The sequence below is a fragment of the Carcharodon carcharias genome, chromosome 21 (assembly GCF_017639515.1).
Source record: "Carcharodon carcharias isolate sCarCar2 chromosome 21, sCarCar2.pri, whole genome shotgun sequence".
Lineage (NCBI taxonomy): Eukaryota > Metazoa > Chordata > Chondrichthyes > Lamniformes > Lamnidae > Carcharodon > Carcharodon carcharias.
This window is the reverse complement of record NC_054487.1, coordinates 63,737,138-64,882,096: the sequence shown is the minus strand read 5'-3', so window position 1 is coordinate 64,882,096 and position 1,144,959 is coordinate 63,737,138. Positions and strand designations below refer to the sequence as shown.

Sequence of the window (1,144,959 nt, the reverse complement as noted above, 5' to 3'; positions counted from 1 at the left end):
TGAGGTAAGAGTGGTTGCCTATGTCATCGAGGAAACATTGGACCGAGTGTGGCATCAAGAAACCTGAGTAAAAATGTCAATGGAAATCAGGGGAAAGCTGGTGGGGGAAGAGTTAGATTCGTACCTCGCACAAAGGAAAATAGCTGTGATTGTTGGAAAATATCCATCTCGGTCCCAGGACATCACTGCAAACATTCCTTGGGGCAGTGTCATAGGACCAACCATCTCCAGCATTTTTTAAAAATTCATTCAGGGGATGTGAGCTTCGCTGGCTGGGCCAGCGTTTATTGCCCATTCCTAGCTGTCCTTGAGAAGTGGTGGTAAGCTGCCTTCTTGAACCACTGCAGTCCATGTGATGTAGGTTCACCAACAGTGGTGCTAGGAATGGAGTTCCAGGATTTTGATCCAGCAACAGTGAAAGAACAACAATATATTTCCAAGTCAGGATGATGAGTGACTTGGAGGGGAACCTCCACGTGGTGGTGTTCCCATCTATCTGCTGCCCTTGTCCGTCTAGATGGTAATGGTCATGAGTTTGGAAGGTGCTGTCTAAGGAGCCTTGGTGAATTCCTGCAGTGCATCTTGTAGATGGTACACACTGCTGCAACTGTGCGTCGGTGGTGGAGGGAGTGAATGTTTGTGGAAAGGGTGCCAATCAAGCGGACTGCTTTGTCCTGGATGGTGTCCAGCTTCTTGAGTGTTGTGAGAGCTGCACTCATCCAGGCAAGTGGGGAGTATTCCATCATACTCCTGACTTGTGCATTTTAGATGGTAGACAGGCTTTGGTGAGTCAAGAGGTGAGTTTCTCATTGCAGGATTCTTAGCCTCTGACCTGCTCTTGTAGCCACAGTATTTATATGGCTAGTCCAGTTTCTGGTCAATGGTAACCCCCAGGATGTTGATATTGGGAGATTCAGTGATGGTAATGCCATTGAACATCAAGGGTCGATGGTTGGATTCTCTCTTGCTGGAGAAGGTCATTGCCTGAGACTTGTGTGACGTGAATGTTACTTTCCGCTTGTCAGCCCAAGCCTGGATATTGTCCAGGTCTTGCTGTATTTGGACATGGACTGCTTCAGTATCTGAGGAGTCGCGAATGGTGCTGAACATTGTGCAATCATCAGCGAACATCTCCACTTCTGACCTTATGATGGAAGGAAGGTCATTGATTAAGCAGCTGAAGATGGTTGGACCTAGGACACTACCCTGAGGAGCTTCTTCAGCGATATCCTGGAGCTGAGATGACTGACCTCCAATAACCATCTTCCTTTGTGCTATGTATGACTCCAACCAGCGGAGAGTTTTTCCCCTGATTCCCATTGACTCCAGTTTTGCTTGGGCTCCTTGATGCCATACTCGGTCAAATGCTGCCTTGATGTCAAGGGCAGTCACTCTCGCCTCACCTCGGGAGTTCAACTCTTTTGTCCATGTTTGAAGTAGGCTGGTACGAGGTCAGGAGCTAAGTGGCCCTGGTGGAACCCTAACAGGGCATCAGTGAGCAGGTTAATGCTCAGCAAGTGCCACTTGATAGCACTGTTAATGGTCCCTTCCATTACTTTACTGATGATCAAGAGTAGGCTGATGGGGCTGTAATTGGCCAGGCTGGAATTTTGCTGCTTTTTGTATACAGGACATACCTGGGCAATTTTCCACATAGCCGAATATATGCCAGTGTTGTAGCTGTACTGGAACAACTTGGCTAGGGGTGCAGCAAGTTCTGGGGCACAAGTCTTCAGTACTATTGCTGGAATATTGTCAGGGCCCATAGCCTTTGCAGTATCCAATGCCTTCAGCTGTTTCTTGATATCACATGGAGTGAATTGAATTGGCTGAATACTGGCATCTATGATGCTGGGGGCCTTTGGAGGAGGCTGAGATGGACCATCCACTCAGCACTTCTGGCTGAAGATTGTTGCGAATGCTTCAGCCTTATCTTTTGCACTGCTGTGCTGAACTCCTCAATTATTGAGGATGAGGATATTTGTAGAGCCTCCTCCTCCAGTGAGTTGTTTAATTGTCCACCACTATTCCCGAATGGATGTGGCAGGACTGCAGGGTTTAGATCTGATCTGTTGATTGTGGGATCACTGAGTTCTGTCGATCATTTGCTGCTTATGCTGTTTGGCATGCAAGTTGTCCTGTGTTATAGCTTCACCAGGTTGACGCCTCATTTATTTTAGGTATGCCTGGTACTGCTCCTGGCATTCCCTCCTGCACTCTTCACGGAACCAGAGTTGATCCCCTGGCTTTATGGTAATGAAGTTACAGGTTGTGTTCGAGTCCAATTCTGCTGCTGCTGATAGCCCACAGTGCCTCATGGATGCCCAGTCTTGAGTTGCTATCTATCCCATTCAGTACGGTGGTAGTGCCACACCACATGATGGAGGGTATCCTCAATATGAAGGCGGGACTTTGTCTCCACAATAGCTATGCGGCAGTCACTCCTATCGATACTGTCATGGACAGATGCATCTGCAGCAGGAAGGTTGGTGAGGATGAGGTCAAGTATGTTTTTCCCTTTTGTTGGTTCCCTCACCACCTGCTACAGGCCCAGTCTAGCAGCTATGGCCCTTAGGAATCGGCCAGCTCAGTTAGTAGTGCTGCTACCAAGCCACTCTTGATGATGGACATTGAAGTCCCCTACCCAGAGTACATTCTGCACCCTTGCCACCCTCAGTGCTTACTCCAGGTGATGTTCAACATGGAGGACCACTGATTCATCAGCTGAGGGAGGGCAGTACGTGGTAATCAGCATAAGGTTTCTTTGCCCATATTTGATCTGACGCCATGAGACTTCATGGGGTCCAGAGTCAATGTTGAGGACTCCCAGGGCAACTTCCTCCCGACTGTATACCACTGCTGGGTCTGTCCTGTCGGTGGGACAAAACAGACCCAGGGATGGTGATGGTGGGGTCTGGGACATTATCTGTAAGATATGATTCCGTGAGGATGATTATGTCAGGCTGTTGCTTGACTAGTCTGTGAGACAGCTCTCCCAATTTTGACACTGGCCCGCAGATGGTAGTAAGGAGGACTTTGCAGGGTTGACAGGGCTGCCATTGCCATTGCCATTTCCAGTGACTATGTTAATGCTGGGTGGTCTGTCTGGTTTCATTCTTTTTTTGTGACTTTGTTATAACTGAATGGCTTGTTAGGCCGTTGCTGTGGGTCTGGAGTCATATATAGACCAGACTAGGTAAGGACGACAGATTTCCTTTCCTAAAGGGCATTAGTGAACCGGATGGGTTTTTACAACAATCGTCAATGGTTTCATGGTCTTCATTAGACTTTTAATTCCAAGTTTTTATTGGATTCAAATTCCACCATCTGCTGCGGTGGGATTTGAACCTGGATCCCTAGAGCATTACCCTGGGCCTCTGGATTACTAGTCCAGTGACAATCCCACTACTTCATCACCTCCCCTCACTGCTTCATCACTGACCATCCCTTTACCAAAATGTCAGAAATAGGGATTTTTGCTGATGACTGCACAGTATTAAGTCCATTCACAACCCCTCAGGTTACAAAACAGTTCGTGTCCGCATGCAGCAAGATATGGAATGCATTCAGGATTGGACGGATAAGTGGCAAGTAACAATCATGCTACAAGTGCCAGACAATGAGCATCTCCAACAAAAGAAATTCTAACCAGCTCCACTTGACATTCAACAGCACTAACATCCTTGAATAGCTCATCATGAACAGCCTGGGGTTCACATTGACCAGAAACTTAACTGGACAAGCCATATAAATACCGTGCGGCTAAAAGAGCAGATCAAACATTGGGTATTCTAAGTCGAATGATTTACTTCCTTTTCACCATCTACAAGACACAATTCAGGAGTGTGGTGGAATAATCCTCACTTGCCTGGATGAGAAACTAGTGACAACACTCGATAGTTACAGTAATGGTGCCATGAAACTATCTTCCAGAATATGACAGCACCCAAGACAAAGAATCTGGCTTGATTGGCACCCTGTTCACTACCTTCAGCTTGCACACCCCCATCACTGGAACACTACAGTTGTGGTGTGTACAATCTATAAGATGTTCCTTGGACAGCATCTTTCAAACCCATGGGGCAACGTTTTATCCCCATTGGAGGGAATGTATGGGAGCGGGCGTGGGTGGGCGGACTCCTGATTGGCGCCTCCAGTCGGGGGCGTGCCCCCATTTTACGTGGGCTGGCCAATTAAGGCCTGCCCAGCGTGACGACCGCTCAGAAGCACTGAGCACTCCCTGTGTGGGCGGTGGGGGGAATTCCCTGAGTCAGGAGTGCGATCTTTCGCGCATGCACATGAAAGAGCGCACAGATCTCCCTGAGGCAAAGTGCTACCTCAGGGAGATGGGTGGAAGCTGTAAAAATTTTTGGAAGTGTACAAAAGAAATTCCTAACATGACCTCTCATGTGACAATGTCACATGAGCTGGGACATGTCAATTTCTTTCATTTCAACATTTTATAAACATTTTAAATCCCTCATGAAACCTCATGCCGACCGTGAATGAGGTTTCATGTTTTTTCTGGGCTATTCGCCTGCCCGCCAACCATAAGGCTGGACGGGCAGGTCCATTGATTGGCTTAATTAGCTTTTTAAAGGCCTTAAATGGCCATTGTCAGATCGGCGGGCATACAGCCGAGTCGGAGATGTCACCCCATGTCATTTTACGCATCGGTGAGCGGGCTCCGCCCCCCCCCACTCGCCAACCGGAAGATGCAGCCCATGATCTCCACTGCCTAGAAGGACAAGGGCAATAGATACATTGGACACCACCATCTCCAAGTTCCCTTCGAAATCACACACTATCCTGACTGGAAGTATATCACTGTTCCTATATCGTCGCTGTTTTAAAATCCATCAACTCTTTTCCGAAGGGCATTGTAGGGCTACCTTCACCATGCAGATTAAAGCAGTTCAGGAAGGTGGCTCACCACCACCTTCTCAAGGGCAATTAAAAATATTTGGAATCGAAAGCTAGTCTCAGTATTGGTGCCATGTAACTAGCATCAACTGGTCGTAAAAACCCATGGGGTTCACCATGCTCTTTAGGGGAGGAAATCTGCCATCCTTACCTGGTCTGACCTACAGGTGACTCCATGCCCACAGCAATGTGTTTGACTCTTAACTGCCCTCAGAAATGGTCCAGTAAGCCACTCAATTCAAGGACAATTTGGGATGGGCAACAAATGCTTGCCTCGCCAACAACGCCCACACCCTATGAAAGAATAAAAAAATTAGAGATGGTGAATAAATGCTGGCATTGCCAATGATGCCCACATCCATGAATGGATAATTAAAAAACAGTATGAAAATTAAAATCTCCTATTAAAATAATTTGCTTTTGATACAAACTCTCTAATTGTTCAATTAATACCTTCTACCACTTCATTGTTGCTATCAAGAGTCCTGTTGATAACTCATGTTGCAGGTTTAATTCCTTTCTTTTTTTTTAATTCATTGATGGGATGTGGGCATCACTGGCTAGGACAGCATTTATTGCCCATCCCTAATTGCCCTTGTTCAAAGGGCATTTAAGGGTTAACACATTGCTGTGGGTCCAGAATCACAAATAGGCCAGGCCAAGTACGGACGGTGGATTTCCTTCCCTCAAGGACATTAGTGAACCAGATAAGTCTTTAAGATAATCAGCAATGGTTTCATGGTCATCATTAGACTTTTAATTCCAGATTTTTATTGAATACAAATTTCACCATCTGTTGTCGTGGGATTCAAACTTAACTCCCCAGAGCATTACCCTGGGTCTCTGGATTACTCGCCCAGTGACAACATCACTAATGTCCTTTAGGGAAGGAATCCTAACCTGACTCTACTGATTGCTTTCTCTTAATCAAACTGTCTCTTACAGATTTTGTAATACTATCTTTAATCAATAAGGCTATACTTCCTCCTCTTACAGATTTCCTATCCCTTCAAAAGACCTTATAATACGGAATATTTAACCCCCAATCATGACCAGCTTCCAGCCATGTTTCAGTAATGGTTATCATGTCATAACATCAAAACTGTACTTGAGCCTCTAATTTTCTCAATTCTTCATTCATGCACTATTCACATTTACTTTCTAAAAAATACTATGCATTAAATTTCACTGGGTATCATCTTTCCACTTGTTGACTGGATCAGTATCTTTTCATAGTGAGAGCTCAGATCATACAATGGGAGGGAAAACAGGAGGGACAAAAAAATCTCAGGCACTGGGTATTTCTGTCTGTGGATGGTTGGTATGTGATGGTGTACTACCACTTGCTCACTGTGGTTGTTTTTGAAATTCCTTGATCAATGACAACGTGGAGTGAGTGAGTAGCGAGTGTGCAGGAATAGGGCACTACCCTCTCGTACTTTCTTAACCTCCTGTGCATTATGTACACTGGTAAGCAAATATCCCACAGGTGCTTCATCCACATTTGGCAATGGGGATGTTGTATTGCAGTAAAGATAAGTAATAAACCGTTTGACTACGAGGAGCAAGAGGAGAGGAAGCTGAGGAGAGAGTTGAGGTTGGATCCAAGGTAAGGTACCAGTGGCCTTCAAGATGGGTTGAAAGCCGAAGTTTATACAAAATAAACAAAATACCCTTTTGGTCACCGTTCCGTTGGTGATCATTGGTCAGGGCTGAAGTTTGTGTACAATGAAATATATATGCAAAACATTCTAACCAATCCTCTCTTGCTGCAGTTTGGAGATCATGCTGGACAGCTTTGGTGCCTTAACCCAACAACCTCCTTTGATGACTGTCCCAAGTAATATTCCCAAGGTTTATGGAAATGTAGATTGTTACCTGATAATCTGGACAACAGTATAACATAAAATGAAACAACGCACCTGTGGAGGATCTATATGTTGCATGAGGACAGTTCTAATAAAGTTGGTTTGTACTTGATTTTAGGAATCAGAGCAGAGTCCTGGAAATAGTGAAAGATCACCATAGTAAAAAGAGGATCTGATCAGTCCACTGCCATCCTCACTGCAGTGTGTGCTTCCCAAGCTGCCAGTGTCTCTGAAAGTATCTTGTATTGTGGCTCCAGTCCGTGAATTGGATTATCTGTCCTTGCTGATCCAGAGGAATAGTTTAATTGCAGGGGATGATGAACTTGGGAACTAGAATGGTTAATGGTTAACATTTATTAAGTTAATTACTTTTTTATTTGCAGATATTGAAGGCATTTCAGACTAATAATTTGGAAAATATATGATTAAATGTCTCTACAGTCAAAAGTAACATGCTACACAGCCTGGGCAAATGCGCGATGTTCATCATTTGACCTGCCACTCTGCAACATATTTACAGATCTGTTCACAGGCACTCATTTGAAATCCCTGCTAGAAGGTCAGTTCAGATAAATTGATTTAAAAAAAAAATCTCTGTAGAATTTGACTATAGGTCATTTGTTTCGTTATGTATACCACATTTTGTTTTTCATTGTTCAAATATTTGCATGAAATTTTTTAAGTACAGCTCTGTTTTTGTTTTTGCAAATCTGTTAAACAAAACTTTATCAAATCAATTTTAAGCTGCTGTGTAACTATTATAATATCTGGTCTATAGTTCACACCTTCATGTAGACTTTTATGGAAAGTAAATTGAAATAGCAAGTGGTGGTGTAGCTGATAGAAACAGGTGAAGAGGCAGAATGCGCTGTTAATTCCCCAAATTACTTAAACATGATTGTTGCATTTTTGAACAGAGCTCTTAAAGAATACCCGAAGTAGAGTAATTGAAAAAATAACGGTTATGTTCAGTAGCAGATTTACAGATATTGGGGCCCTGTGATCAGTTTCATTTTTGGGCCTCCTGGGGTGCAAAAGAAAATACACAAATGGATCAGTGCTTCTTCACTTGTAAAAACATGCTTGTGTGAATAATTGCCTTGTTGAAATCCAAGCTTACCTCTTATCTGAATGATAGTAAAGTTGGTAAATATTGCAATGTGCGGTGAGCAAACATGGAATTTGCTGACGAGTAAAGCCAAAAACCAAGGACAGATTATACATAGAGGGAGAGAGTGTGTCTGCAGATAGGTGAGGGAAGCTGACGAAATGCCAACTCAAACATAGATATGACAGCCCGTTGTATAATTTTATTCAGAGCAGAGACAGCAGACTGAAGCCCTGCTCCAGTGCCAACATTTTATTGAGGCAAAACAGCACTGACAACACATCTGCTACCTAGGAGACACAAGAAATATTGCACTTTATCTCACCACTCACTGGAAAATCTCATAACAGTGTGGCTCAGTGGAAGGCCATGAGCTGCTGTTGTAGTTTCAGGCCAGCCCACGTTACAATCATTTAAATTAAAATCAAATTAAAACTCAGTTCAAGGTCAATGGTTCAACCTCCGACCAAACTGGTCGAAGTTTTACTGAAACTCCTCTGCCCATCAAAGCTTGCTGATTTTTAAGAGAGAATGGGAATGTGTGGAGTAAGGCTCTGGAACTGCCCAGAATCTTCTCTCCAACATCTGATCCAGTTTCTGGTGCCTCTCTGCACTGGACACGAAGTTTGGAGTGAGAGACAAGGAATGATTCTGAAGTGACTATGAAATCAGCTGATAAGATGTAGCCCAGAGCAGTGCCAAGCGAATCTGTCTCTAGTTATTTCCTGTCATTGAGTCTAACTAGGTAAAAAGCTAGCCATAAGCATGTGTGTGGATTACAATTCCTCCTGCCCCAGCATGGTGGGCCGGTACTTTTAAAACCACCTCATAGCCATACCAAAATTTAAAGACTTGCAATTATATAGCACCTTTCATGACCCCCAGAAGTCCCAAAGCTGTGCAGCCAATGAAGTACCTTTGAAGTGGGAGTGTGAGAAATGCCACAGCCAGTTTGCACCCAGTAAGCTCCCACAGATAATGCAATAATGACCAGAATCTGTTTTGTGTGATCTTGATTGGGGGATAAAAATATTGGCCAGGACACCAAGGGTAACTGTCCTTCAAAATAGCCTCATGGGATCTTTTACATCCAAAACCGGCATGTCTGACAGGTCAGCACTTCCCTGGAGTGACTGTCTGGAGGGGAGTGGGACTTGAACCCACAACTGTCTGACCCAGAGGCCAAACCTCTAGCACTGGGGCCACCACTGACACCATTAACCTGTGGCCCTGTCTAATCATTCAAACAACCAGTGAGTGAGTTCCCTACTTGCATTGGCAATCATGGGCTGAGGGGAGCAGACGGACTTAACTATTGTTGAGTAAAGTGAATTAGCTCACCATATACCCCTAGCAGTCTGCTCTAGACTTGTTAGCAGATGGCACACCTGTATCAGAGAGAGATGTGTGGGAGAGGGATTTATCAAAAAAAGGGGAAAATATAATTACTGCAGCAATCTGGTTGAAAAGAAGCAATTCCTAGCTATCGGTTAATATAATTTGTGAACATTTCAATCTCCTTTCAAACTTACTTTTCTAACCATGGCTTTCCTGGTGGAATAGCGGAGTCTTACAATTTACTTTGTGAAGATTTGACTGAGACAGACCCACTTTGCAAAATGATCATTTATCAGTAAAGCGAGTACATCTGAAAGGTGTTTTCTTCAGGTATGTTTTTGTAGCTGATCAGAGGCAGAGATGTTGCCGAGACCAACCTGGGTGCCTGTCATTCCCATCACACACGGTACTCAGTCCCAAAAATAACTCATTTACTCGGTGATTCCCTTTTTAACTTTGCAAATGCAGCATCAGTTTGCGCATCCAATTTGAATGTTTTGAAACTCATTCATTTTGGGGCCCCCCTGTGGTTTGGAGGCCACAGCGCAGTGTGTTTCATTGTAAATCCACTCCTGGTAACGTTATTTAGCTGTTGTAAATTGACTTTATCACGTTTAAGTAAGGAACTGTAGAACTGACAAGATCTATGCAATAAGTTTTCTTTAATCAATGCAAACCTTTAATCCCTGATATCAAATTTAACTGCTTTTCTGCTAATTGCTGATTGAGATTTGCTGAATTTCTTCTCTGTGTCTTTTGGTTAGGTTTTATCGGAAAGTCACCGAAGAATATGCACAACATGACTCGCTGCCATACGTACCGACAACTTACTGCACAATTTGAGTTGCTTTTAGTTGAATTACGAGAAGCTGGCATCATACCAGAGAATAGCCAAATTGACTGTAACATGATTGCCAAGAAAAACACGAAATGTGTATGTAACAGGGTCTCTTTCAACTTTAACTCTCTTACTCAGTTGACACCACATTGATATCCTAATAGGTGATCTTTTGATGATTCTAATTATCATGCAATTGCACTTTTCAATGCCACTGGGTTTTGAAATCATGTTTAATAGGCAATGTATAGCTGAGGAGGTAATTGCGCATCCTATGCTTCCGCGGAAGCTGAACTCATAGGGATGGCGGATCAGGGAATTACGACTACAATACTGTTGCTCTTTTCACTGTGAGCGTGGCTCCCCTCTGGGAGAATTACTCGTCAGATTTTCACAGCAATTTGCTGTAACTTAGATTTGGAATCAGCTACATAACTATAGTGATCTTTGTGATTTGGTTTCAAAAGCAAAACAGCTCAAGCGATCATATAGTATTATTTTGGCACTGATGTAATATTAATTAAATTAAATTAAATGCAACTTAATTAAATTTGAAAGTTTGAAAGGTAACCAAGTGTTCTCTTCTAGAGATTGCATGAGCCTAACTTTACAAATGAATTTAAATTAAAACAACCTTGCCTTTTCTTACCGGGGGAGGCAGTGGCACACTGGTATTGTCAATGGACTAGTAATCAAGTGACCAATAGAAATGCTCTGGGTACCCAAGTTTGAATATCTGGAATTAAAAGTCAAGTGATGGCCATGAAACCATGTAGATTGTTGTAAAAAGTCAGCTGGTTCACCAATGTCCTCTAGGGAAGGAAATCTGCCATCTTCACCTGGTCTGGTCTACATGCGACTCCAGACCCACAGCAATGTGGCTGACTCTTAAATGCCCTCTGAAGTGGCCTAGCAAGTCACTCAGTTGTATAAAAAACAAGTCAATAAAGAATGAAACCAGATAGACCACCCTGCATTGACCTAGGCACTGGAAACGACAATGGCAAACCCAGCCCTGTCAAAACTGCAAAGTCTCCCTTACTACAATCTGGGAACTTGTGTCAAAATTGGAAGAGCTGTCTCACAGACTAGTCAAGCAACAGTCTGACATAGCCATATTCATGAAATCATACTTCACAGATAATATCCCAGACACCACCATCTCTGTCCCTGGGTATGTCTTGTCCCACTGGTAGGATAGACCCATCATAGGTGGGAGCACAGTGGTATACAGTTAGGAGGGAGTTGCCCTGGAAGTTCTCAACATCTACTCCAGACTCCATGAAGCCTCATGACACCAGGTCAAACATGGGGAATGAAACCTCCTGCTGATTATTAGGTACCATCTCCCCATCAGCTGATGAAACAGTACTCCTCAATGTTGAACACCACTTGGAGGAAGCACTGAGGGTGGCAAGGGTGAAGATTATACCCTAGGTCGGGGACTTCAATGTCCATCAGCAAGAGATACTCGGTAGTACCACTACAGACCGAGCTGGCCGAGTCCTAAAGGCCATAGCTGCAAGACTGGGCCTGCAGAAGGTGGTGAGGGAACCAACAGGAGGGAAAAACATACTTGACCTCATTCTCACCAACCTACCTGCCACAGATGTAGCTGTCCATGATGTATTGGTAGGAGTGACCACCTTGTGGAGACCAAGTCCAGGATACCCTCTATCGCGTTGTGTGGCACTACCATCATGCTAAACAGATCTAGAAACTCAAGACTGGGCAATCATGAGGTGCTGTGGGGCATCAGCAGTAGCAGAATTGTACTGAACAACAATTTCTAACCTCAAGGCCCAGCATATCCTCCACTCTACCATCGGGGGAGGTGGTGGTGTAGTGGTTTTGTCAATGTACTAGTACTCCAAATACCCAGGGTAAGGCTATGGGGATCCAGGTTTGAATCCCACCACACAGATGGTGAAATTTGAATTCAATAAAAAAAACCTGGAATTAAAAGTCTAATGATAACCATGAAATAGTTGTCATAAAAACCCATCTAATGTCCTTTAGGGAAGGAAATCTGCTGTCCTTACCTGGTCTGGCCTACATGTTACTCCAGACCCAGAGCAATGTGGTTGACTCTGAAATGGCCTAGCAAGCCACTCAATTCTCAAGGGGAATAAGGCAATGAATGCTGGCCTAGTCAGCGATGCCCACATCCCATGAACAAATAATTTTTAAAAATTACCATCAACCCTGGTTCAATGAAGAGTGCAGGAGCAGCACCAGGCATACCTAAAATTGAAGCATCAACCTGGTGAAGCTACAACACAGGGCTACTTGCATGCCAAACAGCGTGAGCAGCAAGCGACAGACAGAACTAAGCAATTCCACAACCAATGGATCAGTCTTGCCACATCAACTCATGAATGATGGTGGACAATGAAACAACTTACTGGAGGAAGAGGCTCCAACAATATTCCCATCCTAAATGATGGGGGAGCCCAGCACATCAGTGCAGAAGATAAGGCTGAAGCATTTGCTACAATCTTCAGCCAGAAGTGCCGAGTGGATGATCCATCTCGTCCCTCTCTTGAGATCCCCAGCATCACAGATGCCAATCTTCAGCCAATTCGATTTTGATTCACTCCACATGATATCAAGAAATGGCTGAAGGCACTGGGTACTGCAAAGCCTATGGGCCCTGACAATATTCCGGCAATAGTACTGAAGACTTGTGCTCCAGAACTTGCTGCCCACCTAGCCAAGCTGTTCCAGTATGATTACAAAACTGGCATCTATCCAGCAATGAGGAAAGTTGCCCAGATATGTCCTGTACACAAAAAGCAGGACAAACCCAATTCGGCCAATTACCGCCCCATCAGTCTACTCTCGATCATCAGTAAAGTGATGGAAGGGGTCATCAATTGTGCTATCTAGTGGCACTTGCTTCGCAATAACCTGCTCACTGATGCTCAGTTTGGCTTCTGGCAGGATCACTCAACTCCTGACCTCATTGCTGCCTTGGTTCAAACATGGGCAAATTCCAGAGGTAGAGAGAGTGACTGGCAGCATTTGACTGAGTGTGACATCAGAGAGCCCTAGCAAAATTGGAGTCAATGACTATCAAGATGAAAAATGTCCACTAGTTGGAGTCATACCTAGCACAAAGGAAGATGGTTTTGTTTGTTTGTAGTCAGGGTAGTGTCCTAGGCTCAACCATCTTCAGCTGCATTATCATCAATGACCTTCCATCGTAAGGTCATAAGGTTGCTGATGATTGCACAATGTGCAGCACCAGTCATGACTCCTCAGATAATGAAGCAGTTCATGTCAAAATGCAGCAAGACCTGGACAACTTGGGCTGACAAGTGACAAGTGGCAGGCAATGACCATTCCCGACGACAGAGAATCTAACCATTGCCCCTTGACTTTTCACTGCATTACCATCGCTGAATCCCCCACTATCAACATCCCGGGGCTACCATTGACCAGAAATTGAACTGGATTAGCTGCATGAATATTGTGACTACAAAAGCAGGTCAGAAGCTAGGAATCCTGCCATGAGTAACTCACCTCCTAACTCCCAAAGCCTGTCCTCCATCTACAAGCCATAGGTAAGAAGTGTGATGGAATACTCTCCAGTTGCCTGGATGAGTGCAGCTCCCACATTCAAGAAGCTTGACGCCATCCAGGACTTGATTGATTGATTGATACCCCATTTGCAAACATTCATTCCCCCCATCACCAACACACAGTGGCAGCAGTGTGTACCAACAACAAAATGTACTGCAGGAACTCACCAAAGCTCCTTAGGCAGCACCTTCCAAACCCGCGACTGCTACTGTCTAGAAGGACAAGGGCAGCAGATACATGGGAACCACCTAGAACTTCCCCTCCAAGCCACTCACCATCCTGACTTGGAAATATATTGCTGTTCCTTCACTATCACTAGGTCAAAATCCTGTAACTCCCTTCCTAACAGCACTGTGGGTGTACCACACCACATGGACTGCTGCGGTTCAAGAAGGCAGCTCACCACCACCTTCTCAAGGGCAACTAGGGATGGGCAATAAATACTGGCCTAGCCAGCGATGCCCACATCCCATAAATAGTTTAAAAAACAATGCAAAAGCAGCTCACTATTATTAAGATGCTGCTTTGCTTCGATATGAAACTGCTTTGAGTGCAGTATTCATCAAATGGGAAATCATAGAAATTCGACTCTTGAATGCACTGATGTCAGGAGGTATAATATTCCCTCCAGGAAACCATTTCACAGCCGTTTTAAGACTTAAAATTCTCATTCTTGTTTTCAACTGTCTCCATGGCCTCACCGCTCCCTATCGTTATAACTTCTGTAATCCAGTTCTACTACCTGAAAAAACTCTGCACCCTTCCAGTTTTAGCCTCTTGTACATCCCCAATTTTCCTTGCCCGGCCATTTTTGGCTGTGCCTTCAGCTGTTTAAGTCCTAACCTCTGGGATTCTAACCCTCCTTTTCTCTGCTCTTTTGAAATGCTCTTTAATGCTTACCTCTTGCACCAAACTTATGTCCACCTGTCCTAATTTCTCTTTTTCTGGCTCAGTATCACACTTTGATACCAGTCCTGTGAACTGATGTAGGGCATCTTATTATATTAAAGTTGCTATATAAATGCAAGTTGCCATTGTTGCATAAATTGCACTATAATGCCAGCCTGATGCAAAGCTGTATTTTAAAGTGCCCCACTACTCCATTGGGTTTTATAAACTTAATGTTAGGAGAAATTGCATGCTGCCTCTACTCCCTGTCCACAATGGTTTCTCACAACATTGAAAATTAGCAGTTCAGGGAATAGAGTTTTTGGCTTACATGCAAGCACATGTGAAAAGTGTTCTTTTGTGGCTGACCCTAGTGTGACCCACAGCAAATGCAACATACCTCTGATCTTCCATCTGCATATCATATACTACAATTATATGACTGGAGTATACTTGCAGCCAAAAGAGGTACTGATATCAAACCAGCAGCTGGATATAACAGAAATCTGGGTCTCTAAGCAAACATTCATTTTGTGCTTCTTTTTTTTTTGCACATTCATTCCCTCACGCTATGCAATTAGGACAATTATCAAATATTACAAACTTTCATCCTGCTCCCCTCAGGAAGTTCTGATGCTTTAAATTCATATTTTCACTCCTGAATAGAGCTGGAAGGTTACTGGTTTGATCTTTCACTTCATCTTTTACATTTTAAAAAGAAAATATTTAATCTTATGAGCAGCTGTAACCAGTCAATGTAGCGGAAAAGTGACCTATAAATAAGATTGAAAAGTGCCCAGAATTGGAATTTCCAGGTTATTATAAATGCAAAATAAAGATGCCGAGAATGGCCATATGAATCTGTGCAAGTGATCCAAATAGATATTTTAATTGAACTAGAGGTACAGGTATTTATTTTAAGCAATTTATGCAGTCAATCACTCCAATGGAGGGGATATGATTCTTCGATTACAGTCCCTTAGGTAGTTTATATTATGATGTTGTCCATCTGTCACAAATCAAATGAACTCCCACAAGTAATTTGAAACTAGAACAAGCCCGTCTCACCTACTGTGCTTCATAATTGACTTCCTCCCATCAGACAGTGTTCCATTTGTAAGGCACATTTGTGGGAACTATCTTCCATCTGCCCAAGAGCTATAGCCTTTTTCTTTAAATGTTAAATTCCCGAACGGGAACCCAATTTTGTTATGATCTCGGTTGAGGGGGAATGAGCTGGTTCCCCTTCTTTATTCAACCCCAAAGTTGGTCACAACATGGTTAATTTAAAAATTCTTTCCCTGTGGATACCCTTTCCTAGCCCAAACGTATTTATGTTTTAGAATGAGCCAATGTAACCAGGCTTTCTTAAGTCAAAGAAAGCAAGTTTATTAGTTACTAAAACCTAAGAAAAATAATAAAGACACAACACACATGCACACAGATCAGAAATGAGAAGTTAAGATTCCAAATTAAAGTTTTAAAAAAATACAAATCAGTCCTTGACTTGTCTGTGAGGCGTAGATGGTGGTACATTTTGGCTGTTGAGTTGGGTGATTCCTGTAGAGCTGACTTTGGCAGATTTGCATACAGTTGGAGACACCTTGTTCTGCAGAGTAGCTGAAGAAGTTGTCCTATTTCCTTTTGATTGTGGCTTCTGCTGAGCCTTGCCTCCAGCTAGAGAGAGAGAGAGAGAGAGACTTTGCCTGTTAAACTGCAGGGATGACTGGCTTTCCTCCTTGCTGATACACACACAGTACACCAGCACACCAGTACTCAGATCAGGTCTCTAGCTAGCTATTTCACCCATTTCTCTGTGTATTTTTGGAAGAGAAGTCTTGCACCCACAGTCCATGTTTTTTCATCTCAGGCCGTTTTACACTTTCCTGAGATATAAATCAACAGGTCTTCCTTAAAAGGTTCATTATGCCCATAAGTAATTTGTGGCTATAATCTGCTTTTCATGACACATGCCAATCAATTTACTCACACCAAGCTCCACATATGGTAACATGATGATGACCAGAAAAACTTTTTTTTTTAAATCTTGACTGATGAATAAAATCTTTGCTAGGTCACCAGGGAAAACTCCCCTGCTGATATTCATTTTTTAAAATTATTTCACATAATGTGGGCATCACTGGCTGGGCCAGCATTTATTGCCCATCCCTAATTGCCCTTAAGAAGGTGGTGGTGAGCTGCCTTCCTGAACTGCTGCAGTCTATGTGGTGTAGGTACATCTACAGTGCTGTTAGGGAGGGAGTTCCAGGATTTTGACCCAACAAAAGTGAAGGAACAGCGATATATTTTCCAAGTCAGGATTATGTGTAACATGGAGAGGAACTTGCAGGTGGTGGTGTTCTCATACGTCTGCTGCCCTTTGCCTTCTAAGTGGTAGAGGACGTGCTTTTGGAAGGTGCTATTGAAGGAACCTTGATGAGTTTCTGCAGTACATCTTGTGGATGGTACACACTGCTGCCACTGTGTGTTGTTCGTGAAGTTAGTGAATGTTGAAGGTGGTGGATGGGGTGTCGATCAAGCGGGCTGCTTTGTCCTGCATGTTGTTGAGCTTCTTGAGCCTTGTTGGAGCAGCAATCATCCAGGCAAGTGGAGAGTATTTCATTACACTCCTGACTTGTGTCTTGTAGATGATGGACAGACTCTGGGGAGTCAGGAGGAGAGTTATTCACAGCAGAATCCCCAGCCTCTGACCTGCTGTTGTATCTACAGTGTTTATACGGCTAGTCCAGTTCAGTTTCTGGTCAATGGTAACCCCCAGGATGTTGATAGTGGGCGATTCAACGATGGCAATGCCCTTGGATAACAAAGGGCTATGGTTAGATTCTCTCTTGTTGGAGATGGTCATTGCCTGGCACTTGTGTGGTGCGAATGCTACTTGCCACTTGTCAGCCCAAGCTTGGGAGACTTGGGAGAAGAACAAGAGAAATTAGCAGAATAGATTTTTTAAAAATTCTATCACACAATGTGGGCATTCTTGGCTAGGTCAGCATTTATTGCCATCCCTAACTGCCCTTGAGAGGGGGCGGTGAGCCACCTTCTTGAACCGTTGCAGTCTATGTGGTGTAAGTACACCCACAGTGCTGGTGGAAAGGGGGTTCAACAATTTTGACCCAGCAACAATGATGGAAAAGCAATATAGTTCCAAGTCAGCATGGTGTTTTGCCTTGAGGGGCACTTCTAGGTGGTGGTGTTCCCATGCATCTGCTGCCCTTGTCTTTCTAGGCGACAAAGGTCATGAACTTGGAAGGTGCTGTCAAAGGAGCCTTGGTGAGTTGCTGCAGTACATCTTGTAGATGGTACACACTGCTGCCACTGTGCACCAGGGGTGGAGAGAATGAATGTTGAAGGTGGTGGATGGGGTGCCAATCAAGAGGGCTGCTTTGTCCTGGATTTGTCAAGCTTCTTGAGTGTTGTTGGAGCTGTATTCATCCAGGCAAGTGGAAAGTATTCCATCACAGTCCTGACTTGTGCCTTGTAGATGGTAGTCAGGCTTTGGGGAGTCAGGAGGTGAGTTACTCACCACAGGATTCCTAGCCTCAGACCTGCTCTTATAGCCACAGTATTTATATGGCTAGTCCAGTTCAGTTTTTGGTCAGGACGTTGATAATGTGGGATTCAGCAATGGTAATGCCGTGAAATGTCAAGGGGCGACTGAGATGATTGACCTCCAACAACCACAACCATCTTCCTTTGTGCTAAGTATGACTCCAACCAGTGGAGCGTTTCCCCCTGGTTTCCATTGACTCTGGTTTTGCAAGGGCTCCTTGATGCCATACTTGGTTAAATGCGGTCTTGATGTCAAGGGCAGTCACTCTCACCTCATCTCTGGAGTTCAGTTCTTTTGTCAATGTTTGGACCAAGGTTGTTGTGTGGTCAGGAGCTGACTGGCCCTGGTGGAACAGAAATTGACTGTCAGTGGGCAGGTTATTGCTGAGTAAGTGCCACTTGATAGCTGTGTCAATGACCACTTCCATCAGCAAAGTGATGGAAACGTGCCACTCTTCACACACTAAGCTCCAACAAACAGAAATATGGTCATGATCAGATCTATTTTTTGTTGTCTTGATTGAGGGATAAATATTGGCCAGGACACTAGGGTATATCTCCCCTACTGTTCTTTCTATATTTTTGTGTGACATGGGATTTTTACATCCACCTGAGAGGGCAGATGGGGCCTCAGTTTAATCTCTCAGCAAAAAGACAGCAACTCCGACAATACCAATACTGGAGTCTCAGCTTTGACTTTTGTGATCAAGTCATGAAGTAGGACTGTGAACCCAAAACCTTCTGACTCAGAGGCAAGAATTCGGCCAACTGAACCACAGATGCATAGACCTCTGAAATCTCATGTAAAATTAAAAAGCAATCTGATAAACAGAGTATGGCATATTTATAAATCTGTTTATTGGCATATCACTATTCTAACTTTTCCTTCTGACTGGGTCCTTCTCACAATTGTATGCATTTATTAGTTTTCTGATTGAGTCCCTTCCTCATCCCACTTAGTGCTCCCAAGATTAAATCAGTTTCTTCAGTTGCCTGTCTGAAGGCAGGCACTTTGCAATTTTTCACTGAAACACAGCTAAGTGCCATGATTTTTCACTGTGAGAAGGACAAGGAGGCAGGCCCTGAATCTACCACAGCTGGAACAGGGATTGAACCCTGTACAGTTGGCATTAATTAGGTCCACATGCTAGCCATCTAGCTAACTGCCCCCACCCCCAAGAGCTCTTGCAATTTAAAAAATATAACTCCAAGTTTATAATTTTGGTAAGATTATGATGAATTCCTACTGTATGTTGACATTTCTTGCTGGGTAATTTATGTTTAGCTAAAAGGATAGTTTTCAGATCTGTTCCAGTTACATATCCTTCAACTTTGCAAATGTAGTGATGATCCTTCAACTTTGGAAACATGGAGGAGACCCGACCAAATGTAAAATGACGTGCAATATTTTGGTCAGCGGGCATTTGGCTGACTCCGGCAATTAAAAGGCCTATTAAGGCCATTAAAAAGGTAATTGAAATAAATTTTTTGCTGCCCGTCCAACCTTACAGTTGGCGGGCAAGCGAAACAGCCAAGCTGCCTTTGCATTCTTTAGGAAACCTCATCCACGGGCGGAGTCAGCAGCACCCCTCCGACCGAAATATTTTACGCTCGGTCAGGTCTGCCCCATGTTTCCAAAGTTGAAGGATCTTCCACGGGTGAGATGAGGTTTCCAACAGCAAATAAAAATAAATAAAAATTTTAAAATTTAATAAATAACATGTCCCTGCTCATGTGACAGAATCAGATGAGGGGACATGTTTTATAATATTTAGAAATCTTTATTTTTTATTTTGAAGAATGTTCATCTCCCTGAGGCAGCTCTGTGCCTCAGGGAGCCTTTCCAGTATGCACCCACACGCATGCGTGAATTTTGTGCTTGCTCTCCTCCCCCCCAACCCCCACCCCAGCACAGGCAGCACTGAGCACTGCCACTTGTGTTTCATGTTGGGCGGGTCTTAAGTGGCCCGCCAGCGTGAAATTGCGGTCCGGCCCTGATCGCGGGCGGCGGCCGGCTTCCCGACTGTCCCCGCCCGCCCTCGCCGAGCCCGTCTGACAAGGGAAAATTCCTCCCCGTGGAGTAGGATTTTCCATTTTAGGTCAGGACCTTGATGTTAAGATCAAAAGCACCATGTTAGGAACAGCCACTCGACACTGATTTTGGATTGATCCTTTATTAGCCAGAGGGCTCGCTTGCTGTCCCGTTAAGAATTGCTGGAGGGCCAATAGGAGACCTCTGATCAATGGCCTTAATTGACATTTTAATTATTTGAACAAACTACCCGACATTCCTGAAAATGGCTCAGTGGGTGGGATGGTACAGATAAACTGGCACACTGACTGACGGTGAGAAATTACATGACCACCCGCTTCTGTTGCCATCCTCATTGCCCTCCAAAAATTCTTCCCATGATGATAATTTTGCCCTTAAATGTTGCATTACAGAAAATGTAATTTAATATTAGTTCTTTATTGATGGCAAACTATTAAAATGATTTATTGACCCAGAGGGGGGTGATAGTGTAGTGGTATTGTTGCTGGACTAGTAATCCAGAGACCCAGGGTAATGTCCTGGAGACCTGGGTTTGAATCCAGCCACGGCAGTAGGTGGAATTTAAATTCAATAAAAATCTGGAATTAAAAGTCTGATAATAACCACAAATTGTAAAAAACCCATCTGGTTCATTAATGTCCCTTTAGGGAAGGAAATCTGTAGTCCTTACCTTGTCTGGCCCACATGTGACTCCAGACCCACAGAAATGTGGTTGACTTTTAAATGCGCTCTGAACTAAGGGGCAACTAGGGATGGGTAATAAATGCTGGCCTAGACAGTGATACGCACATCTCATGAACAAATAGAAAAAAAAAATTGTACTCAGCGATGAAACAATGGTGCTCAGTGCTGACCTCGAAGAAAGCTGCCCAAAAAATTTAGCAATCTCTGTGGCATGGATTCCATCTTTCCCAATGTTATTTTGAATCATGGCGCTAAGTCAAAGGGATCTTTAAGCATCTAGTAATTGTGATATCATCAAGCAGAATAAGCAACCAATTACATTGAAGTATTCTCACAGACAACAAACCTGGAAGTAAAATTCACTGATTATCCTTCACTTTTTATAATTTTTTTACAGAGAGCAAAATAAATATTGGGACATTATACAGACATAAGGTTAGTTTCCCAGGGCTAGAGGGATTGTCCAACAGTAGTTATGACTTAGTATGCCATTAAAAACTCAGTTAAATCTCATTAACAATGCATAACATTTTCATATTTTTAACAGTGATATTACGGCTTGAAAAGATAAATTTGCATCAGTTCAGTGATTTCCAAATATATAACATTTGTTTTTATAAAGGATTATATACTTGAAGGAAATGTTCATTTTTATTTGGGATTAAGTACTTGAAGGAATTTAAATCTAATGTTTTTATATGAAGGATTGTTTTTGTTTAAATTAAATTAAATGGATGGCCAATGATTCATCACAGCAACTTCTGAATTTAAGCATTTAACTGTGCACGTGTGGATGCCAGACATTGTTGTCAGTTCCAGGATTATGACAGCGAACGCTAACAATTTCATTGTCATTACAACTGTAAAATCAAGGCCAATGTATTTGTGTGATTTTTCTTCTTAAATGGATCAGTTGATAACAGTGTTATTCACTGATTCTTGACAAGTAATGCTTAGATTGCACGATGACTTACGTTGTGAAGAATGCATTTTGATTTGTGCTTTAGATAGCAGAACTGCTATGGAAGTTAATAGTGTATGACATCCGATTCACCTGGGAAAGATCAAGCCAGCTGCAGCTCGACAACAACAAACTGGTCTGCTCTGTTTGTTTCAAGGTACAAGGGTGACTATTCATGTTCTCTAAGTGTTCACAGCTACTCATTCAACATATTGTCAAAATGGAACAGGGATATCATCTATTTGCTTCTTGCAGCAAAACCCACACGATGTCACAAAGCACATTAGAACATCACTTAGAAGTTCCCTTCCAAGCCACTCACCATCCTGACTCAGAAATATGTTGTCACTCCTTTACTGTCGCTGGATCAAAATCCTGGAACTCCCTTCCTAACAGCATTGTGTGTGTACCTATACCACATGGACTGCAAGGATTCAGGAAGGCAGTTCACCACCACCTTCTCATGTACAATTCGGGATGGGCAATAAATGCTGGCCTAGCCGGCAATGCCCACATCCCATGTATGATTAAAAAAAATTCATCCATTCATTTTTAAATCAAATTTGGGATAATGAGATTTGGAATTTTGATAGATACTTTAAATAATTGCTTTTGAATATAATGTTGAAATATTTCTGTCTATTACATCATTGATATATGAACATACGAATTAGGAGCAGGAGTAGGCCACTTGAGCCCTTGAGCCCTTGAGCCTGCTCTGCCATTCAATAAGATCATGGCTCATCTGATTTTAACCTCATATTCCTGCCTCTCCACTAACCGTTCACTCCTTGCTTACCAAGAATCTATCTACCTCCGCCTTGAAGATATTTAAGTGCTCTGCCTCAACCACCTTTTGAGGAAGAGAATTCCAAGCTCTCAAAACTCAGTGAAATTTTTTTCCTCATCTCTGTCCTAAAGGGGCAACCCCAGACGCGCACCGGACATGCTCGAGCGTAAACTAGCGTGCGATGATGTCAGGCGAAAGTTCTGATGTCATTGCGTACTCGAGCAATATTTCGGTCAGTAGCTTCTGTGAAAGAGTTGGCAGCGTGCCCACCAACAATTAAGAGGGCTATTAAGCCCATTAACGGCACAATTAAATGGGGTTTTTCGCAGCCCGTCTAAAGTTATGGGTGGGCAAATCGGCCAGGCGTCCTTTGCATTTTTCAGGAACGCTCATCCAAGGGGAGGGGGAATGAGGTTTCCGAGATTAATTAAAAAAAAAATAAAAATGTTTTGACACAAATTTCAGCATCCATGGTCCATGGGCAGGATTTTCCCTGCACTGGGCAGGCCCGGGTACGGGCGCGAAACGGACCACCACCCCCGATTAGGCTCCGACTGGGATTTCATGATTAATTAATGGCCAGCTAGTAGGAAACACGGGGTGGGAGCCTCAGGACTGCTGGGATGGGGGCGGGAGGAGGGCGAGCGCCGAAGTCTGTGCATGCGCACAGGGGAGCATGGACTGAAAGCTCCCCGAAGGCACAGAGCTGCCTCAGGGAGCTGAAGAATTTTAAAATGAAAAATAAAGATTTTAAAAATGAGGGAAACATGTCCCCACATGACTAATTCACATGAACAGGGACATATTAAAAATGGGCCAGAATTTTCCCGTCAGCGATTTGGGGGCGGGGCCCACTCGCCGATGGGAAAATGACATGGGGAGGAACTCCCGACGTCATCCCGGTCCATTTAAATATTGAGGAAGGTGGGCGGGTAGCAAAATCAGCTGCCCGCCCACCGATATGTCAATGGCCTTAATTAAGATAATTAAAGACTTGCCGGTCCAACCTTAAGGCTGGCGGGCAGGCCAGGAGCCCCAGCGGGCTTCTGATAATACATGAAACCTCATCCACTGGCGGTATGAGGTTTCATGTCCGTTTTTAAAAAGTTTAATAAAGTTTATGTCCTTTTTATTAACATGTCCCATCTCATGTGACATTGTCACATGAGGGGAACACGTTAATAATTTTTATATTTTTCTATTTTTAATGTTTTTTACACTGTCAGTGATCTCCCTGAGACAGCACTTAGTCTCAGGGAGCAGTGCGCTCTTTCATGTGCATGCGCGAAAGAGTGCATTTTGACAGATGGGGAATCCCTCCCCCACCCGCACAGGAAGTGCATAGCCCTTCCTGCCAGGCAGGCCATGGGCGGGCCTTAATTGGCCCGCCCACTCAAAATGGCGGCAGGCCCAGTTTCGGCAGCGGAGTTTAGCTGCCTACCCGCCACCGAGCTTGTGGGGCCTGCCCACCCATCAAGGTAAGAATTCTGGCTATGATGTTCAAAAGTTTTTATTTTGTTTTAAATTACTGTTGGAAAGCTCATCCCGCCTGCGGATGAGATTTCCTTAAAATTGCAAAGGCCACCTGACATAATTGCCCACCCGCCAACCATAAGGTTGGACAGCCAGCGAAAAATTGTACTAAATTAATTGATTGATGGCCTTAATAGGCCTCTTAATTGTCAGCGGGTGCGTTGCTGACTCTCGCACGTGCCTGCCAAGTGAAATATCGTGCGAGTGCGCGATGACATCGGGACATTCGCTTGATGTCATCATGCGTTATTTCATGTTCAAGCAGGTTGGGTGTGCACCTGCATGCCAAGCGAATAATTCTGCCCATAGAATTTCGGTACTATTGGTCACTATATATACATTTTACATGACACTTACACAAAACAACTTTGAATTGATTTGCTGAATGCGCTTAAGAACACAGTGACACATGTTCCTTATAATTACGCTACTGTTTTCTGAGATAATTGTGGAGTAGGCATTCAGGTTAAGGAGATTGTGCTATGTTTTGGATTTAGTGGACCCCAAAGGCTCAATCACCAGACCAGGAGAAGCCTGAACAACAAACTAGAGCACCTCTATCTTTTTTTGCTGGTCTTGAAGCCTCATTAAGTGCTACCGAGAGATCTATTTCTTCTCTGACTGAATCATTACAATTTGAGGATTCTGAGCATTATCCAGGTAATTTGTCACAACGATTTTAAGCAAAAATACTATTTTTTCTTATTTTGTTCGTTAATAAATTGAAGTCTTCTAAGTTAGTTTCTGCTGTATTAAGAACGTAAAAATAGGAAAAAGAGTAGAGAAAGCCTGCTCTGCCATTCAATACTATCATGGCTGACCTTCTGCCTCAACTCCACTTTCCTGCCCAGTCTCCATATCCCTTGATTCCGAGAGAGATCAAAAATCTGTCCATCCCAGCCTTGAATATATTCAATGATGGAGCAGACATAACCCTTTCAGATAGAAAATTCCAAAGGTTCATAACCCCCAGGTGAAGAATCTTCTCCTCATCTCAATCAACAGCAAACTCCACAGGAACATTATAAAGCAAAACATGTCCCAAATGACTGACACTTTATCCTGAGACTGTGCCGCTATGTTCTAGATTCTCCATTAAGGGGAAACAATATCTCAATGTCTACCCTGTCAAGCCCCTTCAGTGAGATCACCCCTGACTCTACTAAACTCCAGTGAGCACAGGCCACATTTACTCAACCGCATAGGAAGAGCTATTTGTGTGGTAAAGTTATAATCATGTTCTTTTTGAATGCATTTATAATGTTACTACACTAAAGCAATTTTAACTCCATGCCTCAGCTTAAAAGCTAGAAACTCCTGTGTACAAAATTTCAGCATGTGTTCATATTGCTGTAGTAACTTTCAAAGCTAATACCTTGCACAGTTGAAATGGCTCACTTGCTGTATTAAAACATGTTGGTTTTGAGAATGGGATCTCACTGAAACATTTTCAATGAAAATGTCAGTCACTAATATCTGAGGTCTAGAGGAAGGATAAAGTGTATCCTGAATGACTTCAGTGTTATTTTCTTTCTAACTATGTATGAGTGAATGTAATTTTGAGAGGCAAAACACTGCTGCTGTGGAGTGTCTCTTGACAGGAACATGGAATATTTGGCAAGCAACTTGATGTGTTCAGTTTCCAGGCAATAATTGGCATCACAAACTCAGTCTCTCAAAAGTTACTGGAACGTTTCTTTACGAGAAATGCTAGCTGTCCAAGGATTGAAAAAGTATAAATTAATTTTTATTTTATTCATTCTGTCTCTAAGGTCGTGAAGTAGCTAAAATATTTAACAAGAAGATTCCTAAAGAAGGCTGGGATTATTATCCTTCCGCTGTAGAATGCATCCTGGATCTCATTAATGCCCACGTACAGGTGCTTTTATTCAACACAGAGGCAATTATGTTTCATATTGTCACATAATACAGTGTTAATACCATCACTGAGGTGATATAAAAAGTAATTACTGTTGTAACATCAATCAGACCACATCACTCGGACATTGGTGTGTGGTTTTATAAGAAGAAAAGTTGATCTCAAGTGGATATTAAACTGTCTTAACATTTCTTTTTGAATATTCTTGATTATAACATCATATTAGTTGATGCCAATCACTTGTCAGTTTAAGCTTACTCAAAAAACAGTTTAATACATTTTTCATTTTTAATATTGTGTGGCCAAGGAGGTGCAGGAGGCCCACAAAAAAAAAACCTGCTTGTCATAAGTCCCATGATGCTAGTCTTTGCTCCTGTTCCATTCTGCTAAACTCTCCTCTTCCTCGAAGCTCCTGGATCTTGCTCCACCTCAATGTTTCTGTTCCTGTTCAATGCTGCTAATTTCTGATGCACAGTGCTCACCAGTCCCTCCTCCATAATATAATTTTTACCAAATTCATTACAGTCTATTGAAGTTCACTCCTGACATTCTATCATTAAAACAGATCGCATCTGAAGGCCAGAAATTCCTTGTGAAAGATTTAAGCAACTTGGTAGATAGCCATGTCTGGTGCTATCTGGTAAATTCCTTCATGCCTGGCACATTCGTTGTGGAAGTACTGCCATATGACAGGTCAGACTCTTCACCATAACTGACAGCATGAATTAGTAATTCTCTGCACTCTTACTTTACACTTCAACTGTGATTAATTTAATAGATGGACTACAAATCTTGCTTTAAAAACAATGGAAGAATTTATTTGTACCTCAACCTCTTTTACGTCACAAGATCTACTTGAGGTAACAATATGAAAATTGTAAGGGGAAAAAAAAGCGGAAAAAATTACCTTTTGTTTTACTGCCATTTAATGTTTTTAAAATTAATTTTTATTTATTTCTTTTTAAAGGCGGATTCTAAGGCTCTCTGTGCCTATATGTGTTGTATCTTTATGTGTGGCTACAAGTTCAAGCAGTCCAGAGCAGTTACAAACTGCATTGTGAGTAGAATCATAGGGCAGGATTTTTCCTGTGTCGGGCAGGCTCGGCGGGACTGGGTGGGGGCGGTAGCAGAGCAGACAGCTGCCTGCGATTGGCTCCGCGCCGCCATTTTACGTGGACGGGCCAATTAAGGCCCCCCAGTGTAATACAGGAGCTAATTGCGACCTGTGTGGGCAGGGGGAGGAGGGAGAGTCAGGTCCAGCACTCTTTCACACATGCGCACGAAAGAGCGTTTCGATCTCCCTGAGACACGGAGCTGCTTCAGGGAGATTGAAGTGCTTTTTAAAAAAAAGAATCAAATGCAGTGAAAATGCAATGAACCATGACCCCTCATGTGACTGTGTCACATCAAATGGGACATGTTTTTATTTTTCAAAACAAGCTTTTATTCCACACGTAAAAGCTTTAGGAAACTTCATCCTGCTCGTGGATGAGGTTTCCTAAAACACAGAAAGGCTGCGTGGCCTTTCCGCCAACTGTTAGGTCGGACAGGCAGTGTAAATTTGAAATTAATTACTTTCTCAATGGCCTTCATAGGTCTTTTAATTATCGGCGGGGGTGCAGCCGCCTCCGGTGTGTGCCTGACGAATGAAACACCGTGAGACGCGTAATGATGTCAGGATGCACGCCCGACATCATCGCGTGTCATTTTATGTGCCGGCATGTCAGGCCCATCGCCGCATGCCAACTATAGAATCCTGGCCATAGAGATTACAGCACAGAGGGAAGCCATTTGGCCATTATATCTGTGTGGGTTTAGTTGAAGGATTATCTACTCTTAGCCCATTTTCTCACCCTTTCATTGCAAATTTTTATATTTTTCCTTTTCAAATACTTAACCAGTTTTCTTTCAAATTCTATTCTCTCCATCAGTATCCACTTGTTCTAATGATCATTAGCCAGAGAGCGGTTTCTTCTAAATCATAGGCCAGGATTTCCCAGTCAGCAAGCAGGGGAGGGGCCCTCTTGGCAGATCTCCCAATATCACTGCACCCCATTTAAATTTTCAGGTAGGCGGGGGCGCAGCAAAATCGGCTGTGTGCCCGCCGATCTGTCAAAGGCCAATTGAGGCCATTGACAAAGTCATTAAAGTAATTAATGGACCTGCTCGTCCAACCTTAAGATTGGTGGGCAGGCCGGGAGCCCTGGCAGGCATTAGAAAAAGCGTGAAACCTCATCCACGGGCGGGATGAGATTTCATGTAGGTTTTTAAAAATTTAATAAAAGTATATTTGAAAGTGATGGAGATGTCCCAACTCATGTGTCAGTGTCACATGAGGGGACATGTCAGAGAAAGATTTTTTTTTTCTATTTTTTTTTAGATTTTTTATTGTGGAGTCGATCTCCCTGAGGCATCACTTAGCCTCAGGGAGATGAGTGCGCTCTTTCATGCACATGCGTGAAGGAGCACACTCTCGGCTCAGGGAATCCCCACCCCTCACCCGCACAGGGAGAGCATAGCGCTTCCTTGCGGACGTCCAGCTGGGCGGGCCTTAATTGGCCCGCCCGCATAAAATGGCAGCGTGCCCCCCAATCGAGGGCGCAGATTAGAGGCACACCTCCACATGCCCGCTCCTAAACATCCCCCCCTGATGGGAAGATAATTCTGCCCATAGTTAACTATTGATGAAACTGAAACCGTGCCCCTTGTAACCAGTGGAAATGATCTTTAACAACTTATCCTGACAAAATCTTTCAGAATTTTGAAAGCCTTGATAAAATCACCCTTGACTTGCTCTGTTCCTGGGAAAAGACTCCAATATTTTGAGCTTTTCTTTGCAACTGTAAACTCTCATCCCTCAGTGTTCAAATTTATTTTCAGTGTACCCTCTCCATGGTTCTGATATTCTACCTATAATAAAGTACCCAGAGCTGCACACAATACTTTAACTGTACCCTCATTAATAATTGTACAAATTCAATGTCTTTTTCTTGTATTTACATTCAGTGATTGTATATATCGAAATCCCATTTGCTTTTCCAATGACCTTTTCTGCCTGTATTCCAGCTCTTAAAGACCTAAAGTGTTGCCACCCTACCTCTCTCTGTTAATCCACTCTACAGAGCAAAATTTTGACATACACCCAAACTGATCAGTTGAGCTCAGTTGAATGGAAGCAGTGACTTGTGGTCCTGATGCAGCTCACCAGTCAAGGTCTGACAATATTTAGCTGACTCTAACATCAGGCATGCCTGCTGAAAGGTCCCTCGAGACAGAGGGAGGGAAGGTGGTAATGCCAAGATTGCTGAGCTAGGCCATTGACCCACTTTACTTTTGTAGAGCCAGCAGGAGCACTCCTACTTCTCTTGGATCCACAAAAGTAAAGCTTTGAAAAAAATCTTGTGGCCATTTTTTGACCATCCTCCAGAGTAGCTTTAAGGACTGCTGGTTAGTCACTCAAGACCTGGAAGAACTTATGTGGCACAAGCATTGTGTTCCTACAACCACTGCAGGACACCAATTGGAAAGCAATTTTATGCCTTTCTCAGGCAAGCTAGCTGTTCACCCATTTACAGACTCCACTTATTATGGTATTGGATGAGCCTTGACCTTAAAGTGGTCACTCCTAGCTGCTCGTTTTTCAGGCACAAAATGGAGGGCAGTGAATTTGATTTCTCCCACTATGAATCTTATGCCAGGAGTTTCCTCTGGGATTCTGCAGTAACTTTGGCAGAAATCCTGGATCGACCCAGAAATGGAATGTGCATGTATCATTCATAAATTAGGAGACTTTCAATCTCGTCTTCCAAATCCAGCTCAGGAAATTCTTTGCTTTTCTTTGTAAGAGCACAATTTTATCAACCCTGTAAACTTATATAAATAAAGAAAATGAACAAATCACTCAAACAAAACATAATACATATGTTTATACTTGTAATGTTAATTATCACATTGCAATGTTTGAAATAATTTCACACAACAAATTACTTAATGCAGTGACTGTTGTCCTGTAGGAAAATGAAACAACCATTGCTCACCAGAAGCATCGCACACAGAGCAGTGGGTGAATTTCCCACTCACTTTTGAATATAATGCTGTTAAATTTTTAATGTTAGGTTGGGCCATAAGAACTGGCCCAATTCAGGGTTGTCACATCCAAAGGACAGCACCTCCAAACTGCAGCAGTCCTTCAGTACTGCAGTGGTGAGTCAACCTAAACTGTACACTCAATTGTTAAATGGAAGCTTGATCCCCCACATACTTTTATCAGAGATAAAAGGTACTTTCTGTTAAGCCAAAGTGGATATGGATACGAATGCTAGATATAGGAATTTGGTATGCAGTGTTTGGTAAGCTGTTTTTGGAATAAATTATTTCTTTCTTTGTGTCAGAGCGAGCTGTATCGTTTAATGAATAAGTTAGAGTCACAGCTGAAAACCTTCAGTGTCAATGGTCTGGAGTCAGATCAGTCTACTCAAAAGAGTGAGCTACAGGAGAAGCTGGAGAAAACGAAAAATGGTAAATGGACTGGTTATTTACCTCACAAAAGCACAAACTGCATACTGTTCATCATGTGTATATCATTTTTGTGTATCAATTTTATTATCTGTTATGGTAGACATTTATTTTAAGTTCTCAATAATGCAAGACAGGATTTGTACTTGTCAGAGAAATGTGAGGATCTGTATGTAGCTTGGATCATTTGTTAAGATGTTTTAAATTATGTGGTTCTTAAGCATTTTGTTAACTGACCACCTGCATGATTCTATGCCAATAGGACCCATTCCAAGGTGTTGAATTTTAATCTTTGGTCCCATGAAATGAAGCATGGATAAATAAGATATAATTTGACTTGCATATACTGCATATATCCAATTATATTTTCCTTTCCTGCTATTTTCATTCAATTTGTCTGGTATACCTGGCTGTCATGCTTAAATTTGTTGGCAGTAGGTTCTGTAGGAGATTTTCTGATTGCTCATCATAGCTTTGATGAAATATCTGTTGAAACCACAGAAAAATGTTGGAAAGAGTTTTTATGCTATTTTTCCAGTTTCCATAGGTCTCCCACCAAAGTTACAGTGGATGGTCAGAAAAATACCCACCCAAATTGAAACTTACTCTTTCTCACTTTACTTACCTAGGGTTATTGTTCCTATATGACTGGCTGCAGCTCTATGACTTCTCAAATCCCTAGGTACACCTCCAAGTTGGCCGATGTTGTTATCTACAATGCAACCCAGTAGAACCTGTGAAAATTGAGTCCATTGTCTGTCACAAACTCTTGCTGTTTTCCCCAACTCCCACCTGCAAGCTCTTCCCACTCCCTCTTGCTATATCTTGCTGCAGCTCTTTGAACCACATTCCCAATCTCCCAAATACTTTGCATGCCCCCATGGCACCAGTCCATGAACCATCACCAATCTGTGCAGAGCCCAAGACTCCCCTTACAGAAATCCTAAACCCAAATATCCTCTTCACTAATGATCCAAGAATCCAATCCCCAATCTGCTTACCTCAAACTCCACTTCTCAATGCTTCCAGACCTCATCAAAATATTCTTTGTGTTCCCACAAACGAAAACAACCCACTGCACTTGTTACGATCCATAGGATTCCCTTTTCAATACTTACACGTCCAGATAAACCCCTCCCCAACCCTCCCACACCCCACAACTGCCAATCTCTATGTTTCCACACCCCAACATCACCGTCCTGCCACAGCCACAATGTTTCACTCCCAACGCATCACTCCCACTACTTCCCACCCTTGAAACCCCTTCCCCATTTGCGTAAGGTAGCATAGTGGTTATGTCACTAGACTAGTAATCAAGACAACTGGATTAATGATCCAGCGACATGTTCAAATCTTGCCACATCAGTTGGAGAACTTAAATTCTGTTCGTTAAACAATCCTTTTTTATTCATTCATGGGATGTGGGCTTCGCTGGCTGGGCCAGAATTTTTTGCCCAGCCCTATTTGCCCTTGAGAAGGTGATGGTGAGCTGCCGTCTTGAAACGCTGCTGCCCCTGTGGTGTAGTTACGCCCACAGTGCTGTTAGGGAGCATGTTCCAGGGATTTTGATCCAGCGACAATGAAGGAATGGCAATATATTTCCAAGTCAGGATGGTGAGTGACTTGGAGGGGAACTTCCAGGTGTTGGTGTTCTCATCTATCTGCTGCCCTTGTCCTTCTAGATGGTAGTGGTCGTGGGTTTGGAAGGTGCTGTCTAAGGAGACTTGGTGAATTCTTGCAGTGCATCTTGTAGATGGTACATACTGCTGCTACTGTGCGTCAGTGGTAGAGGGACTGAATGTTGAAGGTGGTGGATGTGGTGCCAATCAGGCGGGCTGCTTTGTGTTGGACGGTGTCAAGCTTCTTGAATGTTGTGGGAGCTGCACTCATCCAGGCAAGTGGGGAGTATTCCATCACACTCCTCACTTGTACCTTGTAGGCGGTGGAAAGGCTTTGGGGAGTCAAGAGGTGAGTTACTTGTTGCAGGATTCCTAATCTCTGCATAGTACTTATATGGCTAGTCCAGCTCAGCTTCTGGTCAATGGTAATGCCCAGGATGTTGATAGTGGGGGATTCAGTGATGGTAATGCCACTGAATATCAAGGGGCGATGGTTAGATTCTCTCTTGTTGGAGATGGTCATTGCCTGGCACTTGTGTGGCACAAATGTTACATGTCACTTGTCAGCCCAAGCCTGGATATTGTCCAGGTCTCGCTGCATTTGCACATGGACTGCTTTGGTATCTGAGGAGTCGTGAATGGTGCTGAAAATTGTGCAATCATCAGTGAACATCCTCACTTTTGACCTTATGGTGGAAGGAAGGCTATTGATGAAGCAGCTGAAGATGGTTGGGCTGAGGCCATTAACCTGAGGAACTCCTGCAGTGATGTCCTGGAGCTGAGATGACTGACCTCCAACAACCACAACCATCTTCCTTTGTGCAAGGTATGACTCCAACCAGGAGTTTTCCCCCTGATTCACATTGTCTGCAATTTTGCTAGGACTCCTTGAGGCCACACTAAGTCAAACGTGGCCTTGATGTCAAGGGCAGTCACTCTCACCTCACCTGGAATAAAAAGCTAGTACCCAGTAAATCGTGTCCATGAAACTAGTGATTTCTTGCAAAAACCCATCTGTTTCACTAATGTCCATTAGGAAAGAAAATCTGCCATATTTACGTAGTCTCACAATATGGTTGACTCTTAACTGTGCTCTCAAATGGGCTTACACGCCACTCAGTTGTCTCATAGACAATTAGGGATGGGCAATAAATGTTGGTCCCGCCAGTGAATGAATAAGAAAAAATCTCCCGGACTAAAGGAGATCTTTTACAATATGTCCAGGTCCCAATAATCGTCTGCTTTTCCACCAACCCTACTCACTGTAAATAGGTACCTGGATCAACTACCACAATCACGTGAAGTTACCATTATTGCTACCCATCTACTACCTATTTGCAACCTGGAGCGTCCTCCCTTCCCATTTTCAGAGTCTCTTGGCTTTAAAGCAGAAAGTTCTGTACATATTGAAACAATGATAAAATAATGATTAAGACCCAATTGATCTGTCCTCAAGTTACTCAAACTTTAAAATGAGTTTCCTACGACTGTACTTGGTCAGAGACTCTCGTAAAAGTACGACCAGATTTTAAGGCGCAGTGGGAAACAAAATCTTTTCTAGTGTTTTCCTGCACTTATTTGAGCATTAAAAAAAAATGTTGCACACTACATAGCATAGAATAATATATCTGCTGACTTCCACAAGCAATGGCACAGAAAATCTGCCGTTATTTAACTGAAAATTAACCATTTGTATTGCAGAGCTGAGCTGGCTTCATGCATCATATGATGTGCCATTCTGTCAGAAATGGAGTGAGCGTGCTTATAAAGTTCAAAAACAGACAAAGGAGATAATTTCTCAGAAAGTGATAGAGCGATTTGAGATGGTTATTGTACCAAGGTAATGAATTAAAACCAGTATTTTATTAATTTTCTTTCCACAATTGATATGTTTTGTTGATCCTTGATTACTTACAGATGCATTAATTCATTTACACATTGCAATTTCTTTATAATGTTGTGATGTTTACCATTTGCAAAATGGAAATTCTGTGACCCACTCTATATTATGGATGAATACATCCTCAAAGTGAATATGTTGGATTGTATTTGTGCAACAACACCCTCCTATGAGGCAGCAGGTGGTTTTATAGGTTTTAATGGGCTGAAGTCGGCCCATTGTCTTGTTCAGATTCCCTCCATCTAATTGGTATTCTATGTGTGATGTACAGCATCAGTTGTCAATCCACTCCCTCGGAGAAATTCTGCCCTATTTTCTTCTGAAGTGGAGCAGTTCCCGTACAGTAAGAATTTCCAGATCCTGCAAGAGTTATGGAGTGGACAGTTTATTGAAGTTGCTAAATTAATTTCTGTATTATTTGTCAAAGTAGCTTATTTGAAAATGAGCTAGCACTGATTTCTTATCCTTTACAATGGGATCATACAAGGTACTCAACACATTGCATGGAGCGGATGTGATGGGATACTCAAGAGTAGGTTGTTAACTTACAGCCCAGATGTAAAAATAACATTATGGATTTGATGCCACCTAGTTTTCATTTCCATTTAAGGAAACTCTCAAAAGGGACTGAAGTTCTTTTGTGGGATTTTCACACCTTCATTTTATTTTTTGGAGGGTTGGGTCAGAACATATAGGGCAGAATTTTCGGTTGTCGGGGGCAAACCTGGTGTGGGCGCAGGTGCGTGCAGACCCGAACTCCACCCGTGATTGGGTCTGTGCCGCCATTTTGCGCGGGTGAGCTAATTAAGGCCCGCCCAGCGTATTTGCTGAGTCCCATGGATAGTGGGAGCATGTGGGCTGCGGCGGGCATGCACAGACCACCGGGTCCAATGGCGACCCAGCAGTCTGTTTAAAAGAATATCTGGCAGCCTCCTGTAGGCTGCTGACAATGGCCAGTTTGAGGGCTCACCACAGGGATTCAGTTGAGCAGGCCAAGCTGGAGGGAAGGGCAGAGGAGCAGGCCAGGCTGCAGGGTCTACCACAGGAGCAGGGCAGGCTGCAGGGCAGGCCAGCAGGGGGCCAATGCATCCCTTGTTTTTCAGATGAATGCCTTGCTGCCCTCCTAGAGAGGAAGTGGCAGCACGGCTGGAGGTGTTAGTCCCCCAGGATGGGAGGACGAGGCCCCCCTACATGACCAAACGTGCCTGGGAGAAGGTGGCGGAGGTGGAGCGGTTCACCTGGGTCCAGTGCTGTAAGCGCTTCAATGATCTGTTGCGCTCTGGCAGGGTGAGTACCATGTTGGCATTGGGCATTTAACCCAGCAGGTAGCCTTAGCCTTTGAGGCCTCCCCCTCAAGTCTTACTGTTGTGACTGCATTGAATCATGTAGAGCATTTTTCCTACGCTGGGTGGGCAAGCAGATAGTGCCCATGCTTAGATCAGCCTGAGCAGGTCATGAGGAGATGAGCTCTCCCCTGCACCACGTGTTGCTCTTAGTCACACATGATTAGTCTGGGGGCAACCTGCAGGAGATGCAGCTAGGCGCATACTCAGAACTCCAGCACATGTTCTATTCATGGTATGAGATGGTGGAAGGGGAACCTCAAGGTGTCATGGCAAAGAACCATCTGCTGCCCTTGACGCTGCATGCAGTTGCGCATCCTTGCTATGGGAGCAAATATCGTGTGGTTTCTAAAGTGATGTATGCAGCATGTGTCCAAGGTGGCCATTGGGAGAATTGGGAGCAGGCGTACTATCTTTGTGTGAGTGATCAGCAGTAGTGGGGAGAGGAGGCACTGGAGGCCTGATATGGCCACTGTGGTTGGGGCGCAGCATGCGTGTACAGAGTCCATGTGCAACTTGCCGTAATGAATTGTATTCTCTCTTTCTCAAGAGAAGAATACTCATAATGCCTCAGAGCGTGCGAGGACTGGAGGCGGCCAGGCTCACCTCCTCATCTTAAGCCATTTTGAGCAGGAGGTCCTTGAGCTGGAGAGGTGGCATGAACCTGGAGAGGCTGGGGTGGTATGGCCAGGTATTAGAGGCCAACAGTGAGATCTGCAATGTTCTCCCAACATCCATAATCTATAGCATTGATGATTGCAAAACTTGTTATTGTTGCAACATTGCTCAGTAATAGAGTGATAGAGCCAGAGGCGTGCAGCACAGAAAAAGGCCCATTGAGGATGTGCAGGTCAAACACGTACCTAATATTATAATCCCCTTTTCCAGCACTAGGCCAATGGCCTTGGATGCCATGGCATTGCAAGTGCACATCCAAATACTTATTACATGTTAGGAGGGTTCTGCATCTACCACCCTTTCAGGCAGTGTATTCCAGATTCCCACCATCCTCTGTGTGCAAAAGTTGCATGTCACATCTCCTGTAAACCTCCTGCCCCTTACCTTAAATCTATTCCACCTGGTTACTGATCCCTCCGCACTCTACCCTATCTGTGCCCCTCATAAGTTTATACGCCTCAATCATGTCCCCCCTCAATCTCTTCTGCTCTAGGGGAAATAACTCCAATCTATCCAATCTCTCCTCATAACTGAAACTCTCCAGGCCAGGCAACATCCTGGTAAACATCCTCTGCACTCTCTCCACTGCAATCACATCCCTCCCAGAATGCGCATTTCAGAACTGCATGCAGCACTGTAGCTGTGGCCTAAGCAACATTTTCTACAGTTCAAACATTACCTCCCTGCTCCTATTTTCTATGCCTCGACTATTAAGGCAAGTACACTATATGCCTTCTTAAACACCTTATGCACCTGTCCTGCTATCTTAAGGGACCAGTCACCATGCACACCAAGGTCCCTCTGATTCACGTTACTTCCCACGGTCCTACCATTCATCGTGTATTCCTGTGCCTTGTTTGTCCTGCCCAAGTGCATCACCTCACACTTATCCACGTTAAATACCATTTGGCACTCATCAACCCATCTGACCAGCCCGTCTATATTCTCCTGTAATGTAAGGCTATCCTCCTCACTATTTACCACCCCACCAATGTTCGTGTCCATATGTTCTGGAAGGTTAAGTGCATAATGAGCCGGGGGGAAAGTGATGAAGTGTGTCACTGTATGCACGCTGACTGATCCACTGTCTTTGTTGTTCATTTCTGCATCATCAGAGCATGGCCGGCAGGAGGAACTGCAGATGCCCCCTCTCACACCTGAGAGCCCTCAAGTCTCACCAGCATCACACGATTTCTGCGAGGCAGGCACCAACGCAGACAATAGCATTGGAACATTGGCTAGTGTCCCAGGGCACAGTGGAGAGGGCATTTCACAGTCGCTGGAGGAGCTGACAGAGACAGAGAGTGCCGATGGCGCCAGCTGTCGGAGGACTGCAGGGGACCAGGTACATGCTCAATCGGTGGCTGATGATGTGCCGCTGGAGTCGTACACGACACGGCAGCTGCAGGAAATGTGGCCAGGTGTGCAGGAGCATCTGGGTGTGATGCATGAGGCTATGCTTGGTTTGGTGTCCTTGATGGAGGAATCTACGCGGACACTCGCCAAAGTTATGAGCGAGCGTCCGAGCACCATGCGTTCTCCATGGTGGCGACTCTTGTGGAGACGCTCCTCCAGGAGATCCATCAGGGCTTCCTGGGGATACGCTCTGACCAGCAAGCCCTCACATCAGCAATGAGCTCAGCTGCTCACTGCCAGTATGGGAGACGGTGTGGGCATCAAGCTTCCCAGTTCATTGCCCATCCATCCACGGTGAGCAGGAAGGTCCGAGGCGACCTCACATCGGCGCTGCCTGGCATCTCTGCGGGCTCCTCTCACGGTGCTCCAGATAAGGGCACCAGCTCCTCCGCCCCTCTTCCAGTGACAGTATCATCCAGTGAGGCTGCAATGACTGGAGAGATGCCAGCTGTGGAACTGGCAACTCCCTCCCAGGCGGGACCAGCACAGGCTCCACGGGCCAAAGAATGACCGCCAAGATCATCGAGGCCAACAGGACAGCAGATTGAGCAGGCTGGCTCAGATGCCACTCTGACTGATGGGGCGGCACCAAGGCGTAGCACCCAGAAATGGAAACACAGGGCACATTAGGCACACCTCGGGTTTCTCACTGGTGCTTTTGTGTTGGTCTGAGATTAGATCCTTAGAATTTCTTTTTGCTTGCTTGCAGTATTGTTCAACAATTGGGAGAACTTCTAATTTGAAAATTAAATTTCAGATGTGTGACCATGGCTGAGGGTGGCTTGTTTGTTCTGCAAGTGTATGTTTAAGAAAACTGTCATGTGTGTTTGTTTGGATATTCAAATTTATGTCCAAGGCCCTTAGTTCCTGCTGATGACCTGGCAGATTTAGCACTTAGTTGTTGAGTATGGATGCACCAGGCAAGGCTGGTCCTGCTGATCCACTTGTGTTGTGCTAGCTGAAGGTTCATTGGATTAAAGCCTCCCGGGTGTCCCTGCCTCCTTGGTGTAGTCCCGGATCAGTGTCTACCCCCTCAGCATTCTCCTGTGCATGTTCATTCTCAAAATCAGTGCTGGACTCATGGTGCACAGCCGCAGACACTGCATCCCCCCTTTCCAGTGTAACATTGTGGGGAGTGCAGCATGCAACCACCATCACCGACACACGATCTGGGGAGTACTGGAATGCGCCCCCTTAGCTGTCCAGGTATTGGAAGTGCATCTTGAGAAGACCAATGGTTCTCTCCACCTCAGCCCTTGTGGAGGCGCGGCTCCTATTGTACCACTGCTCAGCTTCTGTTCTTGGGTGGTGGAGAGGCATCATGACCCATCTTCTGAGGGGATAGCCCTTGTCACCCAACAGCCATCCATCAAGCCGAGCCGGTACCTGGGAGTGTCTGAGGATGTAGGCGTAGTGGGAGCTGCCTTGGTACCTTGCACAGACTTGTAGAATCAGCATCCTGTGATCACACACTATCTGCACGTTCATGGAGTGGAAGCCCTTCATGTTGATGAAGGCACTGGGCTCACTTGCTGGTGCCTTGATGGCCACATGTGTACAGTCTATTGTACCCTGGATGCGGGGGAAGCCAGCAATGGCCGCGAAGCCTCTGGCTCACTATGTCTGGCTTGCCTGGTCCCAACGGTAGTGGATGAAGGTCAATGCACAGTTGAACAGAGCATCTGTAAACTGCTTGACACAAATGTGGACAGCTGATTGGGAGACACCACAAAGATCACCCACCGAGCCCTGGAAGGAGCCAGAGGCATAGAAGTTAAGGGCAGCTGTGATCTTCAGAGCCACTGGCTTGGGTGTCTGCCCACACAGTTAGGGGAGATCTCAGGGCCAATCATCTGACAGATATAATTGACTGTCTCCCTTGAGAGACGGAGCCTCCTTCGGCACTGCACCTCAGACATATTGAGGTAACTGCTTCGCCACGTATACCTTGGCAGCAGAATAGTGGCGTCTTCTGCGGCCCCTTCCACCTTGGACTACCTCTTGCGTCCTTTGTGCCTGCGCCTGTAAACCCAAAGATGCAGTCTTGGCCCCCTCCTCCTTATAGCCCTCCCTTCCTCCTCAGAGGAGCTGCCTCCAGTGGACATGTCAGATCCCATACCCAGGCTAAGGGGAGCCCCCTGGAAAGCTGCGGGCCCGCTAAAGAGCCCTGACTGCAGAGTGCTGACCTGAAGGCTAAAAATACACAAAAAACTGCTGGAATGTGTACTGAACTACTGCAGATCACATAGGCAAGTTTAAAATGCTTTCTCCAATAAATACTCCACAAAGCAGATTGATGACCCCATTGAGTCTTCTTATCCCACCCATGGATGAGGTTTGTAGAAAAATCTCTTACCCGCCTGCCTGTTCCGCCCGCGTGTCGACCCAAAGATCGCACGGGCAACTGGAAATTGTCACCGATTGAAGACTAAAGGGCCTTAACTGGCCCGTTAATTAATGGCAGGTGTGAGTTGGACTTCATCACGTGCCCGCCCAGTGAAATATTGTGATGGCACGTGGTGACGTTAGGACACTCGCCTGATGTCACCGCGCGTCATTTTACCCGCAGATGTGCGGGGCCCACCCCCTGCACGTCAAACTGAAAATCCTGCCCATAGAAAATCTTAATATTAACACAAAATCATTGTAACACATTGGCATATTATTATATGCTTAGCTCGCCGGAATCATCCCCCTACACTGGATCATCTGAGCAGGTCGGAGTGATTGCACACTGACATGTTTCACAACTGTAAATAAGCGACGTGCACCTGGCGAGCTGCACTTCACTCAGGACTTTGAGGTTTGTTTGCCAACCTTGCTTTGAGCAGCACTCACAGTCATCAGTGCCAGGCTTTGCAGACAGCACCACATCACTTTTAGGTGGGCTCTGGGGCAGGTCTCTACCTACCCGACCAACCAAAAGGTGGGGGGGTGTCTTCTCAATGGCTGCTGGGCTAGGGCTTGCTTGGGGAAAGGGGAGGAGTGGCTTCAGGCAAGAGAAGAGACTGCAGAGCGAGGGCTGTAGTGGAGAAGTGGGCAATCCCAGGGTGTGTTAGGGGGCACATGTCGATCTGTACAGTGGCCTCAAGATGGTGAAGGCTGAGGAGGCAGTATTCAGAGGAGATGAGGCCAGATGAAGATTTGAGGGTGTGTGTGAGATTGAGTGGTGATGTCCCTTGAGCTGGCAGTGAGTGAGATGCCAGTGGATGTGTGATGGGCTTGAGTGTGTGAGTTTAAAGTGTTGAGATTGTTACCTTACCCTGGCTGCAAGGATGAGATCATTCATCCTCTATCTACATTGGATGGCCAACCTCTTCTGTGCAACATTGGCACTGATCACTACTGCCATCGCCTACCAAGCTTGAATGGTAATTTTGCTGCCCCTCCTGCAGCCAGTGGGGGCAGAGGACAACATGGCGGGCTTCACAGCATCCAAAAGGCGCTTGAGGGATGTGTCACTAAACATGGAGGCTGCAGTCTTTTTGCCTTTTGAGGCCATGTCTTCTGTGCAGCAGTCTTGGGCTGGAAGCACTGAGAGGTGTGTGTGCAGCTGCACTTTAAATGTGATGCCAAGCGCAATGAAGCGATGAGGTGATGGCATGGCAGGTGAATCAGAGCACGCCTGCCGTTGGAACGACGTTTCCTGGGAACGCATGATTAATGAGGCGGGATTGGGATGATATGGCGTGAAAAGCCGCCATTGCCACTGGCAGGTAAAATATCCTTTTTCCCCACCCACTGCTGCACTTAGTGCAAATCTGGGATGATTCTGCCCATAGAGAGTTCATACCAGTTGGCTGCTTAATTTAAAATCAATGATGGTGAATGTTTTCTAAAGTGCTCAACTTGCTGTATTTAATGACCAAGGTACTACAAAATGAAGGATGGTATGTCAGACAGATAATTAGCAGTAGAACCAACAACACTATCTGTCAATGACCAAGAAGAACTGCCTCTACAATTTCTGGTCAGTTGAATGGCAGTTACCAAGCTGTGTGATTTGTTGCAGGGACAACTGTAGGCTGGCTGCAACATACAAAATCTACTGGCAGTCAGAGTCATCATCAGTCACAACTCTATAGATTTTCCAGCTCTTTCTAGGAATCATTTACAGAATCAGCCAAGTTGCTGCCCGCAGATGTATAAAACAAGCGACTGATGCATTGGCTAACATGGAAAAGCACTTTCAGCTTCTTTCCCATTTTTATGTAGATCTGAAAGAGCAGTTCTAGACAAGATTGCCAATGGCCCAATAGAAGCCAACTCCTCACAGTATTGTGCCCCTCTCCCATTTGTTTGCAAATATGAGCACAGCTATACAGCACAGAGGATACAGTTGACAAGCTTGAAGAGGTAGCACCAGGTGAATCAGAGTGTGCAGATGAAGGAAAACAAATGGTGGTTATGGAAAAAGAGCAAACACCTACTGGTAGAATGGCCACATGTATGGCACCAATGCCACCCTTGTACTTTGGAAATGTAGTAGTGCGTTCAAATGAATCTTTGCTGTCCTTTTGCTGTTGTTATTTTAAAAAATAAGAACTGTTTGAATGCTGATTCAAAGATATACCTTCAAAAATATTTTGCTTTTCAACCTACGTGTAAGTAAGTGAGAAAATGTGTCAAGACAGAACAGGAGCAGAACAATACTAGCATTAAGCTTAGGAAGGCATCCACCTTCACTTTTCCCTACTCACTCATTGGTCGTCTAGTTAGGATGTCCCTGGTGGTCTCCTCTAAAGAAGTCAAGGTATTGTAATTTCTGCTCCTTTCTCCAGTTTGGGTCTTTTCTTTATATTAGGTACCAAATATTCTGCCAATGGAAAAGGTTATCTTGTGTTGCTGGAACTTTAAAGTGCAGTTACAGCACCAAATCTTGTCCAATTGAAGCCCATTATAAGAGTTAGTAACTGATTATTTACCCAGATTGCGTTTAAATAATTTTCTGACAAATTTTCAATGTATAAGAGTGTATAAGTGTTTTAGTTGTAAGTTGCAACTTAAGGTTTATGCCCCATTGGAGTATGAGCATCGATGAAAGCAATGAAAGAGCTGTAAGGCTGTGTGAGGGCTTTGCATTTTTTTTTTACTTATTCATTCACGGGATGAGGGCATCACTGGCTAGGCCAATGTTTATTGTCCATCCCTAATTGTCCTTGCAAGGCGGTGGTGAGCTGTCTTCTTGAGCCACTGCAGTCCATGGGGTGTAGATACACCTAGGGGAGAATTTTCCCCATGTTGGGTGGGCATGGGCAGGTATGGAGCTGATCGCCGCCCACCATCAGCTCCGCACCGCCATTTTACGCTCAGTGCTACCTGTGCATGCGCACGAAAGAGCGCAGAAATCTCCCTGAGGCACAGAGCTGCCTCAGGGAAATTAAGTTCATATTGAAATCGTTAAATAAAGAAAGATAAAATTATTTAGACATGTCCCCTCATGTGACAGTGTCACATGAGCTGGGACATGTTTATGAATTGTTCAAAAAGTATTTATACGTTTTATTAGACCTTCAGGAAACCTCATTCCGCCCGTGGATGAGGTTTCCTGAAAAATGCATAGGCCACTTGGGCTCTTCACCTGCTCGCTAACCTTAAGGTTGGACGGGCAGACCTGCTAATTATCTGAATTAGTTTCCTAATGGCCTTAACGCGCCTTTGGCAGTTCGGCGGGTGCGCAGCCGCCTCTGGCAAGTGCCTGCCAAACGAAAGATCTGAATGACGCGCGGTGACGTCGGGAAGCACGTCTGACATCACGACGCGTCATTTTACACATCGGCATGTGGGCCCCGCCCCCGCTCGCCAACCCGAAAATTTTGGTCCGACAGTGCTGTTTGGGAGGGAATTCCAAGATTTTGACCCAGTGACGGTGAAAGAACAGCAATATAGTTCCCACCTTCTGCTGGTTCAGTGTACAGAGCTAATCCCGGCCGTAGTTTCCTTTAAGGAGATGACAAGAGTGCCTTGGATAACTCCTTCGTACCAGTTTATGCAGCAACACTTCTAATTCACTATCCATCAAATGGGGTTGTTCCATATTTTGTCCAGAGGCTACATTTAATGTTTTCCCCTTTTTTCTACCAAATATTTTCTTTTCACATTGGCAAGATTCCTCCTAGCTGAAAATGTTTTGACCTCCAACATAATTTTGCTGCCTTTCGTTGATGCCACACAGTGATTTTGGGCAGATTAATAAAATATTCTCCTTCACATGTGGCCGCTTATTATTAAATGGTCATATCAATTCACTGCAGCAAATCTAGATTGTGTTGTCCTCCTATTGTGCAAGCTGTCAGCAGGGTGCTCTGAATGTATAATTAAGGCTGGCCCTGGGGTGAACCATGTGCAGTATGTGAAGGTGCAAAGTTCCCAGCACGTTTACACAAAATGGCATCAACTTTGGAAAATTAACTTGATAAATTGCAGCCATTTGTTTCATAGATCTAAAAAAATTAATCCATATGTTGAAAGTTGAGTGGAGTGGGATTGTATTTTCGTGTGCCGAACAGGGATTTCTTTTCATCAGTTTTTCTTTTAAATATCAATGCTAGATTTCATAATGGAGCAAATATTGAAGGGTGAGTAAGCTTAAATTACTGTTGTATGCCTCTGAGCAGCTGGTTATTAAGCATCTCTGGCAGAGGTCTGGAAATTGTTTCTCTGCCTGTCCCTGCACTCACCAAGTATGTGCTGTGTGTAGGAGTAAAACATGATTTCAAAAGACAACACACATTGAATAAATATAAAAATATATTAAAAGCACAAGCAATTAAAATAAAATCATAAAATGCGGTGGACTGGACGCTTTGCTTAGAAAGTTACTAGCCCATGTTTCCTTCTCTCGTGTTTCTTCGTGACAGACAATATCGAACATAGGCAACAAATTGTAAATCCCCACATGAAGATAAAATTATTAAATACATCTCTTGCTTTGATAGCAGATTACACAGAGCATGGGCCACAATTTTTCAATCGTCCAGCAGGCTCGGTGGGGGGTTTGGGGTTTGGTGGTGTGGGGGCGGTGGGGGGGGGGGGGGGGGGGGGGGGGGGGGGTGGGGGGGGGTGGAGTGGGAGTGGCTGCAAAACAGACCACTGCCCATGATTGGGCTCTGGCCGCGATTTCACTCCTACTGACCATTTAATGGCCAGCCAGCTGGATCGCGCTCTGCAGTGCTCAGCGCTGCTGGGGTGTGATGGGGAGTGGGGAAGGAGGGCGAGCATGGAAGTTCGCGAATGCATGCGGGTGTGCGCAGTAAAAGCTCCCTGAGGTACAGAGCTGCCTCAGGGAGCTGAAGATTTTAAAAATAAAAAAATAAAGAATTTAAAAATGTTAAAAACAGGTCTCCTCTGACACATGAGCAGGGACATGTTAGAAATTAGTTTGAAAAGTTTTTATTTATTTTAATCACTGATCAAAAGCTCATCCCAGCCGTGTATGAGGTTTCGCAAAAATATCCAAAGGCCGTCTGGCCAATTCTCCTGCCCGTCAACCATAAATTTGGCCAGGCATGTGAAAAATTTAATTTAATTTTGATTTTAATGGCCTTAAAAGGCTGTTTAAATGCCAGTGGACGCAGCCGATTCCCCTGCACGCCTGCCGACCGAAATATTGTGTCATTTTACGCTCATTTGCATCGGGTGTACACCCACCCAATCAGCAAAATGATCACAGTTTTTTCCAGGCTTAATAAATCTAGACGCCACTTCCCCCCCCCAACCCCACACAATCCCCCACTCCCACAGCAAACAAAAAGCGGTAAAATAAAATCACTTTTAGCATTTTTTATATTGTTAAAGACTGTGACATACACATGGGGCAAAATTTTTAGATTGGCGGGCGGGCATGCGCCCAACCCCTTGAACGTAGTGACACGCCTTGACGTCAGGTGAGCTTCCTGATGTCAACGCTCAGTAGTGCGATAGTTTGTTTGGCGGGTGCGTGCTGGAGTCAGCAGCACGCCCACCAACAGTTAAAAGGCCTGTTAAGGCCATTAAGAAGATAATTGAACAAAATTTTCCACTGCTGGCCCAACCTTACGGTGGGCGGGCAGGCGAAAAGGCCAAAGCCACCTTTGCACCTTTTAGGAAACCTCATTCACGGGCAGGAGAAGGTTTCCTAAAGAAAACAAGAATAAAATAAAAAAACTTAAATTTAATTAGTAACACGTCCCTGCTCATGTGACAGAGTCACATGTCTTATTACATTTTTTATTTCATTTTTTTTTAACACTCTTCATCTCCCTGAGGCAGCTCTGTGCCTCAACGAGATTATCAAGTGCGCCCTTGTGCACAGGCTGTGCTGAGCGCTGCCATTCTCATTTCATGCTGGGCGGGCCTTAATTGGCCTGCCAGCACGAAATCGCCTTTTGGCCTCGATCGCGGGTGGCGATCAGCTTCCCGACCGAGGTTTTCCACCAACGGTCGTTGACAGGGCCCTCAACCGTGTCTGGCCTATCTCCCGCGCATCCGCCCTCACGCCTTCTCCTCCCTCCCAGAAACATGATAGGGTCCCCCTTGTCCTCACTTATCACCCCACCAGCCTCCGCATTCAAAGGATCATCCTCCGCCATTTCCGCCAACTCTAGCATGATGCCACTACCAAACACATCTTCCCTTCACCCCCACTGTCGGCATTCCGTAGGGATCGTTCCCTCCGGGACACCCTGGTCCACTCCTGCATCACCCCCTACTCCCCAACCCCCACCTATGGCACCACCCCATGCCCATGCAAAAGATGTAACACCTGCCCCTTCACTTCCTCTCTCCTCATCGTCCAAGGGCCCAAACACTCCTTTCAAGTGAAGCAACATTTCACTTGCATTTCCCCCAACTTAGTCTACTGCTTTCGTTGTTCCTAATGCGGTCTCCTCTACATTGGAGAGGCCAAATGTAAACTGGGCGACCGCTTTGCAGAACACCTGTGGTCTGTCCACAAGAATGACCCAAACCTCCCTGTCGCTTGCCATTTCAACACTCCACCCTGCTCTCTTGCACACATGTCTGTCCTTGGCTTGCTGCATTGTTCCAATGAAGCCCAACGCAAACTGGAGGAACAGCATCTCATCTTCCGACTAGGCACTTTACAGCCTTCCAGACTGAATATTGAATTCAGCAACTTTAGGTCTTGACCTCCCTCCTCCATCCCCCCCCCGCCCCCACCCAACCCCCCTCTGTTTCTTTCCCCTTTTTTTTCCCAATGAATTATATAGATTTTTCTTTTTCCCTCCTATTTCCATTATTTTTAAATATTTTTAAATCTTTTATGTTCCCCCCACCCCCACTAGAGCTATACCTTGAGTGCCCTACCATCCATTCTTAATTAGCACATTCGTTTAGGTAATATCACCAACTTCGACACCTATGTGTTCTTTTGTTCTGCTGTCTGTGACATCTTTTGATGATCTGCTTCTATCACTGCTTTTGCCTACAACCACACCACCCCCCTCCACTTCTGTCCCTCCACCCAACCCCGCACCACCAGCCCCCCCCCCCACCTTAAACCAGCTTATATTTCAACCCTTGGCGGAGAAGAAAAGAGTTGACATTTCGAATCCTCATGACCCTTCGACAGAACTTGAGTTCGAGTCCAAGAAAGAGTTGAAATATAAGCTGGTTTAAGGTGTGTGGGGGGGTGGGGTGCGGAGAGAGAGAGAGAGAAGTGGAGGGGGGGTGTGGTTGTAGGGACAAACAAGCAGTGATAGAAGCAGATCATCAAAAGATGTCAACAACAATAGAACAAAAGAACACATAGGTGTTAAAGTTGGTGATATTATCTAAACGAATGTGCTAATTAAGAATGGATGGTAGGGCACTCAAGGTATAGCTCTAGTGGGGGTGGGGAGAGCATAAAAGATTTTAAGATATTTAAAAATAATGGAAATAGGTGGGAAAAGAAAAATCTATATAAATTATTGGAAAAAAAAAGGAAGGGGGAAAACAGAAAGGGGGTGGGGATGGGGTAGGGAGCTCACGACAAAAAGTTGTTGAATTCAATATTCAGTCCGGAAGGCTGTAAAGTGCCTAGTCGGAAGATGAGGTGTTGTTCCTCTAGTTTGCGTTGGGCTTCACTGGAACAATGCAGCAAGCCAAGGACAGACATGTGGGCAAGAGAGCAGGGTGGAGTGTTAAAATGGCAAGCGACAGGGAGGTTTGGGTCATTCTTGCGGACAGACTGCAGGTGTTCTGCAAAGCGGTCGCCCAGTTTACGTTTGGTCTCTCCTATGTCGAGGAGACCACATTGGGAGCAACGAATGCAGTAGACTAAGTTGGGGGAAATGCAAGTGAAATGCTGTGCCCCTTCACTTCCTCTCTCCTCACCGTCCAAGGGCCCAAACACTCTTTTCAAGTGAAGCAGCATTTCACTTGCATTTCCCCCAACTTAGTCTACTGCATTCGTTGCTCCCAATGTGGTCTCCTCTACATTGGAGGGACCAAACGTAAACTGGGCGACCGCTTTGCAGAACACCTGCAGTCTGTCCGCAAGAATGACCCAAACCTCCCTGTCGCTTGCCATTTTAACACTCCACCCTGCTCTCTTGCCCACATGCCTGTCCTTGGCTTGCTGCATTGTTCCAGTGAAGCCCAACGCAAACTAGAGGAACAACACCTCATCTTCCGACTAGGCACTTTACAGCCTTCCGGACTGAATATTGAATTCAACAACTTTAGGTCATGAGCTCCCTACCCCATCCCCACCCCCTTTCTGTTTCCCCCTTCCTTTTTTTTCCCCAATAAATTATATAGATTTTTCTTTTTCCCACCTATTTCCATTATTTTTAAATATCTTAAGATCTTTTATGCTCTCCCCACCCCCACTAGAGCTATACCTTGAGTGCCCTACCATCCATTCTTAATTAGCACATTCGTTTAGATGATATCACCAACTTTAACACCTATGTGTTCTTTTGTTCTATTGTTGTTGACATCTTTTGATGATCTTCTTCTATCACTGCTTGTTTGTCCCTACAACCACACCCCCTCCTCCACTTCTCTCTCTCCGCCCCCCCCACACACCTTAAACCAGCTTATATTTCAACTCTTTCTTGGACTCGAACTCAAGTTCTGTCGAAGGGTCATGAGGACTCGAAACGTCAACTCTTTTCTTCTCCACCGATGCTGCCAGACCTGCTGAGTTTTTCCAGGTAATTCTGTTTTTGTTTTGGATTTCCAGCATCTGCAGTTTTTTGTTTTTATTTTTTTTTACACCTGATTGAACAAGGTGTACCTTTTCAAGGGGTTTCTTACAGCAATGTAAGGGTATAATAATTGTAAATTAAGCCGTTCATATTATTATGGGGATCATGATACAGACTAATCAGCCCTAAGCACGGGTAATCTTAGCGGCGGAGTTTTCTAGCCTTGGTCTCGGTACAAGCATGTAGCTTCATCAAGGGCTCTGTAAATGAAGTTCACTGTTTCTTGCAAGAAACCTGCCCTGCACTCCAAGTTTTTTTTTTACAGAGGGTGGAATAAATCAAGTTGATATCAGTGATGGTCAGCTGTGGGATCCACAGCGCAGCCTGTGTCGGAACCCTGAGTGACAGGCCACAATTTCAGGAACCTGCTATCCTGCTTATCCCCAGCACCTTGACTTTGCAGTCAGTTTCAGAGGGACAGTGATGGCGACCGTTTACAGTTCACCGCCAAGTCCACAAAAAGTCTGGCCAAATTGAAAAATATAACTGTGCAGTGGGAATAACTTCCTACACCACACGATGGTGCTATTCTACACTCCAATACTACTACTCCTCATTCTTTTGACATTCTTGTTTGCAATTAGTTGTACAAAGAAGAGCAGTAACAGCATTGGCCTGTATTCATGGTGTCCTTATATAGCGGCCATAGTGGATTGAAGAATATGTTCTCAATTACTTGAAGACTCCCATCAGATAAATTCTAATCCCAACCATGTTGAGACAACAAGTGTAACGCAATAGCTACATCATCAAAAGACTACTAAAATCAGAGAAAACTTAAAATTCACCATTGACAAAGGCATCATGACCAATGGTTAAAGAAAAACATATTTCTACACTGAATGCAGCTTTTCAAATTCAGCATTTGGTATAAATCAAAAATATTCAAGACAACTGAAGACAGTCATGGAGACAATCATACATAATGTGAAAAGATTCTAACCACATGGTTTTGTCCAGAAAATTGCCTAATGACTCTGTCCACTCCTGACACATAACAAATGAGTGATGGAAATATGGGCTGGGAATTTTCTAAGAACAGTGTCCAGACCACCACTGGAAGTATTTTGTACCAGACAGCACAATTTTAACTCCCCACCCCCAGCACAAACAACAGTCAGGAGAGGGTTGGGGATTAAAATATCAGAAACACGTCAAGGAGCATCTGTGGAGAGAACAGATGAGTTCATTTTGTGGTCATGGAATGCTTTAACAAAACACAACTTTACTGAATAAAAAGGGTTGTCCCCCCCTCCCCCCCTCTCCATCTCCTGACATGTGGCAAGTTTTTATTTTTCGGCAATGCAGATTGGAGGTGGCAACAAATGGAAACTGAAGGCTACCCACAGGGTGGAAAGAATGGAGAGAAAATCTGAGATAAGTAACCTGGACTACTCTTCCAGCAGCTACTTAAATGACAGGATTTTAACAATTCATTCATGGGATGTGGGCTTTGCTGGCTAGGCCTGCATTTATTGCCCATCCCTAATTGCCCTTGAGAAGGTGGTGGTGAGCTACCTTCTTGAACCGCTGCAGTCCATGTGGTGTAGGTACACCCACAGTGCTGTTAGGAAGGGAGTTCCAGGATTTTGACCCAGCGACAGTGAAGGAACAGCAATATATTTCCAAGTCAGGATGGTGAGTGACTTGGAGGGGAACTTCCAATGGTGGTATTCCCGTGCATCTGCTGCCCTTGTCCTTCTAGATGGTAGTGGTTGTGGGTTTGGAAGATGTCTGGGGGTAGATTCTGGCAAATTCCTCAGGGAAATGATGCATATTACTCATGTAGGAATGGAAGATGAAGAGAAAAAATAGAGAAAATAATAACTGGAGAAAACAAAAATGTAAATGTTGCCTTTTAGGCATATTCTATTTGAGTCAGTGTGCTTGCAGTGTGTGGTTGTCACAGTGATATCCTGGGGGCATTCCCAACAGCAGGAACTGCTGTCAGCACTGTCAAAATAATCTTATGTCTGGAATAAAAATGGATGGTGTAATGTATCTTTTAGCACAAAATGCTTTGCTGACTGTAATAGTCTAACAGTAATTAAACCTTTCTGTAAATCAGACAGGTTTATTATGATGGTAAAAGGGTGTACTTTGCTTGCAGGCAAATGTTAATTGTTACTGGTAAGGCTTGAAAGCATTTGAATAGATTTATTAAGCCTGGGGGGGAAAAACTGTGATCATGTTCTGTGTATTTGTAATCTGCAAGAGAATGCATTTAATAATTTTATCTTCATATGGGGAATTAACAATTTGTTGTCTCTGTTCGCTATTGTCTGTCACCAAGAAACAAATTTCAATTACAAAAATGTCTCCTATACTTGACAGGCTGTTTATTTTGTTCCTATACCCATTGTTCAAATGCTGAATTAGTGTTCCTGTACATTTCACTCCACATCTAGCCTGGGGGTGAACTATTTTCCAGCACTGAGCTGAGAAACAATGCAATTATCCAGCTTTGCATAACATCATTATACTTATCCCTGTATCTCCAATCTTTTGTCTAGTAAACTGTGCTGTATCTGATTCTTTGCAGTCTGCTACTGCTTACATTTATATCAAAAACTGGTTTATCTCTGGAGTAAGATATCTATTAAAGCTTTTTGACACAGACTTTCTCTGGTTAAAATTAAATAAACTATTTTGATCAGTAAAATATTAATTCAGGAAAATGAAATAAAAGTTATCATTAGCAAGTGGCAAATAACATAAAAAAATCAGTATTGGTGTATTGACAAGGAAGTAACGAGAGCTGAAATGCAAACATCTTATCTGCACATGGGATATGGTAATATTGCTAAGGCTGAATTTATGTCTATCCCCAGATACCCTGAGGAACTGGTGGAAGGAAGACTTTTTGCTTAGCCTTCTACATTCCTTCTCCTGAAGGTGCTCCCCATAATGATAATAGATAGGAAATTCCAGGATTGTGCCCAAGCAAATATCAGGGAAAGGCATGATGCGTGCATGCTGGGATAATGTATGACTTGAAAGGAAACCTGGAGATGATATGTTCCCATGACATTGCTGCTCTTGTCCTTCTTGTGGAAGGGATGGGGCTAGAAGGTGCTGCCCACATATGTTTGCTGAGTTGCTGTACTACATCCTGTGGATAGTACATATATAAAGACCCAGCAGCAATGCCTAGAAAATTTACACCCCAACCAGGAAAATGATTAGGCAATTTGGATGGGTTGGTAAATCTGATGATGCTGCTTTTGGTACTTACTTATACACTTCTCATTGAACAAGGGTTGGTTATCAGTTTGATAATAATGTAGGATTAAGGGATGTGGCAGGCTGTGAGATTGTGGTCATTAATAGTCCTGCTGCTATCAATGGCTCGTAGCACCTCATGGATGCTGATTGTTTGTGCTGATAGATTTGCCATGCTATACAATGGGAAGTGTCTGCATTTGATAATTATGATGCATCTATTCATACATTGAGGAACATTATGAGCAAAATTTTTAGCTCGGCGGGCGGGCACGTGCCCAACCCACTCAAGCATGAAATGACACGCGTTGACGTCGGGCAAGCGTCCCAATGTCAGTTGCGTGATAGTTCGATTGGGGGGTGCAGACCGGAGCACTCCCGCCAACAATTAAAAGGCCTGTTCAGGCCATTAAAGAATCAATTAAGTTAAATTTTTTGCTGCCCATCCAATCTTACAGTTGGTGGGCAGGTAAAAAGGCCAAGCAGCCTTTGCATTTTTTTGGAACCCTCATCCACGGGTGGGATAAGGTTCCCAAAAGCAAATAAAAATAAAATAAAAGTTTTAAGATTTAATTAATAACATGTCCCTGCTCATGTGACACATGAGCAGGGACATGTTCTATTACATTTTTCAAATCTTTATTTAAAAAAAAAAGTTTCAGCTCCCTGACGCTTCCAGACTGCCCCCGCCCGCCCCTATCAAGCCTGCCCGACATGAACTAAATTCTGCCCCATGGGGCAAATAGATTCACAGATTTGGTTCCTCTCCTCCGCATTCCTTCATAAAGTTTTAATAAAGTTTTGCTTGAATTGTGTGATAGGAACCTTATTTTATGGTCTGTTCTAGGAAATTTTGTAAATTTCACAGTCATATACACTTTCTTTGCTGAACTTAACATTGCAAAGTTTTTAAGCACCCTGTTAATGGGATGCTGCCATAATGTAAATATAAAATGTCACTGCAGACCTCCAGTACACTTTTTCTCAGCTGTCTGCCTGTTGATTACATTATGGATGAGCCAAAAATGTCACCAGTTGAATACTGGTAAAACCAAAGCTCCTACCTTCAGCTTCCCTCAATATTGATATCCTTACTCCTGTCTCTATCTTTCTTCCTAAGTACTCATTCAGGCCAAACCAGGCTGTAGAACCTCTATGTCCCAACTGACCCTGAACTGAACTTTAAACCCATTTCCTTTGTACCACCAAGACAGCATACTTCCATTTCTGTAGCATTGTCTATCTTTACCCAATTTTATCCCTCATCTGCTGAAGCTCTTAGTCATTCTTATGTTATCCCATGACTTGACTCCGTGAATGTTTTCTCATCAGCCTTCTATCCCACAATAGATCTTGGTTATCTGCCATCATTGCCGACCTCCACGAGCTCCTTGTCCCACAGTTTACCAAATTCAAATTCCTTCATCCTACTTGCAATCATGGCCTTGCACCACCCTACTAGTCCTAAGCCGTAGCCCATACATTCAACTCTACTGTAGGGCACTGAGCTCCTGTGTTTTTCTCACTTGGTGGCAAAGCTTTCACCGGTCATCTTGACCCTGCCTTCTGGTACTCCATCCCTAAGCCTTTTCACATCGCTACATCCGCTTTAAGAACACCCTCAAAACCTTCTATTTTGATGGTGCCACTTCTCCCTAAATCCTTCATTGTTTAATTCACCTCTCTTCTACATAAAGTGCCATGTAATATTGTTATTGCATTAAAGGCAATATACAAATACAAATTGTTGCTGGTAGCATAAAGGAATTTAGACAGTTAGTATAGTGCATTTCTATCCTTCTGAATTCTTCAAGGTACAATTTTATTCTGGACTATGAATCTTTCACTTTGTATATATCCTGGAGTCATGCAAATACTAAAACTCATCTATGAAGACTACGGGTATCACAGCTTTATGCTGGAAAAGTATATGTGGGTTTGAGTTACATTTGAACAATTACACTGTTCTTGGACAACACTGGATACTACTATAAAAACAAAAAAACTGCGGATGCTGGAAATCCAAAACAAAAACAGAATTACCTGGAAAAACTCAGCAGGTCTGGGAGCATCGGCGGAGAAGAAAAGAGTTGACGTTTCGAGTCCTCACGACCAATGGAAACAATGAAGGTGAGCAAGGCAAAAGAGAGGAACGGAAATCTTGTCGCAGAAAAGAACAGAACTTCTTCAAGGAGGTAGGCATTTCTTGAAGAGCAGTGGCAGTCAATTAAACACAGAGATAAAAACAAAAAAACTGCGGATGCTGGAAATCCAAAACAAAAACAGAATTACCTGGTCGTGAGGACTCGAAACGTCAACTCTTTTCTTCTCCGCCGATGCTGCCAGACCTGCTGAGTTTTTACTGGATACTACTATTCTGCTATCTATTTTGTGCACTTGTACGAGTCGATTCTATGAATCTGTCACCTATTTCAATAATCTTGCTTGGAGTAATAATGCTGTTATAGCCCACATGGTGAACCAAGTCATTGGAGGAAAGTGCCCAATGGAGGGCCAACTATTTTCCCCCCTGGAGGAACTGATATTCTGAAACATATCTCCAGATTGTCAGTAGTCACATTGAAAGTACTATTTGGAGGCCTGGGAACAAGTTGTATATTGCGCATCTCAGTCAAGGACTGAAACACCTTATGGAGACAACCTAAAAGATAGGAGATGGGAATTAAGGAGAGAAGAAAGTGTGTAGGAATTTTTGTTTTGATTTTTGTGTTTTTTATTTTTAGAAATATGTCGATGAATGACCTGTGCTTGTCATTGGCAATTGGTTTCACCCAGACTAATTGCTTCTTCTATCTTGCAACTGAGAAAGAAACCTTCGCAGAAAGCAGAAAAATAGTTCTTCAGGATAAGAAGACTAGGAAATTTACTGAAGATTTTTCAGGATATCAACCTAATGGTAATAATCACAAATCAACATTTGTCAGTTTCTACCTGTTGGGAGACAAATGAAATCTGCACATTAAAAGAGTTTCAGTATAACGTGGAAAGTGCACTTCTCATTCAGGGATTAACATTTATTGTATCTTGATGATACACAATTTTGTTTCAGCCTGAAATGTGTTTCATTTATTCCTTTTGTGCTTGTGAATCAGACAGATTAAAAGGGGCTCCAACTATATCCTGCAGCGAATATAGATTTCTAAATTAGCCACTCATATTTCAAAAGGAGCATATTATGTTGTTATGTAGTTACAGTCCAGTGCAATATTTTTGTGGAAGATTTTTGGCACTTTTACTTAGCATAAGCATGCTATGCATAACATATTGTATAAAAATGTAGACTATATCTCAACTTAAACTTTGAAAGTCAGACAGACATTGATGTCTGCTTACTCTTATGGTGTTAGTGATTGCTTAGTTGATAGCACTTCTGCCTCTGAATCTGTAGATTGTGGATTCAAGACCCCACTCCAATATTTGAGCTCAGGCAGCTAGGCTGACGCTCCAGTGCAGTACTGAGGGGATGCTGCAGTGCTGGAGGTGCCACCTCAGATGAGATGTTAAACCAAGGTTCTGTCTGTCCTATTAGGTAAAATGTAAAAGATCCTGTGGCAATATTTTGAAGAAGGGAATCATCCCCAGTGACCTGGCCAATATTTATCCATCAATCAGCATTTGGATAGAGAACAATCAATGCACTAGAATGGTTAGACCTGAAGCACGCTCAATATTGTCACCGTATCTCATTTAAATTAGACCAGCAAACTGTGGAATCCCATTGCAAAAACCAAGCAACTTGCTGGTGAAATGGATGTAAATTTTGAGTCCCCTTTGTCAGTCCTTCCTCTTGTTTATTTCTCAATCCTTAAATCTCATTGGTTATATTGGGAGTTTGGGAAATTGGGACTGGTCCTTGGGTGATACACAGTTGTTGCTGTCATTCACCAAGAACTCAGACTTCTCATTGCCCTCACTGCACCATTATCACCTTGCACTTTTAGCAACTTAAAGAGCAAAATAATTTTGAACTGAAGGAAAAGTTGCCATAAAATATCTTGCCCTAGCAAATTCTGGAGCAATCATTTTGTTGTTTTTCACGTTTTTGGAAAGGTTAAAATTTTGTATATTTTGAAATTGTGTAAGAATTCTGTGAAAGAGTAGATTATTTACAATGACTTCCTTTCACTGTGTTTTCATACCCAGTTTCAGTTCGAAAGATGTTGAAACTTCGATTAACTGGTGTGGTTGAGGTTGATCCAAATGCTTATCCAGATTATCACGTAAGTACTATATTGAGTTAACCTCCTTGTTTTGTATTGTATATTAATTTTGTCATACTACATAGACTAAAGTTCATTTGTTCATTTTGTTTTGCTGATAGTTATTTTTTGAAAGTAAAACAAGAAATAAGAAACTGAAGATGAACATGTGGTAAGTATGTAATATTGCTGATAATCATATGTATCCCAATCTTACATTACAGTTGAGAAAAATTTCAAAATATGTCCTACATCAATATTCTTTTTTTATGGATACTCAATGTTATATGGTTACTAACCACTTTCGCAAATTAAAAGATGTTGGTGCTGAGAATTTCCAGTTTTGCAATTGTGTCTTACCTCTGGCCTCTGACTCTAAGGCTGGAATTTTCCAGCCCCGTTAGCGTCGGGAGTCATGGTGGGCGGGATGGGCAGGGTTGGTGGGGCACAATATGGCAAGATGGCCAAAAATCGGTTTCATGCCATTGTGAAACTGGTTTTCAATTGTCCATTCCACCAGTCAATGCCGGGCCATTTTTCCCACCACAGCATGTCAGGAACCTAATTTCAATACTTCAGCATCTCATTATAAGCCCTGCTCACTGGAAACTTCCCCCCAGGCTGGATCATCCAGGTGTGTCACAACTGTACATAAGCGATTTTCAACAGGTGAGCTGCACTTCACTCAGGACTTTGAGGTTTGTTTGCCTACCTTGCTTCAGGCAGCACTTTCAGTCATCAGCGCCAGGCTTCACAGGCAGCCACAACACTTTTAGGGGGGCTCACGGGCAGGGCTGTACCTACCAGAAAAGCCGTAAGGCTTTTCAATGTCTGCAGGGCTAGGACTTGTTTGGGGAACGGGGAGAAGTGGCCTCAGGCAAGGGAAGAGGCTGCAGTGTCAGGGCTGTATTGGGGAAGGGGGGTACCCGAGGTTATGTGTGGGGGCATTGTTGATCTGTGCAAGTGCTGACAAGATGATGAGGGCTGAGGAGGCAGTCTCCAGAGGAGATGAGGTCAGATGGAGAAGTGAGGGTGTCTGTGAGTGAGTGGTGATGTCCTTTGAGCAGGCAGTGAGTGCGATGCCAGTGAATGTGTGATGGCCTTGTGAGTATGAGTTTAGAGCGAAAAGGTGGTTGCCTTACCCTGGCAGCACAGGTGAGATCATTCATTCATTTTCAGCACTGGATGGCTGACCTCTTGTGTGCAGCAATGACATTGATCCCTCTGCCATTACCTTCCAAGCCGGAGTGGTGAGACAGATGGGTCCCGTGCGGCCAGAGAGAAGGTAGAGGACATCGCGGTAGGCCTCCACAGCATCTAGTAGGCATCCCAGGGATGTGTCACTGAATTGGGGGTCCTGCACTCTTCTTGGCTTTTGGGGCTATGCCTTCACCAGAGCAGTCCTGGGCTGTAAGCACTGGGAAGTGTGCGCATGGCTGTATTTTAAATATGGCGCCCTGCCTGAGGAAGCGGCAAGGTAACGGCGTGGTGGGCAAATCAGAGGCCACCCACCAGCAAGATGGTGTTCTTTCCTGTGGCTGCATAATTAATGAGGCACAAAAACCCACCATTGCTGCCTGCTACTGCACTTAGTGCAAACCTGGGATGATTCCGCCCCAAGTCCTCCATTTTACATGCAGTAATTCTTATGGCCTCAATATGTTAATTCCTTCCTTACTCAAAGTTTTGTGGCTAAGATTACTTTCACAGGGAGTTTTCACAGGGTGAGGACATTTCTATCCCTTCATTCTAGGTTGGATTCAATCCCTGTTCCAAGAGGCAAAAGTCCCAGTATCTCACCTACTGTACCCCCAATGTTGGGTAGAATTTATTGTCCTTCCCTGAGTTGGGTTTGGAGGTGATGGAGGTGTTTAACTGGGCAAGTTGTGGCCCCATGTCCTTCCTGCCTTGGCTTTGATTAAGTCCAGGGAGGGGGTGGGAAAGCTCGTGGACAGCCTACCTGCACCACTGCCATTTGCCACTGCTGGTAGTCAACCAGTGATGGGCATGGGACTCGTCATATGGGGAGTCCAAAAAGCAAAACCCTGATGGTTTGCTTGGATGCAATTTGCACAGGAATCACTTTGTGCACCCAAAGCAGAAATTCTAACCTAGTGAATCATACTAATGCTGATTTAACATCAGGTGTGAGAATATAGAAAGAGATTGGTTATTTTATTGTCAGAGCATTGAAACCTATTCCAACCCTGCCTTCATCCAACACTTACAGGTATTCAACAATTTTAAGCGATTATTGGGTAATACCTGGCTAGTTCCATCCCCTCCTTAATCTGAAGATATTAAAGAGAATGGAAGGTCTCCACAGATTGAATTAGGGACCTATCTGTTTTTATGGCTCCGTACCATACAATGAGTGCATTTTTTCAATGAGTTGTTTGGAATCGCTGTGTGCACCCAAAGCAGAAACTCTAACCTAGTGAATCATACTAATGCTGATTTAACATCGGGTGTGAGAATATAGAGGGAGATTGGTTATTCTATTGTGAGAGCATTGAAACCTAGTCCAACCCTCCCCTCTTCCAACACTTACAACCATTTATCTATTTTTTGAAAGGCCGGGAAGTATATTAATGGATTGGGATAGATGAATGTGTTGCTTATAACACATGGATCTACACATCAGATGCATTGGTTATATACCCTCTATAGTATTGTGAGAGATTTAAATGTGAGAGATTCAAATCTCTCCTAATTCTTTTATTTAAAAAATAATGCTTTTATGACAAAAACTATAACACATTTTTAATAATATTTTTGTAACAGTGTTTTGTACCAAGTATTTCCTGGTAGCCCAAGCCACTGGCAGCAAATTTTCTTCCAAGCTGTGAAAAATGGTGACTTCCAAATTGTGAAAAATATGCTTCAGTTTTTCAAGGATTCATGCCTTGATATTATCCATTCAAAAGAAACAGTCTCTGGCAATGGATCTCTGCACCTGGCATGTTGGAAGGGCCATTTTGTAAGTATCGGTATGAGGTTTCCATTCATCTGCATCTTACATTCTTTATAAATATATTTTCCTATGGTGTTTTGCCACCAGTATATTTCCATTTATGACCAGCATAGATCATTTGCTAGCAGGTGCAAACAGGTTGCATGTTTCTCCTTTGTTTTTGAAAGCTAATAACATCTATGATTGGCAAGCTGATGATGCATAATGTACTTTAGTGAAACATTAATAGTACTTGCTCTGCCTACTGGGAGTAACTTGCTATTTACCAGTTGAATCATAACCAAACCCAGAAAATACTGTAAGCATTATTCTTTATTAAAGAGGTCAATGCCACACATAACGGCCAGAGGAAATCTTTCACATCACAGAAATGTACAAGTGCTAGATTCAGCTCCCTGCCTTTTTGTCCTCCCCATTGTACCCTGACTCTCAAATTGGCAATCCCAATATCCTGCCTGACCTACCTGAGGGCCTGAAATTTACATCCATTTCACCAGCAAGTTGCTTGAGTCTTGCAGCAGGATTCCTCAGCTTTCTAATCTAATTTAAATGTGATATAATGTCAGTATTGTGTGTGCCTCAGTCCTAACCATTCTAGTACAGTGATTGTTCTCTGCCCTCATTGCATCAGTAGGCCTAATTTCACTGTTATTGTACCAAAAAGCCCAGTTTGCAACATATTTTAGCCATCATATCAGAAGATCTTTTCTCTTTTTTCTAAATCATAGGTATAGGAAATTGGATTGGGATCTACCACTCACGTCTAGAATATATAATTATATTGATAAATACTGTGCCGGTTCAGTTACTACAGGGTCATGGTAAACACTAAATGAAGTGCAATTTAATTCCTACTTGAATTTGAATTGGACACTGAAGAGTATTCACTAACAAGATCTACAGTAAACTTAATACTGTTCCCACCACTTATAGCAGGCATGCTGGTGTTAATGCAATTTACCTGCTCTAAGTGATGGATGGTAAAACCAGTCTCCAGTGATACCAACCCTGTAATCTCTGCTAGTTTCTGTAATATGGATTGGTGTCAGAAGGTGCTTTCACTCAAATTGTACTAACGAGGAGAAACTTCAACGGAAAGTATGAGTCAACCAGCAAAGAAGGAATTGTGGGAGACACACATGACAGCATGGCCCTTCCTGAAGGCTTGCTAACTATCATTTTTATCTGAATAAAATTCGACTGGTGACAATGGGTTATCAATACAGATATTTCTGAATGATGTATATTAAATGTTTCTGAGGCTATTTTTTTGGCTATTTTTGACTCTATTCCCATTTAGCAATTAAAATATCAGTCAGTCATCTCTGGAGGGAAATGACAGGAAGTTTGTAATAAAATAAGATATATTAAAGTGTCCTCGGACCTTGTTCATGCTAAACTAATGAAAAGAATAAAATATACAAATATGAATTAGTAAGGGCAGTTTTTGAGACTGCTACATGTATATTTCCAGCATAAAGACTGCAACAGTGATGTTTTTGCTGAGGGATACAAATTTGAATTTTTTTTTGAGTTACCATTCTGTAGTAAACCCTGTGTTATTTTGGCTCTGTTTGCATTGGAAACACCCATGCAAAATATCTATCCTTTCTTTTTCTATGGAATCTACTTGCTTTAACTCTGCTATATACCTCTGCTAAATGTCTCTGCCATATAGGGCTTTACCATCTCTCTTCCCAATTGTTACAGTGGTCCTGCATTTTCTTCTCTTACTGGTAGAGAATTTATTTGCTTAGGCATCGAGTGAAAACCTGCCATCACCAACTAAATAAAATAACTTGGGGTGTGATGGCTGAGAAAATTCAGTCAAAAATAAAGGAACAATTTCTGATTTGTATTTAACTGTTTGGAGGGTTAATGTTTGTCATTTTTAAATGAATTGCTCAGTAGATTTATGTGCATGTCATATTTGGTTGACAGGATATAGCCCAGGAACTGTTGGAGAATGGAATCTCTCTTGATGCAAGGAATGCCAATGGATTAACTCCATTCTTTTTTGCAGCAGAGAGACAGCATCGTAAAATATGCCAGGTGGGATACATTTTACAACTGTACAAAATAGTTCTGTTGACAGGTGTGACAAAAAGTTCTGCTTACAAGGAGGAAATATAATTCTCAATTTGAGATATAAACTTAATGACTACTTTTATTGATTTTTGTTAGCCAAGAAAGCACCCTTTTCAACCAATACTTTAATCATATCGTTCAAGAAGGCTCGAAGGGTCGTATGGCCTACTCCTGTTCCTATTTCTTAAGTCAAAAAAATGGCCTCGTTTTAAGTGAGACCTGCTCTTCCAAAAAGCACCAATCATTGCTTCTGGAAATACATGCAGCAGTGACTAGAACAGAGTATGCTAATGTTAAAAAACATACATTTGTATTTGGGTATAATAGTTTTTGGTTAAGCACAATGAATAACTTGAAGGGTGAGATGCCTGGTGGCTAGTGCTTTCACATTTTATTATACTAAGATGCATGACTTTTTGGTTGACAATAAAACTATATAGGAAGGACAATAATTCTTACATTGTCTGCTAAGGTTGACTTTAGGTATGTTTGTGAGTTCATTGGATTTTTTAAAATAAAAGAACATAATAGATCAACACCCAAAAATGTGGATTGACTAAAACTTTTAACTTTTTCTCTTACAAGTGGCAGGCTCGGAGAATATTACATAGAATGATATAAAACCTATCATGGTTTGTTTTAAATTATATTTTTGTTTGCATAAATTAAAGAAGAACTACATGTTTTAATTACTAATTTATCATGTGCAGACTAAAAGTAAACCCATGAGACCTTCCTGAGAGAATATAATTAAAATACTACTGAGAATAAAAGACAGTAATTACAGAAATGTTCTCATTGCATCCTCTATGTTTTTCATTAATTCAAATGGAAAGAATGCATCTGATTTCATACAAATGACTTTCAAAATAATAAATAGTTTGATATTACTATGAGATAAAAGTATACAAAATCTTAAAACATCATTTGAATCTCCATTACCTGCTACTTCAGTAACAATGTCATTATAATAATTTTACATTTAGGCCAACACTTCTGTAAGTTGCTATCCCACAATCTTAGGATTTTGGCCAATAATAAGTTATAATATTTTTAAAATGCTCCAAAAGCCTCTACTTGAATCACAATAAAAGTTTTAAAAATGTTTTTACAACTTGCACTTAAAAAGTTTCAGGAACAGAATTACCAGTTTGGCTGATGTATGAGTATGCCTGTGCATTGATGATAAATTTTCCAGCTAGACTATCACAAATTCCTAATTATTTGTTATTCTTGCACATAAGGAAACCATTATAGCATGCCTAAATGTCATTTGTATATAGTCTACATTGCTGAGCAAATTTAGTTGCATCTTATTTATTACATTGATTTTTTTTATGTTTCCATTTAACAGCTTTTAATTGAGTGGGGTTGTGATGTGCAAGCAAAGGATTTGAAAAACCAGACAGCATTTGATGGCATTCGAAGTGTCAAATTCAGGAAGTTCATACTGAGTAAGGTGGCTTGCCTTTTTGTAGTTGGTTGTAAAATACATTATTTTTTTTCCATGTAGGACCTTTGACTTTGGGCATATGCCTGGATTATGTATTAGTTCTAGGAAGAATAATCATAATTTCCAAAAGGATTTCCAAGGTCAAAGACTGTAAATGATGAAATAAATGTAGAATCAGGAAAATGCTTAAAGTGCCTACAATTTCTTCTGAAAATAATATCTGAAGCAGTCACAACATTTTGTCATCTTGTTTCCAAATGCTTGGAGTCATTATTTACCACCTCCACGAAAGGGCATTGTACAAAAAGCAGGACTAATCTAATCTTGCCAATTACCATCCAATCAGCCTACTCCTCCTCACTAATTATCAGAAAAGTGATAGAAGGAGTCATCAATAATCTGCTCTGCTGATGCTCAGTTTGGGTTCTGCCACAATCATTCACTCCAGACCTCATTGGAACCTTAATCTGAACATGGCCATAAAGGCTGAATGCCAGAGGAGATATCTGATTAAGTGTTCTTGACATCAAATTAACTTTAGATTATGTATGGCATGAAGGAACTTTAGCAAAACTGAGGTCAAAAGGAAATTACCCCAATAACTGGAGTTATAATAACACAATCCTGGATGTTCAAAGTAAGTCATTGCAGTCTCAGTACAACATATCACAGTTCCTCAGGATAGTTTTCTTGGCCTAACCCTTCACAACTCTTCTGGTAATGAAGAGAAAAACACTCTGGATGCTGGAAATCTGATAGAAAAGCAGAAATTTTGGAAATACTGAGCAGGTCTGGCAGCCACTGGAGGATGAAATAGAATTAGTGGACCAGCTTTTTGTGGAGGAGATGGAAAGGCCAAGCCGGGAGTCCAGTCTCCCCTAAAATGGCTCCCATCTGCCATATTTTCATTCTGGGTGGGTGGAGGTAGAATAGAGATAGGCCTGATGCATTGGAGGCTGGCCTGAGGTGACAATGGAGCTGGGTGGATGGTCAGTCTGGCAGGCTATAATGACCCTTTGTTTACTGGTACGTTGGCCCAGTTTTAATGATGATGCCAGGCCCTCAAGTCCTATTCCCTCACAAACCTCACATGCCCTTTCATGCACTCATGCCCCTTCCATTTTCCCTATAATCCCCATGCTCCCTTATTTTCATCATGCCCTCTCCATATTTCTCAATGCCATCTCTGTGCCCCCAATGCCACCTCCATAGTCATTCACCCAGCATCCACTCTGGGCAGACCTGAGGAACCATGTTTTGAAATGGAGATGAAAAAAATTAAACTTCTAACAATCTAATAGAGCTCTCACTCAAACACACTTCATAGTGAAAAAACTTTCATTCATAAAGCCCATTGAAAAAATGTAAATCCACTCAGGTAGTCAATCTGCTGTAAAAACAAACAAACATCTATTACACTTACCACACTAAAGACCGATAACCCTATAATAACCTCTTAAAACTGTCAGTCAAATTATGAACCCCACCCTCCCCCCGCTGGATTTTGTGGTTCTGTAGCTTTTGAAACTCAATTAAGAATTTAGTGGGATTACAGTGGCATAGTAGTAATACCACTAGACTAATAAACCAGAGGTGCTCCGGGTACACTATTTCAAATCCCAATTGAAATTTGATTAATTGACAAATCTGGAATTAAAAACTAGTCTTAATAATGGTAACCGTGAAACTATCATCAACTGTAGTAAAAATCCATTAGGTTCATGCACCTCTTTTAGGAAAGGAAATTTGTCATTCTTACCTGGTCTGGTCTATGTATAACTCCAGATCCACAGCAATGTGATTGACTCTTAAATTCCCTCTGAAATAGCCTAACAAGCCACTCAGTTCAAGAGCAATTAGGGATGGGCACAAAGTTTGCCAGCAACACCCACATCTCATAAAAAAAAATTTAAAATCAAATTGGCTTAGCTGTAATATCAAAAAGTGGAAAGTGTAAACAATGGGCGCTATTGAAACTGAAAAACCAGGTGGCTTTTTTTTAACTAAGCTACTCTAAGTGTCCTAATCAAAGCAGTCCAGGAATATCTTTCAGGTTAAACCAATTAACGAAGCAGTCCAGGAACAGGTATCTGTTTTTTTTTATCAAAGTGAAAGCTGTAGTTTGTAAAGGTAAGTTGACCATTACATTAATTAGCATGGTGGTAAGTTTTCCCAAGTACTCTAATGCATCTCAGCACTTACACGATGCTAATTAATGTAATGGTCAACTTACCTTTGTAGGACAGAACCCTTAATCAATCGCTGCAGTAAAATCTCATCTAACTTAAAATACAGCATCTAACTATTGAAACTGAAAGAACAAATTTTTTTTTTGTATTTCAAAGCATGGCAATGAAAGAATTCCAGGAGTAGGTAGCAGTTTTACTTTTGGTTCCCCACTTGGAGCTTTGGTTCCCCTGTGGTTCACAGCTCGAGGAGGCCAAGAACGATGTCTATTACAAAAGGTGGCCTGATGCCACTAAAATTGCGGGGGTGTTTTAAACCGCCCACCCCACAATGGAGTAGCAAAGGTGGGAGTGTTGCGTGCCGGCTGGCTACCCACAAGCCTATCCCACTAGACTAATTCCTGGGATGAAGGAGAGTAGGTTGGGCCTAAACTCATTTAGAAGAACGAGAGGTGATCTTATTGAACATGTAAGATCTGAGTGGGCTTGACAGGGTAAATGATGGGAGGATGTTTTCTCTCGTAGGGAATTCTAGAAATAGGGGACACAGTTTAAAAATAAGGGGTCTCCCTTTTAAGATGGGGATGAGAAGAGATTTATTTTCTCAGAGGGTCGTTAGTCTTTGGAATTCTATTCCACAGAGAGCAGTGGAAGCTGGGTCATTGGCTATGTTCAAGGCTGAGTTAGACAGAATTTTGATTGACAAGGGAGTTAAGGGTTCTGGGGAACAGGAAGGAAAGTGGAATTAAAGCCACAACCGGATCAACCATGATCTTATTGAATGGCAGAGCAGACTCGATGGGCTGAATGGCCGTTTTCTACTCCTATTTCTTATGCTTTTCAAATGGTTTTATCTCAGAAAATGGTTTGAAGTATCAATAGTTTGAATATAAATTTAGTCTTGCTCTATATTTTAATTCAGTTTTAGCATGAGCTAACATGGACTATCAGTATGGTGTTTTTACAACAACTGGAGAGATTAGGCATAGATGATAGGCATCTTATATTATTTCCAGTGGCTAAAGGGTAAGCTGTTAGCTGTAAGGCATTGTGCATCCTGTTTATTGTATTGTAAAGAATACGTTTCAGTTCATAGGACATGCAGCACTTCTATGGAAACTGCCTTTTGTGATGAACACAACTACAATGTTTTGGTTCAATCCCAAATTGTAATATTTCATTCATCCCCTCACCCAGTAACATTCCCCTTTCAACAGAATAACCTGAGGCTCACCATGACTAGTCCTACACAAGTTCTGTTAGTGTTCAAAAATGTTGTATGTTTGTGTGATTGTCAACCATTGGCTGCTGGTTATATCTCAGAGAATACAACTGCATTCATGTGAAAAGGAGGTCACTATTTTTAACTATTTGGTTATTAATAGAAATACTGATGGTGAGATTTATTTTTGTTTGGAACCTAGTAGAGTTTTCCTGTAGTAAACATGGTTACATTTTCTGAGACTGAACGATGATTGAAATTAAGTCTGCAGTCTGCAGTCAATAAGTGATGACAAACAAAAAATAGTGTTCTAAAATTATGATTTATGGCACCACAATTTCTTAAATCAATCTTATCTTCAATATGGCATCAAATATTGGAAATATCATGTTATTATTTTATTGTGTACTGTGTTCTTTATGTTTTAAAGGTCTCTTTTCAGTAATGTGTTTTTATTTGTACCCAGGTTACTATGCATACTGGTCATCAGCAGTCCCTATTATCATCCAAGGGGAAACAGGCATCCTTGAAGATATTGTTCACAATCACTTAAAAAAGATGAGTTTCATGAGCAGTTCAAGAAGTAGGTAGGTTTTCTTGTACAGTTGTTATTGAAATCTAACTAAAATTTGAGTGGATAGAATCTAAACATGATTAAAAAAAACCAAAGGTTTACAACAAGCTCACTTGATTGGAACCCCGAATGGTGAAAATGTCCCAAAGGTTTTCGTGGAGGAGAAACAAATCATGAGTGTTAATTAAGTTAGGTTAGCTGACCGAATGCTTAACTAAAAGAATGGCTTTGAAAATGCCAGGATGTATCCACAGGAACCTCCAGAGCAGAGTATGGAGGGAAAGGGAGAAAGTTCACTCTGTTAATTAACTTTTTAACAGTACCTGTGTCACTAACCCACCAGCCAGTGGATGCTGCAAAATGAGGTGGTGGCTGCCTGTTCTGAATGGGATGGCTAAGGTGAGGGATGGGTGGGGCTGTGGGGATTGGCTAGAGGTTTCCTGCCTGGGAACCATGACCTCATTCATTCACCTTAACAGGATGACTGGGACTGAAAATAGTTTCTAAAAAACTTTAAATCTTTAGAGGTTCAGGCCAAATTCAGGCTTAGAGGCCTAGATAAGCACTATATATGCTAGCTGAAAGCTATGCATGCCTATTGCCATTGTGTGCACCAATGAGCAATGTGTTCATAGGCCATGGACAAAAACAATTTGTGGGTTATGAATTCCCTGACACCCCACCTGATATTTTGAGTTCACAGTTCTGGTTGGGCATTTTCCTGGAGGTTATTTCTGAAGAGAATTGAATAATTATCTGAAGAGAAAAAAATTGCTGGGCTGTGGGGAAAAGGTTGGGGGAATGGGACTAGCTGTGTTGCTCTAGCAAAGAACCAGCACAGACATGACAGGCTGAATGGCCTCCTTCTGTGCTGCAACCATTCTTTGATTCTATGATTCTATTGCTTCATCACATCTGACCACCAATCCATGCCATGCCCCACCATTGGTCATCCCATACATCCCTCCTCACAGGGCACCATGTTCCTGCTCCAATTGGGAAATTACTCTAATGGATGCTTCTTGACTGTCAGTTCAACAGCCTTTTCTTAACCATACCCAATACTTTTATATAAAAAACCCCAGAAATGTTGAAAGAAAATGAAAAGAAAACACAGGTTTAATGCCCATATGATTTTTTTTAAATCCTGGGTTGTTTGTGGCAGTGCCCTGGGCCTGAATTTTACCTTTGGAAGGTGCGCATGATCAGCGGGCCTGGGAGAGGTCGGGAAATGGACCGCTGACTGTGATAAGCCCCCGACTGCAATTTCATGCTGGCTGGTCGATTAACAGCCAGCCAGTGTGAAACACGTACTGAAATGCTCAGTGCTGCTGCGGTGAGGGTGGGAAGAGGGCAGTCACTGAGGGGCGTGGGTGAGCACTGTGAGAAAGCTCCCCGAAGGCAGAGGGCTGCCTCAGGGAGCTGCAGACCTGAAAGTGACCAAATAAAAGTTTTAAAAGCTGAAAAAAATGTCCCATGCATCACAATCAATCGCCTGAAAATATAGCTGAGAAAAATGTTGTCTACAGATATTTATTTTTATTTTATTTCATGACCGAAATTTCATCCCTCTCTTGGATGAGGTTTGATGAAGAATACAAAAGCCGACTGGCCGATCCGCCCCTCCATTAACCGTAAGGTTAGACGGGCCATGGAAAATCGGAGACAATTGCGCCGTTAATGAGCTTAATTGGCCTCTTAATTATTGGCGGGTGCACTTCTGACTTTTGTGTGCACCTGCCGAGCGAAATATCACGTGAGTGTGCAATGACGTTGGGACGCTTCCCCGATGTCTTCTCGTGCGATTTTACGCCCCATTGGGTCGGGCACACACCCGCCCGCAAAACGTAAAATTCAGCCCCAGGTGATTAACTTTTAATTCCTGGAGACTCCAGGACATTCTGAAATTATTGCAATCCTACTGACATTCTTGAGCTTGTAGGGGCTAACAGAGGCCCTATCCTGAAACAAGACCTTATAGAATTAGTGGAGAAGACTAAGGGCAGAATTTTGCCTTTGGCAGGCGGGCTCGGCGGGGGTGGTCGGGGGCAGTCGGGAAGCTGACCGCCACCGGCAGTCAGCACCGGACCGCGATTTCATGCTGGTGGACCAATTAAGGCCCGCCCAGCGTGAAACGCGAGAGGCAGCGCTGAGCGCTGCATGTTTGGGGTGAGGAGGGGAAGGAGGGTGAGCAAGCTGAACGTGAACTTCACTCATGCGCGCGTGTGAGCACTTCATAATCTCTGTGAGGCACAGAGCTGCGTCAAGGAAATGAAGAGATATGAAAAAAAGTTTTTTTTAAAAATGTAATGAAACATGTGGCCACATGTGACTGTCACATTAGCAGGGACATGTTATTAATGAAAAATTAAAGTTTTTATTTTATTTTTACTTGCTTATGGAAACCTCATCCCGCCCAATGTTTGAGGCTTCCAAAAAAATGCAATGGCTGCTTGGCCTTTTCGCCCGCCCACCAACTGCCAGGCAGTGACAAATTTAAGTTAATTGATTACTTAATGGTCTTAACAGGCCTTTTAATTGTTGGCGGGCATGTCGATGCCGACCGAACTATTGCACAACTGCACGTTGACGTCGGCACACTTGGCCATGTCCAGATAAGTCACATGATGGGACATGTTTTATTACATTCTTATTTTCTTTATTATTTTTTGTTATATCCCCTCATCTCCAAGGCAGCCTCAGGGAGATTATGCAGCACTCACTCGCGCTTGGCTTGCTTGCCCTCCACATCCCCCTGCCCTCCCACCCCACAGACAATGCTCAGCGCTGCTGCTCGCATTTCACGTTGATTGTGGTGTGGTGCCGAACGCAGGCGGTGGTCAGCTTCCCGATCGCCCCCACCCACCCCCGCTGAGCTTGCCCACCAAGGGCAAAATTCTGCCCCTTGTCTCTGTTCAATTTTACTGCAGAGACGAGGAGGCGTGAGCAATAGAGGCAGCAGGTAATACTGTATTTTTCATGGCTCTCATGGAACTGAGGAGGAGAAGGAAGGGTCCGTCGCTGCCAGGCAGGGCAAAGGGAAGAGGCTCATTCTGAGGAACATGGGTCAGCAGAACCCCATGAAGATCTGGAAGTTGGGGAGGAGAGACCAATTCCACGGAGGCATTTGACATGACCCACTGTTTACTGAAGATGTCTTTCACACTTGCAGATGAGAGAAGGACAGTGCCAAAGCTGTCTCCGCTTGTCAAGGGATGTGGTGGCTCACATCTGCCACATTCTTTGGGAGGATCTGACACCTTACAGCCTGGGAGGCCATCCATTGCCAGTGGCTGTAAAAGTGACCGCTGTACGCAACTTTTTTGCGAGTGGCTTGTTACAGAGCTCCACTGGGGACCTCTATGAGATATCACAATCCTCCGCTCAAAACTGCCCTTTGTCCCTGGAGATGAAGCCTGCCAGGTTGACAGAGCAGTGGGATATGCAGTGATTTACAGCTTCCCACAAGTGCAGAACGCCACCCACTGCACACATGTGGCACTAAGGGCCCCCTGGCAGCAGCCACTTCGATTCATCAATAGAAAGGTTTCCACTCTCTCAAAGTGCAGCAGATCGCCAAAAGCAGATTACACGGATCCGTGTGAGATACCCTGGGAGCTCGCATGACTCTTACAACTTCAGTCATTCGCAGGTGCCACAGATCTTCGAGGGCCTTCAGTGCATTCAGGGTTGGCTCAGTGGTGACAAAGGCTACCCGCAAAAGACACGACTAATGATGCCCATTCGGCGGCCACAAAGTGCTTCAGTGGAGAGCCACAATACGACTCATTCTGCAACACACTCTTTAATTGAACAGACTATTGGCATGCTGAAGATACATTTCAGATGCCTGGACCGGTCTGGTGGCACACCTCCAGTACTGTCCCCAGAGGGTGTCCCACATCATCGTGGTTTGCTGCGCTATAGACATCCTGGTGCTCCAAAGGGAGAATGGAGAGATGGAGGAGCCGCACATCTCTTACAAGGACGTGAACCGTAAGAAGAATGGGTTCAATGAGGGTGAGCATGTTGAAGTCCCAGAGGAAAAGGCCATAGCATGGGCTAGAAGCGTCAGACATACCAGTGAGACACTTTTCGCCACAAAGTTCCAGGAAGATGATGCTGAACAGCTCATATGAGCCTCTTTCACTTATGCCCTGTATGCAAGTTCAACATGAACACTCTCTTTGTTATCCTCAGCATCTCAACGAAGGTCATAAATCTCAGAATGAGTAGTCACAATCTTGTGTGAAGATAGCCTCATCCTTGGAACGCTAGGCAGCCTCTGGAACATGTGACTGTTCGGTTATAGGATTTTAACTCCACCAGTGTGCACTGTGAAGAGATTTGACATGGTGCAATCTTTTCAAGCATCACACCAACATCTGACTGCCTATGGCAGCCTTCAAGCCTGCAAACCACAGTGCACTCATGGCAGTATGCCTGGAGTGTTACAAGGCACCTCCAGCAGGACAATCACCTATCACTGGTTGTCGCATGAATGTCCAATGTCTGTTTTGAATCCAGACTGGGACATCTTTCCACAGGCTATCCCTCATGCAAGAATAATGTTCTGGGCTCATCCTCATACTGAGTCCCCAGCATGAGATTGTTCTTTGGGATGCAGTGACCTGTCAGTGAGGCATAGATGTGAGCATGCAACTCAGGTCATCTTTGTGCACACAGAGAAAGACCAGCAGCACCATCGCCTGATCATTGACAAGCACTCATGACCCAGCCTTCTTATGGAGTTTCCCAGGTTCACATTCCAGCATTGCCTTGGCACCTGGGGCCCAGAAAATGTCAACATTTCATTTAGGCATTACTTTGTAACTTGGTTGATAATAAAGAGCACACATTAGATGTAGTGGAGCTTCGCTCTGATCCCATTTGAGGCCTCCACATTTTCATTCCAGCAGTTTGAGATACACACAAGGGAACCTGGCATGCTGATGCAATTGTGATGATCAGATAACCATGCCAATGGCCCATCGGAGAGCTGGCTCAGGGGTGAGGTCAAGCCATGCCACGGGGAGGTGGTGGCACAGTTGAATTGTCACTGGACTAGTAATCCAGAAACCCAGGGCAATGCTCTGGGAACCCAGGTTTAAATCCCACCTTGGCAGGTGGTGGAATTTGAATTCCATCAATAAAAATCTAGAATTAAAAGTCTAATGATGCCCATGAAACCATTGTCATAAAAACCGATCTGGTCACTAATGTCCTTTAGGGAAGGAAATGTGCCCTCCTTACCTGGTCTGGTTTACATGTGACTCCAGATCCACAGCAATGCGGTTGACTCTTAACCGCCCTCTGAAATGGCCTAGCAAGCCACTCAGTTGTATCAAACCTCTACAAAGTCTAAAAGGAATGAAACTGGACGGATTGCCCGGCATCATCCTAAGCACTGGAAATACAATGACAAACTCAGCCCTGTTGACACTGCAAAATCCTCCTTACTAACATCTGGGGGTTTGTGCCAAAATTGGGGGAGCCCTCTCACAGACTGGTTAAGCCACAGCCTGACATAGTTATACTCACTGCACCTTAAATGTTAATGTCCCAGACACCACCATCACCATCCTTGGGTGTGTTCTGTCCCACCGGCAGGACAAACCCAGCAGAGGTGGCGGCACTGGGTTATACAGTCGGGAGGGAGTTGCCCTGGGAGTCCTCAACATCGACTCTGAACCCCAAGAATTCTCTGACTGCACATCAAACATGGGCAAGGAAACCTCCTGCTGATTATCAAGTATCAGCACTGCCCCCCACCCCTGAGCTGATGAATCAGTTCCCTTCTATGCTGAATCCCACTTGGAGGAAACACTGAGGGTGTCAAAGGTGCAGAATGTACTCTGGGTGGGGGATGTCAATGGTGCTGCCAGGAGCAGCACCAACCATACCGAAAAATGAGGTGTCACCTGGTGAAGCTACAACACAGGACTACTTGCATGCCAAACAGCATAAGCAACAAGCAATTGACAGAGCTAAGCACTTCCATTACCTACAGATCAGTTCTAAACTCTGCAGTCCTGCCACATCCAGCCGTGAATAGTGATGGACAATTAAACAACTCACTGGAGGAGGAAGCTCCACAAATATCCCCATCCCTAATGATGGGGGAGCTCAGCAAATCAGTGCAAAATATAAGGCTGAAGCATTTGCAGCAATCTTCAGCTAGAAGTGCCTAATGGATGATCCATCTCGGCCTCCTCCAGAGGTCCCCAGGATCACAGGTGCCAGTCTTCAGCCAATTCAATTCACGCCATGTGATATCAAGAACTGGCTGAAGGCACTGGATAGTGTAAAGTCTATGGGGCCTAACAATATTCTGGCAATCGTACTGAAGACTTGTGCTCTAGAACTTGCTGTGCCCCTAGACAATCTATTCCAGTATAGCTACAGCACTGGCATCTATATGGCAATGTGGAAAATTGCCCAGGTATGTCCTATACATAAAAAGCAGGACAAATCCAACCCAGCCAATTGCTCACTGACGCTCAGTTTGAATTCCGCCAGAGTCACTCTCAGCTGCTGACCTCATTACAACATTGGTTCAAACATGGACAAAAGAGCAGAACTCCGGATGTGAGGTGAGAGTGACTGCCCATGACACCAAGGCAGCATTTGACTGAGTGTTGCATCAAAGAACCCTAGCAAAACTGGAGTCAATGGGAATCAGAGGGAAAACTCTCTGCTGGTTGGAGTTATACCCAGCACAAAGGAAGGTGGTTGTGGTTGTTGAGGTCAGTCATCTAAGTTCCAGGACATCACTGCAGGAGTTCCTCAGGGTGGTGTCCCAGGCCCAACCATTTTCATACGCTTCATCAGTAGCCTTGCTTCAATCAGAAGGTCAGAAGTGGGAATGTTCACTGACGATTGTGCAATGTTCAGCACCATTTGCAACTCCTCAGATACTGAAGCAGTCCATGTCCAAATGCAGCAAGATCCGAACAATATCCAGGCTTGTGTTGACAAGTGGCAAGTAATATTCGTGCCACACAAGTGTCAGGCAATAACCATCATCAACAAGAAAGAATCTAACCATCTCCCCTTGACATTTACTGGCATTACCATTGCTGAATTCCCCCGCTATCAACAGTCTGGTGTTACCATTAACCAGAAACTGAACTGGACTAGCCATATAAATACTGTGGCAACAAGAGCAGTTCAGGGGCTATGGATTCTGCAGTGAGTTACTCGCCTCCTGACTCCCCAAAGCCTATCCACCATCCACAAGGCAAATATCAAGGGGCGTGTAATGGAATACTCTCTGCTTGCGTGAATGAGTGCAGCTCCAACAACACTCAAGAAGATCGACACCATCCAGGGCAAAGCAGCCTGCTTGATTGGCACCCCATTCACAAACTATTACTTCCTCCACCATCGACGCTCAGTGTGTACCATCTATAAGATGCACTGTATAAACTCACTAAGGCTACTTAGACAACTCCTTCCAAACCCATGACCACTACCATCCAAAAGGACAAGGACAGCAGACACATGGGAACACCACCATATTGAATTTCCGCTCCAAGCCACTCACGATCCTGACTTGGAAATATTTTGCCATTCCTTCACTGTTGCTGGGTGAAAATCCTGGAACTCCCTCCTTAACCACACTGTGGGTGTACCTACACATGGACTGTAGCGGTTCAAGAAGGCAACTCACCACCAACCTCTCAAGGGCAATTAGGGATGGGCAATAAATGCTGGCCTAGCCAGCTATGCCCACATCCCATGAATGAATTAAAACAACTCTAGGCAGACCTTCAGGTCCAGGGTGGCATCCTTCCATTTATTAGCCTGGCATCTAGATCATTGATACATACTTCTGATCTCACATTGTCGTTGCTGACATGTCAGGAGTCATCAAGTGCTGGCTAGATCCATAGCGCTTCATGATGCAGATGGAGATTGGGAACTGCTATAGGGATTATGTCCATCTGTACACACGGTCATGAGGTCATGCTACAGGTCACCATGAATGCCTAAGATCCCAGACTATTCCGTGAAATGTAACCCATGCTCAAGCCTGACAGACATTGCATGGTGGCCATTGAAGGATGCAACGGGTTAGAATGACCCCAATGTACGTCACCATTTAAACCTATAAAATCAACATACGGCAGTCTTCAGTGCTGCAGCATCAGGATAAAAAACCAAACTGCAAAATCTATACTCACAAGGGCACATGATATGACCCTCTGACACAAGTCTAAGAAATGCAATGTCCAACCACCATGTTGATGGAGCAACAGGCTTTGCTCGTGTTGCTGCTGTGGACAAAAAGGCAACTCACTGCTCTGAGATTGTGCGAGACACCATTGACCTGAGGGACACAATGGGGCATAAGTCAGCGAGGGACACCTGTTACACTTGTATGACCTCAGAGCATTGCATCAGGTAAAAGAGCCATTCACAAGATGAGAATTTCAGATACGCAAAATATATTTACAGACGTGGAATGTATATACAATGAGTGACCACAGGTGCCACCTTTGTACTCCCAATATTTCTCCATTTTTTTTACCCTACCACTACGTTTATGTGCTTCCCTGACATCTGCAGCAGAGGTGGAGGCAGCCTGCTGACTGCTATGCCCTCATGATGACCTTGGTGCCCTGGACCGCTTTAGATCTCCTACTGTGGGGCAGGTGCACCCTCCTCAGCCTGAGTAGCTGGAGTTGCTTGGATTGTAGGCAGCAGGGACTTGGTCCTGCTAATACTCCTCCTCCCTGTGGGTGCCAAGGGCCCCCCGATTACGCCTTGAGGAGAAGAGGCCCCTGGAGGGAGATCGAGGTGCCCCACCCCCCTCTTGCATAGTAACTGATGGATCCACTCATGGATATAGCGATGGTGTGCAGGTCCATGCAATTATCTTGCAGCAACTGACAATTCTGCTGGAACAAGGTCACCTTGGCGGTTGCCATTCTTCCAATTGTGACCTCAGTGCACTGGCATGTCAGAGCTACGACATCAGACAGAACTTGGACAGACTGCTCTGTCCTCCATTCTAGTCTGCTGATGACCTCTGACAACCCTGCCTGCTGTGCCCCTGCTTCCTGTCTTTGGAGCTCCAACATCATTCTGAGAGCCGATTCCAGGGGCTTGTCATCAGATTCACACTCAGCAGGAGGCTGGCTTCCAGCAGTCCTCCGAGTATCGGTTTCCTCGGCTGTCACTGCCTCCTCCTGCTGTGGACCCAAATCTGTGCTGTGCTCACTAGATAGTGATCCCGAGGTGCATATCTCTGTGCTGGTGGAGGTTGCAGGTGAATGTAGTGATGGCTGTACATCTAGTGGGTCCTAATGATCCTCATCTGAAATGGTCTAGGGGCTGGGGCTGATGGGCTGGCTGGAGGTGTGCCTCCTCCATTTGTTGCTGGTGGCTGTAATAGAGAGAAGAGATAATTCGTGGTAGGCTGGATAGTCACCCACATAAAAGAGCATTTACAGCTTTGGTTGGTCGGTGAAGACTCATGAATGGGGCCTTACTGGCTTGTTGGGTGACCCTGATCCTGCCTCCAGCCCTCAGCAGCCAGCTATGCTGCCTGCTCCTCAAAGCAGGTGAGTGCCTTGAGCTCCAGCATTCCCCTCTGTCTGGGATCTCTCCCTCTTGTTGTAGGTGAACTTTTCCTGCATAAAGACAGATGGACAGACTGTGAGCAGGACAGATGCCAAAGCAGCCTTCTGTTTGCACTGATTGGACTTATGTGAGGGCTGAAGGCGCAACTTATGCAGGATGTAACAAGAGATGAAGATATAAAAGTACATGTGAGAGAGTCATTGATGATGTCCCTTGTGCTGGTGTGAGATCCCTGTGGACTGTGACCCTGCGATGGCCTTGTGAGAGAGTGAGTTTAGACTGAAGAGAAGGTTATCTGGCAGAACAGATGAACAGATGAACAGAGCAGATGAGATCATTAATCTATTCCTGCACTGGAGAGTGTTCCTCTCCAGAGTAGCACTGGGGCTGACTGCCCTGGCAACCCCCTCCCAAGCCTTGGTCGTGAGGTTGGTAGACCTCCAGCTCCCATCATAGGGATAAAGTCTCTCCTGGCGGTCCTCAACTTCCTGCCTTGTTTGGGTGCACAGTGTTTGTCTCTTCTCGGGGCTATCCCCACGCTTGCCATGACAAGTCCTGGGCTGCAGAGGGCAAATGTGTGCACGGGTGTTGTTTAAATATGCCACCTGGAAACATGAGCCAATGAGGCCCCAATATGGCAGAGGAATCCCAGCCTGCCGCGCCATGGGATAAGATGTGCTCCTCGTTTATGCATACATAATGAGGAGAAAAAGATGGATGATATTGCGTGGAAACCGGCTATGCCAGCTGCGCGATCTGCACCACCTTTTCCACCCGCCACCACACTTATGGGAACAGGAATGGGAGTGGGCGCTAATGGCCGGCCTTCCAATCAGTGCCCCCGGTCGGGGGGGGGGGCGCCACCATTTTACGTGGGCGGGCTAATTAAGGCCCGCCCAGCGTGACGTCTGCCAGGGAGCCCGATGCGCTCTCTGTATGGGTGGGTGGGATTCCCTCAGCCGGGAGTGTGCTCTTTCGCACATTCGCGTGAAAAGCGCACAGATCTCCCTGAGGCAAAGTGCTGCCTCAGGGAGATTGGTTCCGATTCAAAAGTTGACATGAAGGTAATAAAAAAATTTCCCTGACATGTCCCCTCATGTGACACTGTCACATGAGTTAGGACATGTCCTTAACTTTTATTTAAACATTTGATAAACGTTTCAAAGCCCTCATGAAACCTCATCCCGCCCGTGGATGAGGTTTCATGCTTTTTCCGAGGCCCGCCTGGTCTCCCGGCTTGCCTGCCAACCCTAAGGTTGGATGGGCAGGTCCATCTATCAAGTTAATTAGTTTTTTAATGGCCTTACTAAGCCCTTGACAGTGCGGCGGGAGCGCAGCCTATTTGGCTGCATGCCCACCGAACTGAAAGTCTAAACACTGCGGGGTGATTTCGGGACTCACGCCTGACGTATCCCCCTATCATTTGACGCGTCGGAGAGTGGGCCCTGCCCCCGCCTGCTGACTGGAAACACCTGCCCTTAGTCTCCAGAGCGGAAAATCCCGCCCAATTTGTCTGTTTTTCATGTGGTAGTGATAATGCTGGTAGAAAAATGTACACCAGTCTTTGATTTGAAATGCCCAAGGTCTTCTGCCTTCGTTCTCTGTTTCTTTCTTTAAGATTCATTTATGAGGAGGTTCTGTGAAAATTTGTAATTCCCACCAAAGAGCACCTTAAGAATGAATCTTAAAAATTATATACTCTAACTTGCTGCCAGCAGGAATGCACCTAAAAGGTCAAAGGATTGAGGAGGGAATCGAAGTTCAGATTTGGTACAATGCTGCATTGTCATTTGTGTCAGGCTCAAAACCATAACGTGAGCATGATTAGAAATGTAAAATTTGTGAGTAAATTATTTGTAGTCAGTGTTGGCTGAGTCCTGACATATAAAATTGGCCAACCGCAAAGTGATTCGAGGAGTTACTGACCCTTCTCCCTGCAAGCACATCCCTTCCTGGTCTCTCAGTAGCCCCACCACTGGCTGCCCGCCATCAGTAATCCTATATGCAATGTTGAAAAGCTTCAAGGAAGGAGTGTTAGTGTTCCTGCTCAATCAAAGTGTTTGTAGCTTTATTAACAAATTCAGGCAATCACATGGGATGTTCAAGCTTTCCCCAACTTAAAATGTTGTTAATTTATATTTTAACACCCCATTGTTAAATGAATTACAACACAGGATGTAAAAGGGAAAAAAATGGTCAAACGTGCTTTTCTGAGCAAAAAAATACCTTTAAAATCTAGCACTTTTAAAAAAATCCCTAAAGAACTCTGGGTATAATAGAATAATAAAGGGTTATTTTGGTGAAAGGGTGAAAGCAGGCACTAAATAGCTGCTGTGCTAATAAGACATGCCTGTTTGAAAACCTTGTCCGCAATTCTGGGGCTAATTGATCATTACAATGATTTGAATTTCCCTGGAGGTGCTAAAACAGACACCTGTAGGGTTAGCCCTTAAGTACTGCTTAGAAACACTGACCATATGAGACTTCTTGTGATCGAAGAGCATTTCAACTCTCTTCACCATCATGGTCCTTCCTAATCCTTTGACCCCCCACAATACACAGGAAAAAACAACATTGGACAGACTAAAAGCGATGTCGACATTTGGGGAGAACAGAGTCAAGTGCCTTCAGAACAAGTGAGCGCGGCACAATGCCAATGCCTCTATCCATCCCTCCAATACTGACTTTGTATGCAGTATTTGCAATCAGTTATGCAACTAAAGACTTGGCCTAACATTAATGACATGGCATCAATCTAGGCTGTAAATTGGTCATTATTTTTGCTGAACACTTATCCGTTAAAGCAACAGGAGAATCGATCACGGATTAGAAGGAATTTTTGTGGAGAAGTATATTTAACATCTACACACCTATTTCCACTGAAGCCATGCGCTGTGCTGGCTAACTCGCGTGCTGCGTATGATTTCAAGATGGTTCAGGAACCATGGGAGAGGGCACATAAGTTCTTGGATGCACATTTGGTGATTCTGGTGGAAAGAGGTCCACAGGAGGAAGATGGATGTCCTGTATCCACAAGTGGGGAAGGAGCCCACCTCACCCTCCTGATTCTCTTTCTCCTCTTTCCTGCAACAGCTGGTATTGCCCTACTTGGCCTCACATTCTCCTCCAATTCATCTTCCAGGACAAGGCGGGGGAGTCCTAGCCAGATGCCCATGACCAAGCACTCCCAACTGACACCTATAAAGTGTCCAATAGGGTGAAATAGCACATAGTACTTACTCTTTATCGGTGAAATCCTCAGAGAATTTCTAGAATTTCTCGAGTTTGGTGAAGTCTTGACAGAGTGTCCTATGAAGTCTTCCAATATATCTCAAAAAATCCTCTTCAAACCTCCAGCAGCAAACAAAATGAAAGCTGAACATAACTTTAAGTAGCTCTCAAAATACTCAGCAATGACTTGTTTACTCCTATTCAGCTGATCGCTGTACGGAGAAGTCGTTAATTGAAGCATTAGCATTCAGAAAGCTTGCAGCCTCTTTAATGAGCATTAGCAGGCAACTAAATTCTCAATCAAACCCTTAACAACACTTCATATGCTTCTTACTCGCATGCACCTCAAGCTCTTTACCAAAATGGGGTATTGCACTCAAGGAGGGCTAAACTGGCTTTGCAGTTCAAGACCCCATCGTGGCACATCAGACACTCTTTAGTGTGTGAAGTAAAGGGCTAAAGTTGCTCCTAAATATTTAAGCATCTGTTTCTGGGTCAGATGTGTTACCTCTAGTTTGGCTACAGGCTTTACAGTGTTTTAGTTAGCTGGATCCTGGAATCCCTTTATTGACTGTGGAAGTGGTATATAAATTGTTCACAAACTGTCACCTATTCTATTTGTATTGAATTTGCATCTAAATGTTGAAGTTACTTTGTGTGTGGGTTTTAAACCAATTTTGTTTTTATTTAATTAGACCGAAAGTGTTTCTTGGTAATGTAATGATGGATGAATGGTGGTAACTTTCAGAAATTATTTTGCATAAAAGTTACGAGGCTTTTTGAATTTGTCCTTTCTGTGCTATAACATTTAGATTCCATAATTCCATAATTAAGCACACTTAAGTTCTAGATTGCTAGACATATTAGGTAGCTCCATTTGTATAAAAGTAATTTTGTATAAAATCGAACCAAGCAACTATTCTAATTGCAACTTCTCCGTTTTGCATAGGTGCATCAATGGTAGCACTTTGTTGCATACTGCTGCTTACTTTGGGAAAACAGATACCATTAAAGTAAGAGATATTATTTATCATTGCTAACATAGGAATCAAGGGTATGTTTTTCACTTTTATAATTTTAATGTAGGTGTTCTGTTTACTGGTGAATTATGTCATGGGACTAAATGGACCAATTGCAAAATTATTGATTGATTTTAAAAGGCTAAACACCAACAAAATTATCACAAATGCTGGTTTGCTAAATATTGGTCTGTTGCAGAGAATTTTGTTTATAACATTCCAGTTTCCAACCACAAGATCAAGGGTATTTTTCTTTTCATCGCCCTAACAGACCGCCCATGATGTTGCAAATAATACGTTGGACACCGCTCTATTTAATAACGGTCAGAGTGTTATACCATGTAATTATGCTATAGTCTTTCTGTGTCTTTAAGGCCATCATATCTGACTGTTGTTACGTAAGTAAACCTCCCCAAGTCATTCTGAGTTCGATTGTTTGGTGAAGGAGCTATGCAGATTAGAAAATGTGTGATTCAGGCTAGAGATTAGACCTACCCAGGGTTAACTGGTTTTCTTTCTCTTTTTAGGAAAATTGGTCCAAGCCTATTATATCAGAGAAGGATGCACATTAGATTTAGTTTTTGTGTAGATAAATAGATATGCTGCAGAGCCAACAGAAGAATTTTAAAAACATTTTTGCTTATATTATTTTTTGATAGATTCTTGATTTTTAGCTTCAAATGTTATTCTCTCCTTTGCTGACATTTTTGGGTATGGTTCAATTGGCACCTGAATCACTCTGGTACCTTGTCCAAGATTCAGGTATGAAACTAAACTAGGATCAAGAACACGCAATTCAAGCCTGTGGAGAATCTCAGCCAACCCTTTTCCAGTCCTCATCCAACTCCTACAGATACACACTTCCCAGCATATGTTGCTGGCTAGCAATTAGAAGCAGGGAATCCGGCTAATTGCTTTCTCTTTCCTAGTCCGGATGCACTGAGATCAATTAAAACATTCCTGCCTTGAATAAGATCAGCTGACTAAACACAGACATTGTACCTTCTGGTCTTTATGCTTGGTACTACATCAGGTAGAGGCTTTACCCAGTAGGCTGTTCAGGGAACTGTTTGAAATACATGAGAAGTCATGTGCAATCTTTTATGGAATCAGTTATAGATAGTTTTCATGTTTCAGACCCATTGTATCTACAAATGCATGACCCTGAACTATTTTTAACTTATTTCATATCAATTTTGCTGCTCATTATTATACAGCAGAAGCCTCTTAATGGTGAGCAAATGCTTTATCCACTTCTTCTAAGAGTGCATGGGGAATGAATTAGTGCCTGAGGAAACATTCCTATTAAATATGTGCCTTCATAAAGCCTTTTGCCTGGATTCATTGTGTGGGATAATTCATGTTAGAATGTAAGAAGGTGCAGAACAGCCTCCTATGAGCTGGCTTTTTGGAGGGGCTGGGGGTTGTGGGGGGGTGTGGGGGGAGGGGTGTGGGAGTGGTTGGTGATTGGTGATGTCCCCCCCCCCACCGGTTACCAAAATGTGGTTGACCACTGGCAATGCTTGCCCATCTGCTCCGCCGGGAAGGAGGTCTTGAACCAGGATACTGCAGATGCCAGTAGCGAGCCGAGTAACAGCAGCTGGAGTTACACAGTTGTGCTTGTGTTTAAACCAGATGGCTCCGCAAGGCTCTGTGTTGATTATCGAAAGATTAATGCAGTAAAACGAAGCCGACTTTTACCAGATCCCCTGCCTGGAAGATTGTATAGACAGAGTAGCCTACATCACTAAGATAGACTTATTAAAGGCATATTGGCAAGTGCCTTTGACCGCTCAAGCAAAGGAGATCTCGACTTTTGTAAGCGAGATGGGTTATCCCAGTGTGGAGTCATGCCATTTGGACTCAGAAATGCCCCAACTGACTTCCAAAATGATGGTCGTGATGGGCCTACCCAACTGTGTAGTGTACCTAGACGACCTACTAGTGTATGGTGACACCTGGGAAAGCCACCTAGAATAATTGGATGCCCTCTTCCAAAGGTTACAGTCAGCTGACCTAGTGGTCAACATCACAAAAAGCGAGTTTTCTAAGGCTCAGGTGACCTACCTAGGATATGTGGTGGGTCGAGGACAAGCATCGGCAGAGCTATGAAGGTACAGTCAGTAGCGAATTTTCCCACCCCTAAAACAAAACGGGAAATAACGTGATTCCTCGGGATATGTGGTTTCTACTACAAGTTTATCTTCAACTTCAGTGTTATCACTGACCCACTAACAGACCCATTACAGAAAAAGCAAAGGTAGTGTGGACAGAGAGATGACAAACAATTTTTGAGAAGCTGAAAGCCATTCTCACAAGCAAACTGGTGTTAGCGTCTCCAGACTTCAACAAAGCATTTAAAGTAGCCATTGATGCTAGTGACCTCGGAGTAGGAGCTGTCCCACTTCAGGAGGATGAATCAGGCATAGAGAGACCAATCGGGTATTTCTCCAAGAAATTGAACATGCACCAGAAGTGCTATTCCACTGTGTAGAAAGAAACCTTAGGATTATTATTAGCTCTCAAATGCTTTGAGATATATGTCCAAAATCACTACATAGAGACCACAGCCTATACGGATCACAAGCCCTTAACCTTTGTGGAAAAATTCAAAACCAAAAATGCAAGACTATTTCATTAGAGTTTGTTATCCACATTGCAGGAAAAATAATATGATTTTGAATGCTCTGTCCAGAGTTTAAAACCAGCATAGGAACAACAACCCAAACCTCAACAGAACAGACCCAACGGAGTAAAAAGGAAGATGTGAGGGCAAAGATGAATATATGTGTACAGGTTTTTTTTATTTTTATTTGTGCTTTTTCCCAGCCTTGTAATGAAATGGGAGTGAATTTTATTTCATTCTGCGTGGTATGGAAGTGTTATGAGGATGTGCTTTATTTTTTAAAAAAGGATAAAATTTCTAATTCTTCTTTTTCTGGCTCGATTTTAAAAACAATAAGCTGTAATCCTATTAAAACAATGGAGAACTGCCAGCCAGCTACAATCTACAAATTTACATTCCACCAAGTGGGATGAAAAGGAACAGATATTCAAACCTCCTTGGGGAGTGTGAAAGATCCCCATCTCCTACTGGATTGCACGATCCTGAACATTTTCAGAAGTTTTTGAGATGAGACATCAAAATGCAGTTACCTGTTCTAAAAACATTGACTACAGCAGGCATGGATTAGTAAAATCCCTCTGGAGTATATAGCCAGTAGGGTAATTTAAGGACTGTTTACCAAGCCAGACAGATCAGAAATCAGAATGCTATACTGAAAGGCTTCAAAGAAGCTGACTCTCTCTCTCTCCCTTGAAATTACCGTGCCTAGATTTTAAAAGTAACCATCCTGAAAAGAGGAATCTACTGCAAAATAATTTGGGAATAAAATGTGGAAATCTTCTCCATACAACTACATCCAGGAATATAACTGAACAAAGCAGTCACAACTTGGAATCACTGGATTGAGACCAGCCAAAGGACAGCTAACCTTACAGTCCTTCACAAACTGTAAAAAATCTTTAAGCCTATCCTTTTATTCTATCACCTGTACTAATGTATATGTGTGCCCAGGGAATGTGTGTGGTTGCAATTTACCTAGTTTTTTTAAATTCTGGAAGTAATTTCAATAAACTTACCTTGTTCTTTGTTTAAACTCAGAAAACATGTCTGACTAATTCTTTATAATCTGAAAGAATAAATAGTGGAATTTCTGCAGTATTGGCAAAGCTCATCTTCTTTAAATTCACAAAAAAACACCCTGTTACAATCAGACCTGGAGTGGTAGAATAGGGGAGTAATTTTTACCCCTTCTCATGTGGTCGTAACATGGTCAAGCACTGAAAGCACTCTATGAGGGGAATGATTTGCACCGCAGTCCCTCAATGGCCATGGCCAGAGCTCTTCGTTGTATCTGATCGGAGCCTCCCCAGTTTGTTAGTTTCGCTGAAGAAGCTCTTCCCACTGTGTAGTTGCCTCAGTAACCCTGGTGAGTTGGTGATAGGTCAGAAAACATGGCCGGGAAATCCAGGATTCAGGACTAGAGTAGACATAATTGGCTTCTTAACAACGTTAACACCTTCTTAATTATTTATTCATCACATTCAAGAGGGTTTCCACTTGCCTTCAATACCACTTCGGGAAAGCTGGAAGAGGATGTAGCGACATTGGGATTCCAACCCAAAGTTAATTATTGGGATCCCATTTGCCCCAAACCTGTCTCTAAGGGCCGGGGAAATTCTACCCTATATTTCTGCAGAAATTGTATAAATATCTGGCTTCACACTATGGAACATCTAAGGAAGATTTTATCCTTAAAGATAAATGACTCTCATTTATATAGTACATTTTCATGTCCTCAATATGTCTCTAAAGCACTTCTCAGCAAATTAATTGCTTTTGAAGAGTAGTCATTTTATTGTGGATAAATGCAGCAGCCAGGTAGGACATAGCAAGTTCCTATTGACAAAAGTGAGAAAAATTGCCACTTAATCTGTTGGTTGCGGGCTAAATGTCAGCCAGGGAATCCCGGGACTTCTTCCGATGGTAACAGCCGATAATTTACATATACCTGAACAGGTACGTGGAGCTCAGCTTAATGTCTGACCTCAAAGACACCATTCCCAGCAATACAGCATTCTCAGTACTGTATTGAAGTAACAGCTGAGATTATGTGCATGAGTACTGACCTGGCACTTGAGCCCACACAAAACCTCTAATTTGGGCAAGAGTGCTGCCTTGAGCTAAGGTTGACACTACAAGAGGCATTAAATTATAAAAGCAAAGTACAACAGATGCTGGAAAACTGAATAAAACAAGAAATAGTTGAAATACTCAGCATGTCAGGCAGCATCTGTGGAGCAAGAAACAGAGTTAATGGGCTGAGTTTCCCTAGTTGCATCATGATTCTGACCTTGGCCTCAATTCTGGGTTGGGAACCTGGAACTACTCATGGCAGGATGTTGGGTGCAATCTTCCCAGGGGAGGCCAATTAAGAAGCCACCTCTGGGAGACCTCAAATTAAGGCCAGGGAAGCAGAAGGTCCCATAGGAGAGCCTACAGTGATATCTAGCTGGCAGCCCCACAAAAGGGAAATGGGCGCTGGAGAGCCAGGCAGGAGACCGTGCAGATATTTCAAAATGGGTCACTCTCTGCAGCACTGTGAAAAATTAAATTCATGCATGGTCACAACTGTCAGGTGATCAGTGAAACCCTTCCACAGGATGGCTTTGATCGCGGATGTGGCTATTGCAGCCCAGGGAGTGCATGCTGGGGTGATTGAAAGGAGGTGTGACCTCTGGTCTGCCAATGGGAGGCTGCTGCCGGTTATCTGTCAGGCTCTGGCCTTGACAGGGAGCCCCACTGCCATTGGAACTCTCCCAGTGACACCATCAACTTTCCCCCGATTGGCCCTTAATGAACCTAATTGGCTACCTGCTGCTGCTGGGCAGGTAGCCTCTGTCAGGTAGCCATTTTACAACTTTGTTCCTGCTTGGCCTAAATAGCCAAGTGGTTATGGTACTGGGTTTGTAACCCCAAGATCAAGAGTTCAAATCTCACAATGGCAAATAATGTAACTTCATCTGAAACAGATGGAAACGGGTTTGTACTCGAAAGAGTTATAACTTTGTTCCCAGTTCCTCCTCCTAATCCACCTCTGCAAGCCTGGGAAAATTCAGTCCAATGTTTTAGCTCCGTGATCTTTCACCAGAACTGGAAAAAGTTAGAAACAAAACAGTTTTTAAGTGGTACAAAGATAGGAAAAGATAGGGAGGGGAGAACAAAAGGGAAGGTCTGTTGAAAACTGGAGTGATTTAAATGACATTTTGGAAGTAAATTACGTATACTTTAAAAACTCAGAAATACATATTTTTTATAATATGTAATGTAAATTGATACTGGCACTCATTTAAGTTAGTCCACATTATTTATAAACAGTGAATGGTGTTGTGTGATATAATTTCCCTGAACAACAAACTTTTCATCTCCTCACAATGTGATAGATTGTTGCTACTTTTTTTGGAGGAACCATTTGTTATACAAGTTATTACAAGTTTCTTTCATTCGCAGAATGTTAGCAAGGCTATTCTTTGAAAGGTGCTCTGGGGATTCTTCTAGCATTCACTCTAATAATGCAATGATTTACGAGAACATTAAAAATTATCCGCATGATTGGGCGATTGAAACATATGTACGGTATCCTGAAGATGATTAAAACCAGCAGTGTTGTACATCCATTTTTCATGGTTGACAAATAATTCATCATTTATTGGTTTCAATTGTACAACTTGTTGGCATTATGAATTCATGCAAAAGTGAGGAAGGAGCATGGATAAAACCTGGCAAGGCTAGGGGCAGCCTCGGAGGTCCTGCCGATCTTATTGGCAGAGTCTCATTTTACTAACATGCTATTATCAGGGTCTGGCAATAATTGGAAGGAGAGAGGAGTCATTACAAGAAGGAATGAAACTCCACACTTTTAATCATTCACTTTCTGAGCAAGAGAGGTTGATTGACATTCATTAAAAATTATTGCATCATTAAGTCGGTAATTATACTAAATATTAGACTTAACTGGCTGTTGGCAATTAATGTGCAAATACAGCAACTTTATGGGGACATTAAGCATGAATTGATTTTTTAGCAAATCAGCCAGCAACTTTTGGCAATTCACAATTCATGGAGTTTCTCTTCCTCACCACAAGTTGTTGATGAATTTGCACATTAATAATGGTATGCATCATTTACATCCTGTTATTTTATCAGCAAAACCCGGGCCAATTTCTATTGAGTGAAATTTGCAGTTGAGAGATTCAAATAACATTGTGGCTTGATGTACATTTAGTGATATTAAACTTGTGTACAACTACTCTTGGATGCATACATAGACCTCTGTGACCAGCAGCTTAAGGTTTTGTGTGCAATGTCACATTTCTTGCATTCAATAGTACATTTATAAAGATCTAAGGTGATTGACTGGACTGTCTAGGCACTGTTAAATAGATCTTCACAACCTTAGTGGTATAAATCTGTGGTCTTGCAATTCTAGTTTTAGCTTTAATTTTAGTTATTGGGGCCCATAGCCTTTGCTGTATTGAATGTTTTCAGCAGTTTCTTGATATCAAGTGAAGTGAACTCGGATTGGCTGAAAACTTGCATCTGTGTTGGTTGAGACCTCAGGAGGAGGCTAAGGAGGAATATTCACCCAGACGTTCTGGCTGAAGATGGTTGCAAATGCTTCAGCCGTGTCTTTTGTACTAATGTACTGAGCTCCCCCATCGTTGAGGATGGGGATGATTGGAGAGCCTCCTCATTCTATTAGTTGTTTAATTGTTCACTGCTATTCTTGACTGGATATGGCAGGTCTGTTGAACTTTAATCTGATCCTTTGCTTGAAGGATAATTTTACTCTATCTGTGTTCTCTGTTAGAGTGTTAATACTGTTATGAATGCTGGACTACACAAGGTGATTTTGTTTTAAAATGTTTCCTTCAACTTAAGCTGAGGCAGACAATTCTGGAATCACCCGAAGTTGGAGACATACCCATGTGATCAGGTTATCATAGGGGACAAACTTAAGCAGAAACCTATCTAAGTATCAAGTGACAGTTTTCACTCCTGGGAGAGCTGTTTTTTGAGACACAGAGAGGGACAATGCAGACACTACTGTACAGAGAAGCAAAGCAACTATTGTTGTGAAGAGCAGAGGACCATTTTGTGTTACCAAACAAGCAACATGCTTATAAAAGTTGGTTTTCTATTCGAAAAGAAAGGGACAGGAGCAACAGGGCTTTTGGAGATTCAAGGAACAAGGGCCAGGATTTTTCAGTCGGCGTGCAGGGGTGGGCCCGACATGCCGGCACGTAAAACGATGCATGAGGACATTGGGCATGCATCTCAATTTCATCGTGCTGTCTCGCAATATTTCATTCGGCAGGTCCGCACTGGAGTTGGCTGTGCACCCACCGATAATTAAAAGGCCTATTAAGGCCATTAACGAAGTAATTAAGTTCAACTTGACACTGCCCATCCAAGCTTACGGTTGGTGGGCAGGCGAAAAGGCCAAGCGGCCTTTATGTTTTTTAGGAAACCTCATCCACGAGCGGGATGAGGTTTCCTAAAGCTTTTGCAATTTAAATAAAAAGTTTCTGTGAAAAAGAAAAATATGTTCTCCCCTCATGTGACACAGTCACATGAGGGGACATATTTCATTAAATTTTCATTGGTTTTATTTACATTATTAACAGTCGCTTCAATCTCCCTGAGGCACAGAGCTGCCTCAAGGAGATTGAAGCGCTCTTTCGCATACATGCACGAAAGAGCGCTGGACCCGACTCTCCCTCCTCCCCCCACCCGCACAGGTAGCACTCAGCACTACTGCCTTAAATGGTCCGCCCACGTAAAATGGCGCTGCACACCCAATCGCGGGCAGCGGTTGGGTTCCTGACTATCCTTGCCCGCTCCCGCCTAGTCCGCCCACGCAGGAAAAATTCAGGCCAAGGAGTCACCAAGATGGGCCTTGCTGGTGGAAGTCAGATCCAGAAGACTCAGGCTAAGTGAAATGGAATTGGAATGAAATTGGAAATTACAATCTATAGCGCAACAGAGAGAAGTGAACCTGTTGGAGAGAGGAATAACTCTGGACCTGTTCTTGTAATGCTGCACAACATCTGCCAGAAGTGCAATTCACAGTGAAAAGAGTTGTAAGACGTAGCTTGATCACGTTAATTAGTTAAAACGAAAGTGTCTTTTCCTTAGTTTGGTTTATTAATTGCCTGTTAAGTAATGTTTGATTTATGTTGGTTTTCAGCTCAAAACATGAAATTGTATCCTTTGGCTATTTTTGTCAGCCCTGGGGAAATTCATTTCTTTTTAAAAGTTATTGGTCTCTACAGGGAGTGCTAACCAAGCAAGCTTCTTTGTTCTAGAATATGTTGAATATTCTTAAGTATTGTTGGAGCTGCACTCAGACAGACAAGTGGAGATTATTCTATCACACTCCTGACTTGTGCCTTGTAGATGGTGAACAGACTTTGGGGAGTCATGAGGTGAGTTAATCGCCTCAGGATTTCCAGTCTCTGACCTGCTCTTATAGCCACAGTATTAATACGGCAGGTCCAGTTCAGTTTCTGATGAATAGTAACCCCAGGATCTTGATGGTGGGGGATTCAGTGATGGCAATGTCCATGAATGTCAAGGAGTGATGGTTAGATTCTTTCTTGTTGGAGATGGTCATTGTTTGGCACTTTTGTGGCACGCATGTTACTTGCCACTTATAGCCCAAGCCTGAATGTTGTCCAGGTGTTGCTGCACATGGACACGAGTTGCTTCAGTATCTGAGGACTTGTAAATACTATTGAACACTATGCATTCTTCAGTGAACATTTCCACATGACCTTAAGATGAAAAAAATAGTTGCTGGTGAAGCAGCTGATTCAAGCCTACCCTGAGGAACTCCTGTGGTCATGACCTGGGGCTGATTGCCTCAAACAACAACAATCATCTTCCTTTGTGCTAAATATGACTGAAAACAGTGGGGAGTTTTCCCCCACTTCCCTTTGACTTCAATTTTGATAGGGCTCCTTGATTTCACACAAATGCTGCCCTGATGTCAATGGCAGTCACTCTCACCTCACTTCTTGAATTCAGCTCTTTTGTCCATGTTTGGACCAAGGCAGTAATACGGTCTGGAGTGAGAGATTGGAGGAGCTCGTCTCAAGCATGATGTCGCAGGCCTTTGCGATGTTGTCTTTGTCCAATGAAAGTTTGGCATCTTAAATAGAGCATCAAAAGCAACAATCAAAGTGTGTGCAGGCTCTGCAAAATGCCTGGTACACTAAGAATGCCATTTTAAATAGGATTTATTGGTCATCGGCACACTGATTTACAGCAAAGTGTTCTCCAGCTCACTGCTGTCAGAGAAGTGTGGATGTGCCATGAGAGTGATATGGTCAAAGGGGGATGGAAGTGAGGACTCAGCTCAAAGTGCTTCCACTGCTCAACCACTTCCCCACCTTTGCTAGTCAGTGCTCCACATGCTACATCATGTCCTGATGGCCCCAAGTGTTCCCCTGCACGGATACATGTAAATAAAAATTTGATCGACAGAAAGTCAAGGATTAAGGAGGAAGGCAGGAAAGTGGAGTTAAGGACACATCAGATCAACCATGTCTTATTGACTGGTGGAGCAGGCTTGAGGGGCTGAATGGTCCATCCCTGCCCCAACTTCTTATGTCCTTACGTTGAATAATTTGTAACAAAACTGAGGCATTTAAATCTCCCAGCTTTCATTTTGTTGGAGTTTGCAGAACTGAGAAAGTAAATGTGATTGTTAGATTGCTATAAATTAGCATTCGGAAATAAGGTTTCCTGCACATTTATTCACACTTTGTTCAAGAAAGAGGAAATAAACAGAAAAAGAAAATGTTATCAATTGTATGCATTTATCTGACATTTTACATGTAGAGTAACAGCATAGGAATCGATTCCAATGACATTTTTTTTTATTATTCATTCATGGAATGTGGGCTTTGCTGGCTGGGCCAGCATTTATTGCCCATCCCTAGTTGCCCTTGAGAAGGTGGTGGTGAGCTGCCTTCTTGAACCACTGCAGTCCATGTGGTGTAGGTACACCCACAGTGCAGTTAGGAAGGGAGTTCCAGGATTTTGACCAAGCGACAGTGAAGGAACAGCGATAGATTTCCAAGTCAGGATGATGAGTGACTTAACATAGAAACATAGAAAATAGGAGCGGGAGTAGACCATTCGGTCTACTCCACCATTCATTATGATCATGACTGATCATCCAACTCCCTGCTCCCCCTTTCTCCTCATATCCTTTGATCCCTGTCACCCCAAGAGCTATATCTAACTCCTTCTTACAGTGTTTTGACCTCAACTACTTTCTGTGGTAGCGAATTCCCCAAGCTCACCACTCTCTGTGTGAAGAAATTCCTCCTCATCTCCAGATGGTGTTGAAATCATGAGCAGAATTTATGCCTGCCGAGCAGGCAGGCAGGCTCGACCCAATCTCCAGCAGGTGGGGAGCCGATCCCTGCTGGAGAAGCGGGCCGCGCTGCCATTTTATGTGGGCGGGCCAATTAAGGTCCACCCAGCGTGATGTCCAGCAGGAAGCGCTATGCGCTATGCGCTTCCTGTGCGGGAATCCCCAAAAGCGGGAGTGCGCTCTTTCGCGCATGCACACGAAAGAGCGCACATCTCCCTGAGGCTAAGTGCTACCTCAGGGAGATCGCTTACACTTTTAAAAAGATTAAAAACAGAAAAAAAATTCCCTAACATGTCCCCCTCATGTGACAATGTCCATAAATTACAATAAAACTTTATTAAACTTTTTAAATCCCTACATGAAACCTCACCCCGCTGGTGGATGAGGTTTCATATTTTTGCCAGGGCTCCTGGCTTCCTTTAATTGTTTAAATGATCCTGTCAAAGGCCTCAATTGGCCATTGACAGGTCAGCGGGCCTGCAGCTGATTTTGCTGTGGCCCCATCTTCCTGAAAATTTAAATGGGGTGGGAAGACGTCGGGAGTTCCGCCCGATGTCACCTGTGTCACTTTATGCATCGGCGAGCAGGCCCCGCCCCCTGCTCGCCAACGGCAAAATTCTGCCCCATGAATTTAATGATATCATTTTGAGCTTCTTGGGACAAACTGAGCTTTTAAAAATGGAAAAAATGTTTTAAGTTTGGAGATATAGAAGTAGAAATTCACCTCAGGCAGTGGCACAACACAGACGGTATCAGATCAGCCACCTATTCTACGCAATGCCTGATACTAATAACATTGGAAATAAAAGTGGAAACTTTAATGACATGTGGTTTCCTTCAGACTCAGGTGAGGCCAGGAGCCTTTGTCTGGGAGGTTGGGCTGGAGTGAGCTATCATTGGCTCAGAGTGCCATTTCTCTCACCTTAGTGAAACCCAAGGTGCACAGGGCATTTGCTCAAGTAATCTTTCACTTGTACCCAATACAACCTGATGATGGGCCCCAGCTATGCCTGTCTCTTTATGGGGTATGTGGAACATTCCTTGTTCCAATCCTACTCCGGCCCCCTCCCACAACTCTTTCTCCAGTACATCCATGATTACTTCGGTGCTGCTTCATGCTCTCATCGGGACTTGGAAAAATTTATTAATTTTGCTTCCAATCTCCACCCCTCCATCATTTTCACATGGTCCATCTCTGACACTTTCCTTCCCTTCCTTGACCTATCTGTCTCAATTTCTGGTGATAGACTGTCCACCAATATCCATTACAAGCCTACCGACTCCCACAGCTACCTCAACTACAGCTCCTCACACCCCACTTCCTGTAAGGACTCCATCCCGTCCTCTTAGTTCCTTCGCCTCCGTCGCATCTGTTCTGATGATGCTACCTTCAAAAACAGTTCCTCTGACATGTCCTCCTTCTTCCTTAACCGAGATTTTCCACCCACGGTCGTTGACAGGGCCCTCAATCGTTTCCGGCCCATCTCCCGCGCATCCGCCCTCACGCCTTCTCCTCCCTCCCAGAAACATGATAGCGTCCCCCTTGTCCTCACTTACCACTCCACCAGTCTCCGCATTCAAAGGATCATCCTCCGCCATTTCCGCCAACTCCAGCATGATGCCACCACCAAACACATCTTCCTTTCACCCTCCCGGCAGCATTTCGTAGGGATCATTCCCTCTGGGACACCCTGGTCCACTCTTCCATCACCCCCTACTCCTCAACCCCTCCCTATGGCACCTCCCCATGCCCATGCAAAAGATGCAACACCTGCCCCTTCACTTCCTCTCTCCTCACCGTCCAAGGGCCCAAACACTCCTTTCAAGTGAAGCAGCATTTCACTTGCATTTCCCCCAACTTAGTCTACTGCATTCGTTGCTCCCAATGCGGTCTCCTCTACATTGGAGAGACCAAACGTAAACTGGGCGACCGCTTTGCAGAACACTTGCGGTCTGTCCACAAGAATGACCCAAACCTCCCTGTCGCTTGCCATTTTAACACTCCACCCTGCTGTCTTGCCCACATGTCTGTCCTTGGCTTGCTGCATTGTTCCAGTGAAGCCCAATGCAAACTGGAGGAACAGCACCTCATCTTCTGACTAGGCACTTTACAGCCTTCCGGACTGAATATTGAATTCAATAACTTTAGATCTTGAACTCCCTCCTCCATCCCCACCCCCTTTCCGTTTCTTCCCCCTTCCTTTTGTTTTTTCCAATAATTTATATAGATTTTTCTTTTCCCACCTATTTCCATTATTTTAAATTTTTTTATGCCCTGTTAGTCTTTCTACCCCATCCTCACTAGAGCTGTACCTTGAGTGCCCTGCCATCCATTCTTAATTAGCACATTTATTTAGATAATATCACCACCTTCAACACCTCTTTGTTCCTTTGTCTGTGACATCTTTTGATTATCTGCTCCTATCACTGCTTGCTTGTTCCTACAACCACACACCTCCCCCACTTCTCTCCTCCCAACCCCCCCACCTTAAACCAGCTTATATTTCACCCCTCTCCTAATATTCAGTCAGTTCTGTTGAAGGGTCATGAGGACTCGAAATGTCAACTCTTTTCTTCTCCGCTGATGCTGCCTGACCTGCTGAGTTTTTCCAGGTAATTCTGTTTTTGTTCTGATCTCCCATATTCAGATTTCCCGGGTCTTAATCACATTGCTGCTTGTTGGACTTATTGAAATAAAAACGATCTTGAGGGGACTTGAAAGGGTTGATACCAGGAGGATATTTCCACTTGTTGGGAAGACTAGAATTAGGGGGCACAGTTTAAGAATAAGAGGTCTCCCTTTTAAGACTGAGATGAGGCAAAACTTTTTCTCTCAGAAGGTTGTTAGTATGTGGAATTCTCTTCCCCAGAAAGCAGTGGAGGCTGGTCACTGAATTTATTCAGGATAGAGTTGGACAGATTTTTGATAGGCAAGGGAGTCAAGGGTTATGTGGAGCAGACAGGAAAGTGGAATTAAGACCACAATCAGCCATGCTTTTATTGAATGATGAAGCAGGCTCAAAGGACTGAATGTCTTACTCTTGCTTCTAAGTCCTATGATTCTATGACCATGTTGTGTGAAAATTAACTGCCTTTTCCTGCATCACAACTACACTTTTGATTATGTAGTTAATTGACAATGGGGCATCCTGGGGCTTTGAAAGGTGCTATGCAAATACAAGTCAATTTTCTTTCTTTAAGTGAAAGTGTCAGAGCAGGTTGATGCAATTTCTTCACTAAAAAGAACCCTTGAATTTTAAGATGTGAAAATGAAATATCAACAGTAAGAACTTCAGTATCAAAAGCAAACAGTACTATTACAATATTAGCGAACAAAAGAGCCAAAATTGTCCCAAATATGAGGACAAAAAGGAGGAGGGTGCACAGCTTCAATTAGGTCAAATGTTTCATTCAGGCAGAACACCTGCAAGAGCATACGGTGGGCTTGCTGTGCAGGAGACTAGCATGATATCATTGCTGTAACATAAGGCTTGCTATGTAGAACAATATATGAGCATTCAACATCCTAGTTTAGGCCCAATGTTAAATTTGGAGCAGTACATTTGAAACGTAAATTGGGCACTGGACCTCACGTTGCTACTTGGCTAATGGGCTTTATTTTGATGCAATTTGCTAAAACTGAGACAAAAAATTGAGGAATTTCAACTGCAAATTATATCCAGTGCAAATCAAGTCTCCAGGATCTTTTGCACTGTTTTAAAAAACACTGCCATCTCCATCCACTAAACTGGTCGCACTCCCAGATCAAATAATCCCCATGACAAATTTCAGCTAATTGCACCTATTTTTGGGCTTTTGAAGAAGCTCTTAAAGTTAATCTTTATTGGTGAAAATGCACTAACAGGGACCTTTCAAAAGCCTTGAGATATATATTTTTTTAATTTATTGAAACTTTAAAAAAAAATTCATCTTGTTGATGGTATACTGCTGCCACTGTGCCCGCTGGTGGAAGGAGCAAACATTTGTGGATGGGGTGCCAGTCAAGTGGGCTGCTTTGTCCTGGATGGTGTCAAGCTTCGTGAGTATTGTTGGAGCTGCACTCATCTAGGCAAGTGGAGAGTATTCCATCACACTCCTGACTGTGCCTTGTAGATGGTGGACAGGCTTTGGGGAGTCAGGAGGTGAGTTACTTGCCGCAGGATTCCTAGCCTCTGACCTGCTCTTGTAGCCACAGTATTTATGTGGCTAGTCCAGTTCAGTTTCTGGTCAATGGTAACCTGCAGGATGTTGATAGTGGGAGATTCAGCAATGGTAATGCCATTGAATGTCAAGGGGAGATGTTTGGATATACCTGCACTACATTTCAGTTCCAGTGCCTAAGAGTTTAATTAAAGGCAGTTTACACTATAAAGCAGAAAATTGTAATAATCATCATCAATTTTTTGAAACAGGTTTCAATAACTGTAGGTCACCAAGTGCCAAAGTTGGTTTGGAGAATCTGTGTTTCAGGTATCATAATTTTAGCTTCAAGTAAACAGAATTGCTTGTGAACTTGGATAGCCTGTATTAATTTAAACATTGAAGCATTACTGGAAACAGATTTTCTTTCACCTTACCCACATAGCTGTTTTATTTCTTGTTGCCAGTCACTTCTACGATTGAAGGTTGATGTTAACCTGTTGGATTACAAAGGAGCAGCCCCTTTACATCGATCAAGAGATATAGAGACAATGCAGGTCAGTTTATTGCAACAAGTGTTTGAATTGGGATATTTGAAACTGGTGCTTATTTTCCTTAATTAATTTGAACTTAGTTTAAATATGCTCACAAAGGCCATGTTCTGACTTTTGTTCTTTCTAAGTTCTTATTTTATTACTCTGCTATAGCTCATTGGTTTTATAAGCACTATTGATTAAAACAAAGCAATGGGTGATGGAGTTTTCATTCTAATGGATTGTTTTGAGCTATTATTTTCACTCATGATTGGATAAAAATCTATATTTTGCTTTGTGCCTTGTCATTTCAGTTGCTGCTTGACCATGGTGCTGATGTAAACTGGTCAGATGGGGATGGGAACACGCCATTGCACATATTGTGCTTTGGTGAAATGAGGAAACCAGCTAGATTGGATTGTCTAAAACTTTTGGTAAGAACTCTACGCCATTTCAAAACCAAAATGTTAATGAAACTACATATTAAAGCAGCAAGCTAATCTGAGGAAACATTACAATAAAATATATATTAAGAATGCATTAGTGTTACCACATATCAGTTTTGGACCAAAGAGTCCAATTGTTATAATGCAAACTATGCATCAAGGGGTTGATTTCCATGTGAACCCTTTACCTAGTGGGCATATATGGGGAAAAAAATTAGATCCGCATACGATATAGTGCAAAATCTATTCAATTATCTTATTAAAATTGTTTACTACTATCTGACAGGAAAGGAATAATGCAATAATGGGTGCACTACCTGCGCTAAATATCCTATCATTTACCTTTCTCTATTTTCTTTATTTTTTCATGGGAAGTAGGCGTCACTGGCAAGGCCAGCATTTATTATGCATCCCTAATTTCTCTTGAACCAAGTGGCTTGTTAGGCCATTTCAGAGGGCAGTTAAGAATCAACCACATTGCTGTGGATCTGGAGTCACACGTAAGATGGCAGATTTCCTTCCCTGAAGGACATTAGTGAACTAGATGGGTTTGTACAATAATCAAATGATAGTTTCATGGTCAGTATTACTGAGTCTAGCTTTCAATTTCAGATTTTAAATAATTAAATTCAAATTCCACCAACAGCCATGGTGGGATCTGAACCCATGTGCCCTGGGCATTAGCCTAGGTCTCTGGATTACTTTACCAATGTGCTACTGTCTGCCCCTCATCTCACATTAATGTTTTTAAAAACATACTTTCAATTGATACATCATTAGTTAACAAAAGCAGGGTGTCAGTTTGAGAAACCAACTGCAGGATACTTGGGATGCTCATCAGAAAAACCACATAACTGGGTCAGTCCAAAACAGAGCAAATGTTGACTTTGTATCTGGAGCTACTCTGTTATTGTATCTTACTAAAATAGCTCTAATCAAGATTCTGCCAGCAACTGTTACAAACTAATTACAATGAATTATTCCATGTACGTAGCTGTCCCATAAGGCTGCAATAGAAAGATGGAATAATAAAAAGCTGCTGCCAATCCATTGTGCTGCCATGCAAGGTAGAATAGATGTAATTCAACTTCTGCAGAAGTTTGACTCAGATGAACAAATGATCACAAACCTAATGAAGGGAAGCACTCCAAGTCTGCTCTACCTGTCTGTGGCCAATAATCACATTGAATGTGCTAAATGGTAAGATCACATAAAGCATTTATTTATGTTTGTAATGAGATTTTTGAAAACTTGTTCCTGCCTTCAACTGGCTGTATTGATCTACTTTTAGAACTGTTGGAAACAATGCTGCTTACTTAATGTTATGAGGCCAGTTATAATGCAGCCCATTATCTCCTTCAGTCAATTTGCGACCATGGATTGTTGAGGCTCCAATTATAAATAAAGATGGTATTATTTATACCTGTTACAGCAGATATATATTTTTACTCTTGCTGTCCATCTATGAGCTTTGAGAGGTTTCCACTTTAATTTTCAATGGAAAAAATGCTGGCTGCAAGCTAAAATTTCCCAAAATCCAGTTACTCTCATTGAGCAAGCATTTCAGAGTGGATGAAGAAATATTCCTTCTAAGAAAATGTTTCTAGTGATTATTTTGTACAGCAGTACCTCAGCTGTCAGGCAGTCTCCAAAGATTCTTCTCAATTTCTTCATGTCTGTGAAAAAATCCAAAAGAAGTATTGTTCTGTTATTATTATTCTATCCCTGTTATGGGTAAGACAGCCTGCCAAATTAGGAGAATTAGAGTGATCTATCCCTTTATTGTCCTTTTTATGTGAGAGGAATCCACCTCATCTTTCATTGATATATCTCTAAAAGTGACTGTCTTAATATCTTTCTTTACTGCTCTATCAGAGATAGTTTGGTTTGGTACACTGTGAGAAAAGATTTTGTGCATTGATTACACCAAATAATGCTTTCAGTTTGTTGATTTGAAACTCTGGGCATCATTTAATGAAGCTTGATAAAGTAAGAATCGTGGTGGGGGCGTGTAGGATTGGGCAGGAGGCTGAGTGTGGAAGGCCCAATGTCAGAAGCTGCAGGAAGAATCATGTGAGCAGTGGGAAGGCAGCGAGGTGGCAAAGCCAAATGCAAGCAGTGGGAAGCCAATTAAGACAATTGAAAAGGCACTTTTCTGTTATTCTCTAGATGCGGTCAAACAATGCCTCCCGAATTTAAAGCTTGGCGAAAGGAGATCATGAGCTGACTGTTACCCAGCTACCATGAGTGGCCCATGATTTGGTGGGCCACTCACATGGGGCTCATGAATTGGCTGGTTGCCACAAGATCGCAGTTAATTGGCCACTCCAGCTCCCAACGGCATTGCCCCCCTCTTCCCGATCCACCATCAGGACCTCCGTTACTCTCGTTAAATTACATCCATTATTTCCAATAGTATCTGCACTTTGTTCAGAAGATTTGATGGCCTTCATTCATTTTAATATTATATTCTCTGTCTTGTCTTCCAAGGGCACTGTCGATGTTTCATTCCCATCAACTGCAAATCACTTGATAGAAAAACTGCTGTTGGGGCACAGGGGTTAGTTGTAACATAAGGGCCAAATTGGAGTGTGAACCCTGTGCAGTGCAAGCTACACATGTCTAATGAGGCCAGTGATAGGGCCATGGAACATTTTGCCATATTTTAATTCTATTGATGTAAACCAGGATGCATTTTGGACTTACAATATAATCATATTTATTAAAATTTAATTTTTTAAAAAAGCTCAACATCACCTCAGACAAAACAGCTTGCTTCATGTGCAACTGATCCATTACCGTAAACACCCACCCCTTTCACCATGGTGATACTTTGATTGTAGGGTGTACTATCTACAGGATGTAATACAGCAATTCCCACACATGGGAAGGTCCTCCCACCTAGAAGGACAAGGGTACCAGGTGCATGAGAATGCCAGCACCTCAAGTTCCCTTGCAATCCATCTTCATTTGTACATTTATCAATTTTCTTTCATCATAGCTGGGTCTAACTTCTGCCTAGCTGTATTGTTGAGGCACCTCCTAAGAATGATTTTTTAAAAAAATCTGAATTGGATTTGGTTTAAATTGCTTCAAAAATGAATTTTGCTTAAGGGGCTGTTTCGTGTCACCTACAATTAAAACAATTATTAAAAATAATAGGAGAATTTGCAACTAAGAGTGATCCATTAGCTTCCTAATCACATAATAAATACTTATATTTAAGATCAAAAGAGGTTAGAAGCACAGATGGTATTATATTCAAAATTAGCACATTCATAATTTCAATTTACTATTTTATTCTTTAATTTTGGTTTGGTTTAATTTACAGGCTCAGTGAAAACGGTTTCAATTTTAAAGCCAAGGAGCAGGAAGAACTGATGTTTGGATTACTACATGATGAAATAAAAGCGTATGTCACCCACTATCAGTTTATGACTGTCACAATTTTGCACCTGAAATGATTGGTGTGATGCAGAAATGCATTAAGTATTTTTAAAACCTTGTTTTTGCACAGGCCAGAAAAAGCTCAGAGTCTGGAATTTCTTGTAAAGAATGGAGTCAATATTAATGCAGTTGATAAACATGGTGATGGGTAAGAAAAATTAACTGTTGCATTTACTACTTAGACAAACAGAAGCACATGGTAATATTTATCTTAACTCTGAGTCACTCTGAAGAATTGCAGTTTACTGTGCATTATATTTCAAATGCTAAGATTTTAAATTCAAATTTATGCAATGGAGAAAAAAAATTAATAAAGTAACAGGTAAGACCTCTAGATATGGCTCAGTAATCCAGATAAATGATTAAGCGCCTTTAGTGTAGTTTTAAACAATTTTGCATCCCAATTTGGGTGTAAAAATTTCCTATTTTAATCAAGCAATAGAGTTCATGTAGAAAGGAACAAATTTAATTTCCTTCATAAATGTTATCTGTGCTATTTTTGCTTGTTTAATCATTATCCACAGTCAATTGTTTGAGTCTGTTGTGATATAATTAGAATGTGTAAATATATTTGAGATCTGTATTAATCTAGAATGTTCTAATGACACTTAGCTCTTGCATTAACCTGTTCTTGCAGATAACAGTAGGATCAGCTTTTCATTTAGAAAAAATTTAGATCTAAATCCATGTATCACTGATATAATTGTATGGCAGTTTTGGAGTTAGCATCTCCCTTTTGTGGTGCTTCCAAATCATGCTGTGCCAAGAGTTCATACACTTTTATTCTGATGCTATGTTAAAAATGACATCAAATGTAGAAAGCATGGATAAAACAGGGGTTTTGATGCAACACCAAAATGGCAAAAATAAGTATCAAAACATGTTGCTGTTGTGACACATCATCACAACCCCCCTTACTTCATCTTTGACATTAAGGGCTGTTATTTTCTCTTTAAATAGATCCACCTCTATTATTTCTCATATCCACCCCTGCTAGGCCTCAGACAGATTTTCAATGTTACTGAACCGATCTACTTCAGCTCAATCCCAATCACGCCTACACAAACTCCCTGACCTTTCAAGAATAGATATGGTCTTTTCTGGGTCTTTTTATTTAGGCACTGATCTTTTGCCATTTTGAAAGCCCCTCAATCATAAAATTACATATTTTTTACCAGATAGGTTTCATTGATTTGATTTTCATGAAGGCACAAGAAAGTAACTAATCTATTAGCTCAAATTTCATTATGTTCAGCTGTAATATTCTGTTGTTTTGTGATTGATTCTTTTATGTAACAGAAAATAAAATTTATTTTGCTTCTTGTACACAGTGCTTTGCACCTTGCTGCTGTTAAAGATAATTGCAATGACCTGCTGATATTACTGCTATCAAACAATGCTGAGGTGGATATACTGAATTGTGATCACTGCACTCCTCTGTTCTTTGCAGTTCAAGCTTCAAACTATCATGGGGCAAGTCTTCTAATAAAACATGGTACTGAAGGCACTTTTTTCTTTTTTGACAGCACAGTTAATCTTTTGTGGCATTGCTTCTGGATTGACATAAAAGAAATGTTTTTCATTCTCTTTCTGTTCCCCTTGTCACGCACACTTATTCATTTTCTACCTTTGCCTACCGCTCATTTTGTCTTCTTTTTATCAGTCACACACATTCTGTCATTGTCTCTGGTGTACCTTTTTGTCCTGTCTCCAACTGTTTCTCATTGTGTATGCTGGCATTTTCCTGAAAACTTGTACATAGTAATCGTTCATCTACTGCATATACCATTATTCAAGCACAGTTGTTCCAGGGCATTATGAATTGAGTGTTATGTTATTTTAGACAGCCTTCTGACTCATAAGATGATGGTCTGCAGCGTGGTGGTTAACTCTGTGTTAAGCATTGCCTGGTGTGGCAATGGTGTGTCTCAGTCAGGTCACTGTTGTTCCACACTCAGCTAGGACAGAACAACTGCAGCATTTGCAATGTGTGTGTTGATTTCAGCATCAAGTGACAGATTGTTGGTGATTGTGGAGTCTAGGTATGAGAAGTTCTCAACAACCTCCAGTGTCACATTGTCACTGCTGATAGATGGTGGTATGGCAACACCTTGGACTATGACATTTGTCTCCCTGATGCTGATGGTTAGACCCACAGCAATGTGGTTGACTCTTAAAAAGAAAATACCCTCTGATCAAGGGCAATCAGGGATGGGCAATAAATGCTAGCCCAGCCAGCGAAGCCCACATCCCATGAATGAATAAAAAAAATTTCTGAGGCACTGGCCCCTCCCCCAGCAGAGACAAAAAAGTTTGTTCTGATGCTGCAGGAGTGCTGTTTCCTGCATTTTGTCCATGACAAGTGAGTTGATAAGTGGTTAATTGGATGAGATGGTAGCAGGGTCGGGGTATGGTTGATTTGGAAGGGGCTATCAGGTCTGGGGCTAGTCAAGTCAAGTGGTGAGGGGTAGTCAGATCTGATTGGGAGGGGGATACTTGGATGGTTGAGAGGTTGGGGTGGTCAGGTGGTAACTGGGTGGCTGGGAGGTACAGTTGGGTCAAGTTTGGAAGTAGTTGAGGGGGATCAAGGTGGGGAGTTGGGTAGGTCAGTATGGGTGATTGCGGGGTTGGGGGGTGCGGGTGTCAGTTCTGTCAGACTCATTTGATATTTCCTGGTTAACTACATCAGTTAAGGTAAGTACATTGGAACCCTAACTCAGAGTCAGAGGCACTTGTGGAGAAACATGGAAGTATAGAAACTAGGAGCAGGAATAGGCCATTCAGCCCTTCAAGCCTGCTCTACCATTCAATATGATCACACTGAAGCATATAACTTCACATTTATCCACGTTATACTGCATCTGCCATGTGTTTGCCCACACACACAACTTGCCTAAATCGCCCTGAATCTTCCTTGCATCCACCTCACAACCCTGCCCAGCTTTGTGTCATCAGCAAACTTGGAAATATTGCATTTGGTTTCCTCATCCAAGTAATTTATATATATCATGAATAGCTGGGGCCCAAGCACTGATCCCTGCGATACACCACTAGTCACCACCTGCTAACCAGGAAAAGACCCATTTATTCCCACTCTCGGTTTCTGGTCTAAAAACCAATTCTCAATCCATGCCAGTATATTACCCCCAATCCCATGTGCTTTAATTTTGCCCACTAGCCTCTTATGTGGGACCTTATCAAAAGCCTTCTTGAAATCCAAATACACCATATCCTCTGATTCTCCCTTATCTATTCTACTCGATACATCCTCAAAAAACTCCAGTAGATTAGTTAAGCATGATCTCCCTTTCATAAACCCATGCTGCCTTTGTCAAATCCTGTTAATGCTTTCCAAGTGTTCTGTTACCACGGCCAGAATTTTGCCCTTGATGGGCAGGCGGGCCCCACCGGCTCGGCAGCGGGCAGGCAGCCGATCGCTGCCGCTGAAATGGGCCACGCTGCCATTTTAAATGTGCGGGTCAATTAAGGCCCGCCCAGCGGTCTGCCCGACGGGAAGCACTATGCACTTCCTGTGCGGGCAGGGAGGGGATTCCCCAACTGCCAGAGTGCGCTCTTTCACGCTAATTGCTGCCTCAGGGACAGCGCTGAAAGTTTTTGAAAGTTTAAGAATAGAAAAATTTAAAAATTATTAATATGTCCACCTCATGTGACAATGTCAAACGAGATGGGACATGTTAATAAATATCACAGAAACTTTATTAAAGTTTTTTAAAACCGACATGAAACCTCATCCCGCCAGTTCCCCCCGATGTCATCCCGCATCATTTTCGTGTTGGCGAGCGGGCCCCGCCCCCAGCTCGCCAACAGAAAAATTCTGCCCCACATCTTTTATAATAGACTCTAGCATTTTCCTCACTACTGATGTCAGGCTAATTGGTCTGTAATTCTCTGTTTTTTTCTCTCCCTCCTTTTTTAAGTAGTAGGGTTACATTTGTCATCCTCCAATCTGTAAGAACTGCTCTAGAGTCCACAGAATTTTGGAAGATGACCACTATTGCATCCAATATTTCCAGGGCCACTTCCTTTATTACTCTGGGGTACAGATTATCAGGCCCTGGGAATTTTTCAGCCTTTACCTCATTAATTTCTCTAGCACCATTTTTATTACTAATACTGATTTTTGTCAATTCCTCCCTCTCACTAGACCCTTTGTTCCCTAACATTTCTGGGAAATTATTTGTGTTCTCTTTTGTGAAGACAGAACCAAAATATGTGTTCAATTCTTCTGCTATTTCTTGGTTCCCCATTATAATTTCCCCCATTTCTGACTGTAAGGGACCTACATTTGTCTTCACTAATCCTTTTCTCGTCACATATTTGTAGAAGCGTTTACAATCAATTTTTATGTTCCTTGCAAGTTTACTCTCATACTTCATTTTCCCCTTCTTGATCAATCTTTTTGTCCACTTTTGCTGAATTCAGGCTTACTGCATTTTCTGGTAATCTTAAATGTCTCCTCTTTGGATCTAATACTATCCATAATTTCTTTTGTAAGTCATGGTTGAAACCTCTTTCCTGTTTTACTTTTGCGCCAGACAGGAATAAATATGCTCCTTAAATACAGCCATCGCCTGTCCACTGTCAACCCTTTTAGTAAGGTTCCCCAATCCATTATTGCCAACTCACGCCTCATACCCTTGTAGTTCCATTTATTTAGATTCAGGACCCTAGTTTCAGATTCAACTTCTTCATTCTCCATCCTAATGAACAATTCTATCATTTTATGGTTGCTCTTCCCCAAGGGACCCCACACAACAAGATTTTTAATTAGTCCTTTCTCATTGCACAATACCCAGTCTAGGATAACCTGCTCTTTAGTTGGTTCCTCAATGTATTGGTCTAAAAAACCATCATGTACACACTCTAGGAAATCCTCCTCCATTGTATTATTGCCCGTTTGGTTTGTTCAATATATATGTTGATTAAAGTCACCCATGATTACAGTTGTACCCTTATTGCATGCATCTCTAATTTCCTGCTTAACACCTTCCCTTACATCTCCATTACTGTTTGGGCGCCTATAGACAACCTCCACCAACATTTTCTGCCCCTTGATGTTTCTTATCTCCACCCAAACAGATTCCACATCAAGATTTTCAGAGCCAATATCCTTCCTCACTATTACATTGATTTCCTTCTTTACTAACAATGCAGCCCCACCTCCTTTCTCTATTTGTCTGTCCTTCCTAAATATTAAATAATTCCTGGATGTTCAGTTCCCATCCTTAGTCACCCTGCAGCCATGTGTCTGTAATTGCAATCATATAGTAACTGTTTATATCTATTTGCGCTGTTAATTCATCTACCTTATTGTGAATGCTCTGTGCATTAAGATACAATGCCTTTGGACTTGTCTTTTTAACCTTGTTAGTCATCTTGGCTTTAAATTGCACTATGATCCTATTTGTTTTTCGCCCTTGTTTTTTCTGCCTTCCACTTGTGCTTCTTATTTTTCTGTCTTTTGTTTCTATTCTTCGTCCCCCCCTCCTCTGCCTCCCTGCTCAGGTTCCCATCCTCCTGCCATTCTAGTTTAAACCCTCCCCGACCGCACTAGCAAACAATCCCCCGAGGGCATTGGTTCCAGTCCTGCCCAGATATAACCCGTCCTGTTTGTACTGGTCCCACCTTCCCCAGAACCGGCCTCAATGTCCCAGGAATCTGAATCCCTCCCACTACGCCATTTCTTTAGCCATGTATTCATCTGATATATCCTGTTATTTCTACTCTCGCTAGCACGTGGCACTGGTAGTAACCCTGTGATTAGTACCTTTGAGGTCCTACTTTTTAATTTACATCTTAACTCCCTATATTCAGCTTGTAGGACCTCACCTCTTTTTTTACCTATGTTGTTGGTACTAATATGTACCACGACCACTGGCTGTTCACTCTCCCCTTTCAGAATGCCCTGCAGCCTCTCCGAGACATCCTTGATCTTGGCACCAGGGTGGCAACATACCATCCTGGAGTCTCTTTTGCGGCCGCAGAAATGTCTGTCTGTCCCCCTTAATTTGAATCCCCTATCACTAGAGCCCTGCCACTCTTCTTCCTCCCCTCTTGGTGCAGCAGAGCCACCGATGGTGACATGGACTTGGCTCCTGCTGCTTTCTCTTGAGAAGTCGTCTTCACCAACAGTATCCAAAACAGTATATCTGTTAGAGAGGGGGATGGCCACAGGGGATTCCTGTACTATCTGCCTTCCTCTACTCTGCCTGGTGGCCACCCATCCCCTTTCTGCCTGTTCAGCCTTTACCTGCGGTGTGACGACTTCACTGAATGTGTTGTCCAAGATAATCTCAGCATCACAGATGTTCCACAGTGAATCTACCCACAGCTCCAGCTCCAAAATGCAGTCAGCCAGTAGCTGCAGCTGGATGCACTTCCTGCACATGTGGTCACCAGGGACACTGGAAGTGTCCATGACTTCCCAGACAGTGCAGGAGGAGCATATCATGGGTGTGAGTCTGCTGCCATGACTTCCTTTTAGATTAAGCCCGTTAGTTACTCCCTTTAAAGAATACTAATTACACTAGGGGCCTTATTCTACTCCAAACACTCCCACTACAGTCCAAAGCCCTCACCTTATTTTGTTTAAGTTAATGGACTGCAGCAGCTTAATTAGAAGAAAAAGTAGAAGTACTCACCTAACCCAACTTAACAAAGGTCCCGGAGAGCAGGGAATTACCCATTGGAAGTTCAAACTTTCTGGGCAACTCCCATAGAGGCCATCACATTAGGACTTCCATGGCATTTCTAAGTCTGGTCTCCGAAGATCCAGAGACCAGAAGACCTGGGCTCATATTTCAACAGATATGTAACATATCTGAAGATTTTACCCTTCTGGACTTCACCTTTGAGATGAAAGGTTCTGTTGTCTGGTTAAAATTTTCATGCTCATTCAAGTCACAAGGTGAAATACACTATCTAATTGAAATATTATGTCATCCACAATTTATTTGCCATCCACAATTTATTTGCATCTGTCCTAGGTACTGTCCTTTCTCTAGAAACTAATGGCTTTTCTCTTTTTATTTCTTTATAGCATCCGTTTGTTACTTTGCATTAAAATATTTAAATTACCTCTCAACTCATTACTTTATCTATGGCACCATATACCTTACGTGGTATGCTGCTTTCATAAGGGACGAGGGATTTTCCACTTGTTGTGCAGTATACATCAGTGTAAAGGCCTAAGACACCGTGGAATTCATGCTAGAGACACACTCCTTCAATTTCTCTCCAGTCAAGCACAGTGCCTTTGGAAAGGCTGAGAGGACCCCAGAGCATTTTCTGCTGCTGGTACAGAATAGTTTTCTTCATTGAAGACCCCTGAGATTCAGCATCCATGTCCAGCTGAACCGAACTTTTGAGCATCCTGCGTGTCCCCTTACAGGACTCTCCACCACCTGCTTGTGCTCACTTGTGATGTGTACTTCTCTATGTGACAACGTCACTACCTGCCTTGGAGTCCGCACTGAGGTTTGTGCATTTGAGCTGGTGGAGGGTGCATCCTCAGAGAGAGTGACTTCCTCGAAGGAGTCATCATTGTGCAGGCAATCATATTTCAGTGGCTGATGACATCAAATTTACATGAGTGAGCGTTGTATGCTATGTGGCTGTGTGATATTTAATTGTACTACCATGTAGCCAGGAAACCCCCATCTTTTCATCACCAATTCCCAGACATGTGGAAACCTGATCTATCACCCCTTCACAGCTCTGAATGGAGGGCCATCGCTAGTGGTCTGCCTCGCCCTGATGTTCTGTGCTCTAGTTCTCCTGCTAGGAGAGAAAAGAGGAGACAAATCAGTGAGAGCTGTAGAATGTTTTGAGAGGATAGGACAACTTTTTTGGAGAGTCACTGTGTGGAATGGCTGTGAGCTTACAATAAGGTAAGGGTAAGTGTCAATGGTGGCTTATTAGATGGAAAATGAGGAGGTGCCTCAACATAAAGGGATGGGTGAAACTGGAAGATTTGTTGGTCTGAGGAGTGCTGTGCAGCAGAAGGCTGGGGAAGGCAGAGTGAGGGGTTTTATACTTGAACGTGCCATGCCATTCACCTTTCCTGTCCTGCTCAAGCCATTGACCTATTGCTACACTATATTCAGGAGCAAGGCCCTACACCCTTGCTGCTAACCTCCTCGTCAAGAAGGAAATGGATAGATTTCTAGACTCTAAAGATGTCAGGGGATATGGGAGAGAGTGGGAGTATGGCGTTGAGATAGAAGATCAGCTATGATCATATTGACTGGCAGAGCAGGCTTGAAGGGCCGAATTACCTACTCCTGCTTCTATTTTCTATGTTTCTATGTTTCCAGCCATGCTTACTTGCCCTCTGAGGCTGCCTTCTTCCTCCAATCTGCAGGGAACAGGAGATCTCTGCAAACCCTTACAGCATGGTGTCCAGGAATGTATCATTGTGAAGTGCTGTGATACCTTTATACATTGAGCCTCCATATGTGAAGTTCCTGACTCTGCCATAACCCTTTTAAAATACTTCACCCTTAGAGGGTCCCTTTAAATAGTGGAGTGGAAACAGACTGATACAGATCATCATCACACCTGCCTGCCCTAATTGGTCAGGAAACCTGGAAGTCAGATGCAAATAAAATGGCTATGTTAAAACAAAATCTCTTTCAGATACATTGCTGAAAACTTTGGATTCCCAGTGTGTTCTCGGCCACCGTTGCTGTGAAAGGGTCTGAAAGTTAAAATTCAGCCCAAGAACTCTGGTTTATTTTTTAAAAAAATATTTTCCTTAGCCCAGAGACATTGCTGCCTGGCCAGGATCAATTGACTCAACACTGAACCACAGATTATACCTATGGCTTTTCTGACCTAAAAGCTTTAACAATACAAATATGGTGCATTTAGCTACAGAGCTGTCAGAACTTGATTTTAGTGTTTTTATTTATTTGTCAGTGCTAAAATGATTATATCCCATCAGGACACCCAAGACAACAGGTTGCAATAAATGGAATGGACAAGTTTTAATGTGGTTTAGCTCAATTTAACCTTAGCCCTTAATGTGACCATTGAAATCAGAGGTAAAATTGAAAGCACAGAAAAACTTTCCAAGACATCAATTAGGCTGGGAATTGGATTAATAAATTATCAACAGGGATTTTTTTTATGTTAAGTAGACTCTCTGGGTTTCTTGTTTAAAATGCAGTTGTGCTCTGTCCAGAAAGTCAGCAGCATTTAATTTTCTTTTAATGATGGCACACCTGTTAGAATTTTGCGAGACACTGGTTCCATCTGTGACAACATACACAGAGAATCCATCATATATTTAACTGGGTGAAGCAGATTTTAGATAATGAAGTCAGAGATGTGATACTTCCAGCTTACAAATACATTTTATTTTTTCTCTAGGGGCAGATATAAAGCAGAAGAACAATCAAGGTGTTAGTGCATTTGATTTAATTCAAGATTATCATGAGTGGATTGAGAGTGGTTGTTTTACAAAAGAGATAGTTGCTTTATTGAAGGGTAAGTAGCATTTACTACAATATATCATCAGCTTTTTATTTAGATTTCCCTGAAGTCTTTCTTCAGTTTCATTTACATTTAATTTTGTGTTATTTTACAGGAAATAATTCTTCACAGTATGGCATTGTACTCCATCATTAATACATATTTCTCAAGGGAAAGTAAAAGAGAGTATAATAATTATTGTGTTCTGGAAATGGTTCTTTGTTTTTTTCTAATTTACTATTTATGAAAAAGAACGACTTCCATTTATTAGCATGTCACAGCAAATAAAATACTTTTAAAGTGTAGTTACTGTTGTAATGTAGGAAACAGAGCAACCAATTTGAAAATATGGGCCAGAATTTTCATGTCAGCATGTGGGGGTGGGACCGGCACGCCGATGCATAAAATGACGTGCTGTGATGTCGGGCGTACATCCCGATGTCGCCACACGTCATTCCGATTTATCATCAAGCGGGTGTGTGCCGGAGGTGGCTGTGCGCCTGCCGAACTGTCAAAGGCTGGTTAAGGCCATTAGGAAACTAATTTAGGTAATTAAGAGGGCTGCCCATCCAAGGTTGGCTGGCAGGAGAAGAGACCAAGTAGCCTTCACATTTTTCAGGAAACCTCATCCATGGGCAGGATCAGGTTTCCTGAAAGTTTTATTAAATAAATAATTTTTTTTTTTTACAGTTCATAAACATGTCCCAGCTCATATGATACTGTCACATGAAGGGACATGTCTAAATAATTTTAATCTTTCTTTATTTAAAACTTGCAATTTGAACTTAATCTCCCTAAGGCAGCTCTGTGCCTCAGGGAGATTTCTGTGCTCTTTCCACATGCAAGTGCACAGGCCCCTACTCTCCCTCTGCCCCCGCCCGCACAGGTAGCGCTGAGCGCTACCGGCCGTGTGTCACACTGGCCACGTAAAATGGTGGCGTGCAGCCGATTGGCTCCACACCCACTCCCAACAGGCAGAGAATTCTGCCATTGAATCTTTTATATTGATTTGAGACAGTACCTTAGTTTAACACCTCAACCAAGAGATGGCACTTCAAACAGTTCAGCAGTCGAATGCCAACTTTAATTTTTGCATGAGTGGGACTTGAATGCACAAGCTTGTGAGTAAGAGGTGAGAGTGCTACCAACTGAGCCACAGCTGCCACCAGGAAGGCAAAAGTGACTGGGTGATACAGTGGGTTGGAACACTTGTTTCACCTCTGTCACCTGCATTAAATTCAGCAAAGTCTTTTCTTTCTGTCTGGTGTATAGATCCTGCTTATCTGAAATTATGATTAAAATTGATTATCACAGCACAGTAATAAAAAAATATTTCTTGTGTGGCCATTACTGTGCCTAACTGAGGTGTGCTTATTGCTGAGACCGAGCATTAATACAATAGAACAAGTTCCATTCCTCAACACTGACATCTATTATCCTAATACCCAAAATATTCAGAGAAAAATATAATTGGAACAAATGAGGTAATACTGTTATAATTTACAATATACTTATATGTACTGTCACCTGATTGAGTAGAATGGACTTTTTTGAATTTTGTAACCTTTGAATTTAGAAATGAATATTTCCACAGTAAAATTTGATTGGCAGAAGTAATTAGTTTGCTATCCATTGATCCCAATCAAAGTACAAAAAAGGACATGAGTAATGGTGGTTATGTGAAAATCTACATCGGAAATATTTGAACTTTGTTCACTATGTTAGTGGAACAATTCCTCAGTTGAGTCATATCAGGTTTCCTTTTTCCTGCTATTAATATCAGTAACATTAAACAGTGCTATTGGAATTAATCATTTCTCTTATGCAATTTCTAATGATGTTGGGCATGCAGACTGATCCACAAGCAGAGACACAAGGGGTTTAATTTTTACATGCAGGCGCACATGGGTTTGGGAGCAGTTACAGGGGATTAAAAGTATGGAAATTGACTGTGCTGGGAAGCCAACTCCAACCTGTTGACTTCCACATTTAACTGCAATCATCAATTTCAATATGCTATTCACTCAATTACAGTGATGTTAGTGTGGCTTTTAGAATTTAACTGTGAGTGCATGGGTTTCCTGGGCTTCCTGGAACTCATCAGTGAACGTAAGGCTAGAACTATGACAATTGAGGGAGCTGAAGACAGGGAAAGATGTCAATAAGTTTTTTTTTATTCATTCATGGGACATGGGTGCTGCTGGCTAGGCCAGCATTTATTGCCCATCCCTATTTGCCCTTGAGAAGGTGGTGGTTGGCTGCCTTCTTGACCTGCTGTGGTGTAGGTAGGCCGACAGTGCTGTTGGGGAGCGAGTTCCATGATTTTGACACAGCGACAGTGAAGGAAAGATGATATATTTCCAAGTCAGCATGGTGTGTGGCTTCGAGGGGAACTTCCAAGTGGTGGTATTCCCATGTAACTGTTGCCCTTGTCCTTCTAGATGGTAGTGGTTATGGGTTTGTTAGGTGCTGTCTAAGGAGGCTTGGTGAGTTCCTGCAGTGCATCTTGTAGATGGCAGATGGTACACACTGATGCCACTGTGCGCAGTGGTGGAGGGAGTGAATGTTTGTAGATGGGGTGCCAATCAAGTGTGCTGCTTTGTCTTGGATGGTGCCAAGCTTCTTGAGTGCTGTTGGAGAGTATTCCATCACACTCCTGACTTGTGCCTTGTAGATGGTGGACAGCTTTGGGGAGTCAGGAAGTGAGTTACTCGCTGCAGGATTCCTAGCCTTTGACCTGCTCTTGCAGCCACAGTATTTATATAGGCTAGTCCAGTTCAGTTTCTGGTCAATGGTAACCCCCAGGATTTTGATAGTGGGATTTTCAGCGATGATAATGCCATTGAATGTCAAGGGACGATGGCTAGATTCTCTCTTGTTGGAGATGATCATTGCCTGGCACTTATGTGGTGTGAATATTACTTGCCATTTGTCAGCCCAAACATGGCATTGTCCAGGCCTTGCTGCATTTGAACATGGACTGCTTCAGTTTTTGAGCAGTCGCAAATGGTGCTGAACATTGTGCAATCATCAGCGAGCATCCCCACTTCAGGCCTTATGATGGAAGGAAGGCCATTGATAAGGTAGCTGAAGACGGTTTGGCCTAGGACATTACCATGAGGAACTCCTGTAGTGATGTTTTGGTACTGAGATGATTGACCTCCAACGAGAAAATAAGTACTGAAACCTCAAAGCTGCTTTCTTGCCTGATTATATGAAACTAAGTTCACAGTACTTGTGCTGAGAGATTAATTTCACAACTTTAGAGATTTGTACATCTAATCTCCACTTTGGTGTAGATTAACATGGGTGCTGCTTATGCTGTTTTACTTTGGGTTCCAGATAAAGACAGCAGAAGAGCATCAGCAGAAGCAAGAGCAGCAGCAGCCTGTTCCTTACAGACCTGTTGCTCCATATGAGAAGGAGATAAGCAGAGAGATGCAATTTTCAGGAAACTGTACCTGCAACCCAGGGTGTATAAGCAGAGGCATGTCTCAGAAAGGTCAGGGTATGATGTCAAGTGGTGTCAGACATTTGAAGTCCGCTGGATCAAGACCTGCTGCCAATGCACCTGGTCATGCACTGTCACTGTCAAAGTCAGTGTCTCCCTCAACGTTTTTGTTTCTGTCTCCTTTCAGGGTTCATCTGGAGACAGTTGTAGGATCTCATAATTAGCAGCCTACAAATGCATAAAACAGGCTTGTTTGTCAGGGCAAGCAATTATATCAACTTTGACACTAAGATGCCAGTCAGAATGAGTCAGCGGGCGTTCAGCTTTTCAGCTCTAGTTGGCTTCTTACATGTGCAGCGTATCATCAACTTCATGCATGTGGCAATTAAGACATCAGTAAATCATTAGATCACCCAGGAGTACTTATTAATTGCAAAGGTTTCCATTCCATCAGTGTGCAGCTGATGTTGAGCCAGAACAAAATTATATAGGTGTGTGCAAGATTTCCAGGCAGATTTCATACAGTAGCAATCCATCCGCCCTGATCTCTTCACACCTCAAAGCAGCTTACTGTCTGGCTGCTTGAAGTCCACGGATGCCACTTAAAATGTGGTTGATGATACTCATGAAGAACCCAACCACTAGTTCTCACCAGAGCAATTCAAGGAAAACCAAGTGACATGCAAATATATCATTGAACAAGCAATCAGTTTTTTTTATTCATTCATTCACTAGCAAGGCCAATATTTATTGCCCATCCATAATTGCTCTTGAAATGGTGGGGTGAGTTGTCTTCTTGATCTCCTGGAGTCCAAGTGGTGTAGGAATGCCAAAGTTCAGTTGGGGAGAGAATTCTAGGATTTGACCCAACAACAGTGAAGGAGCTGTGATATTTTTCCAAGTCAGGATGCTGTGTGACTTGGAAGGGAACTTGCAGATGGTAGTGTTCCCAGGCATCTGCTGCCCTTGTTCTTCTAGGTGGTAGAAATTGTGGATTTGGAAGGTGTTATTGAAGGTGCACTTCAAGTGCCTCAACATATCTGGAGGCCTCCCTCAATACACACCTGCCAAGATCTCCAGAATACTTGTGGTGGGATGCACTCTGCACAACATTGCATGGCAGTGATGTTTGGATTTGCAGAAACAACAAGGCTCAGTGTACAGAGCCTTCTTTGACAATTCAGAGGAGGAAGGTGATGTGCCCAATATAATTGTAGCAGTACACATGGCTACCCAGGATGGCCATGTTAGTGCAAGGTTTGCTAGTTTCCATTAGTTTGACAGTCACATGTGAAAAAGCCACTTCACTCACCATCCCTTCCCTTCTAGCCTTTCCCCAATAAATGCAGCCCTGCTAACCAAGCATCTCTTTCAAAGGCCCCCATTGCACAGTGTGATTCTTGACTTGCCAAGCAGCAGCCAAAAATGAGTAACAGAGGAAGTGATGTAAACAAGTATACTTATGTGGCTCAAAAGTGAAACAAGGAAGTTAACAATCTAACAATGTGTAACACAGGAGAGAACGTTCTCTCAGGTCCAACCCCAACATTATCATCAAACCCGCTGACAAGGGTGGTGCTGTTATTGTCTGGTGCACTGACCTCTACGTCGCAGAGGATGAGAGTCAACTCGCAAACACTTCCTCCTACCTCTCCCTGGACCATGACCCCACCACTGAACATCAAGCCATTGTTTCCAGGACTGTCACTGACCTCATCTCCTCTGGAGATCTTCCTCCCACAGCTTCCAAACTGATAGTTGCCCAACCTCGGACGGCCCGCTTCTACCTCCTACCCAAAATCCACAAACAGAATGTCCCAGTAGACCGATCGTGTCAGCCTGCTCCTGCCCCACGGAACTTATTTCTCATTATCTTGACTCCCTTCTCTCTCCCCTTGTCCAGTTCCTTCCCACCTACATCCGTGATTCCTCTGACACCTTACGTCACATCAACAATTTCCAGTTCCCTGGCCCCAACTGCTTCCTCTTCACCATGGACGTCCAATCCCTCTACACCTCCATCCCCCACCAGGATGGTCTGAGGGCCCTTAGCTTCTTTCTCAAACAGAGGCCCGAACAATCCGCATCCACCACTACTCTCCTCCGTCTGGCTGAACTTGTTCTCACACTGAACAATTTCTCCTTCAACTCCTCTCACTTCCTCCAAATAAAAGGTGTGGCTATGGGTACCCACATGGACCCCAGCTATGCCTGTCTCTTTATGGGGTATGTGGAACATTCCTTGTTCCAGTCCTACTCCGGCCCCCTTCCACAACTCTTTCTCCGGTACATTGATGATTACTTCGGTGCCGCTTCATGCTCTCGTTGGGACTTGGAAAAATTTATTAATTTTGCTTCCAATCTCCACCCTTCCATCACTTTCACATGGTCCATCTCTGACACTTCCCTTCCCTTCCTTGACTCTGTCTCAATCTCTGGTGATAGACTGTCCACCAATATCCATTACAAGCCTACCGACTCCCACAGCTACCTCGACTACAGCTCCTCACACCCAGCTTCCTGTATGGACTCCATCCCGTTCTCTCAGTTCCTTCGCCTCCTTCGCATCTGTTCTGATGATGCTACATTCAAAAACAGTTCCTCTGACATGTCCTCCTTCTTCCTTAACCGAGGTTTTCCACCCACGGTTGTTGACAGGGCCCTCAACCGTGTCCGGCCCATCTCCCGCACATCCACCCTCACGCCTTCTCCTCCCTTCCAGAAACCTGATGGGGGTCCCCCTTGTCCTCACTTATCACCCCACCAGCCTCCGCATTCAAAGGATCATCCTCTGCCAACTCCAGCATGATGCCACCACCAAACACATCTTCCCTTCACCTGCCCTGTCGGCATTCCGTAGGGATCGTTCCCTCCGGGACACCCTGGTTCACTCCTCCATCACCCCCTACTCCTCAACCCCCACGTATGGCACCTCCCCATGCTCACACAAAAGATGCAACACCTGCCCCTTCACTTCCTCTCTCCTCACCGTCCAAGGGCCCAAACACTCCTTTCAAGTGAAGCAGCATTTCACTTGCATTTCCCCCAACTTAGTCCACTGCATTCATTGCTCCCAATGCGGTCTCCTCTACATTGGAGAGACCAAACGTAAACTGGGCGACCGCTTTGCAGAACACCTGCGGTCTGTCCGCAAGAATGACCCAAACCTCCCTGTCGCTTGCCATTTTAACACTCCACCCTGCTCTCTTGCCCACATGTCTGTCCTTGGCTTGCTGCATTGTTCCAGTGAAGCCCAACGCAAACTGGAGGAACAGCATCTCATCTTCCGACTAGGCACTTTACAGCCTTCCGGACTGAATATTGAATTCAACAACTTTAGATCTTGAACTCCCTCCTCCATCCCCACCCCCTTTCCGTTTCTTCCCCATTCCTTTTGTTTTTTCCAATAATTTATATAGATTTTTCTTTTCCCACCTATTTTCATTATTTTTAAATCTTTTATGCCCCGCTAGTCTTTCCACCCCACCCCCACTAGAGCTGTACCTTGAGTGCCCTACCATCCATTCTTAATTAGCACATTCGTTTAGATTATATCACTACCTTCAACACCTCTGTGTTCTTCTGTGTTCTTTTGTTCTTCTGTCTGTGACATCTTTTGATTATCTGCTCATATCACTGCTTGCTTGTCCCTACAACCACACCACCCCCCCCCAACCAACTTCTCTCCCCACCCCCCCACCCCCACCTTTAACCAGTTTATATTTCACCCCTCTCCTTATATTCGCTCAGTTCTGTGGAAGGGTCATGAGGACTCGAAACGTCAACTCTTCTTCTCCGCCGATGCTGCCAGACCTGCTGAGTTTTTCCAGGTAATTCTGTTTTTGTAATGTGTAACACACCTATGTGCTTACGCTCATGTAACTACAAACCTTTACTCTGAAGCAGGCTGCTCAGGTCCCTGCTCTAACTGCTGAGATACTCTTGACTGACATCCTGTACATTTTGGAGCCTGTGAGGGACCTTCCAAAGACTGTCCCATGCACATGTGCAGAGGCAGTCTTGGCCATTGGGACATGTAGCAGCATGTGCAGTACTGATTGAGGGTGGGGGGGAAGGACAACGGTTGTGCTGTAATGGATGAGAAGTGGAAGCACTTTGAGCCAAGACACCGCTTCCATGTCCCATTTCACCATCATCCCTATCTTGGCCCAACCGTAATTCTCTCTGGCAATGAACTGGAGGGCACTTTGCTGCAGCTTAGTGGGGTGACAAAAGCCAAGGCTTTGGTTTAATTAATCCTATTTAAGGTGACTTTCACAGTTTGCAAGGCATCGGTGAGGCCTTGCACACATCCATCTGATTCCTGTGATAATTCCATGCAATTTGCCACTCTTTTCTTGGCTAATAACATAATCACAAAAGCCAATGAAATCATGCCACATCCTGCTTGAGATGGTCTGCTCTAATCTCTGCTAGCATGTTCAGTGCAGCTAGAATGCCTGGCAGTATATTGTGCATTCTTCAAAGATGCTCCAGTTATGTCCCCTTCACTGGTGGCCCTCGAGATTGAGCATCTGCATTTAGCGATGCAGAGTTTAGAGAGTCTTGTACCCTCCGACACAGACTCTCCACTGCTGTCCCTGTTTCCATCATCTCCTTTGAGTCTCTTGCGGCGTTTGAGTCAGCAGATGAAAACCCAGCTACCTGCCTTAACAGTCTCAATGAAGTGTGAGTATCTAGTCTGCATGAGTCCTGTGACGGTGCACCCTCAGAGTGTATGATCTCCTCTCCAGGGAGTAGTTGTCTCCCTGGAGCAACTACTGTGGGACGCTTGAAGGCCATGTGAGAGATTAAAGACATAAATTAGAACTGTCAAGAATGTTTTAACTGATCATTATGGACATGATCATATTTCACTTGCTGCTCATATCAAGTCAACATGAGTAAATGTTGTATGTCATGTGGTTGTCTGATATTTAATTCTTTCACCGGGTAACTAGGAGGCTGCCATGTCCCTGTCTCTAATGGCCAGCCACATAGGGACTCCACTGATCTCCAGTTTCTCTTCCTCTGCAGCTATTAGTTGAGAGACGGTTGGAGGGCCATCTTCAGTTCTTGGCCTCTCCCTCGTGTTCTGTGCTTTTTTTCTCTCCAAGGAAGAAAAGAAGAGACCCTTAAGTGAGGGTTATAACATGTTGTTGAAAGGACAGATGGGGAGCATTTGTTCAGAGTGAATATATGAGGGAGAGGAATGGTATTGCATAAAGATGAGGGTAAGAATCAGTGATGGGTGGACAGATGGGGATGTGTATGCCGATAAGGTAAGTTAGTGTGAAAAATGAGTACTCGTAGAATGAAGGAGTGTTTTATACATTAGGATGTGGGTAAATGTGCCATGGCACTTGCCTTTCCTGTCCTGCTTTGGTCATTAAACAATGTTTGGCACTCAATCCATGAGCATGGCACCATAATCCTGCTGCTGACATCTGCTACCACCAGCCGCATCTTCTTTATTTCAGCAGCAGTCTTCCTTCCATCAGTAGAAAAGAACATCTCCCTATGAGCCTTTACAAGCCCCAGCATCACATCCAAGGAGACGTCACTAAAATGAGACACAGCCTTCAAATATCTGGAGGAGGGGATGCGTAATGGTAATATCACTGAATTTAGTAATCCAGAGGCCCAGGTTAATGTTCTGGGGACACAGATTCAAATCCCACCATCAGCAGTTGGTGGAATTTAAATTCAATTAATAAATCTGGAATGAAAAGCTAGTCTTGGCAATAGTGACCAAGAAACCATTGTCAATTTGTCATTAAAAACCCATCAAATTCACTAATGTACTTTAGGGTAGGAAATCTGCCTTACCTGGCCTACATGTGACTGCAGACCCACAGCAATGTGGTTGACACTAACTGCCCTCTGAAATAGCCCAGCAAGCCACTCAATTGTATCAAACTGCTACGGATCCTAAAATGAATGAAACCATGAGTACCACTTGGCATCGACCTAGGCACTGGAAATGACAATGACACACCTAGCTCCATCGACCCTGCAAAGTCCTCCTTACGAACATCTGAGGGTTTGAGCCAAAATTGGGAGAGCTGTCCCATAGACTAGTCAATCAACAGCCTGACATAGTCATACTGACAGAATCATGCCTTACAGGCAATGTCCCAGACACCACCATCATCATCTCTGGGTATGTCCCCCTACCGATAGGACAGATCTAGCAGAGTTGGCAGTGGTATACAGTTGGGAGGGTGTTGCCCTGGGAGTCTTCAATGTCAAACCTGGACTGCATGAAGTCTCATGGTAACAGGTGAAACATGGGCAAGGAAAACTCCTACTGGTTACCACCTATTGTGCCACCCTCACTGCCCCTCCCACCTTCAGCGGATGAATCAGCACCCCTCCATATTGGCCACTACTTGGAGGAAGCAGTGAGGGTGGTAAGGGCACAGAATGTGACCTGGGTGGGGGACTTCAATGTCCATCACCAAGAGTGACTCGATAGCACCACTACTGCCTGAGCTGGCCAGGTCCTGAAGGACGTAGGTGCTAGACTGGGTCTTTAGAAGGTGGTGAGAGAATCAACAAGAGAGTAAAACTTACTCGACCCTGTTCTCACCAATCTACCAGTTGCAGATGCATCTGTCCATGACAGTATTGGTAGGAGTGACTACCGCACAGTCCAAAGGCCCGTTTTCACATTGAGGATACCCTCCATTGTGTTGTGTGGCACTACCATCGTGCTAAATGGGATAGATTTCAAACTGATCCAGCAACTCAAAACTGGTCATCCACCAGGTGCTGTGGGCTATCAGCAGCAGCAGAATTGTGTACAACCACAATCTGTAACCTCATGGCCCAGCACATACCCCACTCTACCACTACCATCAAGCCAGGGGATCAACCCTGGTTCAAAGAAGAGTGCAGGAAGGCATACCAGGAGCAGCACTAGGCATACCTGAAATGAAGTTACGACACAGGAATATTTGCGTGCCAAACAGTGGAAGCAGCATATCCTAAACAGCGCTATGAAATCCCACAACCAACAGATTAGACCTAAGCTCTGCAGTCCTGTCACATGCAGTCATGAATGTTGGTGGGCAATCAAACAACAAATTGGAGGAAGAGGAGGTTCTACAAATATCCCCATCCTCAATGATTGAGGGGGGGGGGGGTGCCTAGCACATAACAGTGCAAAAGACAAGGCTGAAGCATTTGCAACCACCTTCAGAAGTGCTGAGGGATATCCACCTCAGCACCCTCCTGGGGTCCCCAGCATCACAGATGCCAGTCTTCAGCCAATTCGATTCACTCCACATGATATGAAGAAATGGTTGAAGGCACTGGATACTGCAAAGGATATGGGCCCTTACAAGATTCCGGCAATAGTACTGAAGACTTGTGCTCCAGAGCTAGCCGCATCCCTAGACAAGCTGTTCTAGTGCAGTGACAACATTGACATCTACCCAGCAATGTGGAAACTTGCCCAGGTTTGCCATTTCCCAAAAAGCAGGACAAATCTAACCCAGCCGATAACCGCCCCATCAGTCTACTCTTGATTATCAGCAAAGTGATGGAAGGTGCCTTTGATAGTGCTATCAAGGGGCACCTACACAACAATAACCTGCTCACTGATGCTCAGTTTGGGTACCACCAGGGCCACTCATCTCCTGAGCTCATTACAGCCTTGGTCCAAACGTGGGTGGAAGAGCTGAGCTCAAGAGGAGAGGTGAGAGTGACTGCCCTTGACATCAAGGTAGCATTTGACTGAGTGTGGCATCAAGGAGCCCTAGCAAAGCTGGAGTCGATGAAAATCAGGGGAAATCTTTCCACTGGTTGAAGCCATACCTAGCACAAAGGAGGATGGCTATGGCTGTTGGAAGTCAGTCATCTCAGCTCCAGAACATCACTGCAATTGTTTCTCAGGGTAGTGTCCTCAGCTCAATCATCTTCAGCTGCTTCATTAATGACCTTCCTCCATCATCATAAGATCAGAAGTGGGGATGTTCGCTGATGATTGCACAATGTTCAGTACCATTCGTGATTCCTCAGATATTGAAGCAGTTCATTCCCGTATGCAGCAAGTCCTGGACAACATTCAGGCTTGGGCTGATAAGTGGCAAGAAAAACTCGTGCTACACAAGTGCCAGCCAATGACCGTCTCCAACAAAAGAGAATCCAACCATCTCTCTGTGACTTTGATGGCATTAGCACTACTGAATCCCCAACTACCAACATCCTGAGGGTTACTATTGACCAGAAACTGAACTGGACCAGCCATACAAATATATAGCTACAAGAGCAAGTCAGGGGCTAGGAATCCTGTGACAAGTAACTCACCTCCTGACTCCCCAAAGCCTGTCCACCATCTACAAGGCACAAGTCAGGAGTGTGATGGAATATTCTCCACTGGCCTGGATGATTGCAGCTCCAACAACACTAAGAAGCTTGACAACATCCAGGACAAAGCAGCCCTCTTAACTGGCACCACATCCACCACCTTCAGAATTCATTCTCTCCACCACTGACGTATAATAGCAGCAGTGTGTACTATCTACAAGACGCACAGCAACTCACCAAGCCTCCTTTGACAGCACCTTCCAAGTCCATGACCTCTGCCACCTAGAAAGACAAGGGCAGCAGATGCATGGTTCAAGAAAGTGGCTCTTTAAGGGCAATTAGGGATGTGCAATAAATGCTGGCCTAGCCAAGAACACCCATAGCTCAGGATAGAATAAAACAAAACTCCATTCTGCCAATTCCTCTTGTTCTTCTACCAAATCTAAAATCCATCAAACTTCATGGCCAGAATTTTGACCTTGATGGGCCAGCGGGCCCCACCAGCTCGGTGGTGGGCGGGCAGCCAAACTCCGCTGCCAAAACGGGGCTGGCCGCCATTTTACGTGGGCAGGCCAATTAAGGCCCAGCCAATGGCCCTGTGCGGGGGGTTGGGGGGGGTGGGGTGGGGGTTGGGGGGGTGGGGGGTGGTGGTGGGTGGGGGGGTAATTCCCCATTTGTCAAAGTGCGCTCTTTCATGCGCAAGTGCTGTCTCAAGGAGAACGCTGAATGTTTAAAAAGCTTCAAAAATAGAGAAAGAAAATCACTATTAACATGTCCCCCTTATGTAACACTGTCACACGAGATGGGACATGTTAATAAATATGAGTGAAACTTTAATAAACTTTTTAAGAACTGAGATGAAACCTCATCCCACCAGTGGATGAGGCTTCATGTTTTATCAGAAGCCCGCTGGGGCTCTTGGCCTGCCCGCCAGCCTTAAGGTTGGACGGGCAGTTCTTTCAATGAGCTTAATGATCCTGTCAATGGCCTCAATTGGCCATTGACAGGTTGGTGGGCGAACAGCTGATTTCGCTGTCTGCCCACCTTCCTAAAAATTTAAACGGACCAGGATGACGTCGGGGGTTCCTCCCAATGTCATCCCACGTCATTTTCTGTTCGGTGAGTGGGCACCACCCCCAAATCGCTGACGGAAAAATTCTGGCCCATGTTTGGAGTGGCCCTTTACAAACTGAGGTTGATATGGATCCCTGCAAATTGTCATCATGCCTGCTCAAGCTACTTGGTCTGGAAACTTGAAATAAAATGATAATGCAGTGGCTCAGTTAAAATGGCACTGACAAATGCGCACACTTACTTCTGGGTTTTCCACGCAGCCCTCACTTCTGATCCTGTCCCCATCACATCAGGAACTTAAAATCCAGCCCATGATCTCTGAGTAACGTTCGTCTCTTTTTTTATATTGATTAACAATCTGTCAATTCCATTGACCCTTTTGATTGGTAATTAGGACTCAGCTCCACATTTTCTGTGGCACCACACTTGGAGCTCAGAAACTGTCAGCTTAGGAGTGCTGAGGCTTGCTACCAGCAGTACATTGCTGAAATAAATGTGCCCTTCGTTTTCAATTGATCTATTTTTCTTTGTTTTTTTTGCACAAATTGCAATATTTAAACATTGCACAAGCTCAACGCAAACTGGAGGAACAGCACCTCCATCTTCCGACTATGCACTTTACAGCCTTCCGGACTGAATATTGAGTTCAACAATTTTAGATCATGAACTCTCTCCTCCATCCCCACCCACTTTCTGATCCCCCCCTTTTTTCCAATAATTTATATAGATTTTTTTTTTACCACCTATTTCCATTATTTTTAAATGTATTTCCATCCATTGTTTTATTGCTACCTTTTAGCCTTTTTCAATTCATTCACCCCACCCCACCCCCACTAGGGCTATCTGTACCCTGTTTGTCCTGCTTTCTACCCTTAATTAGCACATTCCTTAGATAATATCACCCCTTCAACACCTCTTTGTCCTTTTGTCTGTGACATCTTTTGGTTATCTCCATCTATCACTGGCCCTCTATCCAGCTCTACTTGTCCCATCTCCCCTTAAACTAGCATATATTTCACCTCTCTTCTATTTTTACTTAGTTCTGTTGAAGGGTCATTCAGACTCGAAACGTTAACTGTACTCCTATCCGCAGATGCTGTCAGACCTGCTGAATTTTTCCAAGTATTTTTGTTTTTGCTTTGCCTCCTGAAAGAAGTATGGAGTCAGTCATCTTCTCCATCTAGATGACTGAGGTTGTACAGTTGACCAAAATGGTAGCTCTGATTTACTGGAACTGACACTAACATCAGCCTCCTGCAGCAATGAGTGAAATCACAGCTATTTGTGTCTGGGATGTTGATTTGTTTGCCTGTGACTATTGTCTTTGACCCTGAGCTAACAAATATTTGTCTTGCCTTGTCTGTTGACAGATGAGGAATGGAGGTGGTGAAGTGCATTTAGTTTTTCAACAATAAGCAGATGAGGTCTTATTAAAAGTCTCGGGCTAAATATTAGTTTGCCCTGTTTTCTTTTGGGCATGAGGATGATAATTCGCGATCTGCCCAGGTAGGGTCAGTTGGAGGTGGGCAATATGCGAACTTGGTGCTCTCCACTTCCCTTACCTGCCTGCAGCATGCAGCAGAGTGGAGTTGTCACTGCTTGTTGCCTCTTTGTGCTGCCGGCTACCTGTTGCTTAGCATGGGGCTAAACAGCATTGTGCTGAGATTGTGATACATCTAGCACTCTGTTCTCAAAGGAAGGCTGTCCTCTAAAAGGAAGTCGGATTGGGCTTAGGAGCCAAAATAAATCACGGCAAGAGTGAGATTATGTCCTTTGGGAACTGGACTGATCAATCCTTTTGTCCCATCACCAGCAGGGACCACCTGAAGGTGGTGGGGCTATGGTTCGAAGGGGCCGTTTCATGTGCTAAAAACTGGAAGGAACATGTAGCCATGGTAAAACAAACAGGGCATATGGGAGCAACGTTCCCTTGCCATTGCAGGTAAGAACCTGGGTATGAGTTGTTGCTCTAAGGGGCAGAGGTCTGGCCTATATCTTCTTACTCCTGTGCCATAAGAGTCACTGGAGCCATCTTTTGCTTTATCTGGAGATCAAAAATGGACCATATCTGCAGGCACACAATGTACAAACATCTAGATAATAGGTAAAAAAATTGTACCAATGTCACCTTCATTCTGATGGCCACCTTTGTGTGTGGCAGCATCAGGTTATGCATTGACCCTTGGTATGCAAACATCAAGCGTCACTAAGTGTTGAGGTTCTACCTGACCCAATGTTGCGAAGGATGGGTCTGGTCATGCTGCCACTGAATGCTTCATTCAGTTAGACTGTGCCATACCACCTGTCCCCTTATGGAGAAGTTTACACAGAAAAATACCTTTGACTTAAAGTCCATCAGGCAGTTGTCCACACGTAATGTCCTCGAAGCTCTTTGGGAATAGATGGTGGATCCTGTCAGATGATTCCCTGAGTAGACTTGTCAAAGTCATTTGGAAGAATACCTCATTGCCAGAACTTTCAAACAAGCATCAAGTTGTAGCTAGCAAGATGGTAAAAAGGGCCTTTCCCATCAGTTCCTTCTTGCATACCTGGAATCTCATCCCTTCTGCATATTGTCCTTGAGGTGGCTGTGGTGGGGAAGAGATTGTCATCCATCTCCCTCTGGAATGTGCCTTTGCCAAACAGGTCTGGAAAAAATGCAGTGGGTTTTTGCTGATGTCCATCCTGAAAAGCTCCATAATGCTTTGCAGGCTATTCCCAGGGATGCCACCAAGCCAAGAGAAATATCAACTGCTGCTGGAGGGCCATTAACTCAGTGAAAAACACTCTTTGGCCTACCTGAAACTTATTGTTCTTCCAGTCCAAAAAGCTGTTGATGACTGAGTTCTGCAGATTGGCACATTTCAAGGTCCAGGGCTATGCGCTGAAGGACTCACTTAAGCTTAAGGCAGCTGCCACAAAAGCACAATGGGGAAAGGCCACTAAGATCCTCATGCTGTAATACATTGAGAGGTTAGAAACCATGTAAAACCATTAGGGCTGCATCTTTGACATGGAATGAAAATTGTAAATATAGGCTGTAATTGTGAGTGTTGTGAGGCACTTCAGAGTGCCACGTACTGTATTGAAAGAAACTTGTTTGCACTTTATGTAAAGTCAACTTGGAGCTATCATATAATGCACTTTTATAAAGTTTATGAATAAAGTATATTTTTGGAAAAATAAATCTACAAGCGGAATCATCCCAGGTTTGCACTAAGTGCAGTAACAGGCGGGTAAAACGACATTTCACTTGTCAGCCGCAATGGCAGCTTCTCACGTCATAGCGTTTCAAACCCGCCACATTAATTATGCATTCCCGGGAAACACACCATTTCCATGGCAGGCGGGCTGTCAGGAAGAGATATTAATGTATATAATGTTACCGGAAATTACTTTTTTAAAATAGAGGTTTAGTCTGCATGTATGTTAATTGGATTAAAGCCAGCTAGTCTGGGTGCTTTGATGTATCGTAGTTTTGAGATATAAACAGTATGATAGAGGATACATTTGCATTTTTTTGAATTGAGCATTCATGAGTGAGAATGAAATCTTGTACCTAGCTAGGAGACACCAAACAATGTTTATATTCCGAATAAAACTGGTACTATGAAAGGGGCTCAAAAGGCCTGGTGATACAATGAGAATTTATATTCAAAGGGGAAGGCTGGTATAACAGAAAGGAGTTTGTGTGTGTAGGTCAGAGTCATGTAAGATCTAAGCCTGTAAGCCAACCACCGTGCCTACAAAGGAACAAATTGAAATGAACATCATTTTGAATTGGTAAGGTGAAAAATGCTTTGCCTGGTGTCTGTTTAAGTCTATTTGTTATTGTTGCCTTAGTGGAAATTAATTTGTTAAAAATTATGATAGTAGTAATTGGTAGCCATGTGAAATGTGTTTAATTTGTTGTAAATTAATAAATGTTTCATTTAGTTTGGTATAGAAACCTCTCGAGAACTGGTGGTCTTATTCCTGAGTTTAGAGCTGCAACTCAATACATACCAATTGAAAATATAGGTTATGACAAATATAGGTTGTTTAAAGTTTTCCTCTGGGATTTCACATAACTCAGCCTTTGCAAACTGCTGTATCATAACACGGGCTCTCATTCGCCTGCCACACCATCGCCTCACCATCACCGACATATTTAAAGTCCAGCCACGCAAACACCTCTCTGTGCTTCCAGTCCATGACTGCTGCAAGGAAGACATGGCCTTGAAAGGCAAAAAAAATGCAGCCCCCAAGTTCAATGATGCATCCCCTGAGCACGTTTGGATGCAGTGGAGGCTTGCCGTGATGTCCTCTACCTCCACTCCAGCCACAGGATGGGCAGCAACCTCAGTAACCAGCTTGGGAGGTGGTGACTGTGGTGGACAGTGCCAACACCCTTCAAATGAGGTCAGCCACCCAGGGCCACGAGGGGATGAATGATCTCCTCTGTTCCACCAGGGTGAGTCATTACTCTCAACTCTCACACTCACAAACCTATCATACATCCACAGGGCCTTCACTCACTGCCAGTTCAAGGGACATCACCTTTCACTCTCTCACACTCAACCTTCATTGTCCTCATCCCGTCCATGGGACCACTCACCGCCCACATATGCCAAGCATACTTATCATTTGGCCTGGTAGATATCCTGCTTATGTTCTCTCCATCTCTATTCATGCAGGACAAGCTGGCGCACAACAAAAAGGAGAGGTTGCAGACCGGTGGAGGAATGCGTGAAATCAAAGTCCTCACAGACTTTAAAAACAGAGCCATTCAGCTGGCCAGCGATGACAGTCACCAGTCCTATGCTGATGGTGAAGTCTGCGGTGCTCTACCAAATGAGAATCCAGCAATGCAACATCCATCAGACCACCATGCTGTGAGTGATGTGTCCTCTTTCACAGGCCACTGCCTTGCACTAAATATTTCCCCTTGCTTCCAAAGGCACATCTGGGAAGCAACCAACAGAGTCCACAACCCAGGGCCTCCAATCAAGCCCCGAAGAAATATCTGAAGAGGAATCTGAAGGCACCCTCCCAGAAGGCCCATCACAAGGCTCACCCACACTCTCCACCAATGGAGAGATACACACCTCGGTGGGACCTAGCTTTACAGTAGCCTCGGGATCACAATCTGGTGAGCACATTGCACTATCTGATCCACTGCAGGTGGCAGCAGGGACTTCCAGTGTCTGGCACTCAAAGGACTGCTGGAGGCCAGAAATTTGCTGAGTCCGAGTCAGATGATAAGCCTCTGGACTTGGTCAGGTCACAGTTGCTGGAGCTGCAAAGGCAAGCTAGGGAACATCAGGAAGGGATGTCCGCTGCATTCCTCAGATTGCAAGGCATATTGGAGGAGTCCCTCTGCCTTCAGGCTAAAGTGATAGCACTGGCATGCCAATGCACTAAGGTCATCCACTGGTAGGATGGCAGCCGCCATGAAGACATTGGTCCAGGATGTTGCTCCTGCACTGCTGCGCAGGCTCAACTCCATTGCTGATGCCATAGCTGGCCTCCAACAGCGAGAGTTGTGCGGGGCAGCTCGATCTCACTCCAGCTACCCCTTTTCCTCAAGCAGCCAGCCAGGACCCCTTGGGCACCCATAGGGAGGAGGATCAGCAGGTACCCCCAGGTACCATCCATCCATCCAGGTGATTCCAGGCTCATCCAAATTCCCTCTTCCTGTGACCCCAGGAGCTCCAGCTTCAAAGGTCAAGGAGGGTGACACTGCCACACAGCAGGACCCCAAAAGCAGGCTGGGGCCCTCCAGATCTCAGTCGTCCAGAGGACACCCGCCAAAGTCATCATAGACATGTAGCAGTCAGCAGGCTGCCTCCACCTCTGCTGTGGATGGCTGGGGAACACGAAGACATAGCAGCAGGGATAGGAAAGTTAAGGAGATGTCGTTGCACAGCCTGGGCACGGATGTTAATCACTTGTATATATTGTTCACTATTGTCAATAAACTCCCATGAATGTCTCCCTGCCTATGGCTCCTTGTTCTGATGAGCAGTGTCTGTGTCATTCAGATGTGAAACCTTTCTGCACAAGATAAAGGCAGGTGTCTCAGTCCAAGGCTTCTTCCATGTGCGTTGGTGCAGCCTTCAGACAAAGTGATGATCCAGCCTCACATACCCTGGAAACATTATTGATGCCTGCACCTCGACGGTACTTGTCATTGCTGCTAGAATGTAGTGGGTAGGTGTCACAGAGTTCCGTCATTCTCTCTGTGTGCTCTCAGCACCTTTAAGTTGGGGATGGCCCCATCTCTTCAGCATCTGTGATCAGTGACGCTGTGCTCCTGAAGGGTCAGGTGCTGAAGGCGGACAAAGGACCAGATGCTTCTAAAGTTTCATGGCTGTGTCTCTACGATATGACCCTGATCACTGAGCACAAGCAAGCTGCCCTCAGCCGGACAGGAGTCAGATATTTTCAGAGGCTATGTGAAGATCTATGGAGTGTCCTCACTGCATGTCATCGTCATTCTCCTGCAATCAAGCGACTATTAGGGCCTACACTGTGTCTCCATGACAGGAGCATTATCACAGAGAGTATGTGTACTGCCATAAGGCCGACTGGAGTCAAATGTTCATAGATGTGATGTGAGGATCTATGATGTCTCCTCACTGCATGCCGCCATCATCCTCCACAAATCTAGCAGCTATGAGGGCCTCCCAAGCGCGCCTGCTTTGTCTGGCCAGTGTGAGTGCCTCATCCCTCTCATCATCGCCTTCAAGGACCTCCTCACCCTTCTCATCAGAGGAAACCTCCAGCTCCTTCATCTCCTCCTCAGCCAGCTTCTCTCCCTGTTGCAGTGCAACATTGTAAAGGGCACAGAAGATGATGACGATGTATGACACTCTCTGTGGACTATATTGCAGGGCTCCACCAGACCAGTCCAGGCACTGGAACCTCATTTTCAGCATCCCGGTTGTCTGCTCCACCAAGTTGCAAGTTGCAGTATGAGTCTCGTTATACCTTTGCTCTGCTGCAGACTGAGGATGGGTGTCATCAGTCACGTCTCTGTGGGTAGCCCTTGCACTCAAGAAGCCATCCTTGTAGCTTCTTTGGACCCGAAAGAAACCAGGGATCTGTGACTGACTGATGATGTAGGAGTCCTGGACACTCCCTGGAAACCATGCACAGACCTGCAGGAAGTGTTTCTGGTGGTCACACACCAGTTGCACATTCAGTGAATGGAATCTCTTACAGTTGACATAGTTGACCGCGTGTTCCGAGCGCCACGTGAGTGCAGTCAATGGCACCCTGCACCCGTAGGAAACATGAGACCTGGGTAAATCCAATTGTTCTTGCATCCTGGCTGTCCTGGTACCAACTGTTCTGCAGTCCACTAAAAAGCTCATTACTTTGCAGTCGGTGCCCAATGGGTAGAAAGCCCTGGAACACTTGGTGGCACTTTGATGTTTCTGGTTGTTTGAGTGGGCAGAGAAGCTAGAAGCCCGACTCTAATCATATCAATATGGCTGTGCCGGAACTGTCTCAGCTGCTGTGGAATGGTCACTTTATTCAAGGTTTCCCTATTGTGTGGCCACTTCCCTCTCCCAGTACCCCCCACCCACACGTGCTTGTGCACTGCTTTCAACCGCAGGGCAGTCCTTGCTCCCCCCGCAATGCGCCTCAACCACAGGGTAGCCCTTGCACCCCCGCCCCCACCCCCACAATTCACTTCAACCGCAGGGGAGCCCTTGTGCCCACTCCTCCCCACCACTGTGTACTCACCTCTGAATTCTCCTCACACTGCAGCCCGCCAAATGTACACCTTTTATATGCTGTTGTAAAACACATCGGCACGCAATCATGCCGATGTGGGTGGACGATCCAGCAGTAGGGCAGGGTAAACAATTCTGGTAGGCTTGGCTTATAATAATATGCAGATGTATTACAATGAGGTTCCCAACGTATGATGGTGGGAAACGTGGCCCGCCATCAATGGGCTGAGTGGACGATCTTGGTTTCATGACATCACAAAATCAGTTTTTGGCCTTCTCACCATATTGCCCGCTCACACCACTGAACATGCCTGATGTCAACGGGCACGGACGATTCCGCCCTCTGTCCTTCAGGGCTTGGCCAGCAAAATCAGTCATGGCATGATCAAGCTACTCTTAGTGATGGACATTGGAATTGCCCATCCAGAATTCATTTTGAGCCCTTGCTACCCTCAATGCTTATTCCAAGTGATATTCAACATGGAGGAGCACTGATTCTTCAGCAGAAGGAGGGAAATGGTAGGTGATAATCAGCAAGAGGTTTCATTTCCATGTTTGACCTGATGACATGAGCCTTTGTGAGATCTAGCATCAATGTTCAGGACTCCCAGGGCCACTTCCTACCACCTATATACCGTGCTGCCACCTCTGGTAGGTTTGTCCTGCCAGTGAGACATAGAAGGGATGGGTGGCTAAAAGGAACGATACTGTAAGTATGACTGTCAAGTTGTACATAGTTTATTAATTACTATTCAATGAACTCCTACAAAATTTTGATCTATTTTATAGTTTTTTTACAGCCATTTTGCCAAGAACCACATAAAGGCTTTGGATTCTCCCTTCATTTCCCAGCTTGATTTTTTTTGTCAATCTGACTTCATTTTTCTGAACTTTTTTCAATCACCCCTTTCTCCCAAAAAAAAACACAAATTGATGTTGTATTGTACTTTGGCAGAATGTAGAAATTTCAAAGAACAGTATTCATGCACATTGGTTAACAGTTGTATTGATCTGTGACATTTGAGGTATTTGTGTTTATTACTAAGTAAGCTCTTTGTCCATTTTAAGCAATGTGATCTCAGTCAAATAAGTTGCCTTTTAATGGCCCATTGCAATGCAGTAAATGCTCCATTTAGGTCAGTAAGTAATTCTGCAAAACATGTGACTTCTTATTTTGAATGCCATGTAATATCTAGCACAGCCAACTATGAGGTTACTGTGCATACATTCTATTCAGAGTAAGCTTCCGTTGTCTTAGAATAAAATACAAGCATTTTACACTTTTCACATGACAACCTCCTGCTCTCAAGATGCACAAATTATTTTTATTTGAAAGCATGGCACAAAATCTTAAGAATGGCAGATTAATTCAATGTTTGCTTCTGATGTAGTTGAAACTGCACAGTCTGTCTTATTTGTGTCTCTTTGCCTTCCAGCTTATGAAGTCAAGCAGTCTTGCAGCCTTGTTCGAAATATTAACAGGAAACTGAAGATAGAAGAAACAAGTCATCAGTTGTCTATCATCCGGCTGAAACAGGCTACTTTAAGCCAGCCTTGCTTTTGGGTACAGTCCTATCAAAGATATCCTGTTTTAAAAAAAATGTTATTTAGACCATGAGAGTGTTCTGTGCCTCTGCTAGTGTCAAAAACAGATTATAACAGGCATTCAAGGATATTAAGCAAAAATGTTTGCAATGCTATTCAATCAGTAAGTTGAGAAATTTTTGATTTTCACACAATTTTGTTAATCTTACCATATTCAAAAACGAAGTTTGGCTTATACTTAAATTTTAGTTTCTCATTGGAGGTTCTGTTTTTATTGAGATTTGATTCTTATTTGCTCCGAGCTTTACACCACCAGAAACAATTAAAATATTTTATGTTTCACTGCTTTTTTAAAAAGTTTTTTTGGTTGTATTGGCCTTCATGTTAATTTTTGAAAAGGTGAAACTATTTGTATGCTATACTTATGACACATTACCATTTTTTCCTTTCCTTGACCGTCAGCACATTGAGTAAGATGGATTTTATGTTAAAGCAGTTTCTAGATGGTTGGAATACATGACCTCAATGGTTTAATGGGCCTTCTCCTCTTTTTCACTTGAGAGAAGCTCTCCAAAGCTCAGGGCTAATAATGTATATATAGCATGATGTTTCAAACAAAATTCTCATAAAGATACTTTTCTGATTGGATAACTGGAATTAGAATTGCTGTGTTTTTATAATTATATAAAGGCATCAGTCGCTCATAAGGGATTGTGTAAACACATTGTGAGTTCATTTATGTAAACTAGGCACATCGGAACAGTTATACAAAGGTAGAAAGCTTGAAGACATTAGTAGCAGAGCTGTGCAGGCTGTGTTCTGCTCACGGGCCACAGTGAAGCAGGCTGGACGACATGACATGCTTCCTTTCTAGTGATGGCATACTCCTATCCCTTAAAGGCATGTTACAACATCCTCCTTTATTTTTTAAATATACTTTCCCCCTTACAAAGCAGTATAACTATTTACAATACATATTCATGTTTAGTTACTATTATGTAAGTGTATAGAACTGATGAATCTATCAGTCTGTAAAGCATAGAGGTAATCTGCTGGTACACCCAGATCTTGCAATGATAACCTTGTCTAGAAGTGTCTTTAAATTCTCACAGTGAACTGTCGGATTGTCCTTCTTGCATGTTGTTCCCAGTTACATTTTGAATCTTGTCCTAGATGCAGTAGGACCGTACAGTGGTTGAGAAGCTGGAATGGATATGATTTGTCCTTGGTTACACCTCACCATTGCGTCTTTGTGTGTAATGACTTTATATAACCTTGGTTCCAAACAAATCCTTGTCACTTCAGCTGGTTGCCTGGTACCTTCTGTGGGATCCTGGATTTGAACTTGTTGTCCCAACTGTAAACTTTGCATTTTTGTACCAGCATTTTTATTGTGCATGTTGGTCACCTTCCCTTGCGGTTTAAAATGTTGCTCTCTGGTTTCTCAGAGAGTAGAGTGGGCAAGAGTATGTAAATTGGTACGTATTAGTCTGCCAAACGAGCTGGCGATGGAATAGTTGGACTTGGGTGGGACTTTCAAATGTAACATTGCAATGTGTAGATCTTGCTTGGTCTGTCTACACTTGAAAATTAGGGATTTCACCATGTGAATCATTCATTCAGCTAGGCCATTAGATCTAGGGTGATGAGGGGAAGAAGTAGTGCAATCTATATTCCATTTCTCGCACATATCCAGAAATGACTTACCAGTAGATTACAGACCGTTATCCGTAATGATCTAAGCACACCAAAGCACTTAAAATAGCAGTTAGAGTGTGTGCAACAGTTGTGCTTGATGTATTGTGCAATTGTCGACTAATGGGGTACTTGGTAAAGTAGTTAACAACAACGATGAAGTCAGTGTCAAGGACATGAAAGAGATTGGTTGTAATTTTAGACTAAAAATGGGTAGGAACTTCGTGCAGAATCAATGGTGCTTTGTGCTGACTTGGCATTTGTTCATGACGTGCCTTGCACTTCTTGACAACTTCAATGTCATTGTTAATAGCCGGCCAATAGACTGTCTCTCTTGCGAGTCTTCTCATCCAATCTATGCCCATCTGTGAGTGATGATGTTTTGAAGAACATCAGATTGCAAAGATATGATGACTTGCGTGCCTTTAAAAATGACTCCCTGGGAGATGCCTGGCTCATCCCGGTAAGGCCAAAATGGTCTCACATGTTCGTGGACATGTTGAATTGAATCAGGCTATCATCCAATGATGATTTTCCACAGTTTCTGTAGTGCAGAATCTTTTGCCATTTCTTCTTGTAACTGCTGGAATTTGCATTGTGCAAAATGTACCATGACAATTGATGGACTTGCATTCTCCTGCAAGCTTAACATTGCAGCTTATTTTGTTTGTTGAAACATTCTGGATATTCCGATGTTAGTTATGAACTGAGGTGATAAGAGTAGTTTCTGAGGTTGACTGATTCCATGGATTGTCACTAGTGTGAGTTCACAGCATGCTGGTAGACCTACAATCACTAAGACTTTAGTTTCCACGGTGTAGAAATCTAACAATCTCAGTCTTGAACATACTCAATGGCTGAGTCTGTACAGCCCTTTGAAGCAGAGAATTCCAAAGATTCATCGCCCTCTGAGTGAAGAAATTCCTTCTTGTCTCAGTCCTAAATAGCTTATCTCTTACTCTGAGACCATGTCCCGTGGTTCTAGCCACCCGAGCCAGGGGAAACATCCTTCCTGCATCTACCCTGCCGAGCCCTGTAAGAATTTTGTATGTTTGGATGAGATCATCTCTCATTCTTCTATACTCCAGAGAATAAAGGCCCAGTCTATTTAACTTTTCCTCAAGGACAATCCCTCTGTCCCAGGAATTGATTGAATGAACCTTCATTGCACTTCCTCCGAAGCAAGTATATCTTTCGTTACATAAGCCATGAGACCAAAACTGCACACACTGCTCCAGGTGCTGTCTTACCAAGGCTCTATATAATTGCAATAAGACATCTTTACTCCTAAATTCAAATCCTCTTGTAATAAAGGCCAACATACTATTTGCCTTGTCCAAAATACAAAACTAAAAGCCACCACAAAATAAACATTCCAAAATTAAATCATTCTACACTGCATACAAACATCAACTAATCACCCTTTTGCATTACAAAAATAGAATTGCCTGGAAAAACTCAGCAGGTCTGGCAGCATCGGCGGAGAAGAAAAGAGTTGACGTTTCGAGTGCTCATGACCCTTCGACAGAACTTGAGTTCGAGTCCAAGAAAGAGTTGAAATATTTCAACTCTTTCTTGGACTCGAACTCAAGTTCTGTCGAAGGGTCACGAGCACTCGAAACGTCAACTCTTTTCTTCTCCGCCGATGCTGCCAGACCTGCTGAGTTTTTCCAGGTAATTCTATTTTTGTTTTGGATTTCCAGCATCCGCAGTTTTTTTATTTTTAACCCTGTTGCATTCCCTTGGTGTCTGTCTTAAATGTGCCTTTGTCTGCCCTAGTGCTTCTAAGCAGTCAGTTCTGTTGAAGGGTCATGAGGACACGAAACGTCAACTCTTCTCCGCCGATGCTGCCAGACCTGCTGAGTTTTTACAGGTAATTCTGTTTTTGTCATCAAAGAGATGAAACTTCTAAATGTTGATGTTCAGAGGGACTTGGGTGTACTTGTACAAGGAACATGTTGTAGGGTGGCCGAGTTGCCTATTTGTAATAGAGTTGATCTGCAGACACTTCTTGAGTGGAAACATTAAGCTTTTTTACAATATACTTAGCAACAACTACATATGTGCTTTCAACTCCATCTCTATCTCTACACTGACTGCAGAGGCAGCCCCCGCTACTCTCCTACTGGTTACTACAGATCATGTGATCTTCCCTAACACATATTATTCTTAAAGGTACATTACACACTAAATAAATAATTATGACAGAACACAAAAGTCAGCATGCTGGTGCAGCAAGCAATTAGGAGGGTAAACGGCCTGTAGGCCTTTATGCAACATGAAGTTAGTAGAGAGAAAGGACCTTAGCTTGGAGAATCAAGATGTACAATCAGTTTGGGTGGAGCCAAAAAACCAAAGGCCAGAACATACCAGTGCCAGTATTTTATGGGCCCCTAACTGTCATAGTGTAAGACAGAGTATAAATCAGAAAATCAAAGGTGCATGTAACAAGGGTAATACAGTAATCATGGGAACTTTAATCTTCATAAAGACTGGGAAACCAAATTGTGCAGAAATAGTGTGATGGGCAAGTTTTTGACATGTTTCTATGGTAGCTTGTTAGATCAGCGTGTCAAGGAATGAACCAGGGAACAGGTATTTTAGATCTCATAATGTGCATAATTAATGAGCTAGAACTTCCCAGGAGTGGCAATCAGTCTTGCCACTCCGCTCCTTTTATTTACCTTAGCCGGGAGGTGCACATTTCTCACCCAACGTTCCGACTCTGGCCTGCTAAAAAATGTGCAGCATATCGACTTCTGGAACTTTCCTGTGTAGGGCAGCAGTGTTAGAGGAAGTGAAGCCACACTCCCTTTTTACGGCATTAGCTGCTGTAGAGCAAGTAAGGTTAAAGGTTCCAGCCTCTTTGAGAAGCCAAGGAGAGGTAGGTGTGTAAGTGGGTGAGGGGTTAGGATGGGTTGGGGAGGGCATAGGATGTGTTGGGGTTGTTGAGCCGTCAGTTGGTGGGGTAGGGGTTTAGTTGGGGGAGTGAAGGTAGTCGGAGGTTGGTAGGGGCAGTTGGGAGTGGGGCTAGTCAGGGGGGTTGGGAGGGTAGTTGGAAGATGGGGGTTAGTTGGGGGTCGGGAAGATATTTGGGGAGTTATTCATGTTGAGGGGACGGTAGTCAGAGTAACAGTGTGGGGGGTCGGGAGGGTCACTAAAATAGTTACACAGGAGTTAGACGTGGTTTTAATCCTCCTAACTTTTCCTGGGTAACAATTCGGCTAAGAGAATCGGAACAATCCAAAGTCTCCAATTTAAAATGGAGTTTCAGATGGTTCCCAGTGTAGGGTAATTGTCCACCAGTAGTTGAAACTTCTGGACAATTTCCATGCAGTCTTTACGTAAGGCCTTCCGAGGGTCCCCCAGTGCATCTTCTGAGGGTGCCTCCCTGATATGACCCTCTACCCACCCCCGACACCACTCCCACCCCTGGGGATTGGAGGCTCTGGGCCATTGTGTTAGAATTTTATACTGAGTTTGAAAGAGATTTAATTTAAACCTGAATCTGGGGTTTTAAATCTGAACATAGGAAGCTACATAGGCTGACTAAGGTAGATTGGGAAGCCACATGAAAACATATGATGGTAGATAAGCAAAGACAAACACTTCATGAATTAATTCATAATTTACAACAATTATACATTTCCTCAAGGAATGAAAATCCCATGGGAAAAATGTTCCAACCTTGGAAACAAGAGAAGTTAAAAATATTATTGAATTAAAGGATGAAGCTTATTAATGTTGCCAAAAGAGTAATAAGCCTGCGAATGAGGAGGATCTTAGAATATAGTCAAGAATGATCAAGAAATTAGGAAGCAAGAGAAAAGAGAATAAAAGAATAAACTAATAAGACACATAGGGCAGCATTTTGAGTTTGGCGGGTGGGCGCAGCTGCAGGACCCGGGAGCAGCCAGGAAATGGGCTTCCGCCCATGATCAGCCCCCAACTGCAATTTCATGCTGGCTGGCCAATTAAGGCCGTCCCAGCGTGAAACACAGCTCTCCACTGGTCGGGAAGGGTTGAGCGGGGGCAGGGGCCTGTTGGCCACCAGGTCCAATGGCAACCTGCCTTAGCAAACTCAAAGTGATGGAGTCGAGTGCAGCTGGAGACGCCAGGCGGGAGGGCAGGTTGGGCGGGCACTCGGCCCCCTGCTTTTCGAATGAGTGCCTTGCGGATCTCCTGGAGCAGATGGCTGCCAGGAGGGATACCCTTGTCCCCAGAGATAGGAAGAGGAGGCCGCACCTCACAAAGAGGGCATTGGAGGAGGTAGCAGCGCTGGTTAGCAGCCATGAGGTGGTGCAGCGCACATGGGTGCAATGCTGGAAGAGGTTCAATGACCTGCTGCACTCAAGAAGGGCAAGTACTGTATTGGCATGGGCCAGTGCGCAGAAGCATTAACGTGTGGCCATCCCCCCATGGACCTCAGGGGGCTAGAGTCTGAGTGCCAACTGTCAGTGATGTCACTGGTCAAGGGGTTGAGCCCTGGCTGCTTGGACTGAGTGCCTTGCAGATCGAGGGCCACGGCTCAGATTTGCTCTGCAAGGTGTTCCTCAGCTGGAGTTGGCCAGGCTGCAATGGCGCTGCAGGCAGAGAGTGGACTAATCTATGCTCCTCTGTCCTTTTATGAGAAGATGAGCCATAAACAGGCAGGGAGATCACGTACAGGGGGAGGACCACCCAACCTGCTGCTGCTAACCAGGTTTGAGCAGGACACCCTTGATCTGGAGAGCCGACATGCCCCACGTGCAACCTGACATGGTGAGACAGGGTGCCAGATGAATGTAAGAGCACAGTGCACAGAGGTGAGAGCTTCAGATTGTGCAACCATTCTAGTGTAGTTTCTTCATTGATGGGAGCCTCGAACCTGGATTCCCATTGATCATTGAAAGACGATGCCACAGTGATGCAGATCTTCATTGTCTCACCAGGGTGCCTGGCATGCACAGTGACAGTGTGATGACTTTAACTAATGACATGTCCTTGTTCTCCCATATAGAATCACCAGCATGCATTTGCTCTCTGGACCTAGAAGGGCCACCCCTGACGCTGGAGGATCACTAGGCTTCATTTGTATGTGTGTCACACCCGTTCTTTGAACCAGACACCAGCGCAGATACCAGTGCCTCAGTGGGGCATTAGATTGATGGCTAGAATGTCAGTGCACATTATCGAGGGCACTTTATTCTCACTTAAGGTGCAGGCAGAGGAAGAGATTGCCCAGTGGACTGCTGGGGATCAGGACGATGCTGAGTCAAAGGCACATGATGAACCTCTGGAGTCGTCCATTAGGTGGCAGATGTTGGATATCCAGCGGGATGTGCGGGAGGATCTGGCGGAGATCCATGAGGGTCTGCATGCCATGGTCTCCATTGTGGAGGAGTCTATGCGGAGCTTGAGCACTGCATTGACTCTCATGGCCGAGTGCACTGCCTCTTCCATTAAGAGAGTGACAACTCTCATGGAGAGGCAGCTCCAGGGACAGAATCAGGGTTTCCTGGGGTTGCAGCTGGACCTGAAAACCCTCACATAGGCACTGACCTCAGGTGGCCAATGTCAGTGATGGAGATGGATGAGGCAACCAGTATGCGAGCTAGGTGCCTGTCCATCAATGGTGTGCAGGGAGGTTGAGAGTAACCTCATGTTGGTGCATGAGCTGCCTGTCATCTCTGCGGGTCCTCTCAGGGTGCTCTGCCAGTGACAGTTGCATTAGATGAGGCTGCAATGATGGGGATGATGCCAGCTGTGGCATTGCCCGCTCCCTCCCACGCAGGGCCAGTAAAGGCTCCAGTGGCCAGAGGACAACTGCCAAGGTCATCAAGGCCAACAAGATACCAGAGTCAGCAGGCTGTCTCCAATGCCGGTGCCAGCGAAGGGGGAGCACCAAGGCGTGGCACTCAGAAACGTAAGTTAAAAGCACCAAGAGCACAAGAGGGACAGCTCAAGGATGATTTTCTGTTCATTTATGTTTGGTTTATATGTCTCCTAGTGTGAACATCAACACCGGCAACGCTAATGTCATTATGCATTCAATGTGACAATAACATTAAATTTGCTTTGGTTCTGAAGGCCTGAGTATGCTTCACCTTTTTTCTTTCTGGTGCACGGTACGCCAATATGTAATGCTGGATGTGAGTAGCTGGATACTTTATTGCCCAGACACTGAGTGGACTTTGGGTGCAAATGAAAGGGCCATTTCAGACATCTGCAATGGAGGCAGCAGCCCTGGCATGAGGTGGAGGCAGGTCTTTGGTAGCCTAGCTGAAGGAGTGTTGGATCAAAGCGTCCCTGGTATCCCTGCCTTCGTGGAGGTTACCGAGGTCTAGCTCCATGCCCTCAGTGATCTCCTCACCGTTCTCCCTCTTCTGACTCACCACTGGATTCATCATCTGTGGCCTCTGCAGCTGCGTCAAGATCCTCTTCTTCCAGTGGGTCCCCCATCGCCAGTGCCAGATTTTGGAGAGCGCAGCATGCAACCACTATCAGTAACACCCACTCTGAGTTGTATTGTAGTGCAGCCCTTGAATAGTCCAGGCATCAGAAGCGCATCTTGAGAAGACCTATCGTCTCCCTACCACTGCCCTTGTGGAGGTATCATGCCTCCACAAGGCATTTGTAACGCTGCTCTGTCTCTGTTCTTGGGTGGCAGGGAGGCATCATAAGCCACCTTTTCAACAGATAGCCCTTGTCACCCAGCAAACATCCATCCAATTGGGCTAGAGCATTGAAGAGCTTCGGCACCTGGGAGTGTCTCAGGATATAAGTGTCATGGGAGCTGCCAGCGTATCTTGCACAGACTTGCAGAATTTGCATCCTGTGGTCACACACAATCTGCATGTTCATGGAGTAGAATCCCTTCTTTATTGATGAAGCTGACCCGCTGGCACCTTGATGGCCGCATGTGTGCAGTCGATGGCACCCTGGATGTGGGGTAACTCAGCAATCGCTGCAAAGCCTCTGGCTTGCTCAACCTGGCTGGCTTTGTCCGTATGGTAAAGAATAACTGTCAGTACCTGCCTGATCAGTGCTTCTGTTACCGGATTCACGCAACTGTGGACAGCTGATTGGGAGACTCCACACAGATCCCCCATTGACCCCTGGAAGGAGCCAGAGGCATAGACGTTGAGGGCCACTGTGACTTTCAGAGCCATTGGCATGGGATGTCCACCCACACAGTGGGAGGTGATCTCAGGCCCTATCATCTGACAAGTGGAGGTCACAGTCTCCCTTGAAAGGGGGAGCCTCCTTCGGCATTGCACCTCAGACATATTGAGGTAGCTGCATCGCTGCCTGTAAACACTAGCAGCAGGATGGTGGCGTCTTCTGCAGTCTCTGTCTTGGACTTCCTGCTGGCCCTGCACCCTTTGTGCCTGCACCTCTCCTCCCACAGGTCCCTCCCCTGGGAGCTGCATGGGGATACCTGGCCTCCTCTCCCTTCTGCCCCTCTCTTCCTCCTCAGAGGAGGTGCCTCCAGCGGAGATCTCAATCCCCATTCCCAGGGTAACAGAAGGCTGTCTGATACCCGGAAGGTATCAGAATTCAAAATTGTCTGTTGGCCTTGCAGACACCAATGAGTCCTGATCTGAAGCTTGGAAATGCTAAGAATGAAGCCCCGCACAGAGATGAAGCTGCCAAGTACCAATAAGCAAGTAGCAGCAAACTAACTCCAAAACTCCTCACAGTTCACACTGGCAATGCTGCTGGCCCTTTATACCCTGCCCTTGGATTAGGTTTAGCAAATTGTTGGCTGCCCGCCTGCCCGTGCGACGAACGTGAAATGGCACAGGCAACGAAAAATCCAACTTAATTGCTTTTTTAATGGCCTTAGCTGGCCTCGTAATTGATGATGGGCGCGGCTCCGACTCCCACACATGCCCGCTGACCGAACTATCGTGCAAGCGTGTGTTTGTGCTGGGACGCTCTCCTGATGTCATCATGCGCTAATTTACGCTTGAGCGTGTGGGCGCGTGCCCGCCCACTCAGCTAAAATTTCTGCTCATAAAAACCAATTGTAGAAAGCTTCAGCAGGTATGTAAAGGGAAGAGATTATAGAAAGTAAACATGGATGCATTGGAGATAGAGACAGAAGAAATTATGATGTGGAAGAAGAAAATAGCAGAGACATTAAACAAAAACTTTTAATCTGTCTTCAATGTAGAAGCATTTTGGAAATAGTGGGGAATCAAGGGGGGAATTTTACAGCCCTCATCACACATTTGAAAATAAAGTTAAAAAAAGTGGGTGGCCAGCTTACTGTCTTCCTGCTCACCCTTGAACTGTCCTCCATACTTTGGGAGGTGGGTAAGGCATCAGCTAGCCATCCTGCCCTTAGCCCTATTAAGGCCCTTAAGTTGCCAATTAGAGGCCACTTTGGGACCTCATTCCACCTCCGCCGCCATTATACGTTGGGCAGGGGAAGGTGGAAGGTGGAAGGAAGGTGGCCTGCCTGCAACTTTAACAGCTTAGGCTAAAAGGCCTAAGAAGAGGAAGAGGTGGGGGTGGGGTTCCCTATGCCCATCAGGGGCATCGCCTCCCAAGGTGGTAACACTCCATTTTCGCATCCCCTTTGGCCTCTAAAACCCAACCACCATGCGCTCCCCCTCCCTCACTAGGGTCCCCGATCCCTCCCTGACCAAAAACCCCGGACTCACGTTGAAGTCTGGATTCCATCTTCCTCTTCTTAGGAGTCCTAGCAGTGGCCACTACTGTGTTCTGGTGCTGCTGGGACTACTCAGCTGCCGCCGAACCACATTGGCCAGCAGCTCCCAAAGGCGGAACTTGCTGTGTTTGAGGGGCGGAAGTCCGACTCCCACCTTGTTAAGGCTGCCCCCAGCATATTATTGTTGTGGCCCAGCCTGTTGATGAGCTGGCGACCGACTTTTTGACTGAGGAGGCAAGGAATATGCCACCCCCCAAGTAAAATTCACCCTCAAGGATTTAGCAAACATGAGGAAATTTTTAAAAATGTGTTAGTAAAGAAACAGTACTGGAATAGTAATTGGGACCAAACGTCAACAATTCCCCTGGATTTCATAACTTGCATACTTGAGTTTTAAAAGAGCTGCAGAGATAGGGATGTGTTGGTTTTGATCTTCCAGAATTCTCTAGATCCTAGAACAGTCTCCATGGATTGAAATATTATTTGAGAAAGAAAACAGAAAGAAAATGGGGGAAATGGGAAATTGAGTGAGAAAGAAAATGGGATCTATAAGCCAGTTAGCCTGACATCAGTAGTTGGGAAAATGCTAGAATATTTTTAGGGATGTGGTAATAGGGAACTAAGAAAATCATAATATGATTGGGTGGAATTATTATGGATTTATGAAAGGGATATCATGTCTGAAAAATCTGGTTAGATAAAGGGAATTCTGTACCCAAGAAAGCGCTGGATGCTCAGTCATTAAGTTTTTCAAGACAGGTTGATAGATTTTTGGGTACAAAAGGAAATTAAGGGATATGGGGTTAGTGCAAAAGGTAGAATTGAGTTGGATGATCAGCCATGATTTTATTGAATGGTGGAGCAGGCTTGAATGGCTGAAGGCCTACTCCTGCTTCTATTCTTTATGTCCTTATCTTCTGCACTGAACATTTCATTGTGAAATCCATCAGCCTCCTGTAGCCTGCCCCATCAAAATGTTCATCTGAGTCCTCTGCAGCAGAACTGATGTGCGACCTTAGCACTAGCACCTATGCTACCCTTATCACCTGTCCTGCCTGGGGGGCATTCATGTCTGGTGTCCCACCATATACATATACCACTTCTAAGCTATCCCCTAAAGTACCCACAGTGCCAGTATCTAAGTTGATGGCTGTCAGTGTGAGATCGAGTGACGGTGTTTCTTCATCATAACCATCTTCCTGCTCTTCCACCTTTTGTTCACCTACCACTGTCTGGCCAGGATGCAGTTATTGTGTATTTGAAAGGACAAAGGCACAAGAGTACGGTTGTTGTGAGAGAAAGAGGAATGTTTGAGATGCATGTTTACATCACCTGCAGCTTCTAAATCAGAAGATATTGATGATGAGAGGAATGTGAGAAGGAAGATTAGGTAAGAAGATGCCATCATCTTCGATGCTTTTAGCTCTGCTACTGGCCACAGCTTCAACAATGTCAACTCCGATCATCTCCTCCATGGGGATTCAGCCACATCTGTTCCCCATAAGCACCTCCCACCTCCTGATGTGTACAACCTTGTCCTGCTAAAAAGACAGAAATGTATCATTGAGTGAATGCAATCTATTTGGGTGATGTGGCTGTCTTTGTTGTATTGTTGGTATTGTGTGCAAACTGTGCGAGGTGGGTGTGAGGCTTGCAGCAATGCAAAGTATGTGAGTGTGAGCAAATATATGTGTGGTTTGAGTCCTGAATTGTCGGTAGGTGAGTGATGGAGATGTGGTGCATTGAGTAGTGTGTGAAGTTAATGGTGTAGTTAGTGGACATGGCATTTGAACATACCTTGACCACATGTGTGAGGTCGTTGAACTTTTGGCAGCACTGTACCCACTGGAGCTAGACTCCTGGCATTGAGTACCATGTCTATCTGGTTCCACTGTCTTTGTAAAGTTTGTCTGGAGGGCCTCCTGGATCACACCTTCCTTTCTGCACCAAGGTCTCCAGGGCAGCATCAGAAAAATTTGGAGCCCACTCTCTCTGTTGGTGAGACATTCTTCAGTCTTTCCTGAGTCAGAGGCAATTGTAGAATGACTTTCAGCACCTTCTGCAGCCAGAATGCACGTCTCTCTAACAGGTACATGCTGGTTTTAATAAGTGCAGCTTAACAGGTGTTAGCCTCTCACAGTTTTGAAACCCCTGCTGAGATGTGCAGCCGCTCAACAGCGCAGTATTGCTGGCCTTGCACTGTAAATATGTTAATTAGTAAACACCACAAAGTTGGTGTGTTTCTTGCTTCAGAAGTAACGGGTGCAGCTTGATCCCGCATCATAATCTCCATGCCTGCTTTTGGGGGCTACCAAATCTAACCCCTTATTATTTAATTTAGAATTAACGTCTGATTGGGCTATAATAGAAAATCTTGAAAATTAGATATTTTTATCTGTAGTTTATAGAAATTCTGATTTGAGAGAACCCTGCAATACCAAAGAAGGAGCAGCTGTGTTTTTTCCTTTTCCTCTGAACTCCACGTTCTTGTAGGATCCTCAAACACTGATGTCATTTGCCATCAATCAAAATCTAAAAATAGAGTAACAGTGAATTGTACAGCACCAAAAAACCTGCAGTATCATTTCTAACTCAAATCATGAGTGAATAAAAATGGGGCTTAGCTATCATATCTAAAACAGGAGAGTGCTAAGGCCTCAACTTTTAATTCTGATGGAATCTTGAACTACTACTACTTAATGCAATAACTGAGATTATGGATATAATAGAGTGATTGACAATTTTACTTATATATAGTGTGGTCTGAGATTTAAGAAAATAATATTTTTTTGGTTCAAAAGGACAGGTATTTAAAAAATTATGAGCTGACTCATAAGTTGAACAAAACATACAGATAAGTATATCTGCGATCACTTTCCAACATTACAAATGCGTTCAGAACTATCTCCTTTGTTCAATATTCAATATTACATATAAGAGGAACATTTATCTGGGTGACTGGATAGCACAGTGGATTGCAGCAGGAGTTCTCAAACTTATTGCTTCAAAGGCCACCCCTTGAGGTGTTATAAAATTTTCACACAGCACAAGTATTCTTTTCTACATAAATATTAGCTATACAATTAAACAAAAATTTATTATCATTATTGGTTTATTTACTTAATGTGAAATTTAGATGATTAATTAAGGCAGGTTGAATGGCCTACCTTGTCTATAGTTTCCACGATCTTGTAGAAAGCGCCTAAGACCACATCATTAGCACCAAACCTGTAAGTGGCGGTCTCATGGTATTCAATGGACAAGCTGCAGAACAATCCTGGTACATTAAGACCAGGAAATTTATAGCATGCAACATGGCAGGAAAGCATCGTAAGGAATCTGCCCCAGTTTTCATCATAAAATTACATAAATAACAAATCACAAAAAGCTGCATGTTTCTAAACCTATGCAGAACTCAACATAAACAGTGATGTGTATAAAATATTAATAAATATTCAACATAATTTTTTAAAAGATAGGGAAGAGTATCAAAATTCCCAAAGGGTTTTGTTAAATTTTAATTGTTGGAACATTTGTGACAAACAGTTGAACAGGGTCACTCAGGCGGCCCAGTTGCAGTGTAAAAGAGGCAGTCAGCTTTGCAGCAGCAAAATAAATGCAGTTTCTAGTGCAGTCACTTAAAGAAATGTCTTCATATTTATTCAGTTTACTCATCAATAATTATTACATTGAAATCCACTTTTAATTATATCTGAAACCGAAAGTGATGCAACAGCACACAATATGTAGCCTGAGTTCAGGTGAACCTGACAGTGGTCTCTCCTCTCATCAGTATTTTTAATTGCCAGAAGCTGGATTGATTCTTACACATGACATTAGGTTTTTTTTTAAATATATACTTGATTCATAAAATATCTGGAAGAACATTACAAAACATTTCAAAATCACCATCACAAAAAGTACAATCAGATTCAACTTTTACACATGGATCACGAGGTGCATCAATACAATCAATGAATATTACAGTCATTTCAATATGGTCATTACAGACAATCAGACAATGGTATTGGAGTTATCAACGTACATCATGTTGCACTCTGAGGTGCTTCAATACAATTATAATACAACTAGTATTCAATGCATACATTTATTGTGAGCTGTACAGCCCGAGGGGCTCTAAACAATTCCCAGCCCCTCGGTGCACTACGGCAGAGAGGTCTTAGACAGCAACCTTTCCCCATTGGGCCTTTGCGGCAGCTGCCCCAAGCTTTAGTGCGTCCCTCAGCATGTAGTCCTGGACTTTGGAATGTGCCAGTCTGCAACATTCGGTGGGGGACAACTCTGCACTGGAAGACCAACAAGTTTTGGGCAGACCAAAGGGCGTCTTTCACCGAGTTGACAATCCTCCAGCTGCAGTTGATGTTTGTCTCGGTGTGCATCCCTGGGAACAGCCCATAGAGCACAGAGTCCTGTGTCACAGAACTGCTCGGGATGAACCTCAGCAGAAACCACTTCATCTCCCTCCAGACCTTCTTTGCAAAGGCACAATCCACAAGGAGGTGAACAAAAGCCTCGTCCCCACCACAGCCACCTCGAACACAACGTGCAGAGGGGGTGAGACTCCTGGCATGTTGGAAGAATCTGACGGGGAGGGCCTTTCTCATCACCAGCCAAGCTACATCTTGGTGCTTGTTGGAAAGTTCTGGCAATGGGTCATTCTGCAAAATGACTTTGACAGTCTGCTCGGGGAACCATCCCACAGGATCCACCCTGTCCTTTTCCCGCAGGGCCTCTAAGACGTTATGTGCCGACCACTGCCTGATGGACTTGTGGTCAAAGGTGTTTCTCTGCATGAATTTTTCCACGAGGGACAGGTGGTATGGCACGGTCCAACTACTTGAAGCGTTCCGTGGCAGCGTGGGCAGACCCATTCTTCGCAACACCAGGTACAGGTAGAACCTCAGCACGTAGTGACACTTGGTGTTTACATACTGAGGGTCTACGCACTGCTTGATGCAGCCACACACAAAGGTGGCCATCAGTATGAGGGTGATGTAGGGCAATTTTTTTCCCCCTTATCTAGAGGCTTGTATATCGTGTCCCTGTGGACACAATCCATTTTCGGCCTCCAGATAAAGCGAAAGATGGCTCGGGTGATCACCATCAAGCAGGAGTCTGGAATGGGCCAGACCTGCGCCACGTACAGCAACAGCGAGAGTGCCAAACACCTGATGACCAGGTTCTTACCCGCAATGGAGAGGGAGTGTCGCTCCCACATGCCCAGTTTTCTTTGCACCATAGACACTCACTCCTTCCAGTTTCTAACGCATGCCCCGGTCCCTCCAAACCATATCCCCAGCACCTTCAGGCAGTCAGCCCTGACGATGAAGGGGACAAAGGATCGGTCAGCCCACTTTCCAAAAGACATGGCCTAGCTCTTCCATTAGGTGCCACTGGGTGCCTTTTACTCTTCAAGTTCTGTTAATGGTTTCATGTGCTTGGCTCTCGGTTGCCCAGTTCTGTACCGACCACTGCAGTGGATGCCCTCCATGTCCCCGTGGCACCAAATCCTGAAGTAACTGGTAGATGTGAGTGACCAGTTCCCTAGACATTCGCAGTCTTTAGCAACACTGGTTCTCAGTCATCTGCAGGAATGAAAGTCGGCGTCTTTAAACCCTGGGTGTCGCTAGGCGCCAGCCTGAGACAGCGCGCAATGGCTCTTGGGCGGCGTGAGCAGGAGCCCCAGCTGTCCCTTCTTCCTGAGGATGCTGCTCGTGCCACTGCACAGCCAGAAGCCTCAGTCGCTCTCTCCTCCATCTTCGTTGTGCTCTGTAGGGCATCAGGCATACAACTAGTTCACCAGGCTCCATGATTCTGATGTACTCCTCCTGCAGGATGAAAAAGAGAGACACGTGGTTATCATGGGCATACTAAGAACCTATCCTGGTTACGTGTAGCAGCTGCTTAATGCTTCGTGGAGAGTGTTGGCCACCATTTGGATTGCTAGAGATTAGTGCGCTGCAGAGTTGCTCTGTTAGTTTGAACCATGGGGGAGACTGGTCCAAACTGGGATGCTGACATTGCAAGGGGCTGTGAGCGTCTCCAGCAGTGACTGCTCCATGGCCAGCTTTGGCGAGGAGATTGTACAATGTGTGCAATCCATTTGCTCTGCAGTCCACTAAAGTGCTCATGAATTTGCAGTCTGTGCTGGGGTGGGGGGAACTCTGGAGAACTTGATGGCACTTTGATGCCTTTGCGTTGCTTGAGTGGGGAGATAAGCTAGAAGCCCAAATGCAATCATATCAATGTGGCTCCACCTGAACTGTCTCAGTTGCAGAGGAATGGTCACTTTCTACAGGTTTCTTGAATGCGTGGCCAGTTCCCTCGTCCACCCTAGACCCCAACTCTGAATACTTTTGCACTATATTCAATGGCAGGCTGCCCTTGCCTCCCTCCCCCCACCGCCGTCAGTCACCTCAGAGGCAGGGCCGCCCTTAACCACCACCTCCCTGCTCCCGCCACCAGTCAAGGCTGCATTTGCCCCCATTCCCCCTCACCCTCAAATGTTGCCTCTGAGGCAGGGTGCCACTTGCCCTTCCGCTTCCCCTCACCCATAAAAGTACTCCTGATGCAGGGCAGCACTTGCCCCTATCCGCTCCCTCTCACCCTCAAAAGTCAACTCCGAGGTAGGGCTGCACCTACTCGCCCTCATCCTCACAAGTCGCCTCCAAGGCAGGTCGGCTCTTAACCCCGCCCCCCACCCCCGGTGCCCCTGAAGCCTGCAAAACAATAGATGACCCTGGTGAGCTCTGCAGAACATTGCTGTGCACTCACCTCCAGTTCACCCAAAGTGCAGGCCGCCAAGTGCACGTCGCCTCTGTGCTGTTGTAAAACACGAGTGTTTTCCTGCTGACATGGACGACGATCCATCAGGGTGCAAGAGCCTGGCAGGCTGGCCTGATAATGATATGCTGATGTATTACAATGAGGTTCTCAACAACCGATGGCCGGAAATGTGGCCTGCCGTCGGCGGTCTGAGCGGACAATCGTGACCTGTCTTCCAGTCGTTGTGGAACTGATCGTGCCATATTGTCCGCTCATGCCCCCTATCACGCCTGCCAGCAGCGGGCATGGAAAATTCTGCCTGTGATTTCACGATTGTGCAGCCCTTGGTGAACAATCCTGAATGTGCCAATAGCTACTTAATTGTTTAGGCTAAGTTCCTCCAGTCCCATGCAGGATAATGGGCAGCAAGACTCTGCCACGACCCCTGGTCCATCCCAATTTCTTTTTCTCTAGCCCAGGTGTTGTCCCGCTCTTGAAAGTCCTCCTTAAATGTATTTCACCAGCTCTTCTTTGGCTGGCCCCATCTTCTTTTCCATCTCTTGGTGTCCACTCTACTGCCACTATGGTAGGGCGTACGTCCAGGAAGCGAAATACTTATCCTGCCCTTGTCAGTTGTCTCTCTGTCATGACGTTCTGCAGGTGGTTCTGACCAGTTCTCTATAGAACTTCTTTATTGGTGATGTTGTCCCTCCATGTGATGCCCAAGATCTCACAGGCAATGCTAGTGAAAGACATCTAGCTTAGGTGACACCTTTGCTGTTCTCTTCCATGTCTTGCTGGCATACACTGTGGTACTATGGTACTATGACATGTAGAGTCACAGCTTCATAGCTGTGTTCATAATGTTGGATGTCCAGACCATGGGGAGCCACTAGAAGACAGATGCTGCTTTGGTGATTCTTGGGTGGACGTTGATCTCTACATCACCCTCCCTGAAGATGTTGCTTCCTAGGTACGGGAAGTGGTCGATGTCCTCAATGTTCTGTTGCCCGATGGTGATGGGACAGCCTTGTTGCTGTCTAGCCAACATTGTCTTGGTCTTCTTGCAGCTGATGTATTGACCAACCTTGGCACTACTACTTCCAAGACTGGTGGTTATGTCTTGGAGTGTGCGCAATTCTTCGGCCAGGAGGGCAATGTCTCTGTGAAATCCCGTTCTGTCAACTGGTTGATCTTGCCATGGGATGCCAAAACTGCCGCCACCATTGCCTGTCTCATGGTGAAATCAGTAACCGAGAGGAAAAGGATTGCGAGAGCATGCAGCCTTGCTGTACTCCTGTAATGATATTTAAGGAATCCATGGTGCCCATGCTGGTCTTGACACAGCAGCTGGAGTTGTGATATAAAGCTTTGAAGATGTTAATATACTGCTCCGGGATGCTGTACTGTCTTGCGATGTACCAGAGCGACTTTTTTATTATTCATTTATGAGATGTGGGCTGGGCTGGCTAGGCCAACATTTATTACCCATCCGTAATTGCCCTTTTTCAGAGGGCATTTAAGGTTCAACCACATTGCTGTGGGTCTGGAGTCACATGTTGGCCAGACCAGGATAGGATGGCAGATTTCCTTCCCAAAAGGACATTAGTGAACCAGATGGGTTTATATGACAAGCGGCAATGGTTTTAATTCCAGGTTTTTACTGAATTCAAATTCCACTATCTGCCGTAGTGGGATTTGAACCCAGGGCCCCAGAGCATTACCCTGGGTCTCTGGATTAGCAGAGATTACCAGATTACGCCTTGCATCCAGTCATTCTCCGCAATCCAGATCTTGTTGAACAGGTCCGGATGGCGTGTTGTGATGGTGTTCTTGCCATGCTTCAATTGTTCTCCTTGTATCTCATTGATACCAGGTGCCTTGTCAGGCTCTTGATGGCTCTCTGGTCCTCTGATCTGACAATTTCTTCAAGGTTGACATTCAGTTGTTGATGTGCAGTGCTGTCGTCGAACTCGATTGTGGGGCTAGGGCTAGGCACATTGAGGATCTCCCAGAAGTGTTCCACCCACGTTGCCTCCTGCTTCTCATCGTCAGCAACATCCTACTGTACTTGCTCTTGATTAGTACAGTGGTGTTGCTTCTTGTATCAGTCAGTTCCTGTCTAACCCTGTCCAGCATTCTGGAGTTGTTTCGATTTGCAGCTTCTTTTGTCTCCCTGCCTTTTAACTCTGTCCATCCGCATTTGTCTCTCCTGCAGCTCTTCTTCATGGCTTCATCCAGTCTTCTGTACTTTTCATTGTGTTCTCATCTTTGTTCAATGTTCTTTTCCTGGTCCCTCTTGCTCTTTGCCAAATTTCTTTCATAATCAACTTCCATGTTGGGTCAGTGATCTGTCGTTCTTTGTTGGTTCCTCTCTTCTGTCCAATGGTGTGCTCTGCACTCTATTTAATCTGTCTTTTGGAGATTTCCTACTGTTCCTCAATGTTGTCCGACTTCATTAGTCCTTTGAATATGTTGGAAGGGGCCAGTAGAAACTGTCCGACATGTCCTTGTCTTTCAGTTTCCCTGTTGCAAATGGCCTTTGTGACTTTGTGGTTGTTGCCTTCTTTAACTTCAGGTGGATCTTGCCTTACACAAGGTGGTGGTCACATCCTACATCAGCACCTTGACACACCCGGACATCGTGTAGGGATACCCTTCATCTGCTGCCGATGCATATATAGTCAGTCTCATTTAGGGTGCTACCACCTGAAAACCACCATGTCTTTTTGTGGATGTCCTTGTGTTTTAAGAAGGTATTCCCAATGCTGAGCCCATTGTTCTTGCAAAAGGCCAGCAGATGCTTGCCATTTCAGTTGAGCATGCTTGCTGACTCATGGGGCCCAATTGCACTGTTTGGTCCTCACCGGTTGCCATCGAGCTTAAAATTGAAGTCACCGATCAGTAGCTTGATAACAAAGCTGGATACCTCACCCAGCATGTCTTGCAATTGGTGGTAGAATTCATCTTTCTCCTGCTCTGTGTCTGTCCCTGTTGGTACTTGCATGACAGTGACTTTGGCATGCCTTGTGTGGAATCTGACAGTGATGATGCGATGGGTTACTGGCTTCCACCCTACTAATGCTTGTGCTGAGCATCTGTTGAGCATGAGGTTAACTCCATGGGTGTGGTGTTCTTCTTGCCCCAAGTATAGGATCGTTGTGCTCTCACTGCTGATTTGTCCTACACTAACTACACAATTCAAGCTAATCAGACAAACTCATAACATGGCTCATTTACACTGGCTAGAAGCCCCCATAAGTAGGGACCCGTTCTCATCAAACAAAAGGAATATGTTCAAGTCTTGTGTCCTTTTTTACTTACCCGGGAGCTTGAGGAACCTATAGTTCTCTGGTGCTTTCTCCATGACAACACCTTGGTCAATCAGAGTCAACTTGCCAACCAATCAGCACCCTTTTCTCTAGTAGTACAAATTGTTATTCTCATTTGAAATTTGACATTCTTGCATTTGGCCTGATGAATACAGGATGAAAAGCTTCAACAAAATATCTTTCTTTTCAGCAAGATCATTAATTTTTTGGGGGGATTTAGGTGTCGCTGGCAAAGCCAGCATTTGATGCCCATCCCTAAGTGCTATTGAGAAGGTAGTGGCGAGCCACCTTCAACCACTGCAATCCATCTAGTGCAGGTATACCAACAGTACTTCTGTTTTTTGATCCTGTGACAATGAAGGATGGCGATATAGTTCCACACTAGGATGGTGGAGGGCTTATGGGGAACTTGTAGATGGTGGTGCGCTCAGGCATTTCTGCCCTTGTCCTTCTACGTGGTCGAGATGGCAAGTTTGGAAGGTGCTGTCAAATGAGTCTTGGTGAGTTGCTGCAGTGCATCATGTAGATGGTACACACTGTTGCCACTGTGTGCCAGCGGTGGAGGGAGTGAATGTTTAAGATTATGGGGAAAAACTGTTGGCCTCACCATTAATTAACTCCCAGGTGCCCTTAATACGTTGTTATCAACTCACATGTTTACCAGCAAGTTAGGGCACAAAACATTTTAAGCTGGAGAGTAGCGTTATGTACAAGGAAGGAGAGAAAAACTAAAACCTCCAATTCCCTTCCCTTCTGTCCATAATCAGTGTAGTTTATGTTTGAAAAGGTAGATGTGTGTGTTTTTAAACCTCCGTAATTGTGTGCTCAATTTAAAAATACCAACAGCAGACTTTTGTGCTTTAAACAGAGAGGATTATTTATTCACACACTCACCCCAAAAGACCTACACTACTTCAGTCACACACCACACACTCAAGAAATATACAATTAAAGAAGATAGTGCACTTCTACAAGTATTAAATGAAAAGAATAGTTAACAGTTCATGTGTCTTTGTGAGTCCAGTGAAGTAGGCAGCTTTTCCCACTGTTGAACTGTAGGATAGGTAAGTCCAGATGGCTGGGGGTCAGATATCAAGATTACTTCAAAAAAAAATGTACAACAGGTCATGAAGTCAGGCACTCATAGGCGTTGTATTGGAGGTCCAGTAACTTTACAGATAAACTCGGAGCTTTGGAACCAAGCTGGGAGACCTGTTACAAATAATTAAAGCCTCTCAGTTCTTAGAAGCCCAAAGTGGCACAGCCTTTTTCAGCAGCTGTTGTCTTGTTGGTGTTATTCCACAGTCTGCCTCCAGGTCTTCTCTGAGTTTTAGGAAAAAGGGATTTCAGTATCGGAGAACTAGGTTCATTCATATGGTCAATGACCGTAAATATACAACAGAAGGTAGATAGTGGTCTTTCATGTGAATAACTGGTCTCATCAACTTTCCTTTGTTACACTGCAAACCTGGAAACATAGGATGGAATTTTCCCATCTTGTCTGCGGCGGGTTTCGTGGCGGGCGGGGGGCGGAGAATTCAGCTGCAGGCAAAAAGTGGGAAATCCACTGGGTCTGTTATCCCACCAACTAGTGGCATGAACGCCATTTGCATTCATTAACAGCTCATGAATGCTCATTAAAACAGCTGCTCACTGAAACCTTGTCACGCCTTCCAATCTTGCGTCACGCCAGCAGGAAATTACGTCGGCCTCAAACCCGTTTGAAAGGAATGGCGTGCAGTCGGACCTCAGTTCGCTCATAACTTTGAGGTGAGTACAACATACAAAGTCTACCTGCCATAGCGCTGCGCCGGTCTTGTTGAAGTGACCGCCACACTGCTGGGGCTGTCAGGTTGGTCTACTCCTACTGTTTGCCTACGTTATCCCAAAGGACAGCAGTGCTCATGCGGGCCTCCACTTTCAGACAGTGACCAGTACTGCGGCCGGGATTGGGGAGTGCAGGGGTCCTCTACTGCCGGTGGCTGAGACTGCTGTCCACAAGGATACCACTGTGCATGGTTGTCAGGCAGAACTCCATTTTCAGAAGCTAGCATTTCGACTGGAGGTGGAGTGTGAGGTGAGGATGGGGATGACCGAACACAAGGTGGGCAATGGGGAAGGAAGGCTGTGGAATGGTTGCAAGGAGGAAGGGCGGACACAAGTGGGACTTTCTGGGGACGCCCTCTAACTTGTTATTGTCACAAGAGTGAACAGGAGTCTGCTTAGAGAGAAAGGAGGAAGACCATCTTGGGATGAAGGTCACAGAAAGCCAATGGCTTCATTAGCACTGTTAAAGGGCTATTCAGAGCTCAGTGGCTTCACATGACAGTCACTGCATCCCAAGAGTAGCACATAGGAATTTAGAATTTGGGAATGTAGGTGTCAAGAAGATGTAATAATTCTCATAACGTTATTGGAATTTATTGCAAAATAGAGTAATGGTGGTTTGTGGCTATGTGACTATATGTGTCTGTGTGTATGTGAGAGAGACTTAATTGAATTAGTCTGTGTGCTTTGATGAAAAAAGAGAGGTTAGGTTTGAAATGTTAATTAGGTAAACATGGGGAAGCTTGTAAACATGGGGAAGTTTAAAAACATAGGTGTCAAGGGAACATTTGCATTTTTAAATAAACCAGACCAGATTGATTTCAATTGAGGGGTGAAATGTGCCACCTAGCCAGGTGAAGTTTAGAAACAGTGTATTTATTTTTTCCCAAAGATTGCTGGTAAAACTTAGTGCTATGAGAGGGTTTTATTATCGGGGAGATAAAGTTGAAAGACATAGGGCAGGATTTTACCCCTGCTCGCCGACGTGTAAAATGATGCACGGTGACGTTGGGACGAACACCCGATGTCACTGCGCCCCATTTAAATTTTCAGGGAGGCGGGGCGCAGTGAAATCAGCTGCGTGCCCACCAACCTGTCAATGGCAATTGAGGCCATTGACAGAGGCAATTAAGCAATTAAAGGACCTGCCCATCCAACCTTAAGGTTGGCGGGCAGACCAGCAGCCTCGGCGCGAATTAGAAAAAGCATGAAACCTCATCCACAGGTGGGATGAGGTTTCATGTAGGCTTTTAAAAATTTTAATAAAGTTTTTGTGAAAATTATGAACATATCCCAACACATGTGACATTGTCACATGAGAGGACATGTTAGGGAAATTTGATTTTTCTATTTTTTGGTTTTTGACATTTACAGCCAATCTCCCTGAGGCTGCACTTAGCCTCAAGGAGATGAATGCGCTCTTTCATACGCGTGCGCAAAACAGCGCACTCTTGATTTTGGGATTCCTCCCCACTCCGCCCACACAGGAAGTGCATAGCACTTCTGTACGGACGTCACACTGGCCTGACCACGTAAAATGGTGCCGCACACCCGATTGGGGGTGCCAACCAGAAGCACACCTGTGCACGCCTGCCATTCAACTTCACCCCCGATAGGGGGCAAGTTCAGCCCATAGTGAAACAATGGATATTTGCATTCAAAGAGGAAGATATGTATTAAGAAGAGGAGACTGTTTGCAAGGGAGGCATTTTTAAGAACTTACAAGTGTGTGAAAAGCCTTCAGCATCTATGCCTTTATGCCTCAAGCTGCTGTCCTCAAAGGACTGAAGTTAAGAAAACTCACTTGGAATTCGACTTGTTCAGGGTATCATGTTTCTTTGCCTGGGTCTTTTAAAATCTAAAATAGAAATAGCTGGAAAAGCTCAGCAGGCCTGACAGCATCTGCGGAAAGGAAGACAGTTAACGTTTCGAGTCCGTATGGCTCTTCATCAGTAGAGTCACACTGAAATGTTCTGATGATGATATACGGACTCAAAACATTAACTGTCTTCCTCTGCGCAGATGCTGTCAGACCTGCTGAGTTTTTCCAGCTATTTCTATTTTAGATTTTGTTTCAGATTTCCAGCATCCGCAATATTTTGCTTTTCTCTTTTAAAATCTATGTGTCTTACTGTTGCCTTAATGAAAATGTAACTGGAAATTAGATTGATTAGGGGATTTAGAAGTTATCATAGTAGTAATTTGTAGATTTAATGTATGTATTTAAAATCATTTCTCCTATTAATATATGTTTAATCTAGTTTTATAAAACCCTATATGATTTAGTGGTCTTAATGCTATGAATTCAAGGCACGCATCTTGAAATTTATACAAATTGGAAGTTAGATGTGTTTCAAGTTTCCCTCTGGGATTTGAGCAGCTCAGCATTTACCATCGACTGTATCATAACAGTAGGAAGGCACATCTGCGTCATATATGGCATTCCATCAATGAAGGCCTGTCACGTGTTCACACATTTTAACATTCCTAAGGGGCCAAAGGGCAACCACTCATTACCATAAGCAACTGATTGCTCATTATTTTGCCACATCAGAGATTGAAGCACAAAACTAGGTTGGGTCACTCATCTCAATTAAACCTTGGCATCCCACGCCGGGCTCAAGATGTTACATATCTGTGATGCCATCTTGGTCACCTCGATGGGTCTGCTAGTGACTCAGTTACAAGGCAGCATCAGCCACCATGGAAGTGGGCAGGAAAAACTATGGACCCTTACAGTTTCCATACATTTCATCTTCTAAGCTTCACTTTCTTGCCCATTGAATCATTAATGTCTTCAATGTTTCCTTTCAGAGAGAAGACAAAAGCACATATGGATCCAAGGCTTAATGCTGCCTTTGTCAAGGTCCTAATGCAACGGAGGAGGCAAAGAAGGAAGAGGTGATGCCACACACAGCTCCAGCAGGAGGCCATGCCTGATAGACATGGTCATTTGGAGCCAAATCATGAACAGAAGGGTCAGGAGAAGAGACCCAGACAACAGAGATGAATTTCCAGACCTACAGTTTGTCGTAGATGCCATGCATGTCTCCGCTTGTCCCGAAATCTGACATATCACATATGTCACATGCTTGGTGAAAATCTGACATCATGTGGAGTTGGAGGGTATCCCCTGCCAGTGGCTTTGAAGGTGGCCACAGCGCTCAATTTCTTTGTGTCTGGGTCTTTCCAGGGATCAAGGGGGGACCTGTGCAGCATCTCTCAGTCCACAACACATCGATGCATAAAGGAGGTCACAGATGACCTTTACGGGAAGGCCCATCATAATGCCAGGTTTGCTCTGGATAAAGTTAGACAGGCTACGAGATTCGCCAGCTTTGCCGCCATCTTGGGCTTCCCAAGAGTGCAGGGTTCAATACGGGCTCCATGGCAGCATGTTTATAAACCTCAACGGCTACTATTCCATCAATGTATAACTGGTGTGTGATCATCGGAAGCACATACTGCATGTTTGTGCATGGTACTCTGCGAGTTGCCATGACTCCTACATCCTGAATCACTCCCAGGTGCCTGAGATTTTCAAGGAGCCATTACACTTCCAGGGAAGGCTGCTTGGGGATAAGGGTTACCCACTGAAACGCTGGCTGACGATACCAGTGTGTCACCCTCAGAGTCGTTCCAAGGAGAGGTACAATGCTGCTCACAGCTCCACATACTCACTCATAGAGCAGACTATAGGGTTTCAAATGCTTGGACCGCTCAGGTGGCTCACTCCAATACAGTCCCAACAGGGTTTCCCACATCATTGCAGTGTGTTGTGCCCTTCACAATCTGGCAATGCAAAGAAGTGACCTTCCCCTTGCCAGAGGGTGAACTGGAGGAAGTTGACAGGCCAAAATTTCATTTTCCTTCTTAATTACTTGCTGCACCTGCATGCTAACTTTTTGTGTTTCATGCACAAGAACACCCAGATCCCCCTGTGCTGCACTTTTCTCAAAATCTTAAACTAAGAGTCCGTTTACTCTGTTTTTAGACAAAGCTTCGAACAATGGCAGATGTGGATTCCACAAAGGAGCGCTGTATAGGCATATCCATTCAAGGAGGAGACCTCCACCCATTATGATCCAATTCAGAAATTTCTGGGAGCTTAATATTTTGGCTTGAAGTTGCAAAAGTCACCTGATCCCTTGGCAGCTATCTTAACAGTTCATCAGTGTCCATTTTTAAATAAATAAAGGCAGTTCCAGAAGCTTCCATATGAGCACAATCCATGTTTAAGGTTATGAATATTACATGCCTTTTATGGGGCATGACAGCAGGAAAAAGTCTATCCCACATGCTGAGAGATGTCGCGCTACAGCAAATTCTGGCCCATTATTTAACCTACATAGCTCTGCCCATGTGTAAATTTTCCCCAGGTCTTTCTATAGTTTATTAAATGCTTCTTTAAACTGAACTACAAAACTTTCCACCCACCCAACCCAGTTTAAGATTACCAACATCAATCTATTTTGTTTCTGAACGCAGATTCTTTATGCAAATGAGAAATTGTAGGTGCAGTCCACTCAGCGTCAGTCCCCAGTTAACACCACATCCTCAACAAGTATACTCTTTCAAACAATTGCCTATCCAGATCCAAGATTTACATAGGATATTTACTACATTAAACGTGTGTTGCAGCTTTTCAGGTAAACATTTATTTAAAACTTACATGGTAAACTTGGTCACCAACTTTGCATGGAAAAAGGTTATGCAACTGAGATGATTGGAGGAATGTTGGCTATTGGAAGGAATGTTGGTCATTTTACTAGCACAACTCCCTGTTCTTCAACTAACGCCAAGGAATCTTTTATACATTGTAATGGGCAGCCAGGACCTATGTTTAATGCCTCAATTGTAGGATGGCACCTCCACTGATGCAGCAATTCCTTCAGACTGTAGTGATATCCTATTCTAAATTAGCTGCTCAAATGGTGAAATAGGACTTGAATCCATAACTTTCTGGAACAAAGACAACAATTCTGATAACTGAGCTAAGCTGGCACTTATTTATGTTTCGATCAATGAATGCAGGGCAGGTCCTGCCACACAAGCCAACATAGTATATATGTTCAAAAAAATGAAAAAGCAAATCAGGGTACCTATAGACCCTTTAGTTTTACATTAATAACTGGTAAGCTAATAGATAATCAGGAACAAACCTGAGAATTATTTATACAAAAATAACCCAGCAAGTACCAGCTATCACAATTTCAGAAGAAGAAAATCCTGTCTCGCAACTTCCTGGACTTTTTAAAGGAAGTAACATCTCAAATAGACATTGGCAAGATCTATGGCATTGCATAACTACCTAGATTTACACACTTCAAATAAAGATTTAAACACAACTCTCTGACATGTAACAGTGATTGCATTTCAGCAAGTGATTTACTGGATGTGAAGTGCTTTGGTGTGTCATGAGAGAAGTGATGAAGTGCTACTTAAATTATAATTGTTCCTTCTAATAAATTATGACTGCCAAATTTTAAATTGGCATGATGAATGTGCACTGTTTTGCTGAATTCATAAAATGTTAACATTTGGAACAGTATTTTATTCTATAGAAAGTACAATGTTTCTTCAGGAAATCCATAGATCAAAAAAGTTACATATGATTGAAAGGGCCAATAATTTTATCTTCGTCTTTACAAAATCCTATCTCTTGATCATTAGAAAAATTGTTAGCCCAAAGGGCAGTTTGGTCTTTCTGCATTTGTATCAAACATGACAACAACCCACCCTTGGTATCTAACACTTTGGGCAGACATTTACAGCCCCGTTGCAGCGGGGTCAGGGCTATAAAATATGGCGAGATATTGTGTGTGAAGTTTTAACATTAAAATTCCACCCATTATGTGTGAAGTTTTAACTTCAAATGCAAACATACAAGTTTGACAGACAGGAAAAGGGCAGTTGGTCCATCAAGCCTACTGCATGATGGCTGAAGCATCATGTGTAGTACTTCTTACTTTCATTCCTGTGCATACTGCCTCCACATCCCAACATAACTTTCAGCCTGGGAGAGACAAAAAAACAGCCAAGAAACCTAGGGCTAATAAAGGAAGGAATACTCTGTAAATTCGTCATCAATTTCCTCAGGCAATTGAAATCATTCTGGGACATTGAATTCTGGGACCTAGTGTTACCTATGAAGACACTTCAATTGTGAAGATATCTCTTCCCAATTCAAGAACCAGTCCAGCTCTGTCTTGAGGCATTGTGACATGATATTGTGAACCTAAGTAGGGATAAACTAATGGTAGATTACATTGCCTTAAATGTTTGGAATTAAATGTTTTTTTTAGTGGTAATTTAAAGCCTGCAGAATTAGCTTGGAAACTGAGAGGTAGAAACTGTGATAAGCATTGTATTTGTCCATGTACTTAATTGGCTCACATCAAATTCTTATCTACTGTTATAACACCAGTGTTAACCAGTTTACTTACAAACCTGTTTACTTAAGTAGATTAATACCCCCATTAAAGTAGGACAGGAAGAAATGTAATGCAAGTGCATTTTAAGTGTTCATATGAAAATGGTGTTGATCATAATTTTTGCTTTTATGTTGTACCACATTCTGTTTTTTTATAATTCTCTCTACCTTCCCCTTTACCTCACACTCCTAAAATGCAAACAGTATAGACTAATCATTCTGTACTAATTTTTAAGAGTAAAATATGATGTTATTCCATTGAAAATTAATGAAATTTTATTGACATTCAAATTAAGGTGGTGTAGTGGTAATGTCACTAGATTAGTAATCCAGTGGCCCAGGCTAATCCTCTGAGGGCATGGGTTCAAGTCCCACTAAGACAGCTGGTGGAATTTAAATTCAATTAATACATGTGAAATTGAAAGCTAATCTCAGTAATGGTGACCATTATCATTGATTGTCATAAAAACCCATCTGGTTCACTAATGCCCTGTAAGGAAGAAAATCTGCTGTCCTTACCTGGTCAGGCCTATATGTCACTCCAGACCCACAGCAATGTGGTTGACTCTTAACTGCCCTCTGAAATGAACTAGCAAGCCATTCAGTCTAACGGCAATTAGGGATGGACAAGAAATGCTGGCCTTGCCAATGTGGCCACATCCCATGAAAGAATAAATGAATTGGAAAGCCAAGACCTTTCTGTCTTTGTGATCATATATGTATTTGTAAATTCTATATCCAAATCCTCCAGTCCTTCTACTGATGAATGGAAAGGTTGCAGAAATTTTACTCAAAAGGGCAGATGAAATTCTGCCTATGACAGCAAATAAGCAATTGGGATTTATTTTAAAGGACAAAGGGTTGCAACACTTCAAACGACGCCAATCTAGGGTATGTTTTGCACTTTACACTGAGTGCTAAATTTGCAGCTTTGTTCACTTGGCGTATTAAGGAATTACAATATTCATGAAGCAAAAGTACTATGACAACAGCAATGTTGTTTATTCTTCATCTCAGCAGACAAACCATATGTATAATCCCAATGCTATGATAGATCATAAAAAAATTGCCAAGCATTTTACCATTTTATAAAGTTTTTGAAAATATAATTAATATTTAATTTAATTATTTTTCTCCCTAATCTAAGATGATACTCCACAAATAAATTTTATATGGGAAAACCTGATGATCTAAGTAGAAGAACAGATGAGTAGGCTGCCATAATTCCACAGAATCCTCGCTAAATTATTCACATTATATTGGTCTCAGTGTTAAACTCTCCCAAGTTCACTCCACTTTAGCCCATTGGAATTGCCTAGAAAAAAGGCAGAAATCTTTTTTCAGCTGTTATGAATTGTGATATCAAGCATTTGGGCCAAATTCCAACATTGTGTGTAAAGTATACTTTTCCAAGATAACCTGAATGGACTAAATGGAGTTAATAGTGCTCTATTGGTACAATTAGTATCACTTTCTAAAACGTAATTAATTTTACTAATGATTTCTGTAGATGCTGTACAAGCACTATATCAAGTGAAGTTGAACGATCTATGACTACCTAAACATTGTAATCTAGGTTACATTGTAATCTAGATGCCTTGATTATAAGGGTTTTGATTGGATAGACATGGAAAAACTGTTTCCACTTGTGGATGAGTTCAGAACAAGGGAGCATAAATATAAATTGGCATTAAGAGATCAAATAATTTAGGAGAAATTACATTACACGAAGTGCTGAGAATGTGGAGATTGCTGCCACATTGAATGGTTGAAACAGGTAGCACTGACACATTTAAGGGAATGCTTATAGGAGTTGGATTTTCCAGGCCCTTGTCAGGATGTGAGAGTTCACGATATTTTACCCAAGGTTTTTAACAAGGTAAGAAAACACAATTTCTATCCATTTTTTTTAATGTAGTGCTTTCCGAAAATGTAATCGCCACCCCCCCCCCCCCCCACCCCCGCTTTTTAAATGTGCATCTCGCACTGCATTCACATCTCTGGGCAGGCTATTCCATGTACGACCCATTGTTGTATCTTAATTGAGTGTTCAACTTTCCTTAGCTTGTGCATGGCCACTTTGACCTTGAGCTTCACATTATGCTGATGGTTTAGGGTGCTTTTCACTCAAACCTCTTAGGTCCCTCACTGTTGTTATTTGTAGTACACTGTCCCCATATATTTTGAATTCTCACTGTTCATTTATGTTCCCTTGATTTCATACCTTTGGACTTCTTGACATTAAACAATATCTTCTACCTTTTAGCCCACTCTTCCAAGCAGTCCCATTCCCCGTGCAACTATTCTGGTTGCAATCAATTAATTTTGACCCCTCCCAATGTGGTAAGATTGGAAAAGTTGGAAATTTTGGTTCATTTTCCTTTCTCAGGTCATTAATATATATTGAAAACATCAATGATGCCAGAACCAATCAATTCTGTGCCCTTTCTATGTTGCTCCATAGCAGTCATCCTCTTCATCAACCAGGTAACTATCCAATTCATAAGCTTCCCCCCCACAGTCTCCATTCTATAGAGTAGGTTTTAATTTTTGGATGGCTAACCACTGCAGCTGGCTGCCCATTCTGGGAGCCATTTGGGAGCCATTTTGAGACCTAGCCTCATATAAATGCAGTTAGTGAACTAAGGCTCCAAATGGGTGCTCTGATGCAGCTCACCAGTTTTGGGCCTGAGCCCTAAGGAATTTTAGCAGACTCCTGCATTGAATGAGCCTGCAGCTAGGTACTGGGAAGGAGCAAGGGGAGATGAAATAGAGGAGTCTGCATTATCTTTGTGGAGCCAGGAGGAGCAAAATTGCAGATACCAAGACTTCAGTTTACCAAGGAGGCCAGTCTATAGACTCTATTTTAAGTTTCTTGCAGCCCAGTTAATGCTAATTTCCGTAAGTAAAAAATTACCTGCTCTAACAGCATTCTGGGTGTATCTACACCACATGGACTGCAGTGGTTCAAGAAGGCAGCTCACCATTACCTTCTCAAGGGCAACTAGAGATGGGCAATAAATACTGGCCCAACCCCACATCCTGTGAATGAATAAAAAAAATTGTTTCTACTTTGTTAAGTTACCTCCTATGATAAAGGTTTTGCTAAAGTCTAACTATATTGTAATATATTCTCATTCATTTCTTCAGATGTAAAAAAAAATTGATTGGATTTATTGACTTATCTTTTATGCATAAACCTCCTAGCCGTCAATAAAGAACCACACTACCAGAGTTGGTTTCCTACTTCAGTACTTTTATCAGTAGACTTGGCTGACGTTCACAGGGCTGCCTCACAGAAGAACATCTGTGAGAAGGATTTCAGTTGCTCTCTTGATAAGGACATATGGGAGTCCGTCTGGTGTAGGATAAATTCAGCTAAAATATTTGCACTGTATTTATTATAAACTTTCAGTACTGAGTGGGATGACTGTGGACTCATCAATCAACTGCTTTTATTGATGGTTGGAGAAATAAAATTGTCACTAAATATGCACTTTTATAGAAGAAAACCATGGCTGGATTTTACCAGCCCATTGGAAACATGGTAGAGATGGAAGGGTTGGGAAAATGGCGGCAAAAGGTATCGAGGGAAGCCCAACATGTTTACAGGAGGCAGGAGGCCAATCTACATAATTAAAAAGCTAACTGATTGCCATTTTCTGAGGCTTCTGGCATTTTGCTGGTGTGGTGTAGCACTGCCCCCCCACCCCCTCACTTCACGCACTGGAGGCAGCTGCCCAGCAGCTTCCCAGGGGAGCCTTGGTTTTCGGACACTCTATGCCCTGAAGAGCCCCTAGGCATCAAAGGAAGCTCCCAAAGCCCAGATGCCACTTGTGGAAGGGTTACCCTTCTGATCACTGGGGCCTGCCTGCCTGGCATCGGCACAGCAAAACAATTTCTCACTTTCTCTTCGAGGGTGCCTTTTTTTATTCGTTCATGCGATGCGAGCATTGCTGGCTAGGCCAGCATTTATTTCGCAATCCCTAATTGCTGAAGATGCAGAAAATTTGGATTTATTTTAAAATACTAGCCAGGACCAGCAGCTAAGGCAACAAAGCATACACAAACAGTCGCAGCCGTACATGAAACTTGTACAAAGGGCTCAGCTGTAAATTTGCAATTAGGAAATGGGAGACACACAGACGGGGACACGGGATAACTCAATCAAGAGATGAGGAAGGCTATTTTGCACCATCTGATAGCTATCTTCAAAAAATACATTGCCCAGTCTCTGCACTGCAATTACTGTACAGGAACACAATTATCAGCCCACCGGGGGGGACATTGTGCTATGGCCTTTGTCTAACGAATACCATTAAGTTCTGTCGAAGGGTCATGAGGACTCGAAACGTCAACTCTTTTCTTCTCTGCCGATGCTGCCAGACCTGCTGAGTTTTTCCAGGTAATTCTGTTTTTGTTTTGGATTTCCAGCATCCGCAGTTTTTTTGTTTTTACCATTAAGTTGTAACTGATAGTAAAAGATATATAAACTCTGCTCATTTGAAACCTCGGTGGAGAAGTGCCTGGATTCCCAGCATTTACTCCCCGCATGCTTAATAAAGGAACCGCTTGAATATTGCATCTGGACTCCGAGTGTTGAAATTTTGTACCAGAGTATTCCTTGGACCTTTCATTGCCCTTGAGAAGGTGATGTGAGCTGCCTTCTTGAACCACTGCAGTCCATGTGGTGTAGATACAACCTAGCAGTGTTGTTAATGAGGGAATTCCAGGATTTTGACCCAATGACAGTGAAGAAATGGCGATATATTTCCAAGTCAGGGTGGTGTTCCCATGCATCTGCTGCCCTTGTCCTTCTAGATGGTAGTGGTTGTGGGTTAGGAAAACGTTGTGTAAGGAGCCTTGGTGAGTTCCTACAGTGCAACTTGTAGATGGTACATATTGCTGCCACTGTGTGTTGGTGGTGGAGGGGCAGATTGTTTTACTGGGAAGAAGTTGCAAAATATTTACAATGGCCTGAGCAGTTGTGCTGATGTGGATAGACTGTTAGTCTCAAATCTTGGAAGGGTGTTAGGGATGTCAGGATTTATTAATAGTTATGCTTTAAACTGTCTAGTTAATTCCAAGATAGAATGGAATTAGGGTCTGGAGGATAGCTAATTAGTATTTCTAACTGGATACAGGTCCCATGTAATTCACATTGCCATGGGCTTTGAGAGAGTCCATAGGAAACCATTGTAGGATCGGGTTGCAGCTTTTCCAAAAATATCATGGAGCCTTTACTGATACAGTCAGTCTGCAAGAATCTGAGACAGAGAGTAGAGCAAAAAGCCTCTGTTGCTCACCATGCAGAATGCAAGTGGGAGCTCACACCCGGATGGAAGAGACCAAGTTTGTGAGGGTTTGAACAAGACTGGAAGATTCACCTAAGTCTGGCCAGAGGGAAGAATTTCTAATTCATCTTTCACCATGGAAGTTAGTTCTGAGATTAGGAATTACCCAGCTGAAAAGGGTAAAGAAAGGAGGCAAACCCTTGGGAGCTAAAAATCACCATGGACCTGGAGAATGATGAGTTTACTTAAGGGACAGAGTAAAGTATGACTGTGGAGGGGGGATTTTCAGTTATTTTCGAAGTTAATGGGAAATGCTTTTGTAGTTTAGAGTATAAGTTGTCGACTGAAATAATGTTTAATTAATGTTGCTTTTAGTTTGTTACAGTAACCGTCTTAAAACTTGAAATCTTGACGTGTGATCCTTTCAGTTAGTCACTGGAAGTTTGAACTTATTAAAAAAAGTTATCGGTCTCTATGGGGATCATAACACTGTTGATGAAGGCTGATCAGTGGGAGTCTTGATGGCCTCATACGTGCAGTTGATGACAGTCATTACCTGGGGGAATCCAGAGATGGCCTTCAAATCCAGTGGACCTCTTCACCAAAAGTGCATGTACTGAATGGCCCTGTTGAACACGGCAATGGTGAGCATCTTAATGCAGCGACATGCTGCAGACTGGGAGATCCCACACATAACCCAGTGGACCTCTTAAATGATACAGTGGTGTGGAAGTTCAGCCACCACATCCCATGGGGCTTAGAACATCCTCCAGCATGGCAGACAGCTCTGTGCCCACCCCACCCCCCCCAAGAGAAGCACAGTCCTTGGTGAAACTGCTGCTTTGACAGCTAAAAGTAGCTGAGCCATGGTCTATACACCCTCTTTGGTGGGTAATTTCTTCTCCAAGCAGGAGGCTGCTTTCATGCCCCGCTGTGCCCTTCTCATTTCCTCCCCTCCAAGGCTGGCACCCATGTTGTCCCTCTGTTGGTGCCTTGCTGCATGCTACTGCAACTGTCTTCCTCTCTGCTGATCCTCCTTACTGGAAGAATCGAAGAATGGATGAACAAGATCCATGGCTAGTAGATTTGCTCAGTTTCCAGGGCCTCCTTCCACCCCTTCTACCCACAAAAGTGCCAGCATCAATATGCCACTCTGACAGTATGCCTTGCAGGTCTGGCACTTTCCCCCCCTTCTCTCCATTTTCTAGGCTAATGTTCGCTATGTTCTACCCTCCTTGCCAAGATTCGCCAGTGCGCACGATGGCTGCTTTTGTAGCTAGAACTGACCTCCTTCTTGCGGTCTGCCTTATTATACCTGGTGAGGCACTGAAACCCCATGCGTACATGCAGGCCTTGAAAATTCTGAAAACCTTTGTAAAATACAAGTTAATTGTCTTTTCAATAAGCTTAATTACCTGCCTGTCTCATGGAAGTGGGACATCTTCCACCGTGCCTTAGCAATATGCGTACAGCGAGAAGACATCGGACTTCTGTCCCAACATCTTCCTATCAGATAGTGCGACACCTCCCGCCTCTCAGCCACCTCCAAAGGGCAAGAAAAAAATCATCGCAATGCCTATAGAGTGGAGCAAGAGTGCTTTCTGAGCCAAGGCTGATATTATACTAGAATCTTTCTTTCATTGGAATGGCCCTATGTACTCTAACTATTCATTCGCCCCTTTTTATGCACATACAGCTATAACTGTTTTATATCATTTAGCCTTTTTTCCTGCTCCCCTTTCGCCCTTCTAATTTCACTTTCTTCCTTCCAACTACACTTTCTTCAGTCTTGTATGATAGCTCTAACCTTATTGTATGCTTTCAAGTTTCAATTCAGTTTTCAAACTCAATACTTTGAAACACCCGATTGTCACCTTCTAGGAATGTATTTATTTAGTCCTCTATGCATTTCAGATTTAAAAATTTCCCATTGCTGATTAGTAAACCTATTTGATCATTTTTCTGCTTAATTTGGTTATATCCATTTGGTCTTGCTGAATTTTCCCTTTTTAGTTCTCCAGCACTCATTAACTCTTCATTATCATTCTCAATACTTATAATGAACCTAACTATGTTGTGATCTTTATTTCTCAATCACACTTCTCTTTTCACCTTATTTGTCTCACTTGATTTCCCAGAACTAAGTCAAACAATGCTTATTTCCGAAGAGTCTGAAGAAGAGTCATACGGACTCAAACGTTAACTCTGTTCTTCTTTCCACGGATGCTGTTAGACCTGCTGAGTCTTTCCAGCATTTTCCGTTTTTGTTTCAGATTTCCAGCATCCGCACTATTTTGCTTTACTGCTTATTTCCGTGTTTTGGACGTATCCTAAAAAGCCAACTTCGAACATAGTTGGATTCTTAAACTTTAAAAAAATGAGCTAATTGTTCGTTTGTTGCTTTTTACGCAGTAAAAGATCACTCTTCCAGATGTATTACGATTGATTCATATTTTTATATCATGACATTTTTCACATTTTGCAGTCGGAAATATTAAACTCTCCCGTAATTTTATTCGATAGTTTTCTTTCTTTTCCCAGACCAGTGGAGTGCCATCTCCCAGGTTTTAATATTGAAGCCCCATCTGAAAAATGCTTACCCATATGTATTCTATATATCTGTCTGTGTCCTTTTGCTCATCCATTTTTAATAATACGGTTTTGTTAACCAGAGCTGGATTAACCACAGACCGCGACAGTGACAGAACATGAGTTTGTAGGCGATTCAATAAAATAATAGATAACAGTTTTTAGGCGGCAAAATATGGTCTTATATTTTATAAGAATCATTATTACTTTTCGAGATAGGTCATGTTGGAGTTGAATTTGTAATATTAAGAGAACACAATGATTTACGCGGAACAATGTATTCTTTTACGCAATTTTGAAGTGGTGAGAATGATGGCTGTTGTCCCACCCTCTATTATCTGAAGTCTGTTTAGCACTTCAGGCTGCGAAAGACGTTTTTGTGCTTTGTGTTTTGTATTCTCTGATTTCATTTGGATTGCAAGTCTTTTGACAGGGAAGCTATTATTTCTTATATTCGTTCCTATGCCAGCTGGTGCTTTATTTCCGCTGTATGCAATGTCCTACCTGTTTGAAAATTAAAGATAAGGAAACCCACCGGCCGTACATGTTAGATTAATTCTAATGCATGCATACAACATTTTGGATCCATACTTAACAATGACATCATTGTTCAAAAAGCATGCAGCTGCTTTAGAGGGCGCTCACAGGGCGGTGACATTTACAGATATTACAGATATTTCTACCGTAGTGATCCAGGGAATGGCACACGCCCTACATCTGCTTTCTGCTACTAGTTAAATCTTACCCTCCGACAATGTGATGTTTTACAATACCGGCGTCCCCGACAACACACAATTTGTTTCGCAGTATCAGCAAAACAAAAAATCATACATCACATTCTCCAAAAAAAAGAGAAGGCAACCTGCACACCAATCCTACACACAGTTGACCACCCCTTTGAAAAGAAGGGAGACGCTACACAGCTGGATGAGAGTGTAGGTTTTTCAATCTGTTCGGTAGCTGACAGCTTCGAACTGGGGCATGAGGTAATGCCATATAAACTCTGGATCCACCCATATTGGTGAGGATATAATGTACATAGGGTTCACCATCACATGTTGCACACACAGACCACAGACACACACACACACATGATGCTCGGTGCTTTAAATGGGATGGCAATGGTGCCAGCTGAGTAGGTGAGTAAAAAAAATGCAATAAATGTCACAATTCCGAGTCACTGATTCATGTTTAAGACACTGAAAGCCGATGGGATGGGGCGCGGGGTTGGGGGTGGGTGGGGGGGGGGTGCGGATATAAAGATTGCAGAAGCGCCCCTGTTAGGATGTTGCTGTGGGCTCGCGCGCTGCTGTGCCCGTCACCCGGCGCCCCCACCCCCCCCACCCCCCGCCCACGGCTCGAGCCCGCCCGCCTGCAACTTGCCCCTTTCAGCACCGCTTCCAGTCAGACCACTTTTGGCAACCCCCCCCCCCCCCCCATTCCCACCCCCAAACACCCTCTCCCCCGCCAATATATGCAAAAATTAGAATCGTTATCGTTTGAATATTCTTTACATCGCTCTCAACGTGATTACAGCTAGATTACCAACCTCTTCATGATAATTAAGGCGGGCGGAGTAAAGGGACCAATCACCAGAGTCTCTCCTGAAGAGCGAAGGCTCCGTCTCGGCGACCGTTACCGGCGGCGCCGCGGCGTCCGTTTGTTTTTTTTTCAAAAAAAAACGGAAAATAACCGTCGGGAGAAAATGTGAGCGGAGAAATTGGCAGGAGTAGAGCGGCGGCGGCGGCGGCGGCGGGCGTGCTGCGGTTGTCATTGTTCATTTCTGAAGAGAGAAAAAGGACCTAGAGAGTTTTTTTTTCAATTTAAATTTAAAATATAAATAATAAAAAAGGGGGTGGGGCATCAAGTGACGGGAGGCGACAGAGCTGCTAAAATGCTATTTGGACGGAGAGGAGGAATGGCGAGCTGAACTGTATACCCTTTGGTGTCAGTGTCTGCGCTTGTGTGTGGCCCGTGGACCTTGATTTTGGTTTGATCCTGTTTGTTTTCGACTGGAAGCTGCTTTGCCCGGCCGCCAGCCGGAGAGGCTCGGACTCGGCACCACCATGATGTGTGAGGTGATGCCCACTATCAGCGAGGACACCCTCAGCCAGAGGGGCTCACAGAGCAGCTCGGAGGACTCCAATTTCGAGCAGCTGATGGTCAACATGCTGGACGAACGGGACCGGCTGCTCGACACCCTCCGGGAGACCCAGGAGAGCTTAGCGCTGGCACAAGGCAAACTCCAGGATGTCATCTACGACAGGGACTCTCTGCAGCGCCAGCTTAACTCTGCACTGCCCCAGGTAGGCGCCTCCGACTTCTGAAAGCAATGCTAAGAATCACTGACAGCAACGTACATTATTGCAACTGTAGAGCCATCTTTCTGCCTCTCGATTTTTTTTTGGCGTAAAGATTTTATATTTTTGTCATTACTTTTACCACCAGGTGCACCCAGATGTTTGGCATTAGGTTTTCTGAAGTGGGTACATGTTGTGATACATTTGGCTGCTGTGCAGTAAACATTCAATTTATCAATACCGTGTAGTTTGACAGATGTATCGCGCGATTATCTGTGCAATGGTTTGAAGGGGGAAATTGATGAACGAAAGGTAGCCAATCTATTAATTTTAAATTGCATTTCTGTTAGGGATATAAAATCTAGTTCCTAGTCTGGTTCACTGTGAATTTTTTTTCGTAAACAAACTAACTGCTATTTTTCAAAACAAATTCATAATCCAATATTCACTAAATTAATAATCTAAAATTTAACAAATAATTACATTATATATCAATAGATTGTGTTTAATGAATATGAAATTATTGTCAAAGTTCAGAGTTTATATTAGTGAAAAATAGTTCTTAAAAGCTGTGCATGTATAAACTATTAGACTGTTCAAAATGTTAAGTTAAGCAATGACCAAGTTTTCACTTTTTAATGATAAACTACCATATAAATTATGTTATGATAAAATATTAGACTGTGGTTCCTATAATTTTGTAGAATTCTCATGTAGCTGTTTTATGGTAATCCTGTGCAAAAGTGATAAGCATATAGAGAACAAAACCTATTATATCTGTGATTTTGAACTCATTGTCATTGTTATAACTAAACAGTAGTAATGTATTTAAAAGGGAGATGGTCAAAGCTGAAATCAATATTTAGATGCTGAAAGATTCAAAGCATTGCTATAGATGCTTTACATAGTCAGTGTCTTATCTTGAGGTATCTAAAAAATATTAAGAAAAGGAACCCAGTCATGAATGTTTTATTAAAGTTTAGAACTTAACAGCAAGGCAGATTAGTGTCTAGAGTGTACATCTAATTGGCATGAGTCTTTTTGAAGAGGAAAATGGATTTGAAAAGATGTACAACTGAAATTTAGAATTTAGGGAAGAATTAGATTTAAAATCATTGAGATGTATTATTAAATGAAACCAAAAAATGCACAATTTTATTTATTTTATACCCATGGACTTTTACGTGTGCTAAAGTATTGAAACAGCATTGTATAAAATAAGGATTGCAAGTAGCATGGTTGTATTTCAGTATAGTATTGCTGTTGTGAGCCATATTTTCATGTATCACATTTCTTTCTATATCCTTTAGTTTACCTTTTTAAATTTAATATGTATTTAGTGAGTCATATGTCCATTTTTTAAACTAGTATGGATTGTTTATTTTCACACCAATTGTCTTGCCAATTGTAACCTAGATTTTGATGGAATTTTAGGTCATATTTGAATTTCCCTATTATATATGTGTGCAGAAGAGGTGATCAAGGATGATACATGTGCAAAAATCTGTACTTGTGGCATTGGTGATGTATTCACTGGCAGGTTGGGAATCCTTCCTCTTCTTTCTATTGTGCAGTTATGTATTCAAAGGCCTGGGTTAATAATCCAGAGAGCGAGAGTAAAAATCCAATCAGGATAGTTTGAGTATTAGCATTCAATGTAAAAAAAAGTTAAAAAGTTGGTTTCAGTAAAAGTGACCATGAAGCTGTTGGATTTTTAGAAACCAGAACTGGCACACGAATGGGAAGGAAATTTGCTTTCCTTACCTGGTCTGTTCTATATATGACTCTAATCCTACAGGACCATGATTGACTCTTAACTGCCCTGGGAATTAACCCAGCAAGCCACTGACAACAGCAGTTGAAGAAGCAGCCCGCCACCAACTTCTCAGGGGCAGGCAATAATGCTGGCCTTGACAATAATGCTCACATCCTAAGAATGAAATTAAAAGGTTGCCATCTCTGGTCTTTTGAAGTGTGCAAGTGGCAATACACCAGCCTGACTGTCCATGGTGGTGCAGTCCCAATCCACAGCATGATTGAACATATTTTATTGCGTGTGTTTCCAGCCTATTTGTGCTGACTTCCCTTCTTAAATTTGTCATCCTTGAGTTTGCCAGAAAGAACTGATTCTCATCAATTTTCAACACATGGCTGATTCAGGACAGTTGTGGCTTTATCAGCATCACCTCAGTGTTCATACCAGAATTTAAGTGGGTACTTTGTTCTGTCATTTGATGTTTAGGATTGCAGGATTATATAGAGTTAGCATCCTGGAATATATCAAATTCTTTGAGAAGCTTTCTGTGGTAGATCCAAGGCTTATGGTTACACAAAAATTGGCAGGGGGATGGGATCCTGAAAAGTAGTTCAGAGGAGAGAGAAGCTGAGATGGAATTAAAAGTTAAAATGCTAGTAAGTGAGTCTGGAAGGCAGAAGAAACATAGACAAGGTAAGAAAGAAGTGAGTTAGCAAGGCTAAATGGAATATATTTTAATGCAAGCAGCCAGAAGAATAAGACAGATGAGCTGAGGGCACAGATAGACATGTGGGAGTATGATATCGTATCTATGACCGAGACTTGGCTAAAAGAAGGGCAGGATTGGCAGCTCAACATTCCTGGTTATAGGGTATTCAGACAAGATAGAGAGGGGGATAGAAGAGGAGTGGGGGTTGCAATGTTGATCAAGGAATCAATTATAGCAGTGAGGAGGGATGATATCTTGGAAGGATCATCAAATGAGGCCGTATGGGTAGAAGTAAAAAACAAAAAAGAGGCAAACATGCTGTTGGGTGTGTACTATAGGCCCCCAAACAGTCAGGGAGAGATAGAGGATCAAATATGTAATCAAATTTCAGAGAAGTGTAAGAATAATAAGTCAGTAATAGTAAGGGATTTTAACTACCCAATTATTAACTGGGATAGTTTTAGTGTATAAGGTAGGGAGTGAGTAAGATTCTTAAGTTGCACCCAGGAGAATTTTTTTTACTTGGAAAGCCCAACAAGGGAGGGGGAAATTCTGAACCTAATATTCAGAAATGAGCCTGGGCGCGTGGAAGGTGTATTTAAAAGAGAGCAATTTGGAGATAGTGACCATAACTCAGTTAGATTTAGGATAGTTATGGAAAATGATAAAGTTGGGCCAGGAATAAAAGTTCTAAACTGGGGAAAGGCTAATTTTACTAAGATGAGATATGATTTGGCCCAAGTAGAGTAGCTACTTGCAGATAAAACTGTGTCAGAGCAATGGAAGGTATTCAAGGAGCAAGTAGCGAGAGTACAGGGCAAATATGTTCCCATAAAGACAAATAGGGGGAAACAAGTCCAGAGAACCCTGGATGTCAAGGGACATAAAGGTTAGGATTAAGAAAAAAAGAGAAGTTTGTGGCAGATACTGGGGGCTCAAGATGGCAGAGTCCCTAGAGAAGTATAAAAAGTGCAAGAGGGAACTTAAAAAGGAAATTACGAAAGCTAAGAGAGTGCATGAGAAAGAATTGGTGTGTAGGATAAAGGAAAACCCATAGGGTTTTTAAAAAATATATATAAAAAGCAAGAGAATAACTAGGGACAAAGTAGGGCCAATTAAGTACCATAGAGGTAATCTGTGTATGGACTCGGAAGACGTGGGTACAGTCCTCAATGAATACTTTGCGTCGTTCGTCACAATGGAAAAGGACAACACAGGTATAGACATCAGGTTGGAGGACTGTGAATTATTAGAGGAAATTAACAAAGAGAGAGAGGAGGTACTAGTGGGTTTAATGACCTTAAAAGTGGATAAATCCACAGGCGAGGATGAGATGTATCCCAAGCTATCGAGGGAGGCAAGGGAAGAGATATCAGGGGCCCTGGCAGTAATTTTAAAATCTCTCTGGCCACAGGTGAGGTGCCAGAGGACTGGATGACTGCTAGAATTGCCCCATTATTAAAAAAGGGAGGAAGGGAGAGACCAGGAAATTACAGGCCAGTCAGTCTAACCTCGGTGGCAGGGAAATTACGAGAAAGAATTCTGAGGGACAGAATATACCTGCACTTGGAGAGACATGGATTAATCAGGGATAGTTAGCATGGATTTGTTAAGGGAAGGTCTTGTTTAACAAATTTGATCGAATTTTTTGAGGAGGTAACCAGGAGTGTTTATGAGGTTAATGCATTTGATATGGTTTACATGGACTTTAGCAAGGCTTTTGGTAAGGTCCCTCATGGCAGACCAGTCAAGAAAGTAAGAGCCCATGGGATCCAAGGCAAAGTCGCATGTTGGATCTAAAATTGACTGAGAGGCAAGAAGCAGAGGGTGATGGTAGAGGAATGTTTCTGTGACTGGAAGTTTGTTTCCATTGGGGTTCTGCAGGGCTCAGCGCTGGTGCCCTTGCTGTTTGTGGTGTACATAAATGATTTGGATTTAAATGTAGGGGGTATGATCAAGAAGTTCAGAGATGACATGAAAATTGGTAGGGTGGTAAATAGTGAAGAGGATAGCTGTAAACTGCAGGAGGATATCAATGGATTGGTCAGGTGGGCAGAGCAGTGGCAAATGCAATTCAACTTGGAAAAGTGTGAGGTAATGCACTTGGGGAGGGCTAACAAGGCAAGGGATTACACTGAATGGTAGACTCATAGACTCATAGACATTTACAGCACAGAAGGAAGCCATTCAGCCCATTGTGTCCATGGCAGTCAACAAAGATCTGACAACATTAATCCCATTTTTTAGCACTTGACCCGTAGCCTTGGAGGCTGTGGCAATGCAAGTGAATACCTAAATACTCCTCAAATGTTATGTAAAATGAGCGTTTCTGACTCAACCACCCTTTCAGGCAGTGAGTTCTAGACCCACCACCCTCTGGATGAAAAAAACTCCCCTCAACTCCCCTCTTAGCATTCTACCCCTTACTTTAATTCTATGCCCCCTAGTTTTTGACCCTACTACAAATGGAAAAAGTGCTTTCCAATCCACTCTATCTATGCCCCTCATAATCTTATACACTCCTATCAGGTTTCCTCTCTACCTTCACTGCTCCAAGGAAAACAACCCCAGCTTATCCAATCTTTCCTCATAGCTCAGACCCTCCAGTCCAGGCAGCATCCTGACATCCTGTTAAATCTCCTCTGCACCCTCTTCAGTGCAATCACATCCTTCCTGTAATGTGGTGACCAGAACTGCATGCAGTACACCAGTTGTGGCCTTACCAGTGTTTTATACAATTCCAGCATAACCTCTTGTATTCTATGCCTCGGCCAATAAAGGCAAGTATCCCATATGCCTTCTTATCTACCTTAACTACCTGCCCTGCTACCCTCAGGGATCTGTGGATATGCATACCAAGGTCCCTCTGATCTTCAGAACTTTCCAGGGTCCTACCATTCATAATGTAATCCCTTGCCTTGATAGCTCTCTGCTAGTGCATTACCTCACACTTTTCCAGGTTGAATTCCATTTGCCTCTGCTCTGCCCACCTGAATAGTCTATTGATATCTTCCTGCAGTTTACGGCTATCCTCCTTATGATTGACCACCCTACTGATTTTTGTGTGATCCGCAAACTTCTTGATCATAGCCTCTACATTTAAGTCTAAATCATTTATGTACACCACAAACAACAAGGGCCCCAGTACTGAGCCCTGTGGAACCCCACTGGACACAGACTCACAGTCACGGAAACATCCCTCTACCATCACACTCCCAGCCAATTTTAGATTTAACATGCCACTTTGCCTTGGATCCCATGGGCTCTTACTTTCTTGACCAGACTGCCATGAGTCTTGCTAAAGTGCATGTAGACCACATCAAATGCATTACCCTCATCAACACTCTTGGTTGCCTCCTCAAAAAATTTGATCAAATTTGTCAAACGCGACCTTCCCTTAACAAATCCATGCTGACCATCCTTGATTAATCCGTGTCTCACCAAGTGCATATACTTTGTCCCTCAGAATTCTTTCTAGTAACTTCTCCGCCACAGAGGTTAGGACCCTGGAAACGACTGAAGATCAGAGGTGTGCAGATCTACAGATCTCTGAAGGTAGCAGGGCAGAGACGGTTAAGAAGGCATATGGGATACTTGCCTTTACTTGCCGACGCATAGAATATAAGAGCAGGGAGGTTATGCTAGAACTGTATAAAATGCTGTTTAGGTCATAACTGGAGTACTGCGGGCAGTTCTGGTCACCACATTATAGGAAGGATGTGATTGCACTGGAGAGAGTGCAGAGGAGATTTACCAGGATACTTACTGGGATGGAGGGTCTGAGCTATAAGGAAAGATTGGATAGGCTGGTGTTGTTTTCCTTGGAGTAGCGAAGGTTGAGAGGGGACCTGATAGAGGTGTATAAATTACAAGGGGCATAGATAAGGTGGATAGGAAGACATTTTTTCCATTAGTAGAGGGGTCAATACCAGGGGTCATAGATTTAAGGTAAGGGGTAGAAAGCTAAGAGGGGAGTTGAGGAGAATTCTTTTCACCCAGAGGGTGGTGGGAGTCTGGAACTCACTGCTTGAATGAGTGGTGGAGTCAGAAACTCTCATACATTTAAGAAGTGTTTAGATATTCACTTGCGATGCCATAGCCTCCAGGGCTATGGGCCAAGTGCTGGAAAATGCAATTAGTTTTGTTAGATCTTTGTTGACTGGAGTGGACACGATGGGCCAAATGGCTTCCTTCTGTGCTGTAAACATCTATGAGCCTATAAAAAGGTGGCAATGACAACTATGATTGTGAACAATTTTTATTTCCAGTTGATCTATTAGCCACTTTTTGAGAAATCAAAAGAATTCACTTGCTTTCTTGATGAAGTTAGTAACCTCTTGATCAATAATGCCATTGCAGGAAATGACATTGCCCATATCTACAAACTTCTAGACCACACCTAACTTGCTAGGCGGAACATGGCAATTGAATGCTTGAAATCAGGAAAGTCGATATTCCTGTCAGAAACTTATTGACTGCCACTTTAACTCTAGAACTGACTCAGGTAGGAAATTGTCCCACCAGAAATACAGGTGCCTCATTTATAAATTCCAGTTGAGATCTGGTGACATTAATTGGTACCTGGCACTTTTTAAATGTCAGAAGATCTGCCCAGAGGTAAACTTGCTAAGTGTAAAGATAATGGGACTGGCTTCACAAACTGACTGACATGACTGTGAGTTGAATTCAATGGGGCACTGCACTCACCTGGAGGCACTAAGGTCACATTTTGAGCTTTTACTTCACTTCCTCCTGATTTTTTTCCTTCTTACCCATCTTCATTAAGTACTCTGCTCCTCATAGGAGTTATTTTTGCAGTGAATATTTGGAGGAAACTGAGCAGCTGCAGCCTGAAGAACCAGGGCAAGCAGCAGCTAGCCCTGTTAAAAGACAGCTGGTAAAAAGCCTGTTCATAGAAGGCCTTACCCAGCCCACAAAGCCTATGGCTCAAGAGTTACTTCCTTTGATATTTTTGAAGAGTGATGTGGGAGGAGGCTGTAGCTAATGAGGCAGTCATTACTGACTTGTACAGCCCACTGAGGTGTTCCTGTTGCCTAATAGACCATAGTGTTATGCTTTACTGTTGTTTGTTAAAATCACTTCCAGGCTTCTGTAGGGGAGATTTCCCATATCTCTCAGTCCACAATGCACAGTTGTATCAAACAATATGAATACTCCGCCTACACATTGCTGATGACAGCCATTGCATCCCCAACACCTTGACCAACACAGGTACAATGAAAACCATGGGGTCCCCAGGAACATCTTGGATCCTCGAAGAATTGGATGCAGGTGAGAAAGAACCAGAGCAGCCTGCAGAGCACATTGCAGCTAGAATGGGCAGGTAGTGATGGTTAGTTCAGTGTTTTCAATTACTTCTTCAATTCCTAAAATTTAGTGAAAAGTAACCCTCGACATTAACAGTCCTTGTTAGCATTTGGAACACAATAAAAGAATTAATGGCACAACATAGAGGTTAATGGATATGATCTTATAGCCATTATAGAGTCATGATTACAAGGAGATCATTGCTGGGAAATAAATATTCAGGGGTATGTGACTTTTCGAAAGGATAGGCAGGAAGGAAAGGGTGGTGGGGTAGCTTTGTTAGTATGAGATGGAATAAGTACAATAGCAAGAAATGATCTTGGATCGGAAGATGTGGAATCCATATAGGTGGAGGTAAGAAATAACAAGGGGAAGAAGACACTAGTGAGAGTAGTCTATAGGCCCCACTAACAGTAGCTATACTGTAGGACAGAGAATAAACCAGGAGATAATGAGGGGACATAAAAAAGACAGTATGTTAATTATGGGTGACTTTAATCTTCATGTAGATTGGGAAAATCAAATTGGCAGAGGTAGCCATGAGCAAGAATTCATTGAGTGTTTTCGGGACTGTTTCCTAGAACAATATGTTGTGGGTACAACCAGGGATCAGGCTATTTTGGATCTGGTAATGTGTAATGAGACAGGTGTAATAAATGATCTCAGAGTAAAAGATCCCCTAGGAAACAGTGACCATGGTGGAATTTAGCATTCGGTTTGAAAGTGAGAAACTTAGTTTGGAAACAGATGTGCTAAACTTAAATAAGAATAATTACAAAGGAATGAGGGCAGAGTTGGCTGGTGTGGACTGGGAAAGGAGTTTAGCAGAAAAGATGGTTGATGAACAATGGCAGATGTTTAAGAAAATAGTTCATGACTCACAACAAAGGTATACCCGAGGGAGGAAGAAGGATTTTAGGAAGGGGATAAACCAACCATGCTTAACCAAGGAAGTTACGGATAGTATCAAAGTGGAAGAAAAAACATACAACGTGGCAAAGATTAGTGGTAAGCCAGAGGATTGGGAAAGTTTTAAAAGCCAACAAAAGATGCCCAAAAAATAATAAAGAGGGAAAAAATAAACTTTGCAGGTAAACTAGCAAGCAATATAAAAGCGGACAGGAAGAGCTTCTTTAAATATATAAAAAGGAAGAGAGAGGCCAAAGTCATTATAGGCCCCTTAGAGAATGAGGCTGGGGAAATAACAATGGGGAACCAGAAAATGGCAGAGGAGTTGCATAAATACTTTGCATCAGTCTTCACGGTAAAAGACACTAATTGCATACCAAAAATACTAAATAATCATGGGGCAAAAGAGGGCGGGGGAAGGAAATAAATACAATAACTATCACTAGAGAAGAAGTATTAGGATAACTAATGGAACTAAATGCCGATAAGTCACCTGGACCTTATGGGTTGCATCCGAGAATATTAAAGGACGTAGCTGCAGAGACAGTGGATGCACTGGCAGTAATCGTCCAAGAATCCTTAGATTCTGGAAAAGTCCCAGAGGATTGGAAAACTGCCAATGTAACATCCTTATTTGAAAAGGGAGGGAGACAAAAAACAGGTAACTATGGGCCATTTAGCTTAACATCTGTCACTGGGAAAATGTTAGAGTCTATTATAAAGGATGAAATAGCAGAGCATTTAGAAATGCATAATATAGTCAAGCAGAGTCAGCATGGCTTCATGAAGGAGAAATCATGCCTGACAAATTTATTAGAATTCTTGAAGGAGGTAACAAGCAGGATAGATAAGGGGGAACCAGTAGATGTAATATATTTGGATTTCCAAAAGGCGTTCGATAAGGTACCACACATAAGGCTACTTAATAAGTTAAGAGCCCATAGTGTTGGGGGTAGTATATTAGTATGGATAGAGGACTGGCTAACAAATAGAAGACAGAGAGCTGGGATATGGGGAGCATTTTCAAGATGGCGACCTGTAACTAGTGGAGTGCTACAAGGATCAGTGCTGGGGCCACAATTATTTACAATATATATCTTAAAGATTTGGATGAGGGAAATGAATGTACCATCTCCAAGTTTGCAGATAACACAAAAATAGGTGGATGTCACAAAGAGTCTAAAGAGGGATATAGACAGGTTAAATAAGTGGGAAAGAACATGGCACATGGAATATAATGTGGGAAAATGTGAGGTTATGCACTTTGGCAGGAAGAATAGAGGAGCTGAATATTACTTAAATGAAGAAAGACTGAAGGAAGCTGCAGCACGGAGGGATTTGGGGGTTCTTGTGCATGCATCCCAAAAAGCTAGCATACAAGTTCAGCAGGTAATAGATAAGGCAAATGGAATGTTGACCTTTATTTCGAAGGGAATAGAGTAGAAAAAATAGGGAAGTCTTGCTAAAAGTACAAGGCACTAATTAGACTCTACCTTGAATACTGTGAACAGTTTTGGGCCCCTTATCTAAGGAGAGATACACTGGCATTGGAGGCAGTCCAGAGAAGACTCTCTGGGTTGATCCCAGGTATGGAATAGGTTGGGGGCCTGTACTCTTTTTTTTTTATTTGTTCATGGGGGCATCACTGGCTCGGCCAGCGTTTATTACCCATTCCTAATTGCACTCTTGTTCAGAGCGCATTTTAAGTGTCAACAACATTGCTATGGGTCTGGAGACACATGTAGGCCAGACCAGGACAGCAGGTTTCCTTTCCTAAAGGGCATTAGTAAGTCAGATGGGTTTTTAACAACAAAATGGTCAGATTTTTATTGAATTCAAATTTCACCATCTGCCATGGTGGGATTCAAACCCAGGTCCCCAGAGACTTATCTTGAGTCTCTGGAATACCAGTCCAGCGACAACACCACTATGCCACTCCCTTGGAGTTTGGGAGAATGAGAAGCAACAGTATTGAACAGTATTGATCCTTAGGGGGCTCGACAGGGTAGATGCTAAGAGGTTATTTCCCCTTGTGGGAGCATCTAGGACCAGAGGGCATAATCTCAGAGTAAGGGGGTGCCCATTTAAAACAAAGTTGAGGAGGAATTTCTTCTCAGAGGGTAGTCAATCTGTGGAATTCTTTACCGCAGAAGGCTGTAGAGGCTGGGTCATTAAGTATATTCAAGGCTGAGATAGACAGATTTTTAATCAGTAAGGGAATCAAGGGTTCTGGGGAAAAGGCAAGAAAGTGGAGTCAAGGGTTATAAGATCAGCTATGATCTCATGGAATGGTGGAGCAGATTCGATGGGCTGAAAGGCCTACTTCTACTCTTATGGTCTTGTTACACCTTCACCAATACCTTGATTCAGCTTTATAATAAATATTGAAACCATTTAGCCAACCTTTATGTCTATGATCTTCAAGGGTTCAGCAGCAGCCTGCAGCATTTGGTTGTTACTGGGACATTCTGGTCAGGATGGCTTTCTTGCACTGTGATTGGTATTGGTTGAGGGATTGACAAGGAAGCAGACATGCTAACACCCTGAGAGAAGGCAGTGCCATTCGTGCTGTGCCACTGTTACTTCTTTGGGGCTGAGACCTATCACTTTCACTGATCTGTAGGAAAGGAGAGTGTGAAACACAGGAACATGGAAAACCAAGTTAGCCCTTGAGCTTGCTGTGCCATCTGCCTGTGATTTTAAAGAGGCCAAACTGATCTGATTTCAGGGTAATGGGTGAGTTTGAACTAAGCTGATACCAACCCCGCAAAACTCACCTGGAGTTATAATTGGGGTTATAATTTTGGTCCATTGAGACTGATTGTTAGCCTGAAGCATTACATATGGTAAAGTAATCAATAATGACATGAATGCTTTGAGAGTGCATTGATTGACGCATGTAAATGCATTTTTTCACATGGTCACAAATTTGGGACCCAAGAATATACATATTTTAGATTTTAATGCACTCTGTTGTAGAGAAAAATATCAAGAGAAAACATAATCAAGTTATTTATGTTCAAGATGCACAAGATGATTGGAGGAACACAAAGTTCTTAGAACATTGTATGGCTGGAGGAAGTTACAGAGATAGGGAAGACAGGCCATGGAGGGTTTTGAACACAAGTATGAGAATTATAAAATGGAGGCGTTGTTGCACTGGGATCCAGTGTATGTCAGCGAGCATAGGGTTAATGGGTTAACAGGACTTGGGGCAAGTTAGGATCCAGGCAACATTATTTTTGATGTGCTCAAGATTATGGAAGATGTAACATGGCCACCTAGGAAAGCACTGGAATTGTTGAGTCTGAAGATAACGAAAGGAAGAATGATGGTTTCAGCAGCAGATAGCTTAGGCATGAGCAGCAAAATAAAGCTGAGAAACTAGGAGTGCACTGAAGTACACTGCTCAGCAGGTAACAGCAGCAGGTTGGAAGAAAAAGTTACCTTAAAACTAGAAGTATCTGAATAAACAAAGTAGAATCACAGCAGTTGAGTCTTTGTATAGTCCAATAGAGCAGCATGGTCCTGATACCAACAAAATCCAGGGAGTTGGAAAGTTAAATTTGGGTAGATTTCCAAAACTTGAAAGGAGCTCAATGAAAACAAAGAAAAAGCAGGACTGGGACATGGTCAACTGAGTCTGCATAGGTAACTTTAAACTTGTAGCTTGAACTTGTGGTTTGGGATAAAATGCAACATTGGAGATGGGAATTTAAACAATGGTAGAGAGGGGATTGGGGAAGTAAGAGCAAAGGAGGTAACAGATGACCAATTGTACAGTTGTAAATTGGGCCTATACTCTCTGGAGTTTAAAATAATGAGAGGCGATCTCATTGAAACACACAAGATTCTGAAGGGGCTTGATAGGGTTAACATTGAGGTTGTTTCCCAGGCTGAAGAATCTAGATCACGGTGGCAGAGCGAGGATAAGGGACTGACCTTTTAGGATTGAGATGAAGAGAAATTTCTTCACTCAAAACGTTTTGAATCTTTGAAATTCCCCACCTCAGATGGTTGTTGGTGCTCCATCATTGAATATATTTAAGGCTGTGATAAACATATTTTTAGTCTTTCAGGCAATCAAGGGATATGAGGAGAAGGCATGAAAATGGAGTTGAGGTCGAGAATCAGCCATGATTGCATTGAATAGCAGAGAAGGTTCGAGGGGCTGTACTGTCCATTCCTGCTCCTATTTCTTATGCTCTTGGGTGGAACAAAGATGCTCTGTAAGGAACTGCTAGGGCAAGAACTGTCTTATTCATCTCTTCACTAAACTCCTTATATGACTTGTGTTGCTCGGTGTTAAAGGGCAAGGAGTGTAATTATCAGATGGGGCCATTTTCCTTAAATTCTGCCTGATTCTCTTTGTTCCATCCTGTGCTGCCGTACTTCGTTGTCCAGGATAATGCTATGCAAGGGTATCCCCAAAGGGAAGCCTTCACTGTGGTTGTGGAGGGGATGAAAACTCCCCATCTCACATTCTGAAGAACAATAAGTCTGGGTGTGCATTGATATGATGCCAAAATAATTGGTGTAAAAAGTTGAACTGAGTTGCAGAAATCACGATTGGAACTTTATCTACTGTTAATTTGAAAAAAATAAATGGTCATTTGGTCTTACAAGCTATTCACTTCCACCTTCCTCAGTTGACCTTGTGCATTTTAATTCTCATTCTAGCTTATACTGAGTGCAGTGTGAGAGTAAAAGTAGAAAACGCTGACCTCTACTACTACTGCCCCTTATAATATTTGTGCATGAGCTCAGTCGTAATTCAGTCATGGATCATGGGGGAGGCCAGAAAGTATGAGCTAAATCACGTGGATCCATTTTGTGTCATAAGATCAGCGGAAATGGTTTTTGCATCCCTAAAAAGTTACCGCAATTATGCGCTAAAATTATGTGGAAAATGATGTGGACATCCTAAATCATTTTCTCTCTCTTGCACTTTAATGGTCCTTCAGAAGATTTTGGAGTACAAAACAAAAGCTAAAAACTGTGTAATCATCAATCTATCTATTTTAAACACACACGTAAACACACCTCCCCGTTTTATGCAAGTTCCTCCAGAGTCTCTGTTTGTGAAAAAGGCCCTTTTAATCCATGAACTAATTGTGGATAGTTGCATCAAGACAGATGATATCTTCCTAAATGAAGCTTCCCTTCCTACCAAACCCTCTAACGCTTGCCCTGCCTAGTTCATCCCAGTGCCTATTTGGTTTTTACCACCAAATCACACCTCGCTACTCTGCCTACTCCTCTTTTGACCATCCCACCTTCTTCCATTCCTCTCACCTCTTATTTAAAATCCTAGTTTTCTGCTACTCACCCAAGCACCATAAAAATATTTTCTCTGAAATATCTTCACTGCTTTCCTTCCTCAATCTCTGCAACTTCTCATCATCAGTGGTTTCAACCTCCATCTCCCTCCAAATAAACCCCCCATTTCAACCCATATTCACAGCCACTACTTGACCTTGCTGTCTCACGTATGGCATGCTACTCCCATCCTGTCAATTAGAGATAAGGCTATCTCTGATCACTTTCTTTGTATCGCACTCTACCCCCTTCTCCCTCCCACCCCTATTTCCTTCTGTATCCATCCCTAGGAAAAAAATATTTTCCAATTCACTCAAAATTGTAATTTCAAAATTCCAACTATCTAGCTTTTGGTCCTTCATTCACCACCACGTTTCTGCAGCTACTAAGATGCTCAATCCCACATACCTCAATTTTTTGGTGCCTCAGTCTCCATTGTGATGGAATCTGTGGTTCCAAAGCTTGTATTTTTTGAGATAGACTCCAACTGAAAGGGAAAGCTGAAGCTGGTGGAACTTGGGTTGGTTGTTGTTGCTGTGGCTTGGGATTAGGCTAAATCCTGGAAGCAGAACAACTGAAATTCTTTGTGAGAAAGAAAGACTTTTGAAGGACTTTGGGGCTGGGGATATGTTGAGTGGACTGTCAAGTCAATTTGTAAGATCTGTCTTAGTTGTATCTGCCTTTACTGTGTACTTTACCATTTATAATCGGCCTGTTAATTCATGTTTGATTTATATTGATTTTGGGTTCGATTGTTACAGTAAAAGTTTTAAAATTAAATCTTGTCCATCAGGTTTTTCTGTTGGCAATTGTTTGGGAAGTTTGTTTTTTTAATTAGTCTCCAAGGGGATTGTAAACACCAATAAAACTACCACTGTCTCTCTCACTTTGATCATTCTACCGATAAGGCCCTCATCTCTACTTCTTTAAGTCTAAGAGATGCAGATCGGAATGGATACAGCAGACAACTAGTTTAGCCCTTCACTGCTTGATCTGGTTGGACCACATAAAGTGCTATTGGGTCTTGCTGTCATCTGTGTTGTGAAAATGTCTAATTTCATGATTCATATGTTTTAGGAGTATAACTTTTAGTTTGTGAGTTGAAATTCAATTTCAGATAAATGGGGAAAAAACTGGGTTTGAGAAGCTGATAAACACACCTAAGGTAATTACAGTTCCAATGATGGTCCATGTTTACTTAATGTGGTTATACAGCAAGTGGACCTCTCAGCTTTGTAATGGAGCCACTGAGTTGGGTAGGATTGCATTTGCCCCTATTAGAGATATAAATTATATGGTTTCCCAGATCAAAAAAAGGTTTGGAAGCAAACAAAGGAAGGTCTGAAAGTATCCATCCTTTACAGATCAAAGGACAGGTTTGGGAATTGGAAATAAACATGTTTGGATCTCTATTTGGGACATCCCAGGTGTACTATGTAGCTGTGGAAGTAGATTGCAGGGAGGCTTTGTTTTTGGTTTTGTGTTTATCTGTGTGATTGCTCACAGAAACAGGCAGTTAGAACCTGGAAGCGGTTTTGTGACAAGCAGAGAGATAGAATCTGACAGAGGCTTGAGACCAGTAGCAGAGGGCTATTGGTAATCAAGAATTTAAACTCACGAACCAAGAAAACAGTGGAGTCCATGCTTGAGCTATGGAGTCCATAATCATGAGGTGCTTACGGCAAGTTGGAGGGTCACCTAGCAAGGTGCTAGTGGAAGGACCCCAAGAATTCTCATACTTCAGAGCATAGCAGGAACACTGAGGAGAATCAAACTGAATTTCTGAGAGCTATGACACACCTTTGTTTGGTCCCAGGAGAAGTGAGATAACCCTCAAGATCCTGTAAAGTAAAGAGGATTTTTTGGGTGGAAACAAGAGTAGTATGGGGAGTGTCCTGTTGGGATTTTAGGCTTAAAGAATAAGTGTTTACAAAATATAGTGTTAACTTAGTAGTACTTGCCTTGTTTAACTCTTGTACAGGAAAGTGTTTTGTTTAAAACATGAAATCTTGTGTTTTTTCTTCAAGTAAAAACTGAGTTTGAATTTCTTTTTAAAGTTACTGGTCTCACTTGAGATCATAGTCATAGAGTAGAGCCATAGAGGTCTACAACACAGAAAAAGGCCCCTCAGCCCATCGAGTCTGCACCAGTCAAACAAGTACCTAACTATTCTATTCCCATTTTCCAGAACTAGACCCATAGCCTTGTATGCCATGGCATCGCAAGTGCACATCCAAATACTTCTTAAATGTTATGAGGGTTTCTGCCTCTACCACCCTTTCAGGCAGTGAATTCCAGATTCCCACCACCCTCTGGGTGAAAAAATTCTTCCTCACATCCCCTCTAAACCTCCTGCCTCTTACCTTAAATCTATGCCCCCTGGTTATTGATCCCTCCACCAAGGGGAAAAGTTCCTTCCTGTCTACCCTATCTAAGCCCCTCATAATTTTATACACCTCTATCATGTCCCCCCTCAATCTCCTCTGTTCCAGGGAAAATAACCCCAGTCTATCCAATCTCTCCTCATAAAACTCCCTAGCCCAGGCAACATCCTGGTAAATCTAAAACAGAATTACCTGGAAAAACTCAGCAGGTCTGGCAGCATCGGCGGAGAAGAAAAGAGTTGACGTTTCGAGTCCTCATGACCCTTCGACAGAACTTGAGTTCGAGTCCAGGAAAGAGCTGAAATATAAGCTGGTTTAAGGTGTGTGTGTGGGGGGCGGAGAGATAGAGAGACAGAGAGGTGGAGGGGGTTGGTGTGGTTGTAGCGACAAACAAGCAGTGATAGAAGCAGATCATCAAAAGATGTCAACAACAATAGTACAATAGAACACATAGGTGTTAAAGTTAAAGTTGGTGATATTATCTAAACGAATGTGCTAATTAAGAATGGATGGTAGGGCACTCAAGGTATAGCTCTAGTGGGTTTTTTTTTTATTTTATATAATGGAAATAGGTGGGAAAAGGAAAATCTTTATAATTTATTGGGAAAAAAAAAAGAAGAAGGGGGAAACAGAAAGGGGGTGGGGATGGGGGAGGGGACTCACGACCTAAAGTTGTTGAATTCAATATTCAGTCCGGAAGGCTGTAAAGTCCCTAGTCGGAAGATGAGGTGTTGTTCCTCCAGTTTGCGTTGGGCTTCACTGGAACAATGCAGCAAGCCAAGGACAGACATGTGGGCAAGAGAGCAGGGTGGAGTTTTAAAATGTTATATTTCAGCTCTTTCCTGGACTCGAACTCAAGTTCTGTTGCCATTTTAACACTCCACCCTGCTCTCTTGCCCACATGTCTGTCCTTGGCTTGCTGCATTGTTCCAGTGAAGCCCAACGCAAACTGGAGGAACAACACCTCATCTTCCGACTAGGGACTTTACAGCCTTCCGGACTGAATATTGAATTCAACAACTTTAGGTCGTGAGTCCCCTCCCCCATCCCCACCCCCTTTCTGTTTCCCCCTTCTTTTTTTTTTCCCAATAAATTATAAAGATTTTCCTTTTCCCACCTATTTCCATTATATAAAATAAAAAAAAACCCACTAGAGCTATACCTTGAGTGCCCTACCATCCATTCTTAATTAGCACATTCGTTTAGATAATATCACCAACCTTTAACTTTAACACCTATGTGTTCTATTGTACTATTGTTGTTGACATCTTTTGATGATCTGCTTCTATCACTGCTTGTTTGTCGCTACAACCACGCCAACCCCCTCCACCTCTCTGTCTCTCTATCTCTCCGCCCCCCACACACACACCTTAAACCAGCTTATATTTCAGCTCTTTCCTGGACTCGAACTCAAGTTCTGTCGAAGGGTCATGAGGACTCGAAACGTCAACTCTTTTCTTCTCCGCCGATGCTGCCAGACCTGCTGAGTTTTTCCAGGTAATTCTGTTTTTGTTTTGGATTTCCAGCATCCGCAGTTTTTTTGTTTTTATCCTGGTAAATCTCCTCTGCATTTTTTTTCGTGCAATCACATCCTTCCTATAATGTGGATTCCAGAACTGCACGCAATACTCTAGCTCTGGCCTAACCAGCATTTTATGCAGTTCCAGGATAACCTACCTGCTTTTATATTCTATGCCTCGGCTAATAAAGGCAAGTATCCCATATGCTTTCTTAATCAGCTTATCTTAACCACCGCTACCTTAAGAGACTGGTGGACATGCACACCAAGATCCCTCTGATCCTCGATACTTCCCAGGGTTCTACCATTCATCGTGTATTCCCGTGCCTTGTTTGTCCTGCCCAAGTGCATCACCTCACACTTATCTGGATTAAATTCCATTTGCGACTGATGAGCCCATCTGACCAGCCCATCTATATCCTCCTGTAATCTAAGGCTATCCTCCTCACAATTTACCACCCCACCAATTTTTGTCATTCGCGTCTAAATCATTCAAGTCTAAATTGTTTATATATACCACAAACAGCAAGGGACCCAGCACTGATCCCTGTGGAACCCCATTGGACACAGACATCCAGTCACAAAAACACCCCTCGACCATCACCCTCTGCTTCCTGCCGCTCAGCCAATTCTGGATCCAGTTTGCCACATTGCCTTGAATCCCATGGGCTCTTACCTTCATTATCAGTCTCCCCTGAGGGACCTTATCAAAAGCCTTGCTGAAGTCCAAGTAGACTACATCAAATGCATTGCCCTCATCTACACACCTGGTTGCCTCTTCGAAAAAATCAATCAAATTGGTCAGACATGACCTCCCATTAACAAAGCCATGCTGACTGTCCTTGATTAATCCCTGCTTCTCCAAGTGTAGATTAGTTCCGTCCTCAGAATTGCTTCCAACAGTTTCCCCATCACTGAGGTTAGACTGACTGGCCTGTAGTTCCCTGGTTTATCCCTTCATGAATAACGGTACCACGTTGGCTGTCCTCCAATCTTCTGGCACCTCTCCTCTGGCCAGCGAAGTATTGAAAATTATTGCCAGCGCCCCTGCTATCTCCTCCCTTGCCTCACTCAACAGCCTGGGATACATTTCATCTGGGCCTGGAGACTTATCTACTTTTAAGCCTGCCAGACTCGGTGCCCCCAATCGGGGACACGCCGCCATTTTACGTGGTTGGGCCAATTAAGGCCCACCCAGTGTGAGGTCTGCTCGGAAGCACTGAGCGCTCCCTGTGCAGGTGGGGGGGGGTGGGATTCCCTGAGCCGGGAGTGCGGTCTTCCGCGCATGTGCGTGAAAGAATGCACAGATTCCTGAGGCAAAGTGCCACCTCAGGGAGATCGGTTGAAGTTATAAAAGCATTTTAAAGGTTAGAAAAAATATTCCTGACATGACCCCTAATGTCGCACTGTCACATGAGCTGGGACATGTCCATTATTTCTTTTTAAATATATTCCAAAAATTTTAAATCCCTCATGAAGCCTCATCCCACCCGTGAATGAGGTTTCATGCTTTTTTGGAAGGCCACTTGGGTTTTTCGCCTGCCTGCCAACCTTAAGATTGATTGGGCAGGTCCATTAATCATTTCAATTACTTTTTAAATGGCCTCAATAGACCGTTGACGCAGCTGAGTTGGTTGCAGACCTGCCGAACTGCAAACCTAAATAACGTGGGGAGGCGTCAGGATGCACGGCCGGCGTCACCTCGCATCATTTTATGCATCAGTGAGCAGGCCCTGCTCCCGTTTGCTGACTGGAAAAAGCTGCCCTTAACGTACTTGTAAAATAACATTGGGTTTGCCATTATTTTACCTGGCAATGATTTTTCATGCCACCTTTTTGCTCTCCTAATTTCCTTTTTAAGTTCTCCCCTACACATTCTATATTCCTCTAGGGCTTCCGCTGTTTTGCGCCCTCAGTATCTGCCATAAGCCTCCCTTTTTCTCTTTATCCAATCCAGTGTATCCCGCGACATCCAGGGTTCCCTGGATTTGTTGGTCCCACCCTTTGTTTTTACTGGAATATATTGGTCCTGTGCTCTCCCTATTTCTTTCTTGAATGAGTCCCACTGCTCTGGTACAGATTTACCTAAAAGTAGCTGCTCCCAGTCCACTCTGGCCAAATCATATCTGATCTTATTAAAATTGGCCTTCCCCCACTTTAGAACTCTGATTTCTGGCCCATTTCCATAACAACCTTGAATCTAACGGAGTTATGATCACTATCTGCAAAATCTCCCCCACTTATGCCTCTACCACTTGCCTGGCTTCATTCCCTAAAATTAAGTCCAGGACCGCCCCTCTCTTGTAGGATCTTCCACATACTGGCTTAAAAAGCTCTCCTGGATGCATTTTAAGAATTCCACTCCCTCTAAACTATCACACTATAACTAAACCAGTTAATGTTGGGGAAGTTGAAATCCCCCACTATTACTACCCTATTTTTTTTACACTTCTCTGAAATTTGCCTACATTTCTGCTGTTCTATTTCTCTCTGACCGTTTGGGGGCCTATAGTACACTCCCAGCAATGTGATTGCTCCTTTTTTGTTTTTAAGTTCTACCCATATGGCTTCATTTGAGGAGCCTTCTAAGATGTCATCCATCCTCCATGCTGTAATTGATTCCTTGGTCAATATTGCGATAACCCCTCCTCTTTTACCTCCTTCCCTGTCTCGCCTAAAACCTTATATCCTGGAATATTGAGCTGCCAATCCTGCCCCTTTCTCAACCATGTCTCTGTGACAGCAATTACATCATACGTCCATGTGTTAATTTGTGCCCTCAACTCATTTGCCTCATTCGTCAGGCTCCTTGCATTAAAATAAATACCATCCAACCTTGCCAAACTCTCTTGTGCCTTAACTGGCCTATAATTTCTATAATTTCTTGCAGTCTCTCTTGCTCTCTCTTCTAATTTTGGCTGTGCATCTCCCCCTGCTGATCCTCCTCTCAGTATCCCATCCCCTTGCCAAGTTAGTTGAACACCCCCCACCCCGCCAACAGCAATAGCAAATCGCCCTGCGAGGATGTTGGTCCCATTCCGGTTCAGGTGCAACCTCTCCACCTTGTACAGGTCCCTCCGCCCCTAGAAATGGTCCCAATGTCCCAGAAATCTAAAGCCCTCCTGCACCATCTCTCTAGCCATGCATTCATCTGGACTAACCTCCTATTTCTATACTCACTAGCGCGTGGCACTGGAAGTAATCCAGCGATTACTGCCTTTGAGGTCCTGTTTTTTAATTTGTTTCCCAGCTCCCTAAATTCTGCTTGCAGGACCTCATCCCTTTTTCTACCCATGTCGCTGGTACCAATATCTACCATGATCTCTGTCTATTGGCCCTTCCCCTTTAGAATGCCCTGCAGCCGTTCAGTGGCATCCTTGACCCTGGCACCAGGGAGGCAACATACCATTCTGGAGTCACGTCTACAGCCACAGAAATGCCTGTCTGTTCCCCTTACTATCAAGTATCCTACCACTATTGCACTTCCCTCTTTTTCCTCCCCTCCTGTGCAGCTGAGCCACTCTCAGTGCCATGAACGTGTCTGCACTCCCCAGAGGAAGCGTCACTCTCACCATTTTCCAACACAGAAAAACGGTTTCAAAAACAAAAATACCTGGAAAAGCTCAGCAGGTCTGACAGCATCTGCGGAGAGGAATACAATTAATGTTTTGAGTCTGACTGACTCTTCGGCAGAACATCAGTGTTCTGATGAAGAGTCATTTGGACTCGGAACGTTAACTGTATTCCTCTCTGCAGATGTTGTCAAACCTGCTGAGTTTTTCCAGGTATTTTTGTTTTTGTTTTGGATTTCCAGCATCTGCAGTTTTTTGCTTTTATCTTACAGAAAAACAGTTCTCGAGCGAGATGCACCCTGGGGATTTCCTGACTACCTGCCTGACACCTTTCTTCTGACTGATGGTCACCCATTCCCTGTCTGTCTGCACTTCTATAATCAGTGGGGTGACCGCGACTAAAAATGTGCTGTCCAGGAAACTCTCAGCCTCGCAGATGCACCTCAGTGCCTCCAGCTGCTGCTCAAGCTCTGAAAGTCAGAGCTCAAGTAGCTGCAGCTGGTGGCACTTCCTGCACACGTGGTCGGTCAGAGCGCAAGGAGCATCTAGGGCTTCCCATATGTTGCAGGCAGTACATAACACGGGACTGAGCTGCCCTGGCATGCCTCTAGTAGAATAAAACCCTTACTTTAAATTAAATACAGTAAAAAAGGTTAAATTATTGATGTACTTTAAATAAAAACTAGAACTCTTACCTTTGCTTAGCTTAATCTATTTTAAACTGGAGAAAAAACTGGAGAAAAGCATTTACCCAGTACTCACCAATCACCTTTGTGCTAACGTCACTCTTTGAAGCTTCCCCGCACTCGCACTGATTCTGATCTCTCTGCTGCTCTCTCGCTGTCTTGTGATGTCACTCTTGTTATTTTCAACAAGACTGACTGCAGGACACTCTTCCTGATTAGTCAAAAAGAAAAGGGAAGCATTCGTAAGGGCTAGAAGGCTAGGAACAGATGAAGCCCGTGGAGAAGACAAAGAAAGTTGGAAGAAACTTAAGCAAGGAGTCAGGAGGGCTAAAAGAGGTCATGAAAAGTTACTGGCAACCAGGATTAAGGAAAATCCCAAGGCCTTTTATACATATGTTAAAAGCAAGAGGATAGCCAGGGAAAGGGTAGGCCCGCTCAGGTGGGAATCTGTGTGTGGAGCCAGAAGAAATGGGAGAGATACTAAATGAATACTTCTCATCAGTATTCACCAAAGAGAAGGACTTAGTGGTCGATTTGTCTAGGGAAGAGTGTGTAGATAGTCTGGATCATGTTGAGATCAAAAAAAGAGGAGGTGTTAGGTGTCTTGAAGAATATTAAGGTGGATAAGTCCCCAGGGCCAGATGGGATCTTCCCCAGAGTACTGAGGGAGGCAAGGGAGGATATTGCTGGGGCCTTGACAGAAATCTTTGTATCCTCACCGGCTACAGGTAAGGTCCCAGAGGAATGGAAAATGGCCAATGTTGTTCCATTGTTTAAGAAGGGTAGCAGGGATAATCCAGGAAATTACAGGCCGGTGAGCCTTACGTCACCGGTAGGGAAATTATTGGAGAAGATTCTTCGTGACAGGATTTACTACCATTTGGAAGCAAATGGGCGTATTAGAGGCAGCTTGGTTTTGTGAAGGGGAGGTCGTATCTCGCTAACTTGATCGAGTTTTTCGAGGAAGTGACAAAGATGATCAACGATGGAAGGCAGTGGATGTTATATACATGGATTTCAGTAAGGCTTTTGACAAGGTTCCTCATGGCAGACTGGTACAGAAGGTAAAGTTGAATGGGATCAGAGGTGAGCTGGCAGGATGGATACAGAATTGGCTTGGTCATAGAAGACAGAGGGTAGCAGCGGAAGGGTGTTTTTCTGAATGGAGAGCTGTGACTAGTGGAGTTCCACAGGGATCAGTGCTGGGACCTTTGCTGTTTGTGGTATACATAAATGATTTGGAGGAAAATGTAACTGGGCTAATTAGCAAGTTTGCAGATGACACAAAGGTTGGAGGAGTTGCAGATAGTGAAGAGGATTATGAAAGGATACAACAGGATATAGATCGGCTGGAGACTTGGGCGGAGAAATGGCAGATGGAGTTTAATCCGGTCAAATGCTAGATAATGTATTTTGGAAGGTCTAATACAGGCAGGAATTATACAGTAAATGGCAGAACCCTTAAGTGCATCAACAGGCAGAGGGATCTGGGTGTACAGGTCCACAGGTTACTGAAATTGATAACGCAGGTGGATGAGGTAGTCAGGAAGGCATATGGCATGCTTGCCTTCATTGGCAGGGGTATTGAGTATAAAAACTGGGAAGCTATGTTGCAGCTGTATAGAACCTTGGTTAGGCCACACTTGGAATATTGCATGTAATTCTGGTCATCACATTACCAGAAAGATATGAAGGCGTTGGAGAGGGTGCAGAGGAGGTTTACCAGGATGCTGCCTGGTCTGGAGGTATTAGCTATGAGGAGAGGTTGGAGAAACTCGGATTGTTCTCACTAGAGCGACGGAGATTGAGGGGCGACTTGATAAAAGTTTACAAAATTATGAGTGGCATGGGCAGAGTTGATAGTCAGAAGCTTTTTCCCAGGTTGGAAAAGTCAAGTACTAGGGGACATAGATTTAAGGTGAGAGGAGAAAACTATAACTGAGATATATGTGGCAAGTTTTTTACGCAGAGGGTAGTGAGTGTCTGGAATTCGCTGCCAGAGGAGGTGGTGGAAGCAGGTATGATAGTGGTGTTTAAGAGGCAGCTTGACAAATACATGAATAGGATGCGAATACAAGGATACGGACCCCAGAAGAGCAAAATGTTTTAGTTGATGGGCAATATGATCGGCAGAGGCTTGGAGGGCTGAAGGGCCTGTTCCTGTGCTGTACTTTTCTTTGTTCTTTGTTCTTTGTTCCCAGACTGCCTCACTGTGATGCTGACTCCTAATTCTTCTAAAACCATTCCCTTTTCCAGGATTATCCTAGAATGCAAGGACAGCCCATGTCTTCTTTTCTTTATTACAAAGTATCTTTTTACACCCCTTCTCTACCCTCACTTCCAACAACAAAAGCAAGGAGTTCATCGACTTTTTTGCCACTAAGATTGAGACCATTTGATCAATTGCCTGTGCCATTTATCTCCCTTCCCCTAGCCCATCAAGCCAAGCTTGCTCTAAAGTTTTGCCCACTCCTGGACCTGAATTTGTTCCTTTTTCTAATTTCTCTCCTCCCATTTCCTCTGAGCTCATCATGTCCATGAGATCCAAAGTCTTTGAACATGTTGTTGCCTCCCAAATTTGTGCCCATCTTTCCTGAAATGCCTTGTTTGAATCCCCCTGCCACAGTTCCAAAATGGCTGTTATCAAAATCATAAATCCTAAGTGACTGTGATAAAGATAAGTGATCCCTCTTTGTACATCTGCAGCCTTTGACATAGTTGATCACACTATCCTCCACAATTGTTCAGTTGGTTGGGATAATACTCGCCTGGTTCCATTATCTATCCAGCCACAGTCACTCCCGCACCATTGCCTCTGGTGTTCAACAAGAATCTGTCGTTGGCCCCTTCCTTTTTCTCATCCCATGCTGCCTCTCAGAGACATCATCTGAAGACAACGCTAGTTTCCATATGTATTCCAACATTACCCAGCTCTCCCTCACCACCAACTCTCTCAACCCCTCCACTTTCTCCTATTTGTCAGACTAATGGATGAGCAGAGATTTCCTCTATCTAAATTTTGGAATGACCAAAACCATTGGACGGAATCGTCCCAGATTTGCATAAGTGTGCTAGTGGGGAAGGAAAAGTACGTTTTACCTGCTGGCCGCAGTGGCAGGCTTGTGAGCTATATCGTCCCAATCCTGCCTCATTCATAATCATGCATTCCTGGGAAACACGCTGTTTCGCTGGTGGGCGGCCCTAATTCGTCACCTCGCCACTTCCTCACGCCTGGCACCATGTTTTAAGTGCAGCCGTGCGCACACCTCTTAATGCTTCCAGCCCAGGACTGCTGCACAGCAGCTTTGTCCCTGAAAGGCAGGAAGACTGCTACCCCCCGATTTAGAGATGCATCCCTGGAATACTTTTTGGACACTGTGGAGGCCTGCTGTGATGTCTTCTACCCCCTCTCTGGGTGAAGGCCAGCAAGCAAGGTCACCAATTCTGTATGGATTGTGCTGCAAAAGAGGACAGCCACCCAGTGCAGAAAGAGGATAAATGGTTTCACCCGTTCTGCCAGGGTAAGTTACTCATCATTCGCAACACACTCACAACCTATCACACACATTCACAGGGACCTCACACCTCAAGGGACAATACCACCAACTCACCCTCATTCCTCCATCAGGCTCATACCCTCTGGAGCTCACATTCTCATCCTGTCCATGGCTCCGCTCACCACACAAATATTCCATGCCGTGCCATGTGTCCTGCTCACATTCTCTCCATCTGTTTTCATGCAAGAGCTGGCTCACAGCAGCATGGAGAGGTCCCAGACCAGGGGTGGAGTGGCCCACATTAGGCCTCTCACTCACTGACTGGTGAGGATGTGGACCGTGCCCTCGTTGATGGTGGCAGTGAATGCCCACGTGAGGATCCTGCACCACATCATCCCTCTCTCAACACAACTGTGAGTGCTCCTGCTTTTGGCTCTGCTCCCATGCACTAATCATCTCTACTTTAGTTCACAGGGAGTTCTGCCAAGCGACAGGCACCCGCAGACAGCCAGCCCATCAACTCCATCCAGGTCCTCACCTCCAGCCAAGAGGACACCTCCTCCATTGAAGAGTTGGGAATAAGCAGCGTGGAAGACCCATCACAACGCTTACATACACCCTCCACCAGCGCAGAGATGCGCACCTCTGTGGGATCTAGATCTGGATCAGGCTTGGTTGGGTTCACAACCTGGTGGTCACCACACTGACACGTGTCTTCAGCAGGAGGAGGCAGGTTCAGCTGAGTTCCCCAGCACTAGGAGAATTGCTGTGGAGGAGGCATCTGTGAGGTCCGAGCCATTTGGTGAACCTTTGGATTCAGCCTTCCAGCTCATCGTGGAGAGTCAGCAGAAGGTGGGGGAACATCATGCAGAGCTATTGGAAGCCCTCAACGAAGTAGCACACGAGTAGGAGGAGCGCATCTGCCTGCTTTCTGATGAAGTGGTGCCCACATTGCGCATATGGAAGTCTCTATGGGAAGGATGGCAGATGCCATGGACACCCTGGTGCTCACAGCAGCAGGGAGAGGTCCCAGACCAAGGGTGGAGTGGCCCACATTAGGCCTCTCACTCACTGACTGGTGAGGATGTGGACCATGCCCTCACGGTAGCCATGGGTAAGTTCCTTCAGTGGCAATGCAAGAAGGAAGCAAGACATCTTGATGTCCTTCCAGGTGCTCCTTCCCCTCAAGGAGTCAGGCTGAGGCCTTTGGGCATCTGAAGGGAGGAGGAGAAGCAGCTGGACACTTCTGGGTCATCCACTTAGGAACCTCAGAGGCTGTCCTCTCCCCCTGAATCCCATTGCCTGTGAATCCCTCAACCTTATACTCTGTCACCACAGATGGAGCAGCTGGCCCACAGGAGGACAGCCAAAGCAAGCTGGGGCCACCAAGGCCTCAGCTCTTCCGAGGACCCATGCTGAAATCATCAGAGGCAACAAGGCCAACCATTGCACAGGCTGTCTCCATCCCTGCTGCAGATATCAGGGCAGCACCTAAAAGAAGCAGTAGGTCTAGAAAAGTTAAGAATTTCTGATAACAGTTGGTTGCGTGGGTTAACACATTTTGTCACTTCATAATCTGAAAATATATTCACTCTCACTTTCAGCATCATTGACAGGCTTTTTCCTTGCATCACCACCACCAACCCCCCCAACCCCTGACTCCCCCCACCTACTAGCAGTTCAGCTGCACGCACCCGGCCCATGAGTGATTCTGGAGAGAGAAGTGTGTGTCTGGCAGGGCCTTTCCGAGCCTAGTATAAGCACTCTCCCACGCACGTGGATCCTTCCTCCATCACACTCATCTCAATGTTCTGAGCATTTTCAATGCTGCCTGCTGGGGTTCTCTTTCAGTTGTCCATCAGAGCTGACCTGCATCTCTGTTCACTCACTGATTTCACTCCCATGCAGCACCTGTTCCCACCCAACACGAGGCTCCTTTCACTTTCAATTTTGCAAGATGCTACTAGCACAGTATGTGTTTAGCTCCCCATTCCTTCTCCTTCCCCAGTCTCCTGTGCTCTTTCCCCCATCACTGTTGACACCCCTTGACATCACCTTCCACCTCCCCACCATCACCTACCAGCCAGAACCCTTTTCTTTTTGGGATTCCCAGGTGAATCTGCATGTTCCCTACCTTCCTGAGAATCCCACACCCATCCACATTGACCTCCCTGACTTTGTCCTTCCACCCCCAGGGTCCATGTCTGCCTCTGAATCCCCACCAACCATCCTCGCCGTTCCTTCTACTGCTGCTGCTGCACCCTCACCTTCCCACCCCACTGGCTCATTTTGCCCTCTCTCATTCTCACCATTCCTTCCTACCACAAACATCTTGGGCAGAATTTTACATTTGGCATGCAGGGGCGGGCTTGACACGCCAGACTGTACAATGACACGCAATGACATTGGGCGTGTGTCCCAACATCATCGCGCTGTCTCGCGATATTTCATTCAGCGGGCCTGCGCTGGAGTTGGTTACGTGCCTGCTGATAATTGAAAGGCCTATTAAGGCCATTACCAAGCTTATTAACTCCAAATTTATGTTGCCGGTCCAACCTAATGGTTGGTGGGCAGGTGAAAAGGGCAAGCAGCCTTTAGTTTTTTTAGAAAACCTCATCCAAGAGCAGGATGAGATTTCCTAAAGCTAATATTGATTACATAAAAACTTTATTTTGAAAATAAAAACATGTCCCATCTTATGTGACACAGTCACATGAGGAGACATGTTTCTTTAAATTTTTAATATTTTTAATAATATCTTTAAAAAGCGCTTCAATCTCCCGGAGGCAGCTGCGGTATCCGTGAAAGAACCAGCGCTGGCCCTGACTCCCCTTTGTCCCCCTGCCTGCACAAGTTGCGCTACTGTTCTTGATCCACGCTGGGTGGGCCTTAATTGGCCTGCCTGCATGAAATCGTGGTGCCAAGCTGATCGCGGGTGGCGTTCGGCTCCGCGACCACCCATGTCTGTTCCCACCGAGTCCGCCCGACACATGGAAAATCCTGGCCCCTCATTTCGCTTCCCAGGAGGCAGTCATCGACTTCACAGACTCCTCCCTTTCACATTCACCTGAACATCCCCCCCAACTTTACTCCTTCCTCCTCCTGTACTCCTACCCCCATGAACTCCTTCCTCCCCCTGAAATCCTGCCCTCCCCCCCCTTCAAAGTCCTTGCCCCCTCCGAAGTCCTTCCCGACACCTACCTCCCCAGTTTCTGCATTCTTCCCTGTTGCACCCTTCTTCTGCCATGGTCCCTCCCCCCTCCCAATTTCACCCTCCGACACCATCGTTCCCCACTCGCAACCTCACCCGCACCCAACATCATAATTTCCTCAACCGCTAACCTCATTCCCCCACCTCCCAACCACCAATACACCTTCCTCCTAGTCAAACCTAGACCTTCCTCTCCCCCCTTCCAGGTACACCTTCCTCCCCCACTAACAGCTGGACCTTCCTCCCCACCACTCGGCAACCAACCGTAGCAGACCATGGCCATGGCACTGATGTCCCGGAGTGGCCCTTCCACTTTCCGTGGGCCACTTCGCAGTAGAGCTATGTCCATCGGAATTCACCCAACATGCAATGCATGTGTTCCTCCAGGGTCAAGTTGCTGTAGGGCTCCAGCATCTTCTGTTTCTCGGATGCCTGCGATGTGAGCAAGGCCCTGATGGGAAGTTCCCACTTGTTAAGCCGTGTTCTGCACCAGCATGTTTTCCTGCTGCTGTAGGCAGTAAATTTGACGTGGGGGTTTGTAATGATATGCAGATGTATTGAAATGAAGTTCCCGACGTCCGGTGGCAGGAAAGGTTGCCCACCATTGACAGGCAGAGCAGATGATCGCGAACTGGTTTCACAACAATGTGAAGCCGATTTTTGGCCTTCCCGGCATATTGTCTTCTCATCCACACCATAACATCCAACATTAATGGGCATGTAAAATTCCCTCTTTAGCCCCCAACGCAAACTTCATTCCATAGCCACCAAATCCATCCTTCTCCATGGCAACTGTCCAAGGCTGAACCAGACTGTTCGCAATCTTGGTGTCAGCCCAAGTTGAGCTTCCTACCTTCATCTCACTAAGACTGCCTATTTCCCCCTCCAAACCTTGCAACTAAAACCCACGTTCATGCCTTTGTTATTTCTAGATTTGACTATCCCAAAGCACTTCTGGTTGGCCTCCCACATTCCATCCTTTCTAAACTTGATGTCATCTAAAATTCTGCTACCCATGTTCTTACTCACATCACCCCTGTCCTTACTGACCTTATACTGGCTGCTAGTTAAGCAACACCAATTTTAAAATCCCATCCTTGTTTTCAAATCTTTTGTTAGCCTCGCCCCTCCCTTTCTTTGTAATTTCCTGCAGTCTCACAAGTTTTGGAGATATCTGCACTCCTTGAATTCTGGCCTTTGACCAACCCCAATATTGATCACTCTATCAATGGCAACCATGTCTTCAGCTGGAAAAGCCCTAAGCTCTAGAATTCTCTATTAAATCTCTCCACCTGTCTTCCTCTTTTTTTTCTCCTTTAAAACACTCCTTAAGATCAAGCTTCCTTTGCCCTTCTGCCCTAATTCCTCTTTAAGTAGCTAATTGTCCAATTTTATATGAAAACTGTCTTTGAAGTACTTGGAACGTTTTACCCACTGCCCACAATGGTGGCTTTTCACGCTGTATCGTCCCAAACCCGCTCCATTAGTTATGCATTCCTGGGAAACATGCCATTTCGATGGCAGTCGAGCTTTCATTTGCTTGCCACGCCGTCACCTTGCCGCTTCATCATGCTGGATGCCATATCTAAATTCTAGATGCACGCACACATCTCAGTGTTTTGAGCTCAGGACTGCGGCAGGGAAGATGTCAGGAAAGGCAAAAGGACTGCATCCCCCAGGTTTAGTGACGCATCACTGGAGTGCCTTTTGGATGATGCGGAGGCCTGCCACGATGTCCCTTACCTCTGCTCTGGCTGCAGGATGGGCAGTGGTGTGACCAACCAGGCTTGGGAGGCGGTGGCAGTGGTGATCACTGCCAATGCTGCACAGAAGAGATTGCCCATCCAATGCAGATAGAGGATGAATGATGTCATCCGTGCAGCCAGGGTATGGCAACTATCTCATCATTCTAATCTCATGCACTCAAGCCCATCACACATTCACTGGCATCTCACTCACTGCCAGCTCAAGGGACATTACCAGTCATTCTTACGCACACACCCTCACTTGTCCATCTGGCCTCATAGCCCCTGGAAACGGCCTCCTCAGCCCTCACCAGCTTGAGGCTACTTGCACAGATCATTATGTGCCCCCACACACACCCTGGGTTAACCTCCTTCCCCAGCATAGCCGTTGTGTTTTCATCTCTTCCCTTGCCTGAGGCCACTTCCCCCTCTTCACCAAGCAAACCATAGCCCTGCAGCCATTGAAAAGCTACATACATATGGCTGATCTGGAGGGTAGAGACCTGCCGTGAGCCCCCCCCAAAAGTGGTGTGGTGCTCTCTGTGAAGTCTGGTGCTGATGACTGCGAGTGCTGACAGAAGTAAGGTAGACAAACAAACCTTGAAGTCCCAAGCGAAGTGCGGCCCACCACATGCAGGTTGCTTATGTGCTGTTGCAAAACATGTCGGTGTGTTTTCCCACCGATGTGGGTGGACGATCCAGCGGTGGTTGGGAGGGGACAATTCCGGCAGGCTGGCCCAATAACGATGTACAGATGTATTACAATGAGGTTCCCAATGTCCAATGGCGGGAAACGTGGCCCGCAATCGGTGGACTGAGCAAACAATCGCAAACTCATTTCACTCCGTCGTGAAACTGATCATGCCATATTGACCATTCATACCACCATGCACACCCGATGCCAGCAGGCAAGGAAAATCTTGGCCAATGTTTCGAGTTCAATATGAAACTTCATCAAAACTTCTTCGGTTCTGAAGGGGCATCATATTGAACTCGAAATGTTAACTGTTTCTTTCTCCACAGATGTTGCTAAACCTGCTAGGTTTTTCCAGAACTTTCAGCTGTTATTGTTGTTCTTTAAAATTCATTCATGGGATGTGGGCTTCGCTGGCTGGGCCAGCATTTATTGCCCATTCCTCATTGCCCTTGAGAAGGTGGTGGTGAGTGGCCTTCTTGAACTGCTGCAGTCCATGTTGTGCAGATACACCCACAGTACTATTAGGAAGGGAGTTCCAGGATTTTGACCCAGCGACAGTGAAGGAACGGCAATATATATCCAAGTCAGGATGGTGAGTAACTTGGAGGGGAACTTCCAGATGGCAGTGTTCCCATCTATCTGCTGCCTTTGTCCTTCTAGATGGTAGTGGCCATGGGTTTAGAAGGTGCTGTCAAAGGAACCTTGGTAAATCCCTGCAATGCATCTTGTAGATGGTACACACACTGCTGATACTGTGCGTCAGTGGTGGAGGGAGTGAATGTTTATGGATGTGGTGCCAATCAAGCAGCCTGCTATGTCCTGGACGGTGTCAAGCTTCCTGAGTGTTGTGGGAGCTGCACTCTTCCAGACAAGTGGGGAGTATTTAATCACACTCCTGAGTTGTAGATGGTGGACAGGCTTTGGAGAGTCAGGAGATGGGTTACTCATCGCTCGATTCGTAGCCACTGACCTGCTCTTGTAGTCACAGTATTTATATGGCTAATCCAGTTCAGTTTCTGGTCAATGGTAACCCCCAAGATGTTGATAGTGGAGGTTTCAGTGATGGTAATGCCTTTGAGCATCAAGGGGCGATGATTTGATTCTTTCTTGTTGGAGATGGTCATTGCTTGACACTTGTGTGGCGCGACTGTTACTTGCCACTTGTCAGCCCAAACCTGGATATTGTCCAGGTCTTGCTGCATTTGGACATGGACTGCTTCAGTATCTGAGGAGTCGCGAATGGTGCTGAACATCATGCAATCATCAGCGAACATCCACACTTCTGACCTTATGATGGAAGGAAGATCATTGATGAAGCTGATGAAGATTGGGCCTAAGACACTACCCTGAGGAATTCCTGCAGTGATGTCCTAGAGCTGAGATGACTGAACTCCAACAACCACAACCACCTTCCTTTGTGCTAGGTATGACTCCAACTAGTGGAGAGTTTTCCTCCTGATTCCCATTGACTCCATTTTTGCTACTGCTCCTTGATGCCACGCTCTGTCAAATGTGGCCTTGATGTCAAGGGCAATCACTGTCATCTCACTTTGGGAGTTCAGCTCGTTTGTCCATGTTTAAACCAGGGCTGTAATGAGGTCAGGAGATGAGTGGCCCTGGTGGAACCCAAACTGGGGGTTATTGAACAGGTTATTGCTAAGCAAGTGCCGCTTGATAGCACTATTGATGACCCTTCCATTACTTTACTGATGATGGAGAGTAGACCAATGGGCCGGTAATTGGCCGGTTGGACTTGCCATGCTTTTTGTGTACACGACATTCTTGGGCAATTTTCCACGTAGCCGGGTAGATGCCTATGTTGTAACTGTATTGGAACAGCTTGGTTGGGGGTGTAGTAAGTTCTGGAACATGTCTTCAGTATTATTGCTGGAATATTGTCAGGACCCATAACCATTGCAGTATCCAGTGCCTTCAGCTGTTTCTTGTTATCATATGGAGTGTATCGAATTGGCTGAAGACTGTCACCTGTGATGCTGGGGACCTCTGGAGGAGGCTGAGATGGATCATCCACTTGGTGCTTCTGGCTTAAGATTTTAGCAAATGCCTAGCCTTATCTTTTGCACTGATGTGCCAGGCTCCTCCATCATTGAGGATGGGGTTATTTGTGGAGCCTGTTCCTCCAGTGAGTTGTTTAGTTGTCCACCAACATTCACGACTGAATGTGGCAGGACTGCAGAGCTTAGATCTGATCCATTGGCTGTGGAATCACTTAGCTCTGTTTATCACTTGCTGCTTATGGTGTTTGGCACACAAGTAGTCCTATGTTATAGCTTCACCAGGTTGACACCTCATTTTAAGGTTTGCCTGGTGCTTCTCCTGGCTTGCCCTCCTGCACTCTTCATTGAACCACGGTTGACCCCCGTGGCTTGATGGTAATGGTAGAGTAGGGGATATGCCTGGTCATGAGGTTACAGATTATAGTTGTATACAATTCTACTGCTGCTGATAGCCCACAGCACCCAGTCTTGAGTTGCTAGAACTTTTCGAAATCTATCCCATTTAGCACGGTGGTAGTGTCACATAACATGATGAAGGGTATCCTGAATATGAAGGCAGTTTCATCTCCACAATGACTGTGCAGTGGTCACTCCTACCGATACTATCATGGACAGATGCATCTGCAGCAGGCAAGTTGGTGAGGATGATGTCAAGTATGTTTTTCCATCACTACCTGCCACAGACCCCATCTAGCAGCTATGTCATTTAGGACTTGGCCAGCTTGGTCAGTAGTGGTGCTAATGAGCCACTCTTGGTGATGGACAGTGAAGTACCCCACCCAGAGAACATTCTGTGCCCATGCCACCCTCAGTGCTTCCACCAAGTGGTGCTCAACATGGAGGAGCACTGATTCATTAACTGAGGGAGGTGGTATGTGGTAATCAGCTGGAGGTTTCCTTGACCATGTTTGACCTGATACCATGAAACTTCATGGGGTCTGGAGTTGACGTTGTGGACTCCCAGGGCAACTCCCTCCTGACTGTATACCAGTGGGCCACCATCTCTGCTGGGCCTGTCCTGCAGATGGGACAGGACATACCCAGGGATGATGATGGTGGTGTCTATAAGGTACGATTCTGTGAGGATGACTATATCAGGCTGTTGCTTGACTAGTCTGTGAGACCGCTCTCCCAATTTTGGCACTAGCCCCCCCCCCCCCCCCCCCCCCCCCCCCGATGTTAGTGAGGAGGACTTTGCAGGGTCGATAGGGCTGAGATTGCCGTTGTCATTTCTGGCTCCTAGGTCAATGCCAGGTGGTCCATCCGGTTTCATTCCTTTTTTGTGATTTGATACAACTGAGTGGCTTGCTAGGCCATTTCAGAGGGCATTTAAGATTCAACCGCATTGCTGTGGGTCTGGAGTCATGTGTAGGCCAGACCAGGTAAGGACGAAAGATTTCCTTCCCTAAAGGGCACTAGTGACCCACATGGATTTTTCAACAATCGACAATGTTTCATGGTCATCATCAGACTTTTAATTCCAGATTTTTATTGAATTCAAATCCCACCATCTGCCATTGCAGGATTCAAACCCAGGTCTCCAGGCATTACCCTGGGTCTATGGATTACTAGTCCAGCGACAATACTGCTATGTCATCGCCTCCCCTGTTGTTATTCAATACAGACATACTGATTAAAGTTCCTGAGATTTTCCCTCTAGCTTTTCTTCAAATAATTTTGAAAATAACGAATGAGAAATTGCTAGAGGTTAATGAAAAATATTTCATTACGTTAGCTACTTAATCATTGTGATGCAATTTGGACCTGCTTGGGTACACTGCATATGGTCACATTGCACAATCTATATTCAGCTAACCACTGTGATGGCCCATGTTTGTTTGGAGAAAATAATATATGATAATAAATTTTGATAATTACCTGACTTGAGTTTTGGAGGTGTTATGGCACAGTCGATGGTAAATGCTGAGTTGTTCAAATCGCAGAGGGAAACTTGAAACAACTACCATAACTAATTTTGTAATTTGTATGTTTTGAGACGCGGGCTTTGAATTCAGTAGTAATGAGACCACCGAGTCTTATAGGTTTTTTTACAAAACTAGATTAAACATTTATTAACAAGAAAAATTGTTTTTAAACACATACATATGCCTACAAATTACTACTCTAATAACTTCTAAATCCCTTAATTAATCTAACTCCCAGTCATACTCTTTTTAAGGTAACAGTAAGACACATAGATTTTAAAAGACCCAGGCAAAGAAACACGATACCCTGTACAATCCAATTCAAAGTGAGCTGTTTTAACTTCAGTTAGTTGTAGACAGCAGCTTGAGGCATAGATGCTAAGGCTTTTCACACTTGTTAGATCTTAAAATGCCTACCCTTACACATAGCCTTTGCTGCTTTATACATATCTTCCCTTTTGAATGCAAATTCCCATTGTTAAACTATATCTTTGGATTTTACTACCCTGATCATAAAAATCTCTTGTAGTACTAATTTTACCAGTAATCCTTGGGAAAAATAAACACGCTGTTTCTGAACAGCACCTGGCTAGGTGACACATCTCACCCCTCTTTGAAAACAATCTCTTCTACTTTATTTAAAAATGCAAATGTCCTCTTACACCTTACATTCTAAATTTCCCCCATGTTTCCCGACTTAACATTTCAAACCTAGCTAATCTAATACGCCAAAGCTGTCAGACCAGCAGCCTTTAATCCAATTAAGTCTCTCTCTCTCTCTCTCTCACACACACACACACACACACACACACACACACACACATATATGGACACAGATACCACTATTTTACAATTAATTTCAATAATATTATATCTTCATGACAGAGCTGTAAGTCAAATGGGTGTAGAAGAAAATTTGAGTTAGGAAGTTTGATTTAGAAAATAAGAAACTGTGTTCTTTGCACTCTAATGTCTTACATTGCTTACCATTTAGGATGGAATGTAGTTATGAATATTCATGTTCTTTGATTTTTGTTTAGTAACACTCTTTTGATTTAAACTGTGAACCCTGTGGCTTCATTCTTTTAGCAGATACCTCGGTTATTGGATTCTTAAAAAAGAATTAAACATGTCACTGGCCTCTACCGAGATTATAACAATTGGCAGTCTCATCCGGGATCATAATACAACATAACAGATCTGGAGAAAAATAGTTAGTTCAAGCCAAAGCATTTGGAAGCGGTTGAGGCCTTTAACTAAAATCTTTTGTCAATGTTGTTAAGAGATGAAAAAGGCAAGTCAATGGATAAATGCAGTCCTACTATTGTGAAAAAATGTATCTTTTCTGTCTTTATTCTTTGATTTGGGCATTGCAAAATATGGATACTGAGAATAAGTTGGGTGATTTTGTTTCATAAAATATTTTGAATGCCACCTGGTGTGCAGATTCTGCAATTACACAATTTACAGAGACATTTTCAATTATAATCCCAGATATATGAAATTATAGTGGAAATGTTGACACAAAAACATAACAATAGAAATTAAATCCTTTGTAGATGGGAAATGCAGATGGACATAAGTGGCTAAAAAATTTCTTTCATTCTGTTTTTGGGCACAGGGTTCATGATCTGCCACCGAGGCAGGCAGCACACAAACTTTGTGTTGCCTCCCCCCAACTCCATTTGCCTGATTGTAGGATTCAGCCGAGTGCAACCCATGCTGCTGGTTGGCTGGATGCTCAACAAGGACCTATCAGCATGCGGGGCTAGCACGTGTTTGTTAGCCTCCAGTTCTTAAAAGGCAACCTGCCTTTAAGATCCTGATGGGACTTGACAGGGTGGATGTGGAGAGGATGTTTCCTCTTGTGGGAGAATCTAGAACTAGGGATCACTGTTTAAAAATAAGGGGTCGCCCATTTAAAATGGAGATGAGGCAAAATTTTTTCTCTTAGAGGGTCATGAGTCTTCGGAACTCTTCCTGGAAAGGCGGTGGAAGCAGAGTCTTTGAATATTTTTAAGGCAGAGGTGGATAAATTCTTGGTAAGCAATGGGGTGATAGGTTTTCAAGGGTAGGCGGGATGCAGATATTTGAGGTTATTATCAGATCAGCTATGATCTTATTAAATGGCGGAGCAGGCTCCAGGGCTGAATAGCCTACTCCTGCTCCATGTTCATATGCCACTCTTAGAATGGAGATTCACTTAATAAAAAGATGTTGCTAACTGCCAGCACTTCAATTGGCTGCAAGAAGAAACTGAATGCAGTAAATGGAGCACTAGTGAATAGAGAGTGCTCCAAAGTTCATGGATGTGGTGCTGGAGGCCTTAGTGATGGATGTCAACGGGCCATATTTCCATGGAGGGAGGGTGCTGGAGGTGGGGAAGCAGGAGGCATCAAGGAAAATGCTCTGAAGGAAATGTGAACAGGTGACAAAAGAACTCAACACCTGGAGTCTGACCATGAGGACATGACAGCAGTGCCGCAAGAAGTTCAGTGACCTCACGTGGGTGATCAAGGTCAGTGAATGCATCTTCAAAGAATATCTCATACCCGCTGCACTAACCTCTCATGGTGCTCAATGCATCACAACCCCATCACGCATCCATCACTGCTTGCGAGCACTAGGCCAGGCAAAGATATCTGCAAGACAGGCACTAAGGGTGAATAGTTAATTTATGTTTGTTTAATTGGATGTGTTGCTGGATAAAAATGTAACAGAAAGGCTTTTGTTTGTGTCTTTTGTTGCAGAATCTTGACCAGGAGGACACTGTGATGGGGTGTCTCAGCTGGATGGAAAGGTGGGGATTAATGGTGCCAGAGCTTAGGTAGGCACTCCCTGATAGCCTGTCAGGATTGAAGTGGTCCCAGATGCCACCTCCTGTCTTCTCCTCTTCCTCTTCCTCCAGCTTATCTTCCTTCTCATTCCGAGGGTGGCATTGGCTGTGTACTCATGATAGCAGTGTTGTTGAGCAGACCTGCATGAACTTTAATACACACTTCAGACAGTACGTTTGATGGATGACACTTCTGTGACCACTCCATGTAGAATCTTAGGCATTGCTCCTGGTTGAGATGGAAGTAGAAGTGCTCCCTGAAAATCTGTGGTGGGGAGGCCTTCCATGGAGAGATCTTCTCCTCCTCCTCCTTCTGCACCGAGTTTTCCCTCTTTGCAGTCTCAGCTCCATTTGTCCATAATGTTGCAGACTCAGAGGCACTGCATTTATAGTCCCCAAACTGTTGCAGTCTTGGTGTGGACAGATGACAAATCCTCTGCCCTCCCTGTTTGGCTGCACTTAATCAAATCTCCAAAAATAATCCACAGTACTTACACAAAATTTGCCATAGATGACATAAGACAAAAGTACCTCACCTAAAAGTTGAATGCCTGTCTCTTTAAATAGCATTGTTAGCGGGAATGTTCCTTGTGCAATTGAATGCATATTCAGCTGAAAGTGATTAGTGCAGGCACATTGGGCATGCATGGTTCAAGTTCCAAAACCATGCATCAAATCAGCAAGAATGGCTGATTGATGTCTCAATCTGAACACTCCTGACGCTTTTGGCGCACACATGACATGCCCACATGAACACCCTTACCACACCAAAAGTGACCAGGAGCTCTATGCCCATCATTTGCTGACCTCAGGGCTTTTAGAGCCCAATTACTTGGCCAAGAATTTTAATGAGCCATAAATAGGTAGGTAGGTAGATAGATAGACAGACAGATGGACAGATAAATAGGTAGACAGATAGATAGATAGGTAGACAGATAGGTTGACGGACAGACAGATAGAAAGATAGATACTTAAGTAAGGTCCCCCTTAACCATTTCTTTACTCTAAATATTGAGATATTTTAAACCTTCCTGATGGGTCATCCACTTACATGAGGAATCCTTTATGTGGTTCTTCTCAGCACCTTCTTAATATGAGTAGCTGTTTTTGAGAATGTAATCAGGGTTTACTATGCTATAATTACTTAACAAAACTTAATTTTCCTGGATTTTGCTTTGTGACACGATCATTGCGAAAGTGTAGCTGGACTGGTATTTTGCTTCCTTCACCATTAGGTGAGATGCAGTGGATTTAAATTGCTTTCCAAGACATTTTGAAGCAAGTTCACAATGGGAAGTTCAGTCACAGAACGTTCTGTGGGAGAAGGGAACCAGTCAGAAGTCGTGATCCATATTGGAACCAATGACAAAGAAAAGAGATGGGTTGAGGTACTGCAGCCTGAGTTTCAGGAATTAGGAAGCAGTAAAAAAGATTTGCATTTATATATCACCTTTCATGATCACAGGAGGTCCCAAGCGCTTTACAGCTAAATTACTTTTGAATTGTAGTCATTGTTGTAATGTAGAAAACATTGAGGAGCAGGATCTCAAAGATGATTACTCAAAGATGAGCACTACCTGCTAAAATGTGTGGATGCAGTGAGATATATAACAGAAGAAATGATGTAGGAACGGGGCATTGTGTCCAGCTATGGGGTAGACCAAGATGTACAGCTTGCAGCTCAACAGGGCTGGGATCAATATCATCTCAGGCAGGTTAACTAGTGATGGAGGCTAGTGATGATGGCTAGCTGTAGAGGCACCAGGAGGAAGCTTTTAGAGAGGATGTACAAGGGTTCAAGTTTTCAGAGTCAGAAAGATTAAGGGATTCCCACCCCATTCCGTGGACCCCCAAACTTTGCTGGCGTGGGATATAAGGGTGCCGATAGTGAGACTATCCTACACTTCTTAATTTTGTGCAGATAAACATTGAGACATTGACAAAAGAGATCAGAGAAAGGATAATTTATATAACCACTTAAAGATGTCAATCAAGCAAAGTCAATAGTTCTTTGCAGCTGTCAAAACAGAACCCCTTGCTGAGAAAATCCTTTTATGAGCTGGGCTGTCAGCCAGTCATGCCCAATAAGGCAGTTGTACTGAAAGAGTTCTTACACCTGTTCTCATTATGCATGCTTGACTGTTGAGGGTAGTGTAATTGACTTGCGTATATGGACGTTCAAAAGGCATTGATAAAGTGCCACATAATACCACCAAAAATCATCCCCCACAGTTGTACTTTTCTCTGTCCCTTAAATGGACGCTCTATTCTTCAGGAACCAGTCCAAGGTGATTCTTAGCTCCCAATGACCTATTTCCGTTCTTTTCATTTCCCAGCAGAGTAACCTATAATCTCAGAACTGAAAAATTGGAGATTCTTTCCTCTAGGCAAATCTTCCAGCATGATCCACCCTCACGAACCTGGTCTCTTCAATCCAAGCACAAACTCCCACCTGCTTTCTGTTGTTAGGGAATAGAGATAGTTTAAATAAGTTATATGTTTATTTGGGGGTGTTAGGAATAAGGTGTGTCTTTAAGGTTAAGTTCATTTTTTTTCTATTTTGGGTTAAAAGGTGAAACCTGGGATATAGTTTCATTTTTGAGTGGAGACAGCAGGGCTAAAGCTCTGTTTGTATGCCTGACCTGCATTTCTAATGAGTTTGATGATGACCCTTGAAGTGGAGAGCTGTGTTATCAAGGGCAGGGGAGTGGGAGGCTGGCGGGATGGTGGGGGGATAGCGGTTTACGAAAGTTAAAACAAGGTTAAAAAAACTGTACTGTTGCCCTGCAATAGGGGCCCACAGAGGAATACACACATACACATACACACACACGCGCACACAGAAACTAAAAAACAGTTTCAGTTCGCACACACACACAAACACACACAGAAGACTAAAGAAAAGCAGTTTCAGTTCAGTTAAAAGCAGTTTCAGTTCAGCTGGAAGCAGTTGCCAGCAGAAGCAGTCTAGAAGAGACCTATAGCCAGTCCCAAACCAAACTAAAGTTGAAGCCAGCTGTTAGGAGAAGCTGGACTGGAGAGGAAACTGCAGAAGCAGGTTCCAGAAACTAATAAAGATAGTCCCCAAATCCAGGACAGTGTAACAGGAAAGGTCCCAAGAAGACAGTCTAGTCAAAGGACAAGGAAAGGAATCTGGAAAAGACCCTGTTCTGTGGAAGTGAAAGTAAAGAGCAGTGAGGAAGGCTTCAAGCTTAAATTGAGAAAGCTGCAGGACACAGAATCAAAGTGTTTCCATTGTAACAAGGTGGGACATGTTCAGGCAGATTGCTGGAGAGTAAATGGTAGACCTATTGCAATAGTAGGAATGCCTAAGGAATCCTCAGGAAAAGTTGCATCAGAAAAGGAAATGTAGCTGTAGTGAAACGTGTTCCTTCAGAACCAATAAGAAAGGGGAATATGGTTCAGGAAATTCCAGAGAATTCTTTTTTGATTACTAGTGAAGGAAGAACGGCTATTAAAAGTTCTGGATGCTTTGTCTCGAAGGGCAAAGTGTTCCCTAACTCCTCCAACAAAATAAGTAAAGAGATTAAAATTTTGAGAGATACTGGGGCAGATCAATCATTAATGGTGGCTAATGATAAAATGTGTGTTCTGGATAGTTTTATGAAGGAAAAAAGTATTAAAAGGGTGTATTAATGGTATTTATGAACTGTTTCATTGTGTAAAGTCAACTTATAAAGTTACTTTGTAAACGGAATTGTTATGGTGGGAATTACTCCTAAATCACCTATTGAAGGGGTGGATTATATTCTAGATAATGATTTGGCTAGTGGAGCCAGTAATGTGGCAATGGCTGTATTGCAGCAGGCAGTTGATCATGTTGACCTTAACCAACTTCAGAAAACTACTGTGGCCATATTGAAGGAAAACCTGATTAACGTAGAAAATCAAACTGCATGTGTGAAAAAGGAGTTTGCTAATGAAAGAAGAGAATTGGTGAGAACAATTGCGAAGCAGTCACAGAAAGTAGAACACTTGACTAAGGGCTTGAAATGTCTAAATGATAAACTTGTAGAAGCAAATTTAACACAGGTCAATCTTCAGTTAAAACTTGATCAACTTCAAGCATCAGAAGTCACTATGAAATATCATGGAAAATGCCTTGAACAAGAAAAGGAATTTTTGGTAAATCAGAATAATTGGTTGAATGCAGAATTAAAAACTAAAACTAACCTACTTTGATGGGAAAAGAGTAATGAGCTTCGTAAACTTCATGAAATCCAGAAAAAAATGAAAGAGGAGATGTGTGGTATGGAGTGTTACAGTTCTAAAGTTGTTCCTGTGAGTAAAAAATCCTTCCTGAGTTGTGGTCCAATTGAACAAAGAACTTATCCAAGTAACATTGCTAATGTATCAACCTCAGTAATGGGCAGTACAAAAACAACTAAAGTGTCTGCGGATTTGGAAATTAAGAATTGTCAACAAAAAGGACTGAAAGTGCAAAATGACTCTTCCAGGTCAATGAGTGGAGACACTGACTTACAAGTGCTGGCTGGCGTTAATACACAAGATACAGCAGTTGGAATCCAGGCAAGTGGACAATTTGCAAAAGAACATTCACCTGTAGAGGGGAGGCATGACATTGTTTGTGGATCATGTAAGAGTTGAAGGGTTGGAACGAACTGTGAAACTCCACAGGGAGAAAGTAATTGATGCAGGTCAAAGAGAAGTGGAAAAGGCCTGTTTGAAATGGGATTCGGAGAAACAAAAAAATCACAAGTTTAAAGATCAAACCAAGCAGGAGTACGAAACACTTTTGTGTGAACATTAAAAGCATCTCAACAGTATCCTTGAAATAGCGAAAAAAGATTATGATCAGAGGAGAAATGAGATGTTAATGCACAAAAATGCCATTTTGACTTTGCTGAATCGAAATGAGAATTTAGCACATTTGAGTTTGGAAAATGAGCTTGAAGATGAAATTGCACCTACAGCGAACAAAAAGGACAATTGGGCTGTGGACTTAAGTGAAACATTCTTTGTTGAGTTGGGAATAAGACTGGGAATAAGAGGGAAAAGAAAAACAAGGGTTGAGTTATGACAATATTATGATGTACAAATTCTACTAATCCTGTTACATTTATTGACCTTTAAGTACATTTTTATAATTGTACAATATGATGTGTAATTGTGAAATGGGATGGAAAATTTATTTGTATAGTATGTAGTAAGCTATTGTTAGAGGTTTATGATGAGGCAGATGGACGGCCATTGTAAAGAAACCTTCTCTGTTGTGAAGCTTTCTTTCCTTCAAGGGGTAAGATATTAGGAAATAGAGTTGGTTTAAGTAAGTTATATGTGTATTTGAGGTTGTTAGGAATAAGGTATATCTTTAAGTTTAAGTTCAATTTATACTTTATTCTATTTGTGTGTTAAAGGTAAAACCTGGGATCTAGTTTCAATCAATTTTGAGTGGAGACAGCAGGACTAAAGCTTTGTTTGCACACCTGACCTAAATTTCTAATGAGTTTTATGACCCTTGAAGTGAAGAGCTGTGTTATCAAGGGGGGGTGGTGGTGGGTAGTGGTTTAGGAAAGTTAAAAAAAAAACTGTGCTATTGCTTAGCAACAGGGGTCCACAGAGGGAGACCCCCGCCCACACACACACACACATACACACACACAGATAGAGAAAACGAAGGAAAAGCAGTTTCAGTTCAGTTAAAAGCAGTTTCAGTTCAATTGGAAGCAGTTGCCAGCAGAAGCAGCCTAGAAGGGACAGATAGCCAATCCCAAACCAAACTAAAGTTGAAGCAAGCTACCAAGAGAAGCTGGACAGGAGAGGAAACTGCACCAGTAAGTTCCAAGAACTAAAGGAGAAAGTCCCCAAGCCAAGGGAAGTGGAACAGGAAAAGTCCCAAGAGGACAGTCTAGTCAAAGGACAAGGACAGGAATCTGGAAAAGGTCCTGTTCTATGGAAGTAAAAGCAAGGAACAGAGGGGAAGGCCCCAAGCTTCAAGCTTAAAGGGAGAAAGCTGCAGGACACAGATTCAAAGTAATATAGGCATGCAAGAAACCAGAAGATCCAAGGAGATAGCTGAAGGTCTGTAACCCTTTAGTATGGGCATGTGAAGCAGTGGTGTTCTGCTGACATGGCTGAGCATTTGAGAGAGAGTGCTTGGAAGAAAGTTTGAATGCAAGTGGCGATCCAGGGAGAGGAACATAGGAAGGTGGATCCTTGTGGAAGGTGCCTGAGAGAAAATGTCATTTGGGAGAAGATTCCAGAGTAAGTTCTTTGAGGTGAAGATTGGAAACCCTTGTGTGAAAGGTGGAGTTCAGTGAGACTGGTGTGACAAGTGTCTGGAAGGAGTGAGGAGAGATCCATAGAATCTGTTTGGGGTGGCATCTGTCACTTGGTTTCAGAGTGTGGTGTGCCTGACCACAAGTTGCCTATTGGTTTACGTGGAATGTGTACTTACTGTGAACATTAGAGTTTTAAGATAGCTTTTGTAACTTGTGTTATCCTTACAAATCTGTGTATATCTGTAAAGGTATAGTTTGTGGGTGAAGGAGTATTGTAATATAGTTAATTTTTTCTTCTTTAATAAATGTTTTATTCTTTTGTTAAAAGTTCATCAACTGACTCTTGTGACCCTGTTCAGTAGCCACTGCCCATGTAAAAAACAAAAAATAAAAGTTAGGATCTATCAAGCCGGGTTCTACCCTGAGATCTGGCTTGTCTAGTAGTAACATTAGCTGGGATCATAACGCTGTAGTGAGCAATAAAGACTTGCTGCCTCTATCTTTCTGCTCTCTCTCAGATTCTTGTAGAATGATCGTGTCTGTGAGGTTCAGTGTTGTTTTAGGAAAACCTGCAACCTGATTCTACAGTGGCTTCCCCCCCTCAAAGTCCATCTCCATGGCATTGTGAATCACTTGGGCCTTGTGTTCAGGTAGAAATGCTAATTAGCTATCCTCTGGATCCTCAACTCCATTCTATCTTGGAATTAAATAGATCATTTGAAGTATAACCATTTATAAAACCTGAAATTCCTAACACTTTGAGACTATGGTCTATCCACCACCAGCATAGCTGCTCAGGTCATTGTTTACATGTGTGAATATATTGTACCTTCTTCCCAGTAAAACAACCTGGGCTCCCTTTAACTTTTAGCAACTAAAACACCCAGGTTTCTTGTCATCATAATTCAGAGCAGATCACATGACCCCTTCATGCCTCCATTTTACCCTAAGTCAAAGCCACAGTCCCAAAAATAACCATCGTTTAATATAATAGATTTGTATTTTTAACATGTCTTGTTAGCAGAATGAAAGCTCATGGGATTAAAGGCAGCAAAGATACAAATTTGGTTAAGGGAAAGAAAGCAGACAGTAGTGGTGACCAATTTTCATATTAGGCAAGAGAGTGTATGGTGTCCCTTCATGGTGGTGATGGGACCACTGCACTTTTTAATATACATTAATGGTTGGACTTGGGTATACAGGGCAATTTTAAAGTTTGCAGATGGTACGAAACTCGGAAATGTAGTAAACTGTGAGAAGGATAGTGTCAGACTTCGGGAGGACATAGACAGACCAATTAATTAGCAAATAGACACATCTCAGGTTTTTCTCCCAAAATATTGTGAATATTCAGAAATCTATCTAATGCTGGAGAGTGTGAAGAGATTCACTTTGGCAGGGAGAATGAGGAGAAGAAATACAAACTAATTGATGCAATTTTAAGGCGTGGAGGAAGAGAGATACAGGGGCGTTTGTAACTTTTGGTTGGTGGTGGTGGGGTGTACTTTTGTAGTTGATAGGACAAGTTGAGAAGGCTATTTAAAAAGGGGCATAAGATCCTTGGCTTCATAAATAAAGACATTGATAACAAGAGCAAGGACATTATGCTAAGTATTTGTAAAACACTAGTTAGGCCTGAACTATTATGGCCAAGATTAAGACACCACATTTTAGGAACAATGTCAAGAGTGAGGAGATTTACTAGAATGGTACCAGGATGAAAAACTTCGTCATGTGGAGAGATTAGAGAAAATACCATTGTTCTCTTTAGAGCAGAGAAAGCTCAAGAGGAATTTGATAGGAATGTTAAAATTCATGAAGATTTTTGATAGAGTAAATAAGGATAAACTGTTTCCACTGGCCACTGGCAGAAGGATCAGTAACCAGAGAATACAGATTTAGATAATTGGCAAAAAAAAAGTACCAGAAGCAACAGGAGGAAAAAAAATTACGCAGTGAGTTGTTATGATCTGGAATGCACTGTCTGAAAGGTTGGTGGAAGCAGATTCAATAGAGAATTGGATAAATACTTTAAAGGGAATAAAATTCTAGACTGAGGGGAAATAGCAGGAGATTCGGATTAATTGGATAGTTCTTTTAAAGAGCCAACACAGATATGATGAACTGAATGGCTTCCTTGTGTGATGTATCGTGCTATGATTCCACAGATCTCTGAAAATGATTTTATGCATAGTATAAATTGCAGATTACACCATTCCAGGAAATTCTGGGCCTAGCTGCCACAGGGTCTTTCTACAGTCCATACGAACATTCCCAGATAGCAGTGATTTATGGTTTCTAAATAATATATAGATATTGGCAAAGTTGAGTTTTTTTTTAGCTCTTTACATTATCTTTGCCTATAGGTTAAATCATGCTGGAGTTAACTTTAATCAATACTTTGCACAACCATAAGAGAGTCCTCAAGTCAATGTAAAACCAGCACAACAATATTCTGTATGACAAATGATTTACACTCAATGTTTTCTACATTTTGAATGTTAATTTTAAAATGATTAAAGGCGTAATGCTGCCCTTCTTAGTAGTGAGCGCTTTTGTCTTGTGACATTGCTAGAGGGGTCAGTTGACAGTAGTCGGAAATCAGCTGCTCTTTAGTGATTCACGTGCATTTTTTGCAGTACGTAACAAAGCACGTTGATTAGAAGACTGCTACACTGAGTTACAATATATTATGTATTTACTTCAAAGTAAAAAATATAAAAATAAGGTTCAAAATGTTTGCTTTGGAAGTGCAGTGGACTAGAATCAAGTTCCCATGTTCTTATAAGCAAGGATATCACCGGATATGGAATAAAGGTAGAAAATGAAATTGAGTAAGAGGCATGACCAAATTGAATGTGAAACAATCTTGAGGACCTGAGTAGCTTACTACGGGTCCAGCCATGTTCCCGTACCCTAATTTTCATCAAACATATTGGAACTATGTTCTATCCATACAGAAACAAAGTGCATTTAATATATGAAGATAAGATAAAAATTAAAAGTAATTCATTGGGCCGTAACTTCTGACTAGTCTCGGAAAGGGCTGGCCTGCAGAAACTAGAAGAAATAAATGCCTGCTTACCTGCCCTTGAAAGTGAGGATCTGAGGCCGGGGACAGAGGTCGGTTGGAGTCCTGGGGCTGGGGAGGGGGGAGGGGGTCGTGGGGGGAGGGTGGGAGTCAGATGTCTGAGGGGTCCGAGGTCGGGGGAGGTCGGGGTGGGGAGGTCAGAAGTCTGTGGGGAGCTGGGGGAGGGGCACCCTGAGGTTGGGGCTGGACATCAATCGAAGGTCTGAGGTGGTTGAAGATGACGTGGGGTTGGAAGTGCATGGGGAGGGGGGTCCAAGGTCCAGGAGGTGTCAGAGGTCAGGGGGGGTGAAGGATCGGAGGTCGGGGTGGGAGCTGTCAAGAGTTTGGGGGGTGGAGGGTGTCAGGGGAGTGGGGCAAGTCCTGTGGTGGGTGTCGGGGGTGTGGGGGGAGTCCCTTGCAGTTGATCTGAGTCTTCACAATAATTACTTAGAAGTTAGAAGTAGTTTTAATTCTTCTTACAATTTAAACCACTTTTTTTGATGGTTCCCAGTGCAGTGCAATTGTTCAGAGGAAATGTGCACTTATGGACAATTACCATGCAAACCCTTACCTGGGAACCTCCCAGAGGGATTCCCCAATTCATCTTTGGGGTACCCCCAAATCCAACACTGGGAAGCTTGGAAGTTATGGTTCATTCAATTGTCTTTAACAATAACATTTTTGCCTCCTTCCCTGTCTTAATACTTAAAGTATGCCTACGATATACAAATGCACTAATTTCATGCTGGAATATGAAACTTAGGGCAGAATTGTCCGGTCCCGGTGGCGATGGCGTCATGGCGGGCATGAGCAGGCAATATAGCGAGAAGGTCAAAAATCGGTTTTACGCCATCGTGAATCCAGTCTGCGATTGTCTGCTCTGCCTGTCAATGGTAAGCCGTGTTTCCCATTGCTGCACGTCGTGAACCTAATTTCAATACTTTAGCATCTCATTATAAGCCCTGTTCGCTGGAATCATTTCCCCACATCAAATTTACCGCCCATGTCGGCGTGACTTCAGAATGGTATGCTTCACAATTGCCTTTAAAAGGTGTGCACCTGGCAACCTGAACTTCGAGGGGAATTTGGAAGTGAGTGCACACAACCTTGTGCAGCACTCGTGAACATTGCCCATAGGACATCAAGGAAGAGACATTTGGAGGTGCATAGGCAAGTTGCTTTTTCCTGGCTGGCTTTCAGTACAGTGCCGGGGCAAGGGCTGCGGTGTGGGTGAGGTGGGGTGGTGTGTGGGGGGTCCAAGGCAACACAGACTGAAGGAAGTACACAATTGCATGCCAGAGGTGGCAGGGTTGGTGTGGAGAGGGGGAAGGAAGTGGCCAAGCACTAGGAAAAGCTTGTCAAAAGTGAGCATTCTTGCACAGCTGAGTCCGTTCAGCAGCAGCTCCATTGACATACTTGGAGTCAGGCCTCTGTAGCTTTTCTGCCCACTAAAGCAACACAAAAGTATGAAAGTGCCACCAAATGCTCTAGAGTTTTTCACCCCTCAGACACAGACTGCAAATTAATGTGCATTTTAGGGGGCAGCAGGATAATTGGCCGACTGGTCAAGTACAATCCTCTTGTGAAAGGTTGCCATGGTGTAGTCACTGGTGGACACTCACAGCCCCTTGCAATGTTTTTTTTTAAGGATTGGACCAGTATCCCTCATTGTTCAAGCTAACAGCGCAGACTTGCAGTGCAGTTTAGAAGAATTCAAGCACCTGAGCTGAGAGCACAGCATGCAGTCCAGTGACCAAAGCTGCTGCCAATTGGTTAAGTGGAGTGGGGTGGAGATGGGTGGAGTTTTGGACAGGCATGAAATGCACTACACGCTGGCCATCAAGTGGTGGCCAGCACTTTCCTGCATGCATGAAGGGGCATTCAGACTTAGCCAAGAGAGGTTCTTAGGACACTTAGGCTAACCCAAGTGTCTCTCTCTTTGGTCCTGCAGAAGGAGAACATTAGGAACATGGAGCCTGGTGATTTAGTGGTATGCCTCATGGCTTACAGGGAACAGAGAAGAAGAAGAAGGGAGCAGTGGAGGCACCTGGCTCAGCAAAGGGAGGAGCACCTCCCTCAAGATGAAGGGGTAGCAGGACCTGCTGCACACACAGCTGAAGATCCACAGAGAGCTGTCGCTCATAGGCGCTTCACTAGACCCAGGCTCCATAGACAGCACCTATCATTCCTGCAGATGACTGAGAACCAGTGTCGCCGAAGACTGCGTGTGTCTAGGGAAATGGTCAGTCACATATGCCACCTGCAGCAGGATTTGAAGCCACGGGGATATGGAGGGCATCCACTGCCAGTGGCTATGAAAGTGACTGCGGTGCTCAATTTTTATGCTAGTGGCTTCTTCCAGGGCTCCACGGGTGACCTGTGCGGGAACTCACAAGACTCTACACACAAGTGTATCCAGGAGGCACTGACGCCATATTTGCGAGGACACAGAACCTTGTGCATTTTGACTTGAATTAGGAAAAACAGTTATTATGATCACAACAGATGTTAATCGCTGCGCAATCCAAATCCCAGAAGGAAACTTAGCTTATAGGCCTTTTCTTGTATTCTGAAAATGAGAAGAAAATGTACTGATCTCAGCATCAAGAATTCCAGTAATACTTTTGGGATTTTAAAATTTGAAAACAAATGTTTTATTAACAAGAATAAAAGAAAACTTAAGCACACAAGATTACAGTTGCACAGTTAAAATTAGTCTTAGAACACATTCCCCCTAAAGAATCCCTACTTAGTCAGACCCACAAGTAAACACCTTCCAGGCAACACTCCTTTATAGATGTTTAACTATAAAAATCCAGTAATATTACCCAAGGCAAACTGCTGCAGCTTTAATAAAGGCATGCCACACGACCGCTTAAACTCTCCCCAATTCTACTGTAGAAATTCAAAACTTTAGAACAAGGTCACTTTTTGCAGCCCAAGACTTTGCTGGCTTGACTGGATGGCTGATTGAAACTGCATCTTCTCCCAGCCTACAGATGTTTCCAGGAGATCTTCCTCACACAGCCAACAGCTAACAGCTACCAGCTTGAGCTGCACCTAACAGCTACCAGCTATCCTATGCTTTCCACAGTAACTCTAAAATACCTTTTTCTCTCTTTCATCTCATGTTCCATTGTTCTCACACCTCTTTGAAACTTACAAATATAAAATCTTCCATATTTCTATCTTGTCTCTGCTTTTGGGACAATAAAATTTAATGTACCCTCTTCTGTTTGCCTATGCAACTCCTGCAAGATGCAAACATGTTCCTAGGCACCTCTAACTTTCCTTTGATATTCAAATGAACTCTCAACTCATCTAAAAATGCAAATTTTAGATCCAACCTATTCACTTGTACCTCAAACCTCATGCCTCTATCCTTTCATGCCTTAAAACTCCCTAACAACTTGCCTTCTAGTAATCTTTCCCCAGCTTATTTAAATCATTTACACAGACACACAAACACACAACCTTCTTCACAGAATAACACAATATTCACCAAAAATATTTTAAAAATTAGCATCCATTCTCACATAAGAAGCAAAAGCACTGGGATTTGCGCAGATCTCTGGTTTTCCACAGGTACAGGGTGCTATTGACTGCGCTCATGTAGCGCTTAGATCTCCATGGCAACAAGCAGTCAGCCATGTCAACCGTAAGGGCTTCCACTTGCTGAATGTTCAGCTTGTGTGTGTCCATCACAAATGTATCCTCCAGGTCTGTGCACAATTCCCAGAGAGCGTCCATGACCCACCCCTACATGCTTAGCAAATCTCAGATTGCTGACATCTTCCAGGGTCCAGAGAGGCTTCAGGGTTTGCTTGTTGGGGTCAAGGGCTACCCACAGAGGACGTGACCGATGACCTCCGTGCAGCGGCCTCAGACTGCAGCAGAACGATGGTATAACAAGACTCTTGCTGCGACCCAGCCTTTGGTGGAACAAATGATAGGCATTTTGAAAATGAGGTGTGATGCCTTGACAGATCTGGTAGATCACTGCAATATAGTCCACCGAGGGTGTCGCGCATCATTGTAGCTTGTGTGCTACACAACCTGGTGCTGCAACTGGTGAGGACCTGGCTGAGGAGGAGGTGGAAGAGCACTATGCCTCCTCTGATGAGGAGGACTTTGAAGAGGATGACGGTGATGAGGTCCTAGAGGTGAAGATGTCGATGATGAGGCTATCGCACTGGCTAGACAAGGCAGGCGTGCACAGGAGGTCCTCGTAGCAGCAAGATTCATGGAAGATGATGACAAGATGCAGTGAGGACAATCCTGACATCCTCACCTTGCATCTGTGAACGTTTGACTGCAGTGTGGTTGATGGCAGTGCATATACCCTCAGTGCTCAAGATCATGTCATGGAAATGCAGCGGAGGCCCTAATATGGCTGATGTGTTCTGCAATTCCATCTTCCACCTTTATTCCATATGCTGTGATATCCTTACTTATAGGAATGTGGGAATTTGTTTGTAGTCCATTGCACTACCAACACAACCATTCTGATCCATATTTTTATATCTCTTACCTTTCAAGTAAATACATAATATGTTATAACTCAGTGTAGCAATCTTCTAATCAACATGTCCTCACTGCATGTTGTCTTCACCTAGCCTCTGTGAACATCTGACTCCTGTCTGGCTGAGGGCAACTTCTTGTGCTCTGTGAACAGGTCATATCATGGGGTTGCAGCTGTGAAACTTTAAATGTACCTGATCCTTTGTCAGCCTTCAGTATCTGTCCCCTTAGGAGCACACCATCACCGCTCACAGATGCTGAAGATATAGGGGGCCAGCCACACCTCAAAGGTGCTGAGAGCACACAGAAAGGATGATGGAACTATGATGCTTGCCCATGACGTTCTGGCAGCAATGACAAGCACCATCAAGGTGCAGGCATCACTAATGTGTCCAGAGAGTGTGAAGCTGGACTATCATTTTGATCTGAAGGTTACACACGGCACAGGGAAGAGGCCCTCGACTGAGACACCTGCCTTTATCATGTACAGGAACTAAGGTTTCATATCTGAGTGACACAAACACCATAACAAGGAGCCATAGGCAAGGCGACATTCTTAAGAGTTTATTTATAATAGTGAACACTATGTACAAGTATTGAGCTGCTAGTCCTCCTCCCTATAGGTGCCCAAAGGCCACTGGCTGAGTCCTTGAGGAGAAGGAGAAGCTGGAATGAGATTGAGCTGCCCCACACCCCTCTCACGTTGAAACTGCTGGAGGCAACCATGGCGTCAGCGATGAAATTCAGCCCGCACAGCAACACAGGACCAATGTCCTGGACGAAGGTCTCCATGGCAGCCACCATCCTGCCAATGTTGATGCATTGGCATGTTGGTGCCATCAACTCAGACTGAAGGTGGACAGACTCCTCCATTGCCCCTTGCAATCTGAGGAATGTGCCATACATTCCTTCCTGATGTTCTCGTGATTGCCTTTGCAGCTCCATTGACTAATTGAGCACTGAGTCCAGAGGCTCATCATCTGACTCGAACTCAACAGATTCCTTGCCTATAGCAGTTCTCTGAGTGCCGGTGACCAAGGTTGTCCCTGCCTCTGCCTTCTGGGGAACAGTTGTGTGGTGTGCTCACCAGATTGTGATCCTGAGGTTACTCTATTTGTAGGTCCCATTGAGGTGTGTGTCCCTGCACTGGTGAAGGGTGTGGATGAGCACCGTGATGGGTCTTCACTGATGCTGCCCTCAGGATCCTTATCTGAGGTGCTCTTGGCACTGGGGTCAGGGTCACAGTCTCCTGGAGGCTAAGTGTCAGACATGTCTAGGAGAGAAAGTGGAGATTATTAGTGCTTGGCAGCCACGTTACACAGAGAACAATGGTCTAAGAGTAGCCTTGAGAGAGGGGTGATGTGATGCAGGATCCTCTCATGGGTGTTCACCACTTACTTCACCATCGCTGGAGGAACGGCCGATGTCCTCTCCGGCCAGCTCCAAGGCTTGACTCACGAATGGAGTGAGGACCTTGATGTCCGGCACTCCACCCCCAGTCTGGGACCTCTCCTGGCGATTGTACACAATCTTGCCCTGCATAAAGACAGATGGAGAGAGTGTGAGCAAAGCGCATGCTAGGCCAAGTGAGAAGGATGGCAGGCGTGCGTGTGTAATGATTGGACCCATGGGTGGGATGAGAGGCAGTCTCCAGAGGAACTGAAGATAGATGGAGGTGAGAGGGTGTGTGTGAGAGAGTGACTGGTGATGCCCCTTGAGGTGTGAAATCCCTGAGGATGTGTGATGGGTTTGAGAGTGTGTGTTGAGAGTGATGAGATGATTGACTTACCCTGGTGGAATGGACAAGATCATTCATCCTCTTCCTGCACTGGTTACTTGACCTCTTGTGTGCAGCATTGGCACTGAGCACCTAGCCACTGCATCCCAAGCTGGAGTGTTGTTTTTAAAAATTCACTCACGGGATGTGGGCTTCGCTGGCTGGGCCAGCATTTTATTGCCCATCCCCAGTTGCCCTTGAGAAGGTGGTGGTGAGCTGCCTTCTTGAATCCATGTGCTGTTAGGAAGGGAGTTCCAGGATTTTAACCCAGTGACAGTGAAGGAACGACAAAATATTTCCAAATCAGGACGGTGAGTGACTTGGAGGGGAACTCCTCCATCATTGAGGATGAGGATATTTGTGGAGCCTCCTCCTCCAGTGAGTTGTTTAATTGTCCACCATTCATGGCTGGGGATGTGGCAGGACTGCAGAGCTTAGATCTGATCCGTTGATTGTGGGATCACTTAGCTCTATCACTTGCTGCTTATGCCGTTTAGCATGCAAGTAGTCCTGTTTTATAGCTTCACCAGCTGACACCTCATTTTTAGATATGCCTGGTGCTGCTCCTGGCATGCCTTCCTGTACTCTTCTTTGGTGAGACCGATGGACTTCTTATGGCCAGAGTGGAGGTAGAGGACTTCACCGTGGGCCTCCACAGTGTCCAGAAGATGTCTCAGGGATGTATTACTGATTTGCGGAACTGAAATATTACTGGCTTTTGGGGCCATGCCTTGACTGGAGCAGTCCTGGGCTGCAAGCATTGAGAAGTGTAAGCACGGCTGCATTTTAAATATAGCGCCCGGTGTGAGGAAGCCGCGAAGTAACAGTGTGGCGGGCCAATCTGAGGCCCCCCACCGGCAATCCGTTGTGTTTCCCGTGACTGCATAATTTATGAGGCGGGAAGGGGACGATATGGCATGAAAACCTGCCATTGAGGCCGATGGGTAAAACAACTTTTTTCACGCTCGCTAACACAGCTAATGCAAATCTGGCATGATTCCACCCTTAATATTCTCTACATTATGCTTTAACATTAGTAGTTTGGCAGAACTATTCCTCTTAAGAAAATATGTATTATTGATATCAACATTAAAGTATTAAACTCCTTTAGTTTTAGATGGCCAAAACATTTGGGTATCTTTTCTAGTAGTGAATATATGTGCAACCTTGGTTCCTATCTTTTTACCTTAATAGAGTGCAGCCTGAGGAGTCGGAAAGTATCGCAGACCACAGGCTGGTAATTCAATTCACAGTGTTGTTGTAAATGCTACTCTTCAAATTATGGGGAAACGACATATAAAAGCTGAAGTTATTTGTACCAAATGTTGTAGAGTAATCTGCCTTTGGAGCTATAAAATTGAAATATACTCAGGTTTTTGTAGTCATTTTTTGATAGCTTGAATCACTCCTATGATAGATGCCAGTGATAGGTACTTGGACATTATTGTGTCTCAGTAATCAGTATATTTGTTTCTGGTTGTCGTGCTGCAGTTACAGGACAAATGATATATTAAAGCGCTGCAATAGTTTCCAATTTTGCCTTATTAGTCACCTATGTGAAAATGGATTTTTTAAAAATATTTTGGGAAATATAGTGTTATTCTGTAAAGAAGGCTAGGTGGCTGTGTGTATGTGATTTAATTAAGCTGGGCAGAGTTTGATAGGAGTCATGTTATCTGGAGGGTTTGAAAGATGAAAAGGGAGAGAAGTGTCAAATTTGAGGTACAAATAAATAGGTTAGATCTAACATTTGCATCTTTAGATAAGTTGAGAGTTTGTTTGAATATCAAAGGAGAGTCAGAGGTTCAAAGAAGCATGTTTGCATCTTGCAGGAGTTCCATGGGTAAATAGTAGTGGGGATATTTTATTTTATTGACCCAAAAGCAAAGACAAGATGGAAACATGAAAGATCTTATATTTGGAAGGGTTTGAGTTTCAAAGTTGTGTGAGAACAATAAAACAGAGATGATAGGGAAAAAAGGTATATTAGCATTACTGTGGAGATATCTGTTGAACAAGAGATAGCTGGAGATAACTGGAGCTGTTTGAGCTGTTGAGCTATAGTTGGTGCTCTGGGCTGGGAGAGGATGCAGTTTGAATCACACTCCGGTCAAGTCAGAAAAGTCTTGGACTACAGCAAGTAGTTTTATTTTGAAGTTGATTCCACCGCAGAGTGGAAGAGGGAAAAGGTCATGTGGTATGCCTTTATTGAAGCTACAACAGTTTACCTTGTGTAATATTACTGGATTTCATTGTGGACATCTATAAGGGAGTGTTGCCTGGAAGGTGTTTACTTGTGGGCTTGACCAAGTAGAGAGGTTTTGGGGATAATGTTTTGTAAGACTAACCTTAACTGTAGATGTTTACAGCACATAGGGAGGCCGCTAGGCACATTATGTCCATGCCGATCTGACTACTAGGCACATTATGTCCATGCCGATCTGACTACACTAATCCTATTTTCCATCACTTGGCCCATAGCCCTGAGGGCTATGGCAACACAAGTGAATATCTAAAATCTTCTTAATTGTTATAAGAATTTCTGACACAACCACCCTTTCAGGCAGTGAGTTCTAGACTCCCACCACCCTCTGTGTGAAAACATTTCTCCTCAACTCCCCTCTTAGCCTTCTACCTCTTACCTTGAATTTACGCCCCCTGGTTATTGACCCCTCTACTAATGGAAAAAGTGCCTGCCTTATTTATGCCCCTCATATTCTTATACACCTCTATCAGGTTCCCTCTCAACCTTCGCTGCTCCAAAGAAAACAACCCCAGCCTATCCAATCTTTCTTCATAGCTCAGATCTTCCAGCCCAGGCAGCATCCTGTTAAATCTCCTCTGCACCCTCTCCAGTGTAATCACATCCTTCCTATAATGTGGCAACCAGACTGCACACAGGACTCCAGTTGTGGCCTAACCAGCGTTTTATACAGTTCCAGCATAATCTCCCTGCTCTTGTATTCTGTGCCTCAGCTAATAAAGGCAAGTATCCCATTTGCCTTCTTAACCACCTTATCTACCTGCCCTGCTACCTTCAGGGATCTATGGATATGCACACAAAGACCCCTCTGACCTTCTGTACTTTCCAGGATCCTACCATTCATAGTGTAATCCCTTGCCTTGTTAGCCCTCCCCAAGTACATTACCTCACATTGTCTTTGTGTTCCATCCGGTTTTGGTACCAGCACAATAGGTGAACTCCAATTATTGCAACTCAACTCAATGATAGCATTTTGAAGCATGAAGTCAATTTCTTTTTGTACTTGTGATAATTTTGCCGGATTTAATCTATAAGGATGTCGCTCTATGGAAAATGAAACTGGTACAGACACATCATGTAAAGCTAAATCTGTCTTCCCCAACTTATTCCCACAAATAGGTTTGTGTGACTACAATAGCTTTTGCAAATCACTGATACTTGTTTGGAAGGTAACTCAATATTTCATTTAAATTTTCAAGCATCCCCTCATTATCAAATTTGATTAGAGGAAAATTTCAATTTCAGAGTCCTTCTACCTCTTTCTTATCATCCACCATCACTAATATCTCTTTTTGTTCTTGTACCCTGTTCAAAGTACTTTTTAAGCATATTTACATGACACACCTTTTATTTCTTTCTTCTCTCTGGAATACTTATTAAATAATTTACTTCACTCAATTTCTTTTCAATCCTGTAAGGTGTACGAAACCTTAGATTTAATGAATCACCTAGCACTGGTAACAGAACTAGCACTTCCTCTCCAGAAACAAAACCGCGAGCTGTAACTTTCTTGTCTGCTTTCATTTTCAATACTTGCTGTGACATATTTAAATGTTTCCAGCCAACTCACATGCTCTGTTCAATCTTTCCCTGAAATTTGATTCATAATCCAGGAGAATAGTTTCTGAATTTTGACCCACCAGTTCCCCCTGAATCAATTTCAGTGGTCCCCTCACCTTATGACCATAAACTAGTTTAAAAGGGCTAAAATCAGTCAATGCATTAGCAGCGTCTCTAATAGCAAATAATAAAAATGGAATTCCTCTGCCCCAATCCTGTAGATAATTCTGACAGTACGCTGTTATCATAGTTTTTAAAGTTTGATGCCATCATTCCAAAGCCCCTTGTGACTCTGGATGGTAAGCTGTTGACTTAAACTGTTTTATCCCCAAACTGCTCATTACTTCCTTAAACAGCTGCAACATGAAATTTGACCCTGATTTGATTGTATTTCCTTAGGCAAACCATATCTTGTAAAAGATTTAGTGAACTCCTCCATGATCTTCTTGGTTGTAATATTTCTTAAACGTATCACAGGAAAGGTAGACACAGGGATTATTGTCAGTAATACTGATTTCCACTTTTAGTCTTAGGGAGGAGTCCTACACAATCAATCATCACCCTGATAAAAGGTTCTTCAAATGCTGCTTTGGGATTAAAAGTGCTGGCTTAATCACTGTTTTTGGTTTCCCTATTACCTGACATGTGTGACATGTTCTACAGAATTTGACTACAACCCTATGCAATCCTGGCCAAAAAAAAAAACCTCTGTATCTTTTCCTGTGTTTTCCTAACTCCTAAATGTCCCCCCATTGGAATTTCATGAGCAATCCTCATCATCTCCTTTTTATGCCCAACTGGGATAACAGCCTGATGAAACTTACTCCAGCTTTCATTTGCTGAGACATGATCTGGCCTCCATTTTCTCATTAAAATATCACCCTTAAGGTAATAACACACTGGAATACATTTTGCCCCCGTTTCTGAGTAAGCTGCCTGATATAACTGTTTTAATTGCAAATCCCATTTCTATAACCACTAACATCCTTGATTTAAACACTTCAGCTGAATTGTCCTGTAGTCTTTCTTCCTGAACAATGTTATCAAACACAGTGCCAAATAATTGGATTTTGACACCTTCTTGCCTTCGAACTGCCTGCCCTTCCTGTTTTTCATATTTCAACCCATGAGCCTGCGATCTCATTACCACACAATCTGGAAACAATCTAGGGTTCTGTCCCTGTAACACCTCTGTTGAAACCACTTCTACAGGCTGCTCAATTACCATAGGCAGCACCCAAATCTGCGACCCAGCTGTATCATTACCCAAAATAAACTGAACCCCTGCAATGGGCAACTTAGAGTCATAGAGCCATAGATATAGAGGTCTACAGCACAGAAAAAGACCTTTCAGCCCATCGAGTCTGCGCTGATCAAACAAGTACCTAATTATTCCAATCCCATTTTCCAGCACTAGGCCCATAGCCTTGTATGCCATGACATCACAAGTGCACATCCAAATATTTATTAAATGTTATGAGGGTACCTGCCTTTACCATCCTTTCAGGCAGTGAATTCTAGATTCCCACTATCCTCTGGGTGAAAGAATTCTTCCTCACATCCCCTCTAATCCTCCTGCCCCTTACCTTAAATCTATGTCCCCTGGTTATTGATCCCTTCACAAGGGGAAAAGTTCCTTCCTGTCTACTCTATCTATGCCTCTCATAATTTTATACACCTTAATCATGTCCTCCCCCTCCTCAATCTCCTCTGCTCCAGGGAAAATAACCTCAGTCTATCCAATCTTCCTCATAACTAAAATTCTCCAGCCCAGGCAACATCCTAGTAAATCTCCTCTGCACTTTCTCTAGTGCAACACAGCCTTCCTATAATGTGTATTCCAGAACTGCAAGCAATACTCTAGCTGTGGCCTAGCTAGTATTTTATACAGTTCCAGCATATCCTCCCTGCTCTTATATTCTATGCCTCGGTTAATAAATGCAATTATCCCATATGCCTTCTTAACCACCTTATCTACCTGTCTTGCTACCTTAAGGGACTGGTGGACATGCACACCAAGGTCCCCCTGATCCTCTATTCCAACTACTACTCCAACAATTGCTCCACTACTCCAACAATAACTTCACCTGTCTTCCATTTGCTCTTTGAATTTATCTTCCACAAGGGGATATGTTTAGCATCTTCATGAACCCTACTTATCACCTGCTTCTGCAATACACCCTCTGAACAAGTGTCACTATCCCACAACATTAAGGATTGACTAGCCCTGTGCCTCTTAAAATTCTAACATCTTTACCTACTCCACCCTGTACACATGGAAAGATTTTCCCTTCTCACACAAAGTCTTTAAACATCTTCTGCAACTTGCCCCTCAGAATTCTCTTGGGCAAATTGTGAACACATTCCCACTTCTTTACCTATCACTGATTCTTCCTGTTTTACCTGTACACACACCACTGGTTTTTCCTGTGCCTGAACCTCAAAACCCACGGTACTTTTAGTTCCAGAACTTTTCTGCACCCCAATAACTCCAACAGATTTTCTCGGTAGTTTCCAACACACTGACTTTGTATGCCCCACTCTATTACAATGAAAACACCTCAATTTTCCAATGTCACCCCTACCCTCAGCACCTTCCTTTTTATTCTGAGAAAAGACTCCTTGGGAATTTTAAGCTACTCCTCTTCCTTGATTCCATACATTTCTTTCACCTTCCCGCTTTCTATCCTTTTTGGATTTAAAAGGGTGACAGAAAAAATATTTAGCTCTATGCGCTAACTCATAATCATTAGCTGCTGCTTGTCTTACCATTTGAACCCTCTGTTCCTCCACATGAGTTCTCACTAATGAAGGAATTGAATCTTTAAATTCTTCCAGAAGAATGACCTCTATAAGAGCTGCATATGTTGTCTCTATTTTTAACACCTGTATCTACCGGTCAGAATTACTTTGTTTTACTCCCTCAAACTCAATATAAGTTTGCCCAGGCTGTTTTCTCTTATTCCTAAATTTCTGCTTGGATGCCTCAGGAACCAACTCATATGCACTCAAAATAGCCTTTTTCATCACATCATAATTCACTGATACCTCTTCAGATAGTGAAGCATATACCTCATGCGCTCACCCCACCAACCTGGAGTGCAACAACAATGTCCAGTACTTCTGTCACCATTTCATGTGTTTAGCTATCTCCTCAAATGAAATAAAGAATGCTCCAACATCTATTTCCTCAAACTTTGGAAGAGCTTGTACAAATCTAAGTACTTCCACACTGGGTTTTATGTTAAAGGTTTTTTCATCATCAGAACTCTCCTCAGAATCTGAAATCTCTTTTTTAACTTCCAGCCTTTTAACCAGGTTTTCTCTTTCTCTTTCTTTCTGTCTTTCCCTTGCCTGTCTTTCTTTATCCTTTTCCTTTGCCTGAAATTGCAGTTCCAGCTTCCTTTCTTCTCCTGCCTTTTTGCTTTCTCCCTTTGAAATGCCCTTTCTCTTTCCTTTGCTCCTAATTCAAGTTTTTCCAGTTCGTTTGCTTTTTCAAGTTCAAGCATCTTCATTTGTAACTGAAGTCTCACTACCTCCAGCTGTGACTCACTAGTGTCAGGTATTACTTCCAAATATAGATGCTGTGCAATACCTTTAATTATATCTGCTTTCCTCACCCCAAAAGGTAACCCTAATTTTAACTTATCTGCCAATTCTGTTAACTTATTCTTGGATACTTTTTGTAACCCAGTCAGAGGTATATCTTCAATAAAAGCAAAATACTGTGGATGCTGGAAATCTGAAACAAACACAAAAATAGCTGGAAAAACTAAGCAGGTCTGACAACATCTGCGATGAGGAAGACAGTTAACGTTTCTAGTCTGTATGATTCTTCATCAGATGAGGAGATGAAGTGTTATATCTTCTACTCCCAGACAAATCTTAGCAATTGCCAAAGCTATCTTGCAGTCTCACCATTTAAAAAGAAACCTTCAGAATTCGAAGTGCTTCTCATGCTCGTAACCTTAAGATTCTCCAATTCCAAACCAATCAAGGAATTACAAATATTATTCCTGGACAAGCTCTCATTTGTTATGACACAGCACTTGGTAAAGGCTGGGTTGTTTAACTCACAGATAGAAACTTGAAATAACTGTCATAATCTATGTTTTCAATTGGTAAGTTTGAGATGCAGCTCTAAATTCAGGAATAAGACCACCGAGCCTCAAGAGGTTTTTTTTTTATATAAAACTAAATTAAACATTTATTTATTTACAACAAATTAAACACATATATCTGTCTACAAATTACTACTACCATAATAACTTTTAAACAAATCCCTAAATTAATCACTCCCAGGTAAATTTCCACCAAGGCAACAGTAACCCATAGACTTTAAATAGACACCAGGCAAACCACATTTGACCTTACAAATTCAAAATGAGGTTCCTTGAAATTTGGTTCCTTTGCAGACCCAGTTGGAGGCTTATAGGCTGGTTAGATTTAAATGCATCTACCTTACACATAATCTCCTTTCCCTCTTTATACCTAGCTTTCCCTTTGAATGTAAAATTTGCATGATATCACTAGGCTTTTAACTTCACATCTTCTAACAATGCTAATTTTATTAGTAATATAAACACATTGCTTGGCATCTCCCAACTAGGTGCAAGATTTTACTCCCACTCTTGAATGCTTTATTCATTACATGCAAATGTGTACTTCACCTTTTAACTTCCTTACTATTTACCCAATTAACATCTCATATACATCAAAGCAGACCAGCTGGCTTTAATCCAATTAAGAAACACATAGTCAAACACATAGACACTGACTCCACTACAATTCCATTTTAAAAATAATTTCCAATAACATTATAGACATTAATATCTCATGACCACAAAAAAACTTTTACTTTTCATTTTTTTAAATCCCAAAAGTGTTACTGGACGTTTTACTGCTGAGATTGTTGCATCATCATCTCAATTTCTGAATGCAAAAAAAACGTTATGACCCGTAAGCCAAGTTACCCTCTTGAATTTGGTTTGTGCAGTAATTAACACCGCATGTGGTCATAACAAATTTGAGGTCTTTTTGTGGTCTAATTAAAATTCCTTGGTTGGGTAGGAGTTTGTGAATCCAAGGGATATGAGTACGAGAAGAACGCTGAACTCAAGAGTTTTGTGTTGAGTGGTTAAAGTGGTTAGACTGTAACATGGCTTTGGCAATTGCTACAACTTTTTTGGGAATGGAAAATGTAATTGCTATATTTGAAACTTCTGACGAAAATTCTGTTGAAAGAATTAGCAGATAAAGGGCAGGTAGAGATAAAAGCAGAATTTCATTGGGATGAAATGGTTAAAGTACGTTCCCAGAATTTAAATTTGGAGGAAGGGACACCTGCAACAGCTGGAGGCATTAAGACTTCATTTGTAAATGAAGTAGCTTGATATAGAAAGTGATAGAGAAAGACAAAAGCTTGAATTGGAAGGGGTTCAATTTATTCTAGGGAATGATAAAGCTGAGTCACACATATTGACTATGCCTACTGGTAGTAGAGCAGCCTGTTGAGACACAATCAACGGAGGTTTTACAGAAAGAGCACGCTGGATTGTTTCCAGATTGTGTGGTAACAAGGTCACAGATGCATAAATTTAAACAGGAAGAGGAGAAATCTAAAAGACAGCAGGAGGATGCTGAAATTCAGTTGGCTGGATCAATCTTTGAAAAGATTACTCAGAAGGAGAAGAGTGAAGAGGATGAGATTGAGGTGTTTAATTCAGTGAAGTTGGTGGAATTATAGCAGAAGGATTCAGATTTGAAAAATTATATCAGGCAGCTTATTCTGAAGCAAAATACATTCCAGAGTGTTACCACATCAATAACAATGTGTTAATGAGGAAATGGAGACCACCTCATATTCCGGCAGATGAAAAGAAGGCGGTAGTGCACCAAGTAGTGATGCCAACTTGGTACCGGTATGAAATTTTGAGAATGGCTCATGAAATTCCAATGGTTGGACATTTGTGAATTAGGAAAACGCATGCTAATAGACAAAGACATTTCTATTGGCTTGGACTGCATAAAGATGTAGTCAAATTCTGTCAAAAATGTCACACATGTCAGGTGATAGGAAAATCTCAGGCAGTGATTAAGCCTGTACCTTTATTTCCAATTCCAGCATTTGAGGAACCTTTTAACAGGGTCCCAGTTGATTGTGTAGAAACCCTCCCTAAGACTAACAGTGGAAATCAGTACTTACTGACAATCATGAATGTGCCCACCAGATTTCCAGAAGCAATACCTTGAAGGAAAATTACAGCAAAGGTGATTGTAGAGGAGTTAACTGAATTCATTACAAGGTATGGATGGTTATTAAAATTCAGTCAGATCAGGGATTGAATTTCATGTCACGTTTCATATTTAAAGAAGTAATGAACAGCCTAGGAATAAAGCCGTTTGGGTCATCAGCCTATCACCCTGAATCACAAGGTGCGTCAGACTTTAAAGACTATGATTAGAGCACATAGTCAAGACTATTCACATGATTGAGATTGAGGGATTCTATTTTTTTTTTGCTATTAGGGAAGCCCCTAATGAATCAACAGGGTTCAGTCCTTTTGAATTAATTTATGGTCATAAGTAAGGGGACCACTCAACTGATTCTGGAGAATTTAGTGAGTCAAAGTTCTGAAACAACACTTCTGGATTATGTGACGAACTTCAGAGCGAGATTAAGTAGGGTGTGTGATCTAGCTAAGAAACATTTAAAGGTATCTCAGCAAGTGATGAAGGAAAAGGCAGACAAAAGGGAAAAGGCTCATAATTTTGTGGCTGGGGAAGAAAAGTTATTATTGTTTTGACTGTTTTCATCAATTGGGAATGAGATGCAGTGATTTATTTTGGCAAATAGTGCATTTATCTTCTGCTTGATGTACTTATGGACCTCTGGCTGCGAGATGTGCGTGGTGTCATTTGTAGCAGCCTGGAAAGATCGCAATGGCAAAGAAATTCAGAGTGGTGGTCACTTTCACAGCCAATAGCATAGCATAGTCACCTGTTGCTGCTGGCTGCAGGTCTTGTTATATGTGATTACGTTGCTCAACAATTACCTGCCTTGATAGGCAAGGGCTCCTCATTCATTGCTGCTTTGAGATATCTTGATCTATATGTTCACTTGGGATGATAAAATCTTCCGTAAGCAGACCCCGTTACCTGCTGAACTGTTGGAGGCTGGCTTGCACTTCTTGTTGAATGCTAAACCTCTGCTGCAGCTGTTAGTGCTGTTCTTTTTCCTTATTTTCTTCCTGCACTCAGTGCAAAGTGGTACTACAGCAGTATTCATTATCTACAAGTTTCAAAGCCTCTTCAGGATCAGTAAATATCAGAAGCAAACAATAGTGCAACCCACAATTCACTCTGTTTTGACATGGCGAAGGTGATGAGTGCCAGGCAGACCAAATCTATAAGGGAAACTTGGCCACACTATCACAATGATTTTGCAATTTGTATTTATTATGAGAAGATTTGGATATTGAAATTAGAAGTAACAAGTCCAGTAACACCTTTAGAGATTTTAAAAACTAAATTAAAACATTTATTAACAAAAGAAAAGATTTCAAGCACATTAATAAGATTACAGTTACTTAATTCTATAACAAATCCCAAATTCCTAATTAACATGACTCCTAACTAAATACCCAATTTTAAGGCAACAGTCCAAAATAGATTTTTTATTTTCAATAGCAAGCCAGCACATTTATCACAACACCCACTCAATAGTGGGATTCCAAAGACTTTAGTCCAACTTCAGTTACTGGACATAGCAGACTTTTGCCAAAAATGGCTGGAGGCTTCCTGAAGGCTGTTTCACACACTCCTTTTAGTTCTGATAAGGTCCCACAAGATCACCTTCCCTCCTTCTTTATATAAGTTTCTCTCTCTTTAATCTGTAAATTCCATTGTTCTATGTGTCTTTGGAAATGTACTTTTCCATAATATAAAAAGCGTTCGTGTTGCCATTATGGTCAGTGCTAAGACCTCATTCATGTTTACTCATTAGCATTTCAAATGCCTTTTACCCCTAACTTCTTTTGATAATTTCAAACTTGCAGCCTATCTGACTCTAATTTAATTCAGCCACACAGACAGAACCATCTACACTCACACGCATAAACCTATTTTACAATGAACCACAATAATATTATGAAATTTATTATAGTTTTGTGACAAGTACAAATTCCAAACTTAACAAGCACATTGGCCAGTGCCACAAAGTATTTAGTTGTTTAGATGCCACTTTATGAAATAACCAATCCTGGTTCAATGAGGAGTGTAGAGCAGCATGCCTGGAGCAGCATCAGGTGTACCTAAAATGAGGTGGCAACCTGGTAAGTGACAATTCAGGACTACATCCATTCTTAACAGCAGAAGTACCATGCTAAGGACAGAGCAAATGATTCACAATCAATGGATCAGATCAAAACTCTGCAGTCCTGCCACAACCAGTCATGAATGGTGGTGGGTAGTTAAACAACTAAGTGCAAGAGGGGGTTGCAAGAACATCTCTGTCAGCTGTCACAGCAAATCCAGTATGCGAATGCAGAAGATAAGGTTGAAACATTTGCAACCATTTTCAGCCAGAATTGATGACTGAGTGATCCATCTTGGCCTCCTCCTGAGACCCCCATCATCACAGAAGCCAGGCTTCAGACAGTTTGATTCACTTTACATGATATCAGAAAATGACTGCATGCAGCAAAACTGATGGGCTTTGAAAACATCCCAGCTGTACTGTTGAAGATTTGTGCTTCAGAATTAGCCGTGCCTGTAGCCAAGCTGTTGTAATAATGCACCATTCTAGCATCTACCCAACAAAGTGGAAAATTGGCCAGGTATGTTTGGCTGGTCCACAAAAAGCAGGACAAATCCAATCCAGCTAATTACTGCCACATCAGCTATTCTCAATCATTAACAAAGTGATTGAAGGATTTGTTAAACGGTACTTTACAAACCAATAATCTGGCCATTGACACTCAATTTGGGTTCTGTCAGTACTACTTTGCTCCAGATCTCATTATAGCCTTGGTCCAAAAATGGACAAAAGACCTGAATGCCAAAGGTGAAGTGTGAGTGACTGCCCTTGACATCAAGGCAACATTTGACTGTGTGTGGCAGAAGGAACCTGAATAAAATTTAAGCCAACAGGAATCAGGAGGAAAGCTCTCCACAGCCTGGAGTTATACCTACAAAAGAAGATGGTTGTGTTTGTTAGAGTCCAATCATTTCAGCCCCAGGACATCATTGCAGTAGTTCCTCTGGATAGAGTTGTAGGCCCAACGATCTTCAGCTGCTTAATCAATAACCTTGCCTCCATCATGAGGTCAGAAGTAGAGATGTTTGCTGATGATTACATAACGTTCAGTACCATTCGTAACTCCTCAGATAATGAAGCAGTCTGTGCCCATGTGCAAGATCTGGGTAACATTAAGGCCAGGATTTTCCCCTTGACGATTTGGGGGCCGGGCCCGCTCACCGAGGGGAAAATGACACAGGATGACGTTGGGAAGAATCCTAGTCCTTTTCTGTCCGCCCGCCGACCTGTCAATGGCTAATTGAGGCCATTAACAGGCTAATTAAGATAATTAAAGACCTGCCCACCCAAGCTTAAGGCTGGTGGGCAGGCCAGGAGCCCCAGCGGGTTGCAGATTATTCATGAAACTTCATCTACTGGTGGGATGAAGTTTCATGTCCGTTTTTTAAAAATTTAATAAATTTTATGTGTTTATTATTAACATGTCCCTCTCTTGTGACATTGTCATAATTATTTTAATATTTATCTAATTTTAGACTTTACTTACCTTTCACGAATTTCCTTGAGACAGGACTTTGCCTGTGCGCTCTTTCGCGTGCATGCGTGAAAGAGCGTACTTAACAGATGGGGAATCCCTTCCCCCCTCTCCCCCGGACAGGAAGTGCAAAGCACTTTCTGTCAGGCAGGCTGCTGGGCGGGCCTTAATTGGCCTACCCACTCAAAATAGCGGTGGGCCCTGTTTCGGTGGCAGGGGTCGGCTGTCCACCCGTTGCTGAGCCGGTGGGGCCCGCTCGCCATCCGAGGGCAAAATTCTGCCCTAAGATTTTGGCTGCTAGGAGGCAAGTAACATTTGTGCCACAAATCTAATCCACCATCTCCAATGAAAGAGTGTCTAACCACTTCCCTTTGACGTTCAATGCCATTACCATCACTGAATTCCCCATCATCAACATCCTGCTGGGTTGGTGGGGGGGTTGGTAGGGGGGTGGGTGGGGTTGGGGAGGAGGGTGGTCACCATTGACCAGAAAGTTAATCAGACTAGCTATATAGATACTGTGGCTGCAAAAGCAGGTCAGAGGTTAGCTATTCTATGGCATGTCACTCTCAAAAGTCTTGCCCCTATCTACAAGTCAGAAGTGCGATGGAATATTCTCTACTTGCCTGGATGAGTTTAACTCTAACAATATTCAAGAAGCTCAACACCATCCAGGACAAAGCAGGCCACTTGACTGGCATCCCCATCAAATATTCACTTCACCATCAACACATTTGCGGGATTTTCTGTGCTCACCAACATCAGGTGTGTTTGGTGGCATGAGCAGACAATATGGCAAGAAGGCCAAAAATCAGTTTTACGATGTTGTGAAACTAGTTTGCAATTGTCCACTCCACCCACCAATGGCGGGCTATGTTCCCCACCATTGAACATCAGGAAGCTCATTGTAATACATCAGCTTATCATTATAAGGCCAGCCCGCTGGAGTATCGTTCCCCCCGCCCCCACCACGGGATTGTCTGCCCAAGTCGGCGGGAAAAGACACCAACATGTTTCACAACAGCATATATAAGGTATGCATTTGATGGGCTGCACTTTGCTCAAGACTTCAAGGTTTGTTTGCCTATCTTGCTTCAGTCAGCACTTGCAGTCATGAGCGCCAGGTTTCACAGACAGTACCACATTACATTTAGGGGGGCTCATGGGTAGGTCTGTATCTACCAAATCAGCCATATGTGGGTGGCTTTTCAATGGCTATGGGGCAAGTTCTTGCTTGGGGAAGGAGGAGAAGTGGCCTCAGGAAAGGGAAGAGACTGCAGGACAAGAGCTGCACTGGGGAAGAAGGTTATCCCTGAACGGTGTGTGTGGGTCATGTTGATCTGTGCAAGTGGCCTCAAGATGGTGAGGGCTGAGGAGGCAGTCTCCAGAGGAGGTGAGGCCATATGGAGATGTGAGGATACGTGTGTGAGAATAGGTGGTGATATTCCTTAAGCTGGCAGTGAGTGAGATGCCAGTGAATGTGTGATGGGCCTGAGCGTGTGAGTTTAGAGCGATGAGATGGTTGTCTTACCCTGGCTGCACAGATGAGATCATTCATCCTCTATCTGCATTGGATGACCAAACTCTTCTGTGCAACATTGGCACTGATCACCACTGCCATTGCCTACCAAACCTGAGTGGTAATGTAGCTGCCCCTCCTGCAGCCAGAGCGGGGGGGCAGAGGACATCACAGTGGACCTCCATGGTATCCAAAAGGCGCTCGAGGGCTATAGTCTTCGTGCCTTTCGGGACCATGTCTTCTTTGCTGCAGTCCTGGGCTAGAAGCACTGACCACAGCTGTACTTTAAATGTGGTGCTTGTGTGATGAAGCAGCAAAGTGATTGGGGGGGCAGGTGAATTGGAGCCCGCCCCCTAAGGAAACGGCATGTATCCCAGGAATGCATAATTAATTCAGCGGGCTTAGGACGATACAGCGTGAAAAGCCACCATTGCGGCCAGCGGGTAAAATGTTGTTTTACCTGCCTGCTACTGCACAGTGCAAATCTGGGACAATTCCGCCCATTGCGTGTCATCTACAAGATGCACTACAGCAACTTTCCAAGGACTCTTTGACAGAAGTTCCCAAACCTGTAACTTCTACCATCTAGAAAGACAAGGGGCAGAATTTTCCCAGTTCTTTAGAGATGTGTTTGAAAGGCGAGATTGGGAAGAAGATAGGATGGGAGGGCATTGGGTCATTAGCAGTGGCAGGTAGCCAATTTGCATATTTAAGTGTCCATTTGTGGGCAGAGTGGGGATGTGGCCCCTGGGGGTGAATGGCCCATCACTGAGGCCAAAGCCCAGCAGGTGTCTGGATGTGGCTTGCAGATGGCTAGCCAGGGGTATGGTGAGGCCTGTTACACTTACACCCCCACTGGAGCCGTAGGAATCAGTGGCTAAGCTCTGGCCACTGACCATCATTTGGCATGGTGGCTTGGTAGCTGTGGCCACAGTTATATAAATAAAATGAGACAAACTGGTGTCCTTCTAGTAAGGATGGAAGAATAGTGCATGACTCAAGCCACAGTCTTACCTTAGCCCATGTAATGGGCATGGAAGGAAGATCAGTTAAAACATGGAAATCACCCTGTTTCTGTCAGAAACTTGCGGACCACCATTTTTATTCTAAGGCCATGCTTTGTCACAGAGATCTCAAATGCAGCCACCAGAAAGAGAAAAGTGCCTCTCAAATAAATGTAAGTCGAGTCTAACATTGTCAAATGGACCTGCTGAGTAAAACTTAACAGCTTTAATTTCACAGTGTCAGCCTTAACCCACTGGTAGCACTCTTGCCTATTGTCAGAAGTTGGTGGCTTCAACATTCACTCCAGAGACTCCAGCACATAATCTAAGCTGACACTTCAGTGCCGTTTTTTTGATAAGATGTTAATTCAAGATCCCATCTGCCTCAGGTATACATTAAAGATCCCATGGCACAATTTGTAAAAGACAGTGTGACTTCTCCCAGGCGTCCGAGGTAAAATCTATCCCTTAACCAACATCAATAAACCAGATTATTTTCATTCAAAAGACAAAATACTATGGATGATATTTAAACATAAAATGCTGGCAATACTCAGCAGGTCAGGCAGCATCTGTGGAGAAGCAATTGCTGGCTGAGCTGCTGAGTATTTGCAGCATTTAATGTTTATATTATCTTGTTGCTATTTTTTGGGATCTTGCTGTGTTCAGATTGCCTGCCATGTTTCCTTACATCATAAGCGACTAGAAAGTATTTTTTTGACTGTAAGTGCTTTGGAATGCCCTGAAATCATGAAATACACCAAATAAATAATAATTATTTTCTCTTTCATTACAAGCTTCCTGTTTACAAGCTCCCAGTTTACTTCTTTCAGTTTTTTTTTCTCATTGCTTGGCTCCTGCTGTTGTAACTTTGTACTTTTCAGCAGTGGTGGAAGAGGACTTCGTTCTCTGGCAAGCTGTCACCTGGGCTGTCCCTGTCACTCGTACCCGATGCTGCTCACTAGTGCTGGGTGATTCGCCATGTTCAGACTCCTCTATCTCTCCTCCCACGTCAATCTCTGTGCTGGTGCTTGAGAGTAACAGTACATGTGATGGTACCCCCTCAGAAGGATTCTTCTCCTTTGTCTTCTGTGGACTGTGGCAGCTGAGAAGCACCTTGAGTGAAGAGAAAGGGGCAAGTTATGATGGTACTGAGAGGCTGGATAGAAGCAGGCAACAGGCATCACAATACAGCTTAATATAGTCAAGACGTGATTTTCCAAAGCTTCAAGAGGGGTGCAAGTAATGGTCAGAAACCCTGTTTGCTCAAGCCTCCACTTATACTACTATGACAGCTCTTCAGGGCTACTGATCTTGAGCGTTTGTTGCTCCAGCTGTGACAGCACCATGAAGTTGCTCGATCGGCTTATGGTTTTACTTCTCTCCTATTGTACACTGTCTTGTCCTGAAAAGAGAGGATGAGAGTGTCTCCTAGAAAGGAGAAGGCAGATGAGGGATTTCTGCTTGCTGTGCAGATGCTGATAGGGAGAAGAAGTGGATGACAATCAGGATGGGGAGGTGTTGAAGTGTACGAAGGTATGTGGAGTGTGATGTGAGGAAAGAGGCATGAGAAAAGCGTTTGACTATGCAAAGTTCAGGAAGTGAAAAGTGAATGGTTCCACTGAGTGTTGTGAAGTGACCAAGGAAGAGGCGAGTGTGTGTATGTGGTGAGAATCAGAAGTAATATGAAATGTGACCTTCTGCTCAGTGTTTAACGGATGTGGTGGAGGGGAAGCAGAATAATTTCCATGTGTTGTTGAAAGAGCTGCAGAAATTGTGACTCTTCTGAGGGCTTGAAGCACTTTATGCAATGGATTGAGGTCCTAAGGATGATGCTGCTGGAGCTGACAACCTCAGCAACCTTACCTCCTTGCCTAGACTTCTTCCTTGCTCACTTCACAACACCCGGTGAATGCACAGAAAGCCTTAACATTTGCCTGCGACTCATGCTGACTCAGTTTGTTCCTGCACCACTTCAACAACAAACTTTTGCAAAAGGGAATATAACCTTAGTTTAAAAGGTGCACTCCTGTTTTAAATAGGCCTCTGGCTGATCCGTCAGAAATTGTGCTGTGGTCAGGTTTCCTGGAGGATCTCTGAATCAGTTGGGAATCCTGATTAGGTTATGATGAGGTCTGAGTTTAAATATCCCATGCCTGTTTTTGACTGCACTGAATGTTTTAAACTGTAGCAAAACTCACCCACTGAAAACTGGCCCAGAATTAAAATTCTGAAATGTGCCATCTGATTCCGGAAAAGCCAAGTAACTGTCCTGGTATGTTCATTCACAATGAAGGTGACTGCTGTTTTTACCTTTTATGCCACAGGATCCTTCCAACTGTCTAAAACAGATGTCACATGAATAAACTGCTCCATTAACTGTTTTAATTCACTCGTACATATAATACAACAGTACATAATAGCAGTGACAGGGAAACCTAGAATTTATTGACTGTATGATGTAAGCGTTCAAATGAAGCCTCAGTGAAAAACATTCTTTTTGCCATTTCAACATCTAAGTAATATGCTACCAATCTAATTCAAAGTATGCAATTTCTGTTAAATAAAGATAGTATTTGTACTATAATGGTTACAAATAACAATAGAAAATGCTATAACTTATTTTTTCTGTGTATGATACTTATGGATCTGTGAAAGAAGTAAAATTACAAAAACATTCATTTTTGCAAAAATTAATTCTCTTTAAAACATATTTTATGTTGACCATTGATAAAATAATAACATTTAAGAGCCAGAAACAGTTTGTGAAGATCGAGCATTCGGGCACAAAATACCATGGTTTCCTTCCCTAACTCCAGCGGGAACTGTGTAATTGCTTGGTAAATGACAGATATCCAGTTGGATCTCTACCATTTCAGTAGCATTCCAAAGTTTTCCAATTGTCATGTAAGTGGTGGACATCCTGTCGGCCCCATACAAGGCAAATGACAGCTCTGGGTTGTTGCAGGATGTTGAATACTGTTCGGTAGGTCTGAACGAAGTCTTCGTAGTCTTAAGAAGGTTAACTATGTATTTATTAATTAGAAGAACTATGTAATATATACAGTAAACGGTTCAAGCTAGGAGTTGTTTTGCTTGTGCACATGACTCTGCCCAAAACTAACCAGACTGACCCTAGGTGCAGGTCATGTGTTCTCTTACATCACTGTATGGATGATAGTCCCACATTAACCTTGTATGTGTCAAACCCATATACCCTACCTCCCCCGTGTCTTTATCCAATGTATTTCACATTATTCTAGTTTATCCCATGTATTTACATCATTATTACTACCCATCTCCCCCACTTCAAGCCTCTGAATTCATAAGTTCAGGTGGTTTGGAGGCCTTATAAGCCTTCCATATTTCGTTGGGAGAGTGGTAGGCTCTAACTTCGCAGGTAAATTCTGTTGATTTGGGAGGTTGTTCAGACATCTGGGTACCTTTATTTCCTCTTTTCCCATTCCTTGGTATTGAACTGCACTTTGTCAATTTGGCAATTGTGGTTCTAGGTAGTTGTTGATTTATCCCATTTTTTCCAACGTGGATGAACGCTGTGCTTGTCCCCCGTTGCATTTTTTTCTCTTCTCTCATCGTGTAGCTTGCTACATCGCATATGGAAGTTCATGTTGCAACCAATGGAACCTTCATTCCCGCTTGTTTAACAATTTTAGCCAAATTTTTGATTACTTTCTTCTTTTCCAGTTGTTTTTTGAGTTTATGCATCTTTTCACTTAGCTCAACAACAACTCTGGTGAGTTGAGTTGATTTTATTTCAGAGTTATCTGTGAATCTCATATAAGCTTAACAACTGCCTCAGCATTCAGTTCTTTCCAGAATCTTTCTTCCATGGTCACTGAGTGCTCTTTAGATCTTTCAATTCATTCGTTAGATGTTCAATCTGTTCTGTAGAATTCACCTTTTCTGCTTTCAAAGTCTGGATTTTCTCTTCCTGGCTGCACATCCTTCATGTTGTTTAGACTGGACCAGAGATTAAGAAGTTCATCAGTTTTTGTTTTTAATTCTGCTTTCAAGCAACTTTTCTGATTCATCAGCAATTCCTTCTCCTGTTCCCGGCATTTTGCACGATGCTTACTAGAGATTTCTGATTCTTGAACTTTTAATTGAAGATCCATTTTTATTGAATTTGTTTCTAAAAGTTCATTGTTTAAGTGCTTCAAGTCGTCGTTCAAGTTTTCTACTTCCTGTGAATGAAATTCCAGTGTTCTCATTAGTTCTTATTTTTCCTTAGCCAATATATCTTTTATACGTGAAAGTTGATTCTGTACACTGATCAAATTTTCCTTCGCAGAGTATAATTTCTTTGTGCTATCATTCAAGCTCGCATTCTGTAATGGTGCTTCTGCTAATTATTTTGGAGACTCCTCTCACTCTTTTGTGATAACTTCTACTTTCTCTTGCCATTCTAGGTTCTTGATTTTCATCTCATCATATACCTCCTTGGAAATGTAATGTTTTTCCAAGTTTTCTTCCAAATGTCCAACCATTTTCTTCAGCTCTGTAGTCTCTTTCTTGTACCTCTGTAGTATCTCAAAAATGTTTGTTCAGATCTTGAATAGTTTGGTTTGTTGAATGCATTTTCAAGGGATATACTCACCTTCAATCTTGAGATTCATAGCTTCCAATTCAGTTTTATATGAACATTTTCCAACCTTTCAGCTAGCTTTTGCAGGGTTTGTTTATTTTGGGTTTCATCAGATAGCTTTCCCTCATTCACAGCCAGCTGTTCGCTTCGCACTGTTGGCTGCTGTTGCAGTTCAAGATTTCCAATGAGATATATTCTTGAGACTTCCTGAAAGTTCCCTGCCTCTCTGGCACCGTGGTGTGGTTTATTCGAGTATTTTCTTTACCCCTTTCGCGCTTTTATGGGGTTTTTATGTGGCTTTTTTTAAGCTCTGTGTGCTCCACAACTTAAAGATTAAAATATTTGTCAAAAGCTTTTAATATTTCATTGAAACTAGTTGAGGTTTCATCAATGCATTGCATTAGGACTATTTCATCATCAAGCTCACCAAACCAATATAAAAATGTATTAATCTAGACTTTTTCTGACTTTCTACTTAGACCTGATGTATTCTAGTAGTTTAAAAATTCTTCAGGCCAACTTAGTTTTCCATTAGATTTGGCCCTTAGATGAATCCAAACTAATCTGATAAATTGGATTTTCAATCCATGGTTAAAAAATATAAGCATAGGTTCAGCTTTAAGAAGTTGCTGAAATTCAAGATGGCACTGCTGTTCATTTGAAGACAAAGGGTTTACCCCTGCTTGCCGGTTTTAGAGGGCTCCTGCTACATTGGCGCTTTTGTTCAGCCTTGAAAAACTTTTAAACAATGGCTACTTGGATCAACTAGTATCCAAGTTATTTTGTTTAAATGAGTCTGCTGTACCTGCTCAGTAAACAGCATGATCATTTGAAGAACACTTTTTGTAGTACAGGTAGAATAATTTACATAGAAAGGGGTAGATTTTCAGTGCCTGCTGGCCCATGTTGGCTAAAACTCCAGCACCTGATCTCCCCATGCCTAACGCCAGACTTCTCCATTTCAGTGCTATGTTTTAGGGTTGTGAAAGTGTCAAATCTTCTTCCAAATTAATTTCTTTTCTCTTCTTGGAGCGAGCTCAGAAACATTCAGATGCTGACTCGGGAATCCAGCTGGCTTTTTGAAACAGGCTGCACTGACTTTGAAAACATCTTTAAACTAGTCCTAGCCAAGAACTTGGGGGAGAACTTTTAGCTCGTCGCACGCTCACACGATATTTCGGTTGGTGGACGTGTGCCGGAGTCAGCAGCATACACACCAACAATTAAAAAGCCTATTAAGGCTACTAAAAAGGTAATTGAAAGAAAGTTTTCACTGCCCATCCAACCTTATGGCTGGTGAGCAGGCGAAAAGTCCAAGCAGCCTTTGCATTTTTTAGGCAACCTCACCCACAGGCACAAAGAGGTTTCCAACAGCAAATAAAAATAAAATGAATATTTTAAAATTTCATTTATAACATGTCCCTGCTCATGTGACAGAGTCACATGAGGGGACATGATTTACAACATTTCAGAAATCTTTAACTTTTATTTTGAAAACTGTTTATAACCCTAAGGCAGCTCCATGCCTGAGGGAGCTTTTCCAGCATGCACTCGCGTGCGTGCGCAAAGTTTGTGCTCGCCCTTCTCTCCTTAATTGGTCCACCAGTTGAAATTGCAGTCTAGCTTCGATTGCGACGGTGGTTGGCTTCCTGACTGCCCTCGTCCAGCCCTGCTGAGCCTGCTCATCGAGGGAAAAATCCTCCCGTGGATATTCAAATTGGACCTCCACGCGTTCTCTGGAGTGCTCAGCTGCACAGTAGAGATATTTTTCTTCTGACCTTTGCTTCCAATTCTGCAATGGAGTTTCTGAACTCTGGCAATCTCCCTCCCAGTTCAGGTGCTTTCAGTCAGGTCAGAATACTGCCCCTTTAATTTTCTATCTTTTGAACTTCTGCTTCAGCTTCTCTGAGTTTCTGGGTTTTTCCAAGAGCTGCCACCATGTTGTAACGTGTTGGATACCATTTGGTAGGTCTTAATGAAGTGTTTGTAGTCATGAGCAGGTTAACTGTATGTATTTATAAACTGCACGAACTATGTACACATATACAATAAAGGGTTCAAGCTAGGAGCTGTCTCCATGCTTGCTTGTGCACGCAGCTCAGTCCAACACTAGACTGACCCCTAGGTATGGGTCATGTGTTCTTTTACATCACTGTGTAGGTGGTACAGTCCCCCATTAGCCCTATTTGTGCCAGATCCTTATACTACATAGGTGGAGTCAAGGGCTCCCTATAATGGAAATTTCTGCTTCTCAGGCTCCCCTGCAACCCTACATTTCAGTGAAGAGTGATACACTGAGTGAGTTAAGGTGTACCAGCATCTACAAGGGAATATGCAGGTTACAGCAGTGAAGTCCATCCTAGACAAGTAGCTTAGACTCCCAAAGAGCATACGTCCACTTCCCCAGATAGCTGAGGAGACAGTGGCTGGCGTTAGGCATGGGGAGATCAGGTGCTGGAGTTTTTAGCCAACATGGGCCAGCAGGCACTGAAAATCTACCCCTTTCTATGTAAATTATTCTACCTGTACTACAAAAAGTGTTCTTCAAATGCTCATGCTGTTTACTGAGCAGGTACAGCAGACTCATTTAAACAAAATAAGAAATACAACAAGATAAACCACAATGGTAATGTGATATTTTAGAATTGTTTTGAGTCTTAGAAGGCTTGCACAATAACTGACAATGTTTCGCTGTGGCAATAATGAGCCATAATTTGTTTTATATGTCAAAGAATCGTGTATAGCATTAGTTAGACTGCTCTTAGCCACTTATTCAAGAGGATATTTTGCATCGCAAGCTACTGCAAGTGTGAGTTGATAATGTCGCAGCAAGGGAAACTGGCACCTGGGACCTGAGTGAACAGGGCAAGCAACCACTTATCACCTGATCCAATCAAATTGGAGGACTGTGCAAGGACTGAGAAAGGTACAAATTAAAGTGGGTTATTTCAATGTCAAATCTGGTATAGAAAGAGAATTACTGATTAGATTACGAGAGAGAGAGGAAAATAGACAGGAAGGAAAAGTAAGAAAAGTTTTAAATTTTACATTTTTAAAATCTTCAACATAATTAAAACCTGAAAGAATAGGACTTCACACTTTTAAATAGTTAATTAGCGCCAGAGAGGTCGTTTGGTAGTAATTAATGTATACCATGTTGTTAAAAGGGTACTTAGATTTAAATGGATGACACAATTTTCTGTAGCGAATCTAGTTCTTTCATACTCAAAATACAAAAACATTATGCCGTTAAGTGCACTTCAAAGGTGAGGCAGTCAGTGAGATCACAAGCTAGTGGTAGTGCAACGTGTATTGAACAGGAACTTTGGGATTTCCATATTTAACCAAGCATCTGCTGTCATCTGAAGTTGCTGTAGCTTGAGCGCACAAAAAGCAGCAAGCACTATTGGCTTTAGCATTATTCTGATAGCAAATTATGGCTCTGTATTTTTTGCAGAGGCAGAAAGAAAAGGTAGGCTTCCGCCATGTATGTGCCTGGACCATGCAACATGTTAGTTAGGAAACTTTTCTCTTATTGATGACACAACATTATTATAAGTATATACTTGCAACAGCTGTTGAAGAGAATAGAATAATTTGCAATTCTAATATTTAAACTCAAGTAATTCTGTTGATATATTTCATGTTTTTAATACCATGCCCTAATTATGGTTCTTATTCAATATTTTAGAAAAGTTTGCAATTGACTAGTTTTACATAAGTTTTCTTGTTTAAATAATTATTTAAATTATTCAAAAGCAATGGCAATGGTGCTCTAAAGGATAGAATTGATAGTTCTTCTTGGGTTGAAATCAGGCATCTTGAGAAGAGGGGCCAGAAATTGAAATGGAACCTGTCAGCAATGGATTTCTGCTTATGATGGCTGCTAGAGGAGGTGCTGTTTACACCCACTTTCAGAAACATATTTGGAAGAGGGTTCATGAGTTTCCCGAGAAATTCCACAAGAAACCCGAGTAAAGCCAGTGGTCTTCCAAAGCGAACCTTATGTGAGCTCTACTAAGAGAAATGCTTGTGATAATTGATACTAGCAGGATCGATTATCATTTGAATCTGTACCTACCAGAGAGGGAGCAAGGAGAAAGGATGTTTGCAAAGTTTTAATTCTTCTCCATAATTTTTCTTTCTCCCCCATGCCCTGAGCAAAAGTTGGCTACTTTGGATGAGACATTTAACTGAGCCCCTGTCTTACCCCTGAGGTGGGAGTAAAATATCCCATTGCATTATTTAAATACTGGGGAGTTTTTATGGTGTCCTGGCCAATATTTAACCCTTAATTAAATATCACTAAAACAGATCGCCTGATCATTACTGTTTACGGAATCATGTTGTGCGCAAATTGGTTGCCGTGTTTCCCTACTTCATAGTATTGACTACAATTCAAAATTACTTCATTGACAACAAAGTGCTTTGGGATGTCATAAGGTAATGAAAGGTGTTACATAAATGAATGATCTTTTCTTTTCCATCTGACTAACCTGTGGCCACCATTTGGAGTGATAATGAATCAATTCTGTTTTCAAGTAGTTCTATGATTTTGTGCCCCTGTGATGTTGCTATAGGCATAGACAACATTCATAATATTTAAATTACCCCATTACCACATTTGAGATAGGATTGATGAGGTTATGGCAGGGTGAAGTGGCGGGTGGAATTATGCTGCACTACACTTTGTTTAGAGATCAGGGAATTTGTCAAAAGCAAAAAACTGCAGATACTGGAAATTGAAAACAAAAACAAAAATACCTGGAAAAACTCAGCAGGTCTGGCAGCATCTGTGAAAGGGAGCACAGTTAATGTTTCGAGTCCGCATGATTCTTCAACAGAACTAAGGAAAAATAGAAAAGGGGTGAAATATAAGCTGGTTTAAGGGGAGGGGGGTGTTGGGACAAGAGAGCAGGATAGAGGGCCAGTGATAGGTGGAGACAACCAAAAGATGTCACAGACAAAAGGACAAAGAGGTGTTGAAGGTGGTGATATTAGCTAAAGGAATGTGCTAATTAAGGGTAGAAAGCAGGAGAGGCAAGGTACAGATAGCCATAGTGGGGGTGGGGTGGGGTGAAGGAATTGAAAAATGCTAAAAGTTAGAGATAAAACAATGGATGGAAATACATTTAAAAATAATGGAAATAGGTGGGAAAAGAAAAATCTGTATAAATTATTGGAAGAGCAAAAAAGGAGGGGGAAAAATCAGGAAGGGGTTGGGGATGGAGGAGAGAGTTCACGATCTAAAATTGTTGAACCCAATATTCAGTCCGAAAGGCTGTATAGTGCCTAGTCAGAAGATGAGGTGCTGTTCCTCCATTTTGCGTGGAGCTTCACTAGAACAATGCAGCAAACCAAGGACGGACATGTGGGCATGAGAGCAGGGTGGAGTGTTGAAATGGCAAGTGACAGGGAGGTGTGGGTAATGCTTGTGGACAGAATGAAGGTGTTCTGCAAGGTGGTCACCCAGCCCAGACTCCTTTGCAGAACACCTTTGTTCGGTCCGTAAGCATTACCCAGACCTCCCTTTCGCTTGCCATTTCAACACTCCACCCTGCTCTCATGCCCACCTGTCCGTCTTGGCTTGCTGCATTTTTCCAGTGAAGCTCAACGCAAACTGGAGGAACAACACTTCATCTTCTGACTCGGCACTTTACAGCCTTTCGGACTGAATATTGAGTTCAACAATTTTAGATCATGAACTCTCTCCTCTATCCCCACCCGCTTTCTGATTTTTCCCCCTCCTTTTTGTTTTTTCCAATAATTTATATAGATTTTTCTTTTCCCACCTATTTCCATTATTTTTAAATGTATTTCCATCCATTGTTTTATCTCTACCTTTTAGCCTTTTTCGATTCCTTCACCCCGCCCCACCCCCACTAGGGCTATCTGTACCTTGCTTGTCCTGCTTTCTACCCTTAATTAGCACATTCCTTTAGATAATATCACCACTTTCAACATCTCTTTGTCAATTTGTCTATGACATCTTTTGGTTGTCTCCAACTATCACTGGCCCTCTATCCAGCTCTCTTGTCCTAACCGCACCCCCCCGCCCTTAAACCAACTTATATTTCACCCCTTTTCTATTTTTCCTTAGTTCTGTTGAAGAGTCATGTGGACTCGAAATGTTAACTGTGCTCCCTTCCACAGATGCTGCCAGACCTGCTGAGTTTTTCCAGATATTTTTGTTTTTGCTTAGGGAATTTGTCAACATTTGTTTAAAAAGTCTGAAAATGACTCGAGACTAACAAATAATGTGGTACTAATGTTACATAATAAGGTGAAGTATCCATTTCTTTTGCCATGTTGCATCATGAGAATCTAAAATGTCCAATCTCTCCCCATGATTTATATACTCCTCTATCATTATCCTGCTGCTGTAAATGTTCATTTTTAGCATACCGTATAGGAAGTTTTAATTAGTACCAAAATTTTAATTTTACTTTGTTTGTTGTCAAAATGTTGTTGGGCTTTCTTCTTGTGTTCTCTGTCCAAAGGTAGGTCCAATCCCACAAGTTCCACAACAACCACCATGGGTACAGAAAAGAGGCAGGCCCCAAATCTACCCCAGCCAGAATGGGGATCAAACCCTGTGCTGTTGGCATCAACCTGCTCCACATTGACCATCCAGCCAGTCCAACTGAGCACCCCCCACCCTGACCGTGGAGTCCGAGTTGCTGTGACAACGTGCACTTTTACAAGCATTTTGTAGCCTGTAGATATGGATAGCGACGGTAGAGGCTCCAATTTCTTTCCATCACATGGCTGACCAGGAATATGTCCCATTCTTATCGCCTGCCATTGGCATATGGTGGAAGGATACTCGATCTGTTTGGCTGCACAACGGAGTGCACTTTCCTTGGCCATCAGGTCCTGGAGTGGGACTTGAACCCAGAGCTTCTTATTGAAGACCTTCTATTTAGGTTTTCTACTTTCATGAATACACCCTAATGTTAGAATTCCAGAAATCATATTAAGATATCATTCCACTGTTCAGAAGTCATGTTATTACAAAGGGAGTGAGGTGCTGTGATGTGCCATTAATCCTAAGTTCAGCCTAGATTCTACCATTCTAACTTATCCCATAATAAACAGGAGTGATTTAGACTAGAGTTTGATGAAAGCTGATGTAGGAATCTTAGAGGCAAATTGCTGTGATGCATTTTCCTGTATCATCATAACTTTACTCTTTTTGTTTGGTCTTTATTTTGGAGCCTCATAGCTCCATTTGGAAGTCTCTTTTGAGACTGTTGCCAGGATTTTTCTTTTTAGAGTAGAATTCCTTATTCAGTCTCAGGATTGGCCCCAACCTTAACCCATATTCCTTGGTCAGGAATCAATTGATATGCACCGTGAACTTCTGGTGGGATTTTTGCCACCAAAAAATAAGTCCACCAGTGCGTGGGTGGAAAATCACGGCAGTTGATACCAAAGAAGCTCATTTAGGTTTTTTTAAAATGGGCATAATGATTGGTGAAGATAACAGCAAAATACTGTGGTTGCTGGAAATTTGAAACAAAAACAGAAAATGCTGGAAAAACTCAGCAGGTCTGACAGCATCTATGGAGAGAGAAAAACAAAGTTAACATTTCGAGTCTGTATGACCCTTCTTCACTTTAAAGAAGGGTCATACAGACTCGAAACGTTAACTATGATTGGTGAAGACTTGTGCAGCCATCTTCTTTAGCCCAGAATAGCCTCAGGGTGTCTCTGGTGGAGTGGCTGTTAACCATTCCACTTTAAAAGGGTGGGTGCTATTGAAGTTGCCTTGAAGGTACCGTGGACTAGACCACATAAATAACCTCAACCTTGTAATTTGTGATAGGGACAGCAGTCTACCACTTGTGTGATTGGGGACCCACTCTGCCACTTTTGTACTGATGGAGTCGGTCTCCAGAAACTTCAGTCTTATTATTTTTCTTTTCCAGAAAATTACCAAAAAAGTATTCCCTTCACTATCGCTCACAAACATCTTTTGCAACAAGTTAGCAATGCATCCGCTTCCCTTCACATCTCTCCAACAGCATAACCTTCAATTTGCCATAACCAATGCTACATGAGATCAAGCATATCCAAGCTGTGAACGTTGGCAGTACTGCATGACTACTGGCAATCTTAGCTTGAAGCCCCAGCAAGTCAGTCATATTTACACTTATATTTATTATGTATTGATTTGTCGTTTTTGAATTTTGTGGGATTGGAGATTTTAATAAGTCTACATTTAACGGTTTTGGTAATTACATTCTAAATCAGATCCAAAAGACCTGTCAGCATTAGAAACTTAGAATATATGCACATGAATATGGATTTAAACCTTATATATGGCCCTGAAACTCTTTAGTATTTATCAATGTGGTGCACAAAGATAAAAAGTATAGACACCTTCATGTTAATTTACAAAAATATTTTTGTTGTTTGGCTAATGCTGTAACAAATCATCAGATTGGGACTGTTAACTCCTTTTGGCACCAGGTACTCTGTCTCAGCAAATATGATTTCACCTGAGTCCACATGGAGTGTAATATTCTACTGGAAAATGGTATGGAAATGTGAGATATAGGACAGAATAAAATGGAACCAAAACTGGTCATTCATGCACTTGCAACAACGTATTATTGTGCGCAATGACATCAGGTCATGTTCCCAACGCTTGATCGGGAAAATGTGCTAGGCCGCAGGTCCAGAAATCAGGAGCCTGCCCACCTTATTCAAATTTAATTAAATTGCTTGTTAATGTGCCAATTGACTTAATTAATGTGTTGGAAGCAATTAAACACATGGCGCAGGACTTTTACCTCGCTGGGCAGGTGCAGCGGCCGGGCCCAGGAGCAGCTGAGTAACTGTTTGCTGCCCGCGGTCAGGTCCCGATTGCGATTTCATGCTGGCTGGCCAATTGACGGCCAGCCAGTCAGCATGAATCGCATGCTGAAACACTCAGTGCTGCCTGGATGGGGGAGGGTGAGCATGGAAGTCAACACATGCGCGCAGGTGTGCTCAGTGAAAGCTCCCTGAAGGCACAAAGCTGCCTCAGGGAGCTGAAGATTTTTATCATTAAAAATAAAGAATTGAAAAATAAGGAAACATGTCTACTCATGTGAATCCGTCACATGAGCAGGGACATGTTAAAAATGAGTTTTATAAGATTTTTAAAATCACCGGTTGAAATCACACACTGCCCGTGGATGAGGTTTCACAAAAATGCAAAGGCCGTTTGGCCTATTCCCCCGCCCACCAACTATAAGGTTGGACGGGCAGGAAAAAATTAAATTAATTAATTAATGGGCTTAACAGCCCTCTTAATTGGTGGCGGGTGTGCTGCTGACACCCGCCGACTGAAATATCGCGCACTATTTTATTCCCGTTCAGGTTGGACGCATGCTTGCCCGACAAGGGAAAAATTCTGCCCATGGAGATTGTGATTTATGCTAGGTGGAGATCTCATTTTTTAACTGTAAGCTTGTAAGGACGGGTTTGAAGTCTCCAGCTGAGTCCTTAGTTTGAACTCAGTGCTTGATATAGAAAGCTGTGTTTCCATGGTAAACATTTGTTATTTTGAGGCCTCATTTTTCCTGTTGAAATGTGAATTTAGACCCTCAACTACACCTCAGCCTTCTTGGTAGGAAAAACACGAGAATAGTTTTCTCTGTGGGTGACACATCCTACAGTGAGGAGAGGAAGAGGAGGAGATTGAGATGGAGAGGAAGATGGGCAGATGGAGAGTTTCATGGTACACTGGTGATGCATGAGGGTGGTACAGATGTGCCGGAACAAGAAAGTGTTGCACGCGTATTAATGCATCAATGGAGGCACAGAAGGAGTTATGTTGCCACTCGTGTATATAGGCAAAAAATGAGCTGCCTTCAGATGTCAGAGACACAGTGCCGGAGAAGACTCAGGCTCTGAAGATCCACAGTGAGCTCTGTGATATGCTGGCAGAGGGGATCTCTTCCAACTGTGTTGATGGTCACCCAATGCCAGTTTCTATAAAGGTGTCTGCTGCGCTTAATTTCTTTGCAACAGAATCCTTTGAGGCTGCATGTGACGTTATGCAACCTGCTGCATACCACTATCTTAAGGTCTTCACAGATGCAGTGTTTAGAAGGGTGTGTAATTATATTTCATTCTCACTGGGCCTAGAGTCAGCTAGGAACAGCCAGAGGCTTTGGGGCGATTGCAGGTTTCCCAAGGGCTCAGGGAGCAATTGACTGTATGCATGTCACCATAAAGACTCCAGGTGATCAGCTCTGTACATTTATTAACAGGAAGGGATATCATTCCTTGAATGTCTGGTTGTTCTGAGACCACAGTCGACAAGTTATGCAGATAAGTGCGAGATACCCGGGCAGTAGCCATGACTCATACATTCTGCGTAACTCCCAGGTGCCAACGAACCTGATGTCCTGGATGGTTGGCTTCTAGGTGAGAAGGGTTACCCTTTGAAGAGGTAACTTATGACTCCAGTAAGAGCTCCCCACCGCCCCACCAAGAACAGACATAGAGAGGAGCTACAATGGAAGAGGAGCTACACGGAACCACCGGGCCGTTGTAGAGCAGACAATTGGGCTACCGAAGATGAGGTTCAGATTTCTTGATAGATCAGGAGGACCACTGCAGTATGTTCCATCACAAGTGTCACTCATGGTCGCAATGTGCTGCGCAGTCCATAACCTTGCCATTCAACACCCTTGAGGAAGAGGGGATGCCAGATAGCGGTCATTTCTCTGATGATGAGGTTGAAGATGAGGTAAGGGAACATCCCAACATAGAAGTGCAAGACCCTGGAAGTGACCATATGGATGACCATGACACGGGGGATATCTTAATAAGGCAGAGGTTCCAATTGGTTAGGATCTCTCAGTCTGAGAGATGTGTGCACTGCCTGTGGAATTTCAGAATCAGGAGAATGTCCTGTCAGCACATCCACTGTTTTGATTCCTTTGCATTCAAGGCTTCTTGGCCCACCTCCAATACTGGAAATTCATATATAACTCCCAAAAGGAGTTCAACGGCACTCAGATTGAATGAACCTCTGCAAGAGGGATAGTAGACGTACTGATATATTCACTATGACACATCTAGTTAACAAATATACAATACATACCCATGTGACCCACTTGATGACTATTGTGGAGTTTTCTTAAATTGTTTCCTTGTGCTTTGGCGCAGTGCTCCCCCTTGCTTGCTGCTGTACTGAAGAGAGATTGCTGATCTGTTACTCCCCTTGGATGACTTTGGCGGCTGTCCTTTGTGCAGCTGAGGCCTTCAGGGCCCTGCCATGTTAGAAGACTCCTGCTGAGTCACAAGAGTAGCTACTGTCGCCGCAGCAATCAATGAGAACTATGTTAATGGTGGATGGGCGGAGGAGAGGCTGCCCCCATCAGAAATGCCCTGAGAGGTGCTTCCAGATAGTGGCAGCAGCTGCACATCCTCCGCCACAAGGACCAATTGGTCCTCTCAGTGTTCCTGTGAGGTCCCAGGAGCTGGCTTAGTGTCCAGGCTGCCAGCCCCACTATTGCCCTTACCTTGGGCCCCTGAGCTTAGAGCCAGGGCAATGACGTGCAGGTCAGAGCGCACATCCATGACTGCATCCACAATACGGTTGTTTGCCTCTCCAGGACAGTTGCTAGTCTGTCCATGGAGGAAGCTTGGCACTCTGAAGACTGGGTGATAGCAATGCACTGGGCTTGGATGGACACCACCAGTCTGGACCAGAGCACACAACTCCTCTGGTCTATCCGCCAAATCTCTACGCATCTGGAAATCCAGCATCTGCCGCCTCATGGATGACTCCAGAGGTCCATCATCCAACTTGGAATCAGTCTCTGGATCACCTTGAGCACCCGTTTGGCTGTCCGAGGCCTGCTCCACCACAACCTCTGACAGCTGCAATTGTGGAGTGCCTCACTAGATAATGCCTGCCCTTGTCCCGATGCGCCAATCCCTGCCGTGGTGCCAGTATCTATGCTGGTGCTTAGTGCAGGGAGAGGATGTGATGCTGCATCCTCCGAGAGTTCTTCCTTCATCCTCAGGGGCAATAGTTGGACCGAAAGGTGCGGTGGATTCCGCAGAATAGGTTTCACCTGCGTAGGACACAGAAAAAAGGGCATTAGTTATCATTTGAAAGCATTCAACAGGTATGCAAGGTCGCAATGCTCAGCAACATTAGCGGCATCTGTATTATGAGATATGACACATAGCAACCATTAAGCTACACTTGCAGCAACAGCACAAGGTTTCCACTATGAACCTTCCCTGCCTTAGAGCCCAGAAGCGACACATGTACCATTCATGAAAGCAAACCAAATATCAGTACCCCTCCCACTTGCCCTCTCCCACTGTGTCCCCCTGTTTTAGCCCCTTTCAATCTCACCAGACCCACACCTTCCTCCAATCTCACCTCTGCCGATAGATCAAATAGATTCTGTTGAGGTCAGCAGTAGAACCTCCTACCCCTGTGGTGTCAGGATTGCCAAGTCTGGCACTCCACCTCCAGTCCCGCTTCTTTCCCTGGAATTGTGGGTCCGCTTTTCCTGAAAGTGGGTGTTACATTGCAATTATTATCTCTTTTAGGTTACTTGATGTCATCCTGCCTCCAAGGTAAGAGAGGAATGCATGATCAACACAATGCTTGGCAGCTAAGTCGCTGTGCACCAGGCCTTCCCCCTGTGTGCCCCCGCCCCCGACCCCACCCCCAGAACCACAACGATACCTCCACAGAGGCATCAGAGCAACAAACAGTGCTACTACTGCATAATGATGCCTTGGATCTCAGATGTCCTCACAAGGCTCCTTTGAAGATATTGACAAAAAATCTTTGCGATCCTTTCAACTCCTTTTTAAACACCTAATCAACCAATCAAGATAAAAAGGAAGAAAGAACTTGCATTTATAGAGCACATCTCACAAGCACAGGCTATCTAAAAGCTCTTCACATCTAATTAAGTACCTTTGAGGTGTACTATAAATGGTAGATTTTTGAAATTATGGTTTTCCCTACTTTGTGGCGTACTTTTCCCCAAATGACATTGAAGGTACATTGATTCCAAATCTTATATTCAGCAATTTGTTTTTTTTAATTGATTTACGGGATGCGGGCATCGCTGGCTAGGCCAGCATTTATTGCTCTTCCCTAATAGCCCTTGAGAAGGTGGCAGTGAACTGCCTTCTTGAACCGCTGCAGTAGGTACATCCACAGTACTGTTAGAGAGGGAGTTCCAGGATTTTGACTCAGCGACAGTGAAAGAACAGTGATATATTTCCAAGTCAGGATGGTGAGTGGCTTGGAGGGGACCTCCAGGTGGTGGTGTTCCCATGTATCTGCAGCCCTTGGCTTCTAGATGATAGTGGTTGTGGGTTTGGAAAGTGCTGCCTAAGGAGTCTTGGAGAGTTTCTACAGCGTATCCCATAGATGGCACAAACTACCTCTACTGTTTGTCAGTGGTGGAGAGAGTGAAAGTTTGTAGAAAGTGTGCCAATCAAGTGGGCTGCTTTTCCTGGATGGTGTCAAGCTTCTTGAGTGTTGTTGAAGCTGCACTCATCCAGGCAAGTGGAGAGTATTCCATCACACTCCTGACTTATGCCTTGTAGATGATGGACATGCTTTGGAGAGTCAGGAGGTGAATTACTCGCTGCAGGATTCCTAGCCTCTGACCTGCTCTGATAGCCACAGTATTTATATGGCTAGTCTAGTTCAGTTTCTGGTCAATGGGAACCCCCAGGATGTTGATAGTGGGGATTCAGTAATGGTAATGCCATTGAACTTCAAGAGGCGATGGTTAGATTCTCTCTTGTTGGAGATGGTCATTCCCTGGCATTTGTGTGACGTGAATGTTATTTGCCACTTATCAGCCCAAGCCTGGATATTGTTCAGGTCTTGCTGCATTTGGAAATGGACTGCTTCAGTATCTGAGGCGCCATGAATGGTGCTGAACATTGTGAATCATCACCGAACATCCTCACTTCTGACCTTATGATGGAAGGAAGGTGTTGATGAAGCAGTTGAAGATGGTTGGGCCTAGGACACTACCCTGAGGAACTGCTGCAGCGATGTCTTGGAGTTGAGATGATTGACCTCCAACAACCACAACCACCTTCCCTTATGCTGGTATGATCCAATCAGCTGAGAGTTTTCCCCCTTGATTTCCATTGATCCCAGTTTTACTAGGGCTCCTTGATGCCACACTTGGTCAAATGCTGCCTTGATGTCAAGAGCAGTCACTGTCACCTCACCTCTAGAGCTCAGCTTTTTTGTCCATGTTTGAACCAGGGCTAGAATGAGGTCAGAAGCTGAGTAACCCTGGTGGAACCCAAACTGAGCATCTGTGATTTGGTTATTGCTAAGCAAGTGCCATTTGATAGCATTGTTGGTTACTCCTTCCATTACTTCACTGATGATCGGGAGTAGACTGATGGGGTGGTAGTTGGCCAGGTTAGATTTGTCCTGCTTTTTGTGTACAGGACATACCTGGGCAATTTTCTACATAACCGTGTTGTAGCTGTACTGGAACAGCTTGATTAGGGGTGCAGCAAGTTTTGGAGCACAAGTCTTCAGTACTATTGCCGAAATATTGTCAGGATCCATGGCCATTGCAACACCTGTTTTTTGATATCAAATGCAATGAATTGTATTGGTTGAAGGCTGGCATCTATGATGCTGGGGCATCCAGAAGAGGCAGAGATGGATCATCCACATGGAACTTCTGGTTGAACATTATTGCGAATACTTCAGTCTTATCTTTTGCACTGATGCGCTGGGCTCCTCCTTCATTGAGGATGGAGATATTTGTGGAGACTCCTCCTCCAATGAGTTGCTTAATTGTCCACCACCATTCACGGATGTGGCTGGACTGCAGAGCTTAAATCTGATCTGTTGGTTGTGGAATCGCTTAGCTTTGTCTATCATCTGCTGCTTACGCTGTTTGGCACACAAGTAGTCCCGTATTATAGCTTCACCAGGTTGACATCTCATTTTTAGGTGTGCCTGGTGCTGCTCCTGGCATACTCTCCTGCACTCTTCATTGATCCAGGGTTGATCCCCTGACTTGATGATAATGGTAGAGTGGGGGATATGCTGGGCCATGAGGTTACAGATCGTGGTTGAGCACAATTCTGTTTTTGCTGATGGCCCACAATGCTTCATGGATGCCCAGTCTTGAATTTCTAGATCCGTTTGATATCTGTCCCATTTAGCACGGTGGTAGTATCACACAATACAATGAAGGATATCCTCTATGTAAAGACGGGAATTTGTCTCCACAAGGACTGTAGGGTGGTCATTCCTACTGATACTGTTATGGACAGATGCATTTGCAGCACACAGGTTGGTGAGGATGAGGTGAAGAATGTTTTTCCCTCTTATTGGTTCCCTCACCACCTGCCGCAGACCCAATCTAGCAGCTTTGATTCAGCAGGAGTGCTGGGTCGTGATCCCGAGCCTTTTTGCTTTATTCCCTCTCCCCAATCTTTGCCCATGGGCTTGGGCTTATCACTGGACTTTCGAGTGCAGTGGAGAAACAAAGCTGAGAGCCAGTGCTCTTGTAGCCATTCTTTTGCTACTTCCTCATGACCATGTGAGCCAGATTATCTCAACATCCAGACCACGAATGATATCTTCAGCTTCAAGGGGCTCCTCAGATTGGGGATTCTGTGCTGCCCAGACTGTTCTCCTGGGTCCCTTGCAGCTAAATACTCGCTCCAGTTACCCTCACCCATGCCCCAAATTCAGAAGAGATAGGAAAGGAAGGAAAGGAGCAGGGTTTGGCAATATTGGTTAAGGAGAGCATTGCAGTGCTGGAGAAAGAGTATGTCCCAGAGGGTTCAAGGGCAGAATCAAATTGGCTAGAGCTAAGGAACAAAAAGGGTGCAATTACATTGGTCGGTGTAGTCTGTAGACCATGAAATAGTGAGAAGGGTGTCGAAGAACAAATCTGCAGGGGAATCACAGAGAGATGCAGGCATTATAGAGTAGTTATAAATGGGGACTTTAATTACCTGAATGTAGACTGGGGCAGTGGTAGTGTAAAGGGTGGAGAGGGACAAAAATTCCTAGATTGTGTTCAGGAGAATTTTCTACAGCAGTGTGTGCCAATCCAACAAGAGAAGACGCACTGTTGGACCTGGTTCTTGGAAATGAGGCGGGCAAAGTAGATTAAATGTCAGTGGGGGAGCATTTAGGAGACAGTGATCATTGTATTGTATGTTTTAGGATGATGATAGAAAAGGATGATAGGCAATCCAGAGTAAAAGTAATTAAGAGCTGACTTCGGTGGGGCAAGAATGGAGCTGGGCCAAATAGATTGGAATGAAAGATTGGCAGGGAAAACCGTAGCTGAACGATGGGCTACCTTCAAAAAAGAATTGGTTTGGGCACAGTCAAGGTATATTCCATTGAAAGGGAAAGGTAGTACAAACAAATCCAGAGCTCCCTGAATGAAAAAGGAGATTGAAATTAAGATAAAGAAGAAAAAGTGTGCTTATGACAGGTGTCAGGTAGAAAATACAGTTGAGAAACAAGAGGAATACCGAAAGTCCAGAGGAGAGGTGAAAAAGCATATTAGAGAAGCGATGAGGGATTATGAGAAAAGACTGGCAGCCAACATAAAGGGAATCTCAAAGTCTTCTATAGGCAAATAAATAGTAAAAGGGTAGTAAAAGGAGACGTAGGGCCAATTAGGGACCTAAAAGGGAATTTACATGTGATCGAAGGGGCCATGGCTGAGTTATTAAATGAATACTTTGCATCCGTCTTTGCCAAGGAGGTGGATGCTACCCAGGCCATGGTGACAGATGAAGAAACTCTGTCATGAAGGGTTCAAAATTGATAAAGAGGAAGTGTTGAATAAACTGTTGGTACTTAAAGTCTACAAGGCACTGGGACCGGATGAGATGCATTCAAGGATATTGAAGGAGGTGAGAGTAGAAATTTCAGGGGCACTGGCCATAGTCTTTCAGTCCTCCCTAGACTCAGGGGTGGTGCCAGAGGACTGGAGAATTGCAAACATTACACCCTTGTTCAAAAAATGTTGTAAGGATAAGCCCAGCAATTACAGACCAGCCAGTTTAACTTCAGTGGTGGGCAAGATTTTGAAAAACAATTATTCAGGATAGAATTAGTAGTTACATGGAAAAATATGGGTTGATAAGGAAGAGTCAGCATGGATTTCTAAAGGGGAAATTGTGTTTAACTAAATTGCTGGAGTTTTTTGAAGAGGTAACAGAAAAGGTCGATAAGGGTGCTGCTGTTGATGTGGTGTACTGGACTTTGAAAAGGTATTTGACACAGTATAATACAACCCTTGCTGTTTGTGCTGTACATAAATGATTTGGACTTAAATGTAGGGGTTATGATCAAGAAGTTTGTGAATGACACGAAAATTGCTAGGATAGTAAATTGTGAGGAAGATAGCCATAAATTGCAGAACAATATCAATGGACTGGTCAGGTAGGCAGAGCAGTGGCAAATGGAATTCAACCAGGAAATGTATGAGGTAATGCACTTGTGGAGGGCTAACAAGGCAAGGGATTACACTATGAATCGTAGCACTCTGGAAAGTACTGAGGATCAGAGGGTCCTTGGCGTGCATCTCCAAGATCCCTGAAGGTAGCAGGGCAGGTGGATAAGGTGGTTAAGAAGGCATATGGGATACTTGCCTTTATTAGACGAGCTTAGAATATAAGAGCAGGGAGATTATGCTGGAAGTGTATAAAGCGTTGGTTAGGCCACAACTGGAGTACTGCAATGCAGTGCTGGTCGCCACATTATAGGATGTGATTGCACTGGAGAGGGTGCAGAGGAGATTTACCAGGATGCTGCCTGGGCTGGAGGGTCTGAACTATGAGGAAAGATTGGATAGGCTGGGGTTGTTTTCCTTGGAGCAACGAAGGTTGAGAGGGGACATGATAGAGGTGCATAAGATTATGAGGGCCATAGATATGGTAGATAGGAAGGCACTTTTCCATTAGTAGAGGGGTCAATAACCAGGGGGCATTGATTTAAGGTAAGTGGTAGAGGGCTAAGAGGGGAGTTGAGGAGAAATTTTTTCACCCAGAGGGTTGTGGGAGTCGGGAACTCACTGCCTGAAGGGTGGTTGAATCAGAATATCTTGTAACATTTAAGAAGTATTTAGATATTCACTTCCATTGCCTTAGCCTCCTGTGCTATGGGCCAAGTGCTGGAAAATGGGATTAGTGTAGTCAGACCTTTGCTGACCAGCATGGATATGATGGGCCAAATGGCTTCCTTCTGTGCTGTAGATGTCTTTGAATCTATAACCAACTTGTGAGAAAAGTTATTGCTCATGGAATAAAAGGGACAGCAGCAACGTGGATACAAAATTGGCTGAAAAATAGGAAGCAGACAGTAATGATCAATAAATATTTTTCGGGCTGGAGGAAGGTTTGCAGTGGAGTTCCCCAGGGGTCAGCATTGGAACCCTTGCTGTTCCTGATATATATTCATGATCTGGATCTTGGTGTGCAGGGGACAGTTTCAAAGTTTGTGGATGATACAAAGCTTGGAAGTGTTGTGAACTGCGAGGAGGATGTTGTGGAACTTCAAGAGGACTTAGGCAAGTTGGTGGATTGGGGCAGATATGTGGCAGATGAAGTTCAATGCATGGAAGTGTGAGGTGATGCATTTTGGTAGGAAGAACATGGGCAGACAACATAAAATAAGGGGTGAAATTTTGAAGGGGGTGCAGGAGCAGAAAAACTTGGGTATGTATGTGCATAGATCATTGAAGGTGGCAGGACAGGTGGAGAAGGCAGTTAATAAAGCAGATTAATTTATTAATAGGGGCATAGAATACAAGAGCAAGGAGGTTATGCTGAATTTATATAAGACACTTATCAGACCTCAGCTGAAATATCCTGTTCAGTTCTGGGCACCATACTATAGGAAGGATGTGAACACATTGGAGAGAGTGCAGAAGAGGTTTACAACAATGGTTCCAGGGATGAGAAACTTCAGCTATGAGGATAGATTGCAAAGTTTGGGACTGTTCTCCTTGGAGAGAAGAAGGCTGAGAGGAGATTTGATAGAGTTGTTCAAAATCATGAGGGGGCTGGACAGAGTAGGTAGGAGAAGCTGTTTCCACCCGTAAAACGATTAAAAATGAGAGGGCACAGATTTAAATTGATTTGCAAAAGAAGCAAGTGTGATGTGAAAAAAATTTTTTTCACACAAGTGGTTCAGTTGTGGAATGCACTGCCTGGAAATGTGGCTGAGGCACGCTCAATTGGGGCATTCATGAGGACATTAGATGATTATTTGAATAGAAACAATGTGCAAGAGTACGGGGAAAAGGCAGAGCAATGGCACTAGGCCATAATACTTATTTGGAGAGCCAGTGCAAACATGATGGGCCGAATGGCCTCCATCTGTACAATTAAGATTTTGTGATTCTGTGAAATTCGAGGAAGGGGAAAACAGTAAAACTTGGAAAAGACTATTACTGGTCCAAACTGAAGTTGTGTACTGGCTTTTCCTTTTGGGTTAGGCCTCAGGCTGATCTCTGGCTCCTGCTTTGTTCCCCGTGGCCTTTGGCTCTGCCCACCACCACCCTTCCAGCAGTTGCATAATCAACAAGCTCAACTGTGATAGCTAAAACATTTGAAGTAACAAGACAGCATTTTCTTCGTTAATCACCGAGCTGGATAAGTGGTAAGGGTGATGATGATATCCAGCATTCATTGAAGATGACCTTTTCAGTCCACAACCTGTGCAGGTGCTTTCAAAACTTCTTGTTTCACTTGGATCCGGGCTAGGTGATGGGTCAGCTATGTTGGGGTCTATGTCATTCATGTCTCAGGGACCCCATTATCAACAGCACTTGTCGCATCAGCTGCAGTTTCACTGCATGACGTTTCTGCATCTTCTTCCAGTACTGGAGTAGGCCTCCTCACACTAGATACACCCGCTGAATTCATGACACATGGTCATTCCAGGATTCCACGTCCCTGTCAGACTCTTCTTCACTCAAGCCACTGCCAGCTAGCACTTTAGGTTTGGCTACACTATTGAGTATGCTACTATCCCCACATATCCACCAGGCTTTTGGCATAGAGCAACTCCCCTCCATGAACCATCTTCTGAGGTTGCCCCACAGCTACAGATTCAGTGACTTAGGTGTGACCAGCAGTGTGGAGCTGCCTCCCTGTTTTGGCCAAAGTACACCTCCCACAATGATTGGCAATATCAGCAGCCATCCCTGGTCAGTAACACCACTTCCTTGTCAGTGCAGTTGTCTTTTCCGATGCTTGCTGTCCTGCTTGATCGTGAACTGTTTCCAACTCTTGAAGTTTAAGATGGCTAGGAAGGATGAGTTGTTTCAGCTTCTTCCTGTCATCATGGACAAGTGAAAAGAGAACACTTTCTGCCTGCCTGATCTTTTTCCAGCCCCTCAACAGTTTATATGCCTGTTTGGACTCCTTCATAAGGCAGTGTCAGGTTGGTGAACATTTAGTCTTCTGGTAGAAATGAAATCTATGATGTCTTCATTCATGAGTTGAATCTTCCTGAAGTTCTTGTTTGAGAAAAGGTTGGAATTGTCTTCCCTGGTAGGCCCATTCTCAACGACAACTGCAGGCTTAAGGGCACCTATGGGAATTTCTAGTTTGATGTGACCATCTTTATCACTAAAATTGGCAATCTGTCTGGGTTGGCTATCCTTCTCTCCTACAGTGACTAAACCTGTTCCTAGGGTTACACCAGCTACATGAGAAGCTTGATGCTGTATTAGGGCATCACATTGCCCAGTTGCTGACGACAGGCATTGTCACCATACATAATGTTTAGGGATGCCCGAATATTCCTTAGCATATTTGGCCCTAACACTACAGGCATCCTCAACTTCCTACCTTTATGAGAATATCCATTGGGTTATACACCACCAGAAATCCAAGCTTGCAGAAGGTGTAGCTGAGGACAGATATGAAGAGCTCGACATAACTGTGATAAGGGATGTCTGACCCTTGCAGAGCGGAAATTCGGATGAATGATATCTACCAGCTCATATGCTTTAGCTAGGTGCTCTCTAAAAAAGTGATTGGTAATGGTCAACACTTCTGTTCCTGTATCAATTAGACACTATGCCTTGACCCCACCAAATCTGTTCAAATGTTCAACTCATATCAACTGCTGGACAAGTTTCTATTGTTTTCTGTTAAACTAACCAAAATAATCTCGTTCTTTGCCTGGGTCTCATTAGAGGGCTTGCCTAGTTTAATATTTAGTGTAGGGGAGAGAATGCAATTGCGCTGAGTCGTGTCTTCATTCTTGCTGGCTGTAGGGTCTGTGGTTGCTAGGGACAGTCTCACTTAAAGTACTCAAAACCAATGCAGCTCCAGCACCTCTTGGAAGTATTCCTTGGGCATGATCGACCTCGAGGCTTGCTTTGGAGGTGGGGCAGCAAAGGTTGAATCTGTGCTTGCTGCATAGCAATCTGTTCCGCTTACCTCTTCAGCATGATGCTTACATTCCCCTCAGTGCCGACACTCACCTCGCTGATGGTAGCGTCCCCTCTGGCTCTTGTAGTCCTGTCTTTCCCCATGATCCTGATGATTTGACCATGCGCATCGAAGAAGGACAGTTGGGGCTTGTCACTGTTAAGTCTCCTCAACTCCATCTGGAAGTTTCACCCCTTCAGCTAGGCGATTTTTCAACTGTGTGTCTTTTTTTGGTTTGAAGGAAGGATTGAGGAGGATGATTCAGTCGAATAAATCCACCACCTCAAGGGATACTGAGACCAAGTCCTCATCTTCGGATGTCTATACTAGTAGAACTCCTACTGAAGCTGCAGCAGACTACTGCTGTCCTCAAACACCCTTGTCAGGACTTTGAATTCTGTTCTGGGCTCCTTTCAACATCAACACCTCTCCCTAATATTTCCCTGTGGGGTTTTCTGGACTGATGCTTCATCAAGAATGCTGCCTGTGCCCTCTCGTTGAGGACCCAGGATGCCATGACATTCTCCAGTTCCTCAATCCAGTCTTCAGTGAAAGGGTTATTTGACTTTTCTAATCTCCTTCCAAATCTATCCACCTTCCTTCCAGATTGTAGATAAAATATGTGTTAATGGATAATCCGTCCTTCCTCTGCTGTGTTAAGGGAAGGCATATTATGAGCCTATTCCTGGTCACTGTTTCGACTCTCAACTTCATTCTTCGAAGCCTGTGCTTCCACTAGTGCTGAAGCTGCTTTGGCTCCTTCACTGACATAGCCAGTTTAAGTTTCCCAACTGTATGATCCGTCTCAGCAAAGTGCCGTGCCATCTCACCCACCATGATTCAAACATTGAGCATTACACAAGAGGTTGAGCAGTGCCATTGTCACCCTGTACCTTGTCAGCCACACTTCAGAAAACTTCTTAGGTTCGATGCCTGCATTGTGGAATACTGCTGACTATGCCAAGACATAATGCAAGATTTTAGCACACGGAATGCATGAAAGTTCCAGCACAATGATCTTTTATTCCATCGGCATCAAACCTGTAATTACACTTGTGTGAAAGCTTTTCATAAAGAAATGAACTTTTTTACAATGGATGACTGTTGCTCAACACTAGAAAACCATTGAGAGCTTACTCCTTGTCTTGAATCAGCATTGTTGATCAATGGGAGCCGGTGTGTCTTGAGATTAGCAGGAATGCTGGGTCGTGATCCCGAACCTTTTTCCTTTATCCACTATCCCCAATGTACGCACATGACTTGGGCTTAACATTGGACTCAGAGCGCAGCAGAGAAACAAAGTTGAGAGCTGGCACACACGTAGCTACCCTTTTGCTAGTTCCCAATACCATCCAGGCCACAAATGATATCTTCAGCTTCTTGGGGCCCCTTGGACTCAGGGATTCTGTGCTGTTCAGACTGTTCTCCTGAGTCCCTTGCAACTGGATGCTTGCTTCAGTTTCCTTCAGTTGGTCTCCAAGCCGCAAATTAGGCCTCAGGTTGATCTTACTGACTCTCGCTGCTGCTCCTGCATTGGCCTGCTCCCCGGCTTGTCAAAGACACCTCTGCCTGCACTGGAGAGGCCCATCAGGACTGACCAATTCCCTGCTCAGCACTCTCCTCCCACCATCGCCACCTGCTGGCGGAGGGCCTGCTACATAAAGCGGGGTACAATTCCAAAGCTGGCGCAGGAAAGTAGAAGCATGCACAAATCTTTGAACTTGGCAGAGCGGGTTGAGAAAGTGGCTGAGAAGACATATGGGTTCCTGTGTTTTATAAGTGGAGGCATAGGTTACAAATGCAAGGAACTTATGACAAACCCCACTGTTTCAGCCTCAACTGGAGTATCGTGTCCAATTCTTGACACTGCACATTAGAAAGCCTGTGAAGGCTTTGGAGAGGGTGCAGAAAAGGCCAATGAGCATGGTTTTCAGGAATGAGGGACTTCAGTTATGTGGATAGATTGGAGAAGCTGAGTGTATTCTCCTGGAAAAGAGAAGGTTGAGGTGTTCAAAATCATGAGGGTTCTCGCCAGAGTAGATAGGGAAAAACTGTTCCCATTGGTGGAAGGGTCAGGAAGCAGAGGACACCGATTTAAGGTGACTTGCAAAAGAAGTAATGCGACATGAGGTAGAACTTTTTATGCAGCGAGTGGTTAGGATCTGGAATGTACAACCTGAGAGTGTGATGGAGGCGGATTCAAATGTGGCTTTTAAAAGGGAATTGGATAAACATCTGGAGATAAAAAAAATTAGGAAGGGATTAGGACAGGAGTGTGTGACTAGCAGAGTTGCTCTTGCAGAGAGCCACATGGACGCAATGGGCTGAATGGCTTCCTGTGCAGTAACAATTCTATGACTTTATGATTCTACTTTATGTGCACTAGGACAGAAAGCTCTGCATCAGGAAAATTGAATGTAAAATTTAATATTGGGTTAATTGACTTTTGCCCAATACATTAATGACCATCCACATGCAATGAGTTGGGAATTGAGATGTCGTTGTCATACTTCTGATTAGTAATACAAAATTAGTAATAGACATGTTGTAGGCCATGTGATCTCAATACAAATTTGCACAACATATACATGTGTAGTTTCATTTTTTGTGGATTTGTTGGAAAGATGGTAAGATCAAAAGCAGAGTGATGTGCTTTATAAGTGCTTTATTTTCTTGGTTACTAAATGGTAGAAGACATTTGTTAAATAAATGTACTCTTTTGATGTATATTTTATTGGTATTGTGTGCATGTAGATAAAGTGTCTTATAATATAATTAGTACAGGTAAGTAAAATGGTGCCACCCTTGTCATCCCAGTGGCTGCTCAACAATTTGTATTTAGGCAACAAGTTAATTTCAAACAAAAACAAAAATACCTGGAAAAACTCAGCAGGTCTGACAGCATCTGCGGGGAGGGACACAATTAATGTTTCGAGTCCGTATGTCTCTTCATCAGAACTAAGGAAAAATAGAAAAGAGGTGAAATATAAGCTGGTTTAAGGTGGGTGTGGGACAGGTAGAGCTGGATAGAGGGCCAGTGATAGGTGGAGATTGCCAAAAGATGTCATAGACAAAAGGACAAAGAGGTGTTGACGGTAGTGAAAGGTGCTAATTGTGACATTAAGGGTAGAAAGCAGGACAAGCAAGGGACAGATGGTCCTAGTGGGGGTGGGGTGGGGGGGGGGGATCAAAATAGGCTAAAAAGTAGAGATAAAACAATGGATGGAAATACATTTAAAATTAATGGAAATAGGTGGGAAAAGAAAAATTTATATAAATTATTGGAAGAAAGGGGGATCGGAAAGGGGGTGGGGATGGAGGAGAGAGTTCATGATCTAAAGTTGTTGAACTCAATATTCAGTCCAGAAGGCTGTAAAATACCTAGTCGGAAGATGAGGTGCTGTTCCTCCAGTTTGTGTTGAGCTTCACTGGAACATTGCAGAAAGCCAAGGATGAACATGTGGGCATGAGAGCAGGGTGGTGTGTTGAAATGGCAAGCGACAGGGAGGTCTGGGTCATGCTTGCAGACAGACCTCTGTCATGCTGACATGTCCGTCCTTGGCCTGCTGCAATGTTCCAGTGAAGCTCAACGCAAACTGGAGGAACAGCACCTTATCTTCCGACTAGGTACTTTACAGCCTCCTGGACTGAATATTGAGTTCAACAACTTTAGATCATGAACTCTCTCCTCCATCCCCAACCCCTTTCCGATCCCCCTTTTTTCAATAATTTGTATATATTTTTCTTTTCCCACCTATTTCCATTATTTTTAAATGTATTTCCATCCATTGTTTTATCTCTACCTTTTAGCCTATTTCCCCCAACCCCACCCCCACTAGGGCCATCTGTCCCGTGCTTGTCCTGCTTTCTTCTACCCTTAATGTCCCCATTAGCACATTTCTTAGCTAATATCACCACCGTCAACACCTCTTTGTCCTTTTGTCTATGGCATCTTTTGGCAATCTCCACCTATCACTGGCCCTCTATCCAGTTCTACCTGTCCTACCCCCACCTTAAACCAGCTTATATTTCACCTCTTTTCTATTTTCCCTTAGTTCTGATGAAGAGTCATACGGACTCGAAATGTTAACTGTGTCCTTCTCCGCAGATGCTGTCAGACCTGCTGAGTTTTTCCAGGTATTTTTGTTTTTGTTCTAGATTTCCAGCATCTGCAGTATTTTGCTTTCATCTTAGAAGTTAATCTCAAACGTCAATAATTTATCTTACCAGTAGATGGTGCTATTAAATCATTCATTGTAAAATGGTTTGTGCAAATTTACTGAGGTTGAATGAGTGGTAATACTGCACTGGAGTTTGATTTGGAGGTCCAGTGCATTTTAACTGCTGGACCTGATTTGGCTGCTGCCAACCAGCTGTTCAACCATTTCTGGTGAAAAGTGCCAGTTGATGGGGGAGGACAAAGATTAGACCGCCTAGAGGCCACCTGGCAACATCAGGGGGAGAATTTTCTCCCCGTTGCGGGGAGGGGTTGGGTGGGAGCGGGTGCGGACGAGCACGCAACCGATCGCCACCCGCAATCAGCTGGGTGCCGCCATTTTGCATGGGTGGGCCAATTACCTCCCTGGCTTCCCAACAGCTCTATATGGATAGATGGATTCAGTGGGTTAAAATACCATTGAGATCCCATCTATGTATGGAACCCTTATTTACATTTATTAATGAGGATGGGATTCTCATCTGATGTCTAAATTAGCAATGTTAAAATCACTGATCAGCAATAATGGAGTGGGAACTGGAGCCACTCCATTTTGACTCACTTTTCTTGCCGATCAGTTAATTTGTAATTAATCTGGATCCACTCTTTTAAGTATAATGGATTTGGCCACTTCATAGTACAGAATTTGAATATTGCTGAAAAGAGAGACTTGTTGCTGAAGCTTTTTGTCTTGTACTCATTAGGGCAAATGCAAGAATGTCAAATTTCAAATGACCACAGCAATTTACACTACAGGAGAAAAGGGTGCTGATTGGTTGGCAAGTTGACTGCTTGGCTGATGCATTGCCATTGGGGAAAGCAACAGGAAACTATAGGGTCCTCAAGCTCCAAGATAATTCAAAAAAAGCTCAGGGCTTGAACATATTCCTTTTGTTTGCAGAGAATGGGTCTCTGTGTATGAATTTATGCCACTTTTAGTACGCATAAGTGAGCCATGTTCAACTTAAATTGGTTGTGATGTAGCTATTAGCACACTCAGGATTGTTCATCCAATTCCAACCAATCGCAGAATCACATCTAACGGGAGATGTTTTGTTTTGTATTTTGCAAGCACGGGCTGAATGAATACAGCCTGTACTCTGTCTGTTATGAACAACCAAAGGATTGTGCTGTTGATTCAATCAGCCTATCGCTGGGACATATGGCCTACATACCTGACATTGCACCCGCAGTCAGACATTCTACCTGCCAAACAATCGAGCAATGTCATATGTGAATCTCTGTGCCAATATGATGCCAGATACGTAAGCAGAATTTACGATTGGGTAGTTATTATTTGTAAAGAAGAGTTATCTGTTGAGTGGCCTTTTTTCATTCTTGTTCGTATGTAGAGTGCTATAACAGAACCATTTTTTCCCTTATATTTACCTATAAAAAAACACTGTTTGCTGTGCAATTGCTCAGTTTGCATTATTTGCACACCCACTACTAATGCAAATGCTGTGGGCTGAATTTTACTGTACAGGGTTATGTGGGTGGAATGTTAAAACTGGTGAAATTGACAGCAGGTTGGGTAGCTAATTCCAAGCTGCCAGCTTCAGCATTTCAGCACATTAGTATGGGTGCGTGTAACTCTCTTGGAAGAAGTGAATTGACAATTAACATATGTTAATCACTCAATGAGAGGGACAGTGGCACAGAATTTTGACTTCAACATTGGACCCATACGTTTTGCGGGCTTCCTGAACTTGCCAGTGAAAGCAAGATGAGTAGACAGTGCCGACTGAGAGGCATGAATCAGTCTCAGGCAAATATGCCAATAAATACTCAGTACTCACAGCTGCTATCTTACCTGCTGGTGGGAAAGATTTTTTCACAGTTCATTTGCTAAGAGGTCACTTCTTACACTGTGGACGTTATTTTCTACACCTTGAAGTTTACAGACACATTTATACCATCCAGCGCAAAGCAGTCTGCTTGATTAGTATGTCATCCACTACCTTAAACATCCAGTCCCCTCCACCACTGATGCACAATGGCAGCAGTGTGTACTACAAGATGCACTGCAACAACTCACTAAGGCTCCTTTGGCAGCACCTTCTGTAACCTACAAGGCACAAGCGAGGAGTGTAATGGAATACTCTCCACTTGCCTGGATGAGTGCAGCTCTAACAACATCAGCTTTGACACCATCCTGTACAAAGCAGCCCACTTGATTGGCACCCCATCCTTCACCTTCAACATCCACTCCCTCCACCACTAAAGCACAATTGGAATAATTGTGTACTATCTATACAATTGCAACAATCATGTACCATCTACAAGATGCACTGCAGCAACTCACCAAGGCTCCTTCAACAGCACCTTCCAAACTGCAACCTCCACCACCTAGAAGGGCAAGGGCAGTAGGTGCATGGGAACATCATCACGCCACCACCTGCAAGTTCCCCTCAAGACACAGACCGTCCTGACTTGGAATTATATTGCCATTCCTTCTCTGTCACTGGGTCAAAATCCTGGAACTCCTTTTCTAACAGCACTGAGGGTGCATGTACACTACATTGACTGTAGCGGTTCAAGAAGGTGATTTACCAGCAACTTCTAAAAGGACGAATGGGCAATAAATGCTGGCCTAGCCACTGATGTCCACATCCCATGAACAAATAAATTTTAAAAGTTGTAGTAAATTGCACTAAATAGAACAGAAATTTCCTCATTTATTTTTATTTATCTCCTCATTTATTAAAACTCTAGCGTTATCTTACATAGCTGCGCTAAGTACACAGATTTTCCTGAGTTTGCAGGCTTCCGAGGAACGTCTTTTACCCCTTTCTTTATAATTTTTGACCACTGACACCCACATTTTATTTACCACAGCACTGTCATCTCTTCCCAGATTTTCTTTTGGACACCTGATTCCCTTCATCCCCAAACCCACCCTCAGGCCTACTTCATACACTGGATGCTGCCATCAGACATGCAATTTTGTGTCAGCATGGTGGAACAAAAGTTTCACCATCAGTGAGCCTAGGCCAGGTTGCAAAAGGAATTGTACATCCTATTGTTGTGTCTCTCCAAGGATGCCATTGAACATACCTTCCAGATTCATCATAAAAATTTGCGAAGCTGCTTTGTCTTTAGCAGTTAAAGTGACATCTTTTACATCTCCATGTTCTTGCAAATTGCCACAATTAATCTGTGTAACATTAACCTGGAGCTGACAGGGTATATAAAATGCAAATGACAAATGTCATCTTTCAGATAATGACCAATTTTCTTTGTGCGGGCATTTTCCCAAGCAGCAGACATACAGAGCCAGGGATTTCTACAAGATGGCTGCATTATGCTGGGTTCAGGGTGCCAAATAGCAAGCATGTGGCACTGAAGGCACCAGCTGAGCAGTTGCTGACAAATGCATATAGGAAAGAGTTCCACCCTCTGGATGTCCAGTTTTCCTGTGATCAAGACTTGCCACTGAATGGAGTATTTTAATTTTTTTTCATGGGATGTTGCTGGTTAAGCTGGCATTTATTTCCCATCCTTAATTGCCCTTGAGAAGATGCCGGTGTGTTGCCTTCTTGGACTGCTGCAGTCCATATGTTATAGGAACACCCACAGTACTTTTAGGAAGGGAGCTCCAGGATTTTAACCCAGCAACAGTGAAGGATTGGCGATATAGTTCCAACTCAAGATGCTGTGTGGTTTGGAAGGGAACTTGCAGGTGATGGTGTTCCCATGCATCTGCTCCCCTTGCATGCAAAGCAGATGTTGCAGGATGTCTTCATCAACTGATTGACTCCAGTGGCACACCTTAGCCATACCTACTTTTATGCACTCTTGCAGATCTCTGGTCCAGCAGGATTTTTCCAGGATTCTTTATCTGTGTGCTGGAGTTCAAACCTACTGAATTGTCTAATTCCTATTCATTTATAAGAAGTCATAAGTCAAGTGTCCAGCTATGACAAAGCCAACATTTCACCAGTGCTGTAGTTGACATTAAGGAAATTCAGGCCGAAAGTATTTCCATAAGAATGACTGCTGCAATACAGTCTTAGACCTCCATATAAAATATTGTTGTTATTGAAAGAATATAAATCTGATATTAAATTCTATACATTTTTAAAATGACAAAGATTTCTGACAGTTTTACAGAGTAACAAGAACTTATTCACTGTAAGATAATGCAGTACTGCATAGTGCAGTGATAATACTGGGAAGAATCTTGTTGCGGTGTCAGGGGTTTTGCTTGCCACCTGGAGAGCCAGCAAGAGCCCTGTGCTGCTTCTTCTCAGGACAGCCCACCAAACTACAAGCCACTCAGGCAGTGGCGAGGCCATAGGTGGGCCCAATCAAGACCCCAGGTGGTGGAAGTCTTGTGAGAACTGCTGGCCAATCAGAGGCTGACAGCTCTTGTGCCCAGCAATGCTATAGGGGAGTTTGAGGCTGCTGCTGAAAGAATAGCCCTAGAGTTCCAGAATCGCGGAGTGACCCGGAACTCAGACAGCTAATGTTGGGGGGTGCGGTGGTTTCACGGGGTGGGTATCATGGAAAGAGGGGGACAACGGGGCCGGAAACAAGGGCAGGGTGGTGGCTCTCAGTGCCTGGTGACCAGTCCCTTGGTCAGGCAATGAGTGCCTTTGATTGAAGAACCACTACCTCGCCCCCACCCTGCCTCTGTTCCTCCGAGATGACAATCTGCCCACACGATTGTAGCTGCTCAGCACACTGCATGTCGACAGGCCTGCCTGCAGCTGGGTTAATCCCAGCGGTGACAGAATGATGCCCTTAAGTGGCCATTAATTGAACACTTAATGGTCTCAATTGGTAGCAGGGCAGGAAGGTCGACGATGTGCTTTCCCACCCAGAACTTAACTTTGTTGGAGGCATGATGGCAGCAATGTTTTGGTAGGCCACCATCCTGCCTAAGTCCATGTCCTTCCTGCCCCCGAGCTTGCCACCAGTGATTGCTCAAGATTCTGCTGATTATTTCCAAAGTATGTTTGTATTTTCCAAACTTGGTGTAGATCGAGATTTCTGTTCCATGCAATTTCTGAAATCACTTGAAATATTCATGCATAGTAACCATTGGAATATTTGTGAAATTCCAGACATAATATTCTGATTATGCTTTAAGTTTATGCTTTCCCTATGTTTGGGTTTTCATGACCTATTCCATTCAGTGCCTTAGATTGTATGGCAAATCTGATTTTAAACATAAAAGCAAAAGTAAGAATTAAGATAATAGACCTGAATTTTCTTGGCTTTCTGTCGCCAAGCCACAGTAACTTCATCAGAAATATAACAAAAAGTATTTACGCTCACTTCCGACAAAGTTATGGTGAAGCGGTGGCAGAAAGTCCAAGGGCAGGATCTTGAGGTCATCAGGCGGGTGTGGTGGGTGGGCCTGGGAGCGGCCAGGAAATGGCCCGATGCCTGCGATCAGCTTCCGACTGCGATTTCACACTGGCTGGTCAATTAACGGCCAGCCAGCATGAAACTCGCACTGAAAGGCTCAGCGCTACCGGGGTGAGAGGGTTGAGAGGAGGGTGAGCGCTGAAGTCAGCGCGGGCACAGGGAAGCGCAAAATGAAAGCTTCTTGAAGACAGAGAGCTGCCTCAGGGAGCTGAAGAATTTTAAACCCTTAAATAAAGATTTTAAAATCCCTGAAAAAATTTCCACCCATATGAATCACTCACCTAAACATGTTGATAAAATTTCCGCCCAAACATTTAAAAAAAAATAATATTGGAAATCTCATCCCGCCCCTTGGATGAGGTTTCCTCAAAAATCCAAAGGCCACCTGGCTGATTCGCCCGCTTGCCACCCATATTGTTGGATGGGCAACGAAAATAGCGGTTAATTAATTGATTAATGGCCTTAACAGGCCTCTTAATTGTCGGTGGGTGCGTTGCCGACTCTCGTGTGTGCCCGTCGACCGAAATATTGTGCGAATGCGCGACGACATTGGGACGCTCGCCTGACGTCATTGTGCACTATTTCATGCTTGGGTGTGTCGTGCGTGCACTTGCATGCCGAGCGGAAAATCCTGTCCCAAAAAAATTTCAGGGCCATCGTGATTTGTCCCATAGAACTTCTTCCTTGCAGTATGGTTTATTTCCTACAATGGCATGTATAACATCATTTGTGCAAGTTATAACAACTTACTTACTATATCCTCATCAATACTTCTTTGTGTAGTTTTGTGTTAGTACTGTGTTCTATCTATAAATCCTCAAAGTGGAAGGAAAATCTGTGAGAGTATTTGTTATGGCTGCTTCCTTGCTCCCAGCAAGGAAATGAGTGTACTCCAGGTCACATTACCTATGATTCTTTTTGTTTGGAGGGAAAATCAATGTTGATGCAATCGTGGTGGGTTCCCTTTGGGTGCTACTCCTGAGCATGAGCACAGGATAATTGTCCCATTTATTCAAATTGTTTTTCTTTTATGGAAGAAAATGATTCTCACACCTTAATTTATTTGATTTTTTTGAATTGGTAATCTGTGTTTCATAATAGTATCTCAAACCTTGCTAGGCCACTGTCGTTATAAGTTGCAGTAAGCAGGAATGGTTACTTAACAAGTAGTTGGGGCAGGAAAAAGGAAACATGAGGCAGCATTTTCCCAACCTGTAAAAGAAAAGTTCAAGGGTGAGTCAGATGGGAAAGTCCCAGAAATTGACCTCAGGCCAGGATCCTGAATTGATCTTACTTGGAAAAACTCAGCAGGTCTGACAGCATCTGCAGAGAGGAATACAGTTAACTGTATCCCTCTCCGCAGATGCTGTCAGACCTGCTAAGTTTTTCCAGGTATTTTTGTTTTTGTTTCAGATTTCCAGTATCCGCAGTTTTTTGCTTTTATCCTGAATTGATCTTGCTCTCTTCTGGCTTTCCCAGGGTGGCTTTGAATGCAAGTGGGGAACCCCTCTGGATCTTTTGAGTAAGTAATTAATAGTTGGTGTGGCCGTTAAGAAGCCAATTATGAAGTGCTTTAGCCCTGGATCCTGGATTTCCCAGCTTTGGAACCTGTTTCTCAACCTGTCAGCAATTCACCAGAGTAACAGATGCAAGTTACAATGAGAAGAGCTTTTTCATTGGAACTGAAAAGCTATGAAGGTTTTGATCAGCTATATTGAAGAGCTCCAGCCATGGCCATTGAGAGATTGTTATTCAAAGCATTTTCTCTCTCAGAGAGTGCTTTCAGTGCTTGAAAGATGATTACCAACTCGTCTGTAGTGGCACTACCTTGCTGCCAACCTTCAGCACAGCTTGGCACAACTTATGCAGCTCTGTCCTCCACCTCTTGTGTGAGTCAAGAGCAGAGGCCACACCACTGCCAACTGCTCCAGCAGCAGCAGGAGCAACATCAGCAGCAGTACTTGCTGCCTTCTCCGCAGCTGCATACTCCTCCACAGGGCAGATGGGATGGACATCGAGATTCACCTGAAAGGGAGACAAGACCACCAACACAGGTCCTACAGGCATAGAACATTTCTGTCAAATGTCTGAGCATTAGGGTCTCAGAAGCATCAAGTCCCCACAGCAGGTCACTGCTGACATCAGCAGCTTCCTGGAACAAGACTTCCTTCCCAGTGGACCAGGTAGGCAAGCATTACATTGGCCAACAAGATGTCTATCACTGGACAGCCAATCTCACCTTGCCCTGACCCCCTTCCTGGGTCTCTGCCTCTCACCAAACTGTGCACAAGGATAGAAAGCAGAGAGGTGTAAGCGCTCATAAGTGCTTGTGTGCAGAGGAGGGAAAGACATCATTTGTGGAGGATGACTGCGAGGCTTAGGTGAAAGAGGGCAATAGGATGAGGGTGAGTGTCATGTAGGCTACTTTGATGGGTACGTGAATTAGCCACAGGGAGAAGAATGAGTGGAACTGAAAGGTGTGTTCACCTATGGAATGCAATGTAAGAGAATGTGGGCATAAGAATGTGGGCTTGGCACCTGAAAGTGTTATGCTACTCCTAGATCCTCTTTGTGCTGTGTCTCCAGGTGGGAAGGGAGCACACTGTTTCTGCTGACTTCCTCGACCACTTCCATCCATGCCTGCTTAGCTGGAGGGCTGGTCTTCTTCCTTCCGACCATAGGAAAGATCACCTCATTACAGTTGCTCAAACCCCTCAGCAGCACCTCCAGATAAAAATGAGAGGTGGTAGCCAGAAAAGTCCAAGTGCTGGTGAGTTTCTCTGACACTTGCTGTGATCCCTTTAATTAAAAATCCTTCCTTAGACCAAATGGTCACAAATCCCGTTCTCCATCCCTAATTGGTTGATGGGCCCAGAGTTGGGATGTCGTTTGGGTTGCTCTGATAAAGAGCAACTGTCAGGTTCCAATCCACCAAATGGGTGGTAAGATTCTGCCCATGATTTTAAATCAGGTTTAGGACCCTTTACACTGCTTAAGCCTCGGAAACATGTTAAAGGATGAAATGCAGATCTCTCTGCTTGTAATGTGTTTCCTATGATTGGAGGGCTATAGCCATAAGACCATAAAACGTAGGGGCAGAAGTAGGCCATTTTGCCCATTGAGTCTGCTCCGTTATTCAATGAGAACATGGCTGATCTGATATCCTCAACTCCACTTTCCTGCCTTTTCCCTATGACTCTTGAGTCCCTTACTGATTAAAAATCTGTTTATCTTAGCCTTGAATATACTTAATGACCCAGCCTCTACAGCCCTCTGTGGTAAAGAATTCCACAAATTCGCTACCCTCTGAGAGAAGAAATTCTTCCTCACCTGTGTCTTAAATAGGTGACCCCACACTCTGAGATTATGCCCTCTGGTCCTAGATACTCCCACAAGGGGAAAAAGCCTTTCAGCATCTACCCTGTCAAGTCCCCTAAGAATCTTATATGTTTCAATAAGGTCACCTCTCATTCTTCTAAACTCCAATGAGTACAGCCCAACCTACTCAAGCTTGTCCCATAAGAAAATCCCTCCATACCCGGGATCAACCTAGTGAGTCTTCTCTGGACTGCCTCCAAGGCCAGTATATCTTTCCTTAGATAAGGGGACCAAAACTGTTCACAGTACTCTAGGTGTGGTTTACTAGTGCCTTGTATATTTTTAGCAAGACTTCCTTATTTTTTTGTACAATCCCTTTGAAATAAAGGCCAACATACCATTTGTCTTCAGAGCTCCTTCAGGGCCCTCAGAACAAGCAAAGGTAATCTTGCTGATGTTTAGCATGGAGTTGTTCTTGGATGATTTAGGACAATCCTAGAATTGACATCACCAGAGCAGGGAGCATGATGTACTTGAGGCTCTCAGGTCACTAGAAAAAAAAAATCAAACCCACAGCTGGATTAGCGAAGTATTCAACATGTACATGTGTTAACTTCTGCAAATAGCAGATTAAAAAACATTAAAACAGCATTACTATAAACACATCATGCTGGACTGATTTTTTTTCCCATTAACGTAAGTACAATTACATTCTTCGAATCACGTTTCAAAACTGCAACTTTTGCAATTTGGTTAACAGGGGCAACATTTTCCCCCCTTAAGGGGGGGTTGTGTGCGGAAGCAGGTGCAAGCAGGCTGGTTCTCTATCGGTGCTCCTGGTTAGGGGTGCACTGCCATTTTACATGGGCGGGCCAGTTAAGGCCCACCCAGCGTGACGTGTGCCGGGAAGCGCTATGCGCTCCCTGGGTGGGTGAGGGGGGGGGGGATTTCCCTGAGCCAGGAGTGCGCTCTTTCGCGCATGCACGCAGAAGAGCATACAGATCTCCCTGAGGCAAAGTGCTGCAAAGAGCAAGGCAAACTGACGCAAAGGGCCAATCATCTGGCAGCCTTGCAGAACAATACTGTCAATGATTCGCAAAGTGCTGCCTCAGGGAGATCAGTGTTACTTTTAAAAAGACAATAAACAATGAGCAAAATTTTATTGACATGTCCCCACATGTGACACTATCACCTGAGCTGGGACATGTCAATTACTTTTATTAAAAATGTAACACAAATTTTAAATCCCTCATAAAACCTCATCCCGCCTGTGGATGAGGTTTCATGTTTTTTCTGAAGGCCGCCTGGGCTCTTCGCCTGCCCGCTAGCCTTAAGATTGGACGGGCAGCTCCTTTAACTGTTTTAATTACTTTTCAATAGGCCTTAATAGGCCTTTGACAGTTTGGCAGGCGCGCAGCCAAGTCGGCTGTGCGCCTGCCGAACTGAAAATTTAAATGATGCGCGGTGACGTCGGGACACCTGCCCGACGTCACCGCGTGTCATTTTACGCGTTGGTGAGCGGGCCCCACCCCCACTTGCCAAAGGGAGAATTCTGCCCCAGGTGAATTTTCTGTTTGGTATGGGTGCAAAACAACTGATAATTGGCAGATTACTAGGTCGTCAGAAGGGGTCCCCTGTCTTACAGTGTACATTTTCTGTGTGAACACTGATACAACGTTATTGGTTAGATGAGTTCTGATGCTGAGCATAATCACTAGGCTGTGATGGAAGCAGGTGATTATTCTTGGGAGCAGATGGGTAGGTCCACTAAAGTGTCCGCATGAGCTCTATTCACAGATGATCCCAGTAATTTCATCAGGTTCTTTTTTTACATTGAGTTTTCAATTCCAGCGACTGTTATAGAAGGTGCAAGGAATGATTATCTTTGGATCAAACCCACAGTTGTGGGAACATGCTGTTAACATTAGTTGCTGCCACAGAAAGCCATAGTCGAGAAAAAGCAAATCTCATTTGCACTGTAGCTACCCATCATACAAGATAGAATTTAGCAGTGAGCTGAGCTTTATGTATATCTTTACACTTGTGCCTACTTGTGGATTATATTACCATTGTTTCCAATAATGATTTTTTCTGACATGAGCACGGGGACTGACTCTGTTAAGGTTCATCCACCTAATGGAACACGATTTTACACCTTTCAGGTAAGTGCAATCATAAAGTTTTGAAATGTTGCAACTTTAATTAATCATCTCTACAGGAATAGTTAATACAATAGAAAATTAATAAAATGATATCGCATGTACTTCTCCAGAGTGCTATCTGTCTTAATTCAGTACTGTATTATTTATTTATTATAGAATGAGGCTTTTTCATTAGTATGAAATAAATGATTTAGCTTTATTCTTATTCAGATTGAAAGATCTATATTTTTGAAGGAATAAATCTTGCATGAAAATTCATGTATACCAGTGGTAGAGAAATTCCTCAATACAGATACGGTAATGTAAATCATTAACATTTAAACAGACATTTTCTTAGTATCCATAAATTAAATAGTGCACCTTTAGAAATTGCATTTGACTTTGCAGAATAATTCCACTGCAACACTTCTGTCCATTTTGAGAATTTTGCTTCATGTGTTATTGTTGGATGGTAAGATTGCCAGAAATATTTTGGCTGCTATAATGTTTAGAGAAAATGCAATAGAATCTTGTATGAAGCTATAGGGTCTGCTACTTAATTTCTCAGAACTTGTGTGTTTTCTTTAAATGAAACACGTCTTGAGTGTAGTTCTTACAGCTTTTAGGAAATGTTTGTTTTGTGGAGAATTGTTCATTTTGAACATATGATTTATTCATTTAGCTACCTTTGCTAAACTGCATGTATGACTACAACTATTCTGAGCTTTGAACCATAGAGCATTTGATCAAAACAATTACATTTAAACTTTGCTCTATGAGGAGGTAATGCCAAAGTCACATATGCAAGCTAGATTGAAAACACTTTGACGTTTTAGGGAATTTTCCTATTCTGCATCGAGATAATCTTAATAGTTTATGATACGCTACCATTTTAAATAATGGCATTTAATACTTAATACATTAATTTAAAATCTAAGCAGTTGGACTGCTAGTTCATGTCTGGTTATTTATTTAAAAAATGATATTTGATTAAGGAGACTATGTTAATGTTTCGTATTGAATTGCGGTAAAATATATTCTCAGATTGTAAAGAGTGCTGCATCTTGTAAATTTAATATACAGAGGTCAACATGAAATGAAGGTTTTGAAAATTTTGGCATGACACCTGAGGGATAATTCCTGCACCAGCAACTAATGGTTAGCTGTAACGTGACAGATCCAAATCACCTTGATACATTGAATCGTTCACGCAAATAGACTAGATTTAGTTTTGTTTATTGTTTGTTCTTCTCTCAGCCTGTTTGTAGCTAATTTTGACTGTCTACAGCTGAAACAACTGTCGTATCATAATGAAATGATACTTTAAAACAAAGTAATTATAGTCAATATATGGAAAATTGTGGATAAAACTGTTTTTTCAGTAAAAACATGAAAAAAAAGGTTGGTATTTATATACTAGCGGCATTTTAAAAAGTACATGCTTCTCAGAAATGCATGCATTTTCAAATTAAAATTATATTCTTTCTCTTCTTCGGGTCTTCCATTTTGCTATAGACCATTCCACGCTTGAGTGAATGGGCAGATTGCATGTTATAAAATTTTTCTTGATATCTCTGTAGCTGACCGCTAGAAGGACATGAAATAAATATTCTTTTAACAGATATTGCTTCTTTCTTTGTGTGGAACTCTTGCCTCTGCTTGATACTTCCAATTAATCTAACACCAGCTGTAGGACTACTAAAGACCATTGTCAAGGACAAAATTAATTTTCACTTGGAGAAGTATGGGTTAATAAGGACGGCCAGTGCTGATTTGTTAAACGCAAATTATATCTGATGAAACTAATTGGGTCTTTGAAAAAATAATAGAGGATTGAGGAAGAAAGTGCATTTGATAAAGCAACATATTATTCAGACTTATTCAGAAAAGAGAAGGACATGGCATAAAATGGACAGTAATTGAATAATGGTTAGGAGGCAGAGAGTAGTGGTGAATGGATGTTTTCCTGACTACAGAGAAGTGTGAGAAGTATATAATGGGGTCCCTCAGGTGTCGGTATGAACTTGGAACTTGTAAATGATATAAAACTTGGCATGCAGTAAATAATGAGCAGGATAGTAGCAGGATATAGACTGGTGAAATGACCAGACACATGACAGATGCAATTTAATACGTGAAGTGACGCATTTTAAGAGGAGCATCATGGAGAGGTAATATAATCTTAAAGATATAATTATAAGAGCAGAGGTACTTGGGGGTGCGTATTCATATTGATTGATAGAGCATGTATGGAGGAATTGTTTCCTCTGGCAAGTGATAATTGGCAAAAGAATTGAGGGGCAATTAGGACACAGAAGGTTGTTAAAATCTGTAATACATTATCTGAAAGGGTGGTGAGAGCAGATTACACAGGAATTTTCAAAAGGCAATTGAACATGTATTTGCAGATGACTAACTTGCATGATAATGGGGGAAAACTGAGGTCTGAGACTAAATTGGACAGATTTTCCAAGAACCAGCATTGACGCGACGGGCTTGAATGGTATTCTTCTGTGACCTAAAAACAGAAAATGCTGAAAGAACCCTGCAGGTCTGACAGCATCTGTGGAGAGAGAAATGGAGTTAACGTTTCAAATCTGCAGGACTATTCTCCAGTGGTGATAAGACATAGAAATGTGGTGGATTTTATATTGTTGAAGAGGGGTTGGAGCAGGTGGAGTAAAATGGAAGGTCAAGGATAGGTGGAAGCTCAGGAGAGATTTGACAAAGATGTCATGGATACAAGACAAAGGAAGCATTAATGGTAGTGTTAAAGACTAAAGAAAGTGCAAATAGTGACATAAAGGTCAGATAGCAGAATGTGTTAATAGCAGAACAAGGGTCATCCATCATATTTTTATCTCTTCAGTTCTGAAGAAGAGTCATATGGACTCGAAATGTTAACTCTGTATCTCTCTCCATAGATGTTGCCAGACCTGCTGAGCTTTTCCAGCATTTTCGGTTTATATTTTAGATTCCCAGCATCCACAGTATTGTGCGTTTATCCTTCTGTGACCTCCTGTGCTATAAGATTCTATGATTTTATGACTCCCTGTAGCAATTTAGCCATGTGAAGTGAATTTGGACCCACATTTTCTGGGCAGTATATGGGTGCAAAGAGGTCCAATTTAAGGGGCCAACCTCTTGCATTCGGACAAAGTTGGAAGCACATCCAATCGGTTTATGCAGTGTAGAAGAATCTCTGGCAACTGCCTGAAAATGGCATTAGATCCCTTAAATATGCTAACAAAGGACCTAAAGTCTGTTTTAGAATCAAAATGAGAAATTGCTTTGCAAGATTCCACTTTGTTTTTGTCCACTTGCTATCCTATCAAAACAATGCTGCTATAAAAGTGACAGTGCTGAACCTGATCAGGAAGGTAGACAATCACATAGGAGAGTAATTCTGCAGCACTTTTGGCTGGGAGTCATTTCCATTACCTTGATGTTCCAGCATATGAGCACCTAAAGATACTTTGTGAAACTTGCTGAAAATTTAGAAGAATGAGAGGTGATCTTATGGAAACATACAATTCTGAGGGGGGCTTGACAGTGTGGATGCTGAGAGGTTGTTTCCTTCATGAGGGAGTCTAGAACTAGTTGGCCCAGTTTCACAATAAGAGGTCTCCCATTTAAGATGGAGATGAGGAGGAATTTCTTCTCATTAGTCTTTGGAATTCTGTCCCACAGAGAGCAGTGGAGGCTGGCTGATTGTGTATTATTTAATGTTATTTCAGGCTGAGTTGGATGGAATTTTGATCTACAAGGGTTATGGGAGATAGGCAGGCAAGTGGAGTTAAGACCACAATTAGATGAGCCAGATCTTATTGAATGGCAGAGCATGCTCAATGGATCGAATGGCCTACTTGTCCTCTTATTTCTTATCCTAGGATTGGATTTATCTTTTTTTTGAGCAGGACGTATCTTGGGTAGATGCCAGTGTTGTAGCTGTACTGGAACAGTGTGGCTAGGGGTGTGGATAGTTTTGGAGCATAAGTCTTCACTACTACAACCGGGATGTTGTCAGGGCCCATAGTCTTTGTAGTATCCAGTGCCTTTAGCCATTTCTTGATATCATGTGGAGTGAATTGAATTAACGAAAGATTGGCATTTGTGATGCTGAGAACCATAGGAGGACGCTGAGATGGACCGTTCACCTGGTACATCTTGTCAAAGATGATTGTATATGCTTCAGGCTTGTCTTTTGCACTAAGTGCTGGGCTTCCCCATCATTGAGCATGGGGATATTTATGGAGCCTTCTCCTCCAGTTAGTTATTTAATTGTCCACCACCTTTCATGACTGGATTTGGTAGGACTCCCAAGCTTTGATCTGATCTTTTGGTTGTGAGTTTTCTTAGCTCTGTCTATTACATGCTGCTGCTTCTGCTGTTTGGCATGCAAGTAGTCTTGTATTGTAGCTTTAACATTTTTAGGATGCCTGATGCTAATCCTGGCATTCTCTCCTGAACTTTTCATTGAACCAGGATTGATCCCTTGGATGGATGATAATAGTAGAGTGAGGTATATGCCAGGCGATGAGGTTAAAGATCATGGTTGAATACAATTCTGCTGCTGCTGATGGCCCATACTGCCTCATGGGTGCCTAGTTTTGAGCTGCTACATCTTTTCTGAATCTGTCCCATTTAGCACGGTGGACATCCCAAAGTGCTTAATAGCTAATGAAGCACTTTTGAAGTGTACTCACTGTTGTAATGCTGGAAATGCAGCAGTCAATTTGTACACAGCAAACTCCCAGCAATCTGTTAAAGACAGGATGATCTGTTTGAGTGATAAATATCAGCCAAGACACTGGGGATATTTCTCTTGCTCTTCAAAATAGAAGCATGTGATCTTTTACACCCATCTGAGAGAGCAGATAGGGCCTTGGTTTACCATATCATCTGAAAGACAACACTTACACTGACAGTGTTACAACCCCTCAATACTACACTGGAGTGTCAGCCTAGTTTTTTTTGTGTCACCTCTGGAGTGGGACTTGAACCTATTACCTTCTCACCCAGGTTTGAAGCTTATCTAAATTGAAAAGCTTTACAAATGAATATTGGCAACTTGAGCAAGGTGACATAGGGTAAATGGCATTTGTAGAATAAGCAGTACCTTTCACAGAGACCAAGAGGAAAGCGTTCGAGAATAAAAAAGATTTGCCAAACACTTTATTTATTTAATTTTCTAATTGAGTATCAGTCTTTGTTATAACTGACAGTTAAATTCATAAATAAAAATATTGCTAAGTACTGCCTCATTGATAAGCCCTGATGCACTTGGATAATTTAGTAACGGATGTTAATCAATAAAATACTTAATTGGGCTATTGATAAGACTGAATACAAAAACACTACACTGTGATAACATCTGATGAATATACTTAAAAATTACATTCTTACAACATTTTAAAAGATCTCTGTAATATGGCTATACTTATTAAAATAATGTATGTAGGGAATCAGATAAAATGGTTTGACTGACAGCAAATGAGAACAATGAACTGTCAGCTATTAAATACATCAAACGGAAACAGATGGTGGGCACCACTGGAATTGCAAGTGAGCAACTAATAAAATTAATTTTGTTCAATGTTTCTCATAGGAGTTGTGATTTCATCTTCAGTCAAGTTGAAATCTTAAATAGCATGTACTAAATTAAAGATACTGGTGTGTTACCCCATGAGACTATCCGTTATTTGAAAAATAAGTTATAAGTTAATTAGCAAGGATGTATACGTCAAACTGTAAAATGTTGCAATATTGTCATAATTTATTGATTGTAATTGATTTGAGATAATTAGCGTGCAATATGTAATAAGCAGATGCCATCTTATGACACAAATATAGCATCAATTACTTCATTACAACAGACCTAGACTTCTAATGTTTAGCTTTCTTATTTAATATTTTTGAAGCATTAATAAGCTATTACACATTTAAAATATTACAAATTACAATGTACATTCATTTTGACTTGAGCAAATGGCTAATTATTGTCTAAAGTGAACTAGCTATTAATACTCCTTGTGTGATTGATTTAGAAATGCTTTTATTTTCAACATGTAATTTTTTTATATATTCTTGAGATTTGGGCAATACTGGCACTGAGAACTAACCAGAAAAGTGGGTTTGGAGTCATGTGTAGGCCATATTTGGTAATGGGTGGCTAATTACTTCCCTAAAGGATATTCATGAACAGTCCAACTGCTTTTTGTGGACAACCCAGAAGTGGCCACATTTCACGACTTGCTGTGGTCAGATTTGAACTCACAATCTCAGGGCTTCCTAATTCACTGTTGAAATTACTAGACTACACCATTATTTTTACTAAATGATTTATTAATGCTCATGAATGCTGATAATCTTCTTCACAATGTAAAGTCTAGATATATGTATTTGTTGTTATTAATTAGCAGAGCAACAGTCCCTTAGTTTGACAAATTGAAACAAAATGATGCTGACACAGTAAGATTCACTGGTTGAATAGGGAAAATTGCCACTGTACACAGATTCACTGGATTATATGACATTGAAAGGACATTGGGATGTTCATTAGGGCACCAGACAAATCCTCAACACCTTCACTTTAACTTCTTGCCAAGGATTACTTAGCCTCAAAAATCAAATGTTTTAACTCCAGTTTCCTTCCATACCCATTAGACTTACAGCCCAAAACCCTCAAGTCAAAGTCAAAACTTGGAAGATTACTATGTGGTCTGGGTATTCTGTCAACTATTCGTATGTGGGTTGAGATCTCTTGGGTCTTTAGTTTATTTCCAGCAAGGTTGTCCCTTCAAATGTCCTTCAAACGTCCTAAGGTTACAAGCTCCCAGTTCAACATAGGCATCTCTGGCTTCTTAAGTGTAGCCACCTCAGTTCAGAACTCTCCTGGTACTACTATTCTTTAACTATGGAGTTTTAGTCTAAAACTTTCTGTCTCTGTCTCTTCAGCTTCGCTATACCAGAAATTCAACTCATTGTAGAATCCTTCAGTTACAAAGAGTCTTTAACTTGTTTTAGGCAACACCCAGAATTTACTAAATTCTGCTGAAAGAGATATTTCTTCACACCAGCTGGTTGTATACTCTCAAACTAACTGCTTTAACTGAGAATCACCTCTAGGAACATACTCACCCCTATTATTAACTTGGTGATCCTTTTTTCCCTATTGTTTATATCCCAGAAAACCTAGTCCCATAATTATTTCTGAAACCCAACTGTTTTTTTCACTAGAAATCAGGTCCTAGTTCTTAAAGGAACCAGCACCTCACATAAAATATAGGCCGTAATTTTTCGGATGGAGGGGTTTCCCTTCTCGCCTTCCTCTCCGAATCCGAGTGCCCCGCAGCCATTTCACATTTCAATGAACGTAATTTCACTGCAGGCAGTAGGCCCCTCGCTTGGGAGGATGTTCCGCCCAAACTTATTGGTCGGCAGTTCTCCAGTCCTTGCAGCTTCAATAGCTGCAGGGGACTGAGGAGGAACTTCAGGAAGGCACCTGAGCTTAAGTCCTGAGACTGGGGGGCAAGATAAGTTTAAGGGGTCCCAGGGTCGGGAGGGTAGGGAAGGCCTGGTTGGGGTGGGGAGCAAAGAGGGCAATCTGGCTGTCGGGGAGAAGCTGGGGATGCTGGGGTTGGAGGGGGGAGGTTTGTGTTGGGAGGTCCAGCAGCCACCGGGCTTTAAGGAGGTTCCCAAAGTCAGAAGAGGGCTTCTGATGGAAGCGCCCCCCATCCCTGCCCAAGATCTCAGCCTATTCATTTAGGGTCCCCCCATTCCAGGTAATTCCTCCTTCCAACCTAAATATTGAAGCTGTGTGGGAAATGGCCCTTAAGTGGCCAATAATTGGCCATTTAATGGCCTCAACTGGGGCAAGGGCAGGCATCCCATGCAAGGCCTTGCCTGCCCCAGCATAAAATCGCTGTGAGGTCAGGCTGAGTGGGAACCCAGAGGGAATCCCGTTCTTTCAATTTCACGCTCATTCTCCCACCCCCTGACTAAAAACCCACCAGCTGGGTAGCGTGACATTCAGGCCATAGTTTTTTATTTCCCCCAAAAGCACATAGCCAGCATATTAGTCTTGTGCCTAGGATTAATGATACCTAATTGCCACTTGAATGTTCCATCAACCAGTTGAGTTTATATTAGCATTTATACTACCAAACTCACATCAGTTACTGAGTGAAATAATTATCTTGACAATTAACAAAAAGGTCAGACAACAAACTGATATGTTTACAACTATGTAGCAACCTAAGAATCATAGTCGCCAAATTTTTAAACAACGGATGTGCAAGTAACTGGTAGATAAAACTTATTGATTAAACAAATAAAAGTCCCATTTGCACTTAGTTTAGTTATGCCATGGTAATAATAGCAGAATTATCCAACATAATATAAAAGCAAAATACAGCAGATGCTGGAAATCTGAAACAAAAACAGAAAATGCTGGAAAAACTCAACAGGTCTAGCAGCACCTGTGCAGAGAGAAACAAAGCCAACATTTTGAGTCTGCATGACGCTTCTTCAGGCTAAAGAGAAGTGGAAATGTGATGAAATTTATGCTGTTTAAGGGGGGTGGAGCAGGTGAAGCTGGACAGAAGGCCAGTGATAGGTGGGAATAAAGGAGAGATTGACAAAGATGTCATGAACAAAGGACAAAGGGAGTGTTAATAGTAGTGGTAAGGGCTAAAAGAAGTGCTGATAGTGGCGTAAAAGTAAGAAAGCAGAATGTGATAACAGCAGAACAAGGGTAAGCATTGTGTGAAAGAACAAAATTGAGTAACAGATGGCCCTTTTGGGGACGGGACTGGGTGGGGGGGAAGGGGTGGTGGTGGGTAAAAAAAGAATAGAAAATGGGATAGAAGGGGGGATTAAAAAAAGGGATAAAACAATGAATAAAATTAATAAATAAATATAAAAATGTGGATTAAAAATGAATGTAGAAAAAGGGGATTAAAAAAAGAGGAGAGTGCTCATGGTCTGAAGTTGTTGAACTCAATGTTAAGTCCAGAAGGCTGTAAAGTGCCTGATCGGAAGATGAGGTGTTGTTCCTTCAGTTTGAATTGGGCTTCACTGGAACGTTGTAGCAGGCCAAGGATGGGCATGAGAGCAGGATGGTGTGTTGAAATGGCAAGCAACAGGAAGGTCTGGGTCATGCTTGCAGTCAGACTGATGGTGTTCTGCAAAGCGGTCACCCAGTCTGCGTTTGGTCTCCCCAGTGTAGAGGAGACTACATTGGGAGCAGCAAATGCAATAGACCAAATTGAAGGAGGTGCAAGTGAAGCGCTGCTTTACCTGAACGGAGTGTTTGGGCCCTTGGACAATGAGGAGGGAGGAGGTAAAGGGGCAGATGTTGCACCTTCTGCGGTTGCATGGTAAGTTGCCGTAGGAAGGGGATGAGGTGTTAGGAGTGATGGAGGAGTGGACCAGGCTGTCCCAGAGGGAATGGTCCCTATGGAACGCTAACAGGGAGGGTGAGGGGAAGATGTGTTTGGCGGTGGCATCATGCTGGAGTTGGTGGAAATGGCAGAGGATGATCCTTTGAATGCAAAGGCTAGTGGGGTGAAACTTAAGGACAAGGGGGACCCTATCATGGTTCTGGGAGGGAGGGGAAGGTGTGAAGACAGAGGCGCAGGAGATGGGCTGGACACAGTTGAGGACCGTATCAACCACGTTGGGGAGGAAACCTTGGCTAAGGAAGAAGGAAGACATGTCAGAAGCGCTGTTTTGGTAAGTGGCATCATCGGAACAGATGCGGCGGAGGCGAAGGAACTGAGAGAATGGGATGGAGTCCTTACAGGAAGCAGGGTGTGAGGAGATGTAGTCGAGGTAGTAGTGGGAGTTGGCAGACTTGTGATGAATATTGATGGCAGTCTATGGTGGCAGAAATGGAGACAGAGAGGTGAAGGAAGGCAAGGGAAGTGTCGGAGATGGACCATGCGAAGGTGATAGAGGGGTGGACAAAGTTATCCATCGTACCTGCGAAGCAGTGTCATCAAAGAAGGAAACATAATTTGGAGCGGGTACTGAAAAGATATCATAGAAATGTACCAGGGATGAAATATTTGAGTTACAGGACATTTGGGAACAATAAACTTCTTTGCTTGGCTTATGCTATGTGAGCATTTCACTTTCATAAGAATGTTCTTATCTAATTTAAACTCATCGAAAAGTAATATGTACCTGTCCTTTATATTAGCTAGAATTTGTAAAATAGTTTTATAACACAAAATGACTAAAAGAAATCCATCCTTCCTAAAATATTTGCATTAGGAAACATAATAGTGGCCTTCCAGAAGTAAAGGAGATGCATATTAAAATCAAGTGCCCAGACCACCTGTTAAGTTTTTTGTCTGTGGGAAAAACTTATTGGGCAGGATTTTTCCGTTGGTATGTGGGGGCAGGCCCGACACATAAAATGATGGTGATGATGTCGGATGTGCGTCCTATTAAGGCCATTAAGGATTCAATTAAGGCTATTATAAATGCTGCCTGAGCAGCCTTAAGGTTGGTGGGCAGGCGAAAAGACCAAGCAGCCTTCGTGTTTTTTGGGAAGCTTCATCCACGAGCGGGATGAGGTTTCCTAAAGCTTTTATTAATTAAATTAAATTATTTTCATTAATATTAAAACATGTCCCAACTCATGTGACACGGCCACATGAGGGGACATGTGTAAATCAATTTATAAACCTTTTATTTAATTTTTTTGAACATCGATTCAATCTCCCTGAGGCAGCTCTCCCTCCTCCCCCTGCCCGCACAGGTAGCGCTGAACACTACCAGCCACGTATTATGCTGAGTGGGCCTTAATTGGCCTGTCCCCGTAAAATGGCGGTGCAGAGTCGATCATGACAGAGATCGGCTCCGCCTCTGCCCACTCCCACTGAGCCCACCCGCCATATGAAAAATCTTGCCCATTGGGAACGCGTAACTTTTTAAATGCAATAGTTGAGTATAATAATCTAGGTATAACATTTCTTATTGCAGATGCAACAGAAAATGGCGTACTATAGAAATTTGAATTAGTAACTTGAAATATATGTATTTATCTATGAATTGGACAATTTGGAAAATCTTTTAGAAGCTTTTTCACTGCAGTACTAACTGAAGCCTGTGAAGGTTGAAATTAGAATCTGGTAATAGAATTACTAGAAGATTTATATGAAAATAATTCTGTATTTCACCAAATTTTTATGTGGACTGACACATTTATTTTGAGCTCTGATCAATTTTGACAGAACATGTGAACTAATGTCTCTTTGCACTTGGAAACAGGCATAGCCCTTTTAGCTCAAGCTAGAGGAATATGGGAGTGGTTTGTAGTTTCAAGCTGCCATTATTTTGCTATTTTTTTCAGTTCTTAACCATGAATGTTCGGCTTTATAAGGGTATATTTAATTCCCATGTGCTGATGCTGCATCAGTGTTTTTCACCAAAAGCACTTCCATAGGACTGTACAAACAACATGAGGCCAAATTTCCTCAGTTGTTCCACTGAATTCTGACCAAAATTTAGCAGGAGTCACAAGGAACATGCTGGTAGATGGTGTTGGCACAGATAGCCAGACCCCAACCCAAATGTGATTTCTTGTTTGGCCATTGTTCCTTACAAGGCTAGAGATGCCAATGCAGCCGTGTTTGGGGCAAGGATTCCCTAAGCCGACCCACAAAGGACATGAGATTTGACTGGATGCTAGTATGCTGAGTCATATGAAGCATATCGATATCTGGAAGGGTGCAAGGGGATCCATCAAGAGAAGCAGGGGTTGATTATGTTCCCAGGCCAGGGCAGTGCCTGGATTGAAAGCTGGCAATTCTTTTGCAAAATGTTAATACCACCCCCAATGCAAGCTGCTGAAGGAGGCTGTGAATGGATTCACAGGTATGGTGTGGCTGGGGTTGCTGGTGGTGGGCAGAGCGGGATGGTGAGGGGAGAGTTTTGTGCAGCTCTCCAGATATGTCTGAGGCCTGTGACAACATGGTCCAGGTAATTATCCGAGATGCATTTGTAAAATCATACAGTGTAGAAAGAGGCCAAATTCATCATGTCTGCAGCTCTTTGAAAGTGCTAGAAAATTAGTCCCACTCCCCTGCTCCTGCCATGCAGCACTAAAAATTTTTTCTTCTTCAAGTATTTATCCAATTCCCTTATGAAAACTTCTCTGTTCCAAGAAGAGCAACTCCAATTTCTCTAGTCTGTTTACACAATTGAAGTCTTTCATCCCTGCCACCTTTCTAGTAAACTTCTTCTGCACTCTCGCCAGGCCCTGACATCCTTCCTAAAGTATGATGCCCAGAAATGGCCACAGTGTTCTAGCCGGGGCCTAATCAATGTTTGATAAAAGTTTAGCACAACTTTCTTGCTTCTAGGAACATGGGAAATGAATAGGTCATCCAACCTCTCATGCATTCAGACAAGTGGGTGGGTAAGTGGCAAATGGAATTCAATCCAGAGAAGTGTGAGGTAATGCATTTTGGGAGGGCAAACCATACAAGGGAATAATCAATAAATGGGAAGATATTGAGAGGGGTTGAGGAAGTGACAGACCTTGGAGTGCATGTCCACAGGTCCCTGAAGATGGCAGCACAGGTGGAAAAGGTGGTAAAGAAAGCATAGGGAATGCTTTCCTTTATTGGACTAGGTATTGAATACAAAGGTAGGGGTGTAATGCTGGAACTGTATAAAACGTTGGTTAGGCCACAGTTGGAATTTTGTGTACAGTCCTGGTCAAAAGCTTACAGGAAGGACATAATTGCTCTGGAAAGAATACAGAAGAGATTTACAAGAATGTTGGCAGGGCTTGAAAATTGCAGCTATGACGAGAGATTGGATAGGCTAGGGTTGTTTTCCTTAGAACAGAGAAGGCTGAGGGGTGACCTAATTGAGGCTGTATAAAATTATGAGAGGACTTAGATAGGGTAGACAGGAAAGACTTGTTTCCCCTGGCTGGAGGGGTCAGTTACCAGGGGGCATAGATTTAAGGTGATTGGTAGAAGGATTGGAGGGGGCATGAGGGTGCCTGGAATTCACTGCCTAAATTGATGGTTGAGGCTGAAACGCTCAACTCATTTAAAAGGTACCTAGATATGGACCTGAATTGCTGTAACCTGCAAGGCTAGGGACCAGGTGCTGGAAAGTGCAATTAAAAATGAGCGGCTAGCTTCTTTTTTTCTCTTTTTATGGCTTATGCAGACACAATGGGCTGAATGGCCTCTTTCTGTGCCATAACTTTTCTATGGTTCTATGGTGGGATCATGGCTGATGTATAAACACTCCATACACCCACGTTGGCTGCATATCTCTTAACTATACTTGGGTAGCAAAAATTTATCGATCTTGGATTTAAAATTATGATGTAAACAAGAATATACCACTTTTTGTGGCAGAGAGTTCTACACTTCTACGCCCATTGTGTGTAGAAGTGTTTGCTAACTTCTCTCCTGAATGGTTTGACTCTGATTCTAAAGTTATATATCCCTGTCTTAGATTCTTCCCATCAGTGGAAGATTTTTCTCCATCTGCTCTATCAATTACTTTCAAAAATCTAAAAAAAAACTCCAATGAAATTTCCCCTAAATCTTCTATATTCTGGGGAAAACATGGCTAGTTTATGTCAACTCTCCTCATTATCTAAACCTCAAAGCCCTGATGACATTCTGGCTAATCTTTGTTGTACTCCTTCCAAGGCCAATATATTCTTTCTAAGGCGCAGTACCTAGAACAGTGCTACAGAAGTTGTCTAACCAGAGCTTTCTATAGCTGTAGCAAAACTCTCTCCCCTTCAACCATTCTAGTTATAATGGCTAATGTTCCATTAGCCTTTTTGACTATTCTTTGCTTGTGACCAGTATATTTTATTGTTCTGTGGTCCATGAATTTCTAAGTCACACTGGACCTCCACTGTCCTTGGCTTTTCAGTTAAAAAACTTATCCTTTTTTGGTCCATGTGCCATAATTTTGCCCACTCACTTAATCTATCAATGTATCTTTGTAATTTTATATCTCAATTTATAAAACCAGTCATCCTGTATGCCTTTTTAACAGCTTTCCACCTTCAAAGATTTGTGCATTTATACCTTTAGGTCTCTAAGTTCCTGCACCCCCTTTAAAATTGTATCATTGGTTTGTATTGCCTCTGCTCGTATTTCCTAACAAAATGAATAACTTCACAATTATCAGTGTTAAATTAATCCATCATGTGCCTGCCCATGTCATTGGTCTGTCTGTCCTCTGGAAGTTTATTACTACTATTCTCAATTTTTATTACATTTCTGAGTTTTGTGTCATCTGCAAACCTTGAAATTATGCCCTACATACCTAAATCCAGGGACCAAATTTTTGTCTGCTGTGGAGGCTTGTTTCTGTTCACAAAAGAACAAACTTGGAATGTTTCAGAGGAAATCCGATTTTCCTCCACATTCCCAAACCCATGCCATTTTTGTATGCTTTTCTCATGGGCCGGGAATGCCGCCTGTGCAAATAGGACATCCGCTTCCGCTGAAGTCGGGCTCCCCAAGTATAAGAGGGGGACAAAAATCACATTTCCAAACTTCTGCCATTTTCGTCAGGACCCACGGGTTTAGCGAACTGCATAAACATATGTCCCCTCACTTGAGTCATGAAGAAATTCGCCAGGCTGGGAAGAATTTGTGAGTAAATTGCAACAACTTTCTGTAGTGCTTTTCTGCAACTTTTAAACCACTAAATACTATCAGCAAGCAAGCTGAGGGTCTGGCAGAGAAGGGAGAATGGAGGAAAGATTCCCTTAAATCCACACCCAGGATATCTGAACACCACCAAGAAAGAGCCCTGTGCCTTAAAACTAAGCCTCCTGAGTAAAAGCACTTTTAAAATCTGCAATCGAGAATGGGTGTAGCCCCATCCAATCTGCAGTAGTTAGAGGCATTGGTGGAGCAGAAGCAGGAACAGCAGCCTGAAATGCCTTGCCGGCCACATGCACGGCTCCAAGGCAGGGAGGCATCATGGCACTACGTGCCTGTGAGAAAGAGGTGTGTAATGCTGAGGAACAACCCACCTGAGAGGCTATACAGGAACAGAGTAACATACCTTAATATGACCTAGAGGCAATGCCGGAGAAGGAAGCGTCTGCCCCGAGGGGCAGTGGCTGAACTTTGCAACCTTTTGTGAGAAGACCTCCAGCCAACAGGAAACCAGAGGCATGCACTCCCAGTGGCCTTGAAGGTGACCTTCAATTTCTTCATGACTCGTTCTTTCCAAAGCTTTGCAATTGACCTCTGTGGATTTCACAGTGAGCAGCATACATGTGCAAGCAGCCGATGCCCTTTTTGCTGGGGTAGGGCACTTCATCCCTTTTGACACAGATGTTGCAATGCAGACTCAGATGGTGACAGGATTTTCCTCACCCAAGGATTCCCCCAGAAGTGAGGTATAGTTAATGGCACACACGTGGCAATAAGAGCACCCTATGTGAATGCTGAGAGGCACAACATAGAAACATGGAAAATAGAAGCAGAAGTAGATCATTCGGCTATTCGAGCCTGCTCCGCCATTCAATATGATCATGGTTGATCCTCTATCGCAGTACCATACTTCTGTGCTCTCCCCATTCCCCTTGACGCCTTTAGAGTCCAGAAATCTATCTATTTCCTTCTTAAATGCACTCACTGACTTGGCTTCCATGGCCTTCTGTGGCAGAGAATTCCATAGGTTCACCATCCTCTGAGTAAAGAAGTTTTTCCTCATCTCAATCCTGAATGGTCTACTTCGTATCCTGAGCTTGTGACCCCTTGTTCTAGACTCCCCTCCCAGCCAGAGGAAATATCATCATTGCACCCAGTCTGTCCAGCCCTGTCAGAATTTTATGTGTTTCAATGAGATCTCCTCTCATTCTTCTAAACTCCAGTGAATTCAGGCCTAATCGGCCCAATCTTGCCTCATACGACAATCCTGCCATCCCAGGCATCAGCCTGGTGAACCTTCACTGTACTTCCTCGATGGCAAGTGTTTCCTTTCTTAGGTAAGGAAACCAAAACTGCACACAATACTCCAGGCATGGTCCCACCAAGGCCCTATACAGCTGCAGTAAGACAACCTTGCCTTGCTCCTGTACTCAAGTCCTCTCGCAATGAAGGCCAACATACCATTTGCCTTCTTAACTGCTTGCTACACCTGCACGCTTTCTTTCAGTGATTGGTGTACAAGTCCCAAGTCCCTTTGTACATCAATGTTTCCCAATCTATCACCATTTAAATAATACTCTGCCACTTTGTTTTTCCTACTGGAGTGGATAACCTCACACTTAACCATGATATACTGCATCTGCCACGTATTAGCCCACTCATTCAACCTGTCTAATTCACCTTGAAGCCTGTTAACACTCTCCTCATTGCTCACATTCCCACTGAATTTCGTGTCATCAGCAAACTTGGAAGTATTACATTTGGTTCCCTCATCCAAATCATTGATATATATTGTGAATAGCTGGGGCCCAAGCACTGATCCCTGCGGTACCCCACGAGTCACTGCCTGCCACTCTGAAAAAGACCCATTTATTCCTACTCTCTGTTTCCTGTCTGCTAACCAGTTCTCAATCTATACCTATATATTTCCCCCAATTCCATGTGCTTTAATTTTGCACACTAACCTCTTAATTGGGACTTTATCAAAAGCTTTCTGAAAATCCAAATACACTACATCCACTGGTTCTCCCTTATCTATTCTGGTAGTTACATCCTCAAAGAACTCCAGTAAGTTTGTCAAACATGATTTCCCTTTTATAAATACATGTTGACTTCGTCTAATCCCATTCATATTTTTTAAGTGTCCTGCTATCACATCCTTTATAACATACTGTAGCATTTTCCCTACTACTGAGGCTAGGCTAACTGGCCTATAATTCGCTGTTTTCTCCATCCCTCTTTTTTTAAATAGCGGGGTTATGTTTGCCACCCTCCAATCTACCGGGACTGTTCCAAAATCTACAGAATTTTGGAAGATGACAATCAATGCTTCCATTATTTCCATGGTCACCTCCTTTAGTACCCTGGGATGTAGATTATCAGGCCCTGGGGATTTATTGGCTTTCAGTTCCATTCATTTCTCCAGCACTATTGTTTAAGAGAAATTTATGGAACTGAAAGGGCTACCACTCCATGAATGTGTAACTCCTCTGTGGCCACTGCAAAAGGGTTTTATATGTCTGCACCTGCTACCCTGACAGATGCCAAGATAATTTATCCTCAGGGCATCTAGGCCGCCAAGAATGTTTAGATCCACCCCCACAGTACACTCCTCGATACTCAAGGGTAAGGGCTATAGTTAGAACCATATCTACAAGAACTATATTTTATTTATTTTATTTTAAAATTTGGAAGGGCATTGCATTATTTGGATATTTGGGAACTGACCTGGGTTTATTTAAAAAAGTCATAAGTTCATCTTGGATTCTGACCAAGCATGACTTTTGACTTTTCCAGGAAATCACCTGACCAGAATGTCCCTTGAGGCGGCGTGTGTTTGTGGGGGGTGGGGGGGGTGGGGGTGGGGTGCAGGGGAGGCGGGGTAGAGAGAGCTTTTGTTTTATTCGTTCACGGGATGTGGGCTTCGCTGGCTGGGCCAGCATTTATTGCCCATTCCTAGTTGCCCTTGAGAAGGTGGTGGTGAGCTGCCTACTTACACTGTTGCAGTCCATGTGGTTTAGGTACACCCACTGTGCTTTTAGGAAGGGAGTTCCAGGATTTTGACCCATCGACAGTGAAGGAACGGTGATATATTTCCAAGTCAGGCTGGTGAATGACTTGGAGGAGAATTTCCAGGTGGTGATGTTCCCATCCATCTGCTGCCCTTGTCCTTCTAGATGGGTAGTGGTCACAGGTTTGGAAGATGCTGTCTAAGGAGCCTTGGTGTATTCCTGCAATGCATCTTGTAGATGATACACACTGCTGCTACTGTGTGTCGGTGGTGGAGGGAGTGAATGTTTGTGGATGTGGTGCCAATCCAGCGGGCTGCTTTATCCTGGACATTGTCAAATTCCTTGAGTGTTGTGGGAGCTGCACTCATCCAGGCAAGTGGGGAGTATTCCATCACACTGCTGACTTGTGCCTTGTAGATGGTAGACAGGCTTTGGTGAGTCAGGAGGTGAGTTACTCATCACACGATTCCTGACGTCTGACTTGCTCTTGTAGCCACAGCATTTATATGGCTAGCCCAATTCCGTTTCTGGTCAATGGTAACCCCTAGGACGTTGATAGTGGATGATTCAGTGATGGTAGCGTCATTGAAAGTGAAGGGACAATGGTTAGATTCTGTCCTGTTGGAGATGGTCATTGCCTGGCACTTTTATGGCGCGAATGTTACTTGCCACTTATCAGCCCAAGCCTGGATATTGTCCAGGCCTTGCTGCATTTGGACATGGACTGCTTCAGTATCTGAGGAGTCATGAATGGTGCTGAACATTGTGAAATCATCAGCAAACATCCCCACTTCTGACCTTATGATGGAATAAGGTCATTGATGAACAGCTGTAGATGGTTAGACCAATGGTTTGTATATTTGAACTGCAATCACTTTAATTGCTGAAAACAAACAGTTTTAAAGGCAAAGGCCGTAATGATTCACTGCAAATCACCTGATGGAAATGAGATTTATATTTTGAACATATTGTTTTTGAACTCAGTTGAGAATGATCTGAGATGGGGGAAAGCTGCCCAGCTTGCGCACTCCTTGTCTTGCTTGAAATCCAGTATGGTTATCAGTATCCAGCTGGGAATCCTTATCTCAGGGGAACTTGTCTATATTTGGAAATCCGAGAGGCTGAGATGAGAAGAATTGATCTGACTCTATTTTCCTCCATGCTGAAGCTCCTTGGTGAGATCCTCCAGACATCTACTTGGACTAGTGATTTCTCTTTGCACAAGGGACCACCAGATGAACAGCGACAAAACTCTATGAACTTTATCTTTTTTAATACGTTTTGTATTCAACCGTCCTTCTCTGCAGAGACCTTATTTGTTTGTCCTTTGTGTATGTGTGTGTGCATATGTGAATGTGTGCATGTGTGTTGGGGAATTTTAAAAGGAATAGATAGTTACACTTCCAGATTACAAATTGTGTGTTAACCAGTTTTTGCAACGTGTTTTAGAAAATAAGTTTCGCTTTATAATAAATTCTGAGTTTATAGAAAGAAGCCTGGTTAAAGTCTCTTTTATTCTGGGCCAAAAGTAGCAAAGTTAAATAATTGGCTATTTTGGTAAGTGACTTAAACATGTACACTAACAGTATGACCTGTGGAGTAGGGGGGCTGGATAACTGCACTCCCATCCCAGTCGTAGCAGTAGCCATTGAAAACGTGGGTCTCACACCCCCGCAACATCCCCAGACCCAACCGCAGGAAGGTATATTGAGAGCCACTTTCACACAATGAATGAAAACATTCATTGAACAGGCCATTGATCTTTTAAAGACGAAGATCAGGTGCCTGGACTGCTCAGGGGGCTCACTACAATATGCACCTCACAGAGTCCTCAAAATCATTGTGGGTCTTCTGCATGCTTCACAAACTGCACCGAGAAGAGGGTTGGTTCTTCATTCAGAGGATGAAGAGGGATGGGGCTCTCCCCTGATGGGGAAGATGAGGAGGATGAGGAGGAAGCATTTCGTACCCATGAGGAGGGTGGGGCGGAAGGCCAACAGTAGTGGAGGGAGGAGTTGTCCCCACACATATGCTATGAGGTGTCTATGCAGGATGCCATCAGTGCCAGAGACCTTATCATACAATCATACATTCACGTGATGAGACCCTGCCATGAAATTGAAAGCTGATCTGGAGATCAAAGTAGGTGCATGACTATACCAAGGGAAGGCCTTTGGAAGGATCCTGCAATCCAGACATTTTAGAGGATTGATGAACCACATGTGGATGCACAGCTCAGGTCGGCTGAGACAAAGTCTTGTTGAACTGCATGGACATATCCAAAACTCTGTAAATATACTGTAAATAGTTATTATTTTCCACAGGTAGGGATATTTATTTGTTCTATTTACACATCTCCAGTTTATTTCTTAACATAACTTAAGTTATCCAAACACCACAGTGATTCCATTAATGCACTAACCAATGCATTGTCCTCCACTTCTATATAGTGCCCTCCCCCTCCACTCCCTTTTTTTATTAATTTATGGGATGTGGGCATTGCTGGCTAGACCAGCATTTATTGCCCATCGCTAACTGACCTTGAGAAGTTGGTGGTGAGCTGCCTTATTGAACCACTGCAGCCCATGTGGAGTAGGACACCCACAGTGCTGTTACGGAGGGAGTTCCAGGGTTTTGACCCAGTGGCAGTGAAGGAACGGCAATTTATTTCCAAGTCAGGATGGTGAGTGGCTTGGAGGTGAACTTCCAGGTGGTGGTGTCTCCATGTGTCTGCTGCCTTGTCCTTCTATATGGTAATGGTTGTGGGTTTGGAAGATGTTGTCTAAGGAGCCTTCCTTAGGTGAGTTCCTGCAGTACATCATTGTTGCCATGGAGGAGTTGGAGGCAGGCTGCTTACATCCCTGACCAAATGGCTGTGAGGGTTGTGATGGTTGACCTTGTCATGCAGGGACCGGTTGAGGCTTTGCCTCAGACTGCACTATCTGCATCTCTGCAGGGACAACCGCCCTTGCTTGGACCAAGCTAGCAGATGGAGCATCTGGCTGAGGGGCCAAGGAATCAGGATGGTGAGATTTCCTCCAAAAGCATGGAGCACTCACCCTCTTCCTCTGAATACAGAGCCCTTGGGGGGTTAGGAAATAGAGATAGTTTAAGTAAGTTATAATTGTACTTTTTGAGTGTTAGGAATGAGTTTTAGCTTTAATATTTAAGCTTGCTTTGTATTTTGTATCTTTGTGTTAAGAAAGGTCAAATTGTGTTTTAGTTTCACTTTAAATGATGCTTGCATTTCTAATGAGGAGTTAACTTAAGAAGTTAAGCAAACACAAGAGTAGAAAAAAAAACAGTGATGTTACCTCGCAACAAGGGTCCAGAAAGGCAGGTCCCTCCCACAGAGAAACACAGAAGAAGAGAAACAGCAGTTTGTTTTGGAAGCTGTGTTCAGTTGGTTTTGAAAGCAGCTGCCAGGAGAGACTGGAGCGAGATGGACAGATAGCAAGTCCCAAGCTAAAGAAAAGACCCCAAAATCCAGGGGAGTGAAGCAGGGAAAAGCCCAAAGCAGACCTTCTAGTCAAAGGAAGGACAGGTCCTGTTAAGTGAAGTTAAGAGTGAGGGGCAGAGAAGGGTACCAAGCTTTGTTAAAAGCTTTAAGCTTAAACAGATAAAGGCTTGAGAAGAGGCAAGAAGGTCCAAAGAGACAACTGAAGGTCTGCAACTCTTTGCTATGAGCATGTGACGCAGTGGTGTGTTGTTGACAGCTGAGTTGGTGAGAAAGGGTGTGTGGAAAATGGCTTGAATGCATATGGTACACAGGAGAGAGGAACATCGGAAGGACAGTTCAAAACCCTGGAGGTGAACCCTTGCAGAAGGCATCCGAGAGAAAGCATTAGTTTGGGAGAAGATTCTAAAGCGAGGTCTTGGAGAGTGGAGAATGAAAACCCTCATGTGAAAGACAGTGTAGTGAGACCGGTTGGCTCATGGTGTGACAAGCGTCTGGGGGGAGTTGAGGAGAGATCTATAGCGTCTTGTTGAGGTGGCACCTGTCACTTGGTTTCAGAGTGTGCTGTGCTTGACTACAGGTCACCAATTGGTTTACATGCACTATGTACTTACTGTGAACATTGAGTAAAAGATAGCTTTCATAACTTGTGTTATCCTTACAAATCTGTATATATCTGCAAAAATATAGTTGTGGATGAAGGAGGATATAATATAGTTCACCTTTTCTTGTTTAATAAATGTTTTATTCATTTGTAAAAAGTTCATCAGCTGACTCTGTTACTCTGTTCAGTGGCCACTCTCCACATATCTAAACAAACAAATAAAAGTTAGAATCTATTAAGTTGGGTTCCACCCTGCGATCAGGCTTTTCCAGGGGTAATCTCAGCTGGGGTCATAACAGTACCGATGGCTGTGGTGCTGGTGCCATCCCTGCAAGCCACTGATCTGCCACCTTTGAGAGAGCTCCGTTCAGTGGTCGCTGCTCCTCCCCCACTACTGCACTGGAGCTATTGAAGCTGCGAAGGCAATCTCGCTGCTTTGCATGAGGTCTCACCTCCTGCATACACTGCATGTGCTGGTGCAAGGAGCTTACCACGGGTTTGGCTACTCTCCCAAGGGTGCTTATCATGCACTCTCCAATCGAGGACATTGGCAAGGTCATGACAACAACAGACTCTTCCATTCAGAGTGTTGATCTCACAATGCCTCAGGAAACCTAGCTAGATGAGTACTTATCTGCCGCTGCTGGTCCACATACTTAATCCCAAAGTAGGACTTCGGAGCTTCTACCTCAATTGCCTGAGGAGCAATCCTGCCACTCCCCTGTGAGCTGTGCGGAGACACTCATGCCTCAAAGTTCTCCTCTGGCACACTGGTGCTGTGCTGTTCAGTAATTGCTCTCTAGCCTATCTCTGTACTAAAAGCCACTGGAGTGTGTGTCTCTGGGCTGGTGACTGCTACCTCGTAAGATGTCGATGTTACACTAGCAGACAACTGGGTTTCCCCCTCCTGTCCGATGTCAGACTCCTCTCCGGGGTGTTGGAACCACAGCTGATGGACCTGTGAGAGAAACATAAGACAGCCATGGGCTGAGGCCCTGCACATCTTGCACCCCTCCCGTTGACCTTCTTCCCCAGCCACCCCTGACATGGTGCTACCATTAGTCGACTCCTCTTAGCCTGTGCCTCCTAGCCTGCGCACCTTCCTAACTTGGGGTGAAACATCACCCTTAGCAGCATCCTGCCGTCCCCAAGTACCATCCATCTCTCTTCCCCACCACCCCCGGCAGAAATTAAAGTTAGCTGTGCATTTGTATGATGCCCAAGGCTATGTGCTTCTGGGAGGGGCGGGGTGCTCTTTGTCATTTATATATTCTATTGCTGGCATTCTTGCGATGGCCATTACCCTCTCCTCTGCAAGTTTGATGTCCTTCAGGTTTGGGGACCCACTGCCTGATCTCGCCATCTTCCTCAGATTGTGGGCTCTCCTTTCCTGAATGGCAAAGATGGAAAGCGTGAAGTGTAGGCTTATCAAGGCATTGTTTTTGAAGATGCCTCCAAGGTGTCCTACATTTCTCTCCGATTTCCTCCATTCACAAGAGCATAAATTGTTTCCCCTTGGCTATGGACATTTGCTGCTGTTGCACTGCAGAGTGTCATGTGCACTACATACACATGAGGCCAGCTATGCTGCAAGCAGCAAGGCCAGTCTGCACACATGAGAGGAGTATGCCACTCACCTTATTTTGGTGCAAAGGTCACTAACGTGCTTACAACACTGGGTCCAGGCTCTCTGGAGCTGTCCTGAAGCACTAACCACCTTGGCAATCTTGTTCCAGGCTGTCTTGGTGGAACTGGGAGACCGCTTCCATTGGCTTTAATTTTACTCACATGTCTACTAAGTGGTATTTTCTCAAATGTCTTGTGAAAGTTCATATACACAACATCAACTGCACCAACCTCACCAGTTCTTGATCTCTGTTACTTCATTAAAGAACTCAATCAAGTTGGGCAAACTCATTTTGCTTTAAAAGAAACATATTTGTTTTCATTTATTATTCCAAATTTTCCCAAGCGCCAGTTAATTTTGTTCTGGATTATTGAGTTTAAAAGTGCCCTACCATTGGCATTAGGCTGACCGGCTTGTAGTTGCCAGATTTATTCCACTCCCTTCACTTCCTTTCCTCAACAGAGGTGTAACATTTGCATTTAAAACAGAAAATGCTGGAAAAACTCAGCAGGTCTGGCAGCACCTGTGGAGAGAGAAACAGAGTTAATGTTTTGAGTCCATATGACTTCTTCAGAGCTAAAGAGAAATAGAAATCTGATTAATTTTATACTGTTTAAGAGGGAGTGGAGCAGGTGAAGTAAGATAGAAGGTCAGGGATAGGTGACAGCTAAGGAGAGATTAACAAAGATGTCATGGACACAAGACAAAGGGAGTGTTAATGGTAGTGGTGAAGAAGGTGTTGATATTGGCATAAAGGTAAGATATTAGAAGGTCTTAATAGCAAAACAAGGGATGTAACATTTGCAGTCTTGGCACTTGGCACTTATCAGGTAGCTTTCCGGCAACTGATAAGTGCCAAGCACCACTCCCATATCTAAAGAGGATTGGAACAGAGTGGCCGGAGCCTCTGTAATTTCCACCCTTCCCTTAGCAACTTAGTATGCATACTTTGGGACTGGGTAACTTTGAGCACTGCCTACCTTATAAGTGCCTCCTCTTTACCTATTTTTATCCTATCCAATTTTTATACTACATCCTCCTTTACTATGACAATTGGCAGCTAGTGAAGACAGATGCAACTTATTCATTTAGTATCTCAGCCATGCATTTAGGCTTCTGGAAAAAAAATGTTTTTTGGTGTTTAAACAGGTTCCAATCTGTTGACAAATCTTATTAGTTAGATATTTTTAAAGATCTTTGGGCTCCCTTTTATGTTACCTGTTAACCTATTCTCATATATTTGCCATTTGACTTTATTAGTTTTCAAATCTCCCCTGCACTATTTGTGTCAGCTTGGTTCCCTAATGAACTAAGAACCCAACATTTATCATAACCCTCCTTTTCCTGTTACATTTTAATCTCTTTATTTTTTTGTAATTCAGGAGCTCTAGCTTTAGATGCCCTTCCTTTCCTCCTTGAAAAAATGTGCCCGGTCTGCACCCAAACTATCTTCTCTTTGAAGGGTCCCATTGCTCATTTACTGTTCTACTTGCCGGTCTTTGATCCCAAGCCACATGGGCTGGATCCCTTTTTAATTAGCTCTGCTGAAATTAGCTCTCCTCCAGCTAAGTATTTTCACTGTTGATTTTCCTTGATCCTTTTCCATAACTACTCTGATATTATACTAGCCAGGGTGCTTACTCGTCCCATACAGACGGGTGTCATCCCACTGAATTCAAATTTCAGCAGGGCTAGTGCGGGGGGAGGGAGGAGTGGGTGGAATCCCAATGTAATTGCCAGTATTGCATCTCACAAGTTCTTGTGGCTTACATATACACGTCTTTGTTTCAAAATCACTGCTTGTCACACAGAGTCCATGGTAACAGCATAGATCCAGCTACCTCTGTCCGTTTTCATTCATCTTGCTAATTCCTGGTGCCCTATGCAGGTTGGCCAAGCCGTGTAGTCAGTATCCACCCTTGCATTGAAGCCCCCAGAAGATACAGTCTCTCATTTCTAGGAATTCTCCTGGTGGCATTGTCAAGTGTCTCAGAACTGATTTTTGATATCTAGGGGTGGAGGCGAGTGTTGGAGCATAGATGCACAAGATTAACTGGACCCTCACTTGTTCACAAGCGAAGAGTGCAAGTCTTTCGGAGCCTTCTTTTGAGGCTCAATCATCACAAGTGACATTTCTTTTACTGAGAAACCCGCTCCATGCTCAGGTGTTGCCTCTTGGGCTTTCCCCTGCCAGAAGAATACCTAGTGTTTCTCTCTGAGGGGCCCACTTTGAGTGAGCTTATTTTCTTGCAGCGCAGCAATGTCCACAGCTGTCTTGTTTGCATCATCAACCTGCAGAAGATCATCAGTAAGGCCCAGGACACATGCTCCTTACATTCCAGCTTGTGATGCAAAAAACTTCTGTCTTCTTTGTTGAGTTTGGCTTGTCTGGTGCATAGATTGTCAACCCACCTAGAGAGAGATGACTCTCAAAGCTCCAAGCACCCATTGAAGCAAGCAGGTTGTGGTGAAACAGCACCTAATTGACACGGGGCTTCCCAACTTGGGGCTGGCAATGGCTATCCAAGGAGACACGATGATCTCTCCCACTGTTGGAAATAACCCCTGGCATTCATATTCTGCACCATTTGAGTGAGAGCTTATAATTGGTAACTGTTCCTTTCCATGTGGTGCCAATGATAAACCATGAATGGAGTGTCTTTTCCAGTGTGCAGGTCTGGGCAAATAATATGGAGACGCTGAGTTGCCCAAGCATCAGGAACCTCCTCTCGCATTGCTATTATTGTCCAAAGGAAAGGATAAAGCCAGTACTATTTGGTACCAGCCCTGCTGCAGGAGTTGCCGGAAAGCTACCTGATAAGTGCCAAGTAATCACCTGTGGGACTCCACTCCAGATTTTCTCTTGGAGTTAACTCCCTTGGCCTTCTTCTCTCCCAAGACACCCACATAGCAGTAAGGCTATTTATCCATAGCTGGGGGTCTGGTTTGTGGGCATCAGGGCATAACAACCTGCCACACACCTAGGGGCTAGGACCCCTTTGAGGCCCCTGTAGTTAAGCCTGGGACCACAAAGTATCCAGTTTACATATGTTGCCACAGGAAGGCATTACATATGGCTTGTTAATGTAGAGGCTATGGGAGGAGAGGCTAGGGAGAGGCTTATCCTCCTCAGCTCTCTTTTTCACAATGCTTATACTGCTAGCCAGCAGTGAGAGCTGAAGGCGAGAGGTGACAAGCAGATTAACTGCTGCATACCACCCACTATGCTAACGCATGACACATCACTTCACAGAAACATACTAAGTAGAATGATGGGGCTATAATTGGCCTGATTGGAGTTGTCCTGCTCTTTGTGGACAGGACATACCTGGGCAATTTTCCATGGTGTTGTAGTTCTACAGGCTTATCTTGGCTAAGGCTATAGCGAGTTCTGGAACACAAGTCTTCAGTACTATTGTTGGAATGTTATTGGGTTCCATAGCCTTTGCGCTCAGTTGGCTCTGCTGTTCTTAATATCACGTGGAGTGAGTCGTATTGGCTGAAGACTGGCATCTGTGCAGGAGATCTCAAGAGGAGGCTGAGATGGATCATCCACTCAGCACTTCTGGACGAAGATGGTTGTAAACTCTTCAGCATTGTCTTTTGCCCTGGCATGCTGGGCTCCCCCATCATTGAGGATGAGGATATTTGTGGAGCCTCCTCCTCCCATTGTTGTTTGATTGTCCACCAACATTCATGACTGAATGTGGTGGGGCTGAAAAGCTTTTATCTGATCTGTTAGTTGTGAGATGACTTAGCTCTGTCTATAGCATGCTGCTTCCACTGTTTGGAATGTTTGTACTCCCATGTTATAGCTTCACCAGGGTAGCATCTCAGTTTTAGGTTTGCCTGGTGTTGCTCCTGGCATGCTCTTCTCTACCCAAGATTGAATCAAGGTTGGTTCCAGGCTTGATGGCAGTGATAAAGTTGGGTATACACTGTGCCATCAGATTACAGACTTTTTTTAAGAGTACAATTCTGCTGTTGAGTATGACCCACAGCACCTGATAGCTTTGTTGCTATATCTAATTTGAATATATCCTATCTAGCATGTTGATGATGGCACACAACACAATGGAAGGTGTCTTCAGTTTGAAGACAGAACTTCATCTCCCCAAGGCTTATGTGATGGTTACCCCTACCAATGCTGTAGTGGATAGATGCAATTGGGACAGACAGCTTGGTGAGGACATGATCAAGTAGGTTTTTCCCACGTGTTGGTTATTTCACCACTGCCGCAAGCACCTTCTGGCTGGTGTGTCATTCAGGACCCTGCTATCTTGGTCAGTAGTAGTGCTACTGAGTTATGCTTGGTGATTGACACTGGAGACCTCTTTCAGAGTACATTCTGTGCCCTTGGTACCCTTAGTGTCTCTTCCAAATAGTGTTAAACGTGCAGAAGTACTGACTAATTAGTTGAGATAGATGGTAATCAGCAGGTTTCTTTGCCCATGTTTGAGCTGATGCCATGAGGCTTCATGGGTTCTGGAGTCAATGTTGAGGACTATCAGAGCGACTTGCTCCTGGCTGTGTACTGGGTCACCAGATCTGTTGATCTGGCCTGCTGGTGGGACAGGACATACCCAGGGATGGTGATGGAGGAGTCTCAGATATCGTAAGATATGATTTGGTGAGTATGTCCATGAAAGGCTGTTGTTTAATTAGTCTGTGAGACAGCTCTCCCAATTTTGGCACAAGTCCCAACATGTTAGTGAGGAGGACTTTGTAGGGTCAAAGGCAGGATGTGCCTTTGTTGTTTCTGATGCCTTGGTTAATGCTGGGTGATCCTTCCTGCTTTATTCTTAAATGACTTTTCAGTAGCCTGCTGGCCATTTCAGAGGGCAGTTAAGAGGCAGCTGCATTGCTGTTGGCCTGGAGTCAAATATAGACCAGACCAGGTAAGCACAGCAGATTTCTTCTCTGAAGAGCATTAGTGAACCAGATGGGTTTTTATCACAATACGCCAGCTTCATGGTCACCATTACTGAGACTTGCTTTTTATTCCAGATATATTTAATTGATTGAATTTAAAGTTTCCTAGCTACTGTGGTGGGAATTGAACTCATGTCTCCAGGGCATTAGCACAGTGGAGTACTAGCCCAGTAATGTAATCATTATGCTACCATTCCCAGTCAATGTTATTCGAGTGTAATTTAGTTTTAACGGCATACTAAATTATAACCATTGATGAACAAGCTCTCTGGCCCTGGAAAACTAATTTTATAATTCTGTAATGTTAATTCTTGTCCTTCGACAGCAGCTTCCAAACATGCAACCTCTACCTAGAAGGACAAGGACAGTAGACGCATGGGAACACCACTACCTGCTAGTCCCCTTCCAAGTCACTCACCATCCTGACTTGGAACTATATCACCATTCATCCATCATTGCTGGATCAAAATCCTGGAACTCCCTCTCTAACAGCACTGTGGATGTATCTACATCACATAGGCTGCAGTGGTTCAAGAAGGTAGCTCACCACCACCTTCTCAAGGGCAATTAGAGGTGGGCAATAAATGCTGGCCTTGCCAGCGATGCTCGTATTCTGAAAATAAATTGTTTTTTTTATAAAAATCCCATCGATCTTAATATAGATTTAAGTTTATGTATGATATTGCAGCTTCTAAATGTGTATGTCTCAATCTTTATTCTGCTTTCTATAACATTTCTAAAAAGTGACAGAGCATCTGTGGATTTTATTTCCTGACTCACTGTCTGAGAATTCTTCAGTGATTGACTACTCACCCTGCTTGATGACACACTGTTGCTAGATGCCTGGAGATCCCTGTGCCTTATGTCAGATTCAAATTGATGTCAGGAAAGATGAAATCACTAGATCTTTACAGGCATCTTATTTCAAAATTAGCAGTAATGCCAATGCTTCATCACTGACTGCAAAATTCAGGCCCTTGTTTCATCAGTGAGCTACCTGTTTTTGTTCCTAGCACATTGGTTTGATGGGTATGAGGCCCGAGGCCCAGTAACAGATGCTCCTATGGCATTCAGTGGCCCTGCATTTCCAAAAATGGGCACTGCCAACATCCCTAGGCATTTATTTTTAGTTAGATTAAGGTTGTGGCTGAATAGGTTCAATGAACACATTGTAAAATCAAATTTAATGTAAGTGAATAATTGAGGCTGCTAGTGCACGTAATCAAGTGGAAATAATTTATGCATATAGATGTAACTTCAACTAGTATAAATTCTTGAGGCTTCTGACAAATCAGATACCATTAAAAATGTAGTTATTAATCAAACAATACATGATTTTTTTTTAGCATCTACTGTTTCCAAGTTAAGCCTTTTCTTACTTTACTGGCAAAGAGTAAGTTCTTACTTCCAATATGAAATGATGCTTGCAATAAGCTAGCAGAAGTAATGTGCAGGTGACATTGAAAAGCCTGGATGCTCCGTAACGACAGGCAATTTTAATCTTGAGTAATAAAACGGTTTTCTTTGTAATGTAATTGTAGATCATAAAGCAACTTAACAAGCTATCCTTTCGCAAACAAATTTTTAACATATAAATTTGACATAAGGGAAAATAGTAGTGATTATAATGTTGAATTTTATTCTGACTTAATTTATTTGCATTTGTAGAGATTTTTCTTGACAAAAATATCCTGTTGCTTGTTTTTAAAGTCCACATCCAATTTGTATTCCAACAGAACAGTATTTGTTATAAGAAATAACAAATTGTTAGCCAGCGTATGACATTTTCTCCATTTTGATCCTATTGGGTGGGTGGGTTTCTGCTAATTAAAGTTTGTAGCTGGAGTAAGCTATGCTGTCTATAATTTTTGTTTCAGTGTAGAAGGTACTGCATTGTTAAATGTAATAACACCAGGATATGTAGGCTAATTTAAAAAAATGATCAACATTTGATTCAATCTAGTTGAAGCTCTGAATGCAAAAGTTAAAAATAACTTTTTCAAGTTTGTTTTTTAGATGTGTGAATGTTCATGGGCATTAAACAAATAGTAGTCAGTTGAAACAGATATCCAAATACATATTAAAGACACATGTCATCATTTCTAAAGTAGCTATAACAGAGTTTGCATGAAAATCAAGAGCCTGTATTAACTATACTGGATGATAATTAATTTGTTAAGTTAATAATGTTACAATCCCCATAGAGGCTGGTAACATTGAAAAAAAATTCAAACTTCCAGTTAATAGCTGAAAAAGATTACACAAATTTTCATGTTTTAAGATTTTTACTGTAACAAGTGACTAAAAACATTAACTAAACACTATTTCTGGAGGCAACTTATAGTCTAAACTATGGAAAGGAATGTTTCTCTTTAATATTTATCATATATCGCAATCTCAACAGAATTGCAGTCCTTTCAGCAAACAGTCCACAGTTGCTTTCTTCTTCCAATGGGGTTCATGTTTTTCTGTTTCACAAAGTAGTAACTTCAAGTGACTGTCTCCAGGCACTTGCCTCAGTTTTCAGAGATTTTCGCAAATCCATTACTAGCAGCAAAACCTGCTCTGATGATTCTTCTTGTCCACTGGTTACTTGATCTGGAATTCTATTTTATTTGGTGATCACTCTATTTGAAGAATGCTTTATGATACCTCTTAGCTTTACCATTTTACTAGTTTAAATCTTGTTCCCTAGTCCTGCTCTTGCAATTTAATTTAATCTTCAGAATTTGCCCTTTTCATTCAATAACACCTATAACTCGCATTTATGTTGTGTCTTTACTATGATGAATCATCTGAAGTTGCTTCACAGGAGCATTATAAAACAAATTATGACATTGTGTCACATAAGGAAATATTAGCTCAGGTGACCAGAAGCTTGGTCTAAGAGATAGGTCTTAAAGAGTGTCTTAAAGGAGGAAAGAGAGAGGCACAGTGGTCTAGGGAGGGTATTCAAGACCTTGGGGCCTAGGCAGCTAATTGGGGATACATAAGAGGCCAGTTGGGGTGGTGGCTTAGTGGTATTGTCACTGGACTGGTAATCCAGAGACCCAGGATAATGCAAAATAAAAACAGAAAATGCTGGAAAAACTCGGCAGGCCGGGCAGTATCTGTGGAGAGAGAAACAGAATAAACTTTTTGAGTCCATATGACTCTTCTTCAGAGGCAATGCTGTGGGGATCTAGGTTTGAATCCCACCATGGCAGATGGTAGAATTTGAATTTAATAAAAATCTGAAAGTCTAATGATGACTGCTAGGAAATAGAGATAGCTTAAGTAAATTATATTTGTATTTTTTTGTGTTAGGAATGAGCTTTAGCTTTAATTTTTAAATTTGATTTGTATTTCTGTGTTAAGAAAGGTCCACTTGAGTTTTAGTTTCATTTTGAAAGAAGCCTGTATTTCTAATGAGAGTTTTATGACTCTAAGCTAAGTTAAACAAACAAGAGTAGAGAAACTTGGGCCGTTTCCTAGCAACAGGGACCCAGAGAGGCAGGTCCCTCCCACACACACACAGAAGAAACTAGAAACAGCAGGTTTTGAACTGGAAGCTGTTTGAATTCAGTTGTTTTTGAAAGTAACTGCCAGGAGAGACTGGAGCAAAGCTAGTCCCAAGCTAAAAAAAAACCCCCAAATCCAGGGGAGTAGAACAGAAGAAAATACCAAGAAGACCTTCTAGTCAAAGGAAGGACAGGAACCTGGAAAATGTCCTGTTAAGTGAAGTTAAGAGTGAGCGACAGAGAAAAAGGCTTTGATCTTCAGATTTAAAGACACGAAAGCTGCAGAAAGCAGATTCAAAGTGAGAACAGATTGAAGGAGGCCAGAAGGTCCAAAGAGATAACTGAAGGTCTGTAACTCTTTGCTATGGGCATGTGAAGCAGTGGTGTACTGTTGACAGCTGATTCGGTGAGAGAGAGAAAGAATGCATGGAAGAAAACTTGAATGTATGTAGTGATCCAGGGGAGAGGAACATCAGAATGAGAGTTTGAAATCCTGGACATGAACCCTTTCAGAAGATATCTGAGAGAAAGCGTCAGTTTGGGAGAAGATTCCAAAATTAGTTCTCAGAGAGCGGAGATTAGAAACCCTCATGTGAAAGACAGAGTTTAGTGAGACTGATTAGCTCCTGGTGTGCAAAGCGTCTGGGGAAAGTTGAGGAGAGATCCATAGCAACTGGTTGAGGTGGCATCTGTCACTTGGTTTCAGAGTGTGGTGTGCTTGACTAGAGGTCATCAATTGATTCACATGGAGTGTGTACTTACTGTGAACATTAAAGTATAAGATAGCTTTTGTAACTTGTGTTATCGTTACAAATCTGTATATATCTGGAAAGGTATAGTTGTGGGTGAAGGAGTATTGTAACATAGATCATATTTTCTTGTTAAATAAATGTTTTATTCTTTTGTTAAAGGTTCATTAGCTCATACCAGGAGTCTGTTCATTGGCTGCTCTCCACGTCTCTAAACAAACAAATTAAAAGTTAGGATCTATCTAGCTTGGTTCCAGTCTGGGATCAGGTTTGTCCAGTGGTAACCTCAGCTGGGGATCATAACATGACCATGACATCATTATTGATTGTTGTAAAAATCCATCTGGTTCACTAGTGTCCTTTAAGGAAGGAAATCTGCTGTACCCCACCTGGTCTGGCCTACATGTGACTCCAGATTCCCAGCAATGTGGTTGACTCTTAAATACCCACTGAAATGGCCTAGCAAGCCACTCAGTTGTATCAAACTGCTAAAAAGGCAATCAAAGAATGAAACTGGACAGACCAACCAGCTTCAACCTAGGCACCAGAAACAAGAACAGCAAACCAAGCCCTGTTGACCCTGCAAAGTTCACCATACTTGTGCCAAAATTGGGATAGCTGTCTCACAGCCTGACATAGTCATACTCGTGGATTCATACCTTACAGATTATGTCCCAGATATTACCATAACCATCCCTAGGTATGTCCTGTCTCACTGGCAGGACAGACAAAGCAGAGGTGGCAGCACAGCGGTATACAGTTACCCTGGCAGAGTCTCAACATCGACTCCGGACCCCAGGAAGTCTCATGGCATCAGGTCAAGCATGGACAAGGAAATTGAAGTGTTTTGTCACTTCTTGACAATTACGAACACACACAGCTATCTGCTTCTGAACTCCATCTTTGCGTATAAAAAACAGAAAGTGCCTTTATTCCTTATTCTGCACCAGAGCACGTCCTACTGGCAGGTATTATATAACAATTATTTTTAACTAAAGTATCCTTTTTCCAAAAAGCATAAACATTAAACACAAACATCATAGAAACCTCTTGCTGATTACCACATACGGCCCCCTTCAGCTGATGAATCAGTACTCTTCCATTTTGAACACTACTTGGAGGAAGCACTGAGGGTAGCAAAGGCGCAGAATGTACTCTGGGTGGAGGATCATGTCCATCACCAAAAGTGGCTAGGAAGTACCACCACAGACTGAACTGGCTGAGTCCTAAAGGACATAGCTGCTAGACTGGGTCTGCGGCAGGTGGTGAGGGAACCAACAAGAGGGAAAAACATTAATGACCTCATCCTCGCCTGCCGCAGATGCATCTGTCCATGATAGTATTGGTAGGAATGACCACTGCACAGGTGTAGTGGAGACGAAGTCCCATCTTCACATTGAGGATAGGCTCCATTGTGTTGTATGGCACTATCACCGTATTAAATGGGATAGATTTAGAACAGATCTAGCAACTCAAGACTGGGCATCCACAAGGCACTGTGGGCCATCAGCAGCAGCAGAATTGTACTCAACCACAATTTGTAACCTTATGGCCCGGCATATCCCCAACCCTACCAATACCATCAAGCCAGGGGATCAACCCTGGTTCACTGAAGAGTGCAGGAGGGCAATCCAGGAGCAGCACCAGGCATACATAAAAATGAGGTGTCCACCTGGTGAAGCTACAACACAGAACTACTTGTGTGCCAAACAGTATGAGCAGCAAGTGATAGACGGAGCTAAGTGATCCCATAACCAACGGATCAGATCTAAACCCTATGGTCCTGCTACATCCAGTCGTGAATGGTGGTGGACAATTAAACAACTCGCTGGAAGAGGAGGCTCCACAAATACCTCCATCCTCAATGATGGAGGAGCCCACCACATCAGTGCAAAAGGTAAGGCTGAAGCATTTGTAATAATCTTCAGCCAGAAGTGTCAAGTGGATGATCCAACTCAGCCTCCTCCAGAGATCCCCAGCAACAGAGATGCCAGTTTTCAGCCAATTCAATTCACTCCACATGATATCAAGAAACAGCTGAAGGCACTGGATACTGCAAAGGCCTTAACAATATTCCATTAATAGTGCTGACGACTTATTTTCCAGAGCTTGCCATGCCCCTAGTCAAGCTGTTCCAGTACAGCTACAACAGTGGCATCTACCCAGCCATGTGGAAAATTGCCCAGGTATGTCTTGTACACAAAAAGCAGGACAAATCCAACCCAGCCAATTACTGCCCCATCAGTCCACTCTCAATGATCAGTAAAGTGATGGAAAGGGCTCTCAACAGTGCTACCAATCGGCACTTGTTTAGCAACAACCTGCTCACTGACGCACAGTTTGGGTTCCACCAGAGTCACTCAGCTTCTGACCTCATTAGGGTCTTGGTTCAAACATAGACAAAAGAGCTGAACTCCAGAGATGAGGTTAGAGTCACTGCCCTTGAAATCAAGGCAGCATTTGACCGAGGGGGCATCAGGAAGCCCTAGCAAAACTGGAGCCAATGGAAATCATGGGGACAACTCTCCGCTGTTTGGAGTCATACCTAGCACAAAGGAAGATGCTTGTGGTTGTTGAAGGTTAATCATCTCAGTTCCAGGACATCATTGCAGGAGTTCCTCAGGGTAATGTCCTAGGCCCTACCATCTTCAACTGCTTCATCAATGACCCTCCTTGCATCATAAGGTCAGAAGTGGGGATGTTCCCTGATGATTGCACAATGTTCAGCACCATTCACAACTCCTCAGATACTGAAGCATTCCATGTCCAAATGCAGTAAGCCCTGAACAATATCCAGGCTTGGGCTGACAAATGGCAAAGTAACATTCGTGCTAGGCAATGTCAATCCCCAACAAGACAGAATGTAACCATCGTCCCTTGATGTTCAATGACATTACTACCACTGAATCCCCCACCATCAACATTCTGAGGGTTACCATTGACCAGAAACTGAACTGGACTAGCCAAATAAATACTGTGACTACAACAGCAAGTCAGAAACTAGAAATCCTGTAACATTTTCCCAATGACAGATGTTAAGCTTACTGGCCTATAGTTATGTGTTTCTTGTCTCCTTCCCTTTTTAAATAAGGGCATTACACTGGCAGTTTTACAAACTTTTGGGACTTTTCCAGAAAATGAGGATTCTTGGAAAATTACTACCAGTGCATCCACTATCTGTGTAGCTACTTCCTTTAATACCCTAGGATGCAACCCTTCAGGTCCAGGGAACTTATCAGCCTTTAGCCCCATTTGTTTCCCTTGTACTTTTCTCTAGTGATAGTTATTGTATTTATTTCTTCCCCACCACCCCCTCCCCCTTTACCCCTTGATTATTTAGTATTTTTGGAATGCCATTAGTGCCTTCTACCGTGAAGACTGATGCAAAGTATTTATTCAACTCCTCTGCCATTTCCTGATTCCCAATTATTATTTGCCAGCCTCGTTCTCTATGTTCACTTAAGACTGTCTCTTCCTTTTAATATATTTAAAGGAGTTCTTACTGTCTATTTTTATATTACTTGCTAGTTTACCCTCAAAGCTTATTTTCTCACTCTTTATTACTTTTTTGGTTATCTTCTGTTGGCTTATAAAACTTTCCCAATTCTCTGGCTTACCACTAATCTTTGCCATATTGTATGTTTTTTTCTTTCAATTTGATACTATCCTTAACTTCCTTGGTTGACCATGGTTGGTTTATCCCCTTCCTTGAATCCTTCTTCCTCACTGCGATATATCTTTATAGTGAGTCATAAACTATTTTCGTAAACGTTTGACATTGTTCATCAACCGTCTTTTCTACTAAACTCCTTTCTCAGTTCACTCCAGCCAACTTTGCCCTCATTCCTTTGTAATTACCCTGATTTAAGTTTAGCACAGTTGTTTCCAATCCAAATTTTTTACACTCAAACTGAATGCTAAATTCTACCATGTTAGGGTCACTGTTTCCTAGGGGATCCTTTACTCTGAGATCATTTATTAAACCTGCCTCATTACACATTACCAGATCCAAAATAGCCTGATCCATGGTTGGATCCACAACATATTGTTCTAGGAAGCTGTCCCCAATACACTCTATGAATTCTTGCTCTTGGCTACCTCTGCCAATTTGATTTTCCCAATCTACATGAAGATTAAAGTCACCCATGATTAATGTGCTGACTTTTTATGTGCCCTCATTATCTCCTGATTTATTCTCTGCCCTACAGTATAGCTACTGTTAGGAGGCCTATAGACTACTCCCACCAGTGTCTTCTCCCCTGTGTTATTTCTTACCTTCACCCATATGGATTCTATATCTTTTAATCTAAGATCATTTCTTGCTATCGTACTTATTCCACCTCACACTAACAAAGACACCCCACCACCCTTTCTTTCCTGCCTGTCCTTTCAAAAAGTCACATACATTGAATATTTAGTTCCCAGCTTTAATTTCCTTGTAACTATGTCTCTGTAATGGCTATAAGATCATACCCATTAACCTCTATTTGTGCCGTTAATTCATTTATTTTGTTCTGAATCCTACCTGCATAAAGAGCCATTAATTTTGCCTCCTTCCCATTTTTCCCCCTTTGACCCTATTTGCTGCTTTTTTTTATGTTTGTACAGTCTGTCCCTTCCATAGCCCTGCACATTCTTCCTTTTTAGATAATAATCCAACTCCCTGTTGAATGCCATGATTGAACCTGCCTCCAGATCCTACACACTTGCTGCATGACAACGTTTTTCCTTATGTTGCTTCTTTTATCCATTATCTTAAATCTGTACCCACTGGCTCTCAATCCTTCTACCAATGGGAACAGTTTCTCACTATCTGCTCTATCCCAGCTCCCTCATGATTTTTAATACCTCTATCAAATTTACTCTCAACCTTCACTTTTCCAAGGAAACAGTCCTCACTTCTCCAATCTTTCTGCATAACTACATAAATTGTACCATTTTTGTGAATCTTTTCTGCATAGTCTCCATTGCCTTCACGTCATTCCTAAACTGTTGTGCCCAGAACTGGACACAATACTCCAGTTGAGGCTGAATCAGCATTTTATACAGGTTTAACATAAGTTCCATGCTTTTGTACTCTATGCCCCTTTTGATAAAGACTAGGATGCAGTATGCTTTTTTACCTACCCTCTCATCCTGTCCTGCTACCTTCAATGATGAATGCACATACACACCAATGTCCCCCTTTAGAATTTCATCCTTTAATTTATATTGTCTAGAAATGTACCCTTTATTTTGTATAGAATTGTACCTTTAAGTGGCAAGTTATAGACTCAGCAGGAAACTAAAGTCTCTCAATTGCAGTGGTGGTGGGGGAATGACAAAAGACTGATCAAAGATACTTTAAATATTGCAAAAGGGCAGCAAATCAGAAACAGAGTATAACCAGTGTAGTCCAGCGCAGAAACGTGTTCTTGATGTCGAGAGGAGTCCAGGGATTTCAAGCCAAGTTGAAAGAAGATGTAGATCTAAATATTTCCAGATCTTGACAGCTCACATCAAACAATAGTAGTAGACTATAGACAGAAACATTGTCTTAAGTTTTTTCCAATGTAGTCCAGCTCAGAAATGGGGTCCTGATGTCCTGTGCAGTAGTCCTGAAATTTGAAGCCAAATATATTAGAAAATCCATGGCCAGGTCTTTTCCAGAGCTCATAAGGTAACATCAGGGGATGGGGATTCATTAGACAGGCCATTTAAACCAAAAGTTAACTTGAAATTTGGGCTAAAACGCACCACCTCCTCCTTTGGGTACTATGCCCTAAGTGGGCATTGGCGACTATGGACTTCCATTGTATTATTGCATGATTATGCTTGGCATAGTACTGTGGTGGTTTGCCGTTGCTTTCTGCAGTATGACTGACCAGAAAACTCCCCTGCTCTTACCGCCTGCCATCAGGCATATTGGAAGGATGTAGCAGCTGATAATCAACCTGTTTGGCTAGTTTATGCACACACATTCTGTGTCCATCAAATCCTGAACTGGGACTTGAATGCGGAGCTTCTGGCCCAGAAGTAGGGGCGCAACGACCGTGCCATGAGACTTCCCCATTGCTGGAATTAGGGGAATTTAAACAACAGAAGTGAAGAGTTGGGGAGAAAAAGCAACAGATGGCAGCACGAGCAGTAACCTGACAGAGTAAATTGGCTGCCCATTATAGAATTCATATGAGTTTCATTCATAATCCCCACATATGTATTCCAACAAATAGCCTATATATGCATTTGTGTCCAATCACATATAGTCTAATGATTCATATCCTTAAAGGCACAAACAGTGAAGTGAAAAATAACTTGCTTTAATAATCTAAATATATTTATTGCCAACATTCTGAGCTTTCTATAACCCATAGAGCACATTACAAAATTAAGGAAAACATTAATGCCGACTTATTGATTGTCAGGCAGACCTTGATTTAGGTGGCCAGCACTGCACCGAGAATAGTCACAATCACATGAGATACTCAAACAGGCTCACCAATATCATTTTGATGTCAATCAGTGTTGCCACCTCTACTTTCTCAAACTATCCACAAGCCATTGGTGGCACATGGCAGGAGGTAGCATTTAAAGAGCTATTCAAAGGGACCTAGCTGCAATCAGGGAAGTTGGAATCAGATCTGGCACCCGATTTTTTTCACTCTCTTGAGAGTTTTGAGACTTAAAACCTTCCATCACTTAATCTCTTTGTCTATTATCTAAAGGTATGGGACACAGACAAATTTTCATTCTACATTTTATAGACCTGACTAGATTTAGTCTTTCTACAATCATGCTCAGTAAGGATAAAATGACTATTATAGACAAAATTATGGAGAAATAGATGGGAACTGGACTTGGAGTATCAGCAAAATTTGTGACTGAAATGACTAGTTCAGAAATGTGTGTGAGACCATGAACATTGCGGTCCTGACTACTGCTGCTGAAAGTACTTTCAGCAATGGACTCTGAAACAAATCATGAGGTGATCAATGAAATGCTGCATAAAATTTTAGCTGAACATCCAGAGTGGAAGTTAACAATTGCCCTGGCATAAGCAGTTCATGCAAAGAATTCACTCCAGATGGTTAGAAGAAGGGTATAGTCCCTATCAATTAATCTATGGGCGAAATTCCAAATTGCCTTCTGTTCTGAGTAACAGTCCTATGCGAGAAGGTACAGCAATTAGTTCAATTTTTTATGCACATTTAAATGCTGTATTTGCAATGAGATGAGCTTGCATCAAGTCTGAGGTTTCAGACGAAATTCAGATCATTGAGGCATCATATAAGATCATCTGAAATAAATTTCATTTCAGGAGATTTGGTGTGTGGTAAGAAGGATAATATTTTTTATTCTTTTCATGGGATGTGGGGGCCACTGGCCAGGCCAGCATTTTTATTGCCCATCCCTAATTGTCCTTGAGGTGGTGGTGGGGTGGCTGCTTCTTGAACCGCTGCAGTCCATATGTGCAGGTACACCCACAGTGCTGTTAGGGAGGGAGTTCCAAGATTTTGACCCAGTGACAGCGAAGGAACAGTGATATAGTCCCAAGTCAGAATGGTGTGTGACTTGGAGGGGAACTTCCAGGTGGCATTGTACCCATGCATCTGTTACCCTTCTCCTCCTAGGTGGTAGAGGTCATGGGTTTGGAAGGTGCTGTTGAAGGAGCCTTGGTGAGTTGCTGCAGTGCGTCTTGTAGATGATACACAATTATTACAATTGTGTAGATAGTACACAATTGTTGCAATTGTGCTTTAGTGATGGAGGGAGTGGATGTTGAAGGTGAAGGATGGGGTGCCAATCAAGTGGGCTGCTTTGTACAGGATAGTGTCAGAGCTGATGTTGTTAGAGCTGCACCCATCCAGGCAAGTGGAGAGTATTCCATTACACTTCTTGCTTGTGCCTTGTAGATGGTGGACAGGTTGTGGGGAGTCAGGAGGTGAGTTATGCTCCGCAGAATTTCCAGCATCTGACCTGCTCTTGTAGCCACAGTATTTATGTAGCTGGTCCAGTTCAGCTTCTGGTCAATGGCAACCCCAGGATATTGATACTGGAGGATTTAGTGATGGTAATGCCATTGAATGTCAAGGGGAGATGGTTGGATTCTCTTTTGTTGGAGATAGTCATTGCCTGGCACTTGTGTGGCACAAATGTTGCTCGCCAATTAAAAGCTCAAGCCTGAATGTTGTCCAGGTCTTGTTGCATGTGGAAACGGACTGCTTCAGTGTGCAGAATCTTCCCCAACAGCCATTGGCAGGAATTGTTGTGCATAGGGGCGGAAAATCATGTTCTCTTGACTTCCATGGTGGCTTAATAGTAGGTTGACTTTCCCACTGAAGATCGTTGGGAACCCATTTTGCCTGTCATGAATGCTCTTTACCAGGCCAACTGAAGGCATGAAGAGAGGGGTGTGTGTGAGCGGGGAAGGGGGGGTCAGTGGTATCAATAGTAGAGTCTTGGAGGGAGAACTGAGGGTATTGATGGAAAGAAAGGACTGTGACACTGAGAGGGGTAGTGGAAAGCGGTAAGGTGGGAGAATCAGAGTGTGGGTCTGGTAGATGGTGTAATTCTCATTGGGAGGGTCATTGAGTGAACAAGAATGGTGACACAGGTATTAGGAATGGGCAGGATCAAAGTGGGCATGGCACTGTGATTGGTGTGGGCTCATTGGGGAGGGAAGGCATGTCCAGGTTAGTGGTTATAGGGTCCAGGGTGATGCCTGAGGTTCAAGGTTACAGAGAAGAGAATGAAGATCACATTGTGGGGGTTGGGGGGGGTGGTGGTGCAGGGGTATCAGTGGCGATCAGGAAAAGTTAGTGGGTGATAGGGGAAGGGTAAAAGGTGGAGAGAGTTTGAAATGTGACTTGAACCATCATGACAGAAAGGCAGTTCAGCAGCAAGGCAACACCCTTGATGTCTGACTGCAAGACATCGAGGTGTGATGAGGATCATCTCGGGTGGGTGGAGCTAAAGATCAGCACAACTGGACAACAAATGGAGAGCTCTGATAATCATGTGGAGAATGTCTGACTGCTTTGTTCTTTTGAACTCCTCACTGTACGGTGAAGCCCACACAGCAACAGATCTGGCCCAGAGGATTCTCATTACAATGAGATCCCAGCAAGATGGAGAGCTGCCATTCACTCAGTCATTTTCCATTCAGTGCAGTCAGATGTAGGGATGAAGAGAGGGGCGGGGGGCAGTGGAGGAGGTAGATGCCTCGAAGGGACGTGCAGGTGAATGGCAGCAAACTTGCGACTGAAAACCTTTATCCTCCTTGGGATGGACCTGCCTGATGAGGGCTCAGTCTTTATGTTATGAAAAGGCAAAAGGTCTCTCTTTAGAGTCTCGAGGACAGTGGAGGCAAGTGGAATAGTGTGAGTGGGAGACTTCTCACACATGGTTCCCATTGTCCTTGTCAAAGAGCGATTTCTCCATGAACAGGCATGTATTAGGCGGAGGAACACTCAGTCTTGATCCCCCAGGATGTCCTTCACTTGGAAGGGGTGGAGTGTGTGCAACCATTAAATCAACTGGCAGCAAGAATTCTGACTAAATCTGACTGCACTGAATGGAAAATGACTGAGTGAATGGCAGCTCTCCATCTTGCTGGGATCTCTTGTAATGAGAATCCTCTGGGCCAGATCTGTTGCTGTGTGGGCTTCACCGTACAGTGAGGAGTTCAAAAGAACAAAGCAGTCAGACATTCTCCACATGATTATCAGAGCTCTCCATTTGTTGTCCAGTTGTGCTGATCTTTAGCTCCACCCACCCGAGATGATCCTCATCACACCTCGATGTCTTGCAGTCAGACATCAAGGGTGTTGCCTTGCTGCTGGGTGTTGCCAGGAGACTTCCAATCAGTGCAAGCTAATGTATATTTACAAATGCCAAAACTATATACAATTGAACACCGTACCACCACTGTTCATTCAAAACACCTTTTATTCTTAAACTCTACCACTTCATCTGGGTGCATCCCCTGACATCTGCAGCAGAGGTGAAGGAAGCCTGCTGACCACTGTGCCCTCTTGACTGTGATGACTTTAGTGGGTATCCTCTGGAAGGCCTTCTTTGGGTCTCCTGCTCAAGGCCAGGTTCACTCTTTGTGGCCTGAGCAAGTTTTTTTTTTATTTTGGTTGAACTTTCAAAAGGATGGCTAAGAAGTGAGGTCCATGGACTGGCAGAATTGGGTGAAAGAATGGAGAATAAGAAAACAGTGCCAGGATTGATGGTGAGTCTGAAATGGCTGTTGTTCCAGAAAATTATCACTTACTGGAGAAAGACCATCTAATATTGCAAGAGGGAGATTTTGAAGTAGTAGTTCCAACAGGTATAAAAGTGCAATGAAATGAAGACAATAGAACTAGAAGTAGAAGTTCTCATGAAATTTTGATGGCTGCTAATAAACTTTTGAATAAATTAATGAGGTAAAATAAAGTGATTTAGATGGTTGGAGAGAGTTTGGATTTATTCGGAGATGCCGGATAAGGGCAGCTAGCCTTGCCACAGATGGATTTGTACTAAAAAAAGTCCTTGCTGCAGATACTTGAGACTAAAATAAGACTAGTTGCCAAGGGTTTTGAAGAGAGGCTGGATGATGTGGATAAGAAGTAAACTCTCCCAAAGCTGGAAAAGTAATCTTAGGGCAAGATTTTCGAGTCTTCAGGCAGGTATGGCGGGCGGGCCTGGGAGAGGGCGGGAAATGGCCGCTGTCCACGATTAGACCCCGAACGCAATTTTACACTAGTTGGCCAATTAATGGCCAACCAGTGTGAAAGCCACGCTGAAAAACTCAGCACTGCTGGGGTGGGGTCAGAAAGAGGATGAATGCTGATGTCAGCATGGGTGTGGGGGAGTGTGCAATGAAAGCTGCCTCAAGGAGCTGAAGAATTTTAAAAATAAAAATAAAGATTATGAAATTCTGAAAATATATGTCCCCAGGACTCACTCACCTGAGCATATAGATAAAAATTCTGTCAAAACATTTTTTAAAAAATTAACCTCAGAAACCTCATCCCACCCATGGATGTGGTTTCCTCAAAAATCCAAAGGCCGCCTGGCCAATTTTCCCGCCTGCCAACAGTAAGACTGGATGGGCAGCAAGAAAAAAGAAATCAATGGAAAGGGCTGCTGCTGACAGGATGTCAATTAGGTTCATTAATGAGTGAATTGACTAAATCCAATCCAATTTCTGTATGGCCTGAATTATGCAGCTGGAGTGTGAGATCTGTTTTACTTGAAATAGATGGTGGGGTCTGCTTTTAGCTGATCACTGTTTTATTGGTGTCTTTAAGGAAAACTTTCAGGCATCTTCATGACGTATGTTAGCAATGTCTTATGGGGTGTATTGTGGAATTTGAGAAATGTGTTATTAAGATTAGATTTGTATTAAAAATTGGGAGTCAAACTTCTTTAAATATATTTGTTTAAATATTAAGTAAAGTACATTTGGAATAACTTTAAGTCAAAACTCCATTTAGAGAATGCTTCCCCCATTCCAGTTTATTGTATTATGTCAGCACAGAAAGATGAGGTTTTATATGAAGAAGAGACAGAAAGAAATTGCAAAGCTTGATTGGTCAGTTGAACTGGTTGGGCACTCGGACTAAATCTGATGCTCCAAAGTTGAATGTTTGAAAGTTAAATACAACATTTTAAAAATCTGGAGAAATGCATACTTCAGTTTCCATCCTTAGTTAACCCAAAGAACATGAAAGTAGTCTTTTTAGTGATGCTTCATATGCTAATCTTCCTGATGGATATTCTAGAGTGGCTTTAGTTCTTTGGCTGCTGAAACACTGGCTCTTGTGGAACTTTGGATATAGGATTCCATTTGTCTGATATTTTAAGTGAGATTCTGTACAATGGGCCACTGAAGATAATCTGCCCAACTAAAGTTATGTAGATAATTGTTCATTGTGGGATAGCGAACACTGAACAAAGTGAGTGAGAAAAGCTTATGAATTGATTTTGCTGTCTTGAAACAAATGCTGGAGAGAAAGGAAATCTCTCAAGTTAAATTGGTGGATGCAAGTCATCAACTATTTGATTGTTTCACTAAAATAAATGCATGTACAAGCAAGTTGTTAGGGGTCCTAAAGGAGGGGTGTTTCATAACGCTTTTCATAAAATATGGAAGTCTTTGATTTAATTTATTTTGAAATTTTGGTTGTGCATATAAACTATCTTTATATACGGAAAAAAAAGAATCTGTTAATTATATTTTTCTTTTCAGGTGTGGGCATTAACTGAGGATTCACTTCTGTTCCTATAACTAAGAACAGACTGAAACTGTGGTTGTTGAGTTAAGAGGTGCATGTAATATGTAACTCTTAAATAAATGCTTATCAAAATGTGTAAAATATTGTTTCCGGTATTGTCCTTCACATGGAATATAACAGTCAAGACTGGACTGATGACCACCCAGGTCTGCACTAATGCAACTTTTGATCTTGTCTCAAATTGCTGTGTTTATACCATGAATGTTTAACCAAGATTTAATGTTTGTAGCACTCCAACGTAGCCAGAAAATTCATAATTATAGAGTATGAAAATCTTGCTAACTGAGCTGAATGATTTCCATTCTGAGGTACCAAGGAGAGTAGTTTAGAGATGACAGCACCAAAAATAAATGGGGCCAACCCCATTGCAGAATTGCAGCCGAAAGCAATATTTATTTTCAGGATCTGGAAACTAACAGGACCTTTTCCAGATCCTGATGCTGCCCTGGTAGGGGTAAGTAATTACAGACTGCGATTTTTGGAGGTTGGCTCCGAATTGGTTGGAGGGCAGGTGGGATGTGCAATTAGTGGACACTTGGCTGGAGTATGGGTTTAATTTAAACACATTGCAGCAGCCATTATTGTAGCTGCCATTTGTAGGAGAAATTGCAAGCACCTGGGATCGAGGCAAGACTACTCCTCAATTCTCTGATACTGACCTCTGTCCTCCTGGAGGAAGATCCTCTTTCTGGAGGGTGGCAGAAGGCCATTCTGGTAAACAAAGCTGATATGGCTGCAGGTGGTTGAGACTGGCAACAGAAGTGTGGTCCATAGGAACCGTATCCAGTGCTGGAAAACTTTATTCGCTCTGACAAGGTGAAAATAACACCAAATCCTGACAGGCCTCTAGATATTTGGCCTCTAGAAGACACTCCAGTTGAGGAGCATGAGGGCTTCTGAACATGGGAGGAATATACCCCCAGGGTATTTACTGACCCCTTAGCAAGGCTCAGATCTATAGGGCTGTTGAGGTCTTAGGAACATTGATACATACAGCTTCCGATGTCACTGAGCTGCTGGCTTAGGCCAGCAGCTCTTTACCTCTCCCTCTCTCTTTTGGTCTTGCAGGTGATAAGTTTTTACAATGTCAGAGAAAGGGCTGTGACAGGAGATAGAATGTTCCATCCGCACATGGAGGAGGGAGACATGGAGATCGCAAGGGTGGTCCTGCAGGACCAAGTTGAGGAAGGAGAGATGGGCATTCTTGGTGGATAGGATGAAACAAGATTGAAATCTGTAGATGAAGCAGGTGGTGTGCACTCCTCCTCATCTGGCAGCTTGCCAAAAACTCAGCTGCATTGGGAAGCCACAGCACTGCAAAGCCTCTGCTCTCAGAGGCTAGCTTTTATGCTCTACTCTTCTGTTTCCCACAGATTCTAACATAGAGGAGGAATACCGGAATCCTTCAATGATACCAAAGCACTTAAAAGAAACAGAGAGTGGAGCAAACATCATCACATCTTACTAGCACACCCTCCACCAGTGCAGGAACACTCAGTGGGTCTTCCCACATGATTGGATAAGGTGTTACTGGGTGAAGAGCATGTCACTAGTGAGCAGGAGAAGATGAGGTGCCGAAGCAGCTGTGTGCAGTCCCCCTCGGAGGATGGTGAACAGACACAGCCATACCTAGGATAGGTCGATAGAGATGCAGTGGTAGACATTTAAAGGGATATTTCAGAATACACATTGGATACATTCCAACGAGTAAGAAAAATTCCATCGAGGAAGAAAAATTCTAAGGAGAGGTTAACTAAAAAAGTTAAAGGTAGTGTCAAACTTAAAGAAAAAGCATATAAGTGCACAGGGACGGGTGGCAGGTCAAAAGATTGGACAGAACAAAAAAAAACAGCAAAAATGACTAAAAGAATAACGAGAGAATAATTAGAGTACATATAACATCCCAGAAATAGCTGTAAATCAGGAAATGGAAGGGAATGGGGAACTCAAGAAAATTACAATCACCAGGGAACTGGTACTGAGCAAATTGTTGGAGCTGCAGGCTGACAAGTCCCCGGGTCCTGAAGGACTTCATCCTAGGGTCTTAAAAGAAGTGACTAGTGAAATAGTTGATGCATTGGTTTTAATTTTCCAAAATTCTCGAGATTCGGGAAAGGTTCCATTAGGTTGGAAATAGCAAATGTAACTCCTTTTCTCAGGAAAGGAGGGAAACAGAAAGCAGGAAACTACAGGCCAGTTAGCTTAACATCTATAATAGGGAAAATGTTAGAAGCTATTACTAAAGATGTTTTAACAGGGCACGTAGATAAATTCAAGGTAATCAGGTAGAGTCAACATGGTCTTGAGAAAGGGAATAGTGTTCTTTGAAGTAGTAACATGTGCTGTGGATAAAGGGGAACTGGTGGATGTACTGCACTTAGTTTTCTAGAAAGCATTTGATATGGTGCCACATCAAAAGTTATTGCTAACATATTGGCATGGATAGATGATCGGATAGCTAACAGGAAACAGAGTAGGCATGAATGGATAATTTTCTGGTGGGCAAGATATAATGATCTGTGTTGAGGTCTCAAATTTTTACTATTTATATAAATGACTTGGGCAAAGGGACCAAAGGTACAGTAGCTAAATTTGCTGATGACACAAAGATAGGAAGGAAAGTAAGTTATGAAGAGGGCATATGGAGGCTAAAAAGGATATAGATATGTTAAGTTAGTGGGCAAAAATCTGGCAAATGGAGTATAATGTGGGAAAATGTGAGGTTGTCCATTTTGTCAGGAAGAATAAGAAAGCAGCATATTATTTAAATGGTGAGAGATTGCAGAGTTCTGAGATGCAGAAGGATCTGAGTGTCCTAGTACATGAATTGCAAAAAGTTAGCATGCCGATACAGCAAGTAATTAGGAAAACCAATAGAATGTTATTGTTTTTTGCAAGGAGAAATTGAATTCAAAACTAGAGAGGTTATGCTTCAGTTATACAGGGCATTGGTGAGACCACAACTGGAATACTGTGTACAGTATTGGTCTTCTTATTTAAGGAAGGATGTAAATGCATTGGAAGCAGTTCAGAGGAGGTTTACTAAACTATTACCTGGAATGGGAGGATTATGAGGAAAGGTTATACAGGCCCAGCTTGTTGGATTTTAGAAGAGTAAGAGGTGACTTGATTGAAACACGTAAGGTCCTGATGAGTCTTCACAGGGTGATGTGGAAAGGATGTCTCCTCTTGAGAGAATCTAGAACTAGGGGTCACCCATTTAAGACAGAGATGAGGAGAAATTTTTCTCAGAGGGTCATGAGCCTTTGGAACTCTCTTCCTCAAAAGGCAGTGGAAGCAGAGTCTTTGAATATGTTTAAGGCAGAGCTAGATAGATTATTGATAAACAAGGGGGTGAAAGGCTATCGGGAGTAGGTGGGAATGTGGAATTGAGATTATAATCAGATCAGCCATGATTTTATTGAATGGCGGAGCAGCCTAGAGGGACCGAGTGTCATACTGCTCCTAATTTGTATGTTCATATGTACTTAATTGGTCGCAGGTGCAGACCCTCAGGAGTTACAGGAAAGGAAGCTCTTAGATCAGTAGCAACAGATGTGTATCCACATGTCGTCAAATTTTCCCAAGGCTGTGTGGGGTCGTGGACTGAGATGGAGGAGTCTATCCAGCTCATGTGCGCCACCACAGCTCAGGGCTTTGAATGCATAAGGCTCCTCAGTTGAGAGAGTGGCCAGCTTCATGGAGAGTCATGTGTGACAGCGCTGAGTGGACACAGAAATAATGCACTGTCATATACTGAATGCATACCACACTTTTTAGCATGGGTGGTCAGTGGCACTGATAGCACAAGATGTGTCATGTGGAAGCCAGTTGCACTCCAACTGATGCTCTCCAGTTATCCCAAATGCCAACCTAGGGCTGAGGAGGTCACCGAGAAGGATGATGGTGCCACCTCTTATGGAGCACCATCATCCTCCATGGCCTCCTTAGCCTCATCCTTAGCAGGGCCCATTGACTAAGGGTGACGTTTGCATGAACACCTGTGCTGCAGCCATGGTATTGCCCCCATTTGCACTTCCATGACGAGGGTGACCACCATGCATTGTAGCCGCAAGCAGAGACAAGCGAGTAGGCTGCTTCCACATCATATAAGGCCATAAGAGAGCACCACGAGCAAATGGCTGAAAGTGGAGACCAGGAGACCACCACATTTAGGCAGAGTGAATCACTAGGGTTTATTTCATCTGTAAATGTACATTTATTCTCTTATTCAACAGAATGCAAATTTGGACACATAACATGAGTAATCTTCAGTTATTTTCCTGTGTTGCCATTAAAGAGATAAGAGTTGGTAAAGGGAAACAAAGGTCCTTGCAGGGGGACATTGAAACCACTGGACAGATTTGCATCATTCTTTGGCTGTAAGAGTTGACCTATTCCAGGCTGCATCTTCAGTGGAAGTGATTTCACGGCAGCTCAAACAGAGTTGCAGACCATGCCATCCTCCAGGGTTAGAAGGGCTCAGTTGAAACATGCCCAATCAGATGATCTGATTTTGACACTATTGTAATGAGACCATTGTGCCCTGCGCTGGCCCCAGGCACCTCCCCATGCAGCCGGTACCTCAGTATGCTACACTTTCCTCAATCTCAGATGAATTATCATTCCAAAGCCTCACTTTCTCTGGAGGCCCTCTTATGGTGAGCGCAACAAACCACAACAATGCATGAGTGTACTGCAAGGCACCAGCCAACCAGTCCAGCAGCAGGGCTGCTTCTTCAAAAGTCCAACGGCCTACTCAATGATGGTCCTTGTGAGCAGATGACTTTGGTTGTAGCATATCTCTGCCTTTGTCTTGGGTTCACATAAAGGGGCAAGTAGCTATCTCTTCAAGAGATAGCCCTTGTCCCCTAATAAAGGTTGCCCAGCACTTGGGGAAAACCAGGATGGAAGTGAAACCAACTACACTCTGCTCCTCCAGGATCCCATCTGCCTAAAATTGGCTATACTGTAAATAGGGCACCAGTGACCTGCAAGATGCAGTGGTGTGCAGCTGCATGCAAGATGCCACCAAGGACAACAGTCCTTCCTTGGAAGGAGCCAGAGGTGAAGAAGTTCAAGGCCACATTGATTTTTGATGCCACTTCCAGGACATGACAAGCAGTGCCAGGAGGTCTGAGGTCTTCTGGGACAAAGGTACAAATCAGTGATCACCTGCCTGCTGTCTCCTGCAGCACTTGTTCTGATATTTCAGGTAGGCAGCAGATCCTATGCTGAGAGTATGGCTTCCGCTGCCTTCCTGCCTCTTGTCCCTATCCTCTGTCCTCCTCATTCTTGGGGAACTACCTCTGCTGCTGAGGATGTTGATCCTCATCTCCACTGGTCCCAATATTTGAGAATTGTGCTCCCATTACCTGCTGCTGCCTTCCTTGCACTAAGTTGGAGTCCCAATAATGTTGGGAAACCTAACTCCCTCCTCATGCTACCACAATGCCAGAGGGGTGGCAACCCCCTGCACTGCCTGACCACTCTCCCCACAACCTGTGCATTACCCAATGGCACCCAATTGCCAATGGTTAAGTGCTCTCTCAGTTGTGCTCCCTTTTTATGGGCCCACCTAATTTGATGGTGTGGCCTGGTTCTCCAGTGTTGTCTCCTCCAGGCTCCTGGTCTGCCCCTGTCCCAGCATGCAACCCATACGCTCCCACCAAATATCTTGTCCTCAATGAGCTCATTAACAACATTAATTGGGCTCATTCCCAAATCCGATGGGTTGTCAGACCCTGCCTTCCCCTGTCATGAGGAAAGTTGCCACTGATAGGAAACTGGCATGCTGGCCAATACTGCTATCTTTAGCATCTTCTCTCCCATTTCATCCCCATTGGGCGACTTCCACTCCAGAACTCTGCCGGTATATGCTTTGTTCAGATGTGAGGTTGGAGGGAAGGCCACCTTTTTTGAGTACAATGGTGGGCTCCTCCTGCATCAGTATGAAGGACTGATTACCAGTGGAGAATGAGGTCAGGAAATGTAGTTCTAGTGCAGCCCTCAATATTCATAACATCAAATGTTGCCACATGATGCATATTATTCCCTTTAGTAGGAGAGTTTGCTGAATCATATGAAGATTCTGTTTCCAAAGTCTTCCTAGCCAGAACCAAGCAATGCAACCTGGGTCAGTTTCTCCAGTGCTACTGAAGTGACCTGAACACTGATGTTCACCCTGACGATGGAGTTGCTTTCTATTAGCAGCTGAGACTGAGGAAATCTTACTGTGAAAGTTCCCTCCTCTGGCCTAATGCCTCCAAGAATCATGAGCCATGTTCAGTATTACTGAAACCTGAGGCATGGGCTGGTCCCTTCACATCAGACTACTGCTGCACTCTGACTGATTTAGGTTGGAAATGCATCATCTGGCCTGTAAACTTCCTGAGTCAGCTGTATACTAAGTTGGCAAAAATGTATTGCAGAAACGGACATGCTATATGATGTATAATGACTGTATGGAAACATGCATTACTATAATGACTGCATGTCAAAAGTACTTCCTGAGATCATGAAGGATGCAATTTAAATGCATTTTTTTTCCTTTCTAAGTGTTAAAGTTTAGGTTGGGGCAATGTTGCTGTCAATAAGTAGATATGTGTGCCACCAGATTACTCAGTGCACGCTTTAGTGTTGCAATTTTGCTCAAACTCCAAATTCTTACTATTGTATATGTTGACATGACATGTAAACAGTACATGATAGAGCAGTTATTTGCTTGTACTGAGGTTCTGAGTGTCAAAGCTGGCACTCAGAAATGCAGTGTAAGTAATCTGGTCAGTGAAACTGAGCTGGTGTTACTTATTGTGCTTCACTCATATTAGCAGGTATGTGGGAGTTTCCCAGTGTGACTTGCTCTTTAATTTTACCTCCTGTTCCTTTTATAGGTAAGTTCCTGACCTGTAGTTGCTAACTCTCCTGCAAACATATTCAAATAAGCTTTGAGTTATAGCTATAAGCATGGGACTGGCCCACCAGATTTTAAAATGAGTTGTGGGAGGCGTGAAGATTGGAAGGACATCTGCACTGCACTATACTCAACAGCAGAAGTAAATTTTGTAAAGGAACTGCCAATCCCCCCGACCCCCTCAACTTCATCTCCAATCTTCCTGCTGTCTTTTTTGTTGAGCCAATCATATTTACAGGAGGTCTAATCATGAAAATGATTCAGACATCTTGCTAGTGCCATCAGGTGGGCAGTGCACATTGGCCACCTGACATGTTCTCCATATGAAAATGATATCTTGAGTAAATTTTGTACTTAGGACAGATGCAAGGATACACTTTAACACCTTCAGATTCATCAGTTTCTTCACTGAATAGAAAACAGTAACCTTGAATGATTGGGAAGGAGCTAGAAAGTAAAGATTTACCGAAAATTAAGATACCAATAAAATGTAAGTGCAGAAAAATTAGAAAAACAAATATTATGAACAGATGGCAGAGACTATGATAAGATCAGAAGAGCATATAGTGAGGCAGATATCAGGGAACATAATAAGCATAATCAGTTTTGCAAAAATGAGGCATCACAGAGCCAGAAAATGCAAAACAAAATTAGAAAGCAGCATGGGTTTGAATCTAGGCTGGACTGATGAATATAAAGGTTATAATTGGAATTACTTTAGTGTGCCTGAATCTAAAGAAAATTACATTGGATTTTATATTAATTGTGGTTTGCATTAGTATTAACTTTTGCAGTGGTGAAAAATAGATCTACTTTGTTGCATTGGGTAGATAAGTCTAGTTTTATTAGGTAACAAAAATGAGTTGTACCTGGCTCTTTATACAGGCTTATCTATGCTGGCAACTCAAAAAGGACCATGTCAAATTTTGTGAGGAGTCTCTTTCCCTCTGATTTGGTTACACCACTGGCAGGATCAAACATCTCCCGAGATGCTAATCTTTAGCACACTTGATCGGGGAGCATAAAATCTGGACAGGTTACAGTTCACCGTAAGGGTACTGGTGGCAGAAAAATGGACTTTTGTTCAGTGTGGCACAGTAAGGCAAATGAGTAACATCATTGGAGGTCCTGCTGAAGGAGGTGCTTTGGATGAAAGCTGCATGCAGGGATGTCGCCAACTGTATATACAAAATTTGAATACTTGCTGATTCTCCATGCACAGCACTGAATGAGGAACACCAGAAACAGAATTTTGTGCCTAAATGTCTCAAATGTGCCATTGTGAATCCTGCTGACTTCCCAGCCGCAGGATCCTTTTGTCTAAGACGGGTCAGTGGATAGAAGTAAGACAGTGCTATTGGGCCACCAGGCATCAGTGCCAGCATTTTTGTTATTTTGTAGTTGATTCTCACATCAGCACTTGTACAAATGAGTGCTGTGTGATTGTAGTGATGGTGTTTATCCATTATTTGCATGTTATGGCAGCCCCTAATTTTAATATTCTGAGGGCTCAATGAAACTTGAGACAGGACTTTTAAATCTGCTGGGGGTGGAAACCAAGACAGGCAGAGCCAAAAGTAGAGCTACCAGTTAGAATGCATGCGAATTTTCCATCAGCGTTCCTGCAGTCGGTTTCATCAGGATGCGGGAAGGCAGGCCCTGGTAACCTGCCAAATTCTGCAATGTGACCAATTAAAGTCCTTGAGAATCACATCTAGTGCTTGCTGAGGGCTAGTTTGATGGGGTGCTTACCTGGCAGGGGAGAGACCTTGATCAAGAAGGAGGTTCTCCCAGGATGATACTTACCTGGCAGGGGAGAGACCTTCATCGCATTTCTGCCAGGGAAAGAGAAATGGCTATAACCAGTCGAACTCCTTACCATGGGGTACCTAACACCATCCGAGTCATGGTGAAGGGCAGCGAGCAAGGAACAGGAATGGATAGGACCTTCTTCACCAAGAGGATCCTATTCAAGCTGTGTGGTTTCGAGGCTACGGAGATCTACTGCCTACAGGATTTCCCCAGCGCTGGTTTCTTTGATGTGACCTTCAAGCAAGTGGCAGCTTGTGTCAAACTCCTGAAGTTGTTTGAGGAAAAGAAAGACCTGCCAGAAATGAAGATCCTGACGGCGGAACCGCTCTTTGCTCTACCGTTGCAACGAGAACGGGTTGCGACGCTGCATCTGTACAACCCCTACGTCCCTGTCGCTGACGTGCTCACCTTCCTTACCAGGTACTTCGATAAGGTTGGGAGCTGCACTGAGGTTAAAGATAATTTGGGGATCTGGACATGTAAACGCCAGGTTAAGGTAACGCTCAAGACCAACGGTAAGGGAGCCGTTTTCCACCCCCCTTCCAGATTCGCTATCGGGGGAAGCCGTGGCTACCTTGTCTACGCTGGGCAACCCAAACTTTGTCGCTCATGCAGCAAGTCTGGTCATGTGGCGGCCAACTGCAGTGCTGTCCTCTGCAAGAACTGCAAACAGGAAGGGCACCAGACAAAAGATTGTAAACAGGCTAAGTGCTGCAACCTGTGTGACGAGGCAAGTCACCTCTACAAGACCTGCCCCAAACGTTGCCGCACTCATGCACAGGCAGCCAAAGCCAACGAGGGGGAAGCAGAAGAAATGCCTCGTGTCACTCCAACTACCAAGGCCCCCAGGGAGAACAACGGGACAAAGGAGGAGACAGAGAGAGACAAGGTGAAGGAAAAGATTGAGGCAACAGACGGCCAACCAACATCACTGCCCCCTGAACCTCCCACTCCTCAGGAGAGCGAATCAACGGAGGAGGAGGAGGCAGCAGTGGGAAAGCAGCAGGGGGAGCGGCAGCTGGTGAAGAGAGCCAAAAGGAAGAAGGGGCTGAAAAGAAACCAAGCCACTTCCCAGACAAGAGTCAAGAGGCGTCTCCTATCTGACTTGGATAACGAGCAGCAGCTCTTCGGACGAAGAAGGGCCAGGGCGGCGCCAACAGAAGAAGCGGCAAAACGCTAGGGAGTTGGAGGATGAGACACCCGAGCTCCAGAACATTGGAGACAATGAGGAGACCTGCGCACTCCAACTTTGCCCACAACCCGAAGAGGCCAGTGCACCACAACCCCAGGAATCTGGGAACAGTGAGGCGCTCAGCGCACCCCAGCTCCGGGAAGCCGGGAGCAGCAACGCCCCAGAGGGGGAGAGGATTGGAGAAGCTTCTCCAACAGAGGACATTTCAAACCCCGCTCTCTGCACGGACCCCCAGATGCCACCCGAGCAGAACACCGCTAATGGGGAGGTTCAGGACGCTTTCCTCAGCCCATCCCAAGTGAAGCAATTTGAGCACACCACGGGCATGAAGGAGCAGACCAAAGGTCTGGAACTCTCAGAGACAACAGGTTTGGTAAGCGACTGATTGCTTTAAAATGGGTGTAAAGATTGTATCCATAAATGTGCGTAGCATTAAATCTACTATGCGATGTGTTGCGACCTTGGACTACCTTGCCAAGGTCAAAGCTGACCTGTTGTTTCTGCAGGAGTGTGCGATACCGCACCTCAGCTCCTACAGGCAATGGTCACGATGGTGGTCCCATGGGCCATCGATCTGGTCGGGAGGAAACGACTCTCGTTCCTCCGGCCTGGGTATTCTGCTGCGGGGAGGCAGCTTCACCATCTCCCAGGTTAAGGAGGTGGTGGGCGGGCGCCTCCTCGTAGCAGACGTAATGTACAAGAATGCTTCACTCCGGTTAATTAACGTCTATGCCCCGTCACATGGGGCTGAGCGGCTGGAGGTTTTTCAGCAGCTCCCACTGCTGCTGGCAACCTCCAGGCCGGTCATTCTAGGCGGTGACTTTAACTGCATCATCAATGCGGCTGGACGATCCGGCAGGGCCGACAGCAGATTGGATGCTACATCCAGATCCCTGATGGAAACAGTAAAGGATGCCAAGCTGCACGACATCTTCAGCAACCCTGCAGACGGAGCGCAGCATAGATACACCTGGTCGCGGCCTGATGGGTCCGTCTGTTCCAGGATAGATTTCCTGTTTGTGTCCCGTGCATTCACAGTCAGATCCACCGACGTCAAGCCGGTGTTCTTCTCTGACCACTGCCTCCTACTGACTGACTGTCACTTAGAGAAGGACCAGAGGGTTGGCAGGGGGGCATGGAAGCTAAACGTGAAACTGCTGACCCCAGAGAACATTGAGGAGCTTAAGAGGGATTACAAAGATTGGAGAACCATGAAACCCCACTTTGAGTCACTGACACACTGATGGGAATCGATCAAGGGAAACATCAAGAGGTTTTTCATCCTCAAAGGCACCCAGAAAGCTAGAAAGGAACAGAGGGAAATGTCCCGACTCCAGAAAAGCATGCAGAATCTGCTCCGGCTGCAGTCAATGTCAAGGAGGAACACCAAGAGGTGAAGAGCCAGCAAGCCTCGCTCTTTGCCTTGGAGGCCTCCAAGATCATCTTCCATTCCAGAGTCCACTCCGTGGAGCAGGACGAGACATGCTCACGTTTCTTCTTCCAAAAGGTACACAGAGAGAGCTCTGTGATTAGCAGCCTGAAGGAAGAAGATGGCTCAGTAAAGTCATCGCAGTCCGACATTTTGAGGTTCAGCAAATCCTTCTATGCCGGATTATATGACATGAAGCCCACAGACAGCACGGCCTCCCAGTCCTTCCTGTCCTCTATTACGGAGGTCTTAGATGACAGCACACGGGAGAGTCTGGACAAAGCGCTAACTCCTGACGAACTGACTGAGGCCCTTGAGTCCTTCGAGAAGAGTAAAACTCCCGGAAGCGACGGCTTGCCGGCGGAGTTGTATTCGGCTCTGTGGGACTGGATCAGCCCGGACCTGCTAGAAGTGTACGAGAGTATGCTCCTGGCTGGCAGTATGTCAGAATCCATGAGGAAAGGCATTATCACCCTCATCTACAAGCACAAGGGGGAAAGGGAGGAAATTAGAAATTGGCGACCCATTTCACTGTTGAATGTGAACGAGAAGATTCTGTCCAAGGTCATCGCCAATCGGGTCAAATCCGCTCTGGAATTGGTGATTCACCCTGACCAGACCTGCACTGTGCCGGGCAGGAAGATCTCTGACAGCCTCATGCTGCTCATGGATACGATTGCCTATGTACAGGACAGGGGTGTGGACACCTGCCTCATCAGCCTGGATCAGGAGAAGGCCTTTGACAGAATATCGCACACCTACATGGTGGATGTGCTCTCCAAAATGGGGTTTTGGGAGGGAATTCACAATTGGATCCAACTGCTCTACACTAACATCAGTAGTGCAGTCTCAATCAATGGGTGGGAATCAGGTAGCTTTCCTATTAAATCTGGAGTCAGGCAGGGCTGCCCTCTCTCGCCTGTTCTTTTCGTGTGTTGCATAGAACCCTTTGCTGAGTCCATCAGGAAGGATCCGGGCATAAGAGGAGTGACGATCCCAGGTAGTGGAGGCACTCAGATCAAAGTCTCCCTGTACCTGGATGATGTCGCCGTTTTCTGCTCGGATCCGCTGCCGGTGCACAGACTTATCCACATCTGTGACCAGTTCGAACTGGTCTCGGGAGCCAAGGTAAATCGTGGGAAGAGCGAGGCCATGTTCTTTGGGAAATGGGCTGACCGATCCTTTGTCCCCTTCACTGTCAGGGCTGATGGCCTGAAGGTGCTGGGGATATGGTTCGGAGGGACCAGGGCACGCGTTAGAAACTGGAAGGAGCGAGTGTCTATGGTGAAAAGGAAACTGGGCATGTGGGAGCGACGCTCCCTCTCCATTGCGGGTAAGAACCTGGTCATCAGGTGTGAGGCACTCTCGCTGTTGCTGTACATGGCGCAGGTCTGGCCCATTCCACACTCCTGTGTGGTGGCGATCACCCGAGCCATCTTCTGCTTTATCTGGAGGTCGAAAATGGATCGTGTCCGCAGGGACACGATGTACAAGCCTCTAGATAAAGGGGGAAAAAACGTGCCCAACATGGCCCTCATACTGATGGCCACCTTCGTGTGCGGCTGCATCAAGCGGTGCGTAGACCCTCAGTATGCAAACACCAAGTGTCACTACATGCTGAGGTTCTACCTGTTCCCGGTGTTGTGAAGGATGGGTCTGGCCACGATGCCGCGGAACGCTCCAAGTAGTTGGACCGTGCCGTACCACCTGTCCCTCTTGGGAAAATTTATGCAGAGAAACACCTTTGACCACAGGTCCATCAGGCAGTGGTCGGCACGTAACGTCTTAAAGGCCCTGAAGGAAAAGGAGAGGGTGGATCCTGTGGGATGGTTCCCTGAGCAGACTGACAAAGTCATTTGGCAGAATGCCTCATCACCAGAACTTTCCAACAAACACCAAGATGTAGCTTGGCTGGTGGTGAGAAAGGCCCTCCATGTAAGATCCTTCCTACATGCCAGGAGTCTCACCCCCTCTGCATGTTGCCCTCGAGGTGGCTGTGGTGGCGAAGAGACCGTTGTTCACCTCCTTGTAGATTGTGTCTTTGCGAAGAAGGTCTGGAGAGAGATGCAGTGGTTTCTGTTGAGGTTCATCCCGAGCAGTTCTGTGACAGAGGACTCTGTGCTCTATGGGCTGTTCCCAGGGACACACACCGAGACAAACATCAACTGCAGCTGGAGGATCATCAACTCGGTGAAAGACGCTCTTTGGTTTGCCCGAAACTTGTTGGTTTTCCAGCGCAAAGAGTTGTCCCCAACCGAGTGTTGCAGACTGGCACATTCCAAGGTCCAGGACTACGTGCTGAGGGACACAGTTAAGCTTGGGGCAGCCGCCACAAAGGCGCAATGGGGAAGGGTCACTGCCTAAGACCTTTCTGCCACAGTGCACTGAGGGACTGGGAACTGTTTAGAGCCCCTCAGGCTGTACAGATTAAAAGAATGTCTGCCAATGATTGTAATATTCTTTGTTTGTACTGATACACCTTGTGATTCATGTTGTAAAAGTTGAACCTGATTGTGTTTTTGTAATGGTGATTTTGAAATGGTTCGAAATGTTTTTGAAGATTTATGAATAAAGTATATTTTTGCAAAAAAAAAAGCTAGTTTGATGGGATGCACAGGTTGCTTGCTGGGTCAGTGGCAACATGCATTCACTGAGCTTAATCAGTCGTGAGGTTATTAAACATTTTACAGTACTGGAGCCACATCCTCGGACTTCTTTGCAGCTACTGGTTCCCATTTCCTTAGCATTGTGCCTTGCAAACCTCCTGGCGCCCTTCAAAACATAGGGCAGGATTTTTCAGTCCACATGAGGGGGTCGGCCCGACACGCCGACATGTAAAATGACGCATGATGATATCAAGCATGTGTCCTGACGTCATTGTGCATTCCCACAATATTTTGTTTGGTGAGCGGGTGCCGGAGTCAACTGCACGCCCGCCAATATGTAAACGGCCTATTAAGGCCATTAAGAAAGTAATTCATGTAATTGTTAACACTTCCCATCCAACCTTAGGGTTGGCAGGCAGGTAAAAAGGCTAAGTGGCCTTCACGTTTTTTAGGAAACCTCAGCCAGGAGCAGGATGAAGTTTTCTAAAGCTTTTATTAAATAAATCCTAAATATAAAAACATGTCCCATCTCAGGTGATACAGTTAAATGAGGGGACGTGTTTAAATAAATTTTTAAACCATTTATTTAATTATTTCAATATCGATTCAATCTCCCTGAGGCAGCTCTGTGCCTCAGGGAGATTGAAGCGCTCTTTCGCACTTCATGTGAAAGAGCGTTGCCCCCAAGTCTCCCTCCTCCCCCCACCCACACAGGATCGCATATTACGCTGGGCGAGTCTTAATTGGCCCCCATTTGCTCCCACTGAGCCCGCCCGCCGCTGCCCAAAAAATTCAGGCCATAATGTCTGTCCTCCTTTCCATCTCCTGCACTAAGACCTCCAGCACTGCCTCAAAGAACTTGTGAGCCTTCTCCCTGATCTGTTGGTCTATTATTTCACTTTCCTTCTTAAGCACATTTGGAGACAGTTCCACCATATGCTATGGCCAGAATGCATCTCCCCTTTAAGAGGTGCAGGTTGGTTTTAACCACATGCACCCTACTGAACTTGCAGCCAGTCAGCAGCACGTTTATCATTGGGCTGAAAGCTGCAATTATGATGATGAACAGGCAGCACGAAGTTCAGGAAGGTGCCCGCACCACCTTGAGTAGACACGCAGTAACTACACATCACGATTCCCATGTCTAAAAACCAGTATGATCCAAATTTTAGTTCCAGGTGTCCCCATTTTGCCTTGACCCCCAAGAATATGCTGTTCTTGCATGTTTATATGCATGGTATCAGTATGGCCTCTTGATTAACTTGGCAGGAGACATGTTTGAACATTACACTACATAACCCAAAAATAATATCCCACACTTTATTTCTGTATAATATTTCTAGAGTGAGAGCTAAGCATCAATGTCCAAATATTGTTTGGGTAAAAGTTTAAAAAGAAAAGAAATAGAAAAAAAACAGCTGCAAACCAGCAAAATCCATTCAGTTAGAGAAACTTATTTAAACTTAAGCCTCCAAGGGCAGAATTAGCGGGTCGCCAGGGAGAGGGGAGCATGGCGGGTGGGCGCAGGAGTGGCCAGGAAATGGTCCGCAGCCCGCAATTGGCCCCCAATAGCGATTTCATGCTAGCTAGCCAATTAACAGCCAGCCAACGTGAAGGCACGCTGAGAAGCTCAGTACTGCGGGGGCGGGAGGAGTGCGAGCGCAAAAGTTTGCGCATGCACGGAGGTGTGCGCACTGAAAGCTCCCTGAAGACAGGGAGCTGAACAATTTTAAAATCAAAAATAGTTTTAAAATCTGAAAAAAGTGTCCCGACATGCGACTCGCTCACAATAACATGAACAGAATAAAAATTCTGCCCAAAACTTTATATTTGTATTTTTATTTAATTGTGGAAACCTCACCCCACTCATGGATGAGGTTTGCTAAAAAATTAAAAGGGCACCTGGCCAATTCGCCCACCTGCCAACCGTAAGGTTGGATGGGCAGCGAAAAATATGTTTAAATTAACTGATTAAGGGCCTTAATAGATCTCTTCATTGATGGTGGTTGTGCTGCCAACTCTCACACGCACCTGCCGACCGAAATATCGCATGAGTGCACGATGATGTCGGGATGCTTGCCCGACATCATCACGCACTATTTTATACCCGATCGGGTTGGGCATGTGCCTGCCCGCGGGACATAAAATCCTGCCTCAAGGGTAGAATCTTTGGTTCGGCGAGCAGGGGCAGGGCCTGCTTGCCGGGACGTAAAATGATGCGGGGTGATGTCGGGCGTGTGTCCTGATGTCACCGCACATCATTCAGATTTTCAGTTTGGTGGGCGTGCAGCCGAGTCGGCTGCACGCCTGCCGATCTGTCAAAAGCCTATTAAGGCTCTTTAACAGTCAATTAAATCATTGACCTGAGGTCAACCTTAAAGTTGCCGGGCAGGTGAAGAGCCCAGGCAGCCTTCGCATTTATTGTCGTACTTCATCCATGGGCGGGATGAGGTTTCATGAATGTTTTTAAAGTGTTGGAAAAATTTTTATTAACGTTAATGGACATGTCCCAGCTTATATGATAATTTCACATGAGGGGACATGCCCTTCAAATTTTTTTCTCCCTTTATTCAATGTTTTATACATGAAACTAATCTCTGAGGCACCTCAGCATGCCCAAAAGAGCACAGGCCCTGACTCAGCCTTCTCCCCCTCTGGCCCGCACAGGAAGTGCTGAGCACGTCCAGACACACATCACGCTGGGCAGGCCTTAATTGGCCCACCCACATAAAATGGCAGCACCCAGCCGATTGGGGTGCCAATCTGCTGCGCACCCGCTTGTGCCCACCGGCACCCGCCCCCACATAACCCCCCCTGATGGGGAGAAAATTCTCCAAAGCCTCCTTTAACACTTGTGTAATATAGCTGAGAAGTGGTCCACAATTTTTATTTTGGTGCCAAAAAGCTATCTTAATCCTAATAAGACTAAATTTAATCACGTGTTATAAATTAAAATTGCAGGGTGAATTGAATCATGTCTATTTCAAAATAAATGGAAATCCCAATGTCAACCTGCACAGTATTATCCATTTTAAGTGTTTACATTTATCTGCAATATCTCCAAGACCCATTTTCTGTAATGATGCAAAGTTTGGAGCAAAAGATTGAGCTGGTTCAATGCACTGCCCCATCCCAGGTTTTAAAAGAAGCAGGGGAGAGTATTGCTGATGCCCAAACTATAATCTTCTAAATAAAAACAAAAAAACTGCGGATGCTGGAAATCCAAAACAAAAACAGAATTACCTGGAAAAACTCAGCAGGTCTGGCAGCATCGGCGGAGAAGAAAATAGTTGACGTTTCGAGTCCTCATGACCCTTCGACAGAACTTGAGTTCGAGTCCAAGAAAGAGTTGAAATATAAGCTGGTTTAAGGTGTGTGTGTGGGGGGAGGAGAGATAGAGAGAGAGAGAGAGAGGTGGAGGGGGGTGTGGTTGTAGGGACAAACAAGCAGTGACAGAAGCAGATCATCAAAAGATGTCAACGACAATAGTACAATAGAACACATAGGTGTTAAAGTTAAAGTTGGTGATATTATCTAAACGAATGTGCTAATTAAGAATGGATGGTAGGGCACTCAAGGTATAGCTCTAGTGGGGTTTTTTTTTTAAATAATGGAAATAGGTGGGAAAAGGAAAATCTTTATAATTTATTGGAAAAAAAAAGGAAGGGGGAAACAGAAAGGGGGTGGGGATGGGGGAGGGAGCTCACGACCTAAAGTTGTTGAATTCAATATTCAGTCCGGAAGGCTGTAAAGTCCCTAGTCGGAAGATGAGGTGTTGTTCCTCCAGTTTGCGTTGGGCTTCACTGGAACAATGCAGCAAGCCAAGGACAGACATGTGGGCAAGAGAGCAGGGTGGAGTGTTAAAATGGCAAGTGACAGGGAGGTTTGGGTCATTCTTGCGGACAGACCGCAGGTGTTCTGCAAAGCGGTCGCCTAGTTTATGTTTGGTCTCTCCAATGTAGAGGAGACCACATAATCTTCTAAAGTTCTCTTAATTTGGAAACTGTTCCTTTAGATTGGAAAATTGTGCATGTTGCTCCACAATTTAAGGTGAGAGGGGAAAACTAGGGAATTATAGACCAGTTAGCCTAACGCCTATTGGGAAATTAGTAGAGTCTATAATTAAGGTTAGGATGACTGAGCACCTTTTAAAATTTTCAGCTGATCAGAGACCATATGGATTTGTAAAGAGTAGGTCAGGCCTGATGAATCAATTTGATTTTTTTTAAGAAGTGACAAAGTAGTGGACAGAGATATGTCTATGGATGATATTTATATGGACTCCCAGAAAACTTTTGATAAAATCCCTGGTAAGAGACTGCAAGAAAAAGTTGAAGTCCATGGAATTTAGGGCAAATTATTGACTGGAAATTGGCTAAGTAGTAGAGGCAGAGTAGAGTTAAATAGGCAGATGGGAGGATTTTTCTTTATACTTTCACAGGATGTGAGCATTGCTGGCAAAGCCACCATTTGTTACCAATCCCCCTTGAACTGTTGTGGGTCTGGAGTAACATCTACCAGACCAGACCAGGTTAAGGGTGGCAGATTTCCTCCCCTAAAGGGCATTAACAAACCAGATGGGTTTAATGATAGTTTGCTGGTCACCGTTACTGAGACTAGTTTTATATTCCAGATTTATATTAATTGAATTTAAACTCCACCAGCTACTGTGATGGGATTGTGAACCCATGTCCCCTGGATCACTAGTTCAGGTTCAGCAACATTATCATTATGCCACCATCTCCCCAAGGCAGGATACCACTGGTGGTGTACTGCAAGGATCTCTTTGGGGACTCAACTATTCACCTATTTAATAATGACTTCTATGTGGCTTTCTATCCAATCATCTATTGAAATTTGACAATGCCACAAGGCAGAAAGCAATGCAGATGGATGTATAAAATTACAAGGAGATATTGATAGATTAAGACCAGGATTTTCTAGCCTCGTCGTGGCATCGTAGGAAACTCAGCAGCCCAGCCAAAAGTCCATTGACTTTCGGTGGGACGGGACAATCCCATCAGGGGTGAAAAATCCTGCCCTAAATAAATGGGAAAAACTGGGGCAAATGGATTTCAATGCAGGCAAATATGAGGCATCTACTTTGGATCAAAGAATACTTCCTGTATGCTGAAAAAAATAAAACCAATGGAGGCCCAAAGAGACTTTATATATAAAAAAAACTCCAAGGATTAAATTACAAAGAGATTACGCAGATTAGGATTGTATTTCCTGGAATTTAGAAGGATAAGGGATGATTTCATTGATGTTTTCAAGATGTTTAGGGAAATAAATTGTTACTCATAATTAGAGGTTATGGTAGAAGAGCTAATCCAGGCAGGTCTCTTGATTAAAGCTGGTTTATTTACAAAACAACTCCTCAGTCCTAGTAGCTTCCACGCAAAGTGTTCCAGCTGTAACTCTTTTTGGAGTTAAAACAATTAAACTAAATTAACAAAATAAGGGATAAATCAAGCACAGCCCCTAAGCCAGGTTAGCTGTAAAAACAAGGACAAAGTTTAAAGGAAACTTGCAAACATTAAACCAAAATGTAATTAAAGGGGTCAATAAAACACCCCAGTTCCCACGGTGCCCACCGAGCATGGAAAACCTCGAGAGTGCCGGCAGACACCGCGTGCTCCCTCTTCAGGGACACCCGGCCGCAAACATAGCCGCGGAAGAGGGACAAACGATCGGGTGGGACTCCCCCCTCAATCGCCCACTGCCTGGACCTGTTAATGGCCAACTTGGCCAGGCCCAGGAGCAGGTTCACGAGGAGGTCCTCCTCCTTCCCGACCCCCTTCCGCACCAGGTGTCTGTAGATCATGAGCGTGAGACTGAAGTGCAAACAAAACAGTAACAAAAGGTTTTTTAAATAACTAAAAAGGGAATGCAGCCTATCACACCCTATATAAGCATGGTCCACGACCTCCACAAGACCACAAAAACGGCAGGTGTCCTGGGAGTCCGCAAACCTACACATTCTCTGATTATAGGGGAGTGTTCCAGCTGTACCTTTTATTCTATTCAGTTGGGATAATTAATGCCCATCACCTGTTTAACTACCAATTGGTTTTAACAAGATGATTGCCATATTAACACAGATAGGGTAGTTGAGAGAAATAATTTTTACCAGCTGGAGAGTCTAGGACTAGAAGGCATAGTTTAAAAATTAGAGGAAGTCCTTTCAGCAGTGAAATTAGAAAATATTTCTACACACAAAGGGTGCTAGAAATTTGGAACTCTATTCTGTAAATGGCAATTGATGCTAGATCAATTGTTATTTTAACTCCTGAGATTGGTAATACCTTTGGATAAAAACATTTAAGGAATATGGGGCAAAGGAAGATATATGGAGTTAGGTTGCAAATCAGCCATGATCTCATTGAAGTGTTGAACAGATTGGAGGGGCTAAACTTCATTGGCATTGGGGCAGAATCTGGAGTTCCCTTGCTCCCTGCAGCACAGGAACTTCAGCAGTTCAAAAAGGCAGCTCACTACTGCCTTCTCAAAGGCAGTTAGGGATAAGGAACATAAACTGGCCTTGCCAGCGAAGCTCACATTGCATGAAAGAATTTTAAAAAGCCTACTTTGGCTCCTATGTTTCTATACTGCTCTTTATTTCTTGGATTGTAAAGGAGTAAGCAGGGGAGGCGGTGACATAGTATTGTCACTGGACTAGTATTTCGGGGACCCAGGGTAACACTCGAGGGACCTAGGTTCAAATCCCACCACAGCAGATAGTGAAATTTGAACTCAGTAAAAATCTGGAATTAAAAGTCTTATGGTCACCACAAAACCATTGCCAATTGTCAGGAAAAGCCCATCTGGTTCACTAATGCCCTTTGGGGAAGGAAATCTGCTGTCCTTATCTGGTCTGGCCTACATGTGACCCCAGACCTACAGCAATGTGGTTGACTCTTAAATGCCTTCTGAACAAGGGCAATTAGGAATGGACAATAAATGCTGGCCTAGCCAGTGACGTCCACGTCTCATGAACAAATATAAAAAAGGATAGGGCCTAGAATTCCCTCAAAATGATTTTTTTTAAAATGTTGCATCTGCTGGCGGGTCCTTGGAAAAGATGCATATGAGTTTTCTGGGTCTGCTCATTTTAATTCCCATTGGTGCAAGCATTGGTGTTAAACCAGTATAAAATATGTGTGAACAGCTAATCAACCTGGAAACTTCTAAGCAGCCTTTAAAAAGACAGCTCAGCTTGTTTTCTTCAACAGGGGACTAGGGGACAATCAGATAAGAAAGTACAGTGCTTGACTCTTGCACTTCACTCTCCAGTAATTTCCATACATGTCTTAGCAATATATTTTATTATACTTATACAGAATTCTAACCATTCAAGTACATTTCTGCCCAGTTGGCAACAGGGCATGACACTAAGCCAAAGAGGAACAACGCGCAATCTTTCCCTTTAAGACTTCCAAGCACTCCTAGGGGGCATTGCAGACAAGATGAGCTTACTCTTTTGTGTGGTTGCCATCAGGGAACCCAAAATTATCACTCCTCATATCTGAAGGGAGATGGCACTGGCACTTCCTACCACTCCGTTAACTCTATGACAGCAGAAATGTACGACAAAGAAGTTCCACATCTTCAGCACACATTGCATACTTCTTTTATTCCTTGCCCACTCTGGGCATCAGCATATTTTGCACCTCCTAAAAGGAATCCTGACTCAACTAACTCTTCATCATGTTCTCGTGTTAACATGAACTCTGGCTTGCATTTTACCCTATGACTACCCAGCTTCCCTCACCAGTTACTTGAATGAACAAAACTAAAATCCACTTGAATAGTTTCATATCTCTTCAACTTTAAATTCAGCTTTCCAATGACATTTGGCACATTCCCCTTAACTGCTAACCTTACCATTACTCACTCATATTATAATGCCTGCAAAGGCAGGCCACCAGAGGGATATCTCACCTTTATTCCAAGTAACTGACTGAGAACCTACGCTGCTGCTTTTACATCCTATGAACCACCACACAGATACAACGTTCCATTCCTTTGTTTGCCTCTTTATTTCAAGGGGGTAATGCTCACCAGTTCTTAGTTTCTACCCTCCTTTTCTACAGATCCATCACAACATCAGGTGGCAAAGGAGGAGAAAAATTATGATGATGAAGAACAAGATGGGAATCACGCAACTCAGGAACCAGAAGCATCTCTCAGGACAGCAGAACATGCCAGTCCTTCAGTCACCTTCCTTATAGCACTATACTGAAGGGATGAGTGAAACAGCATCAAACTGCCACAGGGCAAGATGACATGAGACTAGGGCCACCTCTGTCCCATTAATCTTCTGTATAGCATGAGCAACCAAATATTTTCAGCAACCATGGCCCTTAAATAGCAGTTTAAAGAAATTTGAGAAAATAAGACCATAAGACCATAAGACATAGGAGCAGAAATTAGGCCATTCAGCCCATCGAGTCTGCTCTGCCATTCAATCATGGCTGATAAGTTTCTCAACCCCATTCCCCTGCCTTCTCCCCATAACCTTTGATCCCCTTACCAATCACGAACCTATCTAACTGGGTCTTAAATACACTCAATGACCTGGCCTCCACAGCCTTCTGCGGCGATGAATTCCATAGATTCACCACTGTGGCTAAAGAAGTTTCTCCTCATCTCTGTTCTAAAAGGTCTTCCCTTTACTCTGAGGCTGTGCCCTTGGGTCCTAGTCTCTCCTACTAATGGAAACATCTTCCCCATGTCCACTCTATCCAAGCCTTTCAGTATTCTGTAAGTTTCAATCAGATCCCCCCTCATCCTTCTAAACTCCATCGAGTATAGACCCAGAGTCCTCAAACATTCCTCATATGTTAAGTCTTTCATTCCTGGGATGATTCTTGTGAACCTCCTCTGGATCCTCTCCAGGGACATCCTTCCTGAGATACGGGGCCCAAGATTGCTCACATTATTCTAAATGTGGTCTGACCAGAGCCTTTTTAAAGCCTCAGCAGCATTTCCCTGCTTTTATATCCTAGTCCTGTCGAAATAAATGCCAACATTGCATTTGCCTTCCTAACTACCAACTCAACCTGCAAGTTAACCTTAAGAGAATCCTGGACTAGGACTCCCAAGTCCCTTTGCACTCCAGATTTCTGAATTCTCTCCCCATTTAGAAAATAGTCTATGCCTCTATTCCTACCAAAGTGCTTGACCTCAAACTCCCCCACGTTGTATTCCATCTGCCACTTCTTTGCCCATTCTCTTAACCTGTCCAAATCCTTCTGCAGCCTCCCGGCCTCCTCAATACTACCTGTCCCTTCACCTATCTTTGTATCATCTGTAAACTTAGCCAGGATGCCCTCAGTTCCTTCATCCAGATCATTAATGTATAAAGTGAAAAATTGTGGTCCCAACACTGACCCCTGCGGAACTCCACTAGTCACCGGCCGCCATCCTGAGAAGGACCCCCTTATCCCCACTCTCTGCCTCCTGCCAGACAGCCAATCTTCTATCCATGCTAGTACCTTGCCTCTAACACCATGGGTCTTATCTTACTGAGCAGCCTCCTCTGCGGCACATTGTCAAAGGCCTTCTGGAAGTCCAAGTAGATAACATCCATTGGCTCTCCTTTGTCTAACCTGCTCATTACCTCCTCAAAGAATTCTAATAGATTTGTCAGGCATGAGCTTCCCTTGATGAAACCATTCTGACTTTGCCCTATTTTACCATGCACTTCCAAGTATTCTGAAATCTCATCCTTAATAATGGACTCTAAAATCTTACCAACAACCGAGGTCAGGCTAATCGGCCTGTAATTTCCCGTCTTTTGCCTCACTCCCTTCTTAAACAGGGGTGTTACATTATCGATTTTCCAGTCCTCTGGGACCCTCTCTGACTCGAGTGATTCCTGAAAGATTACCACTAACGCCTCCACTATCTCTTCAGCTATCTCCTTCAGAACTCTGGGGTGTAATCCACCTGATGCAGGTGATTTATCCACCTTCAGACCTTTCAGTTTTCCTAGCACCTTCTCCTTGGTAATGGCCACCATACTCACCTCTGCACCAACACCCGCCCCCCCCACCCCGCCCCCACCACCAGCCGACTCTCTTTAACTTTGCGGATGTTACTCGTGTCTTCCACGTGAAGACTGACGCAAAGTAGCTATTCAGTTCCTCCGCCATTTCTTTGTTCCCCACTACTACTTCTCCAGTGTCATTTTCCAGCGGCCCAATGTCCACTTTTGCCTCTCTCTTACCCTTCATATATCTAAAAAAAAACTCTTGCAATCTTCTTTTATATTGCTGGCTGGTTTATCCTCGTATTTAATCTTCTCCCTCCTTATTTCTTTTTTAGTTGTCTTCTGTTGGTCTTTATTGGCTTCCCAATCCCCTGGCTTCCCACTGCTCTTCGCCGCATTGTATGCTTTCTCTTTAGCTTTTATGCTGTCCCTGACTTTCCTTGTCAGCCAAGGTTGCCTCGTCCTCCCTTTAGTAAGCTTCTTCTTCCTAGGGATGAATTTTTGCTGTGTCTCCCAAATTACTCCCAGAAACTCCTGCCATTGCTGTTCCACTGTCTTTCCTGCTAGGCTCATCTCTCAGTCAATTCTGGCCAGCTCCTCCCTTATGCCTCTGTAGTGCCTTTATTCAACTGTAATACCGTTACATCTGATTCCAGCTTTTTCCTCTCAAATTGCAGGGTAAGTTCTATCATGTTATGGTCACTTCCTCCTAAGGGTTCCTTCACCTTAAGCTCCCTTATCAAATCTGCCTTATTACACATCACTAAATCTAGAATTGCCTGTTCCCTAGTGGGCTCCACCACAAGCTGCTCCAAAAAGCCATCTCGTAGACATTCCACAAATTCCTTTTCTTGGGATCGACTATCAACCTGATTTTCCCAGTCTACCTGCATATTGAAATCCTGTAACTGGATGAGATCATTGTAACCTCGCCTTTCTTATCTCCTGACGTATCTTGTGCCCCACATCCTGACTATTGTTCGGAGGCCTGTATGTAACTCCCATTGTGGTTTTTTTACCTTTGCGGTTCCTCAACTCTACCCACACAGATTCTACATCATCTGACCCAACGTTGTTTTTTGCTATTGATTTAATTTCATTTCTTACTAACAAAGCAACCCACCCCCTCTGCCAACCTGCCTATCTTTTCGATAGGATGTATATCCTTGGATATTTAGCTCCCAGTCCTGATCCCCTTGCAGCCATGCCTCCATGATGCCAACCACATCATACCTGCCAATTTCAATCTGCACCACAAGCTCATTTACCTTATTTGCCCATTAAATGTGCCCATTAGGAATGATATATCTGCTCTCGCGAAACCCAGCTGTTGAGGTATGGTGGGTTGAAAAATGAACTGGAGGCCTGACCCTGTGTGAGCCAGTTAGAAGCAATTACAGGTGTCTGTAGCCAGAATGACAAATGAAAAACACTTTACGATTGCTTTTTACCTGCAGAAATATGAATTTAAAAATCTCCAGCCTCTTCTGTTTCTGTTTCTGTCTTTGACAACTGATACTGACATCTGCTGCGCCAATGGTTCAATTCGAGGAAATTCGGCATTTTGACAGATTTGGAGGTGGAGCAGCAGAAAAGTGAGGAACCTTGGATGCTGTTTATACATAAGAGTTGGGCAGAAATGACTTCCACCTGGCTTTCCTTGCACAAGAGTTTCCTACGCTGTTCCAGCGTGGCAAGGAAATTCACCAAGTGGATATTTCTTCCCAAGGGGTAATTACTTCAAATAATCCAACTATTTTTAATCTGTCCAGTTTCAGCTACTTAAATATTCTATTACTGCACTTGTAATCCTCTCACCTGCGGAATACTAATCGCCCCCAGGTGGAAATTTCACTAGTTAATCCACTTCAACCCCTTCCATATTTCCAGAAAGAGCCTGATAATCTCACCAACCCTTCCCATCTCATTAAGAGCATTCTAGACCCTGACAGCTCCCTTCCACGTAGAATAGTTGGGGACCCTACTCCCTTACCACACATTTGGAAAGTGGTTCCCCATCCTTCACAGTGAATTCACCCACCCTACCCCCACCCAGTGTAAGTATATAGGAGTTTTCCACCCAAGATATTTCAGGAGCCTAGCCAATTCCCCCCAGTATAATGAGTCTTTGGCACCTTATATAGCCCAACATAGTTGGAAAATTTGGCATCGTATTCTTTTGAAATAATTGGAAATCCCTATCCTCCCACTCACAGTATGTGGTGTGCTCTGCTGCTTCCATTTGGCACTCCTCCACTGAGAGCTTTGGCACTTAGCTCAGCAATGGGAGCATGCCACACCCATCAACTTAGAGCCCACTGAGAATATTTGGCAAGCTTATCATTTGCCATTACCCACATTGTGAGTTTACCTGACTTTACTGCTGTCCTCCTTCCAACCCAGCCCCCTCTCACTCCTCTGCTTACTCTATTTCTTTGCCAACATTCTTTCCTTTTTTTTCTCTACCACCCCTTCCTCATCCCTTCTACATTCTACTTCCCTATGCCTTCCTCACCCCCTCTGCTTGCTCTGGTTCCTCTTCTCTTCTATTCCTTCCTCCTCTTACTAAAGTGAGCTGAAAATCCATAAGTCCAGTGTAATGATCAAAAATTAGGATGGGAACCAGATATGCAAGATCTGGCCTGCCCCAACAGTTCCAAGGGATCTCCTTGATTTTCCTAGAGCTAACTCCGAATCATGTCCTCAACTGGAGGTAGAGCAGAGGGCCAGTATGTTAAGTTAGAGCTTGTGTCCAGCTTGCCAACTAGTAAAAATGTGGCTGCAAGTCCAGGCCAGAGTTTGGCCTAGAATCCAGAAATTTGTTAACACTTTGAAGGTTTATCATGCTTCTTACAAACCTTGGCAATATGTTGAACGGGTCTTCTCTTCTCTTTACTATGGATGCCTTCTGTTGGGATTCTTGGCCTCCCCTGTCTGGCATTTTCCCAAGATGTACTCTACAGTTTTGCATCCTTCTGTAGTATTAAGTTAAGCAACCCTCCCCAGCCTTACATACCTTGACAGAGCTAAGCATCAGAGGTCACAAGAAGGTAAACCCTGGATCTAATGCTGCAATGTTGACACAAAGCCCACAGTCTGAAAATTTTTAGATCTAGGCAAATTGGGCTGTGAATAAAGCTCATTTTTAATTCTATAGATGTAGTGTGCACTTGGTGCATTTATCAGGAAGTTGAGACTGTATTTCCTACACTCTTCTACCCATTAGTCAGAAATTTGTTGCAAGTTAGCCTGTGAAGTCCTGACATTCATTCCCAAAGGCAAGGTTCCTATTCACAATTTTGTAGAATCGGCCCATTTTTATCCAGTGACAGAAAAAAAAACAATACCATGACATATAGGAACAATGCTTCTTTTTGTAACATTTGGCTCTTTTGGTGAAGAAGTCTGTAAAGACTGATGATGATTCAGTCCAAAACATTGACTAATGCCATTCAGACAGTTACGCAATATTCCTAAGATTTGTTCAATATAACCTTCTGTTGTGTGTCAAGTTGTACTGACAAAAAGTATACAATATCAAATGCTAATGATCAAAAATTTATAGCAAAATACATTATATTTAAAACATGTGCATGATTAATCAATCAACAACAGGAAGTTGAAAAACATTACAGTTTTCTTTGGTTGTAAAACTTCACTATAATTTTGAATTTTCATGAAATAGTAATTTATTATGTGAAAATGCTGCTTAGAAGTAATGAACAAAAGAAAAGGACCACAGCATCCACTATATGGCTCTTTTTGAACCTGTTGTTTAAATTTATAAAGTTTCATAGCAAGGTATTTGACAAAGTTCTCTGTAAATCAAAAAAAGCAAATAGTCTGGAGTTTTCCCTGAATTGCTCTCCATTTTGGGATGGATTGCAGTAAACAGCAAAATGGATTTTAAAGGCTATCACCTCAAATCTCTTACAAAAATCTACACCAAAATAATTCTAAAATAAAACAGCCCCTTTTAAGGCCAGAGAGAACTTGATGAATCTTATATGTAGTGTCCTGGTGGCCATTGCTCTCCTTTTTCAAACAATTACCCCCAGCTTTCACCTCAAACCTAACATAAATAAATACTACCAGTATGTACACAGTAGTCAGAGATTCAAGAAGGTATCTCTGAGTTGGGAACCATTTGAAGGAGATCATGATTGTGTTGTTAATGAAGATTGATGTTACTTTGGCTATATACCAATCTCTTTAGTAGTTTGGGGGTCTTTTGTTGTAAGTTTCATCTAGCCCGACTCAAAGTATTCCTTTGAATTGATAATATACCAACATAGGAAATAGGACCAGATGTAGGCCACTTGGCCCCTTGAGCATGCTCGGTATTCAACTAGATCATGCTGATGTTCTACGTCAAAGTCATTTTCCTGCACTATCCACATATCTCTTGATACCTTTAATATCTAGAAATCTGTTGATCTCTGTCTTGAATATGCTCAGTGACTGAGTCTCCAAAACCTCCTGGGATGGAGAATTCCAAAGATTCACCATTCTCTGAGTGAAGAAATTACTCCACATCACAGTCCTAAATGGCCTAATCCTTATTCTGAGACTGTAGCAAAGATTTCTGAGTGGAAGTACTTCTATTCTTGTAGAATGAAGTGGAGAAGGATGAGGACACGCAAAAGACTAGATTGGAGGCTGGTAGAAAGAGTCTTTACAGAAGGTGTCTCTTCCCTAAGCACCCATATACATTCATAAAAATCATTAGATCAATGTCTTATTTAGATTTTCAAAAGGCATTCAATAGATACGACAAGAAAGGTTGTTACACAAGAATGTATGGAATTGGCGATAATACACTAACATTGACAGAACATAGAGAATAGGAATAAACAGGTCATTTCAGCTGTTATTGGGAAGGGCTGTTATTAGTGGGACACTGCAAGGTCCAGGTGATTTGTTGGCTTTCTGATGTATTAATTTCTCTACTACAGTGGAGAACTATCGTGCCAAACACGTGGGCTGCTTTCTCCTGCCATGCTTCTTGAAATTGTTGGAATTGCGTCCACCTAGGTTAGCGAAGAATATTCCATCACACTCCTGATTTGTTCCTTGTAGATGGTGGACAGGCTTTGGGGAGTCAGTAGGTGAGTTACTCGTTGCAAAATTTTCAGCCTGTGATCTGCTCTTGTTGTTAAGCAGCCATCCTGTTGTCTGAGTTGGAGGCCCAAAGACAGTGATATTATTGACTGTCATTGGGTAAAAGCATCTTGGATGCTGACAGCATTCCGGGTATTCATCAAGATGAATTTCTTAGTGTGGTTATACACTAACTGCACATTGACTAAGTGATAGCTCTTGTGGTTGCGGTATCTCTCTCTGTTGGCATGTGGGGCCCACAGAGCACATACCTGCAGTCAATGTCCTGCAGGCCTTGCAAGGAAGCTTGCTAATCTGAGAAACCCATGGGCCAGGATTTCCCGGTCGGTGAGTGGGGCGGGAGGGTTGTGGGGGAGGTGGGGGAGTTGGTGCAGGAATCCCGAAGTCACCGCGCCCCATTTAAATTTTCAGGTAGGCGGGGGCACAGCGGGTGCATCCACCGACCTGTCAATGGTCAATTGAGGCCATTGACAGCGTTATTAAATTAATTAATGAACCTGTTCATCCAACCTTAGTGTTGGCGGGCAGGCCAGGAGCCCTGACGGGCATTAGAAAAAGCATGAGATCTCATCCACGGGCAGGATAAGGTGTCATGTAGGTTCTTAAAAATGTAATTAAATTGTATGTAAAAGTTGTGGACATGTCCCAACTCATTTGACAGTGTCACACGAGGGAACATGTCAAGGATTTTTTTTTCTCTATTTTCAGATTTTTAAATGTACAGCCGATCCCCTTGAGGCAGCGCTTAGCCTCAGGGAGATGAGTGTGCTCTTTCATGTGCATGCGCAAAAGAGCGCACTCTCGGTTTAGGGAATCCACCCCCGCCCCACGCACAGGGAGCGCACAGCGCTTCATTGCAAATGTCATGCTGGGTGGGCCTTAATTGGCCCACCCATGTAAAATGGCGGCAAGCCCCCAATTGGGAGCACCGATCGGAGGCACGCCTCCGCGTGCCCGCTCTTCAACTCCCCCCCCCACCCCGGACGGGGGAAAAATTCTGCCCATGTGTTCTTTCATCCTGGTCTTTTCTCTGGGAGGCAGTGCTTTCTACTCCTGTAGAGTGCCTCTGTCATCCCCTGGCTGCTTTTGTGAATGTTCACCGTTGCTTGTCTGCGGTCATATTTTTTAATCTAATTTCCCAATTGATCTTAGCCGAGTCATCCCTCTTGCCTATGTAATTAGCTTTATTTAAGTTCAATTCTCTAGATTCAGACATATGTATAGGAACATAGGAGCCAGAGTCAGCGATCCAGCCCATCGAGCCTGCTCCATCATTCATTATGATTATGACTGATCTTCCACTCCATGCCTTTTTCCCACACTATCCCCATATCCCTTTATGTCATTGATATATAGAAATCCATCAATCTCTGCTTTAAACATTCTCAATGACTGAGCTTCCACAGCTCTCTGGGGTAGAGAATTCCAAAGATTCACAGCCCTCTGAGTAAAAAAAATTCTCCTCATCTCGGTCCTAAATGGCTTCCCCCTTATTTTGAAATTGTGTCCCCTGGTTCTGGACTCCCTAACCAGGGGGAACGTCCTATCTGCATCTACCCTGTCTATCCCTTTAAGTATCTTGTAGGTTTCAATGAGATCACCTCTCATTCTCCGAAACTCTAGCGAATACAGGCCCAGTTTCCCCAATCTCTCATCATAGGACAGTTTCGAATCCCAGAAATAAGTCTGGTGAACTTTTGCTGCTCCTTCTATGGCAATAATATCCTGCCGAAGGTAAGGACCAAAACTGCACAGAGTACTCCAGGTGCAATCTTACAAGGTTCTATACAATTGAAGCAAGATTTTGTACTTAAAGCCCCTTGGCGATAAAGGCTAACATTCCATTAGCCTTTCTAATTGCTTGCTGCACCTGCATGTCAGTTTTCAGTGACTTATTGAAGAGGACACCCAGGTGCCTTTGTACATCAACAGTTTCTAATCTTTCACCATTTAAGAAATATTCTGCACATCTGTTCCTCCTACCAAAGTGGACAACCTCACATTTTTCTACATTATATTCCATCTGCCATGTTCTTGCCCACTCACTAACCTGTCCAAATCCCCTTGAAGTATGTCACTCTCAAACTCAATTTGTAATTTATTCTGATGACACTTTCCCGGAGGATCCTTTACTCTGAGATTACTAATTATCCCTGTCTCCCTACACAAAACAAGATCTAAAATAGTTGTTTCTCTGGTTGGTTCCACAATGTATTGTTGTAGGAAACTGTTTTGAATGCTACCTATGAACTTGTCCCCCAAATTACTTCTGTCAATTTGAATTTGATTTATTCAGTCTACATAAAGATGAATACCCCCCATGATTATTGCATTGCCTTTGTTGCAAGTTCTATTTACTTCTTGATTAATTCTCTGTCCAACTGTATTGCAGATGTCAGGAGGGCCTATAAATTACCCCCACCAGTGTTTTTTGACCTTTGTTATTCCTCCACTCATACTGATTCTATGTCCTGATAATCCGAGGCAAGATCCTTCTTCGCTACTGTCCTTATGTCATCCCTTATTATAAAATGAAGATGTCATTAACCTAAAATATTAATTATGTTTCTCTCTCCAAAGGTGTTGCCTTACCTGCTGAGTATTTCCAATATTTTCTGTTTTTGTTTCAGGTTCCCAGCTTTTTCAGTATTTTGCTTTTATAAAAACCTGGAGCACCTTCTGAGATTTGTCCAGGAGACTTGTCTCAAGAGGCAAGATGTGTGACCAAGATCTCAGCTCTGAATGTGACACATAAAGTGACCATAACTCCCAACTATTTGGCCACAGCCTCATTGCAAGGACCTCCAGAAGACTTTCACCAGATGACCAACTTTGCTGTACACTCCTTTATAATGCAAGTCACTAATGTCCTCTTACCAGGACAATTTAATTTATTCAATTTCACATAGATGACTGGGAAGGCCATTTTTTTTCCAGAATTGTGATCTTCCTTAGGCTTGTGGGGGGTATGGGTTGCACCCATTGAATGCTTGAATTGTAAACCTCCATATTGGTACATGCAGCAAAGTTTTCCATTTCCTAACTTTGAAACTCATTTATAATGGCAGGCACAAACTCATTGCACATGAATTGATGTCATATTTCATCAGTCTAGAGTCCCAAAAAAGTGAATAGCAGGAAGAATGTGTAGAATGGATGCTGGCTGACACTGGGTGAGGTGAGGTGAGAGTGACTGCTCTTGATATCAAGGCAGCATTTGACAGACTGCGTTATCAAGGAGTATTGTAAAATTGAAGTCAATGGGGATCAGATGGAAGGCACTCCACTGGCTGAAGTCATACCTAGTGCAAAAGAAGATGGTTGTGGTTGTTGGAAGTCAATTATCCCAGCCCCAGGACATCACTGTTAATAACATGTTAGCTATATTGTTAAGATTCACAGGTGAAGTGTGTGTGTGTGTGTGTGTGTGTGTGTGTGTGTGTGTGTGTGTGAAATGAGAGCTATGAGACTGAACAAAGTCAATAAACTCTTTGTCAGGAAAAAGTTCTGTGCCTTGATTTTGGTTTCACCAACTGGCTTGGATTCTGTTAACTTTGGTAGCAGAAAATGGTTGGCCTAAAGGTAAAGATTAGAAACTAAAATTTATTTTCAGAAAGAGGATTATAATTGGAGTTACTTCAGAGAAGAATGGCTGAAACCAAGTGTAAAGTATCAGTGTATGATTTCCTACTATTGTTCTGTGATGCTGAACCTTATGACCAATGCAAGGAAGAAATGGATATGTGGACATAGGTTACATCCTCACCAAAGAAAAAGCAAAGTATGGCTTTAGCATTTTTGCTTTCTATTAGAAGCAGGGTCAAGTGCAAACTATTTTTGGAGCTAGAGGCTCATCAGTTGGATACTGAGGAAAGTTTAGATAATTTTTTATAATTTATGAACAAAAATTATAAGAAAGATAAGTTGTTAAATGCATATGGGGCATGGTCAGACTTTGATGAATTTAAAATGATGGATGATTCTGTATAAGAGTACATCATGAAACTTAACAGGTTACATACAAGATTGCAGAAGTTCTATTTGGAGAACCCTAATTAAGTGCATCCTTTCAAATTGCTGGATTGTGCTAAAATACCAAATATTGGTAAGCTCCTAGTCTTGACTGGAGTTAGATTCTCCGAAACCGATGCTTTTGGTACAGATGTCTGAAGATTTAAAAAAATTCCTGGGGAAACATTCATTTCCAGCCTCTTTCATCTTCAGTGGTAATCCAAAGATAGAGGATGCAATAGGGCAGCATTGACATTGCTTAGATATGGGGTGCAAAAGTCAATATGAATGAAGAACCACAAACAAAAGAAATGAGGATAGATACCCTTTTGGATGACAGGAACTGGGTGACTATGGTAGGAAAATAAACCCAAGAACCACTGAGGAATGGTTAACAGGAGTTTCAGATGTGACTCAATAGCATTATGTGATGACTTGCCTGATACAAAGGAAATGACACATGATAATGTGTCTGAATGTTTCTGAAATGACACATGATAAAGAAGGATCAAAAGAGGAAGATGACGATACTGATCTGTCAGAAGGAATTGTGTTGGTCACCAGAAGCCTCAGGCCAGTAATGTGTGTTCTAGTCGTGGACTCATTCAATTATGCACCCTCTGCCTAACATAGCACATCCATAAGTGTGGAGTGGATTGATTAAAGTTTTACCTGGATTCTATAAATAGTAAAGACAGAAGATAGGCCAAGGAATACGGAAGTTCGACTTACTTGAGGCTCAGGGATGATAACCTGTTAAAGTTGCTAAAGAGAGTGGTGATTCTGTGTAAAATGTCTGGGGTCAATCATTTTATCAGCAAATATCCTTACTATTGAATAAGCCATCTATGAAAAAGGCTCAAAGGAAATTAGATATGGAAAGTGATGAGGCAATTGTTTTTGGGAAATCTGTAAATTTACAGTTTACACAATCAAGACATTATTGTACCCCCTTTAATGAGACCTAATGGGCTGAATTTTCCACGCATCGGGGGGGGTTGTGCGGGGATGGGTGGGAGTGAGCGCGAACCTGATCGGCGGCCCCAATTGGGGGCAGGCCGATTAAGGCCCGCCCAGCATGATGTGCACAACAGGAAGTGCTGTGCGCTTCCTGTGCGGGTGGGGGAGGGGGGGGTGAAAGAGCGAAAGAAATCTCCAAGGCATTGAGGTGCCTCAAGGAGATTAGTTTAAGTCCTGGAAAATTTAATAAAGGTGAAAAAAAATTAAGGACACGTCCCCTCATGCGAAACTGTCACATGAGCTGGGACATGTCCATTCATTTTTTTCAAAAATTTTTTATTTAATTAATAAACCCTTCATGAAACCTCATCCTGGCCATGGATGAGGTTTCATGAAAAATGCAAAGGCCACCTGGGCTTTTCGTCTGCCCGCCAACCTTAAGGTTGGACGGGCAGTATTCTTAACAACTTTAGTTACTTTCTGAATGACTTTAATAGGCTTTTGACAATTCAGCAGGTGCACAGCCACGCCAGCTGTGCGCCCGCCGAACTGGCAATCTAAATAATGTGCAGTGACATCGGGACGCCTGCCCGACATCATCACGTGTCATTTTACGCATTGGCAAGTGGGCCCTGCCTCCGCTCGCGGACAGGAAAATTCTTCCCAATGTTTCTAATCATGATATTAAAGAAGTGGTGTTGGCATCGGGGCTAGGAATTTAAAGGAAAGAAGGCAAATTGTTTTAAAACTACATTGGCAGTTTGCACATCCATCTTGCCATAAGGTAAAAATTCTACTAAAGGAAGCAGATATAATGGATGATGAATATACTAAACTTGGAAAAGAGATCAGTGAGAAATGCAATATATGTAAAAAAATATGGGAGGACACCATTATGGCCTGTAGTGAGTCTCCCATTAGCAAGAAACTTTAATGAAATTGTGGCAATGGATTTGAAGGTATGGGATAAGGACAAAAACATTTTTCACTTACATTTAAAGACTTGGCAACTAGATTCAGATTCAGATTCAATCTGTAAACAATAATACATAGTAAAGACGAAAAGGTAATTGTGGATAAGATAATGGAAAAAATGTATAGGAACTAGACTGGGAGCACTGGCTAAATTCCTAACTGATAATGTGGGGGGTCGGGGAGAGGAGTTGAGTTTACCAACAATTAATTTAAAAGTAGTATTAAAAATGATTATCATAGTAACAAACACAGCAGCAGGAAATCCCTTTGGTATTGGGGTTTGTGAAGAAATCATGTATTAAATGAGACGCTTCACAAATTTTTGCTGACCAGCTGACATCTGCCCTGGCATGGGCAGTCCTTATGAAGGATTCACTTCAAATTGTTGGAGGCTACAGTCCCTATCAATTAATTCATGGAAGAAATACCAAAATACCTTAGGTGATGTGGGATCATCCCCCAGCCTTGGAAGGAACTACAATTAGTTAAATTTTTTCTGAGCACTTAAATGCCCTGCATGCAGAGAGAAGGGCATTTATCAAGGCTGAGGTTTCATATTAAATTTGGTGAGTCTTATGGCACCACATTAGGCCATCAGAAATAAATTTTAGTCCAGGGGACATGGTATATTACAAAAGAGAAGGGTGGAAAGAATGCCCAGGTAAGGCTATAGGTAGTAATGGGAAAATAGTAATTTTGCAACATGGCAATCAAACTGTTAGGGTACATTCCTTGAGGCTAATTGGCACTGATTATACATTTTCAGACTCTGAACAAGTAACAGTGTAGAGGCACCATGCATTTCACATAAACATATGTTGGACAATTAAGAGAAGCAGATTATGGCAGATAAAGGGCTAATTGAATATGAGCAAAGTGATGCTGAAGCACAGGACAAGGCTAGTTATCCCAAAGGACAACTACCCAAAGTTGGCACTGGAATAACATATATGCCAGCAGGGGCCAGTGAATGGAAGGATGCCACCATTATAGGGAGAGCAGGAAAATCCATCGGCAAATGCAAACATTGGCTGAATGTGCAAAATGAAGGACAGAAGGTTAGACCCATGGATTGGCAAAATGAGGTAAAGGCCAGAAAGCCACAAAATGCAGTGTGAGTTCTGAAAGTGGACTGGGAAGTGTTTACGGTCCTAGGAAAAGATCATAGACTTGCGAAAGGGACTCTGATCATTGGAGGGTGAGATTGTGTAGCAGTAGTCCAGCAAGAGATAGGAAGGCTAGTAGCGGTCATAGTTTGACTAGAACAGGATAGGAATGCCACTAGAAGTAGAAGCCTTTGTGGATCAAGAAGTTTTTGTGACTATTAACAAATTAGTAACAAACAAGTCAGACGTTTTGGGGCTTTTAAGTGTATAGGGTTAGACATCAAGCAGAACAAGTTGGGACTGATGTTGAGTCAACAGTCTTATTTAGAAAATGTCAATCGCATCGCAATAAATCAGGCCAGGTCCTCATAAAAAGAGAATCCTGCATCTAAGGAAGAAGTAGATAAATTAAGATGTTTGAATGGACAGTTGAACTGGTTGTGCACTTAGACTAGATCTTAGACTGATCCTAGTTATGAGGTATTGGAACTGAGTACTATGATGAAATATGCTACAGTTGAGGAAGTTCTGAGAGCGAATAAATCATTAAACAAATTAAATTCGGAGAAATGCGCATGCAAGTTCCAAGCCTTGGGTGATCCAGAAGATATGAAGTTAGTCATTTTTAGCTGGATATCCTAGTACAGCAATGTTTATCATATTCTTGGTGGGAAAGAATAATAAATATCCATTGACCCAGGAAGTGAAGAAAATAAAAAGGCTAGTGAAAAGCACATGAGCTACAGAAACACTGCTCTAGTAGAAGCGATAGATATGGGATTTTACTTATTAAACATTTTGAGGGAAATCAGAGGCATTCTGAGAAAAGTTTGCCCATTAAAGGTTATGTGGGTAACCATTCACTATGAGATAATATACATTCAACAAAATGTTTCTGAGCAAAGGTTAAGGATTGAGCTTGCTTTACAAAAAGGACTACTTGCTTGAAGAAATCGTTAGAGGTCCTAGAAGAGGGATATCTTATATTATGATGGGCTATATAAAATGTGGAAAATTATTTTTCCTTTGATTTGTTTTGAAATTATTGTACTGAATTTTCCCCCGCCGTTGATGGGCGGGCGCATGTGGGCGCGCTTCCGATCGGCGCCCCCGATCGGAGGCACAGCACTGTTTTGCGTAGGCGGGCCAATTAAGGCTCGCCCAGCGTGACGTTCGCGCGGAAGCCTTATGCGCTCCCTGTGTGGGCAGGGGGATTCCTAAAATCGAAAGTGCGCTCTTTTGCACATGCGCAAGAAAGAGCGCACTCATCCCCCTGCTGCCCTAAATGTGAAAAAGCTCAAAATAGAAAAATAAAATTTCCCTAACATGTCCCGTCATGTGACAATAATTTCCAGAAAAACTTTATTAAAATTTTTAAAACCCTACATGAAACCTCATCCCGCCCATGGATGAGGTTTCATGTTTTTTCAAGTTCCCTCCGGTGCTCCTGGCCTGCCCGCCAACCTTAAGGTTGGACGGGCAGGTCCACTAATTATTTTAATTGCTCTGTCAGTGGCCACAATTAGCCATTGACAGTTCGGCGGGTGTGCAGCTGATTTTGCTGCGCCCCCGCCTACCTGAAAATTTAAATGGGGCGCAGTGACGTCGGGAGCTCCGCCCAACGTCACCGCATGTCATTTTATGTGTCGGTGAGCGGGCTTTGCCCCCACTCACCAACGGTAAAATCCAGCCCATTGTTTAAAGAGAGAAATAATCATAGATGAAGTGCATTATTAAGTACTTTGAGCACATAAATAGGGAACAGCTGGGACACAGTGTGTGAAAGGAGAGCTATGAAACTGAAAGTCGATAAACTCTCAGTCAAGTAAAAGTTATCTTAGTTTTGACTTCATCAACCACTTGAATTTTAACAATCACTACAAGAGTTCCTCAGGGCAGTGCCCAAGGCACAACCATTTTTAGCTGCTTCATTAATGACTTTTGTTCAATAATAAGGTCAGAAGTGGGTATGTTTGCTGATGATTATCATTGTTCAGTTCTATTCGCAGCTCCTTAAACTTTGAAGTAGTCCACGGTTGAACTTGGATTTGGGCTAATAGGTGCCAAAGGAACATTCATGCCACATAAATGTCAGACAATGACCATCTCCAACAGGAGAGTATCTAACCATGTCCACTTGACATTCAATGGCATTACCATCATTGAATACCTCATCAGCAGCTTGTTGGGGGGTGGGTGGGTCCATCTGGACCAGGCACATAAATACTGTGGCTACAAGAGTAGGTTAGAGGCTGGGAATTCTGAGGAGTGTAACTCACTTTCTGATTCCCCAAAGTGACTCCACTATTTACAAGGCATAATCAGGAGTGTGATGGAATGCTCTCCACTCACCTGGGTGGGTGTAATTCCAACGATATTCAAGAAGTGCAACACCATTAAGGAGAAAACAGCCCACATGATCAGCACTCCATCCACAACCTTAAACATTTGCTTCCACCACCACCAGTACACCGCATCAGTATGTACCATCTACAAGATGCACTGCAGCAACTCACCAAGGTTCTTTCAATAGCACATTCCAAAACCTACGACCTCTCGTCATCATAGCTGTCCTTCAATTTGAGAATGACTCCATCATAAGTTTCTGCCATCAGTCTTCATGTAACTGAGCAGGTTGATTTTACACTTGCAGATTTTGAGCACATGGGCATCTGTCCCAAATTGCCAAGGAATGAGTTGAAATCCTGTCAGATATTGCTGTACAGCCAGACAATGAACTCCACCTCTACTCCAGCCACGTGCCACCATGTTGGCAGAGGCTATGTTGAATATGCTTTCTTATTAACCTGGAAACACTTGCCTTCACTAGGTGTACAAATGTATTAAATTTTTTTTCACAATTGAAGAAGATTATGGAGGTGCAACTGACAACCACAGCCAGCTCCTCCCACATGGCTTCATCCCCATTCTCTAACTATAACATCCCCCTTTTCTCTAGGTTGGGCCCATAGCGCATCTATATCCATAGTGAAGTTAGATGTTTTCCATTTCCTTCTTTTATCAGAAACTATTTCAGTTCCCTTTCCAAGATCCTGATCAGTCCTTTAAATAAAAAGTTGCATCCTTGTTCCTTCCTGAATCTTCAAGCTGCTTCCAGCATATCTGATTTCCTGCTGACAGGACTCTTGCTCTTATGTTGCCAGCATTATTTAACTTAGCTGGCAATGGGATTTCTGACAGTTTCTTCTCATTTCAGCAAGTATAAGTCAGGCTGCGCTGCATTTGTCCCACAATATCTGCCCAAGAAATTTCCATGAAGGGAAATAAATTCCTAAATTTTAAAATTTAAAATGAACTTATCTGACTTAGTGCCAAAAAAGGATAAAAAACCAAAATTATACCATGGGTAATTCATGCCACAGTATAATTGTCACCAGTGACAGTAGAAATCAATAACGGCACAACTGTTACCTATTAAAAGTAGTAGAAGCAGGTGTCACTATTATATTTTAGATATTGTTTGGAGATATTACCAAATGTCACAGACGCTACTGAAAATCACAGAGATATTGCTAAGTGTTTTTTTATTAATTCACAGGATGTGGGCTTCGCATTTATTGCCCATCCCTAGTTGCTCTTGAGAAGGTGGTGGTGAGATGACTTCTTGAACTGCTGCAGTCCATGGGGTGTAGGTACACCCGCAATGCCTTTTTTTTGAAACTTTGTAGTAGTTTGATACAACTGAATGGCTTGATGGGCCACATTCCTGTGGGTCTGGAGTCACTTGCAAGCCAGATCAGGTGAGGTGGCAGATTTCCTAAGGGACCTTAGTGAACTAGATGAGTTTCATGCTCATCATTTTTATTGAATTCAAATTCCACCATAGCAGCATTCAAACCTAGGTCCCCAGAGCATTACCCTGGCTCTCTGGATTATTAGACAATAGCACTATGCCATCACCTCCCCATAGTTATTAAGACGTGACAAAATTGTGACAACAGGAAATATGGATGACAACAGGAAGCCTTCAGAATTGTAATGTACTGTATATATTATATGCGTGTGCAGTGATAGATGGAAGGATGATCATATATTGTAGCAAGGGTTTATTGCAATTCCTTTAAAGTGTTTGTACTATAGTTTCTAATGTGTGGCATTAGAAAACAGACTCCTTAAAGCTAATTATGTTGTTAAACTAAACGAAACAAAATAAACTAAAAGAATTTTAGTGGTTAATGATAATGAATTATTCAATCACTTGTTACCTTCGGTATTTATCTTAATATGTTCACTCATTCTTTTACTGGGTGCATCAGTTCCTCAATCTTTTGGATTTTCATGACCAATTTTGTAAGATTGCAAAATAAAAAATTAGTAACAATACTCTTCCAGGGTTTTTTTTGGAAAAACTGAACAGATAATGCTTTAATTTGAAATGATAGACTGTGGGCCATAACTTGCACAAAGTGGCAATCACAGTTGGCTTGCCACTCCTCCTTTTTACTTACACTAAATTGCAACTGCACATTTAGCATCCAACCTTTCGACTTGGGCCGGGTGAGAATAGTGCAGTTCAGCAGGCTCCTGAGGTCTTGTGCTGAGTGCAGGAGAGCTGGTGGAAAGGAAGCCACACCCCTTTTTTAAAGCACTAGTGGCAGTAGGTGGTTGGTGGGAGGGGTGGGGTGGACAGTAGGGTATGTGGTCACTGAGGAAAGCCAGCAGACTCGGGAGGGTAGTTCAGGGGGGTGGTAGGAAGGGTAGTAATGGGGGTGGGGCTGTAGTTGGGGGTTTCGGGCATGTAGTCGGAAAGGTAGTCATGGTGGTAGGAGTTGAGTCAGAGGGGGGAGTAGTTAGGGGTTGGGGAAGTCCTGGGAACTGTCAGGAGGGTAGCCGGGAGGTCCAGTGGGGGGTTCAGTACCATGGTTACCCAGGAGTTAGAAGTAGTTTTGATTCTCCTAACTTTTCCTGGGTTACTATCCCTGTAAGACAGTTGGAACTATCCGAAGTCTGCGATTTAGATCAATGTTGGATGGTTCCCAGTGCAGGGCAATTGCCCAACGGAATTTTGAACATTCCTTGTAAACCTGATTTCATGACTTCTGGGGGATCTCCCAGCGCATCTTTTGGGTTTTGGGTACCCCCGAGTACGACTCCCCAGACATCAGAAGTTATACTGGAGGAGCAGCACCTCATCTTCCAAATAGGAGCTTTACAGCCTTCCGGACTTAACATTGAGTTCAACAACTTCAGACCATGAACTCTCTCTCCTCCATCTCTACTCCTTTTTCAATCCATTTAAAAAAAAAATTCTTATTTATTTTCCATTTTTATTTTGTATTTATTTTTATTTATTATTTTTAAAATCCATTTTCCCTCAACCACCAGCACCCCCCATCCACCCCACACCCCCCCAATTCCCACAGAGCCATCTATCACTTGTTTCTATGTCGCACTTTCACAGAGCACTGACCTATGTTCTGTTATTAACACATTCTGACACTATCAGCACCTTCTTTAGTCCTTAGCACTAGTATTAACACTCCAATTGTCTTCAATTCATGGCATCTTCGTCAATCTCTCCTTGGTTCCCACTTATCCCTATTTTGCTTCATTTGCTCCACCCCCTCGTAAACAGTATAAGACAAATCACATTTCTACTTCTCTTTAGCTCAGAAGAGTCATACAGACTCAAAAGATTAACTCTGCTTTTCTCTCCACAGATGCTGCCAGACCTGCTGAGTTTTTCCAGCATTTTCTGTTTTTACATTTGAAGTTATAGGTCTGTATTATCAAATCTAAATAAAATGGCTAAGGATGTATGCTGTTAAAGTGTTACTGGAATGTATATTGCCGTGCATTCACCACCATTTTGCCAAAAGCAACCATTAATTACTTCTGAAAACTCCTGAATTTTCAGTGATAACAGTTGAATAAATTGGGAGCAAATAGCAGTGAAATAAAGTCAGTTACAATTAAGCATTATTTCTAGTAGGTATACAAACCTACTTATAATTGATTTTAAACTGGATAGGAGTCAAACCATTCTGACCTAGGCAAGTGAGGTCAGGAGATTTTTTTTCTTCCTGACCTCATGTGCAAAGCCTCAGTCAGGTTCCCTGCAACTTGGTGGGGGGAAGTTGGCAGCTGACTGGTAAGCCAGAAAGCAGGAGTGTCTATCGGCAGGAGGTTGTCAATAAAGGTCAAAGGAATAATCTCCATAAGTATGATGAGGAAGGTGCTCTGAAGGACCACGCTGTGGTGATTGTTGCTTTAAGGCCAGCTTTACTAAGGATCACGTGGTCAGAACATCCAATCAGCAGTGAGCATAGGAAGTTTATAAGGGGTGGAGATATCCTAGTCTAGAGTGTCTTGTAGCCTTGTTAGAGACTTGTAGCTCTGCAAATAAAGTTATTTGTTCTACTAAAGCCTTTCGGTAGTACATCTCTACATCTGGTGATGAGGACAATGATCCTGGCGCTGCCTCTTGCTCTACAACTGTGTGTATCTCTTTTTTAAAGAAGAAAAAAAGTACTCATAAGGATGCCTTTCTTTGGGAGGATCAACCCATTTGACTCCTCCACAGAGGACTGGGCTCAATACATTGAGTGCCTGGGGTTTTATTTCCAGGCCAACAAAATTGGGGAGGAGGCAAAATGCAAAGCAATTCTCTTGAGTGTCTGTGGAGTCAAACCTACAGCCTTATTTGCAGTCTCACAGCCCCAAGTGCTTTCTCTAAATCATTCTGTGAGCTTGTGGATTTAGTGAAGGGACATTTTCAGCCCAAACCATCAGTCTTTATGCAAAGATTCAAATTTAATATGAAGGTGAGGGCCCCAGGCGAATCGACTGCGACTTATATTGCTAAGCTGAAACAATTGTCCGAGCATTATGATTTCGGAGCGACCTTGAATGACATACTATGGAATTGGTTATTTTGTGGCGTGTGCAACAATACAATCCAGCGTTGATTTCTGGCAGAAGTTGATATAAATTTTAAACGAGCACTGGAGATAGCACTGGCCATGGAAAGCACTGAAAAAGATTCGCAGGAGCTACAGAGCTTGCAAAATGACACCGTTTACCAGTTAGAGCGGGAACCTGCAGCCAGGCATGGCACCTAAACCGCAGAAGCAGCCATGAAGCGGTAATCATTCCCAATCACCCAGAAATCAAAAGAACGTACTGGAGGCAATCAGACAGCGATCCTGAAATTAAATGTTACCGATGTGGGGGTAACCACACTCCTGAAACATCTAAATTTAAGGAGGCCAAATGTTATTACTGTCACAAAAGAGAACATTTGATAAAGCAGTGCAGAGCTAAGTCCAGACTGCAAGTAACCAGCCAGCAAAGATGTTAGAAGTACATAAGGTGAAAGAGCCTGAAATAATATTCTGAAATTATCTCTGTTTTGTCGTAAAGCTGTCAAGGCAAACCCTATTACTGTCACACTCCATGTAAATGGGAAGCCTCTAGTTATGGAGGTGAATACAGGGGCATCAGCCAAAGTGATAGGTGAGCGCACATTTTAGTACCCGAGAGGAGTTACCCAACCCTTGAGCCGGGAAAGAACGTCTGCCCAGTTGAAGACTTACCCGGGAGAAGCCACAAAAGTAAAAGGCACCGCCATGACACCTGTGAGCTATGGCAGCAGTCAGCTCAGCTCCCAGTAATAATAGTGACTGGGGAAGGACCAAGCCTTTTGGGCCGTGATTGGCTAAAATAAATAGTTAAATTGATCTGAGATTTTTCAGTTATGGGCAGGAGGACTACTAAAATTTTATTTTAAAAAAACGACAGTGTCTTTCACAGCAAATTAGGAAAAATCAAAAGCTTGCAAGCTGAGATTTATGTTGATTCAGAGGCAACTCCCCGATTTTTTTTTAAAGGCAAGACCGGTACCATATGCCTTAAGAGAAAAAGTGGATGCTGAGCTAAATAGGTTGAAGGAACTAGGCATCATAACAGCTGGTTTAATTTTTGGAATGGGCAGCACCTATGTCCCTGTACTGAAACCGGATAAGACCATCCTCATTTGTGGCAATTATAAGCTAACAGGTAATCAGTCCACCAAGTTGGATAAATACCCAATTCCCAGAATTCAAGATTGGTACGCAAAGCTGGTAAGAGGTCAATCCTACACTAAATTGGATATGAGCCATGCTTACCAGCAACCAGAGTTAGATAACAAATCCTGGGGGTATGTCACAATGCATAAAAAGGCGTATTCCAGTATACGTACCTACCTTGGGCGTGTCCTCAGCATATGCAATATTTCAAAGGACGATGAAGAGTTTGCACCAGGGATTACCATGGGTTGTAGTATACCCTGATGTCCTCACAAATGGATCGACAGAGGCCACATACTGCTGAAGACCATCATTGGTCCTGGAAGGCTCCACAAGAGGCAGCCTTCAACAGAGTAAAACATCTGCTGCACTTCTCAACCTTGTTTGTGCACTTCAATTCATCTAAAGATTTGATATTGACGCGTGACGCCTCTCCATATGGCATTGGTGCATTGTTGTCCTATGAATTGGATGATGGCTCTGAGAGGCCAATAGGTTACGTAGCAAGAACCCTCTCGGTGGCCGAGAAAGGTTATTTGCAGATCGAGAAGGAAGGACTGTCAATAGATTTCAGATTTTAAAAGTTCCACCAGTACTCAAATGGTGAGAACTTTTATCATCATCTCCGATCATTAAACCGCTTTTGGGTCTTTTCAAAGAAGACAAGGCTATCACGCCGATAACCTCGGCAAGAATTGCCTGATGGGCATTTTAAGCACTGGCCTGGGATACACGTAACAAACGCAGATGCCCTTAGCCGCCTACCCTTGCAAGAAAGCATCTTGTGTACTCCAGTACCCCAAGCAATCACCCTAGCATTGAATTTTTTAGACATATCACCCGTCTGCATGCAGCAGATCAGGAACTGGACTAATTGAGATCTGCTTCTGTCCAAAGTGAGACCAGATACTTACAGGATGATTAAATGTGCCAGTCTCTGGAAATAAATTTATTTGTTAGCCGCAAATATGAATTGAGTTGTCAGAATGGCATCATACTCTGGGGAGCAAGAGTAGTCATTCCTGTGCCAGGCAGAGAACTGCTCCTAACTGAATTACACAGCACTCATTCTGGCATTTCTAAAATGAAAATGCTCGCCAAGAATTATGTGTGGTGGCCTGGCATGGATGCAGATATCGAAGTTAGTCAAGTACGTTCAACAGTGCCAACCGGAACAAAAGTTTCCAGCCGCAGCCTCACTGTACCCTTGAGAATGACCTGGCCCACCATGGGTGCAGATGCATACAGACTACATGGGTCCATTTCTAGGCACAATGTTTTTGCTCATAATCAATGCACACTGAAAACAGATGGAGATTTTTGAGGTGAAATCATCCATGTCGAATGCTACCATCGTAAGGTGACACCAATGCTTTTCGACTCATGATTACTAATCGTATCAGACAATGGAGCTGTATTTACAAGTGCGAAATTCCAAAACTTCAGTTTAAACAGCATTAAGCACATCCGAACTGCACCTTTCTACCCAGCATCAAATGGGCTAACTGAGAGAGCTGTCCAAATTTTCAAGCCAGGACTAAAGGAATTGTTGGGAGGAACCTTGGATACCAAAATCTCATGCTTCCTTCTTAGCTATCACACGACTCCGCATGCAGCAATGGGAGTTCCACCAGCAGAACTGCTTATGAAGCGTCATCTCAGAGTGAGACTGAGCCTCATATATCCATATTTTCCAGGGAGGGTAGAGAAGAACCAAGGTAATCCTGAAAACAAGCCACTATTTGCATTGTAGGGCCCGGAAATTTATCGTAGATGAAGCCGCATTTGTAAGAAACTTCAGTAGCGGTCCAAGTTGGATCCCAGGAATTATTGAGACTGGACCCCTTTCAGCCAAGTAGACATGGAAGGCTGGATCGTTCACAAACACATGGAGCACCTGAGGAGCAGGGAGATGCTTCCACAGTTAGTGTTGCCACCAAGGAATGTTATTGAACCCATAAGCACTGAAGTACCTGATTGACCTGTCATAGACATAACTGATGTCTCCGTTGAATCAAATAGTGATGAACTACCTGTGCCAAAAGAGGTACCCGTTATCACAGTTCCTGTTAGTGTTCAGCCTGTAGGACAGCCTCCAGCTATAGAGTTACTCCGCTCTACCCAGAACAGAAACCCCCCCCCTCAATGACTTGAATTGTAATTACTGGACCTAATGTAGTGTACAACCTGAATTCATGACAAAGTGCCACTGAGATTATTTCTAAGATTTTTGTTTTCTATTCACCAGTACAAAGTAATTTGCAAATAAGGAATGTAAAACAAGGAATTAAAGAGGGAGGGATGTGGTGATTGTTGCTTTAAGGCCAGCCTTACTAAGTAAGGGTACGTGGTCAGAAAAGCCAATCAGCACTGAGCATGGTAGCTTTTAAGGGGCAGAGTTTTCCCAGTCTAGAGTGTGTAATGTAGCCTTGCCAGAGCCAGCAGATCTGTTTTATTAAAAAAAGGTTTGTTCAACTAAAGAAGCCCCTTGGTCTCTACACATGCAACGTGGATAAGGTGGCATAAACTTTTCTTGTGGGGGCCGGAGCTGTAAACAGACGTACCTGTCAAGTCTGGCTAGATTAACCAGACTTGAAAGGCATGATGACTTGCCTACAGAGGGCTCTGATTAAAGCATCAATCACCAATATAGAGGATTAAAGTATAAGAATAAGAAAGTCTTGCCACAATTATATAGGGTTTTGGTGAGACCACACTTGGAGTACTGCATGCTATTTTGTTGTTCATCTTTAAGGAAGAGTATACTTGCCATGGAGGCAGTAGAGCTGAGGTTCACTAGATTGGTTGCTGGAATGATAGGGTTGTCTTATGATGAATAAATTGGACCTATACTCTTTTGGAGTTTAAAAGAATGAGAGGAAATCTCATGGAAATATCCAGCATTCTGAAGGGACTTGACAGGTAAACACCTAGAGGTTGTTTCCAGTGGCTTAGGAATCTACAACATGGGGCACAATCTCAGAACAAGTGGTCAATCATTTAGAGTTGAGATGAGAAGAAATTTCTTCATTCAAAGAATTGCGAATTTTTGAAATATGCTACTCCAGAGGGTTGTGGGTGCTCCATCTTTGTCTATCTCAACCATAGAGAGTTTTAGTCTCTCAGGGAATCGAGGGATATGGGGAGCGGGTAGGAAAACGGAATTGAGGTAGAAGAGCAGCCATGATCGTATTGAATGGCAGAGCAGGCTCAAGGGGCTGTGTGGTCCATGTCTGCTTCTATTTCTTATGTTTTTATGTTCTTAACATTCCAATGACTTTGATTTCGGTCAAGACCAATGACATGTTTAGTTTGTTTTTAAGAATCCAAAATCCAGGTATTTACTAAAAAAATGAAGTCACAAGGTTCACTTTTTAAAACAAAAGAATTTTACCACACCAAAATCAAATAACATGGATACTAATAACTGCAGTCTACCTTAAATAGTTAGTAACGTTAAAGATATTAAATGTGCAATGAACATAGTTGCTATTCTAGAAATCCAACTCCTTGTAAGGAGTCCTTCAGTTAATAAGAGTTTTTAAAACTTTTTTTAACCAGCAGATGGAATCTCACTGAGTCCTGCTTGAAAGAGATGTTTCCTGCTCTGCAACCAGCTTTTTCTAAACTAACTAAACTCAAACTGAACCTACTTGAGTTTCTGGTTGACCCTGTTTTGGTAGTTATCTCCAAGGCAACTTTGTCATATGATCAGTCACTGGAAGCCCGTTGCTTTACAAGAAATCCCCTTTCAGAGAAAGGGACCATCACCCTAACATAAAAATATAGTTCTGCCCTCCCCCCCCTCAAAAAAAGCACATTACAGGAGCATAATCTGCATATTTAAAGAAGAAAAGAACCCTATCAATTTTTGACTGGATGCCTCTCCCACCTACTCAGAAGAGCTGGATAAATTGGAACCTACAGGTTGGGTTTGTCACACTATGGATGATTTTAACTACTTGACAGCATAGCTTTTGCCAAGGGGAAAATGGGGCTAAAATTGACTCTATAGATTTTCAAACTGGGATCCAAAAGATAATTCAGTGCGATTTTAGTGTAATGGATTGATCTATTTGTTAACCACAAGTTTGAAAATATTTTAATCCACAGATGTTATTTTTGATTTTCTTCAATTTGGTTTGTTTATTGATGCCTGACACATCTGGAGAATGCAATTTCAAAATGCTACCTGTGAATACATTGGCCCTGAAAAAAAACCGCAGACCATTTTGGAACACCCCCAGTGTAAGTCCAGCAGGAATGCAGTATAAGACTCAGAAACTTGTCTGGGACCTGGCTATCTAAATTTCCCAGGAAACCTATTTGAAGCAATACCTCAGAGGGGTCAAGCCTGAGAGAGAGAAATTCCAGGTTGGGCATTTCCTCATCCTCGGCCCGAGTAATGCTAAGTGCTAAATAGGTCAGGCTCAATGAGGTATACTGGCCCTCAGCATAATGCAAGTGAGGCCTGCTGAGCTCCACATTTTTATCTTCAAAGACAATAAGAAGCTCTTTCTTGAAATTGCCTTTCTTATAAAAAGACAACTCGTGCCAGTGGCATTTTCTGTTTGTGATTCTCCTGTCCTGTATTTCTTGCTTCACCCACATCCCCATGCCTCATCATCCCTAGCAGACACTGAGGTTATGTATGCATAGTTGAACAGGCTCCCATTAATGATATTCAAATGAGGTAATCACTTCCTGAACTCAGATACATGGGCAAAGTCAGGAGCAGAGGTCCCTGTTGCATGTTCTACTATACTTCTGCAGACAGAATAATCCTGTGGATTTTCGGGGCCATTATGCAGCAATGATTATATTTTATTTAGTCATGTAACTCTTTGGACTTTTAAGTTGTATCTTTTCAAAACAAAAACAGAATTACTTGGAAAAACTCAGCAGGTCTGGCAGCATCGGCGGAGAAGAAAAGAGTTGACATTTCGAGTCCTCATGACCCTTCAACAGAACTAGGTGAATCCAAGGAAGGGATGAAATATAAGCTGGTTTAAGGTGTGTGTGTTGGGGGGTGGGGGTTGGGTGGGGGGAGAGAAGTGGAGGGGGGGTGTGGTTGTAGGGACAAGCAAGCAGTAATAGAAGCAGGTAATCAAAAGATGTCACAGACAACAGAACAAAAGAACACATAGGTGTTGAAGTTGGTGATATATATCTAAACGAATGTGCTAATTAAGAATGGATGGTTGGGGAATTAAGGTATAGCTCTAGTGGGGGTTGGGGGAGCATAAAAGATATAAAAATATTTAAAAATAATGGAAATAGGTGGGAAAAGAAAAATCTACATAATTTATTAGAAAAAACAAAAGGAAGGGGGAAGAAACAGAAAGGGGGTGGGGATGGAGAAGGGAGTTCAGGACCTAAAGTTGTTGAATTCAATATTCAGTCCGGAAGGCTGTAAAGTGCCTAGTCGGAAGATGAGGTGTTGTTCCTCCAGTTTAGATTGGGCTTCACTGGAACAATGCAGCAAGCCAAGGACAGACATGTGGGCAAGAGAGCAGGGTGGAGTGTTAAAATGGCAAGCGACAGGGAGGTTTGGGTCATTCTTGCGGACAAACCGCAGGTGTTCTGCAAAGCGGTCGCCCAGTTTACGTTTGGTTTCTCCACTGTAGAGGAGACCACTATCTTTTCAATGTTAGTTTAGATTGTTGACGCACTCTTGTTTGAATTAATAGAACAAAAATACTTCCTCTTCACACATTTTATCCTAAGATGCAAAGTAACTTCACATAAATTAGCACATTGAACACTGCATTTTTATTACTGTTGGCAACATATTAATTATTTATGTACATCATCAAACTTGGGAAGGATGAGGCCAACTGTTGTGTTCCTTACTCACCTAACTGTGATGAACTAAGTCAGTATGAATCTGGGATCAAACCTGGGACCTTGGCCTGCATGGATTACTGCTACACTGCATTGATGAATCCAGAACTGGATGCACAGGAACAATCTTGTTTTAGCATTTTAAATGAGAAAAAAATTGGTCCATATGTTCTTCTAGCTTATGCTGTTTATAAAAGTTAGATATGCATGATTAAGGATGCAATGCCAGTAGAAATTACTAATTCACCCATTTTGAGCTCTGCTGTGAGAACTGATAATGTCCGAAAATGAGTTTCAGGAAAATTAGCCCAAAATAAGTAGCAGGCATTTGATTATTAAAAACAAGTCATAAATGATGCATGCAGAGTGACAGCTGCAGGGTTGGGATGCAGGGTAGGGAGTATGAATGAACAGTATGGACTGAACTCCAAATAAGATCAGCAATGATATGATAGGGTCCCCCTCGTCCTCACTTATCACCCCACCAGCCTCCGCATTCAAAGGATCATCCTCCGCCATTTCCGCCAACTCCAGCATGATGCCACCACCAAACACATCTTCCCTTCACCCCCCTTATTGGCAATCCATAGGGATCGCTCCCTCCGGGACACCCTGGTCCACTCCTCCATCACCCCCTACTCCTCAACCCCCTCCTATGGCACCACCCCATGCCCACGCAAAAGATGCAACACCTGCCCCTTCACTTCCTCTCTCCTCACCGTCCAAGGACCCAAACACTCCTTTCAAGTGAAGCAGCATTTCACTTGCATTTCCCCCAACTTAGTCTACTGCATTCGTTGCTCCCAATGTGGTCTCCTCTACATTGGAGAGACCAAACGTAAACTGGGCGACCGCTTTGCAGAACATCTGCGGTCTGTCCGCAAGAATGACCCAAACCTCCCTGTCGCTTGCCATTTTAACACTCCACCCTGCTCTCTTGCCCACATGTCTGTCCTTGGCTTGCTGCATTGTTCCAGTGAAGCCCAACGCAAACTGGAGGAACAACACCTCATCTTCCGACTAGGGACTTTACAGCCTTCCGGACTGAATATTGAATTCAACAACTTTAGGTCGTGAGCTCCCTCCCCCATCCCCACCCCCTTTCTGTTTCCCCCTTCCTTTTTTTTCCAATAAATTATAAAGATTTTCCTTTTCCCACCTATTTCCATTATAAAAAAACCCCCCACTAGAGCTATACCTTGAGTGCCCTACCATCCATTCTTAATTAGCACATTCGTTTAGATATCACCAACTTTAACTTTAACACCTATGTGTTCTATTGTACTATTGTCGTTGACATCTTTTGATGATCTGCTTCTATCACTGCTTGTTTGTCCCTACAACCACACCCCCCCCTCCACCTCTCTGTCTCTCTATCTCTCTGCCCCCCACACACACACCTTAAACCAGCTTATATTTCAACTCTTTCTTGGACTCGAACTCAAGTTCTGTCGAAGGGTCATGAGGACTCGAAACGTCAACTCTTTTCTTCTCCGCCGATGCTGCCAGACCTGCTGAGTTTTTCCAGGTAATTCTGTTTTTGTTTAAGATCAGCAATTAATCAGCTGAATAAGGAACAAAATGTTGAAGTATCTCCACAACAATGATAGGAGTGAATAATCTATGTGTTTTCCAGCACAAGCACAAATGCACCAGTAATTGCTCGGCATTTTTGTATAAGAAGCATAGAATGGAGGACAGTCTACGAATGCAGAAGATAAGTTACTCACAGAGCACAAAAAAACTATCTCTAGCAGAGGGCCTACTAAAACAGGGTATGCTTCTTGCATATAAGAGAACAGAGCATAATTTTCCTGCCATCTTATCTGCATTCTCACCTGCTTCAATCTGGTTATTCCCCACCAACTCATGCTTGGCCTGAATACTGTTTTTGGTCAAGCTCTTATGTGTAACACATTGGAAGATCAACTAGGATTGAAAAACTTTTAATTTTTTCAGAGGAACATCAAAATATCAAGTGGTGCTGATAAAATTTAAAACCATTTTTTAGTGAGTTTTGTTATAATTTCCTGTTCTTATAAATCACCAAGGATGAGGTTGAATACTCCTTGGAATACCTTGGACTATTGAAGGGGTATACTGTTAAGTCATTTCTAAACAGTTTTTAAAAAGCTGTACATGAGCTATGTCATATAAATCTAAAATCTTACGTAAATCTAAGCTATTCCATTTTCTTTAAACTGACTGTACAAAGTGTATTTCTACAAATTAGCGTTGTGATTTTACAGGACAGAAAAAATGTTATTGCAGCATCTGCTGAGATTGTAGTTGGCAGGGATGGGTCATAGTGAGCCAGGATATCTGGTAAGAGCAGCATGTATTTTATCTGATGTAATGCTTGCTCTTGTTGTGTATCCCCACACCACGCCTTTTTTGAGATGTTGCAGAGGGTCGATGACCGGTGCCAAGTTATGCAGAAATTTTACCAACTGGGTCACCATGTCTAGGAATCTTTGGAGGTTTGGAATGGACGACTAACTCACTAACTGCCTTTGTTTTGTGTGGTTCCGCCATGATGCCTTTGCTGCTCACAGTATGACCTAAGAACCGAATGGAGGTCTTGGGGAACTCGCACTTGTCATTCAGCATCAATCCTGCTTCCGGCAAAATGTTTCAAGACAGCCATGTGTCTACTGTTTTGTTCCTTGGCAATCAGACTGTGAACAAGGACATCATCCACATGGCAGATGATTCCTCTCAGGCCTTGTAAAATGGCCGACATTGGGTGCTGAAAAATCTCAGGTGCTGAGGTAATGCCGAAGGGCAGATGATTGAAGCAGTATCTGCTAAATGGGATGATAAAAGTTGTCAGCAACTTAGATTTCTCATCTAACAGAACTTGCCAGAAGCCACTCTTGGCATTCAATTTCGAGAACACTGCTCTTGGAGAGTTTGATCAAACTGTCATCCACCGAAGACATGGCAATGATGAGAGAAATCCACCCCTTGTTGAGTTGTCAGTTCGACACAGCTCTCATCGATCTTTTGGATGAGGTTGAGGTCAACACAGGCTTTCCAGCTCAGAAGAGAAAATTCCTAGTTGTGGAGCACATATAACATCTCCCGTGTTTGTTTATATATTGGAGCATTGCTTGCAACATACCTTTGATCTGGTCCATATAACTGTGTTGTAGATAGCTGTGGACTTTGTTTCACTAGCTACAGTTCCTTATCCAACAGGACAGTCACACTGGCTGTTGCGTTTAATTTGAAATTCATGGGGTGACAAGTTACAGATATGTCAGCATTCCAAAATATGATTCTGGGATCCTTAATTTCTATCAAGAAGTATTGTTGGACTACTTCTTGGTGTGGCTCATCTATCTCACGGGATCTCTCGTTTGGGATCCTCTGCATGTCTTGAGGCTTTGGACTTAAACATCTTTCCAAAGTGTCCAAGGTGGTTGCAGTGAGAGCACTGCAGTGATTTGCCGGACACTGCTCGTGCATGTGAGATCTTTTAGCACCACATCGCTGACGTGGTCTGCCACCACCTCGTGCTTGGGTATTGTTTTCCTTGCCCTGGAGCCTCCTTGCCTTTTTGTTGCTTTATGAGACTGTTGGAGGTTCTCTGTACCATAGTTTAACTTCACCATGCATAATGGATCAATTTTGCTGGTGGACTTCTGATTGGAAAAAGCCATCCTAATCAGACAAAGTCTGATCTTTAGATAGGAGCACATCCGAAAGAGTATCATTGGCTACTCCCACTACTGTTCGGTCTCTTATGAGCTCCAACCTGAAGTCACCATAGTCACACCCTTCAGACAATTTGTATAATGCATTTATGAAAAAGTCTATGGGTTCCCAGGCTTTTAGACTCTCTGGTTAAATTTTGCTTGCTGCAAAATGTTATTGTTAAAGTAGGCGTTAAAGGACTTGAAGTCATTATCAGAAGATTAATTTATTTCTTGTCTGGCAATTGGACCTACTGAATATAATTATGTACTCACTTGCTCAGCCTCTGTGTTCTTATTCAAGCCTGATGCTATCATATATCTCAAAAGTCGTCATCTCCATAATGCCCGATTTTACACCTGGTCTGGCCCTTCTATCTGCCTTAATTGGTCTGGCAATGTTGATTTATCATCCATAACTGTTTTCAGCATAGGGGAGTACATCTTAAAAATGGCACTGTAGTAATTTTTATTTCTCTTCCTGCCCTTGTCAGGATTTGGCGGGTTCCTTTGGATTTATGGAACCATTTTTTAAATTTCAACAATTCTGCAGAAAATCTTTTGAATAAATTTGTTTTGTCTGGCTAGTTGCTTTCCTGAGCTTGGAGAATCGAATTGAAGCCAATTTTTTGCTCTGACTTCTCATTATTTTTCGTTCACACATGGTCACCACGTGTTACGGCTCCGATTCTGGACCTGGACTTCAACATTCTTCAAGTTGTGCTCATTAAAGCAATCTGTCTGCCAGTACTACCTGATTATTGCACCGAATTAAAAAGCTTACTTCAGCCTTTTTGTTTGGAGTTTGCTCAACTTTTTGCAGTCTGGCTTAGTCCTTTTGGCTCTGCTTTCAATTGGCTCTCGCAATGGGCCTCCACGTGCTCTGATGGAGTCCTTTTACACTGCACAATGGTTCTTGTGCCCTTCAGCCCCGATGGCTGTAATGCAGCTTCTTTGGTGATCTCCAGCTGTGTATTTCAGGTCCTCAAGTTAAGTGCACTTCTCTCTGATCAGACTGGAGTTTCTTTACTTCCATTCTGAGGCATTTTTGGGGTCCTTCACCTGTTGATGTCATGATGTAAGGTTTTATGTTGCTTCTGAAGAGGTCCAGAGGCTTGTATGGTTGAACAAAGCTATTTATTAATAGCACATAACTATATATCTATTTAAAGAATACAGTCCTGACTACATGCTTTCATCATACTGGTTTCTACCAGACTCAACTACACTGTACTACGCCATGTGACTCTCTATATCATGTGGGCAGTACTATATCCTCAATCCCACATAAACCCATACAATCCTGAACATCCTAACTGGATTGTGCATGTACTGGAAGCATGCAGAGTGGGCAGATTAGGCTGATTTGATAAAAACAAAAAACTGCGGATGCTGGAAATCCAAAACAACGATGCTGCCAGACTTGCTGAGTTTTTCCAGGTAATTCTGTTTTTGTTTAGGCTGATTTGATGTTCGTTCTGCAAACTTGGGCCACACCCTCTGCTAATCACACAAGCTGAATATGCATTCAGCTGCAGGCAAGACCATCTACCAGTGTTATTTAAAAACCCAGCCAGCCAACTGGCAGATGAGGTGCTTTCGGCTTACTTGTACTCCTGCAAAACTTGTGGGAGGATAAAGGTGCATTTTTTTTTAGTTTTAATGACTTTATGGTTTTGGAAAGGGTGTTGTTGCAACCTGATTGTGAAGTCCAAGGAGTTTTATCCACAGGCTGGGATGTGGGGCTCAGGTAGCTGCAGTCCGTCTTGCTCTGAAACACAGCAGGGGGTGGAACTGAAGCTATAGAGAAGGAAGGCTGTGAGCAGAGGGATGAGAAAGAGGGCTCACCACAGAAGGCCTTATCCACCAAGAGCTTTCAGGGAGAACTTCTCCTACCTCCACCTTGCACAAAGCCCAATACTCTCAAAATAAAAGTGGAAACTTTAGTAACATGCAGCTTCCTTCAGACTCGGGTGATGCAAGGAGTCACTGTCCAGGAGGCTGGGCTGGATTGAGCTGTCACCAACACTGAGCACCTCCCCGCCCACTGCACATTCCCCACTCTGTGCCGTCCAGCCATCTGTCAGCCCACACCTCACTGCATGACAGAACTTCCGCCTCCTTCAACCTGTAGCATCACAGCAGGGCAAAGACAGTGTTGCTAGTAGCCATCAAGCTCACAGGCTATTTCAAGTTCTATTCAATTGAATCTTCCATCTGTCAGCCCACTCCTCACTGCATCACAGAACTTCCACTTCCTTTAAGCTGTAGCATCACAGAACTTCCACCTCCTTTAAGCTGTAGCATCACAGCAGGGCAAAAACAGTGTTGCTAGAAGCCATCAAACTCACAGGCCATTTCAAGTTCTACTCAATTGATCCTTCCAGGCAGGAGCAGAGAACAATGTCAACATTTCACAATTCACTATTCATCATTGTAAACAAGAAGTGATAGAGACCCTCTATGCCAGGAGAGGAGACTTATTTGTCTCCTTTCAAACAAGATTGAAGCAGGGTGGCCCACCTGGTATCGACACATTTTCCAACATTATACTCTAATTGCTAAATCTCTGTCCATTCACTTAACCTACCTATATCACTTTGTAGAGTCTTTGTATCCTCCTTAGAACTTCATGTATTGTCAGCAAATTTGCTTACAATACACTCTGTCCTTTCATCCAAGTCATTAATATAGATTGTAAATAGTTGAAGCCCCAGTACTGATCCCTGTGGTAGCCCACTAGTTACAGTTTGCCAACCTGAAAATGACTTATTTATCCTGACTCTTGTTTCCTGTTGGTTAGCCAGAATTATCCATGCTAATAAGTTACCCCTAAGACATGAGCTCTTATCATGTGTAGTACCCTTTTATGTGGCACCTTCTCAACTGCCTTTTGAAATCCAAATACAGTATATCTGCTGGTTCCCAATATCCACCTGCTTGTTACATTCTTAAAGAACTAATACATTTTTCAACCATGATTTTCCTTTCATAAACCATGTTAACTCTACTTGATTGTATTATGATTTTATAAATGTCTTGATATTAATTTTTTAATAATGGATTCCAGGCACATCTGTCCATGACAGGAGTGCCCACTATACAGCCCTTGTGGAGACAAAGGCACTTAACACTGGTGGGCACCCTCCATTGTGTTGTGGCAGTGCCACCATGCTAAATGGGATAGACTCCGAACAGATCTGGCAGCTCAAAAGTTTATTGTGGGAGCGCAGAATGGTATCTTCTGCCCTCTCTAGTGGCTTGCTGGGAGGCAGGGTGGGCATTTAATTGGGGGAGAAGGTGGTGGGTGAGTACCCAGCTGCCTTCCCACCTCAACCCTGATTTAAGCCTGAGGTGGGAAGGCCTGTGGTTGGCCTTCCTGTCCCCCCACCAGTTGGGGCCCTTAAGTGGACAATTGACCACTTAAGGCCTCATCACACTGCTGCTGGTATTAACCCAGCTGCAGATGGCCCTGTCACCATGCAGTGTGCACAATAAGCAAACCTGTGCAACCTGATTGGCATCTCCTGGGGCGAGGGAGGGGGGGCAGCAAAGTGGGGGTTTCCTTCCTTCACAGGCAGTTCCTGATCAAGGAACCTGACATTGAAAGCCACCCCTGCTGCCCTTGCTGCTGACCTTCCCCAACACCGTGAAACCCCTCCCACCATACTTACCTCTGGCCTGGGTCACCACCATCTGCCTGGTAACACTGCTGTTCAAAAGTGCTGTTGGCCTCTGATTGCCCAGCAGTTCTTGCTAGCCACCGCCCTGGGCTCCTGATCCAGGGAAAGGCCCTCTGGTAGCTTCTCAACTGCTGATTGGCTCATGAAGGCAATACGAGTCTTTTGCAAGCTGTCCAGCTGGCAAACGAGACCCCACAGAGTGTGATGAGGTCCAGGTGCAATGAGGTGGGTGTGCTAATAATCTGTCTCCCTCTGAACTTGCTGCACCCTGTTCTCTCAGGTCCAATCCTAACTTTGTTATCAAACTTGCTGACAAGCGTAGTGCTGTTATTGTCTGGCGATTTGACCTCTACCTTGCAGAGGCTGAACGCCACTTCTGATATTCCACCTGGACCATGACCCCACCACCAAACATAAAGTCACTGTTTCCGGGACTGTCACTGACCTCATCTCCTGTGGAGATCTTCCCTCCACAATCTCCAACCTTGTAGTCTGCCAACCCTATACAGCTCGCTTCTACCTCCTTCCCAAAAGTCACAAACAGGGCTGTGCTGATATACCTGTCATTTCAGTTTGTTCCTGCTCCACTGAACTTATTTCTTCCTAACTTTATTTCTCTCCCCTTGTGCAGTCTCTTCCCATTTATATTCGTGATTCTTCTGACACCCTACGTAATTTCAACAGTTTTCAGTTTCCTGGTCCCAACCGCCGCCTCTTCACTATGGATGCCCAATCCCTCTACACTTCCACCGCCCACCAGGATGGTCTGCAGGTTCCCTGTTCTCTTTTGAATGGAGGCCCGAACAATCCCCATCTACCACCACTCTCCTTCACCTGAGTGAACTTGTTCTCTCACTGGACAATTTCTCCTTTAACTTGTCTCACTTCCTCCAAAAAAACGTGTCACTATGGGTACCCGCATGAGCCCATGGGTACCCGCATGAGCCCTAGCTATGCCTGTCTTTTTGTGGGATATGTGAAACATTCCTTGTTTCAGCCCTACTCAGGTCCCCTCCCACAACTCTTTCTGGTATACCAATGACTGTATTGAAACATAGAACACAGAAACTAGGAACAGGAGTAGGCCATTCAGCCCTTCAATCCTGTTCCACCATTCAATATGTTCATGGCTGATCCTCCATCTCAACGCCATATTCCCACTTTCTCTCCATACCCTTTGATGCCCCTGATATCCAAAAAATTATCAATTTCTTTCTTGAATATACTCAGTGCCCTGGCCTCCACAGCCTTCTGTGGTAGTGAATACATAAGACCATAAGACAAAGGAGCAGAAATTAGGCCATTCGGCTCATCGAGTCTGCTCCGCCATTCAATCATGGTTGATAAGTTTCTCAACCCCATTCTCCCGCCTTCTCCCCATAACCTTTGATCCCTTTACCAATCAAGAACCTATCTATCTCGGTCTTAAATACACTCAATGACCTGGCCTCCACAACCTTCTGTGGCAATGAATTCCATAGATTCACCATTCTCTGGTTAAAGAAGTTTCTCCTCATCTCTGTTCTAAAAGGTCTTCCCTTTACTCCTGAGGCTGTGCCCTTGGGTCCTAGTCATTCCTACTAATGGAAACATCTTCCCCATGGCCACTCCATCTAGGCCTTTCAGTATTCTGTAAGTTTCAATCAGATCCCCCCTCATCCTTCTAAACTCCATCGAGTATAAACCCAGAGTCCTCAAACATTCCTCATATGTTAAGCCTTTCATTCCTGGGATCGTTCTCGTGAACCTCCTCTGGATCCTCTCCAGGGTCAGAACATCCTTCCTGAGATACGGGGCCCAAATTTTCTCACAATATTCTAAATGTGGTCTGACCAGAGCCTTATAAAGCCTCAACAGCACATCTCTGCTTTTATTTTCTAGTCCTTTCGAAATAAATGCCAACATTGCATTTGCCTTCCTAACTACTAACTCAACCTGCAAGTTAACCTTAAGAGAATCCTGGACTAGGACTCCCAAGTCCCTTTGCACTCCAGATTTCTGAATTCTCTCCCCATTTAGAAAATAGTCTATGCCTCTATTCTTCATACCAAAGTGCTTGACCTCAAACTCCCCCACGTTGTATTCCATCTGCCACTTCTTTGCCCAATCTCCTAACCTGTCCAAATCCTTCTGCAGCCTCCCGGCCTCCTCAATGCTACCTGTCCCTTCACCTATCTTTGTATCATCTGTAAACTTAGCTATGATGCCCTCAGTTCCTTCATCCAGATCATTAATGTATAAAATGCAAAGTTGTGGTCCCAACACTGACCCCATGGAACTCCACTAGTCACCAGCCGCCATCCTGAGAAGGACCCCCTTATCCCCACTCTCTGCCTCCTGCCAGACAGCCAATCTTCTATCCATGCTAGTACCTTGCCTCTAACACCATGGGCTCTTATCTTACTGAGCAGCCGCCTGTGCGGCACATTGTCAAAGGCCTTCTGGAAGTCCAAGTAGATAACATCAATTGGCTCTCCTTTGTCTAACGTACTCGTTACCTCCTCAAAGAATTCAAACAGATTTGTCAGGCATGACCTTCCCTTGATGAAACCATACTGACTTTGCCCTATTTTACCATGCACTTCCAAGTTTTCTGAAATCTCATCCTTAATAATGGACTCTAAAATCTTACCAACGACTAAGGTCAGGCTAATCGGCCTGTAATTTCCCGTCTTTTGCCTTACTCCCATCTTCAACAGGGGGGTTACATTAGTAATTTTCCAGTCCTCTGGGACCCTCTCTGACTCGAGTGATTCCTGAAAGATCACCACTAATGCCTCCACTATCTCTTCAGCTATCTCCTTCAGAACTCTGGGATGTAATCCACCTGGTGCAGGTGATTTATCCACCTTCAGACCTTTCAGTTTTCCTAGCACCTTCTCCTTGGTAATGGCCACCATACTCACCTCTGCCCCCACCCCCAACCCGATTCTCTTTAACTTTGGGGACGTTACTCATGTCTTCCACCATGAAGACTGACGCAAAGTAGCTATTCAGTTCCTCCGCCATTTCTTTGCTCCCCACTACTACTTCTCCATTTTCTAGCGGCCCAATGTCCACTTTTACCTCTCTCTTACCCTTCATATATCTGAAAAAAACTGTTGCAATCTTCTTTTCTATTACTGGTTAGTTTACCCTCATATTTAATCTTCTCCCTCCTTATTTCTTTTTTAGTTGTCCTCTGTTGGTCTTTATTGGCTTCCCAATCCCCTGGCTTCCCACTGCTCTTCGCCGCATTGTATGCTTTCTCTTTAGCTTTTATGCTGTCCCTGACTTCCCTTGTCAGCCATGGTTGCCTCGTCCTCCCTTTAGTAAGCTTCTTCTTCCTAGGGATGAATTTTTGCTGTGTCTCCCAAATTACTCCCAGAAACTCCTGCCATTGCTGTTCCACTGTCTTTCCTGCTAGGCTCATCTCTCAGTCAATTTTGGCCAGCTCCTCCTTTATGCTTCTGTAGTTGCCTTTATTCAACTGTAATACCATTACATCTGATTCCAGCTTTTTCCTCTCAAATTGCAGGGTAAATTCTATCATGTTATGGTCACTTCCTCCTAAGGGTTCCTTCACCTTAAGCTCCCTTATCAAATCTGCCTTATTACACATCACTAAATCTAGAATTGCCTGTTCGCTAATGGGCTCCACCACAAGCTGCTCCAAAAAGCCATCTCGTAGACGTTCCACAAATTCCTTTTCTTGGGATCCACTACCAGCCTGATTTTCCCAGTCTACCTGCATATTGAAATCCCCCATGATCACTGTAACCTTGCCTTTCTTACATGCCTTTTCTATCTCCTGGTGTATCTTGTGCCCCACATCCTGGCTACTGTTCGGAGGCCTGTATATAACTCCCATTATGGTTTTTTTTACCTTTGCAGTTCCTCAACCCTACCCACACAGATTCTACATCATTTGATCCTACGTCATTTCTTGTTATCGATTTCATTTCATTTCTTACTAACAAAGCAACCCCCCCCCCCACCCCCGCCAACCTGCCTATCTTTTTGATAGGGTGTATATTCCTGGATATTTAGCTCCCAGTCCTGATCCCCTTGCAGCCATGTCTCCGTGATGCCCACCACATCATACCTGCCAATTTCAATCTGAGCCACAAGCTCATTTACCTTATTTCGTATACTGCGTGCATTCAGATACAACACCTTCAGTCCTGTATTTCCCACCCCCTTTCTCATTGTCACCCCTTTATCTGATGTGCTTGAAGTTAGATTCCTAGCCCTTTCCAAACACTCTGTCCTACATTGATCTCAGATCGATTCAGGTGGTGACCATCCCAATGGTACAGATCCCTCCTGTTCCAATATTGATGCCAGTGCCCCACAAAATGCAACCCCTCTTTCCCGCACCACTCCTTTAGCTTTATTGATGCAGCTTCGTGCTCTCATCTGGAACTGGAAGGATTCATCCATTTTGCTTCCAATTTCCACCCCTATCTCACCTTCACATGACCCATCTCTGACACTTTTTCCTTCCCTTCCTTGACTTCTGTCTCCACTTCTGGTTATAGATGATATACCAATATTCTTTACAAGCCCATCAACTCCCCACAGCTGCCTCAATTACACTTCCTCACACCCTGCTTCCTATAAAAACTCTATTGCTGGAATGTTGTCGGAGTCCATATATCCTTTGCAGTATCCAGTGCCTTCAGCCATTTCTCAATATCACATGAAGTAAATTGAATTGGCTGACAACTTACGCCTGTGGTGCTGGGAACCTCTGGAGGAGGCAGAGATGGATCATCCACTCGGCACTTCTGGCTGCAGATTGTTGCAAATGCTTCAGTCTTATTTTTTGCACTAATGTGCTGGGCTCCCCCATCATTGAGGATGGGGATATTTGTGAATCCTCCTCTTCCAGTTAATTGTTTAATTGTCCATCACTATTCACAGTTAGATGTGGTAGGACTGCCAAGCATAGATCTGATGCACTGGTTGCGTGATCGCTTAGCTCCATCTATCACATGCTGCTTTTGCTGTTTGGCATGCAAGTAGTCTTGTGTTGTAGCTTTCCCGGGTTGCCACCTCATTTTTGGTATGCCTGGTGCTGCTCCTGGCATGCCCTCCTGCACTCTTCATTGACCCAGTGTCGATCCTCTGGCTTGGTAAAGTGTGGGATATGCCAGGCCACGATGTTACAGATGGTTGAACACAATTCTGCTGCTGTTAATGGCCCACAGCACCTCCTGGATGAGCAACTTTGAGTTGCTAGATCTGTTTGAAATCTATCCCATTTAGCATGGTGGTAGTGCCACACAACACGATGGAGGGTATCCTCAAAGTGAAAACAGGACTTTGCCTCCACAAGAATTGTACAGTGGTCAGTCATAGGAACATAAGAGCAGGAGTAGGCCATTCAGCCCATTGAGCCTGCTCCACCATTCAAAACAATCATGGCTTCAATGCCTTTTTCCCACAATATCCCCATATCCTTTTATGTCATTGTTATTTGGAAATCTGCCAATCTCTACTTTAAACATACTCAATGACTGAGCTTCCACAGCCATCAGAATTCCAAAGATTCACAGCCTTCTGAGTAAAAACATTTCCCCTCATCTTGGTCCTAAGTGGCTTCCCCTTATTTTGAAATTGTTTCCCCTGGTTCTAGACAATGCCCACTACACCCCACCCCACCCCCCCCACCCCCAATCAAGGGAAACATCTTACCCGCATCTACCCTATCTTTCCCTTTAAGTATTTTGTAAGTTTCTGTTGCTAGACCCGGTCAAAATCTATCCCAGTTAGCACAGTGGTAGTGCCACACAATATGGTGAAAGGTATGAAATAAAAACTGAAAATGCTGGAAAAACTCGGCAGGCCTGACAGCATCTGTGGGGAGAGAAACAAGAGTTAACTTTTCGAGTCCACAGAGCATTCTTCTCTTTAGCTCTGAATAAGGGTCATATGGACTCAGTCTCTGTGAATGTCTATGTGAAGATCTATGGAGTGTCCTCACTGCATGTCGTTGTCATCCTTCTGACTATTAGGGCCTCTGCTGCATCTCCAAGACAGGAGTCTTATCACAGAGGATATGTGAGCAGCCATCAGCCAGATTCGAGTCAAACGTTCACAGATGTAATGTGAGGATCTATGGAGTCTCCTCACTGCATGTCATTATTATCATCTACGAATCTAGCAGCTATGAGGGCCTTCTGAGTGCACTTGCCTTGTCTGGCCAATGTGATGGCCTCATCACCGTCATCCATGCCTTCAAGATCCTCCTCAACCTCATCTCCTTTGACGTCGGAGGAGATGTGCAGCTCCTCCATCTCCTCCTCAGTCAGCTCCTCTCCCAGTTGCAACGCCAGATTGTAAAGGGTGTAGAAGGCAACGATGACGATGCGTGACACCTTCTGTGGACTATATTGCAGGGCTCCACCAGACTGGTCCAGCCAGTGGAACCTCATTTTCAGCATCCTGATGGTTTGCTCCCCCAAGGTACGAGTTGCAGCGTGAGCCTCGCTGCACCTTCGCCCTGTTGCAGTCCGAGGCCGCCGCACTATTGTCATCAGCCACGTCCTCTGCAGGTAGCCTTTGTCCCCGAAGAGCCATCCCGGCAGCCTTGGCGGGCCCTGGAAGATGTTAGGGATCTGTGACCTACATTCTCAGTTGGAGTTGTGGATACTCCATGGGAACCATTCAAAGACCTGCAGGATGCATTCATGGTGGTCGCACACCAGCTGAACATTCAACCAGTGGAAGCCTTGCGGTTTACATAGTTGACCGCTTTTTGCGATGGAGATCTGAGCACCATGTGAGTGCAGACGATAGCACCCTGCACCTACAGGAAACCTGAGATCTGGGCAAATCCTAGCGCTCTTGCACCCTTGCTTTCCTGGTCCCAGGTGAAGTGCACAAAGATGTGTTCCTTCACGAATATAGCATCCATGACCTCATGGATGCATTTGTGGGTTGAGGCTTGCTATATCCCACAGAGGTCACCTGTGGAGCCTTGAAAGGATCTAATGAGGTAAAAATTGAGCACCGCTGTCACTTTCACAACCACTAGCAGTAGATACCCCCCATGTCCCTGTGGTGCCAAATCCTGCAGCAGGTGGCAGATGTGACCAACCAGTTCCCTGGACATGCGCAGTCTTTGCCGACACTGGTTCTCAATCGTCTGTTGGAATTAAAGGTGGCGTCTATAGACCCTGGGTCTAGCTAGGCGCTGAACAGTAACTGCTCACTGTGGCTCCTCAGTGGTGTGTGCGGGAGCACCAACTGCCCCTTCTTCCTGAGGTGCTGCTCCTCCCTCTGCCCAGCCAGTCACTTCCAACACTCTCTTCTCCTTCATCTCCGCGCTCTATTACCCATGAGGCATACTGCTAATTTTCCATGCTCCAGATGTTGTACTTCTGCATGATGAAAGAAAGAGACACACCTGATTTAGCATGGGTGTTCTAAGGACCTCTCTTGGTTAAGTGTGAAAGTCCCTTAATGCATCCCAGAGAGTGCTGGCCACCACTTGGATGTCCAGAGTTTAGTGCACCTCTTGGCTGCCTGAAACCCCACCCAACTCTGCCCCACATCTGACTGGTGGCAGCTTTCCCCAATGGAATGCATGCTGTGTTTTCAGCTCGGGCGCAGGCATTCTCCTAACCTGCACTGCAGGTCTGCACTGTTAGCTTGAATCAAAGGGGCGACTGGTCCAAACCTGAATGATGACATTGTAAGGGGCTGTCAATGCCTCCACCAGTGACTGCTCCATGGCCAGTTTTCACAAGAAAATTGTACAACGTGCGCAAGCATCTAACTATTCTGCAGTCCACTTGAAGGCTTATTAGTTTGCAGTCTGTGTCTGAGGGGTGAAAAGCTCTGGAGCATTTGGTGGCATTTTCACACCTCTGCATTGCTTGAGTGGGCAGATAAGCTAGAGAACCCCCCCAACCCGCCCCCCCGCCCCCCAACCACCACTCCACGCATGTCAACATGGCTGCATCTGAACTGTCTCAGCTGCGGAGGAATCGTCACTTTTTATACAAGGATTCCCTGATGTATGGCCGCTTCCCTCCATCTCTGCCATTTCCCTCCATCTCTGCCCCTCCACCCCCCCTCCCCTCCACATGTACACTACCCTCAACCGCAGGGCCGCCCTTACTACCAGCCCCCCACCCACAAACTCTCCTCAACTGCAGGGCAGCCCTTCTCCCAGCACCACACAGTCAACCAGCCGGGGAAAAAGTGACTTTACTTTGCCCTCACCTGAATGCGTGGCACCTCAACCTTGAGGTCCAACAGGCAACCCTTGCAAGTGCTGCGCAACGTTACTGTGCACTCATTTCTGAGTTCTCCTCAAAGTGCAGTGCGCCAGCTGCAAGCCTTATATATGCTGTTGTGAAACATATCAGCTTCATTGCACTGTTATGGCACAGCAGATGGTAAATTCTGATCTACTCGAGTCCCAGAGGGAAACTTGAAACAGCTGCCACAACTGTTTTTTACAATTTCTATTTTTATTTCAAGATGCATGCCTTGAATTCAGTAGTAATAAGACCACCGAGTCTGAGTTTTTTTTTACAAAACTAATTTAAGCATTTATTAATAAAAGAAATGATTTTATGCACATATGCCTACAAATTACTGTTATAATAACTCCTAAATTCCTTCATTAATCTTGCTCGCAGTTACAATTCCACTAAGGCAGTAAAAACAAAAAAGATTTAATAAACCCAGGCAAAGCACACAATACCCTGGACAGGGATATTCAGTAAATTCACTTAGCTTCGGTTCCTACAGGCAGCAGCTAGGTACATAGAGGCTGGAGGTTTTTCACACTTGTTGGATCTTAGAATTCCTTCTTTCCTTATACACAACCTCATCTCCTTTTATATACATTTCTCCCTTTTTAATGCCAATCCCGTTGTTTCAATGTGTCTTTGGACTTTACCTTTCTAATAATAATCTTTCATAGTACCAATTTTATCAGTAAGCTTTGGGGAAAATAAACATGCTGTTTAGCTTCTTCTGGCTAAATGTAACATTCCACCTTCTCTTTGAAATTCATGACTACTCTGGTTTATCTCAAAATGCAAATTTTCCTTTTACACCTCACATTCTAAAACTTCAGCCATGTTTATTTATTCAGCATTTCAAATCTAGTTTCTCTTCTGATACATCAAAGCCTTTAGACCAGCTGTCATTAATTCATTTAAGTCCAACTTGCACACAGACACTATCCAGATCCCACTATTCCTATGTTACAATAAATCCCAATAGCCTTAAATATTTTCATGACAGCATGCCGACGTGCTCAGATGATGCGATGTGGGGGGATGATTCCAGCAAGCTGGGCTTATAATGATATGCAGATGTATTACAATGATGTCCCTGACGTCTGACGGTGGGAAATGCAACCTGCCATTGATGGGAAGAGTGGACGATTGCAAACTGGTTTCACAATGGTGTGAAACCAATTTTTGGTCTTCTCGCCACATTGTCCACCAAACATGTCCGATGCCAGAGGGCACGGAAAGTTCCACCCCTAGCTCTAACTCTCTTCAGCTGCTTTATCAATAAACTTCTCTCCAACATTAAGTAAATAGTGAAGGTACTTCAGTGCAGACTGAATGCTACAATCATTCAAAAACTCCAATAAACAAAGTTTGCACGCTGCCTGCCTGAATGGGCCAGGCATGGGCTAACTGCAAATTGTGACCCCTGCACCCAAAAATGGGGCTATCCAATTTTAGCTTAATATGTAATTTGTAATAACAAAAATAGTCTGGATTTACCACAGGTATGTTAAATTATATTTGTACTTTGTCTAGAAGGCAACCAATGGTTCAGGTAATTAAAATGCATGATTAACAGTGGCCAACAATTTGTTCAGTTTAAGAAATGAGTAACACATACATTTCAGGGTGCATGAGAATAGAATCATAGAAACATGGAATGATAGAGCACAGAAGATACCATCTTCCAAACCCACGACTACTACCATCTAGAAGGACAAGGGCAGCAGATACATGGGAACACCACCACCTGGAAGTTCCCCTCCAAGCCACTCACCATCCTGATTTGGAAATATATCGTCATTCCTTCACTGTCACTGGGTCAAAATCCTGGAGCTCCCTCCTTAATAGTGCTGTGGGTGTACCTACACCACAGGGACTAATGTGGTTCAAGAAGGCAGCTCACCAATACATTCTTGAGCACAATTTAGGATGGCAATAAATGCTGGTGTAGAATCCAAAATTGACAAAACCTATGCATTTGCAACTTAATATGATACAGTTCAATTCAGGCCACTTTAAGTTGAGAATTCAATTCATGCTTAAACCTATTTATTCAATTTTTTTCTGGATTTATATTTTTTTCAACATACTTGATTGAAAAAATATTTATTATGTTACTACACTATAAATTTTAAATTAATCTGTTTAAGGCACTGGATAATTTTAGATTGGAAAAACCTCATTAAATTGCAATTATTACTGAGTTTGTTTGTTCAGTGTGTTTGCTTCATCTCATTCAAAGTGATAAAATAAAGCTTAATCTAATTAATTTTCTACATTAAGAATTATAGTTTTGACATATGATCTATTGCTCAAATCTATTGATGATTTTTCAAAACATCCAAATGGTCAATATCCAAGGGCATATCAGTGCTCTTCCGTACATGGACAGCAGTAAAATACATTTTCCAATTAGTTCTTTCTTAATTTGGATATTATTAAGTTTTGGGGGCATGGTTGTGGAGAATGAATTGTGCAAACTATATAATCGCAATCAGTTCTGAACATGAAGTCCTTTGTGAAGAAATGAATGGCACTGCATTACATCCTTAATTGGTATAGTAATTTTTTGTCTCCTTTTTGTAGTTTTGTTTTAATCACTATAATTCCCCCCATGAGTCATGCTTTCCATATCATTATTTAACATTAAAATTCGTGTGTAAAAATTTTTTTGTGGGGAATCCCAATAAAACTTATAATCCTTTCACTTCAGAGTGTGTTGATGAACCAATTAAATCACTCAAAAGTTTTTTGCCTTTAGTTTAGGCAAGCGATAATGTTCATTTGAATTTGTAAAAAAATTGCTTTACTGTTTTGAACTTCTCATGAGCATCTGCCATGCCTGTGTGATTGCACATTCTTTTCTACAAAGAAAAAAATTATGGAATTGTATCTTTTAATCATCTGTACCTGTTTATTTCTGTATAAATTAGTTAAATTTTTTCTCCTTCTGAACCATCTTTTGAAGCTTACAGAATGTTTTGTAGAAAAATCTAGAAACTTTAAGCAATTTGGTTTCTTTTGTTTGTGAAAACACAAGCTTATTAAACACTGTAGAAGTTGCTTCACCCTCGCATCTCGGGATATTCAAGATGCAAATGACAAAATGGAGTACAATTTGGCACGTAGTTTTGTGCATGATCTATCAGGTGTCTTTAGGAGGTACATATTTGCTTAAAGGTTTTGCACAGATAAAGGATTAGAAATTAACTAATTCCTGAAAATGGCCTTGAGGATCACGGCATGCAATTAACTCATGCCCATTCACTGCGTTGCAGACAGCACATTAAATTGCTGTTGCTTGTTCATTAATTGCATTCAACAACAGGAGAGCCAATATTGCAAACGGCAATGCTACTTAGAGGTAGCCTGAGCCTCTTAGAAGGTGGGTTGAAATTTTTGTTTATTCATTCATGGGATGTGGGCATCACAGGCTTGGCTAGTAATTTTTGCCCATCCCTAATTGCCCTGGCTCAGAGGGCATTTAAGAGTCAACCACATCGCTGCACATCTAGAGTCACATATAGGCCAGACCAGGTAAGGGCAGCGGATTTCCTTCCCTAAAGGTCATTAGTGAATCAGATAGGTTTTTACAGCAATGGTGTCATGGTCATCATTAGACTTTTAATTCCAGATTTTTTTTTAATATTGGATTCAAATTCCAACTTCTGCTGTGGTGCGATTCAAACCCAGGTCCCCAGAGCATTACCCTGGGTCTTGGATTACTAGTCCACCGACAATATCACTACGCCATTTCCTCCCATTGTGGCTGCAAGAAGTGAAGAAAGTTTTTTCACAAGTTAATCTGGGCTGTGATTCTTTGAACAATGACTGAACATGCTAGATAATGTACTAGAGGTCTTGGCAGAATACATGGAAAGAAGGAGAGACGTCCTATATGGATAGGAGGCTAGGGGTGGGGAGAGTGCATGGAGGCAGGAGGCACCCCAGTCGTATGCTCAGGAAGCAGGGGAACAAGTAGTAGTGGAGGTCAATGCGCGAATGTTGCTCCAAATGCATGAATACAGTGCAAAGAGAAGTTTAACAACCTGACATGAGTTGTTAAACTCAATCATTTTAACTTCAGTGGCATATCCCCTCCCCTCAGCACAACCCAATCCTTGACCTTTTCTCATTTTGGATACACAAGAACTGGAACCTTGCCGGTCAGTGGAGGAAGACACAGAAGATAGTGAACATGAAGGGACACCGTCACTCAATCGTACGTTTACAGCCATCAAATCAGAGACTGCTCAGAGCTCAGCATTTTGAGGCTAGCTTAGAGGAGGGATATGCATGTGGTGAGACATCAGGCACAAATGCACAGGAGCTAGGATTAGGAGAAAGGATAGCGCAGATGCTAGCTCACCAGAAGGTAAACTAGTTCTGCCACACAGGAGTCAGATGAGGATTTTAATTGTCCAGGCTGCAGTAGAAGGCTGATGAGTATACATAATCAAATGCTTTGAACTGGAAAGCCTGCCAATGTCCAGGAGTGTACGGATGGATCCAGTATTAACTTGGCACAGGACTTTGTGCAAAGCTTGAAGCTAATTCTTTCTAACATGAATTGAGTGGTCATCTCCAACAGCACAACTGTGGAACTCACCATGATGCAGTGCCTGTTGGCTGATGCAGCACAAAAAGATTACATCAAAAGTCTGAGTGCTGCATTAAAAGCTTAGTCTGCTACTTTACAAGCTGTCATCATAATTCTGGATATCAATGTACGCTCTAATTTCTCTTCACTGTGCACAGCCCATTTGTTGCATTGTGCAGCCCCTTTAAGGTTGCCATGTGGCCACACGTGCACACCTTCAATGAACCCTCTTCTTGGGCATGGTCTGTTTGTCCCATGTGCAGGAAAATCTGGACTGCCGTACAGGTGTACACCCAAACAGCTTAGAGGGAATACGACTGAATGTCACAAGAGACCAGTCGGATTGCTGAGACTCCAGCCTAGGAAAGTGACAGAGACTGTTCTCTCTCAGGATGACAGCATCCCTGTTCCCAGCCTGACACTCCACCTGTGCCCTTGCTGTTGCCTGTCAGCTTGCCAGCCCAGACTGCTGCAGCCCAGGCTGATATGGTGCAGTCTGAAATATGGCTTTCTAGCTACTTGAGTATGTCCTCCAAGACCCTCTGATGCCTCCTCAGTCAGTAGTCTTCTACTAGCCATGTGGCCACAACCCAATCCTTTGACCTTTTCTCATTTTGGATGCACAAGAACTGGAACCTTGCCAGTCAGTGGAGAAAGATGCAAGTGGAGGACGATGCAGAAGACGGAGCTTGAAGGGACACCATTACTTGATCTTACATTCACAGCCAGAGACTGCTTAGAGCTCAGCATTTTGAGGCTAGCATAGAGGAGGGATATGCATGTGGTAAGGCACCAGGCACAAATGTACAGGAGCTAGGTTAGGGGAAAGCATGTTTGGCCATTGTTCAAAGAATCACAGCCCTGATTGACTTTTGAAAAATCTTCCACCACTTCTTTCAGCCACATTGAAACTCCCCTTTAAGATGTATAGGCTGCCTCTAAGTTGAGTTGCCGCTCGCAATATCGGCTCCCCTGCTGTTGAATGCAGTCAATGAACAGGGTAGCAATCAGTTACTAGCCATGTTGCAGCTGCTGAGGAAGCACCTTGTAGGAATACAAGACTAGCCAAAAGCACTTAAAAGACAGAGAATGAACAAGGCATTAGTTTATTTTTGTATGCATTATGTCATGATTGAATTTATAAATTGGATGAAGATGTGTGCTTTCTGGTGACCTTTTATTTTTGTCAGAAAGGGATATGATAGGGAAGAAGGTAAGGACTGTGGGCTGTGCTGATTGGAGAGATGTGTTTGAGATTACTTGTATTGTTCAATAAATATTTGGTCATGCAGATCTTGGGAAGAAAGACACTGTCTACAACGTAACCTTCCTTCCTCTTCTTGTTACGTTTCCTTTTCCTGCATTTGCTCTTCCTCCTCTTTTTCATGCTTCTGCTTATCAGCATTCCTGATAGACACTGGTGAATGATGTTTCCTCAGGTTGTACAGTATGCAGAATACCAACACAAACCTTGATACCCATTCAGGCAGTTATTATAGTTTTCCTCCAGAGCAGTATATGCTAAAGAATTGCTGCTTAAGGATCTGATAATGTGCTCTATAATGTTCCTTGTGGTAGCACAGCTCCCATTGTACTCCTGTCTACAGGTTTGTAATCAGTGTCAGAAGCCATGTAATGAATGGATAAATCTTGTCAAACAATATCTAGTGCCATGGTGGGTCAAATATAGGTGATACAGAGAACTACCACAGAATTAAGAAATTGTGACTGCTACCAGGATAATGGGCATGATGTGTTGCCAACTGCACATTGAACAGTGAAAATGGCTGTGTTCACATGAAGCATACATAATGCATGTATGTAGAGTCAATGGAACCTTGTCCAATAGGGAAGCCTGTAATCCATGCACATCCTTGTATTTACTCCATCTGCTTACCTCTGACTATTGGGAATGTATAGAGAGCCTCAGAGTCCTCCCTTGAGCAGCTTTGTACCATAAAATGTTGCTTATATCTGCAGCATCAGTCTGGCAGGAGCCAGGCATGTAAAGGTTAAAAGCCATGGTCACCTTGACAGCCATAGGTAATGCTGTCCTTGCCTTGCTTTGAGGGTGTAATTGTGGCTGTAGCAGTTGGAATATTTCTGCACAATCTCTTTAGTGAAGCGAAGATGTCTCAAACATTGGTCTTCATGGAAGTTGAGGTAAAAGACTTGCTCTCAAAGTCTCTCGGAAGACACAGGCTCTCGCTGAGTGCCCCTCCCCCCCTTTTCCTCCTTCCCCTTCTAGCAGCTTGTCCTGCCCTGTGTGACCTCTCTTCATTATTCCAGTCATCTCGATTCCCCAAGGAATCCCCAATAGACCACCCATTTCTGAAAACAATTTGCTTCAGCACATACTTTTGAATCAACAAAAAAATTACTTCAGCAACAACCAGGCCAATTCCCAAAGACTATGTAAATTTTGGCCAAGTATAGGAAAGTTCCAGAAACATTTACAATTGTGCGAGCAGCCAAAATAAATGATCTAGCAACTAACTTGTAAGTAGTTCATGATCCCTTTAAATAGCACTGATGGTTTCCTTCATTGCGTTTAACTCATGTTCAACTGTGCAAAGTTAAGATAGGGTGTAGGCTGGAGCTTGGAGTTCAGAAATGGCAGTGCAGCATCAAATCAGCATTGCACACTGACATCATAACCTGCTTGCTCTGCATGCTGCTGGCAGCTGTTTGGGCATGTGCAAACCCCTTTACCAAAATGGCATTTTGGGTGGAAGTAAATGCAGCATCTCGGAGCATTTCAAGCTCATTTTTGAGCATTAGGAAATCAAATAGCACTTTATGCCTATTCCTCCCCCGGCATGTCATTTATTTGTACTGATTAGCTTTTATTTAATCCAGAAAGATCTGATCAACTTAAGAACCAATACATGTATACAAGGATATTGCTGAAAATTAATCACTTAAAATTGTTTCTATCAGAACAAAGCACTGAAACTTCTCACTGCCTATCCAAATGGGATCAACCTATCTATTGGCTTTAAAGGGTAACTTGAGTCAAATGCGAAGAATCCCAGTTCCCTTTATCTAGTCCATCATTGTAACGAACTGGATTGACTGGATAATTATCAACTGTGGATATTTCTGTCTCAGATGATGAATTATTGAAATTTTCAAGGAGAGTTGATTTAACTTTAATTCTCAAACTGCTTTTCCAACATCTAGCACTGGATGAGCAGAAATTTCCTCTAATTAAATATTGAGAACACTGAAACCAGTGTTTTTGGTTCCCACTCCAAACTCTATTTCCAACCGCCAACTCCATCCCTCTCCCTGGCAATAGTCTGTGATTAGGCCAATGTGTTTGTAACCTTGGTATCACATCTGATCTTGAAATGAGCTTCCGACCTCCATGTTCATGCCATCACTAAGACTGCCTATTTTCATCTCCATCACATCACCTGATTTAGCTCCTGTATTAGTTTATTTGCTACTGAAACTCTCATTCATGCCTTGGTTATCTCCAGGCTTGACTATTCAAACCCACTTCTGGCTGGTTCCCTACATTCCATCCTCCATAAACTTAAGGACATCCAAAACACTGCTACCCGTGTCTTAATTTGCAGGAAGTCCCAATCTCCTATCACTCCTGTGCTCACCGACCTACGTTGGCTCCTAATTAAGCAACATTTTGATTTTAAAATTCTGATCCTTGTTTACAAATCCCTCATGGCCTTGGCCCTCCTCATCTCTGTAATCTTCTCCAGGCAGCCCCACAACCCTCCGTGGGATTAGCACTCCTCTAATTCTGGCCTCCTGTCTACCCCAATTTAATTTCTGCACCATTGGTGGCCTTCAGTTGCCTAGGCCCCAAGCTCAGGAATACCCTCCTTATACCTCTTTACCTCCTTTAAGACACTCCTTAAAACCTACCTCTTTACCAAGCTCTTGGTCATCTGACTTAATATCCTCTTATGTGGCTTGGTGTCATACTTGGTTTTATTATGCTCCTGCAAAGCACCTTGGGGCATTTCATTTTGTTAAAGGTGCTATATAAATCTAAGGTGTTGTTAATCTTCTACTGCCAACTGTCATTTTAAACCCCCTTTAGACCCAAAGAAACCCTACTCTTCCTTCTGCCAAGGCAGATAGTCACCAATTAGCAATTATAAAACAGATAAATACCTATTTAAACAATTCCTTAGCATAAAGCAGAACCCAGAAGCTCCTCTAGGGTGTCATGGTGAATACAATAACTTACTTTGGATTGAGTGAATACTTTGCTAACATGCTTCTATCTGCAGCATGGATACAGACCACACTGCATAAAATAATGCTTTCAGCAATTGTAGATTCAGGATGGAATTTTCCATGCCCGCTGGCGTATTTGGTGGCATGAATGAACAGTATGGTGAGAAAGCCAAAAATTGGTTTCACAACATCATGAAATCAATTTGCAATCATCTGCTCACCAGTTATTTGTGGGCCTCGTTTCAGACGTCGGAAGCCTCATTGTAATACATCCGCATATCATTATAAGGCCAGCCTGCTGGAATCATCCTCTCACGCTGGATCGTCCACTCACTTTGGCAGGAAAACACTCCAGTGCAGAACACGTCTTGACAAGTGTGAAATGCAGAAGATGGGACTTACCGCCAGGGCCTTGCTCACATCCAAGGAGCAGAAGATGCTGGAGCCCAACAGCAATGAACCCTGGAGGAAAATCCATGGCATGTTGGGTAGATTCTCATTGTCATGACTCTGCCATGAAGCAGCTCACGGAGGGTGGAAAGTCACCATTGAGAGTCTGTTCACAATGGATGATGGTCGAGAGGGTGGAGAGTAAGGTCCAGCTGTGTTTGGGAGAAGATGATGTACCGGCAGCTGGGAGAGGAAGAGGTGTCGGGGTCATGAGGTTGGGAGGTGGGCAACAAAGCTGCCGGGAGCTGAGGTTGGGAGGGGGGTAGACAAAGGTATTGGGGGGTTGAGGTTGAGGGGGGGGGAATGAAGGTGTCGAGGGGGTGAGGTTGGGAGGTGTGAAATTAAGGTGTCCGAAGAGGAGGAGCTAACAGGAGAAGACGGCAACTTGGGAGGTAAGTGTAAGGGGGTGGGGGGGGTGGGGTGGGGGGGGGATGGAAGGTGTAAGGGAAGAAGTTCAAAGGGGAAGAAATTAGGAGAGGGATAGGAGTCCAGGGGGAGGAAGGAGTCTGGGGGCAGGAAGAAGTGCGGAGAGGGGAGGGAGTTACACTGGAGGAAGGAAGGGGGAAGGACTAAGGTGGGGGACTCCGAGAGCTGGCGAGAGTGGGGAAAGTAGTTCTGGGTGGGGCAGATGGGTTCCAAGGAGGGAAGGAGCCTGGAGTGGGGGAAATGTCTAGATGAATGTGCAAGGAAGGGCTCTGAGTCCAGGACTGCCTCCTGGGGAGCAAACTGAGGGTGGGTGCAGTACGAGAGAATGATGAGAATGATTGTCGGTGGGAGGGTGAGGGTTCAACATATCAGTATAAGGGACGGCGAGCGTGGTTGGTGGAGACTGGGAGGCAGACATGGACCCTGTGGGTGGGAAGGAGAAGGTCGAGGAGGTTAACGTGAATGGGGGTGGGATTTTTGGGAAGGAAGGGAATGTGCAAATTCACCTGGGCTTCCCCAAAAGAAAAGGTTTGTGGCTGGGAGGTCATGAAAGGGAGACGGAAGGTGATGCCGGGGGGTGGGGGGGGGGGGGGGGGGGGGGGGGGGGGGGGGGGGAGGGTGTGGGTGGGTGGGGGGGGGGTGGTGTCAACAGTGACAGGGGAAAGGAAATGGGTGACTGGGGGAGAGGAAATGATGGGGGAGCAAAAGAAAAGCTGTATTACCACTATGCTGGCTAAATCAAAAGTGAAATGAGAGTCATGGTGGATGAGATCCGGTGCTGCGTGGGTATGTGACCGCTGGGTGGGCGGAGATGCAGGTTAGTTCAGATGGTCAACTGACTGAGGATGCAGTGGGAGGACTCGTGAAACCTGTCAATGAAGCTGAAAGGCACCATCACACATTCAGTGAAAGTGCATATATTTCCAGATTGTGAAGTGACAAAATGTGTTCACCCATGCAACCGACTGTGAGCAGAATTTCTTAACTTTTGAACGCCTTAGACTTCTAGCAGCTGCCCTGACACCTATAGCAGGGGTGGAGACAACCTGTGGAATGGCTGACCCTGCTGCCTTTGGCCTGGGTATTCTGGACACCCGAGTCCTTGGAGGGCCCCGGTTGGCTCTGGCTGTCCTCGTGTGGGCCAGCTACTCCCTTTGTGGTAACAGAGGACATGTTTGAGGGGGTCACAGGCAAAAGGGACTTGGAGGGAGAGGACAGCCTCTGAGATTCCTGATTGGATAACCCAGGGGTGTCCAGCTGCTGCTTCACCCCCCTTCGGGTGACCGGGGGCCCTGACCTGACTTCTTGAGGGGAAGGAGCGCTTGGGGGGATGTTGTGGTTCCCTCTTTTCCCCCCCTCACATCGCCACTGCAGGAACACACTCATGACTCCCGCAATGTAGTGCAGGTCCGAACTCATCTCCGCCTTCTGCTGAACCAGGGACTCCATGGAATTGCCATCCTTCCCCCATGGAGACCTTCATACTCGCATATGTGGGCACCACTTCCTCAGAACAGGTAGACGCACTTCTCCAGCTCACGTGCCACTCTGAGAGCTTCCAACAGCTCTGCGTGATGTTTCCTTGCCTTCTGCTGACTCTCCAGACTGAGTTGGAAAGCCAAATCCAGAGGTTTATCATCTGACTCGGACCTCACAAATGTCTCTTACCCAGCAGTCCTCCAAGTGCTGAGGAGCTTGGCCGAACCTGTCTCCTCCTGTTGCGAACACATGTCCATGTGGGGACGACCAGATTGTTAACCCAAGCCTGCTCTAGATCTATGTCTCACTGAGATGTGTATCTCTGCGCTGGTGGAGGGTGTGGGTAAATGCTGTGACGGGTCTTTCAAGCTGCTTATTTTTAGCTTTTCAATGGAGAAAGAGTCCTCTTGGCTGGAGTTGAGGACATAGATGAAACTGAGAGACTGGCTGGCTGAGGGTGTCGGTCACTTGACAGAACTCCCTGTGAACCAAAGTAGAGATAATTAGTGCATATCAGCAGAGTCAAAAGCAGGAGAGAGAACACTCACATTGCATTGAGAGGGCTGATGTGGTGCAGGATCCTTATGCAGGTGTTCGCCTCTGACCTCACCGTAACCGAAGGCACGGTTCACATCCTCACCAGTCAGCGCGATGGCACGCTCCTTAAAGTGAGCGGCCTAATGTGGGCCACTCCACCCCCTGTCTGGGACCTCTCCATGCTGATGTGAGCAGGCTTCTCCTAAATGAAAACAGATGGAGAGGGGATGAGCAAGACACATGGCACTGCATAGAATGTTTGTGTGGTGAGTGGAGAAATGGACGGAATGAGGATGCGAAGTCCAGACGATATGAGTCTGAGGAAGATGTGAGGGTGTATGTGAGTGTTAGTGATGTTGTCCCTTGAGATGTGAGATCCCTGTAAATGTGTGATGGGTTTGTGAGTGTGTGAGTTGAGAGTGATGAGAAGAGTGACTTACCCTGGCGGAATGGAGGAGATCATTCATCCTTTTGCAGCACTGGATGGCTGTCCTCTTTTGCAGCACTGACCATCACTGCTACCACCTTCCAAACCAGACTGGTGATGTTGCTGCCCAACCTGCAGCCAGAGCAGGAGTAGAGGACATCATGGCAGGTTTCTACTGCTTCCAAAAGGCGCACAAGGGACATGTCATTAAACCTCGGGGCTGCATTCTTTTGCCTTTCAGGGCCATGTCATCCATGCAACAGTTGTGTGCTGGAAGCACTAGGAGGTGTGCTTGCAGCTGCACTTTCAATATGGTGCCCAGCGTAATGAAGTGGCAAGGTGATGTTGTGGCGGGTGAAGGAGAGTCCGCCCACCATCGAAACAGCGTATTTCCCAGGAATGCACAATTAATGTGACGGAATTGGGATGATACAGCGTTGGAAGTCGCCATTGCTGCAGGCGAGTAAAGCATTTTATCCTGCCCACTACCGCACTTAGTGCATATCTGGGATGATTCCGCCCTCAGTGTTTGAGCAGCAGCTGCTTGCTTCTATGGAACATTATCCTGTTCAATAATTAACCCAGGTCTTGGTATTACAAGGTTCCAATGTTCAAAATCATGTTAGCCATAGGTGCAAGTCAAGAAATTAAGCACCAGACTTCATATTTCCCATTAGTAATAATCAATATTTTACTAGGACAATTATAGGGATAAAAGCATGCATGACCCTACTAAAAATATTCCCATGAAATCCCATACAGGATGTCATGACTTAAGGTAAGGCTTTGACTTCAGCGCAGAATTTGTCCATGTAAAATGAGCATATGCCAGTTTAATAGACCGTTAGCCTAATTTTTTGTTTTAAGTAAAACAATGGCACTGGAGAAAATAATGGGACTTAAAATTTCGAGGACTTAGTGCACTAAAAAGTCTCAATAATCAGAGTTGTCTGGATTCAGGAATTGTGTCATTTGACGGAAAATTTGAAATATCATTCCATTCCATTATTTTGAGGAGGGAGAAGGAGGGAGAGGGTAGAAACTAAGGGGGGAGCTTAATGCACCTCCTTTAATGGTGATGGGGGGCATTTAATTGGGTGGGAGGTTGGCGGGTAGAGACCCTGCTGCCCTCCTGCCTTCATCTCAATTAATTATCGTGACAGAAGGCTTGTGGATGACTATCCTGCCTACCACCAGTTGCGGCTCTTAAGTAGGTAATTAATGCTCACTTACTGGCATTATTCCACCGTCGCTCATACCCACCCTTTGGTGAGCACAGTGCTTGCCATGCAGGGAGTACACCTAGCAAACCCTGCGTGGCACATGATCCAGCAGGGCTTCACAAAAAGAGGCATCGCAGGGTTCTCACTGGTTCTGAGCAACAGCAGTCATTGGCTGAGTAGCATAGGCCAGATTCCCCAGTGCCTCCTTTCCTTCTACCTCATGGACTGTTCCATTTCAGTTAGAAATTATTGGGTGTTTTCTTCATTTCAGGCCTGGCTAGAGGCTGCTAGAGTGCAAGGCAAGGTAAAGTGGCACCTTGTTCCTCACCTCTATATTTAGTTTATCACCAGAAGGCCCTTACCAACTTTCTCCCATGATGGCTGGGTCCTTCCTGCCCTGACCTCCTCTCTCTCAATGGTGTGTGGCCCTGGACTGCGTCATTCCCAACTGATGATCTCCCTCTCGATGGTGTGTGGCCCTGAGCCAGGCCTTTCCCGCCCGACCACCTCCCTGCATAAATATTGACCTGCATGGCATGAAGCACAGGATGTAAAATTAGAAGCCTGATGAGTATGACTTCTGAATGCTGTGGAGTGCTACGGTTATCAGCCCTTTGCTGCCTTCAGACCTACCATTTAATGAAGGAATCATAGAGTGGAATTTTCCATGTCTGGCAGCGTGAGCGGACAATATGGCGAGAAGGCCAGAAAGCGGTTTCACAACATTATGAAGGCAGTTTGCAATCGTCCCTCTGCACATCAATGGCAGGCCACGTTTCCCACTGTCGGACGTCGGGAACCTAATACGTCTACATATCATTATAAGGCCAGCCCGTTGGAATCATCCCCCCATCCCACACTGGATCATCCACCCACATTGGTGGGAAAACATGCTGGTGCAGAACACTCTTGACAAGGGTGATGTGCAGAAGTCGTGACTTACTGCCAGGGTCTTGCTCCCATCGCGGACATCTGAGGAGCAGAAAATTCTGGAGGCCGAAGCTGGAGGAATGGCCATGGCATGCTGGGTAGATTCTCATGGACATGGTTCAGCCGGGAAGCAGCTCACGGAAGGTGGAAAGTCACCATCGAGGGTCTGCTCACAACAGATGTTGGTCGAGGTGGTGGAGAGGAAGGTACAGCTGTTTTTTTGGAGAAGATGATGTACCGGAGAGTGGGAGAGGAAGGTCTAGAATCAGCTGGGAGAGGAAGAGATGTTGGGGTGGGTGAGGTTGGGTGTGGGAAACAAAGGTGTTGGGGGTGAGGTTGGGACAAGGGGAACAAAGATGTCGGGGGGGTGTGAGGCTACGAGAGGGGAGGGAATACAGGGGGAGGGAATACAGGGGGGAGGAGGGGGGTAACAGTGAGAAGATGGTGGCGTAAGGGGGGGTGGAAGGTTTAAGAGAAGGAGTGCGGAGAGGTGGAGGGAGTGCAGAGGGGTGGAGGGAGTAGTCAGGAAGGGGGAAAAGAGTAGGCCAGAGGAAGATGTAAGGCTGGAGGAAGGAGTTAGAAAGGGAGAAGGACTAAGAGGGAAGGGAGTCCGGGGGGCTGGGGCAGAAGGACTCACATGGGGTGGGGGGAGTCCGTGGGAGGGAAGGAGTTGCAGTTAGGGAGGAGGAAAGGAAGGAGTTAGGGGAGGGAAGGAGTCCAGAAGGAGGAATGTCCAGCTGAACATGAAAGGGAGGGCTCTTGAATCCATGAATGTCTCCTGGAGAATGAACTGAGGTTCGGAGTGGTACAAGGGATTGGTGAGAATGACTGAGGTAGAAGGTGATGCCAGGGGTCAATATTGATGGGGGGAATGAAATGGCGACTTGGGGAGGGGAAAGGATTGGGGAGCTGAAGACAAATATTAGATGCACCATTCTTGCCAATTGAAAGTGAAACGAGAGTTATGGTGGGCGAGATCAGGTGCTGCATAGGAATGAGATCAGAGGGTGGGCGGAGATGCAGGTCAACTCAGATGGTCAACTGAAAGCAAAACCCAGTAGGCAGACTGAAAATGCTCAGGACATTGAGATAAGTGTGTTACGGGAAGGATCAGTGTTCGTAGGAGAGTGTTTGCACGAGGCTCCGAAAAGCCCTGCCACACACACACTTCTCCCACCAGAATCACTCGTGGGTTGGCTGCATGCAGCTGAACTGCTAGTGGGTGGGGGCGGGGGATGCAGTGGGAGGACGTGCAAAGCCTGTCAATGAAGCTGAAAGACAGCATTACACATTATTCAGTGAAAGTGTATATATTTCCAGATTGTAAAGTGACAAAATATGTTCATCCATGCAAGCAACTGTGATCAGATGGAAATTGTGAGAGCAAGACATATGGCACTGCATGGAATGTTTGTGTAGAGAGCAGAACCATGGATGGTATGAGGACGTGAGCTCCAGAGGATATGGGCCTGATAGAGATGTGAGGATGTGTGTGAAAGTTACTGGTGTTGCCCCTTGAGGTGTGATATCCCATTGGATGTGTGATGGGTTTGTGAGTGTGTGAGTTGAGAGTGATGAGAAGAGTGACTTACCCTGGCAGAATGGATGAGACCATTCATCCTGTTGCGGTACTGAATGGCTGTCATCTTTGCAGGGCATTGGTATTGCTGCCACCAGCTCCCAGGCTGGATTAGTGATATTGCTGCCCCTCCTGTGGTCAGAGCAGGGGTAGAGGACATCACAATGGGCCTCCACCACGTCCAAAAGGCGCTCAAGGGACATGTCATTGAACCTGGGGGCTGCAGTCTTCTTGCCTTTCGGAGCCATGTCTTCTGTGCAGCATTTGTGAGCTGGAAGTACTGAGAGGTGTGCGAGTGGCTGCACTTTAAATATTGTGCTCATCACTGGCGAGGTGATGGCATGGCGGGCGAATGAGATTGAATTGGCATCTTTTCTGGGAATGTGTGATTAATTGGGCGAGATCAGGATGATAGGGCGCAAAAAGCTGCCATTGCAGCCGGCAGGATAAACTTTGTTTTTCACGCGCGCTACCACACTTAGTGCAATTTTGGGACAATTCTGTCCATAATGTTTTATTAATTGTGCCAGGGAAATGATAGGCTTGGAGCACAGGTGGAATGGCTCAGCACAAGAAGCAAACAAATTAGAGGGCATTAACAGTAAAACTGGTAGTCTTCACCTTAAGGATTAAGCTGTTCCCTCCTTCTTAGGCAGGGGCAAATTATGGTTGCAGAAAATGGCCTGATGGCATATTGAGGAATTCCTATTAATCTGTTTACATGCAGCACACATGGAATCTCGATGCAAAATTTTTTTAGTGCCATCTGCTCTTTCTTTGTGAAGCCCAAGGACACAATTGTTCATAACCTCATTTCATGAAATGTTGTTCTTTCAGATCTTTCTTGTGTCTGTTTAGCGGGGGAGCAGTGACAGGATGTACACCAATAATTGCTTATTTAAATCCAGTTTATTTTTACCCATGTATGGTTAAAATTATATACATTTATATCAATTAAATCTATTTTCCCAAGAACATCCTCAGCCCCTGAATTAAGAACAGGACAGTAAAGAACAACTTTATCTTCTGTTGATCTCATTCTTTGATCAACTGTCTGATTGACTTCCTCTCGATGGTGTGGCCACTTATCCGGCATTTCGACCCAACCTTCTCCTTCTCGAAGACAAATGACTTCCCACCCGTCCTGCTCCCTTGCTGTTGTGGCCCTGGTTCCACTTTGCCTGCCAATAGAGTGCCTTTCGCAGCTGGATACAACTTGTGCAAAGCATGGTAAAGTGCCTAGTACCTCTACGACCTGTTAAGTTTACCCCCACTGGCTTGAATCAATGGCTTCACCTTCTAAACTTTTCCACAACTCACCCTTTGGGTGAAGTAGTCCACATAACTTCCTCCCACCCCCACCCCTGCCCCTGCCCCCACCACCACCTTATCCACAAGTTCCAAATTTTTAAATTGTGTCCATCAGCATTAGCATGTTTCATCATAGTGAACGCTCTGGCTGTGGTGGTTTTGTCAGTCCATTTTCTAATCTTCAAGATTTCATTTAACTTCAATCAACTAACTTCAATTGAAGCTTCCTCTGTCCTGAGGACAACAAGCTATACACCATGCCGTTGGTGTTTCCTGGAGTTCTGGTGTTGTCTCTGGGGTTAACCAGGGTAATTGGAAACAGGAGAAGAACCAGGGCTCATGATTTCTGTCACTGGCCCTGGGAAGAGATTCTATGATCTGCTGCACTTCACTACAAGCACACAGAGGTCCAACTGATGGTTTACATCTAAGTGCTGAGATGGCGTCCTGTACTCGTGAAAGTGGGTTCATAGGATGACACTATTATACACATCAAAATTATGCACTTTTTGAAACATATCACTACACTGAATAATGTCTCTGCTTTTGACCACTAAAACCCTCAATGAGAATGTTTACAGAATGAAGGTGGCCCTTACCAGTGGCACTGAAGACTGCACGCTCAAGTCCATGTCACATTGGTGTCATCTGGCACAAGGGTATGCTCATGCATGATTGGCAATGGAAGGTTTTTTCCTTCTCAGACCTCAAGATAAGGTAGAAATGCACCAAAGTTGCGGATTGAGATGCTCCTTGCAACATCTCTTGTCCATCAATGATTGCTTTTAAGGGAGGATCAATATTCATACTCAAAGATCAGAGGGAGTTTATTGGGTGCACTTCTAACATGAGCGATGTGTCGAAGGCAGTTATCCGCACGTGTTACAGTCACCTAAGTCGAAGCTCCGCATGTCAAGATGCTATTGTATGCTCCAGGGAAGCCTGCTTGTATGGTCTTCCCACAACATTGGAATCCTTTGTCTTCTAAGGAAGACAAGATTTCTGGCAACATTGTATATCGCAGATGTTGCACACTCTTGAAACTGGATGCTGGTGGTGGATGGATAATATGGAAGGTAATGTGGAAGGTAGTTGAGTTGTTCTAACATAGCTGAGGCCTCACCCTGCAGAATGTGTATTAGCCGCAGCACTGTTTGCATATAAAATTATATCTGTAGGTATTGGGTGTAAAGTTCTGCTTCCTACTGGCACTCCTAGCAATGTGGTCATGGTTTGAGGCATAGGGTGGCATCCTTGTGGCTTATTTGCAGTCAATAACCGATATTTGAAGGGTTTGGCTTGTGAAAGACTTCTCAAGGTATGTTGTGGCCAAGGGTTATGATGGTTGTGATTTCAGCCATGATTATGGCACTGACTTTTATTATGTGCTGCTGATCTTCTCTCTTCTTGGAGTTAGGCATTACCCTGTTATGAAGCTTTCATGTGAAAGGTTTATTTAATGGAAGCTGCTCACCACAGACTGGCTAATGTTATTTGTGAGCTTTCAGGAGCCTACCTGAATCTACTCTGGATTAGCAGGCTTCTGGTGATGACCCCCTCCTGCAAAGAATCAGCCATGGCTACTTGTATCTGTCCCTCAGCTGGTCTGCCATTGCCTCCCTATTCCTCCATGTCAGACCCATGAGTCTGGACAGGGGTATCCGCCTCATGCCCCTCATTCCTCAGCGTGTTCCTCCTCAGATGATGTAGCTTTGGACCTAGCTTCTGCCCCCTCTATTTGTAGGCCCCTCCACTGCACCATGTTGTGTAACATGCAGCACACCACTACTATTCGGGAGAGCCTTACAAGGGAATACTGTAATGCCTCTCCTAAACGGTTAAGGCACTTGAAATGCATTTTGAAAATGCTGATAGCCTGCTCTATTGTACTGTCAGTCAAGACATGGCTGATGTTTTTGTGCAGCTCGAGCTCCGTTTGTGGCCATCTAAAGAGGGTCATTAGCCACCTCCTTTAGGGGTACCCCTTGTCCGTGGTTGGCTTTTGGGGGAACCTGGTTTGAATAAGCTGAGGCAATTGGGACTTCCTCACAATGAATGAGTTATGGCAGCTTCGAGGGTATCATGTTTAGACATGCGGGAAAGCCTTGGTGTGATCACACAACACCTGCACATTCAGGGATTGGAAGAATTTCCCGTTAACAAAGATGTCAGGTTGATGAGTTGTGCCTTTTATGGCGAAATGGTTGCAGTCAATTGCCCTCTGCGTCTCAGGGAAGCCTGCTAATTCTGCAAACCCCATGGCTGTCAAAAAGATAAAATAATTCTCATAATGCTAGTGGAACTTATTGTAGAATAGTGGTGTGTGCGCATGCGTGTATAAATAGCTGGTCTGAAGGCTTTGATGTTTGTGGTTCAAGGAGGCAGCTCACCACCAGACTACATTGTTTGCAAATGCAGAAGTGCAATGTGTCACCTAGCCAGGTGAAGTTTAGAAACAGTGTGTTTATTTCTCCCAAAGATTACTGGCAAAACTTCGTACTATGAGAGATTTGTATTATTAGAAAAGTAAAGTCCAAAGACATAGTGAAACAATGGGAATTTGCATTACCATATGTATGAAGGAGCAGAGGCTGGTGCAAGGGTAGGCATTTTAGGATCTAACAAATGTGAAAAGCCTTTAGCAACTATGCCTCAAACTGTTGTCTTCAAAGAACTGAAGTTAAGAAAGTTCACTTTGAATTTGACTGGTTCAGGGCATTGTGTGTCACTTTGCCTGGGTCTTTTAAAATCTGTGTGTCTTACGGTTACCTTAATGAAAGTGTAGCTAGGAATCAGAATAAGTAGGGGATTTAGAAGGTATTATAGTAGTAATTTGTAGACATATGTGCTTAAAAATAATTTTTCTGAATAAATGTTTAATCTAGGTTTGTAAAAACATATAAGACTTGGTGGTCTTATTACTACTGAATTCAGCACACATCTCAAAATTTATACAAATTGCAAAACAAGTTGTGGCAGGAGAGATTAAATGACAATGTCGTGGAGCAAAAGACAAAGAGAGTGGTAATGATAGTATAATGATGAAAGCTTTGGTCCAAAGTAGGTGTTAATAGCAGAATAAAGATCAGCACTGTCTGAAAGCAAAATAGCAGAATGTATAAATAGTAGAGAAAGAGGGCAGCACTGTCTGAAAGCAAAAACCTGAGAACAAGACACAGACTGGCACTTGGATTGAAAGTAAATTCAAAATGAAGGCCAGAGTTCATGGCCTGAAGATGTTGAGTCTAGAAGGCTGTAAAGTGCCTAAGCGGAAGATGAGGCACTGTTGTTCCAGCTTGTGTTGGGCTTCACAGGAACATTGTAGCAGGCTGAGGACATAAGTGTAAGTATGAGAGCAAGATGGTGAATTGAAAAACGGCAAGTGACAGGAAGGTCGGGGTCATGGTTACGAACTGAGCAACGGTATTCGACAAAGCAGTCATCCAGTCTGTATTTAGTCTCCCCAGTGTAGAGGAGACTGCATTGTGAGCAGCGAATACAGTAGACTAAATTGAAAGAAGTGCAAGTAAATTGCATCTTCACCTGGAAGAAGCGTTTGGAGCCTTGGACAGTGAGGTGGGAAGAGGTAAAGGGGCAGATGTTACACCTGTGATTGCATGGGAAGGTGCCATGGGAAGGGGATGAGGTGTTGGGAGTGATAGAGGAATGGACCAAGGTGGCTTGGAGGGAACGGTCCCTTCAGAATGCTGACAGGGGAGATGAGGGGAAGATGTGTTTGGTGGTGGTATCATGCTGGAATTGGCAGAAATGGCGGAGGATGATCCTTTGAATACGGAGGTTGGTGGGGTGGAAAGTGAGGACAAGGAGAACCTTGTCATGGTTCTGGGAGAGGGTGGAGGGATGAGGACAGAAGTGCAGGAAATGAGTTGAACATAGTTGAGGGCTCTGTCAATCGCATTGGTGGGGGAGAATCCTTGGTTGAGGCTAAAGGAAGATGTCAGAAGTGAAGTTGTGGAAGATAGCATCATCAGAACAGAGGCGACAGAAATAGAGCCACTTGAAGAATGGAATGGAGCCTTTACAGGAAGCTGGATTTTTTAAAAAATCATCATGGGACGTGGCGTGTTGCTGGTTAGGCCAGCATTTATTGCCCATCCCTAATTGCCCTTGAGAAGGTGGTGGTGAACTGCCTGCTTGAACCCCTGCAGTCCATGTGACGTAGGTACACCCACAGTGCTTTTAGAGAGTTTGACCCAGGATTTTGACCCAGGATGTGAGGAGGTGTAGTCAAGGTAGCTTTAGAAGTTGGTGGGCTTGTAATAAATATTGGTAGACAGTCTATCACCAGAAAAGGAGACTGAGAAGTCAAGAAAGAGAAGGGAAGTGTCTGAGATGGACCATGTGAAGGTGAGAGTGGTGGAAATTGGAAGCAAAATTAATGAATTTTTTGAATTACTTGCATTTCTTTCAATTTAGTCTACTGCACTCACTGCTCACATTGCGGTCTCCTCTACATTGGGGAGACTCATTGACCGCTTTGCAGAACACCTTCACTCAGTCCACAAGCATGTCCCTGACCTTTCTGTCACTTGCTGCTTCAATTCACTGTCATGTTCTCATGCTCACATTTCTGTCCTCGGCCTGCTACGAATTTCCTGGGAAGCCCATAGCAAGCTGGAGGAACAGCACCTCATCTTCCAATTAGGCACTTTACAGCCTTCTGGACTCAACATTGAGTTCAACAACTTCAGAACATGAACTCTGGCCTTTATTTTGAATTTATTTTCCACCAAAGTGTCAGTCTGTATCTCGTTCTCATATTTTTGCTTTCAGACAGTGCTGACCTATATTCTGTTAGTAACACCTATCCTGGACCAAAGCTTTCATCTTTATACTATCATCACCACTCCCTTTATCTTGTGTTCCATGACATCTTCGTCATTTAATCTCTACTGCCCTCCTACCTATCCCTGACCTTCTATTTAGCTCCACCTGCCATTCTCCCTTTTTCAACAGCATAAAATCCATCAAGTTTCCATCTCTCTCCAGTTCCAAAGAGGGTCATATTGTACTTAAAACGTTAACTCTGCTTCTCTCTCCACAGGTGCTGCCAGATCTACTGACTATTTCCTGCATTTTCTGTTTTTATTTCAAATTTCCAGCATCCACAGTGTTTTGCTTTTATTTTAGTATCTGATTGAATGATTGGATAGGCTCGAATTATTGAAATGTCTACTCTTGTTCCTATGTTATTCTGTTCTTAAACAGAGTTGCTTTTGTTTGAGTTGGTGATATATTATAGTTTTTCTTGGCAGTGAGCATTTCACATCTTGCAAAATGTTTTTTTAAATCTGCATTTCTACATCTCAATGTCTTCAGTTTTCAGAAGAAAAATTTCTGGTAGTTCTGGCAATTATTGCTGTATTCAAAGTTACAATGAACAAGTTGGGAATCTCCTGTAAAGTTGAGAACTTCTCTGGAGAGCTGATTCAGTGCTCCTCCATTCTGCTGCTGTGAGGCAGAACAATCTCCAAAGCATGGGCACCAGTTTCCACTGATGCTGGGAACAGAGTTCTGGCTGTCAGAGATCAGTAGGAGAATGGCCCTTAATGAATGTGAGATCTTTAAGTCTCTGAAAGAGGTAGTCAACTGATTATTATGTAAATCCTCCAAGATGTTGCCTTGGACATTTTTCAATTTGATTAACATGTACTTCTCCAGATGGTCCCCAGAGGTCTTCAAACCTCTGTTTGGTGCCCCCACACTGAGTTGGTTAATTAACTGGATATTTCATGAAGGCTTCCAGATGCCCTTGTAGTTGCCAGCTTCTCCAAGCTTTCTTGAAATGAGTTGAACCCCACCCCATTGCAACCCCCTGCAACTTTGCACGGTGGCATCCAGCAGTATAATAGCAATGTTCACCAACTACTGATATGACTATACAAAACTTACCAATGTGTTTTATGCTCTGTGCCCATCTCTATATTATTGTTATGACCCAACTTTTATGACACAATATTTGATAAAGGCTGTTATTTAAAATCCCAGAGGGAAACTTTAAACAACTGTTGTAACTTATGTTTTCAATTGGTATGTTTGAGATGCAACTCTCAATTCAGAAATTAACCCACCAAACTTCTAGAGGTTTTATAGCAAACTAAATGAAACATTTATTAGATTACAACAAGGTGTTAAACACATACACGTCTACAAATTACTACTATCATAACTTTTTAACAAATTCTCAAATTAATCTCCACTAAGGCAACAATAACCAATAGACTTAAGCAGACATCAGGCGATGCATTTTTCACCTTATGAATTCAAAATTAGGTTCCTTTCAATTTGTTCCTTCGCAGACACAATGGTAGGTTCCTTAAAGCAACAACAATATGCTCTGCAATCATCTCTGATATAATTTATGCCTCTGTTCAACTACATCAAAATATTAGTCAGAAGAGGCATGATCAAACTTAATATAGTAGTGCTCTCATCAGACCACACCTTAAATGCTCTATCTGGTTCTGATGTCCAAGAACCAAGAGAAACATTGAAATATTAGAAGCATTGCAATATGATCCACAATGCTAAACTCCAGCATCAGCAATATAAGTAATGAGGGAAGACTGGAAAAAACTTGCACTCTCCATCCAAGAAAGAAGACATCTGAGAAGTAATATTATGGAGCCATAGAAGATTGTAAAAGGTTTTTAAAAAATGTTAGCCCAGATTATTACTTCCAAATGAACCATAAATGTAGAACTCGGGTTGAGGATGCAAATTCAAACTAGTAAAAAGTAACCTTAGGACTTTGTCAAGAACAAGGACTTACTGATTTTCGAGTGGATGTTGGGAATTATAAGTCCTGACATACCCCGGGAGTTCCCACACATGCACAATGCTGTGTTGAGATCTTCGGGCTGGGGACAAGTGCCCAGTGTGCATGCATGGGAAAAAACAGTGCAAAAACCCGATCACAGGACCCAGGAGTTGGGCACCATAACAAGAGGAGTCCTGGGACAGGGCACAGGGGGAGGGGACAGGGAGCTGTCTCAGTTTGAGAGGGCGAGAGGACTGGGGAAGGAGCCACTGGGAGGAGACCACTGGTAAGAATCACAGGAGGGAAAAACTACTGAAGAGAGGAGCAAAAAAAGAGGCTCTGAGCAGTAGAAGTACTGCAGATGACAGGCTACAAGTAGTGAGGGCTCAGAAGTTCTGATGGGCTGGAAAGGCAGCAGAAGGTTGGTGACTCCATGCTGTGGGCCACGGGTCAAAGGTAGCCCTTTGGACCAGTGATGTCCTGCTCAGCCTGTGAATTGTTGCTGGAATGCAGACTCGCCAATCCAGTAGAATGGTCTCGGGAGATGAGATTGAGACCCAGGGACATAAACAGTTGTTGAGACAGTCCAAGTCGGAGCGGCTTTGGGAGAATTCAGAGACTTGGGTCCAGATTTTCACCACAATGGATGCTCCATTTTCATGGGAACAGGAGTGGAGTTGGGTCAGAATTCGCTCATGCGCAGTTTACTGAGGCAGCCGGCCATTTAAATCACCAGCTGCCTCGACTGAAGTGAGATTTTGATAGGCCAGGAGTGTGAAACCAGAAATGTGCAGATTAGAACAATTAAGAGGAGATGTGGACTTGGTTGGATTTGTTTGGATAGCCAGGGTACTACTTTAGATACGATCACGGGACACCTTTGGAAGAGGCTTGACACCCTTTGGGATAGGTAACACACCCTTTGGGATTGTTAAAGGTGAACATGGTTATGCACTTTTTACGCACAAACTCATTGGAACTGTCAAGCTGTCAAAGAACTATCCCCCTGTCAAAGTTGTTAAGGAACTGTTAAGGAGCTTTCAAAGGATACTATGTGAGTTGGCATGGAGGCGTAAGGGCAAAGTGTAATGGGTGAGCTATGGGTTAGTATGAGTTGGGACTAAGTTGTTATAGGGGCTTTAAAGGCCATAGGGATGTGGGGGGCATAGGGGGTATGAGGAATATGAGGTTGAGTAAAGGGGCATGGGTTGACATAATGGGCATGAGGGACCATGGGGGCTGGGTAGGTGACATGAGGTGGCACAAATCAGTATGGATGCAACATAGGGAGTGTGAGAGGGCTGGAGGGATGTTTTTTGTTGTATTATTTTCTTTACTTCAACACAGTGCTGGAGAACAGAGTCAGGCCTTTCACCCAGCATATCTCCACACCTGGCAGCCTCCGCACTCATTCCGGGGGCAGCAGTCTTGACTTCCAATCCAGCCTGCCCATCTGGAATGGAAATCTGACCTGTCAGAATTCTCCTGTCTCTGTGCACCGGACCTGGGAGCAAAAATTTGGGCCTTGACCTTTGAAAGTGAAAAGTTTGGAATCCCTTGTGAGGGAGACAGAATTTTAAAGAGATTCTGTAACTCACAGTGGATATGATGTCTGGGTGGGTGGCTGAGAAATCCATGGGATCTTTCTTGGTCACATCTGCCATTTATTGTGCAGTGTAGTGTATTCAACCACAGTTTGCAAATTAATTCACATATACCTCATGTATTTTTGAATATTAGAGTATCAGATAGATATTGTAAATTTGTTTACTTTTATGACTTTGCTTAGTAAAGTTCATTTTGTTTGTTTTGTGGAATCTTGTAGTTTTATTCTCTTAATAGGTACCTGGGATCTCAAACTTTGTCTGCTTTAAACAAAGAGTTACTGGTCCCTAACTGGATTATATCAAAATCATGGGGGCCTGGTCCAGGACTTGTATCAACATATTCTTTTTTACACAATGTGTGATTCACATACATAATCAACTTTCAGATGTATGGGAGGCAAAAGCCCTGGAATAGTTTAAGAAACAATAGGATGCTATAGTGGGGGTGGAATGTTAGAATCTCTGTGGATAGATAAGCTGCATTTGGCTGTATTACTTGCCTCATTTATAATTATGTTGTCATATTTTGATGACACAGGTGAAGAGGACTATGGTAAAACTATGGGTAGAAATCTGTGGGGTTTCTCAATCTCCTGGGGTTTCTCAATCTCCTCCTGTAACTATGGCAGAAGATTCAATTAATCTCTACACAAATGCTTTTAAAGTCTGTTTATGCCATTTGTCAAGCTCTTCCATTGAAGTCCAGGCAAATGAATTGGGCAAACAGCATGTAAAAATTACTGGTATATGACTTTGTGCACTTAAACTTCCAAAAAGCATTTGATGAAGTCAACATGAAATGTCACTATTAAACCATACCACGCATGATTGTTTTTTAATGTACCCCGACTGCAAAAATGAGGTTAATACTAATTGCATTACTGGAGATTTTTATGGCAATCTTTTGTACCCAATGGTCCATTTGACAGCTCCCAGGACAGGTATGATGTATGTTTCACGCAGAGTAAATGTCACAAAAAATGCATCAACATTATGTTTTAGAGATCAACCCTTTTGCATCATTGTCATATGACAAAATCCTTTTTGTAAACTGAAGAGAGATTGCCTGCTGGATCAGTAAAACTTGCAAGAAGATGGGCATAAAAACAGTTGCAATTCACAGCAATGTGAATTCCAATGTTAGATGCAGGATCTTCTGAAATTAGGAGGAGTAGCTGATTTTGTGCCACGGAAAGGAAGATGGATCATGCATGTTCATCAGTTTGAAAAATGTGAAGAAAACTATATAAAATGAAAATAATTAAGAGTAGTTTGTGTTGTCTGAACTATCTGATCTCTGAGTGTAGTTCTTAATTTATCATTGCATTCTAAGAGCTTACATTTTCTTAAACGTGTAATGGAAGGTTTTGTGGTTTAAAACTTCAATAAATCCTCCTTTGCTTGAAAAAAAAATCTGTGTAGTTTGCTTTGGTAAAACTACTAATCTGATGCTAATAACTGCTATATTCTGGGCAACTTTGAGATTTGTATTCATATCAGTTAGAAACTGGGTTGTGATTGCATACACTTGATTTTACTTCACAACATTACAGCTAGCAGATTGAAGAAATTTTAATTTTGCAAATGTGATATTTATTCATACCAGTTTCAAAGGTGAAATAATGGTGTTTTGAACCACTGTGCCACCTATTTCTTCTCTCAGCAACCTCTTCCTCAGCAATGTTACTTTGATGTGATATAACAACATCTTTGGTTTGTGCATTCCACATTGTCACTGACATTACCATTTATACCTTCCTGCTATGAGAAGGTTTTTTTCATATGTATACCGATATTTGAGTGAATAAAAAAGTTGTTTTTATACTTGGCCATAAAAAATATTCTGGCTGACTTAGGTTTTGTGCAATGTTTTATTATAAGCCTGACAGAATCACTTACTACAAGGATAACAGGACATCATTAAGACCATAAAGGTTTTAACATGGTGTCACAGCAGGAGTTAACAAATCAGTTGCAAGCTATTTATAACAGCCTTTAATTAATGCGTCTTGTTCTCAGCATTTGCTATCAGAGTTGCAGAATACCAAATGCTATGCCAGTGGAGCTCCTCACAGACATTTATTATATAAGTGTTGGCATATGCTTCTCATTTGGTCTTCGATGAGGCAAAGAACATTTTGTTTATTTCAGACCTTCAAAAGAAGTTCCTTGCAAGTCTGACCAACAACTTTTATTTTTACTTTTAATGGCTCCACAAGTGTCACCCATGGCACAATTGATATCACCCTTGCATCTGAGCCATAAGGTTTCAGGTTTAAGTCCTATTCCAGAACTTCAGCACAATAATCAAGGCTGATATTCCAGTGCAGTGCTGAGGGACTACTGCGGGAGTACATTAAACCGAGGCCCCATCTGCCTGCTTGGGTGGATGTAAAAGTTCCCATGGCATTATTTTGAAGAAGAGCAGGGGAGATATACTCAGAGTCCTGGCCAATATTTATCTCTCAATTAACATGGAGTGCTGCTTTCAAGACAGAAAGCAGAGAGTGGGTGTTACTCAGAAGGCAGAAAGTGGTGTTCCAGAAGGATCAGTCAGTGCTCAGACCACTGCTGTTCACAATTTACATTAACACTTTGGATTTTGGAATCAAAAACACAATTTTGAAATTTATAAATGATGCCAAATTGGGGCAAATTGTTAATTCTGAGGATTGCAACAAATTACAAGAGAACATGGATAAACTTGCAGAATGGGCAAATAATTGGCAAATGAAATTCACACTTTTGTAGGAAGACTAGGTAAGTCACTTATTACTTGAAAGCTGCAAGACTAGGTGGGAATAGAGGGCTACGATGATAGATTTAGAGAGGAAAGATGGCAGGAGGCTCGAGTGAAGCATAAACACTGACATGGACTCACTGGGCTGAATGGCCTGTTTCTGCGTCATACGTCCCATGTAACATCACAAAAACAGATTATCTGGTCATTATCACATGGCTATTTGTAGGAGTTTGCTGGTCACAAGTTGGCTGCCTCATTTTCTACATTACTACAATGACTGCGATTCAAAAGTACTTTGTAAAGTGCTTTGACACATCTCATGGTTGTGAAAAGCGTATATAAATGCAAATCTTTTTTTCTATCTTTAACAGTTCTTCATTTATTGATAGTCTAAGCAACATTATTACCTTCTGACCTCAAACGCTGCTTTCATTTCTCCATTGTTAAAGCGACTTGAACAAGCTTGGGTTCCTTTTTGGTTCCAACCCTTTTTCCTCTTAAACTTCCTTAACTCATTATAAAGCCTAAATCTGTTTAATGATTGAATACGATTTTCATCTGAGAAGGGTCTTCTAACCTTTTCATCTATGAAGTGATCTCTTTCTCAAATTTAGCTGCATTGCAACCATTATTGCATCTTTCTATTTTATAAATACTATTATGTCCAATGCTTTTCTAATTGTTCCTATTTTTCTTCTAGACTCTATTCTAGAATGCAACCCATATTCCTTTCCTCCTCAAACCAAAGCTTATTGCTATGTTTACTTATACAACTTGAATTCCTTTTCATACTGGACCTCAAATTTTAGACTTCAGTCTTTCCTTCCTCCTACAAATTTCAAGTTTTCAATATCCAAATTTGGCAATACTTCAACATCAGTTCTGGATATACCTGATCTCTTTTGCTATGTATCATCTCAATGGGCTTTGGCAGCTTCACTTTGCTTTTTCAATAAATTGAATTCTGCAAGATATTTCATTATATTCTAGACCTCCACAATGTTATAAAGGTTAAACTTTCAAAGTTTCCTGATCTTTTGCAATTTTCTTCTCCTTTTTAGAGATGCTGGGGTCACTCTTGACTTTGTGTGATAGTACAAAACTTATTTCTGTGGCTTCAATATCCTGCCACCCCACCCAAAGACTTGTAGCCATTCATCCAGTACCCCCATAGTGAACTAAGGGACTTGTTTGGGTCTTTCATGAAGTAATGGATGGTATGCAATGTTTCAAAGCAGATGTTGCCTCATAACAGGGCAATGGACTGTCACACTATTCCAGACATCTGCTATGCATCATAGGAAAGGCAACACTGAACTTATCTGAAGCTTTGTTTCATAACAGAACTCCTGAGATCATCAATCATTGCAAGGGATAATTTTGACTTTGGGTGATGATTGGGTTTTGAAATACAATCATTACTACATGTCCTATCTGGCCTTCTGTTGTCATGTGACCTCTGTGATGAGGGAACCCTTGCAGACAGCCATTTTACGTTCAGTTCAAGAGATACATTATGCTGAGAGACATTCCAGGCCAAACGAACAGAACAATTGCAGACAAAGGGCAGAATGCAAGTACTGCAGCGTACATCATACAAAGAATGAGAAGGATTGTCCAGCATGGGGAAAGCAGTATTTTAACTACAAGAAGCCAAACCATTGTGCACACAAGTGTTTGGCTAGAAACAAGCAAAAACAAGCCTATACAGATGGCCACTGGAGAGATATCAGCAGAAGAGTCTGATGAAGCAGTATACACCATACAAAAAGCTGGTTCCCTCAAGTCAATAGGTGATAAATAGTTTGTGACTGTTAGAATGCTGATTGCAGAACGAGAGCATCAAGTGAATGAAGTGTCAGATAGACATTAGTGTGTCATGCAACATCATGACCTTCACAGACCTGTGCGAAGTGGCTTAACATGGCAATCCAAAAGTGCAGCCCTCAATAGTAAGGTTTGCATGAAAATATAATAATTTTCATAATATTATTGTGATTTATTGTAAAAGTGGGTTAATAGTAAGGTTTGGATTAGTTTCTCTGTGTGTTTGGTTGTGTGTGTGTGTGGGGGGGGGGTGGTGGTTAATTGAATTGGAGACAGCCAGGCTGGAGGTTTTGAGTTATCAAAAGGGAAGCTAAATATGTAAACATGGCTGAAGTTTTAGATTGTGAGGCGTAAGGAAAATTTGCATCTTTAGATAAACCAGATCGTTTGAATTTCAAAGAGATGGTAAGATGTTACACTTAGCCTGAAGAAGCTAAGTCAAACAGTGTGTTTATTTTTCTCAAATGTTGCTGATAAAATTAGTATGATGAAAAGATTTATATTATGAGAAAAGTGAAGTTGCAAAAATATATGGGAACAATGGAATTTGCATTAAGAGAGAAACATGTATAAAGGAGATGAGGTTAAGTGTAAGGGAGAAGGCATTCTAAGATCTAACACAAGTGTGAAAAGCCTCCAACCTCTGTGCATCAAGTTGCTGCCTACAGGAACAGAAGCTGAGAAAACTCATTTTGAATGGAACTGACCAGGATATTGTTTGCTTTCCCTGGGCCTGTTTAAATCTATTTGATTTTACTGTTGCCTCAACAGAGGTGCAACTGGGGGCCAGATTAATTAGGGGTTTTAGGAGTTATTAAAGTAGTAATTTGTAGACCTATGTATGTGCTTAAAATATTTTCTTTTGTTAATAAATGTTTAATTTAGTTTTCTAAAACTTCAAGTTGTGGCAGTTTTATTACTTCTGAATTGAGGGCACACAACTGGAAATAAAATGCAAATTGCAAAACTCTTAAGATCATATAAATCTTTCGCCTTTTACTAAAGATTTCCATGGAGAGAAGCACTGAGTTTAAATTAATTTTTTGTGGTCCTGCTTTAGTGGGGTTGAGGAAAAACAACAGTTGTGGCAGATGTTTCAAGTTTCCCTCTGGGATTTGAGCATCTCAGCATTTACCATCTGCTGTGCCATAACAAAGGTTGAGCCAAATGATGGCATGATACTTGCACCAAGAGGACAAATTCATTTGAGAGCCCAATGCCATGGCAAGAATGAAGATCTGGAGTTCCAGATCATAGGCGTTACACAACAGTCACTCATCTCAGCTGGACCAAGTCTAAAGCTTGGACTTCTAACCCTAAATGTGCCAACAGAGATTTATAATGTGTCGTAGCACCCAAAATTATTGACTGCTGAACAGATTCTAGAGGAGTACAAAGATGTGTTTACAGGAGTTGGATATCTACCTAGAGAATATCATCTCAATGTAGATGAGAGTGTAAGATCAATTCAGCATCTGCTGAGAAGAGTTCCAGCTGTCCTCAAGTCAAGCCTAAAAGACAAAATTGAAGAGCTGGAAAAGAAGGACATAATCAAGAAAGTAACACCTCCTACAAACTGGATTAGCAGCATGGTAGCAGTGAAACAGCCTGGAAAGTTGAGAGTATGCTTTGACCCAAACGTTCCAAATAAAACTCTGAAGAGATCTCACTATTTGCGACACCACCAATCTTAGCGTCATCTGCAAACTTACTGATCATACCTCCTATATTCATATCTAAATCATTAATGTATGCTACAAACAGCAAGGGTCCCAGCACTGATCCCTGCAGTGCACCACTCATCACAGGCTTCCAAAAGCAAAAACAACCTTCAACCATAATCCTCTGCAAATTTCCCTGGATCCCATGGGCTCTTACCTTTTTGACCATTCTGCTATGTGAGACAAAAACCTTACTGAAGTCCATGTAGATTACATCGACTGCACTACCCTTATCGACACAACTCGTCACCTCCTCAAGAAATTCAATCAGCAACAACAGCAGGAACAACAGTAACTGTTACCATGGCAACAAATGTCATGGGAACGACACTCCGGAGAGGTAGCATCACCTAGACGAACAGCCAATGACAACGCAAATGCCTACTATTAAGAGACCTGCACAATTTAACGACTGTATGCAGTGCGTTTGCAGCAACTGATGAGAATAACGAACAGTTTGTTAATGCATTAGAACAGTTGTGGTTTAGTGGGTAACTTGGGTAACTCACAGTTACACATGATAGTGCATGCAAATTTGTCCTTTGTTCATTATGAAAAAGGGTTTTTTGGGGTTTTGAAATGCAATCATTACTACCTGTCATGTTTGTCTTGTAGTCATGTGACTCTACCATGAGGGACCCCTTAGGGCAACCATCTTACATCCAGTTCAATAAAGACACTACACTAGAAAAATTGTAGTCTTTGAGCTCATAACAGGCCATAGGCTAAAACGGACAGTATAGGATCAGCTACGCATTAAACCATTCTTCCAGTATTCATTTCCATTAACTTCTACTTCGTCCTTGACTCCCTCTCCGCATTCTAAGTGCATGCCATCATGGTTGACACTTTAAGTTCTGCCATTACTTTCAGTATTACTTCCTTATGGGACAAGTATATTTGTTATTCCTTCATTCTCCGTTGGACGATTCTTTTATTTCTAATCAGCCATTTCGGCGGGACTTCTCCCATACACATTGGAAACAGTGTGGTGGGGAATATCAGGAAGAAATGCACCGAGCTGCCTCCTTGATGTGCCCCTCCCGCATGAACGTTCTCCGGAGGCTGGCTCCCAGCAGCAATAGCTACCCGTCCAGCCGTAGTGGTAACCAGTTACGGTTTTTAAAAATTCAATTAGCCCTTATTGCATCAGTGCAATGAAATGTTTGAATGGTGCATGAGTCTCAGGCTGTATCGGGAGTTCGTTAGCTCAAAGGAAACGAAATGAAAACAGGAAGTCATCGTTGCCTGCAACTGATATTCATTCAGGTCAACAAAGGAACAAGGCGGCAAGGCTCGGTGAATTATTAAATTAATCAGAACCAAATAAGAAAAAAATAAAGATAAAGAAAATATAAAGAATAAAGAAAATAAATCCCTGTAGGGAGAAAGGTGAAATAGTTCAGTCAGTTCACTGGAACCTGGAGGATCAAAGAACATGTAAGACTGTAACTGGAGATATAAAACATAACGTTGTTACTATTTCAGTAGTACAACACTAATAAGGCAGATGAAAGATGTAAACGAAGTGGAATCTGAGGTTGAGCCCAAGATCAATATAATAAATGATTCCTTTCCTAACGAATATAGGAGAAAAGAATCATGCTTTCCCTCATTGGTGATATTTCAATTTCAGCATAAATCAGCTGGAAGCCCGAAAGAGACTAAAAGGGCTCAAAACAACGGATTCTCGATGAGTAGGTTAATTCTCCGTAAACAGTGAGGGAGCCAAAGAAGCAGATGTATGAAACATTGATAGTCATTTTAAGAGTCAATCATTATTGGGGGCGGTTGATGGCACACTCTACAGACTTCCGATGTCCCTTTAAATATAGCAGTTTAAATCACCGAATGATTCCGACCATGCTCCCTTGAACTAATCTGTTTCTTTTATGTATTTATTAAAATCGTTACTTTTTCATCTATGGTATTTGATGGTCTTCTTTCATGCCCTGCATTTGTTTTCTAGTCTTCTTTTGCTTCCTGTCTATTATTTTGAATGTTATTTGACATTCTGTTGTATTATTAGCCTCGAATTTGTCATGTGTCTAAGACTCATTTTGATTTTACTTTCTCTCGTATCCAAGGAACCCGATCTCATATTTGCTGTACCTTCTTGTGGAAGTTCTTTTAGCTTATGTCCTAATCACCCCCTGTCACCCTTTATAATGCTGCCCCCGCGCCAGCCCTCCAGAACCTCCTATCCATCTGCTCTCCACACCCCCCCCCCCCCACCCACTTCTTTGTCAAATTTAACTATATTGCTTCAATATTGCTCATACCTATGCATTGCATGGGTAGAATGCTCCAGAAGTGTGTTCTGGCTGTGGAGGTTGAGTTATTTCTGATTTCGGTGGACAATGTCAGTAACATAACCCAATCACACTAGTAAAGACCTGCCTGCCTGGCAAGACTTGCATTAGGAATCAGTCAGTGACAGAATGAGAAGCATGCCCTGCAGACCTCAGAGCAATGGAACTGTTTTCCAGACTCTCACAGCAGCCAAAAGGTCTCCAGGTCCCAAAATCTAATAAGTCTTACAAGAACAAAGCCATCTATTTTTTACACTTGTTGCGGAGTCTTTTCAGACCCTCTTAATCTGAGGGATCCTAGACACAAGGCTCACTGCCAGCGAGCTTCTCAGGTAGAGGAAATGGGGTGGGAATGCCATAGACAACTAATTCCTGAGAGCAAGCTAGGATTATGCTTCTTGCCTGCACAGGCATTTTTTTGTAGAATGCATGAAAAATATATAATTCATGAAAAAATGAGCATAATGGGGTGGGGACATAAGGATGAATTTAAATCCACCCACCCCTTGCTGGAGTATTTGAAGGTGGGGGTGCAAGTAGAATAAAGTGGGTGGTCAGCCACCCTCCTTCCTGCCCACCCAGCCTGTTCCCCCCATTTACGGGAATTACAGAGCTGCCAGCCAGTCTGATTGGTTGGCGGCTCTCTGGGGCAAGACTTGCTGTCCCTGAAGGGTGAAAGTCCCACTCTGGGCTAATTAAGGGAGCCCCCAACATTATATTGCTGCAGAGCAGCCATATTTCACACTGGTGAGGTGCTGACCAACTTTTGGGTCATAGGGGTAGGTAATCCATTTTCCCTACCCCCCCCCCCCCAGTAAACTTCACCTCTGAAGCTCTTTATTCACTTTTCCTCGCCATAGCACCTGAGAAATACAGCTTCACCAGGCACAAGGTGGAACAAGATATCAGGGTCCATCCCTCTTCCTCGATCTCCTTTCCAATGTTTGGTGGTCTCTGATATACTCCCAATACAGTTACAGTTCCCTCTTTCCTTTATATTATCTGGAGCTGCACCCTCAAAAAGTAAGGATGGTACAGGTTGAGGAATCTATCTCCACTGCAAAAATAGTAGAAGAAATTGAAATAATTATATTGGCATGTAGATGTACAAGGATACCTATCTATCAGTGAATTGCAGAATGTGCATATTCCAGAAAGGAGTATCATACTGTTATAGCATATGGAAGAACTGCCTGAGAGATTGGAAGTTCAGGGCTGAGGAAAATATCTTTTGCACAGGAAAGTCTTCCTTGGTGCAACATGGAATCATGCAAAGCTTTTAAAGTAGAGCAAGACTTTGTATGGGAGGGTACAATCATGCTATTCATAGTTGATACATTGCAATATTATAAGTTTTATATTGAGTTCCCTATCTTTATACACCTGGTGAGGATATTAAATGACTTATAGCACAGCAGCAGGTCCTAGGATAAGGCTGTTTGTAATTACATGGATCACTATCTCATGTCAGGTACCCATCTGGTGTAACATAGATCACAGGGAAGAACAGATTCCCGCAATGCTACACTAGCTGCAAAATAAATGTTCACTGCCCTATTAGAAAATCTGGGGCACCCCTTGTTCCCACAAGGGCTCTATAGACAAGGCTGTAGGCTGACAATCTTACTTCTACAACTTTCTCCACTTCTGTAACAATATCTTTTTAAAATGCTACAGGCCTACAGCAGAAAACATTCTCCACTCACTAATTGGTGAGCTGCTAAACACAAGTATAATTCACACCTGTAGAGCAATATTTTAATGAGGTTGAATTTGGAAACTTGAATGAACTCAGTATTCATTCCAACCGCAACAGGTCTACTACAGTTGGGCAACTACAGAATAGCCAGAAGGGGCCAAAATGTTTTAAAAAATAACTTTTCTGTAGAATCTTTGTGGGTCAAGAGAAACAGAAGTGTTCCCCCCAGGCTCCACAAGGACTAATATACCACTGATCTTGCTTCCCTCTCAACTCTTGGATTTTCATCCAGACCCCCTCCACAGCACTAACTTAATGCTAGGATCTATTCACCTCTGTCCCTGGGACCTCCTGACACAATTTCTGTTCCAACTTGTTGCCCATGATGTGACTCCTGCTAATTTCGGATGGGAGAAAGAATTAGAATATATAAATGAGGCCTAGGTATTAAATTAATTTGGGCCTTACCCTGAGCTTATCTCTGGGCTTTCTCTCATGCTCCACACCCCATACGCCCCAAGTTAAAACCTACCCATTTATTTGGCAAGTTTCCCCTATCTATTGCTCATATTTTGATTTCTTGTAAACTAGTAATCACAACTGTTGAGAAACTGTTTCTAAGTATTCCCATAAATTATTTTGATGCAACTTACTGTTCCCATTTTAATTGATACATTCAATATCAAGTTTTGTTTTAGAATATATGTTTATGATTGGTTAAGTTGGATCTTTATATTTCTGAACAGAACAAGACTGTCAAGCTGCAATAATAGGCAGTAATGCTTGTGATTTGTCTGTCAAGGTCAGTCACTCATCTCTGGGATTCAACCTTGTCCCAACCATGGACAAAAGAGCTGAATTCCAGAAAGGAGGTAAGATTGATTGCCCTTGACATCTAAGCAGCATTTTACAGAGTTTGACAGCAAAGAGCCCTAGTAAAATTGAAGTCACTTGGAGTCAGAGGATATAACTCCACTGTTGTGGAACACAAAAGCTAAATATTGCAAATGTTAGAAATCTGAAATAAAAACACAATTCTAGAAACAGTCTGCAGGTCAGGCAGCATCTGTGGAGAGAAACAGAGTTAACGTTTCAGGTCAATGATCCCTCATCAGAACAGTTCTGAAGATTGTTCTAAATTTTGGAGACCAATCCTCTCAGCCCCAGGTACATAGTTGCAGGAATTTCTCAAGATAGTATCCTAGGCCCAACCATCTTTAGCTGCTTCAATCATCCATCATAAGTTTGGAAATGGGATCTTCATTGATGATTATATAATGTTCTATTCCTCAGATATTGAAACAATCCATGCACACATGTATCAAGACTGGGACAATATTTAGACTCGGATTTATAAATGACAAGTAACATCCATACCGTGCAAGTATCAGGTGATGGCCATCTCTAACAAGAGAGAGCTCAACCATCTTTGCATAACATTCAATGGCATCAAATGCCCCACCATGAACATCCTAGGGGTCATCATTGACCAGAAACTTAACTGGACCAATTGCATAATTCTGTGAATACAAAAGCATGTCAGAAGCTAGATATTCTGTGTTGTACCTTGTGTGTTCGGTAGCTCTCATGAAGAGGTTCTGAGCCTTGTATAGTTGAACATCCGATGTTTATTGATAACACATAACTATGTACATATATACAGGGTATAGCATAAACTATGAGAGTAAGGAAGTTTTGATGCAATTGCACAGATCTTTGGTGAGATCACGCCTGGAGTACTGTGGACAATTTTTGTCTTCTTATCTAAGGAAATGTAAGACTTAACCTTTGACCTTTGACAGGCTATTCTATGGTTCAGTCACAAGAATTATGTGAAATAATGAGAACACACAAAGCCTAAATTAAACATCTAATGTCTTTACTAGTTTTGGTAGGAATACCAGTTAACAGTGTAATACACTGTTTACAGTAAGCTATTTATATGATCACCTGGTAAGCGGTCAACTCCCATTGATCATACTCTTCAGCAACTGACCAAGTGGGGGCGGGGGTGGGGGGGATGGTGATGGGGACAATCTGGCAAGAAGGCCAAAAATTGATCTTACGCCATCATGAAACCAGTTTGAGATTGTTCACTCAGTCTGTCAATGGCAGGGCGCGTTTCCCACCGTCGCACATTGGGAACGTCATTAGAATATATTTGCATCTAATTATAAGACCTGCATGCCGGAATCATCCCCCCATGTCAAATTTGCTGCTCAAGTCAGTGTGACTTCAGAACGGCATGCTTCATGACTGCCTTTCAAAAGCGTGCACCTAGCGACCTGAAGTTCGAGGGGAACTTGGAGTTGAGTGCACATAACGTTGCACAGAGCTTGTGAGCATCACCCATTGGACATCAAAGTAGAGGGACCGTGCATTTGTGGGGGGCACAGGCAAGTCGCGTTTACCTGGCTGGCTTTCAGAGTCATGCTAGGGTAAGTGCTCCAGTGCAGATCAGGCTGGGAGGGGTGGGGGGCAAGGCGAGAGGGGTGGGAGAGGGAAGCGGCCACGCACTTGAAAAAGCTTGTCAGTAGTGAGCATTGTTCCTCAGCTGAGATCCTTCAGCTGCAGTTCCATTGACATACTTGAAGCCGGGACTCTGAAGCTTTTCTGCCCACTCAAGCAACGCAAAAGCATGAGAGTGCCAGCAAATGCTCCAGGACTTTTCACCACTGTGGGGGGAGCGGAAACTGCAAATCAATGCACATTTTAGGGAGCAGCAGAGCAATTGTCCGACTGGGTAAGTTGTACAATCCCCTTGTGAAAGGCAGCCATGCCAGAGTCACTGACCATAAGACCATAAGACGGAGCAGAAGTTGGCCATTTGGCCCATCGAGTCTGCTCCGCCATTCAATGAGATCATAGCTGATCTGATAATCCTCAACTACACTTTCCTGCCTTTTCCCCATAACCCTTGATTCCCTTACTGAATAAAAATCTGTCTATCTCAGCCTTGAATATACTTAACAACCCAGCCTGTACCACTCTACAGTAAAGAATTCCACAGATTCCCTACCCTCTGAGAAAGAAGAAATTCCTTCTCATCTCTGTCTTAAATGGGCAACCCCTTACTCTGATTATGCCCTCTGGTCCTAGACACTCCCACAAGAGGAAACAACCTCTCAGCATCTACCCTGTCAAGACCCCTAAGAATCTTATATATTTCAATAAGGTCGCCTCTCATTCTTCTAAACTCCAATGAGTACAGGCCCAATCCACTGAACCTCTCCTCATAAGAAAATCCCTCCATCCCCAAGATCAACCAAGTGAACCTTCTCTGGACTGCCTCCAGTGCCAGTATATCCTTAGATAAGGGGATCAAAACTGTTTACAATATTCTAGTGTGGTCTAATTAGTGCCTAGTATAGTTTTAGCAAGACTTCCCTATTCTTGTATTCCACTGCTTTTGAAATAAAGGCCGTCATTTGCCCTCCCTATTACGTGCTGAACTTGTATGCTAGCTTTTTGTGATTCATGCATGAGGACCCCCAAGTCCCTCTGTGCTGTAGCTTTCTGCAGTTTTTTTCCATTTAAATAATATTATCTCCTTTATTCTTCCAGCAAAAGTGCATAACCTCACATTTTCCCACATTATATTCCATCTGCGAAGTTTTGCCCACTTACTTAACCTATCTATATCCCTCAGTGGACTCTTTGTGTCATCCTCACTGCTTGCCTTCCCACCTATTTTTGAGTCATCCGCAAACTTGGTGATGGTAAATTCACTTCATCAAAGTCATTAATATATATTGTAAATAATTGTGGCCCCAGCACTGATCTCTGTGTCATTCCACTACAGGTTGCATTCCTGAAAGTGCCCCTTTATCCCAACCCTCTTGTCTTCTATTAGTTAGCCAATTCTCTATCCATGCTAATATACTACCCCCAATACCATGGCCTGTTATCTTATTAAGCAGCCTTATGTGCAGTACCTTATCAATCGCCTTTTGAAAATGAGGCCTTTAGCACCATTAGTTTCCATAGTACTTTTTCTCTAGTGATAGTTATTGGGCAGAATTTTGCCCTTGGGAGGCGGGCGGGCTCCACCGCCGAAACGGGGCCCACCGCCATTTTGAGTGGGTGGGCCAATTAAGGCTCTCCCAGTGGGCTGCCCGACGGGAAGCTCTATGCACTTACTGTGCGGAGGGTGGAGGGATTCCCCAACTGTCAAAGTGACAATGTCACACGAGATGGGACATTTTAATAAGAAGCCTAGAAACGTTATTAATGTTTTTAAAAATGAATATGAAACCTCATCCCGCCAGTGGATGAGGTTTCATGTTTTTTCTCCTTCCCGCTGGGGCTCCTGGCCTGCCTGCCAGCCTTAAGGTTGGACGTGCAGGGTCTTTAATTATCTTAATTATCCTGTCAATGGCCTCAATTGGCCATTGACAGGTTGGCGGGCGGACAGCTGATTTCACTGTTTGCCCGCCTTCCTAAAGATTTAAATGGACCGGGATGATGGCATCATGATCTTATGAAATATATTCTAATAATGTTCCCTTATGTGTGATGGTGGGAAACGCGCCCTGCCATTGACAGACTGAAAATAAAATCCCGCATCATTTTCACATCAGCGAGCGGGCCCCGCCCCCAACTCGCCAACGAGAAAATTCTGGCCATTGTATTTATTTCTTCCCCCCATTTTGCCCTTGATTATTTAGTATTTTTGGAATGCTATTAGTGTCTTCTACTGTGAATACTGATGAAAAGCATTTATTCAACTTCTCTGCCATTTCCTGGTTCCCCGTTATTATTTCCCCTGCCTCATTCTCTAAGGGGCCCATGTTCACTCTAGCCTCTCTCTTTCTTTTTATATAGTTAAAGAAGCTCTTACTGTCTGTTTTGATATTACTTGCTACTTTACCCTCAAAGTTTATTTTCTCCCTCTTGATTTTTTTTTGGTCATCTTTTGGTGGTTTTCAAAAAAATCCCAATCCTCTGGCTTACCACCAATCTTTGCCTCATTGTATATTTTTTCTTTCAAGTTGATACTATCCTAACTTCCTTGGTTAACCATGGTTGGTTTATCCCCTTCCAAGAATCCTTCTTCCTCAGTAGGATATATCTTTGCTGTGAGTCATGAACTATTTTCTTAAATGCCAGTCATTATTTATCAACCATCTTTTCTGATAAACTCCTCTCCCAGTGCACTGCAGCCAACTCTGCCCTCATTCTTTTGTAATTACCCTCATTTAAGTTTAGTGCAGTTATTCCTGACCCAAGTTTCTCACTTTCAAACTGAATACTAAATTCTATCATGTTATGGTCACTGTTTCCTAGGGATCTTTTACTTTGAGATAATTTATTAAACTCATTACACATCACCAGATCCAAAATAGCCTGATCCATGGTTGGATCCACAACATATTGCTCTAGGAAACTGTCCCGATTACAGTCTATGAATTCTTGCTCATGGCTACCTCTGCCAATTTGATTATCCCAATCTATATGAAGATTAAAGTCATCTATGATTAATGTACAGTCTTTTTTACATGCCCTCATTATCTCCTGATTTATTCTCTGTCCTATAGTATAGCTATTGATAGGGGGCCTATAGACTATTCCCACCAGTGTTGTCTTCCCCTTGTTATTTCTTAACTCCGCCCATATGGATTCTATATCTTCCGATCCAAGATCATTTCTTGCTATCGTACTTATCCCGTCTCATACAAACAAAGCTACCCTGCCGCCCTTTCCTTCCTGCCTGTCCTTTCGAAAAGTCACATTCCCCTGAATATTCAGTTCCCAGCTTTGATCTCCTTGTAACCATGTCTCCTTAATGGCTATAAGATTAACCTCTATTTGTGCCATTAATTCATTAATTTTGTTCTGAATACTATGTGCACTTAAGTAAAGTAATATTTTGCCTGTTTACCATTTTTTCCTCCTTTGACCCTATTTGCTGCTTTTTTAATGATTGTACACTCTGTCCCTTCCTGTCACACTCTGGGAATCATTACCTAAATAGTTGACCTGCAACGGTGCTATATCCTTTTGCTTTGTAAGCCAATGTATCCCCTCTCCAGAACCCCCCTCGCCCTCTATTTAGTTTAAAGCCCTCTCTACCGCCCTAGTTATTCAGTTCGCCAGGACATTGGTCCCAGCACGGTTCAAGTGAAGCCCGTCCCACCAGAACAGCTCCCCTTTACCCCAGTACTGGTGCCAGTGCCCCATGAACTGAAACCCATCCCTCCCACACCAATCTTTGAGCCACGCATTTATCTCCTTGACTTTATTTATCCAATGCCAGTTTGCCCGTGGTTTAGGTAGTAATCCTGAGATTATTATCTTGGAGGATCTGTTTTTTAATTCAGCTCCTAACTGTTCAAATTCTTTCAGCAAAACCTCCTCTCTAGTCCTATCAATGTTGTTGATACCAACGTGGACGACAACAACTGGATCCCTCCTCTCCAGCCCTGAGGAGATGTCCTTAATCCAGGCACCAGAGAAGCAATACAGCTTTCAGGACTCATGCTCACGATTGCAGAGAACAGTATCTAATCCCCTAATTATACTGTCCCCTACCACTACTATGTTCCTATTTCCTTCTCCCATTTGAATGGTCCCAGTACCATGATGCCATCATCAGTTCGCTCATCCTCCCTGCAGTCCTGCTCCCGTCCACACAACTTGCAAGAATCTCGTATCTGTTGGACAATTGCAGGCACCAAGGCTCCTCGAATGCTACCCCTTGGGTCCCCTTACCTGCCTCACCTGCATTCACACCCTCCTGTCCCTGATCACAGACCAAATTTGAATTACCTAATCTGATGGGTGTGACTGCCTCCGGGAGCAAAGTGTCCAGGTAACTTTCCCTTTCCCTGACGTGGCGCAATGTCTGCAGCTCAGACTCCAGCTCCTCAACTTGGATCCGAAGTTCCTTGAGCTGTGAATACTTGTTACAGATGTGTCCGCTCTAGATCATCTTGGTGTCCAGCAGGTCCCACATGCTGCAGCAACAATACATCATCCGACCTGCCATCACTATCGCATTTTATTTAATTTATTAACTAATTACTCTAGTATCCCTGCTCTTTACACTTGAAAAATCTCCCGCTCTTTACACTTTATTGTAATTATTTTTTTATACCAGTATTGATCTTATACTTAACAAGCTAATTTTAAGGAAAAAAAGACAAACTGAAGACCTTACTTTTACTTTAAAGACTAGAAATACTCACAAGTCCTACTCATCAATCAGCTGCTTTCCTTGCACTCGTGACACATTGTGGTTCATGATGTCACTCAGCCACTGGTCTCACATGTACTCTACCCGCTCTTTTTTAAATGACATCTCCCCGCTTTCCACACTCTTTTTTAAATGAAGCCCCCCCCCACCGCTGTTTTTAAATAAAGTCTCCTCGTCCTCTGCACTCTTTTTAAAATGAAGTCTCCATGCTTTTGTTAAAATGAAGTCTCCTCGCTCTCCATACTCTTTTAAAATGAAGTCTCCCTGCGCTTTTTAAAATGGCCTGTTTCTGTCCTATATATCTTATATACATATATATCTTATATGTAATCGTATGATGTGCAGGTTCATGGGTAGGAGCACTGGCCTCTTGCTGCTTCACTGCATGAGTCTGGTCTGTGAGTGAGTGTTGGTGGGCTATCTATGGTTAGGTGAAGGATCATAAACATGCTTGATCCTCACTTGGTACACATGAACTTTCAGCAGGGATCCTGGGTGTCTCCTATCCAGAGGAGCACACAGCCTCTTGGACCAGTGACCATTATGGTTCAAGCTAACAGTGCAACCTTACTGCGTGGCTTAGGAGAATGCCTGAGCCGAGAGCACAGCATGCAGTCCAATGGCTGAAGTGGCCAACAATCAGTCAAATGGAATGGGGTGGAGGTGGTTAGGGTTTCAGAGAGCCAATGAGCACACTACACGCTGGCCATCCAAGTAGTAGTCAGCGCTTTCCTGAATGCGTGAAGGGGCCTTCAGACTGAACGAAGAGAAGTTCTTAGTACACCTATGCTAACCAACACACCTCTCTCTTTGATCCTGCAGGAGGAGAACATCATGATCATGGAGCCTGGCGACTTAGAGGTATTCCTCATGGCTTACAGAGACCAGAGAAGAAGAAGTAGAGAGCAGTGGAGGTGCCTGCCCCAGCAAAGTGAGGCGCACCTCTCTAAAGATGAAGAGGCAGCAGTGCCCTCTGTGCATGCAGCTGTAAATCCACAGTGAGCCGTTTCGTGTAGGAGCCTCGCTAGACCCAGGATCTATAGATGGCGTCTGCAATTCCTGCAGATGACCGAGAACCAGTGTTGCTAAAGACTGTGCAGGGAACTGGTCAGTCACATATGTCACCTGATGCAGGATTTGGTGCTATGGGAACATGGAAGGCAACCACTGCAAGTGGCGATGAAAGTGACTGCAATGCTCAATTTCTATGCCAGTGTGTCCTTCCAGGGCTCCACAGGTGACCTGTGCGGGATCTCGCAAGCCTCCACACACAAGTGTACCCTGTAGGTCATGGACGCCATCTTCACAAAGGCACAGAACTTTGTGCATTTCACCCGGGATCAGGAAAGCCAGGAAGCAAGAGCGCTGGGATTTGCTCAGATCTGTTTTCCCACAGTTGCAGGGTGCCATCGACTGCACTCATATGGTGCTTAGATCTCCATGGCAACAAGCATTCAAATGCAAGGACTTTCACTTGCTGAATATTCAGCGACCATCACAAACACATCCTACAGGTCTGCACACAATTCCCAGGCAGTGTCCACGACTCATGCATCCTTAGTAAGACTGAAATCCCTGACATCCTCTAGAGTCCAGAGAGTCTGCAGGGTTGGCTTCTCAGCAAGGATTATCCAGAGAGAATGTGTCTGATGATGCCCTGATGGCGTCCTCAGACTGCACCAGAGTGATGCTATAACAAGGCCCATGCCGCAACCTGGACTTTGGTGGAGCAAGTGTCAGGTATTTTGAAAATGAGGTTCCGATGCCTCAACAGGTCTGGTGGGGCACTGCAATACAGCCCCCAGAGTGATTCGCACATCATTGTCACTTGCTGTGCACTACACAACCTGGCGCTGCAATGGGGGGAGGACCTGGCTGAGGAGGAGATGGAGGAGCTGCACATATCCTCCAATGAGGAGGACGTTGAATGGGATGACAATGATGAGGTCCTCGAAGGCGAGGATGCCAGCAGTGAGGCCTGTGCAATGACTAGACAAGGCAGGCGCACTCACGAGGCCCTCATAGCTGCAAGATTTGTGGAGGATGATGACAATATGCAGTGAGGGCAGTCTGGACACACTCACCTTGCATCTGTGAGCGTTTTACTCCCATGTGGCTGATGACAGTTCACATACCCTCAGTGCTCAGGCTCATGTCATAGAAATGCAGCGCGGCCCCAGTAGTTGCTAGATTCCAGGAGGATGAGGACAACATGCAGTGAGGACACTCCACAGGTTTTCACATTGCCTCTGTGAATGTCTGGCTTCTGGCTGGCTGAGGACAGCTCGCTTGCATTCTGTGATCTGGGTCATTACACAGAGACGCAGCTGTGAAATTTTAAACTCTTGTTGCCACAGATATCTAAGCACCTGATCCTTTATCAACCTTTAGCAGCTGCCCCCTTCAAGAGCACAGGGCCACCGGTCACAGCTGGGGGCCCAGCCCCACCTCAAAGGTGCTGAGAGCACACAGAGAGAATGACAGAACTCTGTGTGGCCTGCCCACGACATTCTGACAGCAAGGTACAGGCATCACCAGTGGGTGTGAAGCCAGACCATCACTTTGGTCTGAAGGCTACACACTGCACAGGGAAGAGACCCTGGACTGAGACACCTGCATTTATCTTGTGCAGGAGCCAACGTTTCACATCAGATTGACATGAACACTGCAAGGAGCCATAGGCAAGGAGATATTCTTGTGAGTTAATTTACAATAGTGAACATTAAGTACATGGGAATAACATCCATGCCCAAGCTGTGCAACTACATCTTAGAACCATAGAACCATAGAAAAGTTACAGCACAGAAGTAGGTCATTCGGCCCATCTTGTCCATGCCAGCCCGAGGACACCCTTTCTAATCCCACTTTCCTGCACCCGGCCCATAGCCCTGCACCTTACAGCACTTAAGTGCAGATCCAGGTATTTCTTAAAAGAGTTTAGAGTTTCTGCCTCTACCACCAACTTAGACAGTGAATTCCAGATACTCACTACCCTCTGCGTATAAAAGTTCTTCCTCATGTCCCCCCTACATCTTCTGCCACTTATCTTGAATCTATGTCCCCTGGTTCTAGAATTCTCCATCAAGGGAAACAATTTTATCCTGTCCATTCTATCTATTCCCCTCATAATTTTGTACACCTCAATCAAGACACCTCTCAGCCTTCTTTGTTCTAAGGAAAATAACCCCAACCTATCCAATCTTTCCTCGTAGCTGCACTTTTCTAACCCTGGCAACATTCTTGTAAACCTCCTCCGCACTCTCTCCAGAGCTATTACATCCTTCCTGTAATGTGGTGACCAGAACTGCACACAATACTCCGGTTGTGGCCTCACCAGTGTTTTATACAATTCCAACATTATATCCTTACTTTTGTATTCTATACCTCTGCCAATGAAGGAGAGCATTCCATATGCCTTCTTTACAACCTTGTCTACTTGAACTGCTGCCTTCAGGGACCTGTGTACATGTACGCCAAGATCTCTCACTTCATCCACCCCTCTTAGTACATTCCCATTTGTAATCCCTGTAACTGTTTGACCTCCCTAAATGTATGACCTTCTTCTTGACCTTCCTAAACCTGCCACTATGTCTTGGTGCTCCCCTGACATTTGTAGGGGAGGTGGAGGCAGTCTGCTGACTGCTACCCCCATCTATGATTACCTTGGCGGGTGTCCTCTGGAGAGCCGAGACCTGGAGAGCCCTGGCCTGCTTTCGGGACCCTGTGTCCTTGGCCTGTGGAGCTGGAGCTGCTGGGCTCATGATAAGAGGGGATTCTACTGGGCCAGACACTCCTGGAGTCACCTGGGTGGACGGCCGCAGGGTGTGCACCTGCTGATCCTCCTTCCTATAGGTGCCTGAGGGCCCCTGGCTGACTCCTGGAAGAGAAGGGGAAGCTAGAGTGAGATGGAGCTGCACCCCACCCCCCCCTACACGCCTCTCACATTGACACTGTTAGAGGCTAACTATGGTATCAGCGATGGAGTTCAGCCAATACAACAGTGCAGGACTGATGTCCTGGGCCAAGTCTCCATGGTGGCAACCATCCTACCAGTGTTTACCTTGGTAAGTTGGCATCCCAGTGCTATAATCTCAGACTGATGGTGGACAGACCATGCCTTTCAATCTAAGGAGTGCAGCAAACGTCCCTTCCTCATGTTCCCAAGCTTGCATTTGCCACTTCAGCAGCTGAGGTATACCCAAGTCCAGAGGCTTGTCATCTGACTCAGACTCAACAGATTTCTGGCCTCCAGCAGTCCTCTGAGTGCCAGAAACCTGGTAAGTCCCTGCCTCCAGCTGCTGTGGATCAGACAGTGCAACATGCTCACCAGGTTGTGACCCCCAAGGCTACTCCAGAACTAGGTCCCACCAAAGTATATACATCTGCTCTGGTGGAGGGTGTGGATGAGTACTGTGATGGGCTTTCCAATAGGGTGTCATCAGATTCTTCTTCCAAGGCAGCTTGAGTGAGGACTTAGGTCGTGGACCCCTTGGTTGCTTCGTAGATGTGCCTGCGAAAGCAAGGAGAGATAACTAGTGCATGGCAAAGGACTGCAGAACAGGGAAACTGACTCACAGCATGGTTGTCTGATGGATGTCGCATTGCTGGATCCTTACTTAGTTGACCACTGCCAACCTCACCATCAGCACAGGAATGGTCCAAATTGTCACAGGCCAGTTGGATGACTATTTTCAAAGTCTGTGAGAACCTTGATGTCAGGCATTCCTTCACCAGTCTGCAACTTCGCCTTTTGTTGTGTGCTAGCTTGTCCTGCATGAAGACAGATAGAGAGAGAATGTAAGGAGGATGCCTGCCTGGCATCTGTGGGTGGTGAATGGTGCCATGGATGGAATGAGAACACGAGCCACTGGTAGATGAAGGTGTGTGTGATAGTGTGAATGGTGATGTCCCTTGAACTGGCAGTGAGCGAGATCCCTGTGGATGTGTGATGGGGTTTGTGAGTGTGTGAGTTGAGAGTGATGAGAAGAGTGACTCAACCTGGTGGAATATAGGAGACCATTCATCCTCTTTTGGCTGTCTTCTTTTGCAGGGCTTTGACCCTCACCACCGCTCCCACTGCCTCCCATGCTGGATTTATCACCTTGCTTGCTGATCTTCGCCCAGAGTGGGGATAGAGGATTTCACGGCACGCCTCCACTGTGTCCAGCAGGCGCCTGAGGGAGGTGTCACTAAATTTGGAGGCAGCATGTTTCCTCCCTTTGGCAGGCATCACACTGCAACAGCTTCCAATCCCTTAGTTAGTGCTAGCTCTGTTCAAGGATACCCATTAAATATGGCACCCTGATTACTGAAGGCCTGAGGTGATGTCAGGGATGGTGAATCAGAGGCTGCCCTGCCAGTGATCTGGCGTGTTTCCTGGGAAAGCTCTATTAATGAGGTGGGACTAGCCGGGAATAGGACAATATGGCACAAAAATCTGCCATTGTGGCCTGCAGGTAAAACGTGCTTTTTCTACCACACTTTGTGAAAATCTGGGATGATTCCACCCATAAAGTTTAACTAAGGTTAGCACAGCTTTGAAGCATGGCTGTCTTTTGTGTTTAGCTCAGGGCTTCTGACTAAACATTCCATGGCTTCAAAAGTATAATCTTCTTCACAGCAGCCTGCAGCTTTTAGTAGGTTTTGCTTTACTTCAAAAAGTTTTTTGAAGTAAAATATTCTGGTAAGATTTGGTAAATTTCTGTACAACTGCCTACAGCAAATACCATTCTGTATTTCACTAAAATACCTCAAGCCTCAATCACATATTTAAGTTAGTCCGGAATATTAGCATTTCTTACAGAAGGATACTGGCCTTAAAGGGGGTGCATTGAAGGTTCGCTCAATTGTTTCATGGGATGAGAGAGTTTTTCTATGAGCAGAGATTAAGTAGAATGGGCCTGTATTCTCTCGAGTTCAGAAGAAAGAGTGTCATAAAGTCATTTACGGCACAGAAGGATGCCACTTGACCCATCGAGTCAATGCTCAGTCTCTGTAGAGCAAACCAGTCAATCCCATTCCCATCTATTCCTGTAGCCCTGCAAGTTTATCTTCTTCAAGTGACCATCCAGTTTTACTTTGACATCGTTGATCATCTCTGCTTCCACCACACTTGTGGGCATGAGTTTCAGGTCATTATCACTTGCTGCATAAAATAGTGCTTCCTCAGATCTCCCCTGCATCTCTTGCTTGCAATCTTATATCCCTGTCCCCATAGTCTTTGTACCCTCAGCTAAAGGGAATAGTTTCTCCTTGTCCACCTTATCCAAATTAATCATAACCTTGTACACCTAAATGACCTCAATCTCCTTTGCTCCAAGGAGAACAGCTTCTCCAGATTAACCTTGCCCTTAAAATCCCCCATCCCTGGAACCATTCTGGTAAATCCCCTCTGTATTCTCTAATAACCCTCAACTTTCCTGAAGTATGGTGACCAGAACCGGATGCAATACTCTAGTTGTGGCCTAACAAGAGCTTTACGAAGGTTCAGCATAACTGCCTGATTTTTCACTCAGTACCTCTATTTATGAAGCCTGAGATCTCATATGCTTTGCTAACCATTCTCTCAATATGTCCTGCCTTCTTCAAAGATTTAGGCACATGTAATCCAGGTCCCTCTATCCCTGCAAACTCTTTAGAGCTGTGCCAGTAAACTATATTACTTCTCCCTATCCCTTCTGCCAAAATTCATCATCTCACATTTCTCTGTATTAAATTCCATCTTCCACTTGTCTGCTCATTCTGCTAGCCTACTTATGTTCTGTTGCAGTCGATTTGTATCATCCTCACTGATTGCCGCTCTCCCAAGTTCGGTATGATTGGCAAATTTTTAAATTTTATTCTGGAGCAGTGGTCCTTGCAACCATCCTTGTGGAAAACCACTGTCTACCATCCTCCAGCCTGAAAAATAAGCATTTGCCATGACTCATTGTTCTCTGCCCTAAAGGCAATTTTTTATCCAAGCTGACAGTGATCCTCCTATTCCATGAGCCGCAATTTTGTTAACCAGCCTTTTATGTAGTACTTTGCCAAATGCTTTCTTAAAATCCATACAGACAATGTACATTGAAGAGAAATTTCTTCACTCAAAGGGTTGTGAATTCTTTGGAATTGTCTGCCCCAAAGAGCTGTGGATGCAAGTTGCTGAGTATATTCAAGGCTGATGTCATTTGGAACTCTAAGGGATCAAGGGAAATGGGGATTGGGCAGGAAAGTGGGGTTGACGTCGAGGATCAGCTATGATTTTATTAAACGGCTCGAGGAGCCATATGGCCGACTCCTCTTATTTCTCATGTTCTTAATATTCTTATGAAAAAGTCATAATAAGTGTGACCCACATCTACTGTAATTCATCTGTAGATTCAATTTCTTGTTAGATTTGCATTAAACTCAGCCACGAATTAATATTTTAATATATCCCTTAACAGGAGTTTGCTGCACTGACAAAGGAGTTAAATACTTGCAGAGAACAACTGTTGGAAAAAGAAGAGGAGATTTCTGAACTTAAAGCTGAGAGGAACAATACAAGAGTAAGTTATTAAAATATAGCAGTGTATTTGGGGGTATGGATAATTAATAGTTTCAAGAGAATTTATTCACACATGCTTACACTTATTCATTCTGTGGCTAAAATGTGAGTTTTCTCTACCAACCAATAAAATGAGAGCTGAATTAATTCTCTAAATCAAGTGTAAACTGCAATTAGGAAGCAAAGAAAATCCACTTTGTTATGTTCTAAAGTGCTGCAAAACTGTGTGATAATAAGAGAGGAATGGCAGTTTTATTGGCAAGGGACCAGGGACGGTAAAGGTCTTAAGGGCCACATCTTCAGCACCCCACTTCCAGGATAGACTGGGGCATCAAAGATGGTAAGAGATAGTTTAAAGCAGCTACACAAGTCAGCTAGCATTGTTTTGGATGTGGTTGACTCATGCACAGGGTCCTTACAATGTGCAACTCAAAGATTTTAGAAGAGCCACCATAATTTTGAGGCTCAGCCTCATTTAAACTTGCCTGGTAAACTGCACGTGTCAGAATTTTGCTACCATTTTGTTTTGCCACAGCCATTGACTGGACAGAAGATTCCTGTCTCCAAAGTGCCTTGACATTAAAGACAATAGGGAGAATTTTCTCCCCATCGGGTGGGCCAATCAGGATCGGGTGCAGGCGGGCCCAGAGCCAATCGCTGCCCGCAGTCGGCTGCACACCGCCATTTTACATGGGCAGGCCAATTAAGATGTGACGCGCACCCGGTAGCGCTCAGTGCTACCTGTGCGGGCAGGGGAGGAGGGAGAATCGGGGCCTGTGCTCTTTCGCGCATGCATGCAAAAGAGCACAGAAATCTCCCTGAGCCACGGAGCTGCCCTAAGGGAGATTAAGATCACAATGAAGCTTTGAAGAAAAGAAAAAATAAAATTATTCAGACATGTGCCCTCATGTGACAGCGTCACATGAGCTGGGACATGTTTATGAATTCTCATGAAAATTTTTATTTAGTTAATAAAATCTTCATGAAACCTCATCCCACCCGTGGATGAGGTTTCATGAAAAATGCGAAGGCCACCTGGGCTCTTCACCTACCCACCAACCTTAAGGTTGGACGGGCAGCCCTAACTATTAGGTTAATGAGTTTATTAATGGCCTTAACAGGCCTTTGACAGTTCGGCAAGCACGCAGCTGACTCCGGTGCCAAATGAAAGATCAGAATGATATGTGGTGACATCGGGACGCATGCCCGACGTCACTGCACATCATTTTATGTGTTGGTGTGCAGGTCCCGCCCCCGCATGCTAAACAGAAGATTCTAGCCCATACTTAAGTGCAAGTTGTTGTTGTTGACAGATTGAGCTTTTAAAGGCCAAGACAAACTGACCAAGTAATGAAGGATGGTCTATATAAGCAAAAGGATCATTCAACTGAAAATATTTTAGTGACCCTCTACCCCACCCCACCCCACCCCACCCGCCAATGCATCCATTCCAGCGATTATCAATTATGATGCTTCTCAGTAGCTATAGTTGCATTATGGAGCTTGCACTGTTTATTCATAGGGTCCTAGTACCCGACACACTGTTAGATGCCTTAAATATGTTGTAGACTTCAGGCCTATGCACCTCATCATATGAAGATCATGCAGCCCATCTGCATTTAGCATCCATTATCACGCTAACACTATTATATTAGTATGCTGTATTATACTGCCAACACTGTTGTTCCTGTCACCTACTTGCCACATAAACCAGTGTCTCGGTCCTATGAGTCAGCTTGATGTTTTTGCATGCATCTTTTGTGAGTTGGCATATAATGGTAGCTGCTTTCCCTATACATATATCAAGTTCTGCATCAAGAGACAAATTGTCTGAGACCTGGACCCAAGGTAGGTGAATTTGCTAACCACTTCCAGTAGTGTGTTATTTAGTGTAATCATGGTTTTCTTGATGGTAATAGTAAGGGAGAACAAATTACAGGCATGTGAGAGACAATCCATGAGTCTTTGTAGCTGAGTTTCTGCATGAGTCACTAGCATGGCATTGTCATCATAGAGGAGTTTTCTGATCAAGATGTGCTGTATTTTTGTCTTCGCTTTAAGTCTGGTCAGCTTGTAGAACTTTCCATCTGACTTCATATTCAGGTAAGCTTCTTGCGTTCCTTTGAGGAAGGCTAAGATCAGGAGCGTCGAGAAGAAAATACCAAATAAAGTGGGGACTAGGAAACTACCCTGTTTGACTCCATTGTTCACCTCAAACTGTCAGACATGGTGCCGTAAAACTATACAGTACTGTGCATGTTGTCAGGGAAAGGAGCGGATGAGACGAAGGACCAATGGTGGGCAGCCAGTTTTCTCCAAAGTCTTGTAGAGATATGTCCTGCTGACGGTGTTGAATGCTTTAGTGAGACCTATGAAAGCAAGGGTAAAGAGGTGTATGGAGAAGATCATGTCTATTTTCCCAAGTTGAGGTGCCTTTGCTGACTTGGGCACATTTGCAGGATGGAGGACAGATACATTGCCAAGAATTTTCCGTAAGCAAGGTAGCCGGAGCCAGAAGACCAGCAGGATGCCTGCAAGCATGACATGAAGGCCTTAAGCATTGATTTTCACACCTGTGAGACACTAGGCAATGACAGAGATAAATGGCGACATCATCTGTGGGCTGGCATGTGCCACCATGTTGATCAGTGACTACAGCGACTTGACAACAGGCGTCAACAACCCGCAACAACAGCTGATAATCACTAGATATGCAGCATTTGTGGCAGAATTTGCCTGTCATGGATTGGTCTCTTCAGCCATTATAAAATGTGTGCCATGTGAATCAGCCCCACCTCTAACGGATTGGCTGCACTTCTATCATCTTACGTAGATGGAAGGATGCCATGACAATGATACTTACTTGTCACTAGCGTCAGGTTTTAAGCTGAAAATAATTTCTAGGTTTTTAAATTATCACAGGTTTTTTTATTACCATTGCCATCCATACTATATACATTATCAGTAAAGATTTATGTAGTTAATGATCAGTGGACTGAATTGGACCTCTGCTGAAAGTTATTAGAGGAGTCTAATGTAACCCCTGAGGGATCCTGGGCCCCCTATAGCTACGGTGTTCTCAGTGTCTGCTAACTGTATTACAGAAAGAACTCCAGTAGATTTGTCAGTAAAATCCATCACTCATAATGCCATGTTGATTTATTCCTTGTCTGGACATGTGAAGAATGACAGACAGGAAAAGTCCTTCAGATTCATCCAGCCTGTCTCACACAAATGCAATACCTTGTGCAATAGACATCCAACGTGAAACCCATTTAATCTTCTGGGAGAGGAAAAGTAACAGATAAAAATCCCAGCCAACTTGGGGGAAAGAAATCTGGGAAATTCTTCTTCGACCATGATCTTATTGAATGGTGAAGCAGGTTTGGTGGGCTGAATGGCCTACTCTTGCTCCTATTTCTTATGATCTTATGACCCTCTTAGCTAATTGAAAATAGTTCAGGAGATCACCCTGGCCTTGATAATGTCATATTATCATACCATGTTTTTTCCTGAAACCTCGCTATTCTCTTTTTAGGATGTTGTACTGACTACAGGATGTCAAGTCAGAAGTCTGTAGTTTACTGGATTATCCTTTCATAGTTTTTCTAAATTGCCACAGCTCATACTTCTCGTCAGGCTCTTGGCACAAATCAAATTCACCTAGAAAAATCTGTCAGAAAGGTGACCCAAGCTGCTCTGCAGCAGCATTGCAAATGCATTTTTTAAAAAAAATTTTCTCTTTTGCATTTTATTCACTGCCTATTTTATATTTTTCTGCAGTGGAACATACATTCATGTTGCCTATGCTTTTTCAGTGTTCCATTCTCATACAATTTTGGTGCACTTTCCATGACCCAGTCCTTCTGGATATCGGAGCCTTTTCCATTACCCATTGCTTACAATCTCTTTGACGTTTAAATTTGGCTGTGCAGCCCAAATCTTCAGGTGCCAGCTGGCCTACTAAGCCCCAATATGGCAGGCAAGAAGCGCGCACACATTTCCAACTGGTAATGGGCCTGTTATGTAATGAAAAAAAAAATTACCATTACAAGGTTGATATGAAGCAAGCAGCATCAAACTGGTTTCTGATCTCCTTTCTGTCCAACCCCCAGCATCCAACCCCGCTGCCCAATCTCATTATTTCTCAAGTAAGAGGCTGACAGAAGTAGTGATATAACTGAGACTTTTTCATTTTCTTTAGGATTCTGCCAGCATCCCCTGAAGTTGCAGTGCAGTATCCCTATAATTTACTCTATTTAGTGAAGAAATTTGAAGAAGCTTTACATTTAATGGAAATAGTGGTAACTTAAATATCTAGATTGAGAACTGGTTTGGCAGTAGTAAGCAGAAGATAAGGATTAATAAATAATATCAGCTTATTCTGGGGGAGAATGTCTAGCTCAGGTCTGTTTTGGTCCTCTGCTGTTCACACTATTGATAAGTGAATCGGAAGAGACAAATATTATAAAAAAATTTTTGAATACCAAATTATGTGTGGAGATGCCAAATATATCAGGGAGATAAATGGTATTTTAAAAAGGAGTTAAGGTGGACAAGGCGAAGTTATAACAAGTTATTGTGATTTATGTATATTTGTAATTATAATCAAAATCAAGTATGATTTTTAAGTAAAGATTTAGTAGGCATAATTTTTATACCATTTCTTTCAGCTGTTGTTGGAACATTTGGAATGCCTTGTGTCAAGACACGAACGATCACTGAGAATGACAGTAGTGAAACGGCAAGCTCAGTCTCCTTCAGGGGTTTCCAGTGAAGTTGAGGTTTTGAAAGCATTAAAGTCACTTTTTGAGCATCATAAGGCTTTAGATGAGAAGGTAAGGGAATAGTTTACATAGATGGTGTGATTCCATGAGCAATTGTTCGCAGCAGGAAAATAATACTCATTGGGAATATATTTCAAGGAATCATAAATCATTATTTTGCATTTCTTTATTTCTTTTAAATTATAAATCTATTAAATACAAATTATTTAATGCTAACTAACTGTATTATCTGTTGTTTGTAAAATGCATATTTACTTTCTAACTTATTATATTTTTCTGAAGTCCAGTGTAATTCCAGATTGTTAAAAGTGGAACGAAATGAAGGAGTACAAATGTTTCACTGTTAAAATGAGAGGCTTTTGTGTCCTGCTAAGTTATTGTTTATTTGAGTATTGTCAGCAATTGTACTTAATATCAGAACTAGAAGTCAGAGAACCCAAACAAACACTAGGGTTATAAAATAGCTCAGAGCTATTTTATGCTGAGTTTGTGTTTGAGATGTAGCTAATTTATGTGTTTGCCCAAATGTATGTTATGTGCACTGTTACCCCTCTCTTCAATCTGTTATGCATAAGCTACTGTTGCCAATTCGAGACTTCTAATTAATTTTTTCCACATTCTTACTAAGTCTTGCGCATGCCATCAGATAAGGCCAACTGATTTAGATTTCTTTAGGGTGCTTCCAGCACTTGGCACATGTGTGTAGCGTATATGCCAGGTCTGAAGGTGGTCTATCTAGCACCAGCAGCTATTAAAGAATTGCTGCCTGCTCTTGTAGCTGTACTTTTGATTCCAATGAAAATAGTTGGTGTGGGGCTGGAGTTCACTGATGAGCCATTATGGATCTGCAGGAAGTTCTTCAGTATTAATAACCTTGTTTGGAGAAGCAGTGTGTCTAATAATAAAGAGGCTCGCTTGAAGAATCAGTTTCCAATGTTATAGGGCTTAACCTAACTAGAAATGAAGACATATTGAGCCTTGCAAGCACCTACACAGGCAATGCATTTAATGTTTTTAGATATCACATTAATTTGCATAATATGCATAAGGCTTATGAAGACAGCCTTGGGAATGCATTTCAAGAAATCATGGAATCATTATTTTGCACTTCTTTATCCTTTTTAAAAGTATGGACCTGTTAAACAGAAAACATTTAATCCTAACTGATTATTATCTCTTGTTTGTAAAATTCATATTTTAACTTGTTATATTTTCTGAAGTCCAGTGTAATTCCAGATTGTTAAAATCAGAATGGAATGAAGAAGCAAACAACTTCACTGTTAAAATGGAAGGTTTTGTGTCCTGATAAATTGCTGTTTATTTAGGTATTGTCTTGTGCTCATTGCTTCATGTCTCATAGAGGATTCAGGCCTCCATGCTCCATAGTCTGGGTCTCCTACACATGAATCAAGTGCCTATGATAATGTTATTGGCCCTATCGTGTTCCTAACCTCATGGAAGTGGTGTAGGTTAACTTTTATGTTTCTGAATGTACCTTAAAAAGAGAGAAAAAAGCTCTCATTTAACATCTCCTCTGTACTTGAGTTATTTTATCCCGTATACAGTGAGATGTATGACCAAGAAAATGAGACTGTACATGCTGAAATAATTATCAGGACATCATAATACTGAAGGTCGCAGAAATTCAATATTAGTGAAGAATCCATTTACAGCACTATCTGATTTGCATGACTGAAATTGAATTATAGAGAATACTTCACTAGATGTAGTGTATGATTGGGTTCGTTTTAAAATTGTGAAAACCCCATAATTTGCAAGCATTGCAACTGTTGAATAAATTAATGAATGCAATGAATGAAATAAACACAACAATATATTGCCAATGGTTTTATATACAGTATAAAATTTATTATACAATGCAGTCTCTTGTGACATTGCTGACAGATTTGTAAGAATCTGCTCTGAACGTTCCCAGCTAATGTTGGTGGGTGGTGCTCAGCATGTTATGGTAAGAGCATAGGGAGACAGAAATAGGACTTTCTCAAGTCTTTTCTACCATTCAGTGAGATCATATTCGTCCTATATCATAACTCTACCCACCTGATTTGACTCTATATCCCTTTATTCCTTTGACCAGAAAAAATATGTCAACTTGTAGTGCTTGCTTTTTCCAGTGTTTTTGTTTTTCACAATAACAAAGTTCACAGAATAATCAAAAAAGCTGAGAATTTAACTGGCTGACCTGAGAAGCCAATGAAGCATTTGGGAGGACATTGGGACATATATATGCCGCAGCCTCATAATGGCTTCTTGGAACTGTAGTCATGTTTCCATTAAAGCATGTCAGAAGGCCTCCAAATGTAACGATTCAGCAGACCAGGTTGGAGCTCTGCCACACTGTTTCTGCAAGGTGCATATTTGACTGGGCCAGCAATTATTACTCATCTGTAGTTGCCCTTGAGAAGGTGGTGGTGTGCTGCCTTCTTGAACTGCTACAGTCCATGTGGTGTAGGTACACCCTTTACTAAAAATCTTCAAACCTCCTATGAACTTACTCTGAGTCCAGTATGTCCCAGATATTCATTTGGTTTATAATTCTTCTGTCTTTCTTCATTGTTGTGTTATGTCTTGATTGCCTGTTGGTTATGCTATTCTGCTGTCAACTTGTTTTTCACAATAACAAAGTTCACAGAATAATCAAAAAAGCTGAGAATTTAACTGGCTGACCTGAGAAGCCAATGAAGAATTTGGGAGGACATTGGGACATATATATGCCGCAGCCTCATAATGGCTTCTTGGAACTGTAGTCATGTTTCCATTAAAGCATGTCAGAAGGCCTCCAAATGTAACGATTCAGCAGACCAGGTTGGAACTTTGCCACACTGTTTCTGCAAGGTGCATATTTGTAAATATGTTAGTCATTTGTGCGTGTGTTTGTGATTGTAACTTTATAAATGCCATATTTAGAGGAGTTTTCATACAGGTTTTTTTTGTTCATTCGTGGGATGTGGGCTTTGCTGACTGGGCCAGCATTTATTACTCATCTGTAGTTGCCCTTGAGAAGGTGGTGGTGTGCTGCCTTCTTGAACCGCTACAGTCCATGTGGTGTAGGTACACCCACAGTGCTAGGAAGGGAGTTCCAGGATTTTGACCCAGCAACAGTGAAGGAACGGTGATATATTTCCAAGTCAGGAGGGTGAGTGACTTGGAGGGAAACTTCCAGTTTGTGGTGTTCCCATCTATCGGCTGCCCTTTTCCTTCTAGATGATAGTCATGGGTTTGGAAGGTGCTGTGGAAGGAGCCTTGGTGAATTCCTGTAGATGGTACACACTGCTGCTACTGTGCATCGGTGGTGAAGGGAGTGAATGTTTGTGGATCTGGTGCCAGTCAAGTGGGCTGCTTTGTCCTGGACGGTGTCAAGCTTCTTGAGTGTTGTGGGAGCTGCACTCATCCAGACAAGTGGGGAGTATTCCATTACACTCCTGACTTGTGCTTTGTAGATGGTGGACAGATTGGGGAGTCGGGAGGTGAGTTACTCATCGCAGGATTCTTAGTCTCTGTTCTGCTCTTGTAGCCACAGTATTTTTATGGCTAATCCAGTTCAGTTTCTGGTCAGTGCTAACCCCCAGGATGTAATAGTGGGGAATTCAGTGATGGTAATCCCATTGAACATCAGGGGGCGATGGTTGGATTCTGTCTTGTTGGAGATGGTCATTGCCTGACACTTGTGTGGCGTGAATGTTACTTGCCACTTATCAGCCCAGGCCTTGCTGCATTTGGGCATGGACTGCTTCAGTTTCTGAAGAGTCACGAATAGTGCTGAACATTGTGCAATCATCAGTGAACATCCCCACTTCTGACTTTATGATGGAAGGAAGGTCTTTGATGAAGCAGTTGAAGATGGATGGGCCTAGGACACTACCCTGAGGAACTCCTGTAGTAATGTCCTGGAGCTGAGATGACAAACCTCCAACAACCACGACCATCTTCATTAGTGCTAGGTATGACTCCAACCAGCAGAGAGATTTCCCCCGATTCCCATTGACTCCAGTTTTGCTAGGGCTCCTTGATGGCACACTAGGTCAAATGCAGCCTTGATGTCAAGGGCAATCACTCTCACCTCACCTCGGGAGTTCAGCTGTTTTGCCCATGTTTGAACAAAAGCTGTAATGAGGTCAGGAGCTGAGTGGCCCTGGCCTTGACTTTATTGATGATTGAGAGTAGACTGATATGGCAGTAATTGGTCGGGTTGGATTTGTCCTGCTTTTTGTGTACAGGACATACCTGGGCAATTTTTCACATGGCCAGGTAGATGCCAGTGTTGTAGCTGTACTGGAACAGTTTGGCTAGGGGCACGGCAAGTTCTGGAGCACAAGTCTTCACTGCTATTGCTGGAATATTGTCAGGGCCCATAACCTTTGCAGTATCCAGTGCCTTCAGCCGTTTCTTGATATCATTTGGAGTAAATCGAATTGGCTGATGACTGGCATCTGCGATGCTGGGGACCTCTGGAGGAGGCTGAGATGGATCATCCACTTGGCACTTCTGGCCTTATCATTTGCACCGATGTGCTGGGCTCCTCCATCATTGAGGATGGGGATATATGTGGAGCCTCCTCCTCCAGTGAGTTGTTTAATTGTCCACCATCATTCACGACTAGATGGGGCAGGACTGCAGAGCTTAGATGTACTGATACTGTTATGGACAGATGCATATGCAGCAGGCAGGTTGGTGAGGATGAAGTCATGTCCTGAAGCTGAGATGACTGACCCTCTTGTTGGTTCCCTCACCACCTGCTGCAGACCCAGTCTAGCATCTATGTCATCTAGGACTCAGCCAGTTGTGGTGCTACTGAGCACTCTCGGTGATGGATATTGAGGTCCCCCAACCAGTACATTCTGCACCCTTGCCACCTCAGTGCTTCCTCCAAGTGGTATTCAACATGGAGGAGCACTGATGCATCAGCTGAGCTAGGCTGTATGTGGTAATCAGCAGCAGGTTTCCTTGCCCATATTTGACCTGATGCCACGAGACTTCATAGGGTCTGGAGTCCATGTTGAAGAGTCCCAGGGCAACTGTATACCACTGTGCTGCCACCTCTGCTGGATCTGGCCTGCTAGTGGGACAGGACATTGTCTGTAAGATATGATTCCATGAGGATGACTATACCAGGCTGTTGCTTGACTATACTGTGAGAAAGCTAGGATTTTGCAGGGTCGACAGGGCTGAGTTTCCCAATGTCGTTTCCCTTTCCTTCTTAGGATGGGTGGTCCATCCATTTTCTTTTTGGTGACTTTGTAGTCGCAGTTTGATACAACTGAGTGGCTTGCTAGGCCATTTATGAATTAACCACATTGCTGTGGGTCTGGAGTAACATGTAGGCCAAACCAGGTAAGGATGACAGATTTCATTACAACAATTGATGATGGTTTCATCGTCATTATTAGACTTTTAATTCCAGATTTTTATTGGATTCAAATTCCACCATTTGCCATGGCAGGATTCAAGCCCAGGTCCCTAGAGCATTACCCTGGGTCTCTGGATTACTAGTCCAGCAATACTACCAATGCGCCATCACCTTCTCTACTGGTTTTTTATTTTTAAATTGGGAACAAAGTCTAATGTAATTTGCTTGGTTAAATTATAACTGTAAGAGGTTCCATTTTCCACCTTACAACCAGTTCATGGATTTTGGGATTCATAAAGAACAAAATTGCACAGACACATGGTTTGGCTGAACCATAAATTTGATGTTTTCTTGAACCCACTAATATCCCTACTACTGTTACTTCTACGATTAGTTAAATAACACAGAAAAAACACAAATTAAAACAACCCGTCCCCAGTACAAAATCTGCTATTAGCTTGACCCCCAATTCCCAGCTGAATCCTTCTGTGATTCAACCGCAGTTCCTAGTTAACACAAACAAAATCACCACGACTTGGTTTGAAATCCTACAGAATACAGGCAAAAACACTATGATTTTGTCCCAAAACCTTACAAAACCCTCAGCCCAACGTTGCTACAATTTGGCTGAAAACACTTACAAAATACCAGCAAAAACACTACGATTTGACTGAAAAAATGGCTAGTCCATCCAGTGTTGATCGTAGGCCCTGAGTCAAGGTGACTGATCCTGACTCTTCTTCTGACTGTAGCGACCATACTCTGATGAGCCTTTCTTTTAATAATGATTCAACTCAGACATATCAAACAAAATTCCTGTATTCCCTGTGAGTTCTGATGGGGAGTCATTCGGACTCGAGGCGTTGGCTGTGTTCCTCTCCGCGGATGCTGTGGATCTGCTGAGTTTTTCCAGGTATTTTTGTTTTTGTTTTGGATTTCCAGCATCCGCAGTTTTTTGCTTTTATCCTATTGTTCTTACTGGTCTAATGTCCAGTAGTTAACATCTTTGTTTATTCCACGCATAGCCAGATGAATATGATCAGCTCATGATGGTTGAAGCAATACGGTTTTTCCATGGAAAATATATCCCAGATGAATATGATCAGCCCACATTGTTTAAATAATTCTCTAGCTGTTTTGAGGCAATACAGTAACAGCACCTGGCTCCAGGGTTGATGGATGTTTGAATGACCCTATTCTTCTCCTCAAGAGGAACCAATCATAGTTTCAATGCCAGATTTGTGATGCAGGCCTTCGTTCCTTGATTATGTTATATTAATGACATGCTCCTTGTGCCATTGTATTGGCTAATCAATCTCTTAATTGCGTTAGTCAATGGCAGGTAATGGCAAATCCCTGGTACTATTATTCCATTAAAACAATTGGTCAATGTCAAAACCCTTTTGATGAGCCACTGTCTTTCTACTAAATGTCCGAATTAACCCGTTGCTGCATCACCCTATGCTGGTGGCCGCAGTTTGGTTTTTATTTTGTGTGGTACAAGACATGGGGCAGAAATTTATGGCTGATGTGCGGGTGGCGGAGCCCACACATCAGCGCTTAAAATGTCGCGCGCTGACGTCAGGCGAGCATCCCGACATCAGCGAGCGGCATCACTATATTTAGGTGGGCGTGTGCTATGAAGCGCGATGTGCGAAAACCATTAATTAAAGGCCTTGTTAAGGCCCTTAACTCAGCAATTGACGCCGATTTTGAGGAGCCCATGCGATCTTCTGCGCAAGGGCTCAGCGGGCAGGTGGGTAACTGATTGTTTTAACAAACCTCATCCACGGACGGGATATATGGGCTCAGAGAAGTTGTTAATGTTTTATCTGAAGTATTTATTGCAGAAAGTGTTTTAAACTTGCCTGTGTGATTGTTAGCAGTTCAGATCGATTTCCAATAGCTTTCTCTGTACTTTGAGGCTTCAGCTCACCAGTCTGCAGCTTTCCAGAGGCCTCCATTTAGCCTGGGTATGGGTTCTGACATCTCCACCAGAGGCAGCTCCTCTGAGGAGGAAGGGAGGGATAGAATAAGGAGGAGGCCAGGAGTGGACAATCAGCCTCCAGTGGAGCCACCTTTGGGAGGCCAGGAGCAGGCACAAGGGGCACAGGGCCAAGAAGTTGTCCAAGGTAGAAGGGGCCGCAGAAGATGCCACTATCCTGCTGCCAGGGTATACAGGCGACGAAGCAGCTGCCTCAATATGACTGAGGTGCAATGCCGAAGGAGGCTTCGACTGTCAAGTGGGACAGTGAACTATATCTGTCAGATGATTGGCCTTGAGATCTCCCCAAACTGTGTGGGTGGACACCCCATGCCAGCGGCTCTGAAGGTCACAGTTGCCCTCCACTTCTATGCATCTGGCTCCTTCCAGGGCTCGGTGGGTGATCTTTGCAGTGTCTTCCAATCAGCTGTCCATACTTGAGTCAAGCAGGTTACAGATGCTCTGTTCAGACGGTAATTGACCTTCATTCACTTCTGCTGCGACCAGACAAGTCAGGCACAGCGAGCCAGAGGCTTCGTGGCCATTACTGGCTTCCCCCACGTCCAGGGTGCAATAGACTGCACACATGTGGTCATCAAGGCGCCAGCAGGTGAGCCCAGTGCCTTTGTCAACAGGAAGGGCTTCCACTCCATAAACGTGCAGATAGTGTGTGATCACAGGATGCAGATTCTGTAAGTTTGTGCAAGGTACCCAGGCAGCTCCCACGATGCCTACATTCTCAGACACTCTCAGGTGCCGGCGCTCTTCAGTGCTCCGGCTCAGCTGGATGGTTGGCTGGTGGGTGATAAGGGCTATCCCCTCAGAAGGTGGCTCATGACGCCTCTCCACCATCCAAGAACAGAAGCTGAGGAGTGCTACAATAGGAGACACGGCACCATAAGGGCTGTGGTGGAGAGAGCCAACGATCTTCTCAAGATGTGCTTCCGTTGCCTGGACCGCTCGGGGGCGCACTCCAGTACCCCCCAGATCGCGATTCTTATAGTGGTAGCATGCTGCGCTCTGCACAATCTTGCGCTGGAAAGGGGGCGATGAAGACCTTGACGCATATGATGAATCCAGCAGTGGCTCAGAGGATGAGGGAGCACAGGGCAAGCATGAGGGGCAGCACGCTGACCCGATACTACATCAAAGAGGCAGGGACATCCAGGACACTTTAATCCAATGAACCTTCAGCTAGCTCCACACACATGGATCTGCAGGACCAACATTGTCTGGCGCTTCCCCACATGACATTTAGGTGCTACATCTTCCACCTCATCAGCTGCAACTAAGGGCTTAGTACAGAAACATCAATGTCCACTCAAACATGCATGATATGTCTGTGAAACATACAAATGCAGCACAAAGGAAACACCCTCAGCCATGGTCAGAAAAGTGGACTATATTTCCACCAAAATAAAGCACAAACGTCACTGTAATGCACATAATGAAATATCCCCTAATCTAGGGCCAACACAAAATCACCAGTAACAAACCCATGGAGTGCCCAATGTGCCTTATGCTTACATTTGCGGGTGCTATGTATAGGTGCCGCCCCATTGCTCGGAGTGGCTTGTGAGACAGCCTGCTGACTCTGCTGTCTTGTTGGCCTCGATGAGCTTGGCGGCCGTCCTGTAGCCCATGGAGCCTGTGCTGGCCCCGCCTGGGAGGGAGTGGCCATTTCCAGAAATGGCACCTCCCCAGTTGTCACAGCCTCAACGGATGCAACGGTCACTGTCAGAGGGGCAGAGGAGCTGCTGCCCTCATCCGGAGCGCCCTGAGAGGAGCTCACAGTGACGACAGGCAGCTGCTGCATTGATGTGAGGTCACATTGGACCTCCCTGCTCACCGCAGATGGATGGGTACCGAGCTGCGACACTTGGTGCCCAGAACATCTCCCACATTGCGAATGACCACCTGTGGCCATTAGCGCTGTGAGGGCTTGCAGATCAGAGCGTAACCCAATCTGAAGATTCTCAATCTGCTGGAAGCCCCTCTCCATGAGAGTCACTAATCTCTCAGTGGAGGAAGCCTGAGGTTCTGTCCTGAGGTTCATGCCATCACTGACACTCTGCCTGGATTCTTCCGCCACAGAGACCAAGTGAAGTACACCCTCATGCAACCCTGCCAGAAGCTCCCATGCACCCTGCCGCTTGTCCTGCAGCTGCTGCATGGCTGACATCTCCAGAGGCACATCATCACTGCCGGACTCAGCATGTGCCTGGTCCCCTGCAGTCATCCGGCTGCTGGCGCCATCGGCATTCTGTCCGTGCCATCTCCTCCAGCGATTGTGAAGTGCCCTCTTCACTATGCCCCGGGACACTAGCTGACGTCATAATCCCCACCGATGTGTTTGTCGCTGCACTGGCGCCAGGCTTGCTGAAATGATGTGACGCAAGTTGCAAGTCTTGGCCCTCAGGTATGGAGGGGGAGCTCTGGACATGTTCCTGGCTGCCATGCGGTGATGATGCTGAAATTAACAACAAGGACAGTGCATCAGTTAGCGTTCAGTCGGTAAAACCTTTCATCCCTTTCCCCCCAGCCTCATAATGCGTTCATCCTTCAAGAACCTAAGGAGACAAACATTGGTGGGGTGGTAAATAATCAAGACCAGGCCCAAACATTACATATGCATACAGACAGGCTGGTCAGATGGCCGAAGGAATGCCACATGGAATGTTATGTGGATAAGTGGGCAGTTAAGCACTTGGGCAAGACAAACAAGGTACGGGAATACATGAGTAATGGTAGGACTGTGGGAAGCCACGTCGAATACAGGTTCCTTGCTGGGCAGACCCGTTAAGGTAGCAGAACAGGAACATAGGGCGTTTACTAAGGTCAATGCTAAACTTTCCTTTATTAGCCGAGGAATAGAATGTAGGAAAAGGGAGGTCATGTTACAAGTGCAGAAAACGCTGTCGAGGCCACATCTACACTTCTGCGTTCAGTTGTGACCTGCGCTTCATGGGAAGGAAAGCATTGGAGTGGGGAGAGTACAGAGGTTCCTGACCTGGATGCATGCTGACCTGGAGAGTTGGAGTTATGAGGAAACATTTCATATACTTGTGACATTTGCCGTGGAACACAGGAGATTGACAGATCACATTATTAACCTTCTCACCATTATGAGGGGCATAGAATGGGTGGACAGAAGGCAAGATTTCCCCTTGGTGCAGGGATGACTAACGTGGTGGCATTTATTTAATATGAGTGCCATGAGATTGATAGGTGAGGTGCTGAGGACCTTTGGACAGAGTAATGTGGGAAGCACTGGAGGAAAGGGTGGTGGAGGTACAAACCCTCCTAAGATGCTATAAGTCTTTGGATGTGCAGCAGTGATGCCATGGCATGTTAGGCCATGGGGATAGTGGTCACAAATGAGATAAGGAGATTTTAGAAGGTGCTAGAGACACGCATCCTCAAGAGACCAAGGGACCTTTGTGTATGACCCACACGTCTGACTATCATTCTGTGAATGAACAGTGTTGCTGCATTAACAACTGCAGCAATCATCAGTACTTTGGATAGTGGGGAGACAGAGTGGGTGGGACTGATCCCTCAAATACCTGGCCGCTGCACCCCAGCCTCGCCGACACCTGCTGACCTGGCCGCCTGCCTCCTCCCCAGCTCAATGGCCTGCTCCTCATGAGTGGTGAGGCGCTGCAGCAGGGCGTGCCCACCACCAGTCTGCAGATGCTCCCAGCTATTGTTCTCTGTTTTTGCCTGCAGAACAGAAAAGAGCATTTATTGGGGCTGATCGCTCATGCACTCTGCAAGCGCACGCTGCAACCCAACCACAGTGGCTCATCTGAGGCCTCCAGGGCTCCTGCCCGCACTACTGGTGATCAGTCACCAGAAGATAGTACGGCTGCTCCCAACCCCCTCCCCCAACATGCACCTTGGACACATTCGGCATCCATCACTTTGAATAACACATGGGTCTTAGTGCCCATAGCAAGGAGGCGCCACTAGGTGCGGCACCAAGGCCAGCAGATGGATTTTGGCCATGACACCTTGAGGCTCCCCTTCCATCATCTCATCACCATCAATAAGAGATGTGTTGGAGCTCTGAGTATGTGTCTAGCTGCCTCCCCTGCAGGTTGCTTCCAGACTACTCAAATGCGACAAACACCAACATATGCTGCGGGGAGAGCCCATCTTCTCCTCAACCACTAAGGCTGATGTAAGCATGGTCAATATCTCTTTGCCCACCCAGCATGCGCCAAATGCCCCATGCAGTAACGACACTAAGATGTGGGGGGTGGGGGTGGGGGGCGGTCCTCAAACCCTAAGGCTACCTGCTGGGTAAAATGGCCAAGGCCGACATGGTACTCACCCTTCCAGAGCACAACAAATCATTGAAGCACTTGCGGCACTGTGTTCCTGTGCGCCATACAGCATCTTGAGAGCTTACAGCCTCTGCCACCTCCTGCCACGCCTACCTGGTCACATGGGGGGCCCTCCTCCTGCCATCCTCTGGAAACAACACCTACTGATGGTTTGACACCTCTTCCAGGAGGGCAGCAAGGCAGGCATCGGAGAACCGAGGGGCACATTGGCCCCCCGCTGACCTACCCTGCAGCCTGCCCCCCTCCATGGTGGCCATGGTGAACAGCCTAAAGGAGGCTGCCTGGCCATTCTTTACACAGACTGCTGGCTCTCCATTGGAACCGGTGGTCTGAACACGCCTGCCACCGATTTGAATTTTCCTTAATTGGCCCGCCTCCGCAAAATGGCAGCGCGGCCTGTTTCGCCGGCGGTGATTGGCTCCGCACCCGCAGTCAATTGGATCAGGCCCGCCCGCCCAACAGATGCACAATTCAGCCCATAAGGTCAAAACATACCCGTGGCTTTGGGTTTTATACTCCATAAATTTCCCAGCTGGAGGGATTCTGATCCAACACAACAAACCTAAGAAAATAAACAATCATTAAAGAGAAAAACTCAGGCAAAAACCTTAACTAATTAGGAACAAGTTCAACAATACACATAAAGTTTGTCATTAAGATGATAAAACTTCTGATCCTGTTCTCGTTCAATCTGGTGAATGGGTAAAGTGATATTGAAAATATTTTGGTTCAATGAATTAATGTGAATAAATGGTTCAGGTAAAAATTGGTGTGCAGTATGTTCATTTTTCAGATATTGGGCATACTCATTTGGCATTGGGGCTGCCAGCACCCAATCTGCACAGGCATTGGTCTCACTGCTAAATTTGTAGGGTGCTTTATTTTGACATTCCAGACAGGCACCTAAAATAGGTATTAAATAAGTAAATTATGGGCCTAACACCTGTTGAAGGATCCCATCCTAAAATCTGCTGCCGATAAGCAGGTCAGGTGCCAATCATGATTCTTCAGCAGCTGCCAATGGAAGTTAAATTCTAGACAATTATTTTAAAAAACATTCCTGTTGAACCAGGGAAGCAGTAATGCTCTCCCAAGCCCACAGGAATTGCATGTGTGCCCCATTCTGTCCCAATGCCTTCTCTTGCAACTTACCTGAGGCTATTGCAGATGAGCAGCTGAACATTAACCTCTTCACTTGGATGAGTTGCCTGTGGCGATGCAGCTAGCACTGGCAGCTCATGCCAAGAATGCTGATTTGGCCCAAGGCCTAATTTCCATTGATCCTTGGGCCTCATAGTTTGGGTGCATACTAGTCATGTCAAAATCTATCCCATCAGGGCCAACATTTCAAATGTACATTCCAACATGAAGGCCTGAATTTTCACTGAGTCGGGTTGACTCAGAAATCCTTTAAAAATGGCAAGCAAGTCCTGATTCTGGAATTCCCGACTCTGTTCCCAGGCTGTGAGATTTTTGAGAGTACCTTTAAAAGGTGTGGCTGGTTCCTGTTAAAAGCTCACATCCGGGACTTCCAATCTGGCTGGCTTCATTGCGGAGATAAGTATCTCTTATTCCTCAGCAGTTTTCATGCAGTTGGGCCAGATTTTTAAACTCTTGTTTCACAGTCCCTCAGAGGAGCCATGAACCTTGGTCTGCATGAGATGACCTTTTAAAACATAAATTCAAAGGCCAGGATATTGACATCAGTGAGCAGGAGGGCGGGGCCTGCTCGCCAACACATGAAATAACGCAGGATGATGTTGGGCCAAACTCCTGACGTCACCCCTCGTCATTTCAATTTTCAGGTCGGCGGGGACGCAGCCAAATCAGCTGTGTGCCCGCCGATCTGTCAACGGCCAATTGAGGCCATTTAAAAAGTAATTGAGCTAGTTAATGGACCTGCTCGTCCAACCTTAAGGTTGGTGGGCAGGCCGGGAATCCTGGCGGGCTTCAGGAAAAGCATGAAACCTCATCCACGGACGGGATGAGGTTTCATGTAGGTTTTAAAAAATTTAATAAAAGTTTGAATGAAAGTGATGGACATGTCCCAATTCATGTGACAGTGTCACATGAGAGGACATACCAGGGAAATTTTAATTTTGTGCACTGACCATTTTTGAATTTGACGCCGATTTCCCTGAGGCAGCACTTAGCCTCAGGGAGATGAGTACACTCTTTCACACGCATGTGCAAAAGAGCGCACTCCCGGCTGAGGGAATCCCACCACCCCCCCAACCCCCGCCCACACAGGGAGCGCATGGCGCTTCCTGACAGACGTCACGATGGAAGGGCCTTAATTGGCCTGCCCACGTAAAATGGCAGCACGGCCCAATTTGGGGGCACCAATAGGAGGCACGCCTACATGCACCCACTCCTGCACCTCCCCCCCCCCCCGACGGGGGAAAAATTCTTCCCAAAAGGTCCCACTTATGCCCCTATGCCAAGTTATGTTTTTCATCCACACCCCATGGCCCCTCATGCCCCTCTACCTACCCCCTATGTCCTACCCCATGTCCCCTCATGCCTCCTATGCCAAGCTCTGCCATTCCACCCACCCATGGCCCCTCATGCCCCCTTTGCCAAGCTCTGCCCTTCCACCCATGGCCGTTCATGCCTCCTATGGCAAGCTATGGCACTTCCATGCCCATTCACCCAATGTACACTTTCTGAAACCAATGAATCCTTTAGTGTATAGTGGTATGTGTAAAAAAAATTGAAAGAATGCAATTCATTGAGAACTTTTTCCTATGTTTGAAAGGAAAGTCTGCCTTACAAGCTAATAAAAGTGTCAATCATCCAGGCCCTTTGAAGTCTCAAAGACCACAATCAAACCACAAACATTGTGGAATTGACTGCAGAAATCGGAGACTCTGATTATGTATGCTTGGTTGAGAGCCCAGACAGCTATTAGAATCCTCCAACAGCTGCTCCCAGAGGAAACATCCTTTGATGGACAGCTCAGGCTCTCTGACCTCTTGTGGTCAATTTCACAATGTTTGTTTACACAAATTAAGTGGTTTCAAGGGTTTGTAGTTTTTGAGACTTCAAAGGGCCTAGATTTTTGAAACAAATGTTAGCTTGTTGCAGACTTTATTTCCAAACATAGGTGAATGTTCTCAATGAACTAATATTTTTCATTATTTTTACACATCTCACGATACACTGCAGGGTTCATTGATTCGAGGAAGTGTATAGTGATCACTGGGCATGGAAGTGCCATAGTGTGGCATAGGGGGCATGAGGGGAAATGCAGGGTGGGTGGAAAGGCAGAGCTTGGCATGGGGGCAGGAGGGGCCATGGGTCTGGGTGGGGGCATGAGTAGGCATGAATGGGACATGGGAAGTATTGGGAGGGTGAAGAGGGTGTGAGGAGTGAGGGATGGAGGGCCTTTGTGTTTTTATTTTAGCTGAGAAAAAGTCCCATGGCACCGAGGGTGGCCTTTTAAACAGCCAGCTACTATACCCAGCAACCCATGGCTGCCTCTGCATTTCTTCCTAGGTAGCTGGCCTATCTCCAGCCCACCCACACCAGAAATGAAAATCCCGGGCACTTTCTCCTGAGATGGGCAGGCTGAGCCTGGAATTTTCTCAGTTCCCCCTATCTGCCTCAAGGATGAAAATCCAGGCTGAATTCTCACCTACTGAGAGCACAGTTTGGGAAATCAAGATATGTTATGTAAGATTTTCGTCATATGCAGAAAATTCCGACTGAAAAAATTCGGACTTGGGGAATGCTTGGGAACCAATGCGACAGGCTAGATTGTAAATTTTATTTTTTGTTTGTGAGACTTTTGAATTTGTTTGCACAGCAACATTTCAAAAGTAGCTCATTGGTTGTGAAGTACTTTGGTACATGTTGGGATTTTGATAGGCTGCTATAAAAATACAATTTCATCCTTTCTATGGAAAGTTGTGCAATAGTCACACTTTTCCTTGAATACTAACAGTGAAATGTAGCTGAGAACTGCTTTCAGATTTGTGCATTACTTTTATTTTTATTGATTTTAAGTAAAACAATGATATGAAACAATTTGAAAGGTATTACTGAGTACTGTATATGTTCTTACCCTAGTAGGACCAGCATTTTGTATTGGGCTACAGGAGAATTAGAATAATGAGTTTGATGTACAGTGGGATCCCCTCAATTTGCTTATTTTGAAAAATTATGCGATCACAAAAGCTCTTGCATGGTTTTGTTATACAATAAGCTCACTAAATTATATTAGCAATACATAAAAAGGGAAAGTACATTGTAAAGTAAACATGTTCTTGATTGAAGCCATTATAGATGAATAACCAAGGGTTAGTGCAGTGCACTGCATTTTCACTTCTGGAAACATGAGGGAGTTTTGCAAGGGGGGAGTGGGTGTAGATGTGTGTGAGCTATTCACGAAGGAAAAAATATCAGTGTAGCGGGAACCCAGCACAACCCTCCAACTTCTGCATTTAACTGGTGTATGTTTCGAGGCTTCTAGGAAACCTTCGTGCAACAGGAGACTCGGTGATTTAATGATGCAGAAAGACAAATGTCTGAAAATGTAACCCGGCATTCTGGCATTAACTACGAGCGCACGGGCTTCCCAGGCTGTCTGATTTCACAGGGTCCACAGGACGAGAACACAGCGGGGATTATTGGGGCTGTGAAATTACAGCCTAGAAAATGTTTAATATTGAAACAGACAGATGGTTCTTTGCCTAAGTGGAAGGTTTTTGCTCACAGTACTTGTTCTGAGAGAGCGCTTTCACTGATTTGCAAGTACAGTAATTTCTAAGACTGTGGAGGTCATTTCTGCAACTTGGACTTTTTTTTTACTTTGATCTCCATTCCCCAGCTGGCCTTCACACAGCATGGGAGCAGCTATGCAGTTCTACCTTGGTGAGGACCATGAGCAGCACCAGCAACACTATTAGCACCAGCAGCAACACCAAAAGGCTTCTCCTTAGTCACTTGCTGCTCCAAAGTACAGAGGGGATGAACACAGAGATCCAACTCACCATGGGTGATATCACCAATACAGTATATACCAACAGACAATCGAATTTCTGAGCATGGCTGAGCAACAGTGCCTCAGGAGACTCAGACTGTCTCAACAGGACATCTGCCACCTCCTGGAACAAACTTCTTGCCCACAGGATCAGGAGAGCATGCATTGTCAGTGGTGGTCAAGGTCATCACAGCCCTGAATTTCCTTGCCTCTGGCTCTTTCCAGCTGGCGACATCTGCAGGATTTCAGAATCTGCTGCACACAAGTGCCATCTCCCAGGTGACCAATGCCATATTTGTCAGGGCTGCCACTTGCATCTACTTCGCAACTGATGAGATCAGTCAGAACAAGAAGACCCTTGCTTGTTAAAATATATAGTGTTTATAAGTAACAGTAGTAGAGGGCTCAAAGTGGGTCCTAAAGGCCTCCAAATTTTCACAAGACTGACTCTTCTTCTCCTCGGTAATAAAGCTTGAAGCACTTTTTCCCCAGAACTGACAATAGATTGCTACTCTCATTTGTTCAGATTACTTGTTTAACTCTGGCAATTTCATAGTTTTGCATTGAGACTGGAAGAATTTCCAATTTATTTTCAAATCTGCCCTCACCTCCATAGGAGCAGGTACTGGAATATTCAACGCTATATACCATACCCAGTGGCCAATTTCCTGCACAAAGTTGCACACAAGTTTTAATTATGCTATGCTATATCTTACAGCTGTTGGCTCTTTTCCAACTATCAGTATCCATTCAATTTTTGCTGCATACTCCCGACACCATATTCCAAGTGATGGATGAAATGGCTTCGGCTACCAAGCCTTTATACATTAAGAATGACATCAAAGGTCACATGACTATGTCAAACTTATGGCAACATTGCACAAAGGCATTTCTCCAAACATTGTTAAAGGAGCTGAAGGAGTTTAGGCCAAGGGTGCTTTCCTGGGGAAATGCTACAGCAATACCCTGGGGTTGTGATGATTGGCCTCCATTACTCACTCCAAGTTCTTGTGTTAGGTATGACTCCATGAAATTTTTAGCTTTGGCTCCTGCTGACTTCAGTTGTGTCACCTTGATGCACAATTGCTCTCACCTCCCCTCTACTTTTAATGTTTAGCATGCAGGTAGTGTAGCAATGTGTAGTAGCTTCTGAGGTTAATACTTTATCCTTATGGTCTGCCTTTCCTGCATGTAGTCCTGTACTCCCTATTGAACCAGGACTGATCTCAAGCCTTATGGGAATCACAGGTTATCAGGGCTAGATGGCAATGTGAAAATCGAAACACAAAAAGATCAGCCATGATCTTATTGAATGGCGGAGCAGGCTCGAGGGGGCAAATGGTTCACTCCTGTTCCTATTTCTTATGTTCTTAAGACTGCTCAAGGAGTGGGGGATGTACTAGGTCATGAGGTTACAGATTGCCAAGGTATAGAGAATAAATTTCACCTTAACTGCTTGGACAGAAGCCTAGAGAAGCAGATCACCTACCCATTTTAGAGGCCATCCAATTGTTATCCCACAATTAGATGAAAATTGATCAAGTTCTACAATGGTTGAATGATCTGCTGATAGAGTCATAGAAATTTACAGCATAGAAGGGCTATTTAGCCCATCATGTCCATGTTGGATGACACCCAAGTACTTTTTAAGTTAAGTGAGTTTCTGCCACAATCACCCTTTCAGGCATTGATTTCCAGATCCCCAACATCTTCTGGAGTAAAATATTTCCCCTTGAACCCCCTCTAAACCTCCCATACCTTACCCCAAAACTATGCCCCCTAGTTATGGACCTCCCAAGCAAGGGGAATAGGATCTCCCTATCCACTCTATCAAGACCCCTCATAATTTTATACACTTCACTTAAGTCTCCCCTCAGCTTCCTCTGCTCCAAAGGAAACAACCCTAGTCTATCAAATCTTTCCTTATAGCTAAAATTCTCCAGTCCAGAGAACATCCTCCTAAATCTCCTCTGCACCCCTCCTCTATCTTTCCAGTAGTGCAGTGACCAGAACTTCACACTGTACTCCAGCTGGGCCTGAATTGTGCTTAATACAGTTCCAGTATAATCTCCCAGTTCTTTCTTCTACACCTTGACTAATAGAGGCAAGTATCCCAAATGCCCTCTTGACCACCTATCTCTGTAATCTCCTACAGCCCCACAACTCTCTGAGATACCTGTGCTGCTGACCCCTTTTGCATTCCCAATTTTAATTTCTCCGCCATTGGTGGCTGTGCCTTCAGTTGCTTAGGCTCCAAGCTCTGAAACATCATACCTACATCTCTCTACCTCACTTACCTCTTTTAAGACACACCTTAAAACCTACCTCTATGATCAAGCTTTTGGTCACCTGACCTAATATTTCCTTATGTGGTTCAGGGTCATACTTTGTTTCATTAAGTTCCTGTGAAGTGCCTTGGGCGTTTCATTATATTAAAGATGCAATATAAATTTAAGTTGTTGTTATTACTGCCCAGCAACAGAGATTTAACATATTTTAAAGATCCCATCCAGTTGGCTTCAGAAGCCTTGCTACAGAAGATGACCCAATGCTCAAGGAATTAATAAGGTTCATTTTTATTGTTTATAACTGAGGAGTGAGGTAAAGTTGATCTCACTGTGAAAACTATAATCTTTATGCATGTAAATAGGTGTGAAGCTGTGCATAATGCAATGTTTTTCAGTCTTCCCCCTATGAAGAAATGAAGCTCTTGTGTGATCTTTTGGGAGACAACACATGGAGCAACAGTTCTCTTTCTAAAACCTTTGAGCCATGCGACTGTTTAACTAGACCTTTGGCAGTGGGTTATCACTCCCACCATTTGTGGAGTGAGATAACAGTTTTGTATACAACTTTCAGTACATCAAATATGCCTTTATTCAACAGCATAATTTTGAATTTCAGCTTAGTCTCCTGCCACTTTCATCTGAGTTTCAAGATTGGAATGGCACTATTATGTACTTTAGTGAAGTTTGCTTTCTTGGTTTATTCAGGACATTCACATTCCCAGTTGCATAATCCCAAGTTCTATTATTCTGGCAGAGCTGATATTGTTGTGTTACTGTCACCAAGCCAATCTTGATGATTCTGTTTGCTGCAATTTACAATTTATTCTGCCAAAGAATAAAGTCACTTCTTAAAGACAACTGCGTATGTAACATTATTTAGTGATTTTTTTGTAAATTTGAACTGTTTGCCAAGCTTTTCAGAAGTTTTCAGAAATTTTCAGAGTTACAATCCTTGTAACTTTTTGGGCAATTTAGATTTGACTCATAGAGCCATAGGATCATGAAAATTTACAACATAGAAGGGAGCCATTTGGCCTGTCATGCCTGTCCTGGTTCTTTGAAAGAGAAATCATGCTTAGTTACACATCTCTGCTTTTTGTCCATAATCCTGTAACTTCCTCATCTTCAAGTACCCAGCCAATCCCCTTTTAAAATAATTTATGGAATCAGCTTCCACTGTATTTTTAGGTGGAGAGTTCCAGATCCCAACAGCTGTCAGTAAAAACATTTTGCATCTCCCTCGATCTTTTGCCAATGTTTCAAATCTATGTCCTGTGGTTATTGACCTGCTTGCCAGAGGGAATAATATCTATTCTGTCAAAACACCACCACCTGGAAGTTACCCTCCAAGCCATCACACCATCGTGGCTTGGAACTGTATCGCCCTTCCTTCACTGCTGTTAACTCAAAATCCTGGAACTCCCTTCCTAACAGTACTGTGAGTGTTCCAACAACACATGGACTGCAGCAGTTCAAGAAGATGGTTCACCACGATCTTCTCAAAGGCAATTAGGGATGCGTAACAACTGCTGGTCTAACCAGTGACACCAGCATCCCATGAATGAATAAAATTTTTTAAAAATCTTGAAAAACCAGAAAAACTAGGTCACCACTTAACCTTATCTATCCGAAGGTGAACAGTCCTAACTTTTCCAACCTCTTCTCATGACTGAAGTTCCTCCTCCCAGGTAACATCCTGCTAAATCTGCTCTATATGATTTCTAAGACCTTTAAACATTTTCTGAAGTGTGGTGCTTTGAAGATGAGGCCTAACCAGTAATTTATAACATTCTAGCATGATCTCTTTGCTTTTCTATTTTATTCCTTTACTTATAAGCCATGGTAAAAGCATATATTTTTTAACCAATTTAACAACTTGCTCTGTCACTTTAAGAATTTGTGTGTATGAACATCCAAATCTGTCTGTTCATCTACACCTTTCAAAATCATGTTATATATTGTATGCAGTTCCATACTAGCCTTCCCAAAGTGCCTTACATCACACTTCCCCACGTTGAGCTCCCACCTGCATTCTACATGGTGATCAGACTGTCTGCCTCCATCTCTCTGCTCTCTTTCTGCCTCGGATTCTTGCAAACTGACCGTGTCTATGAGGGTTCAGAGATCCCTTAGAAAAACTTGTAAACCGATCCTACAGTGTCTTCCTACAGACTTTTCCCTTCCCAGTGTGAATCATCTGGACCTTGTAGCCAGTTATAAACACTAATTAACTAACCTTTAAACACCCAAATCCATTTTATCTTGAAATTAAAGTATAATTATTTACCAGACAATCCTAACATCTTCATGTGAGACTCAAGACTTTTAGGGAGGAATCTTGTTGAGGTGTCAGGGATCTCACCTGCTGGCTGGAGAGCCGGCGAGAGACCTGCATTGTCTCATTTCAGGAGGGCCTGCCAAACCACATATGAATCAAGCAGTGGCGAGGCCAGCAGCGAGCCTTCCCCTGGAATCAAGACCCTGGGTAGGGGGAGGGGAAGTCTCATCTACTGAGAGCTGCCGGCCAGTCAGTGTCCAACGGCTCTTGTGCTCAGCAGTGCCACTGGGGAGATCATACCTACTGCTGGGAGGACAGGCACTTGAACCCCAGGATCAGGAATGATCCAGGCCACAGGTAAGTAATGGAGGGGATGTTTTTGTCAGATGGAGTTCATAGGGAGAGTGGTGCAATGGTGTCTGCAGCAAGCACTGACGGGTGGCTCTCAGCAAGCTTCCCCTTCACTGTGGTTGACAGGGCCCTCAACAGTGTCTGACCCATCTCCCACACCTCTGCCCTCACCCCTTCCCCTCCCTCCCAGAACCAGGATTGGGTCCCCCTTGTCCTCAATTTTCACCCCACAGCCTCCATATTCAAAAGGATCATCCTCCACCATTTCCACCAACTCGAGCATGATGCCACCATCAAACACATCTTCCCCTCACCCCCCTGTCAGCATTCCATAGGAACCATTTCCTCCGTGACACCCTGGTCCATTCCTCCATCACCCCCAACTGCTCATACCATCCTATGGCACCTTCCCATGCAATTGCAGAAGGTGCAACACCTGCCCCTTTATCTTCTCCATCCTCACCGTCAAGGCCCCAAACACTCCTTTCAGGTGATGCAGCACTTCACTTGCGCCTCCTTCAATTTGATCAACTGCATTCACTGTTCCCAATGCAGTCTTCTTTATATTGGGAAGACTAAACGCAGACTGGGTGCCGCTTTGCGGAACATTTTCGCTCAGTCTGCAAGCATGACCCAAATCTTCCTGTTGCTTGCCATTTCAACACAACATCCTGCTCTCATGTCCACATGTCTGCCCTTGGCCTGCTGCAATGTTCCAGTGAAGCCCAACACAAACTGGAGGAACAGCACCTTGTCTTCCGATTAGACACTTTACAACCTTCTGGACTTAACATTGAGTTCAACAACTTCAGAGCATGAACATTTTTCACCCTCTTGACTCAATTTTTAATCCAATGTTTATTTATTTAATTTATTTATTATATACTTAATGATTTGTTCATTTTTTAAAATCCTTTTCCCCAAACCCCTTCTTCCTTCAGAGGGCCATTTGTCACTTGTTTTTATGTTTTGCTTTCACAATTGCTGACCCTTTTTCTGCAATTAACACTTCTGCTATTTGACATTTATGCCACTCTCGGCACCTTCTTTGCTCTCCATCACTACCTTTAACACTCCCTTTGTCGTGTCCATGACACCTTTGTCAATGTCTATTTAGCTGTCATCTATCCCTGACCTTGCATCTCGTTCCATCTGCTCCACCCCCTCTTAAACAGTATAAAATCTATCATATTTTTACTTCTCTTTAGCTCTGAAGAAGTCACACGCACTTGAAACGTTAACTCTGTTTCTCTCTCCACAGATGCTGCCAGACCTGCTGAGTTTTTCCAGAACTTTCTGTTTTTATTTCCCTTCACGATGTTCAGTCCCTCAATCAAGCACTGAGTGCCTTTGATCAAGGGACCATCCGCCAACCACCCCACCACCCCCTCCCCACCCCCCCCCAAAACAACAGGTGACAAGCTGACCACACCGTTTTACCTGCTGTACATGCTGCATGGTGATAGGCCTGCCTACAGCTAGGTTAATACCAGCAACAGTGGCATAATGAGGTCCTTAAATGATCATTAATTGGCCGCTTAAGGGCTCATTTGGATTTGGTGTCAGGGCAGGAAGGTGGACCATGGGCCTTACAGCCCAGAACTTAATTCTGGCAGAGGCGGGAAAGCAGCAGCGTTCTTGCAGGCTGCCTTCCCGCCTTTGTAAATACCTTTCCCACCTCCAAGCTTGCCACCAGCGAGAGCACAAGATTCCAGCTGAACAGTCTATTCACCATCAACACAGTTACTCTGGTCATCGTTTACAAGCGTCAACATCTTGCACCTTCTTCCTTGTAAGTCAACCTGGGCCCCACTGTCCCCAAAACAACCAAGCCACGCAGGCTTGTTTTCAAGCAGGATTTGAAGCAGGTCATCTGACCTCCTTCATTCCTTCATTTTACTCTAAATTAAAGAGGTAGTCCCAAAACAAAATAATCTAATAAACTTTGTATTTGTAACATTACTTATCTAAAATATATAATATCTGAAATTGGGACTTCTAAATTGCCGCCTCTCAAAAAAAATCGCATCTCAGGGCATCACATCTTCAAAGCTCCACGCATTCTTGTCACAAAAAAGTCTCAAATTATCATAGAAAAAACGGAAAATTTTGGACATTTGAAAGACAGGCAGAAAAACAAAAAACAGATTAATGCACCAGAATGAACAATTTGTCGAATTGAAAACTCAAGATTTTTTATTAATGCAAGACTTTAGAAGACAGTTATGTTTTAAGATGTTTCTTTTAATTTAAAGTAAAATGGGGTGTCCTGGAGAGAGGTTGGTGATCAACCTGATCTCTGCTTGGAAGTAGGCCCATGGCGAAAGATTTGATTGTCATGGGGAAAGAGGCCCAGGCCAAAATCTTTTGAAAATCAAATGCAAAGTTTTCACACTTTGACAGAAAAGCGGGACAGCTGGCCTTTCTGGATAGAGTCTCAGACTCAGAGACATGGAGAGAGAGAAATATATGCTTTTGGATGAAGAAACAGAGAATCTGCAGTTATGAGAGCCAGTTGTCAGTTTTCTGTCTGGAAAGAAGGAAATGAAACAGGGTGTAAAGTAAAGCCGCAAATGAGCTGAGCTATCAACCTTGCATCTGTTTTCTTGAATTTACATTTTTCAATCTTGTTAAGAAATTGTTCACAGGCTCACTTGGCTCCTGCCTCAGGCTTTGAAATTCATAGCGATGAATCAGATCATTTGACTTTGGCTGGAGATGTGTGCTGAATTTTTAAAAAATTTTGCCTGGGTTTTTACTGGCATCCTCACTCATCTCTCAACTTTTAAACAAATTTAACCCTTTCTATCCTGCTGACAAAAGGATGTAGCTGACTCTTTCCTCTTCAGTAGTGATTTTTATAAAGTAATTGAATGTCACTTCTGAAATGTCTCTATGCCGCCTCTATCAGCCTCCAAACTAATGTAGCTGTGTGTGCATTGCTGCAGTGACAGCCATTCACTCAGTTTTTCTTCCTCTCTGTTCATACACATTTGTCCTTCATGAGGCAGGACTCAGGGTTTGGAAGATGCTGCCTAAGGAGCCTTGGTGATGGTACACACTGCTGCCACTATTTGTCAGTGCTGGAGGGGGTGAATGTTTGTGGAAGTGGTGCCAATCAAGCAGGCTGCTTTGTCCAGGATGGTGTCAAGTTTTTTAAGTGTTGTTGGAGCTGCACTCATCCAGGCTAGTGGAAGGTATTCTATAACACTCCTGACTTGTGCCTTTGGGGAGTCAGGAGCTGACTCACTGCAGGATTCCTAGCTTCTGATCTGCTCTTGTAGCCACAGTATTTATGTGTTCAGTTCAATTCCTGGTCAATGGTTGATAGTGGGGGAATTCAGTGATGCTAATGAATTGCCATTAGGACATTTATTCATTCATGGGATGTGAGCTAGCATCTATTGCCCTTGAGAACTGGAGGGCATTTAAGAGTCAACTAGAAGGGTTTTTATGATAATCATTAGACTTTGATTCCAGATTTCCATCAGCTGTGGTGGAATTTGAACTCAGGTCCCCAGAGCATTACCCTGGGTATCTGGAGTATTAGCTCAGTGACAATACCACTATACCACCACCTCCCTTTGGTCAGATTCTCTCTTGTGGAAGATAGTCATTGCCTGGCATTTGTGTGGCATGAATGTTGCTTGTCACTAGTCAGCCCAAGCCTGGATATTGTCCAGGTCTTGCTGCATATGGACACGGATTGCTTCAGTACCTGAGGAGTCGCAAATGGTGCTGAACGTTGTGCAATCATCAGTGAACATCCCCACTTCTGACCTTATTTTGGAAGGAAGGTCATTTATGAAGCAGCTGAAGATGGTTGGATCTAGGACATTACCCTGAGGAACTCCTGCACTGATGTCCTTCAACTGAGATGATGGACCTCCAACAATCACAACCATCTTCCTTTGTGCTAGGTATGACTCCAACCTGTGAAGAGATTTCCCCCCGATTCCCATTGACTCCTGTTTTGGTAGGGTCAAATGCTGCCCTGGTATCAAGTCAGTCATTCTCACCTCACCTTTGGAGTTCAGCTCTATTGCCCATGTTTGAACCAAGGCTGTAATGATGTCAGAAGCTGAGTGATCCTTGCCACCCTCAGTGCTTCCTCCGAGTGGTGTTCAACATGGAGGAATACTAATTTATCAGCTGAGGGAGGGTGGTATATGGTTATCAGCAGGAGGTTTCCTTGCCCATGTTTGGCCTGATGCCATGAGACTTCATGGAGTCCGGAGTTGATGTTGAGGACTCCCAAGGCAACTCCCTCCCAACTGTATACGATTATGCCGCCACCTCTCTTGGGTCTGTCCTGCTGGGGATGGTGATGGTGGTGTCTGGGACATTATCTATAAGGTATGATTCCTTGAGTATGACTATGCCAGGCTATTGCTTGACTAGTCTGTGAGACAGCTCTCTCAATTTTGGTACAAGCCCCCACACCTTACTAAGGAGGACTTTGCCGGGTTGACAGAACTGGACTTGTTGTTGTCTTTTCCAGAGTCTAGGTCGATGGTCCACCCGTCTTCATTCCTTTTTAGTGACTTTTTAGCAGCTTGATCTGGAGTCACATATAGGCCAGACCAGGTGAAGATGGCAAATTTCCTTCCCTAAAGGGCATTAGTGAACCAGATGGATTTTTACGACCATCGACAATGGTTTCATGGTCCAGAACCTGGGTCCCCGGGGCATTACCATGGGTCGCTGGATTACCAGTCTACTGACAGTACCACTACACCATCACCACCTCTCCAACACACCCTGATGTTAGAGCAGGAATTGGAAGTTTCTGTTGTTGAACATCGATCACTCCGACATCACTTAAGTTGTAAGCATCAAGGGAAATGATTTTTCTGTGACACTTATGACTAAGCACTAGGCCATTGATTTGCCTGCTTGATTCCTCCAGTATTATGAAGCAGAAGTATTTTCCAGAAATGGCCCATAGATTGGTGGATCCCAATAAGAATCAACCTCCAAGAGATTAATTGCCTTTAAGTGAATGGAAACAGCAAAGGCTCAGCAAGCAGTGGACATTTTAACAATAGGGCACTTATATACCCTGCATTCTGGTTCTCAGATGGGCACGATGTAGGACCAGATATAGTGGCCACTAAATGGGCCCCACTTGGGAATCCAGGCTGGAATAATGGTCTGGACTCATGAGGATAAAGTAAGGTTTTAAAAAAAGACCTATGAAGGGGTCAATAAGTTAATTTCTAAACTTATCTGGAATTGGGGAGTGCCAACACAACCCCAGCATTAGCAGGCCACTGTTCTGCTACATTTTGTAACTTCTTTGATGGACAGACCAGGACCCAGGGGAGGGGTGCATATGGTGCTAATGTGTGTTCAGGCAGGGCCCAGGCTTAGGTAGCACTGCCCCTCTCTCAGGTGGTCACCTCACACCTCAATGGGCTTGCACACAAGCACACAGTGGGTCCTAGGCTCTGGAACAAAATTCCAGTGTGGATCCGATTGTCCAGGAGGGAGAGCCCAAGTCTGCGAGGACACTTTTTTGACAACCAGTGTGCATTCAGGGTGATGAAGTCTGCCCTTGGCCACATTCTCCCTCTCCAGTACAGGTGCTGACCCGCTAAAGGACTACAGGCGTCAAGATGATGGGGAACCCTGCAGTTGCAGCAACAATGAGGCTCGGGGCGGCTGGGTTGTTAGACAAGGTTGAGAGGAAGTGCATCTTGCCAATTTCACAGCCATCCCAAATCCTTCAGCGATATTAATCTCCAAACCTCCCAGGCCCAGGGATGAGTGAGTGAGTGACAGTTGCAAAAGACAGCAGCAGGACATAGACTTGTGGGATACAGAAAGAGTTAGAGATTAGGCAGATGCATTTCAAAATAGAGAAATGTGAAGTTATAGATTTTGGAATTAAGAATAGGAAAAGGAAATACAGGTCTCAAAAATGTAAGGCGTTAAATGGAGCAGAGGAATCTTATTGTGCAGATATACAGGCTTTTAAAAAGATGGAACAGGGCAATAAAAGCAGATAAATGAATCATCATGTGTCTAAAAGTACAGAATACAAAAGAAAGAATTGGAATTTTACAGGACTGTAATTAGACTGTACTTGGGATTACTGTGTCGTTTTCAGCACCCTTAAATAGTAAAAAATGCATTGTAGACTTACCAGAATATTATGAATAATGAGGAGATAGTTAGAAAGAGAAATTTGAGAAGTTTGGGCTTTTCACTAAAGCTGCAAAAAATTAATATGAGTGAGTGTGAGTGAATGTGTGTGAGTAAGTGAATGTATGAGATTGAGTGAGTGTGTGGGTGAGAGAGAGAGAGAGCCCTGAAGAGTGGGAGTGAGGCAGACACACAGATATATATCTTTCCCCTCCTCCTTTCCCAAAAACCTATCCACACACTGGATGAGGGAAGGAGGAAAACCCAGGCTGAAACCCGTATCCAATCCCTATTTTAACATGAATTCTGCCGGCCCAACATGGAGTGTACTCCACCAGAGGTGAACACAAGGTTGGATGTTAGTTGGTGAACAGGACTTGGGACTTAGTCTGTCTCTCTCTAGCTCTGCTTTTTAAGCGGAAAGGCAAAAAGGTTTTTGCTGCTTCGTATTCTTTAATGATCACTTTTATTAATTACTAATTCTTTTTAAATGATCAATTTATTGTTTTGACATTGATTTTTTTCACTAAGCAAGTTGTTTATGTTTTCTTCATACCTTAACTTTTTTTTTTCAAATTCATGTTTAATTTGCCAAACCAGATCTCAGGCAGCTACTGCTGGGTTTCTTGCTGAAGGGGGATGAGAGGTTTACAAGAAGTCGGATTGCTTTTTGGAGGGCCGGCAAAAGGGGTTATTTTTGCTCCAATAGAAATGGGAAATGCTTAGCACATCTGGTGACATCTGTGCAGGGAGAAACAGAGGTCAATAACTTTTCATCAGAACTAGTGCAGAGAGTGGACCTGAAGTGTTGACTCAGTTTCTTTCTCCACAGATGCTGCCTGGCCTGTTGAGTATGTCAAGCATTTTCTGTTTATATTTCAGGTTTCCAGCATCTGCAGTACTTTATTCTCCTATGAGATGCTCCATGATGGGCATTTGTAAATGTGGTTAGTTTCGATTTAAAATGAGAAAATATTTATCAATGCAAAGAGTAGTTTTCCTGTTCACAAAGCCCACTCGTGTGGATAGAAATAGAAGACAATTACAGGTAAATTGGGTGGTGTTAATTTACTGGATGATATTGCCATTTTTAAACTTGGAAGTGAAACTGGGAGTTATGCGCCAACAGAATACATCACTGTTAGCTAAAGATATTCTCATTTGTACATTGGATTGTTACTTGCGGTGCTTGTGAGTTTCAAGTCTTTTGGATGTTGCTGTCCAGATATTGCATAGGGCCAGATTCAAAGAAGCGGAGCTGGTTGCATAATATGAGTGACCAAGTTGTGTGTTATTGTTTGACAAAGCCGTGGTTGTAACATGTATAATACTAAAATCTGAGCTTTCGATGGGATTTATAAATAGAGGCGTAGAGTATAAAAGCTTAGTTTTGCTAAACATATATAAAACAGTTTGACCCCACTGTGACTCCAGTTCCCAATTCTCTGCACCCAAAGGATGTGAGGGGGAGGATTAAAGGGGGTGGGGGGGTTGCAGGATAAGGAGCCAAGAAATAAGAGAAGCATCAGGGTCCATGATTTCTCTCCCTTGCCCTGGATTTAATGAAGAAGTTCTGAGAGACTAAGGCTAGAAATCATAGTTGCCATGGTAGGACAAGGAGAGAAGGGGTTCACAAAAGGTCTCCGCCAGAAGAATTGAGAGTCTAGAATTGAGGATGTAGCATTGAAGGAAGCTGGAGACGGAGAAGAGGAATTTAAACACATAGGGTGGAATATTTCCAGATTTGCACTAACTGCAGTAGTGGGTGGATAAACAATGTTTTACCTGCCAGCTGCAATGGTGGCTTTTCATGCTGTATCGTCCCAAACCCGCCACATTAATTATGCATTCCCAGGAAACATGCTGTTTCAATGGCAGCCGGGCTCTTATGTGCCCGTAACACCATCACCTCGCCACTTCATCATGCCAGGCGCCATACTTAAAATGTAGCCACGTGCACAACTCTCAGTGCTTCCAGCCCATGACTGCTGCAAAGAAGACATGGCAATGAAAGGCATAATGAGTGCAGCCCCTAGGTTCAATGACGTGTCCTTCGAGCTCGTTTTGGACAAAATGGAGGCTGGCCGTGATGTCCTCTGCCCCACTCTGCTCTGGATGGGCAACAACATCACTAATGCAGCTTGGGAGGCGATACCAGTGGTGGTCAGCGCCAACGCCCTGCAAAAGAGGACAACCACCCAGTGCCACAAGAGCGTGAATGATCTCCATTCCGCCAGGATAAGTCGCTCTTCTCATCACTCTCAACTCACACACTCACAAACCCATCACATACCCCCAGGGCCCTCACTCACTGCCAGTTCAAGGGGCATCACCGTTCACTCTCTCACACAGACCTTCATTGTCCTCACCTCGTCCGTGGGACTACTCACCACCCACACATGCCAGGCATACTTATCATCTGGCCTGGCAGGCATCCTGCTTACATTCTCTTCATCTCTGTTCATGCAGGACAAGCTGGCACACAACAAGAGAGAGAGGTTGCAGATCGGTGGAGGAATGCCTGAAATCAAGATTCTCACGGAATTTGAAAACAGAGCCATCTAGCTGGCCAGTGAGGGTCTGGATCATTCCTGTGCTGACGGTGAGGTCGGTGATGCTCTACCTAGTGAGCTAGTGAGTATCCAGCAATGTAACATCCATCAGACGACCATGCTATGAGTGATATATCCTGTTTCACAGGCCACTGCAATGCTCTAATTATTTCTCCTTGCTTTCGCAGGCACATCTGGGAAACTACCAAGGGAGTCCATGACACAGGGCCTCCAATCAAACCACAAAGAGACCTCTGAAGAGGAATCTGAAGACACCCTCCTTGAAGTCCCATCACAGTGCTCACCCTCACCCTCCACCAGTGCAGAGACATACACCTCAGTGGGACCTAGCTTTAGTGTAGTCTCGGGATCACAACCTGATAAGCACATCACATTTTCTGATCCACAGCAGCAGCGGCAGGGACTTCCCAGATGTCCAGCACTTGGAGCACTGCTGAAGGCCAGAAATTTGCTGAGTCTGAGTCAGATGACGAGCCTGTGGACTCAGTCATGTCACAGTTGCTGAAGCTGCAAAGGCAATCTCAGGAACATCAGGTAGGGATGTCTGCTGCACTCCTCAGATTGCATGATGGAGGAGTCTGTCTACTTTCAGGCTGAGGTGATAGCACCAGCATGCCAATGCACAGAGGTCAACACCATGGCTGCCATGGAGACCTTGGTCCAGGACATCGCTCCTTCATTGCTGCGTGGGCTCATCTCCATCGCTGACACCATATTTGGCCCCCAACAGTGTGTACAAGAGAGGGGTGCAATGCAGCCCAATCTCACTCCAGGTATGCCTTCTCCTTGAGGAGTCAGGCAGGGGCCCTGGGCACTCAGAGAGGAAGATCAGCAGGTGTACCCCCCGGGGCCATCCATCCAGCTGACTCTGGGAATGTCTGACCCATCTGAATCCCGTCTTCCTGTGACCTCAACAGCTCCCACTCCACAGGCCAAAAAGGGTGTCACTGCCACACAGCAAAGCCCCAAAAGCAGGCTGCGGGCCTTCAGGTCTCAGAACTTTAGAGGACGCCTGCCAAGATAGTGCGCAGTAGTCAGCAGATTGCCTCCATCTCCGCTGCAGATGCCCAGGGAGCACTAAGACATTGCGACAGTGTTAGGAAAGTTAAGAAGACATAGTTGCACAGGCTGGGTGTTAATCACTGGTACATAATGTTCATTATTGTCAATAAACTGCCAAGAATGTCTCTCTGCCTATGGCTCCTTGTTCTGATGAGCAGTGTTCATGTCACTCAGATGTGAAACCTTTCTGCACAAGATAAAGGCAGGTGTCTCAGTCCAGGGCCTCATCCCTGTGCCTGGTTCAGCCTTTAGATCAAAGCAATCATCTGGCCTCACACTTCCTGGGCATGTTATGATGCCTACACCTCGATGGTGCTTGTCATTGCTACCAGAATGTCATGGGCAGGCATCACAGAGTTCCGCCATTCTCTCTTTGTGCTCTCAGCGCCTTTAAGATGGGGCTGGCCCCCATCTCTTTAGCATCTGTGACTCGTGACGCTGTGCACCTGAAGGGGTCAGATGCTGAAGGCGGACAAAGATTCAGATGCTTTTAAAGTTTCATGGCTGCATCTGTATGTTATGACCCTGATCTCAGAGCGTAAGCGAGCTGCCCTCGGCCAGACAGGAGTCAGACATTCTCAGACGCCATGTGAAAATCTATGGAGTTCCCTCACTGCATGTTGTCATCATCCTCCTACAATCGAGCAACTATTAGGGCCTCTAATTCCTCTCTGTGACAGGAGCATTCTCACAGAGGGTGTGCGTGCTGCCATAAGTCTAACTGGAGTCAAACATTCATAGGTGCAATGTGAGGATCTTGCAGTGAGGAGACAACATATGTTGTCATCATCCTCCACAAATGTAGCAGCTGTGAGGGCCTCCCAAATGCACCCGCCTCATCTGGCCAGTGTGAGGGCCTCATCGCTGTCATCGTCACCTTCAAGAACCTCTTCACCCTCATCACCATTGATGTCCTCCTCATCAAAGGAGACCTCCAGCTCCTGCATCTCCTCCTCAGCTAGCTTCTCTCCCCGTTGCAGTGCCAGGTTGTAAAGGGCACAGCAGGTGATGATGATGCATTACAGCCCTTGTGGAGTACATTGTAGGGCTCCACCAGGCAAAGGAACCTCATTTTCAACATCCCAATGATTTGCTCCACCAAGTTGCAAGTTGCAGCATGAACCTCATTAAACCTTCACTTTGCTGCAGTCAGAGCCTACCGCACCGGTGTCATCAGCCACGTCCTCGACAGGTAGCCCTTGTTCCCGAGGACCCATCCCTGCAGCCTCTGTGGACCCTGGAAGAAGTCAGGGACCTGTGACCAACTTAGAATGTAAAAGGCATGCATACTCCCTGGAAATCGTTCACAGACCTGCAGGATGCGTTTGCAGTGGTCGTACACCAGCTGCACATTCAGCGAATGGAACCCCTTGCGGTTCACATAGTTGACTGCGTGTTGTGATGAAGATCTGAGTGTCACATGAATGCTGTCGATGGCACCCTGCACCTGTGGGAACCCTGAAACTTGGGCAAATCCAATCACTCTTGCATCCTGGCTCTCCTGGTCCCAAGCAAAATGCACAAAGTTGTGTGCCCTTGCAAAGATGGCATCCATGACCTCATGGATGCATTTGTGGTTAGAGGCTTGTGATATCCCACCAAGGTCACCTGTGGAGCCCTGAAAGGAACCATTGGCGTAGAAACTGAGTGCTGCTGTCACTTTCACAGCCACTGGCAGTGGATGCCCTCCATATCCACGTGGCGCCAAATCCTGCAGTAGCTGGCAGATGTGACTGACCGGTTCCCTAGACATGCACAGTCTTCAGCAACACTGGTTCTCAGGCATCTGCAGGAATGAAAGGTGACGTCAGTAGACTGTGGGTCTTGGTAGGCGCCAACCAGCAAAGGCTCGCTGTAACTCTTTGGTGGCATGTGTGGGAACCCTAGCCGCCCCTTCTTTGAGAGGGTGCTGCTCCTTCCTCTGCGCAGCCAGGTGCCTCAGTTGCTCTCTTCTCTGTTGTTTTCACTCTCTGTACGCCTTGAGGCATACAGCTAGTTCACCAGGCTCCATGATCCTAATGTTCTTCTCCTGCAGGATGAAAGAGAGAGATGCATGGGTTAGCATGTGTTCTAAGAACCTCTCTTGGGTCAGTCTGAAAGCCCCTTAATGCATCCTGGAGCATGCTGGCCACCACTTGGATAGCCAGAGATTAGTGCGCTGCAAGCCTGCCTGAAACCCCACTTCCTTCACCCCATTCCATCTGACCAATTGATGGCAGCTTTGCCCATTGGACTGTATGCTGCGCTCTCAGCCCATTTGTAGGCATTCTCCTAACTCATGCTGCAAGGCTGCACTGTTAGCTTGAATCATGAGGGAGACTGGTCCAAATCGGGGGTGATGAATTTGCAAGGGGTTGTGAGCGCCTGCGCCAGGGACGGCTCGTGGCCAACTTTAGCAAGGAGATTGTGCCAAGTCATTCAACTCTTCTTCAATCCACTAAAATGCTCATTAGTTTGCAGTCTGTGCCCGATGGTGAAAAACTCTGCAGCACTTGGTAGCACTTTTATGCCTCTACGTTGCTTGAGTGGGCAGATAAGCTAGAGGCCCAACTCCAATCATATCAATGTGGCTACACCTGAACTGTCTCAGCTGCAGAGAAATGGTCTTTTTCTCCAAGGTGTCCCTAATGCGTGGCCTCTTCCCTTGCCCAGCACCCCGCATGTGCTTGTGTGCTACCTTCAACCGCAAGTCAGCTTTTGCCCCCCCACAAAGTCACCTCAACTGCAAGGCAGCCTTTGCACCCAACCCCCAAAGTCGCCTCAACTGCAGGGCAGCCTTCCCTCCCCACCAAAGTCACCTCAACTGCAAGGCATCCTTTGCCCCGCCCCCACACCCTGCAAAGTCACCTCAACAGGAGGGCAGCATTTGCTCCAACCCCCCAAGTCGCCACAACCGCAAGGCAGCCTTTGCTCAACCCCTCGCCCCCCCCACAAAGTCACCTCAACTGCAGGAATGCCTTTGCTCCCAGCCCCTGCCAATGCGCCTCAACTTTGAAGTTCATCAGGCGTCTCTCGTGAGTGCTTTGCGACATTACTGTGCACTCGCCTCCAAGTTCCCCTCGATGTGCAGCCCGCCAAGTGCACATCCTTTATATGCCGTCATGCCAAAATTGGCAGACGATCCAGTGAGAGGGCGATGGGTCCGGTGGGCTAGCCTTATAATGCTGTGGTGATGTATCACAACGAGGTTCCCGACATCTGATAGCAGGAAACACGGCCCACCATCAATGGGCTGAGTGAATGATCGCAAACTGATTTCACAACGTTGTAAAACTGATTTTTGGCCTTCTCACCTTGTTGTCCGCTTATGCCACTGAATATGCCTTTCGCCAGCAGACACAGACAATTCCGCCCATAAATTGGGAATTTAAAATCAGAAGCCATTGGATCAGGAGCCATTGTAGATTATCAAAGACATAGTTCATAGGCAAGTGGGATTTAGTGTATGAAAGGATAGAGACAGCAGGATTTGAAGTTTAAGTTTATGGGAGGGTGGATGATCTGGCAATCATTGAGTCTGGAAATGACAAAGGCATCGCTGAAGGCTTTAGGGGCAAAAGGGCTGAAGGAAGGTTGGAGGTAGGCAATATCATGAATGTGGACATAGGTAGTGCGTGTGATGAAGAGGATAGAGTACTAGAAGTGATTACATCACAACAATCCTATGATCTGTTCCAAGCCACAGTTCAAATATTTAGCATCCTTCTCTAATCATTATTTATCACCCTGGAGCCCATTATCCTGTTGAGGATGTGTTGCAACACCTAGATCCGGATATTGGCATATTATTTGTCGCACCAGGTTCAGGTGCTTGCTATCTCCAGGATTTCCTGGTAAACTTTGTAAGGGGCAGAAGTCTGCTTGCCCTTTAGCATAAGGAACTAGAGCCAGGAGATGCATGCACTTTTGTTCATGCACAAATGTGTTGTGGGCTGTACAGACCTGATGAGTGAGTGTGCATTGATTATTGACTTTTTTGTTTCATGTCAAGAAATTGCCACATTGACAATTGTGTGTGCAGTGTCAACCCAACTATAAACCAATACTATACAAACCGAAATTAAAGTGAGTTCTTCCTCAGTGTTAGACCCTAGCACCCAGACCTGTTCAGTTTTTTGACCATTTTGATGATCACAATGCCTAAATCATGAAACAATTAGTTGGTTAATTAGATAAGATGTAAGGTTATTTCTACTCCAGCTATCCTAGTCCTTACCCAGTGTTTTTCTCATTGAATTTATTTTAATGAATCCATAAACATGTTTAGAAACAATTGCCTCAAGTTTCTGTGGAGGTTCTCTAGTGGAAGATCACTGTTTCTCCAGGGTTTCTGCTAAAATGATGGCATGAGATTGGGAAAACCCCATCCAAATTTTACAAAAACTAAGGCACGGATGAATATATCAGGTTGATGTTCCATCCGGTCTTAATTAACATGAAAACAGATTAGTTGCTGGTTATAGATTTACATTGTAACTAATTGGACCTCATTGCAAGGTAAATTTGGCATTTGTATAACTTTTCATTATTGTCATAAGTGCACACCCAATCTATTTTGCTGTATACGTTTTTGTTTGCTGACTATCTAAATCCTGATTCTGTACATCGTATTATTATTCATTGCAGTAATGTAAGACAATGGACCAATAACTTCTGCTGTTTTCCTTAAAAGTTAAAAGAAAAAAAGGAGGATTAAAGGAAACAAAAGGTAAGAAAATGAAAACAGATTAAAGCAAAATACGGTACCCCAGAATATTGGAACACTTGAAGGAACAGAGGACATTGGATTTTGCTGCCCTAGCTGGATTTCCCCAGGTGCAGGGCAGCATCAATAGCACCTATGTGGCTATCAAAGTACCCAGTAACTGTTCAGTCAGATTCATCACCAGGAAAGGCTTCCACATCCTAAACATGCACCTGGTCTAAGACTACAACAAGAACGTCCTCCGTGTTTGTGCTCACTTTTCTGGCAGCTGCCATAACAACGTCATCCTTCAACATTTAACGCTGCATCAGATCTTCACCCAAAACCAGAATGTGTGGATGGATCTTAGGGGCAAAGTATATCCTTTGAATGCATGGCTGTTCACATCTCTGGGCAGAGGCAGAGAGGCAATACAGCCAATGACACCTCTCAATGGGACAAGCATTGAGTAGGCTGTCTGGCTTCCGGCGCCTGGATTGGTAAGGTGGTGCCCTCCAATACTGACCTGCAAGGATCTCTGTCATTGTGGTGGTCTGCTGCACTCTCTATAACATGGTCCTCCAGGGAGGTATGGACATTGAGGACAATGAGGCCCTGGAAGGAGATAGCTCATTGGCAGAAGAGGAGGAGTAAGAGGTGAAAGGGGAGGAGGAAGTGGAGGTGGAGGAAGATGATGCTGAACATAGAGATGTCCCTGCTGCACGTTAAGGTGATTGGCATGGCTTGGGATGCGGTGATCTCACGGGGGTGCCATGAACGTCAGATCTCCTGATTCAGGAACATTGCAGCTGAATTCCTCCGACCCAGTTTGAGGGGCGTGGCATGGAAAGAAGTCTGAGATACCTGTGCTAACACATGCAACCTGGAATGTCTAGTCACTTACCACCAGTGAAGGAAGCACATCTGCCCAGAGGCTTTGTCTTCACTGTGAATGATCCTATTATCTCTTTCACTAGCTCATACCATTTTTCCTGTAATGCAGCAATAAAAGGAGTCCCAGACATCTGGCTTAAAGTGTCATTATTTATACAGTGAAAATAGAGGTTAACAGTTGACAGAAATAGAAAGAGCATACACTAGTGACCTTCTCAGTGCTTCGCGTGACACCTCCTGGAAAAGAATCTCCCTCTGCTTCTTCACAGCTTCCAACGTTAGATCCAGTTCAACATTGATTAAGTGAAGGCAGCTCTATTCTGGACACCAGGCCTACAACTCTCCTATGACATCTCGCTTCCCTCTTGTGTTGTGAAAAGCTTTGGCACAATCAGTAGATTTCTCTCTTAGGACAGCCAGCAGCCTCAGTTATGGCTGCCATAGGAGTCTAAATCTGTTCCATGCTTAATCTAACCCTCTTCTATTCCTGCCCCACAGGCTCTAATTGGAAAGGAAACCCCTTTCCATGTTAGTTAAGGGCTAATGCCTGGTGAAAATCTCAACTTTAATCAGTTTCCCACTAGAGCTATGTTTCTGACCCGAAAATTCAGCCCATAGTGTTTGATTGTCAATCTCATAACTTCATCCTTAGCATCCTATTCACATGATCTTGTAAGATAATCATAATTAGGTAGCTTAATTCAATTTCTTACAATCAATATTTATGAAGGAAAAATTACATTGGAGAAGTTGTATTATTAATTGAATGTTGTCTGGTTAGATACGTGGCTGAGAAGTTTGAGTGCTAGCTGGGGGTCCTAACAGTTTTAAAATAAATATTGCTGCGGTACCAGGTTGGAATATTGCAGTATTATCCTTCGTTTATCCAAGAAACAACTGAATCTGAAGCGTACTGAGTTTGTGTCAGTACAGAATTAGAAGATACCCAAGACAGAGGCAAAAGTGGACTAAACTGAGAACTTTGGATGACTTAATCAGCATTAACATTGGACCTAATTAATCACTTATGGAACCATAATGTTGAACTACATTAGTTCAATAAGTAGCACTACGATACACTTGCACAAAAAAATGCCTACAATTTATACAAATCTGTTGTCTTTTGTCTGAAGGTGAGGGAACGTCTACGAATTGCTCTGGAGAGGGTATCCACACTGGAAGAGGAATTGGCAGCTGCTAACCAGGAGGTAACAAGTTTAAACACAATTCTCTTTGGTTAGACTATTTTTGCCTTTCTTTTACCACATACCATTTGGCTTACAGGCAATTACATGAAATGTCACCAAATTGTGAATTATGGTCGATCGACTCTAGCCAAGCTCCACTGCTACCAACGTGTGATCGCAGCAACTTATCATACCAGCAAGAGTAGAATCAGATAGGTGTTGATGATAGGCAGATATCTTTGTTCGTGATATTTCCCTTTGAACTTAAACTGTTAAATCTATCATAACCATTTGTGTGTTGGGTTATTGAGGCAATATATAACAGTACCTAAAAGGATGTTATGGCCATTGTTTCATGAAGCATTTAATAGTTTAACTAATTTTCTTTGCACATTTAACAACAATAACATCTGTTTCTTTTTAGAAAACAAGGGGTAATTTCACAATCACACTCTTCCAATGCAGAAGACACATTCACACACTATGTGAGTCAGATGGTAGGCTACTGCAGCAAACAAAATCGGATTTTTTATTCATTAATGAAATATCACCATCACTGGCAATACCACCATTGACTGACCATCTCTAATTGCCCTTGGGGAGGTAGTGGTGAGCTGCTTTCTTGAATTGCTGCAGTCTGTGTGGTGAAGGTATTCTCACAGTGCTGTTCCGTGGGTAATTCTAGGATTTTGACCCAGATAATAATAAATAATAAAGCAAAAGAGATATATTTCCAAGTCAGGATGTTGTGTAATTTGGAGGGCAGCTTGGCAGTGGTGGTGTTTCCATAGGCTGAATTTTCAATTTGGGAGTGGGAAACAGAAGCCAGAACTGTTTCTGGATCCCGAACGAACCCTGAAGATAAACAGTTACTGGTTTGAATTTTGACTGGGGTGCTCCCTTAATTGGCCTGGCGGGCTCTCAAAGCTGCAAGGCAAATCAGAGCTTCAAGTATGTACCCGGCTATGGTAAAAGGTAAGTAACTGAGAGGATGCTTGAACATGAAGGTGCCATCTCTCCCGTGTTCGAAATGGCTGATGCTGGGAATGGGCTTGGGAAATTGGCACACCAGTTTGGGCCTATAATCTTGGGTCCTTATAGGCCCTACTCTTTCTTTAGTTACCCTTTTCCTCTTCATGTATTTATAAAAAATCTTTGGGTTTTCCTCGATTTTACTTCCTAATATTTTTTTGTGCCATCTCTTTGCTTTCCTAATTTCGTTTTTAATTTCTTCCTTACATTTCTAATACTTAGTCAGGCTTTCTGGAGTATTGTGGTTCCAGTACCTGTCATAAGCATTCCTATTTTACCCTTAACCTCTCTTTTAAGCCCCTTGCTGTCCAGGACGTTTGCTAGTCCCACCCTTTAACTTTAAAGAAACATACTTGCTGTGAAACCTCATTATCACTTCTTTGAATACCTCCCACTGATCTGCCACTAATTTACATTCAGGAGGTGGTGGTATTGTTACTGGATTAGTGTTTCAGAGACCCAGGGTAATGCTCTGGGGATCCGAGTTTGAATCCCACCATGGCAGATGGTGAAATTTGAATTCAATAAAAATCTGGAATTGACAGTCTGATGATGACCATGAAAGTATTGCTGATTGTTGTAAAGACCCTTCTGGTTCACCATCTGGTCCTTTAGGGAAGGAAGTCTGCTGTTATGCCTGGTCTGGCCTACATGTGAACCCAGACCCACGGCAATGTGGTTGACCCTTAAGTGCCTTCTGAACAAGGTGCATTTAGGGATGAGCAATAAATAGCCATAAACAGCCAGTGACAGCCACATCCTGTGAACAAATTTTTTAAAAAGTAGCTGTTTCCAGTCCAGTTTAATTACATCACTTCTCAGCCTAGTAAAATGGTGATAGAACAGTCTGAATGGTATGATTCTGAGAGTATGACTATGGTCTAATCTGTGGAACCGCTCTTTCAATTTTGGCACAACTCTCCAGGTGTTAGTGACTTTACAGGGCTGACTGGTATGGGTGTACCTTTGTAATGTCCAATCCAATACCCAAGCCAACGCTAGCTTTATTCTCATTATTCTTTTTTGGTAGCAGTTTGACACTGGCTAGGCCATTTCAGAGGGCAGTTAAGAGTCAATCACCTTTCTGGAGGCACACTTAGGCTAGACCGCCTAAGGACAACTGGTTTCCTTCTCTAAAGGACAGTAGTGAACCAAATGGATTTTAATGGTCATCAATACTGATCATAGTCTTTTATTCTAAATTTATTTAATTAACTGGATTTAAATTTCTCAACTGCCATGGTGGCATTGGAATTCATTTTGTTGGTTTATTAGATCAGATCCCTGGATTACTAGTCTGGTGACATGACCTCTATTCTACCATATCCTCTGTTATGCCACAGTTTTTGTTTCATTTTAAGTTTTTAGGGCATGTTTTCCAAATGCAAGCTTTCAGTGTGGCACCTTGCCCACTGGAAATGAATGTGGTAACTTATGGGATGAACTCTCCACCCAATTTAATAGACAGAAGATCTTAGAAAGTTGCTACAATTTACAATATGTGCTCCTGGGGGGTAAGACACCATGTCAGGAGTATGTAAACACAAAATTGACTCCAATATTTATTTTAAATAATTCAGTTACGTGATTAGCAAATACAGGCTGAATTTTATTGGCCCTGTGGCAGTGGGAATGGAGGTCGGCGGGAGTTGGTGGGGGGGGTCTGTAAAATGGTATGGGGCTGCATCGGGTCAGCTCCCTAATGCCAGCCTGAATGGATTAATGCCTGACAGATCAGTAGTGGACAGATAATTAAGACTGTTCAACACCCAATTGTCCTGAATGTTGTGAGAATTTTGCTATTTTCTGAAGGGTGGACAGGTTTCTTGGAGGCTTAAAGGAAGCAAGGTTTGTGCAACAGCTCATTGATGGCAGGCATTGTTTGCAGGTTTCTCCTGAAACAGGCATGCAGTGTATTGAAGACACAGGGGTTATCAGGTTTGGTGGCATTGCAAAGACTATCCAAACTTATAGTGCTATTAGTGGAAGGACATCTCCCAAGTCCACAGCAGCCACTCGAGGCAGGACAAGGTTCTTGAGAGACTCATTACAATGGCGCCTTCATTTGGCCATGAGATCTGTGCTTTCAGAGTTTGATACCTTCATTGAGGGGAAGACTGGCAGAGTGACAGGGATGCAGACACATGATATGGCTGTGCAGTGGTCAAGGGAGCTCTGGCAGGTTGAGGAAGCCATTAGAGTGGACATCAATGATGCATGGAGGCAAGAGGGCAGTCTCATGGTTGTAGAAGGCGCTACCCAGCTCAAAGGGTAAACCATCAGCGGCTCAGCTTCACGGAAATGTCTGAGCATCAATGTCTATCTGGAGACTGCATCTCTTCAGGGAGGTGGTGGCAGAGCTGTGCCATGTGCTGAAGCAGGAGTTGATGCCAGTGGCAAGTGGTAGAAACCCAATGCCTGTAGCATCAAGGGTGGGTGGTACTCAACCTTTTTGCCTGTGTTCTTTCTAGGTATCATCTGGAGATCTATTTGGCATCTTTCAGTCAGTGCCAATCTCTGCATAAAGGAGATCACGGATGCCATGTTCCTTTGGGCTGACCAATATAGTAAGTTCACAATCAATCGGGCAAGTCAGGCTGCGAGGACAGTTGGCTTCGAGGCTATGGCTGGAATTCCCCAGGTGCAGAGAATAATTGACTATACTTATGCAGCCATCACAGTTCCCTTAGAGCAGTCCGGTGTCTTTGGGAACGGAAGGGGGTTCCATTCCCTGAATGTTCAGATAATTTGCAAACACCATAAGCGGATCATGCAGGTATGCACGAGGTTTCCAGGAAGCTGCCATGATTCATACATCCTTAGACAGTCCCAAGCCCCTCAGTTGTTCAAGCCACACAAATGCCCTTGTGGCTGTATTCTGGAGGACAAGGGATATCCACTGAAGACATGGCATCTGATCCTGTACACAGCCCCACAACAAACATGCAGAGGACACATACAATTACTGTCAAATGACTACAAGGGCCACCATCAAGTAGGTCGTTGGCCTTCTGAAAATGAGTTTAGATACCTCAATAGATCTGTGAGAGCCCTGCAGTATGCCCCTTCAAAGGTATGCCACATCATTGTTTTCTGCTACGCATTGCACAACCTTGTGCTCCAGAGAGAAGTAGTGCTGGAGCCGGAGGAAGACACTGAGCAAGTTGCACCTTCAGAGAAGGAGGATGAGCGTGAGGCGCCTCAATAGCTGCCAGCCAATGAAGATGGTGCACTGGGCCCATGTCACTGGGCAGTAACATGCTTGGCAGGCAAACTTATGATTCTCTGATCAGCAGATGCTTTACATGAGATCAGTACAAGGGGCCACCAAAACAAGAAGTTCTCTCCCAGAGTCAGCTTGCTGACCTTTCATAAGAGGCCTTTACCAACTCTCTGAACCCACCATCTCTATTTAAGAACATAAGAATATAAGAAATAGGAGCAGGTGAAGACCATATAGCCCTTCGAAACTGCTCCACCATTCAATATGATCATGGCTGATCTTGGGCTTCAGCTCCACTTTCCCATCTGCTCCTCATATCCTTTGATTACCCGAGAGACCAAAAATTGGTCCACTTCCGACTGAAATATATTCAATGATGGTGCATCTACAATTTTTTGGGGTAGAGAATTCCAAAGATTCCTAACCCTTTCAGTGAAGAAATTTCTCATCATCTCAATCCCAAATGATCGGTCCCTTATTCTGAAACTGCCACTTTTACTGGATTCCACAGCCAGAGGAAACAATGTTCTGAGTATCTACTCTGTCAAGCCCCTCATAATCTTCATAATATATGCCAAGGCCTTCTGTCAACAGGCACACACTTTTATACAGCATACATATATTTGGTTCCACATCTGGCTACTGTCAACTGGTGCCCAAAAATATATACATACGTTGTTGTACATTGCATCACAAGACCTTTAACTGTTGTGACACATTAAAGGCTTTTGCATTGAACAAGTAATTATCACCAAGTGAAATGCCAAGTACTTGTCAATGCATTTATATGCTTGCTTATGTTACTTCTACAGGATGCTTCCTCTACATCTGGAGTTGATGTGGGGTCAGCCTGTTCCCCTTCTTCCTCTGGCTCATGAGATGGCCATGGCTAGCATCCTGAGAACTATTGGGGTCTGGCACACTCAGGGACACCTGTATCTGTGCAGGGACTGACTCTATCATCAGACCAGCATACAGCATTGATGTCAACATCAAAAGGGCTGAGGATCCACCTTCAGAGGTCACATTCATCCTGCCCCAACCCTTTCACGCCCCATGCACTCCTGTGTCACCTCCTGGCAAAGTGGAGATGAACACCTAGACCATTCATTCATTCATCGCTTCATAGCCTTCAGGGATGAGGCCATGCTATGGAGGGCTGTGTGCCCCATTTATCTCTCCATGAGGATCAACAATCTCTCGATGAAGGACGCCAGGTATTCATATGCCAGAAAATGGCATAACTTGTGGCATGGATGGACATCATCATTTGTGGAAGGGAGTGTACTGCCTCTGGAAACTCTGACAGATGTTCATTGTGTGACTACAACTGAATACGCTTTGTTCATGACATCCGAGGCTCACTATCTGCATGAAGCTGAGCATGGCTGGGCCTCTCCTCACTTGTCTGAGGGGAATGGCTGCAGCTGTCATAGCCTCTGTTACCTCCTTCTGTGCATCTGTGCAGTGCTCACCAGATTATGCCACCTGTTCTACATGTGCAACAAATCCCACTGATGAGACTGTATTTGCGCTAGTGGAGGGCGCATTGGAATAAAGTGATGCAGTGTCCTGAGATGGCGGTGGATCCTCTAAGCTTTCCAGTGGACCAGGATCTCTCATCTTTTCCTCATTTGTTGATGGGCCTGCTGGAGAGACATGACTTAAGTAAAACAGCTGCTGCATCAACCAAACCTTGGTGGTTTCCCTTGATGGGAAGCTTCCACTAACATTAAAGGCTCATACTGGTGCCACAGCTCACAAGTGGCCGAAGAAATGATGGACAAAGCAAACGCTTTACTCACTCTCCATTGCTTCCACAACCACCTCACCCTCAGCGACAGGCTTCCCTGCCGCAACCCATCCAATGTCCATGGTCTCCTCCTCCATCGGCATCACCACGGTGATGAATGTTACTCCACCCCCTGTGCGTTGGCACTCCCTAGTATTATGAGCACACTTCTTCAGCAAGCATAGACATGCGCACTGTCATCCTGTCTTGTGGCCCATCTATGCTGGTCATCTGAGGCACTGAAAATATTTGCACTACGTTACTTGAATGGCATTATGATGTAGACTTTCAGACATCCATTTTTGATCATGGGGCTCTGATGTGTGTGAACTGGGCATCTCAGTGTAAATGTTGGTGCCTGGTGTTGTCTCATGCATGGGTCTATGACATGGCCCCTCATTTCATGGGTGTCTTTTGAAAACTGGGTTTTCAGTTTGCCATCTTAAATAATATCCTGGGGATTACCATTGACCAGAAACTAAACTGGACTAGCCATATAAATACTGTGGCTACAAGAGCAGGTCAGAGGCTAGGAATCCTGTGGTGTGTAACTCACCTCCTGACTCCCCAAAAGCCTGTCCATCATCTGCAAGGCAGAAGTCAGGAGTGTGATGGAATACTCGCCACTTGCCTAGATGAGTGCAACTTCAACATTCAATAAGCTTGACACCATCCAAGACAAATCAGCTCACTTGATTGGCACCCCATTCACAAACATTCACTCTCTAAACCACCGACACACAGTGGCAGCAGTGTGTACCACTTACACGATGCACTGCAGGAATTTACCAAGGCTTCTTGGACAGCACCTTTGAAACCCACGACCGCTATCGTTGAGAAAGACAAGAGCAGCATACACATGGGACCACCACCACCTGGAAGTTCCCCTCCAAGCCACTCGCCATTCTGACTTAGAAATATATTACCATTCCTTCATTGTTGTTGGAATTCCCTCCCTAACAGCACTGTCGATGTACCTACACCACATGGACTGCAACAGTTCGAGGCAGCTCACCACCACCTTCCCAAGGGCAATTAGGGATGGACAAAAAATTCTGGCCTAGCCAGCGATGTTCACATCCCATGAATAAATTTTAAAAAACACTTTTTTTTAGCAGCAGGACATTAAATCTCTTACCACTTTGGATCCACATTCTTGCAACCATCCCTTAGCTAATGGCTTCCTTTGCCATCTCCAACCATGCCTTCTTCATTAGGCTGTCTGGCCTCCTTCTCCTCTCTGCTAGATTCAGGACATCTCTCCTTTGCATTGCTGTCTGGAAGAGCACATCCAGAGCAGCATCACTGAATCTTGGAGCAACCTATCCTCTTGATGAAGCCATTCCCCCACAGCCTCCATTAATCTAATCCACTTCCTTTGTCGCCTGTGTCTGCGGCCTGTCTGAATGCTGTAGATTTGCATTTAAAAATGGCACTATGACCCACCTACCACCCTTAATTGACCAGCTGCCCCGCATGCCGGGCCTTAACCGACTTCCTCAAATAATTGCAGAGGAAGTCCTGCCACCCTTTCATGCATACTGCCAAACTAGATATCCCCCAATCAGTAAAATTCAGCCCTTCATTTCTGAAATTGGTAAACTGCTTGTACCATTGTATTAGAGATAAGAAATATTAGAACATTTTAACTCAAAGAAAGAAAAATGCCACAAAAACATAAAGTTAATGCCTGCATTTATTGCCCATCCCTAACTGGCCTTGAGGAGGTGGCAGTGATATGCTTTCTTGAACTGCTGCAGTCCATGTGGTACATCATGGTGCTGTCAGAGAGGGAGTTCTGAGAGTTTGACCTAATGACCCTGAAGGAATGGCAATATATTTCCAAGTCATGATGATGTGTGACTTGGAGGGGAGCTTTCCGCATTGTCAGGTAGATGTACGTGTTATAGCTGTACAGGTACAACTTAGCTAGGGCTATGGCTAGTTCTGGAGTACAAGTCTTCAACACTACAACTGGAAAGGTGTTGGGGACCATTGCTTTTGCTCAGTGTGCTCAGTTTCATGAATCAAGTGGAATGAATCCAATTTGCTGAATTCTGGTATCTATGCTGCTGGGGACCTCAGGAGGAGGTTCATCTACACAACAATTTTGGCTGAAGATGGTTAAGATAAATAAAAATAAATACAATTTTGTACATTTTACTCTCTCTGAAATAAATTGTAGCAATAGATGGATCAGAATGAATGAAAATTGTTGTTTATTTGGAGTTCTTATTTCTTGATGATGACCTTGGAAAATCAGCAGATAGCAAAACAATCCCCTAATGTCTGAATCTAGATTTTGCTTGAGGTTTTATTTATTTTAGAAAGCAGACAATTTGTTTGTATGTATTACAAATATTTGTTTATATATAGAAATATTTGCATAGTAACAATCAGTAAAAACAAATTACTAGAGAGGAGAGCCTACTTTCTGATACGTGGGTGATACGTTTGCTTTATTTGAATTTGCAGTTTTCTTACACATCTTAATGGACTTCATCCTGTGCTCAAATTCCTCTTTGATATGGGGCAGTCAAATGAGCTCCCTTTCTTTGACGTGCTAGTTGAGAAATCTGCCAATGGATTCTCTACCACAAGCCTACCTGCACTGGTAACTATATATGCTGGGATTCCTACAGTCCCACACACTATAAATTGGCCTTTTTAGCAACCTCATAAATAGGGCTGGAGGCATTTGAGGCTGAAATAAGGCGCATCAAAGGCCATCTTGCGGGATAATGGTTACCCAGATCAGATCATTGCTCGTTGCATATTGTGCAGACTAATGAATGGGCCTAAGGCTGCCACTTTCAGTCCTGAAGGGGGCCCAGTCTACCTCAAATTACTCTGGAAGGATAGGTGTATCAAAAATCTGAGCAAAAGGTGAAGATAGCCGTTGTACATTGTTACTATGCAGTAACAACATGAGTATTCTGCACTAACAGGATGCTGCCATCAAGCCAGAAAGATGTTCTGTCTATCACATAAATGAGCCGTGTGGTATGTGAATTTCAGTGCCAGTGTGTACAGGCAAAGTACTGACTCTACTCAACCAGCCCATGCTTGCAAAACTCAAAATAGTGTCCAACAGTAGATGTCATTCCGCGATTGGACAACACCTACTAAAAAATCCTGATTGTGCTAAAAATTACATTGCAAACCAATTTAAGATTGCCAGTCAGGCACGCAGTGTAGCTCACTCATGCATGCTAGAGGCCACACATATTCATACACAGGGCCCTGTCTTCTGCAGACAATAGGAACATGTCCACATATTGTGCCTTTTCAGATAAACAGTTAGATTAGGGAACAGTAATTCCTTGTTTCATTCGCCATGGCAATGACTTGACCAATTAGAGCTGACCTGCCTGGTTTGAATTTGAACAAAGCTGGGCAGTTAATTGTTCCATGCTGCATTCTCCATGGTAACGTCCCCACTAATCAGAGTCCATTTACCAAATAATCAGCAGTCTCTTCTCATGTAGTATAAATTGTTGTTCATTGTGGTTGGAAAATTCTTGTGAGCTGTCCTGATGAGTGCAAGACAAAATGCTTTAACAGCATGTCTCTTTTTTCAGCAATACTCAAATTCTGTACTACCAAATGACTATTGGTAGTTATGCTATAATAGGCATCCTTCCTCCTTCATCTTGGTTGAGGTGTTAAATTAGTTAATGCATCCATTAAGTATTACATGGGGGGAATTTGATATGAATGAGTTAATGGTTTGTTGATAATTTCACTGATAGTAAATTCCTAACTTATATGTTAAGATGCACAGTGGTTTCACTACATATGGATGTGCAAGTGTGAAGTGCAGGGTAGCACCTGTCAATGGCAGACTGCCTGACGATAGAAATCACAAGTGTTCAGATTATACCACTGAGTATGTTTTGTACAGTGCATCCTGTCCTGCAGTAAATCTGTGATGACTCATTTCACAGAGTTTGGATTACTATTGATACATTGAATGTACTGATTTATTTTACATGTAATATAACAAATATGCAGTACAGATTATTTTGCAGTATATGACATTGATTCAGCACATGGCAAATTATCCCATGACTTCTTTACAGATCTTTGCTCATTACTGAGGACTTTGAAATGACTAATTATATGGTTGGACTAATTATATGGTTTGTAGGCAATTTATTCTAATATGAATATTAGCAGTTAGTTAAGGTGCTGTAAAGCATTTACATCATTTGACAGTTGAATAAAATGTTTGCTATTTATTACGCTAAATAGCAATGAAATAGAATTTACCAAATATTTACTAAACCAATTAGGAGGCTGCATGAGTATATTTTATGTTCTGCTCTCAAATGTAGTTGTTAGCTGTTACGGACAGGGTGAGAGAGAACTACAGAAATTCCTGTCCCCTTACCAACTGTTTGTAAACAATGCATTTTTGAGAGGTGTGTGTGTGTGTTTTTAACCATTGAGTGTGAAGATGATTTGAATAACCAGCAGCAGGCTTTTCATGGGTTGAAACAAAGAAAGATGATTATTTATTTAAGCACTTACCCTGAAATCAGATGCTATGACACCAACTCATACATTCACACATACAAACACACTTAAGGAAAGTACAGTTGGAGAGAATAGTACAGTTTTACAAGTTATGAGAAAAGGGAATAGTTCATAATCACTTGGTTGTCTTGTTTTGGAACAAGTGCTTTGGAGGTCTGATAGAAGGTTTGCTTCACACCTGAAGCGCTGTTTAAATGAGTTCAACAGCCAAAGTCATTTGCAGGAGTTGTTTGCAGGAGTTTCTTAAAGTGATGGAATTTCTGTAGGTCACAAAGTCAGTTTGTCGTGGCCTCATTGCCAGAGGGTTGGTTAATTGTTTTGTGGACCTGAAATGACACAGGCTTGAAGATCTTAAGATGTTATAGCTCTCAGATTTTTCTCAGGCACAGATGTTACAGCTGCTATTTTAGCTGCAAAAGTAGGTCTGATTGCCTTTGGAAGATGGCTGCTGTCACGTGGTCAGTACAGCTCTCTTTCTTCATTACCAAATATGGTTTCTTGAAGTGCAAAATCCACTTTCCATCTCCATTGTTCTTTCAGTGGTTGAGTCATTAATAAGCTCGCTGGCAGACAATGGAACTTCATCAACAGTTTTATGGCTTTCAGGAGATGAGTAGTTCATACTTTAAAGGGGAAGGCATGTTCGTCTGCCTTTAGGACATAGCCAGACAGTGATTCAGTTCCTGAGTTAGTTCCTTGAATACACAGGCCAACTCATCTGACCACCAAAGGCCATCTTGAGGGAGTACATTGTCCATTTTAAGAGAAAAAGTAAATTCAAAGACTCCGCATTGAATAAAGTTTGTATTTTAAAAGTTTTGAATATGTCAAGCATTAATGGGCATGACATAGCCCTAAAACTTGCATATTCATATATGTATCAGCCATGATCACATGACACGCCTGTCACTTGGGCAGATTCTTCCTGGTCCCGCAGGGGCAGGCTTATAGGTGGGACTGGAGGCAATTCCATGGAAGGTGGCATCAGGCAACTGGGCTAACATGTTTCTGGGGGGGCCCTTCCTGAAGAGACTATCTGTGAACAGGATCCATGCTGGTTGGTGAGGTCAAAACTAAGACACAGGGCCTTTTCTTGCTGAGAGGGTTTATTAACTTTGTTCAGTGCCATCGTTCCTCACCACCCCCAGTGTCCCAGCTATCCCCTATTTATATGTGTGTTGCAAATACTCATTGCTGTTTCCTTTAACTTGATAAAGACATTGACAGATTTTTCTCTTTTTGAATTACAACTTTTTTAAACACAAGAATAATCTTTCAATTGTATTTTTTCATCTTCTATGTCTCACATTATAGTACAACCAACCATTATTACATCTGATGTTCCCCTTCATTAAACAAAACTTTTTTTCTTTACCATGTGTAAATAATTGCAAAGTAATCAAAGAAAGCATTGGGTTTCCATTATATCATTATAACACAAAGCTTCCAGTACATAAAATAATTTCTTGGAGCAAGCACCTCCCTTTGTAAAATAGTCAGATGATTGGTGACTTGCACCCACCCATTTTATTTTGGAAATTTCTCTTCTTTCCAACTTTTCATTGATACTAGCAATGTCAATCCTCAACCTTTTTTCAGTCATGCCCTTTGTTGAATGAACACTGTCCCAAAGAGAATGGTTATCCACATAGAATTCTATGAGCAAACTTTTCTTAGATTGCCCCTTGTATAAGATTTCCTTCAGTATATTTAGATAAGCACACCATATCTAATGCTTCTACTTGCACCAATGTTTCAGCAGCTACGGTGTTGTTAGTTACCCTTTTATTTTGTTTGCTTCCCAGGCCAATGGACAACATTTATTTTTCTTTCCCACTAATAATATGATAAACCCTGTTCTGCTAGAATATCCATCCGGAACATTGGCATCTGAAGCATCGCTAAAAATGACTATCTCATAACTTCTGGATCATCCAAGGCTGAAAACTTGAGAGCACATTTCTCTGAATTTATTTTCTTTAAATTTAAATTTTATTTGCTCTCAGAACTTCCTCAATTATAGCATGTTTCATCACTGTACTCAGTTTCAACATGTCATAACTGGCATTAGGTCTGGTCTGAGTGCACAACCAGTTCAACTGCCCAATCAAACTATTTAATTGGTCTGCTTCTTTCTTGGATGCAAGGTCCTCTTTTTGTGAGAACCTGGCTCAATTTATCGGGATGCGATTGACATTTTCAAAGTAAGATTGTTAGTTCAAGGTCACTCCTGAGTTATTCTGCTGAATGTCTAATCCTATACAATTAAAGGTTCCCAAAGCCTGACTTCCAACCTTAAATTCCTTTTTAATGTTATCTATCACCTATTGCTCATATTCTGCAGAACTCCCCCACAGAAAATCATCAACATGCATTATAAAGGTGTCTGCTAGTTTCTCCTTGTGATACCAATAGAATATTGCTGGGTCTGCCTTTAGCTGGATGCCGCCCATTCTCAGCAGGACGGACTTAACTGAGAAATACCATACCCTTGATACATCATTCAACCCATAAACACACTTATTTAACTTTCAGAGTTTCCCTTCTATATCGCCAGCCACTTCAGGTGGTTTCAAAAACACTTCCCTTTGAAATTTCTCCCCCTGCCAAAATGCAGCTTTTATATCAATCAATTTACTCTCCAGGAATATGTTGCTAAAAGAGCTAACAAAATTTTCAAACTCACTTTTCCTGCAGTTGGGGAGTCCATTCTGACATCTTGATCACCAAGTCTTTCTTCAAAACCCCAAGTTACTAGTCTAGCTTTAGCCTTATATGTGCCAACAGGAGGTACCTTTTCTGTACATATCTGCCTGTGTGATAAGGCTGACTTTTCCATATTTTGTATGTAGTGTATACACCAAATTATTTCCAGCTTTCCAACTCTTTTTGGCATCTTTTATTATCTTCTAATTTGTCAGTAGCCACTAAAATTTAACAATCATAAGGGCTTGTGCTTGTAGTGCATTCCTTGCATGTTCTGTGGTCCTTGTTCTTGTCAAACTATGACTTCTACTCGCCCTCCCATCTCTTTCTGGACTACTGCTACACAATCTCTCCTTCCTATGACCAGAGTCCCTTTCCTAAGCCCATGATCTTTTCCTTGGGCTGTGATCACTTCACTTTCAGACCTCACACTGTGTTTTTGGCCTTCCATATCTCTATCACATTTTGGAAATCCACAGGTCTTACCTTCTGTTCCTCATCTTGCACACTCAGCCAATGTTTATATTTTACGCTGGATTTTCCTGCTCTTCTTACAAAGGTGCATCCCTCCATTCACTGGCACCTACATATATTAATCTAGTGCCAACTTTGGGTAGTTGTCCTTTGGGATAAATAGCCTTATCCTACACTTCAGTATCACATTGTTCACATTCAGTCAGCCCTTTATCTGCCATAACCTGCTTCTCGTAATTGTCCAACATATGCGTATGTGAAGTACATTGTGCCTCTTCACTTTCTATTACTTGTTCAAATTCTTTCAATGTATAATCTAGAAAAAGAGACATGTCTAAGCTTTTCAGCTTGCACTCATCCAGACATTCGCAAGAATACCAATATAAAGAGGAAAACAACAACTCATACTGTATATGAAGAGAGTGCTGACTGGTTGGCAAATGACATTGCCATGGAGAATGCACCACTGATGATAACTGACAGTTAACTGACAAGTATTGTTTGAAATTTAAACCAGGAAGCTTGACCCTAATTGGTCAAGGCATTGTCCTGAGGAATGAGTCAACCATTTGCTGACCCAGGGATGGAAATTGCTTATTCACTGAGTAATGGAAGAGTCGGGAGCCAGTCCTTCCTTAACATAGTTTTACTCACAAAAGCCATGGAACACAGGCACAGACATCATTTTTCCTCCCACCCCCAACAGGTGGAAACCAGTTCTTATATCTACTTAAGAATAATGTCCTAAACTTTCCCAATTAGTAACAGCTGCTCTCACTTACAGCTAGATTACTTAATTGTGACAGGATTGCAATATTAACAGACTCCCTCCTTAAATAAATAACAAATATATACTTACAGGCAAAGTTTAAAAAAAACTGAAGAAAGAAGTAAGTCGTACACCCTCAGGGCTCACATCATGAGTTGTCCTTCTTCTAAGACTCACGATAACTTCTCACTGGAAGCGTTCCTTTTGGTAAAACAATCAGACAGTTGATGGCTTATATCTACCCATTTGAGTTTAAAGATTTCCTTTTTCTCCAACATTTGTTTCAGAAGTCCGATATCAATTCTTGATCTTTTCGCATTCACACATTTTGTGGAGTGCACATTATCCTAAAGGGAACAATTGTCTATGTAATATTCTTTTGGCACGGTTACTTTGGCATCTATCTGATATAGAATTTCCGTTGATATCTTTGATAAAAAGAATGTCATTTCAACTGCCTTAACAAGTGCAAGAGTTTCAACAGCCAGGGTACTTTCCCTATTCTCTTTATTTTCTTGGCTTTGCAAGCCAAGGGGCAACATTTCTCACTTTCTCACAAAAGAGGAATTATAAACCTGGCTCCGCTTAAAAAAAGTTGCAAAAGGTTTGCATGAGAGGCATCAGTGGAAACAATAAATTTTATATTTTTAGGGTCACCCAAGGATGGAAATTTCAGCACGTATTTCTCCATCCTTAATTTTTTTAACGTTTTGTTTACCTGAAAAATGTCATTGACCTTTGGATCATTACAGTACTCATTACAGTACTAATTTCTAAGAAATCATAACTTGTATCCGGCTTTGTCTGTGTGCCCAGCCAATTCAATTGCCCAATGAGACTTTGCATCTGCTCCATCTCAGCTTTGAAGCATCTTCATATTTTTTACAAGGACTTAGCATGATTCACTGTGATGGGGTTCTAAGTAAGATTGTTGATGTAAAGTAACATTAGACCCACTCTGCCTTATTTTCAACCCAATATATTTAAAGACCTCAGTAGCCTGACTCCAAAACCTTAAATTCTGTTCTAATTCTGTCACTAACATTGTTTTGGAAATCACTAGTAGCACTCCGCAGGAAGTTATCAACACACATCATAAAGAAGACTGAGAATTTGCCACTATGGTTCCAATTAAACATAGCAGGATCTGCCTTCAGTTAGAGACAATCGAACTTTAACAAAATTGATCTAACCAAATATACCGTACTCTGGAAGCATCGTTCAAACCATACACACACTTACTTAACTTCCAAAGTCTTCCTTCCACATCTGGCACCTTTTTAGGAGGTTGGAGAAACACTTCCCTCTGAAGGTGATACCCCTGCAGAAATCCAGTTATTATGTCTATTGATTTACATTTCTGAGAAAACATTGCCCGAAGGACCAACAAATTTTCAAAATTACCTTTCCCACTGTGTGTGAGTCCACTCTGACCTCTTTTTCTCAAAAAGCATCTTACAAAATCCCAGGCCACTAACCTAGCCTTGGCCTTATAAATTCCATCTGGGAGGACCTTTTCTGTGCAGATCCATCTATGCGACAATACTGGCTGACTCCTATCTGGGACCTCTAAATACACGCCAAACTCTCTCCAACTGCCTAACTCTCTGTTTAGCCTCCACTCTGCATTCTCCATTCTACTGGTGTCATGTACTTAGACTGTGACCTCTACTTATCTGTTGAAGTTTTTCCAGGCTACTACTGTTAGATCTCCTGTGTACCCTATATGAGGCCCTTTTCTCTGTACGTGAATGTTTCCAAAACTGGGATTCATCGCTCGACCCATTATTGTAACTCGAGCTACGCTTCCTTATTTTCCATTCTCGTACTCCATTCTCCCAGTTTATGGCCTTCACTCCTTGTCCATTGCCCTGGAAATTCAACCAATTCTTATATTTTCCAGTAAATTTCCTTGCCCGTCCCACTTTTGTTGCATCCCTCGAGATATTCGATCCTTCTGGACAGTACAACACCCAGGAACCCATTTTGGGCAGTTGGCCCCTAAACAAAATAGCCCTTTCCTAAACAACATGATTAATTTCTCTACCAGCATCTAACCCCTGACCCATCATACCTTGTCCCTCCGACTCTACCCCGCAAAATATATGGGTATGCGATGCATAAGGTGCTTTGTGATCCTCTATGACATTGTCAGTAACCAAAAATTCTTAATTCATTCGGATGACCCATGAGAATTGGGCCTAAATTGTTTGATTCCCATGTTGGATAATCACTGTTTTCCCCTCATGTCCTATAATTTTCCCTGGACCCTTACATTCTCTGCTTTCCTGTCTTGTAATAAGCCAGATCACTTGAAATAAAGTCTACCTCAGACAGTCTTTTGCAATATTGCAACTCTCTCCGAATTTGTTCCGAGACTTCAGCCTTGATGAAAGTTTCCTGCCTGCATGTAATGCATTCAAGTGGGCAGAGAAAATAGAGCTAATGGTAATTCCTTCTAGGGAAGGGGGAGCATCAGACAGCCCCAAAGTCAACTTTGGATTCCTTCCATGTAGCAATTGGTACAGGCTATACCCTCCCTCACTTGCCCCCGCAACTATTGCAAAGTATTTTTAGCATGTTTTTTTTTTCTTTCACAGGATGTGTATTTATTGTCCATCCCTCACTGTCCTTGAGAATGTGGTGGTGAGTGCCTTCTTGAACAGCTATAGTCCATTAGGAAGGGAGTTCTAGGATTTTGACCCAGCGACAGTGTAGGAACGGCGCTTTAGTTCCAAGTCAGGATGGTGTGTAGCTTGGAGTGGAATTGCAGGTGATGGTGTTCCCATGCATCTGCTGCCCTTGTCCTTCTAGATGGTAGAGATCAAGGGTACTGCCCATGCCAGCACCATTTGCAATTTGCAAGCTAGTTACTTGGCTAACATCTTACACAACATTTGTGAATTACTGCCTGATTCCTCTCACACAAACCATTGCTGAACAGTCTCTCAGCCATAGTATTCATGACTATCATATTCAAATTCTCACACATGCCCCCCCAAAATTAATTTGCGAATTCTACTCCATTATCTGTCAAAAATTTTGGTGTTCCTAGTCCATTTACTCTTTAAGTTTATCTTCCACATAGGTTTAGCATTTCCATGAACCCCACCTATTATCACCTGCTCCAGTAATACTCCCTCTGAACAACAAATGTCACTGTCCCACAACATTAAGGATTGACTTTGAAAATTGTCTCTGTGTCTCTTAAAATATTAACATCTTTACCTACTCCAACCTGTACACATGGAAAGACTTCCCCTTCACACACAAAATCTTTAAACATTTCTGCAACCTGCTCCTCAGAACTCCCTTGGGTAAATTCCCACTTCTTTACCTACCATTGATTCTCCTTGTTCTATTTGTATACAAACCATTGGTTTTTCCTTAACCTAGAACCCATAGTACTCTTCCTTCCAGAACTTTTCTGCACCCCTATAATTTCAACAGATTTTCATTGCAATTTCCAGCACACTGACTTCGTGTGTCCTACTTATTACAATGCAAATGACTCAACTTTCAAATGTCATTTCTATCCTCAGCACCTTCCTTTCTATCCTGAAAAAAAAATTCCTGGGAATTTCCAGCTACTCCTCTTCCCTGACTACTGACCTTCCTTTCACCTTCCCACTTTCTATCCTTTTCTGATTTAAAAGGGTGACGGAAAAAAGGTTTAGCACTATGAATCAGCTCATTATCATCAGCTATCTCTGCTGCTTGCCTTACAGATTCAACCCTCTGTTCCCCCATATGAGCTCTCACTACCGAAAGAATTGAGTCTTTAAATTCTTCCAAAAGAGTTACTTCTGTAAGAGCTGCATATGTTGTCTCCATCTTTAATGCCCATATCCACCTGTCAACATTACTTTGTTTAACTCTTTCAAACTCAATATAAGTTTGCCCAGGTTGATTTCTCATATTCCTAAATTTCTGTCTGTATGCCTCAAGAATTAACTCATAGGCATTCAAAATAGCCTTTTTTACCACATCATCATTCACCAGTACCTCTTCAGATAGTGAAGCATGTACTTCATGTGCTCTACCTGCGAACCTGGATTGCAATAACAGTGTCCAGTTCTCCTGTGGCCATTTCATCTGTTCAGCTATCCAATGAAGTAAAGAATGCTCCAACATCTTTTCCTCAAACTTCGGAAGCGCTTGTGCAAATGTAAACATCTCTCCACTAGGTTCTGATCTGGAGATAAGTCCTTCCTTACCTCCTGGTGTCTCCTTTTTAACTGCCAGCATCAGATGAGAGGCACCCTCTACATGGTCATACATCCAGCCACCTAAAGTCAAGGAAGAGCTTCATGAACAGTATTGTTCCATTACAATCAACCCCATCTGAAGTCCGCATCACCTTGTGGAAAGACTGGCTCACCAGTCTCGAACAACCCCCAGCGATGGAAATTCTACCGAATGAAAGCCTTCCCCTAGGAGCTAATTGCTACTGGGTAACCTGGAAGTGCCTTAACAGACTTAGGACCGGTGTAGGTTGTTCAAAGGTGTCACTAAGCAAATGGGGATACACAACCTGCCCGACAACTTGTGAATGTGGAACTGAGCCACAGACTATGCAATATCTCCTGCACTGTCTATCGCTAGAGGAACCCTGCACTGTTGCAGATCTTGCCAAATTCAACAACAAGGTGCAAAAAGTGTCCAGTTCTGGCTGGGCCATGTATAGATTGTCCAGGTACATGATAAGAAGAACTGCCAGCATTTTTAGTTGGAATTCTCTCTCTTTCCTCCTTATCTTCACAATTTCTAATTCCATTTCCTGTTTTCTTCCTCTCTCCTGCCATTCTGTCTGTTCCCTTTGGAATGCCCTTTCTCTTTCCTTTTCTTCTAATTCAGTCGTCTTCATTTGAACCCATTCCAATGAACTACCCCTTGGAGAACCCCGACTTTCAGGTATTCCTTCCAATTTCAAATATGGTGCTGTCACTTCAACTATGCCTGATTTCCTCACATCTGCAAGTAATCCTAATTGTAACTTATCCATCAACTCTGTTAACTTTTTCTTGGATAATTTCTGTAACCCAATCAGAGTTATATCTTCTACTTCCAAAAAAGATTTAGCCATGGATTTTTTTTATTTGCTGCATTTCTTGCAGTCTCACCACTTCAAAAATACCTCACACCAACTCCTGAATTCAAAATGCTTCTCGTACTTTTAATCTTAAGATTTACCAATTCCAAACCAATCAAGGAATTACAAATATATCCCACAAAGAGCCCCCCAATTATTGTGACACAGCCAATGTAAATGCTGTGCTGTTCAAATCCCAGAGGGAAACTTGAAACAATTGTCATAATCAATTTTGCAATTTGTATGTTTTGAAATGCAGGCTTTGAATTCAGTAATAATAAGACCCACCAAATCTCAAGAGGTTTTTATAAAACTGAATTAAACATTTATTAATACAGGAAAGATTATCAGCACATACATATGTCTATAAAATTACTACCATAATAACTACAAAAATCCCCTAATTAACCTGACTCCTAGGACAGATATTTTCTCGTCGGCATGCGGGAGTGGGTCCCACATGCTGACGCATAAAATGATGCGCAGTGATGTCAGACATGCGTCCCGATGTAATCGCGCATCATTCTGATCTTCGGTACGGCGGGCATGCACTGGAGTCATCTGCGCACCCGCTGGACTGTCAAAGGCCTGTTAAGGCCATTAATAAATTAATTAACCAAATTGACAGGGCTGCCCGTCCAACCTTAACGGAACAATTTTTCCCTATCTACTCTGTCCAGACCCCTCATGATTTTGAATACTTCTATGAAATCTCCTTTCAACCTTCTCTTTTCTAAGGAAAACAGTACCAACTTCTCCAATCTATCTGTGCAACTGAAGTTCCTTTCCCAGCCATTCTCATGAAGCTTTTCTGCACTTTCTCTAAGGCCCTCACATTTTTCCTAAAGTGTGCTGCCCAGAACTGGATGCAGTACTCCAGTTGAGGCTGAGCCAGTGTTTTATACTAGTTTAATATAATCTCCTTGCTCTTGTGCTCTATGCCTCCCTAAATAAAGCCTAAGATGCTGTATGCTTTATTACCCGCTCTCTTAACCGGTCTTGCCACCTTCATTGACTTATGCACATATACACCCAGGCCCCACTGCTCCTGCACTAACTTTAGAATTGTACCCTTTATTTTATATTATCTCCCTGTGTTCTTCCTACCAAAATGAATCACTTTACACTTCTGTACAGTGAGTTTCATCTGCCATTTGTCCACCCATTCCACCAACTTGTCTATGTTCTTTTGAAGTTCTACACTATCCTCCTCACAATTCACAATGCTTACAAGTTTTGTATCATCTGCAAATTTTGAAATTGTGTCCTATATATCAAGGTCTAGGTCATTAATAAATATCAAGAAGAGCAAGGGTCCCAATACTAACCCATGGGGAACTCCTCTACAAACTTTCCTGCAATCCAAAATCACCCACTAACCACTATTCTTTGCTTCCTCAAAACTCAGCCAATTTCATATCCTCATTGCAACTATCCCTTTTATTACATGAGCTATAACTTTACCCACAAGTCTGTTATGCAGCACTGCATCAAGTGCCTTTTGGAAGTACATGCACACCACATCAATAGCATTAGAACATCAACCCTCTCTTTTACTCTTCAAAAACACCAAGTTAGTTAAACATGATTTTCCCTTAACAAATTGGTGCTGGCTTTCCTTAATTAACTGCACTTGCCCAGGTGATTATTAATTTTGTCCAGAATTATTGTTTCTGGAAGCTTCCTCACCAACAAAGTTAAGCTGACTGGCTTGTAGTTGCTGGGCTTATCTTTACACCTTTTTTTGGACATGGGTGTAACATTTGCAATTCTCCAGTCCTCTAGCACCACCCCTGTGTCTAAGAAAGACTGAAAAATTATTATATATGATGCATACTACTGCCACTGTGCATTGGTGGTGGAGAAAGTGAATCTTTGAGTTGGTGAACAGGGTGCCAATTACAGCGGGCTCCTTTGTCCTGGATGATTTCAAACTTCATGAGTGTTGTTGGAGTTGCACTTTTCGAGGCAAATGGAGAGTATGCCATCACACTTCTGACTTATGCCCTGTAGATGGTGGACAGGCTTTGGGGAGTCAGGAGGTGAGTTACTAGCCCCAGAATTCCGAGCCTCTTCCTACTTTTGTAGCCACAGTATATACATGGCTAGCCCAAATAATAATGATTGGGAATAATATTTGAAATAAATTAAAGCTATTAAAAAATCAGCTAAATTGTTTTTGTGACACGTATTATATGCCACCATCAAACAAAACCCCACAAGTTCAGGTCAGATTTAGGAGTACTTGAATGATTGTGATCTCTAAAGCAAAAACAATTTCTACTGATGGAATATGAATATATATATATATAATATATATATATATATATATATATATATATGAACATACAAATTAGGAGCAGGAGAAGGCGACTTGGCCCCTCAAGCCTGCTCCGCCATTCAATAAGATCATGGCTGATCTGGTCTTAACTTCTCATTCCTGCCAACCCCTATAACCCTTCTCCCTCTTGCTTATCAAGAATCTATCTATCTCTGCCTTAAAGATATTCAAGGACTCTGCATCGAACACCTTTTGAGGAAGAGAATTCCAACCGTTCACAACCCTCTGAGAGAAAAAAAAAATCCTTATCTCTGTCCTAAATGGACGACCCCTTATTTTGAACCAGTGACACCGAGTCCTAGATTCTCCCACAAGAGGAAATATCCACATTCACCCTGTCAAGTCTCCTCAGGATCTTATATGTTTCAATCAAGTTGTCTCATACTCTTCTAAACACCTGTGGATACAAGCCTAGCCTGAGCAGCCTTTCTTCATAAGATAATCTGCCCATTCCAGGTAATAATCTAGTAAATCTTCTCTGAACTGCTTCTAATGCATTTACATCTTTCCTTAAATAAGGAGACCAATACTGTACATAGTACACCAAATGTGGTCTCACAAATGCCCTGTATAACTGAAGCATAACCTCCCTACTCTTGTATTCAATGCCCTTTGCAATAAACTATAACACTCTATTAGTTTTCCTAATTACTAGCTGTACCTGCATTCTAACGTTTTAAGATTAATGCACTAGGACACCCAAATCGCTCTGTATCTCAGAGCTCTGCAATCTCTCACCGTTTAGATAATATGCCTCTTTTTTATTCATCCTGCCAAAATGGATAACCTCACATTTTCCTACATTATACTCCATTTGCCAAATCTTTGCCCACTTACCTAACCTATCTAACCTTTTGTAGCCTCCTTATATCCTCTTTACAACTTACTTACCTACCTTTGTGTCATCAGCAAATTTAGCAACCATCAGTCCCTGAATATACCATAGGACTCCTCTAAGTATGTTCATGTTGCTTTTATATTTGAGAAAGACAGTGTTACAAGGTGTTACAGTGACACTGGCTTCCCACATTTTAATTATTTAAATTGCATCCTGTGTAAATGTGTAAAAATTGCTTATTTTTTAAATGCTTCACTCCAGACAAAACAATGCCTTAAGTGTATTTTTCCTCTCATCATTCTGCTTCCTCATTTTCAACCATTTAAAATATTGACTTTAATGAAATTTTAACTTTGCTGTGATTAAAAACAGGGATCCTGATTTCATTGCAATCTGCTTAGTGATGGCAGACAAAAAGCTGCTGTGTTTCATCCCATTGTAAAGACAACCTAAGGATATTAACACATTAATGAAACACAGCAAGTGTTTTAACACTCCTCATCTACACTTATGTTTCAAACCTTTGTGCATAGTGTTGATTAATGTTTTAAAAAATAAAAGTCAGGTGTTATTTATGAAATTAATTTTTGAAGAGTCAGTGCAAACTAAGATGCATAATTAAATAAAACTGCATATAAGATATAATATACGATAGCTGTATGAATTATTAGAGACTCATGCTAAATTCTGAAAATGCAGTTTTATCTTTATTGATCAAATATAAAATGTTAAGTAAATTTTAAAAAAATAGCACGCAGGTACAGCAAGGAATTAGGAAGGCAAGTTCACTAGGTTCACTAGGCTGATTCCTGGAATGAAGGGTTTGTCTTATAAGGAAACATTGAGCAGATTGGGTCTATATTTAATGAAGTTTAGTAGAATAAGAGGTGATTTTATTGAAACACGTCAGATTCTGGGGGGCTGGGATCTAACAGAGGGTGCTGGTGAGAAGTGACTGAAGCATTCTGGGAGAGGTCACCGCAGCCACCATGACTCAGGAGGGAATCGAGGAGAAGGACTCTTGCACTCAACAGGAGGAAGAGCATCCAACAGAGGGCGCTGGTGAGAAGTGACTGAAGCATTCTGGGAAAAGTCAATGCAGCCACCATGACTCAGGAGGAAATCGAGGAGAAGGACTCTTGCACTCAACAGGAGGAAGAACATCCAACAGAGGGCGCTGGTGAGAAGTGACTGAAGTATCCTGGGAGAAGTCACCGCAGTCAACGCGACTCAGGAGGGAATTGAGGAGGAACCACTGTCAAAGAATGGAATAGCCCCAAACATTACATTGCTGTAGTGTTTGCATCCCTCCCTCCTCCTCAAAGCTAAAAAAAAGAGAGAGAAGGCTGTGGAGGCCAGGTCATTGAGTGTATTTAAGACCGAGATAGATAGGTTCTTGATTGGTAAGGGGATTTAAGGTTACGGGGAGAAGGCGGGAGAATGGGGTTGAGAAACTTATTAGCCATGATTGAATGGCGGAGCAGACTCGATGGGCCGAATGGCCTAATTTTTGCTTCTAGGTCTTATGGTCTTATGGTTTGACAGGGTAGACACTGAGAGGATATTTCCCCTCATAGGGGAACTAGGGAGCACAGTTTAAAAATAAGGGGGTCTCTCATTTAAAATGGAGGTGAGGAGGAATTTCTTTTCAGAGAGTCATTAATCTTTAGAATTCTCTTCCACAGACAGCAGCGGAGGCTGGGTCATTGAATATTTTCAAGGCTGAATTCAACAAATTTTTGCTCTTTTTGCAGGGGTTTGAGGGTTAGGGGTACAGGCAGGAAGGTGAAGTTAAGGCAACTGTCAAATCAGCCTGGTCTGTTTGAACGGTGGAGCAGACTTGAGGGTCAAGTGGCCTACTCTGCTCCTATTTCATTTGTTCTAAACGAGAAAGTGGGTGGAATCGAGGTGATGGGGCTCTTGCCTGTCAGCTGAAGAGCCGGCAAGAGCCCCGCCATATCTACTTTCTGAAATGCCTGCTGCAAATCTCAGAGCTCTCTCTCATCCTAGCTGTTGGCAACCATTAAGATTGCAAATCACTGTTTTGCTCTGGCAAAGAGGGCATTGGTTATCTGCTTGATGCAGCTATGCCCCACATATAGAGATTTGTTTGTGATGTTCCCTGCATTATCCTGGAAGAATCCTGTAACAATCAAGTTAAGAGTGGAGGTGACTTAGACAGCCACTGGCAAATCATGGCCCTGTTCGCACAAGCATCATGCCAGTGCAAGGTTACCTGAAAAAAAAGAAAGACTTGCATTTAAATAGTGCTTTTCACAGCCACCGGACATCTCAAACTGCTTTACAGCTAATGAAGCATTTTTGAAGTGCGGTCACTGTTGTAGGAACATCATGCGCTGCTCTTTAAAAATCTTGGAGGAAGTAACTCTTGTCCTACAGATCTATGGGCTGGATAAGGCTTTCTTTGAGCAACTCCCAGTTCTGCTGTCTTCTAACAGTCTTCTTGCTATTCATGCTGGTAGAAAGAGGTAGTTGCTGCTGGTCCTTTTCCTTCAATTGTTCAGCCATCCAAAGGAGTCAAGCAAAAACAGTATCCATGATAAGCAGTGAGTACTTAATAAGAGTAAGTAAAGTGGAAAAATGGAAAGAAACCAACTGACCTACTCTGAACTGGCTTGGAAATTTACACATTCTCACACAGGTCTTAATGACTTGATTGCCTGCAGCTTCCAGTCATGTCAGCCATTTGTACAATGAATATCATTAGATATACTTTGTAGATTTGTCACTGAGTGGGACTTCAAATCTGTCCCAATTAATGACCTTATCTTAAAGGCATTAAAGGACTCCAATATCATTTTATTAATGAGGCACCTGCCTTTATCTTGTGGGTGCACTCGTGACCTGAAGTACCTGAAGAGTTAAAATAGCAGTTAGCGGGTTTCCAACAGGACTAAGGTGTAAATAGATTTTCACAATTTCTAGCAATTATCCAATTCCCGTCCGGTGAGTTGGGTTAAAAACGGGGCCTGGATGTCAGCCAAGCAGCAGAGAGATCGTTAAGGTTTCATTAACTGTTTTACAGGGCTTTGTTTCACTCAAGAAGATACATATGTGGTTTTTTAAAAATTTAATTATAACCAAAAACATGTTATTCTATGAATAACTGGATAATAGGGCACGTTCAGCAATAGTGAATGTGCACTTCATGTATTCTAGGAGTGTACCCCCTGCTGAATCACATGCACAGACCAGCATGCCTGATTGGCAAGAGTCTGAGTTCAGTGAGGCAAATTTTCTAATTCTTGGACATTGCACACAATGATTGTGCAAGACCCTTGTTACCGGCAATATTATGCAAGTTAGTCTGTTGTTGAACTCAGTGGTGCTTTTCATTTGCTTACTCCATTAGTGATATTCATTCATTTAAAATGGGCAATGCTGATAATTGTTTCAGGAAATTTGCTTCTTAGATGTTTAGAATGGTTCTATAGTTTTTTTTCTTTACTTGTATTGGGTGTAGGAGTCCCAAAAGAGATTTTTGGAGGGCCAATTTTACTGATCATGCCTTTGGAGAATGTCTATTTTCTCAGATGCCGAGGTGAATAAAAAAGAATGAGTATCTGCTTTCTGCTCTCTTTTCCATTTGGACTTTTGGGGGCTTACTTGTGGCATTATTAGCAATGAGCCTGCTATTGCAATAGATGTAGGTCAATCAAACTCATTTAAACCTCTTCAATCAAAATTTTTTAATGTGTTATAGCCTCCCAAGTTCCTTTCTATCTTTCCTGCAACGTCATGTTTGAATCCCTCCAATCAGATTTCCATTCCTCACATTGATTAAACCATTTCAGTGCAAAGTTACAAATTCCATTCTCAGTGACCATGATGTATCTGTCCTTGCCCTGTTTGATTTATCTACAGCCTTCAACAAGGTCAAGCATATCATCGTCCTCCAATACCTTTCCCCTGTTGTCCAGCTCTGAAGGAATTTCCCTCACTTGGTTCCATATTTATCCATCTGATTGTAGCCAAAGCATTTCAGGCAATTACTTTTCTTTTGACAACACAAAATAGCTTAAGGCTGGGATTTTCTGTGCCCATTGGTGTTGGGCTTGTTTGGTGGCATGAGTAGACATTATGGCGTGATCGGTTTCACAACAGCGTGAAACCATTTTGCAATTGTCCACTCAGCCTGCCGATGACGGGCCTTGTTTCCCGCTTTTGAATGTCAGGAACCTCATTGTAATACATCAGCATATCATTATTAGGCCAGTTCTCTGAAACCGTCACCCCCTCTGGATCGTCCATCCACATTGGTGGAAAAACATGTCAATGCGTTTCACAACAGCACATAAACAACATGAACCTAGTGGGCTGCACTTCATTCCGAACTTCAAGGTTTGTTTACCTACCTTGCTTCGGTCGGCACTCACAGTCATCAGCGCCAGGTTTCACAGAGAGCACCACATCACTTGTAGGGGGGCACACGGCATAGTCTGCCTACCATATCAACAATATGTTGGTGGCTTTTCAATGGCTACAGGGCTGGGTCTTGCTTGGTGAAGGGGAAGAAGTGGCCTCAGGCATGGGAAGAGGCTGCAGGATGAGGGCTATGCTGGGGAAGGAGGGTAACCCAGGGTGTGTGTGAGGGCACATGTTGGTCTGTGCAAGTGGTCTCAAGATGGTGAGGGCTGTGGAGGCAGTCTCTGGAGGAGATAGGCCAGATGTACATGTAAGGGTATTTGTGTGAGAATGGATGTTGATGTACCTTGAGCTGGCAATGAGTGAGATGCCAGTGAATGTGTGATGGGCTTGAGTATGTGAGTTAAGAGTGATGAGATAGCTGCCATACCTTAGCTGCATGGATGAGATCATTTATCCTCTTTCTGCATTGGATGACCAACCTCTTCTGTGCAGCATTGGCACTGATCATCATTGCCACCGCCTCCCACGCCTGGTTGGTCACACCGCTGCTCATTCCGTGGCCAGAGCAGGGGTAGAGGACATCACGGCAGACCTCCACGGTGCCCAAAAGGCGTTCCAGTGAAGGGTCACAAAACCTGGGGGCTGCAGTCTTTTTGCCTTTCATGTACATCTTCACTGCAGTAGTCCTGGGCTGGAAGCACTGAGATGTGTGCATGTGTCTGCACTTTAAATATGGCACCCAGTATGTAGACGCACCAAGTGATGGCATTGCAGGCAAATGAGAGCCCGCCTGCCATCGAAACGGTATGCTTCCGGGAAATGCATAACTAATGCAATGGGTTTGGGATGATACAGCATGAAAACCTGCCATTGTGGCTGGCAGGTAAAATGTTTTACCCATTTGCTACCGCACTTTGTACAAATCTAGGACGATTCTGTCTTAAGTTGCAGAAATTCAATTCAGATCACCACTACCCAATATTTATGTGACTGTAACATGTACTCAATTCTCCATACATAATTATCAACTTAATCATTTAACCTAGAAAAGTGAACCTTACCAACTATTAATAAATAAATTACACAAGCAATTGCAAAAATAACCTAATCACAGCTATAATAAATCCTGTAATCAAACATCAGGGTTTTCTTTATGAAAGCACAAAGTGTTTAATATTTGCTTCCACTGATGTACATTGCAAGGTAGCATTTATTCCAGGTGATTGCCCCTGTTTGAGGCATTTAACTTTAATTTATCCCTATTGAGATTAAGTAGAATACTTTCTTCCTCCCAACATCCAGGGCATGCTGATGGATTTTGTGTAAACAAACTTGGGCGGAATTTTCCGTGCCCACTGGCGTCCGATGTGCTCGGCAACATAAGCGGACAATATGTCGAGAGGGCCAAAAATCAGTTTTACGACGTCGTTAAACCAGTTTCTGACTACCAGACTTCATGAACCTCATTGCAATACATCTGCATATCAATATAAGGCCAGCCTACCGGAATCAGCACCCACCCCCACCCCCGCCCCTGCACTGGATCATCCACCCATCATGCTGATGTGTTTCACAACAGCATATGTAAGGCATGCATTTGGTGGGCTATTTTGAGGGGATCTCGGAGGTGAGTGTACAGTAACATTGCGCAGCACTCGCCCAGCTTGCCTCTGGACTTAAATGTTGAGGCGCATTGGAGGAGAGGTATGTGCCAGGGCTGCCTTGCAGTTGAGATGACTTGGGCGGGGGGATGGTGGCAAGGGCTGCCCTGCAGTTGAGGTGACTTGGAGGGGGGAGCAAGGACTGCCCTGCAGTTGAAGGTTGTGCACAAGCATGTGCGGGGTAGCAGGGAGGGAAGCAGCCACACATCAGGGAAACCTTGTATAAAGTGACCATTCCTCTGCAGCTGAGACATTCAGATGCAGCCACATTGACATGCGTGTAGTTGGGCCTCTAGCTTATCTGCCCACTCAAGCAACGCTGAGGGATAAAAATGTCACCAAGTGCTCAAGAGCTTTGCACCCTTCGGGCACAGACTGCAAACTAATGAGCATTTAGAGGGGTGCAGAGCAGTTGGACAACTGGGCAGGTTGTACAATCTCCTTGCTAAACCTGGCCGTAGAGCAGTCACTGGGGGAGGCGCTCATAGTCCCTTGCAATGTCACTATCCGGGTTTGGACCAACCTCCCCATGATTCAAGCTAACAGTTAACAGTGCAGCCTTGAAGAGCAGGTTAGGAGACTGCCTGCATCGCAGCACAGCATGGAGTCCAGTGGGCAAAGCTGCTGCCAGTCGGTTGGGCAGAGTGGAGCAGAGGTGATTGGGGGTTCGGGCAGCTATACATGGCCCTGAAGAGCCACAGTGAACCATCATTGGTCGGTGCCTAGCAAGACCCAGGGTCTGTAGACACTGTCTTTTGTTCCTGCAGATGGCCGAGAACCAGTGTCGCCAAAGACTGCATGTCTAGGGAACTGGTCGGTCACATCTGCCAGCTACTGCAGGATTTGACATAAGGGCATCCACTGCCCGTGGGCATGAAAATGACCGTAGCACTCAACTTTTACACCAGTGGCTCTTTTCAGGGATCCACAGGTGACCTCTGTGGGATATCACAAGCCTCCACCCACAAATGCATCCATGAGGTCACAGATGCCATCTTCGCGAGGGCACACAACTTTGTGCATTTTGCCTGGGACCAAGAGAGCCAGGATGCAAAAGTGATTGGATTTGCCCAGATCTCGGGTTTCCCACAGGTGCAGGGTGTGATCAACTACATTCATGTGGCACTCAGGTCTCTGTTGCAACTAGTGGTCAACTATGTCAACCACAAGGGCTTCCATTTGCTGAATGTGCAACTGGTGTGCGACCACCACCAATGCACCCTGCCAGTCTGCCCATGGTTTCCAGGGAGTGCCCATGACTCCTATACTCTCAGTCGGTCACAGATCCCTGACATCTTCCAAGGTCCACAGAAGCTGTAGGGTTGCCTCCTAGGGGGACAAGGACTATCCGCAGAGGACATGACTGATGACACCTGTGCGGCGGCCTCAGACTGCAACAGAGCGAAGGTACAACAAAGCTCATGCTGCACTCGGAACTTGGTGGAGCAACCCATCGGGATGCTGAAAACAAGGTTCTGGTGCCTGGACTGGTCTGTATGGTGGAGCCCTGCAATATAGTCCACAGAGGGTGTCACACCTCGTCTCTTCCGTTGAGGAGGACGTTGACGATGATGTGGTTGAAGAGGTCTTCAAAGGCGGCAATGAGGGCAATGAGGCCCTTGCACTGGCCAGACCTGGCAGATGCGCTTGGGAGGCTCTCATAGCTGCTAGATTTGTGGAGGAAGATGGCGACATGCAGTGAAGAGACACTATAAGATCCTTACATTGCACCTATGAACGCTTGACTCCTGTGTGGCTTATGGCAGTGCATATACCCTCTGTGAGAATGCGCCGGCCATGGAGACACAGTGGAAGTCCCAATAGTTGCTCGATTGCAGAAGGGTGATGACAATGTGCAGTGAGGACACTCCATAGCTCTTCACATAGCCTCTAAGAATGTCTGACTGCTGACTGGCCGAGGGCAGCTCGCTTGCGCTCTGGGGTCAGGGTCATATTATGGAGACGCAGCCATGAGACTTTAAAAGCACTTCATCCTTTGTCCACCTTCAGCACCTGGCTCCTTCAGGAGCACAGCAGCAGTGGTCACAAATGCTGAGGAGATGGGGGCCAGCCCCACCTTAAAGGTGCTGAGAGCACAAAGAGAGAATGATGGAACTCAGTGACATCTACCCATAACATTCTGGAGCAATGACAAGCACCATCGATGTGCAGGCATCAGTAATTTGTCCAGTGAGTCTGAGGCCGGACCATCACTTTGGTCTGAAGGCTACACAAAGCACAGGGAAGAGGCCTTGGACTGAAACACCTGCCTTTATCTTGTGCAGGAATCAAGGTTTCAACATCTGAGTGACACGAACACTGCTTATCATAACAAGGAGCTATAAGCAAGGAGACATTCCTGGGAGTTTATTTACAATAGTGAACATTGAATACAAGTGTACACAACCATGTCCAGGCTGTGCAATTACATCTTCTTAACCTTCCTAACCCTGCTGCTCCATTTTGGTGCTCCACCAACACCCACAGCAGTGGTAGAGGCAGATTGCAGATCGCTATGCCCCGTCTGTGATGACTTTGATGAGCGTCTTCTGGAAGGCCGAGACGTGGAGGGCTCCAGCCTGCTTTCGGTGTCCTGCTGTGTGGCAGCAGCACCCTCCTCGGTCTGTGGAGCTGGAGTTGCTGAGGTCACAGGAAGAGCGAATTTGAAAGGGCTGGATACTCCTCTAATCATCTGGATTGATGGCCCTGGGGGGTACACCTGCTGATCCTCCCCGCTATGGGTGCCCAGGGCCTTTGCCTGACTCCTTGAGGAGAAGGGGTAGCTGAGTGAGATTGGGCTGCCCTGCACCCCTCTCGTCTATACACTATTGGAAGCCAACTATGGCATTGGCGAAGGAGTGCAGCCCATGCTGCAGTGCAGGAGCGACATCCTGGACCAAGGTCTCCATGGCAGCAGCCATCCTACCAGTGTTGACCTCGGTGCGTTGGCATGAAGACACTATCACCTCTGCCTGAAGGGGACAGGCTCCTCCATCGCGCTTTGCAATCTGAGGAGTGTACCGGACATCTCTACCTGATGTTCCCGAGCTTGCCTTTGCAGCTCCAGCAACTGTGACATGACCGAGCCCAGAAACATATGACTCGGACTCAGCAAATTTCTGGCCTCCAGCAGTCCTTCGACCTGTAAAGTCCCTGCCACTGCCTGATGTGCATTAGAAAGTGTGAGTTGCTCACTAGATTTTGACCCAGAGGCTATTCTAAAGCTAGGTCCCAACGAGGTGTGTGTCCCTGCAATAGGGGAGGGTGTGGGTAAACACTGTGACAGGTCTTCAGGGAGGGTTTCAATGGATTCCTCTTCTGAGCTTCCCTTGGGGCTTGATTTGAGGGCCTGGGTCATGGACTCTCTTGGCTGTGTGGCAGATGTGCCTGCAAGACAGTGGCCTGTGAAATAGGGCATATCACTCACAGCATGATTGTCTGATGGATGTTGCATTGCTGGATCTTCACTTGGTAGAGCACTGCCAACCCCACCGTCAGCACAGGAATGGTCCAGATCCTCAATGGCCAGCTGAGTGGCTCTATTTTCGAAGTCCATGAGAACCTTGATACCAGGCATTCCTTCACCAGTAAGCGACCTCTCCCTGTTGTTGTGCGCCAGTTCGTCCTGCATGAATTGGGATGGAGAGAGTGTAAGTGGGATGCCTGCCAGGCCAGATGGTAAGTATGCCTGGCATGTGTGGGTGGTGAGCGGTCCTATGGATGGAATGAGACAATGAAGGTGTGTGTGAGAGTGTGAATGATGATGTGCCTTGAGCTGACAGTGAGTGAGTGCCCTATGGATCTGTGATGAGTTTGTGAGTATGAGTTGAGAGTGATGAGAAGAGTGACTTACCGTGGCAGAATGGAGGAGATAGTTCATTCTCTTGCAGCACTGGATGGCTGTCCTCTTTTGCAGGGTGTTGGCACTGACCACCACTGCCACCGCCTCCCATGCTGGATTGGTACTGCCACCGCCAGGGCAGGAGTAGAGAACGTCACGGCAGGCCTCCACAGCAAAAGGTGCTCAAGGGACGAGTCACTAAACTGGGTCGGGGGGGTGTGGGGGCTGCAGTTTTTTTGCCTTTCAGGGCCATACTGCCTTCTGTGCAGCAGTCCTGGGTGGGAAGCATAGAGAGGTGTGCACATGGCTGCACTTTAAATGTAGCATCCAGCGAGACGAAGTAGCGAGATGATGACATATGGGCAAATGAGAGCCCGCCTGCCTTCGAAACGGTGTGTTTCCTGGGAATGCATAATTACTGCAGCTGGTTAGGGACAATACAGGGTGAGATGAGGCCATTGTAGTCAAAACACCATTTTTCTCACCCGCTGCCAGTCTTAATGCAAATCTGGGATGTTTTTTTTTCTGGGCAAGGAAACATGAGAGACAATTGTCCTTTATGATATTGGTATTGGTGATGAAATAGCATTAGAACAACATCTACGTGATTTGATTTTTCTTTCCCAGCTATTCCTGTGCAATATAAAAAGTACACTGCAGTTGAGTCCAGTTCTCAGAATGGCAAGAACATTCCTCAATGTATTCCAGTTGTGCTTTGTTCATAGTGTAGTATGGCATAATGTATTTCCTACCTCTCTATCTCTCTTCCCTCCTTTAAGAAGCTCCATGAAACCTACCTCTTTGACCAAGCTTTTGGTCATGTGGCTCTGTGTCAAATTTTACTTTATTGTGAAACATCTTGGGATGTTTTATTACATTAAAGGTATTGTATAAATAAAAATTACTGTCATTGTTGCTTTCTCTTCATATTATTGAAACATTAAAGTGGTCTTTCCCAAATTATTTTCAAAAAACATGGGCCTGAAATTTTCGTTTGTCGGCGCATGTGATCGTCAGGCCCAGGAGCGGACGGGAAACGGGCCCCCGAAAGCGATCAGCCTCCAACCACGATTTTACGCTGCCTGGCCAATTAACGACCAGCCAGCATGAAACACATGCTGAGAGAGGCTCAGCACTGCCGGTGGGAGTAGGAAGAGGGCAGGCACCGATGTGACTGCGGGTGCTGGTGAGCGCTTCCAGTCAGCTCCCTGAAGGCAGACAGGTACCCCAGGGAGCTGCAGACCTCTAGAGCATAAACGAAACAACAAAAATGCTGCAAAATATGTCCAAGCACCTGAAAGCATACTTCATAATAAAACAGTCCCCAGATATCTCTTTTTATTTTATTTCCCCACCGAGATTTCTTCCCGCCTTGGATTGAGGTTTGAGCAAAAATGTAAAGGCCGCCTGGCCGATTGGCCCGTTGCCAACTGTAGAAGCGAACGGACCACAAAAAATTGCTTTCAAGTGCCTCCTTAATGGACTTAATTGCCCGCTTAATTGTTGGCAGGTGTGAGTATCGAGTGAGTGCACATTGACATCGGGACGCTCAGCCGACATCATCGCGCTCTTTCCCAGATGGACTAGTCGGGGTGCATGCCCGCCCATGGGACGTAACATTCTGGCCATGAAATTTGATTTCTGCTTTTAATGACACTTTGGGAATTTTAAAGCCCATCAGCAATGATCGATGCCACTCATCAAAATAGTTTTGCTCACCACAGGATTTAAAATAAATGTGAAATTGGCGATGGCTATAACAAGTGCTTTTGTCACATCATGACTTGGCTTCATCCCACATTCCCTTGGATACTCAGCCAACAGAATACAGAATCAGCCAAAAGCTTCAAAGCAAAAGCAGGACAGAAGTTATAGAAAATAGAAACACAGCAAGAATTACATACATATGAACATTCAAATTAGGAGCAGGAGTAGGCCCTTTGGCCACTCGAGCCTGCTCTACCATTCAAGAAGATCATGGTTGATGTGATTGTGGTCTCAACTCCACATTCCACCTACCCCCAATAACCTGTCAACAATCTATCTACCTCTGCCTTAAAAAATATTCATTGACTCTGTCTCCACTGCTCTCTAGGGAAGAGTGTTCCAAAGATTCATAACCCTCTGAGAGAAAAAATTTCTTCTCAGTTCCATCTTAAATGGGAGACCCCTTATTTTTAAACTATGCCCCCTATTTCTAGTCTCGCCCAAAAAGGGAAACATCCTTTCAGCATTCACTCTGTCAAGTCCCCTCAGGATTTTCTATGTTTCAATAAGTTCACCTTTCAATCTTCCAAACTCCAATGGATACAGACCAAAGTATCAGTCGAGTGAACCTTCTCAGAACACCTTCGAAGGCATTTATATTCTTTCTTAAATATGGAGACCAAAAGCTGTACATAGTACTCCAGGGCCAGGATTTTACATTCCACGAGCAGGCAAGCACCCAGCCAGTCCGACTGTGAAATAGCATGAGATGGTGTCAGGTCAGCGTCCCAACGTCATTGCGCACTCATGCGATATCTCGCTCGGCGGGCAAGCGTGGCAGTTGGAAGCACACCACTAACAATTAAGTGGGCAATTTAGCCCGTAAAGGAGGCAGTTTAAAGCAATTTTTCATGGTCTGTCCACTTGTATGGTTGGTGGATAGGCCAATTGGCCAGGCGGCCTTTACATTGTTGCTCAAACCTCAATCCAGAGCAGGATGAAATCTATGTGGGGAAATAAAATAAAAGAGACATCTGGGAACTTTTTTATGAGGTTTGCTTTCAGGTACTTGATTGTGCCGCATGGACACTGCAACCAGCCCTTTCTGCATCTTCATCTTAGGGCTCACTTGCACTTCCCTGCCATCTAAGAGCAGAAGAGCACTTTACTGAATGTGAGTGTAGTGTTCAGCCATCAAGGCGATGCTTAGATCAACGTTGTGAAAATTGGCAGCCATAGTGTGCAGGCCATTGGTGTGGGCCAGCATGTATTTGGTGACCTGGCACGTCTGATACTCCTTGAGATTGGCCACTTTTTAAAAGAAGGTGATCATAAGTGCAAGTGCCCCTGAGTCATCATGGCACTCATGTTAGAGTTGGACTTCTCCATTTTCTTTGCAAGGACATGGACTGCCTCTGGAAATTATGACACATTTCCCTTTGTGCTTCACAAGCACCCATTTATTGTACGACCTCCGAGGCTCACCATCTATGTCCAGCTGAGCAGAGCTTGAAATGTTCTGTGCGCTCCGCTGGACTCTCCACTGCTGTCCCCGTCTCCACTATCTGCTCCTGCTCACGTGTTGCTCTTCTCACCATATGCCACTCAATCTAACTGAGAAGCTGGACTTGCCAATGTGCATATATGCTGATGGAGGGTGCAAAGGAGTCATGTGACAATGCATCCTCACAGTGCTGCTCCTCCTCTGGGGACTCCTCGGGCTCCACCACCATCTTTTGCACTGGCTCCTGCAAAGCACCTAAGGGAGATGAAAAAATTAGTGCTGAACCTAGGTGAATTAGGGCTCCAAGTTAGCATTGTGCAGATCATGACATTTAATGTAAGTATTATTTATATCAATTCAACATAAGTGACAATTGAGAAGTTAATTGTCAGTATTTCTTCTAATGCTTTCACCTAGATTCCGGAACCCCCACACCTCTCCATTGGCTACAGTCTGTACACTGTAGCTGCCACTGTGTCAATCTCTAGGGCTTCCTCCTCGAAATCAGGTTGGCCATGGCTGCAGCTTCACTCCCTGGCTCCCTGCCTCTCCCTGAAGTTGTGTATTCTCTTCTCCTGTAATGAGAAAAGGCTGAGAGTTAGTAGTGTGATGAGTTAACTGATTGCTCAGGATGGTGTGTAAACATTTGTGGAGAGTGACTGTGAGCAATGGGTGAGAGAGGGAAATACATTGAGACTGAGTGTGTCTTATCGATTGAGATGGAGATTTGAGAAGGAGGCTGGAGAGAAAAGATTGCGTGTGACAGCAAGGTGTGTCAGTCAAACGAATGTTGTGCGGAAGACTGCTAGCGAGGTGAGAGATTGATGGCTGGAGAGATAAGTTTGTTTGTGACAGCTACCTGGCCCCCCTCCTGCCGTCCTCAGGGAAGAGGGCTTCCCACTATGTCCTCACTGCTTGAATCATCACCTCAAGGAAAGAGTCTTTGAGGCGAGGGGGCTGGGAGGGGAAGTGTCTGGTTGGGGGGGGCAGCCTTTCCATGTCCCCTATCCATGCTGCAGCTCTTTCCTCCCTCACACTGGCCTTTTTTCTGCAAACACTGCTGCCATTGTGATATCTACTGGGGCTATTTTAAATAGAGGTCCTTCATTGCTCCTTTAGGCACGTCATCCTGCCCCCACTGATTGGTCAGGGAATCCAGAGGTAGGCTGATAATTAGTTTTCTCTGGGCTAAAGCAATCATGGCATGCAAATCAGAGAGTCAGATTCCCGGAACAAGCATTCTAAGGTTAGAACATAATGCCCATTGTTGTTGCAGCAGCAACCTCAAGATTGCAACAAGCAGCAACTTCCAAGGTGAAGTGAGAGTGACTGCCCTTGACATTAAGGCAGCATTTGACAGAGTGTTGCATCAAGGAGCCCTAGCAAAAATTCCCAGTCAATGGGAATTGGGGGGAAAACTTTCTGCTGCTTGGAGTCATATGTAACACATAGAAAGATAGTTGTGATTGTTGGAGGCCAGTCATCTCAGCTCCAGGACATCATTGCCAGATTTCCTCAGGGTAGTATCCTCGGCCCAACCATCTTCAGCTGCTTCATCAACGACCTTTCTTCCATCATAATGTCAGAAGCGGGGATGTTCGCTGATGATTACACAATGTTCAGTACCATTCTTGACTCCTCAGAAACAGAAGCAGTCCATATCCAAATGCAGCGAGACCTGAACAATATCCAGACTTAGGCTGACAAGTGGCAAGTAGCATTCGCGCCACATAAGTGTCAGGCAATGATCATCTCCAGCAAGAGAGAATCCACCCATCACCCCTTGATGTTCAATGGCATTACCATCACTGAATCCCCCACTATCAACATCTTGGGGGCTACCATTGACCATAAACTGAACTGGACTAGGCATAAAAATACTGTGGCTACAAGAGCAGGTCAGAGGCTAGGAATCGTGCTACAAGTAACTCACCTCCTGACTCCCCAAAGCTTGTCCACCATCTACAAGGCACAAATCAGGAGTGTGATGGAATATTCCCCACTTGCCTGGGTGAGTGCAGCTCCCACAACATTCAAGAAGCTTGACACTGTCCACTTGACTGGCACCACATCCACAAACATTCCTTCCACCACCGTCACACAGTAGCAGCAGTGTGTACCATTTACAAGATGCACTGCTGGAATTCACCAAGGCTCCTTTGACAGCACCTTCCAAATCCATGACCACTACCATCTAGAAGAATAAGGGCAGCAGACAGATGGAAACACCACCACCTGGAAGTTGCCCTCCAAGTCATTCACCACCCTGACTTGGAAATATATTGCTGTTCCTTCACTGTCACAGGGTCAAAATCCTGGAACTCCCTTCCTAACAACACTATGGGTGTACCTATACCATATGGACTGCAGCAGTTCAAGAAGGTAGCTCACCATCACCTTCTTGAGGGCAACTAGGAATGGGCAATAAATGCTGGCCCAGCCAGTGAAGCCCGCATCCCATGAATGAATAAAAAAAAGATTATTGTCAGTGTTATGCTCTGGTGCAGTTGCAGATAGATCGCCACTTCCTCCATTTTTAGGTCTTTTTGAAAGACCATTCCATGTCTTGATCTTTCCAGGCACTGAGAGTGCTTTTTTCAAGATCCAGCAATCTGTGTTATGATCACCTTGGCAGATGCATGACTGTCCTTGCAGTTGCATTCACTCTCTGACCAGAGGGCTTGCAAGGGTATCATTAGCCAGGGGTGCAGGTGACAACTTATGTCTTTGCAGAGCCATCCTTTAAGTCTGCTTTCTCCTTCAAAGTGATAAAGGAAATCCCTGGGAAGCATGCATTGATCTGAATGATTCTCTGCTGCTGGCTGTTGACCATCTCGAGACATTGTTGGAGTAGGAACCTCTGCAGGTCATGCAGTAACAGGCCCAGATGGGGAATCCAGCGATGTGGAAGAATTGCATTTTTCTCTGTGAAATTATGGTGAATGTATTTCTCCTGCTGAACAATGACTGGTGGCTTGACTGATTGGTGTTGGATGACCCAGTGAAAACCTGAAAGGATCAATAGGCATAGATGTTTTGGGAAATTTTGACCTCAAATGCCACTGTCTACAGATCAATTCACAGCAGGTAAGAACAAAAGAACACAAGAAATAGGAGCAAGAGTAGGCCATTCGGCCCCTAAGGCCTGCCCCACCATTCAATAAGCTCATGGCTGATCTGCCCCAGGCCTCAGTTCCTCTTTCGTGCCAGCTCCTCATAACCCTCAACTCCCCGATATTTCAAAAATCTATCTACCTCCTTTTAAATACTTTTAGTGACCTTGCTTCTACAACTCTCTGGGGTAGAGAATTCTAGACATTCACTACCCTCTGAGAGAAAAAATTATTTTCAGGGATACTGCTTGGTTAGCATGTTGATTCTACTTGGCCAAGGGTTGCTGATTGCTGATAAGGTTCAGAGTCAGAAAGAATTGGTGGATAGTCAAAGCTTGTGATTTTGCACTATCCTTTTGCCATTCTGTAACTTAAGTTGTCAGCAACAGTACACTTCTTTTCCCTCAGAGGATTGAGACAGAAATCTTCATATACAGCAATCAATCAGCAAAGCTTAAAGTTCATTTTCTGCTACCATGTTACTCAAAATAAGAGGTTGTGGTGAAAGAATTAAACCAGGCTGGCCTTTTTGGTTCAAGCTGGGTTTTTTTCAAGACAACTGTTCAGTGCTACTGACTTCCAAGTAACTTCCACACAAAGTGTCCCAGTTGTATCTTTTTATTCTATATCGCAAGCACTGCCCAGTCATGGAATCACATTTAACAGTAGACATTTTGTTTTGGGTTTTGCAAGCATGGGCTGATTAAGAACAATTTGTATGCTGCCTATTGTGTTCAGCCGGAGGATAATGTCGTTAACATGTCGCTGGGACTGTTACCGTCACGTTAGCCAGCAGCAGAGAATCATTCAGATCAATGCACGCTTCCCAGGGAGCAATTTCCTGTATCATTTGAAGGAGAAAGCAGACTTAAAGGATGGCTCTGCAAAGACATAAGTTCTCACCTGCACCCCTGGCTAATGATACCCTTGCAAGCCCTCTGGTCAGAGAGTGAATGCAACTGCAATGGCAGTCATGCTCCCTTCTTTTCCTTCTCTCCATTTTACTGCAAGTTTTTTTTAAAGGATACTTACCAATTCCTTGAGTTTGTAACTGTTTACATGCTGTTGTCAATATGGCAATCACCTTGTTAAAGACAATTGCTAGTTAAACATGTGATGGGCATTGATTATTCTATCTAAATAGAATAAAAAGATACAACTGGAAAACTTTGTGTGGAAGCTACTTGGAAGTCAGTAGCACTGAGGAGTTGTCTTGAAAATAATCCAGCTTGAACCAAAAAGGCCAGCCTGGATTAATTCTTCCACCACAACCTCTTATTGTGAGTAATATGGTAGCAGAGGATGAACTTTAAGCTTTGCTGATTGATTGCTGTATATGAAGATTTCTGTCTCAATCCCCTGAGAGGAAAGAAGTACACTGTTGCTGATGATTTAAGTTACGGAATGGCAGAAGGATAGTGCAAAATCGCAAGCTTTGACTATCCACCAATTTTTTCTGATTCTGAACCTTATCAGCAATGGAAGGCAAAAGTTGAAAATGTGGACCCAGGTAACTTCTTTACCCCAGAAGAAGCAAGGTATAGCTTTGCTGTTATCATTGCCATCCAAAAGTAAGATAAGGAGTAAAGTATTTTGAGAGTGGAAAGTGGTTGATTTGGATCATGAAGAGGGATTAAACCTTCTGTTCCAATTTTTGGATAAGTTTTACAAAAAGGCTGAGGTATTGAAAGCGTATGAAGCTTGAATGACCTTTGATAGGTTTAGGAAATCAGATGATCAGTCCATGGAGGAATATATCATGGATTTTGATAAATGGTTCAGGAGACTACAGAGATTTGAACTTGAAATTCCAGAATTGGTACTGGCATTTAAATTACTGGACTGTGCTCGCATTGCCCACAGTGAAAGTCTTTTAGTACTAACAGGGGTTCAGTTCCTGTGGAGAGAACCTCTTAGATCAAATGGCTGCTGCCCTAAAATACATTCTGGGGAAATAGTCCTAAACAGTAGTAAATGTGAACAACTATGCTGTGAAACAAAGGATAGAGGATTCAATGGTGGCTGAATTTTGAGGTTGACCAAATATTAGATGAAGATTCCAATTCAAAGATGGGGTTAGTGACACGAGGTCTTGAAATGGTCGTAACCCTAGCCAAGTTGAGAGTCGGAACAAAAAGCGTGGCTGGGACAGTGACTGTAGGCATTTAAATCCAAAAAATGCACAGGGAATAGTTAAGTGGTGCTTTCTGTGTGATTCCCAGTTTCATTATGTGATAAGCTGCCCATAGCAAAGGAATCATGTTTTTGAAGTGACCCAGGAGACGGAAAATGATGATGGTGACTGCCTTAATAGAATTGTATTGATCACTGAGAGTTTGAATCTGGTGATGAGTATCTTGGTGGTAGATTCCTTTAACTGTGCAATTCTGGACAGTGGTTTCACTTCTATGGTGTGCAACATGGACTGGCTTGACTGCTATCTGGAGTCTCTCGATGAGGCAGATCGGTGGAAGGTCAAGAAGTATGAAAGGTCTACCTGCTTCAGGTTCAGGGATGACAATACAATAACATCCTCCAAATGGGTGACTCTCCCTTGTAAGATAACAGGGATCAATCTGTTTATCAGTACTGATGTAGTTTCCAGCGAGATACTGCTATTGTTGAGTCGATCTGTGATGAAGAAGACTCAGATGATGCTTGATATGAAGAATGATAGAGCAGTCGTGTTTGGGGGAAAAAATATGGATCTACATTTTACTCGGCCAGGCCATTACTGCTTGCCACTAAGGAAGCCAGACATTTCTCATCAAAAAGTTCATGCAGTTTTGTTAACTGCTGAGAATAAGAATTTGGTGGACAAAAAGATCATTTAGAAATTACACAGACAGTTTGCACATCCGGCACCACAGAAACTGAAGACTCTACTTTGAGATGCGAGAATGGCCGATAAAGGATATGATGACCTTATTGAACAAATCACTGGTCAATGTGAAATTTGCCTTAAATATTGCAAGACACCACCACGTCCTGTTATGAGCTTGCCACTAGCCAGGGAGTTTAACGACGCAGTGGCAATGGAATTGAAAGTTTGGGATGAGCATAGGGGTATTTTTTTTACTACACTTCATAGATATGGCAACCAGATTTAGCCTATCCACGGTGATACATAGTAAAGACAAAAGGACCATTGTTGATAAAGTCATGGAGAAATGGGTAGGAACAGGATTAGGAACACTGAAGAAATTCCTTACAGATAATGGGGGGGGGTGGAGTTTGCCAATGAGGAATTTTGAAATATGTGCAAAAATTTAAACATCATAGTTGTGCACACTGCAGCTGAGAGCCCATTTAGTAATGGTCTTTGTGAAAGAAACCATGCAGTAATAGATGACATGTTACAAAATATTCACTGATCAACCAGATTGTAAATTGCAAACGGCGCTAGCACGGGCGGTGCATGCAAAGAACTCTGAAAATGATTAGGGCGGGTACAGTCCCTACCAGTTGTGTACAGAAGAAATCTGAAGTCACCTTCAGTGTTGGCAGATGCTCCCCCTACTCTAGAAGGGACTAGCAATAGCTCCACCTTTTCTGCTCATCTGAACGCTTTGCAAGAAGGTAGAAAAGCTTTCATTAAAGCTGAGGTTATGGAGAAAATTTGGCGGGCCCTACGGCACCACACAAGACCATCAGAAATGCAGTTTAGACAAGGAGACATGACATATTATGAAAGGGAAGGCCAGAAAGAGTGGAAAGGATCTGGCAAGGTAATAGGGAGTGATGGGAAATTAGTAATTGTGCAACATGTCAATCAAACTGTTAGGGTACATTCTTCACGGTTAATTGGTACTGATTATACCTTTACAGGTTCTGAACAGGGCATAGAATGCGAGGAGGCACCATGCACTTCACATACACACACACACACTGGGTAGTTATGAGGAGCAGATGACAGCAGATACAGGGTTGATTGACTATGAACAAAGTAACACTGAGGTGCAGGGTAACACTATTCCTTCAAAAGGGCAATTGCCCAAAGTAGGAACAAAGGTAACATACATGCCAGAAGGGACCAGTGTGTGGAGGGATGCCACCATCATAGGGAGAGCAGGAAAGGCCACTGGTAAATACAAATATTGGCTAAAGGTGCAGGATGAAGGACAGGAGACAAGACCTATTGCTTGGCATACTGAGGTAAAGATAATGGGAACCCAGAGAACGCAGTATGAGTTCTGACATTGGACCAGAAAGTGGCCGTGACCCTAGAAAAATATCATGTACTTGCAAACAGGGTTCTGCTCGCACTGGAGAAACATCATATAGTAGTAGTCCAGAGGAATGTGAGTTGAGGCCATAGCTTAGCAAGAATGAGAACTAGAGTGCAAGCTCGGAATCTCAGGAGGAGTAAAAGTCCTTATGACTGAGAGATTCTAGTCGCTGCTAATAAATTGGAAAGTAAGCTGATAAAAGAAGCCAGATGGAAAGAGTTGGAAAGTTGGAAGCAATTTGGGGTATATTCTGAAATACCTGACAGAGGACAGCCAGCTTTATCTCATAGACGGGTCTGTACAGAAAAGGTACTCCCAGACAGCACATATAAGGCCAAAGCAAGATTAGTAGCCTGAGGCTTTGAAGAGAGACTAGGAGATCGAGATGTCAGAGTGGACTCACCTACTGTGAAGAATTTGAGTTTCAAGATTTTTTTTAGCTATTTTGGCATCTGATTCACGGGACTGCAAATCGATTGATGTAAAGGCAGTGTTTTTACAGGGGGAGAAGTTCCAAAGAGAAGTTTTTTTGAAATCGCCCAAAGAAGCAGGGTATGTCGAAGGAAAGCTATGGAAATTGAATAATTGTGTTTATGGATTGAATAATGTGTCAAGAGTTTGGTGTTTTTCCTTGAGGTCTGTCCTGTTGAACACAGGTTACATTCAGTTAAAGACAGACCCCACGATGTTCTACTGGTAACATAAGAAGAAACTAGCTGGAATCTTTATCATGCATGTTGATGATTTCCTGTGGGGAGGCTCTGTAGAATTTGAACAATGGGTAATGGAGAAGATAAAGAAGGAATTTCAGGTCGGAAGTCAGGCTTCAGGGGCCTTTAATTACATAGGTTTAGACATTAAGCAGAGCAAGTTAGGATTGACATTGAATCAACAATCTTATCTAGAAAATGTTAATCATATCCTAATAACTCATGGTAGATCCTCACAAAAAAAGGATCCTGCTACCAAGTAAGAAATGGAACAGTTGAGAAGCTTGATTGGGCAGTTGAACTGGCTGTGTACTCAGACTAGGCCAGACGCTAATTGTGATGTGCTGGAGCTGAGTACCATGATGAAACACGCTACAGTTGAGCAAGTTCTGAGAGCAAATAAAACACTTAAAAAATTAAATTCTGAGAGGAATGTGCTCAAGTTTCCAGCCTTGGATGATCCAAAAGATGTGTGGTTGGTCATTTTTAGCAATGCTTCACATGCCAATCTTCCAGATGGGTACTCTAGCACAGCAGGGTTTATCATATTCTTGGTGGAAAAGAATGATAAATGTTGCCCACTGGTTTGGGAGGCCAAGGAAATAAAAAGGGTAGTGAAAAGCACCTTAGCTGCTGAAATGCCAGCCTTGGTAGAAGCATTAGATATGGGGGTTTACTTATCCAATATACTGACAGAAATATTCTATAAGCGGCAATGTGGGAAAAGTTTGCCCATAAAATGTTATGTTGATAGCCAGTCTCTTTGGGACAATGTTCATTCCACGAAAAGTGTCACTGAAGAAAGACTAAGAATAGACCTAGCCAGCATAAAAGAAATGTTAGAGAGAAGAGAAATCTCTAAGATAAAATGGGTTGACACAAGTCACCAACGATCAGACTGTTTTACAAAAAGAAGCACCTGCTCTAAGAAAGTATTAAATGTATTGAAAGAGGAAAGTCTGATTTTATAATGATGCAATGAAAAAATACTTTTATAATTGTTTATATATATATTATATGGTAAAAGAAATAAGTGACATTATTCCTTCTGTTTGTTTAAAAAAATGTTCTTTTTTTTTAAGTTTTAATTTAAAAAGAAAAGAGGTGAACCTGTCAATATGGCAATCACCTTGTCAGGTACCATTTCTAGTTAAGCATGTGATGGGCATTGATTATCCCATCTAAATAGAATAAAAAGATACAACTAGAACATTTTGTGTGGAAGCTACTTAGAAGTCAGTAGCACTGAGGAGTTGTCTTGAAAATAAACCAGCTTGAACCAAAAAGACCAGCCTGGATTAATTCTTCCACCACAACCTCTTATTATGAGTAACAGTTGTGACCGTAAAAGACACAGCCAGACAGATTTTATTGAGGTTTTAAAAAGAAAAGAGGATAGTTTGTTATTGTACTTAACCCAGTCTAAGTAAAATCATTAAAACAGCTCCATATTCTACACACACACAAATAGATTACAGAGTGGGAGGATAGATTAAGAAATTTAGAGTCCAGCAAAATTAAAGTAGTATACTTTCCTTGAATGTTGGTGCTTGGCTGGCTTCAGGCCGAATTCAGTGGTCCTGTTTTCGGCGCTGAGGCAGTTTAAAGATGTAGGAGGATGAAGTTCTGTTCTTCTGGAGCCAGCAGCACTGGGTTGGGTTCTTTTTAAAATCTCTGTGGCACATGGATAGTCAAAAATCAGCAGACAGGGTTCAAAACTTGCAAATTGGATGGAGAGAGAGAGAGACAGACGGAACCCACTCAGGTTCTTACTCCTTCAGCATCTCAGTTGCTTGTCCTGGTCTGTAGGGAAAACATATGTTTAAACACACAGAAGATTGGCTTGTTATATGTCTCTCTCTCTCTCGCTCTCTCTCTCTCCCCAACTTCCCAGTGACACTAATATGGTCATGGCTCATGTATTCCAGTTGCAACTTGGTTAGATAATGACTGGGAATTCTTCTCCCAGCCACGTCTCCATTCTCCAAGTGATTATGTCTAATGATTTGTCTCCACCCACTTGAGCACCCGGGTGATTGTCTTGATGCTCTGCTAATGGGAAAGGTGATGACACCCACTCAGACTCTTTCAAGGCCATTATTCCTAGTGCGGCTTTGCAGACAGGTTGTGTCCATTTCAATGGCACTTGGAATGTCAAAGATACAGTGATACAAATGCGTAGCTTTCTTTATTATCCCAAGTTTTGGAGTGTGACTTTAGTATTTTTTTAAATAATCAATTAGGGGTTTCCAGCCAGTAAATTCAAAAATTATATTTTGTTATAAAGCATGGTTTCAAAACATTGCCACACCACATGGAATGAAATGCTATGATGTTAGCATTTAACTATAAAGGTTCTTAAAAAAACATAAACACACATTCATCTTCAAACATTCACTCATCAATCTTACACTGCTACACCTCTGTTCTTTTTTACATTTAAATTTCTCATCACCCTCTTTGGCTGAGGCAAAATCGTAATTAAACCTGTTTTGGTGTTGGGGTCTGGCTTATGGCAGGTGCTTGTTTTGGAAACCTGTTGCCTTCTGGCCTTTTCTCCTTTAAATGCCTGTTAGATATCATCTAGGAGTTCTTGGCTTTCACTAACATCTGGTGATAGTGCTCTGAGTATTTTCATACAGTTTTTTTAAAGAGTTTTCCATTAAGTTCAATGCTTGAATTTTTGAGAAGTTTGAATTTCACAGGCTGCTGTGGAGAAAACCTCTTAGATCCAGACTTATACTATGCAGATTTTCATTACTGCATGGTGGCCCTGTATGTGAAGTTCTTAACCCTTCAGTTGCTGTGTCCACAACCATTGGGGTTTAACAGTCCTGGTCCTGGTACATGGATAAACCTTATTTCTAGGATGACAGTGGGCGGTAATCTGTTTTAAGCCATTTTAAGGTGTCTGGGGTCTCCTTCTGCACCTTGGCCAGGATTTTTCTGCCCCTTGTCTTCAGTGGGTTCTGAAGCTGAATTGCTGGGTTTAGTTAAATTTGAAATTTGAACTTGATCATTTAATTCTCCAGTGTGTAATTCCACACTAATTTCACTAATATTTCCCTTGTGGCTTCCACAAGTGTTGTTCATTTTAGGACATATTACCTCCCCTGTTTCCATTACCTCTGCAATGGATTTTCTCACAATCTGTCCAAGAGGACCTGGGACACTGCCACCCGAACTGGCATTTCAACTAGATAAGGCATCTCCCTCACTTTCTGTATGCCTGTTAGGGACTAAGAATGTTCCCAATTTAAACTCTGGAAGAAGGTTTCTGCTAATCACACATCTGGTGCATTTCCTTCAACCTCTGCTGCTTTTAGTCCAGTGCCTTTGCTTTCCTCTGGCCGTGTGTTGGCCACTTTCAATTCTACAGGCTCTACCCTGTCTTCCTCAAATTCTACGGACTCTATCTTGGCCTCTAAACTCTGCAGACTATATCCTGGCCGCTTTAAATTCTATCGGCTTTCCTTTAGCCTCTGTAATCATTGATGGCTCTATCGCTCCCTGTAGTACCTCTGAAACCTCCTCAGCCCTCTGCAGCTGAGCAGAATTTCACTGGTTTCCATTCATTTCTCCCATCTCTGTGAACTACTATGGATTCCCTGGGCACAGAACCTGACATCCAGCCAAGCCACTGCCCAGAAATAGGTCAAACCCTGCATTGATAATCTCGGAATGGCCCCAACCGTCACCACACTGGTAAGCAACTTATTCTATCGGTAATTTTTTATTAAAGGAACCTCTACACAGTTGGCAATAAGTCCCTTACCCAGCACGCTGGCATTCACTCTGATTTTGGGTGGAAAATCTCCATCTCCTGCCAGGAGTAAAGTTTGCAAACAGCCAGCATATCTAAAAATGCTGATCTCTTCTAACTTTTTAGAAAAACTAGGGGTCAATTCCCTTTAAACACAAAATTTTGATAGGTATTCTGACCCTTGGCCACATTGGAACGTAGGCTTATGACCTGCCTGGCCATAGGTACCTGCTTGACTGCAGTGCCTCCTTTGGGTCTTTTGGCATTCTCGCTCAGGTGTCCAGGCTTTCCATACTTAAAACACACTGGCTGTGACCCTACCAGCTTACCACCTTGGTTCCTGCTTTTAAAAGTTGGGAATTGAACTGTATTTCCTTCATTACTCCCTTTTATCTCAAGCCTGTTTTGGCCTCACCTACATACACCCTATCCCTTCCTGGCCTGTAAGAACTACCAGATCTCAGTTTACTTTGAATTAGGGATCCATGTGTTATTTCATAGTCGCCCACTATGATGGCTGCTTGTCTTTATTTGGAGAATCTTTGTTCTCCCACATGGGTCTTTATGGAAGAGGGAATAGAGTTTTTGAATTCCTCAAGAAGAACCACATGTGAGGTTCACATATGTGGGATCTATCTTATGCACCCCCATCAGTCTAAAGTAAGCTGCTTAACACTTTTTGAATTCGATGTAAGTTCGTTCAGGCTGTTTTCTGAAAGTTCAGATTTTTTGGCAATACGCTTCCAGTACTAGCTTGCATGTGCTCAGGATAGTATTCTTGGTCACCTCATAGCTTGACAAACTCCCATCAGACATTAGGGAATAAAGCTCATGGGCTTTTCCTATTAATGTACTTTGCAGTAGAAGGGTCCAAACCTCTGCTGGCTATTTCAGCTGCTTTGCAAACTTTTCAAATGAGACAAAAATGCTTCTTCGTACCCCTCATCAAACTTTGGCATCAGTTGTGATAACTGTAAGAGCTCAGTAGTGGTGTCCTTACTGGTAAGTGAGCCTTCCCCCTCTATTCAAGCTGCCTTAATTCCCCTTCTTGTTTTTCCCTCTAGAAAGCTTATTCTTTCTCCCTTTTCCTGGAATTCTCTCTCACTCCATTCCTGTCTCTTTTTCTTGGAATTCTCTTTCTCTTTTCCTTGGAATTCTGTTTCCCTTCCTTTTTTCTTGCCTCTCTTTCTACTTTTCTTGCTTAGAATTCTAGCTCTAGTCTCTACTGTTCCAGCTATATCCTTGCTAATGCCAGCCTGTCCATTTCAGATTATAAAGAAGGTCATATGGACTTGAAACAGCAACTGTTTCTCTCCCACAATTGCTGTTAGACCTGCTGAGTTTTTCCAGAATTTTCTGTTTTTGTTTCAGATTTCCAGCACCTGCAGTATTTTGCTTCCTTTTCAGATTCTATGCCTGCCTCCTGTTCTTCATGTTCAATTGAAAAATGGTTGGTCACAAGTTTTAGGATTTGGGTTTCCTAGCTTTATATTTATATATTTATCTCTAAAAGCTGGGCTACACTTTTTAACTGTTCAAGGGCTGTGGAAGCTCAATCATTGAGCGTGTTAAAGAGAGAAATCGATAGATTTCAGGAGACTAATGACATCAAGGGATATGGAGATAGTGCAGGAAAGTGGAATTGAGGTAGATGATCAGCCATGATCTAATTGAATGGCAGGACATAGAACCATAGAAACGTTACAGCACAGAAAAAAGCCATTCAGCCCATCATGTTTGCACTGGCCATAAAAGGAGAAAAAAAGAAACTAGCCTCTCATTTTTAACCCCACTTTCCAGGACCTGGTCCGTAGCCTTGCAGGTTACAGCAGTTCAGGCACCTTGTAAAGGAGTTGAGCATTTCAGCCTCAACCACCAATTTAGGCAGTGAATTTCAGATGCCCACCACACTTAGGGTGAGAAGGATTTCCCTCATGTCCACTCTAATCCTTCCACAAATCACCTTAAATCTATGCCCCTGGTAATTGATCCCTCAGCCAGGGGAAACAGGTCTTTCCTGTCTACCCTGTCTAGGCTTCTCAATTTTGTATGCTTCAGTTAGGTCACCCCTCAGCCACCTCTGTTCTAAGGAAAACAACCCTAGACAATCTTTCCTCATAGTTACAATTTCCCAGCCCTGGCAACATTCTTGCAATCTCCCCTGCACTCTCTCCAGAGCAATTATGTCTTTCCTGTAAAGTTGTGACCAGAACTGTACACAAAATTCCAGCTGTGGCCAAACCAACGTTTTATACAGTTCCAACATTACATACCTGCTTTTGTATTCAATACCTCATCCAGTAAAGGAAAGCATTCCATTTGCTTCCTTTACCACCTTATCCACTTGTCTTGCCACCTCCAGGGACCTGTGGACAAGCATTCCAAGACCTCTCACTTCCTCAACCCCTTTCAATATCCTCCCATTTGTTGAGTACTCCCTTGCATTGTTTGCCCTCCCCAAATACATTATTACCTCACACTTCTCTGGATTGAATTCCATTTGCCACTTTTCCACCCACTGAACCACTTCACTATCAACTACATACCAATTTTTCTATCAACTTTCCCAATCATGCCTCCCACATTTAAGTCCAAATCAGTAATATATATATATAACAAACAGCAAGGGCCCCAACACTGAGCCCTGTGGAACATCACTGGAAACTGCTTTCCATTTGCAAAAATATCCATCGACCATTACCCTTTGTTTTCTGTTGCTGAGCCAAGTTTGGATCCAAATTGCTACCTTCCCCTGCATCCAATGGATTCGCACTTTTCTGACCTATCTGCCATGAGCAACTTTGTCAAATGCCTTACTGAAATCCATATAGACAACATCTACCACACTACCCTCATCAATCCTTCCTATTACTCCCTCAAAAAATTTGATTAAGTTAGTAAGACCCAATCTTCCCTTAACAAAACCATGCTGACTATCCTGATCAATCTGTGCCTTTCTAAGTGATTGTTTATCCTGTCTTTCAGAATTCATTCCAATAATTTGCCCACTGCTGAAGTCAGACTGACTGATATATAATTTTCTGGCCTATCCTTTGCACCCTTTTAAAATATTGGTACAACGTTCGCAGATCTCCAATTCCCTTGTACCTCACCTGTATCTAGGGAGGATTGGAAAATGATCTTCAGAGCATCTGCTATTTCCTCCCTGGCTTCCGGCCCTGGTGACTTATCCACCTCCAAGTATGCCAGTCTGCACTGGAGTGCTGCTTTGACCTGCATTAGAATGCTTAAGTTGGAGTTTGGTGAGTGAAGGACTTTTAAAGGTTAATTTAAGGATAATTTCTAGCTAAAGTCTAGACTTTCTTTAACAATTAACTAAACATTGCTCTTCGGGTTGGGAGGAGGAGAGTTTTAGTCCAGCTTTAACACAGGCATTATACAGGCTCTGCTTGTAGCTGTAGCTAATTAATTAGATAACTGGCTTAAGTAGGTTTTTAGAAGCTGGATTCAGAGTGCTGCTTTGGGTTCAATTAGAGTGCTTAAGTTGGGGTCTGGTGAGTGGAAGACTTTTAAGGATTAATTTAAGGGTTAATGTCTATCTAAAGTTAAGTCTTTCTTTGCAAATAAATGTTAGGGAACCAAGGGTCTACTGAGAAGGAGGAATTGAAGGAAATGAATTTTACCAAAAAAAAGTGCTGGAGAAATTAATGGGACTGAAAGCCGATACATCCCAAGGTACTAAAGGAGGTGGCCATGGGAATATTGGAGGTGTTGGTTGACATCTTCCAAAATTCTGTAGATTCTGGAACAGTCCTAGCAGATTGGAGGGTGGCAAATGTAACCCCACTATTTAAAAAAGGAGGAAGGAAGAAAACAGGGAATTACAGACCAGTTAGCCTAGCATCAGTAGTAGGGCAAGTGCTAGAGTCTATTATAAAGGAAGTGATAACAGGTCACTTAGAAAATATCAACAGGATTAGACAAAGTCAGTGTGGATTTATGAAAGAGAAACCATGTTTGACAAACATACTGATCCATTTGGGGAAATAACTAGCAGAATAAATAAGGAAGGACTAGTGGATGTGGTGTATTTGATTTTCAGAAAACTTTTGATTAAGTTCCATATAAGAGGTTAGTGTGTAAAATTAAAGCACATGGGATTGGGGGTAATGTATTGGCATGGATTGAGAATTGGTTGGCAGACAGGAAACAGAAAGTAGGAATAAACGGGTCTTTTTCGGAGTGGCAGGCAGTGACTAGTGGGGTACTGCAGGGATCAGTTCTTGGGCCCCAGCTATTCACAATATATATCAATGATTTGGATGAGGGAATCAAATGTAATATTTCCAGGTTTGCTGAAGACATGAAACTTGATGGGAATGTGAGTGGTGAGGAGGATGTTCAGAGTCTTCAAGGCGATTTAGGTAAGTTGAGTAAGTGGGCAAATACATGTCGGATGCAGTATAACGTGGATAAGTGTGAAGTTATCCACTTCGGGTAGGACAAACAGCATGGCAGAGTTTTGTTTAAATGTGATAGATTGGGAAATGTTGATGTACAAAGGGACCTGGGTGTCCTTGTATACCAATCACTGAAAGCAAGTATGCAGGTGCAGCAAGCAGTTAAGAAGGCAGATGGCATGTTGGCCTTCATTGCAAGAGGACTTGAGCACAAGAGCAAGGATATCTTACTGCAGCTGTACAGAGCCTCAGTGAGACTACACCTGGAGTATTGTGTGTAGGTTTGCCCACCTTATCTAAGAAAGGATATACTTGCATAGAGAGAGTGCGGCAAAAGTTCACCAAGCTGATTCCTGGGATGGCAGGATTGTTGAATGAGGAGAGATTGGGTCGACTAGGCCTGTATTCACTGGAGTTTAGAAGAATGAGAAGGGATCTCATTGAAACATATAAAATTTGGACAGGGATGGACAGACTGGCTGCAGGGGTGATGTTCCTCTGGCTAGCGGGTCTAGAACAAGGGATCACAGTTTTAGGATACAAGGTAAGCCATTTAGGACTGAAATAAGGAGAAACTTCTTCACTCAGAGTGGTGAACCTGTGGAATTCTCTGCCACAGAAGGCTGTAAAAGCTAAGTCACTGAATATATTTAAGAAGGAAATAGATTTATAGGCTCTAAAGGCATCAAGGAGTATGGGGAGAGAGCAGGAGTATGGTGTTGAGATAGAAGACCAAGCATTATCCTATTGAATAGTGGAGCAGGCTTGAAGGGCCAAGTGACCTGCTCCTGCTCCTATTTTCCATGTTTTCTAGTACTTCCTCTCTCTTTATGCTTATTGTATCTAATATTTGACGCTCTTTCTCCTTAACTAGAATGTCGGCATCATCCCTCTCCTTAGTGAAGGCAGAGGCAAAGTACTCATTGAGAATCCTGCCCACATCTTCAGCATCAACGCACAAGTTACCATGTACATCTCTGATAGGCCCTACCTTTTCCTTAGTTATTCTCTTGCTCTTAATGCACTGGTAAAACATCTTTGGGTTTTCTTTGATTTTACCTGCTGATATTTTTTCATATCCACTGTTTGCTTTCCTAATTTCCTTTTTTACTTCACCTGCACTTTCTATACTCCTCTAGGCTTTCTCCTTAAACTTTCTGTGACTGTCACAAGCTTTCCTTTTCTGATTTATCTTGCCCTGTATGCTTCTGGATAACCGGGGGGTTTCTAGATTTGGTAGTACCACCCTTTGTCTTTGTGGAGACATGTCTACACTGTGCCCATAGAATTTTGCTTTTGAATACCTCCCACTGATTTGACACCATTTTCCTTTCTAGTAGCTGCATCCACTCCACTTTTGCCAGTTTACCTCTCAATTTTGTAAAATTTGTCTTCCCCAATTTTGAACTTTTACTGCTGTTCTATCGTTGTCCTTTTCCGTAATGATGCTAAATACGAACATAAGAAATAGGAGCAGAAGTAGGACTCAAGTCTGCTCCGCCATTCAATAAGATCATGACTGACCTGTTTGTGTTTTAATTCCACATTCCCGTCTACCCCCAGTAACTTTTGATTCCCTTGCCTAACGAGAATTTATCTATCTCTGCCTTAAAAATATTCAATAACCCCATCTCAACCGCCTTCAGAGACAGAGTTCCTCTGAGAGGAAAACCTTCTCCTCATCTCGGTTCTGAAAGGGCAACTCCTAATTTTAAAACAGTGCCCCCTAGTTCTGGACTCAACCACCAGAGGCAATATCTTTTCCACGTCGACCTTGTCAATATTGTTCAGGATCTTATGTACTTCAATCAGGTCACCCCTCACTCTTCTAAACTCCAGTGGAAACAGACCCAGTCTGTCTAACTTTTCCTCATAAGACAACCTGCTCATTCCAGGTATCAATTACTAAATCTCCTCTGAACTGCCTCCAGCGCATTTACATCCTTCCTTAAACATGAAAACCAAAGCTGCACACAATATTCGAGATGTGGTCTCACAAATGCTCTATATGACTAAAGCATAATGTCCTTACTTTTATGTTCAACTCATCTCATAATAAAGGATAGCATTCCATTAACCTTATTATTACTTGCTGTAATCTAACTATTATAGTCGCTGTCTCCAAAATGGTCACTAGCTGCTACTTCATCCACTTGCTCAGCTTCATATCCTAAAATTAAATCTAGAATTGTGTCCCCTCTCATTGGGCTTGTTACGTGCTGGCTGAAATAATTCTTTTGAATGCAGTTCCTGAATTTTGTGCCCTTAACACTGTTCATATGCCAACTGATATTAGGGTAGTAGAAGCCTCCAACTATTACTGCCCTATAGTTTTTGCACTCAGAAATTTGCCTATATATTTGCTTTTCTAACTCCTTACCACTACTTGGGGGTCTATAGTACACTCCTAGCAATGTGGCTGCCCGTTTTTTATTTCTAATCTCAACTCATATGGCCTCATTTGATGCTTCATTTAGTATATCATCTCTCCTCACAGCTGTATTTGTTTTTTAACCAGTAATAATACACCCCCCTTCCTTTTTTGTCCCCCTCTCTACCCTGCCTGAAAGCTCTCTATCCAGGGCTGTTGAGTTGCCATTTTTGCCCTTCTTTAATTCAAGTTTCTGTTATAGCGATGATATTATGCTGCCATGTATCTAGCTGAGCCCTCAGCTCATCGGCTTTATTTGCTATACTCCTTGCATTTACATATACACCTTTTTATCACTGCTAAATTCCTGTGCTGTACACTTTTTAACCTGTGCTTCTTCTGTCTTCCAGAGTCACTCACTGATTCTCTATCTCCCATTCCCTGCTCTGAATTTTTCCTCAAGTTCCCAGCCCCCAGCCAATCTAGTTTAAAGCACCTGCCACCACCCCGCCTCTTCAACCAACAGCACTAGAAAATCTCTCTGTGAGGATATTCATCTCAGCCCTGTTCGGGTGTAGACCGTCTGGCTTGTACAGGTCCCACCTTCCCCAGAACCAGACCCAATGCCTCAGAAACCTGATGCCTTCCTACCCACACCAGCTTTCCAATCACATGTTCAATCACTCAATTCTCCTGTTTCTATACTCACTTGCACATGGGACTGGGAGTAATCCTGACATTACTGCTTTAGAGGTCCTGCTTTTCAATCTCCTTCCTAGCTCCCTAAAATCTACTTTCAGGACTTCATCCCCCTTCCTACCTAAGTTATTGGTACCAACCTGGACCACAACCTCTGGCTGATCACCCTCCCCCAGAAGAATGTCCTGCAGCCACTCCGTGCCATCCTTGACCCTGCACCAGGGAGGCAACATACCATCATGGAGTCACGGCTATGGCCACAGAAATACCTGTCTGTTCCATAACTAAAGAATCCCCTATCACTACTGCTCTTCCCCTCTTCTTTCTCCCCTCCTGTACAGAAAAGCTGCCTGTGGTGCCACAAACCTAGCTCCAATTGCACTCCTCCAAGGAAACAACACCCTTACCAGTATCCAATAGAAAACCGATTGGCAAGTGGTATCCCAGGGGATTCTTGCAGTACCTGCCTGGTTCTCTTGGACTGCCTGATGATCACCCATTCCTTTTCTTCCTCCAGGCTCCTAAGCTGAGGTGTGACCATCTCTCTTAACATGCTATCCACATAGCTCACAGCCTCACAGAAGCACCACAGTGACTACAACTGCCGCTTGAGCTCTAAAATCCAGAGTTCAGGGTTCAGCAGTTGGTAACACTTCCTGCACATGTGGTCACCTAGGACAGCGGTAGCACCCAAGTCTTCCCACATTTTACAGGGCATGCATTCTATATAACCTAATTGTCCTGCCATGGCTTCAATTTAGTCCCCTTGTGTTAACTTTATTTTACATTGGTTTACTTGAACTACTTTATTTTACCTGGCCTTGACTTCAACTCTACTTCCCTATTGCTTGTGTTTCTTACTGAAATCTAAGTAGCACCTTATTTTAAAAACAATGTGTTTTTCTAAATTTTCAGCTACTTGAAGACAAGACTCCCTAGCAGCAGAATCGCACCAACCGATGAATTTATGTTTCTCCTGTAATGTCAATCTTGGATGTTTTCAAAGCTCAGCCCTCTAATGCAGCTTTTCAATTCCTGGTCTCCTGCAGGCTGAGAAAAATAAAGAAAGTCAAAGCAAAGAACACCTTCCTCCCCTCCTCTCTAAACTTCCTACTCACAAAATTCACAGTAATTACACTTATCAGTGCACTCCATGACTTATTTATATTACTGAGATTCAAATGAATCTGGCAGTTACAGAACCAGATTAGGCCAGTTACTTAATTTGCTGATCTCACCTGATCCCTTGCAGTGGGCTTGATTTGCTTGATTAGCCCTGCCCAAGCCCCTAAGAAACTTTAAACTTAAAAACAGTAAATTCAAGTAAAATTACCAGCAAGGAGTACAAGATTTTATAAAATATTAACCATCAAAATTTAAAATTTCACTGCCTTCTCAACAAACTCTGTAGCAGTGCACTCAATTCCTGATCCTATGTTCCAAGTTACTTCACTCTGTTCTAGGGAGGTACAAGTCTCGAGTGTGGAAATTTTAAGTACTCTAGCAATGCCAACTACAAGAAAACTGGTATGGATTTTTTAAATATACTTCTAGGAATTTGTTTCCCAGCTTCTCGTTTGTCTATACTTTCGATCTAGGATGCAGACCCCAAATTTCTGTTATGCTCAGCTGAGGAAGGGTCACATGGCTCCTCTTTTCTCTCTCCTTGTATGACCACAACTGTATTTTTTTAAAACAAATATGCATGCCAATTTCCGTGAGTGTTTAACTGTTTGTGCTGTGACCATAAAGGACATGTTCAGGCAGGTTTTCTTGAGTTTTTAAAAGGAAAAGAGGATAGCTTTTATTGTTGTTCACCCATTCTAAGTAAAATAATAAAAAAACTCAGTTTTTATCACACAAACACGGACACTCAAAGTTCACACATAAATAGATTACAGTGTATGAGCATAGATTAAGCAATTTAAAGTTCAGTAAAATTAAAGGGATATACAGATCTTGAAGGTTGGTGATGTGGCTGGCTTCAGGCCAAACTCGGTGCTCCTGCTGCTTTTGGCATCAAGGTGGCTTAAAGATGTAAACAGATGATTTATCTGTTCTTCTGGAGACAGTAGCAGGTTGAGTTCTTTTCAAAATTTCAGTCTGCAGTACGTTGATAGTCAAAATCAGCAGAGTTCAAAACTTGCAAGTTGATGGAGTGAGAGAGGGAACTCAGGGTCTTGCTCCATCAGCATCTCAATTGCTTGCTCTGTTCCATAGAGAAAACAGGTGCTTAAATACACATAGGGTTGGCCTGTCACATAACCCACTCTCTCTAACTTCCCAGTGACCCAAATATGGTCATGACTCATATATTCCAGTTGTAACTTGATTAGATCATGGCTGGGAATTCCTCTCTCAGCCAGGTTTCCATTCTCCAAGTTCTTATGTCTAATGGTTTGACTCCACCCAGATGAATACCCAGTTGATTGCCAGGATGCTTTGCTAATGGGTTAAGTGATGGCTCTCATTCAGACTATTTCAAAGTCATTGTTCCTGGTGAGGCTTTGAGACAGGTTGGGCAGAATCATCCCAGTTTTCCACAAAGTAGCAGGCAAGAAAATGGACTTTTTACCTGCCAGCCACAATGGCAAGTTTTCACACTATGTTGTTCCAAATGCTGATGCATCCTGCCTCATTAATAATGTATTCCCGGGAAACACACCAGATCACTGGCCTCTGATTTGCCCACCTTGACGTCACCTCAGGCCTTCAGTAATCCGGGCACCATATTTAAAGGGCGTCCCTGCACAGAGCTAACAATCTCTAAGGCATCGTAAGCTGCCGCAAAGTCATAGATGCCAAAGGGAAGAAACATACTGGACCCAAATTTAGCAACACCTCCCTCGGGTGCACAACAAAAAGGAGAGGTTGCAGACTGGTGGAGGAATGCCTGACATCAAGGTCCTCGCAGACTTCGAAAATAGAATCATGGAGCTGACCGGCGACGATCTGGACCATTCCTGTGTTGACCGTGAAGTCGGTGGTGCTCAACCAAGTGAGGATCAAGCAGTGCCATATCCATCAGACAACCATGCTGTGAGTCAGTTCCCCTAGTCCCCTGCCATGCACTATTTATCTCTCTTTGCTTTTGCAGCTGAGGAGACATCTTGGAAGAAGAATCTGATGAAACCCTAATTGAAGACTCATCATAGTGCTCACCCGCACACTCCACCAGTGTAGAGACACACATCTCGGTTGGATCTGGTTCTAGAGTAGCCTTGGGGTCACGATCTGGTGAGCACATCACTTTCTGATCCACAGCAGGCGGAGGCAGGGACTTTCCAGGTTTCCAGCACTTGGAGGACTTCTGGAGGCCAGAAATCTGCTGAGTCCAAGTCAGATGATGAGCCTCTGGGCTTGGTCATGCCTCAGTTGCTGGAGCTGCAGAGGTAAGTTCAGGAACATCAAGAAGGGATGTCTGCTGCACTCCTCAGATTGTAAGGCACAATGGAGGAGACCATCTGCCTTCAGTCTGAGGTGATAGCGCCGACATGCCAATGCACTGAGGTCAACACTGGTAGGATGGTGGCCGCCATGGAGATCTTGGTTCAGGGCATCGGTCCTGCACTGCTGCGCGGACTGAACTCCATCATTGCCGCTATAGTTGGCCTTCAATGTGTACACGTGAGATAGATGTGGGGCAGTTCGATCTCACTCAAGCTTCCCCGTCTCCTCCATGATTCAGCCAAGGGCCCTCAAGCACCCATAAAGAGGAGGATCAGCAGATGCACACCCTGGGGCCATCTACCCAGGTGACACCTGGAGTGCCCGGCCCATCCAAATCCCCTATTCCTGAGGCCCTAGAAACTCCAGCTCCACAGGCCGAAGAGGGTCCCGCTGCCACACAGCAAGAACCCGGAAGCAGGCTGGGGCCCGCCATGTCTTGGCCTCCAGAGGACGTCCGCCATGGTCATCACAGACAGGACGTAGCAGTCAGCAGGCTGCCTCCACCTCTACTGTGATTGTTGGGAGAGCACCAATATGGAGCAGCAGGGTTAGGAAGGTTAAGAAGATGTAATTGCACAGCCGGGACATGGTTATTGATTACTTGTATTCAATGTTCACTATTGTAAATAAACTCCCAGGAATGTCTCCTTGCCTATAGCTCCTTGTTATAAAGAGCAGTGTTCATGTCGCTCTGATGTGAAACCTTGATTCCTGCACAAGATAAAGGCAGGTGTCTCAGTCCAGGGCCTATTCCCTGTGTGGTGTGTAACCTTCAGCTCAAAATGATGGTCCGGCTTCACGCTCACTGGACAAATTAGTAATGCCTGCACCTTGATGGTGCTTGTCATTGCTGCTGGAATGTCGTCAAAGAGTTCCATCATTCTCTCTGTGTGCTCTGGCCCCCATCTCTTCAGCATCCCAGACCAGTGATGCTGTGCTCCTGAAGGGTTCAGGTACTGAAGGCTGTCAAAGGATCTGGTGTATTTCATGTTTCACGGCAGCATCCCCATGATATGACCCTGATCAGAAATTGCAAGTGAACTTCCCTCAGCCAAAGAGGAGCCAGACATTCACAGAGGCAATGCGAAGATCTATGGAGTGTCCTCACTGCATGTTGTCATCATCCTCCTGGAATCTTGCAACTATTAGGGCCTCCGCTGCATCCCCATGACATGAGCCTGAGTACTGAGTGTATGTGCACTTCCATCAGACATACACAAGTCAAACATTCATAGATGCCAAGTAAGGGTGTCAGGACTGTCCTCACTGTATGTTGACATCATCTCCATTAATCTAGCAGCTATGAGGGCCTCCTGAGCGCACTTGCATCGTTTGGCCAGTGCGATGGCCTCATCGCCAGCATCTTCGCCTTCGAGGATTCATCATCGTCTTCCCCATCGATGTTCCACCAAAGCCCGGCTTCCAGCATGAGCCTCATTGTACCATCGCTTTGCTGCAGTCTGAGGCCTCCGCACAGGCGTCATCAGCCACATCCTCCGTGGGTAGCCCTTGTCCCCGAGATACTGCACAGGTCACCTGTGGAGCCCTGGAAAGAGCCACTGACGTAAAAATAGAGCGCCATGGTCACTTCCATGGCTCATTTATGCTTGCTAGATGCAACATACATTCATATACAGTGACCCGTTCTTTGCAAACAAAAGGAATCTGGTTGAGTCTTGTGCCTTTTTGAACTACCCATAAGGATGGAGAGTCTATAATTTCCCATTGCTTTATCCATGACAATGCATGGGCCAAGCAGAGTCAACTTGCAAATCAACCAGCACCCCTTTTCCTCCTGCAGTATAAATTGTTGTGATCATTTGAAATTTGTCATTCTTGCATTTGTCCTAATGAGTACAAGATGAAAAGCTTCAGCAACATGGCTCTCCTTTCAGCACTATTCAAGTTCTGTACTATCAAGCAGCTGTTTATTTGAATATGTTAGAAAACTAAAGAACTCAGGCACCCTCAATGTATGCTTTTGGAGAACAGGGCTGTGTTAGTGTTGCCAAAAAATGTAGTTCTTCACAAACTAATTCTTATTTCTTCAGATGTGTTTAATGTTCCCCACCTACTTGTATTTGGTCTTCCTCAATTCTGCTCAGTGCTTCACCTGCTGCATCTTCCTAAAACTAACATCCTAAATGATCCTTAGAGAAGATATTCCTGTGTTTGTGCTTGTAACTGGTGGAATCAGTAACAGAGTAACTCTTTCGAGTACAAACACATTTCCATCTGTTTCTATTCAGATGAAGTTACATTGTTTCATAGTTTACCATTGTGAGATCTGAACTCTTGATACTCTTTTTGAGTAAACCTGTTTCCATCTGTTTCAGATGAAGTTACATTGTTTCATAGTTTGCCATTGTGAGATTTGAACTCTTGATCTGGGGGTTACAAACCCAGTACCATAACCACTTGGCTATTTAGGCCTGAGCCAGTAACAGAGTGTAACAGTGCTGGCATCTATGGTAGCCCTGAGAACGGCATCTGTTTCTGGTTTGTTACAATCAGGTGGAAAGGGGTCAGATGACTCCTCTCTTTTCCCACTCCTCATTTGGCTGCAACGGGATTTTTGAAAAAAAGGATATACTTGCCAATTCAGTGTGCATTTAACTGTTTATGCACTATGACTATAAATGAACACAGACATATTTTCTTGAGCTTTTTGAAAAGAAGGGGATATTTTTTATTGTAGTTAACCCGGTGTAAGAAAAATGATTTAAAAAAAACTAACTTCCACACGCACGCGCGTACACACACAGGATAATAGATTATGCAATTTGAAGTCCAGTACAGTAGAGGGGATATTACCCCTCCAGAAGGTTACTGACTTAGCTGGCCACAGGCTGAACTCGGTGATCCTTCTGGGTCGGTGTTGAGGGAGTTTAAAGATGAAGGTAGACAATTTATCTGTTCTTCTGAAGATTGCAGCTAAGGGGTTGAGTTCTTTTTAAAAATTTCTGCCTATAGCACATGGATAGTCAAAATTGGCAGGCAGCTTTTAAAACTTGCAAGTTAGATGGAGAGGGAGGAAAGGAACTCACTCAAGGTCTTTCTCGTTTAGTGTCTCAGTTGCTTGTTCTGGTTTGCAGAGAAAACAGGTGCTTAAACAGTCAAACGGTTGGCTTGTCAGATGACCCTCTCTGACTGCACAGTGACCTAAATATGGTCATGGTTAATGGACTCCAGTTGTAGTTTGATTAGACCATGGTTGGGAATTTCTATCTCAACCAGTTTTCCATTCTTCAATGTTGTGTCTACACCTAATTGAGTACCCAAGTGATTGTCTGGGTACCTTGAAGATGGCCCCCATTCATATTCCTTCAAGGCAGTTGTTCCTTTGAGGCTTTGCAGACAGGTTGGCTCCACTTAATGGTCTTGTAATGAAGAAGATACAGTGATGCAAATGTGCAGCCATCTTTGACTGTGATCTTAAGCCACTGGAACGTGGCTTTAGTCTTCTTTAAAAATTCAAATAGTGGTTTCCAGCTAGTAAATTAAAAAAATCATTTTTTTAATATGAAGCACGGTTTCAGAGCAGGTGGCACACTTAGAGGAACAAAGAAGATGAAATGCTAGACCTCCCTTCAAATTTCCCTTACAGAGCAGTGTATTCCATGACATTCTATTCCTATGCAATAGTAAATAAGTGGTTAAGTCACGGTTCAAAGGCATAACAAGAAACATATGGTGCTATTACTTAAGTGAGAGGATGTGACTGGCATTAACTTTTCCATTTCTTCTGTGTGCTCTGCACGACTAATGTACAATGGGCTCCTCAAATGACATCAGCAACAGTAGATTCACGAGTGTGAGTTTGCTCTCCTCTATTGTGTCAATTTGGCCTGTAAATAGAATATTACTGTTAAGATGTTGAAAGTTTGAAAAACATGCAACAGTAACCTTGTGGTTCTGTTGTCTGTTGTATGTGCGAATTAACAAACACACATCATGCAGTTACATTACATTGTCAGGGTATTCAGCGTGAATTTTCTTTAAGAAGTGTGCATGGCAACAGTGAAAGTAGAAAGTTGCAATTTGAAGGAAACTTTGAATTTAAATGTTCAAGGAACTGTTGGGCTACATGAGGTAGAAGAACAGATGTCTCTCTCTTTCTTTCTTTCTTTCTTTCTTTCTTATGGCTGATATAGTTGTAGAGCAAGGTGGCTAAGCCAAATAAGTGCTTCAGGAGTAGTGGAGTATATCTCTGTGATGTCTCCTTCATATTTGTGAATTGGGCATTGAGTTGCAAGTCTCATGTTTATGTTTTATTCCACCATACTCTTTATTCACTTTGCTTTTCAAGGTAACAATGCTACACATTCTGACTCGCCTTCAATTTCACAGGATGCTGCAAATCTTTAAATGCTGGCAGCATTGTTTCCAAAGTCTAATCATATATGTGGGAGATGTGTGATCCACCCATGTTGTGGAAGAGAGATTTGGAGCTGAAACACAAGTTCAGCTGGAAGCAGATACATAAAAATTGTTGGATGGAAGTCTCTCTATACCTGGATAGGCTAATACCCTCTCTGCTACCATTTCTGCCATAGAAATGTTTACTACTAGATTCCTCTTATTTGCATTAAAATTGCTCCACTTTAGGGGCTGAATTTTGCCGTCAGGAGGCGGGGCCTGCTCGCCAACGCGTAAAACGACGAGGGATGACCCCGACGTCATCCCGCCCCATTTAAATCTTCAGGAAGGCAGCAGCAAAATCAGCTGCGTGCCTGCTGACCTGTCAATGGCCAGGAGCCCTGGCAGGGAATAGAAAAAACATGAAACCTCATCCACCAGCGGGATGAGGTTTCATGTAGAGATTTTAAAAGTTTAATAAAGTTTTAGTGTAAATTTGGAGCATGTCCCATCTCATGTGACATTGTCACGTGAGGGGGACATGTTAAGGATTTTTCTATTTTTAATGAATTTAGAGCTGTTAGTGATCTCCCTGAGGCAGTACTTTGCATGCGCATGCATGAAAGAGCGCACTCTCGCTTTTGGGGAATCCCCCCCCCCCCCCCACCCACTGGATGTCACGCTCGGCGGGCCTTAATTGACCTGCCCACGTAAAATATCGCAGGGCCCGCTTCTTCGGCTCCCTGCCCGCCGGAGATTGGGTCAGGCCCACCTGCCCGGAAGGCAGAAAATTCTGTCCTAGATCTTTTGGGGGAAAAAAATCAATTATATTGGCTTTAGTGGTTGTTTGGGACTCTGGTTTCTGAACAGTTAGGCAATCTATCATGCATTTAATGTTGTACAGCAGTGTCATTTAAGGATAAGTAGGATATGTTAAATTGCATAAAAATTGGAAATTGCTATCGATAACAGAATGTCAAACTACTGATGTTAAGATAAAATACCGGTATTTCATTAGAAAAGCTATTTGCTTTCCAGAAGTAGTATGATTAAAACATTAGACCTAACCATGATAAAAATACTTTAAACAATTTTAATTAGAGATTTAACAAAACTGAACACTAATTTATTTCTCCTCATTCCTGTTTTGCTGCATTTGTTTCTTTGGCATTATGTCCATCCTTTTTTAATGTGGAACGTTTTTACAGCTAAAATTCTATTTATACTCTGACCCAAAATTTCCACAGAGCACCCCCTACTTTGTTACCATAACTTCACCACTTGCTCACCCATAACCTGCTCAATAATGCTCAGTTTGGATTCCACCAGGACCATTCACCTCAATACAGGACAGAAGCATCTCAGATTTGCTCTAAGTGTGGTAGCGGGCAGGTAAAACGTTTTACCCACCCGATACTTCACTGGCAGGTTTTCATGCCATATCGTCCCAAAACTGCCATATTATTTATGCACCCCTGGGAAACACACTGTTCCGATGGCAGGTGGGCTCTCATTCCCCCGCCTGCCATCACCCCACTGCTGCATCACACTGTGTGCTGTATTTAAAGTCCAGCTACAAGCACACATCTCAATGCTTCCAGACCACCATTGCTGCACAGAACATGTGGCCCTGAAACTGAAGAAGGCTGCAGCCCCCACGTTCAGCGCTGCATCCCTCAAGTGCCTTTTGGATGCTGTGGAGGCCCACTGAGATGTCCTCTACCCCCACAATGGCTGCCAGATGGGCAGCAGCTGCACTAACCTGGCTTGGGCAGCGGTGGTCAGTGCCAACACCGTTCACCCAGTGCCGCAAGAAGATGAATGATCTCCATTCCACCAGGGTAAATCACTCTTGTCATCACTCTCAACTCACATTCACAAACGTATCACACATCCATAGGGCCCTCACTCACGGCCGGTTCAAGGGACATCACCATTCACTTTCTCACACTCACCGTCATTGTCCTCATCCCATCCATGGGACCACTCACCACCCATACAGGCCAGGCATACTTATCTGGCCTGGCAGGCATCCTGCTTACACTTTCTCCATCTCTGTTCATGCAGGACAAGCTGGCACACAAGAGGGAGAGGTCATAGACTGATGGCGGAATGCCCGAAATCAAGGTCCTCATGGACTTTGAAAAAAACAGCCATCCAGCTGGCCAACGGTGCTAACGGTGAGGTCAGCAGATGCTCTACCAAATGAGGGTCCAGCAGTGCAAAGTAAATCAGACAACCATGCTGTGAGTGATGTGTCCTGTTACACAGGCCACTGCCATGTACTAATTATCTCTCCTTGCTTTCGCAGGCACATCTGCCAAACAGCTGATGGAGTACACAACCCAGGGCCTGCAATCAAGTCTGAAAGAAATCTCAAGAGGAATCTGGAGGAACCCTCCCTGAAGTCCTGTCACAGCGCTCACCCACATCCTCCACCAACGCAGAGACACACACCTCAGTGGGACCTAGCTTTAGAGTGGCCCCAGGTTCACAATCTGGAGAGCATGTTGCACCGTCTGATCCACAGCAGGTGGAGGCAGGGACTTCCAGGTTTCTGGCACTCAGAGGACTGCTGGAGGCCAGAACTTTGCTGAGTCCGAGTCAGATGACAAGCCTCTGGACTCAGTGATCTAAGAGTTGCTGGAACTGAAAATGTAGGCTCGGGGACATCAAGAAGTGGTGTCCGCTGCACTCCTCAGATTGCAAGGCACGATGGAGGAGCCCGTCTGCCTTCAATCTGAGGTGATAGCGGTGGTATGCCAATGCAACCAAGGTCAACACTGGTAGAATGGCGGCCGCTATGGCGACTTTGGTCCAAGACTTCACTCCTGCACTGCTGCACGGGCTCAACTCCATCAATCCAACAGTGTGCACACTTGAGGGGTGCCAGGTAGCTTGATCTCACTCCTGCTACCCCTGCTACTCAAGGAGTCAGCCTGGGGCACCCCCCGGACATCCATTGGAAGGAGGACCAGCAGGTGCACACTCCAGGCCCATCCATCCAGGTGACTCAGTTTCTGGCCCAGCCGACTCCCCTCTTCCTGTGACCTCAGCAGCTCCACAGGCCCAGGAGGGTGCCACTGCCACACAGCAGGACCCTGAAAGCAGGCCAGGGCCTTCCTAGTCTCAGCCCTCCAGAGGATACTTGCCAAAATCATCACAGACGGTGTTGCAGCCAGCAAGCTGCCTCCACCTCTGCTGTGGATGTCTGGGGGGCACCAAGACATAGTGGCAGTGTTAGGAAAGTTAAGGAGAATTAGTTGCGCAGCCTGGGCATGGGTGTTAATTGCTTGTACACACTGTTCACTATTGTCAATAAACTCTCAAGATTGTCTCCCTGCATATGGCTCCTTGTTCTGATGAACAGTTTTCTTGTCACTCAGATGTGAAACCTTTCTGCACAAGATAAAGTCAGGTGTCTCAGTCTAGGGCCTCTTCCCTGTGCTCTGTGCAGCCTTCAGACCACTCCTTGGAAACGTTATTGATGCCTACAGCTCAGTGGTGCTGGTCATTCCTGCCCGAATGTACTGGGGCAGGTGCCACAGAGTTCCTTCATTCTCTTGGTGTGCCCTCAGCACCTTTTTAAGGTGTGGCTGGCCTCCATCCTTTCAGCATCTGTGATCACTGATGCTGTGCTCTGGCTCCTGAAGAGCTCAGGTGCTGAAGGCAGACAATGGATCAGATACTTCTAAAGTTTCATGGCTGTGTCTCTATGATATGATTCTCATCACAGAGCACAAATGATCTGCCCTCTGCCACACAGGCATCAGACATTCTCAAAGACTATGTGATGATTTAAGTAGTGTCCTCACTGCATGTCGTCATCAGTCTCCTGCAATCGAGTGTCTATTAGGGCCTCCACTGTGTCTCCATGACAGGATCATTCTCACAGAAGCTATTCGCCATAAACCAGACTGGAGTCAAATGTTCACAGATGCGATGTGAGGAGCTATGGGGTCACCTCACTGTATGTCGTCATCATCACCTTCCACAAATCTAGCAGCTATGAGGGCCTCCTGCCTCATTTAGCTAAAGCAAGGGCCTCATCCCCGTCATCGTCACCTTCGAGGATCTCCTCACTCTCATCCTCATTGGCGTCCTCCTCCATCGGAGGAGACACACAGCTCCTCCATCTCCTGCTCAGCCAGTTCGTCTCCCCGTTGGAGTGCCGGGTTGTAATGGGCGCAGCAGACGACGATGCATGATACCCTTTGTGGACTATATTGCAGGCGTCCACCAGACTGGTCCAGTGAGGAGATGGACGACTTCACACATTGTACTAACTGTTCTGCAGTCCACTAAAATGCTCATGAATTTGCAGTCTGTGTTGGGGAAGGGGGTGGGAGACAACCTCTGAAGCACTTGATGGTACTTTGATGCTTCTGCGTTGTTTGAGTAGGCAGATAAGTTAGCAGTCCTGTCATATCAATGTGACTGCAACTGAAGTGTGTCAGTTGCAGAAGCATGGTCACTTTATACATTTTTCCTTAATGCATGGCCACTTCTCTCGCCCACCCTACCCCCCAACTCTGAATGCTTGTGCGCTATATTCAACAACAGGTCTGCCCAAACCCTGCCCCCCCACCCCCCAGCCACCAGTCACCTCAATGGCAGGGTGCCCTTAACCAACCCGCCACCAGTCACCTCAATGACAGGGGGACTGCTCTTAACGCCTCCCAGCTACAAGTCATCTCAACGGCATGGCTGCCCTTAACCCTGAGTTGCCGACATCCTTGAAGATTGAAGTCCAACAGGCAACCCTGGCGAGCGCTGCACAATGTTACTGTGTACTCACCTCCAAGTTCCCCTCAAAGTGCAGGCCGCCAAGTGCATGTCTTTTATGTGTTGTTGTGAAACACATCAGTGTGCTTTCCCATTGATGTGGATGGACAATCCAACAGGTTGGGGACTGATTCCAGTGGGCTGGCCTGATAATGATATGCTGATGCATTACAATGAGGTTCCTGATGTCCAATGGCTGGAAACACAGCCCGCCAGCGGCAGGCTGAGCAGATGATTGCGAACTGGTTTCCCGCCATCGTAAAACCGATGGAGCCATATTGCCCACTCATGCCACCGATCCTGCCTGGCACCAGCGGGCACAGAAAATTCCATCCAGTCTTGGTCCAAACATCAACACAAAATCTGAGTTCCAGAGATGGGGTGACAGTGACTATCCTTATCAAAGTAGTATTTGACCAAGTGTGATATTAAAGAACCCTAGTCAAATTAAGTCAACAGAGATCAGGTACAAACTCTCCAGTGGGTGGAGCTATATGTGGCACAATGGAAGATGGATATCATTTTTGGAAGCCAATCATCTCAGTGCCATAAAGTCAATGCAAGACTTCCTCAGGACAGTGTCCTGGGCTCAACTATCTTCAGCTGCTTCGTTAATGACTTTCCCTCAATCATAAGATTAGAGTGGCATTGTTTGTTGATGATTGCATCGTTTAGCTCCATTCTGAATTTCTCAGATTATAGAACAGTCCAGATTTAAGCTGATAAATAATAGGTAATATTAGTGCTACACAAATGTCAGACAATGATCAACACCAGCAAGACTCCCCTCAGTCAGGGATTTGCTGTACAGGATGCATTATAACGATTCTGGCTTCTTCAGTAGCATTTCCGTGACTTCCATATCTAAAAAAACAAGGGCAGTAGGCACATGGGAACACTATGACCTTAAAATTCTCCTCCTCCATGTACAACGTGGTACATGCACTTATACAGACATTCCTTCATCATTGCGGGGTCAAAATCGAGGAACCAGCTATATAGAAGCAGCTTCACCACATGGGCAATAGCGGTTCAAGAAGAGGGCCCACCTCCACCTGCCAGGGCAACTGCAGGTCATAAATAAATATTGCCCTTCCCAACAAAGCCCACATGCCAAAAATGAAATAAGAAATAACAGCCCCAGCATTTTGGTAGTTTTGGCTTTTCAAAAGCCCAAAAGGATTTTCTGGTAAAGGTAATTAATCCGAAGAGGAATATATTACCTTAAAAATGACTGACCTCTTATTCCTTGGGGAAATTAAAGAAAGATTTTTTAACCTGCCTTTGCCCTCATTGAAGCCTCTTGCTGTGCCGCAAATGGCGTGGTATCACTGAATTTTCCTTGGCTCTGCTGCAGTGTTGTCTGTTCAGGCTTGGACCACTTAAAGTCGCAGAGTGTTGGAGGACAATGCTGTCAGTGGCAGTAAAGGTGACTGTGGCATTGAATTTCTGCATTTGGGACCCTTCCAGACTGGAACAATCAATATATCTGACATTTCCAAGCTTGTCATCCAATGCTGCATCAGAGAGGTGACAAAGGCTCTTTCTTCCAGGAGAAGGACTCCATTGTGCTCTCTCTCAACAGAAAGAAGCAACAGAAGTAACTTGGCTTTGCCAAGTTAGCGAGTTTCCCTACTGTGCAGAGTGCGATATGCTTGCATTTACGTATCTTTGCATACACCACATCTCAATGCTGACATGTAGCATCATCTCAAAGGTTACCTCTCACTGAATGTGTAGTTGCCTTGGGGCCATGCTCAGGACATCACGCTTGTGCATGCCTACTATGCTGGCAGGAGTCATGTTGCATTCATTCTGTTTGAGTCCGTTGTTCCATCAATCTTTCAGCAACCGTATCAAATGAAAGGATGACTGTTGGATTACAAGGGGTATCTGCTCTATGCCTGGCTCATGACTCACTCCACAACCCAACCACGCATGGCTAATATGTAATCAATACAGATGGCTTTGCAGCAAGTCCTCAAGCAGCACTGAGCCTAGAAGACCCGGCTCCCATCTGCACCACACTAGCACGAGTGGCCACAGTCTGTGCCGGCTAGCTGACAGGCAAAGATCTGCAGTGAGAAACATAATCGATCAGACTGTTGGGGTGCTGAAGCAATGATCTGTTGCCTCAGCTGCTCTGGAGGTGCCCTGCAGTACTTGCCAGAGCGAGTGACTCCAGTTATAGAGGTCTGTGGTATCCACCACAACCTGGCCATCATTGACTGCAAAGCCGTTACGACAAGGGATTCGGCAACCACCTGAGGAGGAACAGGAGGAGGATGATGAAGGGAGGAGGCACCAACACCTCCATGTCCCAGCCACTTTATCCTTGAGCACCTAATTCATAGCAGGTTCTGAGAATACAACTTTATTGTATAATAGTCCCACACCTTATCATCTCTTTGTTACAGAACATCACAGCATCCTCGTGGCCACAATCCTAAGCTAAAGGTCTCAACAAAATAACCATTCCGTACCAACTTTTTTTACCAATATCATCAATATTCATACAAAACTCAACTAATCATCCTTACGTATTGCCTACGTGCCTATCATGAGGGTGCCTTTTCCTGGTTTCATGCTCGCATGCAGTGCTACCCCATGTCTGTTGGAAGGCTGTTGACTTGCAGTGGGACAGGCTGCAGATGGCCTTGCAGGAAGCCCTCAAGCTGTTTTTGGCCAAGAAGACCCTAATTTCAACTGCACCACCGCAGCACAGGTGGCTGCAGTCTGGGCTGGCTGGCTGACAGGCAAAGATTTGATGAAAGGTCATCAATGAGAAATGTTTAACTGTTTCTCTCTCCACAGATGCTGGCAGACCTGCAAGTGTTTCCAGTATTTTTTTGTTTTTTTTCATATTTCCAGCTTCGGCAGTATTTTGTTTTTGTAAGAAAAACAAGGGAACTGGTGTAGTGATAGTGGTAGAAGAACAAATGCTATCACCCTGAGACTGCTTCATGGAACCACTGCCACTTCTTTGGGTTGATACCTCAACAGTCCAAACAATCTGCTGCAGTAGACAACGAGAGTAGATCTCAGGACGCGGGGAGAATAGTAGTTCAAGGAACATTGAATTTTTCGGAGATATCTGTAATCATGGTTGGATTTGAAACATGAAGGATGGAATTTCAGTTGAAATCCATGAAGGAAGGTTCTTGACCTGAAGCGTTAACTTTGTTTCTCTGTCCAAAGATGCTGCTAGACCAGCTGAGTATTTCCAGCATTTTCTGTTTTTATTGCTGAAATATATAGATTTCTGGGCAGCTGTGAGGCAATGTCCCTTTTAGCACTGGTATCTACAACCACAAAGGCAGCAGGCTGAGTCTACATGGTGATAAACTGAGATTTTGTTACCTCAGTCTGAGCTTCCACTACAGTACTCAAATGTTATTTAGGTGGCCTCTGCTTGTGCTGCAATGGAAGGTGAGACACCGGCCATCAGATGCTTGGACTCCAAAATTTGCAAGAACCCTGTGCCAATTTGGAGTCAGACTCTTCATTCTCGTTGAAAGCAACAGCAAGTTTTCTGGTAGCCTTAACAATACTCCAAGCATTTCTGTGTGCGTGCTCATTAGTCTTTTCCTATGTGCCACTCCATCACAATCCTCATCTGAATCTTCTATAGCAGAATTTATGTGCGACCTTGCCCTCCATGGAGCTGTCACACAGAGTATTCGTTCTCCCTGATCTAGCTGATGCCCACTTGTGACAATGACTCGCCACATACAGATCCCACCTCTAAAGTTTGTGGAATGCCAGTACTTGTACTGATGGCTGCCAGTGTGAGATTGAGTGACAGTAATCTTCCATCATTAGTGTCTTGTTCCTTTAGGATGTCAGCCTCCTGCACCACAGCCTGACCAGCCAGTAGCTCTTGGATATCTGAAAGCGTAAAAGTGCTAAGGTAGGGTTGGGGTGAGGGAAGCAGGGGAAGCAAGAAATGTATGGTTGTGCCATCTACAGTTTGTAAATTATAACAGTTGTTGGATGACCGAAGTGCATTGTGAGAAGGAGGTTTCAGTGGGCACATACCATAATCCTTGATGGTTTCTGCCCTGCCTCAGTCATGGCTACACCAATGATTGCCACTACCATCTTCTTCATGGGGTGAAAGCATGCAGCTATGGCTGCCCCATGCCAATTTGTTAAGCTCCGATTGTGGGCCACATTGCCCGGCAAGAGAGAGGAAAGTGTGTTATTGAGTGTGGTGCATTATGTTTGGGTGATGTGCCTCTCACAGTTGAATAGTTGGCAGTGTATGCAAGCTATTAGATAGGAATGTGTAGCTTGCAGTATTGCTAAGTGTGACAATGAAGGTGAGGTTATGAATGTGAAGTATGAGTCATAGTTGATAGAAATTGGTGGTAGGTGAGTGAAGGGAGTGCATTGAATGCAGCAGTGTGTGAAGCTAGTGGTTTATTTGTAAGAAAATGGCCTGTGAAGTTGCATTCACTGACCTTGTGTTAGGTTATTAAATTTCATGAGGTACTGCATCTGGGTCCTAAGGACTAAACTGCTGGTGTTGACCACGACAGCCAGCTGCTCCATTGTCTTTTTAGTATCTGTCTAGAGGGCACCCGGCCATCTGAGGAAAGAAGACCCCTCACCTCCTGTGCACCTCTGCACCAAGGCCTCCAGTGCTGCTTTGGAGAACCTTGGGCCACTCTCTCTGGCCTGTTGCGCTATTCTTCAAGGTTCTTCCAGTTCATTATCTCCTCTTTCACCTTTTCCAGCCCATTTTGCAACCAGGATACACTTCACCTTTAAGAGGTGCAGTCTGGCTTTAAGTAGTACAGACAACCTTTAGGTGGTGCTAGCCTTGCACAAACTTGGGCTCCCTGCTGAGGCATGCAGCCACTTAATAGTGCATTCAACACTGAGCTGCATACCACCATCATTTAAATTAGAAGGAAACTCGAAAGTTGTGTGCTGCTTGCTTTACTTTGAACTGGCACGGCTTAATCGTGCATCGCAATCCCTGCACCCAATTTTTGGGACATTCAAATTTTTAGCCCATATCTCTAAAATTGTTCACTTTTTTTCTACCAACCCACTTTGGAAACCTGCCTCTCATATGGTTCATTTTTATTTGGGCTTTACACCCACAAAATCCTTCTGAAAACAGACAGAAAAAGTGGTGAATCTGATACTCTTCCATGAACAAAATACCTGGGAGCCACAATGCACATTGCATAGCAGATTCAATGCTCTAAAGACTGTTAGTGACAGCAGAATCAATAAGAGACATGTTCTCATCCTTAGTGATGCAGACAAGACTCTCACAACCAAGAGACCCAAAGATCCCTTTAGCACATCTACCTATTGGAAACTATGAATGGGACTCCACAAGGCATAGGAATGGAAAAGGTAATGAATTGCCTGATGGCAATTGTTAAACCGAATGCAGTTTTACTTAACCATGAGCCAATGAAACTTTTCTTATCGGAGTCCAGACGTTAGTCAGAAGACCACAGTTCAAAACTTTAGAAAGCTGACACTAATCTGGCAGGCTTTCTTAGCAATTGGAAGATGTAGGAAGTGGAAAAAAATGTATTGGTTTACTAGTTGGTGCTGTTCTTTGGTTATATTTAAGATCTGTTTTTGGTGCATGGTAAAGGGAATTGTACTGTGAATCTTATCCAAGCAGTATCTGACCTATGATTGTTTGATATTGAAACTCAGTGCAAAAAAGTGAAAAAAATATTGTGGTAAAAATTGGTATGTGTTGTGCATTTTTTACAAAACCTAGTGTAAAGTATACCGATTTAGTAATGAGATGGCCTGTACCTAATGCAAATATTGGTCCTCACTGCTAATTTGGTTGGCCCTATTTTCAGACAATCTGAGCGGCTACTTAAAATTGGAATTTGGTCTTTTGAATATGTTAATTATGGGGCTAATGCTCGTTCAAGGACCCCACTACAAAATTTATCATCAATGAAGGGGTAAGTGCCAGACCTGCCCTACTCAGGATTCCTTAGCAAACTCTGCAACCAACAGCAAAATGTAAGCTTTAAAATAATAAAACCTTCCTATGAAACAAGGAGGAGCAGGAGTTTTCCCATCCAGTTCTGCAGTCCTTGTGATGACTACCCCACCCCATCCTCACACCACACCCCCATTGTTCAATCTAATTTCTCCTCCTAGAACTTACCTGAGGGTCTCTGCCAGCAGGGCAGGGAGTCCTAAATTCTTTTTGTAAGTTAATCTATCTGCTGGGGTGCTACCAGTGCTGGCAGCTCACATCAAATATGTAGATGCATCCCGAGGACCAATTCCTATGTGCCTCTTGGCGTGGGTGTATGTGCCCAAAATCTTTTAAGCTCAAAAGTTCACATTTAATGGGATTTCCTCTCAGCCTGCTAATTGAGTAAGCTATACAGTTTTCTGTAACTTTCACATTCATCGAAAACATGGGCCAGGATTTTATAGCCCCGCTGCAGCATGTCTCCCCCCCGGTGGATGAGACAAGCCATTTAAATGCCCATTCAGTTCAGTGGAACCGGAACATTCCACCAGGTGGGCAAAGCTGTAAAATCCTGGCCATGATTCCTTCAGTTTGCAAAACGATTCTTCATAATAATCATAGAGCCCTGGTGAATGGTTAGGTTGTATTTTCTGCATGGCTGTTTCATCACTGGAGGGGAGTTAGGATGGTACTTCTACTCTTCGCCACAATCCCACCATGGCCCCTTCTCATTTTGTTGGGTTTGGACTTATTTTTATATGCAAAATGGATTTCTGGGAGAACCTGCACTACAATTCCAGCGCTGTTGGGAAGCAATATTTCCAAATTGGTTGCAGTGATGGGAATCCAGTGATGGGCATTCCCGCCCCTTTCCTTTCTTCTGCTGCTCTACTGCCTTACAACTGCTACTGCTGGTATAGTGGAATAAAGCCAGCCTTTTATACATTTGTATTCAACTTTAAATAGTTAATGGCTTCACTTAAATGTCTGCAGGCTATGTGAGGAATCGCCTGTGCCCGCTGGTGCCGGGCTTGCTCGGTGACGTGAGCAGACAATATAGTGAGAAGGCCAAAAATCGGTTTCACGACATCATGCAATCGTCCACTCAGCCCATCAATGTTGGGCTGCATTGCCCACCATTGGGTGTCAGGAACCTCATTGTAATACATCTGCATATCATTATAAGGCTAGCCTGCCAGACTCATGCCCCCAAGCTGGATCGTCCGCCCATGTATGCACGAGTGCACGCCGATGTGTTTCACAACTGCGTATACGTGACATGAACCTGGCGAGCTGCACTTTGCTCGGGACTTCAAGGTTTTTTTGCCTACCTTGCTTCAGGCAGCACTCGCAGTCAGCAGCACCAGGCTTTGCAGGCAACACCATTGCACTTTTAGGGGGGCTCACAGGCAGGTCCCTACCTACCAGACCAGTCATAAGGTGGGGGTGGCTTTGTACAGCTGCAGGGCTAGTGCTTGCTTGGGAAAGTGGAAGAAGTAGCCTCAGGCAAGGGAAGAGGCTGCAGGGTGAGGGCTGTAATGAGGAAGGAGCATATCCCAGGATTTGTGTGGGGCCACAGGTTGATGTGTACGAGTGGCCTCAAGATGTTGAGGACTGAGGAGGCAGCCTCCAGAGCAGATGAAGCCAGATGGAGATGTGAGGGTATGTGTGTGTGAGTGAGTGGTGATGTCCCTTAAGTTGGCAGTGAGTGAGATGCTAGTGAATATGTGATGGGCTTGAGTGAGTTTACAGCGATAAGTTGGTTGCTTACTCTGGCAGCACGAATGAGATCATTCATCCTCTAGCTGCATTGGATGGTCAATCTCTTCTGTGCAGCATTGGCACTGACCACCACTGCCATCACCTACCAAGCCAGTGTGGTAACGTTGCTGCTCCTCCTGCGGCCAGAGTGGGGGTAGAGGACACCACGGCGGGCCTCTATGGTGTCCAACAGGTGTTCGAGGGATGCATCATGAAACCTGGGAGCTGCAGTCTTCTTACCTTTCAGGGCCATGTCGTATTTGCGACAGTTCTGGGCTGGAAGCACTGAGAGGTGTGTGCACTGCATTACTTTAAATGTGGCGCACGGCATGATGAAGCAGCAAGGTGACGGCAAGGTGGCGGGCGAATCAGACCCCGCCCACCATGGAAATGCTGTGTCTCCTGGGAATGCATAATTAATGTGCTGAGTTTGGGACGTTATGGCGTGAGAAGCTGTCATTTGCATTAGTGCAAATCTGGGACGATTCCGCCCTATATATTCTTCTGGAGATTATTCCTTACTTCTATATTCTTTGGAGGTAAAAAAAACTTTTATTATGTAACAAACATATGATACATAATCTGAGATTCATAAATATCTATTTCATTTGATTTGTTACCAGTTTAGTAGAAAATTTTAGTTCACAAAAATCTACTTAAGGTATCTTTAATGACCCAGTACAATATTTGTCAATTTTTTTTTTGTGACAGCAGCTTTGTTTAATTTCTTACAGATAGCAATACAGCAAGAGCAAAAAGCACATGCCCAGAAAAATGAAGAATCAGCAGAATCTGAACTTCCTGAGGGAGAAGAACAAGGTCAGAGAATTCATGGAAAGGTAAGTAATTGAAATGTCTCAACTGAAACTATTATTCTTGTATTGTCAAGTGCGCTAGTGGTTTAGATTATAGACATTTGGTTGCATTAAAATGTCTTAAATTCTAAATGATTTGTTTCCAACTGAAAATTCCTGACTTCTTTATTTTCTTATTAGAAGCTTAACTATATTTGTTTTTATCTGACAGTAATTACTATTCCATCTTGACTTATTTGTATTCTCTATTTACTATAATTCATTACTGACAAAGCTTATCTCAAATATCTGTGAATCCTGCACCTCCACAAGCCTTGCCCTATCGATTGGAAAACTTGAAGAACTTCTTTCGAACTGCCCCACACTGCCAGTATAGTTTGGTAGAAGCGCAGTAGAAACACTGTTTGCTAGTGCTGCACTTCCGGAGAAGTTACAACTATTGAATGAGAACACATCCATGAAAATTAGCTGGCTAAGAATTTTTATTTTTGAACTTAACTGTACAGATCTTTGCAGTGGAGATTTCATGGAGCTGACCTTGCCAGGTGCACAGCTTTGCCAGACAGTTTTTCACTTGGTTCATTAATGATAGCTTCTGCCACAATAGTTTTTGCTATTTTAACCTGAAAATTAAACTAAAATAGAGTTATTGTTTGCACTTTTCTATTAGTATATAAATATGAATGTTGCACTGAAGTAGTTCTTTATTGCCATGGAAGTTACAGTCATACATGAATGGTGCACACTTTTGATGCTGACTTATTAGCCTCAGTTAAAAAGTCCAAAGGGTATTAGGAGCTGGGGCTCTGATATTGAATGGGGCACCAACGTGTCTGTCTGTAGCATTTTAATAAGGTAACACATTGTAATTTTACTTCTGAGTTTAGAATCAATTGCTGTCCCACAAGATGCATCTTAAATCCAGTATTTAAAAAGCCAATCCAAAAGATGGATTTTGGAGAAATTGGTAGTTGGAAGCAAGAAGGGAAGAATTTTGACAATGGATTCATGATGGTCAAAGGTTGTGCCCTACTTCGGTGCCACCTTCCCTGATGTACTGCTGATGGCAGTGAAGAGCTGTAGAGCGATACCTTCCCCCAGGAACAAGAGGAGGAAATCTGCCATTGCTACAAAGAAGGAAGCATTGGAGATCCGAAGCACCTAGATGTCCTGGCTAATGAGGATGGGGAAATGGGGACTCCCCAACCTACCTGATCAAAGAATGAAATATAATGCACTTATGTCATACACTGGTTTCATTCCAGCAACAAGTGAAGTATGATTATCTTCATAATGATAAGTTGCAACTTTCTTACCTTGTCAGTGTTAATTTATATTAGGGCTTTCCCTCATGCACTAGGAGTCCATGGATCTCACAGATGCTGAACTCTTCTGAGTGTGCACCATCACAGGACTTATGCTTACCATGCAGTAGCTCAATTATTCACACTTCAGTGGGATCAGTTAGATAGTTGAGTTTTCACTTGGTGACTCATATTTCATAAGTGAACAAGAGCAGACAATAGTGGCAGGGATGGCTATGGAGAGTCATCATTGGAGGGTTCAACCCTTTCCAAACTTTGCCCAGTTGCATGCCTTACACAAAACTTTTGACATCATTTTTGCATTGAAATGCACTCAAAAGAAATCAGTGATCATTTGACTTCAAATGTTCTAATTTGGAATGAGCTTTGCATGCAGTCAGCAGCGTTTTGCCACCTTTGACATCAAATGTAATCAAATTGCAAAAGGTGCTCGAAGGCATCGAGTGCACCTGAAGCTATCAAATACGCTCGAAGCTATCAAATGTGTTCAAAGATATCAAATGTCGCCAAAGCTATCAAATGTGCTCAAAGGTGGCAAACGTGCTTTGCAAACTGTATTGAAAAATAGAAGGAAATTAATTACTTAAACAATATCTGAGTTTATTCAGTATTTTCATTTAGTCCAAAAAATCTTCCCACAATAAATGCTTGAGAGCACAACCAGAAGCCCATCAGTTCTTAATTCATTTTCATCTCAAGTTCTACACTTCCCACGCACCCCACTCTGCCCACCCCCCCAAGACTGAAGGTGGTCTAAACTCTCTCCCCATCCCCCCTGCCAGTCTCAAAGTCTAAATATTCTCTTTCCACTCCTCCCTCCATTCAGTTGCAAACTCTCCTCCCTCCAGTCTCCAAACTCTCTCTCCTCCCTCCTTCCAGTTTCCAAACGCTCCCCACCCCCTCTCTACAGTCTCCAAACTAACCCGCACCCCCAGCCCTAGTTTCCAGACCTCAGGCCCCACTGCCGCCTCTGAACTCCAGGTCATCGCCAAGCTCCAGATCCCCTCCTGGTCCGTCCCCCCAAAAACTCTCTCCAACACCCTGCCCCATCCTGACCCAACTTCCCCAACTCAAAATTTACCTTGTTTTCACCACCATTGCTACTCCCATGCTGCTGGCAAATGGCAGCATCGCTGGCTTCACCGTCACTTCTGATTCCGGCAGGCCTTGCTACCTGAGGTCTCTGCTTGGGGGGTGCAAGGGGGTAGAAAAAGGGAGGTGGGAGTACAAAGGGGCATGAGAGAGGGGGAAGAAGAGGGGAGTGGGGGGGGGAGAGAGGAAGGAAAGGGGGGAGGGGTTGGAAGGAGAGAGGGGGAGGGAGAGGGGGGAGGAAAGTCGGAGAGAGAATGGAGAGAGGGGAAAGGAGAGGCAGGAGCATGAAAGGGGAAGAGAACTCTTGCAATCTGAGAGGTATTGGGGGGCTTTGGGAGGGTTCAGGGGTGAAAGAAATTTGCTCTGCTGGATGGTGAGGAAGAAAATTACTGAAATACAGTGGTGAGGGAGTTGCAGGGCAGCAAGCCTCTGCTGCACTAGATATAGGTTATGAAGAAAAACATAAAACTAGATTATCAAAAAAATGTTAAAACAGAGTCTACTTTTTCTAAAGATTTAGGGTGTTTGAAGTTATCGAAATTCAGAAACAAGGAAAACAAACTGTATGATCATTTTTGGTGTCTGAATGCTTAAGGTAAGTGATGTTACTAATCACAAATGTTTGAGCGCTGCAGTTTGGGGCAATTGACAACAATGACGTCAATTATGTGATAGCTACATTATTGCTTTTGAGTGCAACTGATGTCAAATGAGTGCAAATGAATGTTGTTAAATGCAAATGATGTTAAATGATGTCAGACTTTTTGGGTAGGCTTGGGTACAAATCCTTTATTCCAGGAGTTTTCAATGAAAAGGATAATCACTGAGGAATACCAAAAAATGTACAATGCGCTGACAGGTCTTCCAAGCATTCTGTATAAGATTGCAGACAGAAAGGAGGACCTCAGTTCAACATGAGTTGATTAATGTAATAGGGCATTGTGATGACATCTTGGACAAATAGAGTGGCCAACTCTGGAAAACTAATTATGACAATCAAATGAGCCCCTGCATGCCTTGTTTACCCGGGTTCAAACTTTGAATGGCACTGTGTCTGGTGCATTAACTAGGATGACAGATGGCTTAGCCTTGGTATTATAAAGCCTCACGAATCTGTACCAAGTTGCAGTCCAGCAGAGTGGTAGGACTGAAATGTGGCTGGCTCATGAAAGGCATAATGCTGAAAGGGACATGGATGTAGGGACTCCACTTGAATTGCTCCCACTTCTCAACCATTGATACCATTTCCTCAGTCAGTGTCCAACATAATGCCTTCTTTCATGATGGAATCTATCCCTGCATAGGGACTGGTGGAGCATGCTTTAGCAGGGGCCTCACGGGCTCTGAAATCAAGAGGTTACTGACAAGAGCATCTCAGCAGTCAGCATAGGGATTTGAACAGCCTACTGTTACTGCTGCTGAAACCACACGTGCAGGGACTAAGAAACACATATGTCTTCTTTTTCAAAAAACACAAGCATTTCAGTTCTTTCTGGAACCTGTCCATAACAATATAAACATGTATATTTCTTTTTTTTCTTTGAGACTTAATTTTGACTTGCTTGATAACTGTGCTAGCTTTATGCAGTGGTAAAAGCTGCTGGCCAATCAGAGGCTGGCAGCTCTATTGAAAGACAGCATCAGTTGGGAGATGGTGGCTGCTGCCAGTAATGCACCCACCCAAGACTTAGGATCTTTGCTGGATCCCAGGCCACAGGTGAGTGATGGCGAGAGAGAGGTCTCGTGGGAGGGAGGTCAGCAACAAGGGCAGGGAGATGGTTTTCAGTGGCACCCACTTCCTGATGCAGGACCCCTCAATGTGCCTTGTAAGTTGGCCCCACCACCCCAGAAGGCTGCAAGCACTCTCGCTTGGATTACCCTATCATGCTCCTTGTGAGCCTCCCTGTCTGCCACTAGGTAAATACCAGTGGCAGAAGGATAAGGGACTTAAGGGGAATTAATTGCCAACTTAAGGGCCTTAGTTGGTGGCAGAGAGTGAAGGCCATCCATGGCTATTCCTGCCATGGACTTAATCAGGGTGAAAGCAGGAGGCAGTGGAGTCCTCACCTGCCAGCCTCCCACCTGATTAAATGCTCCCCACCACCAAACTCACCATGGGGGAGGGCACAAGATTCCACCAAATATCTTGAATTACATCATGGAACACTGACGTGTAATCACTTAATTTATTCTGAAATTCATCGCTCAGTTCTTAACAAAGGTATTAACCTGTTCTTTTAAAGTAGCACTGGAAGTAATTTCACCTGAACATGTTAAGCATTAAATTTTCATATGTTACTATATCGCAGAACAACTTCAAGGCGAATAAATTTTTTTTCCCAATTGTCCCTCGTTCTGCTGGAGGCACTGACTCTTGCTGGAGTACAGCTCCATGGACACCAGCAAATCCCTGGTATCTTATCAAAGGAGTCATTGTTGATGTATGTGTTTTAACAGTGAGCACATGTAAACGATTCCTACATAGAAAACTTCACAGCCAAGCCCATTTCTATCTTTAGACAAAGTCCTATAGGTTTCAGCACAGATCAAGTAGATAATAATCAGAAGTAGGGGCGGAATTTTTCATGCCCGTTGGCATCGGGCGTGATTGGTGGCGTCTGCAGACAATATGACATGATCAGTTTTATGACGGCAGGAAACCAGTTGACAATCGTCCACTCAACCTGCCTATGGCAGACCACATTTCCTGCTATTGGACGTCGGGAACCTCGTTGTAATACATTAGCATATCATTATCAGGCCAGCCTGCTGGAACTGCGCCCCCACACCCCCCAACTGGATCGTCTGTCCACGTCAGCGGGAAAGCATGCCAACATGTTTCACAACAGCATATGAAAGCACAGGGGAACTCAAAGGTGTGTACACAGTAACGTCGTGCAGCCCTTGGCAGGGTCACCTGTTGGACTTCAACCTTCAACGACGTCAAGGGGTCAGGATTAAGGGCAGCCCTGCCATTGAGGTGACTGGTGGCGGTGGCAGGGATGGGGATGGCAAGGGCAGTCCTGTCAATGAATATAGTGCACAAGCATTCAGGGCAGGGGATAGGGTGGGTGAGGGAAATGGTCACGCATGAGGGAAATCTGTATAAAGTGACTATTCCTCTGCAACTGAGACAGTTCAGGTGCAGCCACATTGATATGATAGGGGTCGGGATCCTAGTTTATCTGCCCACTCAGGCAATGCAGAGGTATGAAAGTACCACCAAGTGCTCCAGAGCTTTCCCCCCACCCCGCTCTCTGGCACAGACTGCAAATTCATGAGCATTTTAGTGGACTGCAGAACAGTTGGATGTCTGCACACATTGTACAATCTCTTGCTAAAGCTGGCCATGGAGCAGTCACTGCTGGAGGTGCTCACAGCCCCTTGCAATGTCAACACCCCAGTTTGGACCAATCTCCCTGATGGTTCAAGCTAACAGGGCAGCCATGCAACACACTAATCTCTGGCCATCCAATTGGTGGCCAGCGCTCTCCAGGAAGCGTTAAGGGCCATCACACTTAACCAGGACAGCTTCTTATTACACCCATGCTAACCACATGTCTCTCTCTTTCATCCTGCAGGAGCAGTACATCAGGTCATGGAGCCTGGTGAACTACTTGTATGCCTGATGGCCTACAAAGTGTAATGATGGGGGAGAGACCAACTAAGACTCCTGGCTGCGCAGAGGCAGGAGCAGCAATCTCAGGAAGAAGGGGTGGCTGGGGCTCCCACATACACCATCCAAGGGTCACAATGAGCCATCACAGGCTGGCACCTAGCGACACCCAACGTCTAGAGATGCCGCCTTTCATTCCTGCAGATGACGAGAACCAATGTCACCGAAGACTGCGCATGTCTTGGGAACTGTTCGGTCACATCTGCCAGCTACTTCAGAATTTGCACCATGGGCACATGGAGGGCATCTACTGCCAATGGCCATGAAAGTGACCGCAGCACACAATTTGAACGCCAGTGGCTCCACAGGTGACCTCTGTGGGATCTCATAAGCCTCCACCTCTTTGCAAGGGTGCACAACGTTGTGTATTTCGCCCAGGACCAGAACAGCCAGGATGCAAGAGCAATTGGATTCACCCAGATCTCAGGTTTCCCAAAAGTGCAGGGTGCAATCGAGTGCACTCTTGTGGCACTCAGATCTCCATCACAACACATGGACTACATCAACCACGAGGTGTTCCATTTGGTGAATGTGCAGCTGGTGTATGACCACCAGAAACACATCCTCCAGGTGTGCGCACGGTTTCCAGGGAGTGTTCATGACACCTACATCCTCAGTCGGTCACAGATCCCTAGAGTCTTCCAGGGTTCACAGAAGTTGCAGGGCCACCCACAGAGGCCGTGGCTGATATCACCCATGCAATGGCCTCAGACTGTGGCAGAGCGACGGTATAATGGGGCGCATGGTGCAGCTCGCAATTTGGTGGAGCAGACCATCGGGATGCTGAAGATGAGGTTGCAGAGCCTGGACCGGTCTGGTGGAGCCCTGTAATGCAGTCTGAAAATGGTGCTGCGCCCTTTACAATCTGGAGCTGGCTGAGGAGATGAGCTGGCTGAGGAGAAGATAGAAGAGCTGCATGCCTCCTCCGATGAGGAGGATGCCGACGGGGATGAGGGTGAGGAGGCCTTCGCACTGGCTAGACAAGGCAGGCATGCTCGGGAGGCCCTCCTAGCTGCTAGACTTGTGGAGGATGACGACATGCAGTGAGTTGACCCCATATTACTCACATCGCACCTGTGAACGTTTGACTCGAGTCTGGCTTATGGCAGCGCGAATATCCTCTGTGAGAATGGTCCTGTCATTGGAGACGTAGTGGAGACCCTATAGTCGCTCAATTTCAGGAGGATGATGATGACATGCAGTGAGGAAATTCCATAAATCTTCACATAGCCTCTGAGAATATCTGACTCTTGTCTGGCTGAGGGCAGATCGCTTGCGCTCTGTGATCAGGATCATATCATAGAGGCACAGCCATGAAACTTTAGAAGCACCTGATCCTTTGTCCACGTTGAGCACCTGAGTCTTCAGGAGTCAGAGCACAGTGTCAGTGGTCACAGACGCTGAAGAGGTGGGGGCCAGATTTTCTTTAAAGGTGCTGAGAGCACACCGAGAGACGGAGAGAACTCTCTGGTGCCTATCCAGTACATTCTGGCAGCAATGACAAGCACCGCGTGTAATGTTTCCATGGAGTGTGAGGCTGGACCATCATTTCAGTCTGAAGGCTGCACAGAGCACAGGGAAGAGGCCCTGGATTGAGACACCTGCCTTTATCTTGTGCGGAAAGGTTTCACATCTGAGTGACAAGAGCACTGTTCATCAGAACAAGGAGCCATAGGCAGGGAGACATTCTTGGGAGTTTATTGACAATCATGAGCAGTATGTACAAGTGATTAACACCAGTGCCCAGGCTGTGCAACTAATTCTCCTTAGCTTTCCTAACTCTGCCACTATGTCTTGGTGCTCCCTGGACATCCACGGCGGAGGTGGAGGCAGCCTGCTGACTGTGACGCCTTTTCTGTGATGACTTTGGCAGGTGTCCTCTGGAGGGCTGAGACTTGGAGGGCCCCGGCCTGCTTTCGGGGTCCTGCTGTATGGTAGTGGCATCCTCCTTGGCCTGTGGAGCTGGAGCTGCTGAGGTCCACAGGAAGAGGGGAGTTAGATCAACTGGAAACACTCGGACTCACCTGGATGGATGGGCCTGGAGTGTGCACCTGCTGATCCTCCTCCCTTTGGGTGCCCAGGGGTCCCAGGCTGACTCCTTAAAGAGCAGAGGTAGCAGGAGTCAGATTGAGCTGCCCAGCATCCCTTGCATGTACAGACTGTTAGAGGCCAACTATGGCATCAACGGAGTTAAGTCCGCGCAGCAGTGCAGGAGCGAATTCCTGGACCAAGATCTCCATGGTGGCCACCATCCTACCTTGATGCATCAGCATGCTGGCGCTGTCTCCTCAGACTGAAGGTGAACAATCTCCTCTATTGTGCCTTGCAATCTAAGGAGTGCAGCAGACATCTCTTCTTGATGTTCCCGAGCCTGCCTTTGCAGTTCCAGCAACTCTGACATCACCGAGTGCAGAGGCTTGTCATCTGAAACCTGGGAAGCCCCTGCCTTCACCTGCTGTGGATCAGATGGTGCAAATGTGCTCACCAGATTTTGATCCCAGGGCTGCTCTAAAACGAGGTCACACCGAGGTATGTGTCTCTGCGCTGGTGGAGGGTGTGGCTGAGCACTGTGATAGGACTTCAGGGAAAGTGTCTCCATACTCCCCTTCAGAGGTTCCTTTAGAGCTTGATTGGAGGCCCTGGGTCATGGACTCTGTCGGCTGTTTGGCAGATGTGTCAGTGAAAGCAAGGAGAGATAATTAGTACATGGCAGTGGCCTGTGAAGCAGGACACATCACTCACAGCATGGTTGTCTGATGGATGTTGCACTGCTGGACCCTCACTTGGTAGAGCAGCGCCGACCTCACTGTCAGCACAGGACCGGTCCAGATCGTGGCCAGGCAGCTGGATGGCTGTTTCTTCAAAGTCCATGAGGACCTTGATTTTGGGTATTCCGCCACCGGTCTGCGACTTCTCCTCTTGTTGTGTGTCAGCTTGTCCTGCATGAGTAGAGATAGAGAAAACATAAGCAGGACACCTGCCAGGCCAGTTGATAAGCCGTACCCTTTTTCAAAGCTGCGCATGCCCCCAGTTTCATTTTATCCTTCGGCTCATCCGACGCCTCAACAAGAAACTTTTTCTCTTTCTCTCAAGTGCTAAGGAACGCAAGCTCCAACAACTCATCGACACCAACACCCATCTAGGACCCTCCAGCCCTGCCTGTCCCTCCGTCCCCACCCTTTCTTCCAATCCCAACCCCAGCCGTGTATTCACTATACCCCCTGACCTTCCCCTCTCCGATGCTGAATGTTCAGTGCTCAGCAAAGGACTTAGTTTCATACCCTTACGCCCTCACCTCAATGAATTTCGGGCTCGGCATGATACTGAACTCTTCTTCCGCCGTCTTCATCTCCGGGCTCACTTCTTTGGGCAGGAGTCCTCTCCCAGTTCAACGGATCCTTTTACCCATCTCCAATATTCTCCCTCCACCTGGACCCCTCCCTCTGGATTCTTACCTTCTCTCGATCTTTTCATTGAGAACTGTCGGCGCGACATTAGTCGTCTCAATTTCTCTGCTCCTCTCACCCATTCTAACCTGTCTCTCTCTGAACTTACTGCACTCCATTCTCTCAGGTCCAACCCTGACATTGTCATCAAACCCGCTGACAAGGGTGGTGCTGTTGTTGTCTGGCGCACTGGCCTCTACCTCGCGGAGGCTGAGCATCATTTCGCAGACACTTCCTCCTACCTTTCCCTGGCCTATGACCCCACCACTGAACATCAAGCCATTGTTTCCAGGACTGTCACTGACCTCATCTACTCTGGGGATCTCCCTCCCACAGCTTCCAACCTGATAGTCGCCCAACCTCGGACGGCCCGCTTCTATCTCCTACCCAAAATCCACAAACAGAACTGCCCCGGTAGACCGATCGTCTCAGCTTGCTCCTGCCCCACAGAACTCATTTCTTGTTATCTTGACTCCCCTTGTCCAGTCCCTTCCCACCTACATCCGTGATTCCTCTGACACCTTACGTCCCATCAACAATTTCCAGTTCCCTGGCCCCAACCGCTTCCTCTTCACCATGGACGTCCAATCCCTCTACACCTCCATCCCCCACCAGGATGGTCTGAGGGCCCTTAGCTTCTTCCTCAAACAGAGGCCCGAACAATCCCCATCCACCACTACTCTCCTCCGTCTGGCTGAACTTGTTCTCATGCTGAACAATTTCTCCTTCAACTCCTCTCACTTCCTCCAAATAAAAGGTGTGGCTATGGGTACCCGCATGGGCCCCAGCTATGCCTGTCTCTTTATGGGGTATGTGGAACATTCCTTGTTGCAGTCCTACTCCGGCCCCCTTCCACAACTCTTTCTCCGGTACATCGATGATTACTTCGGTGCCGCTTCATGCTCTCGTCGGGACTTGGAAAAATTTTTAATTTTGCTTCCAATCTCCACCCCTCCATCATTTTCACGTGGTCCATCTCTGACACTTCCCTTCCCTTCCTTGACCTCTGTCTCAATCTCTGGTGATAGACTGTCCACCAATATCCATTACAAACCCACCGACTCCCACAGCTATCTCGACTACAGCTCCTCACACCCCACTTCCTGTAAGGACTCCATCCCATTCTCTCAGTTCCTTTGCCTCCGTCGCATCTGTTCCGATGATGCTACATTCAAAAACAGTTCCTCTGACATGTCCTCCTTCTTCCTTAACCGAGGTTGTCCACCCACGGTCGTTGACAGGGCCCTCAACCGTGTCCGGCCCATCTCCCGCGCATCCGCCCTCACGCCTTCTCCTCCCTCCCAGAAACATGATAGGGTCCCCCTTGTCCTCACTTATCACCCCACCAGCCTCCGCATTCAAAGGATCATCCTCCGCCATTTCCGCCAACTCCAGCATGATGCCACCACCAAACACATCTTTCCTTCACCTCCCTTATCGGCATTCCGTAGGGATCGCTCCCTCCGGGACACCCTGGTCCACTCCTCCATCACCCCCTACTCCTCAACCCCCTCCTATGGCACCACCCCATGCCCACGCAAAAGATGCAACACCTGCCCCTTCACTTCCTCTCTCCTCACCGTCCAAGGACCCAAACACTCCTTTCAAGTGAAGCAGCATTTCACTTGCATTTCCCCCAACTTAGTCTACTGCATTCGTTGCTCCCAATGTGGTCTCCTCTACATTGGAGAGACCAAACGTAAACTGGGCGACCGCTTTGCAGAACACCTGCGGTCTGTCCGCAAGAATGACCCAAACCTCCCTGTCGCTTGCCATTTTAACACACCACCCTGCTCTCTTGCCCACATGTCTGTCCTTGGCTTGCTGCATTGTTCCAGTGAAGCCCAACGTAAACTGGAGGAACAACACCTCATCTTCCGACTAGGGACCTTACAGCCTTCCGGACTGAATATTGAATTCAACAACTTTAGGTCGTGAGCTCCCTCCCCCATCCCCACCCCCTTTCTGTTTCCCCCTTCCTTTTTTTTCCAATAAATTATAAAGATTTTCCTTTTCCCACCTATTTCCATTATGTAAAAAAAACCCCCACTAAAGCTATACCTTGAGTGCCCTACCATCCATTCTTAATTAGCACATTCGTTTAGATAATATCACCAACTTTAACTTTAACACCTATGTGTTCTATTGTACTATTGTCGTTGACATCTTTTGATGATCTGCTTCTATCACTGCTTGTTTGTCCCTACAACCACACCCCCACCTCTCTCTCTCTCTATCTCTCCGCCCCCCACACACACACCTTAAACCAGCTTATATTTCACCCCTTTCTTGGACTCACTCAAGTTCTGTCGAAGGGTCATGAGGACTCGAAACGTCAACTCTTTTCTTCTCCGCCGATGCTGCCAGACCTGCTGAGTTTTTCCAGGTAATTCTGTTTTTGTTTTAGTTGATAAGTAACCCTGGCCTGTAAGGGTGGTGAGTGATCCCATGGACAGGATGCGGACAATGCAAGTGAGTGAATGGTGATGTCCCTTGAACTGGCAGTGAGTGAGGGCCCTGCGAATGTGATGGGTTTATGAGTGTGAGTTGAGAGTGATGAGAAGATGACTTACCCTGGCAGAATGGAGGAGATCATGCATCCTCTTGCGGCACTGCATGGCTGTCCTCTTTTGAAGGGCATTAGCGCTGACCACCTCTGCCACCGTCTCCCAAGCTGGCTTAGTGCTGTTGCTGCCCATCCTGTGGCCAGCGGGGTAGAGGACATCCTGGTGGGCCCCCATGGCGTCCAAAAGGTGTTCAAGGGACGTGTCACTGACCTTGGGGGCTGCAGTCTTTTTCAGTTTCAGGGCCATGCCTTCCGAGCAGCAATGATGGTCTGGAAGCACTGAGATGTCTGCTTGCCCTCTGGACTTTCAGTATGGTGCCCGGCGTGATGCTTCAGCAGGCAGGTGAATGAGAGCCCATCAGCCATGGAAAAGGCATGTTTCCCGGGAGTGCATAAATAATGCGGCAGGTTTGGGACAATACGGCATCACAGTCTGCAGGTAAAACATCATTTTACCCACCCGCCACCTTAACTACTGCAAGTCTGGGACGATTTCGTCCAGGGACTTTGTATGATTTTTTTTTCTCTTATTAAGAAACACTCTGAACAACAGCATTATCATTGTAAGAACAGCAAATTCTGCAGTGACTAGTGATCATATCTGGGACTTTACTAGCCTTTTGTGGACAAGTTCTACTTGAGTACTGCATTTCGTTAAGAAACTATCAGAAAAAAAACCTCTGTTACAAGTGTTAGCTGCTCATCCATTCAACTGACAGCTGCTGTTATCATGTCAAAAGATCAGAAGATCTTTCAGAGAGAATTCAAAGTTAAATTCATGAATATCATTATCTTTTTAAGAGACTATGGCCAGGTCATTCCTTGGAGTTTCTCCTGCTCTGCCAGCATTGCTTTGTTGGAAGCCCAGAGGAAATCCCATTTCATATGTAAATAGGGTTCTCATCATCCTTCTGTCAAAGTAATGGCAGCAGATGGGGAGTATAGCTCCTAGGGATTTCCAAGCCTATTACTGGCAAAAGTCAATGCTCTCCCCTTGAACCTGGATATATTCAGATCTTTTAAATAATCCTAAAATAACCCCTTTCTGCTTACTTTGGCTTTTGAATTTAATTTTCAGTCTCTTGATAGTACTGAAGTTGAATATTGCTGAAAAGAGAGACATATTGCTGAAGCTTTCTGTCTTGCACTCACCAGGACAAACACAAGAATGCCAAATTTCAAACAACCACCACAATTTATTCTACAGGAGAAAAGAATGCTGATTGGTTGGCAAGTCGACTCAATTCACTTTTTATTTATTCTTCCTGCTCAGTTTGTCTCTAATTAATAGAAGCCTAATTTTTTTATTCATTCAAGGGAAGTGGGCGTCGCTGGCTGGACCAGCATTTATTTCCCATCCCTAATTGCCCTTGAGAAGGTGGTGGTGAGCTGCCTTCTTGAACTGCTGCAGTTCATATGGTGTAGGTACATCCACAGTGCTATTAGAGAGGTTTTAACTCAGTGACAGTGAAAGAACAGCGATATATTTCCAAGTCTGGATAGAGAGAGGCTTGGAGGGGAACTTCCAGGTGGGGGTGTTCCCACCTATATCCCCCTTAACATTGCGACATAACTTGCGGCTAGCATCAGAAAGAGATGTTCCGCAGGAATTAGAAGAAACAAATACATACTTATTTACCCCCGAAAATTATGCTGACACTTTCGATTGCCAGAGCTACTTGGGGTTTGCATTGAAAGACTCCTCACAGACCCCAGCAAAGTGCATCTCCGGCGGATTGAAGGAGGCCATACCCCCCCTTTACCGCACAAGCTGCTGTAAAGCGGGTAAGTTAAAGGGCCCAGTGAAATTGACAGGCCAGGGAGAAGGTAAGTGTCCAGGATAAGTGGATAGGATTTGGGGCGTGTGGAGGGATCAGAGGGTGGGGTTGCGGAGGTCAAGTGTTGTTGGTGAGATCAGGGGTTGGGGGGGTCGGAGATTGAGGGGAGTTGGGGGGGTTCTTGGGTGTCAGAGGTCACAGTGGGGTCAGAGGTCAGGGGTGGGGAGTCAGGGGTCGGATGTTTCATGATGGTTTCGGGTGGGGGTAGTCGGAGGTTGCAATAGTTACCCTGAAGTTAGAAGAAGTTTTAATTCTTCTAAGTTTTTCTGGGTAACTATTGATGTAAGCCTGGCAGAACCATCCAAAGTTTGAGATTCAAAACTCATTTTCGGATAGTTCTCAGCACGGGGCAATTGTCCAAAGGAAGTTTGTACTTCTGGGCAATTGCCATGCAAACCCTTACCTGGGAACTTCCAAGAGGGATTCCCCAGCGCATCTTTGGGGTACCCTCCAAATCCGACTCTGGGCAGCTCAGAAGTTATGGCCAACATGTTTTAATAATTTCAGTGTGGATTTTTATCAGCATTCACTGTTTGAACTCAAGACAATCAATTGCTTTTCCTTTACAGCCTCTTTCTAATGGTTCTATCGACCCTAATGATAAAATTATTCAAGTTATGGAACTACAGGAATTACTGGAAAAACAGAATTATGAGATGACCCAAGTAAAGGAACGGCTAACAACCTTGTCTGGTCAGTTAGCTGAAGTGGAACAGGATCTAGAAACAGCCAGAAAGGACCTGATTAAGTCAGAAGAAATGAGTACTAAATACCAGAGGGATATCAGAGAGGTAGGAAAATAAAAAGCACTTTCTGTTAAAGAGAAATCAAATGTTTTGACATGTCATCTTTAGTTCTTTTGCTAATCTTTTGCTAAATCGGTGCCCTCTGGTTCTCGACTCCGCCGCCAAAGGGAAATTTCTCTTTACCTACTCTGTCTAGACCTCTCATGATATTAAACACCTCTTTCAAATCTCATCTCAACCTTCTCTTCTCTAAGGAGAACAACCACGGTTCTTTAATCTATTCTTGTAAGTGAAGTCCCTCATCTCTGGAAACATTCCCACAAATCTTTTCTGCACCATTTCTAAAGTCTTCATATCCTTCCTAAAATGCAGTGCCTAAAATTGGACACTGTATTCCAGTTGAGGTTGAAATAATTTTTTATAAAAATTTATCATAACTTCCTTGCTTTTGTACTCTATGTCTCGCTATATAAAGCCCAGGATTCCATATATTTTTTTAATTACTTTCTCAACCTACCCTGCCACCTTCAATGATCCTCCCAGGTTCCTACACTCCCTTTAGAATTGTATCCTTTAGTTTACACTCCCTCTCTTCATTCTTGCTACTGAAATGATTCACTTCATATTTCTCTGCATTAGATTTCATCTGCCATGTGTCAGCCATTCCATCTACCTGTGTATCCTCTCGAAGTCTATCAATATCCTTCTCACAGTTCACAATACTTCCAGGTTTGGTGCCATCTGCAAATATTGAAATTGTACCCTGTACCCCAAGTCTAAGACATTAATCTACATTGTGAAAAGCAGTACTGACCCCTGGGGAACACCACCCTCAGTCCAAAAAGCAACCAATCTCTGTTTCCTGGCACTCAGCCAACTTCATGTGCATGCTGCCAGTGTTCCTTTTATTCCATGGGCCTCAACTTTGCTGACCAGCCTATTATGTGGCACTTTATCAAAAATACCATATCAACTGCATTATCTCATTAATCGTCTCTGCTCCCTCATCAAAAAACTCCATCAAGTTAGTTAAACATGATTAGTCTTTACCAAATCCTTGCTGGCTTTCCTTACTTAATCCACACTTAACCAAGTGATGTAATTTTGTCCTGGATTATCATTTCTAAAAGCTTTTCAAATTCTGATGTTAAACTAGCTGGACTGTAGCTGTTCAATTTCTTCTTACTCCCTTTTTTTTATAATTTGTTCCTGGGATGTGGGTGCCACTGGCTAGGCCAGTATTTATTGCCCATCCCTAAGTGCCCTTGATTAGGGGGTAGTTAAGAGTCAACCACATTGCTGTGGGTCTGGAGTCACATATAGGTCAAGCCAGGTAAGGACTGTAGATTTCCCTCCCTAAAAGACATTGGCCAGGATTTTCCGGTGGTCGGGTGGGCTCGGTGGGCGAGCCCGGGAGCAGTGGGGAAGCCAACCGCCACCCACGATTGTGCTCTGACCGCAATTTCAAGCTGGTTAGCCAATTAACAGCCAGCCAGCATGAAATGCGTGTTGCAGTGCTCAGCGCTGCCAGCGGGAGGAGCATGAGCGCTGAAGTTCGCGCATGCATGCGGTGTGTGCAATAAAAGCTCCCTGAAGTGCAGAGCTGCCTCAGGGAGCTGAAGGTTTTTAAAATTAAAGATTAAAAACTTAAGCAATGTTAAAAACATGGCCCTGTCACATGAGCAGGGACATGTTATGAATGAAATTTAAAAATTTAAATTTAATTTTTATTTGCTGTTGGAAACCTTATCCCGCCCATGATTGAGGTGTCCTAAAAAATCCAAAAACAGGTCGGCCTTTTCTCTTTCGCCAAGTGTAAGGTTGGACAGGCAGTGAAAAATTTAATTTAATTATTACTTTAATGGCCTTAATAGGCCTGTTAATTGCCAGCGGGCGCGCTGCCATCTCCTGTGTGCGCCCGCCAACCAAAATATCGATGACATCGGGACACTCGCCCAACGTCATGGCGTGTCATTTTATGCCCACCCCCACCCGATGAGCGCAATATTCTGCTCATTGAGTAAGGGTGTAACATATGCAATTCTCCAGTCCTCTGTGGCACCATTCCTCATAACTAAGGAGGATTGGAAGATTATGGCCAATACCTTTGCATTCTTACAATTACAACCTTACTTTCCTTAGCATGCTCAGTTGCTTCCCATCCCGTCCTGGCGACTTGTTGATTTTAAGTGCAGCCAACCTTTCTACTATCTCCTCTTTATCAATTTTTAGCCCATCCAGTATCGCAATTACCTCCCCCTTCACTATGACTTTGGCAAAGTATTCTTCCTTGGAAAAGACAGATGCAAAGTACTCATTTAGTTCCTCAGCATGCCCTCTGCTTCCATGCATAGATCCCCTTTTTGGTCCCTAATCATCCCACTGCTCCGTTTACTAACTTTTACGATTCATGTGGCTGAAGAAGACTTTTGGATTCCAGCTACGTTAGTTGCCAGTCTCATTTTATATTCTTTCTTTGCCTCTCTTATTTCCTTTTTCACCTCTGAACTTTCTATCGTAGCCTGATGCTCACTTGTGTTATCAACCTGACATCTATCATCCGGCCCCCTTTTTCTGCTTCAACTTACTGGACATAATTTAATTGGCTCAACAGGGGTCTCGCACATGTGTTGGAGAAATGGTCGGGGAACCCCTGTCAATTCCATGGGGAAGGGCTGACAGTATTAAGTGCTCTTCAGGGTCATTAAATTCCTTTCATCATCCAGGGAGCTCTGGCTTTGATTGCCCTCCTTCTCCCTGTCGACTGTATCACTACTACACCCAGACCATGTCTTTAAAGGCAGCCCATTGTTCCATTGCACTTTTGCCTGCCAATCTTTCACTGCAACTTACCCGGCACAGATCCATTCTTGACCCACTGAAATTAGCCCTCCTCCGATTAAGTATTTTTGTTCTAGATGACTCCATGTCTTCTTCCACAGCTAATCTAAACCTTATGATACTATGATCAGTGTTCCCTAAATGATCCTCTACTGACACTTGATCCACTTGACCCACCTAATTTCCCAGAGCCAGATCTACTACTACCTCCTTCCTCGTTGGGTTGAAACGTACTGATCAAGAAAATTCTTCTGAATTCACTTCAGAAATTTTTCTCCTTCTCTGTCCTGTACATGATTGCTATCCAAGTATACATTAAAACAATTATATTTTATTTGGAACAAAATATCTAAAATTAAAGCAAAGTAAAATTAGCTTTATTGATTTTCCACAGGTAATTGCTCAGAAAGAAGACATGGAAGAAAGGATAACTACATTGGAGAAGCGGTACCTTAATGTGCAGAGAGAATCAACCTCATTACATGACATAAATGACAAACTTGAAAATGAGTTGGCAAATAAGGATGCATTCTTACGCCAGGTTCAGTAAATTTGTCAATAAAATGTTAATCTATGAATGAGATGTCACTTACAGCATGACTTTTAAAAGAAATGTTCAAAGTTGTAGAGCAACATACCGGCAAAGATCAATCTATTTCATTGCCACTGCTGAAAATTCTTTATCACCAATAGTTGTATGAAATATAATATTTTCAGATGCTAATTCAGTGAAACAAAGATCTCAGTCTTTACGTTCCAAGCCATATTCCATAACTTTACTTAATAACAAACTTCCCATTCTCATACAAGCTGTCAGCAATGCTCACCCTTTTCAGTATAATTGACCAGACCGCTGTGTCTAAGGTAGGCATATTAAGGTACATTAATGATGTGGATGTTAAAATTTTGAAAAGGAATGGAAAACAGAGAGAAAATATTGTTCTTGATAGATGCAATGACATAATAAGGAATAGAAGTGAAATTCTCCAGAAGGTTTTTTAGGATTAGAAGTTAGGACCTCGAGGGTAGTTAACGCAGGATTATTCCCAGCACCGCACAGTAATCAGCATAAAAATAAGGGAGCTAAATGTGTGGCTAGAAAAATACAGGAAAATTTTACAATTTTTAATCACTCATTTCTTGCCTGAAAACCACGTAGCTGACAGTTGAAAATTGGGGCTAGGGAGCACTTTTGCCTTCCCTTGGACACCCAAGGCTTGCCTAATGCATTAGTTTCAGCATGCCTGTAAATGGATGCACAGCATCGCCAGCTGAAACAGATAGGAACTGCTTACATATGCAAATATGAGTCTGATGTACAAGGTTTTGCCTAGGTCACAGTTAGAGCACTATGTAGAGATTTGGGCACTCCATTATTGAAAGGGGATCAAAAACTAAACACTGGCTATAGCATAAATTTACCAGACTTATACCAGGAATGAGAAACTATGGGCTGAATTTCTAGGCAGTTTGTGGATGAGCTGAGGGATGGGAGGACTGGCAAAATAGTGGGGGAAGGTTTCGGAAGGGGAGCCTGATGACTTCCCGCAGCCATGCCATATTGCCAGTGGCGGGAGTGATGACATTCCTGAAGCCTGCCAGAAGGCCAGTTGAGCCACTGTAAGTGGCCAATTACGGCTCACCACCCACCTCTGTGGGCATCTTGTCCTCATTGGGAGAGGTCATTGCTGCATGGGGAGATGATCCAGTGAAACCTGGCAGTCTCCTAGTAGGCTCTGGGGCAGGGCGTCCTACTTCATGAGTATTCCAGGGACCATGGAGGGGCCCCCCCAATGGCATTGGCCACCCTCTATGCAAAGGTGTCGCTTATGCTTAACAACCACCCGCTCCTCTAATTGCCGGGGCCTGGCTGCCTGGCCTTGGCTTCCTTGAACCTACTTTAATGTTCTTTGAGGGCACCCAGCCTTTGAAGCACCTTCTCCATGGAGCTGCAGCCTCAACAATGGCCAGCACTAACGGTGGTGCTGCTGAGGCTGCCGAGCTGCAAGCCCTCTGATTCAGCTGGCAGCTCTTGGATGTGGGCCACGGCTGGTAATGTGCTGTCCTGGATACCACCAACTGTTTGAGCAGAGTTGTATCCTGCTTTCAATTCCAGCAGCAGGACTTGCCGGCAATCAGCAAAATTCAGCACTATGGTTATGAAGAGAGAATTGTCCTACTTGAATTTTTTGCGCTAGTGCAGCAAAGGCTCAGGGATAATATAATAAATGTTTTTAAAGAGTAATTTCCTTTGCTTAGACAGTTCATGATAAGGGGTCATCAATTTTTTAAGCGTGCCTTTGTGAGAGCATGTCGTGCTTTGCCATGGGTAGTTGTGCAGCAGAGAACATTGCATTTTTTTAAAGGAAAAGCAGACACATATTTGAAGTAAAGGAAGGCACAGGGCTGTGGAGTGAGCAGGGTGTTGTGATTAGATTTCAATCAGTTGAGCAAAATACTGACCCAAGCATAATGGGTCTGATATTTGGAAAAGCCAAATTTAATGGCAGGAACTCATTAGAATCCTTTTTCCCTGTTTCCTGCCTGACAGCTGGCCAGAGGGCTACAGCTGCTGGGCAGGAAAACCTGCAGCACAAGACAGCAGCTGAAGACTGACGTGCCCCTAGCCATTAAAAAGACCAGGGACTCAGAACATAGCAGCGAGGAACAAGGGAGAGAAGAGGGCAGTGACAGATTACAGATCATCTGGAGAGAGAGATTTTGAAGAGCATCTGAAAACTGGGAGCAAAGGAGTTAGAGATCTCTGGGAAGTTTGTTGATTGCAGGGGTGAGGACAGAGGGTGGGGTCAGGGGTGGACCGTTGGCCAGGAAAGGATAAGCAGTTCACAGAATGTTTGCTTGATGGGCTGTTGGGAAGCAGTCCTGCTCCTCTTAGCCCATAAGCATTGTTGGAAAAGCACTTACCTTCTGGATCTGGACCATACTTCAGTTGCAGGGTCACCCAAGCCCAGGAAGCCAACCACTGCCAATAGATTAACATGGTTGTCAAAAGCTGAGGAACACAGCCTTATTTAAATATTATAATTGCAACTCCCTGCCTCCCTGCTCTCGAGCAAGTTGGTTGGTGACCCAAAACCTTCCATTGTTATACCAGAAGAGGTGTGTGAGTGGTGGCCTAGGAACAGGTTTCATTTTTTTTAACAATTTAAGACCCTCCCCCTCCTGGTCCCTCCAACCCACTGGTGATGAGAAGGGGCTGCTCTGTTAACCAATACTCATCCATGCTAATGTATTACCCCCAACCCCAATACCTTATATATTAACCTGCTTTGCGGCACCTTATCAATGCCTTTTGGAAATCCTAGTGTATTACATCTACTGGTTCCCCTTTGTTTACCCCACTAGTTATTTCTTCAAAAAACTCTAATAAATTTGTCAAACAGGGTTTCCCTTTCATAAAACCATGCTAACTTTGCCTGATCACACCACGAAGTGTATTGTTAAGCTGGACTTCCTTAATATAGATTCCAGCATTTTCTCTGATGTCAGCCTAACTGGCCTTTAGTTCCCTGTTTTCTCTTACCCTCCTTTCATGAATAATAGTGTTATATTTGCTAACCTCCAATACACTGGCTCCGTTCTTGAAACTAGGGAATTTTTGTAAAACTTTTTTGCAACTTTCTCTTTCAGAACCCTATGATGTAGGTCTGGGTCCTGGAGATTTCTTGGCTTTTGGCCTCTTAAGTTTCTCCAGTACTTGTTCTCTGTTGATAGTAATTACCTTAAATTCCTCACTCTTTTTAGCCCCTTTGTTACTCTGTATTTCTGGTATGCAAATTGTGTCCTGAGAAAACAGACACAAAATAGTTGTTGAATGTCTCTAACATTTCCTCAATGTGCATGATAATTTTTCCTGTCTCTACCTCTAAGAGACCAATATTTACTTTAGCTATTTTGTTATATACTTGTAAAACTCTCTACAATCTATTTTTATATTTGTGGCAAGTTTCTTCTCAGATTCTATTTTCTCACTTTTTATTGACATTTTGGTTCCCTGTCCTAGTTCCTAGAACACTCCCAATCCTTGGGCTTATTATTATTCTTTGCAGCATTATAAGTCTAGTTAGCATTTTACTGGTGTTTACCAAATGCCATCTAAATAATTCTCCAATATTATTTAAGTCATAGCTCATAAATTTCAATTTAATATGTAAATAGATGGATGGGCGTGCAGTGGTAATGGCGCATCAGGAGATTTGTTTCAGAAGTTTAAAAAAACACCACACAAACAAAACAAATACTGTAATGCCTTGCTATTTATAAAAAAAATTGTTCCTTATTACTCACAACTGTTTAAATATGTAAAAATAAGGTCACTCTGCTTCATTAAATAAAACTGGTAATTTCCTCTTCAATATATTGTAGACTGGGGGGTGATTAGCTCAGTTGGTTAGATGACTAGCACACGGTTCAGAATAACATCAACAATACAAGTTGGGTTCCCGTTCCAGCTGAGGTAGATTTGGGACCTGCCTTCTCATCCTGCCCCTGAGAGTGGAAGGTAATGTCAAACCACCACTGACAAAAACTGCCAAGGATTAAACTCAGGTTGGAGCATCAGCAGACAATGAGCCAAGGTCATGACTTCGGGCAGAGCACACATGAATAAATGAATATTATACCTCATCAGCCAGCTCTGTTTTGATTTCCCAGTTGTATGACTGGTTTTCTTTTATTTTTATGTTATATTACTGCAATTCATCTTTTTTTGGATTTAGTAGTAGGGTTAGATTGTTATTGCATTGTGACACGTTTGTGAGGTGAAGAATATTTCTTATACATCACAAATTGTGAATTGTTTGATTCTTCCATGTTTTTAATAATAGTAGTGCACAGACAGTTCTATGTTCAATAGGATTCATGAGTATGTGTCATTTTCACTTTTTTTTTACTTGCGCTGTTCCAAAATAACAGTACGTAACAACACCATATCTCTCTGGGTCAGCCAGCCTTGTGCTCCATATTTGACAGTCATTTTTCAGTCAGGGATCAATAGGAGGATCTTCCTTCCACTCTCACCACACCTTCCTTACAACACACAAAGACATGTCTAATGGAGATGTAAGCCACCCTGGGAATTCTCCCCATTATGCCCTCATAAACCTTGCCATTTGAGAATCCTCTTAAGGTCAGGGGGATGGGTTCCTGAAAAGTAGTGCAGAGGGGAGAGAAGCTGAGATGTAATTAGAAGTTAAGACACTAGTAAATGAGAGTGGAAGGCAGAGGATACATAGGCTAGATAAGGAAGAAGTGAGTTTAACAAAGCTAAATGGAATATATTTTAATGCAAGGAACCTGAGGAATAAGACAGACAAGTTGAGGGCACAGATGGGCATGTGGGAGTGTGATATGATAGCTATGATCAAGACTTGGCTAAAAGAAGTGCAGGTTTGGCAGCTCAGCATTCCTGGTTGTAGGGTATTTAGACAAGTTAGGAAGGGGAATAGAAGAGGGGTGGGCTGTTGCAATATTGATCAATGAATCAATTATAGCACTGAGGAGGGATAATATCTTGGAAGGATCATCAAATGAGGCCTCATTTGATAGAAGTAAAAAACACAAAAGGGGCAAAAATGCTGTTGGGTGTGTACTATATGTCGCCAAACAGTCAGGGAGAAATAGAGGTTCAAATATGCAATCAAATTTCAGAGAAGCGTAAGAACAATAAGGCAGTAACTACACAAATATTAACTGGGAAGTTTTAGTGTACAAGGTAGGGAGGGAGCAAAATTCTTAAGTTGCATCCAGGAGAACTTTTTTAGCCAGTGCATAGAAAGCCCAACAAGGGAGGGGGAAGTTCTGGACTAATATTCAGAAATGAGCCTGGGCAAGTGGAAGGCGTATCAGTAGGGGAGCATTTTGGAGATAGTGACCATAACTCAGTTAGCTTAAGGATAGTTATGGAAAAGGATAAGGTTGGGCCAGAAATAAAAGTTCTAAACTGAGGAAAGGCTAATTTTATTAAGATGAGATGCGATTTGGCCCAAGTGGACTGGGTGCAGCTACTTGCAGATAAAACTATGTCAGAGCAGTGGGAGGCATTCAAAGAGGAAATAGCGAGAGTACAGAACAAATATGTTTCGCATAAAGACAAAGACTAAGTCTGGAGAACCCTGGATGTCAAGGGACATAAAGGTTAGGATTAAGAAAGGAAGAGAAGCTTATAGCAGATACCAAAGGCTCAATATGGCAGAGCCCCTAGAGGAGTATAAAAAGTGCAGAGGGGAAATTAAAAAGGAAATTAGGAAAGCTAAGAGAGTGCATGAGAAAGGTGGGTTGAATAAAGAAAAACGCAAAGGTTTTTTTAAAAATATATAAAGAGCAAGAGAATAAGTAGGGAAAGAGTAGGGCCAATTAGGAACCATAGAGGTAATCTGTGTGTGGATCCGGAAGACATGGGTACAGTCCTCAATGAATACTTCGTGTCAGTCTTCACAATGGAAAAGGACGACACAAATATAGACATCAGTGTGTAGGACTGTGAAATATTAGAGGAAATTAACATAGAGAGAGAAGGGATACCAGTGTGTTTAGCAGGTTTAAAAGTGGATAAATCTGCAAGCCCAGGTGAGATGCATCCCAAGCTGTTAAGGGAGGCAAGGGAAGAGATATCATGGGCCCTGGCAGTAATTTTCAAATCCTCTCTGGCCATAGGTGAGGTTCCACAGGACAGGAGGACTGCTAACAATGTCCCATTATTAAAAAAGAGAGGAAGGGATAGAACAGGAAATTACAGGCCAATCAGTCTAACCTTGGTGTTGGGGAAGAATTCTGAGGGACAGAATATATCTGCATTTGGAGAGACACATTAATCAGCGATAGTCAGCATGGATTTGTTAAGGTAAGGTCATGTTTGACAAATTTGATCAAATTTTTTGAGATATTCAGGAGTGTTGATGAGGGTAATGCATTTGATGTGGTCTGCATGGACCTTAGCAAGGCTTTTGATAAGGTCCCTCATGACAGACTGGTCAAGAAAGTAATAGCCCATGGGACCCAATGCAAAGTGGCATGTTGGATCCAAAATTGGCTGAAAGGCAGGAAACATAGCGTGATGGTAGAGGGATGTTTCTGTGACTGGAAGTCGGTTTCCAATGGGGTTCCACAGGGTTTGGTGCTGGTGCCCTTGCTGTTTGTGGTGTACATAAATGATTTGGACTTAAATGTAGTGGTATCAAGAAGTTCGCGATAACACGAAAATTGGTGGGGTGGTAGATAGTGGGGAGGAAAGCCATATATGGCAGAAGGATATCAATGGGCTGGTCAGGTGGGTAGAGCATTGGCAAATGGAATTCAACCCAGCAAAGTGTGAGGCAATGCATTTGGGGAGGGCTAACAAGGCAAGGGATTACACTATGAATGGTAGGACCCTGGAAAATACTGAAGATCAGAGAGAACTTGGTGTACATATCCTCGGATCCCTTAAGATAGCAGGGCACGTAGATAAGGCAGTTAAGAAGGCATATGGGATTCTTACCTTTATTAGCTGAGGCATATTATACAAGAGCAAGGAGGTTGTGCTGGAACTCTATAAAATGCTGGTTAGGCCACAACTGGAGTACTGCATACGGTTCTGGTCACCACATTATAGGAAGGATGTGATTGCACTGGAGAGGGTGCAGAGGAGATTTATCAGGATGCTGCCTAGTCTGGACGGTCAGAGCTATGAGGAAAGATTGGATAGGCTGGGGTTGCTTCCCTTGGAGCAGCGAAGGTTGAGAGGAGACCTGATAGAGGTGTATATGATTATGAGGGGCATAGGTAGGGTGGATAGGAAGGCACTTTTTCCATTAGTAGAGGGGTCAATAACCAGGGGGCATAGATTTAAGATAAGAGGTAGAAAGCTAAGAGAGGAGCTGAGGAGAATTTTTTTCACCCAGAGGGAGGCAGGAGTCTGGAACTCACTGCCTGAAAGGGTGGTTGAGTCAGAAACTCTCATAACATTTAAGAAGTATTTAGATATTCACTTGCGTTTCCATAGCCTCCAGGGCTATGGGCCAAGCGCTGGAAAATGGGATTAGTGTAGTCAGATCTTCGTTGGACAGCGTGGACACCATAGGCCAAATGGTCTCTTTCTGTGCTGTAAACGTCTATGAGTCATATAAAAGGCCCCAAAACTTTACCAAACAAAGATGTTCCAACCAGGAGCAGATCAATCACTATGGCCGGAATTTTCCAGCCCCTCACGCTGGCGGTATATCCCGATCCCACCGATGTGAACGGAGATTTCAATAGTTAACCGACCCCGCCAGTTGCACTTGAAATCTTTTTAAGCTTTGGCCCCTGGGTGGGCCTCAGGCATACCCAAACTGAACAGACCCCACTGTTACGTCCTCTTCTAAGCACCAGTGGCCAGGTGTGGGAATATATTCCTTAATTGGTTCAGAGTATAGGGCTTTGGACACTTTCAGCCAATGGAGTGGGATGATTGGAATCATTGGATCTCAGGATCTTTTACTCTTAGAATAAACCCAAGCTACAATATATTGTAACGTAATTGATATATTGTTGACATTATTCTTAATATTCACTTTAGTCAAACTACCAAGCCAAAAGTATTCTTTGTTATTAATTCTTAGATTCAATGCACTAAGCATCAACCTATAAATGTGTTGAATAGATTTGCAACTCAAAATGTTAATAGTTATGGTAATGCATGTCACCTTAAAATCTGTAGTAAATTACAAGAAAAAAATATTATAAATAGGATAATATTTGTATTCCGTTGAACAAATTTATAAGATTTGCTTCATTTTAGATATTTATAGATTATTTACAAATATTAAATTTTCCAATTAAATGATGTAGAAGAAAACTATTTTCAGACAATTACTTAAATTAATATTTTGCATTTCTGTTACATGGGAATTTAGCTAGAAGAAAAAAATAGACAGTTACAGGAACGCCTGGAACATGCTGAACAGAAGCTACAGCAAACAATGAAGAGAGCAGAAACATTACCAGAAGTAGAAGCTGAGCTTGCCCAGCGAATTGCAGCCCTGACAAAGGTAAATGCATTGGTAGGAAGATTATTTTAATCAAGACCTTATTATGATGTGCATCTTGCTAAGAACTGTGCCATTTCCCCCCAGAGCATGTCGATAACTTTCTGGATAAATTATTTTTAAAGGTTTTAGGGAAGTTATTATGCACTGTTTCACATTGGTTGTATTAGGAAAACTGTCATACACAAAAATTGACATTTTTTGAATATTGTTCATGTAACCCACTTACACTTTGGAAAGTTAAGCTATGGTGGGTGTCTCAAATGCCTGACCCCCTCCCCTCAAAATATCTAAATGTCCTTGACCTAGTCAATCCAGTGATCCAGGGAAACTGCATGAAATTCAGGCCTTGCTGCACAGCATTAATTCTACTTTTTAATGAGTTCCTAAAGTAAAGGATTTGTACAATGAATTGAAAGTTCATTGTACTGCAGCATGCATTTTATACTGCTTCCCCAGAGATGGGAGAGGAAAAATCAGAGGAGTCATTGACAACCAGAGTCAGATGAGCAGATGACCCTCCAACTAAATATTAGGAAGACCAAAGCCAATGTCTTCAGTCTCTGCTACAAGCCCTGTTTCCTAGACACTAACTGTTTGAGACTGAACCAGATTGTTCCTAATTTTCATGCCATATTTGACCCTGAGATAAGATTTAGAAGATTATTATATTTTAGGACTGAATCTTTAAAACTAGGGTAAATGTGGTGAGTCATGTGACCTGTTCAGAAGTCTGCCTGACATTAAGCCTGGGTGGTTTGAATGTTAGAGATAAAAAGAAGGCTCAGATTGCTTTACTGAGAAGAAGGCGCAAGAGACTTATGTTTAGCAACAATGGCAGCAGTCTTTTAAAACACCATGTGTAGATCCTGAATCTCCCTAAGTCTTGGAAAGGTATTATAGGTATCATGTTGTAAACACTTGTGCTGTAAACTGTCCAGTTACTGCTAAGCTGGAAGGGAGTTGAGGTTAAATATAGATAATTAGCAATTCTACCTAGATACAAGTCTAGTGTTGCCAAGGGCAGAGGAAGCTATTTTTGAGATCAGGTCACAGGTTTCCTTACATACCCATGAGTATTACAAGCATCCAGCAGTTTGTTTTGGTGCTCTGTAGCCACCTGAGAAGCAGAGAGTAAGAGATAGAAGTGGCCTGCTATATGCACATGAAGCAGAGAAAATGCTGATTCTAGTTTTCACCACACACAAAGGATGGGAGTTTACACTCAGATTAAAGAGACCAAGTTCATGAGGATTTAAAGGAGGCTGGAAGATTCACATAGCTTGGAGTTAGAAGGAAATAATCTATAGTGTAACCCTCACAGCGAAAGTCAGTTCTGGGACCAGTAGCTACTCAGCTATGAAAGTAATAATGAACAACCCATAAGTAACTGAGAATAATCTTAGCCTGGTTCCTAGACATTTAAATGTCTATGATAAAAGTTAAATAGGGAATATCTTTTCTATTGTGTAATGTATAAGCAGCCTACAAAAAGAAAACAGTGTTTAGCCAAGTGTGTTTTTAGTCATTTGTTACTGTAAAAGTTTTAAAACATGAAATCTTGACTTGTCATTCTTTCAGCTGATAACTGGAAGTTCAAATTTCTCTTTAAAAGTTATCAGTCTCCAGAGATTGTAACAAAATCTAACCACATATCCATGCAAGTCTGCCTAATTCTACTTGAAACTTGATCTCTTGACTTGAGTCTGCCCTTGTTATGATCCTATCTGCTGTTAATGCTGGAAAAGTCAGATGCCAGAGTGAACCCTGGCTTGATAGAGCCTAACTTTTTGTTTTAGAAACCATGGAGGAATGTTACTGAACAAATTCACAGGAGTCTGCTGTTGAACTTTTAATGCAAAGAATAAAATAGTTATTAAAACAAGGAAACTATATTACATTAGACAAAAAGGTTGGAATGGTCTCAATACAAACACAAGAAGGCAATTCAAATTCCCACTATTCCTTTACCCTAGCAATATCGTTACAGACACCTAAACCAGTGAAGAGTTATTACTAGCTTGACACAAATGCTTCTTGCATGGGATTGGCACAGTTGTAAATGGTTTTCTTCCAGTGAATTCCTGAGCATTCACTTTATGCTTCTCATCAAACTCATATCTCCCCACAAGACACCCCAAAAAAATTGCAGTCTAAACTCACTGGGCTGAATCATCCCAGATTTGCACTAAGTGTGGAAGCGGGTGGGTAAAACGTTTTACCCACCAGCCACAATGGAGGCTTCTCATGCCGTATCATCCCAAACCCACCACATTAATTATGCATTGCCAGGGAATATACAGTTTCCATGGCGGGCAGGCTCCGATTCACCTCACTGCTTCATCACACTGGGCGCCACATTTAAATTACAGCTGCATGCCCACCTCTCAGTGCTTTCAGCCCAGGACTGCTGCAAATAAGACATGGCCTGAAAAGCAAGAAGGCTGCAGCCCCCAAGTTTAGTGACGCGTCCCCTGTGCGCCGTTTGAATGCTGTGAAGGTCCACCTTGATGTCCTCTACTACCGCTCTGGCCGCAGAAGGGCCAGCAACATTACCACTGTGGCTTGGTAGGTGAATCTGTCCAGCTTCCTACCCATTGGTAGGTAGAATAGCCAACCAGGGGCACCGTGTCCTTCTTTTGTAGAGTCAAGGGAATGAACTGGGGAGCCTCTGCCTGGCTTTGGCACAAAGATTTGGTTTCCTCTGCCGACAACTGAGCCCCCAGCAATACTGGAGCAACTTTGGCCTGCCTTGGGGACATCGCCAGATTCAACCCTTCAACCATCTGCTCCATCTTGGCCAGGCGTCTTTCCATCTTGTCTGCCATGACCTGATGCCTATGGAATCCCATTCCTGACAACAAATGTAATGAGGAATTCAAGCACATAAACTGCACAAAGGTTAAAGAAAAACAAAGTTCCTTTATTTCACCGGCATCAAAACTGTTTAAACTCTCAAGAGAAAGCTTAATTTCAAGGAATAAACTATTAAGAGAGAATATTCATGGCTGATGCTCCAGATCTCAGCCCCAGATTTGACCTGCTGCCTCAGCTCCTGGCTGCAGCTCTCTCTCTCTCTCTCTCTCTCTCTCTCTCACCATGAGGCTTCTGGTCCCTTCATCTTCTCCAGCCCATGCTCCAGGCTCACACCCAACCTCTGGCTTTCTTAAGGACTTCAACTCCTGTTCTGAGGAGTGCCCCCAGGGTTGACTGGATCCTCTGGCCAGCTTCCTCCCAGGCTGACGACCTCTGCTGGTGTGGACTTAGTGCCCCACAGGGAATGCACCATAGTGGGCGAGGCCCGGCCTCCGCCCCATTCTAAAGTCTGATGTTGGAAGTCAGGACATCGAGGGCCAATTACACGCCGGCCCCACCCCCACCCTAGTACATGTCAAAAAATTCAATGTACGTATTGAGAGTGCAAAAAGAGTCGTCACATTCTGGGACCTATCTCCCTGTGATAGTTTGTTAAGTATCAAGCCTCGTGCATCCCCAACCCCCACCTCTGACCCCCTCCCCCACCACCCGCAATATTGTCATTCTCTGGTTTCCTCAGCAAGTGATGAAGTGGGGCATAACCTTGCACAAACCTCTTATGTCGCCAGCCTGACAACACTGTTCCCTCTCCATCTTAGGCTGGTGGCACTCCCATAGCGCTCAGATACTCTCATTGTCAGGAATTATGTCTTCCCTGGTGACCAGGTGCCCAAGGTACCATACTTTTGTCCGAAATGTTGCTATTTCCTTGGTTTGACTTTCACATTAAGCTTCAACAAGTGGGCTAAGATGGCATCTAATCTTTCAAGAGTCTCTTTGAATGTAGAGCCGAAGAAGAATATATCGTTCAGATACACAAGGAGGGACTAAAAATTTAGGTCACCAGAAGTTACACACATGAAGGTGGCTGGGGCATTACAAAGGCCCAGTGGAATTCTTATGTATTTGTAAAGTCCTCCATTCAGTGCCCATTCAGAATGCCATTCAATGTCTTCTTCAGCAATGAGTAGCTGGTTATAACCGTGGCCAAATCAAAACTTCAAAATACTTAAGACCTTTAAGGGCTTGAAATCCTTCCGCAATCTTAGGTAGAAGGTAAGCATCCTTATGAGTCTTTGCGTTGAGTGCCCAGTAATTAACACACATCCTCAGTTTTCCGTCTTTTTTCCTCACGAGGACTTTGGAGGAGGCATATGTATTCAGTGACTCCCGAATGACACCTCGTTCCAGAGACTTCTGCAGGTACTTTTTTTATTCATTTATGGGATGTGGGCATCACTGGGTAGGCCAGCATTTATTGCCCATCCCTAATTGCCCTTTGAAGGTGGTGGTGAGCTGCTTTCTTGAACCACTGTAGTCCATGTGGTGTAGGTACACCCATTCCCATTTCCGACTATTTTTTGTTGCATGGGATAAGATGTGGGCAGTTAGTCCACATGCAACAATCCCTCCCTTGCCGGCTCTATTGTGGGGGTGGGCTGTTTAAACCTCTCCATAATTTTAGTGAAGTTGGGCCCCTTCTGTGAGTAGATATAGTTCAGGCCTAAGGAGACCAATACTGTACACGGTACTCCAGATGTGGTCTCACCAATGCCCTGTATAACTGAAGCATAACCTCCTTACTCTTGTATTCAATTTCCCTTGCAATAAACAGTAACATTCATTAGCTTTGCTAATTACTTGCTGCACCTGCGTGCTAACTATTCTATTTCTCTGATTTGCAAGAACACTTGCCCCAGCATAATTCAGGTATTGATTGTCCCAATGGTAGAGCCCCCACTTTCCCCAGTACTGGTGTCTGTACTGGATCCCACTTCTCCCACGCCAGTCTTTGAGCCACAACTAACCATATGATGAAAGGACAGTCATTGATGATATAGCTGTAGATGATCAAGCCCAGGATATTACCCTGAGGAACTCCTGCAGTGATATCCTGGAGCTGAGATCATCTTCAATCTTGACCACAACCATCTTCCTCTCTGCTAGGTATGACCCCAACCAGCAGAGAGTTTTCCCCCTAATTCCTATTGACTCCAGTTTTGCTAGGGCTCCTTGATGGCACACTCTGTCATATGCGGCCTTGAGGTCAAGGGCAGACACTCTCACCTCACAGCTGGAGTTTGGGTCTTTTGTCCATGTTTGAGCCAAGACTGTAATGAGATCGGGAGTTGAGTGCCCTGGCCGAACCAAAACTGAGTGTCAGTGAGCAGGTTATTGTTAAGCAAGTGCCGCTTGATAACCCCTTCCATCATTTTACTGATGATGGAGAGCAGACTGACAGGGCGGTAATTTGCCGGGTTGGATTTATCCTGCTTTTTGTGTACAGGACATACCTGGGCAATTTTAAACATTGCAGAGTAGATGCCAGTGTTACAGCCGAACTGGAACAGCTTGGCTAGGGGCGTGGCAAGTTCTGGATCACAAGTCTTCAGTACTGTTGCCGGAATATTGTCAGGGTCCATAGCCTTTGCAGCATCCAGTACCTTCAGCCGTTTCTTGATATAACATGGAATGAATTGAATTGGCTGAAAACTGGCATCTGTGATGCTGGAGACCTCTGGAGAAGGACGAAATGGATCGTCCACTCAGGATTTCTGTCTGAAGATTGTAGCAAAAGCTTTGGCCTTATCTTTTGCACTAATGTTCTGGGCTCCCCCACTATTGAGGATGAGGATATTTGTGGAGCCTCCCACTCCAATGAGTTGTTTAATTGTCCCACCACCATTCACGGCTGGATGTGGCAGGACTGCAGAGCTTAGGTCTAATTTGTTGGTTGTGGAATCGCTTAGCTCTGTCTATCACTTGCTGCTTATGCTGTTTGGCATGCAAGTAGTCCTGTATTGTAGCTTCACCAGGTTGACATTTCATTTTTAGGTATGCCTGGGACTGCTCCTGGCATGCCCTCCTGCACTCTTCATTGAACCAGAATTGATCCCCAGGCTTGGTGGTAATGGCAGAGTGGGGAAAATTCCCAGCCTTGAGGTTACAGATTGTGGTTGAGTATAATTCTGCCACTGCTGATAGCCTACAGCGCCTCATGGTTGTCCAGTCTTGAGTTGCTAGATTTGTTCGAAATCTATCCCATTTAGCATGGTGGTAGTGCCACACAACACAATGGAGGGTATTCTTAATGTGAAAAAAAGATGGGACTTTGTCTCCACAACGACTGTGCAGTGGTCACTCCTACCGTTACTGTCATGGAAAGATGCATCCACGGCAGGCACGTTGGTGAGGTTGAGGTCAAGCGTGTATTTCCTGCTTGTTGGTTCCCTCACCACCTGCTGCCGACCCAGTCTAGCAACTATTCCTTTCTGACTCGACCGGCTCAGTTAGTAGTGGTGTTACTGAGCCACTCTTGCTGATGGACATTGAAGTCCCCAGAGTACATTCTGCGCCCTTGCCGCCCTCAGTGCTTCCTCCAAGTGTTGTTCAACATGAAGGAGTACTGATTCATCAGCTGTGGGTGGGATGTGGTAATCAGCAAGAAGTTTCCTTGCCCATGTTTGGCTTGGTGCCATGAGACTTCATGGGGGCCAGAGTCGATGTTGAGGACTCCCAGAGCAACTCTGTCCTGACTGTGCTGCCACCTCTGTTGAGTCTTTCCTGCCAGTGGGACAGGACATAGTGATGGTGATGTCTAGGACCATTGCCTGTAAGGTATGATTCCATGAGTATGACTATGTCAGGCTATTCTTTGACTAGCTGGTGAGACAGCTCTCCCAAATTTGGCACAAGCCCCCATATGTTAGTAAGGAGGAATTTGCAGGGTCAACAGGGCTGAGTTTGCTGTTGTTGTTTCCGGTGCCTTGGTTGATGCTAGCCAGTCCATCTGGTTTAATTCCTTCGAGACTTTTTAGCGGTTTGATACAGCTGAGTAGCTTGCTAAACCATTTCAGAGCATGTTTCAGTGTCACATGTAGGCCAGACCAGGTAAAGACAACAGATTTCCTTCCCAGATGGGTTTTGATGACAATCGTTGATGAACGATGGTTTCATGGCTATCATTAGACCTTTAATTCCAGATTTTTATTGAATTCAAATTTCATCATCTGCCATGGTGGGATTCAAACCTGGGTCCCCAGAGCAACACCACTACACCACTTCCTCCCCACTGCAGTTGGCTCAACTAATAATCCAGAGATTATTACCTTTGAGGTTCTTCTTAATTTGGTACCTAGATCCTCATAATGACTACGCAAAGATTCTTTCCTTGCCCTGCAAATGTCATTGGTACCTACATGTACCACGACAACTGGATCCTCCCCTCTCCCACTGTAAGTTCCTCTCCAGCACTGAGCAGATGTCCCGAACCCTCACACCAGGCAGGCAATGCAGTCTTCTGGACCCTCGCTCTTTGCTACAGAGAACAGTGTCACCTCTCCTCACTATACTGTCCTCAGTACCACTACAATCCTGTTTGCTCCCCCCACTTGAACAGTTTCCTGTACCATGGTGTCATGGCCAATCTGCTCAACCACATTGCAGACCTCACTTTCATCCACATAGGCTGTGAGCACCTCAAACCCGTTTGACGATTGCAAAGTCTGAGGCTCCTCCACTCCAGTCTGCTTGGTCTCTTTACCTGCCTCACTCACATCCTCCTTTCCCTCACCGCTGAACAAAACAGGTGACACTAACCTAAGAGGTGCGACCATCTTCTGGACCAAAGTGTCCAGGTATTTCTCCCCCTCCATTATTATGCACAGTGTCTGCAGTTCAGGTTTCAGATCAATAACCCTGATCCAGAATTCCTCTAGCTCCTTATACTTTTGCAGATGTGTTTGCCCTGAATTGCCTTGGTGTCCAAAAGCTGCAACATGACACCTGCCCTGCCATTGCTACTTATGTTATTTAGTTAATTTAGTTTAAATACTTTCTTCATTAATTTAGAATAATTACTATGTATACCACAATGTACTGTGCTTATTAAATGCTAGCACCACCTACAAATAAAAGTTATACATTTCTCAATTACACAGGTATGTGTTTTATGTAATTATTTTATTTATATTATTTTAAAGTTTTAGTTATTTTTATTTATAGATCTACCTTGACTCTGGTGTCCTAAGCTGCCTACACGCTACTCCTTACACCAAGCACTTATCAGCCCATCAACTTACTAGTTTTCTGTGATGTCACAGTTGTTTTCCTTCAAGCTGAGAAGCCAGCGCTGTGTAGCGATTTGTCAATGCAATCACATGGTCAACTAACTACATTCTCTTAAAGGTACATAGCACTCCACATTACCACATCCCTCCCCCTTTACTTGAAAGTACAATTAACAAGCACCGCAACATTCCAATTATTTACATGAATAACTATTTACAAGCTAAATCTCTCAGGAGGCTTCCTCAGATGTGTCGAGCATCATAACGCAATTGTCTCCGCTAGTTTTTCCAAGACCCCCTTCTCAGGGGTCAACTGCTCACCAGGCTCTTTGGTGGAAGTGGGCAAGTTTGTGTCTTCAACACTCTCAGGTCCAACAGGCCCCACTGGTACTTGCAAATTGTGTGAAATTTTTTCCATGTGCGGTGCAGACTGAAACACAATGATGAAGGCATTCCTTCTTGTGGGACTGTCTCTCTTCTCCGGAGATGATCCATGTGTCATCTAAATATTTGGCTGTTTATCGACACATTATAGGAGAGAGGTCCTGTCACAGCGCTCACCGCCTAATAGTCAATTGGGCCCATCTCCAAAATCCTTCGCGAGAACTGTGTCTCCCACCGTTTCATTCATGGTTATGGCCATCATGCCTAGCCTTCTGGATCTTTTGGCCTCTAAATTCGGCCTGATAACAGTTAGACAGGCGCAGAGACATGTCTTGATTAGTAATTCAGCGGGGGCAATACCGATGTGTGTGGCGTCGTCCGGTAGGCGAACAGGAACCGTGACAATCTGGTGCTGATGGAATCCCTGTCCAGCTTTTTCTTCCCAGATTTGAAAGTTTAGACCGCCCGCTCAGCCAAACCATTAGAGGCAGGGTGGTAAGACAAGGTTTTGATATGAGTTTTTCCATTAAGTGTTGTAAACCTGTGGAACTCCACTGGTAAATGTCATCCCGTTGTCTGACATGAGCACCTCTGGTAACCATGCACTGTGAAACTCTGTCACAAACGGTCTATGGCGGCAGCGGACGTGGGTGAACGGACTTCATAGACATCCATCCACTTGGAGTAGTCATTTATTAGTAAAAGGAATATTGTGCCCAAGAAGGGCCCCATGTAATCGACATAGAGGGGCACCCTTGACCACCCTGGCCATTCCTAGGGGTACAATGGAGCTAAGAGGGGTAGCTTTTGTACCTGCTGGCATTGAAGATAACTTTTGACTAGGGTTTCAATGTCTATTCCCATCCTTGGCCACCACAAGTAGCTGCGCGCAAGCATCTTCATCCTACTAATGCCAGGGTGAGTGCTATGTAATTCGGCCAGTAATGGCCTTCCCCTTTCGGGACACAATAATCTTGCTCCCCAGGTCAATATGCCATCCTGCCAGATGAGCTCATATCTGCGATTTAAATTGTGCTTCATGTCATCAGACTTTGGCTCACCTGATCATCCATTCAAGACCTGCTCCCCGACATGAGGTAAAAGTGGATCTCGGCTTGTCCACTCATGGATTTGTTTGGCCTGGACAGGGGAGGAATCCAAAAACTGTAGTACTCAGACAAGTTCCTGGGGAATTGGAACCTTCACGTTGTTACCTGGCAGTGAAAGGTGGCTCAGCACGTCAGCATGTGCGATCTGGCTTCCCGATTGGTGAATAAAAGTATATTCGTAAGTAGCCAATATCAGTGCCCACCTCTGGATGTGAGCAGATGTTATGGGGGGTATTGCCTTATCCTCCCCAAATAATCCTATCAGAGGCTTGTGGTCAGATATAAAGTGAAAATGGTGACTATGGAGGTATTGATGGAATTTCCGAACATGAAACACAACAGACAAGCCCTTCTTCTCAATTTGAGAATATTATCGCCCTGCAGCACTGAGCATGTGAGATGCATAACCAATGGGTCATTCGGAGTCTCTCCTGGAAACCTATTCCTCACAGTGACTGAGGGCTTTGGCTTCAGGTGTATTTTTACAATGTTTACTAACTTGTCAGATGTCTTTGTATCAGGGGTGTTGGGTGATGTGAGGCTGCGGATCAGCTCATACATTTCGTTCCTGCATGTGGACAAAAGAATTGCCCTCTTCTTGTCCTCCCCTGCAATGTCGTTAGCAGTAAAGAAGAAGGCTAGGCGTTTGACGTAATAAGACCAGCCATCAGAAGTGCGGTCGAATGGTTCATGATGCCCAAACCGCAGCATATACAATGACTAAGGAGACTGCGCTTTCAAACAGCTTTCAAGATAGTGGCTGGCTTACCGCGGCTTTCTTGATTGCCGTCAATTGATCTGGTTTATCTTCATCGCCAGTTTTATGTTTTTGATTATCAGGTGTGTTTTGTCCAGCGAACGCTAATTGTGCCCTTGATATTTAAAACACTTGTAATTTATTGGAACTAAGAACGGAGCACTAACACCATGTTTGCTTCTTCAATCACCTCCAGTTCTAGTCTTACAGTTACCCAAGAATCCCACACTGTGTAGCAATTGGTCAATACAGTCACATGATAAGTTGTCTACATTATCTTAAATGTACATAGCACTCCACTTTACCACACATCTCAACAGGGCTGGGACCAGTATCATGGCAGGTGCATTCGCTAGGTCTTTTAGGAAGGGTTTAAACTAGCTTGGCAGGGAGATGCAACCTGAATGTAAATATAGAGGGGAGATAAAGTTGAATATTGAAGACAAAAATTAGACAACAATGGAAATTGAAGTAAATACCATTAAGCAATACCAATGTAAGGAGTCGAGTCAATAAGGCAAATAAGGGAATGAAGCTGGGCAGGTGAAAGGGGTATCGGGGAAGGCATTTCAGTGGTAGTGATCATAATTCAATTAGATTTAGCATAATTATTGAGAAGGACAAAAGTAGACGAGGAAAGGCAAATTTTACAAAGTGGACTGGAAACAGCAACTCGAAGCTAAATTAGCTTCAGAGCAGTCTTTGCGGTAGATGCATCTACTGTAATATTAGGGATGGCGTTCCAGGATTTTGATCATGCAACAGTGAAGGAACAGCGATATAATTCCAAGTTAGGATGTTGTGTGGCTTGGAGGGGAACGTGCAGGTGGCGTTCTCATGTGTCTGCTGCCCTTGCCCTTCTAGGTGGTAGATGTTTCAGGCTTAGAAGGTGTTGTCGAAGGAGGCTTGATGAGTATGGTTGACACTGCTGCCCCTGTGCACCAGCAGTGAAGGGAATGAATGTTTAGCTTGGTGGATGAGATGCTGATCAAGCAGGTTACTTTGTCCTGGATGGGATTGAGCATCTTGAGTGTCCTTGGAGCCACAATCATCCAGGCAAGTGGAGAGTATTGCATCACACTCCTGACTTCTGCCTTGTCGATGGTGGGCAGGCTTTGGGGAGTCAGGAGATTAGTTACTCACTGCAGCATTTGCAGCCTCTGTGACCTTCTCTTGAGCCATTATATTTATATACCTGGTCCAATTCAATTTCTGGTCAATGAGAACTCACAGGATGTTGATAGCAGCGATGGTAATGCCATTAAATGTCAAGGGGAGATGATTAGATTCTGTCTTGTTTGAGATGGCCATTGCTTAGCACTTGTATGGTGTTAATGTCATTTTCCACTTATCAGCCCAAGCTGAATGTCGTCCAAGCATTGCTGCATATGGACACGGAAGGCTTCAAGTTGGTGGAGTGGGCAGATAGATGGCAAATGAAGTTCAATAAGGAGAAGTGTGAGGTGTTGCATTTTGGTAGGAAGAACGTGGAGAGACAATATCAAATAAGGGGTACAATTCTTAAGGGGATGCAGGAGCAGAGGGACCTTGGTGTATATGTGCATAGATCACTGAAGGTGGCAGGACAGGTGGAAAAATCAGCTAATAAAGCATAGAGAATCCTGGGTTTTATTAATGGGGGCATAGTGTACAAGATTATGTTGAGTTTATATAAGACACTAGTTAGACCTCAGCTGGAGTATTGTGTACAGTTCTGGATGCCTGTTATGACACAGCAGTTGGTAAAGGCTGAGCTGTTTAAATCCCAGAGAGAAACTTGAACAACTGTCATAACCTATATTTTCAATTGGTATGTTTGAAATGCAGCTATGAATTCAGGAATAAAACCACCAAGCCTCAAGAAGTTTTTTTATATAAAACTAAATTAAGCATTTATTAATTTACAACAAATTAAACATATACACATGTCTACAAATTACTACCATAATACCTTTTAAACAAATCCCCAAATTAATCGCTCCCAGGTAAATCTTCACCAAGGCAACAATAACCCATAGGTCAGAATATTTCCCTCTTCGGGCAGGCTCGGCAGGGGTGGGTAGGGACAGTCGGGAAGCCAACCACCATCTGCGACCGGCTCCTCACTGTGATTTCACATGGGCAGGACAATTAAGACCCACCTTGCGTGGATTGCAAGCGACAGAATTGAGCGCTGCCTGTATGGGCGGGGGGGAGGATGGAGAGCTGGGCCTGGCATACAGTTCGCGCATGTGTGCAAAAGACCACTTCAATTTCCCTGACGCACGGAGCTGCCTCAGGGAGATTGAATCGATTTTTTAAAAAATTAATAAAGACAGTAAAAATGAAGTAAAACATGCCCCTCTGTCACATGAGATGGGACATAGTTTTAATTCCAAAATGAAGCTTTTATTTAATGCGTATTAGCTTTAGGAAACCTCATCCCACTTGTGGATGAGGTTTCCTAAAAATTGTAAAGGCCGCTTGGCCTTTTCGCCTGTCCGCCAGCCATTAGGTTAGACGGGCAGAGTAAATTTCAAGTTAATGAGTTTGTTAATTACCTGAATAGGCCTTTTAATTATCAGCGGGTGCGCAGCTGACTCCGGCATGTGCCTGCCGAACAAAACATCGCGAGACTGTACGATGACGTCAGGAGGCATGCCCAACATCATTGCATGTCATTTCATGCTCGGGCATGCCGGGCACGCGCCCACATGCTCAGGGTAATAAACAGATTTGACCTTACAAATTTAAAATGAGGTTCCTTGTAAATTGGTTCCTTTGCAGACACAGTTGTAGGCTTACAGGCTGGTTAGATCTTAAATGCCTCTGAATTACACACACAAACCCATTTCTGTTTATACCTAGCTTCCCCTTTGAATGTAACTTTTCCATTGTATTGCTAGGTTTTTAATTTTACCTCTACTAACACTAATATCCTTTCATTCCACCAATTTTATTACTAATATAAACACAGTGCTTAGCATCACTCAGCTAGGTGCAAGATTTTACCCATTCTTTTCAATGGCTTATTCAACCAATGCAAATTTACACTTTACCTTCTCCTCCTTACGTTTATCTAACTAACATCTCAAAGCTACTATATGTCAAAGCACCCAGACTAGCTATCTTTAATCCAATTAAGACACACATAGACACACACATAGACATAGACCCCACTACAGTTCCAATTTAGCAGTAATTTCCAATGACATTATAGATTTTAATATTACTTCATGACATCCCCCTCCCTATCAAAAAACAAACCATCATAATTTTAAAAGACGACTTCATTTTTAATAACCTATCTTACACCATCTTCTATACTTGCTACAGTATTACATTACCAGATGCATGCATTAACATAATATATATATACACAAGTCCTTGGTATCAACAGAAATCATTCCAGTTCAGTGTCCAGGCATTTTTTAAATGTCCAATCTTCCCTTTAAGCTTCAAACTCTTGATAACACATTTGCAATCAGATTTTCTCTACCAGCAACATATATAATCCTTAGATTAAATGGCTATAATAATAGATTCCACCTGAAAAGCCTTGCACTTTTGTCTCAAAATTCGTCCAAAAATTTCAAAGGATTGTGGTCTGTATAAACAATTGATGAATTGTTTGCAACATAGATTTCAAAATGCTGCAATCCTACCACCAAATCCAACATCTTCTTTTCAATCGTTGAATATCTTCTCTGTTGTGCTTTTAACTTCCATGAAAAATATCCTATGGATTTTTCAATTCCAGTGTCATTTTCTTGTAACAATACGGCCCCAATACCTATATCACTTGCGTCAATGGCCAACTTAAATTGCTTGGCATAATTGGGTACTGCTAAAACTGGTGTGGTAGTTAATGCAGTTTTCAAACTATCAAATGCCTTCTGACATTTCAGTGTCTATTGGACAATGTCTATAGGACAGTGTCTATAGCTCAATCAGTGGAACAACCACACTGCTAAAGTTTGGTACAAATTTCCAGTAAAACCCCCTCATGCCCAGAAATCTAAAAACTTCTCGTTTTATTGTAGGCAGTGGGAAATCCACGGTAGCCTTGACTTTTGCATCTCTTGGAGCCACCTTGCCATGCCCAATGGTATGGTCTAGATACGTAACTTGCACTTGTGCAAATTCACTTTTAGCCAAGCTCATCACCAAATTAGCTGCTTGTAATTGAGAAAATAATTCTTCCAGATGTGGTAAATGCTCCTCCCACATCTGACTGAAAATTATCAGACCATCAATATAAACAGCATGTTGCTTAGACCTGCAAATACTTTGTTTGAGTCTTTGAAATGTCGAAGGTGCATTCTTCATACCAAATGGCATGACATTAAAGTGATATAGTACATTTGGCATCACAAAAGCCTGTATGTCCAACAATATCTCCAATTTGCTCTCTCCAACAATGGTACCTGCCAATATCCTTTTAGCCAGTCATTCTTTGTGATAGATTTTGATTGTCCCACTTTCTCAATACAATCCTCCAACCATGATAGAGGATATAAATCCACTTTTTTCATCGCATTCACCTTTCGATAGTCCACATACAGTCTTTGTGTTCCATCTGATTTTGGTACCAGCACAATAGGCGAACTCCAGTTACTGCAACTAGACTCAATTATATCATTTTGAAGCATGAAATCAATTTCTTTCTCTACTTGTGATAACTTTGCTGGATTTAATCTATAAGGATGTTGCCTTATTAAGGAGGAAACCTGTATAGACACATCATGTAAAGCTAAATCTATCTTCCCCATTTATTCCTGCAAATAGGTTTGTGTGACTGCAAAAGCTTTTCCAAATCACTTTGACACTTGTTTGGAAGGTAACTCAATATTTCATTTAAATTTTGAAGCGCCCCCTCATTATCCAATTTGATTAGAGGAAAATCAATTTCAGAGTCCTGCATTTCTATTCTTTCTCATTATTTTCCACCACTAACACCTCCTTTTGGTCCTCTTCCATTTCAAAGTACTTTTTAAGCATATTTCCATGACACACCCTCTGCTTCTTTCTTCTATCTGAAGTATTTATTAAATAATTTACTTTACGTAATTTATTTTCAACCTTGTAAGGTCCACTACGCCTTGCATTTAATGAATTACCTAGTACTGGTAATAGAACCAGCACTTTCTCTCCAGAAACAAAACTGTGAGCTGTTGCTTTCTTAACTGCCTTCCTTTTTATTACTTGCAATGACATCTTTAAATGTTCCCTAGACATCTCACATGCTCTATTCAATTTTTCCCTGAAATTTGATATATAATCTAGGAGAATAGTTTCCAAATTTTGACCCAAAAATTTCTCATAAATCAATTTCAGTGGTCCCCTTACCGCATGACCATAAACTAGTTCAAAGCAGTTAAGACCAGTCGATGCATTAGGAGCATATCCAATAGCAAATAACAAGAATGGAATTCCCCTATCCTAATCCTGTTGATAACTCTGACAGTACACTCTCATCATAGTTTTTTTAAAGGGTGATGCCATCTTTCCAAAGCCCGTTGTGACTCCGGATGATAAGTTGTTGACTTAAATTGTTTTATCCCCAAACTGTTCATTACTTCCTTAAACAGCTGTGACATAAGATCTGAACCCTTATCTAATTGTATTTCTTTAGGTAAACTGTATCTTGTAAAAAAATTTAGTTAACTCTTCCACAATCTTCTTAGTTGTAATATTTCTTAAAGGTATCGCTTCAAGAAACCCGGTAGACACAACCATTATTGTCAGTAAGTGCTGATTTCCACTTTTAGTCTTCGGGAAGGGTCCTATACAATCAATCATAACCCTAGTAAAAGGTTTGTCAAATGCTGATATTGGGATTAAAGGTGCCGGCTTAATCACTGCTTGTGATTTTCCTCTTACCTGACGTGTGATATGTTCTATAGAATTTGACAGCATCCCTATGCAACCCTGGCCAATAAAAATGTTTCTGTACTTTTGCCTGTGTCTTTCTAATTCCTAAATATCCCCTTGTTGGAGTTTTGTGAGCAATTCTCAGAATCTCATTTCTATACCCTAATGGGACAACATTCTGATATACCTCACTCCAGCTTTCATTTGCTGAGACATGATCCAGCCTCCATTTTCTCATTGAAATATCACCCTTAAGGTAATAACATACTGGAATACATTTTGCTTCTGTTTCTGAGTAAGCTGCCTGATATAACTGTTTTAATTGCAAATCATTTTTCTGTAACTCCGCTAACCTCCTTGAGTTAAACACTTCAGCTGAATTGTCCTGTCGTCTGTCCTCCTGAACAACGTTATCAAACACATTGCCAGCTAATTGGATTTCAGCACCTTTTTCTTGCCTTTGAATTGCCTGCCCTTCTTGTTTTTCTTGTTTCAACTTGTGTGCCTGTGATCATGTTATCACACATCCTGGAAACAATCCAAGATGCCCTTCTGTAACACGTCTGTTGAAAACACTCCATTACCATAGGCATCACCCTCATTTGTGATCCAGCTATATCATTACCCAGAATAAATTGAAATCCTGCAATGAGCAATTTTTCCATTACTCCAACAATAACTTCTCCTGTCTTCCATTTACTCTTTAAATTTACCTTTCACAATGGAATAGATCTAACATCTCCATGAACCCCATTCATTTGTCACCTGTTCCTGCAGTGACCCCTCTGAATAAGAAATATCACTATCCCACAACATTAAGGATTGACTAGCCCCTGTGTCTCTTAACATTTTAACATCTTTACCTACTCCACCCTGCACACATGGAAAGACTTTTCCCTCACACACAACATCTTTAAACACTTCTTCAACCTGCTCCTCAGAATTACCTTAGGTAAACTGTGAACATATTCCCACTTCTTTGCCTATCACTGATTCTCCCTGTTTTACTTGTACACAAACCACTGGTTTCTCCTGTGCCTGAACCCCAGAACTCACAGTACTTTTATTTGCAGAACTTTTCTGCACCCCAATAATTCCAACAGATTTTCCCTGCAATTTCCCGCACACCGACTTTGTGTGCCTCACTTTATTACAATGAAAAAACCTCAATTTTCAAATATCACTCCTATCCTCAGCACCTTCCTTTTTATTCTGAGAAAAAACTTCCTGGAAATTTCCAGCTACCCCTTCCCTTCCCTGACTACCAACTTTCCTTTCACCGTTTCACTTTCTATCCTTTTCGGATTTAAAAGGATGACGAAGAAAGCTTTAGCTCTATGAACTATTTCATAATAATCAGCTATCTCTGCTGCTTGCCTTACAGAATGAACCCTCTGTTCCTCCACATGAGTTCTCACTGCTGGTGGAATTGATTTTTTAAATTCTTCCAAAAGAATTACTTCCCTAAGAGCTGCATATGTTGTCCATTTTTAATGCACATATTTTTAATGCTCATTGGGGAGGCGGTGACACTGGACTTGTATTCCAGAGACCCAGGGTAATGCTCTGGGGATCCAGGTTCAAATCCCATCAGTGCAGATGGTGAAATTTGGAATTAAAAGTCTGATGGTGACCACCAAACCATTGCCGATTGTCATAAAAAAAAACCATCTGGTTCACTAATGTCCTTTAGGGAAGGAAATCTGCTGTCCTTACCTGGTCTGGCCTACATGTGACTCCAGGCCCACAGCAATGTGGTTAACTCTTAAATGCCCTCTGAACAAGGGCAATGGGCAATAAATGCTGGCCTAGGCAGTGGCGCCCACATCCCATAAATGAATAAAGAAAAAAAAATCCACCGGTCAATTATTTTGTTTTAAAAGTTTGTCTCTCAAACTCAGTATAAGCTTGCCTTGCCTGTTTTCTTGTTTTCCTAAATTTCTGCCTGTATGCTTCAGGAACCAACTCATATGCACTCAAAATTGCCTTTTCCACATCACAATTCACTGATACTTCTTCAGACAGCAAAGCAGATACTCTTGCACTCTACCCCTCTACTTAGCCACATTCAAACAGACCCCATATTTGCTGTAGCAAGGGCATTCTACCGCAGTATGGGAGTCATGAGCTACCAGCTCACGGACATGCAGCAAACTGCACTCCAGCTCTTGACTTGCACAGAAGTGCAGGTCAGCCCCTAGGACAAGAGCGAAAGGGCTTGTGGGAGTGGAACTCTTCTTACAGCATTTATGGGGAAGCGAGGCTAAGGAAACTAGACTGGAGTCAAGGGTTATGGTAATAGATTTGGATGAACAAAGTTGGAAGGAGGCTGGAGGATGCATAAACCCCAACATTGATTAGTTGGGATGAATGGTCCATTTCTGTGCAATTATATTCTATATAATTATATGTAGGACAAATTAACCAATCAATAAGCTCATTTGCACTTGTGGAACCTTGCTATGTGAAAATTGGCTGCTGTTTCTCTTTGTAACAAATGTAAGCAATTGGCTGCAAGCTGCTTTTTAATGTTATGAAGATGTGAAAGGTACTGCATAAATGCAAGTTCTTTTTTCTAAACAATTGTAGTTTGAATGTGGATCTCACTACCACAGGGAGTGGTTGAAGTGAATACCAGTAAAATAGGTGCATATAAGGGGAAACTAAGCACCTGAGGGAGATGGTTAGGATCGTAATTTAGACAAGAGAATATGGAGGGGAGGTTCGAGTGGAGCATAAATATTGGTATGGACTGCTTGGGCCAAATGGTCTGTTTCTGTGCGTATATCCCATGAACTATGTTTTTCCTATGTAACCCTATGTAAAATAAAACAATATAACTGGGAATGTGCTGAAGGAAATAACCCACTTTCAGGCTTTGTGGGTGATGTGTGGCTGAATTTCTGGGCCATGGTGTCAGCCATGATTCAGTAGTGGCTCTCTTGCCTCTGAGTCTGGAGGTTCATGGGATCAAGCTCTAATCCAGAAGCTTGACCACATAATTCAGTCTGGCACTTCAGTGCAATGCAGAGGGAACGCTACACTGTCAAAAGTGCTGCCTTTTGGATGAAATGTCATACCAAGGCCCAATATGGCCTGTTAGTTAGGTGTAAATAATCCCATGTTAAGAAAGAGCAAATCTAAATCCTCCCCAAATTTATCCCTCAACCAGCACCAGAAACTAATTTTCTAGACATTTATCGCATTGCAGTGTGTAGGATTTCACTGTTCACAAATTAGCTGCAGTGTTACCTACATTATGGTAGTGACTGTATTTCAAAAGTACTTTATTAACAGTAAAGCACTTTGATCATAAGATCATAAGGAATAGGAGCAGGAGTAGGCCATTTGGCCTCAACGTCCTGAGGTTATGAAAGTCACTATATATGTGCAAGTTCTTTCTTTCTTTAGGGAAATAGTCAGAAAAGTAATCTAATCAAGAATTGAAGCAAACTAAGTAAATATTAAGTAGTTCATATACAGTCTCCTATATCCTTAGGAGACTTGTATATTATCCTTGAAGTCAATTATAGATTTTTTATGTTCTATAATGTGCATTGTTTAATATTTATATGTACATTTTAGTCTAACAATTCTGAAAGCATTACCATCAATAAATCATTTGCAAAAGCAAAATACCGCAAATGCTGAAAATCTGAAATACAAACAGAATTTGCTGATGATACTTAGCAGATCAGGCAGCATCAATGGATAGAGAAATAGAATTATTGGATGGAATTTAATGGTCGTAGTGGTGGGCCTGTCCATCAGCTGGAGACCATTTCCAGGAGCCCCGTTGGGACAAAATTCCAATCAGACAGTTTGCTGGCTGCCTTTGGGATTTCCAGCTTCTGCAGGGGTAAGTAGCTACTTAAGGGCCTCAATTGGCCTCCGGGCAGGAAGGCTGAACTCAACGGGCTCTCCACCCCAACTTTTCTGCCCCATTTCGCGTCCCTCCTGCATCCCAGCCCATTGCTGGGGGAGTATTAAATTCACCCAATATTTCAGGTCAAAAACTTTTTACTAAAATGGTCACAAGTAGAACAGTTATAAACAAATGTTTATCATAAAAAATTCCAGCTGATTGCAGTGAATAAGTTGTTATTCACAGAGCAAATGCTTTCCCCCAATAAACTCACATGAAACCCCTGAATACTTTTTGACCTTTCAAGAGAAAAATCAATTACTGTAACAAAAAGCATTGTTGCAACAACATTTTGATATTTGCTTCAGTTAAGGAGTCTGAAAAATACTTATATTTGATTGTAATAAACTATTTTAATATATCTGTCATGCTTTTGAAAGTGCTATTGGTTTGTACAGTTGGTGTTTGGCCTTTAGTCATTCTTTTTGTTTTAAACATTATGTGCTGTATTTTATTCAGCATTTGTGTCTTTAGTTCTGATTTTTCGATTTGTCCCTCTTCTTTTCCTTGACTTGTCAGTCTGACCCAACCTCTTCTACCTCATCTGATGATTATCCCTATATTTTGGAAGCAAAACTGCAAGAAATGATCACCATGCTTAGGAAGGTAGTCTTGCTGGTTGATAATTAGATTACTTTTTTTTCACAATTTATCATTGTACAGTTTTGTGCTTGACAAGCTTTATTTGTTGAAAATAGCAGGATTGTGGTTTAACCATGAAAATCCAGCATGTTGTTACATATGGCTGAACTCATCACTCATGAAAATATTTTTGAAATCTATAATGAAGTATTGCTGATGCTTAGATGTTATCGGCTTTACCAGTCCACAAATGTTAAGCAATGCTCTCTAGCTGCCTGCTTAATTCTGAACACAAGTCCACAGACAGCATAGGCTTGAGCTTGGCTTGTTTATCCTTGTTTAAATAAAACACATGTATGGGTTTATCAACTTGATAAGATAAAAGTAAGGTCTATACATCTTTGTCAATTTGTGTTGTAGGCTGAAGAGAGACATGGCAGCATAGAAGAACGTTTGAGGCACTTAGAGACTCAGCTTGAAGAAAAGAATCAAGAACTTCAGAGGGTAAATCATATTGAGAATAATATACAAAGGATCCTAGATCCTCCTGTATTAGTTATTTAAATTGTTATTCATTGTATTACTTGTTAAAATGGGTGCTTATACAAATGGAGATGAATTAATTGTTTGCTCTCCCAAGTCTTGCTATCATGCTGACTATACTGTATTTTGAATTTAATTTGTGGCTCTTGTGTAATGCTAAAGTTTGAGATGCTTTGGCAGCATAACTCCCATACCTATGCCTAATTGGAAGTGAAGGCAATATCGCAGTGGCGCCATATCTTCCTCTGGGCTTAGGAAAAGTGACCTGCACACTTTCACGGTTCGGAACCCTTACACCCAACCCATGTGTCGACACACCATTTTTGTCTTTTCACACTGAGGTTGGGTTCACATTACAGTTTACGAACCACGCTGGAGCGTGTGAGGAGTGTGGGTAGGGAGGCAGGCCAGTTAGAAGGCCTGCTTCAACTCTCCAACACAGTACCCCAGCCTCCAATAGTGATTAAAGGGCCCCAAACCTTACCCTTCTCCTCCCTCACCCCCACCCACCCCCATGCCAACTCATGCACCCTCAGATCACCCTTCTCACCTCTATGTCCGCCGTGTATCCTCCATTGCCGTTCACCCAATATGTACAGCCCTCTAATTCCATGCAATATCAACGGAAAATATTTTACATTCCTTGGGGAAAAATAAGCCTCTCACCATATACTAAAAGGTTTCATTGCATTGATACTGAGAAAAAAAATGTATCGTGACATGTGAAAAAGCCTTCCAATATTGTAACCCTATTAACTTGTGTCAATAAACCAGAAACCACATGAAAGGGATAATCTGTTATTACAACTTCTTGAAACTGTAATTCATTCTCAGATGAATGGAACATCTCCTGTTCTGAAACCCTTTAACACTTGAAACTCAACCAAGCATTGCTAATGGCCACAGCTGTCCAAACAATAGACTGATCTCTGTGAAGGAAATAACAGAAAGTATTCATTTCAATTTCAAAGCAGAGTGCAAAGGAGCGGGTGGTCAGGTTTGTCAAAATCAATTTTTTTTTAAATCAGCCATTTAAATCACAGTAGAAAAGGTGACAGCACAGGCTGACAGGGTACTTTGTACATTTTTGACTGCATTATAGTGTTTTCTCAATGGCAAAGCACTGTAATGCCTGTGAACAAATAAACAAGGCTGGTCAATGTAAGCTCAGCCTACCTTGAAAGAACAGATGCCTATTATGAATCACTGCATTAAAAACACATCTACGTTACAGCACAGCAGTTAATAGTAACATCTGAAGGCGTAAAAGCACTTTACACTTACTTTTCAGAAAATTTCTGACTGTTCAAAGGGCTTTCCATTTTTTTCGTGAGCTCTTAAACATGGCATGCTTTTAATATGCTTCCGAAACCCTGCACCACCAGACAAAAATTATATGTGGGAGGAAATCTGATTTTCGTCCTTCATTTAAATGGGGATCCTGACCTTACCGGGGGCGTGGGGGATGTGGCCATTCACACACCAACATGCACCTGCACACCCAGACAAAACATCAGCCTAAGGTTTTTATGAGATCCCTCAAGGCTTTGCTGCTGGTGGAAGTAGGAACATACGCTGCTGTAAGGTGGCTGCTGGGGTGTAAATTAGGAGAGAGATACAGATTGTCAATGAAAGGATTTGAAAAGAAATTTGTGAGAGATGTGCTCACAGTTAGGCAGGTACTTATTGCTTGGTTCTTGGGAAATAAATAGGCCATAAATTTACATGGGTACTGCCCATATAGTAGGCTCCATTATCAATGCTGTAATGCCAGTGCAAACCCTAAAAAAAAGCATAAATAGCATTTTTAGTTTTGATACCATTTATCCAGGGCCTCCATTGATCTGTTACCTGTGAAAACCTCAGAAATTCCAAGAGATAGTCTCATTTGCAATCCCCATGGGTAGATAATTAAATACGTTTGTTCTCCTCAGGTATCATTACTATGTAAATAAATAGACCTGTACATGTCTTTAAGTAGGAAGGCATTCCTACTTGTACCATGAAACTGGATGCTGAGTCTTTCATGGGGCCGGTAATTTTCAGGTTTCACCCAAAATGAGCTTGAAAGGCTTAGCAAGAGGACTGAATTATTTTCAGTTTCAGGCCATATTAGAGTGCCCAACGCTCAGTGAGCTCTCATAGACCATTTGCCAAACTGGGGGACCGAAATTCTGGCTGCTACATGAGTGAGCCAAATCCAAGTTAGCATTAAAGTTGGGAAAGGTTTACCAAGTGGCTAGCAGAAGATTGCAGTATTTTTGTCTGGTACTTAGAAATCAATTTTTCTTTCCCTGCCTGGCAGAAATCATGAAGGGTTTAAATAGAGTAAATAAAGAAAAACTATTTCCAATGGCTGATTAGTTGATAACCAGAGGGCACAGGTGATTGGCAAAGGAACCAGGAGCAACATGAGGAAAATCTTTTCATGCAACTAGTGGTTAGGATTTGGAATGCAACCTTTGATAGGGTAGTGAAAACAGATTCAATAGTAGCTTTCTAAAGGAAACTGGCTAAAAATTTGAACGAGAAAACAATTGCTGGGACATGAGGAAAGAGCTAAGGAGTGAAAAGTTGGCACAGATTTGTTGAGTTGAATTATCTCTTTCAAAGCTGTACAATTCTATTATTCCTTCCTGTGACCCACCGATGACATTAAAAATTGGTGCTCAGATCACACTTTTGACTTTGATTATTCTTTTCATGAAATATTACATTCAAAATTTGGAAGACTCTTAATGCTTTTTCCAAATCCAATATTTTGGATTCAGAGCAGATGAGGAAGCCTATTTTGTACTGGTGCACTGCCATCAGCATTTAGTTCAGACAATTACAATAGGCACAATACACATCCCAGAGTGAATGAGCTTATTTCCAAAACTGTAATAATCACAAAATCATTCCATTGCAAAATCAGAACATTTAGCTGTGAAACTGTAAAATGTGTCACTAGCAGATTATGCCTTCGAGATGTTGCCTTCAAATAAGTTGAACCAAAAAGACAAAAATGAAACATGTAGAGAAACAAACTAAATGGAAAATATGCATCCAAAATAACTGGCAAGTGAAAATTGGTTTGATGAGAAATGCAACACAGTACTAAGAGAAAATTCTGCCACATTGTAACAAAGTACAGAATGCTGTACAATAGCAGAAAGAAGATTTGTTCACAATTCACAGTTCCGAATATGTACTGGCTGAGACCAACCTGACGAAATCACAGAATGGTTACAGCACATAAATTTCTGTTTTCTTGGGTTTGTCAAGTGAATGGCAAAATGTAATTATTCAAAACTGTCGCTAATCTTCGGTATGAATTTAAAATTTTTGCATTTCACATTTAAAATTTCACATGTCATAGGCCCGCCAAAGAGAGAAAATGAATGAAGAGCACAATAAGAGGCTCTCTGACACAGTGGACAGATTGCTAACAGAGTCTAACGAGCGACTTCAGCTGCATTTAAAAGAGCGAATGGCTGCGTTAGAGGATAAGGTAATATTTAAACATTTTCTTTATAGTCACCATATTGTAGTATTCAGGTTTTTAAATGTTTAATTTGAATAGAATAATATATTTTTGCAATTTTAACAGAGAAATTGATGTAAAACAAGAATAAATTGCTGAATTCCTATTGGACATAACCTTTTGTCAATCATGCTAAATCATCCGGATTATCATCTGTTTAAATGTTTCTCAACCATTTAATGGAGGCCAAAGTGGAGCATGCATCTGTGTGAAGAGAAAGGAACATTCAGAGGTTAACTGCCAAATTCACAGAACATATCTACTAACCCCTATAGAGTAACTGTAAAATGAAGGAAATGGTCCTTCTTGGCTGAAGAAAGACAATAAACTGGACTTTACAGGGAGCCGTGGTCCCCGCACCCTCCCTCCACCCCAACCCTCAGCTAAAAGGTCAGTGGGGAGCCCACCCATGAGAAGAACTGATGCCCTATTGTCATTTGACAGCCAGTTTACCGTTAATAGACTGGTGGCAGGATTTCTACCCCTCAGGAACAGTAAGTCCCAACTCAGAGAGCTACCAGCCAATCAGGTAGTTAACAGATCAATAGCCCCTGCTGCGCCAGGCGGGAGCAATGGCCACTGGTGGGACTATGTGTAATCCCCATTAGAGATAGTCACAGGAGCAGGATGCCAAAATAAATTGGTGGGATTTTGCTAGGATCAGGCTGGCTGACCTCAGTGATGGGGCGGGAGGGTGGGTGGCTGAATTTGAGAGGCAGGGTGGGTAGGCAAAGGAGGAAGTGTAATATTGAGGGGTTGTCTCTGATGGACATAGGCACGTGGCATTCGCGAAGGAAGATGCCCACCCCCCTTTCCTGACACCAATCTGTCCAGCTAAAGCTGCTAGGTTACCCGTTGGCATGGGCCTCCCCCTGCTGTGGGCAAAAAAGCGGCAGGGTCGAGATGAGGCCCTTGAGTAGCCATTAATTGGAGGACTAAAGCCAGTAGGTTATGTTAAACCTATATGAAACACTAGTTTGGCCCAGCTAGTCTATTGGCCCAGCTGATACATTCTTTCCCAGATGCAGGGGGAAGTCTCGCCCTAAGCCAATTAATGTCCCACCGAATGTAAAATGGCTGCAGAGCGGCCAGCTTTTAGTGGATGGGCTCCTGACCTACTTTTTAGTCAGGGGCAGTGCGGGGAACAGGACGCCCCGTAAATCCAGCCCTATCATTTGCTTTATTTTATTTTTTAAGGAGTGTCTAAAGAATAATCTTAATGAAAATTAAATTCAGATGGTTTTATCAGTTTTATCACTGGGTGAAAAGTTGAAAATCTTCCCCAGTAATTCATTTGAGAAAAGGTGTATTCCCCATCCTTCTCAGAGTTGCAGGGAAATTTGCGACTTTGTTTATTGAAAGGTTTCAATCATGGAGGAGGTTAACAGTTACATTTTGCCAATTTTTAGCGGCTGCAAACCTGATGAGTTCTTCAGCTAAGACCATGCATTTGAATTTTATAATTTGTAGCACATAGGAAAGAAATTGCTTTTGCATTTATGTAGAATTCTAGACTATTAATTGATACTCTTGCACTGGCTCAGGACAGGAAAAAATATGAGGATGAAGATTTTCATGTGGACAAATTACAAGAGCAAATCACAGTATTGTTCTCATACTAAGACTTTATTTGCTTGGATATATTAATATATAGAAACTTTGAAATCATGTATAATTTTTTCATTGAAGAATTACAGCATGTTAGAACACATTAATATAGATGATTTAAAATATTTCTTGTAACGCTTTAAAGCTAGATTATGTTTTGGTTGTTTTTTGGAATGGAGACTTTTCTATTGGAAAGTAACATTCTGTTTACTTCTTTTCAACATCATTTAAACACATGACAATCCGGATGGCTTAGTATGACCGAAAAAAGATTAGGCCCAATAAAAATTCAGCAATTTATACTTATTTTACTGCTGACAATCTACCTCTATTTTACTTATTTCACATTTTATTTGGTACAAATAATCACTATTGAAACAGAAGTTATTGGTTGGCAATATAAAAGGATGCAAAAGGTTATTACAGAAATATTATGTTAAGTCCAGTGGTTATCAGGCCAAAAGAAATCAAGGAAACCTCCGCTGATCATCAGCTACCCTTCTCCCAACTGATGAATCAGTAATCTTCCATGCTTATCATCACTTGGAAAAAGTTCTGCTGCAATCAAGGGTACAAAATGTATTCTGGTAGAAAATTTCAACGTCTACCTTCACAAGAGAGTTGGTAACATTGCCACTGACCAAGCTAGGTGACCTCTGAAGAGAAACAAGGGATTCCCTCTCCACAGATGCTGCCAGACCTGCTGAGTTTTTCCAGGTATTTTTATTTTTATTTTTGTTTTGGATTTCCAGCATCTGCAGTTTTTTGCTTTTATCCTAGTGTTTAATTGACTGCCACTTCTCTTCAAGGAATGCCTACCTTGAAGACGTATTGCTCTTCTCTCTGACAGGATTTCCGTACCTCTCTTTTGCCTTGTTATCTCCACCTATCACTGGCCCTCTATCCAGCTCTACCCCACCTCCCCTTTAACCAGCTTATATTTCACCTCTTTTTTATTTTTACTTAGTTCTGTTGAAGAGCCATACGAACTCGAAATGTTAACTGTGTTCCTCTCTGCAGATGCTGCCAGACCTGCTGAGTTTTTCCATGTATTTTTATTTTTATTTTTGTTTTGGATAGGCTGGGTCTGTTTTATTGGAGCAGTGAAGATTGAGAGGGGAGCTGATGGAGGTGTATAAGATTATCAGGGGCATAGACAGGGTGGATAGGAAGGCACCTTTTCCATTAGTAGATGGGTCGACAACCAGGGGGCATAGATATAAGGTAATAAGCAGAGGCTAAGAGGTGAGTTGAGGATAAATTTTTTTCACCCAGAGGGTTGTGGGATTCTGGAGCTCACTGCCTGAAAGGGTGGTTGAGTCAGAAACTCTTGTAACATTTAGGAAGTATTTAGATTTTCACTTGTGTTGCCATAGCCTCCAGGGCTATGTACCAAGCGCTGGAAAATGGGATTAGTGTAGTTAGATCTTTGTTGACCGGCGCAGACACAATAGCCGAATGGCCTCCTTCTGTGCTGTAATTGTTTATGAAAACAGTCCTAACTTCTCCAATCTATCTTCATGCCTAAAGTTGTCTTCCCTGGACCATTCTTGTGATTCTCTTCTGCAAATTAGATTGGCAAGTCAATTCACTATAAAACAAAACACACCATTTTGTCCTTCTACAAAATACTTGCTAAACCTCTGTTAGAATACTTTGCCCAGTTTGGGTCTCCTCATATGGTGGGGAATATTGGGGTTTTGATCACACCAGGGTGCACAAGATTAACTCCATTTTAGCACTCCTACATTACCCAGGTAAACAAGTTGAGTGTCTATACCCTAGAACAATATAGATTTTGGGATGAATTGTAAGTGATTTATAAAATAACTATGGGAATTTTCCCTTCCAGAGACTAAATCCAGTGACAAAGTGAAATTCAAAGTGATTTCCATTGGAGAGCAGGGTACCTTACACTTGAGATCTTGTGCTGGTCAGCTCATTAATTATGCAGCCATGAGGAGCACATCGAATCTCGTGGCAGGAAGTGGCCTCATAGGCTCCAATGTCTTTGTGCCATATTTGAATGGCACCTGGACAGCCTTTCACTCTTCCACTCTGCTCCTTGACTCCCCTCTGCCAGTCCTAGTTTGGTCTCACCCCTCTCCTATGCCCAACCTTGGCGCAGCATGTAATGCAGGCAGCTGATGTTTCTCAGTGATGGTGTGAAAGGAAGGTGAAAACAGTGTCTACTGATCTGAAAGTCCAGGAAGAAGTCTACCTCGCCAGATGCACACCACTTACGTACAATCATGAAACAGAAAGTTCTACATTCCCGCTGGTGGGGTATTTAATTTGAAGGGAGCACAAGATTCTGGTGTGTTGGACTTTGAATAACCATTTATGGGATGCAAATGGGGTTCCCGACATAGATCTACAGGACACTCAACCACCTTTAAGCTGCCATGAAAGTCAGGAGAACAAGATTCCAAACTAATTTCCTGACTGGGTAACCGATTTTTGGTCTCCTGACAAATTTTGCTCCCCTCCTAGCCACAATTCCCGCGGCTGGTGGGAGCAGAAAATTCCACCCTGTGTTTATATGGGCCAACTATTTCTAGGTTAAGGATGGTCAATGGTCATGCTTACAAGTTATGGAAGGACAGACTAGGTGGGATGTTCAGGTGTTCGTCTTTTCTCAGAAAATAGTGGAGCAGGTTGCTGGCTTCAATGTTGATTCGCTGTATTCCTTCATGCAACAACTGGACCTATTTCTGTAATGTAAATCAAGGCCAATGTGATCTCCTGGACTAGTTTGTCCACTTTAAAGGTCAGAGAAGGATTTTCCAGTTTTTTGTTGCCTAATTTGTGTGGATTTGTTATTTGTTTTTTCCCCCTCTTTCAGGAGACTATATGGTTCTGGGTAGTCAGGGATTGTATGTATTTGGATACAGTAGGTCTTGTCCTTTCTGTCATTTTTGTATGTTTGTATGGCCCATATAAACACAGGGTGGAATAAATAAGTCTTATTCAAAAAAAAGACCAGACTGTGAAATAGAAACAAGGACTGAATAGGAAGCTTCCAGATCAGGACTGTTCACTGCTTCGTTGAGCATATTGTGGGGTGTGATGATTTCGGGCACCATTTATGACGTCATTACGCCGGTTTCCGATGACAGGTCAAAAGTCAGGAACCCGCCCTTGTTATTTAAATTGCAACTGACAAGCCAATTAGGGTCATTAATGACCTAACTCACTGCTCTAATACATTCAGAAGGCAATTCGCCTTCAGGGTGAGATTCACGACTGGTGGAGAATCCAATTTTTCATGAACAAGCTTGTTTGGGTAGGTTTTAAAACTGCAGCTGAGACCAGAGTCTCAGCTTTGCAATTCAAACTCCATTAACTGCAAAGACTGTTCATGTGAATGAGCAGAAGAACCTTGTGGACATTTTAGAACAAAAACAAAAATACCTGGAAAAACTCAGCAGGTCTGACAGCATCTGCGGAGAGGAATACAGTTAACGTTTTGAGTCCGAATGACTCTTCAACAGAACTAAGGAAAAATAGAAAAGAGGTGAAATATAAGCTGGTTTAAGGGGGGCTGGGACAGGTAGAGCTGGATAGAGGGCCAGTGATAGGTGGAGATTTCCAAAAAATGTCATAGACAAAAGGACAAAGAGGTGTTGAGGGTGGTGATATTAGCTAAGAAATGTGCTAATGGGGACATTAAAGGTAGAAAGCAGTTTGAGCAAGGGACAGATAGCCCTAGTGGGGGTGTGGGGTGGGGCGGGGGAGGTGGTGGGGGGGGATCGAAATAGGCTAAAAGGTAGAGATAAAATAATGGATGGAAATACATTTAAAAATAATGGAAATAGGTGGGAAAAGAAAAATATATATAAATTTTTGGAAAAAGGGGGATCAGAACGGGGCTGGGGATGGAGGAGAGAGTTCATGATCTAAAGTTCTTGAACTCAATGTTCAGTCTGGCAGGCTGTAAAGTACCTAGTCAGAAGATGAGGATATTGATGTGGATATTTTGTCATGAGGACGATTCTCCTCTAATTCAGAAGGCTCTTTTGATTCAATATTTTCCTGTCCGTTACCCAGGGGTGAGAGGTGAAAAGTATCTGAGACAGAAGGATATTGTGGTCTCAGTTGGAGATACAACCTCTAGTGAGGAGGAGAGAAGGATTAGGAGGAGAAGGAAGAGAATGGCAAGAGGAAGGAGAGAACACTGGGAGGCTCAGGATGCTTTGGTTCTTCAGGAAGGGAACAGAGCAGAACTAGATCCCGAGGATCAGGAGGAGCCCAGAAACCCTCAGCAGAGGTGCAGACAATCTTATGCCACCCCAAGGGTATGCAGGCAGAGATTTAGCTACCTGCAATTGAGCAAGACTCAATGCAAAAAACTCAGACTTTCAAGACACTGTGACATCACTTTGTGAGATGCTCATAGGGTAGAACTCATCCTACTGTTTTGGGGGCCACTCAATGCCTGTTGCATTGAAGGTGAGTGTGGTGCTGAACTTATTCGCAACAGGGTCATCCCAGGCAGCTCATGGAGACCTTAGTGAGATAACACAGCCTGCTGCAGACCATTGTATCAAGGTGTTCACATATGCAATGTTCCATAGGGCTGGGAATTAAATCTTCATTCAGGATGTCTAAAGCCAGATGGACAAAGCCCAAGGATTTGCAGTGTTTGTAGGTTTCCCCAGGATGCAGAGAGCCATTGACTGCACGTACAGAGCCACTAAGGCTCCTGCTGGACAGACATGCATCTTCATAAACTGAAAGGGCTTCCACTCAATGAATGTCCAGCTGCTGTGCAACCATAAATGGGTCATGAAGGTGTGTGCTAGGTACCCGGGCAGCAGTCACAAAGCTCATATTCTTAGGGACTCACAGATTCCAGGCCTTTTCACCAGCTTGGATTCCTTGGGGGGATGGCTGCTAGGTGGTAAGGGTTATCTACTCAATGGCTAATGACACCTGAGAAAGTGCCAAGATTTGACACAGTACAACGAAAGCCACACCAGCACCAGGGCCATAGTGAAACAGACCAACAGTCTCCAAATGATGCACTTCCAATGCCTGGACAGATCTGGAGGTGCATTACTCCCCCTACATGTGTCCCTGGTGGTCATGGTTTGCTGCGTATTCCATAACATAGTCACCCAAAGAAGAGATGCCCTGGAGGATGATGACAGGCCAGGCGGGGGTCAATCCGCTGGGGATGATGGTGGTGATGAGTTGAGGGACTACGGCGATGCTCCTGCAAATGGCCCTAGCTGTGATCAAGTGAATGACCATGATACCAGGAATGCCCTAATGTGGCAAAGGTATATAGTACGTCTTGCCACTGCCAAAGAAGCAGTTTGGCGAAATTTTAGTCCTCCTTTTCTCAGTTGCAATGAGAGAGTCCTGTAGCCCTTATATCCAAACATCCTCCATCATCCAAATGAGAACATGATTGCTTCTGCCCTCCCTCAACTTCTGATTTCTTCCCTCAACCTTCAGACACAAGTCACACAGCCGCAGCAATCAATAAGAACACCAGCATGAAGGAATGTGAGTTTTGTTTTTATCCACAAGCTTTAAAGGCCTAACAAAATCAATGAATAATAACCTCACCCATGTGCCCCTATTTGTGATTAATGGGGATACTTACTAACAGGTTTACGAGTGCTCCAATGCAGTGTTCTCCCCTCACTTGCAGCTGCACTGGAGGGAGGCATCTGATGTGCCACTTCCCTTGCCCCAGATGACTTCAGAAGGCATCCTCTGTACAGCTGTGGCCTTGAGCAACTGGCCATTCCAGGAGACTCTTGCTGAGATGTATGCGAGTCTTCAGTTGCCACATTAATGGTCAAGGCTTGTGTCAATGGCTGATGGACGGAGGAGATGCTGCCCCCATCAGAAGTGCCATGAGAAGAACTTACAGGTGGAGGCAGCTGCTGCTCAACCACTAGGACCAGTTGGTCCTCCCAACCAGTGAGCTCCCAGCAGCAACCAAGCTCCCAGTTCCCCTGTCACTCTGGGTCTGAGCCCCTGAGCTCAGGGCCAGGGCAATGATGTGCAGGTCAGAGTGCATTCCAACGATTGTGTCTGCAATGCACCTGATTTGCCCCTCCAGGACAATCACCAGTCTGTCTATGAAGGAAGCATGGTGCTTCGAAGAGTGGGTGATTGCTGCGCTCATGGCCTGGATGGACACCTCCAGTCCAGGCCAGAGCACGTAACACCTCTGATATACCCACCAAATATACACGGACCTTGCACTGAACATCCAGTATCTGCTGCCTTACAGACGATGCCAGAGGCTTATTATCCAACTTGAAATCGACCTCCAGAACACTGCAGACACTCCATTGATTGCCTGAGGCCTGCCTTACTACAGTCCCTGGCAGCTGCACATGCAAATGTGAAGTGCCCTCACCAGTGTGTGCATGACCCCTGTCCAACGTGCTAAACCCTGCCGAAGTGCCAGTACCTGCAATGATGCTGGGTGCAGAGAGAGAATGTATCACTGCACCCTCCGAGGCTTCCCTCTCCTCAGAAGAGGGAGATTGCTGGATGGTTTCAGGTCCATCTTATGCTGAACAGAGAGAAATCAGGAAGAGGGTAGTCTCGAATCTAATCACTTGACACATAAGCTCGATCACACGACGCACATAAACCATTTCATGGTCTGACATGAGTGAATGAACTCTGCAGACACAATGAACCCTTGAATGATGATTGGATCAAGTTTCAGATCATGAAACTTGTCAAGGTTCCAATGTGTGAACTCTATTCACCAGACGCATTGCATAATTCCTAACCTCCATTAAACTAGCACTAGCCACCTCCTCTTATCAGTCTGAAACTTCTGCCATTTCACCAGAACCAGGCATCCCTTCCATCTTGCCACTGCCTATACCCCTGGACGAGTTGGCTTCTAGCAGGCCAAGCAGTTGCTCATCATAAGGAATCAGGACTTCCAGATTGGGTAGACCACCACATGTACGGGCATTCTTACGGGTGTTGTGGGCTCACCTCTCCTGAAAATATTTGACACAGAGCTTTCATCAAAAATTTGAAACCCATTATCAGATCAACATATGCTAGGCTGAAGCTTTTGCTCATGCGCCATAAGGTGATCCTGCCAACAATCCACCATATAACCAGACCATTACTTGAAATGCACAATGGCATGATCTAGAACAGCTATATCCCTGTGGAATCATGCAACTTTTGATGAGCAGCTAACCTCGATTACCTCCTGCATTCGCTAGTGAGACCTGTATCACACTGGACCCAGATTGCGCATATTGATGCCATCCTCCAGTTCCCTGACACAAGTTTCCTTTCCAGAGATTTTTTGCAAAATTATAGTCACAGCCTGTAAGCCTGCATTACTTCCTTCATAACTTGTGTCTGAATGCAACCTAAAGTCTAATGTTAAAAACAAGAAAACCAGGTCAAAATGAATTTTGATAACAGATAAGAGTTTAAATAAATTAATGGATCAATGACAACTTAAAGGAAAGAAAGCAAACTGAAAGAAGTCATGAGAGAATTTTAATTGATGTTAAAAAGAAATGTTCTGAATAAATTCTGCTAATCCTCTATTATTAACTAACTTTATTATAAATGAACTTTTCCTGTTTTGATTTTGATGGAGTCAGCATACCACTTTTTCTGCTACCTATCAACATGAAGGTATTCACGCAAGCTCTCCAGTTAAATGCAGCACGTTCTTTGGTGAATCATTTGTTTTTTTTTATATATACTCTGCATGTTGAGCTTTACTGAATCATCTTCTTCTTTAAAAACAATGATGAATCTCATTGAATGAACACTTGTTCCAGAATTATTCAATAATGATCTTTACTGAATGCTCCCCTCTTTATTTCATAAACACAAAATATATTATTGAACACTCATCTCGCTTTTAACAAAGCACAATATTCATTTTCACTACATGATCTCTTCTTGCCTTTTCCAAAGACATTATCATAAACAAAAATGTGCACATTGACAAACTAAAGTTTTCAGGTTGGAAAAAAGGTCTGCACAGGTGTGAATGATCTGTCTTAACAAACTCTACTTTAACCACTGATAGCACTGATGTGCTAACAATTCCAAGGGATTTCATGACTGCAAGCACCATGTTTTTAAATAGTTCAGCAGGAACATAGATTAAGTTCATTGGTGCCCCGTCATGATATGAAACCGTAATAAATTCATTGGAGGGAGAAGTGTTTTGACAATGCGTCAAATGAGTTGTTTTAGAAAGTTAATATATTGTAACTAATGACGTCCTTAATATACAAATCCTGATGACAAACTTAGCATTATTGTTTGATCAAATTTGTCATATTTGACTTATTTTGCAAATAATTATGTTTTATTACCTTAGAACATGTTGATACAAGAATCTGAACTACTAAGAAAACAACTAGAAGAGTCTCTTCATGATAAGGTAACATCATTAATACATGAGAACATGATACTGTAAAGAAAGACTCTTTGATGGAACATAATTGATATGTTGAAACTTCAGTGGTACATCATTCATTTAGAATGATCATCTATTTCCATAATGTTAAAAATCAGGCACTTGGGGAAAGATCCAAAAATACATGAGCCTCTAAGCTCAACACCAACTGTAATAAGATTCAACCAGCAGTGCATCTTGGGTTGGCTAGCTGCACCTCATTCTATAATCACAGCAGTCTAAGACAGCAGATATATTGGCAACGTGTAACAATATTTTAAGTTGGGGCTGCTAAGAATTTTGAGATATGATATAATAAGTAAAAAGAAAATTTAATAAATCAGTTCAAAATCAACATTATGATTTACTGTTAATTTTACAGTGTATATGATTCTTTTGTTCATCATGTTGCTCATTATCATGTTTAGGATTGATATAAAGAAATGGCTCTTGGCTTAGGCAGTAAAAGAGCTGGATAAAACTATTCATTTGCAGTAAATAGTATAATTATTTGTAAGATCAGTTGAATAAAAGGTTTCTCTCGTGCAACTGTCTCATTAGATAATTTAAACAGAAACTAAATCAGCAGCCAACTTCTTTGCCTGTTGATTCAAAATTTGTTAAGGTACTTTGTTTCAAATACTTACAAATTTTATATTCAGGAGTTATCAGAGTAAATATTTTGGCACTGTACAAGATCATATATAACAAGTGAGACAGAATGGCAGGGCATTTGAAAGTGGGAAGTGCATGTGAGTGGGTTAGAGTGAAGATGTACAGTCAGTTCCAACAGACCTCGGTGGAGAGTGTAGAAGACAAAGAAGAGCAGCTTGAGGAAACGATTTTTTCACATGAATCGGACAAGCTATTTAATATCTGATATACTTATAGAAGATTTAGGGTGCTAGTATGATTTCCACCTACAGAAAAAAGGCTGTTCATTCCAACTGGCCTATGTTGGTGTTTATAAACCACAAGAGCTTCTTCCAATCTAATTATCTATTCCCACCCTGCTTCTGTAACCCTGTATTCCTTTCTCCCTCGTGCATGCATCAACTAATGATCCATTTGTAAATCCGTCAATGTTATCTACTTTGACCTACTCCATGTAATAGCAAGTTCTGCATTTTCCCCACACTCTCTGTGCAAAGAATTTTCTTTTAAATTAGATATGTGATCATTCAATGGTTATCTTGTATTTATGCCCCCTTATTCTGTACTCACCCACAAGTGGAAACAGTTTCTCCACAATCACTGTATTAAACCCTTTTATAATTTTAAAGGCCTTTATCAGATTTCTTTTTAGCCTCTTTTCTAGAGAAGAGAGCTCCAGTCAGCTCAATCTTGCTTGACAGATACAACCTTTTAATTCTGGTAAGGTCCTTACAAATCTTCTGGACTTTCTCCAGTACGTAAATGTCCTTTAGGTGGCATGGTGACCAGAACTGCACAAGGTACTCCAAATGTGGATGAAGCAAGATTCTATATAAATTCAGAACTAGTTTTGTTATGGACAGAATTGAAATAGCACTAATTTCTCTTCTCACCACCCATCCATAACCAGAAAGGTGTTTTGATTTGTTTCCCTCTTCATAAGCAGTGGCATATGTCCCAACCTCTTGGTTTAGGTATGATCCAATTTTCTATTGACAGCCCCAGAGCAAACTTGAGATAGAATGTTCATTTGCACATACTCAAAGTGCGGAAAGTAGGGTTGCAATGTCACCCCCTCACATCCATATAGTAAAAAGGATAGAGAGAGGAAGGTTTTACAGTACGGAGGCCACAGAGAAAAATAAATAATGTTTCATGTGGATTCCAGAATCCAGAATTAAAGTCCAATGAGGTATTCCTTACAGAGGTCAGCAGGCTGAAAACCAGTGATATATAATTCACTCTTCTGATGGTGGTGACTTCACCAGCTGAGATGGAAATGCAGAGGTGAATCAGTCTTGTAGGCAATGGTACAGAATTTCCAGCAGACGTAGTGTAGATGGGGCCAGGTGTTCCACCTAGGCAGAGCTCCTTGTCTGTGAGGCTGCTAGTCAGATGATGAAGTGCAGACTGAGCTTTGCAGTTCAGCAAGACAATGTTACTTGTTCAATGAGCTAGAGGCCCATATCACATGACTCCCACTTCTCTACCAAATCTTCAACAAAGGATGTGTATCTTTCATCACCCAGTAGCTACTCCTTAGTTTGCTGTTGTGGCTCAAATCCTGCTGGCACAGCTTAGTGTCGCAGAATGAAGGCACCATGACTGCGGCCAAAGTACCAGGCATTGATCTGGATAATTTGTTGGGAATGTACACACACCAGCTGGACATTGAGGAAGTGAAATCTGTTTTGTTTCCAGAAGAGGGCAAAGTTGACGTGCAGCATCTTCAAAGCAATGTGGGTGAGGCCTATAAAATCCTGCACTATAGGGAAACCCGAAATCTGAGCAAAACTATGTGCTTGCTCCCTCTGCTTCTCTCTGGCAAGATAGAATGGAAATATAGTTAGATTTCGTTGTGTAGAGAACCTCAGTGACCTCTCTTATGTAATTGTATTTCAATTACATAAAACTGGGTTTCAGAGACTGTTTAGGTTCTCAGCCATTTTGAATTGAAAAAAACGTTGAACCCCTTTGTCTTAGCAGACCATCTATCTCCTTCTGGCCAGCCCGGGTTATTAAATGCAAATGGCCTTTGTATAGCTATCTTTGAAGTTGGGCTGTGCAGACCACAGAGGGTCACTTGCAGCTTCTCAGAGATAATGAGGTATGAGTTTTCCATAACAAAAACAGAATTACCTGGAAAAACTCAGCAGGTCTGGCAGCATCGGCGGAGAAGAAAAGAGTTGACGTTTCGAGTCCTCATGACCCTTCGACAGAACCAGTTCTGTCGAAGGGTCATGAGGACTCGAAACGTCAACTCTTTTCTTCTCCGCCGATGCTGCCAGACCTGCTGAGTTTTTCCAGGTAATTCTGTTTTTGTTTTGGATTTCCAGCATCCGCAGTTTTTTTGTTTTTATTTATGAGTTTTCCATAAACTGCTAAGTTGCTTCTTTTGTTTGGGACCACAGACAGACATAGGATCAGCCATTTTAGGGATCTTTGTCAGTTTTTTTAAATTTACAAAGTAGCAATGAGGATATCTATATATATATATATATATATATATAATTTAAATAAAATAAAAATATACATGGGCCTGAATCTTATGTTCATTGGGCGAGCGTGATCGGCGGGCCTGGAAGCGGACGCGAAATGCGCTTCCGACCGTGATCTGCCCCTGCGCACAGTTTCACGCTGGCTGGCAATTAGTGGCCAGCCAGCGTGAAACGTGTGCTTGAGAAAGCCTCAGCGCTTCTGGGAGGTGCAGGAAGTGGGTGGGCGCCGACAAAAGTGCAGATGTGGGTGGGCACTTCTAGCAAACTCCCTGAAGGCAGAAAGCTGCTTCAGAGCTGCCTCAGGGAGCTGCAGACCTGGACAGATTAAACGGTAACAAAAAAATGCATCAAACTGTGTCCACTCGACACATGCAAGCACTTGATAGCAGAACTCAAAAAATATCAGTCCCCAGATATCTTTTTTTAATTATATTTCACCCTGGACATTTCATCCCACCCTGGATCGAGGTTTCAGCGAAAATGTAAAGACCACCTGATCAATTGGCCCATCCGTCAACAGTAAAAGTGGACAGGCCATGTAAAATTGATTTCAATTACTTTGTTAATGGGCTTAATTGTCGGGGGGATGCTTCCAACTGCCACACGCATCCACCAAACGAAGTATCACACAAGTGCGCGATGGCATCGGGACATGCACCCAACATCTTCTCCGCGATTTCACACGCTGTCGGGTCAGTGGCTTACCTACACAATCAGCGTAGAATTCTGGCCCATGGTGAGGTCGTAGTTCCTCACACCTTCTTTAATATTCTGTTCCTTTAGAAATTAACCATGTAATTTCCTTGCACTCATTAATCAGTTTAAGGGGAACATTTTCCTCCCAGTGGGGGGGATGTGCAGGAGCGGGCACCGGTGGCCGGACTTCCGATCGGCGCCCCCGATCGGGGGGGCGCTGTATTTTACGTGGGCAAGCCAATTAAGGCCCGCCCAGCGTGACGTCTGCCAAGAAGTGCTATGCACTCACTGTGCGGGCGTGGGGGGGATTCCCTCAGCAGGGAAGAGCGCACAGATCTCCCTGAGGCAAAGTGCTGGACTCCAATTCAAAAGTTGACAGAAAGGTAATAAAAAATTTCCCTGACATGTCCCCTCATGTGACACTGTCACCTGATGATGAATCACCCTTAACATGTCCTTAGCTTTCATTTAAACATTTGATAAACATTTAAAATCCCTCATGAAACCTCATCCCACCCATGGATGACGTTTCATGCTTTTTCCGAGGCCCACCTGAGCTCCCGGCCTGCCCGCCAACCCAAAGATTGGATGGGCAGGTCCATCAATCAAGCTAATTAGTTTTTTTAATGGCCTTAATAGGCCGTTGACAGTTCGGCAGGCGCGCAGCCAGTTCGAAGTTTAAAATTACATTTGCTGCTTGTCAATCCTCTGGCATTATTTATTTTTCTTTTAAAATTTTATGTATTGATATAATGGTCAAGAAATCATGTTGTTTGCATTTTTTTGCTGCAGTGATTTCCTTTAGAGCTTCAAAATGGCATGCATGACAATTCACATACACTATGGTGGTAAATTACGCCAGGCGCCATAAAGATGAGGGTGTTAGCATGCAATCGAACGAAGCTGCTGGGCATGCAGCTCATGACATCAATCAGCATATATTTGGTGTCAGTGGTACCATTTTCGCTCCAGTTAATGTTCTTGCATAACCTGGTATAGCTGAACATGTGTTCAGGAGCAGGAACGACCTATCACCAGTGCTATTTAAAGTGAGTTAATTGCAGGTTAGGTGCTGGTTGAGTTACTTTGGCTGGTGCTTCAATTCTACAAATACTTGGTGCTTTTTCTAATTGTTTGAAGTTGCAAAAGTCGGCAGGGAATAATCTGGCAGCTGCTGAGGGAATCCTTGCTGACTTCAAGGCTTTTGCACAAAACAGCTGCCCCCTAACATAGCTGCACTAGCAGGCATTCCCTTTGGAACATAGCTTGACTTCCAGGCTGAAACTGATGATATTTGCAATATCTCGCAGCTTGCTATCCACTATTACATAGGAAAGGTCATTGAGGTTCTCTGCTCAATGAGAACTAACTATTTCATTCTCTCTTGCCAGAGAGAAGCAGAGGGAGCAAACATATAGTTTTGCTAGGATTATGGCTTCCCCATAGTGCAGGATTCTATCGCCCTCACCCACATTGCTTTGTGGATGCTGCATGTCAACTTTGTCCTCTTCTGGAAACAAAAAAGATTCCACTCCCTCAATGTCCAGCTGGTGTGTGAACATCCCCAGTAAATTATCCAAATCAATGCTTGGTATTTTGTCCACAGTCATGATGCTTTCGTTCTGCAACACTAAGCTGTGCCAACAGGATTTGAGCCACAACAGCAAATTAAAAAATAGCTACTGGGTGATGAGGCCAATCTGCTGACTACATAACTGATGACTCCGGTGCACAAGTTTCACACATGTGCAAAGCTTGCATACAATGAAATCCATGCTGCCACCACAAAATATGGCAGAGTGGACTATTAGCATGTTGAAACAACACTTTTGCTGGCTGGATCCTTTGGAGGAGCCCTGCAGTATTTGGTGGAGTGGGTGTCAAGATTCATAGTGGCCTGCCGTATGCTCCACAACCTCACCACCATGAAGGACAACCTTTGTCACTAATTATATGACAAGTTGCTGATGAGCAGGAGCATGAAGAGGAGGAAAAGGAGGAAGAGGAAGAGAGGAGATAACCTCGACTGACCTTTTCTGGCTGGAATGTCCATGAAATAAACACTCACCCAAGTGTGATACCAGTAATCAATTCCCCATTCGCTGACACTCCCACGCCTTACTTTCTCTCTGTCACTGACCATCGCAGCAGGCCACAATACAGAAATAAAAGTCACCACAAAATAAATGTTTCAAAATGCTCCATGTTCCCTCAACCTCAAAAAGGGCTGAAATGGATCCGTTGTTGAGGATCACCACTCTCAAATCATCATGAAGCAGGCGAAGTATGGTAAAAAATTTTGGAGGACATACATACTGCAGCAGAATCTTCCAGAGTGCCTCACGATTTACAGAGATTTACGAAAACATTTGTCAAGTCAAAGAATGCTATGCAAAGAGATTGATGTTGTTTGTGACATTTTCCTTGTAGTTGGCAAGCTGTAAAAATCATGCCAGTCATGCCTCTTGATGACCTAAACCCTCATTGAGATTCAGGGAGTAGTTCTTCAGCAAGTGTAAAAAGTCGATTCAGATGGATTCTTGTAATGATCTTTCCTGCAATGGAAAGCGGGCAGATGCCACTGTAATTTCCAAAGTTTGGTTTGTCCCCTTTCTTGATGATTGTCACAATCATGGCATCCTTATGGTCATTCAGGACTTCCTTTTCATTCCAGATCTGTATGAGTACAGATAATATAGAGTACTCCTGCAAGACAGGAGTAAAACAAAGTTATGTCATCGCTCCAACTCTTTTTTCAATCTTCCTTGCTGCCATAGAAACAAGCTCCCTGCTGCAGTGTAGCTTATTTATCGAATGGATAGTAAACTTTTAACCACAGACAACTCCAATCAAAAGCCAAGACCACCCCGACCTCAGTCATTGAGCTCCAATACACTGATGATGCTGCGGTAAGTGCTATATCAGGAACGGATCTCCAGAAAATCATTGACGTACTTACTGAGGCACGTGAGAAGATGGGTCTTACACTCAACATTCAGAAGACCAAAGTCCTCCATCAGCAAGCTCCAAATGTACACGTCCCAGCCCCACTGATTAGGATTCATTATGAGTGCCTGGAAAATGTGGAACACTTCCAATGCCTTGGAAGTTATCTTTCACAGAAGGCTGACATTGACGAAGAAATCCAGCATCACCTGAAATCTGCTGGTGCAGCCATTCGCCACCTGAGGATGAGAGTGTTTGAAGATCACAACATCAAAACTGAAACCAAGCTCATGATCTACCATGCAGTTGTGATCCCTTCTTTATTGTAGAGGTTGAAACATGGACAATGAATAGGAGGCCTCTCAAAACACCATCAACAAGTCATACCATCAACATTGCCTGCTGAAGATCGTACATATTAAGCAGCATCAATGTCCTCTCACAAGAAGGCACCACAAGCAATGAGGCTATGATCATCCACCATAAGCTTTATTGGGCTGGTCATATGGTTTGGATGTCAGATGGCAGGCTCCCAAAGCAGGTCTTCTTTCCCAGCTCAGTCAGGGCATACCCACCAGAGGAGGACAGAAGAAGCGATTCAAGGATATGCTGAAAGCCAACATGAAGAAATGCAATATTAACAGAAACTCCTGGGATACCATCACCTTGGATCAAACCAGATGGAGGCACTATGTGTGGGAAGGATCCCAGCATTTTGAGACCCAAAGAAGACAAAATGAAGAGGAAAAGCAAAAGCGGCAAAAAGAACATGCTGTGATTGGAACTGATAACACACAATCAGACATTCCACATGACAACAAATGTCCCATGTGCCATAAAGTCTCCAGATCCCAAATAGGCCTCATCAACCATCTTCGGACTTTTAGAACACTCTGATCCTCGTTAGTGAGGGATAGCTAATTATAATAAATAAAATTATGCCATATTACAAACAAAGGTCAATGATCATCCTTGACCATTCCTTTAGTAGCTGTTTTCCATGTACTTTTGCCTGTCCTATTGTTCATGCAGTGCTACCCCAGCAACTAGAAAATATATATTTTTATTTCATATTTCATGGGCAGAATTTTCGGGTCAGTGAGCGGGGTCAGGGCACGCTCGCCAACACGTAAAATGACTCGCAGTGATGTCAGGCGTGCGTCCCGACATCACCTTGCATCATTTAGTCGGCTGTGCGCCCACCGAACTGTCAAAGGCCTATTAAGGCCATTAAGAAAGTAATTAAAGTTGTTAAGAATGCTGCCCATCCAACCTTAATGTTGGCAGGCAGGCGAAGAGCCCAGGTGGCCTTCGTAGTTTTCATGAAACCTCATCCACAGGCGGGATGAGGTTTCATGAAGGATCTATTAGTTAAATAAAAATTTTTGAAAAAAATTAATGGACATGTCCCGCCACTTCACATGAGGGGACATGCCCTTAAATTTTTTTTTCTCTTTGTTAGACTTTTCAGAACTTAAACAGAGGTGCCTCAGGGAGATTTCTGCGCTCTTTTGCGCGCAGGTCCCGACTTAGGGAATACCGCCCCCTCCCACACAGGAAACGCACAGCGCTTCTGGGAGTGCATCAGGTTGGGCGGGCCTTATTTGGTCTGCCCATGTAAAATGATAGCACACACCCGATTGGGGGCGCCGATGGTGTTCGCGATCGCTCCCACCCATCCATGCACAACTCACCTGACAGAGGGAAAATTCAGCCCTATTTATTCCCAGTTCTCTTTTTAACCTTTTTCCCTAAGCTCATCATTGTTGTCTTCTCCTTTATTGTTTATTACTTTACAAATGCCATTTTCTTTAGATTCAATTTTACCCCATCCACCACCTTAAACATTCATTCCCTCCACCACCATGGGCATCATGGCTGCAAAATGTACCATTTACAGGATGCACTGCAGCAACTTTCCAAGGCTTCTTCAACAGCACCTTCCAAACCTACAGCCTCTACCACCTAGAAGAGCAAGGGCAGTTGCGCATTCCCCTGCAAGCTGTGCACCATCCCGACTTGGAAATAAACGATAGCTTCTTCATCATCTCAGAGTCAGAATCCTGGAACTCCTTTCCTAGCAGCACCATGGGAATTTGTTCACTACACAAACTGCAGCAGTTCAAGAAGGTGGCTCACCACAGCAATAAAGGACAGGCAATAAATACTGGCCTTGCCAACAATGGCCACATCCCGTGAATAAAATCCAAAAAAATGCCTCTTTATTTGTCTGTAGCACCTCATTATTGGTAGCTTGCTCCAATCTTTAGTGAACTGTGTTTCTTCTGAACTCCATTCATCTCTCATTTAAATATGTCCAATGTTGTCCTACCTCTTTGTTTCTCAATATTTTTCTCCATTTTGCCTTCCTTAGCTCCATCCTCATTCTCTGATACCAGGCTTTTTCTGATCTATTGCTTTGCTCTTTATTCTATCTTTATCTCTCTGAGTCATCTTAAAGCTCATATTGTGAATGTTTGCCCATCAATGCTCTCCAACATTTATTGTTGATTTCTGTTCCATTTCATTTCCTGTTACTAGGTTTAGCACTGCTTCCACCTTGTTGAGTTTTTTACATATTGGGTCAGAAAACAGTTCTGCACACACTGAAAAAAAAAACCTTCCCTTCTCCCCTTTCCCTTCCTCTCCTGCCAGTATATGTAGTAGCAGTTGAAATCACTCATGATTATGGAGGAATTTTAAGGCACCCCAGCCAGCATATTTGCAGGCAGGGGTGCACATAAAATAGAACTGGTGGCTAGACCACCGGCGGAGAAGAAAAGAGTTGACGTTTCGAGTCCTCATGACCCTTCCAAGGAAGGGTCATGAGGACTCGAAACGTCAACTCTTTTCTTCTCTGCCGATGCTGCCAGACCTGCTGAGTTTTTCCAGGTAATTCTGTTTTTGTTTTGGATTTCCAGCATCCGCAGTTGTTTTGTTTTTATGTATATATGTATTATGGCTAGACTACCACCTTCCCACTCATCCATGAGCCGTTGCCCATAATGTGATGGTGGGTAAAGGATCAGCCAGCCTGCCTGTCCTTTGGTCTTTTGAGGCCCTTAACTGACCAATTAATGTCCAGTTAAGTTTCTGCCCCTCGCTGCGATAATACATGCGGCTAGAATCATGGAATCACATCATTGGTATGGTGCAGAAGGAGGCCATTCGGCCCATCGAGTCTGCGCCGGCTCTCTGAGCATTTTAACTTAGTGCCAATCTCCTGCCTTTTCCCCATAACTCTGCATGTTGTTTCTATTTAAATAATCATCCAATGCCCTCTTGAATGCCTCAATTGAACCTGCCTCCACCACACTTTCAGGCAGTGCATTCCAAACCCTAACTACTCACTCTGTGAAACAGTTTTTTCTCACCTTGCATTTGCTTCTTTTGCAAAACACTTTAAAACTTTGCCCTCTGGTTCTCGATCCATTTAAGAGCTGGAACGGTCTCTCCCTATCTATTCTCTCCAGACCCCTCATGATTTTGAAAACTTCTATCAAATCTCCTCTTAGCCTTCTCCTCTCAAAGGAAAACAGTCCCAACTTCTTCAATCTTTCCTCATAACTGAAGTGGCCCATCCTGGAACTATTCTTGTAAACCTCTTCTGCACTCTCTCCAATGCGTTCACATCTTTCCTATAGTGTGGCGCCCAGAACTGTACACAGTACTCCATCTGAGGTCTAACCAGTGTCTTATATAAGTTAATCAAAACCTCCATGCTCTTGTATTCTATGCCCCTATTTATGAAGCCTAGAATACTGTATGCTTTAGAAACAGCTCTCTCTACCTGTCCTGCCACCTTTAATGACTAATGTACATATACACCTAGGTCTGTCTGCTCCTGCACAACCTTTAGAATAGTATCTTTTATTTTTTACTGTTTCTCCATGTTCTTTGTACCAAAGTATATCACCTCACACTTCTCCACGTTGGTCTTCATTTGCCACCTATCTGCCTACTCCACCAATGTGTTAATGTCCTTTTGAAGTTCTACGTTGTCCACCTCACAGTTTACAATCCTTCCAAGTTTTGTGTTGTCCACACACTTTGAAATTGTCCCCTGCACACCAAGATCTAGATCATTTATAAATATCAGAAAAAGCAACGGTCCCAATACTGACCCCAGGGGAACACCACTACAAACCTTCTTCCATTCCGAAAAGTACCCATTTACTATTACTGTCTGTTTCCTTTCCATCAGCCAATTTTGTATCCATATTGCTACTGCCCCTTTTATTCCAACTTTCCTCACAAGTCTGTTGTGTTGGAATATAATATACACCTCATCAATGGCCTTGACTTCATCAACCATCTCTGTTACCTCTTCAGCAAACTCCAGCAAGTTAGTTAGACACAATTTTCCTTTAACAAATCCATGCTGACTCTTCCGAATCAATCCACATTTTTCCATGTGACTATTAACTCTATCCTGATTAATTGTTTCTACAAGTTTCCCTGCCACCAAAATTAAACCGACTGGTCTGTAATTACAGGGAAGATCTTTACAATGTTTTTTGAACAAGGGCGTAATGTTTGCAATTCTCCAGTCCTCCAGCACCTCCCCCAAACCCAGGGAATATTGAAAGATTATTGTCAGTGCCTCTGCAATTTCCACTCTCATGTCCTTCAATATTATTAGATGCATCTCATCCGGTCCTGGTGCCTTATCAACTTTAAGTACTGCCAGCTGATCCAATACCTCCTCCTTATCAATTTTAAACCCTCTGAGTGGCTGAGTTTCCTCCTCTGTCACCATGGCCTGGGCAGCATCTACCTCATAGGTAAAGACAGATGCAAAGTATTCATTTAGCATCTCAGCCATGCCTCTTGCCTCTATGTGTAAATCCCCTTTTAGGTCCCTAATCAGCCCTACTCCTCCTTTTACCGCCCTTTTACTATTGATGTGCTTACAGAATACTTTGGGATTTCCTTTTGTGTTAGCTGCCAGTCTTTTTTCATAATCCATCTTTGCATCTCTTATTTGCTTTCTCACATCCTTTCTGAACCTTCTGTATTCAGCTTGGTTCTCAATTATATTTGCTACCTGCCACCTGTTGTAAGTACACTTTTTTTTCCTTAGCTTAATTTCTATCTCCTTTGTCACCCAGGGAGTTCAAGATTTGTTTGTCCTACCCTTCCCTTTTGAGGGAACATACCTTGACTGTGCCCAAACCATCTCCTCTTTGAAGGTAGCCCATTGTTCAGTTACTGTTTTTCCTGCCAACTTTTGGTTCCAGTGTATCTGGCCCAGTTGCATTCTTGCTGCTTTGAAGTCCACTCTTTGCCAATTGATTATTCTTACTCTGGTTGACCAATGTCATTTTCCACCATCATCCTAAACCTTATGATACAATGATCACTGTGCCCTAAATGCTCCCACACTGTCACTTGATCTGTTTTGCCCACCTCATTCCCAAGAACCAGGTCTAGCAGTGCCTCCTTTCTTGTTGGACTGGACACATACTGCTGTAGGAAATTCTCCTGAACACAATCTAGAAATGCTTGTCCCTCACTGCCCCTTGCACTACCACTATTCCAGTCTATATATGGGTAATTAAAGTCCCCCATTATAACTACGATGTTTACACCTCTCTGGAGAAGGCAGAATGAAGGAAGTAGCCTGCTACTTCACCATCTCAAGTGAAAAGGTGCAAAGAGTGCTCCGTTCCCATCAGAGTTATGCCCCCAAGATGTTATTCCTCCCTTTGTTCCTCCTCTTGTGGCCCACAACCCTCGCCCCTGCTCTCCCCCCCGATCCCTCCCCAACCAAAATCCCCAGACCCACCTCCATGTTGTCACCCAGGGAGCTCTAGAGTTGTTTGTCCTACCCTTCCCTTTTGAGGGAACATACCTTGACTGTGCCCAAACCATCTCCTCTTTGAAGGTAGCCCATTGTTCAGCTACTGTTTTTCCTGCCAACCTTTGGTTCCAGTGTATCTGGCCCAGGACTCCTTGTATTCACAGCAGTGGTCACTACTGAGTTCTAGTGCTGTTGAGACTACTCAACTGTCAGCCAATCTAATTGACCAGCAGCTCTTGAGGTAGGGACTTCCTTTCCCCGAAGGGTGAAATTCCAGCAATTACATCGTTAAGGCCTGTCCCCAGTATATTATCACTGCGGGTCAGCCTTTTTTAAAGTTGGTTAGCTCTGGCAGGGTGCATAGAGAGGGGAGGTGAGCAATATGCCCCTCCCACCATAAAATTTAGCCTTTTTTTTTGTTCTTCTACCTTGCCTACATAGTTCTCCCCCCACCCATCCACTATCCTTACACAATCATCAGGTTTGGGTCAGATAGGTGGGTTAAAGTCTGATTTCCACCCAAACCTGCCACTTATCCACTCACTCCCAGCTTCATGGGCTGTGATCAACCTTCTCCTAGGAGGCATGTTCACATATTAAATATCATGAGGCTGTTGACTCAATTGTCATTCAGCTATTCATATTTAACTGGTCTGATTTTCTGAGCTTCATGAAACCAGGTGTGGTCTTGGTGAACCCAGGAGGTTTGTGACTTTATACCTACCTACTTCATCAGTTTTTCTGCCAATTGAACTCCTACGATCAGGCACCATCCCTCCCCACAACTCCTTTCTGAACACCCCCCCCCACCCACTCCCCCACACCACACCCCCCCCCCCCCCCAACCCCCCCCACCACCCCGCTACCTCCGACTTTCTCCATAAAGCCTCCGATTTCCCCATGCCTGCAAAGTAAATGACCTCTCTCCTCACTAGGCCTCCAAAAGCCCACCCCAGTACTTCAACCTTCCTCCCCTCTGATTCCCGCACCAACCTACAATGAAGCCCCCCAATTTCCCTCCCCAGGCTTCCAATCTCACCTCCCTATCCATCTCCCACCTCACAGGTCCTTGATTAGTGCCCATTCCCTAAGATTCCAGGATTGGCATCCTTCCCCATGATTGCCCCACTCTCCCCGATCAGCCTCCGACTCCGTTCGACACCCACTGCACCCTCCAAGGTCAACCCCTGCCCTGCACCCCAGCAGGAACTTACCTGGTTCTGTGATCTTCACCGACGAGTTCCCCATCCAACTAGAAGCCAGCCTACCAATAAGGTGGGGAATTAATCAGTGACGTTACACACACATTGTGGAGTTAAAGGGGAATCCTGACATCCAGGTTCCTCATGACCTTGAGCCACCTGCTCCCCGCAGGTCCAGTCTTAAAAGTCCAGGCCAATGAGTTATATGTGCTGCTTATTTATGTCCACAAGATCTCCCCAGTATGTTAATAATTCACAATTTCTGAATGATCATGTCAAGTGTATTCTGTTATTGGTTCAACACCTCAAATAGTAAATCCAAGAGTTTTTCCAAAATGTGAATCAAAAAAATTATCATCTTGCAAAATAGCTTTTAGATTATAAAAGGACTATACTGTCATTGAAATACTGTACAGTATTGTTATGGTGTTATTATATTGATTTGCTATGACATTATTTAATTAAATATATGTTAGATTTCAGCAGTTATCTATCTCATAATCATCCCAATAGTAAAATAATTATTTCACTCAACCTGCCAATGCCTTTCAAAATGACATTCCTGCAGGCAGTGATAAATTTAAATGATTGTTACAATGGAGTAGGGCTAATATTCTCTCTAATTATAGTGTTGCTATAGCACTGGTGTTATTCATTAATGCCATAAATTTAGTGGCGGTAGTAAAGGCATTCATTATTATTTCGTCATTGCATCTAGCGAATTTAGGGCCATTATATCTGATAAATTATGATTTCATTGTGTCATAAAAACTTATGTTTTGGTGTTGAAATCTACTTAATTATTGCTCTTTACAGGAACGATTAGCAGAAGAAGTTGAAAAATTTCACTCTGAGGTTCAACAAATGAAAATGCAATCTGTTGCTTTGTTGGACCCAGCCATGTCCAGGTAACTTGAAAGTAAACTGTCAATTAATGGCAAGTGCCTAGTAATTTAAAAAACACTGTACTATGATGTGAAATAATTAATCTACCAGGCAATTGATAAAAGTAAAATGTGTGTCCCTTTCTCTTCATGTATCTGTCTCTCATCTTGGGCTGGATTTTACCAGCCCTCTGGAGATGAGTTGGGTTGCGGGAAGGTACGTAGAAGGGAACTCATGCCTACCCCTGCCATGGGTTTTTCTCAACAGTGGGAATCTTAGCAGTGCAGCTGCACGTCTCTGGTCGGCTGATGACCAATTAAACCAATTTACGTCCAACAGCTGACCACTTTCTGGCTCCACTGGCATTTTACCAGCTTCAGGAGGGGATGCCACCACATGGGGAGACCACCAGATAAACAAATCATGACAGCCTCTCACCTGGTTTCCAGCAGCACCAACACTGCCACGAAAGAATGCACCCCTCTGAATGCCGGGGCCTGAGGGCATCTCAACATGGAGGCACCTTCTACTTCTTCCTGTAGCCACGGCTGGCCACATCTATCAGTGACAATGCTAAGGTTGCCAAGCTGCTGGCTCTCTGATTGGCCTCGAAGCACTGGGAGGAGGCCCACCATCCTCAATTGGGCAGTGATCCCAGTGGCAGCCTCTTAATTGGCCTCTGCCAATAAAATGCTTGCCAGGGTCCCGCAGCCCATATTGGCTCAAGTCCTGCTTTTGAACCCTGACAGCATCGCTATCTACATTTTGGAAAAATTCCAAATCTTCTGTCACAGCTTCTTGTCTGTCTCTTGTGTTCAACTTTCTTATTACTTTTTTGTCTCTTTTGCTAGCTCTGAATGCATGATTCTGAAACAGTTTCCTTATTGCCTCTCTATCTACTTGCTGCCAAGTCTTCCTTCACCCATTTGCGGCCTCCTTCTACAAATATAACCTTTAACTTGTTATCTCTCTCTCTTCTATGCATGTTCCAATTAATATTTCTGATCCATTTTAAATTATCAATGGACCTTTTTACTAAGAGGTCATTATGCTTGTAAGGGTAGTCTTACATAATGGCACCACTTCAGCCACATGGTATGTGTAATTGTGACCATGCCATCACATGCTACTGATAGGCAGCACAGTAGCACATAGATGCACTGTAACATCAGGCTGCATATGTGCAGAAACATGGCAAAATAATCAAGATCTAAGCACTGGGAACATAACAGGAGGCAAAAGAGCCATGAGATAGTGAAGAGTTGTTGGCAAAACTAGAAAATGGGTATGGTACCTTTATGTATTTTGTTTATGCTTTTTAGGTTGTTAAATTTCTTGTGAGTGTATTACATTATAAATTTTATTTCTGTGACTAAAGAGTGCAATGATTAGAAAGCCAATATGACCATTCAAAGGACTTATATTATCTTAAGGGATTTAATTTGGTTGCTTTGTTGTTGTTAATTGCTTTTTTCAAGAGATTGTGAACAATTTTATCTGACAGTATTTTTTTCATATGATATTTACTGAATAATTAATTTGAGTCAAGTAGTATGCTTTAAGCCCTGTAAACATACCCAGAGGACATGTACCTGATTCAAACTTTTCAAACAGGTAGGGGGAAAAAATTGTTCATGTGGTGCTGCTTCAAGTGGTGCTATGCAGATTTATGTTAATTCTCCAGGGACGGACAGTGCTGCATACCCACATAGGTATGTGCAAGTTAAGCAGCTCAAGGCCTGTGGTGTGGTTTGCCTCAAAGAATTGATGTGATGTGGTACCATTGATTTAAGTGAATGAATTTTTCCCCATAATTGATGTAATGTGGTAGCATTGCTTGAAGTAAATGAATTTTTCCCTATAATATGTAGTGTCTTTAAAACAGAGATAATATTATCAATTAATAAATTGAGAGTGCAGTTTGATTCGTAATTGTAATAAGGAACTGATTGATTTGTAAAATGGATTGAATATCTGGATTAAATTACATGATTAAGTTAATTGTTAAGTTAAGCTATTTAATCATTAAGACAAGTTAGTGATGTGATTAATTACTGTATGTAGTGGGCAATTTAATTAACTATTATAGCCAATCAGCAAATTATCACTATATTGTCCAAGGAATTAACTGGAATATTTTTGTGCTCTCTTTTCCTCTGTGTCAAACTAGGGTAACTGTTGCCCACTGGCTTTGCCTTTCGGGGATGCCAGGTAGCTGTCACTTGCAAGCATTCCCCTCAGATGATACAAAAGAAAATTATTCCTTCTACAATATTACATAAGCTGGACTCAGCAGGAAGTCCTCTGCATTGGTTCTATCATCTTGTCAAATCCATGGGGAAAAAAGACAATTATTAGATTACTCCAAAAATAATAGAGTTGGAGCAAGTTAAACTGGGAGTTTATTATTCACAGAATCACACAGTGCAGAAGAGGCCCATAGAGTCTGCACTGATACATTGGAAACACCTGACCTACCTACTTAATCCCAGCACTTGGTCCATAGCCTTGGATGTTATGACCTGCCAGGTACTTTTTAAAGGATTTGAGGCAACCCACCTCCACCACCCTCCCAGGCAGCGCATTCCAGACCCATTCGCATCATCACCCTCTGGGTAAAAAAGTTTTTCCTCACATCCCCCCTAAACCTCCTGCCCCTCACCTTGAACTTATGTCCCCTCATGACTGACCCTTCAATGAAGGGGAACAGCTGCTCCCTAAACCCTGTCCATGCCCCTCATAATCTTGTGCACCTCAATCAGATCGCCCCTCAGTCTTCTTTGCTCCAATGAAAACAACCCAAGTCTATACAACCTTTCTTCATAACTTAAATGTTTCATCCCAGGCAACATCCTGGTGAATCTCCTCTGCACCCCCTCCAGTGCAATCACATCCTTCCTATAATGTAGCCACCAGAACTGCACACAGTGCTTCAGCTGTGGCCTCACCAAGATTCTATACAACTCCAACATGACCTCCCTACTTTTGTCATCTATGCCTCGATTGATAAAGGCAAGTGTCCCATAGCCTTTTTTACCACCCCACTAACATGCCCCTCCGCCTTCAGAGATCTATGGACACACGCGCCAAGGTCCTTTTGTTCCTCAGAACTTCCCAGTGTCATGTTCTTCATTGAATACTTCCTTGTCAAATTACTCCTTCCAAAGTGTATCAACTCACACTTTTCAGGGTTAAATTCCATCTGCCACTTAGCTGCCCATTTGACCATCCTATCTATATTTTTCTGTGGCCCACGATGCTCAATCTCACTGTAAACCACTCAGCCAATCTTTGTGTCATCTGCAAACTTACTAATCCTACCCCCCACATAGTTACCTATGTCATTTATATAAATGTTGAATAATAGGGGACCGAGCACAGATCCCTGTGGTACGCCACTGGACACTGGCTTCCAGTCACTAAAGCATCCTTCTGTCATCTCCCGCTGTCTCCTACAAATAAGCCAATTTTGAATACACCTTATCAATTATCCTGTATCCCATGTGCATTTGCCTTCTTTATAAGTCTCCCATGTGGTTTCTTGTCAAAGGCTTTGCTGAAATCCATATAAACTACATCAACTACACTACCCTCATCTACACACCTGGTCAACTCCTCAAAAAATTCAATCAAATTTGTTAGGCATGACCTCCCTCTGAGAAAGCCATGCTGACTATCCCTGATCAAACTTGCCTCTCCAAGTGGAGATAGATTCTCTCCTTCAGAATTTTCTCCAATAGTTTCCCTACCACTGACGTGAGATTCACTAGCCTGTAGTTCCCTGGCTTATCTCTACAAACCTTCTTAAATAGCGGAACCACATTAGCTGTTCTCCAGTCCTCTGGCACCTCCCCTGCGGCCAGAGAGGAATTAAAAATTTGGGTCAGAACCCCTGCGATCTCCTCCCTTGCCCCCCTCAGCAGACTGGGACACAAATCATCTGGACCTGGATATTTGTCCACTTTAAAGCCTGCCAACACCTCCAATACCTTGTCACTCCCTATATCAATTTGCTCAAGAACTTTGCAGCCTCTCTCCCTGAGTTCAATACCTTTATCCTCATTCTCCTGGGTGAAGAAGGATGTGAAGTCTTCATTCAACACTCTAGCAATGTCCTCTGGCTCCACCCATAGATTGCCCCCTTGGTCCCTAATGGGCCCTACTCTTTCCCTAGTTATGCTCTTCCCATTGATATACTTATAGAATACCTTGGGATTTTCCCTACTTTTACCAGCCAGAGCTTTCTCATATCCCCTCTTTGCTCTCCTAATTGCTTTCTTAAGCTCCATCCTGCACTCTCTGTACGCCACTAATGCCTCCATTGATTTGCTTCCCTTGTACCTGCTAAAAGCCTCTCTTTTCCTTCTCATTGTATCCTGATTAAACCAATTATTAGTATTAAACCAACATCTTCTTGCTTTCTGGAAGAAATGAAACTATTAAGAAAGAACGATTTTAAAAGAAGATAAATAAAACTTCTCTTTCATATTTTAAACTGCTTTGGGTTAGGTCAGTTGATACCACTCTCACCTCTGAGTCAAAGGGTTGTGGACTTAAACCATATCCAGGACTTGCTGTCAGAGGAGGTTCTTCAGTGCATTGCTGAGGAATGTTTCATTGCCTGAGATGAGATGATAAACCAAGGATGTTTATTCAGATGGATGCAAAATATCCTGTGATACTATTCAAAAAAAAGAATGGGGAGTTCTCCTGGTATCTTGAGCAATATTCCTCCCTAACATATCACCAAAGCAAATCAAGACCTGAATTTTCACTCCCAGGGCAGGAGCTCAGAGTTGGGACATTTCCTGGCTCTGCAAACCAGACTCCGGAATTTTGAATTTTTGCTCCAGGGTGGCGGGGTTCCCTGGGAGTCGGGCCAGGTGATGCCAGAATGAGGGGAGAGGCAGCGGGGTGCTGAGATGGGCTGGGTGGAAGACCTGCCTCAGTACCCTAGTACTTCATTGAAGTTATTTTTAAAAATGACAAAAACAGCCCGCCAGCCCTCACCCCCTCATACATCCTTACTCCCACACACACCCCATACCCCATGCATGCCAATCTCCCCATACCCCATCCATGCCAATCTATGCCACCTCATGCCCCCTACCCATCCCTCATGGCCCCTGTACCCTCCATGCCACCTATGCCCCACCACCACACCCCCATTGGTCCTCATACCCTCTACACCAACCCATGCCCCAACTCATCCCCATGGCCCTTTATAGCCCCTATGCCAACTTAGTGCCAACCCATGCCCCCACCCAACACCTGCTGCCCTTGCCCCATCCATGCCAACTCACCTTGAACAAACCGTGGGCAAATCTCAGAAGCCATGCTGACATAAAATAATGTGCCTATTGATGACATCACTATTTGAAAAAACATTCTCATTGATGAAAAAATCCTATACATTGAAAGTTCTTCAACTAATCTCTTATGAAATCAAGCATTTCCCTTAAGTACTTAATCCCATCCATTACGAAAACAAACATTTCGCTTAAGTATTTAATCCCTTATGGAAACAAACATTTCTATCTATAAGCACTTGGAACTGTCAATCAAAATGCTCACTTAATGGACATCCCACATGGTTCTAAAATCAGTCATGCAGCACAACTCCTATAATTATAGTCCTCAGGCTTATGTCAGCAGGCAGAGTGAAATAGTGAGTACTTTTTTTTAACTTCACACAATTTTTAATGTTAAAGTTCAACAGAGTTAAATCCCTTCATAGCTTTTACAATTCCCATGAGCTTTGACAGTTCCAATGAGTTTTGACAGTTCTTTGATAGCCTTAACAGTTATTTGACAGCTTGACAGTTCTTTGACTGCTTGCACAGTCCTTTAACAGCTTGGCAGCTCTTTGACAGCTTTGACAATTCCAATGAGTTTATGCACTTTTTACGCAAATTCATGTCTAATTTTATGAATCCCAACTCACCTCTCCCAAAGGATACTTTAGCACTTCCAAAGAGATACCTTCCTATCTCAAATGGTACCTTACCCCAACCAAAGGGTACCTGACTCTCCCTAAAGTGTCCTGGGACCATTTCAAAAGGGGTACCACATGTCCGCATAAGGATCCCCTGGCTATCCAAATGAATCTACAGGTGAAAGGCTTTTGCTGTCAGAGCTTGTTCTGAGTGTGTGCTTTCACTGCTCCAGAGTTGATTTCCAACATTTTGGAGGACTTTACTCACCTTGACCTGTTCTTCCCTGCTGTTAGTCTTCACTGCAGCATGGGAGGAGCTTAGCAGCTCTACTTTAGACTTCAGATAAGATACAGGAGGAGCAGCAACAGCAACATTAAGTGCAGCAGGAACAGCAACATTCAAGTGCAGCAGGATCAACAGCAGCAGCAGCTGCCTTTTTCTCGGTCACATGCTACTCCAGAGGATATAGGGAATGGAGGCAAAGCTCCAGCTTGAAGATCAGCTTCCTCATGACTGAGCAACATTGCCTCAGGAGGCACTGTTGATGCTGCTGACATCTTCAGACTCTTGGAACAAGACTTCTTTCCCAGTAGACCAGGGGCATGCATTGCCAGTCACTGTCAAGGTCATCATAACTCTGAATAGTTCTTTACCTCCAGCTCCTTTCAGGGATTTGCTGGTGATATCTGCAGGATTTTACAATCTGCCATGCACAATTGAGAGAAATCTCCCAGGTGATTGACGCCATGTTTGCCCAGGCAGCCAGTTATATCCACTTTGCTACTGAGGAAAACAGTCAAAACAAGAAGGCTCTCAGATTTGCTGCAGTAGCTGTTTCTTCAATTATTTCACGGGATGTGAGAATCACTGGAAAAGCAAGCATTTGTTGCCCATCCCATCGTAGACTGCACAGATGTGCCATTCAAAGTGCCCTCAGATCAACCAGCAGTATTTATCATTAGTTCGGCGAGATTTTGGAGCAAAAGTCAGCATGAGAACAGGAGAGAGCTGCAGCAAGACTTTGGAGCATTAATCAGCACGAGACACGGAGAGAGCTAGCTGGGATGGGAGCTCAGTCTGTGGCCGTGTTCAGAGGTAAACCAAAGTGTGGCATCACAGGGAAATAGGTAAGTGATTGGTTGGTAAGTATTTTGCTTGCTTATATTTAAAAACTCATGTAATTTAATAATTTTAAGATTTCATTGGTATTAGCAAGGTTTACTAGCAGTAGCAAAGCTCATTTGAAGTAGTAGGGTTTATTGATTATAAATTAATTAAGAATATAATAATTAATTTAACACTTAATAAAGATGGCACGGCAGGTGATGTGTTGTGAATGCACAATGTGGGGGCTCCTGGACACCATTGTTATCCAGGGCAAACACATCACTAGTAAGTGTCTGTGGGTTGAGGAACTTTGGCTCAGAGTCACTGAGCTTGAGGCTGAGCTGCAGACACTGCCTTACATCAGGAAGGGGAAAGTTGCCTGGATACTATACTAAGAGGCGATCACATCCTTTAGGATGGGGTATTCTGATTTGGTCAGGGACAAGAGGGTGTGACTGCGAGTGAGGCAGATATGGGGACCCAGAAGGTAGAAGTGGAGGACTCTCAGCCTTTGCAATTATCCAACAAGTTTGAGGTTCCTTCAGCTTGTATGGTCGAGAGCAGCAGCTGCAGGGTGGATGAGCAAACTGACCATGGCACCATGTACATTCAAGCAGGGAGAGTAAATAGGAATGCAGTGGTAGAAGTGGACAGTATAGTCAGGGAGATAGCCACAGTTCTTTGCAGCTGAGAGCAAGAGTCCAGACAGCTGTTTTGCCTGCCCTGTTCCAGGGTTCAGGACATCTGCCCTGGGCTAGAGAGTAACTTGCAGTGGGAAGGGGAGAATCCAGTGTTTGTCGTTCATGTAGATACCACAACATAGGTAGAACCAAGTGAGAGGCTCTGCTGAGGAAATATGAACAACGAGAGGCTAAATTAAAAAACAGAATCTCTGGATTACTACCAGAGCTATGAGCAAATTGGCGTCGAATAAATGAGATTAGCAGGTTAAATGCGTGGCTCAAAGATTGGTGTCGGAGAAATGGGTTTTGATTCCTGGGGCACTGGCACCAATACTGGGGAAAGTGGGAGCTGTACCGTTGGGACAGTTTTCACCTGAACCATGTTGGGACCAGTGTTCTGGTGCAATTGCGGGCACGATGGGCTGAATGGCCTCCTTCTGCACTGTGACAATTCTGTGATTCTGAGTCATATAACTAGGGCAGTATAGTGGGCTTTAAATTAAATGCTGGGGGTGAAGGATCAAGTTTGGGTAAATGTAAGCAATTAAATAGTGCAGACAAGGCAAGAGAGCAAGGTAGCAATAATAGAAATGATGATCAGAGTGTGACAGGAAGGGACAGAGTATACAAACTTAAGCGTGCACCAGCAGATAAGGCTAGAGGTTTCAAAAATAGTGAAAATATATAACTAAAGGCCCTGTACCTGAATGCATTATAGCATTCATAACAGTTGAATTGACAGTGCACATAGAAATAAATATGTATGATCTGATAGCCATTACATATACATGGCTGTAAGATAACAAAGACTGGGACCTGAATATCCATGACATTTAGGGTGGACAGGAAGTTAGGAAAGGGTGGAAGGGTAGCTCTGTTAATTGAGGATAACATCGGTATAATAGAGAGAAATGACCTTGGTTCTGAAAATCAAGATGTAGAATCAGTTTGTGTAGAGGTGAAATTTAGTAAAAGTAAGAAGTTCTTTGTGGGAGTGGTTTATGGGCCCCCCTAAGAGTAACCACATTGTAGGATGGGGTATACTATAAAAAATAATGGCAGATTGTGAGAGAGGTATTGTAATAATCATTCAATTGACATGTAGATTGGACAAATCAAATTGGAAAAGTTGCCTGGTGATGAGTTCATAGAGTGTTTTCAGGATGGGTTTCTTAGAACAACACATTCTAGAGACAACCAGAGAGCAGGCTATACTATATTTGGCAATGTGCAGTGAGACAGGATTAATTAATAGCCTCATATTGAAGGTGCCCCTAGGAAGCAGTGATCATAATATGATTGAATTTCATATTCAGTTTGGGGGAGAGAAGGGTCGGTCTAAAACTAGAGTTTTAAATTTAAATAAGGGCAGTTATGAGGGCATGAATACAGAGCTGGCAATAGTGAATTGGGAAATTAAGTTAAGGGATAGGTCTGTAGAGATGCAATGGCAGACATTTAAGGAGATATTTCAGTATACTTGGAAAGGTACATCCCAGTGAGAAAGAAAGAAGGATGTACCATCCAAGGCCAACAAAACAAGTTAAAGCTAGTATTGGATTGAAAGAAAAGGCATACAATTCCATAAAGATTAGTGGCAGGTTAGAAGATTGGATAGAATATAAAAAGTAGCAACGAACAGATAAAAAAATGGAGGGAGAAATTAGAGCATGGGAGAAAGCTTGCTAGAAATATATAAATCCATAGTAAGAGTTTCTACAGATATTTAAAAAGGAAAGGAGTAAGTAAAGTGAACATTGGTCCTCTACAGAGTGAGTCTAGGAATTAATAATGGAAAATAAGAAATGGTGGATGAATTGAACAGATATTTTGTATCTGTCTTCACTGTAGAGAATACAAATAGCAACCCAGAAATACGTGCATCAAGAGGTGAAAGGGATGGAGAAACCTAAAATTACAACCACCAAGGAAAGAGTACCAAGAAACTTATTCAAACTGAAAGCTGACAAGTTCCCAGGTCCTGATGGACTAGAGTCTCAAAAGAAGTGGCTGCTGAAAGAGTAGATGCATTGATTTTAATTTTCAAAAATGCCCAAGGGCGGAATCATCCAGTCCTGTTGGTGGTGGGTGTCATGGCAGGTGTGAACAGGCAGTATGGAGAGAAGGCCAAAAATCAGTTTTATGCCGTTGTGAAATCAATTTGCGATCATTTGCTCAACGCCTCAATGGCAGGCCGCGTTTCCCACTGCTGCACATTGGGAACCCAGTTTCAATACTTTAGTATCTCATTATAAGCCCTGCTCACCGGGATCACCCCCTCACAGTGGATCATCCAGGTGTGTCGGCTTGATTGCACACTGACATGTTTCACAACTATACATAAGCAACGTGCACTTGGTGAGCTGCTCTTTGCTCAGGACTTCGACGTTCGATTGCCTACCTTGTTTCGCGCAGCACTCGCAGTTGTCAGCACCAGGCTTCGCAGGCAGCATCACATCACTTTTAGGGGGGCTCATGGGCAGGTCTCTAACTACCAGACCAACTGTAAAGCGGGGGTGGCTTTTCAATGGCTGCATGGTTAGGTGTTCCTTGGGGAAGGGGGAGAAGTGGCCTCAAGCAAGGTAAGAGGCTGCAGGGTGAGGGCTATACTGAGGAACGGGACTATCCCTGCCTGTATGTGGGGGCACTTGTTGATCTGTGCAAGTGGCCTCAAGATGGTGAGGGCTGAGGAGGTGGTCTCCAGAGCAGATAAGGCCAGATGGAAATGTGAGGGTGTATGTGAGAGAGTGAGTGGTGATGTCTCTTGAGAGGATGGTGGCTGAGGTGCCAGTGAATGTGTGGTGGCCCTGTGAATATGTGAGTTTAGAGTGATGAGTTGGTTGCCTTACCCTGGCGGCATGGATGAGATCATTCATCCTCTTTCTTCACTGGATGGCCAACCTCTTCTGTGCAATGTTGGCACTAACCATTACTGCCACCACCTCCCCTGACAGACTGGTGAGATTGCTGGACCTCCTGCGGCCAGTTGGGGGAGCTGGAGAACATTATGGAGGGCCTCCAAAAGGTATTCTAGTGATGAGTCACTGAACTCTTCTTGGCTTTCAGAGCCATGTCTTCACAGGAGCAATCCTGGGCTTCAAACATTGAGAAGTGTGTGCATGACTGCAGTTTAAATATGGCGCCTAGTGTGAGGAAGTGGCGAGTTAATGGCATGACAGGCCAATCAGAGGCATGTTTCCTGTGGCTGCATAACTAATGAGGCGGGAAGCAGATGATACGGCACACAAATATGGCTGGTGGGTAACATGTTGTTTTTCATGCCTGCTACCGCACTTAGTGCAAATCTGGGACGAGTCCACCCCTAGATTCTGGAAAAACCCATCAGATTGGAAAACAGCGAATGTAACTCTTCTATTCAAGAAAGGAGGGAGATAGAAAGCAGGAAACTACAGGCCAGTTAGCTTAACATCTGTCATAGGGAAAATTCTGGAAGTAATTATTGAGGAGTTTATAGCGGGGCACTTAGAATATCTCAATGCAATCAGGCATTGGTTTTATGAAAGGGAAATCATGTTTCACTAATTCATTGGAGTTCTTTGAGGATGTAACAAGCAACATGGATAAAGGGGAACCAGTGGATGTGCCTTACTTAGATTTTCAGAAGGCATTTGACAAGGTACCTCATCAAAGGTTACTACACAAAATAAGAGCTCATGGGGTAGGGCATAACATATTAGCATGGATAAAGGATTGTTTAGCTAACAGGAGTAGGTATAAATGGATCATTTTCAGGTAGGCAAGATGTGAAGAGATGAGTTGATCTTATTGAAATATTTAAGACCCTGAGGGACTTTAAAGAGTGGATGCTGAAAGGATGTTTTCCCTTGTGGGATAGATTAGAACTGGGTGACGCAGTTCAAAACTAAGGGGTCTCCCATTCAAGACAGAGATGAGGAGAATTTGTTTTCTTTCAGAGGGCAGTGAGTCTTTGGAACTCTCTTCCCCCTAAAGCAGTGGAGGCAGAGTCATTGAATATTTTTAAGGCAGAGGTAGATAGATTCTTGACTAACAAGAGAGTCAAAGGTGGGAATGTGGAGTTGAGGCCACAGTTTGATCAGCCATGATCTTATTGAATGGCAGAACAAGCTCAAGGGGCCGATTAGCCTACTCCTGCTCCTAATTTGTATGTTCGTACGTATAATTCCACTCCATCAGTTTCAGCTGGTATTTGACCACCAGAAGGTTTTCATGCATGTCCATGCAAAATACCCTGGAAGCTCCCACAATGCATTCATAATGTGCCAGTCACATCTCTCATAGGTCTTCGCATCTCCAAACAGAGTCAGTGGATGGTTCCTTAGAGACAAGGGATGGAATTCTCCAATCTCACCCACGGTGAGTTTTCGTGGTGGGTGGGAGGCAAAAATGCGGAAACTTGCCGTCATAAGAACAGGTCGCAATTCTCCCAATAGTGGTTTCATGGCGGTTCAGTTATCCTGCCGACTAGTGGCACGAATTCAATTTGAATTCATTAGCATGTCATGAATGATCATTAAAACAGATGCTCACAGGAATCTTGCCATGTCTTCCAATCTTCCGTCACGCCACTCAGAAATTACATCAGCGTCAAACCAGTTGAAAAGGGGGCATGCAAAAGTCAGACCTCGGTTCGCTGGAAACTTTGGGGTGAGTGGAACATATCTGGCATAGCACTATGCTGGTCTTGTTGCAATGAATGCCACTCTGCTGGGTTGGTAGGGTTGGACTGCTCCTTCTCTTTGATTTCATTGTCCCAAGGAACACCACTGTGCTGTGGTACTCATGCAGGCCTCCACATTCAGAGACTAGCGCTTCAACCGGGGCTAGGTTGTGAGGCAAGGTTTTGGGCTGACCAACACGAGGGGGGCAACGGGGAGGAAAGGCTGTGGAATGTCAGTCAGGGGGAAAGGGTGAGCAAACACGACGGGGGACTTTCTGGAGTCACCCTCTAACCTCTTGTTGCTGCCAGATTGAGCAGAAGTTTGCTTAGAAAGAAAGGAGGAAGATTTCCTTGCGATAAAAGCCACTTAAAACCAATGGCTTCATTAGCACTGTTAAAGAACTACTCAGAACTCAGCGGCTACACATCACAGTCAGTGCATCTCAAGTGTAACACATAGGAATGTAGAATTTGGGAATGAAGGCAATAATGGGGGAGACTTAGATGTATCATATATGGCATTCCATCAGTGAAGGCCTGTCATGTGTGTTTACCAGATGTGACACTCCAACTGAGCCAAAGGGCATCCACTCATTGACCATGAGCAACTGATTGGTCATTAATATGCCACATCAGAGTTTGGAGCACAGAGCTAGGTTGAGTCAATCATCTCACTTACACTTTAGCATCCTCAAGATGTTACAGATCTGCGACACCATCTTGGTTACCTTGATGTGTGTGCTAGTTTCTCAGAGACAAGGCAGCATCAGCCACCATACAATTAGGGCAGGAAAAACTATGGACCCTTACAGTCTCCAAACATGTCATCTCCTGAACATCACTTTCTTGCCCCTTGAATCATTAATTTCTTCAATGTTTCCTTTCAGAGAGAAGGCAAAAACAGATATGAACCCAGGGCTCAATGCTGCCTTTGTCAGGGTCTTAATGTAATGGAAAAGGTGAAGGAGGGAGAGACGACGACACACGCAGCTCCAGCAGGAGGGACAGGGTCAAGCAGAGCCACAGCATGAACAGGAGGGTCAGGAGGAGAGACCCAGACAATGGAGGCAACTCACTAGACATAGGGTTTATCGTCCAAGAATCTTCTATTTACAAATGAGCAAGAGACAATGCTACACATCTGCGCTTGTCCTGAGATCTATTACATCGCTTATGCCACATTCTTCATGAAGACCTGACGCGCCACGTGGAGCTGGAGGGTATCCCCTGCTAGTAGCTTTGAAGGTGACCACTGCACTCAATTTCTTGGCCTCTGGTTCTTTCCAAGGATCAACAGGCGACCTGGGCGGCATCTCTCAGTCTGCAAAACATCGATGCATAAAAGAGGCCACAGATGCTCTTTACAGGAAGGCCCATCATTATGTCAGGTTTGCTCTGGACGAAGATAGCCAAGCTGTGAGATTCACCAGCTTTGCTAGCGTCTCAGGCTTCCCAAGAGTGCAGGGTGCAATAGACTGCACCCTTGTGGGTATACAGGCTCCATGGCAGCAGGCCCTAATGTTTATAAACTGCAAGGGCTATCATTCCATCAACATGCAACTGGTGTGTGATAAACCAGAAGCAAATACTGCACGTTTGTGCAGGGTTACCTGGGAGTTTCCATGACTCCTACATCCTGAGTCGCTCCCAGGTGCCTGAGATTGTCGAGAAGCCATTATGTCTGCAGGGATGGCTGCTTGGGTACCCACTGAAGCATTGGCTGATGACACTGGTGCGTCGCCCTTAGAGTCATTCCAATGATAGGTACAATGCTACTCAGAGGTCCACAGGCTCACTTTTAGAGTAGACCATAGGGCTTCTGAAGATGAGCTTCGATGCTTAGACCACTCAGGTGACTCACCCCAATACACTCCCGACAGGTTTTCCTGCATCATCACAGTGTGTTGCGCCCGTTACAATCTGGCTATGCAAAGAGGTGACTCCCCTGTCAGAGGACGACCTGGAGGAGGATGCGAGCTCATCAGAAGATGAAGATCCGAAAGCCCAGGAACCTCTGTAGGTTGCTGAGGGTCAGTATGAGTGCAAGCATGCCATGGAGGAAGGAAGTCATGGGAGACGTGCCCATGATACATTAATCATTGACGGGTTCCAGGAAGAATAAAGTAAAGAGAGGGAATATGGCCAAACCTTTTCTAGCCTTCAATGCCATCTTCTTTCAACTCAGTGGATGTCCACCAACTTGCAGCGAGAACAAGTCCCGCATTCACACTTGCCTCATGCATCACCAGGCTATGATCTTTGCTTTGTTCTGTGGAGCCCTGAGAGTGAGCTCACTCTGGGAACTGAGAGCCCACTTAGGGACAAGATCGATGCAACAGAAGACTTGAAGCCTTCGCCGCCATTTAATGATGCCAACACTGCTGCGACTAGGGACATGCCTAGGGATTTCCTCTTCCCGTGCATATTTTTTCTTTTGCCACTACCACTGAAGAGACACACATGCTGCTAGATTATCAATACTGATGAGCTTCCCTCACTCAATGGTATTCTTTGAGGGAGAAGGGTGAGAAACACTTGCATCACACACTTGCAATAAAGATTTAAACACATTTCTCTGACATCACACAAGGGGTACGGATACTAGTTCAACTAAGGTTGACATCGCAGGAATGTTAATCTCACATGGGACACTATCACTGAGTGGGAGGAAGGCTAAACCTTGAAATAAGAGGACTCCAAACTACAAAATCACAATGCCTTCAGTTGACAGGAACTTTCACATAACCATCAAATGTATTAACAAAAGTGCAATTTCTTTACATGTCTAGCACACCCGTAACCCAAAAGTGACATCCACAGCAAAGGTGGAGGCAGCCTACTGACTGCTACGTCCTGATGTCGGTGATGACCTTGGTGGACGTCCTCTGGTGGCCGGTGGTTTGGAGGGCCCTGGCCTGATAAGGGTCACCTGCTCAGGGTCAGAAGCGCCTTCGGTGGCCTGAGAAGCTGGAGTGGATGGGGTCACAGGCAGAGTGGGGGAGGGAGAGGCTGTACACCCTTGGAGTGTCCGGCTGACGCTCATCCTCCCTGTGGATGCCTGAGGGCCCCGCCCTCACTTTTGTAGGAGATGGTGCACCCGGAGGGAAGTCAGGGTGCCTCATCACCATGTTGCCTCCATCCTGATGGTGCCCACCAGGGTGTGTGGCCATGGAGTGCAGGGCTGAGCACAAATCCATCAAGACATGCTGGACCAAGGACTCCATGGTGGTTGCCAGCCTTAGCCTGATGATCTCAAGATGCTCGATGTCAGAGCCACGACATCAGACAGAATGTGGATGGACTGCTCCATCATTCACTCTAGTCTGCTGAGTGACTGCCGAATCTTATGTTCCGCTGCCTGTCATTACATCTCCAGGATAGATTTGGCAGCTACTTTCAGAAGCTCATCATCTGACTCGGACCGAGTGGGTGGCTGGTCTCCAGAATTCCTCCAAGTGCCTGGACTGGACTGGACTGTCTCTGCCTCCTACTGCTGGGGGGACATCTCAGTTAGGTATTCCCCAGAAAGTGAGCCCGAGCCTAATCTATACCTTTGCACACCTACATGCGTCTCTGTGCTCGTGAGTGCTGTGATGGTTCTTCTGGAGCTTCATCCTCAGATGAGGTCCAGGAGCTCTCACTGGTGGAGTTGGAATGTCTTGGGGGCCTTGATGTGCTTGTGCCTAGAAAATGGAAAAGAGAGTTTCAGTTAATGAGCGTGCATTAGATAAGACTGCACGTGACTCACTGTGACTTTCAGGATTTGATGAGGTGATGGAGCTGTGATCCATACTAGCTTGGTTGAAGAGGCCAATCTCCCCTTTCCCACAGGAGCAATCCCTGTTGTCCCCAGCCAGCTCGGTTGCAGCCTCTTCGAATTCACTGAAGGCGGACATCCTTCCCATGGTCTGCACTCTCTCATGCCTATCCTGTGCCAACTTGGCCTATATGAAGAAGAAAGAAAGGCACATGATGAGAAGGAATGGAGCAGAAGTTGGGTGAGATGTATGTCCCTATGTGCTGTGAGCTCTCCCCAGAAGGGCCAGAGGATGGAATGTGAGCAACAAGATAGATGGGATGGTGATGATTTGAACATCTCAGTGAGAGAAGGAGTGTTGATATGTGTCCCCCACTGATAGTTGCCTGAAATTCCTGAAGAGAGTAGCTGTTTGAGTGCATGATGCCATGATGAGAGTTTGATATTGCCGAGAGTTGAAGGATAACTTACCCTGGCAGAGCAGATGAGATCATTCATCCCCCTCCTGCACTGGGTGGCACTTTGGGCACAGGTATCAGCTGTGCTGACCTGCTCCGCTACGGTGCCCCAGGCCTGAGATGTGAGGCTGCTGTGCTACCTGCAGCCATCCATGGGGTAGAGCACATGCCATTGTTTCTGCACTCCTCTGACCAAGGCCTAGAAGTCCTGGTGGGTGAAGTGGGGTGCAGACTTTGTCCTGAGGCACTCGGGCTTTCTCTTATGGGTTGCAGACATCTCTGGTGAGCTGGAGAGATTGAGATTGTGTGTTCTACTGGCGTTTAAATATGATGTGTGCTCGGACCTTTGAACTCACCAGCTGATGGCGGGCGGATGAATCAACTCCCGACCCGTCAGGTGATTCAGAACAAAGTGCGCCTTTGCATTATTAATGAGGCTCCAAGTGCAGAATTGGGCGTGAGTTGCCACCATTACAGGCAGTACACTGGGCGCTGCCGAAACCACCCATCAACACACTTAGTTTCACTTTGGGAAAATTCCACCCAAGAGCTACCCTCTAAGCACTTGGCTGATGACAACTGTGAGGAATCCTATCACTGAATCAGGGATAGGTACAACCGGAGCCACATGAGCACAAGAGTGGTCATTGAGCAAACCTTTGAGTTGATGATGGTGCAATTCAGGTGCCTGGACAGACCTGGGGCCACCCTTCAGTATGTACCAGAAAGGGTGCCCAGGATGGTAGTGCTGTGCCTTGCACATTATAGCACTGTAGAGAGAACTGAAGCCGCATGGGCGGGAAGGTAATAATCGCTTTGCATCCTCAAAGGAGGAGAGGGGAAGAGGCGAATGGGCAGCAGGAAGAGCAGGATGATGAGGAGGCTGGTGTGGCCAGGCTGCCTGCAGCTTTTCAACTAGCTACAGAAAAGTCCATGACATGCTCATACAGGCATGATTCAGGCAACCTGAGTGAGTGAAGCCATATGACACCAATGTTGAACCCACTGCACATCGCACTGTGTCACCCGCCAACACCCCAACACCCCAAAGCCAACACAAGTCATTCCCACAGTCAATAAGCTCTCCATTTCAGTTCACGCCCTTTGGTTACACTCTGGTCATACCATTCACAAGGCTGATGGCCATTTGGCAGGGGAATGTAACAATGAAGATGACTAGACAATGGAGACTTGAAATAAAGTTTATAGCTCATTAACATTTTCAATGTATTTTAACACACTCAAGTGAATTTTTTTATGGAATTAAAGAGTCTTCCACTTCAGTTTCTTCTTACTTCTACATGATGCTACACCTATAGCTTCAGCAGAGTTAGAGGCAAGCTCTTCAATTCCCTGCTCGGACAGCTGAGAATGCTTGTGGAGGACGTCCTGTGGGTTTTATGGCCCACGTAGGATCAGACCTGATCATCAGCAGCAGGAGTCAGCATCTGGGGCTCTGACTGAGGGGTTGGGGACTAATCAATGGATAAGAAATGGGAGCACTTTGAGTGAAATCCCCATCACCACATATCCTTTCTCTATCTTCTCTCAAAGCCCACCCACACTCTGCTGCTGACAAGAAGTTAGAGAGTATTTTGCTGCACTTCAGCAAGGCACTGAATGGCTAAAGTGAGGCTTTCCTTCATCCTACTTAAAGTAGGAGACTGAGTATGCAATCCATTGGTGAGGGCACGCATGCACTTGGTTGCCTGCGTCATCTGATGCTCCATGCAGGTGGCCACTATTTCTGTGGATGATTACATCAGTGCAAAGGTCTGAGCTATCATGGCACTCATGCTATAGATGGACTCCACCAATCTCGCTCCAGTGGTGCATTTTAGCTCCGCTTTAGAATATTTCTCTTCTTGAATTAACCCTAAGGATAAGCATTTATGTCCAGTTGAGCAGAGCTTAGAATGGCCTGCTCCTTTCAAGCAGAACACTCCACTGCAGTCCCTGCTTCAGTGCTTGTTCTTGCTCATCTGTGATGAATGGCTCACTATGTGACAACTTAGCTACTGCCTTGGAGGCCCCACCAAGTTTTGTATATCTGCACCTATGAAGAATGTGTATAATTTGCATGATGGTGCATCCTCAGATTGCACAACATCTTCTGAAGACTCTAACTAAACCAGCACCAACTCCTCCATCATACATTAAGGACCTGTGGGAAATGAAAGACAAACATTAGAAATGACATGGGGAAAGGGTTCAAAGTCAATATAGAGATGCTCATATTTCAGTTAGGGATGATAGCAAATCAACACGAATGATTGTTTTGTGCCACGTGACAGTGTGTTATCTGATTCTGTCACCCAACACAATTATCAGAGAAAAAAACAAAAAAACTGCGGATGCTGGAAATCCAAAACAAAAACAGAATTACCTGGAAAAACTCAGCAGGTCTGGCAACATCGGCGGAGAAGAAAAGAGTTGACGTTTCGAGTCCTCATGACCCTTCGACAGTTCTGTCGAAGGGTCATGAGGACTCGAAACGTCAACTCTTTTCTTCTCCGCCGATGTTGCCAGACCTGCTGACAATTATCAGAGAAGTGGCCAGAGAGCAGCTCCTGACACTGGAGGACCAATAGGATGCCCTTCAGCACTGAAGGAGTGGCAGTCTGCAGGTGCAGCAAAGGGAGAAAGAGGATGCTAAAAGATGGAGGTACCCTCTCAGCAATTTTTACAAATTTTTCAAAAAGAAATGGGCACAGCTGCCAGACTACCATTGTGAAGGAGGACCTCGCGCCTGCTGCTGTAGTTGTGTAGATATTTCAGCTGCGGCCGAGCCTCAAATTGATCCTGAAATCCTGACCCTTGCTTGCCTCTGATTAATATCCTTCATTATCCTTTTAATTATGTTAACTAGCTACCTGTCCCTTGCTGGGAGATAGCCATCAGCCCTCCTAACCTGCCTCCAGAGACAGAAAGATGCTGGCAAACTGGCGTGCCAATCAACTCTGGGAAATTCTGGGGTCTTCTGCCTCTGTTACCTCCTTCACCAAATGACCAGCAACCACAAGAACTTTGTGACAAATGTGTCTAGAGACTGGTACCAGACCAGAAAAAATGTCTTCAGGGTCCAGAGAGAAGACTGGACAGGAGAAAAATTAAATAAATTTGTTGTTGCATGCATCCACAGATTTTTTTTTTGTAATTCATACATTGAAGGTCCAGCCTCTTTGACAGATACCACTCATGGCCAGCATGATCATTACAGGCCAAATGGCCTCTTTCTGTACCGTAATGACTTGAATGACTCTATGACTCATGGGCAAATTAATGTCCTAAAAAGAAAAAAGTAACTTGCATTTATATACATATTTTTGACCTTAGGATAACCCAAACAGTTTACAGTCAATGAAATATTATTGGAGTACAGTCACAGTTGTAATTTATATTAACATTCAGCTTTTATGACATATTATTAATGCAATGGCTCTGCTAAATTAATTTATTTTTTTAAGATTGAAGAGTGTCCAGAACATTTTCTTTTCTACAAGGTAATGAAAGCATTGTTAATTTCCAGGCCACGCTTGGATACTTCACCTGATATGCGGTATTCCATGGGCTCATTGATAGATAGCCAATCTGACCATTATAGGTCTGCCAAAGTGCTAAGGAGATCACAGAAAGGGTGTACAGTAGGCCACAGAGAAGAACCAAAGGTTTGTGCATCAGATTTGAATTCATGTATAATTGAATAATTATTAAATCAATTATTGCCTTTTCTTGAACATTTCAAATAAGTTCAAAGGAATATCAAAATAAGTTTAGTATAATATAGACAGTTTATTTATAACATCTTTTACCTTTTTCTCAAAATACAATTTTAAGACATTATGGTCAAAACCAATGAATGTCATTGACAACCAAAACAAAAAGAAAACAACTTAAAAGTTGCTCAAGTACTGCAAACATATACCATTGGATAAGGTGACGGAAATATGTGAAATTGATGTTTTTTACTAACGTGGAAAAATTACAAAAATTACTGCCTAAAAAAAACCACATTTACTGTTTAAAAATTTGATCAAACTTTTAGTGTATTTTGTACAATTTCTTTTTGTTACTTAACAATTAAGCTTACTATTTAGCTCAAAATAGAGAGTAACAGCCTTCCAAGCCTTATTTCTACGATTAGGCCTTAACCCTTTGAAAGAAATCTTAAGCAAATGATTTTCAACAGCATAAAATATGTGTTCAAATAATTTTCAGGAATTCCTTCTCACTAAAAGGTTGATTGAATATTTCAGAATTACCATAAAAGTCATGTTGGTTACATGAATTATTTTCTATGGAAATTTGCAATAAAGCCCCAATATTAACGGAGAGGCATGGAGAAAGCAGAGAGTTTTACAGTTAGGAAGAACAGGTTTCCCTCATGTTCTTCCATTAGGTCCCAGTTTTGGAATCCATAACAAGTAGAATTTTTGGAACCTATTTCTGAGCCACAGTTGAAAGCCTGGCTGGCCTTTGGGCAAGGAGGCTTGCAGCACTGGGCTGTAATCAGGGAGCCTAAAGTAGGGCTGGAGAAAGCAGGGTTCGGGGGAACATTGATGGTAGAATTGGGGGAGATCAGGTTTCATAGGGAATATTAATGGAGTGTCTAGAATAAATAGGCTCAGGGGACATTGATAATAAGGGTTGCAGGGGTCAGGGGTCAAGTATACTTCAATGGTAGGGCAAGAAGAGATTGGGTGTTGCAATGACATCAATGGGGAGGCCAAAGAGATTGGGGTTTCGTGGGGGGAGACGTCAATGGAGGGGGAGCAGAGAAATCAGAAGCCAGTGTGGGAAAATTGAGGATTGAGGGGAATATTGATAGGGGTAGCCAGAAATATTGGGTCAGGGGGACATCAATGTGAGGTGTGGGACTGGGAGAGAACAGGGGTCAGAGTGACACCATTGGAAGGGGAGTGGTTGAGAGTGAATGAGGTAGGATGGAACATTGATTTGGGGGCCAGGAGCAATTGGAGACTCAAGAGGGACATTGATAGCGTAGCTGGAGAAGTCAGGGAAGATGACTGCAATGTTGGGCCAGAGAGATCAGAGGAGGAGGGGAGTGGATCACAGTGGTCTACAGAGGTTATAGGAGGGGTGCTGGGAGGGGATGGTGGGCTGTGGAGGACTTCAGAGGGCATTGAATAAAGAGTTGATGAGATGTCCAATTGGTGGGGTTGGGGGTTGGCGGGGGGGCCGGGGGTGGCAGTTAACTCATATCCCAGATGGTCCAGGGGAGAACTCCTGCTTCTGTTAGCCCTCATGCAGTGCTGGAAAAGCACCTGCAGGTTCTATGCAGCGGTCCTTGCTTATTTAGCTGCTGGGTTTCCAAGACCCAGAAAATCTGTGACATGCAGCCTCATTCGGATTTTTAAATGAAGGACCCACCTGCACCACTGCCACCCCCCCCCCCCCCCCCCCCCCCCCCCCCCCCCACACCCCCACCACCACCACCACCACCCCAACCCCACCTGCCCAAACACTCCTGGGGGTGGGCTAGTTACCTGCCACCACCCCAGCTCTGTAAAAACTGCAGTGGATGAGTTCAAAGTTGGTTGGACTCTGATTTGAGATAGTTTACATTTTTAGTTTCCACTAAAAATCTCTGCACCAAAATTGAACAAGTATAAATGTGGAACTTGTTCTAGGTGTGTCAAATAATATTGTTCATTCTCAATTCTGGAGGTTTAAAAGATAAATATTTCTGAATGTTAGAAATTAATATTTGAAATTAATGAGAAATTCTGTTATTGGGTGTTAAATATGTGTCTTTGGAAAGGTGCAAAAGATAATAATTAAAGGTTCAAAACCAAGTTAATGTAAAAATATTAAATGGAAAGCCTAGCTTTCCATTTAATTTCTGCTTTCTACAGTGATTAAAATGGCAAAATGAGAGGGTTATGGAATATGCAATTTATCCACCAAACAACTACAGTAGAAGATTGCAAATGGCATTCACACCGTTTCTCCAAAGTCTCTGTGAATCCTCTGCTGAATTTATGGTGGATGATTAGGAGAACCATCATGGAAATTTGACTCTTTCTTATCTGCACTTCAGATACAGACAATTGGTGATAAAGAGTGGAGCAGGACTCAACATATTGGTCTGTTGAGCAGCCATCAATTTGAGAGTGACACTGAAATGTCTGACATCGATGATGATGACAGAGAAACCATATTTAGTTCCATGGATCTTCTTTCACCTAGTGGGCACTCTGATGCTCAGACTCTTGCCATGATGCTACAAGAACAGCTTGATGCCATTAACAATGAAATAAGGTGACTATTGTTCTTTTGTCTATATGCCCTCCATGGGACTCCCCATCCCCCCGCAGGGCAACCTCATCTCCACGGGAGTACCCCACCCCCATAGGACTCCTCCACCAACCCCCTCCATGGGACTTTCCCATCCCCACCCCATACCGCCCATGGGATTTCTCCCAACCTCCGACTACCCCCATACTAGCCTGACCCGACTAGACCTCCCCTCCCCCAAGGCCCAACTAGAACCCCTCACCACCTCCCCAAGGCCCAACCTGACCTGACCCAAACCCCCTCCCAGTCCTCAGGCCCAACCCTCCCAAGACTGAAGCCGAGCCCCCTCCCTAAACCTCCCCCAAATCCTCAAATCCTACCCACTTACCTAATATACTTACCTTGTCAAAGACCTTTTAACCTGACTGGACCTTCAACCTTGACTGGTTTACAGCAGCTAGTGTTGTAAAAAAGGGGCATGGCTTACTTACCTGCGATTCTAAACACTTGACATGAGACCCCAGATCTCACTCAATCTGAGTCGGAAGATCAGGTGAGATAGGATCAGCTGCATTTTCAGGTAAGGACTTTTGAGCAGAGTGGCAATCCGACTCAATTGCCACTCCATTTGAACTTACAGCCCTTTATCTTAAGAGAGATTTAGATTAATTTTGCGGCTAGACTAAGGTATAGCAGATATATTTTAATGTAGATAAACACAAGATAGTATGTATTGGTACAACATGAAAGTACCTATTCTGCAGTGGATTAGTGAAAGCAACTGGCCTCAAAGGCTTTCAATAAGGCAAATTAGATAAGGGAATGCATCTGCAAGACCTTTGATTAAAAGTCAAACTTGTTATATCAACCCTATACAGATCAATAGAGAGCAAGGTTCTGGTGTATGATGTGCAGTCTAGGTCAGTTTGTCCCAGAAGAATAAAGATCCATTAGAAAGAATTCAGAGAAGACTAAGCAGGACAATTCAAATATTTAAAGGACTCAATTATGAAGAGATACTCAAGCACTGCTTGATCTTTTTGGGGTTCCTTAAAATAGTGGATAAGCAGGTGGTGATCCGCAATAAAATAATCATTCATGGACTTTGGTAGAGAAGATTTGATGGCCTGATTTTTATTGTTGGTACTCCAGGCTTTTTTATGTCCTGTTGGGAACATTTCATACTATGAGAAAAATAGTGCTTTGCACCATCTTAATAGATTCTTAATTGATTATTGATACATTTCTGCTCTCCTAATTTAGATTTCCTTTCTTTTCTCTCCTTTTCCTTACCACTGTCCATGCCCAATTCCACAGTAAAGAGGGTATTTCTGGCCTTCTCTAGGAACCCTATCTATCCTGGTTTGAATTGGCCACTAAGAGGTCAGGAGCGAATAGACTCATGTTATTTGCATGACAATATTTTCCCTCCATATATGGAAGTCTCTAACCTATCTTTTGGGACAGCATGACAAAGCTTGTGAGTTTACGATATGAAGAATAGTGGGTCTAAACCCACATCATAGCTCTTCATGGCACAGTATATCGATCATATAATTGAACTTTGTTTTGAGCCATTTTAATGAAACTTTAATGAATTACAAATGTCTCTTAGAACTAATAATGGTGCTACCATTTGCCAACACACTTGATATGAAAGCACAGAAATGCATGATTCTTTTTCAATCAAACCATTATGGATTTTTCAGGTTAATTCAGGAAGAAAAAGAGTCAACTGAACTTCGTGCTGAGGAAATTGAGAATCGAGTGGGTAGTGTTAGCCTTGAAGGTCTAAATTTGGCCAGAATGCATCCAGCAAGATCTATTACAGGCTCTGTCACTGCTTCATCATTAGCTAGCTCCTCCCCTCCTATCAGTGGACATTCAACACCCAAATTCAGAGCGCGTAGCCCTGCCAGGGACATTGATCGAATGGGCATCATGACATTGGTGAGTTTAGGGATAAAACTTAGGGCAACAGATTATTTCTGATTTTTCTTGCAAATGTTAACAAATATTTTAATACTGCTACTCTTTATTTTTAAAATGAGATATTCATGTATACAGAAGGTAATCTACAGTTAAATCTTGTGTTTTTAAAATTTTTAGAAATCATGGGCCATCATCATTGTTCAAACTTAACATAGGGCTGCATCTCTCGGTCAGTGAGCAGGGGGCGGGGCCTGCTCACCGACACATGAAATGACGCAGGGTGACATCGGGCGGGCGTCCCGACGCCATCCCGCGTCATTTGCATTTTCAGGCCTGTCAATGGCCACTTAAGGCCATTAATAAAGTAATTGAACTAATCAATGGGCCTGCCCATCCTTCCTTAAAGGCAAGATGACGTTACATGAGGGATTTTAAAATTTCAGAATATTTTAAAATAAAAGTTATGGATATGTCCCAACTCATATGACAGTGTCACATGTGGGGCTATGTCAGTAAATTTTTTTCTATTCTTTAGACTGGTTTTCACATTTAAGCCGATCTCCCTGAGGCAGCACTTTACCGCAGGGAGATTTGTGCGCTCTTGCGTGCACATGTGCGAAAGAGCACACTCCCGGCTAAGGGAATACCCCCGCCCACACAGGGAGTGCTTAGAGCTTCCTGGCGCCGACTGGGGGTGCCAATCAGGAACCTGCCTGCTCACACCTGCTCCTGCAGAACTCCCCCCAACAGGGGGAAGATCCTTCCCATAAAGACTTATATGATATTTTTGAATGGAAAATTTAGAAGTCTAGGTTCCCAAGCAAGTTTGAAATTCTGGTTATACACATCTCTGTTGGTTTGTTATGTATGACACATGGTAACCTCTTATTCAAAGTCAAATTGGAAAATGAAATAATATTTACATTGGCAATCTGCAGTTCCTGCTTAATTTGTGTCTTTACTCTTTTGCAAACATCAGCCTAGTGATCTAAGGAAGCATCGGAGAAAGGTAATTATTTTAAGAACATTCCATGAGAACAGTATATGTGTAGATTTTAGGCATGCAGTTATTCTTTGAAAATCACATTTAAAAACCCTGAAGGCGTTTACCCAATTTATTTAAAGTCATTATTTGTTTAATATTGCTGAACATATTATTTTCAGATTATTTATGGCTATGCCTAAACAAATAAGTGCTAATTAGTAAATTTCAAATCATATTTAGCTGCACTTTTAACAAGTATTATTAAAACTAATATTAGAAGTAATATCAAGGCATATAAATATAATGAGGTTTAAATAACTCCAGTGTTTAGTATGTATTTGATGCTAAACCTTTTACTCCTTATTCCAGATTGCAGCTGTTCAGGAAGAAGGTCGTGAAGATAAAGCCACAATAAAATGTGAAACGTCACCTCCATCAACACCAAGACCAGTAAGAATGACACATACCCTGCCCTCCTATCACGATGATGTACGTAGGTAAGTCTATCTGGGACCTACGGCCAAGACTTGCTTAGAAAATTACATTGTTAGGTTTACCAATGATATTTTTAAAAGTGCATCATGTTTCATCATCAGTTTACTAATTATTTCATATCAGATTAGGGATACTTCACAGAAGTGTTATATTAAATTATTTCCAGAAGGGAAATGTTTCAGTGAATCACATTTTTCCTGTGAAATAAACTTATTTGAGACCTTCCTGTGAATTGTTCTTCTCCCTCATACTGAATTTATGGTCAAGAGATCAGTTTAGAAAATTAAGCTAAGATTTTTTCGAGTAATTCTTTTGCATCCATTGTTAGTTTAGAAATGTTTGCATTAGTGAATTGTTCTTGACCTTTCTCTTTTTTAACTTTCTATAGGGATAGTGAAAACTTGTAATTTGAAATTTTCTTGGTAATCGCGTGTATTTTTTCATTACATATCACATGATTTATAATAGTTATGGTTGGTGATCCATTAATTGTTATGATTGATGCAGTTGGTAAAGTGGAATTATTTAAAAATCACAGAGGGAAACTTTAAACAACTGGCATAATCAATAATTTTAAGTGTTACGTTTGAGATGTGACTCTAAACTCAGGAATCAGACCACTGGTTCTCAAGGTTTTACATTAAACTAAATGAAACATTTTATTAATTGCACAGGTTAAAACATATATATATATATATATATATATATAGCTACAAATTATTACTATCTTAACTTTTAACAAATTCCTAAACTAATCTCCAATAAGGCAACAGAAACCCATAGACTTTAAGCACGCACCAGGCAAAGCATTTTCACCTTACAAATTCAAAATGAGATTCTTTTCACTGTGGAGCCAGTTGGAGGCTTGCAGCTGCCTTTTGATCTTACATTGACTCTGCCTGCACACCTGAAAACTTCTGAAGTTATACTGACCACCACTGAATGAATTCAAATTCTGCTTATATCACCAGCCTCTTTCAAATTTACCTTTTAACAATGAAACCCCTTTCATAGTATCAATTTTATTAGTAATATAAACACATGGCTTGGTATCTGTTAGAAAGGGTTAAAGTTTTCACCCCACTTCTTGAATGCTCTATTCAAAAAATGAAACTGCACTTTACCTCTCTGTTTACATCTCAAACTAGTACATAAAAGCACCCAGACTAGCTGGCTTCAATCCAATTAAGACATACCCTGAGACCAAACCTCTATTTTAAAAGAAAAATATTTTCCAAAATATTATATACATTATTAGCTTCATGACATAATTTATATATTTTTACTGAAATAATTTTGTTAAATCAGAAGGAGTAAGCAACAAAAATGTGTGAAGAATAATTTACAAAAGGCTGAATGAGAAGAAATAACATGAACTTCTGAATTGATCCTTTACAGTTTTTCAGCATCAATAGAAGCAGAAATGGGCAACTACAGCAGCACAAGTAGCCAAGACTCACTCCATAAAGCACAAAAGAAGAAAGGAATCAAATCTTCTATAGGCCGTTTATTTGGCAAAAGAGAGAAAGGGCGGCTAGCACACCTTGGCAAAGACCATTTGGCCTCAGTACAAGGTTAGTGAACTGCGTATCAATAGTAAGTTTGCTTGAGTGGATTAATATTTTTTTTCATTTTATAAAAAACTTTGTGCATACATTTTGTTTTCATTTTAACTAATTTTAAAACTTTAATTTGCGTTGCTGGAAAGAAGAACATTATTATTCACTTAGTCAGCCCAATTTAGAGAAACATAATTGCTGCAATTGTGGTGTTTTGATGCTACAACTTTCTGTTTATGAGGAATAGGCTAATAAATGAGAATATTTTCAAAAGTTCTCTTTAAACCATTCATCCCTGCTTAGTGAGAGATAAAAGTGTTTATTGTTAGGGCACAACTGAAATAAAACCTAAATTAAAACTAGTTCTATTTGGTTCGATACCTCCTCAGCAAGGCAACCTGAAAACAGTTTTCCTGTTTAAAATAAACAGAAATAATACTTATAGATGATCAAGTGAATTTGATATTTTAATATTTTTCACAAAGGAAATAGAAAATATTGCTCTATGGCCTTCCATCTGGATAGTTATAATTTGAAATTAATGAACCTTCATCACTGATTCCACAATTTTAAGAAATAATCTTTCCCTAGAGTCATAGAATCATAAAATGATACAGCACAGGAGACCTTTTAGCCCATTGTGCTTATAACTGCTCTTCAAAAGAGCTATCCAATTAGTCCCATTCCCCTGCGCTTGCCCTATAACCCAGCAATCTTTTCCTGTTCAAATATTTATCCAGTTTCCCTTTGAAAGTTCTTATTGAATCATTCCTCCCTTTCAGGCAGTATTCCAGCTCATAACAACTGATTGTGTAAAACTGTTTTTTCCACCTTTGAAAGCAGTTTCTCATTATTTACTCTAAAAAAAAGCCCTTTCAGGTTTTTAACATCTATATAAAATCACTCTTTAACCTTTTCTGTTTTAAGAACAACCTCAAAGTCCCTAGAATCTCCACATAACTGGAGTATTTCATTGATGGTACTCTATTCACTTTATCTAAACATTTTATAAGTCTTAAACTTCACCTAAATCTCCTCTTAGACTTTGATAACATAGTGTAAATAATGCTGTTATTTTGAATAAGGGTGTTAAATTGGCCACTCTCCAGTCCAATAGCACAAGTGTCATGCTCAATTGTAAAACTGTGGCCAGATGCTCTATAGATTCTTTCACAATCTACAATGCAAGGCATTAGGACTTGGTGACTTATCCACCTTGAGCTCTGCTATTTTTTCAGAATCACCTCCTTTATCCTTAACAATTGTTCCATATCCTCTTCTAATAATCAAATAGCCAAGCTTCCACCATAAGTTGTAAAAAATATGCAAAATATTGTCTAACCATTTCTACCATACCTTAATCCTTCACCCTAATGTTCCTATCCTCCTTTAACTGTTCTTTTACATTTTATCCTTAAACAAGTCCTTAAAAATTACTTTTATATTACCTATGAATTCCTTCTGAATTTGTTTGCCCTATTTTTATAATCTACCTCTCTTTTCAGTTTCAGTATGTTTTTGGGCACTTATTCATGGGGCAGAATTTTACGAGTTGGCGAGTGGGGGCGGGGCCTGCTCGCTGACGTGTAAAATGACGAGCGGTGACACTCGGGGGGATCTCCCGACGTCACCGTGCCCAATTTAAATTTTCAGGAAGACGGGGGCGCAGCGAAATCAGCTGTGCGCCCACCAACCCGTCAATGGCCAATTGACAGGGTCAATTAAATAATTAAAGGACCTGCCCGTCCAACCTTAATGTTGGCAAGCAGGCTAGGAGCTCCGGCGGGAACTAGAAAAAACATGAAACATCATCCACTAGCAGGATGAGGTTCCTTGTAGGCTTTAAAAATTTTTAATAAAGATTTTGTAAAAATTACGGACATGTCCCAACTCATGTGACATTGTCACATGAGGGGACATGCAAGGGAAATTTTATTTTTCTATTTTTATCTTTTTTACACATACAGCCAATCTCTCTGAGGTAGCACTTAGCCTCAGGGAGATGAATGCGCTCTTTTGTGTGCATGCGCGAAAGATTGCTCGCTCAACATTGGGATTCCCCCGCCCGCACAGGGAGCACATAGCGCTTCTGTGCGGACGTCAAGCTGGGCGGACTTTAATTGGCCCACCTGGGTAAAATGGTGGCGCACCTCCGATCGGGGGCACCGATCGGAAGCGTGCCTGACGGGGGGGATAATTCAACCCATGGAACTACATTCCTTGAAGTATCCACTTGTTGCTTTATCAGAATATATTTATTTTCTTTTTCATCTTTGAAGACTTTCTACTGTTGATCAGTCATGCTGTTATGCTAATGTTTCTCCCAGGTAAAGTGGGCCAGACTCCTCCTTATCTCACCGCGCTATGTCTTTTCCCTGTTTCTCAGCTCCCTTGTCTTTGATTCTTCATGAACATTTTTTACTTATACGCTAAATATAACTATGTTGTGGTTATTTCCCAATTGTTTCAAATTATCAGAACTATTACTTGCCTCACTTCTTTTTTCCAGAACGAAATCAAATGAAACTTCAATTTTCTTGTTAGACTAGAAACATGCTGGCCATAATTTTCCGTCCCCGTGGGCGTGAGCGGACGATATGGCGAGAAGGCCAAAACTTGGTTTCACAACATCGTGAAACTAGTTTACGATTGTCCACTCCACCCATCAATGGCTGGCCACATTTCCTGCCACTGCACATTGGAAGCATAATTATAAGCCCTGTTCGCTGGAATCAGTCCCCCATGCTGGATCATCTGGGCACGTTGGCATGATTGCATGCCAATGTGTTTCACAACAGCTTTTAAAAGGCGTGCACCTTGCGAGCTGAGCTTCGAGGGGAACTCGGAGGTTAGTGCACACTAACATTGCATAGCACTTACAAGGGTCGCCCAGTGACTTCAAGGAAGAGGCACCGCGCATTCAGGCAAGGGCACAAGCAAGTCACTTTATCCCCGCTGGCTGACAGTGCAATGCCAGGACAAAAGTTCCGGTTGGGTCGAGTTGGGGGTTAGCGGGCAAGTCAGCATAGCCTGATGGTAGTACAAATACTAGCAGGGGGAGGAAAGCAGCAACGCATTAGGGAAACCTGGTATAAAGTGACCATTCCTCAACAGCTGAGACAGTTCAGGTGCAGCCATGTTGACATGCTTGGAGTCGAGCCTCTAGCTTACCTGCCCGCTCAAGCAAAGCAGAGGCATGAAAGTGCTCCTGAACTTTTCACCCCACGGGCACAGACTGCAAACTAATGAGTATTTTAGTGGACTGCATAACAATTAGACAACTGGGCTTAGTCGTACAATCTCCTTGTGAAAGCTGGCCATGGAACAGTCCCTGGTAGAGGTGCACACAGCCCCTTGCAATGTCTTCATTCAGTTTTGGACCAGTCTCCCCCATGGTTCAACCTAACAGCACGGCCTTGCATGTGGGTTGGGAGAATGCCTGCGCCTGAGCAGAGAGCACAGCATGTAGTCCAGTAAGCAAAGCTGCCGCCAACTGGTCAGGTAGATCCGGGCGGAGGTGGTTGGGGTTTCAGGCAGCCATGCAGCGCACTAAACTCTGGCCATCCAAGTGGTGGCCAGCATTCTCCGGCATGCGTTAAGGGGCCTTCAGACTAAATCAAGAGACATCCTTAGTACACCCATGCTAACCCATGTGTTTCTCTCTTTCATCCAACAGGAGGAGTACCTCAGAAGCATGGGGCCTGCTGACCTAGCTGTTTGCCTCATGGCTTACAGGGAGTGGAGACAAAGGAGAAGGGAGCAACAGAGATGCCTGGCTGGGCAGAGGGAAGAGCACCCTCAAGAAAAAGGGTCGGCTGGGGCTCCTGCGCAAGGTGTTGAAGTGCCACAGCAAGCTGTCGCTGGTCGGCGCCTAGCTAGACCCAGGGTCTACAGGCAGCCCTTGTCATTCACGCAGATGACCAAGAACCAGTGTTGCCAAAGATTGCGCATGTCCAGGGAACTAATCAGTCACGTCGGCCACCTGTTGCAATATTTGGTGTCACAGGAAACTGGAGAGCATCCACTGCCAGTGGCTGTGAAAGTGACCACGGCGTCCAATTTTTACGCCAGTGGCTCCTTTCAGGGCTCCACAGATGACCTCTGTGGGATCTCGCAAGGCTCCACACAAATGCATCCACGAGGTCATGGACAGCATATTTGCGAAGGCACACAGCTTTGTGTATTTCACCTAGGATCAGGCAAGCCAGGAAGCATGAGCGCTGGGATTTGCACAGGTCTCAGGTTTCCCACAGTGCAGGATGTAATTGACTGCATTCATGTGGAGCTCAGATCTCCATGGCAACAAGTGGTCAACTACGTCAACTTCCATTCGCAGAATGTTCAGCTGGTGGACGACCACCACAAATGCATCCTACAGGCCTGCACACAATTCCCAGGGATTGTCCATGATTCCTACATTCTCAGTAGGCCTCAGATCCCTGATGTCTTCCAGAGTCCAGGGAGGCTGCAGGGTTGGCAGATTCTTCTTCCAAGGCTTCTTCAGGACTTGACTCAAAGACCTGGATCGTGGACCCCCTTGGCTGCTTCCCAGATGTGCCTGCGAAAGTAAGGAGAGATAATTAGTGCATGGCAGGAGACTGCAGAACAGGGGAAATCACTCACAGCATGGTTGTCTGATGGATGTGGCACTGCTGGATCCTCACTTGGTTGCACACTGCCGGCCTCACCGTCAACACAGCAATGGTCCAGATCATCACCGGCCAGCTAGATGACTCTATTTTCAAGGCAGTGAGGATCTCAGGTATTCCTCCACCAGTTTTTGACCTCTCCCTTTTGTTGTGCGCCAGCTTGTCCAGCATGAATATAGATGGAGAGGGTGTGAGCAGGACACCTGCCAGGCCTGATAACAAGGATGCCTACCAAGTGTGTGTATGGTGAGTGGTGCCATGGATGGGATGAGATCCCTGTGGTTGTGTAATGGGTTTGCTTGCTAGTCTTCGCTCAGAGTGGGGGTGGAGAACTTCATGGTGGGCGGCCACTGCATCCAGTCCCAACTTATTGATAATTAATTCCCGGAAAACATGCCGGATTGCTGGCAGGGCAGTCTCTGAATCATCCGCCCCACCGTCACTTGAGGCCTTCAGTAAACCATGTGCTATATTTAAAGGGCACCACTGCCTAGAGCGAGCACTCTTCAAGGAATAGGGAGCTGCTAGGAACTGATGGACTGCCCCCAATTTTAGTGACGTCTCCCTTGAGCGCCTACTGGAGACAGTGGAGGCCCGCCACAATGTCCTCTACTCCCGCTCTGGGCGAAGACCAGCAAGCAAGGTCACCAATCCAGCATGGGAGGCAGTGACATCAGTGGTCAGCGCCAACAGCCTGAAGAAGAGGACCCCACCCAGTGCCGAAAAAGGATGAATGATCTTCTCTGTTCCACCAGGGTAAGTCACTCTTCTCATCACTCTCAATTCACACACTCACAAACCTGTCACACATCCACAGGGATCTCCTTCGCTGCCAGTTCAAAGGACATTACCATTCATTCTCTCACACACACCTTCATTTAACCTGCAGATCATAAACTCATCCTGACTATCACACCACTCACCAGCCACACAACTGGAGAATTAGAATTGTAACCCTGGGGAAGAATTTCCTCCCCGCCGACTGGGCTGGGCGGGAGTGGGCGCAGGCGGGCGAGCAGCTGATCGCCATCTGCAATCAGCTGCGTGCTGCCATTTTACGTGGGCGGACCTTAATTGTGACATGCACCCAGGTGCACTCAGCCCTCCCTGTGCGGGCTGGGGAGGAGGGAGATTCGGAGCCTGCGCTCTGTCGCGCATGCGCGAAAGAGCACAGAAATCTCCCTGAGGTAGCTCCATGCCTAAGGGAGATTAAAGTGATTGTGGAAACTGAAAAAAAGATTTTTAAAAATTATTTGGACATGTCCCCTCATGTGACAGTGTCACATGAGCTGGAATATGTCTACGAATTTTATTTAAAATTTTTATTAAATTTATAAACCCTTCATGAAACCTCATCCCACCCGTGGATGAGATTTCATAAGAAATGCAAAGGCCACCTGAGCTCTTCACCTGCCTGCCAACATTAAGATAATCAGCTCAATTGGTTTTTAAATGACCTTAAGAGGCCTTTGATAGTTCGATGGGCACGCAACCGACTCCGGTGCCAGCCCGCTGAACTGAAGAACGGAATAATGTGAGGTGACGTCAGGATGGACACCCGACGTCACTGCGCGTCAGCAAGCGGGGCCTGACCCCGCACGCTGACCAGAAAATTCAGACCCTGGAGTATTATGATATAGTAACTTTAATGTAAACATGGTTTAGGTATGGACAGGACTGGGAATATAATGTTTCTAGTTTTAAGATTTTCAGGAGAGATGAGGAAATAAATATAGGGGTTAGGATGCCAGTGCTGTTAAGTGATTCTATCACAGTGGTAGAACATAAGGATGTTCCAGCTTATTTACCTGCCGGCTGCAATGGTGGTTTTTCATGCTGTATCGTCCCAAACCAACCTCATTAATCATGCATTCCCAGGAAACACGCCGTCTCGATGGCGGGCGGGCGGACTCTCGTTTGCCCTCCACACCGTTACCTCGCCGCTTCATCACATTGAGCTGCCATATTTAAAGTGCAGCCACACAAGCAACCCTCAGTGCTTGCACCCCAAGACTGCTGCTCAGAAGACATGGCCCTGAAAGGCAAGAAGACATCTTTTATCCTACCCGCTACTGCGCTTCGTGCAAATCTGGGACAATTCCACCCATTGACCTAGGAAGCGGCCTGGGATGCATTCCAAAAACATTCCCTCCTTTGACCACCTGTGTTACCTTTATTCCAATCTATCCAGTGATAGTTAAAATAAACTCATAATATCCTGTCCTTCTTTCATTTCTCTGCATTGTCTGCAGATCTCTGCTTTTAATTCATTGCCTCTACCTTGTTTCCCTGTAATGCACATATAATTGTATCATTTGTTTTCCTATTTCTCAACTCTACTGTGTAGATTCTGTCTTAACCAACCTAGAACATCTTTATGTTCTACCACTGTGATAGAATCATTTAATAGCATGTCCAGAGTTCCGATTCTAATTCTCCAGTTTTGGGGTTTTGAATGCTTTTTGTATTCACATAAGGAGTAATCAACACTTTTTTGGGGAATTCCACCCTTTTCCCCCCTTCCTGTTTTTCTCATTTATATTTATATTTATAGCAGAGGCCCCAAAGTTCCTGGGCTTGAACTGGAAGCAGTTTTGCAAGAGGGGCAGGAGAGAAATTTGGGATGGAACCTGCATGCCCTGCGTTGCTGCCTCATTGACCTGGATGCAAGGGCAGGAAGAGGAAGTCCCCTTCCAATTAAAAGTGCAAGCATGCAAACAAGGGGGTTCAAAGTGAATGATGTCACCTGTCCTAAACCGTGTTATTTTTGTCCTTAACTATCCTCATCTGAGAAGTACCTGTACAAAATAGGAATGTCTACTAGGACCAGGTTTCAGAGGAGTTAAAGGAATCTTAATATGATGTTGTCACAGCTTTCTGTTAGACCGAGTCTTTGACTATAACTCTGGTTCTATTTATTTCTCAGAAATCTTTTTCTCTTTTTCATCTTAAGATTTCAGGTCTACCCTTGGGAGCATTGCCATCTAGGATAATTTAGCAAATCATCTGTGAAGATAACAAAATTGGGTTTCTAATGGGGATTCCATCTTTCTAATTTACTGGAAATGTAGTGCTAGTGGCTGAATGGGAAATTTGTGATATATTGCAGCATCAGGGAAGATCCAGATCACCTTGTATAACAGGGTTTAAAGAGCATAAAATCCTTTCCAAATCCATCTCTGGAGTTATTTCCATAGGAGACTCTGGGCCAGATTTTCATGTCGGAGCTGCAAAACAAGAGTCGGGTCCTTTCCCAACTTCCAAACGCACATTCAACTCATGAATTACTTTTCCTGGGATTTTTGTTTTTCCACACAGGTTTTGAGTTTGTGGTGCAGTTTGTAAGCTGCGATGGAGTACGGAAGGAGTGTGGTTGCGGAGGCAAGCTGGTTAGAAGGCCTGCCTCAGTTCTTGGAGACAGAAGCCCAACTCCCAATATAATTTTTATGCCTCTTAAATCTCACCCCTTATGGTCCCATCCACCATCATACCCCTCCATGCCCCCCATATCCTCTTTGCCCCCCTCCATGCCCCCTCACATCCCCATACACCCCCTTCTGCCTCAGATTCATCATGCCCCCTCCATCCATCTCAGATCTCCCATGCCACTCCATTCCCCCTCAATGTCCTCTCATGTTCCCCATTCCCCATCTATACCCTCTAAGATCCCCATGCTATCCCATGCTCCCTCCGTACTCCAATATGTTCTCCATAGCCACTCACCCTTTATGTACTATGTACAGTCCTCAGGAACCATGAAATAACAATGGGAATTATTTTAAATGCACCTGTAACAATTTAATAAAACTGTCATTCAAACCTCTAATATTGATACTGCAAACAAACTGCACTCCTAGCGAAAAAAAGTTTCCCTTAAAGTTGTGTAATCAACCATGTAGTCAGAAACCATATCAAAGGCAGGTTATGTTTATACAACCTCTTTAAACTACCAATTATTCCCCTGAACAGCTATGTATTCATAACAGCCACAGCTGTCAAATCATTTGATTGCAGCTACAGGACCCTGAAATTGGAAGAACAGATCATTGTCACAGTTCCATTTCAAAGCAGATTGCTTGTTGTACAATGGAGGGGAGCAGATGCTTATTTTTTTAATGTACCAGTATCCAGGCCAGTTGCTGAAGTCAAAACCAAGACACAAAGTTCCTCTTTACCAAGAGAGTTTATTGATTTTGTTCAGTCTCATGCCTCTCCCCCAAAATCTAGTGCCCCAGCTTCTCTATTTGTGGTCAAACTACTTAATTAAACAATGCCCTCTACCTGTCTATCTTAACAATATAAGCAATATAATTAACATACTATTAACAAACAGGGCCATTTTTTTCAAAAATGGGCATTTAAATTTCAGTAAAAAACACGACAGGGGAGTTTCCCAGCACAATTTTTCTACAGTTTTCAATGTATTGTGGCACTTTCCCTGTTGGGAAAAATACTCCAATAAGTGTTTTCAATTTACCTTTGCAGGACAGAGGCCTATGATGAATCATTGTATTAAAAGTGTATTAAAAGTAAAAGTATCAGAGTGAAGAAGGGTCATATGGACTCGAAAAGTTAACTTTGTTTTTCTCTCTCTACAGATGCAGTCAGACCTGCTGAGTTTTTCCACCATTTTCTGTTTTTGTTCCTCATCTGCATTATCTTAGTTGTCCTTATTGACTGTGTCTGGTCTAGGAGTACAAGTAAGAGGCAGTTTAATGATTTTTTTTATTTTCAGCAGCCTCTTTTGCCCCAACTGGGCTTGTTTATTCTAAGGATACATAAGAGAACCAATGATTAGCACAGTTCTGCTGTAATTAAATTATATATACATCAGCTCATGCTTTTCCAGTCAAACATTCTGTTCAATCTTTGTCTATTTCCATTATTGTTGCTTATTATTAATGCATGAATTGATTGCAGGCAAAGGGACTTCTTCATCCATCACATCTTGGGAAGAAGTAATACACATAGGCTTGAATTTTCCCTGCATCGGGCAGTCTTGCCAGGAGCGGGCAGGGGCAGTCACAGAGCCAACCGCCGCCCGCGATCAGCTCCGCATCGCCATCTTACAGAGGCGGGCCAATTAAGGCCCACCCAGTATAATACGCAAGCGGTAGCACTCAGCGCTACCTGTGTGGGCAGTGGGAGGAGGGAGAATGGGGGCCTGCACTCTTTCGCGAGCATGTGTGTGAAAGAGCACTTCAATCTCCCTAAGGCACAGAGCTGCCTCAGGGAGATTGAAGCGCTTTTGAAAACAAAAAATAAAATCAATAAAAATTGAATGAAACATGTCCACTCATGTGACTGTGTCACATGAGATGGGACATGTTTCTATTTTTCAGGAAAACTGTTCATTTAATTCATAAAAGCTTTCAGAAACCTCATCCCGCTCGTAGATGAGGTTTCCTAAAAAACGTAATGGCCGCTTGGCCTTTTCACTTGCCTGCCGACCATGAGGTTGGACGGGCAGTGTAAACTTGATATTAATTACTTGGTTAATGGCCTTAAAAAGCCTTTTAATAATCGGCAGGCACACAGCTGACTCCGGCACGTGCCTGCTGAATGAAAAACCATGATGACGTCAGGATGCACGCCCAATGTCATCGCACCTCATTTTACGACTCCCGCCCCTGCCCGCTGACTGAAAAACCCTGGCCATGATTTCAAAAGTGCCTTATGTCATCCAAAGCTTACCATTCACAAGGACTGTGTACCCTCCTCCTGTCTAAACTCACTCTTACACTGTGCTCCTATGAACTCCACACTCCTCTAAATTTTTACACTTCACTCACTCGCAGTTCAATTGATTTTCAAAAACACAAAATTACAATATAACATCGGCGTCAATCCAGTATCACTGTGGACCATATGGACAATGAAAATCATGTTTCACAAATAATTTAGTGATCTTGTAGGCAGAGTTTGAAAGCATGATCAACTCTTGCCTGTATCCCTTAGACTAACAAGCACAAAATAAATGAAATGTTGTCTTTATTTCAGCAATATAACATAAATACTCATTTGGCTAAACATATTGATCATTCTGTTCCTTTTACCCTGACCACACACTTTCTTTCAGCAGGTATTTTCGATGTCGAGATTGGTAATCCAGATTCCCTTGGACTGGGAAAACTAGGAACACAAGCAGAAAAAGATAGAAGATTGAAGAAAAAGTAAGTGTTCAGCAAAATCTAATCTATTTTTACTATGAAAGAAAAACATTGCGAAACATTGAAATCTTTAATTAAATTAATCTTAAATAAAAACATAAAATGTTTAGAGATACACAGCAGGCCAATCCACATTTCTAAAGAGAAAAAACAGGTTATGACATTTCAGATTTTTACCCTTCATCAGGCTGAAGATTAGTAGAGTAAGGCCGGAATAAGAGAAAAAGGGATAAAGTTGGGGAAGAGCATCAACAAACGTATCAGTCCCAGAAAGGGAAGTAATGTGTTAAAAGACACACAAAATACTTAATGGATACCATTAAAAGTAAAGTAATGTAAAAGATTATTAGTGATACATACGGAAAACACAATAAAAATTACAAGTAGTGGTGAGTGAAAAGATACAGTAAGTACATATACAAAAAAAAGAAGCATAATAACCAAAAATGCAGCAATATAAAATTAAAAGCTAAAATGCAAGGAAGTTGGGGTGGAAAAGGAATGGGTTCACATTACAAGTTTATACAACCACTATTGCTGTGTTCTAACTAGGGTTTAATAAATGCACTTTACTGATGAGACAGATGTATTATTCTGTCTCTATGCACATCTTAAATTAATTATTAAGCCTTGTTGAGGATTTATTTACATACTTAATGGGGAAGTTTTCAATTTGTACAGCCAGGGGAAAACTGGCAATAGTGGATTGGCCAGCCTTTATATATTTTCCTTTCCATTGCATTGAATGCAAAGTAAAATCAGACAATGTGTATAATGGGCAGCCATTTCACTATCACCAATTTCCTTCTGGCAATAAAAGTTAAACCTACCCCACTTTTACTCAGTTTACTATTTGCAATATTAGCATATAAGTGGGACTTATGGTTAGCACTGTTGCCTCACAGCTCCAGGGACCCAGGTTCTGCGTGGGTTTCCGCTGGGTGCTCTTGTTTCCTCCTACTGTCCAAAGCCATGCTGATTAGGTGGATTGGCTACGGTAAATTGTCCTCCAGTGTGCCTGTTTGTGTGTGTAAGTGTGTGATGGCCTGGGTGTACCCCGTCTAGCACCCATTGCCTGTCAGGATAGGCTGTGACACCCCATGACCCTGAATTGAATGAAGCAGTTCTGGAAAACTGAGTGAATGATAGAACACATAAGCATAATCAGGACAGGATTTTCCACTTGCCTGTACTAGATTTTCAGCGGAATTCACATGAAATCAACCAAACCAGTGCAAAAGATTGAGAAATTTCAAGTGCAAATTGTGTTTCTGCAAATCTTTCACCCTAGTTTAAAAATATTGTGCTTAGAGTCCACAAATTGGCTATGCTGTTGATCAAATGAATCATGATTGTGATTCTACAAATTGAGTCAGTTTACAAGACTTTGAAGGGGCTCTTTAAATTAAAGTTTTTTTGTGCAAGGACACTAATAGGCACATTTTAGAAGCTTTTGGTTTTCTTTTAAATTTCATAAGAAATTGACTTCTGTACAACAGTATAACTAGTAAATTGCTGTGTATAGTTTTCTTAAAGTCATTTTCAGTTACTTAAAAACAAGTCAGGTGTACCAGACATCCTGATTAAAAATGCTTATTTTTTATGATAAACCCATTTGCAGCTGTCTCAATAAAACTGCCCCAGGCTACCACTCAAATATATCAAGGAATATTTTATATCAGGAGTATTTTAAACAAAAAAAAATTAAAAGTGTATGTGCTAAAATACTGCTTGATTGCAGTATTGCAAGGACAATTTTACTTGCAAATGAGTTTCAACAGAAACCTGAGCAAAAAAAACTTGTTAATAATTTTGAGTACAATTTATGCCTGGATGACAGATAATGTCCAAAGTGGATACTCTTGGCCAATTGGTTTAAAATAAACCAGATTAATGTTCCATGAATATGGCATAGAAAGGAAATCTCACACAGCTTCAAACTTTTTTCAGATTTAATGGACTGACAATCACAAAGAAAATTTCAGATAAGGGACGACATTTGATCCTTATATTACATTTTCTCATGGGAATTTACAGCTTCTCCTTATCACAGGTTGCAACTCCTCCATGAATAACTTAAGAGATTTTGAGCTGAATTTTAACCTTCTTGCAATGGAGGAGCCCAGCAGACCACAGGGAACACAGAAGTTTCAGCAGCATATTTGTCAGTGTTTTTCTTAAAACAACCCTGCAATTTCTTCTAAATTGCCCAACTGATTAGAGCGAATGGCCGCATTGACGATGCATTTCAGTCTATTTCAGTTCAACTATTTAAAGGGATCCTGCTAGGATGAGACTTGAAGCTTTGTACAGGTGGTTGCCCAGAGCCATAACTTGGAGCAATAGATGCACAACATTGCAAGAACAACAGTATACCTAGTAGCAGCATTTCTAACTGAAGCAGCATTTCACTTGCATTTCCCCCAATTTAGTCTACTGCATTTGTTGCTCCCAATGCGGTCTCCTCTACAATGGAGAGACCAAACGTAAACTGGGCGACTGCTTTGCAGAACACCTGCAGTCTGTCCGCAAGAATGACCCAAACCTCCCTGTCGCTTGCCATTTTAACACTCCACCCTGCTCTCTTGCCCACATGTCTGTCCTTGGCTTGCTGCATTGTTCCAGTGAAGCCCAACACAAACTGGAGGAACAGCATCTCATCTGCCGACTAGGCACTTTACAGTCTTCTGGACTGAATATTGAATTCAACAACTTTATTCAAGAACTCCCTTCTCCATCCCCACCCCTTTCTGTTTCTTGCCCCTTCCTTTTTTTTTCCAATAATTTATATAGATTTTTCTTTTCCCACCTATTTCCATTAATGTTAAATCTTTTATGCCTGATAGTGTTTCCACCCCACCCCCACTAGAGCTGTACCTTGAGTGCCCTACCATCCATTCTTAATTAGCACATTCGTTTAGATAATATCACTACCTTCAACACCTCTGTGTTCTTTTGTTCTTTTGTCTGTGACATCTTTTGATTATCTGCTCCTATCACTGCTTGCTTGCCCCTACAACCACACTACCATCCACCCCCCCCAACTTTAAACCAGCTTATATTTCACCCCTCTCCTTATATTCACTCAGTTCTGTGGAAGGGTCATGAGGACTCGAAACGTCAACTCTTTTCTTCTCCGCCGATGCTGCCAGACCTGCTGAGTTTTTCCAGGTAATTCTGTTTTTGTATTGCAAGATCATGCCTCACCGACACCTCCCTAGATATGATATGCGGCCTGTAAGAATCTACAGAAAGATTCTGTTTTCTGCCCACGAGAACAAGAAACCTGCTTCAGAAAGCAAAAAGATGTGGTTGGAATTTTCTGAGAATGTTAGCAGCAGGAGTCCAGTACCACACTACTGGCTACATTGTGAGAAGAATTTTCATGCCATAATCAAGGCAAGGAAGGGAATGGCATGGCACATTCAGTATATATTGATGTGCATACTATCCACCCACTCCTCATTTTCTTTTCCAAGCTTCTCCTGTATTTCACTCCTCATAACAACATACCTTGCAGTTCCATCTATCCCTCCCTGTCTAGGCACTTACATCCCCACCTGATTATCCACCACTTATACTCACCTTCATCATTATGCAGTGTAAAACCTACCACCCACAGTGCTCCTTCACAAATGTTATCCATCCATCCTCATTCCATTTCTCACACTCATAAGTTGCTTTTATCCCTCCTTGCAGAAGAAAGCACAGAATTCTGGAGAGAGGCAGAGGATCAGAGAGCCCTCCAGTCATCTCCATTTTGAAGCTGCAGTGGCAAAGCCACTGGAGATAAGCCAAGTTTTGACATGCCTTGAGACAGAGAGTTGGGGAGCCTCCAAGTTACCTGGTGACAGAATTAAATATCATACAGCTAGATGGAATACAACAGTCACTCATGTTCTCTTGATGTCGGCAAGCCAGTGTAATATGATCATGTACACAATGATTACCTCATACCTTGACATGTCATTCATCCTTTGGGTGTTCAGAAAAAGGACAAATACTCCTCTGAAAAGATCATTCAGTCTGCAGATGCACCATCACAGCACTCATGCACACCACCCACCAGTTCAGATGTACATTCCTCAATAGGGCCACCAAAACAGGTAGTTGGGTTGTCACGTGGGGCTGGATTTTATAGGGTGAGGCAGAGTCCCCACCCCTGGCATAAATGTTGGGGGCGAGCTCCTCAGTGGACAATTGGCTTAGGGTGAAACTTCCGTCCCCATCCAGGAAGAAGTCATGTCTCAGAGAGCTGTTGGCCAACCAAAGGGCTGGCAGCTCTCTGGTCCCAACAGCCTCATTGGGAGCAGTGGCCACTGCTGGATCTATACCCAGTCCTCAACGGCAATTGTCGATGGAATGGGATGCAAAGGTAAGTGGGGGAGGCCTTGCCAATGCCAGGCTGCCAGGCCCCAGCAAGGGAGTTGGGGTTGCAGGGGTGGACAGCGTAGGGTTGGAAGAAAAACATAGAGGCAGGAAGACCTTGGGTGGGGGAGCCAGGGGTGGAAATCTGATGTGCCCAAGCGGTCCTTAAAAGAGGTACACTTCCCTGCCCTTGGCCAGCAATGAAACCTGTCAGGCTACACACTTGGCATGGGCTTCTCTTGCTGCGGATTAAATCCCACTGGTGGTGGGAGGAGGCCCTCAACTGGTCATTAATTAGTTACTAAACTGCCTCGATTGACCTATGAGCGAGTGAGCTTTTTGACACCTCCCTCATCACTGGTAAAATTGTGGCAAGGGCAGACATGTGTACAATAGGAACAGTGTCCATAGCATGGCACTCAATTTTGTCCACTCCACCTGCCAACCTGACCCCGGGGAGGGGGGGTGGGGGCCATAAATTTCAGCCCATGGTACCTCATACATAAGACGTAAGCAGGAGTAAGCTGTGGAGGCCGAGACAGCAATGATGATTCCCTTACTGTTGATTGTTCAACAGCTGACTGAAATGCAGCAAAGTGCTCTCTAACTTTTGGCTAGCAGGGAAGTGCAGGTGAGGCATAAGAGGGAAGCTGGAGAATGGGAACAAGGAAATGGGGACATCAGCTCAAAGCACTTCCACTTCTGACCTCCTTCAATCAGAGACCTCCATGCTGCCTCCTGTCCCAATGGCCAAGTCTATTCCTGCGCGGTACAGGTGGTGCGGTCGTTGGTGGAGTCTCAGGCTCCAAACCCAGAGGACATTGGTCAAGAGCATCTGCGCAGACATAGCAAGAATTTGAGCAGCCTGCTTCAACCTCTACTTAAGGCACAGAATACCACCCTGTAGGAGTAGTGGAAAAGATGAGAGTAAGGAATTGTAATTACACCAGAGTGTGCACATGGGTGTTCAACACTGTGACAAAGATAAATTTTCCCTCCTCATCCTTCTCAATCTATTTGCAGCCTTAGACATAGTTAACCACACCATGCCCCTCTAACACCCCTCCATTGTTGTCCAGCCGGGTGAAACAGTTCTTACCCGGTTGCATTCTTATTTATCTAATCATAGCCAGAGAATCGCTTGCAAAGGCTTTTCTATTATTCACATACTGTTACCTCCAGTGTGACCCAAGGATGCATCCTTGGCCCCCTCTTATTTCTCATCTATATGTTGCCCCTCAGCGACATTATCCAAAAGATCAGTGTTAGTTTTCACAGGTACGCTGACGACATCCAGCTCTACCTCACCATCGCCTTTCTCGACTTTTCCTTTTGTTGTTAAATCATCAGACTGCTTATCTGACATATAGTACTGGATGAGCAAAAATGCTCTCCGATTAAATATTGGGAAGACTGATGTCATCCAAAGACTGAGGTCATCCAAAACTCTGCTACCCATGTCTTAACTCTCAGCAAGTCCTGTTTGCTTATCAACCAGTGTTTGCTGACCTACGTTGGCTCCTGGTCAAGCAACAACATTGATTTTAAAATTCTCATCCTTATTTTCAAATTCCTCTCTATCTCTGTAATCTCCTCCAGTCCCACAACTCTCTGACATATATGGGCTGCTCTAATTCTGGCCTCTTGAGCATCCCCAATTTTAATCGTTCCTCCATTAGTGGCTGCACCTTCAATTGCCTCGTCCCTAAGCTCTGGAATACCCTCCCGACATCTCTCAGCCTCTCTAGCTTGCTTTCATCCTCTAAGACTTCCTTAAATCTACCACTGGAAAACATGGCATCAGTTACCTGTGTGATTTCAAGATTCGACAAATATCACCTACAGATCCCTGAAAGGAACCAGAGAAATTAGGATTGTGGTGACTTTGACATCCACTGCAATGCATGGCCACCAGGTCCACTCGACAGGAAATCTTCTTCCAGGGGAATATTTGCTAGAGTGGTTGAGGAGGGTTTAAACTAAAATGGCAGGGGGATGCAAGGAGTCAGAGGAAGGGGAGTCAAGGACAAGAACAAAAGACACAAAGGGGAGTAAGAAAAGTGATAGGCAGAGAAATGAAGGGCAAGAATCAAACAGGGCCTCAGTGAAAAATAGTGAGAGCGGGACAAGTAATGTTAAAAAGACAAGCCTTAAGGCTTTGTGCCTTAACGCAAGGAGCATTCACAATAAAATGGATGAATTAACTGCGCAAATAGATGCAAACAGGTATGATATAGTCAGGATTATGGAGACATGGCTGCAGGGTGACCAGGGATGAGAACTGAACATCCAGGGGTATTCAGTATTTAGGAAGGACAGACAAAAAGGAAAAGGCGGTGGAGTTGCATTGCTGGTTAAAGAGGAAACTAATGCAGTAGTGAGGAAAGATGTAGAATCTGTTTGAGTAGAGCTGAGAAACACTCAGGGGCAAAAACGATAATGGGGGTTGTATAAAGACCTCCAAACTGTAGTGGTGATGTTGTGAATGGCATTAAACAGGAATTAGAGATGCATGCAATAAAGGAATATATGAGTTGTGGGTGGCTTTAATCTGCATATAAATCGGGCAAATCAAATTAATAACAATACTGTAGAGGAGGAATTACTAGAGTGTATACAGCATGGTTTTCTGGACCAATACGTTGAGGAACCAACTAGAGAACAGGCCATCCTAGACTGGATATTGTGTAATAAGAAAGGAATAAATGGCAATTTAGTTGTGCGAGGTCCCTTGGAGATGAGCGACATAATATGATCGAATTATTCAACAAGGTGGAGAGTGACGTAGTTGATTCTGAGATTAGGGTCCTGAATCTTAATAAAGGAAACTACGATGGTATGAGGCACGAGTTGGCCATGATGGATTGGGAAGCATTATTTAAAGGGATGGTGGTGGATAGGCAATGGCAAACATTCAAAGAAGGCATGGATGAACTGCAACAATTGTTTATTCCTGTCTGGCACAAAAGTAAAGGTCACCACAGGAAAGGTGGCCAAACCATGGCCTACAAGGGAAATTAGACATAGTATTAGATCCTAGGAAGAGGCATACAAATTGGCCAGAAAAAAACAACAGGCCTGAGGATTGGGCGCAGTTTAGAATTCAGCAAAGGAGGACCAAGGGATTGATTAAGAAGGGGAAAATAGAGAATTGAGTAAGCTTGCGGGGGAGATAAAAACTGACTGTAAAAGTTTCTACAGGTATGTGAAGACAAAAAAATAGATGAAGGCAAATGTAGATCCCTTACAGTCAGAAACAGGGCAATTTATAATGAACAAAGAAATGGCTGACTAACTAAATACATACTTTGGTTCTGTCTTCACAAAGGAGGACACAAATATCATACCAGAAATGTTGGGGAACACAGGGTTTAGTGAGAGGGAGGAACTGAAAGAAATCAGTATTAGTAAGGAAATGGTATTGGGGAAATTGATGGGATTGAAGGCCGATAAATCCCCAGAGCCTGATAATCTACATCCCAGAGTACTTAAGGAATTGGCCCTAGAAATAGTGGATGTATTGGTGGTCACCTTCTGAGATTCTATTGCCTCTGGAATAGTTTCTACAGATTGGATGGTAGCTAATGTAACCCCACTATTTAAAAAGGGAGGTAGAGAGAAAACAGGGAATTATAGACCAGTCAGCCTGACGTAGGTAGTAGGGAGAATCCATTATAAAAGATTTAATAGCTGAGCATTTGGAAAACAGTGGCAGAATCAGACAGAATCAGCATGGATTTATGAAAGGGGAATCATGCTTGACAAATCTACTGGAATTTTTTGAGGATGTTGATGACGGGGAGCCGGTGGATGTGGTGTATTTGGACTTTCAGAAGGCTTTCGAGAAAGTCCCACATAGGAGATTAGCGTGTAAAATTAAAGGGATTGAGAGTAGTGTATTGAGATGGATAGAAAACTGGTTGGCAGACAGGAAACAGAGTGGGAATAAACAGGTCTTTTTCAGAATGGCAGGCAGTGACTAGTGGGGTATTGCATGGATCAGTGCTAGGACCCCAGCTATTCATAATATATATTAATGATTTAGATGAGGGAACTAAATGTAATGTCTCCAAATTTGCAGATGACACAAAGCTGATTGGGAGGTTGAGCTGTGAGGAGGATGCAGAGATGCTTCAGTGTAATTTGGACAAGCTGAATGAGTGGGCAAATGCATGGCAGATGCAGTATAATGTGGATTAATGTGAGGTTATCCACTTTGGTAGCAAAAATAGGAAGGCAGATTATTATCTGAATGGATAGAAATTGAGAGAGGGGAATGTGCAATGAGACCTGGGCATCCTCGTACACCAGTCGCTGAAGGTAAGCATGCAGGTGCATCAGGTGGTAAAGAAAGCAAATGGCATGTTGGCCTTCATAGCGAGAGGATTCGAGTGCAGGAGCAAGGATGTCTTGCTGCAATTATACAGGGCCTTGGTGAGACCACACCTGGAATATTGTGTGCAGTTTTCTGAAAAAGGATGTACTTAGCTAGACAGGGAGTGCAGCGAAGGTTTACCCGACTGATTCCTGGGATGACGGGACTGACATATGAGGAGGGATTGAGTCGGTTAGGATTATATTCGCTGGGGTTCAGAAGAATGAGGAGGGATCTCATAGAAATCTATAAAATTCTAACAGAACTGGACTGGATAGATGCAGGAAGGATGTTCCCGATGATGGGGGAGTCCAGAACCAGGGGTCACAGTCTGAGGATATGTGGTAGACCATTTAGGACTGAGATGAGGAGAAATTTCTTCACCCATAGAGTGGTGAGCCTGTGGAATTCGCTACCACAGAATGTAGTTGAGGCCAAAACATTGTATGTTTTCAAGAAGGAGTTAGATATAGCTCTTGGGGCAAAGGGGATCAAATGAGATCGAGATAAAGCAGGAGCAGGCTATTGAGTTGGATGATCAGCCATGATCATAATGAATGGCGGAGCAGGCTCGAAGGGCCGAATGGCCTACTCCTGCCTCTATGTTCGATGTTCCTATGTTTCTTTAAATATACAATATAAATACATCCAGTGTTGTCATTGATCCCTGACTGAAATTTTAACTCTGGCCAGAGTAGAAAAGATTTTTAAAAATTAATTCATGGCATGTGGGCTTTGCTGGCTGGGCCAGCATTTTTTCCCATCCTTAACTGCCCTTGAAAAGGTGGTGGTGAGCTGCCTTCTTGAACTGCTGCTGTCCATGTGGTGTAGGTACACCCACAGTGCTGTTAGGAAAGGAGCTCCAGGCTTTTGACCCAGCGACAATAAAGGAACGGCGATATATTTCCAAGTCAGATCGGTGAGTGACTTGCAGGAGAACTTCCAGGTGGTGGTGTTCCCATCTATCTGATGCCCTTGTGGGGGATTCAGTGATGGCAATGCCATTGAACGTCAAAGGGTGATGGTTAGATTCTCTCTTGTTGGAGATGGTCATTGCCTGGCACTTGTGTGGTGCAAATGTTACTTGCCACTTGTCAGCCCAAACCTGGATATTGTCCAGGTGTTGCTGTATTTGGACATGGACTGCTTTAGTATCTCAGGAGCCACAATTGTTGCTGAACATTGCGCAATCATCAGCGAACATCCCCACTTCCGAAGGTCATTGATGAAGCAGCTGAAGATGGTCAGGCCGAGGACAGTACCCCGAGGAACTTCTGCAGTGATATCTTGGAACTGAGATGATTGACCTCCAACACATCAAATCCGACATCCAATAACCACAACCATCTTCCTTTGTGCTAGGTATGAATCCAACCAGCAGAGAGTTTTTCCCCGATTCCCATTGACTCCAGTTTTGCTAGGGCTCCTTGATGCCTAACGTGTCAAACGTGGCCTTGATGTCGAGGATAGTCACTCACTTCAGGAATTCAGTTCTTTTGTCCATGTTTGAACCACGGCTGTAATGAGGTCAGGAGCTGAGTGGCCCTGGCGGAACCCAAACTGGATGTTAATGAACAGGTTATTGCTAAGCAAATGCTGCTTGATAGTACTGTTGATGACCCTTTCCATTACTTTACTGATGATCGAGAGTAGACTGTTGGGGCGATAATTGGCAGAGTTCAATTTTTGTGTACAGGACATACCTGGGCAATTTTCATAGCCTGTTCGATGCCAATGTTGTAACTGTACTGGAACAGCTTGGCTAGGGGCGTGGCAAGTTCTTCAGTACTATTGCCAGAATATTTTTTTTTTCGTTCTTTTACTTGTAGGAAAACAGGGGTTCCTTTTTGCCAGCGTGTCTTCCTTTGGTGCCAGCCGGCAGCCTCCAAACTTCCACTCATCAGCTAGCTATTGCTTTCTGCCCCTTTTGAATGGACAATTGAAAGATAGCAAGTTACAATCAAGCTGGCCTCATGTTGCATATGTTAGTATTTGGCCTGCCTATGTAAGTTTTGTTCCCAGCTAAAATCCTTCCTCAAGTTTTCTAGAGCCCAGTAATGGTCTTTCTCTGCAACACTTCCAGGGCTTAATGTTTCCTTTGTCCCTTGGTAACCAAAACTGAAGGCAGCCTGACCAGACCACAATGCAGCTTCAATATTATGTTGTTAGGACTTCCATTCTACTGATCTAATAATATTGCTTAGCATTCTATTTGCCTTGTTGATCTGTGCTCTGTATTGAAACAACATGGTAAGTGTTTATTCTGGTATTACTCCCAAATCTGTTTCAACCTCTCCCACAACCACTTAAATTTATATTTCATTGAGTGTATTCCCAATTTTTTTTCTGTTATGTGACATCTTCTACTCATCTCTACTGAATGCAATTTGTTGTAGTTTTGCCCACTCGAAAAGTTTCTTCATGTTCTTCTGTAGTCTCTGAGTTCTGAATTGGGCTAGGTTTCTACTCTAATTTGTTTTCATCTAGAAATATGACCAACTTCCAGAGTTTGTTTTCTGAATCCATGCCATTTTTATATCAGTGAGACACAGGAAAGATACTGACATTGATCTTTGAGACACTCCATTTAGTATACTGCCAGGGCTAACTTCCTCTGCTATTTCCTTTCATTCAATATGCTCCATAACTATTTTTGATTTCTACCTACAGTATCCACTTCCTTCAACTTGCTTTATATCCTGAGCTTTATCAAAAGCATCCTGGAATCCCAGGTACATTAATCAGACAGTTTTCCAATTTTCTCTAGGTTAACAGTTCGTAACAAAAAAGGGAGGATGTTTAGGCAGCATCTCCCACTTCTGAAACCATGTTGACTTCCATTGTAGGTTGCTTTCATATAGGTAATCCTCAAGTTCCTAAGGTCCCTTCCATTATTTTGTGAATCACCAATGAAAAACTAACAGGTCTATGATTACCTAAATTTTATTTTTTGTCATTTTTGAAAATAGGAATCATGATAGCTTGAATTTAGTGCAATGGGAACTCCCCTGTATTCAGAAATACGCTCATGATGACTGCCAACTTAATAATCTCACTTGGCATTCTTAGGTACATACCAGCTGTTGTTGGTTTTGGGGCAATCTAAAACCAGAGTGAAAGTGAATAGGGGAGATTTCCTTCTCATTTCACCTGGTGAATGCCCAGTTCTTAAATGAGGGTGGAACCATATTGCTTCAGGTCTCACTCCATCTGCATTGCTCCAGAATATCTCTATGGTTCCCTCTACAGACAATCTCTGCCCGCAGTATGTGCAGACCCAGTGTAAGCATGAGGTATTGTTCCCAGAAATCTGTCCCACTTTCCCTTTTGTTGTCCCATTGAGCACCCAAGCACTCAAAGGACCAAAGAAACCTGGTGTTCAGGCTCTCCATGGGCCGACAGGGATCTTGGGTACATGTTTAAGACCTTTCACAATTAAAAAATATTTATGATTTTGTAGGATCCACTCCCCCTAGGTCCATTAACAATGTTAGTTGAATTTGAACCTAACTCATCTGGTGGGGGATTTTTTTTTTATTAATTCACGGGATGTAGGCTTTGCTGGCTGGGCTAGCATTTATTGCCCATCCCTAGTTGCCCTTGAGAAGGTGGTGGTGAGCAGCCTTCTTGAACTACTGCAGTCCACGTAGCGTAAGTTGGATAGGATCTGTTCAGGCATCAATTTTACACTCAGCAGAATGGTCAGGCTTTGGGTAACAGAATAGATTTTGATTCTGTCCGGTCCATTGCAGTCAGTCTTATCTTGTCAGTTTCCCACTGGGTGGGCTAGCTTAAAATTACCCACAACATGTAGAGGTGCTATCACTGTCTTGCATTGTAATTTTCTAAGGTTGATGGCATAGTTTCCTATATTGGTAGAAAAGGTACAGCTGCAATGAGTTGAGCACTAAGCCAGGTTGCAGGACGTTCCTTTCATCATAAGATCAGACGTGGGTATGTCTGCGCCAATATGCAGTAAAACCTGGACAACATTCAGGCTTGGGCTGATAAGTCGCAAGTAACATTCACGCCACGGAAGTGCCATGCAATGAATATCTTCAACAAGTAAGAGTCTAACCATCTCTCTTTGATATTCAATGGCATTGCCATCATTGAATCCATCACTATCAACATCCTGGGAGTTTAGCATTGACCAGAAACTGAATTAGACCAGCCATATAAATATTCCATTACTTTACTGATGATCGAGAGTAGACTGATGGGGCGATAATTGGCTGGGTTGGATTTGTCTTGCTTTTTGTGTACAAGACAAGAGCAGGTCAGAGGCTGGGAGTTCTGAGGCAAGTAACTCCCCTCCTGATTCCCCAAATCCTGACCAGCATCTACAAACCACAAGTCAGGAGTTTGATGGAATATTCTCCACTTACCTGGATGTGTGCAGCTCCAAGACCCAAGAAGTTTGACAACATCCAGGACAAAGCCCACTTGCTCAGCACCCCATCAATCAACTTCAACATTCACTTCCTCCACCACTATCACACATTGCAGTAGTATGTACTGTATATAAAATGCACAGCAGCAACTCAGCAAGCGCTCATTCATCAGCACCTTCCAAACACATGACCTCTACACACTAGAAGGACAAGGGCAGCAGATGCATGGGAATATCATCATCTGCAAGTTCCTCTCCGAACTACACAATATCCTGACTTGGAACTTTATCCCTGTTCCTTCACTGTCACAGAATCAAAATCCTGGAACTCCCTTCTTAACAGCTCTATGGGTGTACCTGCACCAGGTGGACTGTTGTGGTTCAAGAAGGTGGCTCACCACCATCTTTTCAAAGGTAATTAGGGATGGGCAACAAGGGGAACAAATGCTGGCCTTGTCAGTGATGCCCACATTCCATGAAAGGATAAAACATCCCATAGATGAATGATTAACTAGTTTAACTGAGTCTCTTACTTAGAATATTCAACATTTTTTTTCACTTGTCCATGTGATTACGCTGATTACCACATACCGCCCTCCATCAGATGATGAATCAGTGCTCCTTCTTGTTGAACATTACTTGGAGAAAATACTGAGGGGGGCAAGGACGCAGAATGTTCTCTGGGTGGGGGACTTCAATGTCCGTACCAAGAGTGGCTGGGTAGCACCACTACTGACCGAGCTGGCTGAGTCCTAAATGACATAGCTGCTAGACTGGATCTGCAGCAGGTGGTGAGGGAACCAACAAGAGGGAAAACATACTTGACCTCATCCTCACCAACCTGCCTGCCGCAGATGCATCTGTCCATGCCAGTATCGGCAGGAGTGACCACCGCACAGTCATTGTGGAGATGAAGTCCCACCTTCACAATGAGGATACCCTCCATTGTATTGTGTGGCACTACCACCGTGTTAAATTGGATAGATTTTGAACAGATCTAGCAACTCAAGACTGGGTATCCATGAGGCGCAGTGGGCCATCAGCAGCAGCAGAATTGTACTCGAACACAATCTGTAACCTCATGGCCCTGCATATCCCCCACTCTATCATTACCATCAAGCCAGGGGATCAATCCTGGTTCAATGAAGAGTGCAGGAGAGCATGCCAGCAGCAGCACCAGGCATACCTAAAACTTAGGTGTCAACCTGGTGAAGCTATAAAACAGGACTACTTGTGTGCCAAACAGCATAAGCAGCAAGTGGTAGACAAAGCTAAGGGATCCCACAACCAACGAATCAAATCAAAGTACTGCAGTCGTGCCACATCCAGTCGTGAATCGTGGTGGACAATTAAACAACTCACTGGAGGAGATGGCTCCACAAATATCCCCATCCTCAATGATAGAGGAGCCCAGTACAGCAGTGCAAAAGATAAGGCTGAAGCATTCGCAACAATCTTCACCCAGAAGTGCCGAGTGGATGATCCAACTCGGCCTCCTCCGGAGGTCCCCAGCATCACACTTGCCAATCTTCAGCCAATTCGATTAATTCCACGTCATATCAAGAAATGGCTGAAGGCACTGGATACTGCAAAGGCTATGGGCCCTGACAACATTCCGGCAAAAGCACTGAAGACTTGGGTCCCAAAACTTGCCATGCCTCTTGCCAAGCAGTTCCAGAGCTACAACACTGGCATCTACCTGGCAATGTGGAAAATTGCCCAGGTATGTCCTGTACACAAAAAGCAAGACAAATCCAACCCGGCCAATTTACGGCCCCATCAGCTACTCTCGATCATCAGTAAAGTAATGGAAGGAGTCATCAACAGTGCTATGAAGCAGCACTTGCTTAGCAGTAACCTGCTCACTGATGCCCAGTTTGGGTTCCACCAGGGCCACTCAGCTGCTGACCTCATTTCAGCCTTGGTTCAAACATGGACAAATGAGCTTAACCCCAGAGGTGAGGTGAGAGTGACTGCCCTTGATATCAAGGCAGCATTTGACCGAGTGTGGCATCAAGGAGCACTAGCAAAACTGGAGTCAATGGGAATCGGGAAAAACTCTCCGTTGGTTGGAGTCATACCTAGCACAAAGGAAGATGGTTATGGTTGTTGGAGGTCAGTCATCTCAGCTCCAGGGCATCACTGCATGAGTTCCTCAGGGTAGTGTCCTCAGCCCAACCATCTTTAGCTGCTTCATCAATGACCTTCCTCTCATCATAAGGTAAGATGTCAGGATGTTTGATTGATAATTGCACAATGTTCATCACCATTCACGACTCCTCAAATACTGAAGCAGTCCATGTCCAAATGCAACAAGACCTGGACAATATCCAGGCTTGGGCTGACAAGTAGCAAGTAACATTCATGCCACACAAGTGTCAGGCAATGACAACCTCCAACAAGAGAGAATCCAACCATCGACCCTTGTTGTTCAATGGCATTACCATCACTGAATCCCCCATTGATGGGGGTTACCATTGACCAGAAACTGAACTGGACTTGCCATATAAATACTGTGGCTACAAGAGCAGGTCAGAGGCTAAGAATCGTGCAACAAATAACTCACCCCCCTGACTCCCCAAAGCCTGTCCACCATCTACAAGGTACAAGTCAGGTATGTGATCGAATTCTCCCCAAATGCCTGGACGAGTGAAGAAGCTGGACACCATCCAGGACAAAGCAGTCCACTTGATTGGCACCATATCCACAAACATTCATTCCCTCCACCACTGACACACAGTAGCAGCAATGTGTACCATCTACAAGATGCACTGCGGGAATTCACCATAGCTCTTAGGCAGCAGCTTCCAAATTCACGACCACTACCACTTAGAAGGACAAGGACAGCAGATGGATGGGAACACCACCAACTGAAAGTTCCCCTCCAAGTCACTCACTGTCCTGACTTACACATATATCGACGTTCCTTCACTGTCGCTGGGTCAAAATCCTGGAACTCCCTTCCCAACAGCACTGTGGGTGTACCTACACCGCATGAATTGCAGCAGTTCAAGAAGGCAGCTCACCACCACTTTCTCAAGGGCAACTGGGGATGGGCAATAAATGCTGGCCCAGCCAAGGGCTTCCCACATCCCATGCATGAATTAAAAAAAAACTAGGGATGGGCAATGCATGCTGGCTCAGCCAGCGAAGCCCACATCCCATGAATGAATTTTTTAAAAATGTGATGTGGGCATCACTGGCAGGACCCATTAATTGTCCTTCCCTATTTTTCCTTGACAAGATGGTGGTGTACTGCCTTCATAAACTACTGAAGTCCATGTGGTGTAGGCATACCCACAATGCTTTTTTTCTGTTTATTCTTTCATGGGATGTCAGTGTAGCTGGTAGAGCCATCAATTGTTGCATATTCCTAATTGCCCTTGAACTGAGTGGCTTGCTAGGCCATTTCTGAGGGCAGTTAATACTCAATCACATTGCTGTGGGCCTGGAGTCTCAAGTAGGCCAGACCAAGTAAGGACAACAGATTTCCTTCCCTAAACTAGATGGGTTTTTACAACAATTGATGATAGTTCATGGTCACCTATAATGAGACTGGCTTTATATTCCAGATTTATTAATTGCATTTAAATTCCACCAGTTGCTGTGGTGGGATTTGAAACTAGTGTCCCCAGAGTATTAGCCTATGCCTCTAATCTACTAACATTACCACTGCACCACCATTTCCCTCCAAGCTGTGAGGTTTAAAGCCTCAGGAAAAACAAGCAATAAATATTCACTAATAGACAACTGATGGTTAATAATTGGTGCTCAGGTTTCAACTGACACCTTTACATTGGAAATGCACACTAATATTTTAGTGAGAAAGTTATTTCAGTGCAGGAAGTAGACCTGTCATTAAACTTATAATGAAAATACAATATTCAAAAATAAAACCATCCAAGTATCATTTTTCTAACTCTTTCCAATTTACTCATTTCTGTGTTTTTTTATTTTTTCTAACTTTTTTCTACCTAACCTACCCTACCATTTGGAGACCTTTCCTTTTACCTAACTGCTTTCTTTAGCTTCCTGTTATCCATGACCAGTATGTTTTCTATTTGAACTGGACCTTGATTAGTTGAAAATTAGTTTGAAGAGTCATTTTACTTATCCATTAAAAGGGTAACTCTTACAAATCGACATGGTCACTTTCCAGATGCAAGTGAATCAACATTTTCAATGTTTAATGTTTCAAAATAGACAAATATCATCAAGTAAGTTTATTGGCAATCTCCAGAGCCATATATAGATTACAAAGCTCCTTCACAATGCTAAAAGGATTTGAGCATGTGTCTGAAACTCAATTTATGCTCAATGGAATATTGCTTTGAGCTGCATTAGAGTGCTTAAGTTGGAGTTTGGTAAAAGAGGGAGTTCAGTGAAAAGGGAAGGAAGTGTTACTTTTATTTGCCACCTTTCCTCAGAAAGAAGAGACGCGGCCTTGGTAAGTAGGACCTGGTGAGTATTTCTTCTGTCCTTAATATTCTCTATACTCGCAGAAGTAAAAGTAAAGGGTGTAATTTAAGTCATGGCAGGACAGCTCGACCAAGTGGAATGCTCCTCCGGTGCGATGTGTGAAGTCAGGGACACTTCCAGTGTCCAGGGCAACCACATGTGCAGGAAGTGTCTCCAGCTGCAGCTACTGGAAATCCATGTTTTGGAGCTGGAGCTGTGGCTGGAGTCACTGTGGATCACGTGCAAAGATGAGATCTTCATGTACAGTGCGTACAGTGAGGTGGTCACACCGCAGGTAAAGAGTGCACAGGCGGAAAGGGAATGGGTGACTGCCAGACAGAGTAAAGGCACTAAGCAGGATTCCCCTAGTGTCCCCAGAGCATTAGCCCATGCCTCTGAACGACTAGTCCAGTGACATTACCACTGTGCCACCATCTCCCCCAAGCTGTGAGGCCTAGACTCTCAGGAAAAACAATATTCACTAATAGACAACTGATTGTCAATAATTGGTGCTCAGGTTTCCAACTGACACCGTAACATTGGATATGTTCTGGGGAAGATGGGACCTACACAAGCTGGAAGGGTTGCACCCCACCAGGACCAGGACCAATATCATTGCAGGGTTATTTGCTAGTACTGTGGGAAAGGGTTTAAACTAGATCGACAGGGCGATGGGAACCTGAATGGGGAGACATAAGAGAGGAAACAAAGATAGGAATGAGAGACAGAAAAGTAGAAAGCAAAAGTGGAAGGCGGGGAAAACAAGGGCCAGCAGCAACTAGGGCTATAATACAAAGAAAAATGTGTAAAAATATTAAAAAGACAAGTCTAAAGGCACTGGATCTGAATGCATGGAGCATTCACAATAAGGTAGATGAATTAACAGTGCAAATAAATGTAAACAGGTACAATATGATTGCAATTACGGAGACATGGCTGCAGGGTGACCAAGGCTGGGAACTGAACATCCAAGAGTACTTGATATTTAGGAAGGACAGGCAAAAAGGAAAAGGAGATGGCATGGTATTGTTAGTTAAGAATGAAATCAGTGTAATAGTGAGAGAGGATATTGGCTCTGAAAATCTAGATGTAGAATCAGTCTAGTAGAGTTAAGAAGCAACAAAGGATGGAAAACATTAGTGGGAGTTGTCTATAGGCCTCCACACAGTAGTGGTAAGGTGGTTGACAGAATTAAATGGGAAATTAGAGATGCATATAACAAGAGTGCTACAGTAATCATAGGTGACTTTAATCTATATATAGACTGGGCAAACCAAATTCGCAATAATACTGTGGCAGTTGAATTCCTGGAGCGTGTACAAGATGGTTTTTTATACCGGTATGTCGAGGAACAGGCTATTCTAAATTTGGTATTGTGCAATGAGAAAGGGTTAATTAATAATCTTGTTGTGCAGGGTCCTTCAGGGACTAGTGACCATGATAGAATTCTTCATTAGAGTGGAAAGTGAAATATTCCGATCTCAAACTAGAGCTCTAAATCTAAACAAAGGAAATCACAAAGGTATGAGGCATGAGTTGGCTAAGATAGATTGGGAACTTCATTAAAAGGCATGATGGTGGATAGGGAATGGCAAATATTTATGGAGTGAACATATGCATTGCAACAATTATACATTCCTTTCTTATGCAAAAGCACAACAGGAAAAGCAGCCCAACCAAGGCTAACAAAAGAAATTAAGGACATTATTAGATCCAAAGAGGACTCATATAAAGTTGCTAGAAAAAGTAGCAAGCCGGAGGATTAGGAGCAGTTTAGAATTCAGCAAAGGAGGACTAAGAGATTGATTAAGAGGGGAAAAGTAGAGTATGAGAGATAATGTGCAAGGAACATGAGAGCGGACTATAAAAGCTTCTATAAGTATGTAAAGAGAAAAAGATTAGTGAGGACAAATGTAGGTACCTTACAATCTGAAATAACATAATTTATAATAAATAACAAGGAAATGGTAGAGCAATTAAACAATTACTTTAGTTCTGTCTTCATGGAGGAAGACAAATAACTTCCTAGAAATGTTAGGGAAATTGTTGGTCTAGTGAGAAGGAAGAATTGAAGGAAATTAGTATTACTAAAAAAAAGTGCTGGAGAAATTAATGGGAATGAATGTCAATAAATCCCCAGGGCCTGATAATCTACATCCCAAAGTACTAAAGAAAATGACATTGGAAATAGTTGATGCGTTGGTTGTCATCTTGCAAAATTCTGTAGATTCTGGAACAGTCCCAGCAGATTGGAGGGTGGCAAATGTAACCCCACTATTTAAGAAAGGAGGGAGGGAGAAAACAATGGTTAGTCTAACATCAGTAGTAGGGAGAGTGCTAGAGTCTATTATAAAGGATATGATAACAGGACACTTAAAAAATATCAAAGGTTTTAGACAAAGTCAACATGGATTTATGAAAGGGAAATCATGTTTGACAAACCTACTGGAGTTGTTTTGAGGACATAACTAGTAGACTAGATAAGGAGATGTATTTGGATTTGATAAAGTACCTCATAAGAGGTTAATGTATAAAATTAAAGCACACAAGATTGGGGGTAATATATTGGCATGGATTGAAAATTGGGTAGCAGATAGGAAACAAAGAATAGGAATAAACGGGTCTTTTTCAGAGTGGCAGGAAGTGACTAGTGGGATACCACAGGGATCAGTGCTTGGGCCCCAGCTATTCAAAATATATATCAACCATTTGGATGAGGGAACCAAATGTAATATTTCCAGGTTTGCTGACATCACGAAATTTGGTGGGAATGTGAGTGGTGAGGAGAGTGTTAAGAGGCTTCAAGGTGATTTAGACTGGTTGAGTGAGTGGGCAAATACACGGCAGATGCAATATAACATGGATAAGTGTGAGGCTATCCACTTCAGTCGGAAAACAAAATGGCAGAGTATTATTTAAATGGTGATAGATTGGGAAATGTTGATATACAAAGGGACCTGGGTGTCTTTGTACACCAATCACTGAAAGCGAACATGTAAGTGCAGCAAGCAGTTAAGAAGGCAAATGGTATGTTGGCCTTCATTGCGAGAGGACTTGAGTACAGGGGCAAGGATATCTTACTGCAGCTGTACAGGGCCTTGGTGAGACTACACCTAGGGTATTGTGTGCAGTTTTGTTCTCCTAGCCTAAGAAATTATATACTTGCCATAAAGGGAGTGCAGCGAAGGTTCACCAGACTTATGCCTGGGATGGCAGGATTGTTGTATGAGGAGAGATTGGGATGACTAGGCCTGTATTCACTGGAATTAAGAAGAATTAGAGGGGATCTCATTGAAACGTATAAAAATCTGACAGGGCTGGACAGACTGAGTGCAGGGATGTTGTTTCCTTTGGCTGAGGGGGCTAGATCAAGGGGTCACAGTCTCAGGATATGGGGTAGACCATTTAGACTCAGATGAGGAGAAACTTCTTCACTCCAGAGGATGGTGAACCTGTGGAATTTTCTGTGACAGAAGGTTGTGGAGGCCAAGTCTCTGAATATATTTGAGAAGGAAATAGATTTCTGGACTCTGAAGGTATCAAGGGCTATGGGGAGAGAACAGGAGTATAGCATTGAGATAGAGGATCAGCCATGATCATATTGAATGGCAGATCAGACTCAAAGGGCCAACTAACCTTCTCCTGCTCCTATTTTCTATATTCTATGTTTCTATTTTGATCATTTATATTGTGAATATGAACATGCTCTTACAGGCAAATTGTATTTGATTGTGCATTATCTCAAAAATATTTTAATGACATTTCTGTGCTTTATCAAGTTGTTCCAATATCTCTATCACATATTTATTCCAGTTTCACATTAACCCCATGATACGCTGATACTTAATAATCTAAGACCACTGCTACAGATTTTTCTAAATCACTTTTTACAATGTTGTGAAGAGCCCCTATAATATATGTGGATATAAAATTGAATGCTGCAGGTCATACCAGATAATATGTCCAGAATTTATTAACAATTATGTCTTGTGAATTGATAATTCCCCTTTTTAAATAAGAAGCAGAAAAATAATCTGCTCTCACTCAAGGGGTATTTGAACAGTATTTGTAAAATTTTACGAGTCTATATAGTTCACATAATGTAAATGAATAGTGAATGGCTGGGGTCATTCAATAACTCACATTGAATATCAAATACTTTGTGTGTTCAATTGAGGTAAAATGTTTGTTTTTATTAGCTCAATTCACTGATCCCTATTTTGTTGATTATTGTTCATGTTTACATTTAATATCTGTGTACTTTTCTTTCCCATTCATCAACTCTATACATGAAAAGCACATTGGGGTAAGTTTTATTTGTTTGAGTGCTGTTCCATTTCATAATTATTATTTTTACATGGTTTGCCTTGCATTGTATCACAGTTCCACAACTATCATGATCTGAAAATTAAGGCACCTAGACCCCTGATGATAGTCAAGTTACAAAGATTATAAAATCTCAACCAAACACTGATTAGCATGCATTAAGCCCTGTATAAAATTAATTACTTCCAGTATACAAAAGAATTTTATAGTTGGAGAAGATACACAAAGGAACTTTTAGATTTTGAAGATCCCACACAAGTTTTTATTCAATGTAGAATAAATTATTCAGAAATAATATACTACTGACATAACAATAATGGGAAAACAGTAACATTGTAGTGCATTTTAGGACAGTGCAGTTTGAAGATAGGTTGAAATCCACTCACAGAATATATTCTTACAAAGTCCACTGCCTCACTGCCAATGCCCAGTGACTTCCCAGGCTGAACCAAACTGTTTTCAACTTAAATATTCTGTTTGATCCTAAGCTTTATTTTTGATTATGTATCCTCTCCATCAAAGAGAATTCCTTCTCTGTAATGTTGCTTGCCTTCAACTCTTAGCTCAACCCATCTACCACTGAAATCTTCTGACATGCCTTTCTTAATTTTTGATTCTGTTGTTATAGTGCTTTCTTTACTGTCGCCCTCCAATCTTTCACCTTTCATTCATTCCAGCTCATCCAAAACTCTACTGCTTGCTCACCCATCAACCCATCCTCACTGATCTACATTAGCTCCTCATATTTCAATATCTCAAACATAAAATTCTTGTCCTTGTCATTAAGGACAGAATTTTCAGCTCAGCGCATGCGCCCAACCTGCTCAAGTGTGAAATGATACACATTGACATTGGGCGAGCATCCCGACATCAATGCGCACTCACATGATATTTAGTCGACGGGCGCGCACAGGACATGGAGCCATATAGGCCATTAATTAAGAGGCCAGTTAAGGCCCTTGACACCCCAATTGTTGGCGATTTAACGTTGCCCGTGCAATTTCTCGCCTGCCACACGGGCAAAACGGGCAGGCGACAGCCAACAGTTTGCAAAAGCACATCCACAGGCAGGATAAAAAGGGTCAGCAGCATTGTCAATATGAGTAATGATGTATTTTGGAGATCATATGCTGCTGGTTGCTTATTTGAACTAGACAGCTTCATCTCAGTTCAGAGCTTCATTCTGACCATTTCTAGGCTTCATTTCAGGACTCATTGGTGTCTTCCAGGCCCCCAGAGAATTCAGACTATGTAGGCCCTTTCAGATATCAAACAGCCTTCCATTACCCTGGTAATGGGGATTGTGGTCTCCACTGGAGGCACTTCCTCTGAGGAGGAACAGGTGAGCAGAAGTGAGAGGAGGCCAGAAGTCCCAATGCAGTTTCTAGGGGAAGGACCTGTAGGAGGAGAGGTGAGGGAATATGGGGTGTAGGGCCACCAGGAAGTCCAAGGCAGGAGGGGCTGCAGAAGATGGCACTAACCTGCTGCTAGGGTTTACAGGCGGCGATGCAATTACCTCAATATGTCTGAGCTACAATGCTGAAGGAGGGTCCACCTCTCCAGGGAGACTGTTAACTCCATTTGTCAGATGATCAGGCCTGAGATCAGCTCTAACTGTGTAGATGGACACTCCATGTCAGAGGCTCTGAAGATCACAGCGGCCCTCAACTTCTATGCCTCCGGCTCTTTCCAGAGCTCATTGGGGGATCTGTGTGGAGCCTCCCAGTCAACTGTCCACAGTTGCATCAAGCTGGTGACAGAAGCTTTGTTCAGGTGTGCATTTACTTTCATTTACTTCCGCATGGACGAGGTCGGCCAGGCTGAGCGAGCCAAAGGCTTTGCAGCGATTGCTGAGTTCCCCGCGTCCAGTGTGCCATCAACTGCACACGTGGGCATCAAGGCACCAGCGGGTCAGCCAGGTGCCTTCGTTAACAGGAAGGGATTCCACTCCATGAACGTGTGATCACAAGATGCAGAATCTGCAAGTCTGTGTAAGGTATTCTGGCAGCTCCCATGACACATACATCCTGAGACACTCCCAGGTGCCAAGGCTCTTCAGTGCTCCAGCCCGACTGGATGGATGGCTGCTGGGTGACAAGGGCTATTCTTTGAAAAAGTAGCTCATGATGCCTCTCTGCCACCCAAGAATAGAGGCGGAGCAGTGATACAACAGGAGCCACACCTCCACAAGGGCAGTGGTAGAGAGGGCCATTGGTCTTCTCAAGATGCGCTTCCAATGCCTGGACCATTCAGAGGGCATACTGCAATACCCCCCAGAGCGGGTGTCACTGATAGTGGTTGCATGCTGCGTTCTCCACAATCTGGCACTGGCAAGAGGAAACCCAGTTGGAGGAAGACGATGTTTACGCAGCAGATGATGAGTCCAATAGTGAGTCCAAGGATGAGCACAGTGAGGAGATCGCTGAGGGCATGGAGGCAGACCTGGGTAACCTCCAGGGAGGGAAGGACACCAGGGACGCTCCTTCAGTTAGGCTACCAAATAAGAACAACCACCTCATGCCAGGGCTGCTGCCTCCATCCTAGATCCCAGAAAGGAGCATTTCCTTGGCAACCAAGATACACTCAGTGCCTGTGCAAGAGACCCACGTCCAGCATTAAGTACTGACCTACGCTGCACCTTCAGAACAAATGAAGCATTCCCAGGCCAAATAACACAAAATCAAATGTTATTTAATGTTGGAACTCACAGATTCTTGAACTGAACAATAACCAGTGTTGGTAGGCACACCGTTAAAAAATGAAAAACAAAATTGGGTAATAAAAGGTCACCCATGACCAGCCCCTCTTGTGCTTAAGGTGCTTTAAATTTATGTTTACGGATGTTATGTCCAGGTGCTCCTCCCTCGCTGACACCAGCTTTGGAGACGGCCTGCTGACTCTGTTGCCTTGTTGGCCTTGATTATCTTGGCGGTCGTCCTCTGGCCATTGGAGCCCGTGCTGGTCCTGCCTGTGAGGGAGCAGCCAGTGTCACAGCTGGTACCTCCTCAGTCACCGCAGCATCATCAGATGCCATGGTCACTGGCAGAGGGGCGAAGGAGCTGCTGCCTTCGCCCCAAGCACCCTGAGAGGAGCTTGCAGAGATGACAGGCAGCTTGTGTGCCAACGTAAGGTCGCTCTGGACCTCCCTGCTCACCATTGATGGACAGACACCTAGCTGGGGTACTGGGTCCCCCATCCATCTCCCACACTGGCACTGACCGCCTGAGGGCTTGCAGCTCCGCGCACAACCCCAAGGGCCTCTGATTCTGTCCCTGGAGCATCCTCTCCATGAGAGTCACCACTCTCTCCATGGAGGAGGCATTGCCCTTGGCCCTGAGGGTCAATGCAGTGGTCATGCTCCGCAGGGTCTCCTCCACAACAGAGACCATGGCACGCATACCCCTTTGGATCTCTGCCAGATCCTCCCATTGGATAGCCAGCATCCGCTGCCTAATGGACGACTCCAGAGGCCCATCATCAGCCTTTGACTGAGCATTGTCCAGGTCATTAGCAGTCCTCTGACTGCCCTGGGCACTTTCTGCCTCCACTTGCACCTCAAGCGAGTATGAAGTGTCCTTACAAAGATGCTGGTCCTCACTAGACGGTGATCTAACACCCACCGAGGTGTTGGTATCTGTGCTGGTGCCTGCTTGAGAGAGCGGGTGAGACGCAGGTGCATCTGGATCATGGTGGTCCTCTAGGGTCAGGGGTAGGCATTCAGTGTCCTGAGTGCGAACGCCTGCTGGTGAACCTAAAAGACAGAAGAAGAACATGTCATTAGTTAAAGTCATCACACCCTGGAGAGATCTGCATCATGGTGCACTCGTCTTTCGATTATCAATGGGGACTCCAGGTTTGAGGCTCATGTCAGTGAAGAGACTACACTAGAATGGTTGCACAAACCGAAATTCTCGTCTCAGTGTACTGCATTCTTACCTTCTTCTAACACCCCAGCCTCACTGTGGCCAGTTGACCGAGGTGCATGATGCCTCTCAAGCTCCAAGGCCTCCTGCTCATAGCGGGAGAGGATGAGGAGGTGTGGAGAACCCCCGTCAGTCCATGAACTTTCAATGGTGTTATGGGATGTCTTCTCCTGAAAGGAAAGAGGAGCATTGATTAGTCCACTTTCTACCTGCAGTGCCACTGCAGCCTGGCCCACCCCAGCTGAGGAACACCTCGCAGGGCACATCAGAGTCATAGCCCTCGAGCCGCAAGGTACTCAGTCAAAGCAACCAGGGCTCACCCCCTTGGCCAACTCCGGCATCATTGACAGTTGGCACTCAGACCCTAGAACCACTGAGCTCCCTGGCCAGCCCTTCTCCACACTGACTCATTCCAACACGATACTCGACCTTCCTGAGCACAGCAGGTCATTGAAGCGTGTCCGGCACTGCGCTCAGGCACCACGTCTTGGCTGCTCAACCGGACTGCCACCTCCTCCTATGCCTTCTTGGTGAGGTGCAGTGGCCTCCTCCATTCATCTCTGGGGACAAGAGTGTCCCTTCTGACAGCCACCTCCTCCAGGAGGGCAGCAAGGCATTCATCAGAAAAATGTGGGGCCGACTTCCCCGCCGACCTCACTTTGGTGAACCGCATTGGTTCACCTTCCTGGGTCTCAGCCATGTTGCTGTCGCATTTCCAACACAGGCAGCCTCCCTGGGGCTCCCTGCGCCACTTTTGAATCAGCCACCAGGTCACCATTGGACCCGGTAGACAACAGGCCCCCGCCCCCACTCACCCCTTGTCGGAAGTTCTCCAGCTAGCGTTCATGCTGGGCGGGCCTTAATTGGCCCACAAGCGTGAAATCACCTTCTGGCATCGATCATGGGTGGCAGTCGGCTTCCCGCCGAGCCTGCCCGACAACCGCAAAATTCTGCACTAAATCCCTGTACAGCCATACCCCATCCCAAACTCTCTGTTGCTCTAACTCTGATCTCTTGTGCATCCACCCCACTTCAGGCTGCCATGGTCAACATTCCTTGAGGTATCTGGGTCTCATTCCCTGAAATACCTATCCAACTGTTCTCTTCCTTCAAAATCTTCCTTAAAACCCACCTTGATTTTTGGTCACCCCTCCTAATCTTTGGGCAAAATTTATAACTCAGTGGGCAGGTGTGCACCCGACCTGCTTGAGCGTAAAGTGACATGAGTTGACATCGGGCAAGCATTCCGACGTCAACGTGAAGTCGCGCAATATTTCGGCTGGTGGGGACATGCAGGAATCAGCAGTGTGCCTGCCAACAATTAAAAGGCCTGTTAAGGCCATTATAATCTTAATTAACTAACATTTTTCATTGGAGAAAGCACCAAGCAGCCTTTGTACTTCCTAGGAATCCTCATCCATGGGTGGGCTGAGGTTTCCAAAAGCAAATAAAAATAAAATTAAAATTTTAAAATTGAATTAATAACATGTCCCTGCTGTCACATGAGCAGACATGTTTTATCACATTTTATGAACCTTTATTTATTTTTCTGGAAACTCTTCATCATCCTGAGGCAGCTCTGTGCCTCAGGGAGATTTGCAAGTGCGCACTCGCGCACATGCACGAAGTTTGCGCTCACACTCCCCCCCCCCCCACCACCTGCACAGGCAGCGCGCTGAGCGCTGCTGCTCATGTTTCATGGTGGGCGGGCCTTAACCTGCCTGCCAGTATGAAATCGTGGCCCGGCCCCGATTGTGATCGGTGGTCGGCTTTCCCACCCACCCCGCCCGAGCCTGCCCAACATGGGCTAAATTCTGCCCCCTGTCTATTGTTTGGCATCAGTTGCCTTGATGTCTCTATTAAATGCTTTGGGATATTTTTCTACATTAAAGGCACTATGTAAATGTGCACTATTTCTGTTGCAGCATTTTTAAAGAAGCAGATGCGCTACTGAGCTGCAGATGTTAAATGGATGGACAGATAATCAGCCAGCTGTTTTGCAGAACTGGCTGACAGGTTGGGTCTCGGGGGTTATAAAAGAGAAAATATTGGAAATACCCAGTTGGTCAGGCAGCATCTGTGGAGATAGAAACAGAATTGACATTTCAGTTTTATGACTTTTCATTGGAACTAGGAAATGTTAGAAACGTAATAGTTTTTAAGCAAGTGAAAAATGAGGAGGCTGGCAAAATAAAGGGAAGGTCTGTGATAGGACGAAAGACAGGAGTGATCACCTGACAAAAGGGTTGGTGATGCAAGCCCAAAGGGAGTTGTAATGGGCAAGTCAAGAAATAAAATATGTGTCCAGAAGAGGTGCAAATGGCAGATTGATGAACAGCTACTGCCCAAAAGCAAATAAAAGAGAGAAAAACAAGAGAGTGAAACCAAAAGCAGACCACACAAGGAAACCAAATAGGAGAAGTTACTGTTTGAAATTGCTGGACTCACTCTTGCGTCCAGAAAGCTATAAAGTGCCTAATCAAAAGATCGAGCTTACATTGAGCTTCAGTGGAACACTGCAGGAGGCCAAGAGAGAGAGCGAAGTGTCAGTGTGTTGCTATGTGTTTGAGGGTCCTGATTGCTAATGGGTGATTGGCTGGGCCGTTGTTCACTGAGGAATGTGACAGGTTGGTGGTGTAGTGGATAGGTGATATCATTTGAAGATGCATTCACTGACCTTGATCACACATGTGAGGTTATTGTTCAGTTCTGTAGCCAGGTCCTTGGGGCAAGGTGCCATGAATTGACTTTCATAGAATCCTTTGGAGGGTTTGCCTTGAATATACGTCTCATTAAATAAGGAGACCAAAACTGTATGCAGTACTCTAGGTGTGGTCCCACCAACCTATCTAAATCCCTCTGCAGACTCTTTGGGCTGGATTTTATGGTGGCGGAGGAGTCCTGCCACCAGGCCTGAATGCTGGAGGAAACCCACTTCAGCAGTCAACAGGACCGGGGGCCATATCTTGTCAGCAGCAGTAAATTAATTGGTTGCCACCTGAGCCGCTGTCCTTATTAAGCACAGCTCCTGTCCCCAAGAGCTGCCAGCCTATCATAGGGTCAGCAACTCAGCAGCGCCTCCAGGAGTGGTGGCCACTGCTGGGCCTGCCCCTGAAGGAAGAGGATGCATCAACGGCTGTACACTCTCACAGCTAGGTATTGAGGTCCGGGGATGCTGAGACCAGTTAGGTAGGCCCTGGCAAGGGGTGGAGGGGAATGCGGGGGGGAGGTGGGGAGGGTATCATGGTAAGGACAGGTGGTACTGTTGCTGTAGCGATAATCATTGTTCCCCAAAACCTCCTCTTTGGCCAAACATGAGGGCCCCCTCACTGGAGCCTGCCAGGAGGCTGCCAATGTTTCCCTGGTTAACCACTGCTGGTTGAATGCTGGGGAGGCATAAAGAGGCCCTTAATTGACCCTCTAGCTAGCTCAGTTAGCTCTGGATGGGTGGGCCTTCTGAGACCCAAAATGCTTTAGTGGCTGAAAGACAATAGGTGCGCCATCCACCACCTTCCACCACCATCTTGCCAGCCTTTCCACGTCACAGCTCATCCCCAAAGGCATGGTAACATCCAGCCCTTTGTGTCCATCTTACAACTTGCAATCCCACCTCTTTTTGTAATGTCAGCAAAGTTAGCTTTGGTCCCTTCATCCAGGTCATTAGTATAGATTGTAAATTATTGAGAACCAAGCACTGATCCCTGTGGAACTTGCATAGGATGCTTATTTCCATATTTAAGTAATGTTCCTCCAGTCTTTACTTGCCCATTTACAGTCACACTTGAATATTGCATCAAGCAAACTTATGAGTGTTTTTTGGGCAACTGAAACAACTCACTCCCGTCTTCCCTGATTTAGCTGCAAGGCATCTATTTTTCAGGTGTAAAACATGTAGTTATGAATCCCCCAGAGAGTTTTCAGCATGTTATTTCACATTGTTTTGAAGTAGCTGAAGTTGACATGGATGTTGTCTTTCCTTATCAATTTCAAAATGGAAACTTGAGGTACATTGTCTAAAAGACAACATCCTAATAACTAAGTTATTTGTGGTAATGAATCAAGACATAGGGCAGAATTTTCTGCCTGTTGGGCAGACAGGCCCGACCCAATCTCTAGCAGGCAGGAAGCTGATCCCCACCAGAGAAGCAGGCCCCCACCGCCATTTTATGTGGGCAAGCCATTTAAGGCCCACCCAACGTAACATCCGGCGGGAAGTGCTATGTGCTTCCTGTGCGGGTTGTGGGGGGGGATTCCCTAAAAGCGAGAGTGAGCTCTTTTGCGCATGCGCACTAAAGAGCACACATCTCCCTGACGCTAAGTGCTGCCTCAGGGAAATCACTTACACTCTGAAAAGTGTTAAAAATAGAAAAAGAAATTCCCTAACATGTCCCCCTCATGTGACAATGTCACACGAGATGGGACATGTTCATAATATACATACTAGCTTTATTAAAATGTTTAAAACCCTGCATAAAACCTTATCCCACCTCTGGATGAGGTTTCATGTTTTTTCTATTGCCAGCCGGGCTCCCGGCCTGCCCACCAACCTTAAGGTTGGACGTGCAGGTCCTTTAATTGTTTTAATGATCCTGTCAATGGCCTCAATTGGCCTTTGACAGGTCAGCGGGCCCACAGCTGATTTGGCTGTGCCCCTGCCTTCCTGAAAATTTAAATGGGGTGGGATGATGTTGGGGGCTCCCCCCGACGTCATCCTGCGTCACTTTACGCATCGGCGAGCGGGCCCCGCCCCCTGCTCGCCAACAGCAAAATTCTGCCCAAAGAGTTTTTGTTCTCAGTGCTAATCAAGCGTGACATTAATGCATAATTAAAACTCACTAGCATCCTATACAATAGTTTTTTAGTATGTCTTCAGTCATGCATGATTAACAGCTCTGATTTTAGGGGATTTTGAACTGCATAAGTAATTCGACGTTGCCCCATAATTTTTAATTCTGGCAGGAAAAGGAGGAGAACTTATATTTATACAGTGTTTTATCTAACTCTCCAGAAATCTTAAAGTATTTCATTTATCATGATTTGTTCAAAGTGTGTAGGTGACTGATCTGGAATCCATAGATGAACTATTATTCACATACAGCATTTCTTTCCAAGTGATGAATCTCATTGTCTCATCCAAAATGTTATAACTTACCATTTACATTCTCAAAATTATATTTAAGATCTTTATCTGATTCTAATTTTGTTGTTTTAAGCTCTGTGTTAATTCAGAATACTGTTGTATTATTTGATTTCAATATTAATTTATAGAAAATATCTGATCATTAGTTTTAAGTGGCCAGCCAGTGTGAAATTGCATTCGGGGGCTGCTGTCAGGCAGAAGCACATTTTGTGTCCGCTTCCAGGCCTGCTGATCACGTGCGCCCGATGAATGTAAGATTCAAGCCATGGAGGATGTCCCAGTTGACCCAAGTAGGAGTGAATTATAGAGCACATGCAAGCTAACACTTGTATAGCAAGTATAAAGATTCATATTTAAAAAAAACTAGTTCTGCTTCTGAATGTTGTTCCTGTTCAGCAATGAGCACAAGCAAAATGTGTTGGGGAAAAGTCCCAAATGTAATTGCAAGCTCCATCTAGCCATAGCCAGGAAATAAAGAAATTTACTTGGTAAGGCCACCAAAATTCAAATTGTAGTCAAGACTAAAGCCTAGATTTCCAAGCAGTTATTTTTACATGACCTCCAACTCAATCAAGGAAAAGGGTTACTTCTAACATTATAAAACAACAATCAGAACGACAAAGCAGAAGAGTTGAAATTATAATGCCTTTGCTAGGAGTTAAGCACTTTGCACAAAAGCAGATAAAACATTTTCATATTGTGTGATTGATTTATGGAGTATTATTATCACAAACTGTTCCTGTGCACTAGAACCTTGTCTTACAGCAATATAATTTAATATCTATACCTGTATACTCATAAGTACTACAATGACACATTAATCATGTTGGTCTTGCAATGGCATTCAACTGGGTCACTTGGTAGCACTCTAATCTTTCAATTAGATTTTTTAGTTTCCAGTCCCACTTTTGCAGATAATCTACATGACTTTGGTACATTGGAAATGCGTTGTGCATTGGAGCTAACTTATTTTAAATGAAATTTTGGAACACATCACCTGCCCGTTCAGTTGGATACAAGGGATCCCATGGCACCATTTAAGGAAGAGCATGGAGTTCTACCATTGTTCTGGCCAAAAGATTGCCCTCAACCAGCGACATCAAGAATAAATTAATTGATCATTTGCTGTTTGTGAGATGTCACTGAGTGCAAATTGGCTGCCATTTTTGCCCACATTATGATAGTGACTACTCTTCAAGAAGAATCGAGTAGCTGCTTTGGGATGACCTGGCGGCATGAAGCATGCTGTTTAAACACAAATGAGATGAAATTAGTCTTCAGATAATGATTAGGAAGTCTTTACACTTTTCCGAAATTTTTCCCCATGCAAAAGAGAATCAGACAGCATGTAAAACACATTGCCATTCTGTTATTTCCCATTTTGCGCTATTGCTGAAGACAGATTTCACGCTCAGTCTTTCTTCGATTGATTTAAGAACCATGCCTAAGTCAGGCAGCAAAGAACAGTCAAGTATAAGGCAGTGCCAATTTCAAAATGTCTGTATGATTTGGTGTTCTTCACAGGCATGAACTATTAGAAGAAGCCCGGAGAAAAGGTTTGCCATTTGCACAATGGGATGGACCAACAGTAGTCGCATGGCTTGAGGTAGAATTGCATTTTTAACCCTTTCATTTCTGAATAAAAGCAGTACACTAACAAATGATCTGAGAAATGTGCATGAACAATAAGTGCTATTTATTGTCAGCTAAACAATAATTCAAAATAAAAAAAGCTTTACATAATAGAATAACTTTTCATTATTTAAGCTTATTGACATTCCAGGGTAATTTTATGAATTTTCACCCCAGCAATAAGCATTGCCTACCCAGAGCACAAATTCATGATTTGCTTAAATGCCTCTGCTCTGCCCCCACCACCCCCACTTCCCCCCAAGATAAATTAATTGAAAATCATGTGGGGGCTGAAATCAAGTTCTCAATATGCACTCCCAACTTGTGAGGCTCCAACCTGGAAATGCAAATTCATAAAATTATTGCAACAGATTATTTCTCCTGGAGAACAACTACAAAATCAATTTTATTCAAAAAGAATCTACTGTTTTATCATTTATTTTAGTTATTTTACCTTTGTTGCTATATATTCTGCTAACACAAAACAATACTACTTCATTACAGAATGACTAGCTTTTACTAACTGTTACAATCCCAGCTGCTGTTAATATTGAACAAGTCAGATCCCAGAATAAAACCTGGCTTGATAAATCCTAAATTCTATTTTTTTAGAAACCATGGAGGAAAGTTACTGGACAAATTCACAGAACTCTGCTGATTACTTTTAATACAAAGAATATTTATTAAAACAAGAAAAGTGAACTATATTATGCCAGACAAAAAGATTGGAAAGGTCTCAATGCAAACACAAGAAGATGATCCAAATTCCCACTATTCCTTTACCGCAGAAATATCTTTACAGACACACAAACCAGTGAAGAGTTACCACTAGCTTGACACAAAGGCTTCTCACTTGGGACTGGCACAGTTGCAAACAGTTTTCTTCCAGTGGATTCCTGAGCATTCACTTGATGTTTCTCACCCAAATCATAGCTCTCCCGAGACACCCAAAACTTCACTCTAATTCGCGGATTCTTCAACCGCAAACTGCCAACAAATAAATTCCCTAAACTCAGGTCTTCCAGTAACAGCTCTGCTAAACTGATCATTTAACTGAGTTCTATAATTGATTATCCAGTTAACCATTGTCCAACTAGCCTTGCAGTTTTTCTTCTCAGAGAGCTTAGAAAATCTCAGTCTTCTCTCTCTGACACAAACATTGAACACTCCCTCTCTACTTCTGTTTTTCTGTGTCCTTGTCACTGGATCACTGTTGCTAGGCAACAGTAAAGATTTCCTGTTTTCCCATATTTTACTGAGTTTTCAACCCCATTTAACACATTTCCTTAACTTCAGAGATTGTAAAACCTCATTAAAATGCATATATATATATATATATATATACAACCAAACCCAAAAGCGCTGACCTTTTAGTCAGGAGTCTATCCAGACTCCCAGGCACCAAGGCTCACAAACAACCTAAATGAAACTGAAACTATTTTACCTTTCTTAACAGACAAATATTACATATATATCCAACTTAAAAATTATCCATTGTTCATAACATAACACATTTTTAATGTAATATACATTAATCATAAGGCTTTGATTCCCAAATGTTGTAAAAGGTTTTTGTTGTTACGTTTAACACTCCAATCAATTGATCAGGCTGATTTACTTCTTGAAGCATAATTGCATCCTCTCTTTTAACACCCACACCTCCAGCCCCAATCCCAAGTGTAAGCCAGGTGGTGTGCATTTCCAGCACAAGCCCACCATCTGGCATGACCTAGGACTTGCAAATGAGGATGTCAAACCTCTCAGGCCTTCAACAGTGGTAATGGCCATGGCCTCTAGATCAAAGGCGATATCCAGTACATAAAAGGAAAAGATACTGACCTTTTTCCTGGCTTCTGCCCCTTGCTCAACCTCCCATCTAAGTGGGTCTGGGTGCAGGAACTAAGGCCTACATTTTCTAGGCAGCAGCCTGACATTGGGAAAGCAAAATGAGGCAGGAAAGCTGAATACCCTCTCTCCCACTTTATTTACATAGCTGCAGCTTCTTGGAATTTAACTGCTCTGCTCTCCCTTTGGGCTTCTTGATAAGATCCCTGCACAATATAAAAGAGACTGACCTGATAATGATTTCTTTATCTACAATATCCATTCTTTTCTGGTATTGAAATTGTTAAGACTTGTGTATAACAGAACAGTTTTTTCAATAATCTTGTCTTTTTTTATTAAAACGTGCAGTGCATCAGGGTCCGCGATATCTCGGATCGAGTTCTCAGTATTCTCAGGAGGGAGAGTGAGCGGCCAGATATCATGGTCTATGTAGGGACCAATGACGTGGATAGGAAGGAGGAGGAGGTCCTGCAAAGAGAGTTTAGGGAGTTAGGTGCTAAGTTGAAGGACAGAACCTCCAGGGTTACAATCTCAGGAGTGCTACCCGTGCCACGTGCTAGTGAGGCTAGAAATAGGAGGATAATGCAGCTAAATACCTGGCTAAGGAGATGGTGCAGGAGGGAGGACTTCATGTTTCTTGACAATTGGGCTCTGTTCCAGGAAAGGTGGGACCTGTTCCGACGGGATGGTTTGCACCTGAACTGGAGGGGGACTAACATCCTTGCGGGTAGGTTTGCTAGTGCTGCTCCGGGACATTTAAACTAGATTTGCAGTGGGAGGGGAACCAGAGTGTTAGAGCAGATAGTGAGGTGGAGGAGGATAAAGGTCAAGTGAGGAATGCATGTACAGACAGAAATCAAGGGTCCGTACATGATAGAAATGCTCTCAGGTGCATCTATTTCAATGCAAGGAGTATTGTCGGAAAGGCAAATGAGCTTAGGGCGTGGATTGGCACGTGGGATTACGACATTATTGCTATTAGTGAGACTTGGTTGCAGGAGGGGCAGGACTGGCAGCTCAATGTTCCGGGGTTCCTTTGTTTCAGATGTGATAGAGGGGGAGGGATGAAAGGGGGAGGACTGGCATTACTAGTCAGGGAAAATATCACAGCTGTGCGTAAGCAGGACGGCCCGGAGGGCTTGTCTACAGAAGCCATATGGGTGGAGCTGAGGAATGGGAAAGGTGTGACCACACTAATAGGGTTGTATTATAGACCGCCCAATAGACAGAGAGAATTGGAGGAGCAAATCTGTAGAGAAATAGCAGACCGATGTAAGAAACAGAAAGTTGTGATAGTAGGAGATTTTAACTTTCCACATATTGACTGGGATTCCCATACTGTAAAAGAGCTGGATGGCTGGAGTTTGTCAAATGTGTTCAGGAAAGTTTTTTAAATCAATATATAGAGATGCCAACGAGAGAGGATGCAATACTTGATCTCCTATTAGGGAACCAGACAGGTCAGGTGACAGAAGTATGTGTAGGTGAACATTTTGGGTCCAGTGACCACAATGTCATTAGTTTTAAGCTAATTATGGATGAGGATAGGTCTGGTCCTTGAGTTGAGATTTTAAATTGGAGAAAGGCCAATTTTTTGGAAATGAGAAAGGATCTAGGAAGAGTGGATTGGCATAAGTTGTTTTCTGGCAAGGATGTGTTCAGTAAGTGGAAGGCATTCAAAGGCGAAATTTTGAGAGTGCAGAGTTTTCATGTTCCTGTCAGGATTAAAGGCAAAGTTAACAGGCATAGAGAACCTTGGTTTTCAAGAGATATTGGCGATCTAGTTAAGAAGAAGAGAGATGTGTATAGCAGGTATAGGCAACAAGAAGCAAATGAGATACTTGTAGAGTACAGAAAATGTAAAAAAATACTAAAAAAGGAAATCAGGAAGGCAAAAAGAAGACATAAGGTTGCTTTGGCAGATGATGTGAAGGTAAACCTGAAGGGTTTCTACAAGTATATTAAGAGTAACAGGATAGTAAGGGACACAATTGGTTCCCTTGAAGATCAGAGTGGAGCCTCACGAGATGGGGGAGATCTTAAACAGTTTTTCTGCATCAGTATTTACTCAGGAAACTGGCATAGTGTATAAGGAAGGAAGGGAAACAAGCAGTAGTTTCATGGAACATATAGAGATTAAAGAGAAGGAGGTGCTTGCTGCCTTACAGCGAATAAAGGTAGATAAATCCCCCGGGCCTGATATCATATTCCCTCGGACCTTGAGGGAGACTAGTGTAGAAATTGCAGGGGCCCTGGCAGAAATATTTAAAATGTCCTTAGCCACGGGTGAGGTGCCGGAGGATTGGAGGGTATCTCATGTTGTTCCATTGTTTAAAAAAGGCTCCAAAAGTAAACCAGGTAATTACAGGCCAGTGAGCCTGACGTCAGTAGTAGGTAAATTATTGGAAGGTGTTCTGAGAGATCGGATATATAATTATTTGGACAGCCAAGGGCTGATTAAGGATAGTCAGCATGGCTTTGTGCATGGTAGGTCATGTTTAACGAACCTTGTAGAGTTTTTCGAGGAGGTTACCAAGAAAGTAGATGAAGGAAAGGCTGTGGATGTTGTCTACATGGACTTTAGTAAGGCCTTTGACAAGGTCCCACATGGGAGGTTAGTTCAGAAGGTTCAGACAATTGGTATCCATGGAGAGGTTGTAAATTGGATTCGAAATTGGCTGTGTGGGAGAAGACAGAGAGTGGATGATTGCTTCTCAAACTGGAGGTCTGGTGTGCCTCAGGGATCTGTGCTAGGACCTTTGTTGTTTGTTGTCTATATCAATGATCTGGATGATAATGTGGTGAATTGGATCAGCGAGTTTGCTAATGACACTAAGATTGGAGGCGTTGTGGACAGCGAAAAAGGCTTTCAAAGCTTGCAGAGAGATCTGGACCAACTGGAAAAATGGGCCAGAAAATGGCAGATGGAATTTAATGTGGAAAAGTGTGAGATGTTACATTTTGCAAAGTCAAACCAAGGTAGGACGTACACAGTAAATGGTGGGGCACTGAGGAGTGTGGAGGAACAAAGGGATCTGGGAGTTCAGATACATAGTTCCCTGAAAGTGGCGTCACAGGTAGACAAGGTTGTAAAGAAAGCTTTTGGCATACTGACCTTCATAAATCAAAGTATTGAATATAGGAGTTGGGATGTTATGGTGAGGTTGTATAAGACATTGGTGAGGCCAACTTTGGAGTATTGTGTGCAGTTCTGGTCGCCTAACTACAGGAAGGATATCATTAAGATTGAAAGAGTGCAGAGAAGATTTACTAGGATGTGGCTGGGTCTTAAGGAGTTGAGTTACAGGGAAAAATTAAACAGGTGAGGACTTTATTCCTTGGAGCGTAGAAGAATGAGGGGAGATATGATAGAAGTTTACAAAATTATGAGGGGTATAGACAGAGTAAATGCGAGTAGGCTCTTTCCACTTAGATTAGGAGAAATAAACATGAGAGGACATGGCTTTAGGGTGAAAGGGGAAAGGTTTAGGGGGAACATTAGGGGGAACTTCTTCACTCAGAGAGTGGTGAGAGTGTGGAACGAGCTACCGTCTGACGTGGTAAATGTGGGCTCACTCTTAAGTTTTAAAAATAAATTAGATAGATACATGGATGGGAGAGGTCTGAAGTGTTATGGACTAGTTGCAGGTCAATGGGACTAGCGGAATAATATTTCGGCACAGACTTGAAGGGCTGAATGGCCTGTTTTTCTGTGCTGTAGTGTTCTATGGTTCTATGGTTCTATCTTTAAAAATCCAAACAAATTCAGAGTTAATTCGTATAATTATGCATAGAATTATCTCATGCATATGCAAAACCATGTTCCTGGCATTTATAAATTACCTGGAATTATAATCTCAATGCAGAATAGTTTCCTTTCAAATTACACAAAACTATGGGCGGAATCATCCCAAATTTGCACTTAAGTGCAATAGTGGGCAGGAAAAAGGATGTTAACCCGCCGGCCACAAAGGCAGCTTTTCACACCACATCAACCCAATCCCGCTTCATTAATTATGCATTTCCAGAAAACACACCACTTCAATGGTGGACAGGCTCTCAATCGCCTGCCTTGCCATCAACTTGCCGCTTCATCACGCCGGGCACCATACTTAAAGTGCAACTGCATGCACACCTCTCAGTGCTTCCAGCCCAGACTGCAGCAAAGAAGACATGGCCCCAAATGGCAAGAAGATTGCAGCTCCCCGGTTTAATGACACATCCCTCGAGCACCTTTTTGAATGCAGTGGAGGCCCGCCGTGATGTCCTCTACCCCCGCTCTAGGCAAAGACTAGCATGCAAGGTCACCAATCCAGCATAGAAGATGGTGGCAGCAGTGGCCAGCAGTGGTCACTCTTCTCACCACCCTCCTCATCACTCTCAACTCACACATTCACAAACCCATCACACATTCACAGGGATCACACACCTCAAGGGACATCACCATTAACTCTCACACACACCCTCACATCCTACTCAAGCTCACCCTCTGCAGCTCACGTCCTCATCCCATCCATTTCTCCACTGACCACACAAACATTCCATGCAGTGCCATATGTCCTGCTCACACGCTCTCCATCTGCTTTCATGCAGGAGAAGCTGGCTCACAACAGCAGGGAGAGGTCCCAGACCAGATGGGATGGAGTGGTCCACATTAGGCCCCTCACTTGCTTTGACGAGCGTGCCATCGCGCTGACTGGTGAGGATGTGGACTGTGCCTGTGGCGACAGTGAGGTCGGCAGTGAACACCCTTATGAGGATCCTGCACCACATCATCCCTCCCTCAATGCAACTGTGAGTGCTCTCTCTCCTGACTCTGCTGACATGCACTGATTATCTCTATTTTGGTTCACAGGGAGCTCTGCCAAGCGACCAACACCCTCAGCCAGTTAGTACCTCTGCTCCATCCATGTCCTCACCTCCAGCCAAGAGGATTCCTCCTCCGTTAAAGAGCTAGAAATAAGCAGCCTGGAAGACGCGTCACAGCGCTTACCCACACCCTCTACCAATGCAGATACACACACCTATGTGGGACCTAGATTTAGAGCAGGCTTGGGTTCACAATTTTGTGGTCACCACACGGACAGGTGTCCACAGCAGGAGATGGCAGATTCAGTTGAGCTTCCTGGTGCTCAGAGGACTGCTGGAGAAGAGGTGTCTGTGAGGTCTGAGTCAGATGACAAACCTCTGGATTTGGATATCCAACTCATCATAGAGAATGAGGAGAAGGCGGGAAACATCATGAAGATCTGTTGGAAGCCCTCATGGAGTGCCACGCCTCTGATGCACACCCACTGAATGAAATATCTAAATGATGCACGTTGACATCGGAATGCACACCCGACATCATCACGGGTCATTTTGCACATCAGCGTGTCAGGCCCACTGCTGCACGCTGACAGCAATATTCTGGCCATAGATTTTAAAAGACCCAGACAAAGAAAGACAATACCCTGGACAGTCGAATTCAAAGTGAATCTCCTTAACTTCAGTTCTTTGTAAACAGCAGCTTGAGGCTGAAGACTTTTCACACTTGTAAGATCTTGTACACAGCCTTCGCTCTTTTATACATATTTTCCCATTTGAATGCAAATACTCATTGTTCCAGTATCTCTTTGGCTTCACCTTCCTGATTGTAAAAAATTAGCGTAGTATCCATTTTACCAGTAATCTTTGGGAAAAATAAACACAATTTCTAAACTTCACCTGGCTAGGTGACACATTTCACTCCTCCTTTGAAAACAATCTAGTCTGGTTTATTTAAAAATGCAAATGTTCTTTCACACCTATGTTTACATACTTAACATTTCAAACCTAGTTCATCTCCTGAAACATCAAAACCTTCAGACTAAGCCTTCAGGCTTTAATCTAATTAAGTCACACACACGCACATATACAGACACAGATACCACTATTTTACAATAAATTCCAATAACATTAAAAGAATTATTATATCTTCCTGACAAGCTACCTCTTCCTCTCTAGCTCGCGATGCCCACATCCTGTGAAAAGAAATAAAAAATGCAGGGGAAGCCTCCATCACAGATATGGTCCCTCAGTCAGAAAGGCCAAGGATGCTGAGATGATGATGATGATGGTGCCCCACAAGGAGTGGCTTCCTCACCTTTCTTGGTGACTACCTCAGCCCTTTGATGGCACTCTGGATTGCTAGAGGGGACACAACTGAGATCTATGCTGTGCATTTTTGTACCATCAGTGCCACTTTTCAGTCAGTGCTGCAGAACATTGCATGCATTCTGTGCATGTCAATGCACTGTTCCTGCACCAACTCAGATCTACTCAACTGCATACAGTTCTCATGAGTTTGGCCACGCTCTCAATGGAGCAGCTCAAGCATTCAAAACCCTGAGCCGGGGTAGCGCACAGGAGCTAAATGGACTTCAGCCATGACCCTGCACTGCCTCTGGGAACTCCGACTATTGGGTAAACACCTCATGCAGCTGATCAAAGATTCCAAATGCTGTGCCTCTGTGGTCAGCTTGGAATGGCTGTGTTTTCTCCATTCTCGAAGGGGGGATCTAGCTTACAGATGCCTCTTCCTCGCTCACTTCCTCCTTCTTTCTAGTACCCAGTGCCAGCCTTTCTAACCACATACAAATACTCACCAGTGTGAGTGTATCTGCGCTGGTGGAGATGATGTGATGATGCTGGCTCAGCTAGTTCTGTTTCTTGAGAGGCCTCCCAGTGATGCTTCTGCACTGTCATTCTCACCATGACTGGCCCAATGGGAGACACAAGAAGAAATTCATGAGAACTCACCTGTGACAGCAGAAGCTTCTGCAGAGCTGAGTCTTCAGAATTCAGTTAAGGCATTGGCAAGCTCTAGGATGAATAGAAGTGCACTCCATCCCCTTCATCTACAGAATTCAATATCCCTTTACCCTTTTCTCCAAGTTGTCCCAACTCTCTATCTCTGATCTGATCATGGGGGCCACCCTGGGTATTTCCATTACACCCTTCTCCATGGCTGTGAGGTGGCAAGCTGAGGATAATGTGCACATCACTCTAGTGAATTCTGCACCCTCTTCTGCAGGCACTGCAGGCCTCTTCCAACAATGCTAACTGCTCTTTTAAATAAGAAGCTACATGCGTCAGTGCTACCAGGTCTTCAACAGCCCTAAGGCTCTGAGCCTCGCTGACAAGTCAGTAGTAATCCTGGGCACACGGTTTCTCTCATTTTCAAGAGCAGGTAGACTCAGGCTGCTCAGCTGTTGTGTCTGCTGGTGGTTACAGAGTTGGAGACCTGTCATCTGGGTCTTGTGTTGCAACCACCTTGCCAGAGCACCCAGGTCCTCCAGACAATATTTTGGTAGCTGACAATTTCTGCCACTTCCAGATAAGCCTGTTTAGTTTGTCTGGGTGGCCTCCTTTTGTCACCCTTTACGAACAAGACCCCTCACCTCTCTCTTACTGCCTCCAACAGATCCTCCAGGGTTGCATCAGAAAACCATGGGGAAGCCATGCCCTGAATGCCAAGACTCTGCCATTCCTCCTGTGGACCTTAGGTTTCTATTGAAGTGCAAAATGGATGCCATAATAATGGCTGCCATCATGCCTTTAAATCAGGCCTGCCTTTCACAAGTGCCACCTCCACCATGTCTTCTGTCACTAATTGGATACCACACCTGCCCTCTAGCCAGTTAGCAGCACAGATCTGCCAAAATCACCAGCTGTGTCTACTTTCCCAAAACCCCCAGCCCCATTGTGGGGTCAGAACCCGGAAATGTTTCTGATGTTGGGTTCCTGACCCCATAGCAGAATCCTACACCAGGAATCGTCTTGACACAGTGAGTAACTAACAGCTAAGCGGGGTTGCCAAGGAGAGTAATTGGAGTCGGAACAATGGACTCATTTAAGAAACAATTCAATGCTTTAATGGGAAGATGGAAGATAGTAAGATGGGCATTCTGGAAGGATAAGATTAAATGGACCAAAGAATTTTTCTCATCCAAAACTTTATTCTGACCTTGTGAATAATATTAACCCCAAATTAAGCCCCAAAACAGGTGGGAAATAAAATTGTTAAAAATTTCAAACATGACCATAACATACCTGCAGATTTTGGGTTTTATCAGAGGCAGAACTTACTTTCCAATGATTTGCTCACTGATGCTTAGTTTAAGTTCCATCAGGACGACTTAGCTCCAGACATCATTGGTGCAAACATGGACAAAAGAGCTGAATTTCAGAAGTGAGATGTGCGTAACTGCCCTTGATATAAAGGTAGCATTTGACAAAGTGTGGCATTAAGGGACCCTAATAAAATTGAAGTCAGTCGGAATCAGATGGAAAAAATCTTCATCGGTTAGAACCATACCTAGCATAATGATAGATTGCTGTGGTTGTTGGAAGCCAATCATCTCAGCCCCAGGACATGTTACAGAGGTTCCTGAGGACAGTACTAAACCCACCATCTTCAGCTGCTTCATCAGTGCACTTCCCTCCATTATAAAGTCAGAAATGGAGATATTTGCTGATAATTGCAGTGTTCAGTTCCATTTGCAATTCATCATTTCATGAAGCACCGTGTGCCCTTCATGCAGCAAGACCTAGATAACATTCAGGCCTGGGCTGATAAGTGGCAAGTTACATTCTTGCCACTTGCTAGACGCCACAGAATGCTAGAGAATAACCATTTCCAACAAAAGATAAATTTGAATCACGTCCCTTTGACATACAATGGCATTACTAATATTGAATCCCCCACCATCAACAACGAGGTTACCACTGGCCAAAAACCCAACTGGACCAGCCATATAAGTCTGTGGCAAATCTGAGGCTGGACATTCTGTGGTGAATGCCTTACTTTCTGACCCTCCAAAACCTACTCACCATCTACAAGGCACAGCTGTACAAGGTTCAGGAACCAGAGAATAAACTTGGACAAGAAGACACTTGATCCAATGATATCAGGGTAATTTTATTAAGTAACAGAAGTTATACTTAACAAATCAAGGCAATCGATGTCCTTGTTCAGATGATTCTTACCTCCCACTGATGCTAGATGGCTTGTGACTCCTCTTCTCTTTTCTCTTCCTTTGGCTTCTTCAAATCCCTGCAAGGAACCCCTTCTGATCTGTTCCTTTTATCTTTCTCTCAAATCCTGATTCACCATATTCAGTAAAAGTCCACCAGTCAGTCCCTGATTGCTCAAATTTGCACAATCCACACTCAGTGTGTCATTATAATTTAATAAAACTTGTTACATAGCCTCGAACAGTCAATAGATCATCACATTTTAATCACAATTTGCTACATAGTCTCGACAGCATGCTTTTCTACCCCTTTATCTGTTTCTATTTTCAGTCTGAGTAACAGTGATTTCGACTGGCTCAAGCTATACATTCGACTCCAATTCTTTCTTATCATCACTCCTCCGATTGTCTCTATAATCTTTCCCAACATTATTTCCAATCATTGTGTGGCATTTTCAGTTATGCCCAACTTAACCAATACAAGCAATTATGTCCCCATTAGAGTAATTAACTCTTCATTTGATATGTTTAAAAGTACCTAATATTCAAAACAAAAAAAAATTATTTATTCATTCATGGGATGTGGGCTTCGCTGGCTGAGCCAGCATTTATTGCTCATCCCTAGTTGCCCTTGAGAAGGTAGTGGTAAGCAGCCTTCTTGAACCGCTGCAGTCCATGTGGTGTAGGTACACCCACAGTGCTATTAGGAGGGGACTTCCAGGATTTTGACCCAGTGACAGTGAAGGAACAGCAATATATTTCCAAGTCAGCATGGTGAGTGATTTGGAGGGGAACTTCCAGGAGGTGGCGTTCCCATCTATCTGATGCCCTTGTCCTTTTATATGGTAGTGGTTGTGGGTTTGGAAGATGCTGTTGAAGGAACTTTGATGAATTCCTGCAATGCATCTTGTAGATGGCACACACTGCTCCTACTGTGCGTCAGTGGTGGAGGGAGTGAATGTTAGTGGATGTGGTGCCAATCACTGTCCTGGACAGTGTCAAGCTTCTTGAGTGTTGTGGGATCTGCACTCATCCAGGCATGTGGGGAGTATTCCATCACACTTCTGATTTGTTTCTCGTAGATGGTGGACAGGCTTTGGGGAGCTAGGAGGCGAGTTACTCATCGCACGATTCCTAGCCTCTGACCGGCTCTTATAGTCACAATATTTATATAGCTAGTCCAGTTCAGTTTTTGGTCAATAGCAACTTCCAGAATGGGGGATTCAGTGATGATAATTCCATTGAATATCAAAGGGCGATGGTTGGATTCTCTCTTGTTGGAGGTGGTCATTGCCTGACACTTGTGTGCCGCAAATGTTACTTGCCACTTGTTAGCCCAAGCCTGGATATTGTCCAGGTCTTGCTGCATTTGGACATGGACTGTTTCAGAATCTGAGGAGTCGTGAATGGTGCTGAACATGGTGCAATCATCATCAAACATCCCCACTTCTGACCTTATGATGGAAAGAAGGCCCTTGATGAAGCAGCTGAAGATGGTCGGGCCGAGGACATTACCCTGAGGAATTCCTGCAGTTATGTCCTGGAACTGAGATGACTGACCTCCAACAACCACTACCATTGTCCTTTGTGCAAGGTATGACTCCAACCAGCAGAGAGTTTTTACCTTAATTCCCATTGACTCTGTTTTTGCTAGTGCTCCTTGAAGCCACACTCGGTAAAATGCTGCTTTGATGTCAAGGGCACCTCACCTCTGGAGTTAAGCTCTTTTGTCCATGTTTGAACCAAGGCTGTAATAAGGTCAGGAGCTGAATGGCCCTGACAGAACCCAAACTGGGCGTCAGTGAGCAGGCTATTGCTAAGCAAGTGCCTCTTGATAGCACTGTATAGAAGTGCATGAGTACATCTCTGTATAAAAGTACTTAAAATTCATTCCACAAAAGGAAATGAAAAGTCCACATTTCCTACACAAATCAGGAGTGCGATGGAATGCCCACCACTTGTCCAGATGAGTGCAGCACCAAGAAAACAAAGGAAGCCTGACATCTTTTAGGACAAAGCAGCCCACTTGATTGGCAATCCATCCAACACCTTAAGCATTCATTCCTTGCATTACCACCACAACGTGGCTGCAGTGTGTACCATCCACATGCACTGCAGTGACTCAACCAAGGTTTCAACAGCACCTTTCAAACCTGGAACATTTAACATTTAGAAGGACAAGAGCAGCAGGAGAATACCACCTCTTTCAAACTCCCCTTTGCAAATTACACACAATCCTGATCTGGAAATATATCACCATTCATTGTTTCTCGGGTCAAAATCCTGGAAATCACTACCTGACAGCACCATGGGTGTACCTTCACCACAGACTTCAGTGATTCAGGATAGCAGATCACCAGCACCTGCTCAAGGGCAGTTAGGTATGGGCAGTAAATGCTGGAATTGCCAGTGATGCTCACATCATCTGAATGAACAAAGAAAAAGTGCGGGTTATTGATGGCCAATCTTCTTCCATTCATGCATCCATTTTAACAAAGTTTTTATTTTTAATGGGTCTCTGGAACCTTGGCTGGAAAAAAGAGTTTAAAAAGGAGATTGGAACCAGAAGTTAAGTGCCTTTACAGCACTGATTGTGGGTAAGGAGGAGCAGGAATACCCTCTAACACTTCCACTCAATATCCTCCATGAACCCCCTGAAAGTCCTCTTCAACCTTCTTCAATTTCCTCCTGCAATATGTCATTGTCCAGGGCTGGATGTATCATTTCCTGGCAGAATCAGGGAGGTAGAGGGCATGTGACACACACTCACTTACGCCTACATCAAGATTTCTTGCGCAATTAAGCACCAGCTAGCCAATTAGCAGCCAGCTGGTAGGACTGCCAGCCAATTAGTGCCTGACCAGTGGGGCCGAGTGAAAATCACCAGCCCAGGGCTTTATTGTTAGTGGGGTTTGGCCATGAATCAGAAGCAATTTGCAGCATTCGATTTAAAGGGCCACTGGCACTGTTGATGGCATACTCAGGGGCAGAAAGTTTTATTTGGCAGACCATCATCATTAAGGTAAGGCAGCACTGATTGCAGAGAATTAGGGAGTAGAGAAACTGTAGGGCAGAACATCTAGTATCATTCTGTGATTCTTGTGCCAACTGTGTCTCATGCCTGCCCCGAATAACAAAGGAAAAAATATCATCGGCTCATCCAGCCAACCCGCGCACCAGATCAGAGTGACCCACTTCCATAGCATCGGCTGCCAGGAGCAATGAGGAGACAAAAGGCAGGACAGCCCCACAGTTCGTTGATGACTTCTTGCGTATCCTCCTCTAGGCTGTGACTGAATGGCGGGATGTTCTGATGCCATACGATGGGAACATGAGGCATCCCTGCCAGACCTAGCAAGCCTTGATGTGGTGGCAGAGGAGATGGGCAGCTGAGGGTCATCTGGAGGATCTGGCTGCAGTGCCACAAGGGCTAAATGACCTTTCCTGTTCTGCAAGGGTGAGTGATAAACCTAGTTTCTGAAATGGGTACACAACAATGGGAGAATATGCAGGTGATCTGCATGAGAAGTGGGAAATGGGTCAATGAGTGGGCAACAGCCAGAATGCATACTCAAGGACCCTCGGCACCCTGTGTGGCTTTGGGACAATGGTGGTGGTTGGAAAGAAAGGCCTGCTGGGAAGAAACTTTGCCAAGCGATGGGGCTAGGCAGCATAAGTGGTGGACTCAACCTCAAGGACTTGAAGTCCCCTGAGATGAGATTCATCATTCTTCCACTTTCTTTTCAGGAAAAGGGGATCCATAATGCCCGTGAAAGGTCGAGGATCTGTGGGGAAGTTCCCAACCTGGCATTTATGATGCTGATGGAGGAGGAGATTCTGAAGTTGGTCAGTCACCTGGGATGCAGATTCCATTGGCAGCAGAGAGGCTGGACTTCATGCCTAGGAGGGTGAGAAACCAAGGGGTTCAGTTCATGGAGGAGAGGGGCGGAGGGTGTGTTTGACTGTTTAGCCGTGGCGGATGAAGGGATGAATGTGTCTCATTTGAAGGATGGAAGCTTATCATTCTGTGTCATGGTTTACATGGTGAAGCCCACATCCCATGAATGATTTTTTTAAAAATCTCTTACTCAGCCTCACATGAAGAGCAGAGCATTGCTAATCTTTATCTCTTATCCAACAGGTCAGTCATTGGCACCAGCAGCTGCCATCTTCAAGGGACCAACGTTGACTTCTAAGGAAGAGAAGTGCACCATCCCATTCTTCCCCCACACTAGCTTTGATACTTGCAACTCAGTGGGTTTGCACGGTGTCAGGCAATTGGGAACCACAAACTGGTCTGAACACATCATAATCTCCAGACCAGCTGTCAGAAGCTTTGAAAATCCAGACCTCTGACACTCAGAGAAGCGGTGGAGTCCAGCTTCATGCTGAGCCCAAATGATGAGCCTCTAGAGTCGTCCATAAGGCAACATATGCCAGACATACAGCAAGAGGTGCGTGAAGATGTGGCAGAGATTCAAAAGGATATTCACACCCGGGCAAGGACAATGGAGGAGCCAGGCCATGAATGCTGCGATTACCCTCTCCTGAACACAGGGCTTCCTCCATTGAGAGATTAGTGACTCTTAAGGAGCGCCACACCCAAATGCTGAATTAGGATTCTGGGTATGCATGCAGACCTGTATTCCATTGCCTTGTCACTAAGCTCGAGCAGGCAGTGGCAAGGTGAGAGGGCAATGAGGAACCTGGAGTCTCCACCAGGTCCCCAACCCTCTCAGGAAAGCATGGACAACCAGATGGACCTCAGGACAGAGGATTAACAGCAGCTGCCTGCACCTGGGGTTCCTCTCAGGGTGCTCCTTATAGGGACACCAGCACCTCAGGGTGCCTTGTCACTGTGTAGGAGTCCATTACCACACCGGGTTACTCAGAGCCTCAGGCAACCAGAGGTCATCTGCCAAAGTAATCCCAGTCAGAGGGCATCAAGGTCAAAGCCTGCCACCATCGCAGCAGGCAGCAAAGGGGGAGCACCATGGCACAGCATGCAGAAAAGAATTAAGAAATCAGTGTAGACACACACAGGCCATCACGGGTTTCCATTTATTCTGTCTTGCTGTGTGAGAGGATTTTGTTGATGATCTTTATCAAATTATTGTGATAAGAATGGACATGTTATCATGATGTTATCATGGTTGCATATTGGTTTAAAAGGCTTTTAGCCCAAGAGAGCATGATCAATTGAATGCCAGTGACCTTCCTCATAATTTTTCTTGGCAGAGATATGCGATAATGGCCTTGGTGGTTCTGGCTTTGAGTGTTCATACAGAGTCATAGATCAGAAGACTGCAAGGCAAAGATGAATACTCTTCAGATTTGTTATCTGAGCCAGTCAACAACATTTTCCTCTGCCAGGGCCTAAGTTGTGAAGGATACAGCATACCACAACAATCAGGGAGACCTAGGCCGGTGCTTATTTGCAGTAACCACCAGCTCGATCCAGGCATTGGAATCTCCCTGATGGATGCTTGGTTCTCATTGTAACAAAGTTCAGCCTCTGATCCCTGATTTTTTACAGGAGTCATGAGCCATCTCTTCATGGATAGCCCTTATCACTAAGTATCCATCCAACCAGTTGCTGTACTGGGAGAAAAGCTCTAGCACCTGGGAGTGCCTGAGGATATGGGTATTGTGATAATTCCCAGGACACCGCACACAGATCTGCATGATTCTCTAGCAGGGGTCACATACAAGTTGCACATTCAGAGAGTAAAACCCTTTGTGGTTCATGAACACCCTTGGATGGCCCAGAGGCATCTCAATGGCCACATGTGTGCAGTATATCACTCCCTGAACTTTCAGGAATCCCTCTACACAACCAAAACCCTTGGCTATCTCGGCCTGACTGTCCTCAGGTGTAGGTGATGAAGTCATCCGCTCTCCTAAAATTGTGCATATACCTTGGTGGAGTGATGTGCCTCAGCCTGCAAAATGCTGCAAAAATCTCTGGCTGCTGTCTGGAAGGAGCCCAAAGCATAAAAGTTCAAGGATACAGTTACCTTCAGAGCTACAGATATTGGGTGTCCACTTTTGCAATTTGAATTAATCTCACCTGCCAGCATCTCGCAAAAGGAGATACTCTCTTCCAGGTGAGAGGCAGTCGGTGAAAACACCGATGCTGACAGCTGAAGGTGGTTCCTCCTCTGCCATTTTATCTCTTCATGCACGGTAAACTCTCTCTTTGGAAGGACTTGGTGATGTTGCTCTCTGTAACCTTCTGCCCCTGAAGCAGCATCAGGTCCCTCACGTGCTTGGTCAGCAGGCACACATATCCATGGCCAACCGGTTTCCTATCTCTTCTTCTCCTGCTCTGCTCATTGGAGGGGCATCCTCTAAAGTAATCCCATGGGGCAGTGACCTTTCTACCACCCTTGTGCCATCCATGAGTAGCTTCAAGAAATCACTCCCCCCATCTAGCCCATGTGCACCCTGTAAAATGGAACAGACAACATAAAATTTCAGACAATTGCCTGTTTAACAATTGTAATCAGAAGTTAATTGCTCATTTAGCAAAGGTAGGAGGTTTCTGACTTTGGGCCCTGTTCACCTTCTGTAATATCTGAGACTGGCATCTTGAAGTTAGTCTGAGTCTCAGCCAGCAATGATCACTGCTCTTTGTGTACATTAAAGGGTTATGCAGAGATTTGGGCAAGAGTCACAAACTGGTGTGTCCTTATGAGTTGTTTACTTTCATAGACATTTTCATCTGGTAAGGATACTAGAAAGAGATTTAAAGCATTTTTTTCCATCCTAATCACTGTTGAATCTATCAATGCTGTCTATGCCACAACCATGGGACACTGATAACTTCATGTAAATTCTCCCCTTCTCAACATTGGATGCTGCCTTCAGCACCAATGCTAACTCTTCCTTTATTGTTGCTTGGTGTCCTATCTGCTCATTTATGAAATTATGATAGGTTAAATACAACATAGGTGTCAATGTTTTAACACTTCCTTAATTATTTTTCCATCTGACAAATCTAGAACAGTTTTATGTCATGTTTAATGCCACATTCAATGACTGTGTCTTGTACAGCCAGCGGCAACACTCAGGTAAACTTGTCGGATTCCCTAAGGCCTGTAAATATGAAAATCCATTTTTAAAACTTATTTCTCCCAGCTACCAGCTTTAACAAATTTGCCAAGTTTATTTTAGTGTTGCTGCAATACCATGCAATGTATAAGCAGCTTTAAAAACCCTTGTATCTTTGTTTATATAATCAGAAAGTGTTGGAGATGCAACCAAATAGGGTACAGCAGGTGAGGAAGAATAAGCAACCAGGGACCAAAAAGTGGAGCTAAATAAGTGCTGCAAATAAGAAGATCAGTGATTGATGGAATTCAATACAGATGAGTGCAAATATTGCAAGTACTAAATTCAGGTCACGCTGGTGATATTTAAATATATTGGAGTTGAATTCAGTCTTGATGTGATTTCTCCAGCATTTCTGCCAACTCTTTTGCCAAATGTTGCAGCAAATAATAGGAAGAACATTTGCAGAAATTCAGCAAGGTAATTGGATGGCTAAGGCAGGCTTGTGAAATTTTATTGGGATGATGAAATTGATTTTGGCATGTAAAACTGCTGGAAAAAGTTTACGTAGGCCCCAATTTGCTGCCCATGGATAAAAAGACGATGAAAATGAAATTCAAGTTAGAGCCTACAATTTTATGAGCAGAAGTTAAATTAAACCAATTTTAAAACTAATAAGGCTATTTTTTATTTATTCTCACTCTTTTCCAATGTTACTTGTGGTTACCAGAATGCTTATTTTCACCCTCCATATCAATCATCTGTTTTTGGATTTGGCAGCTGGTTATACAGCCAATTGCCCTTCCTACCAATAACTCTCCCCATTTATCCAGTCTAGGGACCAGCACTGATACACACTGACTGGCATGGTTTTTCCTATGGCCAACAAGTCCTGAAATGGGACTTGAACACATGACCTACCAACTATGCTACTCAGGCTGCTTTTATTTTTTTCCCACTGATTAGGGAATTTAATTATATTCAAAGTTTACTTTTTGCTGACAGTTATTCAGTTTCAGAATAATGGCCTAGGACTCAAATAATTGACAACCTGTCTCTCACCAAGATTACAGCTCCAGTTGCAACATTGCCAAACAGTAATCAATCATATCTCTTTCTTAGCTATGCATGCCACTGAACAGTGCCACTGACTAATGAGGTGTTTAAGGAAAGAAATAGCTGGTATTTCCTACTTTGCCTTGCTAAAGTAACACCGCTTCTTGCCTGATATCAGAACCACACTGTGATTGTGGAGGAGGTGGTGGCCATTCTATCCAATGTGACAGGTGGAGGAAATGTATAGTGAATACAGACTTACAAAAGCGTTAACATAAATCAAAAAATGACATGTAATAAATGGTATTGAAATATAATTAAAAATATATTTGACTTTGATCACATTCACTTTCATGAAAGAAGTAGAAAAAGAAAAAATGGAGGAAATATTAAAAAGGAAAACTGGCTGGTGAAACTAAGAGCAAAAGTTAAAAAAACAGAAAAATATGTTAAAATGAAACAAATAAAATAAAAATGCAACACAGAAAATCATCAAATAGTTGAAAGGGAAACAAAAAGAAAATTTTAAAAGTGAATAAAACAAACTGATTCAGTGGTACTTGGTAGCTAAGTCTAGATAAATATTAATCCAATGATATTAGATGGATGATTTCAGGAATGACCTCCCTCAGCATTGATCCTTCCCAACTGGGAACGTATGACAGGAAATCTTGAGCTTGCTCACCCAATGAAAGGAAAGGGTGAAAAATCAATGGACTGGTGCCTGTGAACTCCCAATGAGTCAGGTACTCACTGGAAGTGCATATTTGTAAAATCAGCTCTTGTAATTAAGGGATAATGAATCAGAACTGGAAAACAATGAACCATTTAAACAAGTAAGAATACACACTTTGGAATTTGCAACATTGCTGAATGAGTTATGTGTAAGTAAGCCGAGCTCATGTTCCAGTTATACACTGAGCATTATTTTTATATCCGATTTTGTTTTAGAAATGAAACTGATTTTCCTACTGGTCCTGTGCCTTATGGCTCATCAGATGCAATCCACTGAAGTGCACTGTGACTGGTCAGATCCCAACCCACTTGGATTTCTTGGTTTATGTCATTTATGGCCCAGACACTGCCCTGGCATAGGCATATCCCTGGCAAAAACTAGCAGCTTGAAGTAGGAAATGAAAGAACCACTAGTACTGCAAGCCTGAAAGGTCTGCAGCAATGGCAATGGGTATTGCTGTTCAAACAATTGATTTAATAATATAAACAAATCAGAGAATGAATGGAAGAATAGATTAAAATGAAAATATATTGAAAGAAATATGGAATTGGAATAGAAGAGGGAAAGGGAAGGTAAAAAACTTGAGTATTACTGATTCTTTTTGGACTGTCAGTAGCATCCTGCTAATGGAAAATACCACTTGCATAGCCACTACATAGTAGCAACATAAAATGGCTTACTTAGCCTGTTGGCCAATTTTTTGAGAAACTTCACCTTTCCAGGGTAATTTGAGGTAGACCAGATACTTTTCAGTTCTGAAGGTGACGGCCTTTGGCCCATTTGCGCTACTAATGTAGTGACTATGTGAGTGGTATTTTCCACTAACAAGATGCTGAGTCAGTCCAAAAAGATGTTCTGCCTTCCACACAATTGAGCAAAGTCATGTATGAGTTTCAGTGCCAGTGCAATGCCAGGCATATAAGTACCAATGAATGGCTGATCAAATCAAACAGCCTGTTCCTTAGGTTATTCCAGATAGGCAGAGCAAAACCCAAAACAAAATGTCTACTGTTAGATGTAATACTGAGTTTGGGCAGCACTTGCTGAACAATCCTGAGCGCACTAATAACTATACTAACAACCAGTTTAAGATAAGCAATCGAGCTCATAACATGGCTCATTGACATTTGCTAAAAGTAACATGTATTCATACGCAGGGATCTGTTCCCTACAAACAAAAGGAATATGTTCAAGCCTAGTGCTTTTTTTGAATTATCCGGGAGCTTGGGGAACCTTTAGTTCCCTGTCATTTTGACAATAGCATTGCCTTGGCAAATCAGAGCCAACTTATCAACAAATCACTACCCCTTTCTCCTGTAGTCTAAATTGTTGTAATTGTTTGAAATTTGGCATTCTTGCATTTGTCCTGATGAGTGCAAGATGAAAAGCTTTGGTAACATGTCTATCTTTTCAGCAATATTCAAGTTCTATATTACCAAACGACTTAGTAATACATTAAAAATGGTGAAAATCCCTTTTTGTGGAAACTAATATAGTGAGGTTTCATTTATTGTGAAAACATGTGCCATGTTCAAACCAACTTATCATGTGAGTAGAATGAATTCTTGCTTGCTAATTAAAAATAGCCAAATTAATCTTTTATTATTTAATCTTTAGAAAATACTTAAGCATACTTCAATAACCTGGCTAACAAGCAAATTATGCTTCTCTGCTATACAGCTGTGGCTTGGAATGCCTGCATGGTATGTTGCTGCTTGTCGTGCAAATGTGAAGAGTGGTGCCATCATGTCTGCCCTGTCTGACACTGAGATCCAAAGGGAAATTGGAATCAGCAATCCACTTCATCGATTAAAACTCAGGCTGGCAATCCAAGAGATGGTGTCACTAACAAGCCCATCAGCGCCCCCAACATCTAGAACAGTGAGTGATATTTATCATAGTTTAATAAGCTTGACATTCTGTAATTTTTGCATCCTTATTTTCATACTTACATGATTATCTTATATATGGAACAATGGGCAACAGAGAATGAATTACAAGAATTTAATGTAATTGGAGGGGTCAGATTACATAAATTTAACAACATAAAATGAAACACAAGCAGGTTATAAGTATCATCTGAAATCTGTGATTGGAATACATTTCTGAAATTGGTCACACTACCTGCTAGCTTATAGCTATGATTTTTTAATGTAATTAATTTATAAATTTGAATATTCTACAGTGTTTGGTTTTAGTCAGTGGATAAGATAAACTGATAGCTAGAAACAGCACCATTATAATGTTCAGAAATTTATTTTATGTAGAACTAATTTTGTTAACTATAGGAAAATTCTACCTACAGGGTAGTTTCTTTATTTAGCTTTAGCCATTCAGCATACTGATCAGAATGTTGTTAGTTCAAATAGACCACTATATTATTTACCAGGTCACTATTGATGTAATATAACTGTAACTATCTGTCACAATGCTCTGAATCCCTGGGTATACTCAACTAGATTGTGATTTATAATGTTAAGTATTCTTTCTGGTTTCTGCTGATGGCATAACTTTTATTTCTAACCATAAAATCTGTATTCTGTATGTTTTCTTACTGTAACACCATTTCGAGACTGTTGTTCCATTTGTAATAATGTATGCGTTTGTGGTTTTATCACTGTGTTGTTTTCATTCTGTTTTTATGCCAAAACAATAACTAGTACAGTAAGCCTTGAATATACATACATCATATCATTTATTATTCTTTAGTTCCTAATGTGCCCAATGGTTAATATGTTTCTTTGTAAAAAATAATAGGCTTTTTAAAAATTCTGTTAATACCTGCCTTGATTATTTTTATGCATGTTCTAAATTAGATGAACTACACTGCAAGAGTTAGGAGGTCTTGTGGTGCAGTGGGTAGCGCCCCTGCCTCTGAGCCAGAAACTCTGGGTTCAAGTCCCACACCAGGACTTGATGACCAAGGAAGGTAAGTTCATAACACAGTCAAAGAGGTTGAGTATTAACTTGTAAATCCTTTCAGTGTAAACAATGGCAGGTGGCAAGAGTAGGAGAGATTCCTAGTTAGCCATTTAACCAGGAATGGTTAATTCCAAATGGAAAAATCATCCATTTGATAGAAAGAAAGTTGAGGCATCTAAAATCACTATAGCTCCAGGCTGCAATGTATAAAAGTGCATGTTGCCACAGAAACTTGGACTCCCTGAGTGATCTGTAACACACATGACAAGAACAGATAGCAACATTAATGTTGAAGTGTGGATCCTGACAAGGATTTAATGTGAAGCTGATTGGTTCCAGGGGTTATTAGGCATGAGTTTACTTCCATTATTTCACTCAAGATGAGTTACTCGTCTTTGGAAAGTTACCACATAGAGTTTAGCCATGTCCCCACAAAGAAGGAAGATCAGTAGATGAATTACACTCCTACATTTCTTGGCATTCTCTGGAAAGATATAATCTGTCAACTCTTTCAGCTGAAAAATAAAGGAGGGAACAAAAATTTATGAAGATGGAAGCATGATTTTTAGTCTAGTTTTTGACCAAACATGATCACATTTTCACCTCTTTGCCAGATTAGGACTAACAAAATAGTGCTACATCCAAATATTTTATTTTTGTTTTGTCTAGATTTTCTTTTTACTTCTGTATCTCATTCATCCATATGCATCCACCATTTGAATGCAAAGTCCCAGGCTGATTTTCCTTGAACCAATGAATGCAGCCCCATTAAAAACAGAAAGGCATGCACCTTCAGACGAAACAAACTAGTCAGGATATAGCATATTTTACCTTACCCAAAGATGGAGGATTAAGCTGTGTATGGTACATCATCTAATGATAAATATCAAAATCCACCCAAAAGCCAAACAAATCTAGGTTTCGTTATGCTGATAGTGATTGCAAATTGAGTATTACACAGTGAAATAAATATTAATGAGTTAATTTAAATTAATTCCTGCAGCATATTGGCAAAAAATTAATTTTAGGAGGATGTCTTGATGAGCTCATGATACACAGTACAATGCTAAGATAATTCATTCCTCCTGATTAAAAAGCATGACCTTAAAATTTGATGCTGTGTGCCCTCTTATTAGGTGGCTAGGTCTACAATATTGCAGACAGATAGGGCACCTGACACCTATCTGAGGCACTGTCTACAATATTGATATTCCCTGAGGCATCCAGCACCAACAAGGCTGCATAAAGGAAAAGTAGGGCCTGGATTTCCACACCTGAGGCAGGTACGCAGCACTGAGAAATTTCCTAGCTCGCCACACCCATCTCAGGAGAAAGTGCCCTGAATGGCGGGACCTTTGTTCCAGCGGGGATGGGGGGAGTGTGGTGCAGGTGCGGGATGGGGTCGAGCCCACTGCACCTGGCACAGGTCAGATATGGCCACAGGGGGCTGCCGAGTGCTGAGGTGGGTTGTTTGTCAAGTTGATTTCTTAACTGTTAGCCCTTGAGCCCTCATCCCTCACACCCCCTCACCCCCACCCACTCCCCATGTACATACATGCCAATTTATTCCAACCCATGTCCCCCACCCACCTCTAATGGCCTCATATAGCCCCATGCCAACTTAGTGCTAACTCATGCCCCTCACCCACCATTCTCTTCCTTTACACCCTCCATGCCAACTCATCCAGTATCCACTATGGGCAGACCTCAAGAGCCATGCTGAGATGAAATAAAATGAGGTTCTAAATATCTATTACAGACTTCACGATATAAAAAAACACTCTCATTTATGAAAGCACATTCAATACACTTAGATTTACTCAAGTACTTCATCCCTTATAAAAAACACTCGAATTCATAATTCTGACATCAATGACAGCTAATGCTTCTATAACTTTTTTGAGCTGTCAAATTGTGAACTTACAACCTCCCACTCTGATAATGGTAGATTGTGGAATGCAGTCAAGCATTAATAATGCTATTATGATAGCATTTAGGGCTTCATCAACAAATAGGTATTGAAACAGCTGGACCATCTTTTTTCAACTTTCACAGACACAGGCAGACAGTTTTTTCTGTTTTTAAATATTTGGCCATTTAAATAATTTGACAGCTTGACAGTTTTATTCACACTTCATGAGCATTTATGGTTACTCTAAAAATTCGTAACTCTCATACTGTGGGATAAGGCTCTTGCTGCAATGAAAAAGAGGTCAGTTTGAACTCAGCACTCAGTTCAAATGGCCATGTTGAGTTCAGTTTTCCCACATGTCTAAGTCACCTCCGGATCTGGGGAACGTCCAACATTTTGGATATGCTGCAGGCTCTCCGTGACAATGCAAAAATCTAGGTCCATGCCTGCATGCAACCAAGCAGGCAGTCCTAAGTGGGACACTTCACCAGAAAAGTAAATTTGTTCAAAATAACTACCCAAATGTAAAGCCAGAAGTAGCAGCTGTTCTCCTCTTGGCTCAACATTCAAACCACACAGATTATTGCCAGCCACCAATAGCACCCCATCTGATTATAACCTTCACCCACTCCCTTTCTCATGCAACCACAAGCCAACCAGATGATGACGCCACCTTCTCTGATAATCACTGTCCCTCTCCCTTATCTCAGTTCCCGCTACCCTACCTCCTGATCGCCTCCTCTTCCAGTCATCCACCTCCTGGTTGCACCCTCCCAGCTATCTTCTCTCCTGATCATGTCCTCTTTCTATTCTCTTTACAGACTTAACTGAAGGCCACTGCTGGTGATACAGTGGTTTGATCTTTTTTTAATTTATTCTTTCACGGGATGTGGACATCACTGGTTAGGCCATCATTTATTGCCATCCCTAACTTCCTTTGAGAAGATAGTGATGAGCTGCCTTCTTGAGCCACTGCAGTTTATGTGGTGAAGGTACAAACCTGTTAGGGAGGGAGTTCCAGGATTTTGACCCAGCGACAGTGAAGGAGTGGTGATACAATTCCAAGTCAGGATGGTGTGTGGCTTGCAGGTAATGGTGCTTCCATGCTGTTCTTCTAGCTGATAGACGTCGTGGGTTTGGAAGGTACTGTCGAAGGAACCTTGGTGAGTTGCTGCAGTGCATCTAGTAGATAGTACACAGCTGCTGCCTTTGTGTGTTGGTGGTGGAGGGAGCGAGTACTTCAGGTGGCGGATGGGGTGCCAATCAAGCGGGTTGCTTTGTCCTGAATGGTGTCAAGCTTCTTGAGTGTTGTTGGAACTGCACTCATCCAGGAGAGTATTCCATCACACTCCTGATCTGTGCTTTGTAGATGACAGGCAGGCTTTGAAGAGTCAGGAAATGAGTTACTTGTGCAGAATTCCCAGCCTCTGACCTGCTCTTCCAGCCACGGTATTTATATGACTGGCCCAGTTCAGCCCCTGGTAAATGGTAACCCCTAGGATGTTGATGGTGGGGGATTTAGCTATGGTAATGCCATTGAATGTCAAAGGGAGATGGTTAGATTCTCTCTTGTTAGGGATGGTCATTGCCTCGTTATTGTATGGCATAAATTTTCTCTGGCAAACTGCCTGGAGATGTCCATTTGGTGTCTGCTGCTCGCTGGTGCAATAAAAAAAGGGCCCAAAACCAACTGAGGTGTGCCTTGGGTCTATTTATTTAAGTGCAAGGATTGTTCCTTGCATCCCCTGTATGCCTGTTTTTGAGCACAAATGAACCTAGATATGAATTGCCTCTTTTATATGGAAACTTTTTATAACAGAAATGTTCAGATATATGCCACTAATCTTCACTTGTTTGTGAAGTATTATGAAGTGACTGTGGAACGCATAGGATATTAAAATAAACAGACTACAGCTTGTTGACATTACATCCTCATTGGTAATATCTTTAGCCCCTTTGTTTTGTATGTATCTTCTGTTAGATCAACAGAGGTATTGAAGTTCACAAGCTTTCAGGTAATGTAAACCTCTTCGACAATTCAGAAGTAAAACAAAGGAGAATGGGATAGCATTTTACTGGAGTCTCCAAATTTCTCACTAATTTTGGTGGAAGATCAGTGAAAATCCTTGAGAAACAGTGGAGAAGCAGAAATCCAGGAATATGTTCCTGCACATTTTTATAGTTTCCTTTGCCAATTTTGTCCCTTCCTTTCTTAAAAGTTACTACTACTGGGGGGAACTTCCATGGATGTACTATACCATCTCACTCACATTGAAATTATTCATTTTTGAGCCTGATGGTGCATGTTGATGAATTAAGTGACTGCATGAAGCATCACAACTGAACCAAATTCTGCCCTTGGACATCCTTTACATACTTGCACCTCCAACAGACATCATTAAATAATGATTGAATAACAAGATTCTTGGACAATTTTTTTCTCCTTAATATAAATTGCTGAAGTTAATCCTTACCTATTTAATTAATTAAGAGTAATTTTACTCATTTAGTTTTTGTGTTCTTGAAAATATTTATTAATCGAGTTAGACCCAGTATAACTAGTGAAGTCCCATCTTGTGTTTTCTTTTTCTTAGTTGTATTTTTAAAATATTTATTAATTTGCTGCTCACTCCTCACACTGATTAATTTTCCTTTATCAGTCCATGCACAGTCGTCAAGTTTCAAACCCTGTTCTCAGTTTGTCAATAATCCCAAAAATTGTTAGTAAATGCATGTTGACTCATATATTGATGTGGCTTTTTGTAAGATGCAAAAGGAAATTAGTTATTTAAAGATCATATCTTAAAAGATGTACTTTAATCTACTATCAATTCTTGTGAGCAGTGCTGGAGATTTGACCATATGATAACTGGTCATGTATCCTCTGATCATGTGATATTTGCCAATGTACTGCAATCTTACTTAGGTTGGATCCTCTGTTGTTGAGGAGCTATACACAGTTTTGCACCAACAACAGTCACATACAAACATAAATTAGGAGCAGGCATAGGTCATTCGGCCCCTTGAGCTTGTTCCTGCATTTAATAAGATCATGGCTAATCTGATTGTGGCCTCAACGCCACTTTGACACCCTTTACCTCTGCCTTAACAATATTCATTGACCTTGCCTCCATGGCTTTCTGGGGAACAGAGTTCCGCAGACCCTCTGAGAGAAAGATTTTCTCCTCATCTCTATCTTAAGTGTACCCCCTAGTTCTAGTCTCTCCCACAAGGCGAAACATCCTCTGTTGTTGAGTAGTTATACACAGACCCAACCTGTCTAACCTTTCCAAATAAGATAACCCCCTCATTCGAGGCATCAGTCGAGTGAACCTTCTCTGAATGGTTTTGAATGCAATTATTTCCATTCTTAAATAAGGAGACCAAAAGTGTACACAGCACTCTAGATGTGATCTCACCAATTTCCTGTACAACTGTGGCAAAATATCTCTACTCTGAATTCATTCCTCTTAATAAACATTCCATTTGCCTTCCTAATCACTTGCTACACCTGCATGCTAACAAATTGTGATTCATGTACCATGACACCCAGATCCCTCTGTACTTGAGTTCTGCAACCTGTCTCCATTTAGTTAATATGCTGCTTTTCTATTTGTCCCACCAAGGTGGACATGTTCACATTTACCCACATTGTACTCCTTTTGCCAAATTTTTACCCAATCATTTAACATATCTATATCCCTTTCCAGACACCTTGGGCAGAATTTTCCATTTTGAGCCTAAGTCCTGTGACGGGGGCAGGGCTGGGGCACAGAGGCTGCTATGAATTTGTGCCACTTGCCCGATTGCGGCCTTATTAAATATGCATTGGGGGGCTTTGCAACGTATTACGCAGTGGGGCAGGCTGGTTGGCTTATGCCCCACTGTCATGCCTTGGCACAATTTTTTAAAAGTGTCTAGACATAACTGACCTACCGTTGAAGATAGAAGATAGACCTCCTGAAGATAGGAGATTGGCCTCTTGAAGATAAAAGATGGGCTTCCTGAAGATAGAAGACGTACCTCCAGGAGCATTCTGAAACCAGTAGATGCTCCCCAACTCGCTGTTGCTTATTCCATGGTCCACATTTGCTGGAGACCTCCAGGAGGCTGCCCCAGGCCTTCTTCAGGTAAGTGCTCATACGTACATGTCACGTTGGTCCAGCCATATTCTGGACAGGCGTGATTTCCCCCCGGCGATGCAGACAATCGGGCAGGGGAATGTAATTCCTGTCAGGCCTTCATCAGCAACCCATTAACAGGATGCAAATTGGTTTCATGCTGCCCTCTAGCAGGAATTGTGAACCGCCATGGTGGGTGGGAATGGAAGATCCCACAGTCACTTTTAGCCAGGGAAACCAATTTTTCAGCTCTCACCACGTTGCTCACCCCCATGCCCCCCCCCGCCCCCCACCATCCACAATTAAATCTGCCTTGGGGGATGGGAGGAGCTGGAAAATTTGGCTCATTATGTCATTTTCCAAACTTACTTTCCTACCTATCTTTATGTGATTCTGGTGCAAAAGTAAAACAAGGAAGGTGGCCAAACCATGGTTTACAAGGGAAATTAGAGATAGTAACAAAAATAAAAACAAAAAACTGCGGACGCTGGAAATCTAAAACAAAAACAAAATTACCTGGAAAAACTCAGCAGGTCTGGCAGCATCGGCGGAGAAGAAAAGAGTTGACATTTCGAGTCCTCATGACGCTTCAACAGAACTGATTTTTCTTTACAAGGAGAGGGGTGAAATATAAGCTGGTTTAAGGTTGGGGGGGTGGGGAGAGAAGTGGAGGGGTGTGTCGTTGTAGGGACAAGCAAGCAGTGATAGGAGCAGATCATCAAAAGATGTCAGACAAAAGAACAAAAGAACGCAGAGGTATTGAAGTTGGTGATATTATCCAAACGAATGTGCTAATTCAGAATGGATGGTAGGGCACTCAAGGTATAGCTCTAGTGGGGGTGGAGGGCATAAAAGATTTAAAAATAATGGAAATAGGTGGGAAAAGAAAAATCTATATAAATTATTGGAAAAAAAACAAAAGGAAGGGGGAAGAAACAGAAAGGGGATGGGGATGGAGGAGGGAGCTCAAGACCCAAAGTTGTTGAATTCAATATTCAGTCCGGAAGGCTGTAAAGTGACTAGTTGGAAGATGAGGTGCTGTTCCTCCAGTTTGCGTTGGGCTTCACTGGAACAATGCAGCAGGCCAAGGACAGACATGTGGGCAAGAGAGCAGGGTGGAGTGTTAAAATGGCAAGCGACAAGGAGGTTTGGGTCATTCTTGCGGACAGACTGCTGGTGTTCTGCAAAGCGGTCACCCAGTTTACGTTTGGTCTCTCCAATGTAGAGGAGACCACATTGGGAGCAACGAATACAGTAGACTAAGTTGGGGGAAATGCAAGTGAAATGCTGCTTCACTTGAAAGAAGTGTTTGGGCCCTTGGACAGTGAAGAGAGAGGAAGTGAAGGGGCAGGTGTTACATCTTTTGCGTGGGCATGGCGAGCTGGCATAGGTGGGGGTTGAGGAGTAGTGGATGATGGAGGAGTGGACCAGGGTGTCCCGGAGGGAACGATCCCTACGGAATGCCGACAGGGCAGGTGAAGGGAAGATGTGTTTGGTGGTGGCATCATGCTGGAGTTGGTGGAAATGGCGGAGGATGATCCTTTGAATGCGGAGGCTGGTGGGGTGATAAGTGAGGACAAGGGGGACCCTATCATGTTTCTGGGAGGGAGGAGAAGGCATGAGGGCAGTTGCGCGGGAGATGGGCCGGACACAGTTGAGGGCCCTGTCAACAACCGTGGGTGGAAAACCTCAGTTAAGGAAGAAGGAGGACATGTCAGAGGAACTGTTTTTGAAGGTAGCATCATCAGAACAGATGCGACGGAGGCGAAGGAACTGAGAGAATGGGATGGAGTCCTTATAGGAAGCGGGGTGTGAGGAGCTGTAGTCGAGATAGCTGTTGGAGTCGGTAGGCTTGTAATGGATATTGGTGGACAGTCTATCACCAGAGATTGAGACAGAGAGGTCAAGGAAGGGAAGGGAAGTGTCAGAGATGGACCATGTGAAAATGATGGAGGGGTGGAGATTGGAAGCAAAATTAACAAAATTTTTCCAAGTCCCGCCGAGAGCATGAAGCAGCACCGAAGTAATCATCGATGTACCGGAGAAAGAGTTGTGGAAGGGGGCTGGAGTAGGACGGGAACAAGGAATGTTCCACATACCCCATAAAGAGACAGGCATAGCTGGGGCCCATGCGGGTACGCATAGCCACACCTTTTACTTGGAGGAAGTGAGAGGAGTTGAAGGAGAAATTGTTCAGTGTGAGAACAAGTTCAGCCAGACGGAGGAGAGTAGCGGTGGATGGGGATTGTTCGGGCCTCTGTTCGAGGAAGAAGCTAAGGGCCCTCAGACCATCCTGGTGGGGGATGGAGGTGTAGAGGGATTGGACGTCCATGGTGAAGAGGAAGCGGTTGGGGCCAGGGAACTGGAAATTGGTGATGTGACGTAAGGTGTCAGAGGAATCAGGGATGTAGGTGGGAAGGGACTGGACAAGGGGAGAGAGAAGGGAGTCAAGATAATGAGAAATGAGTTCCATGAGGCAGGAGCAAGCTGACACGATCGGTCTACCGGGACAGTTCTGTTTGTGGATTTTGCGTAGGAGTTAGAAGCGGGCCGTCCGAGGTTGGGCAACTATCAGGTTGGAAGCTGTGGGAGGAAGATCCCCAGAGGAGATGAGGTCAGTGACAGTCCTGGAAACAATGGCTTGATGTTCAGTGGTGGGGTCATGGTCCAGGGAGAGGTAGGAGGAAGTGTCTGCGAGGTGACGCTCAGCCTCTACGAGGTAGAGGTCAGTGCGCCAGACAACAACAGCACCACCCTTGTCAGCGGGTTTGATGAGGCCCGAACAATCCCCATCCACCACTACTCTCCTCCATCTGGCTGAACTTGTTCTCACACTGAACAATTTCTCCTTCAACTCCTCTCACTTCCTCCAAATAAAAGGTGTGGCTATGGGTACCCGCATGGGCCCCAGCTATGCCTGTCTCTTTATGGGGTATGTGGAACATTCCTTGTTCCAGTCCTAGTCCGGCCCCCTTCCACAACTCTTTCTCCGGTACATCGATGATCACTTTGGTGCTGCTTCATGCTCTCGTCGGGACTTGGAAAAATTTATTAATTTTGCTTCCAATCTCCACCCCTCCATCATTTTCATGTGGTCCATCTCTGACACTTCCCTTCCCTTCCTTGACCTCTCTGTCTCAATCTCAGGTGATAGACTGTCCACCAATATCCATTACAAGCCTACCAACTCCCACAGCTATCTCGACTACAGCTCCTCACACCCCGCTTCCTGTAAGGACACCATCCCATTCTCTTAGTTCCTTCGCCTCCGTCGCATCTGTTCCGATGATGCTACCTTCAAAAACAGTTCCTCTGACATGTACTCCTTCTTCCTTAACCGAGGTTTTCCACCCACAGTCATTGACAGGGCCCTCAACTGTGTCCGGCCCATCTCCCGCGCATCCGCCCTCACGCCTTCTCCTCCCTCCCAGAAACATGATAGGGTCCCCCTTGTCCTCACTTATCACTGCACCAGCCTCCGCATTCAAAGGATCATCCTCCGCCATTTCTGCCAACTCCAGCATGATGCCACCACCAAACACATCTTCCCTTCACCCCCCCGTCGGCATTCCATAGGGATCATTCCCTCCGGGACACCCTGGTCCACTCCTCCATCACCCCCTACTCCTCAACCCCCACCTCTGGCACCTCCCCATGCCCACGCAAAAGATGTAACACCTGCCCCTTCACTTCCTCTCTCCTCATGTCCAAGGGCTCAAACACTCCTTTCAAGTGAAGCAGCATTTCACTTGCATTTCCCCCAACTTAGTCTACTGTATTCGTTGCTCCCAATGCGGTCTCCTCCACATTGGAGAGACCAAACGTAAATTGGGCAACCGCTTTGCAGAACACCTGCGGTATGTCCACAAGAATGACCCAAACCTCCCTGTCGCTTGCCATTTTAACACTCCACCCTGCTCTCTTGCCCATATGTCTGGCCTGCTGCATTGTTCCAGTGAAGCCCAACGCAAACTGGAGGAACAGGCACCTCATCTTCCGACTAAGCACTTTACAGCCTTCCGACTGAATGTTGAATTCAACAACTTTGGGTCTTGAGCTCCCTCCTCTATCCCCACCCCCTTTCTGTTTCTTCCCCCTTCCTTTTGTTTTTTTTTTCAATAATTTATATAGATTTTTATTTTCCCACCTATTTCCATTATTTTTAAATCTTTTATGCCCCCCCACCCCCACTAGAGCTATACCTTGAGTGCCCAACCATCCATTCTTATTTAGCACATTCGTTTAGATAATATCACCAACTTCAACACCTCTGTGTTCTTTTGTTCTTTTGTCTGTGACATCTTTTGATGATCTGCTCCTATCACTGCTTGCTTGTCCCTACAACAACACCCCCCCCCCACTTCTCTCCTCCCCCCACCTTCAACCAGCTAATATTTCACCCCTCTCCTTGTAAAGAAAAATCAGTTCTGTTGAAGCGTCATGAGGACTCGAAACGTCAACTCTTTCCTTCTCCGCTGATGCTGCCAGACCTGCTGAGTTTTTCCAGGTAATTCTGTTTTTGTTTTCGATTTCCAGCATCCGCAGTTTTTTGTTTTTATCTCTGTGTTTAATTGACTGCCACTGCTCTTCAAGAAATGCCTACCTTGAAGAAGTTCTCTTCGTCTCTGCGACAAGATTTCCGTATCTCTCTTTTGCCTTGTTCACCTTCATTGCTTTCCATTTCTCTCCTGGTGTTTGACAAGTAGTTTACTAAAACCCGCTTTCACAGCCATATCTCCTTTCACAATGACTGTCTCCATCTCCGACTTACCCCATGTGGATTTCAACTGAAATTCCACCCCTCATGTTTTGAACCCACCCAGGATTACAGGTATCTCCGGGACATAAAATGTCTCTCGGACTGCTGCTCCCGTCACATTCTGAGATCCACACTCAGTGCCATGCTCTGCCATATGAACACACTCGACCTCTCCCTCCAGCAGCACCGCCGTACCCTTTTTCAAACCTGCGCGTGCCCCCAGTTTCATTTTATTATTCATCTCATCCAACACCTCAACAAGAATCTTTTTCTCTTTCTCTCAAGTGCTAAGGAACGCAAGATCCAACAACTCATCGACACCAACACCCATCTAGGACCCTCCATCCCTGCCTGTCCCTCCGTCCCCACCCCATCTTCCAATCCCAACCCCAGCCGTGTATTCACTATACCCCCTGACCCTCCCCTCTCCGACGCTGAACGTTCAGTGCTTAGCAAAGGACTTAGTTTCATACCCTTACGCCCCCATTTCAATGAATTTCGGGCTCGGCACAATGCTGAACTCTTCTTCCGCCGTCTTCGTCTCCGGGCTCACTTCTTTGGGCAGGAGTCCTCTCCCCGTTCAACGGATCCTTTTACCCACCTCCAATAATCTCCCTCCACCTGGACCCCTCCCTCTGGATTCTTACCTTCTCTTGATCTTTTCATTGAGAACTGTCGACGCGACATTAGTCATCTCAATTTCTCTGCTCCTCTCACCCATTCTAATCTGTCTCTCTCTGAACTTACTGCACTCCCTTCTCTCAGGTCCAATCTTGACATTGTCATCAAACCCGCTGACAAGGGTGGTGCTGTTGTCGTCTGGCATACTGACCTCTACCTCGCGGAGGCTGAGCGTCAACTTGCAGACACTTCCTCCTACCTCTCCCTGGACCATGACCCCACAACTGAACATCAAGCCATTGTTTCCAGGACTGTCACTGACCTCAGCTCCTCTGGGGATCTTCCTCCCACAGCTTCCAACCTGATAGTTGCCCAACCTCGGACGGCCTGCTTCTACCTCCTACCCAAATTTCACAAACAGAACTGTCCCAGTAGACCGATCGTGTCAGCTTGCTCCTGCCTCATGGAACTCATTTCTCATTATCTTGACTCCCTTCTCTCTCCCCTTGTTCTGTCCCTTCCCACCTACATCCGTGATTCCTCTGACACCTTACGTCACATCAACAATTTCCAGTTCCCTGGCCCCAACCGCTTCCTCTTCACCATGGACGTCCAATCCCACTACACCTCCATCCCCCACCAGGATGGTCTGAGGGCCCTTAGCTTCTTCCTCGAACAGAGGCCCGAACAATCCCCATCCACCGCTACTCTCCTCCGTCTGACTGAACTTGTTCTCACAATGAACAATTTCTCCTTCAACTCCTCTCACTTCCTCCAAATAAAAGGTGTGGCTATGCGTACCCGCATGGGCCCCAGCTATGCCTGTCTCTTTATGGGGTATGTGGAACATTCCTTGTTCCACTCCTCGTCCGGCCCCCTTCCACAACTCTTTCTCCGGTACATCAATGATTACTTTGGTGCTGCTTCATGCTCTCGTCGGGACTTGGAAAAATTTATTAATTTTGCTTCCAATCTCCACCTCTCCATCATTTTCACGTGGTCCATCTCTGACACTTCCCTTCCCTTCCTTGACCTCTCTGTCTCAATTTCTGGTGATAGACTGTCCACCAATATCCATTACAAGCCTACCGACTCCCACAGCTATCTCGATTACAGCTCCTCACACCCCGCTTCCTGTAAGTACTCCATCCCATTCTCTCAGTTCCTTCACCTCCGTTGCACCTGTTCTGATGATGCTACCTTCAAAAACAGTTCCTCTGACATGTACTCCTTCTTCCTTAACCAAGATTTTCCACCCACGGTCATTGACAGGGCCCTCAACCGTGTCCGGCCCATCTCCTGCTCATCCGCCCTCACGCCTTCTCCTCCCTCCCAGAAACATGATAGGGTCCCCCTTGTCCTCACTTATCACCCCACCAGCCTCCGCATTCAAAGGATCATCCTCCGCCATTTCCGCCAACTCCAGCATGATGCCGCCACCAAACACATCTTCCCTTCACCCCCCCGTGTCGGCATTCTGTAGGGATCGTTCCCTCCGGGACAACTTGGTCCACTCCTCCATCACCCACTACTCCTCAACCCCCACCTATGACACCTCCCCATGCCCACGCAAAAGATGTAACACCGGCCCTTTCACTTCCTCTCTCCTCACCGTCCAAGGGCCCAAACACTCCTTTCAAGTGAAGTAGCATTTCACTTGCATTTCCCCCAACTTAGTCTATTGTATTCGTTGCTCCCAATGCAGTCTCCTCTACATTGGAGAGACAAACGTAAACTGGGTGACCGCTTTGCAGAACACCTGCAGTCTGTCCGCAAGAATGACCCAAACCTCCCTGTCGCTTGCCATTTTAACACTCCACCCTGCTCTCTTACCCACATGTCTGTCCTTGGCCTGCTGCATTGTTCCAGTGAAGCCCAACGCACACTGGAGGAACAGCACCTCATCTTCCAACTGGGAACTTTACAGCCTTCCGGACAGAATATTGAATTCAACAACTTTAGGTCTTGAGCTCCCTCCTCTATCCCCACCCCCTTTCTGTTTCTTCCCCCTTCCTTTTGTTTTTTTTTTCAATAATTTATATAGATTTTTCTTTTCCCACCTATTTCCATTATTTTTAAATCTTTTATGCCCCCCCACCCCCACTAGAGCTATACCTTGAGTGCCCTACCATCCATTCTTAATTAGCACATTCGTTTAGATAATATCACCAACTTCAACACCTCTGTGTTCTTTTGTTCTTTTGTCTGTGACATCTTTTGATGATCTGCTCCTATCACTGCTTGCTTGTCCCTACAACAACACCCCCCCTCCACTTCTCTCCTCCCCCACACCCCCCCCACCCCCCAACCTTAAACCAGCTTATATTTCACCCCTATCCTTGTAAAGAAAAATCAGTTCTGTTGAAGGGTCATGAGGACTCGAAACGTCAACTCTTTTCTTCTCCGCCGATGCTGCCAGACCTGCTGAGTTTTTCCAGGTAATCTGTTTTTCTTTGAAATTAGAGATAGTATTAGATGCAAGGAAGAGGCATCCAAATTGGCTAGAAAAAACAACAGACCTGAGGATTGGGAGCAGTTTAAAATTCAGCAAAGGAGGACCAAGGAATTGATTAAGAAGGGGAAAGTAGAGTACGAGAGTAAGCTTGTGCGGAACATAAAAACTGACTAAAAGTTTCTATAGATATGTGAAGACAAAAAAATTCGTGAAGACAAATATAGGTCCCTTACAGCCAGAAACGGGGGAATTTATAATGGAGAACCAAGAAATGGCTGACCAACAAAATACATACTTTGGTTCTGTCTTCACAAAGGAGGACACAAATAACATACCAGAAATGTTGGGGAACACAGGGCGAACACAGGGTGAGAGGACGAAACTGAAAGAAATCAATATTAGTAGGGAAATGGTATTGGGGAAATTGATGGGATTGAAGGCCAATAAATCCCCAGGGCTTGATAATCTACATCCCAAAGTACTTAATGAAGTGACCCTAGAAATAGTGGATGCATTGGTGGTCATCTTCCAAGATTCTATAGACTCTGCAACAGTTCCTACAGATTGGAGGCTAGCTAATGTAACCCCACTGTTTAAAAAGGGAGGCAGAGAGAAAACAGGGAATTATAGACCAGTCAGCCTTACGTAGGTAGTGGGGAAAATTCTAGAGTACATTATAAAAGATTTAATATCTGAGCGCGTGGAAAACAGTGGCAGAATCAGACAGAGTCCGCATGGTTTTATGAAAGGGAAATCATGTTCGGTAAATGTATTGGAATTGTAACTAGTAGAGTTGATAAGGGGGAGCCAGTGGATGTGATTTATTTGAACTTTCAGAAGGCTTTCGACAAAGTCCCACATAAGAGATTAACGTGTAAAATTAAAGCGCATGGGATTGGGGATAATGTATTGAGATGGATAGGAAACTGGTTGGCAGACAGGAAACAAAGAGTAAGAATAAACAGGCCTTTTTCTGAATGGCAGGCAGTGACTAGTGGGGTACCACAGGGATCGGTGCTGGGACCCCAGTTATTCTCAATATATATTAATGATTTAGATGAGGGAACTAAATGTAATGTTCCTAGATTTGCAGATGACACAAAGCTGGGTGGGAGGGTAAGCTGTGAGGAGGATGCAGAGATGCTTCAGTGTGATTTGGACAAGTTGAGTGAGTGGGCAAATGCATGGCAGATGCAGTATAATGTGGATAAATGTGAGGTTATCCACTTTGGTAGCAAAAACAGGAAAGCAGATTATTATCTGAATGGATAGAAATTGAGAGAAGAGAATGTGCAACGAGACCTGGGTGTCCTCGTATGCTTGTCACTGAAGGTAAGCATGCAGGTGCAGCAGTTAGTAAAGAAGGCAAATGGTATGTTGGCCTTCATAGCCAGAGGATTTGAGTACAGGAACAGGGATGTCTTGCTGCAAATGTACAGGGCCTTGGTGAGACCACATCTGGAATATTGTGTGCAGTTTTGGTCTCCTTATCTGGGGAAGGATGTGCTTGTTATAGAGGGAGCGCAGCAAAGTTTCACCTGACTGATTCCTGGGATGGCGGGACTGACATTTGAGGAGAGATTGAATCGATTGGGATTATATTCGCTGGAGTTCAAAAGAATTGGGGGGGATCTCATAGAAACCTATAAAATACTAACAGGACTAGACAGGGTAGATGCAGGAAGGATGCTCCCGATGGTGGGGGAGTTCAGAACTAGGGGTCACAGTTTGAAGATTCGGGGTAGACCATTTCAGACTGAGATGAGGAGAAATTTCCTCACCCAGAGAGTGGTGAGCCTATGGAATTCGTTAACACAGAAAGTAGTTGAGGCCAAAACATTATATGTTTTCAAGAAGGACTTAGATATAGTTCTTGGGGCAAAAGGGATCAAATGATATGGGGAGAAAGCGGGAGCAGGCTATTGAGTTGGATGATCAGCCATGATCATAATGAATGGCAGAGCAGGCTCGAAGGGCCGAATGGCCTACTCCTGCTCCTAGTTTCTATGTTTCTATCAGCAAAGTTAGCAACCATACATTTGGTCTCTTCATCCAAATAATTAATATAGATTGTAGTATAGTTTCCCTGGTTCCTAGCCTATGGCAATGCCTTGGCCAATCAGAGTTGATCTGAAACAAAAGCTCGGCAGTTAACAGTTAATTGTTCTCTACTGCATTCTCCATGACAATACCTCTATCAATCAGAGTCCAGTTGCCAACCAACCAGCACTCTCTTCTTATGCAGTGTAAATTGTGCTTAATTGTATGCATGTGGGTGGCATTTACAGGGGTTTCACTTGAGCACATAGAAAGAGACATTAATGGCAACTGTGGTGTGGTTGAATTAGGAGTGTAGGCTTATAATGCTTAACTCTGTAAACAAAGGTAAGATTGAGTAAAGATTGACTCCAGTACTATCTTTCACCATCTGGCTGTCCAAAGATTAACATCACCTATTTTACACAATTACACAAAGTCAGAATCTCCACTCATATCCTTTCCCTTTGAATTTTTCAGATCCAAAATATGTATTTAATGCTGAAGCACCCTTGAATCTATTCAGTTTTTTTGCAATCTTTCAAACCAATGCTCTGAAATGAAGTCTGAAATGACATACACCATTATAGCCACAAACATGTTAATATATGAGTGCATGAAGTCTTCCTGTGCCATGTATCCCAAAATGAAATTGCTTTCTCCTTTACACTTAGTTACTATTATCATGCTTCATCCTATTTGCTGCAGTGTCAACAAAAAATCCAAATTATTTCAATTTAAGTGCACAAAAACCTTTTCTGTCAGAAGTCCTGAACTTGTAAATGACTGAAATTATTCATGATTTGCTTTTGAGGAGATTAGGTATGGAAGAGGGAGGGTGTAAAAATAGTTTAGGTTTAATTGTTTTATACAGAGGGCGATGAATATGGAAAAACTAGCAAGGGAGGCAGTGGAGGCTGATTGTGTCAGCAAATTTCAGAGAGAGTTTGGAAAATCCTGGAAAAACATTTGATTGATAATTCTTCTTAGTGACCATTATTTTACATATTGCAATTCATTTAAAAGAATTTGTGAACTTCATTTTGGTAACATCTGCTAGATTCAAAAGAACTTTGTTTTGATATCTCAGAAACAATTTTGTCGGATTAATGGTCACAAATCAATACTAGAAATACAGCAGGGCTCATAATTGTCCCTTATGCAATGCCAACATATCTTTCAGCAATTCAGGAAATTGAATTTCAGAGTTGAACTAATTACTTTTCAAAAGATCATTTATATCAGTTTAAAATATAATCAGTTAGCAAGGTGTCATTGAATCTCTGGGTGAGTTGAGGTGAGAGTGACTGCCCTTGACATCAAGGCAGCATTTGACCAAAAGTGACATCAAAGGGCCCCAGTACAATTGAAGTCCATGAAAACTGGGGGAATAGGAGCCATACCCAGCACAAAGGAAGATTGTTGTTGTTATTGGAAGCCAATCATCTCAGCCCAAAGACATAATTACAGCAGAGGTGATGGCATAGTGGTATTGCTGCTGGGCTAGTAATGCCAGGGTAATGCTCTGGCACCTGGGTTTGAATCCCACCACAGCAGATGGTGGAATTTGAATTCAATATATTTTTTAAAATCTGGAATTAAAAGTTGAATGCTATTCATGAAACCATTTCAATTGCTGTAAAGACCCATCTGGTCAACCGCATTGCTATAGATCTAGGGTTACATATAGGCCAGGCAGGAAAGGTTGGCAGATTTCCTCTCCCAAAGGCCATTTCCAACAATCAATGATAGCTTCATAATTACCATTACTGAGACTGGCTTTCAGTACCAGATTTATTAATTGAATTTAAATTCCACCAGCTGCCATGATGGGATTTGAACCCATGCCCCCAGACTATTAGCTTGGACCTCTGGGTTACTAGTCTAGTGATATTAACACAATGCTACTATCTCCCTGTTTAACCCACTTGCAAAATCTTTAGTTCCATTTGCAGCTCCTCAAATAATGTGTAATTGTTGCCAGCAATCAGCCATACATGAACAACATTCAGGCTTGGGCTGATAAATGGCGAATAAATTAGATGCCATATAAGTGACAGATAATGAACATAACCATCAAAAGGAAATTAAACAACTTTGCCTTGACATTCAAAGGCATTACCATCCCTGAATCCTGTGCCATTAATATCCTGAGTTTGACCATTGACCAAAAACTTAATAAGATCAGCTACATAAATACTTTGGTGGCAAGAGCAGATCAGAGGCTAGGAATTCTGCAACTAATACCTCACTTGCTGACTCCCCAAAGCCTGTGCAGCATCGAAAAGACACAAGTCAAGGGTGTGATGGAATTCTCCCATTTGCCTATATGAGTGCAGCTCCAGCAAAACTCAAGAAGTTTGACACCTGCTTGATGAGCACCCATCCACCACTTTAATCATTCAATCCCTCTACTACCAGTGCACAGTGGCTGCAGTTTCTACCACTGACAAGATGCAACTCACCACACTCCTTCAAAAGCATCTTCCAAATTCTTGATGTCTATTATCTAAAAGAACGTGGGAACACTACCACCTGCAAGTTCCCTTCCCAGTCACACACAATCCTGACTTGGTTCAAACATGGAGAAAAGAGCTGAACTTCAGAGATGAGGTGAGAGTGACTGCCCTTGACATCAAGGCAGCATTTGGTCAAGTGTGGCATCAAGGAGCACTAGCAAAACAGGAGTCAATGCGAAACAAGGGGAAAACTCTCTGCTAGTTGGAGTCATACCTAGCACAAAAGAAGATGGTTGTGGTTGTTGGAGGTCAGTCATCTCAGCTCCAGGACATCACTGCAAGAGTTCCTCAGGGTAGTGTCCTGGGCCTGACCATCTTCAGCTGCTTCATCAATGACCTTCCCTGCATCATAAGGTCAGAAGTGGGGATGTTCGCTGATGATTGCACAATGTTCAGCACCATTTGCAGCTCCTCAGATACTGAAGCGGTCCATGTCCAAAAGCAGCAAGACCTGGACAATATCCAGGCTTGGGCTGATACGTGGCAAGTAACATTCGTGCTACACAAGTGCCAGGCAATGACCATCTTCAACAAGAGAGAATCTAACCATCACCCCTGAACATTCAATACCATTACCATCGCTGAATCCCCCACTATCAATATCTTGAAGAGTTACCATTGACCAGAAACTGAACTGGACTAGCCATATAAACACTGTGGCGAAAAGAGCAGGTCAGAAGCAAGGAATCCTGCAGCAAATACCTTGCCTTCTGACTCCCCAAGGCCTGTCCATCATCCAGCAGGCACAAGTCTGAAGTGTGATGGAATACTCTCCACTTGCCTGGATGAGTGTAGCTCCAACAACACTCAAGAAGCTTGACACCATCCAGGACAAAGCAACCCGCTTAATTGGCACACCTTCCAAAAACATTCACTCCCTCCACCACTGACGAACAGAAGATGCACTGTAGGAACTCACCGAGGCTCCTTAGACAGCACCTTCCAAACCCAAGACTGCTACCATCTAGAAGGACAGGGGCAGCAGATACATGAGAACACCACCACCTGGAAGTTCCCCTCCAAGCCACTCACCATCCTGACTTGGAAATATACTGCTGATCCTTCACTGTTGCTATGTCAAAATCCTGGAACTCCCTCCCTAACAGCACTGTAGGTGCATCTATACCACAGGGACTGCAGCGGTTCAAGAAGGCAGCTCATCACCACCTTTTCAAGGGCAATTAGGTATGGGCAATAAATGTTGGCCTTGCCAGCAAAACCCACATACCATAAATTTATTAAAAAATTCATAGTTCCTGCATTGCCACTGGCTCAAAATCCATGAACTTCCTACCTAACAGCACTGTGGGAATACCAAGATGAGACAAATGGCAAATTTTATATATAGGGCAGTAGAGAGGGCTTTAAAATAAATAGTGGGGGCAAGGGATCAAGTTTGGGAAGATGTGATAAATTAAGTAGAGAAGACAAGGCAAAAGAGCAGGTAGGAATAAAGGAAATGATGCTCAGAGCATGGCAGGAAAGGATAGAGTGCACAAACCTAAAAATGCACCAGCAGATAAAGCTAGAGTTTACAATAAATGTAAAAATACAGAACTAAAGTCTCTGTATCTGAATGCACATAGCATTCATAACAAAACAGATGAACTGACAGCACAAACAGGAGTAAATACTTATAATCTGCTAGCTATTACCGACTCATGGGCTGGCATCAAGTGTGTTCGGTGGCATGAGCAAACAATGTGGCGAGAAGGCCAAAAATCAGTTTCACAACATTGTGAAACTAGTTTGCAATCGTCCGCTCCATCCTACAATGGCGGGCCGCGTTCTCCGCCATCAGACATCGGGAACCTTATTGTAATACATCAGCATATCATTATAAGGCCAGCCCGCTGGACTCATCCCCACCCACCCCCAACCCCCACCCCCACCCCTTGGATCGCCCACCCACATCGGCGGGAAAACACACTGACGTGTTCCACAACAGCATAAAGAAGGCATGCACTTGGCGGTCTGCACTTCACTCAGGACTTCAAGGTTTGTTTGCCTACCTTGCTTTGGTCAGCACTCTCAGTCATCAGCCCCAGGCTTCACAGGCATCACCACATCACTTTTAGTGGGGCTCACGTGTAGGTTCCTACCTATCAGATCAGCCATATGTGGGTGGCTTTTCAACGGCTGCAGGGCTCGGGCTTGCTTGGGGAAGGGGGAGAAGTGGCCTCAGGCAAGGGAAGAATCTGCAGGACGAAAGCTGTATTGGGGAAGGAGGGTATCCCAGGGTGTGTGTGAGGGCACATGTTGATCTGTGCAAGTGGCCTCAAGATGGTGAGGGCTGAGGAGGCCTTCCAGAGGAGATGAGGCCAGATGGACATGTGAGGGTTTGTGTGTGAGAATGGGCAGTGATGTCCCTTGAGCTGGCAATGAGATGCCAGTGAATGTGTGATGGGCTTTATTGTGTGAGTTTAGAGTGAAGAGATGGTTGCCTTACCTTGGCTACACTGATAAGATCATTCATCCTCTTTCTGGATTAGATAGCCAATCTCTTCTGTGCAACACTGGCACTGATCACCACTGCCATCACCTACCAAGCTGAAGTGGTAATGTAGCTGCCCATCTTGTGGCTCGAGGGCTACAGTCTTCTTGCCTTTCAAAGCCATGTCTTCTTTGCTGCAGTCCTGGGCTGAAAGCACTGAGCGCGGCTGTACTTTAAATATGGTGCCTGGCATGATGGTGCGGTGAGGTGATGGCATGGTGGACAAATGACAGCCCGCCCGCCATGGAAATGGTGTGTTTCCTGGAAATGCATAAGTAATGTGGCAGGTTTGGGATGATACAACGTGAAAATCCGCTGTCGCAGCTGGCAGGTAAAACATCATTTTACCCACCTGCTACCACTTAGTGCAAATCTAGGCTGATTCCACCCAAGGCTACAGGAAGACAAAGACTGGGACCTGAATATTTAAGAGTACATGACATTTAGGAAAGACAGGAACCTAGGAAAAGGTGGAGGGGTTGCTCTGTTAATTGAGGATGACATTGGCACAATAGAGAGAGATGACTTTAGTTCTGGAGATCAAAATATAAAATCATTGGAGGTAGGGATGAGAAATAGCAAAGGTAAGCAGTCACTTGTGGGAGTGGCTTATAGGCCCCCTAAGGGTAACCACACTGTAGGACAGGAAGAAATAATGGGAGATTAGGAGCAAAGTACAGCAATAATCATGGGCGATTTTAATCTACATACAGATTGGCGAAGAGAGCCTGGATGATGAGCTCATAGACTGTTTTCAGGACAGTTTCTTAGTGTAGCACATTTTAGCACCAACCAGAGAGCAGGCTATTCTAGAACTGGTAATGTGCAATGACACAGAATTAATTAATGACCTCAAAATGAATGGAGTGATCATAATATTATTGAATTTCACATTCAGTTTGAGGGAGAGAGGAGTGAATCTACGACTGGTGTTATAAACTTAAATAAGGGCAATTATAATGGCATGAAGACAGAGCTGGCTAAAGTGAACTGGGAAATTAGCTTAAGGGATAGATCAGTGGAGACGCAGTGCCAGACATTTTAGGAGATATTTCAGAATACTCAGGAAGGATATTTTTCAGTGAGAAAGAAAGACTGTGAGGGAAGGATGAACCATCCGCGGCTAACTAAAGAAGTTAAAGATAGTATCAAATTGAAAGAAAAAGCATATAATTCCACAAAGATGAGTGACACGTCAGAAGATTCGACAGACAATAAAGAACTACAAAGAATGACTAAGGACTGAATCGTCCCAGATTCACACTAAGTGCGGTAGCTGGCATGAAAAATGATGTTTTACCAGCCGGCCACAATGGTGGGTTTTCGAACCATATCGTCCCCTTCCCGGCACGCCCTACCTTATTAATAATGCAATCACTGGAAACACACCAGATTGCTGGCAGGCAGGCTCGGATTTGCCCACAACACTGTGACCTCAGCGCTTCCTTGCTCCAGATGTCATATTTAAAGCACACCAGAGCACAGCCTAGTTCAGACCAATACTGCTCCAGGAGACAGATGGCCCCAAAAACAAAGAAGACTGCAGCCCCCAATTAGTGGAGCCTCTCTTGGTGCCTGCTGGATAAGTAAAAGGCTGCTGCAATGTCCTCTACCCTGGCTTCAGGAGGTCCACCAGAGTTGCCAACCCGGCCTGGGAGGTGGTGGCAGCTGTGGCCAGCACCACCAGAGCACAGAGGAGGTCAGGTATACAGTGCAGGAAGAGGATGAATGCCAGGATAAGTCAACCACCTCATCACTCTCAACTCACACACTCACAAACCCATCACACGTCCACAGGGATCTCACAACTCAAGGGACAACACCACTAGCTCTCACATACACCCTCACATCCCCATCAGGCTCATATCCTTTGGAGCTCACGTTCTTATGCCATCCATGGCTCTGTTCACCACGCAAACATTCCACACAGTGCCATGCGTCCTGTTCACATTCTCTCCATCTGTTTTCATGCAGGAAAAGCTGGCTCACAGCAGCAGGAAGAGGTCCCAGACCTGGGGTGGAGTGGCCCACATTAGGCCGCTCACTCACTTTGAGGAATGTGCCATCATGCTGACTGGTGAGGATGTGGACTGTACCTGTGATGACAGTGAAGTTGCCAGTGAACACCCACATTAGGATCCTGCACCACATCATCCCTCTCTCAACACAACTGAGAGTGCTCTCTCTCCTGCTTTTGGCTCTGCTGCAAAGCACTAATTATCTTTACTTTAGTTCACAGGCAGCTCTGCCAAGCAACCGACACCCTCAGCCAACCAGCCCCTCAGCTGCATTCACTCTCCAGGGAAGACAACAACACCTCCATTGAAGAGCTGGTAATAAGCAGCCTAGAAGACCTGTCACAGCGCTTAGCCATACCCTCCACCAGCGCAGAGACATACATCTCAGTGGGACCTAGATCTAGAGCAGGCTCAGGTTCACGCTCTAGTGGTCACAGCATGGACATGTGTTCGCAGCTGGAAAAGGCAGGTTCAACCAATATCCTGGCACTCAGAGAACTGCAGGGGAAGAGGCAGCTGTGAGGTCCAAGTAGGTGACGAGCCTCTGGATTGGGCCTTCCAACTCATCATGGAGAGACAGCAAAAGGCAGGGGAACATTATACATAGCTATTGGATGCCCTCAACAGAGTGGCATGTGAGCCAGAGGTTCCTCTGCTTCCTCCTGCACTCTGATGAAGTGATGTCCATATGTTAATGTATAGAGGTCTTCTTGGGAAGGATGCATGGTGGATGCCATGGAGACCCTGGTCCAACTGAACGTGGAGATGCGCGCAGACCTGCACTCCATCATGTTAGCCATGGGTGAGTTCCTACTGTGGCAATATGAGAGAGAAATGGGACACCTCAACGTCTCTCCAGATGCTTTTTCTCCTCAAGTAGTCAGGCCGACGTCCTCGGGCACCCAAAGGGAGGAGGAGCAGCAACTGGACACCCCTGGGTCATCCACTCAGGAGTCTCAGAGACTGTCCGTTCCCTCCGAGTCCCCTTTGCCTGTGAGCCCCTCAATCTCATCCTCTGTCACCACAGAGGGAGCAGCAGATCTTCAGGAAGGCAACCAAAGCAAGCTGGGGCCTTAAGGCCTCAGATCTCCAGAACGCACACGCCAAAGTCATCAGAGGCAACAGGGCCAACCATTGCACTGGCTACCTCCACCCCTGATGCGGAAGTGGTTGCGTTGGCGAACACATTTTGTCACTTAATAAATATAGTCACTTTCCCTGGCATCACCTTCCACCTCCCCAGGAGGCCCCCAGGCCCCAGGAGGATTCAGACTGTGTACCCCCTTCCAGGTATCTGACAGACTTCCTTTACCCTGGTAATGGGGATTGTAGTCCCCGCTGAGGAGGGAGAGAGGGGCGGAGGGGAGAGGAGGCCACATGTCCCTATGCAGCTTCCAGGGGAGGGACCTGTGAGAGGAGAGGCACAGGCACAAGAGGTGCAGGGCCAACAGGTAGTCCAAGGTGGCAGAACACACCACTATCCTGCTGCCAGGGTTTACAGGTGGCAATGCAGCTACCTCAATATGTCTGAGGTGCAATGCTGAAAGAGGTTCCGCTTCTCAAGGGAGACTGTGACCTCCATTTGCCAGATGATTGGGCCTGAGATCAGCTCCGACTGTGTGGGTGGACAGCCCATACCAGTGGCTCTGAAAATCAGTGGCCCTCAACTTCTATGCCTTCAGCTCTTTCCAGGGCTCAGTGGGAGATCTGTGTCGAGTCTTCCAAGCAGCTGTTCACAGTTGCATCAAGTTGGCGACAGAAGCTCTGTTCAGGTGGGTACTGACCTTTATTCTTTACGGTACAAACAAGCTAAGCAAGCCAGAAGCTTTGCAGCGATTGCTGGGTTCCTCCACGTCCAGGGTGCCATCGACTGCACACATATGGCCATCAAGATGCCAGCGGGTCAGCCAGACACTTTCATCAACTGGAAGGGATTCCACTCCATGCAGATAGTGTGTGACCACAGGATGTAGATTTTGCAAGTCTGTGCAAGGTACCCTAGCAGCTCCCATGACATATACATCTTCAGCCACTCCCAGGTGCTGAGACTCTTCCATGCTCCAGCCCGAATAGATGGATGGCTGCTGGGTGACAAGAGCTATCCATTGAATAGGTGGTTCATGAAGCCTCTCTGCCACCCAAGAACAGAGGCAGAGAAGTGTTACAATACAAGCTGCACAAGGGCGTTGGTAGGGAGGACCATAGGTCTTCTCAAGATGCGCTTCCAATGCCTAGACCATTCAGGGGGAGCACTACAGTACACCCCAGAGTGGCTGTCACTGATAGTGCTTGCATGCTGCGCTCTCCACAGTCTGGCATTGGCAAGGGGGGCCCACTGAAGAAAGGAGACCTGGATGCAGCTGCACAGACCACAGATGATGAGTCCAGTGGTGAGTCTAAAGATGAGCATGGTGAGGAGAATGCTGAGGGAGTGGAGCCAGACCCTCGTTAACCTCCAGGGAGGCAGGGACACCAGGGACTCCTTGATCCAATGTTCCTTCAGCTAGGCTACCAAAGATCAGCTTCAAATGCATGCCAGGGCTGCCTCTTCTACCCAGATGTCTGAAAGGACCTTTTCTTTTGAACATGAAGAACACTTAGTACCTGTGCAATAAAGTTCAGAGCCACATACATCCAGCATTACCTGAACACCATTGATGAACAGGTGCCTAGCTGGGATAATGGGTGCCTCATCCACCTCCCACACTGACTGCCTGAAGTCAGTACCTGTGTGAAGGCTTGGAGGTCCAAGCACAACCCCAGGAACCCCTCATTCTGTCCCTGGAGCTATATGTCCATGAGAGTCGCTACTCTCTCAATGGAGGAGGCAGTGCGCTCATCCATGACGGTCAACGCAGTGCTCATGCTCTGCATGGACTCCTGCGTTATGGAGACCATGGGACACAGACTGTCATGGATCTCCGCCAGATCCTCCCGCACATCTCGCTGCGCATCCAGCATCTGCCACCTAATGGACAACTCCAGAGGCTCATAATCACCCTTCAACTGAGCATCGTCATGGTTCCCAGCAGTCCTCTAACTGCCGGCACCCTGGGCATTCTCTGCCTCCACCTACACCTCAAGGGGGTGTGAAGTGCCCTCACCAATGTGCACTGAGATACTAGCTGCCAATCTAATGCCCACTGAGGTGCTGGTATCTGCGCTGGTGCCTGCTTCAGAGAGCGGGTTTGATGCAGTGAGACCTGGTGGTCCTCTGGCGTCAGGGGTGGACCTCCGGGGTCTGAAGATGGGACGCCTGCTGGCAAACCTAAAAGGGAGAAGAAGGACATGTCATTAGTTAAAGTCATCACACTGTCACTGCGTATGTGAGGCACCCTGGTGAGACATTGGAGATCTGCATCACGGTGCCATTGTCTTCCAACAATCAATGGGGACATCAGGTTCGAGGCTTACATCAGTGAGGAGACTGCACTAGAATGGTTCCACAATCCGAAAGTCTGATCTCTGTGCACTGCACTCTTACCATTGTTTGACACCCCCGCCTCTCTACGCCAAGTTGCATGGGGAGTGCACCGGCTCTCCAACTCCAGGGCATCTTACTTGAAGCGGAAGAGCATCAGCAGGTTGGGCAGGCCTCCGCCTGTACGTGCCCTCTCAACTTGGCTATGGCTTGTCTTCTCCTGAAAGGACAGAGGATCATTAATTAGTCCACTCTGAACCTGCAGCAACATTGCAGCCTGGCCAGCCCCAGTTCAGGAACACCCTGCAGGGCACATCCAAGTCATGGCCCTTGAGCCTCAAGGCACTCAGTCCGAGCAGCAAGGGCTCACCCACTTGGCTAGCTCTGGCATGATTGACAGTTGGCACTCAGAATCTAGCACCACTGAGGTCCACGGGCAGACCGTCACACCTTAACACTTCTGTACACTGACCCATGCCAACATGGTATTCACCCTTCCTGAGCGCAGTAGGTCATTGAAGCTCTTCCGGCACTGCACCCATGTGCGCCACACCACGTCAGGCTGCTCACCCGGGCTGCCACCTCCTGCCATACCCTCTTGGTGAGGTGCGGTGGCCTCCTTCTTCCATCTCTGCGAACAAGGGTGTTCCTACTGGCAATCATCTCCTCCATCAGGACCGCGAGGCACTCATCCAAAAAGTGGGGGGCCAAGTGCCCACTTAACCTGCCCTCCTGCCTGACGCTTGCTGCTGCACTCAAGTTCAACTTCAGAATGGCAGCCAGACGTCCTTCCCTGGCAGCCTTCCTGGGGCTGCCTGGGCCATTTTTAAACTGGCCTCTGGGTCGCCATTGGACCCAGCAGCAAACTGGCCCCCACCCCTGCTCGGCTCTTCCCGGCCAGTGATGAGCTGCGTTCCATGCTGGGCAGGCCTTAATTGGCCTGCCAGCGTGAAATCACGGTCGAGGTCCAATTGCGGGTGGCAGTCAATTTACAGCCACTCCCGGGCCTGCCCACCCTGCCCGCCCGACAATGGCAAAATCCAGCCACATGTTTCACTAATTTATTGGAGTTCTTTGAGGAAGTCACAAGCAATGTAGATAAAGGGGAACCTGTGGATGTTCTGTACTTAGATTACCAGAGGCATTTGACAAGCTGCCGCATCACAGGTTATCACAGAAAATATGAGCTCATCGCATAGGGGTAACATATTGGCAGGATAGAGGATTGGTTAGCTAACAGGAAGTGTTGGAATTTCTGGGTCCTTCTTGGATTGGCAAGATGTAATAAGTGGAGTGCCTCAGGGCTCAGTGCTGGGACCTCAACTATTTACAATTTATATCAATGACTTGGATAAAGGGACTGAATGTATGGTTGCTACATTTGCTGATAACATAAGATAGGTAAGAAAGTAACTTGTGAGGAGGACATAACCTGTCTGTAAAGGGACGTAGATAGGCCAAGTGAGTGGGCAAAAATTTGGCAGATGGAGTATAATGTGGGAAAATATGAACTTGTCTACTTTGGCAGGATGAACAGAAAAGCAGCATATTATTTAAGTGGAGAGATTGCAGAGCTCTGAGGAACAGAGGGATCTGGGTATCCTGGTACATGAATCAAGAAAAGGTACAACAAGTGATTAGGAAGGCAAATATAATGTTGTTGTTTATGCAAGAAGAATGGAATATAAAAGCAGGGGTGTTTTACTACATTTGCACAGGGCGTTGGTGAGACCACATCTAGAGTATTGTATACAGTTTTTGTCTTCTTATTTAAGAAAGGCTATAATGCGTTAGAAGCAATTCAGAGAAGGTTCATTTGACCAATACCTGGGATGGGAGTGGATGGGGGTTAAATTATGAGAAAAGGTTGGATAGGCTGAGACTGTATCCATTGGAGTTTAGAAGACTGAAAGGTGATCTTATTGAAACATATAAGACCCTGAGGGACTTGACTGATTGGATACTGAATGTTTCCCCTTGTGGGAGAAATTAGAACCAGGGGACTCATTTTAAAAATAAGGAGTCTCCCATTTAAGATGGGGATGAGAAGAATTTTTTTCTCTCAGAGTGCATGTGAATCTTTGGACTCTCTTCCCCAGAGTGTGGTGGAGGCAGGATTAATGAATATTTTTAAGGCAGAAGTAGGGTAGATCCTTGACTAACAAGGGAGTTAAGGCCACAGTCAGATCAGCCATGATCTTATTGAATGGTGGAGCAGACTCAGGGGGCCAAATGGCCTACTCCTGCTCCTAATTTGTATGTTCATATGTTTGGCAGCAGTTCAAGAAGACGCTTCACCACCACTTTCACAAGGGCAATTAGGGATAGGCAATAAACACTGACCTTGCCAGCATTTCCCACAAATGAGTAAATAAAAATCATGCCTTTTAAATCGATTAGAAGAATAGAAGGTAGTTACATATTTGGCAGCCTATTTGACACATCTAAATTCACTCATCTAGGAAGACCCTAAAGTTCCTATTGCACATCCAGTTATTTCTTAATGCATTCAGAGTTTTCACCTTCATTACTCTATCTCCAAATCTTTTATTAAGTTGATCAGTCACTCGATCTGGAAAGAAGAATTTCCTAATATTAGCCCTACACTTAGTTTTCACTACTTTGAAATGATTTCCTCTTGTCCGAATGTTGCAATTTAATTTAACATAATATTCTGTATTCATCTATTCCATTTCCTAAAGTTTCTTAATACTTGTTTAATAACCCCTCTTAATCACCCATTTCAGGGCTGAAATGCAAGCCAGTAAAATTGCCCAGACCCCACCCTCAACTCCAAGGAACTGGGACCTGGCTAGTGGGAATTTTTATCTGATATCCTGATTAGACACACAGACATTCACCGAAAGTCAAAGGGGTCCTTTATAATTTGTGCATTTTTGTTCCTGATTGTTATCGGAACACAACTATAATTTTACTTTGACAGCCTAAGCAGAGAGCAGCAATCTGTTCCTGCCAGGAAGACCAAGTGAGGAAGAGTATTGGACCAGAAAAGGCCTGAAACGGTATTTTTTAATACCAGGTATGGGGTTGATTAAACCACACAAAGGCATATTTACCATAATTAATGCTAGGTTTGTAGGTTTAACGCTACATCATAGCTTTGGTTTGTTAATTCATAAATAAAGACTTACTTCCATGTTGCTTAAATATCATCTGCCTCAGAAATGTTACAGAGCATTTCATAGACAATAATTTAATTTGAACTGATGTGACTATTGGTTATGCAGTATTGAGGTATGATCATTTGGATGAAATGTCAAATTAGGAATTACCTGTAGAATCTGAAGAAACATATCCCAGAAACAAAAATGATCTTTGCAAGTCTCAAGATAAAGAGTGGGTCTGAAGATGTGATAGCTTATCTCAAATCTGCCGCAGCCAAGTAATTTGTTTTGCTAGAATCATAGAAATTTACAGCATAAAAGGAGGCCATTCAGTACATCATGTCCGCACTAAGGAGTTGGCAAGGAGCCATCAGTCTAATCTGAGTTTCCAGCTCTTGGTCCTTTGTCTTGTAGGCTACAGCACTTCAAGTGTATATATAAGTATTTTTTTATATGTTGTATGGGTCTCTGTCTCTACCACCTTTTCATCCTGTGAGATCCAGATCCCCACCGCACACTAAACCTACTACCTCTTACCCTAAATCTATGAAAATTAAAAATCCCAGGACACTATTTAAAGAATAGCAAAGAATTATCTCAATGATCCAGCCAATGTTCCTCCCTCAACCGATACAGCTCTCCCACTTATGTGGTTTCTGTTTATTCTGAGCAGTCACCTATATTGGACCCTAACTATTTCTCATTACCAGGAGAGTCCTTTTCCAGCAGATGACTGTGATCTGTTTTGATCGGATGTTGTGTTAGAACCTTTTTGATCATTACTTAGCACTTACATGACATGAATGTAAATAATGACATTGGCTGTCATGAGTAGAAAGAGGTATGAGAAATGACTTGATCTGTTAGGACTCTCCAGCTTAAAAGAAAATATCTCAGAGGAAACCCAATAGATACTTAATAGAATAGAAAAAATAAACCTGAAGCAATACTTTGAGACATGGAAGCTCAACTCAAGAAGGTAGGCACTGTTTCAAAGTTGTGATGGCCAATTACAACAGACGTATGTATTTTTCTATAAAGAATGGTTAGATGTTTGAGATGGATTTGCAGAAAGGATGATATAATTAAATAATATAAAAAAGAACACTGTGGGATTGGTATTTTGAAATTATGAGATCAAAGGTTGAATTCTACGGTTGCACTTTCAATGAAGAGCCAAGCTTTCAAGAGTTCTGGGTCAGGAAATCAGAGCAGCAATGTTTTAGCCCCATCATGCAATGCTTGCATTCAACAAGCATAGCTGCTTTACTGGGGGCATGGAAGGATACTTTAAATCATGCAAACCTATCTTATGATATTGTGATTAACAATAAGTAGGTTCCTTAATGTGAATAATGATAAAGTATACATATTTCAGTTAGTTCTACAGCAAGTGAGATACAAGAGAGGAAGGATGAAAAGATATAAGGTTAACCTGAGGAGGATTCTGATCCCTCAAGCCAAAATTTTGCAATATTTCTGTTAACCATTCTCTGCACATTTCTTTGGGAAATATGAACTGCAATTTTAATTCTAATAGTGTAGAAGCATAACAATGGGTGGAATCTTATAGCCTTAGTTTTTAAAAACAGGCTGGAACCATCTCCAGGTTCCAAACCCAATGGTTTCTGAGGTTTGCCTGCCTGTGCGATATTCTCAGAGGCACCCAATTAATCAGCCACCTCCGGGAACCCAATCCATTAAGGACAGTAGGTGAGATTCACAGACTGGAGGGCCAATGGGAGTGCCCGAGGCTCTGGCCAGCTGACAGCTCCACCTGGAAAGGTGGGCACTGCCACTGTAGAGGGGAAACTACAAGGGCACTTTAAGGTTTAATGCTTAAAAATAAATTTTATCCACAGCTGCCACCCCCTCCACAAAATTGCCTCTGGCCACAGCTTTAGTCCTGTGGCATCCATGGATTGGGGGGGCAGGGGAGGCCATAAATTAAAAGAGGCCTCACTGGTGCCCCTGGCCTGCTGATGGGTGCCACATTCAGGCACCAGCATTAGCAATAACAGCCTTACCCCGCCTCCACTAAGATTACTTGGAGTGGGGAAATGGATTGAGTAGAAAACCCCAACCGACACATTTCAAAATTTGCCTGCCCAGCTGCCTCCAGAGCCTCTGTGCAACCAAAAAGAATCTACTTGATGTCTTTCACAAAGTGATTTACAGCTTTCTGATGAAATATTCTTATTTTTTGTTTTTATTAATTTTTGATTTCTGGTCACTTTTCCCATGCAACAAATCCTAATATTGCAGTTACAGGGATCACAAATGTATTTGAAACAGAGCATGAACATATGGGAAACTTGCTTATTTTAACAGTAAGGCTGTTGTTCTCATTATGATGCTATACGCTATTGGCTTACAGTGGTGCTGCCTTTCTTCTTTAACACTGCTTGCCTCACATGGATTGTCATTGGTTCTCTGTGGGCTTTATAATTAGCCCTCAGGAAATGTCTGGGTGACCCATGAGGAAATGGAAAACTTAACATCTGCTACAAGAATGGTTAGTCTTCTTTTTATTGCATTCTTTCTATTTAGATTGACGCAGATTTATTTACCTTGGCTATGACACAATTTGCTGCTTGCAAGATTTAAGTTTCTTTGTCTTACAAAGATTATGTTTCCAGATCTCTTTGATTTGCAGCTAAGAATTGGAAATGTATTAACTAAGTACACTCTTTTGATAATGCAATGTATTAACAGCAATCTTCCATTGTTTTCAGCTACTACAATCTTACTTTTCCTTTGCTCAAGGAGGGATTAGGAAGATTTGTATCGCAATTTTATCTGTAAAGTGAAAGCAAACCAAAGAGATTTGGTAGAAACAGTATAAATTTCTCTGTAATTTTACTATTTGTCTGAGTTATCCTGTAGCTTACAGTTATCTTTTGAGAAAAATGAAGGTATATTGTCCAAAATATTTTGAATGAAAATGCAATCACAATTTATATTGTTATTGTGAATTTACACTCTCTGATACATTTTTACATGCTTGCAATTTGAACTGAAGGAACCTTTTAACTCATATGAGTAACATGGTAATAATCATTGTAATTATGTGTAATTTTCCTTTTTTTCAGTTACTTTAATCTACTGTTTATAACATATGAACATACAAACATACGAAATAAGAGCAGAAGTAGGCCATTCAACCCCTTAAGTCTGCTCTACCATTCAAAAAGATCACGGTTGATCTGTTTTGTGTTTCGAGTTCCACATTCCTATCTACCCCCGATAACCTTTGATTCCCTTGCTTAACAAAAACCTATTTACCTCTACCTTAAAATATTCAGTGACCCCGCCTCCACCGCCTTCTGAGGCAGAGAGTTCCAAAGTCACACAACCCTATGAGAGAAAAAAATTCTCTTCATCTCTGTATTATAAGGGAGACCCCTAATTTTAAAACAGTGCCTCTAGTCCTAGACTCATCCACAAGAGGAAACATCCTTTCAACGTCCAACTTGTCAAGACCATTCAGGATCTTGTATACTTCAGTCAAGTCACCCCTCACTCTTCTAAACTCCAGTGGAAACAAGCCCAGCCAGTCCAACCTATCCTCATAAGATAACCCATTCATTCCAGGTATTAATCTAGCAAACCTCCGCTGAACTGGCTCCAACATATTTACATCCTTCCTTAAATAAGGAGACGAAAACTGCACACAGTATTTGAGATGCAGTCTCAGCAGTGCTCTGTATAACTGAAGCATAGCATCCTTACTTTTATGTTCAATTCCTCGCATAATAAAGGATAGCATTCCATTAGCCTTCTTGTTTACATGCTGTACCTGCATACTGACTTTTTGTGAATCATGCATGAGAACAAGATCCTTCTGCATCTCTGAATTCTGCAGTCATTCTCCATTTAAGTAATACTCTGCTTTTTTATTCTTCCTGCCAAAGTGAACAACTTCACATTTTCCCACATTATACTCCATCTGTCAGATCCTTGCCTACTCACTCAACTTACCTATACCTGATTGCAAACTCCTTATGTCTTCTTCACAGCTCCTACATTTCTTTGTGTCATCTGCAAATTTAGCTACCATGCCTTCATTCCCCTCATCTAAGTCATTGTCGTAAATTGTAAAAAGTTGAGACCCTAGCAAAGACCCCTGCAGGACTCCACTCATCACATCCTGCCAATCAGATAAAGACCCATTTAGGTATATTCTCTGTTTTCTGCCAGCCAGCCAATCTTCTATCCAGGCTAATATGCTACCTCCTACACTATGAGCTTTTATTTTCCACAATAACCTTTGATCTGGCACCTTATCAAATGCTTGCTTAAAATACAGTATATCTACAGGCTCCCCTCTATCCACCACACATGTTATTTCTTCAAAAAACTCTAATAAATTGTTTAAACATGATTTCCCTTTCATAAAACCATGCTGACTCTTCCCAATTAATTTGAGCATTTCTAAGTGCCCAGCTGTAACCTCTTTAATGACCAACTTTAACACCTTCCCCACAACAGACATCAGACTAACTGGCCTATAGTTTCCTGTTTTCTGCCTCCCTCCCTTCTTAAGTAGAGGGGTTATATTTGCTACTTTCCAGTCTAGTGGAATATTTCCAGAATGTAGGGAGCTTTGGAAAATTAACTCCAACACACCTACTACCTCATTAGCCACCTCTTTTAAGACCCTAGGATGAAATCCATTTGGATCCAGAGACTTTTCAGCCCACAGCTCCATCAGTTTGTCCAGTGATTGTAATTTCAACATGTTCCTCTCTCCCCTCCACCTCCTGATTTATAGCTATTACTGGAATGTGTTTTGTATCCTCTATAGTGAAGACAGAAGCAAAATATTTATTCATTTCATCCGCCATTTCCTTATTATCTACTATTAACTCCCCATTCTCACTCTGCAGAGGACCAAAACTCTCTTTATCTACTATTTTCCTGTTTAAATGCCTGTAGAAACTCTTGCTATCCGATTTTACATTTCTAGCTAGCTTCCTCTCATACTCTAATTTCTTTCTCCTGCTTAACCTTTTAGATATTCTCTGCTGTTGTTTATATTCTGGCCAATCATCTGATCTGCCACTCATCTTTGCGCAGTTATATGCTTCTTCTTTAAGTTTGATGCTTTCTCTAACTTCTTTAGTTAACCATGGATGGTGGCTCTTCCCTTCAGAATTTTTCTTTATCATCAGAATATACTTATCTGAGTATTCTGAAATATCCCCTTAAATGTCTGCCACTGCTCCTCTATTAGAACCACAGAACCATAGAAAAGTTACAGCACAGAAGGAGGCCATTTGGCCCATGCCAGCCCGAGGACACCCAGGTGCCCTTTCTAATCCCACCTTCCTGCACCCGGCCTATAGCCCTGCAGCTTACAGCACTTAAGGTGCAGATCCAGGTACTTTTTAAAAGAGTTTAGAGTTTCTGTCTCCACCACCAACTTGAGCAACGAGTTCCAGACACCCACTACCCTCTGCATAAAAAAGTTCTTCCTCATGTTCCCCCTATACCTCCTGCCACTTATCTTGAATCTATGTTCCTTGATTCTAGAATTCTCCACCAAGGGAAACAATTTTATCCTGTCCGCTCTATCTATTCCCCTCATAGTTTTGTACACCTCAATCTAGTCACCTCTCAGCCTTCTTTGTTCTAAGGAAAATAACCCCAACCTATCCAATCTCTCCTCGTAACTACACTTTTCTAACCCTGGCAATATTCTTGTAAACCTCCTGTGCACTCTCTCCAGAGCTATTACGTCCTTCCTGTAATGTGACCAGAACTGCACACAATACTCCGGTTGTGGCCTCACCAGTGTTTTATACAATTCCAACATTATATTCTTACTTTTATATTCTATACCTCTGCCAATGAAGGAGAGCATTCCATTGATCTACCCCATAGACTAGTATCACAGTTCACTTCAGTTAACTCAGCTTTCATGCCCACATAGTTGCCCTTGCTTAAGTTTAAAATACTAGTCATAAACCTACTCTTCACATCCCACAGATTAGGTACTTCAAATTTGGTCTGTGATCAGGGATAGGAGGGTGTGACTGCAGGCAAGACAGGTGTGGGGACCCAGGGGGTAGGGTTTGAGGAGCCTCGGCCCCTGCAATTGTCCAAAAGTTACGAGATTCATGTAAGCTGTGTGGACGAGAGCAGGGACTGCAGGGAGGATGAGCAAATTGACCACAATACTGTAGTGCAGGGGGCCATTCAAGTGGGGGGAGGAAATAGGGACATAGCAGTGTAGTGGATAGTATACTTAGAGGGATAGATACTGTTCTCTGCAGCTGTGAATCTGAGTCCTGAAGACTATGTTGCCTGCCTGGTGCCAGGGTTAAGGACATCTCCTCAGGGCTGGAGAGGAACTTGAAGTGGGAGGGGAGGGATCCAATTGTTTTTGTCCACGTTGATACCAACAACATTGATAGGAAGCTCTGCTGAAAGAATTTGAACAGCTAGGAGCTAAATAAAAAAGCAGAACTCCAAGGTAATAATCTCGGGATTACTACCTGAGCCACGGGCAAACTGGCATAGAGTAAATAAAGTCAAGGCATTAAATGTGTGGCTCAAAGATTGGTGTGGTAGGAACGGGTTTCAGTTCACGGGGCACTGGCACCAGTACTGGGGTAGAAGGGAGCTGTTCCAGTGGGACGGGCTTCATTGAACCATGCTGGGACAAGTGTCCTGGCGAATCAAATAACTAGGGCTGTAGAGAGGAGGGCTTTAAACTAAATAGACGGTGGTGGAGGGTTCTGGAGAGGGGATAAGCAGGCTTAGAAAGCAAAAGGATATGGCAGCATTGCAGGCCAGCTATTTAGGTAATGATACCCAAAGTGTGACAGGAAAGGACAGAGTCAACAAGTATTAAAAATCAGCAGCAAATAGGGTCAAAAGGTGAAGAAATGGTAAAAAGGCAAAATTAATGGCTCTTTACTTAAATGCATGTAGTATTTGGAACAGAATTAATTAACAGCACAAATAGAGGTTAATGATATGATCATATAGCCATTACAGAGACATGGTTACAAGGAGATCAAAGCTGGAAACTAAATATTCAAGAGTATGTGACTTTTCGAAAGGACAGACAGGAAGGAAAGGGTTTTGGGGTAGCCTTGTTAGTGCAAGATGGAATAAATGCAACAGCAAGAAATGATCATGGATCAGAAGATATAGAATCCTTATAGGTGGAGGTAAGAAATAACAAGAGGAAGAAGACACTGGTGGGAGTAATCTATAGGCCTCCTAACAGTAGCTATACTGTAGGACAGAGAATAAATCAGGAGATAATGACAGCATGTAAAAAAGGCAGTGCCTTAATCATAGGTGACTTCATGTATTTTGGGAAAATCAAATTGGCAGAGATAGCCATGAGCAAGAATTCATAGAATGTATTCGGGGCAGTTTCTAGAACAACATGTTGTCGATCCAGCCAGGGATCAGGCTATTTTGACCTGGTAATATGTAATGAGGCAGGTTTAATAAATGACCTCAGAATAAATGATCCTCTAGGAAACAGTGATCATAACATGGTAGAATTTAGCATTCAGTTTGAGAGTGAGAAACCTGGGTCAGAAACAACTGTGCTAAACTTTAATGAGGTTAATTATAAAGGAACGAGGGCAGAGTTGGCTGAGGTGGGCTGGGAAAGGAGTTTAGTAGAAAAGACGGTTGATGAACAATGGCAGACATTTAAGCAAATAGCTCATGACTCACAACAAAGATATATCCGAGTGAGGAAGGATTCTAGGAAGGAGATAAACCAACCATGGTTAAGCAAGGAAGTTAAGGATAGTATCAAATTGAAAGGAAAAATATACAATGTGGCAAAGACTAGTAGTAAATCAGAGGATTGGGAAAGTTCAAAAAACCAACAAAAGATGACCAAAAAATAATAAAGAGGGAAAAAAACTTTCAGGGTAAATAGCAAGTAATACAAAAACAGACAGTAAGAGCTTTTTTAAATATGTAAAAAGGAAGAAAGAGGCCAAAGTGAACATGGGCCCCTTAGAGAATGAAGTTGGGGAAATAATAATTGGGAACCAGGAAATGGCAGAGGAGTTGAATAAATATTTTGCATCAGTCTTCACGGTAGAAGACACTAATAGCATTCCAAATCTACTAAATAATCAAGGGGCAAAAGGGAGGAGGAAATAAATACAACAGCTTTAACTAGGGAAAATGTATTAGGGAAACTAATGGGTCTCAAGGCCGATAAGTCCCCTGGACCTGATGGATTGCATTCAAGGATATTAAAGGTAGCAGCTGCAGAGATAGCAGATGTACTGGTAGTAATCTTCCAAGAATTCTTAGATTCTGGAAAAGTCCCAGAGGATTGAAAAATTTCCCACGTGACACCTTTATTCAAAAAGGGAGGGAGACGAATAAACAGGTAACTATAGGCCAGTTAGCTTAACATCTGTCATTGGGAACATGTTGGAGTCTATTATAAAGGATGTAATAGCAGAGCATTTAGAAATGCATAATCTACTCCAGCAGAGTCAGCATGGCCTCATGAAGGAGAAATCATGCCTGACAAATTTATTTGAATTCTTTGAGGAGGTAACAAGCACGACAGATAGAGGGGAACCAGTAGATGTAATATATTTGGATTTACAAAGGCGTTCAGTAAGGTACCGCACATAAGGCTATTTAATAAGATAAGAGCCCATGGTGTTGGGGGTAGTATATTAGCATGGATAGAGGATTGGCTAATGAATAGAAGGCAGAGAGTTGGGATAAGGGAGAGATTTTCAGGATGGCAAACTGTAACTTGTGGAGTGCCACAGTGATTGGTGCTGGGGCCACAATTATTTACAATGTATATTAATGACTTGAATACAGGAAGTGAATGTGCTATCGCCAAGTTTGCGGATGACCCAAAAGTATGTGGGAAGACAAATGGTGAGAATAACACAAAGAGTCTACAGAGGGATTATAGAGAGGTTAAGTGAGTGGCTAAAAACATGGAAGATGGAATATAATGTGGAAAATGTGAGGTTAAGCATTTTGGCAGGAAGAATAGAGGAGCTGAATATTATTTAAATGGAGAAAGACTGCAGGAAGCTGCAGCACAGAGGGATTTGGGGGTTCTCATTCATGTATCACAAAAAGCTAGCATTCAAGTAATAGGGAGGGCAAATGGAATGTGGGCCTTTATTTCAAAAGGAATGGAGCATAAAAATAGGGAAATCTTGTCAAAACAATACAAGGCATATTTAGACCACACTGTGTACAGTTTTGGTCCCCTTATCTAAGGAAGGATATACTGGCATTGGAGGCAGTCCAGAGAAGGTTCACTAGGTTGATCCCAGGTATGGAGGGATTTTCTTATGAGGAGAGGTTGAGTAGGTTGGGCCTGTACTCATTGAAGTTTAGAAGAATGAGAGGCAACCTTATTGAAACATATAAGATTCTTATAAGGCTTGACAGGGTAGATGCTGAGAGGTTTTTTCCCTTTGTGGGAGAGTCTAGGAGCAGAGAGCATAATCTGAGTAAGGGGTCGCCCATTTAAGACAGAGATGAGGAGGAATTTCTTCTCTCAGAGGGTAGTGAATCTGTGGAATTCTTTACCGCAGAGGGCTGTAGAGTCTGGATTGTTAAGTATAATAGACAGATTTTTAATCAGTAAGGGAATCAAGGGTCATGGGGAAACGGCAGGAAAGTGTAGTTGAGGCTTATCAGATCAGCCATGATCTCATTGAATGGCAGAGCATACTCGATGGGCTGAATGGACTATTCCTGATCCTAAACTTGTGGTCTTATCGTATCCCTTTCAAACGAGATGTAAATTTCAATCATATTGTGGTCGCACAATTATTTATTGTTATTTACTATATGATCAACCTAAACTCCGCAGACCAGGAAATTCCTCTGGCGATTCCCGCTCCTTCAACATTACGTCACCGGAGGTGCATCATAAACCCTGGTATTTCCACCATTCATCCGATGAAATAATGATTGTAAGAGCAGAAACAGATTTAAGAAATTTCCTGACCTTGGTTTCCTGGTTTGGATCAGAGCATGAGTCTCAAAAAGACGCGCACAGAAATATTTTGCCATTGCTAACGTAATAATTACTCTATGTAAATTTTTATGATCACACTACATTTTACTCACTTTTGACATAATCGAATTTGAATTGATACTCTAATTAGGCTTCCAGCGTATACAAAAGTTCTTTGGGTAACTAAAAAATGTAGCCCTGAATGATGTGTTAATACTTTCCAGAATTCTTATAGATGTAATAACTATATAAATGTAATGACTCGTGGGAAATTTTTGTAAAAAAACACCACCAAAGTTGGGAATCTAAAAAAGAACCTAAAACTGTTGCAAACAAACAGCAAGTATGTCAGCATCTGGCGAAAGAGCAGAGTTAAAATCCTGATGAAAGTCTGCGGGTTAAAATTTATACATGTTTTCTGCACAGGTAGTAACTGACCTGCCATGTGTGTCCTGCATTTTCTGTTTTTGTTATTAATTCAGAGGGGTTAAATTTGCCAAATTGCACACTGGTTGAATGCAAGTTTTAATATAGTCACTCTAATTGTTTAACTGTGTTAACACACAAAGGGATATTATGTGAGCCAATGCACTAGCAAACAAAATTGCATCCCCAAACCCTGCCAAACCAATCTGCTTACAAAAATCACTACTCAGAGCTTGACCTTCAAAAAAACTGAAATTCTGTCACAGGAAAAAGTAAGCTCAATTTGTGTTGTCACTGCATACTAATGATTTTCTAACAATGTGTAATCAAATGCCAACCTCCAAAACAAGCCACTGCATAAATTTGAAATCTGGTTAAAAGCAATGTGTAAAGATAATTTAAATAAACCTGTAGATGTATGTTCAAATACCTTAATGTTTGCTAATATGTAACTTCAGTATCTGATTCATGAAAGTGATGTTCCATTTTAGATATCATTAAACCTCATAAAAAGTAGATTATGTGCAGAATTTTCCCAGATTTGCACTAAGTGTGGTAGAGGGCGGATAAAGCAACATTTTACCTGCCGGCTGCGATAGTGGGTTTTCATGCCATATCATCCCAAACCCACCACATTATTTATGCACTCCTGGGAAACATACCATTTCCATAGCAGGCGGGCTCTCATTCAACCACCAGCCCTCACCCCACCACTGCATCACGCCGGGCGCCACGTTTAAAGCTCAGATGCAAGCACAGCGCTCATTGCTTTCAGCTCACCACTGCTGCACGCAAGACATGGCCGGCAGAGGAAAAAAGACTGCAGCTACTTGCTTCAACAACGGGCCCCTCAAGCGACTGCTGGATGCCGTGGAGGCCCGCCGGGATGTCCTGTAACCCCGCACTGGCCACAGGATGGGCAACAACGTGACCATTCCAGCTCGGGAGGCGGTGGCAGCAATGGTCAGCGCCAACACCCTTCAGAAGAGGACAGCCACCAGGAGGATGAATGATTTCCTCCGTTCCGCCAGGGTAAGTCACTCTTCTCATCACTCTCAACTCACAAACCCATCACACATCCACTGGGCCCTCACTCACTGGCAGTTCAAGGGACATCACCATTCACTCTCACATGCACCATCATTGCCCTCATCCCACTTATGGGATCACGCACCACCCACAGAGGCCAAGCATACTTATCATCTGGCCTGGCAGGTGTCTTGCTTATTCTTTCTCCATCTCTACCCATGCAGGACAAGCTGGCACACAACAAAAGAGAGAGGTTGCAGACCAGTGGCAGAATGCCCGAAATAAAGCTTCTCATGGTCTTTGAAAACAGAGCTATCCAGCTGGCTGGCCGCGATCTAGTCCAGTCTGTGCTGACAGTGAAGTCGACACTGCTCTATCAAGTGAGGATCCAACAGTGCAACATCCATCAGACAACCATGCTGCGAGTGATGTGTCCTGCTTCAAAGGCCACTGCCATGTACTAATTATCTCCCCTTGCTTTCGCAGGCACATCTGCCAAACAGCCGACGGAGTCCGTGACCCAGAGCCTCCAGTCAAGTACCAAATAAACTTATGAAGAGGAATCTGGAGGCACCCTCCCTGAAGTCCCATCACAGCTCTCGTCCACACCCTCCACTGTTGCAGAGACACACACCTCAGTGGGATCTAGCTTTCACATCGCCCCAGGATGACAATCAAAACCAAAGACAAAGTCTGAAGGAAACTTACAAACATCAAATCAAAATGTGATTGAGAGGGTCGATAAAGCACCCCAGTCCCCTCAGTGCCCGCTGGGCATGGAAGGCCTCAACGGTGCTCCCTCTCCAGGGACACCCAGCCGCAAATGTAGCCATGGAAGAAGGGCAGACAGTTGGGTCGAACAACTCTCTAAATCACCTATTGCCTGGACCTGTTAATGGCTTACTTGGCCAAGCCCAGGAGCAGGGTCACAAGGAGGTCCCCCTCCCTCCCGGCCCCCCTACACACCGGGTGCCTGTAGATCAGGAGCGTGGGACTGAAGTGCAAACAAAGCAGCAATAAAAGATTTTTTTAATAACTGAAAAGGGAGTGCAGGCTACAACATCCTACATAAATGTGGTCCACGTACTCCACAAGACTGCAAAAAGGGCAGATATCTTGGGAGTCCATGAACCAACACATCCTACGATTGTACGGGACTGCTGCATGCAACACCCTCCACCCCAGGTCCCCAATGGAAAGCGGGAGGACACCTCCGTAGAGGGCCCCCCAACAGGGACCTCCGCCGCTGGACGGCAACAAGGCACACCAGGGCGTGTCCGTGTAGCGGGTGAAGGCAAGGAAGTGAAAGGTGTGCAGTAGCAGCAAACCATACAGGAAACCCTTCCGTGCCGTGCTAAAGGGCATGGAGGGCATTTCCGTGAGGCGGCTTGGGTTGTGGGGCACTGGCTCCCGAGGGAAGGTTTGGGGTTTGGGGCCAATGTGGAATTCCGTCCGAACAGGGATAGTCTCAGACAGAAGACCACCGTGCACCTGCGCCACCTTGAGGCCCAGTATGACTTTGGGGTTGAGCACAACCATCCTGAATGGCATTGGCCGCGAGCCGGACGTCCAAGGACGCGCGACGCACCAACTCCTGTGGTAGCATCCAGCCCACTCCTCCGCCACCCAGCACGTCCCCGATCCTTGTCACCCCGGCAGTCACAGCCCTTCTCTCTGCCAGCCACTGATACGGGCGGAGGGGCAGATTCCTGAGCAGCAGCTCTCTGACGAGAGCCACTACTCCTGATGGGGGAGAGCTGCGTCATGAGGCAACCATGTTCCAGACTTTGATCAGGTCCTGGTAAAAGATGGGCAACGCCTGCAAGGAACCACAGAGGCCCCTCAGGTTTATAATCAGGAGCTGCATGTCATAATTCAGCCTGTGCACCTGGCGGAAGAAATACATCACCAGGGCACACCATCTCAGAGGGGGCTCGACATAAAGATATCACTGCAGGGCCTGAAGGTGGAAGGTCACCACCTGGGTGCGTAGGCACCCCAGTGCCTGACTGCCCTCCACAAGCAGGAGACTCAGTACCTCAGCAACGAGCCAGTGCAGCCTTTTTGTCCCAAAAAAGTCGTCGAGCATTCTCTGGATTTTCGTGACAAAGTCCAGGGGAGGGGTCAAAGTGACCAGCTGGTACCACAGCATGACGGCAATCAGCTGGTTTATGACCAGAACTCGACCCCAGCAAGACAGCACTTGGAGCAGTCCTGTCCAGCGTTGCAGGCGAGTGGTGACTTTGGTCAGCACCTTGGCGGTGCTGGTCATTGCTGATAGAATGTAGTGGGCAGGCACCACAGAGTTCTCTCATTCTCTCGATGGGCTCTCAGCATCTTTAACGAGGGGCTGGCCCCCATCTCTACAGCATCCATGACCACTGATGCTGTGGCCAGCTCTTGAAGAGCTCAGGCGCTGAAGTCGGACAAAACATCAGGAGAATTAACTCTTTCGGAGTCAACCAAATAAACTAAATTAACAAAATTGGAAACAAAATAAACACAGCCCCTTAATTAACTGTAAAACCAAAGACAAAATTTAAAGGAAACTTACGAACATCAAACCAAAATGTGATTAAGACGGTCGATAAAGCACACCAGCCCCCATGGTGCCCACTAGGCACAGAAAGCTTTGACGGTGCCAGCAGACACAATGTGCTCCCTCTCCAGGGACACCCAGCTGCAAATGTAGAAGGGCAGACAGGTGGGTCGAACAACCCTCTCAATCACCTGCTGCCTGGACCTGTTAATGGCTAACTTGGCCAAGCCCAGGAGCAGGTTCACGAGGAGGTCCCCCTCCCTCCCGGCCCCCCTACACACCGGGTGCCTGTAGATCAGGAGCGTGGGACTGAAGTGCAAACAAAGCAGCAATAAAAGGTTTTTTAAATAACTGAAAAGGGAGTGCAGCCTACAACAGCTTATGTAAACATGGTCCATGAACCCCACAAGCCCGCAAAAAGGGCAGGTATCTTGGGAGTCCTTGAACCGACATAATCTGTGGTTGTACCGAACTGCTGCATGCAACACCCTCCACCCCAGGTCCCCGATGGAAAGCAGGAGGACCCCTCCGTAGAGGGCCCCCCAACGGGAACCTCCACCTCCATACGGAAACAAGGCGTGTCCGTGCGGTGGGCGAAGGCAAGGAAGTGAAGGGTGTGCAGCAGCAGCAGCCCGTACATGAAACTCCTCTGCGCCATGCTAAAGGACACAGAGCGCATTTCCGTGAGGCGGCTCAGGTTGAAGAGCACCAGCTCCCGAGGGAGTGTTCAGGGCTTGGGGCCAATGTGGAATTCTGTTCGAATAGGGGTACACTCAGACAGAAGACCACCACGCACCTGAGTCACCTCGAGGCCCAGATGACTTCCAGTGCGAGCACGACCGTCCTGAGGTCTTGAATGGCATTAGCCGCATGCCGGACGTCCACGGACGCGAGATGTGCCAACTCCATGGCCCATTCCTACACCACCCAGCACGTCCCCGATCCTGGTCACCCCGGCAGCCACAGCCCTCCTCTCTGCCAGCCACTGAAACGGGCGGAGGGGCAGATTCCTGAGCAGCAGCTCTCTGACGATAGCCGCTACTCCTGACGGGGGAGAGCTGCGTTGCGAGGCAACCATGTTCCAAACTTTTATCAGGTCCTAGTAAAAGACGGGCAACGTCTGCAAGGAGCGACGAAGGCCCCTCAGGTCTATAAACAGGAGCTGCACGTCATAATTCAGCCTGTGCACCTGGCGGAAGAAATACGTCGCCAGGGCACACCATCTCGGAGGGGGCTCGACGTAAAGGTATCACTGCAGGACCTGAAGGTGGAAGGTCGCCACCTGGGCGTGTAGGCACACCAGCACCTGACCACCCTCCACAAGCAGGAGACTCAGAACCTCAGCAGCGAGCCAGAGCAGCCTTTTTGTCCCAAAAGAAGTCGTCAAGCATTCTCTGGATTTTCGTGACAAGGTCCAGGGGTGGGGTCAAAGTGACCAGCCAGTACCACAGCTTGATGGCAATCAGCTGGTCTATGACCAGAATTCAGCCCCGGTAAGACAGCACTTGGAGCAGTCCTGTCCATCGCTGCAGGCGAGTGGTGACTTTGATCTCCACTCCCTGCAAACATATAGATGCCTGCACCTCGGCGGTGCTGGTCATTGCTGACAGAATGTAGTGGGCAGGCACCACAGAATTCTCTCATTCTCTCGTTGTGCTCTCAGCACCTTTAACGAGGGGTTGGCCCCCATCTCTACAGCATCCATAACCACTGATGCTGTTCTCCAGCTCCTGAAGAGTTCAGGCGCTGAAGTCGGACAAAACATCAGATGCTTCTAAAGTTTCATGGCTGCGTCTCTATGATATGACCCTGATCACAGAGCCCAAGCGAGCTGCCCTCAGCAACACCGGAGTTAGACATTCTAAGAGGAAATGTGAAGACTTATGGAGTGTCCTCACAACGTGTCATCATCATCCTCTGCAATCAAGCAACTATTAGGGCCTCCACTGAATCTCCATGACAGGAGCATTCTCACTGAGGGTATTCGTGCTGCCATAAGCCAGACTGGAGTCAAACATTCACAAATGCGATTTGAGGATCTATGGGGTCGCCTCACTGCATGTAGTCATCATCCTCCTCAAATCAGCAGCTATGAGGGCCTCCTGAGTGCACCTACTTCATCTAGCTAGTGCAAGTGCCTCTTCCCCGTTACCGTCATCTCTGAGGACCTCCTCAGCCTCATCCCCATTGGCATCCTCCTCATTGGAGGAGAAGTACAGCTCCTCCATCTCCTCCTCAGCCAGCTTGTCTCCCCGTAGCATCACCAGGTTGTAAAGGGCGCAGCAGACGACAATGCGTGACACCACCTGTGGACTGTATTGGAGGGCTCCACCAGACCATTCCAGGCACCGGGACCTCATCTTTGGCATCCCAATGGTCTGCTCCACCAAATTGTGAGCTGCAACATGAGCATCAGTATTCCGTCGCTCTGCTGCAGTCGGAGGCCGCCGCATGGGTGTCATCAGCATGGCCTCTGTGGGTAGCCCTTGTCACCTAGGAGCCATCCCTGCAGCTTCTGTTGACCCTGGAAGACTCCAGGAATCTGAGACCAACTGAGGATGTAGGCATTATGCACAGTCCCTGGAAACCATGCACACACCTGCAGGTGTGTTTCTGGTGGTCGCATACCAGCTGCACATTCAGTGAGTGGAATCCCTTGTGCTTGATGTTCATCGTGTGTAGCGACGGAGACCTGATCACCATATGGCGCAGTCAATTGCATCTTGCACCTGAGGAATCTGAAGAATCCAATGGCCTTTGTATCCTGGCTGTCACGGTCCTGGGCGAAATGCACAAATTTGTGTGCCCTTGAGAAGATGGCATCTGTGACCTCATGGATGCATTTGTGGGTGGCGGCTTGTGATACCCCACAGAGGTCACCTGTGAAGCCCTGAAAGAAGCCACTGGCATAGAAATTGTGTGCCATGGTCACTTTCACAGCCACAGGCAGTGGATGCTCTCCATGTTCCCTTAGCGACAAGTCCTGCAGTGAGTGGCAGATGTGAGCAACCAGGTCCCCAGACATGCGCAGTCGTCGGCAACACTGGTCCTCGGTCATCTGCAGGAATGACAGGCAGCGTCTATAAACCCTGGGTGTCGCTAGGCGCTGACCAGCCATGGCTCGCTGTCGCTCCTGGGCAGCATGTGCAGGAGCCCCAGCAGCCCCTTCTTCCTGGGGTTGCTGCTCCTGCCTTTGCATGGCCAGGAGTCTCAGTTGCACTCTCCTCCATCTTCTCTGCTCTCTGTAGGCCATCAGGCATGCAGCTAGGTCACCAGGTTCCACGCTCCTTAAGTGGTCTTCCTGTGGCATGAAAGAGAGATGTGGTTAGCATGGGTGTACTTAGCACCTTTCCTGGTCCTGTGTGATGGCCCCTTAACGCTTATTGAAGAGTGCTGACCACCCCTCAGATGGCCACAGATGAGTGTTCTGCATTGCTGCCCTGTCAGCCTGAGACATGGGGGAGACTGCTCCTAACTGGGATGCTGAGATTGCAGGTGACTGCTACATGGCCAGTGTTGGCAAGGAGATTGTACAACGTGTGCAGTCCAACTGCTCCGTGGTCCAGTAACGTGGTTGCGGACTCAGTCTGTGGCAGGTGGGGTAAGGTCTGGAGTGCTTGGTGGCATTTTGGTGCCTCCGCTTTGCTTGCGTGGGTGGGCAGTCTAGGAGCCCAACCTCAATCATATCACTGTGGCTGTGCCTGAAGTGTCTCAGTTGCAGAGGAATGGTCACCTTATACAGGTGTATCTATTGCGTGGCCACTTCCCTCGCCTATCCTCCCCTCTGCCTCAATTTCTTGTGCGCGAGATCCAACACCAGGGCAGCACGTCCCTGGACACCCCCTTTCCCCCCATGACAACTTCCAAGACTGGGCAGTAGTTGCCCCTGGATACGCCCCCCAACAACAGTCGCCTCCATGGCAGGGTGGCACTTCACTCAGGCACCAACCTCCCCAGCACCCCTGAAGCCTGCCAGGCAGCAGGCGACCCTGGCGAGTTCTGCAGAACAATGCTGTTCACTCACCTCCAGTTCCCCCAAAGTGAAGGCCACCAAGTGTGTGCTGGTGTGAAACACATCAATGTGCTTTCCCGCCGACGTGGATGGTGGTGCAAGAGCCTGGCAAGTTGGCCTTTAAATAATATGCTGATGTATTACAATGAGCTCCCCGACGACTGTCTTTGGTGAGCTGAGTGGACGATTACGAACTGCCTTCCTACCGTTGTGAAACCAATCACGCCATATTGTCTGCGCACGCCACCTATCAAGCCCGCTGCCAGTGGGCATGGAAAATTCCACCCTATGTAGATGTAATTCTGTTTCCAATATTTAACACATTTTTGGTACGTTTTGTATCTGAAAATGTGTGATAAATTGAGAGGATCTAAAAAATCTTACTGAGCTATTTGAGCACAGGTGACATAGTCTGTGATTTTGTGCATGAATGAAAGAATATCTGAAACTTTTCCCACAATGAAAACATTTTGCTTAGTCTATAGGAAATGATGGTTCTGAAATCTTGATTCCTTTGTAACTGTTGAAGAAACTATTGTACTTTAAACTGAGAATGTAACAAAACACTGGTCCTGAAACTCTGAAGAGATTTCCCTGTACCCTGACATAGCCCCTACAGGAGCCCAACAGAATCTTCAGAGAAATAAAGCAAATAGTTCTCTAGAAGCTCTGTCAGTCCACTGCTGACTAATTTCACACGTGGCAAATATAAAGATGTAAAATGCATTGTGTAAATAAATAATGCCAATAAACACTGACATACCATACAATATAGGTGTTTAATATTTTAATTTTATGTAGCACTAGAACTTACAGTTGATTATGCTATTATAGAAACGTGTCAGCTTTCCCTCCTCCCCCCTACTTTATTGACATTTTTTATTTTAAATGAGTTCTTGCTCCTGATAAAATGGGAAAATGTTGATATGACAGCATTAAGGATAAATGTGACAACATTGTCTATAGTACTTCCCAGATTATAATAACCATAGGACAATGCTACAGTGTTTGGGATTATCTAAATGTATGTGATAGCGGAATTCCAAATACATAAATCATGGATTTCCCGGTCAGCGAGCGGTGGGGGGGGGGGTGCGGAGCCCCCATTTGCCGACACGTAAAATGACGCGGGATGACGTCGGGTGGAACACCCAACGTCACCTTGCCTCATTTTAATTTTCAGGTCGGTGGGGGTTCAGCCAAATCAGCTGTGCACCTGCCGACCTGTCAGTGACCTAATTAATGGACCTACCAGTCCAATTTTAGGGTTGACGGCAGGCCGGGAGCCCTGGCGGGCTTCAGAGAAAGCATGAAACCTCATCAACGGGCGGGATGAGGTTTCATGTAGGTTTTTAAAAATTTATTAAAAGTGTCCATACATGTCCCAACTCGTGTCATATGAGAGGACATGTCAGGGAATTTTTTTTACTTTATTTTTAACAATTTTTAATGTGGAGCTGACCTCCCTGAGGCAGCACTTAGCCTCAGGGAGATGGCAGATGTCACACTGTGCAGGTGCTGATCAGAGGCGCACCTCCACGTGCCCACTCCTGAACTTCCCCCCAACAGGTGGGAAATTCTGCCCCATACATATAATCTCAAATTGGCATTTCATTCAAATATATTAATTAATGAGCATTAGTTCAAAATATTCCCTCTCCTTTTCAGCCAAAAAACAAGTTTGCCCAGAGATAGGTTTTGTCAGGTCCAATTAGCCCACATTTTGATATCAATTAGGCTAATTCAGTTTATAAAAAAGTAATTCTTTTAGTTACCAGAAGTCCAAGTCTGACATTTCCAAAGGCATGTTATTGGGAAAATAGTGCTTCAGATCTGGTATCCTAGATGTTCAATTTTTGCAGTATTGGGCTGCATTGAATTACAGGTGAATTTCCATGTGGTTTTCACAATCTCCTCCACAACTTTAGATAAAAATTGGTGGAGCCCCAGAGAAACAGTATAAATTATTCAATCTTCTGCTGAGGTTACAGAGGGAAGTCAGTAGAATCTTCACAGAAATTCCAGATACACAACTTTATTGTGAGTGCAGATGAAGCCCCTTTATCCCTGATGCTAAATTGTCCTCTCCTCCATTTCTTCTTTTGTTTCAATCTCTCTGTCTCAACTTTTGTCTTTTTCTCTCAACCCTAATGTCAGACTCTCTTTTTTATTTATGTATGTCTATGGGCTGGAATTTCACAGGTTAGGAGACTCCACAAACCTTTAAAAATGGTGGCTGGGACCCGATTCCAGGATTCCCAGCACCCTTAATTTTCACCAGCACAGGATAATGGTGCAAGCTGGTGCAGATTGTGAGCCCGCACCTTGCACTCCCAACCTGATGGTTCCATTACAGGGATATGCAGCTCCTAGCCCTCTGCAATTTTTATGGAGTCAGGCCAGCATTTTAAGGAGCTGTGGCTCATGGCCCCTCAGAGGTGTTGTGAACCATAGTGTCAATGAGGGAACTTTTACCCATTACCTTTTCCAACCTATGCCCTTGCACCCACCCCCTGGGCCTTCATGCCCTCCATACCAATCTTTGGCACTTTCATGCCTTTTCACCTAGTATACACTCTGTACAGAACCATTGAACCCTGTAGTAACAATAGCAAATGTGGAAAGGATTTTAAAAAGTCATTTCCACGTTCTTTAAAAAAAATGCTTTTACTGGATCCCTTTCCAAGTATCAATCATCCAGACCCTTTAGAGTATCAATAGCTGAAACTGCAAGTACTGACACCTCTTTGAATAATAAAATATTGCACAATAAACATTGTGCAATAGCTCACAGCGAAAGAGCTGTCCAACAAGCAATATTTTCCCTGGGGTGCAATGTTTCAATAGAGTAATGGATATCTGGGCTCTCAGCCTATCCTCGTTATGCATTCTTGGCTGAGAGCCCTGACATCCATTTGCCTTGGCACCTGGCAGCCCTTGTGATTGCTTCCCCCAACTCTTTTTGGGGGCGACAGGCCAGAGTCCAGCATGCATCAGTGCCCAAAATGAAAATCCTGCATTTGCAGGAACTGTCTCCTGAAGTGGGCATGCCAAGCTGGGAAATTTCCCAACTCCCGTTACCCAGCTCTAGGATGAAAATCCAGTCCAATGTCACTGGTCTTTCTCTTCAGTCTTTCTCCACATTCTTTTCTGTTTTCCCTTCACCGTCTTTGCTACTGACTGTCTCAACTCCACTTTTTCTTTTTCTTCTCTTTTTTTATCTCTATATCTTTGACATTACACCTGTAGGAATTGTATCATCGCACTCCTTGAAGAAGAATGAAGGCATTCTCCTGGTGCCTTGTTTAATACTTTATCACTCAATCAATGTCCCTAGTCATTCAGCTCTTTGTAGAATCTTGTTCTGTGCAAGTTTATCCATCTGACTACACTTCAAAAATAACTGGTCAGTTACTAACCTTTTTTGGGTATCTTGTGGACATGAAAGGTTCATAATAAGTGTAAGTTCTTTCTTTTTTCTAACAGTTACTGGGAGCACAAGTTGCAGATCAATCCAATGCACCCCTGCTGACAAAATTTGTCCTACTACCTGTGATCTTTCAAAGTTCCCACACACCCACTGTCAGATCAAGGATCAAAAGAAGAACATTGCAGCCAGATTTTCTCTAATAGGCGTGGGCTGGACAGTTCTAACACAGAACATTCAAAGATCCAAAAACTTGTGATCTTAATTTTAACTAATCAACCCGACCAACTTTATTCAGAAGCCCTTAAGTGCATTCCTGGCATAAAAGTTGCTGTTGCAACATTACACTGAAAACACCACCATACACTAGATAATCCATGTTCTCTGTGAACCAATGATCTGTGGTACATAGATATCCAGTTACCCTAAATGATAATGTCATTAAGGTCATCCAAGATGTAATTATATAATTGTTATAGTCAACATTTATTTCTGTGAAGTGTTATTTTATGTCAAAATCAGTTCATTTTAAAATGTTGAAAATGGTAGGAAATAAGAATTATGTCATACTGCTGCAGATAATGTGTACTTCAGTTACTAATATCTAATTAGGAATCTAAAATTTAATCTAAATTGTTCTGCATTGATATACTTAATGTTATGTGTGTGATGCTGGATCATAACTGTGTACAAATTTGTAATAGAGATCAAAGTCATCATCATTTTTTACCCCTGATGTTAGTGTTCACTCTAAACCTCTTGTCCACCCCAGAGTGATAATCTAGTTAAAATCTCCACTTGGAAACATACTTCCTAATTTGTGGCCACAATAAAAAATATAATAAATTCTGTCAGTTGACAACCCCAAAAATATTTTTAAGCAGCCTATAAAAATGATAGTTAGTATTATGCATGATTCACAGAATCTGAATTCTGATTTATTTTATTTTACCTTGGGGCTATTTGAAAGCCAATTGAGATAACTCAGACAAAAAACAAATTCTAGAGAAACAACTAGCAATTTTTGAATATTTTTAAAATGCTATATAGCTTGTCAAGTGATAACTCAAGCATGTTTGTTTTTTTACTAGTTTGAATTGTCATTCCATGGGCAATGAGATTGCTTATTCCCATTGAGTAACATACAGAATGCTGATGAAACATGAGTGTATTGTGTGCAAACTGAATACGCCTGAATAGGGCAGTCATCACTTAAAATGAAGTCCAGCACAGATAAATGTGAGGTAGTACATTTTGATAGGTAGAAATGTCACTTATTATTTGGAAGATGCAAGCCTAGGTGGGGTAGAGGAACAAAGGGATCTTAGAGTACAAATACACCAATTACTAAACATTGTGTCACAGGTTAGCAAGGACTTTAAAAAATACAAACTAAGCACTAGGCTTTATTTCTAGATGGATAGAACTGAAAAGTAGTTGAAGTTATGCTAAACCTGTATTGAACTTGAGTGTCACTACACTTAGGGCAAAATTTTACGCCAACGGGATTTTATGGTCCCGCCAAAGTCAGTGGAATTTAGAATGGCTCCCCGTATTTTATGGCCCCGTCCCTGCTGCAATGGGGTTGTAAAATTCCGGCCTAAGGGTACTGCATACTATTGAAATCACCATATTATAGAAAGGATACAGTGGCACTGGAGGAGGTGCAGAGAAGAGTTACAAGGGTACCAGAAATGTGTGGTTATACATATCAGGAAAGGCTGGGTCTCTTTTCTCCTGAAAAAGGAATGTTGTGGGGTGACCTAATAGAGGTCTTTAAAATTATGAATGGCTTTGAAGAGTGGATATTGAGAGAATGTTTTCTCTTGTGGGCAAGAGGATAACTAGAGGTCCTCAATATAAGATAGTCACCAAGAAATCCAATAGGGAATTCAGAACAAACTTTCTTACCCAAAGAGTGTTAAGAATGTGAAACCTGTTATCACAGGGAGTGGTTGCAATTAATAGATTAGAGGCATTTAAGGGGATGCTGGACAAGAACTTGAGGGAAAAGGGAATGTATGGTTACAATGGTGGATTTAGATGAGAAATGATGGGGGGAGACTTGAGTGAAGCATAAGCACAGCATGGACTGGTTAGGCTAAATGACCTGTTTCTGTATTGTAACCCCATGCAACCCTATGTAATTATGTAATAGCATTTATATATTTTTTTAATACATTGAAAAGTACAGTATTTCATTTTGAAAAATCCTTAAGCATATTCAGGCTCACAGCTTGTTTCATTTTAGTTTGACTGAAGTTTTGTGAAACTAATGCATATTTTACTACTTTCATTTGAGAATCATATGACCTATCAACTCTGCATTGTATTGCTTGATTTTTATTAACTGTACTTTCTGGTAATCTTTAAGGAGTCTGAAGAAGGCAGTTGGGCTCAGGTAATGCATGTTAAAACACACAATTCAGTTTGAAGATTTTAGTGCTTAAATGGTTCACTCCTCAATGCTTCTTAACTGATTCTATAATATGCATAACATGCATGGGAAAGCATCTCAAGAGCTGTGAACTTTTTTATAGGTTAAATATAGATATCGCTTCCAGTATCAATGGATTTCAGACAGAGTAATGGTTTGTTATCCGCATGTGCTAAAGAGAGATGGAAGATGTGGGCTGAGAATCTGTGGGTTTATTCCATTGGCATAAGTGCTACGGAAAGCCTGTCAACAATCTCTACTTCTAACCCTGGGCAGTTGTCTGAGGTCAGAAAGAGATTCTGTAAGGATAATGCAGAATGAGCTATTTAGTCTTTCTGTAATGAACTCAGCATTTTATTTACAGGTTCATGCCAACACCCACACCTAAACTCCAGGTGGGCTCTACTGGTCTGAATACTGGCATTCCTGGTTGAGCCTGATATACCATCTGCTCAGTGTAACCCAGTTGTTGGGCAAGGAAATTGCTGGCCTAAGAGACCCCTTCATTCAGGCCAACATCCTCTGGCTTACTGGGCCATATTTGGATGACCAATAGAAACTTGGCGCAAAGACCAAGACCTGGCATATTTAGGGCTGGGCAACATTTCTACTCCCTCCGTTGCACATTCAGTAGACTTGCCTTCTGAGTACATCATTAGGGATTCAGATTTGGGTTTCATAGAGTATCTAAAAATGTTAATGTTTTTCTTCACCATGTAATGTAATCATTTAGCAAATTTTGACTAAAATCAAAGCATGGAACATACCAATATGCATGAAGTCAAGTGGTTTCACTTGGATATGGATAGTATATTCCTTAGAGTTGCTTCTGCACTACTGGCAGTTTTTGACATTTATATTCCCATCTTTCCAGTGGTGTTGTTTCTCATGCTTCATCTTCCTAAGCATCAACAATAAATACACAACAAACATGAGCTTAGGTATCGTTTTATGGTCAATGCCCAGTACATGGGCGCTCATAGGTACAAAATTCTGTATATGCACAAAAAATGAACAGCACATAGTTAAAAGTTGCTGTGAGTTGAATATGGACAGCAAAGAGGGGATGCCTCGTTCTTATGCTCTTCCAAGTTATCCTCCCACTCCTTTTGCTCAAGTAAGATTCACTAATTTAGGGGATTTTTTAAACCTTCTTCCCCAATTGTACTTATTCCTATGAGTGTTGTGATTATATTTTTAAAATGTTCCATCTTTCAAACTGAATGGATAGAATTTTCCAGTAAAGTTACACTGGATACCCAGCATCACCCCAGCAGAATGCAATACATTTGCTAGCTGTTTGCTGTTCATTGCTAGTTCCAAGATGTCCAAATACAGGTTGGTGTTTTGTAATGGCATGCAAATAACAAAAGTATATTATTGGATTTATTTCCCATCGTTTGCGCCCTTGTAATGTTTGGAAAGAAATGCCTGTGTGTTCCTAGCATCCAAGATTGCTATAACAGTTGGGGGGTATGGGTGAGGGGGGTGTAATTTATAAATTAAAGGATGGCTTTAACCTGTGTCAAATACCTTTACTAAGGTTGTTTTCAGTAAGCCACCAACTATGTTACACTACAACAGGCCACACCCTACCAATCCAAAATATGCAAAATAGCCTAACTACTGTATATCAGATAGCCTGGAGTGGTGGAAATTCCACTCCAACAAATATCCACCAGAATTTTATCAAAGTGCAAAACCCTACCCACTAATTTTAGATTTGACCAGGACTAGAATATCTACCTTTTCAATGCTTGTTATGAAATGCTGCTCAAATTCCTTATTAATGGCATTAATAATCAATTATTTGCTTTTCATTCATGTTTGTTAATCAATCCTTGAAAGTCTGTGGTTCAGCATAATAACACTAATCATTCAGAAATATTCCTGTAGTACTACTTATTGACATACTGCCACTCTTTACTCATGTTTTTGCTAAAATTAGGAAACAGAAAGAAACATGGTCATGTACTAGCAACTGTTTGTGTATTTTAAAACTTTTTTGTTTGTTAAATAACTATGGCCCAGGTGAATTTAGATAAAGCTGTTCTTGCATTTTCCATCAGACATTGGCTTATGGTGACATGAATCACGAATGGATTGGTAATGAATGGCTTCCTAGTCTAGGATTACCTCAGTACCGCAGCTACTTCATGGAGTGCCTGGTAGATGCAAGAATGTTGGATCACTTGACAAAGAAGGATCTTCGTATTCATTTAAAAATGGTGGATAGCTTTCATCGGTATGCTTGATCTTAAAAAAAAGTCCAAATTTAAAATACACTGTATTGCAGATGTGCAAGTTTTTTTTTAAATTCATCATGGGTTGACTCGGAGAAGCTAAGATCTGTAGCCCTTACAGCACATTGCTACCAAACATTATCCTGGGCCCAGATACACTATGCCATGGCATTCTCCAGTGGAGTCTGCCTGTTCCAAACAAGGTCATCGACATAAGGGACAAAACTAGGGAGGAAAGAATGCCAGCTAGATCAGCAGTTTCAGTCATCCAAGCCTGGCTTGAGAGCAGCAGTCCAGCACATTGTGTGAAAAGAGACCATCCAGCCCACCGATTGTTGTGGGGCTTACCTTGGGGCCCTAGTCTGGATTGTAGCCTAGGCCCCCAAAGATTTGAAAAATACTGGCTGCATTTTTCAACCACCTGTTAACAGGGACCAATCCCACACTGACGTGCTATTTTGGGGTACAGAAATCAGGTACTACTCTCTAACAATTTGCAACCTCAATAATATGGAGAGTTTCTGAGATGCGCCAATAGTGGTGTGAACACCCACCTAGTTTATTTAAGTTCCATGATCCTCCAAGACCCCTGAAGCTTCGGTGGTCACTGACAAGCAGATCCCAACGTTTAATCCTGGATCAAAGACCCTCGGATCTTCAAGGCCAAAATATCCATTAACTTAATTATTATAATGCATTTGTCTGACAACTTGCCTTTTAAAGCTCTATTAATTTGTTTTGAAAAAACCTTGCAAACAATTGCAAAAACTGTTGTATTGTTCTTGTTCAGAACAAGTTTACAGTATGGTATTATGTGCTTGAAGCGGTTGAACTATGACCGAAAAGAACTGGAAAAGAGAAGAGATTTAAGCCAACATGAAATTAAAGGTGAGAGATTTGTTACTGCTGTTTGAAAATAAGTGGCGCATGGAACATCTAATTGTATATATGTAATATATAAAATAGTGTGTGGTATTCTCCAAGTGGGTGGAATTTTATAAATCCATCAAAGTCAATGGACTCTTGAATGGCTCCCTGCAATTTACGGCCCTGCCCCTACCACGATGGGCCCGTAAAGTTCAGCACAGCGAGTCAGAACATATACTGAAGTATAATGTCAGAAATATAATGGTTAAAGTGTGATGGGGAGTGTAACACTTTCTGGGAGTTATTACTATGCATAGAAATTTTAATATGTGAAGATTGCCCTTCGCAAGGGCAATTAGGAATGGCCTAACCAGAAACATCCATATCCCAGAAAAAAATTTTAAAAAGATGAACGTGTGCGCTTGTTTTGTATTTTTATGTATGGATATATATGGTAGTCAGTCTTTAGAAATACTTAAATTGCCTTTCACAAACACCTATATGTACTCTAAAAACATCCTTATAAACATATGAACATGTGAATTAGGAGGAAGAGTAGGCCTTTCAGCCACTCAAGCCTGCTCTGCCATTCAATAAGATCATGGCTGCTCTGATTTTGGCTTCAACTGCACGTTTCTTCCTATCCCTATACCTTTTGACACCTTTGTCAGTAAAGAATCTATCTAATTAATCCTTAAATATATTCAAATATCCTGCCTCCAACACTCTATTGGAAGAGAGTTCCACAGACTCATGAACCTTTGAGAGAAAAAAATTTCTCCTCATCTTCTTAAAATGGAGATCCGTTATTTTTAAAATATGTCCCCTACTTCAAGTTCCTCTAACAAGGGGAAACATCCACTCAGTCAAGTCTCCTCAGAATCTTATATTGCCTTCATTCTTCTAAACTCCAACGGATGCAGGTCCAAACTTTCCTCATTAGATAACCCCTCATTCCTGGCAACTGCTTCTAATGCAATGATGTCCTTTCTTAAATAAGGAGACCAAAACTGTACACAGTACTCTCGATGTGGGCTCACCAATACCCTGTGCAACTGGAGCAAAACATCCTTAATTATATATTGCATCCCCCTTGCTATAAATGCCAACTCTCCATTTGCCTTCCTAACCACTTGTTGTATCTGCATACTAACTTTTTGTGATTCATGCACCAGAACAACCAGATCCCTCTGTACCACAGAGTTTTGCAATCCCTTCCCATTGAAATAATATGTTACTTTTTCATTCTTCTTGCCAAAATGGACAAGCTCACATTTTCCCACATTATACTCTGGCAAATTTTTGCCCACGCTCTTAACCTATCTATATCCCTTTCCTGGCTGCTTATGTTCTTGTCACAACTTGCTTTCCTACATTCCTTTGTGTCATCAGCAAATTTAGCAACCATACATTCGATCCTGTCATCCAAATTATTAATATAGATTGTAAATAGTTGAGGCCCCAGCATTGATCCTTGTGGCACTCCGCTCGTTATATCTTGCCAACCCGAAAGTGACCCATTATGCCTATTCTCTGTTTCTTGTTAGCTAACCAATTCCCTATCCATGCTAATATATTACCCCCTACACCATGAGCTCTTACTTTGTGGGGTAATCTTTGATTTGGCACCTTGTCAAATGCCTTCTGAAAGTATAAGTATACCACATTCACTGGTTCCCTCTTATCCATGTTGCTCAAAAAACTCCAATAAATTAGTGGAACACAATTTCCCTTTCACAAAAACATGCAGACTCTGCCTGATTGCATTCAGATTTTTGAACTGCCCCATTATAACCTGCTTAATAATAGATTCCAGAATTTTCCCTATTACAGATGTTAAGCTAACTGGCCTGTAGTTTCCTGCTTTCTGCCTCCCTTCTTTCTTGAATAGAGGAGTTACATTCACTATTTTACAATCTGATTGGACCTTTCCAGAATCTCGGGAAAATTAAAACTAATGCATGTACTATTTCAGCAGCCACTTCTTTTAAGATCCGAGGATGAAATCCATCCAGACCTGGAAACTTGACAGCTTTCAGTTTTAATAATTTTCTCAGTACTCTTTACACGGTGATTATAATTGTTTTAAGTTCCTCCCTCCCTCCCCTAATGCACATTTATTTCTGGGAAGTTATTTGTATCCTCTACAATGAAGACAGATGAAAAATATCTTTTCAATTCACCCGCCATTTCTTATTTTCCATTATTAATTCTCAGACTCACTCTGTAAGGACCAATGTTCACTTTACTTACTCCTTTCCTTTTTAAATGCCTGTAGAAACTCTTACTATCTGTTTTTATATTTCTAGCTAGCTTTTTCTCGTGCTCTAATCTCTCCCTCTTTTTTACTAGACATCCCTTGCTGTTTTTTATATTCTGTCCAATCTTCTAACCTGTCACTAATCTTTGCACAATTGTATGCTTTTTCTTTCAATTTGAAACATTTAATTTATTTGTTAGCCACAGGTGGCATGTCCTTTACCTAGAGTCTTTCTCACTAGAATATATCTTTGCTGAGTATCACAAAATATCTCCTTAAATATCTGCCACTGAATCTGTACTGACTTATCCGTTAACCATATTTCTTAGGTCACTTTAGTCAGCTCTGCCCTCATACCCTCTTAATTTCCCTAATTTAAGCTCAAAACACTAGTCTTAGACCCACCCTTCTCTCCCTCAAACTGAATGTGAAATTCAATTATGTTATGATCATTGCTACCTAGGGATGCCTTTAATATGAGATCATTAATTAATCCAGTCTCATTGCACATTACCAGATCTAGAATAACCTGCTCTCTCGTTGGCTCTGGCATGTGCTGTTCTAATAAGTTGTCCTGATAACAATCTATGAACTCACTTTCCAGGCTACCTTTACCAATCCAATTTTCCCAATCGATATGTAAATTAAAATCACTCATGATCATCACCGTACCTTTCTCACAAGCCCCCATTATTTTTTTCTGTATACTTCATCCCTCAGTTAATTTCTAAACTTGAAATAATGCTGTTAAAAATACACTTGTGTCTTTCAGGCCACAGCTGGCCTTAATGCTTCTTTCCTTGAGATATTAGATGTTGTTGTTGACCAATGATTTTAGAGTCAGAAAATCAGTTTGTGCCACAAACCCCACTCATTCAGTGTACTTTGCATTAATCTCCAGCTGGGATGGAGGAATATTAAGGCAGTGATTTTCGGATGAATGGATAAAGACGTGATGAAAATTTTCTTCTCTCCATTTTACTTGGTTCACCACCCAGGAATTTCCCATAATCTGGAGATTAATCTGAGGGAAATCCCACCTAGAAAGTCATGGAAAGGACACAGCAATATTAAGAAAGTTTATTTAATCATTTTTTTTTCACCATTGCTTCTTTTTGCTTTTATTTTGCTGCAGGCAACTAAATTCTCTTGCGCTTTTGCACCACATGTTATAAATAACTTCCAAGCTGTTTATGCGATTTTCTGCTTCAGAATTTCTCTCCTGAATTCCCTTATTATTTTTGACCTTCTGGAATCTGCCTGCCAAGAGCTAGTGGCATTGCAATATTAAATTTCCTGCTTTGATACTCACAAAACACTCTGAAGCATGAGAGTAGAGAAATAAGCATTGCAGGGGTGAGATGAAAGCAGCTAGGACACAAGAGTACAGGCTAGGTGGTCTGTGCAGGTAAATAAGCATGGGCTTCAGACCTCCTTTATCTCTGTATTTAACTTGTTCTCTGCATTGAACATAATTGACAAGAAGGCAGTTGTTTCTGTGCTGTTCTCTTCCTCATCAACTTACTCCTCCTCTGGTGGATCTGTGGGAAAGGAGAGTAGAAACATATAAACATAGAAACATAGAAACAGTTATAACAGAGTGACAGCATACAGTTTCAGTCACTAAACACGGTACCTGTTTCTGTTAAGCACACCCAATAAACCAATGGGGCAGAATTTTCTGATTGTCGGGTGGGCATGTGCACGACCTGAACAAGCATAAAATGACATGTGATGACGTCGGGTGAGCGTGATATTTTGGCCGGCGGGCATGTGTAAGTGTTGGAGCTGCACCCACCATTAATTAAGAAGCCAGTTAAGGCCCTTGACAACACAATTGACAGCGATTTAATGTTGTCAGTGTGATTTTTCGCTTGTCGCATGGGCAAAACGGGCAGGCAGGCAGCCTACAATTTGCAAAACCTCATCCACGGGCGGGATAAAAAGAGTCAGCAGCATTGCCAATGTGAGCAGTGAGGGGTTTTGGAGATAGTTTGCTGCTGGTTGCTTATTGGTACTTGGCAGCTTAATCTCTAATCAGGGCTTTATTCTTAGCATTTCCACTCATCATTTCAGGAATTGGTGTCTCCAAGGCCCCCTGAAGATTCAGGCCATGTGGACCCTTCCACATATCAGACAGCCTTCTGTTACCCTGGTAATGGGGATTGTGGTCTCCGCTGCAGGCACCTCCTCTGATTGAAGAGAGGGGGAGAAGGGAGAGGAGGCCACCTGTCCCAATGCAGCTTCCAGGGGAGGGACCTATGGAAGGAGAGGCACAGGCACAAGGAGCGCAGGGCCAGCAGGAAGTCCAAAGCGGAAGGGGCCGCAGAAGATGCCACTCTCCTGCTGCCAAGAATTACAGATGGCAATGCAGCTACCTCAATAAGTCCAAAGTGCAATGCCGAAGGAAGCTCCGTCTCTCCAGCGAGACCATGACCTGCATTTGTCAGATGATCGAGCCTGAGATCAGCTCCTACTGTGTGGGTGGACACCCCATGCCAGTGGCTCTGAAGATCACAGAGCCTTCAATTTCTATGCCTCTGGCTCTTTCCAGGGCTCAGTGGGTGATCTGTGTGGTCTCCCAATCAGCTGTCCACAGTTGCGTCAAGTTGGTGACAGAAGCTCTCTTCAAGCAGGTGTTGACTTTCCTTCATTTCTGTGCAGATGGAGCCAGCCAGGTTGAGTGAATTAGAGGCTTTGCAGTGATTGCTGTGTTCCCCCATGTCCAGGGTGCCATCGACTGCACACATGTGGCCATCAAGGCGCCAGTGGGTCAGCCAGGTGCCTTCATTAACAGGAAGGGATTCCACTCCATGAACATGCAATGACCACAGGATGCAGATTCTGCAAGTCTGCGCAAGGTACTGCTGGCAGCCCCCATGATGCATACATCCTGAGACACTCCCAGGTGCTGAGGTTCTTCAGTGCTCCAGCCCAAATGGATGGATGGCTGCTGGGTGACAAGGGCTATCTGTTGAAAAGGTGGCTCACGATGTCTCTCTGCCATCCAAGAACAGAGGCAGAGCAATGGTACAACAGGAGCTATGCCATCACAAGGGCGGTGGTAGAGGAAACCATAGGTCTTCCTATACTTGTACCATTCAGGGGACGCACTGTAGTACCCCCCCCCAGAGTGGGTGTCACTGATAGTGGTTGCATGTTGCACTTTCCACAAACTGGCACTGTCATGGGTGGACCCACTGGAGGAAGAGGACTCCGGAAACCTCAAGGGAGGCAGGGACACCAGGGGCGCCTTGATCCAACCCTCCTTCAGCTAAGCTGCTACCTCATGTCAGGGCTGCCACCACCATCCTGGATCGTAGAAATAAACGTTTCCTTTGCCCCCTAGATACACTCGGTACCTGTGCAATAAAGTTTTGAGCCACCCATGTTCAGTATTACATAGTGGTGTACCCTGCGCCTATAAAACAAATGAAGCATACTCAGGCCAATAACACAAAAACAAATGTAACTCACAGATTATTGAACAGAACAATATCAGGTGTTGATGGTCACACCATTAAATAAGTAAAAAAAATGGGAAAACAAAAGATCATCTATGACCAGTTCCTCTTGTGCTTAACATGCTTTAAACTTACTTTTACGGGTGCTACATCTAGGTGCTCACCCCTCACTGGCACCAGCATTAGAGACAGTCTGCTGACGCTGGTGTCTTGCTGACCTTGATAACCTTGGTGGTTGTCCTCTGGCCAGTGGAGCCTGTGATGGCCCCGCCTGGGAGGGAGCAGTCAGTGCCACAGCTGGCATCTCCCCAGTTTCCACAGCCTCATCAGATGCCACAGTCACTGGCAGAGAGGCGGAGGAGCTGCTGCCGTCATCCAGAGCGCCCTGAGAGGAGCCCTCAGAGACGACAAGTAGGTTGTGCACCAACGTGAGTTTGTTGTGGACTCCCTGCTCGCCATTGATGGATGGGCACCTAGCTGGGATACTGGGTGCCCCATCCATCTCACACATGGACACTGACCACCTGAGGTCAGTGCCTGTGTGAGGGCTTGCAGGTCTGAGCGCAACCCCTGGGACCCCTGATTTTGATCTTGGAGCAGCCTCTCCATGAGAGTCGCCACTCTCTTCATGGAGGAGGCATTGTGTTCAGCCGTGAGGGTCAATGCAATGCTCACACTCCACAGGGACTCCTCCGCAACAGAGACCATGGCATGCATACCCTCATGGGTCTCCACCAGATCATCCCATACACCCTGCTGGACATCCAGCATCTGCTGCCTAATAGACAATTCCAGATGCCCATCATCAGCCTTCGACTGAGCATCGTCCTGGTCTCCAGCAGTCCTCCGACTGCAGGCGTTCTGGGGATTCTCCGCCTCCACCTACACCTCAAGCGAGTGTGAAGTGCCAATGTGCACCAAGATACTAGCCGCTGAACTAATGTCCACCGAGGTGCTGGTATCTGCTCTGGTGCCTGTTTCATTGAGTGGGTGTGACACAGGTGCTTATGGATCATGGTGGCCCTTTGGGGTCAGGGGTAGCTCCTGAAGGTGCTGCGCTTCGTTGCTTGGTGGCAAATCTAAGGGAGAAGAAAAACATATCATCAGTTTAAGTCATCACACTGTCACTGTGCATGCCAGGCACCCTGGTGAGACAATGGAGATCTGCATCATGGTGCCATCGTCTTTCAATGACCAATGAGGAATCCAGCCTGGACGCTCCCATCAATGGTGAGACTGCAAGAGATTGTTTGCAGCATCCGAAACTCTCACCTCAGTGCACTGTTACCTTCGTCTGACAACCCAGCCTCACCGCAGCTTGTTGACCAAGGTGCATGGTGCCTCTCGAGCTCTAAGGCCTCTTGCTCATACCTGGAGAGGATGAGGAGGTGTGGGGGTCCTCCACATGACCTCTCAATATTGTTATGGGATGTCTTGTCCTGAAAAAACAGAGAGACATTGATTAGTCCACACTCTACCTGCAACGCCATTGCAGCCAAGCCAATCCCACCTGAGGAGCACCTTGCACCCACTCAGTCAAAGCAGCCAGTGCTCACCTCCTTGGCCAACTCCAGCATCACTGACAGGTGATACTCAGATTCTAACACCCCTGAGCTCCATGGGAGGATGGCCAGCCCAAAACAATTCAACACACTGATCCATGCCAACATGGTACTCACCCCTCCCGAGCACAGTAGGTTATTGAAGTGCTTCCAGCACTGCACTCAGGTGCACCACACCACATTGTGCCTGCTCACCCAGGCTGCTACCTCCTCCTATGCCCCCTTTGTGACGTGTGGTGGCCTCCCATCTCTGGGGACAAAGGTGTCCCCTCTGGCAGCCACCTCCTCAAGGTGTGCAGCGAGGCACTCATCGGAAAAATGGGGTGCCGAGTGCCCAGCCGACCTCACCTCCCGCTTGGTGTCTACATCTTTGTTTGCAGCCATGTCATTGCAGCAACTCCAATGAATGCAGCTTCCCTTGGGCTGCCTGCACCATTTTTGAACCGGCCGCTGGGTCCAATGGCGACCCGGCGGCCAACAGGCCCCCGCCCCCACCAGCCTCTTCTCGGACATTCTGCAGCCAGTGTTCACACTGGGCGGGCCTTAATTGGCCTGCCAGCGTGAAATCATGGTCGCAGCCCAATCGTGGGCGGCAGTTGGCTTCCCAACCATACCCGCTCACCCCCCTGGAGCCCGCCCGATGAAGGCAAAATTCTGCCCCTGATGTTCACTTTTCTCCACCACAACCTTTTTCTTATTTCCTCAAACTGCACTTACACCAACTCAGGCTCGCTTTCCTGTGAAATACTTCAAATATTTGGCTGTTAGTGCTCACAGTGCAATACAAATACTAATAACATGATAAAACTGTATAGCTCTATCATGCTGCTTTGTTGTCATCCCAAGACATGTGAATTCTTCTGAAAATTGTGGGGAAAAGATTGGTTCATGTAGTGCCAGTGCAGACCATGTCAGTTCCCCTGGGGGCAGAGCCTCTTGATCCATAATAACCTTCCACTTTATCCAATTTTTAAGGACCAACTACATGTGTGCTTGTCAAATTTCCTCTGTATAAACTCTACTTCCTGCTGTCACAAATTTTGGTTATATTTTTCTGGCAATATTTACATTTATAAATGATACATTTTCCATTCCACTTATTTAAATTCTGACTACTAGGTGACTCTGCATAATCAGTTTATGAAACCGTTTTCAGTTTTAGGCAGAAATTGGTTTGCATTGCACCCAATTTTTGGGTGCAAAATAGATGCAAAGCATTCCAATTTTGCAATGGGTCCCTGTGATTTAATTAGGCAGATTCATCCCACTGCTAAATTTGTGCAGGTGGGTGGTTGGTTTTGGATGTCCTAGGTGACTGCCTAAAAATTGCATTTAGTCTATTTAAATCTGTGTAAAAGGGATGTAATGCATGCTGAAGGACCTTTTGGTTAAATTAGTCACTGATGAGAGGGAACAACATTGGGCCCAGATAAGTTACATTTGTTTAAAAGTTCCTGTGGAGCCAGGAACAACAGGAGTGCACCTGTAACTCCATGGGGCTGAATTTTACGCTGGGGGCAGGGCCAACAGCTAGTGGGTTGTCTGGCATTCTCCCCCACCCCTCGCCCACCAGCCATCTACTACTGGTAAAATCGCAGTGGGGGGATCAATAAAATTGGGTGCCAAGGCAGCGGTGCAGTGCCCACCGCCTACCCGCCCCTGCTGCAATTTTTTTGTAAAATTCTGGCCACGTAGGAGTGGCAATCACCCCTGTAGCCGACTCCAATCCCCTATCCTGAAGTAGATAGCCTGATGTTGATATCTTGGTTTAAGTGAGCTGCCTGTGGAGATGCAATTAGCACCAGCAGCTAATGCTAAGTCTGCTGATGAGGCTCAGGGCCAATTGCTTTTGATTCTCATATTTTTCAGTTTGAGCACATGCTTGTCATGCAATGCTGTGTCTGGGTCATGACTAAAATCTGCTTCTCTGTCACCTTCCTATATTCATCTGTTGACCATGGGTAATGCCATACAAAATTTACCAGTCAAATCCCTGAGCATGCAATATCACTCTTGGAGAATATCTATGTAAAGTGATGTATTAATTGGAATCTCTACCAGTACGAGAATTTTTTGGAATGTTTGAAAATGCTAGAGTTTTGACACGATAGAAGAAGACTGACACATTGTATGTTGAGATATGACAAAGTTAGAAAAAAATTAAAAGCGTTTGAAAATCAGGGTACAAATACTTTCGCAGTATATACTAAACAGAAGAGACTATACCCTTAAAGCTAAGAATTAAATCTAATTAAAATGTTTGAAAAGAAAGCGTATGCTCATATTGCAGTTTCACATTTTTAGATGCAATAGTATGGAGCAATGATCGTGTCATCAGGTGGATACTGTCCATCGGCCTTCGAGACTATGCAAACAACCTCATGGAAAGTGGTGTCCATGGAGCACTCCTAGCCTTGGATGAAAACTTTGACTATAGCAGTTTGGCTTTAATACTTCAAATTCCCACACAAAACACACAGGTAAACTTAGTCTGAAATACTGCAGATATTTTTTTCAACTCTTTGATTTTAAAGTAACAGTTTCATTCTTACTCATTGGCAAATATTTATGCATTAAGGTAGGATAGTTCATTGGATTTATATACTGTCCTTTCGGTTTCTGATACCAAAGTTAGAATCAGGTAGACATAATTCTGCTCTGTCTGTCTTTCAAGAATTCCTGGTATTCAAGATCGTTCAAACAATGTTGCTTATATTCAGGCACAAATAGTATTGCTGAAAAAAGGAGACATGTCTAAGCTTTTTGTCTTACACTGATCAGGACACTTGAAAGAATACCAATATTAGGGGAAGACAACAATTTATATTGTATGTGAAGAGAGTGCTGATTTTTCGGCTAGTGTCATTGCCAAAATGTTTTTTTTCTTGAAACTTCTTAAAAATCATTGCCTTTAACAAGTCTTTTTGTGGACTATATTTTGCAAGCATCCGTATGTACTGCAGCAAATGATAAAAACAGAAGAAAAATCTATTGCTGCTCTCTTGCTCAAATCTGGTTTGATTTCCTAAATTTAAAACTTATTGATACATATTCTAAAGTTAAGCATTTGCATTAATATTAAAATGATTACTTTGTTCAGTTTGCACAATGTGTATTCCATTTAAAACCATTATTTAAATATTGTCGTCTTATTCAGGCAAGACAGGTCCTTGAAAGAGAGTATAATAACCTTCTTGCACTCGGAACAGAGAGGGCTCTTGATGATGTAAGTAATTTCCCCATGCTACATTATGTAATTTTAAGCAATGATTGTTATTAAAGCTATTTTATAAAATATGCACTAAAGGTAGTATTTTATGCTCTCTCTTGTGGCGGGTTTGCAGGCAGAGAGGGCATTTAATTCGGTAGGATGGTGGCAGGTGGGGATCCTGCCACTTTCCTGCCTCCACTCTGCCAATTGAGGCCCTTAAGTGAGCAATTAATTGAAGACTGCTGTATTCTAGTAAATGTTCATTAACACACTGGAAAGCTGGGACATTTAAACAGCTTTTCAGTGTGCCAGTGAATGGGTGAATGTGTAGGTGGGTAAGGGGGTAGGCCAGGTGAGGTAAGTGGGTAAGGGGATAGGATGGTAGGAGGGCAGGATGATGAGTGGTTAGTGTGGTAGGTGAGTAGGGTAACAGCTGTGTAGGGTGCAGGTACGTAGGGTGGTAGGTATATAGGATGGTAGGTAGGTAGGGTGGCAGGTGGGTAGCGTGTTAGGTAGGGTATTGAGATCGGGTCAGGGGATTCAGGGGACAGTCGGGTGGTGAGGTTGGGTCAGGGTGTTGAGGGAGTTGGGTGGTGAGGTCGGGGCAGAGGGGAATTGGGATGGCAGGGGGCGGAGTTGGGGAGTTGAGTGGTGGTGTGGTCAGACCTGGTTGGGTCTGGGGGTAGTCGATGGTGTCAGGGAGTGAATTGGGGGTCAAGTGGGGAACTGGGACTGAGGTTTGGTTGGTGGTTAGGTCAGGTTGGTTTCGGGGGGGTGGGGGGTCGGGGTATGTCGAGGCTGGGTAGCAGGGCTGTCAGTTGGTTAGTTACCCAGGAGTGAGACTAGGATTTTTCTATCTTATCATTTCCTGGGTAATTATTGAGTTAAGTAAATTGGAACCATCCGAAGTGTTCTACTTGAATTCAGAGTTGGAGACAGAAATGGAAGAGGGAACAGATGATGCCAAGTTAACTCCCATTTTTCTTGCTTCTGTCTGCTATTTATATCCAGTGATCATTCCTACTGCTGGTGTCTCAGGACTACATCAGCTGCTGTATTTTGCCCCCATACAGGCAGAAGGCTCTGCCATAGGCCTGTCATGAGAACTTAAATAATGTCCTAAATGCATACTATAGCCAGGTTAAAGACATTGCCGGGACCTCTGTGCATTCTGCCTACCTGACACCCAGTTGTGAGGAAAGGAAAGACAACCATCCAATCTAGTATAAACCAGTAAAAATATATTATTTTCTTTACATATATTATCACAAGGATGATGAGAAAAATTTTCAGCGAAGGCCTTCCTGGAGAAAACAATTCCCTTCACGTGAAGTTCATGGAATCAGCATGATGCCAGGATCTTCTGAAACACTTCCTGCAGGTTTCAGATTAACAACTACATCCACAAAAAGATCCTCTGATGGTTTGTATTATTAAATTGCATATGCACCTTTGTAATTATCAAAATGTCCAACAACTATTGCTGCCAAATTCAAATTGAACACCTCTCTTAACCAATGGATTTGTTTGGCTTCCCTCAAAATGGGTGGTTATTGTGGCTATTGATCTCAAAATAACTGCCATCCATTACCCTCATTTAAAGTATTATTTTACATTTCACTATTTTTGCAAGTCCATGGGGATTTCACAGCTTTTCCAGTGTATTTGCAATGTACAAATGATGCAGAAAGTATGGCATGTAAATGGGTTGGAAGTCAATTCTCGTTGTTTTGTGCCAATAACAAGCTTTTACAGGCTCTCTTGCACTTTTGAACTTTTGCTTGATTTAATGGTCGAGTACTCTCTGTCCTCATTTGTATATCACAGCCAGTTACATTACAGCTATAAGTTTCCTGGGTTTGTATTATTAATGCACCCTGGTTAAGTTAAACTGTCACATCGGGTTCAGCAACTGCTGGAATCATCTGATGAAGGTGAAAGTGAGCAGATTTTGCACATAAGGACTGAATTTTTGCCATTGTGGCAGGTTTGTTTTTGGGTCAGAAACCACCTTCAGTGGGAAACTGACTGAAGTTAAGATCTTTGCCTGGGCAAGTCACTAATTGATAGAGAGATGGGTTTCCTGTCTACTTGAAGCCATTGGTGGTGGGAATGAAGGTAGGTCAGATGAAATGTGAGACTCATTTAGACTCCTCACGGCAATCATCACTGAGGCACTTGGTTGTCCTGAGGGAGAATTCTGCTGTCTGTGCCAAGGCCTTCCATTACACGAGAAGGAAGCTCGATTCCACAGGGGATCTGGAGGCCTGAAACTCTGGGCAGGGCTGCCCTTCACTTCATCAATGCCAGTCTGGATGTAATTTTGAAGGCCTTCAGGGAGAGGAGGGAACTCCTCTTTCCGGAGGGTGGCAGGAAGAGGCCACCTCGTCCTGCATCAGGGGCATCTCTCTGTTTAGTGTCATCTCCCTCTTCCTCCTCTTGCTCCTCCTCTCACATCTCCTGCTGAGCTGTGTCCTTCCAGGGTCTCACTGCCTGAAGGTACACACTTCTCTGGAGGGTCATGCAATAGACAGTAGACCACCACAATGACCGAGACCCTTGCAGAAAGGTAGTTGAGGCACCACTGATCCCGGCACCAGAATTGCACCTTCAGAAGTCTGATGGCCTGCTCAATGCTTGTTCTACTGGGCAGGTAGCATTGGGTGTATCACCTCTGAGTCTCCGTCTGGAGCTCCTGAAGAGGGATTAGTAGTGATCTCTTGGAAAATTCCTTGTCCCCTAGTGGATCCATCTACATACATTGGGAGTTAGAGTGAAGATCTGAGGCAGCGTGACTAGTAGAGGATGAAGGAGACAAAGCTGCCGGGAAAGCAAGCACACACACGGAAGAAGCTTTTGTTGTTGTTGCAGACCAGTGGGATATTGAAGGTGTGGAAGGTTCTCCTGTTGATGGATCTTACTGGACAGTTGCTGGGTGCGTTGATGGCCATATGATTACAATCCATGATGCCTTGCATCTGGGGGAAATCTACCACCGTCTGTCTTTGCAAGGCAGTGCCCGTCATTAAGTAAATGTGCTGTCCAGCTGTGGCAAAGTAGTGTGCTTTGAGTGACTTTCCGTGACATTGCAGTATAAAGTGTTAATTTAAATATATAAATATGTAGTCTACGTCATCAGTCGTGTAACATCACATGACAACAGAATATGCTGAGATAGTTCTATGTGAAGCCTCATGCTAAGTATTGTAAGGTACATAGTTAATGGAATGTTCAATAAAAGGTTGAGTTTGCTAACCGTCTAGCCTCTATCAGCATATGTATATAGACTAAAGATAACCTCATCAAAGACCCACAATGATGATAATAGATGGTGGCAGAGGAAAACACAGCGGAAAAAGCACCAAGTGAAGAATCCAGTGACTAGAAGAAGCAGCAACAGAAAGGACTGCAGGACAAGGACCGCACAGGAAAGAAAGAAAACAACAAAACTCACATAAAGGCTACTATGAAGGAAGGCCTTAGAGAAAACCTTATCCTTACCAGAGTACTTTGACCATGTGCAAGGCCAGGATCAAGCCAAAAAGTGGCAGAACTTGCGTTGTAGGCTTATCAGGCACAAAAAGCTTAGGGACTAGCAGAGAAGACTGGCAAGGAACAGGTCAGTACCATTTTCTAAATATATTTATTCTTTCATGGGATGTGATCATCGCTGACAAGGCCAGCATTTGTTGCCCACTCCTAATTGCCCTAGAACAGAGTGGCTTGCTAGGCCATTTCAGAGGGCAATAAAGAGTTAACCACCTTGCTGTGGATCTGGACCAGGCAAGGATAGCAGTTTACCTTCCCGAAAACACATTAGTAAACCAGATGGGTTTTTTACAACAATCGATGATAGTTTCATGGTCACTATTACTGAGACTAGCTTTCAATTCTAGATTTTCTTTATTAATTGAATTCAAATTCCATCAGTTGCCATGGACACTAGATAACATCTCCCCCGATTTCTAGTCCTGTGACAGTACCACTACACCACGGTCTCACATCATAGGCAATAAGGCAAACAGTGTAATGGTCAGACAGGACATCAACGAAGACTGGCGATATTGAGGAGGTCATCAAAGCCTTTGCCACTTATTTTATTCTTAGAAGAAGCACCATTATAGAAAGGACAAAGTTCAATAGACATACCCAAAGACCGGGAGAGAGTTTAGATTCCTTCAGTAACAATTTATATCAACTAGCTGAGAATTGCAAATATGGAACATTGAAAGATGAATTAATTCGGGATTGCGGGATTGTAGGAGTTTTTGAGGAGACTTTTTCATATTTTCTGCAGTCGAGGGGACATTTGACCCTATCGAAGACTGTGCAGTTAATAAGACAGTCAAAAGTAAGAAAATAAAATCAGATATTTATTTGAGGCGACTAAGAAATCCTGTGGAGAAAAATGGCTGATGGTGCAGTTTGTAGCTCAAAACTGAGAAAGACTGAAGAAGTCATGGTAACTGACATTATCCAGTGTTCTCATTATGGTGGGAATAGGCTTCATTGGCATGAAGAATGCCTTGCTAAAAATGCAGAGGGCCATTCCTGCAAGAGGAGAGGACATTTTAAATCAGTATGCACATCAAAAAGTTCCTAACACAAAAAATAAAGGAAAAACAACTAAAATCATTTAGCTTTCAGGAAATTGAGGACAGAAAATATAATGAAGTGCCAATCTTGGGAGAAATTACAGAATCAAATGGATCTATTGAAGTGCAGGCATTATGGAAGCATTCAAATGAAGGTCAAGGAACAGTTGACTGCTAAAGTTCAGTATAAAGGAAGAGAAAATACAGGAACTTTGTATGTGATCCACCACCAAAAATGTTCACTGTTAAGCTGTAAAGCTTACACAGATCTACAACTCATCTTAAAGTAGATAAATTAGGAAGTCAAGAAAAACCAACAGAATTCAGGACAGAATTTCCAAAATTATTCAGTGATCTTGAGAAGACTGAAACAAGTACTCTAAAGCAGAAGCACCAGAACCTGTTAGAACCATGGGGACAGAAGATCTCCCATGAACAGCAGGTGGAAGAACCACAAGTTCATTACCAGGAAGGACAATTTGCATTAAGCAAGAAACAAATGAACAAACTGAAGCAGGGAAAACAACAACCAACAGCAGAAGCATTGTCATGCATCTTTCCTGTTGATATGCCTGATTAGGAGGACATAAATTTCACTGAGGATGCACTGCATCAACCACCAAATTCCTACCAGCAACAACGCAGAGGCTGAATGAAATTTGAAAAGCACAAAAAGCAGGTGAATGTGAAAGAATTAGAGACTACTGCAAAGATGGATGGCCAGAAAATGTTCCTAATAATCTCATTCTAAAGCAATGCTTCCAATAACAAAGACATCTCAGTGTTGTAAATGACCTGCTGATTTACAATTAGAGAGTGGTCGTCCCAAGATTCCTCAGACTTGAAACCTTCCAGAGAATACACCAGGGACACTTAGGCATGACAAAATGTCATGGTAGAACATAGTATTCTATTTTGAGGCCAGGGATCTCTAAATCATTAGAGGAAATGATTCTGAGCTGTATCATCTGTCCAATCCATCATAAGGAACAAGGGGAACTGCTGATGGTATCCTAATTTCCATCCCAACCATGGGAACATCTCAGAATGGATATTTTTGAGGTCAAGGAAGGGGAAGACATTCCTCATAGTTGTTGATTATTACTCCGGATGGATTGAGGTTAAACATTTTCATGGTACAACCTCGAAAGCAGTCATCAAATCACAGAAAGAAATTTTTGCCACACGTGGAATTTCAGATCTAGTCATTTCAAACAATGGCCCATAGTTTGCAAACAAACAGTTTAAGCAGTTGACTGAGCCTATGAATTTGTCCACATGACTAGTTCACCCAGATACCCACAAGCGAATGGAGAGGCCAAAAAAGGAGTAAGTACAGTAAAGGCTTTATTGAAGACAAATGAGGACATCGACTTGGTACTGTTGAGCTACTATTTCATACCACACCAGAATGATTTGCCTCCGTCAGAACTTATGATGGGAAGACAACTACAGGCTCAACTTTCTGTTCTTTCACTAATGCTTATGCCATGTCTCAAAGCAGCAGATATAGAGAGAGTAAGGGAGAAGGAGGATCTGTACTGTGAAAACCAACCAGAAACTACAATCTACATCAGACAGTTCAGGATTTACCAGAACTCCAACCATGTGAAACAGCCTGGATTCGTGACTAGAATCACAAAGGCAAGTATTAGAAAAATCAATAAAATCACAATTTTATCTTGTAGAGACTGAAAATGGAAGAGTGAGAAGAAACAAAAGTGCATTTATATCTACAAGAAGACCATCAATGGAATAGACAAACTAGCCAGATGATCAGGAAGTTAACATTGAGTGGAACTTTACAACAGCAGGATTTTACAGTCCCACCAAAATCAATGGAGTTGAGAATGACTCGACACATTTTATCGCCCCATCCTTGCCCCATTGGGGCCGTAAAATTCCAGCCATTAACTGAGAGCCAGTAGTCTTCGAACATCCACATACTACTCTACAGGGTTTGAGAGAGAACATAGAGAACTTGAATCCTATGCAACATCCAAGAGAGCTGAGAACAAGGTTGGGGAGATTGGTGAAACCACCACAACAGTTATCTCTGTGAACCAGGCATGAAGGCAGAGATTTCGGGGGGAAATGTAGGATGATAGTAATAGAGTCAGAGACTTGGGGAGAGATGTAATATATGGGGTTAATGTTAAATATGTAAATATATTGTCTACATCATCAGTGATGTAACATCACATGACAACAGAGTATGCTGAGATATAGTTCTATGTGAAACCTCGTGCTAAGTACATGTTAATGTACATTGTTAAAAGCTGAAATTTGCCAATAGCCTAGCCTCCAGAGTATCTGTCAATACAGAGTAAGGATAACTTCATCTAAGGGCCTATAGCAATGATAACAGAGACATCACAAGCATTAACCTTGGCACCAGAAACAACAGCAGCAAACACAGCCTTGTCAACCCTGCAAAGTCCTCCTTATTAACATGTGGGGCTTGTGCCAAAATTGGGAGAGCTGTCCCACAGACTAGTCAAACAACAGCCTGAAATTGCCATACTCACGGAATCATACCTTACATACATCCCAGACACCACCATCACCATCTCTGGGTATGCCCTGTTCCATCGACAGGACAGACCTACCAGAAGTGGCGACACAGTGGTTTACAGACGGGAGGGAATTGCCCTGGGAGTTCTCAACATTGACTCTGGACCCCATGAAGTCTCATGGCTTCAGGCCAAACATAGGCAAGGAAACCTCCTGCTGGTTACCATCTACTGCCCTCCCTCAGCTGATGATTCAATACTCCTCCATGTTGAACCTACTTGGAGGAAACACTGAAGGTGGCAAGAATGCAGATGAACTCTGGGTGGGGGACTTCAATATCCATCACCAGGAGTGGCTCAGTAGCACCACTACTGACTTGTTGAGTTGGCCGTGTCCTAAAGGACATAGCTGCTAGACCTGATCTGCGGCAGGTGGTGAGGGAAACAAAAACAGGGAAAAACCTACTTAACCTCATCCTCGCCAATCTACCTGTCGCAGATGCATCTGTCCATGACAGTATTGGTAGGAGTGCTTTGCACAGTCCTCGTGAAGATGAAGTCCAGCCTTCACATCGAGGATACCCTACATTACATTGTGTGACACTACAATTGTGCTAAATGGGATATATTTCAAACAGATCTAACAACTCAAAACTGAGCATTCATGAGGCATTGTGGGCCATCAGCAGCAGCAGAATTGTATGCAGCCACAATCTGTAATCCCATGGCCCAGCATATCCCCCACTCTACCATTGCCATCAAACTAGAAACTGAACTGTACCAGCCATATAAATATTGTGGCTGCAAAAGCAGGTCAGAGGCTGGGAATTCTGCAGCGAATAACTCACCTCCTGACTCCCCAAAGCCTGTCCACCATCTACAAAAAGCAAATCAGGAGTGTGATGAAATACTGTCCACCTGCCTAAATGAGTGCAGCTCCAACAATGCTCAAGAAACCTGACACCATCCAGGACAAAGCAGCCTGCTTGGTTGGCATCTTATCCCCCACCTTAAACATTCACTCCCTCCACTACCAACGCACAGTGGAGCAGTGTGTACTATCTACAAGATGCCTTGCAGCAGCTCACCAAGGCTCCTTCGACAGCACCTTCCAAGCTCATGACTTCTACCACTTCGAAGGACAAGAGCATCAAATGCATGGTAGTATCACCGCCTGCAAGTTTCCTCCAAGCCATACATCATCCTGACTTGGAACTCTCTCGCCGTACCTTCACTGCCTCTGGGTCAAAATCTGGAACTCCTTTCCTAACAATACTGTGGGTGTATCTACACCACCTGGACTGTTGCAGTTCAAGAATGCAGCTAGCCACCACTTTCTTAAATGCAATTAGGGATGGGCAATAAATGCTGGCCTAGCCAGCAATGCCCACATCATGTGAAAGAATAGATAAAATCTGGCATCAGTGACCAGCGAGATGAAGTGGTATGCAGCTATTTTTCAGATGCCGCAATATCAGGAGCTGATAGAGTCATAGACTAATACAGCACAGAAACAGGCCCTTTGGCCCATCGTGTCCGTGCTGCCCATCAAGCACCTATCAATTCTAATCCCATTTCCCAGCACTTGGCCTGTAGCCCTGTACGCTATGGCATTTCAAGTGCTCATCTAAATACTTCTTAAATGTTGTGAGGGTTCCTGCCTCTAGCACCCCCTCAGGCAGTGTGTTCCAGATTCCAAACACCCTCTGGGTGAAAAAATCTTTCCTGCAATCCCCTCTAAACCTCCTGCCCCTTACCTTAAATCAATGCCCCCTGGTTATTGACACCTCCGCTAAGGGAATACATTTCTTCCTGTCTACCCTATCTATGCCCCTCATAATTTTGTACCTCTATCAGGTCCCCCCTCAGCCTTCTCTGCTCTAAGGAAAATAACCCTAGCCTATCCAGTCTCTCTTTGTAGCTGAAATGCTCCAACCCAGGCAACATCCTGGTGAATCTCCTCTGCACCCTCTTCAGTGTAATCACATCCTTACAGTGTGGCGACCAGAACTGCACACAGTACTCCAGCTGTGGCCTAACTAGCATTTTATACATAACCTCCCAGCTCTTATATTCTACGCCTTGGATAATAAAGGCAAGTATCCCATATGCCTTCTTAACCACCTTATCTACCTGTGCTGCTGCCTTCAGTGATCTATGGACATGTACAACAAGGTCCCTCTGATCCTCTGTACTTCCTAGGGTCCTACCATTCATGGTGTATTCCCTTGCCTTGTTAGTCCTCCCAAAATGCATCACCTCACACTTCTCAGGATTAAATTCTATTTGCCACTACTCTGCCCATCTTACCAGCCCATCTATATCATTCTGTAATCTAAGGCTTTCCTCCTCACTATTTATGACACCACAAATTTTCATGTCATCTATGAACTTGCTGATCATGCCTCCTATATTCATGTCTAAATCATTAATGTACACTACAAACAGCAAGGGTCCCAGCACTGATCCCTGCGGTACACCACTTGTCACAGGCTTCCAATCGCAAAAACAACCTTCGACCATCACCCTCTGCCTCCTGCCACTAAGCCAATTTTGGATCCAATTTGCCAAAATGCCCTGAATCCCATGGGCTCTTACCTTCTTGACCATTCTCCCATGCGAGACTTTGTCAAAAGCCTTACTGAAGCCCATGTAGACAACATCAACTGCTCTACCCTCATCTACACAACTTGTCACCTCCTCAAAAAATTCAATCAAACTTGTTAGACATGATCTCCCCCTGACAAAGCCATGCTGACTATCCTTGATTAATCCCTACGTCTTCAACTGGAGATTAATCTTGTCCCTCAGAATTTTTTCCAATAGTTTCCCTACCACTGATTTTAGACTCACTGGCCTGTAATTACCTGGTTTATCCCTACTACTCTTCTTGAATAATGGCACCACATTCACTGTCCTCCAGTCCTCTGGCACCTCTCCTGTGGCCAGAGAGGATTTGAAAATTAGTGTCAGAGCCCCTGCAATCTCCTCCCTTGCCTCACATAGCAGTCTGGATACATCTCTTTTGGGTCTGGGGATATATCCGCTTTTAAGCCTGCTAAAACTGTGAATACCTCCTCCCTTTCAATGCTAATTTGTTCAAATATATCACAATCACCCTCCCTGATTTCTGCAGCTACATCATCCTTCTCCATAGTGAACACAGGTGAAAAGTAGTCATTTAAAACGTCACCTATGTCTTCCAGCTCCACACACAGATTGCCACTTTGGTCCCTAATGGGCCCTACTCTTTCCCTTGCCCTTAATATATTTATAAAATGCCTTGGGATCTTCCTCTATCTTTCCCACCAGTGTTTTTTTATGCCCCCTCTTTGGTCTCCTAATTAATTTTTTAAGTACCCTCCTACACTTTCTATATTCCTCTAGGGCTTCCGTTGTTTTCAGCCCTCTGTATCTGCCTTAAGCCTCCTTTTTTTCCCTTATCCAATCCTCTATATCCCTTGACATCCAGGGCTCCCTGGACTTGTTGGTCCTACCCTTCACCTTTATGGGAACATGTTGGCCCTGAACGCTCACTATCTCATTTTTGAATGACTCTCACTGGTCTTATGTAGATTTTCCTACAAGTAGCTGCTTCCAGCCCACTTTGGCCAGATCCTATCTTATCACATTGAAATCAGCCTTCCCCCAGTTCAGGACCTTTATTTCCAGTCCATCTTTGTCTTTTTCCATAACTACCGTAAATCTTATAGAGTTATACTCACTATCCCTGAAATGCTCCCCCACTGACACTTCTACCACTTGCTGGGCTTCATTCCTTGCTGGGGTTCACTTTCAGTTATCCATCTGAGCTGACCTGCCCACCCAATGATTACACTCCCATGCAACACTTGATCTCACTCACCAAGACTGTCTCTTCACTTTTGATTTGGACAGCATGGTCTTGATTTGGGTTTTTTTGCGCTCCCCCATCTTTTCCCCTCCCCCAGTCACCCATTTCTGTTCCCCCATCACTCTTGACCCCCCCCCCCCCAACATCACCTTCCGCCTCCCCTCCATGATCTACCAGCCACAACCCTTTTCCTTTGGGGATCTCCAGGTGAGCATGCATGTTCCCCTTCTTCCTGAAAATCCCATCCCTATCCACATTCACCTCTCTGACCTCCTCTTTCCGACCCCCAAGGTCCATGTCTGCCTCCAGGTCCCTACCAATTCCCCTCGCCGTCCTTCTACTGCTACTGTTAAACCCTCGCTCTCTCACCCTACCACCTCAATCTGCCCTCGGTCATTCTCACCATTCCCTCGTTCCACACTCACCTGCAGTTCACCCCCCAGGCGGCAGTCATGGACTTCCTTGCACATTCACCTGGACAGCCGCCCCCCCCCACCCCGCCCCTTGCCCCAGACCCCTTCCCCTCTTGGGACCCCTTCTGCCCTTGGAACACCTCCTCACCTTGGAACCACTTATTCCCTTGGAACTCCTTACCAACTCCCTGCCCCGGAATCCCTCCCTTGGTTTTCCCCTCCCCCCACCTGGACTCCACCCTCAGTCCTTCCCCCTTCCTGACTCCTTCAGATACCTTACTTCTTTCCCCACCCTTAGTCCTTCGCACCCCCCATCCCATCCTGGTTCTTTCCTCCAGTCTTACTACTTCTTCCAACCTTACTCTTTCCCCTCTCCACACTGCTTCCTGTGCTCCCTACCCTCTCCGCACTCCTTCCTCCCCTAGTACTTCCTCCCCAATCCCCTTCTCTGAACTCCTTCCCATACACCTCCCCAGTTGCCGTCTTCTCCCGCTACCCCCTCCTGCCCTATACTCCCTTCCCATCCCAACCCTCGCCACCCCTCCTGGCAGCTTCTTTCACCCCCCTCCCAACCTCACCCATTCCTGACACCTTCATTTCTCCCCCTCCCAATGTCACCCCATCCTGAAACCTTCATTTCGCACCCCCCAACCATCATCCATAGTGAGCAGTCCCTCCACAGTGATTTCCAAATTCCCTGGGCTGCTTCGCAGCAGAGCCATGTAAATCTACCCAACATGCCATGGACATTCTTCCAGTGTGCCATTGCTGTTAGGCTCTAGCATCTTCTGCTGCTCGTTTGTCCATGATATGAGCAAGGCCCTGGCGGTAAGTCCCGACTCCCTAACATCACACTTGTCAAGGTGTGTTCTGCACCACCGTGCAATCACACTGACGTGGGTCGATGCTCCAGCGTGGGGAGGGGGAATGATTCCGGCGGGCTGGCCTTATAATGATATGCAGATGTATTACAATAAGGTTCCTGACATCCGATGGCAGGGAACATTGCCCACCATCGATGGACTGAGCAGACGATCACAAACTGGTTTCATGATGTTGTGAAACTGATTTCTGGCCTTCTCACCATACTGTCCACTCATGCCACTGAACACGCCCAATGCCAGCAGGCACAGAAAATTCCTCCCATTTTATTTAGCTGAAACAGGTGCAATGTATGTACATGTTCTTCTTGTCTGCAAAGAACAGGGTCCTGTGTATTATGTAGCTTCCAGTATGGTTTAAATTTCAAACAATGCTTGGCAGTTAACTGTCAGCCACCATTAATTGGTGCATTCTCCATGGCAACGCCTCTACCAGAGTCCACTTGTCAACCAATCCACACTCTCTTCTCATACAGTATGAAAGTTGTTGCTGCCCCTGGTATTCTTGCAATTGTCCTGATGAGTACAAGATGAAAAGCTTCAACAAAATGTCTTTTCTCAACAAACAAAATGAGTAAATCGTTGTAAACCACGAATTCTTCAATTTGTTACATCTTTATATTCAATGTTGAAATATGTTACATTTATTTCAATAGAGCAAAGTACAATAGTTATGTAAGTTATAAGACAAAGCCACTTGTGTATTAATTGATAACTTGTGCAATTCTAGTTGGCACATCAGGAATGCAAAGGATTGATAACTCCACCATTCGGACTTACTCTTGCTGACAGCCAGAGAAATTTAAGCAGCGCTATTTTGAGGTAACTATTATACTCACCGTAGCTTATCTTTTTTATGTTAACAAAATCAAGAACATATTTGTGTGTACTTCATTGGGAGATCAATCATTTATATGTATGAGTTTGCTGTGCAAACTGAAAGAGCATGAGCAATTACCTGTCACCCATTTGCATAAAACTAAATTTATCCTAGTATACACAATGGCTTCAACTTGATTAAGTTAATTCATGCACTAGCAAGTTAATAAATGTACTAGCAAGCTCCAACTCATTATATATGCTTGGCTGAGAGCCCAGACAGCTATTAAAATACGTGAATACCTGCTTCCCAGAGGAAACATTGTTTGATTGACAGCTCAGGCTCTCTCAGGAACTTACAATTTCACGATGTTTGTTGACATAAGTAAAGGATTTCAAGAGTTTGTGGTTTGTGCTTTTGAAACTTCAAAGGAACTTTACGATTGATACTTTTATTAGTTTGGTCCAGACCTTTTTAAAGCATAGGAGAAAGTTACCAATGAATTACATTTTTTCAAAGCATTTTTTACACACATCATTATACACTTGTTCATTGGTTCTATAAAGTGTACAGTGAGCCAGTGAGCATGGAAGTGCCAGAGCTTGGCATAGGGGCATGAGGGACCTGAGGGATTAAGTGGAAGGACACAGCATGGCATAAGGCACATGATGGGACATGTGGGGGCAGAGCTTGACATAGGGGCATGAGGGGTCATGGGGTGGGTGGAAGGGAAAAGCTTGATATAAGGGGCATGAAGGGACATAGAGTGGGTGGAAGGGCAGAGCTTGGCATAGGGGATTGAGGGGACGCCTTGAAATGATCTTTTAAAAGTTTCGCTCTTGCCCACTCCGGCTATAGTTCACGACTCCTCTAAGGGGCTGTAAGTCACGACTCTTTAAGAACCTGGCCTGACTCCATGAAAATCACGGAGGAGTAGGAGATACCTATCTCTGCAATGGGGCCGGTCAGGTTGGTAGGACCAGCTGCGGGTTTCTGACAGGAAGAATCTCACACCCTTTAAAGGCACTCCCAAAAATTAGACAGTCCAGGAATGGGGTCATGAATCCCAGAATCAAAATCTGCCTGCCATTTTTAAAGGTCTCCCAAGTCAACACAACTTGCCATCTTCAACAATTTGTGCATATATAACCCCTAGTCACTGTGCTCCTTTAAAATTGTATCCTTTACTTTATATTGCCTTTCTCATTCTTCTTACCAAAATGCATTACTTCACACTTCACACCATTAAATTTCATCTGGCTGTGTCTGCCCATTTCACCAGTCTATGTCTTCTTTGAGATCTATAACTAACCTCCTCACAGTTTATAATGCTCCCAGGTTTTGTATCATTTGCACAATGTATCTGCATATTGTGGTGGAATAAAGTTCTGCTCTGCCCACAGCACCTCATGGATGACCAGTTTTTAGCTACTTGATCTGTTCTAAATCAAGTTACCACAGTGGTAGTACAATGGAGTGCTCTCAGTGTGATGATGGGACTTTGTCTCCACAAAAACTATATGGCGGTCACTCTTGGCAATACTGTCATGGATAGATGCATTTGCAACAGGTAGATTATTGAGGGTGATGGCAGGTAGGTTTTTCAACTTGTTTTAGTTCTCTCACCAACTGCTGCAGTCATCAGGTTTGTCCTCCAGCAGTGGGTCTGGTAGTGCTACCAGAATATTGAAGCTTCTCATTTCCAGGGATGAGGAAATTCAGATATATGGATAGATTGGAGTTGTTCTCCTTAGAGAAGATTAAGAGGAGATTTGCTAGAGGTGCTCAAAGTCATGAGGGGCCTAGACAGAGTAACTAGTTAGAAATTATTCCCACTGGCAGAAGGGTTGAGCACCAGCATCATTGGAGTGGGCTTTACTGCTGTTTGTGAATTTAGGAAACTCTGAAAACTTAGGGAAGTGCCTGGAGACAGTCACTCGAAGTTACAACTTCATGAAATGGGAAAATGTGCAGCTGGAAGAGACAGTGGACTGTTTGCTATAAAGAGAGTGTGGAGAGTCCAATTCTGTGAAGAGTGTAATGTGTGCTAAGTATAAAAGAGGAACATTCCTTTATGTAGTTTAAAATATATTTTGCCTACAAAAGTTGTGTTTAGATAATTCTGTAGTCATTTGTTACAGTAAAAATCTTAAAACATGAAATCTTGCCGTGTCATCCTTTTTAGTTATTAATTGGAAGTTCAAATTTCTTTTTAAACATTATTTGTCTCTACAGGATCATAACGATACAAACTGACTGATATTGCAGGTGTTCTGTACCAGCATGGAAGGAGTTGCAAGTGTAAAAAATGAGTAGGAAAATTTTTAACTGCCACTGGCCTTGCTATTCTTATTGTGCTGCTTCTATGATAATTTCTTTGATGCAGACATTGCAACAGTCAAACTGCTATCATTGAGGTTTGGAGCTTGGTGAGGCAGTTCCTTTTGGGCAGTTTGTCAGAACCTGCAGATATATTTGGTGTTATAATGGCCAGAGTTCAACTCCAGTGCCAGTGGCTCTACTTACCTTCTTTGGCCGTTTTTATCTGCTATCAAAATCTGCAGTAAAGGTGCTTTGAAAGAGTAAATCTTATATTTATTGCAAAATTAATGTTTAAAAATCATCTGTGCATATTTAACGATTTCCTTCCCTTTCTGCTCACTTTTAAGATGGGTGGACTTAATGCTGGACTCAAGTGCATTAGAAGAATTTATGTTTGCATAACATACTCAGAATGTCCCAAACTGCTTCATAGCCAATCTTTAAAAAATTATTCATTTGTGTGATATGGGTGTCACTCACTAGGCCAACATTTAATGCCCATCCCTCATTGCCCTTGAGAAGGTGATGATGAGCTGCCTTCTTGAATCACTGCAGTCCCTGTGGTATAGGTATACCCACAGTGCTGTTAGGGAGGGAGTTCCAGGATTTTGACCTAGCGACAGTAAAGGAACGACGACATATTTCCAAGTCGAGATGGTGAGTGACTTGGAGGGGAACTTCCAGGTGGTGGCGTTCCCATGTATCTGCTGCCCTTGTCCTTCTAGATACTAACAGTCATGGGTTTGGAAGGTGCTGCCTGAGGAGCCTTGGTGAGTTTCTGCAATGTATCTTGTAGATGGTACACTGTTGCCACTGTTCGTTGATGGTAGAGGGAGTGAATGTTTGTGGAAGGGGTGCCAATCAAGTGGGCTTTGTCCTGGATGGTGTCAAGCTTCTTGAGTGTTGGAGCTGCACTCATCCAGACAAGTGGAGAATATTCCATCACATTCCTGATTTGTGCCTTGTAGATGGTGGACAGGTTATGGGGAGTCAGGAGGTGAGTTACTGGCTGCAGGACTCCTAGCCTCTGACCAGCTCTTGTAGCCACAATATGGCTAGTCCAGTTCAGTGTCTGGTCAATGGTAACCCCCAGGATTTTGATAGTGGGGGATTCAGCAATGGTAATGTGATTGAATATCAAGGGGTGATGGTTAGATTCTCTCTTGTTGGAGATGGCCATTGCCTGGCACTTATGTGGCACAAATGTTACTTGCCACTTGTCAACACAAGCCTGGATTTTGTCCAGGCCATGCTGCATTTGGACATGGACTGCTTCAGTATCTGAAGATCACAAATGGTGCTGAACATTAGGCAATCATCAGTCAACATCCCCACTTCTGACCTTATGATGGAAGGAAGGTCATTGATGAAACAGCTGAAGATGTTTAAGGCCTAGGACACTATCCTGAGGAACTCCTGCAGTGATGTCCTGGAGCTGAGATGATTGATCGCCAACAACCACAACCAAATTCCTTTGTGCTAGGTATGACTCCAACCAGTGGAGACTTTTCCTCCTGATTCCCATTGACTCTAGTTTTGTTGGTGCTCCTTGATGCCACAGTCGGTCAAATGCTGCCTTGATATCAAGGGCAGTCACTCTCACCTCACCTCTGGAGTTCAGCACTTTTGTCCATGTTTGAACCAAGGCTGTAATGAGGCCAGAAGCTGAGTGACCCTGGTGGAACCCAAACTGGGCTTCAGTGGGCAGGTTATTGCTAAGATCAAGAGTGGACTGATGGGGTGGTAAGTGACCAAATTAGATTTGTCCTGCCTTTTGTGTACAGGACGTACCTGGGTAATTTCCCACATAGCCGGGTAGATGCCAGTGTTGTAGCTGTACTGGAACAGCTTGGCCAGGGACACATCAAGTTCTGGAGCACAAGTTTTCAGTACTACTGCCGGAATATTGTCAAGATCCATGGACTTTGCAATAACCAGTGTCTTCAGCCATTTCTTGATATCACGTGGAATGAATCAAATTGGCTGAAGACTGGCATCTGTGATGCTAGAAACCTCTGGAGGAGGCTGAGATGGATCATCCACTAAATATTGTTGAAGGTTAATTACTTTTGAATCATAGACCAAATTTTTAAGAAGGGGACCAAGTCTCACTGCCAGGGCCAAAAGCTGGAGCTGACCCAGCTAATTAGCAGCATCAATTAGCAGGCAACTGCAAAGACCAGTGTCATATTCAGAAGAGCGCCCCCACTTCCTCCTGCCGAGAGCTGCCAGTTCAATGGCCTCAGCAGCGCAACTGCAAGCGGTGGCCACTGCCAAGGCTGCATCATAAAGGAGGGGTGCCTAAATGCTGAGATGCCCTCAAAGCTAGGTAACTTTTTTTAAGGAATCCAGGGCCAGGCAGGCAAGCCTTGGCAATTGGAGGTGGGGGTAAGTTATTCGATGGATCTGCCTTGGATGGAGAGTGACCTTTACTGGGGTCCTGTTCATGGGCCAGGCAGTACCCATCTAAGAGGCCCCCTTTGGAACCTGCATGGATGCCAATCTGGGATTACCTGGTGGTCTCCCCACACAGGAGCCCCTCCCGATGCTGTTGAAATATCTGTGGGGACAGGAGGTGCCTCCTAATTGCGCATTTAATTGCCTTAAGCCACTGAGGTTCCTGTCACTGGCAATATGCCATGGCAGCAGGAAGATATCAGGCTTCCTTTCCATCACTTTCACCATTCATGTTGCCAGCCCTGCTGGCTCCCATCCCATTTCCAAAGGTCTGGAAAAATTCAGCCCGTAGTCACTGTTTTATGTCGGCTAACATGGCATCAAGTTTCTGTAGAGCAAAGTCCTAAAACAGCAAATGAGATGTGATCTGTTGTTTTGGCAATGTTTAGTGAAGGAAGGATGTTTTGACCAGGGCACCAAGTGAACTCCCCTGTTTTTTTCATCAAATAATGCCATGGGATCTCTTATGTCCATCTCAAGAAGGGATTATAGGGAGTGGTGATGATGGTAGTGTGGTGGTAAAGTCACTGGAGTAGTAATCCAGAGGCCCAACCTAATGCTCTGGGGTTGCATGTTCAAATCCCATCATGGTGGAATTTAAATTCAAAAAAACTGGAATTGAATGCTAGTCTCAGATTGTCATAAGAATCCCTCTGGTTCACTAATGTTCCTTTAGGGAAGGACATCTGCTTTCCTTACCTGGTCTAGACCCACAGTAATATGGTTGACTCTGAAATGGCCAAGCAAGCCACTCACCTCAAGGGCAATTTGGGATGGGCAACACATGCTGGCCTTGCCATTAATGCTCGCAGCCCATGAAAGAATACATTTTTTAAAATGGGGGTTTAACTTCTCAACTGAATGCTATCACCTGTGACAATGCCGCATTCCTTAGTACTCCACTGAAGTGTCAGCCTAGATTATGTGCTTAACTCCTTATAGTGGAGCTTGGAGCCTGCAATCTTCTGACTCAGGTAAGACTGAAGTCAACAGTGATAACCTAAAACTGAAGCATGCATGAAAAATGCTATTGGCACACTACTATGATGAGACTATAGAGTGCTGAGAGGTGGCTGCAGGGAACCCAAAATCTAAAAAGGAATATGTTAGAATACTTAATTGCATAACAATCAACTTTCTGCCTTTCAGCATATTCCTGATGCCTGTATGGAAACAAATCCAATGCCTTTGAAGACTGACATGACCAGCAGCAATTTGCCAGCTTGACGAATTGGATATTGTTGATAGCGGGGAACAGTCTCAAAGTGTAAAGATTTTTCTTGTGAAAATATTAGCATATGTAAGGGTTCTGATTTGTAAATGTCAATTTGATATATTTCACTATCAACTGAGTTGATATTGTTCAGTAAATGTTTGAGAAAAAATACTGCACTCACCTTTTCAGACATCACAGTGTAGTAATGGTGGTATTTTAGCACCATTGTATCATTGTCATTTGTTTCTGACTCAGTTTATAAAAAAAAGGTCTTGTATAATACTGGTTGAACAAATGTACTGTGTACGTATTTCTTTATATCCATGTTTGTTGTATGTAAATGAATATAAATATTTTCTAAAAACAAAAAACTACACACAATTTACATGTGGGTTTAATCAGAACACACTTCATTGTCAAATAATGCTGCTGTTTGTACCTCACCATTTACCATAGAATTTGTGATATTTAATACATAGAAAACAATCACTTTTACAAAAAATTTAGTGAACAATTGCAGTTTGGACTGTAGTTTCAGTTCTTGTCCTAACTTTCTAACATGCAGTTGAAGCTGGAATCCTGCCACAATTCAGATGTTAAACATTTGAAAACCTTACATTACAGAATAAACTTTCTTTTAGGCCTACTTAAAGTGATGAAACTGTATACAGATGGCAGAAAAGCAATGTGATGGTACTCTGCTAAACTGCTGTTTACAAGACATGATGGTGAACTTTGTTCGTGGACTCTATTCTGCAGGCCACTACTAATTTGACTTGTGGACCAAGTTATATTCTTCAGCTTTCGTCAGAACCGTGCTATCATGATCTCAAGTTGTGAGCCAAAATTTTGCAACCTAGTATATTTGGTGTTGCCATTTATGATGAATCTTCAGTCTTTATAACTTGACATTTGTTGAATTCTCTGAGATTGTCTGCAAGCTTCTGCCAAGCTTGTCTTGTAAAGACTTTGTACTGTTAAATTCACTTTATTAGAAGAAATAACTGAAAGACAGAATGTTATGCAAAATAAAGCATATAAAATGTTCGTTATTTGATCAGATTTATTGCCTGCTGTGGTATTATTTGTTATATTGTTTAATTGTAGAAATTTGGGGGAAATTGTGACAGCTTTAATATTCTAGTTGGAAGCTACAGCTGCTTTGACTTCAGCTTTCTGAATTGTCTTTTAGTTATTTCTCTTTGTTGTTCTTTTGCTGTTTTGTATGATCAAACGTTTTCTGTTTAGTTCCAGATTTGTTTACTGCCTGATTTCAGTCAAAGCTAATGGTGATGCAGTTATTTTGCAATGTCAATAAAGAGTACTACTGTCAAGTACTATTTCAAAGTCACTTCAATGAACCAATGTGAAGTGAGTTGTTCAACCTCTCTCAACTTTTCTTCGTACGATGGGATTCCTTAAGCTGTTTATGCTATTTCCTTAGGGTTTCTATGCAAGTTAATGCAGCAGATTAAAGAACCTGATGCCAATCCTGTCCCTCAGAATATTTTTCCACTTTTTCAAGTTAAGATTGGATAGAACAAAACTTACTGCATCAATTGAACAATTACATTTTCCACTTTTATTTTCTTTCTATGCTGTTTGAGTGAGAGAACTGTTAATTTTGGACTAATTTATTGCTGACTTGTGAGCAGTTTTGCTGTGTATAAATTTCATCAGGAAATCAGCTGAAACTGTTCAGGCTTACTTTATCAAGCCTTTTTTGGGCAAAGTCTGAGGTCCTCCCTGCTGACATTTAAACGCTGGATTTTGAGTGCTAACAGCAGTCTCTCATCCAAGATTCAATGTGGATAAATCATGGGAAACATGGCAAAGATTGCATTTCACTCAATTTAATCTGCATACGTGCACCCCTACATGGGCCATCACAATTATTCCCCAGTAAAGGAAAGGAGCTGAAAATGCACCTTAAGCACATTTCTGGTCCCTCCTAGCCCCAGATCTGTCGAGACTGATGAGGCAGACTGCAAGGCTAGGTCACATAGTCAACTTTCAGGTACTAAACAGAGCTGATGGAATCAACTAATTCTGAAGCACACCTTTTATTTAAGCCAAGCAAATAACTATACCACTTAAAATTAACCAGCCTATCACAACTCAGCTAGCATTTAAATAAAAGAAATGCAGTTTAATTTTAAAACATCCTTTTAGCTATATAGACCATGAAATTAAAAAGAGCCCAAAAACAGACAAGAAGGCCACCCTGCGCCCATTACTTTCAATGCAGGCAGGCTGCAAACTTTGAGTGGCCTTCTAATTCGAATGATTATAGCATGCAACTTGTGCTAAATGTTCTGTTGAGTTCTGCCCTGCCAGGGCAGGAGGTACAAAATCATGAGAGGTTAACACAACTAAAACTAGTCTGCGCTACTTAAAGCGAGCCTCCACATCTTAACAGGAAGATGCAATTGTGGTTGGAACAGCTGCTGGAAATCATTCTAAAAGTGATTCTAACTTGGTGAACACTCAAAAATGGCACCAAGTTTCACAGAGCAGGCTCTAAGATTATCCAGCACTTCACTGAAGGCCTAAGTGCAGGAGTGGAGAGAAGGAGAGATGCGATCCAGCCTTATGTCCGCTCTGGTCTTCTGCTCTCTTTATTTCTCACTCTGGGTTCTGTTCTCCCCATGCATGTGATGACTTCATGCTGGGCTTCCTCAGTTATCATGCTCTCCCACCACCCACCCAAGTCCCATAGTGCTCACTTAATTTCTATTCTCTCAGGGTTACTAATCCTCTCTGTGATTCTGCCAAAGATAGGAAAATTGCAGTGAGTTGCATACTCATTTAACTGATAACCGCATGTAAATATCTGTTTTCTTAAAAGTATTATTAAAATACTCTATATATGCAGCACTTTCGTATTATGGTATTATAATTCAGGTGTAGTGGTGCAGTGGGGGGAATTCCGTGATTACTAATTCATTTGAAAAGGGACACTTCAATCAAAAAAAGTTTCAGGACCAATGTTTTAGAAGATAGCTTAAAGGCAGGGTTTGCACATTTTCCCAGTCGGTGAGCGAGGGGAGCGGTGCCTGCTCGCCGACATGTAAAATGATGCGGGATGAACTCAGGCGGAATTCCCACCGTCACCCCGTCCCACTTTGATTTTCAGGTCGGCTGGGGCTCAGCCAAATCAGCTATGCGCCCGTTGGCTGTCAATGGCCTATTAAGGCCATTGACAAACTAATTAATGTAATTAGTGGACCTGCCCATCCAACCTTAAGGATGGTGGGCAGGCTGGGAGCCCTGGAGGGCATTGGAAAAAGCATGAAACCTCATCCACAGGCGGGATGAGGTTTCATGTAGGTTTGTAAATTTTTAATAAAAGTGAAAGTGAAAGTGATGGACATGTCCCAAGTCATGTGACGGTGTCACGAAATTTTCTTTTGCTCTGTTTTCAATATTTTTTAATGTATAGCCGATCTCCCTGAGGCAGCATTTAGGCTCAGGGAGATGAGTGTGCTCTTTCACACGCATCCGCGAAAGAGCGCACTCTCGACTCAGGGAATTCCACCCCCCTCGCCCGCACAGGGAGCGCATAGCACTTCCTTGCGGACGTCACGCTGTGCGGGCCTTAATTGGTCCGCCCATGTAAAATGGCGACATGGCCCCGATCGGAGGTGCGCCTCCACGCTTCCGCTCTTGAACTCCTCCCTCCACCCCCCCCCCCCCCACCGACGGGGGAAAATTTCTGCCCCTGGTGTAAGTGGCCTGCACTCAGGCAGGGGACAAGGTTACCAGTTCGCTGGAGGGCTAGGTCAGAAAGAATTCTGCTGGAGAGGATTCAGGTGAGGACATTGATGGAGCAGTTTACAGAAGAAAGCTGGTGGGTACGCACAATGAATTGCTTCGTATATTAGCAGGCCTGTCAGAAAGCTTCCAGTTAATGCTAATGAACATGAAGAAATCTGGCCCCCCAGTTGGCAAAGTACCTTGTGCAGAACAGCATGGAAGTAGTGGCCAATTCCGTTAACACACTTGTGGACCCAACCAAGTCGCTGTCGAGGGAGCCTTGGTAAGTGTACACTAACGCAAGCTGACTGCTTGGCAGGGCACTGCACCTACTAGAGCTCTTGCACTATTCCCACACCTCCTAACCCTCAACAGTGAACTCAACCACCAAACCTTGGCAAGTTGCTGAAGTGCATTTTCTAGCTGGTATACACTGATGCCACTGCGCACTGGTGGTGGAGGGAATAAGTGGTTACAGCAGTGGATGGGGTGCCAATCAAGCAGGCTGCTTTACCCTGAATGGTTTGCAATTTCTTGTGCATTTTGGAGTTGCACTCATCCAGGCAAGTGGAGAGTATTCCATTACACTCCTGACTTGTGCCTTCGAGATAGTGGACATGTTTTGGGAAGTCAGGAGGTGAATTACTCACCGCAGAGTTCCCAGCCTCTTACTTGCTCTCGTATCCACAGTATTTGTATGGGTGATCCACAGAATCACTGAATCTTTACAGTGCAGAAGGATGCCATTCGGCACATCAAGTGTGCACTGGCTCTCTGAAACAGCATTCTAGTTGCACTCCCTGTCTCATCCCAATAACTTTGCACATTCTTTCTTTTCAGATAGAAATCCAATTTCCTTTCGAATACCTCGATCGAACCTACCTCCACTACCATCTCAGGAACTTCCTTCCAGACTCCAACTACCCTTTGAATGAAAAAAAATCCTCACATCACTTTTACTTCTTTTGCCAATTCACAGAATCACACAGTGCAGAAGAGGCCCTTCGGCCCATCGAGTCTGTACCAACAAGTGAGAAACACGTGACCTACCTGCCTAATCCCATTTACCAGCACTTGGCCCATAGCTTTGAATGTTATGACGTGCCAAGTGCTCATCCTGGTACTTATTAAAGGATGTGAGGCAACCCGCATCCACCATCCTGCCAGGCAGTGAATTCCAGACAGTCACCACCCTCTGGGTAAAAAGGCTTTTCCTCACATCCCCCCTAAACCTGCTGTCCCTCATCTTGAACTTTGTGACTGCCCTTCAACAAAGGGGAACAGCTGCTCCCTATCCACCTTGTCCATGCCCCTCATAATCTTGTACACCTCGATCAGGTCACCCCTCAGTCTTCTCTGCTCCAACGAAAACAACCCAAGGCTATGCAATCTCTCTTCATAACTTAAATGTTTCAGCCCAGTCAACATCCTAGTGAATCTCCTCTGCACCCCCTCTAGTGCAACCACATCCTTCCTATAATGTGGCGACCAGAACTGCACACCGTACTCCAGCTGTGGTCTCACCAAGGTTCTATACAACTCCCTACTTTTGTAATCTATGCCTTGATTGATAAAGGCAAGTGTCCCATATGCCTTTTTCACCCCACTAACATGCCCCTCTGCCTTCAGAGATCTAGGGACACTCACGCCAAGGTCCCTTTGTTCCTCAGAATTTCCTAGTGTCATGCCGTTCATTGAATACTTCCTTGTCAAATTACTCCTTCCAAAGTGTATCACCTCACACTTTTCAGGGTTAAATTCCACCTGCCACTTATCTGCCCATTTGACCATCCTGTCTATATCTTCCTGTAGCCCCCTCACTCAACCTCACTGTTAACCACCTGGCCAATTTTTGTGTCATCCACAAACTTACTAATACTAGCCCCCACATAGTCATCTATGTCGTTTATATAAATGACAAATAATAGGGGACCCAGCACAGATCCCTGTGGTATGCCACTGGACACTGATTTCCAGTCACTAAAGCATCCTTCTGTCATCTCCCTCTGTCCTCTACAACTAAGTCAATTTTGAATCCATCTTATCAAATTACCTGTATCCCACATGCATTTGCCTTCTTTATAAGTCTCCCATGTGGGACCTTGTCAAAGGATTTGCTGAAAACCATATAAACTACTTCAACTGCACTACCCTCATCTACACACCTTGTCACCTCCTCAAAAAATTCAATCAAATTTATTAGGCATGACCTCCCTCTGACAAAGCCATGCTGACTATCCCTAATCAAACCTTGCCGCTCCAAGTGGAGATAGATACTCTCCTTCAGAACTTTCTCCAATCGTTTCCCTACCACTGATGTGAGACTCACTAGCCTGTAGTTCCCTGGCTTAACTCTACAACCCTTCTTAAATAGCAGAACCACTTTAGCTGTTCTCTAATCCTCCCCCGTAGCCAGAGAGGAATTAAAAATTTGGGTCAGAGCCCCTGCGATCTCCTCCCTTGCCTCCCTCAGCAGTCTGGGACACAAATCATCTGGAACTGGAGATTTGTCCACTTTAAAGCCTGCCAACACCTCAATACCTTGTCACTTCCTATCTCAATTTGCTTAAGGACTTCGCAGTCTCTCTCCCGAGTTCAATACCTTCATCCTCACTCTCTTGGATGAAGATGGACGTGAAGTATTCATTCAATACTCTAGCGATGTCCTCTGGCTCCACCCATAGATTGCCCCCTAGGTCCCTTATGGGCCCTACTCTTTCCCAGGTTATCCTCTTCCCATTAATATACTTATAGAATATCTTGGGATTTTCTCTATTTTTACCAGCCAGAGCTTTCTCATATGTTCTCTTTGCTTTCATAATTGCTTTCTTAAGCTCCACCCTGCACTGCCTGTACTCCACTAATGCCTCTGCTTTTCTTCTCTTCGCTTTCCTTGTACCTGCTAAAAGTATCTCTTTTCCTTCTCATCGTAACCTGAATATCTCTGGTCATCCATGGTTCTCTGGGCTTGTTACTCCTTCCTATCACCCTAAAGGGAACATGTTGAGCCTGTACCCTCCCCATTTCCTTTTTTGAATGCCCCCCACTGCTCCTCTGTAGATTTCCCCACGAATAGCTGTTCCCAATCTACCTTGGCCAGATCCTGTCTTATTTTACTAAAATCCGCTCCCCCCCAATCCAAATCATTTTTTTGCAACTTGTCTATCCTTTGTCCATAACAAACTTAAATTGTACCATGTTGTGGTCACTATCACTAAAATAATCCCCCACCACCACCTCAGCCACCTGTCCAGCTTCATTCCCCAGAATTATGTCCAGCACTGCGCTATCCCTTGTTGGACCCTCTACGTATTGACCTAAAAAGTTCTCCTGTACACATTTCAAGAAATCCACTCCATCCAAGCCCTTAACACTATGTCTATCCAAATTAATGTTGGGAAAGTTGAAATCACCTAATATAATTACCCTATTGTTATTGTTTTTACACACCTCCACAAATTCTGCACATATTTGCTCCTCAATTTCCCACTGACTATCTGGGGGTCTATAGTAAACACCTAACAATGTGGCTGCCCCTTTTTTATTCCTAAGCTCTACCCACAAAGCTTCATCTGATGCCCCCTCCAAGATATCATCTCTCCTGACTGTAGTAACTGACTCCTTAACTAATAATGCAATACCTCCTCCTCTTTTACCTCTCCTGTCTCGCCTGAAGATTCTTATCCCGGAATGTTGAGCTGCCAATCTTGCCCCTCCCTCAACCACTTCTCAGTGATAGCTACTATATCATAATTCCACGTGTCAATCCTCACCCTTAACTCATCCGTTTTACCAGTAATACTCCTGGCATTAAAGTAGAGGCCATCCAGCCTTGCCTTACTCCCTTGAAACTTAATGCATCTGTACTCCCTCTGACTTGATTTCTTTCCTGTATTATGATGAGTCCCTATTCTGCTAACATTCTGTGTCCCTTCCCTCTGCTGAATTAGTTTAAACTCCTCCCAACAGCACTGGCAAACCCACCTGCAAGGATGTTAGTCCTGCTCTAGTTCAGATGTAGACCGTCCCGCTTGTACAGTTTCCACCCTCCCCAGAAACAGTCCCAGTGATTCAGGAATCTAAAACCCTCCCTCCTGCACTAACTCTTAAGCCACGTATTCATCTGCGCTATTCTCTGATTTCTGAGCTCGCTAGCACGTGGCACTAGGAGTAATCCAGAGATTACAATCCGAGACGTCTTGCTTTTTAGTCTACTGCCTAATTCCCTGAATTCTTGATGCAAGACTTCATCCCTCTTTCTACCTATGTCATTGGTACCAACATGTACCATGACCTCTGCCTTATCACCCTCCCCCTTCAGGATGCCCTGCATCCGTTCAGTGACATCCTGGACCCAGGCACCAGGGAGGCAACACACCATCCTGGAGTCACGTTGACGGCCACAGTAGCGCCTATCTGTTCCCCTGACTGTAGAATCCCTTCCTCTTCCTCTCTTCCTCCCCTCCTATACAGTGGTGCCAGAAGCTTGGCTCTGTCTGCACTCCCTGGAGGAACCAGCGCCCTCATCAGCCTCCAAAATGGAATACCAATTTGTCAGCCAGGGGACTCCTGAACTACCTGCCTGTTTCTCTTGGATTGCCTGGTGGTCACCCATTCCCTTCCTTCCTCAAGTCTCTTCAAGTGCAGTTCATCTACAGGCTCCCCTTTATACACTGCGCATGTACTCCTTCAAAAAACTCCAATAAATTGGTTAACATGATTTTCCTTTCACAAAACCTTGCTGACTCTTCCCTACTGTCTTGAGCTCTTCTAAGTGCCCAGCAATAACCTCCTTAATGATCGATTCTAATAACTTCCCCACGACAGATGTCAAGCTAACTGGCCTATACTTTCCTGTTTTCTGCCTCACTCCCTTCTTGAATGGAGAGGTTATGTTTACTACTTTCCAATCTGATGGAACCTTTCCAGAATCTAGCAAACTTTGGAAAATTAACACCAGTGCATCGACTACCTTGTTAGCCACCTCCCACCAGAAAGAGCAAGGGTCCCAACACTGTTCCAGTTCATTTTCTGGCCAATGGAAACCCCCAGCAGATGGTGGGGTTTTCAGTGATGGAAATGCCACTGAACTTCTAGGGGAGATTATTAGACTCTCTCTTGTTGGAGATGATCGTTGCGTGGCACTTGTATGGCATGAATGTTACTTGCCACTCATTAGCCCAAGCCTGAATGTTATCAAGGGCTTGTTGCATGCAGGCATGGACTGCTTCAGTATCTGAGGAGTTGTGAGTGGTACTGAACATTGTTGTCTCCCTTGCCTGGACTTCAATCATGAATGAAATGTATTCCCAATGATGTGATCCCACCTCTGTTTTATTCAAGCCATTAGCCAAGGCCCAGTAGATACTAAGTACATTCTAGCTGCTTGGCAGGACACTGCATCTGCTAGAGCTCTTGCCCTCTTCCCACACCTCCTAACCCTCAACACTGAACTCAACCACCAAACCGTGCCCATCCATAGCATTTAAATTACACTGGGGAGATGCAGGGACAGGGAAACTGACTGTTCTTACCATAATATAAACAGAAAATGCAGGTAAAATCCAGCGGATCTGGCAACATCTGTGGAGAGAGAAACAGAGTTAACATTTCGAGTCCATATGACCTCAGCAGCACAAAGCGAAGACATTTTTAACTCGTGGTCCTGGGTAACTACATGCTCTTGGTCATCTGTCCAGCAGCTGACTAGTATGTAGGAACAGAATTTCAGCTGATGGTGTGAAATGAAGGAACAGGTGCCAGCATTCATCTAAGTCACAAGAACGCTTCAGGAGGATCTTGTGCGGGAAGGTGGCAACCTGGGACAGGGAAGGAATAAATTTTACTCATGGCTTTGGTGGGAGGAGGTGGAATTGGCCCTACACCCATTTATAATAAGGATTGAAATGTTTTGCTGTTGAAGAGTAAGGTGTATTGTAATATTTCCACCAGTGATTTAAGGATGTACAGTAAAAGTGTAAATCAATCTGATATGACAAGCATTTATATGGCACCTTTAGTCTATTAAAAGGTCCCAAAGCACTTCATATTATCAAACAAAATTGAACATTGAGCCACATGAAGGGATAACTGATGACTAAGATACCACACCATTCATTTTTAGGAAGTTGGTACAATTAAATAAAGCTCATAAAGGAAGGCTAAACACTTCTTCAATTTTAATAAAAAGGGACAGAAATTCAAATAAGAAATACACTACTCTTCAGCACAAGAGTAAAAAAATGTAAAAAATGAATTCCAGGAATGACTTTTCTACTAAACTGACAACAGCACCAGATTCCTAAAACCAATCATTAACTTTGGCCACAAATATATGACAAATAGAGGAGAGTTCATAAAATCATGGTGCAAAATCATTAAATTTGGTATCACTTTAGGTTTCAAATACAGATAAACAATTGAAGTATAGGCTGCTTGTCTTCTCCAGGCACTAAATTGACAGCTATAACTGTTTATGGCTTTTAATATTTCTATAAATGTTTAAAATTATGATTAATACTTTTATATTAAAATTTACATATGTAACTTATATCCAAGATAAAGTTCATAATATTTGTTGCATACTGTAAGAGGTTTTGAGACCAGACAGTAAATTTTGGATGAGCAGACACTTAATGTGAAGGTAAAAGGAGAATTTATTAAGCAACAAAATTTATACTTAACAAAAGAAGGCAGACCATTTCTAGTTCAAGTAGTTCTTTGCTTCTGACTGACTCTAGTGGCTGCAGATGGTTTCCTCTTGTCTCCTTCTACGTCATCTTCAAATCTGCAAGCCAAACCTCTTCAAGGATATTCTTTTATGCTCTGCAGCCAGGAGTCTTGCTGTGTTCTGATGTTGCCATTGTGCTTTAATCTTGTTATTTAATTTGCCATGGACAAATGTCCTATGGTCATATGCCAAATAAGATATCATCAACGTCTGGATACAGATATTAGAAGGAAAAACTGCGTCAAATCAGTTAGAGGCATTCAAAGGCAAGATTCTATGGGCACAGTGTAGACATGTCTCCACAAAGAAAAAGGGTGGTACTGCCAAATCTAGAGTCCCCTGGTTATCCAGAAGCATACAGGCCAAGATAAAGCAGAAAAATAAAGCATATAACTGTCGCAAAAGACTAAGCCAAGGGGAATATAGAAAGTACAGGGGTGAAGTAAAAATAGAAATTAGCAAAGCAAAGAGGATATGAAAAAATATGGTAGGTAAAATCAAAGAAACTCCTAAGATGTTTTACTAGTACATTAAGAGTAACAGAATAACTAAGGAAAAGGTAGGGACAATCAGGGATGTACATGGTAACTTGTGCATAGATGCTGAAGATGTGGGCAGGGTTCTTGATGAGTACTTTGTGTCTGTCTTCACTAAGAAGGGGGACGATGCAGACATTCTAGTAAAAGAGGAGGAGTGTGAAATATTAGATACAATAAGCTTGGTAAAAAAGGAAGTACCGGGGGGTCTGGCATCCTTGAAGGTGGATAAATCACCAGGGCCAGATGGATTATATCCCAGACTGTTAAAGGAAGCCAGGGAGGAAATAATGGATGCTCTGAGGATCATTTTCCAATCCTCACTAGATACAGGTAAAGTCCCAGAGAATTGGAGGTCTGCGAACATTGTACCATTACTTAAAAAGTGTTGGGGCCCTTTTTGCTTGTAGTATATATTAATGATGTAGGCTTAAATGTGGGAGGCATGATTGGGAAATTTAAAGATGACGCAAAAATTGGCCGTGTAGTTCATCATGAAGAGGATAGCTGTCGACTCTAGAATGAAATCAATGGTTTGGTTGAGTGGGTGGAGAAGTGGCAAATGGAATTCATTTCGGAAAAGTGAGAGGTAGTGCATTTGGGGAGGGCAAACAAAGCAACGGAATACTCAGTAAACAAAAGGATATTGAGAGGGGTTGAGGAAGTCAGAAACAATGGAGTGCAAGTCCACAAGTCCTTAAAGGTAGCAGGACAGGTGGACAACACGGTCAAGAAAGCATATGGAATGCTTTCCTTTATTGGGTGAGGTATTGAATACAAAAGCAGGGATGTAATGATGGAACCTGTATGGGTAGAATTATCCCCCCATTGGTGGGGGGGGAGGGGTTGTGCGGGGGTGGGGACAGGGTCCGATCGGGTCCACGTGCCATTTTGCGTGGGCGGGCCAATTAAGACCTGCCCAGTATGATGCGCACCCGGAAGCGCTGTGCACTCCCTGTGCAGAGGGGGGGTTGGGGTGGGTGCGATTGGCAGGGGGGTTCCCTGAGTCAGGAGTGCGCTCTTTTGCATGCAGAAACCTCCCTGAGGCACAGAGATTAGTTTTAAGTCTTAGCAGTTCAATAAAGTGTTGAAAAAATTTTTATGACATGTCCCCTCATGTGAAACTGTCACATGAGCTGGGACATGTATATTCATTTCAATAAAAATTTTTGTGAAAATTTAAAATCATTCATGAAACCTCATCCCGCCTGTGGATGAGGTTCCATGAAAAATGCAAAGGCCACCTGGGCTCTTTGCTTGCCCGCCAACCTTAAGGTTGGACGGGCAGATCCATTATTTTAATTGTTAGTTAAATGGCCTTAATCGGCCTTTGACAGTTTGGCGAATGCACAGCCAACTCAGCTGCGCGCCGGCGAACTGAAAATCTAAATGACGCGTGGTGACGTTGGGACGCACGCCTGATGCCACCCCGTGTCAATGTACACCTTGGCAAGCGAGCTATAAAATGCTGGTTAGGCCACACTACCACTTTAGATGGAATACCACTTTACACGAAGGATGTAATTGCTCTGGGGAATGCAGAGGAGATTTACAAGAATGTTGCCAGGGCTTGAACATTGCAGCTGTGGTTAGAGATTAGTTGTTGTCCTTAGAGCACAGGAGGCTAAGGGATGACTAATTGAGGTGTACAAAATTATGAGTGGCCTTATTAGGGTAGACAGGAAAGACTTGTTTCCCCTAGCTGAGGGGTCAGTTACTAGGGAACACTGATTTAAGGTGATTAGAAAGATTAGAGGGGACATGAGGAAAAAAACTTTTTCACCCAAGGGTGGTGGGCACCTGGAATTCACTGCCCAAGTTGTTCATTGAGGCTGAAACGCTCAATTCATTTAAAAGGAACCTGGATCTACATCTGAAGAGCTGTAACCTGCCAAGCTACGGACCAGGTGCTGGAAAGTGGGATTAAAATGAGCGGCTAGTTTATTTTTTGGCCGATGCAGACACGATGGGCTGATTGGCCTCCTTCTGCACCGTAACTTTTCTATGGTTCTATTTAAACAAACCATTATTAATTTTTTCCTGTATAACCATTTCCCAAAATTAATCCAGAACTTTGTTTTTAATTCAGATTTCCAGCACCCACAGCATTTTGCTTTTATATTAATAGCCCTTACTCATTTAGATATAGCTCCAAAGTCCATTGATCTATATGTTTCAAAGCGCATCCTTTGATCACAACTGGTAACATAGATTTGACCATCTGTCCTACTTGCCTTTTGCTGTTCACACTACACCATCAATTCCTGTTACAGTGCGACTTCAATTTGACAGAAGTCACACAGCCATATGCCCTAAGCATACATTTAGAATTAACCCTTCATCTACCAGGATACACATCAAAAGGAATTCAGAGCACAAAGTATAAAAAGTACAAAAAACATAAAAAGGTCATTCCCTACACACTGCAACAGTTGAGCTTTAAGAAATTTTTACTCAAAATTTGACTTAAAAATTTTTTGATGCACCAAAGAAGAGGCATTTTAAAAGATTGTTTCCTTCTGTACATTTTTTAAAATATATTTTCAGATTGTTTAGGTTACTATGGGACAGCTAGCCACAGAGGTGTGTGCTAAAAGTATTTAGATAATTTTAAGAATTTATGTTCTCAATCAGTTGATGAATTAACTGGTGCATAACCTAAAGAGCAATAGAGGTGAATAATACTGAGAATTAATACTGACTTCTTGGACATGTTGGAGTTGTATAGAACTTTGGTGAGGCCACAGCTGGAGTACTGTGTGCAGTTCTGGTCGCCACATAATAGGAGGGATGTGATTGCACTGGAGGGGGTGCAGAGGAGATTCACCAGGATATTGCCTGGCATGAAACAATTAAGTTATGAAGAGAGGTTGGATAGACTTAGGTTGTTTTCATTGCAGCAGAGAAGACTGAGGGGCGACCTGATCGAGGTGTATAAGATTATGAGGGAGCATGGACAGGGTGGGTAGGAAGTAGCTGTTTCCCTTAGTTGAAGGGTCAGTCACGAGGGGACATAAGTTCAAGGTGAGGGGCAGGAGGTTTAGGGGGGAATGTGAGGAAAAACCTTTTTACCCAGAGGGTGGTGACAGTCTGGAATTCACTGCCTGGGAGGGTGGTGGAGGCGGGTTGCCTCACATCCTTTAAAAAGTACCTGGATGAGCACTTGGCACATCATAACATTTAAGGCTATGGGACAAGTGCTGGTAAATGGGATTCGGCAGATAGGTCAAGTGTTTCTCATGTGTCGGTGCAGACTCGATGGGCCGAAGGGTCTCTTCTGCACTGTGAGAGTCTGTGATTCTCCTTTGAATGAAATGGCCACTAAATTTTAAACATTTTTTTGCTAAGTAATAGTAACAACACAATCTATTATCCAAAACTGTCCTGTATATTTTGGCTTGATTTTCTTTGAACTTCTCTTAATAACTGGAAATGTAAAACACTATTTCCAGCATTTCTTTACAGAAACACGTGATTCAATTTTACTCCAATTTCCATGATAATGTTGGTAACAATTCTTTTTTAGATTTTGTTGAATGTGAACAAAGCCTTAAAATTATTGTTAAGGTAGGTATAAAGTAGAGGCTACTTTATTCAAAGTTCATTTTTTTAAATATTGATTTGGTACATAAAATTTTTGATGTGGAACTCTAATTTTATTCCATGACCTTTTGAGGAAACTGCAAATGGAAAGTAACTTCAATTAGCAACGTGCAGATGGTATGACAACAGTTTCACTCATTGCTTCATGAGATATGTGACCTTTTATTTACAGTATAGATCAAACCTGGAAGAAAGCCAAAAACTAAAATACTTTAAACACGGCTTAAATTCGCAACGTTATAGATAAAACATATATTGTATTTGACCCTTTCAACGTTGCACAATTACAGGCATAAACATTTATGTTATGTGCTATAAAGTTGAAAATATAGGCAGAAATTAAGATTTGGAGCTTCTATATTAGATTCAGGGGTATGCTCAACATGGACAGAGCACAGTTGATCACCAGGAAGAAAAGTGATTATAATTCATGATATGGCACTGAATGTTAAGGTATAATTTTGTTCTGCTTCAGAATTCCTTCAATTTCCAAGAAAACATGAGCGTCTTCAATGGTTGGTGTTACCTATGGAAGGAGGTGAAATGTTAGTCATTTGCTAGTACAGAGCCTGATTATTGCTGAAAAAAAGAGCTGTCCTGATGAATGCTAGATGAAAAACTTCAATAGCATGTCTATTTTTTCAGCAATACACAAGATGAATGATGTTAACCAAAACAGTAATAACATCAAAACATCCTATAAAATCAACAGAACAATTTGAACCTGGATTTCTAGAACAAATGTTAAAGAAGAATTGTATTCTGCAATTCTATGAAAGGAAAGAAAGAAATCCCAAAATTCATTGACCATGATGCTTCAAGTATATCAGTCAGGTGCTATCTGATAATCTTGTGTAGAGCTCATTTGATATATTAGTAGTGAAGTAACATAAACCACAATAATAAAGAGCTGAAAAGAGAGATAGATAAGTTTACTGTAACATTTAGAAATGTGACAATCTAATCACTTAAAGTAATATTTGAATTTTTACTTATGATTGGAGATGTTATTCAAGAGCACAAGATAATTAGCCCATCTTAGTTTATCAGTCCAAAAGGGTTATAAAGTACTCCGATTACAGTATTCAGTTGGTCTAAACAGCATTCCAGGGTTTTCTCAATCAACTGCTTTTCAAGCATAAATAGCCAAAGTGTCTGAAGTCTTTCCTCACAACTCACACCTTTAACATTAGGTATTATAGATGTTAAAGAAGGGCCAGGATTAGTGAGAATACAAAAAGACTTACCAAAATGACAGTTTAGCTTAAGGGAATGGTTTTCCTCTAATGCCACTGACCATTGGAGTGGTCCTGTAATCTGGCACCATTGAGAGGGGAAACATGGTATGTGAAGGAACTATGGAAGTGGAATTCGAGGTTTGGTGGAACAGGGTGTGGGCTTTAACACATCGGTAGAGAATGTGGGGTTCTGCTCATTGGTAAGTTCCTGCGGTGAAGTGAGGGGAGGATGTGGGCCTGACAGCACTGAAAGTGCAAGGATCTGGCGGAAATGGTTTGTGGGTGTCTAAAATATTTTTAAAATCAAATATTCAATTCATCATTTTGTGATTGGCTTCTGTCTTCCTGTCTTGGATGTGTATCTATCTTGTATTTGGCTCTCAGTCTCCTTCTCCCTTCACATATCTCTGACTCTTTCTGCCTGTATTCCCTCTCTCAGTATCAGCAGTCACTAATGTGAATGATTATGTTTTGTTTGATTTACAACACAATGTTTATCTGAAAATTAAGTTGATTTGTTTTGGGGACATTTTGGTCTGGTTTTCTTTGGTGAAAGCCCTAGTAAACAGAAATAAACTTTGAAATTTGCTCTCTAAGACTTTCTTCCAGACATTTTGAAAACAAACAAAAAACAGATACTGCTGGAAGCTAAAGAGAATATTGGAGTAGGTGGGCCAACCATCCAGGAAAATTGTGCATATTGCACATCCAGGATCTGCCACTGCTTAACAATATCATGGTTCTGGGCAAAAATATTAAGTCCAAGCCGAAGCTTTTGGAAAAGCTGAAGACTTCAAGTAAAAATTCTAATGAGGTATTACATGACACAAAAGACAATCAATTGATAAATGTAATATAGCAAAACTTATACTTCTTTATGTATTGAGGAATAATTTGTATGTGCTGCTTTTCTCAGAATGTATTTTGAACTGTTCATCATTGATTACTTTGTTTTCCATTGGTTTGTTCTCCTGACTGCTCATTCAAGGTTTTCTTAAGTACCTGTAGTTTCTTGGCAATTTTCAAGCTACTTTCCCCAAGTTTCATATGCTAAATATTTCTTCAATTCTGATTTGTTGTGTTTTATTTTTAGCCCATAAAGTTAGTTGCTACAGGAACTAAATGTGATACATACAGCGTGCACTTCAAAACTTTTAACATAGCATAGATAAATGATTGGATGGATGGATTTATTCTATTTACAAAAGTATGCTTGTTTGTTTTTATTGCGCTCCTATGCTGTATTTTGGACCAAGATGCACATGTTAAAATTCCATCTCGGTTAATAACTAGCTCCAAGGAGACAAAACAGTGCATTTTAACTTGGATGTGTCATTAGAATTGCTAAATCTCGGATTTTAATTTCAAGTCAACACATTACGCACCCAGCAGCAGGTGAAATAACATTGTTACAATAATGAGGTTTATAAAATTATTATGTTGTGGGCTGTGTCTTTAAATTTAGGTTAAAATGAAGGGGTTATATAACAATTTCAACTCTTGCCTGACAAAAAGCTTGGCAACATCAAGAGATCTGCTGGGCAAGGGGTGAAGTTCTCACACCTGGGAACAAAAGGCAAGGGCTAATACTGAATAGACCTACTGGCTCCAAACTTATGGTATAGAAAAGAGAAGAGGGCAAAAAAGCAGCAGTTGGTGTGGTCAACAGAGAAGAGCTGCAGGTTCTTTGCGATTTACCGAAGCCTGATGTGGGCGGGAGATGGTCTCTAGTTGAAGAGGCACATTCCACAGCCAACTGAAGAACCCAGGAGATTTGTCCTGGCATGGCCAGGGCCTAAGAAGAATCATCAGGACAGGCTTTACTGACGGTAGTGGATTTGGGAAACTCTCTGAAAACTAGGAAGCGCCTTGAGACGGTCACTACTTAATGAAGTCACTACTTAATGAAGTGGGAAAACGTGAATCCATTGAAAGCTGAAAGCAACTGCAGACTGCTATAAGGACTGTAATTATGAGGAGATTGTGATGTGTGGTAAGTATAAAAGAATAGCATTCCTTTCTGTAATTTTAAAGCATAAGTTGCCTACAAAAATAGTGCTTAGTTAATAGCACTATGGTCATTTGTTTCAGTAAAAATCTTAAAATGTGAAATCTTGTTGTGTCGTCCTTTCCAGCTATTAACTGGAAATTTGAATTTATTTTTAAATGTTATTAGTCTGTCGGGGGTCATAATATTGTATAAACCCATGCAAAAAGGTATGTGAAATAAAGTTATCATGCGAATGGCAATCCAAAGGTGTTATTAAGAAAAGGCCAACTTTCAAAATCAAATGCATTGCTCCATAAAAGATAGTAAAAACATTAACTTACTGAGTAAGGCATGCCATTTACAGCTGCTGAAAGTGTAGAACGAGGTATCTTGCCAGAACGAGTCTTTGGTAACACTGGCACAAAAACCACTTTCCTAAATGCAGCAACTGGACCAATGGTGTCCCGAACAATTTTAACAATCTCTTCTGTGAGCTCTTCAAATTTCTCAGCCACACCTGGTTATACAGTTTTCATAAAGTTGATGAAGCTATTTATTTGAATGTTAAGTGACAATGCATAACACTATTTAATAGGTAAAATTAACGATCTTACCATTCCTTAAAACACATAAAGCTAGCGGAACATGTCCCTTCACAGAGTCCCTGAGGCCTACCACAGCACAGTCTGCTACAGTTGGATGGGTGATGATGGCCTAAAAGGATGACAGCAAACATATTCAATAAATTATTCATTTTCTTACAATTAAATCTTGTCCAACATTTTAAGAGCAATTTACATTCTATGTTATTGAATTTTAATTTAAAAAAATAAAGAATTGGTGACAAAGTACTGTTGTCAGTTAATTCATCAAGTGCAGTGTCATCCAGAGGAAAGATACTGTACCAAGACAGAGCACCTATTCACATTAGGACAGCATCACAATGCGATGCTATCACAAATAGGGCTGATGACTTCTGGAGGTACTTCTGGTGTGTGTGTGAGGGAGGGTGTGTGTGTGTGTGAGGGAGGGTGTGTGTGTGTGTGTGTGTGAGGGAGGGTGTGTGTGTGTGTGTGTGTGAGGGTGTGTGTGTGTGTGTGTGAGGGTGTGTGTGTGTGTGAGGGAGGATGTGTGTGTGTGTGAGGGAGGATGTGTGTGTGTGTGAGGGAGGGTGTGTGTGTGTTGTGGGTCGTCTATGTGCAGGAAGAGCAATTTTGGGAAAAGAGAAAGAAAACTAAATGGGGAAAAAGGCTATTAAAACAATATTACCTCTTCAATAGCACCAGCTGAAATCCTGTGACCTGCCACATTGATTACATCATCCATTCGTGACATGACATACAAATATCCATCATTATCCATATAGCCAGCATCCATGGTATCATAGTAACCCTTGATAGAGATATAGAGAAAGGTTTAAAATCATGAATATAAGTTTATTTAACTGTTCCTGTACTATTCAAATTTTCTGGTTACCTGTTGAGTACAATTTATGAATCATGTCAATGTCATTTTTTGATAAATTCAGCAAAATACAAGAGAAGAGGGCATTCAGTGCAGTGCATACCTCTGCCACTCTGTGTTAACTCAACATTATTACAATAATGCAGCTGTCCGTTGAGGCTTCTCCCTATCTGGTTGAAAAGCTATAACTACAAAGCTGAAAAAAGAAATAATTTTATAAAGAGCTTCCATCTCACCAAGGAGGCTCCAGGCCAATCCACATATAAGAACCTGCTCTGAAAATTCTGCTCACATTTTGATAGCTGTGTCAAATTTTATCACAGCAACTGAGACAATCCACAACATTCTAAAACAATCAACATTCTAAATAAAAAAACCTACAACATTCAAAAAAAAACTCAGTGTCCTATCTCCCAATGTTAACAGATTCTTTATAAAAATTCCAGGATCCAGATCCATATCTTTGTCTAATGCTAACCAGTTTTTCCTTAGGCCATACCCTATCTATGTAGCAAGTTTTGTTGAAATCCATCCATTAATTTTTGAGATACAGGCCTGGATTTTCATCTTCAAGACAGGTTGGGAAAATTCCCACTCAGCCCACCCGCCTCAGGAAAAAGTGCCCACAAAGGTGGAATCTTCATTGCTGAGGGGCAGGTGCAGGTTGGAGTTGGGCCAGCTGACCCAAGACGTGCAGTACGGAGGAGAGCTGTTTAAAAGGCCTGCCTCTGTGCCATAGGACTTTGTCCCAGTTAAAAAAAAAAACAAAGACCCTCCATCCCTCACCCCTCATACTTGTATGCTTGGCTATGAGCTCAGGCAGCTGAATACTAAAACACCTGCTCCCCAGAGGAATCCTTGTTTGATTGACAGCTCAGTCTCTCAGATCTCTGATGTCAATTCCACAATATATATTTACGCAAATTGTGTTTTCTAGGGTTTGTGGCTTTTGAGGCTTTAAAGAGCCTGGATGACTGACGCTTTTATTAGATTGTAGTGTAGGCACTTTTTTCAAACATAGGAGAAAGTTATCAATGAATTACTTTTTTTCAAAACTTCCTTTACACATAATACTATAGGGTTCATTAGTTCTAGAAAGTGTACATTGGGTCAATGGGCATGGAAGTGCCAGAGCTTGGCATGGGGGGCATGAGGGGCCATACGGGGTGGGTATAAGGACAGAGTTTGGCAAAGGGGGCATGAGGGGCCATGTGGTTAGGATGGTGGGGGTGTAAGTTGGCATAGGGGGCATGAGGGGGACATTCTGAAGTAAGCTTTTAAAAGGTCCCCTCATGCAAACTAGGGTTAATGACTCCTCTGAGGGGCCGAGAACCACGAATCTTTAAAAACCTGGCACGACTTCATGAAAATTGCGGAGGAGTGGGAGATACCTATCTTGTTGGGGAATGCCAGATTGACAGGAGCAAGCACACACCCTTTAAAGGCACTCCCAAAAATCAGACGGCCCGGGAATAGGGTCAGGAAACCCTGAATTAGGACCTGCCCGCCAATTTTAAAAGACTCCCAGGTCAAACCGACTTTGTGGAAATCCAGTCCATATTGTTTATGGACAGACAAAGAGACTAACAACCATGGTCAAAGACATTACCTCCGCCCACCTTCAGTGGCAGGGGTTAAAAGCTTGTGTCCCACTATAGGGAACAGCTGTTATTATTAGTATGGAGCAGGAATTTATACCTTGGTAGTGTTGGAAAGCTATGACAGCGGATGATCTGATAAAGCCCAGGGCAGTGGAGGCCCAAGGTTACATTTTAGGGCCTGGAGGAACATTTCTGCTATCTGATACAGGCCTCAGGTTAAGGCTGCAAGAAGATTCCAACTTAACTGAAGCACCATTTGCATGTTTAAATGAGAATCCTGTTACCCTCTGGTAGTTGTCCCTCTAACCTGCCTATTAATAGTGGGATTAAGGTAGCAGGATAAGAGAGGAAAGCTGCACAGCGTATTTTAACTAATTGCCCACACAATTTCTGCCAAATCAGGTGTTAAAATTTCCTTCTGGATGCCAAAAGCAGAAAATATTTCAAACGCCCGGGGTGACAACCCTTACTTTGAGATTCACCAAAAATCCTAAAATGCTAAACTGTTTGCTCATCTTGGAGACTGCATTCAAAGTAAACTTTTTGAAGTATCACACTTACTGGGTATTTAGTGAAGTAAAGCTCTTTGAACAGTTTTTCATTTTCCCAAAGTGTAGTCAATGCACCTGGAGGCAAAGGTAACCTTAAAGGAAACAATGGTGTTAAAATAGGGATATTGTGACATTTTTTTTATTTTCTCATGGGATGTGGGTGTTGCTGGCGGGTTCATTTATTGCCCATTCCTAATTGCCCATGAGAAAGTGATGGTGAGCCATCTTTTTGAACCATTGCAGTCCCTGGGGACTAGGTACATCCACAGCGCTGTTAGGAAGGGAGTTCCAGGAATTTGACCCAGCAACAGTGAAGGAACAGTGATATAGTTCCAAATCAGGATGGTGTGTTGCTTGGAGGGGAGCTTGCAGGTGGTGGTGCTCCCATGCATCTGCTACCCTTGTCCTTCTAGGTGGTAGAGGTCATGAGTTTGGAAGATGCTGTTCAAAGAGCATTGGTGAACTCCTGCAGTGCATCTTGTAGATGGCACACACTGCTGCCAATGTGTGGAGGGCATGAATGATTACAGTGGTGGATGGGGTGCCAATCAAGTGGCTGCTTTGTCCTGGATGACATTAAGCTTCTTAAGTGGAGCAGCACTTATCCAGACAAGTGGAGGGCATTCCATCACATTCCTGACATGTGCCTTGTAGATGGTGGACATCCTGTGCATCAATAGTGAACACCTCCATCCACTGGCAAAAAATTTGACTTTAAAGCAATGGAGATGCATCAAGTCACATTTGCAACCCTGTTGGAACTTGCATTGGACATTCTCAGAGATTAGGAAATGTCATGTACAAGATGGTTGTGGTCCACGCACAGGACACTAAATGCCACATGCTTCCAATGAGAACTAATGTTACAATTGTACCACTATCAGTTGGAGGCATACATTCAAGAGTATTACAATATTTTGATTTGCACTGGCAATAGGTCACATACTCAAGACATCTGCCTTAATCAACATTATTGTTGAAAGACAGAAGCTGTGGTGTAAAGCAGTTGACTATTTGTGATTTGATGAGGAAGCAGTTTGCTATGCTCCAGCTAAGCTATTTTAATGCCAAGGTTCAAAAATATACCCTTAAATGTCGTATGAGTAATACTCTTTAAGCAAAAAATCATTGACATTAAAACTTATAGTTATAATACAAGTAGCTATCATTTATTTCCTTTTGTGCCTCTATGAAGGCACTGACATACTGTACCTTTTGGTGGACCCACATTGCATATTCTACTCAACACTTCTCTCTGTTTGTTGCAAGTTAAGAGCTTTATTTTGAAATGACAAATTAGTAGGGTGCAACTCTTCAACTATATAGCACTCAGACAGTGAGGAAATTCCCAGCCAGAGCATTTTTCTAGAGGAAATACAAGTAGCTGGAGATTGCCATAGAATATTTCCCTCGCCTCCAACAAAAGGTGCAAGGAGCTCATGGAGTTCCTTATTACTAAGATTCAGACCATCTGATCAGCTGCCTCTGCCACTTTCCTCCCCTTCCCAGCCCACATGACCAAACTTCCTCTAAAGCTTCCCCCTTGCCTAGCTCTGAATCTGTATATTCTCTAAGTTTCCTTTCATGCCCTAGCCAAGCTCTTCTTGTCCATGTCACCCACCTCCTGTACCCTCGACCCTATTCCCATTAAACTGTTGACCATACAACTTTCCCTCCTGACTGCCACATTAGCTGATATTGTTAATAGTTCTCCTTCCTCAGGTACTGACCTGTATGCTTCAAATCTGCCATCATCCCTCTTCTCAAAAAATCTAAACCTTGATTACTCTGTCCTTGCAAACTATTGCCACGTCTCCAACCTCCCTTCCTCTCCAAAATCTTTGAAATACAGTCACCTCCTAAATCCATACCCATTTCCCCCAGAATTCTATGCTTGAATCAGGTTTTTCTTCCTGTTTCCACTCCATTACCTTAGTGTCTCCTAAGGGTCTACCATCCTATTTCTCATCTTCATGCTGCCCCTCAATGCTATCATCCAAAAACAGTGCCACCTTTCATATGCATGCTGGTGACACCCAACTCTACCTCATCATCATTTCCCTCCATTCCCGCTCTTCTCTAAATTGTCAGATTGCTTGTCCAACTTCCAGTACACAACGAGCAGAACTTTTTTCCAACTAAGTAATGAAGACAAAAGCCATTATCTTTGGGCTATAGCACAAACTCCATTCACTAGCCACTGACTCCATCCCTCTCCCTGGCAACTGTCTGAGGCTGAATCAGATTGCTCACAACCTTGGTGTCACATTTAACCCAGAGATGAGCTGACCATATATCCACGCCATCACGAAGACTGTCTACTTCCACCTCCAGAATATAATCTGACTCTACTTCTGCCTCAGTTCATCGGCTGCCGAAACCCTCATTAATGCCTCTGATACATCTACCTTAACTTTCCTAAGCGTTCATGGCTAGCCTCCCATGTTCTACCTTCTGTAAACTTCAGATCATCCAAACCTCTGCTGCCTGTGTTCGAATTTGCACCATTCCATTCACCCATCACCCTTGTAATCAATAATCTACATTGGCTTCAAGCTCCTCAACTCTAAAATTCTCCTTCTTGTTTTCGAATCCCTGCTTGGTATTACACCCTCCCAATCTTTGTAATTTCCTCCAATATGACAACCCTCTCAGATTTCTGTGCTCCTCCAAATCTGGCCTCTTGAGCAGCCTAATTTCAATCACACCACCAGTAGCAGCCGTGCTATTAGTTGACAAGGCCCAAGCTCTAGAATTCCTTTCTCAAACTTCACTGCCTCTCCTTCTCTCTTTCTTCCTTAATACACTCCGTAAATCCTTCCTCCTTGGCCAAGCTTTCAGTCAACAATCCTAATATCTCCTTACATGACTCAGTGTCAAATTTTGTTTGGTAATGCTCTGAAATGCCCTGGGGCAAGGTACTATATAAATACAATTTGTTGCTATCGTTTTCATGTGCTGCTTTAGAGATTCCTCTGTAGGAAACATGAGGAAGAATGGTTATCCTGATTGGCCCTCTTCCCTTTGCCCCCCCCTGCCCCCCACCCCCTGCCCCCCACCCGCCCCCAGTGTGAATCCAACTTGGGAGGAGGCGGGTCAATGAGTTAATAAACATTAAAGCATAAAAAGAACATTTCAGAAATTTCCCCAAATAATCATAAGGCATTTAGTCTCTACACAAAGTATCACAAAAAATTTCCTCTCTAACTCTTACATTGTGACCGAGGTTGATATAAAACCTGCGTAAAACATGGTAATGTAGAAATTCTGCTTCCTTTTGGGGTAGAGTTCTATGGCAGGCATGAAGAGAAAAAATTTGGAATGGAACAAATTTCACCCAAGTTTTCAGTCTGTTAACAAAGCCAAACAAAATTCTCATCCAGCAGGTTACAATATTTTTGGGAAAGCTAGCAGCACTGTATTGTGTCCAGACATGTGAAAAGCTTCTTCAAGATGCATACAGTGTATTAATTGATGATTATTTTGCCACATGGACCTCATTGCATCCTCATACCTTTGCAGCTATTTCAATTGGCATACGAGCCAGGACAAAAGAGGGTAAACTTGGTTTCCTAGGAGATTTTGTTGCCTTCTCCTTCAAATGGATCAGACATGGAGGGTTTTCCTAACATCAAGGCATCATCATTTCCTCTTGGAAAACAAACACTGGCCTGCACATTCCTCCTTCTTCTTACCGACTACCTGAGCATTGGTGAAGTGAGACCCCTTGTGAAAAGTCATGGGATTGCAAATAGGAGACTGGCTAGAGACGTAGGTGCTATTAAAAATGTTCTGACTTTGGGAAATCCGACAGTGTGAAAAAATTGTAATTGTAATTGTAAATTAAACTGTAAAAATTCTGCTACTAGCTTTTCCATGGAGAAAATGGTGAAAATATTTACCTTGGCAAACAATACAATTGTGCCTTGAAAATTTACTTACATTGCTAGTATCTCTGTAGTGGCTTGAAATGAACCTGAAGCATACAAGCTCATGGCTGTGGTGACTGTGACAACCACTGGACTGTCATCAATGTGAAAATGATTATGTAGAACACAAGAACATAAGGACTAGGAGCAGGAGTAGGTAATTCTACCCCGCCATTCAATACGATCATGGCTGATCTCATTTCGGCCTCAACTCCAATTTCCCGCCCCCTCCCCATAACCTTTCAACCCGTTACTAATTAAAAATCTGTCCATCTCCTCCTTAAATTTATTCAGCGTCCTGGCATCTACTGCAATCTGAGGTAGTGAATTCCACAGATTCACAACCCTTTGAGAAAAGTAATTTCTCCTCGTCTCTGATTTAAATCTACCACCCTTAACCTAAAACTATGGCCTCTTATTCTAGAATGCCTCACAAGGGAAAATATCCATTCCACGTCCACTTTTTCTATCCCTTTTAGCATCTTATATACCTCAATTAGATCTCCTCTCATCCTTCTAAACTCTAATGAGTATAGCTCTAAACTGCTCAATCTCTCCTCATAAGACAAGCCCCGCATCTCTGGAATCAATCTAGTGAACCTCCTCTGAACTGCCTCCCATGCAACTACATCTTTCTCAAGTAAGGAGACCAAAACTGTGCACAGTACTCCAGGTGCGGTCTCACTAATGAGAATTATACTATATTCTATATTATATTAATGCTATATTCTCAAGGACAATGTAGGTCAGCTTCAATTAGAATGAGAAAATCCGTCACTATATCCAATGGCAGTTTTCCTCAGATAATTCCTGGGAAGGTTTGTCTGTGCCTGAATGCATGATGGGATAGGTAAGAATGGGTGTGGGCTGCTCACCTTTGCAGCAGCAGTCAAGATGTTGCTGCTAACTATCTATGTAAAAATTGCTAAATTCAAAAGATTAAACTTTTGTTCAGGATTCATGTCCTCCTATTTCCAATTTCAAAAATGTTCAGTGAAATTCAATCATTCCCCCTTTTCACAGTTACTTATTATCAGCACAAAACTGGCCTGACCCTCATCACTCATTTCATATGTGCAAACTACTTGCAAAGCACACACCATGAGAAAATTAGGAAACTGCAGTTATTATACTGCCATTGCCTTTAGTTTGAATATTTATACCCTTTATGTGGGAACGCTTCAGCCTGGTTTAAAAAGCCATCTGAAAGATTGTGCAAAGCATGGGATAGGTAGGGAGCCAGCTGAATACTCATTTCCACACAATTTCTCAGCCCTAATTGCTTGTCCCATGCCAGCGTCCACAGTCGCAGGCAACAGAAAATATAATTTCCAGTTATATTCTATATACTAGATTTTGAGTACTAAATACTAAATCTATTGTATTCCTCAAAACAGAGTGAAATGTTTCCACAGGTTATATCCTCAGAATAACAGTGACAGAGCAATTTCAACTGATTTTATAAATTATTCATTTAATTCTTTTTCATTTATCAGTTTTCTACCATTTTAGAATATGGCACAACTGATTATGAAGTGCATCAGCCACAGTTCATTATAAGTTACAATCTACTCTTGCTTATTCAATGTAATTTAATTTGAATAACTTGGTAATTCACATTTGAATTACTTGATCATTCAAATTTGAATTGCACATAAAGGGCTGCTATAACTTTTAATGTAATTGTTTAATTCAAGTGACTGGATAATGAGAATTTGAATTCAGCCAAAAATTACTTCTAACCATCAGGTTGCATTCGACCAAGTGTAGCACTAAGGAGCCCTTCTAAAACTAAAGTCAATGGGAATTGGGGTGGTGGTGGGAAACTCTCCACTGGCTAGAGGCACAAAGTAAAATAACTGATTGCTAGTGGCAAATCATCTCACTCCAGGACATCATTTCAATAGATCCTCAGGCCAACATCCATATTATCAGCTGCTGACCATTGGAACTTCCCTGGGCCAAAACATCACAAATAAGAATGTTTGCTGATGATTTCACAGTGTTCTGTTCCATTCAAAATTCTTCAGATAGTAACATATTCCATACATACACACAGCAAGATCGGCCTGGACCAATAAATGGTAAGCGAAAATAAAAGCAAAAAAACTGCGGATGCTGGAAATCCAAAACAAAAACAAAAATACCTGGAAAAACTCAGCAGGTCTGACAGCATCTGCGGAGAGGAACACAGTTAACGTTTTGGATCCGAAATGGTAAGCGACGTTTGTGACAGGCAATAATTATCAACAACACAAGGGGGTCTAACCATCTCTCCTTGGTAATATAATGGGGTTATCACCACCAAATCCTCACACAATCAAAATTCATTGGTCAGAAACTTCACTGGGCCTGCCACATAAATGCTATGGTTACTAGAGCAGGTCGAAGGCTAAGTATTCTGCAGTGAGTGGCTCACCTCCTGATTCGCCAAATCTTCTCCATCAAGACAGAGTCATGAGTGTGATGGAATACTCTACACTGGATGGATTTAGCTGCGACAATGCAAATGAAGCCCTGCACTATCCAGGTCAAAGCAGTCTACTTGATCAGTACCCCATCCAATAGCTTAAATAACCACTTCCTCTACCATTAGGTTGCCGTGACTGCAGTTTGTACAAAGTACAGTGCACTGCAGCAACTCACTAAGGGTTCTTCAGCAGCATCTTCCAAACCTACAAGGTTTATCATCTGGAAGGACAAGACAACAGGTGCCTGGGAATACTTCAAGTTCCCCATCCAATTGCACATCATCCCGACTTGGATGTATTGCTGTTCCTCAATCTGATGCTCCTAAATTCTGGAAATAGATACTAACAGCATTGTTAGTATAGATACTTTCACCACATGGGCAGCAGAGATTGAAGAAGATCCACCACCATCTTCTCAAGCACAACTAGAGATGGGCAATAAATGCCAGTCAGTGATGTTCATCTCTTGAGAATTAATATATCCGTGAAAAGGTGAACAGTCTCACTTGAAATGTTACTTCTCATTCCTAACAATGGCATGATGTCTCATGGGTCTGGACTGGATTTTAAAAGTTTGATCAATACATAGGGGTCGATTTGCATATTCTCTGTAATAAAAGGTAGGATCTGTTGACTTAAAAGGAATAACAATCTTGATTGCACCTTAGAATAGCTATTGTTTTTGAGTTACCAGTAACACTCACTTAACCACAATAGTCCCCAGACTGTTGCAGCTCATTTCCTTCCGGTCATCGCCCAGAATCGTAACTACAAAATAACAGAATATAAAATCTTTTGATAAAGCAGATTAAAATTTGCATCCTAGATAGATCAATACTCCATTCACTTTGTTATTAATACAGTTGAAGCTTGCAAAGTGGATAGCCATAATGGATAAGAAATGCTTCTACTCATCAAGGTATCTACATTATTAAAGCCCATTAATATTAACACTAATAAATATACTGGATTTGGGGACACCAGTAAAGGAATCCAATTAAACCGATCAATTTAGTATAATGTTAATGTTAATCAAAACCTGATCTACTAAAAGGAGTAATCCGTGAACCAAGATTATAGACCATTTAATACAATATCTTTTTGATTAATGACTTATCCTGTTAATATGATTGGTACCATGAAAGAAGGTTTAATAGTGGGGAAGTGACATCCATTAGTGCTGTATACTTTTGATGACAGCTGCCTGGATCAATAGTAAACTTCAACCTACACAATTCTGCTGGTAACTGTACTTCACCCACCCCCAATCAAACATTTTCACCCCACTGCTACTTACAAAACTTCTAAAATGAACACAAAATCCTAAAAAGAACAAATCAAATATATGGTACAGTCTGAAAGGTAGTCATCAGAGTACATTGTCACCTTATTTCTCCACACACTCCTTTACCTTCTGCGCCTACTGTTGCTGTGTTACAATCTACTTAGGGAAAGAAACAGGCTACAGATAACTGAAAGTGCTCATCTATGGGGTCCAACTGTCCCCGCAATGAAAAAGGTAATTCTGTTCAAAAGAAATGCGTGAAAGTACTCGGCATGATTTTTTTAAATAATTTTTTTTTTTCTTTCAATGAATGTTTTTAAAGCAGTTCATTGTTAATAGAATCTTTAATAACTGTGAATGAATTACAGAGCATTGCTTCTTTAAAAAAACACAATTATGGAAATGACTATTTTGTGAAATATGACATTAACACTTTTCAAATAAAAATATCTTTACCAGCAAACATAGGTATTTATAAAATAACTTACCACAGGAGGGATTTCACCAGCAGCAATAAACCAAAAAAAAATTACAAGAAACATCAAATAGCATTGCTAACATGTTAGATAAATGATAAGGGCCTGAGGGTACAATTTCTGTCCCATGAATGACACTGGATTAATATTAAGCCACTTCAACATCACTCTCAGAGCTTGGGATGCTATCTCAAACCTATAGTCTGTTATCATTTGTAACACACTGCAGACTGTTTTACAAAAAATAAAAGCATCACATGTAGGATGCATTCTATTTGTTGGGCCAAAATATGCAGTAATGCTTGCCATCACATAGTAACGCTCTTTAAGGATAAAACAATAGACCACAAAATCAATTTATTACATCATTAACCCTTGCAACCAGAAGAAATGATATGATTTCAGATGTGGTTGATCCCAAATGTTTGATAATGGAAGTAGTGTGTTGGAGGCATCTAATTGCTTGAAATTTTTCCCCATCTAAATACTTGTAGGCACATGCTGCCTAGCATGCTAAACATTTCCAGTTTCTCTTTGTTCAAAACATTAAAATGTTTAATATAAACACATTCTGTATAATGCATTCTGCCTCTCAGGAATTACTAAAGGGCAACACATGAAGTCTAACTGTCCATTTCTTTTCATTCTGAAAAGAGAAAATTAATCTTCATTGAAGTCTATTCTTCTAAATACAGCAAAGTATTGTATAAGTTGCTGACTAATTTACAGCAATGAATTATAGGATAACAGAAAATAAATGAGGTGCTAAAACAAAATATCTCCATGTCAGGAGAGGCCAGTGCATTAACACAGGAATAACTGACAGGAGCACAGATGAATTGATATCTGTTGTAATTCATAAATTGTAAATTCTAATGAAAGGTCATTGACCGGAAACATCAGTTCAAAGTGATTCTTAACTCCCGAGCGTTTACTTCTGTTCTTCTTTCTCAGCCTGTGAACTTATGGCAACGCAGAACTGTCCTTCAAAGTGAGAGCATTACAGAAGACTCACCCTCTAGCGCAAGCTGGCTGAATCTTCCAAACACATTAACTCCTCACAAATTTGTTTTTTTCAATCCAAATGCGAGTTCCCAACCACATTCTGGCACAGTGAACCATAGAGCCTTTCAGCCTCTTGCTGCTCGCTCTCTCCAATACCCTGTCAGACTAACCTCTCCATGGTATTTAGTGATATTCTAAGAAATCCTGTGACTCAATACCAAAATGGTTTCTCTGTACCCTTCCCAATTCAGAGCCCATCACTATGGCAACGTGCATTACATGGGCTTTGTATCTAGGTAGAGATGCTGATTAGCTATCCTTGAGAGCACAACTCTTATTTTTATATTGGAAATAAATAAACAGTTTAAAGCATAGAGATAAAAACAAAAAACTGCAGATGCTGGAAATCCAAAACAAAAACAGAATTACCTGGAAAAACTCAGCAGGTCTGGCAGCATCGGCAGAGAAGTAAAGAGTTGAAGTTTCGAGTCCTCATGAACTGTCGAAGGGTCATGAGGACTCGAAACATCAACTCTTTTCTTCTCTGCCGATGCTGCCAGACCTGCTGAGTTTTTCCAGGTAATTCTGTTTTTGAGTTTGAAGCATAAATGTTTACAACCCAATATTCTCTCACAGTCTATCCACTGTCAGCACACAGGCTGCTGTCATTGTCCCAAAATGTGAACATCTTGCACCTTCTTCCCATTAAAGCAATATAGGTCCCCTTTAATCTTTAACAATAAAACCACCAGGTAATCTTCAAAACAGGTCACATGACCCCTTCATTTTAATTAAAATTAAAGACGTAGTCACAAAACATAACAGTCTTGTAAACTTTGTAATTATAACAAAAGGAATCTTGGGAAGGCTGTTCCTCTGGTCTCTCACTCTTACCTGGAGCTCCTGCTGCAGGATCTGAGGGAGTGCAGTGAGGTGATCTTTCCCAAGGATTGTGGGGAAGAAGAAAACCTCGACAAACAAACAGGCATTGGCAAAAGTAGCTGAGGGAGCCAGCATCAGAAGTGTGGTCCCTCCAGCCTGGAGACAGTGCAGCAAGAGGATCATGGACCTCGGTAGTTGAGGGGGCAGGGGGGTGTTTAGGTTGATGCGCAGTGACATTAATTAGTACCAAGCTCCACCCTGTACTGCTCTCCTCAGAACACATCTTGCAGCTCCACTCAATACTCTCTCTGCAGGCACCTACATGAAGTAACATTCACACCACACAAGTGTCAGGCAATGACCAACCCCCATAAGAGAGAATCCAACCATCACTCCTTGACATTCAATAGCACTATCATCACTGAATCCCTCATTATCAATATCCTGTGCATTACAATTGACCAGAAACTGAACTGCATTAGCCATATAAATACTATGAGTACAAGAACAGTTCAGAGGCTAGGAATCCTTCAGTGAGTAACTCATCTGAATCCCCAAACCCTTTCCACCATCTACAAAGCACAAGTCAGAGATGATGGAATACTCTCCACTTGCCCGGATGAGTGCAGCTCCAACAACACTCAAAAAGCTTGACAGCATTCAGGACAAAGCAACTTGCTTGATTGACACCCCATCCACAATGATTCGCTCCCTCCAGCATCGACACGCAGTGGCAGCAGTGTGTACCATCTACAAGATGCACTGCAAGAACTCACCAAGGCTCCTTTGACAGCACCTTCCAAATCCACAATCACTAGGGTGGAGTGCTGCTTTGGGCTGCATTGGAGTGCTTCAGATGGAGTTTGGTGAGAGAGAGACTTTTGAGAGTTAGTTTCTATCTAAAGTCTAATCTTTCTTTAATTTAGCAACTAAAAGTTGCTCTTTGGATTGGGAGAAGGTGAGTTTTAGACCAGCTTTAAAACAGAGGTTACACAGGCTCAGCTTGCAGCTGCAGCTAGTTAATTAGTTAACTGGCTTAAACAAGTTTTCAGCAGCTAGGTTCAGACAGCATAAAAGCAAGCCCTCTGCACTGCTGCTATGTCTGGACAGCAGTGCTGCTTTGGGCTGCATTACAGTGCTGCAGTTGGAAGCTGGGGAGAGAGAGAGAGAGAGAGAGAGAGAGAGAGAGAGAGAGAGAGAGAGGAAGGAAGGAAGGAAGGAAGGAAGGAAGGAAGGAAGGAAGAAGAGTGGAGGCCTTGGTAAGTAGGACTTGGTGAGTATTTCTTCTGTCCATAATATTTGCTAAACTAGAGGAAGTAAAAGGAGTAATTTAAGGGTAAGCCATGACAGGGCAGCTCAGTCAAGTGGAATGCTCCTCCTGTGCGATGTGGGAAGTCAGGGACACTTCCAGTGTCCAGGAGAACCACGTGCGCAGGAAGTGTCTCCAACTGCAGCTACTTGAAATCCCTGTTTCGGAGCTGAAACAGTGGCTAGAGTCATTGTGGAGCATCTGCAAGGATGAGATCTTTGTGGATAACATATACAGCAAGGTGGTCACGCTGCAGGTAAAGAGCGCACAGGCAGAAAGGGAATGGGTGACTGCCAGACAGAGTAAAGGCACTAGGCAAGTAGTGCAGGAGTCCTCTGGGTCCGTCTCTCTCTCTCTCTAACAGATTTTCTATTTTGGATACTGCTGGGGGACATGGTTTCTCAGGGGAATGCAGCGAGAGCCAAGTCTGTGGCAACACAAGAAGCTCAGCTGCACAGGGTGGGGGGAGAAAAATGAGTGGGAGAGTAATAGTGATAGGGGATTTTATCATAAAGGAAACAGATGGATGTTTCCATGGCCGCAGACATGATGCTAGGATGGTATTTTGCCTCCCTGGTGCAAGGGTCAAGGGTATCACTGAGCGGCTGCAGGACATTCTGAAGAGTGAGGCTGAACAGCCAGAGGTTGTGGTCCATATCGGTACCAATGACATAGGGAAAAGGTGGGATGAGGTCCTGAAGGCAGAATATAGGGAACTAGGACATAAGTTAGAAGATGCGACCTCAAAGGTAGTAATCTCAGGATTACTCCCAGTGCCACGTGCTAGCAAGATCAGGAAGAGGAGAGTAGACCAGATGAATGCATAGCTGGAGAGATGCTCTAGGAGGGAGGGATTTAAATTCCTGAGGTATTGGGACCTGTACAAGCTGGATGGACTGGGACCAATATCCTTGCAGGGGTATTTGCTAGTACAGTGGGGGAGGGTTTAAACTAGACTGGCAGGGAGATTGGAACCTGAGCTGGCAGACACATGAGGGAAACAGAGATAGAAATGAAAGACAGGAAAGTAGAACGCAAAAGCAGGACGCAGTGGAAACAAGGGCTAGCAGCAACTAGGGCTATAGTACAACAAATGTGGAAAGATGTTAAAAGGACAAGTCTAAAGGCACTGTATCTGAATGCATGGAGCATTCACAATAAGGTAGATGAATTAGCAGTGGAAATAGATATAAACTGGTACGACATGATTGCAATTATGGAGACATGGCTGCAGGGTGACAAAGGCTGGGAACTGAATATCAAGGGTACTCGCTATTTAGGAAGAACAGGCAAAAAGGAAAAGGAGGTGGCATGGGATTGTTAGTTAAGGATGAAATCAGTGCAATAGTGAGAGAGGATATTGGCTTAGAAAATCTAGATGTAAAAACAGTCTGGGTGGAGCAAAGAAGCAACAAGGGGCAGAAAACATTGGTGGGAGTTCTCTATAAGCCTCCATACGGTAGTGATAAGGTAGGGGATGGCATTAAACAAGAAATTAGAGATGTGTGTAACAAGGGTGCTACAGTAAGCATGGGTGACTTTAATCTACACATAGACTGGGCAAACCAAATTAGCAATAATGTTATGGCAGATGAATTCCTGGAGTGTGTACATGATGGTTTTTTAGACCAGTATGTCGAGGAACTGACTGGAGAAGAGGCTATCCTAGATTTGGTATTGTACAATGAGAAGGGGTTAACTAACAATCTTGTTGTGCGGGGTCCTTTAGGGAACAGTGACCATAACATGACAGAATTCTTCATCAGGATGGAAAGTGAAGTAGTCCAATCTGAAACTAGGGTCCTAAATCTAAACAAAGGAAACTATGAAGGTATAAGGCGTGAGTTGGCTATGATAGATTGGGGAACTTCATTAAAAGGCATGACAATGGATAGGCAAAGGCTAATATCTAAGGAACGACTATATGCATTGCAACAGTTATACATTCCTTCCTGGCGCAAAAACACAACAGGAAAAGCAGGCCAACCATGGCTAACAAAATAAATTAAGGATAGTGTTGCATCCAAAGAGGGGTCATATAATGTTGCTAGGAAAAGTAGCAAACCTGAGCATTGGGGGCAGTTTAGAGTTCAGCAAAGGAAGACCAAAAAATTGATTAAGAGGGGAAAAATAGAATATGAGAGTAAACTTGCAAGGAACATAAAATATACTGTAAAAGCTTCTACAAGTATGTAAAAAGAAAGATTTGCCTGAAACAGGAGAATTTATAATAGAGAACAAGGAAGTGGCAGAGCAAATAAACAACTACTTTAGCTCTGTCTTCACAGAGGAGGACACAAATAACTTCCCATAAATACTAGACAACTAATGGTCTATTGATGAGGAGGAATTGAAGGAAATTAGTATTACTAAAACAATAGTGCTGGAGAAATTAATGGGAATGAAAGTTGATAAATCCCCAGGGCCTGATCATCTATATCCCAGGGTACTAAAGGAGGTGGCCATGGAAATAGTGGATGCATTGTTTGTCATCTTCCAAAATTCGATAGATTCTGGAACAGTCGTGGCAGATTGGAGGGTGGTAAATGTAACCCCACTATTTTTAAAAAAGAGGGAGAGAGAAAATAGTGAATTACAGACAGGCTAGCCTAACATCAGTAGTAGGGAAATGCTGGAGTCTATTATAAAGGATGTGATAACAGGGCACTTAAAAATATCAATGGGATTAGAAAAAGTCAACATGGATTTATGAAAGGGAAATCATGTTTGACAAATCTACTGGTGTTTTTTGAGGACGTAACAAGCAGACTTATTCAGTGGATGTGGTGTATTTGGGTCTTCAGAAGGCTTTTGATTAAGTTCCATATAAGAGGTTAGTGTGTAAAATTAAAGCATATGGTATCGGGGGTAATGTATTGGCATGGATTGAGAAATAGTTAGCAGGCAGGAAACAGAGCAAGAATAAACGGGTCTTTTTCGGAGTGGCAGACAGTGACTAGTGGGCTACCACAGGGATTAGTGCTTGGGCCCCAGCTATTCAAAATATATATCAATGATTTGGATGAGGAACCAAATGTAATGTTTCCAAGTTTGCTGACGACAGAAAACTTGGTGAGAATGTGAGTGGTGACAAGGGTGTTAAGAGGCTTCAAGGCAATTTAGACAGGTCGAGTGAGTGGGCAAATACATGGCAGATGCAGATAAGAGTGAAGTTATCCACTTCGGTAGGAAAAACAGAATGGCAGAGTATTATTTAAATAGTGATAGGTTGGGAAATGTTGATGTACAAAGGGACCTGGATGTCCTTGTACACCAATCACTGAAAGCAAACACGCAGGTACAGCAAGCAGTTAAGAAGGCAAATGGTATGTTGGCCTTCATTGCGAGAGGACTTGAGTACAGGAGCAAGGATGTCTTACTGCAGCTGTACAGGGCCTTGGTGAGACAACACCTGGAGTATTGTGTGCAGTTTTGGTCTCCTGACCTAAGAAGGGATATACTTGTCATAGAGGGAGTGCAGTGAAGGTTCACCAGACTGATTACTGGGATGGCAGAATTGGCATATGAGAAGAGATTTGGTTGACTAGGCTTGTATTCACTGGAATTAAGAAGAATGAGAGGGGATCTCATTGAAACGTATAGAATTCTGACAAGGCTGGACAGGCTGGATGCAGGGATGATGTTTCCTCTGGCTGGGGGGGTCTAGAACAAGGGGCCACAGTCTCAGGATATGGTTTAGGCTATTTAGCACTGAAATGAAGAGAAATTTCTTCACCCAGAGGGTGGCAAACCCTTTCTTCACTGAAACTGGATAAAAATCCTGGAACTCCCTCCCTAACAGCACTGTGGGTATACCTACACCATGTGGACTGCAGCGGCTCAAGAAGGCAGCTCACCACCACCTTCAAGAGCAATTAGGAATGGGCAATAAATGCTGGCCTAGCCACTGACACCCACATACCATGAATGAATTTTTAAAAAACTCACTCCCCCATCTGAACAGCCAACATTCACACTCACCCTCATCTTATTGCCCTCTCCCATCCCTGCCTCACTGGCAGGAATGTCCTCCCCTGCTATCCACACAAGCTATTTTCAACACTCATAGCTCTCCCCTTCCTCTTCTTGCAGGCGAGAGCACACAACCTTAGGGAAAGGCAGAGGCTCAACGCCTTCAGGGGCACCTTGAGAAACCCTGGCCAACCGCGATAGAGGTTTTGTTCCAGTCTGATGCAGTTGTCAGCAATGATCTGTTATGAAAACCTGATTCTCCTCATGCATCAGTACTCACACGTTGAGGGAGCCACTCCTCTGCCTGTAGACCCTATTTTGGGGGCCTCACTTCCTGGAACTGGATCTCTTGTCCATCTCCTCTGCCTCTATGGTGCGGCATGCATGCTGCTGCTACTGTGGTTGCTGCTCCTCTTGCTCTTTGCAAAATGGAGCTGCGTAAGTATCTCCCGTGCCATGGTGAAGGCTGGCAGCAAGGAAGTACAGCTGAAGGTGAGTGAAATACAAGACAGGTGAATAGACTTCCAAGAAGTTGACAATCACCTGTTAAGCATAAAACACTCTTTGAGAAGCAGCACTGTGAGCAGCAGCCTCCTACTTGTCCATGGCTCTTCAGTTTGTGGTCAGTGCCTTCCCAGCCTGCCAGTTTCAAGGAAGAAGCACTCCCCATTGTGCCCCATTGTATTGATGACCCTGACAGGTTGCTGACAGCTCAGGCAACAGGTTCACTGTTTAACAGGCTGTTAAATTCAGAATACTTGGTTAAAACGTAACTTAGTGAGCTAACTCAACTGGACGAGCCACATAAATGCCATGCTACTGCAGTGGATCAGAGGTTGTGTATTCTGCAATAAGTAGCTCAGCTCATGACAACTCAAAGCCTCTCTACTGCCCACACGGCACAATTTAGCAGTATGATGGAATGCTCTCCATTTACATGGATAGCTGCAGCAACAACATCACTGAAGAAGCTTGACACCATGAGGAATGACTGTTTGACTGGCACTCCAATCATGTGATTAGGTGTTTAATCCTTCCCTCTTTGGAGTACCACAGGCTGCACCACAGCAAGTCAACAAGGCTTCTTCAGCAGCACCCTCTAAATCCATGACCTCACCACTTAGGAGAACAAGAAAACAGGTACATGGGACCATCATAATCTCCAAGTTCCCTCCAAGTCACAAACACCATGACTTGGACATATTTCACCATTCCTTCATTATTGCTGGTCAAATTCCTTGAAATATTGTGGGTGTCGCTTTGCCACATGGACTGAAGTGACTCAAAAGGTCATCCCATCACCAGCTTCTCGAGGACAACTAGGAATGAGCAATAAATGCCAACCTTGCCAGTGTTTGGCCTATATCCTGAGAATTTCTTTTAAAATAACGAATGTCTATGATGGAATAGTGGAGAGAGAGTGATATGAACACTTCAAGTATTCATATAATTTAATCCACAGTAATTTTCAGACTTTTGTCTGTTGGTAAATAGCTTATTGATCATGCTGATTAAAGAATGGTGAGATTCGTTCTAGAAAGAACTTCAGCATCAAAGGTTTACATGAGTTCCACCCAGAAAATAAATGGCCAAGAACCAACATTATGCACTTAATATAAAAATGCCATGAAAAATCTTAGCTGTAGTATTACAAGGAGGCAAATTGAATGCAAGATTATTGTGATATTTCAAAGCATTATAGCCTTTTGAAGTGCCACTAGTTAAAGCTTTATCTTTGCTGTTTGGTGTCAATATTCATCAGGATAAGTTTGAACAAATACAAATGCCACATTACCCAAGCATTATAGCAACAAATGTAAGAAGGAATAAAAATGATATTACTACACCATTATATCCTGGTACAGGTTTCCCAGCTTGTCCTATGGGGGGATTTAGAGAGTTTCCCAGGCCTACACACGATGCACTTATTGGAGATCCAGTTTCTGTTTAAAATACAAGAAAAACTGCACAATCATTATTATTCAGTCAATTGTATGAATGCACAAAATTTGTTCCATTGTTTAGTCAGTCTAACAGGTGTTAAGTTTAATTCTGGTCCTTGTTTTCAAATCCTCATCCTGTCTCTTTCTATCTCTGTAACATCCTTCGGCCCTACAACCCAATAAGATATCTGTGCTCCTCCATTTCAGACCCCTTATGCATCTCCAATTTTAATCATTCCATTATTGGCAGCCATGTCTTCAGCTTCTGAGGACCCAAGGTCTGGAATTCCCTCCTTAATTCCCTCAGTCTCTCTCTCTCTCACTTTCCTTCTTTAAAGCACTCCTTAATGCCTACTCCTTTGACCAAGCTTTTGGTCATCCACAGTAAATAGTTCCTTCCGTGGCTCAGCATCAAATTTTGTTTGATAATGCTCCTGCGAAGCACCTTGAGACATTTACAATGGTGAAAGCACTATATAACTTCAAGTTGTTGCTGCTAGCCTAATTGGGAGAAAAGAACATCAAGCACATTCCTTCTGCACCAATTCCCTCTATAATGGACTCTACCCTGCTCATTCAATCTCCTGGGCCAGATGGGTTCGAATGTATTTCTTGTACATACCTATATTATTTCATTACTCCACATTCCTCTGTCCACCAAAATAATTGAGGAAACCTCGAGAACATCTGGTTAACATTATGTCTCACATGATTCACTTGACTAGTTGCCTTATATCTTTCTTAGTTTTAGCAAAAGCTATGTCAATATTATCCACAGTATTAAAGATGCATAATTATTTTAAAAAAGGATAGACATTTACCAGTAAAATAAACCAATTTATTCACTTCATACAATTCTAATTCTAACCTGATCATGTAGTTTTAAAGGATGGTTCTTCAGTCTTAAACAAAAACTAAATTCTGCTGACTGATATGGTCACATCGTAGAATAAAAAATTTCCCTGGGTGGGATTAATGGTGCACAAATGGAGCATGGTGGGACATCTGCCTAACTTAATGCCCACACATTTCTGTCTTAGGTTTTGGGTTACCACCAGTTTAGATATTGAGGTGGAGCACACACAAGTAGAGAAGTTAGAAGTGAAGCTGCACGTACTTAATGGCTTACAGAAGCATCTTAGAATATGTCTTGGCCAGCAATTTTATCTTGCAAGATGAAGGCACTATAAAGTTCAGTACTGCAGCTCCAATGAAAAAAATCTAGACAGCAGCAGAACAGCCAGGCTCTGTGATACAGCTGCAGATGAATCTCCATGGCACCTTCCCATATTACAGCCATCTGCTTTCCATTAGAGAAGGTCACTACACGTTTTAATGCATCCTCTGTACCCACAGGACATGATGCTGAAGGACCTACATCTCCATTAAGATAGATGAGAGAAAGTGCTGGCATGAAGGAAGTTCCTCTGAGACTGCAGTTAGGGAACATAGTTGATTCACTGTTGATATAATGATATCTCCGTGAACTTGAGCCATCCAAACTCTGCTACCTGGTCCTTACTCACACCAAGATCTCTTCATCCACCATCCCTGTGCTGGCTGAACTACACTGACTGCCAGTTGGGCAATGCCTTGATTTTAAAACTCTCATCCTTGTTTTCAAATCCCTCCATGGTCTCACCCCTTCCTATGTCTGTAATCTCCTCAAACCAACAACAACTTTTATTTATGAAGCACCTTTAGCACAATATAACATCCCAAGGTGTTTCACAGGAGCATTATAAAACAAAATATGACACTGAGTCACACGAAGAGATATTAGGTTGGATGACTAAAGGCTTAGGCAAAGAGGCAAGTTTTAAGAAATGTCTTAAAGGAGGATAGCAAGGCAGAAAGGTATGGGGAAGGCAGACTAGAGCTTAGGTCCTAGGCAGAAGGCGTGGCCACCAACAGTGGAACAATTTAAAATCAGGAAGCACAGGAGGGCAAAATTAGATAGTGCAACTATCTCCGAGCGTTGTGGGGCTGGTGGAGGTTACAGAAATAGAATGGGATGATGCCATGGAGGATTTCAAAACAAGGATGAGAATTTTAAAAGGAAGACATTGCTTGAACGGAAATCAGTGTAGGTCAGCGAGCTTGGTCGATAGGTGAATGGAACTTGCTGCTGGTTAAGACATGGGCAGCAGAGTTTTGGATGACCTCAAGGTTACGGATGGTAGAATGTGGGGAACCAGCCAAGAGTGCATTGAATACTCAAGTCTGGAAGTAACAAAGGCATGAATGAGTTTCATTCTGGCAAATGGCATGAGTCACCTTTATGAGGAGGTAAGGCTATGAATGTGATAGGCGGTTGGTTGCCTGTAATCAGGTTGGGCGTGGGTGGGAGGCAGTGGTCATGGGAGTTTGCACAGGGATCTTGGTGGGAAGCAGGTGAACTGAGGCAGAGGTGAAGCCTGGCAGTGTTACAGAGGTGAAAATTGTCAGTCTTAGTGATGGCGCAAATATGTGGTCAGAAACTCATCCCGAGGTTAAATATTACACCAAGATTGCAAACAGACTGGTTTACCTTCTGACTGTTGCCAAGAAGAGGGATGGAGTTGGTAGTTAGGGAATGGGATTTGGAGCAGGGATCAAAAATAATGGCTTCAGTCTTCCCAATTTTTAATTGAAGGAAACTTCTGCTCATCCAGTACTGGATGTTAGATAAGCAGTCTGATAATTTAACAACAGTGGAGGAGTTGAGAGAGGTCATGGTGAGTTAGAGCTGGGTGTAGTCAGTGTACACGTGGAGACTAACACTATGCTTTTGGATGATGTCACTGAGTGGCAACATATAGATAGGAAATAAGAAGGGCACAAGGATGGATCCTTAGTGGAACACCAGAGATAACAGGTCAGGAGTAGAAGAGAAGCCATTGCAAGTGATACTCTGGTTACAATTAGATAAATAAGAGTGTAACCAGTTGAGCAGTCACTGGTAGCTGGGTGACAGTGGAGAGGGGTTAAAGGAGAATGATGTTGTCTACTTTGTCAAAGGCTGCAGACAGGCTGAGAAGAAAGAGGGGGGATAGTTTACCTTTGTCTCAGTCATATAGGATGTCACTTGTGACTTTGATAAGAGCCAGTTCCATATTGTGGTGGGGTGAAAACGTGATTCGTAGAATTCAAACATGGAGTTCTGGGAGAGATGGACTTAGATTTGGGAGGTGGCAACAGAACCAAGGACTTTAGAGAAGGAAGGTAAGTTGGAAGGGTTAGTTTTTTTGAGGAGAGGGATGATGACGGGAGGAACAACACCTGAAGAGAAAGAATTGATAACAATATTGGCCAACATGGGGGCAAATAGGAGGAGCTGGGCAGTCAACAGTTTGGTGGGTATAAGTTGAGAGAATAAGAGGTGAGTCTCATGGTTAAAATGAGCTTGGAGATAGCATGCAAGCAAATAGGAGAGAAATATGCAAATTCAGGGCTAGGGCAAGGGGAACAATAAAGAAAGTTTGGTCTGGTGAGCTGGTGGAAGGGAGGAAAGCAGCTGAGGCAGCTGATCAGATGGTCTCAATCTTAATGATAAAAGAAGTCCATGAGTTCCTCACACTTGCTGGTGAGAGTGAAGGAGATGGAATAAGGGTTTAAGAAAATGACTTGCAGCAGGAAAATCAATTTTATTATGGACTAGGATCAATGTGTGAGAGGCCCAAGGTGGGCAGTGTGACTGGACGTGATTTTAACTGCCTTGGTTTAATGTAGCATATCTCGCCAGAAGCTTGCAGGAGTGATGGCAAAGTCAGCAGGCAAGAGCAGCAAGTGTGGGGGGAATGGACTCCACTGGAGACCCAAGGGAACAATCCATGGAATTAGGTAAATCCTGGTGGAGTTGTCCCTAAACAGATGCTGGGATGGGGAAGGAGAAGGGGGTGGGTAGGTGCAGGAGAGATCCATGAATTCATGCTTGTTCTGGAAGGGCACTCCTGCTCCTCCTGAACGCCAACAAATTCTCCTGAAGATTAAAAAATAAATCTTGGCCTTTTTGGCCATTCTGCTGCCTGGATTCTTCTGGCAGTTTTGTCATGGGCAGAGCCTTCACTCCAAGTTGCAGTAACAGCAGTGTTGCAGCACCACTGGCATTAACAGACAGGAAATTTTACATTTCAATTTCATCCCCAACTGTCCACAATCAGAGCCTCAGTCAACCTGAAAGTCTGCAAAGAGAAAATGTTTCTGGGCAGAAACGGAGCAGCCTGACACAGCTAAGTCACTCCACCTGAACTTAATCCCTTCTCTGCACAGTTCCCACCTGACAGTTAAGGATTAAAATTCTCCTCCAGTTTCCATCTTGCCGATGCATGGAGCAGGGATCTGGGAAGGTCAGAAATTCCACCACATAATATAAGAACGTGGGCCCAATACTTACGATGAACCAGATCTCCTGTGTCAGCTCTGATCAGGCACAAAACTACCCACTTAACTGCATACGTTGGTTCCAGCTGCCAATGGAGGATCCTGCAGAATTCCCACACCACAGAGCAAAGAACATCTGTACAGAATTCACGCCCCCTCTTACAGTACTAGCAATACTGGTAAGTGTTTAAAAGATCCCCAAGCTTCTGTGTTAGTGAATGAGTGTGTTAGCGAATGGGTAAGTTTAACATTTCGAAGCAACTACAATTAATTACGTCACATTTTATAACATGATACTACTGGTCAATTACCATTTCTAATATGCATTTCCTTGTTGTATAGGCACAGCAGTTGTACTTTTGCATGTATGAGGGGTGAATATATCAGGAAGTAATCCTTAACAAGGTTCCAGGAAATGTCACTAAGGATTATCTTCACTGAGTGAATTGAAAAAATGAGTCCAAGGCCTCCAACCTGACCAAATCAATCATCCACTTTACACCATTCACACACAGTCTGCACTCCGTTAATGGGAAAGAAGAGTCATTGCTAGGCAACTGGCACAAAATCAGCAACCTTGTCTCTTCTGGAGTTCTTCTCAAAATAGTTGCTTTGCTGAACTATGGCAATTACACATTGTGGGGGGAGGGGTGGGAGGGGGAACGGAGGAAACTTGGGAAACCTATAATGATGGGGGGATTCTATAGTCAGAGGAATGGACGGGAGTTTCTGTGACACACACACGATTCCACATTTTATGTTGCTTCCCTGGTGCCAGGGTCCAGGATGTCACTGAAGGGGGGAGTGGGGGGGAAGTTGAATAGCTAGAGATTGTGGTCTGTATTTGTACCAACGACATAGGTAGAAAGAGAGGTGAAGTAATGAAGGCAGATTTTAAGGAGCTAGGAAAGAGTTTAATAAGCAAGGCCTCAAACGAGGTGATCTCTGGTACCAAGTGCTGTTGAGTATATAAAAAGGATGAAAGAGCAGATGAATGCTTAGCTGTAGAGATGGTGCAGGAGTGAAGCCTTTAGATTCCTGGGATGTTGGGATCAGCTCTGAGGGAGATGGAAGCTATACAGAAATGGACCGGTCACATCTCAATAGACCCGAGACCAATGTCCTTCTGGGGTGGTTATAACTGGTGTCATGATAGAGGGTTTAAACTAATTTGGCAGGAGGATGGGGCTGAAATTAAGACCCTCATTCCATTTGAGGGGCATGCCATTGTGCTGGCCGGAGAGGACAGGGACCATGCATGTGGCGATGAGATGGGTGGCACCAACCCAGGTGAACACCCTGCACCAGTTCATCCATCAGACAACCATACTGAGATAAAAGCAAAAAACTGCGGATGCTGGAAATCCAAAACAGAATTACCTGGAAAAACTCAGCAGGTCTGGCAACATTGGCGGAGAAGAAAAGAGTTGACGTTTCGAGTCCTCATGACCCTTCAGCAGAACTGGGTGAATCCAAGGAGAGGGGTGAAATATAAGCAGGTTAAGTTGGGGGGGAGAGAAGTGGAGGGGCGGGGGTTGTGGTTGTAGGGACAAGCAAGCAGTGATAGGAGCAGATCATCAAAAGATGTCACAGACAAAAGAACAAAAGAACACAGAGGTGTTGAAGTTGGTGATATTATCTAAACGAATGTGCTAATTAAGAATGGATGGTAGGGCACTCAAGGTATAGCTCTAGTGGGGGTGGGGGGCATAAAAGATTTAAAAATAATGGAAATAGGTGGGAAAAGAAAAATCTATATAAATTATTGGAAAAAAACAAAAGGAAGGGGGAAGAAACAGAAAGGGGGTGGGGACAGAGGAGGGAGGTCAAGCTCTAAAGTTGTTGAATTCAATATTCAGTCCGGAAGGCTGTAAAGTGCCTAGTCAGAAGATGAGGTGCTGTTCCTCCAGTTTGCGTTGGGTTTCACTGGAACAATGCAGCAAGCCAAGGACAGACATGTGGGCAAGAGAGCAGGGTGGAGTGTTAAAATGGCAAGCGACAGGGAGGTTTGGGTCATTCTTGCGGACAGACCGCAGGTGTTCTGCAAAGCGGTCGCCCAGTTTACGTTTGGTCTCTCCAATGTAGAGGAGACCGCATTGGGAGCAACGAATGCTATAGACTAAGCTGGGGTAAATGCAAGTGAAATGCTGCTTCACTTGAAAGGAGTGTATATACTGAGAGTCCATTCTGCTATCTTCCAGTTGCTTGCCATCCTGAACAGGTGGTGGAAGCAGAGCCAAGGCAGTTTAGGACATTACACAGGTCTGACTCTATTTTGACATCACCTATTCCTTTGTTCTCCCTTCTCCTCCATCACATTGACATCTGTCACTCTCAGTTAGGGATGCAGGCGTGCATTCATCCTAATCTTTTCCACGGATTCAGAGCATCTGAGGATCATGAAGTGCACACAATCAGTTTGCTATCATGGCTAGGCTGGCAATCATTGATGTACCAGAGAAAGAGTTATGGGAGGGGGCCGGAGTAGGAATGGAACAAGGAAAGTTCCACATACCTCATAAAGAGACAGGCATAACTGGGGCCTATGCGGATACCCACAGCCACACCTTTTATTTGGAGGAAATGAGAGGAGTTTAAGGAGAAATTGTTCAGTGTGAGAACAAGTTCAGCCAGACTGAGCAGAGTAGTGGTGGATGGGGATTGTTCGGGCCTCTGTTCAAGGAAGAAATGGAGAGCGATCAGACCATCCCGGTGGGGGATGGAGGTGTAGAGGGATTGGACGTCCATGGTGAAGAGGAGGCGACTGGGGCCAGGAAACTGGAAATTGTTGATATGATGTAGGGTGTCAGAGGAATCACAGATGTAGGTGGGAAGGGACTGGACAAGGGGAGAGAGAATGGAGTCAAGATAGCGAGAAATTAGTTCCGTGGGGCAGGAACAGGCTGACACGATCAGTCAGCCGGACAGTCCTGTTTGTGGATTTTGGGTAGGAGGTAGAAGTGGCCCGTCCGAGTTTGGGAGACTATGAGGTTTGAAGCTGTGGAAGGAAGGTCTCCAGAGGAGATGAGGTCAGTAACAGTCCTGGAAACAATGGTTTGATGTTCAGTGGTGGGGTCATGGTCCAGGGGAAGGTAGGAGGAAGTGTCTGCGAGTTGACGCTCAGCCTCTGTGAGGTAGAGGTCAGTGCGCCAGACAACAACAGCACCACCCTTGTCAGCAGGTTTAATGACAATGTCAGGGTTGGATCTGAGAGAAGGGAGTGCAGCAAGTTCAGAGAGAAACAGGTTAGAGAGGAGCAGAGAAATTGAGACAACTGATGTCACGCCGACAGTTCTCAATTTCATAAAGTGTCACCTAACAGGCTTGTCAACAAATTTGAAGACCATGGACTAAAAGGACAGTGGCAGAATGGACATGAAGTTGGCTGAGTGACAGGAAACAGAGTAGCGGTGAACAGTTTTCTTTCAGAATGGAGGAAGATGTACCCAAAACCACCGCTTTTCTTAATCTATGTTAATGACTTGGACTTTGGTGAGCAGGGCACAATTTCAAAATCTGCAGATACAAAACTTGGAAGCAGAGAACTGTGAGGAGAATAGTGATATGCTTCAAGAGAATATGGCGAAATGGGCAGATGAAACTTAACTGTTGAGAAATGTGAAGTGCTATACTTTGATAGGAAGTGAGGAAAGGCAATATAATAAAACAAGGATACAATTCTAAAGGGGCTGCAGGAGCATAGGGACTTGGGGTTTTTGTGCACATATCGTTGATGATGGCAGGGCAGGTTGAGAAGGCTGTTAAAAAGGCAAATGGGATCCTGAAACTTATGAATAGAGGCACAGAGCACAAAAGCAAGGTTAGGATGAAGTTATATCAACACACTGGTTCAACCTCAACTGGAGTATTGTGTCAAACAAGCATCAGTTCTGAACTATTTATGCCGATGGACAAAATAATTTCTGTGAAGCACCTTGGATATTTTGGGATATTTATTAAAAATTAAATAAAATCCAAATGGTTTTGTGTTTTTGTTGGATGAGTCCCAATTGTCCAATGTGGATACACTCACATGGAATTTGCTGTTTAAATTCAACAGTACACAAAATATTAATTAATAAATTATAAGCAGGAAGTGGCACAATATTGTAGATTCATTTATTTTATTATAAAGTTGCTCTCTAACTTTTACTCAATGACTAAATGGGTTATTTCCAATGTATTTACAACTGTAAGAACTTTTTTCTTGAGAACCATCTCTCCTAATGGTGATTTGCTTTCAACAATGGTTTTGGTATTAATCAGTTCACTCTGTGCCCTAAAGTTAACATTAGCTATTGGTATCTAACATTCTTACCTGTTTGCCACCAGTGGTCTAGGACAGCAACTTTGAAGATTTGCTTGGCCCATTCCAAAGTGCTTGCATCACAATGTTCCCCAGCAACGAACAAAGTCCTGAACCTGGAACAGAATAGTGTTAACTCTGTGGTGCAGAGAACTTGACTATTTTTATTAGCTTCTTCTCACCCTAATTCTGACCTGTCTGCTTTCAGCCTCCTAAACTTTTCCAGTGATGCTCAATGTAAGCTTCAGGAACAGTACCTCTTTTTGGGCACTGGGCAGTTTACATCCTTCCAGCCTCAACATTGAGTTTTGACAACTTTAGATTAAAACCACCACACCTATTTTCTTAGGCAGTAGGCACTAGTAATGGTTCGGCTGTTCCATTTACACCTCCTCTAAACTCAGATTTTGTTTCCTTATTTCTCCTTTTGCCATCCCCTTTTAAGCCTTGCACAATTATGCCTTTTATCATTTAATCATCCCTGTCCTCCAACCTACCACATACACACCTGTTCTTTCCTGACACTGCCAACCCAGCCTATTTCTATTCCCTGGATCTGTAGTTGATTTTAAACTGATAAATCTCTAATTGTCTGCTCTCTCTACAGATACTGCCTGACCCAGTGAGTGCTTCCAGCATTTTCTATTTTTATCACAACTATACCGAAAGAGATCAAGGCAATGGCCCAGGTTTTCACGCTCAAAGCGGGCAGCACAAGTGAGGAAATTTCCTGGCTCGTCACACTCACTGAGGGGAGAAACTACCCCTGAATGGCCCAATCTTCATTTTGCAGGAGCAGGTGTGAGATAGTCAGGCCTGCTGTCCCCGGATGCAGATCGGAGATGGACACAGGGCTGCTGATTGGCCATTTAAAAGGACCACCTTGATCTCCCCTCCACCCACTCCCCATGCCACCTTCATGCCCTCTCCATGCCAACTTATGCCCCCCACCCCCCTCCCCCCATGGCCCTTATAGCCCCATGCCAACCTAATGTCAATCCATACCACTCACTCACCACCCTTGGCCATACACCCTCCATGCCAACTCAGCCAGTATCTATCATGGGCAGGTTCCAGGAGCCATGCTGAGATGAAATAAAATTAAAGTCTCAATATCTATCACAAAATACTCCCATTCATGAAAGGCATTCAAAACTTTTAAATCTCAAGTGCTTAATGAGTTATAAAAACTATTCATTACACCACATCAAAGACAGTTAATCCTCTAATAATCTCCTTGAGCTGTCAATCAAACTGTGAATGTAGGATTCCCTGCTGAGATAATTATACTGAGTAGAAAGCAGCAAAGCATTCATAATGACATAATGATAACCCTTAGAGGAATATCAACAACAGCAATTGTAACTGCTAGAACAGTTTTTTCAACTTTCAGTGACACAGGCAGCCGGTATTTTAATTTTTAAAGGGCTGGGATTTACTTAACTTCACATCATAACTATTCTACAGATCTGTTCCTCAAGAGCATTCATGTCTAGTCTGAATATTCATGGCTTCTGTATTGCAGGTTTAGGCCCTTGCTACAGTGAAAGTGGGGTCTGTTTGAACTGAGCACTAAGTTCAAATGGCACTGCTGAGTTTAGGTTTCCCTCAACTGTGAATCATGCTCTGCCATTTTTCCCCTACCAGCAAAAATGGGAGCTGTCAGAAATGAGGATGAGACTTCCACATCCAGCCCCTGTCCACCATTTTTAAAGGTCCTTAGAGTATCCAAGGCTCTACGAAAATTGGGGCTAATGTATAACCAAAGTGTGTGAAGCTTTTTACCGCTTCACAGTCTGAGGTGGTGGCATTCAGCCACTTTTATATGAAGACCTATATAAAAATGCAAGTAATTTACAAAATATATCCAACTGGATTGGAGGCTGAAAGCTCTGTTAACTTGTCAAGCGATTCCAGCAAGTTACCAGGGTACAATGATTTATTCAAGTTGCTGAGTTCTCAAGACTGGTAATAACTAACTCTTAACACCAGCTGATTACATATAGGTTCTAAAGACCCTTAAGGAAGCTCATCAGTTAAATAAGATAGGATATTTATTATTCCCAAATTCAGGAAAAGCATAGACAAGCTCTAAACGGATCCAATATAGCCAATTAATCTTAGAATATAATTCAAAAACGAAGGATGAATCTTAGAATAGCACAGAACAGAATTAGACCATTCAGTTCATCATGTACATACTGGCTCTTTTGAAGACCAATCCAGTTATTCCCAATCCCCTGGTCTTTCCACATATCCCTGCATTTTTTTCCTCTTGACAGTATTTATCCAGTTTCCCTCTGAAGGGAATATGTATCCACCACCTTGTCAGACAACGCATTCCAAATCCTAACCACTTGTTGACCGGGACCATGGAGTAAGTGCCTATGCTCTTCTTCAGAACAATGCCATGGGATCTTTTACATCCATCAGGGTTTGGTTTATCACAGTACCAGACTGATGTGTGAGCTTTGATTTTTGTGTTCAAGTCCTGGAATGGGATTTAAACCAACAATCTCCAAGGTGAAAATGCTACCAACAAAGCCACAGTTGGCACTAAAATGCAAACTTCTTGAGTAATTATGAACCCTTTTAAGAAAGTCTCATAAGAAAGCAATAGTTACTCCCGCTAACTTCATGCTGCCTGATAATTATAATGTTTGTGGTGTGCAGCCCAGTGCTGAACATGCTGCTGAGTGGCTGCATGCCTCAGCAAGGGGCCCAAGTTCGTGCGAGGCCAGCATCACTTAAAGCTAGCCTACACACTTAAAGCCAGACTCTGTCTCTTAAAGGCGAGGTGCACTCTGGCTGCAACCAAGAGTAAAGAACATCGAAGAGCAGCAACCAGGAATGGCACAACAGGCCAGAGAATGTGCTTCAAGGTTTCTCAGGTGATACGCTAAAGGCCCTGGTGCAGGATGGTGCTGCTGTCATTGCCAGCAGTTTAGCCCTTGAGACTTGGGTGCAGTGCTGAAAGAAGTTTGCTGACCTCACACAAGTGGTCTAGGTCAATGAATGCATCTTCAAATGCCATTTCTTTAAAAATGAACCAGCAGTTTCATACACTCGCCTATCAACGATCCCTTTCAGTAGGTCTCATACCTCACCTTCATAGCCTCAGCTTACACACTCACTCTTAGTTAAGTATTGTATGGAGTATTGGATATTTTGTATAAAATTGGCATGGAATGGTTGTTCTGTGGTTACTTTCATTTCAGAATTGTGACCAAGACACAGTGATAGTCTGTAATATAGGGAAAGTAAATTTGAACAATGGGGATCTGGGGCTTTATTCATGGGAAGGGGAGTCAAATGATGTGCTCAAAGACAGCCCATCCATAATGTTGATGTGCCAGCTCCTGCCTCCTGAGGTGGCCGCTGAAGCTCTGGTGGCAAGGGCTGTGTGCTCCTGTTTGCCAGGCAGCTGAGGATACAATAGACCACCACCACAAATAAAGACACTCGCTCCTCCAGAGCAGTATAGGCAGCAGAACCATTACTTTACCACTCCAATTATCTGCAAGTTCATCGTGGCGCCATAGCCTTCATCGTGTGAATGCTGGCTACATATAGTTGGGTTGTGGAAGGGAGCCATCAGCCAGGTGTATAGCAGATGACCCTTCATGTTGAGCAGTCACCTTCTGGTTCAAAATGCTGGCTGAAAGGTTGTTGGAACAGCGTACTGGCTCAGGAAGAATGAATCATGACTGCTTCAAGATAGGAACATTCATCAACATTATGCTCTTGACATGGATGCACACCAACTGCACATTGAGTGAATTTGCCATGTGGGTATATCTTGGCATTTAATTGTGGTGCCCGCAAAGCCATGTCTGTAGAGTCTATGGCACCTTGCACCATGAGGAAGTGCCATATCCTGCCAAAACCATGTATACATTTCTCCCACTTCTTTCTATTCAAAGAGAAGATAATGAAGTTTCCTCTCCTGGCATATGGAGCTTCCATCACCTCCAAGATGCAACAGATGGCTAACTGTGAAATGATGGCTATCGCCTTTTCTAGCCTGGGATGATATCAACCTTTGTAAGTAGTTGAGATTCACAGTAGCCTTCATAGCCACTGGCAACACCAGCCTCACCCTGCTCTGAGATTGCAGGTCTGGTTGAGGTAGCAGAGTTCTGTGAGTACCTACTTGGTGAATCACAGCCACTGAACTCACTGCTCCTGGCTTAGGTGCAAGTAGGGGAAGTGTGCCCGCAAGACTCTAGGTGAGGAAGGCCTTCAGCTGAGAGCCCTCTACTTCTCCCCCTGTGAGCAGCTTGTCTTATTCACTCTGCTCCATCCCCCTCTGATGCTACCGACAGAGGGGACTCCAATACTGTTGGCCTCATGACTGGAAGTGGTGTGTCCAGAGCCCTTGCAGTAGCATTTGCATTCACTGCAGACTTCATCAACTCCCAGCACACACACAGCTCTTCCGCAAACTTAGCAAAAGCGAGCAGAAAGTAATAAGCATCTAACCTGCAAGTTGTTGATGGTGCCTTTAAATAGTGCTGCTGGGGGGGTCGGTGGGGTGTCCTTTATGCTGCTCAGCACGTGTTTGAGAGAGAGTATTAGCTAGAATGGAAAAGTCCAAAATAGGTGTGGCACGACTCAGTGTTAGACAATGACTGACATCACTATCTGTCTACTCCGCAAACCTCCAGCATGCTATGTAATGCCCACACTAATGCCCTCACCAATGTGGCATTTGATGCACACTGAGCCAAAAGTGGGTGGAAGCAGTGGAGATGCCATTTTTTAATTAAATTGGTACCAGTAGCCCAAAACCACCAATGCCATAGAGCCAAATTTTGTGGCCAAGCAGCTTCTATACTTTATTTGTTCATTTGTTTTTAAATATCAAGCATGACAGCTAGATGGATTGAATATATTTTTCAAAGGTGGTTAATGGATGTCTTGTTTCAACACATGCAAATCAATCCTGCATATCCTACTTAGAAAGTCAAATTAGTCTTTGTGTTGACTGTTGTCTTTTTAGGTCCAGGTGTAAATTGTCTTTGGAACAGCTAATAAAAATCTGGACTTCAGTGCAGTCAACAGCAAGCAATAAGGTCTTATACAGTATGTCAGAGGAGCAACAAACTGCACTTCTCTAGACACTTGTCCTTTTTTATTATTTGGAGGGTTAAGATAAGGAAAATGTACAAGTAAGGCCATCTTTTTTATTATTATTCATTCACAGGATGGGGCGTCGCTGGTTAGGCCCATCCCTAATTGCCCTTGAGAAGGTGGTGGTGAGCTGCAGTCCCTGTGGTGTAGGTATACCCACGGTGCTGTTAGGGAAGGAGTTCCAGGATTTTGATCCAGCAACAGTAAAGGAATGGCGATATATTTCCAAGTCAGGATGGTGAGTGGCTTGCAGGGGAACTTCCGGGTGGTGGTGTTCCCATGTATCTGCTGCCCTTGTCCTTCGAGATGGTAGTGGTCGAGGGTGTGGAAGGTGCTGCCCAAGGACCCTTGGAGAGTTTCTACATCTGTGTAAATGGTACACACAGCTGCCACTGATGGTGATGGAGGGAGTGAATGTTTGAGGATGGGGTGCCAGAACAGTTTGAGCTGAATTAACATGGGACTAGTAACCTGGTCTTTGAGAAAGAATCAAGAAACAGACAAGCAGAAAGAGAAGCCAAAATCTCATCCTATAACTGATACACAAAATTCTGGGATTGCATTCTACAGTACAAAATATAAATGCTGATTTTCCAGTGATTTTAATATAAATACACACAACTTCAAGACTGTGGTGTAGAACCTGGCAAAGGGTAACAGCTGAAAGACTAGGTTAGAGGGAAGAATTCTCTTGCTGGCTGGGATTTTAACAATACAAACCAATAAAGCTGGGAAGAGTGTCCTGCATTCAGCATCGCAGTGAAGCAGTCTGGGAAGAGTGTCCTGCAGTCAGTTCTTGTTGAAAATAACAAGAGTGACATCACAAGACAGTGTGAGAGAGCAGTGGAGAGATCAGAACCAGCTCAAATGTGGGGAAGCTTCAAAAAGTGATGTCAGCACAAAGTTGAGAGCTGATTGGTGAGTAGTGGGTAAGTGTTTTTCTCCCATTTAAAATAGATTAAGCTAAGAAAAGGTAAGGTTCTAGATTTTATTTAAAGTACCTAAATAATTAAACTTTTTTTTTACTGTATTTAACTTAAAGTAAGGGTTTTTTTTCAACTAGAGGCATGGCTGGGCAGCTCAGTCCCTTGCTATGTACCGCCTGCAAAGTGTGGAAAGTGCTATGCTCCTTGTGCTCCGATCAACCACGTGTGCAGGAAGTTGCACCAGCTGCATCTACTTGAGTGCCAAGTTTCAGAGCTTGAGGGCAGCTGGAGGCATTGAGGTGCATCCACGAGGCTGTGTGTTTTGTGGATAGCACGTTTTTAGGCATCATCACCCCACAGCTTACAGAAGTGCAGACAGAGAGGGAACAGGTGATCATCAGTCAGAAGAAAGGTGTCAGGCAGGTAGTCAGGAAATCCCCAGGGTGCATCTCGCTCGAGAACCGTTTTTCTGTGTTGGAAAACAGTGAGAGTAATGGTTCCTCTGGGGAGTGCAGCTGTGAGTGGCTCAGTTGCACAGTGGGGGAGCAAAAAGAGGGGAAGAGCAATAATGGTAGGAGACTTGATAGTAAGGGGAACAGACAGGTGTTTCTGCAGCCGTAGACGTGACTCCAGGATGGTATGTTGCCTCCCTGGTGCCAGGCTCAAGGATGTCACTGAATGGCTGCAGGGCATTCTAAAGTGGGAGGGCAAACAGACAGAGATCGTGGTACATATTGGTACCAATGACATAGGAATAAAGAGGGATGAGGTCCTGCAAGTAGAGCTTAGGGAGCTAGGAAACAGATTAAAAAACAGAACTTCAAATAGTTGCAATCTCTGGATTACTTCCGGTGCCATGTGCTAGTGAGTATAGAAATAGGAGGTTAGTCCAGATGAATGCGTGGCTGGAGAGATGGCACAGGATGGAGGGCTTTAGATTTTTGGGACATTGGGACTGTTTCTGGGGGCGGTGGGACCTGTACAAGGTGGATGAGTTGCACCTGAACCAGAATGAGACCAACATCCTTGCGGGGTGGTTTGCTGGTGCTGTTGGAGAGGGTTTAAACTAACTTGGCAGGGGATGGGATCCTGAGAGGAGGTTCAGCAGGGGAAGATGCACAGCTAAAATTAGAAGAGAGAGCAAGTCAGTCTGAAAAGCATAGAAATTACAGGCCAGTTAAGGCACAAGGGAGTTTGGCAAGGTTGGATGGTATTTATTTTAATGCAAGGAGTCTGACTGATAAGGCAGATGAGTTGAGGGCACGAATTAACACATGGAAGTATAATGTCATTGCGGTCACAGAGACATAGTTGAGAGAGGGGCAGGATTGGCAGCTCAATATTCCAGGATATAGGGTCTTCAGGCAAGGCAGGGAAGGAGGTAAAAGGAGAGGGGGTATTGCAATATTGATCAAGGAATCAATTACAGTACTAAGGAAGAATGATATCTTAGAAGGCTCCTCAAGTGAAGCCATATAAGTAGAACTGAAAAACAAAAAAGCAATCACATTGCTGGGAGTGTACAATAGACCCCTAGTCAGAGAGAAATAGAACAGCAGATATGTAGGCAAATTTCAGAGAAGTGTAAAAATAATAGGGTAGTAATAGTGGGGGATTTCAACTTCCCCAACATTACCTGGGTTAGTCATTGTGTGATAGGTTTAGAAGGACCGGAATTCTTAAAATGCATCAAGGAGAGCTTTTTAAGTCAGTCCTACAAGAGAGGGGGCGGCTTAATTTTAGGGACTTAATTTTAGGGAATGAAGCCAGGCAAGTGATAGACGTATCAGCGGGGCAGCATTTTGCAGATAGTGATCATAACTCTGTTAGACTTGTTAGGTTGTTATCGAAAAGGACAAGGATGGGCCAGAAATCAGAGTTCTAAAGTGGAGGAAGGCCGATTTAATAAGATCAGGTATGATTTGGCCAGAGTGGACTGGGAGCAGCTATTTTTAGGTAAATCTGCATCAGAGCAGTGGGATTCATTCTAGAAGGAAATAGGGAGAGTACAGGGCCGACATTTTGCAGTAACGACAAAGGGTGGGACCAACAAATCCAGGGAACCTTGGATGTCGAGAGATATACAAGACTGGATAAAGAGAAAAAATGAGGCTTATGGCAGATGTTGGGCTCAAAACAGTGGAAGCTCTAGAGTATAGAATGTGTTAGGGGTAAATTTAAAAAGGAAATTAGGAGTGCATAAAAGGGGGCATGAAGAAACATTGGCAGGTTAAAATAAAGGAAAATCCAAAGTTATTTTACAAGTACATTAAGAATAAGAGGATAACTAGGGAAAGAGTAGGGCCCATTAAGGACCATAGTGGTAATTTGTTTGTGGAGCCGGAAGACATAGGTAGGGTTCTAAATAAATACTTTGTATCGGTGTTCACAAGTGAGGGGGACAATGTGGGTATGGAAACCAGGCAGAAGGACTGTGATATAATTAAAGAAATTGGCATAGAAAGGGAGGAGGTTCTAAGTGGTCTGGCAGGCTTAAAAGTAGATAAATCTCCAGGTCCGGATGAAATGTATCCCAGGCTGTTGAGTGAGGCAAGGGAGGAGATAGCAGGGGCACTGGCGATAATTTTCAATACCTCTCTGGCCACAGGAGAGGTGCCAGAGGACTAGAGGACAGCCAATGTGGTACCGTTATTCAAGAAGGGATAAACCAGGGAAGTACAGGCCAATCAGTCTAACCTCAGTGGTGGGAAAACTATCGGAAGCAATTCTGAGGGACAGAATTAATCTACATTTGGAGAGGCAGGGATTAATCAAGGACAGTCAGCATGGTTTAGTTAAGGGGAGGTCATGTCTGACTAATTTGATTGAATTTTTCGAAGAGGTGACCAGGTGTGTACATGAGGGCAATGCAATTGATGTAGTCTACTTGGGCTTCTGCAAGGCTTTTGATAAGGGTCCACATGGGAGATTGATAATGAAGGTAAGACCCTGTGGGACCAAGGCAATTTGGCAAATTGGATCCAGAATTGGCTGAGTGGCAGGAAGCAGAGGGTGATGTTCGAGGGGTGTTTTTGTAACTGGATGCCTATGTCCAGTGGAGTTCCACAGGGATTGATGTTGGGTCCCTTGCTGTTTGTGGTATATATAAACGATTTAGACTTGAATGTGGGAGGGTTGATCAGTATGCTCGCGGATGACACGAAAATTGGTGGGGTGGTAAATAGTGAGGAGGATAGCCTTAGATTACAGGAGGATATAGATGGGATGCTCAGATGGGCTGATCAGTGGCAAATAGAATTTAATCCGGATAAGTGTGAGGTGATGCACTTGGGCAGGACAAACAAGGCATGGGAATACGTGATAAATGGTAGGACCCTGGGAAGTACTGAGGATCATAGGGACATGTGCATGTGGTGTGCATGTCCACCGGTCCCTTAAGGTAGCGGCACAGGCAGGTAAGGTGGTTAAGAAGGCATATGGGATACTTGCCTTTATCAGCCAAGGCATATAAGAACAGGGAGGCTATGCTGGAACTGTATAAAATGCTGGTTAGGCCACAGCTAGAGTATTGTATGCAGCTCTGGAATCTGCACTATAGGGAAGGATGTGATTGCACTAGAGAGAGTGCAAAGGAGATTTACCAGGATGTTGCCTGGGCTGGAGAATTTTAGTTATGAGGAGAGATTGGACAGACTGGGGTTATTTTCCCTGGAGCAGAGGAGATTATGGGGGGGACATGATTGAGGTGTATAAAATTATGAGGGTCATAGATAGGGCAGGCAGGAAGGAACACTTCCCCTTGGTGGAGGGACCAATAACCAGGGGCATAGATTTAAGGTAAGGGGCAGGAGGTTTAAAGGGGATGTGAGGAAGAATTTTTTCACCCAGAGGGTGGTGGGAATCTGGAACTCATTGCCTGAAAGAGTGGTAGAGGCAAATACCCTCATAACATTTAAGAAGTATTTGGATGTGCACTTGCGATGCCATGGCATACAAAGCTATGGGACTAGTGCTGGAAAATGGGATTAGAATAGTTAGGTACTTGTTTGACCAGCGTAGACTCGATGGGCTGAGGGGCCTTTTTCTGTGCTGTAGACCTCTATGACTCTAAGTCTGGGGGAGGTAGGTTTGTCCTTACCTAAATCCATTCATTTGAATATAGGAACTGTAGGCAAAGAATGACCAAGATCTTGTTCACTTTCTACCATCCAGATCATTGCAAGATATAAAGATAATGGAGCTGTTGATTAATCACGGCAATCAATCACTATCAATTAGTCTGCAACAAACATGCTACAAGGAAAACTCCAGAGGTGCTACTTTGGGAACCATAGCTCTAAAGTCATCCAATCCTCCCAACCTCACAACACCCACCACATGTCATGTCTCAAAATACTCATGCACTTTGTTTTCTGAAAGATGTATTTATTTCCACCACTTATTTTAAAGATGGTGATGATAAATGTTACAAGTCAATTATTTTATTTAAAAATCAGGTAGTTCTCCATTCTATCATTCCCTTGAGGAAAACAATTACTAGCAGCTTCAGTGCCTTTGTTACAAAAGAAATCTAGCTTTTATCAAAAGTGAAACCAATTGATTTTTAAGTTCTGATAACAGACTGGCTGTAAAGCTGGAAAACTTGTTAGAACTTGCACGGCACATGCACCACTTAATTTTTCATACATTATGCAAATAGGTTCTAAAATACATTTAAATTGGTCCATTCAGGCACCTGAGATGCCTAAAATCAGAACCAATATGGTGATGGTCATTACACTGCTACAGATGAGCTGCAAGATCTCATGTCCAGAAATTGGTGTAAGTTGTGATTATTTCACTCCCAAAAAGGAGCCTATGTATACCAATGTCTTCCTCCGTTGTGTCCAAATAACTTTTGCTAAACATGGCCCAGGCCTAGTGTCAAAATGTCAGATCAAGTTCACAATATAAATATAAACATCCCTGCATTAGGTAAATTTGGAGAGAATTACAGTGTAAAAGAAACCTATAAAAGTTTATTTGACCTTTAAGCTTGTGATAAGTCACCTTGGAAAATGGTACTGTCTTCCAAGTACTGCTTCAAAATCTTGCTGGCGAATAGCTCTCAATGCAGTTGGTGCAGTGAACATAGCTACTACTCCATGTTCTGACAGTAAACGAAAATATGCTCCAGCATTTGGGGTCCCAACGGGCTTGCCCTGCAAAGAGGAATGGATAATTGAAAATAAGAGTTGGATTGAGAAAAATATCTACTCCAGTAAACTGTTAAAACATTCATCTTTTTAAAAATGCATTGTAAGAAGCTGTCTCATTCAAAAGCCAATAATTCCTATGGGTGCATTCTACTAATTTCATATTAATCACTAACTGGTAGCAATTCTAGTGTAAATTATTTCTAGTATAGCCTCCAAGTATGAATTGTAAATATTTCCCATTTTTTAATCTCTAAGAATTAAAAGGTTAAAATCCTTAAGTTCTCACTGTATAGCTTGCAGACAGTATTATATTACTCATGCTTGTCAAGGTATGTTTTATGGTATGATTACACATTTGCAGCATTGATGCAATGATACTGTTACAATTCCCCATATTATGCTGTACTCTTATTGTTGTCATTTTGTGCCAGCAAGGTCGATAGGTTTACAGGAGAATCTTGTTCATGTGGTAAAAAAATAGATGAATACCTTGCATATGTTATACTGTTGTTACTTTATTGTTGAATTCAGATATTAAAATATGATTCCATAATGAGTTCAAAGATGAAGACCATGAACAGAACAGTAACAGGCATCTAGTTATTAAGAAATCTACAAAGTTAACAGCACAACATTAAATGATGAAATTGTGTGGAAATTACTAATCATGCCAGTCATTTTGTCTACAAAATGTTGAACTGCTATAGCAAATTCTATTCTTCTAAAACTTACTTCTATTTTGCAAACAATCATATGGCAATTAAGACATTGGCATTTAAGTTAACAAGCAACATTCAGATTAAGGCTGTACCTCTAAGCTAGCTGTAAAGAGTTTGGATGGATATTATCTGACCACTGATGTCCTCAATGCACTTTAACTTCAATGTTATGCAAATGTAGGACAAAGCAATTTTTAAATAAACATTGGGTCATTAACTTATTCCACAGCAAGTGGCTTGACTTATATTTTTGGCAGTATACTAATAGCGATTGGGAATAGGTCTTCTATGGTAATTGACCTAATGATAACAGATGAGAAAGATTAACTAAGGTATTGATTATCTATCTATCTAGAGAACCTTATACACTGAATACTGGCAGATGCATGTTGCAACTTCATAATCACTGTTATTTATCTGAAAAAAGAGACATGTCGAAGTTTTTCGGCTTGAACTCATCAGCTTTGACTACCAAATGACTATTTGTTATTTATCTGGCAAAATCTAGGAGCTGTAAACCTTGTAAGATAAGACTCAATTATTTTACACAGAAAATATCAAATTGGACCATTAAAATTTCCCACCCTGAATAACAGAGCAATGAGTTTATGCATCGATCAGGCTTTTGGGGTGCTAGGAATTTGGAATTTGTATTCTTGTCCACCTTTTCAACCCCACCCTAAAGGGGCCCAGATATTGGGCTTTACAGATCAGTAACAGCACTATGGAAGGAGCAGAGTTAAGTTCCTGGAAGTTTGGGCTGCTGCTATGGCCATGGCTAATGGACCACTGGCTGGGATTCAAAACATGTGTTTCGAAGATGGGGAGAAATCACAATCAGCGTCAGGGTGAGGGAGAGCAATAGTTGCAGGAGAGGAAATCTGGGGAAGGATGGTGCTTGGACATTGGGAGATGGGAAACAGGCCATCAGGTATCTTAGCCGGCAGCAGTAGCAGCAGTTAGGATGCTCTTTACTTAAGCATTGTTTTTTATTTCAATTTTAGGCAACCTCTAGGGTTGGCTTGCCCTCAAAAATTACTGCAGTGGGAACCTGAAGGCAAGTAGGCAATGACCTTTACCACTATGTACCTTAACTACAGCTCCCTTTTTCTCTTGGACATCTGGCATTACTGTGTAGCATAAAGGGTTAACATGGGATATGCTAAGGTATGGCATAGATGATGACGTACTACTGACATCAGTTACTCATGTGTTTGATGCTCATGAGGGGTTGGAACACCATGCCTACTCTGTAACCTGTTTAGAAGTAGTACTAATAAAAAAAGTGTTAAGCAGATACCAGAGGATGTCTACAGTCTGCCTACCACGCTTAGAGTCCAAAATAGAACGGCCATCTCAGAACATGGCTCGAACTCAAGTTCTGTCGAAGGGTCATGAGAACTCGAAACGTCAACTCTTTTCTTCTCCACCAATGCTACCAGACCTGCTGAGTTTTGCCAGGTAATTCTGTTTTTGTTTTTATCTCAGAACATGTGGCTGCTGTGGAGATATCGATGTAAAAACACACTGGTGTTATCAAAGGAACCACGGACTGAAAAATAGCTTGATAGCAGGTCGTAACAAATCGGTGGAAGGAGGCGGCATACTGGACAGAGGTAACAATGGCCGTTGCTGGTGAGCAGTCCCTGTCCCTAACTTCATGGCAACTCTGAGGTTTCACATGACTCTGTAGACTGGGTAGGACCACGTGCAGTGGCCCCATCCACAAAAAATCCCGCCAAACTATGCAAAAGGATGCAAAACACATCAGCAGCCATCTTGAGATGCTTGCGTTGTGGCATCTAAACCCACACAGACGCCACGGCTGCCCAGCCATGGGTGAAGAATGCTTCCCATTGCAGCAAAACTGGACATTTTAAGTGTTTCTGCAAATCTAACAATTTTAATCGAAGTAGAAGAGAAGACAGTATTTATGAAACACAGTCCTTTGAAAAAATGGAAAATCAAGATGAAGACAAAAATACAGACTTCCAAGGGGAAGTTGGTAGTCTGTCCAGACTATTCTTCAGTTACGGTGCAAGTTCAAGGCTTCGATACAACCTTTACAATTGATACAGGAGCCGCTGTTAATATATTAGCAGATAATCTCGACTGGCTTCAGCCAATGATGCTTCAAGACAAGGACATGGGAACGGGGACAGGGAGAAGGTCCCAAACCAGGAAGAAAGTCCAAAATCAGGGAGTAGGACAGAAAAAGGCCCCTGAGAAAATTCCCAGACATGGATAAAGATGGGGATCAGATATAGATCACATCAAGTCAATATAAATGACCTAAGCAGAGAAAAAAGCTCTGCTTTAAAGAGAAAGCTGCGAAGAGCAGACTTGAAGCAAAGCGGACTTGAGAGAAGCCCTGACGATCCGAGAGGGCAGATGAAGCTTGGTGATTCCAATGCTAGCAGACCGTAACGGCAAAGGTACACTTTTGGAGCAGTAGTGTTCTGCTTGGCACAGCCAAAGATCTGCATGTGTCCTTGGAAGGTGAAGCTCGAGTGTACGCGGAGATCCAGGAGAAAGGAATCTCAGAAGGAGAAAAGGAACTCTGGAGGTGGATTCTTGTTGAAACCATCCGAATGGGAGTGACGTTTGGATAGAATTCCCAGGCAAGTTCTTCAAATGTGGAGATTGGAAACCCTTGTGAGAAAGACAAAGTTTCAGTGAGACCGGTTGGCTCACAGTGTGACAAAGTCTGGATGGGTTGTTGAGAAATCCACAGAATCAGCTTTGGTTGCATCTGTCATTTGCTTTGAGCCTGATGTGCCTGACCACAGTTCACCAGTTGGTTCACATGTACTGCATACTTATCCTGAATATTAGAGTATAAGATAAGTATGGTAGATTGTTTTATTCTTTCTGAATTTGTGTGTATGTAAAGATATTGCTGGGGTGAAGAAATAGTGAATATTTGAATAACTTTCTTGTGTTTGTATTGAGATTTCTCCAACCTTTTTGTCTGGTGTAATATGGTTCATTTTTCTTGTCTGATAAATATTGTATTTTTTGTGTTAAAAGCTCATCAGCAGATTCCTGGGAACTTGTTAAGTAACTTTCCTCCAGTTTCAAAAAACGTTGCGATCTATCAAGCCAAGTTCCCCGCTGGAACCGACTTGTCCAGTGGTAACATCAGCTGGGATCATAAGAGTACTAACAAACAAGTGTTAAGCAGATACCAGAGTATGTCTACAGCCTGTCTCCTAACCAAGTGCTATGCCTAGAGTCCAAGGTAGAAGGATAATCTCAGAACTATGTGGAATAGGTGTACCAATATTTTCAGTTGGGGACCCTCTATTTGTACCTGGCCAGTGGGTTGATCTTCACCTGTGGATTAGCTGCCTTTTTCTTCAATATACTCCTGGGTAACTAGAACCATCTCCACTTGGCTAGATTTTCAGTTCTTTCCTCCTGCTCTGCCAAACTGCTGTAACTCTTTCGAGTACAAACCCGTTTCCATCTGTTTCAGATGAAGTTACATTGTTTCATAGTTTGCCATTGTGAGATTTGAACTCTTGATCTTGGGGTTCCAAACCCAGTACCATAACCACTTGGCTATTTAGGCCAAGCTAAGATGTAACTCTTCCGAGTACAAAGCCATTTCCATCTGTTTCAGATGAAGTTACATTGTTTCATAGTTTGCCATTGTGAGATTTGAACTCTTGATAATCTTTTAAATGAAAACAATTAAACCAAATCAACAAAATTGGGATAAATCAGGCACAGCTCCTAATTCAGGTCAGCTGTAAAACCAAGGACAAAAATTTAAAGGAACCTAGAAGGTGTAACTCTTTCGAGTACAAACACGTTTACATCTGTTTCAGATGAAGTTACATTGTTTCATAGTTTGCTATTGTGAGATTTGAACTCTTGATACTCTTTTGAGTAAACCTGTTTCCATCTGTTTCAGATAAAGTTACATTGTTTCATAGTTTGCCATTGTGAGATTTGAACTCTTGATCTTGGGGTTCCAAACCCAGTACCATAACCACTTGGCTATTTAGGCCAAGCTAAGATGTAACTCTTCCGAGTACAAAGCCATTTCCATCTGTTTCAGATGAAGTTACATTGTTTCATAGTTTGCCATTGTGAGATTTGAACTCTTGATAATCTTTTAAATGAAAACAATTAAACCAAATCAACAAAATTGGGATAAATCAGGCACAGCTCCTAATTCAGGTCAGCTGTAAAACCAAGGACAAAAATTTAAAGGAACCTAGAAGGTGTAACTCTTTCGAGTACAAACACGTTTCCATCTGTTTCAGATGAAGTTACGTTGTTTCATAGTTTGCTATTGTGAGATTTGAACTCTTGATACTCTTTTGAGTAAACCTGTTTCCATCTGTTTCAGATAAAGTTACATTGTTTCATAGTTTGCCATTGTGAGATTTGAACTCTTGATACTCTTTTTTTGAGTAAACATGTTTCCATCTGTTTCAGATGAAGTTACATTGTTTCATAGTTTGCCATTGTGAGATTTGAACTCTTGATCTTGGGGTTACAAACCCAGTACCATAACCACTTGGCTATTTAGGCCAAGCACCAAACTGCTGTAATCATTCACACATCTTTGGGGTCTCAGGTACATCTTTTATTTCTCTAATCTCTCAAATAATTGCCCCTTTGAGTCACATAATTATCACCTCAATCACTTAATCAACACTCCTGGATCCACTTGATCATCAATTTTTTTTTCTCCTTGTCCCTTTTTCTTTGACTCTGCTCCTCCTTACGGTTATTCATCTGTAACAGCTCCCATTTCTGATGAAAGATCATTGACTGAAACATTAACCATTCCTCTCTCCACAATGTTACCTGACTTACTCCAGTATATGCTGATTGCATTAGATGAAAGCCAGCATCAATTTCTGATACATTCTCAATTTATTATGCTCCAGGAACTGATTTGAACCCAGTAGGCAGGTAGCTGGTTACGGTGATGGTAGCGAGCTCCCTGCTGCATTCTTAACATAACCGGCCTCTTACCATTTTAACTGCTGGGTTTCTAAGTGTGTCAAGGCCTCCTACTGCTGACACCTCGGGGTGTCATCCACTGCCTCAGGCTTCCTTCTCTCTTTCCTTAGTTCAATTGACTCAGGAACTACACCTAGCCCCCCAGCCCCCAACCTTAGGTGCGGACCCGACTGGCATAGAAAATTCCAAGTTCGTGCACGATAATGATCTCTGGTATTTAAACGAGACTTGGGAATTCAAATCTCCTGTGGCCTCACCTTATGGTGGGTCTTTCAGCCCTTTGCCCACCTCAGCCCTTGTACTTACATCCAGAGTAAAAATCTGGTCTCCAGCATTAAAGGGTTTCATCAATACTTGGCCTAATACTTTATGAAGGTGAGACTGGTTATAAACAATAAAACAGTTACTGCTTGACACATTTGCAACACTAGGGAAAAAAATGAAATAACTTTAAAACCGTCCTAATGTAAAAGGAAGCCATACATATCCATGTTAAAAGCATACACATGGTAAAACAAAGCCAAAATGGCTAATTAATTATCTGCAAGAACAAATCAGACTCAAGCACAATACTTGTACAAATTTAAAGAGAATAGTTTCAGGAGAACAGGAATAGGTATTGATCTCAGCTATCAGAGCAGTCTAAAGGTCCCTGGAGAAGTTGACAGTGGATTCTGTAGAAGCAACTTCTTTTAACAAATGAAAGCAAACTACTGAAGATGCTGGGAATCTGAAATAAAAACAGAAAATGCTGGAAATACTCACAGAATCACAGAATTGTTACAGTGCAGAAGGATGCCATTCGGCCCATTGTGTCTGCACCGGCTCTCTGAATGAGCAATTTACCTGGTGCCATTTCCCCCACCACATTCTCAGGTTTTTCCTTATCTACTCGGTCCAGACCCCTTATGATTTTATATGAAATCTCCCCTTAACCTTCTCTTCTCCAAGGAAAACAGTCCCAACTTCTCTAATCTATTTGTGTAACTAAAGTTCTTCAAACCTGGAACCATTCTTGTGAATCTTTTCTGCATTCACTCTAATGCCTTCACATTTTTCCTAAAGTATGGTACCCAGAACTGGACGTAATCCTCCAGATGAGGCTGAACCAGTGTCTCATACCAGTTTAACATAACCTCATTGCTCTTGCACTTATGCCGCTATTAATAAAGCCTAGAATAGTGTATGCTTTACTGTCTCATTACCTTCACTGATTTATGCACATATACATCCAGGTCTCCTGCTCCTGCACCCCATTTGGAATTGTACCCTTTATTTTACTAAAAATAACAGTAACCTGATGGAAGGTCACAACTTGAAATGTTAACTCTGTTCCTCTCTCCACAGATGCTGCCAAACTGGCTGAGTATTTCCAGCATTTTCTGTTATTATTATTGTATACAGGCTCAAGCTTGTTTCTTCTACAGGAAACTGTTAAAGTGTAAATGCACCCTAAAGGAACTAAATTTAAAATGTGAGTACAGTAGCTTTTAGTTTGATTATGACCTTCTTTGCTACTAACAGCAAATTCCATGAGATGTTAAGGCATCTTCTTTCCTTTTTCTATCAATTTTCTCCTTTTTGAAGATGTTGACTCCTAGATTAAGTTTGGCTCCACAGGCACTGGGTGCTCTTTGGTACCTCACCTAATTGGTGATTCTTCACATGAGAATCTAGAGAGTGACCATCAGCAGGCTTTTCAACTATAGGTGCATCAAAGCTAAACCTGATCCTGTATTCATCTAATACGCAAACACTTCCAGTGGGTTTACTAGCTAACTATCCAGAAGTGGAAACCTTGACAATCTTTCACTTTCCTAATTTAGCAGCACTGACGCTATTTGTGGTATCCCTAATGATATCTGAGATCGGTTAGACCCAAGCCCAATGTTCATTATTCAGGACCTCGAATGGAAGTTTTGTCATTGACTTACTTAAATTGTTCATCCCTGCCACTTGTTCTGTGGAAAAGTACCAAATAACTTTCTACCCACCTCATACAAAATGGTTGTATTGCCGTGAAGGAGCGGTCCATAGCAAATATAGGAATGTCCTACTACCCAGCCTAGATCTGAAGCTGCCCACCAGACCTGGAAAATGCAAATCAAAAAGCTCTTTATGCAAATATACGACAAAAAGAAGTCTTTGTAAAAAAATCTTTCACAAGTAATAAGCCTTACCTCACCAGGCTTGAGACCATACACTTTTGACATAGTCCAGTTTAGCATCACCGCATAACCACCAGAGGCACGCACGACTCCCTAAAAAACATTTTGACAATCAACTTCATTTGGCACATGTATTTCATCCAACTTGAGGTTACAAATGATCTGAGCATCCCCATAAACTAGATCTTTGCTCTTAATTGCAAACAAGTGATCCTTGCTTGAATTGTGTGCATATAAAGCTTATATAGATAGGGTTTAGCTGTTCTTCATTCAGGGTTGAACAACCTGCTGACACTTGTCTTGCTCATGGGTGAAGAATAAATAGATATGGTTATTTGAGAAATATGAAAAATATTCCAGGCAACATTGTTGATAATCAAAGTTTTAAACCTGTATACATATCAAATATACAAATCTCTATAAACAGTTATAAAATTAATTTGCACAGAAATAACAGAAAATCATTAGAGCCTTTTAAAATGAACTTATATGCGACAACAGCTGGAATTTAATTCCCTCCCCTGGGGCAAGTTCGGTAGCGGGGAGCCCCTTAATCAGACAGGAAGGTGGTGACCCCATCGCCTTCCTGACTCCACCCCAATTAAGTCCATGGCAGGAAGGTGAGTGGACAGCCTTCCCACTGCATTGCCAATTGAGGCCCTTAAATGGGCAATTAATGCCCACTCAAGGGCCTCATTCACAATTGCTGGTACTTACCCAGGAAAGAACAGAGGACTCACCATGTGAAAAGCCTGAGAAGCTTGTGGGATTCTTGGGGAGGTGGCTTGCTCAAAAGCATTTAGTGCCTGAACAAGGGACCTGGCATCAGGAAGGGATGGGGCCCATTGAGATACATCCTCCTGCCCTTCCTGCCAACCACCCTTGTTCCATGGGACCCCCACTCTGTGATCCCCCTCCCGCAAATCACTCATCTGTAGCTTTGATCCGTCGGTGATCCTGGACCCAATGGTGCTGCCAAGCAATGAAGAGTTATCCGTCTCCGACTGACTTCGTTCCCAGTATACTTGATTTCAGGGAAGGCACATCGCTGCCTGATTGGCACTTAATGAAGCGAGCCACTCGCTGGGAAATTCTAACCAGTGTAACTACAAGCCTGAGCTGTTGAAATTTTTACTAGGGAAACCCAAGCCAAGACAGGAGCATTCAGTTTCATACCTTTGGCATTCCTGTCGTCCCAGATGTATAGAGGATATACAACGGATGCTCTGAAGACACTGGGACACAGTCGTGATACTGAGCAGCAGAAACCTCTTCATCCCAGTCTAACCCATGACCAGAAGTCAAATGAACTCTTTCCTGTCACATCATTTAAAAGTATATAATCAGAAATACATTGGTGTAGGCATAATTTTTATGAACTTTGTTGAAGTTTTCACAATTGTCAAATTGCATTAATTGTTTTTTAATGAATTCAAGCAATGCTTACAACTTTACCCTCTCACATAACAATAATCCATATTTACTGATGTATTTGAATCTCACAATATTTTTTACTCATTCATGGGCTGTGGACATTGCTGGATAGGCCAGCATTTACTGCCCATCCCTAATTGCCCTTGAGAAGCTGGTGGTGAGCTGCCTTCTTGAACCACTGTAGTCGATGTGGTGTAGGTAGACCCACAGTGCTATTTGGGTCTTATTGATGTTCTAGCTATTTGATACAACTGAGTGGCTTGCTAGGCCATTTCAGAGGGCATTTAAATGTCAACCAGATTGCTGTGGATCTGGAGTCACATGTAGGCCAGACCAGATAAAGATGACAGGTTTCCTCACCTAAAGGGCATTAGTGAACCAGATGGGTTTTTACAAAAATTGACAATGGTTTCATGGTCATTAGGCTTTTAAGTCCAGATTTTTATTTATCAAATTCAAATTCCATATTATGCCCTGGTGATCCTCAGAGCATTACCCTGGGCCTCTGGATTACTAGCCCAGTGACAATATCAGTACACCAACGCCTCCCCCAAATTGTCATGAATGCAATAATCATGATCATTTGTATTGTGTGTGAATTGTATGGAAATTAAAGTTAAAAAATATAAAGTAACAACTGTTCGATTTTATTTAGATTCATTAGTGCTGGTAAATGGAACATTCGAGTATACAGGCTCACCATCAGTCAGGTGCAGATCTTGTCTACTCTACCCAACTCCAACTTCAGAAGAATATTTCACCAGAGTAAATTTTCCATTTCCACATGACATACAAATAAACAAATACTCTCTCCAAGTGAGATTGTTAATGTAAAAAAATGCATTGATATTGCACATCATCACAACCTTTCAAATCAATTCACACAATGAATCTCATTTCAACTTGTGTACAATACACAGCTAATTTTGTGCTGTCAATTAACATACACCCAGTGCTGGATTGAGACTGCATAAATTAATTTACTTTTGACTCTTGTAGCCCACAGAGACTAAGAGAAGGTCATCGTCTCCTCAGCTTCAGCTAGACTCCAGTCTATGTCACTAAGAGGGAGGTACACTTTGCTAAATTCCAGTCTCATTAATGGTTAAGTAGCATTTCATAATGAACAGTGTCAATCAAAAAGATCAATTTTAAATTTCCACAATGGTTCAACATGTTGCTAAGACACACACACCAGAAAAATACCAAGTTTGATCCCTGATGTGTCTGAAATTAGATGATCTCACCTGGAGTAACAAATGGGGAGGACAGTGCTGTATTGGTAATTTCACTAGACCACCAGGGCAACTGGGAGAATTTAAATTCAATTCATGACAATATGGAATTGAAAGCTAATCTCAGCAATGGTGACCTTGAAACCATCACTGATTAGTGTAAAAACACATCTGGTTTACTCATTTAGGGAAGGAAATCTGTCATCCTTACTTGTTCTGGCCTAAATGTGTCTCCAGGTCCACTGGAATGTGTTTGACTCTTTTCTGTCCTCTGAAATGGCCTCACAAGCTACTCAATTCAAGGGCAATTAGAGATGGGCTACAAATGCTAGTCTTGCCAGTGACACCTGCAACCCAAGAAAGAATAAATAAAAAGCAATTCCACAATTTGGGAGGAATAATTTGCCAGTGTTCCCACTTCCATTTTCTAATCAATGATCAGCTTTGGAAAGAAGTGTGTGGGCATACACAAGACAGACAACAGCAGCTTGCATTCTTGCATTTTTATAACACAGAAAATGGTCTAAGGTGCTTCGCAGAACTGTTAAAAACACATATGCTGAGCAGAAGCTGATATCAAGAGGCCTTGGTCAAAGAGATGGGTCTTATGTCAAAACGTCAGCAGTTTGAATTTGATACTCACCATGTTACGTCTATTGTAAATTATTACTTTATCTGGCTTGTGTTGGGCACTTTCCAAAGCTTTTTCCAGCAACGGTACATACTCCACTATTCTCCCTGGCTCAATTCCAAATGACGATGTCACAATCAGTTTTGGCTAGAGTATAAGAAAATAAATAAAGATGCAATTCAAGAAATGATAAACATCTTTTTTTAATTTCACCATGTGAAAATATGGCTAATGAGTCAAAAGTTGTTCAGCAACTAACATGTAAGTTTAATCTCACTGCCTAATGCACATGTTAAATCAACACAAACAATTTGACTGCAAGTACAGGCTATCTGACAAACTGAAAAGTGGCAACAGAGGTTTTGCCATCTTCCTGAGTCTGCCGTTCTCTGTAACAAAAGTTTTATTAGTCATTCAAGAGATTAGTTTAGTTTGTTTCGTAATGGATATTAAGCCTTTTACATTTAATTAATTTAGTAAATATGCCAATTTTCCTTTCTGCACGATAGGAAATATAAAAAAACTGGCAAAGCAAAAGGGACAGGCATAAATATTGAGTTGCAAACCAGAAGGTTAACAGTTCATTACTTATGAAATCTTTCCTAAAATCTTCGGTGGTTTGGAAATTTTAAACAAATTATTATTTATGATATAATTATAGAATGAACATAAACCAAAAACAAAAATAATATGCTGCAGGGAAATGGTCTCCTCAATCTTAAATTCAAGACTAGTTACTAAAGACTACAGCAAAACAGTTACCACATTATTTCACACTGATGTATCAGATTTCTTATTGTGAATTAGAGGCCCTCACATGTGACAAGATGTTAAAAAATGTTATCTTGGCAACTGACATCCCAAGTGATTTCTCTCAGAAATCTGCCTGAATTTTGAATGCTTTGTGAAAAGTAGTGTTATGGCACAGATGTTAAACGCTGAGCTGCTCAAATCCCAGAGGAAAACTTGAAACAACTGCCACGACTGTTTTACAATTTGTATTTATTTCAAGATGCATGCCTTAAATTCAGTAGTAATACGACCACAGAGTCTTATTGCTTTCTTACAAAACTAAATTAAACCTTTATTAAATTTAAAATAAGATTTTAAGCAGGTACATATGTTTACAAATTACCACTATAATAACTTATAAATCCCCTAGTTAATCTGACTCCCAGTTACACCTCTGTTAAGGCAACAGTAAAACACATAGGGCTGAATTTTCTGGCTGGCAGAGGAACGGAGCGGGAGCAGGAGTAGGCGTGGATCCAGACCCGATCGCCACCCGATATCGGATACACACTGCCATTTTACGTGGGCAAGCCAATTAAGGCCCACCCAGCATGAATCGCGGCTCCCGAAGACAGCAGGAGTGGGCGGACGGGGGCGGGACTGCAATGACCACTGGGTCCAATGGCGACCCGGCCGCCTGTTTTAAAAAGTTGCTGCAGCCTTTCCAAAGCTGCGAATCATGGCCAGGGGAAGGGCTTCCCAGAGCGCTGCTGGCAGGAGGGCACTGAGCCCCTCGTTTTTCCAATGATTGTCTTGCTGCCCTCCTCGAGGAGGTGGCAGCACGGCAGGAGGTCCTGGTTCCCCAGGACGGGAAGAGGAGGCCCCCCTCCTCATGACCAAACGGGCCTGGGGGGAGGTGGTGAGCTCCTGTGACATGGTGCAGCGCATCTGGGTCCAGTATCACAAGCGCTTCAACATCCTGTTGCACTCAGGAAGGGTGAGTACCATGTTGGCTTGGTCATTTATCCCACTGGAGCTCTGCAATGTCCTACTCTGGTTGGGGTGGGCCGTCCGCAAAGAGAGTCCAGGTACAATTAGCGCTAATCAATGCTTGTCTCTCCTTTTCAGGAGAAGAATGCTCATAATGCCGCTGAGCGGGTGAGGACTGGTGGTGGGCCAGCCCAGTTGGCGATTCCAGCCGCTTCAAGCAGGAGACCCTAGATTTGGATCCACCAGTGCCGGTGAGGCTGGGGTGCCATGAGCGGTTATGTTTGCCCAGCAGTGAGGTCACCATTGTTCTCCCAGCAGCTATGGCAGTGCTGAATGTTTAATGATTGAAGTCTGCAACATGACTTAACCATTGCTTATGGAAGGGGATGAGCGCATAATGATCCAGGGGACAGAGATGAACATTGATATTGTCTCCATGTTAACTGATCCAATGTCCTTGTTCTTCCTTTCGACATCAGCGGAGCATGGCCGGGAGGAGGAGCAGCAGAGGCCCCCTCTCACACCTGAGGGTTCTGAAGTCTCACTGGCGTTACATCATCTCTGCCAGGCAGGCACCAGCGCAGGTACTAGCACCTTGGTGGGAATTAGAACATCGGCTAGTGTCCCAGGGCACAGCAATGAGGGCACTTCACACTCGCTAGAGGAGCTGGCAGAGAGAGAGTGCCCATGAAGTCAGCAGTCGGAGGAATGCTGGGAACCAGGCATATGCTCAGTCGGTCCCGAGGATGTGCCTCTGTAGTTGTCCGTGACGCAGCAGGCGCAGGAAATGCGGCCGGGTATGCAGGAGCATCTGGGGAGATACATGAGGCTACATGTGGGTTGGTGTCCACGGAGGAGGAGTCTACACAGACGACCGCTAAAGCAATGAGCCTCATGTGCGAGTGCCATGTGTCCTCCGTGGAAAGAGTGGCGACTCTCGTGAAGAGGCTCCTCCAGGAAACCAATCAGGGCTTCCTGGGGATGGGTTTGGACCAGCAAGCCCTCACCATCAGTATTGACCTCAGCTGGTCAGCGCCAGTGTGGGAAATGGTCTGGGGGCAGCGAGTTTCCCAGTTCGGTGCCCATCCATTCACGGTGAGCAGGAAGGTCCAAAGCAACCTCACATCAGTGCAGTAGCTGCCTGTCATCTTTGCGGGCACCTCTCAGGGCACTCCGGATGAGGGCAGCAGCTCCTCCGCCCCTCAGCCAGTGACTGTCGCATCCAGTGAGGCTGCAACGACTGGGGAGATGAAGGCTGTGGAACTGGCAGCTCCCTCCCAGGCAGGACAAGCACAGGTTCCACGGGCCAGAGGATGACTACCAAGGTCATCGAGGCCAACAGGGCAGCAGAGTGAGCAGGCTGTCTCAGATGCCACTCCCAGTGAGGGGTCGGCACCAAGACGTAGCACCTGGAAACGTAAACATAAGGCACCTTAGGCACACTATGGGTTTATCACTAATGCTTTTGTGTTGGCCCACAATGAGGTCTTTATGAGTTGGTGTGACTTTTTAAAACCTTTTTCATTTTGTTTCATTAAGTTTCTTTGGTTGCAGTATTAAATTCAGACACGTCACCATAGCTGAAGTTACCTCTTTTGTTCTGCAGGTGGATGGTTTGCAATAATGTAATGAGTGCTTTGTGGGACATTCAGCTTTATTAACAAGGACCTTAGTTATTGTTCCTAACCAGGCAGATTTTGCACTTAAGCCTTGAATATGAAGCACGCAGCCCAGGCTTGTCCTAGCTGAAGGTGTGTTGGATTAGAGCCTCCCGGGTATCCCTGCCTCCCTGGAGTATGCCCGGGTCAGCGTCTACCCCCTCAGCATTTCCTTGTGCAAGCCCATCCTCGGGTTCACTGCTAGACTCATCGTGTGCAACCGCAGCCAATACATCTACATCTTCATCGTCCAAGGCGTCCCCCCTTTCCAGCGCAAGATTGTAGAGAGCGAGCATGCAGCCACTATCAGCAACACACGATCTGGGGGCTACTGGAGTAAGCCCCCTGAGTGGTCCAGGCTTCGGAAGCACATCTTGAGAAGACCAATGGCTCTCTCCACCACAGCCCTTGTGGAGGCGTGGTTCCTATTGTACCGCTGCTCAGCTTCTGTTCTTCGATGGCGGAGAGGCTTCATGAGCCACCTTCTGAAGGGATACCCCTTGTCACCCAGCAGCCATCCATCCAGTTGGACTGGAGCACTGAAGAGCCCTGGTACCTGAGAGTGTCTGAGGATAGAGGCCCTGTGGGAGCTGCCTGGGTACCTTGCACACACTTGTAGAATCAGCATCCTGTGATCACACACTATCTACACATTCATGGAGTGGAAGCCCTTCCTGTTGACGAAGGCACCGGGCTCACCTACTGGCGTCTTGATGGCTACATGTGTGTAGTCTATTGCGCCCTAGACACGAGGGAAGCCAGCAATGGCTGCGAAGCCTCAGGCTCGCTGTGTCTGGCTTGCCTGGTCCCAGTGGCAGTGGATGAAAGTCAATGCATGCCTGAATAGAGCATCTGTAACCTGCTTGACACGTGTGGAAAGCTGATTGGGAGACACCGCAAAGATCACCCACCGACCCCTGGAAAGAGCCAGAGACAGAGAAGTTGAGGACAGCTGTGACCTCTAGAGCCAATGGCATGGGGTGTCCACCCACACAGTTAGTAGAGATCTCAGGCCCAATCATCTAACAGATATAGTTCGGCACTGCACCTCAGACATATTGAGGTAGCTGCTTCGCCGCTTGTATACCCTGGCAGCAGGATAGTGAGGTCTTCTGCGACCACTTCAGCTTTGGTCTACCTCTGGGCCCTGCGCCCCTTGTGCCTGCACCTGACCTCCCAAAGGTGGCTCCCCTGGAGGCTGAATGTGCACCCCTGGCATTCTCCTCCTTCTAGCCCTTCCTCCCTCCTCAGAGGAGGTGCCTCCAGTGGAGAGTTCAGCTCCCATTCCCAGGCTAAGGGAAGGCTTCCTGAAACATGCAGGTCCAAAAAAAGATTCCTCACTGCAGAATGCTGATCTGAAGGTTGAGAATCCAAACCAAGCAGCTGGTATGTGTTTTGAAGTATTGCAGATCACACAGGTAAGTATCAGTAACTTTGAAACATCAATATTTGACAGAGCAGGCTCATGACCCCAGAGCCCTCTTATCTCATCCGTGGATGAGGTTTATACAAATGTGTCCTACCCGCCCTGCCCATTACGCCCGTGCCCCGACCCGAAGATTGCACGACTGCTGAAAAATCGCAGTCAATTGGTGCCTCAAGGGCCTTAAGTGGCCTGTTAATTAATGGCGGGCACAAATCAGAGAGCATCACTTGCCCGCCAGCCCAATGAAATATTGGGATAGCACGCAGTGATGTCAGGACGGTCGCCCGACCTCAACTCGCATCATTTTATGCGTGTGTGTGCGGGGCCCCACAGCCAACTGGAAAATTCTGCCCATAGACTTAGACCCAGGCAAAGCACACACCCTGGACAGTCGAATTCAAAGTGAGTTTTTCTCAGCTTCGGTTCCTTTTAGACAGCATCTTAAGGCTTAGATGCTGGAAACTTTTCACACTTGTGTTAGATCATAAAATGCCTGCCCTTACACACAGCCTTCTCTCCTTTATACATATTTTCCCCTTTGAATGCAAATTCCCTTTGTTTCACTACGTCGTTGGACTTTACCTCTCCAATAATAAAAAATCAATCATACTACTAATTTTACCAGTAATCTTTGGGAAAAATAAACATGCTGTTTCTTAACTTCTTCATGCTAGGTGTAGCATTTCACCCCCTCTTTTGAATTCAAGCTACTCTGGTTTATTTTAAAATGCAAATGTTCCCTTTACACCTCACATTCTAAAACTTCACCCATGTTTAGCTATTTAGCATTTCATACTTAGCTTCTCTTCCTCCATCAAAGCCTTCAGGCCAATTGTCTTTAATTCAATTAAGTCTCCCACACACATATTACTCTGCTTTACAAATTTTATATCCTTTATTATATCTTCCTGACAGAAGTAAGGAGAGAAGAATGTAAACAAAGGGAGAAAATGCAAAATGGTTTGGCTTGACCAAGACGTTTCAGGTAGTCAAATAGTGACAGCCATTCATTCTCACAATCCCTTAAAGAGCAATGTTCTCATTGGCCTCAAGGTCCCATTTAATGGAATCATATGCAAAGAATTGACACCATCAGGAGGGGCAGGGAGAAATCTGTCAAGAGGGAAGGATGTCAGAGAAATTTCTACTTTTCCCCATTATGTTCAACTTAAGTAAACATGAGAGTTTTTAAAACTTTACTCAGTTATGGCCTAGAGACATGATCAAAGATCATTTTTGTTCCAGCTGGGGCCAGTCACCAGTAAACGATTCTTATCTAAGGTGAATGAATTTATCACATTAAGTAAATCCTTAAGTAGAAAGGGCCCTAATAAATCTAAAAGGTTTGATAGCAAGGGATATAGAATATAAAGAATCAAAACGTAATACTGAATCTATATATAATTTACTGAGATCAAAGTTGATGTATTCTACAGTTTTGAGCTCTACACTATAGTAGAAGTGTCAGGCTAACAGAGGGTTTAATCACAGGATGCAGGCTGATATGAGGAAATACAAGTATGAAAACTTTGAAAAATTGAAGAAAGAAGGGTAATAGGACAATTTGATGAAGGTGTCTAAAGTTAAGGTGAAATGGGACAGAATAGGCAGAAAGAAACTGTTTCCAGTGGTTGAGGGGTTTAGAAGAAGGGAGCATCAACAGAAGATAATGTAAGAAATTTAGGACAAGAAGCAGGGAAATATATTTTACTAAAAATTCCAAATGCCTTTCTTCACCTTTTATTCTCCATAGCCCAAAATAAGGTTTAAACAATAACTACAACTTACATTAATGGAGCACCTTTAATGTAGCCTAACATCCCAAGGGGCTTATAAGGAGTGTTATCAAGGCATACTTCACACTGAACTATATAAGGTGATCATTGGACAGATGACCAAATGTTTAGTCAAAAAAGAGAGCACTGGGATAGTCAAGCCCAGACAGAGGTAACAAAGGCATGAATGAAGGTTTCAGCAGCGGATCAGCTGAGGCAGCGGTAGAGACAGGTGATGTTATGGAGGTGGAAGTAGGCAGTTTGGTGATGGAACAGATATGTGGTCAAAAGCTCATCTCATGGTGAAATACAACGCTACAGGTGGAACTCTCTGTTTTTGAAACTAAGTGTGGTGTCAGGCAGGTATCCCGCTGCTCGAAATGGCGGGAAATCACACCCAATTCTGCGTTCAGAAGCTCATTAATTATGCACGGGCGAGTACCTCTCCGGACCACCTGGGAGTTGATTCATCCGTCCAGCTGTTACCTGGTGGGCACCATATTTAAACGCTGCTGGAGTGCACACATCTCTTTCCAGCTCACCTGTCTCCAGGGCACCATTTGAGATGTCATCAAGCCAAAAGAAGGCAACAGCAGCCCATTTCACCCACCAGCCCTCGAGGCTTTGATCAGAGGAGTGCGGGCACATAGGGATGCCCCGTATCCCAGCGATGGTTCCAGGAAGCACGCCAATCTCACCTCTCCTGGGAGGCCATCATAGGGGATGTCAGCACAGCTGGTAACCATGTGCAATATGCCATCCAGTGCAGGAGGTGGATGAACGATCTCATCCGCTCTGCCAGGGTAAGGCAACCTTCAGCTCCCTCCATTAGCAAACGCTCGTCATGGCATCTTGTAATAAAAGGGCCACTCTCTTCAGGGATCTCAAACAACCATTAGCAAGGGACACATATCACCACTGATTAACTAATGGAACCTTTCACTTCACCACCACCCCATCTATCATGTTGCACACATTCCACCCTCAGACCTGCTGGGGAGGACTCACCACACACAGGGGGCATGGATCCTTCCCAACCTATGCTCCATCCCTTCTCATCACATGCCTTTCTTTTGTCTTCATCCAGGGCAAGCTTGCCTACAACAGTAGGGAAAGACCGCAGGCGGGGGAGGGGTGGCCGACATCATTGCCTGCAGTGAGTTCGAGGAGGCTACAGCTGAGATCATTGGGATCACTCCTGCGGGGAAGGGGAGATCAGATTGTCCCAGCAACCTAGTACAGATCGCATCTCCATCAGGTCATCACATCCTGACAATCAGCGTGAGTGGCATGCAGTCTCATCTGCCTCATGCTCATCAACTAAAACTTTCTTCTCTATCGAGGCCCACAAGGTTGCCCACCATAACGCCCAGCCCCCAGCCCACGCCTGAAGAGGAAGCTGAGGAAGAATCAGCACGGTGCTCACACGCACCCTCCAGCAGTGCAGAGACACACCTCAGTGGGGCATAGTTCTAGATTAGGCTCAGGCTAATCTACTAGAGAACACCTCACAGACACGTTCCCACAGCAGTCGGAGGCAGGGACAGCCCAGGACTCTGGCATTTGGAGAGCTGCTGGAGGCCAGCCATCTGCTAAGTCCGAGTCAGATGACAAGCCTCTGAGAGTGACTGCCAGCCCAATGCTGGAGTTAGAACAAAAGGTGGCAGAACATCAGGCAGAGATTCAGCAGTCACTCAGAGGACTAGATGGAGGAGTCTGTCCACGCTCTGTTTAATGTCGTGGCCCCGACATCCGGGCGCCTCAACGTCACCATGGGAAGGTTGACGACCACGATGGTCACCTTGGTCCAGCAGGTATTGACAGATTTGTGCTCAACCCTGGACTTCATGGTCACACACGCTGGTAGGCACCATCAAGAATTAGGCAACAGGGGAACAAGGCACCTTAACCTCCCTCCAGGTGCACCATCTCTTCAAGGAGTCAGGGCAGGGCCTTTGGGAACACGCAACGAGGATGAGCATCATCCACACACCCCGGGGGCCTCATCTCAGGACACTCCAAGGGTATCCAGCCACTCAAAGCCCCCTCTGCCTGTGGCCCCCCTCCACTCCAGCTGCTCAGGCTGAGGAAGGTGCACCTGCCGCTGAACCAGAGACCCTCGTCCAGCCAGGGCCTTCCAGGCCTCGGGCCACCAGAGGATGTCTGCCAACGTCATCGCAGACATCAGAGTTCAGCAGTCAACAGGCTGCCTCCACCTCTGCAGTGGATGTCAGGGCTGCACCTACTGTAGTGGTAGGGTTAGGAAAACTAAGAAATATTGAAATCACTTTTGGGTCATGGGTGTGCTATCACCATAAAAATATTGAACTTCTGTAAATACATTAACTGTGAATGTGAATGGCTTGGGACTGAATGCATTATGATTATGTACATCTGAATCCTCTTATTTCTACATTTTTCCATCCTCCCACTCAACAATATCCTCCCTCTGTGAAATTCACATCCATGCAATGTCAAACTCATCGAAGATAGTCTCCCATGTGTGACATCAGGGAGATGTGTTAAAATCTTTTTAGAAGCGTGTAATTTATGCGCTTCTAACCCTTCTTCCTCACGGAAGTCCATTGTGCGAGGGAAGCACATCAGCCTTGAAAGATTAGTGGCAGTTGTCTCCCCTCAGTGGTGGTGGCAAAAGACAAGAAATGGATGGGAGGAGGAGATCCTCAGTCATGTCCTTATCTCACTAGCCACTGTAGTTTCGTAAGTGGTGACTGCCTCAAGTCAGTTTTCGCATCGCTTTCATTGTTCAGTGGACTCTCACTTCCCAGAGCGAGTGCATAAGAGGGCACCACTGACCTTTTTAAGAGATCATAGCCTGGTGAATGATGAGGCCAGAAGGTGAAAACATGAATGCTGGACTTGTTTTCGATGCGAATGGTTGTATATCCCTTGAGATGAAAGGGAGTAACATTGAGGGCCAGGAGAATTATGACCACCTCCCCTTGCCTTCACTTTATTCCTCCTGGAACTTGGCTGTGATTGAAGTATCACATGTACGTCTCCCACATCTTGCTTCCTCTATGGTGTCATCACATTCAAACTGACCCTCATCAACCTCTTGAAGTTTCTGGGCCTCCGGATCTTTATGCTCCGAAGAGCTCTCATCCTCCTCCATTTCACCCTCTGGCAAGGAATCACCTCTTTTCAGTACGAGATTGTGAAGGGTGCAACACACAGCGATGATGTGTGAAACCCTATTGGGAGTGTACTGTAATGAGTTATGGAGCCCTTAAAGCCACATGGGTGCAGTCTATGGCACCCTGCACTCTCGGGATGCCTGAGATGGTGGCAAAGCCAGTGAATCTCACAGCCTGGCTATCTTCTTTCAGAGCAAGCTACATATACTGATGTGCCTTCCTGTAAGGGGCACCTGTGACCTCCTTTTGCATCGGTGTGTTGTGGACTGAGAGATGCCACACAGGCCCTCTGCAGATCCCTGGAATGACTCACAGGCAAAGCAATTGAATGCGGCATTTTTAAAGCCACTGGCAGGGATAGCCTCCAACTCCATGGGGCATCAGCTCTTCATGAAGAATGTGGCAGATGTGATCTACCAAAGCTTGAAGCAAGCACAGAGGTGTGCGGCATTGTCTTTCACTCATTTGTAAATAGGAGAATCTTCTTCAGTATACCCTTGGTCTGGTGAGTCACCTGTGTTGTCAGGGTCTCTCCTACTGACCCTCTTGTTCTTGCTCCAGTTCCCCTTGGCCCTGGATATCAGGCGGGGCCTCCTCCTGGAGCTGTGCTCTCTGTCACCTCTCTCTCTTTGGTCTCCTCATTGCATTAGGACCCTCAAAAACAGGTCAAGATAGTGAAGCTTACAACCTGTTACCTACAGCAAATGTAATTGTCTATAATGGTTTCTGCCCTTCTGGCATTGTCGCTGACGCAGCCTTATCTTTGAGACGATACCACCCACATCAAGGTGACCGAGATGCCATCCCAGAATCGTTACATCCGAATCCCTCATTGCTATGGGAAGGTTTGAATGACGAGCGCTACCTAACCTGGCTCAGTGCTCCAATATCTGACATTCTAACTAACAATAAGTTGCTCATGATTAATGACTGGATGTCCTTCGGACTGTTATGAATGCCAATTATGGAGAGCACATGACTGGCCTCCATTAATGGAATTCCATATCTACTGCACCTGTACCTCGTTAACTATTGCCTGCATTCCCAAATTTTTCATTTCGACATGAGATCCAGTGACTGTGATGTTAAGCCATTGACTTATGAATATCCCTGTGATAGTGCTGATAAAGGCATTGACTTTGAATGGCTTTCTTCACAAGGAGGACTACCTCCTTTCTCTCTAATCAGACTCCAGTTCACTCTTGCAGCACCAAACAAGTTAGAGGGCGCCCCCAGAAAGGGCCCTTTAGTGCAGTTGTGCACTCCTCTCACAATACCTCAGGCCCCTCCCATTCAGATTCGCTTCTATTTTCGATTTCTAACTGCATCATAACTCCTGCAGAGCACGATGGTGGTTCTGCACTACTGTTTCGAAATGAGCTTTGATGCTCCCCCTCTCACTGTTCGTGTCCCAGAAATCTACCTGGAACTTCATGATGTGAAGGTAGAGCGCTTGGTATTCTCCAACCTCCCCAATAATACTAGATCCCATATTTGTTGTGGTGGACACTCCTACCCTCCCCCCGACCCATCACTACTGACGTGCCCATGACCCATGTGGACCTCTATCCTCCTCATCTGGAGGCTGGGTGCATGTTCACCTACCGAGGTGAACCCCCACCACCACCCAAAGAAAGCTTCACATGCCCCCCACCTTATTATATAGTCTCCAAATACCAGTTGCAGATGCCTCCCAATACAATCGCAATACTATTTGCAGCCCAGCACTGAGACAGACAAGCACATGGACACCAAGCTGTACATTAATCCTACTGAACACACAGCCCTTGCCCCTTCCTGGAGCTCCCAATGATTACTCCTACAGCATGCCCGTTGCACCCCATGACTGTCACCATTGTCTAACTGCTGACTGGGAGGTCCACAGAGCCCCAAGGATGTCCCTACTCTCTAACTCCTGACTGTAAGCCCCAGACCAGGGACTTTGACTTCCACAGAGTTCCCCATTGCCCTCATGGCTGAAGACTACACTGTCTCCCTTCCCAACCATCCCCTTATGAGTCTGTGTGCAACCCATCCCTCTTGTGACACACCAATAAATCCCCGCCCCCTTTCCTATTCAAGAGTCTGCTTGTATCCCCTCCCATTCTTACAGGTGGCAACCCTTTCACCCCCTTGTCAGCATTTCAGTTACCCTTGTCGGGCTCTAGCTTCCCACCCCTCAGGCTACCCTGTCTCCCATCGTTCCACCTCCTCCTCCACCTTCTTCCAAAGCCTTCCTGCCCCTCTGCCTTCCATCGTGCCCCGTTCACCATCCCCCAACCCCTGGCAAAGCCTTCCTTCTCCATTGCCCCCATGTGTTTCCCCCTTCCCCAAACCACCTCACCCCCAACCCCTTCCCTGGTCAATATGCTGGTTTCTGAATGCTCAGCCTGTATGAGTACCACTGCACAGCTGTGTCCTTCTGGACAACGGTGGCACCCACCAGGAACAGACCACCCCGAACCCCGCCCCAGTTGCAATACTCATCTCTGTCTGAAAGTTGAGCCCTGCCTGAGTACCCCTGCACAGTGGTGTCTTTGTGACTACGGAGACAACTACCAGAAGCAGACCAACTCTACACCCACAGCAGTGTGGTGTTCTACTAGCATCGCTTAAGACCAGCACAGCTCTATCGAAGGTAGGCTATTTGTGTTGCAGTCACCTCAAAGTCACAAACAAAGCGAAGTCTGACGTGTGCATGCTACCCTTTATCAATTGAGACTCAGGCCAACATGATTTCCTGCCGGTGCGATGCAAGATTGGAAGGCAGCATGTGATTCCAGCTAGAAACTTTTTAATGAATATTCATGAGATGGTAATGAATGCAAATAGCGTTCACGCCACTGCTCAGTGGGATACCCAATCCGCCATTAACCCGTCATCAGGAGGATCACAAACTTTGTTTACGCCGGCAAGTTTCCGATTTTTGGCCTCCTGCTAAATTCTGCGCTCCCGCCCACCACAAAACACGCCATGGGTGGAATGGGAGAATTCTGCCCTACAGTGCTGCAAATTGTCTGATTCAGCATCAGGAGGTTGCCAGGGAGAATAGAATCAGCAGTTAGGGAATGGAGTTCATGGCGTGCAATGAAAACAGTGGTTTCAGTCTTCCTAATGTTAAACTTAGTATAAATATTAAAAGTGACATATTTCTAGCACAATTAAGATCAGCTTTATGTGCACTTGAGTAGAATTGTTAAAATTTTTAATATAACAGCTTTCCTCAAACATCTTGCCCCTGAAGTGTTTTTTAAAACTTGAGAGCTGTAACTTTTTTATTATTCATTCACGGGGATGTGGGCTTCGCTGGCTGCATTTATTGCCCATCCTTAGATGCCCTTGAGAAGGTGGTGGTGAGCTGTCTTCTTGAACCGCTGTAGATACATCCACAGTGCTGAGCGGTTTGTTACAAGTGAGTGGCTTGCTAGGCTATTTCAGAGAGCATTGCTGTGGGTCTGGAGCCAGACCAAATAAGGACAACAGATTTCCTTCCCTAAAGGACATTAGTGAACCAGATGGGTTCTTACAACAATTGACAATGGTTTCATGGTCATCATTAGACTTCTAAATCCAGATTTTTATTGAATTCAAATTCTGCCATCTGCCGTGGTGGGATCTGAACCCCAGTCCCCAGAGCATTACACTGGGTCTCTGGATTATTAGTCCAGCAACAATACCACCAAGCCATCACCTCCCCCATACTTAACATGAGTAAACTGTTGCAGTCTAAACAGGCATAATATTCACCATGCGTTAACGGCAATTTATATTTATATCACACCTTTAACGTAATGAAAATGTGCCAAGGCACTTCACAGGAGTATAAAACTTAATACGACACTGAACCACATAAGGAGATAATAGGTCAGGTAACAAAATGTTTGGTCAAAGAGAAAGGCTTTAAGGAGTGTCTTAAAAGGATGAAATTGAGGGAGAAAGATGGAGAGATGGAGGAAGGGAATTCCAGAGCTTAAGGTCTAAGCAACTGAAGGCATGGCCACCAATGATGGAGCAATTATAACTGGGAATGCACAAGAGGTCAGAACTAGAATAGCACAGATAAAAGAACTAAATTATGGACTTAAATTATATAAGTAATAATACTGAACTATGAGGCACTATCATAAGGTAATTTATAATAATAAATCTACGCAATCCTTTACAGTGCTACACATTCAAAAGTATTTGCTTTACTAGCAAACGAATGTTAGCACAACAGCTGTCATCAGATTTTAATTCCAAATTTTAGCACAGATTTGAATTCACAATTTGCTTACATTATAATTCAGTTTGTACTATCTTGATTTTGCACATTATATTTTTATCAGTTGTTATTAGTTTTACCTTTGCATGGTTAATGCGGGTAGAGAGCTCCTTTGATGCAAAGCCACCAAATATCAAACTGTGTATGGCTCCAATTCTAGCACAAGCCAACATTGTGTATATCGCTTGTGGGATCATTGGCATATAAATAGCAACACGATCATTCTTCTGGATTCCATGTTTGACAAGGACAGCAGCCAACCGTGAAACCTACAGTATTTCAAAAAATTAGAGAAGTTTTAAAAACTGAATACCAACCATCACTTTCAGAATGGAAGTTATGTTGCTGTAGGACAATACCATTAAATGTTTATTCATTCTATTTCCAAGCACTACAGCGGCAATCAAATCAACAGTCACCATATATACCTAGGTAAAACATACAAAATTGAACAAGTAAATGTGTTTATTTTAAAGGGCATACCATTTCTTTAGGCTTTTATGTTCAGGTGCAGAAATTCTGGTAAATCTTTAAATGATATCCTTTGATAAATGAAGGACGCGTATATATTTTTGAAATTAGGAATTTGCAGTTTAAAACTACAGCTCAAACCACAATCTACAGGGAGATTAATTTCAGTTGAATCCTGCTCTGTGATTCATTATGTCAGAGCTTCATCTCACTGGAATGTTAAGGTATCAAAACCAGCACTACTCTCCTGAAGTAAAGAATGTCTGGTCCTGAAAAACAAAAGCTTGCTTGCATTGGGGAATTCTAGGAGAAAAGCTACATAATCTGGTAGTAGTTTTCAATTTAATTGCACGTATTAATATTCCATAAAAGAAAATTGCATTTTAAATATTCCTCACTATCACAGGGAGTGGTTGAGGCAAGTACCAGATACAATCAAGAGGAAACTAGATAAGCAAATGGAAGGAGGAAGGATAGAATCAAATGTTGATTGGCTTAGATGAAAAGGAGTAGAAGGAGGCATGTGTAGAACATAAACACCAGCACATATTTATTGGCCCGAATGGGCTGTCTCTATGTTGCAATTAACCTTGTAATTGTAATACGTTATAATTAGATATTGCAAAGTGGGATCGGAAGGCATGGGGGGGGGTTTAACCTGAAAAATAGATGTGATGGTTCAGGTAGGTTGGTCTGGAACAGGAACTCAACCTGCCCCAAACCTGTGCAGTTCTTATTTTAGCAGAGACTGGACAAGGGGCAGGTGAGCAAGCCACTCACACGAGGTTGACTGTAAAGTTTTGGATGAACTTAAGTTTATGGAGGGTGGAAGATGGAAGGCTGGGAGTGCTTTGGAATAGTCAAGTCTAAAGGTATCAAAGGCATGGGTGAGACACTTCTGAGCTAATGCCCTACGCACAATGTTTATGGAATTGTTGCAATTTTTGACTTATATCTTATATAAATATGACAGATTCTTTTTGGATTTGTTATGGCACAGCCAATGGTAAATGCTGAGTTGTTCAAATCCCAGAGGGAAACTTGAAACAACTGCCACAACTTGTTTTGCAATTTGTATAAATTTCAAGATGCATGCCTTGAATTCAGTAGTAATAAGACCACCAAGTCTTGTAGGTTTTTAGAAAACCAGAATAAACATTTATTAAGAAAGGTGATTTTTAAGCACATACACATGTCTACAAATTACTACTATAATAACTTCTAAATCCCCTACTTCATCTGACTCCCCCTACTTCATCTGACTCCCAATTACACTTTCGTTAAGGCAACAGTAAAACACACAGATTTTCAAAGACCCAGTCAAGGTGAACCAGTCAAATTCAAAGTGAGTTTTCTTAACTTCAGCTCTTTGAAAACAGCAGCTTGAGGCATAGATGCTAAAGGCTTTTCACACGTTAGATCTTAAAAGTGCCTACCCTTACACACAGCCTCTGCTCCTTTATACACATTTTCCCCTTTGAATACAAATTCCCATTGTTCCACTATGTCTTTGGACTTTATCTTTCTGATAATAAAAATCTCTCATAGGACTAAGTTTTAACCAGTAAGCTTTGGGAAAAATAAACACAGTTTCTAAACTTCACCTGGCTAGAGGACACATTTCACTTCCTCTTCTGAAAACAATCTAGTCTGGTTTATTTAAAGATGCAAATTTCCTTTTACACCTTACATTCTAAACTTCCCCCATGGTTACATCAAAGCCTTCAGACCAGCTGCCTTTAATCCAATTAAGTCTCAGATACAGATATCCCTATTTTACAATAAATTCCAATAACATTATGAGAATTATTGTATCTTCCTGACAAATTTTTGACCTGGAAGGTGGTGAAAGGGGCATATTTATTTTTATTCATTCATGGGATGTGGGCATCGCTGGCTAGGCCAGCATTTATTACCCATCCTTAATTGCCCTTGAGAAGGCGGTGGTGAGCTGCTTCTTGAACTGCCAGTCCATGTGGTGTAGGTACACCCAGTGCTGATAGGAAGGGAGTTCCAGGATTTTGACCCAGCAACAGTGAAGGAACGGTGATATATTTCCAAGTCAGGATGGTGATTGGCTTGAAGGGGAACTTCCAGGTGGTGGTGCTCACATGTGTCTGCTGCCCTTGTCCTTCTAGATGGTAGCAGTTGTGGGTTTGGAAGATGCTGTCTAAGCAGCATAGGTCAGTTTCTGCAGTGCATCTTGTAAATGGTACACACACCGCTGCCACTGTTCGTCGATGGTGGAAGGAGTGCTAATCAAATTTCTGCTTTGCCCTGGATGGTGTCAAGCTTCTTGTGTTGTTGGAGCTGCACTCATCCAGGCAAGTGGTGAGTATTCTATCACACTCTTGACTTGTGCCTTGTAGATGGTGGACAGGCTTTGGGGAGTCAGGAGGTGAGTTATTTGTTGCAGGATTCCAACCTCTGACCTACTCTTGCGGCTACAGTATTTATATGTCTAGTCCAGTTCAGTTTCTGGTCAACTGTAAACCTCAGGATGTTGATAGTGGGGGATTCAGTGATAATGCCATCGCAGCATATATGGTAATTTACTATACTTAAAACGGCTGCATGTGTTCCATTTAGTTTTAAAGCATTTCAGACCTAAAATCACTTTTTCTCTACATAAAAGCAATTCTAAAAATGAATTGAAGTAAATTACTGTTTGAGGTAGAAGTTGAGATTTCAAAAATTTGTATTTTTTTATTTTTAAGCACAAAATGGCTTACATCGTGTAATAAAGCCAAGAATTGAGCAAGTAATAAACAAATAATGGAAAAACAGCTGAATAGTTAAGAACGAGCTAATTATTATTAACCAGAATAATTCAAGGCCCTGTCGATTGTTTACAACCCTCATTAGTAGCCTGCACAAAGCAAGTCTCCGCCCTTACACATCCAGTTCACATTCTGTTCAGTTTTCCATTGCATTACCTGGTTAAGAGGCTAAGTCATACTTGAACAAGGGGCATTCACAAACTCTATTTAAATGAAAATAAGGTTCTGCACTAAATTTCACAACTTCATGCATGCCACTGATTTCCTTACCCTATTCATCTGCAAACTAATGTCCATCATAAAATGGGTGCATGACAGGGAAACACTCCTGGCATATTCAGAAGTCTCTCTTAAAGCAACATTGATGTAATTTTATTGATTACTGAAGTTCTTCTTTTCTTTTTCAGTGATCACTCCTTGGGCATATATTTATTTCTCTATACCAATTTGCCTCTTTGGGAAAGCCTTCAGCTGTTAAAACTTTTGGTAATTAGCTCAGTACAAGTCAGAATTAACAAAGTTGAAAGGATGAGAATCATTTTCACTGTCTTCAAGACACTACAAGAATCGGGTGAGGTTGGCAAAGACTTAAGGCTGCAATGCCTCGGGTCATATGTTTAAAATAGTCATTCATCAAGAACCCTTGTTCACAGAGCATTCCACTGCCAACTGTATAGGACACAAGAAACAAGCCCTCCGCTTCACTGCACAGGCAGTAAATAAGCTATGTCATTTTCTGCAGGACCATTTACAAACAACTTCTAGGAGAGATAAGAGTGCCCTTTCTTTAGTATGAAGGGCAATATACCATTAATCTAGTATGAGTGGGATCCTTCCACGTCAGATAGATGGAGCCCAAGTGACTCCACATGTATCATAAAGAAGTGATACATATGTTTTTTCAAGCACTTTACATTTAATCCAGTTGATGATGAAATTGGAACATCTAATAATTAATATACATTTTAAAAGATTAACATGCTGCTTTGTTAAATACCATATATGCTTGTATTTGAATTTGTGTCCTGGTTCGGGGCTAAAAGTAGGGGGTTTATCTTATTTCCAGGTGACGTGCTTTCTCAATTTTCCTACTTGACTGGTATGCTTAACAGCCACAAAACTAATGCATTTAACATCAAAATCATACCAGTGTATTACTATCAGCTGTTTTGTGCTCTGCTCCTTCAGCACAGCATTATTTGAACAGCAAATTTCTCTCCTACCTCCAGGCTTCAGTGCTAGGTCCAAGACAGTCCTGGATAACAGTTTCAAAGAGAGATATGTAAAATCAGCCACAGGGCCAGGTATCAGAATGGAAAGTTGTTTTTCCAGCGATTGGAGCAATAACTGCAAGGTTGAAATAAAGGTGTATAGAGAAAAAATAGAGATGTGCATGTCTGCCAATGCAAAATCTGAATTTTGGTGGATAGAAGATTTGTAACATTGGTCCTCTTCTTATTCAAGTGACCTGGTGATTGTTGGGGAGGGGATAATTGTTGAGTATGCATTCATGTTGGCATTTCTAAAAAAAATGTCAGATGCTAAACTGTGTTTGATCCTGCAACTGGAAGTAAAAGAAGATGTGTTTTGAATCACTATGACAATGTGCAAAGTTCCACTGTTTAGAAACTCTTATTGTCATTTCATATATTGTTGCATATAATGATAGCACCATTCTCAGCTGGAATAAGTAAACAGCTCAAATCTCACTAATTACTTAAACCTTATATTCTGTGTTTGAATAAGTAGTTTTATTTTATTTCAATGCTAAAATCCAATCATTTCATTATAGAAGCAGCAAAATAAAACATAAAATTTAGGGATTACATCTAATCTTCTTTTACACATTCAGGGTAAGGAGGAAGTTATAAGATTTAACAACTTCACCTAAATTTCTCAAACTTTATATGACAATGTTAAAAAAGGCTGCATGAAAGCAACAAGGCAAAATGGCGCCGTGGCTACAATGTCAGAATAATTCCTAGACTCTCCAGCCAGGGAAAACACCCTCCCAGAATCACTGGGGTGGGGGAGAAGGCAGGTGGAGAGGTAAGGAGTGAGGAAAATATAGCATGACCAAGCATGTGAAAGTTCACCTCTAAATCTGTTTCACTGATAGTGCTAACGGAATAAAAAAAATACCAGAAGTAGGTGAACAGCAATATGGATTTTGCTGCCAATGTGGCTGCTTTCTCTGCTTCAGATGCAAAACAGGGAGCTGCAGACACATAGGCACAAGCTTCTCAGCAGACCGAGGTCTGTACCATAATGGCACAGATGTGATTTGCAAAAGCGCAGGATCTAAGCAGCTTAAGATCTTTAGAAAAACAATTACTGAACAGCTCTGCCTGTGATATCAAACAACAACTTGCATTTATATAGGACCTTTAACATAGTACAAAATTATCAAGTTGCCTCACAAAAGATTAATCAAAACTTCATTTTCATCACTCAAGCATTGGCTTATAGCTCTCACCAGAACAGAAGACAAACACACATGAATTAAAGAGTCAGTATTCAATGTCTTCCAGCAGAGATTCCACTGGGGTAGGAGCATGAAGAGCCTGAAGAGGTATTCAATGGAAGCCAGCCAGAGTACAAAATGATTTGAGACAGTAAATGGGCTATCAATCTCATTGTTGCCCTCACCTTGTCAGTGATACAGAGACAGAGGGGACACAGGCAATAATACCAATTTAAGGCAACATATTCTCTTCTTCGCACTAGTACCTCATCTTCGCCAGTCCAATACTTCTTCACATCTAGTGATTATATTTACATGGCGCTGCTGTCTTACATTTCCTTTCTAAAGTAGCAGTAAGGACTAAAAGTGGTATGTTCAACTCAAGATCTTTAAAGTGTTCAGAGAATGGAACAGAGATTGATCACCTTCCTTAATGTAGTACCAGTATGAGGACCATCTTGAGGGACTTTGGAGGTGAACTCCAGAAATCAATGAATCCTTAGCCTCAAAGAACAATAATTATAGTGAGAATTGTGCATTACCTGTTCCAAAGCTTCCTTGTAGGTGATGGATTGTTTGGTGTCAGTAACAGGACTGTCATGAATGATGGCAATTTGATCTCCCAGTCCATTTTCAACATGACGGTCTAGTGCATTATAGCACACATTAAGTTCACCATCAACAAACCTGAAACACACAGCAGAAATGCAAGCTTTTCTTCAGCTCTCTAATTACTTAAACTGCTTATTATAATTCTCGGTAGGTGTTACTTTGTAACCTTGTCAGTAGATGGCCCTGCAGCCATAGGGATGGAGGGGATTGCTGCAGTATCTGCTTGGACTTGTACACTCAGGGCCATATCTGTAGTCATTTGAGTGGAATGGATGGAAGACCAGATGACATTTACCCTATGAGACATCTTCATCATCCCTGCCAATTCCCGTTATTAACCAGCTGTTGGACACGCACTCTCACATAATGACTGGCGTAAGAGATCACTAGCCAGTAATAAGGTCGTTTAAGTCCTGTGAACAATTAGTAAAAAAGGACTCCATTGCTTCTTTTGGCAAGTACCGTAAATTTGAGCCCTCTCATTCTCAATCCTTCCGCTTGTGGGAACAATTTCTCGTCATCTACACTGTCCAGACCCCTCATAATTTTTAATACCATTATCAACTCGCCTCTTAATCTTCTGTTCTCCCAAGGAAAACAATGCCAACTTCTCCACTCGATCTTCATAACTGAAGTTCCTCATCCCTGGAACCATTCTCATAAATCTTTTCTGCACTCATTCTAATGCAGGCTTGTCCAACACACAGCCTGCAGGCCACTACCTGACCCGCCATGTCTCTCTATTCAGCCCCCTGGACCCAGTGTTCAAAATGCCAGTAAGTGAAATTGAAGATCCTACGAGGAGCTGCTCCACCAATCATAGACCATTTCTTTCCCATGTTTGCTGTGGATAGGGTCAGTGAGCCTATTATCAGCAAATGTGGGAGAAAAACAGTCTCCAGTGAAGGAGCAACTTCCTTCAGCCTGCTGCATGAAAAACTCACTTGACAGCAGAGATGAATCTGTCAGGGGAGGAGGAAGGTGTTCGGGAAGGGAGGGATAGAGGAAAGAGTGAGAGAGGCTGCATGAGAGAGAGAGCGAATGCGTGTGAGAAAAATAGAGTGCGTGTGAGAGAAATGGAGAGAGAGTGTGTATGAGAGGGAGAGAGAGAGAGGCTGCATAAGAGAGAGAGAGAGGCTGCGTAAGAGAGAGAGAGCTGCGTAAGAGAGAGAGAGAGGCTGCATAAGAGAGAGAGAGAGGCTGCGTAAGAGAGAGAGAGCTGCGTAAGAGAGAGAGAGAGGCTGCGTAAGAGAGAGAGAGAGAGGCTGCGTAAGAGAGAGAGAGAGAGAGAGGCTGCATAAGAGAGAGAGAGAGAGGCTGCATAAGAGAGAGAGAGAGAGGCTGCATAAGAGAGAGAAAGGCTGCATAAGAGAGAGAAAGGCTGCATAAGAGAGAGAGCGTGCGCGCGAGGGAGGGAGAGCGAGGGGGAGGGCGAAAAAGGTAGGGGCCGAGAAAGGCGGGGCCGAGAAAGGCGGGGCCGAGAAAGGCGGGGGGCGAGAAAGGCGGGGGGCGAGAAAGGCGGGGGGCGAGAAAGGCGGGGGGCGAGAAAGGCGGGGGGCGAGAAAGGCGGGGGGGCGAGACAGAGGGGGGCGAGACAGAGGGGGGCGAGACAGAGGGGGGCGAGACAGAGGGGGGCGAGACAGAGGGGGCGAGAGAGAGAGGGCGAGAGGAGGTCGGAGGGGCAAGTGGGGCAGCGAGAGAGGGGGGCGAGGGAGGGGGGACGAGATGGGGGGGGTCGAGAGCGGGGGGTGACAGAGTGGGGCGAGAGAGGGGGGCCGAGAGAGGGGGCTCAGAGAGGGGGTCGAGAGAGGGGGGGCGAGAGAGGGGAGGGCGGGAGAGGGGAGGGCGAGGGGGGGGTGGGGCGAGGGGGGAGGTCAAGGTGGCGAGAGAGGGAGGGCAAGAGAGGGAGGGCGAGAGAGGGAGGGCGAGAGAGGGAGGGCGAGAGAGGGAGGGCGAGAGAGGGAGAGAGGGAGAGCGAGAGAGAGAGGCAGGGCGAGAGAGAGAGGGAGGGCGAGAGAGAGAGGGAGGGCGAGAGAGCGAGCATGAGAGAGAGAGAGAGCAAGTATGAGAGAGCGAGCATGAGAGAGCGAGTGCACATGAGAGGGAGAGTGCGTGTGAGAGGGAGAGAGAATGCGCGTCAGGGAGAGACAGAGCACACATGAGAGGGAGAGAGACTAAGCGAGGGAGAGAGACTGCATGTCTGTGTGTGACTGAGTATCAGTGTGTATATCTATGTGTGAGAGAGCAAGTGAGTGAGAGTTTGTGACTGTGTGCGCATCAGTGCATGTGCAAGTGTGTGCATCAGTACACATGCCTGTGTGTGTCAGTGTGTGTGTGTGTGTGTGTGTGAGAGTGAAAGAGGGAGAGAGAGAGAGAGAGTTTGAAACTGTGTGCATTTGTGTCTGGCCCACTCACAGTCTCAGGGTATGCATTGAACCTCACTCCCGCACACCAATCCACTCGCCCACACTCACTGTGTGAGTGGCTGTGAGGGTGAGTGAATGAGCACCCTGAAACTGGGAATGAGCAGGGACACACAATCTGATCCCCTCATACTCCAATGGTCATCTTTATCAATTACTCTTTTTTTTAATTATCAATTTATTGTCCTGACATTGCTTTATTTTTGCACAACAAATTGTTGCTTTTCTTCATACCTAAACATTTTATTAAAATTCAGGCTTAATGTTGTGCCAAACCTAATCTTTCCGAAAGTTGCTCATCAGCCCCGAGTAAGAGAACACTGAGACGTGGCCCCTCACACAAAACAGTTGGACAAGCCTGCTCTAACGCCTTCACAAAACTCCTAAAGTGCAACGCCCAGAACTGGATGCAATACTCCAGTTGAGGCCAAACCAGTGTTTTATGCAAAGTTTAACCTTGCTCTTGTATTCTATGCCCCATTAATAAAGCCTCAGATATTGTATACTTTATTAACCGCTCTCTCAACCTGTCCAACCACCTTCAACTACTTACTCACATATACACCCAAGTCCCTCTACTCCTGCACCCTCATTAGAATTGTACTCTTATTTTATATTGACTCTCCGTGTTCTTCTTACCAAAATGAATCGCCTCACACTTCTCACACCAAACTCCATCCGCCACCCATCTTCCCACTCCATCAACCTGTCCCCCTCCCCATGAAGTTCAACACTATCCTCCTCACAGCTCATAATGCCCCTAAGCTTCATCCACAAAGTTTGAAATTGTGCCCTGTACACCAAAGTCTAGCTCATTAATATATATCAGGAAGACCAAGGATCCCAAAACTGATCCCGGGGCACTCCATTATAAACCTTCCTCCAGTCTGAAGAACATCCATTAACAACTACTCTTTGCTTCCTGTCACTCAACCAGTTTCATATCCATGTTGCTACTGTCCCTTTTATCCCATGAGTTATAACTTTGTTCACAAGTATGTTGTGTGGCACTGCATAAAATACCTTTTGGAAGTCCATCAACAGCATTACCCTTATCAAAAAACTCCAGCAAATTAGTAAACATGATTTGCCCCCTAACAAATCCATGCTGTCATTCCTTAATTAATTGGCATTTACCCAAGTGACTGTTAAATTTGTCCAGAATTATTGTTTCTGCAAACATCCCCATCACCAATATTAAGCTGACCGACCTGTAGTTGCTGGGGTTATCTTTACACCCTTTTTGAACATTTGCAATTCTCTAGTCCTCTGGCACCACCCCTGAGTCTAGGGAAGACTGAAAAATCATGGCCAGTGTCTCCATAAATTCCACTCTCACTTCACTCAGTATACTGGTACCTTAGCAACTTTAAGTACAGTCAGCCTATCCGATACCACCTCCTTATCAATTTTAAACCCTTCACCCTTAAATCCTGAACTATCTCCTCTTTCACCATGACCTGGGTAGCATCTTCTTCCTTGGTAAAGACAGATGCGAAGCATTCATTTAATACCTCAGCTGTGCCCTCTGCCTCAATGTGTAAATACCTTTTTTGATCGCTAATAGGCTACACTCTACCTTTTACTACCCTTTGACTATTTATCCGCTGTAGAAGACTTTAGGAGCCATCATGTTAGTTGTTATTCTCTTTTCATACTCTCTCTGCTTCTCTTTTTTGCATTTTCATTTCCCCTCTGAACCTTCTATATTCAGCAAATTCAGACAAGGCACAATCTTGGAGCCAGGAGCCCAAGGTCTATAGAGCCATTGTCAAAGTTATGCCTGCACTTAACACACCAGGCCTTCCTAGTAATCTGTACATCAGCCAGGCAGTTCAACATTGCACGAATATGAATAGTGTTGATGGACTCTTCCATGGATGCTCCAAGGTGACACTGAGCTGACTCCATAGATGATATAGAGCTACCAAGTGTGTTATTAGGTGGGAGATCTCTAGCATAGCAGAAGGAGCCACTGAGCTTGCCATCTGGCCAGCAGTGTCACTTGCAATTCCACTTTGCTCTTCCACACTCAGGTTCTGTGTTTCATGAAAATCATTGAGTCTACCAGTGGTATGTTAGTGACTGCAGGAGTGGGTGACAGAAGGAATTTAGTACTGAATGGAGTTGAGGCTGTACAATGGGCCATGGCACCACCTTCACTTCAAGCAGAAGACTTTACAAATTTATACAATTCTAGTATTTTACAATGCTCGTAGTATAGCACCCCTTATAAAACAGCTACACATGCCAAGAATGTCAATGTGTTACACTGAAATGCTGCTATGTTATCCCGTGTGTGTGGTGAGTGAATGAGAATATAAGGAACAAAAAGCATCGGACACTACATGTGAGCTTGGAGGAGGCTTACAACTTTAACCTACTCAACTAGCTCCATCTGCAGGAACTCCATGGCCTTCTCCTCACAAGAAGCCATGGTCACAGCTTTGGCGTTTGCTTTTTTAACTGCATGAACTCTTGGTTATTTTATACAATTTTCTCCTCCAAGTAAATAAGACAGATAGATACATTGGAAAGAAGAGAGATGGGTGCATCTAAGTGACCAGGCTGCCAGACAATTTCTGGGAGTTTGTAAACATGCACTATTCTGACATCTTGTGTTGGCAACATAGCTGGCATCAGTTGCTTGTCAAATTTAATGGACCAGAGAATCAAAACATTGATGTAGAAAGATGACATATTTAAAAAGAAATGAACTACAATAACATTCATTTATTTAGCACCTTTAACAAAAGGAAAAAAATAATTCCAAGGAGCTTTACAGGGGCGCAAGGGAAAAAAATGGCGCTGAGTCAAAAGATACTAGAAGAAAGTGATCAAAGGTTTGGTCAAAGATGTAGATTTTGAGAGTTGTCTCAAAGACAGAGAGGCAGGTGGAAAAACCAGGTGGTTAAACCAGGTGGTTTAGGGAGTGAATGCCAGCATATCAGGTTTAGGTGGCTCAAAGGACACCCACCATTGATGGAGTGAAATGAGACAGAAATTAACCAGAAGCTGGGGTCAGAGAATCAGAGAGTTTCAAGGGAAGGAGTTGCAGGGCTGGAGAAGATTGAAACACAACAATGAGAATGTCTAGCTTCAGGTTTTGGGGACTGGCAGTCAATGTAGGTTATTGAGGATAGCGTTGATGAGTGAACATTGCAGCTTAGGATGGAGGCAATGTTATTCTGAATGGAGGGGAAGCATATGCAAAAATGAGGGATGGGAGAACAAGAACAACAGAAGTTAAGGGGCAGTTTTTGGCAGTGCATTAGGATCTGCTGGTGTCTAATAATATTCCCAGATCCTGTGGCATTTGCAGCATATCCTGTGCTGAACATTAAATATTTATTATGAGTTGCCTTTGTACTATATACAAGATCAGCCCTGAATTCTACAGCATTTCAAACATTCACTGCATTGCGCACACCACAGTAATAAATGGGGTGGTACCAATTAAAAAAGAACTTGCTTATGATTATAAAAGTCTGTTGTGAATCCATCTGGACATAGTGTTTTATCTGCCTATGTTGAACTAAAAGGCTGCTTGTTTTCCTCCAACCTAACACAAAAATGCTGTTCTCTCAGGTTCTCCTCTTCCAGTTCGAAGGAAAGGTCTCTGCTGGGATATTTTGCTGCTCAATTTAGACCTCTGCCTAATGACTAGGAATCTTATCTCTGTAAGGTCTACACCAACTGGCCATTTGTTTGCCACAGAGTTGCAATTGTTGGCTCACCTATTGTTTTCACGATGACAGTGGCATAGTAGTGATGTCAATGAACTAGTGATCCAGAGGCCCAGGCTAATGACCTGGGGACATGGGGTCAAATCCAACCATGGCAGCTGGTGGAATTTAAATTCAATTGATTAAATCCAGAATTGAAAGCTAGCCTCAGTAATGGTGACCATGAAACTATCGATTGTCCTAAAAACCCATCAGGTTCACTAATGCCCCTTAGTGGAGGAAATCTGCTGTCCTTACCTGGTCTGGCCTACATGTGACTCCAGATCCACATACTCTTAACTGCTGTCTAAAATGGTATGGCAAGCCACTGAATTCAAGGGCAATTAGGAATGGGCAACTTGTCAATGACGCCCTCATCCCATGAAAGAATTAAAAAAACAACCAGACTTATCACCTGATAACAGGCCATGGTGACTTCTGCGCAGTCAAAAATATTTCCATTTGTATTAAGTTTAGTATATCAGGACATTAGTCACTTATATAACAAACCCATCAACCGAGATTCTCCTAAACATTTACGTTGTGATGTCCATGCTATGCTTATTTCTTCTTTGAGGATGTGGACGGTAGATTCACATAAAACCACCACATTTCAACTCAGAACTTACAAGGTGCTCTCTTCTGCTTCTTATCAAGATAGAGAGAAGGAATTGTGAGTTAGCCAAGGTGGAAACATCCCGGTGCCCCATTCCAACTTCTGAGGTACAATTCTGTCACAGTTTCCAGGTTGCTTTAGACATTCTCTTGGCTACAGCAGTTCTGGTCACTCCCATAAGCACACTGAGTCAGGACTGTGCTCGTAATGCCCAGTAGCTAATTGGAAATGGCAGCCTACTATCTCGCAAGACAAAGGTTCGAGCCATTGTTTTCAACTCTGTGTAAAGCATCACCTGGTGCAGCTCAGGAGCTCCACTCTGCTATGGCAGTCGCAGTCCCATTTTCTGCAGAGGAAGACAATGGGCTGAGAAGATGCACAGTTTGCTGGTCTCCAGTTTTCTCTGGACCCTTTTCGCAACCAGCTGAGCTTTTCATTTCTACTTGCCTCTTCCAATGCCCTTCCAAACAGTCGCTAGAGGTCTCGACCATCAGTGACCTAGTCCCAATTGTCAGTGTCAATATCCACCATCTTCATATCTCACTTGCTACCTTGTAGCAGAGGTATGGGCACCCAGGAGGTTGTGACCCAGTAACCAATGTACCGAAGTCTTTGGGTATACAGCCATCATACATCATAACTTGAATATGGCCAAGCCAATGCAGACATTGTTGGCTTAGCAATGAGCATGTCCTGATGGAAGTAGCACAATCTAGGGCCTCCGAGTTGGTGCCTTGTCCTGCCAAGAGATACCAAGGATACGACAGAGACAGAAAAGGTGGAAACTATTCGGCCTTTTCTCCTGCTTAGCAGATGTTGTCCAGGTCTCACCAATGTAGAAGAATATGCTGAGGATGCAGGCTTGATAGGCTCACAATTTTGTGTTCTCAGTCAGGTTGCTGTTGTTCCACACTCTCTTAGCTAGGACCTCATTATTACAGCTTTTGCAATGCATGTGTTGATTTCAGATCAAGTAAAGATTACTATGATTGTAAAGCCTAGATATATGTGAAGCTATCAGCAACCTCCAGCATCACATTGTCAATGCTGATAGATGGAAGTATGGCAACATCCTAAACTATGACATTTGTCTTCCTGATGCTGATGATTAAACCAAACTCTTTACAAGCATGAGAGTCCATTAGCAGTTGAAATTGTTCAATGTGGCATTGTCCATGTAGAGCAACTCTCTGATGAGGTCTTGGCAAATCTTTGTCTTGGACCTTAGGTGAGCAAGATTGAATAGCTTTCCGTCAGTTCTGTCAGATACACAGTGTAGATAACCTGGAGGCATATGACAGCAACAAAGAGAAAAATATGCCAAAGAGTGCCAGTGCCAAAACACAATCCTGCTTGATCCCACTGCAGATTACAAAGAGTCCTGAGGTTGCCTCATCATAGATGACTTTACCTATCATGTTGTGATGGAAAGTGGAGGTCACATGAGCAGCTTCACTGGGCTGTCAATTTTCTCCAGCACTTTAACAAACCTCATCTGTTCACATGGTCAAATGCCTTGGTGAGATCAATGAAGACAAAATATAGTGGTCTCCTTTGCTTATGCCATTTCTCTTGCAGCTGCTGGACTGAGAAAATCCATGTCAATTGTAGATTTTCCAATTCTGAAATCACATTGGGATTCAGGATCGATGCTTTCATCCAGAATCTGCTGTCTGACAAGGGCAACATGGCAAATACTTTTTCTATGATGCTCAGCAGGGAGCTTCCTCAATAGCTGTTGCAATAAGGTCGCCCTTATTCTTACACAGGGTCATAATTTTTGCAGCATACATATCCTAGGGCACTGCCCTCTCCTTCCAGCAGAGACAGAGAAATTTGTGTGGTTGTTGCTGGAGTGTCAATTTCCCATGCTTGATGAGTTCAGGCAGTATAGCATCAGCACTTGGAGCTTTACACTCGCCAAGTGCGTCAATAATTTTGCTAAACTTCACTGTGGGTTTGATATCCAGCCTAACCATCTCGCAAAACAAAGGTTCGAGCCATTGTATTCAACTCTCTGTTAAGCATCACCTGGTGTGGCTCAGAAGCCCCACTCTGATAGGCAGGTTTTCTATGCTGTCTAGCGTGTCCTTAGTACAATGCAAGGTAGTGTTCCACCCATATCTCCAACTATTTATCGCAGTCAATGATAACCTCTCCTGCCTTTACTTTCAATGGAGCCATTTTCTTTGCTGATGGACCTGTTGCCTTTTTGATCCCTTCATACATGCCCCTAGCATTCTCTGTGTCGAAAGGCATCCGAATATTTAGGCATAGTTCTGACCAGTAGTCATTGGCACACTGCCTCACAGTCTGTTGGACTTTACTTCAAATAGCTCTTAGTGCGTTCAGAGTCTTCTTGCTACAATATCCCCTGTAATTAGTGAGAGCAGACCACTTGCTTTCAAGGACAGGTACCATCACAGTGATGTGAGCCTAGAACCAGTCAGCATTTTTCCACTCTTGCTTCCCACATATTGCAAGTGCAGTATTGTAGATGGTGTCTCAATGTATGCTCCATTTCACTTCTGTACTCTGTGTGGAAATATCAAAGAGCACCTGTTCAATCGAGTTGAGGAGCTATTATTTTTCACCTGGGTATGCAATATGGCTGACCTTGATATGAGGACAGCATTTCTGCTTTAAATGAAAACCTTCAAGGGTTACATCCTAACACTGGTGCACTCCAGGAAATGATCTGTAACACAGTCAGCGCTGTGGTATGTGTTGATAATAATGTTTAGAGAGACATGCATGATGATGATTAGATCCAGCTGGTGCCAATTTCCTGATTTTGGATGTCTCCAGAACAGCTTGTGGCATGGTTTGTTCTGAAAGGTTACGCAAAGCTCATGGTAGCAGAAAAGTTCAAGTAGTCTCTGGTGTTTTTCTTCATATTTCCCAGGCCATGCTGTCCAAGGCAGGAAGTCCAGGCCCCGTGGCCCGCACCCACACTTGCATTAAAAACTCCCAGTAGGTAAAGTTGTTCTGACTTAGAGATTCTGCTGATAGCTGTGCCAAGCTCCTCACAGTAATGGTCCTTCACCTCTGTAGTGGAGCACAACATTACAGACAGACGCTCATGAGATTAACTGGTCCTTTTTGAGTGGAGAGGCAGATGGAGAGAACACATTATGAGCCGTTTGTGGGGTTCCCAGGGTAGAATCCCAGGTTCTATCATCGAGAGTAGCGAGTTCCTCACAATAAAGTCTGCACCTTGCTCATGCATTTCCTCTAAACTCTTTCCCTGCCAGATGAACATGTAACGTTTGCAGTGATCTATTCTCAGTGAGCCTGGTCTCTTGTCCAGAATCTATGTCAATGTTTAAGCTATCAAGTTCCATATTAATCACAGCTGCTGTCTTGCATGCACTATTGACTACCTGCAAGTTATCTGTCAATCCTGCACATGTGGTCCTGAAATTCCAGCTTGCCAATCAAAGAGTTGGCATCTTCTTTCGTTTTGTTTGTTTGCCTGGTGCCATGGATTCCTTCCATTTGTTGAGCAGAGATCCTAAGCTCCAAGCACCCACTGAAGCAGGTGGAATGTGGTGGGTCAATACCTTAGTAGTCGGGGACTGCCCAATTTGAGATGGATGGTGGATGACCAGTGGGACATGATGCTCCCTTTGGCAGTCAGAGACAACCCGTAGCACCCGTTCTCTACGCCAATTGAGTTGGACTGATCATTTGTAACTGCTGTCTCCTGTGTTGTGTTAACGCTCCACAGCAAAACTTGAGTGTCCTCTCCAGGGTACAAGCCTGGACAAAATTTATGGAGACCCTGAGTTTCCCTAATATCAGGGACTCCTCTGACCTTCCTGCTTGAGACCAAATGAATGTAAAGCACTACATTTGACACCAGTTTGATTACAGGAGTTCCCAGAAAGTTGATCTACTTAGATATCAGTCCGCCTTTGGGCACCAGTGCAGATGTTTTATCAAGGTTTACTCCCTTATCCACGAGGCAGTAGAGCTATTCGCCCATACCTGGGAGTTTGGTTCATGAGTGCCAGGGAGTGTGCACATTCCAGTGAACCTGCACACTGTATGTCTGGAGTTCAGCCTCCTCTGAGTTCCTCTGAAACTTTAGCCTAGGCAGTGATGAACCCAGTTTCCGAGTGTTGCCCTGAAGTGGCACAGCTGAGGGTCTGCTGATGGAGAGGCTGTGTACTGACACAGAGAGACTTACACATTTAGCTGTCTTTTGACATTGCTGCTTGCCAGTGGTGCAGGCTGAAAATGAGAAGCAAACTCGCACACAAAAGCAGAAAGCATGCTAACCCTCTTCACCCACACACTAGACGCATCACATCGACCTGTTGGGACACGTGTCTATTTATAGAATGGGTAACCGGGGTGCAGCTGTGTGTTCTGAAGTGGAGATTTACATGGGGAGAACTGTGGGGGGTGTTGTTGTGGCAGCCAGGAAACCCATAAATGTGGCTAACGCAAATGTCCTGTCAAAGTTAATGATAGAATCTTTTCAAAGTTGAGGTCCTATGTCTCCCAGCAGCCAGCGAGCCAGATTGATGGGCTGGCTGTCAAGCTTGACAGCTTGTGTCGGTAGGCCATAATCAGTGAGCGGAGACTGTAGCGAGGCTAAGAGGATAAGAGTAGAAGCTGTGTCAATTCAATTGATTTCCACTTACTGCAAAACTGGGGATGCCTCAACAGCACACCCTCTGGAAAAGCATAGTATCACTGAATCACTGACAGCAACTTCTGATTCTCCTCATTATTCCACTCATGCACAGACTCCAGTTGTTGGTGTCAGTTTCTGTGGAGTAGCGACAGTGAACGATGAGTTTCGCTGTCATCACCACTGCAATATCTGGGTCAATTTTACTGTACCAGCCCAGTATGCTCATACCTTAACTTCTGAGACAATTATACACAAGTGACAGAATGGGTCAGGTAACAGGACAGTATGTGTACATTGAAGATCATCAGAAGAATGAAAAGGAAAAGTTAGGGTTTTTTAAACGGCTTGTAAAGACATGGGAAATTCTACCAAGAGTACTGACGGAAGCAGGATGAGTAATAGCTTTAAAAAAAAAGTGGTTAAATATTTGGAAAAAGAAAAGTTGGAAGGAATATGGGGAAAAGGCAGGAGGCATCTTAGTGGATAACACTTTCAGTGAGCAGTCATAGAAGTACAAACAAAAACAGAAAATGGAGAGAAAAACAGGGTTAATGTTTCGAGGACCCATACAGACTCAAGCGTTAACTCTGTTTTTCTCTTGACTGATGCAGTTAGATGTGCTGAGTTTTTTTTCCAGCATTTTCTGTTTTTGTTTCAGATTTCCAGCATCAGCAGTATTTTGCTTTTATCATAATAAAAGTACTGTGCATTTGGTAAGGTTTCCCTCCATTTTCTTCTACCAGAATTTTCATAGGAGAATCACAATGAGTGCAGTCGATGGGCACATTAATTTTAAAAACATGATAACGAGTCTGACAGCATCTGCGGAGAGGAATAGAGTTGACGTTTCGAGTCCGCATGACCCTTCATCAGAACTAAGGAAATAGATAAATGAGATGAAATATAAGCTGGTAGAGGGGGGTGGGACAGGTAGCACTCGATAGGGGGCCAGTGATAGGTGAAGGCAAAGAGATTGCCAAAGATATCATAGACAAAAGGACAAAGGGGTGTTGACGGTGATGATCTTATCTAAGGAATGTGCTAATGGGGACATTAAGGGTAGCAAGCAGGACAAGTGACAGATGGCCCTAGTGGGGGTGGGGTGGGGGGAAGAGGGGAAGGAATCGAACCACCGTCAACACCCCTTTTCCAGAAAATGCTGGAAAAAAAACTCAGCAGGTCTAACTGCATCAGTCGAGAGAAAAACAGAATTAACGCTTGAGTCTGTATGAGTCCTCGAAACATTAACTCTGTTTTTCTCTCCATTTTCTGTTTTTGTTTGCACTTCTATGACGGCTCACTGAAAGTGTTATCCACTAAGATGCCTCCTGCCTTTTCTTTGCCTCCACCTATCACTGGCCCCCTATCGAGCTCTACGTGTCCCACCCGCCTCTACCAGCTTATATTTCACCCCATTTCTCTCTTTCCTTAGTTCTGATGAAGGGTCATTTGGACTCGAAACAGCAATTCTATCCCTCTCCGCAGATGCTGTCAGACCTGCTGAGTTTTTCCAGGTATTTTTATTTTTGTTCTAGATTTCCAGCATCCGCAATATTTTGCTTTTATATTATGGTAACGAGTCTGGACTTCAAATTTCTATGAACATAAATTTCGATTTGAAAACTATAATAGTCCAGGTGATTGGTAATCTGTTTTCATGTCCTTCTTACTCTTTTCTACCATCGGAACCACTGCTTAGGTAAATTTAATCCACTGAATTTCACGTGTTGAATCCAAGTTATTGAAGTGCCACAGGTTCTGAAGGTAATGTCACTAACCAAACTGCTAATGAAGTATACAAGCCTTTATAGTTTAGAAATATCACCTACCAGCGTACAAAAGGTGGATTTGAAAGATCCAGAGTTTTTTGCCATGGTTTGAACCACGAGATCTCTTGGGCGCATTCGCTCCAGAACTTTTCTGGTTCCTCGATAGATTGGCGAAATGCATTCTCGTAACTTGCCTGGAGATCGACAGCCCGGCAACTGGCAGAGCAGTGAAATCCTCGCCGTGCCTCCGCGATTTGGAAGAGCTGGCGAAGTTCAAGTGATCGAATTAAAGCAGCCTTGAAGCCAGTCCAAGAGCCCTCAAACTGCTGCTGCAGCCTGAGCCTTTCGGCGATTCCTGCCCTGGGACTCAGGCCAAGTCTGCACGCTGCATTTCCAAACCGTGCAATCTTAGCCTGGTTTGCATCTCTCCACAGTCTCGCCAGGTACAACCTATTCACCTTTAGTGAACTTAATCGCATTTTCCCTCAACCCTTACCCCGCAGGTGAAGAACTTCGCCTAAATTCAGGCTTGCTGATGTCACGTTACTCGTGAATAAACACCCCCAGCGGCAACAAAAGGAAGCGAACGTCACAGTTATCCCCAGCGAGTTATATTTAAAATAAAAACAAAAATACCTGGAAAAACTGCAGATCTGACAGCATTTGCGGAAAGGAATACAGTTAACGTTTCGAGTCCGAATGACTGTTCAAAAGAACTAAGGAAAAATAGAAAAGAGGTGAAATATAAGCTGGTTTAAGGAGGGGTGGGACAGGTAGAGCTGGATAAGAGGGCCAGTGATAGATGGAGATAATCAAAAGATGTCTTAGACAAAAGGACAAAGAGATGTTGATGGTGGTGATATTATCTAAGAAATGTGCTAATGGTGACTTTAAGGGTAGAAAGCAGGTTGAGCAAGGTACAGATAGCCCTAGTGGGGGTGGGGTGGGGTGGGTTGGGGGGAAGGGATGGAAATAGGCTAAAAGGCAAAGATAAAACAATGGATGGAAATACATTTAAAAATAATGGAAATAGGTGGGAAAAGAAAAATCTATATAAACTATTGGAAGAAAGTGGGTGGGGATGGAGAAGAGAGTTCATGATTTAAAGTTGTTGAACTCAATATTCAGTCCGGAAGGCTGTAAAGTGCCTAGTCGGAAGATGAGGTGCTGTTCCTCCAGTTTGAGTTGAGCTTCGCTGGAACAATGCAGCAGGCCAAGGACGGACTAGTGGGCATGAGAGCAGGGTGGAGTGTTAAAATGGCAAGCAACAGGGAGGTCTGGGTCATGCTTGTGGACAGACTGAAGGTGTTCCACAAAGCGGTCACCCAGTCTGTGTTTGGTCTCTCCAATGTAGAGGAAACCACATTGGGAGCAGCAAATGCAGTAGACTAAATTGAGGGAAGTTCAAGTGAAATGCTGCTTCACTTGAAAGGAGTGTTTGGGCTCTTGGACGGTGAGGAGAGGGGAAGTAAAGGGGCAGGTGATGCACCTTCTGCGGTTGCATGGGAAGGTGCCTTGGGAGGGGGTTGAGGTGTAGGGGATGATGGAGGAGTGGACCAGGGTGTCCCGGAGGGAATGATCCCTGCAGAATGCTGCCGGGGGTGAAGAGAAGATGTGTTTGGTGGTGGCATCATGCTAGAGTTGATAGAAATGGCGGAGGATGATCCTTTGAATGCGGAGGCTGGTGGGGTGATAAGTGAGGACAAGGGGGACCCTATCATGGTTCTGGGAGGGAGAGGAAGGTGTGAGGCTGGTGCATGGGAGATGGGCCAGACACGATTGAGGGCCCTGTCAACCACTGTGGTGGAAAACCTCGGTTAAGGAAGAAGGAAGACATGTCAGAGGAACTGTTTTTGAAAGTGGTATCATCAGAACAGATGCAACAGAGGCAAAGAAACTGAGAAAATGGGATGGAGTCTTTACAGGAAGTGGAATGTGAGGAGCTGTGGTCGAGGTAGTTGTGGGAGTTGGTAGGCTTGTAATGAATATTGGTGGACAGTCTCACCAGAAATTGAAACAGAGAGGTCAAGGAAGGGAAGGGAAGTGTCAGAGATGGACCACGTGAAAATGATGGAGGGGTGGAAATTGGAAGCAAAATTAATACATTTTTCCAGGTCCAGATGAGAGCATGAAGCAGCACTGAAGCAATCATCGATGTACCGGAGAAAGAGTTGTGGGAGGGGGCCAGAGTAGAACTGGAACAAGGAATGTTCCACATACCCCTTAAAGAGACAGGCATAACTGGAGCCAGTGAGGGTACCCATAGCCACACCTTTTATTTGGAGGAAGTGAGAGGAGTTTAAGGAGAAATTGTTCAGTGTGAGAACAAGTTCAGCCAGATGGAGGAGAGTAGTGGTGGATGGGGATTGTTCAGGCCTCTGTTTGAGGAAGAAATGGAGAGCGTAGAACCATCCTGGTGGAGGATGGAGGTGTAGAGGGATTGGACGTCCATGGCAAAGAGGAGGCAGTTGGGACCAGCGAACTGGAAATTGTTGATATGATGTAGGGTGTCAGAGGAATCACGGATGTAGGTGGGAAGGGACTGGACAAGGGGAGAGAGAATGGAGTCAAGATAGCAAGAAATGAGTTCCGTGGGGCAGGAACAGGCTGACATGATCGATCTCCTGGGACAGTCCTGTTTGTGGATTTTGGGTAGAAGGTAGAAGCGGGCCGTCTGAGGTTGGGAGACTATCAGGTTGGAAGCTGTGGAAGGAAGATCTCCAGAGGAGATAAGGTCAGTAACAGTCCTGGAAACAATGGCTTGATGTTCAGCGGTGGGGTCATGGTCCAGTGGGAGGTAGGAGAAAGTGTCTGCGAGTTGACGCTCAGCCTCTGCGAGGTAGAGGTCAGTGCGCCAGACAACAACAACACCTCCCCTGTCAGCAGGTTTGATGACAATGTCAGGGTTGGACCTGAGAGAGTTGACCTGGGTTATATTTAAATCTGTGTAATGATGAAAAAACTATGATATAGTTCAAGTCAGGATGATAGTTGCAGTGGGTGCTACACCTGCCGCCCTTTTCTTCTATATGGTAAAGGTCATGTATTTGGAAGATGGTGTCAAAGGAGCTTTGGTGATTTATTGCAGTGCTCTTTCAGATAGTACACACTAGTGAATGTTTAAGGTGATCAAGCAGGCTGCTTTATCCTGGATGGTGTTGAGCTTCTTAAGTGTTGTTGGAGCTGTACCATCACACTCCTGACTTGTGCCTTGCACATGGTGAACAGGCTTTAGGGAGTCAGATGATGAGTTACTTACTGGAGAATACCCAGCCTCTGACCTTGTATTGTAGAATATTTATGTGGCTGGTGGAGCTAAGATTCTGGCCAATCATGACCCCAGGATGTTGGGGGAGGTGGATAATGTTGTTGAATTTTTGGGGAGGTGATTAGGCTCCCTCTTGTTTGATTATGGTTATTGCCTGGTATTTGTACTTGCCACTTATCAGCCCAAGCCTACATGTTGTGCATGTCTTGCTGCACACAGCCATGGACTACTTCATTACCTGAGGAGTTGTGAACTGAACGTTGCACAATCATCAGCAAACATCCAAACTTCTAACCTTATATTGGAGAGAAGCTCATTGATGAAGCATTTGAAGATGGTTGGGCCTCAGACACTGTATTATGAGAGATTTTTATTATCAGAAAAGTAAAGTCCAAAGACATAGTGAAACAATGGGAATTTGCATTCTCAGGGGAAAATATGTATAAAGTAGCGAAGGCTGTGTGTAGGGAAAGGCATTTTAGGATCTAACAAATGTGAAAAGTCTTCAGCATCTATGCCTTAAGCTGCTGTCTTCAAAGAACTGAAGTTAAGGAAACTCATTTTGAATTGGATTGTCAGAGTGTCATGTTTCTTTGTCTTTTACAATTTGTGTCTTACTGTTGCCTTAACGAAAGTGTAACAGGGAGTCAAATTAAGTAGGGGATTTATAAGTTATTATAGTAATTTTTAGACATATGCATGTGCTTAAAATTATTTATCTTATTAATAAATGTTAATCTAGTTTTGTAAAAACCTATAAGACTAAATTCAAGGCACGCATCTCAAAATTTATACACATTGCAAAATAAGTTGTAGCAGTTGTTTCAAGTTTCCCTCTGGGATTTGAACAACTCAACATTTACCATCGGCTGTGCCATAACACTCCTTGATGTCACACTAGGTCAATACGATCTTGATGTGAAGGGCAATCACTCTCACCCCACCTCTGGAATTTGGCTCTTTTATCCATGTTTGGTCCAACATTGTAATGAGGCCTGGAGCTGAATGATCCTGGCAGCATGTTACTGCAATTCCATAGTTTACAGATTGGATCAAAGCTCTACAATCCTGCACAACCGATTGTGAATGGTGGTGGACAATTAAACAACTAATAAAAGGGGGAGGCCCAATGAACATCCCCATCTTCAATGATGGCAAAGACCGGCATATCAGTGCAAAAGCCATTTGTAATCAGCAAAAGAGCCAAGTGGACGATCTATCTCAGCCTGCTCCTGAAGTCCCCACCATCACAGTTTTTGGCCAATTTGATTCATTCCACTTGATATCAAGAGACAACTGCAGGCACTGGATACAACAAAATGAGTCTTGACTGAAGCATCTCTGAACAGGGCCCCTTACCCACAGTAGTAGAACCCTGATATGTAACTTTTTTATTTTGTCAGCTGTGGCTCACTTGGTAGTACTCTTGCTATGAGTCAGATAGTGATAAATTCAAGTCACTCACCAGGGACGTGAGAGCAAAAGGCAGGCTCTTCTTCCGGTACAGTACTGAGGGAATACCGTAATATCAGAGGTACTGTTTTTGGGATGCGAGGTTAAACCAAGGCCTCGACTGACCACCGAAGAGTGCAAAATGTCCCATGACACTATTTCAAGAAGATGAAAGGAGTTCTCACCGGTGTCATGGACATTATTTATCACTGAACTAATACCTAAAATCAGCTGAAATATTGTAAAGACCCAACTGTTGGCAACTGTCTTACCAACTCTGGCATTACTTCATATTCCACAAGGGGGGAAAAAGCTAATGCACCAAACTAAAGCCTCCTCAATAGAAGGTAAGTTTATTATTGCATTATATAAACAGAATGCTGCACATAAACTTCTTAAATCTGTCTTTGCTACATGAGTTTAGAAGCCATGTACAAATGACAAAAGCTTTAATCATTCCTGCTTTATAATATCTCTTTCAGTTATGGAATAAATATTCAAGCAATGTCCTAACAAATATCTGCCATAGATCTTGTGCATTTTAGAAAGATGATTTAATCACATGACATTAAATTGCTGGCAACATTTTTCATTTGAAAAGTTGTTTGAACAGACTTAAACAAACTAATTGGCTTCTTTCTCATTCTCAAAAGATTACAAAGGAAAGTACAGCACAATGAAACCTATCATATTTACCTCTTTACCAAATTAATATTTCCTAATTCTTTTAACAGATGGTTTATGGCCATGAATTAAAAACAGAATACATTCCAATTATTGTGGGATGTTATTTGTTCTCCAGTATCTAACCATTTGTACTTTCAAACCCACCCAACAGTCCCACACTGTACCACCAGTACAAACTGTCCACGTCATTTTAATTTCACTGTACTCATAATGCCCGCAGATTCAGATCCACTTGCACAGTCTGTATGGAACTAGGCTTAGGACAAGACCTCCTCAGTAGGATTCAGCTTCACAATCTCTGTGTGGTAGAGATTAATTATTTTGCCATCTGTTGCCTCTTTGTCCCAGATCCCCAAGCACATTGCCTATAATGTTCAAGCCATCAAATACATTCTCACGCGCTCGCTCTCTCTCTCTCTCTTGTTTGCTCTCTCTCGCACTCTCTCTCGCTCTCATTGTCTTTTTCCAAGACCTCAACCCCCATGGCTTGGCTATCTTTCAAACTGTACCTGAACAGGATATACAGGTGAGGTTTTCTAGACTCTAGAACGGTCTTATTCGAATAATTTTCACATAGTGATTACTTCTTGCCCTGATTAGCTAACTTGGCTTTAAGTCAGACAACTTTCATATCAATTTTCACCCCTTGATTACAATGTGGATCTGTTTTCATTCCTGGCTTTTCTTTTCAGATCCTGCAGCACTTTACTTCTGCTTCCTTGAATATACAATAGGTTGTCTCTAACACTCAGAAATCTAAACAATTCCCCCAAAATCTTCTTACTTTTTATCACAAACCTCTTTTTTTAAAAAAACTCTTTTCTATATCCTCCTATTATACTAACTTTGCCTCCACAAATGTGGTGCTCTGAATCTCCTTTCCAGAAGAACCTAACACACTGATTCTGCTTCCCAGGTTCTGTAAGATGCCACATTTCCCTCATAGATTCCTGGAATCCACCAGTTTGCCTCCAGGATTCTGTGATAAACTAAAATCTTTCACAGGCTCATCCAACTTGGTTGATCTCCTTCCTAAACCCCGTTCTCTACCACTTAGATGCTTGCACATGCTGATTGCCTCCCACTGATTCCCCAGCACACATTTCCATTGGTTCCTTCGGCTTTCTTCTCACGTAGCTCTTTTCACTTTCAAACCTATATATACACTGATCTCCTTCCGGTACCTACATACTTGCTCTCTCTCTCTCTGGCAAATCCCCCATCTTAGACACTTCTGGCATCCTGGCACCTGAGGAATGAATCATCCTTCCTAAACTCCCACCAATACATTATCAGTCACTGTTGGAAAAGCACTTTACACTCCAGAAACCCCTACAAGAGTCATGCTAGCAACTGTTGCTTGAATAACTATGAAAATATTTATTTTTAATATAAACACTTCAGTTATGAAATAAAAATCATTGAAAATTCACTTTTTAAATAAAGTAGAATTTCAACATTAAAGATAACTTTGTTAGTTTACTGATTATGCCCCTCTATATTGATTTGACCATTAAAATCTCATTTTATTGGTAATGAAAAAGACCATCACATTAAAAATATATTTTTCCACAAATGGTACGTGAAGCACTAAATTAATTATATATGTATATAGATACTATTTCCCTTCCTTAGCTCTATTGTGTTAATATCTGTTCAACTAATTTAACAGTTAACGTTTACAGCATTCATTTTCTAGACTGACATTACAAAGCACTTAAAACTATAACCCTTTCTTACCTACATACTCCTCTGTGCTCCCAGCATCAGATACCTGGACTAGATAAATCACCTCTGAACATCTAAGCTTTTCTTTCCTTCTGTGCAAAAGTTATATCTCTTATCAGGATACTCGGGGAATACAGGGAGTGAATGCAAAGCAGTGAGGGGTTTACAGAGGAATGAACTTGATGGGTTTATGAACATACAAATGGTGATGGATGGGAACCTGTCCCATATATCTGCAAATGTATCCACAATGCACCTCATTGGAGAACCATTTAGATCTGGAATCTGGTCTGAATTATTATTATTATAGTCTCCAAGCCATTCATTCCCTGTCTTTTTTATTAAATCATATACAGGTATTGAGTTTGCATTAGAGATTTAATGATTGCATGATCTTTACTACTGGTTTATTGAGAACACAGGCAGGAGTTTATACCATCCGTCCACCTGCTCAAGCCCATATTGTCATTCAATTAGATTATGGTTGATATGAGAAATAATGTGTAGTTAAATTCTAGGAAATTTTATGTCTGGTATACGATGTAGAAATTTAATTTGTACTATCCTTTCTAATAACTATAAACACTTCTGTTTGGCTTTGGCAGCTGGATAGCACCAATGGTATTGTGTGGCACACAGAACACTATCATGCATGTATTAATTCAAAACTGTGGGGATCTGTTTATCAAGGCTGCATCATATGGCACAGTACAGTGGAAATTATTAATGTTCCCTGGGAGGTTTCTCTGAACAGTAAACAGGAACTGCTTGGCAGTTTAATCTGCTTCTTATTGTATAATAAATGTGAGGCCATATATAATCGTGCTCATTGATAAGTCTTATGATTTTTGTGTTTAATTTATTTTCCTTAATTCAGAACATAAATCAGGTAAAATCAGTTTACCTTAAAAACAAAATAATTGTTCATTATCAAAAGCTTCAATTTTAGTTGGAGTTAATCAGTAAAATAAATTTGAAAGATGCAAACATTTTCCAATTATCATCCTTTTCAGCAAAACCATTCTGGAAAAGCGAATGCAACATGTAAGACAATAAATGCTTCCAATCGTCTTGATGTGAAATATAATGCTGAGTACACCCTTCCCAAGGAATTTTATTTGGCCATGTGATGTGTCACTGATAGAAACATAGAAACTTAGAAATTAGGAGCAGGAGTAGGTTATTTGGCCCTTTTAAGCCCAGTCAGCCATTCAGTATGATCATGGCTGATCCTCTATCTCAACGCCATAGTCCCGCTCCCTTCCCATGCCCATTGATGCCTTTAGAGTCTAGAAATGTATCTATTTCCTTCTTAAATATATTTAGTGGTTTGGCCTCTACAGCCTTCTGTGGTAGAGAGTTCCCCAGGTTCAACAGCCTCTGAGTGAAGCGGTTTATCCTCGTCTCATCCTAAATGGCCTATTGATGAGTAAAGGTGTTTTCCACGTCAATGCTGCCATTTTTTAAATTATTTCACAGGAGGTGGGAGCCGCTGGCAATGCCAGCATTTATTGCCCATCCATAATTGCCCTTGAGAAGGTGGTGATGAGCCACCTTCTTGAACTGCTGCAATCTATATGGCGTAGATACATCCACAGTGCTGTTAGGAAGGGAATTCCAGGATTTTGACCCAGTGACAGTAAAGGAACAGCAATGTATTTCAAAGTCAGGATGATGAGTGGCTTGGAGGGGAACTTGCAGGTGGTGGTGTTTGCATGTGTCTGCTGCCCTTGTCCTTCAAGGTAGTAGAGGACACAGGTTTAGAAGGTGCTGTTAATGGAACCTTAGTGAGCTGCTGCAGTGTATCTTGTAGATGGTACACACTGCTGCCACTGTGCATCAATGCTGGAGGATGGGGTGCCAATCAAGTGAGCTGCTTTGTCCTGGATGGTGCCAAGCCACTTAGTGCTGTTGGAGTTGCCCTCATCCAGGCAAGTGGAGAGTATTCCATCGTAGTCCTGACTTGTGCCTTGTAGATGGTGGACAGGCTTTGGGGAGTCAGGAGATGAGTTACTTGCCACAGAATTCCCAGCCTCTGACCTGCCCTTGTAGCCACCGCATTTATATGGCTGGTCCAGTTCAGTTTCTGGTCAATGGTGACCCCCAGAATGTAGATAGTTGGGGGATTCAGCAATGGTAATGCCATTGAATGTCAAGGGTAAATGGTTGGGTTCTCTCTCTTGTTGGAGATGGTCATTGCCTGGCACTTGTGTGGCGCAAATGTTCCTTGCCACTTATCACTTGATAGCACTGTCGACGACACCTTCCATCACTTTGCTGATGATCAAGAGTAAACTGACGGGTCGGTAATTGGTTGGGTTGGATTTGTGCTGCTTTTTGTGGGCGGGGCATACCTGGGCAATTTTTCACATTGCCTACTAGATGCCAGTATTGTAGCTGTACTGGAGCAGATTGGCTAGTGGCACAGCTGGTTATGGATTTCAAGTCTTCAGTACTATTGCCGGAATGTTTCCAGGGCCCATAGCCTTTGCAGTATCCAGTGCCTTCAACCATTCCTTGGTATCACATGGAGTGAATCAAATTGGCTGAAGACTGGCATCTGTGATGCTGGGGACTTTAGGAGGAGGCCAAGATGGATGATCCACTCGGCACTTCTGGCTGAAGATGGTTGCAAATGCTTCAGACTTGTTTTTTGCACTGATGCGCTGGGCTCCCCCATCATTCAAGATGGGGAAATTTGCGGTGTCTCCTCCTTCATTTAGTTATTTGACCATTCATGACTGCATGTAGCATGACTACAGAGCTTAGGTCTGATGCATTGGTTGTGAGAAGCATTTGCAACCATCTTCAGCCAGAAGTGCCAAGTGGATCATCCATCTTGGCCTCCTCCCAAAGTCCCCAGCATCACAGATGCCAGTCTTCAGCCAATTTGATTCACTCCACGTGATACCAAGGAATGGTTGAAGGCACTGGATACTGCAAAGGCTATGTTTAAAATCTCTCCCATTTAGCATGGGGGTAGTGCCACACAACACAGGAGGATGTCCTCAATGTGAAGAAGAGACTTTGTCTCCACAAGGACTGTGCAGTGGTCACTCCTACCAATACTAATTATGGACAGATGCATCTGCAACAGATAGATTAGCAAGGATGAGGTTACCACCTGCCGCAGATACAGTCTAGCAGCTATGTTATGGCAGGCGGATGGTAAATGCTAAACTGCTAAAATGGCAGAGAAACCTTGAAGCAGCTGCCAAAACTATTTGCAATTTGTATTTATTTTGAGATGTGGGCTTTGAATTCAGTAAAAGAAGGCTTTAAACTGACATAGTCCATCTGGCGTCACAAAGGCTGATATCTCCTTTACTCTCTCCAATAACGGTAATTGCCAATATCCTTTTAACAAGTCAATCTTTGTGATAAATTTTGATTGTCCCGCTTTCTCAATGCAATCCTCCAACCATGTACAGGATATGAATCTGTTTTGTCACCACATTGATCTCTCGATAGTCCACATACAGTCTGTGTTCCATTCGGTTTCGGTACCAGTACAATAGGCAAACTCCAGTTACTGCAACTCGACTCAATAATGTAATTTTGAAGCATGAATTCAATTTCTTTCTGTACTTGTGATAACTTTGGTGGATTTAATCTATAAGGATGTTGCCTTATCAAGGATGAAATTTCAACACATACATCATGTATAGCTAAATTTGTCCTCACCAGCTTATTCCCACAAATAGCTTTGTGTGACTGGAATAGCTTCTTCATTCACTTTAACACTTATCTGGAAGGTAACTCAATATTATGTTTAAATTTTCGAGTACCCCCTCATTATCCAATTTGATTAGAGGAAAATCAATTTCAGAATCCTGCATTTCTACCTCTTTCTCATTATCTATCACCACTAACACCTCCTTTTTGTCCTCTTCCCTGTCAAAGTACTTTTTAAGCATGTTTACACAACACACCCTCTCCTTTCTTCTATCTGGAGTATTTATTAAATAATTTACTTCACTCAGCTTCTTTTCAATCCTGTAAGGCCCACTAGTGAGTCACCCAGTACTGATAACAGAACTAAAATTTTGTCCCCAGCAGCAAAACTATGAGCTGTAGCCTTCCTGCCTCCTTCACTTTCATCACTTGCTGTGATATTTTTCAATGTTCCCTAGCTAACTCACATGCTCTGCCCAATCTCTCTCTCTGAAGTTTGATACATTATCCAGGAGAGTAGTTTCTTAACTTTGACCCACCAGTTTCTCATGAATCAATTTCAGTGGTCCCCTTACCTCATGACCATAAACTATTCAAAAGGACTAAAACCAGTCAATGCATTAGGAGCATCCCTAATAGCAAATAACAAGAATGGAATTCCCCTATCCAATTCTGTGGATAGTCCTGACTATACACCCTTATCATAGGCTTTAAAGTTTGATGCCATCTTTCCAACCCTCCTTGCGACTCAGGATAGTAAGCTGTAACTTAAACTGTTTTATCCCCAAACTGTTCATTACTTAAACAGCTGTGACATGAAATTTGAACACTGATCTGATTGTATTTCCTTAGGTAAACCATACCTTGTAAAACAAAATTAGTTAACTCTTCCACAATTCTCTTTATGGTAATATTTCTCAAAGGTATCGCCTCAGGAAACCTTGTAGACACATCCATTATTGTCAGTAAGTACTGATTTCCACAATCCTACACAATCAGTCATGACCCTAGTAAAAAGTTCTTCAAATGCTGGAATTGGAATTAAAGGTGCCGGCTTAATCACTGCTTGTAGTTTCCCTATCACCTGACATTTGTGACATGTTCTAGAGAATTTGACTACATCTCTATGCAATCCAGGCCAATAAAAATGTATTTGTATTTTCACCTGTGTCTTTCTAATTCCAAAATGTCCCCCCATTGGAATTTCATGAGCAATTCTCAGAATCTCATTTCTATATTCAAATTGTATTACAATCTGATGCACTTCCCACCAGCTTTCATTTCCTGAAACATAAGGCCTCCGTTTTCTCATTAAAACATTACCCTTAAGATAATAACATTTTGGAATACATTCTGCCTCTGTTTCTGAGTAAGCTGTTTGATATAATTGTCTTATTTGTGAATCCTTTTTCTGTAACTCCACTAAATGCTTTGAGCTAAACACCTCAGCTGCATTGTATTCCAGTCTTTCTTCCTGAACAATGTTATCAAACACAGTGCCAGGTAATTGGACTTCCACACGTTCTCTCTTCCTGTTCCTCAACCTATGAGCCTGTGATCTTGTTATCACACAATCTGGAAACAATCCAGGATGGTTTCTCTGCAACACTTCTGTTGAAAACACTTCTACAGGTTGCTCAACTACCATAGGCATCACCCACATCTGGAACCTAGCTATATCATTACTATCATTAGCTATAAATTGAACCCCTGAAATGGTAAATTTTTCCATTCCAACAATCACCTCACCTGGATTTTGAAACATTTTTCTTGCCTTTGAACTGCCTGCTTATCTTGTTTGTCTTGTTCTTCCCTATGAGCCTTTGATCTCATTACAGCACAATCAGGAAACAATCCAGGCTGTTCTTTTGTAACACCTCTGTTGAAAATTTCTACAGGCTGTTCAACTACCGTTGGTGTCACCCACATTTACGATGCAGCAATATAATCACCCAGAATAAATTGAACCGCTGCAATGGGCAATTTTCCCACCACTTCAACAGTCACTTCGACTATTTTCCACTTACTGTTTAAGTTTACCTTCCACAATGGAATAGGTTTAGCATTTCCATGAACCCCACTTATTATCACCTATTCCTGCAATACTCCCTCTGAACAACAAATATCACTATCCCACATTAAGGATTGACTAGCCCGTGTCCCTTAAAATGTTAACATCTTTACCTACTCCACCCTGTACACGTGGGAAGACTTCCCCTTCACATACAAAAGCTTTAAACATTTCTGCAACCTGCTCCTCAGAATTCTTTTGGGTAACTTGGGAACACATTCCCACTTCTTTGCCTATCCCTGATTATTCCGTTTTACGTGTACACAAACCATTGGTTTTTCCTGTGCCTGAACATCTGAACCCACAATACTTTTACTTCCAGAACTTTTCTGTACCCCAATAATCCCAACAGATTTTCCTTGCAATTTCCAACACACTGACTTTGTCTGTCCAACTTTATTACACTGGAAGTACTTTAATTTTCGAGTGTCTCTTATACCCTCAGCGCATTCTTTTTTATCCTGAGAAACAAACTTCCCAGAATTTCCACCTACTCCTCTTCCCTGACTACCCACCATCCTTTCACCTTCCCACTTTCTATCCCTTTCTGATTCAAAAGGGTGACTAAAAAAGGCTTAGCTCTATGAACTAACTCAATTATCAGCTATCTCTGCTGCTTGTCTTACCATTTTAACCCTCTGCTCCTCCACATGAGTTGTCATTACCAAAGGAATTGAATCTTTAAACTCTTCCAAAATAATTACATCTCTAAGAGCTGCCAACATTATATCTATCTTTAATGCCCATATCCACCGGTCAAAGTTACTTTGTTTTACTCTCTCGAACTCAATAGCCGTTTGACCAGGCTGTTTTCTCATATTCCTAAATTTCTTCCTGTATGCCTCAAGAACCAACTTGTATGCATTCAATAGCCTCTTTCTACCACATCATAGTTCCCTGACATTTCATCTGACAGTGAAGCATAAACCTCATATGCTCTGCCCATCAACCTGAATTATAACAACTATACCCAGTTTTCCTGTGGCCATTTCATCTGCTTAGCTATCTTCTCAAGGCTGCTTCAACATCTCTTTCCTCAAACTTAGGAAGAGCTTGTACAAATTTAAACATTTTCCCACTGGATTTTAGGTTAAAGGTTTTTTCATCATCAAAACTTTCCTCAGAACCTGAGATTCTTTTTTAACTTCCAGCCTTTTAAGCTGGTATTCCCTTTCTCATTCTTTCTCTCTTTCCCTTGCCTCTCTTGCTTTATCTTTCCCTCTTGCCTGCAAGTCCAGTTCCGGCTTCCTTTTTTTTCTCCTGCCTTTCTGCTTACTCCCTTAGAAATGCCCTTTCTCTTTCCTTTGCCTCTAATTCAAGTTTTTTTCAGTTCCTTTGCTTGTTCAAGTTCACACATCTTCATTTGTAGCTGAAGTCTCACTACCTCCAGCTGTGACTCACTAGTGTCAGGTATCACTTCCAACTTTAAATGCTGTGCTAAGTTTGCTTTCTTTGCCCTTGCTGGTAACCTGAACTGCAACTTATCTGCCAACTCTGTTAACTTACCCTTAGAAACTTTTTGTAACCCAATCAGAGTTATATCTTCTACTTCCAAAAAAGTTTTAGCTATGGATACAGCCATTTTTGCAGTCTCACCACTTTAAAAATCCCTCATACCAACTCCTGAAATCAAAGTGCTTCTCGTACTCATAACCTTAAGATTCACCAACTCCAAACCAATCAAGGAATTTCAAATATATCCCACAAAGGACCCCCAATTTAGTTAGCAGGTGGATAGTAAATGCCAAACTGCTTAAATCCCAGAGGGAAACTTGAAGCAGCTGCCAGAACTAGTTGCAATTTGTATTTATTTCAAAATGCGGACTTTGAATTCAGTAAAAGGCTACCAAGGCTTGGAGACATTTTTTATAAAACTAAATTAAACATTTATTAATAAAAGAAAAGGTTTTAAGCCCATATATATGTCTACAAATTACTGTGATAACTTCTAAATCCCCTAATTGATCTAATTTCTAGTGAGACCTCCATTAAGGCAGCAGTAAAACACGTAGGTTTAAACAGACCCAGGCAAAGCACACACCATGGACAGTTGACTTCAAAGTGAGTTTTTTCTTGTTTCTGTTCCTTGTAGACTGTAACTTGAGGCTTTTCACGCTTGTGTTGGACCTTAAAAAATGCCTTCCCTAGCACACAGCCTTCTTGTCTTTAAACATATTTTCCCCTTTGAATGCAAATTCCCATTGTTTCACTACGTCTTTGGACTTTACCTCTCTAATAATAAAATCTATCATAATACCAATTTTACCAGTAATCTTTGAGAAATATAAACACACTGTTTCTTAACTTCTCCTGACTAGGTGTAATATTTCACTCTCTCTCTTTTGAATTCAAGCTACTCTGGTTTATTTAAAAATGTAAATGTTCCCTTTACACCTCACGTTCTAAAACTTCACCCATGTTTACCTATTTAGCATTTCAAACCCAGTTTATCTTCTTACATCAAAGCCTTCAGACCAGTTGTCTCAAATTCAGTTAAGACACACACACACACACACTCTGTAATAAATTCCAAATAACATTATGAAAATTATCTTCCTGACAGTCCTTTAGGGGTCAGTCCATAGTGGTGCTACCAAGCAACTCTTGATGATGCACATTGTAGTCCCCCACCCAGGGTATATTCTGTGCCCTTGCCATCCTCATTGCCTCTTACAAGTAGTGTTCAACATAGAGGAGCACTGATTCATTAGCTGAGGAGGGGCAGTAGGTGGTAATCAGCAGGGGGTTTCCTTGCCCATATTTGGCCTGATGCCATGAGACTTCATAGCGCCCAGGGTGCTAATCAAGTGGCATGCTTTACCTGGATGTTATCAAGCTTCTTCAGTGTTGTTGGAGCTTCACTCAACCAGGCAAGTGGGGAGTATTCCATCACGTTCCTGACTTGTGCCTTGTAGATATTTGACAGGCTTTCAGGAGTCAGGAGGTGAATTACTCACCGCAGAATTTCCAGCCACTGACCTGTTCTTGTAGCCATAGTATTTATAAGGCTAGTTCAGTTCAGTTTCTGGTCAATGGTAATCCCCAGCATGTTGAAAGTGAGGAGACGGGGGTGGGGGGAGCAATAATGCCACTGAATGTCAAAGGGAGATGATTGGATTCTCACTTGTTGGAGATGGTCATTGCCTGGCACTTGTGTGGCAGGAATGTTACTTGCCATTTATCAGCCCAAGACTGAATGTTGTCTGGGTCTTGCTGCATATGGATACAGACTGCTTCAGTATCTGAGGAGTTGCGAATGGTGCTGAACATTGTGTAACCAATAGCAAACTTCTCCACTTCTGACCTTATGTTGGAGGGAAGGTCGTTGATGAAGCAGCTGAAGAATATTGAGCGTAGGACATTCAGAGTTGCTGTGGAGAAAAGATGCAGCATTGCCTCAGCAAAAAAGCAAGTAGCTGCATGCATCACACCCAAGCCCATTATTCTGATGCTTCCTGGTTATGTATTGAGAGATTCATTACAAGTTTTATCTCATTAGCAGTGCAATTAATCACTTGAGGGCAGATAAAGAGGCTTAGTGACGTATTTCTAGTTAAGTGAACCACAATTACTGAAGCAACCATATATCAAAAGATAAAAGACTCACATTTATATACTGTAATATCTCATCAAAATGTGTTATACATGCAATGAATTTCTTTTCAGTGGTGTGTGACTGTGGTCTGAGCTGTTTGCACAAAACATCATCCCACGACCAACAACCTAGTTAATATGCTTTGGGTAATTTTGATTGAGGGAGGAATGGTAGCCAGGACTATCTGCCTATTTTTCAAACAGTACAATTAGATCTTGAATATTCATAGGAACAGGCATATAGGAACTTGTTTTTAAAATCTCATCCAAATGGCATCTTATCTGATAATGTAGCAATCTTTGAATCTAGCACTGAGACTTTAACTTCCAACATGTGCTCAAATCGTAGAGTCCTAGAATGCAGCTTGAACCTATTGTTTCCATACTCAAAGACAAAACCAGTCAACTGAGACAACGTGCAACCTGTTTGTAACTCATTGCAAGAGATCATAAAAATAGAATGTGTTCAGTCAAATGACTACAGCAAGTAATAGAATACGCTAAGTCCCCATTTAACGTTGCCCTGTTAACATTGTTTTGCCTTAATGTCATTGAATTAATGGGGCATGTAATCTCATTGAGCGTCGCGAGATTCGTTTTCCATGTTATTTCCCTAGTGACCCGATTGGCATCGTGCCTGACCTCCAGCTTTTCCCCGTGCCCGACCACCTCAATCTCTTCTCCTCCCCAAGCTTCCGGCCTTTCCCTATGCCCAACCCATCCTCTCACCGAACCTCCCACTCCCTGACTCATGGCTTCCCTCTCTTGAACCTGCGCTCCCGTTCGAGATCCAGATCCAATGCCAGAACTCCGGTGTTGTGAAAGTGTCAAAGTTCCAGTGGTGCAGAAGTGCCAAGATGGGGCTGTTATAACCCGAGTTTTTTTTTTCTAATGACTCAAAGCTGCTCCTCCTGCTTCTCCACTCGTCTCCAAAGCCCTTGTTCACATTGAAGGTTCAGGAGAGGGAAGCAGCGCGCAGGGGCATTTTTTTTAAAAAAAAACTTGGATTATAACAGCTCCAGTTTGAAACTTCTGCACCCTTGGGATTCGCACTTTCACAATCCCAGAGCTTCGGCATCGGATCTGGATCTTGAATGGGAACTCAGATTCAAGAGAGGGAAAGCGGTGAAGGGGGGAGTCAGAGAGCAGGAGGTTCGGCGAGAGGGTGGATCAGGCACGGGGAGAGTCCACAAATTGGAGTCTCTGGATAGGGAGAGGGCAGGGAGGGGGAAGAGGCTGCAAATTGGAGGGTTGGGGAGGGGAAGGATCTGTAAGTGGGAGGGTTTGGGAGGGGAAGGATCTGCAAGTGGGAGGATCAGAGAGAGAAAGATCTGCAGCTGCCAGGAGGTTCAGGAAGCAATGCCAATGGTGAGCAGGAGATACTGTCAGTATAAAGGTAAATTTTTCTTTGCTATCTTTAAATATATTTTATTTGAAAGTTAATTAATTTACTAATGTAGGAATTTAGCAATGTGAAGTATTTCACCTTACATGGTACAGCGAATGTTTTTTTTTCCAACTGAGAAGGCCCTATAGATTTTAACTCCAGTTTTAACAATCATTCCTATCGGAACCTATGTTTCACTTAAAGTTGTTTTACTTAAAGTTGCGATTTTCAGGAAGTGAAGACTTACTCTACAAGGGAATGTACAAAAGATAAAATAAAGACTGCAAGATCAAAGATACGATGAACCTGAAAGTTAAAAAGCTACACAAGCAAATGACGGGTCTGTAGGCTAATGATTTTCAAAATTATGACATTGTTTAATGTCAGAAAATGCATTTAAGGTACTTAGTAATTGTGAGCAATTTCAAAATGTGATATTTTCAATAATGGCAAGGATAACAACAATTTCTACAGCTTTAAGCTGACCAATAATGACCAATAAGCTGACAAAATAAAGCACTGAAATAACTTCAAACGTTCCAGGTCAAAGACACAATAAATGCTGCAAAATGAACTCTGTACATTTCTTTTCTTGACATCTCATCATTTGCCTAAGTTAAGCAGAAAAAAAAATTACATTTACCAAAACAAGCTAGGAGGTATTCAACCTTAAATATGTTTGTTAAAATGCAAAAGATTGACATTACATATTTTAACATTTGACCTATTTATTTCTGTCTCTCATAGCAATTGCATATTGTGTTTATGCATCAAAGGCTATTATTGCATCATACAAGAACAAGAAAGTGCACACTGGAGTCTGTATCCAACACAATGATCTCAGGTTTCAAGCCTCACCATATAAGGGAATTTCAGGGAGGATTTAAGAAATCTTTTCTGCAGGACATGTAGAAAGGATATACGACTCTAAATCTATTGCATTACATACCAGACCATACATAAAAATACAAAGAAACATTACAATTAAAACATGAAGTCATTGTAAAAAAAGTAGTTTATCTGATTTTTAAAATGTGTTTATCCAGTTTTTTTTAGAAAAATTATATAATCATTCTTGTGTTAGCTGTAAGATGGTCAGTAATGGGTCACAGTGGGAGCTGCTGATCCTTCTTACGCAGCACAAATCTGCATGCTATGGATAAAGGTCATCAAGGGCTTTAAACTAAAAAGAGGGGGGAAGGTTCTGGAGAGGGGATAAGTAGGCTTACAAAGCAAAAGGATACGGCAGCATTGCAGGGCAGCTAATAAATAATGATACCCAGATTGTGACAGGAAGGGACAGAGTGTAAAAACATTTTAAAAAGCAAATAGGGTCAAAGGGGTAAAAAATTATTTAAAAAAAAACACAATTAATGGCTCTTTACTTAAATGCACATGGTATTTGGAACAAAATAAATGAATTAACGGCGCAAATAGGGATTAATGGGTATGATCTTACAGCCATTACAGAGACATGGTTACAAGGATATCAAAGCTGGGGACCACATATTCGGGGGGGGGGGGGGTATGTGACTTTTCAAAAGGACTGGCAGGAAGGAAAGGGTGGTGGGGTAGCTTTGTTAGTACGAGATGAAATAAGTATGATAGCAAGAAGTGATCCTGAATCAAAAAAAATGGAATCCATTTGGGTGGAGGTAAGAAATAACAAGCGGAAGAAGACACTGGTGGGAGTAGTCTATAGGCCTCCTAACTGTAACTATACTGTCAGACAGAGAATAAATCAGGAAATAATGAGATCGTGTAAAAAAGGCAATATGTTAATTATGGATTACTTTAATCTCCATGAAGATTGGGAAAATCAAATTGGCAGTGGTAGCTACAAGCAAGAATTCATAGAGTGTATTCGGGACAGTTTCCTAGAACAATATATTTTTTTTTATTTATTCACTGGATGTGGGCTTTGCTGGCTGGGCCAGCATTTATTGCCCATCCCTAGTTGCCCTTGAGAAGGTGGTGGTGAGCTGACTTCTTGAGCTGCTGCAGTCCATGTGGTGTAGGTACACCCACAGTGCTGTTAGGAAGGGAGTTCCAGGATTTTAACCCAGCAACAGTGAAGGAATGGAGACGATGTGTGATTGGAGGGGAACTTCCAGGTGGTGGTGTTCCCATGTATCTGCTGCCCTTGTGGACCCAAACAGGGATCAGGCTATTTTGGATCTGGTAATGAGTAATGAGGCAGGTTTAATAAATGATCTCAGAGTAAAAGATCCCCTACGAAACAATGACAATAACATGGTGGAAATTCGCATTCAGTTTGAGAGTGAGAAACTTAGTTCTGAAACATCTGTGCTAAACTTAAATAAGGGTAATTACAAAGGAATGAGGGCAGAGTTAGCTGGAGTGGACTGGGAAAGGAGTTTAGCAGTAAAGACGGTTGATGAACAATGGCAGACATTTAAGAAAATAATTCATAACTCACAACAAAGAGATATCCCAGTGAGGAAGAAGGATTGTAGGAAGGAGATAAGCCAACCACGGTTAACCAAGGAAGTTAAGGATTGTATCAAAGTGAAATAAAAAACATAAAATGTGGCAGAGAGGTAAACCAGAGGATTGGGAAAGTTTTAAAATCCAACAGAAGATGACCAAAAAAAAGAAAATAAACTTTGAGGGTAAACTAGCAAGTAATATAAAAATGGACCATAAGAGCTTCTTTAAATATATAAAAAGGAAGGGAAAGGCCAAAGCCAATATAGGCCCCTGAGAGAATGAGGCTGAGGAAATAATAATGGGGAACCGAAAAATGGCAGAGGAGTTAAATAAATGCCTTGCATCAGTCTTCACGGTAGAAGACACTAACAGCATTCCAAAAATACTAAATAATCATGGGGCGAAGCCGGTTTGGGGGGACGGAATAAATACGATAGCTATCACGAGAGGAAAAATTACTAGGGAAACTAATGGGGCTAAAGGCCAATAGGTCACCTGGACCTGATGGGTTACTTCCTAGGATATTAAAGGAAATAGCTGCAGAGATAGTGGATGCACTGGTAGTAATCTTCCAAGAGTTCTTAGATTGTGGAAAAGTCTCAGAGGACTGGAAAACTGCCAATGTAACACCCTGATTCAAAAAGGGAGGAAGACAAAAAATAGGCAAATTAGCTTAACATCTGTCATTGGGAAATTGTTAAAGTCTATTATTAAGGATGTAATAGCAGAGCATTTAGAAATGCATAATCTAATCAAGCAGAGTCAGCATGGCTTCATGAAGGGGAAATCGTGCTTGACAAATTTAATGGAATTCTTTGAGGAGGTAACAAGCAGGATAGATAAAGTGGGACCAGTAGATGTAATATATTTGGATTTCCAAAAGGCATTTGATAAGGTACCACACATAAGGCTACTTAATATGATAAGAATCCATGGTGTTGCGGGTAATATACGAGCATGGATAGAGCACTGGCTAACTAATAGAATACAGAGTAACAGCTCCAGCCAGAGCCCTGCCCCATATCATAGACTCAAACCTTTTGCTTGGCCTAAATAGCCAAGTGGTTATGGTACTGGGTTTGTAACCCCAAGATCAAGAGTTCAAATCTCACAATGGCAAACTATGAAATAATCTAACTTCATCTGAAACAGATGGAAACGGGTTTGTACTTGAAAGAGTTACAGAAGGGTGATGGCATTTTCAGGACAGCAACTTGTAACTAGTGGAGTGGTACAGGGGTCAGTGCTGGGGTCACAATTATTTACAATATATATTAATAACTTGGATGAGGAAAATGAATGTACTATCGCCAAGTTTGCGGATGTCACAAAAATAGGTGAGGATGACATAAAGTTTCCACAGAGGGATATAGACAGGTTAACTGAGTGGGCAAAAACTTGGCAGATGGAATATAACATGGAAAAGTGTGAGGTTATGCACTTTGGCAGGAAGAATAGAGGAGCTGAATATTATTTAAATGGAGAAAGACTGCAGGAAGCTGCAGCACAGAGGGATTTGGAGGTCCTCGTGCATGAATCCCAAAAAGCTAGCATACAATTTCAGCAGGTAATAGGGAAGGCAAATCGAATGTTAGTCTTTATTTCAAAGAGCATGGAGTATAAAAATAGGGAAGCCTTGCTAAAACTCTTCAAGTAGACCACATCGAGAATACTGTGAACAGTTTTGGTCCCTTTATCTAAGGAAAGATACACCGGCATTGGAGACAGTCCAGAGAAGGTCGCTAGGTTGATCTCAGGGATGGAGGGACTTTCTTATGAGGAGAGGTTGAGTCGGTTGGGCCTGTACTTAGAGTTTCGAAGAATGAGAGGTGACCTTATTGAAACATATAAGATTCTTAGGGGGCTTAACAGGGTAGATGCTGACAGGTTGCTTCCTCTTGTGGGAGAATCTAGGACCAGAGGCCATAATCTTAGAGTAATGGGGTGCCCACTTAAAACAGAGATGAGGAGGAATTTCTTCTCTCAGAGGGTGGTCAGCCTGTGGAATTCTTTACAACAGAGGGCTGGAGAGGCTGGGTCATTAGTATATTCAAGGCTGAGCTGGATAGATTTTTAATCAGTAAGGGAATCAAGGGTTATGCAGAGAGTGGAGTCGAGGATTATCAGATCAGCTATGATCTCATTGAATGGTAAAGTAGACTCAATGGGCCAAATGGCATACTTCTGCTCCTCTATCTTTTGGTTTTATGGCCTTATAAATGGGATTGTGTAATCTTCCTGGTTGGGTCAGAACCTGCCTTAGCAATATGAGTCCAATGTGAACATTATTCACAATGCAGGCCACGAGCAGTAATGAATAAGGAATTTTGAGAGAATTGTCCTCCATTTAACGGTAAATACTTATTCTTTCTGTGGCTCATTGCTCAACAAGATGTAGCTGTTTTGGGAAAACATTCTACTTACAAAGGTGCTAGATTGATTGACTTTCCACACTTGTCAATACCCTGCAATTAACTGTACAAAATATATGTACCCCAACTCTGAGATCATCGGTTTGTAATGCATCTGTTTTTGCATGCACTTTCAATAAAGGTAAAATAGATGAAAAATATTTTTAATTACAATAACAGTCAATATACATGATTTTATGAAAACTCTAATTTTCCCTTATCACACCAGAGTGTAAAGTTCTATATGATTGCTCTAGCATCTCATCTCTGTCTGTATAAATGGCAAATGTCAAAGTTTTACGCAGCCATCAAAATGGAGGTGCTAACTAAAAAAAGAAAATGCTGCAAATAGTCAGCAGGTCAGGCAGCATCTATGGAAAAAGAAAGAGAGTTAACGTTTCAGGTTGATATTCTTTCATTAGAACTGGGAAATGTTAGAAATCGTCCCGATTCTTGCCACATCCACACTCAACGTTATACGCCGTCACAAGCACACTCTCAACCCCAAACATGAACAGCTTGCTCTACCTCAAAGTTTGTCCTGCTTTACAGTTTCATTTCAGCTTTCATCTCGTCCGATGCTTTAACAAAAAACTTTTCTTCTTTCTTTTAAGTGTGGAGGATCGCAAGCTTAACAACTTATACGTAGCAGCATCTCTCCAGATCCTTCTTTCCCTCACTTCCCTCTGTCCCCATCCCTTCTTCTAATCTTAACCCTTGTCATTTATTCTCTCTATAAATTACTCTCTGACTTCCCCTCTCTACTTAGCAAAGTCCTCAGCTTCCTTCCTTCGCTTATACCCCCACATCAATGAATTCCGAGCTTGGCAAGACACATGACTTCTTATATCGCCTTCGCCTCCATGCCCACTTCTTTGGCCTGGAATCCAACCCCCTCACAGTGACCCCTTTACTCATCTCCATTGTCCTTCCTACCAGACTAGATGTACTGGCGCCATGCCCATAAACTCTGACAGTATTACTGGGCCGCAGACATCTCAGGCCAGATCTACTGGTATGCACACGTCTTCCAGCTGGGAACAGGTAGTCAAATCCCATGGTATACTGGTCAAACTTGATACCAGTCTAACTGGATTTTCCCTTTGGGGGCCTCTCGCTCTGGCTTCTTACTCTCTTTGATCTTTTCATTCAGAATTGCTGGCATGCATTGGCTGTCTCAATTTCTCTGCTCCCCTTACTCACTGTTGTGTCTCCTTCTAAATTTGTCCTATCAGGTCCAGCCCTAACATTGTCATCAAACTTGCTGATTAGGGCAGTGCTGTTGTTGGCAAATCAACTTCTCCCTTCCAACTCTCTGACTCTTCATGCTATTCCCCCTGGACCATGACCTCACCAATGAACATCAAGTCATCATCTCCAGGTCTGTCAATGACCTCATCTGCTCTGGAGATCTTTCCTCCATGGCATCCAATCTCATAGACTCCAACACTGTACAGTCCACTTCTACCACCTTCCCAAGATCCACAAACTATTGTTTCAGCCAATTCCTGACCAATGATTTCTTCCTAATTCAGCTTTTCCTTTCTCCCCTTGTCTCTTCCCACCTATCCTTGACTCTTCCAAAACCCTCCATCACATTTACAGTTTCTGATTTCCTAGCCCTAACTGTCATCTTCACCATAAAAGTCCAATCTCTCTATACCTCCACCCTCACCTGGATGGCCTGAGGGGTCTCCTGTTCTACCTTGAATGAATGCCCAACCAGTCTCCATCAACCACCGCTTCCTCTGCCTGGCTGACGTTCTCAGCTTGAACAACTTCACCTTTAACTCCACTCACTTCCTCCAAATAAAAGGTGTTGCTATGGGTTCCCACATGGGTCCTAGCTCTGCCTGCCTTTTTGTAGGACATGTGGAACATTCTTTGATCCAGTCCTACTCAGGCCCCCTCCCTCATCTCTTCTTCTTGTCACCGAAAATGACTATATTGGTGTCATTTTCTGCTCTTCCCCTGAACTGAAAAATTTTATCAACTTTGCTTCAAATTCCTATCCTCCTCTCATCTTCACATGGTCCATGTCTAACTCTTCACTCCCCTTCCTCAAATTCTCTGATTTGATTTCGGCGAATAGGCTAGCAATTGATTTTCACTATAAGCACATGGACTCCCACAGCTACCTTGACTACACTTCCTCATACCCTGCTTTCTGTAAGTACTTACTGGGAAGAAGGTGCTGGATGTCCACACCTGTAGACAATGGTAGGAGCAGTTAAACGGGTAAATGTTAGTCTCGATGTCTCACAGGGAGGTGTTAGGAAAGGCAGGTTTTATAAACAACTATACTTAGACTATCTGTTTAATTTTTTATTCTTTCAACAATGTAGACATCATTGACGAGGACAGGATTCATTGCCCATCTCTATTTACCCTTGAGAAGGTAGTGGTGAGCCACCTTCTTGAACTGCTACAGCTCATTTGGTGCAGGTACACCCAGAGTGCTACTGGGAAGAGAGTTCCAGAATTTTGATCCCATGACAGTGAAAGAATGGCGATGTAGTTCCAGAAATGGCGATATAGTTCCAAGATAGAATGGAAATGGGTGGTCTAGAAGATAGCTAATTAGCACTCATACCTGGATACAAGGCCCATGTGATTCACATTGCCATGGATATGAGCTTTGGAAAGGGAAAAGTCCACAGAAAGCCATTGTAGTATTGAATCACAAGGTGTCTAAGATATCCCTAAAACTATCAGACACAAGCCAGCCTGCAGCCACCTGAGAGGCAGAGAGTAGGAGATAGAGGCAGCCAATCCAGCATCTGAAGTAGAGAAAATGCTGGCTCTATTGTTCACCAAGCAGAACACAAGTGGAAGCTTGCACTCAGATTGAAGAAACCAAATTAATGAGGATTTAAAAGGAGCTGGAATATTTGCCTAGCTTGGACTAGAGGCAAAGAACCTCACAGTCAAAGTCAGTTCTGCGATAAGAAGTTACCTGGCTAGAAAAGGAAAATAAGGGAAGCAAGCCTTCGAGAGCTGACAATAGCTTTGGACTGGTTCCTGGAGGATGAAGTGTCTGCTTATGGGGCAGTGTAACAAATAACTGTGATGTGAGATTTCCCAAGTTAAATGTGAAATTCCTCTTCAGGCAAATTTGCTTTTAGTTTGTTTGTTACAGTAAAAGTCTTAAAACTTGAAATTTTGCCATGTAATCTCTTCAGTCAGTCACTGGAAGTTCAGATACATTTTTAGAAATTATTGGTCTCTACTAGGAGTGTAACAAATCCAAGATTCTGATTTTCATCCCTGCTTTTCCCAGCATAGGTTGAGCTGCTTTCTTATTACCTCAAATTGACTTCAGCTGAATCTGCCTGTACATCTGGATTCAGCTGTTTTAAATCTGATAGCCAAGGAACAAGCAGACCACCACCTGGGAATTGATGTTCATTCCAAATTGGGGCAGGGGCATTAATATGCAGTTAAGTTTATTTGCACTGCTGGCTGTTGTCAAAAGCAGCACCCAAATGCCTGCAGCCACACAGTATAGTGATGTTGCACTGAAGAATGAGCAAAACCCTTAACTGAATTAAGTAGATGTTCTGTTTGGCAGAGGTGGCATGTGCTCAAGGACTACAGCCAAAAGTGGACTCCCTGGGAAAACTCATCATAATGCAGAAAAAATTGTTGTGTAACACCTGCATTAGATTAATTTATTGTGTTATGATTTCCTTTAACATTAGTGCAGCATCTAAACCTTCTACAGGCATATTTCTTCAAATGTTTTGCTGCACATTTGTGTTTTAATGGATTAGCAGAGGAGTTGCAGGAGTAGTGCCTTTCACATCTCTACTCCCATTTCCTCTGCCTAATGCTCCAGAAATAGGAAAATGAATAAAGTCAGAGGTTATAGTGCAGAGTATATGGCAGGAGTCAAACAGAATGGTTTTGGTTTTGCTGATGTTGAGTTGAAGGAAGATCTTTGCTCATGCAGGATTTGATGTTGATTGAGCAATCGGACAACAGGTGAAGGAATCACCGTTGTCATCCTTGTCCTTCCTTTTCCTTGTTTATCCTTTGAGGCGAAGATGACTATGTTCATCTCTGGGGTGGTTGGTAGGGTTCCAGTGGGTACCTAGGTGGCTCTGAAGGCTGATCTGTGCCCAAAAGGTTCAGCTGCAAATAGGATAGGATACCACCGACAATTGAGTTTTGGACAAATTGCTGGCTTGGGATTTTCTCTTCTTGTATTTTCTCTCTGCCTCTGATATGCGCTTGCTTTCGAAGGAGGCTGCACCATTTTTTTAAATGTTTGCGCCAGTTGCAGCGATCCTGGGTGAGCTTCTCCCAGGACTCAAAGTCAGTATGAGAACTACTAAGCGAAGCCTTCAGAGTGTTGTTGTAGCATGTCCTTTGACTGCCATGAGAGCACACCCAAGACTCGAGCTCTCCATAATAGTTTGCTTTGGTAAATGAGTGTCAGGCATTCTAGCCACAGCCCAACTCAATTGTGACTGTATCAGTGTGGTGTGAGTGCTTGGCTTGCCAGCTTGGGTGAGCACCTCAGTGTCTAGTATTTTGTCCTGCCATTTGATCTTCAGAAACTATCAAAGTCAAGCGAAGTGGTTGAGTTTCTTGGCATGACACTGATAGACAGTCCAGGTCTCAGATGAGTGGACAGGACTCTGATGCTATCCCAGCTGGAGGTCAGTGCCTGGTCAAGAAGCTCACTGAACATCTTCAGTCTATATGGCAGCAAAGAATCATCCCTCAAAAATAAGGTGGCTTAGTGGTATTGTCACTGGACCAGTACTCCAGATACCCAAGGTAATGCCCTGGGAACTGGGTTCGAATCCCGCCATAGCAGATGGTGAAATTTGAGTTCAATAAAAAAGTCGATTGTCCTTTAAAACAAAACGTCTTTTAGGGAAGGAGGTCTGCTGTACTTATCTGGTCTGGCCTACTTGTGACTCCAGACCAGGCAATGTGATTGACTCTTAAATGCCCTCTAAAATGGCCTAGCAAGCCACTCAGTTCTCAAGGGCAATTAGCTAGCAACGCCCACATCCCATGAACAAATTTAAAAAATAACGCCTCAATTCTCCACCTGTACAAGCGGAAAAGAACTCACCAAATTGCAACAATTATCGAGGAATCTCATTTCTCACAAAATCATTGGCAGAATACTTTTAAACTGCTTAGTGCATCATCTCAACCGGGATCTGCTGCCAGAGAGTCAGTGTGGTTTCAGAAAAGGTCAAGAGACCATCGATATGGTGTTTGCAGCTAGCTCCAGGAGAAATGCAAAGAACATACCTCTACACCACATTTGTTCACCTGACCAAGGCCTTTGACATAATCAGACATGAGGGCTTTTGGAAGGTAATCGAGAAATTCAGCTGCCCCCAGAAACTCGTCACAATGGTTCAACAGTTCCATGATGGCATTCTCAGGCACGTCCTGGATCATAGTGATTCTTCTGACCCATTCCCATTCCCAGTTGTCATCTGGACACTTGTGAAAGCTCATTTCATGCTTCCAAATGATATCAACAAGGGCAGCAGGTAGACAAGAAAAAGATAGGAGCCTAGGGTGCATCTTTGTTACATGACCAAGGGCACTTAAGGGCAGGAAGAGAAATGTGCTTTCAGAAATGTGCTGGTTTCATTGTGATAAGTAGGAGTGGAATCAGGCTGGGGCACTATCACAGAGATGAAACACAGAAGAGAGCTGATGGAAAATGATTTCGTGATCAATTGTGTTGAATGAGCAGTGGGCTCAGGGAGCTGATAAAGAACAGAGCATCATGATCATGGTCAGAAATGTAAGAAATGATATTTTTCAGAATATTACATAATTCTGATGGAGTTAGTAGGCATAGTATGAGGCTACCTGGCAGAAAAGCTGTTTCTCATATCTGTAAAAACACATAAGCTGAGGCAAAACAAAGATAATAGCCTCAAAAGGGTAGTGCTCTCAGGGAACCTTGTGGTGCCTCGTGTATCTTCTTACCTATATGAGTGTCTGGAAGGAGTTAACAAATGGCATCCAATATGAGATAAGCTAAAAGATGACCTCAACTAAAGTGCTGGACAGAGAATAGTTCATACATTGGGTACCTGTCCTTTGGTCATTGGCCAGAGCTATTTGAAGAAGTGATTGACAAAAGGTAAACAACCAGGCCCTAGAAATACAGTATGTTAACAGGTCCTCTGGCATAAAGGGGGGAGTCCTATCAGGCTTCTTCAGATGGAGGAAGACTGGGGGAAGAACTTCCTAGGTTTGTTTGAGATGAAAGAGAACAGAACAGACAAGAGGCTGCTGCCCCCGATGCAGAAATCAGCTTCATCGTCCATTCCCCCTTTGTGACCAGTGAACAGTCGTTAACTGTCACAGATCATATGCTTTTCCTGTATATTTAACTTATGCATTATATTTAAAATGTTGCTTTTAATAAACTACTTTTGAACCACCTGTGACTTTGACCGCCTTTTTTTTTGATAATCTGTGATTCCCAAACTCAAGCTACATCATTAGTGCCTTTCACCAGGATGGTCTTAGAAAATAGGTGGGCAGAAATTGGATCAAAGAAAATTTAATGGGGCAGGTGCACATGGAGTTACCTGACAGTGACAAAAATGCAGTGATAAAGAAGTACAATTTAAGGTTGTGGATTAAAGTCCCATGACTTGGACAGAAAAATCTAGGCTGTCACTCCAGTGTGTTACCCAGGCAGTCCAGCACTGTCAGACATGCCATCTTTCAATGAGATGTTAAACCAAAGCCCTGTCCACCTTCCCAGTTGGCAGTAAAAGATCCATCCCATGACACTATTTTGAAGAGCAGGGAGTTACTCCCTGTCTCTTGGCCAATATTTATTCCTCAATCAACATTATAAAAACAGATTATCTGGACATTGCCACATTGCTGTGCATGGGAACTTGCTGTGTGCAAATTGGCTGTTGTATTTCCTACATTCCAACAGTGCCAACATTTCAAAAGCAGCTGTAAAGCACTTTGAGATGCTCGGTTGTGTTAAAAAAATGATTGTAAAATAAGTTTGTAAAGTTTTGAGGGGGCCCATTGGACTACCCAAGCAATTGTAAAAACAGCTTCATAGAAATATTTGTTCGACATTCCCCTTTGTGTGATCAATGTGTAGCTTTAAGGAGTAATAATAATTCTCACTGAAAAAGAAACATAAATGTCCTGGAGAGCCAAATAGCTTGCTTGGTTGGCCCACCAGAATTTTTTCACCCCTTTCTTGGACTCACTCAAGTTCTGTCGAAGGGTAATGAGGACTCGAAACGTCAACTCTTTTCTTCTCCGCCGATGCTGCCAGACCTGCTGAGTTTTTCCAGGTAATTCTGTTTTTGTTGAAAATGGTATCTGTATTCATCTAGGTTGGGCAGGCAAGTCATGTATAAACTGCATTCCTGAGGAGGCCGTTAGTTGCTCCTTCTCATTTCCCTTGGGGTTTTGTTTTTTTTTAAATAGCTTAACTTGAAAATAGCTGAAGGTGAGAAGGGAGATCTTGGTAAATTTACCAGATTTAATGTCTGGAAATTGACATTTCTTATGTCTTGGAAGTCCTTCAATCTCTCAATTCTGACAACAGTCACAAACTTCTCAAATGTTGACAGATTGAATATGTTAACTTATGTTTCTTGATGCTGCCAATTTATAATCGTGTTTCAGTGGACGTGTTTAACATTGAGCAGCGTGCCTGTGGTCATCCATACCTCCAGACTGTGACTGTGTGCCATCGTAATGCTACGACAGCCCATACTGGGAGAGATGCGTTGGGTTTAAATGTGTGTGGTTGCTGCTCGCTGTTTTCTCTGTCTCAGCCCCTCGTGGCTGCAGTGTGAGCCGCGTCACTCCAGCCGTGTTCTCTTTCTCACACTCACTGTTACCTCCCTCCTCCTTTCTCAGGCTGCAGCAGACATGGCGACAACACTGCAACCGCTTACACTGGAAAGAGGTAAGGAACAGTCCCTGCTAAACCCTCCCGGTGCTCTTCATTTGCAACAAAACAAAAATAAAACTGTAGTTGTATGGCTGGCGGTTTGAAGTGTGATTAAGGACTGGGAGGGGGGTGGGATTTATTTTTACTTTTCAGCGTTTAAGTGTCCATGGACCACAGCGACGGAGTGAGGAGAGATTTATTGATGCTGGAGAGCAGCGTTTTCTGTAAATATGTTAAACGTGTAAGAGGCCACCACGATAGGTTACCTTTTCTTTCACGACAATTTCCGTTTCCTCTCTGCAAGATTTGAAAAGAAACAGATTAGAGGAGCAGCTTTAAGATCTTTTCCCTGTACGTGCATGGTCGCGGTTGATGGAGGACGGAGAAGTCTTTAGGAAACGCCGTGACTTGGCGATAAATGCACTCGGTTTGTTTGATAACTGGACTGGCAACAACATTGGAGACCGGCTAAAGGACTGGGGGGACATCGGGTTTCCCTCTAAATGCACCCTTGATCTGTTTTGTTGAAAAAAAAATTGTCCCTTCCGATTTCACTAGTTTGAAGGGGGATTTTACTATTTTCAGCTGCAATCAAATATTTCGCCCTCGCTGCTCATTACATGCAACACACTCTGGTTGTGTGTTCTGGAAGGGTATGAAATTATAAATGTTAGCCGGGTGTTTCAATGTGACAGATTGGGGCGTATGGCAATGGCAACTCGGACAGAAGTAACTTGAGATTGAGGGAAAATAACTTGATTTTAATTAGAATTGAATTAAAAAGATTTCTTCTAATTTTCTCGCTCCTTGAAGTTGCTGTATTAGACGACTCAAACTGGGGGCCACTGGGGCTCAAATTAGTTACAAGCAACAACTACTTGTATTTATGTACCGCCTTTAACATATAATACAGCTTCCCAAGGTGCTTCGTAGGAACGGCATTAAACACAATTTGAAGCAGAGCCTCGGTTCTCTGGGACTTTTGTCCCAGTCGTGTTATAAGATTTCAGGCTCTCCAACCCTTACTCCTCACATCCCCTCACCTCCTTCCGTGGCCCCTTATTCCCTCCATACCAATTCATGGCAACTCTTTCCCCCACATGCCCCCATGACTCCTTATAACCCCATGACACTTCATGCCAACTCATGCTCCTACCCACCCCTCCATGGATGCTTATACCCTTCATGGCAACTCATGCCCTCCACCAACTCCCCATGGCTCCTTATAGCCCACATGCCAATTCACCCAGTATCCACCAGGAGCAGACCTCAGGAACCACGTGAAGATGAAATAAAATCATGTTCAAAACATCTAATACAGACTTCACAATGCAGACTTTAAAAAATCTCATTCATGAAAGCCCATTCAATTTTTTTTAAATCTCAAGTGCTAAATCATTTATAAAAGCAAATAAACTTCTATTTGTACCTTACATCGATGACACTTAATCCTTTAATGGGTTTTTTAACCTGTTAATCAGGTTGTGAACTCAGAAACCCCCTCCCCTCACCCCACTGAGAGTCTTACTTTTTGGAATTCAGCCAAGCATTCATAACGAGCCCTTGGGGAAATGTCAACAAATGACTATTGAAACTGCTACAACAGATGCTACATCATCTGGTATGTCAAACAAAGGAATGCAGCAGAGTTTTTATTTCACACCCGCAGCTTGTTTTTTCATTATTAAAGAGCTGGAGATTTAACCAACTTTGAATCATGACATTTAAACAGACCTTATCTGCCCTTCAAGAGCTTTTACGTCGGCTCCATTAATTTTTTTACTCCCACAATACGGGTTAAGGCCTTTGTGAGAGCTAAAATGGGGTCTGTTTGAACTCAGCACTTATTTCAAGTGGCCCTGTTGAGTTTGAGTTTCCCTCCTATGTGAATCACACCCCACTCCACCCAAGAGCAAAAATTTGGGGCAAATTTTTCAGCTCCTGCCAGCGGCAGGAATCATGGCAGGTGGCAGCACAAAATTTGGCTTGATGGCAGAAGTCTGTTTCCCACCGTCTGGAAATTAATTTGGAATTTTGTCCCCCGATTTTGACAGTGGATTAAAGGTGGCTCGGGTTTCCTGCTGATCCATGTGGGGAACCATATTTGCATTAATTTGCATTTCATGAATGCTCATTAAAAGGCCAACTCACTGGAATTACGGTCATCCTTCAAGTTAAGTGCCCTGCTAGTGGATTGTTAGAATGGTCTGTTTCCCGACTGTATATAAGTGGCATGCACCTGACAAGCTTCACTTCACCTCAAGGTATGTAGACGCTGCTTTTTCCTATCCTTAGGAGTGGTGCTGTGTGATTTTGTGTGCTTGTATCACAAGCTGCGCCAAAACTGGAGGGGGAGGCAGGCCTACAGGGGAAGTGGGGGGGGTGGGTGTCCGGGGAGGAGGGGTGTGAATGTCCAGGGAGGAGGGGATGAGTGTTCGGGTGGTGGGCGGTGGGTGTCCAGGAAAGGAGGGGAAGAGTGTTTTAGAGGGCAAGGTTCATGGTGTGGGCGGCGGGGTCCTGGGGGAAGAACTCAGGGTGCTGGTGGCAGGAGGGTACAGTCACAGCCAGAGGGGGAAGTGGGATGCAGTAGGGTGGGAGGCCAAGGATGAGAGTGTGGTAGGTAGAGGTCTCATCTGGTGGTTCACAGAGGGGCATAAGACAGGCTGCAGGAAACTCTGCCTTACAATGGCTCTCATCCAGATGAGGAGATGGAGGGCCTGTTGCCAGTTGGCACAGAACCATGAGGAGGAAGGGCCTGAGCAGAATGAGGCAGTGGGGCCTCTATAGGGTTAAGAGGCTGGCGAATATGGTACACTGCAATGGCAAGCATTTGCCTGACCATGGGTGTCTTGCTGGCAGGGGTCTTTTCTAGAAATAAGCAAAAGGCAATGCTGGAGGCATTGTATGACTTGAAATGCGTTGCTCACATCTGCCAGCTTCTCCAGTATAAGCTGCAGCTGCAAGGACTCTGGAGGAGTAAAGCGGAGCTACTGGCCTACGTTGAGTGAATGTGTATCCAGGTACCCTTCCTTTAAACCCATGAGGTAACGGCGAGGTGGGCAACTTCTTGCCCATCCCCACCACAAAATTTGCCGAGCTCCTCGCTGATGCAGAATTAACGAACTGAAAATCGGAAGATCGCACCTGTTCACCTGCCCAGTGGGAATCACGCTGACTTTCCCGCTTGCCAACACGCTTAGTCTCCAGGATGGAACAGTTGCGTCCTGGATCTTTCGGAAATGGGGCAGTACTTCTACATTCAGATACTCCTACCACTTTTTGAGGCCCACAGAGTCACCTTGACTCTGCAAAAACCGGGCCTATGCCTCTATTTCTAAAGTCAGGATACAATATGCCTTTTTTTTATAGGCTTCTCAATTCCCATTTTCAAAGACTTGTTTACATACATGTCTTGGATTCTGTTCCTTCATTCCCTTTAAAATTGTATAATGTCCAAATGCAGCGAAACATGGACAATATCCAGGCTTGGGCTGACAAGTGGCAAGTAACATTCACGCCACACAAGTGCCAGGTAATGACCATCTCCAACAAAGGAGAATCTAGATTGACATTCAATGGCATTACCACCGCTAAATCCCTGGCTATCAACATCCTGGAGATTACCAATGACCAGAAACTGTACTGGACTAGCCATATAAATACTGTGGCTACAAGAGCATGTCAGAGGCTAGGAATCCTGTGGTAACTCACCTCCTGACTTCCCAAACCTGTCCACCATTTACAAAGGCATGAGTCAGAAGCGTGATGGAATACTCCCAACTTGCCTGGATGAGTGCAGTTCCAACAACACTCAAGAAGCTTGACACCGTCCAGGACAAAGCAGCCAGCTTGATTGTCACCCCACCCACAAACATTCATTCCCTCCACCACCGATGCACAGCGGCAGCAGTGTGTATCATTTATAAGATGCACTGCAGGAACTCGCCAAGCCTTCATGGACAGCACCTTCCAAACCCACAACCACCACCATCTAGAAGGACAAGGGCAGCAGGTACGTGGGAACACCACCACCTGCAAGTTCCCCTCCAAGCCACTCACCATCCTGACTTGGAAATATATCACTGTTCCTTCACTTTCACTGGGTCAAAATCCTGGAACTCCCTCGTTAACAGCTCTGTGGGTGTACTTACATTGCAGGGACTGTTCAAGAAGGCAGCTCACCACCACCTTCTCAAGGGCAGTTAGGGATGGGCAATAAATACTGGCTTGGCTGGCGATGCATGCATCCTATGAATGACTTTTTAAAAATTAGCTCCAATAGATTTAAATCATTTGGATTCTCCTCAATTAATAGTACAGTATACAAACATATGTGCCATTGTGAATTGATTGAAAATATTAAAGGTGACTCTTTCATAAAGAATGAATAGTTTTATGTTTCAGTTCAGGCTAGAAACAGTAAAGTGCATTGTAAATTTATCTTAGATGATGTACACGTGCCCTTTAGTTCAGTTTAAAAGCATGATCAGGGGCCAGTCAAATTATGGGATTTTTCTATGTGTATAATTGTGTATTTAATAATGAAAGGCCAGCTATGAATTCTGCATACTCAGAACAGGTGAGAATTATTTACTAGTTGGATGTATAGTTTAGATCAGATTGTATCATAAAATTCACATTGATTGTTTATCAGATTTGTGAGTGATGTTATTGTAGTACAGTCTAATATAAACACAACCTGAGGGCCATCATTCCAGAATACTTCCTGTTGTTCAAAATCCTGCTCGTTTAATCTCCTTAAGGAAAGTCTCTCATAACCATTCTTGACCTCATTTGAGCAGGCCTGCAGGAAATCTCTCCATCGCTACTAATTAATCTCGAGTGGCTCCACTCCAGCAAACATGCCTCCTGTTCGCCTTAGTAATAAGAGATCAATCCTATCTGAATCTATAATTATGCCTACAACCAACCTGATATTTATGGAGCTCCTTATTTTGAAGTTGGTGAAAATTACATCAACTAGTTTTGTTGAGTCGTAGACATTAAAGAGCTTGCTCTTTAATTCTGTATTGAGGTTCATGGATTTTGAAAATTTGTCCTCTCTTTGCTCGCAGTCCAGGTCAAATAGTCTGTTAACGTTTTCAAATCCCACTAAAGACACATCAAGTGCTAGAGGGTGTATCTCTCAGACCTCTAATAGGTGGTCAGCTATCCAGAGGACTCAGAAGAAAATTGTGTAAACAAACATAGTTGTCAGTCAAATATGACATCGAAAAAAATCTTCAGGATACTGGTCTTTCAGTGATGCTGACCTCCCAATCCATTCCCACTTGATTGCTGCTGTAACAATCTAGCTTTGTCCTGTTTTGAAGCAACGTTTTGAAATGCATTAAACATTTTGGATGAGAATAAAGTATGCAGTTACTGTAAATCGGCTTGTATTTATACTATTAACGTATCTGATTATTCAATAAATTTGAGTAGTAATTTATAGACCCAAGCCACGGACTGGAAAATTGTTTAATCTTCTGTCTAGTAAAGACAATTATGCAAGGGCTTAGAGAAAATATCTAGTAAGCTGGAGTACAATCATACGGGTTCTCTGTTCAACTTCAAGGCTCACGACATTTATTGAGCAGATGGTATGGAGTGTAATGGGAGGAGTCAGTGGCATTGCACCCAATGCAAATGTCTTTTGTAAATGAGCACACAGTATTTCCAACATGGTCTCACTGGTGACTTGCACAAGGTTAGAATGTTTTCATTTAATCAATTTCTATTAAAATGCAGTCTTACAATTGATTACTTATGTTAATAGCAGCTTCATATTAACTGGAGATTTGCATTCCCTTGGATTTATCTGGGTTTATCATCCATCCATGCTGCATTTCTTACTGAGCAAATAACACTAAGATAACCAACCATCCTTTGATACTCATAAGCTGCTGACCAGTCTTTCCAGGGCTAATTTTTTTCGGAGGATCTTGTCAACAGTGTCCAAAAGGCAATTAAAGAAATAGTTTAATAGTCAGTTAAGGATGTGCAAGTGTTCTGAAGTTTAAATTACTCCTATTGGCTAGTAATGCCATGGAAGACTATGGATGCAGTGGGAACAAGTAAGTTCTGCAGGGCACTGAATGCTTAGCCAAGCATGCTGTGCTGCATAAATCTGAAAGATACTGGCAGACATTTCCAAACTTTATATCTATCTGAGAAGGACCTGACTTTTTGAAAAATGTAATTGTCAAACATTGAATTATAATTTTGCAAAGAACGCAGCAAAATTTACAAATGGATAGATTTGAATATTATTATTTAACAATGAAATACAGAGAATCAATCTGAAGTAAGGGTATTCATTTGGTGTTTAAGATAAAGGACTAAAAGGAAAAAAAGTCAGACAACTGCATGAAGAATTGAGGGAAATTTGATGGCAAGAAACAAATATATAGGACAGGATTTTTAGCCCAGCATGGGAGTGAACATGGAGCTTGATTAAGGCTCATTCAGAACCCATTGTTAGAGGCCAAGTGCAATTTTCCAGTTGGCTTCCAGGCCCCCAGAGGTGTCAAAGAACAGTCCAGCTGTCTGGAGATGGCCTCCCATTGAATGTCATGGGGAAGGGGAGTGGATAGGGGTGTTGCAGGCACCCTAGGCAGGCCTTAGTCCCTCTGCTTCAGCTGCAGGCCACCTTATGGAGGGATTCCCTGAAAAGGAATCCTGCTGCTGCTTCTGTGTTGGAGGGACTCCTATAGGCACTCCAGCTTTAAGAGACCACCCATCCTTAATTGGATGGCAAATCTGCCCTCTAGCCATAATTGGCCAATAGACATTGGTGAGGATCAATTAGTAAATTATATAGAAATATCATTCAAGGGGGACTGTGTACGAAAAAAAGACAAGGGAGTGATATACCAGCTGTTGGTAATCTTTGTCAATGTGTTGGCCTGTGGAAAACGGCATTGTAGACATTGAGCTAACTTGAGCATTTTTAAAAATTTGTACTAAGAATGTGAACATTGCTGGCAAAGCGAGAAATTGCTGGCCATCCCTAATTACTCTCGAGAAGGTGATGGGGAGCCTCTTTTGTCCATGTGCTGTGGGTACACCCACAGTGCTGATGGGCAGATAGGGTCGGGAGGGGGAGTTCCTGGATTTGAACCCAGCAACAGTGAAGGGACAGTGGTTCCAATTCAGGATGGTGAGTGACTTGGAAGAAAACTTATATGTGGTGTTGTTTCCATCATCTCCTGCCCTTGTCCTCCTAAGTCATAGAGGTCATGGGTTTGGAAAGTAATGTCAAAGGAGCCTTGGTGAGTTGCTGCCGCATATCTTGCACATGGCATGTACTGGTGCTACTGTGTGCCATTTAGGAGTGACTGTTTAATGGAGGGGTGCCGATCAAGCAGGCTGCTTTGTTTTCGATGGTGTTGAGCTTCTCTGGACTCATCCAAACAAACCACACTCATGATATGTGCCTTGTAGATGGTGAACAGCCTTTGCGGAATCAGGAGATGAGTCACTTGCTGCAGAATTCTCAACCTCTGATCTGCTCTTGTAGCCACAGTATTTATATGGCTAGTCCAGTTAAGTTTCTGGTCAATGGTAACCCCCAGGATGTTGATGGTTGGAGATTCAGTGATTGTGATGCTGTTGAATTTCAAGGGGAGATGGTTAGATGCTATCTTGTTGAAGATGATCATTACCTGACACTTATGTAGCACCAATGTTACCACTTACCAGCCCTACTCTACATATTGTCCAGCTTTTGCTGCATGCAGAGTCAGACTGCTTCAATATCTGAGAAGTTATGACACTGAACATTATGAATCATCAACAAATATCCTCATTTTTGTCCTTAATTTGTGGAGGATGGTGATTGATGAAGCAGATGCTTGGACCAAACATCTATCCTGAGGAACTCCAGCAGTGTAAACCTGTGGCTGAGATAATTGGCCTCCAACCATCTTCCACAATCATCTTCCTTTGTGCCAGGCATGAATCCAACCAATGGAGAGATTTCCCCTGATTCCTATTGACTTTAATTTTGGTAGGGCTCCTTGATACCATGCACGGTCAGATGCTACTAGATGTCAAAGGCTGTCACTCTCACTTCACTTCTGGGTTTCAGATCTTTTGTCTGTGTTTATGCCAAAGCTGGGAGTCTGGAGCTGAGTGGTCCTGGCGGAACCCAAACTGAACAAAATGAGCAGCTTGTTGCTGAGTAAGTGCTGCTTAATAGTATTGTTGATGACATCTGCTGTCACTCTGCTAATGATTGAGAATAGGATGATGGGGCAGTAATTGGCTGGGTTGGATTTTTCCTGATTTTTGTGGAACAGACATACCTGGGCAATTTTCCACATTGCCGGGTACATGACTGTGTTGTAGACGTACTGTACTGGAACAGCTTGGTTAAGGGCACAGCTAGTTTTGAGCACGTCTTCAGTACTACAGTTGGGATGTTGTCATGGCCCATTGTCTTTGGTGTATCTGGTGCCTTCAGCTGTCTCTTAATATTACATAATTCTTGGGATATGGGCAAAGCTGGCATTTACTGCTCATTCCTAGATTCCCTTCAGAAGGATGTAGTGAGTAGCTTCTTTTGAATCATTGCAGACCGTGGTGAAGGTTCTTCTACAGTGGTATGAGAGAGGAAGTTCAGGATTGTGACCCAATGGTGATGAACAACGGTGATATATATCCATGTCTTGGAGAAGCTGCAGGGGAGGTTTAGTAGAAAGTTACCGAGGAGGATAGAGTTCAGTTACATGGGTGGATGAAAGGAGGCCCTTATTGAAGGTTCGGCGGGGGTGGGCTGGGGTGGGGTGGTGGTGGTGGAGCATGTGGTGGATCTAATATAAAACATGGACGTTTTGGTAGATTGAACAATGAAAATCTTTTCACTGCTGATGGTGTTGGTAATCAAAGGACACAAATTTAGGAGACTTAGCAAAAATGAGTGAGGTTAGGAAAATTTCCTTATGCAATGTGTTATGATCTGAAAGGATGGAGGAAACAGATTCAAATGGCTTTCAAAAGACAGTAAGATATGTACTTGAACAACTTGCAGAACTTTAAGGAAAGAGCAGGCAAGTGGGACTAACTGGATAGCTTTTTCAAAGAGCCAGCACAAGTGTGATGGACTTCTGTGCAATATGATTCTAATTCAGGATGTGTGTGACTTGGAGGGGAATTTGGAGGTAGTGGTGGCTTCCATGAGCCTACTGTCCTTACCCTTGTAGGTTGAAGAGATTGCAGATTTGGGAGGTGATAACAAGGAAGCCTTGGTGACTTGTAAAATGCGCCCTGTAAATAGTACATACTGCAGCGAACTATACAAGGGGCAGAGGGTGTTAATGTTTAACGTGGGATTGGGCTGCCATTCAAGCAGATTGCTTTATCTATAAAGAGTTCATAACAAAAGCACAATTGTTAGTTGATTTGTATAAAGGTCATAAATGACATAACAGCTTTGGAAATCCAGTTCCTTTTAAATTATGTGAGGGAAATATAACAAATAAAATCTTGTGCTTGCATGTTGAGGAGGACATATTCTTCTACTATTAAACACACCTGTGAATGTGCAGATTCGATCCAGGCAAATGCTTAAAAGCTGAAAATATTGGGAATGCACACGGCTCTCTCTAACTCTTGAGGGAATAAGTCCAATCTGAGTCCTGGCTTCTGAGATGTAACAGACACAAAAGATGACTTGTGGGTAAATTTAATCATGCTGTCATGTTGTAAGCATTTTGTTTGTTTAAAACCTTACATCAGACACTAGAAATTTTAATTGCTGAAAAAAAAGTTGGGCATTCTGTGGTTTGTAGGGAACCCCATCATGACAGGTGACTGTTAGAGGTCAGTGTTGTCGAACATGAATTTTCACTAGAGATCATCTTGTGTACAATAGTTATTGGTAAATTTTGACATTTTAGCATAGTAGCATGGAACTGATTATGGAGGCTTCAGTGTAGTATGCACTTTGCCTAAGAATTTCAATATCAATACACCTATTGAAATATCAAAAGGAAAGTGGGCGTTTTACTAATGCACAGGGAATTGCAATTATATTGTTGTCTATTGTGCAATATGCAATGAATGGTCTTGCATTATATTTTATTAGGGGTTTATTTTTAATTGTCATGGATGCTTGCATAATATAAGAGGACGAAGTATTTTGTTTGCAACAGGAACACATTTAGACCACTCTTCATAGATCTAAGGGGTTAGGGTGGGTGATATAAGTGGGTAACGAGTAAGGTTGATAAGAGCGAAGGGTGGGTAAGGTAATGGGATAGGGTGGATAAGGGGAGCCAGTAAGGGATTAGGGTCTGTCAAGCAACAGGGTAAGGAAGTAGGGTGGGTATGGGGGTAGGATGGTTGAGTAAGGTATGTAAGAGGGTGCGATGAGTAAGGTAATTGGGTAAGGGGTAGGATAGGTAAGGGAGTAGGCTCGGTGAGGTAAGTGGCTAAGGGGGAAAGATGGATAAAGAGTAGGGTGGGTAAGATAAGGATCTAAGAGATTAGGGTGGGTGAGGGGATAGGGTGGCAACTGGATAAGTGATGAGGTTGGGGAGTAGTTGAATGATGAGGTCGGGTCGGAGGAGTTGGAATGTTGGACTCAGGGGCTAGCCAGGTTGGATTGGAGGTGTATCGGGGCATCAAGGTATCATTGAGGGGTGGGTGTCGGGTTGGTTAGGAATGGTGGGGTTGTGTCAGGCCGGATTGAAGGTATGAAAGGGCATCTGGGGGAGTTGCAGCATTAGGGGTTGTGTCAGGTCGGGTCGGGGGTGAGGGGGGCAGTCAGGTGGTGGTGGCTAGTCAGGTCAATTTGGGCCAGCAGGGAGTTGGGGTATCGGGGAGAGGTGAGTGGTGGTGGTGGCTAGTCAAGTCGAATAAGGGGAGAGTTGGGGTGTCCGGGGAAATTGGGTGTTGGGGGAGAATTGGGGGGTCAGGTGGTGAGGTCGGGTCAAGTTGGGTCAGTGTGGGAATTGGGGGGTTGTGGTCAGGTAGGTTGGAGTGGGACTTTGGGGGGCTCAGTTGTGTACCCAGCAGTTAGACTAGGATTTTTCTGTCTAACATCTCCTGGATAACCATCCAGGTAAGTAAGTCGGTTCTGTCCGAAGTACCCGACTCTAACTCAGAATTGGAGACCTTTTCAGAAGTTCCCAGGGAACTGGGGAATTGACCAGTGAAAGTTCAAACTTCTTGGGCACTTCCCATGGAGTTATTGCATTGGGAATTCTGAGATGTCCCATAGCTCATCTTGTGGGTTACGTCCAGTCTCCAATTATCCGGAAACTTGAAGGTCTGGGCCCATATCTTCAAGTGCTGTAAGATCTATAAATAGGGCTGTTTTTAAAGGGTCAAAGATGTTAATCAGCTTTGGTAATCTTAGTAACAATACTTTCATTAGAACTGTTACCTCGTGGCTGTGATTTCCCTCCATTGAGAAGTTAGACACAATTTGAAATGCTTTCACTTCCAATTATATTTATGGAGGAAAGTGACATTTTTCTTTTGAAAAGTAGTTTAATTGATATTTATGTTTAACAGCTTCTTTTGATCAAGGCTAAAACATTGGTTACCTTTGGTGCCCAAATCAGTGTCATTTTGTCTGCTTTGTGAACAACTGTGGATTCAGAGTCTCTCTGTGTGTACAGATCATTTTGTACTTTCTTCCTTACCTCAGATTGTGAGTAACTTCAAATTAGACATCTGTCAGCTGTGATCTATATGAATTTAATTTCCACCTTATTTTACCTGACTTCTCAGTTGGCCTAGTGACCCTGTGTAATGTATTGTTCAGTTGCTGCAGGGTCACTGCATAAGGGAAGCCAGGCGAGGCAACTTCTACTCAACTTGGTAAAGGTAAGTAATCCTTAAAGCATTAAATGAATGCTGTGAACGTCCCACTAGCTAACACTGTGCCAGTATTTCAAAAGAAAGTAACAAATTGAATCCAGAAAGCTACAAACCTACTAGTTTTACATAAATAGCAGGAAAAGTAATTGAATGCAGTGTCTGGAGTAATGAGGATTATTTGTATAATAATCTAGTAATTAGCAACCAGCAGATCCTGTCTGACCAATCTCATTGAACTTTCCCAAGGCCATGACGTCCCAAGAAAACCTTATGGCATGTGTACCAAGACTTTCAGAAAGCCTTTGACAAAATTCCTTGTAGAAAGCTGCTACATACAACAAGAATTCCATCTACATATGTGGTGGAAAGGAGTGCCTTTTGTCTGTGCCCCATAGAATAACAATGTATTTAATCAGCTTGTTGCGTTAAATACCACTGAGGAAAGCAATAGTATGAAAAATGCAAATATTTTAAATAGTGCAGATATCAATAAGCTTCATTTAGATGTGACTTACGTGGGATCCTGACAAATATATAGCATCATTATTCATGCAGTTCTTCATGGGTCAAAAATAACAAAGAATGCAACATAAAACCAAGTCAACCTCTACAGGGTAATCTGTTAAATTCAGAATAAGAATTTTCTCTGCAAAGACTCTGAACTAATATTTATTCTGTTTATATCAATAGTTTAATTGTACTGTACAATTAAATCCCAATGAGATGCATCTGTAGTTAGTAAATATTGCATGAAATTCATTGCTTAAAACAATAATTAAACCAATTTTTTTGAAATTACATCTCCTAGGAATTGAGATCATTGGCAGTTAATAGCATTCACATTATCAGAAAAATGAAATGGTGGTGAATTGGGTAACATATATTTTAACGGAAGGCTTCCTGAAATTTATTGACCTTGAAAGTCTGAATCTAACTTTATTAATATCACTTTTCACTTTTTAGATGGCCACCACATTGTCAGCTTTATTGTATAAAATCTTAATAATTCACAGTAGGAATTCAAATTATTCCAACAGAACAAAAAGCAAATGAAGATCCAAGAGAGGAATAACAGAATGTATATATAAAACTGTATAAATTATTAGCAATAAAAAAAATCAATTTGCAGTTTCTTGTAAGCTGAATGTCTTCACAATGCTACAGTATTTACTTGTGGTGCCATTTGGCTCAGACAAATTTCAAAGGCCCACAGTTTTAATATGTATCTTCCATGAGAAAATAAGCATGACTATCATTGATTTTCAGTTTGCAGTCTGGTGCAATAAGTATGTATATGCTTTCTATATATTGAGTGCATCTTCTGTTTGGGGGATGGCAGTAAAAAAAAGAAGAGAAAATGTAACGATCCTTGATATGGGATGTAAACTCAGCCAAATCAAGCAAGAGAATCACAAGTTAATTATGGATGAGCAAGACCATTTAGCTGCTTGTTCATCCATTCAGAATGAAGCTAGAGTCTCCATTACAGCATCTAGTTGGCTCTCACAGCATTCCAGGGTGTTTATTTTCCAGACATTGATCATTCTTCGGGAGAAAGCACTTACTATCAAAGCGCAAACTATACAAAAAATGTTTACACCATTCTGTTCACATTTTCAGCTATGTAACAAATTTGTCAGAGGATGTAGCTTGTTCCTTTAGAAATTTAAGAAGCATGGATTCTAAGTTTGTATTAAATTGAAACGTTGTTCCTGTTGTGTTGTGGATTGTGTGGTATCTAATTCCAATCAGATCAAAGGAAGTGGCTTATAAGGATGCCAGAAAAAGTGGTGAGCCTGAGGATTGGGAGTGATTGAGGACCAAGAAACTGATTAAGGAAGGGAAAACAGAATATGAATGCAAACTAGCGAGGAACATAAAGGCATACAGTAAAAGCTTCTTTCGGTATATGAAAAGGAAAAGATTAGCTGGACAAATGTGGGCTCATTATAGATGGTGTACAGGAGAATTTATAGTGGAGAACAGGGTAATGGCGGAGAAACTAAACAGTTACTTTGCGTCTGCCTTCACAGAAGAAGTTACAGAAAATCTCCCAGAAATACTAGGTGACAAAGGGACTTGTGATACTGAGGAACTGAAAGAAATTAGACTTAGTAAAGGCGTAGTACTTGAAAAGTTAACTGGATTGAAGGTTGATAAATCCCCTGGACCAGATGAGTTTCATCCCAGAGTGTTGAAGGAGGTGGCTAGAGAGATAGTAGATGCATAGGTGGTTATCTTTCAAAATTCAGTAGATTCTTGGAAAGATTCCTGTGGAATCGAAAGTAGCAAATGTAACCCCACTATTTAAGAAGGGAGGAAGAAGGAGAATGAAGAGCTACAGATCTGTTAGTTTGACCTTGGTAGTAGGGAAAATGTTAGAATATATTATAAAGCATGTGATAGATGGACATTTAGGAAAAAAATGATAAAAGTGGGTGGAGTCAACATGGATTTATGAAAGGGAAATCATGTTTGACAAACTTGTTGGAGTTTTTTGAGGATGTTACTTGTAGCATTGATAAAGGAGAACCAGTGGATGTGGTGTATTTGGATTTTCAGAAGGTCTGTGATAAGGTCCCACGCAAGAGGTTAGAAAGTAAAATTAGAGCGCATGGGATTGGGGAATTATACTAGTATGGATTGAGAATTGGTTAACAGACAGAAAACACACAGTAGGAATAAACGGATCATTCTCAGGATGGCAGGCTGTTGCTAGTGGGTACCGTACAGATCAGTGCAAGGTCCACAGGTATTTACAATCTGTATAAATGATTTGGATGTGGGGATCAATTGTAATATTTCCAAATTTGCTGATGACACCAAACTTGGTGGAAATGTTAAGTTGTGAGGAGAATGCAAAGAGGCTTCAAGAGGACTTAGGCAGGCTAAATGAAAGCGCTAGGACATAGCAGATGGAACATAATGTGAATAAGTGTGAAGTTATTCACTTTGTAGAAAAACAGAAAGGCAGACTGTTTGTTATATGATGAAAGGTTGGGAAGTGCGGGTGTTCAAAGGGAATTGGGTGTCCTTGTCTATGAGTCACTAGATGTTAACATTCAGGTACAGCAAGAAATTAGGAAGGCAAATGGTATGTTGGCCTTCATTGTGAGGGGATTTGAGTACAGGAGTAAAGATTCCTGCTGCAGTCATATAGATCCTTAGTGAGACCTCACCTGGAGTATTATGTACAGTTTAGGTCTACTTATCCAAGGAGGGATATACTTGTCATAGAGGGAGTGCACCAGAGGTTCACCAGATTAAACGCTGGGATGGCAGGATTGTCCTATGAGGAGAGATTGAGGAGACTGGGCCTGTATTCCATCGTGTTTTGAAGAATGAGAGGTGACCTCATTGAAACTTACAAAATGCTTACAGGGTGTGACAGGCTGGATGTAGGCAAGATGTTTCCCCTGGCTGGTGAGCCTAAAACCAGGGGAAGGCCATGTAAGAGATATGAGGAAGAATTTCTTCGCTCAGAGGGTGGTGAATCTTTGGACTTCTCTACCCCAGAGGGCTGTGGAAGCTCAGTCTTTGAGCATGTTCAAGACAGGAATTGATAGGGCAGAAGTTTTCACTCGGTGGGCGGGTGCGTGCCCGATCGACTCAAGCATGAAATGACGCACGTTGATGACGGCTGAGTGTGCTGAGGTCAACGCGCAGTTACACGATAGTTCAGTCAGCAGGCACGCGCCAAAGTCTTCAGCACGCTGACCAACAATTAAAAGGTCTGTTTAGGCCATTAAATAATCAATTAACTTATGCCCACCCAACCTGTTGGTTAGTGGGCAGATGAAAAGGCCAAGCGGCCTTTGCATTTTTTTGGAAATCTCATCCACAGGTGGGATGAGGTTTCCAAAAGCAAATAAAAATGAAATATAAGTTTCAAAGTTGAATTTATAACATGTCCCTGCTCATGTGACAGAGTGTCAAATGTTGTTTTATAACACTGCTATGAACTGCATTGACTCTTCAATAATGCTAAAGGTGCTATAAGTAATTTTTTTTGCTGTTGGGTTAAAATCTTAAACCATAGTAGACAAAACTCCTATCTTTTGCAAAGTGGTAAAATTTCAAGAGAAGTAAATAACATTCCACATTGACAAGAGGCCTACCAACAGATTGAACATAGAAACAGGAGTAAGCTACTCAGCCCGTTAAGCCTGCTCTGCCATTCAATTAGTTCATGGCTGATCATCTACCTCAATGTCATTTTCCCACACTATCTCCATACCCCTTGATGTCATTAGTCTCCAGAAACCTTTGGGCAGAATTTTGCCCTTGGTGGGCAGGCTCAGCGGGAGCGATTGGAAAGCCGACTGCCGCCCACGATCGGAACCGGACCGTGATTTCACGCTGGTGGGCCAATTAAGGCACGCCCACCGTGAAATGCGCACAGCAGCGCTGCCTATGCGGGTGGCGGGAGGAGGACGAGTGGGGAACTTGACACATGCGCATGAGTGAGTACTTCATTATCCCCTTGAGGCACAGAGCTGTCTCCGGGAGATGAAGCGTTGTTAAAAAGAAAAAATAAAGAAAATAAAAATTAAATGAAACATGTCCCCTCATGTGACCTTATCAATGATCTTCTGAAAATCCAAATACACCACATCCACTGGTTCTCCTTTATCAATGCTACAAGTAACATCCTCAAAAAACTCCAACAAGTTTGTCAAACATGATTTCCCTTTCATAAATCCATGTTGACTCTGCCCAATTTTATCATTTTTTTCTAAATGTCCATCTATCTCATGCTTTATAATAGATTCTAACATTTTCCCTACTACCAAGGTCAAACTAACAGGTCTGTAGCTCTTCATTCTCCCTCTTCCTCCCTTCTTAAATAGTGGGGTTACATTTGCTACTTTCCATTCCACAGGAACCTTTCCAAGAATCTACTGAATTTTGAAAGATAACCATCTAGCTTCCAGCACGCTGCTTTGCTCACATGATCGAGGAGAATCAGTTTATGCTGGTTGTAGCTTATGCTTGAACTTCCTTAATGTGTGCACTAATTTTGGGCAAAGTGCACTGGATAAGTCAGGACAAACTAACGGAAACTGTACCCCATTATGTTTAGTTTAGTACATTACAGATGGACGTATCTGTTCCTTTTCTGTTGAGATATTAAAACAAAACTCCACCTGCCCGCTGACATAGACATAAAAGATGCCATAGTTGGAGAGATGTAGAGCTATCAATGCAGTCCTGGCCAATATTATCCCTCAATAAACCCCACTTGTAAAAAAAAACTATCTGGTCATTATGATATTGCTGTTTATGGATCCTTGCTGTATGCAATTTGGCTGCAGCATTTTCAACATTATGACAGTGGTTACATTTCAAAAGTACTTCATTGGCTGCAAAGAACTTTGATATATCCTGAGGTCATGAAATGTGCTTTTTAAGGTCAATTCTTCTTCAAAAATGAGAGCAAATGCCCTCTTTATACACGCGCTATACTTGTGCATATTCTGTTACCGCACAGTCCATGCAGGAAAGGAAGGTACTACTGGGTTATCATTTTCTATTGTTTTAGAGGTGCAGTGAGAATGCATGTTCTCTATTACCTGCCAGTCTATTGATATTGAATTTTTCTCAAAGTCTATTTGCAATTTACATTTTTTATGGCAATTTGACAACAGTGCATCTGTCAGTAATGGTCTACTTTCTGAGCCTTGACTCATCTTCCCTGTCAGTGGTAATTGGTCAGGAGTTTGTCATTAACCAGCTGATGGAAATAGAACTTGGCCTGTAGAGACAATTTCTTCACAGACTGTGTACAATTGAGGGCAGAATTCTCCGTTCCCATTGGCAGCACGTGTCATACCGGGCAAGGGTGGGGGACAATATGCCAAGAAGACCAAAAATCGGTTTTACACTGTCGTGAAATGTGTTTGCGATCGTCTGCTCCACCTGTCAGTGGCCGGCTGCATTTCCCACTGCTGCACATTGGGAACCTAATTTCAATACTATAGCGTCTCATTATAAGCCCTGCTCACTGGAATCAATCCCCCAAGTCAAATTTACTGCCCAATTCAGTGTGACTTCAGAACAGCATGCGTCAGGACCACCTTTAAAAGGCATGCATCTGATGACCTGAAATTCAAGGGGAATTTGGAGGTGAGTGCACAAAACCTTGCACAGCGCTCACAAACATCGGTCACAAGACATCAAAGAAGAGACACCACGCATTCAGAGGGCACAGGCAAGTTGCTTTTTCCCAGCTGGCTTTCAGTGCGGTACTGGGGCAAGGGCTCCAGTGCGGGTCAGGCTGCAAATTAATGTGCATTTTAGGGGGCAGGAGAACAATTGGCTGACTAGGTAAGTTGCAGAATCCCTTGTGAAAGGTAGCCATGGCACAGTCAATGGTGGAGATGCTTGTCATTCCTGCAGAGACAATAAACCAGTGTCACCGGAGACTGTGCATGTCTAGGGAACTGGTTGGTCATATATGCCACCTGCTGTGGGATTTAGCGATGGTACAACGAGGCTCACATCATGACCTGGACTTTGGAGCAAGCAATAGGCATTTTGAAAATGAGGTTCCAGTGCCTCTGCCAGTCCGGTGGAGCACTGCAATGCAGTCCATCATTGTCGCTTGCTGCGCGTGCCACAACCTGGCACTGCAATAAGGAAGGGAAGACCAGGCTGAGGATGAGATGGAAGAGCTGCACTTCTCCTCCAATGAGGAGGACAGCAAAGGGGATGAGGGTGATGAGATCCCCGATGACAAGAAGGCCAGCAATGAGGCTATTGCATTGGCCAGACAAGGCAGGAATGCTCGGGAATGTGAAGGATTCGTGGGGAATCATGATGGGATGCAGTGAGAACAGTCCAGACATCCTCACCTAACATTTGTGAACGTTTGACTCCTGTGTGTCTGACGGCAGTACACAGACCCTCAGTGCTCAGGCTCATATCATGGCGATGCAATAGAGGCCCTAATAGTCGCAACATTCCAGGAGAAGGATGACGACATGCAGTGAGGTCGCTCCACAGATCTTCACATTGCCTTTTCGAATGTCTGACTCCCGTCTGGCTGAGGGTAGCTTGCTTGTGTTCAGTGATCAGGGTCATATCATGGAGATGCGGCCGTGAAACTTTAAAGGCACCTGATCCTTTGTCAGCCTTCAAGCACCTGACTCTTTCAGAACACAGATGGTCACAGATGCTGAAGAGATGGGACCAGCACCGCCTCAGAGGAGCTGAAAGCACACAGAGAGAATGGCGGTACTCTGTGACGCCTGCCCATGACAATGTGTCCAGTGAGTGTGAAGCCAGACATCACATTAGTCTGAAGGTTACACACTGTACAGGGGAGAGGCTCTGGACTGAGACACCTCCCTTTATCTTGTGCAGGAACCAAGGTTTCACATCTGAGTGACACAAACACTGCTCAACATAACAAACAGCCATAGGCAAGGAGACACTCTAGGGAGTTTATTTACAATCGTGAACATTATGTATAAGTGATTAACACTCATGCCCAGGCTGTGCAACTACATCTTCTTAACATCCCTAACCCTGCCACTACATCTTGGTGCTCCGTACCCCTCTCGCAAAGACACTGTTGGAGGCCAACTGTGGTGTCAGTGATGGAGTTTAGCCCGCGCAATGATGCAGGACTGATGTCCTGGACCAAGATCTCCATGGCGGCTGCCATCTTGCCAGTGTGACCTTGGCGCGTTGGCATGCCGGCGCTGTCACCACAGACTGAGGGCAAACAGACCCCTCAGTTGTGCCTTGCAATCTGAGGAGTGCAGCGGACATCCCTTCCTGATGTTCATGAGCTTGCCTTTGCAGCTCCAGAACTGAGATATGACAGAGTCCAGAGGCACCTCATCTGACTCAGACTCAATAGATTTCTATTCTCCAGCAGTCCTTCAAGTGCCCGAAACCAGGGAAGTCCCTGCCTCTGCTTGCTGCGGATCAGACAGTGCAATGTGTTCCCCAGATTCTGACCCTGAGGCTACTCTAGAACTAGGTTCTACTGAGGTGTGTGTCTCTGCACTGGTGGAGAATGTGGGTGGGCGCTGTGATGGGTCTTCAATTAGGGTGTCATCAAATTCTTCTTCCCAGGTGTCTTCGGGGCTTGAGTCAAGTGCCTGGCTCGTGGACATCTGCTTCCCTGATGTGCCTATGAGATAATTAGTGCATGCCAGGGGACTGTGGGACAGGGGAACTCACAGGATGGTTGTCTGATGGATGTTGCACTGCTAGATCTTCACTTGGTTGTGCACCGCCGACCTCACCGTCAACACAGGAACAGTCTAGATTGTTGCTGGCCAGCTGGACGGCTGTTTTCAAAATCTGTGAGGACCTTGATGTCGGGCATTCCCCCACCAGCCTGCAACCTCTCCCTTTTGTTATGTGCCTGCTTGTCCTGCATGAATAGAGATGAAGAGAGTTTAAGTGGGACACCTGCCAGGCCAGATGAGAAGGATGCCTGGCATGTGTGGGTGGTGAGTGGTGCCATGGACAGGATGACGACACGATCCGCATGGCAGATGAAGGTGCGTGTGAGAGAGTGAATGGTGATGTCCCTTGAACTGGCAGTGAGTGAGAACTTGTGGATGTGTGATGGGTCTGTGAGTTTGTGAGTTGAGAGTGATGAGATGAGTGATTACCCTAGTGGAATGGAGATGATCATTCATCCTTGTTCGGCACTGGGTGCCTGTCCTCTTTTGCAGGATGTTGGCACTGACCACTGCTGCCACCACCTCCCTTCTGGATTGGTGACCATGCTGGCTGGTCTTCACCTTGAGCGGGGTAGAGGACTTCAGACGGGCCTCCACTGCATCCAGTAGGCGCCTGAGGGAGGCGTCACTAAATTTTGGGGCAGCATGTTTGCCCCCTTTGGCAGCCATGACTTTCCAGCAGCTTTCAATCCCTTAGACAGTGCTAGCTCTGTGCAGGGGAGCCCTTTAAATATGGCGCCGGATTACTGAAGGCCTGAGTTGACGGCGGGGAGGGCGAATCAGAGGCCGCCCTGCCAGCGATCTGGCATGTTTCCCATGAATGCATTAGTAATGAGGCAGAAAGGGGACGATAAGAGGTGAAAACCCGCCATTGTGGCCGGCGGGTGAAATGACTTTTTTTCACACCCGCTATTGCACTTATTTCAAATCTGGGATGATTCCACCCTCAGTTTCTGTTGAACATACTTAGTTTGCTGAAGGGAATATTCTGCAAAAGTTCTTCTTGACCACCAAAGTTATTTGAGAAAACCCGAGCACTGTCAATTCTTACAGCTCAATCATTCAACTGTGACCAGTTACTCTCCACAAATCACATTGTCATCGATCAAAAACCTTAAAAGAACAGGGGTGGGGGGGGAATGCACAGCAGGTCAGTCAGCAATGGGCAGTCAATATTTCTGGTTCATTACCTTTAGGACTGAAGAAAAGCTAAACAAGCATAATAATGGTGTCAGCAAAAGACAGTGGATGAGGAACGTGGACATTCATGGAATAATTGATAATTAATCTTAACAGGTTATCTTAGTTAATTATGTAACAGGATGAAGCTTTAAAAAACAGAAGAAGTGTGCATAGTAAATGTGATGGGAAGGCAAAGGAAAAGTTGAGAAAATGGGAATGATGGAAAACATTTGGGTGGAGGAAGGGGGACTTGACACCCCCTTGCTTCCTTCTGTCCCCAACCTTCCCTATCTTTCTCATTTCAGAGCAGATGGACCCATTCCGTTTTCCATTGCCCATATTCTTATTGTTTCTGACTATCTTTGTTAGCTGTTAATATACTGTTTGTTTCTTTAATCTCCTTAATCTGTTTTTCTTTATTGTCTGAGATGATCTGTTACATCTTCACTTATTCCATTAGTACTTTCCCTCTGTGTATGGTTGTTTGTTTGTCTGTTTTCCTCTCATCTCTTTTTCTGGTCCTATTAATGTTTTAGAACCATATAAAAGTTAAGGTGCAGAACGAGGCCATTCAGCCCGTCGTGTCTGTGCCAGCCAAAAAAGAGAAGAAAAAGAAACTAGCTGCTCATTTTAATCCCACTTTCCAGCACCTGGTCCGCTGCCTTGCAGATTAGAGCACTTATGGTGCAGATCCAGGTACCTTTTAAATGAGCTGAGCACTTCTGCCTCAACCATCACTTCAGGCAGTGAATTCCAGACACCCACCACCCTCTGGGTGAAAAAGTTTTTCCCCATGTCCTCTCTAATCCTTCGACCAATCACCTTAATGTATGCCCCTTTGTAATTGACCCCTCAGCCAGGGGAAACAGGACTTCCCTGTCTACCCTATCTTGGCCCCTCATCTTTTTGTACACCCTCAATTAGGTCACCCCTCAGCCCCCTCTTCTAAGGAAAACAGCCCTAACCCATCCAACCTTTCCTCATAGCTGTAATTTTCCAGCCTTGCAACATTCTTGTAAATCTCCACTGCACTCTCTCCAGAGCAATTATGTCCTTCCTGTAATGGGGTGACCAGAACTGTGCACAAAATTCCAGCTGTGGCCTAACCAGTGTTTTATACAGTTCCATCGTTGCATCCCTGCTTTTGTATTCAGTACCTCATCCAATAAAGGAAAGTATTCCATATGCTTTCTTTACCACCTTATCCACCTGTCCTGCCACCTTCAAGGACCTATGCACATGCACTCCAAGGCCTCTCACTTCCTCAACCCTTCTCAGTATCCTCCCCTTTATTGAGTATCCCCTTGCCTTGTTTGTCTTCACTAAATGCATTATCTCAGACTTCTCCAGATTGAAATCTATTTGCCACCTTTCCACCCACTCAGCCAAACCATTGATATAATTTTGGAGACAATAGCTATCATCTTCACTATCAATTACATGACCAGTTTTTGTGTCATCTTCAAATTTCCCAATCATGCCTCCCACATTCAAGTCCAAATCATTAATATATAGGACAAACAGCAAGGGCACCTACACTGAGCTCTGTGGAACGCCACTGGAAACCACTTCACATTCGTAAAAATATCCATCGACTGTGCTTTGTTTCCTGTTGCTGAGCCAACTCTCCACCTACCCCTCTATCTCATCAGATCTCACTTTTCTGACCAGTCTGGCAGGTTGGGCCTCGTCAAATGCCTAACAAAAACCCATGTAAACAACATCCACTGCACTACCCTCATCAATCCTCCTTGTTACTTCCTCAAAAAAGTTGATTAAGTTAGTAAGACACCATCTTTCCCCAAACAAAACCATGCTGACTATCCCTGATTAATCATGCCCACCGCTGAAGCCAGATTGACTGACCTATAATTTTCTGGCTTATCCCTTGCACCCTTTTTAAATAATGGTATAATGTTCATAGACCTCCGGAACCTTGCCTGTATCTAGTACATTTTGGAAAATCATCATCAGCACATCCACTATTTCCTCCCTGACTTCCTTTAACAGCCTGGGATGCAATCTATTCAGCCCTGGTGACTTATCCACCTTCAAGGATGCAAGTCCCTCCAATACTTCCTCTCTCATTATGCTTATTGTATCTAATATTTCACACACTTCCTCTTTAATGAGATGTCTGCATCATCCCTCTTCTTAGTGAAGACATGGACAAAGTACTCACTGAGAACCCTGACCATATCTTCAGCATCTATGCACAGGTTACCATGTACATCTCTGATAGGCCTTACCCTTACCTTAGCTATTCTCTTGCTCTTTATGTACTGGTAAAACATCTTTGGGTTTTCTTTGATTTTACCTGCCAATATTTTTTCATATCCCTTCTTTGCTTTCCTAATTTCCTTTTTCACTTCACCCCTGTGGTTTCTATACTGCTCCAGGCTTCCTACAGTATTAAGCTTTTTGTGACTCTCATGAGCTTTATTTTTCTGCCTTATTTCACCTTATATGCTCCTGGGTAACCAGGGGGTCTAGATTTGGTAGTACCATCCTTTTTCTTTGTGGGGACATGTCTACACTGTGCTGGTAGAATCTTGCTTTTGAATACCTCCCACTGACTTGATATTGTTTTTCCTTCTAGTAGTTGCATCCAGCCCATTGTGCCAGATCACGTTTCAGTTTTGTAAAATTTGTTTTACCCCAATTTATCTTTGTTCTTTTCCATGTTGATTCAAAATCTAACTGTATTGTGTCACGGTCTCCAAAATGGCTTCCCACTGCTACTTTACCCACTTGCCCAGCTACATTTCCTAAGACTAAATCTAGAATTGTGCTTCCTCTCAGAGGGCTTATTATGTGCTCGCTAAAAAAGCTTTCTTGAATGCAGTTCAAGAAATTTGTGCCCTCTGTGCCCTTCACACTGCTCATATCCCAATTGATATTCGGGCAATCGAAGTCCCCAACTATTGCTGCACTATTGGCTTTTGCACTCAGAAATTTGCCTACATATTTGCTCTTCTAACTTTCTTCCATTATTTGGGGGTCTATAGTACACTCCCAGCATTGTGGCTGCCTCTTTTTTATTTCTGAGCTCAACCGATATGGCCTTTTGATGCTTCGTTTAATATATCATCCCTCTTCACAGCTGTAATTGATTCTTTAACCAATAATGCCATGCTCCTACCTGTTTTACCCCCTCCCTATCCTGTCTGAAAACTCTATATCCAGGAATGTTGAGCTGCCATTTTTGCCCCTCTTTAAGCCAAGTTTCTGTTATAGCAATGATATCATGCTGCCACATCTGCCCACAGCCCATCGGTTTTATTTGCTACACTCCTTGCATTTACATATACACCTTTTAACACTGCCAAATTCCTGTGCTGTGCACTTTTTAACCTGTGCTTCTTCTGTCATTCAGAGTCACTCACTAATTCTCCATGCCCTGTTCCCTGCTCTGAATTTGCCCTCAGGTTCCCATCAGCCTGCCAGTCTAGTTTAAACCCTCCCCAACAGCGCTAGCAAATCTCCCTACAAGGATATTCATCCCAGTCCTGTTCAGGTGTGGACTATGTGGCGTGTACAGATCCCACCTTCCCCAGAACCGGACCCAATGCTTCAGGAATCTGATGTCCAGCCTCCTACACCAGCTTTCCAGCCACATGTTTTATTGCTCATTTCTCTCATTTCTGTACTCATTACCACGTGGGACTGGGAGTAACTGCTTTCAAGGTCCTGCTTTCTAATCTCCTTCCTAGCTCCCTAAAATCTGCTTTCAGGACCTCATCCCCTTTCCTACCTAAGTCATTGGTACCAGCATGGACCATGACCTTTGGCTGATCACCCTCCCCAGAAGAAATTCCCGCAGCTTCTCAGTGACATCCTTGACCCTGGCACCAGGGAGGCAACATACCATTATGGAATCATGTCTACAGACACAGAAACACCTGCCTGTGCCCATGAATTCCTTATCACTACCACTCTTCCTTTCTTCTTCCTTCCCTCCTGCACAACAGAGCCACCCATGGCGCCACAAATTTGGCTGTGACTGCACTCCTCTGAGGAACCAATGCCCTCACCAGTATCCAAAATGGAAAATCGATTGGTGAGCAGGGGACTCCTGCATTACCTGCCTAGTTCTCTTGGACTGCCTACCAGTCATCCACCCATTTTCTTTCTGCCTCCGGACTCCTATGCTGAAGTGTGACCACCTCTCTGAATGTGCTTTTCACGTAGTTCTGAGCCTCACAGATGCGCCATAGTGACTCCAGCCACCGCTCGAGGTCCAAAACCTAGAGCTCAAGTTTCTGGAGCTGGCAATACGTCCTACACATGTGGTCATCTGGGACACCAATAGCGTCAACGACTTCCCACATATTACATGACACACATCCCATACGACTGTGCTATCCTGCCATGACTTCAATTTACTTCCCTTATGTTAACTTTATTTTACTTTGGTTTACTTTTACAACATTATTTTACCTGGCCTTGAATGAACTTTGCTTTTGTTTCTTACTTGAATCCAAGTAGCTACATCTTTTAAAAATAATATGTTTTTCTAATTTTCAGCTACTTGAAGACCCTCCTGAACAGCAATTTCTCACCAACTGATGAACTTATGTTTCTCCTGTGATGTCACTCTTGGATGTTTTCAAACTCAGTCCTTTCTGCAGTTTTTTTTATCTCTGGAGGCTGAGAAAGATAAAGGAAAGAGCACCTCTCTCCACTGAACTCCCTTACTCACCAAATGCACAGTAATTCTGCTCCGTGCCAGTTGCACTCTATTGTCACATCTAATATCTTTCTGTTCTAAAGAACAAATCAAGCCTGAAGTATCAGATGTTCTCCTTCTGTTTCTAGCTTTTGCTTGAGTTTATCATAATTGCAGTATTTTTTCTGTTTTCATTTCTATGGTTTCAGTAGAATTCCTAGCTAGGTAAAATATGGAACAGAATTTTCATCATGGGGCACGTATGGAGGGGGGAAAATACGGAGGTGAGTGGGTGTGAAATATTGCTACTATGGTCAGTGTGCCAGTTTGCTGACACCATCTGACCCGCAGGCCATTTTCCACAGGCATGATTGGGGTCGGAAGGGCAAACTGCCCACAAGTTTCAGGCAGCTAAATAAAGTGAGTAAATGGCCTATTAAGGCCAATTGTCGAAGGCCAACTGGAATTTGAGATCTCCTGAGTCGGCGGCAATTAGAACAGCATCTGGAGGTGGTCTTCCTGCTGAAACCATGAGGCTTCAGGCAGGCTTTCAGGCGCTCACCGCAGCTGTTTCCCCCTCTAAAATGTGGCCATTTCTTAGTTTAAATGTTGCTGAGAGGACAGCTCCAGATCAAAGTGCTTGCGACCTCTCTCTCTTACCTGAACTGTGGCTCTAGCCCCTTCCGACCTAGAGTCTCTGGATTACTAGTCCCTTGACATTACTACCACGCCACCGTCTGCCCATACAGGAGTTTGTTCGTGCTTTGCATAAGAGATGTTTGCCTTTTTGCATGCCCAAAATTTTCAAACTGCCACTTCAAAAATCTCACAACCAAAACCTTGCAATTGTGACCAGCAATCTGACTCATCTTGGGTCAGAGAGGTTGTTTGGCAATCATGAACAATTATCACGTTATTGAATTATTAAGTGCACAACTTTGTGTTGAGTTTAATGGACAAATAACATGCAGCAACATCATGAAAATCAAGGAGGGTGAGGACAAGATGTTGTTTTCGTGAAGCTGATGGTAGAATGGTGCAAATTGGCTGACAATTTCGGATGGGGTATCTTTTCCTCGCCACCAATTGCTGACCAATTTGCACATTAATAATGATATGTCCCTTCATACGCTTTCTCATCCAGAAAATTCTGGACCAATGTTTCCATTCAAAAGTAATTAATACAACCATGGTGAATTGGGAGGATTGATTTAAAAAATGAAACACAAAAGTACTAGAACATTTGAAGCTCATGACTGATTGTGAACATACAAATGTCACCATTTGGACTATTGAACTGTTGTTTTGCCAGTAGAATAATGAGTAACTAGTTGGACTTTAGATTTACTGGTTTGTTAGTTAGAATACATCTAGACAACTTTTGAACTGGTGGGCTTGAATATCTGAGTGTTTTTTAAGATTATGGATGGCTGATGGAATTCATTTGCAAAGCAATTATTTTGACTGCCTTTAAAGAACTCAGACACTTGCATAATATATTTGGTTGCAGCACTTTATTGAAATGTATAATCTTCAAATCTACCAATTCTGCTATGTTGCTTACTCTGCAGTTTTGAAGTGTTTGTGTATACCATACCGCTTAAAACCTAGGCCTGGATTTTTCAGTCAGACACTGATGAACTCTGCACTGCCTTCAAGGATAGCTGTACACAGATGTAGCAATCTTTGTGGCTTTCACCTTTCCTGATGCTAATTCTATTCTGATACCAGTTATAGGGGGATTTCTGGCATCCAGCAGCAGTTAACTTATCAAGTATGCCATACAGTCAATCACATTGAAAAATTCTCACAGACTGCAAGGCAGGAAGTACAAGCTGATTTTATCATTCACTTTTTATAATTTTACAGGAAGCAAAATTAAGATTGAGACATACACGTGGAATTAAGTTGAATCATGAGGAAAAAATATTTTTTATCATTTTACGTATCTGGAATTTTTATCTGGGAAAAATTTGACATTCTACAAAATATGAAATTAGTTTTCAGAGTCAGCAAGGTTGTTTAGCAGTAATTTTAACTTTAATACACCATTAGAAGCCTCACTGCACCTCATTCAACAAGGTATAACTTTGTCAAGGTTTTTTACATTGAGATCAATAGTGTAAAAAATGGAAGTTTACATCAAATCAATTATTTTCAATTATTTCCATCTTCAAGGACTTCAACTCTCTAGGAATTGGGAATCACTGATAGAAACTTCTAGATTTTTGCATTTAACATTGGGTGAGTATGCTAGAAGTTGCTGACAGTTTCACAGAATGATGATGATAATAATAAATGCTGACAGGGGAGTTGTTGGTGTAGTGGTAATGTCACTGGACTAGTAATCCAGAGGTCCAGGCTAATGCTCTGGGAACACGAGTTCAAATCCCACCACGGCAGCTGGTGGAATTTGAATTCAGTTAATAAGTCTGGAATTTAAAGCTAGTCTCAGTAATGGTGACCATGACAGTGATCATTGATTGCTGTAAAAATCCATCTGGTTCACTAATGTTCTTTAAGAAGGGAAATCTGCTATCCTTACCTGGTCTGGCCTACATGTGACTCCAGATCCACAGCAATGTGGTTGACTTTTAAATGTCCTCTGAAATGTCCTAGCAAGCCAAGCACTCAGCTCAAGGACAATTAGGGATGGGCAACAAATGTTAGCCTTGTCAGCGATGCCCACATATCCTATGAAAGAATTTTTAAAAAGTCAGGCCCAAACATTAGTATTTAAGAATGGCATTTTTGGGGAATTATGTTAGAGAGAAGAAAATCTCCTAGATTGAAATACACTTAAATAACATTGGGCTGTGCCACTGTTTGGACTTTTGATTGGTGAATTTGAAAACATTATTCGGTTTGCCTTCAAATAGTCATTACTAATTATAGCCTATTACAGGACTTCAGTCTGCAACATGACTCAAATATTAACAACATGAAGTTATGGAACTGTGAGACTGGTCTGAAATTTTACTGAGAAAATAACACTTCACGTTGTTAAGAAACCTTCAGAGGTCGGGAACTCTGGTTCCCGACGAACCTCAGGCCTCTTGAGGTCTTGAGGCACACCAGCTAGCCAGGAATTGACTGCACGTGCACATTTCTGGTGTTTTTTACATTCTTCAGGCCAGGGACCGGCCCCTGCATCCGCAGAAGGGAAAAGAGAAAACAGCGCGAAGAAGCAGGCCGAATAATCTGATACAGATTGCCATTATTTTATATGTATCCGAGAGAGCAGGATATGGGAGGGGGACAGGGAGAAGGTCCCAAAAAAAGTGCCAGGTAAGGGAAAAAGCCGGGGGACAGAAATAGGTTCCTTAAGTGAAGTTAAAAGAAAGGAGCAGGGTAATAGGCCCCAAATTCAAGAAAGAACTGCAGGGTGCAGGCTTTAAGTGAAAGGGGCACAGGAGGAGCACAGGAAAATCCAAGGTGGCATCCAGAGATTGGCAACCCCCCGCTGGCTATTGGGGCAGAGGCACCCCTTTGGAGCAGTGGTGTTCTGTTTGGCACAGCTGAAGATCTGAAATCGTGCTTGGAAGGTGAAGCTTGAGTGTGCTTGGAGATCTAAGGCAAAAGAATCTCGGAAACCCTGCAAGTTGGGTTGCTGTTGAAATTGTCCGAGTGGGAGCAATTTTTGGAGAGAATTCCAAGGCAAGATCTTCAGATACGGAGATTGGAAACCCTTGTGCGCAAGATGAAGTTTCAGTGAGATTTTTAGTTACTGCCTTGTCTTGTGTTTCCCAGCTGTTCAAAATAATCACACTTTTTGACACAAAATGCTGGAGCTTTCTTTGAATGTATTTCACAAATCTCACTTCGTGCTGCTGACTGATACATTGTTGTTTGGCACCTGACTGCAGTGCAGTAGTGAGTGATGCGTCATTCTGAATATACATGTGCATAACAATATAGTTCCTAATTATTTACGCGTAACATAACAATATAAACATTACAGACCACAGTCGCAGCCCAATTAGACATAGATTTTAAAATTAAATTCAATAAATCTGGAGAAAAATTAACATTGAAAGTTGCTGTCTTGTCACAAAAAAACCAAACTAATGCTCTTTTGGAATGCATCCCCAAATAGTCTGACCGTAAGTCCAGTATTGCACTAAGCATTGACTCTTGCAGGACTGGATTTCCTCCACTTAGCTGCCCATTTTTTTGTGGGGCAACCAAAAGAGGAAAATCAGGGGTTTGAGCATCATCATCAAATAAACTCATGAGCAAATTTTCCTGAACCCTCACTGGATGCAGCCATCTTTACTTGCTGTATCCTACCCCACCACGCGTGGTAGGTATATATAGTTTTCTTCACAGCTGCATTTTCCTTTGTTTCCACTCTGAATTTGTTGGTAGTAGAGACCAGTTGAAGAGAGGAGGCAACTTGGGGCGGATTAGAGGTACTTCATCACTAAAGTCAGTATGGACCAGGCAATTTAGGTGTGAGAAACAATGTGAATATTCAAAGAAATACGTGATACAATACAAACCTGCAAATACCTCCGAAAGGTAAAAGCTCCAGTTCAACAAATAAGGCAGGAAACAGTATTAAGCTAAAAAAAAAGGATTAGATAAATGCATGGGAAAGTGGAAATTCAGCAGACTGAAACAGCTATAAAAGTAATAGGGATGAACAATTGCAAGCAATCTCAAAGCTAACAGAGAAAAATGGTGACAAGCGGATCTGTTGAAGTCAAATTGCAGATGCATTGTAATTTTGTAAAAACTCTCTGGATTTGGGAATTGTAGTCTATCTGCATATGTTCTTTCGGTTAGCTTCTAAAAAGCATTTCATCAGGTTCTACACAAGGGACTATTAGCAAAAATAAGAGTGCATCGAATTGGAGCTAACTTTGGCTTGATAAATTGTTTGAGAGTCAGTGTATGCATAATGGAAATGTACTGTAATTAGTGGTACACTGGGATACTGTCTGGAGGGAGTTGCCCTGGGGGATCTCAAAATCAACATCGAACTCCGTGAAGTCTCATGGCTTTAGGTCAAACTTGGGCAAGGAAACCTCTTACTGATTACCATGTACTGCAGCCCTCCTCAGCTGATGAATCAGACCTCCTCCATTGAACGCCACTTGGAGGAAGCACAGAGGGTGGCAAGGGTGCAGAATATACTCTGGGTGGGGAACTTCAATGTCCATCACCAAGAGTGGCTTGGTAGCACCAGTACAAACCAGGCTGGCTGAGTCCAAAAGGACATAGCTGCTACACTAGGTTTGCAGCAGGTAGTGTGGGAACCGACAAGAGGGAAAAACATACTTGGCCTCATCCTCACCAACCTGCCTGATGCAGATGCATCTGTCCATGATGGTATCCATAGGAGTGATCACCACATGGTCCTTGGAGACAAAGTTCCGCCTTCGCATTGAGGATACCCTCCATCGTGTTGTGTGGCACTACCACTGTGCTAAGTGGGATAGATTGCAAAAAGATCTGGCAACTCAACTGGTAAAACGTGAGACGCTGTGGGCAGCAGAATTGTACTCAGTCACCTCATGGCTGGGCATATCCCCCACTCTACCATTACCACCAAGCCAGGGGATCAACCCTGGGTCAAGGAAGAGTGCAGGAGGGCATGCCAGGAACAGCTCCAGGCAGACCTAAAAATGAGGTGTCAACCTGGTGAAGCTCCAAAACAGGACTACGTGCGTGCCAAACAGCAAACGATAAACCGAGCTAAGCAATTCCACAACCAACGGAGCAGATCTAAGCACATAGACATTAGTAAGAAAGAGTAGTTCCAATTAGATAGGTGTGGGGATTGCAGATCAATGATCAGTGAATGTATTGCATGTTATCTGTGAAAGGAACAAAATTGATGGTCTTTTCTCATTCCGATAGTTTGTGGAGTGAGCAAAACAGGTGATTTTTATTTTGGACTTGTAAATGAGAAATAACTCCCTTTAAATAACTTTAGATAATACCAGTTCTCTTTAAATAATTCTTCTTGTCAGCTGTTGCAATGAACTTGATATACTGGACAGGCGTCTTACTTGAAGCAGATAAACTTTATTACAGGGCTCGTTTGGAAGTTACATGCTTGAACCAGGTCCTGAACCTCCCCACTAAGATTACCTGCTCTTAGGGCTCATTTATCAATACAATCATGTGAGCCCTAAAGTTAGTAGGGAAGGTTATACCTACAATCACTATATTTCCTCCCCCTTTAGTTTTTTTTTACATTTCCTATTTATAAAGAATACTTTAACCCACAACAGATAAATATATACACAGGTCATGTGATTAAAGATAAAGTCTCTGAAGTGGTTTTCTAATTTGGCTGGAGCGGCGTAGCTCTACCACTTGAGATTCTCCCACTGGATCGACATGATCAGGAACTGCGGCGTTAGGGACATCCTTAGACAGTGGCAGTTCAGGATTAGGCAATTCAACAGAGACATCAGGCATGTCTATTCCAGGTCGTTCTGGCACCTCAGGAATTAAAGGTTCGACATCAGTTACAGGCAGAATAGTTTTTTTGTCTTTCTACTCCTTAGATAATTTACATGGTTTGAGCAATCCGGTCTTCCACTTCCATTTGGAATAACAAAGGTCCAGATTCAGAGATAATTATACCAGGAACTAGGTCCATTTCCAAAATTCCACATGAAAACTGTATCTCCCACAATAAATTTTCAAGCTTTGCTGTGAACATCGTGATTCAGTTCCTGACTACTCTGATTCTTCTCTACCTTCCCCTCTAAGTTTGGAAATACCACTCAACCTTGTACAAAAGCAGCCTTTCATCAGTAATTCAGATGGTGTTGGACCCATAGTTGTATGAGGAGCTGTAAGATAATTCAGTAGAAAACGTGAAATTCTTGTTTCTAACGTTCCTTTGGATAACTTCTTCATTCCTGATTTAGAAGTTTGCACTGCTCTTTCTGCTAACCCATTTGATGAGATATGATATGATGCTGTTTTAATATATTTAGTTCCATTTAGACTCATAAATCTCTGAAAGTATGCACAAGTGAAGACAGTACCATTATCTGAAACAATGACTTCTGGTAGACTATGTACACTAAAACATTGACGCAGCTTTTCAATAGCTGCACACAGAGTCCGGTGATCTAACTTCATACACATCCATTCACTTAGAATGTGCATTGATGATCAATAAAAACATGGTACCTAAAAATCAACCTACATAGTCTATATGTAGCCTAACCCAGGGTCAACCAGGCCACTCCCGCAAATGCAGTGGAGCTGAAATGGGAAACTTCTGTTGTTGATGACACTGACATGGATACTGACCATGTTTTCAATGTCACTGTCTATACCTGGCACCAGAAATAGCTTTGTGCAATCATCTTCATCTTCGATCTGCCTGGATGTAGACTGTGAAGCTCTGTCAAGAGTGGTTCCTCTTGCTTGCGAAGGGACGACAACTCTTGATCCCTCAACAGGATTCCATCTTGACAGCTTGCCTCTGTTTTACGGGCATGGAATAGTTTTATCTCTTCAGACACTGGTGAATTCGACTATCCTTGCATTACCTTGTCTTGAGTGTTTGACAAAATTGGATCCCTGTTTGTCCAATTCCTTATTTGCTTCACACAGACCGGTGAAGAGCCCAAGGAATTCAACACAAGCCCAACTTTTTGTGGCACTGGAGCACATATAATGCTATCTGGTAATGGAAGATGACTGAGTGCGTCTGCATCTCGATATGTACATCAGAACGGTGCACAAAGGTTACTCATACGTCAATCAAATCAAAGCCCAACTTTGAATTCTTACTGAGGCCATTGGCTTTATCCTCACTAAATAAACCGAACTAGTATTTTATGGTCCGGTACAATGGTGAAATGTCATCCATGCAGATACTGGTGGAATTTCTTCACTACAAATGTCACTGATAAATCTTCCTTTTCAAGTTGGAAATAACCCTTCTCAGCTGCAGAGAGGGTTCTGGAGGCATAGGCAGTTGGCCTTTCGGACTTGATTTCTGTCTTCTTCTAATTGCCGTAGAGTTTTGTCTCGTCCTTCACTTTGATTTCACAGTCAACCACGTTTCTCTCTGGTGAAATCTTAACTTGGTTCAGTTCGGTAGTTGAGCTACCCATGGATTCATTACCCACTCGTATCTCGGAAAGTTCCACGACTTTCCCTTTTGTTTCACTCAGCTGATTCTTCAGCTCTTCCATCTCCTTCTTGTATCTCTTGGCTTCCTCCTGGAACATCGAACATTGTTGAGTCTTCTCTGACAACTGTTTCTTCAGTTTGTTCAGAGTGGGGCTAAATTCATTTTGTTTCTTTTCATGATTTTCCATTGGAACCAACTCTGACCTGAGGGATCCTTGCATCCAGTGAAGAACCTTCAATTCTCCTAACTCATTCTGAAATAAACTGTCATACTCTCTTGTCAACTTAAGAATTCTTCCTGTTCTCACTTGAAAGATTTCTGACCAGTTGAGTTTAATTTTTCGTAACCAATCACGACCCAGAAGATTAGGTCCTTCACCTGTTACAATGATCACTGGAAGCTGGACAGTCTGTTGCTGATAGGACACAGGTACTGTAGCAATGCCCTTTACCTGTATTGACTCTCCAGTGTATGCCTTCGGTTGACCTGTGGTTTGCTACAGATTCAGTGGCTGAGTACTTAGGTATTTAAATGTGTGTTCTCCAACACTGTGGTTGAAGGTCCCATGTCTACCTAGAGGCTTCCCATTCACTTGAAGGATGACGGTTATTGGTACAGCTTTTACTGCTTTGACATTGTATAGGGAATAGGTATCAGTATCAGTAGCTTCTGGTTCTGCTATACTGTGCAATTCAATCATCTTGGTCTGCTGTCCAATTGGCTGTCTCAATTTTGCCCTGCCTTGCCTTATTACATACCCTTTTTGTAGCAGTAATGGCATTCTGCCTCCTTAAATCTGCAGGTTTCCGGTACATGGTTACCCCCCCATCTGTAACAGATTGACTTCTGAATCACTGCTGAGGTGCTTCCACTAAGCCTTTTCATTTTTCGAGCAGCAGAAACTGTCTCCCGCTTTGCAGCTGTCCCTCTGGTTTTCATGCCAGATCCGGTGGTAGGTTCCTACCTCAACTGAAAATCGGCACTCTGTTGCACACTTTGTAAAGACTGCAAGTCCCTCTTAGCACTTTATAATGCCAGCACTATTTCCATGACGCATTTCAAATCAGTGTTAACTTCTGCAAATAAACAGCTATGAATGGCATCTTCATGGACATCACAAACCAATTGGTTCCTCAACATGTCATTGAGTGTATCGCCAAAGTCAGTGCTCAGTCAACTGTTTCAACTTCGCTATATAAGTTGTGATGGACTCTCCCAGGGCCCTTATTCTAGAGTTAAACTTAAATTTCTGCTTAGTTACCGAGGGCTTTGGCGGAAAATGCATCTTCATGAGGCCTACCAGCTCGTTAAAAGATTTAGAATTGGGCATGTTCAGGGCCGTCGGACTGCAGATGAGGTTATGTGCCTTGCTACCACAGACATTTAAAAGAATTGCTATCTGCTTCTCCTCCGCCATTGTTTCATCCACCACAAAATAAAAACCTAGGTGCTCTATGTATTGGCTCCAGTCTTCCATGGACAAGTCATAAGGGTTCATTTTCCCGAAGAGTGGCATGACTGGTGAGTATACTTTTCTTTCTTTCCTTAAGAATTGCTGTACTCACATTTACAAGGCGAGGTGCAGCATCGGAGCTATTTATCCTCGTTGCCAATTGTAATGAACTTGATGCACCAGATAACTTTGAATCAGATAACTTTATTACAGAGCTCGTTTAGAAGCTGCATGCTTGAACCAGGTCCCTGACTAGAAAACTCCGCCCCTAAGATTACCCACGCTTAGGGCAGATTCTTCAGTACAATTATGTGACCCCTAAAGGCAGTAGGAAAGGTTATACCTACAATCACTACATCTGTGAATCAGCAAAAGCTAATAATCAAGCTGTTACAGTTAACTCAGTATCTTGAAGGTAATTGTACATTTGGCCGCTGGGTTTTTTTCTGAATTTAGAATTACAGAAGATAAAGGCCAATTTAACAAAGGAATTTGTCTTGTTTTAATATTAATGGATTAGAAATTATGAAAGACTTTGTTACAAATTGCATGGCTTTTTACTAGACTCTGAATGCTTCCTTCATAGCATGTAAAACATTGTTAACCAACTGTGGAATGATACTACTCATTGAACTTTTAATATGGCTTAATTACAATGTGATTTTAAATGATTCAATTTTATTTCAATCCATAATGTTGTATTAAGCATGGGTTAATGTCTTATCCATCATATTCCAAAGTAGAAATGAGAGTCAGTGTTCTTTTTGTTATTTCTTACTTAGCTTTTTCTCTTTTCAGATGTGGCTCGAGCCATTGAATTGCTGGAGAAGCTTCAGGAAAGTGGAGCAGTACCGATCCACAAACTGCAGTCCTTGCAGAGAGTATTACAGAGTGAATTCTGCACTGCTGTCAGAGAGGTATGGAAATCATTGTATCCTGATGTAAAAATAAAAACTTGCATTTATATAGTACCTTTCATGACTACAGGATGTCCCAAAGTGCTTTACATCAATGAAATATCTCAGAAGTGTAGTCACTGTTGTAATGTTGGAAATGCAGCAGCCAATCTGTGCACTGCAAACTCCTACAAGTAGCAATAATATAAATAGGTATTGGTTGAGGGATAACTGTTGGCCAAGGCACTGGGAGAACTCCTCCAATCATCTTTGAATAGTGAAGTGGGCTCTTTTATGTGTACCTGACAGAACCCTGGTTTAATGTCTCATCCGAAACTGTTTTGAAGATGCAGTGTCCGGAACTGTGCATAGTCCTCCAGTTGAGACTAGACCTGGGCTTTGAGTAGCTTTGGCAAAATTTCTTCCCCATTGTATTTTCAACCTCCAGTTTCCCCCATTTTGTGAAATGAGCGCACTTCATAGCAATTTTTTGAGCATGTGGTCCTGTTCATTGGTAGTGGGCATGAATCTTTGGAAGGGCATAATAGGCAAGGAAGGAATAGGGAAAACAAATTCACCCTCCTCAAGAAATGCCTGGAACATGACCATGTCATAACAAACATCTGTTCTGCCAGTGAGAGAAGCACAAGAGCTCATGACAACATCCACGGTCCAAACACTGGCACTTGTTCCAGTATGTCATCACTCGAGCAAGGGATCACAGAGATGTCCACATCACCTGCGCCATGATAGGCACCATTGACAGCTGGACCGATCACTGTCTATCTGACCTACCATCTCCATCAACCTGGCTCCTACCCAGCAAACAACAGAAGCAATGCTGCAAGAAAGTTAATATTGAAGGCGTCAAAGATCCCACCAAGGCATCCTTTCTCAGTCAACACCTTACTCCCAACCTCTGAACCTCCAGCCACCAGGTGCTGCAGTGTGCCCATAGTGCAACATAACCAGCATCTGCAAAGAAGCTCTCAGCCTCTCTATCAAGGAGCATCATGACTGGTTTGCTGCAAAAGACTAAGAAATACAGGGCATCATAGAACATAAGCACAAAGCTTTTGCAGACTGTAAACATCATCACGCTTTAAGGGAAAAGCAGCAGTCCTACAGACAACTGAAGGTAGTAGTAGTGGAGTGGTAGCGCATAAAATCCGCAGCATAAAAACAAGTGGTGAGTAGAAAGATTGCTGGAGATCCAACAACTTGTGGGCAACAATGTACACGGTTTCTTCGAGTGTCGTCAAGACGATCTATGACCCAAGCACTCAAGCACCTACCCTGCTGAGAGCCAAGCATGGAGGGGTGATCATCAATGATCGATAAGCAGCCCGTGTTCGCTGGAGAAAATATTTTGCAGAACTCATTAACCGAGATCCCGTCTTTGACTTGAACATCCTCAATTCCATTCTCTAATACCCCGTCCAGTTTGGTCTCAGTGCTATTCCAGTCCAGAGCAAAGTTGAAAAAGCCACTCAATAGCTGAAAAACAATAAAGCATCTGCAACAGATGGAATCCCTGCTGAAATTCTGAAACATGGCTGAGATCTATTCCTGGCACAGCTGCACTCCCTCATATCCCCCCCACCTGTGAAGGGGAGTGCAGGCCAAGGAATCTCAAGGATGCTGGAATCGTGACTGTATTCAAGAAAGGAAACAAGTTCAACTGTGGTAACTACAGAGTAACCACAGTGTTTGCCAAAGGGAAGATCATTGCAAGAATCCTCCTCAACTTCCCCCTCCCAGTGGCTGGAGAACTCCTTTCAGAGTCACAATTTGGTTTTTGCCTATTGAGAGGCGCCGCAGACATGATTTTCACTCCTTTGCAAATTCAAGAAAAATGCAACGAACAGCATCAACCACTGTACCTAGCCTTTGTCAACGTCATGAAAGCCTTTGACTTTGTCAACTGCAAAGGCTTATGGAGTATCCTACTCAAATTTGGCTACCCTCAGAGATCTGTAATCATTTTCACCTATTCACGATGACATGAAAGCCGCGATCCTCACCGAGGAACCTCCACAGAGTCTATCTCAGTAAAGACTGGGGTCAAACAAGATTGTGTCCTCGCACCAACTCTCTTCTCCTGTGCCTTGTTCGCATCTCACAAACTACCCACAGGTGTGATTAGCCACAGAACAAACAGGCAACTGTTTCATCAATGCTGCCTTCAATCCAAAACTAAGATCACTCCAACCTCTCATGAACACTTTAATCACAAGAAATGGTTCATCTTCAAGGTCTAAGAAGATTCTGGAAGAATTTGTGTTCTAAGAGACACAGTTCTTTAAAGAGTTACTGCAGGTCTCTGATTGCTATTCCTGGGAAAAACATCATTTTACAAGAAAAAGGTAATTAAGCAGTTCTAAAGAAGCTGGAAATATTTTGACCCTGGTGCACTGTGTACAAAAGGGGTCACATGATAGTTTATAGCTCTGAAAAGAAACTACGCCTGGAAAAAACTGTTTAAAAGTTGGTCTTGGTTTTGCTTTGAGAAGAGAAAGGACCAACTGCTTGTGAAAGGAAGGCAGCAGCCTTTTTGCAGTCCAGAGCCGGTCCACAGCCGGAAGTGAATATATGCTGCCCCTAAGTTGCTATGTGCTGGAATAGAGTACCTGCAGATGTTCCTTGAGTCCCCCTGAAAAGCAATGCAAGTGTCATTGAATATTTTGCAGATCAGCACAAAGTGACCAACCGTATAATCCAGATTCGTTGGCAGAGTTCCTTTAATTTTATTTTTATTGTGTGTGGTGTGTGTGTGTAACCTGTGGAGTAGTGGGGCTATTATCAGCTGCACACTCCTCCCAACCCAGTTGTGACAAACCTAATAGAGCTTCAGTGTGTTTCTGTGTGCTCTCATTCAGAAGCTGAGCTCCGGGTCATTGCCAACTTCCTCTCTGAAGCATAAGAGAAAATGGGCCTTTCACTAAACACCTTGTGAGAGAACCTGTGTTTTTAAATTTAATTTGTACTTTGAGGCAGACCTCAACTAAACAGAAACTGAACGGAAGACTGAATGGAAAGGGAAACAGTTCAGATAAACAGGAAACTGATGCTCCCAGTTTCTGAGGAAACAACAACAAACTGAGGCTTGGAAACCAAAACTTTTGGCAAACTGAACCTGTTTAAAAGATAGAGAAGGACACAGATCAGTCCAAGCTGAGCAATAGCAGTTGATGAGACCACTGGTGCAGTACAAACAAGCTGAACAAAACTGAAGAAAGCAGGGTCCAGATCAGGAGCTAAGAATATGTTGCTGCAGGTTACTAGAAAATAACATTGGTGGGTCGACCCCATCCCGACCAACTTGAGCAGGTTCTGCAGCCGTGTGCCATTTGTGGTGAAGACTGTGCTCTTGGAACTTGTGTTGGTTGTGAACTGCTGTAGGGCAAGGATCAGATTATCTCCTAAAAGGATCAGAGCTGAAATTCTTTGTGAGGAAGATAGTTTTGAAGGACTTGGTGACTGAGTGTGATCAGCAAAAATCTGTGGACCTCTGAGCTGATTTGTAGACCTGTCTTAGATGTATCTGCCATTTAATCTGCAATTTATAGTTTATATTTGACCACAATTTGCCTGTTAATTCATGTTTAACTCATGTTAATTCTGGATGTCAGAGTATAAGATAGATAGTATTTAGTCTTTGCTTTGTTGAGGATTTCATATTTCTTTCTTTTATAAAAAGAGAAATATATTGGTCTCTGAGTTTGTAACAACCTGGGAAACTAAAGATCTCTTCCAACTGGCTTCCACAACACACATCTTCCCCCACCAGCACCTCAACACAGCGCCCCCCCCCCCCCCCCCCCCCCCCCCCAAGTCGGTTAAGTTCAATGACGAGATCCTGGAAGATGTGGACAATTTTCCATATCTTGAGAGCCTCCCCTCAATGAAGGCAGCCATAGGTGACAAAATTCATTATTGCCTCTATTGTGCTCAGCCTTTGACTGATTGAGAAAAAGATATTTGAGGACCAGCATCTCAAACTTAAGGCTAAGGCCATGGCAGCAATCTCCTTACTCCTATATGCTTCTGAGACTTGGACAGCCTACAGCAGGCATCTCAAAGCACTGGACAAGTACCATTAGGTGCACCCCAGCAAGACCTACAAATCAGGTGGCAATAAAGACAATCCAATAGTAGCATCCTCTCCCAAGCCAACATGCCCAGCATCGAGGCACTAATCATTCAAAACCAGTTACACAGGGTGGGACGTATCATTCATATTTCTGACACCAGACTTGCGAAGCAGCTGTTCTATTTGGAACTCAGTCAGGGCAGGAGACTCTTAGGAGGACAGTGGAAATGCTTTAGGAATGCCCTCAAAGCATCCCTGAAGAGATCACGGAAATGCTTTAGGGATGTCCTCAAAGTATCCCTGAAGAGATCAAACATCCCCACTGACTCATGGGAGACCCAGACTTGTGACCGATCAAAACGGAGCTGGTTGATTCGGGAACACACAGAGGCCAACTTGAGGCACCGGAGAGAATGCACGAATCTCCAAACAGCTCATCTGCCTGACTCTTCAAGCACTGCCTGCTCGGCATGTGGCAGAGTCTGTGGATTGCATATTGGATTTATCTGCCTTTTCCGACACCATCGAACAACCAGAGTGGAAGCATGTCATCCTCGATCCAGAGGGACTGCTTAAGGAGAAGGCAGCGGGAGCATCGGCCCTCATTTTTAGGCATCGCTAGCAGTTGCCTGAAATCAGCATTCCACCAACTTAAATATGAAAAGAACGAAGATTAGTCCTGCACTGTTTCCACTTCCTCCTGCAAAATGCATGCAAAACCATGTGGAGAAAGTGTCTTGATACCTCAGACTATTCTTTCCAATTCTACTGCAGGCCTTAAGGGGACCAGTTTTATTTATTTTTTCCTTCTGTGAAGCTCCTGCCATCTCTACGGCTATACCTTGAACAACTATTGCCCCTGCCAATATAGCTGCTGATTTAATATCCAATGTCAGGTCAGCTACCTCTGGAGGCACAATCAGCTTTATTAAAATGAGATCAGAGGTCCATTTACAAAGGAGCCTCGAGCACTGCCCTGGCTTCTGGTGCAGGTATGAATTTCCAACCCATTATTTCTGCATGTTTTGGCAAGCAGGTCTTCAAAAATTCTCCCTTAGAAAATGATTATCACATCAGACCCATTTCATAGGCAATCATACTGTGAGTCTTAAGGTAGCATTACTTATATGGTGAGCATGAAGCAAACATTGCTTTTGAAATGACTACTTATTCAGGAAACTTACCTTTTATATAAGTTTCTTGAATTCTTTTCACATTCCTCACTATAGTTTGTTTTATTGTGTCTGTGAATGTTGCATTCTTCCACCAGTTACCTTTTGATTATAAATCAAGTACATGGGCTTTCCATTCATGGTGAGCAGAAAATACAAAATTAACTTTATAATTCATGCAAATATTCTGAAAATTTACTTAATTGGTAATGGATGCATTCTGAATGTGCAGAGTCATAAAGTCGTAATATTTGTGTAATTGCCGCAAAATTGCCTCACTACTTCTTTCCTGCTTTAAGACACTCGTTAAAACCTACCTCTTTGACAAAGCATTTAGCTGTCAATGTATCAGCAATTACATTATCAAGGTCCAATAACAATCATCTTGTAGTTTGACAATTACATTGTACAGCAATTACATTGTTAAAACAGGTGATGGGCATTGGCTCACCCACAACTGGGTACAGCTGTAACATTCCAGAGGGGAAAGGAACTGGGAGTCTGTCACTTTGTTGAGGTGGCTGAAGAATAAACCTGCTTGAGGTAAAAGACCAGCTGCAGACTAATTCTTCCCTTTTGTACAATTATTGGAATCAACATTAGCTACCTACCAAACATTTCCCAGTCGCGCTCCATTCAAAAAATATTCCGCTTTTTTACTTTTCTTACTGAAGTGGATAATTATGCATATCGCCAGGTTGTATGTATTCCATTTGCTATATTCTTGTCCACCCACCCAATTGATCTAGCACTGCTTCATTCCCCTTTAGCTGGAAACATATTAATCAAGATCATTCGCTTGTAAACCTTTCAATAATTCGTCCCCTCTTTCTCTTTACACGGTTACTGTTCCTGTCTATGTTAGGATGATTGAAGTCTCCACCCCCCCCCACCCGTCTTATTACTACAGTTTTTGCACCTCTCTGCAATTTGCCCTCAAATTTGCTTCCCTGTATCCTCCCACTAGTCAGTGGCCTATTGTATACACCCAGTGGTGTATTAGCTTCTCTATTGTTCCTTTATTCTAACCCACTAGATCTTGTCTTTAACCCCTCAACTATATTGCCCCTTTTCAGTGGTATTATATTTCTTTGTTTAACACTGCCAATCACACGCCCACTCCTGTTGTTTCTTATCAACTTTCTGGAACATCTTGTAGCCAGGAATAAGTTCATAATCTTCCCCTTGGAGCCAGATTTGAGCTATTGCCATTATAATTTAGTCCCATCTGGCAGCTTGTGCCTGCAGCTCCCCAACCTTATTTACCACACTCCATACGTTAGCACAAATGCATTTCAACCTCTTTATCAGATTGCCTCACAAAGCCCACTGCCTGATCCCTTCTATTTCTGAACTATTCTTTACTCCAGTGCTATTTGTCTTGTCAATATTTAGTTGGAGGAAATTTCGGCTCATCCACTACTGGATATTGGACAAGCAGTCTGACAATTTAGAGACAGTTGGGGGGTGTTGCAAGGTGATGGTGGGGTAGAGTTGGGTGTCGTCAGCGTAGATGTAGAAACAGATGTGTCCTCACATGATATCATGGAGATGGTAGTGTAGTAGTAATGTCACTGGGCTAGTAATCCAGAGCAAAAAGAAAAATACCTGGAAAAGCTCAGCAGGTCTGGCAGCATCTGCGGATAGGAGCATAGTTAACGTTTTGAGTCCAAATGACCCTTCAACAGAACTAAGTAAAAATAGAAGAGAGGTGAAATATAAGCTGGTTTAAGGGGGGGTGAGACAAGAAGAGCTGGATAGAGGGCTAGTGATAGGTGGAGATAACCAAAAGATGTCACAGACAAAAGGACAAAGAGATGTTGAAGGTGGTGATATTATCTAATGGAATGTGCTAATTAAGGGTAGAAAGCAGGACGAGCAAGGTACAGATAGCCCTAGTGGAGGTGGGGTGGGGGGAAGGGATTGAAATAGGTCGTTCCTGGGACACCCTGGTCACTTGCATTTCACTTGCACTTTCCTCAATTTAGTCTACTGCATTCGTTGCTCCCAATGTGGTTTCCTCTACATTGGAGAGATCAAACGCAGACTGGGTGACCACTTTGCAGAACACCTTCGGTCTGTCCGCAAGTATTACCCTGACCTCCCTGTCACTTGCCATTTCAACACTCCACCCTGCTCTCATGCCCACATGTCCGTCCTTGGCTTGCTGCATTGTTCCAGTGAAGCTCAACGCAAACTGGAGGAACAGCACTTCATCTTCCGACTAGGCACTTTACAGCCTTCCGGACTGAACATTGAGTTCAACAATTTTAGATCATGAACCCCTCCTGTATTATCCCCACCCCCTTTCTGATTTTCCCCCTCCTTTTTGTTTTTTTCCAATACTTTATATAGATTTTTCTTTTCCCACCTATTTCCATTATTTTTAAGTGTATTTCCATCCATTGTTTTATCTCTACCTATTAGCCTATTTCGATCCCTTTCCCCCACCCCACCCCACCCCCAGTAGGGCTATCTGCACCTTGCTCGTCCTGCTTTCTACCCTTAATTAGCACATTCCTTAGATAATATCACCACCTTCAACACCTCTTTGTCCTTTTGTCCGTGACATATTTTGGTTATCTCCACCTATCACTGGCCCTCTAACCAGCTCTTCTTGTCTCCCCCACCCCCCCCACCCTTAAACCAGCTTATATTTCACCTCTCTTCTATTTTTACTTAGTTCTGTTGAAGGGTCATTTGGACTCGAATCATTTGTGCTCCTATCCGCAGATGCTGTCAGACCTGCTGAGTTTTTCCAGGTATTTTTGTTTTTGTTTTGGATTTCCAGCATCTGCAGTTTTTTGCTTTTATCTTAGTAATCCAGAGGCCCAAGCTTATGCTGTGGGAACAAGGGTTCAAACCCTGCCATGGCAGCTGATGAAATTTAAATTCCATGAATAAATTTTATTGGTAAAACATATGGAATTGAAAGTTAGTTTCAATAACAGTGGTCATGAATCTATAATCGATTGTCATACAACCCCATCAGGTTCCTCAATGTCCTTTGGGGAATGAAAGTTTCCACCCTTACCTGGTCTGGTCTACATATAACTCCAGACCCACAGCAGTGTGGCTGACTCTTAACTGCCTTCTGCAAAGGCCCAGCAAGCCACTCAATTCAAGGGCAATTAGGGGTGGACAACAAATGCTGGCCTTGCCAGAAATGCCTGTATCCAATGAACGAGTAAAAATAAAATCACTGATGAGCACCATACTGTTGAGAAATAGGAGGGGCTAAGGATAGATCTTTGGGGGACTTCAGAGGTAGTTGTGCAGAAATGAGAAGAGAAGCTGCTGCAGGTGATTCTTTGGTTAAGACTGGAAAGAAAATGATGGAACCAAGCGAGTCGCACTCAGCTGAACAATAGACGAGAGGCATTAGAAGACGAGGTGTGGAAAAATGTCAAAGGCTGCCAACAGTTCAAGAAGGGATAGCTTACTATGGTCGCCATCATTCAGGTTGCCATTTGTGACATTGATAAAGGCAATTTCAGTATTGTGGCAGAGGCAGTAGACTGTTTGGAGAATTCAGATGTGGAATTCACAGAAAGATGAGTATAGATTGAAAGGCGACAACCTGTGCAAGAAATTTGGAGAGGCAAGGGAAGTTGGAGAGGGGTAGCTCGCAAGAATGGAAGGATCAAAGGTTGGGTTTTTGAATAAAGATGAAAGTAGATTTGAATAGGTGAAGAGTAAACTGTTGACAATGCCAGCTAACAGTGGGACCACAAAAGGAATTTGGGTAGTCAGCAGTTCAGTGGGAATAACATTAAGAGAACAGAAGGTGTGTTGCATGGACTAGATGAGATTGCAGAGGCAATATGAGGAGATAGGAGAGAAATTAGGGAAAAATGTGAATTTAAGGCTAATGAAATGGGGGAACCTTGGTGGAAATAAGTTTGGCTCACTGGACTAGGGGAAGGGAGGGAGGGAGGCAACATATAAGAATGTCTTTCATTCATGTAGCACTGTTGTGAAACACTTCACAAAGAATATTTTGATTAGCTACTGCAAGATGTGCCAGCAATTATTGGAAATGAGTGATGGGTTGCTTTTGTAATGATTTTATAATTAAGTGATGGTTTCCAAATTAATCAGTGAAATGACATTCAGCAACCGTAGGACATGCTGTCAACCAATCGGGCTTTATAAAGTGGAGTGCAATTCTGAGTACCATTATCCTGTCACTGGGCAAGAGGCCATTATTCATGACATTTATAAAACCCTGCAAAACTCTCCAGAATTGCTAAGCTTTTATGCAATTTATAGTATCCACAAATTTACTCAAGGAGGCTAGAGACAGCTGCATTCTATATCCATGAGTTTCATTGTCCTCATCTGTTCATTTAATGATTCTAAACCGCTGCTTGTAAGCTTAAATACATCTGCATCTATTGTAACAATAACGCTGTGGTCTGAAAGCTATGTATGGCAAATAGTATGAATTATAGCGTTTTGTACAGATAAACAGCATCCTGGTGTAAAACAATGTGATCTCATTCATACACAAGTCACTTTGCTGAATAAAAGAAGTCATAGTCATAGAGTCATAGAGGTTGACAGCACAGAAAAAGGCCCTGCGGCCCATCGAGTCTGCGCCGGTCAAACAAGTACCTAACTATACTAATCCCATTTTCCAACACTAGGCCCATAGCCTTGTATGCCATGGCATCGCCAGTGCACAACCAAATACTTCTGATATGTTATGAGGGTTTCTGCCTCTACCACGCTTTCAGGCAGTGAGTTCCAGGTTCCCACCACCCTCTGGGTGAAAAAATTCTTCCTCACATACCCTTTAACCCCCTGCCACTTACCTTAAATCTATGCCCCCTGGTTGTTGATCCCTCCAACAAGGGGAAAAGTTCCTTCCTGTCTACCCTATCTATGCTCCTCATAATTTTAATTGACTTAATTTGAGTATTATGGAGTTCCTGTTAAATATTCAGATGTTAAATCAAGTTTTGTTATTTTTTATTCATTCATAGAATATGAGTGTTGCTGGCAATGCCAGCATTTATTTTCCATCCCTAATTAGCCTTGCGAAGGTGGTGCTGATCTGCCTTTTTGAACTGCTGCAGTCCATGTGCTGTTAGGGAGGGAGTTCCAGGATTTTGACCCAGTGACAGAGAAGGAATGGCAATATATTTCCAAGTCAGGATGGTGAGTGGCATGGAAGAGCATTTCCAGTGGTGGTGTTCCCATCTGTTTGCTGCCCTTGTCCTTCTAGATGGTAGCATTCGTGGGTTTGGAAGGTCTAAGGAGCCTGGGTAAGTTCCAGCAGTGCATCTTGTAGATGGTACATACTGTTGCCACTGTGCATCGGTGGTGGAGGGAGCAAATGTTTGTGGGTGGATTGCCAATCAAGCTTGCTGCCTTGTCCTGGATGGTGTCAAAAGCTTCTTGAGTGTTGTTAGAGGTTCACTCATCCAGGCAAGCAGAGAGTATTCCATCACACTTCTGACTTGTGCCTTGTAGATGGTGGACAAGCTTTGAGGAGTCAGGAGGTGAGTTACTCACCGCAGGATTCCTATAGTCTCTGACCTGCTCTTGTAACCATAGTATTTATATGGCTTGTCCAGTTCAGTTTTGGTCAGTGGTAACCCCCCAGAATGTTGATAATGGGGGATTCAGTGATTGTAGTGCCATTGATGTGTAGATTCTCCCTTCTTGGAAATGGTCATTGCCTGGTACTTGTGTGGCATGAATGTTACTTGCCATTGTCAACCCAAGCCTAGTTATTATCCATGTCTTTCTGCATTTGGACTTGGACTGCTTCAGTACCTGAGAAGTTGTGAATGGTGCTAAGCATTGTGTAGTCATCAGCAAACATCCCTATTTCTGACCTCATAATGGAAGAAAGGTCATTGATGAAATAGTTGAAGATGGTTGGGCCTAGGACACTACCCTGAGGAACTCCTGCAGTGATGTTTTGGGACTGAGATGACTGACCTCCAACAACCTCAACAATCTTCCTTTGTGCTAGGTATAACTCCAACCAGTGGAGAGTTTTCCCCCTGATTTCCATTGATCCCCTTTTGCTAGGGCTCCTTGATGCCACAATCAGGCCAAATGCAGCCTTGATGTCAAGGGCAGGCAGTCACTCTCACCCTACGTCTAGAGTTCAGTTCTTTTGTCCATGTTTGAACCAAGGCTATAATGAGGCCAGGAGCTGAATGGCCCTGGCAGAACCCAAATTGAGCATCAGTGAGCAGGTTATTGCTAAGCAAATGTCACTGGATAGCACTGTTGATGACCCTTTCCATCACTTTATTGATGATTGAGAGTAGACTGATGGGGCGGTAATTGGCCAAGTTGCATTTGTCCTGCTTTTTGTGTACAGGACATACCTGGGCAATTTTCCACATTGCCAGCTGGATGGCAGTGTTGTAGCTGTACCGGGAAAACTTGGCTAGGGGTGCAGCAAGTTCTGGAGCACAAGTCTTCAGTACTATTGCCGGAAAATATTGTCAGGGCCCGTAGCTTTTTTAATATCCTGTGCCTTCAGCCATTTCTTGATATCAGATGGAGTGAATTGAATTGGCTGAAGACTGGCATCTGTGATATGAGCACACAAACATATGAACATATGAGCATACGAAATAGGAGCAGAAGCAGGCTATTCAGCCCCTCGAGCCTTCTGCACCATTCAATAAGATCATGGCTGATCTGTTTGTGTTTCAAGTTCTACCTTGCCATCTACTCACAATAACCTTTGATTCCCTTGCCAACAAGAATCTATCTAACTCCACCTTAAAAATATTCAGTAAGCCCACTTCCACAGCCTTCTGAGGCAGAGAGTTCCAAAGTTGCTTAATCCTCTGATGAGAGAAAAAGAAATTCGTTATCTCTGCCCTTTAAGGGTGACCTCTAATTTTAAAACAGTGCCCACTAGTCTGGACTCACCCACAAGAGGAAACATCCTTTCCATGCCCACCTTGTCAAGACCATTCTCGATCTTGTATATTTCAATCAAGTCACCATTCACTCTTCTGAATTCCAATGGAAACGAACCCAGCCTGTCCAACCTTTCCTCATAAGACAACCTGCTCATTCCAGGTATCAATCTGGTAAACCTCCTCTGAACCGCCTACAACTGATGCTGGAGACCTCCAAAGGAGGAGGCCGAGATGGATCATCCACTCATTGTTGCAAATGCTCCAGCCTTATCTTTTGCACTGATATACAGGGCTCCCCCATCATTGAGGATGGGGATATTTGTGGAGCCTCCTCCTCCAGTGAGTTGTATAATCGTCCACTACCATTCACGACTAGATGTGGCAGGATTGCAGTGCTTGGATCTGATCCTTTGGCTGTGGAATCGCTTAGTTCTATCACTTGCTGCTTATGCTCTTTGGCACAGAAGTAGTCCTGTGTTGTAGCTTCACCAGGTTGACACCTCATTTTTAGGTATGCCTGGTGCTGCTCCTGGCATGCCCTCCTGCACTCTTCATTGAACCAGGATTGATCCCCTGGCTCAGTGGTAATGTTAGAGTGGTGGATATGCTGGGCCATAAGGTTACAGATTGTGGTTGAGTACAATTCTGCTGCTGCTGATGGGCCACAGCGCCTCATGGATGCCCAGTCTTGAGTTGCTAGATCTGTTTTAACTCTATCCAATTTAGCACGATGGTAGTGCCACACAACACGATGGAGTGTATCCTCAGTGTGAAGGTGGGACTTTGTCTCCACAATGACTGTGCGATGGTCACTCCTTCCGATACTGTCATGGATAGATTCATCTGTTGCAGGCAGGTTGGTGAGGATGAGGTCAAGTGTATTTTTCCCTCTTGTTGGTTCCCTCGCCACCTGCCAAAGATCCAGTCTAGCAGCTATGTCCTTTGGGACTTGACCAGCTCAGTCTGTGGTGGTACTACCAAGCTACTGTTGGTGATGGACATTGCTATCCTCAGTGCATCCTCCAAGTGTTGTTCAACATGGAAGAGTACTGATTCAGCATCTGAAGGGGCATGATACGTGGTAATCATCAGGAGGTTTCCTTGTCCATGTTTGACCTGATGCCATGTGGCCCAGAGTCGATTTTGAGGACCGTAAGGGCACTCCCTCTTGACTATATATCACTGTGCTGCCACCTCTGCCCCTACCCTACCGGGGCAGGACATACCCAGGAATGGTGATGGTGGTGTCTGGGACTGTCTGTAAGGCATGATTTCATGAGGATGACTATGTCAGGCTGTTGCTTGACTCGTCTGTGAGACAGTTCTCCTGATTTTGGTGCAAGACCCCAGATGTTAGTGAGGAGAACTTCGCGGGGTTGACAGGGCTGGGTTTGCCATTGTCGTTTCCGGTGCCTAGCTCAGTGCTAGGTGGTCAGTTCGGTTCCATTCCTTTAGACTTTTTAGTGGTTTGACATAACTAAGTGGCTTGTTTGGCCATTTCAGGGGGCATTTAAGAATCAACCACATTGCTTTAAGACTTGTCTGAGACCATGAATGTATTGCTAGAGATAAATATGGCACTTTCATCGTGATCAATGCAATAGTTAAAAGTTATGGATATCCTACAAGTTGCAGTTTGTATGTAGTTCTTCCATCCCAGAAAATAAATGGCCTCTTGAAATCATTTTCTTCTAAGCACTCCTGTCATTCTTTTGGTGGCATTAATCAACGTTTTTCATTACTGAAAAATAGTGTTTCTCATTACTCAAAAACAGTGCTTAAGTTTGGATTTTGACTCAGTTGTGGCACACTGAAACAAGTTATGCCCACACTGTATTGCTCAAATATGTACAACATGCAGGGACCCAGAGCCACTTTGCTTTGAAGTGGCTAGAAAAATATCATCCCTTTCGAATAATAAATATCACATCACTCGCCTCAGTGTCATAAACCTTATTTGGTGTTGAAAATGAGGATAATGGTGCAGAATAGCACATTTTATACACAGAAAGCCTTGTACCTATATAATGTCTTGTCATATTGTCAAAATGTCTCAAGTCATTCATGCAGTGAATTATTTTTGGAGTCCTGTCGGGTAGGAAAGTGTGACACAACCTCAATTGTGCAGTGAGCGAAAAGCACTAAATATAGTACATTTTAATGTGATGTACAGATTGTAATAAGCTGTGTTCAATTATTTTACCCTGATTTAAACCCACTAATGGGTGTACGTACTAACAACTTGTTGAGCAGCTTTGCAGGATTTAGGACTGCTGTGATGCAGTTCATTAGTTTTAGTCAGTGGTAGATTTATTCCATTTACAAAAGCTAATTTTTCAAATGCTTAATATGGCAAATAATATGCATTTTTTTCTCAGGCATATGAAGCATGTTGTAAAGAAAAATATTCAAACTATTAGTAGGGGATCAAAAGATGTACCCAGCCAATGTCTTTAATATTCCCTCAAAATTCAGTTTTCTAAAAAATACACATTTTAATATCTCAGATATGGTGCTTATAAGCAATTTTTTAATGGTGTAGAGAGTTTAAAATATCTGAAAGAGTGTTCTTGATGGATCTTAAAGGAGACAAAATTTATTGACAATAGCACTGGGGACCAGGTGCACTCCAAATGCTTGTATTGGTTAATGCCACAAGACATCCACTGCACACTGCCATTCAGTAAAGGGAGTAAATAATGAGATCAATGGGAATGAATTTTCAAAACAACAAACACTCTGAAGCATCTCTAATATTTAATTCGCATTTAAAATCCATGAACGCAATTTTTTTCTCCATCGCTGTTTTGCAGAAGTCATTTTTGTACACGGTTCCAAGTCAGAAACCAATTTTATAAGTCTTTTTTTTTAACCTCACAACTGGGATATAATCCTGGTATCTTAATTAAGATGGTGATGAGATTTTTGAAAAAGCTGTCCAATGATTGGAGAAGTATTTTATATATCTACTACATTAATGGGTGCTAGCATTAAAAATTTTTTTTTTTATTTATTTATTTTTTTTACATCTTTTATGCTCTCCCCACCCCCACTAGAGCTATACGTTGAATGCCCTACCATCCATTCTTAATTAGCACATTCGTTTAGATAATATCACCAACTTTAACTTTAACACCTATGTGTTCTTTTGTATTATTGTTGTTGACATCTTTTGATGATCTGCTTCTATCACTGCTTGTTTGTCCCTACAACCACATCCCCACTCCACCTCTCTCTCTCTCTCTCCGCCCCCCACACACACACCTTAAACCAGCTTATATTTCAACTCTTTCTTGGACTCGAACTCAAGTTCTGTCGAAGGGTCATGAGGACTCGAAACGTCAGCTCTTTTCTTCTCCGTCGATGCTGCCAGACCTGCTGAGTTTTTCCAGGTAATTCTGTTTTTGTTTTTGTTTTGGATTTCCAGCATCCGCAGTTTTTTTTGTTTTTAACTCTGTACAAGGGTGTGTTTTCTGGACATGATTCTGAATTTGTACTGCAATATTTTGGTGCCTAAAATATAAAAATTCTGTATACCATTCACACAGTTTTAGATTTAGATAAAAGTCTTTAGATACAGTGGTATCTTGCCTATGCATTTACTATATGGGGAAAATATAGCATGTTTCAATAGATGCGGTACTCTAAATTTCATGTCCATAAAGTTATTGTAGAATCTAGAATACTGATTTGGGCTTGTAGTAAACAGGTAAAGTATAGCTGGGACAAAGACAAAGAGAAAGGCAAAGACCAGTGCCTCCAAGGACATACCTCATGACTTCCTGTTTGCCGATAACTACACTAGCTGCCTGTTCAGAGTTGAACATGCAATGTAGCTTGTTCTCCAATGCATGTGGCAACTTCAGCCTTAGGCTCAACGTGACGAAAACTGAAGTAATGTAGCAGCCTGTTCCTGGCAAGCCTTATCTGAAGCCCAAAGTTTCAGTCCATGAGGAGAACCTGTCAGCTGTGGATAAGTTCACTTATCTTGGCATCACAGTCTCTCAAGTTGTCCATAGTGACCACCAGACACGTGCAGGAATTGTCAAAGCAATTGTAGCCTTCAACAGACTTTCAAAATCAGCCTGGGAACAAAGCGGAGTACATCTGCCAACCAAACTAGAAGTCTATAGAGCAATAATCCTGTCCACTCTGCTGTATGAGTGCAAGACTTGGGCTTTTTACCAGCATCATGCCAAGATGCTCAACCACTTACACCTGAACTGCCTTTGGAAGCTTCTGAAGATCAGATGGCAGGACAAAATATCAAACACTGAGGTACTCACCTGAGCTACCATACCAGCAGTCACACCATACAGAGACAGTCACAACTGACTTGAGTTGGTCATGTAGCCGGAATGCCTGAGATTTGCTTACACAAGCAAATCTTCTATGCAGAGCTTGAGTCTGGAGTGTGCTGTAATGGTGGTCAAAGGAGACACAACAAGGACACTCTGAAGGCTTCACTTAGGAGCTTTGATATTGACTTCAAGCTCTGGGAGAAGCTCACCCAGGATCACTACACCTGGTGCAAACATATATAAAAAAAATGGTGCGGCCTCCTTCGAAAGCAAATGCATATCACAGGCAGAGAGAAAATCCAAGAAGAGGAAATCCCAAGCCAGAAACTTGACCAATACTCAGTCATTTGTGGTATCCTGTACGATTTGCAGCAGAACCTACTGGGAACAGATCAACCTTAGCAGTCACCTACATACACCCCAATTGATGAACATGGTCATCTTCACCTCGAAGGATGAACAAGAAGAATAGTTGGGATCATTCAACAAATTTTGTCTAATTTCCTACTGTAACAATAGAGTCATTTATGGTGCAGAAGGAGCCCATTGAGTCCATGTTGGCTTTCCACGGATATAGTCAGTTCCACTCCCCCTCTTGATCCTGTAGCCCTGCAGGTTTATTTGCTTCATGTGACCATCCAATTTCCTTTTGAAATCATTGTTTCTGCTTCCACCACCCTCATGGGCAATGAGGTCATTTATCACTCACTGCGTTAAAAGAAAAGTTTCTTCTCGCATTCCACCTGCATCTCTTGCCCAAAACATTAAATCTTTGTCGCCTAGACTCTATAATATCAGCTAACTGAACAGTTTTTCCTTGTCTACCTTATCCAAACCTGTTGAATTTTTCTATCAAATTACCCATCATTCTCCTAGAAGCAAATGAGATTAACCCCAACTTTTCCAACCTAAAATTGTATCTAAAATCCCCCATCCCTGGAACCATTCTGGTAAATCACTTCTGTACCCTCTCAAGGACTTTCACATCCTTCCTAAAGTGTGGTGACCAGAACTGGATGCAGTACTCTAGTTGAGGCCTGACCAGATCTTTGTAAAGGTTTTGTACTCAATGCTTGTATTTATGAAGCCCAAGATCCCATATATTTTGCTAACCAGTCTCTCAATTGTCCTGCCACCTTCAAAGATCAATGTACATGGATCCCCAGGTCCCTCTGTTCCTGCACATTCTTTAGAACTGTGCCATTAAGTCTACATTGCCTCTCCCTATCTCTTCTACCAAAATGCATCCCCTAACACTTGTCTATTAAATTCCATCTGCCACCTTCCTGCCCATTCTGCTAGGCTGTCCATGTCATATTGCAGGCGATTTGTATCATCCTCACTGTTTGCCTTCCCCCAAATTTGATATCATCAGATTTTGAAATTCTACTCTGTACAGGCATTCCAAGTCACAAATCATTTATAGCTAGCAAAAATGCAGTGATCCTAGCACTGACCTAGCACTAGTATGCCCTACATTAACATTTTCACCACTTTAAAAACATAATTTGAATTACTGTTACAAGTATAAAGAGGTGAAATCACAATAAAATGATGACCTTGCATTTATATTGTACCTGTGAGCAGTCCCAAAGTGCTTTATGAAGTTGTTGTGGAGAATCTAAAGCCACTTGAGACAGAGTCAGCTGTAGGTAAAGCAAGCAGCAGTTTATTCAAGATAAAAACAAAAAACTGCGGATGCTGGAAATCCAAAACAAAAACAGAATTACCTGGAAAAACTCAGCAGGTCTGGCAGCATTGGCAGAGAAGAAAAGAGTTGACGTTTCGAGTCCTCATGACCCTTCAACAGAACTGAGTGAATATGAGGAGAGGGGTGAAATATAAGCTGATTTAAGGTGATGGGGGGAGAGAAGTGGGGGGGGGTGGTGGTTGTAGGGACAAGCAAGCAGTGCTAGGAGCAGATAATCAAAAGATGTCACAGGCAAAAGAACAAAAGAACACAGAGGTTTTGAAGGTGGTGATAGTATCTAAACGAATGTGCTAATTAAGAATGGATGGTAGGGCACTCAAGATACAGCACTAGTGGGGGTGGGGTGGAAAGACTAGCAGGGCATAAAAGATTTAAAAATAATAGAAATAGGTGGGAAAAGAAAAATCTATATAAATTATTGGAAAAACAAAAGGAAGGGGGTGGGGATGGAGGAGGGAGTTCAAGATCTAAAGTTGTTGAATTCAATATTCAGTCCGGAAGGCTGTAGAGTGCCTAGTCGGAAGATGAGGTGCTGTTCCTCCAGTTTGCGTTGGGCTTCACTGGAACAGTGCAGCAAGCCAAGGACAGACATGTGGGCAAGAGAGCAGGGTGGAGTGTTAAAATGGCAAGCGACATGGAGGTTTGGGTCATTCTTGCAGACAGACCACAGGTGTTCTGCAAAGTGGTCGCCCAGTTTACGTTTGGTCTCTCCAATGTAGAGGAGACCGCATTGGGAGCAACGAATGCAGTAGACTAAGTTGGGGAAAATGCAAGTGAAATGCTGCTTCACTTGAAAGGAGTGTTTGGGCCCTTGGACGGTGAGGAGAGAGGAAGTGAAGGGGCAGATGTTGCATCTTTTACGTGGGCATGGGGAGGTGCCATAGGTGGGGGTTGAGGAGTAGGGGGTGATGGAGGAGTGGACCAGGGTGTCCTGGAGGGAACGATCCCTAAGGAATGCCGCCGGGGGGTGGGTGAACGCTGGTGGGGTGATAAGTGAGGACAAGGGGGACCCTATCATGTTTCTGGGAGGGAGGAGAAGGCGTGTGGGCGGATGCGCGGGAGATGGGCCAGACACGGTTGAGGGCCATGTCAACAACCATGGGTGGAAAACCTCGGTTAAGGAAGAAGGAGGACATGTCAGAGGAACAGTTTTTGAAGGTAGCATCATCAGAACAGATGCGACGGAGGCAAAGGAACTGAGAGAATGGGATGGAGTCCTTACAGGAAGCGGGGTGTGAGGAGCTGTAGTCGAGTTTATTCAATACAAATATGCATACAGGGGAATACTCTCTGTGTGTTCTAAGAGGCAATTCAAAGATATACAGTTTCCGTCAGCTATTTATACCATCTTTGTGATACCTTATCATTAACTCACAATGTTCTTATCTCTAACGTCTAATTCAGTCCATCTGCAGTTACAGATAAGTTTACAAAATAGTCCTGGAATGACCTGCCTTCAACACAAACAATGCCCACAGTTTAGTGAATCACAAACTTTGTCTTATCTATACTGACAGTTCACTACTTTGTCCAGTCATCCGCTTATCTTGCCTGACCCTGATCAGTCATACACTTCCTAGTCTGACCAAAAGGTCACATTCCTTACTACAACCAATCTAGTGGGTTTTTTTTACTGCAAATACTTCTAAAACTTCTATTAGCAATTTGGTCAAGCCTGGGTAATCACAGGTACACCACTTCAAAGTGTAGTCACAGCCATAAAAAGAGAAATGCAGCATTTTGCACACAGTTTGACCAGAAACTGAACTGGATCAGCCATATAAATACAGTGGCCACATGAGCAGGACAGATACTGGAAATTTTGGAGCGAGTAACTCACCACCTAACTCCCCAAACCCCATCTACAAGGAACATATGTTAGGAGTTTGATGGAAGACTCACCACTTGCCTGGATGAATGCGATTCCAACAACGTTCAAGAAGCTTGACAGCATCGAGGTTAAATCAATCCACTTGATCAGTACCCCTTCCATCACCTTCAACATTCATACCCTCCATCACCAACACACACTGGTAGCAGTATGTTCTGTACAAGATGCACTGCAACAACGCACCTAAGCTCCTTTGACAACCATTCCAAATCCATGACCACTATCACCTACTACTATGAGGGTAGTAGACACATGGGAACACCACCACCTGCAGGTTCCCCTCCGAGGCGCCCACCACCCTGACTTGGTACTATACTGTCATTCCTTCACTGTCGCCAGCTCAAAATCCTGGAAATTCCTCCTTAACAGCACTGTGGGTGTGCCTATACTACATGGGCTGCATCGGTTCAAGAAGGCAGCTCACCACCAGCTCCTCGAGGGCAATTCAGGATGGGTAACATATGCTGGCCTAGCCAATGACATCCGCATCCTATGAAAGGTCAGTCACAAATCAGGGACTCCTATAAGTTAGTGGAGATGTTTGACCATTTCAGGGATACTTTGAGGACATCCCTAAAACATTTCCACTGTACTCCTGGAATCTCTTATGTGACTCAGTTCCAATTACAGCAGTTGCTTCTGGAGTCTGGCATCAGGCATGCAAACAATATGTTTTGTCCCATGGAATTGGTTTTGAGTGATTATCACCTCAGTGTTGGGAATGTTGACTTGGGAGAGGACATTGTTGTTGGTTCTTGCCAGCGATTTGGCGGATCTTGCAAAAGCACCACTGAGGGTACTTCTCCAGTGCTTTGAGGTGCCTGCACTTGCTTTTGTTGATTCTTTCATGGGGTGTGGGCTTCTCTGGCAAGACCAGCATTTGTTGCCCAGCCATAATTTCCCTGATAGTGAGTGACCTTCTTGAGCTGCTGCAGTGTGCGCACATTGCGAGCTGGAAGGGAGTTCCAGGATTTTGATCCAGCAACAGTGAAGGAATAGTGATATAGTTCCAAGTCAGGAGGCTTGAAGCGGACTTGCAAGTCATGGTGTTCCCTTGCATCTGCTGCCCTTCCCTGCTAGGCGGTAGACATCACAGGTTTAGAAGGTACTATCAAGCCGGTTTTGGTGAATTGCTGCCATGCATCTTGTATAAAATAGACACTGCTGCCACTGTGCATCAGTGGTGATGGGAGTGAATGTTTAGGTTGGTGGGCAGGTGCCAATAAAGCGAACTGCTTTGTCCTGGACATTGTCGAGCTTCTTGAGTGTTGTTTGAGCCATGCTTATCCAGGCAAATGGAGAGTATTCCTGACTTGTAGATGGTGGACAGACTTTGGGGAGTCAGAAGGTGAGTTGCTCCCTTCAGAATTTGTAACGTCTAACCTGCTCTTGTAGCCACAGTATTTATATGGCTGGCCCAGTTCAGTTTCTGGTCAATGACTCAAACCCAAAGATGTTTTTGTATGGTGGGGGAATTCAGTGATGGCAATGCCATTGAATGTCAAAGGGCAATGGTTAGATTTGCTCTTTTTGAAGATGTTCATTGCAAGGCAATTGCGTGGCACAAATGTCAGTTAGCACTTATCAGCCTGAGCTTGAATGTTGTCCAGGTCTTGCTGCGTATGGGTACAGACTGCTTCAGTATCTGATGAGTTGCAAAATGTACTGAACATTGTGCAAACATCACCGAACATCCCCACTTCTGATCTCATGATGGAGGGAAGGTCATTGAATGAAACAGCTGGAGATGTTTGGGCCAAGGACACACCCTGAAAAACTCCTGTAGCGATGTCCTTGAACTTAGATGATTTGCCTCCAACAACAACAACAACCTTCCTTTGAGTTGGGTATGATTCCAACCAGTGGAGAGTTTTCTCCCTGATTCCCATTGATTTTATTTTTGCTCCGGCTCCTTTTGCCACACTCGGTCTAATGCTGCTTTGATTTCAAGGACTGTTGCTCAATGTTGTCCAAGTCTCCGAAGCACATAAGAGTGCAGGCATCACTGCTGCCCAGCAAACTGAGATCTTAGTCTCGGGTTTGTAATCCTGGTCCTCAAATATTTCTTTCCACATTTGGCCAAAGGCTGAGCTGACACATTGGAGGTAATGAGGAATTTCATCGTCTATGTCTGCCTTTGTTGAGGTGAGGCTGCCAAGATAGAGAAAATGGTCCACGTTCTCCAGGGTCTCACCATTGATCCTAATTGATGGAGGAAGGTAACATAATATATTTACAATGTGGTCTGATAAATGTCGCACAAAATTAAATATAGGAAATGGTGAGATGATTTGTTTTGGTAGGAGAAGTTGGGAGACCCATTTTCCCTTTTGAGGTATGACACTAAATAGATATTGCATTTGGTAGCTTAGGGAGAAATGTTGGCCAACACTTGGGACAACCCTAAAAAGCAAAATATTATGGATTCTAGAAATAGCAAATAAAAACAGAAAATGCTGGAAAAGCTCAGCAGGTCTGGCAGCATCTGTGGAGAGACTTGGGAGAACTCTGTTCTCAGGATACTGTATGCTTTATTAACTGCTCTTTCCACCTGCCCTGCCACCTTTAATGACCTATGCACATACACATCCAGGTCCCACTGCTTCTGCACACCCTTTAGAGTTTTACCCTTTTTTTATATTGTCTCTCCATGTCCTTCCTACCAAAATAAATATCAAATATACATAAAATGATGTAAAGGAATGCAATCTTTTATAAGGAGTAGGCTGGTATCAATGAAAGGAGCTTAAATCTGTGTCCCTTACTACTGTGATGTCATATCTGGATATTATAATACAAAATCACAGAATTGTTATGGTACAAAAGGAGGCCATTTGGCCCATCATGTCTGCACCTACTCTCCAAATGAGCATTATGACTCCATGCCATTCTCCTGCCTTTTTCCGGTAAACTTGCACATTGTTTCTCGTTAAATAATCATCTAATGCCCTCTTGAATGCCTCAATTGAACATGCCTTCATTACATTTTCATTCAATGCATTCCAGACTCAAAGAACAAAGAAAAGTATAGCACAAGAACAGGCCCTTCGGCCCTCCAAGCCTGCGCCGATCATATTGCCCATCAGCTGAAACATTTTGCACTTCCAGGGTCCATATCCCTCTATTCCCACCCTATTCATGTATTTGTCAAGCTGCCTCTTAAACACCACTATTGTACCTGCTTCCACCACCTCTGGCAGCGAATTCCAGACACTCACTACCCTCTGCATAAAAAACTTGCCCCACACATCTCCTCTATAGTTTTCTCCTCTCACCTTAAATCTATGTCCCCTAGTAATTGACTCTTCCACGCTGGGAAAAAGCTTCTGACTATCTACTCTGTCCATGCCACTCATAATTTTGTAAACTTCTATCAAGCCACCCCTCAATCTCCGTCGCTCTAGTGAGAACAATCCGAGTTTCTCCAACCTCTCCTCATAGCTAATAACTTCCAGACCAGGCAGCATCCTGGTAAACCTCCTCTGCACCGTCTCCAATGTCTCCATATCCTTCTGGTAATGTGGCGACCAGAATTGCATGCAATATTCCATGTGTGGCCTAACCAAGGTTCTATACAGCTGCAACATGACTTCCCAGCTTTTATACTTAATACCCCTGCCAATGAAGGCAAGCATGCCATATGCCTTCCTAACTACCTTATCCACCTGGGTTGCCACTTTCAGTGACTTGTGGACCTGTACACCCAGATCCCTCTGCCCATCAATGCACTTAAGGGCTCTGCCATTTACTGTATAATTCCTGCTGTATTAGACCTTCCAAAATGCATTACTTCGCTTTTGTCCGGATTAAACTCCATCTGCCATTTCTCCGCCCAAGTCTCCAACCGATCTATATCCCGTTGTATCCTTTGACAATCCTCTTCACTATCTGCAACTTCTCCAACTTTAGTATCGTCAGCAAACTTACTAATTAGCCCAGTTACATTTTCCTCCAAATCATTTATGTAAACTACAAACAGCAAAGGTCCCAGCACTAATCCCTGTGGAACTCCACGAGTCACAGCTCTCCATTCAGAAAAGCATCCTTCCACTGCTACCCTCTGTCTTCTATGACCAAGCCAATTCTGTATCCATCTTGCCAGCTCACCTCTGATCCAATGCGACTTTACCTTCTGTACCAGTCTGCCATGAGGGACCTTGTCAAAGGCCTTGCTGAAATCTATGTAGATAACATCCACTGCCCTTCCATCGTTGATCATCTTTGTCACTTCCTCGAAAAACTCGATCAAGTTAGTGAGACACGACCTCCCCTTCACAAAACCATGCTGCCTCTCACTAATACGCCCATTTGCTTCCAAATGGTAGTAAATCCTGTCACGAAGAATCATCTCCAATAATTTCCCACCACTGACGTAAGGCTCACCGGCCTGTAATTTCCTGGATTATCCCTGCTACCCTTCTTAAACAATGGAATAACATTGGCCATTCTCCAGTCGTCTGGGACCTCATCCGAAGGAGGCGATGCTACCCAGGCCATGGCGATAGAGGAAGAAACTCTGTCACTAGAAGGGTTCAAAATTGATAAGGAGGAGGTATTGGATAAACTGTCTATACTTAAAAGTTGACAAGGTACCGGGACCAGACGAGATGCATCCAAGAATATTGAAGGAAGTGAGGGCAGAAATTGCAGGGGCATAATCTTTCAGCCTTCCCTAGACTCAAGGGAGGTGACAGGGACTGGAGAATTGCAAACAGTACATTAAAGTAAACTCATATAACCGGGCAGTGAAGGATAGAACTGGATCTAGTTTTTATGTACTTGCAAGCTTTTATTTGAACCTTATATATTATACATGTCCAATTCCACAGCCATGGTTTCAACATGCTCCTATGTGAGTTTTTTTTACTGGAGTAACTCTTTCGAGTACAAACATGTTTCTATCTGTCCCTATTCAGATGAAGTTACATTGTTTCAAAGTTTGCCATTGTGAGATTTGAACTCTTGATGAGATTTGAACTCTTGATACTCTTTTGAGTAAAACTGTTTCCAATGAAGTTACATTGTTTCATAGTTTGCCGTTGTGAGATTTGAACTCTTGATCTTGGGGTTACAAACCCAGTACCATAACCACTTGGCTATTTAGGCCAAGCCCCTTGAACTCTTGATACTCTTTTGAGTAAACCTGTTTCCATCTGTTTCAGATGAAGTTACATTGTTTCATAGTTTGCCATTGTGAGATTTGAACTCTTGATACTCTTTTGAGTAAACCTGTTTCCATCTGTTTCAGATGAAGTTACATTGTTTCATAGTTTGCCATTGTGAGATTTGAACTCTTGATACTCTTTTGAGTAAACCTGTTTCCATCTGTTTCAGATGAAGTTACATTGTTTCATAGTTTGCCATTGTGAGATTTGAACTCTTGATACTCTTTTTGAGTAAACCTGTTTCCATCTGTTTCAGATGAAGTTACATTGTTTCATAGTTTGCCATTGTGAGATTTGAACTCTTGATACTCTTTTGAGTAAACATGTTTCCATCTGTTTCAGATGAAGTTACATTGTTTCATAGTTTGCCATTGTGAGATTTGAACTCCTGATCTTGGGGTTACAAACCCAGTACCATAACCACTTGGCTATTTAGGCCAAGCTTAGATAAGCACAGGTGAATCTCCAGCTAATGCCCATCACCTGAATATAATTAAACATTCAATTAATATACAATTCCTTACAATACTATGGTGTGCAGATGCACTATGTTAACATCACTGCAGGAGGTGCAAATACCTTCTGGGAATAATTGAATCCTATGGAGCTTTTATTGCAAGATGGCCATTTACGAGCATTAGTTTCATTTGTAAATCTGTGCCTCTTAAGTGCTGTGTGTTCTCAACCAAGTGAAAGCAAAATGTCACTGTTGTCACTTTATGAAATGAAAATTGTACACAGGTCCCCAGGAATGATGTCAGCAGAGCACATCTGCTCTCACTAAATGTCGGTTTGCTGACAGCTGCAGAGCAGACTGTTCAATGCTGTGTTGTTCTTTATAACCAAGATTTAGAAAAGGCCAAGAGGCTGAGATGTAAGCAACTAAATATGTAACAATTAGCACACCTGCGCAAAGCAGTATTATTCCCTTTTAACATTTGAAAATCTATCATAGAAGGTGTTTGTATATGAGACATTCATGTGTCTGTAAGAGTTGAACTCCCCATTATGTGGTATTTAGTTCTGTAAATATCAACAGATTCATCTACAATACGGCTGTATCTCTCTATCTTATGATATTTATTGGGTGTTTCCAGAGTCACAAATTTTCCTTTCTGCAAAAGAATATTCCTGCAAGCGGAGCATCAATACAAGACTGACTTTTCCTGGACAGGCTTGTCTGACAGCAGTGGTGCAGTGCATCAGAAGGCTGCTGCGACTGGGGGATGGAATTAGTGCTTGAATTTCCGAGAGGACCTTGCCTGCATATTGACTGCATAATTTTGGTGCACATGAAGGCACACTATTGGACACAGAGCTAGTGAGACGAGAAAGTACAACTGCAATTCGAGCCTTAAAAGGCACTAACAGCATTGGAGGGGAAAGCACAGTACAAACCCTGTTGCCAGGATTGCATCGATGATAAACTGCAGCTAACCAATTGAGAGTGCTAAATCCATTATGTCAGCCAGAAGCAGAATATTGATAGTCTCTCCTGTCCATAGTTAGTTTAAGGTACCCACCTACTGAGAATATCTTCATATTGTTGTCCCATGGATGGGTAAGTAGTATCCAAAGCAGGAGTATGGATGCCCTTTCAGTCTGCCTTGGAGGGAGCTAGTAACTGAGTGGCACTGTGGCGAATGCCAAGTAGTAGCTGGGGAACAGGGAAAATAAGAGTGAATATGAAGAATGTTAATATAGGAATAGGAGGAGATTGGTGGTTTGACTGTGAGACTTCTCTTTGCATTCCAGGTAGCATGGTAAGTGTTCGATTGGGGAGGGCAGATTCCTTTTCTCTCAGATATATAAAAAAAAAATTGTGACTCTGGAAACACCCAATGAATTTCTTGAGCAGCTGCCAAGAGGTTTCATCCTTTTTGTTCCTTGCCTAGATTTAATGTGCCATATTGCAAATGTGGAGGACCAATAACATTTAATGTAACTTCCATCCATATGTGGAAAAAGATAATTCTGCACACTGTGTTAAGCACTACTACAACAAATCTATGTTAATGCAGAAAGCAGTACAATGATGACCTGGTATTTGCATCATCTCAAGATTCTAATGTCGGATTTGAACTGTATGGGGCTTGTATCTTCACTTTTTTTAAACTTCTTCCATGGGATGTGGGCATCGCTGGTAAGGCCAGCATTTGTTTCCCATCTCTAATTCCCTTGAGAAGGTAGTGGTGAACCACCTTCTTGAACTGCAGTTATCCATCTTGTGCATGGGCACCCATAGTGCTGCTGGGAAGAGAGTTCCAGGATTTTGGTCCCACAGCAATGAAGGAACAATGATATAGTTCCAAGTCTGGGTGGTATGTGGCTTGGAGGTGCTGGTGTTCCCAAGCATCTGCTGACCTTGTCCTTCTAGGTAGTAGAGTTTTGAAAGATAATGTCAAAGGAGCCTTGGCAAGTTGCTGCAGTGCATGTTATAGATGGTACACACTGCTGTCATGGTGCGTCGGTGGCGGAGTGAGTTCATGTTGAAGATGGTGGATGGGGCGCCAGTCAAGACGGCTGCTTTGGCCTGGGTGGTGTTGAACTTCCAGGCAAGCAGAGAATATTCTATCACATTCCTGACTTGTGCCTTGTAGATGGTGGACAGGCTTTGGGGTGTCAGGAGGTAAATCACTTGCCACTTCATTGGCCCACAGTTATGATTGAGAATTGTCATAACCTTGCTGAATCAAACAAGGCTGTTCCCCTTGAGATGGAATAGAAATTGGAGAATGAGTCAACATGAGCTGCACATTCTCATCAGGTAGTAATGGAGTAGTTTAGATAAAGTCCCGCATTTGTGCAGCTCAAAATAGATTTATGAAACATTCAACCGCGTGACACAGTCAGAAGGGTTCTTGGAAAGAAAGAGCATTTATTTTATTAATAAATATCTTAGATGATAAATACAACTGGTGATGCATATTATTAAGCTCAGCTCTCTAGTATTTGATATTCTTTAAATTATTCACTAATTTTAGTATAATGGAACTCACCAGGACTCCTCAGACAGCACCTTCCAAATCCATGACCTCTACCATCTAGAAGGACAAGCGCAGCAGACACATAGGAACACCACCACCTGGGAGTTCCCCTCCAAGCCACACACTATCCTGATTTAGAAATATATTGTCATTCCTTCACTGTCGCTGGGTCAAAACCCTGGAACTCCCTCCCTAACAGCACACTGGGTGTACCTACATCGCATGAACTGCAGCAGTTCAAGAAGGCAGCTCACCACCACCTTCTCAAGGGCAATTAGGGATGGGCAATAAATGCTGGCCTAGCCAACAACAGCCACACCCGGTGAACAAATAAGAAAAAAAATTATGAATTGCACAATAATTTACAATATAGATGCAGTTTTTAAAATTGTGCTAATGCAGCATTTCACTCAACAATGGTGAATTAGGTGTCCATTCAAGTGAACAAGATGATTCTATGCACCAATGCTATAAGGACATAAGGTAGGTTGCAAGGAAACATACACCAATTAGTTTCTTTTGAAGTTATTTATGTTTCACAATATAATGACAAGCACTAGATGGAATAATTCTGATCTTTCATTCCAAATACTCAACATTCTAGCAAGAAGCCAAGCTGCAGTCTCCAAAGTCTATATGAGAAAAATAAAAATTAATTTAAGATAGATAAAATGGAAGTAGGGATTATATCCATCTCCTCTCTCATTTATGGAGCATTACTGGTGCTGAAAAGCTAAAAGTCATGTAACATGACTTGTCCAACTTGCCCCGTACAACAACAGCAGGCTTTATATAGTGCCTTTTAAGTTAAAAGGCATTGTAAAACAAAATATGACATCTAGGCCCGTAAGGAGATATCATGGTAGATGACCAAAAGCTTAGGAGCATCTTGAAGGAGGAAAATGGTGAGGTTTGGGGAGAGAATTCCAGGGCCTAGGCAAATGAAGGGACAGCCACCAATGGTGAAGTGATTAAAATTGGGGGTGCTCATGAGGCCAGAATTAGAGGAGAGCAGAGATCTTGGAGGGCTGTAGGGCTGGAAGAGATTCCAGAGATCAGGAGGGGCTAGGCCATGGAGGGATTTTAAAACAATAATGAGAATTTTAAAATTGGCATTATTTAATCATGGGCCAATGTAGTTAAGGAATCACAAGGATGAATGGCATTTGGTGCAAGTCAGGACACAGAAGAACATAATATCAAGTTAGCGGAGAGATGGTGGCATTCTGGCCATATCACTGGACTATTAATCCAGAGGTCCAGGCTAATGCCCTGGGGACACGGGCTCAAATCCCACTATAGCAACTGATGGAATCAGTAATGGTGATCATGAAACCATCATCAATTGTTGTAATGACTCATCTGGTTCACCAATATTCTTTAGGGAATTAATTCTGCCACCCTTGCCACAGCAATGTGGTTGAGCCTTAACTGCCTTTGGATTGTTTAGTTTAAGGGCAATTAGAGATGGGCAACAAATGCTGGCTTTGCCAGTGATGCCCACATCCCATGAAAGATTAAAAAGGTGGCTGTGCAACTATTTTTATGGCACTGGCAAGTGTCCTGTGTTGGTGATGCGAGAGACTTCATATTAATTTTCAAATTGGGCTCCAATGGTGCATTCGGAAGCCTGATTCAAATTCATTGGCTGCAGATTTCTGAGGGCTGATAAGAGATAAGGAGTGTCTGGTGATTAATTTTATTCAGGTGGTGGACATTAACTGGGGATTTTCTTGTGCTCCTATCTGGAGGAGCAGAATCATACCCCTTTCAAATGGCACACTTAATTGGGAATTAATTTAAAAAGGAGATAAATGTGGGAATAGATTGAAACTGGGTTTGGAGGTGCATGTTTGTAATGAGTCTCTGTAACTAAATGCTTATAAGTATTTAAAGACTGGATTCCAATTCTATCCATCACCAACTTTGCTATCTAATTGGACTCTTTGAGACTACAAAGATGCCTCCATTTCCCACCTGTACAAGCGGAAGGGAACCGGCAATCATGTGACAATCACAGGAGAATTGAACTCCTCTCCATTGCTGGCAAAATTTTCACCAGAATCTTTCTAAACCACTTAGTGCAACACCTCAACCAGGATCTGCTGCCAGGCAGTCAGTGCAGAGAGAGTCACTTAGAAAAGGTCGAGGGACCATCGATACGGTGTTTGCAGTTAGACAGCTCCAGGAGCAATGCCAAGAGCAGAACATGGACCCCTACACTATGCTTGTTGACCTGCCCAAGGCCTTTGACACAATCAGCCATGAGGGCCTTTGGATGATAATGGTGAAATTCAGCTGCCCTGAGAAACTTATTACAATGGTTGACAGTTCCATGAAGGCATGCTCACATGTTGTTAGGAACTAGAGATAGTTTTAAGTAAGTTATATGTGTATTTGTGTGTATTAGGAATAAGCTATAGCTTTAAGTTTAAGTCTAATTTATTTTTTTTTATTTGTGTGTTAGAAAGGTGAAGCCTGGATTTTGGTTTCACTTTAGGGTGGGGCCAGAAGGTCTGAAGCCCTGCTTGTGTACCTGCCTTTTAATGAGGTTTTATGACCCTTAAAGTGGTTTAGGGAAATTAAAACAAAGTAGGAAAAACTGCGCTGTTGCCTAGAAACGGGGCCCCTAGATATAGGGAGAAATGGAAAGCAGTTGGAAGAAGATGCCAGAAGAAGCTGGGCACAGGAGCAGGAACAGCAGGGAGCAGGTCCCAAAACCAGGGAGGGGAACAGGAAAAGATCCTAAAGTGAGTTAAGTCAAAAGACAAGAACAGGAATCTGCAATAGACCCTGTTCAGTGAAATTGAAGTAAGGAGGAGAAGAAAGGGCTCTAAATTAGAGAAAGCTGCGGTGAGCAAAATCAAGGCAAAATGGGCTTGCAAGAAACCAGAATTTCCGAGGAGACAGCCAAATTTGGGTGACTTCTGACTAAGGGCCTGTGAAGCAGTGGTGTTGTGGTGGCATGGATGAGTATCTGAGAGAGCATATGGAAGGTGAAGCTTGAATGCACATGGTGATCCAGGGGAGAGGAACAGTGGAAGGACAAATCGAAAACATAGAGGTGGATCCTAGTTGAAGACATCCAAGTGAAAGACAGAGGGCAGAATTTTCTATGGCGTGAGCAGATAATATGACACGATTGGTTTCATGACAGCGGGAAGGCAGGTCGCACTTGTCCACTCAGCCTGCCTATAGCGGGCCACGTTTCCCACCATCGGTCGTCAGGAACCTCATTGTAATACATCAGTATATCATTCCAGGCCATCCTGCCAGGCTCTTTCAACCCCACTGGATCATCCGTCCACGTCGGCAGAAAAGCACATCAACGTGTTTCACAACAGCACAGGGGCAACGTGCACTTTGGGTGAAATGGAGGTGAGCACACAGCAACATTCCACAGAGCTCGCCAGGGTTACCTCTTGCTTTGCAGGCTTCAGGGGCGTCGGAGGGTCGGGGTTAAGTGCCGCCCTGCCCGACTGGTGGTGGGGGTTGGGGGGGCGGGGAGGGGGGGGAGTCAGGGGACAAATGCAGCCCTGCCTTTCAGGTGATTTTTGAGGGTGTGGGTGAGTGCTGTGACAGGACTTCAGGGAGGGTGCCTCCAGATTCCTCTTCAGAGGTTTATTTGGGGTTTGATTGGAAGCCCTGGTCATGGATTCTGTCAGCTGTTTACAGATGTGCCTGCGAAAGCAAGGGGAGATAATTAGTGCGTGGCAGTGGCCTGCGAAAGAGGACACATCACTCATGGCATAGTTGTCTGATGGATGTTGCACTGCTGGATTCTCACTTGGTAGTGCAGCGCCGACCTCACCGTCAACACAGGACCGGTCTAGATCCTCGCTGGCCAGCTGGATAGCTCTGTTTTCAAAGTCCATGAGGACATTGATTTCACGCATTCCTCCACCGGTCTGCGATCTCTCCCTCTTGTGTGCCAGCCTGTCCTGCATGGATAGATATGGAGAAATTGTAAGCAGGATGCCTGGCCTGCGTGGGTGTTGAATGGTCCCATTCTCAGGATGAGGAAAACGACAGTGAACGTGAGAGAGTGAATGGTGATGTCCCTTGAATCGGCAGTGAGTGCAGGCCTTGTGGATGTGTGAAGGTTTTGTGAGTGTGTGAGTTCAGTGCTGAGATGAGTAACTTACCCTGGCAGAATGGAGGAGATCATTCATCCTCTTGTGGCACTGGGTGGCTGCCCTCTTTTACAGTGTGTTGGTACTGACCACCGCTGCCACCGCCTCCCAAGCCGGGTTAGTGCTGCTGCTGCCCATCCTGCGGCACCCAAAAGTTGCTTGAGAGTTGCGTCACTGAACCTGGGGACTGCAGTCTTCTTCAGTTTCAGGGTCATATCTTCCGTGTGGCAGTGGTGAGCTGGAAGCATTGAGATGTGTGCTTGCGGCTAGACTTTAAATATGGCGCCCAGCGTGATGCAGCAGCAGGGTGATGGCAGGCGGGCACATGAGAGCTTGCCTGCCATGGAAGCAGCGTGTTTCCTAGGAGCGCATAAATAATATGGGACAATATGAAGTGAAAGCCTACCATCGCAGTCAGCGGGTAAAACGCCATTTTACCCATCTGCTACTACACTTCGTGCAAATTTGGGAAAATTCTGCCCAGAGTTTCCATGAGACCAGTGTGACTAGCGTCTTGGGGGGTAGTTGATGAGAAATCCATTGTATCTGCTTTAGGTGGCATCTGTCACATGGTTTCAGTGTGGTGTGTCTGACCACAGCTTACCAATTGGTTTACATGGACTGTGTGTTTACTGTGAACATTAAGGTATAAGGCAAATTTTATAACTTGCGTATCCCTTATGAACCTGTATATATCTGTAAAGTTATAGTTTTGGGTGGAGGAGTAGTGCAATATAGTTTATTTTATCTTGTTTAATAAACGTTTTATTCTTTTGTCAAAAGTTCATCACTAGACTCTGTGACTCTGTTCTGTAGCCACCTTTCACGTTTCTAAACAAAAAAAATTAGTATCTATCAAGCCAGGCTCCATCCCGGGATCTGACTTATCCAATAGTAACATCAGCTGGGATCATAACAATGTGTCCTGGATGATGGTGAGTCTTCTGACCCATTCTCAGTCACTAATGGAGTTAAACAGGGCTGCATGATAGTGCCAACCCTCTTCATATTTTTCTCTGCAATGCTCTCTGATACCTTCCCTGCTGGTGATACTGTATCAAAATCAAATATTGCATGGATGGGAAGCTGCTCGATCTGAGATGACTACAGGCAAAGACCAAGGTCTTCAAGGGCATGCTTTTCAATTTCCCGTTTGCCGCTGGCTGCGCACTAGCTGCCGGTTCAGAACTGGACATGCAATTCCATGCATGGATTTGTTCTCCAATGCATGTAACAACTTCAGCCTCATGATCAGCATGAAGAAGACCAAAGTAATGTATCAGCCTGCTCCAAACTGGCTTGGAGCTATATCGCTGTTCCTTCACTGTCGCTGGGTCAAATCCTGGAACTTGCCCCCCTTACAGCACTGTGGGTGTACCTACACACATGGATCGCAGTGTTTCAAGAGGGCAGCTCACCACCACCTTCTCAAGGCAATTAGGGATGGGCAACAAATGCTGGCCTAGCCAACGACGTCAACATTCATGAACAATTTTTTTTTTAATTATCTTGAATTATTAATATGTTGTATCCATTTGGAAGATTTCATGACGGGAGTGAGGGTGTTGTGGGGGGAAACATTCTCTTTATTGTTTTCAATTTTCTATATTAAAAAAAAATAAACATTTTGGATAGGAATAAAATGCTGCATGAATTAATTGCAAGCAGTGACGTTAAATAGCTGCTGCTGTTCTTGAAACTTCAGTTGTCTGTTGTGAAGACTGATGTGAAGACTGGACAATCCTCAGACATTTCTGCCATCTCTTGCATAATGGAACCACCAAGTAGTTGTCACCTCTTATCCCGTTCCACATTCTGAAGGTACCGTTCCCTCTACAACCCCCTGATCCACTCCTCAATCTCTCCCAACACCACATCCATTTCCCCTGACTCCTTTCCATACAAGGGCAGGAGATGGTCTTTTACCTCCTCACTTCTCATCATCCATGGGCCAAAACACTCCTTCCAAGTGAAACAGCAGATTTATTTGTACTGTTTTCAATTTAGTTTACTGTATTCAGTGCTCGTGATGTGGTCTCCTATACATTAGGAAGACCAAATGCAGACTGGGTGACTGCTTTGGGGAACACTTTCCTTCAGTCCGTTAGCACGACCCTGATTTTCAATCATTTTAATTCTCCACCCAGCTCTTAATCTGACCTTTCTGTCTTTGACCTGCTACAATGTTCTAATGAAGCTCAAGGAACAGCACCTTGTCGTTCAACTGGGCATTTTACAGCTTTCTGGGCTTAACGTTGAGTTCAATAATTTTCAGTCATGACCTGTGTCCCCCTTTTGTTCCATGTTTCTTTGCTGATTTGTTCTTTCTGTCTCATTTCTCTCTTACTTCCCTTAATTTGCGTATAGGCAGCAGCTATTCAGGATCTTGCCATTCACTCCTCCTCTAAACATCTTGAGCAGGATAAGCCTGGGCCCCCTCCCACCAATCCCCCCAACAAAATGCAATGTTGGTGTGAAGCCAACATGCAGGCCAGGTTAACGAGGGCTAATTGAGACTTCAGCCCCTCACTGGTGAGGAAGCCCTGCCTTCTGGAGCTGTCAGCCAGTCCGATTGGCCGGCAGCTCCATCAATGGCGGCTGACGGGACTGCGGAAGAAGAAGACCAAGGATCTCTGAAGCAGCTAAGTCCCCGGTCCTGGGCCGGGAGGGTTAGGTAGGTTAGGGAGAGGGGTGGGATGGGGAGGGGGTGGGTTTAAGGGAGGGAGCAGATATGAAGGAAAGTGGGGGTTGACCTTAGGGGGGCCCTCCCCCCCGCCCCACAATTGGCAAAGGGCAGCCCCCAATGGCTCCCTAACAGCGACCTTTCCCCTTCCTTCCACCGTTTAAACATTTCAGTGAAAAAGGTCAGCCTGCCTGCTCAAGTCCAACTGCCCACGCCAAACATTTTATGGTGTGGGCAGTGTATTATCAGGGTCAATTGGCTTGATAACAACCCAAATAAACCCTTGATTATATATAATTCTAAAAGTAATTCAGGAGCAGAAGGACCTGTGGTTGTACATGCAGAAACGATTGAACGTGACAGAGCAGGTTGAGAGTGTGGTTTAAAAACAGCATCCTGGGCTTTTTAAGCAGAAGCACCAAGTACAAAAGAAAGGAAATGATGTTAAGCCTATATAAAACAATTGTTTAACCACAACCTGGATTATTGCATCCAGTTCTGGGCAATAGACTTTAGAAGGATGTGAAAGCATTAGAGAGAGTGCAGGAAAAATTCACAGAAATGGTTCCAGGGCTGAGGAACATCAGTTGCATAGAAAGATTGGAGGAGCTGGAGTGTCTTCCTCGGAGGAGAAGTTCGAGAGGAGATTTGATAAAGGTATTCAAAGTCATGAGGCTGGATGGAGTAGATAGGGAGAAATAGTTTCCATTGGGTGAAGGATCAAGAACCAAAGGACACAGACTTAAGGTGGTTGGCAAAAGAAGCACTGGTGACATGAGGGAAATCTGTGCAGTGAATGTTAGGATCTGGAATGCACTGCTTGTGAATGGGGTGGAGGCAGGTTCAATCAGGGTTTTCAAGAGAGAATTTGATCATTGTCTGAAGAGGAAATATTTGCAGAGCTTCGGGGAAAAGGGAGAGAGAGACTAGGTGAACTGCTCTTGCAGAGAGCCGACGCAGACAAACTAAGCCAAATCGCCTCCTTCTGCACTGTAACCATTCTATGATTCTATGATCTTTCTTTAATTATCCAATTGCCACTCCGTTTGGACTTGCACCATGAAAATGTTTGTAATTTAATCTCTCCTGTCCTCCATCCTAAGACAGACCTTCCCTTTTTTATTTCTTCTCACTCTCCATCATTCATTTGTTCAAAGCTTATTGCAATTCTAACTTTTCCCAGCACTGATGAAAGGTCGCAAGCCTGAAATGTTAACTCTGTTTCTCTCTCCACCAACGATGCCAGATCTGATGAGTATTTCCACCATTTTCTGTTCTTATTGCAGATTCCCAACACCTAGGGGAGGATTTTTCTCTCGCAGGGTGGGCTAGGCGGGGGGGTCGGTCGGGAAGCCGACCACTGCTCACGCTCGGGACTGGACCACGATTTCACGCTGGCGAGCCAATTTCGGCCTGCCCAGCGTTAAATGCAAGTGGCAATGCTCAGTGCTGCTTGTGTGGGGGGAGGAGGGTGAGCGCAAACTTTGTGCATGCTCATGAGTGCACACTGGAAATCTCCCTGAGGCACAGAACTGCCTCAGGGAGATGAATATTTTTCAAAATACGAAATAAAGATTTAAAAAATATTATAAAACATGTCAGCTCATGTGACTCTGTCATTATTAATTAAATTTTAAAATTTTTATTTTATTTTTATTTGCTATTGGAAACCTCATCCCGCCCGTGGATGAGACTTCCTAAAAAATGCAAAGGCCGCTTGGCCGTTTCGCCTGCCCGCCAACCGTAAGTTTGGATGGGCAGCGAAAAATTTCTATTAATTAACTTTTGAAAGTTGGCGGGCACATTGCCAACTCAGGTGCGTGTCCGCCGATCGATATCGCGCGTCATTTTACGAGTTTACGCTCAGTTGGATCGGGTGCACGTCCGCCAAGCTAAAAATTCCCCCCCTACAGTATTTTGCTTTGTATACTGCATAACAAAGCTTCCTTCCAGGCAAAAATCCAAATATAGCTAATCACATAGAACAGGGTGGAGTATTTAACATCAACAAGAATATGAATCAGCAACTAGAACAGCATCACCATCCTCCATTCTCACTCTCATTTGCTTTGTTTTGCATTTTCCCTTCCTTTCTCTCTTTTGTCATACTTTATTCTCTGATCTCATTCTCTTTTTGTTTCATTTCTTTTTCTTGCACCCTCACTTTGTTTTCAATTTCTCTCTATCTTTCTTCCTTCCTCTCTCAAATAATCTCTCCTCCAGAGTTGCCCTTCTGTACCCGGAGATGAAGGGAGCCATTACTGCACCTAACCAACAATGTAATTCAAGAGATTATTCCACATTCAAGAGCAAAAAAAATACGTTCGGATAGAAATGTTTTCACATGAAGGGAGTGTGGTGGAGAGGCTAATCATTCCATAGTTATTTACAAGTAAAAACTTCTCTAAATATGAATTGGGGTAAATGACAATATAAAACCAGAAAAGTTCCTTTACAAAAGTTTTCAAGATCTGAGCAAGATCTGTACTGCATTGAGTTGTGAGTAATTTATTCTTCTCTGATTTGCCAATAATCTTTCAGGTTTATCAGTACATGCATGAGACAATAACCATCAGTGGCTGCCCAGAATTCAGAGCTCGTGCAACTGCCAAGGTATGCCATGTGGAGGTACTGGATAATGTGTCGTAACTGTGCTTTTAATTTTGTGTACATGTGTATTTCAGGTGTTCGAGAGTATATATGAGAATTTAGACATCAATGGCAGCCCAGAAGGTAGAGCCAGTGCTACTACCCAGGTAATATCTTTAACGGGACCCAGTATGCACACTGATTTTCTGATTAGATTAACAAATTCCTTTCATGATCCAATTGTACTAACCGCCTTGCGATACAGCAGATACAGTGCTGGACCAAAACTGAAATTAATGCATGACGACTTGCTGTCACAACTAGACGGTGAAATTAATTTCACACCTTTTATATATATATATGCACCAAATTTGATCTGGTCACTTCTGGGCTTTCCAGACGTTTCTTTAATAATCTTGTTATAGTGTATTCCTGCAGCCTCATTTTTTTTGTACTTGTTGATTGTATAAATTACAAATATAATTATTACAAATGAAAGACAACATATATATATATATATCAATAAATTAACGAGACTCGTATGATTACTTTCATTTTAAAGACAGTGTGATCTAAGCAATTTCTCCCATTGATTATAGCATAAATATAAGTTTAGCTTAAATTTAGAGAGCCAGAGATGCTTTCATACACTGCATATGTTGAGAGATGCAAATAGGACTTAAATTTTATTGTGGGAATTTTTGGGAAAGTCATCAATTCGTATTGACTCAAAATGGTAATAAGCATAAAAAATCATGATGCAAACTTCATTTATCATGCCATGTGTTTTGCATGGGCACAATAGTTTATTGTGTTGAGCCTGTTGTAATTGTTAGCAGTGCTTTCTGCTTCCTTCTGGCAATTGTATCTGACACTGCCCATTGGCCCTGGTGCGCTGCATTCATGGTTGTCGATGATACATTTATTAGGGCCATGGGTTGCTGCCAGCTTTTACTTTGGTTCATTCGCCTTGTATGAATGTTGGAGGACTGAGGACTTAATGGGTAAGTTGCCATTGAGGTCAAGTCCAGAGTTTGTTTGATCCCTGATTTAGTGATGGTAGGGGCTAGGGCAATACTTCAGGTATGTAGGATCCAATGTGTTACTCTGGCTGTTGGTACTGGTTTTGTTTGCTGTCTGTTTCTTTCCCAGCAGCACATTATTTGCCCTTCTGAGTGTTATTCAGCAGATATGTGAACTTTCTGTTTGTAGAACTTGGGTTTTTGTTCCTATCAGCTCTGTTATTTTTTTCCCTTGCTCCTTCCTCTTTTGCACTTCCTGTCTCTCACTCTCTCGTATTCTTTCTGATTAACTTCTTAATTTTCTGCTTCTCATGCCTGAGAGTCTGTTCCCTCTCTCTCTCGAGCCTTCATTTTTTGTTCTCCTTCATTTCTAGTTTGTCTCTTTTTCTTCAGTTTTATTTGCTCATCTCCTCCAATCCTTTTCTCTCACTTTCCTGACGTGTGGGCACTGAGAGGTAGACTGCTGGTGAAGAAGTCCACAGAACAGGGTGTTGGAGGAGATAGAAATCAACAGGGGAAAAATTAAAGGAAGGAAGAACTGTTTGCTTCTCAAATATCTCATATAAGATTTGTGAGGGGGCAGGGTGGTGGAGAAACACTTCAGGACCAAATTAAATGTATAAGCATTTCCTAAGAGGAAGAACTTGGCCATTCAAGAGTTTTTGTCTTCCTTTGTGATTTTTTTTTAAAGTTATGAATGAAGTCAGGAGATCTGGCATTTCTGCAACTAAGTTATGGTCATGTATAAATATGTGCAAAATAACATCATTAATAGGCAATATCTTTTACATCTCAAATTGAAATTTGAATGGGTGGAGTGCAGTTACTGTCACCCCTGAAGTCCCAATTTGGCATTATCTTTAAACAAGTTACAAAACAAACTTGCTGTATTCATTATAATATTCATTACAAGCCCACCAATTCCTACAGCTCCCTCGACTACAGCTCCTCACACCCTGACTCCTGTAAGGACTCCATCCCATTCTCTCAGTTCCTGCGCCTCCATCACATCTGTTCTGATGATGCCACTTTCCAAAACAGTGCTTCTGACATGTCTTCCTTCTTCCTTAACTGAGGTTTCCCACCCACGGTGGCTGACAGGACCCTCAACTGTGTCTGACCCATCTCCTGCACCTCTGCCCTCATAACTTCCTCTCCCTCCCAGCCTCCCAGAACCATAATAGGGTCCTCCTTGTCCTCACTTTTCACCACACGAGCCTTCGCATGCGAAGGATCATCCTCCGCCATTTCCACCAACTCCAGCATGATGCCACCATCAAATACATCTTCCCTTCAAACCCCCCCCCCCCACCTCATCAGCATTCCATAGGGAATGTTCCCTCTGGGGCATCCTGGTCCACTCCTCCATCACCCCCAACACTTCATCCCCTTCCCATGGCACCTTCCCATTCAGTCGCAGATGGTGCAACACCTGCCCTTTACTTCCCCCTTCCTCACCATCCAAAGGCCCAACCACTCCTTTCAGAAGCAGCACTTGCACTTCCCTCAATTTGGTCTACTGCATTCGCTGCTCCCAAATGCAGCCTGGGTGACCGCTTTGCAGATCACCTTTAATCTGTCCGCAAGCCTGACCCAGACCTCCCTGTCGCTTGCCATTTCAACATGCCACCCTGCTCTCATGCCCACAAGTCCATCCTTGGCTGCTGCAGTGTTCCAGTGAAGCTCAACGCAAACTGGAGGAACAGCACCTCACCTTCCGATTCAGCACTTTACAGCCTTCCGGACTTAACACTGAGTTCAACAAATTCAGACCATAAACTCTCCCCTCCATCCCCACCCCGCTTTTGTCATCCCCCTTTTTTCCATATTTTTTTTTAATTTTCCTTTTTTCCCCACTTATTTTCACTATTATTATTTTTTAAATTTATTTCCATTTTCATTTATCATTTTATTCCCAGATTTTAGCCTATTTTCGATCTTTCTTCCCCCACTCCACCCCCACCAGGGGAAATCTGTCACTTTCCAGAGTGCTTACCCTGGTCCGGCCATTATCACATTTTGCTTTCTTATTGTCAACATTAGCACCTCCTTTAGCTAGTACAACCACCATTAACAACCCTTTGACCTTTTGTTTATGACATCTTTTGCCATCTCCCCTTTGCCTCCACCTATCGCTGACCTTCTATCCAGCTTCACCTGTTCTAACCCCCTTAATCAGTATATATTTCACCACATCTCTACCTCCCTTTAGATCTGAAGAAGTCATACGGACTCGAAACGTTATCTCTGCCTCTCTCTCCACAGATGCTGTCAGACCTTTGAGTTTTTCCAGAATTTTTTGTTATTGTTGCTGTAGTACCATATCTTTAGCCACCCTGTGCTGACCCAAAGAACTAACAGACTGAGAAAACGATCTCTCTGTTTTTCTCCAGCGATGCCAACTTCAATTACCACAAGACCCAACCTAACATGACTTGTCATTTAGCCATGTTACATGTTGCAGTCAGTGGAAAGCAGAGGACTGAAAAGTGTGGGCTGGACTTTGAATATGTTGAGGCTCCTATTTGAAGTAAGAACAGGCCCCAAGCTATTGACACCTCCTGGCCATTGAAACTGTATCTTGTTCAGCTCTTGCAAACCTGACAACACTTTTAAAGAATGTAGAAACTGAAATTCACTTAGAGAAAGGGCTGTTTATGGCTCAGTCAACTGAATTTATCTGTAAAATCACACACTTGCCAGCAACTGAAAGCACACCTTTTGATTGTGCAGCAGCTAGAGTTTATATACCAATTATTTTACCAATTGCCCCTTAGAAAATCAACAGTATCCGCATCATGTGGCACTACATTCTGGCATCCTGGATAATCTATAGATTAACAAGAAAGCCTGAGTCTCAGACAACTGAGGTGAGATCTCCATTCAGTGATTTGGCCTAGGAAAGTCAATGCACGTCTTGACTTTACTTGTTTCAAAACTGTCTAGTATAAAAGAGAACAGTATTTTCCCCTCTATTTGATGCTAAATAAAAACACTGCACCCATCACAGCTTTCAGGTATACATGTGCTGTTCACCAGCCTTTTAGCTATTTTTGTACAATTCTAATACGCATAACTAATTTTGTGACATGATTATGGAAAGCGGGTGCTTTTCATTTTTTGGGAATATATAGAGCTGTAAATATGGATGTAGGATTTGTTCTGAATGTATTTCATTACCCAGCTATGATGGCATTAACAATGAATATCCAAAAGTTTATAGAAATATTTGATTTTAATTCTATGGACTTGAACTTCAGAGTTCCTCATTCTTTTCTCTCAGGCCACTGTGGCAGCTTTTGCTGCAAGTGAAGGCCATTCCCATCCTCGGGTTGTGGAATTACCAAAAACCGAAGAAGGCCTTGGCTTTAATGTCATGGGTGGAAAGGAACAAAATTCACCAATCTACATCTCTCGTATTATTCCTGGAGGTGTTGCTGATAGACATGGGAGCCTAAAACGTGGAGACCAATTACTGTCTGTGAATGGGGTGGTAAGTCAATGAACTAGTTAGTCTGAAGTGGACATTTACTCATCAGTAATGAATGCTTTTGGAGCAATTTCAAAAAACGATCAACCTGTATTATATGACTTATGTTGCTATGCTGTTTAATTCATCAGCAAACTTTATATTACACAAAAGTATATATTTTGTAATAGTGCAAATAGCAGGGCCCAGTGGACACCTCTGGAACTCTGTTCATCAGTTGTCCTCCATTTATTATTACCTACTTTTTTTTGTTGCTAAGGCTAAGATTCATGTAATTTAGAATTAAAAAAGACAAATATAGGCATGAATATAGCAGCTGAGAAATAACAGGAAATTGACTTAAGTGAATTGAAAATTTAATGTCATTATATAGAGTAAAAATGATGGCTGGCATTGAACGTGTAACAATTGCTTGAAGTACTTTACAGGGAAGCAACACAATTGATATTAAAGTTGAAAGTTGGAAATATTATTATACCCACAAGGTCGCTCTGTAATTCAGGGGCTAATGGTTTCCTTCAAACTTCCAAAAGTGCAGTCCACATTGTTCCAGAAGAGCATTGTTGTACTCTTTGAGTTAAGTATATTGAAGTGTACAAAACCAGAGCCAAAAAGCATATGAATTTTGCAATTTTTCAGCAATGACTAATGAGGGGAGCCTGTTCCAGAATTCAGTCATGGTAACATTTTTTCTAGCCTGTTAGTTCTTGCTGAATGCATTGTGACATGCCTTGCTAAATTTTTTTTTTAAACTATTAACCTTTTTGACCTGTTTTCAAATGTGAATGAAAGCAAAAAAATAGCTTTTTTCTCTTTTGGTGGGTTCAGAATAATATGTCAAGTTGAATTTCGAACTTTCCTATTTTCAGAACTCAATGAGTTTCTTCAAGGATGTGCTTTTCATTTCAATGAATGCAACCTTGTTCAGCTTTACATTGGTTTTTCATTAAATTTAGATATGGTACCAAATGGCTGAAATGAAAGGAATTTTTATGAGGCACTGCCAATATCATGTTTTTAATTTATATATTTAACAGGAGGGAGCATTCTTTCCTGAGCAAATTTATACAGCTGTGTGTGCCTCAGGACCATACTTGGGAATTAAATGACTTTTTTTCCTCTGCTTCCCCCTGCACTCTCCCTACACCATTGTCAGGGGTTGAAGCTGAGTGCTGAGGGTATAGTTATGAGTTTACTTTTTTCGCACAATGGCACAAAACAATTTTGGCCTTGGTTTTACAGTGCAGAGAATAAAGTATGTTTATCTCCATTTTAGAGTGTGGAAGGGGAACACCATGAAAAGGCAGTGGAATTACTAAAGGCTGCTCAGAACAGTGTGAAACTGGTAGTTCGTTACACGCCCAAAGTGTTGGAGGAAATGGAAGCAAGATTTGAAAAACTGCGAACAGCCCGACGCAGACAGCAGCAGCAACTTCTGCTCCAACAGCAACAGCAGCAGCAGCACGTCCAACAGAATCATATGTCATAGGTGAGAATATTCGTTTGTATTTCAAGAGAAGCACTCAACTTAGGAGATCAAATGCAGCATTTTTTATCGGCATTCACCCCAGCATCAGAACATGTTGAAATAGTCACCGTACACAAAGTTTTCTTTTCAAGCGAAAGTCTTTATTTCTTCAGAGCACAGAGTCCACATAGCATGTGTAGGCATGCACATAGGCTAAGTGACTGCAGAGTCACAAACACACATTCACTCAATCACCCCTTCAAACTCATTAAACTAATCACCGGCTTACAACCAATGCCCATTTACCTAATTACAAAGAGGCCTCATGCACAACACACTGAATGTTAAGATTTTGATCTTCTGATCCTTTTGTATTATCTATTTTGGCCAGTGGGGCAGCTATCAGGTGCAGTCATTGTAAGATATGGCATCCTTGATAATTAATGTGAAATGCCCATTATCCCAGGCTTCACAAAATTATAACTGCCCTTGGTTCCCATACGCAGTTAGTTCTGTTCTATGCCATGCTCTTGCCTGCAACTAGTATCCATCCTTCGCTAAAAAAAATACAAGATGTTAGGAAAGATAGGCCAGCATCTTCCTGTCGGCAAACAGTGGTGGGGCCCAATCGCCAATGTGTGAAATGATGCAGGGTGACATCGGGCGTGCGTCCCAATGTCACCCCGTGTCATTTAGATTGTCAGTTCGGCGGACGCACGTCTGAGTTGGCTGCGCACCCACCAACCTGTCAACGAATGGCCTATTAAGGCCATTAAAAGAACAACTGAACTTATTAATGAACCTGCCTGTCCAACCTTAGGGTTGGCGGGCAGGCCAGGAGCCCAGGCGGGCTTGTGAAAAAACATGAAACCTCATCCACGGGCGGGATGAGGTTTCATGAGTGATTTAAAAAATGCAGAATATTTTACAAAATAAGTTATGGATAGTGTCTCATGAAGTGACATGGCAGGGAAATGTTACTCTAATCTTCATTCAAAGTTTTAAATCAAAGCCGATCTCCCTGAGGTAGCACTTTGCCTCAGGGAGATCTGGGTGCTCTTTTGAGCGCATGTGTGGAAGAGCGCACTCCCAGCTAAGTGGCTTAGCACTTCCTGGCGTACGTCACGCAGGGCAGGCCTTAGTTGGCCCACCCACGTAAAACAGCGGTGCGCCCCCAACTAGGGGCGCCATTTGGAAGCTCCCGCACTTCCCCCGCAATGGGAAAATGTTGCCAATAGAGAAAAGAAGAAAGGAGGAGGAGGTGGGTGATGGGAGCGGGGCACAACAGGCACCAAAGATTGATTAAGCAGAATATTACAATGCTAAAGAGAGAGGGGATGCCCTAGAGGGACCATGGACTATTTGGTTAGATCAAAGAAACAATAGGTACTACTGGGTCTATTCTATAGAGCACAAATAGTGGAGAGGATACAGAGGTGCGAATTTGTAGAGAAATTACAGAGAGGTGCAATAACTACAGAGTAGTGATAATGGGTTACTTCAATTATCCTAATGTAGACTGGGGTATTAATAGCGTAGAGAGAAAAGAGAGAGAAGAATTTCTGAAGTGTGTTCAGGTGTATTTTCTTAACCAGTACATTTCAGGCCCATCAAGGAAAGAGGCATTGCTAGATCTAGTTCTGGGGAAGGTTGTGGGCTAAGGAGATAAAGGCACAAAATTTTCATGGGGTGGGAATTTTCATTAGTGGGGTGTCAAAAATATGACTCATGGGCTTTAGACATTTGAGCAAAAGGTCTAAAATTGCCAGAGTTATTTGGAGGGGTAGGGTATCCCTTTGGGAGAGGTCAAGTGCTCTTTGGGATTGTTAAAAGTCAACACAGTGTGCTTAAAAATGGACTCAGTGGAACTGTAAAGCTCTTTACATTTTGGAAATAAACACCACAGTTGAAAAAAATCAGTGCTTACAATTTCACTAATAAGCCTGGGAGTTATTATTGGATTAGCGATGCATGACTGATTCACCAGCCTAATGATATTACAGTAGGGGGCTTGTAAGTTCACAGTTTGATTTACCATTCCAAGTGTTTGATGTGGGTTTATAAATACAAATATGTGTTTTCATAAGAAACTAATTACTTGAATGAAATGTTTATTTTAATAAGGGATTAAATACTTGATAGAATTTAAATTCATTGAATGGGTTTTTATCAATGAGCATTTTTTAGTGAAGTCTCCAATAGACACATATCAGAATGGCTCCTGAGGTTTGCCCATGGTGAATACAATTTCCAGGTTCACATTTCTATTTTTCAAAATTAGGACATTTGAACACAAGAACTAGGAGCAGGAGTAGACCATATGGTCCAACAAGCCTGCTCCTGTTTTCTTTCATGTTTATCCATGAACTCATGCCTCATAACATTCCAACTACTAGGGAAGAAAAGAAAACACTAAAAAATCTGTGCTTTCTACTATCAAGAGTGTTTAAAAACAAACTTTTTTCAAATTTATTTGTTCACAGGGTGTGGGTATCGCTGACTAAGCCAGCATTCATTACCCATCCAAATTGTCCTTGAGATGATGGTGGTGAGCTACTTTCTTGAACCACTGAACTAATTGAATGCGGGTTCTGCCCGAGATATTTTCCTCTAGATTTCACTATAGTCTTTGTTCAAATCCCCTGTCATAGAACTATATCACTGTTCCTAGTTCATGGGAGCCTGCCTCCTTGCCTTGCCCCATGCTTGTGGAGTGGTTTCACTCAAACTATGTATAACCAATTGTCTCTCTCTAATGGAAAGAGATGCCTATGGTCCTTTGTGGACTATGGCTAATCACCTCACCATTGCTGTGTCATAATCCTGAAATTCCCTCCCTAACAGCACTGTGGGTGTGCTTGCAACATGTGGCCTGTTTCCAAGAAGGTGGCTCACCACCTCCACCTCAAGGGCAATTAGGGATGGGCAATAAGTGCTGGCCTTGCTAGTGATGTACACATCTCATGAGTGAATAAAAAATAATTGAGGTTCATTCATTTTTTTTACTCCATATCCCTATCTGCAATATCAAAAGGGACTGTTAAATAGAACATTTCTAACCAAAGATACAAAAATAATGCCATATGGTACCTTGGCAGTCAATCAAATTTGTTATTCTCAATAAGTTAGCTTGAGTAAAAATCATGATATACATAAAGATTATCTATAGATATAAATTCTGCAAACAATAAAGATCCCAGTGCCTATCTCAGCTGGTCAAGTTGGACATTGACAAGCAATTTAATTAGTCTTGTGTTGATTTTATATTTGTCAAATCAGTTAAGCAGAATCATACAATATCTGCTATATATGTTAAAGCTAATTATACTAGTTGAATAATTTTGCATCATGTTGTTAAAAGTACATGTAAATTCAAAGTAATTTGTATCCTTTCTTACTAGAAGTTGGCAACAATTTATTTTCTGACCTGCCTAAGACATCGCTGTTACACATATAAATTATTTTACATTAAGTTTTTAATTCTTAATCCAGCTGGTGCTAATTGTTTGTAATTATTGCAGAATATTAGAATTTTATGACTTTTAAATTTAGTATTTTTTCTGTTAATATTTTCTGTAGAATACGAACTGGGAAAAATTCAACCGTTTGACAAGTAGGTATTAAAACTCCTGCTGTTCAGTTAGATCAAGCATAGCACTATTTTGTAAATCCTAGTGAAATTATGATTTCAGTGACTGGCTGCAGCAGTATTAATGAGATGGACGAAAACCATTCGAAATGAAGCAAGAAGATGAGTGGTGGAATTTAATGGTTATTTTAATTGGATTCTACAATATGCAGACAGAGATTATTGAGATACAAAGGGTGGAATTATCCCATGCCCCTGTTGGCAGGGCCAATGGCAGACGGTGCGGGAGGGGAGAATTTAGTGGAAGGTCCAAAAATCGGTTTCGCGCTGGCATGAAATGATAGTGGGACCTCACGATGATGCCCACCATGGCAGATTGGGAACCCTGCTGGAGGCCAGGGTGAAAGTAATTTGCATCCTGCTAATGGGATGCAAATGAAGGCCCAGCCGTATTCTTACCCCCGCGCCTGATTCTCCGTAATGCCAGCAAGGAAAACACACCTGTCTAGCGTGGCACGCAAAATTCAGAACTTACATTTAGGGCCTTGCTCAGCTCATGGACATCCGACGAGAAGATGATGATGGAGGCCTATGGCTACCGGATCCTGGAGGAACACGTGCATCGTATGGTGGGTGGTGCCTCATCCCCTGCAAAGCAGCTTTCAGAAGGTGGGAAGTCTCCATGCAGCAGCATCAATTTCACTGAGGCTTCGGACCATCTTCCAAGGACTTTGCCATGGGTTCAAGCATTCTCCCAGGGACTTCAGTATGGGGGAATGGGATCCTCAAGCTGCAGGATGGAAGACAGCAGCAGGTACTCATGGGTGGCGAGGGATGGGAGTGGGAATGTCTAGGTCTGAAGGGTGGAGGGCGTATGTCCAGGTGAACGTGCTCACAGAAAGGGGTCGGTGGAGTCAATGGTTGACTCTTGGGGTGGGCGTGAGAGGTTAAAGTTACGGGGGGCAGAGGGAGCAGGTAGGGTGGGAGGGTGAGGGTTCGACAGTGTCGGGTAAAGGACCAGCAAGGGTTGTTAGTGGGAACAAGGGCTGAGCAGGAGGAGGCAGGGAAGGTCAATGTGAATGGGGGTTGGATGCTCAGGAAGGAAGGGGATGTGCGCCTTCACCTGGGCATTCTGGATGGAGAAGGGCTCAGGCCAGAGAGTGATAGTGGGGAGGTCGAAGGTGATACTGGGGGCTCAGTGGTGATGTGGGAAAGCACATGGGGGAGAGGAAACGGGGTGGAGAAGCTCATGAAATAAGTAACAACAACCATGTTGCTCAAATCGAAAGTGAGCAGAGCCTCATGTTGGACAAGCACAGGTGCTGCATGGGTAAAAGCAAAATACTGCGGATGCTGGAAATCTGAAACAAAAACAAAAATTGCTGGAAAAACTCAGCAGGTCTGACAGCATCTGTGGAGAGAAAGACAGATCTCCACATATGCTGTCAGACCTGCTGAGTTTTTCCAGCAATTTTTGTTTTTGGTACTGCTTGTGTGTTGGGTCTGTATGTGTGAGATGTAGGTCATCTGAGCTGAACCACTGAAAGGGAGCCACTGCAGGCATTATTGAATATGCTAGGGACCAGTGAGATGAGTCTGATAGATGAAGGCTCAGCGTGCATGGGAGAGTGCTTGCACGAGGCTCTGAAAGGCCCTACCACAGACCCTTCTCCCTGCAGATTCACTTGTGGGTTCAGCTGTGTGCAGGAGACCTGCTTGGGGGCGCAGGAGCTGCATTGAGAAGCCTTTAGAAGGACACTGAAAGCAAACAGTAAACTTTATGCAGTGAAAGTGTGAATATATTTGCAGACATTTAAGTTGTGATAATTATTGTGTTCACCCATGCGTTAAGTCATGATCAAAATTCGTTGATTTTTCTAGGCCTACCACTCCTGCTAGGTGCTGCCTTGACATCCACAGCAGGGGTGGAGGCAGCCTGTGGAATTGTTTGCTCTGTTGCCTTTGATGACTTTGGTGGTTGTCCTCTGGAGAGTTGAGGCCTGGAGAGCTGAGGCCTGGGAGGCCCCAGCTTCCTTTGGCTGTCCTCCTGTGAGCCAGCTGCTTCCTCTGCAGCGACAGAGAATGAGTTTGAAGGTGTCACAGGCAAAGGTGGTTCGGCGGGTGCGGGCAACCTCTGAGATTACCGAGTGGAGGACCGAGAGGTGTCCTACTGACACTCCTCCTCCATTTGCACGCCTGAAGGCCTCAGCCTGACTCCTTGAGGGGAACGAGCACCTGGAGGGAAATCAAGATGCCCCGTCCCCCTCTCGTTTTGCCAGTGCAGGAACCCACCCATGGCTACCACGATGGACTGCAGGTCTGTGCACATCCCCAGCAGAAACTGGGCATTCTGCTGGACCAGAATCTCCATGGCATCCGCCATCTTCCCCATTGGGACCTCAATGCACATACATGTGGGCACCACTTCATCAGAGAGCAGGCGAATGGACTCCTCCGACTCACGTGTCACTCTGTTGAGGGCTCCCAACACCTCTCCCAACATCTCCGCCATGAGATAGAAGGCAAATTCCAGAGGCTCATCATCTGACTTGGACTTCGCAGATGCCTCTCCCTAGCAGTCCTCCAAGCACCAGGGAGCTCAGCTAAATCTGCTGCAGATGCATCTCCGTGCAGTGACCTCCAGGTTGTGACACTCTTCCTGACCTAGCACTAATACTGACCAAGATGTGTGTTCCTGAGCTGGTGGAGGGTGCAGGTGTCTGCTGTGATGCCTGTACAGGTGTGCAGTTTTCATCTTCTGTTCTCTCCTGGCCCCTCTCTGGGCTGGGGTTGGTGCTGAGGCCTGACGTAAGAACATAAGAACTAGGAGTAGGAGTAGGCAATTCAGCCCCTCGAGCCTGCCCCGCCATTCAATACGATCATGGCTGATCTCATTTCGGCCTCAACTCCAATTTCCTGCCCTCTCCCCATAACCTTTCAACCTGTTACTAATTAAAAATCTGTCCATCTCCTCCTTAAATTTAAATTTATTCAGTGTCCCGGCATCCACTGCACTCTGAGGTAGTGAATTACACAGATTCACGACGCTTTCAGAAAAGCAATTCCTCCTCATCTCTGATTTAAATCTGCCACCCCCTTAGCCTAAAACTATGGCCTCTCGTTCTAGAATGCCTTACAAGGGGAACCCGTCCACTCCACTTCTACTTTGTCTATCCCCTTTAGCATCTTATATACCTCAATTAGATCTCCTCTCATCCCTCTAAACTCTAGTGAGTATAGGCCTAAACTGCTCAATCTCTCCTCATTAGACAAGCTCCGCATCTCTGGAATCAATTTAGTGAACCTCCTCTGAGCCACCTCCAATGCAACTACATCCTTCCTCAAGTAAGGGGACCAAAACTGTGCACAGTACTCCAGGTGCAGTCTCACCAATGCCTTGCACAGTTGCAACAATACTTCCCTATTTTTATTCTCTATTCCATTAGCAATAAATGCCAAAATTCCATTTGCCTTCCTTATTACCTGCTGCACCTGCATACCAGCTTTCAGTGATTCATGCACTAGGACACCCAGATCCCTCTGCACTGAAGCATTCTGAAGTTTCTCTCCATTTAAATAATAAGTCACCTTTTTATTCTTCCAACCAAAATGGATAACCTTACACTTATCCACGTTAAACACCATCTGCTAAATTTTGGCACATTCACCTAATCTGTCCATATCCATTGGTAAATTTCTTATTTCTTCATTGCAACTTACTTTCCCACCTATGTTGGTGGCATCTGCAAATTTAGCTATAGTACCTTCTATCCCTGAATCCAAATCTTTTGTGCGGCACCTTATCAAAAGTCCTTTGGAAGCCCAGATATACTACACCTACATGGTTCCCATTATCCACTTTGCTTGTCACATCTTCAAAGAACTCTAGCAGATTAGTCAAAAATGATATTTACTCTTCATAAAACCATGCTGACTCTGATGAATTGCATTTTGACTTTTCAAATGCCCCATTACTACTTCCTTAATAATGGATTCCACTGGCGTCCTCCACTGTGAAAACTGAGGTAAAATATTGATTAAGCATGTCTGCCATTTCTGTGATCCCCACTATTAACTCACCAGACTCATCCCCCAAGGGACCAACATTCACTTTAGCTACTCTCTTTCCTTTTATATACTTGTGGAAGCTTTTGCTATCAGTTTTTACATTTTGCACTAGTTTTCTTTCATAATTTACCTTTGCTCTTTTTATTATTTTTTTTAGTAACCCTTTGCTGATCTTTAAAAAGTTTCCCAACTTTCCAGCCTGCCACTGACCTTTGCAATTTGGTATGCCTTTGTTTTTGCCTTTATGTTATCTCTAACTTCCTTGCTTAGCCTTGGATGCTTTTTCCCCCTCTTACCATCTTTCTTCCTCTTCGGAATATATTTTACTTGGGAGGAATTGAATATCTCCTTAAATATCTGCCACTGTTCATCAACTACCCTACCTTGTAGTCTTCCTGCCTAGTCCACTAGGGCCAAATCTGCCCTCATGCCTATGTAGTTACCTTTGTTTAACTCCAGAACACTAGTGTGGGACTCAAGTTTCTCACCCTCAAACTGAACTTGAAATTCTAGCATGCTATGATCACTCTTCCCTAGAGGACCCTTTACTATGAGATCATTAATTAATCCCATCTCATTACACAAAAATAAATCCAGAAGAGCCTGCTCCATTGTTGGTTTCACAATATATTACTCCAAGAAACAATCTCTAATACACTCTATGAACTCTCCCTTGAGGCTACCCTTGCCAATTTGATTAGTCCAGTCTATAAGCATATTAAAATCACCCATGATTATTGCTGTGCCTTTCTTACATGCTCCCAGTATTTTCTGGTTTATACTGTGCCCTACTGCTGAACTACTGTTTGGGGACCTATAGATTACTCCCACCAGGGACTTCTTTCCCTTGCTATTTCTTATTGCTACCCAGACTGACTCTATGTCTTGCTCTCCAGAGCCTATATCATTCCTCACTATAGCACTGATCTCTTCCTTTACGATCAAAGCTACACCACCTCCTTTTCCTTCCTGCCTATCCTTCCGAAACACTGAGTACCCTTGGATATTCAACTCCCAAACCTGTTCCCCCTGTAACCACGTCTCAGAAATCGCTACCAAATCATACCTATTTAAAACAAAAACAGAATTACCTGGAAAAACTCAGCAGGTCTGGCAGCATACCTATTTAACTCTATTTGCGCTGTTAACTCATTAGTTTTATTCCAAATGATACGCACATTCAGATACAAAGCCCTTAAGTTTTCCCTATTTTCAATTTTCCCTACACTTATATGATTCTTTGGTGCAATATGGTGTTCACACACCGTCCCTTCCTTTCACTTTTTGGTAACAATCAGCCTTGTCATTAACCTGCACTCTTACCCTCTCCTTAAACTTTGATTTTTTTATATATCCATGCAACTGAACCTTCCCCCCCTGCCCCCAACTATTTAGTTTAAAGCCCTATCTACAACCCTAGTTATGCGATTCACCAGCACACTGGTCACAGCATGATTCAAGTGCAGCCCATCCAAACAGAATGGCTCCCTCTTTCCCCAGTACTAGTGCCAATGTCCCATGAATTCAAACCCATTTCTCCCACAGCAATCTTTGAGCCACGCATTTACCTCTTTAATCTTACTGACCCTGTGCCAATTAGCTCGTGGCTCAGGTAGTAATCCGGAGATTATTACCTTTTTGGTTCTGCTTTCTAATTTAGCCCCTAGCTGCTCGTATTCCCTCAGCAGAACCTCTTTCCTTGTTCTACCTATATCATTGGTACCTACGTGGACCAGAACAACTGGATCTTCCCCTCCCACTCTAAGTTCCTCTGCAGCCAGAAGAGATATCTTTAACCCTGGCACCAGGTAGGCAATACAGCCTTCGGGACTCTTGATCCTGGCTACAGAGAACAGTATCTATTCCCCTAACTATACTATCCCTGATTACAACTACATTTCTCTTTTCTCCCCCCACTTGAATGGCTCCCTGTACCACGGTGCTATGGTCAGTTTGCTCATCCTCCCTACAGCCCCCACTCTCATCCACACAGGGAGCAAGAATCTCAAACCTGTTGGATAAGGGCAAGGGCTGAGTCTCCTCCAGTGCTACTTCCTGGATCCCTCTACCTGCCTCACTCATAGTCATACCTTCCTGTCTAAGACAGGGTACCTCCTTCCTCTGTCTTTGGCCTCTTCCCATAAGTGAGAGAGGAGAGTGCAAGTGACAGCATCGGCTGCTTCCAACATGGAGGCACATTTGACCTCAGGTTTCCATAGAATGAATGAATCCTTACTAGATGAATGCCCAGGTCCAAGCTCCCCATCACCAATGGCATGGCCCTGCTCCACTCCTGTGAGCTCAGATGCACTCTTCTCAAATTCGGTTAGAGACCCTGATATGGGCGCTGCCCTCCCATCTTCTGCCGCTCTCTGCAGTTGTGATTGACCTTGTCCTGCTGAAAGACAATAGAACCTGGGTTTGAGAAGAGTTGCATGGTGCATGCATTAGAATGTTGCAACTTGGCTCATTTATAATACATTTACCATATCCCTCGTAAGATAGCCCACTTTTGTGCAGCAGGTCATCACTGGTGCAAATTGGGCAGAAGGGTTGTGGACTAGCTCCCTCCAGGGTGCTGAGTCCATCCACGTGCAAGGAGAAGGCTCAGACAGGGATCTAATTAGCAAAGGTTGATGGTGCCCTTTGCACCTAAGCCTGTTTCCCCTCCCTTTCCCCATTCCACCCTTTCCATGCCATGTTCAATGTCTGTTGAAGCATGCAGGAGTCACAGTGGTCACTCCACTGCAAAGTGGATGCACTGCAGTGAGGCTGTGAGACATGACTATGCCGTTGCCAATGAGGCCCTTGTACCCTGACATATTGGTCTCTTTGTGGTTTATGCAACCGTCTGATGAGACTTAGCCTGGCAGAGTGAATAAGTTCATTCATCCTCTTCCAGCACTGTATGGCCGACCTCTTGTGCACCCCATGGGCACTGACGGCATCAGCTACCTGTGCCCATGCAGAATTAGTTTCTCTGCTTGGCCTCCTCCTCCCATCAGGTGAGTAGAGTATACTCCTGTGCACCTCAACGTGGTCCAGGAGGATCACTAAACTTAGGTGCTGGGCCTTCACCACCCCTTCCAGACACCTCTGTAGATTGCATTGATATGAGGATGTCTGGGCACCTTTTAAATGTGACACCCGGATATGATGGCGGGGCACGCTCAATCCAACCTGCCTCCCCATGGAAGATGTAGCGAAACCTTCAGCTGCATAATTAATGATGCCAATGCCAGAAGATACCGCGGGATTTCCCATCAGCTTCTGCAGTGGCCATCAGTCCCTGTCACCACCCCTGCCACAGGACTTGGTCCAGGATGGGAGAATTCCGCCCAAAGTCTTTTAAGTATATGCTAATTTAATGGAAGTTATAACATATAATTAATTATTCCTGCATGGGGAACTTGGCACTATGGTGGGTTCAGGTGGGATTTGATGGCCCTGTGAATAAATCACAGAATGTTAACATGCAGACATAGCAAGCAATTAGAAAGGCAAATGATATGATAATGTTATTGCAAGGGTGTTGGAGTATAAGGGCAAGGAAGTCTTGCTGCAATTAAATAAGGCTACAGTGAGACCAGACTTAGAGCATTCTGTACAGTCTTGGCCATCTTACCTAAGGAAGGAAGCACTTGCCTTAGAGAGGGTGCAACAGGGATTCACTAGATTGATACCTGGAATAAGAGGGCTTTCCTATTAGGAGAGATTGAGTAGAATGGACCTATACTCTCTGGAGTTCAGAAAAATGAGAAGTGATCCCTTGGAAATGTATATGATTCTTAGAGACAAAAACAGAAAATGCTGGAAAAACTCAGCAGGTCCTGTGAAGAGAGAAACAGAGTTAATGTTTCGAGTCCATATGACCCTTCTTCAGAGCTGAAGATAAGTGGAAACATGATGAAATTTATACTGTTTAAGGGGGATGGGGCAGGTGGAGCTGGATAGAAGGTCAGCGATAAGTGGGGACAAAGGAGGGATTGACAAAGATGTCACGAACTAAAGGACAAAGGGTGTATTGATGGTATGGTTAGTGCTAAAAAAGGTGCTAATAGTGGCATAAAGGTAAGAAAGCAGAATGTGATTATAGCAGAACAAGTATAGCATTGCGTGAAAGAACATCATGGAACAAGTAACAGATGGTCCTGGAGGGGAGGGGGTGGGGGGAGCGGGTGGTGGTGGAGAAAAAAAGGGTAGAAAATGGGATAGAAAAGGTGATAAAATTGCGGATGAAGAACAAAATAAGAACAAAAAATAAGTGGATAATAAATAAAAATTAATGTAGAAAAAAGGGGAATTAAAAAAGGGGGTGAAGATGGAGGAGAGAGTTTATGGTCTGAAGTTGTTGAACTCAGTGTTAAGTCCAGAAGGCTGTAAAGTGCATAATCGGAAGATGAGGTGCTGTTGCTCCAGCTTGCGTTGAACTTCACTGGAACATTGTAGCAGGCCAAGGACGGACATGTGGGCATGAGAGCAGGATGGTGTGTTGAAACGGCAAGCGACAGGAAGGTCTGGGTCATGCTTACAGACAGACCAGAGGTATTCCACAAAGTGGTCACCCATTCTGCGTTTGGTCTCCCCAATGAAGGGCAGACCACATTGGAAGCAGTGGACGCAGTAGACCAAATTGAAGGAGGTGCAAGTGCTGCTTCGCCTGAAAGGAGTGTTTGGGTCCTTGGACAGTGAGCAGGGAGGAGGTAAAGGGACTGGTGTTGCACCTTCTGCGATTGCATGGGAAAGTGCCGTGGGGAGGGGATGAGGAGTTTGGGATGATGGAGGAGTGGACCACGATTTCCTGGAGGGAGTGGTCCCTACAGGATGCTGACAGGGGGGGAGGGATGAGGGGAAGATGTGTTTGGTGGTGGCATTATTCTGGAGTTGGCGGAAATGGCGGAGGATGATCCTTTGAATGCAGAGGCTGGTGGGGTGAAAAGTCAGGGCAAGGGAACCTCGGGAGGTTCCGGGAGGGAGAGGAAGTTGTGAGGGCAGAGGTGCGGGAAATGGGTCGGATACGGTTGAGGGCCTTGTCAACCACCGTGGGTGGGAAACCTTAGTTAAGGAAGAAGCCAGACATGCCAGAAGCACCATTTTGGAAAGTGGCATCATCAGAACAGGTGCGATGGAGGCGGAGGAACTGAGAGAATGGGATGGAGTCCTTACAGGAAGCAGGATGTGAGGAGGTGTAGCTGTGGGAGTCAGTGGGCATGTAATGAATATTGATGGACAGTCTATCACTAGAAATGGAGACAGAGAGGTCAAGGAAGGGAAGGGAAGTGTTGGAGATGGACCTTGTGAAGGTGACAGAGGGATAGAAATTGGAAGTAAAATTGATAAATTTTTCCAGGTCCAGGTGAGAGAATGAAGCAGCACCAAAACATTCATCGATGTACCGAAAAAAGAGTTGTGGGTGGGGGCTTGAGTTGGGCTGGAACAAGGAATGTTCCACATACCCCATAAAGAGACAAGCATAACTGGGGCCCATGTGGGTACCCATAGCCACATCTTTTATTTGGAGGAAGTGAGACAAGTTAAAGTAGAAATTGTTCAGTGAGAGAACAAATTCAGCCAGACGGAGGAGAATGGTGGTGGATGGTGATTGCTTGGGCCTCTGTTCAAGGAAGAAACAGAGAGCCCTCAGACCATCCTGGTGGGGGATGGAGGTGTAAAGGGATTGGACGTCCATGGTGAAACTTGCTTCACTTCCACCTCCTTCAGTTTAGTCTATTGTATCTGCTGCTCCCATTGTGATCTCCTCTACATTGGGGAGACCAAACGCAGACTGAGTGACCACTTTGTGAAACACCTGTGGTCTGTCCGCAAGCATGAGCCAGACTTTCTGGTCACTTGTCATTTCAACACACCATCCTGCTATCATGCCCACAGCCACTTGTGGGAATCTTGGCTTCATTTTTCTGTCCAGGAACTAGTTAGTTGTGGGAGCATCCACTGTTGCCAAGGGGCCCCAATATGGGCCACAGGGTTGCCGATTAGGAGGGCACACTCTGAGCCCACAGGAAGGCCACCAGAATTCACCAGGTCGTCTCCCCTTGTAGCGCTGGGCCCACCAACCAGCAGCGGTGGGAAGAGACACTTAATTGGCCACTTAAGTGGTTCAATTGTCCTCTGGGCAGAGCTGCCATCCTCCATCTTCTCCACTCTGGTAAAATGCTATGATGGTGGGAAGGCAATGAACGCTCCCTGCCCTCCCTCACACCTTCCATCACCATCTTACAGCTCTGTGCCTCCCAGGCCATCCCTTGACCGATGGTAAAATCCAGTCCATAATGTTCGCTTTTTCTCATTAATAACATTCACACTTGAGTCAGAATATCATGGACTCAACCCTCACTAAGTAACTTGATCAATTTATCCAAACAGATGTTTCAGTGCAATACTGAGGGAATGCTGCATTGGCAGAGGTGGTGTCTTTTGAATGTAATATTGAACCAAGACCCCTCCTGCCCTATCTGGTGGATGCAAAAAATCCCTTGGCAGAACAGTAGGGGAGTCCTTCCAGTGTCCTGGCCAATATTTTTTCCCTGACTGACATCATTAAAACTGATTTACTGAACATGTATTTAATTGATTGTATGCAAATTGGCTGTTGCATTTTCCTACGTCACAACAGTGATTACACTTCAAAAGAAAAGTAAAATACTTCGGAATATCCTGAGATAATAAATGGGGCTTTTAAATATGAGTCCTTTTCTCCTTTGAGCTTTGTGATGCTTTCAACTACCTTGGTGAGATGGGAAAATCAGCCAAACCTCCCACCTCTGTTCATTACACCTATGCCTTACACCAAACTATAGAATTTGAGTCATAAATGAGAAAATTGTTAGATTACTTTGGAGATAAATTGTACTGACAATGTAGATTGTTTCAAGTAGACATCTAGAAAATAACATTTAACTTCAGTTACAAATTTGTCCAATTGAAAATCTGTATTAAAAAATATTGCTCTCAGATTCTGTCCTTTTTTTCAGTTTTCAGGTTAAACGAGGAAAATCTTCCAGGCCGCCAAGTTAGTGATGAAAACTGTTTCACTTACAGTTATTTGTCATATCAGAAGACTGTTACAAATTATTGGCATTGCTGTGGGAGATAAAAAGTTAAGATAGATCATTTGTGATGATTGTAGATAATTCATTCAAACACCAGATACTGCGTACATCATGCTGTAAATGATTGTGAAGTTTTAGCTAAGCTTATTGTAGCTTAGATCAAATGGCACAAGGTTTTTTGAAAAGTAATAGAACACAAATATTAAGAATCATAGTGTTACAAATTAGGATTTTTCTTTTAAATGAGATATTCTATGTCAGCACACCCTAATATACAGAGTTTGGAAAGACAGCTGTTCAAGATATTGAAGTCATTCATATTGGCTTGCCAATTGTCGCCTAGAATATAATTGCATTGTTATACAAATAAGCTTTTTTCAAATGGTATTTCTAAAGGAAGCATTAAACAAGTATCAGATTCTTTTTCTAATACACAATGTAAGATTTTATTTTTCCAATCACTTTCTTTTTTATTAAAACCTTGTGCCTAATCATAAAAGCCAATTTATAGTTAGTTTTGTGAAAAATGTTCAGATATATAATTTTAATGCTGTTTTAAGGAATAATAAGTTAACATATTAAATGATTAGATAAAGTGAGGCCAAGTTGTTTCTGGTTACTCAGCCTACTGTACTACCAACCCTTTCTCTCTTCATTAAAAGACATGAAAAGCATGCGATAGAAAGTTCATCAATGAGATTCCTTCTATTTGCCACTATTATCGCCACCACCAACTTAATATGAATCCTGATCCTATTTGCTTCTGCCCCATCTCGCCTCAACTGAATTCCAGTGGCTGCCAGTGGTTTCCATGTTGTGAAGTTTGAACTGCAGCAAACAAAATCTGAAGAATAAACACATGACCAATTGTGAAACTTTTATCATTGATGGATTGGTAATGGAAGGTGTTACACATCCTGGTGGTACCTTGAAAGGAATTCATCCAGAAAATCACCTATCTGCTCAGAACTATTCATCAGTGGTTCCTAAAGCAAGAGAAAATTATTTACAAAGAATATTTGAAAGAAGCAATGTACCACATATAGAAATAATAAATTGCTCCAAATTTAGATTATCCTTATATATTCTGCAAATTTCACAATAATGAATTTGCTGTTCTTCTGTTAAATGGTAGCTACAAAGATTCAGCAGGCCTAGCATTCCTTAGCTTCATTCCCTTTTGTTTTATTTTTCTGTCTGTGAGTTACTAATTGAGAACTAGCTAGATGTTTTTGGCAAGAAATTGCATTCCTGTTTGACTTAATTTCAATGAAGTGCTCACAATAATGGGCAAATTACATCTTCATTGGGGAGAAGGGGTTTCACTACTTGGTTGTTTTGTTGATTAGTTGATGCCTCGTTCTGCGGTTCCTTCCAAATTACAGAAAATCTTCAACTGCCATATGAAAATCTCTCTGAGCAAACTTAATGCTACTGAATCTGAAACAAAATTAAACCGACAATGATAAGTAGCTATAGGAATAAAGCTTCCAAGGACTCCTGCTATTTCACAATAAACTCGCATTCACTTCATACAAAATATTTTCGTCATTGCATTAACTCTAGTTATCATTTATTAACGCATCCAGATCTGTGCACAACTTTTCAAAGAGGAAGTCAACCCCTCCCCTCGCTGCCTTTGCTCCCACCCCCATTCAAACCCAGGCATGAGGGCCACTGCAACCCTCTCATAGCTGCATCACCCCCAGTGCTGATTTAACTCAAACGTTAGCTCTGTGGCATTGTAACTACAGGGAAAAGAAAACATTAATAGCAAATTTGTTCTAACAGTGTGTCTGTTGGTTGTGTTTTTGCACAGTGCAATGAAGGAGAAAAGCATCACACATTTGCAAATACCTTAGAAATATATCTGTACACAATCTAGAAAAAAAATCTATTAATTATCTACATTGCTGTTTATTTTGTCTGATTTTGTATTTCATTTTGAACACCATAAATAGAACTATACACAGAAATTGTTCCATTTGATGTTAGAAAAATGAATAATTTTTGCTCCAATCATTTTCATTTGCTTTTCCCTTTCAAAAGCAGGTTTAATCAGAAATGATATTTTTCTGGCCTGAAGGAATTATTAGTTTTTCAATGTGTATATGGAAGGTTATAGTTTTATTGCTATTACATGTGATTTGTGAAGTAATGCAAACTTGCTGTTCAGTATCTCAATTTGAGGTCCAATTTTATAGTGTTTTTAGTATTTAGATTTCAGATTATGATGAAATTTTGGACTGTTTACACAAATAATGTTTTTATTTCCTAAAAACAATGTTAGAATCTCTGGTAACCCTGGAAGTCTTGCTTGTGTCTGTATTCCTCCTTCTTTTCCATTTTGGCAAGCATCCAATATTTTTCAGTTATCCTATATGGTCAGGAATTTCAGTGCACCAAGTATTACTGTAATTTATATGCATCTCAGCACTTTTAAATATCAAAAGAATTAATTTCAGATTATGCTTACAACTCTACCAGTATTGCTGATCTAGCAAATAAGCAATATTAATGGGGCTTATAGCAGAGCAAGGTTTAAATCACCTCCAGGTCAATTTCTGTAGCAAGTCTCAACTAAATTCTGCAGCATGTGAATGTAATTTTTGTAGTTTATGAAGCATGTCTCTCTCTCGTGTTTAGGGATATCTCAATTTTAATATCTTATGAACACTGTATGAAACAGTCCTAAGCTGGTGATATTTATTTAGCAAAATTGTGCACTTTAAAATGATTAAAAGTAGTTTACTGTGTTTAGCCTCTTGATTCGAAGAACAGTTGCCACTTCATATCCGCCTGATACCTAGCGCAAGAAGTTCAAAATCCTGGGATCATTTATACTCAAAAAGGAGAAACTCAACGGAGCTATTTATTATTCAGAAATCTTAAATAATAATTACTCATGACCAAGATCACCACAAATTCTAGAATCAGGGGTCATGAGCTGAAGCTCAGATGAAGGAAAGTGCACTAGAGTTTGGATTCAACTACTTTGTATAGCAAGTGGTAAATGTAGGAAACTGACTGTCCTGAGAAGCAGTGATAAACTAATGGTAAATCAGGTAGGGAAGGTTTGGGTCGTTAGGAATGATAGAAAGTGGACTGAGATCCTTTTTTTGCATTCTTGGTATATAATTCCTATATTCTTAGTCAGGTGAGAGAATTGGAAATTAAGTGTTAAATCAAAGGTAACCAATAACATGACTGCTGTTCAGAATTGTAATGGTGTAGGTTGACACCAATTTCTTAATTCTCAGACATTTTACACCTTGGTGCATACCTGTTAAACTGCTCTCAGAGCTTCTGATTGATTGTGTGTCTAATATCAGTGGAGTTCCATAAACCCCATGCATTTCATAACCATGAGTAATTCACCTGGCAACTTGTGCAGGATGTGAAACGTGTAGCAATTAAAATTGCATATAAATAGAGAATAGAAATCTGATGTTACATGACACCATTCAGAACAAGGCCACAGTTTGGATTTCAATATAGTTACAGTAGGGTAAAGCTCTTCTGGGGAGGAAATTACAATTTTTTTAAACTCTACAACAGCTGGATAGGTTTGCCAACTCCTGGAGGTTTGCTCATGTGGCATTTGATCTTGCGATATTGCCTGCAGTTTGCAGCTGTTATAACATTTATCTTCTAAATTTTGGGCCCCCCCTATATTTGAGTGCCTTTGCACAGAGCATAACCCAGTAAGAGTAAGTGCCCTCAAGTAGGGAAAAAAGGAGAGAATGAGGGTGGTGGAAATTGCACAGATTTGAGCCCTCAAGCCCTGAGGTTGTGAACAAAATCAAATGGCTATCCTAATATAAAACTGTATGCCTGTGACACCTTCAGGCAGAATTCTTAGACTGCTGATATGCATCATCTGTGACAGAATTTCTTTTTAATTTAATTGTTTTTATGTGTTAGCAACTCCTGTTCCTCCAGTCACAACCATTGAAGAATAGAAATATCCTGATGACTCTAATATTTCATTCCATGTTACTTTTGGGATCATTTTGGCAATTTATTCTGAGACTCATTGAAGGCATTTCAAACCTCAGTAGTTTTGGGTGTGTAAGATCCTACTTGGGAGGGATGGTCTATGCAATTATGAAAAAAACAAAAACAGAGATACCTGGGAAGACTCAGCAGGTCTGGCAGCATCAGCAGAGAAGAGCAAAGTTGACATTTTGAGTCCTCATGACCCTTCAGCAGAACTAAGTAAAAATAGGAAAGGGGTGAAATATAAGCTGGTTTAAGGGGGGTGGGGGCATGGAGAAGGGGGGACAAGCAAGCAGTGATAGGAGGAGATAACCAAAAAGATGGAGATAACCAAAAGATGTCACAGACAAAAGAACAAAGAGGTGTTGAAAGTGGTGATATTATCTATAAGAATGTGTTAATTAAGAGTGGAGAGCAGGACAAGCAAGATAGCTCTAGTGGGGGTGGAGTGAAATAAACGGGTGGGATACATTTAAAAATAACGGAAATAGGTGGGAAAAGAAAAATCTATATAAATTATTGGAAAAAACAAAAAGGAGGGGGAAGAAACGGAAAGGGGGTGGGGATGGAGGAGGGAGTTCAAGATCTAAAATTGTTGAACTCAGTATTCAGTCCGGAAGGCTGTAAAGTGCCTAGTCGGAAGATGAGATGCTGTTCCTCAATGCAAACTGGAGGCTGTTCCAGGTGACCGTCCTCCCAAACTGGATGCAGTTCATGGTCTGCTTCTTCTCATTCAGTGTGGCCAGGGTATCTAGCAAGACACTTCTCTGCACCTTACTGCTACTACTATCAGTTCCTCATGGGATGGATTAGAAAACAAGAGAGTGGCATTTATAAAATGCCTTTCACAACCCCCAGGATGTCTCAAAGCCCTTTACAGCTAATTAAGTACTTTTTGAAGCATGGTTTTGGTAATGTAGGAAGTATTAAAACCCAGATTAAATTTATCCCACCTCATAGCTAGGATTCAAGAGAGATTGAGTCTTTCAGACTGAAAATATTTACTTATCCTCTGCACATGGATGCTTTCACATTCTCATTGTTTTTGGGGTAGAGCAAAAAAAAAGTTGGCAAGATAGGCAAAAAGTTTCACCCACTGGCCAGGATTTTTCTGCCCCGTTGCGGATGAGACCCACCACGAGTGAGGCGACGCTCCAGCCATAAATCCATTGACTTGTGGCGGGACCAGAAGATCGCAAAGGCGGGAGGGTGCGGAAAATCCCACTGACTGTAGCTGTGGGCTAACTGGGCAAATGAACAGTGAGGTGTGGTGTCAGAATGCACCTCAAAAAAGTTTTCATCAGCATATGTCCTGGAGCACCATTAATTAATCTGAAGAAAAGTTGTATTCACCAATGTGTTTAAAAAAAAATTAGATTGGATTCTGAACTCTGGTTACATTGTGTCAATGAGATGTACATCTCTTTCAACTTGAAATTAACTAGAGAAACAAAAATGTCATTGACAAACTGAAGAGAAGACAGATACGTTAATATCAATTGTGTTTTATTGGCTATAAAAGCAATGGCAATACATCCATTAATGATTTATTGTATCAGTTCTGCTCCGACTACTTTTACAGCAAGCTATGAATCCTGTCTGTTTTTGTTCCTTATAAAAAGTCAGCGCACCAAAACTTGAACCAGCAAAAAGTATTAACAGAGCAAGGACGCAACAAACCAAGAAGATATTAGTTTGAGTTCACAGGCACAAACCGAGTGCCAAAATGCGAGCTCTACTTCCAGGGTGGAATTTCCTGTGGAATCGCAATCACAAAGTTACACTCAAAATTACGCTTGTCTATGTGCCCATTTTGCCAATGTCTAATTACGCCCACATTTCCTGTCATTAGTATACACCAAAGCGTAAAATTAGACATGAACTAGCGTTCATCACTACAAACAATTGGCTCACCGAGGAAACCGCCAAACCCTCTCCATATATTTCTCCATTAAGTATGAAAATTGAAGGCTCTTGCTATCTCTTTATCATTCATTCTCATTTGGTGCAGCATGTCTTAAGAATTTTTAATGTGACATACAGATGCCATAAAAAGCATCCAAGAAAACAGAAAATACAGTGTAAGCCTCAGTGAAGGAAAATTTTAAAAAATCAGTCAAATTACTTTTATTCCCTGCTGCGCCCGAATTTCCGTTTTTAAATTTTACATTTGTTTTCAGCCAGCACACTAAATCACAGCATATAAGCCAACCTGGCGTATAAGACAACCCCATTTTTCTGGCCCCAAAAATCATGTTTTTTGCATATACTCGGCATATAAGTTGACCACACCTCCCCCCTGAATGCTACTTTCAGCCAGGATATGCTATATTTGCATAAGTAGTCAGCCTCAACTTTTCACACCACAAATGCATGTTTTACTTACCTGCACCTTATAACTGGACACAAGGGATCAAGCAGGGGATAATGTGTGGGAGTTTAGGACACACTCACATTGAGCAGACTGCACATGGCAAATGACAAAGAGGAACAAGGCTTCAAAAAATAAGTATGAAACTGGTTTCATGCTAAAAGCCATAACATTTGCTAACTCCTCAAATAACTGTGCAGCAGCGAGGGCATTCGGTGTTAGTGAAAAACTGGTGCGAGAATGGAAGAAGGAGCCCTGAAGTTGTCAAAGGCAAAATGCAGCATGAGAACATGGACCAGCTACAGGCCTGATCTTGAGAAATATTTATCAGAATGGTTGCATCATTGCAACAGCAACAGCTAGTAGGTGTAACTGCTTTATGGAATGAAAATGTCTAGTGTTGCAGCAGAAGAGCAAGATTGCTCAGTGAATGCCAAAAGACCTTGATACCAAAATTACCAGTTTCCAGCGATTCATCATCAGATAGCGGCAAAAACACAAAATCCATTATGTCACATCGCAACATGAATAAAACACCCATGAATTTCAATGCGCCCAGCAATCGAAATGTGGAGTGGAAAGGTTCTCATGAAAACCACAGAACATGAGAAGATGCGATTCACAGTGGTACTAATCTGTATGGCTGGCATACCAAAATTAAAGCCTATGGTAATTTTCAATCATAAAAGCATAACAAAAAGCAAGTTCCCTGCAGGAGATTTTGTGCATGCCCATGACAATGGTTAGATGGATGAGGATAGAATGAAGTTGTGGATCAATGATATGTGGAATAGGTGTCCTGGTGACTTTGGTAAAGAATGCATCTTATTTGCATGGGATGTGTTCAGATCCCATATAACCGATGTGATCAAGAGGCACCTACAAAGAAATAACACCCAAGTTGCAGTTATACTTGATTGTCACCATAGTTCAACCTCTGGCTATGTGCCTCAACAAGCTATTCAAGGATCATGTTCTTGCCGAATGGAACGTGTGAATGGAGAAAAAACCTTCACAATGAGTAGAAATATGCGTGCTGCCACTCTTGATGTTTTGTGTGATTTTGTCATCAAATCACGGGAAATTATTAGTGCACATAGCGTCGTCAGATCATTTAAAACATGTGAAATATCCAATTTTATGGATGGAGAGGAAGATGATTTACTGTGGAGGGATGGTTCTGAAACCAAGAGGTGAGGGCAGAGGAGGAGGAGGGGGGCAAGCTGCAGGGTAGGCCAGCGGGAGTTCACTGTGCCCCTCATATGACCCAGAGTGGGATCCTTACAATGATGCCATAGCCAAAGTGACTCGGAATGATTTTGCCTTGGGTGCCAAAGACAATGGGTTGAATTTTGCGCTTGACAGGGGGATGGGCCCAACCGACTTGGTGGCACGTGAACAGCCGATTCCCACCGCCAAAATGGGCCGTGCCGCCATTTTGCGCAGGCGGGCCAATTAAGGCCCGCCCAGCGGGGTTCCTACTACCACATTCATCGGGAAAATTAAATTGGTGGTGGGCGTGTTCAGACCGCCAGTTTAAATGGGGAACTGGCATCTGTATAAAGAGCAGCCAGGCTGTTTACCATGGCCAGTCATCGGGCAGCACAAGAGGTGAGGGCAGAGGAGGAGGAGGGGGGCAAGCTGCAGGGTAGGCCAGCGGGAGTTCACTGTGCCCCTCGCTTCTCAGATGCCTGCCTTGCTGCCCTCCTCTAAGAGGTGTCCAACCATCGGAATGTCCTGTTTCTGGAGGATGAGAGGAGGAGGGCCCCCCACGTCACCAGGCAGGCGTGGCAGGAGGTGGCGGAGGCTGTTAGCTCTCATGTTGCTATGCAGTGTACTGGAACGCAGTGCCGCAAGCACTTCAATGATTTGCGGTGCTCTGGAAGGGTGAGTACCATGTCAGACTTGGCCATTTGACCCAGCAGGTAGCCTTAGCCTTTGAGGCCCACTTTCCCCCCCATGTCTTAGTGTCATTACTGCACTGGGCATTTGGCGCATGCTGGGTGGGCAAACAGATAGTGACCATGCTTACATCAGCCCTAGTGGTTGAGGAGAAGATGGGTTCTCCCCGCAGCATATGTTGGTGTTTGTTACATTTGAGTAGTCTGGGGGCAACCTGCAGGAGAGGCAGCTAGACACATACTCAGAACTCCAACACATCTCTTATTGATGGTGATGAGATGGTGGAAGGGGAGCCTCAAGGTGTCGTGGCCAAGAGTCATCTGCTGGCCTCGGCGCCGCACCTATTTGCGCCTCCTTGCCATGGGCACTAAGACCTGTGTGTTATTCAAAGTGATGGACGCCGAATGTGTCCAAGGTGCCTGTTGGGGGAGGGGTTTGGGAGCAGCCGTACTATCTTCTGGGGACTGATCACCAGTAGTGTGGACAGGAGCAACTGGAGGCCTCAGATGGGCCACTGTGGTTGGGGTGCGGCGTGCGCGTGCAGGGTACATGAGCGATCAGCCCCAATAAATCCTCTTCTCTGTTCTGCAGGCAAAAACTGAGAGCAATATGCAGGAGCGGCAGCGGACTGGTGGTGGGCACGCCGTGTTGCAGCGCCTCACCATGTATGAGGACAGGCCATGGAGCTAGGGAGGAGGCAGGCGGCCAGGTCAGCAGGTGTCGGCAAGGCTGGGGTGCAGCGGCCAGGTACTTGAGGGCCACAGTCCCATCCACTCTGTCTCCCCACCATCCAAAGCACTAATTTTTGCTGCAATCGTTAATGCAGCAACACTGTTCATTCACAGACTGATACAGTCATACATAAAGGTCCCTCGGCCCCTTCTAAAGTAGCCTTATCCCATTTGTGACCACTATCCCCATGGCCTAACTTGCCATGCATTGCTGCTGCACATCCAAAGACTTATTGCATCTGAGGAGGATTTTTACCTTCACCACCCTTTCAGCCAGTGTGTCCCACTTTACTCTGTCCAAAAGGTCCTCAACACCTCACCTGTCAACCTCATGGCACTCAACTTAAATAAATACCACCACGTTAGTCATCCCTGCGCCAAGGGGAAATGTTGACTTCTGCCCACCCATTCTATGCCCCTCATAACGGTATGAAGGTCAATAATGTGACCTGTCAATCTCCTGTGCTCCTCGGCAAATGTCACAAGTGTTTGCAATGTATCCTCTTAGCTCCAACTCTCCAGGCCAGCATGCATCCAGGTCAGGAACCTCTGCACTCTCCCCACTCCAATGTTATCCCTCCCATGAAGCGCAGGTCACAACTGAATGCCGAAGTGTAGATGTGGCCTCGACAGCGTTTTCTGCACTTGCAACATGACCTCCATTTTCCTACATTCTATTCCTCGGCTAATAAAGGCAAGTCTGGCTTCGACCTTGTTAAACACCTTATGTACCTGTTCTGCTGCCTTAACAGGTCTGCCCAGCAAGGTCCCTGTAATCGTTGTGACTTCCCATGGTCCTACCATTACTCATGTATTCCCATACCTTGCTTGTCTTGTCCAAGTGCTTAACCGAACAGTTATCCACATAACATTCCATGTGACACTCCTTAGGCCATCTGACCAGCCTGTCTGTATACGTGTGTAATGTTTGGCCCTCCTCTTGACTATTTACCACACTACTAATTTTCGTCTCCTTAGGTTCTTGAAGGATGAGCGACTTATGAGGCTGGGAGGGAAAGGGATGAAAGGTGTTATTGACTGAACACTAACTGTGCTTGTTAATTTCAGCATCATCACCACCAACATAGCCACCCCCAACATGTCCAGAGGCCCCCCCCCCCCCAACCTCCACATCTGAGGGCCAAGGCTTGCAACTTGCGGCACATCATTTCAGCCAGTAAGCACCAGCGCAGCGACAAACACTCGGTGGGGAATATAACATAGGCTAGTGTCCCAGGGCACAATGGAGAGGGCACTTCACAATAACTGGAGGAGATGGCATGGACAGAGAGTGCCGATGGCACCAGCAGCTGGAGGACTGCAGGGGACCAGGCACATGATGATGATGTACCTCTGGAGATGACACCAATGCAGCGGCTGCAGGACAAGCAGCAGGATGCGCAGGGGCATCTGGCAGTGTTGCATGAGGGTGTGCTTCAGCTGGTCTCTGTGGTGGAAGAATCCAGGCAGAGTGTCAGTGATGGCATGAACTTCAGGACAGAGCTTCAGACTTCCTCCATTGAGAGATTGGCGACTCTCATGAAGAGGGGCTTCCAACAGATTGAGAATCTTCAGGTTGGGTTACGCTCTGATCTGCAAGCCCTCACAGCGCTAATGGTCACAGGTGGTCATTCGCAATGTGGGAGATGTTCTGGGCACCAAGTGTTGCCGCTCGGTACCCATCCATCTGCGGTGAGCAGGGAGGTCCCATGTGACCTCACGTCGATGCAGCAGCTGCCTGTTGTCGCTGTGAGCTCCTCTCAGGGCGCTCCATATGAGGGCAGCAGCTTCTCTGCCCCTCTGCTAGTGACCGTTGCACCCATTGAGGCTGCAACAACTGGGGAGGTGCCAGTTCTGGAACTGGCCACTCCCTCCCAGGCGGGGCCAGCACAGTCTCCACGGGCCAGAGAACGGCCGCCAAACTCATCGAGGCCAACAGGACAGCAGAGTCAGCAGGCTGTCTCACAAGCCACTCCAAGCGATGGGGCAGCATCTGGACATAGCACCCACAAACATAAGAATAAGGCACGTTAGGCACACCATGGTTTTGTCACTGGTGATTTTGTGTTGGCCCTAGATTAGGGAATATATAATTATGTACGTCTGAGCGATGCTTGTGGCTTATTTTGGTGGGAATAAAGTCCACTTTTCTGATCATGGCTGAGGGTGTTTCCTTTGTGCTCCATTTGTATGTTTCACAGACATATCATGAGTGTTTGAGTGGACATTGATGTTTCTGTACTAAGCCCTTAGCTGCAGCTGATGAGGTGGAAGATGTAGCACCTAAGTGCCATGTGGGGAAGCGCCCAGGCAATGCTGGTCCTGCTGATCCATGTGTGTGGAGCTAGCTGAAGGTTCATTGGATTAAAGTGTCCTGGGTGTCCCTGCCTCCTTGGTGTAGTAGTGGGTCGGCGTGCTGCCCCTCATCACTACCCTGTGCTCCCTCATCCTCTGAGCCACTGCTGGATTCATCATGTGCAGCCTCATCCACTGCGTCAAGGTCTTCATCGTCAACTGCATCCCCCCTTTCCAGCGCAAGATTGTGCAGAGCGCAGCATGCTACCACTATAAGAGACGCGATCTGGGGGGTACTGGAGTGTGCCCCCTGAGCGGTCCAGGCAACAGAAGCACATCTTGAGAAGACTGATGGCTCTCTCCACCACAGCCCTTGTGGTTCCGTGGCTCCTACTGTAGCGCTCCACAGCTTCTGTTCTTGGATGACGGAGAAGTGTCATGAGCCACCTTCTGAGGGGATAGCCCTTATCAACCACCGGCCAACCATCCAGCCAGGCTGGAGCACTGAAGAGCTCCGGCATCTGGGAGTGTCTGAGGATGTAGGCATCGTGGAGTTGCCTGGGTACCTTGCACAAACTTACAGAATCTGCATCCTGTGATCACACACTATCTGCACGTTCATGGAGTGGAAGCCCTTCCTGTTGATGAAGGCACCGGGCTCACCTGCTGGCGCCTTGATGGCCACATGTGTACAGTCTATTGCACCCTGGATGCAGGTGAAGCCAGCAATGGCCGCAAAGCCTCTGGATCGCTGTGTCTGACTTGCCTGGTCGCAGCAGAAGTGAATGAAGGTCAATGCAAAATCGCCACCTGTATACCCTGGCAGCAGGATAGTGGCGTCTTCTGCGGCCCCTTCCTCCTTGAACAACCTCTTGACCCTGCGCCCTTTGTGCCTGCGCCTGGCCTCCCAAAGGTCACTCTCCTGGAGGCTGATTGTCCACTCATGGCCTCCTCCTTATTCTATCCCTCCTTTCCTCCTCAGAGGAGCTGCCTCCAGTAGAGATGTCAGAATCCATTCCCAGGCTAAATGGAGGCCTCCGGAGACCTCCTCTGCAGGCCCGATAAAGATCACTGTCTCCAGACTGGTGAGCTGAAGCTTCAAAGTACAGAGAAAGCTATTGGAAATCGATCTGAACTGCTAACAATCACACAGGCAAGTTTAAAACACTTTCTGCATTAAATACTTCAGAGAAAACAAGAACAACCCCTCTGAGCCCACGTATCCCGCCCGTGGATGAGGCTTGTTACCCGCCTGCCTGTTGTGCCCATGCACCGAGGCGAAGATCGCACGGGCTCCTCAAAATCGGCGTCAATTGCCGAGTTAAGGGCCTTAACAAGGCCTTTAATTAATGGCAGGTGTGCGAGGTGCTTCATAGCGCCCACCCACCTAAATATCACGATGCCGCGCACATTTTAAGCGCTGATGTGTGGGATCAGCCACACGCGTGTCAGCCATAAAATTCTGCCCAATGAATTTGATGGGCTTTGAAACACTTTGATTGCGGTTAAAGGTATCTTTGTAGAATTAATTCATTCAATAAACCCCGCCACATTAATTTAACATGAATTGTTAGTGAATTGTTATGCTTCTTTTTCACATTTCAAAATGACGACCACCCACACCGCCGGTTCACATTTTATAGTCGGCGTACAAGTTGAGTCTTGTTTTTGGAAAGGTTTTTGAAGGCTTCAAAGGTCAATCATATCTTGTGATTTATGGTAATTTCAGGAAAATCATGCATAAGCTTTTTTAGCTTGGGGTGCAGTTACATTATGATACGCTGAGGCACTTTGTGGCGCAAGAATCAATAGATTGATGTCAAAGAGTGAGAAAATTCAGCCATGTGTTTCCTTGCTCTTTTACAGCAGGGATTTGCCTCACTTCCTCATTATGTGTTTCTGGGCACTTACACACAGGAAATTCTACTCAGATAAGATTTATTCCCCTGGGTTGCTTTCATTTCAAGAGACTCCAGGACAACCTGGGAGAGTTAGCTGGGTCATGGGGCAGTCTGCATGTCAGTAGTTTGAATGCTTGGTTCATCTGTCAGTCGCACTTGGCAATCTGATCTGATGAACAACTACTTATGTAGCAACAGTTACTGTTAGCAGGTAAGATGCCTACCCACAAAGAGGGAAAGAAGAAAATTCTGGCACTTCCCAGAATGATAAAACAGTAAATGCTGGGATATGAGAATACTGATCCAAACTGGTCTTGAATAGCTTAAAATGGAACACCAGTAAAAACTGGGAAATAAGAGTACTGGTCTGAACTGTTTTCTTTCCTTCTGGGTTAGTGCCTTCCAACTGGTCAAAATTAATAGCATTCACTGAAACTTTGGCAGTCTTTTATATATTCTTGCAGTGAAATTCCAAGAAAGGAAGAAATGGGACTGAAAATAAATAAAATATTCAATGTGGTGATTAATTCCAGGGGCAGAATTTTTCTGTTGGCGTGTAGGGGCGGGCCCGATACGCTGATGCGTAAAATGACACTCGATGGTGTCGGGTGTGCGTCCCGACATCATCACGCAGTCCCGTGATATTTCATTCGGCAGGCGTGTGCCGGAGTCGGCTGCGCCTCCGCCGAAATGTAAATGGCCTACTAAGGCCATTAAGAAAGTAATTATTGTCATTAGTAACACTGGCCCTCCAACCTTACGGTTGACGGGCAGGCGAAAAGGCCAAGCAGCTTTCATGTTTTTTAGGAAACTGTACCCACGAGCCGAATGAGGTTTCCTAAAGCTTTTATTCAATAAATAAAAAATTTTCCCGAAATATAAAAACATGTCCCATCTCATCTGACACAGTCACATGAGGAGACATGTTTAAATAACTTTTTTTAATGCTTTATTTAATTATTTTAATATTGATTTAATCTCCCTGAGGCAGCTCTGTGCCTCAGGCAGACTGAAGCGCTCTTTCGCACACATGCGTGAAAGAGCGTTGGCCCCAACTCTCCCTCCTCCCCCCGCCCACACAGGGAGCACTGAGCACTACCAGTCGCGTCCAACGCTGGGCTGGACTTAATTGCCCCCCCCGCCCCGCGCATAATGGCGGCGCAGAGCCGATCGCAGGCGGCGATGGACTCCGCGCCTGCCCCCGCCCACTCCTGCCGAGCCCACCCATCATATATCCTTTCCTTGATGCTCATAATTCACTCAGGTATGTGGCAATGAAATATGGCCCTTCTAGATTTATGAAAGAATTATTGTAATTCCCTGATCCACCAGCTACATTTGTGCCTTTATGATCTTCAAATAAAGAAATTCAAAACGGCATAACACGTTGTACAATCGCAAACTTAACACTTGTCCTTCAAAGCTGAGTAATCTGAAATCCTGAAGATTGAACTGAACTTTTTTATCCTCTTTAAAAGTATTCTCTCCCCTTAGGATTTGAAGGTGGGGGCACATTAAATCCAGTGAATAGCCTGCTTGCCGCCTACCCTCCCCTGCCCCCACCACAATTATACTGGCAGCAGGGGTGGCATCAGGTGGCCCACCTGCCAGTGGGCCAATTGAGGCCTTAAAGTGGCCAATTAATTCCCACTTAAGGGCCTCATCCCACCACCACTGGGATTTAACCAGTGATGGGAAAGGCCCATGCTAAGCACCAGCCCAGCTGGCTTCCCTGCTCAAGCTGGTGGTGGGCAGAGGTCTCCTCCATAATGGGCCCCCTGAGTGGATCAGAGGGACTCCCACAAGGTATTACCCTCCATCCCCCCCTCACTCCCCCCCCGCTACCCTCCAGACTGTCCTTCCCCCATGACCTCTCAAACTCCAGCACCCCTCGTCGGGGGTCTGCCCAATCCAATACCACACACCACCATCCCAGAGCGCTGGAGAGCTGGCAGCCTCCGTTTCTGGGGATCCAGCACCTTATATAATGCAGCGCACTGGTCCAGTAATATAGTCACTGCACTACTGCATTTGTAACATTGCTGCTAAAATTAAAATACAATGGTTTGTGGGCTTTTTAGAAAATGTGCCATCAATCTTAAAATGTTGCATTATCGACAGAATTGCAAAGTATAATGTAATTGAAAATTATACTGAATAAAGGCGAAAGAACTAAACTAAAGAAAGAACTTGCATTTATATAGCACCTTCTCATATCAGTTTGTTGCAAAGTACTTTGCAACCATTGAATTATTTTTAACTTCATTGCTGTGATGTTGACAATATCAAAGTTGCACACAGCAAGATCCACAGGTAATTAAATAACTAACCAGTTGCTCTGTTGTTGGTGATGTTGGTTGAAGAAGGCATATTTGTTGAGGAGAACTCTACTCTGCAAAAGATGCCAAAAGATCTTTAAATGACCAGGCAAAATAGTCCAACATCTGGAAACCAGCACCTCCAACAATGGCTGGGGTGAGTGTCTCAATGATTTATTTGATTCCTACAATGGAGCTTAAACCCATAGCCTTCTGGTTCTGGGACAAGAGCTGCTGACTGTGCAAAATTACAATGAAGCAACATTACTTAAGTAAGACAATTAATTGAAAATTTCAGAGGAATTTGTTTTTGAACACACCATCGGAGAGTAATATATTAACTTTACACAACAATCCTATTCACTGTTACTGAAACTTAGGCCAGAACAGAATCTTCGGGTCGGCGAGCGGCCAATGCGTAAAATGACGCGCGTTGACATCAGGTGTGTGTCCCGACGTCATCGCGCGTCATTCAGATCTTCAGTTCGGCAGGCGTGCACCAGAGTCCTCTGTGCGCCTGCCAAACTGTCAAAAGCCTATTAAGGCCATTTAAATTCCACTTAAAATAATTAACTGAGCTGCCTGTTAAACCTTAAGGTGGTGGGGGGCAGGCGAAGAGCTCAGGCAACCTTCGCATTTATCATGAAACCTCATCCGCAGGCAGGAGGAGGCTTCATGAGGTTTTTAAACTTTAATAAAAATTTTAAATCCATAGACATGTCCCAGCTCATGTGACACTATCACACGAGGGGACATGTCTTACATTTTTCTTTTCCTTTATTTAAATTTTTAAAAATCAAACTAATCTCCCTGAGGCAGCTCTGTGGCCCGACTCAGCCTCCTCCTCCCACCCGCGCAGGGAGCGCTCAGCGCTTCTGGGTGCGCGTCACGCTAGGCTCGCCCACGTAAAATGGCAGTGTGCCTGCTTCCACCCAACCTAACCAACAGAGAGAAAATTCTCCCCTTAGACTTGACGAAGTGTGAGTTTCTGATAGGGGTGCAATTGACAAAATGTGCCCTAATGCGCTGGTTTTGTTAAGGTGAAGTTATGCTCAAGGCTGACATCACAATCATGGTCACACTGTAAAAATGCCTCCGAATTGGTTATACAAGAGGCCATTAGAATTGAATAGACATTAAAATGTGAATCCACTATAGGAACTTGGAATGTTTTAAGTACTGTTTTCTTGAATTGTGTAAAACCTTTTAAACAAGACAGTGTTTATATAGTGTGTTGCACAACCTCAAGATGTGCTTTTCTTATTTAAGATTATTGCTAACCCTTCCCCTTCCTCAATTCACAAGGTACAATTTTCATGAAACTATTTTTGATATGAGTTTTGGGCACAGCATGTACCGTAGCCACTTCCACCCACACACTGGAGAAAATTGTGTTTTAAGCAACTTTAGCAAGCATATTGTCTTCTTTAGGCTGGAGAGTTAAATTGACCAAGGTGGTCCGTTGAATTGCAAGCATATCCATGATTGAACCATTCTTTTTAGCCTTCAAATAAGGCATTATGTTTTCCATGATTTCAATATCTGCTATTTTAGCTTAATGCGCAAGACTGTTACTTTTATCACCCCAGTTTCCTGACATTTTAGGTAATAACTGTTGCATTGGTTTCTCTCTGGTCTAAGTAGAAAACTTGTTGAACTGTTGGATAATGCACAGGTTGAACCAATGTGAATTACTGAGGACCAACCTCATTGCTCTTGTGTTATAAATAGCTGATGAATAAATATTCATTCAAAATGCCATCCTGTGCCTCTTATTTATTGCAGATTTCTGCCATGTTTGGGATTTCAACCCAGATGATTTATTTGCAAACTGGAGCCCAAAATGCCTGATGAGTTTTTCAATTAATCCTGATGCTTCAAGATCGTTGTGTTATGAAACTGAGTGTAATGTTATCTCTGCATTGAAAAACATGAGCTAGTAATGTTGGGTAATACCTTGAAGGTTGTGAGAATATATTTATTGCAAGTGCAATTAACTACGTTACTTACCTCAGATTTTTCTTCTCTCTGGTTTTGTGTGACAATTGTTTGAACCAGTAAAACTTGATTGAACCAGACTTTTAACATAATTAGGTTTGATGCAACAGTAATCTACAGAGAAAATATATTTCTGTAAGGCAGAGATAGGACAGCATTTGAGTATTATGTATCTCATTGATATGGAGACATTTAATTGGAATGACAAGGTTTAATGCCAAGATAAATAGCTAAGTGAATTCATATCCTAATCTGAAGCTTTTTTTAAAAATACATTTTGATCACTCCCACTTACCTGAACAGGCACCAACCAATGCTACATTAGAGGACAATATTTCCTATTTTGTATGAACCCTGTAGAAATCTGAGTGTACTTTATTCAAAATGAATAGTGAAATATGAGCAGTAGCAATTGCAAGCCAAAATAGTAAAGCCAGACTAGATGTCAGTTTGCAAATAAATTAATTGTAGACTTAATTTCAACTATGAAACCACTGATGTTTTATTTTCAATTGATATTTCATTTTATTGAATCTTAATATTAACTAAGTTTAATTAGCATAAATTAACCACATGATATATTTCAATACTGTTTTTATTGAATTTGTTTATCCAGAATTATCAAAATACTAAAGCAGAGCATTCATTACAGCATTACATTCTGAGAATGTATTTCAATTTAATGAGGTTGGTGTGACTATTATCATAGGGGCAATCTTGTTGATTACTGTACATTTCTCTCATGATAACACTTACTACGACTGGAATTGGATTCAAATGAATTAAAGTTGTATTAATAGAAAACTCCTCCTTCCCACTTGCTGCCCCTTAGCTGTGTAACTCAATTGATAGTGGTCAGAGGTGTGGCTAATTAGATGCACTGTATGCAAATATATACACTTTTGCCCAGATCTTCCCACCTCAGGATAGTCATATGCTTGGAGGTATCTTGGAAGATGGTGCTGATTTCCCCTCAGAAGTCCCAATGCACGGACTCAGTGGGAATTGCCTGGGAAGTTTCAACTTCTGATAGGCAATTCCCCAACATCTGGAACCCTCCAAAACTTTGAGTTAGAGTCAGGATTTCAGGTGATTCTGACTCAAATACCTGAATAGTTATCTAAGAAAAGTTAGAAGAATTAAAATCAGTTCTAACTCTTAGAAAATTTATGACTGACACCCTGACCATCCCCCACCCCGCCCCTGATTACTCTCCAACCACTACACCCCAACCCCCTGACTAGCCTTAAACCCCTGACTATCCCCTGACCATCGCCTGACCATCGGACTATCCCCCCCAACCACCTGACTACCTCCTGACAACCTGACTACCACCCAACTAACCCCCAACCACCCAACTACCCCGACACACCCTCGCCCCTCACCCGCTTACCTGTCACCCTACCCCCACCCACCCACCTACCACCTACCCCTTAGCTGACTTAGATGCCACCCTACCCTTGCACCCACCCACCTGCCACCCTAGCCCCTTTCTCACTTACCTGACACCTTACCCCCTCACCCATTTACCTGCTACCATAGCCCCTCACCCAATTAGCTGCCACTCTATCCCCTCACCCACCTACCTGTCACCCTACCCCCTCACCCACTTACCTTGCACACTTACCTTCTTTCTGTAGCTTCTGAAATTGTCTTTGGGACCTTTAAATGTACAGGACTATGGCAGCTAGTGGTGTAAAAAAGGCTGTGGCTTGGCTTCCACTGATGATCCTGCTTTGCAAAGGGATGACTCTATGCTCCGTATTTCCGAGGAGGCCCAGTTCAGAGGTCCGGGCTATTAATGTGGAGTTCCAGTGCAAAAGTAAATAAGAGTGCTACTTGGAAGATTTGACCCAATATATCAAATTATATAATTATATAAATATTTAAGTTATAATTCAGCTGTTTCCTCTGCAAAGCTGAGTTGCTTACCTGAAAATCTGTCCAGGAGATAATTCTTTAAATATTTGTTCATGGGATGTGGCCGTTGTTGACTAGGCCATCATTTCTCACCCTCGTATTTCTTGATGCTCCTCGAATTATTGATCCCAGTTGTGGCTCATATCTGACATTGAAGTTTCTGTTGCCACCACTGCTTCACTTCAGGAGCAAACGTGGGTTAGCAGTGGGGAGCTCCTGCTCTTACACTAGATAAGGAGGCTAGTTCTGCAACAGAGAAGTAATTTATGGAGTAAAGCAGCTGTACTAGATCAAAAGCAAAATACTGCAGATGCTGGAAATCTGAAAAACAGAAGATGCTGGAAATACTCAGCAGGTCAGGTAGCATCTATGGAGAGAGAAACAGAGTAAATGTTTCACGTCAATGACCTTCCATCAGGACTAGACCTGGAATCTTTTGCCTGAAAGAGCTGTGGAGGAAAATTCAATAAAATCTTCCAAAAGGAAGTCTGATACACACTTAAAAAGGCCATTTTTGACCTATTCACCCTAGTGCATTTCCTTAGCACCTGTCTCATTGGTGTCTTTGCCTAGCCCAGTACTCCTAAGCAACATGGCTGGTGTAAGACTGCTGACTTTCAGTGGTAGAGACTGCAGATGGCCTTGCCGGTGTTAGAGTGTACAAGGTGTTTATCACTTATTAGCAAAGGTAACGTAGGATAGCAGTAGCACAGCATGACAGCAGTAGTAGTATTAGCCATGAAAAGGTATCAGGAAGGAGCCTGTAAAGCAAAGACTGCTGGGATACTTGACATATGTTAGTTTCGACAAAGGACAGAGCAAAGGTTAGCCCAGACTTGCTTGTAGCAGCTGTGAACCCAGTGATTACAGATAGGTGTCAGTCAATGGAATGTTAAGGTACAAGGAGAGATGATAGCAGAGTGGTAATGTCACTAGATCAGTAATCTAGCAACTTAGTCTAATGGTCTAGGAGCATGGGATCAAATCCCACCATGGCAGCTAGTGGAATTTACATTCAATTAATGAATCTGAAAATACAAAGCTAGTCTCAGTAATGGTTGTCTTAAAGACCCATCTAGTTCACTAATGACCTTTAGGGAAGGACATCTGCTATCCTTGCCTAGTCTGGCACACAGCAACTGAATGTTTCCTCTGAAGGGAAATTAGGGATGGGTAACAAATTCTGGTGATGTCTATGTCCACCCCATGAAAGAATAAAGGAAAAAAAGGGACAGTTGGTCTGAAATATAGATTGTGAGCCTATGAGACCAAGAACACATAATCAGTCACAAAAGGGCAGAGAATAAATGTAAAAAAGAGAATATAGCAGGGCAGAGTACTGATTTATACTGAATTGACTGAGACAGGCTCTCCCTGTGTTCGCTTGAATAAACTATCCAAAACCATACCTCTGTTTCAATTTTGCCACAACTCAAGTAGCTCTAGAGCTTGAGACTTGGCTTTGGACTGCACCAGCATGACATGGGCAGCAGCAAAGCTCTCAGCAAAGCAGAAGTGTTGAGATAACTGTCATCCTGAGAGAAGACACTAGATTGGGTACCATTGCACCTCAGCAATCCTAATAATTTATTTATTGCAGGACAGATTTCTGGTGTTCTGTGAAAGCATGCATATCCCTATAAAGATATGAGTTCTGCAGCCATGATGGCAGTTGTCTGAGCCTGGCAGCCTGCATGATTCTCATGGTTTCAATCTGAGCTTCCATTGCAGCATTGAGACATTGACTGGCATTCACCTGTGCTGTAATAGAAGTTGTGACTTTGACCACCAAACATAGTATCATGGGTTGGACCACATGCACTGTAATGGAATTGACCATCACTTCCACAGTAGAATTAATGGGCTCCAATTCCTATGTGAAGTCCTGTGCCAAGTGACAACAGGTTGTCTGGCAGGCCTGTCAATGCACCAAACATCTTGGTGTACATGCTCATCAGTATTTTCCTTTTTCTTGCCCCATCAAAGTCCTTATTTTCATCCCCTGAAGCAGAACCTGTCCACACTCTTGCCCTCCAGGGAACTGATGCACAAACCATCCCTTCACCCTAGCCTGGTTGAGGTCCACTCATTCCTGGTGGCTCACCACATGCAGGTTCCTCTCCTAACAAAACAAACCCATGACCCCACCATCCTTTCAAACTACCATCCCATCTGCAACCTCCCTTTCTTTTCCAATGTCCTTGAACACGTTGTCATCTCCCAAATTCATGCTGTTCTTTCCCAGGACTCCATGTTAGAATTCCTCCAATCAGGTTTCATCCCCAGGCTCAGTATGGAAATAGCTCTTATCAAAGTCACAAATGGTATCCTGTGTGATAGTGACAAAGGTAAACTTACCCTCCCCACCCTTCTCAGCCTCTCTGCAGCTTTTAATATGGTTGATCACACCATCCTCCTCCAGTGTCTCACCAATATCATCCAGTTGTGCGACTGCACTTGCCTGATTCCGTCCTTATCTATCTAATCGTAGCCAAAGTATCAAGTGCAGTAGCTTTTCTTCCTGCTCCCGTACCAAAGGATAAATTCTTGTTGTACTCCTTTTCCCCATCTAAATGTTGCACTCAGTGACACCTTCCAAAAGCTGGATTCCAAGGCTGGATTTTTACGGAGTTAGGAAGATTCCCCAGGCCTTTAAAAATGGCGTGCAGGACCTGGATGTGAAAGTCTGCCCCCATTTCTGACAGATCCAGTTTTTGCCGGTATGAGGAACTTCCTGTTCACCCAGGAAGGAAACCTAAACTTAGCTGGGCCTTTTTAACTTAGTGCTGAGTTCACACAGACCCCATTTTTGCTGTTGCAAGGGCCTTAACTTACAGTGTGGAATCACAAATTGATGGATTAGATGTAAGCACTCTTGAAGGGCAGATAAGGTCTGTGTAAGTGTCGTGATCTGAAGTTTTTTAAGCCTCTCGCTCTTTAAAGATGATGAAAACAAGCTGAAGTGTTAAAAAAGCCCTCTGTTGGTCTGCTTTGATTGACAGCACATCTGATGTAAGTTAGAACAAAGCATGACCATCTGGTCAGGCAGTTTCAATAGAGCTCTTTGTTGACATTTCTTCAAGGGCTATTATTTTGTCATTATGAATGTTTGACTGAGTTTCAAAATTAATGTTATCTCAGCAGGGGCTCTGAGTTCACAGTTTGACAGTAAAGAGGTTATTAAAGGATTCAATGTCTTTGATGTAGGGTCTGAATAGAAGTTGTTTTGTTTTTCTAAGAGATTAAACACTTAAGGAGAATTAAAAACTTTGAATGGGTTTCTTGAACAGGAGTTTTTCACTAACCAAGTATTTAGGAGTAAGATCTGCATTAGATTGTCAGATGTTTATTTCCTTTCATCTCCACATGGCTCTTGAGGTTTGCCTATGGTGGATGTTGTATGAGTGGTTGTGGAGGTGGCATAGGGGTGTGAAGGACAATTGAGAGCTGGGTGGGGGGCATGAGTTGGTATGAAGGTGGCATGGGATATGAGGAGTCATGGGGTGTGGGGGATGAGGGCTGGAGAGCCTAACAGCTTCTTAACCAACTAGGTCCAAAAATCCAGAGAACTGAGGCAAGCCTTCTAACTAGCCCACCTTGGCACTAGCTCATTCCTGTGGCCACAAGGATCTGCTTTCAGGCCTTGGTGGGCCTGATGTGATCCTGCACCCATCTCCCCGCAGTGGAAATTGGATTAAGTGGGGGCCTTTATACTGAGGCAGGTCTGCTGAGTCAGGAACCTTCCCGACTCGTGCAACCCCCTCGGTAGTGAAAATCTGACCCACAGTGATAGTTTTCACTTGTATGCTGATAACATTTGTCTTTACCTCATGACCATCTCTCTTGACTCCTTCACTAGCACTAAGTATCAAACTACTTATTCTGGATGAACAGAAATCTCCTGCAAGAAATATTGGGAAGTCAAATGCCATTGTCTTTGATCCCCACTATGAATTCTGTTCTCTAGCTATTAAGTCTGTCCTTCTTCCTGGCAACTTTTTAAGGCTGAGCAAATCTGTTTGTAACTTTGGTGTCATATTTGACGCCGATTTCAGTTTCTGTCCTTCTATCAGTGCCCTCACTGAGACTGTCTTTCTCCATCACCATAACATCACTCAACACCACCCCTGCCTCAGCTCATCTACTGCTGAAACCCTCATCCATGCCTTTGGTACTTCTAGACTTCACTAATCCAATGCACTCCTGGCTGACTTCCCACATTCTACCCTCCACACTCTTGTGGTCATCCAAAACTCCGCTGTTCAAGTTGTTACTCCCAGTTCACCTATTCTGCCCCCCTCCAACTCCCCCAATCCCCCACCCATGCTCAATGACCTACACAGGCTCCCAATTAAGCAGTGCCTTGAGTATAAAATTCTCATCCTTGTTTTCAAGTGCCTCCATGGCCTAAACCCTGCCCATCTCTGTAACCCCCTCCATCCCCATAACTTTACAAGATAGGTTTTCATTTAATTCTGACCTCCTGACCTTCATTGGGTACATTTGGTGGCAGTGCTTTCAGCTCCCTGGGCTCCAAGCTCTTGAATTCCATCCCTAAACCTCTCCGCTCCTCCACCTCTCTTTCTTCCTTCAAGATGCTCCTGAAAACCTAGCTAGGTTTTCTCTGACCAAGCTTTTGGACATCAAACCTGATGTGGCTCAGTGTCATATTTTGCTTTATAATGCTCCTGTGAAGCACCTTGTGATGTTTTATTACATTAAAGGTGCTAAATAAATAGACGTTGTTGTTGCTATTGTTTTTTTACTACCCTCTAAGGTATGCATGGTGGCTGTACCTGAGTTGTTGGCTACGATTGTCAGAACAAGTGTGAATGCTTCCTTATCCCAGGTCTGGCATAGCTGTCACTGCAGTGGCTGGCCAGGTGGTAGTTTTGAACATATGAAAGAATAAATGTGGATGGAAGGGGTAGTGTTAGAACCATACCTTCAAGAACTATGTTTTCTTTGAAAATTTGGAAGGACATTGCATTATTTGGACACTTGAGAACTGACTTGGATTTTTTTTTAAAAGGTCATAAGCTCACCATGGATTGTGAGCAAGCATGTCTTTTCTACTATCAACATCCTGGGAGTTACCATTGACCAGAAACTGAACTGGACTAGCCATATAAATACTGTGGATACAAGAGCAGGTCAGAGGCTAGGAATTCCTGCAGCGAGTAACTCACCTCCTGACTCTTCAAAGCTTGTCCACCATCTAGAAGGCACAAGTCAAGAGTGTGATGGAATACGGTCTGCTTTCCTGGATGAGGTGCTGCTCCAACAGCATTCAAGAAGCTTGACACCATCCAGAATAAAGCAGCCCACTTGATTGCACCTCTTCCATAAACATTCTCTCCCTCCACCACCGAAACGCAATAGCAGCAGTGTGTACCATCTACAACTGCAGAAATTCACCAAGACCCCTTAGGTAGCACCCTCCAAACCCCTCCAAATGACCTCTACCATCTAGAATGACAAGGGCAGATAGATGGGAACACCACCACCTACGAGTTCTGCTTCAAGTCACTCACCATCCTGACTTGGAAATATATCGCTGTTCCTTCACTGTCGCTGGGTCAAAATCCTGGAACTTCCTCCCTAACAGTACTATGGGTGTACCTACACTGGGGACTGCAGCGGTTCAAGAAGGCAGCTCACCACCATCTTCCCATGGGCAATTAGGGATGAGCAATAAATGCCAAGCCAACAACACCCACATCCCATAAATGGATAAAGAAAAATCACCTGACCAGCATGGCAACTGTGGAGGAGAGCTATATGTTTATTTAAACTGCAATCACTTAAATTGCTGGGGAGAAAAAACTGTTTTAAAGGCAAAGGCCTGGTGATTTACTGGAAATCACCTGATGAAGATGAGCTTTATGTTTTGAACTTTTATTTTTGAACTCAGTTCGGAATGAACTGTGAAGGGGAAAAGCTGCCCAGCTCACACTCTCCTTGTTTTGCTTGAAATACAGTGTGGTTATCAGTATCCAGATAGGAATCCTCATCTCAGTGGAACTTGTCTATATTTGGCATCCTGAGAGGCAGGGATTGAACTGGCTCTATTCTCCTCCATACTGATGTTCCATTGGTAAGAACCTCCAGAAGTCAACAGAGACTAGCGACACATCCTCACATGAGGGAGCACCAGATCGACAGCATCAAAACCCCATGAACTTGATCCTTTTTATGTTTTCCTTTGCCCGCCAGCCATTGCAGAGACCCTATTTTGGTGTGTGTGTGTGTGTGTGTGTGTGTGTGTGTGTGTGTGTGTGTGTGTGTGTGTGTGTGTGTGTGTGTGTGTGTGTGTGTGTGTGTGTGTGTGTAATTGTAAAAGGGATACATTGTTACAAGTCCGGATTACAAATTGTGTAGAAACCAGTTCTTGCAACTTGTTTAAAAAATGAAGTTTCCTTTTATATAAATCAATCATTCTGAGTTTATTGAAAGAAGCCTGGTTAAAGCCTCTTTTATTCTGAGTCTAACAACAGGGAAGGTAAATATTTGGTCATTTTGTTAAGTGAATTAAACATTTGGTCTTATGGTACGACCTGTGGAGTAGTAGGACAGGATAAACTCCTCCCATCCAGTTATAACAAGCAGGGTGAAGAAACTGGGAGGGGGAAGGGTGGAAAGTAAGAGGTCCATCTGGAACTCCCTTCCTAACAGCACTCTGGGTGTACCTACACCACAGGGACTGCAGCTTTTCAAGAAGGCAGCTCACCACCACCTTCTCAAGGGCAGCTAGGGATGGGCACTAAATGCTGGCCCAGCCAGCGAAGCCCACATCCTGTGAATGAATAAAAAAAATCTTCACAACATCTGCCACTTGCATTTCTTGCCAGATGGTGGGTGAGGCTATTGGAGAGGGATTTGAAAAGGGGCATAAGATAAGAACACACCTTAATCCTGAATGTTCTTGGCAAGACCAGATGAACCAGGTCTGAAACAGTCATACCTAAGACGCGGAGAACCATCTCCTCCAGCAGGCTTAAATGATGCAGGCATGCCTATCCCCTCTAGTTCTGCTCTACTCCCTCCTCTTATGAGCCACCTTGTCCTGCAAGAGAGAGGGGCAACTGTCAGTGTTGCAGAGTATTTGGCTGATATGCCTGTCCTGGTTGGAGGTATCTGGAAGAGGTGGAAGGCATTTGTGAAGCTGGCAGCATCGTAAAATGTGTGAGGGTGAGGTGGAGCCTCTGAATGTTAGGCACAAGTCTTAATTGTTGATATGTGTGTGTAATGGGGCTGTGATGCTTTGAGTAATTGGAGAAATGGGCGGTGAAGCAAGGAGGAGATTTCATGTGAAGGTGCATTCACTGACCTTGATGCCTGTATGAGGTTATTGAACTTTCTCTGGCCCTGCTGTCAGATCCTCAGGGTCAGGCTCTAGGAATTGACCTCCCTGCCCACCATTCCTTTCTCAGGTTATGCCTTGAGGGCCTCCTTGTCCCCTGCAGAATCATTTCTTCTTTCCATTTCCTGTACTAATGGCTCCAGCACTGAATCAGAAAACCTGGGAGCGCCCTCTCATACCTGCTACCCCATTTGCTTTCTTCTTCTTATAGCCAACTCCTCCACAGTCAGCACCAGCTTCTGTATAATGAGCTCAGTTTCTCCTTAAGGGGCCAGGCTATCTTTAAAGTGTACAGACTAGCTGAAACAGGTGCTAGCCACGCAAGCTGTTGGGTCCTCTTTTGGTTATGCAGCCAGTCAGCAGCATGTTCCATGGTGGGCAACATGCTGCAATCACTGAAATGAGGAGGCAGCATGTATGCTGCCCACCTCAATGGGAGTGGGATGACTGTGCACTGTAATACATGTGCCCAAAAATGCCCTCGTCAGGAAGATATAATAATTTTCATAACGTTATTAGAATTTATTGTAAAATCGAGTGATAGTGGGCTGTGTGTCTGTATCTGTGTCTGTGTCTGTTTGTGTGTATGACTCAATTGAATTAAAGGCAGCTGGTATGAAGGCTTTGATGTAACAGAAGATAAACTAGGTTTGAAATGTTAAGTAGGTAAACATAGGTGTAAAGGGAACATTTGCATTTTTAAATAAACCAGACTAGATTGATTTCAAAGGACAGGTGAAATGTTTCACCCAGTCAGGAGGAGTTAAGAAACAAGTGTTTATTTTCCCCAAAGATTACTGGTAAAATTGGTACTTTGATGGATTTTAATATTAGGGAGGTAAAGTCCAAAGACATAGTGAAACAATGGGGATTTGCATTCAGAGAAGGAAAATATTTATAAAGGAGTGAATGTTGTGTGTAAGTGCATGCAGGATCAAAGGATTTAAAACAAGCGTGAAAAGTCCTCCAGCATCTCCACCTCAAGCTGCTGTCTACAAATAACTGAAGTTAAGAAAACTGACTTTGAATTGAATTGTTCAGGGTATTGTGTTTCTTTGCCTGGGTCTTTTAAAATCTATGTGTCTTACTTTTACCTTAATGAAAGTGTGACTGGGAGTTAGACTAACTAGGGGATTTAGAAGTTATCATAGTAGTAATTTGTAGATCTATGGGCAGATTTTACGACAGTCATCAATGGGATTTACAACGGCCGGCCACATTTTACGGCCCCGCCCCCGCTGAACTGGGGCCATAACATTCTGCTCTATGTGTGCACTTAAAATAATTTCTTCTATTAATAAAGGTTTAATTTAGTTTTGTAAGAGACCTATATTGGTAGTCTTATTACTATTGAATTCAAGGCATGCACCTCAAATTTTATACAAATTGCAAAACAGTTGTGGCAGTTGTTTCAAGTTTCTCTTTGGGATTTGAGCAACTCAGAATTTACCATTGGCTGTGCCATAAAACCTCTCAAATCTTCTTTGGATTATTTTGTAGTATCAAGAATGACTTTTATTGCTGAAATTAATGGGAGTTTAATAATATCACAATGCAGGGATTGGGTTAATTTTGCTTGAAAGACATAATCCATCAATTTGAACCCAAGTAAACATAACTATTTATCTGTACATGAATGCTACTCATTTTAATTATATCTTATCAGGCCCTCTTATTGAATGTGCATGAATACAATGATGCTTGTTTGTTTCCTGTTATTTTCTTTTCTTTCTTTTAAAATCACTCTAATTTTTGGAGTTGGAGGGAGGGGGTATATAATCAAATGCAACAGTGATGTTGGATGCTTTTCATTGTACTGAACTTTTCCATATTGAATTTATCAGCCAGCTCAGAAGCCATCAAACCAAATGGAATCAAGTACTCTTTGATCCCAAGGGATTGTGTATGACAGAACTTGCAGAGGCACAGAAAACTGTCTCTCAAGTAGGAATTGATGTGACACTGGTGGTATATACCATTTCAGAGTTGGATTTAGACATATATTGCCTCAGCTGTAGTGCAGTTTTGATGCCACTACCTATCTTACTGCGGTATCCAACAGTAATGACTTGGATTGCTGACTCTACACAGCTATCCAGTTGGGGAAATTGTAACAGTGTAAAGGGGAAGGGGGGAACATGTTTGTGCAGAAGTCTGCTCACCAGCATTCAAAGAAAGGAGATTGCTCCACAATAGCAAATTATTGGAAGAATGCTGAACTCTTTGCTGACACACAAAAAAAAATTAAGTGTAAAACATTCTCTGCACTAGTTGGAGTTGTAAAATGGTACTTGCTTCAAGATCATTTTTGACCATTTCTGTTAAACAAAATCTTGGTGAGATTTTAGTTGAACTATGAATTCTATAATCATTTGGCGATTTTGATATAGAATTGCCACAAAGAATGCGTTTAAAGCTTATATTTTGCAAATTGCTCCACTGGAGGGCTCCAGTTCAGGAGTGTGTTCACTTAAATGTACCATTGGCATTTTCTCTACTGGCCTTCTGTTGGAGTTTGAACGAACACAAATAGTTACATGTCAATGCAAAGAAGGATTACACCTACCCTTTTACCTAAGGTGACTTTTACTGCATCCTGCATTTCACCTACTACAAATTCACAAACAATTGTGTAAAAGCCAGTCAAGAATCCTAATGATTTATATGCACATAAGCAGAGGGGTGAGGGGACTTTGCTGTTGGCATAGTTGCTTGCTTTATTTGCTTGTGTGGTTTACCTTATTTAATATCTCACACATGTAAAGCTGTCTTTGCATGTGTGGACATTCACACACAAAAACTGTGGGCGAAAGTCGGGGGGGTGGTGTAATCACTCTTAGCAATGACGTGTACTATTTATGCTGTTTCACACTCCTATGAGAACAGATGGTGATGGTGGGTGGGAGAGGTTTATTTAAGTAAACACAATGCTGAACTAGAGCTGTATTATTCTTCTCTAAAACAAAACATTTGTTCTCCTTACACAATGGTAAACGGTATCAACCAAAAGAATTATCACTTCTTTCTGGCAACATTCTTTTTCTGTTATCTAATTTCCTGTATGAATTTGTATTTTGATTCCTCCAACCCTTCAGACGTGGTAAAGAATCTCTGTTCCTTAAAAACGCCTAATCTGATGGTGAACAGCTTTTCATATTGCCATTCTTTTCCTTTCATAACTCTGTTTCTTGCTGCCCAACTGTATGTTAGTCTCTATGATATATCCCCATTGAATGTACATCATGTGCAACTTAGGTTCTGTGGTAATACTCTGGAGTGAAATCTGTTGATTACTACTGAGATGTCATAAATCTTGTGGTTGTACTCATGAATCATGCAGTTTTGTTTTATCTTTAGTCCTTAGGCCAACAATGAAATTATGTTACCAGTGCATTGCTGTTGCACATCAGGTCACGCGGTACTAATGGTAATTAACTGTAAGGAGATGTATTTTAATCCCCTGCCATTAAGACTGCAAGATTTCTATGGTGGAGACGGGATGGGGTTAGGATCACAGTTTTAGTGAAAAGGATATTGTTTTTTTTTTGTAATTATTTATATAAATAGTTTAGGATTCAATTGGGGTCTTATATCACAAAGGCTATATCCTGTGAGAACCAACTAATTTATGAAGATGTGACAAATCAACGGCAATGAATCATTTTTGAACAATATTTTTAAATTTAATAACTGCTTCATGGTGTCATCCAAGCTTTTTTCCAGGATGGGTAACAGATGCTAAAGAGCCACATATTCAGTTACATGCAATTCTGAAAGTTCTTGCTTCACTTTTTTATTGACAGGGTTGAAAATAAATTATCATTCAATGGTTCAGGCAGAATATTATGAGGATCTATTGCCACCTGCAGGTGAAAAGCTTACACTGTTTTGACAATCTCTTGTCTCTGATGCAGTCCCATTCCAGACTTGAGCACATAATCTAGACTAACACTTCAGTGTGTAATGCATTGATGAAGATGCTGTCTTGTAGGTGAGGTATGAATATCAGAGGTGACAGCTTTTGGCTAAGATATTAAACTTGAGATCCGAGCACCTGTCCTTCAGGTTGGCATAAATGATCGCATGGCACTATTTCAATAAGAGCAGGGGAGTTATCTAATTCCCTATCCTACATTCATTCCTCAGTCAAGATCAGCAAAAACAGACTATCAAGAAATATATTTCATTGCTGTTTGGGAGACCAGGGGAAAGAGAGAGAACTTCAGATAAAGAGGGAAAGAAAAAAACGTTCAAATCCACAGAAGGAAATATAGATGGAAGATTTTTCAGACATAGTGATAGGCACAAAAAAGCAGATGGATGAAGAAATAAAAACATACACAGCGCTAGAGGGAAGAAAACCACAGATATGCAGGGGGATTTGCACATTTAGGGCAAAATTTTATGTCCCGCAGGTGAGCGAGCGCCCAACCCAATCGGGCATAAAATAGCACGCAATGATGTTCGGGCGAGCGTCCTGACATCATCACGCACTTGCACAATATTTCAGTCGGCTGACGCGAGTGGGTGCCAGAGCCGTGCCCTCCATTAATTAATAGGCCGCTTAAGGCCATTAAAAAGCCAATTGATGGCGATTTTTTGTTGCCCGCGCAATGGGCAAAACAGGCAGGCGGACAGCCCACAATTTCAAAAACCTCATCCAAGGGCAGGATAAAAAGCATTGCCAGTGTGAGTAGTGAATAGTTTGGTAGATAGTTTGCTGCTGGTGACTTATTGGCACTTGGCAGCTTCATCTCTGTTCGGGGCTTCATTCTTAGCATTTCCAGGCTTCATTTCAGGTCTCCTTGGTGTCTCCAAAGACTCCCAGGGGATTCAGACTCTGTGGACCCTTCCAGGTATCAGACAGCCTTCCCTTACCCTGGTAATGGGGATTATGGTCTCCGCTGGAGGCACTTCCTCTGAGGAATAAGAGAGGGGCAAAAGGGAGAGGAGGCCAGGTGTCCCCATGCAGCTTCCAGGGGAGGGACCTGTGGGACGAGAGGTGCAGGCACAAGGGGTGCAGGGCCAGCAGGATGTCCAAGGCAAAACGGTCCGCAGAAGATGCCACTATCCTGCTGCCAGGGCTTACAGGCGACAATGCAGCTACCTCAATATGTCTAAGGTGCAATGCCGAAGAAGGCTCCACCTCTCAAGGGAGACAGTGGCCTCCAATTGCCAGATGATTGAGCCTGAGCTCAGCTCCGATTGTGTGGGTGGACACCCCATGTCAGTGGCTCTGAAGGTCATAGTGGCCCTCAACCTCTATGTCTCTAGCTCTTTCCAGGGTCAGTGGGCAAACTTTGTGGAGTCTCCCAATCGGCTGTCCATAGTTACATCGAGCTGATGACAGAAACTCTGTTCAGACAGGTACTGAGCTTTATTCTTTACCGTACGGATGAGGCCAGCCAGGCTGAGTGGGCCAGAGGCTTTGCAGTGATTGCTGTGTTCCCCTGCATTCATGGTGCAATCGACTGCATACGTGCAGCAATCGAGGCACCAGCGGGTGAGCCGGGTGCCTTCGTCAACAGCAAGGGCTTCCACTCCATGAGCGTGCAGATAGTGTGTGACCACAGGATGCAGATTCTGCAAGTCTGTCCAAGGTACTCTGGCAGCTCCCATGATGCTTATATCCTGAGACACTCCCAGGTGCCGAGGCCCACCAGTGCTCCAGCCCAACTGGATGAATGGCTGCTGGGTGACAAGGCCTATCCGTTGAAAAGGTGGCTCATGACGTCTCTCTGCACCCAAGAACAGAGGCAGAGCAGCGTTACAATACGAGTCATGCCTCCACAAGGATGGTGCTAGAGAGGAGCATAGGTCTTCTCAAGATTCACTTCTGATGCCTGGACTGTTTAGGGGGAACGCTACAATACACCCAAACATCAGGGTGTCACTGATAGTGGTTGCATGCTGCACTCTCCACAATTTGGCGCTGGCAAGGGGGTACATACGGAGGAAGAGGATTTTGACGCAGCTGCACAGGCCACAGAGGATGAGTCCAGTAGTGAGTCAGAAGAGGAGAATACCTCGGTAACCTCCAGGGAGACAGGGACACCAGGGATGCTTTTATCCAACACTGCTTCAGCTAGGCTACCAAAGATCAGCTTCAACCTCATGTCAGGGCTGCTGCATCCAACCAAGATGTCTGAAATGACCTTTTCATTTGTGCCCGAAGTCCACTCAATGCCTGTGCAATAAGGTTTTGAGGCACCCATGTCCAGCATTACATACTGGCATACCCAGCACCACATTAAATAAAAAAGGTGAAGCATACTCAGGCCATTACAACAAAAGAAGATTTATCTCATGTTGACAGCCAAAACAAATTAACAGAACCTTCTTTGGTCTTTAAACATCAGACCAGTTAAAATAAACAAAACATTGCACAATAGAAGATCACCCATGACCAGTCCCTCTTATGCTCATGGTGCCTTCAACTTACGTTTATGAGTGCTACATCTTGGTTCTCCCCCCTCGCTGACACCAGCACTGGGGGCAGCCTGCTGACTCTGCTGTCCTGTTGGCCTTGGTGACCTTGGCGATCTTCCCCTGGCCAATGGAGCCTGCGCTGGCCTCGCATGGGGCGGAGCAGCAGTTGCCGCAGCCTCATCAGATGCCACGGTCACTGACAGAGGGGCAGAGGAGCTGCTGCCATCGTCCAGAGTGCCCTGAGAGGTGCCCAAAGAGATGACATGCAGCTCGTGCACCAACGTGAGGTCACTCTGGATTTCCCTGCTCACCTTGGATGGGTGGGCACCTAGCTGGGATACTGGGTGCCTCATCCATCTCCCACACTGGCACTGACCGTCTGAGGTCATTGTCTAAGTGAGGAACCCCTGATCCTGTCCCTGGACCTGCCTCTCCATGAGAGTCACCACTCTCTCAGTGGAGGAGGCAGTGAACTTGGCTATGAGCGTCAACGCAGTGCTTATGCTCTGCATGGATTCCTCCATAACAGAGACCATGGCACGCATACCCTCATGGATCTCCGCCAGATCCTCCCGGACGTCTAGCTGGATAGCCAGCATCTGCCACCTAATGGGCAACTCCAGAGACTCATCATCTGCCTTCAACTCAACGTCGTCCTGGTCTCCAGCTGTCCTCTGACTGCCGGCGCCCTGTGCATTCTCTGCCTCCACCTGCACCTCAAGTGAATGTGAAGTGCCCCCACTGCGGTGCACTGTCACTCTAGCCGAAGATCTAATGCCCACCAAGGTGCTGGTATTTGCGCTGGTGCCTGGCTCAGAGAGTGGGTGTGACACAGATGTTTCTGGAGCCTGGTGGGCCTCTGGCATCAGGGGTGGGTTTTCAAGGTCCTGAGATTGGATGTGAGGTGACAAACCTGAGGGAGAACAATGACATGTCCTTAGTTAAAGTCATCACACTGTCACTGCTCATGCCAGGCGCCCTGGTGAGACACTGGAGATCTGCATCATGGTGCCATCTTCTTTCAATGATCAATGGGGATTCCAGGTTTGAGGCTTCCATCAATGATGCGACTGCACAAGAATGTTTGCAGTATCTGAAAGTCTCTCCTCTGTGCACTGCACTCTTACCTTCGTCTGACACCCCAGCCTCTCCGTGGCCGGTTGGCTGAGGTACATGGCGCCTCTCCAGGTCCAAGGCATAATGCTCGTATCTGGTTAGGAATAGGAGTTTAGCTGGGCCTCCGCCGGTCCGTGACCTTTCAATGTTGTTATGGCTCCTCTTCTCCTCAAAGGACAGAGGAGAATAGTTTCGTTCACTCTCTATCTGCAGCGTCATTGCAGCCTGGCCAGCTCCAGCTGAGGAACACCTCGCAGGGCACATCTGAGTCGTGGCCCCTAAGTCGCAAGGCACTCAGTCCGAGCAGCCAGAGTTCACCCCTTTGGCGAGCTCCGGCGCCATTGACAATTGGCACTCAGACTCTAACACCCCTGAGCTCCATTTTGCCACACTGATCCATGCCAGCACAATATTTACAACACTGGAGTTCTCCCCGTCACCAGCAGCCTTCCTGACTGGTACCGGTTTTAAACCAGCCGCTGGGTCGCCATTGGACCTGGCAGCTGACAGGCCCCTGTCCCTGCCCGCCACTTGCTGACCTGTGAAGGGCCGCGTTCCACACTGTGCAGACCTTAACTGGCCCACCAGCATAAAATCGCAACTGGAGGCTGATCGCGGGTGGCGGACCATTTCCCAGCCGCTCAGGCCCGCCCACCACACCCACCTGATGACCTCAAAATTCTGTCCATAAAGGCAAAGTCAAGTATTAGAGCCATGCAGATTGGTTTCAGTCATGTCCTGTCACAGATGGATTTGTTATGTGCTATCTGAAAACATTTGCAAACTCAGCATCCTAGTTGGCCCCCTGAACAGAGCTTCCAAGCCCATGTCTTCTCCATCACTAAGACCACTTACCACTGCCTCTGTATCATGTTCTGTGTCCATTGCTGCCTTAGTTTGCCTGCTGCTAAAACCCTCAATCATGTCTTTGTTACGTCCAGCCTCGATCAGCCAAATGCTCTCCTGGTTCACCTTCAACCTTGCAGCATAAACTTGAGCTCATCCAAAATTCTGCTGCCCATGTCCATACCCAAAGCAAGTCTCCTCAAACCATCAGCGTTCTCTGGCCTACATTGGATCCTGGTCAGGCAGCATTTCGATTTTAAAATTCTCATCCTTGCATTTAAATTCCTCCATGTCCTCACACCACACTATCTCTGTAATCTATAATCCTCCCACATCTCGCTGTCCTCCAATTCTGGCTTGTTGCTCTAATTTTCATCACTCCAGCATTGGCAGCTGTGCCTTCAGCTACCTAAGCTCTGGATTCCTCTCCCTAAACCCTTCTGCCTCACTACCTCTCTCTCACCTCAAGCCACTCCTTAAAACCTATCACTTTTGATCAAGCTTTTGGTCACTTGGTCTAATATCTCTTTATGTAGCTTAGTGTCACATTTTGTTGAATAACACTCCTGTGAAGCACCTTGGGACATTTTTTTTTACTGTTCTGATGGGCCTGGTTTTCGTTTGCTCTGTGCTCTGGAGTAATATTTGGATACCTGCCTCTCGTTCCAGGTGCAAAGCCTTGTTAAGGAAAAAACCTGTACCTGCAGTTTATTGGACCCAAGCTAATGCCCCAAATCCAAACATACAGGCAGGTTCTGGTCAGTTTTTAGTGTACTTTGGATTCTTTCTGCCTGAACAGAGCTTGGGAGGAAACAAAATCAAAGACTATGATTGCTTAATATCAAAAAATTTAAACAGCACAATTTAATGTAAGTATCCTTTTACAACGACTTCGCCTTAGCACTTATGTTCTATTTAAGAACATAGGAACATAGGTGCAGAAGTAGGCCATTCAGCCCATCAAGCCTGCCCTGCCATTCAATATGATCATGGCTGATCATCCATTTCAATGTGCTTTTCCCACACAATCCCAATATTCCTCTATGTCATTGGCATTTAGAAATCTGTCAATCTCTGCTTTAAACATATTCAATGACTGAGATTCCATAGCCCTCCAGGGTATGGAATTCCAAAGGATCACGAACCTCTGAGTAATAAAAATTCTCTTCATCTCGGTCCTAATTGGCTTCCCCCTTATTTTGAAATTGTGTCCCCTGGTTCTAGACTGCCCAACCAGGGCAAACATCTTACCTGCTTTTACCCTGTCTATCCCTTTAAGTATTTTGTAGGTTTCAACGAGATCACCTCACATTCTTCAAAATACTAGAGAATACAGGCCCAGATTCCCCAATCTTTCTTCATAGGACAGGCCTGCCATCCTGGGAACAAGTCTGGTGAACCTTCGTTGCACTCCCTCTATGGCAATAATATCCTTCCTAAGATAAGGGGATCTAAACTGCATACAGTACTCTAGATGTGGTCTAACCACATACAACTGAAACAAGTCTTTGCTACTCCTGTACTCAAATCCTCTTGCGATAAAGGCTTACATGCCATTAGCCTTCCTAATTGCTTGCTGCACCTGCATGTTAGCCTTCAGTGACTTATTGACGGGGACACCCAGATCCTTTTGTATATCTGCACTTTCTAATCTCTTACCCTTTAAGAAATACTCTGTGCATCTGCTCCTCCTACCAAAGTGGATAACCTCACATTTTTCCATTTTACCTGGCACCAATGATACATAACTTGTGACCAATCTTTCCTGTAATCCATGACTACTTGATAAGTTGTCACAACCTTTTCTGATATCTGAAGTTTTATGCAACGTTCCTATCACAGAGAAATTAGTTTAATGTGTATTCTGTTCTGCTCATTGTGATGAAGTGCGATGCAGTTGATTTTGATGAAGTGAATAGCCACTGTTAGGTAGACAGGTAGATTCAGTTACATCCTTCAGATTCAATGAGAGGATCTTCAACAGCACTTTCCAAACCCATGACCTCTACCCCTAGAAGGACAAGGGCAGCAGACACATGGGATCACCAACACCTGCAAGTTCCCCTCTAAACTGCACACCATCCTGACTTGGAACTATATCATCGTTCCTTCACTGTTTCTGGATCAAAATCCTAGAACTCACTTCCTGTACCTATACCAGATGGACTGAAGTGGTTTAAGAAAGCAGTTCACCACCTTCTCAAGGGCAATTAGGGATAGGCGATGCTCAAATCCCATGAAAAAAATATTTTAAAAAACAGCAACTCCATGGCCAACTGCAGGGTAACCCCTGGATAGGGAAGTAGCAGAAAGCCGTAGGGCAGAATTTTCCATTCAGCGTGCGGGCGTGACATCACCGCAAAGTTGTGCGATAATTGAGAGGCCTATTAAGGTCATTGACCAGGCAATGAACCTGAATTTTACACTGCCTGCCCAACCTTACGGTTGACGGGCAGGTGAAAAGGCCAAGCGGCCTTTACATTTTTTAGGGGCAGAATTTTCCTTTCAGTGTGTGGGTGCACGTCCAGCACACCGGAACATTAAATTGTGCCCAACAACATCGGGCGTGCCACCTGACATCATCGTGAAGTCGCGCAATATTTCATTCGGCGCGCGCACGCTGGAGTCGGCCATTAACCAAGTAGTTAACCTGAATTTTATGCTGCCCATCCAACCCTACAGTTGGTGGGCAGGCAAAAAGGCCAAGCAGCCTTTACATTTTTTAGGAAACCTCATCCACAAGCGGAATGAGGTTTCCTAAAGCTTTTACAAATTAAATAAAAGCTTTTACTGGAAAATAAAAGCATGTCCCATCTCATGTGACACTGTCACATGAGGGGACATGTTTCATTAATTTTTTATTGTATTTATTTATTTAAAAAGCACTTCAACCTCCCTGAGGCAGCTTTATGCCTCAGGGAGATTGAAGCGCTATTTCACGCGTATGCATGAAAGAACACTGGACTCGATTCTCCCTCCTCCCACCCACCCCCTGCACAGAAAGCACTCACACTACCACTCACGAACCATGCAGGGCAGCCCTTAATTGGCCCACCCATGTGAAATCGCGGTGCTGAACTGATCGCGGACGGCGGCCGGCTCTGCGACCACCTGCTCCCACCAAACCCGCCAACGAATGGAAAATCCTGGCCATAGAGGATACTGCAAGCAGGCACCAATGTGGAGAAGATGGTGCCCATAGCAAACGTCTACAGAGGATTAGCTACCTGCAGATGTTGGAGAGACAGTTTTGCTGGAGATTGTGCCTCTCCCAAGAGGCCATGACAGATCTTTGTGTCAGGACGAGGTGAGTTCCAGTTACATTAGTGTCACCTGATGCTAATGCCTGTCACGGTCACCATGGCCCTAAATTCCTATGCATCCAGCTCAATTCAGAGGCCCAGTGGAGACATGTGGTATCTTCCAATCAACTGCTTACTGACGCCCAGTTCAGGAAGGCCAGCTGAACAGATGCTGACAGCCAGATTGAGAGAACCAGAGGATCCTGCAGCATCACTGAATTCCCACTGGTGCAAGCTCTCAGACTATATGCTCGCAGAGGCCAGCTAATGGCTTCATTAACAAGAAGGGATTCCATTCCATCAACATGCAACTGGTCTCTGACCATCGTCAGTGGATCCTGTAGGTGTGTGCATGGTACCCTGAGAACAGCCACTTGCGTATATACACAGATACTCCTGGGTACCCAAGCTTTTCATCCCTATGTCCCCCGCATACCTTCAAGGATGGATTCTTGCTGACGATGGAAAGCCACTGAAAGATGGCTGCTGACACAAATAAGTAATCCGAGAATGGAGGCAGAGGACTGACAACATCAGGTATGCAGTGACCCGAGCCACCATCGAGCAGACCATAGATCTTCTAAAGGTGAGATTCAAGTGCTAGGATCAATCAGTAGGTCATAGAGTCATATACAGCACAGAAGAAGGCCATTCAGCCCATCGAGCCTACACCATCTCTCTGGGGAGCAAACCACTCCATCCCATTCCCCTACTCTATCCCCTTAGTCCTGCAAGTTTATTTCCTTCAAGTGCCCATCCAAATTCCTTTTGAAATCATTGAACATTTCCACTCCCACCACCTGTGTAGGCAGCAGGTTCCAGGTCATTACCATTCGCTGCATAAAGGATTTCTTCCTCATATCCCCCTTGTACCCCTTGCTTATCACCTAGAATTTAATTGTGCTCTACTCCTGCTCCAATTTCTTGTTAACTTGGCCTACATCGGTTCAAAAAGGCAGCTCACCACCACCTTCTCAAGGGCAATTAGGGAAGGGCAATAAATGCTGGCCCAGCCAGCGATGGCCACATCCCATAAAATGAAATCTTTTAAAAAATGTTACACTATCACAAATGAACTTGTATTAAAAATCAGAAATAAAATTATAAAAAAAATCTAATGAAGGATATCAATTGACATAAATTTATATTTATAACCTTAATATGGACCATCAAAGGTCCCCTGGACTGTGGTGGTTTGCTGCACATTGCCCAGCCTGCTGCTGCAGAGGGTGGAGTATGAGCGTGTAGCAAGGACTCAGACAAAGAAGCTGATGAGGAAGCTGATGACTGGTTACATTATCCAGAAAGATATGAGGGGTCACTTGGCGGCATGACATAGACACTCATACACATTCGATTTAGGTGACCCTTCCCACTGCATCTATTCTACCAAATAAAAATCCACATTCAATCTACATTATTACCATTCATCTTGGCTGCAAGCCCAGGCTCCTTTGCCCCGTGACCCCAACTGGTGCTTCTCAAAAATGGACCCTTCCAAACAGCCCTTGGGTCAAAACATGCGTTTGCATTTCCAAAGGGCTTCCAACAGTAGATTAAAATGTATAGAAAGCAAATTATGCAAGCATAATCAGATATAAGCAGTAACTCTGTAACTATCTCTTCAGCTGTGAATCGCACATGCATCTTGTGTGTTTTCTTAATTCTTTTATATGTGCTCCTATGGGCCTTCCCCATTGTTTCCAGCTGAGTTGGAGGAAAGTTGCTGACCCTGCTGTCCCACAGCCAGGCTGTTCTCTGGCTGCCTGAGGCAGGTCCCAGAATGCTGAGCGGCCCCAGCGTGGGTGCAGAATCCTTCTCTCTGTCTGAGGTGCTGGTGTCATTGGCAGAGAGGCTGAGTAGCCGCTGTCCAAACAAGGAGAACTCGGAGAGGAGCCCCCAGATGTGGAAGGCAATCACCCCTCCTCCTTCACAAGGCACATTTGTACCTAAGATGAACGAGGACCTGGTGGAGACTCCAGGTGCCTCATACTCACTGATGTGGACGTATCTGTACTGCTGGAGGGTGTGGGGGAACGATGTGACACTGCACTCCCTGAGATTCCTTTCTTTGCGTCAGAGGTGGATGAATGTCTCCCTGAGACATTATTGTGGTTGACCTGTTCTTGTGTTGACCTGTTCTTGTGGTTGACCTGTGCGAGAGAACAGAAGGATCAATGGTTTTCACCCCTTTAAACATAAGCCACAAGAAACTTTTCTATAGCTTTCTCATGCCAGTTCATGAGGCTACTCACCCTCTTGCAAATGGACTCCCACCTCACCGTTCATCATGAAGCAGCCACTATGCTGCCATGCTAGACCCCTTGCGTGGGCATGAGGATTGCAAAAGTTGGGACCATGCTGCCAGTCCAGGCCCTTTTCTTTGTGTAGTGGACCCTTTTCTCCTCCAGGAATATGGAAGAAGGATGTTAGTCACCCCACAAGAACAGGTAGAATGCCTAAGAAGTTGGCATCCAAACTATCGCCTTTGTGGCCACTCTGGAGCACCCTTGCAAGAGTTACCAGTGCCAGGTTCACTCCCTTTCACAGAACAGCAGCTATTCCTTTCTAAGGTGATGCTGCAGCCTCAACCCATTGTCACTGAAATACTAAGGTCCCCCTCCCCAGCTGCCGCACCCCCACATTTATCCAGTTGCTAGCCCCTAAAAGAACTGAGGTATGGTACTCACCCTTGAAGAAAGCTGAAATTCGCTTGTGACACTGCAACCAGATGACCTCGTAGCTATTGACCTCCTCTGTGATCTCCATTCAGGTCTCCTCCTTCATTCCGCTGGTGTAGAGGACCTCCCCCCTTGCCCATGTAGCCTGCTGAAGTCATCAGAAACCATGGGGGTACCCAGGATTCTGCCATGCCAACAAGTGCCTCTTCAGGCTTTCAGTACACCTGTCTCAGTAGCCCCTTGGCTCGCTCCTAATGATAGATTTGTACTGCTGACTGGCTGTCTTCCGAAGGAGGTGAGGAGTTGGTCACAGGCTGTTGGGCAGGATGGTCTGAGGCATGTTCCGGCACTGGCCACCCTTTAAAGATAGTACCAGCAGATCCAATTGCACCAGTTGGCTGACTCAGTCCCCACCTCCGGCCAGTGAATGGATGGTCACCCAACTATTATTTAGCTGGCTGGTGCAAGATTGCACCAAGAATGGAGATCAGAGCAAGAATGCCAATGTCAGACACTTCCAGTTCCACCTTCACCTCCCCACTGGGTCACATAAAACCCTGGTGAGATAATAAGGAAGCTAACTATTTTTTAACTGGTAATAAATTGAATGTGGTTAAATTAAAACATGAGAACTATGTAAACTACAAATCCCCTGCAGCTGGATCAAAGAAAAACCAATGAAAAACTATGATGATACAATCAGTTTTGGGGAACAAACCTCAGAAAAAATAAATTGGACTTGGAGGAGTTACAGTGCAGATTCACTAGAATGATAACAGGGATTAGAGGTTAAAATATGAGGATAGGTACGAATTTAGTTTGTATTCCTTTGAATTGAAAAGATTGAGAGGTGACTCAATTGATGTATTAAAAATGATAAAATTATTTGATAGAATAGATACAGAGAAACTATTTCCCCTGGTGGAAGAATCCAGAAGAAGGGGTGTAATCTTCAAATTAACACAAAGGAATCCAGGACTGAAATCAGGAAGCACTTTTACAGATAAAAAGACAGTGGAATATGTCAAGATGCTGTGAATGCCAATTCACATTTTTGAGTTTGAGGCTGACAGATTTTTACTAGATAAGGGTATCAAGGCATATGGATCAAAAAGGCAATTAGATAGAGTTGAGATATAGATCAACCCACCTTCCAAACCTGCAACCTCAACCACGTTGAAGGACAAGGGCAGCAGATAGATGGGAATACCACTACCTGAAAGTTCCCCTCCAAGTCACTCACCATCCTGACTTGGAAATATATTGCCGTTCCATCACTGTCGCTGGGTCAAAATCCTAGAACTCCCTCCCTAACAGCACAGTGGGTGTACCTATACCACATGGACTGCAGCAATTCAAGAAGGCAGCTCATGTGAACATTTTTGAGGGGCTGAATGGCCTACTCCTGTTGCAATGGAAGTTGTCTCACAAACATCACCAAACTCACACTGGCAGCATTTTACTGCATGCTTGATTTGTCATAATCCACTGCAAAAGTTCAGGATTATCATGGTAATGCATTGTTTTCAACCTGTGCTTGCCTCTGCTATGACGTGCCCAAAATCAAATAATGTTTCATTTCCCTTTCATCCTCCCATCCGCCAAGCAGAAAAGTTTACAAGAAAAGAAAACTGAAAAGCAAAACAGATCAAACTTGATTGAGTCAACAGCCCTGGAGCTTTCTTTCTAAGCCATGTTAACAGTTCCATTTTTTCAAATTTTAAGCCAATATTCCTTTCAGTTTTTGTAATAATGGCATGGAAAATATGACCATGAATGCCTCAGGCTGCCATCAGTAACATAAGCTGGAGAATTAAATTCCTATCTGAATATTGTATCTTCTTATGGTAGATGAACATGCATTTCCAAGAATCTGTGACAAACCCACCAGAGTGCTCAGCTTCATCTTACAAAGCAAATTACAACTTTGAATCGCCAAAATGTTTCTTAAAATATAGAAAATATGTGTTTTCACCTTTTAAAAAAAACCTCATAGGTTCTTGCACTATTTAGTTGCTGTCCAGGTTTGTTAAGTGTCTAACCTCTTTTATTTCATCACTTCCAGAATAGCCTTGCTCTCAGGGCATAATAAATATGCAAGAATGTGTGACTAATACAGCATGCAATCTTGCAGATTGCAAAAGTATTTTCTGAGCAAATTTAAAGTACCCCTTACACGAGGCAGCTGTAAAATTTGTGAGACGCTGTAAACAGTCCAAGCCTGAAAAATTTTGTTTCTGTCTGAAAAATCTGTCCATTGTTTTCAATAGGAATATTAAGTAGACTTTGGTGATGTTTTTACTACTTAGAACTTTATAGTCTGCAGTATAATAACCATGAATATGCCTACTATAAACTGTGAGGACTGCATTTTAAACTCAATGGGGCACTCTTTAGTCTTTACTACCTGGGCAAAGAGCAGATATAAAAGTTTGGTGTGACGGGTTGCATGTAACAGTATGGGCTGTCTGATTTTCTCCCATTTCTTAAAATAGGTGAAGAATTGTTGGGGGTGTGGAATTTTGTTACAGCTCTGTGCCCATCACTTTCCCCAAACACAGAAATTTTACGGTGAGAAAATAGGCAGTGGGATTATTTTTGGATTAAGAATAGAGGGCAGCACAGAGTAATGTGGGAAGCATAGACAGCCATTGCTCCATCTGGTGAGGGCTGTGATTTATTTTTCTGGCACTGCAAGCATATTGACTTTTTATAGCTATCTAATGTGATTGTCTGAGGGGGGAGTAGGAAACATTAAGGAATTTTGTGCTGTAGAGTACCAAGGGCAGGGTTTTTACCTCGTCGGCCAGCGGGCTGCCGCCTGTGACCTGGCCCCGACTGCAATTTCACGCTGGCCTGCCAATTAACGACCAGCCAGGGTGAAAGGCACGTTGAGAGCCTCAGCGCTGCTGGGTGGGGGGGACACGGGGGGGGTGGGGGGGGGCAAGCACTGAAGCGCGCGCATGCGTGGGGGTGAGCTCAGTAAAAACTCCCTGGAAGGACAGAGCTGCCTCAGGGAGCTGTAGATTTTTAACATTGAAAAGAAGGATTTCAAAAATGAGGAAAACATGCCCCCTTAGGTGACTCTGTCACAGGAGCAGGGACATGTTAAAAATTAGTTTGAAAAGTTTTTATTGTTTTTTTTTATTTACTGTCCGAAACCTCATCCCGCCCGTGGATGAGGTTTTGTTAAAAATGCAAAGGCCTATTCACCCGCCAACCGAGCAGTTGGACGGGCAGTGAAAAATTCAATTTAATTCATTGATTAAGGGTCTTAATTGTCAGTGGGCACACTGCCGCCTCTCGCGTGTGCTCGTCGAGCAAAATATCGCGAGGGTGCACGGTAACATCGGGACGCTCGCCCAACGTCATTGCGCACTATTTCACATCCGTTCGGGTCGGGCGCACGCCTGCAAAATTCTGCCCTTGATGTTTGGCATTTGCCTTATTTAACAGGCAGCATGCTTAGATATAGCTATGTCAAGCTGAAGCATAATTCTGCCTGTCCATTTAGAAAGATAAACATTTGACAAAATTCGCTGAGTTGTTGTTCTGTAGTAATGTAACCAATAAAGAACAATAAAGAAATACCATGTCACATGTTTGCACAATTTCCTTGGCGCTGGTATAGGCTTTAAAATTTCTTCCTCATCCTGCTTCCAAACTTGGGCTATATGTTAGACTATGTTGAAAGACACCAGCACCCATATCCATGCTGCTCTGAAAGCACTCTTTATTTCCAGAACATCATCCCCTCCAATCAGTGCATGATTTCCTACACTAAAATCCAATGGCTGACTGCTAAATCAGGTTGCTTTGCACAAAGCCATTTGTATGCAAAACAAGGTGAGCTGGCCACCTTTAAGAGGTATGGATGCAGGAAATTCAGCCTCTAATCTCAGAATACTCCCAGTACATCATGTGTTAAGCCCTCGGAGTATGATCAAAATATTTGAATGATCTCCTTTTGCAATACTTCTAGCACATTATCTTGCCTGTGTTCTTGGCCAATCTTAGCTATGATGAAGATCAGAACTGCAGAATCTTTATAAACATCTACTTTTATCTTAGCAGCATTTGTGATAAAGTGGTCATACATATGTCTAATGTATTTCATTTAGAATATAGTTTTTCTTATTTTGGCCCATGTGTAATAGATAATGATGTTCAGAATAATTCATTTCACTATTACCAACCTAACCTAGAGCCATGCTTTCAGCAAACAAATCCTTCCACTTAGTTGAGCAAATCAATCTCCTTAATGCAATGTAAACTCATTGTACATTGTCAGACTGCATACAATCATTATGCCAGCTACAGCAGTATCTGTCTAATACATCCGTTGATAGAATTAAATGTGACACTTAATCAAGTGCAGTGGCATGTCCTGTGATGCATATCCCCTTCTGGACACTGATGTTGCATGTTTATTAGTTTTTATGATGTATGGATTTTTTTTTATTCATTCACGAATGTGGGTGTCACTAACTAGGCCAGCATTTATTGCCCAACCCTAATTATCCTTGAGAAGGTGGTTGTGAGCTACCTTCTTGAAACTCTGCAGTCCATGTGGTGTAGGTACACCCACAGTGCTGTTAGGGACAGTATTTCCAGGATTTTGACCCAGCGACAGTGAAGAAACGACAATATATTTCTGAGTCAGGATGGTATGTAGCTTGGTGGGGAACTTGAAGGTGGTGATGGCCCCATGCATCTACTGCCCTTGCCCTTCTAGGTGGTAGAGGTCACGGGTTTGGAAGGTGCTGTTGAAGAAGTCTTGATGAGTTGCTGCAGTGCATCTTGTAGATGGTACACATTACTGCCAATGTGTGTCAGTGGTGGAGGGAGTGAATGTTTAAGGCAGTGTTTTTCACTGCATGGCCCACAAGCCAGTGGTAGCTCCCATCAACGCTAAGTGGAGTTCCCCAACCAGTGGTGTAGTGCTGCCAGAGCAGAGCTCCAGCACCACCGAATAGAGACCAGAGAGCAGAGTGCAGCGGAGCGGAGTACTGGGGCCCTGGGGAGGAGAGACTGGCTGCAAGGTCCAGGAGTGGAGCCCAGGTTGTGTGGGAGGGGTGGGGTGGGGGAAAGTGAGAGAGTATGTGTGGGAGTGAGAGGGTGAGAGCGAGTGCATGTGACTGAAAAAGTGTGTGTGTGTGTGTGTGTGTCTGACTGAGAGAGTGAGTGTATGTGTGTGGGATTGAGTGACTGAGAGAGAGTAAGTGTGTGTGTTTGTGTGTGTGTGACTGAGAGTGAATGTGTGTGCATGTGTCTGAGAGAGTGAGAGTGTGTGTGTGCGTGTGTGTGACTGAGAGGTGAGTATGTGTGTGCTTGTGTGTGTGTATGTGTGACTGAGAGTGAATGTGTGTGTATGTGTGTGTGACTGAGGGAGTGAATGTGTGTGGGGCTGAAAGAGTGTGTGTGTACGTGTGTGTGTGTGTGACAGAGAGAGTCTGTGTGTGTGCGCATGTGTGTGTGTGACTAAGAGTGTGTGTGTGTGTGTGTGTGCGTGTGTGTGCGTGTGTGTGTGTGCGTGTGTGTGCGTGTGTGTGCGTGTGTGTGTGTGTGTGTGTTAGTGGGAGATCCGTTTGTATCCAAAAAATGTACTCACTCATTCAGGAGTGAACCAACCCTGACAGCGTTCTCCACCCAGGGAGGTGCCACCTGGGATTTTAATGTAGTTGGCTACTGGAAGTATTCAAGAGGCAGCCACCATCACAGCAGGATGTGCACACAGTAGTGTGCCACCACCTTCCCAGGAGAGAGAAGCACATTCTGCAGGTAAATCCCTCAGCCTAGCACTGAGGCACAGCAAAGTCAGCCCACTTCAAGCCTGCATTCCCCCAGAAAGAACAACATATTCTGCTTTTCAATTAACGTCTTTTCTTCCTTTGTGTTATCACAAGCAGGAGCAACTCAGGCAATGGCCTCTATGTGGCTCTCACATTGCAGGTTTTTTGCTAAAGTGGCCCTTGCTTGGAAAATAGTGAAAGATCTCTGGTTTAAGCTGATGGTTGGAGCACCAATCAAGCTTAGATGCTTTGTCCTTGATGGTGTTGAGCTTCTTGTATTGTTTGGAGCTGCTCCCATCCAGGCAAATGGAGAGTATTTCATCACACTCCTGACTTTTGTCTTGCAAATGGTGGACAGGCCAGTGTTTATTTGGCTGGTCCCGTTCATTTTCTGGTCAATGGTAACCCCCAGGATGTTGATAGTGGGGGATTCAGTGAAGAAAATGCCGTTGATTGTCAGGGGGTGATGGTTAGATTCTCCCTTGGTGGAGATGGTCACTGCCTGGCACTTGCATGGCATGAATGTTACTTGCCACTTATCAGCCCTAGCCTGAATGTTGTCCAGGTTTTGCTGCATAAGGACATGGAATGCTTCAGTTTCTGAGGAGTTGCAAATGGTGCTGAACTTTGTGCAATCATCTGTGAACCTCCCCACTCTAACCTTGTGCTGGAAGGAAGGTCATTGATAAAGCAGCTAAAGGTGGTTGGACCGAGGACACTACCCTGAAGAATTCCTGCAGTGATGTTCTGGGACTGAGATGATTGACCTCCAACAACCACAACCATCTTCATTTCTGCTAGGTGTGACTCCAACCAGTGGTGAATTTTCCCCCTCATCCCATTGACTTCAGGGTTGTATTCATATTTGCCAAAGTTCCAACGTACACTAACAAAGGGTAAAACTCCCTGCTGATAATGCAAAGCTGAGAAATTATCATTTAGGTGTTTTTAGGTGTCTAACTGTGAAACAAGATTAATGATGACTTCTTTTTGGTGCCTGAGCTTCTCCAAAAATAGCCCAAAGAATCAGCTTAATGATCCTTCATCTCTATTTTGCATTGTATTGATTTAAGCAAAAAAAGGTTTGTTTAAAAATAAAAATAGTTTATGTCCTGTTTATAGTTTCATCACCCAAACAGGATTGCAATTTTGATTACTTCTTGGTTTCAAATCAAATCAATAGGAGCAGGAGTAGGCCATTTGGCCCTTTCAGTCTGCTCCAACATTCAATTAGATCATGGCTGATCTTTTATCTTAACTCTACTTTCCCCCACTATTCCCCTTATCCCTTAACTCCCATTGTATCCCAAAATGTATCCCGCTGTCCTGAATATACTCAAAGATTGTGCATTCATAACCCCCTGAGATAGAAAATTCCAAAGATTCACAAGACTTTTGAGTGAGGAAATTGCTGCACATCTCAATCCTAAATGGCTGACACATATTTTGAAACTGTGACACCATGTTCTAGATCCCCCAAGCAAGGAAAACATTTTCTCAGCATTGTGATTACCCATGTGCTGAGAAAAGCTTGTATTTTCATTTTTGTGATGCCCCCTTTAAGACCAAAGTGGACTGGGGAGTATTCTGAAAAAGGGCTAATTGGTTTCCTGCTTATGATACAATTGGGTTCCAAGAAATGCCATGTGATCTTACCATGGGGATAAACAGCGAGGAAGTAAAGAGCAAATAGAAAGTTGGGTCAGCCTACGTTTTCTTTTTGGTAGGTCAGAACACATGGAGAATTTGTGTAAAGAGAAAATAAGCAAAGTTCTTGGCAGTCTTTGAGCAGACCTGATGTTGAAGCAGCACTCTGAGATTAGAGCAGAGACTTTGTTACTGTGCGTATCACACAGTTGTAAAGAGCAGAGGGTTGAGGACTGGAAGAACAAGAGATTGTGGTTTGGACAAGACCCACAGCTGCTGTTTCAATGGGCCAAATCTTACCAGACTATTTAAATGAATCGGAGAAGGGAGTCTCTGGGGATTCTGTGTCATCCAGGCTGTTGTGACCCAAGTGAGACAGGATTTGCCAACATGCACCTTGTCGGTGTTAACCATGTCTAAGAACTTCAGATAGGATACAACTGCTGGTGAATGTGACTCAAGAGCCAAAATGATTGAGTGGGAAGTGAGAGATTATACATAATGGAAGCCAAGCTGGAAAGACCGTGAGATAGCACGTGCTGCCATATTTGTGTGGGAAGTAGTGAGAGTGCTTGTAACTAAGTGAGGTATAACTTTGTTGTATTTAAAGTGTTTCACTATTTAAAGTGAAATTTGCATTTTTATTTGAAATATCTTTCACCTGTTAATTAATGTTTGAATTATGTTGAACTACTTGGTTTGTGAAATAAAGGTTTTTTTTAAAATGAAATCTTTCCCAGCGGTTTCCTTTCCTTCATTTTTAAAAAGTTAGAGGTCTCTACAGGGATAGTAACAACATCTACTTTGTCAAGCCCCTTAATAATTATATGTTTCAATTAGATCACCTCTCATTCTTCAAAATTCCAGGGAATAGAGGCCTATACTACTCAATCTCTTCTCATGGGATTATCCCCTCATCCCAGGAACCAATTATACTCCCTTTAGGGCAAGGTGCCTATCCATCATTTAAGAGACTAAACTGCACACAGTACTCCAAGTGTGGCCTCACCAATGCCCTGTATAATTGTAATAAGATGAGTTTACTCTTATACTCCAATCCTTTTGTTACAAAAGCTAATGTACCATTTGCCTTCCTAATTGCTTGCTGTGTTTGCATGGTAACTTCATGTACAAGGACATCCAGGTCACTCTGAATGCAAACATTTCCCAGTATCTCATCACTCAAGAACATACATACGAACATACAAATTAGGAGCAGGAGTTTGGCTCCTCGGTTCCTCGAGCCTGCTCTGCCATTCAATAAGATCACGGCTGATCTGACTGTAACCTCAACTCTATATTCCTGCCTACCCCCACTAACATTTCACCCCCTTACTTATCAAGAACCTATCTACCTTTGCCTTAAAAATATTCAAAGACTCTACTTCTACCATATTTTGAGAAAGTGAGTTCCAAAGACTCATCACCCTCTGAGAGAAAAAAATTCTCCTCATCTCTGGCTTAAATGGGAAACCCCTTGTTTTTAAACAGTGACCCCCTAGTTCTAGATTCTTCCACAAAAGGAAACATTCTTTCCACATCCACATCCAGGTTCTGTTTTTCTTTCTTTTTTTATACCAAAGAGTAGGTAATCTGCTTTTCTGTTTTTTAACCGTAAAAAAAAATATTTAATTCTGATGAAGAATTCAACAAATTTCATCAATATATTTTTTCCCAAAGACATCAGATCACACTTCACCATATTATATTCCACCTGCCATGTTCCTGCCAACTCACTCAACATGTCTCTATCCTTTTACAGCCTCTTTGCTTCCTCCTCACCAATTACTTTCACACCTAAACTTGAATGGTCCGTAAACTAACTTTATACTCAGTTCTCTCATCTAAAGTCATTTCAGTTGTAAATATCTGATGCCCAAGTACTGATCCTTGCAGTGCCTTGCTGGTCACAGCCAGCCAACCTGAAAATAATCCGTTCATTCTCTGTTTTCTGTCCATTAACCAATTCTCAATTCATGCTAACGTATTACCCCCAGTTCTATTTGACTTCATTCATCTTGGAGGTAACATTTATGTTTTAGCATTTTTCAAATTAAATCTTTATTTTGAAATTCATCTTTTAGATGGTAATCATCAGGTTTATTTAGGTTAAAATCTAAAATCAAAAGCTTAAAACCATGACCTGTAATATACTCCTCTGCATTTGCTTCTTACCATTTGGCTTTAGTCTTTCATGAATGCCTTTGCCAACGGGATAATGTCAATGGACAACTGATCTAATTATTATTATCTTCACTAATAAAGACTAGTTTGCCATCTGTTAAGAGGGAAGCATTTATGTTCTCTGTTGTCTATGAGAAAACATATATTGATGAAATTTGTTGAACTCTTCATCAGAATTAAACACCTTTTTTTACTGTTAAAAAACAGAAAAGCAGATTACCTGGTAATCCTGGAGCTGAATATTATCTGAATAATTTGTGTTCCTTTTTATCATCAAGCAACAATTATGCTCATGGAAAGTGCTTGTTTCTGGCAATTTCAAAAAGCCTAACACCTCAAGAGAGCAAAAATTGAGAATGTCCATTTTGAGATTGGGAATATCCGTTAAACTGTAACAAGAGTTTCCTATTTTCATTTTATTTTAATTTTCTATTTTGTTTCAGTTATGAGCATGAGCAGGAGAGGGATGGACCTGCAAGGAAACAGGCAGCAGTAGAGTGCATCAATAAAGCCCTAGGCTTGAGGCCCATTCTGAGCTAATTCAGAATAGCAGGGGAAGTAGATGGACTGCTTTCCAGTTAAGATTTTTTAAACAATAGGGAAAAATTGAAATGTATGTTACAGGAAAGCAGGTAAGTGGATGGTTGGTGATTATCTCTCTTTTTTTCTCTCTAAACTAGAGCATTGGTTTAAACTAAGAGCCAGGAAATTAAAATGTTCAATTTTAGTAAAATTTCGGTAAAACAGTAAGTGAATTAATAATAAGGGTAATAGCAGCTTCACCTGAATGCAGATTTCACCCAAGTGAAGTTTGGTGAGTGTGGGAGTTCAGTGAGGTGGGCTGTAAGAGGTGCTGCTTGATGTATTAAAACTAAATGTAAACAAATAAGATTAAATTCAGACTGTGGGATAAGTTACAGTAAAGACATAAAGAATATAGCTAAACTTAATAAAATAAACAAGGTTTAAACTAGATTAAAAACTATAAATAGACAATTGTCTGACATTTCAAAACTTGAAAATGTAATTAGTTAAATAAAATACAGTAGAGATGGCAGGGAAGGTGATGTGTTGTAGGTGTAGCATATGGAAAATAATGGACGCCAGTATGGTTCACAACAACCTTTCTGCAGTAAACTTCCACTCAAAGTTGATGAGCTGGACACTGCAATGCATCAGGGAGGGATAAAGTTACCTGGATAAAAACATAAAATGCTGGAAACACTCACCAGGTTAGGTAGCATCTGTAAGGGAGAAACAGAGTTAATGTTTCAGGGGTCTGTGACCTTTCATTAGAACTGAGAAAAGTTAGAGATGTAATAAGATTTGAGCAAGGGGTGGGTGGGACAAGGACAAAAGGAAGGTTTGTGTTACTGTGGAAGACTGGGGAGATTGAATGACCGAGGTGCTGGTCTTACAGATGCTGCCTGAACTGCTGAGTATTTCCAGCATTTTCTGTTTTTATTTCTGATTTTCACAATCCGTCGTATTCTACTTTTCAATAAGTTGCCTGGATACTTTGTTCCAAGGAGTAGTCAAACCCTTTAGGTTAAGTGCTTCAGATTTGGTCCATGGACAGAGAGGCAGGAGACTATGACTATGAGTGAGGATCCAGAAGGTTGTGTTGTAGGAGCCTCAATCCTGCATTTGTCCAACAGCTATAAGGTTCGTGCAGCCTGTGCAGATGCGAGATGCGACTATCAGGAGGATGAGAAAATTGACCACAACACCATGGTATTGGGGGCCATTCAAGCTAGGGAAGTAAAAAGGAAGTGGTAGGGGACAATATAGTGTGGAGATAGGGCTACAGGAAACAGCATGTGAGTGTGAATCCCAAAGGCTGTGTTGCCTATCCGGTGCCAGGGTTAAGGACACCTCCACGAGGATCAAGTGGAACTTGGAGAAAAGATCCAGTTATCATGGTCAACGTACGTGCCAATGACCAAGGAGAGACTAAGAAAGAAGTTCAGTTGAGGAAATATGGGAAGCTGGGGCTAAAATTAAAAAGCAAAACCTTAAAGGTAATAAAAACAAAAAAACTGCGGATGCTGGAAATCCAAAACAAAAACAAAAACAGAATTACCTGGAAAAACTCAGCAGGTCTGGCAGCATCGGCGGAGAAGAAAATAGTTGATGTTTCGAGTCCTCATGACCCTTCGACAGAACTTGAGTTCGAGTCCCTTCCTTTTGTCCTTGTCCCACCCACCCCTTGCTCAAATCTTATTACATGTCTAACTTTTCTCAGTTCTAATGAAAGGTCACAGACCCCTGAAACATTAACTCTGTTTCTCCCTTACAGAGGCTACCTAACCTGGTGAGTGTTTCCAGCATTTTATGTTTTTATCCAGGTAACTTTATCCGTCCCTGATGCATTGCAGTGTCCAGCTCATCAACTCTGAGTGGAAGGACTCGAACTCAAGTTCTGTCGAAGGGTCATGAGGACTCGAAACGTCAACTCTTTTCTTCTCCACCGATGCTGCCAGACCTGCTGAGTTTTTCCAGGTAATTCTGTTTTTGTTTTTCTTAAAGGTAATAATCTGTGAATTCCTGCCTGAGTCACAGGAAAATTGGCATAAGGTCAATGAGAACCAGAGAGTTGAATGCATGCTCAAAGATTGGTATGGGAGAAATCAGTTTCACTTCATGGGTCATTGGCACCAGCACGGGGGAAAGAGGGAGCTGTTCCATTGGAACAGGTTTCACTTGAAACCTGCTGAGATCAGTTGTCCTGGAGAATCGAATAACTAGGACTGCAGAGAAGGCTTTAAACTATATAGTTGGGGGAGAGAAGGTTGAAACGAATTTTAGGAAGTTAATTTTAGGAAGGTAGTAGTGCAGTGTAGCAATATTTATAATGATAACCAAAGTGTGAACACAGATAGTTAGCGTGCAGGTACAGCAAGCAATTAGGAAGGCAAATACATGTTGTCCTTTATTCAAGGGTATGGGAGGGCAAGAATAAGGAAGTCCTGCTACAATTATACATGGCTTTGGTGGGACCAAATCTGAAGTACTGTGCATAGTTTAGTTTCCATATTTAAGGATGAATAAACTTGCATTGGGTGTGGTAGCGAATGTTCGCTAGATTGGTTCCTGATATGAGATGGTTGTCCAATAATAAGAACTTGAGTAAATCAGACTTATACTGTATGGAGTTTGGAAGATTGAGAGATGATATCATTAAAATATACAAGATTCTGAAGGGCTTAATAGGGTAGACACTGACCAGTTGTTTCCCCTGGCTGGGGAACCTACAACACAGGGTCACGGTCTCTAGAATAAGGGGCTGATTGTTTAGGACTGAGATGAAGAGAAATTTCTCCACTCAAAGGGTTATAAATCTTTGGAATTCTCTATCCCAGAGGGTTGTGGATGTTTCATAGTTGAATACATTTAAGGCTGAGATAGAAAGATTTCTGATCTCTCAGGAAATCAAGGGATATGGGAAGTGGGTGGGGAAGTGGAATTGAGCTCGAGGATCAGCCATGATTATATTGAATGACGGAGCAGGTTCGAGAGACCATATGGTCTACACCTGTTCCTGTTTCTTATGTTTTTATGATAGGAAGCAACTGCATGTACAATCAAAAGAGTCCACATGCAAATAGGGTCAGAGTAGGGAAAATGGTAAAATAACAAAATTAAAGGCTCTTTATCTGAATGCATGCAGAATTTATAATGGGAAAGATAAAGTGAAGGCATAAATAGAAATAACATGGTATGATCCGATAGCCTTTCCAGCGACGAGGCAACCAAGGCGGGGAACTGAATTTTCAAGGGTGCTTGACATTTTAAAAGATGGACAGAAAGGAAAAGGAGATTGGGATAACTCCATTAAGAAAGGATTATATCAGTACAGTTATGAGAAATGGTCTTGGCTAAGAAGATCAAGATTTAGAATCATTTTGGGTGAAGGTGAGAAATAGCAAAGGAAAGAAGTCATTGGTGGGAGTGGTCTGTAGGCCATCTGAGAATAGCTACTCTGTAGGACAGAGCTTAAATCAAGAAATAATAGGGGTTCTAAGAAAAGCACTGCTATATTGTGGCTTATTTTAATCATATAGATTGAACAAATCAAATTGGCAAATGTAGCCTTGAGGATGAAAGTAAAGAGTACCATTGGAAAATTCTGACTATTATTAAGGAAGTAATAGCAGGACATTTAGAAAATCATACTGCAACTAAACAGAATTAGCGTGGTTATATGAAAGGGAAATAAAGTTTGGCAAGGGTGGATAAAGGGAACCGGTAGATGTAATGTATTTGGATTTCCAAAAAGCATTCTATAAGGTGCCACTTAAAAGGTTACTGCACAAGATAAGAGCTCATTATGTTGGGCTGATATATTAGTATGGATTGAGAATTGGCTAAAAAACAGAAAACAGAGTCAGGATAAATTGATTATTTTCAGAATAGGAAACTAAGGGGTGCCACAGGAATCAGTGCAGGGGTCTCAGCAATTTGTAATCTATATTAATGGCTTGGATGAAAGGACAGAGCCAAATATGCTGACAATGCAAAGATAGGTGAGAAAGGAAGTTGTAAGGAGGACACAAAAAGTCTGTAAAGGGATATAGATAGGGATATAGACCTCCAGAGGTCCCCAGCATCACAAATGCCAGTCTTCAGCCAATTCAATTCACCTACATGATATCAAGAAACGGCTGAAGGCACTGGACATTGCAAAGGCTAGGGGCCCTGACAATATTCTGGCAATAGTACTGAAGACTTGTTCTCCAGAACTTGCCATGTGCCTAGCCAAGCAGTTCCAGTACAGCTACAACACAGGCATCTACCCAGCTATGTGGAAAATTGCCCTTTTTGTACACAAAAAGCAGTATAAATCCAACCCAGCCAATTACTGTCCCATTAGTCTACTCTCAATCATCAGTAAAGTAATTGAAAGGGTCCCCAACAGTGCTATCAGGCGGCACTTGCTTAGCAATAGCCTATTCATTGACGCCTAGTTTAGCTTCCACCTGTGCCACTCAGCTCCTGACCTCATTACAGTCTTGGTCCAAACATGGACAAAAGAGCTGAACTCCCAAGGTGAGGTGAGAGTGACTGCCCTTGATATCAACGCTGCATTTGACCAAGTGTGGCATCAAGGAGCCCTAGCAAAACTGGAGTCAATAGAAATCAGGGGGAAAACTCTCCAATGGTTGGCTGCATGCCAGCCACAAAGGAAGATGGTTGTGGTTGTTGGAGGTCAGTCATCTCAGCTCCAGGACATCGCTGCGGAAGTTCCTCAGGGTAGTGTCCTCGGCCCAATTATCTTCAACTGCTTCATCAATGACCTTCTTTCCATCATAACGTCAAAAGTGGGGATGTTAGCTGATGATTGCACAATGTTCAGCACTATTCACGACTTCTCAGATATTGAAGCAGTCCCTGTCCAAATGCAGAAAGACCTGGACAATATCCAGACTTGGGCTGACAAGTGGTATGTAACATTCACACCACACAAGTGCCAGGCAATGACCATCTCCAACAAGAGAGAATCCAACCATCAGCCCTTGATGTCCAATGGCATTGCCATCACTGAATCCCCCACTATCAACATCCTGGGGGTTACCATTGACCAGAAACTGAACTGGACTAGCTATATTAGAGCAGCTCAGAGTCTAGGAATCCTGCAATACATAACTCACCTCCTGAATCCCCAAAGGCTGTCCACCATCTACGCAGCACAAGTCAGAAGTGCAACAGAATACTCCCCACTTGCTTGGATAAGTGCAGCTCCCACAACACTCAAGAACTTGACACCATCTAGTACAAAACAGGCCGATTGATTGGCATCACATCCTCAAACATTCACTCCCTCCACCGCTGATGCACAGTAGCAGCAGTGTGTACTGTCTACAAGATATACTGCAGCAACTCACTAAAGCTCCTTCCATAGCACCTTTCAAACCCATGATCACTGCCATCATGCAAGGGCAGCAGGTACATGGGAACACCACCACCTGAATGTCCACCTCCAAGCCATTCACCAACCTGACTTGGAAATATGTTGTCTTTCCTTCACTGTCGCTGTGTCAAAATCCTGGAACAGCACTGTGGGTGAACCTACACTACATGAGACTGCAGCAGTTCAAGAAGGCAGCTCACCACCACCTTCTCATGGATGACTTAGGATGGGCAATAAATGGTGGCCCAGCCAGCGTAGACCACGTCCTGTGAATGAATAAAAAATGAGTGGGCAAAAAATGTGGTAGATGGAGCCAAATGTGGAAAAATTTGAGGTTAGCTACTTTGGAAGGAAGAATATAAAAGCAAAAATATTTAAATGGAGAAAGACTACAGAATGCTGCAGTACAGAGGGATCTGGGTGTCTTTGTCCAAGAAACAGAATAAGTTAGTATGCAGGTGCAAAAAATAATTAAGAAGGCAAGTGGACTGTTAGATTTCATTACAAGGAGCATGGAGTATAAAAGTAGAGAAGCCTTGCTGCAACTATGGAGGCATTGGTGAGGCCACACCTAGGGGCTGTGTGCAGTTTTTGTCTCCTTATTTAAGGAAAAATACAGTTGCATTGGAGACGGTTCAGAATTCATTATGTTGATTCCTGGGATAAAGGGGTTGTCTTATGATAAAAGGTTGAGCAGGTTGGGCCTGAGAGGTGACTTTGTTGAAGCATTTAGGATTCTGAGGGGGCTTGACAGGGTTGATGCTAAAAGAATGGCTTCCCTCATGGGACACTCCAGAAACTAGGGGTTTCAGAATAAGGGGTGCCCCATTTAAGAAGGAAATGAGGAAGAATTTCTTCTCTCAGAGGGTAGCTAATCTTTGGAATTCTCTACCCCAGAGAGCTGAGTCATTGAGTAAATTCAACGCTAAGATAGGAGTTTCTAAAACTATAGAGGAGTTGAGGTTATCGGAAACAAGCAGGAAAATAGAATTGAAGCCAAGGTCAGATTTGCCATGATTTTCTTGAATGTTGGAGTAGCCTCAAGAGGCTGCATAGCTATTCCTGTTCCTATTTCTTATGTTAATATTCCAGAACTTGATTGGCTAATTTTGATCAAAAAAAGGCTCAATAACTTCCATCTCTGGTGTCCACGACAGACCCTAAGCATCATATGGCTAAACAAAGTCACCAAGGAAGCAGCCCTTTCTAGAGTAAACATATCAAATATGCGAGCGTTAATCAAGCAGAGAAGGCTTCACTGGCTTGGGTATGTGCACAGTATGAAAATGGTTGCACCCCAAACAATATGATAAATGGGGAGGTAACTCGTGCCAAGGGAACAGCAGACACCCAAAGCTCTGATTCAAGATGCTGTCAGAAAAGACATGAAAGCCCTCAACATCAATCATGACAAGTGAGAAACTCTGGCTAACAATCAATGCAAATGGTGACACCAGCTGTGGACAGGAATCTACCATCACAATGGCATATGGTTTCAGCAGCTCCTAAGCAAATGCCAGTCCTGCAAACAAGGCATCAGTAGAGATCAACCTGCACAACCAGCAAGGGATAATTTCAAGTGTGGCACTTGTGTCAGACTTTGCCTTTCCAGAGTAGGCTTGTTTATCCATCAAAAAAAGTGCCACAGATGGTCTCACCTGATCCCACCCAAGTTTTGAGGCAATATTTCCATAATCTCTCCCAAATTGAAGGATGCCAATCATCGCCAATCAATTCTGATCACATTGTGCTGAGTTTATTGTATCTTTTTAGAGAGAAGGATTTGGCTAAGGTTAAGTGTCTGCTTTGTAATTAGGTTCAGCCTTTAAATTATCTTTTGATGACTTTCACAGAGATAATGAAAATTGATTTATCATTTGACCTAAAAAAGGTATGGTAGTATTTTTCCATTGACTCTGTTCAGTATTAATTATAGTTCATTTATTTATATCAGGGAACATTCAGCTCTATTAGCTCCTACAAGTACTGTTCATGCAAAGTTTCAAAGTGTGTTTTTCCTCAATTATTTTATTAACAATAATCTCAATGGCTTACTTTACCAACCATTGATGAACTTGGAATAAAGGTTTCTGGGTGCTGCTACATTACAGCATGCGGAGTAAAGGCATATGGGTTTCTGCCACAATGGAAGTTACTAACTTTATCTATAATGACATGGAGAAATAGAGGACAAATGCCAGAGGAAGGGAAATTAGGAGAAGCAGCTATCTTAGGTTTGAGGAAAGTTAGAAGTTTTCTGAAATATAAAAACTTTATTGGCTTGTTTAGTTTATTTCGCTTTCCTTCAAATAATCTCTGCCATTGGTACAGCTTTCACATCAAGTGCCAGCAAGCTGTCTGTTTTGTTATGGATGATTTGTGCCTTGGGAATGTCAGATTTACTTTAGCGACTGTCGTAAACCAAAATTCCATCCATGCAGTCTCATAGATTCCAGTCTAGCAGTTGACTTTGGATCTGTATTCTTAATTAAGCTATTAACATCACCCTATTAAAAACAAATCTGTAAGTTTTGGTTAGAAGTAAGGGACATGCTTCCATCAGAAATTTTGATTCTCTCATATGTCTTAATTTCTCTCATTCCTTCTCTTTCTTGTTCAATCAAGCTGCTGAGGAGTCTGATTATTGCTTATGTGTACTTTAACATATTATGTTGCTATTTTTGTTTTTTTAGTTATGCAGCGTCAGATGATATCTAACACTGACGATAATCTTGCCGTTATAAAGTGGACTCTGGTGGAACATGTACTCCTGCTACAACCATATACACTGCTAAACAGCACTCAATCTCAAAATAACTTACTGGAACAAACTGCAGATATAAAAAGATCATTGCATATACTGTTTCAAAGAAAATATGTTAACTATTATAATTAATTTCCATTTAAACTTTAACCAGTTCATGTTTTAAAATTCTAGTGCATGGTAAAATTTCTCACTGAAACTGAATTTAAAATATACATTCACAGTTCTTACTGTGCCATGCTTTTCCATTCTTAATGGCATGGGTTGAATCACAGCATGCATCTGCTTATATTACCTCTTCAATCTATGACACCATTCAGTTGAACAATTCATTTGGAAGGATGATGAGATTTTTATTTCATTTATTAGCCTTTCCATTTTCTTATTCTTGATTTTTTTTCTCAGTTAAATACACATACGTAAAGAAACATTTTAATCTGGTCATGCAGGCAGTTAAAAGTGCCTCATTTGTTGATATCCTCCATGCTACAATTTTAACCTACTTTCCTTAGCAGATTATTTTCCTGCTGAAAAATGCAGATTCCTTGACATCTTCAAGTATGAAGATTGTCCCTTGTGATGTCATCTGGGCTTGTGACCTATTTTAACCATGGGCCTGAGTGAGGAAGCAGTTGTGCCTTTCCTGTCAAGTCTACCAAGCAGGAAAAAGATCCAGACAAGAAAAAGTCCAAAACAGGAAAGTTTTTTTATTTTCTTATTTACATTCCTTGTAGAGCACAAGTGGTCCTCTAGGCTCCATAAGAAGTGTTTCAGCCTCTCCTGCTTCAGGTTCCCTCACCAAAAGCCACTTTAAAGTGACTTACCTGAGTGCTGGGGACCATTTCTTTGGTCCATACCACCTGCATCCTGCTGCTTGACATTGCAGTCAGCCAACAGGCTATCTGCAAGCTTCCCAGCAGATTTAGATGGTAAACTTTCTGGCAGCATGCAAATGAAGTTCAGGAGGTACAATCTCCTGAGAGTCACACTGAAAAGGTCAGGTCTGTTTACCACCCACCTTAGCCCCACCCAGCTGATTCCTGCTTCAAATTGAAATGGAGGCTTTTCTACTTGATCAAAATGGTATGTTATCGAAGATGGAGAAAATGTAAGATTGATGAAGAATTGTGCACAAAATATTAATCTGTTTTGTTTTTTGAGATATTGATTGACTTGCTGTACAAACTTTTTTTACTTCATATTGACAATGACATTATATATAATCTTTTTATATAATAAAACTTCCCAAAGCACTTGATGAAGTTAAGGAAGAATACTAAGGGGTGGTAGGTGATGGTTAAAGGAGGTGACCAAAGGCACATTTAAAGAGGTATATTTTGAAAAGGCTTTTGAAGAAAGGTGAAGATTGTAACAACATGCTTGAATTTCTGGAGACTGTGGAACTAAGACAATTGAAGGTGCTGAAATGGATGGTGGATTGGCAATGTAGAAGATATTAGAGTTAGAAGAGTAGGGGATGTGAGCTGGTATGTCAGGATGGAAGATTTTGCAGAAGTAAAGCAGGCAGTGCCATGCAGGGATTTATAAAGGAGCTCAAGGAATTTGAATTTTATGTGATAGAGGATAAGGAGCCAGTAGAGATCAGGAAGAACAAAAGTGACAGGGATTAGGGTTTAGTGCAGTGTAGAATATGGATGGCAACATATTGGATGCTATAGTTTATGTAACCCAGGAGTCCAGTCAAGGTAAAAGTTGATGAAAACTAGCCAAAGGATGACAACGGCATGAGTTTTAGTGATAGCCAGGTAAGGGAAGAGGTTCACCATGTGATGGAGTTGGAAATAGACATTCTTAGTGGTGGATGGGATCCAATTTGAAAGCTTTGTTCAGAGTCAAAAGGACATTGGGGATGTTGAGTTCAGCCTGAAGAAACGGATGAAGAAGGGATGAAATTAAGGGCTATAGTGCAGAGTTTTTGCTGGGACCCAAACAGAATGGCTTTGATCTTGTTGATTTTGGTTGAGGAAAGTTCTCACTCCTCTATGATTTGATGGTCAAGAAAAAGGTACACTTTTGTCATCACCATACATATAGAAGTTGAACATAAATTTACAGATTAGACTGAATTTTGCTGTAAAAATACAAATGAGGCTAAGAGTGCACATTTTTATTTATGTGCAAACCAGACAGCATTTCCAGAGACAACCCATGTGGAGTCAAAGACAGAAATTCAGACATTGCTGTCCAAGATATGCTGGTCCTCCAAAAACTGAGTGAAAAGGGCATCTTGCCATTTGGCTCCCCATTGAAACACATTGAATGGTGTGATGCTGCCACACTTACTTCATAGATAGAGACTATCTATGTAAAGTTGACAAAATAATTTAGGGCTGGCCCATTTCAGTCTAATGAAGGTAACTCAGTTGATGTGATGTACATAGACTTCCAAAAAGGCATTTGATAAAATGCCACACAACAAGCTTGCCAGCAGAGTTAGAGTTCATGGATAGCAACATGGATACAAAATTGGCAGAGTGATAAGAAACAAAATGCAGTGGTGAGTGGTTATTTTTCAGACCGGAGGAAAATATATAGTGGGGTTCCCCAGGGGTGGTGTTAGGATCCCTGCTTTTCTTGATAAATATTAATGCCCTAGACTTTACTGTAGAGGAAGACATTTCAAAAGTTGTGCATGACACGAAACTTGTAAGTATTGTGAACTGTGAGGAGCATATCGCTGAACTGCAGGAGGATATAGACAAGTCGATGAATTGGGTGGACAAGTGGCAGATAAAATTTAATGCAGAGGAGTGTGAAATGATTCATTTTGGTAGGAAGGACAAGAAGAGAGAGGTTAAAATAAAGGGTACAATTCTAAAGGGGGTGCAGGAGCTGAGGGACTTGAGAGTATATGTGCACAAATCATTGAAGGTGGCAGGGCAGGTTGAGAAAGTGGTTAATAAAGCATACAGGGTTGAGATTAATAAATAAGAACATTGAGCACAAAAGCAAGAAAGCTATGATAAACCTTTATAAAACTAGTTCATCACCATACTTTAGGAAGGATGTGAAGGCATTTAGAAAGGGTGCAGGAAAGATTCACAAGAATGGTTCCAGGAATGAGGACCTTCAGGTAGTTGGGTAGATTGAAAAAGTTGGGGCTGTTCTCCTTGGAGAAGAGAAGATTACAAGGAGATTTGATAGAGGTTCAAAATCTATTCTGGACTGAATAGAAAGGTAGAAAATTGCCCATTGGCAGAACGGTCAATGACCAGAGGACACTGATTTAAGGTGATTGGCAAAAAAAGCAACAGTGACTTAAGGAAAAACATTTTTATGCAGTGAATGGTTCAGATCTGGAATGCACTGCCTGAGAGGATGGTGGAGGCAGATTCATTTGAGGCCTTCAAAAGAGAATTGGTTAATTACCTGATAATAATGTAAACCCCATCTAATTTACTGAAGTAAATCAGTTCAAACCCACTCTGACACTTGAACACGTGATTAGGGCTGACACTCTAGTGGACCAGGCTGACAGTCTAATACCCAGGGAGTACTGTATTATTGGAGACACCATCCTACCAAAGAGACATTAAACTGAGATCCTGTCTGCCATGTTCTCTGGTGAGTATTAAGGAACAGCAGAAAATTCTCCAGATGCCCTGGTCAATATTTCTGCACCAACAAATAGTCCAAATTTCATTGTCCATATTGAAGTTTTGGATATTTCTGTGAGACATGATGAGGTTATGATATTGTTGAAATTCTTTATTTTCTTTAAATGAAATCATGAAGATTCTGTATCGCTTCAATTTTAACTTATACAGGCTGAATACAATCAGCAACAAAATTATCTTTCAGCTGCTTTTTTTCAGTGCAGGAGAGGACACTTTTCTATCCTTTACTGACTGAACAAGCTGATTTGTGCCCTTGCTATTCTTAATCAGAGAACAAAGTGCTGGTTGTTGGAGGAAGGTAAATTTTGCTCAATGCGTAAGTGTCAGTGCACCTGCAGGGATCTGTTTCCCTACTCTGTAATGATGCCAGTCATTGCGTTTGTAGCTCTCCATTAAAATTGTTGCTCATTTGGTAACAGTGAAGTACTGACATGATTGGTATGAGACACGTGGTTATATTGCACCCTTGATTTTCAGAATAATATCGGTGAACTTTTTAGTGTAAATAAAAGCAAACAGAACAGTCAGCTTTCTTTTTCAGGGGACCACCTGCCATGTTTTTAAATTTAAGCTTAAAACATTTGTTTTACACCAGCTGCACTTCTATGACCCGCGAAAAGTCAAAACAATGTGTGCTTCCATCCTCTGGGAGGTCTACCACATAATATAAAGCGGCCAGCCTGATAAACTGCTTATTTCATGTTGCTATGGCACAGAAACTGTTTCATGTGGGATACCATGTGCAGTGACATATTGCCGTTACACTGCTATTGACACACCTTTACGGTGCAGTTCTGATTTCTAGAGTGCTCCTCTCCTCCAATTCTTCACTATGTGCTTCTGTCCTTGATTTATCACTGGGTAGAAGTAAAACTGGTGAATCCTGACCCACAAAAACTGGATTTTAGCCACTGCTGGAATGGGGAAAACTGACATGTTTTATTTTCTAAGTACAACCTATAGTGGGAGAATGAGGCACCTTCAGATAGTTCCATTTTTGAAATGTGAAAGTAGCTTTAAAGCAGAGCACCACAACTTGCATCCAAAAGTAAACACAATGCTTAGTATTAATTGGTTGTTTTCTGTCAATAATTGACTAATATTAAAAAAAGAAGTACAGCCCCAAGAGTCCCTTAATTCTGCTGATTCTAGAATCCAAGGAGCGCCAAACAATGATTGAGAAGAGGAACTGGTGAAACATGCCCTGCGGCTCAATCCCAAAGTAATGGAGGAACTTTAATAAATTCCGTTTGACTGAATATTTTCCAAGAATTCTGGAACCTTCCTCATGATGAATTCAACAATACAACTTCAACTTATATAGCATCTTTAATATAATGGGCAGACTTTTCTGCCTGTCGGACGGGCGGGCCTGAACCAATCTCTGGCGGGCAGGGAGCCAATCCCCGCTGGAGAAGCAGGCCCTGCCACCTTTAAGTGGGCGGGCCAATTAAGGCCCGCCCAGCGGGAAGCGCTAAGCGCTTCCTGTGCGAGGTGTGGGGGATTCCCCAAATGCGAGAGTCCGCTCTTTCACTCATGGGCACAAAAGAGCGCACATCTCCCAGAGGCTAAGTGCTGCCTCAGGGAGATTGTTGACAGCTTTATACACTTTAAAAATAGAAAAATAAAAAAATCTTTAGCATGTTCCCCTCATGTGACAACATCACATGAGAAGGGACATGTTAATAAATTTCACTGAAACTTTAACAAACTTTTTTAAACCCTACATGAAACATCATCCCACTGGTGGATGAGATTTCATGTTTCTTCAGAAGCCCGCAGGCCCTTTAATTGTTTTAATTATCCTGTCAATGGCATCAATTGGCCATTGACAGGTCGGCGGGTGGACAGCTGATTTCGCTGTGCCCCCGCCTTCCTGAGAATTTAAATGGGGCGGGATGATGTCGGGGGTTCCTCCCCAACATCATCCAGCATCATTTTCGCATCGGCGAGCAGGCCCCGCCCCCTGCTCGCTAACAGAAAAATTCAGCCCAATGAATTGTACCAAGGCACTTGACAGGAGCAGTGTAAAACAAAATATGACCCCCAGCCACATAAGGAGATACTAGGTCAGATGACCAAAAGCTTGGTTAAAGAGGTAGGTTGTATGGAGTGTCTTAGAGGAGGAAAGCAAGGTGAAGAGGCAGAGAGGTGTAAGGACGGAATTCCAGAGCTTGGGACTTAGACAACTGAAGCCACAGCTACCAATGGTGGGGCAATTATAATTGGGAATGCACAAGAGGCCAGAATGAGGGAAGTGCAGATTTATTGGAATGTTGTGGACTGGAGGAGATTACAAAGATAGGGAAGGATGAGGCCATGGAAAGATTAGAAAGTAAAGATGAGAATTTTAAAATCAAGACATTGCTTGACTGGGAGCTAATGTAGGTCAATGAGCAAGGAGGCTATAGGTGAATGGGGCTTGTTCTGAGTTAAGACACAGGCAGCAAAGTTTTGCTTAATCTCAAGTACACAGAATGTAGGGTGTTGGAGACCAGTCAGGAATGCTTTGGAATAATCAAAACTGAAGTTAATAAAGGCATGGATGAGAGTTTCAGTTGGTGAGCTGAAATGGGAGTGAAGCTGGGCAAAGTTATGGGGGCAGAAATAGGTGGTCTTAGTGATGGCACCATTACAGGATTGAAAACTCACCTCTGGATCAAATGTGACACTAAGAGTGCAAAAGATTGTCTTAGTCTCAGACTGTTGCCAAGGAGAGGAATGGAGTTAGTATCTTGGATTCTAGTTAATTTGTACATTTGCTAATGGCCTATGTTGTTTAATGATACTTGATGAAAACGCGATCAAGGCAATTTAAAGTCAAAAAGTTTGTACATAGACTTCTTGTAAGAAGCTGGCTCACTCAATAAAAGGAAGATGTTTAATTCAAAAAATAGGTTACATGAAACCTCACAAGTAGTTCTTCAAAAGAAGTATAGTGTTTGGAATCAGTTTCTAATGACAAGTATAATGCCTGCCTAATTCTCATCGTCTTACTGAAATCAGTTCCTGGACTCTTCATGCAAATGCGTTGTTCTTGAGGTGATAATACATTAAGAATGCAACATGATTAAAAGCTAGTTATTCCTCTGTACAGCTGGACAATTGGAACACAAGCAAAAATGACGAGATTTATAAAAGGTCTTTGGTATTTTATTTAATTCTTAAATACAATTATTTTGTTGCTGACTAATGAATATTATGCTATTTACAAATATACAATAGAATGTGGTCTAACTTATAGAACAACTTATGATTGAAGCTTTGAAGCCGTTGTTGTGTTTTGCGGTGGGATCGTCCATTCCGAAGGCTTGCAGTTTGAGGGTTTAAAGAACATGATAAACAGGCTGGCTGGGAGTGGTGGGCTGTGAGGAATCACTGGTGGGTGGGGATATGGTCCTTCCATCCTGGCCTGAAAGAGGACAATGCTCGGGGGATGGTGAAATCCGCTCCACTATGTTGGACAGATAGTCCAAACTGGAAACAGCAAGGCCTCGGCTATTGGAGCATACTATAGAAAAAAGAAATGGATTGTGTTGTGATAAGATACATAAGCATTATCAAATATGTAAATACTGTAATATAAGTATGCTATAGAGCCATAGAAATTTACATCACGGGAGAAGTAAATGCCCCATCATTTCTGAAAGACTTTTCATAGAGCTCTCCAAACCTAATTCCACAGTTCCTGTCTCATTCCATAAAAAGATTTGCACTTATGTAGAGTCTTTCATTGTTCATGTCAAAGAGGTTGCCAGCCAATTAAATACTTTTGTAGTGTAGTCATTGTTGTATTGGTGGCAACCAATTCAAGCACAGCAAGCTCCCACAAACAGCAATGTGTTAATGACAGGTAAGCTATTTTTTTCATTGATAGGGGAATGAATATTAGCCAGGACACCAGGAATTACCCCCCTGCTCTTCTTCCATATACTGCCATGGGATTAACCTGAGAGGACAAGGGGGGCTTTCATTCAAAATCTCATCCCAAAGATAACAGCTCTAACACTATAGCACTCCTTCAGTACAGCACTCCAGCATCACCCCTGATTGTTTCATGCTCATGCTCTGGAGTGGGATTTGAACCCAAAGCCTTCTAACTCAGACATAAGTATGCTACCAAATGAGCCATGGTGGACACACTGCTCCGAATTGTACTCTGGTTCAAATTTGTATCTAATTTCTCTCTCCCTCTTCAGGTACCGTGCCTTAAGAGGGCATAGGCAACTATGGACTTCCATATGTTGGTCCATGGTCCTGCTTGGCAAGGTACTGCAGTGGTTTGCCATTTCCTTCTGTGGGTGGCTGACCAGAAATCTCTACTGCCTTTACCACCAGTCACAGGCATGTTGGAAGGATTTACAAATTGATATTCAACCTGTTTGGTTGCATTATGAACGCAACTTCTTTGGCCATCAAGTCTTGGAGTGGGACTGCAACCTAGAGCTTCTGGCTCAGAGGCAGGGACACTAGCCACTGTGTCACAAAACCTCCTCTAAATCCAATTTTCCCTAATAAAATAAAATAATTTGTATTCCAACAAATTCCTGTAGTAAAGCATTCCATGCTGCTTGGAAAAACATTTCTCCTAACTTCTTTCCTCACTCTCAGTCATAATTTAAAATTAATGGCCATTCCTCACTTACTTCCCAACCATAGAAAACAACATACCCTAATTTTCTTTCTAAAAAAATTATAAATCTTCTCTTAACCCTTAGATCCTAATATCACAAGGTTCCCTTCTTATGATGAGTTTCTTATTTTCAGCACCATTCTGCTGAATCTAATCTGCCTGGCTTTAATGCTCTTTTATTATATTAGTTGTAGTCCAGTAGTAGTACCCTTATCTCAGAGCCATAAGGCTGTGCTTCAACGTGGGCACAAAAAAACAAAGCTGATGCTCCAGTGCAGTGCTGAGCATGAAATGCATTGACAGAAGTGCTGTCTTCTGGATGGGTCATTAAACTGAAGCCACAACTGTTGTCTTAGGTAGACATAAAAGGTTCCCTCACACTATTTCAAAGAGCGGGGAAGTTCTCCCTGATGGCATGGCTAATGTTTATCCTTCAACCAACATTATTAAAACAAATTATCTGACCATTATTGCATTACTATTTATGGACGTTTGCTACGGACAAGTTTGCTGAGACGTTTTCTGCATTATAATAGTAACTACACTTCAAAAGTGTTTCATCGACGGTAGAACACTATGGGACATCCGGAGGTCCCAGAAGGATCTTTATAAATCTAAGTCTGTTCGTCTTTTTTCTTTTTCCTTTCCTTTATATAGTGGGACACCCAAAACTGCTCCCATTAGTCTAACTGTGGGCTAACCGATATTTTGCATAAACGTATCATTGTTTACTCATACTCCATTACCCTATTTATAATCCTTTACCCACACGGAGGCCAACAACATTTAATCAGTATATTATTCAAAAATGTTTAATGTGAGTAAAGTGCCCTTTTTTTAAAAATGTCAAATGAAAATACATCAGATTCCCTGACCCCTTCAGAAATATCTGCTTTCTAACGTATTCTTCAACATTATCTCAAGCTTTAAAAAGTGGAGAATTAGTTGTACCGGCTGTATTGTTTGGAAATGTTGCACTAATGACCGCAAACTCTTGAGTATAGGTTTAAAGTAGTAAAGTTGCTACTTTAAAATGGAAGGAGTTCAAACTACAAGGTGGCAAATAGTTTAGGAAACCATCTACTATTAAAATATCCGTAACTCGCTTCTTAACTGGAGAGCTTCGTGTTGTTCGTCATTTGCACATGCTGCGCTTTAAGAGTCAAGGTGTAATTTCGTCAGTTTCAAGGTAAATTTGTGATGAACTGTAAAATGATTTCATGAGAACAATAAAACGTACCATTCTGTAATTCCGTACAGTAAATGCGGTCAAAACTGATGTTCCTCCTAGACCAGACTGGGCTGTTACATCCCATCTGCAAAAAAAAGAACCACAAGGAAATCAAAATTTTAAAAAAACCTCCAAACCTTTTGTTAAATCTTTAAACAGATTCGCTGTAACAAATGACTTTATACTGTTTACGTCAGGAGACTTGAATGAGTAAAACAATGATTACCCCTGGACGGAAATAAGCCCATCTGTTGATTAGACATAGTTGGTTTCTTTGCCACACCATGGTTTTCTCACATTAAGTATGAGGTATGTCTGTATGCCTGTACAGAAATGTGCATTGTGTTAGCCATGGAAAATGAATTGCATGTCTATGCAGTTAACGGAAGCTATATTAATTGTGCCAGGTCAGATTTTCCCATACTAAATTCATATTAAAGCCTTGGCTCCAACAGTCAAAACGTAGTGCTGGAAGAATGTTTCTCTGGTTGTTATTTCAAATAACACAGCCTTCAGCTTGCCGCTGTTTTCGACTCCTGTGGATAGCAATATGTGCAGAGGTGGGAAAGTCATCATGCCCGCATCCAAAGAGATCAATGTGTGTGGCAGCAACTTCTACTGAAGTGGCGAGAAGAAGCAGTCGGTCACACATAATGAGACCCAGACGCCTTCTAAATCAAACACTGAGCTACAGAGAACAGTTCTCCTAATTTCCAGCGAGTGCTAATGAAGTTGTTTAACTTCATCTCCTCTGTCTTCCCTTTCTCCCAAGTTAGTGAAGAGAATGTGCCATAGAAAAGAATGTCCGATAACTGCGAATGATTCTCCCTGCTGTCCTCTGATGACTCTTGTGGTTTTCCACATGCCGCTTTGTGACAAAGTGAACGCCCAGTCACTCCTCATAGTTAAAACGTGGACAAGGATCAGTGTGGTCGGGGTGTTGCACAGTGGAGCTATATTGATGTGATTTTTTTTTGGGGGGGGGAAGTACAGAAAGTCAGTACAGTGACCAGCGGACTGAAAGGCTGGACATATTGTACCTGAATAAACAATGTTATTGTTAGACGCTTGATGCTTATTTGGATCCGCTTCTGGGAAACATTAAGGGACAACCTTGTATTTAAAGCCAATGCTTCGTTTATTTTAAAAGTGTTTTGATGATTGATTCACTAGCTGGTCCACAAATATTTAAGGTTAAAATATGTTTGATAAAAATCAACCCCTTTGGCCATTATCCTCTTCTTCCCTCAGATATGTCTAACATCGAGCTCAGTTCTGTAAGGACTGCAACCCATTATTGCTCCAAGTGAAGATGAGTCGGTGAGTTGGAATGCCACAGCCTGTACTAACGGAGAGGTCACCGTGTGGAACAAAGAGAAACAAGGGAATGAAAAGGCGCAACTTTTCCTTAAACACCGTTCACAATTCTTTATAAGAATGGGGGAAATGGCACTAACTGCAGACTTCAGGCTCTCTTTGATGATCAGGCGAAACAGCTTTTTTTGCGAAGAGGTTTGTAATCGATATTTACGAACTCATGGAGATCAGGTTTTCTTTCAGAAGAAAACTTTATGGACAAGCATTTTAATTATGAATGGGTTACCATAACCAGATGTTCCTACTTGCATTAGTCATACAAAGAAACACACTGATCCAATGTAATAAACAGACGCCTGCATGTTACCTGCCAGTGCGATCGGGGTAAACCGATCATAGGAAAGAGTGGGCGCCTGAGAGAAATAGAGACATGATTCTGAACCAGACCTGAGCTCTTATCACATATGTGTTTATTAGTAGAGGCAGGTTATGCTATGCGTTTTGGAACGCACATTAATTGTATGTGTGTGTGTGTGTGTGTGTGTTAGAGGAGGGGGTACGGATTAATGAAACCATTGCTTACCATTTCGTCCGAGCAGTTGGATGTGGGGCTCCCGGGCTCTGAGTTGACATTGTCGGGGAGGTTATAATAGTTGGCCACCTGCTCCCTGAGCAACTCCTGAAGACTCTCGATGTAACTGATGGCGTTTCTCAGAATCTCCACTTTAGGCAGCCGCTGGTTTGGGTTGGAGCTGGTGCACCTCTTCAGAGTCTCGAAAGCTTGGTTCACTTTCTTAAGCCTCCTCCTCTCCCGCATGGTGGCCGCCTTCCTCCTGTCGGTGCTGGAGCTTTTGCGCTTGCAGGCTTTGCAAGCCCAGAGGAGGCAGTGGCCGGCCTGGTGGTGACCGCTTGGGGCTCTGACATGTTTCTCTTCATCAGTTCCGCGGGACTCCCGTTTATTCTCCCGAAACACAAGGGCGCCGTGTTCAAAATCATCTGTAAAGTCTGCCTCCCCGGGGGACGAGAGGCAAGAATTATCATAAAACAGATCGGACGGAGAGAAGAGGCAGTCGACCATGATATCCATTCGTAATAAGGGAAAGAAAAAGGTTTGGCTGAAACGCAAAACTCGCACAAGCTTTCTCTATAATTAAACTAGCCGGTGGAGTTCAAAGACAAACATCGGCTAGGGTCACAGCAAAGAGCCTTGAGTTTACACTGAAGAGCTCCTTATATACACACCATGAGGTCGGTCACACGGCTACCATCCAGTCCTCCCCCTATGTCATTAACCCAAGATCCGTCCCATGGGTATCTCTTTAACCCTTGTTGGGTCGGGAAGATCTCCTCCCACAGCTCAGATAAGACACTCCGCAAAATGAAACCAACAAGAGATCAGGGAGTCCCCTTAAACCGTCACACTTCAGACCCAGGATCATTATAGCTTAAACAAATCAGAAAAACATACCTCTTGTATTTTAGTAAATTGAAGACCGAAAAAATGCCAATAATATCTATTCGAAGCTATGTAAACGTCGACATGGTCGGGTCTGTCCACTGCTCAAGTGTACAGTTTGCTTAATGGACCGAAATAACGCTCCAAGGAGCATCGACTGAAGTTTTATTCCTGTCCCTGTCCCACTCTTCACATGTGTTCAAACAAAACAACCCTAAACTGGTTTGCATGCAGCATGCAGTGTATAGTTTGTGGCTATTCAGTAATAGGTAACGCTACTCATGATCAGTGGTAATAACTGCAATGCAGGAAATATACCGCGATCATTTTAGCCACACTGCCGCTGGATATATTTGCAATTCTGTTTGTCGAACCAATAACATTTCACTGGGAACAAACGATCTGTATGAATCTCCTCACAGAAATCTTGGTAAATTTCTGCATTTGAAATAAAATCCACACAGGTCGCTGCTGGATATTCTCGGGCTTTAATTTCAGAAATTCGCGAGCATTAATTTCAAAATGTTGGAATAGTTAAAATTTTAAAAGCGGTGTGTGTGTGTGTGGGGGGGGGGGGTGTCTGCGATAAAGTGCACGAGGAGGGGCTGTGGCTTTCCTTTGCATCCAGAATGTGTTTCCATCGGTGGTGTAGCACTCTGGAAAACGCCCAACTGCTCCTCGGGCTACAGACTGTAAAACAGCTGGTTTACAGCTCTTCGGGGTTTGCTAATTTTATGGCTGAAGAAAATTCGCACCGTTACAGATGCGGCCCAGCTGCATCTTCACCAGACCCTTCAAAGGTGCAAGATTCTCCTGCACTAAAGTGTGGGGCAAATTCTCTCAGCGCGGTGACAAAAGTTTGAACGGGTCAGGGAAACCCTTAAGTGGTCATCAAATTGTTAATGAAGTGCATTAGTGCGTGTTTCTCAGCTCAGGAGCCGGCTAAGTGAAACTGAAAAGCTATTCAGTAGGAGAGGGGGTAGATCTCACTTGAGTATAATATCGCTTTATTTGTTTAACCTTCTGTGGGAAAACCTTTCTGGTTTGGTTTATTTTTCATTCTCCCTTATCTTAGTTTAAACACATCATTGCGAAAACAAACTCTTTGTTGGCACCCCAATTCCGTAAGGGATATTGGAAAAGCAGCACCAACTCATATGAAATTCACGAACCAAAAAAATGTATTAAAACACGTTAAAAGTTGTTTATTTAAATGCACCTTAACCTGATAAAAAGTAATTAGCCTCTTTGTGAAATAAGGTTATGCTGCATCCTTGGGCACCACTTTCAGCTCCTCTGGGACTTGTAACCGTGGTTTTAAAGGAAGCCCACTTTACTGCAGCTACTTGGTATGTTTTTCGACGGAACTTATCAAAACATCCAAAATCAAGCAAGCAATGGCCACATATCAACGCCGGGCTCCTGCTCTTTGTTGAGTGGGGAACTAAGGTGCTGAAAGTCCCATCGAAGGACCCCGAACAAACACAATCTTTCAGTTGTAATTAGACGGCAAGATCAAACCTCTCCAATCCATCCAAGATTTGAACCCCGCAGACAATCAAAAAATAACTTATTTATTTTGCCCTTAAAAATCGATAACCCATTCTTTGTAGTTCACTCCTTTTCGCAACTATTACTTGGCAACAATTTAATGTGACATTATACAGGAAACAATTACCGGCAGCGTTAATGATTGTGTGTTAACAGCCCACGTTCCTTTATTTTTTGAGTTTGTCATTTTGATCGCCGCAACCAATAAAATGATGAATGTTATAATTGAATTATAATTATAAAACGGACTCCAGATAGCCCCTATGAAATTCTGAACCATATTCAGATTATTTTTGCCTCAGAGATAAAAACAAAAAAACTGCGGATGCTGGAAATCCAAAACAAAAACAGAATTACCTGGAAAAACCCTGCAGGTCTGGCAGCATCGGCGGAGAAGAAACGTCAACTCTTTTCTTCTCCGCCGATGCTGCCAGACCTGCTGAGTTTTTCCAGGTAATTCTGTTTTTGTTTTTTATTTTTGCCTCGACTGTTTCATCCAAATTCTTTTTGAAAAATCTTCTTCGAACTGATTGACACAGTCTGAAATTATTTGCAAGACACGTTGATTGTAAGTTAACTATAAGTACTGCACCGTGCACGTTCAAACCTGCATGGGGATGGCAGCCAGGTTTGTATTACATCCGTCAGAACGTTTGAATACTTACATTTGCGACCTTTGCCATGTCTCCAAACCTACACGCATGCTTGTCACTGCCCCTTCTGTACTTCACTGGGTTTCAGTAGAAAGACAGCTGAAGAAGACATTGGGTTTTCGCCTTCCAAGAGAGATCAAAGTGAGGTTTTCTTCCCCCCCACCACCCCCTTCCTCCCAAAAAGGGGAAATCTCCTGCATTTTCCTATTAAAGCGCAAGCATGGGTAGGTAGCCTTCATTGTGCCAAATGCACCGGCATCATTTTTGTCTTGCCGGATTTACATGACCATTGAAACATTCACACAAGGTGACGCGCGTTTTTTTTTTATTCGTGTGCTAAACCGGTATAAACACTGCACTTAAATCGTGCAATCAACACATTTAACTGGAGCTGGATCCTCACTGTGCAGCACCAGGACTTGTACAGCGGCCAATGTGATCTTACTTCAGCAACACTGATTCAGCTGGGCTGACGTGCAATCTCTGAATGTTATCTGAGTCGTTTAGAAACTGAATATGTTGGGAGGATGCCAGGGTCTGGCAAACGTGCGTCAGTCAATTAAAGAGAAAGGAGTTTACTGCCGGTTCCTACTCTAGAACAAGAATTGATTAGAAAAAAACGATATCCAACATTACTGCTCAGGGATAAGATTTAAATATCAAAATGAGCAATCACTTTTGTTTCTCACTAAAGGTTGCCACAGCACAAAGGAGTACTGTGCACTAGTTGGAGCACTGCATCTTTGGTACTGAACTTTGGAGGCATGGCCCACGGTCTAACAGTGGTGAAGCCATTGCCTTGTGGTTTGCGGATTTGTGTACTAAATGCGAAGAAAGTGATTGCCTCCGCCACCAACCATTGAATATTCTGTCTGAAAACTAAATCTAAGATTCAATACGCAGGTTTTTGTTTGTTGTTACTACTACTAGTTAATTGCTTTGTTAACCACGAGCGCTTCAGGTTTATAATAGACCGTCTTTGGTCAGTTCATGAAATAATCATGACTAAGCTGTGTTTTGAAATAAAAATAAATACTCTTTTTTGAATTAAATATTAAAGATTAGATTGTGAAAACGAAACCTTGGATCTTTCTTTAAACGCTCTGGATAGCAGATAAGATCTCCAACTCGAATCACTTTCATTAGTTCTTCAGCAGCTAATTTTGCAACCGAATCCCACTGGACACAACACAGCTTAAACCCCGATCTCTGATCTAATGCACGTTATTGCTTGTCTTTTGCATATATGAGCTGTGGTTTCTTTGGATGTAAAGTCAGATGCGAATCGTGATGATTGATATCAAACACAAAAACTATCGCTGCTAAATTTAAAAATAACCCTCCAATCTGGCCCCATTTTAGATAACTGTTGGATTAAAATAGTGGTTGCAGAGATTGTTTCTATGTAAAGCCATCATATCCAGTCGGAGTAATTGTATCAATCAATTATTAACAAGTGTTATACACATTATTCAATAGTGCTGTACTCAGGACATTACAGTTGCAAACTGGAGGTATAATATTAGTTTAATAAGATATTTTGTTACGGTGCACGAAGAATAAAGTCACGACATTTAAACACAATTAAGAAGTATCTGCTTGGCTTTTTTTTTAATGGGGTTTAAACGGATTATAGTGACAGGTAAATATGAAACAGTTGGCCAGTAATTTACCAGAACAAGCTGAGTTGCAAATTCCCGCAACGTGAACTTATTAATTGTTAAAGAAAACACCGGGAATGCAAGTTTAAATTATTTCAGCAAATAAACGCCATCTCGTTCTGACGTTTGGCCTGGCCTTTCTCGATAAGTTGGTTAATAGCTAAGATTTTTCAATTTTTAAGCGTTTACACAGAATTCTTTAAACTTAATATTTAAACAACCGGGAAATATTGCGAAACACATTCTCTATTGTGCATGGAAATATGTTCGCATGTTCCTTCCAAATGTTTTGCAGTTTCCCGAACAAAGTCTGGAAACTAATTAGGGAACATGGAAGTATCTGATGGCGTGTCTGTTGGCCTAACGCTGGATCACTCGAATATAAGTTCGTGCTGTAATGCATCAACACCCGCAAAAAATGTATAAAACTCACGCGATTAATCTATTGACACTGGTATTGCTGTTAATCTGTGAATCCTTTATTTATTCATGTAAATACATAGTAATTATATACTGAACAATGTCCGTATTTATACAGTGAAAGTAATTGGTCATAAAAACAAATAATCTTATAGAAGGAGAGGTCACTTGGACCATCAAGCCAGTACAACATGCTCTTTGTATAAACCATCCATTGCGTCTGACTCTGCTACTTTTCCACATAGCCCAACAAATGTTTCCTGTTCAAGAATTAATCCAATCCCACTTTGAAAGGTGCTGTTGAATCTGCTTCCACCGTCCTTTCAGGCAGTGCATTCCTAATTATAACAACTCCCTTAGTAATAAAAAGCCTCCTTATCTCATCCTCCAGCTCTTCTGCAAATTACATTAAGTTTGTACTCTCTGCCTACCAACCCTTATGAAACAGTTTCTCTTCATTTACTTTATCACAGCTCTTCATGATTTCAATCAGTCTCATCTTCACCTTCTCCGCTTTAAGGACAACAATCCCAACTTTTCCCAGTTGCCGATATTTCATCGCTGCAATAGCAAAAACAACTTATATAGTGCCTCTAATATAATAGAACATCTCAAAGTGGTTCACGGGAACATTATACAACAAAATTTGACATTGAAACATCCAAAGAGGTGTCAGGATAGATCATCAAAAGTTTGAACAAAAGGAAGGTTTTTAACGAGCATCTTAAAGGAGGAAAGAGAAACAGAGGGGCAGAGAGTGTAGGGAGGGAATTCCAGAGCTTAGCATCTTGGCAGCTGAAAGTACATTCAGCAATAGTGGAGCAGTTAACATTGGTGATGCTCATGAGGCTTGAATCAAAAGACCTCAGATATCTCTGGGTTTGGAGGAGATTACAGAGATGGGGAGTAGCAAGGCCTTGGAGGGAATTGAAAACACGGATGAGAATTTTAAAATTGTAGCGTTGCTTAAATGGAGATAAGGTAGGTCAGCGAACACAAGCATCATGGGTGAACAGGTTTTGGCCGAAGTTAAGACATTTGCAGCTGTGTTTTGGATGATCTCTAATTTATCAATGGTAACATACGGGAGGTTGACCAAGAATGCATTGGAACAGTGACGTCTAGCAGTAATAAAGGCATGGATGAGGATTTCAGCAGCAGATGAGTTGAGACGTGAGTGGAAACAGGTGATATCATGGAGATAGAAATAGAGAGTTTTAGTGCTAGTATGGATATATATCTTTGAGATCTGACCTAGGGGTTAAATATGACCAAGTTTGTGATCAGTCTAGTTCAGCATCAGACAGTTGCCATGGAGAGGGGTGGAGTCAGTGAATAAGAAACAGGGTTTGTGCAAGGGACTAAAGGCAATTTTTGGTCTTCCAATATTTAGTTAGAGGAAATTTCTGCTAACCTAGTACTGGGTGTTGGACAAGCAGACTGACAATTTAAAGGCAAAGAAGGAGTCCAGAGGGGTGATGGTGATGTAGAGCTGGGTGTCATAGGAGGGGACCGAGGGGTTCAGGGTTGGGGACAGTGATCCTGGAGGGATACCAGAGGTAATGGTATGGGAGTGAAAAGAGAAGCCATTGCAAGTGATCCTCTGGCTATGATTAGATAGATAAGAGTGGAACCACATGAAAGCAGTCCCACACAGCTGGATGAAAGTGGAGAGGCATCAGAAGAGGATGGTGAAGTCAACTGTGTGAAAGGCTGCAGGCAGGTCAAGAAGGATGAGGAGGGATAGTTTTTCTTTGGCACAGTTATATAGGATGTAATTTGTGACTTTGATAAAAGCCATTTCAGTACTACAGCAATCTGATTGAAGGAAATCAAATATGGAATTCTGGGAGTTTTTGGCACAAATTTGAGAGGTGACAATACATTCAAAGACTTTGGAGTGGAAAGGGATGTTGGAGAAAGAATGATCGTTTGGAAGAATGAAGGTGTTCACGTTATTTATTGTTTGTGATCTGAGCATTGCTGACAAGACAAGCATGTACTGCTTTCCTTTCCTTTCTTACCCTTGAGAAGGTGGTGGTGATCCACTTTCTTGAACTGTGGCAATCCTTGTGATGTAGGTACACTCACAATGCTGTTAGGCAGGGAATTATAGGCTTCTGACCCAGCACCAATGAAGGAATGGTGATACAGTTCCAAGTTAGGATGGTGTGTGACTTGGAGTGGAACTTTCAGGTGGTGGTGTTACCATGCATCTGCTGCCCTTTTCCTTCTAATTTGTAGAGGTCATCAGTTTGGAAGGGGCTTTGAAGGAACCTTGGTGAGTTGCTGAGTGCATCTTGTAGATGGTACACACTGTGCATTGCTGGTGGAGGGAGTGAATGTTTAAGTTGTGGATGGGTGCTGATCAAGTGAGTTGCTCTCTCATAGATGATATTTAGCTTCTTCTTCTTGCTGGAGCTGCACCTATCCAGGCAAGTGGAGGGTATTCCGTCACACTCCTTACTTGTCGATAGAGCACAGGCTCTGGGGAGTCAGGAGGTCGGTTGCTCACCACAAGATTCCCAGCCTCTGCACTGCTTTTGAGGCCACATTATTTATAATGCTAGTCTAGTTAAATTTCTGATCAATGGTAACCTGGGGGGTACAGCTATTGTAAGGTCATTGAATGTAATGGGGAACTGCTTAAGTTCTCTCTTGTTGGAGATGATCATTGCGTGGAACTTGTATGGTGCAATGTGTTTTTTTGAGGCGGGGGAAATGATATCAGATTTGAAAGTGAAGAGATAGGATGTGACGAAAGAACAGTTAATGTACCAGGTAACATAGGAGCTTTGGTTGGTCAACAGTTTAGTAGGTATAGAATTGAGGGAAGTGGATCTCACAGAGCTGAGCTCAGAGAGGACATGAGGCAAAATAGGATAGAGATTAGAGAACAACGCAAGTTCAAAACTAGGCAGGGGTGAACCTTCGAGGAAGCTTGGTCTGGTGGGCAAGAGGAAAGAAGAGATGTGGCAGAAGCAGCTGATCAGATGGTCTCAATCTTAGAGACAAAGAAGTCCATGAGTTCCTCACACTATTTGTTGGAGGTGAGAGTGGAAGAGACAGAGGGGAATGGTTTAAAATTATGATCTGCAGTGGAGAAAAGAAGCTGGGACCATCTTTGCTTTCCAGGATTAGTCTAGAATAGCTTGCAGTTTTGGTAGGTGACAGCAGGATCTGATAATGCTTTATGTGGTCCTGCCTGATCAAGTGGTAAATGACTAAACCAGTTATCCACCATATCTGTTTGAATTTGTATTCCTTGGACTTAAGGGAGTGGAGATGAGAGGCATAGCAGGTAGAATGGTCAGGGTGAAAGAATGTAATGCTTTTAATGGGGATGAGGACATCAAAGGTGGAGGCGAGGGTATGGTTGAGCAAACCAGTAGCAACAGAAGTGTGACAGTGAACAGAAAGTGAAAGGCTAGACTGTTGGGTTCTTGAAAGTGCATTTGTAAGTTAATTAGAGGATTTTTGTTCCCCAGGGATGAATACAGAAGGAGGTCGTATTCGGGCATGAAAGGAGAGATGTGGGTCAACAACAATACAAGGAAATTTTCAAAGGTTAACTTATCAGTGATTTATGCAATGGAAGTAGCGAGGTCATGTGAGATGGCAAGTTCAAGGGGATGACCGGAAATATGGTTTGGCAAGTTTACATGGAGATGGAGGAAAGGAGGGACAGCATGTTGAGTTGGGATGAAGGTTGAAATCACAGAGGATGAGAAAACAGTCAGTGTAGAGGCTGAGGGAGGAAAGCACTGAAGATATCTCCATGAGAAAGTTTTTACAGTACTTTGGTGGGCAATAGAGATTAAAGATTTGAAATAAGAGGTGACAGGGTGGAATAAGGTGAGATGTTCAATGCAGGAGAAAGTGCCAGAGGAATAAGGGGACAAACCAAGGTGTGATTTGGTGATAAGAACCACATCACCACTGCAATGGTATTAATGGGACAAGTGGTAGAAGGTATGGCTAGGTGGGGAGGCTTCATTTCAAGGAAAGTGTCACCATCCCTCAGCCAGGTTTCTGTCAAAGCCACGATGTTGATGCAGTCATCAACAATGAGCTAATGGCTTGCAATAGCTTTGATCATAAGTGAACAAACATTCTGGAGGGGGAGGTAGATGGGGACAGTGATAGCTGACCCACTGGCAGTGTGCACAGGGTCAGTACTCAAGCGAGTGAGTTGCATGGAGGAGATTGTCAACATTCACTCTGCACCACCACCCACCACACCCACCCGCTCTCCACCCCCCCAACACCCTCATGGAAGACTGGAGGAAGGTTTTTGACAGAGTAGGATAGGGCAGTTGGGATTGCTGCTCCTAGGGAGGCAGCATTGATTAATTTGATGAGCACTTGGAGGATGCCAAGAGAGGCACAGAGGGAAGCTGTGGGTTTATCTAAGACAGAATCAAGCCTGGGACGGCAGTATGAGAGTAGAGATGATGAGGAGCACTGAAAGATAGCTTTTCCTAGTGTCATTCTAGAAAACATCCTCTCCACCATCTCCAAACCCATAACATCCTTCCTATCATGCCCAGAATTTGGTCACAATATTCCAGCTGCTAAGCTAGTAATGTACAAAGGTTCAGCATACCTTCCCTGCTTTTGTACCCCATGTCACTATTAATAAAGCCAAAGATCCCATAAGATTTTTTTAACTTGTCAACTTGTCCTGTCACCTTCAAAGATTTGTGCATATGAACTTCCAGGAATCTCTGTCCCTGCCTGCCTGTTTCACCAGTCTATGTCTGCCTGAACTCTGGTCATATCCTCTTCATTGTTTACTACATTTCTGTGTTTCATGTCATCTGCTAATTTTGAAATTATGCCCTGCAACAGTCTTCATATCTCCCCTGGGAGACAAACTATACACTTCCCCCCCAAGCATGAAGAACAACAGTTCACCACTACCCTTTGCTTTCTGTGCCTTAGTCCATTTTATATCCATGCTGGCACAGCCCTTTTAATTCCATCGGCTTCAATTTTGCTAACAAATCCATTATGTGGTACCTTACCAAACTTGAACAATTTAAATAGACCATTGTGTGTAGGTACTACTATTCATTCTCTAGGAACCATCTGTAAACATTTGAAATCGTTAACAAAATCCTGGAGTGAAAATGATACGACTTGAACTTGCACATTTATTTTCCTGGGTTCTATTACTCTGACGTGGTAGCATTCCACTGTTATGACATCCTGGGTTAACATTAAGCCAAATAGCAGTAAATATGTATTTTGGTTTGGTTCCCCAAAAAGCATAGCAGGTGAACTCCGGTCATATTGATGGTTAATATGATTAGTCAAAGTGTAATGATAGAACTGTGCTACATTCAATAAACATAAAATACCCCTACCTACTGGCAAAACACTAATGAATCAGGTCTATAGAAAGAGAAGGTAAAGGACTGTCTCTAGAAACACTGATCTCCAACAGTGTCCTTGATTAAATGTCAAGGTTTCTAATTCAACTCCACTGAGCCAGTGGCATAAAATAGAATGGACGTATTCAATCCAAGATGATGAAACAGAAACCAAATCTGTTTTCAGCTTGAAATTAGGAAAATATCTTGCTTATAACCTGTAAATAAAACAGTTGAATGGAACAGCAGCTAGAATTCTAGCATTCCTAAACTAACAGACAGTGTATTTTAAAGCGGCACTCTGCAAGATACCACTTGTTGTTTCTGGCAGAGGAAGAAAGTTTGTTTCGCTGAAACTTCAGTCCAGAAAAAAACATCTAGATTTGTAGATTTGGCTTTGTCAGTAGAACAACCAAAAAGTTATTCATTTAAATTGTTGAACTTTAAAATTTTTAAATTCTAAAGATTGACTCTGACGACAGCCCTCCTGTTTGGAACTGCATTGTAGCTGTTAGTGTACGACTTAAGTATGAATGTTGGAAATAAAGGCTGTAATTCGAACTTGACAGACATGTTTTGATAATAAAAGCAAAAACTGTGGGTACTAGAAATCTGAAATAAAAACAGAAAACGCTCAATAGTTTATCAGGTGTGGCAACATCTATGGAGAGAGAAACAGAGTTAACATTACAAGTACAATATGAACCTTCTTCAGGACTGTTCCAAAGAAGTCATGTCGGACTCAAAACATTAACTCTGCTTCTCTCTCCACAGATCGTGCCAGACATGTTTTGATATTAATTTAATGCTTCAGCAAAGGCAAATGTTGGTTTTATATCAGTTAGGAGAAAGATGATTGTTAGGAGCAATGCGGGTGAACTTACAATGTTCTGATCCCAAAACCAATGGATCAGACCTAAGCTCTGCAGTCCTGCCACATCCAATCATGAATGGTGGTGGACAACTAAGCAACTCACTGGAGGAGGGTGGTCCACGAATATCCCCATCCTCAATGATGGAGGAGCCCAGCACATCAGTGCAAAAGATAAGGCTGAAGCATTTGCAACCATCTTTAGCTGGAAGCAATGAGTGGATAACCCATCTCAGCTTCCTTTGGAGGTGCCCAGCATCACAGATGCCAGTCTTCAACCAATTCAATTCACTCCACATGATATCAAGAAACAACTGAAGGCACTGGATACTGCACAGGCTATGGGCCCTGACAATATTCCGGCAATAGTTCTGAAGACTTGTGCTCCAGCACTATCTGCGACATTAGACAAGCTGATCCAGTACAGATACAACAATGGCATTTACATGGCAATGTGGAAAATTGCCCATGTATGTCCTGTCCATTAAAAGCAGGACAATTCCAACCCAGCAAATTATAGGTCCATCAGTCCACTTTTGATCATCAGCAAAGTAATGGAAGTATCATCAATAGTGCTCTCAAGTGACAATTACTCAGAAACAGCCTGCTCATTGAGGCTCAGTTTGAGTTCCACCAGAGCCACTCAGCTTCTTCTGCCCTTGTTACAGCCTTGATACAAACTTGGACAAAAGAGCTGGACTCCAGAGGTGAGGTGAGAGTGACTGCTCTTGACATCAAGGCAGCATTGGACCGAGCATGGCATCAAGGAACCCTAGCAAACGGGAGTCAATGGGATTCAGTGGGAAAATTCTCCATTAGTTGGGGTCATACCTAGCACATAGGAAGATGGTCATCGATGTTGGAGGTCAATCACTTCAGCACTAGGACATCACTGCAGGAGTTCCTCAGGGCAGTGTCCTCGGCCCAACCATCTTCAGCTGCTTCAAATATCTTCCCTCCATCATAAGGTCAGAAGTGGAAATGTTCGCTGGTGATTGCACGAAGTTCAGCACCATTCATGGCTCCTCAAATACTGAAGCAGCTCATGTACGAATGCAGCAAGATCTGGACAATATCCAGGCTTGGGCTGATAATTGGCATGTAACAGTCACACCACACAAGTGCCAGGCAGTGGCCATCTCCAATAAGAGAGAATCCAAACATTTCCCCTTGACACTCAATGGCGTTAACATAATTGAATCCTAGGGGTTACCATTGACCAGAAACTGAACTGGACTAGCCATATAAAAACTGTGGCTACAAGACCAGGTCAAAAGTTGGGAATTCTGCAGTGAGTTACTCACCTCCTGGCTCTCTAAAGCTTGTCCACCATCTACAAGGCACAAGTCAGGAGTATGATTGAATTCTCTCCACTTGCCTGGATGAGTGCAGCTCCCACAATGCTCAAGAAGCTTAACACCATCCAGGACAAAGCAGCCCGCTTGATTGTCATCCAATCCATCACCTTCAACATTTATTCCATCCACCACTGACACACAGTGGCAGCACTGTGTACCATCTACAAGATGTACTGCAGCAACTTACACGGCTCATTGGGCAGCACCTTCTAAACCCGCCACTTCTATCACATGGATAGATAAGGCAGCAAATGCATGGGAACACCACCACCTGCAAGTTCCCTGCCTAGCCACACACCATCCTGACTTGGAACCATATCACAGAATCACAGAATTGTTATGGTGCAGAAGGAGGCCCTTTGGCCCATCGTGTCTGCACCAGCTCTCTGAGCTGTTTAACTTAGTGCCAATGTCCTACCTTTTCCATGTAACCCTGCACATTGTTTCTATTTAAATAATCATCCAATGCCCTCTTGAATGCCTTAACTGAATCTGCTTCCACCACACTTATTATTCCTTCATTGTCACTGTGTCAAAACCCTGGAACTCCCTCCTAATGGTACTTTTGATGTGCCTACACCACAGAGACTGCAGCAGTTCAGGCAAGTGGCTCACCACCACCTTCCACCTTCTCAAGGGTAATTAGGGATGGGCAAAAAATGCTGGCCCAGCCAGCAATGCCCACATTCCATGAAAGTATATAAAAAAAGGTTATACTGCAAATTAAAATGTGGATATTTTTCATTCATTCATATGTGAGCATTGTTGGCAAGGCCAGCATTTACTATTGTAATTGAGAAGGTGTTGATGAGCTGCCCTCTTCAACTTCTGCAGTCCATGTGGTGTAGGTACACCCGCAGTGCTTTTAGGGAGGGATTTTCAGGATTTTGACCCAACAACAGTGAAGGAAGCGAAATATATTTCCAAGTCAGGGTGATGTGCGACTTGGAGAGGAACTAGCAGGTGGCGGTGTTCCCATGTTTTGTTGGCCTTCTTCTTCTAGGAGGTAGAGATTGTGGGGGTTTAGAAGGTGCTGTTGAAGGAGTCTTGGCAAGTTGCTGCAGTGCACCTTGTAGGTGGTACACACATCATAGTCCCTACTTGTGCTTTGTAGGCAGCGAACAGGCTTTGGGGGGTCAGGAGGTGAATTACTCACTACAAAATTGCCAAACTCTGTCCTTTCCTTCTAGCCACAGTATTTGTATGGCTGGTCATTAAGATTGAGTTAATTGTAACCCACAGAATGTTAATGGTGAGCACATTAATTGATGGTAATACCTTTGATCATTAAAGGGAGATTATTAGATTCTCTCTTGTTGGAGTTAGTCATTGCCTGGTAGTTGTGTGGCATGAATATTACTTGCCCCTTATCAACCCAAGCCTGAATATTGTTCAGAATTTGCTGCATGTAGGCTTCGATTGCTTCAGTATTTGAGGAGCTATGAATAGAAGGCACCAGTGTGCAATCATTAGTGAACATCCCTACTTCTGACCTTATGAAGGTCATTGATGAAGCAGCTGAAGATGGTAGGGCCTAGGATACTAACCTGAGGAACTCCTGCAGAGTTGTCCTATGGCTGAGATGATGGGCTAAACAACCACAGCCAGCTTCCTTTATGATAGGTATATTTCAATCAGTGGAGAGCTTTCACTCTGATTTCCATTTGTTTTGTGTTTAAAGATTGCAGTGTTTTCTCAGTGTCTGTCTTTATTGAACTGATGTAAAATGTCTGCTTACAGAGAGAGTGCCTTATGGTATAGGTTACATGACTATAGCAAGCCAGATAGTGCTGTTTCATTTCAAAACCAAACATCATTGACTTTGATTTTGCTCGGGTTCCCTGTGGTTACACTCAGTTAAATGCTACCTTCATGCCAAGGGCAGTGACTCTCACCACATCTCTGACAGTCGGCTCTTTTGTGCATGTTTGGACTGGGAACGTAATGAGGTCTGGAGCTAAGTGGCCCTTACGGAACCCAAACTGAGCATCGGTGAGCAAGTTGTTGCTCACTGAATGCCACTTGAAAACACATCTGACGACTCCTTCCATCATTTTGCTGATGATTGAGAGTAGGCTAATACGATGATAATTTACCAAATTGGAATTGTCCTGCTTTTTGTGGATAGGACATATCTAGCTAATTTTCCACATTAACAGGAATATGCCTGTGTTGTAAGCTGTACTGGAACAGATTGGCTAGGAGAAAGGCTACTTCTGGAATACAAGTTTTCAGTACAAGCCAGGATGTTGTCAGAATCCATAGTCTTTGCTGTATCCAGTGCCTCCAGCCATTTCTTGATATTGCATGGAATGAATGGAATTGCTTGAAGACTGACATCTGCTATGCTGGACACCTCAGGATGGGCCAAGATGGGCTAAGATGGATTGTTCACTTGGCACATCTGGCTGAAGATGGTTGTAAATGCTTCAGCCTTATCTTTTGCACTGACGTACAGGGCTCTGCCATCATTGAGGATAGGGATATTTGTGGAACCTCCTTCTCTAGTTATTGCTTAATAGTCCACCACCATTCACAACTGGATGTGACAGGACTGCAGAGCTTTGATCAGTTCTGTTGGTTGTGGGATCACCTAGCTGTGTCTACAGCATGCTACAGTTCAGAATGCATGTAGTTCTGTGTTAAAGTTCCATCAGGTTGGCACCTTATTGTTAGGTATGCCTGATGATACTCCTGACATGCTCTCCTGTACTCCAGAATGAACCAGGGTTGATCCTCTAGCTCGATGGTAATGGTAGAATGAGCAATATGCCAGGCAATGAGTGCTGAATACAATTCTGCTGCTGCTAATGGTCAACAGTGCCTCATGGATAGTGAGTCTTGAGCTACTAGATCTGTTCTGAATATATCCAATTTATCATGCCACACAACACAATAGAGCATGCCCTCAGCTTGAGGATGGGACTTTGTTTCTACAAGGATTGTGCGGTGGTCACTGTCAACAATACTGTCATGGACAGATGCATCTGTGACAGGTAGATTGGCGTGAACGAGATCAAGTAAGGTTTTGCCTCTTGTTCATTCCTTCATTATCTGTTGCAGGCCCAGTCTAGCAGATATGTTATTCAGGAGTGGACCTGCTCAGTCAGCAGTGGTGCTGCAAAGCCACTCTTAGTGATGAACATTGAAGTCCCCTTCTCAGAGTGCACTTTATGCCCTTGCAACCCTCAGTGCTCTTCCAAGTTATATTCAATGTGGAGGAGCATGGATTCATCAGGTGAGGGAGGGTGGGAGGTGATAATCAGAAGGAGGTTTCCTTGCCCATTTTCGGCCTGATGACATGAGACTTCATGAGTTCTGGAGTCAATGTTGAAGGCTTCCAGGACCACTCACTCCTGACTCATTGTGCTGCCACCTCTGGTGAGTCTGTCCTGCCACTGGGACAGGACATGCCCAGGGATGGTGATGGAGATGTCCAGGATATTGGCTGTTAGGTATGGCTTGGTGAGCATGACTATGTCAGACTTTTGCTTACCTAGTCTGTGGGACAGCACTCCCAATTTTGGTACAAGTCCCCAGATATTAATGAGGAGGACTGCATGATCAACTGAAATGGCAGACATGTTAAATAATTATAATAAAAGCAAAATACCATGGATGCTGGAAATCTGAAATAAAAACAGAAAATGCTGGAAAAACTTAACAGGTCTGGCAGCAGCTGTGGGGAGAGAAACAGGGTTACGTTTCAAGTCCATATGACTCTTCTTCAGAGCATCGGGATTTGCATCACTCTACATCAGAATTTTAAGTAGAGGAAAAAGGCAGCATGCCGGACATTCCAAGGAAACAAATGTTGAATCAAGAACCAGGATTCACCAAAGTTAACATAAATACATTAATAGTAATGAAGAAAATAATGATGCTAAAGAGTGACAAACCCCCAGAACCGGATGGTTTTAAAGGAAGTTGGTGAGAACTTACCTCACCAGATGCAAATACCCTAAATCTAATCTTTCAACATTCTCTTGTTTGAGGCACCATTCCTTTAGATTGAAAATTGCACATGCCAAATCATTATTTGAGAAAGGTGAGAGAGGGAAACTAAGGAATTATATATTGATTAGTCTAACATCTCTTGGAGAAAAATTACTAGAGTCTATAATTAGGGATGGAATGAATAAACCACTTAAATAGTAGATCAGCAAAAGCCAGCATGGATTCTGATTGAATTTTTTGAAGAGGTGATGACTAAAGTAATGGATGTTATCTACATTACTTCCAGAAAAGGAAGGCAAGGGCAATGGGAAGTGAAACATGCCAGACTGTCTAATCTAGCACCTGGATCAAGCAGGCCAAGAGTACTTCAGGATTCTGCTGACAATTGGCTAATCTGTGTCTAGTTCATTTATGGGACCTGGAGGGTAAATCTGTCATTGGGGGCCAGAATGTTTCCCACTCAAAGAGACTAACTGAATTGATCTTTAAAAGAGCCAGCACAGGCACAAAAGGGCCAAATGGTCTCCTTCTGTTAAGTTGTGTGATTTTAGTTGAGTAAACTCAAGCATTAAATCTACATGCACTTCAGGATCAGTAATCATTGGATCTTGCCAATCTGCCCCAAAGTTCACTGGTTTAGGTATGCAGATGTACCTATGCAGGAAAAGTATGTGTGCATCAAACACAAGAAAACACTCAATGTGTGTAATTTCAGTAATTTAGGTGACAGATGATTAATTTGTTAGCAGCAATAAAGCCCAGGACATTAAAGGGACAGAGACTTTGTGGATACAAAATTTTCTAAGAAGCAGAAAGTGAACTGTTGTTTTTCAGACTGGGTGGAAGGGTGCAATAGTGTCTGCCAGGGGTAGGTGTTGTGGCTACTGCTCTTTTTGATTTATATTAATGACCTGAACTTAGATACACAGTGCAAATTTCAAAGTTTTCAGATGACACCAAACTCAGAAATGGAATAAACAATGAGGAGGAGAGCTTTCAGGAGGCCATAGACTGATTAAATGGATTGACACATGTAAGATGATATTTAATTCGGAGAAATGAAAAGTGATTATCTTGGTAAGAAGAATGAAGCGAGGCAATAAAAACTAAATGGTATAATTTTAAAGGAGCTGCTGGAACAGAGACACATGGAAGGTGGCAGATAAAGTTGAAAAGGCTGTTAAAAAGACATATGGGGTCCTGGGCTTTATAATTGGAGGCATAGACTACCAAAGCAAGGAAGGTAGGCTAAATCATTATAAAATGCAGATTAGGCCTGTACCCAATTCTGGACTGTATACTTCAGGAAGGATGCCAAAGTCTTAGAGAGAGTACAGAGGAGATTTGCTGGAATGGCTGCAGGCATGAAGGAGTTCAGCTACTTTATAGAACCTAAAGAAGCTAAGTTTGTTCTCCTAATAGCAGAGCAGGTTGGAGGGAGGTTTGATCAAGGTGTTCAAAGTCAGTAAGGGTTTGATAGAGTAAATAAGAAAAATCTGTTTCCACTGGCAAAAATATTGGTAATCAGAGAACACCGATTTAAGGCAATTAGCAAAAGAACCAGGAGTGACATGATATGTTATGGTCTGGACTGCACTGCCTGAGTGTATGGAAAAAGCAGATTCAGTAATAACTTTGAAGGAGAAATTGGGTAAATACTTGGAAGGAAACAGCAAAGGGTAGCTGATTGGATAGCTGTAATAGAGAGCTGACGTAAGCACAACTGTCTGAATGGCTTCTTTCTGTGCTGTAAGATTCTATGGAATGTGGTACCGGGTATCCAATGCATTTCAACTGTCCGGATTATCAAACAAATCAGAAGACAGTATTCAAAACGAGGTGTCAGAAATTAAAGAAAATTGTAATTGCACTAGTTGTGCCTGTTTGCAGATATAAATAACAACACTATAATTTATCCTTGTTGCGTCTCAGAATTCTGAGGGCCCCTGCTGTAACAGAAGAACCATCAGAGATTGTAACATTTACAAAGCATTTTTGAGATTGCTGTTTTAAAGAATTCACCTGGGGGCTTGGACTCCAATTAAACTTGATGATGACATCAGAAGATTACATGTGATTTCTTCAAGTTTTACTATATATTGATTTGAATGAGATGTAAATGTCAGGCAATGTGCCCATAGTTTTCTAAAACCTCTTTATCAGGTGTTGCCCATAATCTGGGCATCAGAAATCCTAGTCCTTTCAATCCCAAATTCAGTGAAAATCAGGATTTGGTACAACTGCCTTTGAAATTTCCAATAGTTGACATTACTACACAGGGCTTATTAACAGTGAAATCACACTTCTAGTTTAAAGTTGGTGCCAGGCAATGCACTTTAAGCTGGCAGTGTGAATTCAGAGACAGGGGCCTGCTGGATCCAGAGCGAAGGGGATTAAGATTCCCTGGTGTGGTAATATCACACGGCTTTGCTTCACACTGCATGAAGTGTAAATTTATTGAGGTGTCAAATCTGAATTTTAAAGTAACCGCTCCAGGCTAGGTACCCATCCCCCCAGACCCAGCCTCCATTTGAATGTTTAGAGAGTGGAGATTCTTCCTTGCCCACTATCTTAAGCTTTGGAACTTTAAACGCAGAGAGCCCTGGCCGCACCTGTACTTAGGTCTTCTGATAAAACTTGGTACAGCTCCAACCAGGCATGTGCCAGGTGACTTCAAGGCGGTTCTGCCTTGCCGGAACTCCAATCGCAGTGTCTGCAGCGTTGAGTGCATCCCTTGTTACTGAAATGGAAATGTCAGCATGTTGTAGGAGGGTTATATAGTCCTGCCGATAGAGTTCCGGGATCGTGCTGGAGCAATGAAGTGGAAGGATTAAGTCTGATCCCTGCTCGGCTTTAACCTAGGAGTATCGGTACGACTGTACTGTGTAACAACACGATACGTTGTCTTACACATTGGAAAATGCTATAACAGCGCCACTTTGCCTTGAGTTTCAGCAAAAAGCACGTGACCAGTTTTAAAGCCGGTTTCTTTGTTGGCGCGGGGGTGCTTTTTGCACTAACCTGTTCACTTTCGGGTTCCTGAAACCACAGTAGCATCGGAAATGGTAACAACCAGGGTCCGTTGACAGTGGCTGTATCAATGCAGTGAACCAACGAGGGAACAGCAAAAAAAGTTTTACGAAAATAATCCAAACACAGGCTACTTGGGTCCATACTAAAAATAGGTCATTTTGCAGCTAAAACTTTGACTATTTGCGTTTATCCAAATCTAGCATCTGTGAACACATGAAACCATCTCATACTATTCAAGCCGCTTTGCAGCTCGGTGCTGGGGGGGTTTAGAGAGTTATGTTACAGATACTGTGCAGTGTGAATCGTTCTCGTTCAGCACCTCTCGCTGAATGGAGACAGAACACGGCGCCCAGACATTTGAAAACATCGAATAAAGAATTTTATTCCGTTTTTACAATAAATGCTAAACACATATTGCTTAAAACAAACAAAAATATATCGTATAAAATTACGAAACTTGTTGCTGGATATATGCGAGCGGATATTTTTTTACAAACATATTTACAACTTACTCGTGGCATTCAAAGCTTTACTTTAGAATTAATCTTGGTCAAATGAACTGTTGAACATTTTTTGGCCTTTTCCTTCTTTTAAGGGAATGACTTTTTTTTTCCAAAAATCGACACATTCAAACAGTATTAATGTATATAGTCTAGGTACAACACTGCAAAACGTTATTGGGCAGGCAAGTGCAGCTATGGTGAACAGTCATCAAAACAATGTATAAATCTAGTTCAAGCTTATCGTTTGTAACGAATCACATTACTTTGCATTTGAGTCGTGGGTATATAGTGTAGGTGTCTCTTCCGTTGAAATACTGTCTACTATTGAGCTCAGGTAGTGAAGACTGCTGGCGCCTGATGCTTCCGAGCTATTTCCTGATTAAAACAAAACAGGCAACACGGAAGAAGTTAATGATGTTGTCAGAATTTTCTGCCTTGCTACCCATGAACTCGCGGGTCTCCGAATACAACCGAGTTTCCACCGCCTGACACGTTTAAATTGCCCTATCGCTCTACAAGCCCAAACCTGGAAGACACAAGCTGTGATTGTAACTCAAGGTTAAAATCCCGGCGAGATACTTTTCTCAAGAACTTGGTTTCGTTTTCATCGAAATTTCACGTCAAAAAGAAAAACATTTTTTGAAAAGTTTCATATTTAACTAATAATGGCTGACATTGTGCTCTCTGGCAGTTTCCTGTGAGTTCGATAGACAGAATAACCAACCTCATTAAAAATATGCAATTTCTATGAATGGATTACTTAACGATTGATAGAAGAGTATTTACCATCTTTGTGGAGTTTATTTGTGATATTCGAATGATCAGACAGATTGCCCCATTCTGAAGGACAGCCGTTTGTTCCCCAGCAATCTGTACTGGTTACCTGTGAAGAAATGTCGGAGGGGTTAGATACCAGACACCCTGAGACATCACGGTGTAAATGGCCAGATGGAGCACACGATTGGTGACCGGGATGTCTGAGCGTCGCTTACCACTGAATGGGAGCTTTTGCAGTCGTTGATCGGGTCCACGTTCTCCTGCATTTTCTCCTGCTGGTCGAAGCTATGCAGCAGATCCTGGAGTTTCTCGATGTAGTGAATGGCACTGCGGAGAATCTCCACTTTGGGTAACCTCTGGTTCGGGTTTGGCACCGTCCTGCGTTTTAACGCCTCGAAAGCCTCGTTGATTTTTTTGAGCCTCCTCCTCTCGCGGAGAGTAGCCGCCTTCCTCCTGTCGGTCGTGGCCGATTTCCTCTTGCACGCTTTACAAGCCCAGATGAGGCACTGCCCGGGGCAGTGGGACTTCAGGCCGGGCGGAGCGTACACGTGCTCCTCTCCGCCACTGTCACAGCTTGGCTCGGCTTGGCTGGCGTCTCCGACAGGGGACAGGCCGTCCTCGCTACCCGGGTAGAGGGGGGACACCCCAGCTCCATCCAAGTGCGGAAACACCAGGTTTTCACTAACCAGATAGCGCTGATCGTGGTAGTAAAAAGGGTTGGTTTCAAACACCTCCATCATTGTCGATCCTGTAGATTTATGTCGTGTTTGCGAATATGTGTGCGCGTATGTGAGAGATAGTGGATCAAAAACTGCAGAGGGGTCTGGATGGCATTTAAACAGTTGGATGACAAGTTCCTGTGCTATATATACATACATATATATATATATAGAAGCAGGTGAAATTCTATCCAACATTTAGCTGTCGCAGTGCATCAAACTCTCAAGACTTGTCTTACCGAGCTGTCTGACTGCTGTCATTATTACAGCGATTCTATTTTAGAAACGCTGTTTCCTCGGATAGTGAGGCAGTTTAGTTTCTTCTGTGATCACCAAGTGTTGTATCTACCTCCGGGGGATAATCTCTTCTGTATTGAAGATTTCCTTTCAACGCTCTGTTGATTCAAATCTGAATAAACTCGACTATTTTCTGCCTTACTCTATTAGGTTGTTCAACTGAAAAAAAATGCTCGCCGCTGACAATTCTACTTATATCATAACAGGTATTTAGTTGATATTACTTGGAGATATACAGTACACCCATATTTTTAGATCTGATGGCACGCAAGTGTTGAACAGTGTGAGGCTTCACACCAGTTAAAGGACCCCAGAGCAAAATGAAAATCCAGGTATGTTTAGGTACCGCTTTAATCCGGAGTCATAAAGGAGTGAAATCGCATAATATGAAAGGGCAATCTTAGAGCACCTGCTAGAATTAATAAAATCTGATTGTAGTCCTAATATCATTTTATAATGAGGCATGTCTGAAAAAATGTTTTATCCTTGAGTCTATTTGTCAAAATTAAACTGCTATCTGGGCTTGTTTGTGATTTAAACACAGCGGTCTTGAAAATAAGACTACTCTGCAGCTTGTTAGGTTGTAACATAAAACCCATTTCTCCATAATATGATATACATAAATATTGCGAACTTTCTTCATGTCACGATGCAATTACAATATTTATATTAAGGCACAATTGCATATTGAGTTGCCCCGGGGACATTTGAAACATGTCAGTTATCAGTCATTTTAGCAATTCTCCAACTATTGAACCTACCTAGCAAAGATAATAAAAATGATCTGGCAGGAGCCGCAATGAGGGAATTAGATTTGGGAGAGCTGTGGTGTTGTGGGTGGTTCAGAGACATATTTCTTGCTGGCAGGTGCTCGCGAACCTGTGTCAGTTTGTTCACTGATAAACAGCCACGACTGAAAAAACACCCAACAGTTCTTGAGAGCCTCCGTTGGACGTTGGTCAACACTGAAGACCGGCCCATCACTAGCAGGCAGTCAACGGTGTCTTATGAGTGCTAAATACTCTGCCTTGACATTGAGCAGAGCAGTAATTGGGTACCAACCCTCCATTAATTGTAACAAGCCTCACTGTTGGCGAATGCGATTCTCGGTTAATGCTCTTAAATGCTCGGTTAATGCTCAATTAAATCAAGGTAATGGTCTGAATCGAAAAGCAAAATGAATAAAGTCCCAAACAAATGCTATTAGTTATGATTTATACACACCATTGGATCGATCGTTATATGAGAGGCAAACAAGTATTATTCAGCGCCAAGGCGCCATTGTTTTCACTGTGATACAGTTAGGAGAGTGAGAGTGCAGGGAGATGACAACAAAGTATATTTAATTTTCTGTTGGTTTTTATTTAACACCAAGAGATGCTGTGCCTGAAGAGGACAGATGTGACAACTCCACAAGGACTTCAGTGGTTTTTGGGAAAGGTCCATCATCAGCTTCACAAGGTAACTAGGGGTGAGCAACAAATGTGGCCTTGCCAATATCATCCGCATCCTGAGACCAAATTAAACGCCTTTGATGTTAAGAGGAAGGGAAAACTGTGCAAACTAACGAGCTCTGCAGGTAAAAGCAAAAAATTGCGGATGCTGGAAATCCAAAACAAAAACAAAAATACCTGGAAAAACTCAGCAGGTCTGGCAGCATCTGCGGAAAGGAACACAGTTAAGGTTTCGAGTCCGAATGACCCTTCAACAGAACTGTCCTGTTGAAGGGTCTTTCGGACTCGAAACGTTAACTGTGCTCCTCTCCGCAGATGCTGCCAGACCTGCTGAGTTTTTCAAGGTATTTTTGTTTTTGTTAACGAGCTCTGCAGTTTTGAGCTCTTCGAAAGATACATGCCTTTCTATATAATTTTATTGCATTGCTTTCTCGTAAAATATATCTTAGGAAAACAATTCTAAAACCTGCAATGCTCCTTGTGTTGAATGGCAGCTGATGTTTCTTTGCTGTACATGTAAAATGTAATGCATCTATGATGATTATTACTACTAATTCATTGGGAAGGAAATATCTTTCTCTTTCATGCTCATGAATTAAATTCAATATTTTCTGTCACTAATGTAAATTCTATCTAATTTTTCCAGTGATATTTCATGCTATTTTTAAGGAGATATTATTAATTCTGAAAGTAAGTTGCTGAATTTAAGACACTATTGCAATATTAGTAATTAATCTGTTCTAGTGTGCTGATGCCAGTGCTGGATAACTGGCTTTAGGTAGGCAATGGTTTATCCTCTTTGCAGGCAATTGTTGCAAGTAATGCAATGTTTCTGAAAATTGTAAGTAACTTAGCCATTCATGCAACACGTAGAGTTTACACTTTAAGGGCATTAAAGAAAATTAACTAGTATAAGATGCTGAAATGTGTGACCCACAAGTGCCCACAATATATGGCCAACACAGATCCCTCAACCAACAGCACCAAAACAGATTAAGTAGTCATTTTGCTCATTGTCATAGAATAGAATCCTAGAATTTTACAGTACAGGAGACCATTTGGTCTGCTTTGCCCCTGCCAGCACTTTGAAAAAGCTGGCCAATTTAATTCCAGATTTTCCTCATTATCATGAAAATCAATGTTCTTCAAGTTCATGTCAAATTGCCTTTGGAAAGTTACTATGGAATCTGATTTCAACACACTTGCAGGTGGTGTGTTGCAGATCGGAACAAACCTCTGTGTGAAGAAATTTCTCTTCACTTCCTCAGTGTTGGCACTCTTGTTCTTCCTGATTTTTATTAATGACTTAGACCTTGGTGTAAAGGGCACAGTTTCAAAACTTGCAGAAGATACAAACATTGGAAGCATTGTGAGCTGTGAGGAGGATAGTATAGAACTTCAAAAGAACATCGACAAGTTGATGGAATGATCAGACAAGTGGCAGATGAAGTTCAGTACAGAAACATGTGGAGTGATTTGTTTTGGTATGAAGAACATTGAGAGATAATATAAAAGAAAAGATACAACTTTAAAGAGGTTACAGCTGGTCGCTGGGTGAGGAACCCCAATTTGTTAACTTCCCGAACAGGATCCCAATTTTGCTATGCTCCCGGGTGAGAAGAAATGTATTGGTTCCCCTTCTTTATTCAATCCTCCCGTCTGGTCACAACAGGGTTAATATAAAAGGGATCCCTTTCTCCATGGAAACCTTTTCCAGTCCAAACATATTTACTTTTAGAAAGAGTCAAGTTAACCAGGCTTTCTTGAGTCAAAGAAAGATTAAGTTTATTAGTTATTAAAACATGAGAAAAGTAAAAAACACAACACGCATACACACAGATTAGAAATGAGAAGTTAAGAGTCCAAATAAAAGTTTTAACAAGTATGAATCAGTCTTTAGCTTGTCTGTGAGGTGTAGATGGCGGAATGTTGTAGCCATTATGTTGGGTGATTCTGGTAGAGCTGACTTGTTTGGCAGTTTCGTTGTTAGTTTTGGAGACATTGGTTCTGCAGGGTAGCTGAAGAGGCTGTCCTATTTCCTTTTCAGTTGTGGCTTCTGTGGAGCCTTGCCTTCAGCAACAGAGAGAGAGACTTCACCTGCAACTGCAGGGGTGACTAATTGGTCTTCTTGTGCTGTCATGCTCACAGCACACCAGCACACACTGCACTGCTCTGCAGCTAGCTTTTTAACCCATATTTTTCCTGTGCAGTCCAGGAGAGGAAATGGTTGTCTTGCATTCATATCAGAACTATTTACACATTCTGATATATAAATCAACAGGAAATGGACTTTTGGGTGGCTGCTGAGACATTCAAATCAGTCTTTTGTCTCCGCAACCACAGGAGATTTAAGTTCAGTCTTTTGTATCTTTCCTATCTCCCTTTCAAGTGTCTCTGCCTGAAGAAGGCCATGACATCTTTTCAGTGTGACATTCCATGATCTTTCAGGACAGGTCTGTCAGTATAATGCAGGTAAGAATTTTCCAGAAAGTAGTCACGTTACATTATCAGCCATCTTTTGCTCAGTGTCCTTACTTATATTTCTTTAAAAACACACAAGCTTTCTTTAAAAAGTTCAATATGCCCATAAGTAATTTGTGGCTGTAATCAGTTTTTCATGTCAAGGGGGATGCAGGAGCAGAGATACATCGTTGTATATGTGTCTATGTCATTGAAAGTAGCAGGACAGGATAAAAGAGCCGTTAATGAAACCATACAGCATCCTAGGCTTTATTAATTGGGGCACAGAGTACAAGAGCAAGGAGGTTAAATTGAACTTGTATTAGACATTAGTTTGGTCTCAGCTGGAATATTGCATCCAGTTCTGGAGCCGCACTTTAGGAAAGATATGAAGGCATTGGAGAGAGCGCAGAAAGATTCACAAAAATAGCTTCAGGGATGAGGAACTTCATTTACAAAGATAGATTGGAAAAATTGGGACTGTTTTCCTTGGAGAACAGAAGGTAGAGAGGAGATTTGATAGAGGTATTCAAGATAATAAGGGGTCAGGACAGAGCAGTAGAGAGAAACTGTCCCCACTAGTGAAAGAATCGAGAACAAGAGGGCACAGATTGAAAGTAATTGACAAAAGAATGAAAAGTGACACAAAGAAAATCTTTTTCATACAGCAAGTGGCTAAGGTCAGGAATGCACTGCCTGAGAGTGTGGTGCAGGCAGGTTCAATCGAAGCATTCAGAAGGGAATGAAACCGTTATCCCGTTATCAGCAAAGGAAGAATGTGCAGCATTACGAAGAGAAAGCGGGGCAATGGCACTAAATTGCTCATTGGAGAGATGGTGCAGACACAATTAGCCAAATGGCCTCCTTCTACACTATAACAATTCTATGACTTGGTGATTCCTCTTCATTTCTTTTGGCAATTATTTTAAAGCTATGACCTCTGGTTACTGATCCACTTGCAAGAAGAAACAGTTTCTCCCTACATGGTCAATCAAAATTCTTCACAATTTTGAATATGTCTATTAGGCCTCCCTTGAACTTCCACTGTTCTAAGGACAGCAATCCCAGCTTGTCCAATTCTTACAGATAACTGAACTCTTTCATCCCTAGTATCATCCTAGTAAACCTCCTCTTTATCCTCCATAGGCTATTCTTAAAATTGTGCCCCAAATTGTGCACACACTCTAGTTTATTCACAAGTATTTCATTGATTCATGGGCACGGAAGCACAATGATTATGTCATTTGTTACAATTATAAGCTTTATAAGATTGTTGAATTTTGGGACTGTGTCTTTAATTCAAAGTAAAATGAATTGGGTCATGTGGTTTGTTCTGACATTTGCCTGACAGCAAGCCTGGGTGGTTTGACTGTTAGAGATCAAAGGCAGCCCAGATTGTTTTACTGGGCAGAAGGTGCAAGGTACTTACACTTGGAGACAATGGCAGCAGCCTGTATGCTGATAGTGAATAGAGTTCAATCCTTCAAAGTCCCAGAAAAACATTGAGAATGTTCAGTTGTAAACAGTTGTGCTTTACACTGTCAATTTAGTGCCAAGGTGAAGAACGGTTGGGTTCTTAAGGGTATATAGTCAACATTTCTATCTGGATGCAAGGCCCATATGATTCATGTTGCAATGGGGAACGGTGCAGAGGAAGACCTTGTAAAGATTGGGTTATAGGTGTTCCTAAA

At 43.4% G+C, this 1,144,959-nt stretch overlaps 5 protein-coding genes and 1 non-coding gene across 7 annotated transcripts; 3 read left to right on the top strand and 3 right to left on the bottom strand.

Annotated features, from left to right (window-relative positions):
• The first annotated feature begins 170,316 nt into the window (after positions 1-170,316).
• On the top strand, positions 170,317-817,795 carry ppfia2 (PTPRF interacting protein alpha 2). The gene is made up of 35 exons (XM_041215777.1): positions 170,317-170,556; positions 276,028-276,036; positions 283,776-283,793; positions 290,870-290,890; positions 386,134-386,139; positions 442,452-442,553; positions 447,226-447,390; positions 485,435-485,509; positions 561,766-561,870; positions 576,359-576,580; positions 579,771-579,917; positions 588,271-588,405; positions 609,538-609,621; positions 613,022-613,153; positions 623,142-623,204; positions 637,835-637,926; positions 658,034-658,172; positions 660,566-660,786; positions 662,472-662,712; positions 663,674-663,703; positions 664,049-664,176; positions 665,573-665,721; positions 676,462-676,555; positions 709,060-709,141; positions 730,534-730,734; positions 763,710-763,760; positions 766,551-766,565; positions 785,059-785,085; positions 787,191-787,366; positions 788,155-788,252; positions 797,822-797,997; positions 798,675-798,743; positions 800,001-800,151; positions 811,714-811,805; positions 817,732-817,795. Exons 1-34 carry the CDS (start codon positions 170,317-170,319, stop codon positions 811,770-811,772), a joined length of 3,723 nt encoding a protein of 1,240 aa, XP_041071711.1. The 3' UTR covers positions 811,773-811,805; positions 817,732-817,795.
• On the top strand, positions 423,052-423,163 carry LOC121293453. The gene has a single exon (XR_005946532.1). It is a non-coding gene; the product is annotated as a U5 spliceosomal RNA (small nuclear RNA).
• Positions 817,796-832,565: 14,770 nt separating the features above from the next.
• acss3 (acyl-CoA synthetase short chain family member 3) lies at positions 832,566-921,652 on the bottom strand. Its single transcript, XM_041216006.1, has 16 exons — positions 921,164-921,652; positions 907,856-908,000; positions 901,679-901,867; positions 887,608-887,742; positions 885,472-885,612; positions 884,308-884,388; positions 884,122-884,217; positions 876,277-876,428; positions 865,220-865,323; positions 856,444-856,539; positions 846,372-846,435; positions 839,278-839,359; positions 836,921-837,043; positions 836,266-836,365; positions 835,993-836,168; positions 832,566-832,949 (listed from the first exon to the last, which is right to left on the bottom strand). Exons 1-16 carry the CDS (start codon positions 921,580-921,582, stop codon positions 832,872-832,874), a joined length of 2,181 nt encoding a protein of 726 aa, XP_041071940.1. The 5' UTR covers positions 921,583-921,652; the 3' UTR covers positions 832,566-832,871.
• Positions 921,653-951,704: 30,052 nt separating this feature from the next.
• lin7a (lin-7 homolog A (C. elegans)) lies at positions 951,705-1,049,180 on the top strand. Of its 2 annotated transcripts, none has more exons than XM_041216529.1 (7): positions 951,705-951,769; positions 988,006-988,124; positions 1,025,823-1,025,894; positions 1,030,033-1,030,242; positions 1,031,516-1,031,728; positions 1,035,287-1,035,320; positions 1,046,357-1,049,180. In XM_041216529.1, the coding sequence occupies exons 1-5, from the start codon at positions 951,733-951,735 to the stop codon at positions 1,031,726-1,031,728; spliced, it is 651 nt and encodes a 216-aa protein (XP_041072463.1). In that variant the 5' UTR covers positions 951,705-951,732; the 3' UTR covers positions 1,035,287-1,035,320; positions 1,046,357-1,049,180. The 2 variants fall into 2 exon arrangements, with proteins under 2 accessions (XP_041072463.1, XP_041072464.1); XM_041216530.1 differs by lacking the exon at positions 1,025,823-1,025,894 and adding an exon at positions 1,025,680-1,025,751 and having other exon boundaries at positions 951,706-951,769.
• A 63,639-nt stretch (positions 1,049,181-1,112,819) lies between these two features.
• Positions 1,112,820-1,117,810, bottom strand: myf5 (myogenic factor 5). The gene is made up of 3 exons (XM_041216041.1): positions 1,117,307-1,117,810; positions 1,115,416-1,115,491; positions 1,112,820-1,113,053 (listed from the first exon to the last, which is right to left on the bottom strand). Exons 1-3 carry the CDS (start codon positions 1,117,808-1,117,810, stop codon positions 1,112,869-1,112,871), a joined length of 765 nt encoding a protein of 254 aa, XP_041071975.1. The 3' UTR covers positions 1,112,820-1,112,868.
• Positions 1,117,811-1,137,820: 20,010 nt separating this feature from the next.
• Positions 1,137,821-1,139,078, bottom strand: myf6 (myogenic factor 6). Its single transcript, XM_041215972.1, has 3 exons — positions 1,138,557-1,139,078; positions 1,138,348-1,138,444; positions 1,137,821-1,137,936 (listed from the first exon to the last, which is right to left on the bottom strand). The coding sequence occupies exons 1-3, from the start codon at positions 1,139,076-1,139,078 to the stop codon at positions 1,137,821-1,137,823; spliced, it is 735 nt and encodes a 244-aa protein (XP_041071906.1).
• Between the last annotated feature and the right edge of the window lie 5,881 nt (positions 1,139,079-1,144,959).

Bases quoted from the DNA above. Each gene is read 5' to 3' on its own strand.
- myf6 (XM_041215972.1), bottom strand. From the start codon at position 1,139,078: ATGATGGAGGTGTTTGAAACCAACCCTTTTTACTACCACGATCAGCGC. The intron at 1,138,445-1,138,556 runs GTGGTAAGCGAC...ATTTCTTCACAG, and splicing joins ACTGCAAAAGCTCCCATTCA to GTAACCAGTACAGATTGCTG. The intron at 1,137,937-1,138,347 runs GTAAATACTCTT...TGTTTTAATCAG, and splicing joins AAATAAACTCCACAAAGATG to GAAATAGCTCGGAAGCATCA.
- ppfia2 (XM_041215777.1), top strand. From the start codon at position 170,317: ATGATGTGTGAGGTGATGCCCACTATCAGCGAGGACACCCTCAGCCAG. The intron at 588,406-609,537 runs GTAAATGCATTG...TTTGTGTTGTAG, and splicing joins GAATTGCAGCCCTGACAAAG to GCTGAAGAGAGACATGGCAG. The intron at 798,744-800,000 runs GTAAGTAATTTC...TATTATCACAAG, and splicing joins CAGAGAGGGCTCTTGATGAT to GATGATGAGAAAAATTTTCA.
- lin7a (XM_041216529.1), top strand. From the start codon at position 951,733: ATGGCGACAACACTGCAACCGCTTACACTGGAAAGAG. The intron at 951,770-988,005 runs GTAAGGAACAGT...TTCTCTTTTCAG, and splicing joins ACCGCTTACACTGGAAAGAG to ATGTGGCTCGAGCCATTGAA. The intron at 988,125-1,025,822 runs GTATGGAAATCA...TGTGTATTTCAG, and splicing joins TCTGCACTGCTGTCAGAGAG to GTGTTCGAGAGTATATATGA.
- myf5 (XM_041216041.1), bottom strand. From the start codon at position 1,117,810: ATGGATATCATGGTCGACTGCCTCTTCTCTCCGTCCGATCTGTTTTAT. The intron at 1,115,492-1,117,306 runs GTAAGCAATGGT...TTTTTTTTGCAG, and splicing joins CCAACTGCTCGGACGAAATG to ATGGGATGTAACAGCCCAGT. The intron at 1,113,054-1,115,415 runs GTACGTTTTATT...TTTTTTCTATAG, and splicing joins CTGTACGGAATTACAGAATG to TATGCTCCAATAGCCGAGGC.
- acss3 (XM_041216006.1), bottom strand. From the start codon at position 921,582: ATGCGATTAAGTTCACTAAAGGTGAATAGGTTGTACCTGGCGAGACTG. The intron at 837,044-839,277 runs GTAAGTGTGATA...ATCTCTATCAAG, and splicing joins TTTACTTCACTAAATACCCA to GGTTACTATGATACCATGGA. The intron at 836,169-836,265 runs GTAAGATCGTTA...CTGTATAACCAG, and splicing joins TTTATGTGTTTTAAGGAATG to GTGTGGCTGAGAAATTTGAA.